Raw genomic sequence first — 1,118,213 nt, forward strand, 5'->3', positions numbered from 1 at the left:
CTCCATTGGGGCAGATTCATCACTATGCTCTGGCTGCTTTGTGCCTTTGCATCAAAGGCTCTTACCCCAAAAGTCCCCCCTTAGCTGCAGTGCCTGGATTACATGCATGAGTGTTGTGCACTGTACTGAGAGCAAATAATGATTCAATGATTTTGCTTCCTTTATCACACGAGGCACAATCCTCCCCTGTACCTGAGCTTCCAAGGGCCGGATATGCCAATTAGAAGCATTATAGAAATGGTACGCTCACCCTGAATGAAAGGCGAAGGCATCAGATTCAGGAGAGCATGGCAACTGCAGTTGCATATCAGGAAATGACATTAAAAGAGGACAAATGGCAAATCAGGCAAGTTTAGGAAACCTTTCAATCAGCATGTTCTATTTTATTTTCAAGTTTACCAGCTTATAATCAATCACTCAGACATGATTATTTAATGGCACTAGAGAACCCTAACATTAAATATAATACTTGAGTAGTGTTTTGGGGGTGCTTACAAAACATGGAAATGTCTGACTATTAAAAGTATGTGTGGTGGTTTGCATAGCAAACCTTTCATCTCTCATGCAGCCTTTCTCCTATGTCCTCTCTCTAGCTTCATAAAATGAATGTGCCGAATGAGAGGTAGGTCCATGCAACACAAATACTTTTGTCAATATATAGCCAGTGGTGAGCTGGAGCCGGTTCGCACGAACCGATTGTTAAATTTTGACCCAGTTTTACAACCGGTTGTTAAAAGTTGTTACGGCTCCCTGAGCTCCCGGCCGGCCCCTCCCCTGCCTCCCCCCCTCTCGCAGAGCCTCAGCGCGCCGTGCTGCTGGCACCAGCGTTCTGGACCGCTCCTGGGCAGCTCTGCAGCGCCTGCCGCTTTGAGCGGCATGGTCAGGGGGTGGGGCTGCGAGCTCCAGCGGGCCGCGCGGCATCCATACATGCTGCCCTGAGCGGCATGGTAAGGGGGCCGGGCCGGCGCTGGGAGGAGGGGTTGGATAAGGGGCAGAGAGCGGTTGGAGGGGGCGGAGGTTCTGGGGGGCGGTCACGGGACAGGGAACGGGGGGGAGAGGTTGGGTAGGCGTGGGAGTTCCGGGGGGCGGGGGGTCTGTCGGGCAGGGCCGGTGCAACAACTAGGCGGACTAGGTGGCCACCTAGGGCACCAAGTGCTTGGAGGTGCCAAAAAGCGGTGCCCCCCCCCCATTTTTTTTAAACAGCGGAGCACAAGGCTGCTGCTGCTCCCAGCCTCCCGGCTCCAGAGGGGCCGCCTGCGGCGTGGCCAGTCCCTCCCCCCAAGGGAGCAGCCGGTGGTGGAGTGGGGAAGGGGAGGGTCAGGTAATGGCAGCTGTGCCTTCTTCCCCGCACCTTGGGCCGAGTCGAGCTCCCCGCTGCCCCTGGGGCTCTCAGCAGCGGCTGCCGCCACCGCCACTGAGAGCCCCCGGGGCGGTGGGGAGCTCGTTTCGGGCACAGTGGGGCTGGATGGCTGCACGGCCGTTGAGAGCCCCGGGGGCAGCAGGGAGCCCAGTTCGGGCGCAGTGGGGCTGGCTGCCTGCACCACCGCGGGGAGCCCGGCTCGCCCTGTGGCGCGGGGAAGACGGCGCAGCTGCGCTCTGCTCTTCGTGCGGAGAAGCTGGGTGTCTACTCCGCCTGCAAGGTACCTAGCCAGGCTGCGGGGAGCCGCAGGGGCCCGCGGAGCGCCAGAGGATGGGCAGGTCCAGTCCCTGGCCTGGGAAATGGTATATGTGGGAGCAACCCGGGCACCCCGCCCCCAGCCAGTGCCACCCCCTCCAACACCCACCAACCAGCTACCTTCTCCCCTGTGCACCCCCTGCCCCAACAACCCACCCTGTCCTGCCACTGTTGCCTCTTGGCAACCTCCACCCAGCAACCCCCTCCCCCGCCCACCCCCCGCCAGCCAGGGTCACCTTCACCCCTGCACCAACCTCGGGATCCCCATCCTGCCTGCCGTCTCCCTCCTGCCCACTCCTCCCTTGTGCAAACCCCTCCCTGCCACCTTCACCCCCCTGCAACAACCCTGGGCACATACACCCCTCTGCCTGCCAGCCCCTTGCAACAATCCCCTCCTGCCCACTTCTCCCTTGTGCCACTCCCTCCCTGCCACTGCACCTCCTGCAACGTGCCCCTTTGGCCTCTGTGCAATCTCTTCCCTGCCACTACACCCCCACCCCCTCCACCTCTTGGCACATCCCTTAAATCAGAACTTTTTATAGGGAATCGGTTGTTAAGATTTTGGCAGCTCATTACTGTATATAGCCGCAAAAATATCAGTGCTGGCAGCGTGCACACCTCCTTGAAAGCTCTCTGGTGGCTTGCGGGTCTCTCAGTCAGGGAGTGAAAACAACACCATGTGATTTAAGAGGCCAATAACATGGCATGAATAGCAAATTACAAACAATGAGTACGCAAAGCAATAATCATAGCAAATAACTGGCAAGAAATCCACACGATAAAACATGTTTGCACAAACCACTTGGCAAATAATAGAGAAAAATGCAAAAAGGACAGGCTAAATTCCTCAGCAAAACTGTACCCTGTATATAGCTCTCATCAACCTCTAGTCGTAAACAACATTGCAGCCTGGTTCTGGTCTCTCTCTCTCTCTCTCTCTCTCTCTCTCTCTCACACACACACACACACACACACACACACACACACACACACACACACACACACACACACACACACACACACACACGTGTTCCAGATAAACATCATATTCATAGTGAATATTGCAATTTCTGTTGACAATTCATGTCTGCTTTGATTGCCATTCTACTCACCTTCCAGAGTCTGGTGTGTTTATTAGAAAATACCACAGCTACTCTTTGAAGGGCCACATGATGTTTCTAGACAAGTGCTTTTTTTGTTAAAACATATAAATAAACATATACTTCTAAAGTATATATCTATATTATAGTAGGCACTTGAGGTTTATTTTCCCAAGACTGATCGTGTGCCCAAATAAAGTCTACCCCAGTAACTGCCAGCTGTTTATTTATTTTTTTAAATAAATGCTGTTCCCTTGCTGGAAACCCAGGAGGAATATTACACTCTGAGGCATGTTCTCTTGTGTAGGAAGGGGTCCATGTTTGCTCAACTGTGGCAAGAAAAAATCCAACTGTAAAAAATTTTCTGCGATGGCCAAAGAAAATTATTTAACAAATATAATGGACCACATTCATCACTCCTGTAACACCACTGAAGCTAATGCAGTTCCACCTTCTTGTACCGAGGGTGAACTTTTCCCTGTACATTAATATAAATAAATAGAGCATACACAGTTAGTCTAGATAGGCTGAAATTACAAAAGCTATCAATCCTCATGCTTCAGGGCATAATCTGATTACCAGATGAGGTCAACTAGAAATTTCCCCTACTGGTATAATATTGCATAATTAGATTCATTATGGGTATTTTATGCCTTTCTCCAAAGCATCCTGCATTAGCCACTAGATGGACCATTGCTCTGTTCAGCTATGGCAATTCCTATGTTTCTAATCCACAAAGCAGTTGGCAGTGGACAGCATAGTTCCTGTTTTATGCATCACTCAGGCAGCCATGAACCAGATGGAAATGGGCCTGTAGCCCAGCTCTTTCACAAATGGCTGCTGCTACCTGCGAGTGATGCTTCAGCCAGAGCACAGGGAAGGAGCAGAGGAGGAGGAGGAGGTTTACTGCCAAAATGAGAGAGTCTTTGGAATCATTTTCTTTATAGTGGCATAAATGGAAAGACACATCATTTAACCTGTAACTCAAGTGACAGCAATACATAGAGGCTTTAAAGCATGAAACTGAAGTCTATAGACAAGAGTAGATATTCCCTAACTGGTCTGGGGACTATTGATGGGTGGAAGGGAGCTGGACAGGCATATGGTATGGTCTCTTCTTTTTTCCCAGATGGGGGAAGGGGAAATGAAATGAAGAGTGAAAGTAGATTGTGTGATCAACTGTATTCAATGCACTAAAGACAGCAAAATGACATAACTATTTCCCTAATATCACTTTTCCATGTAAACAAATGTTGCATTTGCTCAGGGATATTTATGTGATCACCAATGGGAGTGAAGAGGGGTAGCGGGATGCCAGACAATTGTGAACTTGGGGGGGGGGGGGGAGGGGATGACTGTGCACAAGATAATCTCACCATTAAGAGGTGGGCTGGAAAAATGAGACACTTATCCCCTAACTTGTTGAGTCACAGTTCTAGGTTTATGGCCTATTCTGCACCCATTGCCCTCCCATTGGGAAGATCTCCCAGTTCAACAACACACAGACCTGACATGGCACAATGCTGTTCTTTTGGCTGCTTGACTGGAAAGCGGGAAACTTTGGGACTGTGTGCCTCCCAGGGAGCTGGCCCATTGAACTGAGCTGTATTTTCACTCTGTCTGAAGCAGGGATGGCTGCCAAGTAGTATCCTGCCACCTCTTTATATGGAAAATACTAGGGCGAGGTCAGAGATAAAAATAGTCACCGGGGTTCACCTTTACATGAAGACCCCCTTTATACCAGGCTGGTGGAGTAGGGGCTGTGAAGGGTCCTTAGCATACATGAGAATCACCCCCCCCAGGGAGCTTAGCAAGTGGAATGTGGGCGTTACTCATTAAAAAGAAGTTCTTGGTAGATAAACATATTGGTCATGAGTCATTTTTACAGGCTACCTCAACTAACATTGAAATAAATATTTGTTTGGATTCCATCTGTTGCTTCTGTTTATCAGTGCAGAGGAACTCAGCTCCCAGTAGTTCTTCTGTCACCTTATGTCAATTGCCACCTACGGAAGTTAGAACCATGCTGCTGGAGTACCTCTGATTTCCCTCAGATATAAAGCTGGTATCTCTGTCAATGTTTCTGGGTGGTTTTGTGGCATTACCTTTAAGGGCCTGATTCTCATTTACACTAACTCCACTTTCCGACATGCTGGCAGTTGAAAGGGGCCTTCGATTGGACATAACTGTAATTCACCTCCGCTATAAGAGCAGTATAACGTGGCCCCCGTGTAAATGAGAATCAGACCTAAGACTTTAGTGTCAGTTTTACTAGCATACCCTATACGTCGCAGATGAAAATGAGAGAGAAAGGCATTAGCTTTAACACAAGATACTCATTTTGAAATTGTTTCTTAGGGTACCAATTTCCTCTCGTGGAGCATAAGGACATTCAGGAAGCTCCTGCCAGCATAACTAGAATGCTTTGGATGGAAGGAGAAGCAAAACGTGTTCATCATGGGGCAATTTCTGCCTTCGCCTCTTCATGTGCACGGGACCGAACATGCAGCTAGCCCAGTGTCGTTTCCCCGAATGGGGTGACGAGGAGTTAGGAGTTCACTGAATACACACCTTCTGTAAAGCCCAGAGCTCAAACCCAGAGAAGGTCTCTGCTTGCTGTCATGTAAGTGGATTTCAGGATGGAGGTCTAAAAATCTGCCACTATGCACAACCCCCATAGGGAAGAAGAGCCAGAGGGAGATGGTGAAAGGGCTGCATCGCCATGGGGCTGGATTTGTAGCTACAAAGCTATTCTGTGGCCTGGGGGAAGATTCCACAGCTCCATGCGTTTGTGAAGATCTCCAGCCCTGGCAAGAGGGTAGGGGTTTGTGAGCACAAGTTATGCTGCCACCACACTCTTCCTGTAACAAATCTTAACCAGGAGCAATAAGAAGTGACTCACAGGATTTCATTGTATTGTTTGTAGTGAATCTAGTTCCCATGGAAGATGCCAGATCCACAGCTCTGGAGACTCAAAGCTTGTATTTCTCCACAGGAAAAGTACAGCGGGGTGTTGGAAGTGCTGGCTTCCCCCATACTGTCCTCGCAGCGGGCCTCCATCTGAACGGAAAGGGGACCACCTATAAGGAGGCAGAAGTCTCCGTTTCCATGAGCTCACAGCAGAGAGTATAGCACTTCATCCAATTTCTGATTTAAAGCGTGAGCCATTTTCCAAACGCTCTCTTGCCAGGTATATAAAAATAAAAAGAATTTAAATGTGATTTAAAAAAAAATGTAGTTTAAAAAATGATTCTGGAACCATCCAACTTTAGATGTGGTTTAAAAAAACAATACATTTATAACCCTGCTCCTGGTGAGGTGTAAATTTCCCACCCATAATCCACATCACAGACAGGATGCCAGCTGGTTGAAAGGGTTGTGTATTTATTGTCACCATTGCACAATTATCATGGTAGTTTAGTTTTTTCCACAGAGCTAACTCTGATTGGTATAATTTTTAATTCTGCCTTTGCCTTTTTATGTTTCAGATCAACTGTGCATTTCATCAGCCTCTTGCCCACCAGCAATCATGAAATATGAGACATTGTGGGAAAGCAAAGTCGTAGAAAGTGTGTCTTGCTCCAGACTCCCCAGCCCAGCTGCTCTCCAGGCAGCTTTTGTGATGCTAGGGACAGTAAACATCAGTCTGAAAAAATCAGAGAGTTTGGGCATTTTGGCTTCCAGCCATTGGATAACTTCTTATTTTTACTGATGCATGGCTATGAAAATTAAAGGGCCCTTTAATGTTAATATCTTTGGAAGCTGCTATGTGATATATCTGGAATCAGTCCACGATGTTCCTACCTGCTCTGCATCCTATGCTATAAGCAATCAAAGCAGTTCTCTTCTTCCTCTATGCCTCAATCTACACCAATTTTAATCAATTTTAATTTCTCCTTCCATTAAATTGGCCTGTCCAACCAGACTCACAAATAACGCAACAACGTTGAGTTTTGGGAGCCCTGTGTTGACTGGAGTAACTAGATATATCTCTTCACAGCTAGAGTGGTGGATATGGCACAAGTATTTGTTCTTAACTGCACTGCAGGGAATTAATTTATTTATGTATATTCCATTTACAGGCATGCCACACATCAGGCTTTCACTCTGTCAGTTTGTATAACAGGATCAGAAGTGGCAGAGAGAAGGCAACACTCATTTCTGAGCATTTTTCGTTTGTTTATTTCTCCAGTAACTTAGTTAAAGACATAGCAGACTTTAACTGTCAATGAGCCAAACTCATCCCTGGAGTAACTATTGACTTCAGGGGGCTTATAGCAAAAATGAATTTCTTACCTACCTGACAACTCCTGCTCTGTTTCCACTTCTACAGTCTATCCTTAGCCTCCACATTCTTAGTTCTTCTCTGAGGTCTTATGTTAATTCTCTCCGTTGTGCTCAGGGCTACACTTAAGGAATCCAAAGACTGGCAGAAAAATGCAACCTTGGCATCACTGGCAGATTGCCACACCAATTAATATCACTCTAGGAGTTCAGATACCATGGTGATGGGTGTGGTATAAGAACCTGAACAGAATACCATGAATTGACTGTACTACAGATATGCTGTGGATAGCAGGTATATTTCTAAGTGAGTGTTCTGAGTGGACAGACACGCAGTATTCTGAACATATTTTTAATTATAAAGGATTAAATTCGCCCCATGTGCATAGGTCCAGTGAAAGTTAAGTAGGATTTCAGTGGTGCTGAAGCTGTCAACATATGGAGGTTTAGATTTGATTCCTGACCCTGCTTCAGACTTCCTGTGGGGCCTTGGGCAAGTCACTTAATCTCTCTGTGCCTTTGTTCCCCAACTGGAGGATAATACGACTTTGTTTCACCCACCCTTTGACTGAAATTCATATTGTAAGTTCTCCAGGGCAGAAGCTGTCTCCTACTGTTGCAGTTACTGTGCCTTGTACAAGGGGCTCTGATGTCATTTGGGCCTCTATGTGCTACTGTAACACAAATAATAATTAATAAGAACCACCTGACTAGTTCAAAACATCAAGTCTGACTTCATCTGCTATTATAATGATGAAAGATATTATCAGACTCCATAAGCACACCAAATAGCTTTCTGGCTCTGGTGCACAGTAGAGGTAAAACATACTGACTGAAGTGCTCCAGTCATTTCTGTGTGAGCAAAATGAAGCATCCACTCTCTGACTTACATCAACAAGAATCGTTCATGTATGTATGGAAGCCTTCTGTATGTACAGTAGCAAATGGAATAGACCAGTTTGCTGTGATCAGGATTTCGCTGCCAAAACAGTTATTCTTGTGTCTTTCCACACCTTAGGAACACATATATGAGAGCAATACAGTGAGTCTACCCATGGAATAATCATCTGTTGGCGTGAAAGGCCTATCAAGACTAATGGAAGCCATACACAGAATGTTAAGTAGAGTTCGGTACAATTTATCAAGGGCTATCTGACCTGTCCGGTCCTCCATCTGTTTCTCAAAAATGGCCTGGACAGTCCTTCCTCTCTGCCACTGTCCTGTTCTACAATATTAGTGTTACACATGTCAAAAGTCTACGTGCAAAGTTGGAACAACAATTAAGCAATCCCTCAGCTGAGCTCGTCTTGAGTTGTTCTTTCATAGGGATCCTTTCTTATTCCATTTGCTATTGCCCAGTTTTTAAAAAATGGCTTTGGAGGGAGTGGGGTTATTCAGCCTGTAGTCAGGAAAGAGCTGGCTCAAGCTACCCTAGAGCTTCCCTTTCCATTTCCCCAAATACAAGGTCATCAAGAAGGCAAAGAAGATTCATGGAATGTTATGCACTGAAAATGAAGTTATTAGCATACAGTGATGTGTTCAGTATTCCTTAGAAAGCTGTTGTATAGCCATTCCTTTGTGTATTCTTGTCTTCCTTGGAAACTTGGACTTTGTAAAACCCAGATACTACTTAAATATATCTCACATTATGTTTCTCTGACTAAAGTACATTGAACTAAATGAAATTCAGTTTAAATTAGAAAGCCCTGTTGTGAAGTTCAGATCTCGGTCCAAATCTGAACTGCCCTGGGACTGTCCAGCTCTAGTTAGCTATTTAGCCCAATGTATTTTATACCACCTTTAATGATGGTTGATCTGAGTTTGGGTTCTGGCCCATAGCTACTTATAATAGACCTGATCCAAAGTTCATTAAAAATCAATGAAAGTCTTTCCATTGGCATCAGTGGTCTTTGGATTAGGTCCCATCTATCCTATACAGAATGTCCATAATTAAGATTTTAAAAAATATCTCACCAACTGCTGAAGTTTCAGATCCACCACTAATCCTTCTTGTCTTCCAAGACTTGCTTTGATTTATGTTAAGGTGTTTGATAAACTCATCTGACTGGCTTCCTTTCCTTTGCCTATATTTTATAAATATACCCTTTAGTTTACCCCACAGTGTAGTTTTTTGCAGGAGTAATCTGCTTGTCCTGAATTATTAAATCAGCCAGATTCTGTTTCCAATATTCTAATACTTGTCCAGAATCTAAATGGAGCTTAGCCAAATCTAATGCTTTTAGTACTGAGTTAGCACCCCAACCCTTTTTTTTTTTTTTTTGGCAACATGGAGCCAAAAGATTAAGTACTGGTTGGGCAATTAAAACTGGAAGATTAACAGCACAGCTTTAAAATGTGTGTCCCTTCCCTGAACATCACATCCTAGTTCCTCATGGTCGGGAAAGAAATCGTATGACTCACCAGCAGCATCTCTAAGTTAGAATTTCTTTCATGCCATCAACCCCATTTTAAAAATGAAGACTATAGTTGATCTTGTCTCCTGCAGCCAGGATTTTAATTCTGTAAAGGGGGTCTGAAGTAATGTATAAACTATTGCTATTCACAGAATCATAGGACTGGAAGAGACCTTGAGAGGTCATCTAGTCCAGTCCCCTGCACTTATGGCAGGACTAAGTATTACCTAGACCATCCCTGACAGGTGTTTGTCTAACCTGCTCTTAAAAATCTCCAATTATGGAGATTTCACAACCTCCCTAGGCAATTTATTCCAGTGCTTAACCACCCTGACAGGAAGATTTTTCTGATGTCGAACCTAAACCTCCCTTGCTGCAATTTAAGCCCATTGCTTCTTGTCCTACGGTCAGAGGTTAAGAAAATTTTTTTTTCTCCCTTCTCCTTGTAACAACCTTTTATGTACTTGAAAATTGTTATCATGTCTCCTCTCAGTCTTCTCTTCTCCAGACTAATCAAACCCCATTTTTTCAATCTTCCCTCATAGGTCATGTTTTCTAGACCTTTAATCATTTTTGTTGCTCTTCTCTGGACTCTCCAGGTTGTCTACATCCTTCCTGAAATGTGGCGCCCAGAACAGGACACAATACACCAGTTGAGGCCTAATCAGTGTGGAGTAGAGCGGAAGAATTACTTCTCAGGTCTTGTTTATAACACTCCTGCTAATACACCCCAGAATGATGTTCACTTTTTTTGCAACAGCGTTACACTGTTGACTCATATTTAGCTTGTGGTCCACTATGACCCCCAGATCTCTTTCTGCAGTACTCCTTCCTAGGCAGTCATTTCCCATTTTGTATGTGTGTAACTGATCGTTCCTTTCTAAGTGGAGTACTTTGAAATTCAATATGGACAAATGCTTTCTATTTACTTCAGACCATTTCTCCAGTTTGTCCAGATCATTTTGAATTGTAATCCTATCCTCCAAAGCACTTGCAACCCCTCCTAGCTTGGTATCATCTGCAAACTTTATAAGTGTACTCTCTATGCCATTATCGAAATAATTGATGAAGATATTGAACAGAACCGGACTCAGACCTGATCCCTGTGGGACCCGACTCATTATGCCCTTACAGCATGACTGTGAATCTGGACCTTTAAGCCCAATTCTCAATTTAAGCATAGTCACAACTCTTACTGACTTCAGGGGGAGCTGCACCTCATGTCTACGGGCTACACTGGGCCCACACTAACTGAAAAGATATAGTCCTTGACCCAAGGAGCTTACAGTCTAAGGATCAGATCCTTCTTGCCTGACTCACCGTAGGATCAACTGACATCATTGAGAGTAATCATCTGTGAAAGCCGATCAGGGTTAACAAAACAAATAACAAAAGAGTCGGCCGAGCTGGGGGAAAAGAAGGCGGTAAAAGACAAACATTAAACGATCTAAGGGAATAGATCAGTAAGGCGCACATTATTTTACACTTAGCTCATATAAGCTATTGTGCCTTTTTGGTCGGGAACCTCCAAACCCTCTCTCGCTTGAGCTGTGGTTACTCACATAAGTAGCTCCGCTGAAGTGAAGGGCTCTAGCCAAGGGCTAGATCATCCATTTGAATTCTAGTCCATAGCAAGGGGCAGCGTACTGCTGCGCCACTCCTAAAGCATCTTGGGAACCACCACCATCTCCTTCCACAGAGTATGCCCCCTAAGACACACTGGTGTAACTACACTGCCAGACTCATGGCGGGTGGACAGCTTAGCGTCCATCCTGCCAGGCTCCTGGGGGATGCACAGCCTAGGGCCTGTCCTCTCCCACTTCTTCCCACCCACCTGTGTGAGGTAGAGGTTTTGCTTTCCTTTGCAAGCTGGAAGTGGTGGTGTAGAGCTCCGGGGTAAGGGGTTGTGTTATATGTCCTCCACCCCACTATGCCAGTGTGCAGGGTGGGCCCTAACCTGACCCCAAATAAGGAAGAGTTTGCAGGATACTTGGTTTGCTAAGATATTGTTTTGTTTTCTTTAATAATTTCTGCGTGAAAAAATGTGTGTTTTGCCCATTTACTACTAAATGACTGGATTTTTTTTTAATTCCACCCCTTTCTTGTCCCAGTTTTACAGCCATTACCTAAGTAATGTAATCCTGCTACACACACCGCACAACCACTCAGGAGAGAGGATCTGTAAATGCAAAAAGCCCAGGAGAAATAGGATTTGAAGAAAACCATTTACTCATGACATATGTGGTAGTACCCTGGCAGGATGAGATCACATACTGGAAAACAAATAAATATAGACCTGCCCATTTGAAACAAATATATTATACACACATAGTTTCAGATGGGTATAAATATGACATGGTTTATGTGCTATGGGACGTATGTCTATAGGGCGGATATGATCTCATATATTGACTCATGCAGTATATGAACTAGTTTGGAAATGGCTCCTTCCATTCAGTACTGTCCACACACATATGTGCCAGATGAAAATAAATGACATTATCTACGCACATGAAATACACGTGGATTTCCACATGAGTCGGCTCAAACCAGAACCTTGATCTGACACCCCTTGCACTTTAGGAACATTCCCCAACATTTCATGGGCTGACCCATCTCTGTTATAAAGCACAGGCAGGCAGCTAGTCAGGCTGCGGAACATTTCTAACCTTATACATGTGCACACACAGGGTGCCTCATGCTGTGGAACTAATTGCTCTTAGACTGTTCCATTTTAAGATAACACCAAAGGAAATGCAACATTCTTCCTTGATTCTTAAAAATATCTGATTTCGAGCATTATGTTTATTTTTTCAGAGCGTTAGAATACATTCATGTTTTTCCTGAGGAGTGTCACCTCCACAGTTTGTTCAGGATAAAAACGGTTTTGGTTTGCACTCTTGTAGCCTGAACCAGCACAGCTAATGAGAAATTCTAATGAATAAAATGAAAGTAACCCTCCAGGCACCTTTATAGCAAACACTGCCAGTACCATCTAGAAAACGGTGCTCAATGAGAGGGATCAAATAGCGGCGCACACACTATATAGCAACGCAGATGTTCTATGGGAGCTGACTTTGCCATAAAAGCCACACAAGCCTTTTTTTAGATCAATTATATTTCAAGTTGATATTTCAGAGTAACAGCCCTGTTAGTCTGTCTTTGCAAAAAGAAAAGGAGGACTTGTGGCACCTTAGAGACTAACCAATTTATTTGAGCATGAGCTTTCGTGAGCTACAGCTCACTTCATCAGATGATGAAGTGCATCGGTGCATCCGATGAAGTGAGCTGTAGCTCACAAAAGCTCATGCTCAAATAAATTGGTTAGTCTCTAAGGTGCCACAAGTCCTCCTTTTCTTTTTGCAAGTTGATATTGTAGTTTACAATGAAAGGAATTCAATATATTGTCATGCCTCAATGCAGGGAGAAACACAACAGAGTCTGGATTCAATCAAGAATTGTGGCAGCATATTCACAGTGTACTGGATCTGTCTTTCCCCTTTTTTTAATACTGTCACAAGTCTGTCCTGGTTATGCACTTGTATAAGGTTAGAAATATTTTGCAGTCTGACTTGCTGCCTGTAAGTGCTATATGACAGAGATGGGTCAGACCCTGAAATCTTTAGGGCGGGGGATCGTTTCAAAAGTGCAACGGGCTTTGGATCAGGGTTCTGTTTGGAACTGACTCCTGGAAATTCAGCTTTAATGTTAATTTACAGCACTAACATTCAAGTCCATGTGTGACAGTCTCTCTTCAGTGCCTTTTCCTTGCAAAGCATGCAAGATAGGAGGGTACAGTGCTCACCTTGAAATCTTCCCTGTTTTGAGATTGCTAGCAGCAGATGTGGTGTTGGAGGGAAGACAGTAACTACTATGGCAATTTTCAGAGTAGCAGCCGTGTTAGTCTGTATTCGCAAAAAGAAAAGGAGGACTCGTGGCACCTTAGAGACTAACCAGTTTATTTGAGCATAAGCTTTCGTGAGCTACAGCTCACTTCATCGGATGCATTCAGTGGGAAAAAAAAGCTCACTTCATCGGATGCATTCAGTGGAAAAAAAAAAAAAAGCGCTTTTTTTTTCCCCACTGAATGCATCCGATGAAGTGAGCTGTAGCTCACGAAAGCTTATGCTCAAATAAACTGGTTAGTCTCTAAGGTGCCACAAGTACTCCTTTTCTTTTTACTATGGCAATGTTAATTTTGTAAAGATGTCAATTTTAGGTTCTATTATTTAGGGCTTTGGAAGATCATAAACAAGCCATCTAATTAATAATAATCTAATGGCAAACACTGCACAAGTTTTTTAATGCACTGTCTTGAATAGGGATCTCTCCACACTGCTCTCAGTTCAGCACAGTGTTTGAGAGCCATGCCAAAACAGTGGCCACCATTAAATGTTTAAAAGCACCTCATGCACCTTGCCTCCTGGAGTTCCCTGATGCACAGGAAGAGTATGGCTGCTGTTACACTCCGTTAGGTGAATGACTGGCAGTCACAATATGGGACTATGGTCTCACCACTCGTCCCTCCTCACTCCTGTTAAGGTAGCTGTTGCTGCTTGTAGTCATAGCCACACCGAGTCCTTGCAGTGACTAGTGATAACATCTCTAAACAGCAATAACTCTATACCTTTTCTTAGCATGCATTTTTGGAAAGGTTTCCAGACCCACCGCTGTGATATTCTGCAGATTAGGCCCCATTATTGGATTGCACACCCTGCCTTTTGTTGTACCCCCTGGACGTCCGAGGAGTTGGCCTTAAGGCAGAGGTCCCCAAACTGTGGGGCGAGAAACGTTCGGGGGGGTGCGGGGGGGGGGGTGGAGCGCAGCTGGGGTGCAGGCCTACCCCCTCGGAGGGTGGCGAGGGAGAACCACCCAGTTCTGCTCCTGGCCCCGGCCCCGTGCCATGGGTTCCGCTACCAACCCTGCACCCAGGACCCCAGCTGCTGGTGTCAGCCCTCGGCCTCGGCTCTACTCCCACTCCTGCCCCCGCCCCCAGCTGTGGTTCCGGACTCAGCCCCTTTACCCATGTCCGCATCCCTTCCTCCTGGAGCCACAGCCCCACTCCTAGCCCCAGCTGGGGGGCGGGGGGGGCAGATAGGGGTAGGAGGGGCACAAGGTATAAAGTTTGGAGACCACTGCCTTACGGTTTTGGAAGTCCCTCCTAACCTTTCCAAGCCCCCTATGTATCATTTTGGGGCTCATGTATTTTTGGCATCATCGGCCATCTTGGAAAAAAATGTTTTCATTTTTATTTAATTTATCCATCCTGGAAGCATGACAAATAAATGAATAAATAGAGCTTTTATACCTTTTCCCCATTTTGAGAGGGAAATTTTTTTTGTATAATTAGTATGATTCTAAATAAAGTTGATTAAATAATTGCAAAAAGGCACAAAGTATTAGTGACAGAGAGAGAAGACACAATAGTTCCATGTGTGCAGGGCACAATTTCAGACACCTTTCACAGTGGTCAAAAAAAGTTTTAAAGAAGCATAGAAAGGAAAGTTAGAGAGAGGAGCAAAGCAGGTCACCCCACAAAGTGACCTCAGCCAAATGTCAAAATCCCCTGTTCAGGAAGTTGATGACAAACCATGCCTGACAAGCCAAGCCAATTAGAAGGTATTCTTTAATCCTGCAACCTTTTGCAAATTCAGACATCATAGATTATTAAATTGCATCAGATTTTTCCTGAGCCAGTCTGAAGGCTAGTCGAACCTCATGGCCTTTTATGGAATTATTCACCGTAACATATTAAAATGTAAATCAAACCTAAAATGCCATTCAAAAGGAGCATGCATGTAGATTTCTTCAAACTTTTTACAAAATCTATGTGAATTTAACAATTAACCTTATTTGTTTTTTGGTTCTGGACCATGAATAAAATGTCCTCTTCCTCCACAGTAACTTCAGCATTTGTCTTTAAAAGCGGGTCAAGAAACCCTAATTGAATCATACCTAAACTTTGTTCCAATTTTCCTTATTTCATTTCCTCTTTTATTTCTTTATAGTTTTTTTAGTCATTAGAAATTAAAACTTACTGGCTTAAACTATATTAGAGGTCTCTTGATTTTAGTTAAGTTTTTGAGAGACAGATAAATTAAAACAATATTTTAGCAAACATACCACACACACAGCACCAAGCCACTCACTCCTCCTTCCCCAAACAATTAAATATACGTTCAAGCTAACTTGTATACTATTTTATAGATAAACCGCCTCAGGCACACATTTAAATTGGTTTAATATCATTTTATAGAGAAGTCCCTTCCCACCAACCCCCCACACATACAAAAGGCACTCAGTTGTGGCCACTCGCTGACAAATTAACACAGAATTGCAGAGATCCCTTGTTTAAATTGTCCCATATTCATAAGAAAAGTTTCAGGAGGAAAAAATGCGGGGGGGGGAGTTTTGAACTTTTCATCAACTGTAGCGCCCTGTAACACAGATATCTAATTTGTATGCAATACAGAGAAAAAGTTTAATTACTTTCCAACATATGAATAGCAAACTTCCCCCATTCCCCCCCACACACACAGCATCAACCTCTATGCCTCCCTCTGCCTTCCCAAAACAATTAACATTCAAACCTAATTGGCTCCTGTTTTATAGGCATACTACCATAAGTGTAGATTCAAATTAGTTTTATTCTATTTTATAGATGTCACCCCCACACATATTCATACTTGTTTTTCAGCATTATTTTATACAAAACACACACACAGCCAAATTTAAAGGAAGTCTAACTGTTAATTGGTTAGTACACCAATGAAACAAAATGTATGCCTACTTACAATTTTTCTAAGTAAAATAATAACACTTTGCACTTCTTTTTCCACAAACTATGCTTTTTTATTGTTGTTAAGGTAAACCTGGAACTTTTTCAGAATTTATGAGACCCATATGGAACATAGATTTAATAAATAAAATAAAAAGAGCAGTGGAGTATTAGGAAAACCTATATTTCAGTATTTGGGAGGTAGTCTATACAAACAAAATAGTCTCCTTAAGATTCAGTATATCTTAGTTGCTTTAGCAGTAAATATTTTGCATTAACAACTTATTTGCCATATTTAGCACAATATAAAAAGATATTGAAAATCATGAAACCATTAGAGAGAGCAAGAGAAACCCAGTCTTTTAAAGATAACATGGAAAAGTCGGGCAAGGAGATGATGTAGAAATCCTGGATTTGGGGGGAAACTTTAAGTATCTGTAATCTCTCTCTTTCAGTTTTTTTTAAGTGAACCAATTTTATATTCATTCTTTGGTCGTTGACATGCTTTAGCCTAGGTAAATGTGTGTCATACAGAAACGCTCTCCAAAGTCAGGAGGCATTAAATTCCTCCCTCTGGTTTTCCAAGTTTTCTAATCACTTTTTAACAAAGGACCAGAAATAGTAAATAAATAAAACTTACAATGGAGCCCGAAAGATGGGGTATACATACTGGGGCAAGACTGGTCATTTCTGGCTGGGATGAAAACCACTGTAACGTAACAGAACTTTTGTCTTTACCTGTTTAATGACATTTTATAGAAGTACTTCCAAAGCAACACCTTTCTTTTTTTTTCTTTAATACCCAGTGACATATAGTAGACTCTAAAAAGAATGAGAGAAGGGGGCAAAACCATTGGCAGCACAGGGCAGCCACACTGGTGCAAAACTCCAAGCCCAGACATTTTGTGACTGATAAAATCCCTGTGATATAATCAGGATGCATCAATATCTTTACATTTGGATTGATGTTGTATAGACTTAGCTGCTAAACATTTCCTCCCCCCCCCCCATTTTATTTTCCATCACATTGAAGTGGCCCCAAAGAATTAAATTTCCCTACACTCATGTAAAACTTTACATTTTATAATGTCTTTTTACACATACTGTAACCTCGAGCACGCTCACCCTTCATTTCACCCCTCAACCAGTTTGACTTAGTCTTAAGCAAAGAAGAAGAGATCAAGTGAAATAAAACTGACAATATACTGTTGGAAAGAGAGATTATCCCAGCCTTTTAAAAATATCCCAGCTGTTTATTTTTAAAGTTTGACCTAAATAAATTGCATAGCATAGCATGCAAAAATCCCCATTCAAACAAAACTCCAAATGCCGTTTATCCATTGTGATAAACTCAGGACAGATGGCTGCAAGGGCTGGCTTGGGGGGAGGGTGGGGAGAGAGATAGAAAACAGTCCCAGAAGGTTAAAAGGCCCTCCTCCCTATCAACTGAGGAGGGGGGGATTACAGGTCAATCAGGTTCAGCTGAGAAGGGGTTACCCAAGATCAGTTAGGATCAGTTGAGAGGGAGTTACCTGAGGTCAATTAGCATCAGCTGATTCCAACTAAGGGCTGCCTGAGACCTTTTTAAACCCTTCCCGGTTGGGAGAAGGGGAGGGGAAGGAGAGAAAGAAAGAAAGAAAGAAAGAAAAGAAAAAAAAAAAGCGAGCTAAGTGACCAATAGGCGAGTAGCAGCAAGGGAGCAAGCCTCTCCAGGAGGGGAGGCTGCATTCCCTCCTATAAGGGAGAAAAACAAGCCCAAAACACTGGCTGAGAGAAGGACAGACTGCCCCTGTGCAGCCAAGAGGGACTGTTTTACCCCAAGCCCATCTCACTGAGGCAAAAAAACAGCTGAGACTGGTGAGACCGAGAAGGTGCCTGGCCACACCATATAGCAGGCTCATCATTTGTAAATTGTGAAGGACGTTTCAGATTCCAGAGTACAATATAACTCCCCGCATTTGACATTAAAAATAAAGTTTGAAAACTCATAGCTTTCTTACTGCTTGAGGAACAGAGATAGAGACAGCATCTGATATCTCCACCCATCCCTCCTCTTTTCCTAAGTTTTTTGCTCTTATCTTATAAAACCATATGCCCCAACCCCCATCTCCTCTCTTTTCCTGACTCTTTTAGCTGGTATCTAAAACTGCCCTCTTCTCTAGCTCCTTTTGCTAAATGTACTCTTTTTAATCAAAGGTCTGAAGAAATGAAAAAATGGCATCAATTAAAGTTTTAAAAAATAAACTATCCTAAACTTTTACAAGTATAACATGAAAAAACAGGACATGGGGATATTTTTCCTCTCTTTCTCTAATACTTTGCCACCTTTGTGCAATTGTTTAATCAATTTTATTTAGAATTCTACTAGGTCAATCAAATATTTTTTCTAAAAAGGAGGAAAAGGCATGATTATATATCTGTGTAGTAACACGCTTTTTCTCTGACATTAAGACTTTATATAATTGAAGAGACTTTATTTATAATTATACTAACTACATAAAAGGCATATTTCCATCTTAAAATGAGGAAAAGGCATGAAATCCTTTATTTGTTTATTTTTAAATGCTTCCAGTAAGGATAAATTGATTAAAATAAAAAACAAACATACATTTGTTTTTCAAAATAGCCATGTCCAAAAACAATACCTAAGGGTCCTGGAGAGGGCAGAAAGGGTAGGAAGGACTTACAAAACCTTAAGACCAACTCATTGGTCAAAAATGGGATGAGACAGAAGGCCGGGCATGCAATCTAAATTGGCACAGTATCGCCATGGGAGGGCATGGAAACCTGGCAAAAAACTTATGCCGAGGTATGATATGGAGATAGTTCTACTTCTCTAGAAACCCAGTGGTCCTAATTCATCTGTCAGTCAGAGTGGTGTCAATTAAAGTAACTTCAGAGATTTCAGGTCATTGATTTATACTAACGGAAGGCCTGTTCTACACACACATTTTGTACTGGTATAACTATGTTAGTTAGGGGTGTGACTTTTTATGGCAAGAGTTGTGCATGTGCCACCCCTATTATGGATACAGTTGTATTGGCATAATGGTGCCTTATACTGGTATAGCTTAGTCCCCTTCCCATATAGGAATAGCTATACTGGTATAAAGCATCTTTGTATTAATATAACTATGTCCATGCTCTGGGGTTGTAACACTATAACTATACTATTATAGTTTAAGCAGAACAATTTTTGAGTGCAGATAAGCCCTAAAAGAGCAGAATTTAGTCACAGGTTTGAATCCTGATTGAGGTCCCAGTTACCCTAAGTATGAAGCACATATCATTGAACTACTCACACACTTAAAAGTTACACAAATGCTTCAGTACTTTTGTTCAACTGGGGCTGTTGTTGGTGTCAAGGTTCCTTCCCCATTCTGAACTCTAGGGTACAGATGTGGGGATCTGCATGAAAAAAACCCCTAAGCTTATTTTTACCAGCTTAGGTTAAAACTTCCCCAAGGTACAAACTATTTTACCTTTTGTCCCTGGACTTTATTGCTGCCACCACCAAGCATCTAACAAATATAACCAGGAAAGAGCCTACTTGGAAACGTCTTTCCCTCCAAAATCCCCCCAAGCTCTGCACCCCCTTTCCTGGGGAAGGCTTGATAAAAATCCTCACCAATTTGCATAGGTGAACACAGACCCAAACCCTTGGATCTTAAGAACGAGGAAAAAGCAATCAGGTTCTTAAAAGAAGAATTTTAATTGAAGTAAAAGAATCACCTCTGTAAAATCAGGATGGTAAATACCTTACAGGGTAATCGGATTGAAAACATAGAGAATCCCTCTAGGCAAAACCTTAAGTTACAAAAAGACACAAAAACAGGAATATACATTCCATTCAGCACAACTTATTTTATCAGCCATTTAAACAAAACAGAATCTAACGCATATCTAACTAGATTGCTTATTAACTCTTTACAGGAGTTCTGACCTGCATTCCTGCTCTGGTCCCAGCAAAAAACAACACAGACCGAGAGAACCCTTTGTTTCCCCCCACTCCAGCTTTGAAAGTATCTTGTCTCCTCATTGGTCATTTTGGTCAGGTGCCAGCAAGGTTGTCTTAGCTTCTTAACCCTTTACAGGTGAAAGGGTTTTTCCTCTGGCCAGGAGGGATTTAAAGGTGTTTACCCTTCCCTTTATTTTCATGACAGTTGGCTTTGGAGATCTGAAACCCTTCTGGAAACTGATCAGCCGCACTAAACCACTTCACAATTTGAAATTCTTTGCATTTTCTGCTCAGGAGAGGCTGTGACCAGAATGGCAGGAATTCTGCAAATCCAAAAGAAGGAAAATTGACAGAGAGAACTTGGAAGAAGCTTGGTCAGTGCATTGCTTAAGCCATTGTTGTTCACCCCTAATTTTATGAACACAAAATAGATACAAAACGTGAAAGTAAAATAATGATACATTTGACAGGAAACATTGAAAAAAATCTCATTTTAAACTGGTGAATTGTTGCACTCATGATGTATACATTTCTATGACCCTGTGCAGTAGATTTATGACTTTATAAACAGCTTAAAACAATCCAGCAGTGCTACTATCCTGTAAGGACCTAACAGGGTCCAAGCCTCATCAGAACAAAATGACAATGTATGCATTTCACAAGGCCCCTTCTATATATTAAAAAGTTGTTTTCATTGCCCTGAACCTGCTGTTGAACTTTATTAAACTTATCATATTTTAGTAGGTGGGGACCTGGTCCTGCTCCCATTAAAGTCCAAGGGAGTTTGGGAATTAATTACAATGAGAACAGGACTGGTGTTCCTAACGTGTTTACAATTCTTTGCTGCTACAACTAGAGCAATGGTTCTCAACCGGAGGCCCACGGTTTGCTTGCCACCCAATCAGCACACCACTGCGGCCCATGTGACACCCTGTTAAAAAAAATTTAAAGAGTGCTGCGCGGTTTGTTGAGTGATGCATTTGAGCAGTCGAGCATAGCTGAGTGTCGCGTCTGTGTTGTGTCAGCAGCTGAGGAGGGCACACAAGAGAAAATGGATCGGTTTGTTATTCGCAGAAAGAAAAAAACACTGGTAGCTTCAGAAACCGATGAAAAAAAAAAAGGAACATGAACAAAAGAAGCATTGCAGTATGGCAGCAGGAGGCAGAAAGGTACAAGATGACTGGACAGAAATGTTTGCAGTTATAGAAAGAGATGGGAAGCCATTTTATTTGTACAGCCCTCACTGTGTGCAAAACGTACAATGTAAAAAGACACTCTGAGACAAAACATCAAGACTTTCAAACTAAATAGCCAGAAAAATCTGAAGATAGAGAGCTGAAAATTAGTCATCTTGAGAAATCGCTAAAACAATGAGCAGAAAGTGTTGCATGCCATGTTTACAGGAGCTGACGCTGTGACACTTGCATTTTACAAAATTTCTTGGATGCGTGCCAAACATAGAAAGCCATTTAGTGATGGGGAGCTATTAAAATAATGGGGTTTTTTTTTTTTAGAATCTGCGGACTCGCTCTTTAATGTTTTGGTTTCTTATATCAAAATCATAAGAAGGATAAAAAAATCTGCACTCGAGCAATGACGTAATGTGTTGGCTTTGAACAAAGGAAGTTGCCAGATCCGCCCAATGTAAGTGTTAGTCCAAATTAATTTTAACAGTTAATGTTTTGACTTATTTTGATAAATTAAAATTCTCTTGGTAGACATTTTCCCCTGTTGATATGAAAGGTACAATATCGATTTGAATCACATTGCTGTCAGATAACAAATGCTAAACCTTATTTTTTGTAGATTGTACAGGTAGTATCTATATATTGTGTGGATGCGGCCCACATAACACATATGTTAACACATGTGAGAGCTGCATATGTGGCCCACACTGGTAAATAGGTTGAGAACCACTGAATAGAGCCTCAAATCAGCCATGTACTTGAGCAGATGCTTCCCTTCTTTAAGCATGTGTTTAAGCCCCATTGACTTCACTTGCACATAAGCGTAACCCTTCTGCCAGCAGCAACCCGGGCTGGGTTCAATATCTAGAGGTTCCTTTTCAGTAATACGACACAGAGCCAGCTCGAGCCCAGTAACAAGGGGAAATTACACACAACCCCTGGGCGCACATGTACTTAAAATTAAGCGTGGGCTTAAGTGCTTTCCTGAATCAAGTTCTACAGCAATGACAGACAACTGGAACCTTCAGAATATGTGCACTATTCTGTGCATTAGCACAATACTAAGCAATATGCTTAACTCCAATTTACATTATATGTAATGAAATAGGAGGATTAATCGACTCATAGATTGCAGGGCCAGAAGGAACCACTGTGATCATCCAGTCTGACCTCCTGTATAACAAAGACTATAGAACTTTCCCAAGGTAATTCCTTTTAGAAGAACATCCCCTCCTGATTTAAAAAATAAGGAGGTGGAAAGTAAATCTTTGGCAAAGGAGCTAGCTTAAGATGGCCAGTTAAAAAGAAAACAAAAATCACTTTAGAACCACTGAATTACACCAGGCAAAATAAATTGAAGCTGTCACTGTAACAAAATAGCCAAGAACTCTACACAGGAAAAAACAAAACAAAGCTGTTTTATATCAATAGCCAACATCAGAAAACAAAGCATATAGGAAAAGAGAGTGTAAAACCATTTTAACGGGCCCTCACTACATCAGACTATGAAAAAAGTGCAGTTTAAATCAACTATATTGAAAGAGATTTTATCAGGTGCATTAATAGGAAAGCAAGACACAAAGGAATTCAACCTCTCATCGATGTTACTGCATAGAAACTGACAGCCTCTTTTAAAAGAGAGGCACTTGATTCCCTAGTGATCTGTGTGCCAGTTACATGAGTTTTCTGTAAGATTTGATTTAAAAGGGGGGAAAAACACACCACAGACCACAGGAATGAATAAGGAAATCGTAATTTAATTTTAACAAGCTACCAGTCCCAGGGCAGCAGATGCTGTAGATGGAAGAGTTGCATGAAAAGGTCTTAAGTGTAAAGCAAAACTGGGAAATGTCTTTTCAACAATTTCATACACATAATATAGTATTTCTGATCCTCCCTTCCTTATGGACATCGAACTCCCATTGATTTTAAGGGGAGTTTTGCATACACAAAGAATACAGGATCAAGCTTTAGAAGGAATGCGACAAAATTAAGAGAAGGGGGGAAAGCTCTACAGGTCTTAACAATGGCGTTATCTCCTAATAACTCATTTTGGCAGTAAAAGTCTCCCAAAGAAATATTGGGCATTATATTGCTTGAAATATTTACAAGCCTGGACAAACCACAGAAACATATACCATAGTGCACAAGCCTGCAGTGGCAAGGGAATGAACTAGGTAAACTAATGTGTCTTTTTAACCTCTAAACTTCCATGATTCATTTTTTGAAAAAGTGGCTTTGCTTATAAATAAAATGCAGTTTTACCAGTAAAGCCAGCTGGCCTTTTAACAAAATCAAGCTAAAGGTGCACTTCATAACAAAGAGAAGAGCTGAAAATCAAACAGAAAATCCCTCTTGCTGTGTGGTGTTTCCCTGAGTTTCGTTTGAGACTTAGGATCTGTAGCACTTGCAGCAGGAGAATGTAGTGACTCATGTGGGCATGTCAGGAACTGGGAAGAGAAGAGCATTGTAAAGTTCTCATAACATAAATTGCTTCTTGTCCTGCCCTTTGTTCTTTAAACAGATGCTCTTGGCACTGGTTCCTATTCCAAGGAAGAAGGAATGTCAGCAGCAGGCTGAACTGAAAGCCAGTTCCACCGGCACTGCAGCCATATTGAGAGGCAGAACAATTGTTCTGAATGGACATGTTTGCAAAGTGGGCGAGACAAATCATACAAATAAAAACTAACAGCCCCAATTCATTGTTATGTTCTTTCCCAAATCATTTATGCCCATGCAAAGTAGATGTAAACCACTATCATTCTGATTAGATAGCATTTTCCACTCACTTTGCATTGCTGTAAATGACAAGGTGCTGGGAAAACAGAGAATCAAGCCTGATGGCAGCAGTTGAAATTACCAAACATTTCCTTCCTCCCTATCTCCCAGTGTGCGTGACCTCGTTATCAGTTATGTCAGTGCCTGTTCCAATGATAGAATAACAGTAGTCACGAGAGACAGAAGGGTTTTGGCTGGATCCAAGACTTCATTTGGTCTATACATGATTCCATGTCTCAGAATCTTTCAGCCCTGAACCCCTGCTCTAGGGTTGGGAACTGAATGACCTTGAGAGATGGAGTCATGTTCTTGAGTGGGAAAGGTCTTATTTTCTGAGATACTGCTGTGGAGACAAAGCCTAACAACCGTTCCCTCTGCCAGTGCACCACTGTTGGCTGGTTGAAATGGTCTCCTCAGGCAATGGTAGAACAGTCGGAGATACAGGATGGAGGCAGATGTCAAACTCCACAGGGACCAATTAAGGCTGATCATATCAAGTTTTCAGTAGTCCCTGAAGAATGTAGATTTCTTCTTATTATTCTCCATTCTGCTTGTCTGTTATAGGAACATCAGAAAGAAAACATACACACAGAAATCTGTTAATATGATCTCAGGGGTCTGGGTTTTATAAAAGAACAGAACCAGAGACCTTTATTTTCCTCTTACTTATAGGAAGTGTCCGTGAAGGGGAACTCCAAGGAGTCAATGAAATTTCTTATACTGCAGAAATACTAGTGCAAGGCTGCAGTGCCACACAGCCCTGCCCCCAGGCTGTACAGACGGAGGAGATCCTGCATGGAAGGGCTGGGGGCGGTACAGCTGCGCAGGAGGAGCTGCTGGCGTGGGGCCACCAAGTGGCCCCACGTTCTACTCCTCCTGTGTCTTTCTTGTACACCGTACCAGCTATAAATATCTTGCTGGTACAGCGTACCAGACCGTACCGCCCTACTTGCACTGCTACTTACTCCCCTTTCCGTACAGTATACGCTATCTGAGTATAAGCACCCTTTTACTGATATAATTGCATCCACCTTGGGAGTTGTATTGCCTTCGTTATTTCAGTATAGTTAAGTGACACAATTTCTGAGCGTAGACAGTCCCTTAGAGGAGAACTAGGCCCAGGAATTCTAAATTGGAGGTAGCCTTGGCTTTGAGTTCCCTGGCTTTTGCATTAACAGTGCTAGCTGAGTGATGTTTGATACAAGCAGACATAATAAAGTCTTTGCTTTTTATTACTGTAGTCCTGCTTGCTCGGAAGAAACATCCCCCCACATCTTTGCTATATTAAGCCCAAACGGTTTTCATCTTCAACAGAGATGCTTCATCATAATTAGGAGTGGCACATCAGTCAGTTTATATACTCCCAGTTATCCGAATAGCATGGGGGATATGGATTTTATATGGCTAATTGGGAGTTTGATTATCAAGAGGGAAGGAGCAGCAACACAAGGGCGCTCTGCAGCTCCACCGTCATGCCTGCCCCCCCCACTGCCCCCCCCCCGTGGCAGCTGGACTGCAGCTCCCTGAGCTGCCGCAGAAGCCATTCAGCAGCAGTGCGCCCGCCCCCATGACCAGGGGTCTCTGCTCTGGTATCCAAACCTCCGCAGTACCAAATCCCTTCATGTTCAGGTAATAGGGTGTTGGATCATCAGGAGTACACCATAGTCAGTCACTTTGTGTAGGCTCTTTGGCTGAGATAAATAAACAGTCAGTAGAATTAAACTGGATTTTTTTTATTCAAGCAAATTAAAGAAAAACAACAACCCTCCACAACAGGGTCTTTCTCTCTACTGACCAGCCTCTTGTCCAGTCATTTATATTGGCACACAGTGAGTATAAAATGCCACCACTCTCATTCACTAACCTTTTACACCCAGCTAGCACTGGGAAATCAAGCCCTATGGTTCCCACCATCTTAGGTAACGTTTACAATATGCACGTATTTAAACAAACGCTGTCCCAGACCTCAAATGCACAAGCACATGGCATTCCTGTCCTGAGACAATGCCACATCATCATTCTTCATTGTGAGTCACTTTGAAGGAGATGTTATTGACCTATTTTTACAATGATACATTGCCACCTAGAGCTAGGTAGGGGTAGCTTAGTGGAATCGACACCCCCCCTTTTGTTTATCCACAGGAGGCCCCTGAGGAAATGAGCAAAACAGGAGTCCCTACGCCAGCTTGCTTGTGGCTGAATGAGTCATCAGGGTGGGGAAACATGTTCTACAGCCTTCAGTGGCTGCTGTTTGCATGTAGAGGTCTGAAGGGAGCCAGCCCTGGGTTCTTGACATACTTGCAAGGAAAATTTAAAGTGAGAATTTGAAGATGGAGGGAATGAATCTCTCACTCAGGCAGAATTCTAAGTGTGTTTGTGGGGGGGAGGGGGAATCCATTAGTGAGCACAATACTTGTAACAGTTCAGTGTAAAATTAATGAGAGAAGAGTCATGTTAGACCCTCATTTTCAACCAACCTCCAAATAACACGAATACTCAGGCTGTTGCACAACATTAGGCATTGTATGAGTGCACGTCCCTCTGATGGGCTTCAGAAGTCTCCGTTATTAACAAAAAATATCTAAGGGCCTCATTTCAAACCCCACATTAACTTGTTTGATTATATCTCTCATCTGTGATGGGAAAATGCTTCAGCTTAGGTAGAGAGAGACCCAAGGTGCACAGGTATCTCATTACCTCTGACAGCAGTGGCAGATGCAGGAACGTCTGCCCCGGTTTGGGTTTGATCACTGTAAAATTCATGCTTTAGTCACTGCGATTTTAGCAACCGTTTTGTAAGCCTCTGAAGGTAAAACACCAATTAGTCACCCGTAAGAGGGAACCTTCTGTATTAAGAAGCTACCAAGGGAGAAGTATAACTCTGTTCTGTCTTTATTAGAAAGCTCTTTTCATAAGCTATCACCTTTTGTTGATCCCTGGAAGTAGATCCACCTGAACCAAACGTTAGCACTAGAGGGGCTATCCTGGTGGCCTGATGAAAGCACAATGTTTTTGCAAAGGACATCCAAATGTAGATCTCATATGCAGCCCCTTGCTCCCATGTCAATAGGTGGGAGTACTGCAGAGATTGCATGCTCGGCTCTAGAAGGCAGAGGGATTGGCCCAATGACTAACAAGCTACCATCCCAGCCTACCCACAAGTACAGCTGATGGCTTCAGGGAGAAGCTGTGTTCCATCTGTCTCAGCTGGTATGACAGGTTGCCCCTGTGTTTGGTCCTTAAAGGAGGAGGAAATAAAGGAGAAAGACGGGGAGTCCCAAACGGGGAAGAGAAGCGCAGAGACATCCAGGCAAACACACCCAAGTAATAGACACAGCAAGGAGTGGTCTGTTTTGAAACTACGTGAAGCACACAAACAACTGCACAACTGGGAGTGATGAACTTGCAGCATTTCCTTCATGGCCGTGCAGCTTCCGTCGAGGCAGAGAGAGAAGAAATGTCCACTCAATTTTCAGCGACCATGGAAACAGCAGGCTGCAGACATCTCTACGTAGCAATCGACGTTACGCAACACCTAACCGAGCCTGTTACACTACATCCCTCACCTCTGCTGCACTGCAGCCAGTGATGGCTACACATTTTCTTTTCAGTCTACGGCAACATCTGTGTGATCAGTGAATAATAAATCAATTAACTGATTGTGTGTTGTTCAGGATGGATGAGCAGGTGGTACTAGTGAAAACTAAGGGTTGGTCTTACACAGAAAAAAACCACACAACTGCTTATTTTATAGACACAGATCAGTTGTCCCCGAACCTGGGTAGAACACCAATTGGTCTTGTAGTGTAAATGGGCCCCCAGCCATGTAATCAGGTTCCTTAAGTGGTTATTTTGCAATGTGCATGGGCCCTATAGCAGGGTGGCCAAATTTACTGACCCTCTGAGCTGCATATGATAATCTTCCGAAGTTCAAGAGCCATAAGACGTGCACAACCTGCCATGTGGGGTGGTGCGCCGGGCAGAAGCCCTTAGCCCCACCATCCCACCACAGGGCAGAAGCCGCAAGCTCTTCCCCCCCAACCCCCCTCCTCCCCCCCGCCAAATCTGGTACATGGAGAATAGCAGGAAGGTGTGGGGGCTCCTTGAGCCACACTTTTTAACTGGAAAAGAGCTGCATGCAGCTCACAAGCCACAGTTTAGCCATCCCTGCCCTAGAGTAAGGTAACTCAGCCAGAATTCATACTTAGGACCAAATCCTGCTTCATTTGCACCATGCAGCCCCATTTATGTAAGTGGCACTACGCAGGTAAGTGAGGGCAGAATTTCGCCCCAATGGCAATATTTAAAAAAAATTAATTGGCACCTACAAAATACAAATGCACAAAGTAGTGATCAGGGATTGGCTCAAGTTGTACAATTTGGATCCAGATCTGAATTTCTCCAGAGTTTGGGGTTGTTTGGATCTGATTTTTGGTCCAGGGCCATATCTGGAAAGTACAGCTTTCTGTGTATATGGTGGGTGAACCAGGTGTGTAGGCAATTATCGGTTCACACAGGGATTCCCATGCTTTCTGTCTGAACATTGAGCCTGCAAAGTCCAAGGGAGCTTCTGTCACTGTAGAGAAGGGTGACTGAAAAAGGCATGTCCACTGAGGATATTTTTACAAGTGACAGCCCTGGCTCCGCCAACTCCCAGGAGAGATGTCAGTTTCTAACGTGTTATCCTACTACATACGCCCGGCCTTTTCTTACACCTGTGCAAAAAGAGAACCCGGAGGAGGATCAGTTCCACTCCAATCGCTGCCTAGGTGTGTTTTGTGTAACCCTGGTTTCTGTTTCTTTTCTAACAATAAGCCGCAGCTGCTGCTTCAGGGAACCAACAAGGCAGTATTTCATGTTATATCCATTTAGAAATGACACACTCTTTCCATTTTGGGCCTTTCATGTAGTAATCCACCCACAGATAGACTGTATACACAAACACACACATTACCCGGCGGCTGAGACTTGCTACAGAAATTGATAGTAAGCTGTTGTTGTTTTAATTATGAGCTGGCTTCCTTAATTAAAACTATGCCACAGGTCATTTACTGTAGTACAGAGTCCATGAACATTCAAGCTGGGCTGTGTTCTGGAATTGCAAAATTCTCATTAGCATAGTATTGGCTGCAAGTGAAGTGTACTCATCTGAAATTCTTTACAAAGGAATGTAAATTAGCATCAGTGGCCTCAGTGTATTATTGACACAGTGAATTATTTTGCTGACTAGAAGTGAAAATGAGCAATGCAAGATGGAAATCATATTTGCAGCTCAGACTACACTAACTGTTTGCTATAAGGATTTGTATGGGTCTGTCCATAGATAGAGAACTCCCAGATTATCTTCTTCACTATATTATCAGGTTTCAGAGTAGCAGCCGTGTTAGTCTGTATCCGCAAAAAGAAAAGGAGGACTTGCGGCACCTTAGAGACTATTTGTTAGTCTCTAAGGTGCCACAAGTACTCCTGTTCTTTTTACTATATTATCAGTTCTGGATGTTGCAATTCCTTGTTGCAAGGGCAAAGACAGGGAATCTGTGTACACTGTAGTAATGACTGAGTATAAAAATGCTTTATAATGCCTTGTTAATTTGGTTTCTTTTTATAGCACAAAAACTCATACTAGGATTAGACCTAGGAGAATCGGTTTTGAACCCTATTCTAACAAAAGGATTTTACCCAGACACATTGCCTCCCCAGTCAAATCATGTGAGCACCCAGTTTGGCTACAGCCTGGTATAAATTGTGCTTTAGAATGGTTTTTAACTTTGGCTATGACATGAGTACAGAAAGGCCTCGAGACCAGATAAGCCAATTAGTTGATGCTGAAATGGAGGCCATCCTTCTGGGATGGAAGATTCAGCATCAAAACTGGCATGAAGCTGCCTGATGGGTAAGAAGTGGGACCACTAGCTGAATACCCACAGACAGGCAATTGCCAGAGGATGTTGTGAAGGCCAAGACTATAACAGTGTTCAAAACAGAACTAGGTAAGTTCATGGAGGATAGATCCATCAATGGTTATTAGCCAGGATGGGCAGGATGTTGTCCCTAGCCTCTGCTTGCCAGAAGCTGGGAATGAGTGACAGGGGATGGATCACCTGATGGATTGCCTGTTCTGTTCATTCACTCTAGGGCATCTGGCATTGGCCTCTGTCAGAAGACAGGATACTGGGCTCGATGGACCTTTGGTCTGACCCAGCATGGCCGTTCTTATGTTCCACGCTCAAAGAGAACAACATGGGGAAGACACACCCATAGCATTTCTAGTTTGCCTACAAGGTCTGCAGAATATTTTCCACACCGTTCTCATAGTATCCCTTCCATAGCCACGAGGAGAGTAAAATGTCTCCTTCACATTTTTCAGTGCTTTACACTTTTGTGAGCCTTCCTGAAAAGATCACAAACAATTAGTGAAACAAAAACTCCACCCTGGGAGACAGGTTAGTGGTATCCCCATTGCAGAGGTGGAGAAACCAGGGTGCAAACAGGCAAAAAATCTGACCGAGTCACACAGGAAGTCCTTGACACAGCCAGGAATAGAAACCAGGAGTTCTGCCCCTCAGTCCCTTGTTCTGACTCTCAGATCACACAGTGGTTGTGTATGTAATGGCTATAGCAATATACAATTTCGGGGACTATATTGTCATCAATTAATTTCCTACAGGAGACTGTTGGTTTAGATAGTAGAGCCCATCTCTTCCTGGATAATTGTTTCACCAGGACACTCCCCTTCTGATCAAAAGCCAAACCCATGGCCTGGGGGGTTGCACTACAGCAGCCATATGGGAAACTCAGTTGCAAATTAAGGATTTAGATTCCTGATGGTAGATGGGAATACTGCACAACCAGGACTTCAAGCTCATGAGGAAAATTATTACAGTATTCCACTGTCCTGGGCCAAAATGCTACTTTTACAAAAGTGATAGGGCAGTGGTAGTTTATAAGGGTGAGGAAGGGGGACAGTGAGTGACAGGGAAAGTCCTGTTTTTCTCTAGGAGTGAAACTGGCTGGTTCTAAAGGGTGACTTTGCTAGCATTCTTAACTGGAGGAAGACTAGCAACTCAGGGCTGTCCCTAGCAAAGAGAATACACTAAAATGTGTGAAAATGGCCAGGGATTCTCAGGTCCACAGGCATTTTTACCCAAATCTAGATATCTAAGGTACTTATATTGCCCCCATTACTGTGGTATTTGAGTGCCTCACAACACCTGTGTGATGTAGGGCCGCGCTATTATTCCCATTTTAGAGATAGGAAACTGAGGCACAGAGAGACTAAAAGACTTATACAGGAAGTCTATGGCAAAGAAGGGAATTCAATCCAGGTCTCCCAAGTTCCAGGTTAGCACACTAAGCACTGAGTCATCCTTCCTCTCGTGGAAGTGAAGAATAACTATAGCCAAAATGCCAAATCCCCAAATGCTGCCAAATCCCATCTCGAATAGTTTGCAGAGAGCTTTTTTTTTAAGGGTTCAACCAACTTCTGGGAAGTAAAAATGTTTCCCTTTGAACTTCTGATGGGATATCACGTGTATGTTTTCTGACAGCTCCCATTAAAGTAGCTTTCCCAGACACACCTCTACTTACAAACCTCCATTTGCTCCTGGTCCCCAGTTATTATTACTTTGATAATTCAACAGCGACATCTTGGGATCAACAATTGTTTGATCTTCAGGGTTAGAATACAAAGAAGGTACATGCTGGGAAACATCTCCAAGGAACATCTAAGCAGCACGATAGGAGACCATGAGCTGAGAAAGAGCCCTGTTGCTCTTCCAGGATTTGAATATATTTTGCATTCTGTGGTTTCACAGCATGTATCCTGTTTTTACTGCAAACAAATATTTACATTAGTTAGAATGAAACTGAGAGAGGGTTATACAGAATATATACCATACAGCCTTCCTCCTATGCACTCACCAGTCCTTTCACTTCAAACTCCATGCTAAAAATCTAACCCTCGCTCCTCACCTCTCAGCAAAATAGAAGCCAGTGGATTTCAATATGCTTTGCATTAGGCCCATAATGAGTTGCCCATCACTCTGCCTTTGCTATTTTTACAAAATACAGACTATTTAGGGCCTGAATTCTTCTACCCTCATTCACAATCATGGACTTATTCATGGACTTACTCCTGTGAGTAAGTGCTACTCGATGTGCATAAGGCCTTTTCTAGTATACTATGACATATCATAAGTAATTAAAGGCAAATTATGATAATTTTCAAAGTACATTAACAAAATGTGTTTGGTCATGATTTATTCTTGCTTTTATATAATGTTTAATTGCTTAAACGCTAATTTGCAAAATTAATTTGAAATGGGTCCTCCCCAACATTAGTGTGGTTCTCATTGTTCGTAGATTTCAAGGCCAAGGACCATTTGATCATCTTGTTTGACCTGTGTAACACAGCTGACCAAATTTCGTCCATGTACTTCCCTAGTGAGTCTAACAACTTGTGTTTGAACACAGCTGATCTTTCAAATGGACAACCAATCCTGGTCTGAAGACTTCAAGAGATGAGGAATCCACTAACTCCCTTCGTAGTTTGTTCCCGTGCTTAATCACCCTCACTGTTAAAAATTTGTGTCTCATCCTTCTTCGGAAAGGACCTCTGTCATGATGCCTCTAAGAAAAGAGCCAGTTAAGGATGACTAGATTGAGTGGGAATTGGAGGTAGATAAACCAAGAGTCAGTTATTTTCAATAACCCTCTGCCAAAAAGCATATTAAAATTCTTGGTGTTGACTCTTGCCCTCTGCGCTCATACATCTATTTGTGTCTCTTGTCTATTTTAGTTTGTCAGCAACTTGGGGAGGAACTGTCTTATGCTCTGGGTAGTGCCTAGCACAGCAGGGCCATGATCTGCTTGGGGCCTCTCGGCATTACAGCAACATAAATGTGAAATAATGAAAACATGGACAAAGGGCTCCTACGCTCAGAGGCACATTTTCAGGAACAGGGAGGAAGACAGACAGGACATTTCCCTCCACAATTTTCAGTTGGGGAAAAGCCCTTGGTATGGGGGGAAGATAATGGGGACCGGAAACAGATGCCCTGGGGGAGGCTGAAGTGGAGATTACAAAGAGCACCTGGCATGAGAGATGCCAGGGGTGGCTGATACAAAACCCTCAATGTGGAGCAGTGAATGGCTGAAGGGACAATACAGGGTCCCTGATATTGTGGAATGGGGGGTGGGGAACAAAGGGGTGCATCCAGCTTTTTGTCCCCCCCAAAAAAACTGTTGCATCAGAATTGCTCTGCCTTTTTCCTCATGAATGAATGGCTTATAACCAAAGAGATTTCATCCCATCAATATGAAATCTACCCAGATCGAGCAGTCTTTGTTCAGTTCACTGAAATTAATGAGCTTTTCCAGAGTAAAGAAGGGCACATGATTTCACCCATGGTGTCCCTCCAAGAACTGCGCCACCAGTAATGACTTTGTTCTGATTTGCAGAGGTAGAAAGGAGAGAGAAGGCCAGGCCCACTTTGCTCTCAAAGCACATAGCGCATGGAAAATCAGCCTACCTGGTTTTAGATGAAGGCCCAACAGCACGCTCCCCAAAGGCATTGCACCTGCCTGAGACCCAGTGTCTCCCAGAGCACGCATTGTAGCACTGCACCTCCACTCCACAGCCAGCGTGAGGCTGTGACTTAAATCCCAGTCAACCACACTCACATCAGTAATTGCCATTAATTGCTTAACTAGGGTCACGCATCAAGTCATTTGGTGGGGAAGGAATCCACATCCTGAGGCTCCTACTAAATATATGAAAAGCTAAACAACAGTTTCATATGTGAGATTGACAAAACCCTCTTGTTTTACACATGTTTTGTGTAAAGCTGTAATGTCAATGGTTTTTGCAGCAAAAAAATGTTTAGTCATCTCTTGGCTGACTTCTCCAAAATATCCATTTGGCACACAAGAAAATTAGCAAAGCTAAACATGTCAGTTTTGCCTGACTCTCTAAGGGCTGAAAGGAGAAAGCAGGGAGAGGTGGGGAAGAAAAAGATAGAGACTCTCCAAATATAAATAGTAACATCTAATGCATTACCAAGGAGACCATTTGGACTAGAATTGGCCCAAAGAGATGGGAACATGAATTTAAAAAATTGGCATTGTTTCGGTTTCTTGGGGTTGAAATTTCCCATTTTTCATAAGATAAATTTTAGTAAATTTTATACAAACATCTCTTTCAAAAAAATGGTTGTTTATCAAACACCTTCTGTTCAGTTATAGAAACCCACAACATTTGCAGTGAATGACCATTTAACTAACGATTTCAAAATTGATTTTGATAAAAAAACAGTCAATGAAAAATATTGTGGAAAATTTTGCAAAAAAAAAAAAATTTTAATAATGATGATAAATTTCATGACAAGTTTTATTTTTGGAAAAAAGAGGTCATTTTTATGGGGGGGAGGGAGGAAGTGGGGAAAATTTCAACCAGCTCCGAATCTGATCATTATGGAAGATGGAGTCACAAAGTTCCCATTTTAAAAGAAATTGTTCTCCGTCCAACACTTTTTGACTCAGATCCTCAAATGCTGTAAAATCATCCTCAGACCTTATACACTGCTATATTGTAAGTTACACCCAGAATCTTCTACACTTCTAGGGCCCACTCTGAAAGTGGTGTTCTTTCTCTGTCTAAAGACTTCCCCAGCGCTGTTTGAGAAGCTTTCAGTGGAAATAGCCTAAGATAATGTAATGCTCTTATAGTGTTTCCCTAAGGTAAAACATAATAAAAAATACCAGGAGAGGAATTAATGCATTCTGAAATACCGTCAGAGTGCAGGTGAAACTCCTGTGATGGCACAGATTATTTTGCAGTATCTGTTAAGCATTCCTGGACAGACAGTGCCACTCAGTGGATCATGCTGGGCGTTGCAAGATCTGCTGTGTAAATACCATTACCAGTGTCAGCAGCTAAAAACAAAGGGACCAGTGCAATGCTGTAATGTGAAATGATCATGTCTCTGCATTTTGATCCTAGTGCATACACAATCAAGTCTTGTGTTTGGGCCTGATCATACCAGGTGCTAAGCTCTGCCAGGACTGGAGAGGACCAAGCACTTTGCAGGAGAAGCCCAGCCCCTCGCAGGATTGGGCCCTATTGCTGGACAAGACAACAATCCTGGGGCACTAAGAAGTCTGGCTGGACTTTTTTAATTGGCTGCTGCACAAATCAAGGGGTGCTTCAAACGCCATCCCACTTTCAGGAATGAAAAGTGGGTCAATGACTCTGGGGTTCACAATCTGCTTGATGCCTACAAGGATGGTAATGCATAGGAATGCTAATGGGCCCCCTCCTGAGAGGTGCCCAATGCCTCCTGCAAGTTAACAGGAGGTGAGAGCAGTGAGACTCTCAGATGCTCAGCTCCTATATGTGGATTGCCTGCCATTGAGAACTGAATTTTATACACTCATAAAATACATTATCAAGAGGTCAAATAGCTCCAGTGTTTTGGCCCATACAGAGCCTGTGAGGGCTGAGCCAGTGGAATGCTGTTTCCTTTGCCACTTGACCATGGCAATTAATAGATGGAAATGGATTGTGCCTGTTTAGGTGTGGATGGGATGCCTAAGGACTCTTTTAGGCTGTGTCATTAGTCTGGTCCTAGACAGACTTGTTTTCCTTAGAAGACCGATGGAAATGAAGGGAGATTATTCCCTTTTTACCTACTAGGGGATATGATAAGAAGTTTGGATTCTGCTGTTTGTAGGAACTTCTGCTTCATAAATTAGGGACAAGCAGACACCACATTATACTAAAACTGACACAAATAGGCAGGCTGAGGAGGCAGTGAGGTCCTAGTCACCAGGGCACAGTATTAAGGGTCAGGAAACCAGGGTTCTGTTCCCAGCTGTGTTACTGACCTGGGGGACCCTGGGCAAGTCACTTCACTTCCTTGTGCCTTGGTTTCCTCCACCATTTTCTCTCTTGTCTATATATAGTGTTAGCTCTTCAGGGCAGGGGCTGTCTCTGGCTACGTTTTTGTATAACACCTAGCACAATGCGGCACCAGGATTGGTTGAGATTTCTACCATAATACAACAGTATTAGTAGCAGATCGTAAATATAACGAGAAAAAGCTACAACAAATGCAGGGTGCAGGATAAACATTCACCTATATCGCAGTGGCAAAGGGAATGAAACAAGAAGCTTTCCTCCACTCCAGCAAAGAGAGAGTCTCCAGGGAGAGCCCAGAGAGGATGATTCTCAGGCTACTCGACATATCAGAGAACACCATCCATTAGAATCATAGAATCATAAAATATCAGGGTTGGAAGGGACCTCAGGAGGTCATCTAGTCCAAACCTCTGCTCAAAGCAGGACCAATCCCCAACTAAATCATCCCTGCCAGGGCTTTGCCAAGGGCTCCAGTCATTGTGGAATAAGCGGCACTCATTTTTCTACAGTCAACCCCTGAATCTACAAATTAATACTGTGCGATCATTGTATTAGCTGCTCCAGTGCCCACCTGCCCCTCCCTCTCCTTTAAAAGTGACTGAAGTGAAGCCCAGAGGCGTTTAACTGCAACTTAACTGTGCACTCTGTGGAGAGTGGATCTACTGTCACAATACAATGCAGATTCCACACATGCTACCCATTCTTCAGAGGTCTCTTCATCACAGAAAATGAAACTCATTAGTATGGAGTTCAGTGGAATTTCACCAGCCATTCTTTTGGCATTCGCTCAGGTTTTTCCTTCTCTCTTAGCTGCTTGTGTCCCTTTTAGAGGACTAAATATTATCCTGCAGCCTCTTGAAATATCCTACAAAAAGACACAGAAAACTTGAAGTAATAATTCGAGAGAGCAGACCTGATTCTGCTGTCATGTACACCAATGTAAATCAGGAGTAAGTCCACTGACCTAGATAGAGCTATACCAGTGCAACTGAGACCACCAATATTTTGGATCATTCCTGTGTAAGGCCCCGATTCTGCAAACACTCACTATCAAGGCATACTGATTACCACCATAAGTAATCCCATGGAATTCAATGGGACTCTTCCTGGTATGCCCAGGAGTGTTTTCAGTATCTAGTTCTAACACTGTCGTGCTTTTAATCTGGGAAGCCTCCCCATTTTTTCTGCGGAACTCAACAAATGTTCCCGCCTCTCTTCTACCAGCCGTAGGCACCATCTTTCTTTCCAGGTGCAGATCTCAGCCTGGCTTTGGCAAGAGCGGAGCAGTCAGGGCCTTTCATGGCCTCCATGATTTATTTCTTCTGCAGGAGCAGCGTAGCCAGAATGCTGAGGTCGCTCCTGAATCTGAGGTCTCTGCACGAACAGTGCAACAGAGATGTGGCACGTGGCATGTCTCTTTCTTACCTGTCATGCTATTTCAGCACGGATTCTGGAAATAAATTCATCCCACTCTCTTGGCTGCCGTGCCGTGAAAGATCACTGGCAAACAAAGACTGCAGTGAATGTATATGTCAATGCAATCATCATATCAATCAGAGGAAATAAAAAGGGGATACATAGCCCTGCTCTGATTTCCTCACCAAAACACACAGAATTTGTTGAAAATGTTCACAAAAAGTAAGCATTCAGAATCTGATTATCTGCACCAGAAACCTGATTCTAAAACTTATTCCCATGCCATCATGCGGGTTGTTGGCACCCTTTTTACATGCCATGGGGAGGATTCCGTTTCCCCTGCAACACCTACATTACTGCCTCATGCAAAGAGCGTTGATTGAGGATTTGCAAGGGGATCAAAATTTCAGCCAAGCCTTTTTCCTGTAGCATTTGCCATTGCTCCAGCAGGTTTCCCTGATGCAGTTTGCGATAACTGGTTTAAAAAGCAGGAGAGCTTTTGGAATGCAGTCCAAGTAAAGTTTTCTGTTTTTTTCTGTTACATCAGTTAACAAAAAGACAGTGTTCTCTGTCCCCAACTGACTCTTCTTAACTGAATTCTCCTTCCCTGCAGTTGTCTCTAGTTATTAGATCATGCATGCCTGGGTTTACATAACAGAGCAGAGCTGGATGTGAGTGAGAGCCACCCACACAAAGAATGAAAACTGTCCACAGTGGAGATGTTAATATATGAAAATCAGGCTACCTCCTGTATGTGTGTTTATCCAGCTACATACACACAGCGAACGCTAGCTAGACAAACACAGATACTGTAGATATAGCTCTCTCTCTCTAGTGCACTCTCAGGCATATGCATGCATGCATGAACAGTACATCTTTTTTCTTGATATAGAGTATATCTTTTGCACAGACACAGAGGAGAGGAAAACAGTCAAAACTAGCAACATGTGACTGCAAAACCACGCAAATTCATAGGCAGGTCTAGAACATGAGGCTACCTTTAAATCATTTTTTGAAATTGACTAGTTTTCAATGTAACAGTATTCTCCCCAACCCCCCTCCTTCTCCTTTATTTTTTTCTGGCAAAGGCTAGTCTGTTTTCTAAACCTTGGAACAAATTCTACCTTATTTACACTCACACAATTTAACTATTTTCTATGGCATTTGCACAAGTACAGGGCCACATTCTGCTCTCATTACACCCATTGACTCAGTGGGTTGCATTTGAGGGCTGAATTTGGCATTCGCTGTGAAAATCACAATGCTGTATCACACATCTGTCTGTGGTAGACCACCTGCTTTAGGAGCTACATCGGAAGCACACATGTGTGAGTCCAATTAATCCCACCCCAGTGGATGCTGCATGGTGTGTCTTTCTAACTGGCCAGCAATCAACCCTCTGGCCAAGGCCTCTTGGCTGTTTCGTATCCTTTTGGGGGTCTCAGGTGAAACAACAAAACAGGACACACACAGCAAATGAGGTTAAACAAAAGAAATGAAAAGAGAAACCTGTAAGCAGCTCCCTCCAGGATAGGGGCCTCTCTTGCTACTAAGGGCCCTGGGAGCATCACTGTCCACTTCAGAGTTCACTGGGCTCCAGTGCAAATCTCAGCCACGTCCCACAAGGGTAGGGGCTCTGCAGGCTGTCAGCCCTTTCTTAGGGGCTGGAGAAGTTCAACAGCCTGCTCCCTTCCCTGGGTTGCCCCAGCTGAGTGGAGTTCCCTCATTTTAATTCTTCCTCCAGTCCTGGCACGATCCACAGGTGCAGAGGGGCAGGTCTACTCCAGCCCAAAGCAGTTCCTTAATTCCTTTCATGCCAGTGCATGGTTTATCTATGCCATCAAATTCTGCCATCTGCCATACATTTAAAAGTAGTTTATATTCTCTAATAGAGGATAGCTCACTGTGCTTTGAGAAACACAACTCTGTGCATGCACATTGAGACTACTGGCATGAGAATGAACCAGCCAGCAGGAGGAAGCGTTTCAGAATTGGCCTCCTGTTCGGTGCTATTACCTGCTCACACAAGTTGCATAACTTGTATGTACAACTGATGCACAAAAAGTGTGTGTCTGTGTGTGTATGGGAACGAAGTTGCTTGCTCAGAAGTGGAGAATTCCTTTCCAAAATAAGGCCACTTGTACACTACCTTTTGTGATAGGTTACAGTGCCTGGGTCTGTTTTACACACTGTACTTTGCTATAAATATTGAATGTTTTGAGCTGGGTATGAAGGTAGGGGTTCATTGTGTTTCTCTCACATAAAAATTGCTTTTCAGTGGTTTAAGAACATAAGAACGGCCATGCTGGGTCAGACCAAAGGTCCATCTAGCCCAGTATCCTGTCTGCCGACAGTGACCAATGCTAGGTGCCCCAGAAGGAATGAACAGAACAGGCAATCATCAAGTGATCCATCCCCTGTCACTCATTCCCAGCTTCTGGCAAACAGAGGCTAGGAACACCGTCCCGGCCCATCCTGGCAAATAGCCATTGATGGCCCTATCCTCCATGAATTTATCTAGTTCTTTTTTGAACCCTGTTATAGTATTGGCCTTCACAACATCCTCTGGCAAAGAGTTCCACAGGTTGACTTTGCGTTGTGTGAAAAAATACTTCCTTTTGTTTGCTTTAAACTTGCTGCCTATTAATTTCATTTGGTGACTCCTAGTTCTTGTGTTATGAGAAGGAGTAAGTAGCATTTCCTTATTTACTTTCTCCATACCAGTCATGGTTTTATAGACCTCTAGCATATCCCGGCTTAATTGGCTCTTTTCCAAAATGAAAAGTCCCAGTCTTATTAATCTCTCCTCGTACGGAAGCTGTTCCATACTCATAATCATTTTTGTTGTCCTTTTCTGAACTCTTTCCAATTCCAATATATCTTTTTTGAGATGGGGTTGACCACAACTGCATGCAATATTCAAGATGTGGCCGTACCATGGATTTATATAGAGGCAATATGATATTTTCTGTCTTATTATCTATCCCTTTCTTAATGATTCCCAACATTCTGTTCACTTTTTTGACTGCCACTGCACATTGAGTGGATGTTTTCAGAGAACTATCCTCAATGGCTCCAAGATCTCTCTCTTGAGTGGTAACAGCTAATTTAGGCCCCATCATTTTATATGTATAGTTGGGATTATGTTTTCCCATGTGCATTACTTTGCATTTATCAACATTTAATTTCATCTGCCATTTTGTTGCCCAGTCACCCAGTTTTGAGAGATCCTTTTGTAGCTCTTTGCAGTCTGCCTGGGACTTAACTATCTTGAGTAGTTTTGTATCAGCTGCAAATTTTGCCACCTTACTGTTTACCCCTTTTTCCAGATCATTTATAAATATGTTGAATAGGACTGGTCCCAGTACAGACCCCTGGGGGATACCACTATTTACCTCTCTCCATTCTGAAAACCGACCATGTATACCAACCTTTTGTTTTCTATCTTTTAACCAGTTACCAATCCATGAGAGGACCTTCCCTCTTATCCCATGACACCTTACTTTGCTTAAGAGCCTTTGGTGAGGGACCTTGTCAAAGGCTTTCTGAAAATCTAAGTACACTATATCCAGTGGATTCCCCTTGTCCACATGCCTGTTGACCCCCTCAAAGAATTCTAGTAGATTGGTGAATCGTGATTTCCCTTTACAAAAACCACATTGACTCTTTCCCAACAAATTATGTTCATCTATATGTCTGATGATATTGTTCTTTACTATAGTTTCAACCAGTTTGCCAGGTACTGAAGTCAGGTTTACTGGCCTGTAATTGCTGGGATCACCTCTGGAGACCTTTTAAAAAATTGGCGTCACATTAGCTATCCTCCAGTCATTCAGTACAGAAGCTGATTTAAATGATAAGTTACAGACTATAGTTAGTAGGTCTGCAATTTCACATTTGAGTTCCATCAGAACTCTTGGGTGAATATCATCTGGTCCTGGTGACTTATTACTTATGACTTATTATTTATCAGTTTGTTCCAAAACCTCCTCTAATGACACCTCAATCTGGGACAGTTCCTCAGATTTGTCACCTAAAAAGAATGGCTCAGGTTTGGGAATCTCACATTCTCCACTGTGAAGACTGATGCAAAGAATTCATTTAGTTTCTCCGCAATGGCTTTATCATTCTTGAATGCTCCTTTAGCATCTAGATTGTCCAGTGGCCCCACTTGTTGTTTAGCAGGCTTCCTGCTTCTGATGTACTTCAATTTTTTTTTTTTTTGCTATTACTTTTTGAGTCTTTGGCTAGCTGTTATTCAAATTCTTTTTTGGCCTTCCTAATGATATTTTTACACTTCATTCGCCAGACTTTATGCTCCTTTCTATTTTCCTCACTAGGATTTAACTTCCACTTTTAAAAGGATGCCTTTTTGTCTCTCACTGCTTCTTTTACTTTGTTGTTCAGCCACCGTGGCACTTTTTGGGTTCTCTTATTATGTTTTTTTAATTTGGGGTATACATTTAAGTTGAGCCTCTATTATGGTTTCTTTAAAAGGTTTCCATTCAGCTTGCAGAGATTTCACTTTTGGCACTGTACCTTTTAATTTCTGTTTAAACTAACCTCCTCATTTTTGTGTAGTTCCCCTTTCTGAAATTAAATACTACAGTGTTGGGTTGCTGTGGTGTTTTTTCCCGCCACAGGAATGTTAAATTTAATTATATTATGGTCATTATTACCAAGTGGTCCAGCTATATTCACCTCTTGGACCAGATCCTGTGCTCCACTTAGGACTATATAAAGAATTGCCTCTCCTCTTGCAGGTTCCAGGACTAGTTGCTCCAAGAAGCAGTCATTTAAGGTGTCAAGAAACTTTATCTCTGCATCCTGTCCTGAGGTGACATGTACCCAGTCAATATGAGAATAGTTGAAATCCCCCATTATCACTGAGTTTTTTATTTTAATAGCCTCTCTAATCTCCCTGAACATTTCACAGTTACTACCACCATTCTGGTCAGGTGGTTGGTAATATATCCCTATTGCCATATTCTTATTTTTAGAGCATGGAATTACTATCCATAGTAATTCTGTGGTACAGTTCGATTCATTTAAGGTTTTAACTTCATTTGATTCTACGCTTTCTTTCACACATAGTGCCACTCCCCCACCAGCAAGACCTGTTCTGTCCTTCTGATATATTTTGTACCCTGGTATTACTGTGTCCCATTGATTATCCTTATTCCACCAAGTTTCTGTAATGCCTATTATATCAATATCCTCATTTAATACGAGGCACTCTAGTTCACCCATCTTATTATTTAGATTTCTAGCATTGGTATATAAGCCCTTTAAAAACTTGTAACTTTTTAGCTGTCTGCCATTACATGATGCAATTGAATGGGACTCTTTTTCATTTGACAGTTTCTGATCAGACCCTACCTGTATTTTATCATTTTCCATCCTCTCCTCTTTACTAGGACATACAGAATCTCCATTAATAGATCCTCCCCTTAGGGGTGTCTCTGTCAGAACCACATGCTCTTCCGCACCCATTGGCTTTCCCCAGCCCTTAGTTTAAAAAACTGCTCTATGACCTTTTTAATTTGAAGTGCCAGCAATCTGGTTCCATTTTGGTTTAGGTGGAGCCCATGCTTCCTGTTTAGGCTCCACCTTTCTTCACGTGCTTGTGCCCTCTCCACTCAGGTAGCATAGTGGATGACAACTACACCAGTGTGGGGTATGACTCCCAAAGACAATTCTATCACATCAAATATACATCCTCAAAAAATCAACAGACAGACATTCAGACAGGAGGAGATGTTACTGATACAACCCCGAGTGAATAGTAACTCATACACTAATGAAAAATGACATGGATTTCCTATGTATAGTTTCTCCACTTCTCTGGGATCCTCACCAAACAAATCACTGTATCCCCTAATATTCTATGCGCCATTCAGAAATTCAGTCCAGATCATAATAGCTCCAGATTTCATTGTAGCTAGATCAGGAGATGGGGAGGAAGAACTCCTAGGTTCTATTCCCATCTCTACCCATGACTTGCTTTGTTACTTTGGGCAAGTCAATTAACCTCTCATTGCCTCCATTTTCTGATTAGTATGTTAAAGTGTGTCCACCACCGAGCTATTATTACAATTCATGATGGTAAAGCACTTTGAGATCAGTGAGAGGTGCTATTACCATTAGAAGTGATTTGTATTATGGGAATGCCAAGAGACCCCAGTCAGGACCCAGGGCTTCCTTGTGCTAGGTGGCATTAAGATGTAGGTTGAGATCTTTGAAGCTCTGGAGTTTAACTACACAGAAATCCCATTAATCTCAATGGGAGGTTGCCGTGTTCATGAATCTTCTAGTCATCATAAGAACAGACGGCAAAATCTATTATGGTTGTGATGGTCCAGTGAGACTGTAGCAAAATCAGTGCCTTAGTTAGGACTGAATACGTACCAATGTGAGGGACTCAATTCCCTCCCAGAAAAGGTGGCATTAGAGGGAGGAGGAAAAGGGGCAAAGTGGAGAGACACCCAGCATTAAAGCAAAGCCCCAACGCTCAACACTATTGCCACCTACTGAAAAATCAGTAGTTCTTATTATCATGTTGAATACTCAGGGTCAGTTTGTTCAGTTTGCCAAAGAATGTATGAAATAAGGTCACCTGATCTCAGTTTGTTCACTGATTGACAAAGCCCACTGACCTTATGTGATAGGTAATGGATACATATAAAGGGTCACATATTCAGAATGTAATGATAGATAAAGATATTTGTGCAATATTATTCTTTGCACAATACTGAAAATATAGTTATATCACAGATTCCATGCCATGCTCAAAAATGAAGCTGTGCTGAAAGTCTTTCTAATTTTCCTGTTTCTCTTTTTCTAGGGCCTGGTGGCAATGTTAATATTTTTATGGTTTTTCATCTCTATATTGGATCAAAACAACAGCCTCAGGAAACCGTTTTTCAACCTTCTGTCCCCATTGTTTTCAGGTAAGAGGAGATCACACTTAATCGGCTTAATCCTTCCTGCCCAATCAGAGTACAAGCTATACTAGGTCGCATGCAAAACATCTTAAGTAACTTTTTTGAAACAAGCATCTGATTTATCTGAACCCTGTATAGGCCCTGAAGCAGTAGACCACTGGAGTGGGCCTACTCCCATGCTCAAAGATAAGCACATAGGTACGTAAGTGCTCTGCTGAATCAGGTCTGTAGTGTTCAGAGTAGTAGCCGTGTTAGTCTGTATTCACAAAAAGAAGAGGAGTACTTGTGGCACCTTAGAGACTAACAAATGTATTTGAGCATAAGCTTTCGTGAGCTACAGTATCTGTAACAAAATTCTTGAGCTCTATCAGGTATGAAAAATTCTCAACAATTGATGAAAATAAGAGTCAGTCTGGAGGTGCAGATGAGTAGTGATGGCACAGCATAATGCCAGGAGGGGAATGGAGTTCAAGGTACACAATCAGCTGTGGTGACCACAAGGTCTCCACTTCTGCTCAGTAGGTAGGATGGGCTTTGTGTCCCTCCATGATGAGCTCTCTGTTCAACCCAGCAACAGTTTTGAAGGGCTCTACACTCCAGAGAGCCCCTTTGTACTGAAATTTAGAGTACATAAGTAGTTATCGCAAATATCAAGGGACCATTCAAGGTTAAGTGGCCCATTAACACCCCTCCAGTCATAAGGGGGAAAGGAAGGGCAGGGAAAGGCAGCTTGGAGGCGGTTGTTAGTGGGTTATAGATTGTTGTCAAAAGCCATAAATCCAGTATCTCTATTCAATCCATGATTTCTAGTGTCTAGCAAAGTTATGAATTTAAGCTCTCAGGCTCATATTTTGAAAGTGTTGTGCAGATTTCCTTTAGAATGAGGACTGATAGGTCAGAGACAGTGGGATCACTCTTGAATGAACTCACAAAGGAAAACAATAAAAGAAACAAAAACACCATATCACCTGTGGGTGGACACTTTTCACAAAGCAATAACTTCACCTGAAATTGTCCCTTGAAACATGTGTTAACTACTTATGCTAAACAATCTGTTCCAACTTGTGTTTAGCTGTGACACTCTGATGCTTGGTCTACACTACAGAGTTACGTCAATGCAAAGTAGCTTACAACCTAACTCTGTGAGTGTCCATACTAAAATGTCATTCCTGCCAATAATAACTCACCCGCCTTGCCGATTTAATAACTCCACCTCCAAGAGAGACATAGTGCATATGTAACCCATGCCTGCTTGGTGTGGCACTCTGTCGCCCTCTAGTGGCACCTAGCCCAGCTAGAGATTGATGAGTCTGTTACAGCCATGTGGCTTTTAGCTCACACAGTAGAGAAGCGCAGTGTGGATATGCAAAAATTATTTAATTACAGAGGTGGCTGTACGTTGACATAATTTAGGTCGACCTAATTTTATAGTGCAAACTTGCTCTTAGTGCATTTAAGAGCTCTGTGTAAGTTTAAAAGCTTGTCTCTCTCTCAACAGAAGTCAGTCCAGTAAAAGACATTACCTAACCCACCTTGTCTCTAATCTCCTGGGACTGAGATGGCTACAACAACATTGCAGGCAAAAAAGTATTGGTATTATAATAATAATTTTATTTATTTATTTACTTATTTATTTACAGCATCCTAAAATATGCCAAACACTTAGCAGAAGATATGGGGCCAGATCCTGGGATCTGGATGAACTACACATGACACAGGTCCAGGGAGGGTGTTATAAAGGTGTCATAAAGCTCATCTTTGCCCTCCCTTGATCATGGGCTGATTGTGTATTGTGCTGGTCTCCAGGCATAAAGGCTGATCTGAGTTATGCCAGTCACCAAAAGACCCAGAGCACTTAAACAGCATCCCTAGCAATGAAAGTAGGGGATTGGAGGGATGTAAGGAAATCCCAGCCATGCCCCTTTCCCCCTTACCATGTTCATAACAAGGAAGGTAAATTTGGTGTAGGAAGATCCATAGCACGAGAGGATCCTCCTATTCTGAAGTGAACCCTCCATGGCCAACTGAACTGGGTTTACGGAGAGAACTTGGTGGTACCGTGCAAAGAGACATTGCCAAACTACAGTTTCCAGCCCAGCCTCGTTGAGCTTGCAATCTACAGAAAAGCATGACACAACACATGGATTAAGAGGAACAAAAGGGCAAGAGGGAGCAAGAAGAACAAGGGTTACAACAGCAAGGCTGTGTGGTTGTTTAGTGAGTAACATATGCATCTTAATGGGTTTTTAAGTTGTGATTCATTTTGATTGGTTCTATCTTTCTTCTTCTTCTTCTTGTCATTTTGACATATTTGTTAAAGGCCAAGAAGGTGGGAAAAGCAACAAAATAAAAACAAACAAAAACACCTCCTATAATTGCTATTTCCAGCTCATGATTTAAAACTGAAATGTAACAATAACCTGTGTTAGGTACTTAGACTAAATATGGAATCATTTAAATTTGAGAAGGCTATTGTCATGGATTAAGTTGATTTAGATCTAATCTAAGTAGAATTTCAATTTTTCTTCTCAAGCCATTCAGGCTTTTGCAGAAGTGAAGTAGGGTTGAATGATTTCACATTTACGAGAGTTCAGAGTTGCAAAACAGCTGTGACCAGAGTTCAGTGCTAACTCAGGAAATCAGTGGTTTGTCTCGCTGGGAAAGGCCAGGCAAAACACATATCGGAACTACAGTTTGATAACTGTGAGAACAAGACTATGGTTGCATAAATATGTAAATGCAACATATGAGAATGGACCAGCCAGAGAACTATTGTTTGACTGCAGGCCTAAAATATAGAAAAGAAAAGAAAAACCCTCAAAGAGTTACAATGCTCTTGTATACATTTTTAAACACTGATGCATGCGTTATGGCAGCAAAATGTGCATTTGCATGCATGCAGAATGGGTATGCATATATCATCTATGAATTTGATCTGATTAGTACCTGTGTGCTCAGAGACTGTACCCATTTGTACACTCCAGGATCTATTTTTAATTGCAAATGAGAGTTTTGCGTGCACAGTTCCCTGTTTACATATTCCCAAATGCAAAATGAGGTGCTGAAGACCTTTGGTTTAGTGGCTGGCAAAATTTAGGCCCTGATCCTGCACAAACTTGCACACATGCTTAACTTCAGTAGGAGAATTCACAGTGCATAAAGTTACATATTTGTTTTAGTCTTTGCAGGATTGAGGCCTTTGGAGCTATATTTGAAAATCTCACCCCCTTTGTTAGTACAGAATTGATGAAGTGTAGCCAAACAATACAGAAAGAAAAGGAGTACTTGTGGCACCTTAGAGACTAACCAATTTAGCTCACGAAAGCTTATGCTCAAATAAATTGGTTAGTCTCTAAGGTGCCACAAGTACTCCTTTTCTTTTTGCGAATACAGACTAACACGGCTGTTACTCTGAAACCAAACAATACAGAGTTATACTGTTAAGAATTAATGTAGAACCTAGGATGTCTTAGAATGACGGAAGATGAAGAAGAATCATTAAAAATTAGAACCGGAAGACACAGAAATTATCAGCCTCTGGAATATTTAATTTACAGTTCTTGTCCCCTAAGCATTTTTTCTCTCTTCCTTTAAATCCCTCCTTCAAAATATTTCTTATATGAAACTTTAATATGCCGGTCATGTCACTAGTATATCTCCTGAACTTCACTGTTATCTGATGTTTGTTTTCTGTCTGAGTTAATGCCCCATGTAAACGTATCAGGGCTTCAGGAGTCAATCCTTACATTTTTCAGAGTAGCAGCCGTGTTAGTCTGTATCCACAAAAAGAAAAGGAGGACTTGTGGCACCTTAGAGACTAACAAATTTATTTGAGAATAAGCTTTCGTGAGCTACAGTGGAAAATACAGTGGGGAGAGTTTATATACACAGAGAACATGAAACAATGGGTGTTACGATACACACTGTAATGAGAGTGATCAGGTAAGGTGAGCTATTATCAGCAAGAGAGGGGAAAAAAACCAAAAAACCCTTTTGTAGTGATAATCAAGGTTAGTTATTAATAGAGTTAAGCCTAAACCAAACTCCTAGATTCAAACACATCAAAACTTAAAAACAGACACTTATAACTAGGCAAACCAAAAGACAAGGCCCAAACATCCTCAAATTTGACTTCAAAACCTGGACCCAGATCCAAATGCTGAGGCTTGAATTCTCTTTACACATAATATTATTAACAACAAAATGGACAACGCTGTTTTTATTGTGTTCATTATACTAGATGATCTGTGAAACTCTCTCTCACTGAAACTACTATGTTATTAACACAACACTAATTACTACTGAAAGGAAAGCCCCTTAACTATGGGTGGGAATCTCCATTGCTTGCATAAGAAATGTTTTTATAAGCTATTTCCTCCTCAGATAAAAATCCATTTTGACACTCCCTTTTCTAAGAAGCGTACAACACATGAACAGCCTCATTACAACAGTTTGATTGCTCAGTCAAGTTGACAGCGCTAAGAGTGCTCTAGGTGAGCCTTGCTCTGCCCTGTTATTACATATTAGAGCTCCTTCAGCGTAGTCCTCCCTCTGTGAGTCTTGCATGTCAAGGATCAAATCCTGTCTCCTCCTGGGGAAGAGGGCTTGTGAGCCACTTTGCCAACAATGGGTTCTGCTGCAGCAGGGCAGAGTTACCCACTTAATGTTCCACAGAGCATGCATAGGGATGTTGCTCCTGCACTTGGCATTGCTCCACAAACCCATGGTCTTCTCCGTAGAGAATATGGTCATGTCCCCAGACCACCAGCCTGCTGGCTGTGGTGTGCAGGTGCTGCTCTTTGGTTACAAATTTACCCACACGGGAGTGGAAACTCCTTGGATTCACACTCTCTGGAAGTTTCCCCCGATTCTCTCAGGAGCAAGGTGGAGTTTGAACCACCCCTCCCTGTAGGGAGGGCAAGGTACACAACCACCAAACCCAGCTTTTGAGGGATGATGCTGAGACTTTTCTGTACAACCCTCTCCCTCTCATCTCTCCTGACAATCCTTTGATATAAAGGTTGCGAGGGCCCTCTCCAATTACTGACACTCCAGTAGAACCTCTTAAGTTGTGGGAGGTCGCAGAGTGGAACACAGAGAAGTTACAGGAGAGTGAGTGCAGGAACTTGATTGGGTCTAGCTAGCCCATGAATTGCAGGTGAAAAGCCAGCAGAACCCAACAGAACCAATCCATTCCTTTCCACCCTCTCCCTAGCACCAGGGCTGGAGCCCTGCCCAGAGGCTTCCGTGGCTTAGTGAGGAGGTCGTGCCCCCTTTTTCTGCACCCCCTAGGTACTGGCAGGATCTGCTAGGTAATGGCCTTGCTCTGCTCAGAAAGGACTGGTTTCTGCCAACCTTCTTACCTGGTGTTTTATCTTACCCCACCAATGAGCCTCTTGTTTCCAATGTCATTACTTGCAGAATAAGGTACTTCTCAGTATGAGTCAGAAAGTGGCAGAATCTGGCTCCCCGAAGCAGTAGGGAGCATAAGGCCCTGAATTAGAAGCTCCGGATTTGGTCCACAGCAAACAAGAGTAGACTCCTGAGCAATTCTAAGCTCTCAGCTCTTGAGCCAAACACACCTAATGCCACTTGCTGTTACAGCTGGCTGCAGAGAAATATTGTGGTAGAAATTCTTCCACATCTGCACAATAGGGAGGTTAGCCAAGCTGAACAAAACTGAGAGAAGTTTCTTTTTAGTATTTTCAGCCCAGAAACACAGAAAGATATGGGAAGGACAGAGGCTTACCATTCACTGCTTCCCCTGTTGTCCTAGGAAATTATTGCCAATCATCTCAGGCTCCAGCAAATCACGTAAGCAGATGCTTAGCCTTATGCCAGGATTGCATAAATGCATTGCTGGACTGGGGTCTCAGTGGTTCCTAGCAGGATAAAAACCACTGTATCCTTCCCTGCTGATGCACACCCCTTCGGGGGATGGTAGTGGGGAAAGAAACCCTTCTCACACTAGATTTGGAGATTGATTTAATCCTGTGCAAGTGGGTATGAACTTCAACTGCCAACTCTGGTTCCTGGAGCCTTTCTAACCCTTGAGCCTTCAGGCACATATCTTGTTTCCCAGCTGATGGTAATCTAACCTTTTCCTCTCCATCTCAGAGTTTCATGCAAAATAAATGGTGTCAAAATGAATACCTCCTGTTTGAGCAATGCAATGCTAGTTTGGTGCTGCCCACAATTAGGTGTTCCTCTCAGGACATTTGCCAGGTGCATCCGAGTAGATTGTGCAGGCATTGCAAATCCAAAAGGGGAAGAGGAGGTAAAAGTAAAAAGGAAAGAACTGAGACAAGCCAATGGGTGATATGTGTCCCATACTTTTAACAAACTCAGAAAAAATTGACTACCTAATTCAAAGTAGCCTTAAGCATCATTAGCATTTGTGGCCAATAACTTCACAGAGGAACACTTTTGGTAGTATTATTCAATCAGCCTGGTGACAATTACGGGGGTCACATTTTCACACAGATGAACTGTTCTTGAACTACCTCCTCAACGTGCTGTCATAGAAATGACTTCATCCTCATGACACCGTCTCTTTCCACCTCTTGTTTTTCTCCACAATCTCTAACCATTAATGTTTATTATCCTCTGACAGCATCCCAAGGCAGACTGGTTTCCTCACTCCTGTCCATTTACAAGAACGTTCCTTGCCATGTCTCCAGAGCCACAAAGTGACAAATATGTATCACTTTTTTTCAGCAGCAGTTATTCTGCTGGAAGGAGGTAGCTCACCCTCAGATTGGCAGGTGAGCCTCTCTATGGTGAGCAACCCGGAGACTATCTGCCGAAAGCGTGCACTGCGACTGTCGGGCAGCACAGGACGTAGATCAACTGCCCTTCTTAGAGTCATAGATTCCAAGGCCGTTGTGAACATCGAATCCAACTCCAATTTCAGCCCAATAACTTGTGGTTAAATTACAGTACATCTTGTTAAAAGACATCTAATCTTGAGGTAAAGACTTCAAGTGACTGAGGATATGCCTCAGCCTTAGGTAAACTATTCCAGTGTATTAATTTCCTTCACTGCTAAAAATTTGCAACTTATTTCCAGAATGGATTTTTCTATTGTCAACTTCCAGCCACTGGATTTTATTATGTCGTTGTCAAATGAACTAAAGAGCCCTCACATCTCAGATGCCACAGCATCAGGAATACCAATAGTTCAGCTGAGTAAGGCCTGTCCTCCCCCCACTCATGCAGGTTGCTCCTGGAAGAATACTATGGATTATGAATTATGGCTGGGGAGGCTAAAATAAATCATTATTAAAGCACAGCAGGCTATGAGTCCTTTGCAAAAGAAGAAGAAACCAAAGGTGGCTAATGTGGCTCACCACTCCAGAGTTTGGTAGTTCCATGCTGAAAATTAGGTGTGAATTTGCCGTCTAAAGGAAAAAGGCCAGTGCAGTTTTACACAGAAGACAAAAGAGCCTCTATGCTGCTTTGGGATGACTGCACTTGGAATAATGCATCAGTTCAATTCTCACCCTTACCCAAAAGCTGTTGATAAACTGGGCAGAGCTCAGAGAAGAGCAGAGGACTGGAGGGGTTGATTTATGAGGAAAGATTCAAGGAGCTAACTATTGTAAATAGGTTAAATGATGACAAGGAGGAATATGATAACTGCCTATAATATGTGAAGGGTGTAATCACCAAGGAAGAAGAGGGGTTATTCTGGATCTTTCAGAGTGGTGTGCATAAGAAATAATTCGAGCTATGCGAAGAACAGAAGTTCCGTTTTGCAAAGGGCCTTGAGATTTTTGAAAACAAATGCCATTACAATTCAGAATGAAACCCCAAAGTTTTGAAATTCTCCATGATTCCAACAAAATTCCATTACAATTCAGAATGAAACCCCAAAGTTTTGAAATTCTCCATGATTCCAACTTTGTTTTAGATTATATTATAATACATAATACAATACAAAATAAATTCTAAACAAAAAGTTGTTTCAAAAGGAAAATCTGAAACTTTTTATTTAAAAAAACCTTGAAATGGGACATTTTGACATTGTCAGAGTTCTCCCCACCACACACTCTTTTTTTCTCCAAAACAAAATTATGACAACATTGACATGATTTCATTCAGCATTTCTAATTCAACTGCACTTCATTTTACAACGGAAACCTGTTCTCTCAGCTATTTTGCCAGCTCTAGAAACAATAGAAAGTAAAAAAGAAACTTTAGTTGAATGTCACAGTTTCTGACAGAGTGCTGTATTAATAGTGTGGAATGGCTTCCTAAGAGGAACAGATGACAGTCCTGCATTTCAGAACATATAAAGTTAGGCCATGTCTACACTTAAAAGCTTACAGTGACACAGCTGTAAGAGCGCTCGTGTAGCCGCGTTATGCTAATGGGAGAGAGCTCGCCTGTCAACATAATAAAACCAGCTCAATGAGTGGTGGTAGCTATGTCAGCAGGAAAGCATCTCCTGCCGACATAGCGCTGTGCACACGAGTACTTATGCCGGAAAAACTTACATCACTCGGGGTGGGTTTTTTTCACACCCTTGAGCAACAGAAGTTTTGCTGACATGAGTGCGAGGGTAGACATGGCCTTCAAATGGACAAGATACGAGACCACAAACCATGTGGCATTGGCAGGGAGGTGGACTGCATACCCTAACAGATTGCTTCTATCTTTTAGCAATTAGATTTTGTGAAAAACAAGAGATACATTCATTACTGATTTATATGCTCTGCTCTCAATTCAGTGGCCTTGTCTATAGTGAGCATTTCTTGAAAACCCTCCTACCCAAAATACCCTGGTATTTTGACATTTGTCTCATTTATGCTTGTTCTAAGCTGGGTTTGACAATATAAACACCAATAGTCAGTCTATGTTAGCGTTCCCACCATGGCTAGCACGGATGTAGTTGCAGTTATAATAGTGCAATGGAGGGAAAATTTGAGAAATCTCTCAGTGTAGTACCAGCCAAGGGGATTGCACAAGATATAAATGAAGATTTGGTAAGAAACATCCATGAGCCTAAAGTGGCTTGCCTAACTCAGGTGAACTCCTGAAACTCTCGTAAAGATTTCTACCACAATTTCCTAGAGAAGGAACTGAGACACAATTATCTGTATAATCATCTTTTTAATACAGATTATATAAAGCGTTGAGAAAAGAACTGTAACTGAAAACATTCATTGGGCCTGATTCTCTCATCACACTGGGTTTTACAATGTTGACTTTAATTGAGTAACTTGTGATTTACATCAGTTTAGGGGAATCAGGCCCAGGGTCTTTCAGACAAAATCAACAAAATGTTTTCATTATGACAACATCTATGAGAGTCCCTTTAAGATGCCTTTGAGGAAAGCACTGAAGCACGTATCTCAGGTTTCTATAGTACCATTGGCAATGACATATTACATTTGTTTTAACTAAATGCCAAAGCAAAATTTCACAACGCTGCCTAAAGCCATTATATCAGGTGAGAAAAAATAAATTATGCATATTTAAATGTAAAGAGTTCTTAGAGCCCACATTATAAAAGAGACATGTTCAAGTACTATGTTAGGTTCCCTACTTTCAAAATAAAGGATGTCAAATTACTATATTATAAGCCATTACAGTCATGCAATCCTATGCTAAATGTAGAGATGACACTGCTAGAAAAACAATCTCATTCAACATTTACTAGTTCTGAATTACATTTGCAGTAGAATAAAGGAAACACTCCCTTAGGTATAATTAATTGTGAAAATGAATCCTAATAGTTTAGCACAGTCCATATTGATTTTGTCTCAGATCTCTTTTATGTTGCAGGAACCAAATGGAAATCCATGCAGTGTCCTTGTTCCCATGTTTGCCAGAATACAGGTTGCCTTAGAGATATGATGTCACATTTGTTAAAGTGGAATATAGATATTTCAGCCACATTGCTCATGATAGCTCAAGCCTCTGAAATTCTTCTTGGGGTCTCTTTTGAATGGATTACAAGGAGAAAACTCACACAAATAGATTCAGCAAAATACCTGTAACACGTGATGCTACTGTAAATTAAACATTTTGTAATGAAAGATCAGAGAGATTACTTTAAAGGCTAACTCCCTATTCTTCTCAGAGTGACATTAGGAAACACATAATTATGCTTTCTACCAGCACCAAGAACTGTATATTGCATATTAAAGGGAAAACAAGCAAGTGAAACCTTCTAATGTTACAAAAATGTGCAGTACTGTATAATAATTTATAACATCCTGAGTGCATTTGATACACATGCCTAAAATCATTCTTAAATTAAATACTTCAAATGAATGCCTAAATTATTCACTCATTGGAAAACTCTGGTAAATGTCTGCTGGAAATGGAAAGCACAAGTCAGTTAAACTGTATTACACTTGGGTTGCCAGGATTCTTTGGAGGCACATGTCCCTTCCAGCAAAGCAAGACATTATTTTTCCTGTCACATGGAGAATTTAGCATGCCCATGTAGTGTACTGTTACGTTGTTACACACGAGATCCATGTTCATGAAGGACTATGGGACTCAAAGGACAAAATCAGGGCACACATGATGCTAATGCACGCAGCCTCAGGATAAGCGAATGCAGTTCATCTCTCTCACTGCATTACTCAAAAGCAACTGATCCATGAAGTGAAATGAGGACAGCACAGGCTGAATCTAGGAACGTTGACTTGTTTGCTATTGAGGCTGATAATGGGGGACCATTGTGAAACCATCCTGTGGGGTATGGCTTGGTGGACCCTTACAAAGATCCTGTGCTTAGGAGGTAGGCTCCACGCTGGCTCTGTGCTGTTTTAGAGGGGACTGCTGGGGCTATGTCAGAGAGAGCACAAATAGCTCCTCACATGGTTCCTGTCTAATAGCTGCTGCATAGAAAGACAGACTGTGCAAAGCCTGTACTGCATCCCCACAGGGTAGATTCTGTCTCCTTAAACACCTGCTCCGGACAGTCATATGAAGCTCTCTTATTCCGTTTATAGGGGTTTTGTGTGGCATTTGTGAATTTCACCATACAAAAAGATAGCAGAAGATAAGCACGAGAAGGAAAAAACATTAAAGGGAGAAAAGACCCATTGTGAGAAATACAGTTCTGTCTGGGAAAGGTGAAACCCTTCCGGCATGTTAGTGGTTGTAATTTGTGGTGCATATGTCAGTGTGTGTTACATCAGTCAGTGTATATTACATGTGCTACTCTCTGCTCAATCCACAGAGGACTGGAGCCTATTACAGCTCTCAAGCTCTGACCAGAAGACCACACAGGAAAATCTACACACCTACCTCAGAGACCTGAAGGTTACCGTCCAATGCTGAAGCAGTGCTGTTCTAATATAATACTTGATCATTCATTTCTCAAAGCCTGTTCAATAATTGGAATATATCAATGCAAATGAAAATCTCTGTCCAGAATTTACAGCTGCATTGAATGTTAATTATACGGTATATTTACAGAAGACAGTGTTCAGTATGATAATATCCTCACACTCTCCTCACAGCACATCCCAGTAATAATTAATAATACCATTTACTAACTTGATAATAGCTCAGAGAAATGTTATAAATTCACACTAGAAGTTAATGGGTGAGAAGGATTATTAAACAAGTATGTCAGAATAATTTATGAAACATGTTAAAAGTTCCCCTAGAGGTGGTGAGGCTCGGCTGCTACTACTGATCTGCTTATTAATACAAACAGCAGAAAAAACTCTACGCTTACAAACTATACACACAGCTGTGAAAGAACATGCTCAGACTATTGTTATCCAGTCCTACCTGCACCTTTTATTTGATTATATGTAAATATATGTTACGTAGAGCCTAGTGCAATGGGGCGCTGACTTGGCTGGGATCTCTTAATTATTATTTATTTATTGTGTGGTGGCAGAACATCAAGCTAGGTGCTGTACAAACACACAAAAAAGCTGGCCCCTGCTCTAAAATATAGTCTAAGTAATGTAGTGTAATAGAAATAATGAACAACAATGGTAAAAATGGCTTGTGAGGCTCAGTGTGAGCACATTTTCAGCAGAACTATTCATTTTGCACTTGTTCTGTGACTTGGATACTTTTCTTACTTATAAATGGTCATTTTTCCGACAACGTAAGTCTCTAACATCATGCTTGAGCAGCCATGAGTGACCTGGTGGAACTGCAGAATGATCTTAAACCGCCAATCACATCCCAACTGCAAATGCTACAGTACTAAAGCTACAGACAGAAGCTGAGAGGGGAGGGGAGAGGTACCTTAAGGGAAATAAAACAGAGAACGATAACTAAAAGTGAAAGAACTTTCTCCAGAAAGACTGCAGTGCAAGGGAAAACGATTGTCCGAATGAGAAATAGGAAGTGAAAAACATACAAAATAAAACCACCGGTAGATTATAGCTAAAGAATAGTGTCAGTGGATTCTGACCTTGTCCATAAAGTCCATTTACAAATAAGAATCAGATTTAAAAAAAAAAATTTATCTCCAAATGGACAAGCAAAGTCTCTAATTTGCCAGGATCTAAATAGCAGCCCCTCAAAAAGAACAGATTACTTTTCAAGCACAGATGCCGGAATGATTTAGCTGAAGACCTATTGGCAAAGTCATAATAAGTGTCTACTTTACAGTGTCTTATAAAAGTAGCTTTGGAACACCAAACTGCAGTTTCACAGATCTGCTCCAACAAAGCGTTATCCTGGCTAAAGAGTGAGTGAGTGAGCCCTGACCCCCTAGTGGGCAACACTTATCCTGGCCCGTGCAAGGGACTGGTTGAAAAATAGAAAAGATTTTCCAGACATTTCCCCCAAGACGTAAGCCAGAGAACTCTGCAGGTTATAATCATCCTAGTAATTAGGGTGACCAGGCAGCAAATGTGAAAAATCGGGACGGGGGTAGGGGGTAATAGGAGCCTATATAAGAAAAAGACCCCAAAATCATGACTGTCCCTATAAAATCAGGATATCTGGCCACCCTACTAGTAATGGACCTGGCAGATAAATGACTACAGTACTGGGAGGCTCTTTTCATTCATATATGATGACCAATGTCTATTGTGAAACCATAGTGTCCAGAGATACATTTTCAGTAGGAGCATAAGAAGGGTGCATATTTAGATTTTACTAGCAGAACAGATAATGGGGTTAAAACAGGTTTCTTTTTTTTCTTGAGTTTAGATCAAGCAGAGAAGTGTCTAGAGTAAGCTCAAGCTGGTAAGAAAGCATTGGTTACTAAGAACAAGCAGTGTGGGAGAATAAGAAAGTTTCTGAGCTTTATTGAGGGTTACCTGGCCACATCCCCAACAACAACAGAACTATGTTCTATGTTTACTGGAGCTATGGTTGCAGATTTTATCTACCTCCGGGACTGCTGCCGAAAGCAGTTGGTGGTTTAATATAATAATAGACCTATCCAGGCCTATAACAGAGATCTATCCATTGCCATATCACAAGAGGAGTTCTCACCTGACCTTCTTCAGCTTTGAACCTCGCTTGAACTGTAAAGGCCTAACCGGGGAAAGAAAGTTAATGGAGATTTTAGATGCATGTATGGAAACTCAGGATTCCTGCTGGTCAGATTGTATGAGATATAGTGAGACAGAGATGCTGAGAGGCGCCATCAAGCTCACTTGGAATTGTATAAATTTGCATTCCACTGATTATTCAGGCCTGAAACTGACCTTGTTCACTAAGAAAGGACTTGGTGTCCAGTGAAGCTAGCTTAGGAACTTTAATCATCTTAAATTAAAATCCATTGGGAAAAAATAAGCAGAAACCAAATCATGAAACTTTGGTTATGTTTTACTAATGATCCCTTTGCAACTTTCATAATGAGCTCAAACATTTCAGTCCACCCAGCATACAGGCAGGGGGAGCTGAGAGCCAAGAAATATACAAAATAGAAAAGAAACATCTCCTCTCCAATATGTCCCTCTGATTCTGTGTCTTAACTTTGAATACAAAAATGATACATGCATACAAATAGGATGAATAGATTCAGTAGATCATAACCTTTACAGAGATATGTTACATGGCATATATACCATAAAACATATTCCAGTTATGTCATATATACATTCATAAGCATATTTCCATAAAGACTTATGGGGTGCAACATCACAGCAGGTATAATTCAGAAAGGTTTGGGGCTGTTGTGCATGGATGGCCTAGTTCCCACATATCTCCACTTTCCATGAGAACTTCCCCATGCAACCCTGTCTTTGGGTCTTTAATTCTGCTGCTGGTCTCGCCTCCCACAGAGGAATAAGGCATCCCAACAGGTACAAATCCTTTATGATAAATCCACTTCTTCCTCAGCGCTTATCAGTTGAAGGAAAGGGGAGAGGCCTACTATCAGGAGAGTAAGATGTCAAGTAATGCTAACAGTTATTGCCTGGTTACTACCCAAGGATAAGGGACGTTACCTCAGTCTCTGATCGATATGAAGCCAATCTGTGTGCCAAAGTTAGTGCCATCACGAACATGAGAGTAAAATGTATCAGGGTGGCATGCTGTGCAGAAAGTGAGACTTTGGTTGTGGTCAGTGACAGAATCATCCTGTATGTTCTGAGGCAGAATCCCTCCAGTCTCTAGAAGAATTCTTAAAGAACGGAAGAAAAAGAAAAGATGAACATTTTATCAAATGGCACATTCCTTAAGCCAGTGTGTTACTGCTATTGCAATAGTGTAAGATAAACTGTGCTAATACCATTTTTCCTTAGATTAAAATAAGTGGTTTTGCTCATTCTTTAGGACACATACTGAAGCTTGAACATGTATACAGAACAAAGAAGCTACTCTTAAGGCATAAAATAGCTGAAATATAGCCATATTTCAAACTAGAAGACTTGGTTCTGTCCTGACTTGCTGCTAGAGGAAACTCGATACTTTGGCAACACATAACAAAACTTTGCTTGTAATGTTGTTATCCAGAAAAGCTCAGTTCAGTACATGGTGTTCTTGGAGACAGTGGGGATTTCTTTTGTCCGCCCCACCCAGTTTTTCAAGTGGAATTCAACAGTACACAAGGTGAGCAAATATCGTCCTTAGGTTCATTCATTAAGGGCTTGATACTGCAATGCTCCCATGAAATTCTGAGGGCCCTCAACTCCTACCCAGTAGGACCACACTCCATATCAGTGACTAACTGGAACTAGAACCTAAATTTCTTTTGACTCAGTCTTTTGTCCTCATCCCTAGGCTACTTAGCACAACAAACTATAGCGTAGAAAAACACACATGAGACTTACCGTGTTGCCCTTCTAATATCAATATAGGGAGTTGGAGAGTCAAACTGTCTGACACATTTTGGATCAAGACTGTAAAATTCCTTTGCTGATTCCCGACGAAGTGTAAAACAGCATGGTCCAACAGATGGGCCCAGCACCACAAGTATATCCTTAACGTTACAGCCATATTCTTTTATCATAGCATTTACTGTAGCCATAGCAACTCCTAACAAAGTGCCTTGCCATCCTAAGAAAAAACATAAGGGGAAAAAATCCTGTAAAATTATTTTTGAATTGAATGCTTACAGAAAATTATTATTATTAATTATTATTAAGGATCTAAAAGCCAAATACATGGAGGAATAATTAGCTTTTAGCAAACATTAACAGTCCTCAGAGCATTCTTCTGAAGTAGCCGCATTACCATTTTAGAGATGGGGAAACTGAAGAAGAAAGGAGCTTTAAACTGCCCAAGGGCAGAGGAAGTCAACATTACAAGTGGGCTTAGAACTCAGGAATGCTTTGCTCCCAGCCCTGATTTTAGACCATTCAATTACACCTCACTGTTCCTCTGTGCTGCAATATCTCATGGGTTAAACACTGTCAAGGTTTCTTTACAATCTCACATGACAGCACCGTGGAAAAATATTATTTAAATAGAAGGGAAAAAACATTTTATATTAAAAAAAATCTCCTTATCTGTACTACTTGGCTGAAGCAAGTGTAAACTGTGCTGCATGCCAGGATTGTTTGGGCTGCAAGAAAGAAAGCCCAGCTCTGACTCCCTGTTCCTTACACAGAGCTCAAGACAGGCTTTGTACAGAGCCGAGTGTGCCTTAAAGTAGAGGCAGGGCCATCCTTACCCATATGTAAAGTTCGCCAAATTGCCCCAGATTTCCTGGTGCCCTACACAGCTGCGTGCTGCTCCGGTGGCCAGCCTGATCCTGCTACCAGATGAGCCGCCCAGAAAAGCTGCCCCTGCCTCATGGCCCCCGCCCCTGCTCCGCCCAGCCCTGCCTCTTCCCCTGAGCAACGACCCGGGGGACTCCAGCAGGGGTCGGGCGCACCCTGCACTCACCGGGTGGCGGGAAGTGGAGAGAACTGGCCCAAGCCCACTCCACACTGTCAGCAAGTGCTGGGGAGCATTTCCCCCCTGCCCCCCAAGTCCCAAGGCTGGGAGCCAGGGGAGCAGAGTGGAGCGCGCTGGGGCCGGGTCACTGTACCTCCTGCTGCCCCATGAGTGCGGGGTTGGGCCTGCCCTGCACTCACTGGGTGGCAAGAAGTGGATCGACCCAACCCCAACCTGCTCCACTCTGCCAGCTCGTACTGGGGGGTGGTTTCCCCTCTGCCCCACAAGCCTACTCCTGCCCCCCCGTCCACGGAGGCCTGGAGCCAGCCCCAGCCCTGCGGGGTGTGTGTGTGGCCCCAGGCCTCCACGGGGGGGAGGGTAGGAGGCTGTGTAGGGCACCAAAATGTCTAGGGACGGTCCTGAGTAGAGACTAAGGTATTTTGTTTCTTTTTCTCCCCTTCTTTTCTGTGACCCCTGGCTACAGTCTGGGCCACAGAATGGTATTTAAGGGTATACAGAGCAAGGTTTAAAGCTGTTTGTAAATGTTTATGAAAATAATTTGACCTGCTACTGACTTCAGGCATGGATTTGGGGAGTGCAAGGAGGATGGAGAGGGGGAAAGAATATGTGACTGGTGAGGGATATGATATAATACAAGGCATGTGGATTGGAGAAGGGATTGGGTGACACATTCATTACCTGGTCTTGGAATGGGAGGGTGAAGCAGATGGAGGGGGTGGATGGAGAGGGCACAGGAGACTGGCAGAGAATGGACAGGGTAGAGCAGCTTGGGAGTCAGGAAGCGGGAAGCAGGTAACTGAGGGGCAACATAGAAAGGGACAGAGCAATGCACAAACTCTTATCCACGTTAAATTTTTAACACCTAACATTTCTAGATATAAAACTTCAACCTCTTAAAATTTTCAATGTGAATAAAAGCTTCCCTTTTATCCCCGCTTCGTTTCCGTCACCACTCATTTCCCCCACACATATAACACCCACCCACACACACCCGGTATTGCTCCCTACACACATACACTCTTTCTGTATGTATAAAGCCTGCAGAGGGGAGCTACACTCTGATGGGCCTTCTAAGAGCTATTTGATCCATGGATCTCCAGCACAATCTGATTGAAATGTTTGATGCTCACATCAAAAAGTGGGCAATTCACAAACACAAACCTCATTAGAAACAGTTAAAGTTGCAAGTGTGTTTGACTGGAGTTCGGCTAACTCCCAAACTATTACATGCTCTTTGGAAGAATTCTACATCTTTGAAAAAGAAGTATATTAGGAAGCCTGGAAAGGAAGAGTTAAGGGATTCAGTTTGGAATCCTTCACTCACTTACTACTTGATTATTAATCCCGTTTACTACACAAGGGATCCATTCCCAGTACTCTCCTAGTATTATATTACTTTGCTTATGAGAACTGAATACTAGATGCCCTTACCAGAATGAGCAGCTCCACATGCTTTTTTGACAGGATCAGCAAAAAGCACAGGTATGCAGTCAGCCCCGGGAGCTGCGATCGTAACATCTTGCTGATTCGTTACTATTCCATCATAGTTGTCAGGCTGGGGCTTTCCCATAATCCAAACATCACTGGCATGATTGACCTGTCAGTACAAAGACAGATGAAGCACAGTCATAAGGCAGTGAAAAAAAAATTAATTCATACTTTGCTCAATGCCTTTTCTCCAACTCTCTTGTTCACACCCTCGTCAGGCCAACCCTTATGTTTAGAACTCCATCCCTCTTCTTGTTCAACAAACAACTATTGTCTTTGCATTGAGATCCCTTCTTAAAACACACCTCTAGTGAGCAACCCATCCGCCTAAGAAAGAAATGAATTTTTTAAATAAAAAGATATCTGCACCGCTTTGATTTTGGATCTTTATCTGGTCATATATTGTATTATATCACTGAACTAACTGTATGATCTATTAGAACAAACTTCTTGGGAGAGGGACTGGGTCTTCCTCTCTATATAGTACCAAGTGTGTTGACAACTATGATGACAGTTTCATCATGATAAACTGTCACAATAACTGTCTTAAAAAGTTGTCCTACCACTTATAATCTCTTGCTAGGAAAGAGAAGATTAATGCATAGTTAAAAAAACAAAACATTCACTGCTACACAAAGCAAGCTCTGATTAGTTAATATAGGAGTCCATTGGTATCTGATAACATACCTTCACACTGTGAAATGTCTCTGGGTCAAAACCTGCAGCATTAGCTAACCTACGTAGATTTTCTTTAACCACAGCCTTTGGATCTCTCCGCTTGGAACTGCTGAAGAGGTTGAAGGAGCTGAGTGTTGGTATATAAGAGATTCCACCTGTCCTCGTGGTGAACCCATGTAGGAAGATGTGACCTGGTGAAGAGAGAGAATTTGTTGGAAACAAACGAGAAACCTGAAAATTATACCAGGTTCTGCCAAATGGAATTGGTATGAGCCAGTCAGATTGTTGGATGGCTGATTCTTATTTAATGATGACATTTAAAAACAAGGATCCCATGCTCCCTTCTCCTTCTGTGAGAACAAGTGAGAAAGACTGTGACTCTTGCCAGGATAAAGCATGGAGTGAATAAGAGCCAGGACAAGATCATGTTCCCTGTGACCACATTACCCCTGGACTCCACAGAGCTCCAGGTCAAGGGATGTGAGGCAGCAGGCTCTCTGCTAGATCTAATATCACCCTCTCCCAACTTCCAGGGTAAACCCAAGCAAATTACTGCTGTCCAAGTCTCTAGCAACTCCTCCTCTGAAGAGACTTCTGGGAGCACCTGCTGTGGAGGGGTTCCTGGCACACAGCTCCAAGAGGTGGAATACTGTCCAGGAACCACAGAAACCTGGGTGGGGAGCTGAGCACCAGGGCAGTGTCAAGCGATCTTTGGGCAAATGGTGCTTCCCTCCACTAGAGATCTCTAAGGAACTGCAGGTTTAGGGAGAATCAATCTTCTGCTAGGTGGATATGTGCAGGGAGACCCACTCCTTGTTCTGTAATAAAAATCCATTCCATGGTTGCTTCACCCAAGCCAAGACTTAGATGGATATGTGTGGTGACAATGTGCAGAAAAGGCGGTGGCAGGAGCATGGCCACGGGTGGCCTGGGTGGGCCACGGCCCACACACTTAGCATCCAGGTTCACCCAAATTTGAGCAGGGGTATAGTGCTGCCACAGCAGCCCAGAAAGTCACTCAGGCACCTGAAATCCGGGATGGAGCTATGCGCCCACCCTTCAGAAAGTTACACTCTGGCAGCTCTGCCTTGACATTTTCTGAGCCGCCCCATATACGTGCCCAGCTTGGCAGGTGAAGTCCTATGTCTGGGGCACCAGGGCTAGGAATAGGGTGTAGCATTGGGGGAGAAGTTGAGCTAGCAGTCTGTCATTGCCCGTCCACCAGAAAGTTGGGGCCCACCCAAATTTCCACTCCTATCTATGCCACTGGACTGTGGGTATGCCTACACTACAGATGCCACAGCGACACATCTATGGTGCTGCAGATGTGCTATGGTGACACAAGGAGTGTTTCCATCGTTGTAGTTAATCCACCCCCTCAAGATGTGCTAGCTAGGTCACAAGAAGAATTCTTCCATCAACCTAGAAGTGCCTATATCAGGGCTTAGGTTGGCTTACTTACGTCCCCCACAGGAGTGAATTTTTCACACCCATGAGTGATATAGCTAGGTCGGCCTAAGTTTTAGGTGAAGACCAGGCTTGTATCTGTGACCTAGATAGATAAGGAGAATTACAAAGTGTCTGTACATGTGACTGAGAGAGTGAGAGACCAGGCACCCTGAATAAAGAATTCCCAGTGCATTCTCTACAACCTCTAACTCCTCTGCCACAAGGGATGCTGTGCTATAATCTCCTGTCGGCCCGATGGAAGAATTCAAGGAAAATTCAGGTTGAAAAATCCCTCTTCTCAAGCTGGGAATAATGTACATACAGAAAAATGAGGTAGTAAGTCTTTGAACCATTACTGTAAGGCATAACTGATTTTCTCACTGGCTAAGGCATATAGTGGGTGTGTTTCTGAAGATATTTGTTATCTTAACATCCAAACAGATACAGGATATAGCCAGATAGAGATCTTCCAACAATTCAGTTCTTTGACTTGGGGAGTGTCATTTCAAGTAGTCGGAATATGAAGTAAGAAGGTTGTTTTTATCTAAACCATGAGATGCCCCCCTCCAATAGTGCAGGAAAAAACAATATCCAAAGATTTAATTAAATGAAAGGTGTGAGTGCTGGCAGAGCAGGGTAAAGGGAACCCATTGCCCACCCTTCCCACCCAGAACTTCAACACAAGACACAGCCCTCATTTGGCTGCTTAGAGCCCACAAGCGCTGGGATGGAGAGCAGTTAGATTAAGGGGAGCATTGTGCTCTATGGCTCCACTCAGAGAGGTGTTTGCTTTTTGTTTCTTCCCCATAAGAATCACTGCTACTGACCCCATCAGCTGAGATGGTGTCTCTGTTTTCTGCGTCAGCACTAACACTGAACACACAGAATCGTAACCTATGTTGTGCCATTCTTTAAGCCACATTTGCTCCTTCCCAATTCTGGACTGCTCCAGTGTGATTTAGGCATCCTGTGGGACTGATCTAAGTTATTCAGCAGTGCCACTGAGAATCTGCAGAGTGCTACAGGCCTACCTCTTTAGGCCCCTTCTATGCCCCCTGTGCCTGGACTTACAAGGGGGGGCTGCATAGGACAATCTATGGCTATCTTATCTGATGTCTGCACTGGGGACTTCTCCCCTGGCTGGCTATAGGGATATCACAGCAGCAGAGAGACATTTTGGGGGTGAAAATTTCATGCCTAGGACTTCATGTTACTAACCCCTGAAGTAGAAGAATCCGTAAACTGAAAACTGAATGAAATAGGTTTAAAAAATCCATAAAATCTGTTTTCCAGTTTACCTGGGATCAAGGAAGATTTTAGAATGGTAAGCTTCCCTTTCAGGGCTGGCAGACTTTCCAAGAATGTCTGAATCTCACGCCTGACGAGTTCCATCTCAGGGGCAGAAAGTGTTTGTATGTCACTCTGAGGTTCAGCTATTTGTTGGAGATTGTTTCCTTCACAATCCACCCCAAAATCCTCAAACTGGAACTGGTAAACAGCAGTGAATAGGTGGTCTATAAACACTTCCATTAAAGCTTTCCTTTGTACTGGTAAAATGATTTTAATGATGCTTAAATCCTTTTCATCTAGTTTTTGTTTAATGGTGTACAAGGCAGCAGCTGTACTTGTCATGCACACAACCTCAATTCCTTTCTTCAGAATCTGAAAACCGCTGATTACTTTAAGTAACGAATCTTGTTCACTGCTCCTTTCGCTTCTCGGAGTTTGGTAGCACATTATGTAAACAAATGGAGCACTGGCAGAGAAGTGTTTTTCAATCCTTTCTAGTGTGCTACATAATAACTTCTGAACGCCATTATTTTGTGAGTTCATTTGTAGACTGAACAGATCAATCACTACTGCTTCTGCCATCTTCCAGATGATTTAAGGAGTCCTAAAGGTACCAGATATTGAATAAAACACCTTCAAAGAAAAAGAGAACATTATAAGTCTAAATAAGCAAAGTTACAACTTATTATTTGTTGTTTAGTGGTTAGAGGAATTAACATACTGAAAAGTAATGTAATTTCAAATATATTTTCCATTGCATCCAGTGTGAAGAGCAAAAGGGAACTAAAAGAGATGGGAATTGTTCTGCTTTTGTTTAAATCTCCCTTCTGCATTCTTTTTGTGTTTCTCCAGATCTGAGATGTTAAAAGTATGGCACACAATATAATCTGGCTTTCACAAATGCATTTTAATGACCTGGATTCCTTTCCTCCCAAATACAGCTTCTAAGGTGAACTTGAGGTACAGCTCCGTGAAGCAGTTGGTGCCTCTCTGTTAATTGCATCCTCTGGAGCAGTGGTTCTCAACCAGCGGTTTGAGGGCCCACGAGCAGGTTTCAGGGGTCCATCAAGCAGGGCCAGCATTAGACTCGCTGGGGCCCAGGGCAGAAAGCTGAAGCCCCACCACATGTGGCTGAGGCCCAGGACCCTGAGCCCTGCCATATGGGGCTGAAGCCTGAGCAATGTAGCTTTGCAGAGGCCCCTGTAGCACGGGACCCCAGGCAATTGCCCTGTTTGCTACCACCGAACACCAGCCCTGGCTTTTATATGCAAAAAACTAGTTACTGTGACACAGGCGGGCCATGGAGTTTTTATAGCATGTTCGGGGGAGGGGCTCAGAAAGAAAAAGGTTGAGAACCCCTGCTCTGGAGGACACTGAAACCTGGCTCCAAATCCACATGACAAATGAAGAACATTCCTGGTTTTCATTGTCACCTTTTTCAAAGCTGGTGTGTCATAGTCCTAGCGGAACTCCCCCTGCTGAACACTCACCAGGTTGCTGTGTTTGGATCCCACCATGCTGGATTTGTGTACTCTAAAGCTTCCCTTGGGGCAGGGGTGGAGCTGAGGCAGGAAGAGGTGGGGCAGGGTGGAGCTTGGGGGTCCGCAACATTTTAAAAATCAAAATTGGGGTCCTCAGGTTGCTAAAGCTGCTCTAGGGTATCCAGGATCCTCACCCTTCTGTTTCTGCAGAGCATTGCTTTCTGCTTCTGGTCTCTTCCCCCTCTTTCTAAAATGGCTACTGAGAGTCCTCTTTTTATAAAGTTGCAGTTTCCTCTGTCATGTGACCTTGTCAGATGTTCAAAGTCCACCACCAGGTGATCTGTTGCCTGAATACTAGGCTTCCTGGCAGAACCAGGTTTTCTTGGTTTTGCCACCTTCTTTTTTCCAGGGTTTTCCCATTTGAATAGAAGACTAACCTTCCATTGCTAGCCCTGGGTTATCACCTCTTGGAATTTCATCCCAAAATGGAAGTAAAAAACCCCAGAGAAGCCAGACTAGCCTTACAATCAAAATGAAGTGTGCAGTTTGCTAAAGATACATACAGAGTTCATAATCTCAAACAGGATTCATAAATTGTATGTAGACAGATTCCCCAAATCGTCACAAGGTGTTACGAAGAAACATCCTGTACTCATTCTGTCTCTCATGGGGACTTCCATTTTGTTCCTTCTTTATTTTTGTTTCCCTCAAACGGAATTTAAAGTCATCCTGATTAAAAGTGCCTGTTTTCTCTTTGTGTACAGAATACATAAAAGATTTCATTCTTGCTATCAGATGCAGAGGACTTGACTGGTCTACTTGAAATAAGCTAGGACTCATGATCAAAATCTGACAGCCGGTGACAGTGTCTGTCAAGGGATTTATGACTCTCAATCTCCCTAGGACTATTATTACATACAACTGATGACACCTACTAGGGAAATCTGCTTGCTGATGAAACTGCGTGAGACAGGTCAAGACCACAGACCCAACAGCTGTCACCAGAGAACTCAGAACGGTAGCTTAAGTTACAAGCAGCAATAATGAGGTGGCAGTTGCAGCAGGCATCTTCCTTGCCCTGCTGGCTCCCAATGGAGAGTGCCTTGCTTGTCTGCCATCAGAAGATCCCAGTTGAATTACAGGCAACATCATACCCCACAAAAGGAAACTTCTCTGGGACAAGACAGAAAACTGCAACTCCCTCTTACCTCATATATATGAGTAGGGGAGGGCGAGCAGGGGTCACTGACTCCCACATCTTCCCTCCTTCCTAAAGAAAACACCACCTGTAAAATGAGGGAGGGAGGATGCCTGTTGAAGAAGAAATATCTACCAGCACAATCATTAAGATGTGCGTATACAGAAAGAAATCCATTAGGGCAATTATGAGGCTGTGCACAAATGGACATAATGAGGCTGATTCACTAGTGCATTTAGCCAGTTTTGCATCTTATATCTCCATCAGAATCAATGGTGTTGCACTGGCATTATTTTTATTGCAAATACAACATTTTGTTTACATTAGAGTGGAATTTGATGACTGCTTCTTGAGATATTCACAAAACACTGGGTACTGCTATACAGCACATTGTGTGCCAAGCAAAGCAGTATGTTGGGTTCTCTATAATGTATCATGGTTGTTGAAGTCTGAAATATCTTAGCTTGAAAATCCCAACGCTCCTCAGAATATGCAACTGCCAATTCCTTCATCAGAAAATATTTATTAGAGAGCAGTTCATTACAGTGCACGGTTAAAGTCTGAAAATTCATGCAGGTTTGAAGACCAAACCTGCAAATTCACTCTCTTCTGTACACCCTCTGAAACACTCAGTACACAAAGCTGGATGATAAGCAGAACCCATGCTACAGACCCCATCCAAAGAAAAGAAAGGAAGGATAAAATGATAAAGAATGGTGGGAACTGACAGGAAAAGGAAAAGAGAGAAAAGAAACATAAAATGAAAAAAAAGCCAGGTCAGAATAGAAAAATATCATGAAGAAAATTTACCAGAAAATTAAACTGAAATCTGAAAATGAAAATAAACTGAATATATTCCCAGTTTTGGACTAGCAAAGACTGCCACTTTCCCCACATTGACCTCCTTTGGATCTTATCTATCTCTCTTATTTTCTTTTTTGAGATGTAAAGAGATATGTGCAGTTTTGAAAAGAGATAAAAAAGCCAGAAAGTATTTAACATCTTATGTGAGATTACTAATAAGTGAAGACATGCATCAACTCCAGAAAAAATACGGAGGGTGTTGAAAGTTCCACACAACACTTTTAATAAATCACTATAGATCAACAAGCAGAATGCCATCGAAATGTAGAAACCACTCTTCATTTAGGAATATTTATGTGTGTAAAAGAGCCAGAAATTAGCATTTACAGTTACAAAATACAAAGTACATAGAGTTTCCATAAATAAATATAAGCTCAAAGACGTAAGTACAGCTATTTACTTACAGAGGTGGACAATCCTTTTGCAGCTCCCGAGAGATCACACAAAATACCCACATACTGTTATGAGCCTTATATATCTGCATAATTGCAAGTCGTGCAGTAGATTTGTGCAAGATGGAAATCCCCTTCTAGGTGAGACCTGAGTGGGGGAAACCCACCTTTTCTCTGCCTGAGGCCCTGAGTTGCTACTGTCACTGTACACAGGAAATCCCAAAGGGTACTCAAAGGCACTAACATGATTAATTCCTAGGGTAATACAAAACCAGGAAGCAGTGTTAACCCTGCCATACCAGTTCTAGGCAGCAACTCGTTGTAATGATATGTGCCTCTGCGAGGGTTCTGTTCATGTATATGAAGCTTCACATAGCCTCAGAAATGGCTGGACCCCCAAATAAGAAAATAAATACATGGAGTGGAGAGAAAGGCAGCACAGAAGATAAAGAATTCCTCTCTGCTATAGTATAACTCCCTGCTCGACGGAGAGGTTTGGCAGTAAATCAAGAAGGGAACAGCCACAGAAAGTTAACTCAAAATTACTGAAAGAGAAAAGGGGCCACAGGAACAGAGCTAAGGAAGCTTAGAGGCACTGCAAAACATGCAATATTTTTAAAAGGCGTCACTAAAAACAGGAAGTGCTTTTTCATTTTCATGAGAGCCAATTATTCCTGTGAGCCCTTCAGAAATTTTTAACTTCACTGGTACATTAGCATGGCCACAAGAATAAACCATTTCCAGCAATCTGCAGCCAACAATCAGATTGTGTATGGTATCTGAAGAAAAGTACAGAAAATAAAACTATGATAAAAGTAGAAAACACCATGGGAACAGCTGGTGAGAGTGCAGCAAAAGAGGCAAAAAAGATGTTAAGAAATAAAAATAATGGAATACAAAATAATACCAAAAATATTATAGTGACATGATATTAATTGATATTACTTCACCACCTGAAATATTGTGTTTAGTCTGAAGAGGAGAAGAGTAACAGGGAACATGGTATTATTGTATAAAATGATGCATGGTGTTGGGAAGGAAAATCAGGTCCTCCTATTTATCCTTTTTCATAACTGAAGAACAAGGAGAAGCCAATGAAGCTGATGTTCTCAGCAATTTACAATGAATGCCATCAAATTTTAAAACTGATTTTAAAAATACTCACATTTTAACACAATGAATTAGTTAAGCTAAGGAACTTGTTACCACAAGGCAACATGGAACCAAAGAGCTTAGCATGATTTTAAAAAAATAGACATTTATACAGATAATGATACCATCAGTTAAATTAAGTAGGATAAAAATTGTAGGGATATAAACCTTCACATTTGAGGGTTGCAATGACAAAAGCATGACCTTTTCCATTTTTTGCATTGCAAACAAACTACCTTGCTTATTACTGGAAATGTGAAAGCCTAATTAATAAGACAGTTAAAATTAGGAACAGATACACCTTCATGTTAGAAAACATAAACAAAAACATTCCCCTAAACCCACATTTTACACAAGTTTCTAGAAAATCAGGGTGAGAGTCTGTGCTGTCCCTCTATGTATGTCTTCGCTGCCGAGTTAACTTGGACTCTTACATGTTGCCCCTAATCCCACTCCCATCCACACACAAAATCCCCTCACACAAGTTTAATGGTGCTTTAAACCTGGGCTAGCTGGCACAGCTGGGGGTTTAGGCCAAGGCCCAGGTGCTGCTTTCACTCAGACAGGTAACTTGTCCTTTTTACAGTGAGGATGCAGGCTAGGAAATGTAGCACAAGACTGACAGCCCATGGGGTGGGGTAGCAGGTGGGGTGAGCTAAGGTGGTTTTAATACACCTTTATGCCCAGCTGAGCCTGGGGTGTTTTGGGGGTTGGAGAAGCCCATTGGGTAACTTAGAAAGCCCTGACCTAATTTTTCTAAGGGTATGGCTATACTTTGAGCTGAAAATGTAATGTCCAGCTTAAGGAAACATGCCCTCACTACCTCTGATAGAGCTAGAGTACTAAAATTAGACTAAAAGAGTCTAATAAAGGAGCAGAGGCTACCCAACCCTGGGTACAATCCCATCCAAGATACTCATGCACACCTGGGGTGTCTAGACCCTTCTGCTGCTGCAGCTACCCTTTTGTTTTTACTGCGCAAGCAGTGATTGGAATTTATACATCCAGCTCACAGTGCAGACGTACCCTAAGTTGCAGCAGTCTCCTAAGGCACAGGTCACTGAGCAGTGCTGGTGAGATGAGAGGGAGACAATTGTAGCAGGGCCCTGAGCTCAGGGTGGCCCCCAACACATCTGTAAATAGAGGGGAAAGGGAGAGGGTGGGGCCCCAGTGAACAAGATGTACTGGGCCGCACATAGCTCCTGATGGGCCTGACTGCACAGCCAGGAATCTCAGCCCCACCCCTAAATTAGGGCTTGCAAAGGAGTCCTGTAGCTGTTCATATCTTCTGCCTTAATAAGTTGCTTACTCCCTTTATTTTGTCCTCTCTCCTCCACCCCCACACTCCCTTTTGTTTTAATTCTTACACAACCCTTTTCGTCATTTGCAGATACTTCTATTTGGTTTTCCCTTCCACTTTCCTTCTTTGTTTGCCAGCACATCCAGACACGCCGTCTCTCGCGAATTTATCATGAGAGATGCGCTTTCTAAGTAAAATTAAGCCCCACTCATGATCTCACGATAGAACTCTCAAATGTCAGGATTTTTTCCCCAAATTCTGATATTTGAGAGTTCTCTCAATAGATCATGAATAAGGCTTAATTTTACTTAGAAATTGCTGTAAGCCCCGGGTGGCTGGGGCTCCCCATTGTAAGCCAGGGAAGTGGGAGAGGGGACCTTACTGTAGCCCCCCAGGCCTTGGGGGGGGGGGGTGAAGAACCCTAAGAAGAGCAGAGATGAGGCTGGGAGGGTTGAACTATGGCCTGGGGATTTCCTGAGGGGGCTTAAGTGAGGAGGGGTGGGGACTGATGGGGTGGAGGGGCTGTATTGATGGTGGGTTCTGAGCAGATGGGGTGAGTTCTGGGAGGGTGAACTGAGTCAGTGGGGTCGATAGAGTAGGGGGGTTGAACTGATAGGGTGGTGATGATGGGGACTGGGGGACTGAACTGATGGGCATCTGGAGGACAGGATTAATTACTGGGCAAGAGACGGGCAGATGTGGGGGTGAGAGCACCTGCAGCATGGGCCAAAATGACCTTATCTGGTATATGTGGAAGAGTAGGCAAAACTGTCACAGGCACAAACCCTGGGGACGAGCCAGGTGTTTTTTGTTGTTTTTTTCCCCAAAAATCAAGAGACTGGCCTAAAAAACACAATATCATCTTTTTTAAAAATGTCATGATTTTTAGAGTACTTGTGGCACCTTAGAGACTAACAAATTTATCAGAGCATAAGCTTTCATGAGCTACAGCTCACTCCATCGGATGCATACAGTGGAAAATATAGTGGGGAGATTTTATATACACCCATGAAACAATGGGTGTTACCATACAGACTGTAACAAGAGTGATCAGGAAAGGTGAGCTATTACCAGCAGGAGAGTGGGGGCGGGGGGGGGGGGCGGGAACTTATGTAGTGATAATCAAGGTGGGCCATTTCCAGCACTTTACAAGAACAGTGGGAGGGGAAATAACCTACATTCCACACAAAGATGGACTACAAACTGTCAGGAACAGTGTCCCCGATAATGTCATGGCAAACCTGGTGGCTGTACTTTGTGACTTTGTCCTCACCCATAACTATTTCACATTTGGGGACAATGTATACCTTCAAATCAGTGGCACTGCTATGGGTACTCGCATGGCCCCACAGTATGCCAACATTTTTATGGCTGACTTAGAACAACACTTCCTCAGCTCTCATCCCCTAATGTCCCTACTCTACTTGCGCTACATTGATGACATCTTCATCATCTGGACCCTTGAGGAAAAGAAGCCCTTGAGGAATTCCACCATGATTTCAACAATTTCCATCCCACCATCAACCTCAGCCATCACTCTCACAGATCTTGGGAGACAGGCCAGTCCTTGCTTACAGACAGCCCCCCAACCTGAAGCAAATACTCACCAGCAACCACACACCACACAACAAAAACACTAACCCAGGAACCTATCTTTGCAACAAAGCCCGTTGCCAACTGTGTCCACATATCTATTCAGGGGACACCATCATAGGGCCTAATCACATCAGTCACACTATCAGAGGCTTGTTTACCTGCACATCCGCCAATGTGATATATGTGATCATGTGCAAGCAATGCCCCTCTGCCATGTACATTGGCCAAACTGGACAGTCTCTACATCAAAGAATAAATGGACACAAATCAGACGTCAAAAATTATAACATTCAAAAACCAGTCGGAGAACACTTCAATCTCTTTGGTCACTCGATTACAAACCTAAAAGTGGCTATTCTTCAACAAAAAAACTTCAAAAACAGATTCCAAGGAGAGACTGCTGAATTGGAATTAATTTGCAAACTGGATACAATTAACTTAAGCTTGAATAAAGACTGGGAGTGGATGGGTCATTACACAAAGTAAAACTATTTCCCCTTGTTTATTCCTCCCCCTCTCCCCCGCCCCCCCGCTGTTCCTCAGACATTCTTGTCAGCTGCTGGAAATGGCCCACCTTGATTATCACTACAAAAGGTTCTCCCCCAACCCACCCTCGGCTCTCCTGCTTGTAATAGCTCACCTTTCCTGATCACTCTTGTTACAGTCTGTATGGTAACACCCATTGTTTCATGCTCTCTGTGTATATAAATCTCCCCACTATATTTTCCACTGTATGCATCCAATGAAGTGAGCTGTAGCTCATGAAAGCTTATGCTCTAATAAATTTGTTAGTCTCTAAGGTGCCACAAGTACTCCTTTTCTTTTTACGGATACAGACTAACACGGCGGCTACTCTGAAACCCATGATTTTTTGAGCCAATCCCAAGATTTTGGAGGGTCCGACTCACAATTTGTGATCTCTTGAAGTTGGCAATACTGCATGTCCCCTTTACCTCCTTGTCTCCCTGTCGGCTCTCTCCTGCTTAGACGCTCCCTTCAGCTGTGTCGATTCTTCTCTCTCATTTCGCTCCTCTTTAGAGACACTCCCTAGCCATGGCAGGGGCCGGCCACCACAGGCTTCCTGCCCTGAGGGAGCAGGCGGCAGCAGGCCCTGCTCTGGGGCTGTGTGACGCTGAGGGGGAGCCCGCCACAGCAGTTTCCTTTGCTTCCCCCTCCCTCACCCAAAGGTGCACAGGGGTTGGTTGGGGCACTGCAGGTGACCTCCCCCCTCCCTTTTCTTTGTTTGCAGGTTTATTTTTAATGCCACAACCTCTAGCTCCTCCCCACTGCCTGGTGGAAAGGGGGGGCACGCCCATTGGCTTTAATTTGTACACCACGCCCCACTTTCCTGTCACGCCCCTCCCTTCAGAAGGGCTCTCACAAAACCTTTCTCCAGGGCCATCAGGGCCAGCGCTAGGCATAAACAGACTGAGCAATTGCCTAAGGCCCCAAGCAGCTCAAGAGGGCCCCCTATTAATTATTAGGATGCGGGGGGAGCGGGGAAATATTCCTGCTCAGGGCCCCTCAGTGGGCGAGCACTGCCTCTGAGGGCGATACTAAGTGATGCTAGTCACTTACTGGATGATTTCTATATTAGAATTAATCCTGAGTCAAACCCCATGGGCAGCCCCCGGCTGTAAAAGGCTCAAAACACACATCACATTTTCACTGCACATAGCCACCAGGGAGCAAAGGTCACACAGAGGGAATGTGACTCCCACACACTATGGAGCAGATCTGTTTAACCTCAGTCAGGGGAATTTCTCAGGGCTGCAGAACAGCCAACCCTAAGCATTAAAAAAAATTTTTTTTAAATGAATCAGGCCTCAAAAAATTAAGTGATTGGCTTAAATATCATGAGCTTTTCTTTCAAAAATAATACATTTGGGGGTCTTTTTTATTTGCCTTCTGATTCTTGAGGCTTTAAGGATCTTGTTTTCTCTGCAAGCACCAGGGGCAGAAACTTACTCTTTAAAAAATGATAACTGAGATTCTGACACACTGAGATTCTGACTTCAGAAGCTTGGGGTTTAAGCAAAACACAAAATATCATCGTGACTCATAATACCATCCTGTGTGATAATATTTGGACTTCTCCCATAATCTCAAGGCTATTTATTTATGCCACAGATAACGTTATCCACAGAAATTGCAGCTGCCAAAGTAATGTTGAATAGAATAGAGGGTGAATTAAGAGTGTAGACAGGCCAAGAGTTCAGGAGTCCCACTATTATTCAGTTTCACCTAAAGAAGCGGGCATAGTTGTTTTCCTGATTTAAAATAAATTGAAATGTATTTGATCATTAGCCTTGCCCCTCCCATGTCTCAAAATGATATAGAGAAATCATCTGAGAGGAAAATCTCTACATTTTCCTATTGTGGACAAAAATGCTGGAAAATGGAATACTCCTCAGTGGCTCTCCTAATATAGCTATGGCGACGTGGTCCATACACAGCAATGAGGCCAAAACTGTATGGGGGAAAAGCAGCTGCTCATGTCCAGTACTCCCCACAGACCCAGTTCATGGCTAAATTATGTGCTGGTGACTGCAATTTAGTACTGAAGATATCCTTAATATGTGCCCCTTTCATGCACATTTTTTCCAGAGCATTTAGCATTTAGCCAGTTTACTTGATGTACAGTGATTTTCTGTCTTTAATTAACCTTTATGTGAAGTGATACAAACAATATCAATAGGCTTCAGATAAATGGTTGTAAATGAAGTCAATCTGACAAACACATTGTGTTCTCTATGATTGTTTTACTACTGTGTCTTTTTTTCAGTTTTTTCTATTTTTTGTTTTACCTGAAGAAGGGATAAAGGGGTAAATAAGCAATATAATTAGGGCTGTCACTTAATCACAGTTAACTTACGCAATTAACTCAAAAAATTAATTGCAATTAATCACAGTTTTAATCACACTGTTAAACAATAGAATACCAACTGAAATTTATTAAATATTTGGGATGTTTTTCTACATTTTAAAATATATTGATTTCAATTACAACACAGAATACAAAGTGTACAAGTGTACAGTGCTCACTTTATATTATTTTTATTATAAATATTTGCACTGTAAAAATGATAAACAAATAGTATTTTTAAATTTACCACATACAAGTACTGTAGTGCAATCTCTTTATTGTGAAAGTGCACCTTACAAATGTAGATTTTTGTTGTTGTTACATAACTGCACTCAAAAACAAAACAATGTAAAACTTTAGAGCCTACAAGTCTACTCAGTCCTACTTCTTGAGCAGCTAATTGCTAAGAGAAATAAGTTTGTTTACATTTACGGGAGATAATGCTGCCCGCTTCTTGTTTACAATGGCATCTGAAAGTGAGAACAGATGTTCACATGGCACTTTTGTAGCCGGCATTACACGGTATTTTTGTGCTGGATATGCTAAACATTCATATGCCCCTTGATCCTTTGGCCACCATTCCAAAGGACATGCTTCCATGCTGATGATGCTCGTTAAAAAAATGTGTTAATTAAATTTGTGACTGAACTTCTTGGGGGAGAATTGTATGTCTCCTACTCTGTGTTTTACTCGCATTCTGTCATATATTTCATGTTATAGCTGTCTCGGATGATGACTTAGCATGTTGTTCCTTTTAAGAACACTTTCACTGCAGATTTGACAAAATGCAAAGAAGGTACCAAAATGAGATTTCTAAAGATAATTTCTAAAGATAGCTACAGCACTCGACCCAAATTTTAAGAATCTGAAGTGCCTTCCAAAGTTGGATTGGGACGGGGTGTGGAGCATGATTTCAGAAGAAGAGCAACACTTCAATGTGGAAACTGCAGAACTTGAATCACAAAAAAACCCACCTTCTGCTGGTGGCATCTGACTCAGATGATGAAAATGAACATGCATTGATCTGCACTGCTTTGGATCGTTATCGAGAAGAATCCATCATCAGCATGGGCACACGTCCTCTGGAAAGGTGATTGAAGCATGAAGGGACACATGAATCTTCAGCGCATCTGGCATGTAAGTATCTTGCAATGCCAGCTACAACAGTGCCATAGGAATGCCTGTTCTCACTTTCAGGTGACACTGTAAACAAGAAGCTGGCAGCATTATCTCCTGCAAATGTAAACAAATTTGTTTGTCTGAGCGACTCGCTGAACAAGAAGTTGGACTGAGTGGACTTGTAGGCGCTAAAGTTTTAAATTGTTTTATTTTTGAATGCAGTTATTTTTTGTACATAATTCTACCTTTATAAGTTCAACTTTCATGATAAAAAGATTGCACTACAGTACTTGTATAAAGTTAATTGAAAAATACTATTTCTTTTATTTCTACAATGCAAATATTTAAAATAAAAATAAATATAAAGAGAGCATAGTACACTTTGTTTTGTGTTATAATTGAAATCAATATATTTGAAAATGTGGAAAACATCCAAAAATATTGATATAAATGGTATTCTATTATTGTTTAACAGCATGATTAATCACACGATTAATGTTTTTAATCACACGCTGAATCACGATAAATTTTTAATCGCTTGACAGCCCTAAATATAATAGGTGTTTATGATTAAATTGCCTCAATCATATATTGCTGTTGCAATGTTAGAAATTACATTAGAACTGCAAGCAAAATCCTCAGCACATGTTGTGACCATATGCAGCTATGACTGTTCATACCAGCTGAGGATCTGCCCCATGAACCAGCAGGAAGAACATTTATAACACTCAACAAAGGAAAAAATGTAGTTTTACAGAAGAAACACCGTGGTGTAGATTTTGAATCCTCTATCATCATTTCCTTTGAGTTTCAACCCATTAATTATGTTTCCTTGATGATCAAAAATGGGCCATGATGAATAATTTATTGATCTGGGTTCTTATATGAAGAGTAAGTCCAAGAATATTTTGAAAGTATTGTCCTTTGTCTTTATCAACTGTTTAACATGGGAATCAAACTAGACTATGTGAAAACAATATATTTTTATTCTGTGTTCTTACAATACTACCCTTTTGTCTAGAAATGGCTAAGCAAAATTCTCCATCATTAGTTGAAGTTGTAAAACAAGTAGCAGAACAGCAACATTCACAAGCATCAGAAATAGAAAAAAGCAAAATAGTTCTTTCTCAGTTACAGGTAAGATCTAATTTAGAATGTTGGATTTACAATGTAGTACAATAGACAAGAAAGTATTACTATGAATAAGGGAAGCTGATATTTCTCTATTTTCCTGGGGTATCTTAATTCAAAGTTAAGGCAGTTAGTCCATTCTTAAAAACAATGAGGAGTCCGGTGGCACCTTAAAGACTAACAGATTTATTTGGGCATAAGCTTTTGTGGGTAAAAAACCCTTTTCTTCAGATGCAAGTCTCCATGCATCTGAAGAAGTGGGTTTTTTACTCATGAAAGCTTATGCCCAAATAAATGTTAGTCTTTACGGTGCCACTGGACTCCTCATTGTTTTTGTGGATACAGACTAACACAGCTACTCCTCTGATACTTAGTCCATTCTTAATTTACCTTGATGTACTTAGGTTTTGCCAAAAACAGTATATGCCTATGTCATTACGGTGCAGTTTTAACAGAAGTTTTAATCTTTTATTTTACAAAAATTTAATTGAAATGGCAAAACTCAAAACATGAAATATAAGCTTAGACCATTTTTCATGGTGGACTGAGTAAAAAAAATGAAGGGTTTGATAGACAGAGGATAATAAGAGTTTAAAAATCACCATAACAGTTTTCCACTGGAGTGTTTCACTTTTTGGTATCCTTTTTCAAGAAACCTAAAATCCTTTAGGACATGTGGATTTTGGCTGGATGGGGTGTGTCCTATCTCAGCCCTCACTGCCGTGCGTGTAGGTTTTGTTTGATAATATAATATATTATATACTGGATATATATAGCTATGGCTAAGATTGCATAATGGTTTCTGTTCTGATCCTTGCAAAAACTCCCTTGATTTTCTGAAACTCTCACCTTTTGGACTGAATTATTCAGTCTTGATTTCTATCTGAAAGCTATATTTTTAATATGGGGAGAATAAAAAGGAAATACATTATTCCTGAGCTAAAAATATTCTTTTGACCACTTTTTGGAATAGTCTTACATCTGAAACAGTCAAGGTTTGAAATTTTGCATGAAAAGTAATTCCTATTTGAGAGCAGTGTACACTCTTCCTCCTGACAAAATCTGTTTTGATTTGATCAAGTTATGTGTATTGGGAAATCACATATTGAGTATGCATATTGAGTAGATTGTTTTTTCTGAGCTCAATGCGCACCTAAGGAAGATAGTTTCACAATCAACGGCAAGTCATCCATACTGCTGAAATCAGTAGCAGAAGGAGAATCACCACTGAGCGATGGGCTCCTGTGGTCTTTTTAAGGTCCACAAGTTAGGGGCCGCTTTATTACCTTATCAGTCTACTATCTACCAGCTCCCCTGCATCTATCTACCAGCTCCCCAATTTGGGAGCTCTAAAGTTGCACAGGAGAGGAATCCCCACCTTTGGATCTTCTAAGGTCTGTTGAACAGTGGCTTCCTTCTTTAGACCTTCTTGGGCACATGGCACAGGGATTCCTTTCTGCAGACAATTTTTATGGCTCACCAGAGGGAACCTTGGTCTGGCATGCCTTGAAAGCTTTTATCACCTGCAGGAGAGGTGCTTCCTAAGGGGCATGCAGCAGAATATTGAGATATTGTTGCAGCAAATATTTCTAGATTATAATATTTACACAGGTTATATGCAACTTTTGGGAAGCCCACGGAGCTTCAAAGTCCTGGACAATTACACTCACTCATTTTCTTTTAGTTTCTTCCTTTTTTTAACCTAGAACATTCCATACAAAAGCTAGCATTAATGTTAAGATTGAATAGTTATGAACTCAAAAGTCAGGAAATACCAAAATTAAGATTGTATTTACATCTCTAACTCTACTTCCTTATGTGTATTTCACAGAAAGCACATAAAACAGTTGTTTCTTTTCCAAAATTCAAGATCTTTGCCGTTCGGACCTTTCACTTGTCTATCCTAGATGGCTGGTAGATCAGAGATGATGCCAGTTCTGCTGAAAGTTTCTCTCTTGTTATCTAAGATTTGAAAAAAGTTCTATATAAACAATATAGGGTCATTCTCCTTAATCCTGTCAAGGAATTCAGCTTCATAGATGATGTCCCTCCTCATACCGTTATCCAGGTCCTCCATGTAACAGTCCTGCCTAACAGCATGCCTGCACTCTAAATTGTTTATGATAGTGTTCATGATTAGCTCTTCAATTTCTGGACATATTGTTAAGTTAATTCTTTTTGGTTTAGTTTGTCAGAGTTCAGTTGTCAAAGTGGTTTACTTTAGAGACTTCAGTACTGTAAGTGGATTCAGTAACTTTACAGCAATGTGACTTAATTTAGACCATTAGTGCTTGCAGCCAAACAGATATCCCTCCTACATTTTCACTTGTCAATGTCCCTTTGAGTAGGTATGCACTCTCCTACTGATACCATCATAGAAAACGGAGATGGAAAAGATATAGTAGGTTATTTTGCCAATCACTACTATTTCATTATTGTTTTATATTGTGAGATGCTGAGTCCAGTCTAGTTTTATTCATAGATATTAAGACCAGAAGGCACCATTATCATCAGCTAGGCTGATTTACTTTAACAAAGGCCATAGAATTTCATCAACTGATTCCCACATCAAACCCATAAATCTGTCTGAGCTACGGCTTGATTTAAAGTGATGGAAAATCCACCACAGCCCCGGATAAGTTGTTCCAATAGACAATTACCCTCACTGTTAAATATTTCTGAATTATTTCTAGTGTGCATTTGCCTAGTTTCAGCTTCCAGCCATCAAATCTCATTATGCCTTTGCCTGCTAAATTAAAGAGCTCTCTATTGTCAGAAATCTTTTCCCCATCTAGGTACTTACAGACCTTAATCAAGTCACCTCTTAACCTTCTCTTGGATTAACTAAACAGATCTCACTTCTTTAGACTCTCAGTGTTAGGCAGATTTTCCAGTCCTTGAATCATTCTCATAGATCTTTTCTGAACTCTTTACTATTTTTCAACATCCTTTTAAAAATGTGGATACCAGAACTGGACACAGTATTCCAGTAATAGTCTCTCTAATGTTGTGTATGCTGTTAATACCCTACTCCTACTTGATATTCCCCTGCCTATACTTCTAAGAATCATATTTGCTCTCTTAGCATCTGCATTACAAGGTGAGTTAGTGTTTAGCGGGTTGTCCTCATGACCCCTAAATCCATTTCTGAGCCTTCCAAAATACAGTCCATAGTCCTATTAACGTGCCCTACATTCTTGGTTCCTAAATGTATGACCATGCATTTAGCTGTATTAGAACATTTTGATCAAGTAAGCCCAGTTTACTACAAAATTGAGATCTCTTTGTAGAGATCCCGCGACAGAAATCTGTCTTTATCATCATTTACCTCTCCACCAATTATTGTGTCATCAACAAACTTTAGCAGTGATGCTTTTATATTTTCTTCCAGATTACCGATAAAGAGATTGAATAGCATTGGGCCCAGAGCAGACCCTTGTTATATCTCATTAGAAATGAGTCATAGATGCATAGATATTTAGGTCAGAAGGGACCATTATGATCATCTAGTCTGACCTCCTGCGCAACGCAGGCCACAGAATTTCACCCACCACTCCTGCAAAAAACCTCACACCTATATCTGTGCTATTGAAGTCCTCAAATCGTAGTTTAAAGACTTCAAGGAGCAGAGAATCCTCCAGCAAGTGACCCGTGCCCCATGCTACAGAGGAAGGCGAAAAAGCTCCAGGGCCTCTTCTAATCTGCCCTGGAGGAAAATTCCTTCCCGACCCCAAATATGGCGATCAGTTAAACTCTGAGCATATGGGCAAGATTCATCAGCCAGATACTACAGAAAATTCTTTCCTGGGTAACTCGGATCCCACCCCATCTAATATCCCATCACAGGCCATTGGGCCTATTTACCATGAATATTTAATTACCATATCCCATCATAAGCCATCATTGGATGACAATTCACCATTTACAATTACTTTTTAGATGAATCACTTAGCCAGTTTTTAATCAATTAATATGTGCCCCAATGATTTTGTATATTGCTATTTTTTTTCTCAGAATGTCAGGTGGTACTAAGTCAAATGCCTTCTAAAAGTCCTGGAGATCACAAGATTTAGGCTTATCTAGACTGGGAAAAAATGATTGATGCTAAGAAGATCTGAGTTAACAGGAACTAAGGACCATCACTACCTCTCACTGCAAGTGAAAGACACACTTCCTTGACCTAAAAAGGCACACTTCCTTGACCTAAAACACATAGCAGCACATACATTTTTACAAAACTCCATACCTAAACACAAAACCCTACACTGCACATGCAATTCTCCCCCTTGGGAGAGCATGAGAAAGAGAGAACAAACTACACCTGATGGATGTTACTCATGTCACTTAATGCATGATTGGAAGGCACTCAGATATTATGGTGATGAGAGCAGTGTAAGAACCTAGATCGAATTGAGTTAGCTAAACCCAATTAACTCAACCACATTTCCTAATATAGAAGCAGGGTGACACCTTTACCTTGGTTTTAGCCTGTTGCCTCCTGATTTTACCCTGCATCTGCAATAGGAAAAGCAGTTGAGTTTAGTTTGGCCTAAACTCCTAGTTTAGATAAAACATTAGGGAGACTGATACAGTTAGGGTCTCTGACACATCCCACTATACATCATCTGACTATGAGGAAGCTGAACCCATTTGAAAGATAACAAATTTCATGTACACTTACCTTTAAGACCAATGGGATAAAGCAGGGGTCGGCAATCTTTCAGAAGTGGTGTGCCGAGTTTTCATTTATTCACTCTAATTTAAGGTTTTGCGGGCCAGTACTACATTTTAACGTTTTTAGAAGGTCTCTCTCTATAAGTCTATAATATGTAACTAAACTATTGTTGGATGTAAAGTAAATAAGGTTTTTAAAATGTTTAAGAAACTTCATTTAAAATTAAATGAAATGCAGAGCCCCCCGGACCGGTGGCCAGGACCCAAGCAGTGTGAGCGCCATTGAAAATCAGCTTGCTTGCTGCCTTTGGCACATGTGCCATAGGTTGCCTACCCCTGGGATAAAGCCTCAGATATTGTCACCTATCATGTCTCTTGGTGATGATTTTAGGAAATGGAACTCTAGTGATCTCTTCTATTCAAACTATTTTTTTAAGTTGTATAGATTTCTTTATTGTGTGTTCTGTATAAAATGAAAAGAAAGAATTCTGTTAACTAAATGTAAATGATATTGTTTAAATAGCCTACTGCTATATTCCCAAACATTGGCTTTCCACTGAAAGGAGAATATTATAACATTTTACAGGCTGAGCTTCAAGAACTTGAAAAACAAATGGAGTCTGCTTTATTAGAAACAAAGGCAACAGAAAGGCAAATTTATCAGCAAGATGATGACATAGAAACTACAAAATATCACTGTGAAAGTCTGGAGTCCCAAGTCAGATCCCTGTATGCTGAAAAGATAAGGCTGAAACTTGACACAGAAGCAGCGCAAGAAGAATTTGAGATGATGCTTGCAAGAAATAGTGCATATCATGAGAAAATAATGGCTCATAAAGAGCGTTATTGGGAAGCAGAAAGCAAAATGCCAGTTATGCTCGAACTTGCTAAAAAACGAGACATGGTTAAAGAGCTAAAGACAAAGAAAGAAGAATTAATGAATGATCTCCAGAATCCTGAAGGACAAGTTATAAAACAAGTGCAGGTCAGATGTTTCTGTTTCTACATACCTTTCCTATTGTGTACAAAAATATTTTACAATTTAAAATTATAATCTGGTCTAGCTTTGCAGTGCTTGCTATGGTGTGCGGATATGTGGAATATCTGGGTTCATTGCCCAAGCTAGATTGAGTAAATGGTGATCTTAGCTTACAGCAAAAATGGTACCAGCCACTATTCTTGATGTTTGATTCCAAAAGCTAGGTTCACCTGATATAACAACATTAACTTGGCTGTGAGGAAACTACAGTGCTGTCAGTTAAAATTCATCCACTGTTATTTGTAGGATACTGCAGGGTCTTGGATAAACCTACATATACACTTTTCAGAACACACACTGTATATCCCTGTAAATGTTACATTACCACTGTCAGCTAACAGCACATTGTTTAGTTGGTAACAAATTGTACTTGAGCTATGTGTGAACAGAAGGTGGAGGGGGTGAGAAAAGATGACATAGGAAGGGAGAAGGAGAAAAAACATCAATTTTATTATGTCTAATCTCTAGCAATCGTGTGTGTGTGTGTAATTTTAATGCTTTATTAAATTTGTAAAAGTTAAAGCAGTCTGAGCTGCAAAAATGTACAACTATAGAGGAAAACTAAGTAACTGCATATTTGAAATTGTCTTAGAATCACAGAGTCTAATTCTGATGTAACTTACACTGGTATAAATCAGAAGTAACTCCACTGGAGTTACACTATTATAACAGTAATGTGAGATTAGATTAAACCTACAGCTCCCAGACTAAAAAAACAAAAACAAATTATCACAATAAACCAGTCTTGCAACAAGATTAATGGACAAAATTAAGGCTTGACATAGGAAGGTTATGTCTCATACGGACTAGAATGGGGGTTGCACCTGCTTCTGCAAGGGCTAAGTTTGTTCAGGTTTTAGTGTCTCTTTCTTACATAAATGGCATTAAACTTTTACAATTGTTCAGATATGCCATAATCTGTATCCTCCCCCGCAGATCTATAGTGGCAAAAGTGTATATTACATAGGTGATCAAGTGATTATATGCACTAAAGCTTCGAATTTAGGGTTTATGTAAATGTATACATTCATCTATATTCACATCTGGTGCTATAAAGAGGAACATGGAAGATATGCTCTCTTTTTGCTGCCTATAAACTCTATAAATTGTTGTGCTTTCTTTCTGTGGCTTGTGATTGCATATACTTTAAATTCCATGTGGCTTTTCTACCATAAAAAAGCCTATGTAGAATGAAGGTTTTATCTTATAATCCCCTCTTTCTTCTCTGAGAATGAACTCTATAGAGAAACCAGCTTTTTTATTATAAATCATTTAGTTATGTAGGCGACATTGCTATTTGAGCATAATCAGAGAAAATTACAATAGATGAGAAATGATTTATTACATGTAAATCCATTTATAAATGTGGCCCTTCTGCCACGTGGAGTCGGCAGCAACAAGGGCCAGGTTCACTGTTTAGGGGTTTATCTTAACACTATAAAACAGAACGGGCTTGAGCCCCCACCCAGTAATCTGGGAAAACTGAACACCACCTCCAGGCGCCTTTAAGAGGCAATACGTCCGCACTCGCAAGCACTGAATCTATGTATAACAAACAAGAACTTTTATTAAAAGGGAAAAGGAACCAAGCATTAGTTTGGGAAAACATCACAACCATATTCAAAAGCATGTGATCATGTGATCATCCCACCCCAGAATATGCTGGCAGTGTGGAAGTCCCACAAACAAGTGTTCCTTTAACAAGCCACTCCCCTCTCCCTCCACTGCACCCCACTCACAGTTGCTGTCCTTGCTCAGCAAAGACCTAGGGTTCAGAGGTGCGTTCATGTGAGTTCACCTCCCACTCACGGGGTGGCGGGGAATCAAGCAATGCCTCAACTGCTGCTGCCATAGACGCTGCAATTGGCTCGCAGTTGCCACCATTCCCTCTGCATCTCTGCCCGCTGCCGTCACTGCGCCACCGTTCGCTCTGCTCCCATTGGCCTCTATACCCTCGCTTTCTCTGCTGCCACCTGCAGCTCTGCTGTAATCTCTGTGACACCATGTCTTGAGGTCCCACCTCCTAACCCAGTTCTCAGTGATTTCAGAAATTCATGGGGAATCTCACTGCTAGTACAGGCTGTTTTGCTGAAATGCTGCCCCACAGCAGGTCTAAGAGCAGGTCTATACTTAAAATGCTGCATGGGCACAACTGTGCCACCATTGTGAAGACCTGGCCTAAGGATTAGCATTTAGAACTGGGTCTCAGAGACTTCAGCTGTAGTGATCGCTTAAAAAATCAAAACACTCTCTCTCTTACTTTTTAAAGACAGAACTGATTACATTCAGTTGAGAAAGAGAGAGAGAGAGAGTGTGCGCATGTGTGGAGGGAATGTCAAATAGCATCTAAGACACTTAGAAAGACCCCACACCACCCCTGTCCCCACTCTCTCTCCCCTTTCATTGAGATTTGGCATCTCTGTTCCCAGCTTAGCGAGTGCAGTTCAGTTGATGGTGACCCCCTCAATCAGCACATGCTAAGCACAGTTCTGCTTCCCTTTACAATAAGGATAACATTTCTTTACCCCTGCACTCAATGCTAAAGTGATTTGTAACCCAACACCACCCAAAATTGATCGCTTTGTCAGCACAGTTTGTCTGAGGCAGAGTAGGTGTGTTCATGTAAATACAGTTGGGTCCTCAAGTCTTCCCCCACCCCCCAGCTCATCACTAGATGTCAGGGGAGAGTTCATTCCCTGCTTACACTTTGATAAACACAATAGCCAAAATTCCATTAGCATTAGATTTCACATGGGAGGAGAATGTAATTCACATATTATGCACATTATTACATAATCAGTTGATTGAATTTTTAAAGTTGACTACTGGTATATATGCACACTTCTAAAAACTTTTTTTTTAAAAAAGTTGTGTGTGCAATAGTGTGCTAGATAAATTCAAATTGTTACAGCCCTGTAGCTGTAGCCATGTCCACAGCAATATTACTGTGTAGTTTTTGTAAATATATCAATACATATAATTTGCTAGGTAGGCAGGAAGTTTATTTACGTCAAACTTTTAAATTGTTGAACTTATTTCTTTAGCTAAAGTCAATGTTTATGCAAACAGATTGTTAAAATGAAATTATAGAAGGTAAACAATTATACTAGAGTTATTTCTGTTTTACAAATGGGGTTTGGGGTCTTTTTGTTTTTAATTCCCACGTGTATCTTCAGGAAGAAATTACACATTTAATAAAGGAAGTTACTATGGTAAAAGAGTCTATCGATGAAAAGAAAAAATTGCTTGAAGAAGAGAAAAAAGTGCACGCTAAGCTTAGAAAAGAGATTGAGGTAAGGTTTAGAGTTATTCGACTAGAATATAATTACAGTCATATGACAGAACATACATATTGTAGTTGAAGTTCTAAAATATTTTACTAAACAGGTTGCTACATATCCAAGCATATACATTAACCAATGATAACGCCATTAAACTCAAATCCTGAAGAATACTTAATATTGGTAAAACTCATCTAACCTTGAGAGCTTGAATTTTTGAGAGCATGGGAAAAATTTTAGTCATCAGCATTTTCCACCGCAACAGCTTAGGAAGAAATACAGCCACGAGATCTTAGAATACTGTCAATCACTTCTCCTTTGCCTTCTTCTGAAAGCGAATGAAGAGATTGCTGAACTTGTAATACTTGTTGTTTCTTGAAGTTGCTCTTTATAGGTGGCAAGTTTAAGATGTTTGGGGAAAGGAGGTAATATTGGGAATTTTAAAAAAGAGTCTGCAATGGGATAGTATGTAGAATTTACCTAAAACGGTTTACTACTTGTTTCTGTCTTGACTGTTCATTGCTTGCCCTATGGTACCTGATATCTAACCAATGGAAGAATCAATTGCATGAAGAAAATGGCCTTCCTGAGCACCTTCAAAATTTGAGCTGTCTGTAAAGTAGAGAAAGCACAACTCCTCCTAATTTGCTATCTGCCCAAATATTAATTGTTATGAAGTTATTGTTTAAATAGTTGAGTGATATTCAAAAGTACATCTGAGAGGCGTTGAGTCTCAGACGTACATACCCTTTGTCTTGTTAGGCAAATTAAATGTCATAAAATGTAATGATCTGATTCAAAGTCTGATAATACAAAGGTTTTGAACAGATTTGAGACTAGCTCAGTAGAGCACTACAATATGGAAGGGAGAGAGGGGATTTTTTTCAGATTACAAGGAACTGGAGAAAATTCTTAAACTGAAAATTAAAACACAACCATTTTAAGATCCTAGGTCAACTGTCTGTTCTTCGGCATCTGAAAACGGACCTTTTTATCATGACAAAATCCATCCGAGAAAGATAGAGGAGGAGTTTTAGGTCATCTGAAAGCACTTTGTAAAACATTAGGTTATCAGAATAAATGTAATTAGTGCCCTTTATACTCCAGTCAGTTACTATCTACTTTATGACTGTTGCACGCTGAAAATTAACTCTGATCCTGGGGTTACTTTCCATTTTCTTTAAGTTATTTAGACTGTGAGCTCTGTAGATCTCAGAGGAAAGGGGAATCTGAAAAAAAAACAAACCCCAACCGAAAACACAAAGGGCGCGCGCACATACACTCCCCTTTGAGACTATCCTTTTTTTTTGTTAAAATCCTAGAAGGTTCCACAAGGCAAATGCCTTGGTCTATGAGGTGTTTGGATGGAGAACTCCTAGGCCAAAGTCTGCGAAGCATTTGGTTGATTTTATAATATGAATATTGGAGACTATAAAGAGATCATCTAACTCAGGCGTTCCCAAACTTCATTGCACCATGACCCCCTTCTGACAACAAAGTTACTACATAACCCTGGGATGGGGCCGCAGCCTGAGCCCTGCTGCCCTGGGTGGGGTGGAAAGGGAACCCCAGCTTGAGCCCTGCTGCCCCAGGTGGCACTGGAGCTAGAGCTTCAGCTTCAGCCCTGGGTCCCTGCAAGTCTAATGCTGGCCCTGGTGACCACATTAAAATTGGGCCATGACCTACTTTGGGGACCTGACCCACAGTTTGAGAACTGCTGATCGAACTTATTGTCTAGTAACCTAAGTTACAGTCAAATCCAGTTTTTGAGGAATGAAACAGTATCTTCACCCCTCTACTCTTTGTATTGTCTATACTCTTTTCTGTACAAATCAACATTGGCCAGAGCAGTGCAGCTTTCCTGACCATAGAGCCCTGCCAGCTACATTAGTCTGAATCTTTGTGTTACCTGCAAACAGTCCTCAGATGTATTTTATTCTATTTTATTAGGTACAGAATAAAAGATGTGATGCTATTCTAAAACGTTTGCATTGTCAACTGAACAAACTCCAGTCGCACAGAAGACAGTGGCACTGGAACATTCAACAGATGGAAAAAAAGGCAGCTGAACTAAGAAAGAGTGTTGGAGCAATAGAGTGACATATAAGACAGTATAATACAATGCTCAGCAATTTATAACATATGCCATCCTTTATATATAACAGGTGGTTGTTGGAAATAATCCCTTGAATTTTGGACTAAGGATGAGTGATTTTTCCCCCCTCCTACTCTGTGCCCTAAAATACTTTGTGTTCTGTGCCAACCTTTAATGGCCTAAAGCAATGTTTTCTTTTGTTCATGGGGCAAGTGACTGCTCAGGAAGGAATTTATTACAATTCCCAGACTGCCTTCAAAAGCATCTACCAACATTTGCAAATCCCTTAAGACCATATAAATTTGGAAAGTTCCTTTTCGTTTGGTTGGAGGGTTTTTTTAGATCAAGTTCTGCATTGTTTTTCACTCTGGGAAATTCATATGAGGTGGATAATTGCATTTAATGAGCTACAAAAGCTTCAGCTCTTTCAAGCACAGCTCTAATCAGTGCAGTGTACTAAGTAACTCTGAGCTCTCTGGTAGTATTTTGCCATGTGGAAGAGTCAGCTGTACAAGATACTATAGCATTCCTGCTCGCCGTGTGCCAGGATTCCCCTCACCCTAGCACAAGTGTGTGGAAGAGAAAGAAGGCATACACAGTCTTTCCTGCTTGCTTACCACGAAAGGGTAAGAATGTCAATCACAGGTTAAGAATGGCGCCTCCTAAAACACAATCGCTTCCAGAGCTCCCGGTAAGGCTGTGCAGCACTACACTACCCCTTCCTCAGCGTTGTGGCTAAATGCCACAGTCTAACTCTATAGAGGCTACAGTATGGGTAAAATTAATTCTAGTAAATAAAGATAACTTTCTAGAGACCAGTTTTGTTTGAAACACACAGATGTATGTTTTCTGGGGTTGGGGGATGAAAGGAACGTAAAGAGTAAAATGGCAGTTTAGAATGACATGGTGCTGCAGATTCCTCCATCCTTCCGAACCAGTTCCTCTGTTAGGACCTGAGACTATTCCTATTGGTACCAATATCAAAACTCTTCTTGGATTCAGATGGACTAGGATCAGACCTTTGTTGTACACTGTTAGTCTATGTCACAGTGAAAGAAGAGGGAGACAACATGGTATGATGGCCTTTTCCCTGGCCAACAAACAAACCAACCAACCCAAACATTATTTAAACTGTAATTTTTTAAAAACCAGCTTTGTGCAGACTTTTTTACTGCTCTGGACAATAGAAAATGTGGAAGTTCAGCACAACATTACCAAGTTCTGTCAATTCACTTTTTTCTTGTCTGTACTGAGGTTTTGTTTTCACAGAACTGATCACTTGTTTGTCTTGTACTTCTTCAATTAACTTTCTGTGCTCAAAGTCAAAGCTTCAGAGGAGCACACAGAGCATCGTAATTACAAGACTTAAGTCATGCATTTCCCCAAGACTTTTGGAAAAGAAAAATGAACACCAAATCACCATTTATTTAAAACTTCATGTCAGAAAGTTAGTGAATAACCAGTTTCTCTGCATAATAATTTTTCTCTGCATGATTTGTATTGTTTTGTACTTTGCATTTCTGGAATTTGTATTCATTGTTTATTCTTATAGTTTAGATGACAATTCACTCTTGAGCCAATCAATAATATTCATATTTATTCCAGAAAGTATTTAATATTGTGTTTGATGAGGTATTGGTTTATGTAATTTACATTTGCCTTTGAGTATGTGCATGTATTTGAGCAAGTTGAATATTTATGTTTTACTTAGTTTTTTCTTATTAAACTGTCTAGATACTGTCAGTTTTAGGAAGCTAAAATTAAATGCATCATGACTTTTTTAATTACTATTTTATTCTTAGTAAGAAAGTTCATATAAACATCTATGTACTTTGAAGAGTATGTGTTTTCCTTCATATAAACTGATTTGTGCCCATCACAATGAATCTCAAAGGGTCATTGTCACTTGTTTAATCCCCAACATTTGCCTGCCTTAGATAAAGGTAAATTCCCCATGCAGTAATCCACCTAAGGCACATTTTTAACACAGGTTTCAGAGTAACAGCTGTGTTAGTCTGTATTCGCAAAAAGAAAAGGAGTACTTGTGGCACCTTAGAGACTAACCAATTTATTTGAGCATAAGCTTTCGTGAGCTACAGCTCACTTCATCGGATGCGTATTGTGGAAACTGCAGAAGACATTATATACACAGAGACCATGAAACAATACCTCCTCCCACCCCACTCTCCTGCTGGTAATAGCTTATCTAAAGTGATCACTCTCCTTACAATGTGTATGATAATCAAGTTGGGCCATTTCCAGCACAAATCCAGGTTTTATCACCCTCCGCCTCCCCCTACACAAACTCACTCTCCTGCTGGTAATAGCCCATCCAAAGTGACCACTCTCTTTAAATTGTTTCCAGAATACAATCCCCTTGCATTCTTTGTACCTAGATGTATGACCTTCAAATTGGCAGTATTAAAATACATTTTTGTTTGAGTGGGCCCAGCTTATCAAGCAATCCAAATCACTCTGTATGGCTGCTTTGGCTTCGTCATTATTTACCACTCCATCAATCTGTGTGTCATCACAGATGTTAGGAGCAGCGATTTCGTATTGATATCCAGGTCATTGATAAAAACGTTAAATCACATTGGGCCTAGTACTGATCCCTGTTGAACGCCACTAGAAAACCCTCTATCTGAGCATCACTTTCCACAGTTAGCCAGGTCTCAGTCTATTTAATGCTTTATCCATATTGCATAGTGCTGATTTTTTAATCAGAATGTTGTACAGTACTAAGTCAAACATCTTCCCAAACCTAAGTATATTACAGCTACGCATCATATGGTACAGACACCCTTTATCATATGGTACAGACAATAAAATTCTCAGTTATTGTGATTACTCTTTACAGCCCCCACTAAACGCTGCAATTGTAGGCTCAGATCTTGCAAACAGTTAAGTGTGTGCTTAACTTTCCTACTGTGAGTGGCCCCATTGATTTCATTCCATTTCCTTACAGTGCTGTCTGTGCATTGAAGATATAATGAGTCCATTGAAATTTGTGTTCAACAGGAGTTTAAGGACCTCAGGACTTCAGAGCAGGTGTTCAGTTCTATGGAGGAATAGGCCCACCTTGCAGAGACCAAGAATTAACTTCTTATTAAGTGTAATTCTGTTTTACACAATATTTAATATTTTTATCGTATGTGGAAATTCACAGCATCCCAGCTTCAGGAGTTTAATATTTAAGAAACAGTGCACACAAGAAAACAGGAGTAAAAACTTGCAGTAATGAATTCCAGTGTAGCAGGAGAGGGTGTAGTTTGCAAAAAAGGAATGTATATCATTGCCTGCACATGGGCCTAGCAGCATTCTTTGCAAGACAATGCTTTCAAAATGTTTGAGATGTGTTTTATGCTGCTTTTAGAATGCTGACAAATCTTAATGGGCTGATGAGGCAGTTAATTCTTGGTGTAGTATTCAACAGTAATCGTTTTCCCCAGGGGCATTCTTTCCTTCAGCAAGCAGTCACATACAACTGGGAATGACGTCTAATAAACAGAAATAATCCAGTGCATATACAAGCCCATTTTTACATTCTATTCTTTACATGTGAACATACTGCAAAGCTTTCCCTCTTTCTAGCCATTGTACCTTTTAACAATTACTCATATACGGTAGGTTTCAGAGTAACAGCCGTGTTAGTCTGTATTCGCAGAAAGAAAAGGAGTACTTATGGCACCTAAGAGACTAACCAACTTATTTGAGCATAAGCTTTCGTGAGCTACAGCTCACTTCATCGGATGCATAATGTGGGAATATACGGTAGGCATTAGTTTTATGTAGCATGTGTGACAAATAAGGCAAGTTCTTGCAATATCTTTGGGAGACCATATGGTATTAAGTGTATGAATGGTCTACATATTGTTGTGGGCCAGGATTGTATGCACTCCAAGGGGTGGCGCAGGAAGGTTACCACAGCTCCACCAGGAAATGAAAACTGTAGGGAATGATCAAGGCAAATGACTCAGGTTATAACACCTCCAGGGAAGCACCATCTCCTGGGAAGATTTGTGTTGGTTCAAACTGGATTCCCTAGAGACCAACAGACAAAGGAAGGACTGTTGCATAAATAGCTAGAGCTTCAGCTGACTCAGGGCATTTATCCTGGTTACTGATCTAAAGACTGATATGTGTGTGTCACCATGGGGAAAACCCAGTTGTGGGATTTGAAGGTCTGACACCTCCCAGAGCCCTGCGTTGGAGTTGGTGATAGCTTTTTAGCATGCATGTAGGTTCTTTGATCATAACAATATGTTCTCTCTATAAGTGGGAATAAAGCTGCTTGCTTAAAAGGAGCTGTGTGGAAACTAACTGCTGACAATACACAGGCCAGAGCCCTCAGAGAGAGAAAAGTGCAGATGCTAGTCTCTTAGGCAGACTGACTTAGCATAGATCAAGGAGCAGCTGTGCGGCTTTAAAACCCTGGTCAGAAGGAAGTAAGACACCAGGCTCTGCCCAGGAGAGGTGACAGCTGGGAGCTGGAAACCTGTAAGTGGGTGCCCTTGAAAGATCTTGGAGGGAGAAATACAGGTCAACTTATCTTGAAACTCTGACCATTTGTATTCATTTCCCCCCACCCCCCCATCTCCCCTGAAGAACCTCCCAATTTAAGCCTCCCGCCCTAAAGGACTTGTCTTGAGGCTAAGGAACAGAGATAAATTAAATAGGGTCCCAATTGTCAGCAATGAGCACTTGCATCTGCATCTGGTCAGTCTCCGGGTGACCTATGAGTACAGCTGAGCCACCTCAGTGAGCATTCCTCCTGGCTGGCCAAGAAGGTGAGCAGGGTGGCTCTTACACCCAACAGCACCAACTGATTGCTGGCTGCTCAACGTACATGCCTGCAATTGCGATCACGCCATTCTCTAGCCCTGCTTCCCTACTGGCTTCCTGACTCTGGGTCCTGACCCTTGACTCTGGCTCCTGACTCCCGACTCCGGCTCCAACCACCAGGCCCAACACACAAGTCCCAGTTTGTGACACCAATCAGCGAAAAAGGGTTACTGGAAAAACCACTTTTGCGTATTTCCCAGGATTTCTTGTCTTCCTGTGCTAAACTTCAGTGTTCCAAGTCTTGGGCACATTTTCTGAGCATAGTGGATTGAGATTATCTGTTCCACTGATCCTACCTTATGCCCCAATTCAGCAAAGTACTTAAGCATGTGTTTAAAATTAAAATATAATTAATATTACTTTGGCTACCAAAGTTGATTGTAGTGTTGTTGTAGCCATGCTAGTCCCAGGATATTAGAGGGACAAGGTGGGTGAGGTAACATCTTTTACTGGACCAACTATTGGTGAAAGAGACAAGCTTTCCAGATTATAGAGGTGACCTGAAGATCTCTGTGTAGCTCAAAAGCGTGTCTCTTTCACCAACAGAAGTTGGTCCAATAGAAGATGTTGCTTCATCTACCTTGTCTGTCCATCAAAGCCTTTCTAACATTACTCTGGCTATTGCATAAAGTTAAGCACACAATTAAGTGCTTTGCTGAATGGGTGATTAGTCCTGCACTATTGGGGAAGAATGAATAGTTTTCCATTCACAACACACAGCATAAACTCTGCATCTTCTCATTAGACCAAAAAACTGTTACGATTGAGATACGGGAAGCATTGCTTCTCTCCTAACCTCTCTCACTGAACTGCCTCTACAACTCCAGCTGGCTGAAGGAGCAAAAGGCCAAACCAGGAAACAAACCGAAGTCTCTTTGACTGCAGTGCACTGCACTATTGCTAGGCAGCCAAGTTTGCATCCCTTTATACTTGATACATGCTGCACTGAATAAAGAATACATATATACATGAACTTGCTATGCGGCTAGCCTAATAGGACTTATCTTTTAACCTCACACATCCATAGCTCCTAGACATCATATCCCATCACATTGTCCTCCCAAGTCACCTTGACAAGGTGTTTGGGGAGGTAGCCGGAGCACCAGCTTTGAGCCCCATTGATTATGACATTTTGCCAGGATTATTGTTGGAATTATTCTTTATGCAGGGTATTACCACATCACTAATTCAACAATAATTTCCCTTCTTAAATTCAAAGGCTGAATGGAATTTATACAATTGCTATAAACATGCCTAACTATCATCAATGATAAGCAATTTATTACATCCAAACAGTAACACAACATTTATAAGTTTCAGAATAGCAGCTGTGTTAGTCTGTATCCGCAAAAAGAAAAGGAGGACTTGTGGCACCTTAGAGACTAACAAATTTATTTGAGCGTAAGCTTTTGTGAGCTACAGCTCACTTCATTGGATGCATGCAGTGGAAAATACAGTGGGGAGATTTTATATACACAGAGAACTTGAAACAATGGGTGTTACCATGCACACTGTAACAAGAGTGATCAGGTAAGGTGAGCTATTACCAGCAGGAGGACGGGGGACGGGATGACCTTTTGTAGTGATGATCAAGGTGGGCCATTTCCAGCAGTTGACAAGAACATCTGAGGAACAGTAGGGGGGGGGAAATAAACATGGGGAAATAGTTTTACTTTGTGTAATGACACATCCACTCCCAGTCTTTATTCAAGCCTAAGTTAATTGTGTCCAGTTTGCAGATTAATTCCAAATTCAGCAGTCTCGCTGGAGTCTGTTTCTGAAGTTTTTTTGTTGAAGAATTACCACTTTTAGGTCTGTAATCGAGTGACCAAAGAGATTGAAGTGTTCTCCGACTGGTTTTTGAATGTTATAATTCTTGACGTCTGATTTGTGTCCATTTATTCTTTTATGTAGAGACTGTCCAGTCTGGCCAATGTACATGGCAGAGGGGCATTGCTGGCACATGATGGCATGTATCACATTGGTACATTTATAAGTATTTGATCAAGTTACTTACAAATGGACTGAACAGTGGTGTTTAGACCCATATTGGTCAGCCAGATATTAGCAATGCATCCTCCAAGAGTTTATTTTTCTGTACCCTTTAGCAAACAAGTGATGTTGTCATAAATATAAAGGGAAGGGTAAACCCCTTTGAAATCCCTCCTGGCCAGGGGAAAGCTCCTCTCACCTGTAAAGGGTTAAGAAGCTAAAGGTAACCTCGCTGGCACCTGACCAAAATGACCAATGAGGAGACAAGATACTTTCAAAAGCTGGGAGGAGGGAGAGAAACAAAGGGTCTGTGTCTGTCTGTAGTCGTCTTGGCCAGGGACAGAGCAGGAATGGAGTCTTAGAACTTTTAGTAAGTAATCTAGCTAGGTATGTGTTAGATTATGATTTCTTTAAATGGCTGAGAAAAGAATTGTGCTGAATAGAATAACTATTTCTGTCTGTGTATCTTTTTTGTAACTTAAGGTTTTGCCTAGAGGGGTTCTCTATGTTTTTGAAGCTAATTACCCTGTAAGATATCTACCATCCTGATTTTACAGGGGAGATTTCTTTATTTCTATTTACTTCTATTTTTTATTAAAAGTCTTCTTGTAAAACACTGAATGCTTTTTCATTGTTCTCAGATCCAAGGGTTTGGGTCTGTGGTCACCTATGCAAATTGGTGAGGCTTTTTATCCAACATTTCCCAGGAAAGGGGGGGTGCAAGTGTTGGGAGGATTGTTCATTGTTCTTAAGATCCAAGGGTCTGGGTCTGTAGTCACCTAGGCAAATTGGTGAGGCTTTTTACCAAACCTTGTCCAGGAAGTGGGGTGCAAGGTTTTGGGAAGTATTTTGGGGGGAAGGACGCGTCCAAACAGCTCTTCCCCAGTAACCAGTATTAGTTTGGTGGTGGTAGCGGCCAGTCCAAGGATAACGGGGGTAATATTTTGTACCTTGGGGAAGTTTTGACCTAAGCTGGTAAAGATAAGCTTAGGAGGTTTTTCATGCAGGTCCCCACATCTGTACCCTAGAGTTCAGAGTGGGGGAGGAACCGTGACAGATGTCATTGACAATTGTAGGACCTTATCTAGGGGCAGGTGAAGGAGTTCCTTATATAGCCAATTATTTACTGCACCTGGTACCCAATTAACTGTGTTTTATTTCCATTACTTTAGCTCAAACCGTAAATAAGATAACATTAGTATTTTGAAGAGTTACTACAAGTTTAACACAACTCTTCTTTCTCATGCTCTCTTCCTTTTCGGTGACATGGTTTGGGCCTATTGCTCTTGCTAATATCCCATATTACAATAGTTCACCCAAATCTAATGTGGCCCTATATTCCTACAGTTACTCACACGCAGAGTACGTTGTAGGGTCAGAAGCTGATAGTAAGGTTCACACTAGCGTAACAAGTAAAGAGTGGGGCTTTTGTTTCGTTTTCTTTTGCTGGGATATTGTATGAGATAATCAAGATGTACAGTAACGAATCAACAGTCTTCAATGGCGGAAGCTGCCTTGTAGGACTCATAACGAATCAACAGTCTTCAATGGCGGAAGCTGCCTTGTAGGACTCATAGCGAATCAACAGTCTTCAATGGCGGAAGCTGCCTTGTAGGACTCATAGCGAATCAACAGTCTTCAATGGCGGAAGCTGCCTTGTAGGACTCATAGCGAATCAACAGTCTTCAAGACTGTTTTATTTTGTTTATTTTGGCTCGTTTGTGCATAAAGTATTAATGAACTGAGCAGGCACAAGGAGATTGCCTTTGCAATGAACTCTGACACAAATGGGGGCCCTACTCTCCATTATCTTTCTAATATAGTGTCCAGAGGAATGATGTCAAGAAATTAATCAGCTGGTAACTCAGAACATCTAAAATGTACATGTCCTCACACTCACAGATGTTCAATATGTGACAGTATCCTGACATCACATGGCCTCTTCTGTTCCCTATTAGCCCTATAAATAAATGTCTGAGCCTCTCTCTCACTGAGGTTGCAATGATTTTCCAGTTCTTGGATCTATTCTTATTACAGGTTCTACAGCAGTCAGGGTTTGGTTTGTCCCCAGAATAAATTAGAGCAACTTCAGGGCTGCTCTAATTTACATGGGCTTCTAGTGGCTCCCAAGGGACCTGCTACTTCTCTTCCCCAATATTTTACAGCATAATCCCTATGACACTGTGTGGTGGTATAGCCCTAGGCCTCCTGGGGGGATCCAGAGCTGCCCCTAGCTTCTTGACCACTAGAGTAGCACCAAAATATTGGAGCATGAGACAGGATCTTGCCCACAGGATCTGCCATACGGCATGATATCACTGGTCAGTCAAGTATGGTATCTTGCCATAGACCATATGTGATGCAGAAGAAGCTGTTTAAAAAAAAAAACAGCATCATGCATCTGGTCAATTGTGCAATGCTGCTGTTTGGGAAAAAAATCCTTCTTGATCCCTTTGTTAGTCAGTTTACTCCCTGTCACATGAGAATTGACTACATTGCTCTTTTCAGCTGCTACTAATGTCAGCAAATACAGTGATCCAGCCCTTTTACAAAATCCAGCTACAGTATTTAATTCTGAGTCCCCTTGAGGCAGAGAATTTCAGAAGAGGAATTTCAAGCAGTCTGTAGAAATAATTTTCTTCTATTTGTTCTACTGTGCGGGAGCCAGAACTTTCTCCAGGGCCAAGACTGTGGAACTAACTCCTCTAGAAACTAAGGGTCAGCACAAATGTCACCACCTTCAACTCCAAGTGCAAGACACATTTCTCTGTCCTGCATTCTCTTATATAAACGAATAGTAACATGTATACTTAAAAAACAAACAAAACTCTCCCAAAACAAAACAACCCTACCAACCACTGCACAAACACCCTACCAACCACTGCACAGACTTCTCCCCTAGGGAGAGAATACGAGAACAAACAACACATGACTGATTTAGGTGCATTGCTTAATGTTCTGCTGGAAGGTACACAGATATTACAGTGATGAGCATGGTATAAGACATAAAATAAAATAGAAAACTTTTACATGTCATTAATTTAAATGTGTGGCCCTTTACTTTAGAGAACATTTTTCACAGAACCCTTTCTAGTCTTACATACTTCATTTAATCCCTTCTAATTTTCCTCCTTACCAAGCTAAATAATCTTATTTTAAAAAAAATCTCTAATTTTATGTAAATCCCACCATACTCCAATATTTGCTGATTAAGTGTTAACACAAAAGCTCTCATGTTCTGATTAAAAAACACTGCTAAATTTAATGTATGACTTGAATTATTTTCAGCTAAGTTACAAATGATCTCCTTATGTGAAAATAGCACTATTTACTTGAAATGTGTTCTTTGAATTTGTTTGGCCTTATGAGTGCTTTCATTCAGAATTTCTGCCATTTTTGTCCAAAATCAGTCTAATGGTTCCCTCTAGTGGTCAAATGTTGTCTTTACGCATGGTAACATGAAATGCTTTTATTTGAGGTTTATGAGAGCGTGTTAGTACTTTTAAAGCAGTGTGTTACGTACTGTAAACTATTCTTCTGCATATGTTCTTTTATATAGTAAAGTGGAAGAATCTGAAGGAGCCATGTGATTGTTCCAAGCAAAGTCCCAATTCTTACAACTATGAGACAATGGCATGAGGGTTGGATTTTTTTTTCCTTCTTAGTTAGTCTACTTGTTTTAAAATTAAGCAACAGATTCCATCCAAGATGCAGAATCTTCCATTTAAAACAACTCTAAGTAATGGAAGAGAAAAAAACATTTGAAAAGTTCCCCCCAAATTTTCTCTTCTATTATGACTAGTTACCTCTTATATAATGCTTTTCATCAGGAAGTTACAAAGGAAGTTAGTATCATTACCCTAATTTTACCGAAGGGTAAATTGAGGCACAGCACAATGCTGCGAGTTGCCCAATGTCACCCATCAGGCTAGTGGTAAAGCCGAGAATAAAAGCTATGTTTTCTGAGTCCTAGGCCAGAGTCTAGCCATCAGGCAACACTGTCTTCTACAACGTAATGACTTAAACTCCACTGTGAATAATATAGAAAGGTTTCTTTTTTCCTAACAACTTTTAAAAAGTGTTTTCTTGAGCTAAGCGTGAAACCATCACAAACCTGGGTTCAAATTACTTGTCTTAGTAGTTACTGTTGGCAGGACCTGATTTAGAGGCAGGCAACCCAGGCCACCGCTTGGGGTGCTGAGCTTGGGGGTGCCGGGTGTGGGCTGCTGTTTTTGTTGTTAGCAACAAAAGGGAAAATAGAATGTCTGAAGTAAAATGTTTCAGGTATCTGTGGTGGATTCATTTTTCACTGACCTCCTAGAATGTTTTGGACCTTTGTAGAATCTCGTGGAACGTTCCAAACTTTCCGAGGATTACATTTTCCTCCAACCTCCTAGAATGTTGTCAGCCAGGCCCTCCTGGGTATATTTGCTTATATATGGCATGAATAAATACAGATTTGCACTTCCTAGCATGCACATTTATTGTCTTATTTGACAGGGATAAATCATGCATGCAAATTGTTCATCAAATAAAAATAAGGTATTCAAAAATGTAACAAATGGAGGTGGGGGGCGCTGAAGACGCTCCTTGCCTGGGGCGCCATTTGATTTAGGGCCGACCCTGACTGCTGGTCTTAGAACTATTAGCTGTTTTGAAAAATGTACTGTGTTTTAAACAGATTAAAAGCTGGCTAAAAGAAACCCAACTGATTAAAACTGGTAGTGCCTCCATTAGTTCGAGGTTTAAGGTATTTTCCAGTATAAGAATTTTTTTTAGTTGTTTATAACTTTGCCAGACTTTAACCGTTTGGACAGAAATTTTCCATGTTGGCTGCGTATCTCAGGCTGAATTATTCTGGAAAAGTTTCAACACAAATGGTTCAGCCATTTCCAAGAGCAAGATTAAGAGATAAATGCTTTGTTTTTTCCATGTAAAAAACATTCTTACTTCCATTTCACTGAGAAGCTCTAGCATCTCCATGATTTGAAGCACAGACTTGAAATTTGACAGATAGTTGGCCTTTCTGTCAGAGTTGTGCTTTTGATCTCACCATGAAAAACTGGCCAAATATGATCAACTTGAGAAAAAATTCAGTTCACAGATGCTCAGTAGAGACTTGCTGGAGTTTGGCAGCTAAATTTCCTGAAGATTCCATCTGCACTGAGCATCATCCAGCCCACAGCTACAGGCCTAAGCAGTACTTTCCCTGCAGTTGCTGTTCTCAGTTGCTACACTGTGGTGCTGGCATCCCCCTCAGTCTAATGATCTTTGGGTCTTAATTCATTTTATAATCAAGAGGTGGATCATCCCATCCTGATGTGTTTAAACTGCTGCCACACACTGCCCAAATGGAGTTAGTCCAGTTGGCCATTCTTGTTGTAACAAGGGATTATCTGCAATTCATAAAACTACACATATTCAAGTACTAATCACCCCCAGCACCTACATTATCTTCTGCAGCTGGGAGATGGGCTGACTCTCTTCCAAGGTCTTTGTAAAGATCAGGGCAACTGAAGAACAGAAGCAGAGAGTCTCAGTAATTCCATCTTAGTGACTAGTATCCTAAAATGTTCCCTATGGGAGATGCAGTCTGCTGTATCCTAGACATCAGTTACATTCTGTATTCTGGGTCTTACTGTATACCCCAGCAATAACTCTGACTTTTTCCTGGGCAATTTTCCACATGAGAATCCATTTCCACATGCTCCTCGGGAAGCCCACATGTTTGCAGTAAGAAGAACCAAAGTAAGCAAGGTTGCTCAGAGGAAGGGGAGGCAAAAGGGGAAGTCTGCCTTGGACCCCCAAACCAAGCAGCGTTGTGAGCTACTATGCGGGGTCCCAACACCACTTCCTGAAATTTGGCCCAGCAGCCCCTCTGTCAGGATGGAGGAGTGGGTAGGCCACACCTGAGTGGCACTATAAACCAGCATGTCTGGTTGCAATGCCACTCACAGAAATTTGGCCCAGCAGCACATCTGTCATGGAGGGGCAGCCAGGCCAAACCTGCACACCAGGTAACAATGCCCAGAGCAGGGAGCCAGGCCCAGGCCCCACGGGGCAGCCAAGCCATTATTGCAGGATGAGTGCAATGCAGTCTCGCGCTCCCATTTCAGGAGGGTTTGTACTCAGCATGGCTAAGCCATGCCTTTGCTGCCTCTACCCATGCTACCATAGTTAACCTGCTATTTATATTCACGCTAGCTTGATGACAGCTACCACAAGTATGTAGACACGAGCAGGGAAATCACACCCCTAGCTTGTAATGTAGATGTAGCCTAAGCTGATGAGAGTTTTATAATTTATGTTGAATGAATGGGCACTAATGACTAAGCCCACAAGTGTGTGTTAGCCAAATGGGTCAGAAAGTGTATTTGTGTATTTCACTTGCCTTTCTTTGATGTTCATCATTGTAGTATTTGAGCACCTCATAAACATTAATGAATTCGTCCTTACATATGTCAAGTAGGGAAGTATTATTATCGCTATTGTTCAAATGGGGAACTGAAGCACTGAGAGTTTCAGTGACTTGCTCAAGGTCACATACGAAGTTTGTGGCAGAGCAGTAAATAGCATCAGGGTTGCTTATAATGCGTAGGGCCAGTCGTGTACAGAAAAGATCCATACCACTGGAAGAAATGTCATTTCTTGTCCTAGTTCTGAAACTGACTTTGTCCATCAGAAAAACATCATTTTACAGCTAAGAAAAATTTTCTGTTCAGTGTGTTTGTGTGAGCATACACAACCAAAGGGTCTCTCAGTTGCTGGAAAATTTCCCTTTTATACCTACATCCATTTTTAATTAACACCTCGTTTATAATTGTTCAATTATCCCCCCTGCTGTTCAAGGAAACCAGCATAACAATCATCTAACACAACACAGGGGCAATTAGCACCCAGAAGACAACAAGGAAACTCATCACAACTCAGAGTTTCTGTATAACACAGGAAGAGGGATCAAAGTATGACATCAAAGTCAACTCATTGCAAACCTCCTAATGGAACTTGAGTTCTTATAGCAGCGACCATAATATTTTGGTGTTTCTGAATTCTTTAGTTATTAAAAATAATATTTAACAAGAAGCTATGGTGCATACTTGTTATGTTTTCAAAAGTGTATCTTTTAACCCTTTGAGAGGTCCCCATTATGATACTGAAAGACAGAAGCTAACAGATTCATCACTGGGTTACTCCAGTTTTATACAGTCAAACTCCATTGATTTCATCAGCATAAAACTAAAGTAATCTGTTGATGAATCAAGCAATATGCCTTTATTTATGTGACCTGTAGAGGATACAGTCAACACTTTTTACATTTTGTCTAACTCTCTTTGCCCTCATACTGCCTGTTGAGTTGAAGATGGCGTCCTTTTCATTTTAATGGTCTTGTGAAGAGCCTGTACATTTGCTACTTCCCCCCCCTAGGAATTGCATTATTTTATTAGCTGATGGCACAGGGGATTTTAACTACTTTTGAGGTTGTTGGCATCAGAGACATCCTTAACCATGCTTATTAAACCTTCAAGATTGCTAATTTCTTTGTACAAAGGGAGTTTTGAGCTTTCATTAGGATATTTCCCAGATGTTTTAATTTTCTGACACCATTTAGTATAATTATGTTTGCTCTTAGTACATAAGTATGGAAAATAATGTACATTAGGAAACAAACAAATAAACAAGCTGTCATATGAAAACATAATAAAGAGCAGCTGATAAGGAAAAACAGTCCTGGCAACATTGTTTTAACAGCCATGGGACACATAAAAAGCAGACATATTGTGATGGTAACAAATTTAATTACCCACGCAGAAATAAATTAAAAGAAAAGATAAGAGAATATACTAAAATGAGAAGTTCAGAGATGTGCACAACTAAAACAGAAAATCCTGATGAAATGTCTGATCTGAAAGAGGTTTTTTAAGAGTGGCAGCCTATAAGGTATAGTATCTGTCATAAATATAAAGGGAAGGCTAATCACCTTTAAATCCCTCCTGGCCAGAGGAAAAACCCTTTCACCTGTAAAGGGTTAAGAAGCTAAGATAACCTCACTGGCACCTGACCAAAATGACCAATGAGGAGACAAGATACTTTCAAAGCTGGGTGGGACAAAGGGTCTGTTTTGTCTGTAGGATGCTTTTGCCTGGACCAGAGCAGGAATGCAGGTCAGAACTCCTGTAAAGAGTTAGTAAGCAATCTAGTTAGATATGCGTTAGATTCTGTTTTGTTTAAATAGCTGATAAAATAAGTTGTGCTGAATGGGATGTATATTCCTGTTTTTGTGTCTTTTTGTAACTTAATGTTTTTGCCTAGAGGGATTCTCTATGTTTTGAATCTGATTACCCTGTAAGGTATTTACCATCCTGATTTTACAGAGGTGATTCTTTTACTTTTTCTTTAATTAAAATTCTTCTTTTAAGAACCTGATTGCTTTTTCATTGTTCTTAAGATCCAAGGGTTTGGGTTTGTGTTCACCTATGCAAATTGGTGAGGATTTTTATCAAGCCTTCCACAGGAAAGGGGGTGTAGTGCTTGGGGGGGATATTTTGGGGGTGGGGGAGACGTTTCCAAGTGGGCACTTCCCCGTCCTTTGTGTAACACTTTGGTGGTGGCAGCTTTTAACCTAAGCTGGTAAGAATAAGCTTAGGGGGGTCTTTCATGCAGGTCCCCACATCTGTACCCTAGAGTTCAGAGTGGGGAAGGAACCTTGACAGTAGCAGACATTGGTATAAAATGACCCTGTTGCTTTGAGTCAATAGCAAGGTGGGTATTTCTTTTCATTGGGGAGTAAGTGGTGATGAAAGGGAATGGTCTGTGCTATGGCCATTTGTTTTACACTTTTGTCAGTGTGCCTAATGATGTCATGTTGGGTGTGATGTACATTATTAGCTAGATAAATGAAGATTTTGCATAGTTCTACTCACGAATTCCAAAGGATTTTTCTTTAGGCAAAATTCTCCCCCTCTCTCCTTGGGGCTCTTCTTCCCTCCCTGCATAGCTGCAGACAACCCTTTGGCAGTGAAACTGATGCTGTTCCATTAGGCAAGTATAAGGACAGGATGTGCAGGAAATCACTTCTGTGTAAACCCCTTATGTGCTCAGAGCCCAGCAACGCGCCTGGGCAGTGCAAATTGGGACAAGAGCAGAGCTGTGAGAATTCTTCTGTCTCCTGACGAACAGGGGAGTAAGGAGGACAGATAGGCCCCTGCACAGGCTACTTAAACCACAGACCAGTTCTGTCGCTGCTCCACAGCACAGATTCTTCCTCCATCTCTGCCTCCAACACACATATTTGTTCAGCATCCAGCTTGACTACTCAGGGGAGGGGCTGGGCTCTGGCTTCTGTGCTTACTGGAGATTCTATTCTCGTTCCATAAGCTCCCATACAGAATTCCGCATGCAGAACAAACGGAAAAAAATATTTAAAATGTCTGTTGTGTGGGTAAGAGATCCATAAGGGGCATGAGAGAGAAGACAACAGATATATCATTACAATATTTTTCAGCTCGCTTTGTTTCCAGTTGTTTCCTATCCAGAGCATGCTCAGCAAGCTAAACTTCATCTTCATAGGTTCCAATTTAAGTGCTAGATGTGACCCCCAGATTCTCAATGTGTAGTTCCTTCCTCCACTAGTATTCCCATTGACTCCAGTGGTACTGTATTGTGTACAGTATTGTACAAGGCCCGATTCATGAATAAAAGTACCACAATCTGGCCCTGGATAATTCTAGGATTTGTTCTAGTGAATAACATCCTTATGGCACTTCCTGTTAAAATACCATTAGGAATAATCTTTCTTCTTGAATTTTGTTGAGATGGAAATGGTGGCATTCTGGAGAGCCCAGGCAGAAAAGCTTTTGTCTTTGATTTATTGCAGCATTGCCATTTGCGTTGATGTACTGGATTGATGGCTCTCCCAGCATTTCACATCGTGAACTCCTATTTTTCGAACTATAGAGCTCCCTCATAAAAAAGAAAAATGTGGAACTTGACCTGCCAGATCCCAGATTGAGCGTGACCTTCATTTTAGATAATTAAACAAATCCATGGAGCCGTTTTTGAGTATAATCTCTTCATTTTAGACGTTAGTGGTTTAAGATGATATTTTGCATCTCTGTAACCTTTTTATGTATTTCTTTGAATAGTGAGTGAGTAGTCTGTAATAGAGGTATTTTTTAAGTTTAATTAAGATGGAAACACTCCAGTCTTGCCCTTAAAAACCAAAAAAAAAAAACAAACCCAAACCAAATAAAAACCCCAGACCAAAATTAGTAACCATGCTTCAGAGGGAAAGGCTTATAGAACTGAGTTCTCGGATTTGGTTCCTCTTCCCAGGCATTACAATAGTAGCTTTGCAGAAGAGAAAGACACCTCAAAGAGATTACACTCCAAGACTGAGATCCTCAGCTGCAGAGACTCATATCCTGTGGGCAAGGATTGCTCCACATAGCTCAGGAGCAGGGGGAAATGCAAATTAATGCTGAATGCCAATCCCACAGTGTAAGTTAGAACAGCCTCATGATGGTTTTCATGGGTTTCAGACCATTCAGAAACCCTTCAGTTGTAATAATGGCTACCATGATTTTTAAAAGAGGTGAACGTTAATCTGTGACAGTAATACATACTTAATACCTCTTTCACTTGAAATAATATGGAGAGAGAGAAATCACTGCATTTGATCTGTTAAAAGCATGTCTGAGAGCAAGATGCCACACAGCACATGTGTTTTGTACAGTGAAAGATTTTAAAAAATGCTTTTTAGCACTACACTCTCCTGTTTTATTTTCCTTTGTTTCAACTATCTATAGCTCTCTGATATGGCAGAGTGGGGAATATGAGGTCTCTGTTCATCAAGGACCAGGCATAAAAAAAGACCTCTTAGCAGTGTCCCTGTCTGTGTCATAGACCAGGAAGTGGGCAGTCATACCTAGTGGTCAAAGCAGTGGTGGTCAGGGCTAGTGATTAGCGCAAGAGCCAGGAAGCAGAGGACAAAGTCGGAAAACAAGCCAAGGGTCAGAGCTGGCATCAGTAACCAGGAGCTGGGTGTAGACGCAGGGATCTGGAACAAGGCAAAAGGTAAGGCCAGGCCAGGCCCTCTAAAACCCATCCAGACTCCAATATTGCAGTCAGACAGGGATCCACCTAGTTGCTCAGATAACTTCCAGTGCCTCCTTCTGGCTTAAATAGGGAGTCTGAGCCAATCAGAGACGCTGGACATCTCCAATTGGAGCTTCATGGGCGGTGCGTAGGGTGAGCTAGGGTCCACATTCTTGCAAGCTGCTAGCTGCAGTGTAAGGACTGCCTGGAGACCTGCATACAAGACCTATAATCCCTAACAGTCTACTGCCTAACCTTGTGTTTGCTCCTGCATTTAGGTTTCTTATTTTAGAGAAAATTCATCCTGTGTAGAGAGCCAATGCAAAGACTGCACATCACTTAAGACCCATCTAAGACTTATTTTGAGGACTTGTGCTGGCCCTCTGTACAGAAGTGAATTAATCTTCATGCCTCCAGCTACTTCTAGAATCGTGATCCTGTGGAAGCAGTGGACATATAGGGAGTTCTCTTCCCCAGGTGACAAAAGCATCTGCGAATGATAAAGAATGAACCTAGGGACATAATGATGGAAGCAGAAGGAAGAGAGAAGCTGTGTAAGTCCAATTGGAAGGCTTTATCTACTTATCTTATTTATGTAAGCAGAGTCAGGATGAGCTCCACCCTGACATCTGGTGGTGAGGTGTGGCAAGTTGTGGAAAAGAACTTCAGGGGCCGATCTCATTTGCATAGGCTCACCCACCCCGCCTAAAATGAGGCCATAGCTGCCCAAATGGTCACTTTGGCTGCTGTGGGATCCCCAGTGTCTCTGTTATTGGGGCAGGAAGAATAAATTGTTATTACCCTGATTATGGGAATCAAGGACAGTGGAACTGTACTTGGCCTTTTGTTATGATGGAGGGACTCGCCATCAACTAAGTAGCACTCGCTAGGCAAGGGACATGGGTTCCAAAACTCTGTGAATTGAGAGAGGCTGGGGACAAGTATTAATACTTGGTGGTATGGGCTCCCTGGTGAGGGCCTTACATGCTAATTGCACTTCATCCTCTCTCCATGGTAGAATATCAGAGCTAATTTTGATTCTATTAGGAGTCTAGTTACAGGCTGCTGAGCTGAATTCACTTTGGGCGCATGGTGCACCAGCACTGAGGCTCCCCTACTATAAGCTGAAATCACAAAAGCGCTAAACTTACTAAGAGCTGGAATCACTGAGTGTTGTGTTAAGTAGTGGGGGAGCCTGAAGATATATGGTGGAGCAGTTTGCGGGACAGTGAGCTGAGTGGCTTGTAGAGCAGAGCAGTTTGCAAGATGGCTGGCAGAGCAGAGCATTGCAGTTTGCGGGACGGCGAGCAGAGCAGCTTGTGGAGCAGAGCGGAGCAGAGCGGAGCAGAGCAGTTTGTTGGATGCCTAGAGCAGCTCATGGGGCGGCTGGCAGAGCGGAGCCCCATGGAGAGGTGGGGCCATCAGCTTTGGACCATGTAAGGTGCCCCTTAACACCCCCCCATCTCCACCCAGGTTGGGAGGTAAAACTCTGCAGATAAACTTTCGAACTCTGGGGCTGCCCTGACCAGGGACAGAGACATTTGGGTTGTTGGACTTTTGGGACTTTGGGTGATTTTGGGTTGCTGGACTCAAGAACCAAAGGGAAAAGACATGCCCCAGTTTGCTTGGGGTGGGTTTTTTGCTCATGGGTTGTGTTATGAATCCTCTTGGTGGTGTTTCCCCAACATAATGCCACATTGTTTCTCTCTGTTATTAAAAGGCTTTTTGCTACACTCAGACTATGTGCTTGCGAGAGGGGAAGTATTGCCTCTTGGAGGAGCCCAGCGGGGGTGGTATATATTTGTCCCAGGTCACTGGGTAGGGGCTTGAGCCGGTTTGCATTGTGTTATTGGAATGGAACCCCTAGATATTGAACCTGGCCCTTGCTGCTGCCAACTCTGACAGGCAGAAGGGTTACCTTTATAAAGCTCTAGCCAGTGCAGTATCTGGGCACTGACAAAATTCAGCACTGGGTAAATCTTTAAAAAAGGGAAGAAGGAAGATCCTGGGAACTACAGGCCAGTCAGCCTCACCTCAGTCCCTGGAAAAATCATGGAGCAGGTCCTCAAAGAATCAATCCTGAAGCACTTGCATGAGAGGAAAGTGATCAGGAACAGCCAGCATGGATTCACCAAGGGAAGGTCATGCCTGACTAATCTAATCGCCTTTTATGATGAGATTACTGGTTCTGTGGATGAAGGGAAAGCAGTGGATGTATTGTTTCTTGACTTTAGCAAAGCTTTTGACACGGTCTCCCATAGTATTCTTGTCAGCAAGTTAAGGAAGTATGGGCTGGATGAATGCACCATAAGGTGGGTAGAAAGCTGGCTAAATTGTCGGGCTCAACGGGTAGTGATCAATGGCTCCATGTCTAGTTGGCAGCCGGTATCAAATGGAGTGCCCCAGGGGTCGGTCCTGGGGCCGGTTTTATTCAATATCTTCATAAATGATCTGGAGGATGGTATGGATTGCACTCTCAGCAAATTTGCGGATGATACTAAACTGGGAGGAGTGGTAGATACGCTGGAGGGGAGGGATAGGATACAGAAGGACCTAGACCAATTGGAAGATTGGGCCAAAAGGAATCTGATGAGGTTCAATAAGGATAAGTGCAGGGTCCTGCACTTAGGACGGAAGAACCCAATGCACAGCTACAGACTAGGGACCGAATGGCTAGGCAGCAGTTCTGCGGAAAAGGACCTAGGGGTGACAGTGGACGAGAAGCTGGATATGAGTCAGCAGTGTGCCCTTGTTGCCAAGAAGGCCAATGGCATTTTGGGATGTATAAGTAGGGGCATAGCGAGCAGATCGAGGGACGTGATCGTTCCCCTCTATTCGACATTGGTGAGGCCTCATCTGGAGTACTGTGTCCAGTTTTGGGCCCCACACTTCAAGAAGGATGTGGATAAATTGGAGAGAGTCCAGCGAAGGGCAACAAAAATGATTAGGGGACTGGAACACATGAGTTATGAGGAGAGGCTGAGGGAGCTGGGATTGTTTAGCCTGCAGAAGAGAAGAATGAGGGGGGATTTGATAGCTGCTTTCAACTACCTGAAAGGGGGTTCCAAAGAGGATGGCTCTAGACTGTTCTCAATGGTAGCAGATGACAGAACGAGGAGTAATGGTCTCAAGTTGCAGTGGGGGAGGTTTAGATTGGATATTAGGAAAAACTTTTTCACTAAGAGGGTGGTGAAACACTGGAATGCGTTACCTAGGGAGGTGGTAGAATCTCCTTCCTTAGAGGTTTTTAAGGTCAGGCTTGACAAAGCCCTGGCTGGGATGATTTAACTGGGAATTGGTCCTGCTTTGAGCAGGGGGTTGGACTAGATGACCTTCTGGGGTCCCTTCCAACCCTGATATTCTATGATTCTATGATTCTAAATGAGGGAAAAAAAAGAATGACACCTTCTGTATTCTCTTTCTATTGATAGGAAAACAAAACCAAAACAATTAACTGTACTAAGGAAATCACATAGTGCTTATTCATTTTCTATGGGCATACCCATGCAGTGCTTTGAACACATGGCACAAAGTGACTACTATGAATCTTAGCCCTTTGCTACACCTCTTTGGAAGTTATAGAATCACAGAAGATTAGGGTTGGAAGAGACCTCAGGAGGTCATGGTTCAACCCCCTGCTCAAAGCAGGACCAACCCCAACTAAATCATCCCAGCCAAGGCTTTGTCAAGCTGGGCCTTAAAAACCTCTAAGGATGGAGATTCCACCACCTCCCTAAGTAACCCATTCCAGTGCTTCACTACCCTCCTAGTGAAATAGTTTTTCCTAATATCCAACCTAGACCTCCCCCACTGCAACTTGAAACCATTGCTTCTTGTTCTGTCATCTGCCACCACTGAGAATAGCCTAGCTCCATCCTCTTTGAAACCCCCCCTTCAGGTAGTTGAAGGCTGCTATCAAATGCCCCCTCACTCTTCTCTTCTGCGATTAAATAAGCCCAGTTCCCCCAGCCTCTCCTCATAAGTCATGTGACCCAGCCCCCTAATCATTTTCGTTGCCCTCCGCTGGACTCTCTCCAATTTGTCCACATCCTTTCTGTAGTGGGGAGCCCAAAACTGGACGCAGTACTCCAGATGTGGCCTCACCAGTGCCGAATAGAGGGGAATAATCACTTGCCTCGATCTGCTGGAAATGCTCCTACTAATATAGCTCAATATGCTGTTAGCTTTCTTAGCAACAAGGCAACACTGTTGACTCATACCCAGCTTCTCGTCCACTGTAATCCCTTTTCTGCAGAACTTCCACTTAGCCAGTCAGTGCCCAGCCTGTAGCCGTGCATGGGATTTTTCACTCTGCACTTGTCCTTGTTAAACCTCCATCAGGTTTCTTTTGGCCCAATCCTCCAATTTGTCTACATTACTCTGGATCCTATCCCTATCCTCCAGCGTATCTACCTCTCCCCCCAGCTTAGTGTCATCTGCAAATTTGCTGAGGGTGCAATCCATCCCATCATCCAGATCATTAATGAAGATGTTAAACAAAACTGGGGCACTCTGCTTGATACCGGCTGCCAACTAGACATCGAGCTGTTGATCACTACCTGTTAAGCCTGGTGATCTAGCCAGCTTTCTATCCACCTTTTAGTCCACTCATCTAATCCATACTTTTTTAACTTGTTGGCAAGAATAGTGTGAGAGACCATATCAAAAGCTTTGCTAACGTCAAGGTATATCACATCCACTGCTTTCCCCATATCCACAGAGCCAGTTAATTATAGAACATACAACCAGCTTGGGGTGTCTGCCCTGCTTTTTGATAGACTGCCCTGAGGTCGGCACTCACAGTTGTGAGCCCACTCCAGCCAGCATGACACCATCGATACATCACGCAAGAATATTGATAAGTGAGTGACTAGCTTTCCAATGATTTATCGCATGACACCTTTTAGATACAGATTATAACCACAGTGAATTGGGGTACACTGAGTGAGTCAAGGCTGCTGAAACTCACTGCCAGATACCAGGGAGCCTCTTGCCTTCTGGCATAGGGATGCTCTTATGGTCACAGTCACTATTCTGGTTGTTTCAAAGAAAATAATGGGAACCAACCTCCTTCAGAGAGTATACATGCTCTGAGCTGAAAGAAAACATCTAAACCTAATGACAAAATAAAGGGTTAAAGCTCCTATTAAACGGACATTTATAATGCATCTTTAACTATGGAGTCTCACCCAGCAACTCCATGATCGTACCTTGCCCTTCTAAGGATCTCAGATGAATCTATGAGGCACATAAGTGTGATCTTCATTTTGCAGATGTGAATCTGAGAAACTAAAAGTTATAACTTGTCCACTAGCACATCGCAGGTCACCGGCACAGGGAGCAATAAATCCCAGGACTCCTGACCTCTCCCACAAGTCCTCTGATAAACTGCTTCACGACAGATTACAACCACCATTACAAAAATGGATTTGCATATTATTATAGAAAGAAAAGGAGGACTTGTGGCACCTTAGAGACTAACCAATTTATTAGAGCATAAGCTTTCGTGAGCTACAGCTCAGATTATAGATTTTTCAGGGGGCTAACAAGTACTATCCAAAGATATTGGGAAAAAAAAAAAAACAAGAAGATTTTTGCCAAATTCAGCTCTCAGTTACGCCAGCACAGCCTCCTGAGAATCAATGGGATTGTAACTGAAATTAGAATATGGCCCAGCATTTGAGACACATTCACAGAGCCACTTATGTTCCCATTCACACTGCTGTATTCCAGAAATAACTGCACTGAGATCTGGGAGCAGAAACAGGCTTATAATTTCCATATCTATCTACTCTGTCTCTGTGAGTGCTGCTTTGTTTTAAAAAAGCAGCTGGGGCAGAGAATAAAACAAACAGCATCAGTCTATAACAAAGTATTTTTACTGAGATTTTTAAACATGGACATAAATTAGGAAAGTCTGGACCGCCTCCTCTGTACGATCTCATCACTGCTGGGGCAACAGCCTTCCCCTGTGCCGTTCCTGCCATCTGGATCAGCTTAATTACATCCCTCTTCCTCATCAAGCCTTCATCCAATTTCAGTTGTCAGCTACAGACATTTCAACTAGACACCTTGTAATTTCTCTCTCTTCCTGTTAGTATGTATTATTTAACTTTGGAATTGTTTGCTTTACAGAAGCTGCTGTAAAGCATTTGGAGAGGCAATGCGTATGAAACACACAATACAAAATAATAGTGTGATTTTTTTGTTTTTGTGTTTTAATGGTACTTGCAGTAGCAATACCATATAATCAAAAACCTGATGTTGAGCCAAAGCTAAAAACAACCAGTAGATGGCACAATGTATTATGTTATAAAAGATTCATAACTACAAGCTCGAGGCCCCCACCCCTAAAACCTGGTTGTTAGTATAACATAAATCAAACCTCCATTTTAAGAGATGTTACTTATAAGCTCAATATAGCCCTAACTTTATGTCCCTTTTCAGTGCTTCCTCTGGAAGATTTGGTGGTGATTCCTTAAATGGAAAAAAACATTTTAGAAACAATAATGGATCTAGAGGGCAATAGGACACTGCCCAGGGGAGTTTTCTTCTGCTCTGCTCTTAAAAATACCAGGTTGCTTCTTTTCATTCCTCTGTTAAATAATAGAACTGCTTCAAGGGACATCTCCCTACTCGACCAACATAACTTAGAAAAGGTTCAGGCAATGGTCAGTTATAAACACTGTTGTAGCCATTCTATAATAATAAATAATAATATACACTTATAATAAACAGCAGCTTTTACCCAGGACAAATTAATTACTTAATTAAACAACACCTCTGTGAGCCTGGGAATGCTAACACTCCAGTAATCCTCTTGACCTCATTGGGGTGTCAATGGTTCTGCTTGTATGAGTAAGGGTTACTTTTGTGGGTAAGGATTGCAGGATCAGAAGTAAATACTGTAATATGTTTTCTGCTATTTCAGGCATATTTCTTCTGGGAGGGAAAAAGGAGGAAGTTTGTTGTGTTCACCTTCTAGAAATTAATCCCTGCAAAATATTTGTCAGCGGTTCAGGATATCTGTCTTTTAGCTTCAAATCTGTAATGTTTGTACTATGTCTGCTTAAAAGGCAGACTTAGTGGCTTCAGCATAATTTACTATTTAAGGTTAAAAGCTGTTGCTCTCTCTAATCTTCTACTCCACAGCCACTGCAACTTTAATACTGCAAGCCTCAGAAGAGGAGAGAAATGCCTTGCTGAAACATTTAGCATGATACAGTTTTCCATCTTTATTTTAAGTTATGAAAACTGTCTGAAAAAGCTAGTAAGTGTTTCCAGTCAGTGATAGTTTGCTGGCATCAAAAGATTAAGAAAATGAACTGAAATATCCAGAGGAAGAAATACTGAGTGGAGAAGATAGATTACAAAAAAACACCTTGTATTTTCTATATTTATCTGTGTGCTATGTGTATCTACTTCACTAGGCTGTCAATTTTAATTGGACAGAAATCTTCAGCAGTTCAGTTCACACCAGTTTAATTCAGAATTCCTGTTGTTACTTCATCCCTATATTCCACTTAAATAGAAGTGTTGTAAGAGTAGTGATGTTAACCCCAGTGTCCTGACATAATTCCAACTCAGGTACTTACGATCTGCCTACATAAATTATGCCTTCAGTTTCATCTCAGTACTTCATTTCCTTCCCTAATGTATTGTATGGAGTTGCTCTGCATTGTTAAAGAGCTGCTTTCCAACCCAGAGATGGCTGCATTTTAGTGGTTTGAGAACTGATCTCTATAAATTCCAGAGAAATTACTTAGTGTAAGGGGACTGTTGCCCCCTTACTAACATTCAGTGTTTTAAGTGCTAGCTCCCAGTACTAAGAAGGGGGAAGGGTCGATGGGGAATCAAGACCCTGAGACTGACAGCCCCCAGGAACAATGGGAAGAGGCCAATGCTCCAGGTCAGCCTGAATGACAGGGCGGGCAGGCTGATCAGGGAGTCAGGAGGCCAGGGAGGTCCCGTCCTCCTTGTGAGCTGGACTTGCCTGGGTCAGACACAGTGGAGCCGAGCTAAGGAGAAAGCAGGGGCCCAAGCTGAGCTGGGGAGCAGAGCTGGGCCAGATCCAGAGGGAGCAGACCCTGTCCTGGGAGCAGAGCTGCAGCCCCAAAGCCAGAGGCACAGCCCAGAGAGAGCAGACTTGCCCCAGGAAGAAAGCTGTAGCAACCAGAGCCAGAAGGGCCAGAGAAGCAGCCCAGAGAGCTGGAGGCAGAGCAGCAGTACTGAGACAGAGGGGTGGAGCTGGGGCGGGAGCAGTCTGGAGCTGGGTGCGGTGAGCAGCTGGGGAGTGCGAGGGGGACCCTGGGCAGCAGGCCCAGCACAGGGAGATACCTCAGGCAAGAGGCTCTGCAGGCCAGGCTTGGATCGTAGCCCCGACAGGGCAGGGGTGACACTGGGAAGAAGGTCCCTACCACTTAGAGCCTGAGAGCATGTGGCCACCACCAGAGCAAGTGTCCAACCCACAGCATCCCTGCAGCACAGCCTGGGCCTGAGAAGGCGGCCTGGGACTTACAAGGAACAGACTGTGAACTGCCCTGGTATTCCAGAGACACTGTTTGTGATGTTCCCTGCCACAGAGCGGGTTGATGTGTTTCCTTTAACCTTTCCCATTTTTCCTTATGCTTTTTAAAATTAATTGTTGATTAAATAACTTGCATTTGCTTTAACTTGTATGTAATGGTCAGTGGGTCAGAGAAGTGCCCAGTGCAGAGAGAGTATTCCAGAGTGGGGACACCCTAGTTCCTGTGCTAGGTGACCACAGCAGGGTTGGGGTTGAGCCCCCCAGGAATCCTGGGCCCAGCCTTGTTGGGGTTACGAGGACTCTGCCAGACAGGAGAGTGGAAGGGGAGTCCTCAAGGGCAGGGACACCACTGGGTAAAGGAAGTAGGAGCGAGAACTCAGATCCTTTCGCTAGCCCACTTCACAAGGGTAGTACAGAAGCCAGGAAAGTTCCCCACAATAGCAGGACTATTCCCCCACTTACATTAGCAAATGTTTGCTATGTGTTGTGAGATCCTTGGATGAAAGGAACTGTAGAACCACAACATATTATTTGTCCCTGACATCAAACAAGGGAGCTAATTATCAATCTTGCCTACCTGTTTTGGTGGGCTGCGAATTTTTTGTTTTGGTTGGTGATTATTGTTGTTTGTTTTTGTTTTGTTTGTAGCTATGCTACAAGCAGGGTTAAAAAGGAGTTTGACTTGGCAGACAAGACCCCCCCCTATAAAAGATAGTGGAAATCAATTATGGTTTCAGTTTTAGATGATGGAGCACAGGACAATACGATCCACCCTGCTCAAATAGAATTCCTGCCTATTTGCAAATCGTAAGGATGCCATGTGTCCCAGGCAGAAATCATGTGAACTGAAGGTTTGTTGTTTTAAAAGAAATAATAACATTGTATTTTGTTTCAATTTTACATACTGTTATGGCTTGCAGGACCATTGTATTGCAGTGATGTCACTGCAAAAACCAGCATAACAGTGAATATTCTTGTGGACTACTCAGAAAGATCTTCACATGCAAGGTAGGCCAGGAGAAATCTTTGACTTGGAGACAGTAATAACCCTACAGTGGGCTACACTTGACAATCTTCCCTGTAGGTCTGTGAAAGGGGTGGGTAATCACCTGAAGAAGGAAGGAGAAAGGTCTTCTGATTGATGGGTTGCAAAATACTGTGGCAGTGCTCCCTGACTGCAATGGCTAGAAATGGAAGGATTCCATTGGGTAGAGAATGTTATGCCCAACTAATAGTCCCCAAGAGGAGACTGGATTCCTTTAGATTCCTGACCCATGTTTTTATGGATTCCTACTGGCCTAAAAAATAAAAATGTATAAAAGGTCAAATCCTGACTCTATACAATTGTATTACCTCCAGATACCTAGTTTGGTCTATGTTTATTTTTAAAAAGGTTAGAGGTAGCTGGAGAGGGGTATTTTCAGAAGCATTCAGCATTTATACAACTCTGCTTACAAAACACTCAGCATTGGGTTAACTCCGCTTCCATTGACTTCAAAGTGAGAAAGGCTTTTGAAAACCCCACCCTTTAATATTACCTCTGTTACCAGATAGTACAGTGAGGGATGCCTAGAACTATATGTAATGATAAAGAGGATTATTCATTCCCTTCCAGAATCCTGCTCTGAGTGAATTATAAATGAAATAAAATCCATATTACAAAATTGGCAGAGATAATAAAATACAACCGGAATTCAGGGATCAGCAGAAAAGAGACAGCACAAAGGTCAAAACAGCAATCTTCTCTTTCAAAAGAGCTCTTACTACACAATGAGGAGAAGATTTTGCAAGGTACAAATGGCAGTTAGGTACCTAATTCCCAGTACATTTCAATGAGAGTTAGGCACCTAATTGTCATTCGTGCTTTGGAAAATTTATCACCTAGTCAAGTAGAGGACATCAGTTAACAGAAGGTATATTGATATGGTAAAATAGCTAAGCAGCACATTGCAAAAAATATTAATGTTGTTATTATCTGCATTGGCTTTCTTTCTGTATTTAGTTTACTTACTATTTCCTCATAGATTGCTTTTGTATTTTGTCCTTGGGAAATACTGAATAGCGTCTCTTAATACCAAAACATATAGCTTGATGCAGCACCTGACTCACCTGAGTAATCTTTACTCTTGTGATGAGCCTACTTGAAATCATCAGGACTCCAATGGAACTACTTGCATGTGTGAGAATTACCCATGTGAATAAGGGCTTTCAGGATTAGGCCCAAATCCTGTCAAATGTTTTCTGTTTTTTCCAAGTGTAAGTCTTCAAAGGTGGGAAGGAAGGAGAACAAAACTTGTTGTTTTTCCTTTCTAATGGTGACTGGAAGATTAAACACCAGATGTGAGGCTAGTCACAATGCAGAACAGTCCTCAGAACTGACAGCATTAGCTTTTGTATCCAGTCGTACAGCAACGATGCAATTCTTAGCACACAGTACATGGAGAACTGTCAGCTCTGTAGCAATCCAATTAAGTTACATGGTTTCTGAACCTAGATGATTTGAGGAAGTTTAAAACAGAGAGCTAGCGCTGCGCTGGCTCAGCTGTTGTGCCAATTATCTGGTGGGATGTTTGTGTAGCTCCGGCTGCTATAGTATTTTCAGAGCACGAGAAGGGCGAACACATTTCAGGGTTAATTATGAATTAGCATTATTGTTTATTTAATTATTTATTAAATAAGATGTCTAATATGTATTTTAAAGAGACACTGGCACCATCTGACAAATGGGACAAGTGAGCGCATTCTACATTTTTCAAAAGGATCATTGAAAAATTGAATAAAAAAGTACCTCACTGATAGTTAAAGTTTAAAGTAGCATTAGTTCCTGTGGAGTCCCTTCTGGAATGGGTGCTCCATGGGAAAAGCAGCATGACTCTTGACAGAACTATGCCGTTTCTATTCTATTCCATCTGTTTTTTTGTTTTTTAATCAAGGCCATCAGCATAGTATTTGAAGTAAGATAAGAGTAAGAGCAGCAACATGGAAGGGCAGCCTCTTCATGGAGCTACCTTTTACCTCTTTACAATAGAGGGCTCTTTTCTTCATAGATTGGCACAGGGAACAGGAAGCCATGGCCTCTGCCCACTCTGAGCTCCCCCCCAGATTTTCCCTTCCATGCAGGGAGCAGTTTCCTGGAAGCTCAGCCTTGCAGTTAGCTACTCCCCTCCTGCACCAGTCAGTCCTCTTTCTGCAGGTTTCTTCACTGGAGAAGGCGAATAGCTCTCCTTTATTTATCAGTTTGAATTATAGCCTCTTGGGATACATGTGCAATATTAAAAAGAAATACATCTCTGATAACTAAGGTCAACAAAAGCAATCTACCTACCCCACCCCCCAAGGCATCTAAATATGCTGTATCCAGCTCCAGCTCAGTTGTATGTCTGAGAAAAGAGATGGACCTGACATCACATTCTAAATGTCAGGAGTCCAGCCCTGTTGGTCTAGTATGGGAAAGGTAAATTCCAGTCAACAGCTGTCTAGTTAATGCATTCTGCTATCACTATCCCAGGATGAAATCCTGACCCTATTAATGTCACTGACAAAACTCCCATTAACTTCACTGGGGATGGGATTTCACTGGGGACAGATATTTAATCTAGGAACAGTTATTATCTTGAGCACCTCAGCTGATCTCAGCTGCCACTTCATTACATAGGGAGAAAGGGCATCATCTGCGGATCCAGCAGCACCTGCACAACCTTGAGTATGCTACTGCCCGGGGGCTATATTTCAGAAAAGTTGTACTGCAGTAGTAATGTGAAATTTACAAAATGAAGTAAAAAGTAAATAACAGAACGATAGCTCTGCTTGTTGACTAGCTAGTTCCCATCCTAATTCTGCTTTGCATTAGGGTGTAAATCCCAAGTAACTCCACATTTACACAGCGCAAGTGAGAACACAGTTTATTCTTGTGTGCTTAGGAAGTGCCTAATGAAGTGCCCAACTCTAATGAAAAATGGAGTCCTCTACTGATTTCATGCAATGCAACTAGTTTAGTGCAAGGTTTCCCACAGAGTTCTACCAATGTGCTTGAGTTCTGCTACACAAAAGTCCTCAGGTGGTTTGGTCTTCAATACTTATTCAGTCTTGGGCTTCTCTGAATAGAATGCCAATGTGGTGCTGGTTTCACTGGTGGTTTTTGCAGTGGTTGAAGTGAACTGGCTGAAAAGTACATTGACCCATCCACCCTCCATACTATCCCTTTCCAACATCCATCCTTCTCTCTCTGTGGGCCAGGAAAACTCTTTTCCCCATGAGAAGAGCTTATACTTTTTTCTTAATATTTTGTTTCTAGGATGAATTTGGAGGAAGAGGGTGGATTTCTTTTAGCGTGGATAAGCAATATAAATGCAAATATATGGCAGTTGTTATAGGAATAAGGACCCCAATGATTTGTACAGAGGAAAGCGTGAGAAAGGGATGAGAAGAAACACACAAATCTGATGCTATTTAAGTCACTGGCAAAACTCCCATGGGAGCAGAGTCAGGCCAGAAAGAAAGAAAGGAGTGAGAAGTGTTTTTGATGAATTTCATGCCCCATTTTCTTTTGTGTTTGTTATTTTTCTTAATCTCTTTCATGTACATTTGGAAGTTTTATGCATCATCGTAACAGAGTGAGCACATGAGGGGGCTGTTTTTTGGTTGCTGGTTAGTAATCTGAATAATCAAAGCACATAAGCCAATCAGAGCAGAAGGATTATAGTAGGTGGAATAGTGATATCTGCATATTCACAATACAGTTATTGGAAAAATCACTGTACAATAATCATACAATGCCCTGCAATCTGATTGGCTGTTAGTCATTATTAGCCAATCAGAGTTCAGGGATTCAAATAGCATATGGCTCTTGAGAGCTAACCAAACAGTAATAGTATAAATCAGATACCAAGAACCAGAGTGCAGGGATCTAAGTGGAAGAAAACAGCTTGGTTATGCCTCTGTAAGTGTATAGCATCCCTGCCTTCTGATTGGTTGAGACAGTTCCATTCCAGTGTAATGTATCATATTGTGTATATTAATGTTTCAGCTTTACAGTTCCATTTCCATTAGGGGAAGATTGCCTATGAGCCTCTTAGTGGATAAATAGGAATTTACAGCTTTCAAAAAATCTCTTAAAGCTTGCAGTATCCAAAGAAGAAGGAATTACATATGACTATTTTTGAAGCTTTAAAAGTCCAGAGGGCCTAACTGTGCCCTTAGCTGTGTCTGTGCAATTCCTATTGAAATCAGGTGATGTAGCGCATGCATTTATGAGGGCTGAAATGAGGTCTGGTGGGGTTTTTGGTTTTGTTTATACTATCAGTCACATTTTCTGCTAAAAACAAAACCCCAGACCATGCCTAGGGGAATTCATCTTTCTGACTACAAAGATGCCATCAAAAATAAACTGTTTCCATTTTTAAAAACTTCAGTTATTAAAAAAAAGATTATGATGTCTTCTGGGCAGGGGACATGTCTTCCTGTGTATGTACAGTGTCTAGCGCAGTGGGGCCTTGCTCCTTATCAGGGCCCGTAAGAGCTACGGAAGTACAAATAGCAAAATGCTCAAATGGACTAGTTCTAGTGAAATTCATAACAGATAAAGTCCTTTCTGCTTCTCAGGATGTATACACATGCAAAAAGTGTTCTGTGAGTACAGTTGAGAGAGTATAAGACAATTAAAGGGACAACACTTAATTGCCAAGAAAAAATAATCCTTTAAAAATGTCATCCCTGTAGTCAGATATATTAAACAATTCCAGTGTCATTGGTGAGATTTTATATTAGCTCTGTTTTATATCACTTTCCACTTACATAACTGTCAAATAGAGCTTGTTTATACTGGGTGGAGTCTTTTTGTTTTTATTTTCAAACCAAATATGCAGGAAGATGAAGAAGCAAAATAAACAACAGTAAACAGAGACAAGTGGAGAGTTACTTTCAGAGACTGGGGTTTAGGACCTATTTGTTAATTATGCCCTGATTCTGCAAACACATGCTTAATTTTATGCATGAATAGTCCTGTTTGCGGCAATGTACTTCAGTGGGAGTACCCATGTATATAAAGTTAAGCAAGTGTGTAAGTACTTGCAGTATTGGGATCTATACATTCTGTAACATAATTCAGTAGGTTTGTTCCAGTGTAAATAATATAGGAGTGAGCGTTCAAATTATGACTTGCTTTCACCAGGATTGCATCTGATAGAAATGCCTCCAGCAGCTATTCTTTTATACAGTTATCTGTGTCATTGTCCTATCCAAAACAAAGGCGAAAAATGAACTACAGTGAGAAAATGCAGGGCAGTCATTCCCATCTTTGCATTGGTGTGTGATTATTGTTTGTTTTTTTAGAGTGTAAGTTGTTAGCACTTACCTAAAGCAGTGAATTAGTTTCTATGCTGTGTCCTCTACATGGATGTCCTTGTATTGCTTGTTGTCATTACTCAAACTGAAGCTGTGACACTAACCCTGCCAGCCAGGGAAAAAAGCCACACACAAAGGCAACGCAAGCCAGTACCAGTTTAAATCAGGCAAGCCTAGTGGGGTGGAAATGACTTTTGTTGTATAAAGTATATTTACTGGTAAACACAAAATGATTTGGTAATGTAAATACAAAATTAGCACAACACCTTTGGATATATTGTAGTGATGCTTTAACAAAAGAAGACCTTCAGAAATGAAAGAAAATATAAAACAACAATCCAACAGCTTTCTAGCACTAGAAATTTAGGATGTATCCAATCTATATGAAATGTTTAATATGCTACTTTAATATTCATGTTTGATATGATTACTTTATATATACCAAAGTAATTATCAACCTGAAGTATTCTGAAGCACACTGTAAACTGTTCAACAAAGGCATCACTTTATCCAGCACTAAAATGCAGACACCTCAGCTGTTTGCAGCACATCACAACTCTGCACCACCACTTAGGAAAGGGTTTGAAGAATTCACTTTTCCAATTGAAATTGCAGGATGAATTTAGATTAGCAAACACATTCTGCATGAGCTTAAATCCGTCCACAAAAACTGTATTAACACTTCTGCTCATACTAGGTGTGCTATCTAATTGTTAATAATAGTACTTAGTTCATACAGAGTTCACTTTTCTTCTCTAGAACTCAGATCCTCAAAGATATTATATCTTTGAGCGTCTGAGCCTAGTTTACTAAAGTTCACTACATATGTACATTTGTATAGATAGGATAAAGGAAGCACAGAGAGGTGATGTGACTTGTGCAAAATCATAACAGGTAATGTTAGGAACACGACCCAAGGTTTTCTGACGCTCTGTCTGCTGGATAATACTGCCATAAGCAATCAAGACCTACTGTAGGTTTGTCTCATTGGAAAAAAGCATCTCCAGCAGCAGTGCCCTAATATCATGATTGATAGATTCTAAGGCTAGAAGGGACTATTGTGATCACCTAGTCTGATTTCCTGTGTAACACAAGCTGTAGAATTTTCCCATAATAATACCTACAGCATCTCTTTTAGAAAAACATCCAGTCTTGATTTAAAAATGGTCAGTGATGGAGAATCCACCATGACCCGCGGTAAACTGTTCCAATGGTTAATTACTCTCACTGTCAAAAATGGACACCTTAATTCCAGTCTGAATTTGTCTAGCTTCAACTTCCAGCCATTGGATTGTTATACCGTTCTCTGATAGACTGAAAAGTGTATTATTGAATGTTTGCTCCCTAGGGAGATACTTATAGACCAGGGGGTCCCAAACTTGGTTCGCGGCTTGTTCAGGTTAAGCCACTGGCAGATGCTTTGTTTACCAGAGCGTCCACAGGTACGGCCACTCACAACTCCCATTGGCGGGAACGGCGAACCATGGCCACTGGGAGCTGCGAGGGGCTGTACCTGCAGACTTTCAGCGGCCCGCCAGGGGCTTACCCTGAACAAGCCACAAAACAAGTTTGAGAACTCCTGTTACAGACTGTGATCAAGTCTCCCCTTAACCTTGTTAAGCTAAATAGATTAAGCTCTTTGTGTACGTCTACACTGCAATAAAATACCTGCAGCTGGCTTGTGTCAGCTGACTTGGCCTAGGGCTAAAGGCCTAAAAATCTGAAGTGAAACATTCAAGATTGGGCTGGAGCCTGGGCCCCTGTGATGAACGTCCCCAAGCCTAAGCTTGAGACCAGGCTCTAGCCCAATGCCTACACTGCAATTTTATAGCCCTGCAGCCCAAGTCCTGAGAGTGCAAGTCAGCTGGCACGGGCCAGCCACCAGTGTTTTACTGCAGTGCAGACATACCCTTTGAGTCTATCACTATAAGGCACTTTTTAAATCATTCTCAGTGCTCGCCTCTGAACCCTCTCCAATGTATCAACATCCTTCTTGAATTGTGGGCCAAATACAGAGGTAAAATACATGTCCAACAGGAGCAGAGAGATTATGTTAAGGATATTGATTTAGACTCCATACTAACTCAAGGGGTCAGAGTGCCTCTAACATTACTTCCTGTAGCACCCCTATTCTCCTTGGAAGATTCCTAAAGAATTACTGACCCAGTCAAACTGGGCATAAATTTGGGAAACTGAACAGGACAATAAAGTGGTTGCAGATGTAAACCGTTCACAAGTGTTCTTTAGCACTGGCTTGTGTGTAAACTCCCGAGGCCCTAGGATGCCCGATAAAATGAGCAGAAATAAGGGTTATATTTTTGCTTTGACAGCTGACTTGTCCCCCTCACCCCTTCCTCCCTGTTGAAGGTAGCAGTGTGGGGAACCTCCTACATCTGCTGCTCTATAATTCACTGTATAATTGACCCTGTAACTCAGCAAACAGAATTCAGTGCCCCCTTTCCTGGAAGCTAATGCAACAGAACCTTTCAGGGAGTGAAATGGGGTGGATATAGTTTAATCAACATCCCCCCTCCTCACAAGAGTAAACTAAAGTGGCAACCTGCTGCCCAGCATTCAACACAATAGGGCGCACAGGGAGGCTCTGGGCATCAGCTAGGAATGAGCCTAGGTCTCTTTATTTAAAGCACTCTTGTCCCTTCTGTCCTTCTCCCCCAGAGCTCTTGGCTGAGGGCTAAGTCCCTTTGTGTCCCCACCCCCTACAAGCATCCCCTCCTATTCACTGGCTGCCAGTTTGCCACGGCTCCTTTCAAGGTCGCAGTGGCGTCTGTAGGTGACAGATTCACCACTTGCTGCCCCGAGGAGCTGCAGCCGCTGCCCCTAGCCTGCTGCATCCCCGTGCGCGGCCCTGGCACGGCGGCAGCTGCCTGCTGCTGCTGCCCAGGCGGATCTGTGCGCTCCCTGCCCCCGCACCAGCCGCCAACCCCCCCCCCCTCTCCCCAGCACACCTGCTTTCCCCGTTGTCTACGGTTTTCCTAAGCGGGGGAATTTTCCCTCACTCCCTTGCCGCATCCCTCACACTCGCGCGCACCCCCAGCCCGGCACTGACACACACACACACACACACGTTTTGGATCAGAGGCGGCTGTTTCTCCAGCGCCCCTAAGCCGGCTCCGCTCGCTGCCGCTGCCCCGCGCCGCCGCCGCCGCCGCCGCTCGCCGGGGCTTCCCGCCGCCACGGGGCGTCCTCCGCCCGCAGCGCTGCAGGCTCCGGCGGCCGGGCTCGCGCTCTGCCCGGGACAGGGGTGGGGGCTGCGCGGCGCCGGCCGAGGGGGAAGGGGCCGCGCCGCGCCCCGGCAGCTCCGCACGGCCAGCAGGTAGGGAGCGTAGGGGCGGGCGGCGGCGGCGGCGGGAGCAGCATCCCCCGGGCTGTGCCGCTTCCCGCGGCTGCCTGGTCCCCCCGCCCGGCGGGGGGGAAGCGCTGCCGTGCGGGGGCGGGCGCGGGGGCCGGGCAGAGGGGCTCGCCGCTCCCCCGCTTTCCAGCGCCCATCGCAGCTGCTGCCGGCTCTGCCTCCTACCACCCCCGGCAGCCTCCACGCCGGCATCCCTCTGGGTGCGTGTCCCTTCCTCAGCAGCGCCCTGGCCGCCGCCGCCTCCCCTCCCCCTCGGCAAGCCCAGCCGCTGGTCCCCGGGGAGTCAGAAAGTTTGTTCGCCTCTCCGGGGGGGGGGGGGGGGGGAAGCATTTTTCTTTTGGCAGCCGCAGGGCCGGGCTGGTGCCTCCCAGGCTGCTGCTGGCACCGGGAGTGGGGGTGGGGGAGCTGCGACCCCCTCCCCCCCAACTCCCGGGCCGGGCTCATTCCTCCTCCCCTCCCCACCCAACCTGTCTGGGCATCCCCACCTCGCACGCGTGGTGCCGACAGCGCGCAGGGCCCCTGCGGCCCCACGCCTCCTGCCCACCCACCCTGTAGGTCGGGCCCCCGGGGCTCCCTCTTGCTGATTGGCTGGAGGGGCAAACTCTTCCCAGCCCTCCAGCCTGGGGAGCCTGCGCTGAGGAGCAGCATCACTGGACCCTGGGTGAAGCCATCCCTGGAAAGTCTCTCTCTGCAGTTTCCAGGACAGTTTGGTTGTAACTAAAGAGCAACTGTACTAGGTGACTGGTTTTCTTTTTTTTCTTGGTCCCTTGGGTGATTACTTAAGACAGGTTTCAGAGTAGCAGCCGCGTTAGTCTGTATCCTCAAAAAGAAGAGGAGGACTTGTGGCACCTTAGAGACTAATAAATTTATTTGAGCAGGAAAGCTTATACTCAGATAAATTTGTTAGTCTCTAAGGTGCCACAAGTCCTCCTTTTCTTTCTACTTAAGACAGGTTTTGCTGAAGTTGGAAATGACACGACATGGGTGTGCGGCCAGTCAGGGGCAGAGAGACCCTTAGGTAGCTCTTAAACAATATCGCTTGTGGTAGAGTATTCTGCCTCTTGGCAAGGGGATGGATTTGGTGAGCTAGGTCTTGTCCGTCTCTAATTTCTCTGTTCCTGTTGCGAGGGTTAGTTTATTGTTGTGTGATATGGAGAGAGCTGTCTTGCATGTCACTCTTATTCTTAATTTTAAATGTACATTGGTAATGACTGTCGGGTTCTTTAAGGAGAGGGTAGACATTAGAATAAATTCAACTCTGGGCTGAGGAGAGAAGGATCTCTGAGATCATCCCTATGATTTGTGTATTTTATATGCTGTATTACTTTTAATATCAGAAGTTCCATTGTACTATGTCAAAGCTTTGATGTATTTTGGAACATACCTCGTTCATTTTCTCTCAAATTTTAATGCAACAAAAAGGTAATATGTATGGATAAATTAAAAAAAAATGGAAAGGCCTTCGAAATACTATGTGTTGTGTAGGATGTGAAATTTCAGGTGTGCATGATAGAGGTACAGCTACTCCATAGGTTTTATTTAAAATCTTTCTTTGAGGCTATATCTGTGCATACATATATTCATCTGTCACTTTATTTCTAAGTATGATAGGCTCTGAATCCATCATGTTCTGATGATGCCATCACAGGCACCAACATTGTCTGGCAGTAACAATCTTTTTAATTCCTTGTTTAGGAAGCTTTGATAGTGTAAAAATATGTGACATTTTTACTGTTAGAATTGTTGTTTGCAATTTTAGATACAGTATCCTGCATTATCTTTTGTTATACTGGACACAGGAGCAACCTTACTTAGACTTCTATGTATCACGCTAAGCAATAATTGTTACATAGATAAACGGAAACCCCAACATGAGTACGATCTGAATAGCAAAATTCCCTCCAATCCGAATTATAAACTGTGTGCCTCTCTTGTTCCCACATTCTATTATGTGTAATGTATGCAGAACTTTACAGTGTACAATAATGCCTCCCCTTTCTGCTTTAGAGTTTTGTTCCACTTGGAAAATGATATATGATATTCTTTGACAAGTTATGAAAAAATATAGATATGATTGCAAAAAATGATTGTGTTTGTGTGTGTATTTTAGTCGAGTACTTAAATTAGCCTGTTTTCATTGTCCAGGGATGTTTGAATCTTTTTTCTTTAATAAGTTTTAAAAAGGCTTCAAGAGATTCTTATATTCTCTCTCTCTCTCCATATTTCTCTTAGTCTTTATTTTTCTTATACATAATAAATTAATAAGTGACCTCTGTTAAATTTTAGAAAGCATTATTGCCAGGCAAACTGGGCAATAGATCATGAAATCAGACAATAGTATTTTGTTCCCTAGCAACCACCTACTGTGAAAAGAAAACAAAACGATGGTGGATGCTTCCAAATCATGATAGTCATCGATCGAAACCCTAAAGCAGGTGCAGAACTACAAGTGAGACTTGCTCCTGTTCATTTTCTTTTAAGCTGCTTTTTAAATATTCCACTTTAGCAAAAAAGGGATTTACTTTGTTTTGCAATTAAACAATTAAAATTTCACTCAAATGCTTGTAGCTTGACAGTTCTGCATGTTAGAATAAAAGGACAGAAGACTGGTAATAACTGGAGTTTTTGCAAATAACAATTCTAAATAGTTTTTAAAATATTTTTATCGCTGGTTTTTATAATAAAATATTACTAGACCTGTAAAAATCTGACTTAAATCTATTTATTACCCACTGTAACTACTGTGCAATATTTGTTGGATATTATAGGAATGAAAAAGAAGTATAGCATGTGCTCTGTCCACTGTATTTATTACAATTTAACATTTCTTTAAGTGACAGAAAGTCTAGTAAGTAAAACCTGTGTTGCCTCAAGGTCTTTTGGCCCATTGAAATCAATGGATAAACTGCCACAGTGGGTGCTAAACTATTATTCTTATAAAAGTTATTTTGATAATGCAATAATACCCCTAATTTAAGACTATAAACACTGAAATGAAATCTTGACACGGGGCCATATTTTAATCTTAAATGCACTACATGCATTGCCGTCTACCTGAAAAAATCCATTATTGCATGTTGTAAATCTAACCCAGTATCTGTGCTGCTTGCCTATCAGTTTACAACTTTTTAATAAGCCTTAGTGCTCAAAATTCTGGTGGTGATATTGAACTATGGTAACAAAGGGAGTTGTATAGTTTAATGTGATGAGGAGTTTGTGCATTATACTTCTTGCTCCTGTCCCCCTGTAGTAGAATGTTACTCTGAGTGGCCTCTTCCTGGGTGCCCCCTTGTGGCCTCAAGACCATCCTGCAAGCAGCCCCTCACTTCAGTTTCCCCTCTTAGTTCCTCAATAACCCCTCCAAATAGTTTTTACAAATCCAATAGCTGCTCTCCTTAGGGTTCAGTTTGAAATGTTCAAAAAATAAACTCAGAAGTCTCCCTCCAGCCTTAAACTGGGCACAGCTCCCAAGTTCTCTGCTGCCTCAGCATCTTCCCTGCTTTACAAGGCTATTCTCAGCCTTCCCCTCTCCCAGTTGTGTGCTCCTGCTTTCTTTTGAGTGTTTGTTCATCCATTCTCACAGGCCTTCCCAGTTATCTCACTCCCCAAGTATCGTTTTTTTCTGCTGGAGCCTACTCATTTCCAGCAGCCTATATAGATATATCTTTTCTGCTTCTGGGAGTGAGCCTCCCAGCCCAGCTCTACAGACTTGGGGCTTATGCTAGCCCAAGCTCCAGCCCAGCTCAAGTTCCAATGTCTACACAGTTATTTTAGGCACACTAGCATGAGTCTGACAACTTGGCTGGGAGACTCAGTCCCAGATACAGTGTAGACATATCCTATATTTTACTCTGTTCTCCCTGAGATCTCTCTCTGCAGGGCCAGCAGCTGGGCTTCTTCCTGCTGCTCTTATAGGGTAATCAGGTTATTCCTTCTCAATTGTGCCTCCTGGTTGGCTGGCCCCAGGCCTCTAGCTCATAAGGGACAAGACACCCTGTTAAATTTACAGAAAGTTCTTCATATAGCTTTACGTATCGGTCTTCTGTAATATAAATAGACTATGTTGTGAAGTGGTTAATTGTCTTATTCACTCCCAAACTGGTTTCAGATTTGAATCAAGTGAAATAGAAGTACTTACTACATTCAAGAGAGTTAAAACATCTTGTATTTGCAATCTATAAAATCACAAGGAAGATTTGATACTTGGGAGAGCATCAAACTTTGATCACATATGCATTATTAAACAGCAACATTTTGTGTTTGGTATGGGAACTGGATACCCTGAGAGCCTTCTGGGGGTTCACAATGTTTTCTAAAGGATCCAATATGCTGTCATATATGATTGATTGATATCACATACAGGTGTGTTCCTAGCTCATTTAAGACTGTAAAATACACACACACAATTTGAATAAAAATGATTGAAGTTGAGTGGTGAGAGAATATTCTAAATCTGTCAAGTACCAGTGAGTAGCTGTTTTCATATATACATTTCAAAATGCACATTTTAGTAGTGTAGCAGGTGTGCACAATTTGGTGTATAGCAGATTAATCTGGTTTTGGTAGCCTGCATGATTCTGTAGCAAATAATAATTTCTTCAGTATTTTTCTAAAGTGGCACTCCTGAATCTAGAACCTTACAACCAGGTGGTTGACAGACTAGTCTCACCATGTCTTAGAATAGTGACAACAATCCCACGTCCCCTCCCTTTTCTACCCCCTGCAAGTTTACAGAAAGTAGATGAAGAAAAAAGAAAAGAGAAATGTGTTAGAAAATCGAAAAAGGGGGAGAAAGAAAAGCAAAAACAGGGGAAGAGAATAACTCATCAGTTCTGCACATAAACCTAAGGCATTTAGAAGTGATTTTTAAATACTGTCCATGAAACTCCTGTCATGACAACTGCTGTGGTTTTTACTAGTGGTGAATGTAAACTCTTGGATTAAAACTGCTGTGTTGTTAGGGTTTTACTCTTTGCTGCACCATCCCTTTTACGTCCAAAGTGTGCTGCCCTTTCTCCCTCCTGAATTCCATCCCATTCAAGGGGTAACACTCAACAGAATGACCAGATAGCAAGTGTGAAAAATCAGAAGGGGGGGAGAGGCAATGGGGGAGGGTAATAGGTGCCTATGTAAGACAAAGCTCCTAACATCAGGATGGTCCTGATAATATTGGGATGTCTGGTCTCCCTAACACTCAGTCTGGCCCACTTCATATAAAAGTGTTCAGCATGCATTAATTAAGAATTTGACATTTTTGTTCCCCAGTGGCCCCTTTTCTGTCTGTGAAATGATGGGCCTGACTAGTTGTCACGGTTTCACAGGTCTGGAGCTCTGGAACAGCCCTCCTTGAGGGTTGCACTCTCTATCGGAGGTAAGTCCCTTGGCTTCACTGTCTCCTGGGACCGAACCTCAAAGCCTTCAGCGCCCCTGCATCATGCCATGAGCTCCCCTCAGAGAGTCCATTCGAACTGGGCACCGGGGAAGGCTTGCATGACCAAAGGGAGCAATGCACCCCGACTTCCTTTGACTGGAGTGACTCTCGAGGCAACGTTGTAAAAGCAGAAGGGATTTTTAACTGTCTGGAACACAGTGTAGAAATTTCTTAGGTCAGCATAGAGAATGGAAAAGAAACAGCAAAGTCCATCTGGGTGGGTACTGAGCCCAGAGTCTCTCCTTTCTGTCCTCTTCTGTGTCCTTGCCCCGAAGCGTGTGACCTGCTTCAGCAGCCTACACTGTACTATCCTCCATGGCCCTCAGTTCTTTGTTGTTCTTCCTGGGCAATGACAGTCACATGGTCATTCCCCTTAGCATTTTGTTCTCCTACTGGCCAAAATTGGTGTGCTTCCTGAAGAGGATGGGTCCCAGGGTTGACAGTTGCTGGGTTACGAAATGTCTGGGCCATTGTCTGATCCTAGGCAGCTAGACAACAGTCACACCTGGATCACTACAAAGAATTAACCACCTTATTCCCACCACCTAGTTAAACACGCAGCACATAGAGAAACTGAGGCACACACAATATTCATACAAAATATTATGAAAAAATCCTACTTTGTCACACTAGTGAACTAGCAATGTGTTCATTCCAGGCTTTATCTGAGATTAGTGTGCTGTAACCTTGATTTGTGATTTTCATTAACACATTTTTCTTTAAGAGATGATCACTGTTCATAATAATTTATTGGAAACTTAAATCTAAAATCTTAATGATTGTTGCAAATTTTTCAATTCATTTTAAAAAATAAATAAAAGAAAAAAAGAGGGAGTGGAGTCCCTATCCTGAGATCTAGGAAATGTTCACTAACTTTAAAAAGTAAATCCTACAATAGCAAAAAGCTTAGCAGCCACTGCACACCAAATACCAAAAAACCCCAAAACAACAACCCCCTGCCCCCAGCCAAGCAGTTATAAACTGAAAAGACTGAATATAGACTACCTTCTCCAGTTAGTGACCTCCCAGACATCCTCTGTAAAATCAGGATGCGAGATAATTTTACAGGGTAATAAGATTTAAAACACAGAGGATTCCCCTCTAGGCTAAAATTCAAAGTTACAAAACACAGGAATAAACCTCTCTCTTAGCATAGGGAAAATTCACAAGCTAAAAAAAAAGATAAGCTAACGCATTTCCTTGCTATTACTTACAATTTTTGTAATCTTGGATGCTTATTTCAGGTAGGGTTTTAGGAGATGGTTTTTCCTACCCTGGTCCCTCTCTGTCCAAGAGAGAACACAAAGAGATCACAAACAAAACCTCCCCCCACAGATTTGAAAGGATCTTCTTCCCTTATTGGTCCTTTTGGTCAGGTGCCAACCAGGTTATTTGAGGTTCTTAACCCCTTACAGGTAAAGGAGGGATTTTATGCTACTCATAGCTGTATGTTTATGACAGTATCAATTTAAATTTTCAGTTGCACAAAATTATGGGTTTTGAACTTTTCCCCCCAACTTCTATGTATTTACATTCCCACAGTTGTGGGAAATTATGGGGAGGGTCCCACAATGGGTGGTGGGGGAGGGGGTCAGACCATAATAGTTTAATGACAATAGATGTTGAGATTCAAAAAAGGAAAGATTTATAACTATTAAAACACAAATATCAGCATCACATATCAAAATATAGGAAGTAAATATCCTTAAATCAATCTCTAAGAAGTTCTCAAGCAGCATTTTTTTTCTTACTTTGCCTATCTGTACATTTTCATTATCATCAATGGACATTTTTTTCATTGTTTTTTGTATGTTTGGTGAAATTGACATTTACAGACAGTTCCTGATAATCTAACCCTTCAAAGACTAGTTTTAAGTTTGGCATGCAATGAAATGCTTTGTTGAATTTGGGCTGGAAGCATTTGTATTTTGGGAAAAACATAACCTTTCAAACTAACAATATTTTCATTAATGATCTAGGAGGGGGAGTAAGAAGAACACAAATAATGAGACAACAAAATTGGGGAAAAGTACAAGTTTCGTGTGGGGAAAGTACCTGAAACATACACACTTGATGGGAGGGAGAAACTTGGGAAGCAATAATTGTGGAAGAGAGCTAGGAGTGATATCAGACAGCAAATTATGCATGTGTGCGACATGGTTATAGAAAAAGCCAGTTCACCTTTGAGCTGAATATGCAAGGGCATTGTGTCATAGAGCAAGGAGGTCGTAATCCCTTTCTGTTAGATGCTGCTGTGAGCACACCTGGAATTTCTGGACACATTATTACCAGAAAGCTGTTGACAAATTGGATGGAGCTCAGAGAAGAGCAACAAAAATACTCGGGCCTGAAGGCTTTGGCTTATGAGGAAAAGTTAACAGATACATATAAATAGAGAGAGCGAGGGAGCTTGGCAATAAATAAGGTTAAGAGTGTACAGCTATTTCAAGAGTGTTGATGTAAAGAATAAAAATAATTATTTAACGTGGTACATGGGAGAATTCCTGGGAGTAATGGGATGAAATTAAGAAAAGGGTATCTTTGGCTGAATATCAGGAAAAACCGCTTGACGATAAGTTGTACTAGGCGGTAGAATAGTTAAGGGAATAGTGAAAGCCCCATTGACTGGGACATTTAAAACTAGATGGGGCTAATCACAAATAAATGTTCTGTAGAGAATAATCCTGTATTTTCCAGGTGATGGAGTGGATGATTTAATAGATCTTTTCCATGTGTAAATTTCACTGTTGTAATTTAAGGAGCGGGGGGTGCGGGTTTGGAAATTAGGACACATTTTGCGCATCCTTGACACGGGCTCTCTCTGCCTACAATATTTATATTATGGCAAAGTAATTTCTAGAGTAAGAAGAATTGTTTTGAGCTTTGTAAACATGTATTGTGATCCTATCCTAAGTCATAGGGTCAGACTGAGTTAGAACTTTAATAGGGGACATGCAAGAATCACCTCCAGCAGATGGCATAGGAAATGCTATTGACTTTTCCACTCAATCAGCAACCTGTATGGGTAAGGGACATTGTGCTGCTAGAGCATCCATCTCTTAGTAGCACTGGGGCTGGTTTTATTTCTCAGCGAGGTGGCATTTGGGGCTGTTGCCTCCCTATTCCCGCCTCTGAGCTCACAGTAGCTGTCTCATGTGATCTGGGTGGACTCTGGACAGCTGCTCATTAGTGCCCCTCTGGCTGCCTGCCACACTAGTGGAGGGGAGGAGAGAAAACCTCAGAGAACAGGGTATGCTCTGGATTGGCCTTGCTTGAGCCCCAATGAAGAGAGCATCTAACTCAGCTCCCCTTCTCACGCAGCCTAGGGTAGGAGGAGGAGAAGGAGGAGAACCTGGACAGAAGCCTGCAGCTGAGAAGCTGTGGTGCTAGCTCTCACCATATTTGGTGTTGGTCTTGAAGCCCAGCCCCCTGAAATCATGTTATTACCAGAGAATCTCTTGGTTCATTTAAAAAACAAGCGTTTCTAGCTGTCACGTTTTCAGACAAAGGACTGCAGTGTGACCTGCAAGCATGCAATGACTTGGAACCCCACAGGCTGATAAAATTAACCAGGAGCTTGCCACCTAGAAACAAACCCCATGACTCCTAAATCAATCTCAGGCTGTGCTAGGCTCCAACTCATGATTTTTACATTCTTGGGGTTACCAACGCAGAAGATGGAGGCCAAGAATCAGCAGGCCTACGTGCAAGCCAATTCCACTGAGCTGAGGGAGGTGGGAGATTGGGTAGCTGGGGTTGTTGCAGGGGCTAAGGATGAAATGACTGGGATTGGCAATGCATTGCTGAAGGTAGAGAATCAGTTGGTTGATTGGGGGATGCCTGTGGGGCAATGAGTGGACTGAGTATGAGACATGGAATGGTTGGGTTTGGGTCACAGAGAATTGCAGAGAGTGAAGTTGGGGCAGACTGAGAATGATTGAATGGGAAACAGAGTACAGATTGGTGAAAACAGATCATTGAAGGAGATGGCAGAGAATGTATGGGCTTTAAGAGGACTACTTGTATGTGTTAAAGTTACTGTCACACACAAATGTTTGTAGGATCTGGGCTTACATATTGGGACCCTTTAGAATGACAGAATAAGATTATTATTATTCTGTCTGCCACTCTTCCAAAGAGAAATGATGCCATCAACAACCTTAGCTTCAGTTTGTTAATATTTATGTTGTTTTTGTGTCTTTATTTTTACTTTTAACATAAATGATTCTTTTTTAATTAATAGTACTTTAGCATGGCCTACAGATACTTGTAATATTGCTTTAGCGCACAGCAGATTAGGCTTTAGGTATACTTGATCTCATCAATAGACAACAAGAAACGTGTTCTTGTTAAATATTTGTCCCTGCTCAGTATGATTTTAAAAAAGCCAAATTGTCAAATAAAAATATTTGGTTGCCTAATTTTTTATAAATGCATCTGAGGAAGTGAGCTGTAGCTCACGAAAGCTTATGCTCTAATAAATTGGTTAGTCTCTAAGGTGCCACAAGTACTCCTTTTCTTTTTGCGAATACAGACTAACACGGCTGTTACTCTGAAACCTAAATTTTTATGTAAATTTTAAAGGGGAGCTCAGCTCATAAGTCCCAACAAACAGCGGGAGAAATTTAGATAGGCAGAATGTAATTATTAGAGTTGGAATTTGGCCGGGATATCGGTATTAATGCCCTTTTAAGAAACCAAAGATTCCAAGGGGAATGTGCGAGTAGAGTCAACTTCTTCCAGTCTTAATCCTCATTATCTGATCATTTTTAAAAAGTTCAAGAAAACACACACACAACCATGCGTGTTATGATTTCAATAAAAATCTTACATTTCTATAGTGTCTTATATCCTGTAAGATGCTAAAGTGCTTTACATGTTGTACAGGAATGGTTCATATACAGTTGAAGGGCAGCCACCTTTGGAGTGGAACCATGACAGGTTTAACAGCATACTGCAAATCTATTTAGACATTTCTAATGCACCTATCAGTGTTGTATAGAAAAACTCTGTTGTGGGAAGTGAGGAAGAAATGAAACTATGTATTATCCAACTAAAATTGCTAGCTGAATTTAGGAGGATACAATGTCATTATTTAAATTAGATTGCTCACAACAATCATGCTAACACACTAGTTCTTATGAAAATGTTGTGGGATCTTTAATGATGTCAGACAGTTCTATCTTTTATCTGAAAGTAGCAGAATGTCTCTTAATATTATGCTGGTGTAACAGGATGGTGAAGGCTGCTGTCCTATTGTACTGGTTGGTCTGCATACAAAATAAGAGCTTACTACTGTTACCAGTTAACGGAGTTACCCTCAAGTGGTAGAGGCCTGTGCTTTGGTGCCAGAAGTCCTTGATTTTAATCTCTGCTGATGACGTAAGGTGGAGGTTGTAACATTATTTCAAGACTGACTCAGAGGAAAGAGTTACACTTACTGAGTAAGTAACCCACTTAGTTCATGAGGGTTTTCCTTGGAAGTGTGACCAAACTTAGCTGTGAGACCTTATCAGGTCACAGACTTAGATGGAATAGTTATAAACACATACAAAAAACTTTTACAATCCTGTGCTGCTGGATGAGGATGACAGGCACATATACATAAACTCTCTTGACACATTAACTCGGTGCAGAGATGCAGCATGTTCATGCTTATTCATGCCTCCCTTCTACACAGATGTCTTTTGCAGTCTACATAGTGACAATGTAAACAAAAGGGTGGTCAGCAGTTTTAATGACAGTTTTAAAAACTGGAAATGGTTAAGTACAAAAAAGATGGAAATAAATTCTAATTTCAGATGTTTCTTTAGTTTCTTAAAAATAAGTGCTCCTCTGGCAGATTTCTTCTTGAAAATGAAAGAACATTTTGCCGATTTAGATAATCAGAAAATGCACTTACATTAAAGGTGTGAGGCAGTACCAGGAGTGATGATATGTTTTTTTGGGATATGGTCATTTGCCCTGACCATCTTGGCTGATAGCCATTGATGGACCTATTCTCAATGAATGTATCTAATTCTTTTTTTAACCCAGTTTTAATTTTGGCCTTCACAACGTCCCCTGCCAATGAGTTCCATAGGTTAACTGAGCTTTATGTAAAGTTGTACTTCCCTTTGTTTGTTATAAACGTGTTGCATATTAATTTCATTGGGTGACCCTGGTTCTTTGTGTTATGTGAAGGGATAAATATCCCTTCCTTATTCACTTCCTTCACACCAGTCCTGATTTTATAGACCTCTATCATAGCCCCCCGGCCCTTAGTCATCTCTTTTCCAAGCTGAAAATCCCAGTTTTATTAATCTCTCCTCATATGGAAGCTGTTCCATATCCCTGATATTGCTTAGAAAGTAGAGAGTGGAGTTGTCAACTGTTAGAATGGGTTTGATTTGTTAAAATTTGAAAACTGAAAAATCCTTTAGGCAGATTTAAGCTTTCAAGTCCACTACTAGATGCTGCAAGTGAAGAAACAGAGGGAATGTTGAAAGAAGAACGAAAAGAATCAATATTGACATTAATGCAAGGTGGCTGGCTGAACATGAAAAATGACCTGACAGTGGCGACAAGCCTCCATACCAGGAAAAATGCATTCCTATTTAATGCTATTGATTGTATCTCCTGAAAAGAAAACCACAAAATATTGTGTCCAAGTTTTTGAATAGGTCAACCAAGAACGCTGAGAAAAGCATGAGGTGTTCTTCAAATACTTAGAGAACTGCTCCCCTTCTCCCAAAAAAGAAAAAGAAATGGAGATCTCTTCAAGTGCAATCTTCTTAAACTTCTCACGCTTGGGTGTTCAGGACATTGTTTAAATCTCATAGAACAACAGTCCTAAAGCACATTGTGTATTTCAGTAATTCTTCCACAACCACCATCATCTTCATTGGTGGATGGAAAAAGGACGATTTATGCCCTAGCTTCCCAATGACACTTGTTGGAACCCTCAGGAAGTTGGTCTCTATATTTGATCTAGCTATACCATAAGTGCATATAAATTTGCATAGAGCATGATTCTTGGAGGACTCTGGTCAAAACATTGTACGCATCTTATAGAACAAGGGATTTTACAGAGAATCCAAAATCATCTTCAGTTGCTTTCCTAAATTTTGAGAAAGACTTTGGCAGATTACAGGCTGATGACATCTCAGTCTCAGTGGAAATCTATCTTGATTTAGTTAGTAACCAAAGAATTGGAGCCACACAAGGACAAAATTGAAAAATTATTCGGAGAAGCTGTAGTAGCTTAATTGCGAGATTGGATCCTAAATATAAAGGTCAAAGGTTGAATACAAGAAGTAAACCTGAAATACAGATGATTTGGGCAAAATTCCTTTCTGTCACTTAAAATTGAATATCTAGATTTCCACCCTAAATCTATGTTTGAGGGAAGGTCATAATTCATTGCATCAAATAATGGAAATTTATGGAAGTAAAATCAAGGAAGACAAGACAAGTGACTTCGGATATCTCAGTTTTGAAAAGACCTGCTCTCCTGTCCAGCCACCTCCTTAATTGTGCATTTTATTAGCACATTTGTTCTGATTTGGTTGAAACATTGCATTGGGCTGGGATGCTGGGAAGGTGAGCAAGTTTTTAAAAGTGTATCTGTATATAAGGGTAGATACAAAAGAGTGAGAGGCCTGACTTGATGATAAACTCATGTCTCAGCTGTTGTATTCTTGTATTTACTTATAGAGTTGCAAGCTTTTTATTTTGGACAGTGAGTGAGCATTTTCATGTCTGAGGGATAATCATGTTTACAAAGTGAATTGGATAACGTATTTTGTGTTTAATAAAATCTTTATAGGCTTTTTTTAGGGTGTTGTTTTCTCTCTGACTGTGTACTTGTGGGAAGGGAGAGAGTTGTTTTTTGCAGAAGGGGGTGGATAATGGACCCCATTTTCTACCAACTTAAAATGCACAGTAACATCCACATCATTTGTGAAGAAAGTAGCATTTAGATTAATAAAAATAGCAGACGATATTAGGAGCATCAGGGCAAAAAGACTCCTTTTGCAATGTTTTCTGGACTGTCGTGTGAAACAAATTCGTTCCTGACACATTGATGGAGATTGCCTCCTTTTAGGTATGTATCGGTCAAGTGTTCAGTTAGAATTAAAATCTATAAAGCCAGATTCTGATCCATGCTGGCTTAAATCTGGAGTAACTTCACAGACTACAATGGAGTCTTTCTTGATTTACATCAGAGCAATCGGTCATAAAAGGATATTCAACTATACATTTTCTAAATCTCTGGTCAGTTAGTTACTTAATTCAATGTTGTATTCATTCTGAAGTGAGGTTGGTTAGCTTGGATTTGTGTGTGTGTGAATACCACACAACTAATGCACAGTTGTGGCCTTAACTAATTGTATAATTATCCAGATATATAGTGCTATCATTACCTTGAGTTACAATGTAACTACTGTTATTTTCAGTTGAGAGAAACCCTATTGTTGTAATGAAATAAAGCACATTATTTTGCAGTAAGTATGCAATTAGCTCATATAACCTCTATGCTTATTGAGCCTCGTAGAAGAACCAGGGTGACGTACAGTTATGAGAACAGAGACCTGGTGACTGAGGGGGATAATACTGAAGTTAATATCAAAATTCACAACAGTTGTCAATAAAATGTCTCTAAAGCATCTAACTTACTAGTGCCATGTAAATATTAACAGATAATTATTGTTTCAGTTATTATTATTTCTTTATTTTTAGTATTCTGAAGGATGGAAAGAGTAACAGGATAAAATTGGGTGGATTCCTGTGTTTCTTGAGCACCTTTCTGTGCAGATATTTTAGTAAAAACTGTTATCCACATCAAACAGTATGAAATCTGTTGTCACACACACGGTATCCATTACATGGATCATCGCTTGTGTTGTGCTCCCTGTCAGTACCTGGCCCAGGTTGGGAAAACTAATGATCCAACCAGCAGACCAAATTTGGTGATGAATCCTGGTCACATGCCACTTGAGGCACATTGCATGTACGTTAAGAAGAATAAACTGATGTTCCCGATGCAATTTATTTCTTTTACAATCTTCAGATAAAAGAATACATTTGTTTGAAAAATTAAAGTAAAATTAAGTTTTGTATACACTCTTCTTGCCTCTAGGGTGTGTAGAATGAGAGATATAGTAGCTTTGTATTGTTAATTCTTCACAACAGAAATGCGAAGTCCTTGATGTCTACAGTACAGTATACTTCATTTTAACTGGGGCATGGTAAGCCTTCAGAGAAGACGAGCTTTTTTTCTGAAAAGTATGGGTCAAGTCAAGGAAGGAGTTTCAGAAAGGTAGGAGTTTTAAAAAACATACCTGTCATTCACTTTTCAAAGGCTTTCCTCACACTGTTTTGACCTCATATTATTTCCGAAATAGATAAATTTTCAAACTTTACTTTTTCATTATAGTCTAAGGACTAGAAGTGATTTAAAAGTGGACTTGAAGTTCAGGTCACCATGATTTAGATATTTAAAGATATTATTATGTAAATACTAAAATAGAGAAGCCCCTACAATTAAAATATATACCCATACATTATGTACATATGTAATTTCAATGGGTGTATTACATTACATGCGCCAATTAAACACATGCCTTTTCAAAAGTGTGTGTGGTTCAGATCCCAAAGGCCCTTATGAGGAGAGGGAAGAGTGACTGTCTGGGAGCTACAGAGTAGGAAAGATTATGTAGAGCCTTAAGGCTATGTCTATATTACAAACGAAGGGTGTGATTTTTTTTCCTTCCCCTGCTTGTGTAGACATACTCGTGCTAGCACTCACTGAGCTAACATGAGTATAAATAGCAGTGTAGCTGCATTGGTATGGATAATGTCAGTGGAGGCAGAGTTTAGCTATGTCAAATATGTACCTACTTGTTTCAGGCGGGTTTGTACTCCGCATGGCTAAGCTATGCTTCTGCTGCCGGTACCCATGCTACTGGGGTTACAATGCCATTTTGTACTCATGCTAGTGTATGTGTATGCAAATAGGGAAAATCACACCCCTAGCTTGTAGTGTAGACATAGCCTAAGATTGGTGGGTCTGGCCTGCAGGAAGCACCAGAGGAAAAGCCGCATGGGAAATGTGACACAGGAAGCCAGATGTGGAGGCAGAAGGCTGTCTGTAAAAGAATAGATTTTATCCCTGTGTACTTTGAAAAGTCAGTCAGAGCACCTTGCAGTGTCTAAAGCAAGGGTTCCCAAACTTGGTTTGCAGCTTGTTCAGGGTAAGCCCCTGGTGGGCCGCGAGATGTTTTGTTTATCTGAGCGTCTGCAGGTACGGCCGCTCGCAGCTCCCAGTGGCCACGGTTACAAATACATAGTTAACTGTAAAGGTCACCAATTGCATAGAACTGGTCAAATGTGTCTACCGTTGTGCACAAATTTTGTCAAAGTTGTTTCACTAAAATAGCCATCACTCACAATTATTAGACCAAGTCAGTTCCCTGACAGACATCCCAGTTATGGACTTCAACCTGCACTGCACAGGCACTAAGTGTTACATCTATAAGTCTACCTTGACTGCCCCTATACCCCAAGAGCAAAGAGAAACAGAGACCATCATATCCATCATGCAATTTCATCTTATTAGGGGCCACAAAAATCTTAATCACTTACCTTATAATATTACTTGGAGCACGGACTGTTTCTTACTCTGTGTCTGTGCAGGCACTTGGCACAGTCCTGCTTTAATGAGAGCTGTGCATTTTCATGCAATCCTTTCGTTAATTTTTTGGCGAAGTGGCACTTTAGATTGGAACTTTCCAGCTAATGCTTGGGTTTTTTTTTTAGCTAAGAAGACAAACTTTGTTAAGATATTTTTAAATATTTATTGATTACAGTCTTTATTTTCTTATAAGCCTCTTCAGAGTTTTTTGAAGGAAGTTCTCTCTCTCTCTCTCTTTTAAATTGTAACAGCCACTTAATTGGAATGATAAAATGTTCACTGGTGTGTCCCAAATCAGAGCATTCTACCCTGTCAAAAATTCCCTTGAAAACCTTCAGTAAAGCTATTTCATAGAGATTGCTTGGCTAATTGGCTTAACAGTCCATAACCTGTTCTGATAAATTGGCCATTGACAGGTGATAGAAGGATTTATTAGTACTGCACACTATAATAAGTGGTTTGATAACTCTACTTAATGACAGGCCTCCTAATTACAAGTGCACAGTTGTAATTGTGTTGGTGTGTGGAATATTTTGGCAGACTGTGCATCTTTTATTATCTTGCCTATTGAAGGTTGGTCATCATCAAAGGTGCGGAGCTCATCTTATGCTATACATGGCATCAGGCATTCAAGAAGTGGGGAAATCAGTCATGAGTTGCCTCTTTACTCAGTGCAATTACAATGGGAGTTGAAAAGGATCTGGCATGAAGTCCCACTGCTGGACAGGAAGCCATGAGTGTAGATCTTGAGTGGAAGCTTCAGTGGCTCAAAGAAATTCACGCTTTATTAGCTCCCCTTTAAACGGTTTCCTTTGTCATTTTCAGGGGGAAAGATGGAGTAACAGTGTTAGATATTCACTATTTTATCTTTTTTCTGTTTTCTCTTCCTCTCCATCCTTTCTTCTTTGTCTCTGACCTTGTTCATCTTTATTTCTGTTTAATTCTCCTCCTTTCTTTGTTTCTGGATTAGCCTGTCTTTCTTTTTGTTGGTCTCTCTTTAGTATGCGCCCCATTTTCTTCTGGCTCTTCTAACTTTCCTCCTTTCATTCTCATATTTTCTTGTTCCACTTTTTCTTCTGTATAAATTTATCCTTCCTGTTTCTGCTCCATTCTCTTTTTACTAATTGTTTCCTCCTGCTCACTCTTTTTTTTTTAAATCTGCTTGTCCCCTCTTTCCTGTCTTGCAGAGTCTTTCTGAGTAGCATCCTAGTTATTTTACTTCTGCAGAGGTAAACTGGGTAGGGTGCAAGATTTTTTTCTTATTTTTTATCAAAGCAAGCTCCGTGTGTGAAGTGTTCTTGCTATGGGATGCTTCTTCATCTGTGCCTGTAGCCCATTGTGGTATTGCATGCTGGTGGCAGACCACTAGGTATGCTCATGTCATGTGTGATCAAGACTGATAATTGTGTTTATTTCCACTAATGTCCATATTTAACCTATTCTTGTATTTATCATTAGATGCAGTACCTTAAGTACTTCTCTCAAAGACTATTCCATTGCTTGATTACTCTTACTATCAAGAATACTTTTCTCATATTCTAAACTTTTCCTTCCTTAAACTTCAGTCATTCCTTCTTGTCCTACCATGTGAGCAGCTGTATGCACTTGTACAGTAGCATTGGGTAATTCACAGAATTTTGATACAGTTTGCTCAAAGAAAACTGCCTAGAATCGGGATCCTAACTTTTAGGTGATAGCTAAACAGAGGAAATTATTGGTATAGTAGAGTATTGCTATCCTTTATCATTGTGGTAAGTCAATAGGAGAAATGTTCTTATGTGTTCATAATGTCACTAATCCTAAATGTTCAAAAATGGTACTCCTGTCTTCAGTTTCAGAATCCTAGTGTGAAATATATAATACCTTAGAAAAGCTAAATTAGTGGTGAGTCAATGTAATTAAGGGAAAGTAAATAATCTTCAAGGTTCTCATTCCCCATGAAACTAATTTCATATCTTATCCTTCATGTGTTTTAAAAATAGTTTCCTGATCATTCAAGATGCTTGTGTACAGTGTTTGTGAAGTGCACTTCAATTCTATTGAAAGGATGGTAGATTAGGGAGTTATTTTCAATGGATTGATTTTTTTTTTAAAGATAGACATTCATTTTGACGAGTGAACAAATTGTGTTCTACAAACTGCACATCTGACACACATGCACTAAAGCAGGTGATGAGCCAATAATGTTGTGTTAATTTTCAGCTAGACAGTTAATTTGATCTTAAATGTAGGGACAGTAGAAGTTTTTTTCTCTCTCAAGATTTTTTTTCATTCTGCTAAGGGATTGATTATACTGCCATGCCATTTCTGTTTACCTATTTTACCTCCAGTAGATCTTTCTTCTCAGTGACCGTGCCATTGGGAATGTAGATTATTTTTGTGATTTTTGCAACAATGGAACCCACCAGAAAAGACAAGTGGAGAGTATTAGTTCAGCTAAAATACTGGAAAGCTGCAGCCCTGAATAGCATCAACATTAAGTCTGATGGTGACTCAATTGGAGTGTTACAAGATTGCACTGTTAACTCCATCAGCATCTCTAGTAGTCACCTTAAGGGGACTAATGCATGTTTATGACATGTCTCCTGTTGGCGACACAGAAGAAAATGAATCTCAAATTTATGTATGTATGTATTGCCCTTTAACTCCATAGGTTTTCTACTGACCAAGGGAGGCTGAACACATAACCCACATGTGTATTTCTTCCTCTTGGACACAGAGAAGTAAGTAATGATGTGAGGCAGGAAGACTGAAAGACAGGGACCATCAGGATTCAGGTGTACATTGTACACCATACATGGTATACTGATGCTTGTGTACACACCTATGCCAGCAGAGGATGCTGCAAGTGTTATTAAAAAAGCGGGCACATAGGTTAATTAATAAATTAATTTGTAGCGAGAAGTCAGAGGTAGGACTTCAGTCTGGGTTGGCAGCATTCCCAGATGAGGTGGTGAAACGGGTTCCTTTACTTAGGGTGACCAGATAGCAGCTGTGAAAAAACGGGACGGACGGTGGGGGGTAATAGGTGCCTATATAAGAAAAAGTCCCAAAGAACAGGACTGTCCCTTTAAAAACGGGACATCTGATCATCCTAAATTACAAGAGACTCTGATTTATTACTTGCAGGTCCTAACACTAGTTTAAGAGGATCCAAACTTTGTGGTTGTATCCTGCTCTCTGAAATTGCTGAGGAGTTCTATGCGAAAAGTTAATGCTAGGCTGTGGCCCTGTAGATTTGATGAAAGAAGATCATCAGCTGGTATTCCTGAGAGCAGGTTAAACGTCTGAGAAGGGCATTCAATAACCTGTTATCTCCAGTGGAAAACTGCTTTTTATTCATTGGTCAAAGAAAATGGTGAAAATAATTGGCAAAATGACTCAAGGGAGGGGAAAAGTAGAGTTGAGAAGTATTAGTAGTAGGTTGATTCTTAAATCTTTTATATACTGTATGTGCTGTATAGAACAAGCCTTCCATTTTTTCCTGAGAAAAGCCATGATGTTATCTCAGTAATTGAAAATAATCTTCTAAAGTTGCTCTTTAATTAGACTTACATGATTCCCTTTTAAATCACCTGTTATCTTTCTGAGGATTTTGCAGTAAATGTTGCTGCCTGCACTTGGATGGTGTGGTCCGGTATAACAAATAGGACTAAGTGCATTCTATTCATGACTCAAAACAGAATGTTTCTAGCCCAATTATGGTGGCTCCTGGTAATGCTGCTGTAGTTGAGGGTGCCCGTTGGTGTTTCCATTATAAATCGTGTTTATGAGGGTACTTGGATGGCACCAGGCAGAAGCTTGACAGTCTTTTCAGTTAGGCAAATTTTTCCTTCACTAAAAAAAAAAAAAAGAGAAACTGTTGCGGTCCAAATACAAGACAGAACAAGCTTTAAGCAAGCAAGCAGGCTGGTCTGCCGACGGGCTGGTCTGCCTGTCAGCTTTCCACCCTCTCTATTATTTCTCTCCCTCCTCCTGCGCATTACATAGTCCAACAGATAAAAGGAATACACTGGCTTTGTTTAATATTCTTATTTACCAATATCTATCTACCGCATTCCTTGCTCTCGGGCCTTGAGCCCAGTCCTGGGAGGCTTCCCACGGTTCATGACATCTGGGCGAGATTCCAAGGTTCGTGCCCTTGAGAGGAGCCGTGTGTGCACTGCTCCTACACAACACTCCGGGTGTGCCCTGAATGTTGCCAAGTGCATGAACCTCGTATGAATCCTACAAGAGACTTAAATTGGGAAAACAATTTTGAGTTCTAGAATATAAAAACATTTCCCCCATTTTTAGGCACTTTTAAGTCACAACACAGAGCTGTTATATAATGTACATGGTTACAATTTATTTAATTGTGCAAACTACGTCCACAGACTTTGTCTGTTTTAATAACACAAATCCCTTCTATGTAAAACAGGGTATGCAATTATCTCTACCAGAAATTCCTCTGGCCAGATTTTAAATGGTTTCTGATCTGGAAGGTGTGCTTAGAGCAAGTTTACTGAATTGGGCCCCTCGGGTGAGATAGGAGAGGGAGAACACCTATCTGCATCTGGTTTGAGGATCCCATTGGGGCTTAGGCATGAGATCTGTTTCTGGATGCCTAGAGTGAGGCATTGTGCACTGCTCAGTGGCAGAAACTGAGGCTCCTTTACAGTGAAAATTTTAGGTGCTGAGGGGTTATAAGTGCCAACAGGGTTATGTGGCAGCCAAGCAGGGAGATTTGAGGATCTCAATGGTGCCTACATTTTGGATTTAGACACCTAAGATGGGGAATTAGGTGCCTAAGTCCTTTGGTGGATTTGGACCATAGGGCATGATTCAAAGCCCACTGAAGTCAATGGTGGGAGTCTTTCAACTGACCTTCCAAAGCAGTGTCTGCCAAAGTCTGAAGAGGGACTGAAGAAATGGCTTTGAGAGGCGTAAACTGGATCTATAAATTTCAATGGGGCATTAATTCCAAACCACAATGATGTGAAAACAAAGGTAAATGTTTAACTATTACACTGCTTGTCAAAGTGTGGGAGACATGGGAGGGACAGTCATGCGAGGAAGTGCTAAACAATCTACTTGCATGTTGTCTCATTTTACAGCTTATGTTGGCGGAGCTTGTTTATAGGTGTTTCTTGGGAGACTTCTCTTCCAGTTTGATATCTGATTTGCCTGAATACTTATAAATAATTTTACTTTTTGCAGCATACTACTTGGGCTTGTGGAAAAGCTTTGACCTGCAGAGTCTCCATAAACTAAAATAAACAGCCCTCATCACGAACAAATTAACACTTTGGTAAAAGCTCTTTCCAAAAATCTATTACAACTATTGCATGTCACTGTTTTAGTAATAATGGGTTTTCAAGCATATGCATTCTAGGACATGTCTGATCTAGGCACAGTGTGGGTTTGCACAGTTTAAGATTGTGTATGCAGGAATAGGTGTCTGCACACAAATTGCAGATGTATGCATTGGGGATTTCCACACATAAATCAGGCATGAACAAAGCCATGTGCAGACTTATTTGAGAATTTGGGCCAATAATATTTTGCATTTCTATATGATCTATAAATCTTTGGAATCCTATGATTAAATCATGTACATTTTTTTTCACAACAAGGAGAGATTTTTTTTAATATCATATTCAATTTTATTTTAAAAAAAATTAGATCTCAGTCCTGTATGAACTGTGGTCCCCCACCACTCAAAAGAGGACCCATCCAAATTTCTGAGTGTCCTTGACATATATTTTAAAAACACAAGAACATAAATAAACATACAGAAATTAAAAATGGACCAAAGCAGCAACAGTACTTCCTACTACATGTCATTTGGTCATCAGTCATGTAACCAATATGGCTTAAACCCCCCATTGCACTTTTCATCATACAAATTCCACCCTCTGTTGCCTCAGTTCTCCAGCAATGATTGTTCAGACGGATGGTCTTTCCAGCATGTCACAAAGTCAACAAATATTAATGTATTCCAGCTCAAATGGAACATTGGGGGAAAAAACAGTCATGAATAGTAGTATGAGAAAGAGACAAGAAATGGAATATACTCATAAAGGTTTCACCTTTTTGTAAAAAAAAAAAAAACAGCCTGTTTTCCATTTGTATTGGAGGTGTACTGAGTGTTAGCATTTTACATATTCTGGGTGGGAGGAACAGTAAAATTCTGAAATGTTCTGCTAGAAGAACAACTATTCAACCTTTTAAAACTTATATTTGTCATAATACCTTGCTCCAACTTATTATTTATCTTTTGATATATAAAAGCTCATTGCTTCATCTCTCACAGTATATAAAAATACCTAACTTACTCTCCAATACTGAAAAACTTTTGGAAGACTCAACATCACTCAGCTATATGCTACATCCATAAACACACTGCCAGGCAATAGTCTGAGAGAAGAGGGATAGGGACATGGGGAGTGAGGTGTGCATACATATTTCTCCCACCTCATAAGAAGGCAAGTAATTTTATGTTGGGTCTGTAATTCTCCCAGCAGAGACATGACTCTCAGGTGACCACAGCAGTATCCGTTCATGCACATCTCTTCTCCAATGTATGCCAGGAACCCTTCTGTTCTATCTGTAATATATCTATACAGCATTTACAAGAAAAGTTTTGAGCACAGTCTTGAATTGGTATCTTTGATACACAAGATTTTAAAACTTCATAATGTTTAAGCACAAAATAATAGATGGATATATATATGTAATGTGGTCAGAACACTGCTGCACTTGGGCAGTCTCTGGCTAACATAATGGCTTCTTGGGAGCTGTTACCAGCTTGTGAAAGTTAGAGTAGTGTTGAGGCTGTTCTAAATTACCCAGGGTTTGAATTGGTCCCTGTGCAGTCCCTCGATTAGGGGCAGCAAAAAGATGGGACTTAGGGGCTCCCCTTCTCTAGTTTCTGTCTTGGGTGGAGCTCAGCCAAACCACGGATTGAGCTCAATATTCCCAAATAAGAGATCCAAGAACTTCATATTTATCTAATAGAACAGACTTATGATCTTCCAGATAGGTCTAATTTAGTCTCATCTCAGACAGATGTTTCTTCTGTGCCTTTCTCTAAATGAGAAACTACTTATACTAAACTATCTGTTCAACCTTATATTTATCTGTGACACTTTGAGTACCTCTCCTAGACCTGAAGAAGAGCTCTGTGTCTCTTGAAAGCTTGTCTCTCTCTCTCAACAGAAGTTGGCCCAATAAAACATATTGCCTCACTCACCTTGTTTCTCTAAATGATTCAGAGTAAGATCTCCGAATCTAGAATAAATTTTCATGGGAATAATAAAGCTTCCTTTGCTTTATTCATTTATTATTTGTAGTTAGTGAAATCTTGTTTGATGTTTCTGATTTTTTGAAAAAAAATTTTGGCTTGTGTCATGGGGCTAAAATAAAGATCGCTACAAAACTGGAATACGGAAAAATGTGGTTCCTGGTGTATTAATTTCAATGAAATAAATAGGCCAAAGGTGTTAAGATAACCCAAGCACTGTCCAACATAAAACTATGTTAAATAAGGCCAAGGGTTTGGTATATAGAGACCTAAGCCTGCTTACTACCATGGCAAACACACCATTAAAAATCCCTTTTAACTTCTTTTTAAAAATACAGAAAAGAAGAAAAAAACAGCTAAAACATTTTGAAATGTGAAGTATTAAGTAAGGCTTTCATTTTAACTACATCCCTTGTTCCCTTACCCTTTAGCTGTAGACAGTTTTTAGAAGGAACCCCCCATTTCTCCCTGTTTGACATCTCTTGAGTGGTAATAATGGTCCTTTTTGGGGAGAAGAGAAGAATTTAGTTGAGATGAGCTGGAGATGTCATTGCTGCAGTTGCTGTTAAAGTCCAGTCTTAGAAGTAACTCCCTCTACCCGCCTTGTTTGACAGTCTCTTAGATGGTAATAAGTGTCATCCCATGTGGTGTTTGGGATTAAGCTGGAGTCAGTAAGGGTGGGGATGTCACCTTGGTCCCTCTCTCTCTCTGGCCCAGTCCAGATCAGGATGATGAAGGCCCAGGGTCCCAGGAAATGGTGGGGGTGGCAACCGTGATGCTGAAGCTTGCTTCAGTCATCTTTGTCTGTTCTTCCTGGTTTTTCTTTTTGTTCTTTCATACTTTCCCCACAAAATCCCTTTCTTTTAAGGACCGCAAAAGGGAGTGATAGGTGGAATAGCCCATCCCCTTATTATTTTGTCCATCAATTAGGCTTAATATCTGACATGGTGATTTTGGCTCATTAACTTCCAGCTCCATATCTCCTGTTTTTTAACTAGTATAATTTCAACACAGTTTTTGAATCATCTCAAGTTGGCCTTTTTGTTTAGATTAATTCAATTATTCTGTGTTCCTTTCATAGCTTTTCTCATCATCATTTTGTTATTATAGGTTATTGTAACATCTTGTAAACTTTTACATACTTTTTCAATTGAGATCACAATTTGGATAAATTTGTAGGCCCCCTGCTGAGTTTGAAAATGATGGGCTTGGTTCTTCGTGTTTCAACTTGCATTTCAAGGACAACATGATCAGGATCAGTATGTTAACCAGATCAACACGTTAGTCTGGGAGGTCGTTACTGTGGCAGAAAAGAGACTAATGGTGCAACTTCATTTTTATTGTTTGTGCATGTTGTTCTACTTCCATAAATAATATGAATGGGACAATTATCCTAGGGGATATAAGTTTTGATCTTTACCTCTAGAAAGGTCACTGATAATTGTGGCTTAACATTTCAGAGAAGATGTCTTCAGATATGTCTCTGCATGTTCATTTTCCACAGATCTGTGTGCAAGGGACATCAAAAAATATGCACAGTAGAAAACTATTGTCTGAAATAGTGCTGCTTTTTTAGTATACAGTAAAAGCTTTGTTATCTGGCATGTTGCGGGAATGGGGGGTGCTGGGTTAGTCAAAAATTCCAGTTAACTAAGAGTTATACTTACCACTGAAGGGAGGGAGTTTGGATGTGGGAGGGGGCTCAGGGCTGGGGGTGCAGGGCACTGGCTCTGGGAGGGAGTTTGGGTGCGGGAGGGGGCTTGGGGCCTGGGGTTGGGGCACAGGAGGGGTTTTGGGACGCCGGATCTAGGCAGCACTCACCTCGGGCAGCTCCCTGGAAGTGGCAACATGTCCCTGCTCCTCCTAGGAGGAGGCGCTGCGGCCAGGCTGCTCTGCACGTTGCCTCCACCCGCAGGCGCCACCCCTGCAGCTCCCATTGGCTGCAGTTCCTGGCCAATGGGAGCTGCAGAGCCAGCACTCAGGGCAGGGTGGGTGCAGTGCACAGAGTCCCCGTGGCCGTTCCTCCATCAAGAAGCAGCAGGGACATATTGCCTTTTCCGGGGAGCCACGCAGAGCCAGGTAGGGAGCCTGCCAGTCTCACACCAACCGGACTTTTGGGAGATATCAGAACTGCCAGTTTCTAGAGCTTTCTGGTTGGTAAAGTGACAACACAGCTTTTACTATATTTTGAGAGGAGAGGGAGGATGAAGAAAGTCTTTTATTTTAAATTTTCCCCAGATTGCTGCTCCCTCCAGCTCCCCCTAAACCGGAATTTCTTTTAAGATAACAGTTCATGGTGACTCTCCTTTGGCTGAGAAAGGTTGGATAGTACTTTTAAGAGCCCCTCAACACTGCTCAGAGACTGGAGTCCAAATATTTTCATTTGGGGTTGATCAGTGTTTTTTGATAAAGAATCATGAGCTGTCAACATCAACATGTATTAAGGAGCTCACTGTAAAAGAGCAGAATGATGGTATTCCTTCTTCCAAGTTTTTTTCAGATGAGCTCCAAAAAGTGTGGTTTGTTTGAGTTTTCAGCTATGATGTGTATTGCCGTGAAAAAAATCACTCTGACTTTGTTTGAAATTCCTGATTGTTTACATATGGGTACATATCCCACCTGCATGCCCATGTGTGTCTGTGGTGTTTTGTTTTTTTTAAATGTATGACTGACAGACTACAAAATATGCATTATCATGCCCCAAGACAGATTTTCAGAAAAATCTTACATCAATTTGAAATAAGAAATATAAAGAATCAAGTATTTGGTATGTACTAAGCCACATTTTTCACATAGTTATATCTGTATAATCCCATTGGAGTTGCCTGGTGAAACTGAAGGCAGAATTTGGCTTACTGTTTCTTTGATAGATTAAGGAAATAATCTCTCTGGTTATTTTTTAAATTAGATTAAAACACATTGATTATCAGGTAAGGAGAGAATCTGGTTTTCCTCCTGGGAAGCAGGTGGATTCTCCTTAGGCTACTCTGTTAACATACTTACTGTATTACTATTACTATTTAACCCAGCAGGGTATTTCTATGGCTACTTTACTCTGCTGTAATGCATTCAATAGATATTCATCTCTATTCACCTGTGGGAAAAATCAGAGTCTGAAGAATAAAGAGTCCCTTACTGGTTAAGAGATGCTTTTGCTTTTAGAACACATATCAAGCATGTTATACACGTGCTTGATATGACTGCCAATGAGTGATTTGTCATTTGTTTATTTCAGAAGCTCATTTGGAAAGAAGTAAAAGGAGATTTGGAAACTGGAGCAAAAATACAATATCTGATTGAAATCCATTTCCTTAAGCAAATGGAAGACATTTATCTTAAGTATTATTTTTAATGGACATTGATTCATGGTATTGATTTTTGATTTGTGCTTTCAACTATTCCAAACACCTGGATCACCAGGAATTAGAATAAATACTTTATTTATAATAAAGGGTGAGTCTATTCTTTTACTTTTTCACCAAACACCAAATGATAGCTATTTGTACTTGTCAGGTACTAAATGGGGATGTAAAATGTTAACCGGTTAACTGGTAAGCATTAGTCTTACCAGTTAACCACCTTAACCATTGGGCCGGCTGGCCGGCTGGTCCTAGCGGCCCCACGGCTGCTGGCCCACTGACCCCAGCAGCCCCATGCCACAGCCACAGTTAATCGTTTAAATGAACTATTTTTAAATCATTTAAACGGTTAACTTTGTAAAGGGTGTTTACATCCCTAGTACTAAATATGAATCTGAAATTAATGCCCTGTAGACCTTGTTAGTTCCTGCTGTATCTGTGAGATCTGAAATCCCTTAGCAAGTGTGCATTTGACAGTAACTAGGGCTTCCATACTGCAGAATCCATTAATCAGTTGCTTGTGTAGCTTCACTATGCAGAAGAGCCAACAGGGGATAAAAATCTGGACTGTCACTTCTTGGAATCACAAACAGTAGCAAAGACAGCCAATGCTCTTGGTGAAAGCCTGTGTATGTATATGTCAGAGGCCATCATAATCCCACGTCTCATTAAAAAGGCTGTTTTAGGTGTCCAATTCTAATATGGCCAACAGACTGCATGACTTATACAGTAATGTTTGCTATATACTGTTCATTTCTTTGATGTTGGTGGGGGAATAGGAGACAGCACAGCTCCTCAAACTGTGGAGGGGATAAAAAACCACCTTCCAGGCAGACTCCCTCAAAATCCCCTCCTTCCTGTCCCAAACTTTAATTACTCCTTATTAGTTTAGAATTGTTTGCCAACTGTTTGCCTGCTCCATCCCAGCCTTCAAAAGAAATAGACAACTGTCCATCTCTTATCTGTTCGTAGGTGCCATCAGATAGTTAAATATCTAAATGCCTTTACTTAACACCTGCATTTTTTTCTTTAAACAATTTCCCCCTTCACATTGATTATGGACATACTGCACAATTGGAGAGGTTTGGAGATGAGCAGAGAATGAGTAAGGGCATGGAAAAACTCTCAGATGAAGATTGATTGAGAAGACTGGAAATGTTTACCTTAGAAAAGAGATAAATAAGAATGGACATAATAAAAGTATACAAAGTAATGAATAGAGAAGGCAGATCAAGAACTTCTTTCTAGTCACCCTGTCTTGTAACACAAGAACGAGAGATACCATTCAATGAAACTGGAAGGTAGCAAATTCAAAACTAACAAAAGGAATTTTTCTCCCAAACAATTAACCAGTGGAGCTCCTTGTGACAGGGTTCTAGGCCAAGAGCCTAGCAGGCTTCAGAAAGTGTGGAGACGTTAATATGGACAACAAGAATATCTAGGGTTGTTATAGTAAAGATTAACAATTTAGTAACGCTTGTGTTTGAGGGCCTAAACCGACTTCTAATTATTGAGGGTTTGGAGGAAACTTAAGAGACAGGCTATTCCCATGACTGCCTCCTGCCACTGCTGGAGACAAAACGCTGGACTAGGTGAACCACTGGTCTCACTGAGTATGGCAATTCTTGTGATCCTTTGAGGGTGCTAATTTGGAAGACTTTTTTAAAACTTTAGCCCAAAAAAGTTTAAATATTAAACCTAACATCAACACAAAACTAATTTGTGAGTGAGCTTTCTCATGTTTTTTTCTCTGAATTCCTTAGGAGAACACTGCCTTCTCCCTGGCTAGCTTGTAATTTTGTTGATCATTCATAAATGCTAATATGCTGTTTAGCTATGATTTATATTGCAAACTTTGACCCCTTCACATTCCTTAGGCAGTTAAGCACCAAGGAGAGTAGTTACATGCTTTAGTTTGGGTTCAAGGTCAGTGCTAAATGTATCTTGTTTAGGTCTCTGTCTCATATTGTTGGCAAGAGTTGATTGTTCCACAATGGGTGAAAGCAGAATACTGTATAATAGTGCTTGGAGTGTGCTACGGACCCCCATGGTCTGATTTGGAGATGGATAGAGACCTCTTTAATATTTTTAATGAAATAAATACTGCGGGTAATTGTATGATTACAGGAGATATAGATTGGAGGACAAGTGCTACTAATAATGGTAGGCCCCAGATTGTCCTTGATGTGATAGCTGACAGATTCCTTCACCAAGTAGTCACTGAATCAACAACAGATGATGCCATTTTAGATTTAGTATTGGTGGGTAGTGAGGACCTCATAGAAAAACTGGTTGTAGGGGACAACCTTGGTTTGGCTGATCATGAGCTAATTCAGTAGAAAGTAAATGGAATAATAAACAAAAATAGATCTACAACTAGGTTTCAAAAGAGCAAACTTAAAAAAATTAAGCTAATCACTTAGGGAAGTGGACTGGACTGAAGAACGTAAGTATCTGAATATGGAGGAGGCTTGGAATTACTTTAAGTCAAAGTTGCCAAAGCTATCTGAAGCCCGTATCCCAAGCAAGGGGAAAAAATTCATAGGGAAGGGTTGCAGACCAAACTGAATGAGCAAACAGGTAATTAAGAGAAACCAGAAAGCCTACACGGAATGGAAGATGGGATGAATCATCAAGGAAAGTTACCTCTTGGAGGTCAGAAATTGTAGGGAAAACATGTGAACTGTCAAAAAGTCAAGCAGAGTTGGACCTTTCAAAGGAAATTATAACCAATAGTAAATGGTTCTATAGCCATATAAATAAAAAGAAAACAAGGAAAGAAGAAGTGTGACTGCTATGCATTGAAGATGGGGTGGAGATTAAAGATAATCTAGGCATGGCCAACACCTAAATGAATACTATGCATCAGTTTTTAATAAGGGTAATGAGTATATTAGGGGTAGTGCCAGGGTCGTTAATAGAAATAAGGCTATGGAAGTAGAAGTTACCACATCTGAGGTGGAAGTCCAAGTCAAACCGCTTACTGGGACCAAATCAGGAGGCCCGGATAAGCTCCATCCAAGAATATTAAATAAAATTGCAAGATCAATAGCAGGGATTTTTAATGAATCTGTAAACTTGGGGATCTTACCCTGTGACTGGAGGATTGCTAATACAGTTTCTATTTTTAAGAAAGGGGAAAAAGTGATCCAAGAAACTACAGGCCCCTTAGTTTAACCTCAATTGTATGTAATATTTTGGAACAAATTTTGAAAGATAAAGTAGTTAAGGAAATACAGGTAAATGGTAATTGAGGTAAAATACAACATGGTTTTGTAAAAGGAAGATTGTGCCAGACCAACCTGATCTCTGAGAAGATAACTGGCTCTTTAGACAAAGGAAATTCAGTCAGTTTTATCTACTTGGATTTCAGTAAGGCATTTGATATAGTTCCACATGGGAAATTATTAGTTAAATTGGAAAGGATGGAAATTAATATGAGAATTGAAAAGTGGAAAAGGAATTGGTTAAAAGGAAGACTACAACAGGTCTTACTGAAAGGGGAACTGTCAGGCTGGGGGGAGGTTACTAGTGGAGTTCCTCAGGGATTGGTTTTGGGACCAATCTTCATTAACATTTTCATTAATGACCTTGGCACCAAAAATGGGACTGTGCTAATAAAATTTGCAGATGACACAAAGTTGGGAAGTATTGCCAATACGGAGGAGGATCAGAATATCCTACAAGAAGAGTTGGACACCCTTGAAAACTGGAGGAATAGAAATGGGATGAAATTTAAAAGTGCAGAGTGCAAGGTCATGCACTTAGTGACTACCACAAGATTTTTTCCTATAAGCTGGAGATGTAACAGTTGGAAGTGACAGAGGAGAGAAAGACCTGGGTGTACTGATTGATCACAGAGGGATAAGTACCAGGGTTGGAAAGAAGTTACTTAAGTGCCAATGTGGATGCAAGAACAAATGGCTATAAACTGGCCATCAACAAGTATAGGCTTCAAATTAGGTGAAAGTTACTAACCATCAAGGAGTGAAGTTCTGGAGCAACCCTGTAAGGGTAGCAGTGGGAGCAAAAGACCTAACTGGTTTTAACAATTATCTTGATAAATTTATGGAGGGGATGATATGATGAGACTGCCTACAGTGGCATGTAGCTGATCTGCGATTGCTAGAAGCAAATATCTCCAATGGCCGATGATGGAACACTAGATGGGAGGGCTTTGAATTATTACAGAGAATTCTTTTCCAGGTGTCTGGCTGATGGGTCTTGCCCACATGCTCCAGGTTCAACTGCTCACCATATTTGAGGTCAGGAAAGAATTTTCCCCACGGTCAGATTGGCAGAGACCCTGTGGGTTTTTCACCTTCCTCTTCAGCCTGGGACATGTATCACTTGCGGGTTTAAACTAGTCTAAATAGAGGATTCTCTGTAACATGAAGTCTTTAAATCATGATTTGAGGACTTCAGTAACTCAGCCAGAGGTTAGGGGTCTATTACAGGAGTGGGTGGTTGAGGTTCTGTGGCCTGCTATGTGCAGGAAATCAGACTATATGATTAGTTCTGGTGAGTGGAGCAAGTAAAATCCATTTCTTAGCAGGACCGGGGCGACAGGAGACCTCCCCACATGACCCTCCATGTGACTCCTCCCTGCCCTGCCCCCAGTCCGCCCTGGCCCCCCTGCCCTTCCATGCAGCTGCGTCTTCTCCATCTGTACAGCAGCCGCGCCGGGGGTGGGGCTGGGGGTGGTCCCGTGCCAGAGGAGCTGCCGGCCTTTCTGCTCCTTTCCCCGCTGCGGTTCCCGGGAACTGCCGCGGGAAAAGGACCAGAAACCCCCAACCCCTCCCACGGAGCTGCGTCTCCAGCTCCTACTACAGCAGCCGCAGGAGAACAGGGCTGGGGGCCGTGCAGCTGCCGGAGGAGGGGCAGGCAACCTGCTCCTTTCGCCGCCGCTGCCTCTCCCAGCGGGGACAGGAGCAGAAACCCCAACCCCGCCCCCCAGCCCTCTTCTCGGGCGGGGCTGCTGCTGGGTCTTTCCGGTCGGCTGTACCGGCTGTAAATCGCTTGCTGGTACAGCGGGCCGGAGTGTACGGGCGTACTTGCACTGTTGGTTCTGGTCTTAGTACCTGTGAGTCTATTTTAACTTAATAATGGTAAATGAGCTGCATGTTTCGGTCTTTGAAGTTAAGACACCTGCATCTTGAACCAAACAGTATGGAGCTTCGAAAACTTTTAATATTTTGCCCCTTTTATATATATACACACACACACACACACACACTGGTCTTCCATGCCTCTGAGGACATAAACATCTCACCTCGGCCCCTGAGCCCACAATATCTGTTGTTATAACATAGCTCCTGGTTGAGGGCACTCTTCGGAGCTAATCAGCCATGCTCCTGTGTGGGCTGGAGGGGCTTAGGTGCTCTTTTACATTGCTCCTGAGTGCCTCTGCAACACTTTTTCCCCCACTCCTGTTATGCTAATCTGATTTTTTTTTAAAATGAGATTATTTTCGAGGCCTTCCTACTTATGTATATGGTGCCATAAGAATGTATGGCACTTTAGAGACAAATAATAGATAATGCCTTGTAATTTATGAAATTTTCTGTTAAATTAGTGTCCCACCCATAGGCTGTTACTGATCAGACCCTGGTATTGATCCCATCATGCCAGGTTTGTAGATGGCATCCCTAGTCTCCCTGCCATGGCAGTAATGCTGAATTACTGCCCCTGACCAGTGGCCTTAATGCTAAAGGTCTACAGCGCCACAGCAGCCATGCCCCAAGTCCCTGATTGGCTGCGCAAACAGCATTCCCACTGGATACCTGGACTGTATAAAGACCCCAACAGGAAGAGGAAGCTGTCTGAGAAACAGGCCATTGCCCACTGGATGCTGCCTAAACTGCATTGCCTTGCTGCCCTGCTGTCTTGCCTGACTGTGCCTTGCCACCCCGCCTCTCTATCCTGTCAACACAGCTGCTTTGGATTGGATCTTCCAGCTACTGACCCCTGCTAGAACTCTGACAATTGCCCTGGTCTGCCTCTAATATTGATTGACCTCCCAGCTACCAGCCCCACCATGTACCATTTGCCCACAGCTCTGGACTGCCCCTACCCTGCTTCAGCCGCTGGTCATGACAGTTTGCTCAGACCTGCTTCAGTCCTCCTAGGTTTATGCTACCCCAAAAGGCTACAGAACCCAGAGGCCTGGCATCAGCAGCGTCTCAGGGGATGCTGAGCCCCCAGGAGTAGCTAGCCCATGTACATACGAAAAACTAAGCTTTGCAGGCTATGCTGGACCAGCTTTAGGTCGAAAATTGCATCCTTTGGGAACAGATCAAAAAACTGCAAGCGGTGACTCCTTTCCTGACCCAGCATCTCACATCACCTTCTGAACCCAAGCCCACTGTGCCTTTATCAGAAAGCTATGATGGGACCAGTAGCAAGTTTTGAGGTTTCATGAACCAGTGCAGGCTCTATTTCCTGCTACAGCTCCCAGCCTAAAAGACAGACCAAGCAAAGGTGAGACTGGTCATCAGCCTTTTGAACAGGAGAGGCTCTGGACTGGGTGTTCCCTCTGCTAGAGCAGGATCATCCTGTACGGGCCAGCTGGCACATATTTCTGAGGACCTTTGAGACAATTTTTGATGACTTTCACCAGGTTTGCACTGTGGAGGTGGCCTTACAAAGACTCTGTCAGGCCTTATGGTGATCTGCATTGTATCCAGCCCATTTCCAATGCCTAGTGGCAGATATTGCTTGGAATGGACTGGCCCAGCTGCACCAATTTGGTCTTGGTCTCCGTGAGAAAATAAAAGATGAGCTTAAATGCATTTATTGAGCTTTGCATCGAAATCAACACACGACTTAAGCAGCGTTGACCTAACGAAAGAGGGATTCTACCCTGCATCCAAAAACTGTCTGCAAACCCTGTGAAGGTCCCCTCACCTGAGCCCATGCAAGTGGATTCAGCATGGGTCCTACTGGACCCATGTAAACAGGGATGCCGATAGTGAGAAAATTTGTGCTTTTACTGTGGTGGCACCAGCCATATGGTGTCCTTCTGTCTTATCAAGTCCCCGAGCAGCCAGCTCCAAAAAAATGATAGTGCCCAGCCTCAATAAGGGGGTTGAGCCTGGGGAATACTGGGAAAATCCCATGAAGGCCCTTCCATCAACCCATGCCGTGCACCTGGCCCAGCACCTTGAAGTTGTCCTTGCATCTACAATTCCAGCTGCAATTCTGCCTTTGGGTTTCTGGACAAGTACTTCCCCTAAAAAAAGCCTATGGACACTGGAGCAGGCGATAGCTTTGTGGATGCTACTGTGGCTCAAGTACTTGGCCTGCCCATACCTAAGGCCGCCCTGATCTAGTCAAGACAGTTGATTGATCGCTGCTTGCCTGTGGTCCCATTGTGATGATTGAGGAGCACCATAAGCTCCTCCAGTTCAGGCTGATCTGGTCCCCACATTTCCCTTTGATACTTGAAATCCTCTGGTTGGCAAAACGACCCACATATCTCCTGGTGACAGCCCACCATGACATTTAACTCTGAATTCTACTGGGACAACTGCCTCCTGACTTCCAAACTTGACCCCTTGGAATCTCAGGTGAGACACCTTGCCTGGGCTCCAGAAACAGAGAGAGATGGTCAGGCAACAGAGCGGGCTTCTCTGCTGTGAGGGTCAGCCATCACTCTCCCCGCGAAGTACCAGGAATGTTCACATGTCTTCAGAAAACAAAGCACAGACACATTGCCCCCTCACCAGCAATATGACCATCTGGTTGACTTACAATCTGGAGCAAGATTCTGTTTGGCTGAATAGACTCTGTGTCAGAGTCCAGATTAGCTGCTCTTCAGAATTATATCCACCAGGATCTCAAAAAAGGTTTTATCCAGCATTCCACCTTCCTGTCCAGGGCCTCTGTCCTCTTGACCACAGCTCTGGACTGCCTCCTTCCAGCTTCGGTCACTGGGTATTACAGTTACATAGCATTCAAGTTTTTTCTCTGTTTCTTGCAATCAAAGAAGTTCTCAGACTTCACATTTATTTCAGGTGGCCTTAGCCATGTCTTGCTATTAACTAAGATCTGCAGAGTTAGTCTGAGATGGTTTAAATAAGGAGTGAAACTAAGTGCAACAGACCCCATCTTTGGGCTAGTAGGAGCTTCAGAGACACTTCTGCAAATCTTTTTTTTTGGGGGGGGGTGGGGGGTTTCTTGTTGGGTTTTTTTACTCCTTGTTAGTGTTCCTTAATAAACAAACATGTAAGGCATCAAATGTCAGAATCAAAATGTTCCCTGGCTCTAACCTGCCCTCTTTGGACAAGGATATTGAGAAAGTGACACAGAGTCAACTGGCAGTATCTAGGATCTCAGATTTCTTTATTCCCTGTTGACCTGGCTCAGGTCTGTGTATGACATACAGATAGCATTGCTCTTGTTGGCTGATGACCCCTCCTAGAAATGGATAAAGGTCAATTGTCCATGTTTACTCAAAAGCTGTTGATACATACACAATGCCTTTTACAGTGCTCTTTGTTGAACTGATTGCTGATCCTGACATGGGTGGAAAGGATTATTTTTGAGTGTCTCTGTTCCTTCCTTTCAGAGAGATCCCAGAAGGTGAAGTAGAATAATTATTCACACTAAGATATTTTTATCTTGAGCAGTTCTGCTAGTTAGGTTCTGTTCTGTCACCACTGATGCTTAATGCCCCTGTAAGGGAGCTGGAGCAAATCATGGTTTGGGGCTATGGTGCTATTGGTATGCTGATGATGTGCCAGTCTGCCACCTTTTCATTAGCTCCAGATGGTAACTGTCCAGTGCTTGGGGGGAGATAGAGATAGATAAGGCCTCTGTAAACGGATTTGTTGCATTGTCTCTTAAAGAAGGGAATATATGCACTCATCCCTTCTGACCTTCTGCGGTACGAGTGCACATCTAGCCAACTTGAGCCTGTGTTCTTCAAACTGCATTATCTCTGTTGATAATGGGATTCTTAAAGTAGTATAAAGAGAATAGGGTTTTTTTTCATTAGTTAGACCATAGACCTCAAATTTCATCCAGTTCTAGACTGGGAGCTGGTTTAATGCACACAGCACTACTATGATTATTTTCCCTCCTCTACCCCTCAACTGATGGGTCCACTTTGGAGACATGTGGCTGCATGTTTTATAAGTTGCAACTTCCACTGTATGTAGAAAGCTATAAATAGGGAACATTGCAGCACCTCTTTGTAGAAGTGACAAAGGAACGGATCGCTGTGGTCAGGATCTGCCTCTGAGGGAAGCAGGTGAAATCCTGTCTTATGGAGCTGGGGGGGGAAGGCTATTTCTGGCCACTGTTGCAACTAAGGTGTCCAACCATAGAGATGTGTCTGAATCTGAAAATGCGTATAGAGTCTAATTCAAAGCGCAGGTAGAAATACTCCAATTGGCCTCAGTAGACTTTGGATTCAGCCCATAATGAACATTTTGAATCCTGAAAAATAAATAAATAAAAGTAACTTAAGCAGAGGACCTTTTAAGAAGTTAATTCTCTTGCATGTGTACAGTTTGTCATCTTGGTTGGCCCATATGATGCTCACCTACTTTATATTTCTCAAAACTCTCAGATGAAATGGAATTAAAGGATTATTATTATTATTAAGCTATTTGTAAATGAGTTAATGAAAACATTACTTTGCTATACATGTCATTGAGTATGGGTCATTAAACAGGGTGGTAAACATCTTTTGATACATCTTTCTTTAGTAGGCAATTTGCAGTCTATTTTCATTGCCATGTATATGCAGCAGGAGGGGATAGAAATAAACAGTAATTAAAATAACTTCTTTTCCTGCAGGATTTTTCCCCCTTCATTCTTTTTATGCACTTGCTGTATTATATTTCCTTAGGTTTTAATCATTTTATAGTGGTGTATTTGCTTTTGCTGTTGGGCTCTGTATCATTTTATTTTAAAACCTTTTTTTCAAGGATATATGACCTTAAAATAAACATAAAAATACTTCCTGTGGTCCAAACCTAATCATCTAAGATCATCCTGGAAATGATGCCTTAGGTATAGGGTTGCCAATTTTGGTAAAACATATTCCTGGAGGTTTCATCACATTACATAATCTTTAATTAAAGATTAATCTTTAATTCATGGAGACTCCAGGAAAATCCTGGAGGGTTAGCAACCCTACGTAGGTCCCAATCTTGCAATTACTTACAGATGTGCTTAACTTTAAACATGGAAGTAGTTCCTCTGAAGTCAGACTGCTCCCAAGCTTAAAATAAAGCATGTGCATAAGCCCTTGCAGGTTTGGGGCCTTAATTATGAGCATTCAATACCTTACATGAAGTAAAAATTTAGAGTTGTAGTATATCTAAAGGATACCTTCCTGAACAGGGAGTATGCTTTCTTCTAACAGACCTAGAAGAAGAGATTGGAAAAGAACCAAGGTCTATTGAAGGCATGAAATTGATCATATGAGAGATACCACACACAGTCCTTTTACAGCATATACTCACATTTATTCATGCATTTTTAGGTGATGGAGTAGTGTGACAGCAGCAAAAACTCACAGCTTAAATATGCTGGCACTACTTAACAATCAGTGTTTTGGTTAGTAAATTTGCAGTGGTGAATAAGAGGATTTAATATGTGATAGTCTATTTTAACAGCTGTCTTTTGTAACTATTATATTATGGTATTGCCCATTAAATCTTCTTATTAATTGCTGCATATTTACTTCTAAAAAGGTGATTTTCCCTCACCTGCCCCCAGGAAAGTGCTTTTAACTTTAACAGAGAGTTGCTACTACCAATGCTTCCATTTTTCACACTGGACCAGAAATCCTCTTGGTTGCAGGTTTGGGTGTTCTGGTAGCATTTTTTTTTAAAAAAGGTTGAGGGTAGAGGGGAAAAAAGAAATAGGAAAGCTAGAAACAAAGCTGATGGTTTCATAGATTACCATAGAACATGGAGATAAGGGGGGAAATGTGGAGATGTGGACCAGAAAGGAAGAGGACAATGAAATAAGAAAAGGAAGGGGAAAAATAAAGTGGCCTGCTCTGTGATATGCAGGGATTAGTGTACAGAGCTCCGAGAAATACCAATGGAAGCATAATTTTTCACATGTTGGAATGAGATTGTAATCTTCATTTTTTTTTAATCCTATTTTGCTTTTTTTCACTCTTCCAAAATATGTTTTGCCTAGGATTTTTTTCTGATTCTTTCTTCGTCTCTGGAGCTAGGGTCTCACTGATCCTGACTTCCCATAACAGCTATATTTCACTGGAAAAGTGGAACTGTCATGCTTTTACCGTCAGCTGTAAAATTTGTATGTGCAGGTGTTAGGGCTTTCTTGGAAACTAAACCAGGAATCTGAAACTCCCATCCAGAAAAGACGGAACAGACAAGGATGAAATGAATTATGGTGAATTTACAGCAAAATACAAACACTACTTTTTTTTTTTTTTAACTCAGCCTGTTCACACTAATGCACACTCTCCGATCCTGCCTCTGCTCTGTGAGTGTGTGTGAGTGAGAGAGAAAGAGAGAGCTGTGATATGTTCACTTTCATAGTTTTGCAAGGCAGTGGGATAGTAAAGGAACGGAGAGACATGAACCAGGAGAGAGTTCTTGAGCCATAATGAATTAAATCTGTTCAATGAAGCAAACCCTTGCAGGGGCCATACCTAAAGAGAAACCCCTAGAAATTTAGGATGACTTTTTTTTTTTTAAAAAAAAAGAGGCTACCAGGAAAGAGTAAAATAAATGCAGTAGGCATTAGAATGCAGTAGACTCCTCCACTTTTTCTAATTTAAAGTTCTCATCTTTTCTTGAGGACAGTGATCTATTAGAGTTGGCATCTAAAAAGTCAGAAATGAAAACCCAGGAGAAATTACTTCCCCTCGAAGATTGCAGAACTTTTTAGGTTTTCCAGCTGCACTTTGTTACCATAAAGTTTCTCTTGTCCGCAGCTTGCAGCAGGAATAGAAGGAAATAATTTCACTTGTAGTGCAATATTTCCTGAGTATCATCAAGAAAGAAACCCAGAATGTCTCTTAATATAATCAAAACAGTAAATCGGAAAGGAGCGAATAATCTATGAGCAAGTGACTAAATGGATAGCTCATGATATTTTCTACCTTCCAAAAGGCACCTCATTTCCCTTCCAGGGTCCTCATAATCAAACTGGTGGTAGCAGTAGATAGAAAATAAACCGTAGTATCAGTGGACTATGATTTTTTTTACTGAAAGACCAAGTAAATAAAAAACTCAAACCTTCTCTTATGAGGAGTTAGGAAAAAAAGTAGCCACAAAAAGTAATTAAAGTTAACATTCACAGTCTTGCTTAGACCCAGAAGTTACAGTTGAAAATTAGGTCTGATAATCAGCCCTCAGCTCATCTTGTTTTTGGATATTATATTGGTGTCCAAAAAGAATAATGGGTGTTCTTGCATATTATGCATGCTGTAGTCCTTAGGCACAACAGGGTGAGTTAAGGACAGAGTGTCAGACATAATTTTCATCCTTAACTCTGAATTTGCTTGCTGTTGTGGACTTATGTCAGACTATTAATACTTGGATATAGGTTTTTTTCTGGTTTACTGCTTTTTTAAATGTCTCAGCATGCTTTTTTCCCCCCTCTTCAATTTCAATAGTGTAGAATTCTGCCATTAAACAGTTTGTCTCCTGTTTTCCTTCTTTATTTTAAAGAAAACTCCCTGTTAAAATAGTATAAATTTGTGTTCATTTCACTTTTGCAAACACTGCAGTGTGTTTAATTGATTACATTATTACTCTGTCATGTTTTCTTATGTATGACAAAAGTATTTTGGGCTGGTCAGTAAATCTATCTTCTGGGTAATTAATGGCTATTAGCCAGGATGGGTAAGGAATGGTGTCCTTAGCCTCTGTTTGTCAGAGGGTGGAGATGGATTGCAGGAGAGAGATCACTAGATCATTACGTGTTAGGTTCACTCTCTCTGGGGCATCTGGCATTGGCCACTGTTGGCAGACAGGATATGGGGCTGGATGGACCTTTGGTCTGACCCATAAGGCCGTTCTTATGTTCTTATCCATATAACTACTGTAAAAGTGGTCCTCTTTTTTCTAGACAATATGCTTGCCAATATGTTTAACCACTGCCTAGCTTGATTTATCTTGTGTAGTATAGCAGTTTGCTAAATGTATTTCAAAAATTGCCAAAGGACTTCAGTTCATGAAAATGAGTATCAGTTTCCGTTCTTTCTCCCACATCTTTCTACTGCAAAAATATTAGCCAGTTTTGAGAACCTATACCTTTGATTTCCATTTGTTTTCTGTTATTAAATTGGCTTACATATTTTACACCTAAAGCCAGTGCTTAATGGAATGAAGATAATTTCCCAGAGGGAAACACTGTTGTGTTCAAGAGAAATTTGCCTTAAGATTATATCTGTAGCTTCCAAACAAATGGAGGGAGACTAAACAGTCTCTTCCTCGTTTTAGTTTGTTTATAAATGCTAGTGATACGCATGTGCAACCCAAGGCACTTGAGTGTAGTGCTTATGCATTGTTCATTTGAAATTAATTGTACTGTGAATTTTTCAGAATGACACATTGTATGAGTGTGATCTTTGTTAGAGGCAGGCTAAATTAGACAGTGACTTATACCCCTGGTAACCCAATTGACTTCAGTGTAGAGTTTATTGTTTCAAATGCTTGTGTTCTGTGCTAGATATTTTGGTTTTCTACTATAATCTGGAGAGAGTAGAAACCTGTAATCTTTTTGTTGCTGTTCTTATTACTTGGATATGAATTGTTGCTCCACCCTTATGTCTTTACTTCATTTAGACCCTTGTCATTTTAACCCTTGCTATTAATATATAGAAAAGTCAATGAGAAGGAAAAAACATCAGACTGACTTGGAAAGCCGGGAAGCCTTCAGTGTTTGTACTAGAGAGAATATATTTCATGAGGCAAAGAGTTAAACTGAAAGACTTCCATAGACTTACAGAGCCAATTAAGAGTGTGCTGTCTCTTACTCTGCATGCATGCCCTTGTGCAGTAAAATGTAATTTATGTTAGTAATGTATGCTGTCCCTGCATAATGACCTGGGCTCAAGCTGTGACATATTCAATACACTGTGACAGTGAAAGAAGAAGACCCACATATACATGTACATAAGGCTGGATTATTAAAACTGGAATAGCAAGGTAAAGTTAAAGACTATACTGTCTGCTCTTTAACTGCAGGCAAAAAAAATCCAATCTTAAGATATATGCTTGTTCTTGCAAGGTCCTTGAACAGATATTAAACTGCTTGGTGTCAGAAGGACCTGCCAAGCTGGCAACTAATGAGAATTAATCTGGGTGAGAATTTTTTAAATTAATAGTGTATGAAATTGTAGACACTGGATTTTCTTGTCTCTTTGCTGCTTCTATTAGCTTTTAAGTGTTTTTAATAGTTGGGAATCTGTCAGTTACTTGGAGGTGAATTTATTTGAAATGGTATTAAAAGTAGGGGGCTCATTTTCTATTTCACACCTATTTTCTGAGATTTGAGAATGTGTTTGGCATCTTTTAAAGGGATGTGCACAGATGTAATGCAGAAGTAGTAGATTTTCATAGTGTTAAACATGGTTTTGCAGAGAATATTTTTGGTGTGTGTGTGTATGCAGTATGTATTGAAATCCATTATGTTATGAGGTACATGTACTATATGCCTACCTCATCCTTGTATAAATATGTAAAAGATACATCTGAATGTCTGTGGTGCACTCAGATTTATAAACCAAAAGCACTAACTGTACTTTGTCAGTTGGCATAAAAAACGAAAAACAAAACCCAACAATAGCAACACTAGAAGACATTCTCTCAATTTGCTACCATCATCTCATGATTATTTCTTAGCGACTTAACTGTTGTCTTCATGCTATGTTTGCTTTCCATTTTGGAAGGTGCTGCAGACCTCTCTGATGTATGAGTTGTTTATGCTGGCCAATGCTATCTAATCTATCTAGCCATGTATGCCACTCTCATCACTATGGTATTGGTCTAATTCAGAAGCAACCTCAACAAAGGCTTGTCTGAGAGAACATAAATGAAGAAACGTATTATCAGCATTGTAGAAGCTTAGGACACATACTGTACTTGGAGATTGCCTTAAAGAACAGCAGAACTGATGGCTGAAGCCATTAGTCTGTAGCTAGTTTTGAAAGTCCTTCTAGGAGTTGACTAATAGCAGTAGAATCATAGAATCATAGAATATCAGGGTTGGAAGGGACCTCAGGAGGTCATCTAGTCCAACCCCCTGCTCAAAGCATGGCTGATCCCCAACTAAATCATCCCAGTCAGGGCTTTGTAAAGCCTGACCTTAAAAAATTTCTAAGGAAGGAGATTCCACCACCTCCCTAGGTAACGCATTCCAGTGCTTCACCACCCTCCTAGTGAAAAAGTTTTTCCTAATATCCAAACTAAACCTCCCCCACTGCAACTTGAGACCATTACTCCTTGTTCTGTCATCAGCTACCACTGAGAACAGTCTAGATCCATCCTCTTTGGAACCCCCTTTCAGGTAGTTGAAAGCAGCTATCAAATCCCCCTTCATTCTTCTCTTCCGTAGACTAAACATCCCCAGTTCCCTCACCCTCTCCTCATAAGTCATGTGTTCCAGTCCCCTAATCATTTTTGTTGCCCTCCGCTGGACTCTTTCCAATTGTTCCACATCCTTCTTGTAGTGTGGGGCCCAAAACTGGACACAGTACTCCAGATGAGGCCTCACCAATGTCGAATAGAGGGGAATGATCACGTCCCTCGATCTGCTGGCAATGCCCCTACTTATACATCCCAAAATGCCATTGGCCTTCTTGGCAACAAGGGCACACTGTTGACTCATATCCAGCTTCTCGTCCACTGTAACCCCTAGGTCCTTTTCTAGAGAACTGCTGCCGAGCCATTTGGTCCGTAGTCTGTAGTGGTGCATTGGATTCTTCCGTCCTAAGTAGCATGAGCACTGTCAAGAAGAAGGTGGCCCTATCAGAGAACTACATGCTGCCTGGGGAATACTGTTTTCACAAGGGTGAGTTATATCTTTATTGAAGCCAAATAGAAAAACAACTTGAGGGAGTTAGCTGCAGCCCACCCTACAAGTTAAGCATGCACTTGAAATAACCTTGTATTGGAATTTAAAATGTGCAGAGCATATTAGTAGGCTAGTAAATATGTATTCCAGTGACCTTTACAAAAATGTTCCTACTTTATGGTTGAGCTAGTTGAGGTTACTACAGTGCTAATTTTATATTCCCAAAGTACAATGATACTGGGAAGAGCTGATTTAACGTTTATTGAGAGTTAACTTTAAGCAAACTAATCAGATCATCTGCATCAATGGAGGGGTTCAAACATACCATAGAAGTCCAGTAGAAAATGGAATGGGTAGGAAAAGTATTTGATTTGTGTGAGAGTGGATTAAAAGTTTCTCTGCAGCATAACACTAAGCTAGAACCTGTCTGATCTTTGTCTTAATGACGAAAGCTGCAGGATCTAACATTTCATATGGCACAAATTAAGCTAAAGGCACAAGAGGAGTATAAGAATGGGATATTATGTGAGTAGCTCTTTATTTTGTTCTTGCATCTGGATTTGAGGGAAAGAAATCAAGAAAGCATTCATGCAGGTGAGTTTATAGGGGAGGCAAATACTACAGCGGCAGGAAGAAGCCCCTTGCATCATTCAGCCTTTATATTATCTGTCCACTTTGGAAGCAGAGTTGATGGACCTCGTAGGGAGTGGCACTTGTTCTTCCTTGACTTGAATGGTGATGGCTGCTATGCAAGCTTTAAGGATTTAGGAAGCAGGGAGATGGAAAAATGGGGTCCCTTGGGACTTCAAGGGGTGCTCGGGAAAGAAAGAGAGGATGTATGGATTTCACTCAGTTATAGGTAGGACTACAGATTTGTCTCAGCATTTTTTAAAATAAAAAAATCACAGAGCAGTCATGGTAAATTTAGTAAAGGTCACAGGTTTCATGAATTGGATTTTTATAAAAATGGCAAATGAGGAGGAGGGGCCCTGGAGGAGAGGCTAGAGGGCGAGCCCCACCCCACACTCACAACACAGTGGTGGTTCCTCGGCTCCTGTACCGCGGGGCTGGGCCCCGTTCATGGATTTGGGACCTGGCACATGGGTTTGCAGCATTGCCTGGTTTGGCAACATTGAGACCCTGTGCATGGGGTCGCAGTGCTGCGAAAACTGAGTGGCACTGTGACCCCATGTGCCAGGTGGTAACTCCTGGAGTGGAAAAGGACAAAAAGCCAAAGTCACAGACACATGGGAAAATCAAGTTATCCATGCCATTTTTCCCACTGCGACAAACCTGCAGCCCTAGTGATAGGTTCTAGATCCTCCCTTGATGTAAATTAGGATTGCTCCACTGAAGTCAATAGCTGTGCCAGTTTACACAAAGCTGGCTCTATGTCTACAAGAGAATTGAGTGTTCAGATCAGAATTTATATAAAACACATGGTATTAGATACACTTACAAACCTTGAGGAGACTTTCTGTTATGGGGGGACCAATTTGATTCTAGGAAACTAATTGTGTCAAATAGAGAGTTGTAATCTTGAAATTAAATAAATGTGGAGGAATCTTGGTGCAAGATTATCCCTGAGTTATTTTATTTGACACATCATAATATAATCATAGATCTGGACTGGTAAAGATGAAGGCAGTATGTCATGTCTGATACAAGACTCTCACTCTACTAGTTCTAGTATGTTTATAAATACCTAGCTAATGTTTCAAATGAAGTCATTCCCAATTAGGACTTTTGGCTACAAATTAATGAAGAAAAATATTTCAAAGTCAAATTCAACTTAAACATTAGTAGGTCACTGCTGATGGCATAACTTTGAGAGTTAATGATGAGGGATAAGCCCCATATTTAAAAGAGAAAATTAAGCATACTGCAGTGGTTCTCAAACTTTTTACTGGTAACCCCTTTCATGTACCAAGCCTCTGAGTGCGATTTCCCCCCCCCCCCTTATAAATATATAAAAGAGTGTTTTTAATTTAACACCATTATAAATGCTGGAGGCAAAGCGGGGTTTGGGGTGGAGGTTGACAGGTCGCGACCTCCCCATGTAATAGCCTCCCAACCCCCAGTTTGAGAACCCCTGGCATACTGCATCATAGCGCCCTTCATTTATTTTGACAAGTGTCAGTTTTAATTTAGCGTACTTCATACTATACTAGTAATGTACTGTTGTATAATTTGTAAGCAAAATAGTAATAGGGGACCTTGCTATTGTTAAATCTCTGATGAAAAGTGAGGGAAGATGCTGGAGTATTCTATGGATGCGTGAGAGAATAATTGCATTTTATGTAAAGTGGAATTAACAAGGTTCTTCTGTCACTTATAGAGCCTACTCTATTGTCTTCTTGATCCTTGGGATTGGTAGGGGATGTTGTTGTAAAGGTGATGAGCCAGGTTCTGAGCCACATTAAGGTCCATTTTGTGCTACAGGAGCAATGCAAAAGGATCTCTTATAACGAGCTATGAATAGGGAGCTGAAGATTTCCACAGTGTGGGGGAATCATCAGCTGGCGATACTGGCTGTATGCCAGCCTCTCCTCTCCCATTCTGTTCCTCCCATACTCCTCCACCAGCATAATGGGCTCTATGTATATTTTTAAAAAATCTCTACTAGACAAAACATGCTTCTTCTCCTGGAGAGAGGATTAGAAAACAAATACATGACATACATCAGTCACATTGGTTAATGTGCTACTGGAAGGTGGTCAGATACTACAGTGATGAGTGTGGTACAAAAACCTACACAGAATAGAATGTGGTAAAGCTGGAGCACACACAGCACTGGTGATCCTCGCTAGCATGTAATGGCCCTTAAGGCCTATTACAAGATGGCACTAGTTAGAGTAGCCCTTAGGCCAGTCCAGCTTGCACTAGAGGCTGGATCAGCCTCAGGATTGGGTAGTGGGAATGGAAAGGTCATTTAGAACCACCTTTGTCTCTTCCCTCCACTCAGCTGCACTGAACTCTGCTGCAACAGAGCTAGGATTATTTAACCCTACATGAAGAGGTTAGTTGACAAATTACACAAGGTAGCTAAAAATATAAAAGGGAGAAAGAAGAAAATACAGAGAATTGCAGGAAAAATTAACAAGTTGAAAGGGATTCACAAACTATTCCAGGACAATATTTCCTAAGTGAAAAAAATTGTAGTGGAACAGGAAAGAGAAAGTACTTGAGAGTTAATTGCTATTGACACAACACTTCTTATGTACAGAGTCAGGCCTTGTTGCTATGTTAATAAGATGAAGTTCAGCTGAATGCAGAGGGCTCCTCCAAGGCCCTTAGCACCACTTAAATTGCACGGTAAAGGCTTAAGTAGGGCTTACGTGGCATGTAGGGCCCTGTGTGGGGGTTAATTTAAACTATGTAGAAGATGTTGATTCAGTTAGTTAACTCCATTCCCTCTAAGAAAGCTGAAAATACAGTCTCCACAATACATACAGCTGCCAGAGAGACTGTTCCTGGGGAGGGAAAAGAGTTAGAGGCATTTCAGTATCTTTAAACAGATTCATATAAATTATTTTATAAATCTAGAAAGATTATCCTGGACTATTTGAAGTGGGGTGAATAATTGAGACTAAATAAGGATGACAAAGAAGTTATTTGCCAATTTGAGATGTAAATCCTGCAGGCCATTAAAACTTTAAACCAGGTAAAAATATGGATAAATCAGTCCCCTGTGGAATTTTATAAACAGCTCTGTGAAGTATCGATCCTATTACTACAAGAATCTTTTTGATGAAACTCTCTAGCCAGACAGTCATCTTTCTTCACCATGTAAAGAAAGCTTTAACTGATTTTTCCAAAGATTCTTTCAAAAAGCTTGGACTAAATTTTTCCAAAATGATTTATTAAGAGCAGGTGAGATTTTTGGGAAAGGTTTGTTGGGAGGCAATCTGTGAAAAATGTGACATCTGTTTCAGACATTATTAAAGCTGTGCAGTCCTGCCATGGTGCTGTCCTTGGCCATTAGGCACTGGATTAAACTTTAATGGTGACATTTGCATCCTCATCTATTCAGCATCTGTCAGTTTGTTCCACAGATTCACTTCAGGATCAGTATTTGATACATGCAGCGATGACGGCCAGTGGGATCTGGTACCCTTTTGAAATTTTTACAGGCCATGCAAGCGGAGCTTGGACTCTTTCATCAAAATTAAAACCACATATGGTGGTTGCCATAAAAAAATTAGCACTTACCAACACCTGTGGGATATTTTTTCCATACTTGGAATGGTAGACAACTTTGGAAATTATATTTAGTAAAAGTGGAAACAGTTGACAATTTTTCTTTTACTTTTCATAGCTTCTATTGTGTGTGTCAGAGGGTGAGTTGTGGTTGCTGCGAGAAAAGTGAAGGAATTTTCTGACTTCTGTGCTTGTAAAACGTTTGAATCCTAACATTGCATTTTGTGTGCTGATTATGCTAAAGAGTGACAATATATACATGTTTCAGAATAGCAGCCGTGTTAGTCTGTATTCGCAAAAAGAAAAGGAGGACTCGTGGCACCTTAGAGACTAACCAATTTATTTGAGCATAAGCTTTTGTGCGCTACAGCTCACTTCATCGGATGCATTCAGTGGAAAATACAGTGGGGAGATTTATATACACAGAGAACATGAAACAATGCGTGTTACCATACACACTGTAACGAGTGTGATCACTTAATACAGTGGGGAGATTTATATACATACAGAACATGAAACAATAGGTGTTACCATACACACTGTAACGAGAATGGTAACACCCATTGTTTCATGTTCTCTATGTATATAAATCTCCCCACTGTATTTTCCACGGTATGCATCCAATGAAGTGAGCTATAGCTCACGAAAGCTTATGCTCAAATAAATTTGTTAGTCTCTAAGGTGCCACAAGTCCTCCTTTTCTTTTTATATATACATGCTATATGTAAATAGATTCACATGGTTGCCTGTAATAACCACAGATTTTAACAGTGGGGAAAAAAAAGAAATATTGTATAAATAATAATTGTGTAATGTTTGAATTGTAGATACACTGTTGTTCTTTCTCATTGTTCCTTCTAAATAAATATGTCTTGAAACGAACCCTGAAAACTGAATGGATCTCTGCTAGGGCTGTCAAGTGATTGAAAAAATTAATCACGATTAATCACGCTGTTAAACAACAATAGAACACTATTTATTTTAAATATTTGTGTATGTTTACTACATTTACAAATATATTAATTTCAGTTACGATACAGAATACAAAGTGTACAGTGCTCACTTTATATTTTTGATTAAAAATATTTGCACTGTAAAAAACAAAACAAAAAAATTTTCAATTCACCTCATACAAGTACTGTAGTGCAATCTCTTTACCATGATAGTTGAACTTACAAATGTAGAATTATGTACAAAAAAACTGCATTCAAAAATAAAACAATGTAAAACTTTAAAGCCTACAAGTGCACTCAGTCCTACTTCTTATTTTACCAGTCGCTAAGACGAACAAATTTCTTTACATTGATGGGATATAGTGCTGCCTGCTTCTTATTTACAATGTCACCTGAAAGTGAGAACAGGTGTTTGCATGGCACGTTTGTAGTTGGCGTTGCAAGATATTTACATACCAGATATGCAAAACATTCATATGCCCCTTCATGCTTTGGCCACCATTCCAGAGGACATGCTTCCATGCTGATGATGCTTCTAAAAAAAATGTGTCAATTAAATTTGTGACTGTACTCCTTGGCGGGAGAATTGTATGTCTTCTACTCTCTTTTACCTGCATTCATTTCATGTTATAGCAGTCTCAGATGATGACCCAGCCTATGTTCATTTTAAGAACACTTTCACAGCAGATTTGACAAGACGCAAAGAAGGTGACAATGTGAGATTTCTAAAAAACAGCTACAGCGCTCGACCCAAGGTTTAAGAATCTGAAGTGCCGTCCAAAATCTGAGAGGGATGAGGTGTGGAGCATGCTTTTAGAAGTCTTTAAAAAGCAACACTCTGATGCGGAAACTACAGAACCCGAACACCAAAAAAGAAAATCAACCTTCTGCTGGTGGCATCTGACTCAGATGATGAAAATGAACATGCGTTAGTCCATACTGCTTTGGATCATTATCAGGCAGAACCCATCATCAGCATGAAAGCATGTCCTCTGGAATGGTGATTGAAGCATGAAGGGGCATATGAATGTTTAGCATATCTGGTACGTAAATATCTTGCAATGCCGGCTACAACAGTGCCGTGAGAACACCTGTTCTCACTTTCAGGTGACATTGTAAACAAGAAGCAGGCAGCATTATCTCCCGTCAATGTAAACAAACGTGTTTGTCTTAGCGATTGGCTGAACAAGAAGTAGGACTAAGTGGACTTGTAGGCTCTAAAGTTTTACACTGTTTTGTTTTTGAGTGCCATTATGTAACCAAAAAAAATCTGCATTTGTAAATTACACTTTCACAATAAAGAGATTGCACTTCAGTACTTGTATGAGGTGAATTGAAAAATAATATTTCTTTTGTTTATCATTTTTACATTGCACAGATTTGTAATAAAAAATAATAATATAAAGTGAGCACTGTGCACTTTGTATTCTGTGTTGTAATTGAAATCAATATTGAAAATGTAGAAAAACCATAAAAATATTTAATAATTTCCAATTGGTATTGGTATTCTATTGTTATAAGTGCGATTAATCGCAATTAATTTTTTGAGTTAATCGCACGAATTAACTGTGATTAATTGACAGCCCTAATTTCTACATTAGAAAATTAAGGGTCAGATTCTCCATTGGCTTAACTCCCCTGAAGTCAAAATCTCTTTTCCCCCCTATTATTATTGGTTCAGTTATGAGTAGGGCCAACCAAATTCCTGGCGATGAAAAACATGTCAAGGACCATGACGTGTCTCCCCCCGTGAAATCTGGTCTTTTGTGTGCTTTTACCCTATACTATAGAGATTTCATAGGGGAGACCAGTGTTTTTCAAACTGGGGGTCCTGACCCAAAAGGGATTTGCAGAGGGGTCACAAGATTATTTTGGGGGGGTTGTGGTATTGCCACTTTTACTTCTGCGCTGCCTTCAGAACTGAGCAGCTGGAGAGCGGCGGCTATTGGCCGGGTCTCCCAGCCAACAGCCGCCACTCTCCAGCTGCCCAGCTCTGAAGGCGCCGCTGCCGCCAGCAGCAGTACAGAAGTAAGAGTTGCAGTACCGTGGCTTTCCCTTCCCCCCCCTGGCAACTCCTTTTTGGGTCAGAACCCCTCCAGTTACAACACTCTGAAATTTCAGATTTAAATAGCTGAATTAATGAAATTTACAATTTTTAAAATCCTTTGACCGTGAAATTGACCAAAATAGACAATGAGTTTGGTAGGGCCCTAGTTATGAGTTTGCCATGAGCTCAGAGTAAGGGGCGGTGAGCTGTGACCAAAGCTCTGACCAGTTCCTTCCCTGTTCCTCTCACCTGTACGCGGTCAGCATATAGCAGTCCTGTGGAAGCTGATTCCCTGAACCCCCAACTGTGGTGCCCGTGCCCAGCACAGGGACATAAGGTTCAGAAGGCGTATGCCCTTTTTCTTCCTGCCCCACTTCCCGCCCCTCTGGTGACGCTACATTAACTGGGCCACAAGTTGGCTCTTCACTCCAAAAGGAAAAAATATACCAAGAAGTTGTGCCTTATAGACCTGATTCTGAATGATCCTGATATGAGCATCCTCACCTCCTGCTGAAATGTGCCTGGTCCTGTGAGGTGCCCAAGAGCACATGTGGCTCCATTGACTTCAGTTGGCGCAGCGGGTGTTCCACATCTTTCAGGATCAGATGCAGTAAATGCCTAGAAAAACAAAAAGTTAGACTCCTTCCATATGGGACTTGATGCTGTGACCATAATTGCGTCCCCTCTCACTCCCCAAGAAATGAGAAAACTCAAGTTAAGGGAAATGCCTAGTAAGATGAAGCAACCCTCCAGACCTTATCCTTCAACATCTGTGCTCCTCAGGAACAATGAAATTATCTGCCTCGAGGATGAAACTTGTGATTGTTGGAGACAGGGCTTTCCTGGCTGCTGGCATGTGCATATAGAACTTGCTCCCACAGGATGCCGGAATGACCACTTTCAGGCCCACAAGAAAGACTCATTTCTTTGACCACTCAGTTCCATTCGGCAGCACGCAATTTCACCCCACCCAGCATTTATGACAGAGCAAATAAAAGCCCTTGTAATTCCTAACGAAGGCTCAGCAGCAAGCTGTTTCGTCACTGTGCATCACAATTCCTGGATTCTGCACCACTCTGTTGTGGCAGGCAGGAAATTCTGCCGAATGTATATTTAGAAATACAGGGTTGTAATTTAAATATAATATGTAATAATACAGTCAATACACTAATTTCTGTGGTGTTTACTTTCATAGTACATTTAGTTTATTTTACATTGTCCTCCCAGTTGGGATATGCCAACGATTTTTGGAGTTGATAATGCATCCTACATTGGAGGGGGTGAAGCTGGTGGTTTTGGTAGTTAAGCTGGAAGAATTTTGAGGCTTTTTTGCCCCAGGGGAGATGTGGGAGGCAGTTGGGATTGCAGGATAAGCACACTAGCTATAATGAACACCAATAAATTAGTTAACTATGTTGACATTTTAACTTGTCACCTTTACAGATTTACCCTCTCATTGACATGAACAGGGTGGAGCACACAGGGCCTTGCTTATAAACCTCCTAGTCAAAGGGTAAGAGAAATACCAAAGATTAGATCCTTTTCTGGGCTCTTGCCCATAAAGTGCTTAGCTACTGTGGATGAAGGATGTTGTAAGAAATCTCCATAAAATAGAAGTGAACTATTGTACGGTCTTTCCTTCACTTTGGTCTGCATAACTCACCAATGCCAGCAAAAGATCTGAGTAGTGGATCTTTCCCATTGCTTAAGAAATGTGCTACCCTTCATGGCTGAAAGATCTTACATATGTTAATGATTCGTCTAATCAAATGGAATCAGTAGGAGGATAAGTACTGTAACTTGGATCGTATTAATAACTACATGAAAAATGGGTTCTTTGCATCATTTCCTGGTGTTCACAATGTTATTTAAAAGACCTAATGTGCTGTCATGTATGATTTATGCAATGCAGATACGTTTCTATTACATTTGGAGCAGATATGTATTACAAATAGTATATTGCGATTTTGAATATAAAGATATTGCAGTGGTGTGAGGAGATATCCCAGAAAGTCGTTTCTCAACACTTGACTGGGACTCAGAAGACCTGGGTTCTGTGCCTGACTCCAATGGCCTGCTGGTGACCTTGGGCAAGTGACTTTACCTCTCTGTGCCTCAGTTTCCCTCTCTGTAAAATGAGGCGAATGATACTGACCTTCATATAGCACTTTCAGATCTACTGATGCAAAGCAATATAAGAAGTAGGAGGTATTATTCTACAGAATAGAATGCAGAAACATGCAGCCCTCTACCGTTATTCTTCTCCAACAAAATGTTTGCATGTTTATTTTTTCTTAGACATATGTACACTACATGACAATCTTTTATATGCGTTATTAAAAAAATCCAAGTTTCACAGGTGCCTAGGTACTCACAACTTTGAAGTCAATGGAGCTACAGCTACTCAGCAACCCTAAAAGTTTAGGTCACTGTTATATAGGTGCCTGTAGGATAGCCCACCACCTTACCAGCCCAGGAAAGAAGCAGTGATGTGCCAAAGTCTGTTTTGGCCCTTGCCTTTGGGACAATTTATTGTTCAAACACAAAAAACTCATGAAGTAAAATTAAACAAAGTGGTTCCCCTGACCAAAGCTGTTGCAGTCCCCAGAGGCCTTTCCCTTTGCTTCTCTCATCCCTGCAAAGAGGACACACCCTTTCCTTCAGTCCTTGATGAATCCTGTGACAGGTAGCCCTTACCCATTTCTTTGCTTTTTCTCTCTGTCACCCCACTCCCCCTTGAGACTCTCCCTTCCTGGGAAATCTGCATTCACATGGGAAGCACCAGATCTGTGTTGCACCGTGAAAGCATAGGGATGCAGAGCCGGATACCAGCCTGGGGTTGGTCTCCTTCACAGATTGCAGACATTTCAGAGGGCCATGGTCAATCAACAGAGTAACAGGTGCCCCAAGCAGATAATAGCTCAAGGCCTCAATTGTTCATTTTATCACTACGCCCTGCTGCTAGACTGCCAAATAGTTGTTCTTTCTGGGAAGGAGCTTTATACTGAGATGTGGTGCTGGGTGCTCCCCACCATCTAGTGCCTGCTAGACAAGGACTCCAAACCCTGCTGAATCCTTAACCCTTTCCTGGCTCTTTCTCCCTGTCACCTTGCTTAACTTTGAAATATCTAAATCTGAAAATTTTGGACTACTCCCATTATCTGTGAAAGCATGATTTCAATCCACCTCCAACTAAAATTGCAACCCACACACCACCTAAACAAAGAAGAAAGTTGTCTACTATTTTCTTTGTGTTATTACATTCAAACATCATCATCATAGTAATATTTGTTACCTTTAACCTTAATCATTGCTTTCACACTGATACTTAGACATACACCTATATATCTTGACATCTTTACTAACTCTTGCTTTTCCACTCTGCTTGCTTGGCCATCTAAATTTATGCATTTGCTTCATCTGTTGTCTGTTTAATGCCTCCAAGTGCATTGCTGAGCAAGAACACCCTCAAACACCTCTTTAATTCCCTTTCTTGACGCAGAGCTTCATCTGCTTCTCCTGTCTGTCTCTACCTTGACAGTGAACTCTGTCTCATTTGATATGTCTCATTAGTGCTTCTAAGGCCATGTCTACCGGGGATCGATGCTGCTGCGATTGATGCAGTGGGGGTCGATTTAGTGGGTCTAGATTTGCTAAATGACCGCAGAGCGCTCTCCCATTGACACAGCCTGGTGTAGACGCCGCATTAAGTTAACCTAAGCTACGTTGACTCCATCCAGGACCGGCTCTAGGCACCAGCAAAGCAAGCACGTGCTTGGGGCGGCACGTTTCCAGGGGCGGCATTCTGGCCATTCTCTTCTTTCGGGACAGTTGCACTCTTGGAGCTGCGCCATTTAGACGGGGCGACGTTGCTACGCACCCTGCCGCAGCGGGAAGGGGAAGCCCCAGCCCCGGGGATGCTGAACTGCCAGGGCCCAGCCGCTACCTGGGGAGGAGAGGGCGAGTCCTGCCGGGGACTGCGCCGCCTCATCTGCGCACTGGCTGCTGCCCTGCCTTGTGCCACCCCATATATTGGGGCTTCTCTGCGTGGCCGGGCAGGGGAGGGGGTAAAGCCCCTGCAGGCGCTGGGAGAAGGTGACATCACTCCCTCCGCTTCCAGCGCCGTCTGCGAGCCCCAGCCCCACCTGAGCTTGGGGCGGCAAAAAACCTAGAGCTTAGGTCAACTTACACCCATAGTGTAGACAAGGCCTAACTATTGCCACCTTCACAACATTACTCATTACACCAGTGCCTCTGTGTTGAAATCCACATCCATTCATCCATCTCCCCTTGCTTCAGATAACTGTAACTCTCTTCCCTTTGCTATTCCACTTGTCTAGGACTGCTCTTCTTTCTCTCCTGCCACACCATTGTGCAGCTGCTTGGTGTTGTGAAAGGATGCTTTGGGAGTCAGCCAGCCATTTGAATGCAGCAGGTACAAAATTAACAGTGGACCGAAGGAAGCAAGTCACTCTCAGAGTCAATCGGCCTGCATGTTCTGGGGCTGTTTTAAGTATGACTATTGCAAAGGAAGAAATTCAAGAAGCAGCAAAGAGTTACCAATATTAGGAGGCAGCATCTTCCAAAGTGCTCTGCACTCCCCTCTGCTGCTTGGAACCGGGCCTACTCCTGCCTCAGCACAGGAGAGCAGCAGGAAAGGCTGTGGTTAGAACTGCTGTTGGTGTCCAAAGCAGCGTCTGCATTCCCTTCCGCTGCTGTGCCTCAGACTACTCTGAGCCCAGCTGGAACACTTATAATGTCTCCTTTGCCAGCACATTTTAGTTTTTCATTGGCTATTAATTAACTCTGTATTTCTGTTTTCTATTGGAATTCTTCAAAACAATTTGTGGTACAATACACTTTTTTATTTTTAATATCGATTGTTATTTTTTTTTTACTGTTCTGTAGGAATTTATTTATTTATATTACTATAGTGCCTAGGAGTCTTAGTCATGGACCCCATTTTGGACCCCATTTTGCTGGATGGTGTACAACCACCAAACAAAATGGCAGTCAGGGCTTACAATCTAAGCCCCAAACACTTCATAACAGTAGTAGGGTTGGCCATAGGTTGTGTGGAGGGAAATGCAACAAGTTAGTTTTGGGAGCTTTTGGGTCTTTATCCCATTGCCAGCTGGAGCTTCCTTTCCTGGATGCATAAATGTTGTTTGCACTCGCTCAGTACATATCCAAATTTCCTGAAGGAAGTAGAGTTTCTAATCCCCTCTTTTAAATTACATCTCTTGAAATAGACTGCAGAAGCGAGTGTCCAGGAGAAGACTGTAAATGTTGCAATTCAGTTAAGTCTTTTGCCCTGTTTCTTGCACATCTCTCATTAGTATCAAAATAGCAGATGAATTTGCCTTTAAATAGCACTCGGTTTTTTTATGCTTTGTTTAATGAGAAATCTAAAACTGCAGATTTATTAATGTTGTGCATTAACATGATTCATAAACATTAGGATCTATTAAACACTTCATAAAGCCTTCAGGGAAACCTTTAACAAATGTTAGTTTGTGTTTATAATTTAGAATCCATTAGAAATTGGGTTATCATTAGTTTCCTGTCAAGGTAAAATGTTGCAGAAGAGTAGAAAGGATGATCTAACATGACCTAGAATGAAAGTCTCAGTGAAAACCTGGTGTGTAGTCTGATTCTGATCTTGCCTTTAAAATTGGTATATCAATGGACCCTTGGCAATACACATCTAAGCAAATGCAAGGGAAGCAAGAAAAAACCTAGGTAGAAATTGAAGTTAGAGTTTGCACAACTATAATTAAAAAATGAGTGGAAATATAATCTGATTTCTTATTAGATTGGCAGAAAATCCAGCTCAAGACAACATAATACAGAACATGGCAAACCTTAAATATTCAAAATAGGAACTCGCTTCTTTGCATTTGTAAAAATCTTGGTATGAAAAGATTTGTATGCTCTAGTAGCATACAAAAAGTAATCTAGCAATGTGCCAAAGTAATTAAAGCAAAGTAAATAATCTCCAGTGTTCTTATTCCCCATAGAAATTGTTTAATATCTTATCTTTCAAAACTAGTTTTCTAAAAATTCATGATGTCTGTGTAAGATTCTTCAGTATTCATGCAAGGGTTTCAATAGTGTGAGAGTATCTCCTAACTATTATGTGTTTTGGGAACTGCCCCAACTCCAAAGAGACTTTTTCCATAGAGTGGAAATGCAAAGCATAAAACCAGCAATTGAAATTCCTAAATTGGCAGTTACTGTGTATAAACTGGAGAAGCTTTGTTTTACTGGTGTTGGTGATTCAATAGATAGTACTTCCTTTAAGTTAGTGATGTATTAAGGCCCCTGCTGTTGAAGGTGATGGACCTGATTCTGATCTCACATTAGGGCAAATTATTAGTAACTTCATAGAAGTAAATTAAGTTACATCAGTGTAAAACTTATGAGATAAGGATCAGACTCTCTTATCTTTTGTTTGATCTATACATATTCGGTTCTGATTACTTATGGTTGTTAGAGTTCCCCTGGTACTTTTCACAACCGAAGTAATATTATCCCCAGTGCTGTGGCCGGATGCCCATTTGGGTACTTGCTGGCACATTTTGGATTCCAGCATTTCCTGTGCTATTTCAATTGGATACTGTATCCTTCTTGCTCTCCTTAAAAGTTGTTCATTGTTGCTTTGTACTGTTAAACAGCAGCCACATTTGTTTCAGAGGTCGCTACATTTCAGTGATGGATGAAATGAACCTGGTCCAGTGGTTAGGGCATTAACCTGGGACCTGTTCTGCCACAGACTTCTGTGTGACCTCGGACAAATCAGTCTCTCTCGGTTTCCCACTTGTATGGCCCTACCTTACCAGGGTATTTTAAGGATAAATGCATTAAAGACTGTAGGGTGCTCAGGTACCGTGGTACTGGGGGGGCATATATGTACCGCAGATAGGTTAGGTAATGATTCCTTTGTATAGGAGTTAGTCTTTGTATAATGAAGACTTTTTTTAAATTGAATAATATGCAAATAACAAGTTATTAGTGCAAAGCTCTGAAATTGAGACTCTGATTCTTTGTATCAGAGTTGGTTACAAGAAGCTTCCATTGTGCATGTACATGGGTGGGAGGAGAGTAAAATTTTTTGAGACTACAGATATTTGTGATAGAAGGCCCTGTGAAAATGAAATATTTTTGAGGTACAGATTTAATTATTTTCATATATGAACTAGTATCTATACAACAGTTACTGTAAGCAGGACTATGATCATCAGCAGTATGCTTTGGAATTACCAATGTTGATCACACAATTTTATTTTCAAATGTTAATTTGTCCATAGTGAATAGTGTTTCTCCTCAGGAAAACTTTCAGATAGATATGCCGAGCAAAATCAGTAGAGCAGCTTCCTTTTAATGTTTCTTGACATGAGCAGCTCCATTCCTCAAGTAGAATAGGAAATAAAGTTGATTGTGCAGGTCCATGAGATGACTGTACGTTTGATCAGTAGCTGTAGTGTAAACTGGAAAGGTCACTATAAATAATGTTTTAGTTTTATTGTCCCAGAGTGACTCTCTGTAGCTTTTTCCTATAGCTAATAAACATTGGTTGAAAGAGTAATTTCTACATGTTTATCAACAGTTGCAATTTGACAACATGATCTCAGTTTTTCAGATACTTTCTAAAAATATCGCTATGCATATTCTCTTTACGAGAGTTTGCTTATTTTTAAACTCATTAATATGTTCTGTTACTGTGCTTGCAGTCCACACTACAAATGTGACCCGGCCTATAAAAACAACTTGTAGACTTTCTACTTCATATATTATTTGTAATAGCAACTAAATTTCTATATTATACACTGCAGATAGTGATATTTGAAGTAAACAGACTTTGGATAATGATGGCCCTATAAAAGTGACAATAATAAAGACTTGTTGGAACTAATACAAACTGATGAAAGAATCCAAAGCAAAAGTGTCTCAGCCCTGGTCTACACTAGGACTTTAGGTCGAATTTAGCAGTATTAAATCGATGTAAACCTGCACCCGTCCACACGATAAAGCCCTTTATTTCGTCTTAAAGGGCTCTTAAAATCAATTTCCTTACTCCACCCCTGACAAGTGGATTAGTGCTTAAATCGGCCTTGCCGGCTCGAATTTGGGGTACTGTGGACACAATTCGACGGTATTGGCCTCCGGGAGCTATCCCAGAGTGCTCCATTTTGACCGCTCTGGACAGCACTCTCAACTCAGATGCACTGGCCAGGTAGACAGAAAAAGAACTGCGAACTTTTGAATCTCATTTCGTGTTTGGCCAGCGTGGCAAGCTACAGGTGACCATGCAGAGCTCATCAGCAGAGGTGACCATGATGGAGTCCCAGAATCGCAAAAGAGCTCCAGCATGGACTGAACGGGAGGTACGCGATCTGATCGCTGTATGGGGAGAGGAATCCATGCTATCAGAACTCCGTTCCAGTTTTTGAAATGCCAAAACCTTTGTCAAAATCTCCCAGGGCATGAAGGACAGAGGCCATAACAGGGACCCGAAGCAGTGCCGCGTGAAACTGAAGGAGCTGAGGCAAGCCAACCAGAAAACCAGAGAGGCGAACGGCCGCTCCGGGTCAGAGCCCCAAACATGCCGCTTCTATGATGAGCTGCATGCCATTTTAGGGGGTTCAGCCACCACTACCCCAGCCGTGTTGTTTGACTCCTTCAATGGAGATGGATGCAATACGGAAGCAGGTTTTGGGGACGAAGAAGATGATGATGATGAGGAGGAGGAGGTTGTAGATAGCTCACAGCAAGCAAGCAGAGAAACCGGTTTTCCCGACAGCCAGGAACTGTTTCTCACCCTGGACCTGGAGCCAGTACCCCCCAAACCCACCCAAGGCTGCCTCCTGGACCCAGCAGGTGGAGAAGGGACCTCCAGTGAGTGTACCTTTTAAAATACTATACATGGTTTAAAAGCAAGCATGTGAAAGGATTGCTTTGCCCTGGCATTCGCGGCTCTCCTGGATATACTCCCAAAGCCTTTGCAAAAGGTTTCTGGGGAGGGCAGCCTTATTGCGTCCTTCATGGTAGGACACTTTACCACTCCAGGCCAGTAACACGTACTCGGGAATCATTGTACAACAAAGCATTGCAGTGTATGTTTGCTGGCGTTCAAACAACATCTGTTCTTTATCTTTCTGTGTTATCCTCAGGAGAGTGAGATATAATTCATGGTCACCTGGTTGAAATAGTGCTTTTCTTCAGGGGACACTCAGAGGAGCCCATTCCTGCTGGGCTGTTTGCCTGTGGCTAAACAGAAATGTTCCCCGCTGTTAGCCACAGGGATGGAGGAGGGTTGAGGGGGTAGCCACACGGTAGGGGGAGGCAAAATGCGACCTTGTAACGAAAGCACATGTGCTATGTATGTAATGTTAACAGCAAGGTTTACCCTGAAAGAGTGTAGCCACTGTTTTATAAAATGTGTCTTTTTAAATACCGCTGTCCCTTTTTTTTTCTCCACCAGCTGCATGTGTTTCAATGATCACAGGATCTTCTCCTTCCCAGAGGCTAGTGAAGATTAGAAAGAAAAAAAAAAGCACTCGCGATGAAATGTTCTCCGAGCTCATGCTGTCCTCCCACACTGACAGAACACAGACGAATGCGTGGAGGCAAATAATGTCAGAGTGCAGGAAAGCACAAAATGACCGGGAGGAGAGGTGGCGGGCTGAAGACAGGGCTGAAGCTCAAATGTGGCGGCAGTATGATGAGAGGAGGCAGGATTCAATGCTGAGGCTGCTGAGGACCAAACCAGTATGCTCCAGTGTATGGTTGAGCTGCAGTAAAGGCGGCTGGAGCACAGACTGCCACTACAGCCCCTGTGTAACCAACCGCTCTCCTTCCCAAGTTCCATAGCCTCCACACCCAGACGCCCAAGAATGCGGTGGGGGGCCACTGGCCAACCAGCCACTCCGCCACAGAGGATTGCCCAAAAAACAGAAGGCTGGCATTCAATAAATTTTAAAGTTGTAAACTTTTAAAGTGCTGTGTGGCATTTTCCTTCCCTCCTCTACCACTCCTCCTGGGCTACCTTGGTAGTCATCCCCCTGTTTGTGTGATGAATGAATAAAGAATGCATGAATGTGATGCAACAATGACTTTATTGCCTCTGCAAGCGGTGATCGAAGGGAGGAGGGGAAGGTGGTTAGATTACAGGGAAGTAGAGTGAACCAAGGGGCAGGGGGTTTCATCAAGGAGAAACAAAGAGAACTTTCACACCGTAGCCTGGCCAGTCATGAAACTGGTTTTCAAAGCTTCTCTGATGTGTACCGCTCCCTCCTGTGCTCTTCTAACCACCCTGGTGTCTGGCTGCGCGTAACCAGCAGCCAGGCGATTTGCCTCAACCTCCCACCCCGCCATAAATGACTCCCCCTTACTCTCACAGATACTGTGGAGCGCACAGCAAGCAGTAATAACAGTGGGAATATTGGTTTTGCTGAGGTCTAAGCGAGTCAGTCAACTGCGCCAGCGTGCCTTTAAACGTCCAAATGCACATTCTACCACCATTCTGCACTTGCTCAGCCTGTAGTTGAACAGCTTCTGACTGCTGTCCAGGCTGCCTGTGTATGGCTTCATGAGCCATGGCATTAAGGGGTAGGCTGGGTCCCCAAGGATAACTATAGGCATTTCAACATCCCCAACAGTTATTTTCTGGTCTGGGAATAAAGTCCCTTCCTGCAGCTTTTGAAACAGACCAAAGTTCCTGAAGATGCGAGCGTCATTTACCTTTCCCAGCCATCCCACGTTGATGTTGGTGAAACGTCCCTTGTGATCCACCAGAGCTTGCAGCACTATTGAAAAGTACCCCTTGCGGTTTATGTACTCGCCGGCTTGGTGCTCTGGTGCCAAGATAGGGATATGGGTTTCGTCTATGGCCCCACCACAGTTAGGGAATCCCATTGCAGCAAAGCCATCCACTATGACCTGCACATTTCCCAGGGTCATCACTCTTGATATCAGCAGATCTTTGATTGCGTGGGCTACTTGCATCACAGCAGCCCCAACAGTAGATTTGCCCACTCCAAATTGATTCCCAACTGACCGGTAGCTGTCTGGCGTTGCAAGCTTCCACAGGGCTATCGCCACTCGCTTCTCGACTGTGAGGGATGCTCTCATCTTGGTATTCATGCGCTTCAGGGCAGGGGAAAGCAAGTCACAAAGTTCCATGAAAGTGCCCTTATGCATGCGAAAGTTTTGCAGCCACTGGGAATCGTCCCAGACCTGCAACACTATGCGGTCCCACCAGTCTGTGCTTGTTTCCCGAGCCCAGAATCGGCGTTCCACAGCATGAACCTGCCCCATTAGCACCATGATGCATGCATTGGCAGGGCCCATGCTTTCAGAGAAATCTCTGTCCATGTCCTGATCACTCACGTGACTGCGCTGACGTCGCCTCCTCGCCCGATATCGCTTTGCCAGGTTCTGGTGCTGCATATACTGCTGGATAATGCGTGTGGTGTTTAATGTGCTCCTAATTGCCAAAGTGAGCTGAGCGGCCTCCATGCTTGCCTTGGTATGGTGTCCGCACAGAAAAAAGACGCGGAACGATTGTCTGCCGTTGCTCTGATGGAGGGAGGGGCGACTGACGACACGGCTTACAGGGTTGGCTTCGGGGGGCTAAAATCAACAAAGGGGGTGGCTTTACATGAAGGAGTATTTCAGGCAGGACTTCACCGAGGGTTCCAATAAGAAATGGTGCACCTAAGTTATTGTTCTTTTTGGAACAAGGAGGTTAGCCTGGCCTCTGATTGATACATGGCTAGATTTACCTCGCTGCACCTTCTCTGTGAGTGACTGCAGTGTGACCTAGAGGAATGAGTCCCCTAGACGGGGGAGGAGGCAAATGAGTACAAAACAAATCTGGTCTATTTCTTGTTTTGATCCACTCCATCTATCTTTTACATCTTTGGCTGGCAGCAGACGGTGCAGAGGGACTGCATGCCATCCTCATCTCTTGCCTGCCCGGCAGAAGATGATGCAATAGGACTGCTAGCAATCCGTATCGCCTGCCCGCTCACCATAAGACGGCTCAATAGGACTGACTGCAGGACTAAAGAGAATGACCTGGTCAAGTCACTCCAAATTTAGTCCCTGCGCCCATGTCTGCCCAGGCGCTCCCAGCCGACGTGGCCAGGAGCGTCTCGGACATGACGATGACGGCTACCAGTCGTATTGTACCGTCTGCTGCCAGAAGGCAATGAGTTGCTGCTACTGTGTAGCAATGCAGTACCACGTCTGCCAGCACCCAGGGGACATACGGTGACGGTTACCTGAGCGGGCTCCATGCTTGCCGTGGTATGGCGTCTGCGCAGGTAACTCAGGAAAAAAGGCGCGAAACGATTGTCTGCCCTTGCTTTCACGGAGGGAGGGAGGGAACGGGGGCCTGACGATATGTACCCAGAACCACCCGCGACAATGTTTTAGCCCCATCAGGCATTGGGATCTCAACCCAGAATTCCAATGGGCAGCGGAGACTGCGGGAACTGTGGGATAGCTACCCACAGTGCAACACTCCGGAAGTCGACTCTAGCCTCGGTACTGTGGAAGCACTCTGCCGAGTTAATGCACTTAATGCACTTAGAGCATTTTCTGTGGGGACACACACACTCGAATATATAAAACCGATTTCTAAAAAACCGACTTCTATAAATTCGACCTTATTCCGTAGTGTAGACATACCCTTTGTGTTTGTCTTTATTTTTATTGTCATCAGTTATTCTGGACTCATTTCCCCCAAGAAAGAGATCTGATTATTTGTGCTAATTAGAAGTACATCACTGATCTGAGTCACTTTTGTAATTAGTAGAAAGTTTGCAAGTGGATGGCAGAGAGTTCCTGTGTGATTTGTACAGTTAAGTTACCACACACACACACACATGTGGATTTACTGGAAAAATAAACAACAACAACAAAAAGAACAGCCAGTTCTCTTTCACAGACAATATGCCAGAAAGTGCTTCATTTTCTTATATTGCTATTCCTTTTGCTCTTGGTTGAGATGTGCTGAATTTTCTGTTTGTGGACAGCACTAGTTTGTCATAAAGAAAGTAAGTGGAGATGGGAAGCCAGAAAGTAAACCTGTTTGCTCTTGTAAGCTGCTGTGCCTGGTAATTCACTGTGCAGAAGTGTTGGAGCAAAGAGCACTCCTCTAGACTTACTGCCTTGGTTTCTGAGACAAATAGCAGATAAAAATGCTGGAGAGGGAGAGAGAAGAATTTGAAGGAAGGCTAGCAAGAAGTAGGCCTGGGACATGGAAGAAAACATGAGCCATCTGTAGGCTGCTTTAGTGTACCATGTTTTGTTGATTCCAGATTGGAAGTTTGGTACATAGTCCACACCCTCCCCCCCCCCCCCCGGCCTTCACTGTGTATAAAATGAACCAACTAATGGGTGCAAATGTAGATGACAGGATAAAAATGGCAACTATTCAAGCCACAGGCAATTAGCCTGTGGATTTCTGGCGATCTTAACTGCATAGATATTTTTGTCATTTACTTGTAGATGTGCTCTGGAAGGCTGAAGCCTATGTGTCTGTCTGTTTCCAGCTGTGCTAGGGTTGCCAACTTTCTAATCGCACAAAACTGAACACTCGAGCCCCGCCCAGCCCCTTCCCCAAGACCCCACCCCCTTCCCCGCCTCTTCCCCAAGGCCCCGCAGGGGGTTGGGGTGTGGGGGTGGTGGTGAGGGCTCTGGCTGGGGGTGCAGACTCTGGGGTGGGGCCGGGGATGAAGGGTTTGGGGTTTAGAAGAGGGCTCCAGGTTTGTGGGGGGCTCAGGGCTGGGGCAGCAGGTTGGGGCTCAGGGTTGGGGCATGGGCTTACCCCAGGCAGCTCCCGGTCAGCAGTGCAGCGGGGATAGGGCAGGCTGCCTGCCTGCCCTGTCACTGCGCTGCACCCTGGAAGCAGCCAGCAGGTCCATCGCCTAGGCTAGGGGGCCAGGAGGCTCCGCGCGCTGTTCTCAGTTCCTGGCCAATGAGAGTGTGGAGCCAGCGCTCGGGCAGCGTGCAGAGCCCTGTCCCCTGCCGCCTGAGAGCTGGACCTGCTGACTGCTTCCGGGGCACAGTGCGGTGCCTGGATAGGTAGGGGCTAGTCTGCCTTAGCACCGCTGACTGGACTTTTAACAGTCTGGTTGGTGGTACTGACTGGAGCCACCAGGATCCCTTTTTGACTGGGTGTTCTGATCCAAAACTGGACACCTGGTCACCCTAAGCTATGCATGCACATGAAATAGGGAAGCAAGCTAAGTCACCAGTCTGTGTTGCCCTCATAGACGTGCATGTAAAACACAAGCATAATTTTCTTCTCTGGTGATTGAGACCTTAGGGTGCTGTTCACATATATTTTTGTCAAGGGAGACCCTCTCTTCTTTAAAAAAAAAAAAAAAAAAAGAAATATGGGGACGATCCCAAGTAGGGACAAATATGCATGGGATAAAACCCAGGGATTGAGGATCCCCAAAAGAAATGGAGAGTTGCATTGAGTGCAAAACTCGCAAGCTCTTCAAATAGCTCTAATGTATCTCTATAAATAATGGCTCCATAAATATTCAGAGTTAAACTAATATTCAACTAGAACAAAATGTGCTGTTCTCCTGGGAAGAAAGACACAATGGCCACAGCTAGGCCCTAGGCCAAATGAAGCAGTTCCCAGTTGGCCACACATTCCTTACAATGTTGTGTAGAGTATAAATCTACATGGATTTCCCTTATTCTCTGCCTGCTCCTGCTGTGTCTACACATAGCTAAGAGAGAAGTTGAGACATCTCTGAGTCACTCTTTCTCTCTGTTATTTCTGACAGAGCCCCTCTTAACCAAAGAATAGCCCCCCTATCCAAAGAATAGAATAGCTGGGAGGTGATGTCAGAATCCAAGTTTTACTCCATTCAAAAATGAGAGGTCTTTTCACTTACAGGATAATTGTCCATCACAAAGGAAAGAGACATCCCATCATTTCTATTGGAATGCCGCACCTGTTTACTCTTGGCTAATGAAACATCTTCATTTGACGTTCTCCGGTGTATGTGTTTCTCTCTTGTTCCACTAGAAGCTCTTTCTCATATTTAAGGATATGAATTTGCCGAGCACACTGACTCATTTCTCTGCTTTTTTTTTTCTTTTGTGAAAACAGTAAAAGCAAGGCGCACAAGTACCTTCTAGCGGTACAGTCACTACCTGTGCACACCTGTTTTGACTTGATTGCCACAGGAATTACTGCAGCACCTGTTCCATTAGCAGTCAGTAGCTACTCAGCCTTTCATTAGCACATACGAAACTTCACCTCTTATAGGACCTTTTCACTATATAACCTAGGAAGGCTAGGAGAAAACAAACTCATTTACCAAAGGAAAGTACCAATAATCAATGTAATCAAACTTCTCCCGAGAAGGAGGGCGTTACTGGTGGAGGAGGCAGTGAAACTGTTTGATCAGGAGGCCCCATTTGAAAATCCAGCTCTTTGGCACAAAATAATGGATAAAATATTTCCCACAAACATTAACAATAGGGATCTTTGGAAATCAGGATGATGTAGCAGGATTCACAGAGACAGTTGAGGGGGAAAGTGTCTAAACTCAAGAGATCATCGAAGTAAACAGGCAGAGAGTTATTCTAAGTTCCAAGCTTGACAACCCAGAGAGATGCCTTCCTATAGAAAGCTGTAGACTGCCAGTTTTTGACATCAGCATTTCTCTACTACATTCAGATAATAAAGGCTCTATTTTAAGATCCATATGCACTTCTTTGAAGTCAATTTACAGGGAAATGTTGAGAAACTGTCAGTGAAAGCAAAGATGGGTATAAGGGGGGGAGGGATAGCTCAGTGGTTTGAGCATTGGCCTGCTAAACCCAGGGTTGTGAGTTCAATCCTTGAGGGGGCCATTTAGGGATCTGGGGCAAAAATTGGGGATTGGTCCTGCTTTGAGCAGGGGTTGGACTAGATGACCTCCTGAGGTCCCTTCCAACCTTGATATTCTATGATTCTATAAACAAAATATCAGCTTTGAGGGAAGGGAAGGATTTCAAAATCTGGATCCAAATTTTCTGGCTCAGGATCAGTTTCTAGTAGAAAATATTCCAAATATGCCGATTTGTTTATAGTCGCTAGGGCTAAAGGTCACGGGGAAGATGGGCCATTTATTTATTTAGTTTTCTTCTTCTTTTCTTAAAAGAATCCTCAGAAATATCCTCTTAGGAACCAAAAGAGTGAAAAAACAGAATATAGAGCTGATGCTTTACACTGTTTGGAGGAAGGCAACCCTTCAGTTCTGAATTTAGTTTCTCAGGGGAGCTTGGAAGGGGCTTCCACACACATGGAGGCTCACAGCCCCACAGGTGTAGATGAAGAACTTTGAAGTCAGTGAATTTTCTCAGCTGAGAGACCTTGAAGGAGCAGACAGTCCCAGGGTTTGGAAAAAATGTACACACATACAATGGAAAGAATCACAATTAGTACGTATGGGGAAGTGTGAAGTAGTCTCTCAGTATAAGGTAGTGAGGATACAGACCCCAACAATTAAAAGGGGTCATGTAGAGATTTATTGAGCGGCATCTACAGGGTTATGGGCATAGTAAAAGGAAAATATCCTGAAAAAAGTACAAGCTTACTAAAAATGATAAATGAGATTTAAAATCTGAGTGACTGGATTCAGTCACTCGTCCACCTTATCACTTCCCATTTCCTGACCATTGGCATTAGTTTTGTGGACATATGAGTAAATGATGGAGACCCTGTTACTCTGGCATGCTAAGTTTGTATGTAGAGCCCATGGTACTAGGATTTAGGGACACAAGGAAAACACTGAGATGCTGCAGAACTTGTGGTGAAATCAGAGTTTCAGTTGGGTTTATTCTGTTTACTTTAGTTCTTGTACTGAGAGTAAGATGGCTGAGTGGTTGTGTCAATAAATATGATCCCTAGTACGTGCTTGTGTTTTATGGCTTTTGTTTTGTTGTCTGATCTGGCATCCCTATGGCCTGGTGTTGTAACTAAATAAAATCCATATTCATGCTGCTGAGTAAACATTGTGATAAGAACCTACCTGCAAAACTGAGTGCCGTTAATTATTTCTTTTCCTTTGCTTCTTTTCCTTCATTTCCTTTGCTTCAGTTAATGTTCCTAAATGTGATTTAGCAGGTTCTTACACCTCCTCCTATTTAGGCTATGTCTACACTAGCACTTTTCTTGGTAAAACTTTTGTTGGTCAGGGGTGTGAAAACACAGCCCCGACTGACAAAAGTTTCACAAATAAAAGCACCACTGTGGACAGCGCTATGTCGGCGGGAGACGCTCTCTCTAATTTATTGGAGCATAAGCTTTTTGAGCTACAGCTCACTTCATCGGACGCATGCAGTGGAAAATACAGTGGGGAGATTTTATATACACAGAGAACATGAAACAATGGCTGTTACCATACACACTGTAACGAGAGTGATCAGGTAAGGTGAGCTATTACCAGCAGGAAGGGGGGAAGCACGGGGGAAACTTTTGTAGTGATAATCAAGGTGGGCCATTTCAAGCAGTTGACAAGAACGTGTGAGGAACAGTAGTGGGAGAGGGGAGAATAAACATGGGGAAATAGCTTTACTTTGTGTAATGACACATCCCAGTCTTTATTCAAGCCTAACGTAATGGTGTCCAGTTTGCAAATTAATTCCAATTCAGCAGTCTCTCGTTGGAGTCTGTTTTTGAAGTATTTTTGTTGAAGAATTGCGACTTTTAGGTCTGTAATCGAGTGACCAGAGAGATTGAAGTGTTCTCCGACACTTTTTTTTGAACGTTATAATTCTTGACGTCTGATTGTGTCCATTTATTCTTTTATGTAGAGACTGTCCAGTTTGGTCAATGTACATGGCAGAGGGGCATTGCTGGCACACGACGGCATATATCACATCGGTAGATGTGCAGGTGAACGAGCCTCTGATAGTGTGGCTGATGTGATTAGGCCCTATGATGGTGTCCCCTAAATAGATATGTGGACACAGTTGGCAACGGGCTTTGTTGCAAAGATAGGTTCCTGGGTTAGTGTTTTTGTTGTGTGGTATGTGGTTGCTGGTGAGTATTTGCTTCAGGTTGTGGGGCTGTCTGTAAGCAAGGACTGGCCTGTCTCCCAAGATCTGTGAGAGTGATGGGTCGTCCTTCAGCATAGGTTGTAGATCCTTGATGATGCACTGGAGAGGTTTTAGTTGGGGGCTGAAGGTGATGGCTAGTGGCATTCTGTTATTTTCTTTGTTGGGCCTGTCCTGTAGTAGGTAACTTCCGGGTACTCTTCCGGCTCTGTCAATCTGTTCTTCACTTCAGCAGGTGGGTATTGTAGTTGTAAGAATGCTTGATAGAGATCTTGCAGGTGTTTGTCTCTGTCTGAGGGATTGGAGCAAATGTGGTTGTATCATAGAGCTTGGCTGTAGACAATGGATCGTGCGGTGTGGTCTGGATGAAAGCTGGACGCATGTAGGTAAGTACAGCGGTCGGTAGGTTTCCAGTATAGGGTGGTGTTTATGTGACCATCACTTATTAGCACTGTAGTGTCCAGGAAGTGGATCTCTTGTGTGGACTGGCCAAGGCTGAGGTTGATGGTGGGATAGAAATTGCTGAAATCATGGTGGAATTCCTCAAGGGCTTCTTTTCCATGGGTCCAGATGATGAAGATGTCATCAATGTAGCGCAAGTAGAGTAGGGGAGTTAGGGGATGAGAGCTGAGGAAGCGTTGTTCTAAGTCAGCCATAAAAATGTTGGCATACTGTGGGGCCATGCAGGTACCCATAGCAGTGCCGCTGATTTGAAGGTATACATTGTCCCCAAATGTGAAATAGTTATGTGTGAGGACAAAGTCACAAAGTTCAGCCACCAGGTTTGCTGGGACATTATCGGGGATACTGTTCCTGATGGCTTGTAGTCCATCTTTGTGTGGAATGTTGGTGTAGAGGGCTTCTACATCCATAGTGGCTAGGATGGTGTTTTCAGGAAGATCACCAATGGACTGTAGTTTCCTCAGGAAGTGAGTGGTGTCTTGAAGATAGCTGGGATTGCTGGTAGCATAGGGCCTGAGGAGGGAGTTTACATAGCCAGACAATGCTGCTGTCAGGGTGCCAATGCCTGAGATGATGGGGTGTCCAGGATTTCCAGGTTTATGGATCTTGGGTAGCAGATAGAATGCCCCTGCTCGGGGTTCTAGGGGTGTGTCTGTACGGATTTGTTCTTGTGCTTTTTCAGGGAGTATCTCGGATTACAGAATAACGTACCAGCCAGTTCTATACTACCACCTGAATCACAATTTTAGAGTGACATATACCTACTCTATAACTGCTATAGATAAGAACTATGTGGGGATTTAGAAAGAGAATTAGTTGTAAGTCAAGACTTCAGAGTGACACCATCTCAGGGAGCATGATAACTAAAGTTTTGTGTCCTCACCCGAAGTCTTACAGTCAAGCTGTTAAAGTAGAGATGGCAGTGAGATACAGTGTTCTCAATTAGCCACCTGCGTGAACTTTCTGACTCAAAGAACGAATAGAGGGCTGATTGCTGTTTCATGTATGTGCTGCATGACATGATCTTGGGTGCTTGTCTGCCACATCCAGGACCTAACACTTGACATTGCACGCCAATCTCAATCGTTCTCATTTCACTATGAATGTCTAAGGAGCAAGTTGTGTGTGCATCTGGTAGCTCCCAAGGCAGCTGGGAATTGTGACATGCTATAGAAGGTATCTATTGGTTGGTGTTATTGCTATCCTTATATGAGAAATCAAGCATATTAAATAGTTTTCTTCAGAATATCCCCAGTAACGCTAAACCAATATGGGTAATGCCTATAGAATCTCTTACAATGGTTTAACTTTCCAAGAGCTCAATTCTGCCACCTTTGCTCAAGAAGTAGCTTTACTTTGTGAGTAGCCCCATTTATTTCTGGTGCACAGTCCCAAATGCTAGGCTTTGGATTTTGGTTGTACTAAATGAAGAGGAAGGTGCTGTCAAGCTGTTTGGAATGACTCAAACGCATGAGTACGAACCTTAGAGCAGACTGTTAAGAAGCAGGGCACACATCCTAAATTGGTGAGTTTTATACATAGATTTCACCGACTAAATATCAAGTGTGAACTCCTCCAGGACTACAGCAGCCTTAACATGGAGTCACAGACAGTCCCCTTGGGCACTCCGATCTATCTTGCCATCCAGGTAAGCTTGCCTTTGTAATAGATGGTCCCTTACACCAAAAATCACAGTACTGTTCAGGTTACTCCCAGTCCTAAAGGACCAGTCACTTACCCCAGATCAATTGCACTTTAGATCTTGCACCAGTGATGTGTCAATCCAATAATAAACTAACCATTTATTAACTAAGAAAAATAACTGAGTGATTTATGTGGTTAAAGCAGATAAACCGACACACACAAAGGAGTTACAGTCTTATGTTCCAAAAGGTAACAGGGGGCTGCTCAAATATGCAATCTCTATATGTCCTCTAGGGCTAACCCCGGCTAAGCAGCTGGGGATCCCTTACTTATACTTAGAAATATTGTCCTCCAGAGTCCAAGCAGAGTAGAGATACAGTTTTTTCCTGTCAGGGATTTTTATTCCCTTCCCCCAAGGTTCAAGCTGATGGGACGAGTCCCCATGCACATCTCCTCTTCATGGGTATGGGGCACAATCAGGGAAATATTTTGTCTTCTGATGTTCCACAATGGTTTGTCTGGTGTCTGTGGGCCTTCTTTTCTCAGGCAGGAGATAACACTTCCTGTGCTAAACTAGAATTTCACACTTGGTAATCCTGCTCTCCTGACTGGTGGTTTTACAGACAGAGCAAACACTTAAATATTATCTTATAACATATTCAGATGTTCAAACTTCATGAAAACTAACAGAATGTTACTTGTATTGTTTTTGCTTATCTGTTCCTGGCATAATATAATAGCAAACATTTACATGGTGAATACCCCTATAATTAAATAATACATCAGACACCAAAGCAGCCTTTGGGAATGCTAATGAAGGACTTTATCAGAAAAGGTGCTAATTCCAAAGCAAATGGCCATATTGGTGATGACCAGAGGTCAAAAAATTAAGTGCATTTCTCACTCATTGGCATCAAAGGAAAAGCCCACATGGGTAGAGACACTGTCAGCAGCTTTGTGTGTGAATATACTACAAATATGGGCTGAAAGAAAGAGCTTTTGTCTCTGGATTGTTTGAATACTAACAGGGCAGAATTACTGAACAAGAAGATGGAGCTCTCCAGAGTTATTCTGTGTAGTCCCGAGAGACTTTTGGGAAACTGGCAGATGACTATATCTGTGCTACCATTTGGAATTATAGATTGTGCCTCACCTGTACATACGTTTTACCTGCTTTAACCTCTCAATAACTCTCATTTCCTTTTCTTACCTGATAAACCTTTAGTTAGTTTAATATAGAATTGGCTGCCAGCATTGTCTTTGGTGTAAGATCCAGAGAACCAATTGATCTGGGGTAAGTGATTGATCTTTTGGGACTGGGAGAAACTTGATGTGGTGTGATTTAGGTTTAAGTAATCTTTTATCACAAAGTTCCATTTGTCTGGTTGGCAAGAAAGCCTGGAGAGTCTAAGGGGACTCTCTGTGACTCCATGGTAAGTCTGGTATAGTGATTCAGGAGTTCACATTTGTTACTGGCTTAGTGAATCTAATTATAAAATATACCACCAGTTTGGGGTGTCTGTTCTTGTTTTCTGACAGTCTGCCCTGAGAGAGGCACAGTTGTGAGCCACTCCAGACAGCATGAAAATGGGATACCGATATTACAAATGAGGTTAATGCATGCAGCATCCTATAAGCATTTAATAAAGCCTAAATACTAAACACCAACTTAACATCTATTTTAAATATTTTGAAAACCATCCTGGTTTTCAGCTTTGTATTGGTCAGCATTCAGTTGAGGCCTAGAGGCCTTGGCATGAGCAGGCACCTGGTCTGCCACTAGGGTTGCCAGCCCTCTAGGATTGTCCTGGAGTTTCCAGGAATTAAAGATTAATCTTTAATTAAAGATTATATTATGTAATGAAATCTCCAGGAATTTGTCCAACCAAAGTTGGCAACCCAATTTGCCACTGTCACAGATCTTACTACTCATCCAGAACAAAAGTGGTAGAGTAGGGCCGTAAATATTCATAGAATCATAGAATATCAGGGTTGGAAGGGACCTCAGGAGGTCATCTAGTCCAACCCCCTGCTCAAAGCAGGACCAATCCCCAACTAAATCATCCCAGCCAGGGCTTTGTCAAGCCTGACCTTAAAAACCTCTAAGGAAGGAGATTCTACCACCTCCCTAGGTAACGCATTCCAGTGTTTCACCACCCTCCTAGTGAAAAAGTTTTTCCTAATATCCAACCTAAACCTCCCCCACTGCAACGTGAGACCATTACTCCTTGTTCTGTCATCAGCTACCACTGAGAACAGTCTAGATCCATCCTCTTTGGAACCCCCTTTCAGGTAGTTGAAAGCAGCTATCAAATCCCCCCTCATTCTTCTCTTCCGCAGACTAAACAATCCCAGTTCCCTCACCCTCTCCTCATAAGTCATGTGTTCCAGTCCCCTAATCATTTTTGTTGCCCTCCGCTGGACTCTTTCCAATTGTCCCACATCCTTCTTGTAGTGTGGGGCTGAAAACTGGACACAGTACTCCAGATGGGGCCTCACCAATGTCGAATAGAGTAGAATGATCACGTCCCTTGATCTGCTGGCAATGCCCCTACATATACATCCCAAAATGCCATTGGCCTTCTTGGCAACAAGGGCACACTGTTGACTCATATCCAGCTTCTCGTCCACTGTAACCCCTAGGTCCTTTTCTGCAGAACTGCTGCCAAGCCATTCAGTCCCTAGTCTTCTTGTAGGTCCTGGCTTAGGAGATAAGGAGTGGCACTGGTCTGTTTACCCAAATCTCCATCTTTGAAAACACAATTCAGTGAATTTAAGAAATGACAATCTGAGACAATAGTTTCTCCTGAAAACAGATATCACTGTTCCCAGAACAGCCATTGTTACAACTAGTGCTAGAAATCTGGGTAGCTGCTTGGGGTCAGCTTAATAAATGGAGGATAATTGCTTTGTCATTCATGCTTTTTAATATAGACTATTAAGACTGCAGGAGTAAGTTTTGATTAGCCATGCAGATACTGCTAAAGGGGAGATGTGCCTGGGCAGATATTTAACTTGTGTGGCTCTTGACACAGAATGACCAGTCTCTTACAGCTCTTCTGAGTACAGTAAATTAACCCCCAGGGAATGCAATGTGGTGGTTGGAGAGTTTGCTGGGTGGTTTGTTTGTTTTTTTTTGCCTATCTAATCCTTTGCTCTTGGGAAAGTTGCGAGATCTGTACCTCTAAAAATCCATTTTCTAATATACAAGTTCTGCATAATGCTTTCAATATCTAGCCCTCTGTGTCTTAGGAAGGCTTAAACTGAAAAATCCAAACCACCTGGGGTCTGGTGGAAAGCTGGGAAGATTTGCTTCCCTTAAAATATGTTGAGTGGCATGCTATGCAGGAGAGAGTATTATCTAACAGATGGGGATAATTTTAAAATAGGATGTGCCTGTATTGCATGAATAAAATTGGCAGTGGTGGGCTTATTTGGGTACACAATTGCACTTGCAGACACTTTAACATTTAAGCACCAATTAATACATGCAAACTTCCTCTATTTTCATGTGTAGTTATGATGCATTTCAAAACTGCATTTGTAATGCATTAGTCTGCATTTCTTCAGGTCAGACTACTGAGGGATGTATTTGATTTTGAGATCATTTTTTTAAAGGATTTAAGTTTTTTAAAAACCCACCAAACTAATTGCTACAACTGTGCAGTGCTGTGGTATACCAAGCCTTTAAGGTACTAGTAGTGTATTAGGTGTCCCACAGCTCAGAGGCCAGTGCGGGAGGTTCTTCAGCTGCTCGACCCTTATAGGTACTAGTCCTGGTGGGTCCCCCCAGACATGTATCTCGAGTGGAGTATTTTACTAGGGCTGGCAAGAAAGGGAAAGCTGAAAATGCCATAAATAGACTATCTTAAACAGGTACAGCTCAAAGTAAAACAATAGTAGTTCCTGTTTGGCCCTTGGGGGGAAGCCTAGTCCAGTTCTTTATTAAAAGCAAATAAGAGCTTGCAGATTTCCAGGTCAGGCTCAGGTAGTTGTGTGTCATGTGGGGGTGCCTTTGCACTGGCTCCCTGCCCAGTGTCTGCTGCTTCCTCACAAGTTCCACACAGACCTGAACCTTCCTGCAGTGTCCAACTATCATGTCCTGTTTCACACATGGTTCCCTGGCTGCTGTTGCAGCCTTCTCTGCACACAGTTCCCTGGAAATTTCCCTGCATTCAGCTGCTCCTGGCTTGCCAGCAGCTGTTGCTTCTCCAAAATCCAGGATACTTCCTGGGTCAGGGTGTTTCATTGCAATTCTGCCCTACTGGCTAGGGGAAATGGATGTGTCTACATATTCACCTCCAGAGGGCCCTAAATCAGTGGAGAAATGGTTGATGGGAATTGTAATTTCCAGTTTAGTAGATTTGTCTATTGGAAATAGATTGGAAAGAGCAAAACTATTTTATATAAAAACTCAGATAGTTAAAAAGGAAACTGGAAAAAAAAACCTGTGACAGAATACTGTGGGTCGAATCCTATGGCCCTTTCTGTAGTCCCTTAATTAAAACAGATTTCCTACTGACGTTTTAATTAAGGTTTTGCCAGAATAAAGACTGTAGAATTTGGTCCTACATATAAAATGAAAAAGAACATACTTCAGCAGTGTCCAATCCACAGATAACAATGCTGTTAAAGAGGGAGCATCAAATATACTCACAGTTCAAGGACATATGAAAAAGATACAACCTCTATTCTGTTTTGCATGGGTGCTTACACTGCGTTCATCACCATAGTATCTTAGCACCTTGCAGTAGTGCCTTAGGTGACATGACTAACATCTGTCACATGTCGTTTGTTCTTTCATCCTGACCCCTGGGGGAGAAGTGTGCATAGTGAAGTGTTTTGGTTTGGTTGAGTGTGTTTTGTCGGTTTTATTTTGTTTTTGTGTTTTTATATATATGTTCCCATGTGTTAGAGGAGTCAGGTCAAAGATAGGCAACTTGCACTTAGCGTGGAAGATGATGAGGTTTGTGATGGTCCTTAGTTCCTGAGGGAGTTCATTCCATGGTCTTTGATCAGCCCCCAGGGAAGTTCTCCCTCACAGATGAGCTTTACCTTCCATGGTCTTTGATCAGCCCCCAGGGAAGTTCTCCCTCACAGATGAGCTTTACCCTTACTGAAGAGAGTTCCATTGTCCCAATGATCTCATACGTTACTGTAAGCAGTGAAATAAAGGGGAGAGATGAGAGAGTGTTTTACCCTGCTAATCTGGCAGAGATGAAGTGGTAGAGTCTCTGTTGTCTTTAAGGCACAGCCGTTTGTTAGGGGCACTGTAGAGGTACACTTTGGGGATCACAGAGTGCGCACGCAGCCACTCTGTCACTTCAGAAGAGGGTGCAACATCTACTTTCTATTGGGTCTGGCCTGCTCTGCTCATGTCCACTCACTTTAGACAAGCTCCTATCAGCAGTGGCACTGACCTCACTCCTATCTATCCAGCTGTCTAACTTCTTCTGTTGACAGCGATCAACGTAGTATCTGGGCATCAGTATGGGCTAGAGACAAACATTTTGCATAGTTCCAGTGTGTGTGCGCACAAGGTAAGGAAGCTTTCTTGTGTTGTTGCCTTGAACCTCATGCCCTTTGTGGACCAGCATAGGAACTGAACATGGGCTTACCTTTAGTGTTTTTCCTTTTTCTTCCTGTCAGTTGTCTTGGGGATAAACATTAAAGGTGACTCTAAAGGATAAAATTCTATTAAAATAAAATTTTAATTTAACATTTTTGTCTTAGTAACAGTGTGTGTGTGTGCGGGTAGTTGTAGCCTGCTGTAAATTACTTTAGTTTTGGTTATCAAAATCCAGTGGCTGAAGAGGAGTGCGGGGAGGGAAAGGATCTGGCACAATCTATTTGCATCACACAAAACCGGAACAAACACGAGGGGACAGGATCAAGGAGGCATCGATCAGTGTCCAGCTGTGCAGGCATAGATTTCCATTAATGTTTTGAAAATCAGAAATTCTGCATATTCTGTTTTATGTTAATTGAGCACTTCAGGCACAAAACAGCATACAGATACGTTCTATTCTTTAGCTGCATTTCTTATATTGCTTCAATGAAAATATGTCTCTTGCTATTGCATCTTAAATGGATTCTTTGAAAATGCAGCCCTGTCCATCTTAGGGAAGAAACTTATTCTGCATTAAAAAGTCAGAGTGTTATGGGAAAAGTAGGGTTACAGAGGATTGGTAGGAGGCTACTGTTACACTTGAAAGCACATTCCTCAATATTTGTATGTGTGAGTTTTTGAGAACATCTAATGTTTCCTGCTAAGGGAAATCGTGTTCCTTTGAATGGAATGGTGATTCTTTATGAAGACTCCTCCAATTTGCTGTTGCAGTGTTACAGGCCAACAGCAGTAAGTACATTAAGTCTGTGGCTCCCTCAGGTTTATTTTTAAACTAAAATTAATCTACAAACCTCTTCAGAATTTATTTGAGCTTTCATATAGGATGAAAAATTAATACAATTATTTTATGAACATATTCTATTTTTTCCCATTCAACATGTAGCTTGGTTAAGTGGTGAGATGTACCTAACAGATGTTTTGTTTGTGTGTATTGCTTGACAGCAATTGGCACCTTACAACGGCAAAGCTTAAACCAATTATGAGTAGCTGCAACAGCAAAAATCAAGATCAATACAACACAAGGTCGATTTTTTTCTTGTAATATTACTTTGTTGAGTAGTTGGAGGGAGGTTAGGGAGGAAGGAACAATAAATATATGTTTTTGCACTTCTGTTCTTATGACAGCAGAGTGCAATCAGTGTGTCTTGTGACAGGGAAGTAGTATCTCGTATCTCTTTAGAAACATAGGTAATAGTGGTACATAAGAACAGGAGTGCAAAAACACCATCATAAGTTTCCACCATCATAGGGGTCATTTGCCACAAAGGAGGGGGAATTGGTGATCCTTTAGTTTCTCCCTCAGCCTCCTTGCCCCATTGTGAGGTCCCCAGTTAGACTCTCACTAGTGGCCGCATCTGGAGCAAAGCCAACCCAAACCACCCGCTCATTTTTCCACCCCCTTTTGCTGAAGAAGAGAAGATTAGCCTGCCAGAGGATGAGAAACTGTGAAACTCCAGGGTAAGCCAGCAACTGAGGTTGCTATACTGTAAGCTGGCCTGCCCACCATTTAAAACTGTGCATGCAGGGAATAGAAGGCACGGTCAGGTATGCTTCATCTCTTCTTTCCCACTAAAAATAGAGCAGATCTAGAGACAGATCATGGGATTAGTGAGTCTTCCATCCAGTTTTGTGAGGATAGCTCATTTGAGGAAGGGGTCAGTTTAACAAAGATAGTTCCAGCAAGCTGATCTGGAGAGATGAAGCATTATTCTGAATTTGTCGCTGCTGCCTATGTAGAGAATGAGTTTGATCTCGCAGAAACCTTGCAGTGGTATCGAAAGTTGAAAAGTTGCTAGGGAATATAAACTAGAGGACAAGAATACCTTACTTAACTTACTGAGCAAGACATGATTGTCCTTCCAAGCCCGTTAAGGATCATTGTTGCCCTTGGAAGATATAAGCGAAAGTATCCTGCCTGTCCACTGTTTGGTAAATTCTCAATCTTCTGTCTGGAGCACCCCGATCATAAATTTTTGGTCTCCATAACTCCCATAAGCTATGTTGTCTTACGAAAAAGAAACAGACCACCTGAGCAGAGTCCTTCAGCAGTCTCTGGTCCTACCACAGGTGACACCTCGCTGGATGGCAATGTATCCCCAGGAATACTGTAGACAAGAAGATAGAATGAACTTTCAAAGAAATGTTTGCACTCCCTAACTATTTCTGTGGCTTTCTCAGAATGCGTTTCAACCCAGCCACTGAATCCATCATCCCCCCAGTAAATCCCAATCCAGTTTGAAAGACACATTCCTTTTATAGCCTGACTGCAGAAGAGGGTGTGCTAACTAAGAGTTTCAGTTTGCATGCATTACAACACAGTGGCTAAGAACATGGAATGATGATTTCTCTAAGCCACGCTTTACATTTTTACACCCTGTCCTCAAGAACAGATATTCTTTCAGTGACTGTTCAGATCAATCTCTAAGCAATGTTTCTGAAGAGAGGTTGTCTTCCAGACAATCCTCCCCAAAATACCAGAGGTATAACGGAAGTCATCTTGTAACTGTATTTGTATGGTTCCTTCTTTAAGCAGGTCTGTGAGAGTCTCTCTTAGTGTAAGGAGGTCTAATTTACATCACCTTACATATGACATCTAAAATTGGCTCTGGTTAATAAACAGGCTGCTCAAAACTGTCTAGTTGGTGATTGGCTCTGATCCTTGTTCATCTGCTTGAGGAGGTTCACCCAGACTTTACAAATTGGTGCCCCTGGGTGAAGATAATGAATTAATGAGTTTAAAAAGTCTTATTTCATTACCTGCAGCACACTCCATTGCACAATGTGTAAAGGTTATTTTGCCAGTGATGCACATGCTAATATATTTTATTGAAGCTATTTTGATATACTGAAGCTGAAGTCGTCTATACAGACTTTTCTAAAGTCTATTAGACATTGCATCTTAGGAGAGCTTTAAGAAGACGGATTCCCAGAGGTTATCTTTTCCTCCCCCTTCCAGGGAAGTTAGAATGTTTCATTTAATTTATGTTAATTAGTATAATTTCATCTGGGTTCAGGGGATAAGAGAGGAGGTGGGAGAGAATGAGTTTCCTTAATTTGCCTTTATTAACTACGTCAAGCATAAACTGTTCCTCTTGATGTAGACGAAGGGTAGAGTAAAAGAAGGGAAATTTTGCTGTACTTTCAGGCTGATGTTAAAAAGAGACTGAAAATATGAATGATAATGATGACAATGGTAGGGGAAATCTGAAAAATGAGGTGTATTATGATGTGTAGTACAGCGATACTTGGCATATTCATTTATTTTTCATATTTCAGTCTTTGGCTATATGTTCATGGGACTCTCTGAAGCCAAGGGGAGCCACCAACATGCATATTTAAAGGCAAAATTAGGCCTAAGTATTATAACGGGCATCCTTGTTAAATACTGGTACATCTTAAATGGGTGTAAGATTATTTATGCAGTTAACATTTGATTGTCAGCTGAGATTTCAATGGTGTAAATAATAAAATAAAAGTTTAGAATAATGCTACAAAAAAGGCATTCTATTATGTGTTCACTTGTAGAGACATAAGAGCCATTTTCTACTATTAGAACTGTCAGACTATTGAATATTCAGTGTAACAGAAGTGCAAGAGTTATACAAATTATTGGGAAAATGAGGTGTTTGTAGTGATTTTTTGATGATGTATTTCAACCTGAGCTTTCTGTTATGAAGAGTTTAGTTCATTTCTGCTGTTGATCCAGATCCTCTGATTCAGAGATGCAAAAGTTTTATATGGAACACTGTCCAATTTAGTCATTTTGCCTAATGAGATGAGTAAAACCTGCGTTTGTTTGTTAATTATGGTAAATAGTTCTACAGTAGTATGACATGGGTAAAGGATGATCTGATACTTGTTAGGTGAGGACACTTATCAGACAAAATGTGTTTGTTTAAATTTTTAAGATTATCAACGAGCATCCATGCTATACTCAAATAATGGACTGCTCTTGACGCATATATTAAGATCCTTACAATTGTTTATTAGTGGGTATTTTTCTTCACAATCCTAGCACTAGAAACTTTTCTCTTTCATATGAAAGCCTTGATCCTGCAGAGTTTGATAACCTCTGTCAAGGTGAGTGGATTTTTCCAGCCCTGATATGTGGCATCTAAAAGAATTGGCACAGACATCTTTGGGGCTTCTCCATCACTGTGAGATCATCAACAGAAAGTGCTGTTTCTGTCTCATACACAGACCTAAAACCAGAAAGATCAGGATCCAGGAAATCTGTAGCTTTCAGTTGCTGCTGGAGTAGCTTTGTCACAATCTGCTGTCCCAAAAATATGATACACTTTCTTCTGAGAACTCCCATTGTAAACTATGAGTGGAAACCTCCTAGCCTAGGCTTTAATTCCAAGTGTAGCCTATTGGCCAACTGCAGTCCACAGAGTTCTACCTTGTGGCCCAGGCTCTCCTTCTCTTCTTTATAGAGATGTGGCCTGGAGAGACTACAGGTTCCAACATACAGTGCTCATGGTGGCTACCATAGCTCATGGAGACATGCTGGGGTCTCTAGACATATGTCTCAAATATGTCACTGTTGCTGACATTCAGATACTAGTGTAAGGAAAATGGTATAAACATTCTGTCACATAGATGGCAGGACTGGTTGAAAAATATCAATTATTTGTCACTGGAAATTAAAACCAAAAAATTAATCCCCCCCCCCCGCTGCATTTGCCAACATTTTGTTTGTGTTTGTCAATCTTTTGTACAAAAAACACTGAAAACCAAAACATCATGGTTTCTAAAAAGAATTTTTAGTAAAAATGTTCATATTTCAAAAATTAAGAAATTGTACTATTTTTTTTTCAGGTTTTGTTTGTTAATTATGAAAATCTGGAAAATGTTGACTGAAAAGCTATTTTTCACCGAAAGAACTGGTTTGTTTTTTGGGGGGGGCGGGGCGGGGAAGGTATTAACAAACTCTAATACCTACTGTTTAAAAAGAAAGGCAGTTGCAAATTGGGCTTCTGATAATTTTGTCAGTGTAAATGTTAAGAACCCCCAGACAGCACGAAACTGAGCCTTACTTTAAATTCTGACTTCAATGGTGGTAAAGCTTACTTAGGGCAACTGTGAAAAATAGGGTATGTTTAATTTAGCAGACTTGGAAGTAATGATTTTTAAAAATGCCAAGATGTCAAAACAACTACGGAAAAGATTGAAGTATACCAGCATGTAACAATGCACTTCCAGTTTATCTGTTGCTGAATTTTTTCAATTTAATAATCCTGTCTTCCAGGGTCTAAAGTGGTGGTTCATTGTATGTAATGTTTTACTGTCACTCCACCAGGCATTAAAAAAAAAAAATTGAAATTATCTTGAGGAAACCAAATCCCTTTATTTCAAAGACAAATTAGATTGATGTATCTTACCATTCTCTATAGATTTCTTCATAAGCGCATTACTTGTTGAAGTAGTACCAGACATTTTGTATATTACAGCAATTTGCATACATTCATTAAGCTGTACTTTGTAAGACTTACTGACAGGGGCATTTGATGATTTTTTGTGTGTGTGCACTGTATTGTGTCTTTACACAGAGCAATCTGTTAAATCATGCCTTTGTCCTTTAGTTTGTCAATAAATGATAAATGAAACAAATGTTAACAGCTGTGGGAGGGTTTTTGGTGTTCGCAGAATAAAGGACAACAGTGGAAGGCATGATTTGTTTGTGAAAATGGCAGTCACTGACAGTAAAGAAAGAAGAGCACTACAAATAAATACTTTTCACAGCTTGTTTTATATCTGTATATGCTTTTCAGGATAGCCTACTGAATAAACACGTCAAAAATAAATGCTACTCAGTACCAGGATCCAGAATTGGACTGGTGGTGAGAGATGAGGTTGTTTCCTTGTGCGGTTCTCTACAGCTAAACAATGGAATGTTCTTGTTGTTTTCTGTCATTTTTGCAGTAGAGTACTAGGAAGGAGCAGCCATCTGCAGGTTGGCTGATTATCTGGGAGGAAAAATGTGACATTTTCCCAAATTGTGCTTGCAAACCAAGTTCCATCTACTTGTGATACCTGAATAATAAGATGCCTCTCATAGTGTGCTGTGCATAAGATGATTGTCCCTTTTGTTTATTGCACGCTTTCAGTAGTGCAACTATTTCAGCAATGAAATAGTTCATAATGTTGATGGTTAAATTGTCGTAATGGAGCTTCAAAGTTAATACCCATTTGAGATGAATGGGAACAGTTCACCTCCCTCAGAGCTATTGTTTCAGGCTGTCTGCAGATTCATTTGAACTTTATTGTGGTGTTTTACACGCAGTTCACATTTTGAAGGCAATTTTCACAACTATAAGGTCCAGATAATTAATTTTTAAAAATAAATCCTGACCTCTAGGAAAAGTACTGGCTCACAGAGTCATCCCAGATCAACCCATGTGTGCACTTAATCATGTGGTGTAAACACTATGGTAGGAGACTGGGAATAAAGAGGAAAGATATGGACACCAAGAAGGGTAAGAGATGAGACAGAGACAAGAGGGGAAAGGGAAGACTACAGACTGATGGTAAAGTAAAGGTTACCTTTTTGGTCATCCAGGAGGTCTTCAGTTGCTTGTCATGGTACATGTACTAAGTAGCTTATGCCATTTTGCAGGTGATATTTTGCTGATTTTTCACAGTAGCTTTAGTGGGATTTTTCTTTGTCATTCCTATATTTCTCATCTCTGAAGCACTGACAATTTTTGAGATCAAATAGAGGATGCAGAGATGTAGTTCTATTGTTCATGCTCCTTTATTGTGGATTCTAAACTTTCAAGTCTGTCTTGGCTGCATTTGACATAAACGGTAACAATGGCAAACAAGTATATAGAGTGAATAATCCTGGAAATTGTAATATTTATAAAGATTTCTTGAATACATAGAGCAGAGTAGTGGGGGGTTGTTATTGTTGTTCTTGCCTGTGTGTTTATGCACATTTTAGCCCAACCCCCGATCCCCATCCGTCTCCTCCTCCCCCACAGAACATCAAATATGAGCCTCTGTGCCCTTTGAACATATGTTCATGCACACAGCTGGAAGTATAGGTTAAAGCGTGAGTTTTGCTGTAAGGTGTTCTCCTACCTTTCCATCTCGCAGTAAAGATGCCGCTAACGCACATGTTGTTGAGCTCGTGAGCTCCAGTGCCATCCCACAGCTCTTGGGGCCTGTGTGTTATGTCCCATCTACCTACTCACTTCCCACTCATCTCCTGTGCACTGGAAGCTATCTGCTGTGTTCAATGTGGGGAGCCTAAAGATTATCTACCACAAGGCTAAGGATGGCAAGTCTGGCAACAATCTGCCTGCGTGCCCTTACCACAGTGTATTCAACCACATATTTACCGCTACCCTGAGCATGGGAGCCTTCAGTACTGCATAACATGCTGCTAAGCATGGCAGGTTTAATTTTTTTGTTTTCGTATTTTTTAAGACCAATGGAGGGATGTAGGTGCACAAGGCATCCCTTATTTCTCTTGCTTCTCTGGACCCAGCCCCAGTAATGGCAGGCACACCTTTTGATTGTTTGTACAGAGTCTGCAAACCAGCAGCATCTTGAGTTAACTCCGTGGGAAAATTCTAGCCCTCATCCTCATGGATGTTGTGCAGGCCACAGCACAGATGGAACTGGCTGCACTGGTATCCAAACAGATTTGTAGGCAGCACCAGCTTGCTTTCAGCCTTCCAAAAGCATGTTCCATCACCATCTGCAACTGCTAAGTGTGTAATTAATCCTTCTTCTGCCAGGTGCTCTGTGGTGAGGGTATGGTTTCATAAGCCATGGTAGTAGGGGGTAAATGAGATCTCCTAAAATAATTGGGCACAAATACCCCATTGATGATAATGCTATTTGGAGGGAATAAGGTCTCTGCTTGTCCAAATAGGTAAACATCAAATCTCCTCAGTACCCTGGTGTCATGCACGTTTCCTGTACATCCCACATTGGTGTTCATGAACCTGCCTTTGTGATTGACCAAGGCCTGCAGAACAATAGGGTAGTATTCTTTGCAGTTGACATATTCATGTGGTCCTTGTGGTTGGCAAATTATGGGCACTTGAGTGTTGTCAGTGGCCCCAGCGCAGTTTGGAGACCCCATTCTCCGAAAGCCAGTTATTATTTCAGGCATAGTAGCAATGTCTACCACTTGTGGCAAAACCACAGTATTAATGGTTTCACAAGCTACCACGACCATATCATCGACAGTTGACTTGCCAATAGTAAACTGATTATCCACCCGCCTGTAGTAGTTAGGGGTAGCCAGCTTCAAGGTGGCAATAACAACGTGCTTCTGGACTGGTGTGGCCTCCCTCATTTGCAGTCCTGGCACTGGAGGGTCATTCGGGGCAAGCTCCTTGTACAGATCCAGGAAGGCGGTCTTTATCTTGCGAAAATTCTGTAGCTACTGCTAGTAATTCCAGGTTTGCCTGACAATGTGATTCCCACTACGCCGTGCTAGTTGTCCTGTGTCAAAAGCACTAGGCTGTATAGGAAACCACAGTTGCAGCATGCAACAGATATCTCCTGTCTGCTGTGAATGAGCTCTCCTCTGAGTCTTGTCACCACCTTCCATTCAGAAGGAAATGCTTCTGAAATGACACTCACCATCTTCTAGATCCTCTGTCTGTATCCTGTTGGAATAACAGTTCAGCCACAAGTAGAAACAGCTCATCCAGTAGTTCTGGATCCATGGCCTGGCACCAGCTGGAACAGACAGAGCTGGAAGTGCCTCTGCTAAATGTTACACCGTCTACCACATGCCTTTCAAGATCCAGGGGTCCTACACATGCCTATCACAACATGTATTGTACCTCATCCAGTGCACAGAATGCCCCGATAACAGCTATGGGGGTGAAATCAGACAATCACTACGCTCTTGAACAAACTCACACAGGAAAATGATAGAAGACAAAAACACCCTTTTACCTGTGGGTGAACAGATTTCACAAAGGTTTCAGAGTTTATGCCCAAATAAATTTGTTAGTCTCTAAGGTGCCACAAGGACTCCTCATTATTTTTGCCTTTCACAAAGTGATCCCTCTGTATCTGACCTATCAGGCTTCATCCTCAAAGGAAACTGCACAACACTTTCAAAAGATGAGCCTAGGAGCTTAAATTCATAACTTTGCTAGACACTAAAAATCATAGGTTTCAGAGTAGCAGCCATGTTAGTCTGTATCCGCAAAAAGAACAGGAGTACTTGTGGCACCTTAGTGACTAACAAATTTATTTGAGAATAAGCTTTCGTGAGCTACAGCTCACTACATTGGATGCATGCAGTGGAAAATACAGTAAGGCAATTTTATATACACAGAGAACATGAAACAACGGGTGTTACCATGCACACTGTAACAAGAGTGATCAGGTAAGATGAGCTATTACCTGCAGAAGAGAAAAAAGACCCTTTTGTAGTGATAATCAAGATGGGCCATTTCCAGCAGTTGACAAGAACGTGTGAGGAACAGTGCGGGGGGGAGGGGGGATAAACATGGGGAAATAGTTTTACTTTGTGTAATGACACATCCACTCCCAGTCTTTACTCAAGCCTAATGTAATGGTGTCCAGTTTGCAAATTAATTCCAATTCAGCAGTCTCTCCTTGGAGTCTGTTTTTGAAGTTGTTTTGCATGATCTTCAAAAAGACACTGGATTTATGCCTTATTACGACAATCTGTAGCCCAGTAACCCCTGTTTTTGGTCCTGTGACTACAGGGATGTTAACGGGCCACTTCACCTTGAATAGTGCCTTAGAATATGTGTTAACTACTGATGATTTAAGGCTGCGAGTCTGTTACAGAGGTCACAGAAATCACAGATTCCGTGACTTTCCATGACCTCTGTGACTTTTGCAGTGGCTGGTTCTGACTCAGGGGCTGCCCGGGCTCAGGGCTAGGGGCAGGGGGTTGGGGGCTGCGGGTGGGTGCTTGCCTCAGGGTGGGGGGCTCCCACTGGCATGGCCCTGCAGGTCCTAGGCGGTGGAGGGGCCGGGGGGGGGGCGAAAGGCTCTGCGCCACATGCTACCTGTGCCCGCAGCTGCCATTGGCTTGTGCCCCTCCACTGCCGAGGAGCTGCAGGGACGCGGACCTGGGTAGGGAGCCCTTGCCAGCTACCCCCCCCCCCCAGCACCAGTGGGGTCCCAGGCCACCGGCCTCAGCACCCATGGCGCTGCTGGACTGCCCCCCCCCAGAGCACCGACGGCCCCCGCCCAAGTTTTAGTCACCGGTATTCTTAGTAAAAGTCATGGGCAGGTCATGGGCTATGAATTTTTGTTTACTGCCCATGACCTGTCCATGACTCACTAAAAATACCCATGACTAAATCATAGCCTTACTTATGATAAACTATCTGTTCGAACTTATGTTTAGCTGTGACACTCGGACTACCTTCCCCAGACCTGAGGAAGATCTCTGTGTAGCTCAAAAGCTTCTCTCTCTCTCTCTCACCAACAGAAGTTGGTTTAATAAAAGTTATTACCTCACCCACCTGTCTTTCTAATAGCCTGGGATTGACAGCTACAGCTACACTGCATTTTGCTAATTGTGCTGGCTAGCTAAGAACACATCTGCACAAAGGCCCAGGAGGGATAGGCAAGTTCTTCCACAATACACCAACCAATTCCTAGGGTGGCTCAATTTAGTAAGGCACTAAAAACACTGGATTACCCCCCCAAAACATATGTAACTCCAGTGTCAATGTCGATGCAACTAGATTGGTATGGGGCATGTGCAGCTCTGTAGTGTGGACATTTGGCGGAGGCTTGGCAAGCACATGTGCATATACGTATCAGCCAGGACACACATACACTCTGCAGTGTAGACATACCCTTAGAAATCCTCAAGATAGTGTGGTAGACAAACTGATGGAGCCACCAGATAAGTGTTGGTACCAAATAAGGACCATTCCCACCTCAGTCTGGCACTTGAACTGTTGTCTTTTCTGCTTGCTTTCTTTTTCTATCCCTTTCCATGTCAGTTAAGTCTTTTTTTGTTTGTTTCCCTCTTCTGCCACATCTTACAGTTTTAGCTGTTCAGTCTTTTCTTTTTCTTCTTTCTTTAGTAACTGTATAGTAAAACTAATTTGTTTTGTCAAATGGATTATACACTGCACAGTGCTGATATCTGTATCACTGTGTCAGAATCACCAGGAGAATTTATAGAGACTCTAGCTACTAATTGTGGGTAAGTGCTATGCACATGCACATGCCTGAACATGTGTCTGCTTTAGGGACAGAAATATATAGAGCCAGATTTTGGAATCCGTAGTAGAATTGTCATTTTTAACCTTTCTTTATTGATGCATGGTTCTCTAATTCATGCTGTTGCTCTGCTGCAAATCAAAGGCAGAATGTGGCTCAAATGTATGTCTGTTTGTAGTTTTTTTAATAGATTTTTTATTTTCTGCCATACCACTAGCCATTATACATATTGAATGTGTTGGTTTTAGTCTATCATTACTGATAGTTGTAGTAAAATTACTATTCTGAAACTTGATGTTTGCAGGAACTATCCTGTACTATTTTTGAATTCCCATAAGCAAGCTTACTTAAAAGCTTTATGATACTGTATATGTCTTAAATGTAATATTTAATAGATTATCCTACTCGTCGTCATTCTTTTCTCACACAATATGCATTGCTCTACACATACTGTAAAGGATAATATTTTAAATTTATTTCCAAATGGAAGTTTAGCGGAATGATTTTGCTCTGCTTTTATGCCCAAACTATTTACTTTCAGTGACATATTTTTAATGTCTGTGGTTTTCCTTTGCAGATCTTGGTCACTGAAGGTGAAGCAATCTTTGGATACATGCTTCTACAAACCTGGTGAAGATATACTACAAACAGGTACTGTATAGGATAACTCCAGAGTTGGTCTTACATTATTTGGTTATTGAACTAAGTTTTTATGACTGTTAGTTGTAATATTGCAATTCTTAAATCCTCTGAAAAATCTCAGTTGTCATTAGTGGAGTAATGTGGTAGATCTTCGTATGCTACATTTTCAGTAAGGTGTGTAGTCTTTGTATGGGAAAATAAAGAAATGCATGATGCACACGATTGTTTAGAGAGAACGGCATAGAACTAAATAGATAGTTTAATTTCAAAGTGGGCACAATTGTGGGTGTATATGAGCATCTTGGCAGTGGAGTTAATATACAGCCTTGCGTTTGGGCCTCAATCCTCCAAACACTGACTTAACTTTGCTACTGTAAGTAGTCTCGTTGATTCCAACTGGAATTATTCAAGGTAGAAACATTAAACATATGAGTAAATGTTTGTTGAATCAGGGCTGTAGACGGTGAAATCGTGGCCCGACTGAAGTTAATGACAAATCTCCCACTGATTTCAGTGGGGCCAGGATTTCCCTCAGAATGCCTGTGGGAACTGCACAGGTAGTTTCAAAAATATGTACATTCATATAACTAAGTAATTATTAGATGATTTGGAGTTACTCAATTAGGTCTCAAAAGTTGGGTCACACCTTGTGACTCTTGAAAATGTTGTTGTGCTCCTGGAGATGAAGAATGTGAAATGAGAAGATTTAGAACAGTTTATTCATCCAAAAGGATTTACAGAACTAGATAATCTTTCTATTTTATATCTGAAGAGGAGCAGGGTTTTTCAAAGATACGGATTTGACAAACAAACTTTATTTGATCCTGTATGAGGAGCTTAAAAGATTTAGAGGGGGAAAGGATGAATTGTTCCTATGAAATAAAAACTAGGGTCAGGTCCAGGGTGTAGTAGTCCCCCAGGCAAAGATGGGATTTGGCAGTAACCTGGTTATTCCTTATTAGGCCTGTCTTCACATGAGTAATTGAACATAGGTGAGTCCTTATTTCTTGGGGGGCAGGATTAAGGAAGTAAATGGATTAGCAGGCTGAAAACAGAATGTCTGTACTAGCTAAAATAAGGGGAACATCCAGGGAATGATTTACAACAGACAAGATAAGAATGGGTAAAATAAGCCTGGAATGTAAGGTGAGGTAAAGAGTAAGTCGCACATGGACAGGGCGTGCTGTACAGTGATTGGTTTCGGCAGTCCAAGCCCATCCCAAAATGTTTGATGAAATGTATAGTTTCATCTGTAGATTTTAGTGTATTTTTAAAAGCTGGAGAAGTACCATTATCTCTATTTACTGGAGAAAAAATATTATGTTTTAAATTAAAAAGAAGATTTTTTTAATTTAAATTGGATTTTTTATTTAAATTAAATATGTTTGTTTATAAAAATATTTACAATTAAATTGGAAATTTACAATTTATGTTAAGGCCTAAACTTACTATAATCTATTTAAATTATTTAAATTAAACACAAAAATAATATTAAGCAGTACATATTTGGTGCCAAATTCTAAAGAAACACCACTGAACTGGTGGAAGTCACTTGAAATCAGAGTTTGCTGAAGTGCTAAACCAGCTTTTGACAGCAGTAACCTCTTCTGCAGGTACAGAGAGAATAGTTTGTGCATTACAGTGTATTCAACTGATTTTGTTCAGTGATTAGTTTATTCAAAGTTAAGAAACCAGTAGGGACTTGGACAAAAGCAGGAAAGCTTGTTTTTCTTCTTCCAATCTGCAGATAAAATGTAGGTGTGAGAAGATGAGATCTACTAATTCTAAAATCTTGAGGCATATGGTGACCAGAAAAAATCAATTCAATTTGCTAAGCACAGAATAATGGTTTAGATAGATAGATAAATGGTTTAATAACTAAGTTAGTTTTAAATGCATATCATGTTTTGATAAACCTTTTTTTCTTATGTATCCTGCACACTAAAGGTACTTTATTTAATTTAAAAAATAATTAAAATGCTATTTTTGTGCATCTTTAATTGAATGTGAATTTGTCTAAAGAGAGCTTGACACAAATTGTAAGTAAAAAATAATCATCTAGTACATAAAATATGCAACATTCACCATTTTCTAACATAATAAAAAATGTAAAAAAATAAGAATCTGAATAAATGCAAGTTCAGCTATCTAATTCCTTAAATAAACGTGTATTATAGTGGTGCAGTAGTGCCACTATCGTTAAGGTTCCATAACAACTTTTACTTAAATCTAGACCTTTCTAAGTCCCATTGTCAGAGTCCTTTGAAATTTGGTGCTCATAAGAAGGGTGCGGTATAGGGATAGTGATTGAAATTTGGGATCATTTGAAGTAGAGGTTGCGGAGATATAAACCCTGAAAAAAAGAGTTGTTTTTGAAAAAAAAATTTTTTTTGCAGAGCTAGAGATAAAACTGTTGATGTGATGCAGGTCAAAATCATCGCAGTCTCTGAAGTTTTACCCAAGGTAGTGTATGACATCCACTAAAGCTTTGGGGGCCCCAATCTGAGCATGGTATGCAAGAACATGTTTGCTTCTTTGCTTGCATAGATGGGTAGTCCAGAAGGATTGTATTGTGCATGCACCAGTAAAGAAAAAAAAAACGTGAGAGGATTTCTATGCAGTCACTTTATACTTGCCTGGTTACTTTGAGGGAATGTGCTAACGCTACTGCCTCTGGTGAACATCCCACCATTGACATTTCTAATCTGTACAACTGTGCAATAAAGATTTAATAATTCATATTGCTTGCCGAAAGTTGTCTCTGTTATAATGTGTTTTCATTTTATGGGGAAGTTTGCTGTGAACACAGCAGAATATTTTTGTTATATCAGGTGGGGAGGAGCCAAAGACAGCACTTGGTGTGTGTGTGGGGGGGTGAAGGGTGGCAGAACAAGGACAGGGAGCGAGGTTGTGGCTGCAGAGGGGTTGGACAATGAAGATGGGTGGTAGGCAAGCTTTGGACTGGTTGTTAGAGGAAATATCTGTATTGTAAGCCCCTGAGGAGATGGGAAGGGAGGGAGTGGCTACTTGCTGAACTCAGGGTAGGTTAATGTGGTGTTTTCAAAGACACTGCCATATTTCCAACATGTGGATACGGGGTGATTCCCAGATCATGAGGTTGCAAATGTTTGCAGGAGAACAATGGGTACAGCGTTCCATGGGGACTGCTAACTGCAGGCTGATTTGGGAAGAGAGAGGTTGCCTGCGATGGCATCATATTTTACCCACTCTGCAGCATTTACGTGGTGCCATAGGAAGTTGTGATCTACTGGACATTGTGTGATTCACTTGGGCAGAAATGATCTGGGACTTATTCCTGGTGTACACGTCAAACTATGTCTGAGAGCATATTTGGACTGCATCAGAGATTTGTGTCCAAGAGCAGTGATGGCTTTCTCTGACTTGTCTGAGCATCTACATAATTACCTCAGTGACAATATGAAAGCTATTAATAAGTTCTGGAAGAACATTTTTGGGGAAATTTGAGGGTTCATGGTGTCACAGTTCAGGGCCACTGCACTTTCCTTCCCCCTCCCTGGTCCAGCGAGGGCACCCACTCTTGTGCAGAGAAATGAGCCTCTCCCTCCTGACCAGGGTATTTCCAGGCTTCACAATTCTCTGCCTACGCTGTGAATTCCCCAGCAAGTCAGACTGCCTAAGTAGGCCTGCTTTCCTTTCTTCTCAGATGCTATAAGTAGTGTCATTGCCCATGGTTTAAGGTTACCACTCAGCTTTTTCTAAGCAAGCACATTTATTCTTAAGGGACAAGCTTTACAGAGAAAATATGTTAAAACAATAAAAGAACCTACAGGCATGTTAATTTTACCAGAGATCATCCACCATCTCTCTCCACAAGGGCTTTGGTAGGTGTCAGTCCTTCCTTAAGGATTGGTGCCTGCCCTTTGGACAGAAAGTCCTTTCCATTTGCTGGATCAGAATGAAGGCCCAGAGTCAGTTTAAACTCTGGCTATTTATCCAAAAGTCCTTTCTGTGTCTGTTGGTCTTTGGAGAATCCAGTTTTGTGGTGTTTAGATGTTGCTTGTAATTATTAGAATTGGGAGCACTGGCTGTTAGGAGTCTGAAAGGACAGGAAACAGGAAGTAGGGGGAGGAGTTGAGAGGCAGGGAGAAAGCTACAGAAGGTGCAGCAGCAGCTTGGTAAAGAGGTTTCCACTTTGAAAATAGAGTCCTGTTGAAGCTTGTTAGTACCTTGCCTGGTTGATACAACATTTTGGCGATGAGGATGGATCTTCTGCCTCTGAACCCATCTGCACCCTTTTTGCAAAGCCCAGGTGAGCCTCCAATTGCTTTTACTACCTGGATCCATATGTTTGAGACTTATCTGCCTGCAATCAGTGCTACAGAGATTTCTGAAGTAAGAAAGCATGCTCTGCTAATCCACTGCCTTGGAGCAGAAGAGCAGCATATATTTTACACTTTTCCCCTTGCAGATGATATTTATGAGACTGCACTCACTGCATTAAAGAATTTTTTTGTGCCAAAAGTGAATGTAGTAGCAAATCGCTACAGATTTCGCCAGCGTGAGCAGAAACCAGGGGAAACTATATGCAGTATATTGCTTCCCTGAGGAGTCTGATTGTAATTTGTGACTTTGGGAATATGGCACATGAGATGATTAGAGACCAGTTCATCGAGAAAACAACCATGCTTCATGTAAGAGAATGCTTACTTCTAGAACCACAACTTACACTAGAAAAAAGCAATAACCATTGCTACTCAGATTGAGTCAGCTAGAGCTGAAGCCAAAATAATGAGCATGGATACAGGAGGCACAGACCAGGCTGTGACTCCTTTGCAGAAAAGTTCACTACCACTGCAGACTCACAATTGCAAAAGGAAAACTAATGAAAAACCACTGAATCAGCAAATTCAAAATACAGTAAAAGCATGTTTTCGCTGTGGATCCCCACAACACCTTGCAAGCTACACAGGATGTCCAGCAAAAGTAGCTCAGTGCAATCATTGCAAAAAGATTGGACATTTTGCTAAAGTATGTCGCAGTAGCCAGTTCAATCAACAGGTGCATGCAGTTACAATACCAGATGTTACTGTGCTGAGTGTGGACAAAATCACTACTGCACATATTCCAGAACAGATAAAGTGCACTGTAAACATTTCTGCCATACCCTCAGGCAAACCACACTCTATTCAGCTAATGTTGGACACTGGCTTAGCAGTATCTATACTACCTGATTCCATCTATCTGCATTACTTTAAAGATGTGCCTCTTACTGAACCCAAACTTCACTTGGTGTGCTATTTGAAAAACCATATTCCAGTACACATGGCTGCCTGCCAGTAATAGTTACTTTTGGTGATTGCTGTGTAACTGCAGAGTTCTGCATTGTCCACAACGGCACTCCTATCCTTGGCAGAGATTTATTGGCTGCTTTAAATCTCAGGGTAGTTAATGGACGAATTGATCTTCCTCAGCAAAGCACTCTTGTGGTACACACACCAGTTTCAGCTGGGACCCAACACCAAGTTGAGGAGAAACTCGGTTGTGCTTATGGGTTTCTGCATAAAGTTAAAATGCGGAATAATGTGGTGCCTGTACGACAGAAGTTACGGCGCTTACCATTTTCAATCAGGGAAGCTATTTCAGAGGAACTTAGAAAACTTGTTCAAAAGGACATTATTAAAGAGATCGACTCCTTGGAATGGGTTTCACCTATAGTAATGTCACAGAAGAAGGGTGGAGGCATTCGCCTTTGTGTGGACTTAAGGGAGCCAAATAAAGCTATTGTGATTGACAGCCATCTTCTTCCTCACATAGAAGAAGTATTTGCAGAACTCCACGGAGCAAAGATGTCTTCTATTCTCGATTTGCAGAATGCATACCACCAGGTTATGTTGCATGAAGATGATAGAGACCTCACAGCATTTATTACACATGAGAGACTATTTCATTTTAAACGTGTTCCATACGGTCTCGCATCTGCCCCAAGTGCCTTTCAAAAAATGATGTAATTGATTCTGAAGATTCAACATGGAGTTCAGTGCTATCTGGATGATATTATCATGTTTGGAAATACTTCTGAGGAGCATGACAATAACCTGCAGTCTGTACTAAACTGCATCAGCACAGCAGGCCTCCGGCTCAATAGGTCCAAATGCAAATTTAGACAAACTGAACTCTCCTTTCTGGGGCATACAATTTCACAGTCTGGACTAAAACCTGATCCAGATCATATCCTGGCAATTTCAAATGCTCCTCCTCCAACAGATTTTCAAACCTTACGTTCCTTCTTGGGTCTTACCTCCTGGTATGCAAAATTCATTCCCAATTAGGCTTCTGTCATTGAACCATTACGGGTTACTACCGAGAAGTTCTACCTTAGCGTGGACAATAGATGCACAAGCTAGTTTGGAAACGGTGAAAGACTGGATTGTACATAGTCCAGTACTTGCACTATTCAGTCCTGCATTGCCCACAATTGTAACTACTGATGCTTCTGATTATGGATTTGGGGCTGTTCTCACACAACTGCATGAGGACAACACAGAGAGGACTGTTGCATTTGCTTCAAGGACACTAAGTAATGCTGAGAGAAAATATTCTACAGTTGAAAAAGAAGCACTTGCTTGTGTCTGGGCTACTGAAAAATGGAGAACTTACCTGTGGGGCCGCATGTTCAAGTTGTGCCAGACCGCAACCCTTTGACGGTGTTGCTCGCAACGAAAGGACTGGGAAGAGCAGGATACCGTATTGCTCGATGGTCTGCAAGACTACTCTCTTTCAATTATGAACTGGAATATAAGCCTGAAAACCAAAATGTGGTCGCTGATTGCCTTTCTCGCCTGCCTTTGCCTTCACCAGATGGTCCACCGGAGATTGAGGATGTAGTGGCTGCGCTTATTACAAGCACTCTCACTGCAGTTACAATAGAACAATTTCAGGCTGCTTGTTCAGGGTGTCCAATTCAACAAAAACTACAAAATTTCTGCCAAAGAGATGGTCCAGTCAGCTGAAAACCTTGACCCAGTTTTGCTGCCTTATTTTAGAGTTCAGGATGAACTTTCTTTGTTTGATGGCTGTGTGCTATGAGGTACACACCGGCTCCTTGTGCCAGAAGAATGACAGTCAAAATTCATACACCTGGCACACGATACTCATCAAGGAATTGTCCGAACCAAACAACGACTACGGGATCTGTATTGGTGGCCAGGGATGGACTCTCAAACTGAAGCACTGATAAAATCCTGTGTCACTTGCCAAATGCATGATAAGACAGCAGTGACATGTACCCCTCCGTTACAGCCTGTTCATCTTCCTGAATCTGCATGGGGAAAAGTGGTGACTGACATTGTAGGACCCTTTGATACTGCTCCAATTGACTGACGTTATGCCATTACTTTAATAGACTATTTCAGTAAATGGCCTGAGGTAGCATTTACATCGCAAATCTCTTCTGCTACAGTAATTAAGTTCCTCTCTTCAGTTTTTAGCAGGGAAGATAACCCCAAATAACTGGTTTCAGATAATGGTAGTCAATTTACTTCCCTGGAGTTTGAAACTTTTCTAGCACAGAGGAACATTTTACACGGAATGTCATCCCTATATTACCCTCAAGCCAATGGGGAAATAGAATGGTTTAACAGAAGTTTGAAAGAGAGTTTGCAAACGGCTAAACTAGACGGGCGATTGTGGATACCCTTCACTACTGATTTCTTGCAAGCATACCGGGCTACATGACATGCCACAACGCAAAGATCACCTGCAGAGTTACTGCATGGGAAACAGATGAATACTAAACTGAACATTGCTGGATTGTTAAAGGCACGACCTGATGCCCCAAACGAGGATGATGTGAGAAAAGCTGCTGAACAGAACCAAGCAAAGTCTAAGGCTTTCACAGATAAGCAGTGGGGTGCTAAGGAACCAGAGTTTGAGTGTGATTCCTTCGTTAGAATATGAAATCCTAGAATTTTATGCAAAGGGGACCATAAATTCACAGCTCCTCTTAAAATCATAGAGAAGAAGGGACCTTACACCTATCGACTTTCTGATGGGCAGGTATGGAATGCTTCTTATCTTGCACCTGCCTATGCACCAAGAGGAGATTATGCCAACACCCAGTCTGCATTGGATGACTTTACTGTAGGACCAACACAACAAGACATTGCACTGGAACCGGGGTTTGAGGGACGGCCTGTCAGACCCAGACGACCACCTGTCTGGACTAGAGACTATCTTATGTAGTATCTACAGTGTTTTCAGTGTAATATTTCTGCCAACTGTATAGTGTCTTGTTTCATATTTGTTCCTGTGGTTAGAACAAGAATGTTTATTTTAATTGGGAGAGTTTCTTAAGAGAGGAGGGAATGTGGTGTTTAGATGTTGCTTGTAATTATTAGAATTGGGAGCACTGGCTGTTGGGAGTCTGAAAGGACAGGAAACAGGAAGTAGGGGGGAGGAGTTGAGAGGCAGGGAGAAAGCTACAGAGGGTGCAGCAGCAGCTTGGTAAAGAGGTTTCCACTTTGAAAATGAAGTCCTGTTGAAGCTCATTAGTACCGTGCCTGGTTGATACAAGAAATTTGAAACAGGATAGTTTGAAGCTTGCCAAGGAGGTGATACCTCTTTGGAGGTTTTACAACCTGAGTGAATTTGCCTAAGCCAAGCCACTCCACCCCAACCCCCACCCCCTCGTTCTTAGACCCTGGAGAGGCTGTGGTTACCACCCTCCCGCAGGGAATTACACACAATCCCTGGATTGTATTGCATTCTGGAGGTACACGTGCGGCTCTTCCCCTTACTCACACACATCAGAATCTGCAAACATACATCTCCTCCTGTAATCATGGCTCTGTCACACACCTCCAAGTAATCCATGCATGTCGCAGGCCCAACTCCTGCCTTCACTATTTAGTGTAAGTACACCTAATACACTGACTGCACCTGGAGTGTATATAAATAATTCCCATTGGTTACTGCCAGTTGCAGGAGGACAGAGGGAAGATGATGTGGGCAATTGATTCCTTTTTTTTTTTTTCCTTTTTGTCCTTTTAGTGTTAGACGGAATCCTCTGGGTGAGAGTGAATGCAGTGGGGTCAGGGGTAAAAGGAGGTAGAGAGCCTGTACATTTCAGCAACTGTGGGGTTGACAAAGGAAAGTCCTGCACTTAGGAAGGAAGAATCCCATGCACTGCTGCAGGTTGGGGACTGACTGGCTAAGCAGCAGTTCTGCAGAAAAGGCCCTGGGGATTACAGTGGATAAGAAGCTGGATATGAGTCTGCAGTGTGCCCTCGTTGCCAAGAAGGCTAACAGCATATTGGGCTATATTACTAGGAGCATTGCCAGCAGATCGAGGGAAGTGATTATTCCCCTCTATTCGGCACTGGTGAGGCCACACGTGGAGTATTGCATCCAGTTTTGGTCCCCTGACTACAGAAGGGATGTGGACAAATTGGAGAGAGTCCAGCGGAGGGCAATGAAAATGATTAGGGCCCGGGGCACATGACTTACAAGGAGAGGCTGAGGGAACTGGGGTTATTTAGTCTGCAGAAGAGAAGAGTGAGGGGGAATTTGGTAGCAGCCTTCAACTCCCTGAAGGGGGGTTCCAAAGAGGATGGAGCTCGGCTGTTCTCAGTGGTGGCAGATGACAGAACAAGAAGCAATGATTTCAAGTTGCAGTGGGGGAGGTCTAGGTTGGATATTAGGAAGCATTATTTTATTAGGAGGGTGGTGAAGCACTGGAATGGGTTACCTAGGGAGGTGGTGGAATCTCTATCCTTAGAGGTTTTTAAGGCCCAGCTTGACAAAGCCTTAGCTGGGATGATTTAGCTGGGGTTGGTCCTGCTTTGAGCAGGGGATTGGACAAGATGACCTCCTGAGGTCTCTTCCAACCCTAATATTCTATGATTCTATGAAAGGTATGTGTGTGAATGGGGGTTAATGGGGCGTTGCTGAAAGAGGACAGAGTTAAGGTTGCATGGACAACTTTAACTGCACATTTGCTGGTTTTCAGAAGCTTGTTTTGCTCAACTCAGTGTTCTGCAAAGGTATGACATACCACGAAGCACCTTAAGTCTGCATTAGCATAGTTTTTTGCCATAGAATAGATATAGTGTACCCTTTTGGTTTGCAAAAAGAAGCACCATATTTAGTGTAAAAAGTTTATTTGGTTGCACATCAATGTGTTTTAATGCTTACCAACTAATGAGAATCAACCTTTCTTTAGGAAAAAAACAAAAAGTACAAATACAGATCATGAGTAAAATCGATGATTTAAATCAAGGTTTTCTGTTTGCTGATTTAAAGCATGATTAAAGTTGGTGATTTAAATCTGTTTGATTTTAATTCATACACCCTGATGAAGGGGGAACCTCAGAGAGAGAGAGGTCAAGTGTCTTGTCCAGGGTGATACAGCGAGACAATTTCAGAGCCAGCAAAAGACTCTCAGTCCTTTGCTGCCAGAATTCTAGCTGTAATGCAGCTGGTACAAGAGATCCTGAAATGCCAATTTTTCTGATTGTGTCTCCCTCATACTTCCAGCCTCTTTTCGCTTCTTTCCTATCCTTATTTCTCTCCTTTTGATCCGTTCCATCTTCATTTCATTTTGTGCTTTTGTTCTATAATTTGTTTTTCTTCCCTGTTTATTTTGCCTTTTCACATCTTTAGTGTTTTCCTTGCCTTTTTAATTCATTTTGGGTCTCGGGGGGTGTGTGTGTGTGTGTCAGCAGGAATAGTGTGTTATACATGGGAGGGGTTGCGGGTTACAGATGGAAATTCACTAGACCCAATTTCCTTTTTAATATCTGCTCTTCATGGAGCCTGCTCTAAAAGGAAACTTGCAGGCATTCTTGTAAGTTTCCCTTTGCATTCAGCTCTGTTGGGTGTCCCCTTTGACTTGGTGCCTTAGGGACACCTGCTTTGCAGTTTATGTCTAAACCTAACTGGAATAAGAACAAACTTGAACCTTATCCTATTCCTAAATAGAACTTAAACCTTTATTATATGACCCAAATTCTCCTTCCTTAGAGGAATTTAAATTCTATACAGTGATCCTAGCGTTGTCTCTAATGTGAACCGTACTTAGGTATGTACAAGGAGAAACATGCTAATGGGGGCTGCTACTTTGTCTGGACTATGTTTTGTTTTGCCTTGTGTGTCTGTGTCTGTGCTGGGGCTGTAGCAGAACTCCTGGAGCAGTATTAATAGCTCTGACCTAGAAGTTCCAGTTGTTAGTAGGGGAACAGGCAGCTGGGGTTCATCTGTGGGGGCAAAATGGCCTTTTCCTGTCTTCGTTTCACCCACCAATGCCCTTTCCCAAAATGAGGTGAGTTGCTCTCCTTTTCTTACTGTGCTGTGCGTTACTCAGTTACTGCAAATTATGCTTTGTTAAGTTTTACAGAGATACAATGTGCCAGAAGTAAAGCACTAGGCAGTGTATGACTTCTTTGGCTTAGTTAATTTCCCATTGCTCCTGGGAACTACTGACTGCATGCACACAGCTGTTTGGGCACCACCCAGTGACAAAACGATTCTTCACAAATAGCAAGCCCTATAAAGCCATCAGTATTCAGGCTATAGTGTATGGGATGCCAAGCACTGATGAGGCAGCCAAATTCTCTGGATCCTGTCATTTTGCCCAAGATTCCAGGAAGGAATGATTACATATCTGCACACATTCTTTGACAATCTACCAGGCATAGAGTATTTGTAAACATAACCTCCAATGGAAAAATGGATTTGTATGATTTTGTTTTTTTTAAACTAACGGGTTGTGCAAAAGTGCATTCCCATCTGACTCTTTGTCTGAAGTACTTTAAAAGTGAATGGGATGCACTTTAGTGTTTATGGCACATACGTTTGTCAGGAACATGAAAGAAAAAGTAAAAGATATTGTGTCAAATTGACCTCAGTTTATGTCAGCAGAGTCTTGGTGGAGTGCCCTGATGGCAAACTCTTTTGCAAGGAGAAAAGAAGTACTTGTGGCACCTTAGAGACTAACAAATTTATTTGAGCATAAGCTTTCGTGAGCTACAGCTCACTTCATCGGATGCATTCAGTGGAAAATACAGTGGGGAGATTTATATACACAGAGAGCATGAAACAATGGCTGTTACCATACAGACTGTAAGGAGAGTGATCAGGTAAGGTGAACTATTACCAGCAGGAGAGCGGGGGTGGGGAGGAGGGGAAACCTTTTGTAGTGATAATCAAGGTGGGCCATTTCCAGCAGTTGACAAGAACATCTGAGGAAATGTGTCTTTTGCAAGGGTTCAGGTTATGGTGGCAGGGAGTGGCTGCAACTTCTAGTTGATAGAGGAGGGTGGGTGTGATCAGCCAATTCAGTTCTAAATTGCCAGCTCAGACTTTTTGAAAAGGGGCATAGCCAGTTTAGTCAGGGAATGCCCCAATTCAGCAGTTTCCCTCAGAGGTTCCTATTGGCAGAGTTCTGGCAGAAATAAAAGCATCCCCACTTGTTGGAAATTGAATACAGGGTGATGATGCCTTCCCTTCTCATTGGCCATGGAAGACTTAGCTGGCATAAGACGGTGTACTTGGTCTGTTGTATTTTGAAATTAGCTAGCAAGAGACTGAAGTTTAATGCATGGAACACTTGTTTGTTTAAATCAAATATAGACCAGGAAATGCCTCGTTTGTTCATAGATGCACTCGTTACCAAGGAAAGTGTGTTGTCAGCCTTAGTGGGCACTTGCAGTGTTAAATTGCTAAAAATTATTAAATGAAGAATCTGGTCATTTTTAGGGGGGAAATCTGTGTTTCATCTATGGAAGCTTGTGCAAAACATCAGAAGAGTTGAAAATTTGGCTCTTATACTGTACCTAAATCTGAAATATTAAACACAAAACTGGTGTTAAATTGTGACCAATTGACAGAAGCGAGGAAATTTAAGCTTAGGACTGACATTTGGTTGGCTCAGGGACTCAGATGAAGTGTAGGTTTAGGCAGCTTTTCAAAGAGCATATTAATGTCCTCAGTTGAGTGAGACTACTTGCTACTTCGTAATTTTTTGTAATCTGTCCTCAGTTTTCTGAGTGAAGTCTAACCTGTCGTCACAAGGCTGAATCCTGAGCCCTGCTCTGGCCATTTTGCACTCTCCAGTGGGGCATGCTGGTCAGAAAAATGGCAGATCTTCCTGGGTAGCATATATAAAATCTGCGTAGCTGATTCCTACACCACTTCCAGCCCCTTCTTGGCCTCTGGAGTAAGGCAGTCCTGGGGGTGGGGAGAATGAGAGATGGCCAAAACGTAGTACCGTAGTTTGTGCACTAGCTGATTGGGGCCATGTCCAACCAGATATTGTTTAGAACAAACTTGAGGCTGCTGTAGTCTACAACAGGGGCTGAAACAGACCCCAGCCAGCCCAATAATAGGGAAGCTGAAAACAGCTTCTTTGTTCCCTCCCATCCAGATGTACCAAGCTCTTATCTTGAGTCCTGATCCAAACAACTCCCTTTCACTTCAGTGGGCTTTGAACAAGGCTCCTGGGGATTGAGGCAATACTGTATTTTAGTAATGCCAATGGGCAGTAGTAGTTTTGAAAGTTTGTTTAGATAAAGCATCAGTTTCTGCAGTTTTCCCATGATTTGTAATTTACCTTTTGTTTTCTAAAATAGGTAACAGTTCTTTATTTTCTGTCAGAGAGTATATTTCTGCTGTGATGTACCCTATATTTAACAAAGTTGTGCAAAAATATTACCTGTTGACAATTTTATTTATCTTATGTTGTACTTTTTGGATTAGGTATTGCAAATATTTGTCTCTGTTAGCAATGCTAGAAAGTGTGTTTAGAGTGGATGATTACAAGCTGCAATGCTTTGTTTAGTAATTCAAGTCTGAAGCAATTCTTCCCTATGATTCACAGGAACAATTGTGGGAGAGTCACAGTGTGAAATACGCCATATTTTATCAAGTAACGTACTATACTATAAATTGAAGATGTCAGTACTGCATTACACAACTGTCAGACTTTAAATTAGAGCACTAAATAGGAACTTTGAAATTGTCTTGGTTAATATTTCTTACCATTTATAGTTCTAGTGAAACCAAACACAGATTTCATTTTGAACTAAAAAAGTAAAGGAAAATGAGCATAGTCCTTCTACTTCTGTAACTTGATTATTAAGGTGCGTGTATATTGTAAATGTACAGTACCATCGTGGTGCAAATGAATTTGGATCACCTAGTAAAATCCAGATAACTGGATTATTATGTAACTTCACCAATCATAAATGTTTCTCAATGACAATCTCTCATCCTGTAAACAGTTACTGTGTGTCATGCATACATGCATGCACGGTGGTGCATGTAATGCAATATATTTACACACTTAATATAGATAATGAAAGGCTTCTTACATGACGATTCAAGGAACTGATTCAAAGTAGTCGCTTAACAGGTGTGATTGTCTGCTAATTCTATTGCACCTTTGTACTCTGCGTTTTTGGGGATTTTTGGGGCTGTCTCTTAAAATAGAGTGTAAGTATACATACTCATACTCTACATACTTTCTATATAGATATTGATCTTACACTCTTTATATATTCTGGCCCCAATGTATCACAGTGATATATGTTGATATTTTATTCATTATGTTATGATTGGATCCATATTATTCTAGCCACTGTGGTTAACATAGGACATGAGTAACACATTGTTTTGTGTGAAGACATGTTACTAACCATAGGGTGCCATAAATTGGTCACTGGCAGTAAAAGTCACTTTGATGATGACGAACCATGGCTAATGTCAACTTTTTGAAAAGGTTACTCTTTCTGCCCTTGAAAACTGCCTCTTGCAGAAGCTAAGTTGAAAATGTAAATATGATGTGATTTGTTTATTGTAATGTGATTTAATTAGGCCACTACCTGGAGGCAAAGAAAAATTAGACAATTAAGAACATTTCAGAATGGAACCACTTTCTTGAGAAATTCTCTATCTGTAGAGTTTTGAGAAATGGAATATTTTTATTCTTGGAAATAGAGAGGGATGAAAAGTGGGCTTACAAGGTAATGCTGGTTATAGCTTCAATTTTGGAAAGATTACTTATCTCCATAATTACTGTTATATTAAGAGAAAGTTTTCATTTTTTATTTTGAAGGGTTTATGTTTACAAACCATCTAAAGTGTTCTAAAGTTTGAAAATCACTGGTCTCTTATTACGAGTCTGGTAAAGAATAAGTTCAAGCTTAATATTGCAGATATGTTCTGACCTACCTGGGGAAGAGCAAAGGGTGATTAAATTAACAGAATAAGGTTCTTTCCTGTTTTCTAAATATGTTACTCAGCTTAAAATTAATGCAATTATTTACTAGTCACACACATGCTAATGAATCTGATAGTCTAAATCGGCCCATTGTGAAGAACTTCACTGTCATCTCCATTATTACCCTGGCATTTTCCCGAAAAGGAAATGATTACTGTAGTGCTTATACATGTAAAGCAAAATGCTTTTGGATGTTTTTAATACATTCAATTTCAGGTTACCATTAATTTAATTACATTTAATTAGTAAGACTATAAAAGAGCCACTGTATTTTTGCCAGCCTGTTTTCTAAACTTAAATCCCTAAGAGACCTGGAAGAAACTGATTCTGTTAAACAACAGCTGAATAGGTTTGGGGGCAAAAAAGAGACTATTGTACTGAAGCTGAGGGCTGAGTTTCCAAATGAGGGTCTATTATTTTATGTAAGAATGAACTCTTAGGAAAACATATTGACAAAAATGTATCTTAAAAGAGTTTGGCTATTAATATGATTATTCTTTTTAGGTTTGGAGTCAATATTAACTACGTGCAGCCAGTAGCCTCCGCCAATAATGGAAATAAAATATTTATATTAGTAAATTAATTTAAACTGTAGAATATTGAAATGTTTTTAATATGTCAAGTGACACTGGTTTGTAAAAACTCAGATTATTTTATAATTATAATGATCAACAATTGTAGGTATCTTTACTTTCAAAAAGAATGGACTGGGATGTTAAATAGTAGCTAGCTTTAGCCCACACAGGTTTTTTTTTAAAGCTTTGTAGAATCCTGGGTAAGAATCCCCCTTGACTTGCAAGACAGACACAGCTGTAGCATGAGCAGGGATAGATGGAGCACCAGTCTAGCTGAAGAGATTTCTGGCCTAAGGCTATTTCAGGCAGGAAAATGGATACTCTGTTAAAAAAAAAAAAAAAAAAAAAACCCTACTGGGCAATGTTAAACTATTTGCAGACAGCTGCATGTTCAGCCTTTTTGGACAGTATGGTTAAGTGGTTAATTAAGTGGACAAGTCAAACCTCAGCAGGCCCTCAGGGAGAAGGCAACCAGTAGCTCAGCTTCCCATGAAAATTTTGGCAGCTGTGGGTCTGATGCCATAGCAATCTCATCTTACAGAGTGGCTATGTGCATGATCTTCGGATATGACTTCTAAAACCAATTTCATTGGATTTCCCCCAGTTGCTGCCACCCACAGGCAAACATTTAAAAGAAATGCAGTTTTTGAAACCAAAATTCCACTGCAGCATACTCTTTATATTTTTCCCCATTGTACATAATTAATAACATACTTGTGAATAAGTGAAGATTGTTCTTATAATTGCCCTGACTCTCTTACCCAATTCATTCAGTGACACAAACTGTAGATTATGACCTAACAATTGTTTCCTTGATGACAAATTGCAGTACTACAAGCAGCATGTTAAGGCATCAGTGGATGAATCAGGTAAGAGCAGGAGGTTGATGAAAAAAGGAGAAACTGTCTACTTTCACAAAGGAATCAGTATTGAAGGGAAAACATTTGTAGGCTTGTGGCCCAGAGCCTTAATGAAACATGATAATGCACCTAGAGTTTTATGTGCTTCCAAGGTGCCCCCAGTATCCCCATGTTATCTAAGTACAGAAGTATCTGCGTGTATCTGGAACTGGGGGTACTTTGCAAGAAACTAAACAAATAAATAGTCCGGACTAGTTCTTCATCTTCAGTGGAGCTACACCAAATTTCACCAGCTGAGGATCTGGCCCAATGAATTTAACTGCAAGAAACTGAGGGTGGCAGTGTATTTCCTGACCCACATTCCACCAAATAATGCAGCAGTAGGCTTGTAAACTCTTTGGCACAGGGACACTGTATTTCTTTGTATTTGTACAGTAGCTAGTACAGTGGGGCCTCTGGGTTCTGCAATATTTAATATATAATAAAGCTTTTTTAGTTTATTCTGTAGCATACAGCACTGTAGAATGCAGTTATTTTAATTAAGGTTTATCGTGTCAATATTTGGATCTTGAAAGGTCCTTGCACAATTAGTACCATAAAATGGATCTGGTTCTGACCTCACCCTAGCATCAATCTGGAATAACTCAATTAAAATTAGTGGAGATGAGCCAGTTTTATAGTACAAGAGAGATCAGAATCAAGCCCAGTCATTTCAGTGGGGATTTTCAGATCAAAAGTCATCTTTTCAAAAAGCCCCAAATTACACTGTTACACGATATACTGTATCACAACAGCTTTAAGGGAATATGTAGTTATTTGGGGTAAATGTTTCAGGATTCCAAAAAAACCCAAAACCCTTCAGCACTTACAGCAATAAGAGTTAATTCATTCTCATCATGAGTGCTTGCACTGGGAATATTGTGCATTGCCTTAGCTCAGACGTTATTTCCAATAAATATGGAAATAATGGCTCACAGTGCTGCAACCTGTTAGGAGATCTCGTGGGAAATCTCATAAGATTACGTGATGGGTTTGAAATTAATCCATGTCCCCACTGTATTTACACAATATACCATTGTTTCTCTGCCTGCTCACAGGGAAAGGTAAACACTACAGTCCTAAATTGGTAGGGAACCTGCAGCAATAAATTCTCCCAGTAGGAACAAAATGTCTTTGTTTTAAAGCAAGCAATAGATAAAATAGATTATGTACCTTTTTTATGCTATGGACATTAGGCATACCACTGTTTGTCCTTTTAAATTACAGTTTGTAACTCTCTTATTTGCATCACTTCCTGTAGACATTAATTTGCATTATACTCATCAAAATCTGAAGGAAATAAAGAAGGATTAAAAGTGAATGGAGAGCTTCTTCCTTTTATTAGTGGATGTTGCCCAGCTGGGTATTTACCATCTGTCATTCTTAGCCTGCTTCTCTTCAGGTTTGCAGGGCTGTGACTCTTTTAGCCAAACCAATCTCCCTATTGACTTTACCAAGATGCAGTGGGGATTATCAAGCCAGAGATATTTTGTCAGACCTGTTGCCAGTGAATGACCCTGTGACACTGGCAGACCAGGTGCCAGCTTTTGCCAAGGCTGTAGGCCTTAGCTGAGCACTAATAGATTAATTGCTAGAAACCAGTCTGTTTCACATAAGAACATAAGAATGGCCATGCTGGGTCATACCAAAGGTCCATTTAGCCCAGGATCCTGTCTTCCAACAGTGGCCAATGCCACATGCCCCAGAGAGAATGAACAGGACAGGTAATCATCAAGTGATCCATCCCCTGTCGCTCATTCCCAGGTTCTGGCAAACAGAGGCTAGGGACACAATCCCGGCCCATCCTGGCTAATAGCCATTGATGGATCTATCCTCCATGAATTTGTCTAGTTCTTTTTTGAACCCTGTTATAGTCTTGGCTTTCACAACATCCTCTGGCAAAGAGTTCCACAGGTTGACTGTGCGTTGTGTGAAGAAATACTTCTTTTTTTTGTTTTAAACCTGCTGCCTATTACTTTCATTTGGTGACCCCTACTTCTTGTGTTATAAGGAGTAAATAACACTTCCTTATTTACTTTCTCCACACCAGTCATGATTTTATAGACCTCTATCATATCTCCCATTAGTCATCTCTTTTCCAACCTGAAAAGTCCCAGTTTTATTAATCTGTCGTCACACAGAAGCCGTTCCATACCCCTAATAATTTTTGTTGCCCTTTTCTGAATCTTTTCCAATTCCAATATATCTTTTTTGAGATGGGGTGACCACATCTGCACGCAGTAGTCAAGATGTGGGCGTACCATGGATTTATATAGAGGCAAAATGATATTTTCTGTCTTATTATCTGTCCCTTTCTTAATGATTCCCAACATTCTGTTTGATTTTTTGACTGCCGCTGCACATTGGATGTTTTCAGATAACTATGCACAATGACTCCAAGATCTCTCTCTTGAGTAGTAACAGCTAATTTAGACCCCGTCATTTTATATGTATAGTTGGGATTATGTTTTTTTCCAATGTACATTACTTTGTAATTAATCAACATTGAATTTCATCTGCCATTTTGTTGCCCAGTCACGCAGTTTTGTGAGATCCTTTGGAAGCTCTTTGCAGTGTGCCTTGGACTTAACTATCTTGAGTAGTTTTGTATCATCTGCAAATTTTGCTACCTCACCTCACCTGTGTTAGTATGGTTAAAATGGGTATTGGACTTATAACAATGCGTTTAGACTTCATGACTGTGAATTATAATTTCTTTATCAAACGCTATAAGATAATATTTAATTGTTGCATTATGACAGTAAAAAGTATTTGCTCTGAAACTGAGAACCCAGTCAGAAGGGATTGTCTCCTAACCATCAAAAAAGGCCTATCAAAACTAAATGGGCCATTGTGGGACATCTCAATATAAAGACTTTTTAATTGTCCTTTCACACCTATGAAGAGGCCACATGCAAAAGGGCTCGTCCCATCAACTTGAATTCTGGAAGAAGGAAACAAAGATAGTTGTCAAGAAAATTTTTTCTCTCTCTTCTGCTGTTTGGACTCTCATGGGGTTGGAGCTACAGAACAGAAGTGGAGATCCCCATGGATTAACCTAGGTTAGCCCTAAGGACATTCAGAGCTGACATATTACTATAACGCTGTTACCTTTTAAAACCATAAACTGTAACTCACTTGTTTATGTATGCTTTCCTGCTTTAACCTTGTAATAGCTCTTTCATTTCTTTTTCCTAGTTAATAAACCTTTAGTTAGTTTATTACAGAACTGATTACAAGTATTGTCTTTGGTGAGAGATCTAAGGTACAAATTGACCTGGGGTAAATGACTGGTCTCTTGGGACTGGGAGCAACCTGAATATTTTGTGACCTTTGGTGTATAGCAACCATCTAGCACTAAGTTGAGCTTGCGTAGGTGGCAAGACACACTGAAGTGCCCAAGGGGACTGTCTGTAAATCCACAGTAAGACTATTATAGTGCTTCAGGAGTTCACATTTGTTACTGGGTTGGTAAAATCTAGTGATAGAATAGACAACCAGTTTGGGGTCTCTGCCCTGCTCCTCGACAGTCTCCCCTGAGCAAAGGTGCTGGAACTAGTGGTACTGAGGTTGCTGCCGCACCCCTGGCTTGAAATGGTTTCCATTATATACAGGTGTCAAGGTTCCTTCCCCACTCTGAACTCTAGGGTACAGATGTGGGGACCTGCATGAAAGATCCCCTAAGCTTATTCTTACCAGCTTAGGTTAAAAACTTCCCCAAGGTACAAACTTTGCCTTGTCCTTGAACCCTATGCTGCCACCACCAAGCGTGTTAAACAAAGAACAGGGAAAGAGCCCACTTGGAGGTGTCTTCCCCCCAAAATATCCCCCCCAAGCCCTACACCCCCTTTCCTGGGGAAGGCTTGATAAAAATCCTCAACAATTTGCATTGGTGAACACAGACCCAACCCCTTGGATCTTAAGAACAATGAAAAGCAATCAGGTTCTTAAAAGAAGAATTTTAATTAAAGAAAAAGTAAAAGAATCACCTCTGTAAAATCAGGATGGTAAATACCTTACAGGGTAATCAGATTCAAAACATGGAGAATCCCTCTAGGCAAAACCTTAAGTTACAAAAAGACACAAAAATAGGAATATACATTCCATTCAGCACAGCTATTTTACCAGCCATTAAACAAAAGGAAATCTAATGCATTTCTAGCTAGATTGCTTACTAACTTTTTACAGGAGTTCTGAAGAGCATTCCTGATCTGTTCCTGCAAAAGCATCACACAGACAGACAAAGCCTTTGTTTCCGTCCCCCACCCCCCACTCCAGCTTTGAAAGTATCTTGTCTCCTCATTGGTCATTTTGGTCAGGTGCCAGCGAGGTTATCTTAGCTTCTTAACCCTTTACAGGTGAAAAGGTTTTGCCTCTGACCAGGAGGGATTTTATAGTTCTGTATACAGAAAGGTGGTTACCCTTCCCTTTCTATTTATGACAACAGGATTTACGGTTTGGTTCAATGACTCCCAGCATCCCCACTATACAAATTGTTCCAGCACCCCTGCCCCTGAGGTTGACACTCATAGTCATGAGCCACACCAGACAGTGTGAGCGACCCAACAAGCATATGACAGTCCCCAGCCCCTGGGTTAGTATCTAACAGTGAAACTTGAGTATTGGCTGATCTTTATCCAATAAGCTAAAGGTAAATATTCATGAAGCTGTTAAGAATTTTAAAGGCAAAATAAGGGTGATCAGCAGCTAAGAGGCATATTCCAGAGCTTGAACTCCTCTGCTTATTGTGTAATTGTAACTTATGCAATGACAAAATAAATGTTAGCATAGACAATGCCACGTCAACCAGAGATAAATTGCTAGATAGCCTGAACAAGACACTTTTTAAACCAAATGGACTTTCCTTGTGGCTTGTACTATCGTTGAAACTGAAGGGAAAGTCACTTTGTTCATTTTATGCAATGTGCCCTTCCCTGGGGGCTGTCCTAGCACCCTCACTGCTTCCTCTATGGCTGGCTTCCTTCCTTTGACCTGAGCTATCCTGGAGCTTTCTCTCTTCCCATTGCAAATTTCTTTCCTTTTCCAGTGGCACCATGTTCTATTCCGGAGCCTTTCCAGCTCCTTCTGTAAATTCCTTCTCTTCCCTGAAAAATAATTCCCTACCCCTTCATCAGCTCTCCTGGATCCTCTCTATTGGTTTTTCTCCTTTCCCTGATGACTTCTCAGCCTCTGGAAGTTCCTTTTCTTTGTTCCTTTTCACGTTCCCTCCCCTCTTAATTAAACCCCATATTACCTTTGAATGGCCATCAGGTGCAGGAGAATAGACAAAAATGAACTGATCAGGCAAATCCATTTCTTAACTGACTAGAAAACATTATAAGTCAAGATAGTTCAAGATGAATTTAGATACAGGCACAAACTGCCATAGACTGCAGTTTGAGAGACAAGGTGGATGAGGTCATATATTTTATTGGACCAGCTTCTGTTGGTGAGAAAGACAAGCTTTTGCAGCTACACAGAGCTCTTCTTCAGACCTACTGAAGACCGGAAGAAGAGCTCTTTATAAGCTCCAAAGCTTTTCTCTCTCACCAGCAGAAGTTGGTCCAATAAAAGATATGACCTCACCCACCTTGTCTCTCTAATGTTTTGGGGCCAGCACAGCTACAACACTGCACACAACAGCAGCTCTAATTGAAAAAGTAAAAATGGGACGTAGCAGAACTGACACTTGTGTATATCAAGGAGTCAGATCTGCTGAGATTATTGTCAAATTATGATTCATACATGGCTCCCTTTAATTATTCATGCTGAAGAAGAAGCTGGGTGGAAAAAAAACATATTCCACTAACTTTGCCCATATTAAGACTTTATAGATTGCCATCTGCTTTGACTTATTCACCTTTTTGTAAACCGTCAGTGTGTATTTTACAACTTTCAGAGTAGCAGCCGTGTTAGTCTGTATTTGCAAAAAGAAAAGGAGTACTTGTGGCACCTTAGAGACTAACAAATTTATTTGAGCATAAGCTTTCGTGAGCTACAGCTCACTTCATTGGATGCATATTTTCCACTGAACGCATCCAATGAAGAGAGCTGTAGCTCACGAAAGCTTATGCTCAAATAAATTTGTTAGTCTCTAAGGTGCCACAAGTACTTCTTTTATTTTACAACTGTCTCTCTTTATATTTGTACTGCCTGTCTGAACCATATGAGTAGCTTCCCTGTGTTTGTTGTTCTTGGCAGCCATATACCTGGGAAATCTTGATTTTTACAGTTCACTTGTATCTTAATTTTTTTTCCCTTGGTGGTGGGAGAGGGGATTTTATTGCTTTTTCTTTCTGTTAATGCTGCTGAACTAACAAAGCTAATGTGGAGTGAGATACAAGATTCCACTCCATCTTTCTGCTGTTGGTTTATTATGCATCACCAACAGGATTGTTTCCTAAATTGCAATCACCTAATCCTATAATACTATTAAAGAGCAAAAGGGTTACACAGGTACCTCTGAGAGCACAAACGCCAACACTGTGGGGTTTCAGAGGTATTGCTATAGGCCTGAGGAGTTCTCATTACTGGCAATGATGCAAAAGATGGAAGGAACTCAGCTTGACTCTCAGGCCAGCATAGAATTAGTGGGGCTGGGAGTTCAGAAAAAATCATATTGTTTAGTTTACAAGTGAAATTATTCCTAGTTGAATTGTGTTTCACTCTTTTATATAGAGAGAAATGTAATAATTTAAAGGTGTCTCCTCACGTTTCTGAGTTATTGGAGAAATATGAACCTGAATTGTACTTCTGTGTTTAAAGTACAGCTTGAAAATTATGTTGAACACACTCTTATTTATCCATTTGTCAGTTTGTAGCAAATTTAATACTACACTATGTGCACCTAAACATTTATAACGGAGTGTTTTCTGAAGTCTGGTTACACGGAAGTCCCTCAGAAGATGTGCTGTTAAAAAAACAAAAAAACATTTTTGGCTTCATGTACTATAATGTGTATTTGTTCAAACAAAGAAATGCTTATCTGTTGAAAAGATAGCAGTGATATATTACTTTGGCTTTCATGCTTACCCATTATTTCCTTTTTGGCATTAAATCCTTGGCTGAATCAATTCAGTAGATAGGTCTAGACTCAAAAAAGTTAACTTGATGCCTTTTCCAGCAGAGCTTCTATAACCTGGTGATAAAAAGGAAAATAAGGCTTCCAAGGGGCCATCTAGTATAGGTTAGACATCATTGACTACATAAAGGACTGTAATGTTTAACTTTTCTTTTTCTAACTGTATTAATTTTCAAAGGGTATACACGTCCTCTCCTTTCACTGTCATGAGTGTGCCACATTAGATATCAACAGTGTAGCCAACCATCTGTTGAATCTAAATAGCATGCAAATTATTCAGCTTTTCATACTTTTCCTAACTAATTAAGGGTAATATTGCATATGCTCTATTAATCCGTCTGAAAAATTACTGACTCAACAATAACTCTTTAGTACTCGAGTCATTTCTTAATTTCTTTTGTCATTGACTTTAAAGTTCAAGGGCCTGTTTTATTTTGCATCAGACAACAACAATTTCTCTCTGTTTAACATGAAGTATGCAGAACTTGTATTTTCCATTTTAATGACTTATTTTAGATTCATCAGTCTTTTCCCCCTTGGTGCATAAATGAGCCATACATGGTATGCAGGACAGGAGTATGCATCTCAAAAAACAAAACAAATAACAGCAATCAGTTTGAAAAATGCAAAATGAACAAAACAAAAATTAACAGTATTATAATATTTGTGTGTAAGATGAAATAATTAGGAACACTTACACCATTACTGGTCATACTGTACTTATTACAGTTATTGCCATATGCTTGCTAAAACTTGCTATATAATACAATGTTGTGGTCTTTAAAATACAGGAAAGTTAAATTCCCATACATCGACTTTGATCTGACAGGCCAGCTTTTTCATGTGGGATGATTCTACACTCAATTATTTCTTATCTCTTCCTTTCCTATGTATTGTGATATGACTATCCACGTAAAGGATAACCATGAGTGAACCCCCAAAAAGGATTACTGTGTCTTGTTTAAGCTGGAGCGAGCATAGTCTAGTGACTAGAACACAGAAATCAGAAGTTCTGGGTTCTCTTCGTTACTCTGCCACTGCATCACCGGGTGCCCTTCTACAAGTCGTGTGTGTGTGTGTGTCCCGGTTTCCATATCTGTAAAGTGGGAATAATTATACTGATAATGATGATTACAATTATTATTTGTAAATTTAGTATTATTATAAAGTGTGATTTTTCTTTTTCCCCTTAGGGCACAATCCTGCATGGTTCTGTAGGATCCTTACAGTGGGTGTCAATGGACTGCTCCACGCTCCTCAAATGAGCTCCTTTTTAGAGCATGATCCTACAAAGGCAGAAACACCCTCAACTCCCATTAAAATCCATGGAAGTTGAGGGCACTCAGCACCTTTCAGGAACTGAGCCCATCTCAAGTTCGATGCTCTCAGCTAGAGTTTTGGTACACCTTGTTTTTTGCTTCTCGCTCTAATGAAATGGAAGTAACAGTACTACGGCCTTGTAGAGTTCTTAAATTATTAGGTTTGTGATGATCTTCTGCCCAAAAGAAAATATTGTTTGTAAGAGCTGCCTGACAAAATGGTTTTGGAAATGTGAACTTCCCCACACTGCTTATGATGATAAGTATCTCCAGGACATTAGTATCTATGTTAGTGATATACAGCCAATTGTTTAACAAGGTACTCTCCCCAGAACTTTCTTAGTCTCTTTCTTAGAAACTTGTGTGCGTGGGCTGCATTAGCTTACAGAAGGGAGGGAATGGGGAAACTATTAATATATTTTCAAATTTAAATAAAAGGATTTTTCTCTGGATCATAAGAACAGAGGTAGTTCTACTTAGCAAACAAACTTCTGTTAAATGCACTTTGCTGGAAATGTTTATATTATTCTGTGACCTTGCTGTTTTTTTGTTGGTGGTTAGCACAAATGGGCACATTCTCCAGAAAAATTACAGAAATCACTAGTTAATTAAACAAAGAACAACCTGTGTCTATTGCTGGAAGAGCTCATCTCCTGCCAGTGGTGTGGCTGACACCCCAACTTCCTTTCTGCATTATTTCCTGAGCCTGAGGACCTTCCCATATAGGAGGAACCATGCTGTCTGGGGAGCTGTTAGGGTTTGTGCCATGATATGCTCACTCACTGAGCCAGCACTGGCAATCTGTTACAATACATGTTCAACCTGGATAGTCTGAAATGGGAATGAAGGAGGCAAAGGCATTTTTGTGAAGGGGGCATCATCTTTTGGGAAACCATGTGACAGTTGGAATCTGGTCCATTGCTAACATGAAGAAATTGCTCTTCAGAATATTGTGATGAGCCTTAAGGGTGAGTCATCTCCAGTAGGTGTAGTTTTTAATAGCATCTTAATTATGATTATAGTCCATCAGTGACAGGGAAATCATCTCAAACCACTCTTTGCTATTCCCCCTGAATTTCCTGCAAGGTCCCTGTCACAGATCTAGTCAAATGCCCCCTCTTGGGCATCACCAGACTGCTCTTTAGAGATCCAAATGCTGAATCCCTCATGTGCTTTAAATCTCAGGTGTCTGAACAGAGTCCAGGCCCTGCCCCTGGCTTGCGGTCTCTAGGTACACTTTTGAGATGCAGATTTTCTGCCTAGCACTGCTCCTGAAAGTTGAGACCTCCGCATCCAACTGCCCAGCCCCTGGGAGTTATAGTCTCATAGATATTAAGGTCAGAAGGGACCATTATGGTCATCTAGTCTGACCTCCTGCACAATGCAGGCCACAGAATCTCACCCACCCACTTCTGCAGTAAACCTCTCACCTATGTCTGAGCTATTGAAGTCCTCAAATCATGGTTTAAAGACTTCAAGGTGCAGAGAATCCTCCAGCAAGCGACTCATGCCCCATGCTACAGAGGAAGGCGAAAAACCCCCAGGGCTTCTTCCAAACTGCCCGGGAGGAAAATTCCTTCCCGAGCCCAAATATGGCGATCAGCTGAACCCTGAGCACGTGGGCAAGATTCACCAGCCAGATACCCAGGAAAGAATTCTCTGTAGTAACTCAGATCCCACCCCATCTAATATCCCATCACAGGCCATTGAGCCTATTTACCATGAATTCTCAGGTTCCTCCATAGCTTGAGCACACCCTCGCCCAGAACTCCAGCTGTGTAGTGTTCTGGATCCTCAGGTTAGCTCTTTGAGGGCAAAAGATAGGTGTAACATATCTCACAGTCAGACTTTGCACAGGATTATAAATCATCATTGCTCTTTACTAATAGCACAAAAAACCCACACATCTAGACAAATATAATAAGCCTTATGTGCATTTCCCTGCCTCAGTTTCCTCACCACTCTGACACACTCTTTGGGCTGGGATCAGAGTCTGCTGGAAATGTCCTTGATCCTTCTGATACAGCACATGGCTTATTTTCTCAGCCTTGGAGCAGTCCCCTCTCTCCCCATGTCTGCTTGCTTTTACTGATCGTGGTTGGTTCTGCAGCTAATCTGCTCACCCTGCTACAAAAGCATTGGCATCTCTTCTCCTCTCCTGCCCAAAATTTCTTGACTAGGTCTGTGAGTCTTCTCTCTGACACAGCTAGTCTCTGTGGTTTTTGAAGGCTAGCATCATCAACACCTTCTTGGCTTTGTTCTGCATTTGGGGATTTTCCACTTTCTCCCATTCAGTAGCCCCCTGCAGAGAGGTAGAGAAAAATGGGCATTTGTTGAATTCTGAGGACCCACCACTGTATGTGGTCTGGTGTTTGATAGCAAGGGTGGAATCCACATAGGCATAGAGGTATTCAAAAATATAGCAATACAATTAGAACAACTTCATAGCATCACCCAGCATTTCCAGTTTTACATGCAGATTCCCCAAATCATCACAGCTCTGAATGACCTTTCTAGCATGCCACTGCTCTATTTGAAACTTTATTACAATGAAATCATCAGGGAAACAAATCTATCCTGGCTAGATAGCTATTACTGTGTTACTAAGAGGCAAAAAAAATTGGAACATAAAATTTCAGTAGCTTTGTTGTGACCACAACATTATTCTATCTTTCCTGTCTCTGTGTCTTAAGTCTTTTTTCTAAAATGGTCATGAGGAAATGAAATGCTCTGTGATCAGCAGCTTGCCCTTGTCCTGACCTCCTTCTAATGGTGACCCTGTGTTTGCTGTCATCATTGGCCACCTGCTTCCCTTCAAAGCATCCTCATTCCAAACACAATCAATTCAGAATAATCACTATATATTTGGAAATGACAAAGCAATTCTCAGAGTCCCACTGATTAGGTTGTATAGCAACCCTACTGTATGTTGCCTCTGCTGCTTGAAAGGCTGGTAGCTGTTTGGCAAGCTGCAGAAGAAGTTTCTTTTCAATAAGTGCTTTTATTTTATCCCAGAGTGTAATATTATTTTTCTAGTGGTGTGACCAATAAAGAAAATACATATACAGCTAAAGAAATAATTTATAATACAGTATACACTAACATAAAATGGGTCCAATGACTGTGTACATTCAATTTACTCTAGGTTTTTGGCTCACTCTTTGGAATAATTGTTGCCCAGAAATTATTTTCTGAATACTAATTGATTGATTACAAGAAAATTGGTCCAAGTCTTATACTCAGCTTTGTATAATATTAAGTCTCTATCATTTTGCTTGCCATTTCTGAAGGTAGATGGATCTTCCACATATGTCAATTGCTGTATTAACATTGATGATATTTCTAGGGTGACCAGATAGCAAGGGTGAAAAATTGGGACAGAGGGCGGGGGGTAATAGGCATCTATTATAAAACAAAGCCCCAAATATCAGGATTGTCCCTATAAAATCAGGACATCTGGTCACCCTAGATACTTCTAAGAGAGTGAGCACAGGTGGATTAAAGCAGGATCTGGCTCCTTGGGGGCCCCAGGAACCAGAAAGCCTGGGTTCAAGAGGAGTGTGGGAGGGCATCAGAAGAGGACACTGGAGTCTTTAGAACTAGGGAGCAGGAATATCACTGGCACAGCATGGAGACAGGAGTGCAATGAGCACTTTTTGGGTTGGACAAGGGGAGCTTTCTTTGTTTGGGTGCTCTTTGGCTGGTTTGGATCCAGGACCCATTTTTTTTTTGAACTAGTGCTGTATTTCACAGTACTTATGAGTCTCGTTGAAATTCCTCCCCAAATTCATCTAATTTTTTTTCAATCATTTGTACAAAGCGAGCCAGGTTTCAGAGTAAGATCCCCTCTTACAAAATCTGGGGCAATAAGGCATTGTGAATGTGGATCACTGTAATAAAAAATTCAATATGAAAATCATGTTTAAATGTTTTTAAAAGGCCTGCATTACGATGGGCAAAATATATTAATGAGCTAGAAAGATGTATAACATTATTCCAGCTTAAGAGAGAGAGAGCAGATGATTACAGTCCCAGAGGTTGAACCTCCAAGACACTGAGCCAAGCTTCATGCTGCTGGAGACTTGCTTGCTTTGGAAATGGAATGGTGACTCATTGTTAAACCATATTGTGTGGTGATGACACTATTTTAGAAAATGGTTTAAAAAAATCTCCAAATGAAATACATTAGAAATGACTTTTTAAAACATGAAAAGTCCTTTGTATAGTAGCGTAAGTGCTGTAACATTGTTCTGCAAAGATTGTCAAAAATACGGACTTCACAAGTAAAGAAATGAGGAGTGGGAGAAAGAACCTCAGAAGAGAGGGCTTCTTTGTGGGTGTGTGACATGCATCCTAAACAAATCCAAGAATACTTTGTCGTAACAGTATGGAGAGACTTGGCCAGACATGTAGCTGTGTATATATGTGTAGCTGTGTATATATTTGAAACTTAGGTCTAGGGAAACATTAAGAACATTAAGAAGATATTCATTCCCACTGAGGTTAACAAGAAGATTTATAAAAGCGGTGTGTAATAATTTACCTTAAGGGACGCTACATTTTGATGTTGAATGAAAACAGAAGTGTCTCGGTATCTGCTGTTTGTAATCCTGCAGAGCCTTGTATGGAGAGTGTAATATTCATCAACCAAAAGAAAAAAATCTTTAAACAGTACATAAGAGCCGAGAACAGTTTGGCTTCATAACATCACTCTAGAGAATTACCTCAACGGTCTGTTCCTGCTAATGTAACTTATATTGTTTGAAAAGCTGCTACCTCAACACCCTCTGCTGTTGGTGTTCTGGCACGAAGTCTTGCAGTTGCTCAAAGGGCAACTTCTCTATTTTCCATATGCCAAAAAGAAGAGTCCAAGCTTCAGTCCAAAAGGGAAATGTATATGAAAATATGGTTTTCTTTAAAGCATAGGAGAATTGAAGAGAGATTGGGGGTGGGCTTGTGGGAGGGAGGGATCACAGGTTTGGAACAATGTCCAACAATTTATCAGTACTTTGGGATGCTATGACCGGGATGTGAGAGAATTCAAACTCTAATGGAGGAGACTCCTCAAGGATGTTTCAGAAAGGCATGTTGTTCTCTAACCTCTTACAGTGGTTTTCTGAAAGAACCAAGCAGGAGCCTTGAGCCAAGATTTCTCTTCTGTGAGTAATGATAAACACATTTACTCGGAAAAAGTAAAGGAAACGTGTAATAGAGTATGTAGTAGCCATGCCCAGTGGCTAAGGAACTGCTCCAAAAACATACAAGAATAAACCAGTTTTGAGTAAACTTCACCAATAACTTAGCTTCTAGATCCTTGCTATCATGAGTTAGTGTGCAGGGGCAGCCGTGCCCCAGGTGTCACAGCAAAATCTCAAAGTTATGAACTCACCGGTCAACCACACACCTCATGTAGTTATTTCCCCCTCTGCTGTGGGTTTTCCTCTGGGAAGAGCACATCAGGCAAAGTATCCTAATTAGTCATCATTAGATTTTCCCTTGTAGAATTTTATGTAGTGTTAAAATTTGAGCCAAATTATGCCCTCATGCATATGCTAGGACTCCACTGATCTTAGTGGGAATTGTATCTGAGGGTAGAATTTGGCCCAGTTTTGTGTATTAGGCACATTTTTCCTCTGGACTTTTTTTTTTTAGAACTGAAAATGACCCCTCTATTGCATCATTGTTGAAGAATCTGAAAACATTTACTTTCCTTTTCTTGTATTTGGATTGGACTGCATTGCCCTGGTCTCGCTGATATTATTATTTATGTGTATTATGGTAGCATCTACGGATGCAGACCAAGATTGGGACCACATTGTACAACATAGAATAAGAGACAATTCCTGCCCTGATGTGCTTACAGTCTAAATAGACAAGACAGACAAAGTGCTCGGGGGAAAGGATGTAACGTGAGCAGAGTGAAAAATGGGATGGTTTGCAAATGTCGACTTAGTGCCACAATTTTTTTTTTAAATATTTAGAGTGGAGATTACCTAAACAGAGAGACAAAGGAAGGTAGAGAGGACCCTGAGGGGAGACGTAAGGGAAAAATGGGGGAGGAAAGGAAGCGTGGAGAACAGATGGAGTGAGGTGGAAGTGAAATGACTGTGAGGAAAGGGGCGGGAGGGCGTTGGAACAATCAGCACGGCAGAGAGAACGCCCAGAGTAAAAGTTGTAAAAACCAGTCAGATGCTGTCTTAAGACACGCTGCGGCTACTTTTCTCTTCTCCTGCCAGGAGATAAGAACCCCCTAAGAAAAGGTGCAGCAGTGAAGACTTGCTGGACCAGAAACTCAGCCTGGCATCAGTCCAGTTTCAAATGTGTGTAGGTGTACAAATATTACACCTTTGTTTAGCTAACTGGGAACAGTTGTGGGCAGCTAGCTACCCAGTTAACATGGGCAAAATGAGAAGCCACATTTTCATAAGCCCTTTCCCTCACTTAACTTAGATGGAATAATGATCATTTATAGTTTTCACCTGTAACATTACCAAGTGTGGACATATAAATTAGACTGGAGTTTGGTGCAGTCCTCTAAGCTGTGCCATTGTTAATTCTTAACAGTTCTTCAGCAAACTTCATGTTACCCCATAAGGGACTTCAGTAAAGCATTTAAAAATAAATAATTTTGAAATAACTGCTGTATTAAATGGCAAAGACACACACATTCCAAAGCTGGGTCTGGTTGAAACAATGCAGATGTTGGGGAGGCTTCATTCAGATGGCCTGACCTGGGAATAAAATTAAAAAAAAACACAACAGTGAGACAGGTTTTCCAGTGATTTACTCACTGTGTGCTGTAACTGTGATTATGCTTTTTAAGCACAGCTTATCCGATGGTTATGGATAGTAGAAGAAAGGATTCTGGTATTTCCTCAGAAATGATTTGGGGAATAGGATAATTTGAGACATTCTATATTCATTGTTGTGACAGTAAAGCACTTGAAATACCTCAAGATGATGATATAGTATGTGGTATGTACTGCATTAGCATGACCCAAAGATATAAATGGACAGTGATGTAATATATACTTTTTCTTTCTTCTAAATGATTTTAATTTCATGTTGATTATTTCTCCCACACATTTGTGTATCTGTATTGTTTATTTAGACTGGTTTCAGAGTAACAGCCGTGTTAGTCTGTATTCGCAAAAAGAAAAGGAGTACTTGTGGCACCTTAGAGACTAACCAATTTATTTGAGCATGAGCTTTCGTGAGCTACAGCTCACTTCATCGGATGCATGCCGTGGAAACTGTAGCAGACTTTATATATACACAGAGAATATGAAAAAATACCTCCTCCCCCCCCACTGTCCAGCTGGTAATAGCTTATCTAAAGTGATCACCAGGTGGGCCATTTCCAGCACAAATCCAGGTTTTCTCACCCTCCACCCCCCCACACAGATTCACTCTCCTGCTGGTGATAGCCCATCCAAAGTGACAAATCTTTACTCAATGTGCATGATAATAAAGTTGGGCCATTTCCTGCACAAATCCAGGTTCTCTCACCCCCTCACTCCCCTCCCAAAAACCACACACACAAACTCACTATCCTGTTGGTAATAGCTCATCCAAAGTGACCATTCTCCCTACAATGTGCATAATTAAGGTGGGCCATTTCCAGCACAAATCCAGGTTTTCTCACATCCCCCCCACCCCCATACACACACAAACTCATTTGGTCACATAAACACCACCCTATACCGGAAACCTACTGACCGCTATTCCTACCTGCATGCCTCCAGCTTTCACCCTGACCACACCACACGATCCATCGTCTACAGCCAAGCTCTGCGATACAACCGCATTTGCTCCAACCCCTCAGACAGAGACAAACACCTACAAGATCTCTGACAAGCTTTCTTACAACTACAGTACCCACCTGCAGAAGTGAAGAAACAGATTGATAGAGCCAGAAGAGTTCCCAGAAGTTACCTACTACAGGACAGGCCTAACAAAGAAAATAACAGAACGCCACTAGCCGTCACCTTCAGCCCCCAACTAAAACCCCTCCAATGCATTATTAAGGATCTACAACCTATCCTAAAGGATGACCCAACACTCTCACAAATCTTGGGAGACAGGCCAGTCCTTGCCTACAGACAGCCCCGCAACCTGAAGCAAATACTCACCAACAACCACATACCACACAACAGAACCACTAACCCAGGAACTTATCCTTGCAACAAAGCCCGTTGCCAATTGTGCCCACATATCTATTCAGGGGACACCATCACAGGGCCTAATAACATCAGCCACACTATCAGAGGCTCGTATACCTGCACATCCACCAATGTGATATATGCCATCATGTGCCAGCAATGCCCCTCTGCCATGTACATTGGTCAAACTGGACAGTCTCTACGTAAAAGAATAAATGGACACAAATCAGATGTCAAGAATTATAACATTCATAAACCAGTCGGAGAACACTTCAATCTCTCTGGTCACGCAATCACAGACATGAAGGTCGCTATCTTAAAACAAAAAAACTTCAAATCCAGACTCCAGCGAGAAACTGCTGAATTGGAATTCATTTGCAAATTGGATACTATTAATTTAGGCTTAAATAGAGACTGGGAGTGGCTAAGTCATTATGCAAGGTAGCCTATTTCCTCTTGTTTTTTCCTACCCCCCCCCCGGGATGTTCTGGTTTAACTTGGATTTAAACTTGGAGAGTGGTCAGTTTTGAAGGGGTTTTACCAGCAGGAGAGTGAGTTTGTGTGTGTATGGGGTTGGGGGGGATGTGAGAAAACCTGGATTTGTGCTGGAAATGGCCCACCTTAATTATGCACATTGTAGGGAGAATGGTCACTTTGGATGAGCTATTACCAACAGGATAGTGAGTTTGTGTGTGTGGTTTTTGGGAGGGGGGTGAGGGGGTGAGAGAACCTGGATTTGTGCAGGAAATGGCCCAACTTTATTATCATGCACATTGTGTAAAGAGTTGTCACTTTGGATGGGCTATCACCAGCAGGAGAGTGAATCTGTGTGTGGGGGGGTGGAGGGTGAGAAAACCTGGATTTGTGCTGGAAATGGCCCACCTGGTGATCACTTTAGATAAGCTATTACCAGCTGGACAGTGGGGTGGGAGGAGGTATTTTTTCATATTCTCTGTGTATATATAAAGTCTGCTACAATTTCCACGGCATGCATCCGATGAAGTGAGCTGTAGCTCATGAAAGTTCATGCTCAAATAAATTGGTTAGTCTCTAAGGTGCCACAAGTACTCCTTTTCTTTATTTAGACTGTAAGCTGTTAAGGGCAGGAGCAACTTATTTCATACCAGTAGAGTGCCTGGCATACTCTTGGGCAGTACTTAAATATCAAGCAGTAATAGCCAGGATATTTATGAAAACTATACTCTAAAGTTCAGCATAATGTCATTTAAAAAAAACAAACTATCTTTTCTAATAATACTTTGTGCTGTCTGTAATGCTTTTCATATGAGGATCTCAAAGAACTATCCAAATGTTAGAGTTAGAGCTAAATTTAAATGGATTTGCACATGAATGTATCTTTTTTGGGGGTAAAATGCTCCAGAGCCAAAAAGTAGCCCTGGGAATGGAAACCACAGAAATGAAAAACAGCAGATGTGAAGCCGTGGCTTTTGAGAACACATGGCTTCCGATGTACACACACAAATGTGCTGGCTTAATAACACCCTCAGAACACCCTTTGAGGTCATGAAAAAAGTAACACCAAAGTCATTTGTGCTGCTCTAAAAGAAAAAACAAAACCCAACAACCACCAAATGTGCATTTGTGCATGCACACAGAGGTAGATCCCTAGTAGATCTGTTTCTCAATATTACTTTATGGTTTCTCTCTATCCAAATGAATTACTGTGAAGAATTAAAGTAGTCTATAATGTGCATGCAATTTTTTTTTTGAGAGAAAGAGAAAGCGACCTTCACACTTGTACATCTGGGTTATTTGCACGGGCAAGAGGGAAAAGGATAGTGGTGGCACCCACACGGTACCAAACTTCAAGCAGTAGTTCCCTTCAAAAGTAATAATTACTAGAAATTTTAATCCAATTACACTAGCAGGCATGTGAATTAGCAGGCTTCCATTCTACTGGTATTGTGTGGAATATTAGTTGAGCTATGCAGCTGAATAACTTGAGGATTTAATTATGACCGTTACTGGTGTTTTTCAGAACATCAAAGACCTAGCTAGCAGATTATGAAGCCAGATGTATTACATGAAGTAAAAGTTGATCACAATTTTCTGGATATTTGTATCATGTATCAGGCAAAGGTGTAATTCAATGCTTATTGCAAGAAATTTTTATAGCTTTTTATGACAGTTGCCTTTATCTGCTGGAATATGAATTTGCCCTTAAGAGAACTAGAGAAAAAGAAGCAGTAGTTTTTAATTAGTCCAGTATAATCTTGTTAGACTCAAAAGTTTGTGGTCCTGATGCACTAAAGCAAGAAGTAAGTTGGTTTTATTTAAGACTCAAGATTTTCTAAACGATGCAACCTGAGTAGAGGTTTTTCTTCAGAATTAATTTGGGATTTCAAAGCAATTTAAATCTCTCTTTTCAATCCCTGTTCTGAAGTAGGGACGTTGAGAGACGCTAATGATTACCTATAGCATAAGCACAGGTATTTCTGTCTGTGGGTTGACAGGTAAGGTTTCCAACTTTCTAATTGCACAAAACTGAACACCCTTGTCCCGCCCTCTTCCCCGCTCCTTCCCCGAGGCCTCTCCCATTTGATGACGCCCCGCCCCTACTCCAAGGCCCCACCCCCCCACTCTCTCCATCCTTGCTCCCTCCATCACTCGCTGTCCCCCACCCTCACTCACTTTCACTGGGCTGGGGCAGAGGGCTGAGGTGTGGGAGGGGGTGAGGGCTCCAGCTGGTGGTGCGGGCTCTGGAGTGGGGCCAGGGATGAGGGGTTTTGGGTACAGGAAGGGTCTCCAGGCTGGAGCCGAGGGGTTTGGACTGCAGGAGAGGACTCAGGGCTGGGGCAGGTGGTTGGGGTGCGGGAGGGAGTGTGGGCTCCAGGAGGGAGTTTGGGTGCTGGAGGGGGCTTGGGGCTGGGGTTGGGGTTACCATGTGGGAGAGGGTGCGGGCTCCGGGAGGGATTTTGGGTGTGGGAAGGGGCTAATGGCTGGGAAGGGGGTTGAGGTGTGGGAGGAGGTATGGGGTGCGGGATCCAGCCAGGAGGCACTTATCTCAGACGGTCTGGGTCAGTGGCGCAGCAGGGCTAAGACAGGCTCCCTGCCTGCGCTGGCTCCGCGTGGCTTCCGGAAGTTGCCAGCATTTCTGGCTCTGAGGCACAGTGGCGGCTCGGCAGCTCTGCGTGGTGTCTGCTACCTGCACCCTCAGGCGCCGCCTGTACCCTCAGGCGCCTCCCACTGCAGCTCCCATTGCCATAGTTCCCAGCCAATAGGAGCTGTGGAGACTGCGCTCGGGGCAGGGGCAGTGCGTGGGGCTTCCCTGATTGCCCCTGTGCCTAGGGGCCGCAGGGACATGCTGGACACTTCTGGGAGCCGCACAGAGTCAGGGCATGCAGGGAGTCTGCCTTAGTCCTACTGCGCCGCCGACCGGACTTCTAACAGGCCGGTCAGTGGTGCTGACTGGAGCTACCAGGGTCGAAAACCAGAGGCCTGGCAACCCTATTGACAGGTGTCCTGCTTTAAAAAAAATTATATGGTTTCTTTATTATTATTAATTAGAAGCTACTCATGAAATGTTTAGATTTATAGGAGTAATAGTAGATCTCACATCTTCAGTAGACTGCAGCCAGTAGAGAGTGACAGTGATACACAGGATTGTAGTCTGGAGAGGTAAACGTGTATTATATAGTACCTTTCAGTTTACCTTACAGTATGTTAAATTCTGATATTACAATAACTGATAATATACCAAACCAGACATGTTATCCTGAAATTGTAAGACCACTACTACTGACCAGCATAATAATGATGTTTCAGCTATTTAGAATCAAAATTATGTGCCAAATTCATTCGTGGTATAAGTGTGTGAAAGACCATTGACATCAGTGGAGCTGATCCCATTTACACCAGCAGAAAAATTGGCTCTATTAAGACTTTAAATTTATTTCCCTTTGTTCCTCATCTCTTCCCTTCTATTGATACAGACTGGTATAAATCCAATGTAGTATATGATACAGATTGGTACAGGAATATTGTATGGATTGGTATAGCTCCATTTTCCTCAAAACTGCTGAATTCATCACATCTTTCCAGCAGCTCCTAAATAAAAGTGTTGTAGTTTAAATCCATAAGAACTTCTGTAAACAACTGTAAAAATAATTTGTACAAGTTTTTAAAGAAAAGCATAATGTGTTAGGAGAAGTATATTTCCTAAAGATAGCTGAGAGTTACAGTACAATAGATATTTCTTCTATGATTTGCCATGAAAGGGTTGTATTAATTGTAACAGACAGTTGCGAAAAATGTCCCTTTATATGCTAGCACTGCTGAAAAAATTCTGTAGGGAACAATCCTTTCTTGGGAGGGGATGGATTAGGCCTCTTCCACCTAGCAAGCCTTTTCCATGTCTGCCCACAATAGTTAAGGGAAATACCTTGTTCAAATTTTACTGTGGCGTCATACAATTTATGTGAGAAATCTATATCTGATTTTAATGGAAACATATTTTGTCAGCAGCAAGATGGCATGTCAGGACCCATCTGGAGGGGGCGTGCTCAGTTCTTCTCCTGACATCTGTTTAGTGGCAGACATAAAATTCCTTTTGTGAAACACTGCAGTGCTACAGAGCCTGACTATCCATGTGCCTTCTCTCTCTCAATTCATTCATTATCACATCCTTGAATGTGGGGAGCTATGGTTTACTTAAGGAGAATTCCAATGGAAAGGAAGATATGAGGAACTTGAGGAAATAAATTTCAAGTCCTCATATTGCAGATGTTGTAAAGTTTAGCTCTTGTTTATGGCATTACTTCAAATTATCTTAAAACTGTATTTTAATTTTTTTAAGTATCAATTATTGCTATAATGTGTCCTTTCCTAAGTATGTAGTTTAGTTGGAGAGTAATTAGCAATAGACTTAATGGCAAAATGAGGATATTTGTGTTTTAGAATCAAGTCAGTTATGCAATAGAGCCTTAATAATAAATTATAATGGGAAGATAGTTGTTCTGTATCAGGCTTTTGGCTAGTTCAAATTCCCCTCCTTACAGGTTTACATGTCTAACAACATTTCATGTCCCTTGGGAATTACATATTGAAATTATATATATTAATTATTGCAAATATTAAAGTTGAAAAGTGCCAGATTCTAGACATATTAAGCAGTTTTACAAGTGGTTGGGTTTTTATTATTTCCATATACTTTTGGATAGAGTATGTCCAGCTTTGTAAGGAAATACTGTATATAGAACTGACGTGATTGTTCTGAAAATGTACGTAGGCAGATGTCACCCTCGCTGATAGGGAAAATGATCTCTAGTATGTTGCGTAAGTTGCTTCATTAAACAGCATTTTTGTTAGGAAACAAACAAGATTCTTCTCTGGCAATTGTCATACCCAAGTACAATTGCAAATTTTACTATAAAGACTGCCAGAATGCAGTGTTGCCAACTCTTATGATTTTATGCAACTCTAGCAATTTTGGGGTAGTCTTTTGTCTGTGTCATGATAACATGATGAAAGGCTGCAAACTTTCAATTTTTCCCTTATTCAATATGGCCACTATCTCCTATTACTGTCAATGCGGTTGAAGCCAACAAGATGGCCACCATTGCCCTACAGTGAATCTGCATGTGGAAGTGAGGCTGCCCTTAATAAAGTTGGCTGCTTCCTCCCGCTGTTTTTCTATGGGATTGAAATTATGGCTGCCCCTCTATGGTTCGTGGTCTAGTTGCTGACACAAGGACTGTGAGGCACTCAGAAGACAGCTAATATAGGGAGAGTGAAGGGGGGCAGGACACTGGGGTACCGCTAGATTTAGGGGGTACAGGGTGACTTGCAGGGAGGAAGGAGACTGGGGGTGTGCAGAGGATAGGGATGGGGGTGGGATGGGGGATGGAGGGATTGGATGGAAGCTCCCTCAGCCGGGTGGCAGTGGTGGTGGAGAGTCCCCTCCAGGCAGCCAGAGGAAGCAACTGTCGAAGGAGTTCCTGTGATGATGTGAGAAGTTCATCTGCTCCTGCAGAGGAGGGCTGGACAGAGCTCTTTGTAAGAGCCTTAGGGCTGAGGACACAAACCTGACCTGGCACTGAGCTCCGCTGCCTTCAAAGTATGGTCCTATAGTGTTGAGAGGGTCCTGAGGCAATAGGAGACCCTGGACCTAACAGCAACACTTCCTGCCTCTCACTGCCTTGAAACTTCTCCTCTACTTGGGATCTGGGCAGAGGAGAAGCCTGCAAGGTACACCACTAGGCAGGAGAGAGGAGAAGCTGGGGAGGCAGTGTTGCTGGGTCTGTTACCTGGGGTTCTCTCAACCCAAAGCTCTTGGTAACTTTACTGTTTGTGAGGTGGCTTCAGGAAATAAATGAATGCGGACATGGCCTATCCGTCCAATTAAAATTTAAAGCACCCAAAGTGCTTTTATCTAAAATTTTATTTTAGATCTATTTTATTAGCTCTCCAGCACATACAGATATGCAAAAGGTTAGTGGTCCCCAAATCTATAGTTACCCACAATCTGGAGAGGTCTTGAGTGTTGAACGGCAAGGTTCAGGTGGCCAGCCCTCTGCCTGTTGCTGGGGATTCCAAGAGATGTCCAGAAGGTCAAATCCATATCACTCAGATTTCTTTCCCTTTTTATGCTCAAAATGTCACATAGCTTGTCAATCACCAGTAACCACTGAACAAGCTGTTTGTTAAGAAATTTCAAGATGTTAGTTATGCAGGTGTGTTTTTGGAGTGTCTACACTCTCAGGGGCCCCGACACACACACACCAGAAGTCAAATATAGATAGACTTCCTGAGTTTCCAAAACCACATACTTCAGCAGTTTGAAAGAAGCAAGACAGGATGGTGCAGGCTCATTCTCAATTCTCCTGGTCACTCCCCCTCCCCTCCTGGTCTGCTTAGTTATGCTAAGGCTGCTGCAAAGGCCTTACAGCTGCTTTTGGCAATAAACAGAATAATCGATATTCCAGTATTGGCAGTGGCCTAGGCATTTTGCTGGGCTATGAAAATCTTCCCTAACAGGTCCAGGGAAGGGGAGAAGCCCCGGGGGGGAGGGGGGACAGCAAGATGGGGGTTGGGTGGGAGTCAAGACAGTAGTAGGAAATGTATGGCAGTTGCCCTGTCTTAGGGGTGAGGAAAGGCTAAGCAGAGTCTCCAGCTGGGCAGTGACATACATTTTTTGTGTGCAATGGAGATTGACTTTTCAACCTAAAATTATCACACACACACACACACACAACCAGAAGAGTAGAGGGAGTTAAAAACTCAGAAGGCAGACTAAAAATCATGGTTTGATGTTGTTTTTAAAAACTTATGATTTGTGGGGCCAATCTCATGATTTATTGGGGATCTGACTCATGCTTCTTGATCTCCTGAGGTTGTCAATACTGAGGATGGTAAACTTTGAGTTTGCTTTTTCATAATGGCTAGAGAGGAATAATTGTGTTTCATTCACTGTAATATCCTGACAATATTCAAAATTACTCCACAGCTTGTAGCATTCATGGCTAAATTCATGCTTGGGAAAATACCTGACATCGCCTATGCACCACTTAAGGCCAAAGACGCGACTTAGGTGAGATTTATGTGGTGCATAGGCCCTTGCAGGTCCTCTGTGTTATAGCATCCCAATAGAGGGCACTATAGTATGTTTATGTTTAGGAACTTAGAGTAGTCTAAGGAACTGATTAATGAGAGATGACAGTAGAGAAAGGAGTAAAGCCTGAATGTTGTGCTGTCTTGGTGCTCTCTCTCTCTTTAAGGTTGAATATTGAACATGATATTCAGATACTTGAAATCAGAAAGTAGGAATATTGGAAAAAACAAACAAACAGAAAACAATAATCCTGGCAACCTACAAGAATCCTGTTCCCAAGCAAATGAACGTGAAAAGGGACATGTTCAGGCAATTGGACAGTCTTTAGATCATAATGGCGAAATTATAAAATTGCAACAGGGATGGATAAAGAGGAAAACAAAATACTCTATTAGCCATAATGGGCAAAGGCCACCACATATTCCAACACATCTGGAATATGTCAGCAGCAGACTGGTGGGACCCACTGAAAATCCTAGAAGTGCTTCCAGAGTATCTTCAAACTATGTAAAATGGCTAACTTGTGCAATTACCAAAACTTAAAAGATTGACTAATTTGTGAAAATTAGCAATATGAATGAAAGATTCAGGAGCTAGAATGAGAATGCTCACTAACTCTTCCTAGAAGTAGAGACATGTGCATAGTTACTGAACAAGCTTGCATCCAAATTCAGAGCAGATGTGGAGTAGAGACAGAGCTCATTCACGAAATAGCACAGAGAAAGCATGAAATACAATGAAAAATGCATCAAAATTTGTGCAAAAATGAATGCTTAAACATGAAGCATACATGACAAACTAAATGCAAAACTGATCAATTCATGCCCTGGAGAAAACCATGTTGAGGTCATTTTGTTCTCTTTATACCTTTTTATGGATACAGATTTGGCCTTAAGCGGCAAGGTATGAGTGATTAATTGATGAGGCAGACAGTGGCACCTTTATCTTTATTGAAACAGGGCACAACAATATTTGAATACAATACCTAATCTTTGTGGAAACTGGAACTTGCAGTTGATTATACAAGTGTTTTTAAGATCAATTCCCCAAACAAGACGACTTACAAATTAGCTGTTTATCACTTACAACTTCCCTCTTTTTACACATGACAGTTACGCATGTCCCCTTTGGTACATGTTGCAAATTTCCAAGCACATATAGTGATGTCCAGATATTCCGTACTAATGCGATTAATACATTTTAGAGTTAAAAACACTTACTTCGTTAAACAGGCTATTATAGTAAGTGACTAAACTTTTCATTCTTAAGACTATCAATAAAGGTCAACCATCTTAGTTTCATCACGCTGCATTATTATTACAAATTATTCTTAAACCTTGCTAGGGGTTTGGTTCACTTAACAATAGGCCTTTACTTAACAACAGGTCTTTGGCTTAATGCTGAACAATATGCAATAATTGTGACAAGACGTATCATTATGCCTAAAAATTGCAGACAAGAAAAACAAAGGAAACAAAAATGGCACCGTATTGAGGAAGCAAGTAGTGATTCAGAGGATGAGATTTTGCACATATGTCATTAATGCAGTGCAAAACAGAAAAAGTAAATGGTTTGAAAAGCTCGTACTAGCCCCAGATGCAAAGACAAGGCATCAGCACACAAACAAACAGGAAATTGAATTGCAAACAAACACTGGGCCGTCAGTGAATGTGCTAGGCTACAAAGACTTCATCAGTATTATTCAGGAGAAGAAAATGAAATTGCAACCAAGCAAAGTTAATTAAAATTATATGATGGCACAATTTTATTACCACTAGGATAATGTAAATTACAAGCAGAATACCGTGGAAAAGTATACAGGCTGAAATTTCAGGTAGAAGGGTTTAATAGCATCCCGGTACAAACTTGATGTGAAGATGCACACTTTCCTTGATCCCTATAGCCCTAGCTTTATTACAACCAGCAGTGGAAGGAGTAATAGGCAAAAAAGAGGAGACTCACAGCGGCCAAAGCCTATTATGACTGAAAAGTTAAGACCTTTCAGAACTACAACCCAGGGACCCTGTCAGGATTAAATTATTTCCTCAGGATACATCACGTACTTCAAAGCAAACTATGTGTGTTGAACAGATAAACCATCATTCTCGTAACATAGCAATGGATGGGCATATATTTCACCAAAACTGCAAATATATTCACCCAGTATGAACACAAGACAAAAACACAGATGTGGAGAATGGTGAAATATGCACTCTGTCAAGTCTTGATCAGTAGGAGGTGGAAGGACCACAGGCCTATAAGCAACCAATAGATATTGGAAAAGACTATCAAAACACCACACAAGAAGAAAAACCCAAGTGCCAGATAGTGTCTCCTGTCATCACAGGCTTTTGCTCGCTCCAACAGCAAATGGCCTACAAAGGCATACACAAAGCTTTGTACAATACTGAGGCTTGAAAAAACAACCCTCCCAAATCCAGAGGAAAATACCCTAGTTGTCAAGCAAGTTGAGTTATTTAATTTTTAAAAAGTTGGTGTTAAGTTTTATATATGATGACATAGGCTTTATGAGGGGTCAAATAGAATGTATACAGAGTATGTAAGCTGGTTATGACATTCATGTTTAATTTTGCTATCGCAAATATGTGACAAAAATGATGTTACAATAACTAGCTTCCCAAAAGGGGCGCTATAGTATGCTTATGCATAGGAATTTAAAGAACTCTACTTTCAGGAATTTCTTGACGAGCAAGAACAGCTGAAGGAAGGATATTTAGAAAATATCTGGTTCTCATAAAATACTGTTACACTACTTCATGGTCTATTTTTTGGTGGTTTATCACAAACAGGCAGAGTGCCCAGAGTTGTGGCATAAGCATGATCTCAGTAAAGAAAGGAAGCACATCTATTTATGTCTATCAGTGGTTGACGAGGCAGTTCCCTTCAGCTGCTGTTGGTATGACTAAAGCATTACATATTACTAAACTGTTATGAGATGTACAGTGGGGTGGGCTCACTTGCAGGGTTAACATGACAAAAGCAAGTGGCAACTGTCTTATTTTATTCTCCAACCAAGCATAAAACTCCAATTTTAAGAGGATTCTATATTTGCTTTAGACTTATTTTCATTTTACAGACCCTATTTAAATCTACTTTAATGAGATGATTATACAGTAAGTTATATTTAAGTTGGGTTTTACTTGGCTTGAAGACACGTACATACAACCACAATGAAATTTTAATTACACTCACTCTGTTAAAATAACTTATGGTCTGTGAATTACAGTAAAATCACCTGAAATATATCTACCTACCAGCCAACCATGTGTGTTAGGAACAGATATTTCCAGCTGTCTTTCCTGTCCTGGATGCGGCTGCTACTGCCAACATAGTTGCAGACTGGAGAAAGGATGGGAAGTAATTAGAATCTCCCAGCTGAGTGCTTGAGTTGCCTTCATGCTGCCATGATTCTGAATGTGGAACGATTAGGGGATGGAGATGCCTCCTGCTCTGCTGCTGCCTGGGATCAACACTGCATTCCATAAACTGTGTGAAGCACAAACTTTGATACTGTTTTTAGTCCATGGTATATTGTTTAATGGGGAAACTGAAATGGAATACTAATGACATTCTAATCAGCACACCTAATTACCAAGGTTAGTGAATTGTTTTTGTTTTTGTTTAAAATTAAAGGGTAAAATTTTGGCAGGCATTTACTCATGGAGGTGTGTGAGAACAGTTAAGACCAGAGTGGGGATGCAGGATAAAAGTGACTGACATGATTCTGATTCTCCCAAACCCATGGTTAGATGACGCCATGGAACCTCTGTGGGTGGTGCAAAAATGGTTCCTCAGAAGAGTTCTCAAAGCAGTGTCTCAGTCTCAGGAGAAATAGCACATGAATGTTAATCTGCACAACCCCTGATATGACCTCTTGTGCTCTTGCTGTATGCAGTTTTTTTGATTGTGGGGGTATTGGTTGGGGCTGGCACCAGCCACAATCCAAGTGTACAATAATGTTTCTTTTGCGGTGTTAATGTGTACCCACTTCCTGGCCAATCCAGAATTTGTCTCCATACATGTTTTCAATATAATTAAAAAAATACTTAAAAATCAAATAATGATTTGCTGCCTTGACCAGCTAGTGATCCAAGATGAGATGCAGGAAATAACACTTAAAACTATTGTAAGTTTCCTTATTCAAACAACTATTACATTATTTTTATAGAAATTTGTTTAGACTTACAACAGCTTTGAAAATCTGTGCCTTTCCTATGGGAGTGAACCACTTTTCAAATGAAAAAAGTTCCATTCAATTACATCATGTAATGGCAGATAGCTAAAAAGTGACACATTTTTGAAGTGCTTATATACCAATGCTAGAAGTCTAAATAATAAGATGGCTGAACTAGAGTGCCTCATATCAAATGAAGATATTGAAATAATAGGCATCACAGAAACTTGGTGGAATGAGGATAATCAATGGGACACAGTAATACCGGGGTACAAAATATATCGGAAGGACAGAACAGGTCTTGCTGGTGGGGGAGTGACACTTTTTGTGAAAGAAAGCATAGAATCAAATAAAGTAAAAATCTTAAATGAACCAAACTGTATGATAGAATCTCTGTGGATAGAAATTTCATGCTTGAATAATAAGAATATAGCAGTAGGGATATATTATCAACCACCTGACCAGGATGGTGATAGTGACTGTGAATGCTCGGAGAGATTAGAGAGACTATTAAAATTAATAACTCAATAATAATGGGAGATTTCAACTATCCCCATATTGACTGCGTACGTATCACCTCAGGATGGGATGCAGAGATAAAGTTTCTTGACACCTTAAATGACGGCTTCTTGGAGTAGCTAGTCCTGGAACCCGCAAGAGGAGAGGCAATTCTTGATTTAGTCCTAAGTGGAGCACAGGATCTGGTCCAAGAGGTGAATACAACTGGACTGCTTGGTAATAGTGACCATAATGTAATTAAATTTAACATCACTGTAGTGGGGAAAACATTACAGCAGCCCAACACTGTAGCATTTCATTTCAGAAAGGGGAACTACACAAAAATGAGGAGGTTAGTTTAAGCAGAAATTAAAAGGTACAGCACTAAAAGTGAAATCTCTGCAAGCTGCATGGAAACTTTTTAAAGACACCATAATAGAGGCTCAACTTAAATATATACTCCAAATTAAAAAAACATAATGGGAGAACCCAGAAAGTGCCACCGTGGCTAAACAACTAAGTAAAAGAAGGAGTGAGAGGCAAAAAGGCATCTTTTAAAAAATGGAAGTTAAATCCTAGTGAGGAAAATAGAAAGGAGCATAAACTCTGGCAAATGTAAAAATATAATTAAGAAGGCCATAAAAGAATTTAAAGAACAGCTACTCAAAGACTCAAAAAGTAATAGCAAAAACATCTTTAAGTACATCAGAAGCAGGAAGCATGCTAAACCACCAGTGGGGTCACTGGACAAGCGAGATGCTAAAGGAGCACTCAAGGATGATAAGGTCATTGCAGAGAAACTAAATGAATTCTTTGCATCAGTCTTCATGGCTGAGGATGCGAGGGAGATTCCCAAACCTGAGCCATTCTTTTTAGGTGTCAAATCTGAGGAACTGTCCTAGACTGAGGTGTCATTAGAGGAGGTTTTGGAACAAATTGATAAATTAAACAGTAGTAAATCACCAGGACTAGATGGTATTCACCCAAGAGTTTTGATGGAACTCAAATGTGAAATTGCAGAACTACTAACTGTAGTCTGTAACCTATCATTTAAATCAGCTTCTGTACTGAATGACGAGGATAGCTAATGTGATGCCAATTTTTAAAAGGGCTCCAGAGGTGATCCCGGCAACTACAGACCGGTAAGCCTGACTTCAGTACCGGGCAAACAGGTTGAAACTATAGTAAAGAACAAAATTGTCAGATACATAGAGGAACATAATTTGTTGGGGAAGAATCAACATGGTTTTTGTAAAGGGAAATCATTCCTCACTAATCTACTAGAATTCTTTGAGGGGGTCAACAAGCATGTGGACAAGGGGGATCCAGTGGATATAGTGTACTTATATTTTCAGAAAGCCTTTGACAAGGTCCCTCACCAAAGGCTCTTATGGAAAGTAAGCTGTCATGGGATAAGAGGGAAGGTCCTCTCATGTATTGGTAACTGGTTAAAAGATATGAAAAATGGATAGGAATAAGTGGTCATTTTCAGAATGGAGAGAGGTAAATTGTTGTGTCCCCCAGGGGTCTGTACTGGGACCAGTACTATTCAACTTATTCATAAATTGTCTGGACAAAGGGGTAAACAGAGAGGTGGCAAAATTTGCAGCTGATACAAAACTACTCAAGATAGTTAAGTCCCAAGCAGACTGCGAAGAGCTAGAAAAGGATCTCTCAAAACTGGGCAACAAAATGGCAGATGAAATTCAATGTTGATAAATGCAAAGTAATGCACATTGGAAAACATAATCCCAACTATACATATAAAATGATGGGGTCTAAATTAGCTGTTACCACTCAAGAAAGAGATCTTGGAGTCATTGTGAATAGTTCTCTGAAAACATCCACTCAATGTGCAGTGGCAGTCAAAAAAGCTAACAGAATGTTGGGAATCATTAAGAAAGGGATAGATAATAAGACAGAAAATATCATTTTGCCTCTATATAAGTCCATGGTACGCCCACATCTTGACTAGTGTGTGCAGATGTGGTTGCCCCATCTCAAAAAAGATATATTGGAATTGGAAAAGATTCAGAAAAGGGCAACAAAATGATTAGGGGTATGGAATGGCTTCCGTATGAGGAGAGATTAATAAAACTGGGACTTTTCAGGTTGGAAAAGAGACGACTAAGGGGCGATATGATTGAGGTCTATAAAATCATGACTAGTGTGGAGAAAGTGTATAACACAAGAGCTAGGGGTCACCAAATGAAATTAATCGGCAGCAGGTTTAAAAGAAACAAAAGGAAGTATTTCTTCACACAACCACAGTCAACCTGTGGAACTCTTTGCCAGAGGATGTTGTGAAGGCCAAGATTATAACAGCGTTCAAAAAGTACTCGATAAATTCATGGAGGATAGGTCCATCAATGCCTATTAGCCAGGATGGGCAGGGATGGTGTCCCGAGCCACTGTTTGCCCGAACTGGAAATGGGCGACAGGAGATGGATCACTTGATGATTACTTGTTCTGTTCATTCTCTCTGGGGCACGTGGCATTCAGCACTGTCGGAAGACAGGATAGTGGGGTAGATGTGGATACTTTGGTCTTTCACAGTATGGCTGTTCTTATGTTCCTACTGGTATAAATCAGTCTGAGTTCCCACAGGCAAAAACAACTTCTGGTGGCTGCAAAATCTGAGTTCCAGTGGTATGAGTCACCAACTCAGTCACAAAGAATAGTTAACAGAAACAGGCCATGTGTCTTAATTATATGAGCAAAAGAGAGAGAGAATCCAAGGTGAAATAATGTATTATAAAGGGTTGTTGGCATAAATTTAGGATGGCTGTATTACTCAGAAATGGTGGAATGTAGAGGATGTTAAGTGGTACAATGGGCATGGTTAAAAAGTTAATGCCAATGAAACCTTTAAACTATACCACCCAGTCCCCCTTTGGGGTGGGGTGGTGGTGGTGGTGGTGGTGAATGTCACCTTTTACAGAAAATCTTTTACAGCTTTGTTCCTAAAATGTTAGAATTGGCTACGAATACGGGTTTGAGGCCATAGCTGGATATAAGAATCTAGGTTGTGGGCTGGACAGTTCTGAGGGAGGAACCTTAGGAATGGCAGTGCCTGGGGAGAAGGGTTGAACTTATCACTGTGACCTTTGTTGTTCCCCATCTGCTTCTTAACTGAGCTAAACCCCAGAAGGGGTGCGTTTGAACCTCATGTAAAGTGTGAACTGTGTCTATAGTTGGGAAAAGACACAATGTCCTTATCAAATATATCACATATTGTGATCAAAAGAGAGAACAAAAGAAAAGCCTAACCATCCACCTCCCCCCAACCCACATTGGCTAGCCTGCAGCCCAGTGGGAGCGCTCTGCATGCACAGGAAGGATGACTGAGTTTGAATATCATCCTCTTTTTCCCCATGCTAGCTGCTGCCTCGTCCAATCACTGTTTCCAAGTTGCTGTACCAGTACGTTAGTAAATGTGATGCTATTTGCTTCCTGTCTGTGACTGGGTTGCAGGTCAGGGAACAGGATCAGGAACGATCAGAATTGGAAAGCAGCACAGTAAGGAGGGTCATGTTAGCTGCCCTCTGTGCACTGTAGGATCACTCCTTGCCCTGGCTGATGCCTACTTGTGGGAAATGCTGGCATTTATGTGGTGGGTTTATTTAATTTCCAAATGTAACAATACCCTCCCAGAGATTAGGAGGGTTTTATAGTACTAGGAAATCTTCTTAGTCTTCATCCTTTTCTCCTGCTTTCATAAATCTTCATCTCACCTTTACCTCTCTTCTTCCTCTAACTCATGCTCGCTGTATTGACATCTGATCTAAACCTGGCCTTCAATCATTCATGTCCACACTCTTCACTTCCTTCCATTCTGCTGCTCCCTCTGGAACACATGCTGCCACTAAATAAAAAAATAAAATAAAAAAGTAGTAGTATCAAAATGTGTATAGAATGAACCTAATTAACCATGTAATCTCATTACAATCCTTGTCCTCCCTTCCCCTTTTCTCTCCCGTACTGTTTATTGTTCTCTTTTGCTGCATCACTTCTGAAATTAGCTTGTAAACTCTTTGGGGCATGAAGACTGTCTTTTGTTTATGTGAAGCACCTACCCATTTTAGACACTATACTAACAATAATCCTCCTCATATAAAACTATTTGCACTGACTATTCACAGTGTAGCATCTGCACCTAATTACTGGGGAAGTCTGCCTTATTCACATTAGTTAAACAACAATTAATCTTGATAGGAAACAAAATGACTAATAATAACTGGCCAGTTCCAGCATTATAACAGACCAGGTTGCTGAGAATAGTTTAGTGATTGATAAGATACAGGAATGGAAAAGGGACCTTGGGAGCGCAATTTACTGAAAATGAAAAGGAGCTTTATGGAAATCCCATGTACTCTACACTGGGTAATATTCTGCACTAATATTTCAGTTTTATTATTAGACAGAAAAAATAAAGTTCCCAAGATGCAAAAAACCAAAAAGAGCTAGATAAAAATGTGCTTACTCAATGCATAATGCATTAACTATATTTTGTTCCATTTGTACAGAGCAAAAGAGAACAAATAACCAATGTTTTTGGCCCCTTCTGGGCCTTTGTCAAGAAGAATTTCCCTCAGCAGTTTGGTGGGGAAAAGAGAAAAAAACAAAAACCGACGTAGACAAGTTTTCAAACGGGTTCCTCACATGGGCCTACAAATCTGTATCTGCAATTGCCCATGTTTTTCTTTTTCTGTGCACAGTCACTTTTAGTTGTGAATAATAGAATGTATATTTCTAGGCATTGAATTAATGGGTGGAAACTCATGCCCACTGGTCAAATAGTCCAGGCTCAATCCTGCAAACCCTGACTGTTGCAAGCAGCCGTTACTCATGCACATAGTTGTATTGCAGTTAATGGGGCTATTTGTATGTGTAAGGGTTTGTTAGATGGGGCTTTTATACACACATTTTATTATTTGTACCCATAAGTAATTGTCCTCAAAATTGGGAGTGTAAATTTAGAAACTGTCATGTTAGCCTTAAATCTTCTTACAATCTGAGTATAAGTAAGGTAGATTTAAAGGCTGTAATTTAAAATCAACTTTTTTTCTGCTGAGAGAAGCTCCTGCAGGTGCTGCAGCATTTAAGGCCTACTGTTCACTGCAAAGTGCTGTGACTCAAGTTCTGAGTCAAGTGCTGTCCCCAACCCAACTCCTGTCCACACACAAAAACTTCTTGCTCAAGTGTGGTGGTGCTTTACAGCTGAAGTTAACTGGTCTATCTGGGAGTATAGACTTAAGCCTGAGTTTGGCTTACACTCAAACTGCCAACAGGGCTCTTCACTGTGGACGTAGGCAAGATTTACTGTAGACTTCTTCATGCCATCTCCTGAAGTACACCACATATGGCAAGTTACCATCAGTGGAGAGTGACCAATGGTTTTAACAAACACATCTGAACAGGGACATTGATTTTTTTGCATTTTGCCCAATTAGTGTTGGCCATACATCTTTTCATCCATAGAAACTGCATTAATTTCAAAGCAATTCCTGAAATGACCTTTGACTATATTTGTATTTCTTTTAGGGTGACCAGATGTTCCAATAAAATTGGGACTGTCCCGATTTTTAGTTCTTTGTCCCGTGTCCCGACCGATGCATGGTCGGAACGCCATTTGTCCCAATATTGCGGCTTTGGCTGCTCCAGAGGTTTCTTTTTTTTCTCTTTTTTTTGCTTCCCCCATGTGTCCCGATATTTTGTTCATTTCATCTGGTCATCCTAATTTCTTTGCAAATGTGTGTGTGTGTGTGTGTGTGTGTGAGAGAGAAAGATACAAGTAATCAGGTGTTTCCAGTATGCCTATTTTTAAGAGAATCTTCAAAGGTTTGTATAAGGAATTTTTTATTATGCTTCCTCTTAGCTCAGGCATTTGCTTCCTGTATGAAAGATATCTGTACATCTGTAAACTAATTTTCTAATTTTTATAGTATTTTTGTATTAAGAATCATTATAAGCTAAATAAGTCTAAAGATTAACTTATAATTGATGATAAGCTATGTATTTCCAAGAAATGTCACCATGTTTGATAGTTTTTGTAAGATGACAAACTAGTCATGTGATGCTGCACTTGTGGGTAACACTGTCTTTGAAAATGCCTCGTGTTTCTAATTCCTTGCCAACACAGCTTTTCAGAGGTACAAAGAAGCCTCACACTCTGGATAACTGCCTCTTAAATATACTTAAAACAAACTACAAGAAACCTTTTGGTCAAATTTTCAAACAGTGGCTTCCATTTGTGGTAATACAGCCGTTGTGTATATACATCACTTGTGCATGCAGTTTTTGAGGGTTATTAGCTCATGGCTCCTAAGGTATGCATGCTTTTTTTGGCAACATGTAGCGTGCATACACAAATAGCCCCCTTGCATTGGTATAAACAGCAGTGTGGACGGTGAAGCATGGCTTAGGTGAGTAGAGTACACATGCCTCAAGGGTGTGGGTTTGTACACACCCTACACAGCTCTCTACTTGCCCAAACCATGCCTCCCTCTCAACGCTACTGTTTTTAGCTATGTAATGTCCTACTGGAGGAAAAGCTCCGGCAGGGGAGAGGCGTCAGGGAAAGGCTCCATCAGCTCCTTGCTGCTGGAGACTTTCCCCACTGCTTCCCCCGCCAGAGCCTTTCACTGATATGTACAGCTACTCACTGTAGTGTGGACACAGCTTGCTTTTCACTGTAATGTGTAGCTACACATACTTTACATGCTGCCGACACTAGTGTGTAGTATAGAGCAGCGGTTCCCAAACTTGGTTCGTGGCTTGTTCAGGGTAAGCCCCCAGTGGGCTGCAAGACGCTTTGTTTACCTGAGCGTCCGCAGGTAGGGCTGCTCGCAGCTCCCAGTGGCCACAGTTCGTTGTTCCTGGCCAATGGGAGCTGCGGGAAGTGGTGGTCCTGAACAAGCTGTGAACCAAGTTTGGGAATCCCTGGCATAGAGGTACCTCTAGATTCCACAGTGATGGACACATTACAAAAGTGTATAGATGTCACTTCGCAAACACAAGTGGAATTTACATGCACAGAACATGGCCTTTATTTGTGAGTGTGCAGTAACTTGTGTGCAAAAAATTTTAGGCCTGGTTCTTTTGCACACAAATGATAGAATGTACATGCACAAAAATGAGTGCTTTCACAAACTGAACATGAGTCAAAAACAGAAATGTTTTGTATGTGCATGTGGTTGCACAAAAACTGTGCATGTACATGATTTGTATAGGCAAAATTATACTTGCACAAAAGGAAGCCATTAGCCACATGTCTACACTGGAATAAAATACCTGAGGCACAGCTGTGACTGGCTCAGATCAGCTGACTTGGGCTCGTGGGGCTCAAGATGTTTGCGCTCGGGCTGGAACCTGGGTTTTGGGATCTCACAGCACAGGGTCCAAGAGCTTGGGCTCCTGCCTGAGCTCTTCTACACAGCAATTTTACAGCCCCTCAGCCCAAGCCCTGCAAGCCCAAGTTAGCTGACTGGGGCCAGCCACGTATGTTTAATTGCTGTGTAGATGTACCCTAGAAGGCTCCTTTGAAAATATAGCTCTAAAATCTCTCTTTGATTTTTTTTTACCTGACATTTTCTCTCTGAAACTAGTGATAAGAACTTCCAACAGGTTCCCAAAGGCAGAGGTGGCGTGGCAGGGATGAATCTGAAATCAAACAGTGAAGGTTTTAGGATCCTAATAATACCGAGATTTCATAAAGTCTCCATAAGACTGACTCCTGGATAAAGAGTAGCTTGTTAAACTGAAGGAAGTTGTGAAGGTGGAAAGGAAGTGTTCTGAAGAATAATGTTGCATGATCTTGTAGTCTCCTCCTTGGAGGGTTAGCGGAAGAAGGCAGAGTCCCTGGAGCGATGACATTGGCATGAGCTCAGTAACAACAGAATATGTATTTATTACTGGAAGGGTGGACAGAGTCAGCTCCCTTCCTGGTGCCGCTGACTCCAAAAACATTTTAAATTCCCTTAGACAGGAAGCACCTTCCTTTCAGGGCCTGTCTGTGGATGTATCACACACGCAGACCCAGCCAGCATAGTAACTTGGTTTCAATAATGACCTCTCCTTCCACTGAGGGCATATGCCCTCTTATTTTATGATGGTGTGAAGTCTCAGAATTCTTCTGATGTCTTTGCTGCTTCTGCATTTTCAAAGAACCAGAAACACCTTTTTCCATCTCAGGCTGGACAGGAGGCTACATGCTTATTGGGTATGGACCCTCTCACTGTGATCTGCACATGTATTCCTTCCAGGCCCAAGTAGTGCAATACACTATACCTGGTAATGAAAGTGGAGGCCATGAAGAAGCTTCAATTGATCTAATGCAGAGCAGTTTGTCTACTGAGGGGTTGTCTATACTTAAAACACTACAATGTTACAGCTGCACTACTATAGTACTTCAGCGTAGACGCTACCTACACTGATGGGAGGGATTCTTACATCTGTCTCTTCTGAGAAGCAGTAGCTATATGACCATCAATGAAAGAATTCTTCCATCGACCTAGCGCTATCTACACTTGACCTTATGTTGGCTTAACTGTGCCACTCAAACATCTGGATTTTTCACACCCCGACCGATGAAGTTAAACCAACCTAATTTTCTGGTGTAGATCAGGCCTAAGTAACACAAGTTAATGGGAACATTTCCCTCTGAAGCTTTGCTCGATACATTATCTCCCAGTCCAATAATGAATACAATTCCAAGTGCTGGTTTCATTCATCTGAGCCCTAAATGATGTAGGCCCTGGCTCTCTAAAGGATTACTTTTCTCTCTCTTCATGAACTAGAACAACAGGTACCATCAATGGGTTAAGTTTGCAAAACCAAGGACAAACCTTTCTCTGTGGCATATGCTTGGATTCAGAATCCCATTCAACAAGAAGTCAGACTGAGCCTAGGCTGTAGCATCTTACAGCAAAGTATCTGTAGGCAAACATCTTCCCACAACAACAGTGTAAAAATGGCCGGCAAAGTGGAAATGAGTAGACAGAAAAACTAGAAGATATGCATACGTGCCGTGTATTTAAAAGGATGTCCACCCTGAGGATTCCTGTTAACTCTTACTAATTTCCTACTTTTTTTCCTAGTACAAATCTACATACTATAGGTTTCATGAACCAAATGTTGGGTAATAACATGAGGAATCCATGTTTCTAAAACTAAGCTAGATATTTATTAAAATAACTATTTAAAGAGATGCTGCAACTTCAGCTACCATTCAAGCTATGTACATATAGATTCACTTCCTGGTTCCTCCTCCAAACACTTCCCTTCTGCAACCTATGCTCTTGCCGCCAGGTTCCATGCAGATCGATACACTGTATATCGGTGGTCAAGTTGGGAGGTAAGAGTGAAAAATTTATTTGAAGTATATGAGAGAACTTCCTCTTGGATTCAGATAGAAAATTGTGTTTCATAATATACTTGATTTCTTGCCAGCAATTGATTGGGTCATATTCTACTTTCAATTACGGTAACATAACTCTGGAGAAACACTATTGAAGTCAGTGGATTTACACCTGTTTTGTCTCATTCAGACATTTTTGTAACCTTTGTCATCGTCACCTCCCTGAGGACTCTCCTATGTGACCTCTGCTTTTTCCACCAACCCAACTCATAAATTATTATGTTTTTAAATAGCACTTAGGGTGTCATAGCTGCTGCTAGCCTTGAAGATTTGTAGTGTACCCTGTAATTTTGAGATGAAAAAAATTGGTTAAGTTACAGAAGAAATATTGCACTTCAAGATAAAACTACTTTTGTATTTCATTTTCTCTTCAAGTCATTTATATCCCTGTCACTAACCTCATTAGGTCAAGGGCTTGAGGCAGAGAGTGGGCATAACATTTTTGGTCATAGCGATCCATTCTTCAACAGCTGAGTATTTGCAAATATCTGTAATTTCAAAACTGAAATGAATGTTGTATTTATTCTGAAGGCAAATATTATAAATACAATGTGTTACTGAAGTTTACATTCCTCTGGAATTCATAATTAACTGGCAACTTTCAGCCATTCAAACACACATGACTTGGCACTTGTTTTTCTGGACATATTAATGAATCTGCTAGTGCCAAGGCTGTTTCTTAGGATGCCATCCTTCTGGCTGTGAAGCCAATCCTGCATTTTCAGAAGTTCTAGGAAATTCTATAAGCCAAGTAGTTGAAATAATAAAGAAAAAATTAATCAGTCACATATTAAATGTGAACCATGGAACGAAGCATCTGCAGCATTCAGTGGATGTCTGGATAACATACTTGCAGTACTATTTTGCCAGCTTTCGTCTGGAGTGGTTCATCAGAACAGAACAGATGCTAGTGTGAAATAGGTCATTATAGCAGCAGGGCATTAGAACAGAGACATTTCTTTTTTCTTGCAGCAACAGCTATTCCTTTTTTATTCACGCCAATTATGAAAATGTTAGCCAAATCTGACATATGAATGCATGTACTGTGACAAACCAATACTTTTAAAGGGCATCAAGGTAAAAGCTAACTCAGTGATGAAGCTTCACAAAGCAGTCCTTTTATAATCTAGATAAAGGAACCTTCACAATGCTCATGTAGGCTGTTTTTTGTTTTGTTTTCTGTTTTTGTGTTTTACTATAGATGGTATGCCCAGAAGCAGAGATGCTAATTCTCATGAGTTTCATCAGTCATTTCAAAGGAGAGGTCACACAGATAAGAAAAATGAACAGTACGCAGTATGTGAAGCAGTGACATTCAATGAGTCCTTGTCACTAGCAGTCATTAGCATGCAAGCCTGCTGTTATGTTTCAGTGCTTTATGTGCTTTTCTTGACCAGGCAGGGAGCCTTGGAGCACTGTAGCAGTTAATACCATGCAAGTTATTGTTTCTTTCTTGAATGCCTTATATTTTTAGTACCATTGAGATGCTTCTTTGTCCCCTGTGCATCTAAAATTTTAAAGAGAATCAAAGAATGTATAATTTATATATGTCCCAGAGGTAACGAATGACACAGTGATATCTGTGAAGGAGATGATTTTAAATTTCATGTCTTATGTAAGAGGTGATTTTTATATGAAAATTGTAAGAGTTGGCCTTGGGGATACCCAGATAATTATCCTTACAACAGTGGGTGTGGATTCCAGAGGAATTGTAGCTGAAAGCTATAGAGTATTAGATTTACCCTTGTGTATCATAGTTGCCATAATGGAAAACATAGCAACTGATGCTTCTTAGGGAATAGAATTTGTATTTTGACTCTGAATAGCATACACTGGAGATATGAAAAGGCAGGTTTTCCATGATTGTGTTGAAGAATTCATAAAAGGCTTAGGCATTTGTTTACCACTGAAATTCTTTCTGTCAGTTAAAAGGAAAAAAAAATTGTTTACTGATGTAGGGCAGGACCCATCACTACATCCTTTATCATGTAGCATAGCTCCTCTAGACTATTTCTGGTTTCATTGAACTAAAAGCCTGGAAGTACCAAGGCTAGAAATAAACGTCTGCTGCTTTGATATGCTATATGTTTGAAAATGCAGTTTAAGGTCTGTATTATAGACATTTCAAAGAGAATATAAATCAGTGCAGCATTCTTATTTTTTACAATCCAGTTGTATGTATCCACTGCAATTTTATAAAAACTGTTTTCAATAGCATTTTTAAAAATAACTTAATGTTATTTTGCATTCTCTTTTTTCTGAATTATAGTAAATAGACCCTTCTGAGCTCTGAACTTGGACTTTCCAATATTTAAATAATTGTAATGATCTTTCTGCTTCCATAGTTTCAGATGTTTAATAGCCTCTACATTAATGCTACAGTCAGCTTTTTAGCATTTCTTTCCCGAGGAAACAATTTTTTCTCTTCTCTACGGGAGGTCATTGTTTTTAACTTTTGTTTCCTGATCTTATAGGATTGGCCATGAGACTCTTTAACCTTCCTTCAGAAGTACGCTAATGGGGCTGCTGATAAGCAATCTGCTTTTGTAAAGGTCTGTAATTTATACTGAGTTCCTGATTATTCCAGCATATATATTACTACATTGATTAGTATACTGTCTGTTTATTACTTTCAGAGCATTGATATATATGAAGGAAGTTAAAAAGTTATAATTTTATTCGGGGGGGGAGCTAGTTTTTGAGATAGAGATGGAATTATTTTTATTTCTTGAAAAATCGTTAGGTCATAATTTCCATTCTGTTACACTGTTGTAAATCTGGAGTAACTCCATTCATTTCCCATTTCAATTGAGTTACTCCAGATTTACACTTCTGTACTTGAAAAAAGAATTTGGTGTCTAAGTAACTTGACCAGACAACCGTGTCTTGCAGTATGTGGCAAAACCACATTATCTTAAACGTCATTGCAGTTTATTGCTCGCTCCTGCCATCCATGTGGTTAACTTGTGAGTAGTTTTGCAACTAACACTGCAGATGGTGCCAGGAACAGAAGAACAGGAGTTGGCAGAGGGTCAGTTGAACTGTTTAAGCTTTTGGGCCATAAGATGAGCTCTGGCTCATGGAATGTTTCACTATATTTTTAAAAAAAGGTTTTGGATATTTTAAGAAACTGTAAAAAGATCAGCTTGTTGCATGTGGATTATCAGAATAATAATGGTTTGAGTCCTGAGGTTATAGTGTGGTAAGGGATGGTGAAGGGATCATATATTCTTGTCAGATATAACTGTAGTGTACTAAATATGGTAACCTAAGACCAAAATGATTTAAAGAATAGAAAACACTGTACTGCATCTCAGTATATTTTTAAACATAGGCAGGCATTCTTACAGTGCCACATTTTCTGTAGATATTTGGTGGGAGAAGTTAATAGAAATCAACTGACCTATCAAGCTGCTTACGTGACTGCCATCCCTACAGTACCTGAGCACCATAGACTTCAATGGAAGTTGTATTGAACCTAATAACCATTTTCTAAAGTGAATATTTACATCCAAAATATGCCCTATGTATTGAGTTTGTTTATTTGGGGATGGATGTGGAAAGGTATTCAGGTGCCTAAATACCTTTAAACATCTGACTTTGTGCTTGAGACAGCACTCTTTGTATAGTAAATTTCACTGTTTCCTATTTATATAATTATGTAGTTACAGAGGGAAATATGCTTGTAAACACAAATGTTGGCAGGGGGACTCGGGCACATGTAATACCTGAAACTCGGGCAGGTGTAATACCTACTTTTAATTCATTTTTTAAATTTGACTACATTTCAAGCTGTGGTTTTTTTTAAGAGGGCCTCAGATCTGAACCACCTCTAAGGCAGTTTGGATCCAGATCTGAACTTCATACACAGCTTTTACATTTATATTGGAATGAACAAAAATCCAAGATCTGGCCCATTTGAGACTGAATAGATACAATGAATTTTATGTCATTGTGTAATGGAAAGCTACATATTCTGAATTTGGATGACTCAAGAGTTAGAGAAAATTGCATAACCATCAATGATTCATGTCATTTTCAGGCTTTACAAATTCTTTGCTTCTTTCTTTCAAGCTGTGACCATGATATTCCCTGGGGCAAAACTTGTGTTTTTGTTTTTGAGGAGAGGGAAAAAAAGTTCAGACACTGAAAAGAATTCAGTATAAAGGGAGAAAACTTGCTGTTAGTGTTGGCATTTGGAATGTAAATCCTTTACTATTAACTGTGATTTTTATAAAGGCTGGCATTCCAGACTTGCCTAGGAGTGACTTCGGGTCATGGTTCACTAACGTCGTCTAAGAGTTATTGCTGAATCTGTTTAACAAAGTGTAGTTGGGATTGTGTATTTTTACCTGTGTATCTGACACATTTGACACAAATTGAGGCAATGACTATTGTGCAGATGGAGCAAGATTAGTCTTTTGTTTAAAGACATATTTTAAGGAGGGAAGAGCTCTTAGGTTCATTGTTCAGAAGTCTGATTCTTGAAAAATAATAGTTTATGATTTACATATAAATTGGGATTATTTAGATTAGAGAGCAGACAAATAAAAAGTGCGATGATAAACATATATTAAAATCGTAAGTGGCATAGAGAAAGTGGTTAGGGTACTCTTATATACACCTTTCTTATAGTGCAAGAACAAGGGACAACCAATGATATTAAAAGGCAAGATGTTTAAACTAAAAAAGAAGTACATTTGTTCACAATTATTGAGGCAAAGTATTTAGTAGGATCTTGAAAAGGCTTAGACATTTATGTGAATATCAGCGACAGTTACATTATCTACACTAAACATTTATAAGGCATATCAACCTACATACTTTAGGACATAAGTCAATCACCAACTGCCTATTTCAGGAAGAAGCTTCTGTAATATCCATGTTGTTGTATAATTGTCCATTACGGGGGTTATACACCACCTTCTGGTACTGCCTGTGGTGGGAGAGAGGATGCTTCACTGCATGTACCATTGATCTGATCCAGCATGTCTTTTATGTTTTATTGCACACTTTTTGTATTGTTTTTCCTACAATTATCTTCCCTCTTTCTGCACAGTTTTTATTTTTTTTTTGCATTCAGTATTTTTATTTCCTGCTTGTGATGCCTCTCACATTCTCCCTCTAAGCCTTTCACTTTCTCTTCTAGATTTTTTTTTCTTTTCAGTTTGCTACTTATTTGCTGTTGGTATTTCCTAATTCCCCTATCGGTGTTTATCTGCAGAGGACACATCTACCTAACAGTCCTGCAGTGGACATTCTAAACTCTACCCGTGATATTTCTATGGCAAAACATGTTTCGATTTTTGGAGAGAAAAAGTATAAACATTGAAAACAATTCGGACTAAAGAATGGAAACTCATTACTGTGCTGGAATAGGAAAATCTTTTTAATGAGCTTTTTCCCATCTCTGAGTTGTGTTTCCCTCTCCCTCACTTCCTCTTGTTCTATAGCTTTCCCCCTTTATCTCATTGCTTTCTCTTAGTTTTTCATTCTGAATATGCTGAGATTGACTGTAATCCTGCTTCAAAATAGAACACTGAGTCTAGTGAATGCCACTCGGTTGTTGGTGAACTCAGAATGGATTTAGGAGCAGCAGGCCTTCTCTAATATAATGAGATGCAAGCACGAAAATACCAATTTCACAAAGGCTGGAGAGAGCAATTTTCCTACAGTGAATGTAAGCATGGCAACCCACTACCTTCAATCTTCCTTCCAGAGCCATGCATATATCTAGTATGCCCTTCTGCGCTCATAAATTTGGAAATATATACCATTTAAAAACAGGGTTTGTGTACATCACAGCTTTAAACGGAGATCTTCAGGGTCACCAACCTCTCTTTCTTCACTGGTAGCTGCAGGGATTTTCGGGATGGCTGCTCACAGCTCAGTTCTCCCGCTAGAGGCTGCAGGAATGATGGAATGGCTACTCATGCAGGATGTTGTAGCTTTGCAAATATGAAGCAGGGGAAGGTAATGCATTAAACAGAGAGGAATCGAGGGAAACTGGAAGAATTTTCAAATTCTTCCATCAACCTACCCATATCTACTTCAGGGGTTAGGCTGTCCCAACTGCAGTGCTCAGGGTATGACATTGTTTGCAGCCATAAGTGACATAGCTAGGCCAATCTAATTTTTAGCTATAGATCAGGCCTATGATGCAAATTGTTCTAGAAATGGATTCCTCATTGGTCACACCTGGTGATCAGTTACCTCCCATTTCAAAGGTGGCTGTTAGTTCAAACACCTTAGCTAATCTCAGCTGTCATGGTATCGCAAAAGAAAGGCTGTCTCTAAAGTAAGTTGGACAAAAAGCCATCAGTTCTCACACACCACATTGATGAGCCTAAATAAGAACCGAGATAGAGAATTACCCCTGTCAGCATATAGAAGCCAGTGCAGTTTCGGTAGCCCAGATATAATGTGTTCTCTGTGAACAATGCTAGTAAGAAAGCCGTCAGATGCATTCCCACCAGCTAAAGTTTCACAAGGATTTCATTTATTTTCATTTCATTAATAAAAAGGATGCTTCTGGTGCCCTGCCAATTATAGTTTAAACTCAGCCGCATTAAAACAGTCAATCAGACGGGAGCCTGATCAACCAGCCACCTACCAAAAAAGCTCCTTCCCCCACCCCCTTCATTGTTCCAGGTTCATAGCCTTAACCTTTTCCAAAACCCCATCACATAGATGACTTTTGCAATGGCCCAGGCAGTCACCGAATTCAGCTTAGTTAGGATGAAGGTGGAGAGCAAATTCCATATCTGCTGATGCAGATGCTGAGCCCTTGCAAAGAACCCCCTGCCAGCAGTCATCTTTGATAATGATGGGGGTCCAGCTCAAACATGTGTGCTGACTGCAGCTGTGGTAGTATGGCATAAGGAGAAGGGCGCTCTCATGTGGGCAGGTTCATAGCCATTTAGGGAATTATAGATAACTACCAACACCTTAAACTCCCTCCCAGAGTTCAATAGGCTTACAAAGGAAGCAGTTGCATTCTACACTAGCCTCAATGTCCAAATGGTTTTAAGGTGTAACCATATGTAGAGTGCATTGCAAAAGTCTCTATATAAAGAGTAGCAAAGTCTACATTCAAATCAAAATGTCACAGCCTCCTGGCCAGATGCTCATGGTGAAAAGCTGTTTTAATATGATTGCAGTAGTAGCCAGGGATCTAGAATCAGCCCCAAGTTTAAAACCCTGGTGACTAATGGTTGAAATACTCCCTCAACCAAAGGAACTAATATTGCCTTTGCCATCTCTGACTGCTTCCTCCAAGCCACCATGAACATCATCTCAGTTTCCTGAGCATGGAGCTTCTTCCAGCTCATTCTCATCTAGGCTTCAGTCTGAGCTAGGTTCCAACTGGGGCGTTGAACCACATCATCTGATTGTGTCAAAATAGAGACATAGAGGTGGTTGTCATTACCATATTGAAAACACCTCACCTAATGCCTCATAGTGGTCCCACGTATATGCTTTGAACAGGAAGGGTGACAGAATGACACTGGACAGCACTCTACTCACTTGAGAGCTTTTTGGGGAGTGAAGCAACTATCCTCAGCTACACATCAGTTCTCTTTGAGAGAAAAGAATGGAGCCACTGATAAGCAGCCATGTCCACTCTCTCCAGGGTCCTCTGGTGAGTCAACAATGCCTCATGATCAATGGTATCGAAGACAACTGATGGATCTAATAATACCGGAATTCAAATTTGGTCTTCGTCCATCGTCAGGGGGAGATAATCAGCCAACTGAGTGAATTCAGTTTCTGCGCCAAACCAGAAGTTTTCAGAGATAGCTCTAGCTAGAGCATGCTGCAATAATCCAAAATGAATGTGAGAAAAGCATGCATTACTGGGGTGAGTTCAATATCCGAAAGGAAAGGTTGCAACCTCACATCCAAGAAGATGAGAAAAAGGCACTCATGGTCACTGCTACTCTCTGAAATATCCAAAAGCAGCCGTGTCTCCAATAAGACCTGTGAGTTACAAATGTGAGAAATGAAAGATGGTCTAGCTCCTTCAAAGATAGCAGCATTATGAAAAATCTTTTCCCCTTTCCTACAAAAAATCCAACCCAACATTGGAAAGTGAAAATCCTTTCTCTTTTGCTATTTATCTAAAAAAGTGCAAAAAAATGATAGATTTAACATTAAATGTGCCATTGAAAGCCACTTTACTGTAATGGAAGAAGAGAACATTGAGTTTGATGATCCTACAGTGAATACATTTGCAATGCTGTTGTCATCATCAAAACTAAGCTGTGATGATAGTTCCAGCAACCCTTTGGCATCAGCTTCATTCAGGAGCAATCTCTGTTCATCCCCAACACTCAAAAAACCTGCCAAGTTCCATCTATGATTATATCATAAAACAGCCGTAAGACAGACTTTGATAAGAAAGTTGCAAACTACTTCTAGGTTATCAACATCTCCTTCAGTGTCGTACAAAACAACCATTTTAAAGAAATAATTGAAGCACATCTCCTGGGATGTACTGCTCCAGACAGATATAGATTCCTGAGATCAGTTATTAGCAGCTACAACTGGAGATGCAGAAGGGAAAAAGAATGCAGAACTAAAAAGAATCCATATCAGCATTTAATGCAAGATGGTTGGTTGCATGGGAAAAACAATCCAAGCATTCAGGGAATAATGTGTTCCTACTTAATGCTATTGATTCTACATCTGACCACAGAATATAGTGTCCAAGATGTCTTATAAGAACACTGAGAAAAATGGGACAAGACAGTTTGGCTCAGACAACAAAAATAAAATCAAAAAGATGAGACAACGTCTAATGTGCAGTCACCCTAAAATTCACCTGTATGGGTGTTCAGCACACTATTAAAAATTCACTGAGAAAATCATAATATATAACACCCTGAAAATATGTTATGGAACTTGAAAAGTTCTTCCACAGCCACCTCTGCCTGGTTGTCATCTGAAAAAGGGGAATTGGTGACCCCAGTTTCTGGATTACATGATGTAATTCTCAGAAAGATTATGTCTCTATATTTGCATCCATCTACCATCAGGACGTTGAAATTTTGCACTGAGTTGGAAAGAAGTTTGACTGAAACACAACACACAATGTACAGAGTCAGGACTGCACAAAAGTGCATTCAACTTATGAGAGCCATTACAGAGGGACCTGACAGATAACAGGCTGACGCTATTGTCACAGTCTCCGTGGAACTCTGGCTTGATGTAATTAATAAAGAACTGGAGGTTGGAACCAAAGGCACATTTATTCTGAGACGCCATGGAACCTTTCCATTTCTTAGCTAGTGAGACTGATTCCAAATACAAAGGTCCGAAGTTGAATCCAGTAGACGGGAGAAGATGAAACGTGGCTGCTTATTCATAAACTTGAGTATTGGTATTCTTGTGTTTTTACTTACAGAATTGCAGCCTTTTAATTTGGGAAGAAAAATGTGTTCCTTTTATATTTGAGGGATAAATATGCTTACGACGTGCATTACACTATTTTGTCTCTTTCATTTTGTGAAACCTTTCATGAGTTTGGGTTTATTTTGGAGAGGGAGTGTTCTTCTCCACGCTCACTTGTGGGTTTTTTGGAGGCAGAGCGGGGGTTGGGGGGAATTACAGTAACCTTGCAAGAAAGGGTTTCAGACATAAACTCTGTTTATTCTAGCTGTTTTCCATGGTCTGTCAGCATTATCTATCTCTTATCCTGGGTGAGGTTCTGCAGACCAGTTGCTATCAAGTTTTCCTCTCCACCAGACAGGAGGAAAGTCAATCAAATGAATTATCTGGGTTCAGTGAAATAGAGACATAGAGCTGGATCTGTTCTGTATGCAGAAAGAAGCAGTCTGCACTATTTCCCTAACACACTCATATTTACATAGAACGGGAGGGTGACACTGGAAACCTGTGGTGCCTCACAGGTAATCGGATATCCATCAGATAGTATGCCAAATATTACTCTTTGGGTCTTCTCAGAGAAAAAAGAGAAAAACCATTTGAGTATCGCAATGTCGATACCTCCTACAGTCTGCAGCCATGTCAACAGTACCTTGAAGTTAGTGGTGTCAAAGACAGCAGAGCGTCTACACGGACAGTCAGAGTAGTACATTCAAAAGCACCTATCTGACTTAGGAGAGCAATTCTCATTTAAAGTTTTGAAAATTCTACTTAATCTTTTGTTGCCAGAAAGAGGATGCTGACCAGTGAGACCAGCCCAGTCCAAGTACTGAACCTAGAACTAAAGCCAGTTTGATAAGTGTCAAGGAAATCTGAGTATGTCAGATGTTGCTTGGTTACTACCTTTTCAATAATGCACCTTTCACCTCTCCTCAAAATGAGGCAGATTATAGGGAAAACAATAATTGGAATAATTTTCAGTTTCAAGACATGACTGTTTGAGCAAGAGCTGAACAATTACTTTAAGAGGTGCTGTCACCATGCCCTCCAGAAAGAAAGCAATGAAAGTGTTTTCCAATAACAGACCTGATATCTCCCTCCTAGAATTTATCAGACAAGAAACACATCGATCCAATTTGCAGGTTGCAGCCTGAAGGTCCTTAAGCACATCTAAAACCTCAGTGTGTGACAATGGCTGAAAGTTAGAGAAGATGCTGCATTTGGTCCCTGGCACTTGTCCCATGGTGCAGGCCACCAATCCCATTACAGTCTGAACAGCCTTGTCCATGAAGTAGATGAAACTTCCTCTGCTTCACTGGTCGGTTTCTCTCTTGTTTATAGGCAAGACTGACCTCTACTGACCCTCTCCCCTTCTTGGCTGTTGTGCACTAGCACAAGGCTATAATGTTCGGATTGTAAATACTGCATGGAAATGTTTAAATCCAGGCCAAAAACTGCTTTAATTGGAATTTAAAAAAAAACATAGAAATATTTCTGTTGCTCTTAGGTTTTGTAATATGTTGTCTTTCAAATTTGTCTTAGGACTGAATTCTAACTTCAATCATATTGACGCTGTCCTTTTAATTTCCTTGTCTGCTTTTTAAAAATCACCTGAGTATTTAAATTGACATCTTATCCCTCTCAGAAAGCCTTGTTGTAACGGTTCGTCATGCTTTACCTGCAATAATGAAACAAAAATGAGTATAAAATCATTCGCTTTCTGATTGATTTAGGGTTAGAAGATAATTCCTCCTTTGTTGTTAGAGACAAGTTTAAAAGGGCTACTATGGCAACCAAAATTAATGACAAACATAGAGGCTGTTAATCGTTCAGACTGACTGGTATAAGAAAAGCTTTAATCTTCACTGAGCCCATTTAATACCTTCCCAATTATTTGTGTGAACAGTTAGTATGTGTGTCTCTTTAAAGAGTGTCTGGCACCACTGACCTCACTGACTGCAAAAATGAGGTTCATGTTACTAGGCAGAACATTTGTGGTGGCCCCTCCCCCGCTGGTGCATGATCCATGGGGCATGATCCATGGGTTTTGGATTATGCTCAGAGTGGGCCACTCCCATCTGTTGCTGATTATTAAGGTCAAGTGCTGATAGTATGCTTCGTGCTGTGTAAGACACAGAAATAAAGACTGTTCCTGCCCCAAAGGGTTTATAATCTACAAGGCAGACATTTGCCAAGAAAAAAAGGTACTGTGGGATCCAGGCAACCATGGTATCCTAGGGTATGTCTACACTGCAGTAAAAGTATGGGCAGCACAGCGTGGCAAGGAGGCGACCAGCCCTCTGTGGAGAAAGAAGTGGTTCGGGACTATTTAGAAAAGCTGGACAAGCAGAAGTCCATGGGGCTGGATGCGCTGCCTCCGAGAGTGCTAAATGAGTTGGCGGATGTGATTGCAGAGCCATTGGCCATTATCTTTGAAAACTCGTGGCGATCCAGGGAAGTCCCGGACGACTGGAAAAAGGCTAATGTAGTGCTCATCTTTAAAAAAGGGAAGAAGGAGGATCCTGGGAACTATAGGCCAGTCAGCCTCACCTCAGTCCCTGGAAAAATCATGGAGCAGGTCCTCAAGGAATCAATTCTGAAGCACTTGGAGGAGAGGAAAGTGATCAGGAACAGTCAGCATGGATTCACCAAGCGCAAGTCATGCCTGACTAATCTAATTGCCTTCTGTGACAAGATAACTGGCTCTGTGGATGTGTTATTCCTTGACTTTAGCAAAGCTTTTGATATGGGCTCCCACGTGGGCTCCCGTATTCTTGCCAGCAAGTAAAAGAAGTATGGATTGGATGAATGGACTATAAGGCAGATAGAAAGCTGGCTAGATCATCAGGCTCAACGGGTAGTGATCAATGGCTCCATGTCTAGTTGGCAGCCGGTATCAAGTGGAGTGCCCCAAGGGTCAAACCTGCAGCCGGTTTTGTTCAATATCTTGATTAATGATCTGGAGGATGGCATGGATTGCACCCTCAGCAAGTCTGCAGATGACACTAAACTGGGAGGAGTGGTAGAAACGCTGGAGGATAGGGATAGGATACAGAGGGCCCTAGACAAATTAGAGGATTGGGCCAAAAGAAATCTGATGAGGTTCAACAAGAACAAGTGCAGAGTCCTGCACTTAGGACGGAAGAACCCCATGCACTGCTACAGACTAGGGACCGAGCCGCTAGTCAGCAGTTCTGCAGAAAAGGATCTAGGTTTAAGGGGACTGTTGCCCCCTTACTAACATTCAGTGGGGGTGTTTTAGTTGCTAGCTCCCAGTACTAAAAGGGGTAGGGGTCGATGGGGAATCAGGACCCTGAGACTGCCAGTCCCTAGGAGTAATGCAGAGAGGCCAATTCTCCAGGTCAGCCTGAATGACAGGGCGGGCAGGCTAATCAGGGAGTCAGGAGGCCAGCAAGGTCTCGTCCTCCATGTGAGCTGGAATTGCCTGGGTCAGACAGAGTGGGGCTGAGCTAAGGAGAAAGCAGGGGCCCAAGCTGAGCGGGGGATCAGAGCTGTGCCAGATCCAGAGAGAGCAGACCCTGTCCTGCGAGCAGAGCTGCAGCCTCAAAGCCAGAGTCACAGCCCAGAGAGAGCAGACTTGCCTTGGGAGTAGAGCTGCAGCAACCAGAGCCAGAGGGGCCAGAAAAGCAGCACAGGAAGCAGGTCAGTGCTGGGAGCAGAGTCACAGAAGCAGCCTGCAGAGCAGACCTGTCCTGGGAGCAGAGCTGTAGCAACCAGAGCCAGAGGGGCCAGAGAAGCAGCCCAGGGAGCTGGAGGCAGAGCAGCAGCCATGCTGAGGCAGAGTGGAGCTGGAGCAGTCCGGAGCCAGGTGTCGTGAGCAGCTGGGGAGAGTGAAGGGGGGGACCCTGGGCAGTGGGCCCAGCACACGGAGACGCCTCAGCCAGGAGGCTCTGCAGGCCAGACTCGGAGGGGGATTGGTAACCCTGACAGGGCAGGGGCAATGCTGGAAAGAAGGGTGCTGCCACCTCGAGCCTGAGAATGTGTGGCCACCACCAGAGCGAGTGTCCAAGCCACAGCATCCCTACAGCACAGCCAGGGCCTGAGAAGGAGGCCTGGGACTTACAAGGAACAGACTGTGAACTGCCCTGACATTCCAGAGACACCATTTGTGATGTTCCCTGCCACAGAGCGGGTTGATGTGTTTCCTTTAACCTTTCCCATTTTCCCTTATTCTTTTTAAAATTAATTGTTGATTAAATAACTTGCTGTCAAGGTTCCTCCCACACTCTGAACTCTAGGGTACAGATGTGGGGACCTGCATAAAAAACCTCCTAAGCTTATCTTTACCAGCTTAGGTCAAAAACTTCCCCAAGGTACAAAATTACACCCGTTATCCTTGGACTGGCCGCTACCACCACCAAACTAATACTGGTTACTGGGGAAGAGCTGTTTGGATGCGTCCTTCCCCCCAAAATACTTCCCAAAACCTTGCACCCCACTTCCTGGACAAGGTTTGGTAAAAAGCCTCACCAATTTGCCTAGGTGACTACAGACCCAGACCCTTGGATCTTAAGAACAATGAACAATCCTCCCAACACTTGCACCCCCCCTTTCCTGGGAAATGTTGGATAAAAAGCCTCACCAATTTGCATAGGTGACCACAGACCCAAACCCTTGGATCTGAGAACAATGAAAAAGCATTCAGTGTTTTACAAGAAGACTTTTAATAAAAAATAGAAGTAAATAGAAATAAAGAAATCCCCCCTGTAAAATCAGGATGGTAGATATCTTACAGGGTAATTAGCTTCAAAAACATAGAGAACCCCTCTAGGCAAAACCTTAAGTTACAAAAAAGATACACAGACAGAAATAGTTATTCTATTCAGCACAATTCTTTTCTCAGCCATTTAAAGAAATCATAATCTAACACATACCTAGCTAGATTACTTACTAAAAGTTCTAAGGCTCCATTCCTGGTCTATCCCTGGCAGAAACCAGCATACAGACAGACACAGACCCTTTGTTTCTCTCCCTCCTCCCAGCTTTTGAAAGTATCTTGTCTCCTCATTGGTCATTTTGGTCAGGTGCCAGCGAGGTTACCTTTAGCTTCTTAACCCTTTACAGGTGAGAGGAGCTTTCCCCTGGCCAGGAGGGATTTCAAAGGGGTTTACCCTTCCCTTTATATTTATGACACTTGCATTTGCTTTAAATTGTGTGTAATAGTCAGTGGGTCAGAGAAGCGCCCAGTGCAGAGAGAGTACCCCGGAGTGGGGACACCCTAGCCCCTGTCCTAGGTGACCACAGCAGGGTTGGGGGTCGAGCCCCCCAGGAATCCTGGGCCCAGCCTTGTTGGGGTTACGAGGACTCTGCCAGACAGGAGAGTGGAAGGGGAGTCCTCAAGGGCAAGGAGGCCACTGGGTAAAGGAAGTGGGACAGTGGATGAGAAGAGGACTCAGATCCTTTCGCTAGCCCACTTCACCGGGGTAGTGCGGAAGCCAGGAAAGTTCTCCACAATAGCGGGACTATTCCCCCGCTTACATAGGGGTTACAGTGAATGAGAAGCTGGATATGAGTCAACAGTGTGCCCTTGTTTCCAAGAAGGCTAACAGCATTTTGGGCTGTATAATTAGGAGCATTGCCAGCAGATCGAGGGACGTGATAGTTCCCCTCTATTCGGCATTGGTGAGACCTCATCTGGAGTAGTGTGTCCAGTTTTGGGCCCCACACTACAAGAAGGATGTGGAAAAATTGGAAAGAGTCCAGCGGAGGGCAACAAAAATTATTAGGGGGCCGGAGCACATGACTTACAAGGAGAGGCTGTGGGAACTGGGATTATTTAGTCTGCAAAAGAGAAGAATGAGGAGGGATTTGATAGCTGCTTTCAACTACCTGACAAGGGGTTCCAAAGAGGATGGAGCTAGGCTGTTCTCAGTCGTACCAGATGACAGAACAAGGAGTAATGGTCTCAAGTTGCAGTGGGGGAGGTTTAGGATGGGTATTAGGAAAAAGCTTTTCACTAGGAGGGTGGTGAAGTACTGGAATGGGTTACCTAGGGTGGTGGAATCTCCTTCCTTAGAGGTTTTTAAGGTCAGGCTTGACAAAGCCCTGGCTGAGATGATTTAGTTGGGGATTGGTCCTGCTTTGAGCAGGTGGTTGGACTAGATGACCTCCTGAGGTCCCATCCAACCCTGATATTCTATGATTCTATTAAAAGAGCTGCGACACTGAATCTCAAAGCCCGGGTCAATTGACTTGCATTTGCAAGGCCCAGGCTGCAGAGCAGAAAATGGCAGTGTAGATGTCCGGGTGTGGACTGGAGTCCAGGCTCTACAACTCGGCAAGGATGAAGGGTCTCGGAGCCCGAATGTCAACACTGCAGTTTTTAGCCATGCAGACCAAGCCCTGCAAACCTGATTCAGTTGACCCAACCTCTCAGACTCAGTGCTGTCGTTTTTTTCTTTTCAGAATAGACGTACCCTTAGGTTGCTTTTTAAAATATAATTGGAGGCAATAGTGATGTGATATTTTGATGTGTGTTAATGGGCCTGATGTAACAGACAGGACAGCCACACCTCTCAGTAGAAAAGGAGGAGTGTTCAGGAGCCATGCAAACAATTAAATATATAAACAAATGCTTTTATACTACCAAAGAGGGCCTCTTATGCTCTATAAAGCAGGATTGATCTATTTTCTGCCACGTGAGAATCGGCCAGCAAACTGATTCTAGACATGCTTTGTGGACAGGCTGATCCGTTATACTTTTGGAAGAAAATACATCCACAGACAGCATTTAAAGTATGCAACATAGATTAATTATTTATTTTTATCTGTGCATATAGCTCAGGGCTCCAGATTTATGGTTGAATCCCACATGGTCAACACCCCATTAGGTTGACAACCATATGGCTGAAAGCCTACATTGCCAGAAAATTGATGGGGAGATGGGAGGTGGGGTGGGGGGTACATATCTGCAGGTTCAGAGGGCGGAGAGGAGCTGTCACCTAGCAACATGATGCTGACTCTCCTCTTCTTTTGAGGCAGAGGTGTCAGCTTTCCAGACATATGGCTGTTGACTTTATGAGGTGTCAGCTGTATGGAGTTCAACCATATGAAATACAAATTGAAGAATCAGAAAGTACCCACTTTGGTTTCCATAACAAAATTCTTAACTTTAAGAAAAATTTTCCAGTGCTGTGATAGAGATGAAAAGCAACAGCTTAAAGAGCTAAGTGGTATCCACTCTTTTACAGCAACTCTTCAATAAAGAAAAGATCTAAACTCAGCCTGACTAAACAAAGCTATAGATTAGAATATTTGCTGCAACACTGTGTGATATTTTGTCTGTATGCCCTTTATGTTCAATAGGGACAAAGGCACCTGTTTTATTTCACCCTTCCTCAGTAGACTGAGATATTAATCCAATAGCTAAAGGATTAATTATATGACACAATAATAGATAAATGACATATGTGATACAATCCCAAACCATGGTTGCAGTTGTGGTTTTTCATGTGTACTCTATTGTGGTTAATAGCAATACATAAACTTTTGACTCCATGTTGTTTAATAAGTTGTGGCATATCTACCTCCAACACCTATTAGCTATCTGTTGTCAGTGAGTCACCTATTGTACTAAACATATAGCTCAAAATCCTGCAGTTTATACTCATTCAAAACTCTCACTAATGTTAACAGGAGTTTGCCTCCGAAGGAGTGCAGAATTAGGCCCAGGGGAACAAGACAGCTAAAAGTCATTGGGATATCCAAACCATGAACATGTGATGTTTTGTTTATTTTGAATTTGGCAAGTGTGTTTGAAAATTTTACAGTCCCTAAAATAGCCTTCAGAATGTTTCTTCCCTTCCCTCCTCTACCAGAAAAACATGTCACATATTTAAAGATAATATACGTGGATGAAGAGGGAAAAAAAAGTGTGATTAGTTGGAAATGGATTCTTTTCAGTATAACAGTTAAGATACCAGAGACCACCAGGCCCTGACAGCTTCTGCCACCTATGATATCTATACTAAACACAATGTCATCTGTTAGCTACGGTGGTGCAGGTTCATACATATTTACCGATTTGCAAATTATGCATGTGCAGCTCTGAACAGAGCTGTTCTTTCTTTTTCTTTCTGCTTTTCTTCCTTCACTAATGATTTAAACTGCTTACATGTCTGGTATCAGAGGGCTGGATTCTGAGCTTGTAGTTTCCTTTGTACACCAATTATGTCTTAGCATTTAAATTACAATTTTATTTGCAGATTTGGAAGCATCCTTTTTGGTAGAATGAGATTTTCTTCATCCTGCAACTGTTCTTTGATATAATGATTTATTAAGGTACGAGGAGAAATATTGATCCTGCTAATAGCTTCTGCCTTGCCACATAATGCTTTGCATTTTACTCAGCTGAAAGGGCCATATTCCTTCGCTCATCATCTGATTGACCATAAATGCTTTGGCCTTTCCCCAGCAATTATCACACTTACCAAAGCAGTGGGTAAAAGTCAAGTATTTATAGATTAATTAGAGAAGTCAACATGTCCAAATAGTGTACTTTACATAACACAAGGAATCCTTGGCTAGTGGTGTGTGTGACATTAGGGAGCAGTGCTATACTGTTTAAAAGCAAATTTAGCAAATTCAGAATTTTTATATGTACACTATTGATTAGGCCTCTCTTTTGTGGGGAGTTATACCCTACAGCTGTGATTTATTAATGGCATTTATGCTTACATTTCATTGATATTTTCAATTGTATTCTCTCTCCTGCATCCTCACCTTCTCTTGAAAAAGCTTTCTAATGTTATTGTCTATAGAAAGATGGTGAAGGATCAGTCGGAACTGATTCCTATTGTGGTTTTCACTATTCAGCTTGGAAAGTGCATTATTCCTTTGGTAATGGTAACCAGCTCTATTGCAAGGGGGGGGGGAAAGAAATACATGAAAAATACAGAACAAAGCTTATTTTTAAAGGACAACAGTCTACAGTACTTTATTCACCAAAACGAAGTCAAAGGGAGCTCCACGTGCTCATTACCTCTGAAAGCCGGGTCTCTGGTGCCTCGGGTTTGATGCTGAAAACCAAAGACATAAAATATTGATGGATACTTTTTTTGAAAATAATGCCTTAACCTCTTCTTTACCTCAGTTTCACCTCTTGTAACTTGGCATATTAATACCTACCAGTGAGGGATATAGTGAGGCTTAATTATTAATTAATGTAAAAAGTGGCAAATTTAAAAACTAATCATGTGATTTCCCCCCCCCCCACAGTGTGTAATTAGACTTGGAACTCATTGCCTCAGGATGTTGTTCAGGCTGAGAGTTTAGCGAGATTCAAAAAGGGATTGGTTGTTTATATGGATAACCAGAATATCCAGCTATAATAATTAATGCTAACAAAAGGACTAGAAGAGATCTAAGTCTCATGCATCAGGGTTTTAGCCAATCTTTAACTATTAAATGTTAGGAGAAGACCTAGTGCATATCAGGGACAGATTATTCTATATCTGTCTACTGTAGGATACTTTAATCTTCCTCTGAAACATCTGGTGCAGGCTGGACCTCTGGTCTGATCCAGGGTGGCAGTTCCTGTGTTCCTATATTCTAAAATGATCTGAGAACCTCAGTGGGAAAGTTCTGTGGAAATGTAAAGCATTATTACTGTCCCAGTTGAAGTTTGTGTTTATAAACACACTTTTAACACTGAATTTAAAAACCAGATGGCATGATTTCTCCCTTCCCCTTTTATAATATTTGTGGAGACTATCTGATTGACAGCACTGGACAGGGAAATGATTCACCCACCGAACATGGACAACACAGGTGGCTGCCACTGAAGCTCCACTGCCTCACCCCTGTGCCTTACCTCTGACTTGAAAGTAAATGCTCCTCATTGTTCAGTCCTTGCACCCGCTGCTAAGCAAATGCTAAGCAATGAATAACTTATTTGACAAGTGTTTTCTGATTCTTTTACTGTTTGCTAGCTATCTACAAACAAATCATGAAATTTCAAGTGTATTCCTTATTGGTAGGGTTGATCAGTGAATAATTCTTTTATTATTTGTGAATAGCAAATATCGGTATTTTGTGCTGTCTTGGTTGGTTACATGCATGTCAAGGTTCCTTCCCCACTCTGAACTCTAGGGTATAGATGTGGGGACCTGCATGAAAAAACCCCTAAGCTTATTTTTACCAGCTTAGGTTAAAACTTCCCCAAGGTACGAACTACTTTATCTTTTGTCTCTGGACTTTATTGCTGCCACCACCAAGCGTCTAACAAATATAACAGGGAAAGAGCCCACTTGGAAACGTCTTTCCCCCTAAAATCCCCCCAAACCCTACACCCCCTTTCCTGGGGAAGGCTTGATAAAAAATCCTCACCAATTTGCGTAGGTGAACACAGACCCAAACCCTTGGATCTTAAGAACAATGAAAAAGCAATCAGGTTCTTAAAAGAAGAATTTTAATTAAAGAAAAAGTAAAAGAATCACTTCTGTAAAATCAGGATGGTAAATACCTTACAGGGTAATCAGATACAACACATAGAGAATCCCTCTAGGCAAAACCTTAAGTTACAAAAAGACACAAAAACAGGAATATACATTCCATTCAGCACAACTTATTTTATCAGCCATTTAAACAAAACAGAATCTAACGTATATCTAACTAGATTGCTTATTAGCCCTTTACAGGAGTTCTGAGTTCTGACCTGAATTCCTGCTCTGGTCCCGGCAAAAAACAGGCAGAGAGAGAGAACCCTTTGTTCTCCCGCCTCCTCCACCCCAGCTTTGAAAGTATCTTGTCTCCTTATTGGTCATTTTGGGCAGGTGCCAGCAAGGTTGTCTTAGCTTCTTAACCCTTTACAGGTGAAAGGGTTTTTCCTCTGGCCAGGAGGGATTTAAAGGTGCTTACCCTTCCCTTTATTTTTATGACACATGCGGTTGATTTTTTCCAGTTTGTGATTTTTACTGGGAGTAGGCAGTTCAAAATTTGCTTTCAGTCAATATTTTTAAGCTTCAAATTGTATGGTTTCCACTGTTCTGACAGCTCTTTTGCCAGCAAAGGTGCCTCCTAGCGCTAGTTGTGATGGTGTAATTTTTAATGTGCTTAATTATATGTTTAGGAGTGGGATTAGAGACCACCAACTCATTTGACAATAGGACACCAAGTATCTGATGCTTTTGGTTACCATTGACCCAAAACTGATATGAACTAGTGAGACCAGATCCTCAGCATGTCTAAATCTGCTTAGCTAATCATTGATGTTAGTAGAGCTGGACTGACCTGTGTCTGCTGAGGATCTGGCCCATGGGCTGGAGGTGATTCAGGCTATTCCTGAGTTATGTTACTAGTCCTGCATCAGAAATGGATTTTAATCAGTAGAAATGAGAAAATATTTTATATAAAATTGTTCTGTTGGATGTGTGTTGCGGTCCAAGTACAAGACAGAACAAGGCTTTAAGCAAGCAAGCAGGCTGGTCTGCCGACGGCTGGTCCCCTGTCAGCTTTCCACCCTCTCTTTTATTCTTTCTCTCCCCCCGCGCATTACATACTCCAACAGATAAAAGGAATACACTGGCTTTATTTAATATTCTTATTTACCAATATCTATCTACCGTATTCCTTGCTCTCGGGCCTTGAGCCCAGTCCTGGGAGGCTTCCCACGGTTCATGTCATCTGGGCGAGATTCCAAGGTTCATGCCCTTGAGAGGAGCCATGTGTGCACCTCTCCTTCACAACACTCCAGGTGTGCCCTGAATGTTGCCAAGTGCATGAACCTTGCATGAATGCTACAGATGTGTTCTAACTTTTCCAGGTACAGTAACTGTTGAAGTCTCAACAAAGTCTCAGCATCTGTCATAAATATAAGGGAAAGGGTAACCACCTTTCTGTATACAGTGCTATAAAATCCCTCCTGGTCAGAGGCAAAGTCCTTTTACCTGTAAAGGGTTAAGAAGTTCAAGTAACCTGGCTGGCACCTGACCCAAAATGACCAATGTGGGGACAAGATACTTTCAAATCTGGAGGGGGGGAAAAGACTTTTGTTTGTCTGTGTGATACCTTTGCCGGGAACAGATCAAGGATGCAAGCCCTACAACTCCTGTAAAGTTAGTAAGTAATCTAGCTAGAAAATGTGTTAGGTTTTCTTTGTTTTGGCTTGTAAAATTCGCTGTGCTGTAGGAAATGTGTATTCCTGTTTTTGTGTCTTTTTGTAACTTAAGGTTTTGCCTAGAGGGGTTCTCTATGTTGTGAATCTGACTGTCTGTAAGATATTCTTCGATTCTGATCTTACAGAGTTGTTCTCTTATTTGTTGTTGTTGTTTGTTGTTGTTCTTCTAATAAAGTTATGTTTTTTAAGAATCTAATTGGGTTTCTTGGGTCTTAAAAATCCAAGGCTGGTTTGTGCTCATCTTGTTTATTCTCAGGCCTCCCCAGGAAAGGGAGTGTAAGGGCTTGGGAGGATATTTTGGGGAAATAGAAACTCCAAGTGATCCTTTCCCTGATTGTTTGTTAAATCACTTGGTGGTGGCAGCATTTTACCTAATCCAAGGGCAAAAACTTTGTGCCTTCGGGAAGTTTTAACTTAAGCTGGTAGAAATAAGTTTAGGGGGTTTTTCATGCGGGTCCCCACATCTGTACCCTAGAGTTCAAAGTGGGGAAGGAACCCTGACAGTATCTAACAGGAGGAAGGAAGGGGGAGAAAAGTGAGGGCATGTCTGCACTGCAATTAGATACCCGCAGGCTGTGGCTGGTCCATACAGGGCTCGGGCTAAGGGGCTGTTTAACTGTGGTGTAGATGTTGGGGCTTGGCCTGGAGCCCGGGCTCTAGGACCCTGCAAAGTGTGAGCGTCCCTCAGCTTGAATGTCTACACCACAATTAACCAGCCCCTTAGCCTCAGCCCTGCAAACCCGACTCATCTGGCTTGGGCCAGCTAAAGATTTTTAGTAGACATAGGGCAGACTTGGCAGAATAGAGGGAGTGAGTAGATGTATAGGGAAAGATGATCATCGACATAGATAGAAGGGAAGGACAGCAATATTGATGTGAATTTGAAAGAGGCTTTATGGGTGATTTTATACTATGGAAGCTGGACTACAACTGTGTGGCTTCCTCATATCAATTTCAAAATATCTAGAACTTGTTATGCTGCATGATTTACATTATAGCCAGCCTGGCTATACCTATGATATTGTATCCCCCTTATTGCACCTGATACAAAACCCATTGAAGTCAATTGATAGACGCCCATTGACTCCAGTGGGTTTTGGATCATCCCATATTCAAGGTTGTCAATAGATTCTTCTGCATTTTATTTCTTTAAGTTATGATATCCTCTCCAAATGCTAATTCATAATCTATGTATTGTTATTTATGACGAGTGCACTCAATAATTCAATTCTCAACATTTAAATCAATGTTTCATAAATGACTCTGCCTTGTCAGATTTTAAGATCAAGTAGCAGATCCAAAATTGACATAATATAATTGAGAACAACAAAATCACATTGGTAGGACTTGACCCTGCAAACACACATGCTCATGAGTAATATGACACGTGGGTTGCTCCCTTTGAGCTCATTGGGACTAAGTGCTTGTGTAAAGTTGCTCATGTATGTTTGGAGGATGGAGGCAACAGTATGTATTTTATGTTTAAATTGAATTATTTTATATTCACCCTATGTTAAATGAAACTAATCTATCTGATGCCTATCTGGATGTTTATTAAAAATATTATGTAACTGTCAAAAAGAGAAAATTGCTATTGAATCAGAAAACTAGCAATGCACAATTTTATGGACAATTTTTCCATCAGGATATTAAGGTAAAACTAACTGTGTTTATGGTACCAGATGCAATCTTAGTTTGTATACACAACATGCAATCATCATACCTTATTAAATATATATAAACTAAATTTGATTAAATTGTAATTTAATTTAAAAATATAAAGCTTTCATTGTATGCAATGGCTTTGGTTTTTTAAGAAGGTCAGTCACTTCCTGGGGGATAAATATGCCATGTAATCCTGTGAAGATAAGCAAACCCATATGACTCAATTTTATTGCTGCATCATGAAGTCTTAATATGGACAAATGTCAACTGCTTTCTATGTGAATGTTGTGTCTGGAAGAGGATTTAAGAAATATTACTCTGTGGGAAGATACTGTGGTCATATATAGCTTTATTGAGAAGAGGAAAAAGAAACTAATAAAATGCCTAAGCATATGTTTTAAATTTTTTAAACATTAAAAAATTATCTAAGGTTCTCCTTTAAAACAAAACCTAGAGAAATATCTTGAGGCTATAATAAGTGTGTTGCTTAAATAATGCACAGAAAATCACTGAGGTTTCAATGTTTGAAGTGAGTATAGTTTATGATCTAATGTCTGAAGACCATTAACTAACATCTGCTAGTAGCTGGAAAAAATGGAGAAAAAAGCACCAAATTTTAACTCTTCAGTTATTAAATAACCCCTTTTCTATCGTACTGTTAGTAATGAGGAGAAAATCTTGGTGAAGTCTAAAGCTCCTATTTGTACCTAACTAAAATTAGATTGTTCTTTGTCATTCATAGTTGACCTAGAGAAATCACTTAGTTTTTCTTATAAATCAGAAAGTGGTGGTTGTGCTTATTTGTCTTGCATCTTTTAAATGGCCTCAGGCAGTCATGAAGGCTTTTAGGCAGGAACAAGTGTGTTTTGGCCTGTGGACCATCAGCAATGGCTTCTCGTGCATTACTCACTCTGATATTGTGATTTTCATTTAATGTGTTGAACATTCTAACTTGGAGCCAGATTCTGATACCCTTACTCATGTTGAGTAGCACCAAGTGTTTCAATGGGACTATTCTTGGAGCAAAGTGCTATTCAGTGTGAATAAAGCTTTTGGAATCTGTCCCTTAATGAGAATTTCTGGATAGGAGATGTGCCAATACAGGACTTGTTCTGCTTGGTTATACAGCTATGTTTGGCAGGAACTAGGTTAAGAGTTGACATAAATCAGATGGAAGCTGGAGAGTGAGGCACAAAAAGGCTCTGTATTCACAATATATACATGCACTGTCTTCTATTTTCTATTTATGAGTAATTCTTACACTCACAAGTTTTTCCACTGATCTCCTTGGGCTGCTTGCATGAGGAAGCTTTGCCAGATTGCATCCGTTAGAAAGGAAGACTATAGATAAAAGTGCATCATAGTACATTATGGATAACATTTTCAAAATAGGGACATCCTATTGAATTTTGGTGTGTCATCACAGACTTAAATGTTCACTTCTTCATGAGACGTATTCTTGATCAAAATGTAACACAAGCGTTTCCTTCAGAGCTGTTTTATTTGTGTCCTGACATGGATTTAAACTCAACAGTTTAAAATAAGTTTAAAATAAAGATGATGAAATAACATCAACTGAATTGTTTCAGAAGGGTTACATTTAAAATAAGGACAGGTTTCAGAGTAGCAGCCGTGTTAGTCTGTATTTGCAAAAAGAAAAGGAGTACTTGTGGCACCTTAGAGACTAACCAATTTATTTGAGCATAAGCTTTCGTGAGCTATAGCTCACTTCATTGGATGCATCCGATGAAGTGAGCTGTAGCTCATGAAAGCTTATGCTCAAATAAATTGGTTAGTCTCTAAGGTGCCACAAGTACTCCTTTTTTATTTAAAATAAGTAATTTCCTTTTATCTCTATCCTCCTATCTGTAAAATGAGGATAAATAATATTTACCGATCTCACTGGGTTGTTATAAGCATTAATTCATTATTGTTATAAAGCACTTTGAGAACCTTGGATGGAAGGCACTATTGAAATACAAATTATGGTATTTATTTATTTAAAGGTGAAACTTTCAAAACCCTTTGATTTGCAAAGTGAACATGAACGTTTAAGTTTACTGAGTAGAGCAGAGGTGAAATCATTATTGCATAGCCTTTAGGATTAGTAGATTAAATTGTCCTTAACAAGTGCTATAAGCCAAATGCTTCTCTTGGCTACATGGACTGGTGGCCCAGCTCAGATTGTCCCCATGCATCCTTTCTTATGGGTAACTGAGAAATCTCAAGTTGTTTGCGTGATTCACGGTGCTGTGGTCCAAAGAAAAAATGGCTTCTGAGAAGAATGAAAAGAAATGACAATACCTGTACATTTATGTTTACATTATCACAAAAACTGAAGAAGTCAGAACATTTGAAATTCTGTCTGATGTTATGGGCCAGATCCTCAGCTGATGGAATTAATCGAAGTCAACGGAACTACGCTGAGTTACAATAGCTGGCACTCCATCTTAACTGACATGCTTCATGTAAGAAAAAGGTCACCACAGAATGGAGTAAAGGATAGATTCATTTTTTTTATTAAGTTGAAAATCAATTGAATATATTAAGATAAGAATTAGTTTAAAATTAATCTTGGTCAATTAGTTTATTAAAATATCCTTTTTGTCTATCTGTGTGTATTTAGTGAATCATAGAATATCAGGGTTGGAAGGGACCCCAGAAGGTCATCTAGTCCAACCCCCTGCTCGAAGCAGGACCAATTCCCAGTTAAATCATCCCAACCAGGGCTTTGTCAAGCCTGACCTTAAAAACCTCTAAGGAAGGAGATTCTACCACCTCCCTAGGTAACGCATTCCAGTGTTTCACTACCCTCTTAGTGAAAAAGTTTTTCCTAATATCCAATCTAAACCTCCCCCACTGCAACTTGAGACCATTACTCCTCGTTCTGTCATCTGCTACCATTGAGAACAGTCTAGAGCCATCCTCTTTGGAACCCCCTTTCAGGTAGTTGAAAGCAGCTATCAAATCCCCCCTCATTCTTCTCTTCTGCAGGCTAAACAATCCCAGCTCCCTCAGCCTCTCCTCATAACTCATGTGTTCTAGACCCCTAATCATTTTTGTTGCCCTTCGCTGGACTCTCTCCAATTTATCCACATCCTTCTTGTAGTGTGGGGCCCAAAACTGGACACAGTACTCCAGATGAGGCCTCACCAATGTCGAATAGAGGGGAACGATCACATCCCTCGATCTGCTCGCTATGCCCCTACTTATACATCCCAAAATGCCATTGGCCTTCTTGGCAACAAGGGCACACTGCTGACTCATATCCAGCTTCTCGTCCACTGTCACCCCTAGGTCCTTTTCCGCAGAACTGCTGCCTAGCCATTCGGTCCCTAGTCTGTAGCGGTGCATTGGATTCTTCCATCCTAAGTGCAGGACCCTGCACTTATCCTTATTGAACCTCATCAGATTTCTTTTGGCCCAATCCTCCAATTTGTCTAGGTCCTTCTGTATCCTATCCCTCCCCTCCAGCGTATCTACCACTCCTCCCAGTTTAGTATCATCCGCAAATTTGCTGAGAGTGCAATCCACACCATCCTCCAGATCATTTATGAAGATATTGAACAAAACCGGCCCCAGGACCGACCCTTGGGGCACTCCACTTGATACCGGCTGCCAACTAGACATGGAGCCATTGATCACTACCCGTTGAGCCCGACAATCTAGCCAGCTTTCTACCCACCTTATAGTGCATTCATCCAGCCCATACTTCTTTAACTTGCTGACAAGAATACTGTGGGAGACCGTGTCAAAAGCTTTGCTAAAGTCAAGAAACAATACATCCACTGCTTTCCCTTCATCCACAGAACCAGTAATCTCATCATAAAAGGCGATTAGATTAGTCAGGCATGATCTTCCCTTGGTGAATCCATGCTGGCTGTTCCTGATCACTTTCCTCTCATGCAAGTGCTTCAGGATTGATTCTTTGATTAGTGCTTTTGAAAATTGCTACCAGCACCACCAAGGAAACTGGATTCCTTTTTAAACCACAGCTCTGGTAAAATATGGGCCAAAATATTATGACCTTTCCTCCACTGCCCTACTAATGTGCCTTGAGCTTGACAGAGAAGGCCGACCCAGAGGTGGTTCACTTATATGTGGACCTGGCCAATTCTTCATAATCATCAAGCAACCCTTCACTTACTTTTCCTTGGGAATCCCTCCCTCTTCTTAATCCTGCCACCTTCAGTGCTCCTCGTACCAACCACCATCCTTCGAGTTGAGTAGGACTGGGTGGACTGCCCCTTTGGAGTGCTCCAGCTGCATGCTGTGAAATGTACATAAAATATCAAGTCAGTAACACACTATATATATATAGTGACAGGATCAGGCCAGATGGCTACAGGAGAGGGATTTTTTTTTTTGAAGCAAAAGATGTTTTTTATTTGCATAACACACTTACAAAGTAAAACAGCAGCATATGCAATGTGTAACACAGCAACCAATCACAATTGTTTTCTCATTAGCTTCAGGGGAGGGAAATGTTCAAGCTTGACTGGGCCCAGAGCGGAGGGCTTCCTCGACTCTTGTGATCTTCCACTCTTCCGAGTTACCTGGTGGCCCAGAGTGAGGGGACTTCATCGACTCTCATGGTCTGCCACGCCCGAGTGTCACCAACAATTCCCTCCTCTGAAAGCACCCAACAAGAGGGGCAGACTGTGGGGTGGACAATCCAGGGGAGGGGGGGGGCACGTGCAGCCACGTGTGAAAGGACCCCTCTAAGGTGGTGGTGTCCGAAGCAGCATTGGCTGGGACGGGGGTCCCTTACTCTCTCCCCCAATCAAAGGGTCAGACAAAGGGACCTGGACGGGGACACCGAGCAGAGAACCTCGGACAGCGCCCACCACTCCTCAAAAGCATCAAGAGAGTCAGTAGACGCCGCCCAGAGGAACTCCGCCTGGATACGTGCACGGACCGAGGATCGGAAAACGGCCCCACAGTCACAGGAAACTCCATCGGCCAACCTCCTCTCTCTGGTTTTATAGATGGCCATTTTAACCAGGGCCAGGAGGAGATTAACTAGGAGATCCTGTGACTTTATGAGGTCACGGATGGGGAGTGCATAAATAAAAAGGTGACGGGAAAAATGCAACCAAAAACGTAATAGGAGATTTGTGAGGAGCTGGAACAGGGGCTGCAGCCTGGCGCACTCCAAATATACGAGTGCCAGGGTTTCCCTCACACCACAAAAGGGACAAGTATCTGGGACGGGGGTGAACCGCTCCAAGTACGTGCCCGTGCTCACAGCTCCATGAAGGAGCCTCCAACTGATGTCCCCGATGGGCCTCGGAACCAAGGTGGAATGTAGGCTGGCCCACCGGGGCTGCTCACCCTCCAAAGGTGGCAGAAGGTCTCACCACTTTGTGTCGGGGAGGGACACTAGGTTGAGGGCTTGAAGGGTGTGGAGCATGAGCGTGTATAGATGTTTCCTTGGCGCTGTTTGGAAGCGTACCGGCTCGCAATGAAGAGGAGAGGGGGTCGATTGGGTCTGCGGGGCAGGGGTCCAATTAAAAGGTCCGGCAGGCCTGGGGTAGAGGGTGGGTGGGGCGTGCCCTCGAGCAGGACCCGGTCGAGGTAAGCTCGAGCAGCGGGCGGCAAAACGGCCTTCGCCTCCTGAAGTACGCGCCGGGGGGTGAGAGGTCTGGAGAGCCCCATTCCCCGGGCGAGTGTCAGGGGATCCATAGAATATCAGAGTTTGAAGAGACCTCAGGATGTCATCTAGTCCAACCCCGTGCTCAAAGCAGGACCGATCCCCAATTAAATCATCCCAGCCAGGGCTTTGTCAAGCCTGACCTTAAAAACTTCTAAGGAAGGAGATTCCACCACCTCCCTAGGTAATGCATTCCAGTGTTTCACCACCCTCCTAGTGAAAAAGTTTTTCCTAATATCCAACCTAAATCTCTCCCACTGCAACTTGAGACCATTACTCCTCGTTCTGTCATCTGCTACCACTGAGAACAGTCTAGATCCATCCTCTTTGGAACCCCCTTTCAGGTAGTTGAAAGCAGCTATCAAATCCCCCTCAGTCTTCTCTTCTGTAGACTGAACATCCCCAGTTCCCTCAGCCTCTCCTCATAAGTCATGTGTTCCAGTCCCCTAATCATTTTTGTTGCCCTCTGCTGGACTCTTTCCAATTTTTCCACATCCTTCTTGTAGTGTGGGGCCCAAAACTGGACACAGTACTCCAGATGAGGCCTCACCAGTGTCGAATAGAGGGGAACGATTACATCCCTCCATCTGCTGGCAATGCCCCTACTTATACATCCCAAAATGCCATTGGCCTTCTTGGCAACAAGGGCACACTGTTGACTCATATCCAGCTTCTTGTCCACTGTAACCCCTAGGTCCTTTTCTGCAGAACTGCTGCCTAGCCATTCGGTCCATAGTTTGTAGCGGTGCATTGAATTCTTCCATCCTAAGTGCAGGACTCTGCACTTGTCCTTGTTGAACCTCATCAGATTTCTTTTGGCCCAGTCCTCCAATTTGTCTAGGTCCCTCTGTATCCAATCCCTACCCTCCAGTGTATTTACCTCTCCTCCCGGTCGTAGTCCAGGAGGTCTCCGACTCTCATGACTTCTGCCAGGATCAAGCTCTGGTGCACCGAGCAGGACTCCGCCACCTGCACACGGAGCTGGGGGTTGTATCGCAGGGGCTCCGCGAGGAGATCTAACCCCTCGGTAGCCGCCACGGACCTGGTCATTAAAAACAGTTTCCAAGTCCGGAGGAGGTCCTGGTAGAAGACCGGCAGCCCCGAAAGGTCTCGCGGAAGACCTCCCAGGCGGAGATAAAAGAGCTGCCAGTCATATCGGAGCCCTCGGATGCGGCGCAGGATGGCGTGCGCCAGTGTGCTCCACGCCGAACTGCCTGCACCATAGGGGAGCCTCTGTAGGGCCTGGAGGCAGAAGACACAGACCTGAGTGTGTAGACTGAGTAGGGACAGAGGTCAGGACCAGGCGGACGCCCAGGTCCTCTAGCGGCTCTAGGGGGACAAACACCCCCCCCCCACCAGGCCCCTCTCCACCGCCTCCTGGGCGGCAGCCTCCGATGCTAAGAAGAAGACGACCTTCCCATACATTTTGGAGGCACCAGAATGGCCGAGGGCTCCACCACCCTCGCCAACGCCCGCATGTATGTCTCCATGTGGGGCGAGGCGGGCACCAGGAGGCATTGGACACTGTGCTTCCTTGTCATGGTGGGGAAGGGGCCCCGGCCGCTGTTGATGGTGGCGGAGGCGGTGGGCAGGAGAGATGACGAGGCGGCAGGCAGGGGGGCTGCTGCCGCCCGGGCATACATCCTGGGGGGTGAGGGAGGGACACCCGCAGAGCAGTGGAGGGGGCAAGGGGGAGGGACTCCGTAGTCGGTGGTGGGGCCGCAGCATTGGGGGTGGCCCCTGCCACAGAGGGCCTGGTGGTTTTAGCAGGGCCCTTCCCCTTCTTCTTCCCCTGGCCTTTCCCACTGGCTGGGGGGGCCCCCCGAGAGTCTGGGGAGGCGGTGGGCATGGCAGCGGCGGACGTCACCCTGGTGCCCTCCATTGCCGATGCCCCAGCGGGGGGGTGGCAGGTGGTTAACAGGAGTTGGGGTCAGGTAAAAAGGGACAGGTTGTGGGATGTGCAGTTCCAGGGGAGGGAGGGCACATGAACCACCGTACGCTTGTCCAGAGAGTCCTGTTTTGTTGGCTGGTGCTTCTGGCCCACACGGTGGAATCAGGGCGAGCAGCTAAGTCCAGAGGCAGATGTTAAACAGCCAGCAATGACGGTGGAGGAGGCAGTTGTGAAGATGGTAGTGTGGGGGTTGGGAGGACACAGATGGATCGGGGGCCAGCTCCGTGCCACACCCCCTGTGTCCCTACAAACACAGTCACGACACAGTCAAGGCCTCCCCACACACGAGAGCACAGTTTGAAAGTTACTCAGTCTTGGTCCCCCTCCATGGCGATTTGTAAGTTCCCCGGGCGGTGTTGCTCTGGTAGACGGATGTTTCTCTTTCTCTTTGTTCCGGACTTTCTCCGCAGCTGCAAAATTCCAGGGATGCCGGAGCAGATGATAAAAATTCCTCTCGGCCAAACAAACAGCAAGCGGCTGGGGCTGGGTCCCTCCACTCCCCCCACCCCGGGGAGCGGGTCAGCAGGCCCCCCCCTCTCTCGGGGGGGGGGTGGGTTTCAGCTGGAGTGGCAGCAGTGTGCGGGTGGGGGGGGCTAACAGCTGGCTGGCAGCCGGCCAGCACTCTAGCAACAGCAGAGAAAGAAAAAAAACAACAAAAAGAAAAGAAAGGGGGGGAGAGCATCTGGCCCGGTCGGGGGGGAAGCTGAAAGCAGGGGCAAAAAGCAAGGAAAGCCCAGGCCAGAGGGCAGCAGCAGGAGAGCAGGCTAAGTAGGTCCCTTTTCCCTGGGGAAGGTAACAGGGAAGGTTTTTTTGAAACAGAAAAGAATTTTATTTGTAACACTTACAAAGAATTACCAAAGGAAACAAAACAAACTATGCAACAAAACAACGCAAACAGAAGGTATAACACAGCAGCTTTCAGGAGGGAGAAGTGTTCAGGCTAGCCTGGGCCCAGAGCCGGGGGGCTTCCTCGACACTCGTGGTCTTCCACCCTCCTGAGTTACCTGGTGGCCTAGAGCGGGGGGTCTTCCTCGACACTCGTGGTCTTCCACCCCCTCGAGTTACCCAGGGCCGCGCCCAGTGTCACTGATCCTCCCTCTCCTGAGAGTGCCCGGTAAGATGGGCACGGCTGCGGGGTGGGCAGTTTAGGGAGGGGGGGGTAGACACCCATGTATTATAGGACCCCTCCTAGATGACAGTAATGATGGTATCCACAGCGGCTGGGGCTGGCGTCTCTCGCTCTTCCCCTCAATCAAAGGGTCAGACGGAGGGAACCGGACGGGGTCACCGAGCAGAGAACCCCAGACAGCGCCCACCGCTCCTCGAAGGCTTCAAGGGAGTCGGTGGACGCCGCCCAGAGGAACTCCGCCCGGATACGTGAATGTACTAAGGATCGGAAAAAGGCCCTACAATCGCAGGACGTTTCATGGGCCAACCTCCCCTCTCTGGTTTTATAAATGGCTGTTTTAGCCAAGGCTAGGAGGAGGTTAACCAGGAGGTCTTGCGATTTTGTGGGGCCACGGATGGGGAGTGTATACCAACAGGGAAGGTTCTAGAACAATCAGGAACTTTCTGGAAACAATTAAGGCAGACAGGCTGATTAGAACATAGAATCATAGAATCATAGAATATCAGGGTTGGAAGGGACCCCAGAAGGTCATCTAGTCCAACCCCCTGCTCAAAGCAGGACCAATTCCCAGTTAAATCATCCCAGCCAGGGCTTTGTCAAGCCTGACCTTAAAAACCTCTAAGGAAGGAGATTCTACCACCTCCCTAGGTAACGCATTCCAGTGTTTCACCACCCTCTTAGTGAAAAAGTTTTTCCTAATATCCAATCTAAACCTCCCCCACTGCAACTTGAGACCATTACTCCTCGTTCTGTCATCTGCTACCATTGAGAACAGTCTAGAGCCATCCTCTTTGGAACCCCCTTTCAGGTAGTTGAAAGCAGCTATCAAATCCCCCCTCATTCTTCTCTTCTGCAGGCTAAACAATCCCAGCTCCCTCAGCCTCTCCTCATAACTCATGTGTTCCAGTCCCCTAATCCCCTAATCAGAACACCTGCAGCCAATCAAGAAGCTGCCAGAATCAATTAAGACAGGCAGACTAATCAGGGCACCTGGGTTTAAAAAGGAGCTTACTTCAGTTTGTGGCATGTGTTTTTGAGGAGCTGGAAGCAAGAAGTGGAAGAGGCTGAGAGTGAGAAGGTGTACTACTGGAAGCCTGAGAACTACAAGCATTATCAGACATCAGGAGGAAGGTCCTGTAGTGAGAATAAAGAAGGTGTTGGGAGGAGGCCATGGGGAAGTAGCCCAGGGAGCTGTAGCTGTTACACAGCTGTTACAGGAGCCACTGTAGACAGTTGCAACCCACAGGGCCCTGGGCTGGAACCTGGAGTAGAGGGCAGGCCTAGGTTTTCCCCGTCCCTCTATTCCCTCAACTCCCTACTTGATACCGGAGGAGTTGAACTGGACTGTGGGTTTCACTAGAGGGGAAGGTCTCTGGCCTGTTCCCCGATCCACGAGGTAGATCAGCAGAGACTGCAGGTATTGTTCTTCTTCCTTTCCCCATGCTGGCCAGTGATGAGGCTAACTGAGTGAACAGCAGATTTGAGCCATGAAAGTGGCCAAACTGAGGGCTGCTGTGAAACTCTGAGGTGAGCAAATCTGCCAATAAGCACAGGATCCACCAAGGCAGAGGAGGAACTTTGTCACTATATATATATATATATATATATATATATATATATATATATATATAAAAATCTCCAAGCATTGTCAGGCACCACTCCACTTTATGGACCAAAGATTTTTAGAAGCAAACATGTGAACTACTGGTTCTGAATTCTATAAGATATTAGAGACTACAAACTTCTGTTTTTGTGTTTTGAGAGTTGTATAATTTACCAATGTCCTAATCACATTTTTTCATTATTCTAGTAAGGAGAAAACTGCCCTTGGTCTGTGGTCATACTGACCACAATTTAATGGTGGTATTATAAATCCCTTGGACCTAGGGATCTGTAAATTAAAATGTACATACAACTTTGAAATGTACAGTTTCATCATTGTTATCGTAAATATGGGCCATAAAGCAAACCTCTGCTCTGAACCAGATTGGATCAAGCATCATTGCTGAGTCTCATTTACTTTTTCCTCATGTTCTTCCTCTGAGCAGCTGGTTTTATACTTCACTCTTCTCCATTTCAAGGTTATGTTTTGTTCCAGTCCTGGGGTTAAGGAATTGTCCCATTCCAAGGGGAATCTGTTTTATTATTTAATCTATCTTGCTGTAGGTTGCTGCAGCAAGTAGCTTCAGTAATCCATACTGATGAGTTGTCCCCTCTCAACATATGGCTGACAGGTAGACTTACGAATGAGAAAAAAAAATCTGGCCACAAGGGATCACTGCTGCTAATGCACATAGGAACTCATTTCTGCCCTGCCTCATTAAAGAGCAGATGCTGACATGTAACTCACCTCAGAAGAGCTTTTATTCTTCAGAAGATACCTAAGAAGACGATGAAACAGAGAAATAAGAGGGCTTTTACTAACTTCTCTGCCTACAATGGCCAGCTGTTCGGATAACGAAGGTCCTGCATGCCTAAAATTCTTGAGGTTAGACTTTATCATTATATAACAAAGCTTTGGCTGATTCACTTTTCAGCCAGAGTTTTCAGGGCTGTAGCAGAAAAGGGAATTGTTAACCTATCTGGTAAATAGGTTTTTGTGAGAGTAATGAATGTAATCTCTCCAGTAATTCATACACCTGACCACTTACTTTTATACCACGTAGCTGAATGATGATAATGGTTTCTGTTAGTGTGTTAATTCTGGGGCTGTCTCTCCCGTGATCCCCATCTGCACTAGCAGCAGGGACCTCTTTTGGTGATAGATACTTCTCTCTTTTGCTTGTCTGTCTGCTTGTCAATCACATGTAAACAGAGGCATGGATTCTATTACATTTTGCAGGTAGGGTTCCTCTTGAAGGTCTGGTGCTTGTTTAATATGCACATTTTAGGAGATATGATTGTATATGAATCTCTAAAAAGCCTCATTTTGTAGCTTTCCTAAGACACTCAAATACAGGAGGATTTCTTGTTTTGTTTTGGCATGCTATGTGTAAGTGGTTCCTTTAGTCCCATCAGGATAAACAGGAAAAAAAGGTCTTCTCTGCTATCTAGTGATGATTTTCTAAAGGTCAATGTTGTCAATCCCTTTTACAAGAAATGCTACCGGACAGTTACTACCCCAAAATTCCATGAAGATACTGCTTTTCATTTCATTCCCAGGAGCCAGAGCAATGGAACTTTCCATGTCCAGCTCCCCCTCAAAACCACTTTGCATTCACTGGGTTCTGTGCATTGACCTAATGTTTTCTCAAAAGGGATATCACCATCCAAATCATCTCTGTCCAAGCAATTCTCCTCTCTCCTTCAGATTAGTTAAGAAAACCCATGTAGATGTACGGTGTAGATTCTTAACATGACAAAGTTTAATTACTGATGTGGAAATTCCTTCCCTTGTTTCAAGAAAAAATGAATTTGAGATTCATACAAGGAGAAGAGGATATAACTCACAAAGTAAAGTAATTACCTCATCTTTGACACTTAGAGGTCGCATGTCATTGTCAATGTTTGGGCAGGAAGAATGAACAGAATAACATCACTTACGGAAAGGAACATTTTAATTTGGATTAAACAAGTATTCCTCTCCCTGAATTGGTCACAGGTCAAAAAGAAATTCTTTTTTGCTCCTGATCTACTAATTACATGTATAGGCAAACCCAAATAAGCATTCTCTACGTGCTTGATCATTTAAAAAACGGAATAAGACTGATTGAAATTACTGTATTTTCATCAAAGATCTCCTTGGGTCAGATTAGCTGGCAGGCTTTATTGGCTAAAAGAGGAGGTCAATGGATGTCAACAGTTAAGAAATACTTAGTTCTGTTGGAGGAGGTATCCTTTCTTGAAAGTCTTTTGGATGTAAAACAATGAATTTCTCTGTTATTGCTAGCATCTCTTCAAGCCCTGACACAGCATAGACATTACATTCTAAAATACTATAGTTTCTTGTCAATTTTTTTATCCTTTCAACCACCAGGAAACACTGACTGAGGTGCACACTTTGAGTCCCTCTCTCAGAAAAGGAAGCACAGCAGATCATGATGGCGACATTTATTTTCTCAGATTGCATCTCATTTTAGGACTTTATTGTCTACAGGAACTGGGCTTCAGGTTTCCTCAACATGAGCCGCGATGCAATCACTTTCTCATTGCAATAATGGTCTTCTGTCCCTTCCCCTGGCCTCATGGAAAAGTAGATGAGAATGGAAAAGTGAGGAAAAATATGACAAGAGTATTTCTGAGGGTGAGTTTCATGGATAGAAATGACAGTAAATGCCATCTAAGGGTCAGCAGCACAGGAGAATCATGTAGGGAAAGAGGAACATCTCCACTGCTGCTTTAAAAGGGACAGAAATAACTTTGGAGCACCTTTTTTCCTGTTGTAAAAGGTATTTTTCTAACTCTTGATTTCATTTTTTTTTAAATTGTTATTCACTCAATTTTTGAAAGCTGCGGTAAAACTTAGAAAAATTACAGGTGTCAGACACCAAATCCTATTTTCCAGGTAGAGAAAAGGAAAATCCTGTAATACAAAAGAATTTCAGAAGGATGAAGCTGTAATTGGCAATTTTAAAAAAAGATAAACACATAAGTTAGTCGACTACTGCCAGTTTCCTTATCAACCAACTTCATATGTGGCATGGAAATAGGACCAGAAAGCCATGGTGTAGCAAGGCGAAGACTCACCAGCGCAGCTCCTCCAGCTGGTCGTCCTGGGAATTAGCTCTTTCTAGCACGTGGAGCACCCCTTCTGCTGGTGGCTCTCCTGCCTCAGGCCCTGTGTCCCTCCTGGACCCCGGTGCCCTTTACCTCAGGGTTTTTCCCCAGCAGTATCCCTGCACTCTAGGTCTCCCCTCCCAGGGGAACCCCCCACTCTACTCCCACCTGGCCTCAGCGGCTACTGCCAGTCATCATCTAGCCCCCTTTCACTGGAACAGACTGCAGTCTGTAATGGTCACTCATCATTGGCAAGGGGTTAGGACCAGCTGCCTCTGCCTATTCCCAGGCTGCACCTCTGTAGCCCCAGTATCTCTTCATAGGCCTTCACCAAGGCCTGCAGCCTGGGGTTTTAACAGGCTGGGGCTCCCTGTGGTGTTTAGATGCTTCTTGTAATTATTTGAACTGGGAGCACTGGCTGTTGGGAGTCTGAAAGGACAGGAAACAGGAAGGGTCAGGGGGAAGTTGAGGAGGCAGAGTGAGAGCATCAAAGGGTGCAGCAGCTTGGTAAAGAGGTTTCTACTTTAAAAATAAAGTCTTGTTGAAGTTGGTTAGTACCTTGCCTGGTTGCTACAACTCTCTCCAGCTCCTCTTGCCTTTCCCTAACACTGCTTTACTTCAGGTACCTTCCTCTCAGGCAGCTAGTCCTTCCCTCTCTAGGGCTAGAGTGAGCCTCTTCTCAGCTCCTGGCTCACAGGCACTTTATAGGGCCAGCTATGGCCTGATTGCACTGGCCACAGCTGTGGTCAGCTACTCCCTCAGCTGCTTTCACTTCTTTTATCCCCAGCCACAACCCTCTCCAGGGCTGCTTTTAACCCCCTGTTCTTTGGGAGTAGGGCAGCCACCCCACTACACATGGACATGCTATAAGGCTTACTTTCCCAAGCCATTTTAACCATATTTTTTCCATGTTGGCATGAAGAAATTCACTAGTACAGTAGAATAGTACAAAGACTGGTCTTAATTCTTGTTTGAGGGTAAATAGTTGACCTAGTTGTATCAGCGGCTTTGAAGGTCCATATGAGTCAGATGCGCCTCTCTGATTCTCTAGCACTCACACAGATCAGATGTTGCGGTCTGGCATGTGGCCATAAGTGGAAACCAAGGCATGGTGTAGGAGGCCACACCCACCCTCTTCTGTGTTGCTTATCTGCCTCTGCCTCCCAGGGACTTTGGAGACCTAGAGCTGGTTGCCATGTCAGCAATGCTAGAGAAACACACTGATCACCAAAAGGAAAAAATAATCTGTGTTACCTATGTTGAACAAGCCAGCAGATTTAGCCATCGCAAACTGATCAGATCTGTAAGAGCAAACTCCAGTTTGACCACAGCTGAGTCACCCATCTCATGCCCATCTGAAAAGTCCATTTCAATTTGCATATGAGAGAGACCAGTTTTCCAACCTGGAGGTTCTATATGGAACATCAGTGCTGCTTTGGTGACCTGCCAGGTTGTAAAAATAGCAGTGAATAGTTGCCTGCAGAGATAGTGAGTTAGTGGATAGTGGCTAGACAGTCATTAAAACGTGTTACTGCTGTAAAATACAAATATTCAGCAATGTTGCCCTATATAATCCTATTAACTATTGCATGTGCAATAATGACATGGTTTTTATTGGTGCATGGAGCACTTCCTGGCAGTGCATGGAGAGCTGGCAAAGCAAACATGTCTGTCCCTTTGTTTGCAGCTGCTCAATAGCATTAAAGGACCGCTAGCAATACATTACTTTCCTAATGTTTGTTTTCTGTGTGAGCAATTTCCGAGTGGGCACAAGGGTTGTGAATGGGAGGGGAAGTTAACTATGAAACAATCGCTGTTAAAATACGGTCCATATATTTGAGAGAACCTGTGCAGGAATGTAATCTTACTGGTTCCCTTACTATTCTATTTGCCAGTCCATGTAGTTTGCAGCGCAATCTGGAAAAGTAAGCTATTTGTATAGGAACACAGGAATTGCCATACTGGATCACTCAGCAGTCTATCTAGTCCCATATCCATGCTTTGCTGAACTCAAGGGGATTCAGAGATGTGCATTTTGAGAGGAGGTGACTGCACATGATAATATTATTGTATCATTCACCATTCCATTTCTTATATATTTGTTGCTTTTTTTTGACCATAGACATACATTGAATGGAGGTTTTCATTGAGCTGTGTACAGTGACAGCCAGGTCCCTTTCCTGAGTTGATACAGTTAATTTTGAACCCTGCAACGTGTGTGTATGTTCTTTGCAATGTGCATTATGTTGATTTATCAACACTGAATTTCATTTACTGTTGAGTTGCCCATTCACTTACTTGTTTAGATTTCTCTGAAGTTTCTCACAGTCCTCTCTGGTGCTAAATATCTGTGTCATTGGCAAATTTTGCTACCTCAGTACTCACCCCTCTTTCCAGATCATTAATAAACACATTAAACATGGGAACTAGTACAGAACCTTGAGGCTTTAATGCTGCAGATAATCTTTTGCCATGAGGAAAATGGACCATTTAATCCTGCTCTTCGTTTTCTGTTTCCCAGCCCATATTTGCTCCATGACAATACTTTGCCTCTCACCATGTGACTACTTAGCTTTCTTAGTAGCCTTTTCTGTGGAACCTTGTGAAAGGCCTTTCGGAAGCTTAGTATTTTTATGCCAGCTGGTTCTCTTTTATGTTTTAACACACCCAAAGAATTTTAAGGCATTAGTGAGACACAGATTTCCAAAACTGTGCTGGTTAGACTCTGTCATACCACAATCTTCAAAGTGTTTTGTTGTTCTGTTTTTAATTTATTGTTTAAACCAGGTTGCAAGGTACAAGTTTACTGGCCTGTAGTTCCCCAGATCACCCCTAGAGCCTTTTTCAGTTATAGGTACAATGTTTGCTACCCTCTAGTACTCTTGAAAAATGTTTGCATAGTTTTTTTTAGTAGCTCAGCTACTTCACACTTGAGTTCCCTCAGAACTCTTGGATGTACCATCTGGACATAATGACTGAATCATAGAATATCAAGGTTGGAAGGGACCTCAGGAGGTCATCTAGTCCAACCACCTGCTCAAAGCAGGACCAATCCCCAACTAAATCATCCTAGCCAGGACTTTGTCAAGCCTGACCTTAAAAACCTCTAAGGAAGGAGATTCCACCACCTCCCTAAGTAACCCATTCCAGTGCTTCACCACCCTCCTTGTGGATATTTTCCTAATATCCAACCTAAATCTCCCCCACTGCAACTTGAGACCATTACTCCTTGTTCTGTCATCTGCCACCGAGAACAGTCTAGATCCATCCTCTTTGGAATCCCCTTTCAGGTAGTTGAAAGCAGCTATCAAATTCCCCCCTTATTCTTTTCTGCAGACTAAATAATCCCAGTTCCCTCAGCCTCTCCTCCTAAGTCATGTGTTCCAGTCCCCTAATAATTTTTGTTGCCCTCCGCTGGACTCTTTCCACATCCTTCTTGTAGTGTGGGGCCCAAAACTGGACACAGTACTCCAGATGAGGCCTCACCAGTGTTGAATAGAGGGGAATGATCACGTCCCTCCATCTGCTGGCAATGCCCCTACTTATACATCCCAAAATGCCATTGGCCTTCTTGGCAACAAGGGCACACTGTTGACTCATATCCAGCTTCTCATCCACTGTAACCCCTAGGTCCTTTTCTGCAGAACTGCTGCCTAGCCGCTCAGTCCCTAGTTTGTAGCCGTGTATTAGATTCTTCTGTCCTAAGTGCAGGACTCTGCACTTGTCCTTATTGAAGCTCATCAGATTTGTTTTGGCCCAATCCTCTAATTTGTCTAGGTCCCTCTGTATCCTATCCCTACCCTCCAGCGTATTTACCACTCCTCCCAGTTTTGTGTCATCTGCAAACTTGCAAGGGTGTAATCCACACCATCCTCCAGATCATTAATGAAGATATTGAACAAAACCAGCCCCAGGACCGACCCTTGGGGCACTCCACTTGATACTAGCTGCCAACTAGACATGGAGCTATTGATTGCTACCTGTTGAGCCTGATGATCTAGCTAGCTTTCTATCCACCTTTATAGTCCATTCATCCAATCCATACTTCTTTAATTTGCTGGCAAGAATACTGTGGGAGACCATGTCAAAAGCTTTGCTAAAGTCAAGCAATAACACGTCCACTGCTTTCCCCTCATCCACAGAACCAGTTATCTCGTCATAGAAGGCAATTCTATTAGTCAGGCATGACTTGCCCTTGGTGAATCCATGCTGATTGTTCCTGATCGCTTTCCTCTCCTTTAAGTGCTTCAGAATTGATTCCTTGAGGACCTTCTCCATGACTTTTCCAGGGACTGAGGTGAGGCTGACCAGCCTGTAGTTCCCTGGATTCTCCTTCCCTTTTTTAAAGATGGGCACTACATTAGCCTTTTTCCAGTCTTCTGGGACCTCCCCCCGGTCGCCATGAGTTTTCAAAGATAATGGCAATGGCTCTGCAATCACATCCGCCAACTCCTTTAGCACCCTCAGATGCAGTGCATCCGGCCCCATGGACTTGTGCTCGTCCAGCTTTTCTAAATAGTCCCAAACCACTTCTTTCTCCAAAGAGGGCTGGTCATTTCCTCCCCATATTGTGCTGCCCAGTGCGGTAGTCTGGGAGCTGATCTTCATGAAGGCAAAAAAAGCATTGAGTACATTAGCTTTTTTCCACATCCTCTGTCACTAGGTTGCCTCCTCAATTCAGTAAGGGGCCCACACTTTTCCTTGACCACCTTCTTGTTGCTAACATACCTGAAGAAACCCTTTTTACTCTTAACATTCATTTTCTAACTGCAACTCCAAGTGTGATTTGGCCTTCCTGATTTCGCTCCTGCATGTCTGAGAAATATTTTTATACTCCTCCCTGGTCATTTGTCCAATCTTCCACTTCTTGTAAGCTTCTTTTTTGTGTTTAAGATCAGCAAGGATTTCACTGTGAAGGCAGGCTGGTCGCCTGCCATATTTACTATTCTTTCTACGCTTCGGAATGGTTTGTTCCTGCAACCTCAATAAGGATTCTTTAAAATACAGCCAGCTCTCCTGGACTCCTTTCTCCTTCGTGTTGTTCTCCCAGGGAATCCTGCGCATCCATTCCCTGAAGGAGTCAAAGCCTGCTTTTCTGAAGTCCAGGGTCCATATTCTGCTACTCTCCTTTCTTCTTTGTGTCAGGATCCTGAACTCGACCATCTTATGGTCACTACCTTCCCATCCACTTTTGCTTCCCCTACTAATTCTTCCTGGTTTGTGAGCAGCAGGTCAAGAAGAGCTCTGTCCCGAGTTGGTTCCTCCAGCACTTGCACCAGGAAATTGTCCCCTACGCTTTCCAAAAACTTCCTGGTTTGTCTGTGCACTGCTGTATTGCTCTCCCAGCAGATATTGGAGTGATTTGAAATCCCCCATGAGAACCAGGACCTGCTATCTAGTAACTTCTGTTAGTTGCCAGAAGAAAGCCTCGTCCACCTCATCCCCCTGGTCTGGTGGTCTATAGCAGACTCCCACCACGACATCACCCTTGTTGCTCACACTTCTAAATTTAATCCAGAGACTCTCAGGTTTTTCTGCAGTTTCATACCAGAGCTCTGAGCAGTCAGACTGCTCTCTTACATACAATGCAACTCCCCTACCTTTTCTGCCCTGCCTGTCCTTCCTGAACAGTTTATATCCATCCATGACAGTACTCCAGTCATGTGAGTTATCCCACCAAGTCTCTGTTGTTCCAATCACATCATAGTTCCTTGACTGTGCCAGGACTTCTAGATCTTCCTGCTTGTTTCCCAGGCTTCTAGCATTTGTGTATAGGCACTTAAGATAACTCATTGATCGTCCTGCTTTCTCAGTATGAGGCACGAGTCCTCCCCTCTTGTGCTCTTCTGCTTTTGCTTCCTCCTAGTATCCCACTTCCCCACTTACCTCAGGGCTTTGGTCTCCTTCCCCCAGTGAACCTAGTTTAAAGTCCTCCTCGCTAGGTTAGCCAGCCTGCTTGCAAAGATGCTCTTCTCTCTCTTCGTTAGGTGGAGCCTGTCTATGCCTAGCAATCCTTCTTCTTGGAACACCATCCCATGGTCAAAGAATCCAAAGCCTTCTCTCCGACACCACCTGCATAGCCATTCATTGTCTTTCACAATTCGACGGTCTCTACCCGGGCCTTTTCCTTCCACAGGGAAGATGGATGAGAACATCACTTGCGCCTCAAACTCCTTTATCCTTCTTCCTAGAGCCACGTAGTCTGCAGTGATCCACTCAGGATCATTCTTTGCAGTATCATTGGTGCCCACAGGGAGAAGCGGGAAGGGGGTAGCGATCTGAGAGCTTGATGAGTCTTGGCAGTCTCTCGTCACATTGTGAATCCAAGCTCCTGGCAAGCAGCACACTTCTCGGCTTTCCCAGTCAGGACGGCAGATAGATGACTCAGTCCCCCTTAGGAAGGAGTCCCTGGCCACCACCACCCGCCTGCTTCTCTTGGGAGCGGTGGTCGTGGAACCCCCATCACTAGGACAGTGCATCTCATGCCTTCCAATTGGTGGACTCTTCTGCTCTCTTCCCTCAGATGTATCACCTAGTTCACGCTCCGCATTAGTACATGTGGCGAGAACGTGAAAATGGTTGCTCACCTGTATCTGCATTGCTGGTACATGGGTGCTCCTCTTTCTTCTTCTGGAGGTCACATGCTGCCAGTTTTCTTCACCGTCCTTCTGTCCCCACTGCTTAGCCTGCTCTGAATCTTCAGAATGCTGTGCCCGTAGAAGCATATCCTGACGTCTCTCAGGAAATCTTCATTTTCTTTTATGCAATGCAGGGTCGATACTTGTTTTTCCAGACCTTGAACCTTCTCTTCCAATATGGAGACCAGCTTGCACTTTGTACAGTCAAAGTCACTTCTGTCCTGTGGAAGAAAGACAAACATGGCACATCCTCTGCAGGTCACAACAGTTAATTGCTCACCATCCATACTACCTTCCTTCTAAGAGCTTCTTCAGCTGTTGCAGTAACTACTCAGAGAAGCCTGAAAGATGAAAGCCTCAGTGGGCTCGCCCCAGGCAAACTCCCTCTGATAGCCTCTCTGCTGTTCACAGCTCAGCTGGTTTGCAGCTGACTGCCTTTTTATAGCAGTCAGGCCCACTCAAAGCCCACATGGAACAAAGCGCTCCCAATTCATACTTTTCAAACAATCAAGCACACGGTCAAACTGACAAACTCTCTCCCCACAACAGGCACTCAGATACTCAGCAACACAGCCCCCCATTGCAGCACTTAGCGTACCTCCTCTCGGACAGATCCCAGGCAAACTCCCTCTGTTAGCCTCTCTGCTGTTCACCACCATTTTTCTCCAGCTCATAGTCTTCTGTCACCTCAGCTTCCAAGAATAGATTCATAGATATTTAGGTCAGAAGGGACCATTATGATCATCTAGTCTGACCTCCTGTACAACACAGGCCACAGAATTTCACCAACCACTCCTGCAAAAAACCTCTTACCTATGTCTGAGCTATTGAAGTTCTCAAATTGTGGTTTAAAGACTTCAAGGAGCAGAGAATCCTCCAGCAAGTGACCCATGCCCCATGCTACAGAGGAAGGCAAAAAACCTCCAGGGCCTCTTCCAATCTCCCCTGGAGGAAAATTCCTTCCCGACACCAAATATGGCAATCAGCTAAACCCTGAGCATATGGGCAAGATTCACCAGCCAGATACTACAGAAAATTCTTTCCTGGGTAACTCAGATCCCACCCCATCTAATATCCCATCATAGGCCATTGGGCCTGGTTTGCAAAACCACGTTATCCCATCATACCATCTCCTCCATAAACTTACTGAGTTTAATCTTAAAGCCAGATACGTCTTTTGCCCCCACTGCTTTCCTTGGAAGGCTATTCCAAAACTTCACTGCTCTGATGGTTAGAAACCTTTGTCTAATTTTAAGTCTAAACTTCCTGGTGGCCAGTTTATATCCATTTGTTCTTGTGTCCACATTGGTACTGAGCTTAAATAATTCCTCTCCCTCTCTGGTATTTATCCCTCTGATATATTTTTAGAGAGCAATCATATCTCCCCTCAACCTTCTATTAGTTAGGCTAAACAAGCCAAGTTCCTTGAGTCTCCTTTCATAAGACAAGTTTTCCATTCCTCGGATCATCCTAGTAGCCCTTCTCTGTACCTGTTCCAGTTTGAATTCATCCTTCTTAAACATGGGAGATCAGAACTGCACACAGTATTCCAGGTGAGGTCTCACCAGTGCCTTGTATAATGGTACTAAAACCTCCTTACCCCTACTGGAAATACCTCTCCTGATGCATCCCAAGACCACATTAGCTTATTTCATGGCCATATCACACTGGCAGCTCATAGTCCTCCTATGATCAACCAATACTCCAAGGTCCTTCTCCTCCTCTGTTACTTCTAATTGATGTGTCCCCAGCTTATAACTAAAATTCTTCTTGTTAATCCCTAAATGCATGACCTTACACTTCTCACTATTAAATTTCATCCTATTACTATTACTTCAGTTTACAAGGTCATCCAGATCCTCCTGTAGGATATCCCTGTCCTTCTCTAAATTGGCAATACCTCCCAGCTTTGTATCATCCGCAAACTTTATTAGCACACACCCACTTTTTGTGCAGAGGTTAGTAATAAAAAGATTGGTCCCAAAACCGACCCTTGAGGAACTCCACTGGTAACCTCCCTCCAGCCTGACAGTTCACCTTTCAGTGGGACCCGCTGTAGTCTCCCCTTTAACCAATTCCTTACCCACCTTTCAATTTTCCTATTGATTCCCATCTTATCCAATTTAACTAATAATTCCCCATGTGGCACGGTATCAAACACCTTACTGAAATCTAGGTAAATTAGATCCACTGCGTTTCCTTTGTCTAAAAAAATCTGTTACTCTCTCAAAGGAGATCAGGTTGGTTTGGCACGATCTACCTTTTTGTAAAACCATGTTGTATTTTGTCCCATTGACTTCATGTAGACCTTGCATACTACAGATGTCAAACTAACAGACCTATAGTTACTCAGATCACTTAGTTCCTATTTTTAAGAAAGGGGAAAAATGTTAGCAATTCTCCAATCATACAGTACAACCCCTGAGTTTACAGATTCACTAAAAATTCTTGCCAATGGGCTTGCAATTTCATGTGCCAATTCCTTTAATATTCTTGGATGAAGATTATCTGGGCTCCCTGATTTAGTCCCATTAAGCTGTTTCGCTTCTACCTCAGATATGGTAATATCTACCTCCATATCTTCATTCCCTTTTGTCATGCTACCATTATCCCTAAGATCCTCTTTAATAAGATTAAAGACTAAGGCAAAGTATTTGTTTAGATATTGGGCCATGCCTAGATTATCCTTGACCTCCACTCCATCCTCAGTGTTTAGCGGTCCCACTTCTTCTTTCTTTGTTTTCTTCTTATTTATATGGTTATAGAACCTTTTACTATTGGTTTTAATTCCCTTTGCAAGGTCCAACTCTACTTGACTTTTAGCCTGTCTCACTTTATCCCTACATGTTCTGACCTCAATAAGGTAGCTTTCCTTGCTGATCCCTCCCTTCTTCCACTCCCTGTATGCTTTCTGCTTTTTCTTAATCACCTCTCTGAGATGCTTGCTCATCCAGCTTGGTCTACAACTCCTGCCTATGAATTTTTTCAGCTTTCTTGGGATGCAGGCTTCCAATAGCTTCTGCAGCTTTGATTTTAAAATAATCCCAGGCCTCCTCTACCTTTTTAGATCCATAACTTCTTCAGTCAATCCACTTGCCTAACTAATTTCCTTAATTTTTGAAAGTCAGCCTTTTTGAAATCAAAAACCCTAGTTGCAGATTTGTTTTTGTTAATCCTTCCGTTCAGTTTGAACTGAATTAGCTCATGATCACTTGAGACAAGATTATCCCCTACAACCATTTCTTCTATGAGGTCCTCATTACTCACCAAAACCAAATTTAAAATGGCATCCCCTCTAGTCGGTTCAGCAACTACTGGATGAAGGAATCCATCAGCTATCGCATCTAGGAAAATCTGAGCCCTATTATTATTACTAGCACTCGTCCTCCAGTCTATATCTGGGAAGTTAAAGTCTCCCATGATCACACAGTTTCCATTAGTATTTACTTTATTAAAAACATTAATAAGGGCTCTATCTTTACCTCATCTTTATTGCCAGAAAAGAGCAGTGTAGGAATCTCCCCAACAACTGTAAAAAGAACAGGAGTACTTGTGGCGCCTTAGAGACTAACAAATTTATTTGAACATAAGCTTGAAGACTCATATAAAGCAATCTGCATAGCTTCTCAGCCATATCCTTATTTTCCTTAATCGCTCCCTTTAACTTCTGGTGATCCAGCAGACCTACCATTTCCTTTCCCTGCTTCTGATACAGATAAAAAAAATATTTGTTTTTACACCATTAGGTATTTGCTCTTCAAAATCCATTTTGGCCTTCTAATTTCCCACTTACAAATTGCTTGCTGTAATTTATACTCTTCTTTACTGGCTTCAATATGGTCAGATTGCCAAATATTTGGAAGGATTTCTGTTTAGCTTGAATAGCCTTTCGAAACCCACCATGTAGCCATATTGATTTACTCCCTGCCTTCCTGGTTCCCTTTTTGGTCAGCACACATTCCTTCTGAGACTCTATTTTCTTAAAGGGTTTTCCTTTCCTTTTTTGACCAACTTACACATTATACTGAAATCTCCTTTTTCTGAAATTCAGTCTCTATCACCTTTTGGTACAGCTACCTGCCCTTTGGATGTTGAAACTAATTATATTGTGGTCACTATTACTTAGTGACTCAGCTAATGTCACTTTAGACTAGCCTTTCCTTTGGGGTACTCCAGAGCTAGCTGTGCCAAGAAGCAGTCACTTAAAGTATTGAAAAATAATTTTTCTAAACTTTATCCCTTTGGGACATTTAACTAGTTTGTATGAGGGTTATTGAAATCTACCATTTTTACCATTTTGTTAGATTTTTCTGCCTCGTTCGTGGTTTCTCTCAATTGTTCTTTCAATTTCTTTTTCTTGATCCAGTGTAGCTCACTGATATCTACATTCTTACAGCTTGAGATACCGAAGAAAACTTGGAAAGTTGTGATCAGTTTTTATTTGCTGGGGAAGGAAAAATTTTATCTGTTAAAACTGTGTGTGTGTGAGAGAATCTGGAGAAAGAAATTACCCCCCCAAAAAAAGTGGGAAAATTAATCACAGACCTGAAGGGTGGTAGGTTTGAAAAAAAAAACAACTGTTGGAAATAGTTGCCATTTCCCAATAAACACTTCTTTAGTGACCCTTTAATTTAGCTCTGAATATTCTTTCCAAATTACAGTCCTCATTAAAGTTTCCCACACCCTTTTTCCTAAGGCCTATTTCTTGCTCTTTCATATCATGGAGACTTCGCTTAGGGGGCTAAATCATCTGACTTTGGAGTCAATGGGAGTTTTGCAATTGACTTCACTGTGTGCATGATTCAGCTTTAAGTGCTACTTGTGATGGTCCCTAAATGTCCCCAGATTTTCAGGCACCTTACTACCACCTGCCCTTATCATGAAGAAGTCTTGTATGTTTCTGCTGTGGATCGAGTCCCTGAAACCACCAGCCTCTGGCAACCCAAGACCTACCTTCCAGACCTCCTCAGGCCTCACGCTCTCTGTACTGGTTAGCAATAGGTATGCACCAACCCCCAAGTTCTCAGAGCATTCCTGTAGTGCCCAGCCCCTAATGCACTAACCACTCACAGAATTACCAGGTCTCCTGTTCCCAAAGGAGTTGTACACACCAGCTTGAAAGATTCAGCTCAGGACCACCACTTTGCTTAGCACCACATCACTTAGATATATGTATAGTGAACACAAGAATAAGTTTATAATCAAAGAATAGAGGGATTCAAGTGAGAGTGAGTAATAATATTGGAAACAAATGGTTACATACTAAATGAAATCATGACGTGCTTTCTAGAGACTAAACTTAACTAATAGGTTATCCTCCTGTCTAAAGCTTATCTCACCCAAAGTTCTGGACAGCATTTTTCAGCCAAGCCTACCTGAGACTCCTCTTTCATGAAAGCGGCAAAGAGTCCTGTGGCACGTTATAGACTAAGAGACGTATTGGATCATAAGCTTCCGTGGGTGAATACCCACTTCGTCGGATGCTGCATCCGACGAAGTGGGTATTCACCCATGGAAGCTTATGTTCCAATATGTCTGTTAGTCTATAAGGTGCCACAGGACTCTTTGCCGCTTTTACAGACCCAGACTAACATGGCTACCCCTCTGATACTCTTTCATGAAGTAAACTTCATTTACTATCCATTTACTTCTTAGGTGAAACATGCCGGGTGTCTTCTTTGTCCCGCAAATATACTAGAGCAAACTTTTCATGTGCATTTCAAGATAGGGTTCTTCCTGCCCCCAAACCTCCCGCAGTTTACTTCTTCCTGGTACTTTTCTCTCTATGTAGTTTTCACAATCCTTCATTAGCATTCGTTTCAGACTGGTGAGTGGTGACCCATTGTGAACTATACAGTTCTTAATTTACATGTAGACAGGCAGACAAATGAATGTTGCTTGTCTGACAGCACACCTGTTTTTCACCTTTGCTGATGAACAGTCCCTAGATACAGAACATAATTTTCAGTGTATATGCATAATTTCTTACACAACATCTGTGCATGCGTTTCACAATGAAATTGATGACCAGTGTGGCACCAGTTTTGATTTAAGACCTCACACAACATTTTCTGGTGAACTAGAATGTACATATCAGACTCAGGAGATTCCTGTAAATCTGTGCCTCTTGCTAGTTGGCATAATCTGGTTTCTGATTCACACTACTCCAGTCCAAAGGATTTAATATCCTCTTCTTTGAATGGAAAGATGCATCTTTAATAGTTTCCCCCCATCTCTGTTTAGGGATAAGTCTTGTTTTACTGAAGAAAATAAATAAAGGCCAATGGGAACTTTTTTTTTTCTTCCTGTGTGGTGCAGGAATGAAACCTGGTCACCTGATAGACCTTTTTTTGAGTTGTTCTTTTGTTCCAATATAATATAAACATTGGGTTATTTTCAAACCAGCTTGATAAAAAGACAAGATGCTTAATAAAAAGAGAGAATGTTAATAGGGAAAATCACCCACCTATTCATTTACAAATTCTTTATTAAAATGACTGTAGATTAGTTTTTGAAGTCCTTGAATTTACCCTCCTACTTTAAATATAGTTTCTTGTCCCTTAGTGCCCATTCTGATAATTTTTCATCCCACCAGCCTTAAAGCTATCAGGAACGAGGAAGGAGGCCATGTGCAAAATGTCACCTCTGGTATTTAAATGTAAGTTAATCTTGCTTTGATGCTATTAACATTTGCTGGTTATTTGGGAGAGGTAATTTGCACTGCTGTGTGGTAGTGTAGATATCATTTGGTTTTGGGCCAGTTCCTCCAACAAGAAAGTTTCACTGTCTTCACTTTGCCAATTTAGACCTCACCTTGTATGGCTTTTCCCAAACAGCAGAACACATGCATGCTGCCATTTGTAGGCAATTTTATAAAATAAAGTCACATGAGTGTATAGGTTGGAAGAATGGCAGTCCTGGTTACCTGTTTAAAGAACAGATACAGTGATGGGCAGAGGCAGTGCATGTAGGGTGACCAGATATCCTGATTTTATAGGCACAGTCCTGATATTTGGGGCTTTGTCCTATATAGGCAACTATTACCACTCAGCCCCCTCCCGATTTTTCACACTTGCTATCTGATCACCCTAAATGCATGCTTCCCATCACTGCCTCATCAATGTACTAAAGCTTTACCTAGGGACATTACCTCTATGGCTAAAGGGTAATTTTTACTGAGACTGCCAGTTATAGCTATGGTATTTTGGTATGATATATTTTTGTAATGTAGACATTAGTCAAGTAGGAACTGGATATAGGTCCCCAAATAACTTTTGATCACTATTGATTTTGAATGTGTTTGTCCTATGGACAACAAGTTGTCTAACTAGTTATCACTTCCTGAGCTATCCATTCCTAAGAAGAGAGACAGTTTCCACTTATATCCATTCTCACATTATATCCATTGTATAAACCTCACAGATATGCCATATGTATCTAAAGGTTGAATTTTCCCCTTCCAGTCAAGAAACTGGTGGAGCTTGTCAATGCTAGGTTTACAGGGCTTTCCCTTTAGGTTACACTATATATATAATTTCCTCCTTCCCCTCCAGTTATGATAGCTTAGGCAACAGTCTCAGACTTCACTCCCAAAAATGACATGTTTATTTTTTTTAAAGCTAAAACTCAGCAGCTTTTGTTTTTGCCCCGAGTCTTAAAAAACAAAACTGAATTCAGGATCAAGTCTGATAAATTATTTGCAATGTATCATTCCAAACATTGGGGTCAGACATCACCAACCAGGATTATTTGTCTTTAAAACTCTGGTGGATTTATGTCAGAAAAAAATTAAATTTCATTCTGCTAGAGTTGTCTTGTGCTATTTCACTTAGCTTCATGTACAACTACACTAATATACACGTACATATACTTAGCTATTCAGTCTATACAGACACATGAATGCATTTTGAGGATTGGATGTTGCTGTGTCTTTGCCATGCTACTTTTGATCAATACATTTATTTGAATGATTTTATAAAATTTTTGGTTGATTTTTTTAATGCTTACCAGTGATAGACTCGTGGCTTTGATAAGTATGAGTGAAGGTGGGTGACTGTGTGTGTTGTGCTGGGGGTGTTGTGTTGATTTGTGTGGGGGTTGTTTCATGCTGGGAGAGTTGTTTATCTGTGCAAGTGGTGTATGGGGGCTTTCTGCAGTGGTGAGGGGCTCTGAGTGTTTAGGTTATTGCATGAGCTCATAGACTTTAAGGTCAGAAGAGACCATCATGATCATCTAGTCTGACCTCCTGGTTGTTTTGTTGTGCAGGTGGTTTGAAGAACTGTGGTAGTTGGGCCAACTAATCCACCACTTGTGCAGTTCCCTTCCATACAACCAATGAAATTGTTGCATACAAAATAGCTGTAGAGCAAGGGTGGTGTTTGGTGGAGACAGTTACTTCTGGGATCACAGTGGTCTAGAACTCTTGGCATGGCATAGTTACATGTTTTGCTGTTGCACAGATGTAATTCTTAAAGTCAAAATGGCTGCGAATGTAAACATTACACAGTGGAAAAAACTGCACATCCCAGTGATGACTGAACTTGTGGACATTCTGAGCATAAAGAGCTCTCAACCTTGGTTGTAGCTGCTTCGTTCACTTCACACTGAATTGACTGACATTTTAGGCTTCAGAGTGACACTAGGGTTGCCACCTTTCTAATGTCTGAAAACTAGGGCTGTCAAACAATTAAAAACATTTATTTTGATTAATCGTGCTGTTAAACAATAATAGAATACTATTTATATCTTTGGATGTTTTCCACATTTTCAAATATATTGATTTCAGTTACAACACATAATACAAAGTGTATAGCGCTCACTTTATATTTTTTATTATAAATATTTTCACTGTAAAATTAAAAGAAATAATATTTTTCAGTTCAATTAATACAAGTACTGTAGTGCAATCTCTTTATCATGAAAGCTGAACTTACAAATGTAGAATTATATGCAGTAAATAACTGCATTCAAAAATAAAACAATGTAAAACTTTAGAGCTTACAAGTCCACTCGGTCCTACTTCTTGTTCAGCCAATCGCTCAGACAAACAAGTTTGTTTACATTTGCAGGAGATAATGCTGCCTGCTTCTTGTTTGCAATGTCACCTGAAAGTGAGAACAAGCATTTGCATGGCACTGCTGTAGCCGGCGTTGCAAGATATTTACATTCCAGATGCGCTAAAGATTCATATGTCCCTTCATGCTTCAACCACCATTCCAGAGGATGTGCATCCACGCTGATGATGGGTTCTGCTCGATGATGATCCAAAGCAGTGCAGACCAACGCATGTTCGTTTTCATTATCTTGAGTCAGATGCCACTAGCAGAAGGTTGATTTTCTTTTTTGGTGGTTTGGGTTCTGTAGTTTCTGCATCGGAGTGTTGCTCTTTTAAGACCTCTGAAAACTCCACACACCATCCCAATCAGATTTTGGAAGGCACTTCAAACTCTTAAATCTTGGGTCGAGTGCTGTAGCTATCTTTAGAAATCTCACATTGGTACTTTCTTTGCGTTTTGTCAGATCTGCTGTGAAAGTGTTCTTAAAATGAACAACATGTGCTAAATCATCATCCGATGATTTAACTGGGAATTGGTCCTGCTTTGAGCAGGGGGTTGGACTAGATGACCTTCTGGGGTCCCTTCCAACCCTGATATTCTATGATTCTATGAAGACTGCTATAACATGAAATACATGGCAGAATGCAGGTAAAACACAGAGCATACAATTCTCCCACAAGGAGTTCAGTCACAAATTTAATTAATGCATTATTTTTTAAACAAGCACCATCAGCATAGAAGCATGTCCTCTGGAATAGTGGCCAAAGAATGAAGGGACATACGAACGTTTAGCATATCTGGTACATAAATACCTTGCAATGCCGGCTACAGAAGTGCCATGCAAACGTCTGTTCTCACTTTCAAGGGACATTGTAAATAAGAAGCAGGCAGCATTATCTCCTGTAAATGTAAATAAACTTGTTTCTCTTAGTGATTGGTTGAACAAGAAGTAGGACTGAGTGGACTTGTAGGCTCTAAAGTTTTACTTTTGTTTTGAGTGCAGTTATTTAACAAAAAAAATCAACATTAATTTTGCAATTAATCAACAGCCCTTCTGAAAACTAGACCCCCTTACCTCCCTGAGCCTCTTCCCCCTGCTCAGCCTCTTCCCCCAAGGCCCTGACCCTGTTCCACCTCTTCCCTCGAGGCCTTACCCCCCCCACTCGCTCCCCTATCCCCCTCCCCTGCTACTCTCTCCCTCAACTCCAGGGTGAGCAGCCCCAAGGGACTTGCAAACTCCAGCTCCAGCAGGCTGCCTGGGAGTGCAGGTCACAAGAGAGCTGAGGCTGCATGGGAGCAGCCAGGCAACCCCACTGGCGAGCTAGGACATGTCCCTCCTACATGGCAGCCTCCTGCCTCCCTCTGCGCTGCTTGCCCAGCAGCCCCCTTTCCTACCCACTCGAGTCCTCCCCGCCCTGTAGCTGCTTGGGACCATGGCCGGTGGAAGTGCTGGCCGGTGGGGCAGCTTGCATTCCTTCCCTACCGGGGAACATTCCATGTCTGCTCAGAGCCCCTTACCCCTGCTCACCATAGGCTCCCATGCTCTGTTGCCTCCACTGCAGCCCTGCAAACTGTGCTCCTCAGAGGGGCTGCTTAAACCAGTGATTATGTGCTGCTGTGGGAGCAGCTGCTTCAGAGCCAGGCGCCAGGCTGCCACTCCTCCACCTCGCCCCCGCACTGGCAGTGACTGAACTTTTAGTGTCTGGTCATCTGACAGCACGCTGCTAGGTCCCCTTTTTGACTGGACTTCCTAGTCAAAAGCCAGACACTTGGCAACCCTAAGTGTGACAATCCTGGAATCTTATTGTATAGATGAAAGTGGAAAAAAGCAAATAGTAGATAATCACTCAACATGGCTTATACAGTAATTGTAGGTTGGCATATTGGCTGTAAATTATCATGGAAATACAGGGCATGAGACTCTCTGTGCTGTGCAGTCCAGAAAGGTAATGGGTCCTAATACGGCTTCGTCATCTTTGCCTCCTCCCAAATCTGGGTTGCTTTGGGACCCAAGTGGCCTACATGTACTTTAGGGCCATCTAAATTAAAGCAATATGTCCCCAGCTGCTTTTGGGAAGCAGTGCTGTCCTACCCAGAAACTCTGCAATGCCCAACATGCCCCATATGCCAGAGCCTGAGCAAGAATCGTAGAGTTCAATGTGTGTCTGTTTTCTGCAGTTCTTGCTCTGGGTAAATCATCCCCTGACTGGATCCAATATTACATAGCCCCTTTACTCTGCTCCAGGCTCTCTACCTGGCGTAATGGGCCAAGATTTGGAGTGAGAATCTCACCAAAGATCTCTTACTCAAGCTAGAAACGCTTTTTCCTTAAAAATAATGGGATGTAAGTTATCTAGCACCCTCAACTCTTAGTGAGCTCCTTGCAGGATTGAGCTCAAAGAAGGGAATTTGAACTCACAGAAAAGTTAAACTGTTTAAATGTAGTGTTGTTTGTAGCCATATTGGTCCTAGGATATTAGAGAGATGAGGTTGGTGAGGTAATATCTTTTATTGGACCAAGTTCAAGCTTACACAGAGCTGTTCTTCAGATGTGGGAGAGTGTCACAGCTAAATACAAAGTCCCACAGATTGTTTTGCGTAAGTAGTTAACAAATTTCAAGGGACCATTCAAGGTGAAGTGGCCCGTTAACACCTTACCAGACAGAGGGGAAGAAAAGTTGGGAGGGGGAAGCTAAATGGATTATAGATTGTTGTAAAAAGATATAAATCCAGTGTGTCTGTTCAGTCCATGATCTTTAGTATCTAGCAAGTTGAGCTCCCAGCTCATCTTTTGAAGGTGTTGGTCCAGTAAAAGATTACCTCCTCCACCTTGACTCTAAACTATTTAAAAATAGGCAAACCCATATACTACTATACAAACCTTCTGAATAAAGGTGCCTGCATCTCACTAATGCAGGTTCATTTTCCAAGAAGGAGAAAAACAAAGATTGATACTTAAAAACAAAAAAAAAACCCTCAGCAAAACCTGAATATTTCAGACAGGTGGAGCTTATCTTTTTTGTGCACCACCATGAACCTAGAAGACTATGAAATATTACACAGAATTCTGTAGAGCTCACAGGTTAGCCTTTGAGTAAGGCTGTCAGAATCCATACCCCTCCGCCGCAGTCAGCCCTGTCCAGTTGTGAATCTGGGTGCAGGGGTATCCCCAAGCATTTGACACTGTGGGCACTGGCCTGTGCAGATGCAATGCCCATTTTGGAACCCGTGGGGTTTTCCCACGATGCAGTGGCCCCTTTCCAGGCACTCATACTCAATGGTCTCAAAGAGGAGAGCACCCCAGTCCCTTTGGCCAGCACCAGACCTGGGCTTCAGTACCAAACCTCATACCAACCCTCAGAACCTTGACCTGTGAGACCTGGTCAGTGCAGAAGGAGAGGAGGAGGAGGACCTCCTGCTGGTGCAGGCCTCCTCTTCCAGAAGTCTATCCCAGGACCCGCCATTTGAAGGTGCTTCACTCTTCTCAGAGCAAATGAATGTGAAGCTCCATGGCCTGAAAGACTCCAGAGCCACCTCATGTCCCTGGATCTCTATGCCCTGGCATCTTCAAGGAAGTACTTCAGACTCCAGCACTCCACCCATTTCTCAGCTCCGCCACCCCATCAGGACCTGCAAAAGAAACGAAGCCAGGGGTTTAGATGCAGGCAACTGCCCCCATTCACCTCAGCGTCCTTCCCCTCTCAGATACTAGGGGACAGCCAAACAGAACTTTTGATAAGACACCCAAAGGTGTTACTCATTCCCGTGCCACCGGATCCTGTCCCCCCTTTGTTTTCGAACTGCTTATCCCACTTCAGATTGGCATGGTCTCTTATCACCATGGACTATTGGGTGCTGAACACTGGAAAGAGGTGTTATGCTTCAGTTCACTTCCATCCCCCTGCCATACCTCCCTCCTGGTCCCTCTTCAGGGACCCTTCTCACAAGCAACTTCTGGCCCAGGAGGTGCAAGCCCTCCTCCGAGTGGGACCCATGGAGGAAGTTCCTCAGGACTTAAGAGGGAAAGTGTTATACTCCTGATCGTTCCTAATTCCAAAGGCCAAGAAGGGCCTCCTACCCATTTTAGTCCAATGCTGTCTCAATGGCTACCTCAAAGAGCTGAAGTTCCTTATGGTCTCCTTGGCTATCATCATCCCATCCCTGGATCCAGAGGACTGGTAGGCTGCCCTTGACTTATTTCCATGTCTTGATTTTTCCAAGGCCACAGGAGGTTCCCCACATTCATTGTAAACGAGACACACTACCAATTTACGGTTCTCCCATTTGGCCTTTCAACAGCCCTGTGGGTTTTCACGAAATGCATAGTGGTAGTGGCAGCCTTCCTCAGAAGAGGTGTACAAGTCTACCCACACCTCAACAGCTGGCTGGTCAAGGGCCAGTCCTGGGCACAAGTGGAGATCAGTATTGACTTCATACAGTCAACCTTTCCGGTGCTGGGCCTGGTTATAAATGAGCAGAAGTCTCCCCTTGTCCTGGTGCAGAGGATAGAGTTTATTGGAGCAGTGCTCAATTTCTCTCAGGCCAGGGCTTTCCTCCCAGAAGCTCGTTTCCAGACAATGGGGTCATTGATAGCACAAGTCAAGGCCCGCCCAATCACAACTGCCAGTTTCTGCCTCAGACTGTTAGGCTGCATGGCTGCGAGTACATACATAGTGCAACATGCAAGGCTATTTCTCAGACCCCTTGAAGCTTGGCTGGCCTCGGTGTATTCACTGAGTCACCACTATCTGGTGTTTTGGTGCTCACATTTCCTGCCCTTGTCCTCACCTCCCTTGACTGGTGAAGGAACCCTCTGTTGGTCCTCTCAAGAGTCCCCTTCACCAGGCGCCAGCCCTCATTATTCCTAGATTTGGATGGATCAGATCTAGGATGGGGGGCTCACCTAGGGCACCTCAGGACACAGGGCCTGTGGTCCCTGGAGGAGCTCTCCATGCATATAACTTCAGAGAGCTCAGAGCAGTCCACCTGACCTTTCAGATGTTCTTACCCCACATCGTGAACAAGAACATGCCAGTGCTCACAGAAAATACATTGGCTGTATTTTACTTCAACAGGAGTACTTTACTTCCTGTTCCAGGAAGCTGTCCACTTGTGGGAGTTCTGCATAATGCACTCGATCCATCTCAAAGCTTCTCATCTTCCAGGAGCCTGAAACAAGCTGGCAGATCACCTCAGCAGTTACTTTTCTCCGGTCACCACGAGTGGTCCCTTCGCTCTGATGTAGTGAGGGTAGTTTTCCAGTGGTGAGGGACTCCCCAGATAGACTTGTTTGTGACCAGGCAGAATAGGAAACTTTACCAGTTCTGCTCCCTGCAAGGCCACAGCCTGGGCTCACTCATGGACACTTTCCTGCTCCCTTGGATGGGGCAACTATTCTACATGTTTTCCCCCTATTCCTCTCATGCACAAGTTCCTGCTAAAGATCAAGCAGGACAGATCATGAGTCATTCTTATAATCCTAGCCTGGCTCCACCAGCACAGGTTCACCACAACGCTAGGTCTTTCAGTGGCGACTCCAATGCTGCTTCCTCTCCCTCTCCTCCCAGACCTGATATTGCAGGGCCACAGTTGAATGCTCTTCTCAAAACCACATGCAAGCGGGGAGGAGCAACATCTCCACACAATGGATGTTAGATGCACCCTGGCTTTCTATATTGAGAAGACAAGTCTGTTCCATAGATCCATGCAAATCTTTGTGGCGGCAGTGGAAAAGATGAAGGGCCTTCCTATTTCAGCTCAGAGGATTTCATCCCGGATCACATTGTACATCCGCACAAGCTACAAGCAGGCATGTGTCCCATAACTGGCTATAATGCTGGCCCATTCTATGAGGGCACCGGTTTCCTCAGCAGCATTCCTGACCCAAATATTGATCCAGGACATCTGCAGAGCGGTGACTTAGTCATTGGTACATACATTTGCATCCCACTACGCCATCACCCAGCAAGCTAAAGATGATGCTAGGTTTGGTCGAGCTGTGTTGCAGTCAACGTGTCCATGAACTCCGATCCCACCTCCTATGGTACTGCTTGGGAGTCACCTAATGTGAAATGGACATGTGCAAGCACTTGAAGAAAAAATGGTTACTAACCTTCCTGTAACTATTGTTCTTTGAGATGTGTTGCACATGTCCATTCCATGACCCACCTCCTAATCCTCTGTCGGAGCTGGCTGGCAAGAAGGAACTGAGAGGATGCGGGAGTCAGCCAGAACCCTTATACCAATGCATGAGCACATGGCAGCACACGATGCTAGAGCCAACCTGATGGATGCCACTGAGGGAAAAATTTCCGGCAATTGTGCACTCAGCGCATGCACACCTAATGTGGAATGGACATGTGCAACACATCTCGAAGAACAACAGTTACAGAAACATGGCTACCACTCTGAAACCAGTTACAGTAAGGTTAGGAACAGTTTTTTTCCTGCTTCACAAAAAAAAACCAATCCCAAAACCACAGATAGCACATCACCCACCAACCACCACCAAGAACACACCATCACACTCTCTTCTCCAGCTTATGTAGCAGAACGTGGAGTGGGACCAGATGCAGCTCCAATGCTGTGGGAATGTGAAACAATTACAAAGAGGAGGAGGGCTATCCTTGTACAAAACTGCTACAGTCTGCGTGGATAGTGACCTTACTGTTCAACCCATAGGAGGTCAGGAACCCTTTCACCAAAGCAGCAGCTAGCAGTAGGCACTTAGAGATTGAGTAAGGCACAAAGTGGAAAAGCCCTTCTGGCTCTGTGGTTCCTTCTGGAGCTGTTTCCCCCTGTTTTCCCATACATGCCTCATACAAGTTTAACCTGATCACAAACCCTAGAGATAGTCATGGACAAGCATCTTCTCAGCACCTCCAAAGTGATTTCAGTGCATGATGATCCACTACCAGTTTGCAAGTGTCACCAAGGGATGTGTGTACTGCAACCAGGAGGAGTCAATGCAGCACATGTAGACATACTCAAGTTAGCTTTGATCTGGCTTGCTTATCAATAGCTGTGAAGCTGCAGTAGCATGGACTAGCCCTGACTGCCCAAGACCCTAGATACATGCTTGAATGGCCACCACTTGTACTGGCTTCACTGCTGTGGTTACTTGAACTAGTTTGGTCTACCTTGATCAAAGCTAGAGTGGGTAAGTCTACACATGCTGCAGTCATACTTCCTGGCTGCAGTGTGAACATAACATAAGACACTGTTCAGGATAGACTAAAGGTTGCCACACTTTGGCTCCCTATTTAAATGATATAGACAGTTTAGACTTTTTTGTACAATGACTACTTTAATTTTCAGATTTTTTTCTCCCTGTTCCTTTTATGCAACCCTTTCTTCCACATTCTTGCCTAAGCTGAATGGTACCCAAATGGTATCTGAGTCTTACTTTCAAACCCATGATGTTTGACTAGATATGAAATTAGGCAAAATAAATTAGTCCATTCCTAGTTTTAATAAACTCTTTTTCTGGTTCTGATAAGGAACCCTGTTAAAAGCCATCAAGTCTATTTTAATAACATTGCTAAATGAGGCACATCACAAATTAAAGATTCACCATGCAAAGGAAAAAAATGATATACTGTGGTCTATTAACATGAATTTGGGATTCTGTAAAGAGCATAGCACTCCCTCCTCCCCCCCGTTTTGAGACCAGTTTCTTTGCTCCATAGTCAAGCAAACTCCTGTTAAGAGCGGGGGAACAGTCCCACAGCAGCTGCGTGAACTGAAGGAAATGGGAGGTTTGACTGAGGAACCAGTGCAGAAAATATTTGCAGTGAACACATTATTCATCAGATCCCCCTATTTTCTGTTGTGAATTGTTTTGTAAACAGATCATGATTTCCACAGAGTTGTTTGATTTTCAGAACTCAACAAATGTTTTATGTGAACATGTTTCAGCCTATGGGTTTCTCATGAGCTTTACTTACATATTGCTTTGAATATCCAATGTTTACAGTCTGAGATATGGCTGTTGTCTTCTGTCTTCTAACAACATGGGGAAACTCAGGTTTCTGGTGTAAATACAGAAATTTTTCAGAATGCAAATTCTGATTATGTGTAATATTCACTTAGAATTAACTATTTTGGCCAACAATTTCTGCTAGTAAATTTGTTTACTAGAATATTTGGGGAAATCCAACTCAAAAGGATTGTGAACACAGACAAAAGAAGCTTAACGTTCAGACAATTGTGTGCAAATAGTTTTTGAAGTCTTCTCCCTCAGTGAGAATTACAGGATTTGGCCCTTAATTACGTAGTTGAAGGCAAAAAGGGAATATATCTACACCAGTCCAAAAGTATGATCACAAGTGTAATGATCATGCTTTTACAACAGTTTTTAAGCTGAAAATTAGTGTGTTTTTGACACTGTTCTATAAACAGTGATATACTTCCCACGAATGTCTAAATGCCATATGCATATTAACTACCTATTCTCCTGCCACAGTGTAATAAAATTTATATTTTGATTTGCATGGAAGTAAATCAGAAAGACTGGATGAATGCAAGTGCTTTAACTTTTCTAGCTAAAAGAACGAAATTACATATGCAAAACTAGTTGCCTGCTTCATTAAGAAATATGAGTGCAGACAATTTGTACGAAAAAATATGGGAAGCAATTGGCTAGAGAGTGATTTCAGGAGTTTCTCTGGGTACTAATTGGCTTGTTCAGGACATACCCCAAACCTGATTTTCCAATCATTTCTAGCTTTAGTAAATGATACAATATTATGGAAATTAAACCACGATTAATTTTTCTATGTTTATATATAAACTTTAAATGATCATCTGGGTTTAGTTCAGATTAAAGAAAAATAGACATAATCTATTTTAAAATGTTACCTTTCAAGTCTTATTTTTCTATCAACCCTTTGAGTGCCTATCGGTGTCCAGCATACTGCAAGTTGTTGTCCTCAAACTGCTGATCTTAAGGATATTTACATGAAGCAGACCTTCCTCCTATCAACTTTTTTCATACTTGAGGTCATATTTCTGCTGAATGTGGAATCAACAGCTGTTTCTGCAGTAACAAATTGTAATGTCTTTTGAAACTGATTTCCTGTTATAGAACAAAGAGTGCTAGAACATCCCACAATGGTGTGTGCATTAGAGAATCATAGGGTGAGGAGAGGAATTGAAAAGGCTGAACCTTGAGGTATGTGGAACATAATAAGGATGCAGTGAATCAAAGTGGGGAAAAATAGAACGAGGCAGATGAACTTAATGGTGAGATCTGTTAGCTTGTGGAGTAATTTCCCAAGGAAAGTGTTGGAATTCCCTTCTTTGAAACCAGACTGGATGAAGCATGGGCAAATTATCTATAGAAAACATTCCAATATCTCTAATTTCTGTGGTTGACAAACAAAGGTGGTTTAAAGGAAGAGCCTAGGGATCTGGACTCAGTGCTCTAAGGAGGTCTATGCAGCATACTCACACTGAGAAGACAAGTCTATTGGTTGGGCAAGGGGCAAGCCTGAAAGCTCAAGATCAAGGAGTCTAGTAGGTTTGGAGGGAGATGGTGAGGATGAATAGTTCCTCGGAATAGGCTGATCAACTAGAGCTGACTCAAACTTGGAATTTCCATTCCATGGGAAATTCTGACATTTTGAAAAAGTGTCATTCCGATTTGGAACAAATCCTAGACATTTCAAGGGAAATTCTGAAAAAAAAAATTGTTTAGGAAAAACGGAACCATTTTGATTCCATTTTTTTCAAAATGAAACAGAGCAACTGGCTACCCTGACTCTGGGCCGTTCCTGTGGTGGCAGGGGAGTCCCTTGCCACAGAACAGGGAGCCTAGAAGCCCTGGGTTAAGCTGGGGTCTCTCAGAGCTTCTAGTCTCTCTGTCACGCAACAGAGAGCTTAGATCTTGAGAGGCCCAGCAAGAGCTGGGGCCCAAAGGCTTAGGGCAGTCCACATGGCAGGGCCACCCTGCAGCCATGGACCCAAAAAACCCTAGTGACTCTGGCCCTGAAAATTCATAACCAACTCTAGTGGGGACATAGTGGATTTAGTCTTAATTCAGTCCTGGAGGATGAGAGGCTTTTTACAGTTGTATCTATTTGGAAATAAGAATAAAAAGCAGAATCTGATGCAAACAGATGAAATGTTTCTCAGGGTTTGTAAAAGTTACAATGAAAGATGAGCTCTGACAGCTTTTTTCTTATTTTCTTATGTTTATATATCATGCTGACAATTCTGTGGGGCTGTGTGTTTTTTATTTGTTTTGGGATTTAAAAAAATCTATGCAGTTTCAACTAAGCAAATTCTACAGATTTCATGTTAACAAAAACCTTTTATCCCCTCTACATTTTCTCTTTCCTACTAAGGCAAGACAGAAGTGAAAGGTGCAAGCAGGGGAGTTGCTAGCTTACTGTGGGCTTAGTTACTGAATCTTCCTGAATCTGTGATTACAAGATTCACATGGTTGTTTTCCAGGCTGTTCATTAACACTTGCCAGTGTGGCATTGCATGGCTGAGCTTTGCAGTGATTTAGTTTTGTGCATAAGCTGAACAGAGTTATTGCATTTACATAACAGAGTCAATTTATTTTAGTACTTTAGGCTTCTTATGCAAAGGACAAACATTTATCAGTATCTATAGGTTTCAGAGTAACAGCTGTGTTAGTCTGTATTCGCAAAAAGAAAAGGAGTACTTGTGGCACCTTAGAGACTGACCAATTTATTTGAGCATGAGCTTTCGTGAGCTACAGCTCACTTCATCATGTAGCTCACGAAAGCTTATGCTCAAATAAATTGGTTAGTCTCTAAGGTGCCACAAGTCCTCCTTTTCTTTTTTCAGTATCTATAGTTCCTCTTAAATATTAATCTAAATCTCTGCTCTGATCGCCAACTACGTCTCTGCTCAGTGATCTGCTGCAGACTCCTTACCCCTTTCTCCCACTTGCATCTGCATGCCTTTTTACTAGTAGATAGGCATTCACATAGTCTATCACATGGTGTTGCATTTGGATTTTAAGTTTTGATTTATAGTTAGCTGTCTAGCATGAAAACTAAATTGTTTTGGAGAAAAATATAACTTTTTTTAGTTTCTGAAATGTTCTTTAAAGACTCTGTCTTATTCCCATTGACATGAATTGCAAAACTTTCCTTGACTTCCACGGTGTGGGATCAAGCCACTGATGCATATGACACCTAGAGCTAGAGTTTAAAAACTGTTCAACATCCACAATCAGGGCCTGATTTTCCAAAGTGCTCCGCTTCCATTTAAGGGTCTAAATAAGTGGCCTGGTATTTTCAAAAGAGTTCAACCCGGAATGTGCTCAGTTCTTTTGAAAATCTGGGTCTAAGTGTCAAATTGAGAGTGATTGTATGCTAAGCTCTTTTGAAAATCTGGCTTTTACTTATGTGCACAAATTGGATTCTTTTGAACATCTGGCCTCACTTGTGGATGCTGACCATGTGAAAATCTGGTGTTGAGTTTTTTCCGGCCTAGTGAAAGGTTGTATTGCCATTGTCACCAGGATGGATGCCTGTGCAAAAATAACAATTCTGAAGTAATTGTACTCAGTGCCTAAGTGCTTGATTTTTAAAGGTTTATTTTGGAAACCTTCCAGTATTGCTAGCTGTCTCAAAATCTTTTGTCATCTTTCTATATATGCTTTGCTCCTGCTGTGTCTGTCTTAGCCTCATTGCTTCCACAACATCAGACAGTTTTTGAGCTATAGCTGATCAGTATTGTATCCAATGTTCAGTGCAAAGAAAATTTTGTGTGGATAGTTTACAACTGTCTCAAGGCAGTACTAGTTCAACCACTGCACAGAGCATTAGCTGAATAGTAAAATATCTGTCCACTGGAGAGTTTATCCTGTGTGCTGAGTTATATCTTGAATAAGAACTCAAAACATCAACCTTTCTCATTAGAAGGTTCTTGCTGATTGGATTGTATTGAACAGCTTATCATTACCTGTTCTATTTGTAAATGTTGTGTTTTTTTTTTAATCTCCTAGTTTATAGATATGCTTAGTAACGAATGTTACTCAGGTGGCCCATACACATCAGGCAGAATAATAATTGTAATACCCACTTTTATAGCACTATCTTGCTGTCTGGAGTGGCTCACAACTGTGAGTGCCAACCTCAGGTCAGACTGTCAGAAAACAGGACAGACAAACCGGTGGTATATTCTATAATTAGATTTCACCAAGCCAGAAACAAATGTGCACTCCTGGATTACCATATTAGTTTTACCATGGAGTCAGACAGTCCCTATAGGCTCTCCAGCCTACCTTGCCACCCAGACAAATTGGACTTTTTCATATTGGTTACAATACCACATTTCATTAGAATACCACATTCCCAACCCCAAAAGGCCAGTCACTTACCCTATGTCAAATTGGTACTCTGGATCTCACCAAAGACAATGCTGAAGCCAATTTCTCTAGTAAACTAACTAAAGGTTTAATAGCTAAGAAAAGAAATAAGTTATTGAGAGGTTAAAGCAGGAAAAATATATTAATAGGTGAATCAAAGTTTGATGGCAGAGATGTAGTGATCTGCTAAATTTCCACAAGTCTCTCAGAGTTACCCACAATAATTCTGAGGATCTCTGTCCACTTGTTCAGTATTTCACTTTGTTAGAATCCAAAACAGTTCAGAGATGCAGGATCGATCCTTGGATCAATTCTTATAGCGTCTTTCCAGGGAAGGCAATTTGGCAAGTGTATTCATTCACAACATGGGCTCTTCCTTTGTTGATAAAACGTAAACAGAGTCTTTGAACTTCCATTGTTGAACACAATGACCCATGCTTTGCAGTTAGCAATCTTTTACATTTCTGTGGCTCCAATCTGGTGCGACGGGTAACGTAAAGTAAACACAATGTGATAGCCAGAAACAATCCTTCATTCGTTTTCATAAAGTTTACACATCAAGTAAATTCTCATCTTAATACTAACACACACTTTTGATCTAGCATTAATTAAATACAAGGATCTATATAATGTAGTTCTGTGGTGGGCAACCTGTGACCCGCTGGCCACATGCAGCCTGTCAGGATAATCCACTGGCAGGCCCTGAGACAGTGTTTACATTGACTGTCTGCAGGCATGACCACCCGCAGCTCCCAGTGGCTGGGAACGGCAAACTGCAGCCACTGGGAGCTGTGGGCCGCCATGCCTGTGGATGGTCAATGTAAACATTGTCTCGCAGCCTGCCAGCGGATTACCCTGATGGGTCGCAGGTCACCCACCACTGATGTAGTGGATCGCAATCAACAGGTTATAGATAAGTGAAGACAATGTCATTCACATTTCCTTTGAAGTAAATTTAACATTCGAGTGAATTAATAACTTAACATTTCTTTGGTATTCATGCAAGTGAATTGGCCAATTGCACTGACCTGAGCTGGCCTGTCAGTGTCACAAGCACTTTTGATATTTAAAGTGTTTTGCAAACATTAATTACAACAACCCTGTGATGTGCCCATGTATGTATCATTTTTCTCTATTTTTCAGATAAGGAAATGAGGAACTGTGAATGTAAGTGACTTGCTCAATGCTACAAATGCCAGTGAAGGAACTGGAATTAGCACTGAGAAATTTGTAGCTCCAAGTCTTGGTGCTCTGACCACTAGACCATGCTTGTCTCGCGTTTAAAATGTTTTATTAAAATATTCATGCTTGTTGTCATAAATATAAAGGGAAGGGTAAACCCCTTTAAAATCCCTCCTGGCCAGAGGAAAAATCCTCTCACCTATAAAGGGTAAAGAAGCTAAAGGTAACCTCGCTGGCACCTGACCAAAATGACCAATGAGGAGACAAGATACTTTCAAAAGCTGGGAGGAGGGAGAAAAAAAAACAGAGTCTGTGTCTCTGTTGGTATGCTGCTTTTGCCGGGGATAGACCAGGAATGGAGTCTTAGAACTTTTAGTAAGTAATCTAGCTAGGTATGTGTTAAATTATGATTTCTTTAAATGGCTGAGAAAAGAATTGTGCTGAATAGAATGACTATTTCTGTCTGTGTGTCTTTTTTGTAACTTAAGGTTTTGCCTAGAGGGATTCTCTGTTTTGAATCTAATTACCCTGTAAGGTATCTACCATCCTGATTTTACAGGGGTGATTCCTTTACTTCTATTTCTATTAAAAGTCTTCTTGTAAGAAAACTGAATGCTTTTTCATTGTTCTCAGATCCAAGGGTTTGGGTCTGTGGCAACCTATGCAAATTGGTGAGGATTTTTACCAAACCTTTCCCAGGAAGTGGGGTGCAAGGGTTTGGGAGGATTTTGGGGGGAAAGACGTGTCCAAACTACGTTTCCCAGTAAACCCAGTTAGAGTTTGGTGGTGGCAGTGGATATTCCAAGGACAAAGGATAAAATTAATTTGTACCTTGGGGAAGTTTTAACCTAAGCTGGTAAAAGTAAGCTTAGGGGGTTTTCATGCAGGTCCCCACATCTGTACCCTAGAGTTCAGAGTGGGGGAGGAACCATGACACTTGTATAGTATAGCAGCTTATCTTAAAAGAGAGGTTTTGGACACTGCAGGCTCACTATATTTATTATAGACTTGAAATATGGAAACTGATATTTTGAAAAGACTGGAAATTCAACATTCACGAGAGTCAGATACCTCATGTAGGAAAGACAGCCTCTGGCAATTTTACAGTTTCTCTGCACTTGGCCATTGACTTCAATAATCCCTTCCTATTAAAAAGTAATAACAAAATATTTTTGTTTAGCAACCTACCTTTTCTGAATTGTTCTTCAGTTGAATCACCGTTGGCCCTGTCTAAGACCTTTTGCCTGCTGTTCTTTCTTAATGATGCCACATTGCTTATCTTATAAAGTCTTATATCCAGTATGTTTATTGTTTTAGATAGTTGCTTTTAATTTAACAGTATTTCAAATTCCCTGTACCACCCCAAGCTCTTGGCTGTGATGGCAGCCAGTGGACAATTTTAGTGTAATTTTACCATTGCTCAGTTCTGTAGAGCCCACTGCAGGGTCCAGTCCTAACCAGAATTTACATAGCAGTATGGGGAATGTAAGCTCCAGTCACTTCCATGAAGTGGCTTCTGCACTGAGCTTACCTATTCAGAGAGGTTGGATCGATATATAAGATGAGGAAGAGGGGAACTGAATCTGTATTCGCAAAAAGAAAAGGAGTACTTGTGGCACCTTAGAGACTAACCAATTTATTTGAGCATAAGCTTTCATGAGCTACAGCTCACTTCATCGGATGCATACTGTGGAAAGTGTAGAAGATCTCTTATACACACAAAGCATGAAAAAATACCTCCCCCCACCCCACTCTCCTGCTGGTAATAGCTTATCTAAAGTGACCACTCTCCTTACAATGTGTATGATAATCAAGGTGGGCCATTTCCAGCACAAATCCAGGGTTTAACAAGAACGTCTTGAGGGGGGGGGGTGTTAGGAAAAAACAAGGGGAAATAGGTTACCTTGCATAATGACTTAGCCACTCCCAGTCTCTATTCAAGCCTAAGTTAATTGTATCCAATTTGCAAATGAATTCCAATTCAACAGTTTCTCTCTGGAGTCTGGATTTGAAGTTTTTTTTGTTGAAGAATTGCAACTTTCATGTCTGTAATCGCGTGACCAGAGAGATTGAAGTGTTCTCCGACTGGTTTATGAATGTTATAATTCTTGACATCTGATTTGTGTCCATTTATTCTTTTATGTAGAGACTGTCCAGTTTGACCAATATACATGGCAGAGGGGCATTGCTGGCACATGATGGCATATATCACATTGGTGGATGTGCAGGTGAACGAGCCTCTGATAGTGTGGCTGATGTTATTAGGCCCTGTGATGGTGTCCCCTGAATAGATATGTGGGCACAGTTGGCAACGGGCTTTGTTGCAAGGATAGGTTCCTGGTTTAGTGGTTCTGTTGTGTGGTATGTGGTTGCTGGTGAGTATTTGCTTCAGATTGGGGAGCTGTCTGTAGGCAAGGACTGGCCTGTCTCCCAGGATTTGTGAGAGTGATGGGTCATCCTTCAGGATAGGTTGTAGATCCTTAATAATGCATTAGAGGGGTTTTAGTTGGGGGCTGAAGGTGACGGCTAGTGGCGTTCTGCTATTTTCTTTGTTAGGCCTGTCCTGTGGTAGGTGACTTCTGGGAACTCTTCTGGCTCTATCAATCTGTTTCTTCACTTCCGCAGGTGGTTACTGTAGTTGTAAGAATGCTTGATAGAGATCTTGTAGCTGTTTGTCTCTGTCTGAGGGGTTGGAGCAAATGCGGTTGTATCGCAGAGCTTGGCTGTAGACGATGGATCGTGTGGTGTGGTCAGGGTGAAAGCTGGAGGCATGTAGTAGGAATAGTGATCAGTAGGTTTCCGGTATAGGGTGGTGTTTATGTGACCATCGTTTATTAGCACTGTGGTGTCCAGGAAGTGGATCTCTTGTGTGGACTGGACCAGGCTGAGGTTGATGGTGGGATGGAAATTGTTGAAATCATGGTGGAATTCCTCAAGGGCTTCTTTTCCATGGGTCCAGATGATGATGTCATCGATATAGCGCAAGTAGAGTGGGGGCGTTAGGGGACGAGAGCTGAGGAAACGTTGTTCCAAGTCAGCCATAAAAATGTTGGCATACTGTGGGGTCATGCGGGTACCCATAGCAGTGCCGCTGATCTGAAGGTATACATTGTCCCCAAATGTGAAATAGTTATGTGTGAGGACAAAGTCACAAAGTTCAGCCACCAGGTTAGCCGTGACATTATCGGGGATAGTGTTCTTGACGGCTTGTAGTCCATCTTTGTGTGGAATGTTGGTGTAGAGTGGCTTCTACATCCAGGATGGTGTTATCAGGAAGATCACCGATGGATTGTAGTTTCCTCAGGAAGTCAGTAGTGTCTCGAAGGTAGCTGGGAGTGTTGGTAGTGTAGGGCCTGAGGAGGGAGTCTACATAGCCAGACAATCCTGCTGTCAGGGTGCCAATGCCTGAGATGATGGGGCGCCCAGGATTTCCAGGTTTATGGATCTTGGGTAGTAGATAGAATATCCCAGGTTGGGGTTCCAGGGGTGTGTCTTTGCAGATTTGATCTTGTGCTTTTTCAGGGAGTTTTTTGAGCAAATGCTGTAGTTTCTTTTGGTAACTCTCAGTGGGATCAGAGGGTAATGGCTTGTAGAAAGTGGTGTTGGAGAGCTGCCGAGCAGCCTCTTGTTCGTATTCCAACCTATTCATGATGACAACAGCACCTCCTTTGTCAGCCTTTTTGATTATGATGTCAGAGTTGTTTCTGAGGCTGTGGATGGCATTGTGTTCCGCATGGCTGTAAACCTGGAAATCCTGGGCGCCCCATCATCTCGAGGGGTGCGGGTGGGGGTGAGAGAACCTGGATTTGTGCTGGAAATGGCCCAACTTGATTATCATACACATTCTAAGGAGAGTGATCACTTTAGATAAGCTATTGCCAGCAGGAGAGTGGGATGGGGGGGAGGTATTTTTTCATGCTTTGTGTGTATAAAAGATCTTCTACACTTTCCACAGTATGCATCCGATGAAGTGAGCTGTAGCTCATGAAAGCTTATGCTCAAATAAATTGGTTAGTCTCTAAGGTGCCACAAGTACTCCTTTTCTTTTTGCGAATACAGACTAACATGGCTGTTACTCTGAATCTGTTTTGTTCAGGGGGATGGAGAACTCCATGTAAATGAGCTCCCTATCCACTAACCACAAGTAGCATTGAGCGTATCTCTGATCCCTCTCTCTCACTCTGCTGGGAAAAGGAGTTACCAGCACTCACGTTGCAGCAACCCCTCTGCAGTTCTAGTGAGAGGAAGCAAGTCAAGGCTGCATTCCCATGCTTTTCAATAAAAAAAAGTGAAAAACTGTCCATTGTATGTGTGTTTGCCCAAACATTATAGTATTCTACTGACTCATGAAAATGTGAAAGTGAAATGGACTTGCCTGTTTTCATTGTCCAGACTAAGAGACATGGGGAAAAGATGAAAGAAAGAAAGTAGCAGTATAAATAGGGTTGGGAAAACTACGTTTTAAACTTTTGGTTTTAATAATCTAACACACTGTAGTTAAGTGTGTTTTTAAAATATTATCTATTTTCCTTCAAGTGTCTTTTATAGGCCATGACACAGTATGATGCAAAATAAAGATTAAGAACACTTCTGAATGCCTGGTTCAGAAATTTGAATAATATAACATGATACAAAATGGCATAGCCTTCAGTGTCTTTAATAATGCTAGTTAATTTCCTGCAAATGCTACTGGAATGATGCTCCAGTCAACTGGAATATTTTATTCATAATCATGAGGTGTTCAGTGCCTGTAATTACCAATTGTATTCCAATTTGTCAAGCTTCATAAAAGAGAAATGGTAGTATAAACTACAGTTTGATTTATCTAAGGGTCAGTGAATGTTTCCCATTATAAACTCCGGTTTTCAGGGGGTTATTTCTCAGTTGTTTCTAGGTTTAACATTCACTGTGTTACTCTGCTATCTTAGAGTTTTTAAAAATGTTATAGTAGCAAGTTTGATATTACACTACTTCATGACTAAAATAGACTTCAGAACATTGTTGAAGTTTAATTTGAGAGAGGTGAAAGGGAATGTCCCCTTGTGATCTTTCAGAAAGAGCTGGCAATGGAATAAATTGTCCTTCACTTTTCATTTGGGGCCTGATCCTGTGAAATGTTGAGCTCCTTGTATCCCCACTGTTTTTTCTGTGGAAGTTAAGAGAACACAGCTCATGACATGGACAGGGCCTTAACCTGTTTCTCATGCACATGTACCCTCTCTCCCCTTCCCTTCCTTTTCCTGCTTAAATCCATCCTGTATGCTGATAGCTATATAAGTGACTGAAAGACATGATCATCACACTAATTCTTGAGTACCTTGACATTAAATCACAATCAGGCATCCAAAGGAGGATAATTAAAAACAAACAAACAAAACCAATCAATGGTTCTGCCAAATCAGTGGCTCATCCCCTGCTATCAGAGTAAAGCTGCATAATTGCATCAATTTTCTTCTAACCTGAAGTTGAGCAAACCTTCAAGCCTAGGTATCAGGAAATCAGTCTTATAGAGACCACTGCGGTTTCCTGTCCTGCTTGGTGCATGTGCCCACCTAGATACATGCCTATGGTTATTGTGGGGAACAAACTGCTAAGAAGACTTCAGCAAATGGTTGCATTCATTTTCTATATCAATCAGTTTTGTGTCTAAAAACCCCAGTACAGCAGTACTGAGGTGACGCTGGATTCTTGTTTGTGGGTATTGTGGTAGTACCTAGGAGGAGCCCTAGCCGTGGGCAAGAGTCCCATTGTGCTACAAACACACACAAAAAAAGATGATCCCTGCCTCTAAGATCTAAAATTAGAATGATCTGTGACTCCGTCAGCTGTAGTTTATTCATAGTCTGATTTTATAGAAGCCTCTGGTGTCACAGTCTTGAATTCTGTGGCATTGAAACTGCTGCCACAGTTTAAGGGCATCAGGAGGGAGGGATATTTGATTGTTCTGCTTGGATGCCTTTAATGAGGAAAAAGTAGTGAGTTACCTGGACAACTAACTGTAAGGACCTTGCTTCTCCTAAACTAGTTACCTTGTATAACCAGCACCATTTTTTATGCCTATGTATTAATGAAAATGAATAAAAGCATTTCTGGGGGGAAAGGGAAATTTTGGCTGTTCAGCTAACTATAGTATTGGATGACAGAAAAGTGGTAGCTCAGCCATCACAACTAGCCAGTAAATATGTAGGCTTGTGTGTGGCGTTTGTTACATTTTAATTTTAACGTATGCTTGAAAATCGTCGTCTGAGTCACGGAGCAAGTCCAGTAGGGACAGACAAGCTTCCTCTCACTGCCTAATCAATGTGCCTCAAACCTGTCTTGAGGGAACCACCACTAAAGGTCAGAAGGAAATTCAGATTCCATGGCTTATGGAGTCCCTGGGCTTTTTGCTGATGCTACCAAAAATAATAGTGCCAACTGTGGTGTTGGCTTATATTATGTGGCTACCTTTTCCCTAGCAACTGTGCTGAGACCGCTGAGTCATCTCGCATAGGTAACCCTGTCAGACAGAAACAATTGTTCTAGGCAGGATTCAGAGCTGAAACCTAGATCTGAAAGGCTCTGTATGCAGTTCTCAAACCCTTAAACTACCCAATCACCTTCACGCTCCATAGGGTTGCCAAGCATCCAGGATTATCCTGGAGTCTCCAGGAATTAGAGATTAATTAAAGATTATGTCTTGTGATGAAACCTCCAGGAATACATCCAGCCAAAATTGGCAACCCTATGCTCCAGAGAGAGATTTTCAGTTACTTTTCCAATAAATTTCTTCTTTACCAGCTTTAACACAAACCTGGCTTTTCTTAGCATTCTCCTTCTGACTCTGGTGTTGCTCCCTGTTTCTGTTCATCTATCTGTAGTCTGCATTCTCATTTATTCTACTATACGTTTAATTGCCAGTGCTGTAAACTATTCTGTCAGGTTTTCAAAACAATTTATTTTGATGGGTAAATGTGGCATAATGTCTGATTGACCCAATATTCAAAATAAATCTGTATTTTTATGTTGGATGAATCATATGAGCAAATATTCTTCTAATGAATGTTTCCAGACTTTTTGTATAAATAGTAAATGTCATAATTATATTCACAATATGGATAGTATTTTAGGAGATTGTTTACTGCATCATTGCCCAATAGACTAACTCATCAATATAGTATTACATTTCAGATTTAAACAATTGCCATTCTTAAAACTGTCTTTGAGTTTTAAATGCACTCACTGTTGTAACCACAAGTCTCTTCTTATTCCAAGCAGTGCTAGATTGGCCCATTTGTGGGGTTAGAAATGGGATGCAGAGCTGTCAGTTCCTAGACTACCAGTTCAAAGCCTGGCTAGGCTGGCAGTGGTAAAATGTCCTAACCTTCTAAGGGCAGATTAGGTGAACTGTTAGTGATCTCTGTCCATTTATTTTGGAAATGTATCCCCAGCATATACAACAAAAACATAGTTGATACTGCCAATTTTGTTGGCACCTCTGTAGTGAGACTAACATATGGTGATGGTACATAGTGGTCTCAAGTAAATAGCTAACAATTGTGACAAGTTATCACATTGTGGGATAGGATGTTACCATAGTTTTTCTTGCCTTTACTTAGAACAGGATATAAAATTGTGTGGTGATAACTGGTGAATGTTGATTATTTTTAATACTCTTATTTTTTCACAGGGTATGTCTACACTACGGAATTAGGTCGAATTTATAGAAGTCGGTTTTTTAGAAATCGATTTTATATATTCGAGTGTGTGTGTCCCCACAGAAAATGCTCTAAGTGCATTAAGTGCAATAACTTGGCGGAGTGCTTCCACAGTACCGAGGCTAGAGTCGACTTCCGGAGCATTGCACTGTGGGTGGCTATCCCACAGTTCCCGCAGTCTCCGCTGCCCATTGGAATTCTGGGTTGAGATCCCAATGCCTGATGGGGTTAAACATTGTCACAGGTGGTTCTGGGTACATATCGTCAGGCCTCCGTTCCCTCCCTCCCTCCGTGAAAGCAAGGGCAGGCAATCGTTTCGCGCCATACCAAGGCAAGCATGGAGGCCGCTCAGCTCACTTTGGCAATTAGGAGCACATCAAACACCACACGCATTATCCAGCAGTATATGCAGCACCAGAACCTGGCAGAGCGATACCGGGCGAGGAAGCGACATCAGCGCGGTCACGTGAGTGATCGGGACATGGACACAGATTTCTCTGAAAGCATAGACCCTGCCAATGCATGCATCATGGTGCTAATGGGGCAGGTTCATGCTGTGGAACGCCGATTCTGAGCTCAGGGAAACAAGCACAGACTGGTGGGACCGCATAGTGTTGCAGGTCTGGGACGATTCCCAGTGGCTGTAAAACTTTCACATGCATAAGGGCACTTTCATGGAACTTTGTGACTTGCTTTCCCCTGCCCTGAAGCGCATGAATACCAAGATGAGAGCAGCCCTCACAGTTGAGAAGCGAGTGGCGATAGCCCTGTGGAAGCTTGCAATGCCAGACAGCTATCGGCCAGTTGGGAATCAATTTGGAGTGGGCAAATCTACTGTGGGGGCTGCTGTGATGCAAGTAGCCCACGCAATCAAAGATCTGCTGATATCCAGGGTGTTGACCCTGGGAAATGTGCAGGTCATTAGTGGATGGCTTTGCTGCAATGGGATTCCCTAACTGTGGTGGGGCCATAGACGGAACCCATATCCCTATCTTGGCACCGGAGCACCAAGCCGGCGAGTACATAAACCGCAAGGGGTACTTTTCAATAGTGCTGCAAGCTCTGGTGGATCAAAAGGGACGTTTCACCAACATCAACGTGGGATGGCTGGGAAAGGTACATGATGCTCGCATCTTCAGGAACTTTGGTCTGTTTCAAAAGCTGCAGGAAGGGACTTTATTCCCAGACCAGAAAATAACTGTTGGGGATGTTGAAATGCCTATAGTTATCCTTGGGGACCCAGTCTACCCCTTAATGCCATGGCTCATGAAGCCGTACACAGGCAGCCTGGACAGTAGTCAGGAGCTGTTCAACTACAGGCTGAGCAAGTGCAGAATGGTGGTAGAATGTGCATTTGGACATTTAAAGGCGCGCTGGCGCAGTTGACTGACTCGCTTAGACCTCAGCCAAACCAATATTCCCACTGTTATTACTGCTTGCTGTGTGCTCCACAATGTCTTTGAGAGTAAGGGGGAGACATTTATGGTGGGATGAGAGGTTGAGGCAAATTGCCTGGCTGCTGGTTACGCGCAGCCAGACACCAGGGCGGTTAGAAGAGCACAGGAGGGTGCGGTATGCATCAGAGAAGCTTTGAAGGCCAGTTTCATGACTGGCCAGGCTACGGTGTGAAAGTTCTCTTTTGTTTCTCCTTGAGGAAACCCCCCGCCCCTTGGTTCACTCTACTTCCCTGCAAGCTAACCACCCTCCCCTCATTGCTTGCAGAGGCAATAAAGTCATTGTTGCTTCACATTCATGCATTCTTATTCATTCATCACACAAATAGGGGGATGACTACCAAGGTATCCCAGGAGGGGTGGTAGAGGAGGGAAGGAAAATGCCACACAGCACTTTAAAAGTTTACAACTTTAAAATTTATTGAATGCCATCCTTTTTTGGGGGCAATTCTCTATGGTGGAGTGGCTGGTTGGCTGGTGGCCCCCCCACCGCGTTCTTGGGCGTCTGGGTGTGGAGGCTATGGAACTTGGGGAGGAGGGCAGTTGGTTACACAGGGGCTGTAGTGGCAGTCTGTGCTCCAGCTGCCTTTGCTGCAGCTCGACCATACACTGGAGCATACTGGTTTGGTCCTCAGCAGCCAGCATTGAATCCTGCCTCCTCTCATCACGCTGCCACCACACTTGAGCTTCAGCCCTGTCTTCAGTCCGCCACCTCTCCTCCCGGTCATTTTGTGCTTTCCTGCATTCTGACATTATTTGCCTCCATGCATTCGTCTGTGCTCTGTCAGTGTGGGAGGACAGCATGAGCTCAGAGAACATTTCATCACGAGTGTGTTTTTTTTTCTTTCTAATCTTCACTAGCCTCTGGGAAGGAGAAGATCCTGTGATCATTGAAACACATGCAGCTGGTGGAGGGGAAAAAAAAGGGGCAGCGGTATTTAAAAAGACACATTTTATAAAACAGTGGCTACACTCTTTCAGGGTAAACCTTTCTGTTAACATTACATACATAGCACATGTGCTTTCGTTACAAGGTCGCATTTCGCCTCCCCCCCATCGCATGGCTACCCCCTCAACCCTCCCCCCTCCCCATGGCTAACAGCAGGGAACATTTCTGTTCAGCCACAGGCAAACAGCCCAGCAGGAACAGGCTCCTCTGAGTGTCCCCTGAAGAAAAGCACCCTATTTCAACCAGGTGACCATGAATGGTATCTCACTCTCCTGAGAGTAACACAGAGAGATAAAGAACGGATGTTGTTTGAACGCCAGCAAACATACACTGCAATGCTTTGTTGTACAATGATTCCCAAGTACGTGTTACTGGCCTGGAGTGGTAAAGTGTCCTATCATGAAGGACGCAATAAGGCTGCCCTCCCCAGAAACCTTTTGCAAAGGCTTTGGGAGTACATCCAGGAGAGCCGCGAATGCCAGGGCAAAGTAATCATTTCACATGCTTGCTTTTAAACCATGTATAGTATTTTAAAAGGTACACTCACCGGAGGTCCCTTCTCCGCCTGCCGGGTCCAGGAGGCAGCCTTGGGTGGGTTCGGGGGGGTACTGGCTCCAGGTCCAGGGTGAGAAACAGTTCCTGGCTGTCAGGAAAAGCAGTTTCTCCGCTTGCTTGCTGTGAGCTATCTACAACCTCATCTTCTTCGTCCCCAAAACCTGCTTCTGTGTTACCTCCATCTCCATTGAAGGAGTCAAACAACACAGCTGGGGTAGTGGTGGCTGAACCCCCTAAAATGGCATGCAGCTCATCATAGAAGCGGCATGTTTGGGGCTCTGACCTGGAGCAGCCATTCGCCTCTCTGGTTTTCTGGTGGGCTTGCCTCAGCTCCTTAAGTTTCACGCGGCACTGCTTCGGGTCCCTGTTTTATGGCCTCTGTTCTTTATGCCCTGGGAGATTTTGACAAAGGTTTTGGCATTTCGAAAACTGGAACAGAGTTCTGATAGCACGGATTCCTCTCCCCATACAGCGATCAGATCCCATACCTCCCGTTTAGTCCATGCTGGAGCTCTTTTGCGATTCTGGGACTCCATCATGGTCACCTGCAGCTTGCCACGCTGGCCAAACAGGAAATGAGATTCAAAAGTTCGCAGTTCTTTTCCTGTCTACCTGGCCAGTGCATCTGAGTTTAGAGCGCTGTCCAGAGCGGTCACAATGGAGCACTCTCTGGGGTAGCTCCCGGAGACCAATACCGTCGAATTGTGTCCACAGTACCCCAAATTCTACCCGGCAAGGCCAATTTAAGCGCTAATCCACTTGTCAGGGGTGGAGTAAGGAAATCGATTTTAAGAGCCCTTTAAGTCAAAATAAAGGGCTTTATCATGTGGACGGGTGCAGGTTTACATCGATTTAAAGCTGCTAAATTCGACCTGAAGTCCTAGTGTAGACCAGGGCACAGTTAGGGTGGAAGTACATTAGCAGTTCATTGTGGAATAGCCTGAGCTGCTGCTACTTAGTGACTGACTTGTTCAGGGTATAAAAACAGGAGTTCAGTTTCTTAGTGCTCTCGTTCTGGCACTTGATCCTTCTTATGAGCCATAAATGCACTCCTGCTCCTGATTTATTTTAAAGGGCTATTGACAAAATAAAGGTTGCCCTTCTTAATGGTGAATAAGGGAAGGGAAGTGGAGAGGACAAAATATGAAATCTTCAGCTAAACTATTCCTTACCATTGCTGGCTGTAACACTTTAAGGCAATATGGCATACATGAAATGAGAAAATCTCCCATATTCTTGTTTCATGTTTGTCAGGTATGTAAATATCTCAAATTATTTTGCTTAAATTATCCCCAAAGGGGTTTTATAACTCGTTTCTGCATAAAATATAGTTGTAGTTCTCAGGTTATCTTTTATGTTGTTAAACCATTTTCTTGTTTGCATGCTGATCTAAACTTTGCTCTTCATTACTGAATAAGTTTAGCAGCCTTAGTCTGGCACTATTGTGGTATTTTGCTTTGGAAAGAAAAATGAACGTGTCTGCTTTTCTTAATCTCAAATTCAGTCTCCTATTTCTTTGTTATAGTTCCTTTGATGTGAACAAAACTCCAAATCCATTTTTTATGAAATGTAAGTAGCAAGTATATTTAAGAACCCCTATATATTATCAACAACTTCTCTATAATTTAATGATTAGTAAAAGCTGGGGAGCTGCAAAATTCTGGGTCTCAAAGGTTCTTGTTCTTTCATGCCTCAGTTTTGATTATCCTTGAGATGCAATTTTTAATTTCCAAATAAAATATAGGACTTGCTGTTCTTCAAGAGCTTGCTCATGTCCATTCCACATTAGCTGTGTGCATACCACGTGCACCCTTGCCAGAGATTTTTCCCTCAATGGTATATGTCGGGCTGGCTCAAGCGCCCTCTGGTGCCACATGCTTACGCACCAGTATGAAAGGCACTGCTGGCTCTGCACCCACTCAGTTCCTTGTTACTGTCTGGGATGGTTGCTGGAACATCTCCTCTTGCTTCAGCAAAGTGTTTTTCAGTGGCTTTCTTCTCTGTAACTTAGTTTATTAGTCTTAGTATAGTTGTAGTGTAAATATTGTAAATAGTACTATTGTAGATAGTTAGTCCCCCTCCTTTATTGTGTAGCGGCTCCCTTTGCTCTGGTCCCCAGGCTTCAAACCTTGTGCCTCCTCTGGCAAGCCTGTGCCAGTGAGTGACCCACACTCCAGTTGTCTGAAGTGTCTGGGAGAGAATCACATAAGAAGGCACTAGCAGATTGGTTGGGACATTTAGCCTTGTACAAAGAAATGCAGAGAGTCTAGACTGAAGGCTGCCTTTTCAGAAGCTGCTCTTAGCCTGGTGTTGGAGCCAAAAGGCTCGGATTCAGCATTGAGCATTTCAGCCTCAGTGTGAAGCACCCCTCTGGCACCACATATTTGCCAGCACCATTCTCCATCTCTGGGGTCAAGGAAGAAATATAAAAAGCAGCGCTCGGAGAGAGGGCACTCTCTGATGCTGAAGAAAGGCATTCAAAGGGAAGGAAGTGGAGTGCGACCTGCGTCAGGCCATTCTTCCAGCCCCGGTTCCTTGGTGGCACTGTCGACTCTGCCCAGAGGGACATTGATTTCAGTGCGGGACCCTCCACTGATGCCAGGAAGTTGTCACGGTGCCTGTGGAATCACAGTGCTTTCTACCGTGGAGGCCTTTGCAGTTGCCAGGGACATATTATCGCCCCTAGTATCACTGACTTCTATGGAACAACCGCTGGTTCCAATGAGCACAAGCAGAAGAGAGCATGGTGGTCTGAGCTCCTTCCCGGCACCAGGTCCCTCAGTATCTTCCAGGGGCAAGACAACCCTACTTTCTTCTATTAGGCTGTCTCTGGCCTGACACTGGTCTGTGGAACTTTGGCACCGAACGGCAGAAGTGAGGGGTACCACTCCTCCATGGTCACCTTGAGAGGACTCTTTGTCAGAGTCTGAGGTGCAGCCCTGTACCCATGCCAAGGGTTGCCACTGGTACCCATTTTATGTACCACCAGGCCCAGGTGTGGGTCCCCTCTGCCAGAACCTGGTCAGGTGGTCAGTGGCCTATGCAATAGCAATTCTGGAGCCATTCATGGGGTTTTCCCTCAGTACTGGGTCTGTCATCTGCCAATAATACTCAGTCACTTCCAAGAGGCAGGCCCCCACACAGCTCCGCTTAGCACCAGACCCTGACTCCAGTATTGAACCCGGTACCAATACACAGGATGTGGTCCCCACAGAGGTGATTGAAACTGAAGAAGAGGAAGAAGCTTTTCATCTGGTACAGGCGTCGTCTTCCTCCTCCTCTCCGGACAAAGACATCTCGGGATAGAGCAGCTATCCCACCAGGAGTTTCTAAAGAGAAATTTAGAAATTTAGGGTCCTGAGGTTGAGTAGCTCAAGGAATTGTCCCACAGCCTCATTGACATTCTGGCTGCGGCAGCACCATCTAAGGTGGCCCCATCCATTAATGGGGCTCTAATGGGTCCAGGCAGACTCCATCTTTTCTCCCTCCCACTTTGAAGAGGGATGAAAAGAAATACTATGTACGAGCGAAAGGGTATGAATACCTTTACTTGCACCCACCTACAGGGTTCCTAGTTGTACTGGCGGTCAATGAGAGGGATAGACATGTCCAAGCAAGTGCTACCCCAAACCAAAGGACACAAAGAAACTGGATCTGTCTGGGGAAAAAAATTATTTGAGGGGTGAACTACAGCTGCATATCTTAAACCAGCAAGCCCTTCTGGGGAGATATGATGACAACCTGTGAGACTCCCTGCCAAAATTTAAAGACTTTTTGCCTCAGGACTCGAGGCAAGAATCTCTGCCCTTTTAGTGGAAGAAAAGAATGTTGCCAGAGCCACACTCCGGTTGCTACTGGATGTAGCACTGTGGCCATTAGGTGATGCTCTTGGCTGTAGTCTTCTGGGCTACTTCAGGGACATCCAGCAGTTGATTGGGACTTGCCCTTCAAGGGATCCTCATTGTTTTTGGAGAAAACAGACACCAAGCTCCATGTCCTGAAGGACTCAAGGGCTACCCTCAGGTCCCTGAGCCTCCATGCTTTGGCCCCTTCGAGGAAGCACTTCATGCCTCAACAACCAGCCCGCTTCTCAGCTCCACCACCAAGGTAGGACCTATTCAAGAGAAGGAGCAGTGGTTACAAGCACCGTCAAACACTTCCATCCACCTCAACCTCCCTGCCAGGGTCCCATAGTTACTCTGGAGGCCCAAGCAGGCCTTTTGAAGGTGCGCCCAATGGTTGGACCAAATGTGGGACCAAATGTGAGACCAAAAGTTGGACCAACTTTCCCACTTCAGCTTGGCGGGTCCCTCATTACATCAGACCACTGGGTACTAAATACAGTGGTGGATGGTTATACCCTTCAGTTTTCATCCAGCCCCTCTCCCGTCCCCGTCCCTCTTCAGGGACCCTTCTCATGAACAACTCTTAGCTCAGGAGGTGCAAACCATCCTTTGGGTGGGGGCTGTGGAAGAGGTGCCTCAAAACTTGAGAGGGAAGGGGTTTTATTCCTGATATTTCCTAATCCAAAGGGCCAAAGCGGAGTCTTCACTCCTTCCTGGACCTGTGCCACCTCAACAGTTATCTCAAGAAACTGAGGTTCCACATGGTCTTCCTGACCTCCATCATTCCCTCCCTGGATCCAGGGGACTGGTACGCTTCCCTCGACTTGAAGGATGCTTATTTTCACATTTCCATCTTCCTAGGCTACAGAAGATTCCTCCAGACCCATTACCAATTCACTGTCCTCCCCTTTGGCCTATCTGCAGCCCCCCCGGTCTTTATGAAATGCATGGTAGTGGCAGCAGCCTTCCTCAGAAGGCAAGGGGTCCAAATTTACCCACACCTCAACAATTGGCTGATCAAGGGCCACTCAGAGGCTCAAGTAAAGACCAGAATCACCCTGGTCCAAACTACCTTCTGAGCTCTGGGCCTGTTGATTAAATGAGAAAAAGTCAACTCTCATTCCAGTTCAGCGAGTGGTTTATCTGGGCAGTGCTAAACTCAATCCAGGCCAGAGCCTTCCTTCCAGAGGCTTGATTCCAGACAATGCCGGACCTGATATCCAGGGTCATGGTCCAGTCACAATAGCCCGGGTTTGCCTCAAGCTCCTGAGACACATGGTCTCATGCTCTGATGTGGTATGGCACACAAGACTGCGCCTCAGGCCCCTGCAGATATGGTTAGCTTCAGTATACTCACCGAACAGACACAACATGGACTCGGTGCTTATGGTTCCAACTCTGGTCCACACCTCCCTCAACTGGTGAAAGGCTCCCCCCCCATCCCCCCGTTGACAATGACAGACATCCCCTTTGTTGCCCCACAGCTCTCAGTTTCCCTAGTGTCAGATGCTTTAGACCTAGGTTGGGGCGCCCACCTCGATCACCTGTGGTCCCAGGAAGAGCCCTCCCTACACATAAACAGGGAGCTCAGAGCAGTCTGCTTATCTTGCTAAGTGTTTCTCCCTCAGATCACAGGCAAAGTAGTACGAGTACCGACAGACAACACTGCAACCATGTTGTATATCAACAATCAGGGAGGAGCATGCTCCTCAGCCCTGGGTCAGGAGGCCATCCAGCTATGGGCCTTCTGTGTGAAGCACTCCATCCACCTCGAGGCTTCCCATCTTCTGGGAGCCTGGAACATCCTGGCAGATCACCTCAGCAGATCTTTCTCCTCACCATAAGTGGACCCCAGTGGTCACCAGGTTCATCTCCCAATGGTGGGGGTCTCCCCAGACAGACCTATTCACAACTAAGCAGAACAGGAAATGCCATCAGTTTTGCTTGCTGTGCAGGTACAGCCCGGACTCCTTTTCAGACACCTTCCTGCTTCCATGGACAAAGTTCCTATTCTACGCATTTCCTCCAGTTCCTCTGGTTCACAATGCCCTTCTGAAAATCAAGCAGGACAGGGTGATAGTTATTCTTATAGCCTCGGCATGCCCCCACCAGCACTGGTTTGGCACGCTGATATCAGTAGTACCCTTGCTATTGTTCCCACTCCGGCCAGACCTGATCTCACAGGCCACAGTCGTTTACTCCACCCAAACCTTGGGACCCTTCACCTGATTGTATGGAAGCTCCATGGCTGAACCTGGAGGAGCAAGTCTGTTTGGAACAAGTCCACCAGGTCTTGCTGGGAAGTAGGAAGCCATCTACAAGTGCTACCTATCTTGCAAAGTGGAAGCATTTCTCGATGTGGTCATCCCAGCAAAGCCTTTCTCTGACTCTGTCTTCCCTTCCACCTATTCTGGATTGCCTGTTCCATCTAAAATAGCAAGGTCTGGCCCTCACATCAGTCAAGGTGCACCTAGCAGAAATTTTGGCCTTTAACCCACCAGTGGATGGTAGGTCAGTTTTCTCTCACAAGATGGCAATAAAGGATTAGAGAGGCTTTACCCTCAGTTCGTGAACCAATTCCCCCATGGGATTTAAACCTGGTTCTATCAAAACTCATGAGCCCTCCCTTTGAGCTGGTAGCATCGTGCCCTCTGCTTTTTTCTCTCCTGAGAGGTCACCTTCCTGATAGCGATTTACCTCAGCCAGAAGGGTCTTTGCAATAAGGCCCTTTTTACCTCAGCACCACCATACATAGTGTTTTTCAAGGACAAGGTTCCCCCATCCAGCCTTCCTGCCAAAGTTGGTCTCGCATTTCCATACCAACCAAACCATTTTCCTGCCAGTTTTCTTCAAAGCCACACAAGAATTCTGAAGAACACACACAGAGTAGTGAACCCTTCACCAGCTTGCACCAGTGGGCCTCTGTGTCACAATAAGCAACTTATGAAGGATGGTATGAGAGAGAAATGACCCAATACTCAGACCTGTTTCATTTGGAACCGAAAGTACACAATCAGGCAGCAGAGACCTCCCCAAAAAAGGCAAATACTGTAAAGTACAGTACTGTGTTAAATGTAAACTACAGAAATAGAGGGAAAGTTTAAACAAAAGATTTGACAAGGTAAGGAAACTGTTTCTGTGTTTGTTTCATTCAAAATAAGATGGGTAAAAGCAGCATTTTTCTTCTGCATAGTAAAGTTTCAAAGCTGTATTAAGTCAGTGTTCAGTTGTAAACTTTTGAAAGAACAATCATAACATTTTGTTCAGCATTACAAACATTCCAGAGTTATGAACAACCTCCATTCCCGAGCTGTTCATGTACTTCTTTTTTTAAAAAAAATTGCTTGTTTCTCCTTGAAGTGCTTTGAATCCAAAAACTGAAGGGTGGTTGTTACTTTTTTTCCCATCAAAAATACTCTAGTCTTGGTTAGTTTGTAACAGTAGAAATCATAGTGGGATGGCCTCATAGATTGAAGTGAGTAATGTACGTTTATGTACATAATCTATGATTTGTCTGTTCACATAATGGAATTTGGTATGTTATTGCTTCCAGAATAGAGTTTGGTTTACATGGAGCTGAAGTAATAGACACATGATTCAGTAAAATGCTCATTCATTATGACTCAATAAGGCTAGAAAGCTAAGTGGAGAGGGAAGAGGTAAAAGAAAACTGGATATTCCATTTTGCAGGAAGTAGCCATTTGAAGCCAAGTGAGTTGTTATCAGGGCAATCATCATTTACTGCTTTATGTAAATCTGTCCACAAATAATCTGATTATAAATGACTACTCCAATAAAGAATCAAAGCCAAACAGTGGTAGTCTCAGAGCTTCTCATTTAAACTCTGTCCTGTATTTAAAGAAAAACAGATGAGGACAATAATCATCATAATGTGACACCCAATTAACATATGCAGTGTTTTTGACTCTGTTAAAAATTGTGAAGTTTGCAAAATGCTGGGACCAAATGATTTTGATCATAGACTATCCTTGATGCCAAATGATGACATTTTATTAAAAGCTCTATACAAGCAGTTTACAATAATAGATAATTTTTAAATACTTTTGTATTAGGGTAATCACTGAATGCTTTTCCAGGGTTGTAATATTTCCTTAACCCTCTCCAAAAACACTTTTTTTTTTGGAGGGGACCCAAAATAGTGAAACTTTTCCATCTTTCCCCAAAGGTCTTTATAAAAAGAAAAAAGCTACCAATTTTAAGCAACTCATTTCATAAGAATATTTATTCCTCATACCAAAAAAGCACACACTTTGTCTAGAATGCAAAGCTTGCAATTCTGTAAGAAAAGCATAAGGATACAATAAGCAAGTCCCCTGTCTAACTAGCTATTCCTACCATACTTTTTGTTTCTGCCATTAATTACAAATACATTTTTACTGATATTTCCTCTTCCATCATCTACCAAAAGTGTTGACCAAACCATTCTGAATGGGTTAAAATTACATTCAATTGATAGATGAGGTTGGTTGGGTAGCAATGTATATATTTTTAAAACTGATGAAATTATGAATTCAGAAATCTTCTATGATTTCACATCCACAATTTCCCACCATTTTGATGCAGTAAAATGTGATATTACTTCCTTGGCAAATATAAGTTTAGGTTAGAAATCTGAGTCCACAGTTTTAAATTCTGGAATAGGTGAAAGCAACTCCTGGATTATATTCAATTAGTCATTTCCATCCCATTTTTCTTGTTCTGGGCTCAGACTTTAATCTTTGTTTTTATGATCAGTCACATTGGCTACGTGATGGAAGGGCTCCATAGCTTCTGTGAATCATGTTTGTCCTTGTGCAATTCCAATATTTTATTAATTAGATCAAGCCATTTTATTTTTGTTGGCCTGCAAATGGAAAAGACCTCCAGGTCATAGTTTTCATTCTTGGCAGACATCTTCAGCAGCTTGGATGTGACGGGCCAGATTCTCAGACCCTCAGGGTGCAATTCGCACTTCCCTGACCGCGGGCCGTTCTGTGCTGGCGTGGTTTCCCAGCTCAAATTAGAGCAGTTTGAGAGCAACTTTGGTCTCCCTGAGACTTTACAGAAGCTGAGAATTGAAGGGTCACTGTGGAGCCCCAGTCACAGCAGCTGTGGAGCCCCACTGCATTAGCAGCTGGGAAGAAGGCTGGCATAGGAGCTGCTACAATAGCTCTATGCTACCCAAAGACACCCCCCCCCCACAGTTCAGGGGAGATCTTCTGGGAGCTGGATCCACTGCATCTCTGTAGTGGCACAAAGATCACAGCCAGTAGTCTCTTGTTTTCTTTTCAGACACAGAATCAATAGGATTAAGTAGGAATGCATTTTTCGCTGTATGGATGCTTGTGGCCATGACTGGGTCATTTCTCATGTGCAACCAACCATCTTGCATTAATGTCTTACAGTTTTTCCTTTTAACTTTTCCTCCATTTATTCACTTTCATCATCTAGTAGCGGACCTGTGAGTTTAAACCTGTCTGGAGAACAATATCCAGGGTAAAGTGCTTCAATCATGTCTTTAAATTGTTCAGTTTCATTGCATGAGAAGTTGTTAGCAGAAAAGAAAGGCCAAGCCTTGAACTTGATGTAACTTTTAGTTTGTCACAGAAGTTGGAAATTCGGCATAGTTGTTGGTTGATCTTTGCCCTGTGAGAGGATGGAGAAGACAAAGAGATGCTGCCCCTGAATGAACCTGCCATTTAATTGCCGCTGAGAGGCCTGGAAGAGTGATTTAAATGATCTCAGCTACGTGATGATGATGATGATGACATAAAACCTGTTTCGCTTGCAGAATTATCAATTTCATCAACATTTGTGCTCTTCTATTTCAATGGACAAAGTTTCATTCACTGGCACATTTTTATCTTGAATCAGAGGAAATCAATTTTCGGCACCTTTTGAGATGGAAACTAATTTTATCTGAGTTCTGCTTAAGAACTCTTGACCATGTTTACATTTTATTTTAGGAAATTGTTTTCATTACTTTAGACTATTCAGCCAGAAATTTCCAACTAGTTGCTTCAATGTAGGCATGTCAGATAATGTTTATTACACAACAGTTTATGTATTTATGTAGAATAGTGATATCAGAGCTCCTTCCCACCTTCCAGACATTTCTAGTTTCTAGGAAATAAAGTTCCCTACTATTCTACCCACTTTTCTTTCTTCAACATCCAGTACAAGTTAATTCTGCCCATTTTCCACACTCCTTTATCCAATCATCAGTGACTCCATTCATTCACACTTTCACCACTGGAATTCTAGACAGTTTGAATTCTTTCATGTTGTTTCCTAAGAGGCCTAATAGACATAACAAGAATACTTATGTCCTACCCTGTGAAGTCTCCCCTTTTAACTTTATTCAAAATTTTTTTTTATACAGATTGAAATTTAGAATCCAGTGTTTTTAGTATCAAAAATATTTCAGTTACCTGCTCATGGAAATACTTAAAATGGCAGAGATGTTCAGAAAATAAAGAAAACACACACAAAAAACCCTAATAAATCTGTGATTTTTTTATTATATAAGGGAAATATTACTTTTTCTAATACCACAGCCCTGAACTTTTCTACAATTGGTCCGGAAGAAACTACTAATAAAATAAAGCCTTCTTGTTAGACTGCTTGTAAAATTTATGGGGAGATATTGGTGAGCACCAGAGCTATGCACTGTATTCCAATTTAAACTGTTGTATTTCTATGCACTCGTTACATATTTATAACTATTCAGTTTTATGAACTTTGAGCCACAGAATTAACTGCTTTTGTGTTGTTGTTTTTTAACAATTTTATTGTTGGGGTGGAATAAGTCCAAGTTTTAGTTCACAGAATAAGAGATGGTGCAGAGCAGTGTGTCAGCCTACAATAGTCTCCTAATGTGCAAGTTTTGGGCCTGACTGACTTTTAAGCCAAAGGCTGAGGCAGATGGCACATGCTGCAGCAAGAGCCTGTGGGATGAATTCAGTGTGTGTGTGCTGCAATTGAAACTCTGACACCCTTTCAGTGGGTGCTCCCCCACCTGCTATTTATCACTGGCTGCTCCATCGGCTCTTGTGGCAGGTGCAAAGGGAATGGTTGGGCTATGGCCCCACACACTAATTCTAACCCTTTTCAATAGCTAGTGCCTGCACTCCCCATTTGGATTATGCCCACCTCCCGTGCATGGCCAAGTTGGGAAACAGATTCCTTTCACCTCTTCTCCCCTCTTTCTTCACTACCAAACAGCGAGGCAGACTCTCACTGTAGTGTCCATTAACAGAATCTCTGTTATTTTGTACTGTTAGTGTTCAGGCACTTGCTATGCCTTTGAGCAAATACTTGATAAAAGCACAACTGGTATTACAGTCACTGTGCTTTATCCAGATAAAATCTCAGTGCTATTGGTTGGGTTCATCTGGAGTTTTAGAAGCCAAGTCTGGAAGGAGGTTATGAAACTTGCTAACAGTTGCTGCTGGTGATAGGTTTCCCACTGAAATGGACATGGAGTGATACAGACCACTGGTCTGATACCTCCCAAAGCACTGGAAAGAGGAGAGAGTAAGAATCGGTGAATCAGCACAATACAGACCATGAACTTGTTGTTCTGAAGATACAAAATGCCCTAAACTATGTTGCCTGTTTTTAGATTTTGCAACTTTTATTTCCTTCCCATTTTTTCCTAATCTCAGGGATTCTTTTTCATGCCAGTTGATGTCATCTGCAACCATATTGAACCTAAATATTTACCTATCTTGATATTGGGTCCTATCTGAACAGTCCTACTGCAAGAGCTGCAGCCATATATACTTTTATTTTTTTATTAAAAAGACAAAAATATCCTTGCTACATTTAGAAGTGGCAAAACCATACATTGTGCTAGGGAACAATTTATTTGTATTTGTGTGTTTATGGTGTACTGCAAAGCCGGTAAAATGCTTCAGTCGTGGCCAGGAAAAGAAAAAATTTCTAGGCACTCAGAGATGGGAGGGATATATAAATTTCCTAGAGAAACAGATAAAGTATCTCATAGACCTTACAAGTGGGACTGCTATCAACGTAGGTCAGGTTTTAGCCATAACAGCCACGTCTCAAACCCTTTAATGACACCAACACTAAACAAATCCACACATAGAGCTTAAAATTACATTTTTCCAGACTATGCCAGTGACAATATTTTCTTCCCAAGACCTTTTCCACTGTAATGTGGTCTCATTTTTCTCTCCTTTCTTAATTAAGCCTTTCCAAACTCTCTGCTGCAAGAGCTTGCTTTTTCTGTAATGGTTTGGAGCAGAATACTGGATTTCATACCGCCCATTCTTTAAACACAAGTCCTCTACTCTGGTCCAGAAGAGGATTAGTTTAACTCCTATTAGCAGTGTGCTTGGAAAATATTTAGTTGGAAAGAGAAAGGATGATTATGCAATTTATTTTCCATTTGATGTACGAACCAGAATTCATTTTGTCTACCTCTGTGCGATGCAGAGAAATTTCAGTTGAATTAGAACATCAGAAGTTTGCTTTGGCACAGCATCTTTGGGAAAAAATGATATATTTCTGATAGTGCTGCTCAGACCTCTCAGCTGGAGATGGTACAGAATGTACCTCACATTAGATATACATTTAATCTAACTATAGTCAACTAAAATCAGATGCAGGATAAGTTATATAAGTGGGACATAAATGATCAGGATAGACAGCCACTTTACTGGGGCAATCTTCAAGGAAACAGTTTTTTCCTATTAACTTATGATTACTATGTTACTCCAAAGGGATGATCACAATTGATCGTACCATTTTGTTGGGACATTTCTTGGCTGAATTACCATGTCAAATGTAATAAGACATGTTTTAGTATTATGGGAAAGGATCATAATTTGCTTGTGGCTCTTATTGTCTGCCTGTCTCACTCAATGACTACTAGGAAAAGTCTAGTGATGTACTGGGGTTTTTTTATGTTCATTTCAGTGTTCTAATATTTTACATCAGTATATTGCAAGTTAATCATGTTCATGCATTAAAAAAGGTACATAAAACATTACCATGATTCAGATGAAGGAAATGATTGCAGAGATGGTGTAATAACCTTAAGTAACATTTGAATACACATAATTTAAACGAGATCCCTTAAATGGGACAAAACTGTATCTTTCAGAGCATCCCTATTAAGCAGCATCAACTGTACTTAATTTCTGCATCATTTTGAACACATACTATAGGGTAGTATTTATTCTTGAAAATTCCCTGTGGTTTAAATGAATGTCATGTAGTGTGGATCTCTCTTGGTAAATTATATAACTCTGGCCCCACAGCATGGAGAAATGCACAGCATGGGAAATTTACTCCAGAAACTCTGAGGTACACCTTGTGAAATTAGAACTGTTTCTCATTCCAAAGGATGGCTCCGTAGCCTTGTTGAATGGGATGGGGGAGCCGTGTACAAACCCTGCAGATCACTAGTTCCATTACTAGGATTGTCATCTCTTCCACACTGTTCCCTATCTAATGGCACAAAGGCCCTCTTTGAGAGGGGCGTTTTCAATTCCTTTATGAATTTCTGATTGGGATTCCCCCAAGTCCCCAAGAAACATGCCATGGTGAGTGGCTGCTACCCAGCCCAAACTCCAACACACTACCTTCGGCCCCAGAGAGCTCCAACTCTGTGGTATGCATGCAGAGCAGTTTTGAAGATTACTAGAGAGTGGAGAGAATGAATGCTGTTGAACTAGCATATCTTGCTTTCATATTCCCAAGCTCAGTTGCATCCAGTTTTGCTCCTTTCTACCAGTATAAGTGGAGGGAAAAATCTATTGAGATGTCTTTAATTTGGAGTTTCAATTATTGCACTCATCTTGGGTAGTGGACTGCCTACAAATATGGGATCCAGAAACATACAGATTATGACAAAAAGAGAAGGCAAGTAGCTCAAGAAAAAAACTGTTTATTTTTTACCTATGTTCCATCTTGGAAACGCATTACTAAATGCCAGGTTTCAGAGTAGCAGCTGTGTTAGTCTGTGTCAAGGTTCCTCCCCCACTCTGAACTCTAGGGTACAGATGTGGGGACCTGCATGAAAAACCTCCTAAGCTTATCTTTACCAGCTTAGGTCAAAACTTCCCCAAGGTACAAAATATTACACCCGTTATCCTTGGACTGGCCGCTACCACCACCAAACTAATACTGGTTACTGGGGAAGAGCTGTTTGGACGCGTCCTTCCCCCCAAAATACTTCCCAAAACCTTGCACCCCACTTCCTGGACAAGGTTTGGTAAAAAGCCTCACCAATTTGCCTCGGTGACTACAGACCCAGACCCTTGGATCTTAAGAACAATGAACAATCCTCCCAACACTTGCACCCCCCCCTTTCCTGGGAAATGTTGGATAAAAAGCCTCACCAATTTGCATAGGTGACCACAGACCCAAACCCTTGGATCTGAGAACAATGAAAAAGCATTCAGTGTTTTACAAGAAGACTTTTAATAAAAAATAGAAGTAAATAGAAATAAAGAAATCCCCCCTGTAAAATCAGGATGGTAGATATCTTACAGGGTAATTAGATTCAAAAACATAGAGAACCCCTCTAGGCAAAACCTTAAGTTACAAAAAAGATACACAGACAGAAATAGTTATTCTATTCAGCACAATTCTTTTCTCAGCCATTTAAAGAAATCATAGTCTAACACATACCTAGCTAGATTACTTACTAAAAGTTCTAAGGCTCCATTCCTGGTCTATCCCTGGCAGAAACCAGCATACAGACAGACACAGACCCTTTGTTTCTCTCCCTCCTCCCAGCTTTTGAAAGTATCTTGTCTCCTCATTGGTCATTTTGGTCAGGTGCCAGCGAGGTTACCTTTAGCTTCTTAACCCTTTACAGGTGAGAGGAGCTTTCCCCTGGCCAGGAGGGATTTCAAAGGGGTTTACCCTTCCCTTTATATTTATGACAGTCTGTATCCGCAAAAAGAAAAGGAGGACTTGTGGCACCTTAGAGACTAACAAATTTATTTGAGCATAAGCTTTCGTGAGCTACAGCTTACTTCATCAGATGCAAGTGACCTGTAGCTCACGAAAGCTTATGCTCAAATAAATTGGTTAGTCTCTAAGGTGCCACAAGTCCTCCTTTTCTTTTTACCAAATGCCTATGTGAAAATTAAAGTTATCTTGGCCAGCTCTAATTACATAAATTGATCTATATCTTCCTACCCCAAATTATTGCCAACACTAGTCTATAGTATTGAATACAGGATGTATAATTATGCTTTGTTTTTAAATAGTGGCTGCAGCAAGAAAATATTTAAAGCAATTACATATTGTACATGTTAATTTACTCTTTGGCTTGTGGCTTTGGGTGCAGTAGATGAAAGATACAGAGCTGTCTCTGGCCCTCTCATCCTTTCCAGTTTTTTTAATGTATTGTGCAGTTTCTTGTTCATGTGTATTTTTGAACTTATATGTGAGCTTGCAAAGCTATGCAGTTTAAGTGCCAGTCTATGCAGCTTACCAGAGGAGAAAGGCAATAAGGTGCAAGGACATTCTCTGCCTCCAATAGGTTATTTGCTATGTGACAGATGTAGATAATGCATTTTGCAGGACAGATTTTTCTCCTGATGTCTTGCAGCTTAAACATGAGAAAAACCTAGAGACCACATTCAGAAGTGCTGGAATTTTGCTTGGTCACTAAAGACTCAAACCTTGAAGGTGGTGAGCATCTTTTGAGAGGTGCTGAATGCCCACAGATCTCATTAAAAAGACTTTTGAGAGGTGCTGAGCACTTCACAGGATTGGGCACACAAATAGGTCCACTCTGCTTAACATATATTTCTCTGTTATGCAGAAACATACCCCTTGAGTTGTGTAATCCTTAGACCAGGAGGAATAAATATGCATTTGTAAGTATAGTATAAAATATTAGAATTTAGCCCTTAATGTAGCTAAGTGGCAGACTGTTATTTCATCTGAAGGACACACAGCTCACATAAATTTTCCCATTCTTTTCTCTAATTCTGGAGGAAAAAAGCAACAATAATATTGTAGCACTTTCACCATCGGCTATCTCTCTTGTTCTGTAAAATGTAACAAAGAGGGTGTATATTTTCTCCATATGGTAACAAAAACCTTTTTTATTCCCAAATGAAACCCTGAAAAGGTCACATTGGAAACGTGAGTCACAGGCTCTGTAATTCAAATGTGAGCTAAGTTTAAAAAATGATGTGTCTGCGGGTTGCCAAGTACCGTTAAAGTCTACAATGTTCGTTTGGAGTCAAGTCGAATAGAACAGGACCCAGTGGTTAATTGTACTTTCCTGAGCCGTGTATATGGATTTTTTTCCTACATACCTTTCCAGTACATATTACTACAGCAGAATTCTAATTTTCCATTAATTCTCTGTTTAGGGTTAAATAGTGTGTAAAAATCTGATTTCATGGGTTGGTTCTGACAAAAGTAGTTAATTCTCTAGTTTATCAATTATCATTAGAGAACTGTACTAACACACGTTTTTATGACTGATATGCTTGAAGCTTTCTAATGAATATAACTTGAAATAATCAACTTATTAACAGAACCCAAAATCTCTATTATACAATAAAGAATTAAAATGAAAATATTTGATTTCAGCCTCAGAAAGAGGACTTTGGTTTTGCTGTTTAGATCCATGTTGACTTCTACCATCCTTCCATCAGACATGTAGATTGACCACTGAACAAAGGTCAGTCTTCTCTCTGTTTCACAGTAACGGCCGTGTTAGTCTGTATCCACAAAAAGAAAAGGAGTACTTGTGGCACCTTAGAGACTAACCAATTTATTTGAGCATAAGCTTTCGTGCGCTACAGCTCACTTCATCGGATGCATACTGTTTCCACTGTAGCTCACGAAAGCTCATGCTCAAATAAATTGGTTAGTGTCTAAGGTGCCACAAGTACTCCTTTTCTTTTTGCGAATCTTCTCTCTGCTTCCTTTCTGTTGTGCTTCTAGGGATGGTTTCTCCTTCAAGTAGTGTCCCTATGGGAGCTCCACTGTAGATGTGTCTGCGTCCCTGAGCTGCTGATCAGAGAACTTTGGTAACAGGGTTTGTTAGGCCCACACATGTGCTGTCTCTCCTCATGGTGTGTCACAAGGCTAGTTAGCACAGGCTAACCCTCCTCAGTTCCTTTCAGCCGCCCCTGGCTAGAGACGGAGCCATTAGCAGTCCATTAAGACTAATTGTTCTCCTCTTTGCATTAACACTTAGATAGTTCTAGTTAACTCTTTTTTCCTGTCTTTTAAAAATAATTTTAAACCCCACAAACCTTTATTTTCTTCCTGCCTCTTCTCCCCACCGGGTACCCTTCCCCTCAGCAGGGTGTGCCCGGATCCCCAGGTTTCAAGAAGTACCGCACCTGCAACAAGGCAGTCCCAGTCCCAAGTGCATCCGCTGCTTTGGCGAGGGCCTCATCCAACAAAAATGTACCCTCTGCCAGCAGCTCCCGCTGAGATCCTGCAAGGATAGAGAGCACCGCCAAAAAATTATCTTCATGGAAGCAGCTCTCTGACTTCAACCTTCCGGCAGATGTGAGTCTTCCTTACAACCTTCAACTTCTAAGGGTAGCGGGTCAATGAAGCTGGCTGGGGACTACTCTCACAAGTCTGAAAAGAGAGTGGGAAGTCCCTTCAGTGAGCCTAGAGGTAGCTGCAAGCGATCACCATCTCACTCGGTATCCTCGGCACCGAGACTACAGTTCAGCACCTGTGCCTCAGGGTGACCACCGATATCCGGTACCACTGACAGGCTCACAGACCCTTTGGGCATGGGCACCGAATCTTTGGTACCAAGAGACAAGGGCAAACACCCTAGGAAGATGTTCTTGATACACAAGTTGACCTTGGTACTGCCAGGGGTGGCAGCCTGCCCAGCACCGGAGAGACCAGGGCAGACCGCCACCACCAGCAGAGTTCCACCAGACCAGAGACCTCTGCATGACAGATGCACCATGACAGATTCACCCCACTTCTCATGGGCGGTGGGTATCATAGGCTGGGGGAGGCTGTGCCTCCCCAAACAGCCAGGCATGGCCCTGCTCATGCTCTGCCCCCAGACCCCTTCCTGCCAATTCTCCTGTCCCTGTGCTGTGGCCCCAGCTAGGATTCAGGCTGGGTCCATACCACCTACCCTCCCGGTGCTCTGGGGCTGGGGAGGCTGTGGCCACGCCCTCCCCCCCACCCCCCCGCCCTGCACTCCTGGCTCTCCGGGGCTGGGAGGCTGAGGCCACGCCACCCACCCTTCCCAGCACTCTGGGGCTGGGGGCGCTAGCCTGGGGTGGGGGCCAGCGGCTGCAGTAGGGGGGCTCTGGGCTCCATGGGGGTGAGAGCGGAAGGGGCAGGGCCTTGGTTGGAAGGGGAGAGGCTGTGGGCTAGCCTGCCTCCACTGGCGGTTCATGCACTGCCCATGCTGCTTCTCAGCACTGACATTGCAGCACCAAACCTTTACCAGCCACAGGGGATATCCCCACAATCATGCCATGCCCCTCCACCGTCTAGCGTGTGGTTGGACAGTGAGCCAGAGGAGGTGGTCTCACAGTGGTCCACAATCCGCCCTCCTCCTCTCTACTTTGGGGTTCTTGTCAATGACTCTGTGCTTGAGAAGGAAATGAGGAGGTTTAGCCCGTGTGCGCTGACTAGCCTTGTGACAGGAGAGACCGCACATGTGTGAGCCTAACAGACACGGCCACTGAAGTTCTCTGATCAGCAGCTCAGGGACACAGACACACCTACAGTGGAGCACCCATAGGGACCCACATCTCGAAGAACCATGTTACTGCACAAGGTGAGTAAATTCTGCTGTCTCCTATATCAGAGTAAGTATTGAGTAAATGGACTGAGACTACTGTAAAAACCAGTGTGAGAGGAGAATTTAGTCTTATACTTCACTCAGCCTCTGCATAGTTCAAAAATAAAGACCAATTACTCGGTGTTTGGTTTATTACTTATTAATGGCTCAATTCTACTTTTTTCTGAGCATGCCCTTCGAGGACATTTCTAGGACCAGGACCAGTAACTGAGGTTGTTCAGTACTTGGCAGAGTTATGCCTTTTCTACTGGCCAAAATTTCTGAGTTCAAAGAAATAGAACATGAGGGTTTGATCCTGAAAGGTTCTTAATACCCACAACTTCTTTTGTCACTCGATTACAGACATAAAAGTGGCAATTCTTCAACAAAAAAAACTTCAAAAACAGATTCCAAGGCGAGACTGCTGAATTGGAATTAATTTGCAAACTGGATACAATTAACTTAGGCTTGAATAGAGACTGGGAGTGGATGAGTCATTACACAAAGTAAAATATTTCCCCTTGTTTATTGTCTCCCCTCCCCCACCCCCCACTGTTCCTCAGACGTTCTTGTCAACTGCTGGAAATGGCCCACCTTGATTATCACTACAAAAGGTCATCCCCCCCCCACTCTCCTGCTGGTAATAGCTCACCTTACCTGATCACTCTCATTACAGTGTGTGTGGTAACACCCATTGTTTCATGTTCTCTGTGTATATAAATCTCCCTACTGTATTTTCCACGGCATGCATCCGATGAAGTGAGCTGTAGCTCACGAAAGCTTATGCTCAAATAAATTTGTTAGTCTCTAAGATGCCACAAGTTCTCTTTTTCTTTTTGCGGATACAGACTAACACGGCTACTACTCTGAAACAACTTCTTTTGACGTCAGTGGTAGTTGTGGGTGCTCAGCACCTCTCAGGTTGTCATCACTGCTGGTCTCAGTAGATTGATCCTCAGTCCTGTAGTCTTTTATAGCCACCCATTGCTGAACAGCCTGCAAGAAAATCAATAGAACTGAGAGGCAGATTGAAGTCAAAATTACTGACATCAGCTGTATGGTGGGAAAATAGTGTTTAGATAGCAATGGTGAGACCTGGGTTCTCTCTGAATTTAATGACCCAACCATGATAAAGTGTCTTTTGCCTGATGCCACACATCTGAACACATTGGTGTTCAGAGTATGAATAAAGCTGTACTCTCATGTGTTTTACACTTAAAAAGGAAAGGAAACGTGCAAAGTGTCAAAACTAATAAAAGCTGCAGAATGTAGGATTCATGTTGCTAAGCATCACTTAAAGTGCAGTTCTGCTCTGAAAAGTGGCTGTTAATATGGCACCATCTTACTCAATGGATCTAATCCTTGTGTGTTTTCAGAGGCCTATCTTCTAATGCTACTGAGAAAAATAAGGTTTTTTTTCTGCATTTTATTTCTGATATTGCTGTAGAACCAACACAGCTAAGGGTGTGAATTCTGTTTCTTCTCACGTATCGATAAAATTGCTATCCAAGGTCTACTTACAAAGCCAAATTCTACTTCAGTGGTGTGCACTGCGGCATTTGAGTTGCACAGATGTAACAGCGGCTGTGTCTGTATTTTGAGCTATGAATGTGATTCCCCTGCTTGTGTGTGCATACTTGCACTAGATTGATGAGAGCTAGTGTGAATATAAACAGTGGTATAGCTATGGTAGCACGGGAGCAGCACCAGAGCCATGGCTTAGCCTGTGCTTAGTACAAATCCACCTGGAACCAGTGACTAAGCCCTGCCTCTGTTGGGGCTACCCATGCTGCCATGACTACACTGCTATTTATGCTCATGCTAACTCTAGCATGAGTATGTGTACATGAGCAGGGATATCTCACACTCACCTTGTACTGTAGAGGTAGCAGAAGAGAGACTAGAAGGCAATGAGATTGTGCGGGGTTAGCTGAGGGCAAAATCTGAAGACAACAGAATCACACAGCTAGAACCCAGGACCTAATTTAGCCTGTAACATCTTTGTTACTGGTGGTGCTGTATGAGAGGAAAGAACACAGGTTGAATTGCAGAGTGCAGGTTGAGTTTTCACAGCTGGTAATTAGGCCATATTTTGACTTGCAAACTTGTGCAGATTGATCCTGAAAGCTGAAGTCCCAATAACTCTGCTCTAAGGGAGGAAGGATGACCTAGTGGGTAAGGCACTGGACTGGGATTCTAGCTTTGGGTTCAGTTCCCAACTTTGCTATAGAGTTTCTGTGTGACCAGAAAGTCACTTAAACTTTCTGTGCCTCGGTTTCCCATCTCTAAAAAGTGGATTACTACTTCCTTTCTCCTATATTTTTACTTTATCTAAACTGAATGCTATTTGGTGCAAGGAATGAATCAAGCACAATGGTATCCTGATCTCAGCTCAGGCCTCTAGGCACCACTGTAATATGAAGAATAATAATGTGGAGCTGCATTTTCAGAGCCTTTTTTCCATATAAAACGACTCTTCAATATGTGTACGTGTGCAGTGTGTGACAGAAGTCAATAACGTTACTAGAGGACATGGCACTCATACAATGAATACATTTGAAAACCTGGGTGAACAATGCGTTGGAAGTAATCGTAAAGTCAAGCACTATCTATGAAAGTCATTGACTAGTTGAGAGGACAGCAGGAGACAAAGGAAAGGGGGATGGAACTTGACATCTCAGGCAAGTAATGTAGTGTGAGCTGTGTGGCTTCATCTTCATTAGATGGAAAAGTGAGAAAAATGCTTTTGGTGTTTCCCCATCTCTGTTACAAGAAAATAATCTGGAAGAGTCACACAAACTGAAGGAGGTATTTAATATAATTTATTATTTCTTTTATTGTTGCTATGAATAAACTCATCAAACAATAGCACAACACTCATGTTGCTTGCTGTTAGTTCTGCTGGGGAACCGGAATTTCTGACTTTTAAAATCCTGTCTTCACCTTTTTTCAGTTGCTACTTTAGCAGCTTTTTATTTCCTTCACTATTGCAGTTCATTGATTAGAGATTCATTAGCAAATCTCATGAAAAGTGTGGTGGTTTCTAGTAATCGTCATTTCCATGTGTTTTCGGAAACAACCTTTAGCCCAAAAAATTTTAGCTCAAAAGCAGAGCAGCAGTGAAGCAGTGGTAGAGCACATAAATGGAGCATTAGTGTAGCTAAGTGTACGTGGGTCCTTTCCCCAGATAAATAAAAAACAACACTACTCCACCTTCAAAGGTCAGAGAAATATTTCATTTCTATGTGTGTGTAGCAATGTCATTGTTCATATGCCTACTGGTATACTGATAGGCATACTATTAGAACTGGGAAAAAATATATAAACTTATCTGCTTTCACATTTTATTTCATTTGACTATTTTCACCCAGTGAAATACAGAAATCTAGACCATATAAACAGATCATACATGCTGTCAGGGTTCCTTTCCCCTTTGAACTCTGGGGTACAGATTTGGGGACCCGCATGCAAAACCCCCTAATCTTACTTTTACCAGCTTAGGTTAAAAACTTTCCCAAGGCACAAATTTCACCTTGTCCTTGAACAGTATGCTGCCATCACCAATTGATTTAGACAAAGAATCAGGGAAAGGACCACTTGAAGTTCCTGTTCTCCCAAAATATCCCCCCAAACCGTTACACTCCCTTTGCTGGGGAGGCTTGAAAATAATATCCTAACCAACTGGTTACAAAGTGAACACAGACCCAAATCCCTGGATCTTTGGACACTGAAAAAAAATCAATCAGTTCTTAAAAGAATAATTTTATTTAAAAAAAAAAAAAAAAAGAAAAGGTAAAAATCGCTTCTGTAAAATCAGGTTCGAAGATAACTTTACCGGGTAACAAAAGATGCACAAAACACAGAGGAATCCCCTCTAGCCTTAGTTTCAAAGTTACAAACAAAACAGGGATAAACCTCCCTCCAGCAAAGGGAAAATTCACAAGTTGAGAAAACAAAAGATAAACTAATACGCCTTGCCTTGCTGTACTTACAATTTCTGTAATATGAGAGACTGGTTCAGAATGGTTTGGAGGACGTGGATTGATGTCCGGTCTCTCTTAGTCCCAAGAGCAAACGAACACAGAAACAAAGAACCCAGAACAAAGCCTTTCCCCCCTCCCTCCCAATTTGAAAGTATCTTTTGTCCCCATTGGTTCCTTTGGTCAGGTGCCAACCAGGTTATTTGAGCTTCTTAACCCCTTACAGGTAAGGAGGAATTTTAGGCTACTCTTATAGTTACGACACATGCAATATCCACTTCCTCCATTTGTAGCAGTGTCCAAGGATGATGGAAGATCCACCCTTTCCTCTTGTGGATGTCTTTTATGTAGATGAAAATGTGTTTCATAGTCATAAATTAGCACAACAAGGCCTTATGATACTCAGTACAATTTATTTTGCTGTCATAGGAGGAGCACTTTTAGGATTTATGAAGCATTTAATCTTTTATTACTAAAGTTCTTACATAGTCTTGTTGACTCATTTCTAGATAAGACGTTGACTGTGGTTGGACTAGAACTTCTACACCCACAAGTTGTAACAACATTTTAAAATAAATATGCCAATATAGCACACAATTATTTTATAAATTACTATTTCAGATGCATCCATGTGTCATGGAGAAGTAATAGCAGCTTCAACATCAATAAAAGATCAAAAATTTATACCAAAAGAAATTATAACAAACTGAAGAAAGCTTTGTTATAAAATGACCACTGGACTCCAAGGCCCAGTTTTTTAAAGGTATTTAGGCATTGCTATGCTTATCATTGGGATGCCTAACTGATTTAGGAGCCTAGATATCATTTTCAAAGGGGATTGGGGATGTAGGGCCTAAACCCTATCAACTGTCAATGGGATTTTAGTACCTAAGTGTCTAAATCCCAATTGAAAATGAAATTTGGGTTCCTAAATCAGTTAGATGTTACGACACTGATTACAGCAATGCCTTAATAACTTTAAAAATCTGGGCCTGATTCTTTTGGAGAAGGAAGGTTCATGATCTTGTTATGGTGGTGGAGCATTGGTGCTGCACAGCATCCAATTCATTTTGCTCTGCTGAACAGGGAGTGAGGCATTGAAAGTCACTCGTAAAATACAAGATATTTCACAGACAAGGTGGGTGAGGTAATATCTTTCATTGGACCACCGTCTTTTGGTGAGAGGGACATGCTTTTGAGCCACACAGAGCTCCTCTGGGAAACATACTCCCAGCATTACAGCAAAATGCAAGGTGGAACGCATTGTTTAGCATAAGTAGTTAGCATGTATTGTAAGGAACCATGCAAGGTAGAGTGTTCTGTTAAAACTTCTGCAGGCGCAGGACAAAATGAGGAAGTTAGTGGGTTACAGATTATTGTAATAAGCCATAAATCTAGTGTCTCTCTTCAATCCATGAATAGGGTGTGTCCACACAGCAAAGAAAAACCTATGGCTGGCCTCTGCCAACCAACCTGAGCTGCGGGGCTGTTTCATTCCTGTGTAGACTTCTTGGCTTGGGATGAAGCCCTGGCTCTAAGCTCCTGTGGGGTGGGAAGGACCCAAAGTAAGGTTGCCAACTTTGTCATTGCAGAAAACCAAACACCCTTGCCCCGCTACCCCATCTCCAAGGTCCCGTCCCCCACTCACTCCATCCCCCTCCCTCCATCACTCGCTCTCCCCTACCCTAGCTCACTTGTTCATTTTCACCGGACTGGGGCAGGGAGCTGAGGTGAGGGAGCGGGTGAGGGCTCCGGCTGGTAGTGTAGGCTCTGAGGTGGGGCCAGAAATGAGGGGTTCAGAGCATGGGAGGGGGCTCCAGGCTGCAGCAGGGGGGTTGAGGTGCAGGAGGGGTGAGGAGTGCAGGGTCTGGGCTGCGCTTACCTCAGGCAGCTCCAGAAGTGGCGGCAGATTGCTCCAGCTCCTAGGCAGAAGCATGGCCAGGTGGCTCTGTGCACTGCCCCCACCTGCAGGCGCCACCCCTGCAGCTCCCATTGGTCAGGAACCATGGCCAATGGGAGCTGCAGAGTTCGTATTCAGGGCAGGGATCATCATGTAGAGCCCCCTGGCTGCCCCTGCACCTAGGAGCTGGACATGCTTGCCACTTCCAGGAACCATGGGGGTCCCAGAGCTCAGTCTCCAGCCTGAGCTCGGAAGTTTACACAGCAATGAAACAGCTCTGTAGCTCGAGCCCTACGAGCCTGAGTTGGCTGGCACAAGCCAGCTGCGGATTTTTCTTTGCTATGTAGACAGACCCTTAGTGTCTAGCCGAGTTATGAATTTAAGCTCCCAGGCTCATCTTTTGAAAGTGTTGTGTAGGATTTTCTTTGAGGATGAGCACTGATAGGTCAGCTATACAGTGATCGCTATGTGAAAAGTATTCACCCACAGGTGATTGGGTATTCTTGTCTTTTATTATTTTCTTGTGTGGGTTCAGTCGAGAGCATAGTGATTGTCTGGTGTCACTGAATGCAACATATTTTACAAAAACTTGTAGACTAGCTCCAATTCATTAGACATCTTTAATTCCTAGTCTGGGCAATGGCTTTCACCGCAAGGGGAACTAGAAAATGATACCAAAATAAAATCCCCATCAGTTGCCCAGGTACCCATTAAATGTACCCATTCTGTGGGTGAGTCAGACACATTTTTCTAACTATCCTCTGTGATAGTTATTTGCAGGGTTCGTGCAGTGTGAGAGGCAGGAAATCCAGCAGGTATGGTTATGTAGAAATCAAAGTAAAGTTTCTTTTCATGTTTGCATTGTTCAGTACTTTATACGTCAAATTTTAAAGCTCAGTAAAAAGTAAAAGAATGCATTAGTGCTTCCAAGAAAAACTGTTTTATACGTTTGGCGCAAAGTGACCCGTCTGCTAGCAGAGAGGCCAACAACTGAATAAAGAAGAGAGATCGCTTCCTTTCCGAGAGGATAAATTGGCATTCTCTGGATTTTATGAAAGTTTGTGTCCCCAAGACCTCAGTAGAATGGTATTCTGCATTACAATAGTTGGATCTGAAAAAAAGAAGGAAAGATGATTTTTTTTTTCATTTTACTTCAGGACATTAAAATATCCAACTCAGATGTTTTTCTGGATAACTTAATTGCCATTTAAGAGTCAAAATACAGTGTCCTGTTTTGTTTTTGTTTTTTTTACAGTTGAAATGATTACATGAGTGTTCTTACATATGAAAGTGTGTTTTGGGTGAGAATCAAGCCCTCAGGACTCAGGAAATTGTAAAAGTCAAGGGCTTCACCACATTAATTTGCTTAGTTTGCATATCCTGTATATTTTATGGTATAGATAAAATAAACAGTAAAACATTAAAGTTTATATTTATTAAGAAAAAAAGAGAAAATAGTACAGGTTTCAGGGTAGCAGCCATGTTAGTCTGAATCCGCAAAAAGAAAAGGAGGACTTGTGGCACCTTAGAGACTAACCAATTTATTTGAGCATAAGCTTTCGTGAGCTACAGCTCTCTTCATTGGGTGCATTCAGTGGCAAATAGTACGTGTGTTTAATGCAGCTGAGTATTAAGAACTATTACTTTGGAATTTTTGGGGTATTCTGTGTTTGATTTTTTTGTCCTTAACATTGAATTAATATTGGGTTTCTTCTTTTAGCTTTTTTTAAAATAACTATAAATGCTTTAAAGATGCCTCAGTGGTGCTAAAGCACTTTAGGAGCACCTCAGTATAACTAAACACCTCACCACTGCTAAATCACTGTAACAATGCATTCTTATCTGTATATCTGTCTAAATATGTAGTCTTGGAGGCCTTATCTGTGCATGTCCAATGTTCTAGATCTGTCTAAGATAAGTGTAACAGGAAAAAAAAGGAACAGGAAATTTTAAATAGTGTGAAAATGCTAAATATACTGTGACATATGTACCCCAGTGTAATCCCATTTAATTATTTGAATTATTTGGACTCTTTACTTTAGAAATACTAAAGCCTAGTGTCAGGTTTCAGAGTAGCAGTCGTGTTAGTCTGTATTCGCAAAAAGAAAAGGAGTACTTGTGGCACCTTAGAGACGAACAAATTTATTTGAGCATAAGCTTTCGTGAGCTACAGCTCACTTCATCGGATAAATTCAGTGGAAAATACAGTGGGGAGATTTAAATACATAGAGAACATGAAAAACCTAGTGTCTTGTTGTTGTTTATTACAGTCATGCCTAGAAGCCCCAACTGAGATCATAACATATGATGCTAGGCACCATATAAACACATAGTAATAGACAGTCCCTGCCCTAAAGCACTAACCATATAAACAGACAAGGCAGACAAAGGTTGGAACAAAGGAAATATTATTCCCACTTTGCAGAATGGGAATTGAGATACAAAGAGCTTAAGGCCAAAATTGTCAGAAGTATCTACTAATTTTGGATGTCCAACTTGAGACTTCTAGGGTCTAATTTTTCAGAGTACTTAGTATTTTTGTGTCACTTTGTATGATTAAAGCACAGCTCCCGTTGACTTCAATTGCAGCTGTGATTGTTCAGTTGGACACCCAGAAAAGGAGGAACATGCAGTGGCCACCTGTACAAAATTTGTTTTATGTTTTTTACATAGAATCTCAAAGAAACTCTGTGTTAGAGGCAGCGACAGAATCCAGTTCTCCAGGGTGGAATTCAACAACCTTAACCACGAGCCCATACCTTCTCTTCCTGCAATCCCTTGCCTCATTGATACAGATAACAGCCTCTTTCACAGTGTAACTCAGATCCATTCAGTAAGCACAATCCATCCTGTGCACTGAATGAACCAGTTGTCCTGTGGGGGATGGGGAAATATCTTGGGATTATGTAATTAAAGATTGTATCATAATACATATGCACAAGAGGGTCTAATTAAGGTTACCTTAATTCTGTCATTTCGTAAATATTGAGAACTTGACTTTGCAACCTTCATGTTCTTTTAATATAGTTTTTTAAGATGTAATTTGCTATGTTTAAAAAACTAATGGAAAGAAAAAAGTTTCTGCCATGTAGAATCATATTGGACCCACACACAGGTTAATAGTAGCTCTGACACACACATCCAGAGCACAGACCTCTACCATTTGAATTAATGGAATAACTGGCGATAGTAGTAGGTGGTTGGTCCTCTTTGTTGGCCAGGCACTAGACAAGACACACATTTTGCCAGAGAGTATCACAGATGTTTACTAGCAACAGAGGAACGTTAGGATTCAGGAATCCTGGGTTCAGTTCCAGATTCTGGAGGAGAGTGTTCTCGAGTAGTTATAGACCCTTCTGCCTCTCTCTCCTGCAACTAACTGCCTTCTTCCCCTGTCCCCTAGCATGTCCCTCTCCAGCCTGTCTCCTTGATCCCCTATTCACCCTGCTCCTGTCTCATTTTCCCTTCTCTTCTCCCCTGCTCCTCCGCCCGGCTCTCAAGTCAGGATGCTTCCTCCTTTTTCCCTGCATGCTGCATGGGCACCCGCAGTGGGGTCATTGAAAGCACAGAATAGATAGTCTCCATGCTCTTAGATCAGGTGCCCAGCACCACAGCAGCTAGAAGGAGCAATTGTAGCAGAAGTCCTGCTCAGCTCTGGGCTGGATGATGTGGAGATGGAGCATGCTTGGTGTGGTTGGGATGGAGCTGTATAGCTCATGTTTGCAGCAGGTGTAACGTATGAAATATTTGCTGCTTGACTCTAACAAGCCTATGCTGAGCATGTGCAAACAGTAATTTTCAGAGGAGTATGATGCAGCCAAAATTGGGTGGACTTCCATATGGACAGAAAATAGCCTTTCTCTGACCCCACGGGAAATGCAATGGGAGAGAATACTATTATGGGAAGTGTTATTTACCTTTAACTACAAATGTCGCTACCGGCTCTACTTATAGCTATGATGGGGTGTACCAGGTGTTTGATTCCCCTCTCCCCCGAGGCCCCAGTGCTTTGGTGCACCACATTTGAAGGGAGTGTCCTTTGGGAGGGAAAGAGCAGTGAGTCAAGTCCTCCAGGAGCTGCCTAGATAGGCCACTAAGGACCAGCTGTTGGTGAAATCAACAAGATTTGGTCCACTAGCAGCTGGAAAGCCCATGAGCAGACAGAAGCCAATAAGGGACCAGCATGCAACATAAAAAGAGCTGATTGCCTCCTCTAGGAGATGGTTCTTGATGAATCTGGAACAGGGAAGGAAGGATCTCCCCTGTTTTAACCCAAAAGCCTGCTGCGTTAGGAGCTTAACTCTGGCTGTACTTTTTGGTTGAGCCCGCAAAAGATAGTTTTGTTTTACATTGTGGAATTTAAAGTCCAGGGTGATGTCTACGCTGCAATTAAAAACCCGCAGCTGACCCGTGCCAGCTGACTCAGGCTCGTGGGGCTTGGCTAAGGGGCTGTTTAATTACAGTGTAGATATTTGGGCTTAAGCTGGAACCCGGCCTCTAGGACCCTGTGAGGTGGGGGGTTTCCAGAGCTCAGGCTGCAGCCCTAGTCTGAATGTCTACACTGCAATTAAACAGCTCCTTAGCCTGAGCCTTGTGAGCCTGAGTCACCTGGCACGGGCCAGCTGCAGGTGTCTAATTGCAGTATAGACATACCTAAGGTGGCCATGCTGAGTTTGGATATTGATTGACAGCTTTAAAATTAAAGGGAGTTTGTTTTGCAAGGTGCTCCACTGGTTCAGGCCATTATCATACCACATACAATTTCTTTTCGCTGCAGTTAGAGATGTGAAAATAGGACCCAGAATCCAAGCAAGGGCTGTTCATCATCTTAATCAACCATGATTCATAACTTATATTTTTGAGGTCCCTTATCTCCTTGAAGCAGTGAAGATAGTTACCATACTGGTCCAAGCAGAAGTTGCTGACTTTTCACCAACCCGTTCTATCCAGCCTACTTTGCCCTGGTGCTATCAAGCCTTTTAGGAGTCATGCTAAGTAGAGTGCACAATAAAATGAATAAATAATAACAAGAATTCCTGCTATGGAAGGTACTATAATTTTAATGGGCCAGGACTTGGAAATTCATTACGAAGAAAGGGAATGTTCTGCAGTTTGATTCCCTTGTGTGTGCTCCATCTCTCTTTAACAAATCACAAAAGCTAGGATCTGTTTCTTTATTTTTAAAAAATAAAATAACCAAGAATAAAGCAATGCATGTCCCATATGTGACAGAAATGTGTTACTGGAGAAGAGAAACATAATTTAAACTTAAAGGTTTCCATTTATCTTCATATTAGCTTGTGATTTAAAGCCAAATGACCACAACCTCTGTTTCTGGTTGCCTGTTTGCCAGAAGCTGGAAATGAGCGATGGGATGGATCATTTGATGATTACCTGTTCTGTTCATTCCCTCTGGGGCACCTGGCATTGGCAACTGCCAGAAGACAGGATACTAGGCTATATGGACCTTTGGTCTCACCCATTCTTATATTTTTATGTTCTTATGTTCTTCTTATGCACCAGCAGCAGTTTACTATATTTCAATCAGTTACATCTGGGCAAACGCACTGAAGGCAATGGGACTGCACAGATGTCACTGAGGGTATACTTGAAGACAGCGGGATAGTAGATGTATAAATGATGGCCTGATGTGATTTGCAAAACACTTGTAGCTGATGATAATGCTCAAGGAGGAAAAAAATCCATCTCATTTTCAGATCTACGTTTGAGTTTGCAGAGCTGGAAGTTAGGAGAAAAAAAAACTTTTTATTTGTAAACTGAGCACATTGTATATGAAGTCATTGAAAGACAATAAATATGAAACCACATAAAGACATTCCACAGTATAACTTTTCTTTAAACCCATTATATATGGGTTGCAACTTGATTTGACTGTTAGGAGTGCAGAAACCGCGGTATAAGGTTTTCAGGATCACCAGTCTTAGGCACCATGGCTTCCATTCATCTGTGTGTGTCAGGAACACATCAATGCAGTATGCTAAACCATGTGTAAAATTCTGTCCTAAACCTCCATTGGAGAATTTGATAACTTTGAAAGTCTCATGGATAGGAAGGACTGCATTTACTGTTGTGAAATTAAAGTGTATTTTAAAAGGGATAAAGTTGCTAAGTCAAATTCATGTTTGTTTTTCCCCTTCAGAATTCCAGAAGTGATTGGAGTATGCAGTTCTGTGGACTTATCACTTGCCAAGTTTCATATTTTTTTAAATCAAAGCCATTTTCTATTATAAGACGACTAAGAAGCATTAAAAATGTCTTTTGCACTCCTAGCCACATACAAATGGCCCAGATTTAATTGGTCTGTGACAAGAAAGTATTCCCAGGCTGAAGTCTTCTGTGCCAAGTGTTAGTTTGTAGTGAATGTTTAAGGCCAAATTCTAAACCACTAAATAACAAGGTTTATGATTAAAATCCAGCCTTGATTACATCAGTGTTGTTGAGCACTATCATACTATTTAGGGGTTGTCCACACAGGAAAAAAGCCTGCAATAGCTGGTGTGCACTAGCTACTCTGCACTAGCTCCCCGTGCGAACACTCTTTGGGTATGTGTACACAGCAAAGAAAAACTCACAGCTGGCCTCTGCTAGCCGACTTGGGCTCAGGGGCCTCACTGGGGGCTATTTCATTGCTGTATAGATTTCTGGGCTCAGGCAGGAGCCCAGGCTCTAGCATAGGGTTGCCAACGCTCCAGGAATTAAAGATTAATCTTTAATTAAAGATTATGTCATGTGATGAAACCTCCGGGAATATGTCCAACCAAAACTGGCAACTCTACTCTAGGACCCTCAGGTAGGAGGGTCACAGAGCTTGAGCCCAGAAGCCTACACCGCAATTAAACAACACTGCAGCCTCAGCCCCACAAGCCTGAGTTGGCTGGCATGGGCCAGCCGCTGGTATTTCTTTGCTGTGTAGACATACCCTTATTGCTGACTAAAGAGTGCCTTTGTGCGCATTAGCTTAATACACTTTGGAAGAGTACTATGCTAAACCACCTGAAGGCACTTTTAGTGCACAGTAAGAGTTAAAGTGGAGTAGCTAGTGCACTTTAAATTCACACCCTAGCTTAGTGTGCACTATCTTCCTCATGTAAATAAACCCTTAGCCTTTCCAGTGTATCCATAATCAGTGCATTCATTTACTAGCTTACTCATTTTTATAACAAGTTTTTTAATTCTACATTCTTGCTCTTTCAAACCCCACTAAAACCGTATTGGTGGTTGTTGGGTTTTGGTTGGGGTGTTTTTTTTTTTGGTAGTGAAAATGTGATACAAACATTCTGAATGTACATTATAGCCAATGTGTGTCGAACTGCTTTCCTTTTTATCTATGGTTACAGAAAACTAATGTTGTAGTTCTGATAAACTGTCAATGCCTGTTGTCTGTGAAGTATTTTTTTTTCCTGCAGTGTTCACAGAAAAATTCGCAGAATGCTTCACACCTCTACCCAAGGGTATACTATAATGCCTAGGTCTAGAACTGACAAGTGTCAGTCATAAAACAGGAATGGCTAGATCTGTGGAAAGGAAAGGAGTACAAGGTTCTGAAGACTACTTCAGGTGATTGAGGGGAAAAAAATCATGGTTAATTATAACAAATGCCACCCTAGAGTAAAGAAAAAAAATGAGGAAAGAGAAGTAAAGATTTTTTCCCCTACGATTTTGCTAAGAACAGAAACAGAAGATATGCAAGGTGAAATCAATTATACACTTGTGGATAATGGGAGAGTTACATTCAGAGAACAGACCTGGAGAAAAGCATGTTTGAGTGAGGATGGATGAAGGGAGAGGAGATGAGTCAATTGGATAATCGAAATCTGGTTGTTTGGATTACAGTATCAATAAGGGAGAGGAGTCTGCTCTAGAATGGCAGGGATATGACGCTCTGGTCTTAAAAATAAGGGTGGGGAGAGTATCCAAGGGGATAGGGAAAGGGAAGATACAAAGGGATACAAAGGGAAGTCTGTCAACAGGGCTGTCAAGCGCTTTGAATTCCATCTGCTGGGAGAGCAATACAGCGTTGGACAGACAATCCAATGGTTAGTCACATTTCCTGGCTCATGAGCACTTACCTTGCAGCCTTTACATTCTCTTTAATATAGTGCTTTTCTGGTGGAATTAAATTTTAGTTTTTTCAAGCCCCACTGATAACCATTCCCCATATGCCTAACTTCCATGCCAGTGTGACCTACAGAATGTGCTATGCTTTGACATAAAAGATATCATGAAAACCCTACTGGAACAGGGAGCCAGAGCGCTATTTAGTCAGGTACAGCATGTTCTGTTTTTAAAAATATATGTAGTTTGGTGCTTTTCTAGTACTTTACAAATTATTTGTGTGTCCTAAAGGATATGAAATAATTTGTAAAAGCACTGACAAGCCATATAAGAGGCTGACTTCTTGCTCTAGCAAGGTTTATGGTAGCTGCAATATCTCAGGATTTGTCTTCACATACAGTGCTACAGGAGTGCTTTAGTGAAAACTACTATGCGGATGGGAGAGCTTCTCCTATCAGCATAGTTCAGTGGTGGGCAACCTGTGGCCCACGGACTGCATGCAGCCCATCAGGGTAATCTGATTGCGGGCCGCAAGACATTTTGCCAACATTGACCATCCGCAGGCACGGCCCCCCACAGCTACCAGTGGCCGCAGTTCGCCATTCCCATCCAATGGGAACTGCCGGTTGCTCACCATTGGCGTTGTTAATCCACCTCCCCGAGAGGTGATAGTTACATCGACAGGAGACGCTCTCCCATCGACATAGCACTGTCTACACAGGGGGGTTAGGTCAGTATAACTACGTTGCTCAGGGATGTTTCACACCCGTGAGTGACATAGGTCAGGTCTATGCTATGGGGCTAAGTCACCCTATGTAATGCAACTCCTGCTACGTGAATAACATAGTTGGAGTTGACATACCTTAGGTCGACTTATTGTGGTGTCTACACTGCGCTGGGTTGATGAGAGAAACTCTCCCATCGACTTACTTTACGTTTCTCGTTCTGGTGGAGTACTAGAGTCGACGGGCAACTGATCAATGGCCAATTTAGCGGGTCTTCACTAGCCTCGCTAAATCGTCCCCCAGTGGAGACAAGCCCATAGTTATATCGATATAGGTCTGTAGTGTAGACCTGGCATCAGGTCCTATGAGGATATTACATCAGAGCGAGAGTGAATTGGTCACCTCAGTGATGGACATAATATGACAACTAAAGAAGAAAAATACACTTTGAAGTAATATTGCATTGAATGGATTTCTTCAATAGTCTGCTGAGGACCTTCCCCACACATTAGTAAGGTTACTTTACTTTCACAGGTCACCTTCACATTTTCAGAGAGGGGCCTGATGTTGATCCTAACTATCACACCCTATATTTGGTACAGCCTGTGTTTACCAACTGATGTAGAAAGGCACCAATTTTTTATATTTCATCAAGCAAGACAAGCCCACAATTAAATTGTTTTTAACTGGTGTGTATTATAAATTTCCTAATAGGCAATCTTGGAAAGTGTGAGCTTTACAGGAAAATAAATGGGAATTATAATGTTAGTCTTTTAGTCTGAAATTGTCTGAAATACTTGTCAATAGAAATAGTTGCATACATTTGTCTTCATTAATCATTTCAAGGTGTTGCACTTTGATGCAGCTAGTCTATCAGTTCACAGGCACTTTAATTTTCCAATTATTGTACCTGTGGCTCAGAACAGATACTGATTACTCATTTTGCTCTGTGGGCAGCTTAATGTTCTTGTCACCTTATATTGAATTTTAAATGTTTAGAGTGTAAGAGAATGTCAGATGTGTTCCAAAGACTTTTGGGTCATGCTCAGTAAGTTACTGAATACAGTACTGATAGCTTTTTGAAATAATGATGAAAGAACAAGGTATGGAGCTAGAATCCTATCGCAAAGGAAACGATTCTTGTAAAACGGGTGTGAGTGATTTCATGTCTCATTCTATTTCACATAAGAGTTCTTAGGTGAGCATGAAGATGATACTGCTTGGGTCATATCACAGCATGAGCAGTAAGACTTAAAAAATCAAAGAAAACTGTGATTTTTTCCCCCCTGTATTTACACATAACTAAAAGACATTTTACAAACTGTTGTACTGAGACATCTAGGAGAAAATACACACTTTGAAAAGCCCTAAATATATAGCTTAATTTTATAAAAAATAAAAATGTTGCTTGCCTACACTTTGTCAATTGTATACCAGTAATGACTCATTCATTCATTATTTTGAAAATTGCCATTAAAAAAGTTCCCTTCAGAAACACACAACAACACTGAACATCTGCTGTGTAGGTAGTCATTAGATCTTTTTGCTTTGCTTTTGGCTAATTGCCTGGGAGTGAAGTTGAAGCATTTACTGGGACTTAACTTAGTGCCAGTATTAGTAGTAAAGATGCTGTAACGTTTTGAAAAAAGAATGGGAAATGTGAAGCATGTAGCCTCCCAAACATAAACTTTATTTACTGGTCTCTGGTGTAGTTTGTTTGCCTACGGGTATTGCTTACATAACTGATAACAGAAAACGTATTTAATAACTACTCAGTGCTAATATGCTGTAGTATGCATGACTGCCTAAATTAATTTATCTCTGATTAAGCCTATTATGTTTGAGATCACTTTACAGAAGAGACTTCTTTTTGCCAGCTGTAAGCCTATTTGAATTGTAATATAAGTTAATAATGTGTGAAATAACCAGTGGTTCCTGCTTCTAAATGTTAATTTTACCAAATGACTTCTTGAGTTAGTACATAGACAGCTCATCCTTTGCAATGTAGTTAGTATGGTTGGACAAGAAGACAGCGTATTTAATAAGGCAGGGGGTCAGGTGAATGATATTTTTTGCTGATGAAGAGCAAAGAACAACAATCATTGTATTGCTAATGGTGACACAGTGTCTATTTGGTGACCGTGTAAATTGAGGGCAAATGGTTGCAAGTAGTTCAGCTATGTCACTACATTTATTCTGTTAATTTTAAAATGTTCATTAAACATGTGCTTAATGAAAGAAAACTGTAGTAAGCACAAAGTGCAATCAGCAAGACCCAGAACAATGTCAAAAGAAATGAACTAAATAAAAGGATCTCAGGGGAAAAAGCAGTCACTGAGTTGGTTAAAAAGCAAAAACTAAATGATGGGTAATTTGTATCTGGAAGGCTGCATTTTTGTGGGATCCTGGAATTGTCTCAAGCTGAGTATAGAGCAGACCTCTCAGAGTGGCAAGAGGAGGAGTGAAAGAAAACTACAGGAATTTAGGATAAAGGGAACACATCTCTCATCAAGAAAACTGCTCTTTCTCAGGAAAGGAAGAGGACTGCATCTCCTTCCTCTGAGGTTGGGGGAGGAAGGAAAATAAAATATGCTAAAAACGGTATTTGCTTTTATTCTTCTGTGTGCATTGTGGTTACCATGGTCTACAGGTGGAGAGTGCTTGTTCTGCAAAAAGAAAGGCATGGTTTAATTTAGAAGTGTGCATTTTATGACCAAACATGAACATTGCTCGTGCCGTAGTGATTTTATACCACAACTGTCTCCTAAGTCATTTCCTGGAAGAATCTATGTCCATGACTCTGCATAGATATGGAGTGAAATGGAAAATAACTGGTACTGTAAATGTACATGCATGTCTGTGACTATACAGCAACACACACTGAAACTCTAGTAGTTCATCCAAGCCTTATGACATCCCTTGTGAATGAATAACTGAACACAGCGTTACAAAACATCACAACAGACTGCAGAATCCTGCAAACTCATAAGCTTGTGTGTAACTGTACTCATATATATATATATACTGTAGTTCCAATGACTTTGGACTGCTTGCATGGGTCAAGTTTTGCATGTACTCAAGTGCTTGCAGAGTTGGCGCCAGTCACAGCTGTTTCAAAGCATCCAGTGCAAGATGTAATGCCAATAGTTCAGATACAGTGCAAAAAGACTGATAGCATCCTGTCACTTGCCTGGCATGAAGGGAAAATTATGTCACACACAATTTCCTTTTCATGTCATTCTTTCTCCACCATGCAGACACCTCTGGCATGTGGTAACATACAGTATGTCAAACCCAATTGTTCACATTTTGTACACAGTATCTCATTTATTTATAGGTCAGTGGTTTGTGAGTGAGCCAAATGGGACTGTGGTTCTGAGTTCAAGACTTCTCTTCCCTCAGTGGTATCTATCTCTTCTGGCTCACCTTATGTGAGGTCCATCAAATGCTAGTTGTCAGGACAAACGTTTGGCTTTTATAGCGATGGATGTCTGAATATGTATCTTTTACATGATCAGAGACATAAATGAATGTGTGATACAGAGACCAAGTTCCTAGTGTTAAAAACTATAATGGTATTTTATATAGGATCCTGTACCAAGAGTTCAGGATATTTGTTCTATAGTATTTGTGATACCTGAAATACCTTGTATTTGTCCAGAATAAACAATCAACACATTTTTGAAGGGAATAGTTAGTGGGAGCCTGCTCTTCACATCAGTCATGGATGTGACTGATAATCTTCTTAACATTGACTAGGCTGAATGTTGTTTCAGGTAGTGTCAGTCACAGAGAACATATTAGATCTGTTCTCCAGACTGTATACTGGCTTTTGTTTTGTTTTCAAGTGCAAAGTGTGGGGTTTGATTTGTAAAGGCCTAAATGGTTTGTGCCCTGGCTACTTTAGATATGGCCTTTATTTCCCTATGCACAGTCACAACTGTTGAATCAGCTGGAGGTGCTAGCAGATCTAAGATTTGAACATCTAGCAGCTGGAGACAGGATACTATTGTGGGAAGGGCCTTTGGTATCAGAATTGCATCGTTTCACTGGCTTGCCAGAGACCAAGATTGTTGACCCAAGTGGAAAGAGCATTTGTTTTCTCAGGCTTTTACCTAAATATGAGGAGAATATTCCTCTTCCTGTATTTGAGCAGGAGTTTATTTAAAATGAAGATAAATGACCAGTTGTGGAGGGCTTTCTTTTAAGCATAGTTGTGTTCTGAAAGGTGACTTTGTAAAAATGGCACTGTGAGCTTCCTGTTTAATGTCTCAATTATTTTCATATCAAATGCTTCGTTTAGAAATGAAAAGATGTTACACTCTATACTAACTACCAGCCCTGCAAACTCAGTTTGGGATCTGAGAGATAACACTCTTTTTTTCCCATCTTGTCCATTATCACGAACATAAAGATAGTGAAAAGAAAAGGAGGACTTGTGGCACCTTAGAGACTAACAAATTTATTTGAGCATAAGCTTTCGAGCATAAGCTCACTTCATCAGAAAAGCTTATGGTCAAATATATTTGTTAGTCTCTAAGGTGCCACAAGCCCTCTTTTTTTCTTTTTGCGAATACAGACTAACACGGCTGCTACTCTGAAACCTGTCATAAAGATAGTGCAGGCTAAATTAGATCTTCTTTACACCTGTGCAACCTCATTGTCTTACAGTTATGACCTCAATGAAACCTGTGAATCTCCATTGCTTTCAATGGATTTGAAAAGAGGTAACTGTTTGGAATTTAGTTAAATATTTTTTTGTTGCTGTGCATGAAGGAATAGAATTGGCAACTCTTACTCCCTTAGGCTATGACTATACTATGAGCTAGAGGTGTGATTCCTACATACTCCTGGTAGCTTGATGAGCTAGCATGAGTATAAATAGCAGTCTAGCCATGGTAGCACGGGCAGCAGCAGCAGAGGTACGGGTAAGGCATGCCGCGTACAAACCCGCCTGAAACCTATATGTATGTACTGGACATGGCTCAGCCATCCCTCCACTGCCCGTGCAACTGTTGCTACAGTGCTATTTATACTGGCTGTAGATCTCATCAAGCTGCTCCGAGTATGTGTAAGCAAGCAGGGGAATCAGGTCCCAAGTTCATAAGGTAGACACAGCATTAAGGTATACCTTCACTTCAGTGTTCACTCAGGGATGTCTGAGCACCTGGCTTAGCCTAACACAGGTGTGAGCAGCCACTGTGGGACTTCTGGAGGCGTATCCTGTGTTTCTTTATGCTGCAGTAAGCTGAGCCGCTCTGATTCTTTCCTAGTGAATTGTGGGGGAACTTGTCTGTCCTGGGGGCACTGTGAAATTGTGAGAAATCATTGGAAGGCTGTCAGCACTTGAGTGATTTGGCCTGTGTTCACATTGCAACGTGGGGGTTGCCAGTCCAAATGAAAGCAGCACCTGGGCTTTTAGTATGCTAGCTAGCCAGCAGCTAGCTCAGATAGAAGGCATCATTTAACTCCAGTGGGAGGGTTTTGTGTGGGGATGGGAGCGGGAATAGGGGAAACACAACACAAATATTAAGTTTAAAAAAACAAAACAAAACAGGGACCCCCCCCGGCAAAACTTTTGACACTAAAGTCAGGAAACGTGACTGAACATGTACAGGGAGCGGGTCCATTGAATAAGATGGTGCCTTTTTTAAGCACATTTTAAATGTGGTGAAATGTGATGATGGGCCTGTATGTAGAAGACAAAATGGGTCAAATTTATCTCTGTTATTATGCTCTGTTTTGAATTGGTGAAGGTACCCATACGATAGAGAAATAAATATTTAGAAAGCACCTAGAATATAGTGGGCATTCACTTCCTTCTGGTATAATAATGACCATTTTTGTCGAGATGTGGATTTTTGAAACTCTACCTCTAATCTTATATATACACATCTGTGGTGAACTAATAGGCAGATTATGGTATAATTTATATACCACTCCTGTTGCAGGAAGACCTACCTATATGTGCTAGTGAAGCACATTTCATGCCAGGTAGATAGAACTTGGTTCATATTTACTCTTCCTGTGCAGAGGAATTGTGATGAAAAACAATACATAACTATTTCACATTTGGGGACAATGTATACCTTCAAATCAGCGGAACTGCTATGGGTACCCGCATGGCCCCACAGTATGCCAACATTTTTATGGCTGACTTAGAACAACGCTTCCTCAGCTCTCGTCCCCTAATGCCCCTACTCTACTTGTGCTATATTGATGACATCTTCATCATCTGGACCCATGGAAAAGAAGCCCTTGAGGAATTCCACCATGATTTCAACAATTTCCATCCCACCATCAACCTCAGCCTGGACCAGTCCACACAAGAGATCCACTTCCTGGACACTACGGTGCTAATAAGCGATGGTCACATAAACACCACCCTATACTGGAAACCTACTGACTGCTATTCCTACCTACATGCCTCCAGCTTTCACCCAGACCACACCACACGGTCCATTGTCTACAGCCAAGCTCTACAATACAACCGCATTTGCTCCAACCCCTCAGACAGAGACAAACAGCTACAAGATCTCTATCAAGCATTCTTACAACTACAGTACCCGCCTGCTGAAGTGAAGAAACAGATTGACAGAGCCAGAAGAGTACCCAGAAGTCACCTACTACAGGACAGGCCTAACAAAGAAAATAACAGAATGCCACTAGCCGTCACCTTGAGCCCCAACTAAAACCTCTCCAATGCATCATCAAGGATCTACAACCTATCCTGAAGGATGACCCATCACTCTCACAAATCTTGGGAGACAGGCCAGTCCTTGCCTACAGACAGCCCCCCAACCTGAAGCAAATACTCACCAGCAACCACATACCACACAACAGAACCACTAACCCAGGAACCTATCCTTGCAACAAAGCCCGTTGCCAACTGTGCCCACATATCTATTCAGGGGACACCATCACAGGGCCTAATAACATCAGCCACACTATCAGAGGCTTGTTCACCTGCACATCTACCAATGTGATATATGCCATCATGTGCCAGCAATGCCCCTCTGCCATGTACATTGGTCAAACTGGACAGTCTCTATGTAAAAGAATAAATGGACACAAATCAGATGTCAAGAATTATAACATTCATAAACCAGTCGGAGAACACTTCAATCTCTCTGGTCACGCGATTACAGAGATGAAAGTTGCGATATTACAACAGAAAAACTTCAAAACCAGACTCCAGCGAGAGACTGCTGAATTTGAATTCATTTGCAAATTGGATACAATTAACTTAGGTTACCTTGCATAATGACTTAGCCACTCCCAGTCTCTATTAAAGCCTATTTCCCCTTGTTTTTTCCTCCATCCTCCCCCCCCGCCCCGTTCCTCAAACGTTCTTGTTAAACCCTGGATTTGTGCTGGAAATGGTCCACCTTGATTATCATACACATTGTAAAGAGAGTGATCACTTTAGATAAGCTATTACCAGCAGGAGAGTGGGGTTGGGGGAGAGAAAACCTTTTGAAGTGATAAACACCCATTTTTTTTCATGGTCTGTGTGTATAAAACATCCTCACTGCATTTTCCACAGTATGCATCCGATGAAGTGAGCTGTAGCTCACGAAAGCTTATGCTCAAATAAATAGGTTAGTCTCTAAGGTGTCACAAGTACTCCTTTTCTTTTTGCAAATACAGAAAAAGTGTTTAAATATAAGCTATCCATACATTTTCAAAGAGTTTCACACATTTAGCAGGGTAGTTCCCTGGTTGTTTTGCAAATATACTCATTAGTACATACATTATGTACCACAATCAACAAGAGAGTCATTTCTGTACAAAATCCATGTTAAGTATTCTCAGTTCAGGTTCTCTTTACGTGGTCTTTTCTGTTGCAGTTCAGCATAGAAGCCATCTACGCATCAAGAAGTGTTATTGCTCTTCAGAGGACTATCGAAAACTTTTGGGCTGCCTGCCTCTTTCCCTTCCCCCATTTCTTTCTAAATACTAGCTGAATTGAGATCCCAACAATTTATCATCTGACAGCAGAAATGTCAGTCGATAGAGCCAGAGAATGACAGGTGGTGTGTATCTAACTGCATAGAACATTAAAGGCTGCTGAGCCATTGTTACAGCCCAAACTTACTTTTAAATAAAGATTAGCAAGGATAACTTATGTACAAGGCTTTAAATCTGCTTAGTATTCCATGACTGTTGTAGGCAAATAATGCTTCCTAAACACAGTCTTTGAACATTTCTGAAGCTACTCTTCTAAATGATTAAGATATAAAAGATAATAGGATCATTTCATCTGAGAAACCAAATGATCTACATTATATTAAAATATAGAAGGAACCCCCCCCCAAAACATACCATATACACTACTTAACTGTGTTACATTACTGCTTAATAGTATAAACATATGTTTAAAAAAAGTTACACTCCATAAAATGTCTGTATGAAGTGTCTATTTTGGCACCAGTTCTTAAGATTTACCTTCTGTTTAAAATTATAAATGAAATCTCTTTCTAGCTTTCACTACTTTAGGATTTATTTCTAGCTTATTTGAATTTTCATCTACTATTAAAAAAAACAAAACCCTCACAAACCGAAAAAACAAAACAAGAGCAGAAACAGGAGGTGTTTTTTCCCCTATTACTTGGACACTGGGGCTTATGCAAAAATAGACTTCAGTGAGGAATAACGTATTATCTACCATTACAAAAATTGTTTGATTTGATAAAATGATGAAAACAATAGATGTATGAAAGGTCAGGGTTTTTTTACAGCAGTGGTGTTTTTTTTTTTTAAAAGAAAAGTACTGCTAAAGAAAAGTCTTTTATACATAAATTGTGATTTTATTTGTTTATTTTTTTAAATTTTCATTATAAATATTACACAATGCTTTCCTTTTGTTTTCAATAACCTATCACTCTAATTAAGTAGCATTGTATTGTTACAGACACAAAACCATATGGTAGGGATAAGTCTATTATTAATTTTGAAATAATTCACTGTTTCCCATTTCTTTTCAAACTGGTCCAAGTTCTGTGATGTTCTTGCTGAGACTTGCTCTGTTATAAGGTTTACTTTGATCAGGTTGAGCCACTCAGTTCTTTGTGGTCCTGCTGGGTTTGTCCATGCCATCAGAAATGTTTTTTGGCCATTGCTAACAATAGTAAGAGATCGCTGTTATCCATTTAATGTCATTTTAACATTTCAGCAATGTCTGGTGTACCCAATTGAGGTTTATAAGGCACAAAAATCTCCAGCACACCTTTCAATACTTGTGTTATTTCTTCCCATGGAAACAGAAAACTGCTTGTAATTTACAGTTATTGCAAATGGGGTTTTTTGCATATTGTATCATATAAACCTAAGAAAATAAAGCTCCTATGGAGTGTAAAGTTCTGAATTTGCATTTGTGCATTATTTCTGGAAATATGTTTAATTTAGTAAGCCATAACCATAATAACCCCCAAACAAGTTAGAGGTTTCAATATTCATAGATTGAGGACTGAAAGGACCATTGTGATTTTTTAGTTTAATCTGCATAGTACAGGCCATAGGAGTACCCTGAATTATTCCTGTTTGAACTAGAATAGTGTTGAACAACCTGCAGCCCGTCAGGTTAATCCACTGGCAAGCCACGAGACAGTTTGTTTACTCCACAGGCATGGCCGCCCGCAGCTCCCAGTGGCCACTGTTTGCCGTTCCCAGCCAATGGGAGCTGCGGGAAGCAGTGGCCAGCACGTCTGTGCAGCCTCGAACACGGGACCAGGAGCGGAGCCCCAGGCATGGGCTGGGGGTGCTACGGCACCCCCCGCACCCTTAGTTTCTACATCTATGCTTCCAGAATCCTCTGCCATCTGTCTTTCTTCGCTAATGGACAGGCAGAATCTCTGAGATCATTTAGACCTTCTTCTTTACCACCCTTCAGAGTTGCATGGTACACAATCTGGCCTTGTATACCGAAGACATCCTAGCTGTTATAACTCAGCCAAAACAGTCAGTCCTAGGATTAATGGAAGTCAAAGATTACTCAAAATATAAAATTATTTAAATTCAAACAAAAAGCCCTACATTATGAGTCCGATCTTCCATCAGCTGTTAGATTAGTAATATTGAGGAAGAAACAAACTGATGGGTGGAACTCTCTTCTTAAAAGATTAAAGCAACATAGAGTACACTTTTTTCACTGGGGCTGTCAAGCCATTAAAAAAATTAATCATGATTAATCGCACTGTTAAATAATAATAAAATACCATTTATTTAAATATTTTTTGATGTTTTCTACATTTTCAAATATATTGATTTCAATTACAACATAGAATACAAAGTGTACGGTGCTCACTTTATATTTATTTTTGATTACAAGTACCTGCACTGTAAAAAAACAGAAGAAATTGTATTTTTCAATTCACCTAATACAAGTACTGTAGTGCAATCTCTTTATCATGAAAGTTGAACTTACAAACGTAGAATTATGTACAAAAAGTAACTGCATTCAAAAATAAAACTGAAACTTTAGAGCCTGCAAGTCCAATTAGTCCTACTTCTTGTTCAGCCAATCACTCAGACAAACAAGTTTGTTTTCATTTGCAGGAGATAATACTGCCCACTTCTTGTTTACAATATCACCTGAAAATGAGAACAGGTGTTCTCAGGGCACTGTTGTCACCGACATCACAAGATATTTACGTGCCTGATGCGCTAAAGATTCATATGCTCCTTCATATGTCCCATTCATATGTCCTTTCATGCCTTAACCACCATTCCGGGGGACATGCGTCCATTCAATCCAAAGCAGTGCGGACCGACGCATGTTCATTTTCATTATCTGAGTCAGATGCCACTAGCAGAAGGTTGGTTTTCTTTTTTGGTGGTTCGGGGTCTGTAGTTTCCTCATTGGAGTATTGCTCTTTTAAGACTTCTGAAAGCATGCTCCACACCTCTTCCCCCTCAGATTTTGGAAGGCACTTTAGATTCTTAAACCTTGGATTGAGTTCTGTAGCTATCTTTAGAAATCTCGCATTGGTACTTTCTTTGCTTTTTGTCAAATCTGCAGTGAAAGTGTTGTTAAAAGGAACAAGTGCTGGGTCAGCATTCGAGACTGCTATAACATGAAATATAAGGCAGAATGCGGGTAAAACAGAGCAGAGGACATACAGTTTTCCCCACAAGGAGTTCAGTCACAAATTTAATGAACGCATTATTTTTTTAAAGAGCATCATCAGCATGGAAGCATGTGCTCTGGAATGGTGGCTGAAGCATAAAGGGGAATACGAATGTTTAGCATATCTGGTACGTAAATATCTTGCAGTGCTGGCCACAAAAGTGCCATGCAAATGCCTGTTCTCACTTTCAGGTTACACTGTAAATAAGAAGAGAGTAGCATTATCTCCTGTAAATGTAAATATACTTGTTTGTCTTAGCGATTGGCTGAACAAGAAGTAGGACTGAGTGGACTTGTACGCTCTGAAGTTTTACATTGTTTTATTTTTGAGTACAGTTATGTAACAAAAAAAATCTACATTTATAAGTTGCACTTTCACCACACAGAGATTGCACTACAGTAATTGTATGAGGTGAATTGAAAAATACTATTTCTTTTGTTTATCTTTTACAGTGCAAATATGTGTAATCAAGAATGATACACACTTTGATTTCAATTACAACACAAAATACAATATATATGAAAATGTAGAAAAAAGTCCAAAATAGCTAATAAATTTCAATTGGTATTCTGTTGTTTAACAGTGCGACTAAAACTGCGATTAATCGTGATTAATTTTTTTGAGTTAATCGCTTGACTTAACTGCAATTAATCGACAGTCCTAGTTTTCACACATTCAAGTTGATTCTGCTACACTTGAAAAGAACTAGTATTTCTCTCAGCTTCAATGACAAATTTCATGACTTTACAGTGACAGTGGTGAAACTTTCCATGTCCTTTGGCTTTTAGCTATTCTAAGGTGTCAATCATGCCTAAGGCTACAAGTCTGTCATGGAGGTCACATGACTTTCTGTGACTTCTGCAGCGGCTGGTGCTAGCTCACGAGCTGCCCGAGCTGGGTAGCCCCTGGGCCAGCAGCAGCAGTTTGGGTGTGTGGGAGGGGTCTCAGGACTAAGGACAGGGGGTTGGGAGGGTGTGGGGGGACTCCCCAGCTCCCACTGGCATGGTTCCCCCACAGGCCCCACCCCCGCAGCTCCCATTAGCTGCGGTTCCCAGCCAATGGGAGCTGCAGCAGCCAGCGCTTGTTGCAGGAGTAGTGGAGCCCCTGCCTTGGCCTCTCCGCAACCTAGGAGCTGCAGGGATGTAGGGCCAGGTAGGAAACCCCTGCCAACCCTCCCCCCACCAATACCAGCGGGGGCCGCCTAGCACCCTTGGTCCCCACATCCCGCCCCCCCCAGAGCACCCACAGCCTCCTGTCCCACCCCCTCAGAGCACCCGTGGACCCCAACCCTGCCCCCCGCAGAGCACCCGCAGCCCCCCGCCCAAGCTTTAGTCGCAGCAGGTATTTTTATTAAAGGTCATGGACAGCTCACAGGCCTGTGAATTTTTGTTTACGGCTTGTGACCTGTCTATGACTTTTAGTAAAAATACCTGTGACTAAAACGTAGCCTTAATCATGCCCAATGGAAGTCTAAAAAACAAAAACAAAGAAACCCAAATACCCCACATACAACTGTCACACACACACACAATTTGTTAGAAAATAGCAATGGAATGTACAGACAACATAGAACAAGTGGGCATAAAACCCATATGGGTTATTGCTGCTTTTGTACGTAAAATAAAATACGAATCTGATGTTACCCCAACAGTTTCTGCTGAGATCAGACCAGCATTACATTTTCCTGCAAATTCTGACTTTTTTAAAATTTATATTTTGAATGTAGTGTACATTTCACTTCCACTTCAGGCTAGTTCTCAATGCAAATTTTATGATATATTTAAGTATTCATTTTTAAGATGACACAAGACACCTCATGCAGCCCTGTAGACCCCAAAGTAGAAAAACCTATTAGGTATTACTTTAAACTTTAATCCATTCTGGGGTTCATGAAATGCTTTATCTGTAATGCCATTTATATTAATCATTATAAATATTTTATCCTTTCCAGAGAGGATGTGCTGACATATTGTCTCATTGAGAGAGAGAACTTGGCTCAGCTACTTTAAAATGCTTGCTTAACTTAAAGTGAGTACCAAAATGTGCCAACAGGGGTGTTATTCATAGGATTGCCAGGTGTCCAGTTTTTGACCAGAAAGTCTGGTTGAAAAGGGGACTTGGCAGTGTCCAGTCAGATGTACCTCAGGCAGATGGGGGGAAGGGAGGTGCCAGGTCATCAACCTGCGCCAGTTCCCGCTTAGCTGGGACTGCCTCCTAGCTGCATCTCATGGCAGGCAGGCAGCAGACTCCATCCCAGCCCTGGAGCAGATGGAGCCCAGCTTTGGGGAAGGGAGGTGGAGAGGATGGAGCGATGAGGAAGGGGGTGGGGGGAGAGCAGCGAGTGATGGAGCGTGGGGGAGAAGGAGCGAGCAGGGGATGGGACCTTGGGGGAAGAGGCGGCACAGGGGTGGGGAGAAGAGGTGGGGTCAGGGGACCAGATGTCCAGATTTTATAGGGACAGTCCCAATATTTGGGGCTTTGTCTTATATAGGTGCTTATTACCCCCCACCCCGTCCCAATTTTTCACACTTGCTATCTGGTCACCCTAGGTAGGGGGTCCAGGTTTCAGAAATTAGAAAGTTGGCAAATCCTAGTCATGCAGAAAATAAAGGGAAGAATCTGGGTAGAAGAACATTGTTGTGCTGTTGGCTTGCTTGGTGTTTTTTAATTTGCAGAAAATATAGTTGATTTTCAGTTCATCTCTACAAATATATTACATGCAACAATCCCAGTTCTAAAAATGGCAAAAGGGTGGGGTAGGAGGGGAAGCAAGAGCACTAAAGTATGAAAATGTATTCAAAAGCAGATGGTTATTTACTTGTCCTATTGTTTGTATACCATGTTATAAAGAATGGTACTGTTGGCAGGTTTGGCCTAGCAGGACTAAGCTAACAAAAATTCCATAGCTGTGCTTGGCTTATGACAAGGAGAGGGAGAGAACAGAGAGAATGGTCTAGGAGCTTGAGCATCAGGCTGGGAGCCAGGAACTTCTGTTTTCTAATTCTTGCTCTTTTACTCATTTGTGTGAGCTGTGATATGTCATGTAGGGCCAGATCCTAATACTCTTATTCATACTGAGTAGCACATTGTTCGATCCTCAGGAAGTGCCATCGATCATAACAGGACTACTCTTACAGAAGTTACTACTCAATATGGGCAAAAGTTTTAGAAGTTGCAGTTAAATCTTGGTTCATTGAAGTCATTATCTGGCCCTTAGTTGTAAACAGGCCCAAACCAAAACCCCAGACCCACACTGCAGATCTACTGTACCCTTTGGGTGAGCTAGAATTCCCTTTATTTCCCTTCTCCAATTCCTAAAATACCCAACTCCCATTGAAAAGTAGCTGGAGACCCAGAGTTCAGTCTCTAAGGATTTTCAGCAAGGATTGCACAGGGTCAACCTCCCCACATTCAAATCCCCAAAGGAACTAAAATGAATGTAATTAAATAACTTTATAAAAATCTTACAATAAAGAAACAATAATCTAATTTTTACATCATAATGGCTATTTTGTAATCCACAGACATTATCTTCTGTTATACATAAACATAAATAAAGAAAACAAATTACAGTCTGCACAGTTCAGTCCCCACAGAAATACAGTGAGAAGAAACTGGGAGTTCCCAAAAGCTTAGGTTAGGTTCACCTAAGTCTCAGTTAGAGTCTTCGATCACCAAATCTATACAGTCTGCTGAGTCTAAAACAACATCTTTCCTCCACTTGCTTGTAGGAATCTTCAGTTGGAATCCGTGCAGACTCTTCCCCTGCTGAAATCACTGCTAGCCAGTCAGCTGATTGATTAACCAATCGCTTAAGTGTACAGATTTAAACAAAACACTGTTACAAGAAAATACAAAACTGAGAATAGCAAAATATAAACGACTCTTTCCCCATTACTACATTTAAAGAAAAGCTGGTGAATCAGACTAGTTGAGACAATTTAACTAGAACAGTTTGGCTAAAATCAAACAACATTTGTTTGTGTGTGTGATGCTTTTCATTTGTTTCCAGTAAATCTATCTAAATGTAAGGATGGAGTTTTAAGCAATCTATTTCTACATGTCCGACACATTGACAACAGACCTTTCACTTAAAGAGCCTTGAAGCAACTGCATGTACTCATTAGGGACCTGATCCAAAATCCATTAAGTCAGTGGTTGTCTCCTCATTGTCTTCAGTATACTTTGGTTAAGCCCTAATAATGTAGGTACACATTGTTCAAAGTAGGATCAAGCAGTTTGTGTGTATATTCTCTTTGCTCTATAGTATTTCATGTAAATGGGTATTGATTTACCTTTCAATTAGTATTACCATTGACTATCTTCATGGAAACATCTATTTTATAATAAATTCATCTCCCGCAAGTACTGTCAAATCTCCAGAGCTGGAACAGATTGTTCCAACATATTTATGTGCTTTTTGGATTAATTACAAATATTGTTTATTGTGTACATTTTTAAGACAGATTACTTGCATTCATGGAGCAAGAATAGTATACCATATGACACTAAGACATGCAGTCTTATTAGCATGAATATCTGTTTGAATTTTCTACTTGACTAAATCCTTGACTTACACATAATAACTTCTTACTGGATGCAGAACTTGCCAACCCAATTTGCAGCAGCCTCATCACCAAAGTGCAGAGCCATCAGACCACCATCAACCATCAGTGATGTGAAACATTCTATCTTTGGTCACAGCTGCATGTGAGAGCCTCTCATTGGCCCCAGGTGTGAAGTCTGGCTGCAATTGACACTGGCCTCTTCAAAATTGGTTCAGAAGGGCCTGTGAGTGCTGTGGCAAATAAAAGCAGGGTGAATGCATGGTCGGGTCAGTTCTAAGAGACTGGTTTCTGACATCAGCTGCAGACCATTCTTCATGCCACATCAACATCACAGAGAAATCTGATTGGGGCAAGTGGGCCCAGAACGGGTACCTCAACAACTAGTGCTCTCTTGGGTGGTTGAAGAGGTCTGTCTCAACCCTTCTGGCTGGAGCATCCTCACGACAGATGTGTCGAAGAGTGATGTGGCCCGTGGGCCATAGTTTGCCCACCTTTGGTCTAGATAATTAGTCCTGCCACGAGTGCAGGGGGCTGCACTAGATGACCATAGTCCCTTCCAGTTCTATGATTCTATTGGTATGTCTTCACTACCCACCGGATCAGCGGGCAGTGATCAGTTTCTATCGTATCTAGTGTAGACGTGATAAATCGATACCCAAATGCTCTCCTGTCAACTCCTGTACTCCAATGCCGTGAGAGGCGCAGGCGGAGTCGATGGGGGAGTGGCAGCAGTCGACTCACCACAGTGGAGACACCACGGTAAGTCGATCTAAATACATTGACTTCAGCGACGTTATTCACATAGCTGAAGTTGCGTAACTTAGATCAATCCCTCCCGCTTCCCTCCCCCCGCCCCCCCAATGTAGACCAGGGCTATGATGTGCCTGAAGTACCTATCAGGTACCTCATCTATGAAATGCGGAGGAGGGAGTTAATATTTGTTGGCCTTCTAATCCAAACAAGATCTTGCTCAATAATATGGTCTGTGAAGTGTACAGAACTATTTATGCAAATAAGTGAAAGACTGGAACTCATGATCTCCACTGCTTCCCGCAGCTCCCATTGGCTGGGAACAGCGAACCGCGGCCACTGGGAGCTGCGAGCGGCTGTACCTGTGGACACTCAGGTAAACAAAACGTCTCGTGGCCCTCCAGGGGCTTACCCTGAACAAGCTGTGAACCAAGTTTGGGAACCCCTGGTTTAGCCCCATTCCAAATTTCAAGTTCCTACTCCAAACCATGATGGGACCAGAGCTCTTCAAAGAATTGGTTGAAAATATTTGTTAACATTGTCAAAATTACTGATTCTTCTCCAGTGTCTTTTTCTTAAGCAGATTAGTGTCGGTTTTTGTTTTGTTTTGTTTGGGTTTTTTTTCTGAAACTTTCAAAAATAGAAATATATATCAGCCTAACTCAAAGGCCAAACTTGGAAAAATCTCAGCCCGTTATTAAAGCAGTGCTATGCCACTTAACTATAGGTATCACTACCATTCCTCTGAATAATACTAAAGTCCTTTTATTATTTGTACATATGTTGGTCTTGTATGAAAATTGTAGGCAGTACAAAGAAATGTTCTCTTTTTACTCAATTGAGTTCCCAGCTACAGGTGTCTCTTATCTTTTAATGGTACATAGCATCTTGCTCAGACTTTGTGTGCCTGCACATGTGTAGGGGGGTTTGTTCTCACTGCTTTGAATAAAACTATAGGTCTACGGGATAACTCATCTGGCCATGTGCTAGTGTTTAATAAGGACCCATGAGTTAGGTTGCTTGGGAGAGAAAGGCAGAGCACTTAATTACCCACATAAGTACTCAGTTCAGTCTGTCTGTTGTGTCTTTCGAATATATCTGCTTCATTCTCTGTGTGTTCAAAGGCCTAACAAAGATGCTAATATACTGATGGTAGATTGTCTCATGTGTAGACTTCGGAGAAATCCATTTTTCTTTTTTTATAATATCAATGGATATCATAGATGTTTATTTTTAAACATTTTTTTTGTGTTTGTGTCCATTTAAATTTTCACAGGTTGCCTGAAATTAGGGGTGTGAAATTAGGGGGAAGCAGGGATGGGGGGGTCAGACAATAATTATTTAATTACACTTGACATTGAGATTTAAAAAGTTAAAGCTTTATAACCATTAAAACAGACATTGTCAACATCACATGTCAAAATAGAGAAAGTAAAAAATCCTTCAATCAAACGCTAATCAGTTCTCAAGCAGTATTTTTCTTAGTTTGCCTATCTGTAAATTTCAATTATTATTGATGGAAATACTTTTTGTTGGTTTGCGTGTGTGCGATGTTGTCAATATTTACCGACACCGATAAAAATGTAATCCTTTGCAGCCTACCCATATGCAAAGCTGCTGCCATATAAATACTCAGTACCTGGCATACCCACAGTGTGTGCGCTTAGCTGCCCTTGCAGCAGCATTCAGAGTGGGACTAGCCCGACAATAATTAGTGACCACTTTCACAAATGCTGGGAGTTCTGTCTTTAATTTTGGACTATGGAGAGCCACACAGTGTTTCTTGGCTTATTCTCTGCGAGGTCAGACTGGTATTAATGGCACCATGAGGAAGTAACAGATTTCAGAGCACTATCGGACCATCAACATAAAGTGGTTGAATTTGAAATGATGCTCTACTATTAACTTTTGACAGCCACCTATGTCTATTAACTGTGGAAAGTGTTTGCTTTTTCACTGATAAATACTGTATATAATCAGATCCTCCCCTTTAGAAAATGCAAAAAAGGACTAAACATTTTGGGGGAATCTCTGAATGCTTTTGGCTCAGCAGAACTTTTCTGCCCTGGTTCCCACGCGAATTTCAACATAGAAGGTTTATCTTCACAATGGAGCTAAATGGGTGCTGCTGCAATCGATGCAGCGGCGTCTATTTAGCGGGTCGAGTGAAGACACGCTCAATTGATGAGAGAGCGCTCTCCCATCGATTTCTGCATTCCACCTCAATGAGAGACAGAAGCAATATCGAGGGGACAACATCTCCCGTTGACATTGCATAGTGTGGACCCTGCAGTAAGTAGATCTAAGCTACATCAGCTTGAGTTATGCTACTAATGTAACTCAAATTGCATAGCTTAGATCAACTGGTGGCCCATAGATCTGGCTGTGGCATTGGTTTGCATATCTGCACTTCGGAAACACATAGTCGTTGTTCAGTGACTAGCTCCACTGTGAAGCTTGACTTAAGATGTTTTCCATTTAGTCATATAGTGTCTTATTTTAGCTTCATATCATTCAGTGTCTGATTATCCCGGACATTAATCACTGCCACAATTTAGAATGCTTTGGGCAGCAATGAAAATGACAAGAATTATGTCACTAGCATTTTGTTGCAGCTTGGGAAAGCTATGAGTAGTAGTCAAGGCAGGCAGGCACTGGAGTATTCATAGGAGAAGAGGTCCCAAATAAAAGCTGGGGCAAGGTAGAAAAGCAGAAACTCTTCCCTTCCTCTTCCTTCCCACCGCCTCCCCCATAATAACAGAGTCCGCCATCCACTCTGCAGCATCCAGGAGGTGCAGGGGTTGAAAGGAGAGAAAAAGGAAAATCCGTTTCCTTTCCTAATAGCCAGATGGGCTATGAGGGCTTCAACTGATCAGGCCTTTACTAAGCATACAAAAGATAGACCTCTCATCTAGGCACAGCACCTTGGTAAAAGCTCCTGTGCTCTCTGGCCAGTAGTTGTCTAGCAAATTTTTCAAATCCTGTGTATTTGAACATTATTTATTAGGGCTTGCAGCATTACTGGGCACGCAAGTCAGGGAAGTGATATGTATGTGACATACAGTCTCTTCAGTTGTATTCACAACAGTGATTACTTGTGGGCTAGCAGAGCCATAAAGCAGGTGCCTGGCATGCTTTTTGTGACACTGACATTTATGCCACACAATCTCATGTTTTTGTACGAGCAGTTTTCCTGCAGTGTTTGCTCAAATACAATGTACTACTGCAAGAGCTAGCAGCAAACACTTACCATTTTGCTGAGTATCTGTGAAGTTTCAAAATATGTTGCCAAATTAATTGCTGCTGTAGGTGGGAGTGGAGATTTGTGCGTGAGAGAGAGAATTTACCGATGCTTCTTATCCTTTGAAATTTTGGAGTGGCGTTTGGAGGGAAAATGGATAGTTTTCCTTATAGAAACATAGGGCATGTCTACAGTGCAGCCGTACCTGATCTAGCTTTAATCTAGCTAACTTGCACTGCAACACACGTTTCGGCATGGGCTGCGTAAACCCAGTTGGGACCCCTGGAAATTGCTTGGGCAGCTAGCCCATGGTGAAGTACATGCTGCTATGACCTCACTGCTATCAGTACATGATCTAGCTAGATTAAAGTTAGCATGGGTATGTCAGCATTTGCTGCATTTCCCCCCCCATTGCAGTACAGACATGCCCATAGGCAATCAGAGAGAGAATATATCTGTCACATACGAAAATACACTATTTATATTTCATTGTAATGTTTTAGTTGGATCCAGAATCCAGGGAGTGTCCCGAATTCACACAATGTCCTGAGTACTATATTTTATCTCTGTATTTGTAGTTTAGCTGAAAGATGTATAAAATCATCCATTTCCTTTCAGATCGGAGGAGATTCAAGAACACTGCTTATTGCAGCTGAGGTTAGCATTAGCTTACTATAAAACTATTCCTTCCAGATCTACCTACTTAAGATCATAGCATATAAATACAATGGATGTCATTAAAATCTTAGACGTGCCTTTGTGAGTAATTAAATTACTGTGACATTTGTGAAATTCCCTATACTAAGATTAGGGAGTATCACAGTAACATGAATTACTTCCAAAGGCAAAATTATAAAGATGCCAGCTGGAATTTACTCTGAAGAGTGGGCATGTAAAAATGTTTTGGGGTGCAATGTTTGTCTCACAATGATTTCTGCTCCCAATGTCTTCAACTTACAGATTTTTTTTATATGATTAAACCCTGCAAACTCAAAACCTCGGCTCTGAGAGTTAGATTGGATCCTTTACTTCTCATGCATCATAGCTGATTCATGCAGCGTACATTAGATCCTCAGTTACATCTGAGTAATTCCATTGTCTTCACATTATGCCTCAGTGACACAGCTGTATAACCTCTTGGCCATCAATGGATTTGCACAGGTGTTACTGATTGGGACTTAGTAAACAATTCTGCTGATTATGTACGAGTTAGAGTAGAATCTAGCCACTCCCTTTTATGTGTATTTGTTCTGTGGGGCTAATAGGAGTAAAAAGCAGAAAATGTATTTTAGTCCCTAACGTCAGCAGTTGATTGAAAACAGAGAGACGGGTTTAAGTAAAAAGCTGCCTTTTTTAAAATAAAAAATGTACGACTGCTCTTTAATGGTGACCACTTTACATTACTTTTTGTGTATGCCTTCTCCACTTCCAGATGTTGAAAACATGCAGCTCTATGTAGCTTTTGTACTCTAGCAAGTTACTGTAAAAATGACAGCTTTTTTTACTGACACCAGGTAAGCCTAGTTTACTGTCAACCCATTAATAAATGTATATAGCCCAAATCTGGAAATATGCAATGCAGATCTGGTGGAAGAATCATGCTCTAGGACTTGAGCAGTTACCATGTACAGTTAAAAGGCAGTGATTTCTTCATATTATATTCACAATTCATGTGACGGCAAGCTTTGCAGGACAGAAACATTGTCCAACTTTGTAGCAGATCAAGAGATCCCGTGGCACTATATTTATGTATTGAATTGAATAGTGTATATGTTACCAAGAAGCTAAATAAGTAGTGAATAATGTATGTAATTTATATAAGTGATAATAATATCCAAGTGCACTTCACTTCAGTTTCATTCCATCCTCATTGCCCTTTCTCCTTTCCTGAGTTCTTATACTCATGTCCTCCCTCTTTCATCACTCTTTCATCATCTCCTTTGGATTGCACCTCCCACTCCATCTCTCAGCAGGAGTCTGACTGAGCACTGTGGTCACCTTCTACAACTCATGCCTGGGTGACTTCATCTGCTTGTATAGCTCTGTTCTCTGTACTTTGACTCACAAATCTACCTCTGACACTTTTTGTCTCCCGTCATCCAGTCCCATGTTTCTGACTCTGTCTCTGACAAATAATCATGACTGGCCCATGCCAGTTCAAGTTTAAACACGACATGCTCTCTTCCCCAGCCCCAGAATACCTTGTTTACCCATGGTGAGGGCAGAAGGACTATTATAGGATTGGTGTCAGCTCAGAATTCCCACAGTCATCTGCTGTCTTAAGTCTTCCTTGCACGGCTTGAGTGAGGCATGAAGGGATTTAAAGGAGGCCTAGGCTATCACCCAAACATCTCTCTCCTCCATCATGTCCAGAATGGAACTGGTAAAATTATACGTTTATGAGTCCATCCCCTTTCAGTCTTTCCTCTGGTTCCCCTTTGCCCAGCATATCAGATTTGAACTTTTGTTACTTGCTTTCAAGGCCCCTGCTCAGTTCTATAGCCCATCTCCAATCTTATTAGTAATCATGTCTCACACTTCATGTGACACAACAGCGCAAGACTTAGCACATCATTTTTTTCCTTTTTCCATGCTTCTCCCATCTACCTAGAAAGGTTTTTCATTTCCAGTGCGTCAGGCCCTTTACTCCTTGTCACTAATCCACTTCTTTCCCTGTCTACATTTCTAAAGCATTTTCACAAAGAGCACTTTTTCTGTGAGATCCTCAAGTACAAACTTACATCAGTCAAATTCTCTTTCCACCACAAAAGGAAAAGAAGTACTTGTGGCACCTTAGAGACTAACAAATTTATTTGAGCTTAAGCTTTCATGAGCTACAGCTCAATTGACTGTAGCTCACAAAAGCTTATGCTCAAATAAATTTGTTAGTCTCTAAGGTGCCACAAGTCCTCCTTTTCTTTTTACGGATACAGACTAACACTTCTGTGACTCTGAAACCTGTCATTATGCTTTCCACCACAGTATTTCAGAAGAGGCAAACTAGAGGAATAGTACTAATCATACCAAAAATATTGTAAGTTAACAACTTCCTTTTTCTAATTTCTTGTCTCAGTTGTATCTGTTGTAATCTATCTAGGGCAGGGACTGTCTTGTGCATAGTACAGCATTGAACGTACCATTGACACTTCAATATTAAAAATAATATAATAATAGCCTGGATGTTGTTATGCTGCTACATATTCTTGGATTTCCCACTGATGACCATTACACAGTGAATGATGCTGGTGACCATTACAAAGTGAATGATGGTGTTCCAAGAAGGAGGAGTGCTAGGCATAGACGGGCTCCACCTAACGAAGAGAGGGAAGAGCATCTTCGCAAGCAGGCTGGCTAACCTAGTGAGGAGGGCTTCAAACTAGGTTCACCGGGGGAAGGAGACCAAAGCCCTGAGGTAAGTGGGGAAGTGGGCTACCGGGAGGAAGCACGAGCAGGAGAGGGGAGGGCTCTTGCCTCATACTAAGAAAGCAGGACAAACAGCAAGTTATCTCAAGTGCCTATACACAAATGCAAGAAGCCTGGGAAACAAGCAGGGACAATTGGAAGTCCTGGCACAGTCAAGGAATTATGATGTGATTGGAACAACAGAGACTTGGTGGGATAACTCACATGACTGGAGTACTGTCATGGATGGATATAAACTGTTCAGGAAGGACAGGCAGGGCAGAAAAGGTGGGGGAGTTGCATTGTATGTAAGAGAGCAGCCTGACTGCTCAGAGCTCTGGTATGAAGCTGTAGAAAAACCTGAGAGTCTCTGGATTAAGTTTAGAAGTGTGAGCAACAAGGGTGATGTCGTGGTGGGAGTCTGCCATAGACCACCGGACCAGAGGAATGAGGTGGACGAGGCTTTCTTCCGGCAACTAACGGAAGTTACTAGATCGCAGGCCCTGGTTCTCATGGGAGACTTCAATCACCCTGATATCTGCTGGGAGAGCAATACAGCGGTGCACAGACAAACGAGGAAGTTTTTGGAAAGTGTAGGGGACAATTTCCTGGTGCAAGTGCTGGAGGAACCAACTCGGGGCAGAGCTCTTCTTGACCTGCTGCTCACAAACCAGGAAGAATTAGTAGGGGAAGCAAAAGTGGATGGGAAGCTGGGAGGCAGTGACCATGAGATGGTCGAGTTCAGGATCCTGACACAAAGAAGAAAGGAGAGCAGCAGAATACGGACCCTGGACTTCAGAAAAGCAGACTTTGACAACCTCAGGGAACTGATGGGCAGGATCCCCTGGGAGAATAACATGAAGGAGAAAGGAGTCCAGGAGAGCTGGCTGTATTTTAAAGAATCCTTATTGAGGTTACAGGGACAAACCATCCCGAAGTGTAGAAAGAATAGTAAATAGGCAGGTGACCAGCTTGGCTTAACAATGAAACCCTTGCTGATCTTAAACACAAAAAAGAAGCTTACAAGAAGTGGAAGATTGGACAAATGACCAGGGAAGAGTTTAAAAGTATTGCTCGGGCATGCAGGAGTGAAATCAGGAAGGTCAAATCAAACCTGGAGTTGCAGCTAGCAAGAGATGTTAAGAGTAACAAGAAGGGTTTCTTCAGGTATGTTAGCAACAAGAAGAAAGTCAAGAAAAGTGTGGGCCTCTTACTGAATGAGGGAGGCAACCTAGTGACAGAGGATGTGGAAAAAGCTAATGTATTCAATGTTTTTTTTGCCTCTGTCTTCACGAACAAGGTCAGCTCCCAGACTACTGCACTGGGCAGCACAGCATGGGGAGGAGGCGACCAGCCCTTTGTGGAGAAAGAAGTGGTTCGGGACTGTTTAGAAAAGCTGGATGAGCACAAGTCCAGGGGCTGGATGCGCTGCATCCGAGAGTGCTAAAGGAGTTGGTGGATGTGACTGCAGAGCCATTGGCCATTAACTTCAAAAACTCATGGCGATCGGGGGAGGTTCCGAATGACTGGAAAAAGGTAATGTAGTGCCCATCTTTAAAAAAGGGAAGAAGGAGGATCCAGGGAACTACAGGCCAGTCAGCCTCACCTCAGTGCCTGGAAAAATCATGGAGCAGGTCCTCAAGGAATCAATTCTGAAGCACTTAGAGGAGAGGAAAGTGATCGGGAACAGTCAGCATGGATTCACCAAGGGCAAGTCATGCCTGACTAATCTAATTGCCTTCTATGACGAGATAACTGGCTCTGTGGATGAGGGGAAAGCAGTGGACGTGTTGTTCCTTGACTTTAGCAAAGCTTTTGACACAGTCTCCCACAGTATTCTTGCCAGCAAGTTAAAGAAGTATGGGCTGGATGAATGGACTATAAGGTGGATAGAAAGCTGGCTAGATTGTCGGGCTCAACAGGTAGTGATCAATGGCTCCATGTCTAGTTGGCAGCCGATATCAAGTGGAGTGCCCCAAGGGTCGGTCCTGGGGCCGGTTTTGTTCAATATCTTCATTAATGATTTGGAGGATGGCATAGATTGCACCCGCAGCACGTTTGCAGATGACACTAAACTGTGAGGGGAGGTAGATACGCTGGAGGGTAAGATAGGATACAGAGGGCCCTAGACAAATTAGAGGATTGGGTCAAAAGAAATCTGATGAGGTTCAACAAGGACAAGTGCAGAGTCCTGCACTTAGGAAGGAAGAATCCCATGCACCGCTACAGACTAGGGACTGAATGGCTTGGCAGCAGTTCTGCAGAAAAGGAACTAGGGGTTACAGTGGACAAGAAGCTGGATATGAATCAACAGTGTGCCCTTGTTGCCAAGAAGGCCAATGGCATTTTGGGCTGTATAAGTAGGGGCATTGTCAGCAGATGGAGGGACGTGATCGCTCCCCTCTATTCGACATTGGTGAGGGCTCATCTGGAGTACTGTGTCCAGTTTTGGGTCCCAAACTACAAGAAGGATGTGGAAAAATTGGAAAGCATCTAGCGGAGGGCAACAAAAATGATTGGGGGACTGGAACACATGACTTATGAGGAGAGGCTGAGGGAACTGGGATTGTTTAGTCTACGTAAGAGAAGAATGAGGCTTTCAACTACCTGAAAGGGGGTTCCAAAGAGGATGGATCTAGACTGTTCTCAGTGGTAGCAGATGACAGAACGAGGAGTAATGGTCTCAAGTTGCAGTGGGGGAGGTTTAGGTTGGATATTAGAAAAAACTTTTTCACTAGCGTGGTGAAACACTGGAATGGGTTACCTAGGGAGGTGGTGGAATCTCCTTCCTTCGAAGTTTTTAAGGTCAGGCTTGACAAAGCCCTGGCTGGGATGATTTAATTGGGGATTGGTCCTGCTTTGAGCAGGTGATTGGACTGGATGACCGCCTGAGGTCCCTTCCAACCCTGATATTCTATGATATTCTATGCTGCCTGGCTGTTTGGAAATACTGAACTTAAATAAAGAAATGTTTTTAAAAGTGATATATTAATGAATTAGAGCCATGGGGTTGGTTGTTTTTAACAGTTAATAAGTGTGATTCCTGGTTTAAGTGAATCAGAGAGATGAAACATACTAGTGTGTTTCATGGCAAAGCTCTATAGTACCTCTGAAGAAATACTTGTAAAATTTTTTCTGCCCGGTTTGGTCTTTAAGAAGGGGGTCAAATGTGGGATAGAGGGGAGTAGCAATATTCTTCCAAGCTCCCCTCACAAAACAAGCTGCATGCAGTTGGGACACAAAATTATTCACTACTCGTAGAAGATGTTCAAAATATAATGTGATCATGATTGTTTTGCTGAGCTCCACTGGGTTTGGGAGGGCTTGGGCTTATGAGGTTATCAGTTGAAGTCTCATCTTGCCTTAAGGCCACAGAATATCAGTTACTATGCCACCATCATATTAGCTGCATGCTTCTCCAGTGCTGACACTTCTGTTAAAAGAACTGGAATCATTTTCTTGATCTCCCGTGTGTAAACAGCTTCCCTCCCCCCATTTTCTCAGGGGGAATCAGCTAATATCAAAAGCATAAGGAGAGCCATAGCTCAGTTCCAGTCGTTGAAGTGCTGAATGCCAGCATATTGCTAAACATTTTTTAAAGTTTTATTTACAATTTTAGTAAGATAATTTCCAGTATTCCTTTAGCTGTGAGTTACTAATTGTATGCACTGAATCTGAGTCACTGGACACAATACCAAGAAGATACTTAATGTATACAACATACTTAGCATACTAAAGCAAGAGATTCTTCTTTCTGCCATAAAATTTATATGTATAATGTATAATTTCTGAGTTCAAATTAAAAAAAATACTTGCTTGGGAATGCAACAATTTTAACACAAGTCTTATCAGAAGACAGAAGTATTTTATGCTCCTGATACAAGAAAAACTGAGGATATGTAGATTTCTATAGTAATTTTTGCTCGAGGGACATCCGATATGAGTGTGGATGAAAAACTTCATGGGAAGCAAAATGCACAGATCAGAACTGAGTAATTCTATGATCTGTCTGTTCTAATCCTTGTCCTTCTCCATCCACTGTTACTGTTTGTTACTCTCTATCATTATATCATATCTAAAATTAGGGTTTGATCCAAAGCCCTGTAATATCACTAGGGTAACACCTACACTGCAAAGAAAAACCTGTACTATCAAGTCTCAGCGCCAGGGTCAACTGACTCTGGCTTTTGGGACTTGGACTGTGGGGATACAAAGAGCAGTGTAGATGTTCCCACTCAGGCTGGTGCCTGGGCTCTGAAATCTGGCGGGGCGTAGCGTCTCAGAGTCCGGAATCCAGCCCAAGTGGGAACATCTGCACTATTATGTTTAGCCCTGCAGTCTGAGCCCCACAAGTCCAAGGCAGTTGACCTGGGCCCTGAGACTTGATGCTGCAGGTTTTTCTGTGCAGTGCAGCTATAACCAGGAGTCCAGTGATTGATTTGATTGTGTTTTGGACCAGTGCCTTAGATTTTAAGCTGTTTGGGGGCAGGAACTGTTTTATGTCTTTTTAATTTCATCTGTAAAATTCCTAGCATGTTTCTGGGTGGTGTTACGCAAATAATAATGACAATATGTACAGATCTAAATGTTTATGGAATTTTTTAAAATTGTGATAGTCCTCTTTTAAAAAATACTGATTTGTTGCCAGTAGAAAAGAAAACTGATTTGTATAAAAATAAGGCATGTTTTGATGTTTTGAGTACCTTCCTTCCTTGTCCCCAAGTTCCCTACACAAATGAGCAATGGAAAGGTGCCTAGGGAAAGTATTCTGTGAATTGCAAAATCAAACACTGAACTCTGGAACTGCTCATTTTTCACAGTCTAAGTGTTTACAGTAGTACCACATGGAAAGCTCATGTTGCATGCACAACTGCTTTTGGGGCTTGAGATATCTGTGTCCATGAATAAAATATATTTGCATTGGTCTTCTATAAACAAAAAGAATAGAATTCTTTGGAAAACTAGAACTGGTCTGCATTCAGAGCAAAGTAATCAGAGATGTTCTAAAATGTTATTAAAGTTACAGTTATGTGTTTATTCACATATGGATATAAGTAAGAGCTTCACTGCTTCTTCTGGCTGGTGCAGATTCTTCTGGCTGGTGGTTTTTCATGTGCAGATTCCTTCTTTCCAGTGGATCTTTTGAACATTAGTCTATGCACTGTGCTCATGACACATCAACCAAAGAAAATCCTAGATACTATTAGAGATAGTCAGGAATTGTTCAACACAATGTTATTTTGTCAGAAAATGCTGATCTCTTGAAACTGAAATGTTCACAGGGAAAGATTGGTCACAATGAATGTCCCATTTCAAAAACCTTTGGGGAAGGGGGGCAAGGGTCAAAATTGTTGAAACATTCTATTCTGTTTTTTAGTTCAAAGCAACTTTTTTGTTTAGAAATTTAACATATTGTAAAAACCATATACAAATAAAGTCAGAAATGAAATACTGTGAAATTTACATGTTTTGGTTGACCTGATGCAAATTTTTGTCAGTACATAATTTTTATTTTTTTAGATTTTTCTTTTTGTCCCTTTCAGAGATCCTAGCACCCCTTCCTAGGCACCCACTAAGATTACTGTGAGGAGAATCGAAGCCTCCATGCTCTGGATTTGCAGGGTGTTCTAAGCTCCTGGAGCCTGAATGGAGTCCAGACACAGTCCCCAATTTCGGTGTCCCTAGCACATTCTTACGGTGCATACCTTCTATCTGGCACCCCTCTTCCAAGTGTTGGAGCCCATTGTCCAGCTGCCTAGCCACTGTGTGCAAAGCACTGACCCTTCAGACTCCCCCATACTTAAACATACCCCGTCCCAGAACTCCACCCGAAAGGTGTGAAGCTTTATAGTTTCAGGGACATGAAGTAGTTGTGAAACAGTCAACACACACACTCTCTTTGTTCAATCTATCAGCTTTATGTTCTATATGGTTATGTAAAGCACAGGAGAATACAGATCACATCAAACAATAAAATATCCTAAATGCAATGTCCCTCACCCTTCCCTTGGGAGATCATCTGTGTTCTGTCAGGCAGGGTCCTCCAACCCCTTGCCTATCCTGCCCCTGTAGCAAACTTCCTCATCTTAATCTGGTGCAAGATGGCTCTTTCCCTCAGTTCCCCCCGTGAATGCCTTTATGTCCATAAATGGAATGAAATGGAAACCTGCTGGGATCTACCAGCAGGTCTACCTGCTGAGATCACCTCTTCTTTTGTTCTGACTTTTGGTCATTTTCCATTACTCCAAAACCCCATTCTCCTCAGACAACAGGAGGAAATGTTTTCTCCCAGGTAGAGCAAACCTGTTGTCCCAAGATGTTTTACTTTGAATAGATGATCAATGAATGCTGATCTCTGGCCTGGCAGAGACATGACACACTGTGCTAACTTCTGGGAGATTCACATACACATTGTCTTTCCTTAACACAGTAATTTCATGATACAATTTTATAAAATCACCCAGAATTCAGACATGGTGCAGACAGAACCCCTAGTTCATCACAATCCCAATTTGAGATGGGAAAACATTTTGAAATCTCAAAATCTTGCAGGACAGGAAAACAATTTCCTGTCCAGCTCATGGTACTACTCAGTATATAGGAAATCACACAATTTAGCAAAAGGTGTATTTGAAATATGAATGGGATTCTTTTTATACCCCTTCCCCCTGGTTTCTATGCTTTATTCCTGTTGGAGCCATTGGGAATAATTAGTGCACAGCTAATGGCAGAATTTGGCTCCTAATTCATAAAACACTTATGTGATATTGAAGACACATGGGATACATCCACTAGATTAGTTAGTGGATCTCCTTGAATCCATGATAAACTGATGATACTGCTGGACTTTAACATAGGAGCATAGAAGGAAATCCTTCAAAAACATTGATGAATGGAAAGTGATCCTGTAGTGTATAACCATTCTGCCCCTTATGGGAAAAATGAATTTAGTGGCATGTTCTTAAATTGTTCACAATAGCTGTATTTGTAAAAGAAACATGGACAGAAGACAAACATGCCTGCTTATCGTAAAGAAAACCTCTGTGCTTCCTTAATTTAATATATTCAAATGCAGTTGCACTATGTGAAAGTGAGATGCTTGTAGTACAGCTGATAAATACAGATCTATTAAATAAATAATGGTCACACACCAAAATTGGACAGGAAGAATTCTACATTTAGACTAGGTTCTGTTTCATATGCATATATGCTTGTGCACTTCCATAATGCATAGAGTGGAAGTAAGTGCAGAAATTGCAGTTCCAACGTAAACAATGGTTATTTCTGGTTATTTCATGTCCATGGTTATTTCTGTCCAACTCACCATACTGCAAATTATGTTGTAATTGTTTCTTCGTAACTAGTCATTTCATTCTTCAGTATAGGCCCCAGTCTTGTTTAACCAGAAGGGTGATGTTTTGGGAAGGATATGAAAATTCCCTGTGAAAAACTGAGTACTCTTGCAAAACATACGTGCATTATAAAGACCAAATGGAGTTCCTCAATTTATTTGCTTAACCAGAAGGGCTGTTGATCACTGAATATAGATGATATGTAGTATTATTTTATAAGACAAAAATGTAGTCGTGCACCAGATGCACTTATTGAAGTTTCATTGTTATTTTCTTTCAGAACCTTAGCCAGGTTGGCTATGTAATAAAATAGGGAATTAAGCTTTGACTTCCTATGCAAATTAAGCAAAAGTAGTTTCCCCCTTCCTTTTGTATAAATTAACTATCTTTAAACTAATCAAGGCTATTTGTTCTGGAAAGAATGCAGCAGTATATCTTTCTCTCTAAGGTGGTTTAAGGGAGTTTTCATGGGAAGACGTTGAAAGTTTTCCTTAACATACAGGACAACATTAGGCAAAGTCTGTTGGAAATTACACTCAGTTCCATATCATTGCTCTTCAAAATGCTTGTTGACGGATTCAAGGTTTTTTATTTATTTTGTTTTATTTTTACAGCAATTGCTAAAGTGGCCATTGCTATAGTCTCTGGACAACAATTTAATAGAATTCCTACATTCTTGAGAGCTCATGAGATACGTTTATTTGGGATCAAAGATCTGAGTCTTTTTCTGTATTAAAATCTAGAGGGCGGTTTTTAAAAGTGCTTAATGGATTTAAGCACACAAAATGGACCACTGGGCTGGCCCAGTATGGCCATTCTCATGTTATTACATCGCCAAATACTAATTTTAAGAAAAAATGTACAATGTATACACCAAAGTATTTATGCTATATAGGTATGGTGCTCCTAAATATATATATTTAACAGTGGTCATCCTTAGAAACTCAATATTTGCCAACAATTACTACACGGAGCCTGACCCTGCAGAATGCAGATACAGAGCATTATACAAGAAGTAAGGTAAAAAGTGATGAGCAGAGCAGGGAGTATAGGGACCCTGTGACAAGACATCTGTTTTACGACCATCTATTTACTCCTCCCAAGTACATGGAGTAAGGCCTAGAGTGGAATGCATAGCTAGGTGCCACACTACTTTAATGATGGGCACACGTAAAGAGAAACTGTTAACATAAAAAAAATCTCACTTCTTGCCTAAATTTTTTTTTACCAATGATTTTCCAAGAAACACCTATGATTAGTGTAGCTGGAAGAAATTGGACAAGTTATTTTCCTCTCCTTTTTGTTTTTTTTATTTTGTGCCTCTGATAGCACTCTATATAGTATGATTTGTTGCTTTTTTGCATAGTCAATTAATTTCTACTGACTCTTCTAAACTACTTGTAACTGACTAAATTTAAAGTTATCAGCATCACTTTAAACCCATGTTTCCTCAGACATGCCCGTTCTCTAGTCACACCATATTTCTTTCTTTCCCTGCACTCTTGGAAGTCAAGGAGCAGGTGTATAAGAAACTTCCTGCTTATTATCAGTGTAAAGTGATCATGTCCAGTGATCATGTCCAGAGCTTAACCTCATATATGTCCATATATAGCTTCCGATTGTACTGTGGGTGGTGCACCTTGCTGTGTGCCACACAAGGACTTGCAGGATTAAGATATCCCAGTGTTCCTTTATATTTAGAACAGGAATTAACTGCAGTGTCTCAGATACTGTACTGTGGTGACTTTTGGTAGATGCTGGATTTTTAATGATGGAACCCATATCACAAAACTCACAGTTAGCTAGCAAAATGATTCTTTTGCAGTGATGAGGAAAGCAGAAGAGTTATAGATCATGATTGTGATATCATAAATGATAAGAGAGGACATAAAAGTGTAGTTTTAACACAAATACAGTGTTTTAATTGTTCAAGTAGAACAGTAACTATATGACAGGTTTCAGAGTAACAGTCGTGTTAGTCTGTATTCGCAAAAAGAAAAGGAGTACTTGTGGCACCTTAGAGACTAACCAATTTATTTGAGCATAAGCTTTCGTGAGCATGAAGTGAGCTGTAGCTCACGAAAGCTTATGCTCAAATAAATTGGTTAGTCTCTAAGGTGCCATAGATAACTATATGTTAACTAATAGACTTATAGTATGATTGCAAAATGTAAATAGTTAGTTGTGCTGAGTGAATTACCTCTGTTGTCAGTGTTGATGCTACCCACTATCACTTGAAGAGCGCATAGAGTCTCAGCTGATTTAAAACGGACTGATCCAAACTCAATAAAAAAAGAGCTCTGTCGGTCTCTTTCCTTTAATGCTGCTAAGGGATGGCTCATCTGTTCTCTGCCTTGCAGGTTCACTGGATGGGGAGAAGGTGGCATCCTTTTACCTCGTCACTGAAATATCACTGTATGTGATGCAATTGAAGCAGACTGAATAATTTACTTGACAAGTTCTCCCTCTTGTTCTGCTTGAGAAATGATTTTATCCAATTTATTTGTTGCTTGAGTTTCCTGATGGGAAATTTCTCTCATTACCTCAGTCATTGACCAACAGTAATTAGGTGTGTGTGTACATGGTTCTTGCTAAGAAGGGTGCAGAAAGTCAGATCCTTGACTGGTGTAATTACGTTTATGCAGTGGCTCTGCCAGAGAATTCTGGGGACCGTGTTACCTCCAGCTGTGTCAAACGGTGCCAATCCTGTATCAGTTACACCAGTTCTACAAGGGAATCATAGAGCGTGCACTCCTCAGATTTGTTTTGCACAGGCATTTGTGGGAAGCAAACATAAAAGGGGGCTGTGCCCAACCACAGCAAATTCATTTTTCAATTGGAATGAATACTTGCAACCATTTATTTAATGCTGTTTACTTGACTCTAATGTAGTTAGAGTTATTTTGGTGGTCAACTAACTGCCTTATAGATGCCAGAACAGAATTTTATGTCTCTGGATTTCCCTCACTATCTTTTTGTTAAATTTTATCCTTAAAGCCTTTATTGCTTTTTTAACAGGGAAGAGGTGTGGTTTTTTTTTAACAGTACTTGAGACCTGCTTTAATAAATGCCTATTAGTTGTAACAGAGAGATGTATACCTATTTTTAGTTCACTTAATTAATGTGAAAACTGAGCTCTTGATTGCAACAAAATTGACTAATAAAAAACAGGTTGGGAGAAAATAAGAAGTTATAAGGCTCTGTGTGTGTGTGTGTGTGTGTGTGTGTGTGTGTGTGAATAGGGTTTTTGAAAAAGTATTATTTGAAAAAAACTAAACAGCAAGTTATGGGTTTAAAAAAAAGTACCAAGAGAAACTTTATATTCGATTGAAAGAGGCTTTATTGGCATGACAAGATATACAAATGTTGCCAAAGTGTAGAAAGGGGATAGGTCCTTCAGTTATATATCAGAGGTGGGCTTGTGCAGAGACTAGTACTTTATTAGCACACTCCCTGTTGTCCAGCTTTAGTACACAGATCCTTTAGTGCACGGTCCTTTGGAAAAGAAATCTATACACACACGTAATAGGTCCGTCACTATTTTATTGGCAGAGCTAACATTCTGCAGTAATTCTTGCAATACTGACTGATCCTACCTTCAGTGATCAGGTTCTCAGATTGCAGCTCTGCGGTGACCTTAAAGGTACGCACCATTAAAGGCACTGTTAAGGGTTTTAACCCAAGATATTTATGTCTGTGCATTTGGAGAAAGTTTTCACTGCTGGGACAAAAAGGCTGCTAAATCTATAAAAGCCATTGTTTGGACAGGGAGACATGTCCGTGGGGCCCATGCAGAGCCTCTTTACTAGGCTGGCAGGTTTGGTCTCTGCCAAGGGTTGTGGCTACTATAGAGAAGGACCACAGGATGGATTGACTGAAGTCAAAGTGATTTAAATCAGCAAGCTGGAAACCTCAATTTAAATCATCAATTTAAATTGTGTTTTGCATTTGTACTTTTTCGGTATTTTCCTGAAGGCTGATTCTCATTGGTGGGTAAACATGAAAACATGTTGCTTTGTAGCTAAATGTAGCCTCTACACTAAATTTGGTGGTGCTTTTTGCCAGTCAGGAAGATGCACTATATCTATTTATTTAACCAGTTGTGTCACTTTACTTACATTTATTCTGATTCTTATTTTTTACATTTGTTGTTTTAGAAAATGGTGAATGATGCATTCCTTTAGTAGATGAAGATTAATACATTACTTGTGATGTGTCAAGCTCCGTTTGGATAAAAATCCAAATTGAATTAAAAATAACTAGCATTTTTTGTTTATTTATTTTAGTAAATAAAACGAGCTTAAATGTGCTGGAAATGTAAGGGGAAAGAGTTTATAAAAAAATTGTAAACATGTTTTGCATTTAAATCTAATTAGTTAAATAAACAAAGGAATTATTATTGATCATTAGTAAATTGAACTGATTATTTCTGGTGAAGATGCAGAAACCAGGAGATATTTCAAAACCATGTCAGAAATTGCAGTAAACCATCCCACTCTCAAATGTCCTGAGCAATGTTATTGTCTTGCAGTTTCATTTGCACTGAGGGCTAACTCATTACTGCAGTAGTGAGGAGAGGAGCTTTTCTTACCAGAAGCTGTGGGCAGGCAGGTGGGCTGACTGTTAATATGTGGAGTCACCTGACTCCTCCATTCTTACTCCCACATTCTTCACAATGTGTCAGATGCATGTATTACAAAGGAACTTGAATATGGCACAAAAATGAATCCTAGAATCATACAATATCAGGGTTGGAAGGGACCTCAGGAGGTCATCTAGTCCAACCCCCTGCTCGAAGCAGGACCGATCCCCAATTAAATCATCCCAGCCAGGGCTTTGTCAAGCCTGACCTTAAAAACTTCTAAGGAAGGAGATTCCACCACCTCCCTAGGTATCAGCCCAGCCATCCATGTAATAGCTTTGGGAGTGTAACAGCAGGGGGGAAAATAGTTTTCTTGAAGAGACCAGGAGCACTGGATAGTCTGGCTGAAATTGGGAGTCTTCTGGCAAAATAAGACAAGTTGTTGGAGTGTTAGGGGAGAAAAAGTGAGAAAGCAATTAACTCACACCTTCTGGTGTTTAAGGATACTCTTGAGGATGAGGCACAAGACTAGGAGGTAATAGGGCTTGGATTCTGTTGCCAGCTTTGTTAACTTCTTGTGTCATTTTGGACAAGTCACAACCTCTTTGATCCTCGTGTTAAATAAGGATGATAATGTGTTTAGTATGGTGATGATTCTTGTGTTGTGAGTATTAATTCACAAATGTTTGCAAAATGCTTATCTGTATTAAGTTTTTGCATGTTTATGATGTAAATAGGGAGAAGGATGGCCCTGTGGTTAAGGCACTGCACTGCACTGGGACTCAGAGAACTGGGTTCCATTCCTGTGTCCACTACAAGTCCCCTTTGTGGCCCTGAGCAAGTCACTTAAATCTCTCTTTGCCTCAGTTCACTGTCTGTAAAATGGGAATAATATGATTTACTTTCTACCACTTTTTGCCTATGTTATGTACGTAGACTCTTTAGAGCAGGGATGGTGTTTTACTACGTGTATGTATAGCCCCTACCCCATTGGGGCTTCTAGGAGCAACTTATCATCGCCATGGCAAATCCCAAAGGAATGAGGCCATCGTGCATATTGAGCACCACCCAGCTCGATCTCTGGCAAGGTGCTTAAGGTGGTCGGATCGTATAGTCAGTTTATGTCCATCCCTGGAGCAAGTGTAATAAACTAATAATAAATAGTGAAGGGATACCATTTCAAATATTTTAGAGAGGCAAATTAGTATTTGGACTGAATACATACATTTAAGATTCATTTTGTCACAATATTTTCCTTACTTGGCAGGACAGGAATGGGATGGGGTTTTCAATAGTCCCTACTGGCATTGGGATTTGAGCACTGAACCCTGTAGGCACCTTTTAGAATTCAGCCTTAAGCACTCATAGCACTGTCTTGTTGGTGGGAGGTTGGAATGCTGCACATTCCATTATCTCACTCTGAAGAAAGAGACTGTAATAAATACTCTGTTTAACAAAGTAGTTCAGAGTGCTTTGTACAATCGTAGGAAACATAGGCCCTGATTCAGCAAAGCATTTAAACATATGCTTAAGTCCCTGCCTATTCAACAGAGCACTTAAATATGTGCCTAAACATTAGCATATGCTGAAGCTTTACTATATTGGGATGACTCAAGAATGTGCTTCAGTGCTTTGCTGAATTGGGCCCATAAAGGTAAATTACCAAAGTTTTCCTATAAGAGAAGTCTCTGTGGAACAGATGGGCCATCACTAGTTGCATTGCTAGGAGATAGACCAGACCTTTCCTTATTCTTCTTGCAGTTAAGGTAAGAAAAATCTAAAAATACTATTTAAATTGCTCCCTGCTGCGTAGTTATAGTAACTTTCATAATATAGATAAATACAATCATTTAATTTGATAGGAATCTTTTGATGTTAATTTTATGATCCTTATTGGACTAAAACAACAACCAAATTTTTTTACGTTTTGGATTTGTCTGCTTTTGCTCTGGAAAACCTGCTGTTTAGTCTCAAGTTGGGCACCCAGAAATGGAGGCATCCAAAACCACTAGTTACTTTTTCAAATCTTGGTCAGTGACTAGTTCAGTGTTGAGGGGAGGGATGTTTTTCTCCTTATAATTTGCTCACTCTCTCCTTATAATTCTCATGCCTGTAGCTCCTAAAAATTTCCAAGAGAGGCTCCCTCTGGCCTCTCTAAAAGGTGCTCATACCAACCCACTGTTTTCATCTATTCTTAAGTGTGCGCAGTGAGCATTGTTCTGTACTGTCAATAGATTTGATCTCTATTTTCAGGAACAAAGTGAATATTTCCAGGGCATATACCACAAGTTTGTTTGCCAAACACTGCTGCCTCCTTCTGTGGTTCTGGCGAAACGTTTTGTTGAAATGGAAAAAACAAATGAATAATTTCCCCAGTCTATGAGCACACACTCCCTTGGGACATGGGGTTTATTATAGGCTAAGGGGAACATTTTTGTGGGAGCCCTTTGTTGAAACATTGGCAGCACATCACTGGACCAGTTGCCGATACAGATGGAATGCTTTGCAGCACAGATGGCTTCTCAGTATTTGAGGAAGAGGGAAGGTACTTTATGTACACTAGTGTGTGTGGAGGAGGAGGGGGGAGACATTCCAAGCATATGGAGTGGTATGCAAGAAGGCTCTTTTTGTACGTAGTGCAGTTTGTTGCACTTGGAGTACAGCAACCTCTCCTCACGTGATCTGGTTGGGAAAGTATAAACATGATGCACAGCAAGTGTCTAAAGTTATTGTAACACTTTAACTGGAGGAAGTAATGTATACAGATGCAATAAAACCAAAGGCATGGCCTACAACAGCCTACGTTCCTAAGTTTATAACTAACTGTCACATCCCAGGGACTGAACATTACACAAGAGTCAGAGACTTACTATATAAGTCCCAGGACCAGTGCCAAAGCAGCACTACTGGAACAGGGTGCTGTTACCATTTTAGGGTAGCTGTGAACAACTATGCCTAGAGACAAATGTTTCCCATCAGTGGGAAGCCAGTAATCCTAATTTTCCAACAGTGTATAGCATCCGTGTCTCACCAGGGTGAGCCTTGTGTGTAATGGCACCATTTTGATACCATCTTGCCTTCTTCCCTGTCCTTTCCCTCCTCCCCGACCCTTCAATGCCAGCTTCATTTTAGGTAGGACTAATGCTGTGCATCACCTGAGAGCTTGCAGTCTGGTCTTTCAAGCCATATAAAGTGTTAGTGTATGACCTGATGTTTACTGCTAAAATCTTGGAACTGTCATGCTGTTTGGAGTGGTTCATGACCACGAGTGCCTACCTCAAGGCAGACTGTCAAAAGCAGGGCAGACACCACAGGCTGATGGTATGTTCTGTAATTAGATTTCACCAACCCCATAGCAAATGTGAATGTCTGGATCACTGTAACAGTCTTACCATGAAGTCAAAGGCAGTCCTATTGGGCTCTCCAGTCTATCTTACCACCACGGCAGACTTAGTGATAAATAGTCATTTACACCAAAAATGACAAAATATTCAGGTTTCTCCCAGTCCCAAGAGACCAGTCACTTACCCCAGATCAACTTGTACCTTAGATCTCACACCAAGGGCAACTAGGGTTATCACCCCTCCAGGATTGTCCTGGAGTCTCCAGGAATTAAAGATTAATCTTTAATTAAATATTTTGTCGAGTGATGAAACCTCCAGGAATACGTCAACCCAAAATTGGCAACCCTAAAGACAATGTGGTACAAGACAATCTTATAGTAAACTAATTAAGGATTTATTTATAACTAGGAAAAAGAAATGGGAGTTATTTACAGCTTAAAGCAAGCAATATATATGCACAAATGAATTCAGTCAATGTTTCCAAAAGGTGACAGAGATGTAGTAATCTGTCCACTGCATGTCTTTTAGGCCTAACCCAGGTTGACCCTGGGGCTCTCTACTTTTTGCTTCTTAGCTCTAGCCCTTGTAAGAGCCCAAACAACAAACAGATGAAAATTTTTCATGTCAACTATCTTTATTACCTTATTCCAGCATTTTAACTGATGGAATGAGGCCTTCTGCATGTACTTCTCCATAGATGGATGGTGCAACCATCAAAGCTTTTTTCTGACAATGGTCCATTTAATTTTGATAGCCCTCTTGGATGACTGGGGGGAGCCACTCTTCCCATTTGAATTCACAAGTTCAGAGCTGGCATTTTTACAATTATAAAATGAACTTATATTTTACCTTATAGCATGGAATATAGACATTACAAGAAAAGACTGATGCATGCAGCAACTTGGAAACATTTTATAGAGACTAAACACATCCCTACAAGTCTAACGCTTATCTTGAACAATATTACATAGATGAGCTGCTCTGGTTTCCAGCTATGAATTTGTCAGTGCTCAGCTGATGCCAACAGACTTGGCAAGAACTGGTTTACGGCATCACAGGAATTACAAAGTGGACTATGATCAGAAAGTAACCTGAACTGAAGGTGTGCTTGCCACCAGATTTGTGAAATTATTTTTCTATTTTTGTTATTGAATATTAACAGTATAAAACTTCTCAATTGTTACACAAAAAATGAAAGTTGAATATTTGTACCTCAACTATGGTATAATTTAAATTGAGAAATGATTGGACTTCATCTCCCACCCCACACACACCGTAAGTCTTATACTTTCTAAATGTAATTTAATCTCTTCTTCTGTCATATGGCTGGTGTAGAGCAGCAACTACAATTTCACTTGAAGTTGATCGAGCCAAATGGCTACATCAGGAGTAGCAGAATTTATTGCAGTGATGCCTGCTTCGTATTTATAACTTGGGCAGTAGGTAGTGATGTGTTCAGTGCTCTGTTGTGGGGAACCACTCACACACCGAGGAGTCCTTGATTTTCCATTTGTGCATTAGATGTCCACATCTACCATGGTTGGTTCAAATTTGGTTCCGAGTTGACCAAGATGACCATGGAAGGTCAAACTCAGGAACCTTCTGCGTGGGATCTGGCACAAGGTGCTTATTTTTTAAGTCTTGTTTAGCCCAATCTGCTTACCAAGCCTCCTCCTGATCATAGCCTGACTGCATGAGGTTAAGCGAATATTCCCAGAAAGGCTTGGGAGATTTAAGACGTTGCAGGAGGGCGTTGTCAAGGTCTTGGTGAATAAGAAGCCATCTGTTTTCACAGGTTCGCTGAGCTTCGTGGAATGTTGCAGCAGTTCTGCGTATCGGTGGGGGAGTGATGTTAGGACAGGTAGCCATGGTGTTGGAGTCAACTTAAGGGTTCCTGTGATGCACGCATCACTGTATTCAGCTGGGCTGCATCCACAAGTCACATGTGGCTGCGTCTGCTCCATACTGGTGCACAACATTCAGCTACTGAATATGCAAGTGCTATTGCAGATGTTTGCAACACTGATGCTGATGCACCCAAGTTGTACCTGCTAGTTTCTGGATTATGTTTGCTCTCATTTTTACCTTTGCAGCTACCTTCTCAAGATGATCATGGAAGGAGATAGTGTGGTCAAGTTTCACTCTGAGATATGTTGGAGTATAATCATGTTGCACAGTTTTACCACAGAAAGCTACTTTCAATGTGTGTTTGGCACTCTTATTATCTAGATGAAATGTGCTTACTATTGTTTTTCCAGGGTTTGGTTTGAGCCCCCGTTTCTGGAAATACTGTTCCATATTTTGGAGGTCCTCAGTTAATGCTTTCTCAATGTCATGGAGGTTTGATGCTTGGATTGTCATGGCAAGTTCATCTGCATATCTAAATTTTTGTGATTTAGTTGGAGGCATGTCACTTATATAAATATTAAAAAAGGTTGGCAAAAGTACAAAGCCTTGTGGTAGCCCGCTGTTTATGATATGGGATGAGCTGGTCTTATTACCCAGGTACACCCGCAGGCATCTGTTACTCAGCATGGTCTGCAGCAGGCAAAGTGTTTGGTAGCAAGGTATAATTTTATCAGGTTTCAGCATCAGGCCCTTAATCCAATAAGTGTCATATGCAGGTGACAGGTCAACAAATACCACGTCAGTATTTACGTTTTTTTGAGAGCCAGACTCAATGTGAGTTGTGAGTGCCAGAACTTGGTCACAACAACTACGTTTTGGCCAGAAGCCTGCCTGTTCAACAGGGATAACTGGCTCATTAAAAGGGCATATTCTTTAGAGGATGATACCTTCAAGAAGTTTATAGGTCGTACATAAAAGAGAAATTTGGCTTATAGCTTCCCACTTTCCAGGCTTTGGAATGGCAATTAGCACTGCCACACACCATATTTCAGGGATCCATATTGTCCATAAGGTAACGGAGTGCAATGTTGCTAGTCATTGGAATCCTTTAGGGCTGAGATGGTGGAGGAATTCTGGCAGAATACCATCAGGACCTGCAGCCTTCCCTTTTTTCATTACGGTAAGGCCTTCTTTTACTTCCTCAGTGCTGACAGTGGAAGGTTCTCCTTGGGAGATTGATGCAAGTGTTCAGTGAAGTTGTTGATACACTTCTCTTCTTCTGTATTTATCAAGTGGTCCTTTTGTGTTCTCCACCAGTTTGGAGGCTATTGAGTTTGGCTGGATTTTTAGTGCCTAGCCTCTTGGTCATTGCCAACATGGGTCTCTTGCAACATGAGGATATCAATGTTGTAAGTCTTCAGCAAGTTTCCAAGGTACTCCCATTTTGCTAATGAGAGTCCTTCAATATTAAGTTGAAGGATTCTTATTCCAGGGCCTATTTGGCATGTTGTATGGCCCTGAGGACGAACTTTAGGATTTGCTGCTCTGATGACTGGGAGATCGCTGAGCAATGTTTGGTCGCCAAGTTGATGGCATTCGTTGTGAGTTCTCACTTAACAAAGTTGACCCTGGGAAGGCTGCTGCCTTCCACCTGACTTAATTCAATTCAACTATTGAAGCGCCTCTTGAATGTGAACCCACAATCTGCTTACAATATCAGTGGCATCAAGGGCCTCTAATGCAAGACTTCTCTGGGTGGTAAAAATATAATATTTTCTTTAAAGTATGACTCTGTACTGAAAGTACTTGTATAAAACAGGTCACTGACTCAGAGCCATCTGGATCGCTTGGTAAATCATAGAATCATAGTACTGGAAGGGACCACAAGAGGTCATTTAGTCTAGGGCACAAACATAGGGCATAAGCAAACAATATGGATTTTAATACGTCTAAATGTAAATATATACATGTAAGAACAAAGAATGTAGGCCATACTTATAGAAGAGCAAAACTCTATCCTGGGAAGTATTGGCTATGAAAAAGATTTGGGGTTCATGGTGGATAATCAACTGTACATGAGCTCCCAATGTGACATTGTGGTCAAAAGACCTAATGCAATCCAGGGATTCATAAAACAGGTGAATCTCAAGTAGGAGTAGAGAGGCATTTTACCTCTATATTAGGCAGCAGTGCTTCCGCTGCTGGGATACTGGTTCCCATAATTCAAGAAAGATGTTATTAAATTGGGAGGGTTTAGAGAAGAGCCACAAAAAGATTAAAGGATTAGAAAACATGCATTATGGTAGCTGAACAAAGAGATGATTAAGGGGTCACTTGATTACAGTTTATAAGTATCTATGTGGGGAACAAATATGTAATAATGGGCTCATCAGTCTCACAGAGAAAGTATAACACAATGGCTGGAAGTTGAAGCTAGACAAATTCAGACTGGAAATAATGTGTACATTTTTAACAGAGAGTAATTAACCATTGGAACAATTTACCAAGGGTTGTAGTGGAGTCTCCATCACTGATAATTTTTAAATTAAGGTTTCAGAGTAGCAGCCGTGTTAGTCTGTATTCACAAAAAGAAAAGGAAGACTTGTGGCACCTTAGAGACTAACCAATTTATTTGAGCATAAGCTTTCGTGAGCTACAGCTCACTTCATCGGATGCATTCAGTGGAAAATACAGTGAGGAGATTTATATACACACAGAACATGAAAAAATGGGTGTTTATCATGCACACTGTAAGGAAAGTGATCACTTAAGATGAGCTATTACCAGCAGGAGAGTGGGGGGGGGAGAAAACCCTTTGTAGTGATGATCAAGGTGGGCCATTTCCAGCAGTTAACAAGAGCATCTGAGGAACAGTGTGTGTGTGTGTGGGGGGGGGAATAAACAAGGGGAAATAGTTTTACTTTGTGTAATGACTCAACCACTCCCAGTCTCTATTCAAGCCTAAGTTAATTGTATCCAATTTGCAAATTAATTCCAATTCAGCAGTTTCTCATTGGAGTCTGTTTCTGAAGTCTTTTTGTTGAAGAATTGCCACTTTTAGGTCAGAAATCGAGTGACTAGAGAGACTGAAGTGTTCTCCAACTGGTTTATGAATGTTATAATTCTTGACATCTGATTTGTGTCCATTTATTCTTTTACATAGAGACTGTCCAGTTTGACCAATATACATGGCAGAGGGGCATTGCTGGCATATGATGGCATATATCACATTGGTAGATGTGCAGGTGAACGAGCCTCTGATAGTGTGGCTGATGTGATTAGGCCCTATGATGGTGTCCCCTGAATAGATATGTGGACACAGTTGGCAACGGGCTTTGTTGCAAGGATAGGTTCCTGGGTTAGTGGTTCTGTTGTGTGGTGTGTGGTTGCTGGTGAGTATTTGCTTCAGGTTGGGGGGGGCTGTCTGTAGGCAAGGACTGGCCTGTCTCCCAAGATTTGCTGTTACTCTGAAACCTTCAGGATAGGTTGTAGATCCTTGATGATGCATTGGAGAGGTTTTAGTTGGGGGCTGAAGGTGATGGCTAGTGGCATTCTGTTATTTTCTTTGTCGGGCCTGTCCTGTAGTAGGTGACTTCTGGGTACTCTTCTGGCTTTGTCAATCTGTTTCTTCACTTCAGCAGGTGGGTATTGTAGTTGTAAGAATGCTTGATAGAAATCTTGTAGGCGTTTGTCTCTGTCTGAGGGGTTGGAGCAAATGCGGTTGTATCGTAGAGCTTGACTGTAGACAATGGATCGTGTGGTGTGGTCAGGGTGAAAGCTGGAGGCATGTAGGTAGGAATAGCGGTCAGCAGGTTTCCGGTATAGGGTGGTGTTTATGTGACCATCGCTTATTAGGACCGTAGTGTCCAGGAAGTGGATCTCTTGTGTGGGCTTGATGGATGGTGGGATGGAAATTGTTGAAATCATGGTGGAAGCTTTCCTAAAAGAGAAGCTTTAGGAATTATTTTGTGGAAGTTCTGTGGCCTGTGTTATATAGGAGGTCACACCTGACAATCACAAGGGCCCCTACTGGCCATGAAATCTATGAATCAATGAAAAATGGCATTTTCTTAAATAACAGAACTACTTCATATGACTACTCAGAATCATATCCGCTTCCTTTGGTGACAAAAATAACATTTTATTCCTTTTTACCTCAAAATAACTATGGGAGAGTGGATTGGATTATAGTCCAGCTCACATAGCAGCTAAATTCCTGTTTGCAGGACCAAATTCTGAGGAAACCACTGAGATGTAATAAATAGGGAATTCCATAATTACATTTTTATATAAACATTTTTCAGAATAATCAAAATGAGCATCTTGTCTGGACCACCTCCAAGTGTTACCCCCATAATTAATTCCTTCCCAACCACAAAAACCTCCTCTATTATATAAAAAAATAAGCAATTTTTATGGAGAAATAAATGACAGAGAATTAATCTCCCAAGGAAGTAATTGTCTAAGAAAGAGATGGGGGTTCCCCTCACTTTTTGGAACCTATATAATTTTGCAGCCTCACTAAAAACAAGATGAGAGTAGCATCACTTTGCTACACAATCCCGCCTAAAGCTTCTCTAGAGCTACATCCGGTACTTCTCTCATTTATTTCTACTAACAACCTGTACCACAACTGGGCTTTCTCTCCTTCCCCCATGGCCCAATCTAATCTGGTTGTCTCTGGAACTGAGACTTGAGAATGACAAACTATAGCCCACCGTCCTCTCCTAGCCTGGGTTTAGTGAATCAGCTGCAGAAAATAAATATTTCACATATTGGACAGATGAAGGATTTCACACAATTGCAGATTGCTTCCAAGACAACCAGTTCTTGTCACTTGAATGGCTTAAACATAAATGCAATGTTGAAAACAAAGCTTTTTATGTTTCTTCGACTCTATGATTTTATATGTAAAACATTATCCATCTCCCTCTTGTCCCTTCAACCACCAGCAGATATAGAAAAGCTGTTAGCATTAACAAGTAATACAAAACAATTTATAACCTGAATCTATTCTTTCTTCCAGTCAAGATGGGATGAAAAATATCATGCCACTTCACAAGCTTGGAATAAATATTTTGGGATTTGAAATTGCTCTGGTTAGTGCTATAAATCCTCTATATGTAACAAATGTATCCAAATGTAATACAACATTACACGTAGATTACACTGTTCCCCTACTACAATGAACAAAATCTGAATGCGTGTCTCCCAGAATATCCCAAATGCCATCATTCTAAAGTAGTGGGTTTTTTGACTATTTAGTTTTACACAAATCCTTCCTTTGGGCAAAGTTACTTGAGAAGCTAGTAGCAAGTGGGTTCCAGCCACACCCAATCTCTAACAGTATCTTTGTCTTTTTCCAATCAACAGGTCATGATAACAGACATGGTGCATATAGCACATGTAGACAATCTCCTCATGACAAATTTCCATGCTGTGGCCTTTAAAAGCTCACAGTTGAGCAGACTCTCCTTATCTGACTTTTCTTATTCCTCCCCCATAATGCTCAGTGTTATAACTGGCAACTGCACCTCCTCCGGCAAAGCTGCTCCCAACTCTGGAGCAATTCAGCTGTCCTATCTCCACTTGGTCTTCTGTGCTCTGCTCCCCAACCAAATCTTGATCTACATCAAGGGTCCAGTGCTAATTTTTTATAGACCCTCAATGGGCTGGAGCCTGGCAAGCTCAGCAACCACCTCTCTAAGACTGCTCAGGCTACCAGAACAATTGTGAGTGCGCCGGATGGAGCAATGGTGAAGTACTTGATGACTGGGCTTTCTCAGTAGCAAGCCTGCATTTGTGGAATCTTTAACTACCACAGATCAGGGTGACCAGAGATTTCCTGATGTTAGTATGCAATGTGAGATGCATCTTTCAGTGAAGACCTTCCCTTAATACAGTGGCTGCAGAATGGTGACGTTTTTCCAGGGGAAGAATAGATGGATGAGATTCAAGGTGCCTAGACACACTAATGATCGGCACATTAAGAACATAGCTGGCTGCTTTCAATGCAGCCCAGGGATTCAGCCCCTCTTCCTGCTTTCTCCTAATTAGAGTACAGCTTTTTGCACTGTCTGAAGATCCTCTCAGACTATTGTATTCAAGTGGGTGGCGAGGATGTGATAGGAAGTTCTGAGGGGCAGTTGAGGCAACTGGTGTCTGTGCTGTCTTAGTGTGAATGTGTGTCCAATAAAGTCTCTCTTGTGTTAAACTGGCATTGTATGAGGCTCACGCTTCTGTAGCAGATCCCATGTTAGGAACAGTCTAACTACCTCTGATCATTCAACATTGTTCTTTCCATTGCCAGCCTTCTAGATTCTAGCCAGCAAGTCGTGAGTTAACTGCTTACCACCCTTTCTCACTCCTATTTATTTCCTTCTGAGCAACAGATAGACTTTTTAGTGTTAGGTACACAAACTCAGAGACATTTTTTCTCTACCCTACAGTCTTAATAGCAAACAGTCACTCACTGAGTTCTTGCAGAACTTGTTACTTCCCAGGCCCAGTGGGCTTCAGGACCATGCCCTTCCCTTATGCTTTGCAGATTCTATTACAGGCATCCACTTCAAGAAACGATAAATGTTCTTAAGTGAGTATTAAGTTTGGAAATTCCCTCAGGATTCCTGCCAGTACATGCTGGGGCAGTGAAACTAGACAGGTTCATTTCATTTTTTTTGGTTCTCATGCACCAGCACAAAGATGTTTTGTTTTGAGTTTCCTGTGCTGTAGGGGAATAAAGCTTAAATATTCTGAGGGCATCTCTACTCGTATTGTGTTTTATAACCACACACCCTTTTTTAATTTTACAAACTGTAAATTTTGGGACAGTGTATTTGTGAATTTAATGCTGGTGAAAGAGACCACACTGACAGACCTGGAGATAGGCCCTTTCTATGAAACAAGGACAGCATGGGCAGGAACAATGCAGGCTTTTCCATCCTGCCCTGCCAGTATTTCTCAACTCTGACCTGAGGAGACAGCCATACTCATTCTTTCTTTTACTGCTCCACTGAGACTGCCAAAAGGGGTCCCAGTTAGTGCCACTGTGTAATCCACTCTTCAGTCATTAGATGGTAACAACTTTTAGTCACAGCTCACTGGACCAAGTTGTACTAGTGACCAGAAATGAGCGACTCTGTATCCCAACCACCTTTCCAATTCCAACCATCTGTGATATTAAGAAACAGATCCTGTGTGGTTTTGTTAGTACAAGCCAGGAGGACAAAGAAAGAGGTGTGACACCTATTGTACAATGGCAGCTGAGGTAAATTATCCACTTTTCTCTGGGGTACTATCTGAAAAGACATCTGCTGCTATCTTTAAGTTATAAACCCAGTTCAGATGCCACATTCCTAATTTTACCCAAACTGAATCAATTCTCCTGAAATCTCACATATGTGATCTTTCACTGTGGCAGTGGGGTTATACCCCCAGACCCTACATAATGATACTGAAGTCAACATATATTTTCCATTGCTACCTCTTCACCCACTCTTCCATTGTGTGCTGAATTACCATTGTGCATCTAAACATGATTTCCCTCTTTGATAGTCACTTTTGTTTCTTAGTGCATTTGTGTCTTGCTTAATTGAATATGAGTCAACAATGTGATGGAGCCTAATATCATTGTGGGGTGTATTAACAGGAGTGTTGTATGTAAGACACGGGAGGTAATTGTCCCACTCTACTCAGCATGGGTGAGGCCTCAGCTAGAGGACCTTGTCCACTCCTGAGTCCCACATTTTAGCAAAGATGTGGATAAATTGGAGAGAGGCCAGAGGCGAACAACAAAAAATGATAAAAGGTTTAGAAAACCTGACAGATGAGGAAAGATTAAAAATGGGCATGTTCAGTCTTGAGAAAAGAAGACTAAAGGGGAACCTTATGCCAGTCTTCAAATATGTTAAGGGCTGAACAGGGATCAATTGTTCTTCATGTCCTCAAAAGGCAGGACAAGAAGAAATGGGCTTAGTCTTGAAAAGGGAGATTTAGGTTACATGTTAGGAAAATCTTTCTAAGGCTATGACTACACTAGAGAGTTTACAGCGGTGCAGTTGCACTGATGCAGCCATGCCACTGTAAGCTCTCTAATTACTCCAGCCCCTGCGAGCAGCAGTAGCTATGTCAGTGGGAGAGCTTCTGTCCACACCGACACTTCAGTCCACCCAGCCGCTTAAAGTGGCATAAATGATGTCACTCGGGGATGGCCACTGAGCGACGTAACTTATGCCCACGTAAACTGTAGCGTAGCCATAGCCTAACTATATGGATAGTTAAATTCTGCAATAGGCTTCCAAAGGAGGTTGCGGAATCCACATCACTGAAGGGTTTCTAAGATCAGGTTGGACAAACACCTGGCAGGGACAGTCTATGTTTATTGGGTCTTGTCTCAACCCAGGGGGCTGGACTTGATGACCTCTTGAGATCCCTTCCAGCCCTACAGTTCTATGATTCTGTGATTTTAATATTTTAGGCTGTACCTAAAACAAATTGATCAGAATACACTTGAATGTAATGATCAGTGATCTCTCTGTGATAGAGGAAATTAGTCTGTCTAATTTTTGGAAGACAAAGGGAGAGATAAGTTGTAAGCTATTGAACTTTTTGTAACTGCACCATTAATGCCTAATAGCCTTTGGCAGCCATGAAATGCCTTTTTGTATTAGCTAGACCCAGTACTTTGGGGATATGCCTACGTGGCAGAAAGTGATACAGTTGGTGAAACTGTACCTCTGGGAACACATAATAGGATCCTTCCTGTGATATGCAAATCATTCTGCCAGGTTGCTGCATAAACAATTCATGGGAGAGGCAATGAGAGGTAGCTAAATCATTGGATCAAATACTGGAGATAAAATTAATCACTGGAAATGGGGGACATGCATAAAAAGAATGTTTTTGCTTTGCATTTTTTTAAAAAGAGAATTTAAATGTAATTCTACATAATTCTATTCTCAAAGTGTTTAATTGTATTAAAGAGTACATGACACATACTATAGCACAATTGTTACAGCTCAGATTAAAAACCAGCCTATAAATCTAACATATAAGTATAGTTTTCGGCAGAAAAGTGTTTATGAATCTAAGCAAGACTTTTATTGGACAGTCAGGAGTGCCTAACGCATAAGATTACCTTTTAAATAAGCATATTGCACCACAAATGTTAATATGGTTACTTTTCAGGCAGAAAATTAGCGTTGATTATATTTTTTTTAGTAATCTAAGCAATCCTGTCATTCCTATTCTAACCATGAGCAATAATCTCATGAGAAACTGTTCAGTCATATGCTGCCCTAGATCAATGTGCAGATATCTTATTGACATTAATGGGAGCTCTGTGCATAGATTTGGTCTGCTTGACTCAGGTTGCTTTATTTAACACTATACAAGAAAAGAATTTCAATTAATCACAGCCCTCCCCCCCCGCAAAAAAAAATGTTGTTGTTTCACAGATGCCACCCAAATCTTCACTGGCACTGTGTCCAATCATATTACTTTTCCATAGTGGTCCTTCCTTCCAAAAATTAGTCTCCCTTTAGCCATCTCCTGTGCCTGTTGCTCAGCTAAGGCTTTGTCTACACTGAAACCGGAATGACAAAAGTTTTGTCTTTCAGGAGTGTAAAAAACCTACACACCCGAACAACAAAAGTTTTGCTGACAAAAAGCGCCGATGTGAATGGTGCTATGTCGGCAGGAGACCTCTCCTGCCGCCAAAGCTACTGCTGCTCGTTGGGGTTGGAAGATTTTTGTCAGTGGGAGAGCTCTCTCCTGCCGACAAACAGCGGCTACACTGCGGCCCCTTTTAGCTGCACGGCTGTAGTGGCACAGCTGTGTCACTAAAAGGTGCCTCGTGTAGACATAACCTAAGATTTTATTCTCTCCCATTAAGTCAACAGAAAGACTCCCTTTGATTTCAATAGGATTTGGATCATGTCCCTAAGATCTTAGAGGGACATGAGTAGAAAACTGAGAAGGCAGCACTGAATTATCATGAGGCAAAGAAAATATTTTTTGTTTATGGTTTTCTTTTATTTTGTCATATAAGGGGAACAACATGCTAGGCAGAGGCATGGCCACATTATAAACAGATCTTGTATCGAGCAAATATGTAAGATTCTCTTCAATGTTTAATCGCTCATAAAAAACTGCCTCAGATTCTCTTCCAACAGGAACAATATCTCTTTGTTAGCAGTTGCTAAGGTATACTATAACAACAGAATTGGAAAATAAAAGGATTTGTCTTTAGACATTTTGAATTTGGATCTTTTTTCAGCCAACTCTCCAAGTATGCTGCAATTAATGAGAGCAGAGAGCAGGTCGTTCTCAGTAAAAGACTCACCAGTTTACACAGGAGGTTCTCAATTAAGTCAGTCACAGTTGCTGTGACATTGATTTTTTTGGAAGCCAGTTGCCAGAAACTGACCACTTTTAGGTTAGTAGTTTCCAGACCTGGTCAGAAAAAAGGTCTGGTATCATGTCTTTGGTTGCTTCAGAAAAGACAGTATTAGAAATCCCATAATGGGTATACTGTATCTCTTAATTTTGTATGGTGCTCAGACACGATGTTGCACTAAACAAGTAAATGAACAAGCTCATAAGGGAAATTCCTATTGAAAATCCCTTTAAATTGTGCTATCTGTTTAATTTTCTCTCCATCGAGCAGTATCAGATGTCAGAACCATTCTTGTTGCAGGGGAAATCAGTGACATAGAATCTTGGTATAGTCTAACTTAAACTGGTTTGTTTCATACTGTATTTATATCCTGTTTCTGGAACAGAGGAAGCTACAGACAGCACACAGACAATCCCCATCTTTCAGGCATCTCAGCCTAAATACCAGTGCCCAGTTCCCAGGGAGCAACTCTGCCCCAAGAATTGACTCTACTTAGACAGATGATGGTAGAGAGTAAACTGCCTTGCACCAAGTTACAGCTCCCCCAAAGAAACACCATCAGAAAACGAAAACCATCACTACCTTTCTACCATGACTGAAATCTTGTTTGCACACTGAGGAAAAACAAATACAAGACACTGTATCATTGCCATCTGGTGACCACTTCCATAACTATTATTGTGATTTGTTGTGTGTCAGAGATGTGCTTTGTAATATACAAGACAGAAAAATGGACAGTCTCTGTTCTGAGGAATTTGTAATCTAAACGACAAATCTACATAAAAAGTAAAATGAAGGTTTCTGCAAAAATTAATATTTTGTTTTATAATAAATAAGCATCAATAATAAATATAATAATGATATTAGTGCAAGGTTAAGGTTGCCCAAGTTAGCACTCAGAAGTCAGGAATTGCAAAAGTGAAGGTGGAATGCACATCTCTGACTCTACCTCTTGAGCAGATTTATCAAGATGAAGTCTAATTTTGTGATCACCTATTGTTTCCCAGACAATGCAATTAGGTGTTCTAAATTTTTATTTTGATTTTTACTAATTTTTGTCATTTGTTTTTGTTACACATTTTTACCAGAAATCAGTTGTTTCATTAAGAAATGAGAGAAATACAAAAGTTAAAAACAAACAAACAAATACCCATGCAGGCTTTTATAAATTATTTCATTTATCGTTTGCATCCTAGGTTCCCATATTTAACTAAACACCAAAAAAAACCCTGCTTTACCATAGTGCTGTTATGCATGACTAAGAAATAAACTTTAGATACAAGCTGTAATTTACAGCTGACAGAGTGTGAATTTCATTGGAAATCTCTTTAAAGGAAACTTGCAATTTCCCCACCTCTCCCAGTGTTCCTTGAAAAATTATGATAATTGCCTTTTTTGTTGTTGGTTACAGTGAAAACTACAGTCTCCCAATATAATACAGTGGAGGTTGTTATACAGGTGTAGATCAGGGGCCATGGAGTTAGGCATAATACATACATTAGTATAATATCTCTAGTAGGGCTGTTAAGAGTTTAAAAACGTTAATTGTGATTAATTGTGCTGCCAAACAACAATAGAATACCATTTATTTTAAATATTTTTGGATGTTTACTACATTTTCAAATATATTAATTTCAGTTACAACACAGGATACAAAGTGTACAGTGCTCACTTAATATTTATTTTTATTAGAAATATTTGCACTGTAAAAAACAAAAGAAACAGTATTTTTCAATTCACCTAATACAAGTACTGTAGTGCAATCTCTTTATCATGAAAGTTGAACTTACAAATGTAGAATTACATACAAAAAAAACCTGCATTCAAAAATAAAACAATGTAAACTTTAGAGCCTACAAGTCCACTCAGTCCTACTTCTTGGTCAGCCAATCGCTCAGACAAACAAGATTGGTTACAATTCGCAGGAGATAATGCTGCCTGCTTCTTGTTTACAATGTCACCTGAAAGTGAGAACAGGTGTTCTCACGGCACTGTTGTAGCCAGCATTGCAAGATATTTACATGCCAGATGCACTAAAGATTCATATGTCCCTTCATGCTTCAATCACCATTCCAGAGGACATGGGTCCATGCTGATGATGGGATCTGCTTGATAACGATCCAAAGCAGAGTGGACTGATACATGTTCATTTCCATCAACTGAGTCAGATGCCACCAGCAGAAGGCTGATTTTCTTTTTTGGTGGTTTGGGTTCTGTTGTTTCTGCATCAGAGTGTTGCTCTTTTAAGACTTCTAAAAGCTGCTTCACTCCTCGTCCCTGTGATGTTTTGGACGGCACTTCAGATTCTTAAACCTTGAGTCAAGTGCTGTAGCTATTTTTAGAAATCTCACATTGGTACCTTCTTTGTGTTTTGTCAAATCTGCTGTGAAAGTGTGCTTAAAATGAACATTTGCGGGGTCATCATCCAAGACTGCTATAACATGAAATATAAGGCAGAGTGCAGGTAAAACAGAGTAGGAGACATACAATTCTTCCCCCAAGGAGTACAGTCACAAATTTAATTGACGCATTCTTTTTTTCATGAGCATCATCAGCATGGAAGCATGTCCTCTGGAATGGTGGTGAAAGCATGAAGGGGCATACAAATGTTTAGCATATCTGGCACGTAAATACCTTGCAACACCGGCTACAAAAGTGCCATGTGAACACCTGTTCTCACTTTCAGGTGATATTGTTTGTTTTAGCGATTGGCAGAATAAGAAGTAGGACTGAGTCGACTTGTAGCTCTAAAGTTTTACACTGTTTTGTTTTTGAGTGCAGTTATGTAACCAAAAAAACTCTGCATTTGTAAGTTACACTTTCACAGTAAAGAGATTGCACTTCAGTACTTGTATGAGGTGAATTAAAAAATACTGTTTCTTTTGTTTATCATTTTTACAGTGCATATATTTTGTAATAAAAAATAATAATAATATAAAGTGAGCACCGTGGACTTTGTATTCTGTGTTGTAATTGAAATCAATATTGAAAATGTAGAAAAAATCCCAACATATTTAATAAATTTCAATTGGTATTCTATTGTTATAAGTGCGATTAATCGCGATTCATTTTTTTAATCGTGATTCATTTTTTTGAGTTAATCACATGAGTTAACTGTGATTAATTGACAGCCCTAATCTCTAGAAAAGACTGACAAACAGTGGGAGAAAGAAAGAATTATCCCATTTTTTCTGATGGGGGAACTGAAGTACAGAGATTAAATGACTTGCTCAAGTTCACTCAGGAATTTTAAGGCAGAGCTGGGAATAGAACCCAAATCTCTGGACTGGATTTTAGTCCAGGGCCTTATCCACAAGAGCATCCTTCCACTTCATAGTGAAGAAGAACGGAAGTCCATTATTGGTTTCATGCAAATTACAGTTCCAGCTAGCACAGAAGATGTTTAGTGACGGCAAAGGCCTATTATGTCATCAAGTCTTTCCCGCTCCAAGAAACATTGACACAATAATAAATGTGGACTGTCCAAACCACTCTACTTGCTGCTATTCCATTTTCACTTTCCTTGACCCAAAGCTCTGTCTCAGAATAGTCCTCTGCTGGAGGTCAAGAGGAAGGCCAGTGAGCTAGGTGAGTTTGGGGAAAACAGCTACACGGCACAGTTTCCTTCCTAGTTGCATCATTTATGTCATATGCATATTCATAGACTGAAGTCAGAATTTGGTCCCAGGAGAGCACTGGTAAAGAAGTTTATTAGATGACAATATAAATTAACAAGTCAAAAGCTATGAAAGTTACCACATTCATAGCTACAGGCCAAATGCTTTATTCATAATGTTGTAGTGGCATCATTAACAGTATGTTTGTTTAAAAAGTAACTAATATACTGTTTGTGACCCTCATTAATACATGTGTTAAGCAGAGTGTGCTGCTGGTTTACACTGGTTACATTCTGCTTTGTTTTCTTCCAGGCAGATTTCCATTGATTTTTATTGCCGTACCAAATGCTGTTTATGAATATGGGTAACTAATTGACCAAGGTTTCTCACAGTTACTTCTAGACTGGCTGTTCACCCTTCTTGAATAATGGTTCTTAGGAAGTTTTTGGCTTCACTGTTGATTCCAGGTTTTTCTGGTTGTATCGTGAAGACTGGAAATACTGGATTACAGGAAAAGAAATAAATAATTTGTGGTGTTATTATAAAACATGAATATAGTGCAGTAAATGTACACTGTACTTTACTAAAATAGAGACAGACACATTCCCTGCCTTGAAGAACTTATAACTCAAATAAGATAAACAAACATGCAAGACAGCACTTGGGGAAAGGGAGAGGATTATCAGTGAAAGGAAGGAGGGTGGATTGCTTGAAGGGAAGGGTGTTGCTGGTTATCACTAATGTTTTTTTATATTACAATAGTGTCTAAAGCTTCCAAATGAGACTGAGAACCTGTTGTGCTGGGTGCTGTACAAACACATTGTGAGAGGCTATCCTTCCCCAACAAGTCTAACTCGTTGAGACAGACAAAGGACAAAGAGAAGACAGAGACACACAGAGGTGAAGTAACTTGCCCAGGTTTGGACAGCAGCTATGTGCTAGAGCTGTGATCAGACTCCTTATCCAGTGTGCTCTCTGGTGGAGATATTTGGATGAGAGAGGGGCTATTGGCAGATCAGGCCAGGGAAAGTGCCTCAGATGTGAATTCAGGAAGCCAAGAGTGTACAAAAAAGAAAACTGGAAAAATAAATTGAGGGGGATGGGAGGCATGCAGGGAAGGGGTGAGATGGGGAGTAGGGAATATAAAATTGGTGAGGTTATGTAAGGCCTTACAGGTGAAGACAAGGATCCTGAATGGGCTGTGACAAGAGTCAGTGGATGGATTCAAAGAGGGTGTGGCATAGGTGAGTGGAAGAGACTCAGAGCTTTTCTTTTAATGGATTTTATCACCAGAAACGTTGACTTAAAAACTATCTCCCAGCATCTCTCTTAGCAGGCTTTGTACGGAGAACATGTGATGCTGTCACATAAAGTTTGGATTGCTATGAACCTGGGGTGGCTGTATTGGCACAGTGACAAAGGCACAAATGAGTTATGCCAAATTAGAACCAAAATAATATCACATGAAACCACCATGTACTTCTGAGTATGCCACAGATTTTATAGAAAAAAAGTATTTTAGAAATTTTTAAAGAATTTAATTGTCATTTATTAATTCAAACCCCTCTGTCTGTAAAGCCAGGATGCCTTAGATCTAGGAGTTCAATTATACAGGACTTGGAGGCAGAGAGAAATGATAATGAATACATTTTAGAAACCTCTAAAAATTACTTAAATTAGCTTTTCCATACATAATGTTGCTATGTGAAGCTAAGCTATCTCCTAGTCTTCCAGGGCGAGAAGCAAGTGCTGTGTGTTCACAGCTGGAATCTCTTCTTTTCAGTGATGTTAAAACTCCTGTTTCTAGCCCCAATGGGTTGTGAGATACTGGATTATAAATTTGTCACAGGTGCAGGAGTGACTATGGGCAGTTACACATCAGTCCAGTTTAATTTTGTAGGTGTTGGGTGTGGGAGGATTTCACACTGTGTCAAGGTGGGAATAGCAGAAATGTTCTGTGGTAGGTCAAGTTTTTAAAAAAACGGAGTCTGAAACTTTTTTGAAATAGCTGTGGTAAGAATGGATTAATGGACAGAATGTGGTATGGTGAGCAAAGGCATGTGATAAGTGCAATTTATTACATAGGGATCCCCACAACTACATATATATAGAGAGAGAAAGAATATATCTGATTTTTTTGTATTAAATGGCATTGGTGAAGAGTCTAAACTCAGCTTATCAGTATAATTCAGTCTTTCAAAGGAAGCGGTGAAAGCCATGTTGCTTGAGACATCCCAAGCCAGACTCGAAATGTATTGGGCTATAGGGAACATTGCCCTAGATCATCCCCTCCAGCAGGAAGCCCTGTGAGAAGAGGCTGTGGTGAGGAAATCTCCGTGAGGTTCCCTTCATAGAGATTCCCTACCCCCACCCTATGTTATCCTGCCAAGTCAGCACAATTGACCTCTTCCTACAATTCTGGTAGATTCCCAAGAAGCCAGCGCAATCCATTTGGAGGCCCTGGATCTCCAAACTGCTGGTGCCACCACCATTGCTCCCACAGCAACGGAACCAGGCTACCTGGGCGCCCCCTTGAGCACCTTGTTCCCTAGATTACTTCTGTGCCTTGCAGGCAGTGGTCTATGCAGTAAGGATAATACAGTCCTGGGCTGTATTTTTTTCTGACTAATTTCTATCAGGTTGTGGAGAGGCCTCCTCAGGGCCAAGCGGTCAGAGGAAGGTATAGTGATGGCAGCTAAGCCGTCTTTCCATATGAAAAAGAGAGAGATGCATCTTGAAGCTCCAGTCTTTGAGAGAACAACCTGGCCAAGTGACAGTGGACTGGACTAGATGACCTGCTAGGCCTTTTCTTTTAATATTTCTATGGTTTTTTAATATTTCTTAAGTTTTTTATACCTATTTTCTCACTTGCTTTCTTATTTGAAAGTGAGACTATTCAAGTAAGAAAGATTTTTTCCCCAAACATGCCTCTGGTATAGAAGCCTCCAGTCGTACACAATACAGTCATTTCTGTTACTATATTTTATTTCCCCACTGTAAGACAGGGTGCTGTATGTGCTCCCTTTATTGTTTGAAGTATTGATTTGAGGAATGTCATATTTGTAAAAAAAAAAAAAGCATTTTGAGGACCTTGGATGAAAAGCAGCATTATATTTTTTAAAACATGATCATTATAATTTGATTCGAAAATGTCAGAAGCCTCAAATATATATTTATTTACATATGTACGGCTTAAAAAACTGCAATAGGAAATGGTGAAATGGTATAATATATTCTGTAAGCATTCTTCCTCTGAAACGGAAGGCACACAATCAGCAATTTAAAATCAGCTCCTAGACAAAGTGGAAAAACAGAGACCACCAATGGCACTTTGTATCTGAGCAGTATCCAAATTTGCTTTTTATCATTAGTTCACTGCATTGCTAGCTTGCAAACTTGCTTTTTTCCAGATAATTTTAGTCCTGCATATGCTTTTGTTATCCCTAAGCTGGACTTCTATAATGTCTTGCTTATTGTGTCTCCAGAATCTGTTATTTACAGACTTCAGTGTATTCAGGCTGCAGCTGCTAGGATTCTCACAAAAGAACAAGCACATTTGTAACCTGTTAAGACCTTACATTGGTTGCCTGTGAAGTTCTGGCTTGGATTAAAAAAATGTTGCTGAGTGACTTTTAAAACAACATTACAAAGGAACACCTATTTATCTCACAGATCTTTGTTTTATTTTTACATTCCTGAAATCTTCCCGTGTTCTACTTTCTGGAGGAAATCTGGCCTTTGTGTGTTCCAGATATTATCTTCAAAAACTGCTGAGCCAAAACATTTAGACACGTAGCATCCTGAAGGAGCAATTCTTCCAGATGATATGTTGTGTGAAAATTGGCTTTGCTAGATTTCAGAGTAAACTGAAAATACGTTGTGACTTTCTCTCAGTTGTCTTAGGTCCATTGACATAATTATGATTTGTGGTTTGACTGCAATGCAATCATTACTGGTGTAAATGCTCATATGTGAGTATGCAAATATATACATATATATATATATATATATATACATATACAGAAACATACATTGTACATACAAGATGTAAAGTGAAGTGTTGTTATATGATAACTTTCATTTTGTGAGTTTATAGGATTACATAATTTTCCAGTGGCCGAGTTGGGAGTGAGTAATGGTATCATAATTCATCCCAAATGATTGAAAATCAAAAGAATAATTTCATTTCTCACCATTTTAATTCTATAAATATACCTCCAGTATTCATTGTGTATATAAGTTCCTGTTTCCCGAAGACTTATATTCTTATACACCTGCCAGTTGCAATAACAGATTGTGCTGCACTCAACCTCAAAAAAGTTCATCTCCTTATTGCTTTATGGTTTGAAGACTGGATCTTCCATAATGGGCACCCTTTGGTCAACCAAACATTGTTGTAAGATCCAGATTTTGAAGTGCTTAGCATCCATAACTGCAACCAAATTTTAAAAAGAGTTTAGCTGCTGTCTGGTGCCTAAAGAAGGGCCAGATTTTCAAAAATGCTCTGGCCACTATTTTGGGGGCCTCCTATGTTTTATGTACCCAAGTGTGGAGGAAAAGTGGTAGCAGTTTTTTGGCACAGAAGGATATTGTTCATTTCATTTTAGGCATTTTCAAACCCTTTGAATTTCAGAGCACAGATGGGTTTGGAGTTTTCAAAATATACAAAAATGCAGAAAGGCACCTTCACTTGAAATGCTACACTCATGAAATTAAGAGTAGAAGCCAGAGTGGTACAGAAGTCATCTCTGAAATGTTTCTTCTGTGTACTGAAGGCAAGAAGGCTGGGATGATAGGGAGAGAGAAAATTCTGTCGTGATGTTGGCTGCAGCTGCTAATGCTTTCTCTTTCTCCAAGTTCCTTCCTCCAAAGATGATCAAGTAGATATTTAACACATGTAGTGAGCAGTGTGGTCTAACTTTTTTTTTTTTTAAGCAAACTCTGTAGCGAGGGTTTTCAGCTTTCTAATTGCAGAAAACTAAACACCCTTGCCCCACCCCACCCCTACCCCAACGCCCCGCCCCACCCCTTCTCTGAGGCCCTGTCCCCTGTTCACTCCATCCCCGCTTCCCTCCATCGCTTGCTCTCCCCCACCCTAACTCACTTGCTTATTTTCACCAGGCTGGGGCAGGGGGTTTGGATGCAGGAAGGGGTGAGGGCTCTGGCTGGGGGTGTGGGCTCTGGGGTGGGGCCGAGGATGAGGGGTTTGGGAGGGGGTGAGGGCTCTGGCTGGGGGTGCGGGCTCAAGGATGGAGCCAGGGATGAAGTTTTGGGGTACAGGAGGGGGCTCTGGGCTGCGGCAGGGGGTTGGAGTGTGGAAGGGCATGTAGGGCTCTGGCTTGGGGTGCAGGCTCTGGGATGGGATAGAGGGTTGGGGTGCAGGGCAGGGTTGAGTGCCCCAGCTGGGAGTGTGGGATGGGGCTAAGTCCTGGGGCAGGGCATTGGGGTGTAGAAGGAGATGCAGTCTCCAGGAGGGAATTTGGATGCAGAAGTTGGAGTGCAGGCTTCAAAAGGATCTAATTTGGATATGGATAGAGCCCTTTTTAATGTTTTTAATAAAGTAAATACTAATGGAAACTGTGTGATCATGGGAGACTTTAACTTCCCAGATATAGACTGGAGGATGAGTGCTAGTAATAATAATAGGGCTCAGATTTTCCTAGATGCGATAGCTGATGGATTCCTTCAACAAGTAGTTGCTGAACCGACTAGAGGGGATGCCATTTTAGATTTGGTCTTGGCGAGTAATGAGGATCTCATAGAGGAAATGGTTGTAGGGGATAATCTTGGCTCAAGTGATCATGAGCTAATTCAGTTCAAACTGAATGGAAGGATTAACAAAAATAAATCTGCAACTAGGGTTTTTGATTTCAAAAGGGCTGACTTTCAAAAATTAAGGAAATTAGTTAGGGAAGTGGATTGGACTGAAGAATTTATGGGTTTAAAGGTAGAGGAGGCCTGGGATTATTTTAAATTAAAGCTGCAGAAGCTATCGGAAGCCTGCATCCCAAGAAAGGGGAAAAAATTCATAGGCAGGAGTTGTAGACCAAGCTGGATGAGCAAGCATCTTAGAGAGGTAATTAAGAAAAAGCAGAAAGCATATAGGGAGTGGAAGAAGGGAGGGATCAGTAAGGAAAGCTACCTTATTGAGGTCAGAATATGTAGGGATAAAGTGAGACAGGCTAAAAGTCAAGTAGAGTTGGACCTTGCAAAGGGAATTAAAACCAATAGTAAAAGGTTCTATAGTCATATAAATAGGAAGAAAACAAAGAAAGAAGAAGTGGGACCGCTAAAAACTGAGGATGGAGTGGAGGTCAAGGATAATCTAGGCATGGCCCAATATCTAAACAAATACTTTGCCTCAGTCTTTAATAAGACTAAAGAGGATCTTAGGGATAATGGTAGCATGATAAATGGGAATGAGGATATGGAGGTAGACATCACCATATCTGAGGTAGAAGCGAAACTCAAACAGCTTAATGGGGCTAAATCGGGGGGCCCAGATAATCTTCATCCAAGAATATTAAAAGAATTGGCACAAGAAATTGCAAGCCCATTAGCAAGAATTTTTAATGAATCTGTAAATTCAGGGGTTGTACCATATGATTGGAGAATTGCTAACATAGTTCCTATTTTTAAGAAAGGGAAAAAAAGTGATCCAAGTAATTATAGGCCTGTTAGTTTGACATCTGTAGTATGCAAGGTCTTGGAAAAAATTTTGAAGGAGAAGGTAGTTAAGGACATTGAAGTCAATGGTAAATGGGACAAAATACAACATGGTTTTACAAAAGGTAGATCGTGCCAAACCAACCTGATTTCCTTCTTTGAGAGAGTAACAGATTTTTTAGATAAAGGAAACGCAGTGGATCTAATTTATTTAGATTTTAGTAAGGCGTTTGATACTGTGCCACATGGGGAATTATTAGTTAAATTGGATAAGATGGGCATCAATAGGAAAATTGAAAGGTGGATAGGGAATTGGTTAAAGGGGAGACTACAACGGGTCCTACTGAAAGGTGAACTGTCAAGTTGGAGGGAGGTTACCAGTGGAGTTCCTCAAGGATCAGTTTTGGGACCAATCTTATTTAATCTTTTTATTACTGACCTGGGCACAAAAAGTGGGAGTGTGCTAATAAAGTTTGCAGATGATACAAAGCTGGGAGGTATTGCTAATTTAGAGAAGGACAGGGATACCCTACAGGAGGATCTGGATGACCTTGTAAACTGGAGTAATAGGAATAGGATGAAATTTAATAGTGAGAAGTGTAAGGTCATGCATTTAGGGATTAATAACAAGAATTTTAGTTATAAGCTAGGGACGCATCAACTAGAAGTAACGGAGGAGGAAAAGGACCTTGGAGTATTGGTTGATCATAGGTTGAGTATGAGCTGCCAATGTGATATGGCTGTGAAAAAAGCTAATGTCGTCTTGGGATGCATCAGGAGAGGTATTTCCAGTAGGGATAAGGAGGTTTTAGTACCGTTATATAAGGCACTGGTGAGACCTCACCTGGAATACTGTGTGCAGTTCTGGTCTCCCATGTTTAAGAAGGATGAATTCAAACTGGAACAGGTACAGAGAAGGGCTACTAGGATGATCCGAGGAATGGAAAACTTGTCTTATGAAAGGAGACTCAGGGAGCTTGGCTTGTTTAGCCTAACTAAAAGAAGGTTGAGGGGAGATATGATTGCTCTCTATAAATATATCAGAGGGATAAATACCAGAGAGGGAGAGGAATTATTTAAACTCAGTACCAATGTGGACACAAGAACAAATGGATATAAACTGGCCACTAGGAAATTTAGATTAGAAATTAGACGAAGGTTTCTAACCATCAGAGGAGTGAAGTTTTGGAATAGCCTTCCGAGGGAAGTAGTGGGGGCAAAAGATCTATCTTGCTTTAAGATTAAACTCGATAAGTTTATGGAGGAGATGGTATGATGGGATAACATGGTTTTGGTAATTAAATATTCATGGTAAATAGGCCCAATGGCCTGTGATGGGTTTTTAGATGGGGTAAGATCCAAGTTACCCGGGAAAGAATTTTCTGTAGTATCTGGCTGATGAATCTTGCCCATATGCTCAGGGTTTAGCTGATCGCCATATTTGGGGTCGGGAAGGAATTTTCCTCCAGGGCAGATTGGAAGGCCCTGGAGGTTTTTCGCCTTCCTCTGTAGCATGGGGCATGGGTCACTTGCTGGAGGATTCTCTGCTCCTTGAGGTCTTCAAACTACAATTTGAGGACTTCAATAGCACAGATATAGGTGTGAGGTCTTTTTTAGGAGTGGTGGGTGAAGTTCTGTGGCCTGCATTGTGCAGGAGGTCAGACTAGATGATCATAATGGTCCCTTCTGACCTAAATATCTATGAAAAAAAAAAAGGGAGTTTGGGTGTGGGAGGGCTGGGGAAGGAGGTTGGGGATTAGGGCATGGGAGAGGGTTTGGGTGCGGGCTCCGGCTGGACTACACTTATCTCTGGTGGCTCCCGGAAGCGACTGGCATGTCCCTCTGCCTTCTAGGCAAAGGGGCGGCACAGGGCTCTGCTGCGTGCTTCCCCCCCACACAGGCAACACCTCCACAGCTCCCATTGGGGTGGGGGCAGCATGGGGGATCCCATGGTCATCCCTCTGCCTAGGAGACGGACATGCTGGCTGCTTCTGGGAGCCACACGGAGCCAGGTAGGGAGCCTGCCAGCCCCGCTGCACTGGCAGCGCTGCCAACTGGAGTTTTAATGGCCCAGTCAGCAGCTGACCGGAGCTGCCAAAGTCCCTTTTCGACTGGGTGTTCCGGTCGAAAACCAGACACCTGGCAATCCTATCTGCAGCTCTACTAATCCGTAAATAAAAGCAGCAGCAGAGGGAGACTAGCTGAAAGTGTGTGGTATGTTGAAAACACCCTGACCTGTTTGGTAAATAGCCTGTATTTTTGCCTTATCAGGAGGTGCAGTGACTGATCTAATGTCCAATATCTTATGAATCACACTGTGTGTTGTCCATCAGTTCGGCTATGACATTTTCATGCTCTCTCTTTTTGTGGATTCTGGAGTGACTCTGAAGTCCAAAGGGTGACGCACATGCTCGTGAGCAGATTGGGAGACAGTCATTGGTGAGCGTCTTGGTAGCTGTAGCAGTAGTATGACACTTTTCCCTTGCAGTTGACAATCGATTATTTCTATCCTCTTCAAAGGCTTGGAAAGCTCTGAGTGATGTGTGCTGCCAGGCTGATCTATTTAACGCAGCTTTCTCAAGATCATCTGGTTTTATTGCACCAAAGTGTATGCTGTTGTCAATGCTGTCCTTGTAGTGCTTTCTGGGGCGGTCTTGATTCTGGTGTCCTTGTGCCAGTTCTCCATAGAAAATTTTTCTGGGGAGTCGATGTTCAGGCATCCTAATGATGTGTCCAACCCAGCATAATTGGGCTTTTATCAGCATGGCCTCGATGCTTATGGAATTTGAATTTTCGAGAATCTCTTGCATTAAAATCGCCTAGGATGATTAGTTTGTCACTTTGTGGTGTTGACTTGATGAGCAAGTCGAGATCAGATTAGAACCGTTCCTTAGCATCGTCAGGGCTTGTTAAGGCAGGCTGGGAGCATATGCACTGATGATGGTAGCAAATCGTGACTTATTTAGTGGTAACCGGAGTTTCATGAGTCTTTTGTTAATGCCTATTGGAAAGTCTTCAAGACATTGCAAGAGTTTTGGTCTTAATGGCAATTCCCACTCCAAGGATTCTATCTTTGTGTGGTTCTTGTCCCTTCCAATAGAAGGTATGACCCCCAGCCAGTTCTGTAATAATGCCCTCATCTGCCAATCTAGTTTCGCTGAGTGCTGCAATGTCAATGTCATACCGGACTAGCTTTTTTGAAAGGAGAGCTGTTCTTCTTTCTAATCGAGAGGTATCATCTTTGTCTATAATAGTCCTGATGTTCCAAGCAGTAATCTTTAGTGCTTTTTTAGTTATCTTTACTTTTCGACCATTTTGAGGATGATCCGCCAGCCGCAGTAAGCTGGCCGGATTTAATTTGGGCTGGGAATGTTTGAGGCACCTTTTCCAGCTGCTTCCCTTACAAAGGGAGAGCAGTGCAATCCTAAAAAGGGATGCTTTGTTACCTGGGTTGTTGCCGAGCTTCCTGGGTCAGGAATGGGCAACCAATGTCCCAGGCTGCTTGCATGCAGGCTTGGTGCTACAACTGCCAGTAATCATCTTCACCTGTTGCTTTGCCACTCCCCCATTGCCACAGGACGTTTAAAGAGAGATGTGCATTGAATGACGTGTGTGTGAAGTTCATTAAAGAGTCATTGCACTGGGACAATCCTATTCTCTCAGCTGCTGAAGCTTGGCCCAGTGGCACAAAGACTGTTATAACTGGAGGCTTCTTTAGCTGCAGTGGATAGCCATGTAGTGCCCCATCATGCCTTTCGCCTTCCATAATATGTTGCTGCACTGCTTTTCAAGCCGTTGGACCAACATATGGTCTCTTTCACCTTAACTACCATAACAGTCTTTGTATGCTTGGGAGGGGAATCCCTAAATCACCGTCAGTTTCCACATTTCCGGTTATCCTCATCTAGTTTAGCCCGCCTGCCAAGGTGGTTTACTGGGGTGTGGCCGCTGTCGCATACTTACAGCTACTTGGAGCCACAGGTGAGAGCTGGGTGTACAGTGAGGACCAGAGAGGAAAAGAACCGCTCAAGGACTCCAGCAATTTGGATCACTCAAAGGTACTACCTCTCCCATGCACCCCATACACCCCTATGAATCACAGTGGATGGAAACAAATGCTATAGACCTTTGGAAAGGTTGGAAATCCAGCTTGATCTGGTGGCTCATAAGATATCAGACCTTGAAAAGAGTCACATCATTCTGTCCACCCTCTTGCCTTTTAATCCACCTGATTACAGTGGCTACTGTCTTTAGAACTGTTAATCAGCATCAGTGATGTTTATTATCTGAAAACTTGTAATCCTCATTTTTGGAAAGTTGATATCATCAATCCCCTCCTTGAGGCATGTAGTGATCACAGAAGTTACAGAGAGGTGAAGGGACTTGCCCGAAGTCACACAGCAGGTCAGTGGCAGAGGGTGGAATAGATCCTTCTCTCGACTACCCGGTCCAGTCCTCATTGCCTCTGAAATTGCTGGCATATTTGGTTGACCATTTTACCCGGGCATTCTGCTAGCAGTTTTGACAGTAGGGAGTTTAATTTGCTTTGTCATATTGCAATTCAATTGTCTGGGGTGTTATGGATATCTAAAGGGTAGGGTTTTAACTTAGCAATCTGTTTTGTTATTGAATTAGTTTTATGTTGTGTTAATCTCTTTGTCTCATGGCATTCATTGACTGTGATAATTGATGCACAATATATAACCAAGTTCTGTATTCACTTGGGTAACTGCATTCAATTGCCTGGTATAAAATATGAGTACTAAGTACAATCTGCTATGACTGAGAAGCTCTCATTGGAATGGACTTGTCGGCACTTTATCTTCCTGACAGCCTGTCTGAGGAAAGTCTAAAAGTCTCCCACAGCCCACCATGTAAGGATGGAGCATGGATATTTGCTTTGTGACTATGAAAAGAGAGATTGCCATAATTATTCTGTGGTCTTTTTAGAGTTCTGTTTGTGTTTACTGCATTGGGCATTAATACTGTGTTAATTGGAAGCTCCATAAAAATAAAAAATATACAGAAAGCTTTCTCCAATTTTCTCCTCTGTATTATTTTTAGGGCTAGATTCAGCTCAGTGGAGATACTGATCTGAATAAAGTTACTCATGCGCATGAGTGTTTGCAGAATCAGAACATTTATTTTGAATGCCTTCATGTTACTAATATTTAAAAGATCATCAATTGGTTTAAAATCATGGGCCAGCTCCTCTGCTGAGGGAAAACAGCCTCGCTCCCCAGGAACTCAATGGAACTATGCTGGTTTACATCAGGAGAGGATCTGTCCCCAAACAGTCTTAAACAAATTTCCCTCCCTATCTTATGAGTATCACCTTTAATTGTTAAAAGGGGGAGAATTTTTGAAAATTGAATACAGTTTTCATCCTTTATATCTGTTTGCTTGTTGCATTGCATACAGTGTGGTCAGTGAAAATAAAATAGTCCGCTTCACTTTTGTTTCTGGTTTGTATGACTTTCTAGCTCTGGTGCAGAGCAATTCTGCAGTGTTCGTGTGGCAAAAACTGCAGGGAAATATTTAAAGCCAGACAAAACCTTTTATTAAAAAAATCAAACTTTTCTTTTACTATTATGATTTGTAAAACTATTTTTTTTACAAAACCTAAATGTTGAGTCTAAACTGACTGTTGAGTGTCTCTATAAGATTATTTTATGCAATATCATTTTGCATAATGTTAATGCAATGTAAGAATTTTTCTCCCATAAAGATTCTGTACTGAGAAAGAAGAACAGATCAATATCTTGTATCGTACCAGCACTATTCTCAATACTATAGCTACAGTTTTGTCAATGCTGCCATTATATATCAATTTTTGGGTGGAGTTTCTTTAAGGATTTTTAGAATTAGTAGTTTCTAACTCCAGAGTCCAGTCCTGTGCTTCTCTTTTGCATCTGTCACCAGTTTAATGTACATCATTTTGCAGAATGTTCAACAAGGAGCTTCGGTGCACAGATTTGTTATTCAGCTCTATTTCACTGACAAAATAGCCTGCAGCAATTCTTGGTTAGAGGAGATCAGTTCAGCTTCAGGCTTTGGCTTTTTGTCTTTCACCCTTCCTGCGGCTATTTTCTTCTTCTTAGCGTATGTGCAAGTGCCTCAGGTGGCACGTGATCAGGATTCATCACCGAATTTGGTCTGCTGGTTGGATCATTAGTTTCCCTGGCCCGGGTACTGACAGGGAGCATGTCATTAATGTCCAGCTGGTCAGGGAGAAAGCAAAGCATCCCTGAGCTACGTGGGAGACGCTATGGGCACTTTAAAACCAGGAGTTCCCCAGATTCATAACCAGAACTAGTGATACTGTTCAATAAGCGAATCACAAATATTTTCATGAATTAACACAATGCATTTCCTTTGCTGTTATTTGTGCAGTGATATTATTCATTTTCTGCAACTCGTGGTTTATTCAAGAAAATGTTCATAAACCCCCAAAGTTTCAGGCATTTTAGCATGAGTGGTGATTTGCCACTCATCCTTCTACTGCCACTCATCATTCTACTGTTTAAAATTTCTCTTGTCCAGTCAAGAAGCAGAAGCCATACTCAAGTGATTTAGCTGACCAGCAGTGCATCCCAATAACACGTGGTAAAAGACACTGTCAAAACAAATAGTTTGCAAGCTGCCAATAGGCAGAAATTTGTTTACTTAAAATGTTCAGCATTTACTTGTGAAGAGTAACACATGTAGAAGTCAGGATTGAATTGTGAATGATTCATAAAAAGGAAAGAGGATGTACTGAATGTCAGATAACTTATTGACTGCAAATAATTCGACCAGCTCTAACTTTGAAATGGATGTTAGTGGCCAAAAATTTGTCCTCTGAGGCAGATGAAGGAGCTAAATATGGATTTAAGAAGCTGCAGTTTAGGCAACCACTTTTCAACATCTCAATATGTAGCTTGCTTGATGAAAGCCACCTGCTGTTCAGAGAATCCTGTGACCTCTGGCCAGTGTTTTTGGTAAGTAGTGATTGTACATAAAATGTCAGTGTTATCATAGCACAATAAAGACGTGACATAGCAAGGTCAAATAGTGAAATATGATAAATATTGAGATTTTAAGGAGACCCAGCGTGCCCCAGAACAAAATATGTTTTAACTTAGTAAAAGTGCCCATTTGTAAGTTACAACATATTATAAATGTGCAGAGTTAACTGATTACATTACGTGATTTTTTTTTTTTTACCTGTATGGCTTTTAAGGTGATCACCTTTATATGACATGAGTTGTAATTATAGCTCCATGCCTCTGCATTACTTATGGGAGGGAGGCCATTTGTACAACCATGTTAACCTTTCTGGTTTATATTATATTCACATAATATTAGAAGATAAAAGTGTGGGGAGAATTAATCTAAAATATAGTCTAATCACTTTTATTATGTCTTTTCTAAAGATGAAATATTGAGCTTAACAAACTGGAAACCACACGCTTAATGTCTCTTAAGTAATTTTCATAAAGAAAATGAGCTCCAAACTATTTTCCAAAAAGGCACCTAAAATTTTTTCTCAAACCCACATTTACACTTATGTGTGTTTGGTTGTTTACATAAACATTTTGTCTGTGCAGTTAGCCTTTAGCCCAAACAAATGTGAGATTTGCACATTCAAATTCTCTATATGCATTTTTGGATTCTCTTTTGCAAATCTTATCCTTAAAGCCTCCTTTTGCTTCCAGTGAAATGAATTCCAAAACTTCAGCTGACTTCTGTGATGAAAGACTAGGGACTTAAGGTTTGAACCAGCCAAGCACAATTAAATCAATGGGAATTTTTCCATTGACTTCAATGAGCTTTGGATCAAGCCTTTAGTGCTCTTACACAGCAGTGAAGCAATCATGACAGACTGTAAAGGCTCCAAAAAACCCACTGCAGTCTGTTACATAAGTAATGCATAAAAGGCCTAAAATAGGCTTAGATATGTGCTTATCTCAAGCAAAATAAATATTGCTCTCTCTACCGTAAGAATTTGAAGGTGCTGTTATAATCAAAGTTGTCACCTCTCAGTTTGGTTACATGCTTTATTTTCCTTTTCTTCAAATCCTTTTAATTATCAGAAATACGCAGACAAATAAGAGTCACAGACAAAAGAAATTATCTTTATTGCAACCTTTCATGTTGCAACAGAAACCTGACAAAAGCAAAGACATTTCAGATGGAGGCTGGATGTGCCCCCATTCCTTCACATTGGTGTCACTTTGTGGGCTCAGGATATTGTGTTTGTTAAAGAAAGTATGTCTTCCTTAACATTGCAAGCCCTTCCTGGTTAGTGTTCCACTCTTAAAGTTATTCCTTCGCCTGGAAACATATTTAACAGCAACTGTTTCCTCGAAACTCACAACATCAATTAATTTTTAACTTTTAAAAAAATTCATATGCGCCCAAGTATGTCCTTTCAATTGATGCCGGCATGCCGAGGTGGCTGTGCAGGTACTGATAAAACCTAATTTGTGAAGGCTTTTCAGCCAGAGGCAAGACATCCGATAGGTTCATACATGGGCACCATTTATTCAGTAAGCAAGAATCCAGGTTAGTTGAAACTCCTTCACTAACACCTGATGAAGGTGTACAATTGAACTGGATTTGGAGATCCAACTGTGAGTAGATAGGAACTTCATATAGATTTCAGTCAGGGCATGCTATTTTGAAATTAGACTTTAAAATCAGCATTTAATATCTGATTACTTGTTTTTTCTTGCAGCGCCTAATGAACTGTGTGTGGAGTCTGCATTCAGTGACAGACATATTTTCCCATTGCAAGATGTTATTAATACAGTAGTGGATACGTTCCTACTTGAAGTCAGTCAGCGACAAAAGGAACCAGTTTAAACGATGGCTGCTGGTAAGCTTCTGCACTATGCAGTGGCCACCAAAAATATTGTTGCTAAAACGATTAGTGATAAGTAACTTTTGTTTTCAAATGGAACTTAATAATCTTTTTCCTAAGATAAGTAAAATTGGTGTGACCTCTTTTTACATACAGTTGCCTAAAAAATGTCTTTAATGTTTCTTTAATAAACTACCCGGTACATGTCATGAGAAATGTGTCCCTTCTTTGAATATGTGGAAATTTCATGCTGTGTATTTCCATAGAAACATTTGCCATTGATTAGGTAGTCTTAAATTATAAGCTCTTTTGAGCAGGATCGTATCTTCTCTTACTGCTATACAGCACCTAGTAATTTTATGGGTGCTCCAAAAAGATGTATCATAATAATAAAAAAGTTGATTATTTTTGATGAGATTTATTTATGTCTCAAACACCCTTTTTTCTGTTACAATTTGTGGCATATTGACTTTTAAACTCAGAATTTGTTTCTTTTACCACAGCCGCTGATGGTTTGGGAAGTACAACTATAGATACCACACAACTTAATATGTCAGTCACTGATCCAACAGCTTGGGCCACCGCTATGAATAACCTCGGGATGGTTCCAGTAGGATTAGCTGGACAACAGCTTGTGACAGGTAAGATTTCTGTTAGAGATTTGTTGCATGTGTCTATGGATTTTTTTCAGTCTTTTTATAAACGTCTGGAATCATTTCTGAAGACAGGTGTATTTTTATAGTCTCAGAACAATTTTTGTAGGTGCACAGCTTCTGTGATTAATATTGCATACTATGTATTAGTCTCTTTGTATAATGGGTATGTAATCCATACCGTGTTTTAACCAAGTGGAACAGCCAAAATCTTTGGGGAAATCAGAGTTCTAAACCATTCATCTCCAGGCTCTATGCTGGGTCTAGGTTAGGGAGGGGATCAAGAGACGAACTTAGTCTTTGAGAGAGAGCTGATTTTCCATTCCAGTAGCTTTCCTTGAGGTTTTGGGCAGTGGCTGCAACCTCCTGACTGGAGGAAGATGGTTGTGCTGACAAAAGAAAGTGTAGCTATAAATAGATTCGGAAAAAATGTGAATCACATGCAATTCATATCCACTGGTAACATCAGCTAACTGAAAGAGAGAAGCAATCCCGTTCTTCTAACTTTTTTGAACACCATAATTAATTTTCAAGGGCTATTATTCTTTTACTTTCTCATTTCATTTACAGCTTCTGAGAGCTCTGTAGTGGATCACTTAATCTTTCTAGCAATAATAAAAATATTATTTTGCCCATTACAAACATTGAAGGTTCAATCCTGCTCCCATTAAAATCAGTTGATTTCGGTAGGAGGAGGATCGCGTCAAAATGAATTAAGTTTCACAACACTCTTGTGAGGTACATACAATGGGCCAGATCCACAGCTGATGTAAATCAGCTTAGCACCCTGTAAGAAAGATAGGGTATAAAACCAACCTTAGGTAAGCAACTGCTTAACTGATTATTCGTACCGCTTTGCTTATGGTTCTTTTAATTTTGATTGCTTAACTAGAGAAAAGGACTCGAAAGATGAATTTAGTTTTATAGAGTTTCATTAAATATCCTTATCAACGGGAATTAATAGCACAGAATATAAGAAGTATTGGATTATGATTTGGCTAACATAAACTAGTAAAATTTGTCAGTATAACCATGTAGGTTTTCAGAATCAAATTATACAAAGACAATAGAAAATAACACATATACTCAATCACTATGTTGGGAAAGTATTGTTGTTGTTTTTTAATTTTGGCTAAGGGCACGTCTATACAGGAAAAAAAAAACCCTGCGGCAGCAAGTGTCAGAGCCCGGGTCAACTGTCTCCAGGTTGCAGGGCTTGCGCTATAGGGCTAAAAAGAGCAGTATGGACGTTTCCACTCAGGCTGGAGCCCAGACTTGACAGCCCCACCACCCTGACCTCCTCAGGGTTCAGAGTCAGAGCTCCAGCCCAGGCAGAGATGTTTACATTGCTATTTGCAGCCCCATACCATGAACCCTGAGTCAATTGAGACTTGCTGCTGCAGGTTTGCTTGCTTGCTTGTTTGTTTGTTTTGTTTTGTTTTGCAGTGTGGTCAGGTGTCCTTATAAATACACATTTTGGTTTTAGTTCCTTTTATTTACTGACTCTTTCAGCATAGGCGTATTTCAGTAACTCGATAGCACAAACATGTTTGGTTGCAAACATTAGCCTTACTTCTTCGCTTTATCACTTAAACTAAAAGAAATCTATATGAACGCAGCTCCTTTCTTTTCTAACAGGATTGCCCATGAGGTAAACCCTGTCATTGAAATTTACAATATTTTGCCCAAAGCTGTATCACTTATAGTTGACCTCCCTTTTATACACATTTTAATTATAATATTAAATTCCATCAAGTTCCCTATTTTACAACTCTATCTGGCACACCATAAGATATCAGTGTTTGATATTAATTTAATAGATATTTTTTAATTCATTCACCGACAGGGAAAAAAGGGAAGTCTCTTTAGCTGCACTTGCTCTTTTAGAATAGAAATGTCTTTGAAGAAATCCAACTATTAGACCTGAGGTTTTTCTTCTCGTAGGCCTTCATTCTATCTTTTCTAAAGGGCCTTGATGCCTGGGCAAATCTTAAAATGTAATAACTCATAATTTTGGGGCCCTAGTTACTGCAACTATGTTTGCCTCCTAGGGGATTTGTGAAGTTAAATTTTTGGCTATCCTTTCTGAAATTAGGCAGTGAATGGAATTATGCCAATTTACACTAGCTGAGGCTCTGGCCCAGAATTACTCAACTTATAGATGGGTAAACTAAGACACAGAGAAGTTAGGTTATTAGTCCAGGATCACACAACCAGTCAGTCCAGAGCAGGAAATATAGCTGGTGTAGATCTTGGGTTGATTCCCAGTCCCCTGCTATAACCATTAGATACACTGTTTTCCCAACTATACAGCTGTACGTTGTCTTAAATTCTTCATCCATTTGGGACATTGGTGTTCAGTTGTGCAGTAAACTAGAGAGTCACACACTTCATTGCTTATGTAGGCCGAACTGTACACCCAATGAGGGAGAGCAACATATTAAGCTGCTGCCTGTTATGTATAGGCAGTAGGTGGTGTGGAGATTTCTCTACCTGTGGTACCAAATGAGCATCCTATGGGCCTGATTTTCCAATGAAGCCTTTTCCAGTTTTCAGATTTTCACCAAAAGCAATAGGGTTCTGCCTGCTGATGCCTAGAACAGTCTCTAAAGAAATTTGAATTGATCAGATGTGTTGTTCGAAAGCTATTGTGTCGCAGATAGAAATGCCATCGAGTTGAGTATAGAGCTTTGCTTCGCTTGACCTATAAATAAGTGCCCTCTAGAAACAAACTAGCCCAGTGCTGTTTTGATGTGCTTTACTGAACTTTGACTTTATATCTCCCTTCATATTATTTCCTTGTGTGAGGATCTCAAGGGTTTCAGTTTGTCACCCTGATTGCTGCTAGTTTATTTTTGGAACTATTTTTTACCACCTATATTAGGAGCACTGCTTGGATCAGTTAATATTTGTACAGCACTTTTAAAGTGTAAAGTGTGGCATAAGTGATAAGTATTAATTGCTAGAGTGGAATATCTCCTTATTTCCAGCTAGGAGTAGAAGAGTCCCCTTCTCTCATGCCTTTTGCTTTCCTATGCATAAAACTATGTACAGTAGAATCTCAGCATTATGAACAACAGAGTTACGAACTGACCAGTCAACCGCACACCTCATTTGGAACCAGAAGTACGCAATCAGGCAGCAGAGACCAAAAAAAAAAAAAAAAAGCAAATATTCTACAGCACAGTATTGTGTTAAATGTAAACTACTAAAAAAATAAAGGGAAAGTTTAAAAAAAGATTTGATGAGGTAAGGAAACTGTTTCTGTGCTTGTACCATTTAAATTTTTCTTGTGCATAGTAAAATTTCAAAGCTGTATTAAGTCTATGTTCTGTTGTAAACTTTTGAAAGAACAACTATAACGTTTTGTTCAGATTTACAAATATTTCAGAGTTACGAACAGCCTCCATTCCCGAGCTGTTCATAACGCTGAAGTTCTACTGTATTATGTATTTCCCAAAGTAAATAGGTGCTTTGACATTTCACTCACCCCTCTCCATGATTTTGAGTTTTGACATTTTTCACCATGACAAAACCACGATTTTCACAATACTTTGCCATGAAAAGAATTATAGCTCTACTGGTATGGCACATTTATCTGCACTGAATTACATTTTCCATCCATTGTTTTAGCCCAAGTACTTAAATGGTTCTTCACCCTTCCTGAGTCTGGTGGTCATGATTTATGTTAATCCTCGTGATACGTTAAACTTCTTCAGCATTTACACTTTGCTTTCAGTAACCTCATCAGCAGTATTTCTACAAACAAAAAAAGAGGAGACCCCTATGGAATCCCAGCACTAACTTCTTTCTGGCTCTAAAAAGACCTATTTTTTATTTTCCTGCCTGGTGCCAATAAGGAATGCGGTAAATACCTTAGACTGAGTTTAGGTTGAGAATTATCTTGCATGTGAAATGTTACCTAAGCTAGCACAGTCTGAAATTTTGACTACAGTACAACTTGTGGTGTCCTGGTGCATCAACTTTGTCTACAATCCTTGAGTTTCCCCAAAAGATATTCAGGCATGGCTTTCCCTTCCTGAAGGCCATGCTGGCTGTTACTAAGCTGCAGAGCTTTTCCCTCCACTTTTCCTCCATTTGATCTGCTCAAACTGTTTTAAGCTTTTTGTTCCTTTCCTCAGCTGATGTTAATTTAGTTGCTCTGTAGTACCCCAGAACTTGTGTCTTGTAATAGAATTATGCTGGCCACTTGGCAGCTTGCAGAACACTCTCCTGAACTGAGAATTTGTAAAAATGACAGCTTAAGCTTCTGCAATATCTGGTCAATTTTCCTATAAGTCTGGGATGTGTGTTTTGTGGTCCTGGTGACTAATCAATTTTAAGCACTGCTAACCTTTTAATACCTGTTTAGATGTTATCTGTACACATTTCATTCCTTATCTCCTAGTGCTGTAAATTTTGATTTTTGATCTAGGCAAATGTCAGAGCCTTTCATTTGTAAGAAAGATGGATTCTTGTGAATACATGTATAACATCTCTTCTGTTTCTATATTATTTGCTTCTACTTGTTATTTAGAAGGCTCATCATTTTTGGTTATATTTGGCTACTGCATTACATATAATTTAATGTATGTATTTTTACATTACATATATATATATATATATATATATATATATATATATATATATATATATATTGTGACAGGGTCGGGCCAGATGGCAACAGAAGGGTAATAGAAGGCAGATATATTAGCCCTAGGTTAAATAGGTCCCTTTTCCCTGAGTAAGGTAACAGGGAAAGTTCCAGAACAATCAGGAACCTTCTGGAGACAATTAAGACAGACAGGCTGATTAGAACACCTGCAGCCAATCAAGAAGCTGCTAGAATCAATTAAGGCAGGCTAATCAGGGCACCTGGGTTTTAAAAAAAGGAACTCACTTCAGTTTGTGGTGCACATGTAAGGAGCTGGGAGCACGAGGCGCTAGGAGCTGAGAATGGGAACACATACTGTTGGAGGACTGAGGAGTACAAGCATTATCAGACACCAGGAGGAAGGTCCTATGGTGAGGATAAAGATGATGTTGGGAGGAGGCCATGGGGAAGTAGCCCAGGGAGTTGTAGCTGTCGCACAGCTGTTCCAGGAGGCACTCTAGACAGCTGCATTCCACAGGGTCCTGGGCTGGAACCTGGAGTAGAGGGCGGGTCCGGGTTCCCCCCCAAACCTCCCAACTCCTGGTCAGACACAGGAGGAGTTGACCTGGACTGTGGGTTCACGAAAATGGCCAAACTGAGGGCTACCGTGAAACTCCAAGGTGAGCAAATCCGCCAATAAGCGCAAGATCCACCAAGGTAGAGGAGGAACTTTGTCATATATATATATATCTATGTAATAATGAATTTAGTTTAATTGTTAAAGATAGATGCAGTATAGTTCTAAGTATAGGGGTTCTAAGCCCCTCTCTTCAGTAGGTTGTAAGTTTTCCAAAAAATTACCTTTGCGGCTGAAATTTCTCATGCTTGGTCTCAGCCTAGAGGTGAACATTTTCTGGAAAGGTTGGAGCAAATCTGTTAAACAGCGTTTAAATTATCCAAGCACTAAAACTGGTGTTTTCCACACTTTGAGACTTTGAGAAATATTGTCAGTTTCTTCTATGTGCTGCATCTTTTGTATGATTTGAAGCCCTCCCCATTCACTCAGTGGGAGTCACAGCAATTCTGGTACTCCACTGCCCACTATTTAATGTATTTAGAGTGATTTTTGAAAAAATGTTATTGATCACAGATCATTGGAGAGACTTATTTTGGTTTGCAGTGGAAATTTTTCAAAATAATTTTAGCTGAATATTGTCATTTTAGGGTGGTGTTTGCCTCAGCAAGTTGCATCAGATCACCCTGTTTTCTGAAAGGCAACATGCTGTCAGATGAGTGATTTATTTCTCCTATTGCTTTCTGATTGTTCTTTTGGTTCTAGGCCATCATTGTGAATATAGTGAATTAGCTTGCGTATTTATTCATCGAGACTAATTTTAAGTTTAGGAGACTGTTGAAGAAAAATTTGCCACAGTTTGTGAATCTAAGATGGTGGATGGGCAAAAATGTTGAAAATATAAATAAAAGTGAGGATGGGTATAGTTGCCTGAAAGTCACACACCTGGACACCCTTAGAAGCTTATTTAATGTCTTTGTGCACACATGTGCTGTGTGATAAATAAAACAAAAACCACAAGTCCAGACTATGACGGGTTCCCCCGGGGGTGCCACCTGGAATTGGGGTAATACGAGCCCCCGTGACCCACCAGCCTGGGCTCCCTCTCACACTATGCTGCTGTGACAAGCTGCAAGGCTGTCCAAGCTTGCTCTTTCACCAGCTTACACACAGGTAGGGACAACCCAACTGCAGTACTTACAGGCTGCTGTGATCAGCTCTGCATGGGGAGGCTACAGCTAAGGAACTGCTCAGCTGCTCAAGAGCATAACCCCCCTCTGAAGGGTAAACCCAAAATTATACTGTCTTGCACTGCACAGAGATTTGTACAGTGTAAGCTCATGAAATTCGCCCCCTCCCTCAATGTGAAGAAGGATATTCAAGAGCTTTCTGCACCCAGTTAGGATTTCCACACACTGGTTTTAAACACAACAAAAACAAGTTTATTAACTACAAAAGATAGGTTGTAAGTGATTATAAGGGATAGCAAACAGATCAAAACTGATTACCTAGCAAACAAAGAAAACATGCAAACTAAGCTTAATATACTAAAGAGATTGGATATGAGTAGCAAATTCTTACCCTAAATGATGATTTAAGCAGTCTGCAGAGATTCTTGAGGGGCCAGCCACACTTGCTTACAGCTTTAAACCCCAGGTATTTCTTTCACAGGTTTATAATCCCTCTAGCCTGGGTCCAGCACTTCCCCCAGTTTAGTCCTTGTTCCTCAGGTGTTTCCAGGAGTCTCTTTGGGCAGGGAGTCAATGAAGAACCACAATGACATCACTCCCCTACCTTAAATAGCTTTTACATATGGCAGGATCCCTTTGTCTCCAAGCTTGGTTTCCATTCCTTTCAGTGGATAAACACTGGTATTCCAAGTTGGAGTCCAGTACCAGGTGATCTGGTCACATGCCCCTGTAGTGTCATAGCAGCCAAGACTCGATGCTACAAACAGCCTCACTCGGGAAGGCTCCCCAGGTGTAAACACATTTGTAATATATACATCAATAATATTCCTAACTTCAGGTACCAAAATGATACATGCATACAAGTAGGATAATCATATTCAGTAAATCATAACCTTTCCAATGGTATTGTATATGACTCATCTTGCATAAAATACATCATAATTATGCCATACTCATATCATAATAATATTACTATAAAGAATGTGGGGCGTAGTGTCACACACACGTTCACAAAGAGAGTTATACACTTGATCTATAAAGTAATTTATTCCTGGCAAATTACACCATCTGTCTATTAATTGACCTGTATGCCTGAAAACTGAGATCACTATGGTTCCTAGAATCTTATATCATAAAAAGTCAGAAAACAGATGACTCAAGCACTGTTTGTGGAAAAATGCAAAGATTCAGACAGACTATGGCTTAAAGAATTCCTTTAGTCTTCTCCCTTGACTCATCTCTTTTCCGCCATAACAATTGCTGACGCATGCCTAGGGGAGCTATTCCAGACCACAAATCATCTTGTCCTGATGTCAGTAATATTAATTGTTATTTTTATTAAAACGTTTTGCTTATGGGGTTTTTTTTGTACTAATTTTTGTAAAGTAAATGAAAAAAAAATCTTACAGAACGGAGGACATAGTGGCCATGTCTAGCAGTTCCCCCAAAGATGGAAGATGTACTGCGACCGCTAGTGAAGACCCTGAGAGGAGGTCACTTGGCCAGCAGGCTTTGCCCCATCCTGGTGGATATACAACTGGTGAAAATGTGCCACATGTTCTTGATCCCCAGTTTCAATGGTTGCTGTGAGCTATACTTAGGAATAAATACAGCAGTCTACTGACACAGCAATGTAGGTCACTGGGAGCTTATTACCTTGCTGCTCCAGACTCTACATTGGCTTGCAACTTAACACTGGAACAAATTCAACGATCTAAGTCTTAATCTTCAAAACCTTCAATGGGCTTTCCTAAAGCTTTGTGGTTACAGGATCTTAGGAAGATCCTTCTTTAGAAATCATGGCTTCAGATCATTCATATAATACAAAGAGGGGAAAAATCATGGCTTCAGACATTCATATAATACAAAGTGGGGGAAAAAATCAGGGGCACACTAGAGAAAATAAATAAGCAGAGTTCCCTAATTTTATTCTAGTTCCTTTTTGTGTGCTGTATTTGCACAGTCATTATTGTGGACATGCTGGGTTTTATTGAAGAGGAGGAAGAGCAAAGACTGACAGAGTTTAAGTTCCCTGAATATGCAATCAAGATAACCAAAGGAAAAGGACACCCAGTATACCATAAAGGTATAGAAGACTAAAGCTTCCACACTACTAAAACAATTTATTACATTCTCAAGACTTGAGAAAGCATTAAGAATAGAAGAGGGAATGTCAGAATGCAAATATGTGGAGCCGCTCAGAACATCAATAAAGAAATCTCACGTATCAGTGTAACAGGTTGGTTTTTTCATTGACCCAAAAAGCACCTGCTGAGTTAATCACACTTTCTGTAATGTGAGTGTTACACAAGAAGATTTCACACCAGGAGACTTCAATCCTAATATACTAGGAACAGACACGACTAGGTTACAAAAAAGGAGAGTCATCTAAAGGGGAGAGTAAATGTGTCTGAGATACTAAGAGCCTTTGATAACGCTATTCAGTGTGAGCATTCCTCTTAGGTCATTTCAAGTCCTCTGTATCGGTCCTTACTTGAAGCCAAGGGCAAAGATAATGGTTAAAGTTTGTTCAGCATTTAGAAATGAGTTGTACGTTTAAAATAAAAGTTGTAACTTTTGTATTAGGGCTAAATGCCCCCAAATAAACAGAACTAGAGGGGCTAGCCAGGGCATCTTAGCACATCTGTGTATTGAAGGAATGCACTTAATGTAAAATTCATGCTGTATATTGTAGGTTTTGTATTCCGTTATATTCCTCTCTTCTGTTGTACTGTGCTAGCTTGTGGCCTGAGACCCTTTGAGGGAAGGAACATGCCAACTTTTATTATAAAGTGCTAGGTACATTTTTGGTGCCATATAATTCATACTTTTTAAAAATTCTAGCTGCTGTTTCTAACAACAAAAATTCCTGTTTTAACTGAAATTAAAAACACAGAAAATATTCTATTCAGGTTAAGGTTTTATAAAACTTTTTTTCATCCTTTTAGTTTAATTTGAGGGCAATGTTCCTTTATAGTTATTATTTTTTCTCTTTCCCCCCCAAGTCTCAATAAAGAACAGATCACAAACAATCACCAACATCCTACTATACAAAATAATCCAGCATGTTCTGTGGGACAGTTTCATTCCCACCATTCATTCATGCTGGAACACAAATTATTAATAGTACTTGACATTTGTATAACTCCTCCAGTCAAAGGATCTCTAATTCCCTTTTCAACATTAGTAAACTAAGACTGACTCCGGTGCCATAGGTAGAGAAGTATTATCCCCATTTTGCAAATGGGGAAACTGAGGCACAGTGAGATTGTGGTTCACTCAGGGCCACACAGGAAGTCTATAGCAGTGTCGGGAATAGAACACTGGTCTTATGACTCTCAGTCTTATGCTTCTACCACAAGATGACCTTTCTTCTTAGTCTGCCTGTGGTGAGGTAAAGTACTGCTTCATCCAATGGTTTGATAGCATTGTGTGGTTTCAGTTAAATAATAGATTTACCTGACCATGTATCTTCCATGCTCCACTGGTGGTGAATATGGGTATGACATCACCAGCAATCACACAGAATAATATTTTATGGAACAGGAGGCAGCTGGTCACCTACAGACTTCTCTTAGTGGACACAGAAGAGCAAAAAACAATGACATTTAACCAGTCAGATAAGTTGAAATACTTTCTGATCTGTATTTAGACTGTGTTCTGTGCCCAAGTATTAGGGTTACTGTCTTACTATGGTTTCAAGAATTTGATATAGCCTAATTACAAGCAAGTCCCTTGCTGATATGTACGTATTCAGATTCTTCACCATCAGGAATTTTACCAAAAAATAAAAGCTGTATTGACTCTAAATGCTTTCCATTGTTAATTAATCTTCATCTTGCCATACCCACAAAAATAATATTATTATTATTAATAGTAAAAATAATAATTTATTTTATTTATTTGTATTAGGGTAGCATCTAGAGGCCTATTGTACTAGGCACTGTACAAATATAGAACAAAGTCAGTCCCTGCCCCAAATTGCTTACAGTCTAAGTGAGAGAAGGTAGGTGAGACAAGCTTGTCTCTCACCAACAGGAGATGGTCCAATAAAGATATTACCTCATCCCCTTGTCACTCTAATATCCTGGCACCAAAATGGCTAAAACACCGCTGCAAATTACAGTCTAAGTGTAAGACAGTAGACGAGTGGATAAAACAAATAGATGGGGGAGCACAAGGAAAGAGTGAGATGACACTAGTCAAGATGAAAAGTTGTCACACTAAAGCAGTTGCCTAACCATTGTCTAGTTCCCACGGTAGTTTTAGGGAGGGATTTGCAGGAAGGCAATGAGGTGGCTTTGCTGACATTTTCAGGGTGCTCCTGGCAGACGGTGCTTGTTGGAAATCTTTTTTGAATGGGTGATCAAAATTGGCATCATTTGTGGAACAAAGGCTGGAGTCGAGATCTTAGTGCCACGTAATAGGAGACAGGTAAGGCAGGGATAGGCACGGTTCATGTTAAATGTTTCTTAAACTCATTTTGTGCTCTCTGCTATCATTGTCTTGCCCAATTACTTATTCCTTATTTTACTCTTTGGTGAAATTATTATGGCCAACTTCCCTGTTTAATGTTTGTTACCTAGTCTTTAGATTGTCCCTAATCAAGCAATGCTTTTAGCAATTTTATGAATGCCTTTCAGGACTGTTAAAATGTAGGCCTCGAACCTTAGGCATGCATACGTGTTTGCAGGATCGGACCCTTACATAGTAGCCTAGGAATGGAAGGAGTCCCTAGGCCTCTCTTGTCTAGGAAAGTTGGTGATACTCTTCCATCTCAAGCCTTTTTTTTTTTTTTGACTTTTTAAACTTTGAAAAATGTACCAGAGAAGAGCAATATCAAAAATTTAAATAAAAACCCCACAAAGACCGAAAAAAAAAAATTAGGAGGGCAAAAGAGAGAAATATGGCTGGTTTAAATTAAAACCTCTTGACATTCAGAGTATCTATTCCTGAGCACAAAGCTAACCACTGCCCATTTAATGTATTACATTCCATGTATTCATCTGTTTTTTGCTGAAATGCACTTCAGTACTTCAGCAGTGTAGCAACCTACATGGAACCTGGAGGAAGGACCATGGGCTGCAGGAGGAAGGAGTTTGGAGAACGAGTGCTGTGTGAGATGGCTAGGAATGTGAAAATATAGTTGGAGCTGTTCTGAAAAATGCTGATTTAATATAGACTGATTATTTTAATTAGGGTGGGGTCCTCTCATGTTGTTACCCAGCACTCGGACCATGAAACAGTCTCAACTGAAAGTTCATTCCTGTGATTCACGACCCCCTGAAAAATAAAATACCTCCTTAAATTCTTCCTATATGTATTGCCTTTTAACACTGTGTCTCTTAGTTCTGGTCCATCTAATTACCTCAAGTATGCCATCAAGCTTAATTTTATAACAACCGTTAGTTAGTTCAGGCATGTCACCACTGATTTATTGACTCCCAAAGCTAAGGCCTTTCAGTCTTGAGACTCAGAACATTTCCGATTGCAATTCAAGCTATTGTACTATAAATCTAAATATGGTTGGGAGCTGTGTTTTATATTTTCCATTTGTAAAAGTAAACATTCCAGCAGGTTTTTATTTTAGTTAGAATGGATTTTGTTTTAGAATGATGGAAACAACAAAACAAGAGTCTGATTCTGCAGAAGCTTGCTTACAAGTAATCCTCATTCACATGAATAGTCGTATTGGAGGCAATGGATTTCTCATGTGACTAACGATTACTCATGCAAATAACAGCATGACTGGACCATGCGAAACCACACAAATCTCCATGAAAGGGCTCAGTATGTCTCCTCCATAACAAACTGCATCAGCTCTGCCTCACAAGATGTCATGTGACCCTGCAGACAGGTACGCTCCTTAGAAATGCAAAGGCACTGTGCAAAGAAAACAAAGTAATAATAGCTAATGACTGTGTGCACGACACTGTGTACCTTAGAGACTGCCTCTCTTTTCATGTTTTACCTCAGCAGTTGAGCTGGGACATTCTAGTTTGCCATCCTCTGAAATGTTCGTCTAGGGGCTGGAGGTTGGCTGTTCTCAGGAGAGGGCTTTTTTTACTGTAACTCTTGTAGCTAACAACTAAAGGTTGCATTCCTACCTCCCTGCTCCCTCAATCCCCTGACCTCTAGTTTCCCATTAACAAAGCAGGTTTGAATACAGTCTTACTTTCTAACCCAACAAGTATTTCTAAGGTGCACTTGCAGCTGCGTGAAATAGCAGCACAAACACATCTCACTACTCTGAGTCTCACAGAGAGACATTGTCACTCACTCAATTTTATATTTTACCTCACTGTTAGTACACTTTACTGTTCCTCATCTTACTTCGACACGGCTTTGCATTATTGCCTTTAGTGATATATTTTTTCATTGTTTCCCAAATCCTTATTAGAATCCTAGGTGATTGTTTGATTTAACGGACATAGCATATGCTGGTTCCTTGTTTCCAGGCAAATTGTTTTACGTTGAATTGCATTTGACTTCTGTAATCCCAGTCACCTAAATGATCCAAATCCCTTTGAATCGGATTACATTGCTGCTTCTTAGTTGCTACACTTCTAATTTTTGTTTCATTTGTAACCTCTGAGATCTTGTTTTTAATACCTCATCCACATTTGTATACCATAAATTAGAAACAAAATAAGTCCTCTAAAGCACTTTACTTCACTCATAATCCATTTACAATTGGAAAATGGCTACCCTTTGTCACCAGCTTGTAAAGTGTAGCTTTATCATGGGCTTCCATGTTTATCGTGTTTCAGCAACTCCATATAAAATGTTCTGAGTGTACAAGTACTGCCAACCCTGCAAACTCATCATGGGATCTGAAGGGTAGCCTGTATTCTTTCTCATTTATTCTTCATCAGTAAAATACAGTGATAAGTATTTCTGCAGGCCAAGTTCTGCTTTGTCTTCTCTGGGATTTCACAAGCAAATAAAAAAATGGGAAATTTGATTCAGCAGGGAGACTGAGTTAACAATTCTGCTGATACACAAACCAGAATAGAATCCAGCTTTCTTTCTCTCAATTGTGTTAACTCTACAGAGCTATTAAGAATAAAATGTTGTAAAACCTTTTGCTTTTGTTACCAATGTAAACAGACACAATTCTGAACACATATTGCCAGATTATGCGTCACCCTTGCACGGAAACCTTCCCCCACATCCTTTGTTGCCCCTTCACCCTAAGGGACAGGTAAGGGACAGGTACACTTGCAGTCCTTGCACTCTCTTGAGCTAAGGGTCTTCCTCAGATAGTTCATTCTGGTGCTTCAGTTACCTCAAAGAGGGAAGATATGGGGCGCAATGTTTCCTCTAATTTTTTATATCCATGTGTGGAATTAATTTTATTATGTGCACCAATATTGAGGTGATGTGTGGCAGGGGTGGAGCCAAGGGGTTCAGAGTTTGGGGTGCAGGCTGCCCCGGAGCTGAGGCCACAGGACTCCCCCCAACCCTCTCCCCACCGGCAGCAGCGAGTTCCGGGGAGGGCCCCCCTCCCCACCGGCAGCATGGAGCTCCGGGGGAGGGGCCCCTCTCTCCCCACTGGCAGCAGGAGCTCCGGGGCACAGGCCCCAACTTGCTCCCCTCCCCAGTCCCCGCCCACCTCTCTCCTCTCCAGGCCCCTGTGGCTGCATGGCCCTTTATAGCCTGCTGCGCAGTCGTGCAGCTTAGAGGGAACTTAGGGCAGGACCATGGCCAGGTCTCTCTCTCTCTCTCTCTCTCTCTCACACACACACACACACACTCTCTCTCTCTCTCTCTCTCTCTCTCTCTCTCTCTCTCTCCCTCTCTGCAGGGAAGTGCATTCTATTCATTCCTCAGTGGAGGCACTCTATCTATGTGTGCAATTGTGTCCTAAGGCAGTGCCACTCTGCACTGCTCCAGAGGCAGGCCTGTGTCTTAATGGCAGAATTTGAAACATAGGGAGTAGATCTCTTCAGAAAGAAGGTGCCATTTGTACATAGCCACTCTGTACCTCCTGTTTCATGATGACTCATAGTCACTAATCTCTGATATGGAACCTCGTCAAATATTTTGGTAAATCTAAACAAGTATGCCACTTCCACTATTATTTTCCTTATTTATAACTGTAATGTCTTTAAAGAATTCTTGCTTATAAGTGAACATTACTTTTCTCTCCCTGCCCCACATCACCTAAATCTTCATTTAACTTTCATCAGACTGGACTTTTCCCACCACATCCTTTAAGGCAGGGTTTTTTTTCACTATGTGTCTTACCTTACAACCAGCTTTAACTCAGTGATTTATAGTGGGGTTTTAATGGGATTTAATGGACATGTTTGGAGATTTTACCCTAGGCATTAGGTGTGTGTTTGCGTTGCCTAGGGAGGTGGTGGAATCTCCTTCCTTAGAAGTTTTTAAGGTCAGGCTTGACAAAGCCCTGGCTGGGATGATTTAATTGGGGATGGGTCCTGCTTTTGAGCAGGGGGTTGGACTAGATGACCTCCTGAGGTCCCTTCCAACCCTGATATTCTATGATTCTATGTGTACATACCATGGGAGGGGAAATAACCCGCCTAAATAAAACTATTCTTTCCGTGATATTTCTCTGGTCTATCTTCAGTGCGTTTCCCCTGGAATTTGAATTGTAGACCAAACATATTTTTTTGTTTTATGAAATTTCCAAATCTTTTTCCTAAACACCCAGTTATATCAAAGAACAATGTATTGGTAATTAAATTACAGTGCACTGGCAGCCTTTGCACAATTAGGATTACAACTGAGCTACCACTGTAAACCCAATTTCTGTGTCTCCCCCTTACTCCCCAAAATTAATAAAATTAAATCAAGGCCTCAAAATAAGGTCAGCTCTGGGATCAAGGTAGAACATTTTAATGTAACTAGAAGTGAATTAGAGATGGGCTCATGAATTATGATGTGCTAAAAATTGAGGTGTTCAGAGACCAGATCTCCTGTCCCCCTCTTTCCCTCCTCCCCAGCCATACAACAAAATAAGGAAAGGTAGAAAGAGAAAATCTAGTTTACTGGACTGGTCTAGTACAACAGATTTCATAAGTTATCAGCTTTTTAATTGGGAACATTGTGGCCGGTTGGCTCTCGCAAGCTATGTTTACCTCATTGGAAACTCCAGAGAGTAGCAGGAGGCAGTTGGGGAGCCAGAGTGGTTTTTCACTCTCCGAGTCTCCTGCTGGAGCCAGGGGAGCAAGACTGGGGGTGGAGAATGCCCCTTAAGTACGGTATTGCCCCCCGCCCGTAACTCCCTGTTTTCACTCAGTCTCTCTGAACTCCTGAGATCCATAGGAAGGCAGCCCTGTTTTTGAGGGATCTGGGAATCTGCACTGAGGGACTGGAAAGAGCAGTGGGCTTGGCAGGGGAAGAAATAATGTGGGTGAAATCTTCCCTCCTTTCTAGTGGCCCTCCTGAGGTCCGCTGGAGGAGAGAGCCCCCACCAAGCCTTGCGGGGCTCAGTGGCCCTCCTCATGAGCCACAGGAGGCTATTTTGAGGGTCACACATTCCTGTTAAGCCTTATACCTTAAGCTGCCATTCAGCCCTTTATATGGGGCTACAGGTTCAGGAAGCCATAAAAGAGATTCCTAAGGCTCATGGGGTCAGAACTAGCTGCTAGAGCTCATTGCAGGAGTCTCCTAAAGTCCACAGAAGGCTTGGGGTTCCGAATGAGTCCCCTGAGGCTTACAGGAGATGATGGTTGGAGGCTGAAGGTACTTCTAAGACTCATAGTGGGGGTAGGATCAGAGGGAGCAGGGAAAGGAGACTTTACTGTTTGGCTCGCCCTTACTGGGGCTGAGGAGCACAGGAGACAGGTAGATGGCAGCAGCAGTTAGAAGGAAAGGGAGATTGTCTTCCCAGTTCTGTTGACCCCAGCTCTCCTGCTGGTATATTTATTCCTCCTTTTCCCACCCAGCTCAACCTGAAAATGAGAGTCCCAGTCCCACAGCGATGATTAGGAAGTCGACAGGAAAGGAGCTACATACCTAAGCACCTCCTAGCTCTGTATAAGAGGAGCTCAGCTCCCTAAAAATCTACACAGGTTCTGAGAAGTTGGACTCCCTGTCTGTGGAACTTAGGAGGGTTGGAGCATTGTCACTTCTATCCACAGGATGGTGTGCAGAGATAATGACTAGCAGGAGATTTTACCACCAAACCAAGTGAGCATTCCTACCCCTTCCCTCTCTGGACTTCCAAAGGTCTGGTGGATTTTTGTTTCCCCTCTTGTGGACCTCATGGGGTTTTCAGGGATGTGGTTTTAGGTCAGCAGGGCTTAAGACCTCTTTTAAAAAACAAACAAAGGAAATTTCCGTGACAAAAAAAAGTTTATTGCAGTGAAGTTAAGATTATAGGCATATATTAGTGTTTTGAGTAACCTAGAAAATTCCAGAACTAAGGTTGCATGTCCACAAGGACCTATAGTGTCACAGTCCACTGACCACCACCTCCTTCACTCTGCTTCCCCGTTTGGGATAACAAAAGCCAAAACTTTTATCTGATTGTGTGGGAGACAATAACCATCCATTGCCCAACAAGTGCTAGTGCAGTGACTTGTGGTGCAACTGTGATGTGGAATTTGGCTCCATGCAGTGCAGCTGTAATAAACTTTCAAACTTCACCCTGTCACATTCCAAATGCTCATCCAAATGCTTGGTAGACAATCTGCCACTAGGCTCCTGGGGAAAACAACTTTGAAATTTAAAGTAAACATGTGCCCTCATCTTTTTTCAGGAGTTGAAAGTTCCAAACGTGGAAGCACTGTGGATTGTTAATTAACAAATTACATATAATAACATAGTTTCTTAAGATATTTTACATCATTAATGACCATTTAAAAACTAACAGTTGGCATACATAAGTGCATGGGTATGTGATGCACGAAGATTTAATGGATTGCTCCACTGCTCCATTCATTACGCTTAAAAATTAAAGATGTGTACTGTTGTAGGCTGCAACATTTGTTAGGCTGGCATTTACCAACAGAAAACATTTCCAAATAGCCTCCTTGGCCAGATGTTCATAAACAAGAGTTGGACTCTTGGCCCATGTATCAATTCAACAATTTCATCATCAGTCTCTTAGGTGACTCACTTAAAAAAATATATATATAGAGAGAGAGAGAGAGAGAGAGAGAGAGATTTCAGAGTAGCAGCCGTGTTAGTCTGTATCCGCAAAAAGAAAAGGAGTACTTGTGGCATCTTAGAGACTAACAAATTTATTTGAGCATAAGCTTTTGTGAGCTACAGCCCACTTCATCGGATGCATGCAGTGGAAAATACAGTAGGGGGATTTTATATACACAGAGAGCATGAAACAATGGGTGTTACCATACACACTGTAATGAGAGTGATCAGGTAAGGTGAGCTATTACCAGCAGGAGAGAAAAAAAGCCTTTTGTAGTGATAATCAAGGTGGGCCGTTTCCAGCAGTTGACAAGAACTTGTGAGGAACAGTAGGGGTGGGAAATAAACATGGGGAAATAGTTTTACTTTGTGTAATGACACATCCACTCCCAGTCTTTGGTCAAGCCTAATTTAATGGTGTCCAGTTTACAAATTAATTCCAACTCAGCAGTCTCTCGTTGGAGTCTGTTTTTGAAGTTTTTTTGTTGAAGAATTGCAACTTTTAGGTCTGTAATCGAGTGACCAGAGAGATTAAAGTGTTCTCCGACTGGTTTTTGAATGTTATAATTCTTGACGTCTGATTTGTGTCCATTTATTCTTTTACGTAGAGACTGTCCAGTATGGCCAATGTACACTTAAATATGTTCATCTATACAGTCAGATTTACTTAAGATGAACTGTAAATATAAAATCTGAGAAATCTTTTCAGTGGAAAAAATGACAAAGCACCTTCTGTCAGGATCAAGTAGATTTTATAATGCATGGTTACATTTTTGGAATCTGAACACAGTAAATACATGAATAATGATCAGAGATTGGCCAAACACAAATGGGTCTTTTAAAGAGAAATACAGATTATGACTAAGATTCATTAATACGTGTATGGAAAGTTCATATATGTTCATAACAATAAACTAAAAAGTTACAAAAATAACATCTTGCAAAACTTTCTCAGTCAATCTAAGAATACCACATTGTTGTAGGAGGACTGGGGCAGGGCTAAGTTTTTAGTGGTTTATTTTATTTGTGTTTGATGCAAACTCAAAATTGAATGGCTTATTATGGAAGTGCCACCTTAATTCTTGAATTTCCTTGGCTTCTAAAGTTTGTTGTTTGTTTTTGATAGTTTCTTTAACACTGCTAGGTGCACAAAACCTTCACCCTAGCAAAGATTTTTGTGGGATTTAAAACAGAAATCAAACTTTTGGATCTCTCTCAAACAAACCAGCCTTTAAAACCATAGCTGGCTATTTCTGAGGCATTTACAAGGTTAATAGAAAGTTTGATTATTTCTGTTTCTGCACATGTATAAATTATATTGAACACTGGGTTGAAGTTTTTCCAAATGCTTCACACTCTGCTGTTGAGAGAATCAAGGTTATAGCATAATTCAGAACATTTTTCTTGCTTGCTTGGCACTTAATGACAAGAACTATTGAATGTTTTCTTACAATGGGAGTCTTACATCTTTGAGTGGGTAAATATATTCTCCTTATTGCTCATGTACAAGATGGGATAAATCCTGTTCTCAGGACTATTAATATCAGTGGAATTATAGTGGTGGAAGGAACTGATGCAAAATTTGGCCTGTAGTATATATTTTAAAATATTCTGCTCTCTAGAATACATTAGTAGAATGTATTCCAAGAAAGAACCTCAAGTAAGGTGTTGGGGTTTGTTTGTTTTTTGCCAGTACTTGCATCAGTCATATCTAGTTATCCTGAATTTTCCCTTTCCAAGCTATGTGATGTTATTTATTTCAATCTGGATGGTGATTTCTCTCTCTCTCTCTCTAAATTAGAAAATAGTACTAATAAGCTAAGGTTTGCCTTTGAATCAGCACTACTGTATGGTTTAGCTTTGCTGAATACCAGCTTTGGTAGCTGTGCTCTTTCATATTCATTTCAAAACATGAAGGAGAACTCTATTGGAATTTAACGAGCCCCGGGGAAAGTATTTCAGAAGAGTAAATTCAGATGTATACAGAAGTAGCTAAAGTGAAGAAGGTTTTGTATTATATGAGCCACTTTTGGTGGGGGTGGGACAGGGGGCCCACATTTCTTCTTTAATCCATTACACTGATTCTAATTTTTTGGGGCATGGTGGCTTTGACTATGTTTGATAATGTACATCTGTAACCAGGCTGAAATGCTAAGAAAAGTGAGTATAAAATTAGTAGACATGAATTACTGGCCTTAAGACCATAGTTATCTTGTGTACCTCAGGAACATAACTCATTTAATGGTGTGCACCTCCTAAGGAATATCCACATTCTAAATGTTTTTGAGCATACAGCTATTTAATGCTTAAATGACAATAACGCATAAAGCTACTGGCCATCATTTTATTTTACAGTGTATATTTTTCTGTGAAGCTTTGAATAACACATGCTTGATTTAAATATGTAAAACTACAGTTCAGTATGTGAACTGCAGTAATATCAGTGTTGTAACACAGGGACCAAAGGAACTGTTCAGAAATAGCCCAAAGCTGCAAACTTATAATTTGTTTTAAAACATGTGCTCTAGATGTATAATTGGCCCCATTCTGGCCCTTTTGTGCCACAGCAGTGGTGTAAAGGGGCCCGAAAGCTGCCCTAACGTGTCAGGCTGAAGACTCAGCTGGCTGGCAGAGATGGTTTAGCCAACACTGAACCATCCGTCGTGGAGTGTGAGGGTGGAAGAAGGCATGGACAGTGTAACAGCCCCTAGTGAGATGCCACAAGCTTACAGCTGCCCGGAGCTGCTTGAAATTACGCCAGGCATCAGACCAGTCCCCAGCAATCCTGGGAACTGGGTGAGCACAATGATCATTTAAAGCCACTGCGACCCTCCTCGCCTCAGCTTCATAGAGCACAGCTCTGGCGCAGTTGAGGATCCTACCCACCGACTTTAACAGTTTTGGCTGTTGTGAAAAATCAACGCTTAGTAAACTAAATGATCCGCACTATGAAGTGTCTTGCTGTGAGTATATTCTGAAAAATTCAGTCTCACGTAAAACCTTTGTACAATGGACAAATTCAAATACAGTGGCTAATTGTAAGGAGAGTTTTTCAGAACTTTATATACCACTTGTGCATTTTGGGTGAAAAATATTTCACCAACACATGGTCAGAAAGAAAAGAATAGCAAACAATAAGAAAATCCACCTTCTGGCTCTGACACTTAGTGTTCAATTGTTGGAAAATCATAGTCACAGCACATAGAGCAAGACCTAGTTAGCTATTCCAGACCCAGCAAGCTTTTACTAGAATCTGGCTGCTCAGATGTTGTTTTTATTTAGCCACTCTGGTCTTGGCAAAGTGTCACAAAGTTTGATTTGTCCTGTCTGGCTAAACTGGAAACTTATTAGACAAAAAAAAGGGTAGAAGGCCACTCTTAACATTTTAAGTCCCAAAAATCCTAATGAATTCTTTCAAATGCTAATGGCCAAGAACATAAGACTCATCTTGTGTTAGTGAAATCAAGATTCTCTTCTTGTTTATCTCTTTCCCTGGTTGTACACCTGGATGGTGAGTGAATCTCACCCTCCTTTCTTTTTTTGAATCTTGAGTTTTTAAATTGTGGCCCAATCCCCCATTTTATATTTATTGGACAAGACCAGTGTAGTGAATAGTCAGTCTGTGTCAGTATATGGTGATGCTAGCTTAACAATGTGAGAGACATGAGTTTAACATGGTAGTGAACTTAACCCTAAATTATCACACACACACCCCATGCCCATGTACAACACCCCATGCCCATGTCAATCCTGTTTCAAAAAGCTACCACCACCACATGGGTCAAGGTTACCATCAAAAAGTTAGTCTTCCACTGCACTGACCGTACCTGGCTCCTACAGTGGCTAAGGATTGTTGACTTTTCAGAACAAAGCTCTGCTGAGCTCCTACAACCCTTTTGAAATCAAACAAAACAAAGGTCTAGTTCAGGTAGATCTCTGGCTCCTGTACAACTTTTGCATGTAAATCAGGATAATAAGAATTGCCATCCTGGATCACACCAGTGGTCCCTTTAGCTCAGCATCCTGTCTCCAACAGTGGCCCGTATTAGATACTTCAGAGGAAATTAGAGGGAACCCAGCAGTAGGCAGCTATGGGGTAACCTGCCCCCCCCGTCAAAGTTTCGCCCTAATCCCAATAGTTAGAGGTTGGCTGATGCTCTGAAGCATTAAAGTATACATCCCTACCAAAACTCTAGTTTATTCTTTAATATATTATCACAACTCTGGGTATTTTTGTTGTCTATATGAAGGTCTAATTTAATCCTTTAGGGAATTCTTGGCTTCGGTGATATTCTGTAGCAAGGCTTTCCACAGAACAACTGTGAGTTGTGTGAAGAAATATTTCCTGTTATCAGATCTGAATTTTCCACCTTTCTATTTCATCAGAGAACTCCTAGTTTCCGTATTGAGACCACGTGAATAGAAATTTCGCATCTACCTTCTCTCTGCTATTCATCATTTTGTATCATTTTGTCATGTCCCCTGTTAGGTTTTGCCTTTTCAGTCTCTCTTCATATGAACTTCTTTCTGTGCCTCTAAACATTGTCCAGCCATGCCAGAGGAAAGACAGGGGGCATTGGAAGGGGTTTAATTGGGCTGCAACTTTATTCACCTAAAATAGCAGTAAATTGTACAGTTAATTAACCAGTATCATTTCCTCCTGCTTGGGGGGCTGTCATCAGCCCTACCCATTTCCAACCTGGTCCCAGCCAGCCTACTGGGGCCCTACTGTCCTCCCCTCATTTAAGTGTTAAGGGAGCTGAAAAGGAAAGGGATTTGGCTCCCTGCCATACGAGATGTTAGGAATCCTGTCTCACTTCCTTAAGGGATGCTTTCCTCTAAATCTGCTTCCAATCCATTTTATCTGATTGCTGTATTCCTTCCAGAACTAGTGCCTGCACCGGACATCTACCACGTTTTCAATTACCAAGTGTGACATTTTAATCTAGCTTCCCTGTGCCATCGTGGGGGGAGGTGACAAAACCCACCCCACCTCAGCCAGTCTGGTGGTGAAGGGTAAAATTCCTTCCCAGACCCCAAGGAAGAAGCTGATTAGTGTAATCCCCACAACAGATCATGAAGAAGCCTAGTTCTACTCTGATCCTATGAGTGGGAGGGTGGTTGACGACTGCCAGATCCAGGTGGTAGAGGGCTTCTCCAGAACTGCCCAGGATATAAATATCCCTCCTTCTCTACTCACCTGGTAGGCAGTGGTCACATACACACACCCGCCTAATCTAGCCACTTCCTCTTCCTCCTGGCCCCACTCCGGTAAACCTTCCCCTCCTTTTCTCTTTGCCACAAATTGCAAAGGAAGCCCTTAATGGGGCAACAATCCCTTTTCTTCTGGCCAGCCAGTCAAAGGACCCACCATATACAGTTGGGGGGAGCACATTTTCATTGCCCCTCTCTGAACCCCCTGTAATTTTGCAGTATCCTTTTTAGAGACACGGTCACCAGAACTAATGCAGTATTCCTGATGAGGACATACCTTTGATTTATATAATAGCCCGGTAATATTTACTGTATTTTTCTCCATCCAATTCCTTATGCATGCCAGAATCTTGTTAAATGGATTAAAATTTGGCTAAGTGATAGCTCTCAAAATGGAAATGGAGAATCATCATTGAGTGAGTGGTCTCTAGAAGGGTCCTGCAGGGATCAGTTCTTGGCCCTATGCTATTTAACATTTTATCAATGACCTGGAAGAAAACATAAAATCACTGATAAAGTTTGCAGATGAAACAAAAATTGTGGGAGTGGTAAATAATGAAGAAGACAGGGCACTGATTCAGAGTGATCTGAATTGTTTGGTAAGCTGGGATCAAGCAAACAGATGTTTTAATATGGCTAAGTGTAAATCTATGCATCAAGGAACAAAGGATGTAGGCTATACTTACAGTATGGGGGACTTTATCATGGGAAGCAGTGATTCTGAAAAAGATTCAGGAGTCATCATGGATAAATCAGCTGAACACGAGCTCCCAGTGTGATGCTGTGGCCAAAAGGGCTAAAGCCATCCTTGGATGTACAAACAGAGGAATCTCTAGTAGGAGTACACAGGTTATTTTACTTCTGTATTTGACACCAGTGTGACCACTGCTGGAATACTATTTCCAGCTCTGGTGTCCACAATTCAAGAAGGATGTTGATAGATTGCAAGGGGGGCAGGGTCAGAGAAGAGCCATGAGAATGATTAAAGGATTGGAAAACATACCTTATAGTGATAGACTCAAGGAACTCAATCTATATAGCACTATTTAGCTTGGAAATAGTGACCATAATGTAATAACATTTAACATTCCTGTTGTGGGAAGAACACCTCAACAGCCCAACACTGTGGCATTTAATTTCAGAAAGGTGAACTATGCAAAAATGAGGAGGTTAGTTAAACAGAAATTAAAAGGTACAGTGACTAGAGTGAAATCCCTGCAAGTTGCATGGACGCTTTTCAAAGACACCATGATAGAGGCTCAACTTAAATGTATACCCCAAATTAAAAAACACAGTAAAAAAACTAAAACAGAGCCACCATGGCTTAACCACCATGTAAAAGAAGCCGTGAGAGATAAAAAGGCATCTTTTAAAAAGTGGAAGTCAAATCCTAGTGATGTAAATAGAAAGGAGCATAAACACTGCCAAATTAGATGTAAAAATATAATAAGAAAAGCCAAAAAGGACTTTGAAGAACAGCTAGCCAAAAACCTAAAAGGTAACAACAAAATGTTAAAGTACATCAGAAGCAGGAAGCCTGCTAAACAACCAGTGGGGCCCCGGACGATCGAGATACAAAAGGAGCACTTAAAAACGATAAAGTCATCACAGAGAAACTAAATGAATTCCTTGCTTCAGTCTTCACGGCTGAGGATGTTAGGGAGATTTCCAAACCTGATACGTCCTTTGTAGGTGACAAATCTGAGGAATTGTCACAGATTGAAGTGTCACTAGAGGACGTTTTGGAATTAATTGAGAAACTTAACAATAACAAGTCACCGGGACCAGATGGCATTCACCCAAGCATTCTGAAGGAACTCAGTTGTGAAATTGCGGAACTATTAATTATAGTTTGTAACCTGTCCTTTAAATCAGCTACTGTACCCAATGACTGGAAGATAGCTAATGTAACGCCAATATTTAAGAAGGGCTCTAGAGGTGATCCTGGCAATTACAGACCGGTAAGTCTAATGTCAATATTGGGCAAATAAGTTGAAACAATAGAAAAGAATAAAATTGTCAGACACAAAGAAGAACATAAATTGTTGCGCAAAAGTCAACATGGTTTCTGTAAAGGGAGATCATGTCTTACTAATCTATTAGAGTTCTTTGAGGGGGTCAACAAACATGTGGACAAGGGAGATCTAGTGGGCATAGTTACTTAGATTTCCAGAAAACCTTTGACAAGGTCCCTCACCAAAGGCTCTTATGTAAATTAAGTTGTCATGGGATAAGAGGGAAGATCCTTTCATGGATTGAGAACTGGTTAAAAGACAGGGAACAAAGGGTAGGAATAAATGGTAAATTTTCAGAATGGAGAGGGGTGACTAGTGGTGTTCCCCCAGGGTCAGTCCTAGGACCAATCCTATTCAACTTATTCATAAATGATCTGGAGAAAGGGGAAAACAGTGAGGTGGCAAAGTTTGCAGACGATACTAAACTGCTCAAGATAGTTAAGACCAAAGCAGACTGAAGAACTTCAAAAAGATCTCACAAAACTAAGTGATTGGGCAACAAAATGGCAAATGAAATTTTAATGTGGATAAATGTAAAATAATGCACATTGGAAAAAATAACCCCAACTATACAGACAATATGATGGGGGCTAATTTAGCTACAACTAATCAGGAGAAAGATCTTGGAGTCATCATGGATAGTTCTCTAAAGACGTCCATGCAGTGTGCAGTGGCAGTCAAAAAAGCAAACGGGATGTTAGGAATCATTAAAAAAGGGATAGAGAATAAGAGAGAATGTCTTATTGCCCTTACATAAATCCATGGTATGCCCACATCTTGAATACTGTGTACAGATGTGGTCCCCTCATCTAAAAAAAGATATATTGGCATTAGAAAAGTTTCAGAGAAGGGCAACTAAAATGATTAGGGGTTTGGAATGGGTCCCATATGAGGAGAGATTAAAGAGGCTAGGACTTTTCAACTTGGAAAAGAGGAGACTAAGGGGGGATATGATAGAGGTATGTAAAATCATGAGTGGTGTGGAGAAAGTGAATAAGGAAAAGTTATTTACTTGTTCCCATAACATAAGAACTAAGGGCCACCAAATTAAATTTAAGGGGTAGTAGATTTAAAACAAATAAAAGGAAGTTCTTCTTCACTCAGTGCACAGTCAACCTGTGGAACTCCTTGCCTGAGGAGGTTGTGAAGGCTAGGACTATAACGTATTAAAAGAGAAGTGGATAAATTCATGGAGGTTAAGTCCATTAATGGCTATTAGCCAGGATGGGTAAGGAATGATATCCCTAGCCTCTGTTTGTCAGAGGGTGAAGATGGATGGCAGGAGAGAGATCACTAGATCATTACCTGTTAGGTTCACTCCCTCTGGGGCACATGGCATTGGCCACTGCCAGTGGATAGGATGCTGGGCTGGATGGACCTTTGGTCTGACCCAGTATGGCTGTTCTTATGTTCTTAACAAAGGAGAGGTTAAGGGGTGACTTGATTATAGTCTGCAAGTACCTACATGGGGAACAAATATTTGTTAATGGTCTTAGTCTAGCAGAGATGGTGTAACATGATCCAAAGGCTGGAAGTTGAAGCAAGACACATTCAGACTGGAGATAGAGTGTAAATTTTTCACAGTGAGGGTACTTCACTGGACCAATGTAACAAGGGTCATGGTGGAGCACTGGCAATTATTAAAAGAAGATTGGATGTTTTTTCTAAAAGATCTGCTCTAGGAATTATTTTGAGGAAGGTCTATGGCCTGTGTTACACAGAAGGTCAGAGTAGATCATCACAATGGTCCCTTTTGGCCTTGGAATCTTATTTGCTTTTTTGTCACCCAGTGCTGCACATAGAGCAGAGGTCTTCCTTGAGCTGTGCCCAGTGATGCTCAGGTCCTTCTCATAAGAGGATATCATTAATTTAGAACTCAGTAAAGTATATGAGCAGTTCAAATTATTCAGTGGTGACAAATGCACATGGCAGAGAATTTTATTAGTCATCATGTTGCCCATTTGCCTCACAGTTAAATAACGTTGTGCCATCTGCAAATTTTGCCACCACATTGCTCACCCTCTTTTCATTATCATTAATAAATACATTAACTTGGGGCACAGCTGGGAAACCATTGGAAGGCTTGCCAGAAACAGACAGGAGTGGAGGAGCTTCGTCACTGTCCTAAATGCCAGAGGTGTAATGGGAACATGATGCTGATGATGAATAAATACATCAGATCTTGTAGCACCCCACTGCCAAACTTTTGCCAGGATAAAAACGGACCATTTATTCCTGCTCTTTGTTTGCTCTTAGCTGGTTTGTTATGGAAGTATTTTTCTTCTCAGACCATGACTGCAAAGTTTCTTTAGCAGCCTCTTGTGAGGGACTTTGTCAAAGGCCTTTTGAAAGTCTTAATAACCATACTCAATATGTACACACAGAGAATCCCAGATCAGTACAGTTTATACTACTTACACATTTTTCTGAACCATTTAAACCCCACATGTGTTGTTTACTCTTTTAAAGTCACCAATTAATTTGACCCATTCTTTTTTGTAGAAAACTCCTATATGTAAAAACTGCAAAATTAATTTTTTTTCTTATTGGATAAAGTACTAAATCCATTGTATCTCATTGAACTGGGACCTCTATGCCAATTTTCAATCTGGAACACATTTTACAGTTGAGTTATAAATCTCTGACAAAAAAGATTTATAATAGAAGTCCTGGCATGACTAGTGCAGTATTAACGTACCTCTACGTTGGTGAGAGGAATAAGGAACAATTTAATGTGAATAACATTTTCGAGTCCAAAAATGGCATAAAGAAACACACTTTCCTCTTAAAATTGAAAGATGCATTATAATTTCAAACGAAGTCTTTCTGACACCATTTGGTTTCATCTTTAATTTGCAAAGTCTGACAAAGCTCTGTCCTTGCCTCCGTGGGTCCCACGTTCCCTGGCGGATTTTGCTAGCCTCAGAGGCTCACTGCGACCCTCCATGTCACCCTTCTTTCTCTAGAGACAAGGGTCACAGTCTACTGAGCCATTTTCATCATAAGCCAGCAAGGGAGGTGAGGAGAAGTTATCCTTCCTTGCACAGTCTCTGTTGTCTCCCAGTCTCAGTGATTAATCAGGGGGCAAAGGTGGGGAGGGGGAGCCCGGGCCCACCCTCTACTCCGGGCTCCAGCCCAGGAACCCTAATAGTATCAGCTATGGTAGCTGACCTTTTAGAAACATGACATGTACAATTCCCTGGGCTACTTCCCCCACAGCAGCCCTCACTTCCTCAAGCTCCACTTCACCCTTACCTCAGGGCCTCCTTCCTTATGCCTGATATGGTGTGTACTACTCAGCCTCTCCAACAGCACAACTTCCTCCCACAGCTCCTGACATGCACACCCACCTGACTGGCTGGGAGGCTTTTAACTAGTTTCAGCCAGCCCCTGATTGGCTTCAGGTGTCCCAATCAACCTAGCCTTCTCCTTGCCTTCTGGAAAGTTCTTAATTGGCCCCAGGTGTCTTAATTCTGGAGCAGCTTCCATTTCACTTAACCTGGTACCAGGGATTTGTTTAGCCTGGAGCTAATATATCTATCTCCCACTACTTTTCTAAGGCCATCTGGCCTTGCCCCGTCACAAAAGAAAGATTCTTCTTAAAGCAATAAACGGCTTCTCTGTGTTTATAAATCTTCATCTTTGTTGAAAGCACTGTCAAAGTGAGTCACATATTAAACATTCTGATAGTAAATTAAAAGCAGCAGGAAAAGCTAATTTAGTTTTGAATGGTAGGATTTGGGTTTTTTGGAGGGGACACTAGCTTTTTTGTGTGTGTGTGAAATTATTATTCCTTTGGTTTACTGCTCTGAAACATTAACAAATAGATCTGTGCTTCAGGTTGCCAAAAATGATGAACTTTTACAGATGAACTTTTCTAGCAGCAAACATTCTGAGATTCCAATTTTGTACTGAGTCATTGATGTACTCTAAATTAAAATATATGTAATATAGGAACAGCAAATCCTTGATTCTGCTCTAATTGACAGAGAAGTTAAACTGATTTTGAACACACAGGATCTCGTTCTGCTTCCTAAAGTATGTTGTTCACTTAAAAATGTCTCTGATTTCTTTCCAAATAAGAGGCATCTTTCCTCTGTTAAGCTGGATAATTAAATATTATTTTGCAAGAAAGATGTCAAGATTTTTAAGGAAAAAAATGTGCCTTTTTGCTGCTGAAGGGTAACCAAAAGCAGAGCCTTCATTTTAAATATCTTCGGAGACACTGAAACATAAGCAGTCTCAAGGAGATCCTTTCTTTCTGTTATAAGCATTTATCAGCTTTTTAGTCTTCTTTGTAAAGAATAAGATGAGGAGTGTGTTTGTTGTACAATAAACACTGTGTGCTGTCATAATAAACTACTTGATGAGGCGTAATCCTTTTTTGTAACAATTCTAAGATGATATTTTTTGGTTGACTTTGAAATTACCATTTTCTGTAGTATCTCTAGTCCTCCTGCTGAAGTTCCTGTTGTTGACATAGTTTTTTTAGCACACATAAGGGCTGCAGGCTGCGGTCCAGATAGGTTGGCAAGTGGCAGTTCCATAAGTCACTACTATTCCTTGATGGGTCATCTTGTGCTCCAAATTCTCAGCTTTTGTTTATTAAAAATCAAGGCCTAGATTTTCTCCTACTGTGAGGGGTTTTTTTGGTGGGGGGAGGGCATCAGAGTGCCAGTTATTTCTCCCCAGTTCTGTGGCCTGTCCCAAACCAGGTCCAACATAGCTTGGAACACCCTTGAGATGCTTTAACCCACTAGTGGCTACCCAATGGACTACATAGGTCAGTCAAGGATTACCAGTTTGTGTTGTGCTCTAACCATGCCATCCACGTGCCCACCTACACTTAGTCTGGGGGTGGAGCTGGCAAAATGGCTGGCTACTCTGGTTTTTCCAGGGACTCCCTCACACTGGAAAAATGCCCAGATGGTAGCTAAAGAACTTTCTGCCAATCTTGTGCTGCAGACGTTGTGCCAAAGGACTTGTGGTGAGGTACCAAATCTAGTCCTAATTCTCTAATCTTCATGGTTGTGACAGAAAACTTTCAAATTGTGGCCCAAATGTAACCTTTGGAGCAATGTCTGGCTGTGCTGCAGACAGCCTGAAATAATAACTCTGGGAACTCTAAATTGCCTTTATTCATCTCAGTTGGGTGTACACTCTGGAGCCTAATAATGCTGATTTCAATGTCAACCCTGTTCCACAGCTGATCAAAGAAGAAGGTATAGTTCATAGATTCTACAGTTAGAAGGGACCACTGTGATCTTCTAGTCAGACCTACTTTATAACTCAGGCCATAGAACTTCCCTCAAAGAGTTCCTGTTTGCATGATCAGCTGGTGTCTCTGCATGCAGAGAATGCAAGAAATAATTATTATGAGGATCTGATCAATCTGAGGAGCTTCTAGTTTTAGCATCTGGGTTGAATGGAGGTTAGTTTGTGCGTGGAGCCTGGAAGAGTACTTTCCCTCCCTCCCCCATTTAACCGCTGAACATAGCGGCCTACAATGGGACCTTTAAAAGCCTGAGAATTTCTTCCTATTCCTACCCCAGACATACAATGAAAATCAGTTTCACAGATTCAAAGAAAAGTTAGCACAGGCTATCTGGAACTGAGGCGGCCTTAATAACTGCAATCTAAAAATGTCATGCAGTGCAAAATCTGGAGAGGTTTTGGTTAACAATGGAAGGGCACAGGGAACTTTGATTAGTGAGTGGGTTCAGGAAGCATCAAAATAAATATCCTTAGATCAAGGAAATGATTCATTCCACATGCCTGACAGCTATGAATCAATGCAATGCTAACATCTGGAAGCTGAACAGTTCAGATTTTATTCTCATTTGTTTGTTTGTAAAAGAAAAACCCATGCAAAATACTAGTGTAACAGTAAGGTTGAGAAACCGTCTGCTGCTATTTTAGTCAAACCAAACAAAACCAAGGGGTTTTATTTTTCTGTTGCATCCTTAATACCCAATATCACAAAACGTTTAACAGAGACAAGCATCTGCAAGATAAAGAGGCAAGGAAGATGTGTAAGATTTACAGAGGAAGTGGCTAAGAATGGAGACTGAGAGACTGAGACACAGACTGAGACAGGTGGAGACTGAGACACAGCAAAATACTGTGTATGAGCCAGCAGGAAGAACAGCCCCTATTTGGAGTCAGTTTGGAGGTGGAGACTGAGAAGAGGCCAACAGCAGAGAAATTGAATCAGCTGGCAGAAAGGTGGATAGATATTTGTCCTGGGAGTAGTGTGGAGTGAATCCAAAAAGACTGCTAGAAAGCCAGGAGAGAAATAAATGCATTTTACATATTATAATCACTCTATTATGTTGAATGTTATATTTATTCTACTTCTATAGTTTTAAATATAGGATTTGGAGTTTTGAATGAAAATTCATGTATGATTATGTATGTACTTTGTGGTTTTATTATTGGTTTCAGATTGAATCTTTAGCTAACTCTGTAACTTCCGATAAGTATATCATATGGAGATGGGAGATGCATGTTGCTTTTGTAAAGTGTAAAGCACACACACATAGACACACACATCAGAATGCACTGCAACAAACAACACAAAGTTTTCCGGATCCTGGGTTCTCCTGTTTTTAACTTTCTCTAGTTGTCTTTTCCTCCTCCACTTTTGTGTTTCTTCTTTGTCCTCTCTGCATTTCCATTGCCCCTTTATCTTTCACCTTTTTTCTGTCCTATTTTTCTATTTTCCCCCCTCCCTTCTAGTTTTCATCCCTACAGGTTTCAGCAACCACAGCAGCAAGTATTTGCACATGGAAGAGCAGCAGATTGCAGAGGAAAACTGACTAGAATTAATCAGTTTCTGTCTGAATCAAACTTCTTACATGTGGGGCTGTCAGCAATGAAAAACTGACAACTGTAGCTGATTTCCCTCTTCATCAAGTGCTGAGTTTTCCATCTTTGGTTCAGGTTTTGTCAGAAAATAAGAAGTGGATGGTCAGGCCAAGTGGTTGAAGCAGCAGTGGTCAGGCCTAATCGTCGGGCTGGGGACAGCACCAGGCATCAGAGCAGAAATCAAGAACAGGGTTGGAACACAGCTGGAGCTGGAACAGGAGCAGGAAGAGGAACAGACTGGGGCCAGAACAGGAGCAGTCTGTCAGAACTGCCAAGCATCCACTGACACTTCTAGGGAGATAGCGATGTTAAGCAGACTGGAGTGGCTGCTCTCAGTGGGAGCCTATATACCTGTCTTTAGGGTCACCTGATTAGACCTTCACCTGTGGATTGGCTGAGCCCTGGCTGATTGATGTGAAGCCCTCAGATAAGCATGCTCAGGGATGACTCAGGCTTAGAGGCTTTCTATTATGCCCTCCTTCCCTCCCCAAAGACACCTACCAAGAATCTTTAGACCAGGCTTATCGGGGTGTGACTGATGGTACTCTCAAAGCAGGTTGAGAGCATGTATGTTTTCAGCTACCTCACAGAAAGTATCATCTAATCATAACCCTTCCAATCAACAAGTTCCATGAATTTTCCTCTGAGAATTTTGGAGTCCAAGATCTGCTTCACCAGGTATTCCTCATGCCCCAGACCATGATGGGTGGAGATGGCTGTTGTACTCATCCAGGGAAGGAGTTGTCAGTGTCCTTTTTCAGCAGGGAGACATGGAATACCAAGTGCATTTTCATCACCCTAGGTAGCTGGAGTTTGAAGATCACTGGGTTGATCTGCTAGTTGACCTGGAGTGCGCCAAGACGTCAGTGTCCAACTTCCTTAAAGGCTGGATAGAATCAAGGTGTTGTGCTGAGATCCATACTTTATCTCCAACTGTGATTCAAGAGGTTGCCTTCGAATGAAGGTCAGCATAACACCTGTAATCTCTTGTAGCTTATTTTAGGTGGGTTTTCAATTCTTCCTGGGTACAGCAAAGGTGTTTGAATAGATCAGACGTTGGAGATACATAGGAGGCTTGTGGCATGGATGGGTGAAACCAAGGGTAGGAACTGTAGTTGGCATAAAAAGGATTCTGGCAGGTTGCTCAGTGGTCGGAATTATTGTATAAAAATTCAGCAAAGAGGAGGGAAACCCAGTCATTCTGTTGATAGGTAATAAAGCAGTGATGGTATTTCTCCAGAGTCTGTTTCACTCATTCAGCCTGTCCATGAGTCAGGAGGCAGAAGCTGAGGAAGCATGTAGTTCAACATGCAGGAGCTTGAACAGCTCCTATCAGAAATGTGAAACAAACTGTGATCCTCAGTCAGATATAATATTAGATGGTAGGCCATGGAGTCTGAAGACAGAGGTGAAAAACAGTTGGGCTGTGTCAAGGTTCCTTCCCCACTCTGAACTCTAGTGTACAGATGTGGGGACCTGCATGAAAAAACCCCTATGCTTATTTTTACCATCTTAGGTTAAAAGTTCCCCAAGGTACAAACTATTTTACCTTTTGTCCCTGGACTTTATTGCTGCCACCACCAAGCGTCCAACAAATATAACAGGGAAAGAGCCCACTTGGAAACGTCTTTCCCCCCAAAATCCCCCCAAGCCCTACACCCCCTTTCCTGGGGAAGGCTTGATAAAAATCCTCACCAGTTTGCATAGGTGAACACAGACCCAAACCCTTGGATCTTAAGAACAATGAAAAAGCAATCTAAAAGTTCTTAAAAGAAGAATTTTAATAGAAGAAAAAGTAAAAGTATCACCTCTGTAAAATCAGGATGGTAAATACCTTACAGGGTAATCAGATTCAAAACATAGAGAATCCCTCTAGACTAAACCTTAAGGGTATGTGTACACTACGAAATTAGGTCGAATTTATAGACGTCTTTTTTTAGAAATCGTTTTTATATATTCGAGTGTGTGTATCCCCACAGAAAATGCTCTAAGTGCATTAAGTGCATTAACTTGGCGGAGTGCTTCCACAGTACCAAGGCAAGCATCGACTTCCGGAGTGTTGCACTGTGGGTAGCTATCCCACAGTTCCCGCAGTCTCCGCTGCCCACTGGAATTCTGGGTTGAGATCCCAATGCCTGATGGGGCTAAAACATTGTCGCGGGTGGTTCTGGGTACATATCGTCAGGCCCCCGTTCCCTCCCTCCCTCCGTGAAAGCAGCAGCAGACAATCATTTCGCGCCTTTTTTCTTGAGTTACCTGTGCAGACGCCATACTACGGCAAGCATAGAGACCGCTCAGGTAACCGTCACCGTATGTCTCCTGGGTGCTGGCAGACGTGGTACTGCATTGCTACACAGCAGCATCAACCCATTGCCTTGTGGCAGCAGACGGTACAGTAGGACTGGTAGCCGTCATCGTCATGTCCAAGGTGCTCCTGGCCACGTCGGCCAGGAGTGCCTGGGCAGACATGGGCGCAGGGACTAAATTTGGAGTGACTTGACCAGGTCATTCTCTTTAGTCCTGCAGTCAGTCCTATTGAACCATCTTATGGTGAGCAGGCAGGCGATACGGATTGCTAGCAGTCCTACTGTACCATCTTCTGCCAGGCAGACAAGAGGTGAGGATGGCTAGCAGTCCTACTGCACCATCTTCTGCCGAGCAGCCATGCGATGTGGATGGCTTGCAGTCCTTCTGCACCGTCTGCTGCCAGCTAAAGATGTAAAAGATAGATGGAGTGGATCAAAACAAGAAATAGACCAGATTTGTTTTGTACTCATTTGCTTCCCCCCGCCCCGTCTAGGGGACTCATTCCTCTAGGTCACACTGCAGTCACTCACAGAGAAGGTGCAGCGAGGTAAATCTAGCCATGTATCAATCAGAGGCCAGACCAACCTGCTTGTTCCAATAAGAACAATTACTTAGGTGCACCATTTCTTATTGGAACCCGCCGTGAAGTCCTGCCTGAAATACTCATTGATGTAAAGCCACCCCCTTTGTTGATTTTAATTCCCTATAAGCCAATCCTGTAAGCCATGTCGTCAGTGGCCCCTCCCTCCATCAGAGCAATGGCAGACAATCGTTCCGCGCCTTTTTTCTGTGCGGACGCCATACCAAGGCAAGCATGGAGGCCGCTCGGCTCACTTTGGCAATTAGGAGCACATTAAGCACCGCACACATTATCCAGCAGTATATGCAGCACCAGAACCTGGCAGAGCGATACCGGGTGAGGAGGCGACGTCAGCGTGGTCATGTGAGTGATCAGGACATGGACAGAGATTTCTCTGAAAGCATGGGCCCTGCCAATGCATGCATCATGGTACTAATGGGGCAGGTTCATGCTGTGGAATGCCGATTCCAGGCTCGGGAAACAAGCACAGACTGATGGGACCCCATAGTGTTGCAGGTCTGGGACGATTCCCAGTGGCTGCAAAACTTTCGCATGCATAAGGGCACTTTCATGGAACTTTGTGACTTGCTTTCCCCTGCCCTGAAGCGCATGAATACCAAGATGAGAGCACCCCTCACAGTTGAGAAGCGAGTGGCGATAGCCCTGTGGAAGCTTGCAACGCCAGACAGCTACCGGTCAGTTGGGAATCAATTTGGAGTGGGCAAATCTACTGTGGGGGCTGCTGTGATGCAAGTAGCCCACACAATCAAAGATCTGCTGATATCCAGGGTGTTGACCCTGGGAAATGTGCAGGTCATAGTGGATGGCTTTGCTGCAATGGGATTCCCTAACTGTGGTGGGGCCATAGACGGAACCCATATCCCTATCTTGGCACCGGAGCACCAAGCCGGCGAGTACATAAACCGCAAGGGGTACTTTTCAATAGTGCTGCAAGCTCTGGTGGATCACAAGGGACGTTTCACCAATATCAACCTGGGATGGCTGGGAAAGGTACATGACACTCGCATCTTCAGGAACTCTGGTCTGTTTCAAAAGCTTCAGGAAGGGACTTTATTCCCAGACCAGAAAATTACTGTTGGGGATGTTGAAATGCCTATAGTTATCCTTGGGGACCCAGCCTACCCCTTAATGCCATGGCTCATGAAGCCGTACACAGGCAGCCTGGACAGTAGTCAGGAGCTGTTCAACTACAGGCTGAGCAAATGCAGAATGGTGGTAGAATGTGCATTTGGACGTTTAAAGGCGCGCTGGCACTATTTACTGACTCGCTTAGACCTCAGCGAAACCAATATTCCCACTGTTATTACTGCTTGCTGTGCGCTCCACAATATCTGTGAGAGTAAGGGGGAGACGTTTACGGCGGGGTGGGAGGTTGAGGCAAATCGCCTGGCTGCTGGTTACGTGCAGCCAGACACCAGGGCGGTTAGAAGAGCACAGGAGGGCGCGGTGCGCATCAGAGAAGCTTTGAAAACCAGTTTCATGACTGGCCAGGCTACGGTGTGAAAGTTCTGTTTGTTTCTCCTTGATGAAACCCCCCGCCCCTTGGTTCACTCTACTTCCTTGTAAGCTAACCACCCTCCCCTCCTCCCTTTAATCATTGCTTGCAGAGGCAATAAAGTCATTGTTGCTTCATATTCATGCATTCTTTGTTCATTCATCACACAAATAGGGGGATGACTACCAAGGTAGCCCAGGAGGGGTGGTGGAGGAGGGAAGGAAAATGCCACACAGCACTTTAAAAGTTTACAACTTTAAAATTTATTGAATGCCAGCCTTCTGTTTTTTGGGCAATCCTCTCTGGTGGAGTGGCTGGTTGGCCGGAGGCCCCCCGACCACGTTCTTGGGCGTCTGGGTGTGGAGGCTATGGAACTTGGGGAGGAGGGCGGTTGGTTACACAGGGGCTGTAGTGGCAGTCTGTGCTCCAGCTGCCTTTGCTGCAGCTCAACCATACACTGGAGCATACTGGTTTGATCCTCCAGCACCCTCAGCATTGAATCCTGCCTCCTCTCATCACGCTGCTGCCACATTTGAGCTTCAGCCCGCCATCTCTCCTACCGGTCATTTTGTGCTTTCCTGCACTCTGACATTATTTGCCTCCACACATTCGTCTGTGCTCTGTCAGTGTGGGAGGACAGCATGAGTTCAGAGAACATTTCATCACGAGTGCGTTTTTTTTCTTTCTAATCTTCACTAGCCTCTGGGAAGGAGAAGATCCTGTGATCATTGAAACACATGCAGCTGGTGGAGAAAAAAAAAGGACAGCAGTATTTAAAAAGACACATTTTGTAAAACAGTGGCTACACTCTTTTAGGGTAAACCTTGCTGTTAACATTACATACATAGCACATGTGCTTTCGTTACAAGGTCGCATTTTGCCTCCCCCCACCGTGTGGCTACCCCCTCAACCGTCCTCCCTCCCTGTGGCTAACAGCAGGGAACATTTCTGTTCAGCCACAGGCAAACAGCCCAGCAGGAACGGGCACCTCTGAGTGTCCCCTGAAGAAAAGCACCCTCTTTCAATCAGGTGACCATGAATGGTATCTCACTCTCCTAAGAGTAACACAGAGAGATAAAGAACGGATGTTGTTTGAACACCAGCAAACATACACTGCAATGCTTTGTTGTACAATGATTCCCGAGTACGTGTTACTGGCCTGGAGTGGTAAAGTGTCCTACCATGGAGGACGCAATAAGGCTGCCCTCCCCAGAAACCTTTTGCAAAGGCTTTGGGAGTACATCCAGGAGAGCCGCGAATGCCACGGCAAATTAATCCTTTCACATGCTTGCTTTTAAACCATGTATAGTATTTTAAAAGGTACACTCACCAGAGGTCCCTTCTCCGCCTGCCGGGTCCAGGAGGCAGCCTTGGGTGGGTTCGGGGGATACTGGCTCCAGGTCCAGGGTGAGAAACAGTTCCTGGCTGTCAGGAAAACTGGTTTCTCCGCTTGCTTGCTGTGAGCTATCTACAACCTCCTCCTCCTCATCATCTTCTTAGTCCCCAAAACCTGCTTCCATGTTGCCTCCATCTCCATTGAAGGAGTCAAACAACACGGCTGGGGTAGTGGTGGCTGAACCCCCTAAAATGGCATGCAGCTCATCATAGAAGCGGCATTTTTGGGGCTCTGACCCGGAGCGGCCGTTCGCCTCTCTGGTTTTCTGGTAGGCTTGCCTCAGCTCCTTAAGTTGCACGCGGCACTGCTTCGGGTCCCTGTTATGGCCTCTGTCCTTCATGCCCTGGGAGATTTTGACAAAGGTTTTGGCATTTCGAAAACTGGAACAGAGTTCTGATAGCACGGATTCCTCTCCCCATACAGCGATCAGATCCCGTACCTCCCGTTCAGTCCATGCTGGAGCTCTTTTGCGATTCTGGGACTCCATCATGGTCACCTCTGCTGATGAGCTCTGCATGGTCACCTCTGCTGATGAGCTCTGCATGGTCACCTGCAGCTTGCCACACTGGCCAAACAGGAAATGAGATTCAAAAGTTCGCAGTTCTTTTCCTGTCTACCCAGCCAGTGCATCTGAGTTGAGAGTGCTGTCCAGAGCAGTCACAATGGAGCACTCTGGGATAGCTCCCGGAGGGCAATCCCATCAAATTGTGTCCACAGTACCCCAAATTTGACCCGGCAAGGCCGATTTAAGCACTAATCCACTTGTCAGGGGTGGAGTACGGAAATCGATTTTAAGTCGAAGTAAAGGGCTTCATCGTGTGGATGGGTGCAGGTTTACATTGATTTAATGCTGCTAAATTTGACCAAAAGTCCTAGTGTAGACCAAAGACACAAAAACAGGAATATACATTCCATTCAGCACAACTTATTTTATCAGCCATTTAAACAAAACAGAAGCTAACGCATATCTAACTAGATTGCTTATTGACTTTTTACAGGAGTTCTGACCTACATTCCTGCTCTGGTCCTGGCAAAATCAACACACAGACTGAGAGAACCCTTTGTTGTCGTCTCCCGTCCAGCTTTGAAAGAATCTTGTCTCCTCATTGGTCATTTTGGTCAGGTGCCAGCGAGGTTGTCTTAGCTTCTTAACCCTTTACAGATGAAAGGATTTTTCCTCTGGCCAGGAGGGATTTAAAGGTGTTTACCCTTCCCTTTATATTTATGACAGGCTGTTACTTACGTGGTAGGAATTTTAAGTCATGGCATGAAATGACACATTTTTGTAAGCAGGTCGACAACAACTATCACTGCCATGCAGCCTTGAGAATTGCGGAGGTCAACAATAAAATCCCTGGAGATGGACAACAAGGGCTGAGATGGAATAAGCAGTGGAATCAGAGCACCAGAGTGTTTGGTGCAGAGGGTCTTCATCTGAGCTTAGACCTCACAAGAGCCAATGTAGGACTCAATGGACAAATTTAGTTTTGGCCATCAGAAATATTGAAAGACCAGCTACAGTGTTTTCTAGTAGCTGAATTTGCCAGTCAGGGGCAAGTCATGGCATAGCCAGAGTATTGCTAGGCATGGTTCCCCATCTGGGTCACAGATCCAGTCCTTAAACATGAGAATCCCATTCTTGACACAGAATTTTGAGTCTGGAGCTAATTCCATACCAGTTGACATAAGGTTTAATGCAAATGGATTGTGGGATAGGAGAGGCTTCACGAGAAAAAGGAAGTCATTGTTCACCAACACATTGATGGAATAGCAAAGTTTCAAGACTGTGGCAGGTCAGGAGGACCTTAAGCTTAAGTACTCATCCTTGCAGGACAATGCATCAGGTTTCATAGTTCTGGTCCATCAACATGATTTTCCAGGGTGGAGCACATTCTGGGGCTTATGTTGCTGTGACAATACTGCTCGCATCGCGTAATTAGAGGCATCTGCTTTGTCAATTAAGGGTTTTGCCAGGTCTGGATGTACCCAGAGGGTGCCTTGTAAATGCTTCTTTTAATAGATCAAAGGCAGATTTGGCTTCCTGTGTCTAAGTAAATGTGGTATTCAGAAAGTCTTTGCTGAATCTTTGGCAAAAGTTGGCAAACCCCAGTAAGCACCAGACATTTTGGAAGTTCTCTGTTTATCACACAAGAGGGAGTTTTGTGGGCTTCCTTTGCCTGTTCCTGCCTAACTCTTTTTAAAGAAACAGAGTGGGAGGCAGACAGACAAGAGCAACCTACTTTGGCTGAACCTTCTTCCAGATGGAGGGGACAGGAAGAGGCTTTCAGTAGAGTTTTACACAAGGTGGCAATACACCATGAAAGGAATGGTTTGTCCAGCCTGCTGCCAGGTTTGCATGGAATCAGTTTGTGCACACTTACTATAGAAGTCAATGTTTGCAAGTTGTGCAACCAATTGCTGCTGTTGCCACTGCTGGGCAGTATTAACAAGAGCAAGAAAGTAGAAATTAGAGCAGCCGCTTCCAGTAGCATGGCTGAGTCTAAAGAAGAACTTGCCATGGCAGTTGCTTTTCTGTCTTTCCTGTGTCATGTTACATGTGTATCTTCTCTCAAGCTGTATGAAAGCTAGAAAGACTTGAATCAAGGCTCCATTAGTATAACAAGCTGGTAAATTTCATCATCTGCTTAATGATCACGCTGCAACCAGTCAAACATTTTCTGGTCCAAATTATGGGCAAGTTGTCATCTTTGTGCTTCATATACACTTAAAATATTGACATGTTCTTCTTGCAAAAAAAAAAAGAGTGTTCAAGAAGCCTCAAAAGTGGTATCATATGGCTTAAAGAGATTGATGCAAAAGATATGCCACATCGTGCAGTCTCAAATGGGTTAAAGATATATAACTTGTTGTAGAGTCCTACTGTAACTATGTTCCACTGAAGTGGGCGTAGTTTGATTGTGCTACTGGGAGTAGTTTCTAAGTTAAACTCATGCATAACTTTTTATATTCAATAAAGTGTTGCACTGAATAGACACATCCTTGATCAGGTGGGTGGTTTGAGGGTTTTAGACTGTTTTTTTCCCCTGTTAACTAAACAGGATTTTCAAAGCCTTGGAGGAGAAAATCCACAATATTTTTGGCGGTTGCAATCACGTTCCGTTCTTGCCATTCACCTTCCAGAAACACATGAACTGAAAGACTGAGGCATTGTGCAAAGCATGCCACATGGGCAAAGCCACTTCCTGAAGTGCTTTAACAATGTGGTCCCCATTAATAATACATTGTAAAAAAGAAAGCCACACTCTTATTTCTTGTTTAAACTCGTCTTGCTAATACAGTTTAAAATCTTAACTTTCCAAAACAGATGTTCTTGTGTTTTGAAATGTATGTCAGAGGCATCCAAACCTTTGGGATGGTTGCACTTAGTTGTGGAGTTTATATAAGATGGAGAGCTAAATTAAAAAAAATAGGGTAGTGCCACTTTTAATTGTGTTTTGCAAGTGACAAGAGTAGATGTAGACAAAAACAATGAACAAAGACAACCATATAATCTAATGTCTCATACACATATCAGCCATGCACTGATAAGTCTCCCCTTATCTTTTCTGGCGAGTGCATTTTTCAAGCTTGTGGGGCTTGATATATTTTGTGAACATCAACAGAAGAGGAACTTGCAAAGACACAGAACCAGAAAGACAATTCTTACAATCTCTCATACCCACAGCATTACCTAAATAACCTTAGCACTCGTGCTGGGTGGAGAAAAGGCATACCCAACTGGTAACCATTGGCTGTTAGTAGAAAAGTTAAAATACATTTGTTCTCATTTTAGCATACTGGAAGAAATAGTAGTCACTGACAATGGGTTAAAAGAACAGGAGCACTTGTGGCACCTTAGAGACTAACAAATGTATTTGAGAATAAGCTCAATGGGCTGCATCTTGCCAGCAGTAAGTTCTAAGCTTGAGGGGTACCATATAATTTCAGGCATTTTATTTCCAGTTCCCTTTGGGGAACGGACTGGTGGAGAAAGTATAGTTTGCTAAGAGAATCCTACAGAGAAAAGACCTCATGATCAGGTATAGGGCAAGTCCCATGTCAATCACTGGAGCAAGCATAGTTCAGCTGATTATCCATTGACCGATCAGAGCTGTGCTGCCAGCTTTAGAGAGAAATCTGTGTCCTGAGAGGCTCTGCTAAAAGATGTGAGGCTGAGAGATACCAAACTGAAGAGGTTTAAGGCTTTTTTCTCTATTACTTGGAATGCCTCTGGAAGTTTACCAGGATACCCCATACCAATTTAAAACTGGGTGAGGAAATGTATTGGAAAATGCCCTCTGTTATCTGAACATAGCTGCACACCAAGATCCTTCCACTGTTATGTGATCTGGTGACAACAATTACCACATGACTCAAGGGCACTCATAGCACTTCATTGGAGAAGGCAGATAGTCCTGTTGAGAAAAGTCCAAAACATACTCATCAGAAGCCTACTACTGCACCTATGGGGTTTGATAATCCAAGGAATTAAAACCCTCCTCAAGGCCAAAAGATGGCAAGATCTGGGTGCACAGAAACCAGCGATTCATCTGGATCTATAAATTGTGGTACATTTCATGTTTACTTGCTTATACAGAAAAAGGGGGACTGAGACAAGGGTATGCATACTAGCCAGACAGTAGGAAAGACTGGGGGAAAGTTTTGAGTAGAAGCTCTACAGTGAAATAGACACAAAGAAGTTTTAGGGATAATACAGTTTTACTTATTCTTATAAGGCTTCTTGTTCAGTGCTAAAAGGAAGTGACTCTAAGATTCTCCACCATTATCACATGATGAATAGCACTGGCAGTATCTGTTGTTACTTGAGAAGCAGCAAACACAGCATTCTACTTGCCTTTTTCCAGGGTAACTCCAGTTTTCACTTTCGGAAATTGGTTCAACATTAATTTTCAGAATAATCAACAAAGGTGGCTGCATTGTATTATCAGATTTCTTGGTTCCAGAACTTCCCCCTCTATGAGTAACAACCCTTTTGGTTTTTTGGTTTTGTTTTTTTTACTGCAAAAACATGAATATAATAAGCTTTCCGCAGTGGCAGTATTGTAGCCTATGAGGTGAAGTCAATGCATGTCCCACTGAATTTAGTACTAGCAGCTGCCTAGATTCTGCTAATAACCACAGTACATGTTGTTTGGCAACTGGATTGCTGGATCTGAATATTTGTTTTTGTCTTTCTGCTAAAGCAAAGGTAGAATATTTTTCTTAGATGTAAAATTACCATTGCCATTGTGACCAGTGACCACTTTTCTAATTGGGTTGCTCATCATTCTGGGGGCAACAGAAAAGGCTGTTTAACTGTTTTCACCACTGACATGCACATAAGGAGGAAGGAGAAGATATCAAAGTACTTCAGGCACAAGCACACTCAAGGTAAGAACCCTTCCAAGCATGCATGTACACATGGACAAATTAGTGTTGGTACAAATCAGTGCCCTTATTAATTAAACAAAGATATGTCTTGGCAGCTGTTATATAACACCACAGAGGCAGTTGGCAGGAACAAGCCAAATGAAAGGCACATCAGGGGGCTAAGTATTAGCAGCAGAAGAACACAGTTACGTCCTTAAGAAGCAAAGATGCCCTTATTGAGCAAATACGTAACTGGCTACAGCACAGCATGGCAACAACTGGCAGAAAAGAAGTGGCATGATGTTGCGGATGGAGCACTTCCCCCAAAATCACAGATGGCAGAATTGTGAGCACTTGTTATTGAAGCAACCATTTAACTTGGCAGAGCTGAAGACCACTTGGACAGCAAGAGTTGGCAGGCAAGGACAGAAAGCAGCATGGAATGGGAACATTCGATTGCTCACTCCCCAACAGTTGCATTAGCAAAAGGGGTTGCCCCCCTCCTGTGCATCATATTAGAGAGTTCTTTCAAAAGGATTTTATCTGTCTGCTCCTTTTTTCAGAACCTGAGATTTAATGTGAGTTGTTGTTTTTTTTTTGTTTCTGTATCTCCTTATTGAAAAAGTGAGCTTCTCAGAGCTGCTTTAAGTGTATGGGAAGAACATTTCTCTTCTCTGTCTCTTTAAGCTCCATTTTTAATATAAGTCTTTTGTTTGTTCTTCAAAAGTTGCCATTGTTCTGTCTAGCAGATCACTTATTAGATGAATCAGGAAGTTACTCTTGTTTTGTTATAGATAGGCAGAACATGGTCCTGAAAATATTACCGCTCAGGGCATCTACTAAACCAACACTGTGCAAGTGGACCCATACGTGATAGTGTTCATCACTTATCTACAATGTTCACAGGGTTCAAAGTTAAGCATTATATGTTTGCACATTCTTAACTTGATTTAGTAATTTTTATGAATGTATTTAATATATGTCACCTTTTTTCTGTAATCCACATTGTTAAATCCATATTTATATCACATTGTTAATGTAGATAATTATAGTTTCAACAGTTCAGAAAATGTATCTCTGTATGGCTATCTATATCCCTTTAAAAATAGTTTTAAAAATATAAAGCTAAACTATAACATCTTTACCCTTTAGATGTGTGATATAGTGATATGGATAATTTATCTATGTGTGGCATTTGTAGCATACCCATAACTGTAATATCTAGATGATTATGTATCAAAATATATCTGCCAACAACAGATATATGTTCTGGGTTATTTCTCATTTTCTTTACCACACCATATAGTACTATCAATATGTCTGTTTCTGAAGACTGAACAAGCTAATTGAAAAGCTCAACAAGGTTCATTTCCATAGATAACTTGATAACTAGATAACTCTAGTGTCCTGGACCTATCCAAAATAGGTATCATGCCAGGATATGAAACAGACCACACTGTCAACACTAATGGATGATCATTTCCTGCCCATAGACAAGGGCTATATATCCAAATTCATATTGCTGGACTCCTACGCAACACCTCTATGCTTAAACATGGAATGGTGCTGAATCCCATCGGAGCTGTGGCAGAAGTAAGTGACACTGTGCTTAGATGACTTCATTCCTTTCAATCTGCACGCACAGAATCAACGTGGGCACTGATTTACAGCCCTCAGGCCCCTCACCTGTGGAGTTTTACAAGGAGCTGTCATCAGTACACATCGATGTACTGATCATCGACATTGGTGAGGCCTCATCTGGAGTACTGTGTCCAGTTTTGGGCCCCACACTTCAAGAAGGATGTGGATAAATTGGAGAGAGTCCAGCGAAGGGCAACAAAAATGATTAGGGGTCTGGAACACATGAGTTATGAGGAGAGGCTGAGGGAGCTGGGATTGTTTAGCCTGCAGAAGAGAAGAATGAGGGGGGATTTGATAGCTGCTTTCAACTACCTGAAAGGGGGTTCCAAAGAGGATGGCTCTAGACTGTTCTCAATGGTAGCAGATGACAGAACGAGGAGTAATGGTCTCAAGTTGCAGTGGGGGAGGTTTAGATTGGATATTAGGAAAAACTTTTTCACTAAGAGGGTGGTGAAACACTGGAATGCGTTACCTAGGGAGGTGGTAGAATCTCCTTCCTTAGAGGTTTTTAAGGTCAGGCTTGACAAAGCCCTGGCTGGGATGATTTAGCTGGGAATTGGTCCTGCTTCGAGCAGGGGGTTGGACTAGATGACCTTCTGGGGTCCCTTCCAACCCTGATATTCTATGATTCTATGAGTACACAGTTGATGCTCATCATCTTCTCATTAGATGCAAACACCACCAAACTGTCCAAGAGCCTGGTTCAAGATTACCAGCTGTATGAAGACCATATGGCTGAAACTGAATCCAGGAAAGACTGAGGAGGTGCTGTAAGATAGAAGTGCTTTGAAGAACTCATTATCTCCATAATACTGTCTTTGATTATCCATTTTTTGAAAAGGTCTAATTTTTAGTAATCTGTTCTGGTGGAAGTGAAACAAAATGTTAAATACAAGAAGAAGAACATTCCTGTCTGGTAATAGATAGATTGGTTGGGTGACCTTAATCTAGTTGAAAAGAGAATGGCAAAACCTAAGGTTTGGGAAACCTGTTACTGTGGCCAAAGAGATACCGTAGCCCATGTGAGAAAGAGACACTGTATATCTGTTAAACAGATTTGGTGAGGTACTGGCCAGCAAAATAAAGTAGAACATTTTATTTTCCTTTTGGAGGTTCAACATGAGTCTTTCATTAATTTCACTGAGCTTTGGATCAGGCCCTGGGAGAAGTGAAATTAGTTTTCAGGAGCTCCTGACTATGCCTCTGTCTCATCACTTGCACCTATCAGGGGACAGAGATGCCAGGGCATGTTGAAGTATATCACAGAAATATTGGTCCTATGCATCCTTTATACATCCTACATGAGTACAACCAGATGGTAGTGTTTTCCATTGGCTTCTAGAAAGCCCCTGAGAGATGCATAAGCAGCATGGAGAGCTTTGCCTGATTCCCTGCATCTTTCAGAATGTGGTGGCCTTGCTGTGGATGCTGTATATAGTTACCTATCTGGGTATGATGTGATAGAAGGTATCGCATTCAGTACTATGCAGTGTTACTTTTTGTTTGTGATGGAACTATCCAGGCACTTCTGGTAGCAAGTTGTAAGGATGGGCTTCTATCCACCGCAGGCTGCCTTTGGGAGATCATCGTGACTGTCAGCAGCGTGACTTTTAAAAATGCAAGTGAGAAAATTAGAATCGCCTAAGGACTCTTGTGAATTGCATCTCGCCCTTTCACCTCTGAGTTTAACTCACAGCACTCCGGAAACATGAATGTTTAATATGTCATTTACTGGCTCCTATGAAAGAAATGACAGCTGTGGAGTTTCAAAGCATAATCTGGAAGCAATGCACATGCCTCTATATTAAAAAAAAATAAAATGACACCCAGAGCAAATCCTTTTTCATAAGCCCAGTTATTAGAAAAAAGTAATGTGATATCATGAGCTTTCATTAATACTAGTCTTCAATAAGCCTAGAGCAAATTCTTGCTTGCTGTGCACTTGCTATCAAACAGAATGGCTTGAAAGCAGAACATAGTCAGTGTAGGGGCAATCGGGCGTGTGCAGCGGAACTAGAGAGTATTTCTACTGGCATAGCGGTTCTCAGCCAGAGCATTTTGGTTTTTGTTTTTTTTGTTATGTGAATTTGGTAAAAGAGGATTACTGGTATTTCAGCAAATCATAATACAGAGATCATATTTAGCACTTGTAGCATTCTTTACACCTACAAAGTGCTAAACACGCTTGGGTTAATCTTTGCAGGTAAGTAAGTATTATTATACTTGTTTTACAAATGCAGAGACTGAGCTGCAGAGCAGTTAGTACACTTGCCCAGGGCCACAGAACATATCAGTGCCGGACCGAGGATTACAATTGAGGATTTCCAGGTTCTTGGGTCTATGTGTGGACCAATCATCATGCTGCCTCATAACAAGGTGTAGTTCAAATTTGCCAATTTGTGCTCTCAAAAAAAGACAGTTTCTCTCTTTGTCAAAGCAAACTCCCATGCTGCTGAACTAACTCCTGACTTTGCATGCATCATTAAATACTTTGCAGTTGCTATCCAGAAAGCTCTGCAGAAAACCTGTGGCCAACCCAAGTAACTCACTTTTCTTTTAAATAATTGATGACATCAAATAGCAGCAGTGTTGTGGCAACAAAGAGATCGCTCTCTCAAAATGTTTTATTTATTGAGAATTTACAAAATTGACTTCATGTTAATCTAAAACATCTGCTTATTCTAATTCAGGATGCCACAGCTCCGGTGCTATGAAATCCAACAATATTTCAGATTTAAACAATATGTATGTAATATCTGGCAAAGAGATATGGGGAGGGGTGTATGAAAGCCAAATATGCATTTCATATGAATTTATTTAAGGGGATTATAAATATGTATTTAATAATAAGTGTGTTTAAGATAATTTACTAAACCACCTAAATACCAGCTAGAGAATAAAAATTGATTCTCAGCTTTAAACAAGACCTTATTAGGTAAAGTAACAACTTTAGTTTCCAAGAAAAAAACACTTGGAATTTTTGTCAGGCCAGACTTATATAAAACACACTTAGAAGTGGAGCTTTTTCCATGGTGTTCATAAATCAAGGTCACTTATGCAAGAAGACTAAGTTTTGTTAAAACTGACAATTGGATATAGAGGGCATATCAGTGTTAAATGATATTCTTCCCACATTCTAGGTCAGAAGGCAGTGTAAGCAACACAGTGGCATTATAAAACAGAAAATTGCATTCCAGATAATAACAGAGCTTCATGGTGCATGGTTTTACTCTTTAATGTGCTGTGTTGCACTCCGTCATATTAAGATTTTAAATTATATCACATTTCCTCCTTCATGCATAGTTTTAATTTGTTTCCAGTGGGATGGCTGGCTGAAATGCAGCTTTTTTTTTTTTCTTTTTCTTTTTCCTTTTTTAATCCAATGATACCTAGAAAAAAAGCCTAGAGCAAAACTGTCTGTGCAGGAAAATGGAAACAAGAAGTAGTTTCAAGATTTATAAGCCAAGGGTTTATGTGATGTATTTACAGATTCAATCTGTGTACCAGGCTTTGATCCAAGCCTCAGCATGATGACTGGAATAACTCCAATTAACCCGATGATACCAGGCATGGGGTTAGTACCGCCGCCACCACCAACAGATGTGCCTGTTGTCAAAGAAATAATTCACTGCAAAAGCTGTACACTCTTCCCTCCAAACCCAAGTAAGTGGATCTGAAGAAAGAATGCTTGGCAATCTTGTTTTCTTAATATTTTGCATAAAATGTTTCTAGGTGCCAAACAATATTTGAGCACATTTTCTTTATAAATACAAAAGGAACCACAGTGGCATGTATGCAAGAAATAGAACTGATTTAATAAAGTGAATAATTTTGGATATGCGATGGTAACTAAAATGTTTGCAACCAAATTGTATGGATGTGTTGCAGTGTGGTAGAATATTAGAATATGTTCATTCATCTTGACAAATACAAGGGCAAACATAGAAAGACGTTTTGTAAGAAAAAAAAGTGGATTAATTTAACAAAGCTGAAGGAGACTGGACGTCTCACTTAGTTTTAATAAGCCATTCCCCTCTGTATTTCTTTTTCATTTCTATGTCACTCATTCAAATCCAGCCCAAGTCAGTAGCGATGGAAAATTGTAACTGTTCGATGGTTATTCACTGGCCCTTATGAACTGAATGTGGTGCTCTTAGTCTAGTTCCCATGATCAGGTGTCCACATCACAAAAACAGCATACAGATGGGGCACCGTTGTTGACAGTCTCAGAAGAAAGATTTCAATGGAAATGAGCATGAAGATTCACCTATTGCCTCACCCCCTAGAGGGGCTCCCTCTGCATTGTGGGGAAGGTGAATCGGTAAGGAAATATGGGGAAGCTTGCACAACAGTCACCCACTGTGTACCTCTTCTGGGGTAGACTGCCCACCGGCTGTAGTAAGTGATGTAAGTGGTGATGAGCTGAGCTGCCTGCAGAGAGCACTTGGGAACTCCCCAGGATACAGGAGAAATGTTACGGCACACAGCATAGTTGTCCCAAGCTGACAGCCAGTTCTGGGGCTTGACATGTAGAGAGGGCAAATCTATAGTTCCATCTCCCTGCCCTTTTAGAGCACCATGTTTGCCCTGGGAAGCAGTCCCTGTGCTCCCTTCTTCCTGGCCCTTGCATGGGCTGTGCAAATGAAAGACGAACTCGTCCCACTGAGCATCTGCATAAGGGCAAGGCAGAATCTTGTGACTAAATCGGAGGACTTCAGTTCCTAGGGTCATCAGCTGGCGCCTTTCACCAGCACCATGGGGAAAAAGGAAGGCGAAGCAAACAGAATTTTGCTCTGTGTTTGTACTGTGCCTAGCCCATTGTTTAAGCAAACAGACTGGGTTTCAAAAACAATTAAAAGACTAACCTCACTCAGCGTATTTAATTGCCAAATAACTAATTCATATTAATCAGTGTTGGCTTGTAACTGTTTTTTTTTCCAGAAAAGTGCTCTAGTAATCTACACATAAACAAGGTGAAACATTGTGACAATGGATACTCTTTTATACAGCCTCCAAAAATTTAAGTTTGCTCATTTACACGTAAATGATGATAATTTTTTTTTAAAAAGTCACTTCATCCAGTGGTGTTTCAATGCCAAATGAGTATTCTGGGTGCTGTTAGGTTATCCTTCCCTTGTTCTAGCCTCTGTTCTATTATCTGGCAACAGGACAAAGTAGATAACTGGCAGAGGGTTTTCATCATGTTGTCATTTCATTGTGTTTCCCACTCTGTTTTGCTGTTTGCTATGCTTCTGTATTACAAAAGAGAAATGAAATTACGCTAAGACTGGGTAACATCTTCAAACCTGAGTGCCTGAAGTTAGGTTCCCATGTCCATATGCAGACACCTAAACAAATGTGGCCTGATTTTCATCACCCATCGATTTGAGTCGGTGTTGTGTAAAAAAATTAGAGATGAGCCAAAGTGGCTGAGTTCAGACTCAGCTCAGATTTACACTAGAGTTCAGGGTTTGTGTCTGAGGTCATGTCAGCACTAAGGTTCCTCTCGTCCAAAATTTCACAGACTTTTCTTGTGGGATTTCAATTGAATCCAAGTAGGAAAATAGACCCCTTTGGGTTTTGGATCTGACCTGGACAGCAAATCATAATGGCAGGGATTTGACTGTGAAACCATCAATCAAAATTGGAAATAGTGACAATTCAGGGATACAGTTTTGGCCAATCCCTAAAATATTTAATTGTCCCTAACCCCAACCCCCTCCCAAATAAATTGCTATTCAAAATAATTTTTAGTGCATAAAATTGATTATGGGGATGATTGGGATGAATGAATACAAAGACAAAGCTTTGTGTTCCAGTGTGATTTTTGTTTTTACTTAGATCTTCCACCACCTTCCACAAGAGAGAGACCTCCTGGGTGTAAGACTGTGTTTGTTGGAGGTTTACCAGAAAATGCTACTGAGGAAATTATTCAGGAAGTCTTTGAGCAGTGTGGAGATATTACAGCTATTCGGAAAAGCAAGAAGAATTTTTGTCACATTCGTTTTGCAGAGGAGTTCATGGTTGATAAAGCCATTTACCTTTCTGGTACTTTACATTCTTTAATGGATTTTCTGTGCTTCTCATTTGTATTTTATGATGCTAATGTGTGCTTATTTTCCTAGCCTTTATCTCAGCGAGTGCTGCTTGAGCTCAGCAGCTTTGGCTAGGAGTGGGAATGGTGCAATTCCACATTTTCTTGTGCTCACCAAGACTAGTGTGTGATTCTGTTAATTTTACCTACCCCAGATAATTTCCCACCATCCCTGGCAATTATTTTCGGTTTTATGCAGGTTTATATGGTTTTTATTCATGCGTTGGGGTGGGAAGGGGGGGAGTGGAGGGCCCTGGGCCAGGATTGCTGCAGTACTTCAGTGCCAGTTTCCGTGACAGGTGCTGGCAGTTTCACTGGCATATTTTTATACATTCTGCCGTGTGGCCTGAAAGTATTCTGCCTTCATAAGCACATTATAGGTGTGATTCTGATACCCATACTCATACAGAGTAACACCTTTCTCCACAAAAAGTCCAATTGACTTTGATGGGGATATCTGTTCAAAACTACTCCTCATGAGTAAAGGTGTCAAAATCTGACCTAATATAGTGTTCGGGATGTTCCTCAAGATCTCCACCAACTACCATTTTTTAAAACAAAAGTCAAGTGTCATGCCTTTAAACTTGGGTGAATGTTAAATTGTGACTTGGAAAACCCCCACTCTTTTATTTTACAAAGGGGCAGCCACTCTTTCTTTTTAAAAAAAAAATTCCAATTCCCTGTCTTTGGAGCTCGGGGAGGTGAAATCATTTTTTTAAGGAAATTTTAAAAGACTTTTTTAAGTTTCTTCAAATCTTTATCTTTTCCTTTCCTCCTTCCTTTTTTTACCCCATTTCTTCACTCCCATCCCTGTCTCCTTTTCCGATCCCACTCCGGTTTCAACTTTCCTCCTTCCCATCTCTCATTATTACTTTTGTGTTCATTTATTATTTCTACATCACTATAGTTTGTGTGGCACTTTACAGACTAATGAAACAAAGCCCAGGTCCCAGCTCAGCACAGCTGATCTACAGAGGTGTTGAACACCTACTATTCATAGTACAAGTCGTGGTTGCTTTGTGTTTTTTAGGATGAGGGCCTAAATTGGACATAACCCCCCAAAAATGAAGGGCATAGTGCAAAGAGTGAGGGGAGTGGAAGAGAAGATCATAGAAAAACAGAAACTGTCATGCTAGATCAGAATCAAAGTCCAGCTAATCCAGTATCCTGTCTCTGACAGTGACTGACACCAGATCCTTCAGAGGATGGTTATAGGAATCCTGAGGAGGCAGATGTGAGATAACTTGACCCCAAAGAAAGTTTCCTTCTGACCCCTAATAGTCAGAGACTGCCTTAACTGAAATCTGCTGATTATTATGTATGCAATGTATTACTTCCTATTTTGCCAGTTTCTTTTCGATAATGTGCTATAGTTAGGGGACAGTCAGGAAAGAGAGCAGCGGTGGAGGTTAAACTTCCTTTCTGCTCCCCTCCCTCCTCATTCTGTGCAGGTTTATTTCCGAGCTCCCGGGACTTTCTCTTCCTGACTCTCCCCTTCATTCTTCATTCCATCCTTCCCCCTCCCTCTTTCCTCACTCTTCCTTTTCACTGCTGCTTGTACAACTCTCCTCTTTACTCTCCCACTTCTGCTTTCTTCTGTTTTCCCATCCTCCCTATCTCCATATTTTTCTCTCTCCTCATCCTCCTCTTTCTTCGTTCCTTTTGTTCCTCTGGCAGAGACTTTTTACCTAGTGTCTCCAGCCACATTAAAGAAGGGACAGTGGGTTGGGAGTGAGGGATAGAGAAAAAGAAACAGGTGAGCATTGCTGCCATAATCAGCTAACTTGTGCTGTCAGCCTTGATTTCCATGGAATTCTGCAATAAACTCGGAGCCTTGACTGTTTTCCAGCACTGCAGAGAAGATCGTGCACTAGAGGCAGGTTTTAATTGTACTGAATGATTGTGTTTTTCTAACCAATCTTTATAGTGTTTTGAAACATAATGCATTTGCAAACGGTAGAAGAAAAACATACAGTTAAAGCAATTTCTCAAGCCTATAATATACAAAAGAGACCTACAAATAGAAGGTATAATTTATTATAACTTCAGTATACTTGTTATATGAGGGAAAACCATGCCTTTGATAATGATGACTTAGTCTGTCTAATCGGTTTTATCTGTCTATCCAATCTAATCTATCTAGGTATTTATCCCATGCTTAGTTCCATAGTACCTTACGCAATTATAAAATCCATTAAGCAGTCTAATCGCTAGTTCTTTCCATTCTAACTCCAAATGGATGTATGGGGGGTTGGGAAGAGGCATTATGTTGCATTTTGATTGCAGGACGGCTAAGCTGGAGAAGCGTACATTCTGCTCTGAAGGTTGAGCAGTTCGCTGCCATTCTGATCTGTTATGGAAGTGAATTCCAAATAGCCATGACCAGCTGATGAGAAAGTTCTGCTTCCTGCCCTCATATGTTTCACCCTCATGACTGGGATGGTTCCATAGCTTGTGAAACTCTAAGCAGTCACGGACAGAAAGAGCAGGACAATATCTTAGGTTGCCAGGGCCCAGCCCTGTGGAGAACTTTCAAGATTATGGGCAAAACCTTGAATATGATTTATATCTGCTAATGTGTTCCAGTTTCTGCCCAGTGCTGCGTATCCAGGCAATGTATAATGTCATTTTTAAGCTCCCACTGGGTGCTCGTGCCCCTAGGCCCTCTCTTTTGGATGTCCGAGTCCAGTATTCAGGGCATTCACTGGCCAGCTCCCTGCTCAGTAACACCCAATCACAAAAGATAAGTCTTGGAGCATATACTAGATGTGTAACATGGAAAGGCTGGTTTTTATTTTTACAGCATAGTAATTGATTTTTCCTGGTGCTGCTCTTTTAAAGTTAGGCTCCTGGCGAGTGACCAAAACCCCTTCCTCTGTCTGTGTGTGAGAAACAGAGATTTAAAATGACACATCCTGCATGCAGTTAATGCAAGCTGCTATTCCAAGCACCAAGGTGGGAAGAGGTTGTGTGAATGAAATTCATTGCCTTTCCAGGAGGAGGTCTGAAAAAGGTGGTGGGGGGGTGCTATTATCTGTTCAAATACCTTTGAACACTGTTAAGAGCATAAAATAATGGAAGACAACAGGCGTTCAGACTTCTCTACAACTCACCGCTGGCATGCTGACTGCTTTGCCGGTGGCTCTGTAAACAAAGCAGAATCTGACAGACACACACACATACCACCCAGTGTATGGTCATGCCAGCCACACACCTATCTGAGGTTTTTATGTCAATCCAGGTAGTTCTGAGGTCATTGTACTGTCCCAGTAGTCTATTTAAGGACTGCTGAAGTGCCTAGATTGACTGTGCCTAAGGAGGGCTGCTGTGACATTTTGAAACAGTGGACTAGTTTTGACATTATGACATGGATGCTCACAAAAACCTTTTGGTTGGTTGCCCAGTGGCAGCCAGAGCGGCCGAACAGTCAATCTGATTTTTAGTCATTCATGGATGCACTCAAAACTGGCTGCCCTAAAGAGGTCTTTAGAAAATTCTCTTGTGAAGGACATCAAATCTAGGATCGAAACGCAGATATTCCTGGCTCCCTGTGCTGTGCTCAAACTGCACCTTCTTTTCTGCACCGTTCTCTCTATCTGTTCCCAAAAGATAGGGCTGCTCTGATAAAATTCAGCTTCCCTATTGCACACTCCACATTTTCGTTGGATTAGGGTGCAACCATCTTTATACCCTCTCACTTTGCTCCTTTGTCATTGTGAGTGGGCAGAGTTTGGACATACGTAAGAATCTTACTCTCTGAAAGGCTCCAAGAGCAAGACTCTTATACATTTCAATACCCTGTCTGCTCATAACAACAGAGGAGATAAGCAGAGCAGAGGGAGAGCATTCACAAGGTTATATAGAGTGCAAAACATAACACAGCTGGGAGATCTAATTTTAGGCTCATGACCCTGGGCACTTTGGCAGTGTCCCTCAGACACGACTGATAAGGTTCTTTAAGTTTACAAAATTAGTTAGTTGATAAATATATGTTGGGAGTCAATTGATTTGTCTGACATTTGTCACGGTTACAGAGCTAGCTGCACCGCAGACCTCTTCTCTTGCCTTTCTGAGTGCACCCCCTGCTGGTAGGAGGCCTCACACCTTTACCTCCCTGGAGTAAAATCACACCATTCTCCCACTCGCAGACCAGATCCTTGGTTACAGCACCCTGGGAGTCCTTACTCCCAACAGATCTGAGTGGGTTCCAGTACCTGTGGTTCTTCCTTTCTATATCTTGTGGCCAGTGGAGAATACAGTGACACCAAATGGCTTTCTTACACTAAAGTATTGTTTAATCTTAACTGTGAGAAAATGGCAAAGTATAAGAGAAGAGTTTAAAACAGTAACAATCTGTACACATGTTTATCTTTCCTAAAGGCTTAGGCAGGCCTATTTTACCACAGCCTCCTAACTTCTGGGCTCTGGGTGTCAGTTTGTTCTCCAACAGTCTCTCTTCCCTGTCCTTGTGGGCTGTTCTTTGTCCCAGTTTTCCTGTGGTTGAAAGCTGGAACCCGTCTCCCCTTTGCCAGGCTAGACTGTTGAGCTCAACAGGGTGTTAGAGGAAAAACTTCAAAGCAAATATCACCTTTGTTGTCTCTTATGTATCTGAAGCCATTGTCCCCTTTTCTGCAAATGTGCAGTCCACCTCTGTTTTAACCAACCCTTTTTATCTATACAATGACCCCCCTAACAACAATCAGATAGGACTATAATATGTTCTAAGTTAGAAGTGCACTCACTGTGTCACAGCATTCACCCCTCTCTGTTCAAAGCCCAAGTTTGCCCTTCCCCTTGCAAAGCCCAAAGGCTGCGTTGGAGCCCTGTGGTATCTAGGAGGGACAGGAACAAACCTGCTCAAGGCACAGGCAGGTAGTGGCTGCTGTTCAAGTTTATGGGAAGAAAAACAGCTTCTGCCTTTTCATGCTCTCTACACAGGAGTCCCCAGTCATTGGGTCTTCATAAATGCATCGGTACAGATGAATAGAGTGACTTACTTTAGGGACAGCCTAACCAGAGCCAGCGTGGAGCTCAGCTACCCAGCATGCAAAGGATCCAGAGGCCCCTATTGGGCTGTTCCCCTCATATCCCCATGAGCAGAGCTATTGGGAGGGTTGGCCTAGTGGGATTTATGCAATCCTTCTGTAAAGTGCAAATTCTACCTATTTTTCAGTGTCTCCTGTGATTGTACACACTGTTTACAGCTTTCTGCACTTTCTAAAATTACCCCTGAAGCACTGGTTAAGAACTAGGAGGATTATTTTAAAATTTTCTTTCAGTCGGTAATGTACAACTTGAGAAAGGATTGTGATGCTTCTCAGGGTATCCAGGGCTTTGAGCCATCTTGTTACCTCCTGCCTTTAGCCAGAGGGAGTCTTGCCTGTGGTGACTGGGTGTTAGCTCCATAACACCACCTGCTTTTCAGCCTCTCAAGCATTCCCCTCAGGGCTATACCAGACCTGAGAAGAAGTGCAGCCCAGTTCCCGAGTCCCCTCGTGATATCCAGCCCCTCCCACTGGCTGCTCACAGAAATCCCAGATCCTCTGCCACCACAGGAGCAGTTTTCAGAGTAACAGCCATGTTAGTCTGTATTCGCAAAAAGAAAAAGGAGTACTTGTGGCACCTTAGAGACTAACCAATTTATTAGAGCATAAGCTTTCGTGAGCTACAGCTCACTTCATCAGATGCATATCGTGGAAACTGCAGCAGATTTTATATATACACAGAGAATATGAAACAATACCTCCTCCCACCCCACTGTCCTGCTGGTAATAGCTTATCTAAAGTGATCATCAGGTGGGCCATTTCCAGCACAAATCCAGGTTTTCTCACCCTCCACCCCCCCACACAAATTCACTCTCCTGCTGGTGATAGCCCATCCAAAGTGACAATTCTTTACACAATGTGCATGACAATCAAGTTGGGCTATTTCCTGCACAAATCCAGGTTCTCTCGCATCCCCCCCCCCACCCCCATACACACACAAACTCACTCTCCTGCTGGTAATAGCTCATCCAAACTGACCACTCTTCAAGTTTAAATCCAAGTTAAACCAGAACATCTGGGGGGGGGGGGTAGGAAAAAACAAGAGGAAACAGGCTACCTTGCATAATGACTTAGCCACTCCCAGTCTCTATTTAAGCCTAAATTAATAGTATCCAATTTGCAAATGAATTCCAATTCAGCAGTTTCTCACTGGAGTCTGGATTTGATTCAGCAGTGTGGCCCAGTTTACCAGTTTTACCCGAATTCACCACATCTGTAGAATGCACAGCACTTGTGAGCACTTATAATAAAATGAAAGTTTTATTTAAGAAAGAATACAGGTTCCACTAGAAACGAGAGAGGGTGATGGAAACAATACAAAACAAAATCATAAAATGTGAATAGGGCCTACCCTTATTAATACTTACCTTGCTATCTAATACAGTAGATTTTCTCCCCAAAGTTCAGTCTGCTGCAGAGCTGGTTGGCTTCACAGGAACCATGGTCCAATCTTTCATGAAACAGCCCTGCTCAACAAGATGTCTCTGCACACTCCCCATGTTGGGATGGGATATACCAAAATAGGCTTTTGTCTTTATTCACAGATAGGGTGATACCCTGTATATTGCAATGTTCCTTTTTACCTTCAAGTTGTCTTTGATGGTTTTCCATGGACTTTTGAGATGGGGCGAGGGTAGACACTTGAACAATACATTACATAATTAGCCAGCCAGGGAGAGGTGACAACTCCCCAGCCACCTTGAATGGGCCATTACCAGGACATAAGCTCCCCTGGTGACTCACTTTCACTAGACCATAAGGGCATAATTGTTAGTAAAGTCATATTATTCCATAAATATTACCCGTACACACATCTCTCACAATGATCACAAATATTGATAAGTTACAAGCTTTCAGTAGAGACCTCCTATGCAATCCTTCATATATAGATAACATGAAAGTGATGTGTTGGGGTAGTGAGTTTGTCAGGTCTGAGACAGGAGCTGCTTTATAAAGAACAGTGAACCCTTTGCCCATTGTCACCAATAGGCATCTGTACAGTATCCCAAGGATTCTTAGCAAAATTGGACCTGTCCTAACAGCTCAGCTTGTGCTGTTGTGCAGTATTGTCCCAGCGGATTAACTTTTCTTCATTTAGCACCCAGAGGTTCCAATGAAAATCAGGGCCCCATTGTGCATGGCCACTATATTAAAGAGCTTACAATCTGTTAGTTTTAGCAGGTGCAGTGTTGACGCATCTATGACTACATAAGACGTTACTGAAGAGACATAAGCACCTTTTATACATTGTCTACAACAAGATTGCTTCTTCTGATAAACCAGTGTACTTTATTACAATCATTTTCAGACAGAATATGGAGTATAAATGCAGTTCTTAGACTGAATTTGATCTATTTATATCTGCTCCCATGCTGTTAGCATATTGTGTTTTTGACTATGAAAGGTCAAACCTGAGGTCCAGCTTCAATGCAAAGTGTGCTGCATTATCCCTGGGGCTGGCAATTTCTATAACATGATTTGCTCATTTATCTCTGGCAGGGATTTTCAAGGATTTCAATCTTTTGTCCAAATCTTCTGAACCAGAACTAAGCCTGATCCAAACACTCCCAGGGTTAGGTGGGGTTCATAATCCAAACCCAGTCTAGCTGCACAGTTTTGCAAATGACCTCTTTGCTTATAAAGGTTTGGAACCTCAAACTGGAACACTCCAAAGTTTGAGGGGGTTCTAAACCTGGATCCAAATTTTGCTGGGTGAGTCTATCCCATCAGCTCAGCTACTGTGGTGATGTATGCTTTAGAAATATAGAAGGCTGGACGTGTAGGTGGATGTATATGTAAATGACAATGAAAAGTTTGATATGAGATGGGAGTTAGGAGATCAAGGTGGCGAGGGAAAAGCAAATAAACTTTTGATTTTTTTTCCTCACTGCCTAAAAAGTATAATTAAATAAAAACTGCAACAGTTCTGCTTGTTGCTTTCAGGTTACCGCATGAGATTAGGATCTAGCACAGACAAAAAGGATTCAGGTCGCCTTCATGTTGATTTTGCTCAGGCAAGAGATGACTTTTATGAATGGGAATGCAAACAAAGAATGCTGGCCAGAGAAGAACGCCATAGGCGCAAAATGGAAGAAGACAGACTACGACCTCCCTCTCCTCCGGCAATAATGCATTATTCTGAACATGAAGCTACTTTGCTGGCTGAAAAATTGAAAGGTAATGGACTTTTTTCCCCCACTGTATTATATTCTAAGAGCAGAAGCCACCCAGATGTAAGAACACTGATAAAGCCAATCCCATCATAATAGTGCTGCTGATTTCTCTCTCATATACTCTTTTATTTGCCCTCTTTCTTCATCCCTCTGCTGCTGGTGTTGCCACCATTATAATATGCACATACCTTTCAGTGTGTGTCCCTCTGCCATTTTTATTTTAACAATTTAATTTAAAAATTCAGAAGTCTTTTGAATGTTTTTTTCCTGCTTTTTTCATCAAGGTATATAGTACATGAGCAAGGAATCCAACCTAAACATATGAGATCCACCTTGGATAAGGGGAGTCTTTCATGTGATGTAATTATCCATCTTGGAGGAGACACTCAATGTCAAAATCTCTTACGTACATTGTTCACATGTAGGGACCAACTCTACAGCCCTTACTCATGTTGAGTAGTACTGGGCTTACACTGAACTCAACTACCGAACTACTTACCTGAGTATACTGGCCAGTGTAAGTTCTTAGACTGCTCTCATCACTGAGTGCCTGTCAGTAGTTAATTAAGTGCTGTGACTAATATCTGTCACATGTAGTTCATTCTTACATCTTCTCCCCAGGGGAAGAATAGTGTGTGCTGTGTAGTTGGGTTTTTATTTTTGTAGGGTTTTTTGTTTGTGTGTGTGTGTATATATATATGCACATACATACACACCTGTGCTGAATAAGTACTAGTCAAGGTCAGACTTGAAGATTTGGACCCATAATAATTAGTTAACATGTGAATCATCGTAAAGATATAAACATTTAAAAGCAAATGGCTCCTCTCGGTTTCCTTTCCATTAGGCTTCTAGCAACTGTGCTTGGCATTCTTTCCCCAGAGCAGAGGCCAAACATGTTACCTCCGCAGTATGCCAGCTCACAAGAAAATATGATTCTTGCCACTGTCTTCTTCCATTGTAACTATTCAGATTAGACTTGGAATATCTTGCTGTCAACACACTGGCATACTGTGCTAACTATGAAACACATTTGGAAAGCAGGATAAGAATAGCACACAGTGTGCTCCTGCATCTTTGGAGAGTGTAGCAAAGATGCACCCTACTGTCTCTGGGAGCATAGTGCTAGTCACAAAGATCTGTATCACAGGTGGAGCATGGATACAAATCTAATTCAAGTCTGGAATTAAGTGCAGATAGCTAGGAAATCAGAATGGTAGGCAGCATGATTAAAATCACACAAAACAAAGTCAGGCAGTGTAAATGGTAAGATTCCAACAGCATTGTTAAGCATGACAACCTATTGGCTAGATGGTGTGTGGCCTGCACAAGTGTGGGTGGGGGAGGAGGAGAGCTCTCAAGCCTCTCCTCCTTCCGTGTCCCTGCAGGTGCTCTCCTCTGCTGAACAAGTAGTGAACTGCACCACCTGAAGTAAACACACAGAGTTGGGTTTCATCATTATACTGAAGATATTGACGTCCATGCTCACTACTAATCCTTCCCAAGGACTCAGACACCGTACACAAGAGGGCAGAGGAACAGAATGCTGTGGTACCCCACATGAGAGAGAGCCCCTGGGACAAATACACTGGCTAGTACTACCCTGTGAGGAATGGAGCAACACAAGAGAAACGTCTATCCCTGCTAGAGACCATGGAAGCACCACCAGAGCCTCACAATCTATGTATGGTATTGAAGGCAGCTGGCAGAACTAAAATCAGCCTGGATGCTTGATCTTCATCCAGATCCGAAAGCTGAGCTAGACGAACATAACTACTGCAGTTTCTGTATGGTATCCAGGCTGGAATCAAGGTCAACTGGGACCAAAGAAATCGTAGGCTTGGGACGTTACCAAATTTGCTTTGCCACAATGGTCTTAACAATTTTTCCCCTGAAAGGGAAGCTCAGAATGAGTCTGTTGTTAGGGAAGATTGTCCTGCTTGAAAGATGGACTGTTGAGCAGAGATCTCACAATTGCTTTCGTAAGGACAGCTGTTACCCTGCCCTCCCAAAGCAAGGCACTGACACCATCAATAATGAACCCAGTGCTTCTACACTAACCTTTATCACACAAGGGTTACAACTGCTGCATCAGCTCCAGAGCCTCACTGAACAATACTGGCTAAAATTCAAGCAAAGAAATGTAACATCTGCCCCCCCACCCCTCAGATACTGCTCTGCAACTACAAAGGCAGACAGTTTGGTCTGGATCCAAGCATTTTTCTGTCAAAGTACCCATGGAAATTCCTGACAAGAAAAATCTGACTTGATAACTAAGTGGAGACAACCTGGATTCACCAGGCCTTCCACAGACCAAGCTCGTTTTGCTGCTTAGGTATTTGTAGATTCTATGATGGAGGTAACAAAAATCTTTGCTCGTCTTATGCACAACCACAGCATAAGACATCAACAAATCATTGTACTCTGCCAGACTTGACAAAAACTCTGCCTCCAGTATTCCAAACATCTTCCCACTTGTTTCACGAGTTGCAGTTTTTCTGGTGTACCAGTGACCACTGAGGAAGAAGTCTGGTAAGAGTTTTATAGAAGTTACTGCGTGATTGGCTGAAGACAAACGTTCATTGTAAAATCTTGTCAGGCAAGGTGATAGAGTAGGCTGTTTGGCTAAATAGTATTCTGTCTCTGTGCCATCTTGAAGTACATTAGTTCCATTAGCCTCTGAACCTGGACTGTTAAACAGATCAGAAGGGGCAATGGTCAGTCTATGACAAGGGTGCCACTTCCACATACACCCCAGTCTCAAAGCCCTGCTTGAACACAAGGTCCAAAAGTTGGCCAGATGCAAGAGTTATCAGAAATTAACTAGGATACTCCCCTGGTAAAGTGGATCTTAGTGGGGTAGACCTTGATCCAGCAGTGGACTGGAAATGCATGATTAAAGAAAAACAAAGAGAATTCCCCTATGACATCTTGACCTAACCCAAAAGAATTATCTGCATGGACATCAATCAGCATCAGTGACTCTTTCACTACCAGGAGTCACAGTCAGCTCAATCAGAGACCATCATGGTTGGTGGAGCAATAGGGTTTTTTGTACAAATCCCCTCTTAATCCCAACCTGGAACTCACATGCAAAAGAGAGACAGTCAACTGGAACTAGTTTTGGAATGATAGACCACCTACATTTGAGGCCAGATGCAAATATGATGGCAATGCTACTTCCTGATTCTCCTTTTTTTATGCTGAACTGAATACCCAGTTGGAGACAACTGTGCCAGCACAGGCTTTGTAGTATCATCCAAACAGCTTTCAGACAGAGGCCTCATCCTTTATTCAGTCATGGTTGTTTGGAACTTTGTTAGCCATATAGACAATGTATATGATCTTGTAGTATGAACTGACAAGCCTGATCCCGATCATCTGATGCCCACATTCCTGAGAGAAAACTGCAGGCAAAACCAGTGGAACAAAATTGCACCTTTCAACCTATGCTCATTATGCTAAAACTTGGTAATATCATGCCTTGTCTTCCTCTGCCAACCACAAAAAAAGGCTCAGCGATCTAAAGGACTCAACTCTTTTTAAGCAGCCTCTTCGCCTCGTGAGACCTCTGTACCCGTAGCACATAGTCATTCACCACACTTAGCCATCCTAAGGAATATGAGTAGAATTCTTTTTAATGGATCTAATATTTTAAAAAATGAAAATATACATAAAAATGTTTTTTTCTCTTTCTTTCTGTGCTCCCTTTTTCTAGGCCTGAGACTAGAGATTATAATTTTGCAATGGCAAGTATGTTCTCATAAACACACATTACTGCTGCTCATGTTAAGGGTCTAGCCTGCAATGGGAGGAGCAACCTCATCTCCTGCTGTGCAAAACATTTAAAACATCAGAATTGCCATATGGAACAGACCAATGGTCCATCTCATCTACTATCCTGTTTCTGACAGTGGCCAATGCCAGATGCTCTGAGAAAAAGCATAAAACCTCATAATGCACAAAATGGTATATTACTGTACCATGAGGGGATATTTCTTCCTGACCCCAGCTTGTGATCAGTTTATGCTCTGGAACATGAGAATTTATATTCCTTTTACTTCTTAACATAACTAGTGTAACTGAAAAATCCATTTTTCTCCTATAAAACAGCTTTCTGTTGCAATGCTACTTGGCAGGCATGCAGGGTATTCAAAATATTTGTTTGCCACATTTTCAATAGAGGCCAGAATTGCCATTTAAGAGACCAGTATGTGAAAAGGTCTTCCAAGAAATGCTCAAGGTGCCCTTCAGAATATGACTGAGAAGTTCTTTGACTCCCTTGTTTTTGTTTATCAAGAAGAGAGAATTTGAGCTGTTTTCAAATACAACTACTAGTTTCACCAGCACTGTTTCACCACTTTAAGATTTAAACTGCCTTCATTGAAAGATATGGCAATTCCAATGAAAGCTTGCCCTATCTTGCCCTAGTGCTATGAAGAGATTTCAAAGACTGCTGCAGTAATCAATTCTTTTTTGCTTGTATGGGTCTTTGTTGAAAATCAGGGCCTCTCTGCCTTGCCATAAGAAGTTCAAAACGGCTGCAAACACTTTGCCATTACCATTATGCACTCTTTCAAAGACAATATCCAGATTTGTAGTCTAGTCCTGTCACTACTAAATTTTTGTCCTCTGGTTTATCTGCTCCTATAGCATCTAAAACAGTAAACTGTTCCATGTTCAAAGATACATGGTCGGATTGTTCTCCGCACTACCCTCCCCTTCACATGACTCTAACGGTGCAAAAGGGCCATAAGATCAGTGTAATTTATTCCCACTTCAAAATCCCTTTACACTGCCACAGCAATGTTAAGAGGCGCTACTGCAAATCAAATGCCAGCTTTTAGACTTCAGGCATGGCTTGAGATAGGGCTGCTGAATCTACACTTTGGTTTTCTGTGCTTGCTCCTTCATGGCATCTACTAATGCCAGAGTGATGGACATATCCCACCTTGTGTCCTATTTTGAGGGGCAAAAGTGGTACTACTCTACTCAAACTGTGTCCACAGTTTATAATCCCAAGCTCCTGTCATGTCACTAGAGTTACTGGGTGAGTCTACTAAACTGATAAGCAGTGAAGTAGTTAACAATCCTGATAATAAAAGTGACATCTTTAGGCTGTAGAGTTAGCCTATTTTGATGAAAAGGAGCAGGCACCCATATGGTTCCACAAAAGCAGAGGTATGAGAGGGGACATTGTCTGACCTTCATTTCCAGTCCTATATCAGTTCATGTTTGGAATTAGATCCCTTTGGAATAAACATAAAGGCTAGGAAAAATATTTTTAAAATTCAAGTTTAAATTATGCAGAAACTCATGCATCTACCAAGGGAGAGATCCAGTAAAGAGACCACTATGATCCAGCTCAATCAATCACTGTCTCTATTTGCATGCTAGCACAGACAGTGAATAACATTTTTCTTTTAGAGATCCTCAGAGCCCTGAAAATGCCACTTCCCACTTTCTTTTCCCTGCAAAACTTTCCTGCTGGCAATGAAGGCTGGACATTTTTATTTCTGCAGTATGCCTGATGTTAACCAGTACTTGCTTTGATCAGAAGGAATTTCAAAGAGTTTCCTCTCTCTAAGTGCCAATGTTGCCTTCAATTCATCTGTCTATCTGTCTGGTCAGTTTTCACCATGGCGTCTAAGTGTAACATCTAGCATCTGACACGTTGCTAACATCTTGTGGCTGGTAAACCAGGGTCTGAGCTCAGGGGTCAAATTTGCTGCCACAAAACTAAGATTGGTTGCTTACACTTTTCCTGCACTGCTCTACACTGATAGTGGCAGTATACAGAGATACTTCTTGCTCTGGTGACAAGTTCATTTGCATCCTTTTTTTTTTTTTAAAGCCTTGATCACAGCCTGAGCCAACATGGATAGAACCCATATATACCACAGTAACAGCCTTTGCTAAGGCATTTATTATGTTGGCAATATCTGTCACAAAGAAACAAACTTTAATCTGGTTGTCAGAATCCTGTGTAATGTATGTAGCCCTTTTCCCTGGGGCCAACACATGAGAAGATCTGAGATTTGAACAAGAGTGAAAGCAGGGGCAGGATTACTAGAATGAAATGAGTGTCAAAGTGCTGACATTGATAGACAAGGGGATGAAGAATGTATGCTCATCCATATGTCCAAGGTATGATAAAATATCCAGACCTGAGGTGGTTTGATGAAATTTTCAACCCCCTTTCTGAGGCACACTCACGCATCCTAGGTAGCAGTCCATGTCTTTGCTAAAATGTGGTAACAAGTTGGCATATAGTTAAGGAAATCATGCATTTCTACACTGGACTGTGACTGTAGATCAGAATCTATCATAAGAGGGTATTTGGGATTGTGGTGGGCCTGGTACCACACTACCCCTTTGTGGCAGGGGTGGGATGGGGTGTCAGAACCTCACCACTCACAAGATCACATGCCCGCCTCTCTGTGGGCAGCCGGTTGCGGCCTAATGGCCTCCCTCCACACAATCACCCCTTGGTCAGGGTAGTGCAGCCTAGCATCCAGAGTCCATGTAACTCACCCCCAGCGTCAGGGCAGTGTGGCCCAATGGCCAGGGTCCACATAACTAGCTCCTTGCATGGGAACAATGCAGCCTAATGGCCAGAGTTCATACAATCCCCCTCGCAAGCAGAGTAGTGCAGCCTAGCAGCCAGAGTCCATAGGATTCCCACGGTGCGGGGGGGAGGGATGGGAGGGGAACCAGGCCCACCCTCTCCACCAGGTCCCAACCCAGGGCGCTGGTAGTGGCAAGTTCCCCTTGCCACCAGCTCGGCAGGTATCCACCTGCAACACACCAAGCATCTGTGTGGCTCTAATGCTGTTTGCCTCTAAAGTTCCCCTGGGTCAGTTCCTACTATAAACACCAGGTTCTCCACTTTGGGTGGTCCTCCAGTCTGTTCCCTTCCTGTGACATACTCCATCAGAGTATCAGGGTGCACCCCGGCTTGGCTGGCCTCCGCATCCTGGTGCACCAGCTATCCCTCCTCAGGAGCTGGCATTGTGCTTCCTTCCCCTCTAGTAGTCAGCCCAGACTGAACAGCTCTGCAGGCTTTTATACCATGCTCCAGTTGGAGCATGCCCAGCAGAGCTTCTGGGGCGTGGCTTCCTCTGCTAGGAAGGAAGGGTTAACCCCTGCGGTACCAGTGCGGGGCCACTCTGCCCTGTCACAGGGATACACTACATATTTTAGCAAGAACAACAGAAAATTATGTCATCAGATAGTGTATTATGAAAATGGCTAGCATAACTACTTGTTTGTTGTACCTCTTTTCCCTGGTCTATATCTTTTAGATTTTGAGATCTCATCACATTATAGGTGCTACTAGAAATAAATAATTAATAATCAATCCTCCCAATCAGATGTATTGTTGCTGCATAAAAAGATATGATGATAGATATTTGGGACCAAATTTTCATGCATGCGTATGACTCTTCATGCAATTTTGTGCCCACAACAATGAAGTCCCAGCTAAAGATAGGCTCAGTATGTTGACCTTCTTTCTTTATTTGGATGCTGCTCTAACAGGTACATTGGAACAAATCATTTTAATCTGTATGCATATGACATTTAGGTTCCAAAGTGGAGCTTTGAACACCATGAGACTCCTAATTCAAGTTCATCTGTACCTAATAGTATCATCTTCACAAAACACTTATAGCAAATAGGCCATTTTAAAATACTGTGTCTGTCTTATTTGCTGCAGGTAGTCAAGCAGTCTGACTGTCTAATGAAGGCATCTCACCAAATCTCAATATCTGCTTTAAAATATTTTATAGAAAGGGAACATAAACATCTGTAAGACATGAACATTATTCTATTATTTACCTCCCTTTTAAATGTAGTGTCTTATTCTGAGCACAGCAAAGGAATCCACCTGCTTTTCCATTTAAAAAAAATATACTTTGCAAAATTCAGAAGCTGCATCTATGCCAGTTACTGCATTATCCCCCTGAAGAGAGAACAGATTGGAAATTTAAATAAATAGATGGCAGTTATAGTAGCATGAACTAACTGGGGACGCATCTACTGCAAGATTCAGGTAACATCAAGCTTGTCAATCTCAGCCTTTGAACATAGTTAGAAATATAAAAAAATATTTAATTGCTTGCAAAATAGGATATTTTACTGAGAAGAAATCCACTCTGTTTTCATTATAATTCCATACTTCAAGCTAGACTTTTAAGCCTTGCAGAAGTGGTGCAGTTAGCCAAAGGGGGAACCTAATGAAGTTTAATGTAGTAGAGACCAAAATTAATGCATCAGAAAGGAAGTCAGTTCCGAGCTCCTTCTAATGAAACTGCAGAGTGTCTAATGTAGTTGCTACTGAAATAATTGTGAGGCATTTTTGCATCCTATTCTTAATTATTATATTCCATACAAAGAATATAATAGGTTTCAGCATTTTTATATCAAATCTGTTCACTCACCATTCCTGTGTTTATTTCAGAGTTTTTCCCTTCCTTATTCCATATGCCATTGGCATCTGTTGTGAGACATATATCTGGCTAGATTTAGGGGTGACCAGCAGGAGCTGTTGTGAGAGCAATGTTGCCTTTTGATACTGAAATTTAGGGTGCACTCAGCTATCAATGGCTGGGTAACCCAATTCCCTGGATACTCAGTACGCCTAAAATAAAATTACATTTATTAAGTGTGTTCTGAGTGTGGTCCTGACTCACATGATCCATATTACATCAAAGGGAATTTAAAAATGTTAATGCAACATAGCTGATTAAATGTACAGCACTGCCAAATTACTCAGTTATAACTGACTAGGAAACTTCAGTTCACGGATCTAAAAGTTTGTAGTACGACTTTGAGAAATAGGGAGGAAACTCAATAATCTCATAATTACATTTTATTGGAAATAATAGCATCAGCAGAACAAGATAATGAATTTCTGTATGTAGCACAGAACACCCACCTACGGAAGGATCCTCTGTGATTTGAATTTGGAAGAGATTGATTAGACAGTTTGGAACGATTACATTTGGGATATCTTTTAGTAAGTATATTTTTAAATTTTTAGTTTCAGCCACAATATGTTATTATGTAAAAAGTTTCCTGGATATAATATATAGTTAAGATTATTCAAGAAAAGCTAAGATGGATGATTAATCATTCTTTAAAGTAACCCTTTGGCACTGAGAATTGGGATTCCCTGATGCCAACTTATTATGCAATGCCATAAGGTTTAAAATGCTCTTAATTCCAAAATGGCCAGACAGATGTCTGAAGTATGACACAGTTATATACAGTATATGAGCAGAAAAAAACAAGATTTTAATAAACTTAAGACTTAGGTTTCTAGATCAGTGGCGTACATTGTCTGCAGAAGAGGAGCTTAAGATAAGAGGAACATGGGGCATAAATCAGGTACCAAACGCAGTGTATGATGGGAAGTAAATTATTTCTGGTGCGTGGAGGATGAGGATTGAGTCTGTTGATGAATAGGGTTATTAAACCTCTACCCTAGCCTGACTCACCTGCATAAATCATGTATTTTGACTTTCTTTTACATGGGCTCAAACTATTACATTTTAGAAATATAAATTACAGGTAGATAAATGACCAAGATAACATAACACATCAATGGCAAACCAAGCCAATGAATAGGTAGCATACCTCCCTTCCCCCTCCGGACCATTTGGCATATTAAGGCAGGTCCCCAGTGCTGTCTAAGTTATTGGCAGGGGCTTTGGCAGCCTCAGAGCAGCCCAGACTCTGGACAACAAGCTGGATGCCATAGCCCCTTTCCCCTGGGTGCAAGTCCAGTGGTGTGCTTGTTAGAGGTGCAGCAAAGATTCTCACCCTAGAATAGAGTACTATAAATAAGGAAATGACAGGAACATTAGAGTGTCTGAAAGCCTCTCTCCAGCATGATCAGAGTATCAGTCTGTCACCATAAAATGGGTAAGATTATAAGAACTATGGCCCAGATCCTGCCAGTGCTTATTCACAGGCTTAACTTTGCTGAGATGAGTACTCATGAAATTTCAGATTATGCCGGGGCAAATTCTGCCCACAGCTACAACAGTGTAAACTGGAGAAACTCTATTTACTGAAAGTAGGATTTTTTTTTAATTTATGTCTCTGCAATGGTTCTTAGAGTACCCAGCACCTTGTTATCCGCCTGCCTCCAGCAAGAGGAAGCCTTTCTTGTGGTAGCTGGGTGTCAGCTCCCTGGCACCACTAGATCTTCAGCCACTCAAACACTCTCCTCTAGGCTTATGTCAGCCTTTCCTTCGCCATGTACATTAATAATAGGTTCACTCTAGTCCCTGAATCCCTTGGAATCATTTCCCCTGTAATATCTAGCTCCTAATACTGGCCACTCACAGAAATTCGAGATCCTCTTCACCCAAAGGTGAAGCATACCCCAATTTACCAGTTTTACCTGAAACCACTGCTCCTGTAAACCATACAGCTCTTGTGAGCACTTACAATAAAACAAAAGAAAGTTTATTTAAGAAATAATGAAGATTTAACTAGACACAAGAAAGAGTGGTGGAAACAAGTGGTTCCAATACACAACAAAATCGTAAAACATGAACCTGAGCCTACACTTATCAATAATTATGTTTCCTAGCTAATGAAGTAGACTGTCCCCCAAAGTTCAGTCTGTTGCAGAGGTGACTATTTTTCAAGAGACAGGATCCAAATATTTGTGAAAGCACGCTGGGGGGTTTTCTCAGTGAATGGATCCAGAGTGCCTTTCCTTACATTCTGTTATATTGAAAATAGCCCTTTGTTTCTATTCACAGGCAGTACAAACCCCTGTGTTCTTATAGAGCTTCTCTTCTACCTTTAAGTGGTTTCAATTGTCCTTGTCTCTGATGGCTTTCCATTGACTGTTCTGGAATGTGTCAAGGGAGACAATTGATTTTTGCATTACCTCACCAACTGACTAATGAGGGGTGTCAACTCCCTTTTGCTTAAATAGTTAATCATCAAGTAAAGTTACATCCTGGTGACTAATTTCTATTCCAAGTCTATAAAGCATACTTTAATACGTTATTCTGTAGATATTGTCCATGTTTACAGCTCACAATGATTATGAGTCTTGACAAAGTTATGAGCTTTCTTAGATACATTACATGTTACTCTTATGGATAAATATCCTGTAAGACATGTTTGATGTAGTGAGTTTGTCAAGTCTGAGGAGAGAGCTGTTTGCAAAGAAAGGGGGCGCACTGCCAATGGATGTCTGTATCACAGCTTCTCATGTTCTATTTTGAGGCAACCCCAGCAGTAGCTGGTGAAAGTTTATGGGATGTTTAGAGCTGATCAAAAACAAGAAGAAAGATTTAAAAATGTTCATCAACAATTGTTTCTCATTTTTCATATAAATATTGCTATGGAAATTTTCAGTCAGCTCTGGGAATCATTTTCTTTTCTTTATTTTTCCTATCATCTCGCTTTTGAGCTAGGATGTAAGTGCCAACTATTTTCACCTGACATACAAAGAATTTTAAAATATCTTATCTCTGGAGACCTGAATGAGTGTGTCCAGAAAAAGACACCTAAACATTTCTAGCAATTGACACCAGGCTAGCTGTCATCAGAAGACTGATAGCATTTAAAAGATACACATCACTACTTTCAATACAACTGAAAGCCTGTGCATGAGTACCTTGTAGGTTTGTATAATTGATGTACTGTCATCAGAGGCATAATTTGTCTAAATGCACTTTAACTTTGGAGACCACATTTAAGTGCAAGAAAATACTTCAATATATGGTATATTTTAATGGAACGATTATATAAAGAAACATACCTAAGAGCACGTATTTAAACAGTGCTCCGTATTTTTGTTGTTGTACCTCTGAGGTGATACTTGTGAACAGAATTAGTTTCTGTCTAAACGAATGACTTTAAAAAGACTGCAATCCAAACCCTGTTTAAATTAGATTTTCTTGTTTTTGTTTTCTCTGGTGGAGAAAACTTTCTACTAAATAAGAATTTACATCAGGTATTGAAAGGTGGTTCTCCAAGTGAACTGGGAATTGCTCAGAAAGAGTTACACTGTGTTCTGGATGAAGAAAATTAATTAAATTAGAGTTGCAATTTGTCAGTAACTGGGTAGTGGAATCATGGATTTGAAAAGTTAGGAATGTAGATGAAATTAGGAATTTTTGAACCTGTAGAGAAAACCTGTTATTAACTAATGTAGTTCTGCTGTGAATGTACTACCCTCTAACGTTTATTAAATTATTAGAAAAATATATCTCCTAATTATGCAACTAGTAAAGTTTCTGATGTTTAATACTGAACATATTTTATTACATAACATATTTTCTGTTTGTGAAGAACCATCAATTTGCAGGCCCCTACAGCTCATTGAGATCGGGGTGTGTTAAAACAGGTTTTCAGTAAATATACGGGTGAGGGAGCAGGGCAGTTAATGGATTGAAGCTGTTTCACAAAAAGAGGGTACATTTATGAACATCTTCTGTGGCCCCCAACTGTGCTTAATAAAAACAAAAGAGGGGTATTTTCATTTATTGTAGGCTCAAAAGCAAAATGGCGTGCACTGGCATGCTGCGCAGAGATTAAAGTAAGAGCAAATGGGAAAATAGTTCTGCAAAACTGCTTTTTAAAAAGTGCATCTAAACTAAATATTTTTGTTCAATTCTGCAGACTGCTTATTCAGAAGTCATACTTGGGTTAGGCAGCTTCTGTGCACCATTTCTCTTAATTTTTCTGTCTGTATTCTTAACCTAACTAGGATAAGATAATTTATTGTAAATGCTATTTTAATATAGGGTCTCACCTGAATGCTAAATTATGAGGGGTAAGATCTGCTGATATCTACAAGGAAAAAAGAGAAGAATCTATTCAATTCCATATACCTTATGTTCAACGTCAGCTGAATTTCCAGAGTTAACAAGCTAGTATTGTCCACAAAATCATGTAGCTTCATGATATTCCTTTATTGTGTAATTGGATTTTAAGACTATGCATGTAAACATTTACAGAAATGATTGCAGGTTATTCTCTATTGACTATATTGTAATTTCAGTAAACACTCTGCTGTAGGGAAGAAATCGTTGTTCCGTTGAAGTCACCGGCAAAACTCCCATTGATTTCAATAGGATAAGGATTTCATCCTAGCTCAGAGGTCCTCAACGCAGTGGTTTCTGAGCTGAATTGAAGCTATCTCAGAATTTTATGAAGAGCTCTTTTAAGGTCTACATGTCTGGTGAGCTTCACTCATGAGAGTGAACTAAGTGCTGGCAGGTACATGTATGTGTATCACAGGTAGAACTGGTAGGTGGCCCCTGCAGGCAAAAGTGGGACAGAGAAAGAGGAGACCACCATTTCTTTTCTTCTCAATAGCCACAAAATAAGTGAAAGAGAATGAGTGTATGGCCCTGTGTGGACGCAAAGTCACAACACACACACAACACAATGCAAATATCAAACATTGTGATGCTTTTATTTTGTGGATTTCTGGGAGTCTCTCAAATGCAAAAAGTCTATCCAGCTGGTAGAGGTTGAATCCAGCTGTTGTAGGTGACAGCATGGTTCAGTGAATGGGGGGCTGAACTAAGAGTCTAGAGACCTGGGGTCTATTTCTAAATCTGCCACGACCTGCTGCATGACTGCAGGCAACTCACTGTACCTCTCTGGATCTTAGGTCCCTATATTCTTTCTATCGTGATTTGTGATCTAGAATAAATAGTCCTGTATAACATAATTATTATTATTTATTTTATTATTTCTTACAGATAGATTGTGTTACCTTACAAAACAATTTTAAAAAATTGCCAGATCTCTCCATGTCATTGGCTGGTTTTAATATTTTCACATATTCATTTCAAATGGCATTGGGCAAAATGTCTGCTTCCTTCCATCCAGAACAGTAGATATTTATGCAGCAGGGGAGACATACTAATAATTTAAAATATATGAAGAAGTAAACACCAAGCATCAGGATGAATTATTCAGTAAATGGACAAAATCAGAAAAAAAAATGCATGTAGGCTGAATTGTAAGGAAGTTTTATTTCACAGTTTACTGGACTTCACTATAAGACTCTCTTGAGGAAGAGGTGGAAGAATCATCCCAGGAGATCTTCATTAAAAAAAGTATTAGATGAAGTACTAGAAAATATACTGTAGGATGAAATTTTGCACTGGAAGGATTAGCGAGCAAGATGGCCTAGTAGATATTTTCCAACTCTAATTTGCATCCCAATTCTTCTGCTTTTACTGGTGGTGAGTAGCACTCTTGCTAGTCTCCTTGAAGCCACTGAGAAGCCTTGCATGAGTAAATTACTCATTTTAAGTAATGATGACAGATTCAGGCCCTTTATCATTATAATACTTGGGTTGGTCTGGTTTGGTGGTTGAGGTTCTATTTTATACAACCTCACAAAAACATAAGAATGACCATACTGGGTCAGACCAATGGTCCATTTACCCCAGTATCCTGTCTTCTGACAGTAGCCAGGGCCAGATGCTTCAAAGGGAATGAAAAGAGTAGGGCCACTATCAAGTGATCCATCCTCTGTCCTCCAGACTCAGCATCTGACAATCAGAGGATCTAAATGTCTAGTGTACATAAAATGCTTCTCCATTCTCTGTTTCTTGATGATCATAAAGTTCAGTCATTATCCAGTAATAGGTGCAAGTAGAGGAACTAAGTGTAGTGGGGGGTCTGTGTCACTGGAAGATTCTGAGTGGATGTATTGATCTGCAGATCTAAGCCCTGTGTTTTGACAAGACCCGCAGAATGCAGAATTTTTATTGTAGACAAATGTATTATTTATTTGCCCAGCTCGAGGTCTTTGGGAATATGTACAAATCTTTAAATGCACAATAGTAAAGGCCAATCAATATGGCCACAAAATGTAGGTATTCCCTGATGTAACTGAAACATCATGCTATAGCCTCCCACATTAAATCCCTTCCCGAGTTTAATGCATCTAGCTCCTCACACACACACCCTTCCCATTTCTTTAGTGCATGTGAAAATTAGGCCACGGTTTTTTTTCAAGGAAGAGAACTATTATAATCACTAGAAGACAGGCTTTGGATGACAATTTATGGAGCTTCATATGATAGCATCAGCTCCCCAGATCTGGTGGAACAATAGACCAAAAAGTGTAACCCAATGTGATACAGTGTAAGCACAACTGATGAGTATTTTAATGTGGCGTAGCACAGAAATTGTATCCTTCCTGGGATATTTATATCTGTAGTTTAAAACCTGTGGTTTGACTGTTCTAGATGACAACAAATTTTCAGAGGCCATCACAGTGCTGCTTACCTGGATTGAGCGAGGTGAGGTGAATCGTCGCTCTGCAAATCAATTCTATTCAATGGTGCAGTCAGCAAATAGTCATGTTCGCCGACTTATGAATGAGAAAGCCACTCATGAGCAAGAAATGGAACAAGCCAAGGAGAGTTTTAAAAATGCCTTAACAGGGATCCTCACTCAATGTAAGTAACTCTTTTTTGTCCAGTGTTGTTGTTGTGATTGTGGTAGTGGTGGTGTGTTTTGTGTGTTCGGGGGTAAGTAGTTATGATAAAGTCACATTCTACTTCATATCCTATTTCATACGCTATAGCAATTTGGAGGAACAAGGACCATTCCTAAGAGCTTATTTCTCAAGGTGAGCAAAGTTTCAGAAGTTTTTCCATTAATAGATTGAGACATACTGTAGGATCCATAATGTTTCAGGAAACTGACCAGACAAAAGTATCCCTAATTTGGAACAGAGAAAGATCATGCTTTACCTGGAGTGCAATGATCTCTTATCTGTGAGTTGTAGAGATAAGGAATTCTAGTTATCTTTGATACCTACAGAATAGAGAACAATCAGAGTATACTTTTAGATTGAGGTTAGGTAAAAATAAGTTATAGAAATGAACACCTTTCAGGGGGTTTATAAATAGTGTGTCAAGGCCACCCCCACAGTAAAGGAACTCTCTGCACCGCTCCGTTGATATTCTGCCAGCATTTATTTGGCAGGTAAAGTGTCTAAAATATTTAGTGCTGGTGATTTTTCCCTGTACAGAAATATAATCAATCAACTCACCTTAATGGGGTTCCCTCATAAAACAATAATCAGGATAATTGCCTAGGGCCCTTTAAAACAATTGTACTTCATTTATGCAGGATTTTAATATGTATAATGCGTCCCCATAATCTTTGTTTTTGATTCATTCCATCTGTACCCAATCCACATGGAAAAAGGCTAGATTCCAATTACCCAAAGTTCCTCAAATAATGGATCTAATTATAGTCACAAAGATGCATCCTGCTTAAGCGTACAAGACAAAAAAAATTAAGAAATTTTTTCAGTCTGAGACCAATATGCTTGTTGCACTTTTGTGTCTTAATTATGTCTTTGGTATTTACATATACATTAACTATATGTATCATAAACACTGTGGGATCATGCTAAAAGATGGAGTTATTATCTGAGGACATGTGTGCAGTGGGTGAGTTTTCAAGATCAGTTAATACCCATGGTAGTTTGGATAGGCAGATCATGTTACATCTCAGTGACTGAGAAATAATATGTGAGGAAAAGGAAAGTGGGCACCGCCACGGCCATGTTGTTCTGGTCACACCAGGTTTCCAAAACTTACATGTACAACAGCTGGTTATAGTATTTAAAAATGTCTTCTTCAGCAGGGTTAAAAATCACCTATTGCCAGCAGTCTGCGCCTTAGTTAATTCCATCTAAATAATCCTGTTCATCACCAACTATTGTGGAACATCTGTCACTGGTGACAGATTGAGAGCCTTGTAGTTGCAGGCTATGTCTACACTACAAACTTTGGTCGATGAAAATTACGTCGGCATAAAGCCCCCGCAATTAGTATATCACTTGTGTGCATACATATTTGGCTCCTTGTGTTGGCAGTGCATGTACTCACCAGCAGCGCTTATATCAATGCACAGTGCAGTGCACCATAGCTAGGTATCCCAGTGTGCAAAGGGAAGTTTTGGCTATGCATTGTGGCGCAGAAACGGGTCGTGAGAGCAAGGAGTCAACTTCCCAATGTGCAACTCTCTCCATCCCAAAATATCATCTATATCCCATAATTTCTTTGCCTCTTTTCAAAATCCCCCAAACCCATGCAGCCCTCCTTGCTGTCCACCATCTCTGACAGAAGCATGGAGCCTGCACAGCTCTGCACTATTGTTGTGAGCGTTGCAAGCACAGAACACACAATCCTCTGGTAGTTGGAGGACAGATTGCTGAGGGACATAACAAGAACCAGCTCAAGGTTGGTGGTGGTGGAGCAGCTGCAGATGGGGAAGGGTCACTTATGGTCCCAAGAAATGAGCACTGACTGGTGGGATCACATCGTAAAGCAGGCTTGAGATGATGAGCAGTGGCTGCAGAACTTTCAGATGCACAAGGACACATTCCTGGATATGTGTGCCGAGCTTGCCCCAACCCTCTAGCTCAGGGACAACAAAATGAGAGCTTCACTGACAGTGGAGAAGTGAGTCATGATTGCACTGTGGAAACTTGCAAAGCCAGATTGCTGCCAGTCAGCGGGGAATCATTTAGGAAAATTCACTGTGGCAGCTGTCATCAAGTGTGCAGGGCCATTAATTGCCTCTTGTTATGCAGGAATGTGACTCTCAGCAACGTGCAGGACATAGTGGCTGGATTTGCAGCAGCATGATTCCTGAACTGCATTGGAGCAATAGTTGCCTTGCCTATCCCTATTTTGGTAGACCACCATGCCACAGCGTGACATCAACAGAAAGGGCTAATTTTGTATGGTTATGCAAACATTGGTGGATCACTGGGGAAGCATCACTGTGGGCTGGTCAGGGAAGGTGCATAACACAGTGCTGTTCAGAAAGCTACAAGCAGGGACTTTCTTTGCTGACTGGTGGATTACCACTGATGATGTTGAAACACTAATAGTGATCCTGGGGGACCCAGCCTACCCTCAGTTCCCGTGAAGCTATATACTGGCCACCTCGGCAGCACCAAGTAGAGATTCAACTAGCAGCTCAGCAGGTGCAGAATGACAGTTGAATGTGCTTTTGGCAGATTGAAGGGACATTGACGTTATTTACTCACGAGATTGGATCTCAGTGAGAAAAATATCCCACTGTTATAGCTGTCTGCTGTGTCCTGCATAATATCTGCGAACCAAAGAGAGAAAACATTTCCACTGGGGTCGAGTGCAGAGGTGGAGCAGCTGTCTGCTGAGTTGGAACAGCCAGATACAAGTGCTATTAAAAGAGTTTAACGCAGAGCTATATGGCTCAGGGAGACTTTGAAGGAGCAGTTTAACAGTGAGCCACAGTAATGCATTGTGGTGTACTGTGCTCTACCTGGCTCTGCTATTTTTGGCCAGTTAGGAACTGTGTGGTGCTTGGTGTACATCTATGAATGTAACACCGTCAATGCACCTATTCATTTTGTTTGTTACGGATCCTATGAGTTGTGTCACACAGTACAGTAACCAGTAAGTGGGTGCTCTCAGAACCGCTAGGCATTCTACAGCATATGTTGTGAACTAATAAAGATGAATTATGTTCCAAACAATAGAATTTTATTTGTAACAAAATCAGTGAAAAGAAAAATCCATACAATTTTAAAGTAAATACACTGAAAACTTAATAAATTAATAGAACAGAACTTTACACGGGGAAAGAGCATTCATGTACATTTTAGCGACATACACCAACTGTGGCTTTCACAGGTCCGTGTAGGTGAAGCTTTGGTGGTCTTTAATCTCCCCACAGGTGGAGCAGTAGTGGTAGTGCAGCAGCCCCGGATGACACGACGAATGTCTGGGGGGAGGCATAGGGAAGTGCTGCACTCGAGTTCTCCATGGACTGCAGAGGGTGGCAAGCCCAGGACTGTTGAATCTGTAGGTCCACAAGAGTCTGCAGCATCTGTGTTTGCTGCCTGAGAAGCCTCATTACGTCCTGGTGCATCTCCCTCTCCTTTTCCTGCTAGGACTCCTGGGCCTTTCTCCTCTTCACTCTTTCCTTCTCTAGGCTGTTTGCAATGTTCACCTTCCAGGCCCTGGGTTCAGGGCCTGATGCTGCGCTGGCTTGCAGGATTTCATTGAACATGTCAACCCGAGTCCTCTTCTTTCTCCTTCATGTCCAGCTCAGGCGTTCTAGATGTGTGGAGGGTGAACCCCTCAAGGTCGCAATGGCAGCAACTGCAGATAAAACACACAGAGGTACCATTGTCTATATAGTCACAACAGAAAGCAAAAGATTCAGAACTCCCCTTCCCTTCCTCCCCTAATGTTTTCAACAACACATTCTCAGTGACTCTTTTGCTTGGGATTACTGGTGCACGGCACCACTCACAGCACCAGCCACAGTGAGTATGGCTCCTGAGGGTAACACAGAGAGCGCACAGCTGCTGCTGGCATCCCAAAGCCACCCAGGCCTATATGCTGCTATCCTGTGCACTGCAATGGTGCCTGCCGAAGTGATCACTGACTGGCATGGGAAAGTGCCCTACCGTGAAGGAAGAAATAAGACTTCTGTCCCTAGAAAGCTTTGGGAGAAGATTGCAGAGTGCCTCCATGAAAGTTTCATCGAGATTTCTCAGGAGCAATGAAAAGCAGATAGCAACTCTACCTCTCTTCATTGTATCTTACCACTTCTAGTACAAATAAATCAATAAAAAGTCGTTAGCTGCACCCTGTTAAGTTAGGGGTCTCATCACTGTAGTGAGAAATACATAACTTGCCCTCTTCTAGAAGTGAGAGGAACTGTAGTCTGTTGTCAGGGGAATGTTTGACCTGAAAGGCCACCAGCCTAGAAGTAGTTGTTGAAGTCAGACATGGCTAGCAGAGCCTGGTGATTGGTGATGCGGAATTGTAATCCCACAGAGAAGACCTTTCTCCCCAGGAGGTCCAGTCTCTTGGAACTCTAATCTGATGGGCTAGTCCTTAGGTACTGTGACCTATTTCGTACCACCACAGAGTTTGGAGCAAGGTGGGAGAACAGAAATTTGGCTCCCTTTGCTGGGATGAAATAGCCGCTCTTGGCTCTCCTAGGTATGGGGGCACAGAATGCTGGGATGTGCCAGACCAATCTCACTGGTTCCAATAAAATCTTGTTAACTGGGAGGGCCACCTTACTATATGCTATTGCAGAATCAACCTTACACTGGGGTGATTTTCCTAGGCCCATATACACAGGTTTTGTGGGCACAGCACACTACTGAGGTGATGTAAAATGGCCACATCAAGCCTGAGGATCTAGCCCCATGAGCACTGTATTTATTTGTCTAGGACAAAATATGAATTTACATACATGTTAATTCCATGGTTACTTTTAATTCTTTGAAAGAGAATTAAAAATAAAGTTTTTTTTTATCCACTACTATGAAGCCACATATTTAAAAAAAGAAATGTGCTCCCAGATGCCATACACATTTTCAGTCACTGATCAAGAGCACTAGAGAAGGCTGGGAACTGGAATAAAAATGGCAAACATTTTCCTTTTGATTTATTGTCACAATTCCTTTTTCAGTACAAATTTCTTACCAGCTCTAGTGAAGACTTTTTCAGTGAGTTATAAATAATATTATATTCCTAAACCTTTGGTTATTATTATTAACTATAGTCTAATTATATTGTTGTTGCTAATTAGAACCAACCTTATGCTAGGCACCTTACAGACAAGTATAAAGAGTAGGAGTAGAATTTTCAAAAGTGTCTATGGGTATGTCTACACTGCAATGCAACCCATGCTTTAGCCCAGGCTCAAGGCTAATGCCCCCTTGCATCTACATTGCAATTGTGCTAACCCAGAGCTCGGACCCAGGGTCCCAGGACTCTGCAGGGCTGGAGGGTCCAAGCTCAAGTCAAACAGGGAGCCACTGTCCGAGCCCTATTGTTTTTCAGTGTAGCCGCAGCCCCACTTGACTTAGGTCCCAAGAATCATCCAGATGTATCCCACAATTCCATGGAACAACTTCCTTAATCCTCTCTATCCCAACAATCTGCAGTCCACTCTATTGAAAATGGAAGCCGCCCCTCCCCTGACTTGGCAAATGGTAGCAGCTCAGGTCAGTGTTAACCCATTCTGTTCTGATCACCAATCGGCAAGCACACTATCAGGGAGCCTCCTGGGTTTGCAATGGAGAGTGAACCAATCAAGCCTTCTGCAAAGCAAGCTGCTTCCTGGTAACATGCATGGTGGGCAGTAAAGTTTTCCCATGGTGCACCACTTTCCTAAGACTGGAGCAAAAACATTTCGGGTATGTGGGGGCACCAGGAACTCTGGGATATGATTACTTTGACTTGGGTCTGCACCCTGCAGTGTGGATGCCAGGGCCGTAGGTTCAGAAAATTCTTAACCTAGAGTTAAAATACAATGTAGACACTCAAACTCAGGGTTCCCTAATACAGGTCAGCTGATTTGAGTCCCACTAACCGGACCTTACGTTGCAGTGTAGACATAACCTAATCAACTCAGCAGTCTAAGGTCATTTTCAAAAACAATTTGTTGCAAGTCAACGAGAGTTTCTCTCAAGGCCAGATTTACAATAGTATTCAGGCACCTAAAGATGCAGATAGGCATCTATTGCGATTTGCACAAGTGCCTAAGCCTTTTGGGCATCTAACTCCGACTGAAAATCATAGGAACTAGGCACTAACCTCCTTAGGCACTTTTGCATATCTATTAAGTGCTATCTGCATCTTTAAATGCCTAAATTCCTTTATATATCTGGCCCCTAAGTCAATTTTGAAAATGGGACTTAGGCCATTATGTCACATACGCAGTTCTGAAAATTGTACTGAGGTACCCTACCCTAAATTGCTTATAATCTAAAAAGACAATATGTAGATGCAGCCTATGGTGTGGGCAGCAAAGTCACCTAGCTTATTGGAGCCACAATTTTTGAATACATAAAAAAAACCCTCCATTTTCTATGAGCTATACTGCTAACATTGCTTTAGAATGAGTATGAGGGAGTATAGGCCTCTTGGGGAACGTGTGCTTTGGGGAAGGGATGAATGGTGAGAGTGTGGAAGGTCAAGGAAGGAGTGCTGCATATATACAACCTCATGGTAGGTGGACACAAGAGGTTGTAAACTCCATATAGGTAGCATGCTTCCTGAGAAGAAATCCCCATGAAGAACACATATTGCTAACACTTATTACAACAATCTGTAACCCACTAAACCCCCATTTTTGTCCTGTGACTACAGAGGTGTTAACAGGCCACTCCATCTTGAATGGTCCCTGACATTAGGTGCTAAATACTTATGCTAAACTATCTATTCAACCTTGTATTTAGCTGTGACACTATTATTACCTTTCCCAGTCCTGAATAAGAGCTCTGTGTATCTTGAAAGCTTGTCTCTCACCAACAGAAGTCGGTCCAATAAAAGATATTACCTCACCCACCTTGTCTCTCTAATAAAGAGACTAAGATCATCTGTAGAACTTTAACATGACCAGTAAATTGGTGGTTTGACAGCTATAAAACACTCTGTTTTGCTGCACCTTAGAGACTCTAACTACTAACTACTACTACTAACACGGCTGTTACTCTGAAATCTGTTTTGCTGATTACCCTGCCATAAACATCTGATCAGGCAATTAATGTATGTATTGAACACTTGACTCAAACATTTAGGTGTAATCCTCTTGCTAATCTTTCAAATACCTGCAGTCAGAAGCTTGTGTCAGGGATTTCATTACCTGTAGTTCTTTGGTGGCTGGGCCATAAGCTAAAATGTTCTGATTGCACTAGTCCTTGTCAATAAGAAAGTATTTTATATTGAGACTGACATGCACTCTGTATATATTTGAGACAAATGCACTTAAACACCATTTCCTTAACACAATTCTCCACTTCTTGCGCTATTCATTTTTCCTTACTATTTTGGTACTTTTAAATCACCTCCCAGGTTCTTCCTTTACACTTCTCTTTCAGGAAGATTTTTCAGCATATCCTTCTTACAAGTACTGTAATGCTGATATCAATTGACAATAACACTATAGTATTACACTAGTGTAAGCTGTTGTATTTTAGAATCTCACTGGCTTCACATAATTTACTAGATAGCACACCTATTCTGGATAGCTATGCTACTTGATGGTATCAAGTTTAATTTCAGATTTTTGTTTACAAAGAGTGTTATACTGATATGTATGCACACATACATAATGTTATGTGCATGGGAATGATGTAAATGAGACAGAGAATATTCCTTAAATCAACTGTGAGATATGCAAGTTCCTTGAAAGGAGAAACCTGTTTCACAGTTCCTTGTTTAGCGTTCTCTGGCTTACTATATATATGTGAAAAGTGAAACATTGTCCATCTGTTCATAAAGAGTTTGCAGAGAATTTTAAGAAGACATGTTAATGAAATTAATGGGGCATATTTACAACATTGATAAAACAACAACTTGGAACATCTGAAAAGCTCATAAATTTGGTATTTATAAATTGTGATTGTGGCACCTTTACCCAACTATATCTTTTCAGAGTCCTTGCCCCCAAATGACAGACCAGCTGGGGGCTAACTTCCTTCCAGATACTGTTGAGAGTTTGTCAGGGTTGTGTAAGCCTCATCCATTGAAAAATTTACCCACACCAAAGCCAATTTTGCTTTTAAGGAAACATCACAATTCTGTACATGGCAGGAACTAACCGGACAGTAATACAAGTCTCACCTGGGGCCTGGTTTACACTACAAATTTAGGTCAACATAAGCCACCTTGCGTCAACCATGTGTCTACACTTAAATTTGTCTCCCACTGAAGTAAATGCCCTTACATCAACATAGCAATGTCACCTCCCCAAGTGGCGTTGAGCCGTGGTTGATGTAGAGGTTGATGCAGCACAGGTGTAGACACTGCATTACCTATGTTGACCCTAACAGTCCTCCAACAGATGTCACAGTGTCCAACACTGAACACTCTGGTCACAATTGTGAACTCCACTGCCCAGCGGCCCCTTGAATTTTTGGCTAGAAGCCACTTTTGACATCTTAGTCAAGACCCACTTACCATCTCTGATGCCACTTTCCCCTTCTTTGGTCACCTTTGGGGGCTATCTTACACTCTTCTCCCTCAACTGGGAGCTAATCATGATGGACAATTGGGGATTGGAGATTATCCATCAGGTATCCTCATAGAGTTCCTCTCCTTCCCTCCTCACAACCCCCCTTCAAGGTCTCCCTTTGGGGACCACCCTTACACGGTGAGTCTTCAACAGGAAGCAGAATCCCTATTACACTGAGGGGCAATAGAACGCAGACAATGTACAAGTGGGAGTCCCCTTCCCTACTCCCACTCCCAGTGTGACCATCATAATAGATGCTTCCCTTCTGGGGCGGGGTACCCACTTGAACTGTCACACTGAACAGGGCACATGCACCCCACAGGAGGCCAGACTACATATCAACATCCTGGAGCTGTGAGCAATCCTCCTTGCATGCAAGGCCTTCCTCCCACTTATTCGCTCCCTCCACATCCAAGTTATGTCAGACAGTATCACCACTGTGGTCTACGTAAGCAAACAGGGAGGAGTGAGGTCTCTCCCACTTTGTCTGGAGGCAGTCAGGCTTTGGAACTGGTGTATCTGACTCAGCATGGCTATCCAGGTGGCATACCTCTTGGCTATTCACAACTCCTTAGCAGATAATCTCAGCAGGCACTTCTTGGCAAACCATGAGTAGGAAATCCATGACTCTGTTCTGACAGACATGTTCACACAGTGAAGCAGAAATTTATAGGACCTCTTTTTATCACAAACAAAAAACTCCTCCTAGATTGTTCCGGGGAGCCATTGGCTGCGACTCTCAAGGTGTAAGGTGGTGCTCTCCTATTATTGTGGGCAAACGATTCCAGATATGCCTTTCTTCCCATCTCCCTGCTTCAACAGGTCCTGGGAAAGAGACATCACAACAAAGCCAGTGTCCTTCTCACTCCTGTCAGCATAGAGCATCTTCACCAGACAGGCTACTGTGGCACAGCTACATCGGTGCAGCTGCACCAACGTAGCACTTCTAGTGTAGACTAGCCACTAGAGTAGAAAAGACTTGGCTAGGGCCAACTAGCTGGCTAAATGGAAAAGCTTCTCTGCCTGGATACAGCATAATCAGTCTTACGCAGTCTCTCCAAGCATCCGGGTCGTTTTAGATTAGCTCCTGTCTGTAAAGAAATATGGTGTTTCAGTCAACACATTATGAATCCACCTTGCAGCCCTTAGAGCCTTCCTCCCTCCAGTAGATGGGTGCTCTGTCTTTACCAACCCAACTATAACACGATTCCTGCTGTCAAAACTTACTAGACCTCTATTTGAACACTTAACTCTTAACACTTAACTTAACTCTATTTGAACACTTAACGATATGTTCGATGTTCGATGTTCCACCTATCCATGAAGGTGACATTTCTAGTGGCCATCACGTCAGCCAGGAGGGTCAGTAAACTGGGAGCCCTCAGGTAGACCCTCCATGTACAGTATTTCAAAAGGACAAAGTATCCCTCCACCTTCACCCTAAATATCTCCCCAAGGTTGCCTCCAAAATTCACCTTAACCAGTATATTCATTTACCTGTCTTTTTTCCAAACCCCTACGCTTCTCCTGAAGAGAAGAGATTTCACTCTCTTGACAGCAGGTGTGCACTGGCCTTTTAACTGCAAAGAACCAAACCCATCAGAGTCTCCAAAATTCTTCATCATGATAGCAGAGAGATCCCATGGTCAAGCTATATCCCCACAAAGGATTTCTAAGTGGGTTTCTGGCTGCATTATCAAGTGATACAAGCTAGCTCACATCCCGCCTCCCGATGGTATAACAACCTACTCCATGAGAGCACAGGCTGCCATGGTAGCATCTCTGCAGAAAGTCTCAATACTGGATATTTGCAGAGCTGCCACCTGGAGCTCCATACACATATTCGCTATGCATTTCATGTTAGTTCAGGCTTCAGTTGTGGATGCAGTGGTGGGATTGGCAGTGCTGCATGCATCTGTGTTGCTGGCTTACTCGTAGGCACCTCCAGTCTGAGCACTACTTGCCAATCACCCACATGTGGAATACACAAAGAGACCAGCACTCAAAGAAGAAATGGAGATTACTTACTGTAACTGGAAGTTCTTCAGGATGTGTGATCCCTATCTGTATTACCCGCCCTCTTTCCTCTCTGCTTCCAGTCTGGTTGGATTCATGGTAAGGAGTGGAACTGAGGGGCCAGCAACTTGAATTGCCTCTTATAGCCTCACTCAGGAGCCCAAGGAGATCTACTGTGCATGCGTGGGCCAGCGGATACCGCTTGTTAAAATCTCTGGACTTGGCACATGGTGCACATGCATATCCATGTGTGGAATACAAGTAGGGCCCACACATCTCAAAGAACTTCCAGTTACAGTAACTAACCTCCATTTACATCGCATCCACTGATTTTGTTCTGTGCATTTTGATCATATCTGGAGAAATGGTCCATATAATCTAGAGGCAGAAACGACCTATTAATCTTCGAGTCACTATCTCCATCTTCACAGGTTTCAGAGTAGCAGCCATGTTAGTCTGTATCCGCAAAAAGAAAAGGAGGACTTGTGGCACTATAGAGACTAGCATCAGTGGAAAATATGCATCCGATGAAGTGAGCTGTAGCTCACGAAAGCTTATGCTCAAATAAATTTGTTAGTTTCTAAGGTGCCACAAGTACTCCTTTTCTCTCTATCTTGTTGCCAATGCAAGATTATTTCTTACAATGTATTTTCTACTCTGTTGTCCAATCTGTAGGGGTACCACCACTTCTTTTGAGATACTGTTCAACTTCCCAATAGCTTCCTATTTGCTCATTTGTTTCTTTATGATGTATAATGAGAGACTGAAAGGTGGGGGGGGTTGGTGAGGGCGGGGGTCATGTAGTTTTTTACCATAGAAATATCATGAATGTCAGCTTTGATCTTCCCTGGCCATTCCCTGGGATCTTCTGTATATCTCAAAGGATTTATATTGTTAGTGCTCTCACATTTTAATGAAGGGGAATTGAATGTCCTTTCTCAAGGAAATATCGGTGTTAACAAAGACACATTCTAAACAGTCTGGCTGAAATTCCTTTCCCCTCTCAATTGCTCAACTTCCTTGTGATATGATTTCTTCAGTTCTAAAGTCATCAGAGTCTTCCCAGTTAGAGAGGACCTGAATTTCTAATGTAAAAAACCAAGCAATAAAACCCCAACCAAACTTAAATAAAATCCTTCCAGGCCTTCTTCATGCATAGTAAAAAGGGAATGGGCCCTGTTTTTGTTTTGTCCCATTTTCAGGTTACCTTTAAAATGTGCTCCATTATTTTACCAGGATAGAAGTGAGACTCATGTGTTGGTGGTTACTGGGATCATTACCTTCTTACCTGTTTTTTTTTTTTTTTTTTAATATCAGCTCTGCAATTACTTTTCCCCACAATCCATTAACTAGATAGTATGTTCCATGACTTTTCAGAAATACAGTCAGTTCCACTACAGGTACAATAGGTTTGCTAGTTAAGTGTCTTAGCATCCAGGAAGTAGATCATCCAGATCTTTTTTTTAAGTATTCATACTTTCCTAGTATTCCCTTAATTGCTTTCTATTGGTAGCTGTTTTAAAAAAGGTTTTCCTTAATTGCCCTGTCTTCTTTATTCCTTTTGCCAAAGACTAATTTGAAAAATTGAAATAGCTATTTCAGCAATTTTTCAAGCCATCATTAAGCTCTTCAGGGCAGGGATGGTCTCATATGAACTGTTTGTATAGTGCCTAGCACAATGGGGCCTCTTGTCCTTAGGTGCTAATGGAATACAAATAAAAAAATTAATCATTAATATAATTATCCTCTGGTACTTCTTTTTCCTTTGATATATTTGTAAAAGACCTTTATGATCCATTCAGCCCCTTGGGCTGGCATATTAATTCAGCATTTTATTTGTTTGGTTTTTTTCTGATAACTTTTTTAGTAAGCCTTAACTGAGTCTCTATATTCTTTCATACAGATATTTTTTTAAAATGTTTTGTCCAAAATGCTGTTGCAATGGCAGAGGACCTATTGTAGGATGAATAGATGTAGGTGTGTCCTGTGTTGTTATTGTTCCTTGCCACGTTTTTCTATCTACTGTATAACCATGGTCTCCACCCCTAATGTTGTCTGATGGCTCATTCCTTTGTCATAGAATTATAGAGTCATAGAACATTAGGGTTGGAAAAAGACCTCAGGAGGTCATCTAGTTCAACCCCCTGCTCAAAGCAGGACCAACACCAACTGAATCTCCCCAGCCAGGGTTTTGTCAAGCCGGGCCTTAAAAACCTCGCAGGATGGTGAACCTCCCTAGGTAACCCATTCCAGTGCTTCACCACCCTCCTAGTGAAATAGTTGTTCCTAATATCCAACCTAAACCTCCCCCACAATTGACACCATTGCTCCTTGTTCTGTCATCTGCCACCATTGAGAACAGCCGAGCTCCATCCTCTTTGGAATCCCCCTTCAGGATTGAAGGCTGCTATCAAATCCCCCCTCACTCTTCTCTTCCGCAGACTAAATAACCCCAGTTCCCTCAGTCTCTCCCCATAAGTCATGTGCCCCCTAATCATTTTTGTTGCTGTCTGCTGGACTCTCTCCAATTTGTCCACACCCTTTTTGTAGTGGGGGACCCAAAACTGAACACAATACTCCAGATATGGCCTCACAAGTGCCAAATAGAGGAGATAATCACTTCCCACAGTGTGTTTCATCCGTCTTGGATTCCTTTGTTTCTCCAGTACTGTGTAATTTTAGTCCTCGTCGAAGCGAAAAGGAGTTTTGCTATTGATTTCAGTGGAGCCAGGATTTCACTAATAAGACTTCTCACTATTATTTTTATGTATTGTTTTATATAGGCCTATAAATGCACTTGGTGCTTTACAATCAAATAAAAGAGTTAGCTTCTAAAGAGTTTTCAGTCTAAGGCTTCAGTTCAGCAGTCCGTCCCTAGTCATCTTGATCTTGTAAGGTGTTCACTTCCATCGGAGTTGAGGGCACTCAGCACCTAACAGGATCAAGCCTCAAAGCACTGAAGCAATGGCTCAAGTCCCACTCAAGTCAGTGAACATGCTGAAGTGCTTTTCTGAACAGATAAGGAGTTAAGAAGATGTTAAATGCTTTGCTGAAGTGGAAGCTAAATACTGTGCAGACATGATGTGGTGAGTGAAGATAATAAGGAACTGGAGCAGGGAAGAGAGGACAGGGGTTACACCAGTGAGGTAGAGTGAATGGTTTGGTTAGTTGGGCACACTTCATGACTGCTGCACTTTTAAAACTTGATGCAGTTTGTTGTTTATAAATGAAGGACCAGACCCTGCTAATATTACTGGCTGACATGATTAGTGCCCTCACTGGGAACACTCACATTAGAGAGCTCTGTCTGGTAGTAAGTGTTCACAGGATTGGGCCCAAAGGTTGTAGTTTTTTTATTATTATAAAGATTTTTGAGGTGGTGTGAGCAGGGAAGAAATGTGATAGCAAAGGAGGAGAGAAAGGAAAGCAGGAGATGGAGAGGGAGAGGGAGAAAGGATGCAAAAGGGAGAGAGTGAGAATGGAGGCAGCAAAGAAGAGGAGGAAGGCACAGGGTGCATATGGTATGCCCAGGGTGCAGATGGAGACTTGGAGGGGTTTGAGCAAAATGGGGGGAAGCAAATGTTCTCCAGCATTAGAAATTAGAAAGGTTTTTTTTTGGATGAGACAGATGACTTTTTGGCTGACAAATGAGGCCCTGTCTTTTTCCCTCGGCAAAGGAAATCATCTGACACTTGAAACAAATGTACCCTCCTGGTCTTCATTCAGAAAAAGGAGCCTCATAAAGCTGTCATGTTCTATTGCTCTGGTACGTTGTTATTTCAGGAGAGTCCCTACCCAGAGGGGAACCTGTCAGAGCCCAGGAACATTTATGATGCCTCTTCCTCTCAGGACCTCCTCCTGGAGCTCTTTCCTGATGAGATAAAAACACAAAAGTAGCTATGACAGTCTCAACTATCTGCAGAACTATCTGCCAACTACAACAAAAACCACATCAGTCCCAATTATCAAGGAGATCCGCTAATTGCACAGTACATTAGGGATAGCAGAAAATCCAGTCAAGGTGATCAAGATAGTAGCATCCACAGATTCTTTCTTTGAATTAGATTTGTTTCTGTGATGTCAAAGTATAGCCTACAAGCTTTATTCCTTACTACACAATGTCAGCATTAACAGAGAAGGTACTGTGCATCTCTAGCTGCCCTACTGTATCACACTGGCATGGTGACAGGTTCCAGTTTGCTGAGAAATGACATGTAGGTGTAGTGGTCTTGTTAAGTTCAAGTGATTTATTGCATGGCAGGATGCCAAAGCCCTTTGTTACACTGGGCTGCCAGTTTCTTCATTGTAAATTAAACCACATTTCAAATCTTAAAAGATTTTCAACATTTATTTTTCGGACAGATTTCCTAGCAATCCCTTGTAGGACATGGTGAGCTCTGTTTAATTTAAGTACATTCTGTTGTTTCAACATACAACAAGAAGTGTTTCTACTTTTCTAGAAGTAAGTGTTGTTTAATTATTAATATAAGTGCTTGGAACAAGTGAGTGTGCATGTTTTGTTATGGATTCTGAGGCATATGGAAGTTTCAGTATTCCCAGGATGTTCCCTCTTTAGGTCTTCCTCATCCTGTTTCTTTGTAAGAGAAAAGCACATTCCAAGAACAGCAACCAATGATCATAGGCATAGTTTGACTTATGTATTTGAGGGTGCAGCTCCACCCAGGCCAACAGGGCCATGCATGGGAGGCAAATTCCATGCCTGCCTGAGGCAGGCAGTTTGGAGGTGGGAGCAGTGCCCTCCCATGCTGCCCCCAAATTATGCCCAGGCCAATGACAGTGAATTAGAAGGACATCATGAGAAGGGAGGGGGGTTATAATTTCTGTTGCAGAGGAAAAGCTAGGCAAGGCGGAATGAATAAAAACACTTATAAATGTTTTTTCCCTCCACTTATATGAGGTAATTTGTATATTGTAACATGCAAAACTCAGGTAATATCACTGCCAGTCACCCAACTTCTTAACAACCAACATTATAACATTGACTTGTACAAATATGATCAATGGGGGGTGAGGTGGGAGCTTGCAGGGGCTGATTTTTTAAAATTGAACTATTTGGGGTGGGGGGTGTCACTGATTAGGTCTCAGCTGGAGTATTGTGTCCAGTTCTGGGTGCCACATTTCAGGAAAGATGTGGACACATTGGAGAAAGTCCAGAGGAGAGTAGCAAAAATGATTAAAGATCTAGAAAACATGACCTATGAGGGAAGATTGAAAAAATTGGGTTTGTTTAGTCTGGAGAAGAAAAGACTGTGGGGGGACATGATAACAGTTTTCAAGTACATAAAAGGTTCTTACAAGGAGGAGAGAGAAAAATTGTTCTTCTAACCTCTGAGGACAGGACAAGAAGCAATGGGCTTAAATTGCAGCAAGGGCGGTTTAGGTTGGAAATTAGGAAAAACTTCCTAACAGTCAGGGTGGTTAAGCACTGGAATAAATTGCCTAGGGAGGTTGTGGAATCTCCATCATTGGAGATTTTTAAGAGCAGGTTACACAAACACTTGTCAGGGATGGTCTAGATAATGCTTAGTCCTGCCATGAGTGCAAGGAATTGGACTAGACGACCTCACAAGGTCCCTTCCAGTCCTATAAATCTATGATTCTGTATAATCTGTATTTGTATAAATAGCTATACTGCACACATATGGTACACCTAGACACTACTCCCTTTCTGTGGTTATGGAGGACCTTTAGATATCCCAGCCAAGGGGGATTTTTATTTAAGAATTAGCAGTAACTGGAAGGAGGACTATAATAATGTTGGCCAGGAGGACACTGTGGTTGGGGTCAATGTTCCTGACCCAGAAACCCCCTAATACTGGACACATTATCTGTTCTCAAATGCATTGTGGCTATTTCATGAGGACAGAGTATGTAAATAAGAGAGGGATGAATCATACCCATTAGATCCATGCAGAGAGAGGGGCCTTCATGCTCATTTCTTATCCTTCTCATGCAGAAGGGATGGTTCAGTGCCTATCTGGCAGCATCTCCCTTCCCAAGACCCCTACTCATTGATCTCTCCAAAGCTGAGATCCATACAGGGGAAAGGCACAGGCTGGTTGGGCTGGTGGTGGGAAGTGGCCCTGCATTGGGTGTGAAGCAGTTTAGAGAAACTCACATCATTTTCCCCTTGAGACGATGTAGATATCCCAAGAAACACTATGCAACTTGGGGCAGCATATCCTTTCCCAGAGAACCCACTGGGTGGTGAGGATCTTCCTCTTAAGGGTGACCTTGAGGGCAGACATGTCAAGGAGGTATTCCTGGTAACAAGCCTCCATTGAAGCCTTGTGGCCAGCAAACCAATAGACAACAGGGCACACAGAGCTTCTGCATGGCTGCCTGGTCTCTCATTAATCCCTTAGGATTCCTGGCACTTGGGGTGGGTATTTTAGTCTTCCCAGTGGCAAACCCTCCCACCCACCAACACAATGTGGGAGAAGCTTTTCAGGAGGCTCCTTGCAGAACTTCCCTTCTCTTAGGCTCTCCCATAAATTTTCCTCTGAGATGGGATTGGCAGGTGTGGCAGCCTCCCTTCACAATGCAGTAGCTCTAACCTGAAGAAAATGCAGCAACTCTGGAAAAGGAAAGTTTGTCAGTCAATCACACAGAGGTATATTTACCCTGGTAAGCTGTTATTTTCTGACTGAGTTGTAGCAAACGGTCATTCTCTCTTTGCCCTCATTTTCTTTTCAAACCATGGTGTTTGGTTACTCTTGGTAGATGTAGTATATTGCACAGCCAGTACAATGTAGGTCTCTGTTGTACAAATGCATTATGGGGTCTGTCATAGCATGTCTAATTGATTAGCAAACTCCAACACATGCTACTCTAAGTCCTGTGCTTTGCATTTCATGGGTGGTATTTTTAACTTTTATAGGTTACCTGCTCGATTCTGCTAATGACATTCACATCTGTTTCTCCCTCTCTGGCAGTGTATCTTGGGTAACAATGAATGGGCTCTATTGTCTTTTGGCTGTTAATGTGCAGAAGATAAATTCTTTTCTGAAAGTAAATACCATTGAAACCCAAATGCTTCTCTTTGGACATGATTAATTATAAAATTCTGTATCTTTCTTTCCTTTGCCACTTAACTGAAATATTGTGTCAACATCACATGTCAAGTTGCCGAGGGTAATTTTGGTCTTGGACTCAATGCTGGAACATAGTCAATATGTCACCAAATGCATACCAGGACAGTTGCCAGAAATACGCCCTTTTCTATCCACAGCTGACCTGAAGACTCTAAGCCATTCATTTATAACATCAAGCCTTGACTACTGTAATTCTTTGTTTGCTGGGCTCCCTGCCAAATTGATTGGCAGACTCCAGCTTATTCAGAACTCAGCAGACAGGCTTTTGACTAAGACCAGGCTAACTATGTACATTCTTCCTGTCTTGGAGTCCTTATTCCAAAATCATGTTTATGTTGACTGTAAAATTTCCTTTCAACGTTAATTTTATGGGTGAAATCCTTCTTTTATTTTCAGTATCACTTGTCATGCATTTTAAAATCTTTCTAAGATAAATTGCTGCATATTCCATTATTCCACCTACAATCATTTCATGTTTGGACCATTTCATTCTATATCCCTCAATTTTGGAATTAGTTGTCCATGATATGAGTTCTGATTTTTTGTTTTGAGTTTAGGCCAAGCTGGATTCTATTTAGTTCATTGTTTCCTTTTATTGTAAAGTACTGTGAGACATTCAGTTGCCTATGTACATTTTTATTGCATAAAAGGAATAAGATCTTCATTTATGCATAATAATCAATGAAATATCAAGCAAAGCACAATTTGAGTTACTTGTTCTTGTCAGTGGAACTTCAAGATGCAATTTCAGCCTTAACTTGTGTAGGTGGTTGAAAGAATGTATTTAATGTGCATAGTGGAAAACAAATGTTCTCCCATAGTCTCCCTATTTACAGAACTGTATAGACCTTTACCCCCATCTTTTCTCCATTCAGTAAACTTGCTATGTTATGGCATATTTTCTACTGTAAATATTCCACTTCTCCCTAAGATCAGTCCTCTTTGTCCCTACATCCTTAGATTTATAGTTCATATATATATATACTGTACATTTAAGAGGAATATCATAATTTGGCCCACTTTGTTTATGGCAACAAATATTGAACAATGATGATGTAAGTATCTCTTTAATATGCCTAATATAAGTTTCCACCAATTATAAATTATTTTGTAGTAATGTTGCAGTTGTGAACCATTAGCTGACACCTACATATCAACTCTGGTTTTCAGGGTTTAAAACTCAGCAGAAAAACAATAGTATAATAATCCTTTGTGTGAAACACACCACACAAAGTATCGCAAAGCCTTAGAGTGAGTTTTTAGGAAAATTGGAAACAAATCTGAATTATATTGAAGGACAAAAAGGATTGGGGTTTTTGCATCCTTCCAGAACAATGATATTCTTAAAATTAAATTTGGCCAGTTACCTATATTCTCTCTCAACAAGAAGCAATTTTGCATATGGCTAATGAAATTTTTGTTATATAATTGTATACAGATGTTTGTTGGTGAATATTTAATGATACTTAATAATAATACAAAGCACTTATACTCTACAGTGCTGTTCACACTCAGAACTGAAGGAACTTTACAGAGATGGGTAAGAATTATTAACCCCGTTTTACAGGTAGGGACCTTGGCCATGTTACACAGTGGCTGAGCCAGGGTCAGTAGTTAGATAGGGAGCACCTCTTGGCACAGTTCCTCCAGGAACTTCAGGGGTCAAACCAAAGTTGAGTGCCTTAGATATTTGTGGCCAAACTTCATCCCTGAAGGAAGGATGAGTAAACTGGAAGTGAGAACTCTGGAGCAGATCCTCAGCTGATGCAAATTGTCATAACTCCATTGGCCCAATTGTCTACAATGGAACCATGACAATTTGCGCCAGCTGATGTTCTGCCCCCCTGAGTAGTCTCTGTATGGCAGAGAATACATTCATATAGGGAAGAGTCAGGCTCAGAGGGCCAGATTTTTAAAGGTATTTAGGCGCCATGGGAGTTAAGTATGTAGTCACTTATGAAACCCCACTAAGCACCTATCTGCACCTTTAGGCACATAAATATCTTTACAAATATGGTTCTCTGAACCTGATATCTCCTGTATGGGTTTACTCTAAGCTGAAGCTGAGAAACTTAAAGGGGTAGACCCTCAACTGGTGCAAACTGTCATTGCTCTATTGAAGTCAGTGGAGCCTCTCTGTATTTCCAGAGACTTGACTTAGGCAAATAAAGTCAATAGAATTTTTGCCAGAGTGAAGACTGCATGATTGGGTTCCACATATCCATATTCAATTATTTTTAAAAAATGAAAATAACTAAGTATTATAAGAGCTAATATAGAAATGTTAGGAAATTCAAAAGTCCTCCTGTCATATCTACGGATGAAAAGCGCTATGAGTGCTAAGTATTATTAATTGTTATGTTAATTATAATGGGCACTTAGCATTCTCTCCTAGTTTTTTCCCTTTATTTATATCCAGAGCTGTAGCTTGGAAAATATTGTGCATAACCACTTGACTTTTTTAGTTTATTGCACACTTAACATTTATTTTTTGATTTATTTCTTGAACACCTGAGAATTTTGATCATTGAAGAAGGCCTCCCATACACTCTTCACTTTGCCTATAAAAGAAAGATAGGAAATCTCTGTGACCTCTTTCTGCCTTGAGTTTTCACTGAAGAGAGCCTCTGAAATGATCAGATAAAGATTTCTGATAGATGTTAGCACCTGTAGAAAGAACTTTTTAATTAAACATTTAAAAGTTCAAAGGTTTCTACAAAATTCAGATGATCCTATTAATACCTTTTAGTGGAAAATGGTAAACCAGGATTTCTTATATCTTTGTGAATCCTTTCTACTTGAATTTCCATTTGCTAATTAAACACAGATTCTTTGTGCACCGGGGTCACTAATGCAGCGTAACCATTAAATTCTAGCCTTCATTTATATACATATAATCATGGGTACACTAATCTTTTTAAATTAATTTAATAAATATATACATTTTAATTCCATTCCTAAATAACTCTACCTTTGGAGCCAAGCAAGTGTTAATATGCTGAAATTATTGTAAAAAGAAAAGGAGTACTTGTGGCACCTTAGAGACTAACCAATTTATTTGAGCATGAGCTTTCGTGAGCTACAGCTCACTTCATCGGATGCATACCGTGGAAACTGCAGCAGACTTTATATACACACAGAGAATATGAAACAATACCTCCTCCCACCCCACTGTCCTGCTGGTAATAGCTTATCTAAAGTGATCATCAGGTTGGGCCATTTCCAGCACAAATCCAGGTTTTCTCACCCTCCACCCCCCCACACAAATTCACTCTCCTGCTGGTGACAGCCCATCCAAAGTGACAACTCTTTACACAATGTGCATGATAATCAAGTTGGGCCATTTCCTGCACAAATCCAGGTTCTCTCACCCCCTCACCACCCTCCCAAAAACCACACACACAAACTCACTATCCTGCTGGTAGTAGCTCATCCAAAGTGACCATTCTCCCTACAATGTGCATGATAATCAAGGTGGGCCATTTCCAGCACAAATCCAGGTTTGACACTAAACTTTCTAAACTACTAAAAGGACACTAAACTTTCTAAACTACTAAACCTGGATTTGTGCTGGAAATGGCCCAATCTGATGATCACTTTAGATAAGTTATTACCAGCAGGACAGTGGGGTGGGAGGAGGTATTGTTTCATATTCTCTGTGTGTATATAAAGTCTGCTACAGTTTCCACGGTATGCATCCGATGAAGTGAGCTGTAGCTCACGAAAGCTCATGCTCAAATAAATTGGTTAGTCTCTAAGGTGCCACAAGTACTCCTTTTCTTTTTGCGAATACAGACTAACACGGCTGTTACTCTGAAACCTGAAATTATTGTGACTCCAGTCAGAACTTGAACCAGAATGCCATTCCAGTACTCCTTAAACAGTCTATCTAGTTTAAGCAGAGTTTAAAATTTCATTAAACATATTTATTGCTGTACTTTTAGCAGTTAATTAACCAGCCTTGGTGGTTTTAAAGAAAAGCTTCCTCATGTGACTCAACCTAGTGTTGTCTTCCTGAATCTGGAAATAACTTGGAACAATAGTGCAAAGAGAAGCAAGCCGTTTGTCTGTGTGATTAACTCTTGAGTCTGAGGATGAAAGTTTAAATACCAATATTGCTAACTGTTTCACTGTTGATCATTTTAGCAGAAACATCCATGGCCTTATACATTGGTTTGACATCATAGAAGTCAGAAATGAAAACAACCTATTAAATTGTCTAGCCCATTCTAGGGAAGCCAATGCAGAATTGGCTATACTGTATTCTCCAAGGCTGAGGTCTAGTTTACACTAGAAAGTTAGGTCAACCTGCTACATTGCTGAGGAGTGTGAAAAATTCACACCCCTGAAGAGACATCATTAAGCCAATCTAAGCCCCAGTGTAGACAGCACCAGGTTGATGGAAGAATTCTTCCATCCACCTAGCTACCGCCTCTTGGAGAGGTGGATTTACTACAGCAACGGAAGAACCCCTCCCATCGCTGTAGTAAGTGTCCCCACAACAGCACTGCAGATGCAGCACTGCCTCAATGCCACTGTAATGTTTCTAGTGTAGACATAGCCTTAAAGTCCCACAATTTGAAATGAATCACCAGGGGAGAGGAAAACAGCAACTAAGTATGTGGGTGAGGTAAGATATGGAGCTACCAGCTCAGGCGGCGCAGGAAGTGGGACATGAGCAGAGTTCCACCATCCTTTCCTTGATTCTAGTAGGCTTTAAAGACAGAACATGGTAGCTTTACAAATCAGATAATGCTAGTTTAGCCAACAAATCCAGAGAGATAAATCATAGAGAACTTCACTACAAAAATGGTGCTTATTCAGGTTAAACTGACAGACCAGCACAACAGCTCAGCTGGTCTGGTTTAATACAAAGTTCTAGCTTCACGGGCCCTCTTTGGGATAGTGTCATTAGAGTGGGGGCCCACCTCAGACCTTGCCTCTAATACGTCTTCCTCCTCCACACAATCCCCCTCCCCCAACATTTATATGGACATACACACAGCACACAAATTATGCACAAGAGGCAACTGCATGCAAATTCTTCAGTATATGTTTGTAGATTGTATAGACTAAAGTTATGGAGACAGACTTGAAGGGAGACATCTCCAACATTGATAAAATGTAAGTACAAAAGACACATGATTGGATGGATATTGATGATGTTATTTCAGTAATGACATCATCCATAGACTCCTAGTGTCTTTGCTTTGCTTCTCTATAGTGATCACAACATAAATTGCTTGTCTTGTTTGACTTCCTTGTTCACCAAAGTTGAGCAGATTGTGGCCGTTTTCAACGCTTCTACCAGACAAAAAGCTTGGGACCATTTCTCGAAAGCTCAGCGAAAGAACATAGACATTTGGCGAAAGCATTCTGAGGTTGGTGATTTTATTATTACTTTTTATCCATCATCTCACAGCTGGATTGACACAGAACAAGTGTGACTGTAGCTGGACATACAGCATTCAGCAATATTTACAGCTGTAGTTTTAGCAGTTAATCAGCTAGCCATTATACTATCTCATTTACAGTATGTATTGCTCCCTTTGCTCCCATTACAATAAATGTTGTTAAATAACACTAAGTTGGAGAGCAATGTGTTTTTATTTTTCTTTTACAAGAAATGGGAAATCATTGGAGGAATATGTTTACCACTCTGAAATAATTAAAAGAAATGGAGAAATTAGCGAAGATATTTAAAATAAATACATTTTAGAAGTCTTTCTCATACTAAACGATACATGTTTAGGAAGGCACTGAGATTTGTTAAATAAAACAGATACATATTATAGATATTTGTTCTGGTTGTATCATTATATGGCCATAGTAATATGACTTTGTGGAAAATAAAATAAAGATTTCTTTTCTTAATAATCAGTAAAGTGTATTCAGTCCAGAGACGGGAGGTACTCTTTCCCATCTATTTTATGTCCATCTTTAAAAAACAAATCAATCGCTTGTATTGACTCTAAGTTCATGGCTGGCAAACACAGCAGTATAAATGTAATAACAGTACACATTAGGGTGACTATCCAAGTCCATGCATGTGTGACTGTCATAAGCATGAGCAAAGAAAATGAGAAAAGAGATCTGGGATTCCACTTTCCTTTACACAAGTGTCAGCAAAGAAAGTAGTAGTCCTGTTTTGTGTTATTGGTCATCCAGCTTTCGATTTTAATTCAGTATATACGCTATGAACCCGCAATTTAAAAGTAAGTACCGCTGTCTTTGTTTTCTTTCTTTTTTATATAAAAGTAATTTACATACAGTTACTTATTTCCTATAGTACAGTATGTTAATTGTTAACATTACAGTCCTCTAAATGATTTTCCTGTCTCAAAGCAAAAACTATAGAAGGTAAGATGAACTTATTTAATTATTTTGTAGTACACTTGTAAAATAAGTGTTGCACACTTAGTTTGCGAAACACTTAAGTGTTGTGATATAAATCATTTGGGTTGTGTTTTAAGTGCCCATTAACTAATGCTAAATTACAGTTGAATACCAATGACACTAGATGTAACATCCACATGAATACCAAATGAATTTTTATTATCAGTGCTATTATGGCGAATACCAAATGACTTCACAATAATGGGATACTTAAAATAAAATGTTAGAATAATTTATTGTTAAGAGCTGTATTTTGCATTTCGTTCATAAATAATTCAAGTGGGTGGCAAATAAAGTCTTTGTTTAACTGGAAGTTGGGGATGTGGGTGTTTTCTTTCTTGTCTTTTAGGGAGATGTGAAAAGTGGTTTTCTGTTAGTTTATTTCAACTATGTTAAAGTAATAAGAAAATAAGAATGGCCATACTGGGTCAGACCAATGGTCCATATAGCCCAGTATCCTGTCTTCTGACACTGTCAGTACCAGATGCTTCAGAGGCAATCATCAAATTGTCCATCTCTGACATCCACTCCCAGCTTCTGGAGGTCAGAAGCTAGGGATACGCAGAGTATAGGGTTGCATCAGTGATCATCCTGGCTAATCCCCATTAATGGACCTATCCTCCATGAATTTATCTAATCCTTTTTTTAACTCCGTTATGGTTTTGACCTTCACAACATCCCCTCGCAACTTGTTCCACAGGTTGACTGTACATTGTGAGAAGTACTTCTTTTTGATTGTTTTAAACCTGCTACCTATTAATTTCATTGGGTTACCCCTGGTTCTTGTGTTATGTGAAGGAGTAAATAACACTTCATTGTCCACTTTCTCCACACCATTCATGATTTTGTAGAACTCTATCATATTCCCCTTAGTTATCTCTTTTCCAAGTTGAAAAGTGCCAGTCTTTTTAATCTCTCCTCATATGGAAGCTGTTTCGTACCTTTAATCATTTTGTTACCCTTCTCTGTACCTTTTCTAATTCTAATATATCTTTTTTTAATATGGGGTGACCAGAACTGCACACAGTATTCAAGATGAGGGCTTACCATAGATTTATATAGTGGCATTATGACATTTTCTGTTTTATTATCTATCCCTTTCTTAATGGTTCCTAACATTCTGTTAGGTTTTTTTGACTGCCGCTGCACATTGAGCAGAGGTTTTTAGAGAATTATCCACAGTAACGCCAAGATCTCTCTCTTGAATGACAACAGCTAATTTAAATCCCACCATCTTGTATGTATAGTTGGGATAGATTTTCCAATGTGCATTGTTTTGCATTTATCAACATTGAAGTTCATCTGCCATTTTGTTGCCCAGACACCCAGTTTTGTGAGATCCCTTTGTAATTCTTCACAGTCTATTTTGGACTTAACTAGCTTGAATAATTTTATGTCGTCTGAAAATTTCGCCACTTCACTGTTTACAGATCATTTATGAATATGTTGAATAGTACTGGTCCCAGTACAGACCCCTGGGGGACAGCACTAATTACCTTTCTCCATTCTGAAAACTGACCATTTATTCCTACCCTTTATTTCCTCTCTTTTAACCAATTACTGATCCACGAGAGGACCTTCCCTCTTATCCCATGACTACTTACTTTGCTTAAGAACCTTTGGTGAGGGACCTTGTCAAAGGCTTCCTGGAAGTGCAGGTACACTTTATCCACTGGATCACCCTTGCCCACATGTTGATTGACCCCCTCAAAGAATTGTAATAGATTGGTGAGGCATGATTTTCCATTACAAAAGTCATGTTGACTCCTCCCCAACAGATCATGTTCATCTATGTACCTAGTAATTCTGTTCTTTCCTATGGTTTCAGCTAGTTTTCCTGGTACTAAAGTTAGGCTTACTGGCCTGTAATTGCTACTGGATCGCCTCTGGAGCCCTCTTTTAAAAATGGTGTCACTTTAACTATCCTCCAGTCATCTGGTACAGAAGCAGATTTAAATGATCCCTTCTTAAACTAACCTTTCATGCGGGGACACATCATATCATTCATTTGCTGGCTTTTAAATTTATTTAAAGTAAAATGCCTAAAAGTAGGACTTTCCATTCACAAATTCACAAAACATCTTTGCTTATTTGAAAGTTGTTGCTCTTTTTTTCTTTCTGGAGAAAGAAAACAATCAAAAATAACTTAAGAGGTTCTGAAATCTCTGGTTGAGGGCAATGTGTATGGACAACTCCTATTTCTCAGTTGTAAAATACTATGCATATGTCAACAAATAGCTCACTTGATTCAAATCATATTATTTGATTATCCCTCCTTTGCTAAGGTGCTTACATTTCCCTTGTCACCTCTCCTCACTATGTGTGCTTTTCTGGCAACAAAAAGAAAAAAGGGACCTCTTTGAGGTTCCCAGAGAAGATTATTGTTTGGCTGCTAAAGACAGTTTTGAAATAGATGCTCCTGGGACATTTACAGTCTAAAATACATTAATCGTTTGGTTTCTAAGAAGATAAAGCATACTCTCCAGTAAAGAGTGTTTGTGGCTCTTTTCAATATGGAATTACAAAGTGCTTTATGAATTTCTGTCTTAAATGCAATTAATTCATTCAATACTGGTTTTCAATTTACCATTTTAGTCATTTTTCTGAATTTCAAATTATTCCCATGTAAAACACCCATTAATTAGCCTCTCTGCCTTTGCAGTGATTAACAGATACATATACCTTTATTATAGTGTATGACATTTACTGATGAACTCTAGGCACAGCCCCAAGGAAACACCCTCCTTTTTTTTCTCCCTCCCACTATGAGAGTTTGTTGTTAATTACATGGGTAAATAGTTGGAACCTTCAGCACTATTTATTCCTTCCATTGACTTTTCCTTATTTCAAAGATTTCAAACCATCTCTTTGGGAATTGGGCTCTTTGTCGATAGAAAAATTAGCTGTCTGCCGACTGAAAAGCTCTACACTAATCACCGTGCCACATCCCTGTGTTACACCTGACAGTATTATTAGGACAAAATAGAATTCTCTCAGTCTTCTCTGTGCTGCAACCATTCAAAAGCCAGTCATTACACCAATATTGTCCTGTTTTATCTTTTGAGGACAAAGACACTCTGGACTTTCATAAAGCCCACATGCTTGCTGATCACTTACTTAGTTACATACATACAGGCTCCCTGCCTGTCTGCCCTTTCAGGGGTTTTTTTGAGAATAGGCTGTTAGCTGTCATTTGTTTTATATCAAGATGCAGATGTTACCAAAAAAGATGTTTCTATGCTGAGAATTTAAAATTTGTGGAAATTGGGTTTACCGTGGTGCAGGCATAGAAATCTAGGGCTTATGAGAGTTAAAGCTTAGTATTTTTTTAGCCAACTTGATAGCACCTTTATACATCCATTTTACATGCAGTATTAAGTGTTGCCATTACTGAAATATATCTGCCTGGGTAGGACTGGTAGTAATTTAACAAGGGGAACTCATCTTCTCGGTTGTTTTTTTCCCAATGGTATATTTGACATATTCAGTTATTTAAAATATTTTAACACAAAGAACTCCATTCCCTTCAATTTGAGCCCTTCTAACTCTGAATCTTGTGCTGATTCTGTACTAATATTCATGGATTATTTATATGTATTTTTTAAAATATCAGAATATAACATTTAAATTGGTTGTTTAGAAATAGAGAGATCAGTTCATGGAAGTCAATACTGATCCAGGGTCATCTTGGGTTTTAGGAACTCCGGAATGCTCACAGCGAACAGCTCATGGGGATCCGCCGTGAAGAGGAGATGGAAATGTCTGATGATGACAGCGGTGACAATCCCAGCAAAAAGCTGAGAATAGATGAATCAGGTAAAGTTGAAACCCTTCACAATATCCTATCAGATGTCAAACTGTTCGTTTCAAAACGAAGATGAGTGATAGAAAATAGTTATATAACATAGAATATCTACTTTTAATTTAATTATCCTCACATTTTGTCTTTGTATGACTCTCACTTGTATCTATAGTGCTTCTGTCACCTTCCAAGAAACATACTCATCAGAATGCTCCAATTCTTTCCATAGTTGCTTCCATTTTGGGTCTTTCAATAAGGTTCTTCTCATCTTCCAAAACTGTATTTCATTCCAGGATAGTAATAATGTCATATTTAAATAAAAGCAGCTGAAATTGTGTTTCATTCAATATTCTTTGAACCTCACCTTTTCTTTCCAGCAAATATATTTACATGTATATTATCCGAATTTTCCATGGAATTAACTCTTAAAGACACACATTTCAAAGTGTGGCACTAGATATGCATTAATTGACACTCTTGCCTATCATGAAAAGAAGAGCAAGTACACTTGATATATTTCAGCTATCCCAGTATAAACAATTCAGGAGGTGGATATTGGGCTGACTCAATGACTTCTGAGTAACTGGTATGCACTACGGAAGGGAATACCTTGGTTTGAATCCTTTCTTTGATTTCTTGATCTTCATGTCAGCAATGGGTTAGAGAGTTGTGAGGGGCTGACAAGGGTTGAGCCCTGTGTTAGTCAGCATCAAGAAGGAAAGCCTTGCAGAAGGCCTAGATGAAGCTTCATTGCCAGACAGAGATGAGGTATATGGGCAAAGATGGGGCAAGTTATATGTACAAACTCAAGATGTTAACAATGACACATTTGACCTAAACGTCTGCACACAGGTTCCAGATTCTATGACCTGACCCCATTTCTCCCATCATGGATGGGGTCCTATGTCTGTGCATGTATACACATATGTGTGCTTACAGATATGCAAGAGAAAAGTGGTTACCGCACAGGTGCCAGTGGCTATGGGAGGTTAAAGATCTCCAGAAATAAAGACTGAAAAGTAGGATACCATTCTGGAAAGAAACTTTCACTATGAACAGGAAAAGGGCACTTCTACTACAGGAAAAAATGGTTTTCAGAAAGATAGATGGCTATAATAAACCCTCCTGTGAGCAGCTTTAATTTCTGCTTAAGATAATTGTATGGGATTGAGTTTTCTAGTATTCATTAGTAGAGTGATTGGAGCTGACACAGTGGCTCTGTGGGCATAGTATTGCTGGCAATCACAGATTCTTATGAACGTATAATCATTTGCCTTGGCATGTCCAGGCTTATGGAGATAAATAATTATAATTAACAATAACCAAAAAAGGTGAGCAATGCCAACTCACTGGACTCAAGAAAAATAATTATACTATGAACAGTCATACTTAATATTTCATTGTGTTTTAACAAATAAATGCTTAGGTTGTGGTAGTTCAGCCATTGTGCATCATATTAACCAGTAGAAAATATGTGGGGTTTTTCCTGTAGTGAAAAGATATATTTTTCAGTAGGCTTGTTTTGTTTATTTTTAGACAAAAAACAGAGATTTCTGTGATTCTCCCTCCCCTGCTATTTTAATTGATTTGAATTGATCTCTTATTATTGTCTTGGACGGATCATTCACATTCATAATATCATTAACAGTTTTTCTAATACATTACATACAAAGTGCAAATTCAGTGGTATACATCAAATACAGTGGCCATCCAAAGCCATCACTAGTGTAGCTCTCTTGACTTCAGCAGAGTTACACCAGGGTTCAGTTTATCCCAGTATGTAGTTGATCGAGCCTGTTCTCTATGAAGAATCACCCAATAACAAAACTAGATTTTACCATTTTCTTTTTCCAAGATTAGACTTTGAAATCAATGTTTTGAATCTCCTCTCACTTATGCTAGTGTCAACTAAGAGTAACTATTCAAAACCAATGAACTTACTCTAGTATAAAACTTGTCTGAGAGGAGAATCAGACTCTGCTTGTTGACTGTTCACCCTTTTCTATTAGTCAGGATCCTCACCCTCCTTTGCTGTAGATTTCAGGTTTTTTGTTTTTGTTTTTTATTTTTTTGCTTGAATATGTCATTCCTGACCCAACTAGTAGCATAGTAAAAGTATATAATTTTTATGAAGGGTAGGACAGTGCAAGAATGAGCAAAAGATGAATGATTCAATCTCTATTCAATTTAAGAGAACCGTATTCAAATAAACCTTTAAGAAAACTAATAATAGACTAAGGGTTCTAGTCAGCCCTTATATAAAAAAGCTTGCCTCCCAGTGAATTCAGGTGCTGGAATTTTTTACTAAATGTTCTCACTACTACAGTTAAAGTTACAATTTCAGCAATCCTCTGAAACCATTTCATCTGCTTAATCAAGTACTATCATTCTCCTTGTGCAAAAATAACTTGGCATCCACGAGCATTTAGGTACTATGGTGATGAGTGCCACATACGTCCCTAACATCTAGATTGATTAGGATGAAAAGGCTATATTTGTGGGATCTTTCATGTCAATACTTAAGTTTATTGAGATGAAATAGACTTAAGTATTAGTTTGTGTCATGTCAATACTTAAGTCTATTGAGATGAAGAGGGGTGAATTCCAGCCCCATGTTAAGAACAGGGAGGTGCAAGAGTCCTCATCTGTCAGGTGTAGTCTGAAGCCTGATCAAGTTTAAGTTTCAAAGTGGCACTATGCTAATGCCAGGCCCTTGGAGGCTGTGGATTTTGTGCACTATGGAGCAGATGGTGAAACGTCTGGCAGCGAGGTGTTTGCTTTGGGAACCATGGTCAGGTCTTCAAGCCAGCCACAAATTTGTTGCAAATTACAAATTGCACTAATCACTGCGTGTTTTGGTGGATTCAGGTTTGTTTCTTAAGGATATACAGTGCAGCTTAATAGTGCCTCAGTACAAAGTACATTGTTGCATTTTAGACTTAAATTTACTTCTTTTACCCACAAGCCTATTGATTTTCTCACTGTTCATTTCCCTAATTTATTGATGTCAGAAATTCTTTATCTTAAAACCGTGGCTACACTGTGCATCAGTGGCAAAGCCAGGCTTATAACTCAGGGACTCCTGACTCCCAGCCATGTACTCATTCCTCCAGACCATGCTGCAATGCAGAGACACAGCATTCTGAGCAAACACAGCCTAACTCACAGCAGTGTTGTACCGAGACATCGCATTTTATGGGCTTGAGGCATTAAGACCCTGCTCACATGAGCATGAGGTTATACAGGTTACATCCCCTACACCTCCAGGGACAGGGCAAACTGCAGTACTGTCTTCCACCAGCAGATAGGAATTTTTAAACTGCTGCTGAGGCTCCATCAGAAACTTGCCACTGAAGTCTACGCAGGAGATATATTGAACTAGCACAGATGGCTTGGTTTTGTCTCATTCCTGGCCAGCCATGCCCACTCTGTGGGGCTGCCTGATGTCTTCAGGCCCCATGGCAGAGTTTAGAGTCTTGGTCACCTTGTTGTATTCTCCATCCCTCTCAGATTGGACCCACAGCATGGGACTGATGGTGAACTCCAAGAGACACCACCCAGTGAATCTGACCCACAGTTTGCAGCCATTTCTTTAGAGCCCTGTTTTCCACAAGTCAATCTTTAGATGTAAACATTGACTTATTTGCATTGTGTATTTTGGAGCTTGAAGGGAAATAGAAGTTTGCTGAGGTAAAACTGAGAGATTGCTAAAAAATTGGCAACTGACTTCATTAATACATTTGAAAGTCAAGGTGCAGTTATTGAAGCATTAATTCAGAAAAATGGCACCCTGCACAGAAGGCTAGAGAATAGAGGAAAAATTTTAGAACAATTGGAATTTATGGATGGTTGGTCTCCCGCCTGCTGGCATTGGGAGCAGAGACTCAAAAGTAAAAGTCTCAGAAGTAATTTTAAGAATTATTGAAGTGAAGCTGCATCCTGCAGAGATAACAAAAAAGTTTCCTGTATCCCTAGGAGATATCAATACTTTTCCTTTAAGGGAAACAGGTGCTATGCTGTTCCAAAGACAACAGATCATGATTATGTGCTATTAATTCTACAGACTGCAACTCCAATGAGGGAGAGAGTTTTTCAGGCAGACATAAAAGTGAAAAGACACTTACCTTCAAAAGGCCACTGGATGGATGGTCCTGTGTAAGGTGACCAGGTGTCCGGTTGTTGAAAAAGGACCATGGTGGCTCCGGTCAGCACCACCGACCGGACTGTTAAAGGTCCGGTTGGTGGTGCTGCAACACTAAGGCAGGCTAGTCCCTACCAGTACTGGGGCACCGCACTGTGCCCCGGAAGTGGCCAGTGGGTCTGGCTCCTAAGCAGAGGGCTCCATGCGCTGCCCCCATCCTGAGCACCGGCTCTGCACTGGCCAGTGGGAGCTGGGAGCGGTGCCTGCAGGCGAGAGAAGCGCAAGTGGAGCCTCTCCCCCACCCCCCGTGCATCTGCACTGGAGCTGCTGGCCACTTCCAGTGTGCTCAACGCAGTGTCAGGATAGGCAGACAGCCTGCCTTTGCCCCCTCTGCCGCACCACTGACCGGGAGCCACACCCCAACCTCCTGCTCCAACCCTCAGCCCCCCAAACCTGGAGCCCCCTCCTTAACCCCAAAACCCTCATCCCTGGCCCCAGCCCAGAACCCTTACCCCCTACACCCCAACCTCCTGTCCCAGCCCTCAGCCCCCCCAAACCTGGAGCCCCCTCCTGCACTTCAAACCCTTCATCCCAAGCCCAGAACTGCATCCCCATCCCGGAGCCCTTACACATCCCCTCACCCCAACTGCCAGCCCTGAGCCCCCTCCAACCTAGAGCCCCCTCCTGCACCTCAAACCCGTCAATCCCCAGCCCTAGCCCAGAGCCCGCACCCCCATCCCAGAGCCCCCTCCCACACCCAGAACCCTCATGCCCAGCCCCAGCCCCATCCCAGAGCCCTCACCCCTTCCCACACCCAAAGCCCCTGTGAAAGTGAGTGAGGGTGGGTGAGAGCAAGCCACCAAGGGAGGGGGAATGTAGTGAGCAGGGGCGGGACCTCAGGGAAGGGGTGAGGCAGGGGTGGGGCTGGGGTGTTCGGTTTTGTGCGATTAGAAAGTTGGCAACCGTAGTCCTGTGGTTAGGGCATTTGACCTGGACTCAGGAAATCCGGGTGATATTCCAGCTCTGCCACAAAATACCTGTGTGATCTCAGACAAATCACTTATCACTCTGTGTCTCAGTGCCCCATCTTTAAAATGGGGGTAATAGTGCTTCCTTTTGTCTACCCATTGTCTGTCTCACCATTTAGATTGTAAGTTGTTTGATGTAAGGATTGTCTCTGACTATATTTATATGTACAGTAAGGACCTTGGGCCTCTAGGAACTACTGCAATAAAAGTAATAAAAAGTTCTGTCTCCCTTGTACTTGACATATGCATGACATATAGTTGTACATGTAGGACAGGCAGTTTTATGCACAACAGCAAATTAAGCAACTGTAAATTGTGTATGTAATTATGTGTTTGGGGTACATAGTTTATGCACATAATATAGAAACAACTTTCCAAAGTCAGTGCAGTTTTGGCCTCTAGGATGGGATTTCCAAAACCACCTATGTGACTTAGTCAGTGTTTGAAAATCACACCCTATGCAAATAATACTACACCCGGGATAAATTAGGCTTCTCCATAAATCTCACAAATTTCAGGCCTGATCTCTACTTGGATGAGAAATCATCAAGGAAAGCCCCCCAAAATGCAGAAGTGTCCTGGCTGATGTTGATTCTTCTTGCCATGATTCAATCTTCTCTTGCCATTTCTCAGGCCTTGTCTGTATCCACAGTCGCACAAGTTTAACAAAAGGTCTGATTTTAAGTTGATTTAGTTAAATGGGTGCAAAATGTTGAGTAGATAAACTGGTGCAATTGTGAATATTAACAAGACCTAAATCTCTTAGGCGTGACATTTTGGAACTTATTTCTGCTCTTACTTTATTTTTCCGACTTCCCCCTCTCAAAACCTCTTGTTTTTCCCCTCTTCATTCTACTTCTAAGGACTGGATGTTTCTCCCTTCATTTTCTTGTAAATCAGATATTTTGGTTTTACTTGAGACCATCAATTTTTGACTTGTTTGTTTTATTATTGCTTGTTGGTTTCCTTGCTTTCCACTGTTAGGTCAAATGTTAGAGTAATAGTATTGTTTTCATAAAATCTTTTTCTTTCTTTATATCTTTTGACAAAGACCATGTAAATATTCTCATTTATTACCCTTAGATGAATGGGTCAGTGCCCTTTTTTCTTCACATAAATCAATAAAATTTCTATGTAATCAACAACCCAAACTTACAAGCAACCCTAAATAATAAATTAATATGCATGTGAGGAGGAAGATAGAATTTAGTAATAAAACCCTGCCTCTTTCACTCTACCAAGGGGTTTTGACAAGCAACAGCACAGAAAACAATATTTGAAATATAAAGGACTAAATTATAGGCACATCAGGGTAATTCCCAAGTTCTCGGGGGATAGGGGACAAGGGAAATTTATACCCCTTTATGCTCTTGGAGCAAGACAAAGGTACTTTATTATAGATGAGGATTTATCCCACAAAAAGCGTATATCAAAACAGCTTTCTCTTGAGGGGGAAAAGTCTGGACACAATTTCCACTAGAGACTTTGTGCTCCAGGGGACCATCAGAGATGATCACAAGAGAGCAAGACAAGATATTCACTCCCTCTATCAGGTAATAAGTCTGTATATGTATTTTTCCCAGCATGCCAGTTGGGAGCTGAGCTCGGTCCACTCATCAGGCAGACCAAAACCTGGGCTTTCTAACAGGATTTTGTACACTGATATATATTGCATTTTTCCACAGCATTTACAAAAACAAGCCCTGACTCAGGAAGGTCTCTAAGCACACGTCTAACTTGAAGCATGTGAGCAGTCCCATTAACTTCAATAGAACCGTTCCCATGCTTAGAGTTAGGCCTGCATATGTATTTTGCTGCATCAGGGCCAGAGGAGATTGCCAAACCTGCATGTTTTTTGTTTGTTTTTTGGTAAAACATAACAAATGTCCTGTTCCATGTATCAGGTATGTTCCTCTGCAACATTAACATTTCCTCAGCCCAGGACCAGAGCCACATTCTGCTATAGTACAACACATCAATGAAGGGGTTAATAGCCATACTTTTGTTTTTAAAAGAAAGCATAACTTTCAAAAATATTTACCTAATAAGGATTTGGAGAAAATGACCAGTTAACTGAAATCTGCACTGTGGTAAAGTCTGTGGTGCTTTGATGCCTTTCAACTGCCAGAAAGGCTATTATCTAGATTACGTTTTATTATGTTTTCTGGGTATTTCATACTGATAAGGTTTGATGCAGGATCATTACATATGAGAATAGATTTAATCCTGTTGTTTAGGAAGCTTTAAGCACACTGAGGGATTATTTATGTAATAAGATGCAAAATTGCTTTGGAAAATGCTATAGCAACCTAACATCTTCACAAAACCAAGCAGCCACTTATGACAGCAATCCAAATTTACATTTATTTTAGTGTCATTTTATTGACAACCTTAGTGTCTAATTTTGACAGCATGTTAAAATAAATTTTCAGATTGTGCTGGAGCAAAATTAACAGCACAATGCTGGAATGAAAAAAGTTAATATAATTTCCTGAGCCAATATTAGGATATTTCACTTTTTGCAAAATTGCATTCAAAAATAGTAGAAAAGAGATTTTGTGGGTGTCCCAAATAAACGAAAATCATTTATGTCTTTTCATGAATTCTCTTTTAAGGTTTTTCTGTTAATTTATTAGTAAAGCTATAGTTGGTACAAGTTAAAAGTAAAAGAGAACATTTTTACAAGAGTAAATGTCAAATTAAAATGTTTTTGTTTGCTTTATATCTTCATGAACATATTTTCTAAAAAGAAATGGTTTTGTTCTCAGAATTTATTTCAAATCCTATACCTTTTACTGCAACTTTCACAGCTCAGGATACAAGCCATAATTTTTCATTAGGTTTAATATAGCAGGGCAACATATTTGAATACATAGAGTTACAGTCTGGCACTGAAATGCCCTATTTAAACAGTAGGAGCTCACCTTCTGAAAACACAAAATAAGCAGTAGATGTAGCCTTGTTGGAAGTAGAAAGACACAGAATGAGCCGTGTTCTGCTCTCATTGCAGTTAATAACAAAACTCCCATTCTCTTCGATGGGAGCCGAAGCAGGCTGTGCATATTGATTTTTTTCCATACCCCTCCATTAAGAATCTTGAAATGCAACCGTAATGTTGTTGAAGTGGGATGTTGGCAGCAAAATCAATAAGAGACAATAGTGGAACATATGCTGTTTTCAGCTTCCTCCCAACCTCATACAGCCTTTATTAGCATCATTTTCCCAATTACACTCCACCCTCTGTGGAAAGTGATCTTTGTTAGAACACTTTGTCCGATATAAAGCTTTTGTGCCTCGGCCCCTAACTGCATTTACACTTTACTAGAATAAGACCTATTTCTAAAACTAAAAAAGTTGGGCTTTGGCCATGTCAGGGTTCTTTCCCCACTCTGTACTCTGGCGTACAGATGTGGGGACCTGCATGAAAGACCCCCCACCCCAGTTATTCTTACCAGCTTAGGTTAAAACTTCCCCAAGGCACAGATTCCTTTTTTGCCTTGGCATCGCTGCCACCACCAAGTGATTTAACAAACAATCAGGGAAAGGACCACTTGGAGTTCTATTCCCCCCAAAATATTCCCCCAAGCCTACACCCCTTTCCTGGGGAAGATTTGAGCATATATCCTCACCAATTGGTTACAAAGGGACTACAGACCCAAACCCCTGGGTCTTAGAACAATGGAAAAATCAGTCAGGTTCTTAAAAAGAAGGATTTTATTTAAAGAGAAAAAGGAAAAAAGAATCACCTCTGTAAACTTAGGTTGGTAGTTAACCTTACAGAGTAGCAGAAAATTCAAAGAGCACAGAGGAACCCCCTCTAGCCTTAGTTTCAAAGTTACAACAAAACAGGGATAAACCTCCCTCTAGCAAAGGGAAAATTCACAAGTTGAGAAAACAAAGATAAACTAAAAAAGAAAAGGAGTACTTGTGGCACCTTAGAGACTAACAAATTTATTTGAGCATAAGCTTTCGTGAACTACAGCTCACTTCATCGGCATCCGATGAAGCTCACGAAAGCTTATGCTCAAATAAATTGGTTAGTCTCTAAGGTGCCACAAGTACTCCTTTTCTTTTTGCGAATACAGACTAACACGGCTGCTACTCTGAAACCTGTCAAAGATAAACTAATACGCCTTGCCTGGCTGTTACTTACAAGTTTGAAATAAGAGAGACTTGTTTAGAAAGATTTGGAGAACATGGATTGATGTCCAGTCCCTCTTAGTCCCAAAAGCAAACAACCACAGAAACAAAGAATCCAAAACAAAATCTCTCCCCCTGCACCAGATTTGAAAGTATCTTTTGTCCCCATTGGTTCTTTGGTCAGATGCCAACCAGGTTACTTGAGCTTCTTAACCCCTGACAGGTAAGGAGGAATTTAGGCTACCCCCATGGTTATGACAGGCTATGAATTGCATATGCCACAAATCACAGGCATCTTTGGCATCTTTAGGAGTAGTTCCATTTGACTTTCAGTTTTCTAATTATTGTGTTACTATTTTGTTAACAATTCTTTTAATATTTTTAATTTAAACTAAGCTCTAGGACTTTGGTTTTCTTCTTTATTAGTCTGCACTGCATGCTTTGTTGAGCTTGAGAATCCTTTCTAACTCAAGATCTGCAGCTGTCAGAGAGCCTTACAAATACTTCTCAAGGTGGAGATTTAGAAGCTAGCTGACTGAAGTTTAAATCTGCAATATATACAGCTCTCACCCATGAAACCCCTGGTAATCTGTAGCATAGCATGGAAAGTAAATGGAATTGTTCTAAGTCTCCAAGCACAGATTTTAAACTCAAAGCTACAGACCAGGGAAGGGCACTGTTGGATCATGAGACATGCAAGGCCGACTAAGATCTCCAAAGTGTTTGAAGGCTTATCTCTTCAAAGACTGCAGATTCCATCTCCCTATACATTCATCTGGCCTGCAGTTTGAGAAATGCTAGAATTCCAAGAGTTAAGAATTTAGCAAGCATGGCTAGCATTCAGAACTGGGTGACATTTGAAATTCCCAAAGCTACCAAGACTTAGTGATGCTGTTGTTTGTTTTGATAAATGAACTTCAGATATTTTGGATTCTGAGGTGTTTCAAGATTCCCAGTTCTTTAGTGTTGGCTTGAAGACTGTCCAAAGAAAAATCCATATCTACTAAAGCCTCATGTACATTTCAAATCATATCTGGGACCTATACATTGAAGTATTTGGTTTTTAAAGCCAAATAGCAAAGAGGTAAAATGCTGCTTCAAGGTGAGTGACTGTTTTTTAAATTACAGTTACATAGTGAAGAGGAGGAGGGGAAAGCTGTGTTGGAAGTCAAATCACAACTTCAGGAACTGGACATACTGTTTTACTCTTCGTCCCCACTAGTTTATACATATGGTTCAAAGAACTCTATTCCTATGGTATTTTTCTTATTCCTAAAAAGGTTAAGATTTTTCTCTGTTAAAAGAAAGGTATTGCTGGAAGCTTTGACAACACACATTCTGGAGGTTCAGATTAGGGCTTTGAACCGCTGTAAAATTCTCCCTTTTTCATGAAAGAATAGCTGATTATTTTTTAATTTATTTATTTAGTGTTCCATAAATTTGGTGCATTGCAATTTTTAAGTCATATACGCAGTGGTTTCTAACATGTCTTTCAGTGGCTTGTATACCCCTCTGTGATTTTTGCATTGCTTTTAGAGTTGCCAAGTGTCCATCTTAAACAATGGCTTTTGAAGATCTCCATGTTTGCAGGCCTCGGCCAGTTGCTACTTCAGCTCAGCTGTTTCTGAACTGGTCTTTTTCTATGTTCACTATATGGCTGCTTTGGCCTCTTGGATTTTTCTGAGCTCTGAGAGGTGATTTTTCTGAGCTCCCACTTCTTAATAGATGAGGGGGAATGTGGGAAATGGTATTAAATGCTCTATTCTGTTATATTATCCGCCAGTCATTGTTCTCATCACATTTTATTCAGTGGCTTCAAGATATGCTGTGGTAATGCTTGATCCTGCTAGCTTCTGAGCATTGCTGAAAGAATCATGGAGGAACAAAGAGCTAGCACTCAGCTTTTGCTTGACATCTGTATGTGCAGTGTTGCTTCTGCAATGTGGACAAATGTGCCTGGTGCTCAACAGAGTCAGCAAATCTCTGCACCCAGGCTGAACAGAGAGTGAGGAAGAGGGAAAGTGGGCATGATGGGGTGGAGGCGGGATGTAGTAAGGGTGAAGGCATGTAAGAGTAATCCAGGAATGCAAGTTATGTGCATGGTTAACATTGTTGGGATTTTCAGTTATTCCAACTGCCTGCCAGGAGCTGGTTCACTCAAGTGCACTGAGGGGCTGCACTTAAGGAAAAAATGGAGGCTGGGAAAGTCAGGAGGGCCAGACAGCTGACTGAGGAGTTTCACAACGTGCCTCTGAAATGGTCTGTCTTGTAGCCAGCTGCTCCATGTTAGTGATTATAATGAGTACAATAGTTTTGCTGGGTCATCAACCTGCAGCACCACTCTCTTCTCTTAAAGAAAGAAAAGAAGTACTTGTGGCACCTTAGAGACTAACACATTTATTTGAGCATAAGCTTTTGTGAGTTACAGCTCGCTTCATTGGATGCTGTAGCTCACGAAAGCTTATGCTCAAATAAATGTGTTAGTCTCTAAGGTGCCACAAGTACTCCTTTTCTTTTTGCGAATACAGACTAACACGGCTGCTACTCTGAAACCTCTCTTCTCTTAGTTCAGCTTGTTGGATCAGTCGTAACTAAGCACCATATTCAACAAGCCTCCTAGTGGCTCACAACTCGCTGCTCTCTCACAACTCTCATGACTACAAGACTGAGTTCTTGGGAGGGTCTGTTCAGTATTTTGTATTGTCTTTTTGGGTTTGGGAGGATAACGGTAGGCTTTATGTACTGGAATTTCTTGGCTCTCTGTATTGATATATGGAGCTCAGTACAATATTCTTTTCCTCTGTTTGGATCTAGTGAATTTTGAAGGGCCCAATTTTCATACTTGAATGCATGTATTTCGGCATCAAAATCTGGATTTGCATGTTGTACTATTTTAAGGTAAATTGGCTAATAAAACTAAGCGGGAGAGGTTAAATATCATGCAGGCCAGAAGTAGAAGGCACTTGACTGTGGTTCCTGAACTTTCCTTGGCTTCGGTGTATTGAAGGGAATGCCAGTGAGAGTATGTGGAATGAGAAGACTATAATGAGTATGTGCAGAAAGGCTGAGAAGATCTGGGCTTCCAGCAGCAGCCAAGCAGGAAACCTTATAGAAGTCTTGTTCTGATGTTAACTCTTCTTGGTTTCTTACTCTTTGAAAGGCTCGCTAAGGTCTCCATTCCCTCCAAGGGTCTCCAGTCTGTCTGGGGCTCCACTCTTTACAAGTTTGTAGCCACTTTTTATTTCTCAATAGTTTGCAAAATATGACTTTTCAGATACCCTTAAACTTTGAAGGGGAGTGGTTATCTTTGTTTGTAAGCCCTCAAAGTGCAAAAAATGGGAATGGAATTGAGCGCTGGAGTGTGTGCGGGGCAGGGGAGGGCTTTGCTTGCAGCAGCAAGCTTTTCCCTGGACAGCTTCCCTGGAATGACTTTTTCAATTTACCAACAAAAGCTCTAGAACTACTTTGTGAGCATGACAATCATCCCTGTGCTGAACAATTCAAGAAACTGAAAGATGCATTTGAGCAACTGTTCAAAATATTTCAAAAGGACAAAAAATATTCATGTTTTTTATAGACCCGTTTTCACCTGAATCCAAACTAGAATGGACAAATTTCAGTTTCATTAATTGACTTAAATATCACTCCAGTCAAATTCAAGGTCGTGAAGTAAGCTCAGTTAATGAATATAAATGCCTGCTATTTGAGATATACCAGAATTTTGCAAGAAGGCTGTTTGTGCTTCCCTTTATGTGAACAGACCTTTTCTACTATGAATCAGAACAAGTTAAAACACTACAGTCACCCAATAGACTCACACCAAACCTGCATTCTCTAAGGCGTATGGCCAGGTAAAGATGGATATCGTGAAGTTGGTTTCAGAGCAACAGTGACAGTCTTCCTGGGTTTACGCCTTCTCCTGCAGCTCCCAAGCCACATGTTGTGTTTCAATGGATCTGAACTTGCCCCCATTTCATGTCCAAGGAATAGGATCTGGTCGTTTTTATTTTGTAAAACAAAGTGTACATAAGAATATTTCTTTAACTCCGATTAAAATTAGGAGCAGTATTTAAGCTCCTGAGAAGTTTCCAATGGCAGCCCTTACTACTGCAGAATGTTTGAATATACCAGATTATATTATTGGTATGTCTTACCAATTGTTGCCCCTCTACATTTATTTAAACTGTATATTTTGAGACGGGGCAAGAGATGTCAAGGGCTGTACAGTGCTCACTAGTGTGGTCAGGAGCGCTTGTTTTACATCTGTTTCAAAAGGCAGCACTTCCGATGACAAAGTACCACTAACACCACGTAGGCACATTGGTTCAATACTGACTCAGGAAAGAGTGTTGTCTACTGAATCACCAGTGCCATTTAACAGATTCCAGTAACACGAGCTTGTCTTACAATGAACTCACTTCTTCCCTTCTCAGACCAAACAGCTTCTTATTAATTTTCACTATTAGAGGAATATAGTGATTTTTTTCAAAACATTGAATATAGGCAGAAGTCTGCTTCATCACTGGCATCTTTAATTCAAGCAAGGTCACTTCATAAATTTGTCTAAATAGCTCTTTCTCAATTAGAAAAGAGGCAGAACTGTTTAAGGCTATTTAGTGTTTGATTAATAGCACTTAACTGGTGCTTTAAGCACTTGCAGAAGTTTTTCAAGCATATACTTTTAAGAATAAAACATTGCCATCTGAAGACTTAACCTTATCAGAAACTGAAAACAAATCATTCCAAGCAGCGGGGCGGGAGCTGGGACTCTTTTTCATTAATTTTTTTGGAAATGATATAAGTTACAGGGTATAAGGGCTCCAAAGAGATGTGGCAAGTAGTTTAGGCCCCAAATTTGACTTATTTTTAAATTGTAATGACTAGATGGTGAGTGCCTTCCAAATTCTAAAGGTACATTTTAAAAATTCAATGTAATATTGCTGAAAAAAACAAAAAAAACAAAAAAGCAACAAGACAATAATTATTTATGGGACATAGGGGAATGGGAAGAATCTTCAATTAAAAGGATACAGCTGAGGGGAGAAGAAGGAAACACCTGGAAATACTGGGGAGCTGGGGTGTACAAACGAACAAAGGGATAGGACCAGTGGATCAAGAGCTGAAGGAGGCAGGCAGGGAGGGACAGAGAAGGGGCAGTAGAGTGGAGAAGAAAAGGAGGGGCAGAAAGCAATGGCTAAATGATGAAAGAGTGTTGGAGGAACAAGGAGAAAGTGAATAGGGAAAAGGGGAGAAAAGTAAGAGGGTCAAAATGAGGAAAGGAGATGACAATGAGAAGAAAAAAGGTGCAAGGAGGAAGGGAAGGAGAGAGCAGACATGTTGCATAGTGTCCCCGATAAAACTCCTCTATCCTAAAACATTTTGAAGAGTGAAATAATGCAGGACAGCAAAGAGTACAGATAGTCTAAATTACAAAGAAATAGTGGTTCAAAGAGATTGTATGAATAAATTAAAGCATTCAGTTATCAGGGCATTAACACAAGGAGAGAGAAGCTTAGAGGCAACAATACAATCAATATGTTCTAGGTGTCAGGGAAGGACAGAGCGATGGTTAGAAGCAATGAGAAGGGCAGTTCTGAACTGATGGATCCTAAAAAAAAGAACAAGAGCTTATGCTTGAGGATAGGGTGATGTGGTAACACTTGATAGGAGTAAGAAGGCAGATGAAAACACTCTGGGCACACAAAGATGGGACTCAGAGGCTAAAAGGAAGGAGATGCAATAGTCTAAACAAGAGTAGCTAGAATGAGGATTGAGCAGTACTGCAGCTAGTTGTATGTACATACCATGTGGTAGCGGTGGTGACTTGCAGACGTGGGAGGCAAGGAAAGCAAAAGTCAGTGTTGACGCCAAGGTTATGGAAGGTAAAGCAAAGAGGAGATCTGAGTCAAGAGACATATTTTGGAGAAGGTGTTGTATGAGGATGCGCTCTTTGTCTGAATGAAGCACTTCCACCTTTGAGATAATTGGATGAAGGAGGTTAAGACGAAGCCATAGTTTACCTGATCAAGACAGGCTGAGAGAATGAATGAGCAAAGAAAGCTTAATAAAGGTGGCGGACAGCTGAGTGTTATCAGAATAAGTGTGTAGGAAAAACAAAAAATAAACAACTGAGGAGAGGTGGGAATAAAAAAGAGATTAATAAACGCTATCTTGCAAGCCCAAGTTAAGTACAGTAGTTGTGACTCACTTGGTCTATGGTAGAAATGCTGGGGGAAAAGAGAAGCAAAAAGGAAGGATGTCAAATTCCTCTCAGAACTAAAAAACTTCTGGGTAGTAATGACTATTACCAAGTCTAGGGAGAGACCCTGGTATTATCATCAATTCCTCCCAGCCTCCCATTATATGTGGAATTTAAAATCTGCAGCACATAAATTCAGTTCTTCCTTTGGTTTTTCCTCTCAGTCTGTCTCAGTATTGCCAACCCCAGATCTTCAAAAATCACATCTGAGCCCCCCAAATATAACGAAATTGGCTTAAAAATCATAATTACCCCCCAAAAAGGTGTTTTTATTTGCCTTCTGGCATTTGAGCATTTAGTACTTGGGTCACTGCAGCCTTGGAGTCTTGAAACATAAAGCTGAGATTCTCACATAATCACTTGCCTCCAGGAGCTGGAGCTTTAAAGAAAACAGCAAATATCATGAGTCTCATGATAAAATCTCAAGAGTTGGCAACACTGACTCTCATTTCATTCTGAATCTACTGCAGTGCCAGTGTTTGCCAACAGCTTCTTGCCAAGGTTTTGTTATTAGACCCGAATGGACCATAAGCGTCCTCTTTTCTGCCCCCTACTCCTCTACTCCCTCCCTGTCTTTGCAAATAACTGCATCCAGTTTTGAAATATTTCAGTAACGGATTATAGTTTAGTTATATTGTGTCTGAAGGTGAAAATCAAAATTTGCATAGTGCTAGAATAGCTGGTAATTGCCTGAATTTACTTTATATAGACATATATAGTGCTAATTATATTTTCGCTAGTTATTTTGCAGTTTTCAAGCTTCCACGAGATCATTTTCTTAAAGTATAAAGGACGATACAATCTATTTCCTTTCTGTTTCCTAACAGTAGGAAGAGGCATTTACCAGAGAATTCAATGTAGTAATCATATTGCTATTATTTATTTATTATCAGAAGTATTTATAAGGTGATCATCACTGTGGTATATAAACATCTCTTACGCTGTGTCATAAATATAAAGGGAAGGGTAAACCCCTTTGAAATCCCCCCTGGCCAGGGGAAAGCTCCTCTCACCTGTAAAGGGTTAAGAAGCTAAAGGTAACCTCGCTGGCACCTGACCAAAATGACCAATGAGGAGACAAGATACTTTCAAAAGCTGGGAGGAGGGAGAGAAACAAAGGGTCTGTGGGTCTGTCTATATTCTGTCTTGGCCGGGGATAGACCAGGAATGGAGTCTTAGAACTTTTAGTAAGTAATCTAGCTAGGTACGTGTTAGATTATGATTTCTTTAAATGGCTGAGAAAAGAACTGTGCTGAATAGAATAACTATTTCTGTCTGTGTATCTTTTTTGTAACTTAAGGTTTTGCCTAGAGGGGTTCTCTATGTTTTGAATCTAATTACCCTGTAAGGTATCCACCATCCTGATTTTACAGGGGAGATTTCTTTATTTCTATCTACTTCTATTTTTATTAAAAGTCTTCTTGTAAGAAAACAGAATGCTTTTTCATTGTTCTCAGATCCAAGGGTTTGGGTCTGTGGTCACCTATGCAAATTGGTGAGGCTTTTTACCAAACCTTGTCCAGGAAGTGGGGTGCAAGGTTTTGGGAAGTATTTTGGGGGGAAAGACACGTCCAAACAGCTCTTCCCCAGTAACCAGTATTAGTTTGGTGGTGGTAGCGGCCAATCCAAGGACAAAGGGTGGAATATTTTGTACCTTGGGGAAGTTTTGACCTAAGCTGGTAAAGATAAGCTTAGGAGGTTTTTCATGCAGGTCCCTACATCTGTACCCTAGAGTTCAGAGTGGGGGAGGAACCTTGACAAGAGTGCTAATTATATTTTCGCTAGTTATTTTGCAGTTTTCAAGCTTCCACGAGATCATTTTCTTAAAGTATAAAGGATGATACAATCTATTTCCTTTCTGTTTCCTAACAGTAGGAAGAGGCATTTACCAGAGAATTCAATGTAGTAATCATATTGCTATTATTTATTTATTATCAGAAGTATTTATAAGGTGATAATCACTGTGGTATATAAACATCCCTTACGCTGGGACTCAGATTTATTTCTTGTAGGATCAGATACTGGAAGCATGAGCACACCACCAACAATGCCTGCCCCTGACTGTCTTGATCTACACACAAGGAATATATAGGTGAAACTTGCTTTCTGAGAACAGTTGTCATGGTGGGGCATCGGAAAAGGTATGTGAGATAACTGGATCTGTTTGGGCAGTATAGATAGGTGACCAGCACCTGGAATTTTATTCAGAACTGAACTGGCAGCCAGTGGAGATTACAGACTAATAGGGTGAGAAGGGACCGCAAGGATCATCTAATCTAACCACCTGCAAAGATGCAGGATTTGTTGCGTCTAAACCATCCAAGACAGATGGCTATCCAGCCTCCTTTTGAAAACCTCCAGCAAAGACTCCACAGCTTCCCTGGGCAGTCTGTTCCATTGTCCTACTGTTCTTACAGTTAGGAAATTTTTCCAGAATTTAATCTAAATCTGCTATGCTGTAGTTTGAACCCATTGCCTCTTGTCCTGTCCTCTATGACAAGAGAGAACAACTTTTCCTCATCTTTTTTTATGCCAGCCTTTAAAGTATTTGAAGACCACTATCATGTCCCCGCTTAATCTCCACTTTTCCAAACTAAACGTACCCAGTTCCTTCAGCCTTTGCTTGTATGGCTCGCATTCCGTCCCTTTGATCATCTTTGTTGCTTGCTTCTGGATTCTTTCCAGTTTCTCGACACACAGTACTCCAGCTGAGACCTCACTAGTGCCAAGTAGAGCAGTACTATCATCTCCCATGACTTGCATGCTCTGCCTCTGTTAATACAATCTAAAATTTCATTTTTTGGGTTTTTTTGCAACTGCATTGCATTACTGACTCATGTTGAGGATGTGATCCACCACAACCCCCAGATCCTTTTCAGCAGTGCTGCTGCTAAGCCAGCTATCTGTCATTCTGTATTTGTTCATTTGGTTTTTCTTCCCTAAGTGTAGCACCTTACCTTTGTCTCTGTTGAATTTCATTTTGTTATCGACAGCCCAGTTCTGAAGTTTATCAGGATCCTGCTGAATCTTAGCTCTATCCTCCAAAGTTTTGGCAACCCTCCCAGCTTGCTTAGTGTCATCTGCAAATTTGATCAGTATGCTTTCTATTCGTACATCCAGGTAATTAATCAAGATGTTATATAACACTGGACCAAGAACAAATCCCTATGGAATCCCAGTTGAGACCTTGGTCCATTCTGACATCATTTGATTAATAGTTACTCTTTGTTTGAGGTTGTTTAACCAATTATGTATCTACTTAATGGCAGTTCCACCAAGCCGGCATTTTTCCAGCTTACTTATCAGAATGTTATGTGGAACTGTGTCAAAAACCTTGCTGAAGTCCAGGTATATTATGTCCACTGCATTTCCCCCTATCTACCAAACCAGTTACCCTGTCAAAAATGGAAATGGAAATTATTTGGCATGATTTGTTCTTGGTAAATCCAAGCTGGCTGCTAGTAATCACCCGTTCATCCTCCAGGTATTTGCAAATTGAATGTTTTATACATTGCTTTAGTAGATTCCCAGGTATTGAAGTCAGGCTGACTGGTCTATAGTTCCCTGGCTCCTCCTTTTCCCCCTTTTTAAATATGGGCCCTACATTAGCCCTTCTCTAGTCTTCTGGGACCTCTTCTGTCATCCATGAGTTTGCAAGTATTATTGCCAGTGGCTCTGAGATTTCTTCAGCTAATTCTTTCAGTACCCTCAGGTGACTAGCTTCGGGCCCTGCTGATTTGAATTCATTCAAATTGGTCAGAAGATCTCTGACATGTTCTTTATTTATCCTGGTCTGCATCCCTTCTCCTTTATTGTTTATGGTAACTTCACTAGTCATCCAGTCACATGTTATTTTTTGTGAGACGACTGAAGCAAAGTAGGCACTGAGCAACTCTGCCTTCCTAACATCTTCCGTTACTAGCTCACCTTCTCCATTGAGTAGCCCATACCATCCCTGACCTTTCTTTTTTGTCTGACATATTTGTAGAACCCCTTCTTGTTGTCTCTAACATTCCTTGCCAGCTGTAACTCATTCTTTGCCTTGGCTTTCCTGATTTTGTCCCTACATGTTTGTGCTATTCCCACGTATATTTCTTCGGTGATATTCCTCTTCCATTTCCTGTATGTATCCCTTTTGTTTTTTAGATAGCTAAAAAGCCTAGGGTGGCTCTTCTTACCTTTCCTCTGCATCAGAATAGGTTGATGTTAAGTCTCTAGTATTATATCTTTTAGGAACTGCCAGCCCCCTTCGACTCCTTTTCTTCCTAATTGGTCTTTCCATGAGACCTTGCCTACTATTTCTCTGAGTTGAATGAAATTTCAAAGTCCACAAGCTGTGATAGTTTGGGATGGATGTAAAGAATAAAGTCTACTACTTCATCTTCCTCCACTTCTAAAGTCATTGAGCATGCCAACAGCAACCACTGCTTTGAGTTCCTTTCTTCGAACTGCCTCTTGGATTCTCTCTAATCTGACTTCTGCTCTCCAGACCCTCCCCAAGTTTGCCCCTCCCTGCTGATCTGCTTTTATCTCTCATTGCATCGCTCGCTGCCTGCTTTGTTTTGCCAGCACTAGCTAGAGAGAGGGCCTGATGGGGATGACTGATATTTGTGTACTTCTATCTCCAAACTTTGTGTGCTTTGCTTCTCTGATGGAAAGTTCTTCGGGGCAGGGATTGTGCCTGCTTGTTGCTATGGACAGCACCTAGCACATTGTAAGTGCTCCAGGATACCCAACTACATAAATAACAATTATAATAACAGTGGGATTTCTCTACGTTTTTTAATAGCATGAAATGAAATTTTTAATACTTACATTGTTAAATTGGGAAGATATGACACTGACGTTAGCAGAATCCAGATGCTGTAAGGCTCCAGAACTGTCCCTTTGGCATCCTGCCTGGACAGAACCAATTCTTTAGTTATTACTCTGTTCTGGTTAGTGCCAGTGGCTCAATAGTGGCAATTACATCTGAGACATTGGCTAAAGTCTTGAGGGCTTACGTAATCCCCCCCAAAGTGTAAGACTCATGCAGTGTCTGAAAGTAGGCAAGTATGCACGTAAGGATTGGCTTCATAATAAGCTTGAGATTCAAAGCAGGCAAATACTATAAGAAAAACTTAAAAACAATAAACACTTAGAAAAATCTCTGTAGAGAGACACAGGGAAACTCTGAGCTGTCAAGCCCAACCATTTTTTTCCTCAGGAAAATATTGTTTCCACAAACTCTTAAGAAAAGCTGCTAACTGTTCATTTTAAATGGAAGCGCCACGAGTGAGCCAGACACTAGGTACTTGTAGCAGTAAGCAATTCAAGACAGAGAACGGAACAGTCTTACAGAAGAAAGGGACATCATCAAAAGGTGAACAAACTACTGCTCTGATCTATACAACCACTTGACAAATAGAGATTCTAGTGTCTTAGACAGCCCAGATTCAACAGAGGAGGATGAATTTCCAATACTACGTGAAGAAGCTGTGAAATCACTCAAGAATGAAAAGGCTACAGGTATTGACAACATCCCAGCCAAACTGATGAAATTCGGAGGAGAAATAGTAATAGATGTACTCACCAAGATCTGCAACAAGATCTGGCAGACTGGTGAGTGGCCCTCCACGTGGACACAATCACTAATCTTCACTCTGCCAAAGAAAGGCAACCTGAAATTGTGTCAGAATTACCGGACTATAAGCTTACTTAGCCATCCCAGCAAAGTGATGTTGAAAGTCATATTGAACAGATTGAAGCCATAAGTGGAGAATATCGTTGCTGAAGAACAGGCTGGCTTTTGTGCTGGAAGAAGTACAACAGAACAGATTTTCAATCTTCGTGTTCTATGTGAGACATCTACCACATCTTCGTTGACTTCAAGAAGGCATTTGACAGAGTATTGCACAAAGCTTTCTGGGCAAGCATGAAGAAGTTGGTTATAAGCTTATTCTTACCATTAAACAACTGCATGCCAAAATGTTAGCATTGCGGGGTGAACAATCTCAAATCTTCGGTTTGCTGATGACATTGATGGCCTGGCAAGCAGCAAAGATGAACTTGCCAACCTTGTGAAATGATTGGATGAAACCTCCACAAAATATGGCATGGAAAACAGTGCAGAGAAAACCAAGCTGATGACAAACAAACGTGATGGGATCAGCTCACATATCACTGTCAGTGGACAAGAGCTGGAGACAGGGAAACAGTTCAAGTATTTGGGGGCAATCATCACTGATGAAGGATCCAAGGCAGAAATTCGGGCAAGAACTGCACAAATAGCAGCAGCAGTGGCAAAGCTAAAGCCAATTTGGAGAAATAAGAACATCTCCCTGGAATCCAAACTGAAACTGCTGCATGCATTAGTCATCTCCATTTTTCTGTATGCATACGACCCTTACGGAAGAACTTGAATGGAAAATCCAGTTAGTAAAAATGAGATACTTCCATAAAATCCTGGGCATCTCCTACTTTGACCACATCACTAACGAAGAGGTCCGCAAGATCATCACCCAATGAGCTGGGTCATATGAAGACCTCCTGACGACCATGAAAAAGCGCAAGCTGAACTGGTACGGCTATGTAACAAGATCATCTGGCCTATCCAAGATCATCCTCCAAGGGACAGTACAGGAGAAGAGAAGAGGTAGACAGAAGAAGAGATAGATTGACAACATAGAAGAGTGGATAGGAATGGACTTCGCGGAGACTGAAGCACTGACGCACAATCGTCAGGGGTGGAGACAAATGGTTGATTGCTCATCAGTGATGGTGCCCCAATGACCAATGCGGTTATGGGAGTGATGATGATGATGATGATTAATGATTGATGAATGAGCAATGTAAGACCAAAGTATACAGTTGGTTGGTTGAAATTTCCCAAATGTCAATGTTCTTAAAAAATTCAGTTTTCAATGGAAAAAAAAACCAAAATTTTTCACAGAAAATTGTTATCGTTTTCAACCATCTCTAATGATTGGAAATGACCAGTAAAGAGACAGTATGAATACAAAGTGGACATGGTGTCACAGGGTATGGCTCATTACACATGGACTCCATTGTCTATTATTACATTTTGGTAAGTCAAATGTAATAGAAATAGCATACCAACTAAAATAACAACCAAAAATTAACTAATACAACCTGTTCATAAAACACACAAGTAGAGACATATGTCATAGATGTCAGTATAGTTGACCTGATCCCCCCGAAAAGGTAAGAGGGTTATTCTTTCTCTTATTGGACATGAGAGGACCTTTCCTCTTATCCCATTACTCTTTACTTTGCTTAAGAGCCTTCATTGAGGGACCTTGTTATAGGCTTTCTGCAAGTCCAAGTACATTATGTCCACTGGATCACGCTTGTCCACATGCTTGTTGACACTCAAAGAATTCTAATAGATTGGACATCCTAGCTGACATTCTTAGCTGCTGCACCATGGCAACACACTGAACCACCACTCCTGACCAACAACCTTAAGGCTAAAGGCCTACAGAGTCACAGCAGCCACACCTCAGGCACGTGATTGGTTGGACAGATAGCCTTCTCATTGGATACATGGACTATATAGAGACAGGCAGAAGAAGCTGTCTGAGCAACAGACCATTTCCTGGGTTGGTGCCTAGACAGCCTTGCCTAGCCCTGCGCTGCTGCCTTGCCTGACCTCGCCTCCCTAATTTACTGCCCTGGCCCCTTGGATTGGATCTTCCAGCTACTGACGCCTGTTAGAACTCAGACCATTGCCCTGAATTGCCTCTGACAGTGATTCACCTCCTAGCTACCTGCGGTTGCCCCCTACCCTGCCTTGGCCACTAGCCATTACATAATCATCCCACTGCATTCTCCTTGTTCGATTCCTCCTCAAGACTCACTGCTAGCATGAAGCCTACAAATAGTTATTTACTATTCATGGCTTGGTGAAGGACCACTGGGGGTAACAAGACAAAGTCCTTCACCAAAGGCTCTTAAGCAAAGTAAGCTGTCATGGGATAAGAGGGAAGGTCCTCTCATGGATTGGTAACTGGTTAAAAGATAGGAAACAAAGGGCAAGAACAAATGATCAGTTTTCAGAATGGAGAGAGATAAATAGTGGTGTCCTCCAGGGGTCTGCACTGGGACCAGTCCTATCAACATATTCATAAATTATCTGGAAAAAGAGGTAAACCGTGAGGTGGCAAAATTTGCAGATGATACAAAACTACTCAAGATAGTTAAGTCCCAAGCACACTGCGAAGAGCTACCAAAGGATCTCACAAAACTTGGTGACTGAGCAACAAAGTGGCAGATGAAATTCCATATTGATAAATGCAAAGTAATGCACATTGGAAAATATAATCCCAACTATACATATAAAATGATGGGGTCTAAATTAGCTGTTACCACTCAAGAAAGAGATCTTGGAGTCATTGTGGATAGTTCTCTGAAAACATCCACTCAGTGTGCAGCGGCAGTCAAAAAATCAAACAAAATGTTGGGGATCGTTAAGAAAGGGATAGATAATAAGACAGAAAATATCATATTTCCTCTATATAAATCCATGGTATGCTCACGTATTGGATACTGTGTGCAGAAGTGGTCGCCCCATCTCAAAAAAGATACATTGGAATTGGAAAAGGTTCCGAAAAGGGCAATAAAAATTATTAGTGGTATGGAATGGCTTCCGTATGAGGAGAGATTAATAAAACTGAGACTTTTCAGCTTGGAAAAAGAAACGACTAAGGGTGGACATTATAGAGGTCAATAAAATCGTGACTGGTATGGAGAAAGTAAATAAGGAAATGTTATTTATTCCTTCTCATAACACACAAATGAGGGGTCACCAAATGAAATGTATAGGCAGCAGGTTTAGAACAAACAAAAGGATTATTTTTTCACACAACGCACAGTCAACCTGTGGAGCTCCTTGCCAGAGGATATTGTGAAGGCCAAGACTATAACAGGGTTCAAAAAAGAACTAGAGAAGTTCATGGAGGCTAGGTCCATCAATGGCTATTAGCCAGGATGAGCTGGGAAGGTGTCCCTAGGCTCTGTTTTCCAGAAGCTTGGAATGGATCACTTGGTGATTACCTGTTCTGTTCATTCCCTCTGGGGTTCCTGGCATTGGCCACTGTCAGAAGATGGGCTAGATGGACCTTTGGTCTGACCCAGTATGGCTGTTCTTATGTTCTTGTGTTCTTTACAATTTTTAATATGATTTGGACCCCTCAAGGTATCCTGTGTAATTCATGATCTTACTACTGTTACCCTCATCTTCCCTCCCCCATTTCCTCTTATTGTCTGTAACATTCATCTGTTGTGCCTTGTCTTCAATTAGTTTGCAAGCACTTTGGGACCTGGACCATGGCTTCCTGTGTATTTGTCCAATGCCTAGAACAATGGGGCACCAGCTCTGATTGGGACTTATTAGTACTGTTGAATTACAAATAATGATTGAATATTGAGATTGTGCTAAGTGACAAGAACTGTTCATGGTCACAAGTATTATAAGCTCTCATATGTTTCTGAAAGAACAGAAAGCATGTTGTTTCCTGTGGTAAAGAGTCACTTGTAACTGTTCAAACAGTGTGTGTTACTTGATCGTTGCCCAAAAGTTATTCTTAAAACTCTGAAGGTGATAATATACAGCTCAGAATAAAATGTTTAGGCATGGAGGGTTAGCTGTCTGGGTCAGGTAGCTAAAGATTAATGCAGACTTCACAAGCCTCCTTGTAACTAGCTTCTAATAACTTTGATGAGGATAGCAAATACTCTGTAGCATTGCTTATACCTGTCACTTGAACTGGCAACCAGTTTTGTCACTTGCAGGTGATTCTTACAATGTCTAATGGGTTCTTGTTCAGCCGAGTTGCCAAACAGCAGTCAGCAGCATTGCACACTAAGCCTCAAATCCTCTCCCAGGCACCCAGCTCCAGTAAATGGGCTGAACATATCCAGGGAGAGAGGAGGGGAAGGAGTATTCCACCAGGGCCACATGTCTACACAGGCCATGGCGGTGAGCCTCTGGGCCCGGGTCAACAGACCCGGGCTTTTGAGGCTCACCCTGCATTCTAAAAGTAGCTATGTAAATCTTCTGCCGACTTGCACAGGCTGAAATTGTGGAAAAGCAGCATCACTTTCCCCACAACCTCAGCCGTGCAGAACACAATGCCATCCACAGTGTCAGAAACAACTCTGACATCATAATCAAAAAGGCTGACAAAGGAGGTGCTGTTGTCATCATGAATAGGTCGGAATATGAACAAGAGGCTGCTTGGCAGCTCTCCAACACCACTTTCACAAGCCATTACCCTCTGATCCCACTGAGAGTTACTAAAAGAAACTACAGCATTACAACTCCCTGAAAAAGCACAAGATGAAATCCGCACAGACACACCCCTGGAACCCCGACCTGGGATATTCTATCTACTACCCAAGATCCATAAACCTGGAAATCCTGGGCGCCCCATCATCTCAGGCATTGGCACCCTGACAGCAGGATTGTCCGGCTATGTAGACTCCCTCCTCAGGCCCTACGCTACCAGCACTCCCAGCTACCTTTGAGACACCACTGACTTCCTGAGGAAACTACAATCCATCGGTGATCTTCCTGATAACACCATCCTGGCCACTATGGATGTAGAAGCCCTCTACACCAACATTCCAAAACAAAGATGGACTACAAGCCGTCAAGAACACTATCCCCGATAATGTCACGGCTAACCTGGTGGCTGAACTTTGTGACTTTGTCCTTACACATAACTATTTTACATTTGGGAACAATGTATACCTTCAAATCAGTGGCACTGCTATGGGTACCCGCATGGCCCCACAGTATGCCAACATTTTTATGGCTGACTTAGAACAACGCTTCCTCAGCTCTCGTCCCCTAACGCCCCTACTCTACTTGTGCTATATTGATGACATCTTCATCATCTGGACCCATGGAAAAGAAGCTCTTGAGGAATTCCACCATGATTTCAACAATTTCCATCCCACCATCAACCTCAGCCTGGTCCAGTCCACACAAGAGATCCTCTTCCTGGACACTACAGTGCTAATAAATGATGGTCACATAAACACTACCCTATACCAGAAACCTACTGACCACTATTCCTACCTGCATGCCTCCAGCTTTCACCCTGACCACACCACACGATCCATTGTCTACAGCCAAGCTCTGTGATACAACCACATTTGCTCCAACCCCTCAGACAGAGACAAACACCTACAAGATCTCTATCAAGCATTCTTACAACTACAGTACCCGCCTGCTGAAGTGAAGAAACAGATTGATAGAGCCAGAAGAGTTCCCAGAAGTCACCTACTATAGGACAGGCCTAACAAAGAAAATAACAGAACACCACTAGCCGTCACCTTCAGCCCCCAACTAAAACCCCTCCAACGCATTATCAAGGATCTACAACCTATCCTGAAGGATGACCCAACTCTCTCACAAATCTTGAGAGACAGGCCAGTCCTTGCCTACAGACAGCCCCCCAACCTGAAGCGAATACTCACCAGCAACCACATACCACACAACAGAACCACTAACCCAGGAACCTATCCTTGCAACAAAGCCCGTTGCTAACTGTGCCCACATATCTATTCAGGGGACACCATCACAGGGCCTAATAACATCAGCCACACTATCAGAGGCTCGTTCACCTGCACATCTACCAATGTGATATATGCCATCATGTGCCAGCAATGCCCCTCTGCCATGTACATTGGTCAAACTGGATAGTCTCTACGTAAAAGAATAAATGGACACAAATCAGATGTCAATTATAACATTCATAAACCAGTCGGCGAACACTTCAATCTCTCTGGTCATGCGATTACAGACATGAAAGTTGCGATATTACAACAGAAAAACTTCAAATCCAGACTCCAGCGAGAGACTGCTGAATTGGAATTCATTTGCAAATTGGATACAATTAACTTAGGCTTGAATAGAGACTGGGAGTGGCTAAGTCATTATGCAAGGTAACCTATTTCCCCTTGTTTTCCTAACCCCCCCCCTTCCTCAGACGTTCTTGTTAAACCCTGGATTTGTGCTGGAAATGGCCCACCTTGATTATCATACACATTGTAAGGAGAGCGATCACTTTACATAAGCTATTACCAGCAGGAGAGTGGGGTGGGGGGAGAGAAAACCTTTTGTAGTGATAAACACCCATTTTTTCATGATTTTTGTGTATAAAAACAAACATCTTCTGTATTTTCCACAGTATGCATCCGATGAAGTGAGCTGTAGCTCACGAAAGCTTATGCTCAAATAAATTGGTTAGTCTCTAAGGTGCCACGAGTACTCCTTTTCTTTTTGCGAATACAGACTAACACGGCTGTTACTCTGAAACCTATGTAAACCTTGTGGCTCAGGCTGGAGCTAGGGCTCCAAAGCCTAGGAAGAGAGTGGGCTTCAGAGTCCGAGCTCCAGCCCGAGTTGCAACTTCAAAGCAATATCTACACAGCTATTTTTATCGCAGTAGTGTGAGCCTGAGTTTGTCGCCCTGGGCTCAGAGGCTTGCTGCCACTGGCTGTATCGACATACCCGCTGGCAGTGGAAATGTCTATAGCTGTTATTCCAGCCAGGATAGGCTGTGAAGCCCTAGCACCTGACCTCCATCCGAGATAACAAGCCAACAGATTTACAAACTCAGTCCCTTCCATCTTTGCAACAGCTTTTGGGGATTTCTCTTGAAGCTGGGTTAGGTGATGCACAGGAGATGCACATTCTTCCCAGGTTCTGTTGCATTAGTGTCCCTTCTGTACCTCACAGAGTAGGAGGTTATCCCTCTGGTTAAAGCTTCTGTGTCGAAGTCAAGGTTAACGCAGTGGTGGTGCATAGCACTGTGTAATGACTCTAGCTAACCATAAAGTGATGTATGTTGGTCAGCATGAATGTACTAGTGTATACATTTAGTTGCCTCGGTACACTGCAAAGAAGTCCCAAACTGCAACATTTGAAAGTTTGGTTCAGGCCTCTGAATTAGAGGAGGAAATTTTGAAAAATACTTTCTATTGGACTGGAGGTTTGTGTTTGCTTAGCCTGTTTTGCTCAGATGTAGTTATTTGGTTGTTATGAAAAAAGATTCTATCCTCTTAGTTGTCCATTAGACTCCTCACAACAATTTCTTGAGGGTAAATTTTATCATGGAAGAATGATTACATGCTTTTCAAAACAATTTAATTTGATATAACAATACTGTAGCTGCAGCTAAATCTTCCAGAGAGATGCTGTGGAGGAGCCAAATTAGATGCAACAATGAACCTATAGGTGTATTTTAATGACTACACTATATTTGCAATAAGATATTTGTATTGTTTGAAAAATAATAGAAATTAATTGGGTCAAAGAAAGGTTTGTCCTGTCAAAAGTAAAGTATTTTTATTGCTAATGATGTATTGAGATCTCCTGTTCAGGCAACAAACTAGTTTGACAAAGATTTTGACTCATGTTATGTGCGATTACGCAGGATACAAGAGACTCTTTATACAGTAAGGTCTGTTCAAGAGAGGCCTGAAGTTAAGTGGTGTTAATATATCATTTCTTATTCTCTGGAAAGTAACCATATTGTTACTGTCGATCGCCATTAAAAATTCTGTAATATCAAGCTTGAAATCATTTAATCAGATTTGTGCTCCTGTTACAAAATGCAGATAGAATTTTGGAGGGTTTTTTTTTTAATTACAGCTATTGCATAGTGATATCACAGTTCAAAAATGAAGACAGTACTGCATCATACTTTGCTAAGCCAAATGACCATTGTTGCTGCCAAGTATAAGAACTGCCAAGAGTAAAGTTCTTCTCCAGGACGTTAATAGTATCGCTGAAATAATGGCTGTCACATTTCCTTATGTATATTTATGCTCAGATAATTTATTTAAATAGTGTTCTTGGTATATGCTTTATAGCCTTCCACATTTTGCTATACAAATTTAGGCTTATATTGCAGACTGTGCAATTCATTTGGCAAATGTAATTTCCATCCCTGCATACTAATCGATTTCTCCACAAACACCTGCTATCAGTTATGATAATAAAAATGCCATTCTAAATTGAAAAGGGGCCAAATCGAGCTTCCTAAGGAAATGACTTCAGTATCTTTCAGTGCGGCAAATGTAGTAATGTTCTTGTAGTGCCAAGGTTGGTTGTTGTTTGGGAGTTTTTTTGGGTTGTTGTTTGGGGGGGTGTTTTTTTAGCATTTGTATTTTATATAATTTTGCTCTATGACATCATTTCTCTGTCTAAATGATTCCTCGTAACCAGGGAATTCTCAGGGAGGCAGGAGTGGAGTTTCCACATTTCCTCTCTCTTGGGACCAAATCCAAAAAGCTTTACTTAGCCAAAACTCCCTAGCATAACAGGGCCTTAATCCTGACTGGAACCTCTGGGTGCTACCATAGTATAAATATTAAACAGTCACGTCAGTTTCTATAACATTGCTGGGCAAAAGCTGTGAAGTCAATAGAGTTTTGCCAATTGAAGAACTTAAGAATTTTGCCTTTCACTAGGTTTTAGGGAAGAAACTGATATCTATGTCTAAATTTAGCAGCCAGTCTATGAAGAGTGATTGAAACAATTTATGGCCTCATCTCACTAGGAAATAACCTCTTGTTGACTATGCCCCTGTCAAATGATTAACTGCTAATGTACACAGAACAAAACTGTTTTCACCATTATGCCCTCCCACACTCAGAAATGTTGTGCCCGTTTTCAGAAATGGTGATTCTCTAGTGGAGCTCAGCAGACATTTTTACCTCCATATGTGACTCGGTAGCAAAATGCATGCATCTCAGCTCCACTGCAGCTTATGCTATCAGTTGTACCAGTATGACTGCACCATTGCTGAGACACAGGTAGGAAACTGTCAAGAGTAGATACCTCCCTTGCAGAAAAAAATGAATGACTCCGTGTTAAGTCAGGGCTGTAGCACAGTTTCAGAATCAGGGTCAAAAATTCATTCACAGCTAAACCGTTTTCAACACTAGTTTGAGGTGGTGGGGTTGGAAGAGAATTATTGCTGACATCTGTTGTCAGTAATAGGTCATTTTCTGAAGTCTCTCTTAGGACATTTCTCTTGGGCAGTGGTTCTCAACTTCTCTCCTTCCCGTCAGCACTCTTCTCCCAGCCATTACACATCTGTCCTCCCATTTAGCAATATCAGAAAGGCAAGGTTGTCATGACCCCCTGACACCTATTTGCAATTGCCCATGCGGGTCCCTACCTCCATGTCAAGAAATCCTGCTTTAGGATATTTATATAAGGCCTTGTCTGCACTAAAGAACTGAACCATTTGTTACTGAACCAGATTAAGTGTAAACAATTAAGTGTCTCCACACTAGTCATACCAAACTGGTTTATTTTGCCCCATATTCACACTTGTGCTGTCCTAAACAATTTCATTTGCAATTCCTTTTGTCTAACAATTCACAGCTAGCTCCTAGAAGTAGTGCATCCTGGAAAATGTCACAAGGCCACTTAGGGCTTGACTAAACAGAAATGCTCAGGAAAGTGAATTAAGATAAATCAAATTTAGGACATTTTGATTCTGAATAAGAGTTTTCCACACAGGAGTTAAATGCAATTTAACTAACTCACTTTAATTTGGATGAACTTTCCTGAGTGTCCCCCTGTAGACAAGCCCTTAGTGTACTGTGGGGCATTAATAGGGAGGACTAGTTGAACCATTTCAGCTTGTCTGTGTTCACTCTTGCACCAAACCAGTTGAAATTGAACCTATGAAGCTGTGACAGTTTATTAGTCCTGCTATTTCTAACGAACTATTAGACTCTTTGTAAACTATTAGCAGACCATTTGAGAAGTTCTTGTGTGTGCTGGACTCTTCAGACCCGAGAGTGGCGACTCAGACTCGAGCTGCATCCACACTACGAAGTGCCTGGGCTCTGACCCACATCACAGAGGGACTCAGGCTCTGACCCTCCACCCTGCAGGGTCCGTAGGCCCCAGTCAAGAGGGTTTCCTGACCCGAGTCAGCCTCATTTCTGTATGGATGGAAGGGGCGCTTGGGCATGAACCTGAGTCAGAGCTTGGGCTTAGTGTGCTGTGTAAACATACCCAAAATGTTCTACAAATATTCTTAAGGCTTTCACCAGTTTAATTTCTCTAGACCAAACTTAAGAGTCGAGTGTTTACCTTGTATAGATTTATGCTGCATCCCCTTTTGTCTGAACAATGCCCTATGTTATCTGCCAGCAAATAAGTCATCATATTGGATTTTTTTTTGAATGTTCATTTTCTCATAGCTCTAACAGCCCAAGCTTATGCACTGAAGGAAGAGAATGACAGCCTCCGATGGCAGCTGGATGCTTACAGAAATGAGGTGGAGCTTCTAAAACAAGAGAAAGGACAACTCTTTAGGACAGAAGAAAGTCTCACAAAGGACCAACAGTTGCAATTTCTGCAGCAGACTATGCAAGGCATGCAGCAGGTAACATGAGTCAATTTTTAATGCCTTTTCCCAATAATGTATATGCAAAAGGGGTATTTTTTGTTAGGAAAAAAATCACTGCAAATTTCTGCAGTGCTAAAATCAGTTTTTTTAAGATGGTAAGGGGCCTGACCATGATTTCTTTGCATACTCAAATGCCTGTTGATTTCTGCAGGCTGTTTTGGGTGTATACAGACGGCAGCATCAGGCCACAGGGATTAAAGACCTGCTGACAAAGGGGATGTCTACACTGCAGTCTGACGTGCGATTGCAGCGTGGGTTGGCCTAGCTCTGCAAGAAAACAGCAGGTTTAAGAAGCCTTTTCCAACCTAGCATGGCCAGTGCCCCAAAGGCCGCAGGTCAGGTATGGGTCATAGCGCCAGCAGCCTTAAACAGCATCAGAGCTGTGCAGTGCGCGAGGGGAGAGAACACACAGTACCACTGCAAAGGCTGTAGCAAGGGCTGCTGTGGCCTGTGCTCCCATGACACTTCTAAAGACACTTGTCCATCTCCTCAGCAAGTATAAATTGACATACCACCACTGAAGTCAGTGGCGCTAGATTGATTTACACTAGCTGAGGACCTGGCCCATTGTGACTGAGTCAAACATAATGTCGCCAGAAGCTGCTGCTGGTGTAGTACACCTCCACTTTCCTTCTACTGTGGCCAGTGACTTAAAGCCATAGATTGACCCTTTATTTCTAAGGATCCTTCTGTTTCCAAACAGTTAATCAGCTCCCACTTCTGTTATTATCATTGGAAGTCATAAATCCCCTCTCTGTGACATTGCAGTTAGTAGTCATTGTGGGGTCCCAGACTTCTGCCTTCTGACCAGGAGTGAGCTTCAGTACAGATCTGTACATGAACACCCAGATCCCTCATCTTTCTTTTACAACATTGGGAGAATTTGTGGCCTAAGTGAGTAATTTCTTAATAAAATATATGAGAACTAACAAATTAGGCATTAGTTGCTCTTCAAATATGATGCTAAAGTGCCTTAGGCCTCAAAGCACCTAAGCACACGCTTTAAGCATATGAATAATCTCATCCTTACTTAAGCACACGCTTAAGTATTGCTGACTTCATTAAAGTTAAGCACCTGAACACATGCTTTGCTAAATCTGAGCCTTAGTGTCTGTCCTCTGTTGCCTTGCACTTTGTGTAGCCATTCACACCAGTACAAATGTGTATAAAATGCTACCAAACCAAAGTGGTCGTGTTTTTACACTCACTAGCCACTGGTTTAGATTGTCACCTGTGTTGCAAGGGCAAAAGAGAATCAGGCCCTGGAATTTTAATTGAATTAGGATTGAAACTTCAGCCAGATACCAATATTGTTAACCAAGCGTGTTAAGAGAAAACCCACCGTTTATTATCCACTATCTATCTGTGTCACACCAACTGTAGTTTCCCATCCTCCGTGGTTTTTTAAATCCTTGACATTTTGCTGTGAGTTTTTGAATTTTTGCTAGTTTGACATCTGGGATCAAGCCAACCAACTTCCTATGGGGGAGGATTACAAAAGGTTCAAGAAGTTGGAAAAGGGGCTGTAGTTAAGCCAATTTGAGGATATGCTGAGGATTGCAGAGATGAGGAGTCTTGTTGGGAAGTTGTTAGCAGGTTCAACAGCTGAATGGAGCTGGGTTGGGTCACTTTTGCGGATGATTGTAATGGGTTTGAGTAGATGTGTTTGGGTTGTTAGTAGCACTTGTGACACGCCACGACATTTACACTTTTCCTGTGATTCATCCAGGAATATTTAGAAATAGGCCTCTCATTTAGGTAGAACCTATGAAATCTGAGTTTGGTTTTCGGAAATACTGAAGATTGACAGCTTCAATTGAAATCCATCAGCACAGCATGTGTACAGCACCTATGAAAATCAGGCTCTATATGAAATATTAAACACACATCCAGGTCTTGGCTGGTAATGGTTTAACAAGAAGACCTCTCTCATTCCCTTTTATCTTGTTGTGTATATATTATATTTAATTTAAGACAAGATGAACTGGTTTCCACCGAGTTCCTGAGCCCTACCTACACATTAAAAAAAACAGTTCCTCATCCTTCCTTTCCATTCACACCCACTCCCCTGCAACCGCAAACCCCTTCCTCCCTCTCACTTCGAAAACTAAAGAATAATTGATTTGAGCTGCAGTTGAAGAGCAGGTCTGGCTGAGAAAATGGATGCATTTTGAGCGTCAAGGAATTTTCTGTGCACAGACTTGGTGCCAAACAGTAGCAAATAATGCAACACTGATGTATTTTTAATGCACTCCAATTATCTGGTGATTTTTCAGGTTTCTTTTGCACACTTACAGGACTGATGAAATGAGTGATTATTTTCTCTTCTCTCACCACTTCTGTTGCTCAAAAGCATTATCAGCAAAATCACATAGATATTTGCTCATGAAGTATACCATATAGGCAGTCATAGCAATCTAGCAATTTATGTTGTCGAAAAATGTGTAATAGCAGCTCAGGCATTGAAGTTATGTGTTTTTGAGTTAACTTCCTCCATGAATTTGTGTCACCATTTAATTTCATACCCACTATGAGGTCTCAAACAAATGGAAATAATGTCTTGTATCCATGGTAACAAATGAGGTACACTGTACCTGATTTGAAGATGGAAATTGAATTAACTTGTCACTTCTGTATAGGTGGTGTTAGCTTCCATGTATTTCTATATAGCAGTGGTTCCCAAACTTGGGACACTGCTTGTTTGGTGGCCAGTATGTCCCTCGGCCCGCGCCACTTCCCGCAGCCCCCATTGGCCTGGCACAGCAAACCGCAGGAAGTGGGAGCCATGATTGGCTGAACCTGCAGACATGGCAGGTAAACAAACCGGCCGGGCCCACCAGGGGCTTCCCTGCACAAGCGGCGTTCCAAGTTTGGGAACCACTGCTATACGGGGACACACATACAAAATATATACCTTTTCAAATTGCTCTGTATTTGAGCATCTCACCGCTGGAATCAATGTAAGGAAACTCTGTGATCAGAGAGATTTTGCTTTCAGAATGTAATTCCAGTGTCGTTTTGGGGGAACAGGTTAGATACTTTAGGATCTAATGTTAATCACTCAATGCTAAGTATATTTGAATCTTGCCTCCCTAGTGTGAAATGACTGAAAATGCCCAGACAACAGGACATGGATTTTTACCATATAGAGATTATAGATGACATATATTCTGAGCGATGCTGAAGTTCATTTTGATTAATTTTTAATGCATACCAGGTGACTTTATGAATTCCTTAGAGAATTATTTATCAGAGTATTAACAGTATTGGCCTGTAGACTATACTATTGTGTGGACCTTTTGCTGTGTCCTCACACTACCTTGGTAACATTATTTCAGTTGAGACTTATGAAGAACAGGAGCGAGGATTTGACTTGGCCATCTTTAGGAAGAGTCACAGAAAAGTCATACTGAACAAAGGAAATGTCACAAAAACATTGTTAAAAATATTAAGAGGGAAAGGATTAGCCTGCAAAAGAACCTTTGTTCTGCTATTTACAATGCAAACAATTCATACAGTGCAAGTTCTGTGATAACAAATGGCCAGTTTGAACCCAGGTCTTAGACAGAACTGTCCTCTAGTTGTCATGGCCTTTGCGTTGTTTTGCTGAGCATCCTGCATCTCCCACTGAAGTCACTGGGAGCTGGAGGTGCCCAACACTTGTCAGGTTTCAGGCTCTTCCTCAAAGATATTCATATGAAATCAATGGAAGTTAGATACCTAAATACTTTAGAGGAACTAGGCCCTACTCTGTAAATTGGTTGATTATGGACCATGTCATTATCTGCATTTCAAATATCATAAAGGATGCCATCATTATTTAGCAAATAGTAATAACCATTGGTGAGATTTTCAAAAGCACTCAGCATTCACCTAACTTTGCTGGAGTGCATTGGAGTTTGACCATTCACTTTAATGGGAGCCATGTTAGGCCAATGCTGAGCACTTTTGAAAAGTCCTCACTATTCTGCTAGATGTTGCCCTCTGAGAATTAAATTACGTAAGCCAGACTCTGTCATAGTTGGAATGAAAAACATTATCTTTTACATAGAGGTGGTGGGCAAATCGTGTATCAGCATGATCCCATTGACTTCAGTGGGCGAGGGCTGAGAGCATATTTCTTCACAGGGAGTTCAGTAACTTGTAGGATGGATCTATGTGGGACCTTTTTCTTTACTTCTTCCTTGTGGCTGATCTACTGTCTAAACTCCCATGAACCTCAATCAGTGTTTAGCGCTACAGGTCTCAAGGTCTCAAAGAAGATTTTCCTATCACATCCATTCCATTCACTCACAAGCAAACTTTCCCAAATGCCAAAAGTCACAGATACTTTTGTAAAAGCCTGAAAATCACAAAATCCAGGGCTGTCATGACCACTATAACAACCCATTCATCCTTAAGCGTGAATGTTCCGGCAGCAGATGAATGCTAAGATTCATAGCATAGTCAGGTGGATGGGGCTCGTTGTGGGTTATATTCATTAGTATATCCTAACTACAGAAGGGCTTATTTATTCTATTTCATCCTTCCACTCCGTACTCACCAAACATTTACTCAACATGTCGCCCAGCATACACATGCTCAAGATTAACCTGTTTCTTCTGAAAATGCAGTATTAGAGAGGAGAGTAAATGAGAGGAAAAAATATCACCCTTATATTCACTTTTTACCTGCTGAATAAATATACTAGAGTGATTAAGTTGAAAGTATTTTTGTTGCTTTCCAGAGTATGAATCTTAATTTGATCTATAAATTTACAAAGAGCAACAGCAGTAGCAAGAACCTGGCATTACTGAATGACATTTGAATTCTGAAAACAAGTAGCCCTGTTTCTGGGAAGGGGGAGGAAGTGGCTCAGTAACAGTATGTCTGTTCTACAAGCATGACATCTGTACAGATGCAGCACTGCAGCTATGCCACTGTAGTGTAGATACTGTACTTACTACAACAACAGAAGGGGTTTTTCCGTCACTGTAGTAAATTCACCCTCTCAGAAGGAAGTCGCTAGGTCAATGGAACATTTCTTCTGTCAACCTAGCTACATATACAGTGGGTGTTAGAGCCACCTAACTGCATCGCACAGTGTGTGAAATTTTTCACAGCCTTGAGTGACATCGCTAGGTCATAGAATCATAGAATCATAGAATATCAGGGTTGGAAGGGACCCCAGAAGGTCATCTAGTCCAACCCCCTGCTCAAAGCAGGACCAATTCCCAGTTAAATCATCCCAGCCAGGGCTTTGTCAAGCCTGACCTTAAAAACCTCTAAGGAAGGAGATTCTACCACCTCCCTAGATAACGCATTCCAGTGTTTCACCACCCTCTTAGTGAAAAAGTTTTTCCTAATATCCAATCTAAACCTCCCCCACTGCAACTTGAGACCATTACTCCTCGTTCTGTCATCTGCTACCATTGAGAACAGTCTAGAGCCATCCTCTTTGGAACCCCCTTTCAGGTAGTTGAAAGCAGCTATCAAATCCCCCCTCATTCTTCTCTTCTGCAGGTCAACCTAAGTTTTAGGTGTAGGTCAGGCCAAAGGATGCTTAAGCACTCTTTCCTTTACGCTTTGAATTTCACATCCCATTAGGCTTGCCATCAAATACCTACCTGCTGCTGTTCATACTTAAATAATAATTAATAAAGTGCACCAATAGGTTTACATGACAATGATTTAGTTTATCTCAGAATGGGAGACTGGAGTTTTCCTCCAAATGTGGCAACCCCTACCTAAGGCATTGTTTACTGCGGGCATTTCCCCCTAAAATTTCCTCCCGTAGCTATCACGAGTTCAGCTCCACAAGTGGTAGCAGCAATGGAAGTCTTAGTGTAAATAAGGCCCCACTGAGGTTTTAACTACCAGGTCATCTAGATCTGTTCTGAGATTATACATGGTTGAACTGCCTTTGTACCCCGACAGCTGCCACCAGTGATGGAGCTGAAGTGGTAACAGCAGCGGTATGAAATTTTAGGGGAAAAAAAGCCTAAGGTAGACATCCTAGTAGAAAGCACACTGACTGATGTCTACATGAAGATTATAGTCTAGCCCTCTTGCAGGAAATCCTTAAACACTAGACTTCTCCCGCTGGTTATATTACTCTTAGCTTTAGCATGGAATTTTCAAAAGCATTTGATGTTGGCCTAATTCTGCTCCCATGAAGTCAATGGAAGCAAAGTTAGGCTAGCGCTGAGCACTTTTGAAAATCCCAGCCTTAGTGGTGAATACTTATTTCTTTAAAGATGAATGGTAAAATTGAAATTCATGGCAAATTTGAGTCAGCTCAAAACATGAACCTTTGCAAAGTAGAGTAGACCAGTTTTCAGAGTAGCAGCTGTGTTAGTCTGTATCTGCAAAAAGAAAAGGAGTACTTGTGGCACCTTATAGAGCTGTAGCTCCTGAAAACTTATGCTCAAATAAATTTGTTAGTCTCTAAGGTGCCACAAGTACTCCTTTTCTTTTTACAGTAGACCAGTAATTTTTATCTAGACCAACTTCAAGGCTTTCTGTTAATCTATGTAGTTTCTCTAGCCTCAATGTGTAAGTTTTTTTTTTAACTTTGCTTTAAAGATCAATCAAATATTTCTCTTTGAAAAAGAAAAAGAAAATCTAAAATCTAAGTGGGTTTGTTAAATATGAGGATGCTATGGTTATGAAGAAGTGGTTTCATGCAATTTGTGGTCACATGGAGAAATAGACATACTTGTACCATTCAGTGCTCTACTTTTATAGAATGAAATTGTCATCCCTTCTAAGTACAAAACAAATGTATGAAATTGAAGCCTGATGAATGTCTCATTCTATATGTGTCTGCCTGTCTTGGGCTCAGCCCTGCCCTCTGCTGTGCAGCATTGAGACTTCACACTCAAGGTGGCAGCAGGACGGCATATAGTACAGTAATATGCACCAAGAGGTAAGCCTGCCTAATGCCTTTACCTATGGGGGCATGCTTGTCCCACCCCAAATAAAGAACAATTGATTAACATTCATGCTGCTACCAGGTGAGTGTGCACTTTGTTCCTGGTTACAAGACCAGCCAGGTTCACTGCTCAGGGTGGAGCCCTGGCCAGCTGGAGCCAGTAGCAGCAAATGCACAGGGCTCTTAATCAGCACAGTGCCCGTCCGCCAGGTCAGGATTTAGATCCTTCTTCCATTACAAATCCCATCAGCCTCCCAGATAGTGAGATCCTAATGTATTCTGTAAAGTGGGCAGGCCTGGGGAACAAGAGAGGTAAGTGCCATACCCTTCGCCTAACTGATATGCTGCATTTCCCTTCACTGTAATTTTTAAAAATTCATTAATTACCTTTTTAATTTGTCCAGTCTCATATTAGGCCTGGTCGTATGTTAATATAAATGCTGCAGTGTGGCTAGCTTCATTTATAACTCATTTCTAAAGCACGTGCTGCCAGCTCCTTTGACTTGTCTTTCACATTTTCTTGTTTCCTTGGTGATTTGTCTGGTCTCATCAGTGTCTTGTTACTAATGCATATTTGCTCAGCTGGGAAGTTGCACTCCCATTGTTCAAGGCTGCCGTGCACTGGCCATTTATGATATGAAATCCTGATTTAGTAGTGTACAAACTTAATATTGTAACTAATCCATAGAGCTAATGGGTTTGATGGCTGCAAAGTGTGTGTGTGTGTGTGTGTGTTCCTTCATTCTGCTTCATTTTTTTCTTTAACCTAACGAGAATTCTGCCAAGAAATGGTTACATTCTTCTTTTCTTCCATTGTTTGTAAAAAGCCTCAAAGGAGCTTGAAACACATTTACCCTTGCTGATTTTTGTCCTTTTCCATTTTGAAGATTTTAAATTCTCTTTATTTGTGTAGAATAAAGTTTTGATTGACTTGACTGGGTTTTGCTTTTAAAAAAAGGAATTGCTAGCCTGGATGGCTAATGGAATTTATAATGAGATAGGGAGACTTCCACCACTAGGTCTCTGATTCAAGTCTGCCCCAGGGGAAATAGTTCCATTCATGCATGAGCAAAGGTTGCTAGATCAGGCCCTATGTTGTTAGTGACTGAAAACTGTCACCCTCTTATGTCTGGTAGTCTAATTTAACTGGTGTGCTGCAAATCCTCCTCAGTGGATATGCCACAGCCATTCCAGAGGCTGGGAGGAGATCTCATATCCCCTCCCAGGTAACTGAGTGGACAAGGTATGCTGTAATGAATACCTTGTTATAACAAACTTGGCTACTTCCTCAGAGATGTTCATTACAGCAAGTGTAATGTACTTTACTTTTTAGTAAAGTTAAATTATTATGATCATTTTGTGCTTCATTTCCAGCAGCACTAAACAAAATTGTGACCAAAAGAGCAACAGTAGAAGCATGGTATAACAGCTAAATATATTGGAATTGCTGGGGTTCTTTTTTAATATCCTAAAAACCTTGCAGTCTGAAATATGACCTAAGGTCTTATGGTCTATTTCTAGAATGTGCTTGTTGGGCTATTTAGATAGCTGGTTATAAACAATGTTTTCATGGTGGAGCTGTTCACTAGGGAAGGTTTGTCCGTTGTTCTTCGGGGGTGGGGTGTCTACTTATGCACATATGTGTATATGCATGTATGTAATATATATTAAATTTATACACACAGCATTTCTTTTGGTAAATGCAGGTCTTGGGGAAGTATTCAGTGGCTATGTGATGATCATAAACAGAAAGCTATTGCTTTTCCTTTGGGGATTTTTATATGTTTGGGGGGTATTCTGTTTTGTATGGATGTTAGCATTTCTAGCCAGGCTGGCACCACATTGCACACAGCCTGAGTAATTCAGCTGGCTTCTAGAATGCCTTCTATATTTAATGTTTCATGAAAAGAGAAGATTGGTTTAGGATGGTAATTTTCTGTCTGCACTTTTGAGATCTGTGCAGTCTGGGTGATACTGAACTTTACTGGTGGCAGCAGGACAGCATATAGTACAGTAATATGCACCAAGAGGTAGGCCTGCATTGGAGATAGGGAATGTGTTTTAAAAAAAAAAGCTACCTTTTATAATATGCCTGTTTGCTTTGATAACAGCTATTTTAGTCCTCATGAATGATTTGAGATTAATAGCCCTGGAGATTGAAAATTTCTAATTATGTATAAAGCAGATACAGGAGAGTCAGTGGTAATGTAAGCAAACTCCTTGTGATGGTGGTATACAAATCTCACATTGGGACACACAGGATTAATGAGTTTATGTGGGCTCAGTTGGCCCCGTCCAACCCCAGCTGTGAGAGAGGTCAGACTTGGAGGGAGGAGCTTAAAAAGGGAAAACACAATACAGTTAGTATCAGACTGGACCTCTAGTCTTTGGCTCCTGGAGAGCAGACTGGCTGGAGGCAAGAGCTCCTCAGATGACCTGGACCTATTCCAGAAGTTCATCTTTCATAGATTACCAAATCATAGAATATCAGGGTTGGAAGGGACCTCAGGAGGTCATCTAGTCCAACCCCCTACTCAAAACAGGACCAGACCAAGTACTGTCCCTTATTTTTGCCCCAGATCCCTAAATGGCCCCCTCAAGGATTCAGCTCACAACCCTCGGTTTAGCAGGCCAATGCTCAAACCACTGAGCTATTGCTGCCCCTCCATCTGTGGATGATTATTTTTGTTCAGTGTAGACCTGTGCAGCTTTCAAACCAGTGACTCGTAGAGGATAAACCTCTGCAAACATCTAAGGTATAACAGAGCCATGAGCAATACATGTCATGGATTTAGAACAAATAGATCTTGTCCGTAAAAGGCTGACCACTTTCACTGAAAAAATTGCAGAATTGCTGATTGAAGAGAATGCAGGAGCTGTATTAAAGTTATGGAAAACTGGGTCCTCTTCAGTAAATGTTCACACTGTAGATAAAGTGGTCGGAGGGAGTTGATAGTTGAACAAATGAGCGAGCACTTTGGTGGCTGTGCTAAAAGCACTTGATTATAGTCTGTGAGCAGCTACATGGGGAACAAATATTTAGTAAAGGGCTCTGTAGTGGGGTGGGACTCACCCCTGCGGCACCTCCTGATGGTCGTCCAGGGAATTAGCGTTTCCAGCCTTCTACAGGCTGGTGTCCCGCTTGCCGCTGGGCCCCGAGTCCCTCCTGGACCCCGGTGCCCAGTTGTGAGCTGGAGCCGGTTCGCACTGGTTCACTGGAACCAGTTGTTAAATTTAGAAGCCCTTTAAGAACTGGTTGTCCCACGAGGTTGTCCCATGAGGGACAACTGGTTCTAAAAGGGCTTCTAAATTTAACAGCCGGCCAAAAGTGGCACCTTAGGCACCAACTCCGTGGGTGCTCCGGGGCTGGAGCACCCACGGGGAAAATTTGGTGGGTGCAGAGCACCCACCGGCAGCTCCCCGCCCCGCGCTTAGCCCCAGCTCACCTCCCCTCCACCTCTGCCCCCTCCCCTGAACGCGCCGCCCCGCTCTGCTTCTCTCCTCTCCCCCCCGCCCCCGCCCCAGTTTCCAGCAAATCAGCTGTTTGCGTGGGAAGCCTGGAAGGGTTGAGAAGCAGGCAGCAGCTTCGCGCTCAGGCCCAGGCAGGCGGAAAAATTTGTGAGATTTTTCTGTGAAAAATTCTGAGATTTTGAACATTTCTTTTTCTGTAGAGAAAAGAAAAAGAAATCTGACAATTCTTCACAAGATGGCAACCCACAAATCTTCCAGGAAAGCAGCCCAGGAAGCCAGCCAGGCAGAGAACCAAGCTACCGAGAAGCCTGGAAGCTGGGGCTCCCAAGGCTTCTAGGCTCTCAGGTGCCACTCAGTCCACAAAGCAGGCTACTGAGAAGTCAGGAAGTCCTGGCTCCCCAGCAACTCGCAGGATGGAGCGAGAGGGGTGGGTAAGCTGGCAGGAAGGGCTCTGTCAGAAACCTGCCAGATTTTCATTGGAATTTTGACACGCCCCTGCAGAACATGTCAATTGTAATGAATCGGCATTTTCTGACAGAAAAATGTTCCAACAGAAAATTCCCAAGTAGCTGTAATGAATGTGTATATTTAATAACAGTGATGTACAGATTGACTAGGTGCTCACCTTTTCCATGTTCTCACCGCATCAAGTTTACACTACCTTTATTAGCTGCCTCAGACCACACAGCAGATCCAGCTGCATTTTCTGCTCATAATTCTTAAAACATATATAGCTTCAAGGCTTCAAAAGAACCTAGGAGTGAGAAGCCACTAAAGCTGTGGTGTCCAAACTTTTCCTCTCGGGCTCCCTGCTTCCCAGTAATGGAATGTGTCCATATCCCGCCCTGGCCGGGAGTGGAGTCGTGGCTGGGCCAGGGGCCAGAAACGGGGGCTGAGGGGTGAGAGTGGGGGCTGGGAGCCGGCCGTCGAGTCACAGCTGGAGCCAGGGCAGCAGCTGCGGCTGGGAGATGGGGCTGGAGCTGAGCTGGGGGAAGAGCGGGGCCGGATGGCACTCCCTCACCACCATCACCACCACCCATGGGGGCTGGTCTGAGCCCCACCATGTCCCTTTGAACATTCCTCCATGCCCCACTAGGGGGACGTGACCCACAGTTTGGGGACCACTGCACTAAAGCAACCTAGCTATAGTTTGGATTGAAGTCACAAATATAAAAAGAAAAGGAGTACTTGTGGCACCTCACGAAAGCTTATGCTCAAATAAATTGGTTAGTCTCTAAGGTGCCACAAGTACTCCTTTTCTTTTTGCGAATACAGACTAACACGGCTGTTAATCTGAAATATAAAAAGGTGATTTATTAAAATTTACTTCCATCTAGCTGTGGTGACACAGCAATGCCACTGGAGGTTAAAAAGTCTGGCAGTGTTCATAGGAAGAAGTTTATGTAGACTGTCTAGCCCAGGAACCAGTGGGACTGAAACCATTTTTGATATTTGCTTCCACTTGATGTGCACATTTTGTCAATCAGTTTAGATATGTGTTGTGGCCCAATTTGTATAAACGGGTAAGCTATTTAGCATGTTACTAAATGGGACATTCCAGTTCATAAATGATTATTTGTTTGGCTTCATGTGGCTATACATTGTCTGATGGAATGCGATGCTCTGGATTTTCTGAATCACCCTGGAAATTGAGCACAATTAATTGGAAAATGGTGTGTGTGTGTGTATGTGTGTGTGTGTGTAATGGCAGTGTTAGAGACCTTTAAAACGTTGAATTAATCCATCCAGCTGGTAGTCATCCACATCAGAAATTCTGTATCAATCGCTACTCAAGCCTTGATGCTTCAGACATTTCCACACATCTCTAAAAGCAGGCTTCACATAGCATTGAAGAAGAAACTTTGATGCTTAATACTGCTAACTACATGATATAAAATTTATGCACTAAAAGGGCCTGCTAAACACCCACAGCATCAGCTGAAGTCCAAGAGTTATCGGTACTAAGCACCTGGGTAAATTAAGCCTTAAATGTTTACTATGTATAACACCAATAACTGAAGTTTCTTGCTACTAATGCAATTGTTCACTTACCCACCTTTTTAAAAAATAGTAATCAACGTACCATGTTTGCACAGCAAATAAATTTTCCTTGCTTGATTACTAAAGGGAGAGATACTAAACCAGTTTGTAATCTCTTGATTGTATTTTCCTGCTCTTCAGCAGGGTCTAGTACTTGTCCTCTCTTTTCCGAAATACATAACCAGTTTCAGAATTAGTTGAATCTAGTGACCAGTTCCTGGCAAGTCCCAATGGCTGTTCATGACTTATAACTGGATAAGATGAGGGGAGCCAAGCCCTTAAAGTCTCTACATTTCAGAAATTCTCTGCATAAAAATAATCTTTTGGTCATCGTTTTGTGTTTTGACAGATCATATCAGCAGTTTTCTTGGCTGATACATTGATTGTAGGACATCCGTCTTGCTGATCTAATAACACATCACCATCATAGCATGAGAAGAAAATAAATGTTTAGTCTTTTTGGCAACTAAGTGCAAATGCTTTCCAGAATATTGCTTTGTGTTGAATGAAATGGCTTTGGGCCAGTGACTAATTAGAGTAAAGGGCTGTGCTTGTGAATTATGCATGCACTGTAGTGTTTACCCTAGTATTGTTAAAACCACAGCATATACTTCTACAAATAAGGTTGTTGTTCAGATGGATGTGACAGTCCTTCTGTGGATGATATACTCTACCAAGTGTTTGTGCTTTAGTGTAACAAATACTTTAACCGCACATTTTCAAATGCATTCCTTGTGTAGTACTGCTGTGGAAGGAAATGCAGATGGAAGTAATTTACATCTTGTTCAACTTAGACACAACAGACTTAGTAACAATAATAAATATAGAAATAACTTGAAAAATGTTGCTTGCAGTGAGGATTTACAATATTTAAGATTGCTCAGATTCTGATGGTGCTAATCACTCTTTTCACCTACCCAGCAATTGCTGAGTATACAGGAAGAATTAAATAACAAAAAATCCGAACTGGAGCAAGCAAAAGAAGAACAAACACATACACAAGCCAGGCTTAAAGTTCTTCAGGAGCAGGTGAGTGCTTTCGTTGAGCATAATCCTTATTTAGGACTACACCAGGGGGCCTGATCCTACACCTTTGAAATCAGTGAAAGTTTGGCCATTGACGTCAATGTGATTAATATATGACCTGTGTGTGATCTAATGAGCATTTACAAAGGTTAGTTGAAGTTAATTGGTAGTATTGTTTGGGGGAACTGAAATTGAAAGTGAAATTGAACTCTTGTCAGTTTTGCAATATCAGATATTTAATCTCACATTTTGTATAACATTTTCTGTTATGTTCCTCCACACTGATACCAGTGATGTGTGAATGTTTTCTATCTGAAGACAAATGAATTTTGGGAGAGTTCAATATACCAGCAAAGCAAACATATTTCAAAAAAAGCCAGCCATTTCTTTTAAGACTAGTAGTGGGGGAAATGAGTTTAGCATCTCCTGTATTATTCATGCAGACACATGTATACAAAGGACTGAATCATGATGACATAAAAAAAAAATCCCCAGTGCATCAGTGCACTTATCTAACTGTGGTGAGAAGCAAACCTTTTATATCCTCTGCAAATCTGATCATTTCATTTTTTGCTTTCATTGATATTGAAGTGCTGTATGACATTGATAAGTGTATTTGAAAATATTGTCTAATGCGCACGGTAAGATGGATTGTTTCACAGCAAAGGGAAGATCTGTGCCCGTATGCGTGGTACTGGAGATGAAATACTGTGTTGTCCACACACACAGAGTATACAAATACATGTTGTGTGTCGACAACTTGATTGTGGAGACAGTAGTCACAACTCCATAGTTCTTAGCTGAAGTAGGCAGTGGATTGCTTTTTTGATTGATTAATGTAACTTAGGGGAAAAAATCAGAAGTGTAGAATGTAAATTGTTTAGATGGCAAGGATTCAAAAAGTCTATGGTTTTCATAATTTTAAAAAATCCTTCTGAATTTTTGAATGTTTGTATGTTTTTATAGTTATGCACATTGGACGTGTGTCGTCAGATGCATTTGGCACAAATATACTTTACAATCTGACAATCCAGATTCTGCAAAATAAAGTTTTCACTTAAAAAGATATTTCTAGCGCTTACGGTTGCAAAGATAACTTTCTAAATGTGAACTGATGTAATGCCATCTTAGACAAAAGGGTATAAGGAAGAATGGATTTGATTACAACTTTTTTGGCACCTAAAACTTCAGATGAGAAATGGGCTAAGGGACATGCAGGATCTATATAGTATATACGAAACATAAATATAGGGTATTTTAGGGCTACAATTTTAACATATGTTAGTAGTATTCAAACAACAGCGTTATAAAATACTCTTTAAAAAATTTTTTATTATAGCACTCAAAATGTTATAAAACATACGGGAAGATCTTACAATCTGACAACCACCATAGTGCAACTACGTGTTTTCATTGCAAATATCTGTGACATGCTGAATATTGAAAATCATGGGCAGAGTCAAATAAATGTGAACATTTAACATCAAAATAAAAGCACAGGGGCTACTGGATTGATTAAGAACATAAGAATGGCCATACTGGGTCAGACCAAAGGTCCATCCAGCCCAGTAGCCTGTCTACCGACAGTGGCCAATGCCAGGTGCCCAGAGGGAGTGAACCTAACAGGTAATGATCAACTGATCTCTCTCCTGCCATCCATCTCCACCCTCTGACAAACAGAGGCTAGGGACACCATTCTTTACCCATCCTGGCTAATAGCCATTAATGGACTTAACCTCCATGAATTTACCCAGTTTTCTTTTAAACCCTGTTATAGTCCTAGCCTTCACAACCTCCTCAGGCAAGGAGTTCCATAGGTTGACTGTGCACTTGTATTCTATTATAAATTTTTGTATTACTTTCAGCAAAACCCGCTATTTTTAAAAGTTAATTTAAAGCTGAGGCAGAATTTCCAGCCTGTTGCACTGAAGTGCCACAGAAACCAAGGTTCTTAGTGCAAAATTTTGATCCAGCTGAGCTTTGATTGTACTCTTAAAGATTCTGTATATTTTTACACATGGATTACCTGTAGAATGTGAATAATCCTGTAGAAGAAATGCCCCACTCCCAAAAAAACCCATGGACATCTCAGTGCACGGCTAAGGTTGTAACCCTTCTGCTTTCCTTTCAGATTCATGAAGGGTAGCCCCTTGGCAATTGGTGGCTCCAGTTCAGTGCAGTGCATCAGCATGCTCTTTGCTGGTAACCACATTTGCCATTGAACAGCAACAGAGCCTGCCTTTGGGGTAGGGCAGCTCCTGTTTTTTTTTCAATATTGTATGTTTTTCCAGGGTTTCTGTTACTATTTTATGCCATTTAGGATATAAGATAAGAATATAATTCAATCTTGAACAAAAAAACAATATTGGAAAAAAGGGATATTACTCTTGGTGTGTCTGCACCTAGGCGTTTTTCCTTAACGTTTTCCACTATCGCTACCTGCAGTGCAATGATGGGAGTTCTAGTATAGACAAGGCATCAGCATTTTATCCTCTGTGCTGTCTAACCTTGCTCAGAACAGATGGCACAGAGGTGAAAATGGCCACAACTGCCAATGCTGTGGCTACACTAGAGTTACCATCTATGAAACTTACCCATGGTGGTCATGGGGTGGAAAGTTTTTTGGGGGAAAAGTCTAGTATACATATTTACCTAGAGACAGATTCCAATCTCTAGCAGAGTGAGAGTGTGGTTCAGTGGTGAATCTGAAGTCAGCAGTAGAATACATGCTGCGCATCACACAGGTAATAGCCAGTGATTGTAGGGTGGCTGCACTTGGTGAACCTGAAGAAGGCGGGGGTGAAGGTAAATAAACATATGAAATTAGCTAACCTCCCTTGCCCTTTTTATTTTGAGCAATGAGCAGGTTATCTTAAACAACATGCTGAGCTCCCTTTCAGACAAGAGCCTGCTCTTCTGACCTCTTACACGTGTGGGGGATGGAGAGGCAGAGGGAGCCAAGGGCGATGGGGGGGAATGAGGGGGCTCTGGTGTAGGCAGCAGGGGCCAGGAGTGATGGGGGGGGATGGCTGGGGAGTCCACGGAGGCATCAGAGGCCAGGGTGGGTGGGGAGTCCAGGGAAGCTGTGGGGGACCAGGGGCAATGTGGAGGATGGATGGGGAGGCAGCGGGGGCAAGGTGTTCCAAAATGCAAGTTCACCCAGGGTGCCGTTTTTCCCTAAGACTGGCCCTGGTTGCTTATCATTTCATGGAAGTGGTGGCGCATTCATATGGAATGCATTGGACTGCTCTAATTATAAATAGCAGCTGTTCTGATTCAAGCATATTGGTGTCCATTTTTACGAGAATTATAGGGTTGTTCTCACACAATAAACCATTTGTGTTAGGCAGAAAAGATAACTCTTATAACAACTGCTACTTCCTTAGTAAAAACAGGTTGAAACAGCAGAAAGAGCTGTTTACTCCCCCACTCTCATTTTGAATAGGTTAGAATAAAGGCATACATTTTTTTTTAAAGGTATACACACCTAAGTGCAAATGCGCTTTGTTCTGCATGCTCATCTTAAATCCCCAGTTCATGCAAGCATGTGAAGGTTGCGGTGGCACATACCTGTCTGTGTGGGTTCATCTGTAGATTGGATGTGCAGATATCTTTGAAAATTTGGCCCAAAACGTCATTAGGTAATTTCTTAAATCTTCGGATAGTGATTATTTTATAATCTCCCCTGAAGTAATCCTGAATTTCCATTAAAAATCTCATTTACTTTAAGAAAAAAAAAGTTTTGCTTCAGATCACCTGTAGTGAAATTGGCAGTATCTTTCCAGTTCTTCCTCCCGATAACTAAATAAATGAGTTCCATATCTCTTCCTCCTCCATCATACTCAGGAGCCATGTCAGTTATCTGTGTACTTCCTCAAGAAAGCAATATACAGGAGCACTCTGACATTTTAAACAACTCAGAATGTATCATTCAAAAGTAATCATAAGCCAACACTATTTAGCTAGTGGCAACTTGCAAACATTGCAAAGCTTAAATTAATAGCAACAAGAATGGGAAATGAAATCATTTATTCTTCCTGAGAGCCAATTTTGTACACTTTTTATGCCTTGAAACTGTTTTCTAATCTTATTATTTAAAAAATAATGATCCAGTCTTATTATTTTCCTTACTCCCCCCTGCCTAAACTTATCAAGCCTTAAATATGTTGGTTTCAAAATGGCTTGAGCAAAAACTCATTAGAATTATATGCTCCATCTGTTTTTCTCATTGGAAGCTTTATAAAATGCTACTTCAAATAAATCAAAGATAACTGTGTGAAATACTCAAGTAATGTGCTTTGTGTGGTTTTGGGTTTTTTAATTTTGTTTTGTTTTTGTTGTTTTTTTGTTTTGTTTCTTTCTTTATACTTTGCAGTTAAAAAGTGCCAAGGAGTTAGCAGAGATCAACGGCCATGACGAATCTCAGGCAAATGTAGGTACAGCTCTATTTACATTCTATTATTAAAGGTTATGGAATGGCTTACTGGTTTAAGAGCTCAGGTTTAAAATGCCTACTTTTCCTGCAGCTACAAGTTCAAATCCCAGCAAGTTTCATTTCAAGGTAGTTAAACTGAGTTCTGTAAAATGTACGTTGTGGGGTTATTTGGATGAAATGTTAACAGCTAAGGTTCTGCCTGCTCTCCATGGATGTTAACAGTACCACGGCAATTTTTGTAAGAATAATATTTTGCCTTAGTGTCCTGGTGCCCAGTGCTCTTCCCTTCTCTCCCCTCCCCCGCCCCATTTTTCTCACCAGCTCCCAGCACTAGTCTCCCACAGGCATCCAATCCCAGAATTCTTCCTGAACCAGTCCCAGCCTCCCCACCCCAGGTACCAGTCCCAATCCCTTTTTCCAACCAATCACAATTTCTCTCTTCCTGTGCCCCCCTCCAGTCCCAATCTCGCAAGGTTCCTTGCCCCCAATCTAATCCTTTCCCCCAACCCTACCAGACTTTTGCTCCCTGCCATTCTGTCAGGTCATATTTTATAAAATCCAAGACCAATAGAAAAGCTTCCATTATCTCTTTATTATTCCAGTGGAAAAAGGTCCTTAGAAAAATGGCAAGGGGTAGGGTGGGTTAAAGAAGGATCCAATCTCTTGCCTGTAATCCAAACTTTGCACCATTTGCTTTTGTGTAAAAATCTGAAAATGAAATTAATAGACTTGAAACAGGTGAAACTGAATATCTTTGTCCTAGCTGAGCAAAATGCTCACAGCTTAAATACTGAAAAGTAATTTATTTTTTTAATCATTTTTGTGTTAATAATCGAGAGTAGTAGCACAGGTAGGAAACCTATTTTGTTTTTAAAAATTATATTAAACCTGACCCGGACCCTAAATGTAGTAAATAACATTTAAATGAAGAAGTGTTTTTCTTCCTTTTTTTAATGTTCTTTGAACCTTGTTCATTATGGTCTGATTCTGCAGTGAGGTCAATAGGTGCTCTGAGAATCTAGCACTGCACAGAAACCATTAAGTACTGTTCCAGTGTGCCAACAAAGCAAAAATTCCTGTTTGCACACAGCATCTGTGCAGCCTGGAAGAATTTGCTTTCATGTGGAAGAACTACATTAGCTTGCTAACAATCTTGAAATTGTCACTTCTGTTGCCCTGAACACTGTTGCTTTCACACAAGGGCGGGTCAAAAAATTTTCTGATGGAACACTTTTCTGTTGGAAACTGATTTGACAAAATCAAAATGTTTTACAGGAACATATATATTTAATTTTAATTCTACAGGAAATTATCAAAATGTTTTTTGTCAGCTTATGTATAATATAGTCAAAATGTTTTGACTTGTATATTAATTATAATATAACAAAAGTCAAATTGACAACATCAAAATGAAACATTTAAATAAGGTTTGTTACCAGGGAAGCCACCTCCCATGCACCCCTGTGGCCTGGTCTTCCTCTCCAGCACTTTGCCTCAGTTTCTCCTCTTCAGGCGTCCTTAATAAACTCCACGCAGACCTCTGGTCCAACAGTGTCCCTTCTCCCAGGGTCTAACTTACTGTCATAAAACTGAAAACAAAACTCTGTTGTCAGGCTTCTCTCCCTGCCATTTCCATTGAATTCTGTTCTCTGCAGCTCTTCCCGACTTTAGCAGGCCATTCTCAGCACTACGTGCCTGGAGATTTGATCTACTCCCCTAGAGTCTGCTTAGTCTTCAGCCCTATGACTATGGCTTCCAGGCTCAAACCCTTCCCCGTGGTCAAGGAAGGTCTCTTGCAGGAGCCTCCTGCTCTCTGCAATCTCTGCCATGGGTTCCTCTCTCTGTTTCCTGTTCCACTCTGGCTCTTTATCAGGACCAGCTGCCCACTATCTGGCCCTATCCAGAGGCTGCTAATGAGACACAGGTGGACTGGACCTGTTCCTTCTTAAAGGGCCCAAGTCACCCAGTTGACAAGGTAATTTCAGAATTTTTGTTCGAAGTAAATTTTGAAATTTTGACTTTTTGTTCTGATTTGGGATGAAAGGATATTTCAAAATATCAGCATTCCCCTCAGAAGGGAAATTCCATTTTCCAGCCAGCTCTGCTTCTCTCTCTCTGCTTGATGTCCATGTGCACCTGACAGTGAATGGGCATCGATGGGTAAAGAGGTGCATTGTGAATATTTACATCCCAAGGATCTCCCTCTTGAAGTTGGATCTATATGAACACAAAGGTCCTCCTCTGTGCAGCGCCAGTCCCAGGATCCAACGCCTAAGGGAAGAAGTCACTGCCATTCCTAAAATAATGGTGGAGAAGGAAACTAGACAACTGCACTTGTCAATCCACAAATTCAGAAAATTGTTCCATCTTAGGATAAGAGAGAGATTCAGGAACATAAATATAAATGGCAATAGATAAATTTATTTTGATACCTAATAGAGAAAGAGTGAAAATTTATTTGCTGCAGAAATGGACATGGTTGATGGACAGGAACTGAGAACCCTTTAAAGAGTACAATATGACTAGGCTTCCAATTTTAGCTTTTAACCAATAAACATAGAGAAAACAACCCTGACACAAATAAAAATTAAATCAGTGTTTGTCCAGTAAACATCAGAAAACCCTGGAAATGTTTTTTTTTTTTTTGTACCTAAGGGCTTGTCTACATGGAGCAGTAATGCGGGCTATGAGATGTGATTTCTAAAGCACACGTTACACATTAATTGGTCTAGGTAGATCTTGCTCATGCACACTAATCATTCCCTAGTGCATTTTAACATAGGACTATTTGAAACAGAGAGATTACTTATAACTGTATTTACAACTAATGTATATAATACACATTCCTCATTACAGTATATGCACAGAGGAAAGTTCCCAAAAAAACAATTTTTAACATCTATGTAGAACTCAAAAATTGCTAAAAATAAACCCTCAACAATGAAATTAATAAAATCCCCAAACCAGAATCCCTAAAAATGATTAATGTTGTTTACACTGAATATTTAATACTAATGTGCTTCTCCTCCAAAATGCATCCAAAGCTAATTACAAATAGAGTTTGTGGTTCTTGCCCTTGGCCAGCATCTAAATCTGGACTGATCAAAGAGGAAAAGATGTAATGGCTCCTACATGGTTATTAGCGGACTGTGATGCATATAATAGGATTAGTACATATTCGATACAGTTGACAAGTTGAATTTAGCAAATGAAATACCCTGACATTCAGGACCAGATTGGAAGGTATTGGCAAGCAAACATGAAAATGTCTGTGTTCCAAATAGTATATATGACCTTTTACCCTAGAACATATTTTGGGCTACCTGTACCTTGTACTGTAGTAGTAAAAAAACAGATTTTTGAAAAGGACAGTGGCAAATTTTATGAAGATCACTGCATGTATATTGCAGTGTTGTACTCCAAGAGTGTCCTCTCTGTATTGCTATTACAGTTTTTAAAAATAATTTTCCTGTGTCCTAAGGAACCTTTTCCACTAGTGGCGTTGGCCATAATATCGTAGGTATTTTACATTATCTTATTGTTTCTTGAAATAAAAATTAGAACATTTTTGGTAGCCAAAGAGAGTATAGACAACATGTATTGCGTATACGTGGCCGTATTCTGGGCTGGGCTGCACACTTATTGGTGGTCGGAACATCCTACCAGTTGTAAAATAGAAACACACTGCTGATTAAATGTGCCCAACTCCTGACAGGCACAAAATTGGCAGATCTTGGGGAGAGGGGTGTCTTGTTTTTGGCAAAGGCATTCCACACAGTTACTTAAAAGGCTGGGCAAGGGTAATGTTAGACCCACTGCTACTACAACTCACAAGCAAAGCTAAAAAGAAAGAATAGATTTTTGTGTGCATCAGCTGCATTAATTATTCCAGGGCAGTGCAAGAATAACTCATGTGCAGGACTCTGCAGACAGTCATGAGGCCATTTCACGAATGGCTTGTCAGGTACATGTTTGTTACATCTGGTCACATTTCACATGATTTGAAGTGGTTTTTAATCCATTGAATGTGTCATTTTTGCTTGTGGTGCATTCTGTAGCAGGAAAACCCTGACATAAAGTGCATGTTGTGCCTGGAGCAAAAGTCCTGGCCCTGAGGGAGACCTAAGCTTAATAGTAACCTCAGCACTCCCATATTCTGGGCTGACAGAAGTGTTCTGACGTAAAACTCATTTCTGGGGGCTTAGGCGTGATTGTCCATTGTTCTTAATGCTGCTCAGTGCATAGAGCAACTTGTTAATTTCCCCATCATCGTTGGACACAGTGATATATAATTCAGATCATCCTCTTAATTGAAGAGAAAACCCTAAATAAATGTACAACTATAATTTCAGATTTCATCCTTTGTCCAGCATGATCCTGGTCTCCCGTGACCAGACTAGCCTCATCTTGAAAAAAGCACTTCTTCTTTCTGAAGTGGGGCGGAGGGGTTACTAAATGGTTTATGAAGAGAAACCACAAAACACATGCTGTGAGATGCGAAACATCAATGTACAGTATTTATTCCTCAATTGTATCTGGCTTGCTGTAGAGTCTCTTGCTGCGTAAAACGTGTGCTGTGTTTTGATCAACATCGTCCTTCTGTGCACTGCAAAACTCAGCATACTTAGGGTACCGGATGTCAAGGTAATGACACAGTCTTCCTGGGACAGTCCATTAAATTACATCGGGAAGCTGGGGCATCAATCCTATCAGACAACCACTGTGAGACTGACGCTAGTTAAAGAATTTTTGAATGTCCACAATGTACTTAAGGGATGAAATTCTAGCCCCATTGAAGTCAATGGCAAAACTCCCTATGGTGGGGTGTAATACCCCTTTAAGGGACAGTCTAGCACTTACAGCCAAGCAACCTGAGTTCAGTCAAGGAGTGCCCTGCCCCACCCTGGAACTGGGCTATATAAGCGGGAAAAAGAAGCTGAGCGAGAGAAAAGGGACCAGAAGCCACACTTGTGGCTATGGGTTGCAGGACCCTCAGGCTCCAGGGCATTAGCCTGATCTGCTTCATAGAGGCTTTGTTTTCTGGCTATAAGTTTGATTGCTCTGATTCAAGGCACTTGAACTTGGTTAAGCTGCTCCTCCCCTGACTTGATACCTATGGGAAATGGAGAAAGCCTGCCTGCTTCCTAAAGCAATGAGAGACCGGGAAACTCTGCTGGCCAAGGTTGGTTTGGAGGCCTTGTAAAAGGGGACTTTGGGTGGTTTTGGTTAGCTTGGTTTTGGCCTCCCGTTGTATAATCCTTTACACTTCCATTGACCTCAGTTGGGCAAGGATTTCACCTAAGGACTCTGTTAAGTGTTATTGCTTTCTAAACAAAGTTTAAATAGTGTGCTAAATACAGACATCTCAGAAGGTTAGAGTGATTACATCTGAATTTCTATCCTCTTTTTCTATTTTCATTGCCTGAACAAATAGCAAAGCCTATCTTATTCTGCTTTCTCTGTATCTTTGGTTAGCATCTCTAGAAACTTGGACACAATAGTCTGTGGTTTTCTCTTCAGACAGAGAACCAATGGAATTAAGTAGGGATGTATTTTTCCCTTTGGATGCTTGTAGCCATTATTGGGGGAGTTTTCATGTTTGATGAACCTTCGTTCACTACTGTTGATTCCTTTATTTCTTCCTTTATTTTTCTCCTTCTATTTCTGCACTTCCAGCATTAGTAGTGAACCTCTGAGTGTAAATCTGTCCAGAGGAATATACCAGGGTGAAGCATTTCAACCATTTCACTAAATTGTTCATTTAGTGCTACACTGAAGGTAATGTTATCTCTTATCAAGTTCAAGTCTTTGCCTTTAAGATGTTTTTATGAGGGTAATCACTGGATGATCCTTACTATTTTGGGGATGGCAAAGATAGAGACAGTTCCTAAGTGAAGCTGATCTTCAAGATCAGCTGGAAGATCTTAACAAGTACATATTATAACAGCTATATTTCAGGGATCATGATGGCATCAAAATTGTTTCTTTGCAGGATCATCAGACTCAGTATTCTGCTCTTCCATTTCAATAGACGAAGTTACTTTCAGTGACACATTTGATGTAGAAGAATCCAAAGAAACTGATTTTTCTGCCCATTTGAGATGAACACAAACGCTGTCTTTCAACTTAACTCTTGACAATGTATACATTTTCCTGTAGAACAACAATATGTTTTCTTTGCTGCAGGCCATTGAATCACCTGTTTTCTACCATTGCCTTCAACTTTAGGGATGTAGAGTCAGATAAAGTCATAAAGTGATGATTGATCATCCTTTTGCAGTATTAATCAGCAGCTTTCATATTTACACCTTACACCAGTTAGAATGAGAAACAACCACCCAGTGAATTCGGCACTGTGAAGATTGAAAAACTAACACGAGCTCTAGCTTTGTACAGAGCCATGTTTCAGATGCCCTGTTCACCTTCCAGAAATTTCCAGATTCTGGAAAATCAAAAACCCTCACAATTCACAACTCCCCCCTCCCACTTGTGATTCTGTACATTAGAGGAGAGTGATACATACATATTACGCAGTTCATTATGGTGCAGTGTTTAGACCTGCGTTCTTACAGAATCACAGTCTCTATGGTTTGAGCTGCAGTGCCTCTGCAGAGATCCAGCCCTTGGGAAAGTGCTGTAACAGTGTAGGCTGAGGCACAGTCTAACAATGAATATGTTATCTGAAATGGCCCCCGGCTTTAGTGATACCCCCTTCATTAACATGGAGCAACAAATCATACCACTTCCCTGGTTCCTAACTGGAAGTGCAACAGTGGCATACTGACTTAGCTTTTGACTGAGTAGGTTCATTTAACCTCAGCAAGAGAGGAGCGAATGGTCTGAAACACAATGTTAAAACCTATTCAGCCACCCACTCTCAGCAAAGCACAGACATTTCTGCCTTTGGATTTCATGAGCTCTGTGGGGATACAGTCACGCAATGCCCACAGCTACCAATAGCACCTGACATTTTAATAATACCTGACAGTTCTGTTCAGCCTTTCTTCCTACAGTGCTGTACAAAATATATAAACACACATACAGGAATCGCTTCTTCCGTCAGTGAAATGGAGCCGCTTTTAATTATATATATGTGCACCTGTGTGGATACCCTGCACTTTGCATAGGGTTGGCAGTGCAATCTGGCTCATTGCTGTCACTACACTGTTTGTCTTTTACATTACATGGGCTCCCTAGTAACTGCACGAAGGATTATGGAGTCTCTCTCTGCTTTTGCTGTAAGCCTAATAGTGCTCGCTGTGGGAGTGTTGACTTGGTCCCACAGCCCTATAGAGAGAATCAGGCTATTTCTTTCCCCTCTCTTCTGACAATCTTAATAGAACAGGCAGTGAAGAATATTTGGGGTGGCGGGGGGAACCTGTGTTGATTGCTCATAGGAGGCACTGATTTGGGGCGTGTTCATCATTCTAGTCAAGGTCCTGTACAGGAGGAGGAGGAAAAATGGCTGATATCTTGTGGAAGGCACACTAAAAGTATCTCTCATAAAAGCATCTCTCATAAGTGCTATATTGGGCACCTGTAAATGGAGAGGTTGCCCTTGGCCACAGGGTTTTCAAGTCCCAACAGCTGGCTAAGAGTATCTCTCAAAATCCATTTACCCTCTCAGAGTGGATAAGGGGTTTTTATGATTCCTTCTTGTTAATTCAAGGATGCCTATCAGACCATCTCACAAACCCACAGAATCTATTTCTAGGGCAGAATTTTTTTTCTCATTTCAATATTTTTTTTAATGCTCTACTGTTCTTATGCTGGAGAAACATTCTGAGAGCACCTTATTACATCCAGATCCTGCAAATGAGTGCTATTGGGTGCTGAATATCTTTAATCCACATTGATTTCAGTGGGAGTCGAGGCCGGTCAATACGTTGCAGGATCCAACCCCTGGTTTGCATAGCATATAGTGTGTCTGCGATGAGCTACAAGTATTCATTCAGCTTGCAAAGTTTAATTTACACATGCAGTTTGTGCTGTTCCAGTGGCACAATATGCAAGAAAATTGAGGGATAAATTTTATCACCATGTAGGTCTAATCCTGTGTTTGAAAAATCTGATGATTATTGCAATTATTTGTATAATGTCAAAAGTGTGCAAGGCACTGTACAGACATGTAGAACAATGATCTCTTCCCATACCAAATTATCTTCAGACTGCATGAAAAATAATATTTCCGTGAGCCACCAAGAATCTGCGCCCTATTTTATACTTTCAGAATATAAGGAAATGACACACCTGACCACCCATGTATTTTTAAAAGTAAATATCAAGTGACTTTAACATTAATCATCACATACACATTGCATAGTATATAGTCAAATAAAATATTTGTGTTCAAATACTATGGTAATGAGAGCCGTATAAAAAGATAGCTGAGATTAGACAGCTATTTTGACATCATTGCTAGTTGCCCAAACTTGCCAGGTGAAAGTGATAATAGTAAATGTTTTTATACCAAAACATAAAAAGTGTCTCTCTGGCAAGTGGACTGGAAAAATGGTATGTCAAAAACACTATAATGCAATTAATCTCCACTCCTGAAAATATTTCTATCATGCAGGATAAAACCAAACAGACTAATCTTAGCTGCATAGACATGCATTTTATAGTGTTTCATTTGCAAGATCTTTTATTTGTTGTTCTAATTTTTCTTCTTCTTTGTTGATGATGTACTTTAAATGCCAGTTAATTTTTCAGAGTTGTCAACTGCTTATTTGTTAGTGCCAACACACTTCTTAACTACACTCGCATGGTGTTATTTTTAATATTAGGGTAGTTTAAAAAAGAATTGTGTGTGGTAGCGGAAGAACTCAGTGCTAGGTTGGGACAAGGCACCAAAGATAGGTTAACCCCAAAGGTCATCCCTGACTTGAGTGAAAAAGGACACTAATTTATTTTCAGACATTTTCAAATAATAAAATTCTTAAACCACTTACTAGTAAAACCTGTTATAGAATTGACCAGTAGCATAGCATGTTGTAACGAGCTAGCCCTACCCCATTAGCTGGATTGCAGAGGGATATGGATCAAGAGAGATGCTGTGGGACTAGGATTGAAACAGTGTTCTGGTGGTGGGTGGTGCAGGTCAAGTCTTTGGGCTTGTCTATACAGGGGTTTTAAAGCAGATCAAACCAAGTGAAGTTTGAAAATGGTTGCGTACACACAACACAATCCATGACTGCCACTAGCTCCACATTTGCCATGAACTCTGGAGTCTGGTTGCCAAGTGCATCAGGTTTGCTGTGCATTGAATTAGTGGGGTCTGCTGTTTGTGTGGATTCAATTGCTGCACACCACTTTTGTTTGCATGCTTCCAACAGCTATCCCACAGTGCTTAGCAAATCAATCATTACTGACCTGTCTATTCACCTCTCCTTGCTCTGATGTCAAGTTCTCAGGGCATCGCCTCCCCCCTTTAAAAACTGGTGCAGAACCAGAATTTGCCCATTTGCTCCTGGATCTAAGTGTACCAGCATTCTTGCAATACAACATGACAGCACTCCAGAAGCCCTACAGCATGCCTCGTGTAGCTGCTTGGAGGTGTGCTGAGACGCTGGATCTCCTTGTCATGTGGGGAGAAGTGTCGGTGCAGGAAGCTCCTGTGGCCAGCCACCAGAATAAAGACCTGTTTGTGGATGTTCCCAAGCACACGTCCAAGAGGGGTCATGACAAGGATGCTGACCAGTGCTGGATAAAGAACAAGCAGCTTAGGAGTAAGTACATTGAAATGAGGGACAAAAGGAGACAATCTGGCAGGGGATATGTGACCTGTCCTTTTTATGGTGAACTGGACAGAATGCTACACTATTATATAGCATGACCCCGCCAACATAGTGGCACCGGCTGGCTGCACTCTCCCCCAACACTGAGAATGACCAGCAAGGCCCACTGGAGGTTGAGCAGGAGGGTGCTGGAGAGGAGCTTTCCCCTAAGATCCAGGATCTGTTGGAGACCCAGAACCCTGACATCACCCAGCTGGAAAGCCAGCAGGAGTCACGCCCTGCTGCAATGTACCCCAATTCCTGCCAGGCATCAACCAATCCCAGGTTCTAGCCAGAAACCCAGACCAGGACTGAAAAAGGCAGAACTCCTGGAGGGAACTTTGTCCTGTAAGTACCTATCATTTCAATTTATTATTTATTATTATTGTGCTATACAGCCGTTCTGTCTTCTGCTCCGGGTACTTCATGGTCACAGCCATTTTAGACGGATGAGAGCTAGGAGCTGTTCTGAGAATCCAGCCCTCGCCTCCCTCTGTAAACTCACACTGCCCGTTCGGCCCCACTGTACATGTTTCCAAACATGCTTCGCCTGGGCAATTCATACTCCCGGAGGAATTCTCCGCCTAAAAATTCTGCGCACAGTATTTTAAAATTCTGCAAAATACTACATATTTTAGTTGTCAAAATAACACAATATAATCACACCAATTTCAATTATTTTGGTAATTTATTTCAAAATACCTGTCAGCAACTATGTCTGTAGCAATACAGACAACAAAAAAAGATTCTCCCAGGAGTAGAAAGTTAAAGAAACCCCTACGACAACCTAGCTCCTGTTTCTCTGTTATGTTTTGTCGCCACCTCAGTCTGGGAGTGTCACACATGCCAGTTGGGCACATCTTGGGGGAAAACTCTGCCCCTCCAGTCTTTTAGTGGATTCTTGGTTTTTTGCCCTGCCCAATAGGGTTACAATTTTTTAAGTTGCCAAATAGAGGGTACTGCCACAGGAAGGGGGGGAGGGAGAACTGATGTGGGTGGGTACAGATGTGGGGGTGCTGAAGGGGTGGGTATGTGTACTCTGAGGAGGTATTTGGGGGGTGCCAGTGGTGATATTTTGGGGTGCTGGAGGAGTAGGTGTATGTACCGAGAGGGAGTATTTAGAGGGTGTTTGAGGGGGTATTTGGGGGTGCTGGAGGTGATATTTGGAGGGTACTGGAGGTGTGTGTGTGTGTACTGAGAGGGGGGTATTTGGGGGCACAGCAGGGGGCTGCACAGGGTCCCTGTGGCCCAGACACCCGCACTCCCTCCCCCAGAGCCCATCTCTGAGGTTCCCCCAAGGCTGGGAAGATCCTAAGGGAGGTAAAGTTATGTATGCATACTAAAAAAATGCTATCATGGCCTGTATGGAATGTGAACAATAAATGATTTTTCCCCCCATATTTCCATGGCACTTACAACAACCAAACCATCAAGGACCATGCCTTTATCTACTGCTAACAGGCAAGCCATCCTGAGGGGATGGGAAAGGAAGACTCAGCTCAAGAGGTTTGCAGAACTTATGATAGAGTCCCAGGGGAAGACCACACTAGCTAAGAAGTGCAGGCAGTACATGGTGATCCAGACAGAGAAGGAAATGAAGCTCTCCCAAGAGATCATGGCAGTGGCCAAGAACAGTGTTACAGAGGCCAAGGACAGCATCACCATGGCCCAGGACAGCATGGAGAAAGACAGGGAGTTGCAAGGCAACTTATGGATGCTATCTGGAGCCAGCATGCTCTCCTCCAAAACATGCTACTGCCAGGCCAGTGGTCCCTTCAGTCCTGTAAACCAGGACTTAGCCACATCCTTCAGTCCCTAGACAATAGTGGCTACTGGGACCATCAACAATTCCTCCCCTCTTTACCCATTCAGCACTTATCCTAGAGACCATTCTCCTGTCAGATCCATCATCTGCCCACCAAGAAGACTGGCTTCTGGAAGCCCAGCACTTTTGACCCATGCAATGCACCTGCAAATTTTGAGCTGTGGTACTCAACCCCAGAACCCCCACATACAAGAAAAGGCAGAAGGAAGACCTATATGTGCCTGTAACTTTAAGCTACTTGTTAGTTTTGCACTGTTTGCATTGTTGCATTTTCAGTTTGGCTTGCACTGATGCTTTGTTTAAAGATTTGTTTTTTGTTAGTCAGTGAGTAGATTGTTCTCGTAAATGTATTTTCAAATAAAAAACTATTGTTATTTATCCTTCGGTTCAATTAAACTTTGACCTTGTTACTGTTCCTTCATAATAAAAACCTTTTAAAATCCATTTTGATCCATTATGACTCATCACTGCATGTAACACACAAAATCCTTTAAATGAAGCTAAAATAATCCATACGGCTTCACCAAAGTATATAGGCAATGTCCCACTTCTACCACCCACAAGCAATACTGGACTGCTCACAGTCTATTTCACCCCCCATGGATTAGCAGCTGAATGCACAGCTACACATGTTCAACCATAAGACTCAAAATATGAATAATAGGCATCCCTGACAATATTCTCCCTGGTGTTAGCATCCTCTATGGGATGCCGTGCTAGCTGTTTAAACCACCAAGCAAGATCAGTACTTCAGCCTCCCACCGATCATTGAGGCTTTCCCTTTTAGTCTCACAAATATTGAGCAGAGCACAGCACAAAGCTATAATGGTCAGGACATTTTTTTTCTGCTGCTTCCAAATGATTCTGTGACAGAGTGCTGAGAGCTAACAGCTGTCCCAACACTCCAATCACTTAAGCTCTGATTACTTCCCCCTAAAGAAGAATTGACTGAGGAATGAAGTACTTACCTAATCAGACTTGGGCCTGGGAGCCTTAAGGAGCTAATTGTCCTGTCAGCTGGGAGGGGTAGTTAAAAAAGCACAGGAAGGAAACACAAAGGGGAAAGGCTAGCAGAGCTGAGGCAGAAGGGATCTCAGGAGGATGAGATCTCTCCCTGGAGAATGGTCTCCACATGACTAATGTCCATAGTGGTCCTGGGGGCAAACACCCCTTTCTCCATTAATTTAAATAGAACTGAGTTCTGAAAGATCTTCTCATCATAGACCCTCTCAGAACACCGTGCATTTCTGTCTGTATACCTGCTGCAGTGGTCAACCACTGTGAATAAATACCCCTTTCTGTTTATAAATTCTGCACCCGGGCAGTGGGGCAAATGATAGGCATATTGGTTCCATTAGCTGTCCTAATACAGTTTGGGAACCCCATGTGTGCAAAGCCATCACTAATCTCCTGAGCATTATAACCCAGCTAGCTAGTACTTTAATGGCATAGCAGACCTGCATGAGACTGGTCCCAACAGTTCATCTCTCCAAGCCGAACTGGTTGGCTACAGACCAGTTACACTCTGGGGTGGCCAGCTTCCAGATGGTAATGATGACTTGCCTCCCTACTGGTATGGGGCACTGCATTTTGGTACACTGTCACTACAGCTCTGCACAGATCTCAATCAAGGTAGCCCTCCCCATCCCAAAGTTCTCGCACCACTGCTCGTGATCCGAGGTCTGCAGAATGATTCTCTCCCATCAATCCATGCTGGTTTGCCGGTCCCAGAAATGGCACTGAATGCTGTGTAGCTGATCCAGGAAGTGGTCCTCTAGTTCCAACAGCTCAGCATCCTCATCCTGCTGCAAGAAGCTTCACGGTATTCTCCTGCTACCTGGAGGAGCCACTGATTCTGCCACTGAACATTCTCCTGCACCCACACCTGCACCATCTGCTCGGTGGTGCAGTGGACAGAGGCCAATGCAGAATGTGCCCGGGTTTGAATGCTGTAATACAGCCCCAGCAGCCTCTGCATATTCACACTTGCTGCCATAGCAGCATGGTGCATTTCTGGGTCCTTGCTGGCCAACAACAATTTGAAAATGATGCTAGCCCTCCCAGAAAGGAAGAATAGGGCAGAGACAGTGGAAACATGATTTTGGGATTTTTTATTTCAACCTGCCTGGCTTCTGCTTTGCATACTACAATTCACAGTGAAAACAAATCCACAATGCACACTGCTTGGCTGTGAAGCAAAGAACCATGGGATAGACCCCAAGAATGCTACTCCCTCACTTCTCAGCAAACTGCCACTGTGCGTTCACATGACGCTAATTGGACAGGCATCCCATGTGCATGCTTTTGGTGAGACTTGCATACTGCAGATTACCAGATACTCATCAAAAACCTTCACATTAAATCTCTTGTGTAAACAGACCCTTAAACTGGAGTGAACCAGCATTGTGTGCCTTGCAGCGGCCCTCTGCTAATAGTTCTTCTGCTAAAGCAAAACCAATGTTTTTCTAGATTCCATCTCAACAGCAAGATAATTATATCACTCAAATATTAGAGACTTTCTAATTGTCAGAATACTTTCAGTCAAATAACTGGTAAAGAATCCAGGATGGCCATCATGAGAGAACATGTTGAAAAGCAGAGGTGTGTAAATATCATCCTCTTTCCTATTGTTTGGGACTGCAACTTAATCTGTGTGTCCCCTGAAAGCTAAGAATGGACCCGACCCGATGAGCACTGAAGTCAGTGGAAAAGCTCCCACTGACTTCAGTGGACATTGAACTAGACCCAATAGAAGCTGCACACCAGGATTAAATTATTACTCTGTGTGGCTATGGAGACATATGTAACCAATTGTTGAAAGAAATGAAAACTGAGTTGCAGCACTTAAAGGTTAGGGCAGCCAAAAGAGGTTGTACGAGGGTTAAAAAAACAAAACAAAAAACTATATGTAAGTGTGGTGTAGAAAGAGGTAGTTTTAAAACTGTTGGATCCCAAGTAATTTTATTCTAAAAATGGTTAGTTTAGAGAAATAAGAAATGGTAGGCCAGCTCTATTAATTGTTTCTCTTACTGCCAACTCAGGGACATGTCTCCCATTATTTAGTCACACCAGCTTTTTTCCATGCTTTAGGGGACATCCATGATCAAGCAAAATAAGCACAATTATTAACCATAGCTATTTTATTATTAAAGACAGGAAAAGAAACATTACACAAAACACAAATAATAAACTGGTTACTTCTGTTACAAACTCTTGTGTATGTCTCTCTGCGGAGAGCCTTTAACAGAAATTACACCTTTGAGAGTGGACCGCATCTGAGGGGCTCTTTTCTCTTCGTAAGTGAAGACCAAAGTATATTGTTGTCCACAATTACTGTGAATTCAGTTTTAGTATCTTATTAGATGGTTAAAACTGTTTACGTATGATAAAAATAATTTGTTTAGGGGCAAATGAAATCTGTCTAGTTATTAATAATAACCTAAACAGTTTATAGCTGGACAAAGTAAGCAATCTTAACTATGAAATTCAAAGAAGATTTTTAAATTAATTACTTTGAAGAAGCCATTTAAGGATCTGTCCTAAGCCAGGCCAATTACAAATATTAAGAATCTTCAATCCAGCTTTATCCCACTATTTTGCTGTTTACCAATGTCTAGCCCCTATCTCTGCTCCAGGCGATTAAACAGGAGAAACTGATAGTAATTTAAAAAGAACAGGAGTACTTGTGGCACCTTAGAGACTAACAAATTTATTTGAGCATAAGCTTTTGTGGCTCACTTCACGAAAGCTTATGCTCAAATAAATTTGTTAGTCTCTAAGGTGCCACAAGTCCTTCTTTTCTTTTTGAAACTAAAGACTAACACGGCTGCTACACTGAAACCTGACATAGTAATTTAAGTTACAACAGAATTTGCATAGCCCCGTAAATCATTACAAGAGTTTTAAATCTAATCCATTGGCAGTCTTAGTTAACTTTCTCTCATCAATCCATGTTGAGGTCTTGGGGAGGTTTTCCTTGGGTTGGTTTCTTCCTGAGTCTTCTCTGTCTGTGAGTGCTTGCTGTCTAGGCGGAGTAGCAGAGGGGCGGTGTGTAGGATGCTCACTTCTGAGTCTTTATACTCTTCTCCTTCCTATTTTCATGAAATGATAGGAAAACACCCCTCTCTCAGGCTTGTTTAAATTCAAGTTGGTTGTTGTCACTTTCATTGGCATCATGCCTTCAGGGTTGGCTTAGCTGACACTTTCAGCTCCTGAATATGCAGTCCGTTTAATGAATATGCAACATTTATTTAATTGCCTTTGTTCTTTTCCCAGCAAGAAAGATCCAGATAACTTTTAAAGTTTGTTTTAATTCTTTCTTTGTATTCAGTCCATTTTTGAGACTTGATTTTATTAGCATTTGAGAGGAAATGAAATTCTTTTCAAACAGTCCAAACATTCCTGTCCTTTATACACAAGTTTTTAGCTCCCAGAAGAGACTTTTTAAATTAAATAACTCTTACAAAGACTTTAGTTTAAATATTTAATAGTTGTTGACTCTGCAGAACAATTTCTGGAACACCAATTTTCTTGTCTTCCTGAGTTGGTGAGGGTTTGCTTGTGCACTGCCTGTAACTAATTCATTCTCCATTAATATAAATATTTTGCACTTAAATGGCCTCTTACATTAGTAATTAGTTTTGCATCAAATGAGCTTGCTATATTTATACATACAACATCTTTTTATTCATACAACAATGCTGTCAGGCAGTTATTATATGAAGGTTTACATTTAGATATAACATATTTGCCAATATACATTTTGAAAGCTTATGCCATCTTAAACATTTGAGAAACAGCAAAGGTTTTCATCTATAAGTGGAAACGTGAGTTGGAAGTAACCAATATCTTCGGCAAAACATTTCCCACCATAAATGTTCCCCAAGTTCAAAGAAAAAAGACTTTAGGGTGTTTACAAAATAAATCAGTTTCAATAAGGATATTTCTGGAATTCTTTGTGTAGGTTTAAACTCAAGTTTTCCTTTGAAAAGAAAAGAAGGAGTTGGTGTAGGCTCACTTTACAATTATATTTATGGCTCTGATAACACACCCTACGTTCCTTTTTTCTCTACTTAAAACATGAATGGTCTGTCTTTGTAATGTTGGCTTGTCCTTGAGAGATAAAAGCAGAAACCTTCTGGAATTTCTTTGATTAGCTCTAACACTTAGTAACATAAATAGCTAAATATATGTATTGTTGTATTTCCAAGCATCCTGGGTATAACATTCTTGTTGCTATATCTTAATATTTAGGAAAGGTGAAAACAAGTTTGAAATTAAGTTATAATCATATTAATCTATGTCTGCATTAATATTGAGGTCTCTTCCCCACATAAGAAGAAATATACTGTAGAAAACAGGTGATCTTCCCACTGTAGGCCAAATTCTAATCATTGTTACAATGAGATGACTAGGATTGTATGGGTATAAATGAGCAGAATTTCACCCATATGTTTAAAATCTGAGGCTGAATTCTGCAGTCCTTAACCAAGCAAAACTTCTATTGGCATCGGTAACAGTTTTGCTCAACTGAGGACAGCAGAATTTGGCTCTTTGTGTTTTTTTCACCTTCAAAAATATAAATTGCCTTTTCTTCACATGCCTAACCATATCTCCACCCTGCTCTGGATGGCCTGCATGCCTCTTGCTTTTGTTTCAGATACACAGCTTTTTCCCTCCTCCTCATCTGTCTTCAGAGAAAGCTTGGGGCTGGTAAGAAAGGGTAGCAACTGCTTATGCACAGCCAGCCCTCTGCAGTTGCTCCCTGTGTGCCCCGCACTGCCAGACACCTCGTAATGTCCTTCTCTGCTTCCCCTTCTCCTGCTACTGTTGGCATAATTGCACAAAACAGCTGTTAATTGGGCTTTGTATCATCAGTATAAATGTCAAAACGTGCTGTGACCTCACACAAAGTGTACCTTTTACTGGGTGCTTCACAAAGCGTAATATTCTCCATGCCCCACAAAATCCAGCAGAATCCCCCCACTCCACGCCACAGGGAACAGGCATTTTCCAGGTGCTCCATAAGCAATAGTTTCCCCCCAGGTTTTCAGACAATTTTCAAAACTTTGGATTACCCAAATAAGTCAGAGGCTTTTTAAACTCTCTGGATATTTGAATTTTGCAGACTGATCACACAACCAATCCATATTCCAAACAGTATATGGAAGTCACAGACGTTAAGGTCCAAATGTTATCTGTCAAGCACAGCCCTGAGTAAGGGGTAAAGTAGAGGGGAACTGAGCTACTGTTCCAGCCTTAGAAAGCTCTGTAGACTAGTGTGTGCAAGGAAGAGTACCAGGGGAGGACACGTGCCATGTCCCTACCTACTCCCGACTTCTTTGGAGTGGTTAACATGCACAGGGATGTCCTTGCATGCATGGAAATGCATGGGCTTCTGTATTTGCTAAGCCCAAGGGAAGAGGGTACGCTGGTGTGTGTGTGAGGAGGAAGTCTCTTTACATCCATCTCACCCCTTTGCATTAGTGCAGGGAATGGCCATAGTCTGATCATATAAGTGATATGCTGTCTGGCAATTTAATGCCAAGGGTGATGTCATGCTTTCCTGTGGGGGGAAAAAAAAACTATGGGAGAATTGGGAAACTCCACAAGCTTCTTCAAAATCATGCTGCAGAGGGGAAGGAGAGTTTTGTCACACAGAGTGGGCAGGGGACAGAGATCTACCCTGCTGAAATTTCATGAGCTGCAGAGAAATCCCGTGATTCTCAGGGTACCCACAAGAAATCTGCATGGAGACCCAACATCGCCCCACTACTCCTTAGTGGCCCTGTATTCCCTTTGGCAGCACAGCTCCCTTAGGAGCCAGGCTCTTATTAGTTCTCTGCCTGTAGATGGGCCCAAAGCCTGTGTGTGTGGAGTGGGACCCTGTGTGAGATAATGATTGAATGTCAGCATTACTTTACCTAGAAATATCCCTGCAGACTTGCAACCGAGAGTGACTCTCCACTGATCTGATCCAAAACCATGGAGCCCCAAAAGTGAAGCATCTGCAGACTCGGAGAAATCGTGCCCCCTCAGCCCAGGCCCAGCTCGCTAACAACATTTGGACCAAAGTGGGGCAGGGGAATTAAAATCCTTTCATCATCTGCTTGAGAAAAAATTAAAGTGATACTCTGGCCCCACTTACACCAAAAGGCCCCTTTTTTTGGTAATTGTGCTAGCACCATAAGGAATGACTCCATCCACGCTGAGCAGAAAGGTTTGCCTTATGTGTAGTCTGTCCTTAACTGTAGCACTCTAGTCATGCATCCATGTTCTACAATTACCTGATGAAATTTGTGACTCATGAATACTCCTGGGGCCATGTCCCTAATGGCTTCCAAGTGCTATTTAACCTGGCTTATGACAGCCACATATTCCATTTAGTCCTTCCAAGGTCATTTCACTTCTAATGAATACTAATTTCTCCATGCTCAGCCACACTCTTCACCTTTATTGCAGTAACAGACAGATGGTTGCAAACTATTTCTGTTATAATGAAACCTGGTAAAGGGGACTGCATAAAGGCCCAGAAACTAACATCTGCCAAGTAGAAATGGCCTCTGAACTAAGGGTGGAACAAAGTTGTACTGGAAAATGGAGATACTCTAGTGCAGTGTTTCTCCAACAGTGCTACAGAGACTGCAGGTTGCTGGCAGCAGCTGCTTATGTCACAGGGGTGAAACATCCGTCACTCTGTAACCCGTGATCCTTCCAGTTAGTTGTAGCCTGGTCTAGCACTCTTCGAGTAAATGTCCAGCCAGGCTGACATGTAATTTTCCTGTTTGCAGACACAATTTGTCCCTGCAAAAAATGCACCATTTTTTCTCCTGCCCACAAGTGACCTGTGTGGATGCAAATCTTAGTGGCTTCAGACCCAACTACCAAATTTGCGTCTGAAGCATATACAGTAGTTAGACACGTAATTAGTAAGATTTTCACTCATATTATAATTGCAAGTGCAAATGTTGGATGAGTTGTAGGTGAATTTATTTTTTAAAATATGAACAGGGCCATTTCCTTTTCCTTCAACTCCTGGTTCCTACCAATGTTGCTACTGCCTCCTTTGACAGTTCTTAGCTGCCCTCTTTTTGCTATGGCATGAATCCCTAAGCCAGACTTGGCCATATTGGCCATCAAATGCATACAAATGGCTCCGTTCATCCATTTTATCATCTTCTCTGGGACAGCAAGTCTTGCACAGAAGAATTTTATTTCCTGTAAACCCATTCACTCTTAATGGCTCAAGTGCGTGCAACCTGCTTTTTAAGCATCCTCTGTGTCACTAGCAAGATTACCAGTGTTTCCCTGCTTTCTCCCCCCACCATCCATCCAAGCAAGAACAACTTCCTGTGACTTCCTCTAGTCTCCATTAACACTGCTCCATAAATCCTATTGAGGGTTTTGCACATCCTCAAACCTGCCCATTAGATGAGACACCATCTGCTGTCTAATGCCAAAGGGAGTAGAGTTTCTTTCCCTGTATCACCACTCTACAAAACTTTCTAACTTTCCAAAAAAGATAGTCAGGTGTTTTGGGGGATTGTTTTATCAAGTGCCCATCTTGTTGGTCTCTCTCTTCCCTATCCATAATTACCCTTTTTAGAATGCTTTTATATCCTTGGAGACAAAAATTATATCTTAATGTATACGGTCTCTACTGACTTGCATTGCTCTAGCTTCATGCTGTATTCTCCTTCATCTTCCTCCTAGCCCAATTATTCTGCTCAGCGGGCCTTCTCTCCCACTGCAGAATCCATAGATAGATACATTTACAGGCTTTCATTAGTATTCTTCCTCCTCTCCTTTTTGTTGCCCAAAGTCTGCAGCAGATTAGTACTTACTTCAGCTGTGGGTTGTATCTGGAGCAGTGTCATTAGTGTTATCCATCCCAGGGATGATGATGATGATGATGTTATCATTTATTATTTGCATGACAGTACTACAAGTTAGTAAATGCCAAGATGACTTTCTTGTCTAAGAAGTAGAGCTGGTTGACAATCCTGCGAAAAAATGCCAATTAGTTGAAACAGAATTTTTTTTGCAGGAATTTCTCAACTCTAATTTTTTTTGTAAATGAAAATTGTTGAGACATCATTTTGAAATTGTCATTTTCTAAATGAAAAATTCAGTTTTTTCTAGTTCCAATCCACTTTTTGTTTCAAAATTTGTAAAAAACATTTAAATAAAAAATGACTAAAATTGAAACAAATCACTTCAAAATTATCAAAACCAAATTTTTCAATTAACCCAAATAAAAAAATATTGGATTTGTGGGACACAAAGGTTTCTAAAATTGTGACTGTCCTAATTTGGGATAGGAATTTTTTAAAAAATTTCACAGGACAGGAAAACAATTTCGTGCTCAACCCTACCGAGAAGCAGCTGGACCAAACACAGCTACTTAGGTGACTGTCCATCAAGATTTTACCGTAATTGCTGCTTCTTGGAACCAACAGTGCCCCCCCAACACACACACACATTTCAAACTCTTTTTGTCATGCTGGTAATTTTAAAAATGTAAGTCAATTACCAGAGCAGAAAGTTTGTCACAATGATTTTTATTTAAAAAATGTGGAATATTCACAGCCTGTCAAATCCCTCCTTCAGTGCCAAAAAGCCATGTAAATATAACAGTCCAACCATATTGCCTAGTTGTTGTCTTTGTTCTGAGATTTTCTTAGGAGGTTATAAGGTCCCCATTCTGCTTGCTGTAAAAGTGGAATTTTCTAAACCTCTCTAGTGTGTACCGTCTGTCATGCCTAATAAAGAGGCAGCTGTGACAAAGTTGGCACCTACTATATGCAGGAAATCGCTCTGCTTGCAGCAGTTGGGGAAACAGTGCTTCAAAAAGGCCTTTAATATTCTGCAAACAACTCAATTATTTATAATTGTTTTGTCCTTAGCTGTAAATTAAAGTAATGATCTTTTATAGAGAGAGTTAAAAAGCAGTAGGCAGGTTTTTTCTTGAAATGAATGAAATCTACATAAACACCTGTTTTGTTTTTAAACTTCGTAGGAAATCAATGTGTTGACAGTAGCATTGGTCAACCAAGAGAGAGAGAAAAATTCTGAGAAACGAAGCCAAGGTCTAAGATCAGAGAAAGAGGCGCTGTTAATAGGTAAGACAACTCAGTACTCAGTTCATCACTGCATATAACAACTAGGAAAAAATTATTGTGGAATAAGCAACCTTGAACGTTTGACTTAATGGAATTAGAACCTAAAGACTGTGCTGCTTATCATTCCCATGTGTTCACACGGGTTACAGTCAGAACAGCCACATGGAATCAATAGAAACGTTTTGATCATAAGGGATACAGGACCAGTTCGACAAGGCTCACTCGCATGACTAAGCCTTACTCACCTATGAAGACCTACTAATTTTAACATAAACATTTCTTATGCAGGACAAGTTGCAGAATCTGCCTCTATGCTTGTAAGGTGACAATAGATAGAGACTGAATTTACTTGTTCCAGGGTCTCATGGAATAGAACAGTGTGAATGGTGATCTTCCCATTGCACTAACAAAATGGGTGTAAGAGAAAGGAACAGAAACAATATTGAACAAAATAAGGATGCCCTTAACAGTTTCCTTTTTTTTTTTTTTTACATTAGGTGACAGTTTACTGACAAGAATAGGTATGGGAAATACCTCAAGGACAGTTAATACTTTAGCATACCTAATGAAAAACTTTAAAGGGAAATTATAGGTAACGGGCATTGGTCCATTCCAGGAAATGAACTATGACTGGCATGACATGATACAGTGGGGATGGATTGTGATATATAAGGTTGTTAGTTTGGGTTCTTTTTAATTTTGGATCAGACATTCCATACATAATTTCGGTCCCAGCATTTGGCTTCCTTTTAACTGTAACTATAAATGAATGCCTTTGATTTATTCATAGATAAATTGAGGTAGATGACTTGGTATATTGGGAATTTTATGTAGAGCTTTTCACCGCTAAGTGACCAGTTATTTGAATCCAGCCCACTTTGGTAATTATCTAAAGTAGTTACCACTTTATGGCTGTCCCATGGCTCATTTGAAGTGAGCATGTGGTCTCAGTCCTGGTCCTAATGGTCAGATGTCCACATCAGACAACCATCAGCAGAACTGGTGGTCTTAATGGGAGCCAAGGACTGCATGGGCACGGAAACCCAACATTACTCTTTCCCTTCAAGATCAGGGATGAGGCACATTGGTGATTGGTGGGCGGAGACTTTGCCCTATATCTGCCCATTCTCTAGAATTGTCAATATTTCACAAGCACTAAAATTCACTTAAGAAAAGCTGAGTTACTAAGTTGGTATCATGCATCTCTAGTCAATAATTACAAGCATATTTTTAAGTAGCCTTTTATTTCATTTACATTAATTAAAAATGGGCCATAGGTACAGAAATCAGATCTGGATTTTGAATGCCCCAAAACGGAAGTGTTTGGGTATGAAGTTTTGGTTCAATCTATAACATTAGCAAACTGAAGACTGAATACAGGTTTGGATTTCCAACAGATCCAGTCAAAGTTTAGTGGTATTTAGTTTGGGCCCATCTCTGCAATTATTGGCAGAGACCTTGATCCTGCAAAGATTTACACGTGTGCTTATGTTTGTACACTGTGGACGGCTATTTCCATTGATTTCCATGGGATGACCCACTATGTAAGTAAGTTTTTGCAGGATCAGGACTAGAATTTGCAAACATAACTGAAAATCTGAAAGAGGAAAAGGAAAGATGTAAAATGAGTTAAGCTTTACTTATCTTTTTCTAGTGTTGCCAGTGTTTGGGAAACGCTGAAACCTAACGGTGATTCTATTTCAGTCAGTATCAGCAGAGTGGCCTGCAGTTCACAAGACACAGTGACCCATTTTTGTAATTTGTAACCATTTTGATCTTGCTCTGTTTATGCCTTAAAAATAAAGAACCACCCCCTTAAGGTTTATTAGTTAAGAAACTCGACCAAAGGGAGCTGAAAATATCTTTGAATCTTGCTATTCAACTCTCAGCAAATAGTTAGTGACATGCATGCTGATGACCATTCCATATACCCACTGTTCATGTAGAGAAGGAGAAATGGGATAATGCTTTTAATAGCAATGCTGACATCCAACATCCTGCTTTCTCGATTCGTCACTATTATGCTGACACTTGATTTCCACTGCAGGAAAAAAAACTCTAGATTTAGAATCTGACTCCTCCTCAGCCCTTTATTCCCAGACCTTTTAACATGATCTTGTAAATTGCAATGAAGAAAGACAGAGCTTGCTCCCTTTTAAGGAAAAAAAATAAGTAAATATGTCAAGAAGGATTTGTTCTTCTCTCAGCAGCACTTTGGGGTAATGTGGATTAAACACTTATCATAACTAGCAACAGCGTAATTATTAGAAAAATTCAAGGCAATGCAGTTTCTGACACAGTTTATATGAAACGTTTCCACAACAGAGCTTCCACTGAAAGGGAAAAGGCAATAATTTTTCCATTCCAATATCTACTATTATATATTGGTAAATCAAGCATAAAATAGGTAATTGAAATGTTTCCAGCAAGTCTTTGTTTAGAAATCCCTTTATTCATCTGTATATTACCTTGGCCACTTACTTGCTAACTGCTGTCATTTCTGAAGATGAGCGATTGTGTTTATCATGTTACTATGGCTGTGTTAAAAATGTACTGTTCTCTTTTGTTTGTTGAACTGTGTAAGAAATATAAGAATCGTAATGCAGACTGAAAACTTGCAATGACTTATTCAGAACTACTGTGTTTAGACATACGATATATTGCCTCAGGTAATTTCAATACCTGGTGTGTTTGTTTTAATACAGGTATCATATCCACATTTCTTCATGTCCATCCTTTCGGCGCCAATATAGAATACCTTTGGTCTTACATGCAGCAACTGGACTCTAGGGTAAACAATGTTAATCAAAGTCTGGTTTCTTTATAGAACTTTTGTTTTGTTCTTTATGCATGTTAAACTCGGCGTGAGTGTCCATTAGAGAGGTAATGGGATGTGGGGCTTGCGGGTTCGCAGTCTTCATTCATTCGCAAATTACGTTGCACACATGTACCTGAGGTCTTTTGCCTTTCATTACTTTGCTGTGCTTTTGTGGCAACGAAGGCTGTTGTATTAAATGGCAAAGACTACCACACTGATTCTAGGAAACATGATTCTTATTTACTTCATGTAATATGTAGGAAATAAATTAAGATGTAGGTTTAGCTCTGGCCACCAAAAGGAGAGAGGATGGCCAGACAGAGACCTTTTCTTGGGACTGTGCCTCTTAGAGAGCCTTGTACCCTGCAATGCGTCCCTCACCTTACCCTGATGCTGCCCCTCAGAGCTGAGAATGCTCTTGATACTTGGATCAGTGAGCCCTCTGTGCACTTTGGAGCATGAATTATGCAGTACAAATGGAGAGTGGAGTATAAAGGACTGATAGGGCTGCAGGCCCTATCAGAGGAGCCACAGAAGTGGTCACCACCTCAGGCTATAGCATGCAGATGGACCAGGGGAAGAGACTACAGTAAGATAGATAATACACTGTCTCTCTTTTCACTTCATCCTATCCACATAATCGACACTGTGCTTATGAAAAATATTCTTTGCTCACTGGCTAAATGTGGTGATGCCTGTGTCAATGCAACAAAAGTCTGATTACATAAATAAAATTCATATTCCTATTATCTCTTCCTCTGGTCAGTATAACTTGGTTCTAAATAAACCCTTTCATTCTGAAGTAAGGAGTTAAATACTGGCCATGGTGTGGCTATAAAATACAAGCAGACATTAGGCACTTAACAATGATTTGCATATGTGGTTGTTGAGATACAAGTAACTAGTTACATACTATGGGTCAAATCCTGCACCCCTTATACTATTGACTTCAACTGACTGCAATAACCTCCCACTTCCTGTCCTCCTGGACTCTCCCCTCTTCAATCTATCTAACATTCGGACTGTAGCCCAGCTAACGTTCCTTTCCTTCTGCTCTGACTATGCCACCCCTCCCTAGAACCCTTTCGTGGTCTCCATGCAAAATAGTGCAAGGTAGAGAGTAGTGGAGATGCCTTAGCAAGAGCCCCATTAGTGTGAGAGAGAAGGGGGAGCTGGCAGGGCCCTGAGCCTTTGCAACTCGCTTCCTGCCATAACAGCCTGTTTGTCAGCGCATCACAGGCCATCATTTTTCTCTTGTCCTGAAGGAGATGGGTGCAGGGTAGGGCTGGGTAACTGGATGGCTGTGTTTTCATTTCAGGGTTGTACAAATCCGAGTGATGACGTATTTCTTTCTGTATCGAGTTCAAATTCCTGGTCCTGACTTCCAAGGCACTTAGATCTCAGCCCCTTCTCTCCCCCACACTCCTCACCTAATGCTGTGCTCGGATGCTCCATATCTTCTCGCAGTCACGCTTTTGTGCCTCTTTTCACGCTGTTCCAAATCTCTGGCACATACTCGCTCTGCCAGTCAGCCGAGCGTCCTCACGCATCTTTCAAATCCCTTTGTAATACCCACTGCTTTTGATTAGGTTTCAACTGCTGTTCTCTCCCAGGGTTGGCCACTCCTGCTTAATTATCAATGTTTAAAATACAGGCTCTGTGTGCCCCATACCACAGTTCAGACTGGTATTTGTTGTACCCCTTATGCCTCTTTTCCGTCTCTCACTTGCCGGTTGGAATCATTTCCTGTGTTTAATTCAGGCCAAGTGCTGCAACCTTTACTCACACAAATTGTCTCATGGACTTCACTGGGAGCATTCACACGAGTAAGGGTGGCAGGGTCAGACACTTAGGTTGTAAACTCCTCATGGAATGGACCTTCATCTCTCTCCCTTTCTGTAAAGGGCTGTTTAAATTTGCAGGGCTACATCAGTGCTAGATAATAAATGTGGACTGCAGGATTTGGCCGGATGAGCTTACTTCTGAAGTGACTGACAGTAGTAACCAATTACTTTTTAATAACGTGATCCTGAGATGTAATCTCAAAGATTAATTTCATTTACTTTCCATGGATACCTTGTCATTACTAACCTAAGCAGGAATGATCATGTCATAGTACCCAGGTTGGCTGCAGCCTCACTGTGCAATTCACACGTTACCCAAAAGTAACTTGTTATCAATTACTCTGATGAGAAGTAAGAAAAATATGTAGCAAATTTCGTTTTGGCTGTAGATTGATTGGCCCTTACACTGACTCTCTCTGGCACTTTTCTGCAAATCACTTAAACTCTGCCTCAGTCTCCCCTTTGGGAAAATAAAGGGTTATGGCTAATATTTTCTTATCTTGCTGGGGTGGTGTGGTGAGGCTTAATTTGTGTACTTCCTGTTGGTAAAGTGCTTTGAAAATGAACAATACTCCCATAGTCGTGTGCTAGGAGTGTTAGTAAATAGATTTGTAATAAACCTGTTGTCCACAGAACTGGAGGATACTGCTGTGAATAACAAATCTATTGCGCAGGAAGCAGCAGCAGTACACATTTTCCCATTATTTTTTGTATTATGATCGTGCCCAGAGGCCCCCATCAGTATTCAAGCTCCTTTGGGCTAAATGCTGTACAAACACACAGGAAGACACAACCACTCTACACAAGGAGTTTACAGTCTAAAAAGACAAAGACCAATGGTGGGAAGAAGTGGGACAGAATACAAGCAGAGTGATCAGGGGGGACAGCAGGTTTTGAGAGCCCCAGTTTTTTGAGTGCCCAGAAGTGGGACTGGACGATGGGATGGATCACCCAATAAATTGCCATGTTCTGTTCATTCCCTATGAAGCACCTGGCATTGGCCACTGTCAGAAGACAGGATACTGGGCTAGATGGACCATTGGTCTGACCCAGTACGGCTGTTCTTATGGCATCTATTTTATTGGTGGTATCTGAGGGAAAGAAGCTGAATTTATACTGCACTTCACTATTCTAATGTAATTTTAATTTATTTTTGCCCATTTTCATTTTTTAAAATACATATTTTACCTTATTAATTATTCTTGTCTATTCAGATTTTATTTTCTCCCATACCATGTGCCTTACCACTGACCCAGAATAGACACCTGGAGGACCAAGATGGAACAGTTTCCATGGTCATTCTGTTTTTGGCCTCTTCGCTGATTCTGTAAGGGAACCACTGTCGTGGTGATTTTTGTTTTTTGGGTGATGATGGGCACATCTTTCCTACTAGAAACTTGACTGAGGTGACCTGCTCACATAGCTCACCAAATGTACAAAGATTTTGAGTGACATGGAGGCAGAAACAATGCCTCCTAGAGCTCTGGGACTGCTGCCAAATCTCAGGCAGTGTACCATAGAGCTCTTAACCTGCAGGGGACCAGCTGTCACTGTGCCTCAGTGGGTCACAGCTGAGAATGCCAGGTTCATGACAAACAGCTGAGAAATAGGGCAGACTCACCCCAAACTGGTGGTTATTCCATTATTAAATTATACCAAGCCAGTAACAAAAGTAAACTTCTGTCTCACCACACTGGTTAACAAGAAGTCAGAAATGCAGTCTCCTTAGGCATTCCAGCCCTTGTTTCACCACCCAGACACTGGACTCTATGATGAGTGGTTACTGAAAACCAATTTCATCACATATAGGGTCCTCTAATCCCAAGAGATCAGCCACATAGCCAGGTCAGTATATAACTCAGATCTTACCCAATAATCATGCTGTTGCCAATCCTTTAGTATCTAATATCTAATGGCTTATTTATAAGAGAAAAGAAAGAGGAGAGAGTTAAAATGGTCAAAGAAATCATATACATACAATCATTGCAAAGTTCTTGGATCAGGTTTGTAACAGTGATGTTACAGATTTATGGCTTGCAAAGTCTCTTGGAACTTCCAAAAGATTGGAAGGTCCTCAGTCTATAGTCAATATGCTCCTTTTAGTGTAAATCCATAGTCCAAAGATCAGAGCAGGAAAGAGACAAAATGGTGATGCTTTCAGGGTCCTTTATACCCTCTCCCATGTGGAGGGACTGCTCTGAGTCTTAGTTTGTGGAAAATAACAGGCACAAGATGGAGTCCAGGGTCATATGAGCAAGTCACATGCACTTGCATGCTTTGATAGGAGCAACCATTACCCATATTCTGGTTAAAGCATCCACAGGAAGGCTCACCGGGTGCTTCTATGGCCCATTGTGAGAGTTACCTGTTCTTTAATGGGCCATCAACTTGAATGGGCTATTCACAATGTGCTGGCTAGACTGGATTAACCTTCCTTCTCGGTGTTACTATAGGAGCAAACACATTTGAAATACTGGTACATAGTCAATATTCATAACTTTAGACACACAGATGATACATGCATACAAACAGGATAATCATATTTGATAAATTGTAACTTTTCCATTGATACCTTACATGACATACTTTGTATACAGTTTGGTGTAATTGTCTAACAGTGGCAATATTAATGACATAAATGGTAATATTTCAATCATACAGGATCACACCAGCTCTGTGTGGAGAAGGCCCTGGCCCACTGTGACCATTAGCCCTGTAGAGTCCTTGTGCTCAAGAGAGCTCAGGGACCAGGACTGTGGCCCTGTCCTCGCACACCACTTGCATGCCCACACAGGGTTCAGTGCAATCTGGCCCTTAATGGTTACCTGCTAAATTTAACCATAGTTTATGAAGTAAACTATTTTAAATACTGCTTCTACATTTTAGCTTAGCTGAAAGTGACCAACCAAACCTTTACCAAGGAAGGCTTATTTAATCAAAAATGTGGAAACCAAAAAGTAAAATTAATATTTTATGTTTTTTTGAAGAAAATTAGAGTGCTGAACCTCAAGACCAGTTAAAGTATATACACTTCTTAGAGAGACTAAAGTAAATGTTATGCAATGATAACAGCCTAGCAGTGGTATCTCTTCCGGTTATATATTGTTGTTCTTTTATAATGCCAGTCCAGGTACAAAAAGCAAGACCCATGCTGCAGGGAATTTACATTTGTGTTAGAGTCAGGAGATTCAGATGTATGGAGTTAATGTTAACAAAAGGGCTGACCACTAGCATACCATTGATTTAGTACAAAGCTGCAGGGTTTATTTATAGGACAGTCCCATAATAAAGAGGGCAACGCTGCCTGATTAGCATGTATCTACTGCATCTTAGAGCATTTCTGCAAACAAGCTGATAATATGGTTGAGTTTGTTCTCACTTCCACCTGTGCACATCAGAAATAACTGCAGATAGTGATGTATAAATAGGGTGAATGAGCTCAGAATCAGATTCAGTGTCTGGATGTCATAGCTTACCATGGCATAGATTTTGGGTAATACCAGAGGGTGTGGACGATTCTCCACATGCAATATAGGGAGCATTCCATGCGCTTTCTACTAGCTTGTGGCCATGAACAAGGTGCTGTCCAGAACCCCATTGGCGAAGATAGGCCATTTAGGAGTAGGAGGAGGGATTATGTGATGGGAGGAGGAACAATGGTGGAAGTTCAGTAGACTGCATTGTCTTTAAGGGCAGGCTAGCTGCTATACTCGTCTGTACTGTGTGGGATTCTCTTCGAGGAGCTCTGGTGACTATGCAAGTCCCCTTCATGCTTCCTCTTCCAGGCCCAATGGTACAAAGGGCAGGCACAACCTATCCTTCCCTGACCCTACCCCAAGTAATATTTCTTCCAGAACTGAATTTCTGAGAAATGTCTAAACTGAGTAGGAGGCCACTGAACTAGGACAAGAAGCAATGGGCTTAATCTGCAGCAAGGGAGATTTGGATATTAGGAAAAACTTTCTAACTACAAGGGTAGTTAACGCTCTGGAATAGGCTGCTGGAATCCCCTCACTGGAAGTTGAAGAACAGGTTGGATAAGAAGTTGAAGAACAGGTTCTGGGATGGTCTAGGTTTCCTTGGTCCTGCCTCAGCGCAGGGAGCTGGACTTGATGACCTCCTGAGGTCCCTTCCAGCCCTACATTTCAATGATTCTATACCATAGTGGGAATATGGATCTATCTGTAGATGGCATAAAATGTTATAAACTCTCAAAAAGAAATGCTGGGATTTTTAGTTGACCTAGAAAATGTTTCTTCTACGTGTATTCTCTAAATTTCCTATTTCTTAAATATAACCCAATTGTTTCTCACTGTATTTTTGCTTTTCCCTCTCTTTCACAGATCTCTGCAAATGAAATAGAAATGCTTTTGATGAGATTGCCACGCATGTTTAAACAAGAGTTCACTGGTGTAGGAGCAACATTGGAAAAGAGGTGGAAGTTTTGTGCCTTTGAAGGAATTAAAACTACCTGACTGTGAATAGTAAAGAGGTATGCAGAAGAAGAATTCCTAAAGCATGGCAGGGTTACAAAGTATTAAAGTATGAAATTTGGTTTTGGCACACGGACGTACATTTTTAGAGTTATCCAAGCCTAATTTTAGTTACATTTGTGACGTTCTCTTGTGAGTGGAAATGTGGTTGTGCACCAGTTCCTAAAAATAAAAATATAAAATATTTTAAAATGTGACCTATGAAAACTGAAGATACCACTGAAGACAGTCATAACGATGTCAAGATATTAACATGCTACATCTAAGAATAGCTCACTGAGCAAATGGATAAGGGAAAAGATTGCCTAGTTATGGTTGCTAAGCTACAGCAATGTATATGTAATATATAGCAGAAATCATTACGTTATGTTCCTGAAAGTCTTTCCATTAAGTAAGTAATTGTACAGTGAGAAAAATTATCCCAAAAGAAAACTTGAAGATGTGTCTGAACAGTTATTGTCTTTTGTAAATTACGTTTTATGCTGTTCCAGGGATTTTTGCCTTATTGAAAGAGGCCTGAAAATGTGATTGGACTCCTCGAGAATGCTTTATCAAGAATATTATTTTTCTAATGTAACTATTCCTCATTATAAGTTCCTTTAACATGGGTTGCATATCAATTTTCATAAATGTGTAAATAAAAAAGAAACCAGTGTTACTGTATTGTATTTGGTATGTAACATTCAGGTTTATGCATCAAAATAAATATTCAGTTCATTACTGTTAAGGATTTTATAGCAAATATATTAATTTTTTTTCAATAAATTTGACTTCTACCAGATTATTTTTACAAGTTGTTCTTCTGATGTTTCTGAATTGTTACAAATCCAAAAGGTGTCCGTCACTGTTTGCCCTCCTTCCACCAAAGCCAGCTATTGCAAACCTCCCGATGAAATGTGTTGAGTACTGAATCAAAGAAGAGACTGTAATATTAGATTAAATCAAAGGAATTAAAATTAGCACCAAAGGAAGCTCCAAGGTGAAGATTGTGCTTTTACAAACTGAACAGATTTCATTTTGTTTTAAACATATCTAGCCAAGCAGCAAGGTATTTAAACAAACAAAAACAAAGCCAGGTTTCAGAGTAACAGCCGTGTTAGTCTGTATTCGCAAAAAGAAAAGGAGGACTTGTGGCACCTTAGAGACTAACCAATTTATTTGAGCATAAGCTTTCGTGAGCTACAGCAGATGCATCCGATGAAGTGAGCTGTAGCTCACGAAAGCTTATGCTCAAATAAATTGGTTAGTCTCTAAGGTGCCACAAGTACTCCTTTTCTTTTTGCAAAAACAAAGCCATACATTTCACATTTTGCAGTGTTTTGTTGTGCAGCTACGATGCAACCTTGGTGCTTGAGGCAGAGTACAAAGTGCCCACTTGAAAATGAAGTGCATTTTACACTAACAAAGTATTTGTTTCAGAGTAACAGCCGTGTTAGTCTGTATTCGAAAAAAGAAAAGGAGTACTTGTGGCACCTTAGAGACTAACCAATTTATTTGAGCATGAGCTTGTTTACTGAAAACTGTATTATCCCCTGCCACACTGTGTTTTTCTAATGTGAACTCATGCGCTGTTGCATAGTGAAACCCAATTGTTTAATGAAATGTGTATCTCAGACTTAACTTTCATGGTCTCAACTCCCATGCCATCATACTCACTTAGGAATAGCTAGGCTCAGATTTAGTGAACATCCCATACAAAGCCACACTACATTTGGTTTTCATGTACAGTAAATATTATGCAGTCTAAAGCTGAAAACACTTATGCAAAAGCATTTGAGATTGTTTAACTAACTCAAAATTGTAGTCATGTAATTTTTCCCCTTTTTAATCAATAATAGTTTTGAGCATAAAGATTTCTATAGTAAAAAAATGTCCTGTGCTGATCTTTTTTGCACTTCCATTAGTATCCCTAGTCAGCTGTATGACTGGCTCTTATTTATCATATGCTACCCTTCTCATGCCTGAAATGGGAGTGTCACAGATGCATCTAGTTGTTTGATAGCTTGTTGCGTATGTGGCTTTTACCAGCTATTTTCTATGCAGTGGCATAATATCTGCTTTTTTCCTCTTCCATTGTGCACAACAGTGTGGGGATGCCTACCGATATTGCCCTAATTTTGTCCCCCAAAGGCTAGCTTCACAAAGGGGACCTTGGCATTGCAATGCCTAAATATTAGGCACCCTGCCACATAGTGGCATTCACAGCCCTGAGCTAAGCAGCCAGGCTCCTGTACAATGCATGGGCAGAGTTAAGCACCTAAAAATTGGATTCACAGACACCAGCAAGCTGAGCAGGATGCCATCTAAGCTAGCCAATAGGAAATGCCATGTTCCTCAAATGGAGTTAGGGTGCCTAACTGCAGGCTGGAGCACTTCTTCCATTTGGGATTCTCAGCCATGAATTCGCTCTCCTAGACTTTGGCAGCTAGGCCAGGTCAGTCCTTTCTCATAAAAAAGCATGGAGGAAAGTGATTGTGATGTCTCTTGTGGTACCCAGAACTGTGAGTCACACTGTGACACCCGCCTCCCTCCCCCCTCTCCCCCCGCTAGCACCTCAAGCACTCTCTTCTGGGCTTCACCAACCCTCACTTTGTCTTGCAGGCTATCAATAGGTGTCCTCCAACCCCTGAGTCCCTTTGAAGCATTCCCCTGTGATAACCAGCCCCTGGCTTTGGCTGCTGACAGAACTAACAAGCTTCCTGTTCCTAAAGGACCAGTATACACACCAGCTTGTAAGATTCAGCTCAGGACTAGCACTTTGCTTAACACCACAGCACTGAGATATAGTTATAGTGCAAACAAGAACAAGTTTATTATCAAAGTCTTGAGAGTCAGGAGATAGGAAGGATATTGAAACCAAATGGTTACATATCAAACATCATAACGCACTTTTCTAGAGACTAAGCCAGTTAATGCCCTAAAGAAGATTAGCTCATCCAAACATTGCAATATTTTCAATCAAGATTGGCCGAGAGCCCATTTTTATTGATGTAAATGCACTACCCATCTACTTCCTAAGTGCTGGATGGGCGGCGGGATGGGCTGGCTACATATACTCCTGAAGTTTGTTGTCTGTACTCAGAGACAGGATAACCTCCATGGTTTGTTTTCCATATGTGCTGTTTCCCCGTTAATTTCAGAGCTCTTTGTTAACATCTGACTTTGTATGTAAATGGACATCCATTGTGTTAGCTTGCAAAGCTTCATTTACATCCCACCAGAGAGCTATACCTATCTTATCTCCTTCCCGGAGGGCAACCTGTTTTTCACCTGTGCCTTGATACAGACCCTCAAACATATTTGCAGTATATATACACCTAACTCCTTCCATAGTATCTGTACATACATTTCACAATGTTAGCAATGAGACAACCCCCCACCCAGCTTCTATTTAAGACCTCACATGATATTCTTTAGTCAACCAGAATATTCATACCAGAATCAGGCCATTCCTGTTAACCCCTTGCCAGTTGGCATTAAGATGTACTTGGGTCACAGTGGTGGTGACTCTCCTCCCCCACACAATTTATACCTAATAGTTTGAGTACTCACTGGGATGTGGGAGACATAGGTTCAAATACCACTCTGCCTGATTGGCCTATAGGACTCAAGCTTAGGGGGCTGTTTAAGTGCAGTGTAGATGTTCAGTCTTGGGCTGCAGCCCGGGCTCTGGGACCTTCCCACCTCGCAGGGTCCTAAAGCCCAGGCTGCAGCCTGAGCCCGAATGTCTACACTGCAATTAAACAGCCCCTGAGTCCAAGCCCTGTGAGCCTGTGTCAGCTGGCATGGGCCAGCCGCAGGTGTTTAGCTGCATTGTAGTCATACCCATAGTGCACTTGGATTTTTCACACGGTCCCTCACCAAATGCTCTTAAGCAAAGTAAGCAGTCATGGGATAAGGTCCTCGCCTGAATCAATATCTGGTTAAAAGATAAGAACCAAAGGGTAGGAATAAATGGTCAGTTTTCACAATGGAGAGAGGCCCCACAAGATCTGTACTGGGACCTGTGCTGTTCAGTGTATTCAGCAATGATCTGCAAAGAGAGTGAAAGGTAATGTGGCAAAGTTTGCAGCGGATACAAAATTATGCAATAGTTAAATCCAAAGCTGACTGCAAAGATAGGCATCTCACTAAACTGGGTGACTGGACAAGAAAATGGCAGATGAAATTCAGCATTGATAAGTGCAAAGAAAAAATAATCCCAACTACACACATTGGTTTTTGCCAGTGGGTGCCCCATCCCGGCTCCGCCCCCTTCCCCAAGGCCCCGCCCTCACTCTGCCCCATTCCACCTCTTCCTGCCCCCGCTCTGCCCCCTCCCCTTACGTCCTTTCCCCTGAGCATCTCCTGCCCACTGCTCACTCCTTTCTGCCTCGCCTGTCTTGAAGGCGAGGTGTGTGTGTTTGGGGGGGGGAGCTCAGCCTCCCCCCAAAACTGGCAATTTTCAGCATATTTATACACATCTTTCATATTCTGGTATTGAATGTGTGTCTATCATTGGCATTGTAACAATGTAATCATTATTAAAATAGTAATGAAATATATCATTACATTATCATGAATGTATAGTAAAATCATTACACTCAGCTACAAGCTGTCTTCACTAACATCCCAGTTTGAAGACATTATGTTTGCTCTGGGCTTCACAGCTGCTTAGGCCCTGTTTGGGAGCTGAGGGCCACTGATGGCTGTGGGAAGAAGGTGGATGGGAGGGACAAGCAGTGGAGCATCTTTCCCCTCTCCCTGCCCCTTTCTCCTCTCCCTTCCTTTCGCTCTCCCTGCCCCTTTTCCTTTCTCTTGTTTCTTCCCTAAGTCCTTGCTCCCCTTCCTGATGTTCCCCTCTTCTTGCTTCCCACCCATGTCCTTTTTCCCATCTCTCTCTGCTCCCCATCTCCTGGTGGCTCTGTCCAGTGCCTGCTCCCACCCACACACTCAAAGTGGCAGAGGAGGTTCCCCCTCCTTGTGTGGGAAGGTTGCCTAGTGGTTAAGGCACAGGCCTCGGGCTCAGGTGTTCTGGGTTTGATTGTCTGCTTTGCCACAGACTCCCTGCTTAGCCTTGGGAAAGTCACTTCACCTCTGTGTGCCCTCGATCCCACATGCCAAATGGGGCTAATGCTGACCCTGCCTCCTAGACTAAATCCATTCATGGCTGTGTGATGATGGGGGAAATGGAGATACCACAGTGGGTAGATTTGGGCTGAATTTCTCCACAGCCTGAGAGTGAAAGCCAGCTCCTCACAGGGTGGATGGGCGAGAGTTTGGCTAAAGCATATATTCCAGAAGCCATCAAACGCTGGAGAATCCACCACTCCCCTTGGTAGGCTGTTCCAGCAGATAATCAACCTCACCGTAAAAAAAGTATGTCTAATTTCTAATTGGAATTTGTCTGGCTTCAGTTTCCAGCCACTTGTTCCCCTTATGCCTTTCTCTGCTAGATTAAAGAGCCCTTTACTTACACACTCTAATCAAGTCACCTCTCACTCTTCTTTTTGATTAAATAAATTGAGCTCTTTCAGTCTTTCACTGTAATGCATTTTCTCCAGCCCTCAAATCATTTTTGTGGCTCTTTTCTGGCCCCTCTCCAATTTTTCAACATTATTTTAAAAATATGGACACCAGAACTGTACTCAGTATTTCACCAATGCGTTACAGAGGTAAAAACTCATCTCCTTACTCCTACTACTCTTCTGTCTCTTATTCTTAAGAAACTAGCATCTTTTCACAAATGTCAATAGTGTAATTCAAAGAAATAGCTATTAGGTCATCTCGCGTATTTGACTGAGCATACATTATTCCCCTGAACAATATGCATGTGTAGACTGAATTTCTCCTGAAGCCAACGTTAGTTTTGCCTGTGTAAGGGCTAAGAATGGCCTTCAGGATTTGTACTCTATTAAAAGGGCTAGATAATGGCATGGTATTTTCAGTTACATATGCCAAGAAAGGGGTAATTGAATCTTGAGCATCAGAGAATATTAGTTGGTCATCTCAGGTACTTCTAGGAATGAAATAGCACAAGCCTTATCTAGGCTAGGATTAAAATGCTTGTTGTTAGCACATGTCAGCTAATGCATTCCAATTAATGCCTTTTAAAAGTCTTATGTAAACAAGGCACACTACCTTTAACTCATGCTAAGTGGATTGTGTTAAGCCCTAGGGTGTTAAAGTCTAGACTGCCTTGTCTACATTAGCGTTTCAAAATGTGTTCTTTAGAACAAGTTAGCGAAGAGATTGTTTATAAAAGGAAGTTATTCTGAAATGGGGTAGAGTTTGAATTTAAAGTACTATAGCTGTCTGAAAATAAGAGTGTCTGCATGGGGAGCTCTTCCAGAAGGTCCATGGTAGAATAGTTACTCTGGAATAGTTGTGCTGGTCAGTTTCCCCATGTAGACAAACCCTAACAAATTTCAGCTAGCACCCCTTGAAATACTAGTCTGGACAAAGCCACACACACATCCGATAGAGCATTATATAGTTAGCCAGGTCTGCTAGGCTGTTCCACTGAAAACCCATTCTAGTGTGAGAAATCTTATGCTGAAGATTTTACAGATTGGTCCCACGAGTGGTTTACTTCTTATTCCCTGGTGAGTATGTTTGATTTTCTTTCCTATTTGGGGCGAAGGAAGGAGAACTCCTACACTCTATAGTGCTGATTGCTGATGTTAAAAGCCTATTCGCTTGCCACAAGAGAAAACGTAGAACAGTCGGTGTAAGAGGAAAGGAAGCACAGCAGTGAAACACCAGAAAATGGGATTAAAAATAGAGACCAGAGGGAATCTGTCAAAATCCTGGCACTCTGTCCAAAAAGAAAACAAAAACTACAGCCAAATGAGGTCAACTCTGAAGTCTACAATGAACTAAAAGGGGCCAGGAGAGTAGACTTTTTCCCTTGATAACATTTCTTACAAAGTATATCTGTATTGACTAAATTTGTGTGTGTTTCTCTCCATATGTGTGCACTGGGTACTATTTATAAATTTAGTTTAATTCAGTAACTGGCTTAGTTCCTCAACGGTATTTAGGCACCTAACTCCATTGTAATCAATGGGAGTTTGTTGCCTAAATGCCACTGAGGGTCTGGGCCTCTGGCCTTTCTATGATTCCTCCCAAATGTGAACATTCCAAAACCTTTCCAGAGTTAGCCCCATCCCAGAGATGAACGGATCTGCATAGCTTCCAATACGCAGGCAGCTGCTGTTGTAAGAAAACCCAAAGATTCTATAGTTCTTTGCTAGGTTCAAGTGATACTTTGTTAACATACTAAAAAAATTTCTTTTGCAAAGGTTAGTAAATGAATAAATTGCTCACCTAAGAGGTGACTAGTAGCCAGACATTCAGTCAGGGCTTGTACAAGTATCTCACAGCTTTTCCAGTGCTCATCCTTTATGAGTTGCTGTTCCTGGGCCTCTCTTAACCACACTCTCTGAAAGTGGTCATGTTCTCATGCACATAAATGTGGTTGGGTGGAGACAATAAACTCATCTGTGATCAGATCAGCATTTGAACTCTGGTCTCCGGCGACAAATGACTAGTGGATTATTGTACCAAATCAGTAGTCCTAGACCCACTTGCCCACTGTTGAATTGTTTATCGGAATTGCCTATCCAAAGAACAAGGCAGGAATTGTTTAATGAGGAGATTTAGCAAAGTCTATTAAAGACAGTAAAACACACTGATAAAAATGAAGCCAGATGGTGGCTCAGCAGCGGGGATTTTTCTAAAGTGAATTTACTGCCTCTGACAGATGCCGGATTGATGGTCCTGTTACCCACCCAGTTAGTGTTTACCCACAAAATAGGGTAGGCAACAGCAGTTCAAGATTCTAACACTGCCCCATCCAAGACATGCAGCAATCACTTGTAGTGATGAGACAGTCATCTTCTTTCTAGGCCCATTAAATCTTTGCCCAATTTGTGCAAATTACAGACCAGGGAGCCATTTGTATTCACTTTGCACTGCTTTGATGCCATATAACATTTGTGAGTTATAACTCTTAGTCACAATCAATCAGGGCTAGATTTGAACCAGCAACCTACAAATGTATCACTCATTAGGCTATTATCAGTCTCCTGAGCCATCCAGCAGCGGTTTTCGTTCAAACACAAGAATACCAGGTGAAGAGGCAAATTTACTGGTGCTCCTCAGAAATGACCTTAAATGTTTTGGAGAAATTTTGTTTGGGGGAAAAAAAGCCCCACTCCATTAAAAGAAGGGAAAAAGAGAGTTCCCCACAATAACACTATTTTTGACAGCATTTCTATAGTCTAAAGAAAAACCTCTCTAGTTCACAACCTTCAGAGGCATTCCTAAAACACAAGCTTGCACAGAGAACTAGAAGGGCAATCCAAAATTGTAATTATGTCTTTTCTTGCAGCTCACTCCTTCCCCTTGACTGACCTTAGAAAAAAGTTAAATATGTACAACTTGGCTACATGACAGCAAAGATGGGGATGTGATCCCATGTATGTATGGGGAGGGTGAAAACCCCATGGAGATAAACGTTTTTTAAATTTCTTTCAAAATCAACTTACGGTTCACAGTCATTTGCAAATATTTTTGGAGAACTTGGTTTGAGTTGCCAGTCAAGCTCTAGAGTTTTGGGAAGGCATACTCCATGGCCTGGCATCATATCAAGAAAGACTAGGCACCATTTGGCATTTTTGGCTTGCACTTTGAGTTTTGGGGGTCCATTAAATCGAAAATTCAAAGCAAAACTCAGGAGTATCAACCCAGGTGAACCAGAACTGGATGATGGTTCATGCAAAATGGAACAGACAAATTTTCTACAGCTCTATTTAGGATCCATTTGTGAAAGGAAACCATGACTACAGTGTCATGGCAATTGGTCAGATGATCACTGAAATATTCTTGGCCATGCTTGTTAGGAAGTGAGGGTCCCTACTATCATTTATATGAATAGCACACTCGCACTGTCATATTTAGTTGGACAAACACATTTGGATAGGGGCCAATTTTTTCCCTTGGTTATACACCTGTGGAACCCTCATTGGCATCAAGAAGGATTGAATTGATGAGAAAGCCTTCCATTGGCTTCACTAGGATTTGAATCAGGGCCTATCTAAATTGCCAGTAGAAGGCTTTGCACATTGACTTCAATAGACTTTAGATCAGGCCTTACTAAGGGGAGAATTTGGACCTCATAATATTGTCTACTGAAAATTTTAAAACAAGTTTGATAGTCAGCTTTAGATGTAATTGGAGAACCAAATATATTTTTTGACGATTCCATAGATAATTAAACCTGACTTTCTGGGTTTGACTAAACTGCAATAAAAAAACTCATGGCACCAAGTCTCAGGGCCCAGGTCATTTGAGTTGGCCTCCTGGGGTTAAAAATAGTGGTATAAACATTCAGGCTTGGGATGGAGCCCTGAGATCCACCCCACCTCACAGGGTTTCAGAGCCCAGACGCCAGCCCACATCTGAACATTTACACTGGACGTTTTAGGCCTGGGAACCTGAGCCCCACCAGCCCAAGTCAGCTGACCCAGCGTGTTGCAGTACAGGTCTTTTGTTGAGGTGTAGATGTACCCTAAATGACAATCAAGGCATTTACCCTTTTGGATCAAGCTTCTTGTAGTCTCCAAGTCTAAACGGGACATAGGGCATATTATTCAGAAGAAAATTAAGTTCCTGACTCTAAGTAAGTCACAGCTTTTGGAAGGTTGCAAAAGAGTCCCTTGCTGGGAGACTGGAAGGATCAAGGCTACTGTTTTTCTGTGTAACCAACTTGAAATAAGGTTTTCATTACCTCTCCTTATTTGATGCATTGGGAAACAAACAGTATACGAATTGCTAACTATGTTTGTCAAAAAAATGAAACAAAAGCCCAGAAGAACCGAGCCAAATGGTATACTGCCAAGAGCTATATAACAAAGAAAGTAACTGTTGATGTGCTAACTCTGTCTTGCTGCTAAGCAGGAGCCAACACCAGCACAATGCTCCAAGACCTTTTTCTTAAGAATGTTTGGAAACTGCTACTTTGTACCAAGTCTGAAGAAAATAATTTAGTAGTAATAACTAAGGCTATGATTTTGTCACGGAGGTCGCAGAAGTCTTGGAATCTATGACTTCCAGAGACCTCCGTGACTTCAGTCTACAGCATTGGGGGCCCTGGGAACGTCAAGCCACTGCGGGCGGTGGGGGTACCCTGCAGCTCCTGGCCACCATGGGCCCCTTCCACAGCTCCCAGCTGCTGTGTTGCAGGGAGATCCCGCAGCTCCAAGTCGTAGGTGACAGGAGGACCTTGCAGCTCTGAGCTGCGGGCAATGGGGGACCCTGGAGTTCTAGGCCCCCACTGGCAATGGGGGCCCAGGAGCTCTGAGCTTGGGCCCGCGCAGCTGCCCAGCTGCCATGGTGTGGGGATTCCACAGCTTCCCTGTTTGTCCCAGCAATTTTTAGTAAAAGTCAGGGATAGATCATGGAAGTCCGTGAATTTTTCTTTAGTGCCTGTCACCTGTCCGTGACTTTTACTAAAAATATCCATGATGAAATCTTAGCCTTAGTAATAACTCTTTAGTAATCAGTTTTATTACATGACAACATACAGGTCTGTCTAAGCCACAGTCCTCTAAGTTTTGAGCACATTGATGTCTGAGAAAAGAAAAGTGTAAAAGCAAGAGAACCAGTGACTGAAAGGAACAAATCAGGGCTCCAATCAGGAGCAGCATGATGCATATAGCCTATTAAATGCCTGAGCCTAAAGTCCTTACTCAGCCAAACTTTCACCTAAACCACCAATAACCGGAATTTAATCTGAATAGGGGCTGAAGGGTAGACCTGCAAAGGGACTTAGGCATTTAAGCCTAATATTTAGGTGCCAGAGAGGTCCTCACAACCCCTGCTCATCTTCCACCTAATCCTGCCTACATTTCTGCTGATAAAGTCCTCTATCATGTGGGGGAGGGGAGGTGCTCTTGTTTTCTCTGTTTTTTCATGAGAAAGGGCTGACCTGGCTTAGCAGCCTAACTCCGCGGTGGAGGCGGTCATAGTTGTGAATCTCAAGTGGAGATAGGCACATCTCACCAGCCCAGAGTTAGGCGCCTAATTACATTTGGCATTTTCTACTGACTACTTTAGGTGCCACATCCCCCCCTTCCCTGCTCAGCTTGTTTGCTTCTGTGATTCCCTTTCTCAGGTGCCTAACTCTCCCCATGCACTGAGGAACCCGGACACCTAACTCACCCACTGTGGGTTCCACTTGGCTGCAGGACACCTAAAGGTTACATGTTGCAACCCTGAGCAAATCTAGATTTTGTAGATTTAGCCCTGGCTAAACACTTCAGGATAGGGCCCACAGCCCCTGTATTCGTAACATTTGCTCCACCAAGATAATATTAGGTTTTGGAGGAGTAGATATTAATTGGGAAGTGTCATAATTGTGGAATTCTCCCGCCATCCAAAATTGAACATGAAGTCTTTATTTTGACTTTGTCGATAGCTACAATTAGAGGAATTAGTAGTAATAATTTTAAAACCCCTCAGTTTCAGTTAGCCATCTGCATATTGGGCAACTGTGCTGCATCACATAATTTTATTACTTCAGGATTGCATTAAAAGCTTTATTTTGAATTATTTACTCAGTTACGAATCAATGAAAAATGTCATTGAGTTTTTTCAATACTATGCTGTTGATGTCAATGGGACTTGCGCTTGTGCAGCTGAGGTCAGGATTTGGCCCTTGGGAATGAAGAATTTACAGTTTCATAATACTGGTATTTTTTTTTTGCATTTCAAGCACTGAACTATGAATTTCAGGCATCCAAATGTATCCTGGGTGTGGTGTCCTGTCCCATCTAGTGGCACCGAGACCACTTAGAGCAAGATTAATGAGTCTGCTCTACACTCTTAGCTAACAGACCTATGGCTTTTAGCTCATGCAGTAGAGGCTCATACATTTAGCTCCAGCAGGCCCAGGTTCAATCCCGCCTGCCGACGATCGGGCTCTGTTGGTGTGACACAAACATAAGACTCCGAAACAAAATATTGCTTAATTAGAGCCTTTTAAAGCAGTCCCTAGAGGTGAGTTTCTAATCCAGCCCTCTCAATCCAGTCTTGTTTGCAGACAAGACCATCCAGCTGGTCTTTGGGTTCTTATCCCATCATACAGAGCCAGCTCTAGGCACCAGCAAACCAAGCACGTGCTTGGGGTAGCATTTTTCAAGGGGCGGCTCTCTGGCCCATTTTTTTTTTTGCTTGGGGCGGCAAAAAACCTAGAGCCAGCCCAGCCCATCAACACATTGTGCCTTTCATTTTTTTCATTATGTAATTTTTGTTTATTTTACTGGCAGTCTTAGAGGGAATTGCAAAGGAAAAATATCTGTCAATCCACATAACAGTCTCATGCATAGGGAAAATTTACATATAAATGGCAATCCATCCAGTTTACAAGGAAGTAAGAAGCCAGCAATTACAATGAGAACCCATAAAGATTTATATAAATGCACACCAGTAATTAGTTCTGAAAGATGAAAGGCTAATTGCTCAGTTATTTAGCCCCACTAGATGAAAGTCTACTGGCTCACAGCTATTTAAATCTTTGTTCAGATTACTCCTGTTTGAACGATGGTTGCCATGTGCATTTTATATGGGGCTAGTTCTCATTCCGAATTCAGACAAGCTGAAACAGGAGCATAACTTTTCTTCAGGAAGAATGGATCAGTTGTCTTTGGTGTCATGGGCCAGATATACACCAGGGCAGTCACTGAAGTGAAGCCAGGGCAACAGAAGAGAATTTGGCCTCTCACACATGTGGCCACTAGAAAACGCCCGGTCACAACAGCCAGTTGTTGAGGACTGTAATCTGACATCCCTAACGGAGAGCTCTGGAGCATGAGTGAACAATACATATATCAGTGGCTTATTTTATCCTTCTGTTTTGAACTCTCCCAATCAAAGCCAGTGTTCAGTTGTGAGGTGCCTGAACTACCTACAGGCCTTGTGCACTATTTCAAGTGGGCCCTGGATTTGTGGAAGCCCTTTAGTTGCAGCCCACTGGAGTGTTACACTGTATCCCCTCAGCTTTCCGACTGAATTCGGTAAAACAGGGGAACATCTGGCAAATGTTGTCATTTTAAACAGGTTTTCCCGTAACAAGGATCCTCCTAAATCTGCAAACCTCCTCCCTGCTGCTTGCCCTTAAAACCAGCCCTGATCCTTAAAGGTAGTGGTCAGCAGCGAACAGTGCCCCAGCTGAGGCCTATAGGTAAGGCTATGTTTCAGTCATGGGTATTTTTAGGAAAAGTCGTGGACAGGTCAGGGGCAGTAAACAAAAATTCGCAGCCTGTGACTTGTTCATGACTTTTACTAAAAATACCTGTGACTAAAACTTTGGGTGGGTGCTGGGGAGGGTGCGGATGGTGGTGCAAGGCCTGGGACGGGGGAAAAGGGGTGTTGGAGGGGCCGGAAGGCTGCCTACCTGGTTCCACACCTCCCCGCCCCCCGCTCCCTGCCCCCCACCCAGCAGCAGCAGCAGCAGAGTTTGGGTGTGGAAGGGGTTGGGGCATGGGATGGGGTGAGGCAGGCTCTGGGTGGTGCTTACCCGGGGGTGCTCCCCGGAAGTGGTGACATCCGCCTGCAGGCACTGCCCCCGCAGCTCCCATTCGCTGAGGTTCCCGGCCAATGGGAGCTGCGAAGCTGGCGCTCTGCAGGGAGGCAGAGCACAGAGCTGCCTGGCCATCCCTCTGCCTAGCAGGTGAATGAGGGGGATGTTGCCATTTCCAGGGAACGCCCCAGGTGAGCATTGCCCAGAGCCCACCTCACCCCGACCCATGCCCCAACCCCCTCCCACACCCAAACTCTGGTGCTGCTGGTTTGAGAGGGTGCGGTGGCCCGAGACTGCCCCAGCAGCAGCCAGTGCGGCTGGCACAAGGGCTGCCTGAGCTGCCCCTGAGCCAGGCGCACCGGCTGCTGCAGAAGTCACAGAGGTCACGGAATCCATGACTTCCGTGACAAACTCGCAGCCTTATCTATAGGCAATGATTTATTTGTGACACTTCCAGAGGAGGCAAAACACACAACTCTTGGAGCTGCAGATGAGCGAACTAGCATGCTGGAATATATTTAGCAAATGGTAATGCAAGACATTGTAGAATATAGGGAAAGGGGGTGTGCAATGCATATTTTCTCTGGCTTGAAATTTATTGAACACTAAGAGCCAGGGAAAATATAGATTACAGGATGTAGGTGGGCAGGAATTTTCCTGACTTCTGCCCAGCCATAAAAATAAATCACTGAATATAAGATGCAACAATGAGCAAAGCACTTTGGCACATGACTAAGACACAGTAATTTAGATTTATATTTGAACGCTTTAGAAAAAACGATTGCAACTACATAAACTTCTCAGGGTAATTTTAAGATTCATGAGCTTATGCTCGGATGGCCTAAACATTTTCCAAGTGCTTTGCCAAATACATTTCCACTGTTGCACTGAAATGTGACGCTGACACTCATCAAACTGTTTCTTTTGTACAGCTCAAACATACGTTCTCTTCATGCTTCTCATAGACTCATACATATTAGACACACATCTTTGGTTTTTAATTATAAAATTAATGTAGACAGCAACCAGAAATAAAGCTGACAAATCTAATTTCCCAAATAAGTCAATATAATCTAAAGACATCTGAGGGAGAGGAAAAAAATATTTTTCTGAGGTTTCCAGAATTTTACAATAGGGAATAAACTAAAAAAAACAAAAAACAGCTGACCATTAAGGATCATTTCCTCAGTGTTTAATTCCCTGTCTCTCACAAATCAGAGCAAGCTGATGGGTTTTTGAAAATGAACTGCTTTTTTAAAGCTGTTTATAGTCCTAGATTCTAAACTGAAATAGATGCGTAAATGCTGCCATTATAAATATATTTTAGAACAAAATAATTATTTAGTTATTATATATACACATGTGTACAAACCAAGCCCTTCTCAACTCTCCACAGCTTTACATTTAATTTTTTTTTAAATGAATGACCCATCTAAAAGTGGAGTGATTTTATGCTCAAGTATATACAGCAGGCTAAAGAGCAACCATGGAAAGCTGGAGAGCTTTCAGTGCAAATGCTGAGAATATGCTGAAATGGTTTTAATTCTTCCTAAAAGGATGCACCCAAAGATTAGAGAAGGAAAAGTGCACCTCCACCACTCAACTCTTCATTTGTAAAGTTCCACAAGGTTCAATTCTCTCTCCGGTCATATTCAGCATCTACTTTCAGCCGCTAAGTGAACTGGTCAGACAACATGGACCAAAGTACCAGCAAAATGAGGAAGATACTTAGCTCTACCTATTCTTCACCACATACACCCACACCGCAATGCCAAGATGGCCCAGTGCTTGAATGAGATCAGCTTGTGGATGAAGAACAGCTGGCTGAACCCAAGCAAGAAAGATGATGCTGATAGGCATAGGTGAGTCTGGGGTACAGAGTTATGTTGGAAAACTGCAAAGCTGGCATATGTGGAGCTCTGTGTACTACATAAATTAGTGCTGCGCTTCATGTCCCTTGAGGTTGGGATGCTAGGTAGGATTTCCCATTCCCTCAAGTTGCTCTTCATCGTCCACATGAAGGATGAGCACCTCTATTCTATTCTATTCTATTCTATGTCTTACACTGCCCTCTTCACCATAACATCTGATTGCCTTCCAGTAGCATATTAAACAGTGACTACTCTCTGTCGCATGGTTTGGTCTCTCCTCCTCTCTTCAGAGGGAGAACTGTGTACACATTATAGTATTTTGTTTTGGTTTTGGGTTGTCTTTTTTAATGTGTGCGCACTGCTATAACAAGGTCAAAGAAGTGTGTCTTGGTGGTGAAGTTTGCAGTGGTTCTTGACTCCTGAGACAGTGCCATAACCTGTACAGACTAGCTTTATCCCTGTGGTAGAAAGATCCAGTGTGCCTGAGGAGCAGAGTTGTCAACCAAGGTCCACATTCCAGAACTTTAGGCAGTCTTCACAGAGCCTGGGCCCAGGCCATTGAGTGTCTTGACAACTGGGACAGATACCTTGAACTTGATTGGATATTCTATGGGAAACCAGGGTAGAGAGTGGAGGACAGCTCTGATGTGCTCACAATAGCCTGTGTTGCTGAGGAGATATGCTATAACATTCTGGGCTCCTGCAATTTCCTAAGAGCTGATGGCCTCATGACCAGATATATCAGCAGACGTGTCAAAGACATATATAGCCAAAGCCAGGTAAACATCTGCCAGGATGAAACATGTCCTATCCACCCAGAGATCATAGCAGCCTATGTCCATAAATGTTTTCTGTGTTAGAATTTAGTATCAGCAGGGAATCTAGGAGAACTCAGACTACAGACTATAGACTCAGGCCATGCCTACACAGCGCTGTAGTGCAGACTATGTCAGTGTGAATTGCAGAGCTCACCAGAGTCAAGCTCTAACTGCCCTGTATAGATGCTGCAGGCGTGAACTAAAAGGTATCTCGTTTGCATTAACATAGTCCTTTTTCAAACAGGCCCGTTTTAGTTCACGCCAGCACCGTCCACATGGGGCAGTTAAAGCACAATTCTTTGGTAAACTCTGCAGTTCACACTCCCATAGTCTGCACTGCAGCAGTGTAAACAAGCTGTGAATTGATCAATTGTAGATATGTACCGTCAACTACAGGAAACTACAACCTGGCTGCCACCTCTTCATTGGATTATCTCAGGGCCTAGCAGTTTATAAATTACAGGAAGAGTTGAGTGAGGACTTTCTTGTAAGCCCCTGTGTTTTCTGTTGCTGATCACTTTGGAAAACGGTCACGGCCATAGACTTTTTGTTGTCCCCATGAAAAGCCAGCTGGATGTGGTGGTGTGGGAAACCTCTGAAAATCATTATATGCTAATGCCCATTACAGTTGGTTATAATCTTGCTGCTAAAATCTCTGAACATTCCATAACTACTGAGCAGCCTTCAGCCCTACAGAGCTCCCGGCATGAAAAATGCATTGATTATGCTTCTGCTCCAAAGACACAGTGCTAGTGCTCCAGACAGAGGGTGGTGGAGGGAACGATTCGGCCCCTGCAGTAGCATCTGCAGCTGCCCCTTTGGTCTATGAGAAGGAAGTTGTGCAGGGTGCCAGGAACCCATCCACAAGCTAGTCTGAGCTCTCCTACTAACTGTTGTTATAGATGTCTGAATTAATAATTCTGCGTACTTCGCAGCCTTTATGTTTGAACAACACCTCAGACGTCTACCTGAGGAGACAGGCAAGTGTCATTCCCCCCATTTTATAGATGAGGTGACTGAGGCTGTACAAGGCCACTTCTGAAGAACTGGGAATGGAACCCAGGCCAAGATTCTGCTCCTCCCAGGAGATGCAGCACAAAAGGTGCAGCCCCAGGGAGGCACTGAGATGGGGCAAAGGGGGTTAAGCTTCCTTTTCACCTCCCAGACTCTGGGCTGCTCTTCAGGTGGGAGAAAGGAGACATTAAATTAGAGTAGCCTTATTCAAGTAGCCTGAGCTGGGTGCTTTATGTGCTTCTCTGCAGTCCAGAACTGCCACTTTGCCACACTGGTGTAGTTTAAGGCCATATATCTACCCTCCCTTGCTCCTGTTCTGGGAGAACGCCCTCAGGATCCACTATCTCCTGTTCACAGTCCCTGTATGCTGTTATAGCCATAGTAGCATATGGCAGACCCAAGTCTCATCCACTTTGTCACACTGCCTTTCAGAATCAATGTGCTAAATCTCTACAGCTGGCTATGGTGTTTGTAACGACCTACACCTCCTGCAGAGCCAGGAGTCCAAGATTCCTGAGTCCCAATTTTCTTCTGATGTCTAGCAAAATAGATGTGTAAGTCACCAGCAAAAATATGTCATATCTCCTTTTAGCGACTGGTCCACAAGGCTTATACTGCTTTCAATTGCTTCTTTAAATCACCTGGTGGAGGTCTGTGCTGCAGATATAAAGATCCTGGGTTCCAACACATAAAAAGCTTTACAGTCCATCTTTAAAATGTATTTGTTTGTAAATGTGATTTGACATATGTTTCTTAATGATTTGGCATCTCAAACAGGCTATTTTGAATGCTTACTTTAAAGGATTTCATTTCATCTTTAATTTCATTATTCCAGAGAGCTGCTGGCAGTGTGTGACCTCATGCCTTGAACTGATTTAGCATCTCACATGTACAGTATGTGTTAGTTCACAGACACACAGACCTTTCAACAGAGGAAAACAATTATATAGGGCTTGGGAGAAGAGAAGTTTGACTTATGGAAAATGATATTTTTCTGCATATCTGCTGTAAACAGTAATTTGAGGCTCAAAAGCTTAAAAGGATAGAAACCAATCATGAATGGCAAAATGAAAGCTATGCTATACTCTATAAAAAATTATTGAGAACTAAGTCTTCAGTTTCTTCTCTGGCCAGTAAAAATTCTAAAAATAGAATTCCATTTGAACAGCCAATCCTACAGGTTCCTAGCCTCAGGAAGACCATAATAGGAAAGAGTATCTGTAGTCATCTCTGATAATTTGATAGTGCCCCATAAGGTCAGAGTGAGCCTAGCTCAGATCACAGGATCGCATTCAATTTCCCTTCCCAAGATAATTTTAAAGGGACAATATCAAGGAATGTTGGGCCTTAAGTGAACCCTAGATGCAGCCCTTGTATTAGCCTTGTCTAGGCTAGGGAAATTAGGTGTGTTGAGCAAACATGTATTAATACATTTTTAAACACTTAGCAGCTAGTGTACACTGGTGTTTAAAAATGTATTGGCTGGTCCTGGTCAAACCCCGGGTTTCTCTTCCCCCCATGTCCCGCGAACACATTTTTTTAAAAAACAGTCTCTCTCTACTCTGTAGAACAGGGGTGGGCAAACTACAGCCTGGGGGCTGCATCCTACACTTCAAGATTTTAATCCAGGCCTCAAGCTCCTGCTGGGAGCAGGGTCAGGGGCTTGCTCTACACGACTCCCGGAAGCAGCGACACGTCCCTCCTCCAGCTCCTACACGTAGGGACAGCCAGGGATCTCCGCACGCTGACACCACCTCAGAGCCCCCAGCCGGAGCCCTCACGCGCTTGCGCACCCCCAATTTCGTGAGCATTCATGGCCCGCCATACAATTTCCATACCCAGATGTGGCCCTTGGGTCAAAAATTTTGCCCACCCCTGCTATAGAAGCTCAGTGGTGTTTAACATGTTAATTAAGACAGATAACAGATTTGCTAAGTCCATTTCATGTTCTTAATCTAGGCAGGACCCAGACAGACAGGATCTGTCCTCCCAGGTATTTTTTTTTTTGGTCTCTGAATTCTTGCTGTAGTCCTGTGACAGTGACCATGGTAGAGAAGAGAGAGGACTTTTTAATTAATGTGAAGGGAATTATCTACAGAAGCTATTGGACAGTGACAGTATCTAGTAGTTCTGTCTGGCTTTCTAGCCCCCAGACTAACACAACTGACTATCATCACAGAAGATCTTTGCAACATGCTGGCGTAGAGTATGGAATGGACTGTTAATTATACTACAGAGATTAGTCCACTTGACTGCTATATATTGTGAATTAAAGCCAATAAAGTTTCTGACAGCTTAACAATTAAGCTAGTGAAACATTGCAAAGGAGAAGGAAATACAGTCAAATTAAGCACTCAGTAGTGTTAACCATGTCTTATTCTTTATTCTTTTCCTCTAAATTGCTGCGGGATATGTCATTCCTCTGGGGGTCCTACCTTTGATTGGCCAGAATTAATGGGCTCCCGTATACGTGCCAGTCATACTAGGTTATAAAACTTGTATCACCAGTGCCCACCCCCAGCTGCCAAAAAGTCATGAGATTTTTTTAAAAATAATAAATGGTAGGATTATTTTTGTGTGTCTTCCGGCTTTTGAGCCTTTAGGGTGCACTTGGGTCACTTTTTCAAGCTTCTCTCTGCAACCGAGAGCTAGAAATGTGCTCTTCTTTAATGAATGCTCAGATTCTCGTAATCATGTGAAAATCACCAAATAATATGAATGTTAAAGAGCTCACACGCATGCTTCTCACACACACTCTCTCTCTCTCTCTGTTCAGGATAATGTGTAATTCATTATAAAGTGACCAGTATGTCGTACTCCTGCCGTATCATAAGCAGATTCATTTGAATCCTTCCAGGAATTCAAGCACTGTAGCTTGCTGCTACTGTAATGACCACTGGGTAGCCAACAGAGCTCAAATGCTAGACCTCAGGCTTCTCAGCGCAGATTTTTTTTCATTTAAGCTAAAGAATAACTCTTCCAGCAGACTAGAGTAGTCATCTGTTATCCACTAGCAGACCACTCACTAGAGGGGGGAGGGCTGGTACACACATCTGGTGCTGTTATCAGCACTTCCAGCTGCTGCTTTTCCAAAGAGCCTGTTCAGCAAGTGGCCATGATGCTGAATGATGGTCTTCTGGACCCATCCTATGTAAAATGCACCAAGAAATAACTCCTTATGTCCATTTACAGATATATGACTTACCCCACCTCACACAACACACTGCTAAATTTAGGCCTTAGACTGGAGTGATTGCCTCCTGCACCAAAACGATTATTTTGGGCAGCATAGTGGTCAAAGGAACAGGTGTCTGTTTTTCTGCTTAGAACCCACGTGTTACCCTCTTTGTCCAGATCCACAGATGCATAAGTCCAGTTTGACGCACCACCATGATCCATGAAACACTCACTCAGCTTCCGTCTTACTCTGCAGGCAGCTGGACTCATTCAGCACCTACAATTTTTGCCGCAAAAGTTCCCTATATGCCAAAGTTTCTGCCTGAGGGCATGTTCACCGCTGCTGCCCTTAGGTGTCCACCTACTGGATTGAGTCCCTTTCAGAACCTGACCGGAGGAGGTGGTGCTGCCATCTACCTTATAACTTTTAGGCAAGTGGTTAGAGCACTCACCTGGGATGTGGGAGCCCCAGGGTGAGACCCCACCTTCTCTGCCTGAGAGAAAGACCCCTGTTCAAATCCTCCCACACCTCTCAGGAAAGTGCTCTAACTACTGAGCTATGGGATCTTCAGATGTGGAGCTCCCCTCCTATTGTTCCACTTCGGGAGGAAGGGAGAGAAAGAGTGGATGAATGAAAGACTGTATAGTCCAGTGGTTAGGGCACCCACATGGGAGACCCAGGGTCCAGTGCTTCAGTGACTAACTATTTATACACAAAGGAACAGCTGCTACAGGAGGGATTGAGGAAACTCACACCAAAACATCCCTAGCTCAGCAGTTAGTGCACTTTGAGAGGTAGGAGACCTCCTGTTCAAATCCTTTCTCCATCAGCAAAGGGAAGAATTGAAGCTGGGTCTTCTGCATCCCAGGTAAGTGCTCTCACCTGGACTAAAAGTTTTTAGTTTTCCCTTCACCACCACCCCTCCACCTCTTTCCCCCACTTTTGGTGGAGTCAGGCCAGCCCAAGATTCCTCACGAGAAATAACTTAGGCTCCTAAACTCCCTGATTCCAGGAGAGGGGTTCCTGCTTGTGAATTGCTTGCAGAGATAGGCACCTCCCTGCAGCCCAGACTTTGGTGCCTAGCTCCATGAGCAGGGCGAGGCTTAGGACACAATTTTCGTGTCAGCAATTTTCACTGGCTAGTTCAGGTGGGTCCCCACCTAGCATGCTGGCGTTCATGGATGGCATTCTAAGGCCCTAATCTCCTCCCACTCATTATATAGGGAGCACAAGCATCTAACTAAGGCTTTGTGGATCACGATGTTCCCATGATTATCTAGATGCCTAAAAGGGAGGCATTGCAATGCTCAGCATCCCAACACCCAAGCCCTCTTGCGCATCCAGTCTTTTGTTACAGCACACGTGGCCACTTTGGTGAAGGAGAGATAGTTTGGGGGTAAAGCACAGAAATGGGAATTGGAGGTGAGCTTGATTCCTGGCTCCACCTTTGGCTTGCTACATGAAGTATAACTTGTTTTCCTGAATTGTAAAATGGAGGCAAGGAGGAATGGCCCAGTGGCTATGGTGCTAGTCTGAGACTGGGTTCACAGTTCACAGCTGCTCTCACTGACTTTCCTGTGTGACCATGAGTAAGTCACATATTCTCTCTCTCCTTCAGTTCCCCATCTGTAAAATGGGGATAATGGCATTTCCCTCCCTCACTGGGGTGCTGTGAGCACAAATACACTAAATATTGTGAAGCACTCAGATACTGCAGTAATGGGGCTGTATGAGTACCTAAGATAGATAAAATGTTGTTGCTAGAGCATGGGATAGACATCTTTTACATATTTGAATAAAAAGTTAATTAAAACAGGGATAAAAGCACTTGCATAACAGGGGTGCTGAGAGGCTTAATCATTATTCGTTTGTAGAGCGCTCAGTGATCCTGAGATGTGAGATGCTATAAACATGCTTAGTGTTATAATTATCCTATGATCTACACAGCATGGTCATTTCGGACTCCAGAAGATCAGCTGAACCACCCTTGCAGATGTAATTGATTTACTTTAAAGGCAATCATGACCATTTGTTTTCTGACAGGTTTCAGAGTAACAGCCGTGTTAGTCTGTATTCGCAAAAAGAAAAGGAGTACTTGTGGCACCTTAGAGACTAACCAATTTATTTGAGCATGAGCTTTCGTGAGCTACAGCTCACTTCATCAGATGCATGCCGTGGAAACTGCAGCAGACTTTATATATACACAGAGAATATGAAAAAATACCTCCTCCCACCCCATTGTCCAGCTGGTAATAGCTTATCTAAAGTGATCATCAGGTGGGCCATTTCCAGCACAAAATGGCCCACCTGATGATCACTTTAGATAAGCTATTACCAGCTGGACAATGGGGTGGGAGGAGGTATTTTTTCATATTCTCTGTGTATATATAAAGTCTGCTGCAGTTTCCACGGCATGCATCTGATGAAGTGAGCTGTAGCTCACGAAAGCTCATGCTCAAATAAATTGGTTAGTCTCTAAGGTGCCACAAGTACTCCTTTTCATTTGTTTTCTGTGTATCATAAAATATAAAACAAATGTTTGTACGTATGGGAGGCTTCTTGGGAAAGAATGCTGTGGCTTTACAAAGAGTAATCACAGACTTATCTACATTAAGGTGGGTCCTGCTCCATATTGATTATTCCTAGGAAATACTTCTGTAATTATATCATCCTGTCAACTATTAGGCCAGGCATTCAATTGCCAAAGTAAGAAGGCATAGGAAAATTCCTGCCCCCCTAGAGGGTGCATCAAAGAGGGAATGGTTCTGAACCTAGCAGGTTACTATCTAGTGATCCCCTTGCAAAAGCTTTCCCCCGAGAAAGTACGCCCCCTTAAATGAAAAACCTCGTGCTGCTGAGGAACGTTTTCTATTTTGGCAGGAATGTGGCTTCCATGGAATAGAAGCTTTACTGAGATGTTCTGATCCCTTCAGTAAATATTTATGTATTGTCTGTAAGAAGATTTAAAATTTCTTGGGAATATAGATAGTGTAGCGTGAGGTAAGGTAATTACAATATTTTTTGCCTGTGCTTTTGGAAAATAATCTACCTCATAAGCAGCCCATTTACATTTCATGAATTATACTGATCAGCACGTGTACACCTTAGCTAGAGAGGAAGAGTTATCAAACATTATCGGGTCTATTGCTAACAAGGTGAATTTCCTGGGTCTTATGAATTTTAAAATTAATATGATGAAGATGTTGACAGTAGTTATAGCTTTGCTTCCTCTTCCTGTGAAAAGGTCTATTCAGAGCTCGAGGGGATCCCTAAGGAGTCACACTATCATGGAAGAAGGAAGGCAACTTCACCAACTAGCACAGTTCCCTGGACCACGCAGTTGTCCTCTGTTTTCGCCACAGATCATTGTGGTATTCAGCCCCACAAGCCCTCCCCACTCTAGGGATTAAACACTGGAAGAATCGAGCAGGGTTTCCTGAATTTAATCCCCCTCTCGCCGTAGATTTTTTTTCTAGGAATGGAAAACATCTGGCCCATTGATTTTTCTAGGGATATGCAGACTGGCTTAAGAGAAAACTCTTGAGTTTCCTGTTCCATAGCCTTCACCCATGTTCGCCATTATGTGAAGTGACTTACAACAAAAAAAGTAGGCACCAACATCAGGCCCGATCCTACCAGGTGCTAAGTGCCCCTGCCAGGTGCTTTGAGCACTCTCAGCCCCTATTGGCATGAACAGCAGCTGAAGGCACTCTGCGTCTTGAATGATTAGACTCATAATGAGAACATTCTTTCTCATCAAAATGGCACCACCTTTCTCCAACCCAAGACACATGTTAATTTGAATAAAATACCTGTCTCCGGCAATTGCTTCTAACTGAGTTCATTTGACCTTGCCTTCCTTTCTGTACATCCTCTAACGGGAGTAAGAGCTACAACTTCAGATTCCCCCCTTCTTCCCCCCCCCCAAATCAGCTAAAATCATTAAAAATATTCAGATGTAAATAACATGGCTATAGTGAAGTTGCTGCTGATACAAACCTTATTTTGGAGAGCTAAAGGGAGATGTTTTTAACAAAAGACAAACAGTTATAAGCAACAACAGGACAGAGCATATCAAACATTGCATGGAGGGAAATTGTGACTCTTAACTAAACAATCTCCACATGGCATAGACTACAAACATTTTTGTTCATAAAATATCTTAAAGCCCCCACTTTCCCTCTCACTCATTCACCTCCATCTGCAGGAAGATGCACAGAATATTTCTAGAGACTGTTTTTTCCTTACTAGCTATATCCCAAAGCAATTCACACTAGTAACCATTACTAGGCTTCCTATGGTATAACTTAAGGAAAACAGCTGTGGAAAGACACTGCACAGTAAAAAAAATTAAAACATTCAGTCATAAGATCAGTAACTGAGGGACAGTAATTAAAAGTCATAAAACAAACTGGCAAATAATTATTCAAAGAGCCTTCTTTTTAGCTGGGCCCATTGCTGTGGTCCTTGAGTGCTTTACAAAATGTTAATATTGTAAGTGATCTAATCAGAGATCTCATATTCATCTTTCTGCCTCTGTCCAGAGGCAGGTAGGACTAGCTAAAACACTTCTCTTTCCACATTCTGAAATTCAGTGGAGTATTAGCACTGGACGTTCAAATAGGGATAATGAGAACATTCATATTACATTGAGGGTGGGAGATTCCAATTAGATAAGCCATATGGTAAACTTGGTGGCTCCTGTACATATTTGAAAAGACAGGATTAGCCTTAAAGAAGGTATAAAATGTCCAGGAGCACTGTAAAAGGTCCTGTTGCCACACCCTGGGGTCAGGTGAAACAAAAGCTACAATTTTACTTTTCATTTATGAAAATAGAAGTAAAAGCAATTCCCACAACACGCAAAGTTTTAATGGTTTCCCAGCACTGCATAAGGTGTTAATAGTCAGAAAGATGGCTGAAAAATTTTATCTTGTTACTGCACATATCTGCATGTTTTACTTTAAAAAACCTCTCAAGCAGCAATGAAATGAAAATATAGCTGTGTAAAAGCATGGGTGAGAGTTTGGGGGGGGCGGGGGGTTGTAATTTTGTTTATATTGGATTCATCTTAGCTACACATGTACATCAAAAATAAAAGCAAAACTACTAATATTGTGTAAAGAAACTGTCAGTAAAAATTATACAATATATACACAGAGAAGTATTTTCAAAACAAACAGAGCCTGGATTTATGCTGACCCGTTAACCTAGTCCTAGAACAGCTCTTGAGACTAACAAACAAACAAAACCGAGTGTGTATTGGAGAATCCTTTCATCAGAACCCACTTATTTCTGGCTAGCTTTCCATCATTAATCTCTACTCTGCCATTCTCTACATCACCCATAAAAGAAAAAGCAAACAAGAACAATGTGAAATGAAGTTTATAAATCTTCCCTTAAAAATACACTCCCTAACAAACATTATTCCCTTCCCATTGTTTATTTGTACACCCTCAATTTCCTTACCCTCCCACCCACCTTAGCCTGTTTTTTTGTTTGTTTGTTTTTTTGGTAAGGTTATCCCTCTTATTTGGATTGTAAGCAAGCACTTCCTCTCTTTTTACTTGTCTAACACTGCCATGCACACCAGTGACATTGTAGAAATAATATTCTATGTAATGCCTCATCAGCTGGGTAAGTTTTGATTAATGAAAATTGATAATCAAAGTAAAATGACACATCTTAAAGGAAATGGAAGCATCATGGTCCAGTGGATTGGTGATGGGAAAAGAAACTGGAATTTCCTACATTCTAACCCTGATTCAGCCACTACTGTGCTGTGTGACCATTGGCAAGTCACTTAATATATCTGTGCTTCTGAACAACAAATTAATTCAGTTACATTGTTTGTGCTCATGATGATCACAACTATGCATGGAAATTGCATATTTGTTTATACAGATATAAAGGTAGTTAACTGCTTGTGTATAGCCAACTGTGATGTTTGTCTGCATAACTATAGGCATGTAGTTATGTCGGAGACCAGAGACGGAGGGAAAAAAATTAGACCATCTAGTCCAGTGTTCCTTTCTCAACATTTTCATCCCATACCCATATTACAGCACAGAAAAATCTTCAACTCCCCACTTTTCCTATCTATTCATAAAGAACAAGAGGGTGTTCATGACTGTTCTCCACGCAACTATATATCCCAAGTTTAAGAACCCATTATCTTGTCTATTTCTCAGCCAATGCAAAAAAGTGAATGAATTGGATACAAAGCTAACAAATAAGTTCAGATTCTGTATCTCTGCTGAAACTTCCAGCAAGGTGCAAATATACTTGATTTTAAATGCCTAAAATTTCAGAAGTGGTATTGCAATTACAGTGGTGTCTTTAGTGGTGGAGCCACTTGTCCATCAGAAACTGGACAAAGGTCAATTCACTGCTAATAGGTCAAGGATTAGACTTCAGATTGATGTGTTTCCTTTTCTCTAGTAACCTGGGTCACATTCAAAGCCAGTGATACTGTAGCTATCATAGGCTCCATAGCTCATACTGAAAACCCCATGTGGCTGGCCACATACCATAGGAATTTCAGTCTTGAATCTCTTTACTTTAGGAATTACACTGTCTCTCTCCAATATGATACAGCCTGATCTTTACCAACAGTTATACATTTCAGTTTTGCCTGCACACTTTCAGATGTCACCAGACACTGGTGGTCTTAATAACTAGTGAATAATAGGTAATGTATAATGGCCTGAGGATATGTGGATACCCACTGGCTAAGGCTAAAGTAGATATTTTCATGTTAAGGTTTGTACAGTACCTACTTTAAGAGAGTCACCAGGTGTCCCAGTGTTCTTTTAAGAACAGTCATTCTTAGCCCTTTACCTGTCCAAAGCTGTGTACAAACAAATGTTACCTTATTTTCACAAACTTCCTTCTTAAGTATTATTGCAAATACAGGCATTAAGTGACTTTCCCAAAGCCATGGAAGGTCTCTTTGTCAGAGCCATTACCAGCACTCTGGAGCTAGTAGCTTTCAGCCCCATGCTCATTCTAGTTATCTCAACTTCCTTTCAAAAAATGAAATCATCTCTGCAAGATTAACTCTGAAAGTCATGCTACATCATATCCCAAGGGATTTCTCTGAGTAACAGGTAATTTATATCATAAATATCTGCCTATCCATACATATTGTCCTTTTTACTAGTGCCTCTAGTTCTCCAGATTCATAATTCTTTAATATGAGAAGCTGTAGTTTTCTTTCCATTCTCTGGGAGAGGATCAATAGTCTAAAATTCTAGCAATAAGTGTTTCACACCTTGAATCTCAAAAACAAAAAACAATACAAAAATGCAGTGAGCAGAAAAAACCCCAGCTCTCAAGAGTGATATTTCCTAAAGATTCATCTTAACAGTTGCAATTAACTTCCCCAATACCCTTTTGGATAAAAGTTGTCTGATAAGAGATCAAGCAAGAGAACATGATTTAGCATCTGTACAATCTGTCTTCCCTGGTCTGAGTTCACTCAATACAACTTCTGTGTCATGTTCGTCTCTTGCAGAGACGGGGGAAAGCGTTTTAAGTCAAAACAGATAAGTGTAGAGTCTTTGAAGGCAAGGATGAAATGTCTTTTAATGGCATCTTCAGGACACTCTCAGAATATCATCATATCCTATGGGGCTGTGATGAAGATTTTTCTATCATCACTTACTTGAAAAGCTTCGGTAATAGTCTAAAAATACATAATTCTTTAATTTAAAACCCCTAAATATTTGGTGCAAATTCCCGGATTTCAGATTTGTGCCTGCGATGGTGGTGATGGGGTGAAAGGGAGGGGGGAAGAAACAGCCACATTTCCCCCCTTCTATACACTGACTTTAAAAATCAATGTAAAGGTCCATTTTAAAGGCAGTAGCTTTAAACAGAGCTCTCTGCGGGGATATCTAATTTTCGTGAGAAAGAAAGATCTTTTTCTGCCCATTAATGATCCTGCTTCCAGGCCTGGATTTTTAATGCTTGTGTTTTCTAGATCTTCCATTACCTCAGATTCTATTAATGTCTTTTAGTTTTATTTAGGTTAGTAAGTGCTCACTACATTTTCAATAGTGAAAATATACAATCAAGGCAAATGCCTTGCAACTGTCTTTTATAGTTAAGAATGTAAAACTGGTAACAGAGGCTAATGTTATTCTTAGGAGATATCAGTGGTTGCTATGGTGAGGAAGTTTTCTGTCACTCACTACAGGGAAGATGGTGCCTGTGTCATGAATTGCTTGACTATATTTTTGCCATTGTGATTAGCCATAGTAATTATTCTAATGCAGACACTGACTTGTACGTTTCATTGAAGGTCTTTCATTTGTGTGTTTTGAATCTGGATAGACTAGTTTCCACTTTTTTCAAATGGGTCCATTTAACAGTATTGCAAATTTCTTCACAGCTGAAGAAATAGTGGAAAAGCAACAGTAGCTTGTATTGGGAAACAACAGTCTTTAAATAAATAAACCCCCAGCAATCACATTTATAAAATGTATCTTACTGTTAGGTTCATATACTGGAGATTAAGCTTTTTTTAAAATATATATGTAATTTCATTAGGCCAGATCTTTGTTCAGAGCTTAATGATCTGCACTTCCTACTGACATTTATTCAGGCAATATTCCACAAGAAATTGGTTGTTTTCAGTAGTTCATGACTTGTTATTTATTTAACATTTAACAGAGTGGCAGTTTATTTTGGTAACAACCAGTTCTGAGAAATTTATTGCCATTGTAAACCATATCAACCATTTCTATCACTTCTAGTTTTTCCAAGAGCTAACAATGGCCCGCTGCACGGGAAAATTGTTTAGCCAGTATAAACATTTGCATTGACGATTATGTATGGAGTTATTGCACCTTAAAGGTCAAATGTATTTACAGAACCCACTCACTTCACTTCAGGGTAAATTATTCCACAGATTGGTTAAAAGCCAATCCCAGAAAGAGAATGCTGATGCAATTCTCAGTCATTTTTTTTCAATTATGGGTATGAAAAAAGGAATCTGTAGGAGACGGACAATGCAGAAGATTGCGTTTTATCACAGCATCAGGCCAGGAACTAGGGCTTGGTGCCTTTGTAGATGTTGCAACTGATTCAATGAATAATTTATTGCACTCGACTCACAAATAGCTCAGTCATCAGGGTTTCCTATTTCTTCCTTATGCTACTGGGCCACAAAACTATTGATCTACATCTTTAGCAAAACGTTAGATATTCCAAAACACTTCAAGCCCAGTTGGCATAAAACTTCAAATAAAAGCACATCTGTGCTGTATCACATTATATACATACTTCATGTTGCCTTGGCATAAGTGTTCAATAGAATTAAATGAATAATTCACAAATGAATAATTTATCTGATATTAATCTTTTTTCCTGCTCACAGAATATATCTGCAAGCAGACTGCAGTATCCTCAGCTGTATTTGTTGTTCAATTGTTATTATTTTACTCAATTCATTTAATGGATAATGTGTAAATAATCAGTACTGGATATTTGAGCTGTACTCTAGCTGTGATTGGTTAGATAAAATCCATATGGTATTGTGTTCCCTGAATGAATAGAATCATAGAACCATAGAAAATCAGGGTTGGAAGGGACCTCAGGAGGTCATCTAGTCCAACCCCCTGCTCAAAGCAGGACCAATTCCCAACTAAATCATCCCAGCCAGGGCTTTGTCAAACCTGACCTTAAAAACTTCAAAGGAAGGAGATTCCACCACCTCCCTAGGTAATGCATTCCAGTGCTTCACCACCCTCCTAGTGAAAAAGTTTTTCCTAATACCCAACTTAAACCTCCCCCACTGCAACTTGAGACCACTACTCCTTGTGCTGTCATCTATCACCACTGAGAACAGTCTAGATCCATCCTTTTTGGAACCCCCTTTCAGGCAGTTGAAAGCAGCTATCAAATCCCCCCTCATTCTTCTCTTCCGCAGACTAAACAATCCCAGTTCCCTCAGCCTCTCCTCATAAGTCATATGTTCCAGTCCCCTAATCATTTTTGTTGTCCTCCGCCAGACGTTTTCCAATTTTTCCACATCCTTCTTGTAGTATGGGGCCCAAAACTGGACACAATGCTCCAGATGAGGCCTCATCAATGTTGAATAGAGGGGAACGATCACGTCCCTTGATCTGCTGGCAATGGCCCTACTTACACAGCCCAAAATGCCATTGGCCTTCTTGGCAACAAGGGCACACTGTTGACACATATACAATGGACGAGAAGCTGGAACCCCTACATCCTCTTCTGCAGAACTGCTGCCTAGCCATTCCGTCCCTAGTCTGTAGCGGTGCATTGGATTCTTCCGTCCTAAGTGCAGGACTCTGCACTTGTCCTTGTTGAACCTCATCAGATTTCTTTTGGCCTGATCCTCTAATTTGTCTAGGTCCCTCTGTATCCTATCCCTACCCTCCGGCGTATCTACCTCTCCTCCTAGTTTAGTGTCATCTGCAAAGTTGCTGAGGGTGCAATCCACACCATCCTCCAGATCATTAATGAAAATATTGAACAAAACCAGCCCCAGGACTGACCCTTGGGGCCCTCCACTTGATACCGGCAGCCAACTAGACATGGAGCCAACTACCCATTGAGCTGGACAATCTAGCCAGCTTTCTATCCACCTTATAGTCCATTCATCCAATCCATACTTCTTTAACTTGCTGGCAAGAATACTGTGGGAGACCATGTCAAAAGCTTTGCTAAAGTCAAGGATCAACACGTCCACTGCTTTCCCCTCATCCACAGAGCCAGTTATCTCATCATAGAAGGCAATTAGATTAGTCAGGCATGACTTGCCGTTGGTGAATCCATGCTGACTGTTCCTGATCACTTTCCTCTCCTCTAAGTGCTTCAGAATTGATTCCTTGAGGACCTGCTCCATGATTTTTCCAGGGACTGAGGTGAGGATGACTGGCCTGTAGTTCCCTGGATCTTCCTTCTTCCCTCTTTTAAAGATGGGCACTACATTAGCCTTTTTCCAGTCTTCCGGTACCTCCCCCGATCGCCATGAGTTTTCAAAGATAATGGCCAATGGCTCTGCAATCATATCCGCCAACTCCTTTAGCACCCTTGGAAGCACTGCATCCAGCCCCATGGACTTGTGCTCATCCAGCTTTTCTAAATAGTCCCGAACCACTTCTTTCTCCACAGAGGGCTGGTCACCTCCTCCCCATGCTGTGCTGCCCAGTGCAGTAGTCTGGGAGCTGACCTTGTTCGTGAAGACAGAGGCAAAAAAAAGCATTGAGTACATTAGCTTTTTCCACATCCTTTGTCACTAGGTTGCCTCCCTCATTCAGTAAGGGGCCCACACTTTCCTTGACTTTCTTCTTTTTACTAACATACCTGAAGAAACCCTTCTTGTTACTCTTAACATCTCTTGCTAGCTGCCACTCCAGGTGTGATTTGGCCTTCCTGATTTCACTCCTGCATGCCTGAACAATATTTTTATACTCTTCCCTGGTCAGTTGTCCAATCTTCCTCTTCTTGCAAGCTTCTTTTTTGTATTTAAGATCAGCAAGGATTTCACTGTTAAGCCAAGCTGGTAGCCTGCCATATTTACTATTCTTTCTACACACTGGGATGGTTTGTCCCTGTAACCTCAATAAGGATTCTTTAAAATACAGCCAGCTCTCCTGGACTCCTTTCTCCTTTCCTCCTTTCCTGCCCATCAGGTCCCTGAGGGAGTCAAAGTCTGCATTTCTGAAGTCCAGGGTCCGTATTCTGCTGCTCTCCTTTCTTCCCTGTGTCAGGATCCTGAACTCGACCATCTCATGGTCACTGCCTCCCACTTTGGCTTCCCCTACTAATTCTTTCTGGTTTGTGAGCAGCAGGTCAAGAAGAGCTCTGCCCCTAGTTGGTTCCTCCAGCACTTGCACCAGGAAATTGTCCCCTACACTTTCCAAAAACTTCCTGGATTGTCTAACAAACTCCTAAACACATCTGATACAAATGCTCACGTGTGAATAAAAAACAAAAACAAAAACAGTTTCCACTACTACTCAAGAATGTGACTGCAAAATTCACTTTCCAAGAACATTCAGACCAGTAAAATTTGCTCTCAGCTGTTAATGGAAAATGAATAAAAAGGGGAAAACAAGTGTAAATGAAATACATTCATTTAAAAAACTGGGAAACCAGTAGCAGAATATTTTTGTTTTATTCACCCAACTCTTGTCTTTAGAGCCATTTGGAATTTCTGGTACAAAGCTCTAACTCATTTCCCCCTTAAGTCTTCAAATATTATGTGTCAAATTTATCCCTGCTATAACTTCACTGAATTCAAAGGAGTTATGGCAAAGTTAATTTTGGCCATATATTTCTTATTTAAGAGCTTCCATATACATGCTTCTCATTCAGATGAGAATAATGATTACAGTTTTTCACTATTTATATTTAAATGATAGAAAATATGAATGATGCCACAGCTTTAATTTTCAGATAAATGTTGAGGATCTTGCCTTATGTAATTCTTAGTGGGTTATTAGAATTGTCAGAAGTGTTTGGCTGTTGCTTTCCTACTTAATTGAAGGCAGAGGTTCACCAAACTTTGTATGGGCGCATGACAAGGAACAGGTGGTAAACTCATGAAAAAAGAAAAACAGAATAGACATACCAACTGGAACAATATTCTCGCCTTGTCACACTGTATCAGAGAAGGGTGAATTATTCTACAGGGAAAAAAAGAGCTAGGAGAAAAACAAACATATATTTCCTAAGTCCTATGGGAAAAAAACACAATATTCAAGCCATTACTGTCAGTAACACTGCTGAGAATTCTCTTTATGTCTTGGCATAGACAGTAGAGCTTCAGCAATTAGTATCAGGTAATTCTGACTGCCAGTCACTAGGTGCTAGTAATTCAATGGCCCTTAAGAACTAAAAAGGAAAGCAGACTATTTCATAAAGAAGTGAAAAGAAATGGACTTCTCTTGTGCAGAGCTATTAGGGAACTGGAAGTGGATAAGTATTTAGGCCTATTAGTGCCTCTTCAAGAATGCAAGCTGTCAAGGTTCCTTCCCCACTCTGAACTCTAGGGTACAGGTGTGGGGACCTGCATGAAAACCTCCTAAGCTTATTTTTACCAGCTTAGGTTAAAACTTCCCCAAGGTACAAACTATTTTCCTTTTTCCCTTGGACTTTATTGCTGCCATCACCAAGTGTCTAACAGATATATAACAGGGAAAGAACCCGCTTGGAAATGTCTTTCCTCCCAAAATCCTTCCCAAACCCTACACCCCCTTTCCAGGGGAAGGCTTGATAAAAATCCTCACCAATTTGCATAGGTGAACACAGACCCAAATCCTTGGATCTTAAGAACAATGAAAAAGCAATCAGGTTCTTAAAACAAGAATTTTAACTGAAGAAAAAGTAAAAGAATCATCTCTGTAAAATCAGGATGGTAAATACCTTACGGGGTAATCAGATTCAAAACATAGAGAATCCCTCTAGGCAAAACCTTAAGTTACAAAAAGACACAAAAACAGGAATCTACATGCCATTAAGCACAGCTTATTTTCTCAGCCATTTAAACAAAACAGAATCTAACACACATTTAGCTAGATTACTCACTAAGTTCTAAGACTCCATTCGTGTTCTGTTCCCGGCAAAAGCATCACACAGACAGAGAGAACCTTTGTTTCTCCCCCCCATCCAGCTTTGAAAGTATCTCGTCTCCTCATTGGTCATTTTGGTCAGGTGCCAGCAAGGTTATCCTAGCTTCTTAACCCTTTACAGGTGAAAGGGTTTTTCCTCTAGCCAGGAGGGATTTTAAAGGTGTTTACCTTTCCCTTTGCATTTATGGCACGCTCCCCCACGCCCCCGCCCCCCAAATCACAGATAGGGTGAAACGCTGGCTGAGATTTCTTCCTGGAGCTCTAGGAGAAAACAGAGTAAATAAGACACATGCACCTCTAAATATACTACCAAGTATATAAAGACCAACAATATTTTCCACATCTCAAGGACGATTTTAACCAGTTGATTCTGGGAAACTTTCACGGGAGAGTGCATCTGCCACTTTATTAGAAGCTCCTGAGATGTGTTGTATGTCAAAATCAAAATCTTGGAGAGCTAAACCCCACCAAATAAGTTTGTTATTTCCCGTGGCAGTATGAAGCCATTGTATCGCAGCATGGTCAGTTTGCCGGTGGAAACGCCATCCCCAAATATATGGCCGTAGCTTTTCCAGAGCGTAGACAATGGCGTAACATTCTTTTTCACTGACTGACCAGTTGCTTTCCCTCTCAGACAGCTTCTTGCTGAGAAACACTACAGGGTGGAATTCTTGATCCAGTCCTTTCTGTATTAAAACTGCTCCCACACCATACTTGGACGCATCTGTGGTTACTAGGAATGGTTTGTCAAAATCTGGGGCCCTTAGTACAGGGTCAGACATGAGTGTTGCTTTAAGCTGGTTAAAGGCCTTCTGGCACTCTTCAGTCCACTGAACGGCATTTGGATATTTCTTTTTGGTTAGGTCTGTCAGTGGGGCAGTGATTTGGCTGTATTGCAGTACAAATCGCCTGTAATAAACAGCCAAACCTAAAAAGGATTGAACCTGTTTCTTTGACTTTGGGACAGACCACTTTTGGATAGCATCCACTTTGGCTTGTAGGGGGTTGATAGTTCCTTGACCCACCTGATGTTCAAGGTAAGTCACTCTGTTTAGGCTTATTTGACACTTCTTAGTCTTAACAGTTAGTCCTGCCTCCCTTATGCACTCGAAGACTTTTTGTAGATGTTCCAGGTGTTCTGCCCAGGAATCCGAAAATATGGCCCCATCGTCAAGGTAGGCGACTGCATATTCTCCTAATCCCGCTAGGAGACCATCTACAAGTCTTTGGAAGGTGGCGGGTGCATTCCTCAGCCCGAAAAGGAGTACATTAAATTCATACAGCCCAACATGGGTGGTGAAGGCTTTCCTTGGTGGATTCATCTAGCAGTACCTGCCAGTACCTCTTGGTTAAGTCCAAGGTAGAGACGAACTGGGCCCATCCCAGTTTCTCTAATAGGTCATCTGTGCATGACATTGGATAGTTGTCTGGGCGAGTTACAGCATTTATCTTACAGTAGTCCACACAAAAACGTATCTCCCTATCTGTTTTGGGAACTAGAATCACTGGAGATGCCCATGCAGTGCCAGGGGGCAGATTACACCCATCTGTAACATATCCTGGGTCTCCCACTCTACAGCAGTTTTAGCTTGAGGAGACACCCATTAAGATTGGGCTCTAATTGGGTGAGCATTACCTGTGTCAATGGAGTGGTATGCCGGTTCAGTCAGTCCCGGGGTGGCTGAGGATGTAGGCGCATAGCTAGTGCACAGCTCCTTGATCTGCTGTCGCTGCATACGCCCAAGGGTCATGGAGAGGTTCACCTCTTCCACGCCACCAGCACTTTTCCCTTTGTAGTAGACACCTTCAGGCCACTCAGCATCATCTCCTCCCTGGGCTGTAAACTGACAAACCTTTAATTCTCTGGAATAAAAGGGCTTTAGAGTATTAATATGGTACACCTTAGGCTTTCGGCTGGAGGTGGAGAATGCTATGAGATAATTAACAGCTCCCAGGTGCTCCTGGACCGTGAATGGCTCTTCCCACGACGCTTCCATTTTATGGGCCTGGAGCGCCTTTAAGACCATGAGCTGGTCCCCTACTTTGAAGGAACACTCTCTGGCATGTTTATTATACCAGGCTTTTTGCTCTTTTTGAGCATTTTGAGGTTTTCTTTAGCAAGGGCCAAAGAGGTTTGGAGGGTGTTTTGTAGGTTGGTTACGAAGTCCAGAATATTAGTTCCTGGAGAAGGTGTAAACCCCTCCCATTGCTGTTTCACCAACTGTAATGGCCCCTTAACCTCACGGCCATATACAAGTTCAAATGGTGAAAACCCTAAACTGGGACGTGGTACAGCTCTGTAGGCAAAGAGCAACTGCTGCAACACTAGGTCCCAATCATTGGAGTGCTCATTTACGAATTTACGTATCATGGCCCCCAAAGTTCCATTAAACTTCTCCACCATGCATTTGTTTGATGGTGGGAAGGAGTGGCAACCAAGTGATTTACCCCATGAGCTTCCCAAAGGTTTTTCATAGTTCCTGCCAGGACATTAGTTCTTGCATCTGTGAGGATGTCGGAGGGCCAACCTACCCTGGCAAAAATGTCTGCTAGTGCCTGGCACACACTTTTAGCCCTGGTGTTGCTTAGAGCTACTGCTTCCGGCCATCGGGTGGCAAAATCCATTAAAGTCAGTATGTACTGCTTTCCTCTGGGTGTCTTTTTCGGAAAAAGACCCAGAATATCCACAGCTACTCGCTGAAATGGAACTTCAATGATGGGGAGTGGCTGGAGAGGGGCTTTGACCTGGTCTTGGGGTTTTCCCACTTTTTGGCATACCTCACAAGACTGGACATAGGTAGAAACATCCTTGCCCATTCCCTCCCAATGGAATGACCTCCCCAAACGGGCTTTGATCCTGTTCACCCCAGCATGGCCACTAGGATGATCATGGGCTAAGCTCAAGAGCTTGACCCAGTACTTAGTTGGAACTATCAACTGTCTCTGAGGATGCCAATCTTCCTTGTGTCCACTAGAAAGCATTTCCTTGTATAAAAGTCCTCTTTCTACAACAAATCTGGATCGATTAGAAGAGCTGAGAGGCGGTGGGTTGCTCCGTGCCGCCGTCCAAAAACTCTGGAGGCTTTCATCTGCTTCCTGTTTGGTCTGGAATTGTTCCCTTGATGCTGGAGACATCAGTTCCTCCTTGGATTGTGGACCTATGCTTGGTCCCTCTGGAAGCAATGTAGGGGATGGAGCTGTTTCCGTTGACTGTGAACTGCTCTCCACAGGTGCACTATGTTGGGGTTCAGGTTCCGGCTGAGCCTCTTGTGTAGGGTTATTGGCTGCTGCCATTTCAGGTTTGGTGGGGTCCTCTGGTGTTGGGGTTGCAAGTACTGGATTCAGTGCTGGCAATGGGTCTGGTGCTAGTTGTTTCGCCAGTTCCGGTTCAGGGACTGTCTCTGTCCGGGTCTCTGGGACTGGATCCACTACTGCTGTTGCAAACATTGGCCTGGAGTGTGGGTCCATCACCTTTGACTGGGTCCCGGTAGAAGTTTCCGGAACAGAGCTGGGTGTGACAGCTTGTTTAGCCTGGCTGCAGGTTACCATTCCCGCCCTCTTTGCTAGCTTCACATGATTGGTCAAGTCTTCCCCCAACAGCACTGGGATGGGATAATTATCATAGACTGCAAAAGTCCACGTTCCTGACCAGCCCTTGTACTGGACAGGCAACTTGGCTGTAGGCAAATTGAAAGAGTTGGACTTGAAGGGTTAAATTGTCACTTGAATCTCTGGGTCAATTAAATTGGGGTCCACTAAGGAAGCATGGATAGCTGACACTTGTGCTCTGGTGTCCCTCCACGTGGTGACCTTCTTCCTGCCCACACTCACAGTTTCCCTCCGCTCCGAGGGTATCTGGGAGGTATCTGGGCCTGCGGACCTCTGGTGTGATTCCGGTGCAATGAACTGTAATCTGTTGGGGTTCCTGGGGCAGTTGGCCTTTACATGCCCTGGCTCATTACATTTAAAACATTGTCCAGCTGACGGGTCACTGGGGCGAGGTGGGTTGCTGGAGAATGGAGTGGCAGGACGATAAGATGTCTGGAGGGTTCCTTGGGGGGTAGTTGGGGCTTTGGGCTGCCCCCCATAGTAGGGTGTGGTCTGAGGTTGTCCCTTCTGGTATCTGCTGCAACTGCGACCAGTTTTTTTCTTTTCTGCCACCTCCACCCATTTGGCTCCAATCTCCCCCACCTCGATTACAGTTTTGGGCTTCCCATCTAGGATGTATCCTTCTATTTCCTCAGGAACACCCTCTAAGAACTGCTCCATTTGCATTAGGAAGGGCAAATCTTCTGGAGATTTAACACTTGCTCCCGATATCCAGGCATCCCAATGTTTTGCAATGTGGTAGGCATGTCGGGTAAATGACACGTCTGGTTTCCACCTTAGGGCTCTGAACTGCCGACGGGAATGCTCGGGTGTTAGCACCATTCTGACTCTTGCCTTGGTTTTAAACAGTTCATACTTGTTCAAGTGTTCTTTAGGCATTACAGCCGCCACCTCAGCTAAGGGTCCACTGAGCTGCGGCCTCAGCTTTACCATGTATTGGTCTGTAGAGATGCTGTACCCAAGGCAGGCCCTTTCAAAGTTTTCTAAGAAGGCCTCGGTATCATCGCCTGCCTTGTAGGTGGGGAACTTTCTGGGATGGGAAGTGGTACATGGAGAAGGATTGCTAGGGTTTGTTGGTATATTCTGCTGAGCCTTTGCCTTCTCCATCTCCAGTGCATGCTTCCTCTTTTTCCTTCTCCTCCAGTTCTTTGTCCCTTGCCTCCATAGCTCTCCTGTGGGCAGCCTCTTGGGTTTTTTTCCTGCCTCTTTCGCTGCCTCCATTTCTTTGTCCTTTGCCTCCATAGCTCTCCTGTGGGCAGCTTCTAGGGCTTTTTCTGCCTCTTTCGCTGCCTCCAGTCTGATTAACTCCAATATGTGTTCTGTCTTGGTTTCTGTCATCTTTGCCTCTCTGTTTTTAACTAACTTTACACCCAAGAGTTAGAAATAAACAAAAAACTTGGCTTGTAAAATTTTGCTGTGCTGTAATATGATACCTATATTCTCTGATAGTGATTATCAGCCTACAGAAAAATCCTTAAAAAAAAAAAAAACCCTCACACCTTTGTCCCCAGGCAAATAGACAGAAAACCCCTCTAGTTCCTCTCAGGGAAAAAAAAAACAACTTCTTCAGGTCTGTGAAGGCATGAATTTCCCTGCAGGAGGTTAACTACCCTGCCTTTAGGTAGAGAAAACTCCAGCTCAGAAAAGACAATTCCCTTTTGTCTCTGCTCTGGCCCCCAAGCAGAGACAAAAAAACGTCTAACTGCTATCAGCCAAAAACCTGCTTTCCAGCAGCCCAAAGGAAAAAAAAAATTTCCTTTTAAAATCTGTGCTTCTGGTTCAAAAAATCTCAAATTGATCTCAAAATGATTTCAAGTTAATCCCACCGCTCTGCCACCATATCAAGGTTCCTTCCCACTCTGAACTCTAGGGTACAGGTGTGGGGACCTGCATGAAAACCCCCTAAGCTTATTTTTACCAGCTTAGGTTAAAACTTCCCCAAGGTACAAACTATTTCCCTTTTTCCCTTGGACTTTATTGCTGCCACCACCAAGCATCTAACAGATATATAACAGGGAAAGAGCCTGCTTGGAAATGTCTTTCACCCTAAAATCCTCCCAAAACCCTACACCCCCTTTCCAGGGGAAGGCTTGATAAAAATCCTCACCAATTTGCATAGGTGAACACAGACCCAAACCCTTGGGTCTTAAGAAAAATGAAAAAGCAATCAGGTTCTTAAAACAAGAATTTTAACTGAAGAAAAAGTAAAAGAATCACCTCTGTAAAATCAGGATGGTAAATACCTTACGGGGTAATCAGATTCAAAACATAGAGAATCCCTCTAGGCAAAACCTTAAGTTACAAAAAGACACAAAAACAGGAATCTACATTCCATTCAGCACAGCTTATTTTCTCAGCCATTTAAACAAAACAGAATCTAACGCATATCTAGCTAGATTACTTACTAAGTAAGTTCTAAGACTCCATTCGTGTTCTGTTCCCGGCAAAAGCATCACACAGACAGAGAGAACCTTTGTTTCTCCCCCTGCCTCCCTCCAGCTTTGAAAGTATCTCGTCTCCTCATTGGTCATTTTGGTCAGGTGCCAGCAAGGTTATCCTAGCTTCTTAATCCTTTACAGGAGGAAGGGTTTTTCCTCTAGCCAGGAGGGATTTTAAAGGTGTTTACCCTTCCCTTTATATTCATGACACAAGCAATACTCTATAAAATCGGGGGCAAAGGGATGGGTAATTCACTATAGGACTATAGCTTCTTCCATCTACCTATGTTTGTTAAAGGAAAATTAGTTCATGTATGAGTAGAATCATTAGCCACCTCCACTAAAGCTGACATAAACTGGATTATAAATTTGGTGAAAATGTGAGTCAGATTAGCACCTCCTGGTACAGACTAGTTCTTTAATTTAAATTATTATTTTTTCCTTTTGTTCTGTCATTTTGCCCCTTCATACTGTTGCTGTTTATTCTTTATACTAGATCACTATAAAGTTTGATAGCAGTTTTCTTCATGTGTTTGTCAAGGGAACAATTAAGGTATTTTTGCAAATTAATGATCTTGTTCTTCTCCCTTCTTTTTGGGCATACACTGACCATAGCTTCTGTAACTATAATTTTTGTCTTCTCTACTGTGCAACTAGGTCCTCTGCCGATTGCTATCATTAGTGGCTTTTGTATCATTCTGTTTCATATTTAAAATTATAAGTAGAATTTAAAAGGGCTAATAGTCATGCATTAGGGATTGTTGATAACAGCAGCTGTGCACTAGACAGTTCTTATTGTATCCAGTATTCCAAAGCCATTACACTACTTGCTAGTGAGTTAACCTTCAGGTTTCTCTGTGTAGACTTCCTGGAACCACAAGTTCAGATCCCTAAGTTCAGAAGGTCAGCTCAATCCTCCATTCTTCTGAGGCTGTCTTGCGCAATTTACTGTGGATGAGTCTTTGAAATAAGAACCTACCTACATAAGCCACGACTTTAAAAAATAAAAAGGGGGAGGCACCTAAAGTTAGGCTCCTAAATCTATCACCTAAACAAGTGGCCTGACTTTCAAAAGTGTTGGGCACCAAGCAGCCACCAATAAAGGTACTTTTGCAGCATACACCAATTTTACATTCTGTAGGGTCACTAAAACTCTCCAGCGTTAAGGGTATGTCTACACTACCCACCGGATCGGCAGGCAATCAATCCAGTGGGGGTCAATCTATCACATCTAGACTAGATGCGATAAATCAACCCCCGATCACTCTCCCGTTGACTCCTGTACTCCAGCGCCGTGAGAGGTGCAGGCAGAGTCAACCAGGGAGTGGCAGCAGTCGACTCACCGTATTGAAGACACCATGTAGAGTAGATCCCCCCCCCCCCGCACCTCCAGTGTAGACAAGAGCTAAGACAAACTTCTGAGTTCCTAAAATTTCAGCCAGGTCCACCTGGGACAAACCTCCACTATATGTCTCTCATGGCATTTTCCGAAGAGTAGAGTGTTGCCCCAGTGACCCTAACCAAAATGTCTTCATATTATGATACTTATTCTCCTTTTTTACAGACTTTGAAGAAATAGTTAAGAAAAGCTAACAATGCTGACATTTAAAATATCATCTGAATTAACAACCGTTGAATTGAATAATGAGTTTCACATCTCTGAGCTATTGTCTCGAACTCTACCAACTCCAGCAGCCACTGCCACATTGATTTCTCTAGTGTCACATTTTAATGGTTTTCTTTATAGCCGTAACAGAAACTTAAGAGCAGGCCCAAAAACGTACTTAGGTGCCACTTCGCTCCAAAGTATTCAGTGTGAGACTTGAACCTGACCCTCCTACATCCCAGGTGAGTGCCCTCACCACTGGGTTGGAGAATTGGTCTCTCTCTGGCCCAATGAAGAGTTATACAAAGTGGAACAACTCCAACATGAGACACTGAGATACCCACCCCAGAATATCCTATGTGGAATGTGGGAGACCCAAGTGCAAGTTCCTGCTCCAAATCAGGTAGTGCTAGAATTTGAATCCTGAACTCCCACATCTCAGGGGAGTAACCCTAATCACTGTGCTACTGGGCTATTTTCTGAAGCATCTCTCTCTTTCCTCCTCTCATCCACCCCCAAAAGGGTTGATCTGGAGAGGGTTCACTGCTGAGGATCCTGAGTGTAGGGAGGGGCCTATTTTTGGCCCATCTATCAGGCACAAAAATACTAATGAGGACTTGGGCCCAAATCCCACCCCTTTTCTTTGCATTTCTCTCTAGTTAGTTTAGGTGGCTCCCCACTCAACTTACTGGCTTCTGAACCTCCCTACTATCAATGGCAGATTAGCCACTTGGCCAACAGGGTCTGTGCCCAGGGGCTCCAGCTAATTGGGAGCCCCTGCACCCCGACCTGCTCTGCCCAGTGCTCCTGCAAAGGAGTGGGGTCAGGGTGCAGGGTTTTGGCAGGTGGAGCATGGGAAGCCCCCACACCTTGACCCCACTCCCTGGCAGGAGTGGCGGGTGGGAATGGGGTGAGGCAACAGTATAGGGGAAGGAAGAGAATTCAACTTATTCAGTGTTAAATCTGCAGCACGAACAGTTAACAGGAATAAAATAGAAAAACTTAACAAAAATATATAACAAATGCTCATTTACATAGTAATTTTTCATAAATAGAACCACGCTTTAATACATAATAGTGTACTTTTAGTGAAAAACTTCATAATGTTATATTTGAGTTTTCATTAATGAACAGACCTACATACAACCATTTCTGCTGTAGTTGCAATAACAATCATTTTTATTATTCTGTCCAAAAAAGTTGGGGTAGCTAAAACCATTTTGGTGCATTTTCTGAAACAGAAGGTGTCTCATAAGATTATAAGTATAGCAGCTGCACTGAGAGATCTTGGACATGAAGCACATTAATACTGTATGTGAGAATATAGCTTGAAGTGAAGGCAGGAGTCCCAGTAACATCTGCAGGATTGTGTTCTTAATGAAGTAGGTGGAGTGCAAGACCTAAAGTGACTTACTGTACAGGGGAAAACTTAATTGTGTAAAATAAATGTACGAAGAGTCCAACTGAGCACGTAAGCAAGGTGTAGATGTTATGCCGGCATTTAGCAACTGGGCTCTCACATATTTTTAAGGCCCCTGTTGAAATGGTATTTATGTGCTGTGGAGAACAATGTCAATTGGGGGTTAAATAATATATTGAGATCAGTACAAACACTTGAAAGCTTTCATTTTAAAGCCTGATAAAATGGGAAATCCCATTGTTTCTCCCCCTATTGTGGCTAAAGAAAATCTAACTATGACCATTGTATTCAATCACTTAATTCCGAAACCTGAATTGCTGTCAGTAACCTAAAACACTCAAATCTTTAAACCTCCCTTAGTTGATCAATTTGTCCCCTAAAGCAATTTATACTACAGTAATTCTCATTGATGCCAGTGAGGGAAGCACTAAACAATTACTGGCTGGCCTGCTGCTGAACTCCACTAACTAGGTGCTCATGGTTCCAACAGAGATTTCTGTTTATTTTAGGTCAAGGGCAGCTTTACAAGCCAGATTTTCCTCTTCTTGGTACAACCTGAGCCAAGAAAAACCCCTCACGACTCAACACTGAGAACAAAGTATTGACCTGACCACTGACTCCAAGGCTTGACTCAGAATCCTCTGGAGCACTGGTTCTAATACATTAATGTATTATTGCACCAGTCCACCAAATCTTAGCTACTGTGCTTTTCTTTGAATAGTCAAGGCTATTTAGAACAGGATTTCATATTCAACTGTAGCCTTGAACATTACAGCGTATGACTTAAAATAATAAATAATAATAAACCACCCTCCCCACACATACTCTACAGATTGTTTTCCCAGGAAAGCATGTTCTGCTGTTTTTATGCCAGCCATCTATTTTTAACATTGGATTTCCCTTTATATTTCTGATTATAGTCATTGTAATACTGTGTAGACTCATATTTTTCACAGTAAGTTGCTATTTGCACAATTGCAGATACATACATAACACTGAAGGCTCATGAATAAAATTCCATGAACTGGTGGAAGTCCGTACTTCCAAAGCCAGGCTTTATACAATATTTTAACACCACAAAACTATCCTGTGAGAGATGCTTTGACACCGGTTAAAAGAGTTTTACATGCAATATTTTTTAAAAAACACAATCCCCTCCTTGTATGAATTAGTATAAATAGGAATCAGGAAATATAATAGTACAATAACGATAATTTACTGTCATAGGAGGTTATACACCAACTACTATCTGTACCATACATAATGCTCAGTATATTTGATAATACTAATATCAAAACAGTATTTTCTCATTCTAAAACATTGGTATGTATTGCCCCAAATTGAAGGAAGTAGTAATACTGCAATGCTTATTAATCAATTTAAATATAGAGTGTGCTTTTAACTATCCTGTAAACATTTGTTTTGAACAGTAACTTGGTTTAAAGATATTGGTCCAAGAGCATTAAATTATTTAAGAAAAAAATTGAATTCCAGTAATCTCCAAATGACTTCTCAGTTTAAGTTTAAATGAAAATAATTAAAGTGGAACTTTTAACTAGGATTTTGTTTATTTTTTGGCAAGGGCACAAGGGGAGGTGTTTGTGAAACTGCAAGCACACATTTCAAAGTGGAAGTTTTACTTCCTTTTAAACTGTAATTATCTGCTTTAGAAAGCCTATTTGGATTCTAAATTTCTGTTGGGTTTTTGTTTTATGAATTCCAGTACTATATAACAAATGTTACAAACCAAACAAACTCTTTATGGAATCCTAAGAAGTCATGTGCTTATGTATTTTGTTGGTTGACTGCAACAGTTAAACAAGAAAACACAAGTCTCATGGTTGTACTGACATCATTGATTATGCCGATTCACAAACAAAGACATCTCAGCACTATACAAGCCAATGCTTTTGTTGTGAAGCCAAAAACAGCAATGTTAATTTAATCTCTATTCAAACTGGAAGTTCTGGAGGCTGCAGTGGGCAAAACGGGTGCCAGTCTATTCTGCTGCTTGCCAACAAAAAGAGGAAAAAAAACCACCTTTGTGCATATACTGAAGACACAAGGAGAAAAAAGCTACTGCACACACCAAAAAATCTGATAAAAGTGGTCATCATCCTAAAGAGTGTATTATGAATACAATTATGAGAAGTTTAAGTTATTACCAAGCACTTGATCATAAACTTCTTCGTAAGCAATTTGGTTACGGTAATCAAAAGATGAACACTTAAGAGACTGAGGATTTGTTAATCCTCTAGTTGCCCTCAAATATACATAAAGACACCAAGTTAGGCAAAAACAAACCAAATAACCAATTCAGATATGCACTTTTTTCTCCCTAAGGACTCCAACTGTGTGAGGTGGTCACCATTCTCAAATCCCACTGAGCTTAGGAAGACCTGCAAATGTTCAGGATCTCCCAGGAGACACTCAGAATCCGTTCCTGAAATGTACTAAGTCAGCAGAACCAATTGCTAAGAAGATTGCCAAGTTCCAGAAGAGTGTCCTGGGAATTGTAGCGAAGACCAGGCAGACAAGCAAGTGCAGAGACTGGCAAGTCATATTCTATTAAATAAATGGGGGCTCAGTGCTTTAATGGAGGAGGCTCTTCATACATTTTTCTTGCTAGTGAGTTTTGCTCATGGCAGGATATGGCCCTTTGAGAGTACATAGTTCCACTATTATAAAATAGTAATTTGAAGGGCATGTATTGTAAAACAATGTATCTACTTATTTCTGTTTCAACAGAGCCTAAGGACCCCAAACAAGCTTCAGCATATTAGGAGCTGTACAAGCACACTACAAAGACCTTCCAGGCCCCAGAGAGCTCAAAACTTGGGATGACATACACATATACAGAAAAGTTAAGCCAATACTATTTCCCATGCGCTTACTGTTAGGTTAGACAGTATATATAACATCTGCTTGATAGACCAGATGGTTCCTTTAGAATTCAAGATAATTTTACATGATTTCACTCGTTTTTTGAAAGTTTGTTTGTACGTGTTTAATTTTAAGGAAAAAATACCTACATGTCTTAATGCACTGATCAAAGCTAGGAAATCACGAGCTAAGTCTGACAGACTCAATTGTTATTTCATTTCACTCCCCTGCTTTTTTACTTCCAAATATGATTTAATAGACAAAATATCAGCTTTAGTTTTCTTCTACTGCTCACCCACATGTGCAGAGTTATTGACCAGCTTGTGCTGCTACACATGCGCCAGAGCACACAATGATGATGCTCATGCTACTCTATATCTGTCAAGTCCCATATTTCATTGGACCCATCAGATTTCAGTGAGACCCCAGTGACCGTCAGACTTATGCCTGGCTGAATGGGTTGGGGAGACAAGTCTCAAATGGGACAGGTGGGAGCTATTTCAAAGAAAACAGAACAACTGAACTAAGAAGAAGAAAATGTGGAGAGAAAAAAAAATCAATATGACATGACACACATGCTGCCTGGAAAGCAATTTGGTACAGGCAGCGGATCTGGTAGGAAAGATTCAAGTCACTTGAAATAAAATAAACAACTATAATCTGGGAGAAAAAAAAAAAAACTTATTTCTTGGAAAGCCCTGAGAAGTTAATTAAGAACAGAGCAAAATTAACAGTTATTATATTTGTTTCAATTGATATTTTTAAAATGTGAGTTTTTTATAAAAATTTTCGCTCAGCAACAAGAAAAAAAGCTCTCATGTGGGAACAATAGCTAGTCAGCTCATAAAATCATTAGAGGGAATACTTTTGCTGTCTACCATGCAGAGCAGTTTTGCTTTTGGGCGATGGTCCGGATCAATTACAGATTCGATCTATAAAAATCAGGGACAGAAAACTTTGACCATTTTTTTTCCTAATGCACACTAGATCAGTGAAAGGTACAGCTAATCTTAAGTCTATTTGAAATTGCTACTATTCTTTTTCAAAAGTGACACTTAAGGACTCACTGAAGTACAGGCACGTTGCTTTAAAAATGTAATAGATTTCCTGGTCTGCTTTCATCTTGCATTAGAAAACCAGTTAGATGGCAGAAGCCTATTAGTTATATAGTCTATGTCCATGCCAGATCAGGAGTCTCCCCTTCAATATGATCTTCAGTGCTTTATCTATTCTAATTTTAAATGTATCATGTGACCCACAATCTCACAGAAATGTGGATAAAAATAAAAAAAATATTTTGATTTAATTGGATTTTTTAGTTATTTAATGTTTAAAAAAATAAGCCTGTTTAAAATGAAATCTGAATGCAATACAAAATATGTTAGGGCCTAAACTTACTATAATTTAGCTGTAAATGTGAAATATGTTTTGATAAGAGAAGTTTATGGAGCCAAAACATTTAAGGTTGTTTTGTTTAATAAAAATAAATGTTATAGCTATTTTGTGTTTAATTAAATTTCAGTTACCGTCCTAATTCAGCTCGACCCAAAATGACCAAAAGTTAATTATCTCGTACAAAAGCAATATATCATATCATTCACCATTTTCTGACATACTAAAAATGAAGTTAATAAGAAACTGCAAATATTAAGCTATATAATTGCTTAAATAAATGTACATTGTTACACTGTGTTTGCACGTAGAAAAAGATGCACCAAATTTAGTATAAAGGTTCCATTAATTTGTAAATCAACATGTTTTAATCGTTATACCAACCAATAAAAATGCACCTCTCTTTAGAAAACAAGTAGAAATGGAAAAATTATTAAAATAGATTATTTAAATTGAGGCTTTTGACTTGGTGATTTAAATCATGATTTTCATCACATTGATCTAAGTTAATCCATGCAGTCTCGTACACATCCTGCATCTGTGACTGGCAGGAAGCATGACTAGATGACCTAACCTTCAAGGTTTCTTTCAAAGCTGGCCTTAGCATTTTTTTGGGTGGGCTGGCAAAACAGTTTCACACTCTTCCCCATCATCAGACTCCTATTAACCATGATCACTGTGCTACATAGAGGACTAATCTAAGGATTTTGAGGAAGATTAGTATAATGGGGCTGTGTTCTGCTTAATTGACACATTTTAACACAAAGTGTGTGTATCTAGGTAAGAATGGGAAGACAAGACACCCCAGAGCCTCTAGTTACAGAAGTGGAGCCCAGCTGTGGAGGGTTGTGGCTAGCTGCCAATATTTAAAAAAAAACAAAAACAAAAACCAAGAGTTCTCCCAGGAACAAACTGTCCAAGTAAGATGGATACCTAGGGGCCATTAGGCACTCTGTATTCTACTGAATGTTACCACATTACATGTTACCAATAGTAACTGTCCCAACTCTCTTCCCTCTGGCTAGTATTTTATAGAGAAACTAAGGCATAACAATTAAATAAGTTGACCATGGTCACAAAAGGGATGCTAGTCAGTGCTGAATTAGAAAACAGGAATCTCCTGTTCTTAATCTTCTAGGATGACGTCTCATGGAATTTTGTTGCTCTTCCTTGTGGGAAGAGGTAACGCGGGCTACTCAGAGGAGTTAGCTCGGTTGCAGGCAGCTGATTGAGGGGGAACCTACAGTCACACTAGTACCATGAATGAATCTTGAATGCCACTGCCCCATATATTTGTAAACTGATCTCGAGTCCTCACAAAGGGAGTTGTGGCACTGGTTTTCCCAAAGGCCAGCAGTGCAGTGAGGCATAAACAGACAGTGAGTTTAAGGAAAGCTATCTTTCTCAAAGCGGTCTTAACATGGAAAAGGTCTAAGCACCTTAAAAAAAAAATTTAAAAAATCAGGCCGATATTCTCCTTTACACTTCTACGTCCCTCAAATACAGAGATAAGGAAACCAGCATTTTGGCGTAATCTTCAAGTCATTTCGTCCCAACCAGCAACTTTGAAATGGCATCTATGCTGCACATCAAAAGAAAGGAATCCAACATGTGGCAAGCCTTTCAGTTTTACCTTCTAGAGCCACTTCAAGTGACAGCGCTATACAGTATCACCATTATCAATAAATAAATATATAAATAAAGCCTATATTATAATACAGACAAATGTTTCCATTTTAAAAAAATAAGTTCCAGAAGTCCAGCCCTATTGCACAAACCTGTAACAAACCATTTTTAAAGAACAGTCAATGAAGAACCAGCTTCAATGCTTCCAAAGAGCCAAAACAGATTGAGGGGGAAAAAAATACTAGAAATGAGACTTATTGTAAAATGTATCAGTTTGCTTTTTAAATAGTCTTAGATCTTTAATAATGAAGATAGATAACTGAATATTTGATCCAGTGTTATGCAACTATATAGAGCAGCACGCAGCTATTGCACAATATATCTACAGGATTTCCAGTAGAAAGGAATATATAAAAAGTTCTATCACAGAAGTCCTTGGACATTAATTTTTGGTGCTGGATTCTAACAAATCTTTTGCTTCATTTATTTTTGTTGCTAAGTATGGAGATCCACCTGAAAAAAAGGGAGAAAAATAGATTTATATCAGTATGAAATACAAAAACCATTTAACTTAGAGCATCCCTTAAATTATTGGTGATGTGTTTTATTAGTTTCCTCCCTCTCCAAAAAAATCATTCATAAGCTTACGTGAAAATGTCAGAGATAAATTAAACTAGTGGATAAGTAAACAGAACAAACATGCAATAAAATCTTAATCACTGTGAAAAATAATGCAGAGCAGCACTCTCCTATCAAAGTGAAGTCGTCATGAACAGTCTAAAATTATTCTCTCAAATCATCTTAGTATTTAGACTGAATGCATTGTTCCTGCACCTGTTAAGCAAGGTCAGCTACCCTGAACAGATCATCTAATGAGAACAGCTAGGATCTTTTCCCCCCAGGAAATCATCAGAGGCAAAAATGTTATAAGCCAATTTTTGATATAGAATCATTAAGAACATACACCAAGCCTATTCCATTCTAGATTCAGAGACAGAGAAATACCAGCCAAAAGATGTCACATTAAAGCTATTTAAACACAGTACTCCTTCTAACTTCTGGTCCTGAACAGTGTCATTGCTTTATGCTCCATCTAACAATCTGATTACAGTTCAGTGGTCCTTGTGTTTGTTTTTTTACTCTCCCCTTGAGTGTCAACCATCTGCCTACAGTCACCAAAAACAACATTATAAGGTCTGTATCAGTATCATCACTCACTAGAACACAGCTCTATCTTTAAAAAGAAAAGGAGGACTTGTGGCACCTTAGAGACTAACCAATTTATTTGAGCATAAGCTTTTGTGAGCTACAGCTCACTTCATTGGATGCATGCAGTGGAAAATACAGTGGGGAGATTTATATACACAGAGAAGATGAAACAATGGGCGTTACTATACAGACTGTAACAAGAGTGATCAGGTAAGGTGAGCTATTACCAGCAGGAAAGCGGAGGGGAAAAAATCTTTTGTAGTGATAATCAAGGTGGGTGGGCCATTTCCAGCAGTTAACAAAAACGTCTGAGGAACAGTGGGGGTGGGGGGGTGTAGGATAAACATGGGGAAATAGTTTTATTTTGTGTAATGACACATCCACTCCCAGTCTTTATTCAAGCCTAAGTTAATTGTATCCAGTTTGCAAATTAATTCCAATTCAGCAGTCTCTTGTTGGAGTCTGTTTTGAAGTTTTTTTATTGAAGAATTGCCACTTTTAGGTCTGTAATTGAGTGACCAAAGAGATTGAAGTGTTCTCTGACTGGTTTTTGAACGTTATAATTCTCGACGTCTGATTTGTGTCCATTTATTCTTTTATGTAGAGACTGTCCAGTTTGGCCAATGTACATGGCAGAGGGGCATTGCTGGCACATGATGGCATATATCGTATTGGTAGATGTGCAGGTGAACGAGCCTCTGATAGTGTGGCTGATGTGATTAGGCCCTATAATGGTGTCCCCTGAATAGATATGTGGACATAGTTGGCAACAGGCTTTGTTGCAAGGATAGGTTCCTGGGTTAGTGGTTCTGTTGTGTGGCTGCTGGTGAGCATTTGCTTCAGGTTGGGGGGCCGTCTGTAAGCAAGGACTGGTCTGTCTCCCAAGATCTGTGAGAGTGATGGCTCGTCCTTCAGGATAGGTTGTAGATCCTTGATGATGCGTTGGAGAGGTTTTAGCTGGGGGCTGAAGGTGATGGCTAGTGGTGTTCTGTTATTTTCTTTGTTAGGACTGTCCTGTAGTAGGTAACTTCTGGGTACTCTTCTGGCTCTGTCAATCTGTTTCTTCACTTCAGCAGGTGGGTACTGTAGTTGTAAGAATGCTTGATAGAGATCTTGTAGGTGTTTGTCTCTGTCTGAGGGGTTGGAGCAAATGTGGTTGTATCGCAGAGCTTGGCTGTAGACAATGGATTGTATGGTGTGGTCTGGATGAAAGCTGGAGGCATGTAGGTAGGCATAGCGGTCAGTAGGTTTCCGGTATAGGGTGGTGTTTATGTGACCATCGCTTATTAGCACTGTAGTGTCCAGGAAGTGGATCTCTTGTGTGGACTGATCCAGGCTCAGGTTGATGGTGGGATGGAAATTGTTGAAATCATGCTGGAATTCCTCAAGGGCTTCTTTTCCATGGGTCCAGATGATGAAGATGTCATCAATGTAGCGCAAGTAGAATAGGGGCATTAGGGGACGAGAGCTGAGGAAGCGTTGTTCTAAGTCAGCCATAAAAATGTTGGCATACTCTGGGGCCATGCGGGTACCCATAGCAATGCCGCTGATTTGAAGGTATACATTGTCCCCTAACGTGAAATAGTTATGGGTGAGGACAAAGTCATGAAGTTCAGCCACAAGGTTTGCTGGGACATTATCGGGGATGCTGTTCCTGATGGCTTGTAGTCCATCTTTGTGTGGAATGTTGGTGTAGGGGGCTTCTACATCCACAGTGGCAAGGATGGCGTATGTTGGCCAAACTGGACAGTCTCTACGTAAAAGAATAAATGGACACAAATCAGACGTTAAGAATTATAACGTTCAAAAACCAGTCGGAGAACACTTCAATCTCTTTGATCACTCGATTACAGACCTAAAAGTGGCAATTCTTCAACAAAAAAACTTCAAAAACAGACTCCAACAAGAGACTGCTGAATTGGAATTAATTTGCGAACTGGATACAATTAACTTAGACTTGAATAAAGACTGGGAGTGGATGTGTCATTACACAAAATAAAACTATTTCCCCATGTTTATCCTACCCTCTCCCCCCACTGTTCCTCAGACGTTTTTGTCAACTGCTGGAAATGGCCCGCCCACCTTGATTATCACTACAAAAGATTTCCCCCCCCCCCGCTCTCCTGCTGGTAATAGCTCACCTTACCTGATCACTCTTGTTACAGTCTGTACAGTAACACCCATTGTTTCATGTTCTCTGTGTATATAAATCTCCCCACTGTATTTTCCACAGTATGCATCTGATGAAGTGAGCTGTAGCTCACAAAAGCTTATGCTCAAATAAATTGGTTAGTCTCTAAGGTGCCACAAGTCCTCCTTTTCTTTTTGTGGATACAGACTAACATGGCTGCTACTCTGAAACCTCTATCTTTGTACACTAAAATGTGGTTTAAACATCACTGTGCCCTGAACAACCTTTTCCTAAGCATCTGTTCTTATGAATGAAAAATTATGAACAACATTTAAGGATACAGAAAGGACAAGTATCAGTTCTAGATGCCTGGCAACAGAAGGAGGTGGGCCTTCGAAGACTGGAGAACTTCACTGTGACTTTTAGATCAGGAGTCTAAACCACTACAAACTCATTCCCAGATAGGGTTGCCAACTACTGGGAGTCTCCCGGAATCATGCCCTATCTCCCGGAGGCTACCAAAGCCGAACTGGGAGATTTTAGGTGCTGAAAGTCTGGTGGCGGCAGCGGGGCTAAGACTGCAACGCTCCCTAAAGTGGCTGACATGTCCCTGTGGCCCTCTTAGCCCAGCTGCGCCGCCGACCGGTAGCTGCCCGAGGTAAGCGCCTCCCGGCTGGAGCCTACACCCCACACTACCTCCTGCACTCCAACCCCCTACCTCAGCCCTCCACCCCAGGCTCAGCTCAGAGCTCCCTCCCACACTCTGAACCCCTTGGCCCCACCCCACAGAGCCCATACCCCCTCCTGCACCCCAACCTGCTGCCCCAGCCCACTGAAAGTGAGTGAGGGTGGGGGAGAGCGATCGACGAAGGGAGTGGGGATGGAGTGAGCAGGGCGGGGCATCGGAGAAGGTGCAGAGCAAGGCATTTGGATTTGTGTGATTAGACAGTTGGCAACCCTATTTCCAGATTTAATACAGAAACAACTGAGTGAAGTCCATATTTTTTAAGTGTGTGCTGTGTTGTGTTTGTGTGTTTGGGGGGGGGGGGGGGGGTTGGGAGGGGCAGAGGGGGGAGAATGCTTACCAATACATATGTAAAGTTTTTCTGATAAATTGGGTTTCAGTAAGGAGTGGGGATTACTGAACTGAATATAGCTTGTCTATTCCCCTTTGAGAGCAGAGGCATGAAAAATAAAATAACTGCAAAAAGCAATACAAGCTAGAGAAATACTAACTATGCACTGTTTAAATGCCAAAAGTGAATTCTCTCAAAATAAAGTCAAATTTGCTAAAAGCGTTTTTTGCTACATTTACATCAAGTGCACAACCTATTTCATTGCCTTCCAATGAGAGAGAAACTTGTATCATGCAATTCAATTTGTAATTTTAGTTTGGATACTCCGTGCAACAATTTTTGTGGCTTTCGCTGTGCATATTATTTCTCTAAAAACATTTGATTTTGATTTATTTATTTAAAATTGTGTCTTCGGATCCCTTAGTTCTCTCATAACTAGCCTATATAACTGTAGTTTTAATCAGTTTCCATTGTTGTCCTTTTCCACTAACTCCATTTATCTGCTACAGTTGTGTATTATCTTTGGCTTCAACCCTGCCACTAATGAAGTCAAAGGAGTTCTAAGTGGGTATATGGGCCTGCCTGTGCAGATGCAGGATTAGGAACTATGGCCCCAATTCTGCAATTGGTAGCGCACAGGTGGGTTGCTGAGTCTACACGATGCCCTGTTGAAGTCTACAGAGCCCCAGGCAAGTGCAACTGTCAGCTCAGATGCTATCAATTGTGGGAGTGGGAGACTTCAGTGTATATCATCTTCAGAACAGCGATTGTCTTAATATGTTGGTACAGCACCCAGCCCAAAGGAACCAAGATCCTGATGGGGATCTCTGGGTGCCACTGCAATACAAAGGATAATGTTTATTAATCAAAACTTTTAACATACTGTACTCTAAACTGTAGCTCTGACCATCATAATATATTACAAATATAACAGAGAATTCCTTTCCTATTTTCAGTATACCTACTTTACAGAAAAACAAATTAAAAAGCAGAATGACAGACAACATCTAAGCAAGACTGTTTAGCCGTTAGCAATCTAAGGAGATAAGGCAGCTGAAAGAAAAGTGCTTACTCAACACCTTATATTGCCAGCGGTCAGTTATCTTTTTATTATGATTGTTAGGAACAAAATCCTGTGAATCTGTCAACAAGAAATAAAAAACTTCACTTCCCCCTTTTGACTTTTGAAATACAGTGCAATTCTACCATCTGTTATTGAAAAGTAGAAACAGGAATGAACATATGGGCGCTCTCTTTCTCAAGCAGCTGTAGTGTAGTTAAAGTTATAATAAGCCTTTCTGTAAGATAAATTTACATTAAAAACCTGGCCAATTAAAGCAACTGTGCCCAGCTTTACAGTTTTCCAGGATGGGTTTAAGAAACCCAGAATCTGATATATTTAATGATTATAGCACTTGTCCCTCAGAGACTTGTGTGCTCATATATTTATGGCCAGAAAAAACCCAGTTCAAGCATTTTTGTGTAATGTAAGTGGGAACTTCATGGCTAGTGTTTTGCCTTCTTCAGAGCTCCTGAAAAACTAACTAGTGAAGTGCTGATCTAGAAAATGAGCTCAGAAGGCAGCAGAGTAACCTAGTGCTACTATGGCATATGGAGCTTGGATATCGGTCTGCTTTATTTATTAGAGAAAACAACAACATATAAAAGCTTACCTGTAAGTCTCACTACTAAATATACAGCACATAATTTCATGAATTACATAAATGGCTAGCTACAACCAGTTTAAGTAAACTGAAAGGAGCTCGTAGTATGTTCTTTCCACCCAATATTAATGAAAACAGTGTACCTTTATCAGGGTGATTCAAAATCATGATTCTCCTATGAGCTGTTCTAATCTTGGCCTTGTCAGCAGATGGACTGTAGAAATAAATTAAAGTGCTTACCATAGTGTCAAATTCAGATTGTAAATGATCAGTTTGCACTGACTTCAGACAATTTAAAACTAGAGGTTTTCACCATCTTGTGGACACAACACACAATTGCACCTTTTGGGATGTAACATTTTAATAAGCCTTTTAAGACATTTAAGGAAGTACACCTCTTTTGTATTAAAAAAAAAAAAAGCGCAGCCAGTACAGTGAAGGAATACTGACAGTTTTTGTCTGTTCCAAAACTCAGCAGTTCCTGCCATATACACTACAGAGACTGTATCAGCACAGTTATGTCAGCGTAGCTATGCCAGCACTACCCTGACAGAAGGGGTTTTCTGTCAGCGTAGGAATATCACCTCTCCGAATGGCATTAGCTAGGTCAACGGAAGCCCTCTTCCCTCACACCTCTAATTGATGTAGCTATGCTAATATAACTTTTCATTATAGACAAAGCCTTACACACATTTAACTGGTTTTCCACCAGTGAACAGGGAAAAATGATTCCCGGAAAATGGTTATTTACGACCAATGACAAAATATATAATATTTGTTGTAACTATGAATCTATACAGAGTATTATTAAAATAATTCCTCATTCTGGTGAGATCCAAAAACTCTGCATTTTTTGTTTTTCCAAAGCTGTTCAATGTGTTATACTCAGGGACATGTCAATTTACAAATGCTACATAAAGCTGCTCCTTTCAATGACAGGAAGATAAAATATGTACTTCAACTAAATTAAGTGTGTACCTTACCAGCAAATAGCCACTTATGGAAGCATTGTGCCAGCACAGTAGCAGAGTTCCTTCTGGTTTGAAGAGGAACATTTGTATTTGAAGCTGTATGGTTTAGCTTTTTTAAAATTCGTTGACGTGGAAAATGTAGCCACCATTTGCAGCAACATTTACCACTTCAAGAGAAGACAGAAGAAGGCAGCTTTTTGTCACTCCACTAAAGAACGCTATAGGGTAACACTGTTTAGTGATACAAAATTTCAGCAGAGAAGGCAAATACATACTGCCCCCGCCTTTTCTTTTTAGCCTAAGTCTCCAAGAGCAGAGGCTAATACATACTTCCACCCCATTGCCTCCTTTTTAGCCAAAGGCTCCAAGAACCTAACTCCACTATCTGTGCAGGAATGCCAGGTCTCAGCCTAACTATAGTCTTGTGGGGGGACTCCCCTAAATATTGTAATTTTTACTCTTCAATCACGGAAAAATCAAAGCCTACATATGTTGCAGAAGTGGTGCACAGAACTGCACTAGAGAAGAAAAAGCGATGGGAATAAAAATTAGGCAGTCAGAGGCCCTGAAAATTACATAATAATTGAGAAATAAGATTATTTATATTTCAAATAATTTTTATATCAAACTCTTAAAGAGCACAATTTCCCATTATTTCAACCTATAAAGCTGTTAATAAATAGGCTGCTGTAATCTAGTGGATTGACCACACAATTAGAACCAAGTTTAGCTGAGTTCTGTTCTCAGTTCTGCAACTCACTGTGTGACCTGGGACAAGAAAATCTATATACTTCAGTTACCCCACAGGCATAGTTCTCATAGGGACAATAATGTTTGCCCTCCTTAGTCAGGGGATTTCAGACCTACACTGCTAAAGGGCACTAAGTGCAAAGTACTATTAGAATCCAAAAATGAGTATTAATGTATTGTTAAGGTTAGAAATTTTAATGCTCAATAGTCAGGTTATGGCAAAATTGCAGTAAAGTAGTGCAGTTCTGCTCTGAAAAATGACTGATAAAATGGCATGTAACATCGAATTTGCTTAATTTACCAGATGTCACTAATCCTGCAAACTCAAAACACTTTCTTAAACATCACCAGTCATAAAGGTGAAACATCACCAGTCATTGCAAGTTACACTGACAAGCCTCAGTTTCATTAGTGCAACCTTACTCATTACCTTCAGGAAGGTTACACAGGGGTAACTGATTGGCTTTGTACATTTGGTCAGCCATATGCCTCTGGATATATATAGGAACAGATCTATGGAGTAACGTGATGCTATTCTCCAGTCATTTTTCAGAGTATAATCACACTTTAAGGTTGAATACATGATCTCAACGTTGCCCCGTGTGTATGCATTGATTATACAATCTACTGTACTACTTCTGAAATGCAATAACTTATGATTTTTCTACAGTCTTAGATTCTATTGTATATTCTTGCTATCTTTTTATTATTTCATACTTATTTTTATTGATTTATACCAGGGGCGGGCAAACTGTTTGGCCTGAGGGCCGCATCGCGTTTCTGAAATTGCTGTGCCTCCCGCAACAGCCAGGCATGGCCCAGCCCCTGCCCCCTATTCGACTCCCCCGATTCTTGCCCCCGATGGTTCCCCCGGGACTCCTGCCCCATTCAACCCCCCAGTTCCCTGACGGCCCCCAGGGACCCCTGCCCCATCCAACCCCCCTGCTCTCTGTCCCGACCGCCTCTGGACCCCCCTGCCCTAACTGCCCCCCCCATCCAACCTCCCTCTCCCTCCTGACTGCCCCCCCCCCGCTCCCTGACTGCCCCTGGAAGCCCCGCCTGTAACTGCCCTCCATCGCCCCATCCAACCCCTCCTCTCCTTCCTGACTGCCCTCCCTCCCCCGGGACCCCTGCCCCCATTCAATCCCCCTGTTCCCCACCCTCCGACTGCCCCAACCCAAGCCACACCCCTGGCCCCGACCACCCCCAAACTCCCCTGCCCTCTATCCAATCCCACCCTGCTCCCTGCCCCCTTACCGCGCTGCCTGGGGCACCAGTGGCTGGTGGCACGGCTGCATCAGGACAGACAGGCAGCCACGCAGCACAGAGCACCAGATCAGGCCATGGTTCTGCAGCCGTGCCGCCCCAGAAGCTTGCAGCCCCACCACCCAGAGCATTGCACCGGCAGCACAGTAAACTGAGGCTGCGGGGAAGGGGGAACAGCAGGGGAGGGGCCAGGAGCCAGGCCGGATGTGGCCAGCAGGCCGGATGTGGCCCACCTCTGATTTATACACTATGTAATTTTTCTAGCTAATATATCAATACTTTTGCCACCACTTACATACCATATATTGAAACAGTATAAAGATTTCCTTTGGAAAAAAAAATCTTTATTTTATCTTGTAAGCTGTCTGTTAAGACAACAATATGTACATTTTGAGTTTCTCTCATCTAGAACTAGCTAACTTACAATTCTCATTGGACTTATTCTGTAAATCTGGAAAGTTCAGGATGTTTGCTTAAAACAGGGAAGCTAGTAACATCTCCTATATTTAGATTCCCTAACATTTTCCGTTATAAAAGGTTCTTGTGTACTTCTCTTTGAAAAGCTCTCAACTCCACTGGCTGCAGCAGGCAGACATCATAATACTTCACTTATAATGCCTTCCCCATAAATCTCAAAATTGAATTAAGCCCCAGAACCGTTACAAACTAAGGATTTCCTTTTTACAGATGACAAAAATGAGGGACAGGGATTAAAACAATTTGCCAAAAGCCACAGGAATTTTATGGCACAGAATAGGGAATCACAAGACCCAAGCACAAGACCATTTTTCTTCCCTTATGGAGACACCAGTTACTGCTCCATAGTTAATGCCGAGTTCCATTTTGCATTTAAAGTACAAATTAATCCTCTGTTTTATGTACACAGCCTCCACAAAATTGTTGTTTATTTCGGGGGCACAGAATGGATTTTCTGAGAATTTACAAGTCCAGTAATTAGTGTGAGTTAAAAATTCATTAAAATTAGCCTCTAAGAAATTCAGCATCTGTCAGTCTGGATGTGGGGGTCTGGATGTGGGGGCTCAGGGTGATGCATCAAGGTGGGGGTTTGAGTGCAGGGAGCTCAGTGGGGACTGGCCTGGGTGCAGGGGTGAGGGTCTGGAGGCGGGGGGTCTGGGTGCAGGGGGGCTCCGGGTACAGTGGTTGAGGTTCAATGGGTTTTTTGGGTATGGAGGGCGAGGCTAAGCGGGGGTGTCTGGGTATAGGAGGTCTGGAAGCACGGGGGTTGAGTGGATAGGGGGAGCAGCTCCCTGTACAATGACCCCTCCCCTTGTATGGGGAGGGATGAGGGTAGGAAGCAGGGGAGGATGCTGAGCTTCATGCAGCTAGGTGAGGTTTCTGAGCATGGGTCTGACACAGCCCCACCCACTCCTTGCAGGGGAAGAGGAAGTCCTATACTCTCCTGCCTCCCGCCCAGACAGGACTAGTAGCTGATCCCGGCTCAGGTAGGAGCCACTGGCTGGGGTGTCCCCAACCCCGTGGTGATTAACCTCTCTGCTGGCTGCTCTGGGTGCCTGAAACAATGTACCTGTGCTGCTAGAGTGTGGTGCATGACTGCTCTTGCAGCTTCCCTGTCGGAAAGTCATTTATCTGTGGGGAAGCAAAGAAATCTGCAGATGATATGAATTGGCGCAGAATTCCCCCAGGAGTAATATGTCCCTTCTTGCTTCAACCACCATTCCAGAGGATATGCGTCCATGCTGATGATGGGTTCTGCTCAATAACTATCCAAAGCAGTGCGGACCAACGCATATTCATTTTCATCATCTGAGTTAGATGCCATCAGCAGAAGGTTGATTTTCTTTTTGGTGGTTCAGGTTCTGTAGTTTCTGCATTGGAGTGTTGCTCTTTTAAGACTTCTGAAGACCTCATCCCTCTCAGATTTTGGAATGCACTTCAGATTCTTATACCTTGGGTCGAGTGACGTAGCTATCTTTAGAAATCTCACATTGGTACCTTCTTTGTGTTTTGTCAAATCTGCAGTGAAAGTATTCTTAAAAGGAACAACATGTGCTGGGTCATCATCCAAGACCATTATAACATGGAATATATCGCAGAGTAGGAGACATATGATTCTCCCCAAAGGAGTTCAACCACAAATTTAATTCATGCATTCTTTTTTTAATGAGCATCATCAGCATGGAAGTACGTCCTCTGGAATGGTGGCCGAAGCATGAAGGGACATATGAATGTTTAGCATATTGCACGTAAACACCTTGCAATACTGGCTACAATAGTGCCATGCAAACGCCTGTTATCACTTTTACATAGTTTTGTTTTTGAGTGCAGTTACATAACAAAAATATCTACATTTGTAAGTTGCACTTTCACCATAAAGAGATTGCACTACAGTACTTGTATGAGGTGAACTGAAAAATACTATTTCTTTTGTTTGCCATTTTTACAGTGCCAAATATTTGTGATAAAAAAAATATAAAGTGAGCACTGTCTACTTTGTATACTGTATTGTAAATGAAATCAATATATTTAAAAATGTAGAACAACATAAAAAAAGGTGATAAATTTCAATTGGTATTCTACTGTTTAACAGTGCGATTAAAACTGTGATTAATTTTTTTTTAGTTAATCGCGAGAATTAACTGCAATTCATTGACAGCCTTAATTCAAAATTCTTGTCGGCAGATTAAGGAGAAAAGTGACAATTGGGGCAAGTAAAGGTTCTCTGACCACATACTGGCTGGGGCATCAGTACTTTAAAAGGCTCCCCACGGGATGGCATTCTTGCCTTTTCTCCACTGCACACTAAGATAGTACTAACTGGGGAAACTGAAACAGAGCATAAGGGATACCTTTAAAGTGCATGGACATTGGAATTATGGGGTTGGGATCTCCCATCCCTCCTTTACATAGCACCAGTTCTCTAACACAGACCTCTGAAACAATAATTCAACTGCGAATTAAGGTCCAGAATCACCAGTACATCGACTGCTATGAACTGTTCTGTCAAAGCAAACCAACTTTAAAGCCATCTAAATGGACCAGTAAGCTCTAACTGCAATGCACTACTCTGGTGTACCAGTGAATCTACACATAAGTTTAATTTTAATAAGTGATTTAAGGTTGCTAACGCATATCTTTAAGTTATCCAAAATACCATGTGGTACCATTCTCTTTGGATTTCTTGTTTAGTGTGCATGTATGAAATATATATTTTCAAAACCTAAGGAAATTGCAAGACAAAAAATATATCAAGGAGGACATAATTTTGGGACATATCAGTTAAAGACACAGGAATGTTGTAATTAACTTTAAATGTAACCTTAACTCTCAATCGCCTGGATTAATAAGGGTTAGATATGGCATCGTTACAACATTCCTGTAATTAAAGTCTAATTAATGTTAAGGTTACAAAAACAAAAATCCAGACATGTTAACATGTTTGAACTGCACAGTTAAGGCAACCAAACAATCTTAACTCTGGCCTATAGAGACTTCCTGCAATAATCATGCAATTATGATTAAAACATTTTAATCTAATCTTATCTGGGGCCACAAATGCTAAACTGTTTTTAAAGACTTTCAGGACTCGCCCTACCCTTTCCTGCCTTCCTGGAGTTGCTATAGGGAAGAATAAAGGTGGTTTGGGTGCCTCAGTTATCCATTTCCATATGTTAAAAGAAATCCAAACATGTTTAAGTGTAACCTTAACTCTTAATTGCCTGGGTTTGTAATGCTTGGTATTGGGGATAATCACAATATCCCTGTAATGTGTTTTATCCTTAAGTTACACATGCCTACGCTCACCCTTAAATTCATCCTAATACGTTGTATAGCATCCTCAATTCCTTTAACCACAATAAAAAAGATGTGAAGAGAGATTACACATACATTTGAAATGACAGACTCAATGGAATTGCTTTCTGCATTACTGATGCATTAATACAATCCACAGTATTGTAAATCTTGATTTTTAGTGAGATCAGAGTAGATGATCATGTTGATCAGCATAGTATGTGTTGTTTTGATTTATATTTACAGCATTTGTCCTCTACTGCTGTAAGTGGCCTGAAGGTATGACAAAAGTTGCGTGGCTGCCCATTTTATTGTATGTTTTTTTTCCCAACCAAAATACAACCTTAGAATGGCATATGGAACACAATTTTTGTTAACAAGTTACAACTGTGAGCACCATATAGCCCTATTCTTTCACCTTACATTTCTTCATTCAGTTTGGTGATAAAACAAAAACAGTATTAATGCAGCACACCTACCTTATGCCTAAAATAAGACTAGCTTCTCGTCTACTCATTTTCTGTTCAAATCCTCCTTTGTAGTATGATGAGAAACTCTATGGGGGAATGGAAGGAGGAGGAGGGAAGAGAGAGAGGAAAATAATTAGTTCCACGTACATAGGTGTCATGATCTCAATGCTATTCTATTACCTTAACAAGGTTGATTAGCATTTGATTAGATTTCACTTCAAGTGATGAAACTACTGCAAAACAAATATGGTTTAAAAGGAACTCTGTCAAACACTGAAAATCTGACCTCTTAAAAGTTACAGTTTGTGTTTTTACAGTGTCCCACTGATAATGAAAGACATTAATTGTTGCAACCATTGATTTGTAGGGTTGAGAGTCTCCCTGCCCCTTGGCAGGGGAACCCTAATTGTCTAAATGCTGGGTAGAATGAAATTGCACATGAGCACAGCCCTGGGCTTCATGTGCACATAAATTCATGCCAGCTTAACTTTCCCTGCCATTTGGGATTATTTGCTGTTTTTTTCCCAGATCAGAAACTGAGATTTTAACCATTGTTTAAAACAACGGAAAGAGAAAACGAGTTTTGGAGAGTGAGGTGTGGTAAATTTTTTTAAAGCAAAACCTGTAGTTGTCCAGGGAATGGAGTGAGGATAAAACTGATGCCTATCAACCGTAAGTGTGTTAAAATAAATTACTGAAATACCATAGCATAACTAAAGATATCAGTGGGTTTTTTTTGTTTTGTTTTGTTTTTTTTAAATAAAAAGAATTAGGGACTAGTCCAGCATTGCACAGCCGCAACCCTCTTAAGTCAAACGAGCCTCAGAGACAACAGATGTAGTTCCAAGACAGCCTGACTATTGGGCGCTGGAACCCAGAAGTCAGTTAAGAAGACTGAAGTTTTGTTAACTGCCAAATTTATCAACAAGTAAGCTTTACAAAAAGTAAGTTTCATCCTTTTATCATCAAAGTGAAGTCTGGCTTCAGAACTGGGCTTTTTATCCACAATTAAAATATGCCTGGCACTTAATGAAACACGTTTTCAGTTAGCTACTAAATATACCTAGTAATTACCAATAATAAAATGTGTCATATTTATACAGCACCTCATCCCAAATGAATTTACAAACACTCATTTAAATTACATGCACTTATAAGGCACCTATTACGGTATCTAAGGAAACTTCATAGTTAAGATTAGGAGCAGATAGTCTCCCAAACCATACTGCTTACACAAGAGGGACGCTTCACCTATTACAAAAAAGCAGCCACCTCTGAGCTAATACACTGCAATATTACGGCTTTAGAAAGGCAGAGAATTTAGTATCAAATAAAATTTCAGAGAGCACACAGGGCCTGCTAGCGCCCACTGTAGTCAATGGAAATCCTCCCAATCACTTCAACGGCCATTGGATCAGACCAGTGGTTCTCAACTCACGGGCCACTTGCAGCCCAGACCCAGCTGTGTGGTAAAAAAAAAATTCAAAGTTTGCCGGTCCCAGCAGAGGGCAGGGCCAGCTGACGGGTAGATGGCATCATGGAGCCCTGCTGGAGCGCTAATGCCATCAGGGAAGCCAAAGCAGCTCTCTATGGCAGGGGAGCAGCTCTGGTGGCAGCCTGATGCTTCTTCCCTCCCCAGGACAAATGGTAGGGTTGCCAGGTGCCCAGTTACCACGTGTGGGGGAAGGCACTGGGCCATCATCCCATGCCAGCCATAGGCGTAGTTTAGGGGGGCACTGCCCCCACCACCTCTCGCAGAAATAGGGGGTGCTGAGCAGGACTTGCTCTGCTCAGCCTGTCGGGGTGGGCGGTGAGAGGCACAGGTTCTGTCCTTCCCACACTGTGCCAGCTCACTCTGCGCCTCTCCCTGGTGGAGGCTGGCAGCTCTGGGATGCTGCCTCCTGCGTCCTGGTGCCTGTCATTGTCCTCTTCTACGTGTGCCGGGTCCCGTTTCTGTACAATAGTGAGTGCCTATGCGGGGTCAGGGCAAGGTAGTGGGGAAGGAAGAAGGATGGGATAGGGCAGGGGGAAGAGAAGGGAATGGGGCAGGAGGGAGTGGGACAGGGGCAGGGGACAGTATGGGGCAGAGGGAAAAGAAAGGGATGGGGGAGTGGGACAGGGCAGGGGACAGAGGGGAAAGGAAAGAGAATGGGGAGGGAAGAGGAAGGGGATGGGGCAGGGGGAAGAGAAGGGGATAGGTGATGGAAGAGTGGGACAGTGGGGAGAGGAAGAGAGAGGGGATGGGGCAGGGAGAAAAGAAGGAGATCATAGAATCATAGAATATTAGGGTTGGAAGGGACCTCAGGAGGTCATCTAGTCCAACCCCCTGCTCAAAGCAGGACCAATCCCCAATTAAATCATCCCAGCCAGGGCTTTGTCAAGCCTGACCTTAAAAACTTCTAAGGAAGGAGATTCTACCACCTCCCTAGGTAACGCATTCCAGTGTTTCACCACCCTCCTAGTGAAAAAGTTTTTCCTAATATCCAACCTAAGTGCTTCAGGATTGATTCTTTGAGGACCTGCTCCATGATTTTTCCGGGGACTGAGGTGAGGCTGACTGGCCTGTAGTTCCCAGGATCCTCCTCCTTCCCTTTTTTAAAGATTGGCACTACATTAGCCTTTTTCCAGTCATCCGGGACTTCCCCGGTTCGCCACGAGTTTTCAAAGATAATGGCCAATGGCTCTGCAATCACAGCCACCAATTCCTTTAGCACTCTCGGATGCAACTCATCCAGCCCCATGGACTTGTGCACGTCCAGCTTTTCTAAATAGTCCCTAACCACCGCTTTCTCCACAGAGGGCTGGCCATCTATTCCCCATGTTGTGATGCCCAGCGCAGCAGTCTGTGAGCTGACCTTGTTCGTGAAGACAGAGGCAAAAAAAGCATTGAGTACATTAGCTTTTCCCACATCCTCTGTCACTAGGTTGCCTCCCTCATTCATTAAGGGGCCCACACTTTCCTTGGTTTCCTTCTTGTTGCCAACATACCTGAAGAAACCCTTCTTGTTACTCTTGACATCTCTTGCTAGCTGCAGCTCCAGGTGCGATTTGGCCCTCCTGATTTCATTCCTACATGCCCGAGCAATATTTTTATACTCTTCCCTGGTCATATGTCCAATCTTCCACTTCTTGTAAGCTTTTTTATTTTAAGATCCGCTAGGATTTCACCGTTAAGCCAAGCTGGTCGCCTGCCATATTTACTATTCTTTCGACACATCAGGATGGTTTGTCCCTGTAACCTCAACAGGGATTCCTTGAAATACAGCCAGATGGGGCAGGGGGAAGAGAAGGGGATAGGCGATGGAAGAGTGGGACAGGGGGGAGAGGAAAGGAGAGGGGATGGGGCAAGGGGAAAAGAAAGAGATGGGGATTGGAGAGTGGGACAGGGGGAAAGGGACAATGGGGAGAGAAAGGTGGGTGGGGTGGGAAGAGGAAGGGGATACGAGGATGGGGCAGAGAGAAGAAAAGGGGATGACTGAGCGCCACTGCCAGTGAGAGAGCTGTCTCCTCGCTTCTGGGCATCCGTGCCAAAGGCATCCATAGAAATGGGGGGGTGGCAAGTGCCCCCGCACTAGCCACAGCTGTGTGTCACCTCTGGGGGCAGGATGAGCATGTTCCAGGCTGCAGTGCACCCTGGACTGCCTGCAGCAGACAGTGCCCACCTGCCCAGCCCCTGCTGGCCATGTCCAGACCCAGAGCTCACAGCCAGAGCTGGAGGCTGCCCTGCAGGTCCTGTCTCCGGTGGGAGAGCTGGTGCGGGGTGGAAATTTGTCCCATTGTGGCTTCCAGCTATGATCCCCCATGGCTCGGTGGGTGGGATTAACACTGCATAGTGATCAATGGCTCCATGTCTAGTTGGCAGCCGGTATCAAGTGGAGTGCCCCAAGGGTCGGTCCTGGGGCCGGTTTTGTTCAATATCTTCATAAATGATCTGGAGGATGGTGTGGATTGCACTCTCAGCAAATTTGCGGATGATACTAAACTGGGAGGAGTGGTAGATACGCTGGAGGGGAGGGATAGGATACAGAAGGACCTAGACAAATTGGAGGATTGGGCCAAAAGAAATCTGATGAGGTTCAATAAGGATAAGTGCAGGGTCCTGCACTTAGGATGGAAGAATCCAATGCACCGCTACAGACTAGGGACCGAATGGCTAGGCAGCAGTTCTGCAGAAAAGGACCTAGGGGTGACAGTGCACGAGAAGCTGGATATGAGTCAGCAGTGTGCCCTTGTTGCCAAGAAGGCCAATGGCATTTTGGGATGTATAAGTAGGGGCATAGCGAGCAGATCGAGGGACGTGATCGTTCCCCTCTATTCGACATTGGTGAGGCCTCATCTGGAGTACTGTGTCCAGTTTTGGGCTCCACACTACAAGAAGGATGTGGATAAATTGGAGAGAGTCCAGCGAAGGGCAACAAAAATTATTAGGGGTCTGGAACACATGACTTATGAGGAGAGGCTGAGGGAGCTGGGATTGTTTAGCCTGCAGAAGAGAAGAATGAGGGGGGATTTGATAGCTGCTTTCAACTATCTGAAAGGGGGTTCCAAAGAGGATGGCTCTAGACTGTTCTCAATGGTAGCAGATGACAGAACGAGGAGTAATGGTCTCAAGTTGCAGTGGGGGAGGTTTAGATTGGATATTAGGAAAAACTTTTTCACTAAGAGGGTGGTGAAACACTGGAATGCGTTACCTAGGGAGGTGGTAGAATCTCCTTCCTTAGAGGTTTTTAAGGTCAGGCTTGACAAAGCCCTGGCTGGGATGATTTAACTGGGAATAGGTCCTGCTTTGAGCAGGGGGTTGGACTAGATGACCTTCAGGGGTCTCTTCCAACCCTGATATTCTATGATTCTATGCCCCTTACTGTCTGGGAGCAGGTGTCGAGGAAAATGTGCCCAATTGGGCAGCCACAGCAGGTAGGGTGGCATATATATTGCGTGGATGTGGCCCACATAACACAAAGAGCTGTATATGCAGCCCACAATGGTAAACAGGTTGAGAACTACTGGATCAGACCCTGAGAGAGAGTAGAACATTACCATCTAAAGAGAAACTTGGCAATGATACCTAATAACTGGGGGGAGAAGTAGTAAAAGATCACAGGTAACATTTTCCAAAGCACTTAAGTCTTCTTTGAAAGAGGGACTTAAGTGACTTATTTTCCAAAGCATCTAGGAGACTAAGTCCCATTTTCAAAAGAGACTTTGGTACTTAGGTGCTTTTGAAAATGTTACGCATCATCTCTAGCATAGCTCTCTAATGTGACAATGGGATACTGATTCAGTGCTGATGGAGAAAAGTCTGCTATGTCCCGAATTATCTCCACCTTCTCCCACAGAACCCTACCCCTGCCTTTAATAGGCTCCATTTGAGGTACTGACCAGTGCTCATTAACTTGAGATCACAACCTAAGTCAGTGGTGGGCAACCTGCAGCCCATCAGGGTAATCCACTGGTGGGCTGCAAGACCGTTCATTTACATCAACAGTCTGCAGGCACGGCCGCCTGCAGCTCCCAGTGGCCGCGGTTCGCCATTCCCAGCCAATGGGAGCTGCGGGTGGCCGTGCCTGCAGACGGCCGTGCCTGCAGACGGTCATTGTAAACAACCTGTCTTGCGGCCCTCCAGTGAATTACCCCAACGGGCCGCATGTGGCCCGCAGGCTGCCCATCACTGGCCTGAGAAGTATGGCTGCAAGACAAAATACAAACTCCTTTTTATAATTGTAAACATTCTTCTTATTCGCGCCTAGGAGCCCTAGTCATGGACCAGGACCCCACTGCACTAGGTATTATACACAAAAGACAGTCCCTGCTTAGACTGCTTACTTCAGGGAGCCCCGATCTTTATAGTTTCCAAAAGGCATTAAACAAGTGTTTGCCCTGTTCTTTTGAGAGGAAGACACTCAGGCTGGCTTGGACCTTTAAAATCACAGCTAGGTCATTAAGGATAATGGTTTCCTTCTCAGGGGATGCTTATGGCACAAACAGCCCCTTTTTTAATGAAAGTCCCAGTCCTAAAGAGATTTGAAGTTTCCTTTTTAAAGCAAAAGAAATCAGACTAAAAGTCATCTTTGTCTAGGTTAGAGGCATGGGCAAGTGGGGACAGAACATTCCTAAAAAAGAGGTAGAAAGGCAGTTTTCTAGCTACCAAAGAAGAGAGAGGTTTGACTACCCATCTCACTTACACGTGCTACTTGGACTAAAATAGTGAAGTGTTTTCATGAAGCAGTGCTACTTTTGGTATTTCCCTGTTAGGAAAACTCCTCAAAGTGATAACGGAAGGACATTTCAGGCACCTTACAATATTAAAATCAGCCTACGACATCTGCAATCCTTGCTGGGCTGGAAAGATCACACAAGTGAGCTCTCCACTTCCTGATTACTTCTGATATTCTGGGCACCATTTAATTTTCTAGGCATGTCTTCCTTACATGTTGTGCCCTATACAGCCCATGAGAGTTAATTCAGTTTCTTGCATGAACTCTATTAAAAGGTGAAAAGAAAATGGTAAATAGCTTTAGGCCCACTCTAAGTGTATGGTTTCCCTCAACAATCTCCAAAAAAAGGCTGTCAGATAGGGAAGCCAAATTTATTTGGGCTGTGACATCTTTAAAGACCTTCCCCGACTCGCGTAACCCACCTTTCTGTTACGATTTCTGCACCAATAAGAGATATTACAGTGTCCTTATGTTTTAGACTAATCACCACACCCCATCTGTATAGAAGCTATGGTTTTTATAAAATGTGTAGGTGTTTCAGTATCCCCAAGTCACCACAATCTCTCACTGAAGAGACAATACATAACTCCACAAAATAAAAGAGCCACTATATATATTCTGCTAGATATTAAGAATATTTAATGGGGGAAAAAACTATGTTAATACAGATTTACGGTTGCTTGATGGTATGCTGTCCCCTTGCAGTATCCTGAGTTGAACAAAACTCACATTTCTGAAAACCAGGAAATGCCTCAACACCCTCCACTCCATTAGCACACACACTTTAATTCTGCCAACCCCACAGTTGCTGAAATATACAAGCTCTTCACCTTCTTTTAACCACCCATTCACACTCAGCCACAGGATTCCATCTAACAGTATTAAAGGCTAAAATAAGGGGAAATGGGGGGGGGGGGGAGTTGCCTGCACCACCTGCCCTCTTCAAGCAATGTATCCATATGCACATGCTCACACTGGCTCCTGGCACTATAACATTCAGGAGGTTCCAGATCCTAGTGTACACTCACTCATACAGCCAACTTCCCAGAAAGAATACCACATGTGTACAATTTAAGAATCACTTCTCGGCCTTTTACAACTCCCTTACACTTACTCAGAGGATACCATCTCAACCTACACTTTCATGTAACCATCATTAAAGCATTAGAATCCTCTCCTATTCCACCTCACTACTGACAATTGCCATTTAATAAAAGCCCTATACCTTGCTACTGACATAACCTACACCATTCTACATAAAAGTGATGCATCCTGGAGGTACACATGCAGGTCTTCCCTTTCCTCACACGTTTCAGAGGGTGCAAAACACAGATCTCCTCGTATCACAACCACAGCCAATTTATCTGTTTTATTGAACTCATTTATACTTTTGGCCTTTACATCATTCCCTAGCAACAAGTTCCACAGGTTAACTTGCATTATGTGAAGAACTTCCTTATGTTTGTTTTAAACCTGTTGCTATTAATTTCAGTGGGCGATCTCCCAGTTGCGTGTTATGTAGAATAGCACTTCTCTATTTACTTTTCCCACACCATTCATGATTTTATGGACCTCTAATCTCCCCCCCTCACTCATCATCTCTTTTCCAAGATGAACAGTCCCACTCTTTTTAATCTCTCCTCATATGAAAGCTGTTCCATAAGCCTAATTATTTACATTGCCCTTCTCTGTACCTTTTCCACTTCTAATATATTTTTTTTGAGATGAGGTTTCCAGAACTGCAAGCAGTATTCAAGGTGTGGGCGTACCATGGATTTACACAGGGGGATTATCATATTTTCTATCCCTTTCCTATTTTGTGCAAATGTGTTCAGAGTACTATCCACCATCTATGCAAGTGAAAAAGTGAACTTAAATTCACCATTTGGGTCTCCCAAAGACTTAGTGGCTGCCATGCACTACCTGGGTAAAACTGACCAACAGAGATCAATCTGACCCATGACACAGCAATAGATTGCTCACTAGTTCTGTGCAAACCCCATTAGAAGCCATTAGAAAAACAATGTTGCTGTTTCAGAGCTTATATATCTGGAACCCCAGTTCAAACCACCCCAAGGGTGGGGGAAGTGTCACTAACCCTACTCCGCACACCCACAAAGCATAGCAAATTTCCATACAAGCACAAAGATTTTAGAGCGCTTAGAAACATTCTCCTCTAAACAGGAAAGATGGATGGACAATGGACGGAAAAGGCTCCTGTGCCCGTCCATCTGCAGCACAGGAGGCTCTGAAATGTGTGAAGTGACCAATTCATCTCAATAAGGTGTTTTCAGCTGAATGAGAACACCTCATGGAGATTAATACAACCTGAAACAATAGCTCTGAGACACGTGAATTGCTCCATTCTTCTCAATAGGTGTTATATCGCCCTCCTGAGTATGGGAGAGCCTCTGATATGCATGAAGCATGCCTGTTTTCAGCTCCCCACCCAAAGGGAGAATACTCCTCCAGATCCTGGCTCACATGGGGGCAACGGTGGGGAAGAGGGGGTCCAACCCCTGTAGATGGGCACATACTCCACAGATCCTGGCTGGGGAAGCCAGAAGGGCTCAGACACGCCCAAAGGGACAAGGCCTTAGACCCTGGCTCATATGAGGAGGGCAGGCTCAGGACCCCCTAAAGGGGAAAAAGCCCCCCCCATATCTGGGCACATACATGGGAAGGAAGAATCCCTGCCTCTATTCTCCTCCAGTCCCCCTGCCTCTCAACCCACTGTCCCCCTTCCCACTACTCCTACCTTAATCCCCAAGCCTCCCTCCCCTAACACCCACCTCCATTCATCTCCTACCCCCGTTCCCTTCCCCTCATTGCAGCTCCAAACCCCTTTCCCCCACTTCTCTTCCCCCTAATTACCCCATCCCTCTCAGGAAGAATTCACATCTCTAAATTTTCCCCAAAGGCTTTGGGAGGTGCAGGGTGGTTCGGGGGCAATGGCAAAGCTGTGGCATGCACTGGGGTGAGGGAGCATTGGCAGAGCTGTGGAGCGCCACACTTCCCTCACTTGAGCTCCCAACCTCTTCCCCTCCTCTACCACCCATCCCCATCATGCCCCTTCCAATAACCCTGTTCTCTTCACTGCAGCCCCAACCCCTCTCATCATATTCCCCCACTCCTCCACCCTTCAATGCACCTCCCCTCCCAGAAAGCATTCACATATCCAATTTTCTTTCCTTGAATTCTTTGATTACACACCTCACCCCCCAAAATGAAATTACTACCCATGACTCAAATTGTACCCAACCTCCAGCCACTCAGTCCAAAACTCCTTTTGTCACTGTAGGGGGGTGGGACAACAGGGGGAGAGAAATGAGGAACTTAACCTTAGTTACATTAACGGATGGGTGAATTCACAACCATAAGGAGGTCTGTGATTCATCTAGTCACCAGTAATTTTCAGTGAAACAGAACAAGGCAGCAGAAGGAAACTATTTTTTGGCAGGGACTGTAACTCAGGAACCTGTGGGTCAAATGACTCCAAGTTTGGATCACTAACCCTACCCCGGCACCCTCACAAGGCACACCGAATTTCAAAGCAATCCAATTCACCGTTCAGACTTCACAGCACTTATAAGAATTAAGCTTTAAAGCGGGCAAAATGGCAGGAATGGAAACCCACTAGCTGTTTTTCTGTATTGGCACATTCACAGTGTAAAAATGATTTAGTGGGTGCCATGCACTAGCTTTGGTAAATCTTGACAGCTTGAAACTATTTTGACCCACATCACATCATCAAAAGTTTGATCTCTAGTGCTGAGAAAACAAAACAAACATTCAGCATTTTTCAGGGCTTCTCTCTCTGAAATCCCATGCTCAAATGACTCAAAATTTGGCTCACTAACTCTACCATGCATCCTCCTGAAGTATGCCAAATTTCAAAGAAATCCAACTAAGCAAGTCAATTTTAGAGAACTTAGAAAGATCACCCTTTAAAAAGATGTCATGATACAACCTATTGTGGCACTCTGTTACCACTGTAATACTGCATATGTTGCAAATCCCAAGATTCATTTCCTCTTCCCAGACTTTTCAACATCTTTACTTTACACATTGTGTTAGAACGGCTGACTTGAGTTATATGAATCACAGAAGATGTGATCCCCCAATCTCATTCCTAGACTCTGACAGTCACATGATAGCCTGACTGAGCAGAATCCCAAACTCCGACCGGAAAGGAGAGAACTGCAAACTAATTATTGTAGTACTCCATGTTTGCTAAAGAGGGGATATATTCATTGTGAAAGAGGGAATTTCCATGACTGTGCATACTGAGGGCCATGGACATTCATTTTGCCTTAGAATTAATATGGTTATAGCTCAGTCTTCATATGCATCAACAATTCAACAAGGTAGTGCCATTGAAATACCTCTTTATCTATGTCTTATTTTAAAAGTGACTGAAGTTATAATAATGGTAATATCTGCCTCAGTAATGCAAACCAATGATTAATTAATGTTTCACTCTTTTTGATGACAACAGGCTCATGTCACCACAGAATTAGCAGAACAGTGTAAGCCGCACTAGTGACATCAGTGGCAAATGACACTTTGAAAAGCTAAGTTAATTGGAAAAAAAGTGTTTCTCTGGAAAAGCCGCATTACAGGAGATGGTAGGTGAGGTAAACACTTAACAACCCTCCCCCCAAAATTCCTCTAATCCTTTCACTGAAATAACATATTACAGTAGAAACTTGAAGGCTGGACTACGGTAGTGTTTTTACTTATGTATATATACTTAACTGCAGTAAGTTATAGTTAAATGGAAAGTAGTGATTCAAAGTAAATTTCAATAGATTTCAGTTACTAATCTTAATTAAAAGATTACCAGAATTGTTGACTATACATGCTTTTTGCTTACATAAAAAATAGGTAAGAGACGCAAGATACAGGCATTTTAAATGACCATTTAATAATCACTCAGCATGGGTTCAGTTAGTGATCTGGAAGAAAATCAATATGTTGTTTACTCTTATCTGTGAATGTAATTAACTGGGAATTGTTACAAAAATAAAATTAGGATTAGGGTGAGATCTCTGATTATACAGAGACGGAGGTGAACCACAGGGAACTACAGCCCATACCCAAGGGTCCCAAAGTTTCCATGTGCTCTGCTAGTCTCTCCTATAACGTTAACCATAGACAACTATGCAACTATTAAATGTATTCTCCAGCAGCAAGAGCAGCAGTAATTATTGCTGTGATAGCTACTAGTTCAGTAGTCAACACTGTCCAGAAAGCAATATGTTGTAGGCAGAGGGGACTAGAAGGAACTACCTTATTATGTTCTCTAGCTTTGAATCCTTCTTCACAAAAACCATACAGATAGAGCACAAAGGAATTTGGGCAGCAGGGGCTTCTGCAGGATCCTAGGGAAAAAGTACCCTATATGCTCTCTCCTTTCATAGTTGGAAGATGGAAAAATCAGTTTTGTTCTGCTTTACCCACATCTTCTGAGTCACAGGCAGAAAATAATTAAATTGATACATTCTGGGAAAACATATCCCAACACAGATACTCAAGAGAAAGAAGATACTTGTAAAACAGAAATGCCAGAAAATGTTGGTTGACTGTTAGACATTTTTTAATGCACACACTGGACCATAAATTTATAACGCACTTTAGAGAAAAACAAAAGCTATTGTTCCTGCCCTGGCAAAATTAATCTAAATAAGACACACAGAGGAAATAATGGCGAACAAGAAAAAGAACAGAGGGATGAAGGTTAACAAACAAACAAACACTTAACATGTGAGAGATGCTGAGTATGATGCTTGAAATTTTTAAGTTTGCAAATAGAGGAGGACAAGTCAGAAGAAAGAAACTGCACTGACTGAAGATCATCCTTGCAAAGCTAGCCAAAAGAAAGATTTAAAGAAAGAATTTGAAGGGAGGAAAAAAAAACCTTTCATGTCCATTCCAATCAGGTGTGCATGCGCCGTGTGCATAGTTGTCGAAAATTTTTCCCCCAGCAGCTCCTGTCGGGTTGGCTGTGGAGCCCCCTGGAGTGGTGCCTTCATGGTGCTCAATATATGACTCTGCTGACCCGGCCTCTCCCCAGTTCCTTCTTGCTGGCTATTCTGACAGGGGTAGGAGGGTGGGTATTGGAATGGACGTGAACACCACATCTCAAAGAACAACAGTTAAGGTGAGTAACCATTTTTTCTTCAAGTGCTTGTTCATGTCGATTCCAATCGGGTGACTTCCAAGCTCCATCCCAGAGGTCGGGTCGGAGTTAAGGAATCGCAGACTAGAGCATTGCTCTGCTGAAAGCTTCATCATCTTTAGTGTTGTGTGATAGCACAGTCAGAGGTGAACGTATGCGCCAAGGACCAAGCAGCTCTCCTGCAGATTTCTTGTATCGGGACCTGGGCCAGGAATGCAGCTGCCGAAGCCTCTGCCCTTGTGGAGTCAGCCTTAAGGTGGGGCTGGGACCTTGGCCAGCTCATAATGTGTGCAGATACAGGCTGGGATCCAGGAAGATAACCTTTGAAAGAGACCGGGAGTCCTTTCATGTGGTCTGCCACTGCCACGAACAGCTGGTTCGACCTCCTGAATGGCTTTGTGCGCTCGATGTAGAATGCTAATACCTGCCAAACATCCAATGAGTGCAGCCTTTGCTCTTGGGTACTGTTGTGGGGCTTGGGATTGAAGACAGGTAGAAAAATGTCTTGGCTAGTATGGAATTGTGACACTACCTTAGAGAGAAAAGCCAGGTGAGGTTTGAGTTGCACCTTGTCCTTGTGGAAGACCAGGTAGGGTGAATCGGAAGCAAGGGCCTTTAACTCCGACACCCTCCTGGCTGATGTGATGGTGACCAGGAAGGCTACCTTCTATGACAGGTAGAGAAGGGTGCAAGATGCCAGTGGTTCGAATGGGGGTTCCATTAATCTAGAGAGGACCAGGTTAAGGTCCCATGCCAGAAGAGGCTGTCTAACCCGAGAATATAGCCGTTCCAGGCCCTTAAGGAAACACCGTACCACAGGGTCAGCAAATATGGAATGTCCAGACATGCCTGGATGGAAGGCCGAGACAGCAGCAACCTTGATGGATGACACTGCCAGGCCTTGTTGGTTGAGGTGCAGAAGGTACTCCAGGATGAGTGGTATAGATGCCAGGAGTGGAGGAGTGTGATGTTGGGTACACCAGCAAGTGAACCGCTTCCACTTGGCTAGATAAGTGGATGATTCACCTGGTGGATGGTTTTCTGCTGCCGAGCAGGACCTTTCTTACTGGTTCCGAACACAGCTCATTGGGTTTAGCCATGAAGCTTCCAAGCCATGAGATGGCAGGCCTGAAGGTCCGCATGGTGAAAGTGACCGTGATACTGCGTGATCAGATCGAGGAAGAGTAGTAACATGAGAGGAGTGTCCACTGACAGCTCCAGAAGCGTGGTGTACCAGTGTTGACAGGGCCATGCTAGAGCCAGCAGAATTACTACAGCTCTGTCTCTGCAGATTTTCAGCAGTACTCTGGGCATGAGTGAGAATGGTGGAAAGGCATACATGAGACAGTCTCCCCATGGAAGCAAGAACGCATCCAAGATCAAACCCAGGCAGTGATTCTGAAAGGAACAAAACATTGGGCACCTCCTATTGCTCCTGGTAGCAAACAGATCGATTTGGGGAAACGCTCACCTTTGGAATGGAATATATGACATCCGGACGCATGGCCCACTCGTGATTGTCCGCTAGTTTGTTCTGCACATCTGGGAGATAGCCCACTCCATTCACCTGGAAGCATTCTATGCAGAACTCCCATAGCTGAGGGCTTCCTGACATAGGGGGGGGAAGAGCGGGCTCCACCTTGCTTGTTGACGTAAAACATGGCCAAGGTGTTGCCCGTCATTACTGCCACACCCTGGAATTAGAGCCGGGATAGCAAAGTTTGGCATCCTAGCTAGACTGTTCTGAGCTCTCTGATATTGATATGCAGGGAGAGCACGTCCTGCGACCATAATCCTTGTGTCTGGAGCTCTCCCAGATGCGCCCCCCAACCCAGAACTGATGTGTCCATTACTAGGGACAAGAGCAGCTGGGGGCTGTTGAAGGGGACTCATTGGAGGGACTCAAGTACTTAGCCTGGAATCTGTGGTCATGGTGCCAGACCGTCGAGCCCTAGGCGGCATACAGACGCGAGTCAAGCTTGAAGTGGTCTGAGTCTTCAGTTTGGCATGCCAGACCACATAAGTACAGGCTGCCATGTGGCCGAGGAGACTCAGGCATCCCCTCGCAGTAGTGGTCGGGTACCTCCTGAGGTTTTGGATAATGTCTGTCATGGTCTGAAATTGGGTCTCTGGCAGGACCGCCCTTGCCTGCACCAAGTCCAGCATTGCACCGATTAATTCTAATCTTTGAGTCAGTGACTAAGTTGACTTGTTCACGCTGAGGAGTCCCAGCCTCTCAAAAGTAGCTCTGACTAGTTGGACTTGAGACTCCACCTGCTCCCTGGTACGCATCCTGAGTAGCCAGTCATTGAGGTAGGAATACACCTGCACCTGTCTCCTGCAGAGGAATGCTGCTACAACCGACATACACTTGGTGAACATTCAGGGGGCTATCAACAGACTGAAGGGGAAGACCGTGAATTGAGAGTGTTTACAGCTGGCTACAAAGCACAGAAATCATCTGTGCACTGGCCGAATAGCTACATCAAAGTTCGTGTCTTTCATGTCAAGGGCAGCATACCAGTCTCCCAGATCCAGGGAAGGGATGATAGTGCTGAGGAAGACCATGTGGAACTTCAACTTCACCATGAACCTGTTGAGTCCTTGCAGGTCTAGAATGGATCTGAGACCCCCACTTTGCCTTGGGGATTAGGAAATAGCAGGAGTAGAACCCTTTGCTCTTTAGCTTCTGAGAAATCTCCTCCACTGCCCCTATGGCAAGAAGCGATTGCACCTCCTGGATAAGGAGTTGCTCGTGAGAAGGGTCCCTGAAGAGGGACAGGAATGAGACGGGAGGAGGAGCAGAACTGGACAGAATATCCCACTTCTATAGTGTGGGGAATCCAGCGGTCCGATGTTATTTGGGACCATGCAGGATAGAAGTGGGATAGACTATTCTGAAAACAGGGTTGAGGATCCGCTATACAGTCTAGCACGTCGTCCCCGCGTGCATCTTCAAAAGACCTACTTGGAGGCCAAGGGGGTGCACGCTTGGCACTGTGATGACGAGGGCGGAGATGGCTTATGCCTGCTGTTCCTACCTTGTCGTCTAGAAAAGTCTTGCCTAGGGTGAGGTTGATAAGGATATTGAGGGGGTTTGAGGCTTAAAGTGTTTTCGCTGAGAAGCTGGGGTATGCATCTCCAGCAACTTCATCATCGCCCTTGAATCCTTTAGGCTGTGTAGCCTGGGGTCTGTTTGCTCCACGAATAATCCTGTTCCTTCAAAGGGCAGGTCCTGCAGAGTCTGTCGGATCTGGTGGGGGGTAGGCCCAAAACTTGAAGCCATGAGGTCCTCCTCAGGGCTATGCCAGAGGATAAGGCATGCACTGCTAAGTCAGCAGCGTCCAGTGAGGCCTGTAAAGAGGTCCATGCCACTGTCTTGCCCTCCTCCACAATGGCCCCAAACTCATTCCTGGACTCTGATGGTATTAGCTCCTTAAATTTGAGCATGGAGTTCCATGAGTTCAAATTATATCTGCTCAGGACTACCAACTGATTAGCAATCCTGAGCTGTAGGCCCCCCGTGGAGTAGACCTTTCTACCAAAAAGGTCGAGTTTTTTTAGAGTCCTTGGACTTATGTGTGGGTCCCTGCTGCCTTTGTCTTTCAAGTTCATTAACGGCAGACACCACCAGGGAGCAGGGCTGAGGGTGGAAGTATAGATATTTGTAACGCTTGGAGGGAACAAAGTATGTGTGTGCTACCCCCTTGGCCACCAGGGGGATGGAGGCCAGGATCTAGAGGGCCATGGTGGTGCTGATCAGAGCTGGCTGGGTTAGTGGTGCTGCCAGGAAAGGGAGCAGTGCCAAGACCTCCATCTGTACCGAGAGGATCGGGGACGCGATGATGATTGGTGCTGGGAGTGGGACTGCTGACGATCCAAGGACTGGTGCCGCAAGTTTGACCAGTGCCGCGAGCGAGAGCGGCACCCCCTTTCCAGTGCCAGGGATCGATGACCTGGCAACACGGGCAGGCACATCATTACTAGCTTACCATGTGACAGTAGCAGCCTTGGCAGTCCCGGGGGCTGGCTGTGGAGAGTTGGGGGACTGCAGTACAGTCATGGCAATGAGGTCCTATGCAGCCTCAAAGGTGTCCGGAGTGAATGGTAGCCTCACCTTCTCCACTATATAGTTTGGGGAGTCGAACGGCCCCAGGCTCAAGGGTCTGAAGTTCCCGGTGCCAACTCCAAGGGTCTTTGGGCCAGGTCTCCCCCTCTGGGATGTGCCCCATTGACCTAGACTGCCGGGGAGGGTCTCACAGGAGATCCGCCTCTACCCTGCATGGCGTGCCTCTTCTGTGGCGCCAGAGAGTGGGACCGGTGCTGGGCAGTTCCCACAATCTTAAGCCTGAGGGATCGGCAGTGCCGCGAGTCTCTGTGCTCAGAGATCTTCCACTGTGCCAATTCTGCCACCGACGCCGGCGTGCTCCGCACCGAGGAGCTCCATGCCGGGTCCTGCTGTGCTGAGGTGGACTGTAGTTTAAGAGTCGCCTTCAACCTGAAATCCCACTCCTTTTTGGTCCTGTGTCGAAAACCCTTGCAAATCCTGTACTTATCGGCTTGGTGAGCCTCCCACATACACTTTAAACAAGTGTCACCAGTTGGCACAGGCTTGTTGAAGGGTTTGAACTCCAGGGATCGAGGCATGTCCTGAGGTCCCCAGGGGGAAAGGCTGGGATGGAGGGGGAATCCCCCCACACTTCCAATGGAAACTACTACTAACTAATCAAACTAGAACAACTATAAACTACTGAGATAAATTATACTAGAAAGCTAGGGGAAGCGAGGAGAACTTGCAAGCAAGCCACTTGCACTTCCGACAACTGTCACAGGCAGTAAGATGGACCTGAAGAGGGGGCAGGTCAGCAGGGTCATATATTGAGCGCCATGAAGGCATCACTCCAGGAGGCTCCACAGCCGACCCAATGGGAGCTGCCGGAAAAGTTTCCAGCAACTGTGCACGCAGTGCACGCACGCCTGATTGGAATCAACGTGAACAAGCACTCGAAGAAGAAGAGGACATTATTCTAGGCAGAAGAGTAGTCTAAGCTCGGGGAGAGGGGGACTTTGACTTGAGTGCATCTTTTAGACCTACAGAGCAAGAAAGAGTCCACCCGTCAGCTTGACTCAGACAGTGTATGGATTCTGATGTCAGCCCTATCCTTTGTATGTGTGTAAGTGAATGTGAACTTATACACTTGCAGCGCATCCTAAATTCCAGTCCCTGAACAGTAAGAATTTATTTTATAATGGTACCCACAAAAGTTAGATTCCACAATTTTGTTTCTTTCTCCTAAGCTCCATGACTTACCCACCTTTGCTCCCCATCCACATTGGTACAGAAGTGCCATTATAGCACTGTGTGAGAAAAATCTATGACCTGCTGTTTGCTTTTGTGTTTATTTAAATTCTACAGCTCTGCATGGGAGGGTGAAGAGACCTTGCTGCCCTTGATCTCATCACAAAGGGGAAGTGGTGCTGACTAAGATTTGCTTTTACTTGAATATCCAATATGCTTTGCGCTGAATATTAAACGTCAACATGCCCCCTGCAGAGAGAGCATTCCAGACTGCGAAGAATACGGAAGTGTCCATATCCTGAGGCCTCTGAAGGGATCCATTGAAACAAACAAATATCCCCCTTAGTGGGACTTTGCTTCCACAGAGAGGAATGGGAGAAACCTTTGTTAGCTCAGATTCCAGGAGAGGACACAGTCACCGAAGCCAAGATTAGATATTAAGGAGAGTGCACAGCAAAGATTCCACTGACGCACATAACAGAATGAAGGAAAAGATACCACAAACAGGTAATCTGGGTAAAAATTCAGGCACCTCTTAGCTGGAACACACTGGATAAAAGCACAACTGATGTGTCGGAGAGAAGACAGGCTTCAATTCTTTTTCATGTTACCACGACAAACCTCCTCAGCAATTTGTTTACATTTTTATAAGCCATGTCTGAAAGAAAAGTGACTAGAGATTTTTATTTTCCACCATTTAAAGTGATATCTTAGGTCACAGGTAGTCATTTGGATCCTTCTAGAAGTTTGCCATAGCTAAAGGGGCCATGATTACATTCCTTATACACTCTCTGGCAAACAATTTTGAGACTAGGAAAGTCATATTAGGGAACTAAACTCATACCTTGGATCTCACCAACATCTTTTGAGAAAAATTCATCTGAAAGCATTTAAAACTACACCGAACAAAGCACTGGAGCATGTAGCATTGAGAATAATCTTGCAATGGAAAACCTAACTAGATATCCTAAAATGTTTCTCTTCAATTTTAAATCATGTTTGTGATTTTAAATATAATTTTAAATTGTTTATGGTAAAATAATCTCTAAACTTACAGAGGTTGAAATCTTCTTCGCTGTTTCTGTGAATACTTGTTCCAGTGGTTTCCAGACCTGGAAAGCATAGCGACCTGAAAAACAATTTAATAATAATAATAATAATAATAATGATAAAAAATCAAACTTCACTTAAAAAAGAAACCTTTACAGAGGTTTACCTGTGCAAACACTTATTTTGCAAGTATAATACCAGTGTAGGATTTTTGGTCTAAAAATCAAAGCCATCTCCATTTTTAATCTCTTCATGTAATTTGTTTGCTGGCAAGCACTGTTGCACTTTACTGCTTTTCAAGATGTTCCCTGAGCTGTCAGTTTTGTAGTCAGGCCCAGAACAGTTCTCTGATGAGTTTGCAATCGGTTGCATTTTTCAATCTTTATATTAAGAAGAGGGGAAAGGTCTGGTAATAAGTTTGGAAAAGAAAGTAATAAATTGCAAGATTCACAATGTTTGTTCCCAAGGCCAATATATTCCAATATGTTTGGATAGGATAAACTGAGATATGTGCCTTGTAAATTGTAGGAAATATTGCAATTAGCAATTATAGCTGGCATTTGTAATGTAATTCACCAAAATAAGTACAGCTCAAAGTTGTTTCCAAATTTATTTCCTTAGTGTTCATACAACTTTGCACCAATATCACACAGAGTGAGTAATTCTTTGCATTCTTATTTATTTAGTGAAAAACTGAGTCTTTTTGGATCCAGCACCATTAAAGACCCAACTTAGCCATGACCCTCTCTAAATACAAAACAGACTGGATGGAGCTCTATTTAGCAGTCAGTAAATTCTATACCATTTTGGGAAAGAATTGAGTAGGTCTACCAAGTTCAGTATCAGAATTTGCATCAGAGCCATCGTAGGAATGATCATTTTTTTGTTTGGTTGGGTTGTTTTTTGCTTACTATATACTAGAAAATTTAGTCACCATTATGCCATTTTAATTATTTTTTAAAATAAGATAATGCTTTAGCCAGATAGCATTTTGTTTTCATTCTTAATGATCAAGATGTCTACATAGGTCATTTCAATCATGACAGCGTGTGCTTAGGTTTATGAAGAAATCAAGTTAATATGGTGTGATTTCATTACCTGAAGTGAACAGAAATCAATTTGTAGATTTCAAGGCCAGAAGGAACCCCTGATCCTCCCATGCAACATGGGCCATAGAATTTCAACCTGTAATTCCTGAATTAAACCCAATAATTTAAGGTTGAACGAGAATCTATCTTTCAAATTAACATTGCATCTTGATTTAAAGATTTAGAGAGATGGAGAATCTACCACTTCCCCTGGTAAATTGTTCCCTAAATTGCCTGTAAACTGCACCGCTGCCTCTTAAGCCTCGCGCAGGGGCTCAGGGCTGCGACAGGGAGAGATGTGTCTCCCCCAATACGGATCTGCCCCGGTGGGGAGAGGAGCCCTCTCCCCGCCGGCTCCAGTGCGAACCTGCCCTGGACTTGCAGCAGCCGGGGGAGAGCAGCCCCTCCCCAGGCCTAGCCCAGCCCCACCAGAGCTGCAAGACCAGGGAGACACGCCTCTCCCCCGGCCCCAAGCTGCTGCAGTGAAAGAGTGCTGGGGGGAGTCCTCTCTCCCCACTGCAGCCCTGGGACAGCCTGCACCCCAAACCCCACAACCCTGGCCCCACCCCAAAGCCCGCACACCCCAACCCCCTTCCCCAGCCCCACCCCCAGAGCCTTCAACCCTAGCCGAAGCCCTCACCCCCTGCACCCAATCCTCTACCCCAGTCCTGAGCCCCCTCCCACACCCCAAACTCCTCATCCCCCGCTCCACCCCAGAGCTCACACTCCCAGCCAGAGCCCTCACTCCCCCCTGCACCCCAACCTTCTGCTCCAGCCCTGAGCCCCCTCCCGCACTCCAAACCCCTCGGCCCCATCCCCACTACATTAATTTTGTTATGTGCACCAATATGGAGGTGATGTGTCACACATCACCTCCATATTGGTGCACATAACAAAATTCATTCCGCACATGGACATAAAAAATTAGAACTGGTTGTTCCTATGGTTAATTACCTTCACTGCTAAAACTTGCTAGACAAATTCAAACTGGGAAAAAGGCGCATCAACTCTCTGCCACTGCATCTTTTTATGCCCTTGTAAACTAGATTAAAGAGTAGTCTATTATCCCATATCTTCCAGGAGAGCTGGCTGTATTTCAAGGAATCCCTATTGAAGTTACAGGGACAAACCATCCCAATGTGTCAAAAGAATAGTAAACATGGCAGGCGACCAGCTTGGCTTAATGGTGAAATCCTTGCAGATCTTAAACATAAAAAAGAAGCTTACAAGAAGTGGAAGATTGGACAAATGACCAGGGAAGAGTATAAAAATATTGCTCGGGCATGTAGGAATGAAATCAGGAGGGCCAAATCACACCTGGAGCTGCAGCTAGCAAGAGATATTAAGAGTAACAAGAAGGGTTTCATCAGGTATGTTGGCAACAAGAAGAAAGCCAAGGAAAGTGTGGGCCCCTTACTGAATGAGGGAGGCAACCTAGTGACAGAGGATGTGGAAAAAGCTAACGTACTCAATGCTTTCTTTGCCTCTGTCTTCACGAACAAGGTCAGCTCCCAGACTGCTGTGCTGGGCAACCCAGCATGGGGAGTAGGTGGCCAGCCCCCTGTGGAAAAAGAGGTGGTTAGGGACTATTTAGAAAAGCTGGACGTGCACAAGTCCATGGGGCCAGATGCGTTGCATCCGAGAGTGCTAAAGGAATTGGCGGCTGTGATTGCAGAGCCATTGGCCATTATCTTTGAAAACTCGTGGCAAACGGGGGAAGTCCCGGATGACTGGAAAAAGGCTAATGTAGTGCCAATCTTTAAAAAAGGGAAGAAGGAGGATCCTGGGAACTACAGGCCAGTCAGCCTCACCTCAGTCCCTGGAAAAATCATGGAGCAGGTCCTCAGGGAATCTATCCTGAAGCACTTACACGAGAGGAAAGTGATCAGGAACAGTCAGCATGGATTCACCAAGGGAAGGTCATGCCTGACTAATCTAATTGCCTTCTATGATGAGATTACTGGTTCTGTGGATGAAAGGAAAGCAGTGGATGTATTGTTTCTTGACTTTAGCAAAGCTTTTGACACGGTCTCCCACAGTATTCTTGTCAGCAAGTTAAAGAAGTATGGGCTGGATGAATGCACTATAAGGTGGGTAGAAAGTTGGCTAGATTGTCAGGCTCAATGGGTAGTGATCAATGGCTCCATGTCTAGTTGGCAGCTGGTATCAAGTGGAGTGCCTGAGGGGTCGGTCCTGGGGCCGGTTTTGTTCAATATCTTCATAAATGATCTGGAGGATGGTGTGGATTGCACTCTCAGCAAATTTGCGGATGATACTAAACTAGGAGGAGTGGTAGATACGGTGGCAGGTAGGGATAGGATACAGAGGGACCTAGACAAATTGGACAATTGGGCCAAAAGAAATCTGATGAGGTTCAACAAGGATAAGTGCAGGGTCCTGCACTTAGGACGGAAGAATCCAATGCACCGCTACAGACTAGGGACCGAATGGCTAGGCAGCAGTTCTGCGGAAAAGGACCTAGGGGTTACAGTGGACGAGAAGCTGGATATGAGTCAACAGTGTGCCCTTGTTGCCAAGAAGGCCAATGGCATTTTGGGATGTATAAGTAGGGGCATAGCCAGCAGATCGAGGGACGTGATCATTCCCCTCTATTCGACATTGGTGAGGCCCCATCTCGAGTACTGTGTCCAGTTTTGGGCCCCACACTACAAGAAGGATGTGGATAAATTGGAGAGAGTCCAGCGAAGGGCAACAAAAATGATTAGGGGTCTGGAACACATGACTTATGAGGAGAGGCTGAGGGAACTGGGATTGTTTAGTCTGCTGAAGAGAAGAATGAGGGGGGATTCGATAGCTGCTTTCAACTACCTGAGAGGTGGTTCCAAAGAGGATGGTTCTAGACTGTTCTCAGTAGTGGCAGATGACAGAACAAGGAGTAATGGTCTCAAGTTGCAGTGGGGGAGGTTTAGATTGGATATTAGGAAAAACTTTTTCACTAGGAGGGTGGTGAAACACTGGAATGCGTTACCTAGGGAGGTGGTAGAATCTCCTTCCTTAGAAGTTTTTAAGGTCAGGCTTGACAAAACCCTGGCTGGGATGATTTAATTGGGGATTGGTCCTGCTTTGAGCAGGGGGTTGGACTAGATGACCTCCTGAGGTCCCTTCCAACCCTGATATTCTATGATTCTATGATTCCTTCTGTGTAGGTACTTTTAGACTGTGATGAAGTCACCTCTTATTATCTGTGATAGCTAAACACATTCAACTTCATTAGGTCAGGTTTTCCAGACATCAAGCCATTCTCGTAGCTCTTTTTTGGAACCTTTCCAAATTTTCAACATTCCTTTTCAAGGGTGGACACTAAGACTGGACACAATATTCCAGTAATGGTCTCACCAGTGACAAATGGAACCTCCCTACTCCAACTTCTTATGCTCCTGCTTATATATTACATTAGCCTTTTTGGGCACAGCATCACACTGGGACCGCATGTTCAGATGGCTGGTCAGTTACCTGCAAATGCAACAGCTGCAACACCCAGGCCAACTGCCATCATAGTTCTGGCCTATAACAGAAAAACTGAGTCAGTATAAAATTTAAGCTCTGATTTTAAGTAAATTGACATTCTATTGCAACAGTGAGCATTTCTGAAGTCTGAATGTGGATACCATATGGTCCACCTCTGTAAACCCTTTAGCGAATCTTCCCCTAATAAGGTTTAATATTTTATTTCCTTCTTATAAAAGGAAATTACAACCTTTTCTCTGTGTATTTTAACTTTGGAATGTACCAATACTTTCAGTGTGTAAAAAAGGAATAAATTCTTGGATACGTTTTAATGCATGAAATTAGAAACTCAGAAAACACTGGAAAATTAAATAGCTTTCCTTGTTCCGTGGCATTACTTAACCTCTGACAAAACCTCATGTTTAGTTTGAAACGGACTCTTGCTAGTGTTTCACAATTATGTGATTTGCTAAAACGTTTTCACAGGAGATCATATAAAATGACATGCAAAACCATTCTGCTAGGGTTACTTGAAATAATTCACACAGTAAAACTCAAGTTTAGTTTAAAAGGACACAGATAACAGAAAACTCCATAATATTAACTAGAAAATCCAGGTGGTTGGATTGGGATTATGAATGGAAAAAAGTTTTCATTAGGGCTTTGCACAGCAATCTCATCATGACAGAATTTCTGGGATTAGAAAAGGGAGTATTAACTCAGGCACAGTCCCTAGACTTACACAGTAATAATTGGGAGAACTCCCAGCCTTTGGTACTCCTTCCCCAATGCAATCAGCATGAGCTACAGCTGAGGTCACAGGGGTAAAATAGGATCTGCAGGGATAAGTCTACACTGCAGCTGGGAGCCTCCCAGCCTGAACAAACACGTTATCTGTGCTTCGGCTAGCAGATTCAAAATAGCAACATGAATGTTGTAGCATGGGAGATGGCATGACCTAGCTTCTCAAGTACAAGGCTGGTCCAACCACCCTTGTCTGTACTTTGGTGGCTAGCCCATGCCGCCACATCCACACTGCTCATTTTAGCATGCTAGCTTGAACAGAGCTACTCTGTGTCAGTCTATCCAGCCTGGGAGATCTACAATGCAGCTGGGAGTATAATACTGCCTTAGGGCCTTCTAAGTCCTCTGTCCCTCAAACTCAGACAGGCCTCATCAAGAGAAAAAGTTCTAGAACCTCTTGCTTTCTGACTACCTCCACATTGGGCACAGCAGCTGAGAGGAAGCTGGTGGGGGTGTATTTCTGAAACTCTGATGTTCTTCCCCAAAGCAGCCACCTTTGTTTTCCTTCTTCAAAGGAAGCCCTTGACTTGTCCTTCTGGCTCCTATTCCTCCAAGCAAGCATCAGCCTGCAGTCTTTGTTTTGTTTCATACCTTGAGATTCCATTCCTTGTAACTCCCCAAGCAAGTCATTAGAGATCTGAAACTTTTGGAGCCAGATGGAATTTTTTTTTCCCTGTTGAAAAGTCAGAATTGGTGGGACGGGGGAAAAAGGAAAATCACAGAAACTGCTATACCAAATCAGAAAAGGAGTACTTGTGGCACCTTAGAGACTAACCAATTTATTAGAGCATAAGCTTTTGTGAGCTATGAAGTGAGCTGTAGCTCACGAAAGCTTATGCTCTAATAAATTGGTTAGTCTCTAAGGTGCCACAAGTACTCCTTTTCTTTTTGCGAATACAGACTAACACGGCTGTTACTCTGAAACCTATACCAAATCAGTGGTCCATCTATTACAGTATCCTGTCTTTGACAATGGCCAGTAATGGATGCATCAGAGAAAGGTATATTAAACTTCATAGTAGACAAATATTCAATAACTGCCAACAAGGGAGGCTTCTTCCTAACGTCTGTCAATTAGTCATTGGATTCTGCTTGAAGCATGGGGTTTATATCCGTCCTAAAAGAGGTTTTCTTCCTGTTTTATTTAGTTTTTCTGTAACTGTCAACAGTATCATTATCAATATAAATATCTAATCCTACTTTGAATGTAACTAGGTTCTTGGTCTCAATGTTAGCATAAAGTTTCACATGTTAATTATGTAAAAAAAAAAGTTTATATCAGCTTTACAGTTGTTGCCATTTAGTGTCATGAAACTTCCCATTGCTCCTGCACTATGGAGAAGGGTAAACAGGAGCACCCAATTTACCTTCATCATACCATTTATTATTTTTACATTCCTCTTATTTATCTCCTCTCTAAATTTAATAGCCACAATCTTTTCAACCTTGCGTCACAGGGAAGTCTTGTCAGGCCTTTAATCATTTGACGCCTGTTTTTGAACCTCTTCTATTTCTGCTATCTCTTTTGAGATAGGCGACCAGAACTTGACACAGTATTTCAGGGGATGGCATCATATTGATACATAATTGCATTATGCTATTTTCATTATACTTTTTGTTTGGTTTGTTTTGGTGTGTACTAAGTAAAGACTTTCACTGACGTGTCCAAGTAACAGCTACATCTTTTTTCTAAGTTAAGAGCCCAACAATGTGTTAAGAGTAGTTCTCTCTATTCCATCCAATGTTTATTATCCTGTATTTGTCAAAATGAAATTTCACCTGCCATTGCGCTGGACACTGGCCTAACTTTGTTAAGTCCTTCTGAAATTTCTCAGTTTTATTTATTCTTGAATAAGCAAAATATTTTTTCATCTGTAAAACTGCCACTTTACAGTTCACTTTTCCAGATAACCGATAAAACACCACCAGTCCTTATGTGGAATGTTACAATTGATGCAATTTTTCAGAAAGTTGTGAATGGAGGTTCAGAAGTATCCATGTTAACTGAATCTTGAAAAAAAATCTGATAAATAGCTCATGGTGTAATTTTTTTGTTTGCTGGATAAAAATGGGTACAGATTTCTTAAATAATTTAGTAAATAAAAATTAGAGTGTCATTCAGTTGAATTTGTTTAGGCACACTATGGAAGTATATTATTGAAATCTTCCATACACTAATCAAGGATTCAACTGTTATTTCAGTATTTTTAGTGCTAAACTGAAGCTTCTATTGTAGAGAAATCCACTAAAAATCTAAATTGATACTCTCTATTCTTCCACATGACCCAAGATTAATTTAAATCAATACATAAAAATGCTGCGTCACTAAATGACAGATCATGAGGTCCAGTAGAATGAACAGCAACTCCAAGTACCACTAATGACTCAATGAGAGCCCTGGAGTAAATCGTTTAGCCCTCTGTTTGTGTCCCCATCTGTACCCACTTATCTCAGCTGGATATTTTAAAGAATAATCAGTTTGTACACTGCTTTGAAACCGTAACGTGCTCAGTATTACTGATGTCAAAAGCACAAAACTTGAATTAAACTCAGATTTTTTGTTGATGTTAAAAGGCAATTTACTAGCATTCTCGAGGGTACAAAGAGATTTGTGTTATATGAGACTAGTACCACCAAACTACTTCTTCCTCTCATTGTCTGAAAATAAGTTATACATGCAGCATAGCAGAAACTGAATAAAGGGCCATTAACTTTCAACAGTGTGCTTACTTAAGGTTTACATTTTGGAGAGTGTACTGTTGAGGAATTTGTAAAATACAGGCTTTAGATGTAGCTACATTTAAAGTATTCCCTTAACAGCCAAGAAACAAATTAATGTCAAGGATGTATGAAGCTGTAATGGAACAGAAGACAAAAGCAGCTGACCCACAAACACTTTTCTTTTTAGTGCATCAGCTCTCCTGGGTTAATCATTGGTATATCCTATTGTGCTGATCTCAGTATTTTTATTCTTACTATTTAGTTCAATTTACAATAACAAAGCTTTTTGGATTCAGACAACAGCAAGGAAAGTGTTGCTGAATCAGCAAAGGCTAGATTTTTTTTTTTTTTTTTTTTAAGAAATGCAGAGCAGAAGAGAGATTAGAAAGGCTGCTTCAGACATGACAGACCACACTGTTAGATAAATAAAGGATGAAAAAAATGTTTACCCTCAAATAAATGTTATTTCTATTATATAAATTGAAATAACTTCATATACTGTAAGTGTACAGAGGCCAACTCATGACCCTTTAAAGATGTATTATTCAACAGCTTTTATTCTATAACATAACAACAAAAAGATGCAATGATTTAATTCCTCTCTCCACAGATTCTCAATCTACTGTGTTGCATTAACAAATCACAGAAACAAAAGGCTGCAAGGGAGGTCAAGAGGTGATCTAGTGAAGTCCATCTCACTGTATGAGGCAGGGCCAACTATACCTAGACCAGATGTGACAGACATAGGCGCTGACTTACCTAGTTGCCAAGGGGTGCTCGACCCCTGCTCTGCCCCAGGCCCAGGCCCAGCCCCCACTCCATTCCTTCAAGCCCCTACCCTGCCCCAGAATACCTCAGACAGGAAAACTGGGTGAGTGGGCAATGATGGGGGGCAGCAGGGAGGGGGCATCCGTTTCCCTCCAACCAGCCCTTACTGCTCAGCAGGCACCCGAAGATGAGGCTGCCAGGGGCACACAGGCTGCGGGGCACGCCCATGGGGCACAGGGGGGCACCGCTGGGGCTCAAGCTACACCCGCCCCTCCCAACCCCGGCTTGGTGTCCATCTGCCTGGCCAGCCACATCCCTCTCCTTCCGGCGACATGCGCTGCTTCTGCTCCATTCTCAGCACTAGCCCCGCCCAGACCCACCCCAACAAGGCACACTCCAGGCGCAGGAGCCGGAGACCAGGGCAGCAGCACTTGGCACTAGCAGGACAGGGTCGCAGCCAGGCCAACAGACACCAAGCCAGGGTCGGGAGTCCCAGCCTGTGGATTCGAGGGACTTTGGCCCAGATTTGGGTGGGCATGGTTGGATGTTAAGTGGGTAGCCTGTGGCCCACCCAGGTCCACCTGTGGCTACAGCCCAGCCCCTCTTTCCGCCCCTCCCCGCACTCCTCCATCTCCCTCCCCCAGTCCCTCATGCAAACCACAGAACAGCTGATCCACGGCAGGCAGGAGGCAGGGGGAGGCGTTAATCGGTGGGCTGCCAGTGAGGGGGAGGCGCTGGGGGGGGCAGGCGCTGACAGAGCTGCCGATGGGTGCTGAGCACCCACTTTTTTTTCCCGTCCAGCCCTGCAGCACCCACGGAGTCGGCACTTACGGTGACAGATGTTTCTCAAACCTGTTCTTCTATACCTCCAATGACAGGAATTCCACATCCTCCCTTGGTAACCTATTCCAGTACTTAACTATCCTTGTAATTAGAATATCTAATATCTAACCTAAATCTCCCTTGATGCATATTAAAACAGATTACTTCTTGTCCTCCCCTCAGTGGACATGGAGAACTATTGAAGAAATATCTAAAAATGTAAAATTTCTGTATTCCATAATTATGTGATGTTCCATTCAATGAAGGAATTAGAGGAAAGAAAAAGTAAAACATTTACTATATAAAAAATCCAGTATAGTAAAACAGATTTCATATGGCCTTATATTAGCATGATGTGGACAGCACTTTCCTGATGGAATTGAAAACATGCCATTGCTTACATGTCTATAGCCTTCATAGCTCACTGCAAGGCCTAGATATATTTTTTAGGCATTTAAGTGGCTAAAGTATATTGTGGAGGACAGGGAAAGAGAAAGCACTTATATAGCTCAACAGAACTGATGAGATTTGGCTATTGATATTAACTTAGTACCCCATTCATCAAGGTACTTAAGCATGTGCTTAACTTTTAATATATAAGTAGTCCCTTTGAAGTCAAAGTTGATTTAGGCGTGTCCCTTAATTTGATTTTGAATTAACTGTAAAAGAAAAACTTGAAATCTAATCAGTTTCAAAAAGTGAATGAGAAGTAGTTTCAGGTACCCATGCTGATTTCTGTAATTCTACAATCACATTTTCCTATTTTTAGAAAGATATTTCTCACACATTTGTGTGGGTCTTTCATGCTGAAACAGGGAAAGCTGACCAATGTATTCTGTTTATACCTCCTTTAGAAAGCAATATCAGTCAAACTCTTTGAACAATGAATAGTTAGCTCAATCCACAAGAAGTTAACACTTGACCTCATCCTGTCTCCAAAATCCCATTCCTGGGCAAAATAATTGAGAAAGTAGTAACCATCAAGCTCCTACATAAAAGTGACAGCCAGAATCCTGGATTCAAACTAGGGCATAGGAACAATCCTAGTGGCCCTAAAAGATGGGCATAGTATGTACACAAGCACATTGCCCGTGTTCATATTGCTGGGGTTTTCTGCTAAACAGCAGACCACAAGGTAGTGCTAACCTGCCTACCTGACATAACAGGAGTAGATGGTACAGCACTAGTCACTCCAATCATTCCTCTCCAACAGACCTCAGAATAGTGATGTGTAATTACTCCTTCTTTCCATAGGCCCTCACCTGCTGAATCCCACAGAGATTCAGATCACCCCATCTGCTTTTCAATACATACGAAATTACTGGGAGAAACAGTGACATACTATGGGTTCAGCTGCCAATAATATGCTGATGACTACCAAATTAATGGCTGTGAAAAATTCCTCATGAACCATGAATTTGATTTTCTCCAGGAAGTCTGGTGCCCAGTCGGGGGCTCCTACCCTGTGCAGGGTTCCCGCTAGTAGTCCCAGCTGGGGATGAGGAGAGACAAGACTTTCTCTTCCCCTGGAGGGGCTGCTCCCAGGGCGGGTCAGACCCACTACCGGGAACCTCCCCTGGCTGCAGGAATCTCCGCATCTCCAGCTGTCATCTCTCCCCTTCTTCCCCACACGGGGAGGCTGTGTCTCCAGCTGTCACCCCACAAGACACACTGGAATGGGAGACTGCCGGGAAAACCGGACATATGGTAACCCACCCTCCTACCCTGTGACCCACACTTCTGCACTGCTGCTGCTGGCGGCACTGGCTTTAGAGTTGGATGCCCAGCCAGCAGCCTTCCTCTCTGGCTGCCCAGCTCTGAAGGCAGAAAGGCAGAAGTAAGGTTGGCAATCCATTACCCCCCTACAATAATCTTGTGATTCCCCCCCAACCGGCCTCTTGGGTTTGGACTCCCATGGTTACAACACTGTGAAATTTCAAATGTAAACAGAAAATGACTAATTTTAAAATCCCCGGCCATGAAATTGACCAAAATGGACTGTGAATTTGGTAGGGCCCTACTGATGACACTCTACAAGATTTTTCACCACTGATAATGCAACCATCCTCACTAAAATATCAGAAAGCCTACAGAACATCAGCTCTTGGACAAAGTGTAGTTGACTCAAAGTGATGCCAAGCAAGACTGAAAATGATGAAACTTTTTGAAGAACTAGCTGAGGTACAGTTGCCACCATCCATTGAAGGCATACAACCCCTATTCATTGAATCAGTGCAAAGTCTCCTTCTAAAATTTGACTTCTCACAAAGCTTAGATGATCAGGTATCATCAGTGAATAAAAATGCCTTCTTTCACCTCTTTCAGCACTCTAGGCATTCTAGGAAACTTCCACCCCTCCTTTCCAACAAGGACCTGGCCACATTGATCCATTCATTTTTCATCTCTAGGCTGGATTACTGCCATTCACTGAAACGGAATGCAGTGATGCTAGAATAATTTTTATAGTGTGGATACTGAAGACTGAAACCTTCTATTTCGGTTATTACTACTTCAAGACAGGAGGTACAGCAGCACCCCCTAGCACTCTTAGTTTCAGCATTCAGCATTCAGCCGTGTTAGTCTGTATTCGCAAAAAGAAAAGGAGTACTTGTGGCACCTTAGAGACTAACCAATTTATTTGAGCATAAGCTTTCGTGAGCTACAGCTCATGATGCAGCCGATGAAGTGAGCTGTAGCTCACGAAAGCTTATGCTCAAATAAATTGGTTAGTCTCTAAGGTGCCACAAGTACTCCTTTTCTTTTTAGTTTCAGCACTTATGGCTGAATGTGAAGACAATGGATTGGCTTCAAATAGTACAAAAAATGGCTGCCCGCTTTGTCCAGGTTCTGGATCACCATGAGCCCGTAAGGCCTGCATTCAAATCCCCAAACTCGTGCCTACTCAGTTTCAGGTGCCACTTTAAGGCTCTGATGCTAACCTTCAAAGCAATTAATGCATCATTCCCAGCTACGTTAACTGAATTTCTATGAACCACTGTGAAAGCAGTGCAAGGACAGGCAGATCACAAAACCCAGGATGAAGTACATGAGAGGTGGGAAAAAAGGGAGGAGAACCGTCTATGGCATAGACTCTATGAAATGAACTTCTAAAGGGGATTAGGTGAATCCTGAGTCTGACCCTTTTTACCATAGAAAGAAAAACATATCTCCTCTCTAAAAAAAATAAAATACAATAGAATAAAATAAATGAAACAACCAACACAAGCACAACACACAATACCCCAAGTGGAGTTTGGTCTCCTCTCCAAAAAGAGAAAAAGAACCAGAGACTCCCAAGTCCATGAGGAGTTTTACTATTGATGTTCACTTCACGTGGAAGGCACTCAGCTACTACAATGATGGATGGCAGTGTTGTAAAACCATAAGATAGACTACAAAGAAAACAGTAAAAGGAAAAGGAGTACTTGTGGCACCATATTAAAAGTTAATGTCTCTTAGAGACTAACAAATTTATTTGAGCATAAGCTTTCGTGAGCTACAGCTCACTTCATCAGATGCATTCAGTGAATTGGTTAGTCTCTAAGGTGCCACAAGTACTCCTTTTCTTTTTGCGAATACAGACTAACACGGCTGCTACTCTGAAACCTGTCATTAAAAAAAACAGTGAAACCAACTATACATGAAGTGCTGTCAAAAGCACACAAAATGAATCTACTGAAGAAATGAAGAGAGTAGAGGAGGGAAAAAAGCTCTAAAGTTATAGAAATCTTAACTTGTAACAACGGTGAATGAAAAATTCATACAGAAGCGATTTTTAAAAAACTGATAGTGTCCCTTCATAGTAGAAAAATTCTTTGCACTACAACAACACAAATAATGACATAAGCAAAACATAACACAAGGCAGATTTTAAATGCTGAAAGTTTCCCCATTGCACTAGAAGCATGTTTACTTTCAATAATGCCAACTGTGGCCAATGTTTTAAGAACTGATCCGTGGAGTTGCCTCAATTTTATTTGTCACCGTTCCATAAACTGATCACCAGAACAAACATAAACAGACACCAGATAAAGGTACAAAATCTTTTCACTAGATCATGATATTACCTAAAATTCAGCAGGCATTTTACCTACACAATTTACTCAGTGCCTCATTGGCTCTCCCACCAGTTATACTGTCTGATGAGAATAAAATTTCCTAAGTGTAACTCTCAGAGCCTAGAAAATAATTTAAATTTAGAAGTAACAGAACTAAATCAGATGAGAATTTTACAGATAATGCCTTTTTATGGTATGCAAATAAAATAATCCTGGGCCCTGTCTGTACTAGGGAATAGGAAGGGGGGGAACTCCTATGTACACAGGCACAATGCTGTTGAAACAAGCTTTTTCCCCCTAGAATCCAAAGCCAGAAGGGACCGTTGTGATCATCTAGTCTGATCTAACAGAGGCCCTAGAACTTCCCCTAAACAATTTCTACAGCAGATCTTTTAGACAAACACCCAATCTTGATTTAAAAATTTTCAGTGATGGGAAATCCACCATGACGTTTCATAAACTGGTCCAATGGTTAATAACGCTCACTGTTACAAAGAAATTACCCCTTAATTCTAATCTAACTTTGTTTTGCTTCAGCTTCCTGCTGTTGGATCGTGTTACTTTGTGCTAGACTGAACGGCCTATCTTTAAATATTTGCAGATACTCACAGACCATAATCAAGTCAAGTCACCCCTTTTAAGGGCCAGGTCAGCACTGAGGTCTCAACCAACATGGCGCTTAAAATCTGGGCGGTGGCAGCCTTCTAGGGCAGGGCTCCCGATCTGGCTCCCACCGGTGGCGCTGTCGTGTGTTAGCAGTGGTGGGATAACTGTCCGTGGCGGTGGCACAGAAGAACACGTGCTGGAGTGACGGTCACTAACCCATTTACCCTCTCAGGTGTCGTTTCCTTCCCACCCCCTGGCGCCGGCGTTGCCCCGCCACGCACACGCGTGATTTCCTGCAGTGCCCAGTGCCGGGCACCGGGAACCAGACAGGCTCCTTCCTCGCCAGCAGGCTCCAGAAGCCTTTCCCCCGGAATTTATCCCTAACGGCTGAGGCGCGTCTGACCTCGGGCGGCGAGTCCCACTCGGGGCCCCTTTCCCCGCGGGTAACTGGGGGGGGACAAAGCGGCGGAGCACCGAAGGGCCGGACTGAGGCGAGAGGGGCGCAGCGCGGGCCCCTCACGCGCAGCTCTCCGCCCCCGTCACGCAGAGACGCGGGTGGGGGCGCGGAGGGGTAACCGCCATCCTAGGGGCGGGGCGGGAAGGGGAAGGAGCGCGACAGCCGCAGGCTCCCTGCCCCGCACTCACCAGCCCCCTGTCCGTGTCGGGCTCACCCTGCCTGCCGCCGCCAGGGACCCTCGCGTACTCAACGTAGCGCAGGGTCTCCGAGGGGGCCCCGGCACCTTCCATGACAGGCCGAAAGAGTTGAGGGCGCCGTACGGGGCCGCGCTAGGGACAAGCGAGCGCCGAGGGCGGAGACAACTAAACAAGCGCGATCCGCGCCCTGCCAGCCCCTCCCCGTGAGGGGAGGGGCCAAGTGCGGGCGTCCGCCGCCTGTGCCAGCACCTCCCCGCCGGGGTCCGAGGGCTGGAGCGTCGTGTGCGCGTGAGCCGGCCGGGCGGGGGTGTCCTAGCCGCGCAACGCTGCCGTGCCCGAAAGCGTTCAGCGTAGCCCGCTCCCTTCCGCCTCGCAAGCTAGTAACGCTGGCAGCTTCTCAGCGCTGGCTCCCCTTCCCACACACCACAACGTGCTGGGGGAGGAGGGCACCCGAAGGGGGCATTCATAGGACCCACGCTGACCCCATCAGTGGTGGATGGGGTGGAGACAGAGAAAGGCTGATAGTGTAGACAGGGCCTGTGAACACAGACCCTTGGGGGATTTAGTTCCTTCGAGAGTCAGATATTGCCCCCTCCCAAGCTGGTTGGCCCTACAGAATCTCCCTGTCCCCCAATCTTTCACATTATTATGTTTAAAAAAATGTAAAATAGTACACATGGCTCATCATGAAGTGCTGTCACCACTAAAACTCCCATGCCCACATGATAAAACGCATCACCTTACCACCTGTCCACCCCTCAACCCCCAAAAGAAGGCCTCTCGTTGCACCCTGAAGGGCAACGGGTTCAGGATATGTCACACAAGAGCAGAAAGCAAATTCCTGAGCCAAAGGCCCCCCACTAAATACACCTGGTTCCCATGTGCACAAATCTAGGAACTGTCTTCCCTTTACCAGACCCTTATCTAACTCCCCACTAATTTGTGGGGGATGCGGACAGGAAGACTCGCTCAGTGGATTTTAAGGGTTTGGTGTAATTCCCTCCTGAGGCCAGGGAGGATTTTGCAGTTTGTGTCCTGGATGGCAATTTGTAAAAGTTATTCACTTGTTCCCATAATATAAGAACTAGGGGCCACCACATTAAATTAATGGGTAGCAGGTTTAAAAAAAATAAAAGGAAGTTATTCTTCACTCAGCGTACAGTCAACCTGTGGAACTCCTTGCCTGAGGAGGTTGTGAGGGCTAGGACTATAACAGGGTTTAAAAGAGAACTGGATAAATTCATGGAGGTTAAGTCCATTAATGGCTATTAGCCAGGATGGGCAAGGAATGGTGTCCCTAGCCTCTGTTTGTCAGAGGGTGGAGATGGATGGCAGGAGAGAGATCACTAGATCATTACCTGTTAGGTTCACTCCCTCTGGGACACCTGGCATTGGCCTCTGGAGGTAGACAGGATACTGGGCTGGATGGACTTTTGGTCTGACCCAGTATGGCCATTCTTGTGTTCTTATGCTATTTAACCTGTATTTGGAAGATGACATTCAAATTTCCTTAATTCACTCACACAACATCACCTGCTCACTTTCCCAAATCCCAAGACAATTGAGGGGAAGGAGCGATCAAGAGGAAGAAATGAAGGGATGAGAGATAATAGTAGGTAGAAACTGGAACAGAGAGGGAAAAAGAGGAGAGAGAACACTGAAAGTAAAGAGATATGGAGAGAAAGGCCAAACAGGAAAAAAAAAAATCTTGGCCTAAATAGAAGATTTCAGAGGAAGAAAAAGAGAAAACTTTTATAAATATGAAAAATTCAAGAAAAACTGGTCTGGGGGAAAACATAGACAATGAAAGAGACTAAAAATGCATAACTGTTTCTTTCAAGTTAGTGAAATATGATGTATTTTAGCACACTTTTATACTTAAGTTTCACAAGTCTCCTGTAAATCTAGACCAGGGTTAGTTAATTATTTTTTGTCAAGGTCCAAATTTCTTGGCCAAGATATAGTCAAGGTCCAGACTTCAGAGAAACATTTTTCACACCTCAAGTGCCCCTGTTCAATGAACACCTACAATGCTGTGAAATATACTCAGGGCCTATTGCTTATGATTTTATTGCATTAAATGAAAAATAAAATCAAACCATTGTATAACCTGAAAATAACCCCCAAGAAAGGTGTAATAAATTACATCTCAGACGTTTCAGAGTGGCAGCCATGTTAGTCTGTATCCACAAAAAGAAAAGGAGTACTTGTGGCACCTTAGAGACTAACAAATTTATTTGAGCATAAGGTTTCATGAGCTACAGCTCACTTCATCGGATGCATATAGTGGAAAATACAGTGGGGAGATTTTATATACACAGAGAACATGAAACAATGGGTGTTACCATACACACTGTAAGAAGAGTGATCAGGTAAGGTGAGCTATTACCAGCAGGAGAGCGGTGGGGGGCGACACGACCTTTTGTGATAATCAAGGTGGGCCATTTCCAGTGGTGTCTCTAAGACAGCTGGGAGTACTGGTAGCATAGGGCCTGAGGAGGGAGTCTACATAGCCAGACAATCCTGCTGTCAGGTTGCCAATGCCCGAGATGATGGGGCGTCCAGGATTTCCAGGTTTATGAATCTTGGGTAGCAGATAGAATACTCCTGGTTGGAGTTCTAGGGGTATGTCTGTGCGGATTTGTTCTTGTGCTTTTTCAGGGAGTTTCTTGAGCAGATGGTGTAGTTTCTTTTGGTAACCCTCAGTGGAATCAGAGGGTAATGGCTTGTAGAAAATGGTGATGGAGAGCTGCCTAGCAGCCTCTTGTTCATATTCCGACCTATTCATGATGAGACACCACTGACTTCCTGAGGAAACTACAATCCACCAGTGATCTTCCTGAAAACACCATCCTAGCCATTATGGATGTAGAAGCCCTGTACACCAACATTCCACACAAAGATGGAACAGTCAGGAACAGTATCCCCGATAATGTCATGGCAAACCTGGTGGCTGAACTTTGTGACTTTGTCCTCACCAATAACTATTTCACATTTGGGGATAATGTGTACCTTCAAATCAGCAGCACTGCTATGGGTACCTGCATGGCCCCACAGTATGCCAACATTTTTATGGCTGACTTAGAACAACGCTTCCTCAGCTCTCGTCCCCTAATGCCCCTACTCTACTTGCGCTACTGTCATAATTTACTCTCTTTGAACGTATGTGATTAATTTTTAACCTTCAGTGGAACTGCATTTCTTGTAATCATAAAACCTATTTTAAAATCAGTAATAGTGTCCTTACTCTTACTCTAATCCTTTCTCTGTTCATTGATTTAAGTAAAAGTAAGGAAGAATGGCACATTGCTTACCTATTCTTTCAATTAGTAAATACAAGTAAACCTCAAATAAACTAGAAGTACTGGGATCTTTAAAAATATGTAGAATAACTTAAACCTCTTGCCTTTTCCTACAACTTGTTCAGGAAATTTGAGCATTTATTGAGGCTATTACTGATACACTTTGTCAAAAGGGAAGGGACAGTAGGAGAAGATGGGGTTGTATGTATTTCTTTTTCGAGAAACAACTGAGATCGTGGGGAAGTGAAAAAAAACAAACTAACAAGGTTGGAGGAGTACAAGAAATGACTCAAATCAGTGATGGGAGGAACTATACAGAAGGGGAGGGCTGATTTTTCCAGTTTACAGCCAGATTCTGCAGTCTTTGCTCACTAGAACTATTTACTCACACAAGTTAGTCCCACTGAGCTGAGTATGACTATTCATATATGTAAGTACTACTCAGCATAAAGATGGGTTATAGAATTGGTCTCTTAATGTTCAAAGATTTTTTTCTCTCTTAAACTTTAAAAAAAAAAGAAGCTAACTTTAAAATTTTGCGGATACTTCTGAACAAAAGCAGCTGGATTCCTTTATAGTATTAGTAAGGCCCAGCAAACAAAAATCAATGCTCTGAGTACATCAATAATAATACATTTTAATAATGCTTTGCACTTCTGCACCACCAAAGATACCAAAGCAATTTATATGGATTCATCCAAGCATTCAGGGATACAAAAGAAGTTTACAAACATTATCTAATTAAGCACTACAATATACTTGTGAAATACATTAGATAAAGGAGCCAAAGCAATCTCTTTGTCCACAATTGAAATGCATTCACCACTGGAACAAAGTATATCAGCTGTTCAGTAATGCTAAATTACAACAATTTAGGACTGGAAATGAAGAAAAATATTTTTCTCCCACTGAAAATGCAGAGAAAGTCCACGTAGACAGAACAAGTACCTAAGCTTGTCCAGGACACTGAAGTTAACACTGTCACTCATACAAAATCTACCAATGTGATATATGCCATCATGTGCCAGCAATGCCCCTCTGCCATGTACATTGGCCAAACTGGACAGTCTCTACGTAAAAGAATAAATGGACACAAATCAGACGTCAAGAATTATAACATTCAAAAACCAGTCGGAGAACACTTCTATCTCTTTGGTCACTCAATTACAGACCTAAAAGTGGCAATTCTTCAACAAAAAAACTTCAGAAACAGACTCCAACCAGAGACTGCTGAATTGGAATTAATTTGCAAACTGGATACAATTAATTTAGGCTTGAATAAAGACTGGGAGTGGATGTGTCATTACACAAAGTAAAACTATTTCCCCTTGTTTATTTCCCCTCTTACTGTTCTTGTAAACTGCTGGAAATGGCCCACCTTGATTATCACTACAAAAGGTTCCCCCCCACCCCCTCCCCCACTGCTCTCCTGCTGGTAATAGCTCACCTTTCCTGATCACTCTTGTTAGTCTGTATGGTAACACACATTGTTTCATGTCCTCTATGTATATAAAATCTCCCCACTATATTTACCACTGTATGCATCCGATGAAGTGAGCTGTAGCTCACGAAAGCTCATGCTCTAATAAATTTGTTAGTCTCTAAGGTGCCATAAGTACTCCTTTTCTTCATACAAACAAGAACACGTGGGCGGACGGGAGGAGAGGAAGCAGAAGTACCAAAGAAAAGGCTATTCTCACAGTATTTATGTCCTGAAGGAAACCTTAAAAGATTATAAGTCTTGTGAGAAAGCATGATAGAGTGAGATTTTCCAGTCCAATTTCTAACCCAAGGAGTTTTTTGGGGGTTAACCTTTAAGGTGTGCTTATCACTAATTTATTTATTTCATAGGAGCAAAGTCTTCATTTCTGCCTGTACAGTAGGTATATTTTTCCTCATTAAACTAGATACATTTATGCTAGCTTATGCACAACACACAGGAAAAACATTTATCCTTCTTACATTTTTTCAGTGATTGTTTTTATCTATTTTTCTCTGGTGCTTTTTCACTGCTTTCAAATTGAGAAGTCCTAAGAAAATTTGGAAATCCACCTGCTTAACTTTATTGTTTATATCAGAACTGCCTACAGACAACAAATTGTGACTGAAGAGTCTTACCAGAAGAAGCAAAAAACAGAGAAATGAAGCTAAGGAAGCAGCCTGGGACTGTGTAAAGGAAAACCAAGCCAAATAAGAATGTCTTTACTTTTGACTTCAAAATATGTTTTCAGTTATTTGGCTGCAAACAGCACTTGAAAAACCAACATCAGGCTATGTGAGAGACAGCAAAATGCCCCTCTGTATATGTATCTAACATCTGGTTCTAGAAAAGGGGTATTGTCCATCACACACATTAGTCTAAGAGTCACCTAGAGAAACATCTACCAGAGACACTTCATTGTTGTAATATTCCAGTAGATATTTATTGACTTAAACTTTTTATATTATAGTTCCTCTTCTCTCTAAGATGTGCATTTTAATAGTTTGGGGCCAGATTCCAACATACTTACTCACATTTAGCTCCTCAGCTAAAGCCAATAAAGTTAGAAACTCCAGCTGAGGAAGTGCCCCACTGAGCCTGATCCAAAATCGGTGGAAGTAAATAGCCTCATTGATTCAGCAGGCCTGGTTGTGGCATAATGTACTATTCAGTGTGAATAAGGATGGCAGGATCTGATATTGAAAGATATATGACCAAACTTTTGCCTGGCTGTGTACGGCTAGACCAATGTATAACGGGGAATAAGATTTCCCACACACATCCCCCTGAGTGTGCTCTTCAGATCACTGCTAATTCCCCTCTCTAGCCATGCAGGTGGGTGGAAAGTGGGTGAAAAGTGATGGAGAATGGCCAGAACCTCGAATCTTCCTCCCTAGACTGCCAGCCATCATAGCTAAGATATCTGTTACTGTTAAGGGAAAGAAGCAGATTACTTCTCTTGGGAGAAAGGTGCTGAAGTATGGAAGGAACTGTGACTCTTTGGACATATAGTTCTGTCCCCAAACTCCTCTTGTGGTGCCACAGCTACATACCAAGCCTTATGTAGGACTGTGCCCACAGACACAATCTAGCTCTTAATGTTTTAATTTAATTCTAAACAGCTAAAGAAGGCAGGACATTTTCATTGACAGTTTGTCTTGATATAATTTGCCTGTAGTGTGTCCATTAAGTACAGTTTTCTGTGTACTTTTCATATACATGTAAGCAGTGTCAGGATGAGCTCCACCCTGACACCTGGTGGTGAGGTGTGGCAAGTTGTGGAAAAGAACTTCAGGGGCCGATCTCATTTGCATAGGCACACCCACCACGCCTAGAATGAGACCATAGCTGCCCAAATGGTCACTTTGGCTGCTGTGGGATCCCCAGTGTCTCTGTTATTGGGGCAGGAAGAATAAATTGTTATTACCCTGATTATGGGAACTGTGCTTGGAACTGTACGTGGCCTTTTGTTATGGTGGAGGGATTCACCATCAACTAAGTAGCACTCGCTAGGCAAGGGTCATGGGTTCCAAAACTGTGTGAAGAGAGAGAGGCTGGGGACAAGTATTAATACTTGGTGGCATGGGCCCCTTCGTGTGGGCCTTACATGCTAATTGCACTTCCTCCTCTCTCCACTGTGGAATATCAGAGCTAATTTTGATTTCATTGAAGTCTAGTTATAGGCTGCTGAGCTCACTTTGGGCTGACAGTGCACCAGCACTGGGGCTCCCCTACTACAAGCTGAATTTACCTAAGAGCTGAAATCACTGAGTGTTGTGTTAAGTAGTGGGGGAGTCTGAAGATATATTGTGGAGCAGTTTGCGGGACGGCTGGAGTGCCCTGCGGACTGGCTGGTGAAGCAGTTCGACGCAGAGCAGTTTGTGGATGGCAGGAGCTGCTTGTGGGCCGTGGAGCTGAGCGAAGGAGTTCGTGGGGTGGCTGGCGGAGCGCAGCTGAGCGAAGGAGTTCGTGGGGCAGCTGGCGGAGCGGAGCTGAGCGAAGGAGTTCGTGGGGCAGCTGGCAGAGCGGAGCGCAGCTGAGCGACGGAGTTCGTGGGGTGGCTGGCAGAGCGGAGCGCTGCTATGGGGCGGTCAGCTTCAGATCATGTAAGGTGCCTCTTACCCCCGTCCCATTTCCACCCAGGTTGGGAGGTAAAGCTCCGCAGATAAACTTTCGAACTCTGGGGCTGCCCTGACCAGGGACAGAGACTTTTTGGGGCATTGGACTTTTGGGACTTTGGGTGATTTGGGGTTGCTGGACTCAAGAACCAAAGGGAAAAGGGCATGCCCCAATTTGCTTGGGGTGGGTTTTTTTTGCTCATGGGTTGTGTTATGAATCCTGTTGGTGGTGTTTCCCCAACATAATGCCACATTGTTTCTCTCTGTTATTAAAAGGCTTTTGCTACACTCAGACTATGTGCTTGCGAGAGGGGAAGTATTGCCTCTTGGAGGCGCCCAGCGGGGGTGGTATATATTTGTCCCAGGTCACTGGGTGGGGGCTCGAGCCGGTTTGCATTGTGTTATTGGAATGGATCCCCTAGATATTGAACCCGGCCCTTGTTGCTGCCAACTCTGATGGGCAGAAGGGTTACATACATAACTTTAATGAACCATCGGCCATACACAGAGTAGTACAAAGACGAGGTGAGTGAGGTGATGTATTTTATTTATATCACCTCATCAACCTTCACTCTCTAAAATCCTGGGACCAACACTGCATACACATAGTAGTACACAGCATTCCAAGATGGAGGTGGGAACTGTGTTCAAAGAGGGCTCTGATGGGGAAGGAGGAGAGCCTAGATGTCAGGGGAATTTGGGAGGTGCTGGGGAATCTAGACTTAGGAAATTGAGAATCACCTGATGGCAGGGAGTAAAGCCACTGGGAATTGCTATCTGCCAGTAATCATTTCTAAAGCACCCATCACAATAGTACCAGGGCAGGGGAATCTAAGATGTCAGTGACTGGAATTTGATGATGGAAATCTGAAGTTTCTGAGATCAGAGAGAAAAGGGAATATAAGCAATTTAGTAAACTTGGCCGTCAGAATTTGAGCCTTGCTGATCTGTAGTATGCATACAAATGAACCATGATAAAAAAACACAAGAACATATACTTTGGACTGCAATGTAACCCTTCTTCCAGGTGGAGCCAGCAGCAACCAGGGCCAGGTTCAATATCTAGGGGTTCCTTTCTATCGATACAATGCAGAACCGGCTCAAGCCCCCACCCAGTAACCTGGGAAAATTACACACCACCCTGGGCGCCTCTGAGAGGCAATATTTCCCCACTTGCAAGCACAGAGTCAAGTGTAGAAAAGAAACTTTTAATAAAAGGAGGGAAATAACTCGGTGATAATTTGGGAGAACACTGCAAACAGGGTTCATAAACCATGAGTAAAAGACCTACCTCCAAGTAGGTTGGGCAGTGCCCTTTTCCCTTCAGGTTCTTAAGTCTAGCAACCCAAAAGTCCCTTTCACATACTCAACCCTTCTCTGCACCCCATTCACAGTTGCTGTCCTTGGTCAGTGCAGAGTTCAGAGGTGCATCAGAGGAGTTCACCTCCCACCCTGGGTGCGGGAGTGGGGGGCTTAAAGAGGCATCTCATTCATTCTGCTGGCCGCTCACTGGCCAACTGCTCACTGCTCTCACCATGTTCCTCCACCAGCCACCCCGCTGGCTGCTCATTGCACCTCTCTGTCACCACCCTGCTGGCCACTCATCACACCTCTCTGCTGCCACTGTGCTGGCCGCTCATCATGCTTCTTTGCCACCACCATGACGGTCACTCATTCGCCAGCTGCCTGTCAGTCACCTTCTGCCTCTCTGCTGTGACCTCTGTGATTTTCAGCTCTTTTGCAGGCTGGGAAGAAACATTGCCCCATCTCAAGTGATTTCAGCTCTCAGTGATTTTAGTTCTTAGCAGGCAGTGTAGAAACACAGTCCCACCACAATTGGTTTCAACTCTGATTGAGCAATTAAAATAACAAAAGAGGCTCCTAATGAAGCCTATTTAGTTCTCAGAGTAACAGCCGTGTCAGTCTGTATTCGCAAAAAGAAAAGGAGTACTTGTGGCACCTTAGAGACTAACCAATTTATTTGAGCGTGAGCTACAGCTCACTTCATCGGATGCATCCGATGAAGTGAGCTGTAGCTCACGAAAGCTCATGCTCAAATAAATTGGTTAGTCTCTAAGGTGCCACAAGTACTCCTTTTCTATTTAGTTCTATTCTTTGAACAGTGGGGAAGAACAGGTTAAGCCAATCTAGCGAGGACCCCAGGCTGGGGGCAGGGGTTTTTTACAGCCTCCTGATCAGGACTCCTGTCCCCACCCCCTTACTTTCACAGGGCTCTGACTTTCGAGCCCTTGCTTAATGAGGTTCTTTCAAGGGAGGTGGGGGTGCTCCCCCTCAGTTGGGACAGGTTAAGCACAGTCCTGCTTTCCTGTATTCCTACAATAATTACAACATTGGTAACAAATATTTCACTACCCATGCATTCAGTACTAAGGTCATTTGTACCAAACACCAGCTAAAGTAGATCCTTTGACACAGCTGTAAATGATAAATATGTAAACAGAGCAAGAGCAAACTGTATTTACATAAACACACCCATAGTCTCTTCCCTCCCAGCTAGCTATCAGGGAAGCATTCATTCAGACCCTGTGTACAGTAATAATTCATTTAAGAACTAGTACATTTCATAACAATAAATAATCCATAAAGGTGCGTCCTAGATACTTACCTTAATAACTGCAAAAAGAACAGGAGTGCTTGTGGCACCTTAGAGACTAATAAATTTATTTGAACATAAGCTTTCATGGGCTACAGCTCACTTCATTGGCATGACCAAAACCTTGGATAGATTAGATTAGACTACAGCAATGAGCACTATACAAAACCCTAAAACAGACAGACAGAGTTAACCATAGCCCTCAAGAATTACAGTGGTCCATTTATTCATTTAAGGAGTAGAAGGGGAAACAAGGGTGTGTAAGTGCATAAGCATGAGATATCACCTTTTTTGTGCAAATGAACTAGCATATAACAGGTTTCAGAGGGTAGCCATGTTAGTCTGTATCAGGAAAAACAACGAAGAGTCTTTGTGGCACCTTAGAGACTAACAAATCTATTTGGGCATAAGCTTTAGTGGGCTATAACCCACTTCATCAGATGCATGGAGTGAAAAATACAGTAGTCAGGTATAAATATACAGCACATGAAAAGATGGGAGTTGCCTTACTGAGTGGCGGGGTCAGTGCTAACAGGACCAATTCCATCAGGTTGGATGTGGCCCATTCCCAATAGTTGACAAGAAGGGGTGAGCATCAACAGAGGGAATATTATTTTTTGGGGTGACCCAGCCACTCCCAGTCTTTATTCAGGCCTAATTTGATGGTGTCAAGTTTGCAAATTAATTCCAGCTCTGCAGTTTCTCATTGTAGTCTGTTTTTGAAGTTTTTTTGTTGAAGAATGGCCACTTTTAACTTTGTTATTGAGTGTCCAGGGAGTCTGAAGTGCTCTCCTACTGGTTTTTGAATGTTACAGTTCTTGATGTCTGATTTGTGTCCATTTATTCTTTTGCGTAGAGACTGTCCAGTTTGGCCAATGTACATGGCAGAGGGACACGGCTGGCACATGATGGCATATATCACATTGGTAGATGTGCAGGTGAACGAGCCCCTGATGGTGTAGCTGATGTGGTTAGGTGCTATGATGGTGTCCCTTGAATACATATGCGGAGAGTTGGCAATGGGGTTTATTGCAGGGATTGGTTCCTGGGTTAGTGTTTCTGTTGTGTTGTGTGTCCACTAACACTAACAAAAAAACGTTAAAAACAGACTTCAGTGAGAAACTGCAGAGCTGGAATTAATTTGCAAACTTGACACCATCAAATTAGGCCTGAATAAAGACTGGGAGAGGCTGGGTCACTCCAAAAAGTAATGTTCCCTCTGCTGATACTCACCCCTTCTTGTCAACTGTTGGGAATGGGCCAATTCACCCTGATTGAATTGGTCTTGTTAGCACTGACCCCGCCACTCGGTAAGGCAACTCCCATCTTTTCATGTGCTGTATATTTATAGCTGCCTATTGTATTTTTCACTCCTTACATCTGATGAAGTGGGTTATAGCCCACAAGAGCTTATTCTCAAATAAAGTTATTCGTCTGTAAGGTGCCACAAGGACTTCTTGTTGTTTTAGCATATAACAGAATGCATGTACAAAACAAACCTCCTCCAGCATCAAAACTGCTTGAAAAAAGACATTCCAAGTCTGGAGAAAAACAAATTCAATGTGAAAACTTTGGTTTTCAAAAGACAAAGTTTCTTAGTAACAAAGATAAATAAAATTTCTATTGAAAGGTATTATTTTAATGTTGACAGCCTCCTCAGGGCCTTTTTCTTTCTGACCACTGCTCCAAGAGTAGTGGTGGAATAAGTTTATTGCCCTTGAAAGCATTTATACAGTTTGCCAATTACCTTTGCAACAGCCTCTCTCAGCAAATCTCTCTCAAGGGTTTTCTAATGGCATAAAACATTCATTTCCAGTACTAATGGTTCCCAAAACATAGACCTTTAAAAACAGGCCTGTTCTATTATATTATTAATTATTATTATTTATATAGCACTGTGGGTATGTATGGCACTTTATAGACATAAGAATACATTGCTCCCTGAATATAGCAATGCTTTTCAGAACTAGTTCAGGACTGAATGTAGCAAGTCCTGAACATCAGAACAATGTAATTTTCAATCTCTGGCCCCTTTAACTGAAATGTAACAGCTAAGCAGAGAAGACCATGCTGTAATACTGAGGCATATTGCAGAGAAAGTAGGGTTCAATTTCTTTGAAAGAGTGTAGGATGATAATTTTTGACAGATACTGTCAGTTTCAGCTTTTGTAACAAAATGGAAAGTGTGTGCACCATTTCTCATCTCCTAAATAGATTACCCACCATAAACACACACACTTGTCAAAGCTAATGACATTCTTCCTGCTGAGTCTGATAAATTCCTGTCCTGAATCTAAACAAGAATAAATCTTGGCCGAATGTAACATTTCACCCTTCTTCTAGGACCAGCTCTCCAGGGAGCAGTGAAATTTCTCCTCTTCAGCATCACAAGCTCTTAAAATTAATGCTATCAACCCTTCAGAACATTCTGGTAATTCATAATGGAACATTTTATGTGAACTGCACAAAGTTGACAACAAGAAGAACCAGACAAATGTAGCATTGAGTCATAATATGTTATGTGTTATTGGTCTATTAGATTTCTGTGAGCTTAAATGTTGCACTAGCCATAATGTATGCTTTGGATTAAGTATTTTAAAAACATGGTTAAATATTTCTGCATTTTTTAATTTCAGGCTTTTACTTCATGGTTAATTGTACATCTTTCCAACTGGATTACATGAGAATATGATTTTCATTTAAAAACAAGTTTCTAGTCTTTATGGTTGTGGGGGAAAAAATTGAAAATATAAACTTAAAGGCTTAGAAACCAGATTTTAAAATTGTGTTATCTTTTGAAAAATACATCATTTGCAAGCAATGTCATGATTTTTTGGAGCATCTAATTCATGACTTTTGAACATGGGTTGTGCAGTCTTCTCTGTCCTCCTCTGCTCAGATGTGGAAGCTTCTTTCCCCATGTGGTGTCCCCAGAAGTGGGGACAGTATGGGATGCTGGGGGTATATTTTGGGTCTGGATAGCTGGGGAGAAGGAAGCCCAGTCCAGCCTTGCCCAGCTTCCCTCCTCCCCGCTGTAGCCCACTGCTTCAGCTGCTCTGGCAGCTCCCAGGCATTCCACTTAGGGCATGCTGTTGCTGCTGCTACTGCTTTCGTGGCAAGGGCCCAGCCTTAGAATGTTCATGTCAGTCACTATTTTGTCAGCCTGCCAGAATTCTCCTGAGGAACACAAGTAAGAAAAGAAAATGGTGATTTTTAACACTTTACAACTCAGATAAATCTGGATGGAATTTCATGAGACAGAGGAAAGCCATCAGTGTTGAAAAGTATAGATTGTAGAAAACGGTGGGTATCTTATGCACCCAAGGGCGTGGGAGGACAAAGAAAGTAAGAATAAGAATTTACTACTTGTGAGATGCCTGCCATCTTGGCCAACATGTTAGAGTTTGAAGCAGAGACCTTCAGAGTTAAAAGCATGAGCTGCAATAGCTTGAGCTAAAGAGCCAAGTTTCTGCACCCGCTGTCTGTAATAGCTCATATCTTCTGTGGATTGGCACAGAAGGGAACTTGTAAAACAAATTCACCAGTGAGTGTACACACTATCTTAACCCAGTCCAAATTAAAAGGTCCTGAACAGACATCTCCATTGAATTAAATGTAATCGTTTACTTGCTGCTGTAGCTAATCACATGCTCCATGGCTTCTGGTCCAGATGAGTAAGGAAGGATATTTTCAAAATAAAACCTGGATACATTGATTCGAGTATATTTATTCCTCCACGTCCCCATTTCTATTTTCTCAGTCTCTCAGTTCTACGTTAATTTTTAACCCCATTCTCTCAGAACTCACTTCTTTTTTGTTCTTTCTCTCCCCAGCTCCATTTCAAACCCTGCCTTATTTGTCACACCTCTCCTTTGTCTGTATAATCTGTCCTCCTTATCTTTGTTCATTTGCTTCCTCTATTTCTTTTTTTCTTCCCCTCCAACCTTGTCCAGTGTGACAAGATGCAGAAAAGTATGCATGAATTGGTTCCACACCCTTCCTATCAAGCACTTCCATTCAATCCTACTGCCCCAGTTTTTTTAAATCCTCTTTTCTCCTCCCTCCAATACACCCAGTCCTTCCAGCAGTGTGCCTTGACTGGCCTGAAGGTCCTTCTTGCAGAAGGGCCTCAATTTATCCTAATATCCTCGTTGATTATGGCTGAAATGTACTCTCCTATTTGTGCCTCTCAGTTGTTAATGGGCAACAGACCTAATTTCTATTCCCAGCTGAGAGGCAACCATAAGAGGTGTACTATACAGAATATGTTATATGTGATACACCCTGTATCCCAGCAGTGACACATAGAAACTATAGCCGGGCAGAAATTAGGATGACCAGATGTCCATAACACATGTAAAACTTGAGAGATTCAGCAACAGAACTTGCTTGGTGGCCAAACCTTGGCCCTTCTGAGATTGAAATAATTTTGGACCTCACTGTTTTCGAGTTATATAGGAAGATTAACCTCAGTGCCTTAGCCTGTCACACTAATAAAGAACAAGACCAAAATAATTTTAAAAACTTCAACCCCACAGCCAATAACTAATGCAAAAATGCCTCTCTCAGCCTTCAGATGGAAGGAGAGAGAAACACTTTGTAGTAAATTACCTGTCATTTTCTTGTAAGGCACTGGACACCACATTGTTGAGCAAGGAAAAGAAAGAATGTTCTCTCAGATGATTCACAGATTCAGAGATTCCAAGGCCAGAAGGGACCACTGTGATCATCTAGTCCAGGGATTGGCAACCTTTGGCATGCAGCCCACCTGGTAAGCCCCCTGGTGGGCCAAGCCAGTTTGTTTACCTGCCGCATCTGCAGGTTCTGCTGATTGCAGCTCCCACTGACCGTGGTTCACTGCTCCAGGCCAATGGGGGCTGCAGGAAGTGGCGTGAGCCAAGGGATGTGCTGGCCACCACTTCCCGCAGCCCCCATTGGCCTGGAGCAGCGAACGGCAGCCAGTGGGAACTGTGATCGGCCGAATCTGCAGACGCAGCAGGTAAACAAACCAGCCCGGCCCATATAACACAGACCATAGACCTTCCCCAAAACAATTCCTAGAGCATCTCTTTTAGGAAAACATCCAATCTTGATTTTAAAATTGTCAGTGATGGAGAATTCACCACAACCCTTGGTAAATTGTTCCAATGGTTCATTACTCTCACTGTTAAAAATGCCTTACTTCTAGTCTGAATTTCTCTACCTTCCAGCCACTGGATCATATTATACCTTTCTCTGCTAGATATTTGTTCCCTATGTAGGTAATTATAGGCTAATCAAATCATGCTTTCACCTTCTCTTTGTTAAACTAAATGGATTGAGCTCTTGGAGTCTATCACTATAAGGCATGTTTTCTAATTCTTTAATCATCCTTGTGGTTCCTCTCTGAACCATCTCCAATTTTTCATCATCATTTCTTGAATTGTGGGCACCAGAACTGGACACAGTATTCCACCAGTAGTCATATCAGTGCCAAACACAGAAATAACATAGCCTCTCTCCTCCTACTTGAGATTCCCGTGGTTATGCAGCCAAGGATTGCATTAGCCCTTTTGGCCACAGCATTACACTGGGACTTTATGTTCAGCTGATTATCCACATGACACCCCCCCCCCAAAATCTTTTCAGAGTCCTTATGTCCCAGAATAGAGTTCCCCATCATGTAAGTATGGCCTACTTTTTTTTGTTCCTAGATGTATATATTTACATTTAGCAATATTAAAATTCATATTGTTTGCTTACATCCAGTTTACCAAGCAATCCAGATCACTCTGTATCGTCAGCAATCCCCTGAGGTTGAGGATGATCTCTTTCACAGGTATTATTTTTCATGGGTCCTTTGGTGACTGAATAGTCCGATTCTTAAGCCACAGGCTCCTTGGCAGACATTGCAGGTGGTGTTGGAAGACAGGGATGGGCTGCGATGGCTGCATGACTGTTGTCTTTCCTTTCTTTTCTGGCATTTTTCTGCGACCTGGGCAAGGCGATTTTCCTCAAAAGTGGATGTTCTCTCTCTGACAAGTCTTCTCCAGTTATCCCTATCCTGGGCTGCTGTCTCCTGGTGTGCAGTGTCGATGCCACATCTCTTGAGGTTTATCTTGAGGGTGTCTTTAAAACATTTCTTTTGGCCTCCTCATTTCCTTTCTCCTTTGGTAGTTAGGTGTACAGCAGTTGTTTTGGTAAGCATACATCAGGCATGTGCACAAGTGCCTACTCCACCTCAGCTAGTGCTGGATAATCAGGGCCTCAACACTGAAGATGTTGGCCTCTGAGGACACTGACATTAGTGCAATGATCCTCCTACTTTATGTTGAGGATCTTCTGAAGAAAGTGCTGGTGCTGGCGTTCCAGGTTTTTCAGGTGTTTTCTGTAGGTCACCCAAGTCTCACAGCCATAGAGAAGTAAATTGGGATTACCACCGCTTTGTAAAGTAAAAGTTTAGTATGTGTTCAGTTTTTGTTGTGATTCTTGAACACCCAGCGAGACAGCAAATTCTGTACTGAATCTCGACATCTATGTCTGCCCTCTGTAAGAGATGGCTGCCAAGATAGGCAAAGTATTCTACATTTTCCAGTTCTTCTTTGTCGATATAGATCTTCCTTGCTGGGTCTGATGATTGACCGGGGACTGGCTGGTGGAGAACTCTTGTTTTGCCAATGTTCAGAGCTAGCCCTAGGCTTTTGTAAGCTTCAGAGAAGCAATCGACTGCTGTTTGAAGATCCTCCTTTGAGTATGCAACTACAGCACAATCATCCGCATACTGGAGTTCAGTTATTGTTGCAGATATTACTTTAGTTCCGGCACGGAGACGAGAAAGATTGTAGAGGTTGTTGTCAATCCGGCACTGGATGCCAATGCCCTATGGTAGACGGTCTTGGGTTAGCGTTTTCATAGCTATTAAGAAAATGGAGAAAAGGGTGGGTGCCAGTACACAATCTTGTTTTACGCCACTTTGGATGACAAAGGGCTCAGAGGTATGCACAGGATGGAGGCAATCATCTGGTCATGGAGGAGTCTTACAATGGGGATAAATTTGCTTGGGCAGCCAAACTTTCCACAGAGCCTCATAGTTGATAGACTAAGGCTTTGGTCAGATCGATAAAGACCACATACAGCTCCTGGTGTTGTTCTTGGCATTTTTCCTGGATCTGCCTGGCTGCAAAAATCATGTCAGTTGTGCCTCATGATGGTCTGAAGCTGCACTGAGACCCTGGAAGTACTTCCTCTGCAAGAGGGAGTAGGCGATTCAGTAAGATTCTAGCAAGAATCTTCCCAGTGATGGAGAGGAGGGCAATGCCTCGATAGTTGCCACAGTCAGCCCGGTCTCCCTTTTTGAAAATGGTGAAGATGTTAGCATTATGTAAATCAGCAGTGATTTCTTCGGTGTGCCAGATTTTGAGGAGCAGCAAGTGAAGCTTGGTAGTCAGTGTTTATCCCTCCACTTTCAGTACTTCAGCTGGTATGCCATCAGGACCTGGTGCTTTATTGTTTTTCATTTGTTTAATTGCTTTGCAGACTTCCTTGGGTGTTGGTGGGTTGGCAAGAGTTTCCCAGATTGAGTGCTGAGGGATGGAGTCAACGGTGTCATCAATCACAGTCTATTCTCAATTTAGAAGCTTTTTGTAGTGTTCCTTCTAGTGCTATTTGATGGATTTGTTATCTTTAAGAAGGGTACAACCATCTTCGGATCTCAGAGGTGTGAGGCTACATGAGCTTGGTCTTTGTCTCACAAAGAAGCTCCACATATTATGTCTATCAGCGAATGTTTGGATTTCTTTTGCTTTGTCCTCCTACCAATTGTTTTTGATTTCTCAGATCCTCCTTTGAACTTCAGCTTTGAGCTGATGGAAAGAGCTCTGCCTCTGACTGGATAGTAGTTGGTTTTGCGAGTCGCAGAAAGCTTTTCTCTTCTGATCCAAAAGGATATTTCCTGTGATATATTAGTGGGATGGAAAAGTGTTATCACCATCATGTAATCTCAACGTTGTCGTCATCAAACCAGTCCTGATGGCAGCGAGTAGCAAGGCCAATGGATTCCTTGCAAACCTCATGGATGGTCTGTTTTAGGGCTTCCCAGTCTTTCGACACTTGTGTTGTCATTTTCTGGTGTGCACATGGCCAGTTTTTCACTGAGGAGTGTTTGGAAGTTCTCCTAGTGCACTGAGGTTTGAAGTCTTTGGACGTTGTATTGCTGTCTGTGTGATTTGGATTGCTTTTTATGTTTTGGTGTAATCCTGATGGACATGACTGACGTCACCAGACAGTGGTCAGTCCAGCAACCATCGGCTTCTCTCCTGATGCGGGTGATTTGGACATCTCTTAGATCTTATGTTCTTACAGTGATATAGTCTAGGAGGTGCCACTGTTTTGAGCGGGGGTGTTGCCAAGTTGTTTTGTACTTGTTTCTTTGTCTGAAGACTGTGTTTGTGATCACAAGGTCATGCTCCATACATTTGCTGAGTAGAAGGATGCCATTGGAATTGGTCTTTCCCACTCCTTCTTTCGCAATGGCACTACTCCATATGTTAGAATCTCAGCCAACTCTTGCGTTAAAGTCCCCTAGGAGGATTATCTTATCTGTTTTTGGAATGGATGGCAAAGTTTTATCAAGGTCAGTGTAAAAGGATTCTTTCTGTTCTTCTTCACCATCAAGAGTTGGTGCATATGCACATGTACTAATAGTGGCAAATGACTTATTGACCAATATGATGCGGAGGATCATACGGCGCTTGTTGATGCCAACGGGGAGTTCAGTCTGGCGGTTGACTAGGAGGTTTTTGATTGCAAAGCCAACACGGTGTATTCGTGGATCGCTTGCTGGTTTCCTCTTCCCTCAAGTGGCCTTCATCTGCATGTCTTGTTTTGCTGAGAGCAGCGATGTTGATGTTGTACCTCGAGAGTTCTCGGGCAACAATTGCTATTCTGTGTTTGAGTCTTTCACTTTTTGATTCGTCTAGTAGGGTATGGACATTCCAAGTTGCAAGAAACATTTTTGTTTTTCGACTGCATTGGGAGTGATTCCTCTGGACACGGTTATCCAGTCAGGTATGGTCGGATAGTCTATGATTGGGGCACCTTTTATAGCCTCTTTCCCATATGGGGTGAGCAGAAGGGTTCCTAAAAAGGCCTGCTCAGTCATGACCACTGCTGCCAAAAATGCCCCCTATCCCAGTCCAGGGGCACATGACGACCATCTTGCAATCACCACCTGTGTGTGGGTCTGTGACTAGTGACTCCTGGTGATCACTTCACCTATCCCCGTAGTCACTCGCCCATTGCCGCAGGACTTTTATGGGTAGCGGTGGGGGAAAAGTTCTTCCTCTGAAAGAAGCCTGCGTGTGAGTAGTTTAATGTGGGGGAGCTGATGCACACCAGCAGCCACACAAATCTTGGCAGAAGAGGCACCTGTGTCTGGTGGCAAGGTCTAAGATGACCGGGAGTTTCTCCTCTGTTGCAGCCTTCGTCTGGCTCCGTTGCAGCCTTCTTCTGCCTCCATAAATGTCCTGCTTCATCTGCCTGTTCTGCCATTGAGATTTTATACTAGGTTGTGCTGTGGTGGGCTGCACTTTATGTGGTACCTTGACTTCGATGGGTGATCCTACCAGGAGTACAAGACTCCAGATGGCATCGCTCGTAGGGCCTTAAGTATACACAAGCTTCTCCAACATGTCAAGGTGGCAGCTCAAGGAGAAGACTCTGTATCCAGGGCCGGCTCTACAGTTTTTGCCACCCCAAGCAGTGAAAAAAAACTGCCACCGCGGATGGCAAAAGGAAGAAGTTGCCGCCGATTTGCCACTGCGGCCAGCAAAGGGCAGAAGCTGCCGCTGAATTGCCGCCATGGCCGGTGGAACTCCCACCCCTTTCTAACTGCCGCCCCAAGCACCTGCTTGGAACGCTGGTGCCGGCCCTGTCTTTATCAGTAACCTATTGTCTTCATTATTGACCATTGCCCCAATTTTTGTGTCATCTGCATATATTATCAGTGATGATTTTATGTTTTCTTCCAGGCCATTGATAAAATCTTAAATAACGCCAGTCAAAGAATCAATTCCTGTGAAGCCCCACTAAAAACAGACCTGCTTGATGATGATTCCCCATTTACAATTACATTTTGAGACCTATCAGTTCGCCTCTGTGTCCCATGTTAATTTTATATCATTCTAGTTTTCTAATCAAAATGTCATGTGTTACCAATTCAAACAACTTGCAGAAGTGTAAGTATATCACATAAATACTGTTACCTTTACCAACTAAACTTGTAATCCAGGTAGTTTGACAGGATCTATATTCCATAAACCCATGTTGGCTGGCATTAATTATATTATCCTCCTTTAATTCTTTATTAATTGACTTCTGTATCAGCTGCTCTCTTATCTTGCCCAGGATTGATGTCAGACTGACAGGCCTATAATTGCCTGAGTCATCCTGTTTACCCTTTTTAGGTACTGGCACAACATTAGCTTTCTTCTAGTCTTCTTGAACTTTTTCCAGTGTTCCAATACTAATTGACAATCAACATTAATGGCCCAGGGAGCTCCTCAGTCAAGTCTTTGAAAACACTTGGGTGCAAGTTATTTGGACGTGCTGATTTTAAAACGTCTGACTTTAGTAGCTGTTGTTTAACATTCCCTTGATATATTAGTGGAATGGAAAAAGTATTATCACCATCATATGATATGATGATTTTTCCCCCAAATACAGAACAGAAATATTTATTGAAAACTTCTGCCTTTTCTGCATTATTATTGATAATTCTATCATTTCGATCTAGTAATGGACCAATAGCATTGTTAGGATTCTTTTTGTTCCTAATATACTTTTAAGGAGAATAAGAAGGAGGTTTTTTTATACTGCTGGCCATAGGTTTGCTTCCCTTATCAACTTTCTATAATTCCTGGCTTCTAATTTAAATTCACTACTATCAACATCCCTTTTCTTCCATTTATATATATATATAGACAGGGAAGAGAAGGCAGCTATAAGTAAGTAAATAAATAAATAAATATTAAAAATTAATAAATATTAAAAAGTGGCCTGATTTAGACCAGGAAGTGAAGGCAGCTATAAATAAATAAATAAAAATAAAAGTATATTAGGAACAAAAAGAATCCTAACAAAGCTATTGGTCCATTAAATATTTATTTGTTTGTTTATTTATTTATAGCAGCCTTCACTTCCCCGTCTAAATCAGGCCACTCTTTCAATCAGTAGGTATGTAGGGGGTGTGGCCCTCCCTCGCTGTCAATCTCTGAGGGAGGCAACACCTTTTTGCTGTCACACCTCTGGAATAGCAGTCTAACAAAGGGGGAAAATTAATAGTCTCTAGGGCTCAAACCCTTAGGCAGGCTAGAGTAGTGAATAGTCCAGAGGCTCAGGCACGACAGGGCCCCAAGCAGTCTAGGGTTCCCTCCCTCAGGCAGGGTCAAGCAGGGAAAAGTTCAGGGGCCCAGGCCCTTAGGCAGGGCAGGGCACCAAGCAGTCTAGAGCTCCAGCCCTCAAGCCAGGTGGAGCAGGTAAGAGTCTAGGAGCCTGGCCTTTAGGCAGTGGTGAGCCCCAAACACAGTCTAGCATCTTATCTCAGAGGACAGTAGATTAAGACAGGCCTCCTGGACTAAGGAGAGGAGGCTGCTACTCCATGAGTTGGGTGGCAGGGGGACACAGACCCACCCAACTCCACCGCATCCCAGCCCAGGGCCCTAACAGTGGCAGAGTGGAGATCCAGCCACAACACACTGACTTGGAGTCAGCCAGCAACCCAGCCGGATTGTAGTCAACTGGCCCTGGGCTACTTCCTCCCCTCCGCTTAGGGTGTACATGGGTCCTAGGTTTGTCTTCCATCTCCCCAGGGTACACTGCCAGGGGCAATCCCAGCAGCTCCTCAGCATCAGGTGTGTCTGGCAGTTCTGGTAGCTTGGGAGCATTCTCGGGACAACAGAAGTCTCCTGCGGGGTTCTGGTTCCAGCTGCAGGCTGGATGCATCTGTCTCCCTTGGTGGCTCCAGCCCAATTGAGTTGCAGGGCCCGCCTCTTATACTTCCAGTTCCTGTTGCGCCCCTCTACTTCCGGCGTGATGGGCATGGACTTCCTGGTTCTGCCCACCAGTGGGTGTCTGGACCTCCCTTGCTGTCAATCACAGAGGGAAGGCACACCTCTTTGCTACAGGGCATCTAATAAAATGTTCTTAAACAATTCATACATATCATTCACGTTTTTCTGATTAAATTCTTTCTCCCAGCTGATTTGGCTTATAATTGTTTTAAGCTTTGTGATACTATGATTGTAAAGCACCAATATAGATAGGTAGATAGATAGATAGATCTATATCTGGATTTTATTGTTTTCACATAATAAATGGGATCAAGTAATGATCACTTGTACCTAATGACTCTTAATTTTTAGTTCTTTGATCAGTTCCTCTTTATTTGTCAAGATGCAGCCTAATATAGAATTCCCCCATGTTGGCTGCAACACTTTTTGGGTTAGGAAATTGGCATCTATCATACTTAGAAATTCCAAGGAAGTTTTAGTACTGACAGCATAAGACTCCCAGCATACGTCATTCAAACTGAGGTCCCCATGATTGTGCAGCTTTTTTTTCTATACATTATAGATAGGTGTGTAGGGAGCTGGTCATCCTATTCCCTAATGTGATTTGGTGATCTGTAGCAGACACCAATTAATATCCCATCTTGTGCTTTATCTGTTAGAACATTGATGCATAAGCATTTGAGATTTTTTTTTCTGAGTTCTCAGTGATTTGGCAACAGGTAATGTCATTTTTGACATAAAGTGCCATTTCCCCTCCCCTTTTGCCATCTCCATTCTTCCTAAATAAGGTATAACCATTGGTTTTAATATTCATATCATGTGATTAATCCTACCAGGATTCAATAATACCAACGAGATCAAATTTCTGCTCATAAATGAGCAATTCCAATTGCTCTTGTTTGTTACCCAGGGTCCTAGCATTGGTGTATAGGCAATTAAAGAACTTCTGTTATACCAATAAAATAAAACCCAACAGGATCTTATAAAAGGGGGTAAGACAAAATGCCGTGTTTATTGTGAATACAAAATGAGGCACAGTAAACAAGTAATCATAAACATTCTATCCCATGTACTCACACAAAATACCAAAAGAGGCAAACCAAGTAAACAGTCATATTTACTACATCCCATTCACTCCCACACGCATACACATACAAGTTCTGCAAATTTCAGAGTAACAGCCGTGTTAGTCTGTCTTCGCAAAAAGAAAAGGAGTACTTGTGGCACCTTAGAGACTAACCAATTTATTTGAGCATGAGCTTTCATGAGCTACAGCTCACTTCATCGGATGCATACTGTGGAAACTGCAGAAGACATTATATACACAGAGACCATGAAACAATACCTCCTCCCACCCCACTGTCCTGCTGGTAATAGTTTATCTAAAGTGATCATCAAGTTGGGCCATTTCCAGCACAAATCCAGGTTTTCTCACCCTCCCCCCCCCCAACACAAACTCACTCTCCTGCTGGTAATAGCCCATCCAAAGTGACCACTCTCTTCACAATGTGTATGATAATCAAGGTGGGCCATTTCCAGCACAAATCCAGGTTCTCTCACTCCCTCACCCCCCTGCAAAAACCACACACACAAACTCACTCTCCTGCTGGTAATAGCTTATCCAAAGCGACCACTCTCCCTACAATGTGCATGATAATCAAGGTGGGCCATTTCCAGCACAAATCCAGGTTTTCTCACCCCCCCTCCCACCCCCATACACACACAAACTCACTCTCCTGCTGGTAATAGCTTATCTAAAGTGATCATCAAGTTGGGCCATTTCCAGCACAAATCCAAGTTTTCTCACCCTCCCCCCCCCCACAAATTCACTCTCCTTGTGTGTGTATGGGGGTGGGAGGGGGGGTAAGAAAACCTGGATTTGTGCTGGAAATGGCCCACCTTGATTATCATGCACATTGTAGGGAGAGTGGTCACTTTGGATAAGCTATTACCAGCAGGAGAGTGAGTTTGTGTGTGTGGTTTTTGGAGGGGGGTGAGGGAGTGAGAGAACCTGGATTTGTGCTGGAAATGGCCCACCTTGATTATCATACACATTGTGAAGAGAAAAGGAGTACTTGTGGCAACTTAGAGACTAACCAATTTATTTGAGCATGAGCTTTCGTGAGCTATAGCTCACTTCATCGGACCTTCATCAGACCGATGAAGTGAGCTGTAGCTCACGAAAGCTCATGCTCAAATAAATTGGTTAGTCTCTAAGGTGCCACAAGTACTCCTTTTCTTTTTGCGAATACAGACTAACATGGCTGTTACTCTGAAACCTGTCATTGTGAAGAGAGTTGTCACTTTGGATGGGCTATTACCAGCAGGAGAGTGAGCTTGTTGGGGGGGGGGCGGAGGGTGAGAAAACCTGGATTTGTGCTGGAAATGGCCCAACTTGATGATCACTTTAGATAAGCTATTACCAGCAGGACAGTGGGGTGGGAGGAGGTATTGTTTCATGGTCTCTGTGTGTATATAATGTCTTCTGCAGTTTCCGCAGTATGCATCCGATGAAGTGAGCTGTAGCTCACGAAAGCTCATGCTCAAATAAATTGGTTAGTCTCTAAGGTGCCACAAGTACTCCTTTTCTTTTTGCGAAGTTCTGCAAAGTTGTTATAGTTACCAGCCTAGAGGTTGCTCATGCCAAGTTACTGGCCAGGTAACTTGGCCATGACGGTGGAGCTGAGTCTTTGTCAGATGCGCATCCGATGCTCCTGGAGGGTGGTTGCAGAGCCAGACTCAAAGTCCTTAGTCTTTAGGGTCTGTTTTTATAGGAGTTTTATTCCTATGCCAGTCTATGGAGGTGGCTTTATCATGCTGTTGCTGAATCAGTCAGCACATGGCACATCCTTGACGGCTCCGTGCTGCCAGATGTTATCTTGTTATTCGGTTCTCCCATTCTTGAGGCTGTTGTGTGGATTCCAGTCTGCACTCCGGGGGCCATCCGCTTATCTCCACTTAGTGCATTCTTCGGCCGATCGATACTGAAGTGGTAACTCTTAGGCTGGTACTCCTAACCATGCATCTTCTCACACAACATCCATTCACATGCATTCTCGAGCTTTATTTCAACATATATCTCTTCTGACTTTAACAACTCCTAGAATGTAATGAAACTGCTTAACCCCCTTACCATATAACATACATAACAAGCAGGATAAAGAACGTGAGAAGGGTGGGAGTCTCTGTGTGCTGTTCTGAGGAACAGTTGTTTTTGAAAAGTCTTATCTCTTCTGAGAACAGACTCTCTGTCCCAGATGTGCTGAGCAGTTTGGCCTTCTATTTAACATTAGTTTGGGATCTTTAAACTATATACAATTAAAAATCATATAGAAATCCTCTGGTATAATAACACTTCTTCTCTGCACATCCTTTGGTTCCTTGATTAATTTTGTTCTCAAAATCTCGATTTTGTGCCAAGTGTTCAGCTCTTCCCTCTTTTTACCCTTCCCTATTGCTATTAGTTTTACGCCCTCCTCGCTGTTCTAGCAAGCCTGTTCCTGAGAATATTGGTTCCACTTCTAATGAGGTGGAGGCCATCCAAATTATAAAGCCTGCTCTCCCCACAGAATGTGGACCAATATTCCACAAAACCTAAACCCTACACCCTATGTCATTTACCTGGAGGTTCACTTCCAGCAGTTCACTTCCAGAATCTTCTGCCCTCTGCCATCCTTCCCTCGTGGGACAGGAAGGATCTCAGAGAACATTGCTTGGACATTCTTTGTTTTCGGCATGCTTCTGAGTTCCCTGGAGTCATCTATTATCTGTGAGATATCCCGTGATACAGTGTCTTTAGCGCTTACATGAACCATCACCATATGAACCATGTCAACACTAATGTGGCAATCAGGGAGAAATGTCACAGGCCCCTAGGAAAGGAATCACCAGTTCTAGAAATATGTGGCAGTTGGAGGCAGCTAGGAGCCATCAGACCAGAAGAAAGCTGTTGCCAGAAATTCAAATGACAATGTTGGGATCCTCAGACTTACGACACAATTCGTTCCTCAGAACTGCACGGTAAATCAAAATGTTGTACGTCGAAACCACTTTTCCAGTAGGAATCAATGGTATAAAGGGGGGGGGGGATTGGTTCCTGAACCAAGGCTTGATACACTATTTTCACCACAGTAACCCAGATTTTTGTACTAACTAAATTATAGATGACGAATGTAGCAACATCAATTTATTTATTTGGTAAATAGCATTCAAATAAACATATAAAATCACATATGCTTTGACTTTCCATTTCCAGAATTTTTTGGGGCTTCCCCGAGGGCTGGGGCCCTCGCAGATGCTTATCTGATTGGTTTCCACAGCCGGGGTAGCTTGTTGCCGGGGCGCCTTGCCGCTTGTTGTTGATTGGCTCCCAGCCCCGGGCTCGGCCAATCAGAAAGCTTGACCAGAGAAATCAGTGATTGATGTGGCTCAGCATGTGATGTGTGCTGTTCTCCCTGCCCGCTTTCATCTTAAGGGCGAAACAGGCTGTCAATTGAAAAGCGTCGTAAGGATTCCCCGTAATTGCTTCCCTATAACGGGCTGGTGTTGCTGCTACTGCTGCCCAGGAAGGGTAAAAATGGTCCTGATGCTGCAGCAGGCTGAAAGTGCCTTACTGCCGCTGGATTTCTGAAGGCCCAGTAACTCCCTGTTGTTTGTTTGTCCATAAGAGCCTATATGGCCACTAACTCCTGTTAGACAGGATGCATAGGGTGGTAGAAAGAAAGAACCGAGAAAGAATATTCCTTCTGTCCTGCTCTGTATTCCTTGTAGGATCCCTTTACACTGCAGAAACAAACAAACCTCCTCTCCCCACAACATGTTACTACTACATGGCTATGTGTCCCAGTTAGGAATCTCGATTAGTCTGGGGTGCTAGGAGAAAGCTGAATATGTATATAAGTATAGATAGTAGAAATGATGGGCCTGCAGCAAAATAGTTGCGGGATCTATCCGAATAAAGGTGTCAAATTAGACTTGTGGCTGTTTTGTTTTGTTTGTTTGGTTTTTGTACCAGATATGATGGTGTTCACATTTTTTTCCCAATTTTTTCCCCCAGTATAGTAGAAGCAACACTGGCTCTCTATTTTGGTTATACAATTTCTGTGTTTTGTGACCCAAAACTGGTAAGATCCAGCAGGATTCAGATGCTGGATCTGAGTTTCTGTGGTACTATTACACTGGGGTCTGGATTTTTAAGGTGCAGTAGCAGCTAAATATGTTCTCTGTTTAGGCAATAAAATGTGGGCTGTTAGGACCAAAACCTGGCTGAATATAGGAGAATCCACATGTTAGCACTGGATTTTTTTGACACTGTTTTATTGAATGAATTAGCATCCAGGTTTCTTTGGTGCAATCTGAGCAGCTATCTTGTTCTTTATTTAGCCAGTGGCATTTGGGAGACTGGTTCCAACTTGCAGGAATCTGGCAGAATTTGTGTGTTGGATCTAGGTTTTTCCAGCTCTGTTGCACTGGGATGTATTGGAATCCAGATTTTTTTGTTAGAATAGGAGCAGCTAAACTTGTTCTCTACTAAAGCAGTGAAATTTGTGAAGCAGGTTCCCAAAATGTTCTGGATCCAGCACATTTCTGATGCCAGACCTGAATATTTGAAGTGCTGTTGTGCAAGGTGCATAGGATCCAGATTTTATTGGTTTTGTTTTCTATTTTGTTTAAGAAGAGTGTCTACATTTGTTCTTTCTTCAGGCAGTAAAATTAGGAGGGTTGGAGCCAAACATCTGCTGGATCTATCAGGACCCAGGTATTGGATCTCGGGTACTGCAACACTGTTGAGCCACAATTTGTCAGGGGCCAGGTTTTTTTGATGCAGTAGGAAAAGTTAGACGTGTTCTCCAGTTAGGTAGTGTAATTTGCGGCATTGGGGTCAACAAGTGAAAGGGATCTAGATTTTACCCAACCCCTACTTTAGATATTTCAGATATGTTAATTCAAAGAGAGCTGAGGCTGCACAAACTGTCACCCAGCTGGGCCATTAGAATGAGAGCAGAAAAGCTTTCTATCTGTTTCAAAAAAAAAAAACGCCAGTTCCCAGTTACCTTTTGTGCCCTTGTCACTCAAGTGATCAGCTTGAACTCCAGATGGAGTAGAGGTGATTGGGTGAATGAGAAGGGGAAGTGCTCCTGCACCTGTCAGAGCAGGGAGGAGCTGATTTGGGGTGGTCTTATAAGAAATTGAAACCAACTGACTGTAACTCAGCAGTTTTTTCTTTCATTTCCTGGTTCCTTGTCAAAAGTCCCTGGCTAGGCGGGATTTACAGCCTTCTTTGACAAGACAGGACACCCTTCGAGACTATGTATGGGGCAACAAGATTGGAAAAAGACAGCAGGCACAGGGTGGCTGCTACCTCCACCACCTCCTATTCTAGGGGTTATCAGGAGTGGGAGAACTCTAGGCTGACAGAGGGAGCTGGAAATCCTAGGGGGGACCTGACTTCTGCAGAAAAATTGGGGTGCCAAAAACCAACCTTGCAACAGGAGCAGCAGTAAGTAGCAACCAGTCTAGCCAAGTTTATATGTATTTACAAAATAATATTGTGAGTATTAAGTGCCAGTGTTTCACCAGACTCAGTGTGTGTATTTATATAAAGGATGTGAGTACAGAGGAAATTTTTTTTTAAAGAGTTTAGGGTCAGACTTTCAAAATGCTTGGCCCTTAACTTTTTTCTGAGAATCTGACCACTTATTTGTGCCTAAATGAGAGCTGAGCTCTTATGAAGACTCTGGAGATATGATTCAGAGATAATATTGCTGTGTGACCATGCACATGTACTTAATATGTTCATGTAAAAAACATAGGCTTTGTGTGCGTGCATTAGGTGCAGTGGGCTTACAGAATTTGGTGTGTATCTCTATTACCATCTGTTTCTAAGCAGATGGTATTACGTACATTGTGAATACGTGTATGGACTCTTAATTAGAGAAGGTCTTGAACCGGAATGTCAAAGCCAATTCTGATAATCTTTTTCACCTAAATTTAATCACAGGAGATGGATTAAAAACTGCCAGATCCAAAAAATCAACTTTGGTTCTGAGCTAGAACTGATTTCCTTATGCAGTTTGGATGCAACCCATGATGGCAGGAATTGAAGACTAGTTTGTAAATGCTTAACCCTGACAAATGTAAAGCCAAAGCCTTAACCCTGAGCTGTAGTTTAAAACTAACTGGGTTCCAGCCATCTCTAATTTTAACTTTTAGTTATTGTAACTAGATATTCTGCAGGCTGTATGCTCTGTGTATGCATATGCACCTCCTATATGTATGCTTAGCTGGGCAAAACTATTAATTACTTACATTTTTTTTCACCCAAATTTAATTATTTTTTGTTTCCAAGTTATTTCTACACTGAACACTGTTAATGATAATGTTAACTATTCTGTTGATCTTGCTGTTTTTCTTTTCTTTCAAAGTGCAGCTCGTTTAAATTAGTCCTGCTCACTAGAAACTGTTTCAGTTTCCTTTCTTTCTTTTACTGAAACTCAAGGAGGGAAAAGGGTGGAGCTAACATGGGACAACTGTGGGACAAAAGATCATAAACACTAGTTGGAAGTTTCACTTTTTATATTAATTTAATTCTCTAGTGTTGAATGCTTGAACATCTAACAAGTTGTAAAATGATCTACTCTTCGTATGTATGGGCTATTTAGTTCTGGATAACTTCACATAAGTTTTCTTCTGTTTGGGAAGATAATCATGCAGTCATGAATCTGATTAACTTCCTGCCTCTTCCAAAATTAGAAACAGGCAAGACAAAGACAGTTTGTGCCACCTTTTTTATTCTCTCTCTATTCTGGGGCTATCCAGGGATCAATTCAGCCTCTAGCATAAATTAGAATAGCCCCAAGGCTGCTCTAATTAACACACAGATAACTATGAGCTCAGGGGATTTTTCTGGCAGCTGGGAATAGCTAGAATGCAGAGGCATTCTGGCCACCTCCTTTTCTTTGCATGACAGGAACACTCCTTACACCTGGAACGTTGGGAAATCTTCTGACTGTCTTTCTAGCTCTGTACTATTAAGGAATTTGAAGAACAATCAGACCAAAGTAAAATCTGAAACTCTTTCAAACTGTTTCTGTTCCATCAGGATGCCTGACAATGAGAGGGAATCATCTGTCAGGAACTTAGCCAGCAATAGCATCTGTTCAAATTCAATTTGGAAATGAAACTCAAATGCCTGGACAAAACCCTATAGAATATCTTTGAAAGCCAAAATAGGGAAACAATTAATCAACAGGGTGACAAGAGCTTGAAAACACCTACTACTTGCTACAGTCAGTTTGTGCTTATTGGGTTGCTTGACTTCAAGTCTGTAACATGCTGTGAGGTTACATTTACTTGTAAAAGTTGATTTCCAAATTGCATGTGTTCAGAACAAACCTGAAAAAAAAGCTTATCCTGAAAAAATAAATCTGCAAAAGGTAGAAAATGAAAGTGTAGTCAAGCGACTAAGAAAGAAAAAGGTTGCAATGGCCCCTCTTGTTCAGCAACCAGCCTTGACTCTTTTTTTTTTTTTTATATCTGACCTTGTGTAAAAATAGTTTCCAATAAAATCCACCTTCCTAAAAAACAAACCTGCTATCATAAAATCCAAGGAGATGACATTGTACAAATGAAAACAAACATCCCTTGCCATGCAGGATGAAAAGAGAAAGGACACAGTGGAACACTTGTTTACAGAACACTTATACTTTGCATTTACAGTTTAAAAAAATCTAGTTTTTTTCAGTCTTTATGCTCAATTAAAAAAAAATCCATACAATCTGTTACCAATAGAAATCTACTTAGACAAATGGAAAATAAAACTGCAGTCTTTGTGCAATCAGATTTTAAAGGCCTGAAAATGAGTCCATTAAACTGGAGGCAAGAGGCTCTTCAAAACATTCCTGTAGACAACTGTCCTCTGTAATTGCAAGATGGTATTCAGTGAGTTCCAGAATCCTCTGAATTACACAGGTTGTTTAGGGCCTAATTCTCTACTCTATTCACAAGAAGAAAAGGAGTACTTGTGGCACCTTAGAGACTAACCAATTTATTTGAGCATAAGCTTTTGTGAGTTACAGCTCACTTCATCGGATGCATACTGTGGAAACTGCAGAAGACATTATATACACAGAGACCATGAAACAATACCTCCTCCCACCCCACTCTCCTGCTGGTAATAGCTTATCTAAAGTGATCACTCTCCTTACAATGTATATGATAATCAAGTTGGGCCATTTCCAGCACAAATCCAGGTTTTCTCACCCTCTGCCCCCCCCCCCCACACACACACACAAACTCACTGTCCTGCTGGTAATAGCCCATCCAAAGTGACCACTCTCTCCAGCAGGAGAGTGAGTTTGTGTGGGTGTGGGGTGGGGTGTGAGAAAACCTGGATTTGTGCTGGAAATGGCCCACCTTGATTCTCATACACATTGTAAGGAGAGTGATCACTTTAGATAAGCTATTACCAGCAGGAGAGTGGGGTGGGAGGAGGTATTGTTTCATGGTCTCTGTGTATATAATGTCTTCTGCAGTTTCCACAGTATGCATCCGATGAAGTGAGCTGTAGCTCACGAAAGCTTATGCTCAAATAAATTGGTTAGTCTCTAAGGTGCCACAAGTACTCCTTTTCTTTTTGCAAATACAGACTAACACGGCTGCTACTCTGAAATCTATACACAAGTAAATCTTCCATCACTACACCTTTCAGGATCGCACTCATTCATAGGGTTGTCACCTTTCTAATTGTTGGTAACTGGACCCTTGAGGTCCTGCCCCTGTTCTGCTTCTTCCCCCACAAGGCCCTGCCCCCATTGCTTGCTCCTCTCCCACCCCCTTCTTATGGTTGCTTGCTGGATTGTCTCAAAGAGCCTGCCTGTAGGTAGGAGGCAACCCTGGCTCAACAGGGGCTGGTGTGGATTAATGAATGAGGGCCCTGCCCTGCGGTAACCGGACTTCTAGTTCAGATGCCATTTAAGGTTGCCAGTTCCCTTTTGGACTGCACTTTCCGGTCAAAAACCAGGAACACGGCAACCCTAATTATGGCACCCAACACAGAAGCCAAAAACCAGACTGTCTGGGTAAAACCTGGCCAGATGGCAACCCTACACTCCGTCATTATTGGCTAGTGAGTCATCTAATCCATCCCCATGTATCAGTTTCCCCAGGGAAGTGTGGAGATAAATATTTCCTTTCACTGTTGGCATTCAGATGACATCTACTGAACAGCAGAGAGCAGTTCACCATGATTTCATTTTAAGGTAATTCTCCCCTAATCTTAAACTGTGTGATAGTATAGTACAGTGGTTCTCAAACTAGGGCCGCCGCTTGTTCAGGGAAAGCCCCTGGCAGGCCGGGCTGGTTTGTTTACCTGCTGCATCCACAGGTTCGGCCGATTGTGGCTCCCACTGGCCGCGGTCCCCCACTGCAGGCCAATGGGGGCTGCAGGAACAGCAGCCAGCACATCCCTTGGCCCACGCTGCTTCCCACAGCTCCCATTGGCCTGGAGCGGCGAACTGCGGCTAGTGGGAGCTGCGATTGGCTAAACCTGTGGACGCAGCAGGTAAACAAACCAGCCCGGCCCGCCAGGGGCTTTCCCTGAACAAGCAGCGGCTCTAGTTTGAGAACCACTGGTCCAGTGGACCACCAAGCATGGTTTGTCCAAAGATGGTCCTGAACCAAACCTTGGGATCTAAGCGCCCCTCGACACGCCCAAAAGTTCAATTCTGGATCCCAGGTTTATGGCTTGGACCATAATCTCCAAATTTGGCAGCTCCCCTCTAAACTTTAGTGACTGTGGTGTATTGAAAAATGTCTTAAAATTAGAAGTTATCACTTTAGATTCTCAGGGTTTTTCCTGGCCCTGCTTGCAGGCTAGAGGTTTCCGTAAGCAAGCATGCAATCTCGGTCTTTCTACAGTCAAGGTGCAAAGAGTCAGCCAAAAGCAAGGTTGGGGAGTTGTGCATCTCTGCCTTAGGATCCAGCTTGCTTCGTTGTTCATTCCTCCCCCTTTGGTTCTTGTGTGTTAAGTTGCAACCTTCCAGTAAGTGTATTTTAGATGACCTCACTTCTCTGTTTGTATAGTGTGAACATAGCTGTGAGTCAGAGAGTTATACAGCTGAAAAGTGTATTCCGTGCCAATGTTAAGACCACAACTCTTGTTGCTGCCCCTCATGCTTTTTTTCTCCTCTCCTCTGTTTCCTCACCACCTGATCTCTTTTCCTATGTAAAAGGCTTCTCCACTCAGGGCTGAATCCTGTAGTTCTTTCTTAGGCCTCACTCAGGCAAGACACCCTAGTGACTTGGTACAAGGGCACTGCCTACCCCAAATCCTAAAAAGTTCATGCAGGAGCTAATTAACCCTGTCGTACTAGAGGGAGCAGGGGAAATATAAAGAGCTAATGACTAATGAGACAGCTGGGTGTGAGTTGGAGCCCTGCCCACTGGTTTGTATGACTGTGGAGATTATTTGTAGTTGCCACCTTTATTTTGCTACTGCTGTTTTGTTCTGTTTGGAAACTCTAGAACAGGGGTGGCCAAACTTACTGATCCTCCGAGTCACATACGACAATCTTCAGAAGTTCAAGAGCTGGGCACACCTGCCAGGGCTCAGTGCTTCTGCCCTATGGCATGGTGGTGGGGCTAAGGGCTTCAGCCCCATGCGAGGCTCCTGCTGAGGCTCGGGGCTTCATTAAGAGTGCAGCTGAAACCCTGAGCTCCAGCAGGCACCTTCAGTGGGGCTGAAGTTCTGAGCCCTGGCAGGTGTCCCCAGTGGGGCTAAGGTAGAAGACCCAAGCTCCCACATAGTGTGGTAGGTGGAAAATGGGACGGGGGGGGAGTTTAACTGTAAAAGAGCAGCATGTGGCTCACGAGCTGCAGTCTGGCCACCCCTGCTCTAGATGTTCCCATAAAGGGGTTCTTGGAGAAGAGACAGTGAGTGACTGTCCTTTTTTTTTTATTTTGGGGCTGGGAAATCTGTGCCTCAGCAAACAACCCTCTTAGTGAAAACTCCCATTGAAATAAATTAAGACTGCAGGATTTGTCCAATGATGACGGGAGAAATTGATGAGACCCAAACCTGTAAATGGATCTATGCTGCTGGACACTTGCACCCACACAGAGCCTTGTTAACATCAGTGTGTCTGTGTACACATATCTGTTGTAAGGATTTGGACCTAGCACTGTAATTTTCAGTTATCCATTGCAACTAGCTCCATTTAATGGGAAACAGACAGCTACCGGGCAGTTGTTTACTGCTAGCATGGACCCACTTTGGAAAAATGTCTGATTTGGCAGGTTGGTGACAGCTTCATGTGTGGCTGGTGTCCACCAATGCAGCCATGTATATGTGCCTTAGGAAGTGGGATATTCTTAAACAGTGCCTGACAATTGAATGCTAAGTCCATCTGTGAGTATCCTTGAAGTTGATGATACAACTCTCCTTGACAGTGTGATCCTTTAAGTCAACTAGCCTTCGTTTTCCTTCATGCAGTATTTCATGTAAACTTTCTCTGCTGCAGCTTAAGCCCATTTTTCTGCTTCTTTCCGCTGACTAATGAGAATAAATCGTTCTTGTCCTCTTTATAGTATTCCTTTTCCATAGCTGTTGATGGTTATAATGTCTCCGTGATAGAATCATAGAATATCAGGGTTGGAAGGGACCTCAGGAGGTTATTGCTCAAATCAGGACCAGTCCCCAACTAAATCAGGACCAGTCCCCAATTAAATCAGGTTCTGTAGACTGAACCTGCCCACATCTCCTCTTCTTTTTCCAGGCCTTTAATCATTTGTGATGCTCTCCTTTGGATGCTCATGTTTCTATCTCTTACTGCAAACTGAACATCAGATGAGATCATCTAGTGCCATAGAGAGTGGAATAATTAGCTTGCAGCCATTTTGTATTGGTGCATATACTGTAGAACTGGACATACTTGCTCTTGAAATAACTGATAACATTTTAAAGAGATGCAAAAGTAACAGTTCCAATTTCATTAGCATGGCTCCATAAAGGTAGCGACAGAGTGCTCATGCTGCTGCTCGCATTGCCTCTTGCCTGGTAATGTAAGAATTTCCCAGCCAAATGGCAAAAATAACATGCAAAATTATCAATGGGCGTCATCTGGCAAAATAGGACATGTGCAACCAAAACAGTCTTATGTTGTGTAATTTAATCAAAAACTATGCACAAGGAAGCAGTGTGAAGTTTATGAAGGTCCAGGTCCTGCAAGCATTTAAAGTACAACTTCATCAGGACTATTGCATGAATAAAATACATACATAAGAGTATGTACACTTGGTGCAAATCAAACCGAACATTGCTAGTGTTTTCCTTCTTTACTTCATTTCTTCTCTATTTGAAAGTGTCCCCACTCCCACCCACACAGTCAAATACTCCACTCCCCCTCCCCCAGAATATGTGGAATTTGTCTTCACAAACTCATAAGTTGTTTCTTTATTTAAAAAGAAAATGCATTTTGGTTTCAGGCACCATACTCAGACCAATATCAAAGAAGTCAATGTTTGCTCAAAAGTAGTAGTAAGCCAAAATGTATTTTCTCTGTTTCTGTGGGGAAAAATCTCAGAAAATCCATCAAGGATTTTCAGAGCTTATTAATGGGATCTCTATCGGGGGAGGTGGAGGAGAAACACATCCTCTATAACTCTAAAGAGACATTACAAGGAAAAGTTTAAAAAAAAAATAAAACAATAGATTTTTCATTAAGCACAAAATACTTTTTTTTAATTGTTTATTTTGGAGCCTGAGTAGTAGAAAACATATTTCCTTTTTGTTCCATGCCATTTTTTTCATACTCTTTGTACTTCACATTGTGTGCACTATTGATAATTTGAAATCTTCAAAATTAGGACATTTCATTAATTTCCAGCAAGGCAATTAGGATAATTCATTTCCAAATGCAGTTACTGCAGTAGCTCAGATTCTGCTTAAACAGAAAACTGACTAGAATGTTAAATTGCTCTCTTGTAACTAGGGTTCTGAAGGCTTTGCAGGATCAGAGTGTCTGTGAGAGGATATGTCTGACACGTGGTATTGCAAACTGGCTCAAACAGAGTGAAAGAATTCCTTTCATAGAGAGGCAAAAGTAACAGTTAATGCAAAGGTCTCAAGGAAAAGGAAAAACAAATTAGAGTATGGATTTAAGCCCCGATCCTGCAATTTACAGTCTGTGAGTTGATTGCAGGGCCTGTACAGAACCTCATTAAAGAACACCTGTGGTAACTGCAGGACTGGGGACTTAGTCTTTGGTCCTGAGTTTCCACACTGACTGATTTCCAGTAAGCCTTGGGTGTCCAAAGCCACACTTTGGCTGTTCAGCTGGGTCTTCTCTAATGTTAAACAAGGCATTTTCCAACTCGCAATGGTGCACACCTGGAATTTCCTCATCAATGACCTTCCAACCCTACGCTCCTAATGTAGCCTGCATACGTAGAGTAGGTACATGCATAGGGACTTCAGTAAAGGGAGACCAAAAGGGTGTTTACCTCCCCCCTATTTTGATAGTTTAAAATAATCAAAGCACTATATGATAGACTTGAAGGAAACCAAAGCTGGTTTTGTCCCTTTCCTGCTCTGCGTCTGCCTCTCTTCTCCTTATTTTGAAGCTTTCATCTGGTTTCCAAATAAACTTCAATGATATGAAAACCCATTCAGCTTTTAACAGTCTCCTTTTTAACTGCACAGGCTTTTATGGTGCTGTTTACTTCTTTTACCTTGCCCTGATGCATTTGTTGCTGATACATATATTTGAGCCAGTAGGAATGTCAGACTAAGGAAATGATCATCTTTATGGAGATTATGTATGTTTTGGATTTGTTGACCATTCTTTCCATAGATACTTTTTAATATAGGTTTAAAAAAAAAAACTGGGGATCTAAAGGAGATGAACCATAATACTGTGAAATTTCAGAGCCTTACCATATGAGAGTACATTTAAAGGCTAATTCCTATCTCTATCTGTATCCGTAACCTTTTATAGGGCTCATCACCATAGTCCCTTTCTTTCTGAAAAACAAAACTATACATAATTTTCTTTGGCAAAGTTTGGAGAGACAATACAGGAAACAAGAAGATGGCTGAAGAAGTTGACAAACTCATGAATAACATCTCAAGAGAAGAAGTAGTCTGAAATCTGGCTAGTAAAAAAAAAAGTCAAAGAGCAGATGACATTCAAGCTTAGTTGGGGGTAGGAAGTCTAAACATTTTTTAATCCAGCCAAATAAGGGAGAAGCATACAGTAATATGATCAAGAATAACAAGTTGTTGTGTTAAATAAACAAGGATAAGCTTTGTTAACTTGCCTTAAATTGATCATTAACTTAAGTGCAATACTTGAACATAACGGCCATACTGGGTCAGATCAAAGGTCCATCTAGCCCAGTATCCTGTCTTCTGACAATGGCCAATGCCAGGTGCCCCAGAGGGAATGAACAGAACAGGAGATCATCAAATGATCCATCCTCTGTTGCCCATTCCCAGCTTCTGGCAAACAGAGGCTAGGGACACTGTCCCTGCCCATCCTGGCTAATAACCATTGATGAACCTATCTTCCATGAACTTATTTAGTTCTTTTTTTGAACCCTTGTGGTGTGAACTTTTGTCTGCACAACCTTATAACACATCATGTTAGACAGATTTGTGATGGTGCAGTACATACTGCTTCCACTGAGTTTGCAGCACTCCAGTTGTTAAGGATATTTGGCTGCATGGAAAATGTTCAGTGGCTATCACAATAATAAGATAAGAAAGGATTGTATTAGCTGGCTCCATTAATGGAAGCAGCTCCATAGTTTAATTTTTTTAAATGAATCCACTTCCTAGAATAAGCGTTCAAAGAGAAATCAGTAATTAAACAGATATAAATACTTTCCTTCCCAGCCCTGGATCTCAGTGATATAGCAGCAGGCTGCTTTTTGCAGTCGAAGCTCTGTGTGATTTTTTTTTTTTTTTTTTTCCCCTGTCCCCTTTTCAGTTGCTTTCCTTAAGCACCTCTTGCCTCTCTCCTTCATAGTTCTCCTACTGCCAGCCTTGTTCTTCTTGCCCTTCTTGCCCTCAGTGCTCCTCTGTCCTCACCCCATTCCTTTAATGTCTCTTTAATCCCCTAGCACAACTGGGACCCATTCTGGATTGCGGGGGGGGGGGGGGGGGGGTTCAGGCACTACTGCAAAGTAATAAATATGCCCAGAAAATTTAAAGTCCTTCATAAGCATTAAGCTTCATGACACCACAGTGATGTACTATCCCCATTTTATAGATGAAGAAACTGAGGCACGGGCCAAAGATGGACATCAATAGGTGCTTGAGAGCACTAGGCACCTTGTAGGATGGAGCCTGGGAAGAGGAATAGAACCCAGAATTGCTACTTCCCCCGCCTTCCCCATTAGACAAACGTTTGACTGATGTTCATGGACAGAATGTACTGTATAGCATTTTGTAGCAAATCTATGGACATAGTCTCCTACATCTTGAAATGAAGGAGACGTTATATCAGCAGTAAGGGTGGGACTTTCGTAAGCAGAGTTGGTCCAATGCTGCATATTTCTGAAAATCTTATTCTTGACACACATGACATACAGCATGGCTTGTGATTGAAAACATCCCTGTGTATATACCTACTGCAGAAATCATACATCCAGTTTTGTTCTAAACCTTGTAGCTATTCTTACAGAAATTCTAAAGGTCCATATTGAAGTAGAGCAGTGTCTCCCACGCTTGGGACGCCGCTTGTTCAGGGAAAGCCCCTGGCAGGCTCGGCCAGTTTGTTTACCTGTCGCGTCCACAGGTTCGGCTGATTGTGGCTCCCACTGGCCACGGTTTGCCACTCCAGGCCAATGGGGGCTGCGGGAAGTGGTGGCTGGTACATCCCTCGGCCTGCACTGCTTCCTGCAGCCCCCACTGGCCTGCCGCGGTGAACCATGGCCAGTGCAGCCCCCATTGGCCTGCAGCGGCGAGCCTGCGGACGCAGCAGGTAAACAAACCAGCCTGGCCCGCCAGGGGCTTTCCCTGAACAAGTGGCGTCCCAAGTTTGGGGAAACACTGAAATAGAGGATAGTAATGAATTCATCGGCTCATATGACAGTAATTAACAACGTTCTTTCCGTTCCAGTACAAGCGCATATGTCTTGATACCTCCAAATGAAACCAGAAGGAACAAGATACAGAAAAGTAAGTGCATTCTCTAACACTCTCAAGATGAATTTTTGTGTTTTTGTTTTTACAAAATGCAGCTTTTGTGTTTGTGCTTTATGACCCTTGCAGTTTTATCTCCGCCTTTACATTGGTTTTATGTGTGCAGCTGTGATAATAAAGCTACCACAACATAGACTCCACGGCCAGAATGGATCATTGTGATCCGTGCTTAATTTGTAATGAGGTGCTAGGACCAAACAGTTCTTTTACTTTCATAACTGATATGGCAAACCTAGAGGTGCCGGGGCTCAGCCCTGGCAAGACCCAGCAAAAATTAAGCACCGATTGTGATCACCTAGTAAAGGTGAACTCCATCACCATGCAGACTCTTCTTGTATCTGTTCTAAAATATTTTGCATGGGTAGAAAAGCCAAATTAGGAAACTAATAGTTCAACCATAGAAAGATGGGATATCTGTAAAAAATGTTCCCATTAGAAAGGTGGTGTCATAGCCGTTCAAACAAAGTTCTACAAGACACATTCAGAATTAACTTGATGCCCCTCCTAAAGTTCATAACCCTCCTCCTCTTTTCCCTTCCCCCCACCCCCAGGTGTCGAGTTTAGGTTTGAAGATCAAATTTTGAGTATTGTTTAGCTATCCATGGTCAAGTTAATCTTTCTCTAATGCCAATATTGGCATAGTATACCTATTGCATGTTTATATGGTTAAACTGGTCACGTGTACTGTTTTTCAGGGAGAAAATGTCCATTTATAGAATGTGCTTAACAAATTCTCTAAGTACAACTACACAATGCAAGGCATCTTACCTCCAATGGCTTGATATTTGAACAGCACAGAATATCTACATCAACAATCTCAACTCTAACTCAGACATGCAACAATTGGAGAACAACCGGCTCAATTGGAATTATTTAATGAGAGATTAGTACAACATTATGCAGAAAGAAATAGATACATTACCACGCCTGTGTTGTCAGACCAAGAAGTGGCTCTGTGTCTCTCCTTTACTGTATCTGGAGAGAGGTGCAGTTCTCATTCCCCAACTATGTTCCCTTACCAGTGTTGTCATATAGGGTTTTAGGCAAAGAAACCCTCTTTGCCAAAATAAACAGATGTTCTGATATCACTGCTATGCATTCTCAGTTTACCTGACTTATGTGTGAAGGCATGATTATTTACAGCTGAAAGGAGCAATAATTCTTCAAGATAATGTCTTTCAGTGAGTCCTTCTGACCCCACAATCGTTGTTTTCTGTTGGGGAATCAACAGGGAAGATCTACAGTAACAATCATCCCTCACTAGTTTCCCAAGCTTATATGTGCTTATGTAAGCTATATGTGCATAAGTTTATAAATATGTGTATATTAAAGAGGGGGTTTCCAAGAATATCTGGAGTTTTATAGACATGAAGGCACTACAAATTACTAAATACAGCCTAACACACACAATTCCCGATTAGCGTTCCTTATCGGTGAAGGACCAGTGTTCTTGGCCTTAGATTCAGACATTCTCTTTGTTGAATATAGATTCTAAGGAATAGTTAATATATAAATGACTCAAATATACAGAAAGAACTAAAAGGTTTAATATTTACTAACAGATACTAAACCCCTTGAGCTTCAATAGGTTCTTGTAGACATTTGCTGCCTCCCCAAATCAGGTCTAATATCTAAAGTTTCCCTCCATGTTGAAGGATGCAGTGAAATGCACCAAGCCCTTAAAAAAATTGCAGTAGCCCATTTTACTGAAAATTTGGCATATAAAATAAAATCATATACATTTTAAAAAAAAGAGAACACCACAAAATCCAGGAATCAAAAGAACTGTGTACATAAATTCCTTGGTAACAAGCTCAGAGATGCAAGTGATTTACATAATTTTATAAATGCACACAAGCCTCAAAATGTTTACAGGGTATACAGTAAACATTCTTTTAGATGGCAATCTAAAGTATTCTTTCATTGTAAAAGTTCATATTGGCTGGCTTAAATATTTTTGTTTAGCCACTGCTAGTAAATAATGAATACGCATTCTGGACAGAAAAGATTAGGAGTAAATTAAGGAGTTTTATTTGGCAGGAACTGGAAGATTTTTCATAATTTTTGTTCTTATATTTGGGAGTAACTCTGCACTGTAACTCTTCACCAATATCTTTCATAATGTCAGACAACTACCAGGGCCGGGTAGGAGCAGTGGGTCAGCACTGTGTGGTTTGAAACCCTTTGGAGAGTGGTTAATTTTAATTTCTTAAATTTAAGACTCTGTGGTTGATCCAGGGCTCACTTTACCTCACTCCTGGAGTAAGCTGGTGTGGGCCTGTGGTGTTCTCCTCTAGAAAGAAAGTGAATCCTGGCATCTGTTCCATTACCATCCTTAGGTCCAGGAGGGAAACAATTCAGAGGAGCGAGAATCAGCCCAGGCAGACACAATGCTGCTGTCATGGTGGTAGTTGTGTTTGTGTTGTGACAACAAAACGCTAGGGCCCCAGTCCAGCAGAAAACTTTTGAGTGCAATGCACATGCTTAAAGCTCTGCAAGCGCCTTGCTGGATTGGGGCCAAGATGGTTTACAGACAAGGAAAATGACAAGCGGGGGAATTCTTCCCAGTGCTAGTGGAGAGTGGCATGGGTGACTAAGGCCTTGTTGTCACTAGAGAAGAAGGTAGGTCTGAACATACGTTCAGCAGAAGACATTTCACCCTACTGTGTAGGCAGTCTGAGAGTGGAGGTTTTATTTTCCCTTTACTAAAGCTGGCAAGAGTCAGACTGGCCCCTGGAGCAGGTTAGAACAGCCCAAGTACCACCCTAGATTGTGTCCCCTGTTGCCATAGTCCCCATGCAGAGGAGAATTGCCAAGATGCAGAACTGCCACAATCCCCACCCCATCTTCTCTAGCCTGCTCCTGCCCTGCCCTGCTCGGTAGGGGTGCCATAACTCTGCACGTCACAGGAAGGTCTGCTGGGCTGGGGAACTAATGGGAGGGCAGTGCAGCTAGTTTCCATAGACCAAAAATGGCTGCAGCGAAGAGATTAACTTTCTTGATGGTCCCACAGCCTATAATATCCATAGAGAAGAGATGAATGCAGGGAAGGGAAAGAACAAAAAGCAGCATGAGTGAGCAGTAACAGTTGGCACGTGTCTTGGGAGTTCTATGCATTTATTTATATAATTTTAAATAGGTAACTTGCTGGTATTATCGGGGAGAGCTACCAGCCAGGAACTACCATGACTATAGTCTATATATCTATAGTAGCCAGCCCTGCTTAAGACAACAATAATAGGATTTGAACTCAAGGCTTTCAGAGATGAAAGCAGTCCCCTAGCTAGTAGCTGGCGCCATAGGCTCATTAATCTTTCATATGGACCAGCCATTAGTGTAGCTTGAACTATGTTTGTGGAGAATAGAGTCGACCTGCCCCTGAGTGCACATAGTTTTTAATGTGATGTAATTTAACAGTAGTATAAGTTCCTTACAGTAGTGGCTCTTATTTCTGTATGCTGATTGTTTTCTTTTTGATTTAGTTGCCAACAAAGAACTGGAGAACTTGGAGAGGTGGAAGGAACAGCACCGGCCGGGACCAATTAACCTGAAACCACAGAAACTGGGTAAGGAAATAGAAGTGAGCTGACTCGGTGGATTATAAAAAAAAAAAAAACAAAAAACCAAATAATGGTTAAAATGTTAGCGATAATAGCTACTCTTGGTGGGATTTTAATGAACTTGACTATGAAGAAGTTCCTAAAACATAAATACATAGCTTTCGCCTTCATGAAATTTCATCTGACTGGTGCAGAAAACCCTGTAAAACATTATCACTTACATATTTTGAATAGTTATTTAGGCAATGGAAGAACAACTTGAAGAAAACACAGTGAGTGACTTGGCTGAGAGCACTGGAAACTGTAACATGAAAATTATAACCACAAAAATAGACACAAATATAAAAGTAAGTGCAGCATTAGGCCGGAATTTAAAAATGGCTTCCTTTTTTAAGGTGAATTCTAACAATAAGGGGATGGGGGAAATGGTTAACCAGTATGTCTGACTTGCTGTTTTTCTAAACTCTTCTGGCTCTACTCAGCTGGTTGCACCCCAGACTGGACTTTCAGAAGAGGGCATGAAACTACTTGCATCCTCTTCCTAAAGTACATTATGTGGTGCCCTAATCACTGGTGTTTACAATGAAACTAAAGTGGGAGATCACTTTTTTCAAGTTTCGGGGCGGATGGCCAATAGGTCAATGAATCAAACTGTGAGTGTGGGTTGTAATTTCTAAACTGCAGATCATATCAACTTTTGCTCAAGGAAGGAACATAAAGTATTTTGTAAATGATTCATTTTGGCTACCAAAAATCATTCAGAGCAGCCACATTTTTGTGAAAGATGATCAAAAGGTTTAGGAAAAGTGACCTATGAGGAAATGTTAAAGAAACTGGGCGTGTTTAGTCTTGAAGAGAAGACTGGGCAGGAGGGGACCTGATAAGTCTTCAGATACGTTAGATATAAAAAGGATGATGATCAATTGTTCTTGTTGTCCTCTGAAGGCCTCTGAAGGTTTGGAATTTCTTTGGTACTTTGGTAAGTACTTTGGTACTTTCCAAAGGAATTACAGGAAACATTCTAACAATAAGGGTAGTTAAGCTCTGGAATAAGTTTCCAAGGGAATCCCCATCCTTGGAAGTTCTTAAGAACTAGTTTGACAAAAACCTGTCAGACATGGTGTAGGTTTACTTGGTCCTACCTCAGCACAGGGGGCTGGACTTGATCATTGCTTGAGGTTCCTTCCAGTTCTACATTTCTATAAAATTTGGGATCCACGTTGCTGCAATTTTGCTGTCTATGTACGAAGGTAGGCAAAGAGTTAAGGTGGCTTTTTGCCTACCCTCATGCATAGACAGACTGTATTGATGAAGTTGAAACCTCATTCACAAACCAGCCTTTGTAGTTGTGCTTTGTTTTTAAATAAGAACAGTATAACTGAAAAACAGTACATGCAACTGGAGTGAAATCTTTCTTTCAAGCAATCTTGAAAGGGGTAGAATACAGGGCTAAGGAGGTATATGGAAGGCAAAAGTGAACTGCAGGGTTTGAAAAACTTACAAGATATTTAGGAACTGAAGGTCTAAACTTGTTAGCTCAAGACTGAATGAATGCTTTAGATCAGGGGCGGGCAAACTTTTTGGCCTGAGGGCCACATGTGTTTCCAAATTGTATGGAGGGCCAGTTAAGGGGAGGCTGTGTCTCCCCAAACAGCCAGGCGTGGCCTGGCCCCTGCCTCCTATCTGACGACAGCACCCCCGGGACTCCTACCCCATCCACCACCCCCTGTCCCCTGCCGCCCCATCTAACCCCACCTCCTCCTTCCTGACTGCCCTGCCCCTATCCACATCCCTGCCCTCTGACCACCACCCCCAACTCCTCTGCCCTCTATCCAACCCCTCCTGCTCCCTGCCCCCTTACTGCACTGCCCAGAGCACCGGGTCAGGCTGCAGCTCTGCAACTGTGCTACCCGGCTGCCCAGAGCGTTGCGCCGGCAGCGCGCTGAGGCTGCGGGGGGGAAGAGTCTGGGGACTAGCCTCCTGGGCCGGGAGCTCAGGGGCTGGGCAGGAGGGTCCCATGGACCAGATGTGGCCTGCGGGCTGTAGTTTGCCCTCCTCTGCTTTCGATGGAAGAGTGGCGGTGGAATGTTGCAGAAGTGAAAAGCCCACCCCTCCCCCATCTTCTGGGGAGGAAGGTGCTGGGCTTCCTGTCCTAAGGCACCCGCTTCCATATCAACCACTAGCTAGTGGGTGTTTAACTTTGAAAGTGCATTTCCCAGCTGCTGGAAAGGAAAAGGAACTGTCGCTCTCTTGTCCTGGCTTGGTGTGTTGTGGGGGAAGGGTTCACTGTCTGCATCCTAGCTGCTGAACAGAGAGAGTTCTCCTCCACTCTGCCTCTCTCCTAACATCTGTGTGGGAGAGTCCTCCTCCCCTCTGGATAAACAATCAGCAACAGGCTTTCACTAGCCTATCTGAAATGATTCTGAATGTGGCTTGTCCTTGTTGATAATTCCTGTCAAACCATGTTCCTCCCTGTTTCAGCAGCTCCTATTGCCAGTGGGCAACTTTGGTAGTGTAGACAAGGCTAGCAAGGTGTTAATTCTGACTGGGGAAGCCTCCACCTTCTTTATCATCCAGAAGGACATGGACTCGGGGGTCCTTTTAATCAAGGCACGTTTTAGTCAGGGCTATGTGCTTCCTTGTGCATGGAGATACCTAATGACCACGGATAAGAACTTGGTTCAAAGGGTATATGGTGACAGTTCTACAGAAATAGATGACTTAATCCTCCTGAGATGCATATCTCTGCCATGGAAAACTTCCCAGTGGTTAGGAGGCAAATTGTTTGTTTTTTTTTCCTTCAAGTTCTGGTGAACTTTGCATTCTGCCCCCTTATTAGCTCACATCTGTTAATACTAATGTTGCCTTCATGTGCATTTTCTTGAAATGGCTCAAGTTACACCCTTGGAAAAGAGCAAGAACTTCAGAGCTTACGGCAGGAGAAAAAGGAATCCTAGAATATCACGGTTGGAAGAGACCTCAGGAGGTCATCTAGTCCAACCCCTTGCTCAAAGCAGGACCAATCCCCAATTAAATCATCCCAGCCAGGGCTTTGTCAAGCCTGACCTTAAAAACGTCTAAGGAAGAAGATTCTACCACCTCCCTAGGTAACACATTCCAGTGTTTCACCACCCTCCTAGTGAAAAAGTTTTTCCTAATATCCAACCTAAACCTCCCCCACTGCAACTTGAGACCATTACTCCTCGTTCTGTCATCTGCTACCACTGAACAGTCTAGATCCATCTTCTTTGGAACCCCCTTTCAGGTGGTTGAAAGCAGCTATCAAATCCCCCCTCATTCTTCTCTTCTGCAGACTAAACAATCCCAGTTCCCTCAGCCTCTCCTCATAAGTCATGTGTTCCAGTCCCCTAATCATTTTTGTTGCCCTCCGCTGGACATTTTCCAATTTTTTCCACATTCTTCTTGTAGTGTGGGGCCCAAAACTGGACACAGTACTCCAGATGAGGCCTCACCAATGTCAAATAGAGGGGAACAGTCACATCTCTCGATCTGCTGGCAAAGCCCCTACTTATACATCCCAAAATGCCATTGGTCGTCTTGGCAAAAATGGCACACTGTTGACTCATCTCCAGCTTCTTGTCCACTGTCACCCCTAGGTCCTTTTCTGCAGAACTGCTGCCTAGCCATTCAGTCCCTAGTCTGTAGTGGTGCATGGGATTCTTCCGTCCTAAGTGCAGGCCTCTGCACTTGTCCTTGTTGAACCTCATCAGATTTCTTTTGGCCCAACCCTCTAATTTGTCTAGGTCCCTCTGTATCCTATCCCTACCCTCCAGCGTATCTACCTCTCCTCCCAGTTTAGTGTCATTTGCAAACTTGCTGAGGGTGCAATCCACACCATCCTCCAGATCATTAATGAAGATATTGAACAAAACCGCCTGAGGACCGACCCCTGGGGTATTCTGCTTGATACCAGCTGCCAACTAGACCTGGAGCCATTGATCACTAATGTGAATGAAACTAAAGAGCTGTTGGTGTGTGTTCTCAACTCCATAAAGTGAGTGGAATGACTAAGAGGGAGCCTCAGAGCTTCCGTCAGAGGAATCAGAATTGTGGGAAATGCACAGTAATTAACACAGATTAAAAGGCAGATTCACTTCATTGGGGACTTCACATCTGATATGTATCTACAGTGAAAAGAAATAACAGGCTTCTGACATGTAGAAACTTCAGCATTTGAGGAGGCTACATCAACAGTTAGTGCTGGTACTTTCCAAATTGAAGCAAATACATATGGATGACCGGTGAGAAATGTCCACTATATTCAATATCTGGCATTAAGAACTTTAGCTCTATACTGGCTCATGTGGGCTTAAGAGGGCCAGCAGAGGCTTGAAGAAAGATTCCCAATGGCATTTTTAATGGTACAATTAAATAGGCTTATTAGATCGCAAATTCTTTTAATGCCTCTTCTCTGAGAGTGACTCTTTTTAGAGAGACTGTATTTTTAGTGTCCAAATCCTCAGATTTCCTCAAACTGAAGTTCTACAATTGCTTGGCTACCTTGATTAAATACTGTAAGAATTCCAAATCTGCACTATTTCTGTGACTGGCAGACATCCAGCCTTTCTGGGACTACATAATTTCAGGTACCATAGAGAACAAACAAATAAACTTGAGTTCCATACTTTCCCTGAGATAATAGAACTCTAAGCAATAAATTAGCGTAAGTTTATAAAGAACAAATCCTGCCTGACAACCGTCATTGTTGTTTTTTTATATATATATAAAGTGAATATAAAATGTAACACATTTTTGATTTGACTAAAACATTTGATATACTGCTTCAAAAAATCTTATTTAAAAAATTAATTAAAGTTGTCTTGGATATGAGCCCTGTTGAATGGATTGAAAACTGGCTGGCAGGCTGTAAGCAAAGGGTAATGATGAACTGCAATATATTGAGTAGTGGCTGATGTCCAGTGGTGTGCCTCCGTTGGAGATTGATTATGCACATGGATTTAATTAACATCAGGAGCTGGAGCTGATGTTAAATTTGCAGATGACACTAAAAGGCAAAGTGTTGGCAATACCAGGGAGGGGGGGGAAATAATACACAGGACTCCAGAGAGGCTAGAAAAGGGTTCAGGAAGTAACACAAAAATGCTCAACCTGGAAAAATTATTTATAGTACCGACTGTGTGCTGATTATAGTGCCAATAGTAGGTATATTGTCTTGCATACTACATAGTCCCATTGATTCCTAGGGGGACTACACAGGTGTGTAAAGTTAAGCCTCAGGGTGTCCGCACAGACTAGGAAGGTAATAGTTCTGTATGTAGCACTCATGCAACTAGCTTTTGTAGTTTTGGGTACCTCTGTAATGACAAAGATGTTGACCAACAGGAAGGAATGCAGAGAAGAAAAATAGAAATAATTATGCAAAAAGGAAGACTTGTGGCACCTTAGAGACTAACACATTTATTTGAGCATAAGCTTTTGTGAGCTACAGCTCACTTCATCGGATGCATTCAGTGGAAAATACAATGGGGAGTGCATCGGATGAAGTGAGCTGTAGCTCACAAAAGCTTATGCTCAAATAAATGTGTTAGTCTCTAAGGTGCCACTAGTCCTCCTTTTCTTTTTGCGAATACAGACTAACACGGCTGCTACTCTGAAACCTGTCAGAAATAATTATGGAGCTGCAATTAAAGGAATTAGCTTGTCCAAACAACAAAGGGAGACCCGATTGCCTTCTATAAATGGAGGGAACATCATGGAAAAGAGGAATTGTTCAGAGTAGCCTAGCACAAGAACTGAGAATAATGAGATTTAAATCAATTCACTTCTTTCTCCATGCCCTGCCATGAGAGTGAAGATCTATTGGGTCCCTCTTGCTGTCCTGTTCTAGAGTTTACAGATTCATGGCTAGAGGCTGGGTGCTCTCAATGGAGGACCCATGCCTCGGAAAACTATACTTCCTACTATTTGAACCTTGGTTTGTAAGGCTAAGATGCAGGTGAGGCTTGTGTTTTCAATCAGGTTTTTGATTGCTTTAAAAATTGAGTGTTGTTTTCCCCCTTGCTAATAAAGAGCAAATTCTGTGTTTTCACTGATGTTAGGTGCTTTGATGGTTAGGGGCCATCCAATTAGAAACCTCAATAAAATTTTCTATCAATTTTGGAAAAGTATTTTTGTGAAATACTTTTTTTTTTTTTTGGACCAAATCTAGCACCAACATACAATTTTTTGAATAAACTGAGCAAAAGAAAATTTAGGATGACCATCAAGAAATTAATCTAGAAAGTAAGACACTGTTAAACCATGAAATAGTCTCTCAAGTAAAATGATGAACCCTCGTAACTTCAGGCATTTACCAGTAAAAAGGACAATACAATGAAGAATATTCTGCAAATAACAATCCTGTGCTGGAGAAAAACTGACATTAGAAAAAGAGATGGGCAAAAAGTTAAAATAGGCCTCTTCAATCTCTCATTTTTATCAGCATGATTATGAAAATATTCTCATGTATGCCTAATGTATTTATTATATTAGTATCTCTTGTTGCTGACAACTTGGGCATAACATTTTCTAACATGCAGAATGCAATTTGTATTTTCTAGGTGGAACAGAATCCGAGGCTGAAGCTAGGCAAAGACAACACATCAGACTCTTGCAATCTAAATATCAGCAAAAGGTCAGGAGGAATACATGTGATTTTTTTAGTTTAATTTACGAAATACTGTTTTTGTTGTTGTTTTTTTTTCTTTTCCCCCTCTGAGGCCCACCATTCCATGTGGCTGTAAAATGAACTCCCAGTTATTTGACAAAAGAAATAGAAGTCATGAGACTTCAAAAGAGACAAAGAAAAGGTGGAGTTGAAAGACTTCTCTGTAATGTAGGAAATGAGAAGACTGCTATATAAGTGTGTGTAAACAATGTTGCAGATCACCTTTAAAATAATGAAGTTAATGATAATGCCACCGAAGTTGCCCTTCATATTTTCAACATGCTACATAAACAGTAACTAGTCAATCAACACACCAACCCACCTCTGAGGGCTGTAAGTATTATCCTCATTATTAAGAGCATACACGCTTGTAAAGGTCAGTCATAAGGACGGCAATACTGGGTCAGACCAAAGGTCCATCTCACCAAGTATCCTGTCTTCTGACAGTGGCCAATTCCAGATGCCCCAGAGGGAATGAACAGAACACATCATCATCAAGTGATCCATCCGCTGTCACACGTTCCCAGCTTCTGGCAAACAGAGGCTCAACACACCCTCCCTGCCCATCTTGGATAATAGCCATCGATGGACCTATCCTCCATGAATTTATCTAGTTCTTTTTTGAACCCTGTTATAGTCTTGGCCCTCACAACATCCTCTGGCAAGGAGTTCCAAAGGTTGACTGTACGTTGTATGAAAAAATACTTGTTTATTTTAAACCTGCTGCCTATTTCATTTGGTGGCCCCTACTTCTTGTGTTATGAGGAGTAAATAACACTTCCTTGTTTACTCTCTCCACACCAACCATGACTTTATAGACCTCTATCCTATCCCCCTTAGTCATCTCTTTTCCAAGCTGAAAAGTCCCAGTCTTTCTTCCTACGGAAGCTGTTCCATACCCCTAATCATTTTTGTTGCCCTTTCTTGAACCTTTTCCAATTCCAATATATCTTTTTTTGAGATGGGGTGACCACATCTGCATGCAGTATTCAAGATGTGAACATACCATGGATTTATATAAGGGCAATAAGATATTCTCCCTCTTATTCTCTATCCCCTTTTTAATGATTCCTAACATCCTGTTTGCTTTTTTGACTGCCGCTGCACACTGCGTGGACGTCTTCAGAGAACTATCCACGATGATTCCAAGATCTTTCTTGAGTAGTCTCAGCTAATTTAGACCCCATCATTTTATATGTATAGCTGGGATTGTTTTCCAATGTGCATTACTTTGCATTTATCAACATTGAATTTCATCTAACATTTTGTTGCCCAGTCACCCAGTTCTGAGATCCTTTTGTAGCTCTTCGCAGTCTGCCTGGGACTTAACTATCTTGAGTAGTTTTGTGTCATCTGCAAATTTTGCCACCTCACTATTTACCTCTTTTTCCAGATCATTTATGAATATGTTGAATAGGACTGGACCCAGTACAGACCCCTGGGGACCCAGTATGGATGCTTGCATAACTACCTACTGATAACAGATTGTTCAAAACTAACATCATGGAGGAGCTATTGTACAGTTCATGTCTTTGTTCTCTAATTACAGTGAGGGGGCACACATGTTTGATTTTTTTCCTTTGTAACTTCATCAGAATAAAAATTTAGGGTTGGAAGAGGTGCAATACAAAAGCCAAACTGCATTGTCTGTGTATGTGTTCTTCCCCCAATACCATATAGCTAAAGAGAGAAGAATATGCAAGAATCAAGAAGGAGGCTGAAGAAGCTGAAATCCTGACAATGAAAATGATTCAAAGAGAAAAGGTAAGACTTGTTTGAGTCTGCAATGGCCAGAATATCTCACTGGAGCAGTGCTTTATCTGGATGAATCCTATGGGATGGATCCTTGGCTCATGTAAATTGGCTATACTGATTTACACCAGCTGAGGAGCTGGTCCTTCATCTGAAATTTTGCATATCCCCTTAGATGAAATCTGAGCTGACGTTGTGCTGTGCTCACAAACTCACTTTGATTTCTGTGGCTCTAGTAGGGAAGAAGGTTGTTCTGGGTGCCATATAAGTTGTTCCTGCAGCTTTAACTTCTAGGTTATTTGAGTTCTATACCTAATGATTAGAAATAACTGTTCCTCCAAGAAGATGTGCAGAGCTGGAACCCCTGTGGCTCATCTCTCTAAGAGAGGAACCTGTTAAATCTGCCAGAAGTACGTTATGACTGACAGTCACCAGACCAGAGTGATGTGCCTATAGGACCATTGATCACCTACTGGCCTGGGAGTATACTCCATCATGCTAGCTTTAAAACAAGGTATATTGGAGGCCCAAAATGTAAACAAACCAGTTCTGGAGGTGGAGGGTGCACTGTAATAGTCTTTTGTTTTGGCTGATTTTTGTTTGGGTTGAGAACAGTAAGGATAACTCTGCTCTGATTCAGGGAATGTATCTAGAGAATTACACCATCTCGTCAAAAGTTTGAAAGGCCGATGGACAGATGTTCTATATATTAAATAGAAAGCTCTGCATTGGCAGCTGTACAGAAATACCCTGTTTTACCTGTGTAGCATGATGTAATGTCTGAATTTATGAAATGAAGATGGCTACCCTAGACCCTCCTCAACTGATGTTGAAAAGGGTTGTCCCATTGATGTAGATGAAGCCATAATGTCTTCAGTGTCCACTGTAAGAACAGAATTAAGGGTAAGAAGCCACAGAACAATGCTCTAATGCAGGGGTTCTCAAACTTTCTTGCACCACGACCCCCTTCTGACAGCAAAAATTATTACATGGCCCCAAGACAGGACCAAAGCCTGAGCCTGCCCCAGCCCCTCCACCCTGGGCAGAGGGCCAAAGCCCAAGGGCTTCAGACCCAGACAGGGGGCCTGTAACCTGCACCCAGGGATGAAGCCCTTAAGCGGTGGAGCTCAGGCTTTGGCCCCGGGCCCCAGTAAGTCTAAGTCAGCCCTAGTGACCCCATTAAAATGGGGTTGTGACCCACTTTGGGGTCCCAACCCACAGTTTGAGAATCGGTAATGTCTATGGTGAACTTCTCTAATGCTGCACTTTCAGATCTAAATCTGCAAATTCAGATGGAAATGCCTTCATACACTGAGGTCATGGTGAAACTGCAAACCGTTAAGCCTGTCCATTCTTCTAAAATGCAAGTGCAGACATGATTTTGCTGGGAGGTATTTACCCCAGTCTCAGGTGCACTTCAAAAGAAGTTGTGGAAGCTCAGGATGAAATCCCAGGCCCTATTGAAGCCTGAGAGTCCAGTTCTTAATGCTATGTGGTCACAGTCTCTAAGAGCCCATGTATTGTGGCACCCCGTCTGCACATAACTGACCTATCAGCCAGACTGTCACTGATAGTGTGCCTGGTAATGCTCACTGACATGCACTAGGCCTTACCTCCTATTGCTCTCTTTCTGTCTGCAGTCCTGCATCAGTGATAATGCCATCACTGCAGTATCAGAGTTCCTATTTGTCCATCACCTTACCAAGTTGTGCTGGCTGACCAGCTTGAATGTCCCATCTGTATATGAGCCTTGGACCAAAATGTTTTTTCAAGACACTGTAAACATACGGGAAATGGCCCAAGATATAATTAGATTTTCCAACATGGCTGGATTAAACCATGTGGCATTGTTTTTCATCAAAAATTGGAAACATTTTCTGGGAAAACATTCTCTGGGCCGCTGTTTGCCTCCACCCCAAATCCCCGTTGTGTGGGGATGTGAAGTTGTCTATCTACTCAATGACACCAACCTCCATCCTTCTGGATACATTAGGGATTCCAAAGGCTGCCTGTGAGATTGCCTTGTGCCCATAATGATCTCCATAGGTTCTTCTGTGGCTCTGCTCTGGAAGGCAGACTACAGCTTTCTCACATTCCCTTTTCCACTATGTAGGCTTCAACCTTTGCCTCTCTCTGCCAGGGACATCATTTGTTATGGGGTATAAGGGTCCCCAACAACCCCCAAGACATTGGACCCAATCTTTAAGAAAGCAGTAATTGCTTAATTTTTTTCCCCATTCCTGATGCTGTTTGGGACAGAGAATGTTCTGTATGCTGACAGAACTTCACAGCCCCAACCCACGGTCTCTGCTTCTCCCCAGAGGACAGGGATACGGTGTCTGTAAGAAACCCTCGGGAGACTAACTAGAACCACTATAATGCAGATTACAGGAGACTTCAATTTAGAACCCCAAATTGGTATGTATTGACAGTTTACAGAAGCCAATACATAATAAAAACATTGTAAAAGATTAAATGGACCTGTTTGGGGGAAACAAAACCATCCCTTCAAGCTATCCCCCCCAACTTTCAGTCTAAAATAATTGCATGGCTTACTTTGTCACATAGTAGTGATCTCTTGGCTGTTGGACCTTCAAAGTCCTGGGGCAGATTCTATGCTGCACTTCCAAGAGTTTAGGTCCCTCTGGGGGCTAATGTGGCCTTTAGCATAAGTTATAACAGCCCTCTCCCCCAAAACCCTCCCAGCTGAGCCCCAGGAAAAATTTCCAGATTGCAACATGCTCTCACTCCTGTACTAGGGACTGTGATGGGGGGGCGCAGTTTATACACTGCCCCTGTGCAGGAGGAATGCCTCCTTAGTCTTCTGGAGCTATGTAAAGTGGTCAGAGGAGGAGGCCAGAATTTGGACTGGAAGATAGCTCATGTAACACCAATATTTTAAAATGGCTCTAGAGATGATCCCAGCAGTTACAGTCCGGTAAGTCTAATGTCGGTACCAGGCAAATTGGTTGAAACAATAGTAAAGAATAAAATTGTCAGACACATAGAAGAACATAAATTGTCATCATAGTTTCTGTAAAGGGAAATTATGTCTTTCTAATCTATTAGAGTTTTCTGAAGGGGTCAAAAACATGTGGACAAGGGGGAACCAGTGTGTACTTAGATTTCCAGAAAGCCTTTGACAAGGTCCCTCACCAAAGGCTCATATGTAAGTTGTCATGGGATAAGAGGGAAGATCCTTTCATGGATTGAGAACTGGTTAAAAGACTGGAAACAGAGTAGGAATGAACAGTAATAAATGGTGTTCCCCAGGGTCAGTCCTAGGACCAATCCTATTCAACTTATTTATAAATGATCTGGAGAAAGGGGTAAACCGTGAGGTAGCAAAGTTTGCAGACGATACTAAACTGCTCAAGATAGTTAAGACCAAAGCAGACTGTGAAGAACTTCAAAAAGATCTCACAAAACGAAGTGATTGGGCAACAAAGTGGCAAATGAAATTTTAATGTGGATAAATGTAAAGTAATGCACATTGGAAAAAAATAACCCCAACTATACAGACAATATGATGGGGGGGGCTAATTTAGCTACAACTAATCAGGAGAAAGATCTTGGAGTCCTCACGGATAGTTCTCTGAAGACATCCATGCAGTGCGCAGCAGCAGTCAAAAAAGCAAACCGGATGTTAGGAACCATTAAAGGGACAGAGAATAAGAGGGAGAATATCTTATTGCCCTTATATAAACCCATGGTACGCTCACATCTTGAATACTGCATACAGATGTGGTCCCCTCATCTCAAGAGATATACTGGCATTTGAAAAGGTTCAGAAAAGGGCAACTAAAATTATTAGGGTTTTGGAATGGCTCCCATATGAAGAGAGATTAAAGAGACTAAGACTTTTCAGCTTGGAAAAGAGAACACTAAGGGGGGATATGATAGAGGTATATAAAATCATGAGTGGTGTGGAGAAAGTGAATAAGGAAAAGTTATTTACTTGTTCCCATAATATAAGAATTAGGGGCCACCAAATGAAATTAATGGGCAGCAGGTTTAAAAGGAAGTTCTTCTTCACTCAGCGCACAGTCAACCTGTGGAACTCCTTGTCTGAGGAGGTTATGAAGGCTAGGACTATAACAGTGTTTAAAAGAGAAGTGGATAAATTCATGGAGGTTAAGTTCATTAATGGCTATTAGCCAGGATGGGTAAGGAATGGTGTCCCTAGCCTCTATTTGTCAGAGGGTGAAGATGGATGGCAGGAGAGAGATCACTTGATCATTACCTGTTAGGTTCACTCCCTCTGGGTCAGCTGGCATTGGCCGCTGTCAGCAGACAGGATACTGGGCTGGATGCATCTTTGGTCTGACCCAGTATGGTCGTTCTTATGTTCTTGTGTTTGACAGTGAACTATTAATAACTACTGTGTTTGAGGGTGGTCTTTCAGCCAGTTATGAATCCACCTTGAGTAATTTTGTCTCAACCTCATTTCCCTAGTTTGCTTATGAGAATGTCATGTGGAGTTGTCAAAAGCCTTACTAAAATCAAGATATGTCATGCCTGCAGCTCCCTTCTCCCCTCCCCCACCCTCCATGCCTTAGGCTAGTAACCTCATCAAAGCAGGAAATTAGGTTGGTTTGGCATGATTTGTTCTTGACAAATCCACGCTGGCTATTCCTGAACTCTGTTATTCTCCAGGTGTTTACAAATTGATAGTTTGATAATTTGTTCCTATATTGTATTTTGATCATGCACTTACTCTTGCAGGCTCCCCCCTGCACAGAATGGCCATTGAGACTAATGGGGCTTCCTGTGGTTTACCCACACACCGTTAACTTGCAGTTTCGGGGCGTTAAATGGCTACTCCTGGAACCTTGTAAAGCTGTCATGAATATTTACAAACCCATGCACAAAAATCCCCCTTCTCCAGGCTTTTCTATGAGCATTTATGACGAGGGAGGGGGAAAGGGAAACAAACTTTATTCATCCATTTTATATATTGATTTATTGCCCATGACAACTGGACAAGTTTCAAGTCTGCTGTAACTACAGTTATACCTGGAAAAAGTATTGATGTAGCAGTTTTGTTTTCCTACTTTTACAGTTTCCTGGCATTCACATCCACAGAATGTAAAATGTTTATAGGTCTTGTAGGTAGTAAAATTCTAAATAGTGATTTCGTTTAAAAGTGCAATATCATAGCAAATACCTCTACCATACAAACTGTTTATTTCCTAGAATTAAATTAATATTTTTAAAGCAAGTTGGGGAATCTTGCAAACCAAATAAATAAATAGGTATCAAAGGGAACTTTAAAAATCAACTAGTCTGAAGATGTTTTTTGTAGCAACCTGGGGACTGGTGGGGTTTTTGACTGAAATATATTAACATGCCGAATAATCCACCCTGTTTCGTAGAAAAGATCTGCAGTGCACTAAAAAGCCACCAAAGGGTGCTGATTTGGCTTTTGCCCTCAACAATCTCAGCTCGGTTGCAGACACATCACTTATGATATGAAGAAGAAATGGGGAGTGGGAAGGCAAGAGAGTAAAAATGGAGGGAATAAGCTTCCCAATTCTGCAGAACTTTGGCCCTGCTGAATAAGACAGTGTTTGGCCCTGGTTATCCATGGAACGGTTTGGTTTGCTTTTGCAAATAATAACTAATCTATCTGAAAACTAGAAGAATTGCTAGCTGCACCTGCAGAGCATCAACGACATTCATGTCTTTGATCAAAAGGAGGACTTCTGTAGGATATGAAGCAGGGGGAGGGTTTGTGATTTCTCAGGGAAAGCCACTATTCATTTAATAAAAAATAAATTGCATGACTGTTTTGAAAGATGATCATGGCTGGCTAGCTAGCTATGTCAGCAGGAGCATTGGAACTTTCACAGCTGGAGAACTACTTTGACATTCATGTTTGTTGGGAAAGAGCTACAAAATGTGTGATGGTTAGATATTGTGCTGAGATCCTCAAATAATAGAGGCGTTTGTGTAAGGATGTTGCATCATAAGTCAATGCTACTACGTATAGATACAACCTCTGTATGTGATATTGCTCAATGTCATCGCCTACCTTCTCCTGCTGTGAAGAATAATTCTTGTTCTGGGGAGGGAAAAATAGAATCATACATTCTCTTATCCTTGCTACTGGGAGGCACAATAGGGTGGATAGGAGAAGGGTGGATCTCCATGTTTTCAACAGAATTGATTTGTTTGCCTGGTGTTCTCCTTGTTGTCTTGTGTCTATCAGCCTCGGCTAAGAATGATCATCAATCTCGCTCGTTGTACCTGTAATCCAGGCTAATGTGAGGAGCATAGATCAGCTCTGCAGACTCACTGAGATTCTATTTGGAATCTTCAAGACTGTTGATCAAGTACCACTGAGCTATGTAAATCCCACAAGCCCTTCTCCTCAATTTCCCCTCATCCCGTCTCTGCCCCCCAAATCATCTAGGTGATGATGCTGGAGCACTCGCTGAGAAACTTTAGTGGAGACCACTAAAGAAGATGTCCATTTTCCAGTATGGCATTGGGATAGATGTGGATGTACCTAATCTGTAAGAATGGAGGGAACAGATGACCAGAGGCAGCATTCCTGGTACCTTTTAAGGAGACTCTCTTACAATCCCAGATAATGCTGAGCTTTATAGACTTGAAGTCTCAGAAGCCCACCCAGAATGAGAATGTCCTCCTGATAGAACCTTAAGTTAACTTGAACTTTATTGTAGTGTCTTTAGAATGAAAATCCTGCAAAAGCATCTGGGGATGGGGAGAGGTAGATAAAGTTGAACTCATGCCTTCAGTGTAAATGGTACAGGTGTAAAACCCTGAACAAGATATCCCCACGCATAGCTCAAAAACTTCTGAAAGCATCTATTTCTGCAACAGCAATTTCCTGAGATCAAACACCATATGATTGAGTCAGATCTGTTTTCTCTGTCTGGCATGTTCTGGTCTATAAGCTTGTTATTCCATTAGCATTTCCTGCACATATATTCTAAAGTTACATAGTTAAATGGTGTTAAATTAACTAAAGTGAGAATGCTATTGCATGTAACTAACTTTTTGCTGCTGTGTATCTCTCTCAGGGTCTTCATAAATGGCAGTTCTCTCCGTTTAAAATAAAGAAAACAATATGGAATAAATCTTGTCTTATCAATGTGCTCTGTATTTTGGTAACGAGTAACTGTACTAGCAGACTTTTTTTCATTTTTAGTATTTGCTGAAGGCTGCAGAATTCCTGGCTTTCTACAAACATCTCTCATAATGCACTCCGAACATGTTTATCTACAGGTTTCAGAGTAACAGCCGTGTTAGTCTGTATTCGCAAAAAGAAAAGGAGTACTTGTGGCACCTTGGAGACTAACCAATTTATTAGAGCATAAGCTTTCGTGAGCTACAGCTCACTTCATCAGATGCATATCGTGGAAACTGCAGCAGACTTTATATATACACAGAGAATATGAACCAATACCTCCTCCCACCCCACTCTCCTGCTGGTAATAGCTTATCTAAAGTGATCATCAGGTGGGCCATTTCCAGCACAAATCCAGGTTTTCTCACCCTCCACCCCCCCACACAAATTCACTCTCCTGCTGGTGATAGCCCATCCAAAGTGACAACTCTTTACACAATGTGCATGACAATCAAGTTGGGCTATTTCCTGCACAAATCCAGGTTTTCTCACATCCCCCCCACCCCCATACACACACAAACTCACTCTCCTGCTGGTAATAGCTCATCCAAACTGACCACTCTTCAAGTTTAAATCCAAGTTAAACCAGAACATCTGGGGGAAGGGGTAGGAAAAAACAAGAGGAAACAGGCTACCTTGCATAATGACTTAGCCACTCCAAGTCTCTATTTAAGCCTAAATTAATAGTATCCAATTTGCAAATGAATTCCAATTCAGCAGTTTCTCGCTGGAGTCTGGATTTGAAGTTTTTTTGTTTTAAGATAGCGACCTTCATGTCTGTGATTGCGTGACCAGAGAGATTGAAGTGTTCTCCGACTGGTTTATGAATGTTATAATTCTTGACATCTGATTTGTGTCCATTTATTCTTTTACGTAGAGACTGTCCAGTTTGACCAATGTACATGGCAGAGGGGCATTGCTGGCACATGATGGCATATATCACATTGGTGGATGTGCAGGTATACGAGCCTCTGATAGTGTGGCTGATGTTATTAGGCCCTGTGATGGTGTCCCCTGAATAGATATGTGGGCACAATTGGCAACGGGCTTTGTTGCAAGGATAAGTTCCTGGGTTAGTGGTTCTGTTGTGTGGTATGTGGTTGTTGGTGAGTATTTGCTTCAGGTTGCGGGGCTGTCTGTAGGCAAGGACTGGCCTGTCTCCCAAGATTTGTGAGAGTGTTGGGTCATCCTTTAGGATAGGTTGTAGATCCTTAATAATGCGTTGGAGGGGTTTTAGTTGGGGGCTGAAGGTGACGGCTAGTGGCGTTCTGTTATTTTCTTTGTTAGGCCTGTCCTGTAGTAGGTAACTTCTGGGAACTCTTCTGGCTCTATCAATCTGTTTCTTTACTTCTGCAGGACAGCTGTTCCAGCCCTGGCCCTCTTTGAAGAGAGAGTGCCAGTTGTGAAGTGCTTTTATGATGTTTGAGATCACACTTTCTTTTATGACCTAAGCAAGGATTTCAAGCTAAACTGATAGGTGAAAGGCTAGTGCAGTAGCCAGTGGCCAATTAGTTCAAGCCCTATTCTGTATGGTTGTTATTGGTGAATCCTTGCTGCCTTTATCCACTGTAGTCCGATATTTCCTACAGTTTGTATTTCATACACTAAATCACTCTCATGTGACAAATCCCTGCTTTTCTGTATGAACAAAAATGTGTCTGGAGGAGACAAATGTGGCTGGTGTTACAGCCAATAGTACCCTCTTGAGTCCTGCAATGTTAAGGAGTTTTCCATCATGCTGGGGAGACTTCCAGCACCACCAGTAAGATGGATTCACGACCATCTGGTGGTTAAATTCTTGAGACAGTGGATGTGTTGAAGTGAACTGTCCATGTGTCCCTTTGGGAGGTCAGTGTGCCAACTTCCCTTTAAGAAGCATTATGTCCTTATTCATGGAAGCCTGCCTGTAATACTAAAAATCCCCCTAATTGTCACCCTTGAGGAAGGTGGTGTTTGAAGCCACTCTGGCAATAGCTGGTGTGCTCAGATTTCCTCTGACATTGATCAGTCTCGTTTTAAGTACGGATACTTTGTTGATGAGGGATAAAAGGTGTGTGTCCCTGCTGATTTTTCTACATCTGTCAGCTGCTCTGATACATTTGATATTGAGATACAACTGTGGATTCCTGCAGGGATTTAAAAAAAAAAAGTTCTAGGTTGCGCAAAATGTATCTGCCTGCGTAAGGGGCTCTGCTTACATGGAGCACATTACTTCTGTGCCAAGCAATTTGCACAGGCTTCTTTTAAATGCACCCAAAAATGAATGGGTATTGGTTTTAACCTACCATAAAAACCTTAAATATATTGAGTCTTGGCTTTACTTCATAGACCACCTCAGGTTCACTGTCATACTGCTGTTATTAACAGAGACACCAGAGCTCAGTCTCTTGATTTTAATCATGAGGTGCTGGAAACACAAGATGTTTTTAGGGTATCCTCAACTGTGCATCTAACTTCCCCGTCAGTAGAATTCTTCAGAGCCCACGTTTACTGACCTACAGGTCTTGCAACAAGATCTATTTGGTGTCTTGGCTTTTGTAGGGGGAGAGAGGCCATGCTGACTGAGGCCTGTTGAGGGAAGCTGTTTTGAGTTGCAGAGGTGGATACAAGTTTTATAAACACATTTCACAAACCACAATCTAAAGCTGTACATACCCTTATCCCCATCGGAGCATTGGGTGGCTGCATTTTTGTAAATGTCAACGTAGACTCTGGCTTCTTGTTTGCTTTTGAAACCTGTATCAAGATATTTATTTTAATTGCTTTGCATTCTTTAATTCTGTATGTGCCAGTATTTCAGTACTTCTCCTTTATAGTGTCTCATTCTGATATGTTTATATGAGCTAAGGGGTAGCCTATTGAAAGAGGATTTGATTTTTTTCCCCTTCAGAATCAATCCCCGAGTTATGCCCACATCACTGTTGTACTTACTCGTTTAATTATTGAGCCACTTACAAAATATGGTGCAAGACATGATATGGCTTTACTCAGTGCAAGCTGAAGACTGATTTACCTACTGTAGTGATTTGTTTCACAAGCCTCCTCCTCCAGTCTTTTATTAGCCATATCTATTAAAGAAGGGGAAGGGGAGGGACCTGAATTCAGCTAAGGCAAAGTAATTAACTGTCTGATCAGATCTCAGTACCTGTTTGTCCAATACTTTTTCCATCATTTTAAAAATTAGGGATAGTTGTCTGGTATGCTGTAACATCCGTGCCTGTGGTGTGAAAACTTAATGTTTCACCAAACAGGCATTTTAGAATTTAAAAATATAGCAGGATTGAAATGAAGATTTGGAACTCTTGATTTGTGCTTGAAATATAGTGAAGTGTCTTAACTGGTCATCCAGAGACCACGTGATGCACAAAACTTGGCTACTTACCTTTTTCACTGGAATTAATTTAAACTCTCTATTTCCTCTGTGCTGCTGCAAAGTTCTCTATTAGTTTTTACTTCAAAATTTTATATTGCTTACTTTTAAAGCCCTCCACAGACCAGCTTTATGGTACTGACTTCTAAATGTTCTATGCGGTTTTAGATTGGAGATCTTATATTGTAGTATTTGCGGTACTGAATGTACTATGGATTTTCTTGGCGTCAGCATTTCAGTTGACTCTCTCATTGGGCATAGTGTTTAAGGATTTGTCTACATGAGGAAATTGACTAGAGTAGCTATCGCAGAATAAACTGTTGCAGAGCCACTCCCTATGGGGATGCTTCTATTCTGGAATAAGTTGGGGTTTTTTGGGGGTTTTTTTGGGAACAATTAATGCAATTCCAAAGCAGAGTAATTATTCTGGAATAAAATAAAGTTTTTAATTCAAGAATGCTGCTAACCTGGGGAGCTATTATGGAATAGCTTATTCAGCAATCGCTATTCCAGTCAATTTCCCCATGTAGGTGAGTCCTCAGTGTTGCAGTAAGAGTGAGTGTGTGTGTGTGTGTGTGTGCGCATGTCTTTCCCCCACCCCATTATCTGCGTAGGTTCAACTTCAGCCAGAATTTGGCCTTAAAAAGCCAAAAATCTGATATCTATATGTATGTGCATAAATTTGCATTTCAGATCTTCTATGAACTCACTTTTGCAGTGATTTGCATTGAAATTGGTTTTGTACCAGCAAATGCTTGTGTACTTGGGTGATAACTTGCACACACAGTTTCTGATGTGCTTTCTGAACACCAGGGATTAATTAGGCCATTTGGGCCAGATTTGTTGGCTTTGACTCATTTGCACTGCCAGAATCTAGCTGCAGCTGTCAGCTGAGAATTCCTCTGGTTGGCATGCATTGTCAGCTGCTATAAGCCAGCAGTGCTAGTTCCTAGAGAGGAAGGATAGTCCAGGGATTAGGGAACTAGACTCAGAGGGCCCTGGTTCAATGCCTTGCTACATGCTTCCTCTGGGATCTTGTGCAAGACACTTAGTCTCTCTGTCTCTATTCCCCATCCATATCATAGGGATATTAGCACTTCCATACTTCAGTGATGTTGAGGATAAACCATATGGAAAGGGGGGCATATATGTACCTAAGTCAACCACCACCCCCACATCTCGAAGGATGGAGCACGTTCTCAAAGCAGCCGCAAGGAAACCTACACCAATTAATTTATTGTAGTGGTAACCTGATTTAGTGGCTGGAGAATTAGGAAGTGTAACTGGGTCTCTGATGATGGCTTCACTCCCACAACAAGCAAATCTTTGCCAGGAGGAAATCTGGTCTATTATACTGAATTTTTTTGTACATGTTAAATTAGTCTTTTGACCCTGCTGCCAGGAGGTATTTGACTACTGGTCTGTTTTTAAGAGTACAGTCTAGGCTGAAGCCTCTTTAAAATAGTTTCCCTGTGTTTTGGGCTGTTGTATGCTTGGGTGTGAAATCTAATGGGCTATTGAAACAAAAAAGTAGTGAAATCATTCATTTCTCACTTAATTCTTAATCTCCTTCAATTTTGCAGGCTGATAAACTGGAAGAAAAAAGAAGGCAACAAGAAAAGCAAAGAAGAGAAATGTTTAACGAAGATCACTATCTGTAAGTAAAATGTTAAATCTGACTACCTAAGTCTGAAAGAGGTCACAGTCACTTTGTAGGCATAGCTGGTAAACAGATTCCAGATGACAAGCAGATGAAGTAATTCTTCCAGCCATGGCATCTGGCCTCTGGGCTCCAGGCTGTTCTGAAGCTGACTGTCTGTCTGCCTGTCCTGTGGCTAGGCTTCAGTGGCTAGGATATGTCCTTTTCTTCCTCAAATGTGTTCCTCTGGTTTATCTGTATTCTCCAGAATTTCCAGTGTTTGAACCGTTGGAGAATGGTTTTTGCATAGAGTATTCCTAAGCTAGAGATTTGTTTTTCTTAGATCGTTGTCAGTACAGAATATTTATCTTAAAAAATCCAAGAAAAAAAGGCTGTTGGGTAATTCAGTGAAAGAGGATCTGTAACCTAATTGTTGCTGTGAATAAAATCTACTGAAAAAGTACCGAGATACCATGGTAATGGGTGCTTTTACAAATGCATTCAGAGATATTGATATTAAGGTCAGAAAGGACCATTATGATCATCTAGTTTGACTCCCTGCACAACGCAGGCCACAGAATCTCACCCACCCACTCCTGCGAAAAACCTCTCACCTATGTCTGAGCTATTGAAGTCCTCAAATCGTGGTTTAAAGACTTCAAGGAGCAGAGAATCCTCCAGCAAGTGTCCCGTGCCCCATGCTACAGAGGAAGGCGAAAAACCTCCAGGGCCTCTTCCAATCTGCCCTGGAGGAAAATTCCTTCCCGACCCCAAATATGGCAATCAGCTGAACCCTGAACATGTGGGCAAGATTCACCAGCCAGATACCCAGGAAAGAATTCTCTGTAGTAACTCAGATCCCACCCCATCTAGCATCCTATCATGGGCTATTGGGCCTATTTACCATGAATATTTAAAGATCAATTAATTGCCAAAATCATGTTATCCCATCATACCATCTCCTCCATAAACTTATCGAGTCTAATCTTAAAGCCAGATAGATCTTTTGCCCCACAGCTTCCCTTGGAAGGCTATTCCAAAACAGCACTCCTCTGATGGTTAGAAACCTTAGTCTAATTTCAAGTCTAAACTTCCCAATGACTAGTTTATATCCATTTGTTCTTGTGTCCATATTGGTACTGAGCTTAAATAATTCCTTTCCCTCTCCGGTATTTATCCCTCTGATATATTTGTAGAGAGCAATCATATCTCTCCTCAGCCTTCTTTTAGTTAGGCTAAACAAGCCAAGCTCCTTGAGTATCCTTTCATAAGACAGGTTTTCCATTTCTCAGATCATCCTAGTAGCCCTTCTCTGTACCTGTTCCAGTTTGAATTCATCCTTCTTAAACATGGGAGATCAGAACTGCACACAGTATTCCAGGTGAGGTCTCACCAGTGCCTTGTATAATGGTACTAAAACCTCCTTTTCTCTACTGGAAATATCTCGCCTGATGCATCCCAAGACCACATTAGCTTATTTCACGGCTATATGACATTGGCGGCTCATAGTCATCCTATGATCAACCAAGACTCCAAGGTCCTTTTCCTCCTCCGTTACTTCTAATTGATGCGTCCTCAGCTTATAACTAAAATTCTTGTTAATCCCTAAATGCATAACCTTACACTTCTCACTATTAAATTTCATCCTATTACTATTACTCCAGTTTACAAGGTCATCCAAATCTTCCTGTATGATATCCCAGTCTCTCTCTAAATTGGCAATACCTCCCAGCTTTGTATCATCCGCAAACTTTATTAGCACACTCCCACTTTTGGTGCCGAGGTCAGTAATAAAACGATTGGTCCCAAAACTGATTCCTGAGGAACTCCACTGGCAACCTCCCTCCAGCCTGACAGTTCACCTTTCAGTAGGATCCACTGTTAACCAATTCCTTACCCACCTTTCAATTTTCATATTCATCCCCATATTTTCCAATTTAACTAATAATTCCCCATGTGGCACGGTATCGAACGCCTTACTGAAATCGGGTAAATTAGATCCACTGCATTTCCTTTGTCTAAAAAATCTGTTATTTTTCTCAAAGGAGGAGATCAGGTTGGTTTGGCAAGATCTATCTTTTGTAAAACCATGTTGTATTTTGTCCCATTTACCATTGACCTCAATGTCCTTAACTACTTTCTCCTTCACATTTTTTTCCAAGACCTTGCATATTATAGATGTCAAACTAACAGGCCTGTAGTTACCCAGGTCACTTTTTTCTTTCTAAAAATAGGAACTATGTTAGCAATTCTCCAATCATACGGTACAACCTCTGAGTTTACAGATTCATTAAAAATTCTTGCTAATGGGCTTGCAACTTCATGTGCCAATTCCTTTAATATTCTTGGATGAAGATTATCTGGGCCCCCTGATTTAGTCCCATTAAGCTGTTCAAGTTTCACTTCTACCTCAGACATGGTAATATCTGCCTCCATATCCTTATTGTTAAATGGAAAATGTACTGGTATAGCAGTGCAGCAGTAAAAACATAGTTACAAGTTAAATTTTACTCTGAACCCTAATTCTCACTTGCTTACGACTTTCTCAAAGCCTCTTTTGTCAGACATTTCTCAAGTTGGGTTGCAACCCAAAACTGCTTAGTGTGTGTTTCTGAAAGTTTGAACAAATTCCAACTATTCTTTATTATGCAGAAATGGGAGAGAAGCTTTAAAAATCCCAGTATCACCTCTTTGGGCAGCTAATGGGTTTGTTTTAAGATTTCATACTTGGTGCAAAGGTATTCCTAAATAGTAACTTGTCTTGTATGAATATATTTCTGTTTTCAGATACAGGGCCAGATATTGCACTCTCATAGAAATAGCCCTGGGATGGGTATAAGAAACACAGTAAAGTTGGAGTTTACTTCAAATACTTTTCTAAGGGAAGTGTGAAGGAGCCACTGAGGAAAGAGGAATATGGCCACCCAGTCCCACAGATCCTGGAAACTTCTAGGGAAAGGGAATCTGTCATCCAGTGGAGGTTTAGCACCTTTTGCTAAAGATGAAGCAAAAACTTCTAGTAACATTGTTCTCTCCGGTTTCAGAGTAACAGCCGTGTTAGTCTGTATTCGCAAAAAGAAAAGGAGTACTTGTGGCACCTTAGAGACTAACCAATTTATTTGAGCATGAGCTTTCGTGAGCTACAGCTCACTTCATCGGATGCATGCCGTGGAAACTGTAGCAGACTTTATATATACACAGAGAATATGAAAAAATACCTCCTCCCACCCCACTGTCCAGCTGGTAGTAGCTTATCTAAAGTGATCATCAGGTGGGCCATTTCCAGCACAAATCCAGGTTTTCTCACCCTCCACCAGCAGGAGAGTGAATGTGTGGGGGGGTGGAGGGTGAGAAAACCTGGATTTGTGCTGGAAATGGCCCACCTGATGATCACTTTAGATAAGCTACTACCAGCTGGACAGTGGGGTGGGAGGAGGTATTTTTTCATATTCTCTGTGTATATATAAAGTCTGCTACAGTTTCCACGGCATGCATCCGATGAAGTGAGCTGTAGCTCACGAAAGCTCATGCTCAAATAAATTGGTTAGTCTCTAAGGTGCCACAAGTACTCCTTTTCTTATTGTTCTCTCCAGCACTCCTGGATGCAGTAGGTCTGCTCTAGTCTTTTATACAGGTGTAACAGCTATTTGTCCCAACTCCGGCACAGCAACTCACTATGTACTGCCAGGGCCTTAATTGAGCCCTTGCTGTCTGCTGAAAAGTAGATTCAATGTGCATGTTGGTCCCTCTGACTCAGACATAGTTGAATGCTTTCAGCTATCTCCTTAATAAACTGAACCAACTTGGATGTAACTGAAGTTAAAGACTAACTTTCAGACACTGTCAAGCTCTGTTTCAGCAGAGACTGCATGTAACTGTCAAAAGAATGAACCTGGTGGAAGGTAGTGCAGAGAATAAACTAAGTATATACTGTGAAGTTCTACTGAATGTCAAACCTGGGGAAAGTTGGACAGAAAATTAAATTAATAGGATTCTACATACTTAAGCAAAATTTATTGCATCGTGTGAGACAATGGTGTCTTCCCAAACACATACGTATATACTCGATTATAAGCTGGTTAGTTTATAAGCTGACCCCCCCCAGATGAATGAATAAATAAGGAAAATTCATAAGCCAACCCTATAATTCCAGGGTCAGCAAACTTTGGCTTCCAGCCCATCAGGATATGCTGCTGGCAGGCCGAGATGGTTTGTGTATCTCTAGTGTCTGCAGGCACGGAGGTAAACCTAAGTAAACGAAGTGTCCTGGCCCGCCAGCTGCTTATACTGATGGGCCGGGACAGCACCTGGTGGGGAATTTTTTTTGTGGGGGGGAGATGCTGGGGGTCAGGGAAGTGACCCCCCCCACTTCCCATTCTATCCCTTTCCACCTTAGCTAGGGCAGGCTAGGAGAGGATGTCTCTGACCTGGCCGGAGCCTCTCTGGCAGCCTGGGCGGCATGGCTGCAGCGCACTCTGGCAGGCGGGGCTGGGTGGTGCGGCATGGCGCGGCGGCAGCCTGCCAGCCCCAGAGCTGCGATGTGGCCAGAAGCTGAGAGACTCTGGCCCTGCCTTTACTCTTCTGGCTTTGCTGGCTGTGCTGCCTCTCCTTGCCCCCTCTGTTGGGGGCGAGGCTGTGTCCCACCTCTCCCCTCTCTATACCTGTTCATAAGCTGACCCCCTTCTCTGATACTTCCCTTTTTTACTAAAAAAAAATTTGGCTTATGAACAAATATATACGGTACTAGTTAAAAGAATCTTCTACCATACAGAATATAAGGAACCTGGGAAAATAATAAATGAATCATTGAATAATGTAGTGACAATGCTTTCAGGATACTTTTTGTGCTGTGCTGTATTGCACATTAACTTTACTAAGTAATGTGAAGATACGTGTGACATCTCATCTTGTTATGACATTAACTCAGGTTACTGTATCACCTTTTGTAAACCCATTTGAGATAGGCTTGGAGGAAGTGCTACATATAAAGTACAGAATATTATAATTCTTGGGCCTGATCCTGCCTATATTTTTATACAAAATGGGAGGTCAGAATGTTAACACCTTATTTGCTGCTAACCATGAGGTTACAATAGTTTATCATCCATCACCATGTACTCATAGACGCATAGACTTTAAGGTCAGAAGGGACCATCATAATCATCTAGTCTGACCTCCTGCACATTAAAGGCCACAGAACTCAACCACCCACTCCTGAAATAGACCCCTAACCTCTGGCTGAGTTACTGAAGTCCTCAAATCATGGTTTAAAAACTTCAAGTTACCATTTACAGTAGTTTAAACCTGCAAGTGACCTGTGCCGTAGAAGAAGGCAAAAATCCCCCAGGGTCTCTGCCAATCTGACCAGGGGCAAAATTACTTCCCTACCCCAAATATGATGATCAGTTAGACCCTGAGCATGTGGGCAAGATCCACAAGGCAGATACCTGGGAAACAATTCTCTGTAGTAACTCAGAGCCCATCACATCTAGTGTCCCATCTCCAACCACTGGAGATTTTTGCTACTGGCACTTGCCGATGGGCCACCTGCCATTGTAGGCAATTTCATCATACCATCCACTCCATAAATTTATCAAGCTCAATCTTGAAGCCATTTAGATTTTTTGCCCGTGATAATCACGGCAAAAAAGCCATTTAGGTTTTTTGCCCGTGATATCACGTTTTTTGCCCGTGATAATACTGCCCGTGGGCTGTGGTTTGCCCACCTCTGGACTAAATGACCCTTGTGGTCCCTTCTAACTCTATAATTGTAAGAAGTAGAGAGTAAGGTCCAGATCCTCAAGGGTATTTATGCTCCTAACTTCCATTCATTTCAATGGAAGTTTGGAACCTAAATATCTTAGGTCAAGATCTTCAAAGTGAAGTGCCCAGGGTCACACAAGGAGTTTATGGCAGAGCCAGGAATTAAAGCCCCATTTCCGGACTACAAGAATATCCTTCAATTCATAATGGGTGACAATCACCTTAGAGGCTGCCTCCCATGGTGACTTGCAATGCCAGGTGCAATCTTCAAGGTCACTCTGGATATATCTGAGCCTGAATAATATGGTACAATGTAATACCACCTTCTCACAAAATTAAGCCCAAGTCTTCTCTCTGACAATGTCTTGTTTTCATTCACTCTTTTGTATGGTTTCCTGATACCTCAGTGTTGGGTGCTTTGGAAAGTGGATGGATAGGCTGATCTGAGTATAAATAGGCAGAAATATAAAACAGACCGAAAGAGAGCAGCTCTCTTACATAGCCAGGTACACATCCAATAACTACTCAATAATACAGAGCTTGAAAAAACTGGTGAAGGAAATGTAGATTATTTTGAAGGCTTTTCTTATTTATAGATGCCACAGTATAACCGTGGCATACATGTACGCCCAAGATACAGTATTGTATTAAGAATTTAGAGCTTCAAATGCAGAGTTTGTCCGAATACCATAAGGTGAATATTCCAAATATAGTGCCTGAATTTCACCAACAGAAGCTCTATTCACTAGCCTGCCAAAACGGTCTATTCAAAAGTCATAAAACAAAGAAAATAAAATATGAACCCAAATAGGATTTATTTATTTTATTGTACAAGACCACTCCTAGTGTCCTTGCCGGTTCTCAGGGCTCTGTGATATGTAATTCAAACAGCAGGCCAGTAACAAATTTTCCTCACAAGTGCAAACCCAAACTTGACCAGACTGTAAATAAAGACTGCTAAAGAGAGAGTCACAAGCACTCCAAAACTGCTTTCAGCCTTGAGAATCTTTTGTTTGCTCTCTTTCACCAGTCTTCTCCACTTTGTTCATTTGCTCCTGATTATTTTAAGCATTGTCAATTATTTAGCTAACAGGCAGAAAACTAGGCTTTTATAGACATCCAAAGGGACTCTCCTGAGTGTAATAATGAAGGCGGTTTATTGAACGCCTGTGAGGTTGCTTTCTAATTGTACACATTAATCTGCCCGTGCAAGCTGGCTGAAAATATAGAAGCAGATTGTATGTGCAGATGGATCACACGCAATGGTTTGTATGGAAAGACCTTGGCAATAAACTTTTTCAAAATTGTCCTTTCCTTGAAAATTGGATTTATGGTGACTCTTACAAATAATAAATGAAACTTCATATCTGGAAATAACTTTCCCTATATTAGTTTTGCTGCCCCCTTCCCTTCTCCCTCCATTTCAGCCCACTGTGGCGAATGGACGCTAAACCATTACATTAATTCAAGGGTTGACTATTTTAAAAAAAATAAGTTGGTGGAAAAGAGAATTGGCGGGGGGGGGGTGCTATTTTATTATATTTACCTTTTTAATTCTATACTTTGCTAGCCTGACGCTAAAAGTGAGAGTACCATATTGTTGATAGACGTGGTGTTTAGAATTTAAACTGTCAATGTACAATGGCTACATTTAGGAATATTATTCCATCTGAAGATACCTCAATTCTGCTGTTCAGATTACAGTAACAGGCCCTATTTTGCCTTTAGATGTCTGTATAAATTGCCAAAGAAGTCAATGGGAGCGTTGTGAATTTGGGGTCAGATTTTTGGCATGCAGTTATTGGAAAAAGGGGTTGGTGACAAGATTTTTCAGTGAGGTGGTGAGCACCCTCTCCTTCCATTAAAGGGCACAGAGAGTACTTTCAGCACCTTGCAGGACTGAGTGGGTGTTTTGGTCATGTCCACTTCACCTAATAGCTTTCCAACAAAAGATGATTGCAGGCACATGCATCAGGTCATAACAGCATGCTTGCAGCATTCCCAATTTGTTGTTAAAACCAGCACAAAGTCTATGGGATAAATTCACTTTTGTAGCAGGAGTAGAGTGTAGGGGACGCAACTGCATGTTCTGGGCCTATAGGAGCAGCTTCACCTGAGGGCAGATCCACTGCCATGGAAGGCAGTGATGGTAGTCTCCTGCCTCCCATGGTGGGAGAAGATGGATATCGCAGTCCCGCCTCCTGTAGTGGCACTGCTGAGGGACACGTTCTAAGGGGACGTGCCAAACTAATACCACACTACTGGGTCTCATTACTTCATCCAAGATTACTGGGCATTAAAAGAAATTGGGGGAGGGCAATATTCTCCTCTGTCAATTTGTCTATATTGTAGTTAGTCAGTTTGCTGCGTGAGAGACCTACACAGAAAAGTAGGGGGAGGAAGAATTAGAAAACTGTTCAAAAGCCACAAATTGGCAGAAAGCTTGGTTAGCTGAAAAAACTTGTAACTACTCAAGCACTCAGTGGCTTCAGCTGGAGTGGAGTTAGAGCAACTCTGATCATTCATGAAAACCCCAACCTTAAAATTGAGCTATGGCTCCATTGGAGGCCTCTTTCCCCATGTCTCTTAAAGTAGGCTCCCTGGGAGAGTCAGTGAATCAATACAACTCCCATCTGGCCTGGTTCTACTCTCTGGGCTTGGCTCAGCCCCATTCAGGGCTGCAGCAGGAGCTAATTCCAGCTGCCCCCTCTGGGGCAGGATGTGCAGGCAGCATCCATGGCTGAGCTCTCATTCCTGGTGGGTTTTCTGTTGCTTGAGACCACAACTTGGGTTTCACCAGCCATGAATAAAGCCTCTAAGGGAACCAGACTAAGCATGTTGATTCTGATGGGGCAATGCAGGAAACTGTGTGTATATATATATATATGAATTTAGCAGTATAGTAGTGGTATCTGGAATGAAACGTAAATATGTGATTACAAGAAGTCCCATTATTACATGGTAAAGGCCAGATAAGAAATGTGCATGCAGGCCAGGAAAAAATATCTAGAACACTGTTCATGGGGGACTTTAACTACTCTCCAGTTGGGCCAGAAGAGAAATTGTAGAATGATTAGGGTGAGCATTGTAAAATGACAGAGCAGGCATGTTATCTGATAGCTGTTCCCCTTGTTCTTCTTCCCCAGACATTCCTACTGTCTTGGTACCCCATTGTTATTTTATGTCTCCAATTGGCATGCAGGCTTCTCTGGTCAGGGATCATGTATTTTATCTGTTCTGGGAGATATCTAGCACACCATGGGGTGCTGTTAGAATAATGGAATAAAGCTGCATTGCTGGCGATCCCACAGTCTAAGCAGGCAATGAGTTCAGAAGTTGTTTTATTTTGTTAATAAAAAGGTATGATTTTAAAAAATGAAGGTAGAGATTACTGAAAATCATAGGGAGAAATAAATCCTAGCATCAGATTTGTGATGGATGTGAAGGTACTGTGGAGAACAAATATACCAACTTTTAAAAAATAAATAGTGGTAGCTTACTCTCCACTGATTAAAGAAACAATATTAATAGCCATTAGTTTCATTCAGAAGTAACAATTAAAAATACAATAGAAGGGTGGTTGTTTAATATTTTAACATAGCTCTGGAAAGTGTTGTCCATGGAGGTTTTTTCATAGGCATGTAAAATATCCCACTTTATATATTAAAAAAAAAAAAAAATCTTTGTAAAGGGCAGGTAAGGAAATTTGTGCCCAGGCTGAAAAATATTGTGACTGCTTTTCAGGGCAGTTTATCACCAGACAAGGTGCCCAATTCAGCATCCTTTTCTCATACACTGAATCGTTAAATATGCACTTACAGGCTTTTCAAGATTGGGTCTTTTGTTGTCACCTCTTTAACTGTTGGATCTACAATGACATTTAAGTGATTAATCACAATAAAATAAAAGGAATTGGCAAGAACTGAACTCTGTGATTGTCATGTTCCTGTACCAGATATTGACTGGCTATAGAGCTTGTGTGTGTGTGCGCACACACCCACGCCCCAGCTGTGGTCATCATATGATCTTTGAATGCTCTGCCTGGTATGGCTGTGGTTCTTTTAAATAAGGTATTTTTACACACAGCACCACCTAATGGCTGAATAATATAGTTTAGCATTCCATTTCATCCCCTTTAATTTCTACATTCCTACCATTTACACTATCATGTTGTCTTTGAAGTTCAGTATGGAACAGTCTGTTAAGTGTGTCTGAATCTTACTGGTTTTCTAATTACATGACCCAAACGCATAACAACTTGGTCCTCTGGCTGTCCATTAGTTGCGATGACTGGCTGAGGTCAGTTTGGAATCCTTGAGACTTCATCATCTTGTTCTGCATCTGCTGTCTGTAGGGTTTGCTCTGATTGTTCTTTCTGAGGAACAAACTGTAGATGTTAGTGGTTTCTGTTGACTGCTCCACTCGGTCTCATTCTCATACAATATGGGCGCTGAATTATTTTTTCTTTACGACAGCTGGATTTGGCCATCCTATTTCTCCATCCAACCTGACGTGATCTTGATCACTAGGTTCTAGACCTGGCCGCTCTTTAAGTGTTGACTGTTTGCTTGTAAAAGTGTTCATAGACTTTTTTTTCCTTTTGAGACAGATTCTAGCTTTGGAAAAGAACAGTAGTTCTGAATTGTCTTCCCATTGAGAGTTGTGCTGGACTGTATCCAATAGCTGATATTGGTGTTGATGTGCAATTCAGAAAAGCAAGGAATGGATCTTCCTGCTGCAAGGTTTTCTTGGCTGTCTATACAAGCTCTCTCAGCTTCTCCATTCACTTGTGGGCAATGTGGACTGTTAGTAATATGAATAAAATCACATTTCATTCAGAATGACTTAAATTCTGCCACAGTGAATTGTGATCCATTGTCTGTCCATCGTGAGTTGTTCTGGAATACTGAAGTGAGCAAAAGTGCACTGCAGTTTCTCAATAACACTGAGCTGTTCGGTCTTTCGAATACATTCATTTCTTTATAACTGGAAAAATAGTCCGCAATGACTAGGTCAACCAGTCTTTTGAATTTGCATAAATCTGCATTTAGTCTCTTCCAAGATCTCTCTGGTAGAAGTATGTGTACACTGACTGATCCAGAATTGTCACTTAAGTTGATTTTTCATTGGATCTCCTTTCAAAAGTCCAGTATCATCAAATCCTCCACAGAGTTCTTTCTTCTTTGTTACTAGTCTCATCATGGCTGCTACACTCCAGCTGAGGCGGTTATTGGCCTTTGATTACATGCACTCTGAATGCATAGCTTTTTGTCTTTTGTAAGTTTTCTGTGGTGAACTGGCCCATGCAGTTCGGAATAGCTCCAGGACCAGCTAGAGCTTTGTCATGTGACTGAAGCTCTGGGAGGGCTTGAAAGTGACTGTACGTCCCTTCTGAGATGACTGTGACACCAGCTCCCCTGTCACTTTTAGAGTCAACAGTCTTGCTATGAATATTCAATTTCACTCTCCAGGCAAGCTCTGTCGTCATATGTGATTGATCCCAGAAACAGTGGCTCTTGATTGTTTGTAATATGAGTCAACTTCCTGACCATTATGGTGAGGCAAACAAAGGCACGAAATATGGACATTTTTTCCATGTATTATATCATGCGCCTCTAGTTGGACATGCGTCCTCTTTTGGGATATGACTTTTTCCATACCTTTTGCACTTAGACTGGAATTTGTCCCTCTTAGTCTGGGAGTTCTCTCCTTGCCTCAGGGGTTTTATTACAGTAACTTTTCACATGCAAGTGTCTGTTTATAACTTCTAAGTCAGTATCAGGTTTTTCAAGTTGCATCCTGCCTTTTGTTCTGTTGCTTGATTAATTCTGAGTGCTTTGCTATCTGTATAGCCGGTAGTAAGGTCGTATCTCTCTTCAATTGTAGCTGTTGTGAAAGGTTTTTATCTGTAAACCCAGTAACCATCAAGTCTTATATTTTCATGGTTTGCATTTCCAAAATCAGTTTTCAGGCAGTGTATGCATAGTTCTTATAAAACATTCAACATTTCCCCCTGGTTCTTGAATTCTGAGGCGAAAACATGGTCCTTCATAAACCACATTTCTGAGGTATAAAATATGCACCAGAAATAGCCAGAACTCTTTCCTAGTCATCTTTGTGGCGGTCTTCATTAAAGTCAAAGGAATTAAAGATCTGGTCTGCCAGCTTCCCCATAATATAGATTAAAGAAGATATCTGTATATTTCTAGTTTCTTTGTGAGACTTGGTAGCAATGTAAAATCTTGAAAAATGTTTCCAGTCTGTCCATTCTGGGGTTTGTCAAAGTTGAAGTTGTCTGGAGCACTGAAGAGTGGCATGTTAATGAGATCCTACATCTCTGCTACCTCTGCATTGTTGCTATTTTTCTTTTGTTTCTGTTCTTAGTTTACTCCTGACACCATGTCATGTGCTTCTGTACCAGATATGGACTGGCTACAGAGCTTGCTTGTACACACCAGATATGTTTATCATAAGATCCTTTAATGTTCTGCAAGGTATGGCTGAGGTAAGCTTCAATAAGGTATTTTTACACACTACCACCCAGTGTCTGAACAATGTAATACAGTTTAACATTCCATTACAATGATTATTAGAAATTTTAGGTGATACTGCAGTCAGATCAGAGTTTAGAGGTCTGCCAGTGTTGATCCAGTTGTAAGACTGGGGCCTAAATCTCTTGTAGATCATGATTTTGTTGGGAGTACCAATAGTATGCTGAAAATTCAATGGACTTTATTATGCTGCTTTCTATAATCCCTCCCCTGACTAGAAATCTAGGGGTTTTTATTAGTTTTTAAAAATTACATAGAATATTTAAAATTACTCTTTGTACAGTTTGAAGATGAGGAATCTGACAGTTAGGGCCTGCAGCAAGCATGCATGCTTGTGTTGTGTCTTGCAGTAGGAACTTTCATTTTGAGCACACAGCACTGGGTAATATGATAGCATATACTGTGCAAATACAAAGGCATTGCACTTCTGTGACTTGATTTACAGTTACACAGAATTCTGTGTTGCTGCATGTGATCTTGAATTTCTTTCTAACACTTACTTATTTAAAAGCAGCTCAGCTGAGTTTCTTTTAAAAGGTATTTTATTTTCTATACACTTATGCTGAGGATTGTGACCTTGACTGTGGCTTAAAGCCACAGCCTTGGGTTAGAAGCTACTAGTATGGAAGTGTACCATCTCAGTGGGAGCTCTTGGACTGCCACCACTATAATGGTTGCACGCGTGGGAGGCTGGCTCTGGGTCTGTGCCATTTCTGCAGGGAGATTAATGCCTCCTGAGATGCTGAACTATGCATAAAGGAGGTCCCATTCAGGTCTCTGCACACCTTGGTTCCCTGTGTATTGTGTAGCATAACTCTACATATAGGATAGGCTCACACAGTAATGCACGTACAGCTAAGGTTACTGTGACACAGTTGAAGTTGCCATGGCATTTGTGTGACTTTAAATCTCAACTGTATTGTTGTACTAATGGGTCTTTTTAATTTTGGTTTTCCCCCCCACTAGGAGCCTCTAAACAATGGTTTCCTTTTGTATCTATTTACTATGAGCTCTGGACACACTCTCCTTCAGCTGACATTAGCTCCTTCATTGCACCCAAAGGGACTGTCTTGGGACCAGCACTTATTAGATTTTGTAGAAATAAGCTTTTCAAAGACTGAAACCAATAAGAGTTTCTAGGAATTTTTAAATTATTCCAGTGGAAACAGTTTTTAAAAAACAACTCACTCTTCCCGTGATATCAGCAACACCCCAAAATGCAGTGTTCTGTAAGTGCATGGGATCGTGAAAGTAAAATTGATTAGAAATATGAAGGGAGGTTGATCAGATAAGCTTTGGCATTTCTCCCAGCTTGAGAAGTAAAAATGAAGTAATCAAATTCGTAAGTCAAATTCACTCTTGCTGTCTATAGATTATTCGATGTAAGAGATTTCAAAGTGTTGCTTGTTAACAATATAAAAATTTTGTGGGGATTTTTCATTTTTTTTGGTTGGTTGGTTGTCACCATGCCTCCATGGGTCACAACTGAGAATATCAAATTCAGGACAAACCCCTGAGAAATAGGGCAGACCCCCCTCCCCAAACTGGTGGTTATTCTCCCATAAGATATACCAAACCAGCAACAAAGGTAAACTTCTGTTTCATCACACTGGCTAACAAGAAGTCAGAAAAGCAGTTTCCTCTAGACATTCCAGTCCTTGTATAACCACCAAAAACACTAGACTTAAAGATGAATGGTTATTTAAAACCAATTTCATCAAATAAAATGTTCTTCTGATCCCAAAGGACTAGCCACATACCCAGGCCAATATACAACTCAGATCTTACCCAGGCATCACGCTGTTGCCAATCCTTTATCTAAAATCTAAAGGTTTATTTATAAAAAGAAAGAAAGGTGAGAGTTAAAATTGGTTAAAGGAATCAAATGCATACAACAATTGCAAAGTTGTTGGTTCAGGCTCGTAGCAGTGATGGAATAAACTGCTGGTTTAAGTCAAGTCTCTGGTTGCTTCTAAATCATTGGAAGGTTTTCGATCCCTTGGTTAGAATGCTCCCATTAGTGTAAGTTCATAGTCCAGAGGTTTGAGCAGGAAAGAGGCAAAATGGAGGTGTTTTCAGGGCCTTTTATAGCTTCTGCCATGTGGAGGGAAACCTATTGTTTCAAACAAAGCTCTCAGCACAGCTAGTGGGAAAATTACAAGTAGAAAGAAGGTGTTTGGAGTCACATGGACAAGTCACATGTCCGTGCATGATTTCGCTTAGTCACCAGAGGCCATTACCACTTGTTCACATGAAAGTCCATCAGGCACAGATGGGCGTCTTCCATAGTCCATTGTGAGTTAAGTGTCCCTTGATGGGCCACTTATCTTGAAGGGGCTATTCAAGTTGTGTAGGCTAACTACCTTGTGGGTGTTACCGCAGGAGCAAACATATTTGAAATATAGATACAGAGCCAATACTCATAACTTCAAATACAAAAATGATACATGCATACAAATAGCCTAATCCTATTCAGGAAGTCATAACCTTTCCATAGACACCTTACTTGACATAATTTGTACAAGATTTTTTGCAATTAAATAACAGTGGTAGCAACAATGATCTACATGGTCATATTTAATCAGATAACCTCACAGGTTGGGTTTGTTAAAATAGTGTATATTATTTTGATGTTACAGTGTCCCTCTTAAAGTTGTAAAACACTCTAGAGAAACAGGGCCAAATTCTCTGCTGGTGTAACTGAAATTAAGCCAAAGAGCTACACCAGTAGAGAGCTCAGCTCACAGCTTTAATTACTAATAAAAATAGGAAACTACCAGTATAGAAAAAACAAACCTGCTATGACACTATTTGGATGCTGCTTGGCCTCTCCAGGTTCTCTTTCCTCTTTACTATGTTAAAATCCTCTTGACTACTTTGAAGTTCATCTTGGGTTTGAAATGACTACACCAGTAATTCAACACAGTGTCAAAATAAGCTAGTGTGCTCTTCAGAGTAATACAAAGAAATCAGCAGCATTTAAAGATGAAAAACAAATCTGGGGGGTGGAGTGGAGGGAAGAATCAGACGAGTATAGAGCAAGATCCTGACCTTACTGCTGTGACTGGTGCTGTTTATCATTAGCAGGACTCAGTAATAAGCACTATTCTTTGAATTTTTTTTTTAAAAAAACGCGTAAGTGGCTCAGTCTGTAAGGAACAAAGTGGCTGAGTGGTCCATCTAGCATGCAGCTGCCAGAATCCATATGCAATAGGCCACAAAATGCTGCAGTTGTCTTGCATATTAGCTACACTATTTCTAGTCTGTTGCGTTTGGGCACAGATGTTTGGGCACAAAAGCCAGAAAATGTACAGATGCCAGTGGAGTTTTCGTATGCATTTCTAAGCTTAGTTAAGCTAAGAAGTGCATATTATCTCTTTAAATTTGTGTGTGGGAGGAAGGGCTTCTTTTGCATATGGTCTCCTTCTAAACACTATAAAACCTATGAGAGCAGGCTGTACTGTAAGTTGCCACATATTTCTTTATGAAACTATAATCTGCCACAGTGTATCCCAAATCCATATCTGTTTGTTTTTTCAGGTTTTTTTTTTTAAAAAAAATACGCTTATAAATGTGTCTAGGCACAGCTATGAAAAAAATCATAGTGCAGCACAAGGTTAAACTCAATAGATTGCCACAAATCATCACACATGTTCTCAGCACCCAATCACACCTGCATGCAGAGACTTGAATAACAGGTATGCCAGGCAACTTGTGGTGGAGGTCTGGAAATGCCTCGATGAAGATCTTTCCTCGGCAAAATCTGGCTTCATTTTTATATTGCCTGTGCGTGGCTACCATGACTGAGCATGTGAATCAACTATTTGCCTAATGGAATGAAATTAAGCACATAGTTACATGTTTTGAAAATCAGGTCCAGGGTTCGTGTGTTGATAAATTCATCCGTTTGACCAACGGACCTATCCACAGAGACGATGTACAGCTTTACTGCAATTCAAGACCAGAATAACTTCTAATAAATTGGATTTTATTTAATCCAGTAGAGAGACAAAAGAATCTGATGTAACGGTGCATTGTACTAAGCATGAAGAAAAATACTTTAAAATAATCTTGTCATTTAAGATGCTGGTGGGAGGGTTTAGAACGAAGGATTCAGGTAAGCAATATATGCTGCTGATGGTGAAATCTGATAGAATGTGTATCAGAATAAGAATTGAAAATGGTAGAGAGAGAGAGAGGCCCCTTTAACACAGAAATAGGTCCTTTTTCTCTTTCAAACAAATCACTCCCAACAAATGCTTTATCCACCATATCACTTCACGTTCCACTTCATTCTTTCTAGCTCTCAAACCTTTTGTTCCAGCTATGGTGCTTTTCTGTTCTTGCACAATAAATCTAGGTTAGAATCTAGGGATGCAATCGTAGGCTTTATTTATATTTCAAGAAAGCACTAACAATTCTGTTTGGGTTTCTCTGCAGCAAAACTACTGAACTATTGGACAGATTGGACTTGGGTTTGCCAAAGAGAAACTCCTATCAAATGGCTAATCCTAGCCCAGAATCTACAGCATGGGTAAGTCCTTCTGTGGAATATGAAACCTCCTCTGTAATGTTCTACCAATGCTAGAGGTGCTACCAGCAGTACAATGTTAATGTTTCATTTAGTTTAACATACTGCACAGACTCAATGCAATGCATATCATGGAATTGTTTGTTTTGGAAGGATGGCTACAGCCTCATAAACCCTTCCCCTGCATTGCGCAGACTGGCCTCGTTATTCATAAATCCATCCCTGATCATTCAAGAGCCAGATTTTCCCAAATGCTCAGTATCTCCTAAAAAGTTGACCTTAACTGAAGTGCGCAGCACCCAGCAGTTCCCATTGAGAGCAACTAACCCTTCTGGTTGCTAAGCCCTTTTGAAAACCTTGCTATTTCATTTAGATACATGAATGGAAGCTGCTGGGTGCTGAGTTATTTTAAAAATCCAGCCATAGGAGTAAAGTCTACTCTCCAGTATCTCCTAGAAAAATTATTCTAAAACTAACTTGGGTGGGTTGTCCCATTTCTGAACTGATCTGATATCTTATCTCATAATATCACTACACTAATCAGCCACCAGTAACTAATCAGAATAACTGCTCTTTACATCTTTCCTGAGGGTTGTTTTTTTTTTCTACATTCTTAAGGGAAAAACCACCTCATTGTTTGTCTAATCAATAATTCCTGAAGTGTACTCAGCTCTTTGGGCTGCCCTGCTTCAGGAAGCATGTGCTGTGGGGAGTCATTATGCCAATGGTTGTAGAGCCATGCCCAGACTACAGGTGGGGCGACGAGCAACAGATCAGCTACTGTGTGCAGAAAGAAATTACAGCTGGTTGCTACATACCCTGGAGTCAGCAAAGCTTGGAAACCTTTATTGACTAGCTCATATGCCATAGAGGCTTTAGTGTCTGCTGAATCTTAAGTGTCAGCTACTAAGAAGAAAAAAAGAATTCCTCTCCCTTTTGGCTTTAGTCTTGCTTCAGCCTTTCTGGAAATACACTGGAGCCTCACAGGTTGAGAAACCTTGATGTAGAGAGAATATGTTCAGACCTCAGCATTTTCTCATAGGCCTTGCTTCAGTCTCTTTCCCTGTCCCTTAACGCCATGAACAGAGAGGGTGGTGTGGGTGTATTACTTTTAGTTTAGGGGTTTTTTTTGTTTTTTTTTTGAGTCTTTGGGACCAGTTTCCAGTGGCTTCCTTTACCTTCAACATAAGCATAAGAGTCTTAGAATGGGTGGAAACAGCCTTTAGGGTTTCAGCTGTAGGGGAGGTTCCCTCCTTGGCACAGAGCTGGAGGAATGAGTTTCTAGTGCCCCTTGTGCAGCCACCAACACACAAGGTGTGCAGGTAAAGGGAGGGATGTGGCTGGAGTACAGTATGCTCTGGCTGTTCTCAGCTGATGTAGCATCCTTTGGAAGGCCACCTTCAGGGCTGCCCTAACTTACGTTAGGGGCCAAGCAGGCCACTGAAATGGCAAAGACTATGAGAGGCAGAAAGATGAAGTAAAGCCATGCTCGCCTCCCCACCTGTCACCACACGAGAGCTGAACAATGAGACCTGGGCCTAGTGGATTTATCTGAGGCAGAACTAGTCCTACAAATTTCAGTGGGATGTACTCAAGCTGAAAACATCCCCAGGACTGGTACTGATTTCAGAAACATTAGTGTAGTGTGATGGCCCTAGGCTAGGGAGAGGTGGAGTAGGTACAGATCCATGGCTGGAGCCCCTCACTCTAAAGCTGTTTCAGTTTTATGCCTTATATTCCAATCTGTTTTATGTCTGTTACTCGCTGCAATTTGTTGGGGGGGGGGGGGATTTAAACATATAGTGCAAGAAATGTGTGTGTTGCCTCTCAACTCTGGCTTAATCAGTGCCCAAGTAAAGAAGATGAATTACCTTGCTGTTTGTGCATGTGATACTCTTATTAACACAAGCCAGTATAGCATATGTTATTTTTGCTAGGATGATTCTATGGCCTTGTATTTGTAAAAGGTCTGCTCAGGGTAGTGGAACCACTCTACAGGTAAACTAGCACCTGTAGTGTCCCATTAAGGGGGCTCTAACACATAAGCAATGGAGTATCACTTGGTATAAAACCACTTGAGCACTAAGAGATAATAGCAAAGGGGAAATGTTATACTTGAATTGTGCTAATTTGATGTGGTGTTTTGAACTAGTCTGTTTCACCTGCCAAAAATTGTGGTTCTGTCTGTCTTCTAAAATATAAGAAATCTATTAAAGTCACGTTTTTTACAAATGGACAAAATAACTGACCTTCAGTTCACTAGCCATTCCAAATATGAAAAATATTCATTTCAGGTCAAATGAAATGTTTCATTCAATGTGGATGTAATTTTTGAGTGATTAACATTCTTTTAAATGAAATTTGAAAAATTTCAAAACAAGAAGTCCTTTAGAATCAAAACATTTTGACCTTTTTGGAATTTGTTACAAGAACAATTCAGCAAAACTGACACAAATTCCCCAAATGTTTCCATGTTGCCAAATTTGTATATTTTTTTTCTGGGAAAAGGGTTAGGTAAAATTTGTCACTCTAAATTCTAATTTTTAACATTAAGTTAAGATTCTCAGTGGTTGCATGTACTAGAAAAGGACATGCAGTTCTTACTAAAAACAGTTTAAATTCCCCAGAGCCTTTCTGTGGTGCTACTATCTAGTGTACCCAGTGATATTTGTGTATATTTATCCCTTCCTACTGGAAGTAGACAAATTCAGTTTCTTTTTAGGGACTGTCCTCTTTTTATTGGTGGCTTCTCTTCCTCCCCCCTCACATTTAATCAATTAAGATCATAATCCATTTTAATCCAGTCTTCCAAAGTGTTAACAATCCTGTCTAGATTTTTATTGTTCTCCAACTTGATTAATATATTCTCCACACAACTGCTCAAGTCATTACTGAAAGTAATAAATAATATTGGACCTAGAAAGAATCTCCCTGGACACATCTAACAGCTCCTCCAGCTTGAGACTGAACCATTAATAATTGCTGTCTCCATTCAGCCTTTATAGCAAACTATGTACCCATCATTCAGTAGCTTCATTTGGTTCACATTTATCAAATTCCTTTAAGAATCTTGTGTAGAATTATATCAAAGCCTTTATTGAAGTAAAGTTCCATGATGGCCACCACAACTTTTTGTACTAAACTGAGTGAGTTTTAACGTTATTAATGTGCTAAGTATGATATACGCACAAAGGAAGGTACAGTCCTTTCTCAAGGTAAGAGTAGTACATCCCGCCCCATCAAGGTTCCTTCTCCACTCTGAACTCTCAGGTATAGATGTGGGGACCTGCATGAAAACCTCCTAAGCTTACTTTTACCAGCTTAGGTTAAAACTTCCCCAAGGTACAAACTATTTTACCTTTTTGCTCTTGGACTTTTGCTGCCACCACCAAATGTCTAACAGGGATATAATTGGGAAAGAGCCCGTTTGGAAATGTCTTTTCCCCCCAAAATCCTCCCAAACGTTACACCCCCTTTTCTGGGGAAGGTTTGATAAAAATCCTCACCAATTTGCATAGGTGAACACAGACCCAAACCCTTGGATCTTAAGAACAATGAAAAAAGCATTCAGATTCTTAAAAGAAGAATTTTAATAGAAGAAAAAGTAAAAAGAATCACCTCTGTAAAATCAGGATGGTAAATACCTTACAGGGTAATCAGATTCAAAACATAGAGAATCCCTCTAGGCAAAACCTTAAGTTCCAAAAAGACACAAAACCAGGAATCTACATTCCATTCAGCACAGCTTACTTTCTCAGCCATTTAAAGGAATCAGAATCTAATGCATATCTAGCTAGATTACTTACTAAGTTCGAAGACTCCATTCCTGTTCTGTCCCTGGCAAAAGCATCACACAGACAGAGAGAGAGGCTTGGTTTCTCCCTCCCCCCCAGCTTTTGAAAGTATCTTGTCTCCTCATTGGTCATTTTGGTCAGGTGCCAGCGAGGTTATCCTAGCTTCTTAACCCTTTACAGGTGAAAGGGTTTTTTCTCTGGCCAGGAAGGTTTTTAAAGGTGTTTTCCCTTCCCTTTATATTTGACACCCCCCAATAACTGCAAATGACAAGCAAACATGCATCCTTACTCATAAGTAAGGGTTGCAGAATCAGGCCACTTGTTAATGATTTCAGATCTAGTTCATAGACTTTTCCCATTCAAACAAATCCCCCAGAGGTGTCTGAACCATAGAACACTGCAGGCAGGGTCTCTCTGGAGAACAAACCACCCTAGCAGTTGTATTAAGAAAGGTGTATATAAACTAACTTGGAAATGGTGGATTTTTCACAAAAGAGCCTCATGTCTGGTTTTTAAACTTAGATGAATCTATCCCTAAGTAATCAGAAATCTCCAACTAGTTTTATGTTTGATTTTATAAAGATTGAGAGTGGGATCTTCTGTCAATATATTGTTTTTATGCTCTGTTGTGCAATAGACTAGAAGCCACACTTATAAGCAAAGCCTCCAGGAGGATGAAAACAGAAGACTACAGGAAATGAAGGCAGAACAACGGAGGAAGGTAATTATAATATGTTAACAGTTTGTGTATAATGTTTATGTACTGTGCTGTGTAACCAGTTTAAAAAAACATACTCATTACTGTGGCATATGAGCACCGGCTCTCCTCAGGAAAAGTACTTCAGCCCAATTTGAGGCAGTCAAATAGGCAAAGCTGCAAAGTTCAGATATGGTTTGAAGCATCTACAAAGCTTACAGCTAGTTGGCTCTGAACTATTAGTTAGCTTTTTCCCTGCATTTAAACTGCATAACACCTTTTAGCTGATGGTGCCCAGTTTAGTATTCTAAGGAGCCTAATTTGCATTCCGCTCTTGGTGTGCACACAGTTGCTAGAAATTTCCCCCTCAGTGGTACCCGTTAGGGTGGCTTGAGCGCCTTCTGCTGCTGTATAAAGGGCCTAGGTAACCCTGAGCCCCCTCAGTTTCTTCTTATTGCCCGTAATGGTCACTGGAATGGCTCATCTTGCTTTTGAAAGTGTTCTCAGTGGACTGTGTACTTTTGTACTCTATTGTAAATAGTTTAGCATTATTCTGGTTATTAGTGTTTTAGTACAGTCGGGTAGGTTTCACCCCACCTGAGGGTTTTGGTCAGTTCCTGGTGCCGAGGGATGCCTTGGTCAAGCTATACATTGCCTGCAATAAGGTTATGACCCTGAGCCACTCACTCTCAAGTTGCTTAAAGTGTTTGGTGGAAGCTCATACGGGGAGCATCGCCAAATTTTCAGAGACCTTAAGCCTTGCACGCACAAAGATTATCACCAGATTAAAGTTTCTACTCATGGAGGTGGCCTTGAGACTTCCATCTGAGCCAGGTCAGTCAGACTCTGAGTCCGGACCAAGTGCCTCAGAGCTGTTACATTTGGATTTTGTGCCTCCTGTTGTACTGCTCACCATCCCCAGTACCTAAGAAAAAACATAAGAAGCAGACAGCTAAAAGGGGGTGATTCCTCGGCATCGAAGTCTGTTAGGCACGTGGATCAGAGTCGAGTGCGGTCTAAGCCCAAGCATTCCTTTGCTTCAGCACCGCAAAAGCCAGACCCGTAGACTTTGGAACTGTCAAGTCCGGAACCAGAAGGAGCACCTTCCACATCTGTGGTACCACTCTGTACCAACACTGTCTTGGTACCGACCATGCCAGAGGCATTTGTGGCTGTCAGGTAGCTTCTAACCCTGACAGAGCCGGTATCGCCAGCATTTCAAGAGTCAGTCCTATCGGTGCTCGCAGACATAGGGGAGCCAGCAGGATCGCCACAGTGCTCAGCACTGCGCGAGTCCCATGTAGACTTATAGACTTTAAGGCCAGAAGGGACCATTGTGATCATCTAGTCTGACTTTCTGCATGTTGCAGGCCACAATACCTTCCCCCACCCCCACTCCTGTAATAGACCCCTAACCTCTGGCTGAGTTACTAAAGTCCTCAAATCATGGTTAAAAGACTTCAAGTTATAGACAGTCCACCATTTACTCTAATTTAAACTTGCAAGTGACCTGTGCACCATGCTGCAGAGAAAGGTGAACACCTCCCACCCTGACCCAGAGTCTTTGCCAGTGTGACCCAGGGGAAAACTCCTTCCTGACTCCAAATATGGCGATCAGTTGGACCCTGAGCATGTGGGCAAGACCCACCAGCCAGACACCTGGAAAAGAATTATCTGAAGTAACTCGGATCTAGTGTCCCGTCTTCTGCTGTTGGAGATATTTGCTACTAGCAGCCTCACATGGGCCAAATGCCATTGTAGGCCTTCTATCATACCATCCCCTCCATAAACTTAAGCTCAGTCTTGAAGCCAGTTAGGTTTTTTCCCCCAACTGCTCCCCTTTGAAGGCTGTGCCAGAACCTCACTCCTCTGATGGTTAGAAACCTTTGTCTAATTTTAAGCCTAAACTTGTTGATGGCCAGTTTATATCCATTTGTTCTTGTGTCCACATTAGCTCTTAACTTAAATAACTCCTCTCCCTGCCTGATATTTATCCCTCTGCTCTATTTATAGAGAGCAACCATGTCTCCCCTCAGCCTTCGTTTGGTAGGGCTAAACAAGCCAAGCTCTTTGGAAAACCTACCTTATGAGAGGAGACTCATTCCTTGGATCATTTTAGTAGCTGTTCTCTGCACCTGTCCCAGTTTGAATTCATCTTTCTTAAACATGGGAGACCAGAATTGCACGCAGTATTCCAGGTGAGGTCTTACTAGTGCCTTGTATAATGGTACTAATGCTTCCCTGTCTCTCCTGGAAATACCTCACCTGATGCATCCTAGGACTGCATTAGCCTTTTTCACAGTCACATCACATTGGTGGCTCATAGTCATCTTGTGATTAATCAATACATCCAGGTCTTTCTCCTCCTCTCATTTCCAACTGATAAATCCTCATAGCAAAAATTCTTGCTCTATTAAATTTCATCCCATTTCCTTATTACTCCAGTTTTTGAGGTCGTTGAAATCTTCTCATATAATATTCTGATCCTCCTCCATATTGGCAATACCTCCCAACTTTGTGTCATCCACAAATTTTATTAGTACATTCCCACTTTATGCCAAGGTCATTGAAAATCTTATTTAAGATTGGTCCCAAGAGGGACCAGTCCCTGAGGAACTCCACTAGTAAGCTCCCTGCAGTCTGACAGTTAACCTTTCAGTATGACCCGTTGTAGTCTCCTCTTGAACCAGTTCCTTATCCACCTTTCAATTCTCATATTAATCCCCATCTTTTCCACTTTAACTAATAATTTCCCATTTCGAACTTTATCCAGTGCCTTACTGAAATCCAGGTAGATTAGATCTACTGTGTTTCCTTTGTCTAATAAATCAGTTACCTTCTCAAGAAAAATGATCAGGTTGGTCTGGCACGATCTACCTTTTGTAAAACTTTTCTATTTTGTCCCAATTGCCATTTACCTCTGTCCTTAACTACTTTCTCTTTCAAAATTTGTTCCGAGACCTTGCATACAATTGAGGTCAAACTAACAGGCCTGTGGTTTCCCGGGTCACTTTTTTTTATTTTTCTTAAAAATAGGTAGTATATTAGCAATTCTGCAGGCATAGGGTATGATCTCAGAGTTTAGATGTTCATTGAAAATTCTTGCTATTGGTCTTGCAATTCCATATGCCAGTGCCTTTAATATTCCGGGATGGAGATTATCCGGCCCTATAAAATTTGGTACCATTAAGCTATTGGAGTTCGACTTCTGCCTCGTGTATGATAATTCCTACTTCCATATCCTCATTTCCATTAACCACCCTGCCACTCCCCTAATCTCCTCATTACCCTTATTAAAAACAAAGTATTTGTTTAGGTGTTGGGCCATGCCTAGATTATCCTTGATCTCTACCCCATCTTCAGTGTTTAGCTTAACTGTTTCTTTCCTGCTTTTCTTTTTATATCTATGGCTACAGTACCTTTTGCTACTGGTTTTAATTTCCTTTGCAAGGTCCAGCTCTGCTTGGCTTTTGGCAGTTCTCACTTTATCCCGACACTTTCTGACCGCTAAGAGGTAGCTTTCCTTGCTGATCCATCCCATCTTCAATTCCTTGTAGGCATTCTGCTTTCTCTTAATAATCTGTTTGAGATGCTTGTTCATCCAGTTTGGTCTGCAACACTTCCCTATGAATTTTTCCTCCTTGTTTGGGATGCAGGGTTCAGATAGCTTCTGCAACTTTGACTTGAAGTAATTCCAAGTTGCCTCCACATTCAGATCCTTGAATTCTTCAGTCCAGTCCACTTCCCTAACTAATTCCCTATTTTTTAGTTTTCCCTTTTGAAATCAAGGAATCAAGTTGCAGATCTGTTTTTTTAAACTGAGTTAGCTTATGATTATTTAAACCAAGGTTGTCCCCTACAACCAGTTCTTATGTGAAGTCCTCACTACTCACCAATCCTAAATCTAAAATGGCATCACTTCTTCTTGGTTCTTGGTGACTGTTTGGTGAAGGAATCTGTTATCCAGGAAAATCTGGGCCCTACCATTTTTAGTAGCACTTGTTCTCCAATCTATATATGGGAAGCTAGTCTCCCATGATCATACAATTCCAAATAGTATTTATTAAAAATGCACCTCTGATGGCTCTTCCTTTGGTACCATCAAAGGGAAAACCTGCAATGCTTTGCACAACTCTGCACAACTCTTCACCTCTGCACTGGTCACTGGCACTGTCTGGAACTGCACCTCCATGATCAGGGGAAGGAGGGTAGACTTCCTCCAAATCAGAGATTGGGTCCTACTACATCTGCTCTTGGAGCCACCCCTCCTCGAGATACCATTACCCTACCACAGAAGTACCATCAAGTGGTTGGCCACGGAGCTCACTGGGGGCCTATGCCTGTGCAGTGGCCTTTTTGGAATTAGTGGGGGTTTTCCCCCATATTCTGGGCACTCCTATTCAGTGGCCTCAGAGAGATGTGCAGCACCTACCCACCAGGAAGCACAGGTTTCTGACTCTGGTACTGATATCAAGACCTGGCTCAGCAGGACCCCCCTTCCCCTGATGAGGCAGTCTCAGCATTGTGTGTTTTGCCTCTCCCTTATGACTCCACGAAATGTTAGAGGGTTGCCTGAAGCCTGGGCATACAGGTGGAGGAAGTAAAAGAATCCATACACCCCAGTAGGTCCTTCCAGAGTGGTCCTACCTCTCAATGAGGCCATTATCTGAGTGCCGATCCATCCACCTATATTACCGTCTTGGAGTCACCACGAGTGGAATGCACATGTGCAATCACTTGAAGAAAAAAATGGTTACTAACCTTCCATAACAGTTGTTCTTCGAGATGTGTTGCACACGTCCATTCCATGACCCGCCCGCCTACCCCTGTACATTGGAGCTTTCTGGAAAGAAGGAACTGAGGGGACTTGGCGTCAATTGGGCCCTTTGTATTGGCACTGCCAGCATGCGGCAGCAGAGGGTGCTCAAGCTACCCCAGCGGGAACTACTGAGAGGAGAATTTATGGTGACTGTGTAAATGGGGTGCATGCACACCAAGACTGGAATGGACATGTGCAATGCATCTCGAGGAACAACAGTTATGAAAGGTTATAATAGTTTTTTTCCCTCTCCTTTACACAGAAGTTCTCACTAACATGGGGCCATTCTGAAGGCGATTCTGAATAGAGAACTAATTCTTCACACACAGTCTCCCCTCAGTTGTGTTTAGAACCAAGTCTTAAAATCATAGAATGATGGAAATGTAGGCTTAGAATGGGAGCCACTGGAAGCGGCGCGGGCCGAGGGACATAGCGGCTGCCACTTCCAGCAGCTCCCAGTGGCCTGGAGCAATGAACCACGGCCACTGGAAGCTGTGATCGGCCAAACCTGTGGACGCAGTAGGTAAGCAAACCGGCCCGGCCCGCCAGGGGCTTTCCCTGCACAAGCCGTGGAACGAGTTTGGGAACCACTGGTCTACTGACTTCCAGTTTCTTCTCTAAACATTAAATCCTATCACTACCTCTTATACACACTCCTTCTGTTACAGTAATTGGACATACGGGTCCTTCAAGAAATATGCCTTCCATTTAATAAAAGAAATGTATGTAGCTTTTGTTTCCCATCATAGCATGCACCTTTTCTCTTATGTCCAGTTACCAACAAATATTTTTTCTCCTAAATAAAACCGTTATGAAATTTCAAATGCTATGTGTATGTATGTTATAAATAACTATGGCATTGTACACTGTGCCATAAAGAAATAGTTTTTCATTTAAAACTAGCATAGGCCCCAACCCTTCATAGAGCTTGGCCCAGGGCATCCCGGTGTGGAGGTCATTGTAGAGTTGGGGCCACAGTCACATCTAAGGTAAATCTCTCTTTAACTAAATTTCTGATTTTTATGCTTTTTACTGTTCTCTCTCACTCACACACAGAGAGAGTGAGTATGGGCTGAGTGCAAAATGTTTGTTTTAATACATAGTACCAAAGTACTCCTTGCCTCAATAGCTGCTATTAGTACATTAATCTGTCCAGTAGGTATTTGTAAACCTACTCTAAAGTGTACATATTTTAAAAGCTCTAATAATTGTCCCTCAGATTTATGTTAACTCACTTCCACTTCAAGCTAATATTTTATTAATGTAATTGTAAATTCTGTTTTTGTGTGCACCTTCTAGTGCAATATAGCTATTAAATTTATAGGTTTTTGTCAGTTAATTTTTTGGGGGAAATAGGTTTTAATATATATTGCTAGATTTAAAATGTTTTCTAGGGCACTTTGAACACAGTATTACGTACTTGCAGTATATTTCAGAAGGTACAGCTATTGCAGAAATCTAATGAATGCCATTAAAAGTCAAACATTAGAAAATCAGATACTGGATTTTAATTTTCAGGTTGAACAGTTATTTTAAAAGTGAAAATGAAGCTTGGCTTTTTTATTTCTTAATCTTGATTTTCTTTTAGGGCTAGACAAACAGTGATACACAACACATTATCCAGTTATTGATTTGATTATATTTACTGCAAAGCTTTTATTAATGTTCAACTTAAATTGGTATTTATTTAATTCTGTAGTTCATTTTTAGTTACTGAACCTTTCTATAAAATTCATCATTTTAATTCACATTCCACCTTTATTGGTGTTCCATTACTATGGCAAATATGCAGGATAGGTCCATTTTCCCTTGGGACCCCTTTCAGTGGCAAAAGTTGGTAGTTTCAGTTCCTGTTGACTGTACCTGTAATGGCGTGAGATCCCTAGCTTATCAGTAATTCAGCTGGCAGAGATGGCATGTTGCATAACATGGAAAGGTACTGACCCAGCCACTTCAGAACAAGTTACATGGAACTGATGTTCCTTTGGTTAGCATTAGCAATCACCAGGACACCTGGCTGATACTTGGTGTTGCATGAATCAGAGCTAAACGATTAAACATGCATGGCATGGCCCAGCTCACTACGCTGATTTATAAACAAAACCATGGGGCCACACCATTGTAACCTTAAAAGGTGTAAAATGCAAGGAAGTAGGAACAACAATGGTCACCCATTGTGTGCTTCCTTCCAACAACTGCAGCTGGTATTAGCTAGTCGTAGTGGCTTCTCCCCAGTCGTCATATGGGTTGGGTCCTGGGTTCTCTGTTGCAATGCCTGGTGCCTCCACCCAAGGTGACTCTTATGTGCTCAGGACACTAGGGTGCTGTCCCTTGGGAAAATAACTAATACAACTACTCCTTAATAAGGAGTATGACCCAGTGCACAAGAAACAAATGACAATAATACAAACGCCAACAAATGAAATGCTACATCCCAAAATAACAGTATAATAAAGGGGGGCTTTATTGGGGACAGGAAACAGAAGCTCTAAAGAAAGAAAGTGATAAGGTTAACCAATAAATGCTAAAACATTAATACAACCATTCACAACTGTACCACACCCCCAGCTCCTTCCCTGGCACCTTTCCAGCTAGGTGGAAAGAGTGTGAGTCCAGAGCTGGGTGTAGCAGTGCTTCAAATGTTGGTTAGCTTAAAGAAAACAAAAGGGGTTCTCCTACAGTATTTTCACTGCTGATTGGGAAAGGGTCCTCAGCTGGCCCCCTGGCTAGCATCCTGTGGAGGTCTTCGATGGTTCTTAGTAGATGGAGCTGGGTTGGTTCTCTTCCTGGACACTCACCTCAGCAATGTTGGAACTGCCCAGTGCACGTTAGATCCTGCAGAAGTTCAATGTCTCCCTTTGTGGGGACTGGGAGATGAGCCGTGACTCCCTAGGCTATTTTATCTCTCGGCTCCAAACTCAAAGGCTCCAAAAGTGAAAATTCCTTGTCCTCTGGAGACACTAGTCTGTCTCTGAGTCAGTCTGTCCCTTCCAATTGAAGCAACTGGGCTGTCCTGGCTTCTCATTGGCCCAGCAAACTGTCGATAAATCACCCTGTCAGTTGGCATTTACAGGCATTTCCAGTCTATTCCGCCCCCACTCCGAACTCTAAGCAGACTGGGAAGTGGTATCTGGAGGCTCTGCAGTGGTTGTTGTTTTAGTCCATATGGTAGGTCTCCAGAGGCTCAGTCCCATGTTCCAGGAGCTGATAAACACCAAAGGGGATACTTAGGTGACAAGGAGATATAGGGATAGCTGTCAGGAAACCTTGGGGCCCAGTACAGCACCACAGTGTGATGCTGGAAGGGAAGATAGTGAGTCTACACATCATCTTACTATGGCTGTACTGCATCCCTTTTCTATTCTAGCTACGTGGGCACCAAAATATACGACCGCATAGGTCCTGAAAGGATCTGGAACTCCCAGAACATCTTCAGACTGTTCAAACCATCCTGCATCACCAGTTCTGCATAAATTTAATGCTGTCTTGGTCGGAATTTCCTCACATGTGTTTGAGTAACACTTTAAATGCTACATTTAAAAAAAAATCAATTATGCAACCCTTTTCTGAGTAAGCCATACTCATGGGAACAGCCCCTATGACATAACTGGCAGTAGTTTGCATAATTTAGGATTACTTTTAAGGGTAGCAGGATCCAGCTCTAGAACGATATTCAATTTGATATAAACAAGTATCCACAGACAATACAGCAAGATAAAAATAAACTGAATGAGCATATTTACATAGTGTAAAGCAGTCACTATGGATTCTCTTAAAGCCAGGTATTCTTAATAACAAGAGGCCTGACTTCAGAAAGGCTCAGCAAGGCCACTTCTATGGAAAACAGCATAAATGTGGCTCCAAAAATAATAGTGTGCAATTAAGTAACAAAGAAATGTACATAAATAAAATTCCCCCAAACTCTGTCCCAGTAACACTGGACAGAGGTAGTTTCAAAACTTAGAGCTATGTTGTAAAGGGTCCTGTTCTCCCCTCCACTTCTGCAAGCAGAAGAGAAGCAAAACCTGTGGATCAGGGCAAAGGGAGGGACAGAAGGGAGGAGAGCATGCTCTATGGCACCCTCCCATGGCTGATAAACCATTTGGAAGCTCCTCCACAGTAGGTCAGCGGGAAGGCAGAGCCATTCAGTGGGAGAGGGTGGGGCTGAGGCAGGGCTGCAGGGCCCTCCAAAGCTTGTTTCCTCCTTCATGGCATAGTGTCACATATCACTGCAGACTTGCATCAGGAGGCAGCAGTGGTCTTTGGAACCACCACAAAGGGTGGAGGTAAAGACCTTCCATCTGGATGACACCTGCCTCTGGCAGATCCACCTAGATCTGAGTTTAGCTGTCAGAACCCCCAGCTTCTTTTGCAAGAGGGTGCACGCGCTTCTGTCCAGTGGAAGGCTGAAGAGGAAATGTAGTACCTTTTTTGGATGCAATTGGGTATTGTAAATAAAACTTACTTCCCAGAGGAACTAAAATTTAAGTAAACGTTTGGCAAATTAAATAGTGCACTAGTTAAGGTGAATATATTGTGTAATTAATTGGGTTTATCTTCTGAATAACTGTTAATTTTTTAAAAAATAGTTTTTGGGTTTCTCTTTTATTGTTCCCAGGGTGAATTATTGGAACTGAGACGAGAGCAAGAAGAGCAAGAAAGAACAAAAGTGCATCAGAATGAACAGAGGAGGTATAATTGATGGGGGAAAAAAACAGAAGAAATGGCTTACATTGAATTCCTGTGTAGACGGCTTCACGAAACTGCTATCTTGTGCTTTAGGGAACCATTGCAATGAGATTGCTCCAAGTAACATCTTCAGCATCAACCTTGCACTCGGACAAGCCATTGACACCCATTGTCACAACTCCTTTATAATCCATTTCTACACAGTTGTGCACGAGTGCAGTAACTTTTTTTCAAAAATGGGTTTTGTTACTTACCTATTTGTGTGAAGTCACAATGGATCTTTTGGAATGCATTTGGAGGGCAATCTGATTATTATATCCTAAAGCCCAGAATTTCAGAGAACTGTGCATGTCACTATGCCTACCTTATCTTCTCAGTCATGGTAAATGCCTTAGCATGAATTCTTTGCTTCAGTCTTCACGGCTGAGACTGTTAGGGAGATTCCCAAACCTGAGCCGTCCTTTGTAGGTGACAAATCTGCGGAATTGTCACAGATTGAAGTGTCACTAGAGGAGGTTTTGGAATTAATTGATAAACTTAACAGTAACAAGTCACCGGGACCAGATGGCATTCACACAAGAGTTTTGAAAAAATTCCAAATGTGAAATTGCGGAACTATTAATTGTAGTTTGTAACTTGTCCTTTAAATCAGCTTCTGTACCCAGTGACTGGAAAATAGCTAATGTAACGCCAATATTTAAAAAGGGCTCTAGAGGTGATCTCGGCAATTACAGACCGGTAAGTCTAACGTCAGTACCGGGCAAATTAGTTGAAACAATAGTAAAGAATAAAATTGTCCTACATATAGAAGAACATAAATTGTTGGGCAAAAGTCAACATGGTTTCTGTAAAGGGAAATCATGTCTTACTAATCTATTAGAGTTCTTTGAAGGGGTCAAAAACATGTGGACAAGGGGGAACCAGTAGACATAGTGTATTTAGATTTCCAGAAAGCCTTTGACAAGGTCCTTCACCAAAGGCTCTTATGTAAATTAAGTTGTCATGGGATAAGAAAGAAGATCCTTTCATGGATTGAGAACTGGTTAAAAGACAGGGAACAAAGGGTAGGAATAAATGGTAAATTTTCAGAATGGAGAGGAGTAACTAGTGTTCCCAAAGGGTCAGTCTTAGGACCAATCCTATTCAACTTATTTATAAATGATCTGGAGGAAGGGGTAAACCAGTGAGGTGGCAAAGTTTGCAGACGATACTAAACTGCTCAAGATAGTTAAGACCAAAGCAGACTGTGAAGAACTTCAAAAAGATCTCACAAAACGAAGTGATTGGGCAACAAAATGACAAATGAAATTTTAATGTGGATAAATGTAAAGTAATGCACATTGGAAAAATAACCCCAACTATACAGACAATATGATGGGGGGGCTAATTTATCTACAACTAATCAGGAAAGAGATCTTGGAGTCATCATGGATAGTTCTCTGAAGACATCCATGCAATGTGCAGCGGCAGTCAAAAAAGCAAACAGGATGTTAGGAATCATTAAAAAAGGGATAGAGAATAAGAGGGAGAATATCTTATTGCCCTTATATAAATCTATGGTACGCCCACATCTTGAATACTGCATACAGATGTGGTCCCCTTATCTCAAAAAAGATATACTGGCATTAGAAAAGGTTCAGAAAAGGGCAACTAAAATGATTAGGGATTTGGAACGGGTCCCATATAAGGAGAGATTAAAGAAGCTAGGACTTTTCAGCTTTGAAAAAAGGAGACCTAGTGGGGGATATGATAGAGGTATATAAAATCATGAGTGGTGTGGACGAAGTGAATAAGGAAAAGTTATTTACTTTTATTTACCAGTCAGCCTCACCTCAGTCCCCGGAAAAATCATGGAGCAGGTCCTTAAAGAATCAGTGCTGAAGCACTTACATGAGAGGAAAGTGATCAGGAACAGTCAGCATGGATTCACCAAGGGAAGGTCATGCCTGACTAATCTAATCGCCTTCTATGATGAGATTACTGGTTCTGTGGATGAAGGGAAAGCAGTGGATGTATTGTTTCTTGACTTTAGCAAACCTTTTGACACGGTCTCCCACAGTATTCTCGTCAGCAAGTTAAAGAAGTATGGGCTGGATGAATGGACTATAAGGTGGGTAGAAAGCTGGCTAGATTGTCAGGTTCAACGGGTAGTGATCAATGGCTCCATGTCTAGTTGGCAGCCGGTGTCAAGTGGAGTGCCTGAGGGGTCGGTCCTGGGGCCGGTTTTGTTCAATATCTTCATAAATGATCTGGAGGATGGTGTGGATTGCACTCTCAGCAAATTTGCGGATGATACTAAACTAGGAGGAGTGGTAGATACACTGGAGGGCAGGGATAGGATACAGAGGGACCTAGACAAATTGGAGGATTGGGCCAAAAGAAATCTGATGAGGTTCAATAAGGATAAGTGCAGGGTCCTGCACTTAGGACGGAAGAACCCAATGCACCGCTACAGACTAGGGACCGAATGGCTAGGCAGCAGTTCTGCGGAAAAGGACCTAGGGGTGACAGTGGACGAGAAGCTGGATATGAGTCAGCAGTGTGCCATTTTTGCCAAGAAGGCCAATGGCATTTTGGGATGTATAAGTAGGGGCTTTGCCAGCAGATCGAGAGATGTGACTGTTCCCCTCTATTTGACATTGGTGAGGCTTCATCTGGAGGTTTTGAAGGCTAGAACTATAACAGGGTTTAAAAGAGAACTAGATAAATTCATGGAGGTTAGGTCCATTAATGGCTATTAGCCAGGATGCGTAAGGCATGGTGTCCCCTAGCCTGTTTGTCAGAGGGTGGAGATGGATGGCAGGAGAGAGATCACTTGATCATTTCCTGTTAGGTTCACTCCCTCTGGGGCATCTGGCATAGGCCACTGTCGGCAGACAGGATACTGGGCTGGATGGATCTTTGGTCTGACCCAGTATGGCCATTCTTATGACTGGTGAAGTGTGTACATTTTCAAATATATTGATTTCAATTACGACACGGAATACAAAGTGTACAGTGCTCACTTTATATTTATTTTTTATTACAAATACTTGCACTGTAAAAGTGATAGAAATTGTATTTTTAATTCACTTCATACAAGTACTGTAGTGCAATCTCTTTATTATGAAAGTGCAAGTTATAAATTTACCTTTTTGTTACAGAACTGCACTCAAAACCAAAACAATGCAAAACTTTAGAACCTACAAGCCCACTTGGTCCTACTTCTTGTTCAGCCAATCACTAAGAGAAACAAGTTTGTTTACATTTACACGAGATAATGCTGCCCACTTCTTAATTACAATGTCACTTGAAAGTGAGAACAGGCGTTCAGATGACACTGTTGTAGCCGGCATCGCAAGACATTTACGTGTCAGATGCGCTAAAGATTCATATGTCCCTTCGTGCTTCTACCACCATTCCAGAGGACATGCATCCATGCTGATGACGCTCGTTAAAAGAACGCGTTAACTAAATTTGTGACTGAACTTGGGGAAGAATTGTACATCTGCTCGGTTTTACCTGCATTCTGCCATATATTTCATGTTATAGCAGTCTCGGCCGATGACCCAGCACACGTTGTTCATTTTAAGAACACTTTCACAGCTGATTTGACAAAATGCAAAGGTACCAATGTGAAATTTCTAAAGATAGATACGTCCCTTGACCCAAGATTTAAGAATCTGAAGTGCCTTCCAAAATCTGAGAGGGATTAGGTGTGGAACATGCTTTCAGAAGTCTGAAAAGAGCAACGCTCTGATGTGGAAACTACAGAACCCGAACCACCAAAAAAGTAAATCAACCTTCTGCTGGTGGCATCTGACCAGATGATGAAAATGAACATGCATCGGACTGCACTGCTTGGACCATTATCGAGCAGAACCCGTCATCAGTATGGACGCATGTCCTCTGAAATGGTGCTAGAAGCACGAAGGGACATATGAATCTTTAGCGCATCTGACATGTAAATATCTTGCGATGCTGGCTACAACAGTGCCATGAGAACACGTGTTCTCATTTTCAGGTGACATTGTGAACAAGAAGTGGGCAGCTTTATCTTCTGCAAATGTAAACAAACTTGTTCGTCTGAGCGATTGCCTGAAAAGGAAGTAGGACTGATTGGACTTGTAGTTTCTAAAGTTTTACATTGAACTTACAAATGTAGAATTATGTATAAAATAAAACAACTTTCATCACAAAGAGATTGCACTGCAGTACTTGTATGAAGTGAAATGAAAAGTACAATTTCTTTTTATTATTTTTACAGTGCAAGTATTTGTAATCAAAAATAATATAAAGTGAGCACTGTACACTTTGTATTCTGTGTTGTAACTGAAATCGATATATTTGAAAATGTAGAAAAACATCCAAAATATTTAATAAAATTTCAATTGGTATTCTATTGTTTAACAGTGTGATTGTGATTAATTTGTTTAATTGCGATTAATTTTTTTAGTTAATCACATGAGTTAACTGCAATTAATTGGCAGTCCTAGTTTTAACTAAGCAAAGGGGTTCACAGATGACTTTTAAGCACCAAAAGTCATTCACAGAATTTATATAATATTGAATTTCAAAGTCTGTCAACCTCTTAACAAGCTGCTATTATTAATGTTCATTTCCCCCTTGTTTTTAAGGGTAAATAATGCTTTTCTGGATAGACTACAAAGCAAAAGTCAACCAAGCGGCATTCACCAATCTGGACATTTTGAAAATATGGATCGTTTTGGTGGTGACAGCTGGGTGAGTAGCAAAAGCATCTTTCAAAATCCTACAGTTTAAATCAATAAAGTTTTTTTGTTTTGTTTTTAATGTAGCTGTCTACTCCCCAGATATTATTCTTTTAGTGTTCTGTTTAGTCTGATGGGCAGTCTGCCAGGATGATTACTATAAGTTCTACAATAGCTTTTGAGAAAAAAATCCTGATATAAGCAGTCTTATCAAAATAAAAAATGACAGCTGCCTTTACTGCAGAACTAGATTGCCTTGAATGCAAGACTTTTTCACTGCTTCCCTAAGTTTAGAACAAAAATAAATGAAGGTTTAAAGAGATTTTCAAAAGACTCTAAATGAAAGATGTTTGGAAATGTTGTAAACATTTTTAATACATTCTTGAAGGGAAAAAATAGCACATCAAAGATACAGCTGTTCATTTTTCCCCATAAAATTGTGACAAGAAAGACAGTGTATCCAATTTAAAATATGAAACCTTCTGCTTGGCTTCTTTGAAGAAAAAAATCATGGAATTTTGCTGTAATCCATTAAATATTCAATATTAGGTACCAAACTGTATTCACGCATTAATAAAAAATGAATGTGACTACAGTTCTGCATAATGGTATCACTGAGTGGTCCAAAAATATTTGTACTAGTCCCTTATATTTAAATGAACCACAGCAGAAATTGCCCATTAAGGGCCAGTGCAATTGTTAAAAGGATAATTTGCTGAAAAGGAAATCCTGCAAAGGGATTAAACATTGCAGAAAGGCACATAGGGTTAAGTGAACTGGCAAATGTAGCGAAAACCGATGCTAGCTTAAATGATAAATAGCAACTTTGAGTAACCATGGTGATTGTCTTCTGATGTCTGTTTCCAGCACATATAGCCCAATCCTACAGACTTGAATACATGTTTAACATTTATACATGTGAGCAATCCTGGTTAACCATGGATAGAAGTCTTTGCAATATAAGGGCCATCCCCACTGAAACTATCCATGTCACAGTTGTGCTAAGAAATCCCAAGCCAACTGAGCCCACCAACGACATAGAAAGAGACAGATGTTTAGCTCTTTGGGGAGGGTCTCAGGAGGTAAGATTGACAAAGGGTGGAGAGAGGAAGTATTACAACCCCCACTTTGCAGATGGGGGAACAGAGGCACAGACTAAATGTATATTTCAAGATGCTACAGGAAACCTGTGGCCAAGCAAGGACCTGAACCCAGGTCTTCTGACTTCTAGTCCAGGGTCCTAACTACAAGAACGTCTGTCTGCCCAATTGCTGAAAATTTTGACAATGACTTCAGTGGGAGTAGAACTTTGCCATCAGAGCCAATCCACCATAATGTAGTACCCTACACAATACATGCTTCTGTTACAAAACATAAGTAGTTTGAATCTACGTATAGATCACTTCATATTCTATTATGGCTGTATGCAGCAATCTGTGCTATTGTGTTTATCCTTGCTTCTTTTTATAAGAATCAGCTAAACAAAGCCACAATACTGTAGCTCACAAAAGCTTATGCTCAAATAAATGTGTTAGTCTCTAAGGTGCCACAGGTCCTCCTTTTTCTTTTTGCGGATACAGACTAACACGGCTGCTACTCTGAAACCTTACTACTTTAGAGGCCATCATGTAAATAAAACCCCAAGCTACAATAGCCTGCCTTCTACTGTCTAAAAATGACAAAGAATGGCTTTCTGTTTCCAACTAGAAATTAGAGAGAAGAGAAGAGCAAATAAAACAAGGATGAGTAAAAAATGCAATGATGCATCATGGGAAGGAATTTAAAGTGACCACTTAAAAAAAAATCAGCAGGGAGGGGAGCCCGGAATCCTACAAGCACAAATCAGGATTGGGAGAGGACTCCACTTGCAGGATTGAAACTTTAGACTCTGATCTTACAAAGACTTAAATATGTGCTTAAATTTAAGCATATATGAGTTGTCCCATTAAAGCCAATTGCATTACTACATAAAGTGCATACAGTCAAGCACATGCAAAAATCTTTTCAGGATCAGGGTCTGAGATTGTAAACTCCTCCATTGGAGGGTTTGGATCCTGCTATCCATTTTTGAAGAGAATGGAGTACATAGTCTGCACTCCAGTATTAAAGGGTGACCACTTTATTTTAAAGGTTATTTGGTACAGAGTTTGATGTGATGTGGGGAGGCAAAGCAGCAATGAAACAAATTGGGTCAAATCATGGTTTATGCAAATCTCTAGAACTCAAAATTGGTTTAAATTAAGTATAGAGAAAAAAATCTTCAGTGACTCCTCCAGAAGGAGGGAGCTGTCAAATGTTCCATGATATTCTACCATCAAATTGAAGGGACAGATGGGATGATTTCCTGAATCTGGGAGTTCATCCCTTTTCTGGATACAGCTACCTGCCAGTAATGTAGTTCTCAGCATAGTTCTGGAGAGCAAATACTTGCTTTCGGAACAGATCAGATTCCATGAAGTAGCAGATAGATAGATAGATAGATAAAAACACTAAAATCCCTGTCAAAGGATACCCCCATCTAAGGTTTTCATCCACCATAATCCACTTATCTTCAAATGATCTAAATTGAACATTTTGTTATGCCAACCATATACTCAGTTTAATACATTCTTGAAGGGAAAAAATAGCACATCAAAGATACAGCTGTTCATTTTTCCCCATAAAATTGTGACAAGAAAGACACAGGGTATCCAATTTAAAATATGAAACCTTCTGCTTGGCTTCTTTGAAGAAAAAAATCATGGAATCATGGAAACTCAGTGCACTTTTAAAGAACAAAGTATAAATCTTTCCAGCAAAATGCAGCTTCGTATCAGCTCGTTGACCAAGTGCTTTTACCTCCTTTCTTGGTTGTGGGAGACAAATGTTGTGGATTTTTTAAAAATGTAAAACAAATTAATACCCCACTGCTCTCTGCAAGCTGATGCTCCCTTGGGATGTAGGGTTCATCACAGGCTAAAAGGGAAGATCTTGAAGAAGGCTCCAGTTAATACATTGACAACCATTGTAAACCATTCTTTTTGGAAAACAGCAACAGCTGTCAGCTCAGTATGATTTATAATTTCACAAAGTATTAAAGCCCAAGGTTTAAATTGCGTACAAATTATCTCAACTATTTTGGCACTAATAATTGATCTAAATGGTATACCTGGCTTAATTCAAATACAGTTTTCTTCTTTTTTTATGAAAATAACAACTTCAAATATTTTGCACGTCTTTATATGCAGTTCAGCTGAATTTTTACCCATACTTAAAGAACTGAGGGATTTATAGAGGCCAAGTATTAATACATTGCAAGTACCTTAATGGAGCTCTTATTTTTGTGTGAAAATCAAGGGCCCTCCATGGGCCTTTCCTTTATCCCATTCATAGAGCGATAACACATGGTAAACTGCTGAAATCTATGTAGTCTTCTTTAACAAAATATAAGCTGTCATGTTAAAACCTTACAGAGCTATGGTAAACTTGGGACCTAGAAAGCAACTTGGGTTATATTACTATCTCATTTCATGTCTCCATTACACTGTGTCATGCATAAGAATGAGGAATGCTTTTTGGATGCTGACTCTGCTCCTTTTGGTGAAGCACAATTAAGTATGAATTCTTATAGGGAGCGGAAAGCTAATACACTGAAGGCATAGGTGCACTGAGATAATAGACCACATTCTGTACTGCTCCAATATGTAGAACAAGAATCTACTGGAAAAGCAACTGTCTCTAAATGAATGAGACTGACAATGTCAGTGTAATTTTGTAGCATGTTGTATTGGAATGATTCTTCTGGAGTCTTATTGTGTGCTGTTTTCTCCTGCTAATTTTTCAAGGGATGCAACATGCCATAAAGCTTATTGTTGCATATAGTCCTGGTTAAGGAATGTAGAGTCACCTGACAAATCTGTGGTCCAATATTGAACAGCCTAATCACATGTGTAAAGCTACATTTACACTGGCATTTTTATTGCACATGTTACACTCATGAACATTATTGTTTCACCCTTGTTGGAAAACCAAACCAATTTTGCTTTCCTACCAAGGGGAGATTGGAGACCGGATACTGGACTGGCAGGACTAGGAGTCCAATCCAGTATGGAAATTCGTATGTTGAAAAAAATTGGTTACTGCTAATGGTTTTGCCTGGCTGGTATTCATTAGTTGGGGCACAATTTAGTTAATTAAGATGTGTTTTTAATGTTGAACCCTTTAGGAAGAACTATGAAAGAAATGGATGTTTAAAACCACTTTTACAGCAGAAACAGAGGTATAGATAGGGGGCTTATTGAGTGCATCCTGAGTGGTTGCAGCTGAGTTTAATGATTATTTATCTGAAGAGCTGATCAAATAGCATATGCAAATATGTGCTATCTGATCTGAGGTAAAAAAAATTAACTTGAATGTTATTTTCAAAGGGAAAAGTTGGCGCTCCTGTGTCATGCTGTCTGGAGTGGTTCAAGGGCATGAGTACCACCTTCAGGGTAGACTGTTTAAGCAGGGCACACACCCAGAATTGGTTGAAGAGTTCTGTACTTAGATTTCAACAACTAAGCCTCAAGTGTTAACTCCTTGGGCACTACAACTGCCTTAACATGGAGCCATAGATCATTCCCTTGGGTACTCCAATCTATCTTGCCACTCAAGCAAGCTTGCCTTGTTGATAGATGGTCACTTACACCAAAAATCACAACAGTATTCTGGCTACTCCCAATTCCAAAGGACTGGTCACTTATCCCAGGTCAATTGCACTTTAGCTCTTACAGGAAAGATAACACTTGTAGCCAATCCTATAATAAAATAATGAAAGATTTATTAAATAAGAAAAAGTGAGTTATTTACAAGGTTAAAGCAAGTAACCACACACACACACACAGTTATAGTCTTTGATTCCAAAAGGCAATAGAAGCTGCTGTAATATGCAAGCTTTGTGTCCACTAGGGCCAGCCCAGACTAGGACCAGCCCAGCTGCTGGGGATCCCTTGCTTATGCTTAGAAATCTTTCACGCTCCAATGTCAAGCAGCATAGAGACCCAGTTTCTTCTTGTCAAGAATTTTTATTCACTTCCTCTCAGACTGAGTTCAAGATGATGGGATAAATTCATGCATAGGTCTCCTCTTCATGTGGGGTTGGGTATAGGAATACAATTAACAAAGTCTTTGTCCTTTGTTTCACAATGGCTCATCTGGTTGCAAAGGATCTCCTGGGCAAGATCTAATACCTTCGGTAGGAAGCCAGCATTTTATATTAGGTCATGCATCTTTCCTCTTTGAGTTACAGTTATAGAGGTTGTCAAGGTTCCTTCCCCACTCTGAACTCTAGGGTACAGATGTGGGGACCTGCATGAAAAACCCCCTAAGCTTATTTTTACCAGCTTAGGTTAAAAGTTCCCCAAGGTACGAACTATTTTACCTTTTGTCCCTGGACTTTATTGCTGCCACCACCAAGCATCTAACAAATTAATATAACCAGGAAAGAGCCCATTTGGAAACGTCTTTCCCCACAAAATCCCCCCAAGCCCGACACCCCCTTTCCTGGGGAAAGCTTGATAAAAATCCTCACCAGTTTGCATAGGTGAACACAGACCCAAACTCTTGGATCTTAAGAACAATGAAAAAGCAATCAGGTTCTTAAAAGAAGAATTTTAATAGAAGAAAAAGTAAAAGAATCACCTCTGTAAAATCAGGATGGTAAATACCTTACAGGGTAATCAGATTCAAAACTTTAGAGAATCCCTCTAGGCTAAACCTTAAGTTACAAAAAGACACAAAAACAGGAATATACATCACTAACATTGATCATTGTTAGTGATCAATGGCTCCATGTCTAGTTGGCAGCCGGTATCAAGTGGAGTGCCCCAAGGGTCGGTCCTGGGGCCGGTTTTGTTCAATATCTTCATAAATGATCTGGAGGATGGTGTGGATTGCACTCTCAGCAAATTTGTGGATGATACTAAACTGGGAGGAGTGGTAGATACGCTGGAGGGGAGGGATAGGATACAGAAGGACCTAGACAAATTGGAGGATTGGGCCAAAAGAAATCTGATGAGGTTCAATAAGGATAAGTGCAGGGTCCTGCACTTAGGATGGAAGAATCCAATGCACCGCTACAGACTAGGGACCGAATGGCTAGGCAGCAGTTCTGCAGAAAAGGACCTAGGGGTGACAGTGGACGAGAAGCTGGATATGAGTCAGCAGTGTGCCCTTGTTGCCAAGAAGGCCAATGGCATTTTGGGATGTATAAGTAGGGGCATAGCGAGCAGATCGAGGGACGTGATTGTTCCCCTCTATTCAACATTGGTGAGGCCTCATCTGGAGTACTGTGTCCAGTTTTGGGCCCCACACTACAAGAAGGATGTGGATAAATTGGAGAGAGTCCAGCGAAGGGCAACAAAAATGATCAGTCTGGAAAACATGACTTATGAGGAGAGGCTGAGGGAGCTGGGATTGTTTAGTCTGCAGAAGAGAAGAATGAGGGGGGATTTGATAGCTGCTTTCAACTACCTGAAAGGGGGTTCCAAAGAGGATGGCTCTAGACTGTTCTCAATGGTAGCAGATGACCGAACGAGGAGTAATGGTCTCAAGTTGCAGTGGGGGAGGTTTAGATTGGCTATTAGGAAAAACTTTTTCACTAAGAGGGTGGTGAAACACTGGAATGCGTTACCTAGGGAGGTGGTAGAATCTCTTCCTTAGAGGTTTTTAAGGTCAGGCTTGACAAAGCCCTGGCTGGGATGATTTAACTGGGAATTGGTCCTGCTTCAAGCAGGGGGTTGGACTAGATGACCTTCAGGGGTCCCTTCCAACCCTGATATTCTATGATTGATCCCATTCAGCACAACTTCTTTTATCGGCCATTTAAACAAAACAGAATCTAACACATATCTAACTAGATTGCTTACTGACTTTTTACAGGAGTTCTGACCTGCATTCCTGCTTTGGTCCCGGCAAAAACAACACACAGACAGAGAGAACCCTTTGTTCCCCCCCCCTCCAGCTTTGAAAGTATCTTGTCTCCTCATTGGTCATTTTGGTCAGGTGCCAGGGAGGTTGTCTTAGCTTCTTAACCCTTTACTGGTGAAAGGGTTTTTCCCCTGGCCAGGAGGGATTTAAAGGTGTTTACCCTTCCCTTTAAATTTATGACAGAGGCTTACAATGCAAGCACTCAATATAACTTTATAACGTGGAGTACAGATTTTATAAATGAGATTATTGCATGCATCATCCTACAAGCATTTCATAAAATCTAAGCATTGAACACATTTTTATAACTCCAATACCTGTTTTAACAATACCAACACACAGGTGAGCCAGACTAGTTTCTAGCTATGCATTTTGTCAGTGTTCAGTTAAGGCCTTGGGGCCTTTGCATGAGCTGGCCCCAGGACTGTCAGCATCACATCAAGAAAAAACACTTTTGAAGTGCAACATTGTAGTGGTGAGAGTTCCAGATATCTCAAACATTCAGAACAATACCTATGTTGACCTCATTTAGTGAACCCATGCAGAAAATATTTTGTCTCGTGGGTAAATACATCCTTCTATTCATATTAAAGAGTCAATATTTGCTTAATATTTTTACTGTAATTTTATTACCCAATCTCATATGTGCCTTTGAAATTTTCTCCCTAATTATATATTTAACAATACTTCCTTTAGTAAATATTTCTGTGCATATGTATTTATACTGTATTAACACAGGTACCTTTCCTTCTTGTCTAGCGCTCAAGGTATTTTGAGTAAAAGAATAATACAAGCAAAAAAAGGTAAGAATAATAAACTATATTAGTTGACTTCAAGTGTTATGCAGATGTCAGTTAATTATCTTTTAAACTGGAAACTAAATTATTACCACTTGTAATTAAATGTCACAACAAGAGGTGATTTGTGTTAAACATGTAAATGATTGTTAACTTTAGTCTACACAGTTACATAATATAGCTATGATTTATATTATATATAAAACAAAGACACATACAATTCAGCTATAGCCATGTGATCTCATTCTCATAGTGGAGTTGTACATGTATAATTGAGGGCCAAATCCGATCTATACAACCCCACTGAAGTATATGAGACCAGCTGGCTGTAACCGACTGCAGAACTTGTATCATTGTGTTATGTATACTACTTCAACCCAAGGTAAGCTGCACCACTGCAAGTAAGAGTTTAAATTGGAGCATCACATCTACACTAGCATCAGTATAGCTACATCAGTGCAACTACACCATTGACCAATATAGACCAGTTCTCACTTCGGAAAACCTGTCTTCTGTTACACAGTCATGGACATTGGCCAGGGTAGGTTTCTGAGAACATGGGGTGGTGGAGTACCATAAATGAAATGCTAGCTGTGCATCTAATGTATGCTACCTATTCTTCCATTTATGGATAAAGTTTCTAAAATGTTGTGGCCCTAATCCTCCTTCCACATACACAAGTGTAAATTAAAAGGGACACCACAGAAGTCAGTGGAGTTCACTTTCTTAAAACTGGTGGAGGTGATGTGGGAATCAGGCCCTTTGTTTTAAAGTGGAATTTTCTTCTTTATTGTGTCTACATTTATCTTCTCTTCATCTCAGTCTATTGCTTTTTCCCCCTGCCTGTACAAATTGCCACACTCCGTTCTGCAAATCCTTAAATCTGTAAAGTGTTAGTCTCTATTATACCTCTCTCTGTGATACTGTTTGAAGGATGCAACATAGAAATAAACTGCCGTATTTTAGAAAGGAAAGGATTTTCTTTAGATTTTCTTCCCTGCTAATTCACAATCCCCAAGGAAGAGAATTGAAAGCTTAGCAGAACTAGGACTCCTGGAATCTTAAAATATGAGGTCTGGGGTGTCTGATGCCCCAGTATTGATGTCTTTCATAGCTCTGGCCTTGGAATAGGGCTCAGAATATCATCTCTTCAAGTGATAGAATGTGTGTGGAGAGACTTAAAAAAACCAACCCTGTTTTGTTTGAAATTCTGTGGGATTACTTTGTTTTTAAATGTTCCCTTTCATTGCCCTGTGTCCCCTATGGGACAAAACCTCCTAGTGGTTCTTTATATTTTTTCATTAATTTAAACAGTTATCTTTGGAATGATTTTTTTTTTTAACATGGATGTATTCTGAAGAGTGCTCTATATTATCTTTTAATGAATTCCAGCTCAAGTCTGCTCAGCTGACAAGGCGCGCGCGTGTGTGTGTGTGTGTGTCTCTGTCAGGGGTGGCGAGGCAGGCAAATGCCAGCTCAGCAAGCATAACCTGGAATCTGAAAGCTAACCTGGGTTCTTTGTGGTTCACACATTGCCACGTCTACCCTTTTGGCCAATTCTATCGCTGATACATGAGCCACTCTAAAATAGACTCCCTCTGTTGTATTGGCTCTGCGTTGGCTAAGAGGAGTAAATTGCAGTAAAACCTTGCTCAAGTTGAAGTAGGCATATATGGCGGTAAATGGACACCTGCAGTATGTCTATGGAAGAAAGTTCCATTTTACCGTCACTTTTCAGATAACAATACTTAAGGGTTTTTTTTTTAAAAAAAACCCTTATGTAGCTAAATGAGCTGAGTTAATTGTAACTCTCTCTTTTTTTTCACAATCCCTACAATATCTGGTATATAATGTACATCACCATGATCCTGTCATACTCTCTTGTAAGGCTTATTTTACTGTTGATCTGAGATCACGTCCCAGACTGCTACATTAATATATTGTTCAAAGAGCTATTAATGTGTCTGCAGATAACTAGAACATTTTGTAAGTCAAATTTATAATAAGATAAAAAAATGAAATCCTTTTAAATTACAAAATAAAACATGTCAGAGGCAAAGGGAAACACTGGTTTCCAATGGACTCAATCCTGTAGCTGTATGATTTGTTTTTTATTTTTGTTTTGCTGCGTAAGATGACTTGTATTCTGTTTTCCCTTGTTACAGGATGTTTGTGGAATATGTACTTTTATCTGGCCTTGACCGACTGACCTTGAAAAAGCTCTAGGGATGCTTTTTTTTCATAATGTTATCTTGTTGAGCCACACTGTGATTTCACCCTGACTTCAACTTCACACCCACTTCAGTGAGCAATCTTCAGTGACCGGTTTCTTTCTGTCATTGTTCACGCATCTTTGAAGCAGTTGATTATCAAAGTCATATTTAATCTTTAATGACAGTGAAAGGTTTCATTATATTTTTTTCGTAATTTATTTTTCAGCATGCTTATAGCTTCCATGACTATGGAACCTGCAGGAATAACCTGCTCTCTCCTCTAGAATTAGCCAAAAAATCTGACCGCTTGCAGAGGCTTGTGGTGGGGGAAAGGAGAGGGGCATTGTGTTCATTTTTACTAGGTGCTTATCTGCTGAGGTTCAAAGAAAAAAAATTGAAATACTACTGTGTGCACTAAACTGAATATTTTACTTTTTAAATGTTTTTAAACGAGTATAAAATGTATGATAATAAAACTTTTGAAAAATATTTTCAATGTGATTTTAATTTATGGGGAGTTTTCTGTGCTATAATACACTGACTTTTCACTGTGCTTTTTTTTTTGCTTCAATTTTCTCTAACTTCAGTGGGAAAAAATTGCATGTTAGAAGTTAATGAAGCAATCCAACTTCTTTCTTTCTTTCTCCCTCCCATTCTAATGGAACTGACCTGTTGTAATATCACTATTTCGGTAAGGCACGACGTGCTAATGCTTTCCACAAAGTCCGAGGCACAAGCTAAATCTCTGCCTAATGTAAAATAGATGCTTACAGTGCCTGGTAGGTAAACCATGCAGATACGAAATATTCCACATTTAAAGGTGTGTGTCTTATGTAATGGTGAAGGTTTCCCAAACAGTTTTCTCAGTGCATAATATGCCATGATATTTTGCATCCCCATTATAATATGGAATGTATATAAGAGATCATAAGCTTCAGCCACAGCTTTATTCCAAAGCTTGGATGCACCAACATTTTTTGCCCTGCAGGATTCTCTTTGCAATGCCCATAATTAAGTCTGTTTCAGAGAATCACTCACCATCTCATATACTACTAGATTGGAGTTAATTGTACACCCCGACCTAACCTTAGCGTGACTCAGCGTAAATACCTCTGCATCTCTATGCAGGGATTAAGCATCTGACATCAAAGAGATTCAGCAAAAGAGCTCTGCATCTCCGTAAAATGACTCTGTAATGCAAGCATTCATCACTGTACTCTGAGTGCTTCTATAAGGAAGAGCTCCGCTCTCCACCTTCTTTTTATAGTGGTCAGATCCTGGCACTTGGTTGTCATATGATATGTGATAAAGTGGTGGTGATTTAGGAAATGCCTGTGTTAGCTCTTGCATTATACTCTCTACATGGTGAGTCTCACACTCAGCCTGGATTATTAGTAGGGTAGTGAGACCCTTCACTAGGAATGTCCTGCCTCTCAACCCCATGAATTCATACCTCATGTGCCAGCTGAAGTGTTCCTGCTGAGCGTGACTGATGTGGCAGGGTGTGCAGAAAGAGGCATTCTGAAGGTAATTAGACAGTGATCCCTGTCTAAATCCAAATCCAACTTAGTTAGGCGACTGTGTCCCTTCATCCTAAGTGGAAAGGATGTGTCTATAGTTACTGTTGCTATTTTTACATCCCGGAACAGTGCTGAGTCCAATAGGACTGTGCACCATCTTGACCACCAGAAGGTGGATCTGCTCAGTGGTGAAAGAGGCACTTGTTCTTCAAAGTACTTCCCTTTCTCAATCTCGTTCATTTTGAAAGTATTCTGAAACCGATAACTGATTTCTGCACTACCTTTCCAGAATCATTACTGTGCACATCTAAATCGTCCCACTTATTTCTTTCCTTTCTGATTATATGTAATATAAAAGTTACAAAATAAATGGTGTATACAAACAGAGGGCCAGTCTGTCACTTAAAAGTCATGGCCTGCAACGGACATGATGAGAAGGGGCCATAATGCAGCAAAATCACCTGAAGGAATTCTTGCTATCTCAGCTACAGCTTCTTCCTGAGCTCGTCCTGCAGTGACAAACTAGATCTTATTTTCAAAGGGCTGTATTGTGCACACTACCTTTACCGGGTATATAACTAGCTGTGGTGATGGCATTACCAAGGAGCAATGTCTGAAGTCTCCTACAGTGTTGTGCCTGGCTATGCAGGAATACAAGATGTGGGGAAAATGCCTTGTGCCTGTCTTTTCACAGATGCACAGTTGAGCTGAAACTCCAACCCTTCATTTCAAGATCATGGGTCCCTTGTATATGACACCCAGGTTTTTCTGTAATGTAATATCTTATCTTATACGAATGCCATGCTGTCTCCGTTGTGCTGGCTGCCACTTCCTGCAGCTCCCATTATCTGAGAACAGCGTACCGCGTCCACTGGGAGCCGTGGAGGGCCGTACCTGCAGACAGTCAACATCAGAAAAATGTCTCACGGCCTGCAATCAGATTACCCTGATGGCCCGCAGGTTGCCCACCACTGGCCTAAAGGCACTCAAAAGCTCTTGGGTGATTTCTCTCTGCTTTTGACCAATGAAAAACATTCTGACAAGACAGACCTACCAGCTTCTGGAGCTCCCAGAAAAACTGGTTCATAGATTTTTAACTCTAGAATGAACCATTATGAGCAACTAGTCTGACTTCCTATATAACATGGGCCATAGAATTTCACCAAGTGATTCCTGTATGAAGTCCAAATGCTCTATCTCAACCATAAATCTTCTAGAAAGATACTCAATTTATGTCCTGGGATACGAGACTGGTGATAATTTACCCTAATTCTAAAAGAAGACACGGACAGTCTTCATTATGGCAATGACCTATTCCATCACTATTGAACCCAGATCATAAAATTCGGACAAAGGTTCTCACTTCACACTTAAACAACATTGCTTTATCAATCATTCATGGAGACCAAATGGGTTTTATTCGTAGCAGATTAGCGGCAGACAGTACTCAGAAATTATTCCATTTAATTTGCCAGGCACAAATAACTGATGCTCCCAGCTGCTATCCTGTCATTAGATGCTGAAAAGGCCTACAATTGAGTGGAATAGCCATACCTACAAGCAATCCTGAGAAAATTAAGATTTGGATTTAAATTTCTGACCTGGAGTGATATTATTCACAAATCATCCCTTGCCTCTGTTCTGGCAAATAGTGTTGTCTCCTCTACTTTTCAGTTAAATTAAGGAATGGATCAGGGATGCCCTCTGTCACCTCTACTATTTGAGATTGCCATGGAACCTCTAGCAGCACATATCAGACATTCTCCATTGAAGGAATTGCAAGCTGAGATAAAGAATACAAGCTTAGTCTGTACATGGATAATATTCTGCTCACTTTCAAGAATCCCTCCTCTTCAATTCTACCACTACTATCTGCAGTAAACTATTTTCATGATATATTGGGATTTTGGATGAACTGTAATAAGTCTCCAAGTGATTGATATTTCATGTGGACCAAATCCATCTCAAATACAATCATTCTCCTTTCATTGATGCAAAGAGAGAACCTATTTAGGAATCAGGATATGCTCTGATTTATCAAAGATTGTGTCTGCAAACACAGATGTCAGACTCAAAGTGATAAAAGACATGAAGTGGCATTCACCACCAATATCTTTATGGGGAAAGGTAGAAGCTATTAAAAATGAATTTAAGACCAAGATTAATGTATTAGGTTTAGCTTAATTCCTTCAATTTCCTGCTTCAACTTTCACAAGAACAAGAGTTGCACAACTTTTCTTTTGGAATATGAAGACGTTATGGATATCCCATAAAATACTTAACCTCGCCCCTCACTTTGGCCATGATTTCTTATCTGATTTGTATTAATATCATCTGGCTTTATTAAAATTTCTAATAAAATGGTTCTGTCCCACCAATTCTTCCCAAGAACCTTTGTGCTTAGAGATTGAAGAAAAAGTAGTTAACATCTTTGGCTCTCTGCATTTCCATTTTTAAAATTGTTGCCTGCATCTTTAAGGCAAAATATAGTTATCTCCCCTTGGAGTGTTCTTCAGAAAATCAAGTCCATTACCTCTTCTAATCTCACCTTCCATGCCAATCTGGAATAATCCCCAATTTAAATTTGCTAATAGATCAAAACTCAAATTAATTTGGCTAAGCAAAAGCATGTTAACCATAAAAGAGATTATTGAATGGACAACTGTAGCCTACTTCACATCTTTGTGATAAATACCAGCTACCAGCAGAGCAAGGTCCTTTCTACAATAAACTTTCATTTGAGATTATAGAAGAGCTGGGGAATTGCTGGCAGGCCATAAATAACATTCCACGGGAAGTGCACCTTAAAAAGTGTTTACTGACCAAATGTTTTTAGCTATGCATATGAATGGCTGAACGCCTTGATGTATCTTATGACTGTACCCTAAAAGAAAAATGGGAGAAGGACCTAAACATCTCCATTTCCTCCGGCAAGTGTGATACTATCTGGCATAATATATGCAGAACATCCAGTTCTGTTTTTGCATTTTTCAGAACAAAATTCTAAATAGATATTATTGGACCCCTACATGATTGCATGAAGCTGGACTTCCCCCACATACTAAAAGTTGATGTGACAGCTCTAATGCAAAACTGTCTCATGTAGTCTTTGAATGTCAAAATATATTCACACCAGGAAACAAGTGTGTGGCACTCTGTTTAAGGTGACTGATGTAGGAAAAACTCCTACCCTGAGCCTCTGTGTTTTGGGCATTCTAGAAACTCTACCCTGTTTTGAGTAATGTCAGGAAATGGATTGCTGCCTCACTTATAATGGTCAAATGAGTCATTTTAAGAAAATGGAAATCTGCTATCTCCTCCCCCGCATTCTTTGATTGGCTAACTCACTTAACAAACACTGCCCTCCTGGACAAACTGTCAACAATCTATAGAGGCCCCAGATCTAACTATGAAGACACCTGGTCTTTCATGAGAACATTAGAAAGAGTGTGACCATACATCCCCTTTTGGCCAGTCCCCCTTTTTAAGCTTTATCCCCACTGCCCAGACTGTTTTGGCAAAAGTGAGTATTTGTCCTGTTTACTCTTGCCAACTTGATGAGTTGACAAGAGCAAATGGGACAAATGTCCATTTTTGTTTTTTTTAAAAAAAAAAAAAAAAAAAAACTGGGGTGCACCAGAACGTGCATGGGGGGCGAGTGGAAATGCCATCCCTGAGCTGGGGGAGCTGGCAGAACTCCAATGGGGGGCAGACAGGGATTGGGCAAATAGCAATGCCAGTCCCAGCCTTTGGGAAATATGGTCACCCTATGTAGTATGTGCGTCACTGCTCACCTGTCCCTCACATGGGTAGGGGGGCTTGGGTGAGTGGCTCGGGCCCATGGGTGGCTTCTGAACTGCTGTCTGGTGGAAGCTAGCCCCCAGCCCTGCCCCTTCCATGGGTCCCGGAACCCAAAGTCCCCATATCACAGCCACCGGCCCAGGCTAACTAGGGCCTGCAGCCCCCAGAGCACCGGGAAGGAGAGCACACACTGCTGCAGTGCTTCCCTCCCCCCGCCCTGCCCCAGCCCTGGAGTGCACTGGGAGGGAGAGTGCACAGTGGCACTGTTGCAGTCCCCGTAGCCACAGGAAGGCAGGCAGCGTGGCTCCAGCCCCTGGATCCCAGTGGTACCCCCAAAGCGGGGCCCTAGGGGTGGAGTCTGGGTGGGGCCATGCCTGGGTGTTTGAGGAGGTGCAGCCACCCCCAGTCTCCCCTACCCGCCTCCCATGCTTGGGCCAGCCCTGTGTATGCAGGGATGGCGGGGGCTCAGGACAACCTCATGGAAGGTCTCAGGCCAGCCCTACGCAGTGTCCTGCTTTCCTTTTTGGAAATATGGTCGCCCTAATTACAAACCAGCTCCAGGTATATTGGGCTTCTGATGTTTCTATTTGTGCAGGAGGGAGTGGGGAGAGTGAGGAGTTAGGGAATTATTTGTTTTATAATGCTCAGGAATATTTATGACTATTTCATACTGTGTTGTTTATTATGTCTATACTCTTGCCGTGTTTTCTTTGTCATTGTATTTGAGTATGTCTGTATGGATATGTTAAAAGAACTTTTTCTCAGAAAGTGGAGTAAAGCATGCCTTTGTCTGCAAGTTTGAAAAGCTCCCCACACTACTTGTTTTCGTAAGTATGTGTGATGGATATTACAACCACGTGCAGTATCTCTGGGGGAATATATTGTGTTGAATTTGTGAATGATTCATGTCTCACTGTGGGCCAGGTATTGTATATAATTGCAGGGGAAAAGGGTTGCCACAGCTCCTCCAGGAACTAAAAACAGTGGTGGGGGACAAAGGGATGATTAAGGTGAAAAACTCAAGTTGGAAACATCCGGAGTCAGATCCCAACTGAGACTTGAATATACTATTACTCAGGGTTTGTACCAATTGTCCCCTCTTCTCTACCACTCCTGGCTGGCTCGCCAGTTATGTTACCCAGGGTTTTCAGAATCCAAAGTAGTGGTAACTTAACTGTTTCTCTCCAGCTGATGTCAGGAATAAATCAATGGGGACACAGTTCCTCTGTCTGCTAAATGATTGATACAAACCAGAATGCTTTTAACTAAGACTACCTTTTTTATTAGGTCTCAAGCACGCACACACACACATGTGCTATAGCAGTAGGTTAAAAAAACCTCAAATCCTATTACCTAAAGTTTGAAAGGGTTTCAAGTGATCAGCAGTCAGGCTTTCAGGGACCCCTTCTGTCCGGCTGATGGGGAGTTTAGGTGTCCGCCCCTTGCCTGAAGAAAAACTTCCTTGGACTGCTCCAAAGCACCCTTTCTAGATTTTCTCTGGACAAAGGACATAACTCCTAATAGCCCCTAATAGGCTAACAATTTCCCTAGCAACAGCCAATAACAATTGATTATTCTCCTTATCAGCAAAGCCACTTCAGCAAAAAAAAACTTACAAACACAAACAACCACAATCAAAGTAAGTTTTCCACATCTTCCCCTCCCCCGCATAAATCTGTCCTTCACTTTATCTATCCCAGTCAGTGAAATTGCAGCTGTTTTTTGTCTACCTAAGCAAGGCCAGATTTTTTCTCCTGACTCTGCGGTGTCCTCACTTCCAGCTTCAGGGGCGGGGGCTGTTAAGTGCACAAGATGGCTACGGATTATGTCAAATCCAGTTCTCTCACAATATTGGTTCAAACAGGGTTCTCCAGTGATCATCACACAAAGAAAGGGCTTTTCATATAAGAAGGCTGTGTTTAAACTGACTCAGGCTTTTTCTTTCAGAAAAGGGACATGATCTTCTGTCCAAGGATAGACCCAGCCCTTCCTTGCAGAAGGGTTGGAAAGACTGGGGTACTAGTAGACCAAAGACTGATGGGTAACTTCTGATAAGCTTTCAGCATAGATATAGAAGCTTTTGTTTTTATATATTTTCTCTGTAATGCTTGAACCTTAAGAATAAAAGTGCTTGCTAAGAAGGAGCTGTGTGGTAACTTGTAACTGCTGGCAATACCCTGTTTGTAGCCCTTGGAGAGAGAGCAACATACAGGCACTGGCCCTGAGGCAGACTAGCTTGCTGGGGATATTGCAGTGTAAGTTAGGGAGCTGTGCAGCCTTAAATCCCCAGTCAAGAGTGGGGGAGAGAAAAATTTTCTACTCAAGAGGGAAGATGGTTGGTAGCCAGAAACCTTATGTGAGTGCCCTTGAGCAGCTCTGGAAAAGGAATACAGTGTAGTTAACCCTGAGACAGTGACAATATTTACTTGCACACAGTGACTGAGTAATCTCTCAACCTTCTCTTCGATAAACTGAGGTACTTAAGCCTCCCATTGTAAGGCTTGTTTTCCAACCTCAGGATCACTATTGCAGCCCCAAGAGTCTGTGATATACCAAAGGTTCAGTCTAGACCAATGAGGCGCTGTTACCCCTGCAACCTTAGGTGCCTTACAATACCTTGCTGCAGTAGCACCCACCTAGGTCATTCACAAACAGCCATCTGAATGCAAGTCCCAACACGAGTGTCTGTGTGTGACTGTGACCTTCCAGCCAGGAGTGACGGAAGCTCCTAAAAAGTGGGGGTGCTACCGGCGCCCAAATGGTGGCCCTGCCCCCCTGTCTCCCCCAGCACCCACCCTTGCGCCTCCTTGCCACCTGATCCCCTGCCCTTATGCCATCCCTTCCTCTTGAGACCCCATCCACACCTATTCCTCTCTGCCCCCTCCCCCTGTCGCTTGCCCTTATGGCCAGTAAAAAGTGGGAGGGCATAGCTATGGCCCCCAGACTCCCCGTGTCCCAGTACCCCTGCTGCTAGCCACATGTGGGTTACAGTCCAGCTTTTACCAGCCTTGGTTATACAGTACTATAGGGTGACCCCAACATGCTCCAAGTTCTGGATTCTTCCCCACCCCCACCCCAAATGTATGTCCTGTACTGTCCAGCCCTCTTCTGGATGGTTCAAATATATTAAATCCATCATTCCTTTAAGGGAATAATATACACTAGCTTATTATCTTAAATAGTTATCCAGATACTTTAAAGTTAAACTCACTGGATTAGATAAAACAAGTTTAACAACTAAAAAGGGGGAGATTTTAAGTGCGTACAAGCAATGAGGCATAAAAGTCAGAATTACAAGAAAATAAAGATAAAAATGCTTTCTAATGCTTAGCTTAACCAACTATACAAGATTCAAAGCAAACTTTCTCCCCACATGCTTCCAAAAGCATCACTGACCAAACTGTCAGGTCAGGACCCCTCCCCCAGAGTCCAGTGGCTGTTTCCTTTGTCTTCTCAGGTGTGGAGAATGAGATAGACAGAGAGAGAGAGAGAGGAAAGGTCTCTTGGAGTGTTTTCCCCTCCTTTTTATAGTTTCCGTCCCTGTTTGAAAAACATTTCTAGCTGAGAACCAAGAGACAGGAGGTTAGACTAGGTGAGCATGATGGTCCCTTCTGACCCTAGAGTCTATGAGTGTAAGGAGATCTCATGATGTTTCTTTGCTAAGATGCAGATCTTTGTCCCTGCCCCACTTTCTTGCCAAAGGATGGCCGCTTGATTTGTGATGGCCCATCAGCTTAGTTGACACCTGCCTTGGGCATCATCTTGCCCTTTGTCTTTTAGAAACTGGATTTGCCACTCCCCAGACTTATCTAGGAAACACACTTAAATCATTTCAGTTTACATTCATAAATTTACACATAATGTTGCTACATGAATTTTACCATGCTATTACTGATCAAGTTTTGAGTTTTCAAATGATACCTCACAAGGCCTACCTTATACAAAGATTATTAAAAAAGCATGTAAGGTGTGAATACAGGGGTGCATTCAGTCACAATTGGCAAAGGGTGCACCCAATGTACTGTTCTCAGAATATTTAGCCAAATAGTATTTTGTAAGGTATCATGTTAAAAACTGGTGACATGCTGGTTACTAATATTATTGCATGATGTATGTATAGTGTGATAGACCCAGGCCAGTGGGGTACAGGAGTTTGGTAGAAATCAAATATACTGGCCACTGGACGAATAGTTTTCTGTTCCCTGAGTGACCAGAGCAGGGGCTGTGCTATAGCAATCATGAACCTGCTAGAACCAATTAAGACAGGCAAGCTAATTAAGACCTCTGGAGCCAATTAAGAACATACTAGAATCAATTATGGCAGGCAGACTAATCAGGACACCTGGTTTAAAAAGGACCTCCCATCAGTTAGTGGGGGTGTGCAAGGAGCAGGGAGTGAGGAAGACTGAGGAATACAAGCATGATCAGGCTTCAGGAGGAAGATCCTGCAGTGAGGACAAAGAAGGTGCTGAGGGGAGGCCATGGGGAAGTAGCCCACAGTGTTGTAGCTGTCATGCAACCTATACTGGGATGGGATGATTTAGTTGGGGATTGGTCCTGCTTTGAGCAGGGGGTTGGAGTAGATGACCTCCTGAGGTCCCTTCCAACCCTGATATTCTATGATACAGGAGACATATTCTATGACATATTCTATGATACAGGAGACAGCAGCTATCCACAGGGCCCTGGGCTGGAACCCGTTGTAGAGGGTGGGCCTGGGTTCCTCCCTTCCCCCCCGCAACTCCTGATTGGACACAGGAGAAGTTGACCTGGTCTGTGAGCAACACCAGAAGGGAAGGTCTAATTTGGAAAGGGATCTGGCCTGTCCCCGACCCACTAGGTGCGACAACAGAGACTGCAGAGATTGTTCTCAGTTTCCCCCATGCTGCCCAGCTGAGTGAATGGCAGGTTTGAGCCTCTAGCAGAAGCGGCCAAACTGAGGGCTGCTGTGAACCTCTGAGGTGAGCAAATCTGCCAAAAAGCACAGGACCTACCAAGGTAGAGGAGGAACTTTGTCACTATAGTTAGCATGTAAAGAATTGTGGGTGTGATAGAAATATGTTCAGACCAACCAATCTGAGTAAAGTGAATAAACTAGTTTGGCATAGACAAAGGAATATTGTTTCACCTGTTTGCCCATGTCTCCAACTTAAACTGAGCAAGGTGAGGCCAGAGACAATGGAAGTACATTTACATCTAAGGAAAATAAAGTGATTAAGACAATCAAAAAAGCAAATTGACCAGAGCATAGCAACTATACACCAACAAGGACTGTGGAACTGTGTCTGGGTTTATATTTCAAAGGTTTACTGGACTATAAAAAGAAGGGGAGAGAACCCTTTATTTATCTCTCACTTAGGGAAGATGCGGGACAGCACCCTCTAATTCTGTGAATGTTGGATCCTGTGGCTTGGAGGGTTGGCAATGCTGGTAACTTGATGCAAGTGAGAAAAATGCTTAGGCAAAGGCTGTAACTTGCTAACATTTTAGGGTTTAGTCCCTAGAAAACATGTTATCTTTGTATTATTTGTAACCATATGTCTTTTACTCTTGCTTAGCATCATTTAAATCTGTTCTTTATTAATAAACTTGCTCTTAGTTTTACTGTATATCCTCTCAGTGCTGTCCTGCTGAAGTATAGAGTAAGTCCTCAGCTAACCTAGCAAGATGGCATGTCCGGTGGCTTTGGAGGCAGCGAACCTGATAATTTCTTTGAGTATCCAGTGAGAGGGACTGGAGACTGCAGATAAATGTCTCTGGAGAGTTTGGGAACTGGGACTTACTGAGTGTTACCTGCGAGGCAAGATAAAGACTGGTAGAGTCTCGCAGAGTTTGCTGGTGAGGAAGAGAGGCTGGTTTGGCAGGGAGCTGACACACACACTAATCCTCAGCAGAGCTCATTCTTACTAAGGCAGAGGGGTAACACAGTGGCTTATGGGTCTGAGTGTCCTGAGGAGAGCGTCAAAGCTCTTCTTTGAACTCTCTCCTACTTTTCCATATCCTTCTTGAAATGTGGACACCAGCACTGGGCACAATATTCTAGTGGTAGTCTTACCAATGCTGCCTACAGAGGCAAGATCATTTCCCTACTTCCACTTGAGGTTCCCCTTTTTATACATCCAAGGATCACATTGGCCCTTTTACCCACAGCACTGCAGAGCACTCAGGTTGAGGGGGTTATCTACGATGACCTCAAAGTCCTTTTCTGAGACGCTACTTTACAAGACAGAGCTCCCATTCTGTAGGTATAGCCTGCATTCTTTTTTCCTAGGTGTACTACCTTGCATATGGCTTCATTAAAACACATTTGGTTGGATTGTGACTGTCACGGTTCCTCCCCCACTCTGAACTCTAGGGTACAGATGTGGGGACCTGCATGAAAAACCTCCTAAGCTTATCTTTACCAGCTTAGGTCAAAACTTCCCCAAGGTACAAAATTTTACATCCGTTATCCTTGGACTGGCCGCTACCACCACCAAACTAATACTGGTTACTGGGGAAGAGCTGTTTGGACGCGTCCTTCCCCCCAAAATACTTCCCAAAACCTTGCACCCCACTTCCTGGACAAGGTTTGGTAAAAAGCCTCACCAATTTGCCTAGGTGACTACAGACCCAGACCCTTGGATCTTAAGAACAATGAACAATCCTCCCAACACTTGCACCCCCCCTTTCCTGGGAAATGTTGGATAAAAAGCCTCACCAATTTGCATAGGTGACCACAGACCCAAACCCTTGGATCTGAGAACAATGAAAAAGCATTCAGTGTTTTACAAGAAGACTTTTAATAAAAAATAGAAGTAAATAGAAATAAAGAAATCCCCCCTGTAAAATCAGGATGGTAGATATCTTACAGGGTAATTAGATTCAAAAACATAGAGAACCCCTCTAGGCAAAACCTTAAGTTACAAAAAAGATACACAGACAGAAATAGTTATTCTATTCAGCACAATTCTTTTCTCAGCCATTTAAAGAAATCATAATCTAACACATACCTAGCTAGATTACTTACTAAAAGTTCTAAGACTCTATTCCTGTTCTGTCCCCGGCCAAGACGACTACAGACAGACACAGACCCTTTGTTTCTCTCCCTCCTCCCAGCTTTTGAAAGTATCTTGTCTCCTCATTGGTCATTTTGGTCAGGTGCCAGCGAGGTTACCTTTAGCTTCTTAACCCTTTACAGGTGAGAGGAGCTTTCCCCTGGCCAGGAGGGATTTCAAAGGGGTTTACCCTTCCCTTTATATTTATGACAGTGACAATTGAACCAAGTGATTTAGAGCCCTTCGTCACAGCCACCTGTCTTCATTATTTACTATCCCATCAATCTTTGTGTTCTCTGCAAACCTTATAAGTAAAAAATGTATGCTGTCTAGATCATTGACCAGTAAAATTGAATACCATTAGCCCAATAATTGATCCCTGAGGGACGCTGCTGGTACTGCCTCCACCCACTGATATCTTCCGATTAACTAATTTTGAGATCTGTCAGTGAGCCAGCTTTTAGGCCATCTAATGTGTGCCCTGTTAATTCCATATAACGCAAGTGGTTTTTTTTAAAATCAAGATATGTGATACTAGTCAAAATGCTTGGAGAAATGCAAGTAGATTATATCAGTGCAGGTGTCTTTATCAACCAGGCCTGTAATTTTGTCCCAAACTGTCCCCTCTCCCCCACTATCCCCATTTTCCAGGAAATCATGCTCTCTGGCATTAATTATATTTTAGCCTCTAGTTCTTTGTTGATAGAATCTCAAATTAGCCATTTCATTATTTTGCCTGGTATTGACTTCAAGCTCACTAGTCATTTTTCTGGGTCATCCCTTTTACTACTGTTAAATATTGGAATTACATTGACTGTCTTCTAATGCTTTGGAATTTTCCAAGATTTGTTAAAAATTAATATTAGTAGTTCAGAGGGCTCTTCAGGTCATTCCTTTAAGACGTTTTAGTGTGTCCAGGTCTGATCTGAAAATGTTTAAATTTATCAGGTGCTGCTGCTTCACATCCTCTTTTGTTACCGATGATAAATTATCTGCTCCATCCACATCATCATATGGGATGAATATATCCTCCTGCTTCATTCCAAATATAGAACGGAAATAACCATTGAATACTTCTTTCTTTTCTGCATCCCTATTTATGATTTTAGTGTCTGCATCTAGCAATGGGCTTATGCCTGACCTAGGATTCTTCTTTTATTCCTAATATGTTAGAAATGCCGCCTTCTTGCCTTTAACCCTATTGACCATTGATAATTCATTGATCCCGTTAGCTTCCCTTACCAGTCACCTACATTTTTAATGTATAACTTATATTCATTGTCATTAACTTCCCCTTTTTTGAATTCTTTATAAATTAATTTTTTTGTTTTGGTTTATCACTGCTTTTGCATCTCCTTTTAACCAGGATGGCTTTTTGACCGGCATCACTTTTTATTTCCTATTTAGAATGTTGAGGCATCCAGTTGAATGTTCTTGAACAACTCCTAGTTTTCATTAACACTTCCTACTTAAATTTATGTTCCCAGTCAGTTATAACAACAATTGCTTTAAGCTTTAGGAAAATGCCCCTTTTAAATACTGGTTTGAGCCATGTTCTGTTTGCACAAAGTAGGTGTAACCAGATCATGATCACTGGTACCTAGGCTACTGCTAACTTTTAGGTCAGCAATTAACTCTTTTCTCTCCATCAGAATGAGATGTACTATTGATGAAGTATGTGTCGGATGAAGGACTTTCTGTGTTTAAAAAAACTTATTGTTGTGAGCTGACATAAACCTCCTGGGTTCAGTTAGAACCTCATTTGAAACTGATGTGTGAACATGCTGTCCACTTAAGATAATCGTAAAAAAGAGTTAAGGGGCCAGACCTAAATCAAGGCAAAACAAAGTCTGCCTGTACCCTGGCACCATGTGTTCCACTGGGCATTGCTATTACCAGGTGGGGGGGGGTCTGTGGAGGTGGGAAAAAACAACCTGGGGTGCAGACAAGAAACTGAGAGTAATTGAGGCAAAGCAGCAGCCTGTGAGCATGGTGTGACCATAGGAGAAGCCTAGAGAGGAGGATTTGGGGTCTGGTGCTGACTAGAGAGGTTTGAGGCTCTACACAAAGAAGCTAATTCCTGTTTTTGATTTTTCCTATGGTCAGAGAAGCAGGACTTTGTACATTCCTTGTAAATAAACAAGATTGCACCAAAGAAAATACCAGACTCTGTCAATTTCTACTCCCAACTGGATGGTTCCCAGGCCCCTAGATTTTCACTAGTTGCTCAGGTCAAAATGGGGCAACATCTCTGACAGCTCTTGTATAGATGCTGGGGCAATGCCCCATACCAAAGTAGCAAGCACGCACACATTTCATAAGTGTGTGTGTGTGTATCACTCACAAGCCCAACATGAACACAGCAAATCTATAGCAGACAGGGGGGCCGTCTTCTCCACTGCCCCTGTGGCACATGTGCGGCAATGATGTATAAGGTCTGAGTGAGGCGTGTGCTGCAGCAATTTCAGGGGGTGGGAAGTGCTGGATATGGGAATTGTAGAGCACTCTAACATGTAGTGCTCTAACTGCTCTGGTACGGTACCTCCTGGAGAGCACCAGCGGGGCCTACCTCGGGCAATTAGAGCACAGCATGGTAGAGCCCTCAATAGTCCTTGAAGCCTGTGGCCTGCCCTGTGAGCAAAGGAGCCAAGCTTAGGAATAGCAGCAAGTGCAGCACCGAGATTCTCCATCAGTAGCTTTGGGTAGACTGAGTGAGAAAAGGTCCATGAAGACAGAGAACAACAACAGAGAACAAATGGGGGCTTGATTCTCCTGCAGGGTCCACTGGGCAATGTCATCGTCTTGTTTTAGAAACTTCTCTAGGAAGTTTTGTTCCTGGCCACAGAAAGCGTCCAACAAATGTCCCTTTGACAGGGTATCATCCCTCTCCTCTCTCGTCAAGCCACAAACTGCTCAGAGACGTTCTTCTGGTCAAACACGGTGTGCAATTTATTACAGCACTCTCCCCACCATTGCCCTTACGAACTTGTGCAGCTCTATATTTACAATAGCATACACTCACTCAGCCAAGGAAAGGAGAGACAGAGGTATCTTTCTCCTTCTCCTAGCTCTGACTGTCAAAAGTCTACCCGTCTCTCTCCTCCCCTTGAACGCTTTCTTATTATGTCTGTCTACTCTCTGGCATAATTGGTTAATTAGCCTTGTAGCTCTTTCCAGCCCACTCCCAAACTATCAATTAGCCATAGCTTTGCTCCTCATGTTTACTCCAGGGCAATTTTAATTGATGAGCCACTGATCAGGTGCTGGTACAGCTGCTGTTGCCCAGTGCTCTGTCACAGTCCCCCAGTTTGAAGTTATCCATGATAAGTTGTTGGGGTTTTTTTTTCTCCTGCGCCTGATGGACAGATGCTTCCAGAGCAGTCTTGGTGGTTTCTGATGCCCACCGGTTCCCCATCTTTAGTTTTATTAGTGAAAACCTTAATCCATAAGCCTTTGAGGTCCTGGGACTCTGAATGGTCTCTCACTCTAACAGGTAATGGTGTCTTTGATGTAAAGTGCCATCTCTTTTTCCCCATTATATCCTTATAGAACAAGTTTTAGCCATCAATTTTAGTGTTCCACTCACGTGACGTATCCCAACAAATTTCACTAATACCATATCATATTACTTCATATATAGTTTAACTGTAGCATCCTGCCTAGTGACTTGTAATAAAAAGTAGTTCATTATTACTGTAAATTGTGAATATCATCCATCTTCCTCCTGAACATAGAACAGAAATATGTATTGAACACCTCTTCTTATTCTGCATCATTATTGATATTTTTATTATCCCTAGTCTATTTTGGTCTGCTAGGCACTTTATCAAATAGAAATAAGCTATCAAAACTCTAGGTAATGTGCATTATTATAAGTGCATGCTTGTTGTAAAATGTCCATTAATATAAAACCTTCCCCCATTCTCCATCTTCTCTTTGCATACATCTTTATTCTGCTTGTTACTGTGTGGACTGTCTGTGAAAATATATTTTGTAGCATATCCTGAAGATCATGAACTGTGGACTCTGGCAGGGAATAGAGTCTTCAGTACTGGAAGCTTTCACTGGAAATCCTCTGTAGCATCATTTGTATTGAAACATCTGACCTGGTTCTATTGATATCAATGGAAAGACTCCCACTGACTTCAATGGGGAATTGGACTGCGCTGTTAAATAGGGGTTAGGTCAAGTGCCTCAGCTGATTATAACTGCTGAGCTATCCTACATGAGAGAGGCAGTATCTCGGGTAAACTTCACTCATGACCCAACTCATCTCTTCACACCATCCAAGATGGCCAAACAAAAGGCTTTGGGTTTTGGGGATTTTCCCCACCATGTTCCTTCAGAGAAAAAGTGAAAGGTTGACAGGAGGGATTTATTTTATTTTATTTTTGGTATATCCTTTATTTCACTTTCCTTTTCAGATATTCTGTGGTACCCTGTCACATCAACTTAAACCTAATGAATTCTTTGTTCTCTTGGACTTTTATGTTTCTGTATGTGAGACCAGAACTCTCCAAATGCCAAATACTTTTTTCTTTTTTTAAATCAATGCCTCGCCTGGATCCACTTTAGAAAAGAATGTGTAAAATAGTGATTCATTGTGTTTTAAGTGTTTAATCTTAGAACATGTTTCCTATGCTCTTTGTGCCTTGGCAACGGTCTCCAGGCAGGAAGCAAGTGGAGAGATTGGAATTGAAATAGTTTCCAGTTCATTTAACCTGCCACAACCATAAAGACCAACATTTTCAAAAGTGACCCCTGACTTTTAGGTGCCTCAGCTTTTGGATGCCCAAAAAGAGCAATGTGGGCTTGATCTCCAGAGGTTCTCTATAACCACAGCTCCTATTGACTTTAGCTGGAGTTGTCACTGGTTCAGCTGAAAATCAGGCCTACATTGTCATGAGTTGGGCCAGAGACTGCTTTTCAAAGTATGGGTAGGATCTGATGAGAAACAGTCAAATGAAAGAGTCCCATTCAATTACATCATGTAATGGCAGACAGCTAAAAAGTGACAAATTTTTAAAGTGCTTATATACCAATACTAGAAATCTAAATAATAAGATGGGTGAACTAGAGTGCCTCATATTAAACAAGGATATTGATATAATAGGCATCAAAGAAACTTGGTGGAATGAGGATAATCAATGGGACACCGTAATACCAGAGTACAAAATATACTGGAAGAACAGAACAGGTCATGCTGGTGGGGGAGTGGCACTATATGTGAAAAAAAGTGTACAATCAAATGAAGTAAAAATCTTAAATGTACCATAGCATCTCTATGGATAGCAATTCCATGCTCTAATAATAAGAATATGGCAGTAGGGATACATTACCGACCACCTAACCAAGATGGTGATAGTGACTGTGAAATGCTCAGGGACATTAGAGAGGCTATAAAAATAAAAAACTCAATAATAATGGGGGATTTCAGCTATCACCATATTGACTGGGTACATATCACCTCAGGATGTCATGGAGAGAGAGAGCGTTTCTTGACACCTTAAATGACTGCTTCTTGCAGCAGCTAGCCCTGGAACCCACAAGAGGAGGGGCAATTCTTGATTTAGTCCTAAGTGGAGCACAGGTCCAAGAGGTGAATACAACTGGACTGGTTGGTAATAGTGACCATAATATAGTTAAATTTAACATCCCTGTGGTGGGGAAAACACCACAGCAGCCCAACACTGTAGCATTTCATTTCAGAAAGGGGGACTACACAAAAATGAGGAAGTTAGTTAAACAAAAATTAAAAAGTGCAGCGCCAAAAGTGAAATCCCTGCAAGCTCCAGGGAAACTTTTTAAAGACACCATAATAGAGGCTCAAACTTAAATGTATATCCCAAATTAAATATAGAGAACCAAAAAAGTGCCACAGTGGCTAAACAACAAAGTAAAAGAAGCAGTGAGAGACAAAAAGGCATCCTTTAAAAAGTGGAAGTTAAATCCTAATGAGGAAAATAGAAAGGAGGATAAACTCTGGCAAATTAAGTGTAAAAATATAATTAGGAAGGCCAAAAAAGAACTTGAAGAGCAACTAGCCAAAGACTTTAAGAAAAAATAGCTATTACTTTTTAAGAATACCTGCTAAATAACTGATGGGGCCACTGGATGATTGAGATGCTAAAGGAGCACTCAAGGATGATAAGTCCATTGCAGAGAAACTAAATGAATTCTTTACATCGGTCTTCATGGTTGACGATGTGAGGGGATTCCCAAACCCGCCATTCTTTTTAGGTAGAAAATCTGAGGAACTGTCCCAGATTGAGGTGTCATTAGAGGAGGATTTGGAACAATTGTTAAACTAAACAGTGTTAAGTCACCAGGACCAGATGGTATTCACCCAAGAGTTCTGAAGGAACTCAAATGTGAAATTGCAGGACTACTAACTCTAGTTTGTAACCCACCATTTAAATCAGCTTCTGTACCAAATGACTGGAGGATAGCTAATTTAATGCCAATTTTTGAAAAGTGCTCCAGAAGTGATCCCAGCAATTACAGGCTGGTACGCCTGACTTCAGTACTGGGCAAACTGGTTGAAACTATAGTAAATAACTAAATTGTCAGACACATAGATGAAATAATTTGTTGGGGAAAAGTCAACATAGTTTTTGTAAAGAGAAATCACGGCTCACCACTCTACTAGAATTGTTTGAGAGGGTCAACAAGCATGTGGACAAGGCAGATCCGGTGGATACAGTGTACTTAGGTTTTCAGAAAGCCTTTGACAAGGTCCCTCACCAAAGGCTCTTAAGCAAAGTAAGCTGTCACAGGATAAGAGGGAAAGTCCTCTCATGGATCAGTAACTGGTTAAAATATAGGAAACAAAGGGTAGGAATAAATGGTCGATTTTTCAGAATGGAGAAAGGTAAATAGTGGTGTCCCCATGAGGTCCGTTGTGGGACAAGTCCTATTCAGTATATTCATAAATGATCTGGAAAAAGGGGTGAACAGTGAGGTGGCAAAATTTGCAGATGATATAAAACTACTCAAGATAGTTAAGTCCCAAGCAGACTGCAAAGAGCTACAAAAGGATCTCACAAAACTGGGTGACTAGGCAACAAAATGGCAGGTAACATTCAATGTGGATAAATGCAAAGTAATGCACATCGGAAAACATAATCCCAACTATACATATAAAATGATGCGGTCTAAATTAGCTGTTACTACTCAAAGAGATCTTGGAGTCATTATGGATAGTTCTCTGAACATCCACTCAGTGTGCATCAGCAGTTAAAATAATGAACAGGATGTTGGGAATCATTAAGAAAGGGATAGATAATAAGACAGAAAATATCCTTTTTCCTCTATAAAATCCATGGTATGCCCATGTCTTGAATACTGTGTGCAGATATGGTCGCTCCATCTCAAAAAAAGATATATTGGAATTGGAAAAGGTTCAGAAAAAGGCAACAAAATGATTAGGGGAATGAAAAGACTGCAATACGAGGAGAGGTTGATAAGACTGGGACTTTTCAGCTTGGAAAAGAGATGACTAAGGGGGGATATGATAGAGGTCTATAAAATCATGACTGATGTGGAGAAAGTAAATAAGGAAGTGTTATTTACTCCTTCTCATAACACAAGAACTAGGGGGTCACCAAATGAAATTAGTAGGCAGCAGGTTTAAAACAAACAAAGTATTTTTTCACACAATAAAAAGTTAGCCTATGGAACTCTTTGCCAGAGGATGTTGTGAGGACCAAGACTATAACAGGGTTCAAAAAAGAACTAGATAAATTCATGGAGGATAGATCCATCTGTGGCTATTAGCCAGGATGGGTAGGGATGGTGTCCTTAGCCTCTGTTTGCCAGAAGCTGGGAGTGAGCGACAGGGGGTGGATCACCTGATGATTGCCTGTTCTGTTCATTCCCTCTGGAGCCCCTGGCATTGGCCACGGTTGGAAGACAGGATAGTGGGCTAGATGGACGTTTGGTCTGATCCAGGATTGCCATTCTTATGTTCTAAAATGCTGGCCATTGTTTTGCACGCGCACACACACACACGTGTATATATACCAGTTTTGTGGAATATCTTGTAAAATACACTGCCTCTATTGGACATCTTTCCCACCCTTTCTCTTTTCAGTTTAACCAGAGGCTATAGTGATAGCTGTAGCTATTGTGGGTTGAATAAGGTGCACAGGCATACTCCATATACTACAGGTTATGTATCAGACCTGTTCAGTTTATAACAAAGTCTTTGGGGGGGGAAAATGAACATAGTTAATTTACAGAAACTGAATTTTTTTTAAAATATTCTAAAACATTTAGTATATGGTTACTTGAATATGTTCTCAAGAACCAAGACATCCTATATTTGCAGGAGTGTCTGTGCCAAGTGACTTAGGTACAAAGAAGAATGAAGGTATTTGTAGTAAACTCTTTCTAAAGTGGTTTTTATAGCCAATTCAAGTTGTTTACAGGAAAAATTTAACATAGAAATTTTCTGAACTACTTTCTTATATGAGCACAGAATTGCTCATTAGCTTGATGTGCTGCACACATTTGGTCCATACTGCGTTTTCTTTAGAACTGCTGGATTTAATTCACAAATCATTTTTAAAAAGGAAAATATGTATCAAATTTTAAAATATGGGCCTTAATCCTGAATTGGGGTCTGCTAATACAACCACCCGCTGACCCGCAACCAGCTGCAGTTACATTTTGTGATGGGGTATACAAACCCCATACTGGACAACACGGGGTTAATGAGCAAATGTGGGCTCGGGTGGTTTATAGTTAGGTTGCTAGGGAATGGGTATGTAGTCAGACTGTATTAATGCTTAGAAATTATTAGGAAAGGATTGATGCAAATGGTTATTATTAATGATTATGGTTAAATATGGAACCCAGAATGCTACAGATGGAATAGGGGCAAGCCTTGGCCTTGTGATAACTGGGATACCAGAACAAATATGGAAATATATCAATGACTGCTGTGTCATGTGGGGTATAAGACACCATGTCTAGTCCCTTTTCTCAGGTTCTCTCGGGCTCTGAACTGGTCTCAGCTGGATCCAAGACCTTCTGAGGCTCTCCACTTGCTTATTTTTCATCCCTGTATTTTCCTTATCTTTTAGAGTACAAGTATGGAATGCATTTATTATCATGGCCCTATTGGGTGCACAGGGTTTGTACTGTTTGGATAGGTTTATGCTGTTTAATTATAGGTAGTACAACTATTTGGTTTCTTTGTAAGGTTATAGTTAAATCTATGTTGTTATACCATGAGTCATGTCAATCCTAGAGAGGAGTTTCTAAAGAAAAATCATATGTAGCCTGTTTTGGGAAAGAACCTATAAGTGATTATTCATAGTAAACATTGTAAATGTGGCAAATCAGTTGTGTCGTCATCTGTAAGGGCTCCAGAAAGGAGGGAAGGGGGGAATATAGTGAGGCAGAAGAGGGGAGCCTGGAGGTTGATGTGAAGGAGGGGGTTGGAACAGACAGCCAGTCAGTACAGGAGAGAGAATGTCTGGAATGAAAATGGTTTGAAGACAGTCTGATGGCAGTTCCCGTCACTGCCTGCTGCAAAACCAGGCAAGGTCGCTTCTTCCCTACTCCAGTGCCCTGAGAATTTTTCTGGCCCCAGGAAGCTGGCTTCTCCTTGGAATCCCTCTTCATCAAGCCCACATGGCTTGGGGAAGAAGAAGCTCCTCATGAGTCCTAATACCACCATGTGGAAGGACAAGGGGAGAACCACCCCTGCACAGTTCTGGCTCTCGCTATGCTAGGTGGGAGGGGTAGCCTCAAACTAGGCCACTTCTTTCCTCCCCTGTCCCCTCCCTCACCACCCTGCAAATGCTGCGCCTGCTGAGTCTGCTTCTACCATCAACAGGATTCCACATTGGAGTGGAGGTCCATGCTATCGGATCTCAGAGCAGGACGGAGGCCATCATGAAAATTTGATATGATTTACCTACGAATTCTTCTTATCCTTTGGGTGATCATGTTTGATACTGTTTGCATTTACCAGACATTATCTGGAGCAGGGCTGGCTCTAGGCACCAGCAAACCAAGCATGTGCTTGGGGCGGCACATTTCAAGGGGGCGTTCCGGCCCTCCTTTTTTTTTTTTTGGCTTGGGCAGTTGCACGCTCGGATCTTAGGGCAGCAAAAAACCTAGAGCCGGCCCTGTTTTGGAGCAGGTGATAATAGTAACCATTCCATGTAGTATGTAATTAATGGCACATGATACATAGTTTTATACAGAGAGGGAATATAGACCTTGCAGGGGTCTAAGCTACCTTTAAATGAGATATAAATATATAGGGACAGATCATCAGCTAGCCTAAATTGGCATTGCTCCAGTGAATTTTGACACTTCAAAATGTAATATGAATATCCTACAATGGTACAAATATACACTAGTACAAACAGTGGGCCAGCCTCTGCTCTTAGCTATGTCTGAAGTCAATGGGGTCACATGACTATAGCTGAGAGCAAAATATGGCCCAGTGTATTAAATTGTCAAAATGATGTGAATTTTTTGTTCACCAATTTCCACGCTCCCCTTTCAAATGGTAAACAACTTATTCACTCGGGTGAGATTCACCTCTATGCAGAGGGCCAGCATAAGACTTCAAAACAGGCTTCTGCACAGCAGTGAATTTCAATTTTATATTATTTGACCTTGCATGTTGAAGGATCAGATCCGATGTGATGTGTGATGCCCACACCTTTCTACAAGACTACAGCATATTGACTTGTTTAACCCACTTTGCTCTGTTCTGCCTGTCAGATTTGCACGGCAGCATTAGTTGTGTTCTCTCAGTTCTTCCACTCCTCTCTGAGTGATGATTACAGCTGGGCAGTGGGGACTGGTGAGTCATCAAAGGGCATAAATTCCACTCTGTGTTAAGTGTTAAAAAGGTGGTAAATGTACAAGATACATGAACAGCTTAAATCTTCTGCCGTTGGGAAAGCAGCGTGCTATACACAGAATATATTTAAAATACCTCAAGTATTTCACTGGTAAATATCACATAGGGACTTTTTATTGTGCTGTAATTTAAAATGAATGTTTCAGTACTGTCTGCTCTGAACTGACAATGAAATTAGATATTAATTGGTGAGGGGAAATAATGGCTAATGGGACTGGACCAGAGCTAAGAGAGGTCACAAAATTGATTTTATTCCTTATGTGCAAGTGTGCCATTTTAGGAACATTTAATGGAAACCATATAACTTAGTACACTCAAATTAATCTTCACTGACAGTGAAATGTTTCATTAATGGTTACTGTGAGTTGGAGTTTAAATAGCGCATATATGTCCTGTTAAAATAATGAGCTCAGAGACAACAATTAACAGTTTAATCAAGAAATGTCACAATGCCAAATATCATAAAAAGGCAAACACATTTAAATAGTAAACTCTTTGGGACAGGGACTGTCTCTTTAAAATGTGTTAGTATTAGAGCTGGTCGAATAACTGTTGTTGTTTTTTGTTTTAGTTCACTAGTTGTTTTGAAAAATTGGAGAAAAAAATTCTAGTCAGATCAAACAAACTGGAAATTGAAAAAAAAATTAATTGAAAAAATCTGTTCGGGGTATTTGTCAAGGGCTAGATTGACAAAATCCTTCTAACTTGTAGCCAGTGGTTAGGGCATATACCTAGGATGTCAGACCCATGAGTTCAATCCTACCCTCTACCTAATGTGATGAAGGGATTTGAAGGCAGTGTCCCACATTGCAGGGGAGTACCCTAGCCACTGGGTTATGGACCACTACAGTGTGACGCTGAAATTCTTGGCAGGACAATTACCCTATGACATTTTTAGCTTAATTCTTCTGTTCCTTTTTTTCTTTAATTTGCACACTAGGGGACCAATTGTACCAGCTTTACCTACACGAGTAACCCCAATGATACACATTCTTGCCTTGGGTTAAACATGACTAAATTGTCTGTACTTGGATTGCTAGAGTAAGTAAGGTGAATACAATTTGACTAAAAAAAATACCAATCTTTCATGACATTGCGCCTGCTTTCCTCCTTGTTGTTTTTCTGTCCTGTCTCCCTTCCCTCCTGTGTTGTCCATGCAGTAGAGCTGCCATCTAGTGATCCCTTTAATCACCTGACTCCCTACTGTCACTTTGCAATATGCTTGTCTTGCAGCTCTGATTTTTCACTTTATAGCCTGCCCTCTTCCTCTTTTTCCCTTGTGTTTATGAACAATATCAATTATGAAGCACTGAAACATAGCCCACCAATTCCAGCAAAGGACACCCCAAATTTGATATTAAGTCATAATTTTTGTCCATATAATATTTTTCCTCCTGTGTTTTATAGAAAGGCTATTGGATTTCTGTGTTTCACTGTAACCTTGCCATCAAATAAAAAACCCTCACCAAGGAAGAAGGTAGTTTATCTCACTGGCTGTGAACCATTGCTTAAGGCTGAATACATTTAACATCTAAATTACCCTTGTCTACACTGGTATATTCTGCACCTATTCTTTGGTTGTGTGGGCTTGTTTGTTTTCTTCATAAGTGGGTGTAACTGAACCAGTGGAGACATTTGCTGAACTAATAGCAGAGATGGGGGCTCAATTTTATTCAGCATGATGTCAAGGAAACCTGCTCAGAGCAAATGTTCTTGACATGGTCCTAAAGAAGATAGTGCCCTAATCATGCGAGGTGATAAGCTATTGTCTGCACCAGTGTTGCTGCACCCACTGTGGACGAGAACTACAAAATGAGACCGTGTATAGGGCAGGCAAAGTTATAGACACGCAATCCTTACCCGGGCTCTTTATTCACCTGCTCTAAATTAGTTGCAAACTGGCCTTAATTTATTAATGTTTGTGCAATGCTCTGAAGTGGTAAAGCACTGTATAACGGCTAAATATTATAATTAATTCATTTCCAGATCTGATGCAATTAACACAGACTTCAACTGGATTTTTTGTAAGGAAATGTGAGACATTCAGTTTCCTCACATTTGAAACATTTCAAGATCTTCCCCCAAGATCCTAGCTATTTAAACTTTAGAAAATGCCACTCTTTTGGGGGAGGTGGGAAGGGGAGGAAATGAAAATTAAATATTCTACTGTGGGAGACAAATATAACGACTCTCCAGATTGACAGGCAACCAGTCCATCTAAGAAGCAGGGATATCAGCTGAGAGCCAGAAAATGTTGTTTGCGATACATCAGGGCCACAATCATATAAAGGAAATGTACAGTCTAAGGTACTTGAAAAATCACCGAGATTTACTTGAAATACCCATGACATCCCAGACACTTGTTAATGCAGGAGAAAAAGGTGAAAGCTTGCTTTCTCAATGAACAGATGGGAGGGTGCTTGGATCTGCATCAGTGCCAGTGGGATCATTGCAGACACCTGCAACATCAAGGCACCTAGCGCAGAGTCATTACAGACATGGGCACTGTAAATGTCATTGAGTCCAAGTAGCAACTGTCTAAAGCTGCAACATAATCAGCCCGGAGTGAGTTGTATTCTGTGAGTGGTGTCCTGAGAAAACCAGACAGATACATCCAGGGCTGATATACACTTTGAGAACTACACAGAATCTATTCACCACTTGTATAGTCTGTTATATATCAAAGGTTGGTGTTGTCATAAAAGAATTCAAGTAGCTAGAAAGAACAGGGACATGTAGGGACAATAGGGTAGTATATGAGTGATTATGCAACTCAGATGATGGAATGTTAGCATGGCACAAGTGACTATGCTCATTTGTGTTAAGCCTAGTATGGGCTAGCTGGTTCCCACAGCCTGAACAGTCTCTGGGTACGTGCTTGTGATATTAGCAAAAGTGCCTTTTCTCCAAGCTACTTGCTACTTAAACTTTACTGAGAATATATGGGACACTCCATTAAAGCACTACCTGGAGGTGGCTTAAAATATCCTTAGTATACTTTTCTGTTCTTGAAAATCAATTTACTTTCATATTACAGCTGTGTCTCCTCTTGATTTTTTTAATGTATAGTATAATCCTATAGTGAACCCCATCCAACTGAAACTCTCTATAAACACACAGGAGAATGTACTTTCAGTCAAAAATTCCTTTTCAGGCTAAAGAAGCAACAAAAAGCAAGGAAAGCAAACTCCCCAGAAGAGAGCACAGTGTGTTTGTGTGAATGTTCGTTTGTAACATGCTACAGTCCCTGAGAACAAAATGGCTGCAGAAAACTGCACTTAGGGAGAGTTCTCAGAAAATTACTGGTGCAGCATCCAGTAAACAAAATGCATCACAGTTTCAGAGCGACATACGTAAATTATATCCTTATGAGCTGGGCTTTCCTCTTTGCTCCGCGCTGGGTTCCCAAATGCAGAGAACAGTGAGGAGACTTTCTTTGGCAACCTACTCAACAGGATGGTGTCCGTAAGCTTCCCCAAGGCCCAACAGAACTACAGAAGCAGGCTGCACTCCAGGGATAAAGTCCTGGCCCATGGAAGTCAGTAGCAAGATTCCCACTGACTTCAAGAGGGTCAAGATTTCACTCCAGGTTCCTGCTGCAGAGTGAAAACACATGCCATTTATTCAGCTTTCAGACTATCTGGCTTTATGGGGTTATTGGAAAATATCCTCTTTCAGCTGGTCAGTATCTTATAAAATTATGGCAATTGGCCATTTGCTAGTTACACTGAGGAGCTGAAGCTTTTGAGTATCACTCAAGGCCTTTGGAGAAAAAAGGGTTCTACTGTATTTATAAGGAGTCCCCTGTCCAAGTCTTTCTGGAGTTACAAAAGGCTCTCATTTGCTCTTTGGAAAATGCAAGTAACTATGACCTTCATGTGTTGCTCAAAGAATAGTGTTTAAATGTAGCTTCAGTTATACAATTCTTTTATTCTATGAGATAAACAATATTGCACTGTTGTATTGCAAAAATGCCAAAATGGGTTGTAACATCAGTTGTTTTAGGCTGTAAAAGGTTTATCTTGAGATGTTTATTACTTACACAGTTGCAGTAATACAGTGTACCATATTCACAGGAACTTTCCTATCAATTTTTACTATTCGATCAGGTGATCATGTTTACTTAAGAAGCCAAAGAAGTACTTTGTTTCAAGTATTCATTGATCTTCAGTCAAAAATAGGGCAAAAGTTCAGAATAATATGAGTGTCATATAATACAAGTATAGTGTGGTTCTAGAACAACCCTTGTTCGTTTTTTTACGATTCTGATTGGCTGGTTGGACACAAGGAAATTAAGCCATAAGGAATAAGTTGCTGTACATGACGCTTCCATTTTGGATAAATGGGAACAGAAATGCACAGGCAAGGGTCTAGTACATTCATCTCCCCAGGTATCCTGAAATGAAATGAAATGTCACATATGGCAGTCCTCATGCAGCCTTGCTATTTCATGGTTTTCATTTTAAAAAAATATTTCACTGAAATGTTACAAAGACCTGGCCCCTGGCTGCTTGAACAGCTTCAGTGTGTCTTTTGTTACATAGATGACAGCTGTCTACAACGTGTCCCTCTTATCTTTCCTCTCAGGACTGTCTGAATTTCAAATGGCCAACAATGTGTAACCATATCACTTAAAAACTGGTACTGAAGGCTCTCCTTCCATGTGAGGCTCTTTGAAGTGTTCGGCCCTTAATGCAGTTTTAGCAGGTGGCTAACTAACCTCAGCAGGACCCTCCAATGAAATATAAAATCTATTCTATAACCACCACTTAATTTCTTTTTCTTAATTTTCCCATTTGGTACCAGAGCAACCAATTAGACTGCAGAAAGAAAATAAATTACTTAAAATACTCCACAAAATATAAAATGCAGTTTGATCATCAGTTCACTTATTCTTTTACATTCACCTTTGCTTTTTCCGTACTGAGAGAGAACATTTTCTTTTCATGGCCACTGGGATGGCAGCAGGGGTTCCCTTACATTTAGCTGTAAATTTAGATATGGTGCACAGCTGCCATGTTTAAAGAATTGTATTATACATTGGGTCTTAAAGGTGAAATAGTAAATGTCTCCACTTTACATAGTAAGGCTCAGTGTGAACATATGGATCACTAGCAGGTATTTCAGTATCCTCTCCCCCATAAATAGACCTACTAAAGGAGAAAAAGTCATAAAGTTTCTGGCCTGTTGCTAGATATCCTGTTTGGGGGCCAGGTCAAATGACCACTGAAGTCATTAGGAATCTGTCCGTTATCTTCCATGAATATTGACTTGGAGCCTAAATAAGATGTCCTGATGTTCATTCATCTAATGAAGTCAACAGCACTGCTGGAGGGTGGGAACCTGCCTATGGGGGAAAACGTCAGATTTTATTTAATGCTAACCACCAGTGGTCTTTAAGGTGATTTCTTTAACATTCTTGCTCTTCACAAGTGGTGATCAAATTTTTTGCGGTATTTTTTTTTAGTTGAAAAATTAGCCTTTTAATTTCCTGAAAAACTTTCAATATTTTTGACCTGGAATGAGATGAATCAGCTAGTGCAGGAAATGTTATATGCCTCCCTATGACATCTTGTGTAAACTTAGTCCATTGTTTGCTTTAAATGGTGTAATTATTGTTGCTGTTTTGTATTGATTTTTGTGGTACTGATATGATGGAAGCATTGTTAGCCAATCAAGTGACTCCTTCAGTCCAAGCTGCATGATAAACTGATAGTTATACTGAGCTATTGTCATGACTATTTGTCTGCAAATACACTGGTGGGCAAGCCTGTTTCTGCAGTTCACAAAGAGGAGGACAATTTCTAAGATTTTTCTATGAGATTGAAGTATTAAGTTTCAGGGTTCAGTTATTCACTAGACAGGAAACTATCAAGCATTCTTTTTTTCCCATGTCACACTGATTTTGCTAAACTGTGAGTAAAATGGAAATCAGGACCACTAACACAGGCTGGGCATACACTGAGCCTGCAACGGGAGCCTGTGGTTTTGATGAGAGATAATGTGGTGGTTTAGCTGTGTGTTAAACCTTGCATGGAGGATATAGTAGGACTGGCATATTTGGCGAACAAATCTATTCTTAAAAAATAAAAAACACAATAGTCTTTTTTTCCCCAGCAGACTCTAGTTTCTATGGCCGCTAGCCCAGTGGGGCTATATAGGTCTTTTCTGCTCTGTAGCAATGAAGGCTAATAGCATTGGGGCATCATGCTCTCTCTTCAGTGGCAATAATAACACTCTATTAGATCTTCTCTACAGCACCATTTTCATGGGAGGGGGAGTGGAAGGCTATCATTCTGTCTGTTATGTGGGCTGTCTCAGGATAATCAAGGAGCCTCTGCAAATTGACACCTTTGTGGCCAGTGTCTTCAAGATTCAGTGTTTCAAAGTAGCCGCCATGTTGGTCTGTATCCGCAAAAAGAAAAGGAATACTTGTGGCACCTTAGAGACTAACAAATTTATTTGAGCATAAGCTTTTGTGAGCTACAGCTCACTTCATCGGATGCATGCAGTGGAAAATACAGTAGGGAGATTTTATATACACAGAAAACATGAAACAATGGGTGTTACCAATGTTAACAATGGCTGGGATGATTTAATTGGGGATTGGTCCTGCTTTGAGCAGGGGGTTGGACTAGATGACCTCCTGAGGTCCCTTCCAACCCTGATATTCTATGATTCTATGATACCATGCACACTGTAACGAGAGTGATCAGGTAAGGTGAGCTATTACCAGAAGGAGAGGAAAAAAACCTTTTGTAGTGATGATCAAGGTGGGCCATTTCCAGCAGTTGACAAGAACATCTGAGGAACAGTAGGGGGGGAAAATAAACATGGGGAAATAGTTTTACTTTGTGTAATGACGCATCTACTCCCAGTCTTTATTCAAGCCTAATTTAATGGAATTAATTTGCAAAGTGGACACCAATTCAGCAGTCTCTCGTTGGAGTCTGTTTTTGAATTTTTTTGTTGTAATATTGCGACTTTTAGGTCTGTAATCGAGTGACCAGAGAGATTGAAGTGTTCTCCGACTGGTTTTTGAATGTTATAACTCTTGACGTCTGATTTGTGTCCATTTATTCTTTTACGTAGAGACTGTCCGGTTTGGCCAATGTACCTGGCAGAGGGGCATTGCTGGCACATGATGGCATATATCACATTGGTAGATGTGCAGGTGAACGAGCCTCTGCTAGTGTGGCTGATGTGATTAGGCCTTATGATGGTGTCCCCTCAATAGATATGTGGACACAGTTGGCAACGGGCTTTGTTGCAAGGATAGGTTCCTGGGTTAGTGTTTTTTGTTGTGTGGTGTGTGGTTGCTGGTGAGTATTTGCTTCAGGTTGGGGGGCTGTCCGTAAGCAAGGACTGGCCTGTCTCCCAAGATCTGGGAGAGTGATGGGTCATCTTTCACAATAGGTTGTAGATCCTTGATGATGTGCTGGAGAGGTTTTAGTTGGGGGCTGAAGGTGACGGCTTGTGGTGTTCTGTTATTTTCTTTGTTGGGCCCGTCCTGTAGTAGGTGACTTCTGGCTACTCTTCTGGCTCTGTCAATCTGTTTCTTCACTTCAGCAGCTGGGTACTGTAGTTGTAAGAACGCTTGATAGAGATCTTGTAGGTGTTTTGCTCCAACCCCTCAGACAGAGACAATGTGGTTGTATCGCAGAGCTTGGCTGTAGACAATGGATCGTGTGGTGTAGTCTGGATGAAAGCTGGAGGCATGTAGGTAATAACTCACCTTACCTGATCACTCTCATTACAGTGTGTATGGTAACACCCATTGTTTCATGTTCTCTGTGTATATAAAATCTCCCTACTGTATTTTCCACTGCATGCATCCAATGAAGTGAGCTGTAGCTCACAAAAGCTTATGCTCAAATAAATTTGATAGTCTCTAAGGTGCCACAAGTACTCCTTTTCTTTTTGAAGATTCAGTGTGTGGCTTTCACTATCACCTAACTGCAAAAGCATAGGCCATTCATGCCGGGATGTTCAGTTTCATGGGAAATATAGAGAAAGGGGGAAAACTAATGTGTTCAGAAACTGTGTGTGTGTGGAGTTAGAGGGTAGTTGTTGGAGGCCTTCTGTTAAATAGGAAGCATGGGAATCTACATTGTATTCAAGCCAGGACTGTGATCAAATAGAAGTCATGCTGGTTCCCCAGAGGCCGAGATTAACACTTGGGAACTCTGCCAGTGGATCGTACTTCCTGCTGTATGGCACTGGAGTATGAGCAGTAAACATGACACTTGCTTGGGTTACCTGCACTGCTGGGTGGCTATGGTTAGGGTTACCAACTGTCTAATCATACAAACCCAAACAACCTCGCCCTGCCCTGCCCCTTCCCTGAGGCCCCACCCCTTCTCCAAGGACCTGCACCACTCACTCCATCCCCTCCTCCCACCATCATTCGCTCTTCCCAACCCTCACTCACTCTTACCGGGCTGGGGGTTGAGGTGTGGGAGGGAGTGCGGGGTGCAAGCTCTGGGAGGGAGTTTGGGTGCAGGAGGGGGCTCTGGGTTGAGGCAGGGGATTGGGGTGCGGGAGGGGGTGAAGGATGTGGGCTCTGGCTGGGTGGCACTTACCTCGGGCAGCTCTCGATCAGTGGTTCAGTGGGCTAAGGCAGGCTTCTGCACAGTGCTTGGGGCAGGGGCAGCAAGTGGAGCCATCCTGATCCCTCTCCCCCCAGGGACTGGACACACCGGCCACTTCTGGGAGTGGTGCAGGGCCAGTGCAGGTAGGGAGCCTCCCTTAGTCCTGCTGCACTACCGGACTTTCAGCAGCCTAAAATCTCCCAGTTTGGCTTCAGTAGCCTCCAGGAGATAGAGTCTGATTCTGGAAGACTCCTGGTGAAACTATCTGTGGCAGAATTGTCTCAACCAGCCCAGATAGCCTGGTGTCTGTACTGTGAGCCTCATTCTCCAGAGTTTAACCAATTTATTTGAGCATAAGCTTTCGTGAGCTACAGCTCACTTCATCAGATGCATACTGTGGAAAGTGTAGAAGGTCTTGCACAAAATCAGAATAGCAGCATTTAACACCCACTTTACATAGGAATATGTAACTGCACAGGAACACTAGAACTACTATACAGTAGTAGACACTTGTTAGTAGCAACTAGCATTGTCAAGCGATTAAAAATAATTAATCACACTGTTAAACAATAATACCATTTATTTCAATATTTTTGGATGTTTACTACATTTTCAAATATATTGATTTCAATTACAACATAGAATACAAAGTATACAGTGCTCACTTTATATTTATTTTTATTACAAATATTTGCACTGTAAAAAACAAAAGAAATAGTATTTTTCAATTCACCTCATACAAGTATCATAAAATCATAGAATATCAGGGTTGGAAGGAACCTCAGGAGGTCATCTAGTCCAACCCCCTGCTCAAAGCAGGACCAATTCCCAACTAAATCATCCCAGCCAGGGCTTTGTCAAACTGGACCTTGAAAACCTCTAAGGAAAGAGATTCCTCCACCTCCCTAGGTAACCCATTCCAGTGCTTCACCACCCTCCTAGTGAAAAAGTTTTTCCTAACATCCAACCTAAACCTCCCCCACTGCAACTTGAGACCATTACTCCTCGTTCTGTCATCTGCCACTACTGAGAACAGTCTAGATTCATCCTCTTTGGAACCCCCTTTCAGGTAGTTGAAAGCAGCTATCAAATCCCCCCCCTCATTCTTCTCTTCTGCAGACTAAACAATCCCAGTTCCCTCAGCCTCTCCTGGTAAGTCATGTGCTCCAGCCCCCTAATCATTTTTGTTGCCCTCTGCTGGACTCTTTCCAATTTTTCCACATCCTTCTTGTAGTGTGGGGCCCAAAACTGGACACAGTACTCCAGATGAGGTCTCACCAATATCGAATAGAGGGGAACAATCACATTCCTCGATCTGCTCGCTATGCTCCTACTTATACATCCCAAAATGCCATTGGCCTTCTTGGCAACAAGGGCACACTGCTGACTCATATCCAGCTTCTCGTTCACTGTCACCCCTAGGTCCTTTTCCGCAGAACTGCTGCCTAGCCATTCGGTCCCTAGTCTGTAGCGGTGCATTGGGTTCTTCCATCCTAAGTGCAGGACCCTGCACTTATCCTTGTTGAACCTCATCAGATTTCTTTTGGCCCAATCCTCTAATTTGTATAAGTCCCTCTGTATCCTATCCCTACCCTCCAGCGTATCTACCACTCCTCCCAGTTTAGTGTCATCTGCAAACTTGCTGAGGGTGCAGTCCATGCCATCCTCCAGATCATTAATGAAGATATTGAACAAAACCAGCCCCAGGACCGACCCTTGGGGCAATCCACTTGATACTGGCTGCCAACTAGACATACTGTACTGTAGTGCAATCTCTTTATCATGAAATTGAACTTACAAATGTAGAATTATGTACAAAAAATAAATGCATTCAAAAATAAAACAATGTAAAAGTTTAGAGCCTACAAGTCCCCTTAGTCCTATTTCTTGTTCTGCCAATTGCTCAAACAAGTTTGTTTACATTTGCAGGTAATAATGCTGCCCACTTCTTGTTTACAATGTCACCTGAAAGTGAGAACAGGTGTTGTAGCCGGAATCGCAAGATATTTACATGCCAGATTCCCTAAAGAATTGTATGTCCTTTCATGCTTCAGCCACCATTCCAGAGGAGATGCGTCCATGCTAATGACGGGTTCTGCTTGATAACAATCCAAAGCAAAACGGACCGACACATGCTCATTTTCATAATCTGAGTCAGATGCCACCAGCAGAAGGTTGATTTTCTTTTTTGGTAGTTCGGGTTCTGTAGTTTTTGCATCAGAGTTTTGCTCTTTTAAGACTTCTGAAAGCATGCTCCACATCCTGTCCTGATCAGATTTTGGAAGCCACTTCATATTCTTAAATCTTGGGTCGAGTGCTGTAGTTATCTTCAGAAATTTCACACTGGTACCTCTTTACCTTTTGTCAAATCTGCAGCGAAAATGTTCTTAAAATGAACAACATGTGCTGAGTCATCCGAGACTGCTATAACATGAAATATAGGGCAGAATGCAGGTAAAATAGAGCTGGAGACATTCAGTTCTCTCCCAACGAGTTCAGTCACAAATTTAATTAACGCTTTTTTTTTTTAAACTAGCATCATTAGCATGGAAGCATGTCCTCTGGAAAGGTGGCCGAAGCATGAAGGGGCATATGAATGTTTAGGATATCTGGCACGTAAATACCTTGTAATGCTGGCTACAAAAGTCCGATGTGAATGCCTGTTCTCGCTTTCTGGTGACTTTGTAAACAAGAAGCAAGCAACATTATCTCCCGTAATTGTAAACAAACTTGTTTGTCTTAGCGATTGGCTGAACAAGAAGTAGGACTGAGTGGATTTGTAGGCTCTAAAGTTTTACACTGTTTTGTTTTTGAATGCAGTTATGTAACAAAAAAAAGTACATCTATAAGTTGCACTTTCATGATAAAGAGATTGCACTAAAGTACCTGTGTGAGAGCTTGGCTGCCAGTGGGTGCAGAGCACCCACTAATTTTTCCATGTGGGTGCTCCAGCTACAGAGTACCCATGAAGTCGGCGCCTGTGGTTGCAAACAAGTGTCTACTGTACCAGATCAGGCCAGTGGTGCATCTATTCCAGCATCCTGACTGACTGTAGTTGGTAGAAGATGCAATAAAACCATAATGAGCAATTATGGAGTAAATCTGTCCATAAGGAACTTTCTTCCTAATCCCTGTCAGTTAGTGACTGCCTTAGGTCTGGAACCATGAGGGTTTATATAACTTAAACAGACACCTCCTATGGGAAATTCTGTTGAAGGCTCCAGTCCATATGGTATTCTGAGGGAGTGTGTGTGTGTGGGGGGGAGGTTCCATGTGTCCCCACAGTCCTGGCTCCCTTAAGGAAAGGAACAAGGAGGATTTGGGTAGGCCCCTCCCTGGGGTGGTGGTGGTGGCGGCAGCTGCTGCTGCTGAGATTTTCCTTCCTAGAGCCTGCTGGGACATCCTTAAAGGACCACACCCCAGTATCTGTTATGTCATTGTAGCTACCTGAGAAAACTAATGCCATTGTAGTAAAACCATGCTACTCATAACATTCACTCATGCAGTATTATATGCCTTTTTCGTCTTCTCACCCCAGGGCAGTGGTTCCCAAACTTGTTCCGCTGTTTGTGCAGGGAAAGCCCCTGCCGCATCCGCAGGTTCGGCCGATTGTGACTCCAAGTGGCCCCGGTTCACTGCTCCAGGCCAATGGGAGCTGTGGGAAGCAGCAGCCAGTACGTCCCTCGGCCCGTGCCGCTTCCAGCAGCTCCCATTGGCCTGGAGCAGCAAACCGCAGTCACTGGGAGCTGCGATTGGCCAAACCTGCAGACACGGCAGGTAAATAAACCGGCCCGGCCCGCCGGGGCTTTCCCTGCACAAGCAGCAGAACAAGTTTGGGAACCACTGCCCTAGGATATAGACTATTGCACTGAAGATAAATGTAATTTCCTACCCACCTTACAAGTGATGGTGTGAAAATTAATCGGTTATTGTTTGGACATGAATTTGCTAGATAAGTACTAAGTATTATTTTAATTATAAGTATTAACTATGATAGAACAGGATGGAAACATTTTCATGGCTGCATAACCCATTGTCAGAGGGAGACCTTAAATTGACCTGCGTATTTAATAACTTACAGCTACACAGTGTAGATCATTAAAACTAAATTGCTCGCAGGGTTCTTAAAAATAATTGAAAATCATGTTAATAAACTTAGGGGAAAAAGGAGCCAAGAACAAAAACCAAGCTAACTCAGTTATCCATCCCAGGAGTTTCTGGACAAGTGCATGGGATCCTAAGCCTACAGGATATAGAACAATTCTCCAAATTACCTGCCACCGCCAGCAAATCTCGTTACTCCCCTAAAGATCTGACTTCTTAAGAACTGGAACAGAATCAAATGTGGGTAGGTGTATCTAGCAGGAAACAGGATGCAGCCCCCCCTGAGACTTAGCTGAACACAAAGTATGAATACAGCAGTTAGTAGGCTTATCAGGTCATGCTGTATGGGGGGTAAATGCTGTTCGATGGTCAGAAGGGCCATAACCATCCCCTTAAAATCACAACATTAAAAGCTTGGAGAGAGTCAGCTGTAATGAATCCATGTGCTACAGCCAGCAGATGCAGTTACTAGATAAAACAAACACACGCCCTGGGAGTCTGGGACAAGGACTGTGGTCCAGCAGTTCTAAGCACCAGCCTCTCCTACTTGAGTTAAAAGAGAATGCCCTGAAGTCCTGATCCAGCAAAGTACTGAAGCCTGTGTGTAGCTTTAAGCGCATGAGTTGTCAGACCTCCGAAGGAGTCAGCCACTGGGTGGCAACATGATTTCACGCACACATATTTTTTTCTCCTAGCTCTGACCACAGCAGGTGAAATTTTCACCCTTCTATGAGTCCTTCATGTTCATGTAGAGGGGCCATAAATGTCTTCTCGCCAGCCAGGATAAAATTCCTGTGGCCCAAGCATTGCATAAGACAACCATCGGCTGCCCTGCACAGGCTCCCTCACAATCCCTGGTCTAGGGGGTGTGTTAGGGCTAGGCCTATTGCATGTAATGCTATAGGGATTCTAGGTAGCAGCAGCTCTTGCCCAGAGGCAGCCCAGACTGGGCTGTACATTTTGTAATTCAAATATCTACTAGATATTACTAATAGTCATGAGGGAAGGGGTGGAGAAAGTGTAGGGAATGCTCATGGGCCATTGGGCTGATATAAACAGGACGTTAGGAAGAATGAGAATTACAGCACTGACATACTGTCTGTAAACATTGCGTGGCTGGCACAAACAGGGACAGAAGGAATCAAAGATGATTGTAGGGAATGGAGGCATTCCAGGAGGACTGAAGTGGTCCATACTGTAAAAGGACCAAAAGAAAGAGGCTGATAACTATATGGAGACAAGTGGTTTCTGTACTATTGCCAGAACAAAACTAAGATGGAAAACGGTCAAAGATTTTGTTGGTTGGAGTGGCTGGAGAAAGGAGCGAATACTATGTCACTGACTGCATAGTTGAGACCAGGAAGGACAAAGATGGAGTCTTGAAGAGACTCAGGATCAAGGCGAGGGTATTTAAGAAAGAGGCAGATGTAGGGAAAGCACCAGAGTCAAAGCAGCAATGTAGGGAGCAAAATCTAGAAGACAAAACCACGTGCTAAGAGCGAGAAGGGGATTGAGAGCAAGAGTAGTTTTCTCTAGAGACTGGATTACTGATAGTTATGTTTAGATATATGGACTATAGACAGGGACTGGAAAGAGATACAGAAGAGAAAGTATTAATGGGGAGCAAAGCAGGCTGCTGTTAGAAATGGGAATTCACATATTCTGTTCTCATAAATGTTTTGCAAATGTGCCAACCCCAATTAGTCATTCTTTACTGCCCCGATGTACAGCGAAAGATTTCTTCTCCATCTCTGGTTGTAATCTGGTAGGAGCAGATTCAGCAATGTAGAAATGATCATTAATAACAATAAGATCTGATTACTATTCACCTGCATAAACTCTGTTATCCAGCCCCTTCTCTAATTCCTTCTAGGCTGTGCCCTCCTTAAGCTCTGCAGCTGTACTAAATATCAATAAAATGAGAGTCGTGACTGCTCATGGTTTAATCAATAATGGATTTAGGAGATGAAGTCATCCTGTGCTCTCCATTTTTGAATCTCAAGCCCCATCTGCTGCTCACTCATTGACTGTGTGCTACTCAGGAGTTCACTCAAGTATGTACTTTTGCAGTCTTCCCAATTATAGAAGACCTGGGCATTGCCAAAATACAGTCTCTTTTGCCTCATAAATACTGCATAATACCATGAACACACTTATTCTCAAGACTTCCACCCTCGAAATCTGCAGAGGAATTGTAAAATAATACAGAAGAGATTTAGATGGGGAAATCACCTCCTGCATCTAATAACTTCAATTCTGGTGGTGCATCAGATCTAGGCTATTCTGAGTATCTTGAGCTAGATTTTCATAAAGGACTCTCTCTAGTCAGCCTATTGCATGTAGAACTTCTATTGACTCATGTATGCAGGCAAATCTCCCACTTAAGGCTCAAAGGATTGGGCCAAAGAGAGGACCAAGAGCCATGTAAATGTTCATGCCTACATTTGCATACACAAATACCACAATTGTGCATACAAAGTAAGTATTTGTATATGTTAATGGGCATTGAAGTGCCTCAAGACTTGTCTTCACCCAGGGAATAGCCCCAATTCAGCAGCTGACCGCAAACTCTCAGGGCTTGCCCACATGGGGACGTTCAGGAAAGTTAATCTGAATTAACTTTTAAATTTGATTTAGTTAAAGTGTATTAAACCCTGGCTAGACACTCCTATTCAGAATAAAAACATTGTTAATTCAGTTTAATTTAATTCACTTCCAAAGATACACCTGTATCAAGTGTTGGCCACTGATTGCTAAACCTGGGTCACTGCCAAGTGTAAACATGTCTTTTGCGTGCAACAAACTTACGCATAAAATTGATGCCTTTGCACATGCACAAAGCACGCAGACCTCAGGTTGCCCTTTATGAAATTTTGGCTGAGGGTGTTCAATGCTGAGCTGTTGCTACCACTGCCCCCATCCAGTCATTTCCTAGTATTTAAACAAATTGACCATAAAGGACAAGAAAGGGAGATTTTAGCAGTCTGCTTCCATGAGTTTTACAACAACCTTCAAAGCATTTTTCTAAATGTTATCTAGTGGACTTTGTTGGTAAAGAGACTCTGTGAAATCTGTTGTATTGTGGAATCATAAAAATATACAGAATTAAAATCACAAAGAACAGGTCAAATTCAGCCCTGATACAAGTGAGTACAGATCCATTAACATCAAAGAAATGTCACTCACTTACACCAGGACTAAATTTGTCTCAATGGGCCTGATTTTAATTTACAATAAGGTCATTTTACATTGCCATGACAGTGCAAAGAGGTCTTAAAAAGTGGGTTCAGTTGCAAGGATAAAAAAAACTAAAACCCCATTTATAAAGCCAGGTGTATGCAGGTTTTGAACCAGTACAACCATGGTAATATGATGGCTTTTTACCAAAATAATTATACCAGTACAACTTCTGATGTGAACGCAGGGATCAGTCCAAAGGAGCTTTATTCCAGTATAGCAGCCTCTCTTGCTTTGTCTTGCCTTTGGTCTCTTTCAACCTAAGAAACCGCAGTTCTGAAATGTCTGCCATTTCCCCTTCAGCTCAGAGGATTGCCAATCCCTAGTTCTCAAAAGGGTCTGGAAAAAAAAGCAGGGGGGGATGTCATAGCTTAATCCCAGCCAGAATAAACGTTCATGCACTTGGCAAGACAGTGATTAAAGTGCACACGTCAGCCATCTGGCTCAATCAAATATATTTTGCCAGGTTTGTGACACCTTGCAAGCCTGCCCACTTTGAGCAGTGCTGATTCCCTTTTTCCTTTTTATTACATTTTTTAAAATTGCTTCCATATTCTACCAAATTTGAATACCCTGGAAAGGTAAAAGTAGAACCTGCTTCTATTCACACTAGAAATTTGATTACACATACCAAGGAAGATAATGGGCCTAATTCTCCACTCTACTACACTGGGTTTATACTAACATAACTCCAACTTCAGTGAAGCCTGCATAAAGCTGGTGTAATGGAATTATTCATGCTCCTAACACTCCCCACCCATCTTTTTCAAACAGAATGTTGACAGCTACAGTGTATACTCAATATTATATAGCATATTATTTCTCTTCCATTTCAACTGGCCTGTCATGTTGCATTACATCCCAGCAATACGGCATGTTATATTAAATTGCAACACAATGCATTGCAATGTGGAACAAGAGAGACAAGTATAAAGAAAGGAGACCATAAATGATGGCTCGCAAACTGGGGGCACATGCCTGTGGCAAAAAGAGATGAGGATGGAGGCACACACAAAAGTGATTTGTGGACAAAGTGGACTCACAGATGCTGTGTTCCATAAGGATATCAGTCTCTTTCTCAGGTTTGGTGTTTTTTGACACATTGCCACAAAATACTTCCTTAGTTTAACATCTTTGAACCTGGGGATGTTGACCTTTATTTCAACCACTCTGTTTTGCAAAGGGGTGGGAGAAATAGTTTGCTTTACAGATCCCTTGAGGCTGGCAAATACAATGGTGCTGAGAAGATAGCAGAGTTAGCTCAGGTAAGTTGTCGGAAGAATGATCTTAAAGGCCATTCTGGCTTATTAGGGAGTAAAGTCTGTGTATTCTGTATGCTGTCTAACCCTACCTTCCCAAATGGAGGATAGATCTGTAATGAAAATTGTGAGAGGGAAGAAGAAGAATATGTTGGGCTGGCCGGCCCAGTGGCCTACTAATGATGATCATCATCATATAATCATAGAAATGAAGGACTGGAAGGGATCTCAAGCAGTCATCTAGTCCAGCTCCCCATGCTGAGGCAGGACCAAGCATATCTAGACAATCACTGACAGATTTTTGTCTAGCCTAGTCTTAAAAACTTCCAAGACAGGGATTCCACAACCTCTCTTGGAAGCCAATTCCAGAGCTCTAATAGAATCAGAAATGTTAGGCTGAAAGGGACCTTGAGAGGGCCACAAGTCCAGCCCCCCGCCTTGAGGCAGGACCAGCTAAACTTAGACCAGCCCTGACAGGCTTGTCCAACATGATCTTAAAAACCGCTATTGATGGCTATTCTACACCCTCCCTTGGAAGCCTATTCCAATGCTCAACTATCCGTACAGTTAGAAAGTTTCCCCTAATATCTAACCTTAATCCTCCTTACTGCAGATTAATCCAATTGCTTCTTGTCTTGTAGAACAACTGATCACAGTCCATTATAACAGCCTGTAACATATTTGAAGACTGTTATCAGGTCCCCCCTAAGTCTTCTCTTCTCAAGATTAAAAATATATAGTTTGTTAACCTTTCCTCATAAGTCAGGTTTTCTAAACCTTTTTATCATTTTTGTTGCTCTCTTCTGGACTCTCTCCAATTTATCCACATCTTTCCTAAACTGTGGCACCTAGAATTAGACCCAGGACTCCAGCAGAGGCCTCATCCATGCCAAGTAGAGTGGGACAGTTTCCTCCTGTGTCTTACATACAACACTCCTTTTAATAGACCATGGAATAATATTAGCCTTTTTTCCAATTGCATCACATTGTTGTCTCCTATTCAATTTGAGATCCACTATAACCCCCAAATCTCTTTCTGCAGTTCTACCACCTACCCAGTTATAATGCATTTTTTATTTGTGCACTTGATTTTTCCTTCCTAAGAGTAGCACTTTGCACTTGTCTTATAGAATTTCATCGTGTTGATTTCAGACCAGTTCTCCAATTTATCAAGGTGCTTTTGAATTGCCCTCCTCTCCTCCAAAAGTGCTTGTAAACCTTTCCAACTTGCTGTCATCCGTAAATTTTAGAAGCATACACTCCACTCCATTATCCAAGTCATTAATGAAAATATTGAGTAGTACAGAACACAGGACTAACTGCTGTGGGACACCACTTGATTTGTCCTTACAGTTTGACAGTGTACCTAAATAACTACTCTTTGAATATGGTTTTTCAACCAGTTGGTCACCCACTTTATAATAATTTCCTCTAGACCACATTTCCCTCATTTGCTTATGAGAAAGTCATGTGTGACTGTGTCAAAAGCCTTATTAAAAATCAAATAAATCATATCTCCCTGTTCCCCCTTATACATGTAACTCTATCAAAGAAGGAAATTAGGTTGGTCTGGCATGATTTGTTCTTGACAAATTCATGCTGGCTGCTACTAATAGTCATATTATATACTCTAGGTGCTTACAAATTGTTTGTTTAATAATTTGTTCCCGTATCTTTCCAGGAATCCGAGATAGGCTTATTGGTATATAATTCCTCAGATCTTCTTGTCCCAACCCCTTTTTAAAGGTACTACGTTTTCTCTCTACACTGTCATGGTAGAGACTCCCATTTAATCCCTGGTAGGCCCCAGAATCACAAGTAACCCAACAATAATTCTTCTGGCCAAATAAGAGGAATAATCAAGCTCCAATCTCTGAATAGAGTCTGTGTTAACTAGAGTCTAAGAAGGCTGATGGAGGAGGACCAGTTCTCCTCTGAGCTGGAGATGCTCAGGGCCTTCACCTGGGGAGACATTTGTTTCAAAAACTGAAAATTGTGAGGGAGGGAAAAAATGTGTTAATTCTACATTTTGTCTCAGTTGCTTAATTGTTTCAGCCCTGGCAGGAAAAATGGTGCTAGGAACAGCAAAATATACTACCCTGAGTAGCACATTTCATTGCTGCTGGGGTGGTAGGAAAGCACAGTGACACCCCATTAATTGATCTGATGTTAGATGTTATTGTGTGACAGACCACTGGCAGTTCAAATGAGTTCTTCTCTCTGTACAGTGCCAAAAAATGACTGCAGTTGCTCTGTTGTGATGGTGCAGGGAGAAGAAACTGCAAGGATGTGACTAAGTCTGGACTCCTTGGGTCAGATTCATCTCTGGGGTAAGCCTGTGGACTTTCATTAGGGATGAATTTGACCCTTTGGATCCCTCCCTGTGCCTCTGTGTAGGGTCCATTATTATAGGTTGTCCTTCGAGTTTCTCCAAAAAACAGTTTATCCTTCATCATCATGGCAAATCCCCAAGGGATATGGCCTCCTTGCAAATCAACCACCAGCTGGATCCATCTCTGGCAAAGTGCATAAGGTGGTCTAGCTGTATATTCACTTTATGTTCATCACTGGGAACTACCAGGCAGCTGAAGTTTTTTGGTGCCCAAGTGATCGCCAACTGTGTAGCAGCATTACTTGGTACACACTCTTCAGAATTCCTTGATCTTCCACTCTAATAATATATCTGTACTATGAAAGTCATCAAAACTGAATACATGCTAATGAAAGTGGTTGGTTGCTGGGCTCAGTTTCTAATATCCTTATTTCTGATCTTGATCTTACAGTTTATTTCTGGAGATTTCCTACTAGGTATAAAGTATGACAATAGCATGGAAGAAGCATGATTTCTGGGATATACAGAGAACCTGTTCATATGGTTAGCTACTGTCTTGTTAGCTACTGCTTTGACCACTCAATGTAGTATGCAGACTTTACAGTTAACTGGAGCTGAGTGATACATTATTTAAACAATCCCTCTACTGGACTACACATCATTTCTGTGCTGTCAGCCTTCTAAATTTTGAAGATTGGATGGATGGTCCCTTTGGATATACACTATAGCATGGATATTTATTTGAATCCTCTTCTTTAAATTACAAAGAACGTGTACTGTAGATGTGTAGTCACTGGAGAAATTGTTGATACTTATCTAAACTTACAGTAGACAAGGCCCTTCCTCCTGTGTCCACTTCTACAACACAGGACTATAAAGCTGCTGCACACTTCTTTTTCAGTTAAAGATTTAATTGATCTTACATATTTACAGATGCCTTTCAAAATAGACTTGAGATAAATTAATTAGATATTCATGAAGACGCACCACATTTCTTCTGCACACTTTCAGCTGATCATTGAGCAGGGGGTTGGACTAGATGACCACCTGAGGTCTCTTCCAACCCTAATCTTCTATGATTCTATGATTGCTAGGGAGACTGGCTACATTGCTAATGCCAGTTGCTATTTAGTTATAAGAAAAGGAGGACTTGTGGCACCTTAGAGACCAACCAATTTATTTGAGCATAAGCTTTCGTGAGCTACAGCTCACTTCATCTGTAGCTCACGAAAGCTCATGCTCAAATAAATTGGTTGGTCTCTAAGGTGCCACAAGTCCTCCTTTTCTTTTTGCGGATACAGACTAACACGGCTGCTACTCTGAAACCGGTTATTAGTTATACTGTCTGTAACTTTATGCCTGACCTAGCAGGTCACTAGTTTGTCCAACAGGTGGCACTGTATCTTTGAGCATTTAAATTTACTTGCTGAAGTTGCTTTGGTACAGTAAAGATCTTCCCTATGAATAAATAAAGCTGGTTTGCTGTTTTGTTAAGTGTTTCTGCTGGGTTTTCAACCACAGACCTCTTAAAATAAGTCCTTAGGTAAGTGTTTAAAAATGTACAACTTCAATAAAAACAAAAGTTTGATTTCAGGTTCTGACATCTAATTTTAATGTTGTTAGGGCTAAAAGCAATCTAAGCACTGGAGCCAAGATGCACAGGTAAGGGATGTCTCCACTTCAGGGAAATGCTTCAGGGATCACAGAAATCCCCAGCTTCTACGAATGGTCTCCACTATGAAAACTAAACTGTTGCCCCATTGCAGTCTCTCTCATTTGGATTTACTGGCTGTAGCATATTAAGAAATAAATCCAAATATAATAAACCATGGAAACAACTCTTAATAAAGTGGCTCCACCTCAGAATACCAGGCACAGCACCAGGACCAGTGACATCAACCACCAATGCCCCTCCCAAGTGAGCTAGCCACAGGCAGATGCTCTGCTGTGCCATGCCCCAAGGGTGCTTGCTCCTTCCCCAGAGTACCAGAGAGAGGTCAGAACTACCACAGGCCCTCCCCACTCCTTGTGACACAGTGTGTGTCAGTTCCATGGTGTGATTCTGCCTCCGTGCCCCCTGGAAAGCCAGGGACTGTAGCAGCCATTTCAACATCCAGTGACCCTCTCCCCCCCCCAAAAAAAGAAGAAGAAGCATCTCTGCTATTGTAGATGCTGACTTGTACTTCCTCCTGAGCTTCTCTCTTCCTTTGGACCTTCTTCCACCTTGCCATGTGTCTCCTTCAAGTCCCCTCTTGTGCCCCCACTACATTTTCACACCATGCCCTCATCATTTACTTTCTGGCTCCCGGTTTCCACTTTCTTCTCTACTCACGTTTTCCTCCCCTGCCTCTCTGGACCCCATCGCCATCTCTCCCTGCTTATTCCCCCATCCCCTTTTCTACTTCCATCAGCTGTCCTGCATTCACCTCCACCCAGCACCTCTTCCCTCTGTCTCTCAGATACCCATCCCACCTCTTCTTTATTCTCCTCCTCTTTGCTGCAGTGATTTCTTCACCCTGTCCCCAATCCCTCTTCATACTTGTCCTCTCTTCCAGTTCCCATACCACTGTCATGTCTGTCCTTGGACTCTGTTCCTGCCACCCTTATTCCTATCTGCAACTCTCAGCTTTCTCTTCACCAAGCTCTCCTTGATCTCTTCATCATCTTGTGTATCCTGGTGGCCATTCCTCCTCTCCCCCCCCCGTCTCATTTCCGACCGCACTCCCCTCCCCTTTCCATTCCTTCTCATTTGATGTCCACCCATTTTCTCTTTCCTTCCTCCAAATGGCTACTATCTACTTTTTCTGTGCTCTCTTCCCCTAGACTGCCATGTCTTACTCTGTTTCCTGTCCTCACGCCCTCTCTTTGTCAATGGTGACTTTAGCGTCCGTGTTGACAACCAGTCCGACTCCGCTGTCTGTCACTTCTTTTAATTTAACCTCCCTCAACTGGCCTCCAGCTTTTGATTAACTCTCCTATTCGCTTGACCAAGTCTTCACAAAATCTCTCCAGTCCTGCGATCTTGGAGTTCTATTTCTGTCAATGATGCTTGCTCTGCCTCATCATGTCTCCCTACCTCACCCCATCCTTCACCAATGCTTTAGTGAATTTCAATCTCTTGGCTCTTTCTCAGCTCTGCCTTCGTCTTTGCTGAGCAACTTTTCCACGTCTCTGATCCACTTTTGATGCCCTAATCCCCTCTCCTGAAACCTTCCTCGCTGCCTCATTCCTGTACTGTTACTGTAACCTTTTCCTCTCGATCCAAAAACATCTTCCTTTCCCAATGCTATAACCCCATCACTCTCTCCTTGTATCCTTTTGATTCTGATGCCATAAGAGATCATTGAATCTCCTCATTTTTTTTCTTGAAGGCCCAGCACAATATTTTCCTAACTACATTTCTGCTCTCCTTGGCCCCTATGCTCCCCCTCCTTACTGCTCTTGTTCTCTCTTTTTCCCACTCTCTGAGTTATACCTTTCACTCACACTATCCCTTGGAATGGTTGTTCACTAGTTGTCTGCTAAGTGACCTCTCTAGCCATTTAGATAGCCCTTGAAAACTCATAGGACCAAACTCTGTGCTGGTGTAACTTCAGGATTTGGCCCACTAGCTCCATGAATCCTTCCTGGGTTAATCCCTTCACCAACTATTGCCCTGTGATTTGTCTTGGCTGTGTTAGACTATTTGGAGCAGGGAATCCTATTTAGAGAGGGTCCCAACAGAACCAAATTTGAATGATTCCAAGGTGCTTTGGTGTCCCCGTTGAACTCATGATAGAGTTGGATCCAAACTCACTCCCTGTTGGCCTCTTATAAAATACCTGGCTCAACATATTGCTTGTATGTTAAATCTACCTTAATAGTTCCTATAGGCTGTGGGTAGCAGTAGTTACCATGTATGGTAACTTTTAATGATGCCACTCAGAAGAGTAGTAATTCTTCTGAGTGGTAATGCATCCACTATATAAGCAGCTAGATAGATAATATGGATATGGATTATACAAGATAAGAAATTTATTCCCCAAGGTTTACTGTAGCTGCTGTTATCTCTGAGTGTGGTTTGTTTGTTTTTAATAATCCAAAATCTTCATGTTTTATTCACTTTTTCTCTTCTGAGTGGTAATGCATAAAAACATCTTTTCCGGTAAAATGATCCCTTTACAATTTGGCTTTGATACAAAACCAGATTCCCACCAGAAAAGTTTTTACCTCTGGGCATATAGCAACGTATTTCCTTCCTAATTAATACCACATCTGCCTCCATATTTCATTTCAGCTTCTCAAAGAACATTGATGAGGCAGCCAATCACAAACAAGGATCATATGCTGCTGATCATTCAATCAGCAGTTTCCAGCATATCTCATTACTAAAGCATAAGTAGTCTGTAAGTGAATGGCGCTTGTCCATGCATTGCTAGTGTTAGCATAAATGCTCATTAGCCCCCATGAGCATGGCTATTACATGACCTACCACCAAGTAGTTCATCTGTGTGAACACATGACAAAAATCAAACTGGGTAACTGAAAAAAGCCACAAATTTCAAATTAAAAGGATTACTTGTGGCACCTTAGAGACTAACCAATTTATTTGAGCATAAGCTTTCGTGAGCTACAGCTCATCCGATGAAGTGAGCTGTAGCTCACGAAAGCTTATGCTCAAATAAATTGGTTAGTCTCTAAGGTGCCACAAGTAATCCTTTCCTTTTTGCGAATACAGACTAACACGGCTGTTACTCTGAAACCTGTCAAAATTTCAAATTATACAGGGTCAGATCCTGGGTTGTGGTCAAATAGAACAGAGCACAGGATGGGGTAGAGACATGCAAATGTAGGATTAAACTCCCATGAGCACTCTTCTCATCCTCAGGAGGCTGTGCCTGGCCACTCCTATGGCATTAAATACAGCAGCTTAAGAACAGCTCCAATGTATACAGCTGCTAATGGCTCCAAGTTCAAACCTGATTTGACTTGACCACCTCTAAGCTGAGAAGGTGGTTCAGTCTCCATAGTTAATTCAGTCCTTACCCTCTTCTGATGCTGCTAGCGGTCAGGCTAGTTTATGCCAGTTGTAGTGCTGGTATTCATGATGTGAACATCTGTTCACTGGGAATCAGACATAGGGAACGTCTACACGGCACACTTCTTTCAGCTGTGGGCAGAGTACTGTGGAAGTATAACGTTGTATAAGTATAACATTGTATAAGGGGACATGCTGGATACATTGTATATGAGAGGGCATGCCAAAACATGTTACAAAGTATCTGAGGGAGCACATGTAGGTACAGTTAGCTTTTGAATGGAGAAGCAATTAAGATAGAGCCAGCACATCTAAGAAGCAGGCATCAGAATGGAAGGTGTGAAGGGCAATTAGTTAAGTTAACTGGAAGCTATTAAAGGAGATTGTTAAGGGTGGCAGGTAATTGAAGATATGTGACTGGTCTCAGGGATCTCGAAGGGTGGTGACTAAAATCTTTTTCTTCTTTTGTCTGTAACTTCTCTGTAACTTGTTCTCCAAAAAAAACTGTATAAATTAAGAGACACAAGCCCCACTCAGGGGGCTCACTTCTAAATGTATTAGCAGAGCAGCTTTGCTAATAAAACAGAGTGGTCTGATAAATTGTGAGTCTGAGTCAAACTTTGACGGTACATATTCACAGAGCCCCTCCTACTGGGGTATAAATAACAGCCTAGCTGATGAGGCAGTGCTTAAAAAAGTAGAGTAAAGACATGCTTGAAAGGCTTGGGTATGTATGCCAGGTCTCTGCTTGCCCAAGCCAGGCCCCCATCTACACTGCTATTTTTAGCGGAGTAGTGTCTCATTGCCTCCTGTCCTCTGGAACCTTTCCTTACCACAGGAAAAGACTTCCCCAGTGGGGAAAGGCTGCTTCCCCTTGACAGAGCCTTTCCTCACCGCAGCTGGAAAAGGCTCTGGCAGCTCCCTGCAGGGAAAGATTCCAACAATGGGGAAAAGCTCTGCTAACTCCCTGTTGCTGGAGCCTATCCCCACAGCAAGGAAAGACTCTGTCAACATGGAAAGGCTTTGGCACAGGGGAGCTGCTGAAGGCTTTCCCCACTGCCCCCACCCCCATGCCAGATCCTTTCACTGACACATGCACATATACACCGCAGTATGGATGCAGCCTACTTTTCACCGCAGCATGTAGAGAAACATAATCTCCACTCTACCACCAGTGGTGTGTAGTGCAGCCATATCCTAAGACCAACCCACAGAAGCCTCCTTTCAAGGCCCCTCCTTGGCCCTGAGGTCTGAGAATGATGTGATATTAATTTACCCCCTTCCTAAGTGTGTACAAAATCCATCTCTATATATATTTACAAATGTAAACACCCTCTCCCTGAGCACCGTCTGAAATTACATACTACCTTCTGGTAAAATGTACAAATTAACCAGCCCACCAAAGTCTTTGTGTTTCAATAACGAGGATAGTCTCTGCTGATTCTCAAGCCCACACACATATATACAAATTTAAATCTTCTCTTTTAGAATGGCACATGGAGAATATTAGCTCACCTCCACTATCTATAAGAAATTATTAGGAAGAAAAGATCCTAAACGATGTGTTTTCCAGTTGAGAGAATATATAGAACTTTTTTGCTAAAGTTATAAAACATTCAAAGGAAAGTAGAAGAACCAAATACTAGTAATGGTCTCTTAAAGTAGCTGTAACAGCAAGGGACACAGTTTCTTCTATTTGGACCTTATCCACCAGGCACAGCTGTTGGTTGGTAAATTTAAAAAAAATCCTTTTCTGTAGAAGCAGATGCATTGGCTCTAATGTTTCTAAATCTATTTGCCTAGGTCTAGCAAAGTTTATTTAAAGGGAAGTTTTTTTTAGGGATTTCTCAACACATTATGTACTGTGCATACCTTTGTGGAGCTATTCTCAAAACAGCCACCAAAAGCTGTGATAAAGCCATAACTACAGAAGCATGTGAGAGCTACCAGGGATATTGCATGACAGAAGTTTGTCTTAATCTTAACTCTAGCTCTACCCAAATCTACATTAATAGATATGGCTAGGACATGGTGCACACTACAAAGGCCTATTTCTCCAACCATTTTATATGAGCAACTCCCATTGAAATGGCTGGTCAATCAACACCTGAGGAAAACTGTTTATTCATGGTAAATGTAGTGCTTGTAATGGGCACAGGCAAGAAAGCCTATGAAACTGAACTCTTTTTGTATTACCTCAAAACAGGTACAGCATGGACAGTGGCAAGGCAAGCTTCTCCCACACATGGGCTTCAGATCTGCCCTGGAGGAGTGTGAGGATAATTTAGTTTCCATAGCTATTCAGAACTTTGAACTCTCTTCTGAGAGTGAAAACACATGCCAGTCGTGGCGATTCTTTCTATGCATCATTAGCTAGTAGCTGAAAACCCACACTATCAAATGGCTATGACGGTTGAGCCAAGGAACACACCATCTGTGCAGTCTCCATCCTACAACCAATGAAATTCTGCATGCAGATTAACTGTGGAGTAAGGCTGGAGATTGGTGGAGTTACCTCTCCTACTGTGGTTTAAGAACTCTTGACGTGGCATAGAGGTATCTGTTCTGCCCTGCAGAACTTAGACCCTATATAGACAAGAAACAAACAGAGTGGGATGGGAAACAGAGGATGGGAAAGCCCAGGTCCTCAATGTTATGTAGGCTTCTAACTTCCATTGATTTCAGTAGAAGCTAGGAGCCTAAATACCTTTGAGGATCTGGGCTGAAGTGACTTGCCCAGGGTAACATAACAGCTCTTTGGCAGAATTTCAAATAAACTCAGTCTCCTGATTCCTAATCCAATGTCTTAATCCAGTAGACCACACTGCCTCTCATTATTTAAAATTATGAAGAGCTCCTTTTTTAAAAAAAAGAAAAAATATCTTTTTAAAATCACTAATCCAATGAGTTTACAGATTGTCTATAACCTTAATTAATCTGATACTGTGCATGCATAGTAAAATATTTGGAAATAATTTCCTTCATTCTTTACCTGCCAGGTTTCAAATGCTGGGTTCTCCGCCTTCCCTGGGGATGCACAGATATAACAAAAGTTAGAATCTGGTCAATGGTATGCGGTACGTATATGGTATGTTTGGTATAAAATTGTAATTGAGTTCAGTAAGTGTCAGATCCTTCCCAGAGATCTTAAAAGAACAATAATATTCCTTTAAAATCCCTTTGCTTTTCATCCAAATGGAAAATAACTTTCACAAACAAAGTTTTCAAGGTTATGCAGGCTGCCTGTCATTCAGTGATGTTTAGGCCCTTTGGTGGTTTCCACTTATGGCATATTCATCTTTTAACTATTAAGCTTGCAATTAACAAGAATTTACCCTGTGGGCTATTTACGTTTACGAGATTGTTAAAATCCCATAGTGGGAAAATGTTCAATTTATTAGGCACATCAACCACTACTGAAGAATCTGTTGACTCTGTATATTGTCTTTTCCCACAGTGTATTTCATAAACATTTGAAAGTGCTGTGACACTCCCCAGGGATACCCAGGGTTGTGAGTTACCTCACCACCACCTGCCCTTACTGTGAAGCAGTCTTGTCTGCACTTGCTGTAGATCAGCTTCCTAAAGCCACCTGCCTCTGGCAACAGAAGCACTGCTTGCAGGCCCCATGGACCTCACTCTCTCTGTGAAGGCAAGTGATAGGCACACACACACACACACACACACGAGTCCTTGGAGCACTCACTGCAGTGTCCAGACCTGTGGACACTCACAGAAATTAGCAAGTTTGCTATCCCTGAGGGGACAGCGTACACACTAGCTTGTTTGAGTCAACTGAAGATCAACTCCTAGTTAACACCATAGCACTGAAATATATTAATGAAAAAATCATGTTTATCATCACAGTTTAGATTTTAAGAGATAGTATAAAGATAATTAGAAGCAAAATGGATACATGTAAAAGAAAATCATAAAAGGCAAACCTGGATCTACACTTATCAGTGGTTACCTTTTCTATATAATAAAGAAGATTTTTCCCCAAAGATTCAGTCTTTTGCAGAATTAGCTGGTCACCCAGTCTGACCTCCTGTACATTACAGGTCACAGAACTTCGCCCACCCACTCCTCTATTAGACCCATAACCACTGGCTGACTTACTGAAGTCCTCAAATCATGAATTAAAGACTTCAAGTTACAGAGACTCTGCCACTTAGGGTAGTTTAAACCTGCAAGTGACCCAGGCCCCATGCTGCAGAGGAAGGTGAAAAACTCCCAGACTCTCTGCCAATCTGACCATATATGATAATCAGTTAGACCCTAAGCATCTGGGCCAGACCCACTGGACAGACACCTGGGAAAGAAATCTCTGTAGTAACTCAGAGCCCTGCCCAACTAGTGTCCAGACAAACCAGAATCCAGGCGTTCATGAAGCACCCACCTCTCACCAGGGTTTTCTTCAGTGATTGGAAAACAAAATGTCTCCTTGAATTCTTTTTATATTTTTCAAAGTTCAATTTCCCTTCCCCCGCCCTTAGACAGCACAAGCTGCCGTGGTTTAGTCTCCAGTGTCTTCCCATTTTCCCGGTTACTTCATATGTAAATTGGGCTTCCACTATGTTGTCTCACAATGTTTCATTTACATGTGAACGGAGATAGGGACTATACATTCTGTCTGGAAGAAACTTGTTTTCTCTTTGGTTGGTGACAGCCTCCGAAACATATTTTCCGTACATACACACAACTCCTTAAATATCATCCATACATCACGCAATGATTATGAAGATCAGTATATCATAAGCTTTTATTAGAGACCTTACATTATATTCTTTATGAATAAATGCAATTAAAGCAGTGTGCTAAGTGTAGTCACTAACCTAGCAGGCCTGCTAACATTTGCTGTTACAGATCAGTAAACCCTTTGCCAGATGGCATTATTGAGCCTCCATGTATCACATGTGCATTATATCTGCATTTCTCACTGTTCCAGCAATTAGCATTAGTTTTAATTTTAATTAAATTAGTTTTAATCCCTGGTTTTGGTGGGGTTTATTTCCCCCATTCTGATTTAGTCGGAGCAGAAAACTTACCTAATTGAAGGCCACCTTCCAACTTTTCAGGAGCCTGAAGGGGACACAGCCTATTTTCCTTAAAATGGAGGAGACTGCAGCTGTCCTCATTTATAATAAAAAGATTAATTCTGCTAAAGCACCAGGTTCTAGAATGCAATATACTCCATCTGGAGCCCAGAGGCCTTTCTGTAATTTCTGCAGGTCACACCCTACCTCTTAGGACCTAATCTTGCAAGGCTCTGACTTAGCAGGAACTGAGCTTGCTCAGATTTAGACTGAAAAGATATGGATGACTCTTGGGTTATATTGTAGAATCATGAGGGTGCATTTGACTCAAAGGCTACATTTTGCCCACCTGAGCTCTATCCGTATTCATTGTATTCTAAAACACTGACTAATTTTTACATCTTTTGTGAATTTAATCTTAGAATCATAGAATCCTAGAATATCAGGGTTGGAAAGGACCTCAGGAGGTCATCTAGTCCAAACCCCTGCTCAAAGCAGGACCAGTCCCCAACTAAATCATCCCAGCCAGGGCTTTGTCAAGCCTGACCTTAAAAACCTCTAAGGAAGGAGATTCCCCCACCTCCCTAGGTAACCCATTCCAGTGCTTCACCACCCTCCTAGTGAAAAAGTTTTTCCTAATATCCAACCTAAACCTCCCCCACTGCAACTTGAGACCATTACTCCTTGTTCTGTCATCTGCCATCACTGAGAACAGTCTAGATCCATCCTCTTTGGAACCCGCTTTCAGGTAGTTGAAAGCAGCTATCAAATCCCTCCTCATTCTTCTCTTCTGCAGACTAATATTTTGGTTGTATTTAATTCTGTCACTTATTACTAGTGCTAAACATTTAAATCTTGGCTCCACATTCCTCCTGTCTGTTGGTATTTTAGTTGCTGGGAACAGTAAGCTGTAGACTGAGGAAACCTAAAATTCTGACTCTTATTGCAGCAATCTGTCTAGACTGTCTAATAAGGGGATTGTTCTTGGGTGGCCGCATATTCTTTTTAATATTGACTATTTGTGTCCATAATTGCTTTCTTTGTAGATATTGCCAATGTTGTTCTCATTTCAGATTATATTTTTCTTTTGCGGAATGAAAAGAGCAAATCTCCCTCCATAACTGCTCTATAGATATTCCCTTCTCAATCCAGTTAGGCCCCCAGCATGGAAAAAAAAAGTCCTGTAAAAAGTCCCTGCCTATAGTAAAAAATAGTAGCAATAAGATGGACACCTGAAGGCAAGCAAAAACAAGGCCACGTGAAAATAACATGGTGAAGAGCTGTGGAAGCCGAGCTGAAAAACCTGGGGCACAGCTGGGGAACCATTGAAATAGTTGCCAGAAACAAACAGGAGTGGAGGAGCTTCGTCACTGTCCTAAAAGCCAGAGGCATAATAGGAATATGATGATGATGATGATGACATAGTAAAAAATGCCGTACTGGTTCTGGCCAGCAGCATCAGGAACTACACATAACACAATTATTTAGTATTCAGGGTTTGACTCTGCAAAGCCTCCACATACACAAGCCAATGTAAATTCCATGCAGGATCAGGTTCTCTGGGTTGTACATCACTAAAATGTCAGTGCTTGTTTTGAAATGCCACTGCAGATATGTTCCTCAACACAATATTTTAGATTCTGGTTAGACCAGCACATTTCTTTCTTCTCAGTATCATACTCTGCGTTGTCCCAGAACATGACTATTTTTAAATGAATGAAAGGTCTGCGAAATACACCCCCTGATCATGTAGGACTCTAAGCAGCTTGTCATAAATATAAAGGGAAGGGTAAACACCTTTAAATCCCTCCTGGCCAGAGGAAAAACCCTTTCACCTGTAAAGGGTTAAGAAGCTAAGATAATCTCGCTGGCACCTGACCAAAATGACCAATGAGGAGACAAGATACTTTCAGAGCTGGAAGGGGTAAAAAACAAAGGGTTCTCTCTGTCTGTGTGATACTTTTGCCGGGACCAGAGCAGGAATGCAGGTCAGAACTCCTGTAAACAGTCAGTAAGCAATCTAGTTAGATATGCGTTAGATTCTGTTTTGTTTAAATGACTGATAAAATAAGTTGTGCTGAATGGAATGTATATTCCTGTTTTTGTATCTTTTTGTAACTTAAGGTTTTGCCTAGAGGGATTCTCTATGTTTTGAATCCGATTACCCTGTAAGGTATTTACCATCCTGATTTTACAGAGGTGATTCTTTTACTTTTTCTTCTATTAAAATTCTTCTTTTAAGAACCTGATTGCTTTTTTCATTTTTCTTAAGATCCAAGGGTTTGGGTCTGTGTTCACCTATGCAAATTGGTGAGGATTTTTATCAAGCCTTCCCCAGGAAAGCTTTCCCGTTTCCAAGTGGGCACTTCCCCTGTTCTTTGTGTAACACTTTGGTGGTGGCAGTGTTTAACCTAAGCTGGTAAGAATAAGTTTAGGGGGTCTTTCATGCAGGTCCCCACATCTGTACCCTAGAGTTCAGAGTGGGGAAGGAACCTTGACATGGTGGCAGAGCTTGAAACTTGAAATAATTTTGAGATCATTTTGAGACTTTTTTTTTGAACCAGAAGCACAGAAGGATTTTAAAAGATTTTAAAGGGTTTTGTAAAAGGGAACAAAGCAACAAGCATGACAAAAGGGAGCTTGCTTTTGTGAGCTGGAGTTTCTCTACCTAAAGGCAGGATAGTTAACCTCCTCCAGGGAAATTCACAAGTCTTCACAGATCTGAAGAAGTTTTTTGTTTGGTTTTTTTTTAGCTAAGAGCAACTAGAGGGTTTTTCTGTCTATTTGCCTGAAGACAAAGGATTTTTTTGTAGGCTGACAATCACTATCAGAGAACATAGGTATCCGGTTACAGCACAACCCAATTTTTTGACAAGCCAAGTTTTTTTTGGTTGTTTGTTTTATTTCTAACTCTTGGGTGTAAAGTTAGTTAAAAACAGAGAGGCAAACATGACAGAAACCAAGGAAACGGCCAAAGAGCCTGCCTACAGGAGAGCTATGGAGACGAAGGAAAAAGAAATGGAGGAAAAGGAAAAAGCCCAAGAGGCTGCCCACAGGAGAGCTATGGAGGCAAGGGAAAAAGAAACGGAGGAAAAGGAAAAAGAGAGGAAGCATGCTGAGGCAGAGAAGGAAAAAGAGAGGAAGCATGCACTGGAGATGCAGAAGGCAAAGGCTGAACAGAATCTACTGGATAACCCTAATCATCCTTCCCCAACAATCCACAAATGGGAGCAACTATGTCCACAGTATGATGAATCCAGTGATATTGCTGAATTTTTTCTACCCTTTGAGAGACTGTGCACTCTCCATAAAATTCCTGAAGCTCACAAAATGACCACATTGGTCGCAAAATTGACTGGAAGAGCTCTGGACATATTCAATAAGATGCCTACTTCTGACTATAATAAGTTCAAGGATTTGGTTTTAAAGCAATTTCAAATTACATCTGAAACGTACAGAGTAAAATTTTGAACCCTTAGGAGAGGGCCTGGACTAAGTAATATGGCTTATCTAAACCAGATGAAGGATCTTTTAGATAAATGGGTCCAAGGAAGGGTGTCACTAGCTTTGACGGAATGCGTGATTTGATAGCTTAGGAGCAATTCCTGAATATGTCCAAGGAGGAAATAAACAGTGTTTATGGGATAAGAAAATGGACTCAGCAGAAAGTCTTGCTTCTTATGCTGATCGATACGAGCAGTCCCAGACTGCCAGAGAGGCGGGGGAAGCTGGAACAAAACAGGTGGAGGGAGGAGAGAGGAACAACCCTGGTCGCAGTTGGAGCGGATACCAGAAGGGACACCCTCAGATCGCACCCTACTACTCGGGGCAGCCCAAAGCCCCAACTATACACCAAGGAATACTCCAGACACCTTATCGTCCTGCCACACCTTTCTCCAGCAACCCACCTTGCCCCAGTGACCCGTCAGCTGGACAATGTTTTAAATGTAACAAGCCGGGGCATGTAAAGGCCAATTGCCCCAAGAACCCCAACAGATTACAGTTCATTGCACCGGAATCACACCAGAGGTCCTCAGGCCCAGATACCTCCCAGATACCCTCAGAGCGGAGGGAAACTGTGAGTGTGGGCGGGAAGAAGGTCACCGCGCGGAGGGACACCGGAGCACAAGTGTCGGCTATCCATGCTTCCTTAGTGGACCCAAATTTAATCAACCCAGAGATCCAAGTGACAATTCAACCCTTCAAGTCCAACTCTTTCAATTTGCCTACAGCCAAGTTGCCTGTCCAGTACAAGGGCTGGTCAGGAACGTGGACTTTTGCAGTCTATGATGATTATCCCATCCCCATGCTGTGGAGGGAAGACTTGGCCAATCATGTGAAGCTAGCCAAGAGGGTGGGAATGGTCACCCGCAGCCAGGCTAAGCAAGCCATCACGCCTAGCTCTGTTCCGGAAACTTCTACCAGGACCCGGTAGAAGGTGGTGATGGACCCAGTAGAAGGAGGTGATGGACCCGGACCCCATGCCAACATCTGCAACAGCAGTAGTGGATCCAGGCCCAGAGACCCAGACAGAGCCAGTCCCAGAACCGGAACCAGCAGAACAACCAACACCAGAGGGGCCCACTGAACCTGAACTGGCAGAAGCCGATAACCCTACACAACAGGCTCAGGCAGAGCCTGAACCCCAACATAGTGCACCAGCGGAGAGTGGTTCACAGTCAACAGACACAGCCCCATCCCCTACATTGCTTCCAGAGGGACCAAGCCTAGGTTCACAATCCAATGAGGAACTGATGTCTCCAGCATCAAGGAAACAGTTCCAGACCAAACAGGAAGCAGATGAAAGCCTCCAGAGAGCTTGGATGGCAGCATGAAGCAACCCACCGCCTCTCAGCTCTTCTAATCGATCCAGGTTTGTTGTAGAAAGGGGACTTTTATACAAGGAAACTCTTTCTGGTGGACACCAGGAAGACTGGCATCCTCAGAGACAGTTGGTAGTTCCAACTAAGTACCAGGTAAAGCTCTTGAGCTTAGCCCACGATCATCCTAGAGGCCATGCTGGGGTGAACAGGACCAAAGACCATTTGGGGAGGTCATTCCACTGGGAGGGAATGGGCAAGGATGTTTCTACCTGTGTCCAGTCTTGTGAGGTGTGCCAAAGGGTGGGAAAACCCCAAGACCAGGTCAAAGCCCCTCTCCAGCCACTCCCCATCATTGAAGTTCCATTTCAGCGAGTAGCTGTGGATATTCTGGGTCCTTTTCTGAAAAAGACATCCAGAGGAAAGCAATACATACTGACTTTAATGGATTTTGCCACCCGACGGCTGGAAGCAGTAGCTCTAAGCAACACCAGGGCTAAAAGTGTGTGCCAGGCACTAGCAGACATTTTTGCCAGGGTAGGTTGGCCCTCCGACATCCTCACAGATGCAGGAACTAATGTCCTGGCAGGAACTATGGAAAGCCTTTGGGAAGCTCATGGGGTGAATCACTTGGTTGCCACCCCTTACCATCATCAAACAAATGGCCTGGTGGAGAAATTTAATGGAACTTTGGGGGCCATGATACGTAAATTCCTAAATGAGCACTCCAATTATTGGGACCTAGTGTTGCAGCAGATTCTCTTTGCCTACAGAGCTGTACCACATCCCAGTTTAGGGTTTTCACCATTTGAACTTATATATGGCCGCGAGGTTAAGGGGCCATTACAGTTAGTGAAGCAGCAATGGGAGGGGTTTATATCTTCTCCAAGAACTAACATTCTGGACTTTGTAACCAACCTACAAAACACCCTCCGAACCTCTTTGGCCCTTGCTAAAGAAAACCTAAAGGATGCTCAAAAAGAGCAAAAAGCCTGGTATGATAAACATGCAAGAGAGCATTCCTATTCCTTCAAAGTAGGGGACCAGGTCATGGTCTTAAAGGCGCTCCAGGTCCATAAAATGGAAGCGTCGTGGGAAGGGCCATTCACGGTCCAGGAGCGCCTGTGAGCTGTTAATTATCTCATAGCATTCCCCACCTCAAACCGAAAGCCTAAAATGTACCATATTAATTTTCTAAAGCCCTTTTATTCCAGAGAATTAAAGGTTTGTCAGTTTACAGCCCAGAGAGGAGATGACGCTGAGTGGCCTGAAGGTGTCCACTATGAAGGGAAAAGTGCTGGTGGCGTGGAAGAGGTGAACCTCTCCATGACCCTTGGGCGCATGCAGCGACAGCAGATCCAGGAGCTGTGCACCACCTACACACCGACATTCTCAGCCACCCCAGGACTGACTGAACGGGCATACCACTCCATTGACACAGGTAATGCTCACCCAATTAAAGTCCAACCTTACCTGGTGTCTCCTCAAGCTAAAACTGCTATGAACAGGAGATCCAGGATATGCTACAGATGGGGTAATCTGCCCCTCTGGCAGTGCATGGGCATCTCCAGTGGTTCTAGTTTCCAAACCAGATGGGGAGATATGTTTCTGCATGGTCTACCGTAAGCTAAATGCTGTAACTCACCCAGACAACTATCTAATGCCATGCACAGATGAACTATTAGAGAAACTGGGATGGGCCCAGTTCATCTCTACCTTGGACTTAACCAAGGGGTACTGGCAGGTACCACTAGATGAATCTGCCAAGGAAAGGTTAGCCTTCACCACACGTCGGGCTGTATGAATTTAATGTACTCCCTTTCAGGCTGCAGAATACACCCACTACCTTCCAAAGACTTTGTATATGGTCTCCTAGCGGGGTTAGGAGAATATGCAGTCGCCTACCTTGACGATGGGGCCATATTTTCAGATTCCTGGGCAGAACACCTGGAACATCTACAAAAAGTCTTCGAGCGCATAAGGGACGCAGGAGTAACTGTTAAGGCTAAGAAGTGTCAAATAGGCCTAAACAGAGTGACTTACCTTGGACATCAGGTGGGTCAAGGAACTATCAACCCCCTACAGGCCAGCGTGGATGCTATCCAAAAGTGGCCTGTCCCAAAGTCAAAGAAACAGGTCCAATCCTTCTTAGGCTTGGCCAGTTATTACAGGAGATTTGTACCACAATACAGCCAAATCGCCACCCCACTGACAGACCTAACCAAAAAGAAACAGCCAAATGCCGTTCAGTGGACCGAAGAGTGTCAGAAGGCCTTTAACCAGCTTAAAGAGACACTCATGTCTGACCCTGTGCTAAGGGCCCCAGACTTTGACAAACCGTTCCTAGTAACCACAGATGCATCTGAACGTGGTGTGGGAGCAGTTTTAATACAGGAAGGACCAGATCAAGAATTCCATCCTGTAGTGTTTCTCAGCAAGAAGCTCTCTGAGAGGGAAAGCAACTGGTCAGTCAGTGAAAAAACACGCCATTGTCTACGCTCTGGAAAAGCTACGCCCATACATTTGGGGACAGCGTTTCCACCTGCAAACCGACCATGCTGCACTACAGTGGCTTCATACCACCACGGGAAATAACAAAAAACTTATTTGGTGGAGTTTAGCTCTCCAAGATTTTGATTTCGACATACAACACATCTCAGGAGCTTCTAACAAAGGGGCTGATACACTCTCCTGTGAGAGTTTCCCAGAATCAACTGGTTAAAATCGTCCTTGAGATGTGGAAAATATTCTTAGTCTTTATATACTTGGTAGTATATTTAGAGGTACATGTGTCTTATTAACTCTGTTTTCTCCTAGAGGTCCAGGAAGAAATCACAGCCAGCATTTCACTCTATCTGTGATTTGGGGTGTGTGTCATAAATATAAAGGGAAGGGTAAATACCTTTAAATCCCTCCTGGCCAGAGGAAAAACCCTTTCACCTGTAAAGGGTTAAGAAGCTAAGTTAACCTCGCTGGCACCTGACCAAAATGACCAATGAGGAGACAAGATACTTTCAAAGCTGGAGGGGGTAAAAAAACAAAGGGTTCTCTTTGTCTGTGTGATGCTTTTGCCGGGACCAGAGCAGGAATGCAGGTCAGAAATCCTGTAAAAAGTCAGTAAGCAATCTAGTAAGATATGCGTTAGATTCTGTTTTGTTTAAATGACTGATAAAATAAGTTGTGCTGAATGGAATGTATATTCCTGTTTTTGTATCTTTTTGTAACTTAAGGTAACTCAAGCCTTCCCCAGGAAAGGGGGTGTAGTGTTTGGGGGATATTTTGTGGGGGAGACATTTCCAAGTGGGCACTTCCCCTGTTCTTTGTGTAACACTTTGGTGGTGGCAGTGTTTAACCTAAGCTGGTAAGAATAAGCTTAGGGGGTCTTTCACGCAGGTCCCCACATCTGTACCCTGGAGTTCAGAGTGGGGAAGGAACCTTGACACAGCTCTTTGACGTTCTGAGCTCCCTTAATGTCCATTGAAGTCAACACGTTGGCGGAGTGAACCCAGAGCTCTTTTGAGCTATGGTAAATGGTCTAGTATTATTTGTACAGTGTCATAGCTGAACATGGAATTTCACAGACAGACTCCACCAGCCCCACAGAGTTTATAATCTAAGTAAGATATGATAGTCTATGACCCATCCACACAGCAAATTATCACCAGATCAGTAACTGGTTATGGCAATGGTTAAGCTCAAAACATTGTTGAGTATGTACAGAAAATGTTAATGACCACTTACAACTGCTAAATCCATGCACTGCCCTTTCTAGACACTTCATCTACTAGGCAGCAGGTTTGATTACGACTGATATGTGTGGATGTGCCATTATAATTGGTAAACTAAGTCATCTCCCCATCCATTATTCTATGGTAAGACCTCTCCCAATGGTTTTCTGGTTAAGGCACAAAATTGGGAATTGAGGATTGTGATGGGTTTCCTCTGGAGTGCCACCTGGAACTGGGATACCACTGAGCCCCCCTGTCCCACCAACCTGGGTTCCCCTTACTCTGTGTTGCTGTGACAGGCTGTGAAGCCCCCTTCCAGCACACACACAGGTAAAGACACACCCAGCTGCAGTTATATTCACACACATGCTGAGATCAGTTCTGCTTGAGAGAGCTCAGCCAAGGAATTGCCCAGGATGCAAGTGCACATCTCCTCTGGAGTATAAACCCAACATTGTATCGTCTTGCACTGCACTGAGAAGTATACAGCGTAAGCTCATAAAATTCACCCTCTCCCTCACTGTGGAGAGAGAGATGCAACAGCTTTCTGCCCCACATATGAGTTCCACACTGGTTTTAGAGACAAAACAAAACAAGTTTATTAACTACAAAAGATAGATTTTAAGTGATTATAAGTGCTAGCAAAGAGATCAAAGCAGATTACCTTAGTACATAAACAAAAAACGCAAACTGATCTTAACACACTAGATAGGTAGGATATAAATCAGCAAATTCTCACCCTGAGTGATAAACAGGCTGGCAGAGTCTTAAGGCACAACTTGCCTTGGCTTTCCCAGGTTTTCATACACAGGCTAAAAATCCTTCTAGCCTGGGATCATCACTTCCCACAGTTCAGTCTTTGTTCCTCAGGTGTTTCCAGGTGTGTTGTTTCACAGAGAGTGAGGTCCCTCCATGATGTAATTTTCCCCCTTTTATATCTTCTCCCCTCTTTCTGGAAAGCTCTTTTGCTGTGACCTGGGTCAAACAGTCCCGACTGTGTAGTACTATCTCTGAGAGGTTTCTATTATACACAGTTCCTGGAGTAACTCTTGTGCTTGTGCGCATTTCCTCACTAAACCATTAACATTGTTTGGCCTTTTTACTGTCGCACCTGAAAGGCTGCTTGTGGGTGCTTTCACCCTCATGACATGTTTCAGTAACACATACATAGCCAAACTTCATAACTTCACCTACGACGAGAGCACATACAAGCCAATGAGACATTACTGTCCAGCAGATCAAGACTTTTAGAATGACACCTCACAAGGGATTCTTTGTATAAGGCATATCCTAATTACATGACAGAGGTGAATATTGGGGTGTCAGGGTGTCACAAGGATAGAAACTCTATTCCTGTCATAGAGTCTTCTTGTGTGACAATAGGCAAGTCACTGTGGTTAGATGTTGGCTGTGTGTGTGTTTATTTTGTGTGCTGTCCCAGCTCTGCACAGATAGCGGAGATAGTAGAGCTTAATTAAACGCCCAATAAATCCACAGACTTGGTTTTCAGCAAAGGCACCCGGCCAGGTTTATTGTCGATAAAGCACAGTAATAGCACCTGGCAGCCTCTACGAGGATACTATGACATGTATGCTCATGATGGATGCAGCTCAGTCAGTGGCAGGACTTTCCACTGCCCCCTAGGCTGGCCAAAGACACTCCATCTGAGATACATCTTTATACACCAGGGGTGGGCAAACTACAGCCCACAGGCCACATCCAGCCAGCCAGCCGATTTAATCCGGCCCTCGAGCTCCCGCTGGGGAGCGGGGTCTGGAGCTTGCACTGTTCCCACGCTCCAGCCGGGGAGCAAGGTCGGGGCCCACTCCGTGCACATGTGCTGCAGCTCCTGGAAACAGTGGCATGTCCCTCCTCCAGCTCCTACGTTTAGGGGCAGCCAGGGGGCTCCGCATGCTGCCCCATCTGCAGATACCATCCCTGCAGCTCCCATTGGCCAGGAACTGCAGCCAATGGGACCTGCAGGGGCAGCACCTGCAGATGGGGCGGCATGCAGAGCCGCCTAGTCATGCCACCGCATAGGAGCTGGAGGGGGGATATGCTGCTGCTTCCGGGAGCTGCTTGAGGTAAGTGCTGCCCAGAGCCTACACCCCTGACCCCTTCCCATGCCCCAATCCCCTGCCCCAGCCCTGATCCCCATCCTGCCCTCTGAACCCCTCAGTCCCAGCCCGGAGCACCCTCCTGCATCCCAAACCCCTCATCCCCAGCCCCACCCCAGAGCCTGCACCCCCAGCCAGAGCCATCACCCCTTCCTGCACTCCAACCCCAATTTCATGAGCATTCGTGGCCCTCCATACAATTTCCATACCCAGATGTGGCCCTCTGGCCAAAAAGTTTGCCCACCCCTGTTATACACCAATACAAACATGTTACATATTGTCCTTGACGTATCAGGGTGCCACCCTCTGACGTATTAGGGCGCCACCCATTGCCTTGAATGTGTTTGTTTGATTAAAACATTTTTATTCATCATGCGGTCACCCTGACCTTAGCTTTATGATGCGTCACTGTGTTCCTGTTATCTTTGGGGAATATCCTGTATTGAGGTGTTCTGGTACCACCCTTTTGGAATGTGCTTGCATGAGTGCTCTGTGCCCAGCACTTCTTAGCGATATGTGTTTTTGCAATATTAGCCCTGTGCTTGCCAAATTTTGTGAACAGGGCTTGCCTCTTGCTTACAACTTAACTTTGCTTTATGTCAGCAAAGCTTTGACTATTTTAATTGAGGCCTCAGGCCTCATACCAGGCCTTTGATACATGGGCTTATGTTTCAGGCCCTCTTCTTACTACAGTCACTTGCTGCCTCACTTTTCCCCACTTGGGACGTGGTACTGTTAACATTTCCCTCCCTCGCTTGTTGTGAGGTAAAATTCATTAATGATATTGTGGTGCTCATATGCTACAATGGTGAGAACCATAAACAATCCCCTGGATAAAAATGAGTTTTTAAAAAATCACCTCTTGGCAGATACAGCTTGTGTAGATCCTCTTGCCCATATAGGAACCACTGTAATAATCTGAGAAAATAAGTGTTTTCAAAATGCCTAAGGTAAACAATGGTGGACATGCAATAATCTTTTTTACTATAGTGAGACTTCAAGTGGGTTCAACCTCACTATGTCTAATTTTGTTTGTTTGTTTTATAGGACGTATATTTACTTTCAGATGGTTTTCTTATTTTGATTCCATAATATGTTATTTCTTGTGCTATCCATTTCACTATTCAAGTCAACTCCCCTTTACAGTAATCATATTGAAACATTATGCAAGAATCACTGTTTGATCCAGTTTTAAAGATGAAATCTCGAACTGCTACATAATGTACCTATAGAATCTAAGCATTAGAAATGCATTGGATCAGTCTCCTTTCCTATTGTTTGTAGAACCAGAAATATTCAGCAGAAAAACTAAAATTAAATCTCCAGCCAGCAAAATATGTTTTGTAATATCTTTTGATGTAGGCATTACCTCAGACTCATTTGAGATAGGGAAATTCAGCTCTATTTTAATAATTCTGGAATTGATGTTTGCAGTTGCAGTCACACATACAGAAGTGAAGTTAGTATCTGTCTGTCTAGACATTTCAGTTGAGCTAATCAATGTGTGGTACCTGACCACCTTCAAATATTTTGAAGAGCTAGAAAAATCTAATAATGACTGACATATATCATCAGCATAACATGTTTTCTTTGTAGTTGATATCATCTGTTTTAATCCTTGTTCTCCCACACACACAACTCTGCACTGCTGCCATAGGGTCTTTTCCAAGGTTTAATGGGAATCCTTTTGAGTCTAGCAAGTGTAGCTATAGCTACATCATTCAGTGTGGGGTAACTTTTAGTCCATTTACCAAAATTGAACCCAATTCCAAATGAGCTCGGTGTTGAGGAAACGGGAAATGTATCTCTTACTCTCCCTTGGGGTGACCATGACCTCCTGAAACCCAGCAACATCCCTGTTTTTATATTGGTTTTACAAAATTTAGGGTGAAATCCTGGCCGTCTTCAAGTCAATGGCAAAATTCCCATGGACTTTTATAGGGTCAGCATTTCACCCATAATGTTTTGTCCCTGTTTTTGTAAATGCTTTACAAATGGTGACCTACTGAAGAAGCTGTCAGACAAATGAGGTGGTGAAATTGATAGCAAGCTAGCTGAGCTCATGTGCGTTTTAAGACCACCCGCCACCAGACATATCAGATGATGCCATCTTGCTATTCCTTCTCTCCAGTGAGTAAGGTGATCTGGCTACAGCATTCATAAGCTGAATGGAAGAGTGGTTTAATGGTTAAGGTGCTAGTTAGCAATGTGGAAGTTCCTGGCTCCAGTCTCTATTTCACTTCAGATCCTGGCTCCAGTCTCTACTTCACTTCAGGCTTCCTGTGTGACTTTGGGTAAATCACTTAGTCTCTCTGGGCCTAGGTTCCCAGTCTGTGGAGTGCGGCTGTATATTCAAAGGTGGTGAGGCTCTCACATGCTGTGGAAGGGGGTGGGTGGGCAGGCTCTGTACCACAGATAGCTATATGATAATTTTGCTGTTACCTCATCCTTTCCCTGTACTCCTATTTTTGATGTCTTGATATAACCCAGAATGTGAACTCTTAGATAAAGCCTTTCTAAATTAAGGAAATTCACAGTCCTGCAAACCCCTGTTGTAGACACCTTATACCACATGCGGAGTATTTCAAACTGGTGTAGTGTACTTGGATGTGTTACCAGTGTCGTAACATTTAGTTAAGTGGGGGTGAATTTCCATATTGTAGACTGGGCTCTGGTGACAGGCATTTCAGCTCCGAAGAGCTGACAATCTAGGTTACAATAAGACACAACAAGCCGATGAAACCAACACATTGGAGGTGTGGGGGAGGGAAAAGGATGTTGTATCAATAAAACAAACAAATTATCATACAATAAGCAGTGGTGTCAGCTCAGTACCTGTCTAGACAGCAATGTCGTTACGGACATGTGCACTGCTGTAATGTAGAAAGGACTGAGGAGTCTGTATAGTGGCTAGTGCAATGGGAAACTGATCCTTGATTGGTGCCTCAGGCACTATTGCACTATAAATAATAAATGACCGCAATGACGAGATGCCCCCAAAAACTTGGACTCTCACTGTTCTTGAAGGCCATTCCAGTATCTGGTTTGGGTTAAAATAATGTAAAATAAAAACATTTTGATTCCTATTTTTTATAATGCTACAGCAGAGCTGCTCCTAGCCAAGCTATGTTTCTGCAGAGAGAGGAGAGAGAGCAGAGAAGCATTCCCCACTACCTCCAACCTCTCCAAGGTGCATCTTCTTGACGCTCCACCAAGACTCTGGACCAAATATGCAGCTGTCTGCAACCCCCGCAACATGTCCTGGTTTCTGGGTTTGACAATCTGGTCAGTCTGTGTTCCCTTTCAAATTCCATTTTCTTATCTATTATTTAATAGATCAATCAAAATAAGTACTAGAACTGGTGAAAAAATGGAAACCCTCTTTCAGGAAAATTTTTGAAAATGTCAAAGTCGTTCTTGTTCTGCAGGTTTCACAGAATCATAGAACCATAGGGTTAGAAGGGACCACAAGGGTCATGTAGTCTAACCCCATGCCAAGATGCAGGATCTGTTGTGTCTAAACCATCCAAGACAGATGACTATCTAGCGTCCTTTTGAAAACCTCCTTTTGAAAACCAGTTTTTCTTGGTTTTTTTTTAAACTTTCATTTTTGAAAAGTTTTGGTTTTTTGTTTGTTTCTTTTTTCTCCCTTTTCAACTCAACCTCCCCCCTATTGTTTTCTTTTTTCATTTTGCCACTGAAAGAGGAAGGGAAAAGGGTGGTGGAAGGAACTGAAACTGAAAATACAAAAGCCAGAAAAGGAAATTCAAATTGTATCCAACTAGAACAATTTTGAGAAACAAAAATCAAAAAAATTTTTGATTTTTTTAAAAGGGATATTTTTGCTTCAAAAATTGTACAAAATATTTTTTTAATGTAAACAGCATGTTTGTAGTAAATTTTGGTGGTTTAGATAAAATGTCTGGGGAGGGGAAACTCATTTCAGTCCTTATTCTGTTAGCCTTCTTAAAGCCATTTGAGATAGTAGCTTATTCATTTGGGACCAGATTGTGACCCCTTACAATGGTGAGCAGTTAATCGCATGAATAGTTCCTTTGACCTCAGTGGGAGTACTTGTGTGAGTAATTGCCTATGAACAGGCCAGTTTCTGATATCCCTACTTGCGCTGATTAGTACTGTAATCCACCACTAGTCTTACTGAAGTCAGTGGTGCTCCTGATGAAGTAAGGTACTATTAAACTACAGTAGAGGCAACAGATCCGACCCACCGTGAATGAGGAGAGTTCACATTCTGGGCCTTACTATTTTAATCTTTTTCAGTTTTTTTGAGATCACATTCAGAAATACATTTGTGTTACAGAAAAATATGTTGACAGCCATATAATCTGCCCTGCGGAAGGACAGGCTCTTCATCTGTGTTTGGTACAGTGCTCCACACAACGTCCTCTGATCTTGATCCTGATGGGGCATTAGGGCACTACTATAGGAAAAAAGATGAATAGTATTTAAGGGAAAGACTGAGAACCCTATCTTCACACTGGTGAGAAGTTAGTCACAGGAGGAGTCCCACCAAATTCCATTCCCAATCTGGATCAGTAAATGATATTGAATTGAGGGGTACTGGGCATGGAAGTCACTGCTCAGTACTGGGAATAAGGCATTCTCAGTCAGGCCCTACACATTCATGGTTAAATGGATTTCACTGCAGTAGTGGTCTGCTTGTATGTTTTCCATTCCATACAGGAAACAGTGCAAGTTACTGCTTTCTTTTACCTCTCTAATTTTTGGTGTGTAAAAAAAAGTAAGCATATATATTTTGTGGAGTAAAGTTTTGCTAATTCCAATTGGCTACAAGACTGTTCCCCTTATTTGTCTGTGGACAGTAAGGGGAGGGTATGCTAATAGAATTCTGTCATTCAGGAATCAATTGCAAAGGAGCCCAGGACAGAGCTCAGTGTGCTGAGGTGTGCAGGATGGATGGTAGCTAATAAATCACCTCATTACTTCTTGCGTCTCATTGCAGCTGGTATTCGTAGCTGTGTGTATAATCTCATTACTGTACTACAATTCTTCTGTATGGCTGTGGGAAGGGCAAATTCATTTCAATCCTTATTCTGTCAGCCTTGCTCATGTTGTATATGTACGGGGACTGTTGCCTCCTTACTAACATTCAGTGGTGGTGTTTTGGTTGGCTAGCTCCCAGTACTAAAAGGGGAAGGGTCTATGGGAAATCAGTACCCTGAGACTCATAGGCCCCAGGAACAATAGGGAGAGGCCGGTGCTCCAGGTCAGCCTGAATGACAGGGCGGGCAGGCTAATCAGGGAGTCAGGAGACCAGGGAGGTCCCATCCTCCCTATGAGCTGGAATTGCCTGGGTCAGACAGCGTGGGGCCAAGCTAAGGAGAAAGCAGGGGCCCAAGCTGAGCTGGGGAGCAGAGCTGGGCCAGATCCAGAGAGAGCAGACCCTGTCCTGGGAGCAGAGCTGCGGCCTCAAAGCCAGAGGCACAGCCCAGAGAGAGTAGAGCCAGAGGGGCCAGAAAAGCAGCCCAGGAAGCAGGTCAGTGCTGGGAGCAGAGTCACAAAAGCAGCCTGCAGAGCAGACCTGTCCTGGGAGCAGAGCTGCAGCAACCAGAGGGGCCAAAGAAGCAGCCCAGGGAGCTGGAGGCAGAGCAGCAACAGCAGTGCTGAGACAGAGGGGTGGAGCTGGGGCAGGAGCAGTCAGGAGCGGGGTGCGGTGAGCAGCTGGGGAGAGCGAGGGGGTTCCTGGGCAGCAGGCCCAGCACAGGAAGACACTTCAGCCAAGAGGTTCTGCAGGCCAGGCTTGGATCGTAACCCCGACAGGGCGGGAGTGACACTGGGAAGAAGGTTCTACTACTTAGAGCCTGAGAGCGTGTGGCCACCACCAGAGCAAGTGTCCAACCCCCAGCATCCCTGCAGCACAGCCAGGGCCTGAGAAGGAGGCCTGGGACTTACAAGGAACAGACTGTGAACTGCCCGGACATTCCAGAGACACTGTTTGTGATGTTCCCTGCCACAGAGCGGGTTGATGTGTTTCCTTTAACCTTTCCCATTTTTCCTTACTTTTTTTTAAATTAATTGTTGATTAAATAACTTGCATTTGCTTTAACTTGTATGTAATGGTCAGTGGGTCAGAGAAGTGCCCAGTGCAGAGAGAGTATTCCGGAGTGGGGACACCCTAGCCCCTGTGCTAGGTGACCGCAGCAGGGTTGGGGGTCGAGCCCCCCCAGGAATCCTGGGCCCCGCCTTGTTGGGGTTATGAGGACTCTGCCAGACAGGAGAGTGGAAGGGGAGTCCTCAGGGGCAGGGAGGCCACTGGGTAAAGGAAGTGGGAGTGAGGACTCAAATCCTTTCGCTAGCCAACTTCTCCGGGGTAGTGCAGAAGCCAGGAAAGTTCCCCACAATAGCGGGACTATTCCCCCGCTTACATATAGTACCTTACTCAGAGCTAGATTCTTGATACCTTTAATCACACTGAATACTCGGGGTAGGATTCTGTGCTGTGCCTCTAAGAGATGTAATGCCCAACTTGCAGCTCAGAAGGCATGGGAGGTTAAGGTAGAAGGCATCTTTCTTCTTCCTGATCCTGGGGCCCTGTCTGTTACAGCAGCCTCCCTGGGGCTACCCTATTGGCCATAGCATGGCCTGGAATCTCTGCAATGCTATATGCTGTTGCCCTTGTGCCCAATGTGCCCCTCCTGTCACCCAGCATCAGGGCTCATGATTAGTTCTCTGGAAGGCAGTAATATGGGTATCTCCTGCTGTGCTCATACTACGAGAATCCTCCTCTACTCACACACACCAACCAGACAGGAGACTTTTGATGCCCTTTTACGTCACTCCAGCCCTCTGACTCAGTATAAATGGGCCAGAGTGGGGATGAGGATCTTGTCTTAGCATTTTACTCCATGAGCAGCTACACTGAGATCAGTGGGACTAGGCACAGCATCAGGTAATGCTCAATTTAAATAGAGGTTCAGAATGGAGCTCCATTGACTTCAGTGGGACTATTTCCAGAGTAAGGTACTGCACGTGGTGAGTAAGTATGGAAGAATCTGAACTTTTAGACTTTGCTGCTCAGGTTGGTGATCTACAGGAATGACAGGGCTGCAGATGTTTTCTGGGGAAGATTGTTTTTAAAAAATCTGTTTATGGCTAGCTTGTGAGCTCCTTCCTCGCACTAGTGAACACTCACATGAGTAGCCCCATTGCAAGCAGTGGAACTATTTGTGTGAATATTTGCTCATCATTGTCAGGAAGGAGCTCACAATCTGTCTCTTAACAAATGTGTAGTTGCTGAGTTTTGGATCTACATTAGGGAGTAAGACTACCTGGTGCTTAGCTTCAGGTGTGTAGGCAGAGCCAGCTGCTTCACACTTATATACTTATCCCCCACCCTAGGGCAAGTGGGTGAGGGAGGGAGTGATGCTTTGGCATCACCAACCCCATTTGCTGGGCAGTGCAACTGTTGGTAAAGTCTAGCAATAAATTATACCCCCTCTCTGAAGCAAGGAAGGAGAGAGGAATTATGAATCGGAGGAGTGTCTCTGCATAATGTCTTGGTGGAGATTATACATCACCCCTTGCTCCAGACTGTGCCTAAAATTACAAACTGATTTTAAAATAACTCTGGTTGCCACCAGCAGAAACAGAATCCTTTCAGGTGCTCTCACGGCTGCATAGAATTTCAGCTTCTCATGTGGAATTTAACACAGCTGCCAATCATGGAAAGTATTAAGTTACCTGGTTTATCCCCCTGATAGTGCACAATTATTCTCTTGAGTGTATTTGCTAGTTCTATGTCTCCAATGCTTTCCTTAGAAGAGTATCCACAGAAAAGGGTGGGTGTGGGGTTGTGATAGGGCAGTGGTTCTCAAACTTCATTGCACTGTGACCCCTTCTGACAAAAAAAATTACTACACAACCCCACGCCACAGGGGCCCGCAAAGCTAAGTTGCTTGTGCTTCAGCTTCAGCCCTGTGTGATGGGGCTCGGGCTTCAGCAGGGCTGGCATTAGACTCGCTGGGGCCCAGGGCAGAAAGCCCAAGCCCCGTTGCGCAGGGCTGAAGCCTGAGGTCCCCGCATGGCAGGGCTTGGGCTTCAGCCCCGTGTGGCGGGACCTGGGACTCGGTTTTCTGCCCTGGGTCCCAACGAGTCTAATGCTGGTCCTGGCGACCCCATTAAAATGAACTCGGACCCACTTTGGGATCCCGACCCACAGTTTGCGAACTGCTGGGACAAGGTATTGTTCGCTTGGTACAAAAAACAGTAGAAAATATGAGGCAAAGACATATGAGGAAAATGGCAAGTACATTGTGGATGCAACTGGAAAACATATTATTATTATTAGGTACTGCAAAATTCTTTTTTTTTATTTATACCTCATGCAGCCCTTGATTTCAGTGGATTTACAGTGTAGAATTTGGCCGTATCATTTTTGTGCTAGGAATATGATGTCAATCTGTGAAGTATATGTCAGTGCAGAGCCTGGGCTTTACTTTCTAAAGTTGAAATCATGGAACATCCAAGACCCAGAGTCAGCATTTCAGCTTTTAAACAGACGCTCAGATCAAAGACAGACATCTGAAGTTCTGACATACCTCTTTGAACTGGAGATTTCAAAACTATTTTCTCCCACTCAGGCTAAATCACAAAGTTGCATTTAAAGGTTTATACTCTATTAATGTGTCTTACTACAGCAAACTGACCTGTTATTGTTTTAATGTGTGTAGCTTTTTCCTTTTTACTCTACTGAATTCTCTTTTTTTATTCTTATTTCTTATTCCTTAGATCTTTTACTGGCTTTGATAACTTCTAAGAAAAAAGTTTATATGTTATGCATCTTAAATCATTCATTTTCTCATTTGCTGAGTGCTGATGATAGATTTCCCTTTGCATTTGCTCAAATTATGTTCTTTTTTCTAAAATGTTCTTTTTTCTAAAAAAAAAAAAGAAAAGAAAAGATTTCCTGGTGTTCTTTGTGGATGAAAAGTTGGCATTCTGTTCAACTACATTATATTATTTAATTGCTTAACACCAATATATTGTATTGGGTTTGGTGTAAATATGATGGGTCTGATACATCACTCTCTTAACTTGGTGCCACAAGAGTGTGAAAGTGGTGTAACAGAGTGGGGAATCAGGCCCCATGTGTCAATAGGTAGGGAAATAGATTTGACATCAGTTTTTAAGTGGAACTCACATAGGAGACTGATGGCGAGTTCTGCTGAAAAACTAATGGCATGATATGGCCCTCTGGTTTTTGAACCATGCTCCTCATCACTGTTTACAGATTTAATAACTAGATTCACTTTAGCAGTCTGGTCAGGTGCTACTTAAAACAATGTTTCAGTTTTGATAGCAAGAAAATTTTGGATTTCATCTTTACCAGCTACAGGCTAAATTGAGAGTTTACTTTCAGCCCCGGATAAAGGGTGACGCTTCTCCAAAGGAAGCTCTGGGAAGAGAGTATGATCCAGACACCCCCCTGAATCATCGTTTCTCTGGAGCTCCTGTTTTATGTAGCGTGAAGGGCATATGCTGTCAGTTCATTATCAGATGTGGTATATTCTGCCCCCCCTCCACACTTCTTCATGTCCAGCCAGCTCTGCTCGCTGGGCCATAGGCTGGGGCAGAACCATGTATCTGCCTACACCATGCCCCCATCCTGCCCTTGTCCCTCATCGTGGCTCACATTGTGAGGAACAGCAGGCATGATTCCTCTGCTCTTTCCCACCACCATGTCTAGACTCAGGGTCTTCAGTAGGTCCTCCACGACCTTGCAGGACCTTACTACCATGCACAGCCACACAAGTCATACTCATAATCTAGCACAATGTCTTCTGTTTACTAAAATCTACAGAACGATGCAACTAAACTGCTAAATCAATTGGCAGTATATACCAAATAGCTACAGTAATGGATAGCAGCGCTATATTGAATAATATGTTGTAATGGTGTAGTAAAATATATTGCAAAAACAATATGCCATGCTTAACAAAATTTCATCTTGAGATACCACTAATGTTTATGGTTTGTTTTGTCTTTTATATATTCTCATTACAGTGAGAGAGTATGTTTTTGGAAATTGATCCACAATATAGGATATGTTATATTTTCAGCAATAAAACATTACCCAGGGAAGAGAACAGAGAGAACTCTCGATTGTTACCACAATGTGAATCTCCCTTTGCTAGCTAAAAAAATAGTAGTTTTCTAAAGCGAAACCCTTGGAGGAAATCATATAGAGCTGGGTTGGATTCCAGGCTGGTGCAGAATAGGATTGTAGTCCATCTGTTGTTAACCTCTGATCACCAGAGGCAAAACATTGTTTCCTCTCTAAAATGGTTCTCTCAGGGAGGGTGGGGGTCAAAAATAATATGTGAGATATATTTTATATCAAAGAGCCTTATAGAGAAAACATTTTGTGAATGAGCTCAGCAGTAAAAAATTAAAGTCTCCTAAGTGTCCTAGAAAAATGTGAATGTGTATATAGGATAGCAGAATATTGCACAGTGAACAGCATTGCAAAAGGAACAGTATTTTAGACACCTTACTCTAAAAGATATTAAAAAGGTTAACCTACAAAATGTCCTAGTCCCAGTGCCATATTCCATCTTGTGTACAACTACAATCTACCTCCCCAGTTTCCTTCTCCAATCTTCATCACTCCCCTGAAGTGTCATGTAAACTTTACATATTCTATACAATTTATGTTTTTATACTGCACTCATCACTATAGTATCTGAGCACCTTGCTGTGATCTCTTAAACAGTTGCTGTGTCCTTCAAGAGGTACCTTCAGGGAGAAAAGTTCTCCGTCACTCAAGTCCTGCTTCTTCTGTCGTTATGTAGGGACTGGTTTCCACTGGTTCACCATTTCCTTGATGGAGTTTTGGGGGAAGGTTGAAGGTATGTTGCCATAAGACATAAGATGAAAGGAGCTTTTGTGCTGCTATGATTTACTAGTTGGCTGAGTTAATGTGTTACCAATATATAAGCTTTTAATATTGCTGGGTTGTCACTGTACATCTAATTAATCATTGAGCCATCTAGATCTTTGCAGATGGGTGTTTTAAAATCTAAATAAATGAATAAATATTGCTGTGAGCTTTAGTACAACTCAGTATTTCAAAACTGTCATGATGTCTTCCAGTTATAATTAGGGATAAATCTAATTGTAAAGGAAAAAGGGATTTTCAGTGCTGGGATTGTATTACAAGTTAATTGACGATAGGCACCAGGCTAAATGAGCCTGATACAATGATTTATTTACATCAACTCTGGTGCATTTAGCAATTCATTATGATTGTATAGACGCAGATGTCACTAGGACTTCATGCCTTTGTGGTTCTCTCCAAGGCTAGAAAATTGAGGCAAAATCAGAAAACTGCCAGCAATCCAAGAGACCCCATCCTGCAAGGTCTTCAGCAGCCTGTGCTCTCATTGGGTCAGATGGAGTGCTGCTGATCAGGATCCCCCTTTGCTATTACTCATCCCAATCAAGTTGAATGTAATTAGATTTATTGTTAGCCTAACAATAAGGCCTTTAATTGCTGCATAATTAGCCTGATTAAGTGAAGAGCTGCTCAGAAAATGCTGGGGGGCGTTTCCCCCTGTGGAAAATTGCGACCTGTCATAAATATAAAGGGAAGGGTAAACCCCTTTGAAATCCCTCCTGGCCAGGGGAAAGCTCCTCTCACCTGTAAAGGGTTAAGAAGCTAAAGGTAACCTCGCTGGCACCTGACCAAAATGACCAATGAGGAGACAAGATACTTTCAAAAGCTGGGAGGAGGGAGAGAAACAAAGGGTCTGTGTCTGTCTGTAGTCGTCTTGGCCGGGGACAGAACAGGAATGGAGTCTTAGAACTTTTAGTAAGTAATCTAGCTAGGTATGTGTTAGATTATGATTTCTTTAAATGGCTGAGAAAAGAATTGTGCTGAATAGAATAACTATTTCTGTCTGTGTATCTTTTTTGTAACTTAAGGTTTTGCCTAGAGGGGTTCTCTATGTTTTTGAATCTAATTACCCTGAAAGATATCTACCATCCTGATTTTACAGGGGGGATTTCTTTATTTCTATTTACTTCTATTTTTTATTAAAAGTCTTCTTGTAAAACACTGAATGCTTTTTCATTGTTCTCAGATCCAAGGGTTTGGGTCTGTGGTCACCTATGCAAATTGGTGAGGCTTTTTATCCAACATTTCCCAGGAAAGGGGGGGTGCAAGTGTTGGGAGGATTGTTCATTGTTCTTAAGATCCAAGGGTCTGGGTCTGTAGTCACCTAGGCAAATTGGTGAGGCTTTTTACCAACCCTTGTCCAGGAAGTGGGTTCCAAGGTTTTGGGAAGTATTTTGGGGGGAAGGACGCGTCCAAACAGCTCTTCCCCAGTAACCAGTATTAGTTTGGTGGTGGTAGCGGCCAGTCCAAGGTATAATATTTTGTACCTTGGGGAAGTTTTGACCTAAGCTGGTAAAGATAAGCTTAGGAGGTTTTTCATGCAGGTCCCCACATCTGTACCCTAGAGTTCAGAGTGGGGGAGGAACCTTGACACGACCTTTCATCAAAAACCTGCAAATCAGATATTTTCAACCAAAACTGAAAGTTTCCATCGGGAAAATCAAAACTGAACCCTTTTGCTACAATGTTTAGTTACAGGGCAGTGTCCTCCTATGCTGCCACAGTGCTTCATGGGTAGGGTGACCAGATAGCAAGTGTGAAAAATTGGGACATGGGGTAGGAGGTAATAGGTGACTATATAAGACAAAGCCCTGAACATTGGGACTGTCCCTATAAAATCAGGACATCTGGTCACCCTACTCATGGGAGTTGTAGTTTGGGTGGCTCATGCCCCCACTCTCCCAGCCTGCCTGGCTGGACTACGTCTTCCAAGTCAAAATTTTCCACTGAAAACCCAGTTTAGCTCTCATTTAGTCAAAAATCCACTTTCCATCGAAAAACAGTTTTGATAGAAAAAATTCAGTTGGTTCTATTGAAGTGAATTTGATGCTCAGAAAAGGGTCTGGATTGACAGCCTTGAAGAGTGATGTCCTCTAATTACAGACCAATTACGGACCACATTCAGCAGTGCCAGCTTCTTCCCACTTCACCACAAATGTGCTTCAGCCCTGGCCTGAACAAACCACTTCTGCTCCATTGCCTGTATTATCCCTGCCCTCTACGCACCGACTGTCAGCTGGGATGCCAATTAGCCTCAACCAAAGTTAGTATTTTTTGTAACATCTCCTAATTCTTAATCCTACTGCATTCTTTTTAATTTTCTACACCCTCCTTCTTTCTTAAGAGTTAAAGGCAAGAGAGGTTGGTTTGGATTCCTGTCTTCTGGTTGTTAAAGGGGGCATGGTTCAGGATGATCTCACTGTTGCCCTCCTTAGGGCTATGGGAGGTAGGTTTGGAATCTAATTGTATCGTGGAGAAGAGGCCCAGTTCTTTCAGACATAGATGTGGTGGGAAAGCCCTTCATAGAATGCAGGAATAGAATATCTGGCGTATGCAATATCCATCACTGTGTCACTTGGAGGTGGGTGCAGATCAACTCAAAGCAGATATGCAGTACAGTGAAGGAAGTGAAATGGGAGCTAGTGGACCCGGGCCTTGTTCCTAAATGGAGGAGACAGACAAAAGATTGGATCCAGGGTCATGCAAGTTGCTTCCCAGACTTTAAAAAGATTAGCTGCCTCTATTTTGTCCAGCAGAAAGTTCATATGGTGGAACAGTTTTAATTTTGTTTACACATTGACATTCTTCATTACATGTTTAAGGCTGGGATTTCAAAGGAAGTTCAGCATCCAATTTACACTGAAAGTTTTTTGCCTTTGGACATCTAACTACCTTAGTCTCCATTGAAAATCCCAGCCTAAATCAGTACCATAGCCAGATAGATGCTGCTTTATGCTGTCTGCCATCCAGCCCGCTCTCAGCCTGCTTTTGTCACATACCTCTCCACTCTTCAAGGCAGCCAACACAGCCATCCCCACCTCCACACAGCGCATCGCAAACGTTTTAACGTTGAAATACAGCCAGTGCTTTAAACACAGAAAGATGGACTAACTGCCATTCCCCCCAGTCCCCATAAAGTCTACCTGGCTGGACTCAGTCACTGTGAATTTCTACAGATTGGTGGGAAAGATGGAGATTAAGTTTAAGTGAGGGATAGTTGATATCAATTAATGTCAGAGTTTGACTCTAACAGAAAAAGGTTAGTGAAGGACAGGCAGTTATCAGACATCTTTCCACTGGGACCTCAGTATGTCCATGCTGCCTTTTCTAATCCTACCTGATTTAACAAAGAGAAGGTTAAGGGGTGATCATATCTTGTAAGTGCCTACCTGGGAAATACAAAATTGAAACTGGGCTCTTCAGTCTAGCAGGCAAAGGTATCACAAGATCCAACGGCTGGAAGTTGAAGCTAGACAAATTCAGGCTGGAAATAAGGCACAATTTTTTAACACTGACACTAACCATTGGAACAATTTGTCATGGGATATAGTGGAATTTCCATCACTGGCAATTTTTAAATCAACATTGGATCTTTTCCTAAAAGAGAGGTTCTAGTTCAAACAGGGGTTATTTGGAGGAGTTCTATGGCCTGTGTTATACGGCAGGTCAGACTAGATGATCACAGTGATGTCTTCTGGCCTTACATTCTATGAACTACAGGCTGTTAATCCCAGCTGAGTTCTCCCAACACTGGACTTCAGAGAGGTGCTGTTTCTAGCTGAGACCTTCCTTGGGTCTCTCTCTTCAGCTTGATCCAGAAAGGAGGTGTAAAACCTGACTTCATGCTCAGTAATATGACCTGAGTGAGAGGATAGGGAAAATGGACAGGAATCAAATATTATACACACATACATGCACAAGTGCTATATCTTTGACGGGCAGTGATGTTGCATATCAATAAATTCACCAGAGAGGGGAGCCTGCATTGGGAAAGCATCAAGCTGCACATAAAAACTAGCTGAACAAGTGATACAGCAGCATCACATCATGCAGCATGGTGTGTTAAAACTGATGGGATGAGAAGTGCTCCTTGCCATGCATGAGCTATGAAGTCTGAAGATAATATTTGTAACTACAATTAGAGCTTCAGAACCTTTTGCTGGCAGCTGCTGTCTCATGGAGATGTGACATTGTCCCTAATGCGGTCAGTGGTGAAAGAAGAAATGATATTTGAGACTTGTGCATCTGTGGTCCTAGCTTAATCATGAGAAGAAAATTTCTGCTACTTGACTCCATTTTTACCTCTCTAATTAGACGGACCATAATCTCCTCCCTGTAATCTGAGTGGAATTTAATAAATTGATTTTGACCTTACAAAGTCCTAAATAGTTTGGGACCCAGCTACCTCAAGGGCTACCTTTCTGTGTAGATATCTGTGCCGTTGTGGTCAGCACAGGCAGTTGAGCTAACAGTTCTTTGGGCTGGTATGTGTGGGTTCGGAGAGGGTGTGGCTGGTAGGGCAATTTCCATGAAAGGTCTTCAACTCAAATTCATTGTCTATCAAAGCCAAAATTTGTTGACCTTCAGGGCATGCCACAAAGATCCATCTGATTTTTGTTGGCCTTTGGTAAGAGTGTGGGATGAGGGATGGGATGGCTGAATGAAGAGAATGGCTCTTGGACACCTTGATGGAAGGAGAGGACATAGTATTTTTAATATCTTTTATCTTCTGATTTTATGCATTCAATGTTTCTGTAAAATAACACCCGGAGCTAAGGATAGGCACTCTGCGAATGAATAAATAACATCAAACCTAGAGTGTTTTGCTGCTTGTTGTCAGAGTGGCCTCTGCTGAGGAAGGCAGAGCGCATCAGCCAAAGGCTTCCTCACCTCTGCCTACAAACTATTCCAGGCTCCATTTTGTGTGTCCAGTGTATTATATGGCACCATAAACTTCTTATCCTATTCACTCAAACCCCAGGTTTACCCTCCAGTCTCCAATTTCTATAGATTGCTGATGCACACAGCAATACCAGCCGGCACTTACCCAGCAAATTCTGGCGCTGGAGATTGAGCATGTACTGATGGGACAACATTTCCCTCAGAGGTTTGCTGTCATAAACTCTCATGATGCTATAGAGGTAGCATTTCTGGCCTCGCTTCAGGTCCTGTAAGAGCAAGGCAGCGCATGGCAATTTAACAGTTAGGACTAAATTTACATCTGATTCTATACTGATTTCAAACTGTAACGAGGGGATTTACGTCCATTGTTCTATTGCACGGGGATTTTATTAAATAAAGCAGTAATTAAACCTGAGGAAGAAACCTTTACAGACAAGTTTTAATTTAACCTTCTTTACCATTTAAATATACACAGAAACTAGGCTACAAGAATGGATAGCATCCTCTAGGTTGTTACCTCTGCTCCTAAAGAGACATTTCTGTTTCATTTAACTAAAAGAGTTAAGTAAGACCCCAGACTGTGAGTGAAATACAAAGAACACTAAACTAGGCCTGCTATCAGTCTGTTACCTTCAGTAAGTAGGTATCCTGAGCAGATGGAGGAACTTGTATGCATAAAACTTTTGGAGAATGACGGGGACCAGGATTTCTCTTCCAATTTTCACCCATCCTTACCCAGCCTCTCAAAAGATTCAAAAACATGAGACAAAACCAAACTTTATATCAATAATTATTCATGATCTTCAAATATCCAGTACAACTCCTCGGAGGGGAGGAACAAAAGCAGAACTAAATTTCCAGACCCATACGGAATGGGCTCTGGTTGGAGGCCCTGGAAATAAGCATAAAGAAGAACTGGATCACTGGGCCCACCTGGAATGAACTCTGCACACTGCCCTGGGGAAGAGAAGAACAAAAACCAGAGTTCTGTCTGCCTTTCCCTTGTGCAAATGCTTTGCTCTCATAACTGTGAATTGTAAATTGTCACCTTTCAAACTGGACTTCGGAAACCATGCAGACCTCACACTACATAAAGCTAAAATGGAGACACCTTCCTATCCCTCTTCACCCATTGTAGAGTGCTGGTGCGAGGGATTAATTTAAGTATATAGTGATTTACAGAGACAATACATATATAATCCCTGCCCCAAAGAGTTTACAATCTAAGGGTCAGATTCTGATACCCTTATTCACATTAGGTAGCACCCTACCCCACAAAAAGTCCCAAGGAAGTCAATTGTGAGGAAGGTGCTATACCGCGTTAGTAAGCCTATTAAAATTGTGTGGTAAATTGGATACGGTGTGACATAATAGAAGGGGAAACGACGCAGGGCAAGCTAATAAGGTTGCGTCCTTTATACTCTGGGTCACTGCACTACCTACTTTTTAAATGTTATTATCCTACTTACGTTAGAAGGGCAGCATGGGTGTAGGAGTCAGCGTTGGAGAGACTGTGGGAATAGACGAGTTGTGAGGAGGAATATGAAGGAAAAGGAGGTTACATGGTATGCAGGATTTGGAAGGTATTTCAAGCATAGGGGAAAGCATAGCAATTAAATCTTTCCTGAAATCATAGGCTATTTACAGCAAGGTGATCCCACCCCACTCTGACCATGGTGAAATCAAAGATCCCATGGCACTTTTCCAATAGGCATGTAAAGGCTAATCCAGGTCAACATTTCCCCCGCTCTCTCTTTTAGGAGAACTGCTTCTGACATCTACAGCTATGTGTGCTGCTGCTTAATGCACAACACCTGCTGCGTTTGTCTACCCTGTTAGTGAGTTGCTAGCATTTAGTTTACAGTGTTGTGCGTTGAGTTACCTGGAATATGAAAGACCTCATACATAAAGCAAATTCTGTTCAGCTCTGACTCACCCCCGGAAATACAGCTTCCCTTTTCCACACAAGACAGCCTTAATACAAAACTGAGTTTCTCCCAGGAACTGCCACGTTCATTCTGTTGACAAATATCCTAGCAACATAGAGTGGGAGAGAGAGAGCGTTACAAGGAACTCTGGGAAGTTGGCCAAGTGCCTTGAGCAACCTCTGACCATCAACCTGCTGATTTTTTTACAATGACTCCATCTTTGTTGTGTAGGAATGGGTCTGACCATTCTACTTCTCCCGGGGATCTGGATGTTGTCTGAACAGCTAAATGAAACTTTTGCTCAGTCTTTATTTTGTGGTTGTAAAAACACTTGTGCAAAGACAGCTGGGGTTGTTGGGAGAATGACTTAGTTTTGAAGACCAGCACTTCCAATAGCACAGTGAATCTTTCCACCATGCAGGTGTGCTGGGAAATGGAGCATGCCCATATTATGAGAAACAAACAGCAGATAGACAGCCCGATACAAGGAGAGAGAACAGAGAATAGACCCAGGTGAATCCTACAAAAATGTTCTATAAACATACCTTCAAATTTATCAACAAATGTCCTTCATCTGTGTTAGCAGGAGGCATTTTCAAATGCACCTAAGTGAGGTAGAATCACAAGTCCTATTGACTTTCAATGGACTTGTACTCCTCAGTCAATTGAAAGTCCCACACAGCAACTTTCTCTGTTTACTTTTGATGAATATTCTAGCAAATGAATGTACGGATAGGAATGTTCACAGAAACTGTGAATTTCCAGGGAATACTGCAGGATATTCATGGAAAGCAAATTTTAAATGCATGCTCTGTAACTTCCTTCTCAGAGTTATGTTCATCCAGGCAGGAAATGGAAGTGTACAATGTGTCTTATGTGTCTGATCAAAATAGCACAATTTCTTACTACGCTCAATGAGCTGCTCACAAATAATCTACAGGCTGAGAATTATCTGCAGAAAGTATTTAGTGAGTAATTTCAAGTAATGAATAAATTCAAGAAAATGATTATCAGTTCACAGACTAGTCATGAACCAAGTAAGGAGAGGTCCAATCCATTGATTAAATGAATTGGTACCATTACTATGTACTTATCTAGTGGTAGTGGAAAGACATTTTGCTATATAGTAAACGGCATGCAGTATGCACTCAGAAACTGATTCTCTTATAAATATATTATGGTGAGAATGAGAAGTGGGTAAACTACTCAGACCACTTATTTACCATCATTTTATAGGTTTAGTACATAATCCTCCTTTAATACACTGTCCTTCACCACAGAACAAACACCAAACACCTTTTCCCGTACCACATTACCCAGAAGGGCAGGAGAAGCAGCCTAGTGATGAAGGATATGACTCTGCAATTGTTGCTCACATTGTGAGTATCTCGCCTGATTAGATGCTTCTCAATGTGAGTTAGGATAGCAGAGGCAGGCCCTCATATGCTGTTTGTAAGATAAAATAAAGGGAAATTTGCCACTGGGATACACACCCTGGAGCTATACAGAACCAGTCCCACCCACAGTCCATCTTTAAGGAGGCACTAGGATCCATCCCCTGAGGTCTCTCTAATGAATACACCCCAGCTAATCACTATATCTCTTTAATTTTAAAGAGACAGGACTAGCTTTAGGGAACAACTCTCCCTGGACCTGGTGGCAATGAGACTATATTTGTACAAAGAAAGGGGAAAAGGAGTTCGTTTCAACTCCTTTAATAAATATTTGGGTTTTAAATGAATGCATGAACTCAGACTTATGCTCTAATCACATAGTGTGATTCAGAGCATTTAATGAATGCAGGAAGTATTTACTGTACATGAGGGTGTTTGGACAAGGTTTAAGAAAACGGTATGTCATGGGGAAGCTTGTGTATCTTAATACTTAGTCCTGCCATGAGTGCAGGGGACTGGACTTGATGATCTCCTGAGGCCCTTCCAGTCTTATCATTCTATCATCCTATGTTTAATGGAGCTTGAAGGGGTTCTCAGCTCTGACTTGTTCCATTGCCTCATCAACAGCCTTGTCCTGAAGGGAATGTCTTCATCTGACGGGATAAGAAATATAGTTTCCATGTTCTCTCAACTCTAGGCTCCTGCCCTACAAAACACACACTCACACATAGACACCTCTCTCTCTCTGCTCCCCTACCTCATCCTCATCCTCCATTAGACAAAGTATTCTACAATGATGGGCACAAATATTATAGATGTTACTGTTGTATTTGGAACCAGTACTGTAGCCTATTTTTATAAGGGTCATCCTAGAAGGTCAGCCCTACCTCTTCCCATGTTGTGAAGGGAACTTATTTGTTCTCATATCATTTCTCAGTGGACACTTCAGATTAAGGTGTGTTTCTGAAAGGCTTTGCTAAACAAGCAATGGGTGCTTAAAATAGCACAGATGTCAGAATTGGACCCCACCCATCTTTGTTTAAGGGAGAGAGATTATCTAAAAAGATTTCAAGCTAAATATTAGAGCTGGCCTCATTTACCAAAGGAAGTAGCCATCCTTGCCAAAGCTGGCATCATAAATATCTCAAGGACACAGTTTTTATTTCACACCAAAGTGAAAAGGAGGAAGAAAAAACAGAGAGAATCTGCAATATGGTATTTATCAATCTCTTTTTTTTTACTATGCTTCATTCTGTGTGTTTCTAGTTCTCTGTCTCTCTCAGTCTATTTATTATATTATACACACATATCAACAGTTGTCTTTCTTATGCATGTATCTGCTTCCGCTTTATACGTTTCTTACTTTTTCTCTTAATCATTGGGGGTGGGGGAGTGTTTTCAGGACGCTGCACCTGATTCTAATCTCCACTATACTTGTGTAAATCTAGAGTAACCCCAATGGATTAAATAGAATTATTCTGAGATTTGACCCCAATGTAATGAAGATCAGCATCTAGCCAAGCCAAGTCACACTAGGGTTGAGTTTGGCCTGCTGTGTATCAGAGTTAGCCATGTGAGTCACATTAATGTTAACTATGGAGTCCATGGAGAAATCCTCATTCATTATGCTGACAAAATTCCTTTCCCTGGGTTGTTCCCCTCTCCTACCATTGTTATTTTAGCGCTGCAGCTATTTTCCTCCTATTCAGTCCATCATTAGTTCAGCATGTCATTGAGACTAGAATATAAAAGTGTCATCTAGGCAGCTCCTGTGTGAGTGGACAGCAACTTGTTGCTGAGCTGCCTCTGATGGGTGCTGTTGCTGTTCATTCATTCACTCCTGTCTACCCTCTTTGGAGTTGGAGGTACAGACTTAGAAAGGAAGATTAAAAGAACAAAAAATGTACAGTTTGTCTTAATAAATCGTGGGGTGGAATCGGGGAGGACATAATTGTCTCTGTGTATCTGAAGTGTGTGAACACCATGGAAGGAGTCTTATTCAGAACAGAGAGTTATAACTAGGAATAATGGGAGAGAATTAGGAAGGAGAATATTTAGGCTGAACCACAGGGCAACATTTCTGACAGAGGCATCTGTTAGAATCCCAAAGGGAAGTGGTGGTAGCCCCATTCCTGAAGACTCTTGAAACTTAACTGGACAAAGGAATAGGAAACACAGTGTGGGAACAAGCCTACAAGGAGAGGCTTAGTCTAGGTGAGATTAGGGGTAACACTTTCCATGGGAGTTGGGCACATAACCAGCTTAGGTGCTTTTGAAAATCCCAATTAGGCGTCTTTTGCATCATTAGGTGCCTAAATACCTTTGAAAATCTGGCCCTAAGTCACTACTGAAAATGGCATTCAGGCTCCCAAGTCACCTAGGCACTTCTGAATATTTTACACAACATAATGAGTCATGTTGATGATAAAACCATGATAAAACCATCTACCATCTATGGAGTATGATGTAAAGACATTGTTTCTCTCCTCCGTTACACTGACACCAATGGAGATGCCCTGGCAGATCTCTTCCATTTCTTACTTTGACCGGCAGTCAGGTGCCTGGATGAACAACTTCTACCTGATATTTACACATTGCAGGCAACAGTGTCGCAAGGTCTCCTAGCAATGAAGTCCCTTCCATTTTTGTTCCTGATTCTAGGCGTACTGGTTCTCCCTGGCTTGGAAGGTGAGTATAATGCATCTAGAATGTCTGTCTGATGCTGCAAAAAAAGAAACACAGCCTCACCATTTGCTTCTTGTTGTTAGCAGCACAGAATTATTTTAAAGTTAATAGAGTAAAAATTCTGAGGCTTTGGGGGTTTTTAACGTAGAATGAATCTGGTGTATTGTTTAATATTTATGTAATGCAGTGACAGTGAGCAAAGGTTGGAGCCAGGTCTAGCGTGATGTGCCCTTGTGCAAGCCTTTCTACATGCAAAGAGCTGCAAAAGGTCCTCAGTAATTCCAAATGATCCACACCCTGCCCTCAACCCAGAAGTACAACTCTTCCGAGTATGACTGAGGCAGGGATAAAATGAGAATGAGCTGCTTTAAGACTGACAGGCCTAGGAGATGCTGGGGGGTGGCGGGAGGGGAGAGAGAGTGTGTGTGTGTGCGCGTGTCCATTGTGCTGTTGACTTCCCCTTGCATTAGAGGTGGTGTGGGCCTGCACCACCCTAAGGACCACTCCAGGAGGGATCTCTCACGGAAGACCAGAGAGTGCAGTGGAAGCATGACCACTGCATTATGCCTGTACTGTCCCTGAAGTTGGTGCAGCACACTCCACTCTCTGCTCCTGGCCATCTCTGCTGGTTATCAGGCAGGTTGAAGGAAGGGTCCAGCACCATAATTCACCCCCTCCCTCTCCCCTGTGGGATGGCTTGAGTCCCCAGATACTGAAAGTGACCCAGAGTGTGCAGGTATCCTGGCAGGGAGCTCCAAGGGGAGAGTGGTGGGATGAAATTGTTCAGTGCACCTTCCTCCCCATATTGTTGCTGGGTTAGTGCCAGGCCCATCTAGCTCTAGAGGGGAAAATAGGGCTTCCACAAGATGAAATTTGAATGGATAATACAACAGATTCTAAGGTAGAGGAAATTACCATATGAGGTTTTGGGAGAGAAATCAATGATATTTGGAAGTTGAATCCAACTGTGCTGATTGTTTACTAAGAAGGATGTTGGAAAGAAATTGACTGCAATTAGTTTCACAAAATTAATCTTAATTCTGGCCTGACAGACCTGTATTGTTCTAGTATTCCTCCTTCTCTCCTAAAGGTGTTGATACATCTCAGCCCCAGCCTGCAATTCACATTGCTAGTCCTGTCCTGGGTCCTCCCTGACAAAGCTTTGCTAATACACATACTCCTGATCTGCAGAACCAAACAATACCCGCCAGTGCCTTTCAGTTCTGACCTGCTGCACCCCCTGCAGTCTCTCCCAGGGGCACAGCCAGAGAGGAATCAGCAAGCTGCGATGCATTGCACCAACCACTGACATGGTTTTGTGAAGTAGAGAAGTGGATCCATTGTATCCTGCAATGAGAGCAGCAAATTAATATTGTTTATGACCTCATCAGAACTTGACTCCTAAGACGAGTGCGCTTCATTTGCTGAATTTGCATTGTCCCGCTGAATATCTAGTACGTTTGCTCCTAATTATATTCAGTAAATCATCCTTGTTTCACTTTATATAGACTGTTATAACTCAGTTCACATAGATTTAAAGAGACATCCAAGGTGAGAGGGAGACATATTGTCCAGAGAGATATATGGACTTTTGTTCTTCCGGTACCTCTATCTAGGAGTTGGTTTGTATTTCTCATAGGTGACGAGAACCCAGGTGTCAAACGTCGTGATGTCCGGTTCTTGGACAGCATATTTGGGGGCAGTCATTCTTCACCTAAGGACATTCAAGTCCCAGCTCAAGCTGACTCCTCCTTACTAGAGTCAGAATTGTTCTGCCAAGGTCCCTGTCAGGATGGATGGGTCAGTAACATGGGCCAGTGTTACAAGTTTGTCCAGGAGCAAAATACATGGGCCGATGCTGAGGTACCAGGTTCTTCAAAATGAGAATTTTCTCTCTCTCCCCTTGTTCTATCTTCTTTTACTTTTTTGTTTCTTTTCTCCTTCCTTTCTGATTTACCTGAAATGTATCAATCCTGGCAGAAGGTACTTGATACACATTTCAGGGCTGAACATGTGGGTGAGCTACCAGCATGCAGCTTTGCCATGTGAGATGCTCAAGTGGCTATGAACCAACTCCTACTCAGCTCTCAGATCTTTTGAAATCTGAAAACAGTTCTCATTTAATCCCATCTCTCTCCACTGGACAGGATTCACTGCCTTTGAACATTGGCATTTTTCCATCTAAACTCTGGAACAAGCCAGAGAATTTCTAATTCCTTGTTAAAATCCTAACACCAAACTGAAGAGAAGGTTAGGTGATTTTCCTGTTTATGAGGCAGTTGGTCCCACCCCCACTCTGAATGTGCTAACTCATCCCTAAGAGGCTTAACTTTTATCTCTCTGCCTCATAAAAACACTTCTGAAGAGAAAATTCCTTTTGCCTTGTCTGTGTTCCTCCAAATCTCAGAGGCTTGCTAAAAGATAATCTGACTTCACTTCGCTCCCTGTTCTAATTATACCAGATGAGGCCGGTCTATATTGATGTACTGATATGGGGTGGGGGGAGGATGGAGTTCAAAATATTGTCAAAATATGCTAATTTTCAAAATGCAGACACCTCCCTCAAATGCACTCGGTGTAAATGTTTGCTTAGCGGTGCTGCTTTCCACGGAACTCTTTAGTAAAAAGAGAAAGATTTATACAATCTGAGGTTATGGCTATGAGAATATGTTCAGTTTAAATGACAAAACAAATGCCTTAGTCATCAAGGTGAACTGGCAAAGGGCTCCTTAGGGCCAAAGCAAACTGTGCCTTTATTTCAGGCTGCAGACAAAGGGGCCTCCTGCCTTAGGGGAAAGAAAAACCATCTTCTTACCTGAAGATAGAGGCAAAAATCACACAATCCCACTCAGCAGAACATAGTTAAGAAACTCTTTACCCCATCTTGATTGGTGGATGGCTGGGGAAACAAGAAGAAAATCTATTTCTTAAACACTTTTGGCCTTTCAATTTTCTCCATCTTCCTTTTCTCTCTCTACTTTTCTCCCTTTCTGCCCTCTCTGCTTTCCACACTTAATGTTCTTGTTTTCCCCTTTATCATTATTGCTTCCTCTCACACTTCTCCACTCCACTAGCCTAGCTCCATTTGTATGTCTTTCTCTACTCCCTTTATACAACTTTCTCTCTTATGTCCTATTTCCCCCCTTTCTATTTCATTCTCCACTGCCCTTCTCTTTTCACTTTCTCTTATATTCTTGTCTCTCTTTCCCTCTTCACTCCCATACCCAAACTTTTTCCACTTTTCTCTCTCCCCTTTTTGTTTCACAAACTCTCCCCTCACTCTCTTTCCCACTCTATGTCCCTGGGTCGAATTTGCTTTTACCCTGCAGAGTGCCAGAGGATAGCAGAGGGAGGTCACCTCACCAGCATCTCCAATGCAGCTCAGAATGATTTCCTTGTGAACCTCGCCAGTTATGCAGACAAAAGGACAACCCAGTTCTGGACAGGAGGAAGTCACCAAAAGGTAAGTGTACTCAGAAAAGGCATGAAAACAATAACCAGCTAGGAGAGGTTTACAGAAGGGATGAGCAAAAATTTTCCATAGAAAATGTATTGATTTTCAGTGATTAATATTAATATCAACTTAATATTTTTAGCTTTGAGCCCCCTCCCAAAAATTGGTTTTCGATTGCGGAAAACCAAAATATTTTCAGCTGCTATAAGCACTTTTTTTTTCAGATTTGATTTTTTAACAAAAAAATTCTTCAGAACCCCATCCTCCCCCCACCACACACACATTTTAGCCAACACTAGCCCACAACTGCAGGATGACCTGAGTTCAGGCTTCGCTGGATAAACTGGCATGTGGAGAATGGATTCTAGGTTTAATTTCTGCCTGGCAGAATGTAAACTCAGTAGAAATGAGTTAATACTATCAAAAGCTTCTGTGAATATATTTATTCAGATTTTTGTAATGAATTCACTTGAACTGTCTTCTCAGCAATATTCTAGGAAATGAGTTTATGGTAGGGGCTTTTGTTGATACAATGAATTTACAATTAGTGGAATATTCAAAGAAAGTGAACCTCATATTTGTAATCATTACTATTTGAACTAGAAACTTGATTCTATGAATTATATACATGCAATCAGGAACCAGAAATGTACCATGTTCTCAGTGTCCATTCCAAACATCTCAAAAATTGAACACCAAATACCTGCAATGAACTCGTCATAAGTGAGTTATAGACTGATTCAGAATAACAAACAGATTCAGGAAAATTGCAATCTATTTGAGGACAATTCACAAATGGAAGAACAGGTGAAGTGAATATGATACATTATTCAAAATGAATTATTCATGCAGCTCCACAGGCCAATAATGTGACTGTAGGCAATAAGGGTATGCACACATTTCTGTGGAAGCCCCCTCACACTCCTTCACTCATTTTCAATCCCAGCAGAGTATTAGAATACCTGTCCTCTCTGCAGTTCTCATTAAACTTCTGTATTACTTTTCTGAAGGGTACATCTCTGAGATGGACTGATGGATCACTGCCAAATTTCATCCAGAGGCCTCTGAGCTCGATTTTCAATGCCATTGGCGGAATATTTAACCATATCTTCAATGTACGAATCTGCCTGACTCTAAATTTAAGAGGTAAAGAAAACAGGGATTGATTTATGACTTACACTTTCATACTAGGCAGAGTGACTGAGGGTAAGGAACAATTGTTTCTGTTAGATTAATAGATTATGAGGCTAAAAGGTACCACTGTGATCATCCAGCCATAGGACTTCCCTGAATTAATTCCTGTTTGAACAACAGAATATCTTTTAGAAAAATATCTAATCTTGATCTAAAAATTTCCAATGACAGAAAATCCATCACAACCCTGGGTAAACTGTTCCAATGGTTAATACCCTCACTAATAAAAATGCGTGTCTCATTTTCAGTCTGAATTTGTCTAGCTTCAACTTCCAGCCACTGGATCTTGTTATATCCTTGTCTGCTAGACTGAAGAGCCCATTATCAAATTTTTGTTCCCCATGTAGGTACTTATAAATTATGATCAAGTCATCCCTTAACCTTCTCTTTGTTAGTCTCAGGGAGCTCAATCTAGGTTATCACTCTAAGGCATGTTTTCCAGTCCTTTAATTATTCTCTTGGCTCTTCTCTGAACCCTCTTCAATTTATCAACATCCTTCTTGAAGTGTGGCTATCAGAACTGAACATGTTATTCCAGTGATGCTTTTTGTTTCAAGACAGTTTCCTTGCTCATCAGGGTCAGAACTTCTCCCCAAAACACACCCATGCATGCAAACACACACACACACCCATATGCCCACAGAGCTCCACTATTATAACTCAACCCTGCTCTGTGAACCATTTTCTCCTGGGGCGAAACAGGAAGGTAGTCTCCATTTTTGTTTAATCATGAGCTTTCCTTAGCCTTGCCCTACCAATGGACCCCAACCACCCCCTGATTGGACCATATTTCCTGGATTAGTTGGAGAAAATGTTACCTTTTGGTTAGTGCAATTTATATATTTTGTAAACACAAATTAGAAGGAGAATTAGTTTCCCAGGGACTGAACTGAGCCCAAATGAGCTCATGTCAGAAGTGAAAAAATTCATTTATAAATTGTTCTGTTACTTTTCCTTTTCATCTTCATTTGTCTTTGTTTCCAGTCCAGGGTAAGTGGGATGGCTGTAACTGCAACAAGAAGTTATCATTCATCTGCAGTTACAAACCCAGTTTGATCCCTGAAGGGTTAATGTCTAGCTATTCCACCTGGAAGCAGGCGGGGCACACCCTGACTGTTTCCTAGAAGCAATGCACACATTGCTCTATCCAAGGACAAGGGCTAGATATGAACCCTGAGAACTTGATTGTTTGGACAGCAACTGTGGGAGGTTTTTTTAGCCTGGGCTCAAGGCCTGAGAACCAGGATTGTAGTAGATAGAGGATGGTAACTAAGCATATGAATCAATGTCATACATTCCTTTGTGTAGCAGTGTGTAATGCTTAGGGGGAGAAATATAATAAAAGGAGAAGGTGGAAGGCAGGGGGGGCAGAACAGCCCATCTCCGCTGACCAGCCTGTTTGCTTGCATAAAGCTGTGTTCTGTCTCATCACTGAACCGCAACAACTGGCGCCCAAACGTGGGGCCCTCAGCACTCACCTCGCCCGGCAAGGGTTTCAGACGCGTCACTCATCCACTTCGTGGATCCCGGTGAGTATTTTTCATTGTGGTAAGTATGGGAAGCTCCCTCTCTGCTTTGCAAGTGCAACACCGTAATGAGCTGCAGTATTTGCTGCGTAAGGCTCAGCATGACTGCCCGGCTCGAGAACTCACTCTCCTGCTACAGGAGGTGCGTGCCAAGTGCCCGTGGTATCCTGAAGCTGGAAGCCTTAAGCTAGCGGACTGGGAGCGATTGGGCCAGACATTGCACAAAGAGCCTCGGGCACCCGTGCAGGCTTTACATGCCTGGCACCTCTGCCACGACGTGGTACAGCGTGTCGCCTCGGACAGACCCTCCCTCGCGAGGCTGGTGCTCTCGCCACCCCCGTCCGCCCCTGCAGCCATCCCCCCTCCTGGCGATGCGACACAGCGTGTCGCCTCGGAAAGGCCCTCTTCAGCACCAACAGAGGAGCTGCCGATCCTGCCACCCCCGTCTGCTCCTGCAGCCATCCCTCCCCCTGCTTTGCCCCCAGTGCCTCTATTACCACCGCCTGCCTGGCCTTCCCCACCGGAGCCGGTGTGTGATCACCCTCCCCCCATGGGGCCCCCCGGAGAGTCATCTGCATCTGCTCAGAAGCTTTCGCTGGTGCAACAAATGGTTCACGCAGCGAAAGCTCGATCAGATCTTACAGCAGAGGAGCTGGCTGATCTGGTCTCCGTTTGCCCGGTGACCTGGCAGAATGATGACCAGGGCAACCCCGTGGGCACCTGGACCACTCTGCCATACTCGGTGGTTAGAGAGGTAAAGAAAGCAATTCGTGAATTTGGCCTGACTAGCACCTTTGTGCGTGGTCTCATTGAAGGGATGGGTGCTGGGTACTCCCTAATCCCTGAGGATTGGAAAACGCTGCTGCGCATGATGTTGTCACCCAGTCAGTATGTTATTTGGCTTAGTGAGTATCGGCAGATGGCAGAACGCCAAGCCCAGGTATATAGAGAGCAAGGTATCATTTATGAGCATTTGGCAGGGGAGGGCCAGTTTGCTACTATTGGGATGCAGTCTCAACTCCCTCAGGCCGTCTTCCCCATTATCTCCACCTGTGCCCAGCATGCCTTCAAGAAGGTCCCGGATTCAGGCAAGCCTACCAAAAGCTTTGTCAGTATCCGTCAGGGTGCCTTAGAGTCCTTTTTGGATTTTACCAACAGATTGCAGGAGGCTATCCTCCGACAGGTGGATAACACTGAGGCAGCTCACGAGCTCCTGTTAAAATTGGCAGTTGAAAATGCAAATGAGGATTGCCGCCGTGCTCTCCAGGCAGCACAAGTCTCTGGTATTTTAGAGCTCTCAGACATGCTGCGGGCGTGCCAGAACATTGGCACACAAGCCCACAAGGCTGGAGTTCTGGCTGCCGCCCTCAGAAAAACTGGGAAGGAGGGGAAGCGCTGTTACCGCTGTGGAAAGGAGGGTCATTTTCAGCGGGAGTGCCGCTCATCTAAGGCACCAGCCCGACCCTCAAAGAAGTGCCCCAAGTGTGGGAAAGGTTATCACTGGGCTAATCAGTGTCGTAGCGGGTCGGGAAACCGCACGACGGGTCCCCCCCGAACCCAGGGCCAAACGGGGGTGTTTCCTACTCAGGCAATCGCTCCTCTGCCTTGGAATCCGTAGACTCTATGAGGGCAGCGACTGCTGGAAGTGCAGGGCTTGATTTGATCATGCAGGAGGACACTGACTTTCAGCTGCCAGGGGAGGTCTGTGCCATACCTACACAGGTGATGGGACCTCTCCCTGCCGGCTTTGTAGGTCTTGTTCTCCCTCGCTCACATGCTGGGAAACAGGGCTTTTTTGTCATTCCAGGGGTTATTGATGCTGATTACACTGGCATTATTAAGGTTCAGGTGTGGACTCATCTTCCACAGTCGCTCCCGCGTGGACGGTCAATTGCACAATTGATTTTAGTCCCCTATCAGGTGCCAGCTGCCGAGGATCGAACTCGGGGTGGAGGAGGCTTTGGATCGACGTTGTCTCACTCGCCGTCTTACAGCATCTTCTTGCCACTCGTCATTTCCCTTACTTTGTTGCTCATATTTGCAGTCATACCCCTCTGCCTGGGCCACTCACTGAGGGCAATGCACGCGCCGATCGCGCGTTGCGTGGTCAGGTAAATTCCCTTTTTTCTGACCCCATTGAAAGCCATGCCTTTTTTCATCAGTCTGCCTCTGTTTTGGCCCGGCAGTTTCACATTCCTGCTGATCATGCACGTTCCATTGTTCGTTCCTGCCCCCACTGTGCTGCTGCTGCTCCTACCTTTTCTTATGCCGTTAACCCCCGAGGTACCGCAGCAAATCAGCTGTGGCAAATGGATGTTACTCATGTACCACAATTCCGCCCCTATTAATTTTTACATGTTTCCGTTGATACTTATTCAGGCTTCCTTTGGGCAACCCCACAACGTGGGGAAGCCACTAACAAAGTTATTCACCATTTGCTGGCCTGCTTTTCTGTTATGGGTCGCCCTTGCCAAATTAAAACAGATAATGCCCCAGCCTACTGCTCTGCAGCCCTCTCCACCTTTTGTGCCCGCTGGGACGTCCGTCTTAAACACGGAATCCCTTATAATTCCACGGGCCAAGCCATTGTTGAACGTGCCAATCGCACACTCAAAACCTTGCTAGATAAACAATTAAAACAAGGGGAGCTGCGTCTCCGAACCTTAGGAGACATTCAACAACAGATGTATATTCTCTTGTTTACTTTAAATAATTTAACACTGAATGCAGATCAGCAGACCCCTGCGGATCGGCATTTTCACAAATCTGAGGTACTGGAAAGACCGCGTGTCTTTTACCGTCAGCTGCCCGATCCACAGTGGCTGGGCCCAGCACCTCTAATCACTTGGGGTCGGGGATATGCTGCTGTGTCTCTCCCTGCAGGACCGTTGTGGGTTCCAGCCCGGTGCGTGCGACCAGCACTTAAACAACATGGCATGGCACCAGGGGCTGTCAAATCCCATACCAGAGTTTCAGCTGACCTTGGAGGAGACCGCGTTGCCCCCCGAGTCGACAACGGCGGGACGGAAACGGAGGAGGCGTAACGTCCCAAGCCAGCCCGTGACAGGGGGAGCAGTAAAAGCATTGGTCGCCACGGCTCAACGAAAACTGGCAGCAGATCAGCAGCCAGAAACTCCTAAGACTTTGTTTGTGGCGATTCTCGCCCAAATCATTGCTAATTCTGTGATGATTGTGTGCCTTTTGTGCCTGCTATTTTCTGTAGGGGTTGGCTCGGAAGCGCCTCCCCCGTTACAAGCCCGAAGGAGAATAAGATACTGCTCTTTGCTTATGCTAATCTTTTCTCCCAGTATTTTAGCATGGCTAATTGGGGCCCGGCCAACTATACTCTGCCTCGCACGGCTATATTCCTTCACACACCGTACCCGGCCGGGGCTCACAATGTCACCTGTGCGCGTGTAGTTAACTGCACTAGTACAAAGGTGCCATTGGGCTGTCAAAAAATTTCTCAATCCCTTTTAAATTGTTCCCATGCTGTTAATGTTTCATATAATTATGGCCATATCATCCTACCATCAGGATGGGTTTTTACTTGTGGTTCATGCACCTTTAATTATATTCCTGCAAATTTAAGTGATGGCACCCTTTGCTGTCTTAGTAGAATGATACTTATATTGCCTTTTGCTGGTTACAATTGTAGTAAAAGAAGTGTACCCCTTTTAGATGATTATATTGCAGATGTTAAGCTTTTGGTTATTTTGTGTTTGTAATCATTGGGCTTATTTTTTGTTGTTGCTGTGTACAATGTATTCCTTCCTTGTTAAGACTTTGTAAAATTTTTGCCCTGGAAAGCTCCCCAGGTTATGTCCTTGTCTGTCTGGGAGTTAAATAGCATGATAAAACAAATTGGCGGCTACCATGAGATGGCCAATTATCAATAAACAAAAAAGGGGAGATGAAGGGTTAATGTCTAGCTATTCCACCTGGAAGCAGGCGGGGCACACCCTGACTGTTTCCTAGAAGCAATGCACACATTGCTCTATCCAAGGACAAGGGCTAGATATGAACCCTGAGAACTTGATTGTTTGGACAGCAACTGTGGGAGGTTTTTTTAGCCTGGGCTCAAGGCCTGAGAACCAGGATTGTAGTAGATAGAGGATGGTAACTAAGCATATGAATCAACGTCATACATTCCTTTGTGTAGCAGTGTGTAATGCTTAGGGGGAGAAATATAATAAAAGGAGAAGGTGGAAGGCAGGGGGGGCAGAACAGCCCATCTCCGCTGACCAGCCTGTTTGCTTGCATAAAGCTGTGTTCTGTCTCATCACTGAACCGCAACAGATCCCGCCTTAGCCTGCAACAGGAAGTCTATGCTGCTCATGAAATCTGACCACTTTTACTGCACTCAGAATGTCGTTCAGCCACAATTAATGAGTGATTCTTTCATATGGTAAAAATCAAGATGTCAGTTTAAAAAAACCCAGAATGTTAACTCATATGATATAGATAGAACAGAAAACAGCAGAAGAAATTAAAAAGTGACTTGCTCATAGACTGCATTTAGAACACTGTAAAAAGGGTGATATAAAAATAATTTCTGCTTTGATCTGAATGCTTGATGAAATCAGTGCACTATTGGGCTTTTCCACAGGGGCTTCAAGAATATTCATGAGAGCTCTTTAATTATTAAATAATTACAAATCATTACAACATTACCCATTTCACCATTTAATCACATCAATACATACATTTTAAATCCTGGAAATTCTCCTTTCTTAATGTCAGATAAATCCAAGAAAAGTCAGCTGAATGTTTTTAATTTTTAAGTAGTTAAATGGCTAGTTCATTGAACTGTAATATAACCATAAAAAGAAGTACAAATCATATGGAACAGTCATGTGTATATCATTATACAGAGAGATGATACAGAGCTTTGTTTACTTCATGGGATAGCATTTTGTTAAGTGAAGCAAAACTTGTCATTATGGCCATGTATGTTAAAATGACTAAACATTATAAATTACTGTGGTCCGTGTAAACAAACAACATCACTTTGTTTTTCTTAATTATAAGTTACTGTATTGCTTTTGACTCATTAGTTAGTTGAAAGTTCTTACTGTAATTGTGTCCCTCCCCGAGACATGTCAGTCATTGGCAAACCTTCATAGAATCCTAAAAGACTAGTTGGATCATTCAGGTGATAATGGAGCATCTAGGTGAATAAACTTTCCTTGGTAGCAATGGTGGGAACACTAACATAGGCCAACTACTAGCATTTTAATATCTGTGTCATCTAACCCTGCTCAGAGGACGACTTCATGCCATGGTGGTAACAACTCCAGGGCCTTATCTGTACCAGAGTTCACTCTTTTGCTGATAGCAGTGGAGATGCAGTTGCCGGAGTAATAGTGAGAAATGTTTTTAAATGTACGAAGTTTGCCATAACATAATGTCCCCTCAATACCAGTGGCCATATGAATAATAATTACAGGGTATGCCACTGATACTGAGGTGAACATAAGAACGGCCCTACTGGGTCAGACCAAAGGTCCATGTAGCCCAGTATCCTGTCTTCCAACAGTGGCCAATGCCAGGTGCCATAGAGGGAATTAACAGAACAGGCAATCGTCAAATGATCCATCCCCTGTCGCCCATTCCCAGCTGCTGGCAAACAGAGGTTAGAGACACCATCCCTTCCCATCCTAGCTAATAGCCATTGATGGACCTATCATCATGAATTTATTTAGTTCTTTTTTGAACCATGTTATAGTCTTGGTCTTCATAACATCCTCTGGCAAGGAGTTCCACAGGTTGACTGTGTGTTGTATGAAGAAATACTTCACACAAAGATGAAAATGATTTGTCGGGGAAGAGTCAACATGGTTTTTGTAAAGGGAAATCATGCCTCATCAATCTCCTAGAATTCTTTGAGATCAACAAGCATGTGGAGTGCGGAGATCCAGTGGATACAGTGTACTTAGATTTCCAGAAAGCCTTTGACAAGGTCCCTCACCAAAGGCTCTTAAACAAAGAAAGCTGTCATGGGATAAGACAGGAGGTCCTCTCATGGAATGGTAACTAGTTAAAAGATAGGAAACAAAGGGTAGGAATAAATCGTCAGTTTTCAGAGTGGAGAGAGGTAAATAGTGGTGACACCCAGGGGTCTGTACTGGGACCAGTCCTATTCAACGTATTCATAAATGATCTGGAAAAAGGGGTAAACAGTGAGATGGCAAAATTTGTAGATGATACAGAACTACTCAAGATAGTTGAGACCAAAGCAGACTGTGAAGAGCTACAAAGGGATCTCACAAAACTGGGTAACTGGACAATAAAATGGCAGATAACATTCAATGTGGATAAATGCAAAGTAATGCACATTGGAAAACTATACATATAAAATGATGGGGTGTAAAATTAGCTGTTACCACTCAAGAGAGAGATCTTGGAGTCATTGTGGATAGTACTCTGAAAACATCCACTCAATGTGCAGAGGCAGTCAAAAAAGCAAACAGAATGTTGGGAATCATTAAGAAAGGGATAGATAAGACAGAAAATACCCTATTGCCGCTATATAAATCCATACACCCACATCTTGAATACTGCATGCAGATGTGGTCACCACATCTCAAAAAAGATGTATTGGAATTGGAAAAGATTCAGAAAAGGGCAACAAAAATGATTAGGGGCATGGAACATATCTCTCCATACGAGGAGAGATAAATAAGATTGGGATTTTTCATCCTGGAAAAGAGATGACTAAGGGGGAATATGATAGAGGTCAATAAAATCATGACTGTTGTGGAGAAAGTAAATAAGGAAGTGTTATTTACTCCTTCTCATAACACAAGAACTAGGGGTCACCAAATGAAACTAATAGGCAGCAGGTTTAAAACAAACAAAAAGAAGTATTTCTTCACACAACGCACAGTCAACCTGTGGAACTCCTTGCCAGAGGATGTTGTGAAGGCCAGGACTATAACAGGGTTCAAAAAAGAACTAAATAAATTCCTGGAGGATAGGTCCATCAATGGCTATTAGCTAGGATGAGCAGGGATGGGTTCCCTAGCTTCTGTTTGCCAGAAGCTGGGAATGGGCAACAGGGGCTGGATCACTTGATGATTTTTCCCTGTTCTGTTAATTCCCTCTGTTGCACCTAGCACTGGCCACTGTTGGAAGGATACTGAGCTAGATGGACCTTTGGTCTGACCCAGTATGGATGTTCTTATGTAATACTTCCTCTTGTTTGTTTTAAACCTGCTGCCTATTAATTTCATTGGGTGACCCCTAGTTCTTGTGTTATGAGAAGGAGTAACTAACACTGCCTTACTTACTTTCTCCACACCAATCATGATTTTATAGATCTCTATCATAGCCCCGCTTTGTTGTCTCTCTTCCAATCTGAAAAGTCCCAGCCTTAATCTTTCTCAGAGGAAAGCTGTTCCATATCCCTAATCATTTTTGTTGTCCTTTTTCATAACCCATGTTACATATTTATCTAAGGTCCATTGTTCAGGGTGACCACTGTATTTCAGTAACATCATTAGTTTACCACATTGGCTACCTGCTATACCAAAACTACCTAATCGATGCATAGTTTACCTGTGAGGTAAGTACTGTCAATATTATGGAGCACATAGTACAGATGGGGAAAGTGAGACACACAGAGGGTAAATAACTTGTCCATGACCATACAGCAAGTCAGTGGTAGGGCAGGCATATAGGACCCTCAGTCCTCATGCTCAGTGCACTAGACAGTGCAAAATCCCAACTCAAAGTGACTTTTTTTCCTTGTCAATTAGTTTACCTCAAAAGAGCGAGCTGACTGACTGGACTAGTTAATCTGGGCTTCCTGATCCACAAAGAACACCATATTTCATTGTCAGCAACATGCCCCGCTCCTGGATTTTATTTTTGAACAACATCTCTGTCCCTAGAGAATGGGTTTAGGGGCCTGTGTTCTTAATGTAGAAGAATAAGGTTATTCAGATACAATGGTCATTTTATAATATGGTAGCCAGAGCTTCCAGGAGTCCATTAAAACATGGTGAATGCCTGGGGGCAAATGGGCTAGGGTTTTCCTAATAAATATGGAACTCTGCATCTCCTGTGCTAATATGAACCATGTTGATAAGATCTGAAACCTGACCTACATCCAGTGGGTGACTGGTGAACTATCTAAACTGATTCAGTGGGCTCACTTCAGTTGCCAATGGCATGTAGTCCACAACACTGAAACCACCACCACAATTAGCAAAAATTTAGCACTTTTCTAAAGGCAGGGACAGCAGAAGTTTCAAGGCCACAGACAGCAGGCACACACGGTAAACTTGTCTTATCCCTAGAGTAATACTGTGTGGTACTTTTTAAGCCATTAATCTCAGAGACTTTTACAAAGCAGGTTTTTTGCCCCATTTTACAGATGGGAGAAAATGAGGTACAGCGAGGTGAATACCTACAGCAAGCCAACGTTAGAGCTAGGAACAGTTCAGGGGTTAGAGCACTCATCGGAGATGAGGGTTCAGTGGCCCCCCTTTCTGTCCTAGCAGTGAAAGGATTTAAGCTGGGCTGTACCACTTTTCAGGAGAGTGCTCTAACCATTGACCTGTGAGATACTCTGATGTGGGGCTCCCTCAGTCTCTCCTGTTGAAGCTGTTCCACTGAGGATAAATAATAAAAGAGTGGTTGGAGCAGCGAAGGACTGGACCTTTTGTCTCCTACCTCTAGGTGGGTCCCCTAGCCACTGAACTCTATAGGCTCTCTCTTTTCCAAACATGTTTTCTTTCTTTAGCCACAATGGAACTTTAGCTTCAACAGGAGAGATCGAGGGTGCCCCAAATCCGAATATCTCATAGCCCCGTGGTTAGTGCACTCTCCCGAGACAAAGGACATCCCTGTTCAGATCCAGCTGAAGCTGGGTCTCCTATGTCCCAAGCACATGCTAAAAGTTGTAAGAGAGACTCAGCACCAAATCCTTCCCTTCCCCAAGCCCTGGGCTTTTTGTGAAGCAATGCAGCCACCTAACCTCAAGCAGCATCTTCCTCCCAGAAGCCTGGGCTTAGGTGCCTATCTCCAAGAGAGAAGCAGGGCCTAGGACATACCCTTTTCATTGGTTAGCCTAGAGTGCTGGCTTGTGTGGATGGCATTCTTAGGCACATGTCTCTCCCCATTCATTGTATAGAGAGCCAAGGCCACTAACTCTGGCTTTGTGGATCACAGTGGTGTTCGCGTGATTTTCTGGGCCTCTACAAGTTAGGCACTGTGATGCTCAGCATTGTAATGCCTAAGTCCCTTTGTGGATCCCACCCTAGGTGCCTATCCACATCTTTAGACACCTTATTACCTTTGAAAATCAGGCCCTTAGACATATTGGCAGAGCAGCCTTGGAAAATCTTCTCCATGCTGTACCTATTCTATGGACAAAGGCCTTCAGTATCCAGGCAATAAATGCAATATCTTCCATGAGCACTAACTGAGATAAAGCTATTTGTCCTTTTAATTAATTATTGCTTTTCCATGAGAATATGAATTATTCTGTCTGTAGACTGTGATATTGAGCCATTATTAGTTTATTTATAATTTATATTATAGTAGTGCCCAGAGGCCCTAATCTGCGACAGGGCCTCACAATAGGAGGTGCTATATAAACCCCTAGGAAGACATGGCTCCCAACCAAAGAGTTTACAGTCTAATTCATGAGCTGGGGTGGTTGAGCTGATGAAGGAGTTAGGATATTATGGAGCTGTGACCTAATTTGATGTGGTGTTTTCCCAGGCTTTGTTACAATGTCACCATCTCTCTTTTGAAATGTCTTCACTGATTGTTCTCGTGTGGCCGTGCACAATGGGGCTGAGAGTGGAGGAAGGTATTTCCCTCCACAGAGGACTCATCTGAATGGTATTTGTGGTAGTTACATCCAACTAATTCCAGACAATCTGAAGAGAAATGGGAGACAGTACAATTGAACACAGCCCTACACAACCATCCAATCTCTGTGGTAGTCCCATGCTAGGGTTTTTTTATTTGTTTATATGTTTTGGTTTTGTCTTATCAATCAATCAGCCAATATGTTGGCCTACTAACCTGTGAGATCTGGTCCCTCAAGCTGTCAGTGACATTAGGTTAGTTGCTGTTTCTACAGGCAAATTGTCATTTCAGAGCTTTTCCTTCTTCCTACAATGCTGATGAATGCTTTTCTGAGAAGTATATAATACAATGAGAGCCTGATTTCCTAAGCTATGCACACACAATTGTGTCCCTTATTTGTGCAGGCAACTACTACAACATGCAAGCAAATTTGATAAATGGGGCACAGATGGGCACTTAGACTCATAACTGATTACTTGCACATACAGTTACATGCATACCTGAATTTTCAATTTGTATGCCTTTCTTTTTGCTTGTCTAGTTCATTTGCGTGTGCAAGTACCTGATTTCACACACGATCACACAAATTAGGTGTGTGCTTGCAAATGCACAATTTTGAATAAATGCCATTCTTGGATAATCACATGGAAAACTTTTTTTGTCAGATCAGTAGTCTTATCTTGTACTATCAAAAGAATAGAGCAATGCTGCAGTAAAATGCTACAGATTTTGAGTAAAAAGCCCACAGGGGGCCACAAATGACCTAAATCAAGGACTCCTAATCCTATGGCACTTTTGCTTTAGTGCCATAGAGATGACAAATGACCCCAATAACTGTCCCCACTTTGATCTGGTAGGAAACATGTAAACCCTGCCCTCTTCTTTCTCAGGCGGGAAGTGGTTTCTACAGGCAGCCTACAGTTGGTCATGCTGAAAAAAGAGAATTCAGGTTAATTCAGCTTCAAAACCACTAAAATACACCGCAGAGCCCTCAGCAGCTTTAGACACAGCCTTCACCTCAAGAGACTCTAACAATTTTCTCCTTGCCTCTCAGTAATGATTAATGCACAGGCTGAAATACACAAAGGGGTAATAAGATACCCTGTGAAGGTGTTGAAGGCACTGCTACAGCTTTCCCAGTACTGATACATTATCTCTGCCAGTATCTTATTTGTGAAGGTGGCACTGTGGAAAATGGCAAAAAGTAAAAAATAACACTTTGCAATTAATAGTTAGTACCCCTGGTAGCAGAACACCGGCTGTACATGTGTGAAGAAGCTAATTAGGAAGGGGACTGTATTAACAAGGAGAGGAGTGTCTTTGACTATGCATCAGCAGAAAGGGAGAAAGCAAAAATGAACACAAGGAAGGATCCTTTCAGAGGAAAGGGGTAATTGCATATGGGTCTGGGAGGAAACGTAACCTTTTTCATCTCATGGTGCAAAGTTTCTTTGTTCATCTTATTGTGAATTAGCAGGCATTGACATTTTGAGTACTAGAGAGACAAGAAGACAGGGTCTCTCACTTTACTGCTTCTCTGGGGCGTCTCTACACAAGGGAAAAATTAGAAACCATTTCCAGCATCGCTAACACTGGTTCAGCTGAAGAAGGCCATGTTGGGAGACCTAGCATAACTGCTGGCCATCATTTGCAGCCTAGTGTTGATTAGCCCTAATCCCAGCAGAGGTATTTGCTTAAAATGTTGTTAGCAGCTACAGGTCAATCTATTTATTATCATGTATTTATAAATATTATAGCACCTAGGAGCTCCAGTCATGGACCAGGACCCCATTGTGCTAGAAGCTGTACAAACACAAAACAAAAAGAAAGTCCCTCTCAATCTCATCAGTAGCTGTTCAACTGAACCAGTGTTCGCAATGGAGGGAAATTTTCTCAAAAATATCCCTAATGTAGAAAGGGATCTTAGAAACCTGAGTTTGGTAGTTAATGCAAAAATGTATCCCATGAATTGCCATTCGCCATCTTTGCACTTCATAATAGTAGTAGTAATATTGGTATTATCGTAAAGCCCAAACAATATCAAGGCCCCATTGTGCTAGACACTGTAAAAACACACAAAACAAGGCAGTCTCTGGACTGGACTGGACTCAGGAGGGCTTTTGCGTTCACTTCAAGTAATCCAGTTTCCTGGCGCAAATATTCACAGAGAGTGAATTTCAAAGTATACATGCCGGAAGTGCGTGTATATTCTTACCCAGGCTAAACAACAGGGGCTTCAGAGCTAGAGCAAGGAAGCTAGCCCCTTGAGTGGTTGATGAGTACTAGAAATGCTTAGACAACTGGGGAGTCAGAAGCAGAGATTAACCAGGCACTCAGATACTACAATGAAGGTCATGGTAAGAACTGTGGTTGGAGAGATTGAGAGAATGTGTGTGCATATAACCAAGCAGTGATCACAGCCAGATTGTGTGGGTGTGGTGTAGGTGTGGGTGGCTGGACCAAGCAGTGGTCACAGCCAGATCACATAGGAAGTCTGGCTGCCCGTACAGTAAGGATAAGTGCAAACTGACTTCCTGGACCAACAGCTGAGAAGAAGACCAGGACCAAGGAGCTAGGAGCAAGAATCTTGCAGTGCACCGCTGCTGCTTTACAAGCTTTACACAGTCTTTACTGCAATGGACAAATGTTCAGTGGTTTAATTTTTAATATCATAGCAGATGGTCAAGAAACACTGAGAATATCTGCATGTAAAACATAGCTTGATCACAATTTGTGCTTCTCCTTCAATCTTCCCCTCCCCCTCATCCTTTCTCTCTTTAATCAATCACAAAATCACCTTGAGGATGTGCCAGTCTCTGTTTCATACCAGCAGCTTTTCTAAGTACTGCCCGGATTAAAAGCATGGTCTGTGTACATAGCAAGAAAAGATGATCAATATGAGTGGCCTTTGAGTACAAAAGGTCGATTTCATTATTTTAGACCCATGTAACAGCAATCAACAACCTACACTTCAAATCAGGAGAAGCATTTCTGAGACAGCTAACAGAAAAACTCAGACTGTACATTAATAGATTCAGGCAAAATATTGCCAGTTAGTGTCTAATTAGTCAACTCTGTATGTACACCAGTGGCAGTTGAAAAGATCTGCTTTATTCTGAGTTTCGGGAGCACTCACCACAGGAAACAATATTTTATTATATGTTGATATCCTGCAAAAGTCCTTAACGTAGGCCAATTCTTTTCAACAGTAAAGGCTGTATCTAGGAAGGGAAAGAAAAAAGGACGTAGGAAATAAATATTTTGATAGATGAACCAGGAATTATTAATCCTATGCTTCTCGTACAGAATATAAAGCATATATAATTTCCAGGAGGATGTGACTGATGGAGTAGCTCAACTAAGAACATTCTTCATAGATTGAAGTAGACAGGTACCATGTGTGGGGTCATGACGGTCCAGTCATGCAACAAAAAGCTTTGGACAATTAAAAAAAGGGAATTCTTCACTACTATTTCAGAAGTCAGCCTACAATTACATTTTTGTTAACTCTCTAGTAGTTTTGAAAGGCTCAGTAAATGGACTGTTCAACACAAAGGCCTTCTTTTTCAACTTTGTTGTACCTTTTCTTCTTTGAAGAGCTATAACATATTGATCAATTCTGTAAAGCCTCTTCACCTGTCAAGCACTATTTTCACCTTGTCCCATACAATCTTCACATTGAAAAAACACATTTGTATGTTCATGGTGCCCCCAAAATGTTTATTGTATCCATTAAAAGGGATTAAAAGTTGCTTATTGTCTTCAAAAAAGAAAGCCATATTTAGAATTATATGACTTCAACGAGAAAAAAAGGAGAATTTTTGTCCTACATTTCATTAATTAAGTGTCATACAGGCCTGCCGCCTTCAAATTCCAAATTCCTGCTGGAAGAAAGTGTCTTGAAGGGCGTGTTTTTTACAGAAACTCAATGTCATTCAATGGATTTTACCCTGCAGAGCAGAAAATGCTGGGTAGGGTGGAATCCCAGACTGCAAACTGATCTAATAAAAAGTAGTAACCAAGAAAGTCTCTTTGAAAAACTACTGAATGTAAAAAGGACACGATCAGTCTAATATGAAAGCAGAGAGATTATTCCAAATTGACTATTTCTACACATTGTTTGGATCTCTATCCGTATAAATCTGATATACAATTGAAACGAATTAATTCATCACAAAATATGTAACACAGTAAATGGCTCTGATTCTACAAACCTTTACTTAGGCAAGTGATGACTACTCACACAAGTCATCTCACTGAAGTAAATGAGACTACTTGTATACAAAAGTTTATAGCACTGGACCCTTATTCTTCTAGCGCTAACCGTGGGATTTTTGATGTGGACCCCAAAATTAGACTCAAGGATTAAGGATGAGAGTGATGCGCACTGCTTCTTTCCCCCATGCTGTTGTGCACACTATATGCTCTTCGCGAACTGTGCTTCATGTTGTGGAGGAAGATTTTTTTCAAAATGAAACCACAAATGGAAAAATACGTCTCTGGAGTTATTCTAAAAGGCTTTCACTGTGTTCTTGTGTTTTATGTTACAGATCAAAACAATGAGTCATCTTTAGAAGGTGGTAATCGATTGGGCTGCGATCACACGGCACAGCAACATTATGAGGTTTTTAAAATTTATTTGTTCTCTCATAGAAAGAAGAAAAGACGTAGGTGCATTAGATAGAATGTATGGGAGCTGTCTGAGCATGCAAAGGAAAAATAGGTCTCCATGCTATGCACCCTGCTTACCAATGCCATGTCCTTTAACACTTAATTTTTGTATTATATACCCAGAGAGTTTGCTGCTCCTTAATTGGGTTGCTCAGTGCAGAGGAGGAGACTAGTCTAGACTGTTAAATGGAATTAAAGCACACAAAGCAGCCTGTGTAGAATGGATGACTTATAGGCAGTGATAGTAGCACTTTTTATTCTTACAGTTACCTGACGCTTTCCATTTTAAGACTCTGTTTTCAGCTGCCAAACTTTAACTGTTTCATTTCCAGGCTGGCTGTCTGCCTTAGGCTGAAACGTTTTTGAAAGTTTCAGCAAAAATTGCTGAGCTGTTTGTGAGAATGAGCTGAGGGGAAAATACATTGCTTTGTCCTTGGTTGGTTTTTTTTTTTAAAAAGAGTCCATTTCATTGAGAAGGTCTAGAGCCTCCAAGCTTTGGAGTAGGGACTTGGAATTTGGCAGGGAGGGATGGCCTTTGTGCCAGGGATGCGCCTTTTGTTCTTCTTCCCCCAAAAGCTCACATTTGATTATGTTAAAAGCATTTGAAAAATGGTGGTTCCTACATGTTCAGTAAAGCTTCAGAGCTACAGTCTCTGCAGATTCTGTCCACATTGGGCCTGCTCCAGATGGGTGCTGAGCAGGACTTTCCCTGCAATTGCAGCTCTGGGCTGCTGCTGCAGCCTGTGCACTGTGGTCAGGCTCTGAAACTGAAGGTAAGGAGACTGTCTCTCCTCTGCTTTCAGTGCCTGAACTGCTGACACCCAAGCAACTGGGAGGAGGAAGCTACCTGAATCACATGCAAAGGGGACTAGAGCTAAATCTAGGGGGAAGAGGCGGGGAGAGTATATTGGGACATGGTGCCTGGAAAAGGTGAGGAAAGACAGGGACCAAAGGCTAACTTGAGGGAGAGGGAAACTGGGACTGGGAGTTGGGGTAAAGGGCAGATTGGGAGCTGCTGGTTTAGGAGACTGGGGCTGGAAATGGGAGGGAGGAGGTTGGAACTGGGACAGGGAGTTCATAGGATTTACTAGGCAAGAAAATGGGGACTGGGATGATAAGCATGAGGAGTGAGACTGGGATGAGTTAGGTGAGGAGAATGGCGCTGGTACAAGAAGTCTGGGCTGAGGAAGAGACAGGATTGTGACAGGGACAGACTGGAGAAGATGAGGCAGAAGGTATCACACTTGGAGGGGAACAGGCAAAAAAATCCATGCCCACAAGAGCACATTCCCTTCCAGAGCATGGAATGGAATCAAAGATTGCTGAGTCTTGCCATTCCTCCGCTGTCAGCAAATACCTGTGAAACTCCCTGCCAAAGTATCTCATCCCTCTGTAGTGCTAGTCCCCAGAGACAACTTACTATTACAACCAGCTATTCTATAAACCAAGGGGCAGAAGTTTTTGAAGTGGATGTGAAAGTTCCATCCCTGGTGATGACCCATGTGCAAGTCAACATGATGCCAAATGATGAAAATTCTGTTTTTTCAGTTTGCTTTTTTTAAAAAAAAACCCTAGGAATTTACACACACAAAAACCTGTTGAAAGAATACTACTAAGGTTACTAAGTTAAGCACTCAAAAATTAGGGAATTCCTAACTTTAATTCCCCCACACACATATGCATATGCATTTTGAATGATACAGTCACATAATTATATGATCACGTACTATTTTTTCCTCCTGCCTCTTTCAGTGCACAGGATAGACAGTACTCATGGAGTGACAGCTATTCAGTATTTTATTTTATCTTCATTGTTCAACAGGTGGTCCCAGGCCTTATTTACTCCTCGCAATGTATAACTATGAATTTCCTCATTGACTTTTCTATGGTGCTCATAATTATAATATCTGAGTGCTTCACAAACATTAATTAATTTCTTTTCTGGAACACCCCTGTGAGATGTGGATTTATTATCCCTATTTTACAGATGGGGAGAAAGAGAAAGATTAAGGCCAAAATATCTACTAATTTTGAGAGCCCAATTTGGGACACCTAGGATCTGATTATTCAGAGTACTTGGCACTTTCTACATTCAAAGTACAGCTCCCATTGACTTCAGGCCAGGCTGTGAGCAATCAGCACTTCTGCAAATCAGACACCAGGGTCTCAGGTTGGGCACCCAGAAAATGAGGAACAGACAATTAGTGAGCACATGTGAAAAGTTTGGTGTAAGTGACTTGTTCAGTACCACACGGGAACACTGTGACAGAGGCAGGGATAGAATCCAATTCCCCAATGCAGCATTGAACTCTACAATCATGAGACCACCCTTTCTCTTCCTGCAATCCACTTCCTCACTGACTACACACCTTCCAAGTTCTGCAACAAATGAGGCAGGGGTCCTACAACCAAAGCCCTCCTTCACTACACAATCCTGATTCCTTCCCAGAGCGGGTCCATCGTGTGCAGTGAATGAGGTAGGAGTCCTATGGTAAAACAGTATGTGATCATGTAATTAAAGACCATATCATCAAGTGGCCTGAATGAACAGGTGCCATTTCTGAAAAAATCAGTAACGCTGTCTTCATAAAGGTTCATCCAAATTCTATGGGAGGGCAGTGGAGGGACAGTGTTTGTCACCTTAATGAACAAACCAGGAGTGTCTCAACTCCCCCTCTCCAATAGAAACCAGGGCTACATGTATGGAGTCCATGACATCACAGTGGCTCCAGGGCTGTATGACTGGAATGGAGATTCACCACCAGGATAACCTCCACTGACTGCTGCTCCTAAAGAGAGATGAACAGCACTGAGTGGAGCCACAGAATAGCCAGGCAGCCTTCATCTCCATCAACTTTTCAGCAGATTTCCCACAGGATTTAGATGGAGAGTTGAACTGTGCATGTTCCTGAAACCAACCTCCTCACAGATCTCCAGCTCTGGAGTAATTCTCAACTGGGTCCTTCTGCAAGGGTTGGGTTCGTGTGCACAGGGTCCTCTAGGGAATATGCTCTGGTTCTGGATGTGGAGTTCTCATTGCTTTGAGGCATGCAACTTTCAGTCTCACAAGTAGCTTCTAGCATGACATTTCTTGACTTGCCCCCAAGAAACTTGACATGGACCTGTCATTAAATTCCCCTGAGTACTTGTGAGAGAGCAGAGCCAGGAGTTGACCACTTGACAAACTCCTACTTTGTGCAGAATTTGGAACTGAAGACCGGGGCCAAAAAATGGATGGTATGGTCAGTTTTCTTTTGAGGGATGGACATTTTAAAAAATATTGGTGATTAACTTCAATGCCAAGGATCTTGGTAGCAATTAAAATGGGTTACGACATGTGCTTTCAATAAGAAAAAAGACCTTAGTGTTATTTTAAAATGAAGGGCCAGATGATGCTTTCCGGCAGTAGGAATTTGGACTGCACAAGGATAGCTGGGTCAGTCCCAATTTAAAACAAGACAGAGCTATATAGAAGCCAAGGGTTCACATTTCATTCAGAGACAAATAATAAAATGTAGCTCATAGATGCACTTTTCATGTGTAGATTTCAAAAGTGGGTAAGCGTTATTATCCCTTTTTACAGATGGAGAAACACGTTTCACTAAGAAGTGAAATGATTTGTCCACTGTCACGCAGGAAGTCAGTGGCAGATCCATGAACAGAATACAGGTCTTCTAGTCTGCTGCCATATCTACTGGCCCTGCTTCCTTCCCATGACAAAGGATGGTACATTAGATGGGAAGTAGACTATGTAGAAGTTTTGCAATGAAACCTCAAACCAAGCAGGTAAAATTCAGCAGGTTCAGATTTTTGTTACAAACACCAAACACAGGCCAGGGTCTCCAAAACATTCACCAAGGTTCATAAACTTTCACATGAGTCTTGGCTGTGGTTTGTGTAAACCAGGGCTGAGTTTCAATTGAAGGGCCTATTTATAGTTTCAGGCAGAAATCAGGCCAAACACAGTGGTTTTGCATGGTCTCCATCTGAAACTAGGCAAAAATTGGCCATTTCAGCTGCTTTTCACTTTGGGTTTTTTGGGTTCATTCAAAATTGAAACGATAAGCAAAAATAAGAGTATGTGAACCTCACAAGCCAAAACTGCAAAAGGTTTGCATAAAGCCCTGGGAACTGAAACCACTGCAATTTTCATGTCTCTAATGGTAAGTAAAGATTGCATGTTGAGCGAGTGTTTTGTAGGATTTTAAGAAACTATGTCTGTCGGAGAGAAACTTCATCATAAGTAGGTGGATTGAGAATGTAATAGAATGAATTATAAGTTATTTATTCCTCTGGAGGTGAGGAGAGAGAGGGAGGAGGTGAAGCTGACTTGATACTGCTCTTCTTACAGACCCGCTTAAGAACTTCTATTACTCCTGAGGCATTCTGTGCCAAAAAATTAAAAATTCTGTGCCAAAAAATTCTGCAAGCTTTATTTGTCGATAAATAAATAAATGCAGAGGCTCCAGCATGGCAGTGGGAGCATAGGCCACTGGTTGTACGAAGGTAGGAGGTCAACCTCCAGCCTCCCCACCCCCAACCCCTGGGACACGGACTCAGTGGTGAGGCTGCACCCGACCCTGACACAGCACAAGGCCAGGGCCTACCCCAGAAACACCCTGGGGCCCTGCCCCTCTGCACCAGGTGCACCAGGTCTGGGGCAGGCAGGCTCAACCAGGCAGGATCCAAGTGTGGAGGGGCTCAATGTGGGGGGATCCAGGTGTGGGGTGAGAGGATTCTGTGTGGGACAATCTGGGTACAGGCAGGCCAGAGCGGGGTTCTAGGTGTGGGGGGATCTGGATGCACAGAGACTTATGGTGGGGGGGCATGTTCTAGGTGCAGGGACAATGGGACTCTGCAGGGGCTTCCAGGTGAAAGTGGCTGGGGCTCAGCAAAGGGGTCAGGGTGTGGGGGTCTCAGAAGGGGGGGTCTGGGTGCTAGGGGAGTGGAGCTTAGTGTGTTGCAATCTCAGTGCAGCTAGTTGGGAGTCAGTGGTGTGGGGGTCTGGATGTGGGGCCTTAGGGTGGTTCAGAGGGGTGGGGATCATCAGGGTAGTGGTCTGAGTGCAGGGAGCTCAGTGTGGGGTGGTCTGGGTGCCGGGCTGGGGGTCTGGAGGCAGGGTGTCTGGGTGCAAGGGGGTTGGGTATGGAGAGCTAGGGGGTTCTGGGTGAGGCTAGGCAGGGGGTGTCTGGGTATAGGAGGTCTGGATGCATGGGGGTTGGGCGGATGGGGGAGCAGCTCCCTGTACAATGACCCCTCCCCCCACAGCTGAGGAGCAATGGAGGCAGCAAGCAGAGGAGGATGCTGGAGCTTCCTGCAGCTGGGGGACGTTTCTGGGGGTGGGACCAGCCACTCCTTGCAGGGGAAGAGGAAGTCCCATCCTCTCCTGCCTCCAGCCCACCCGGGACTAGCAACTGATCCTGACTGAGGGTAGGAGCCACTGGCTGGGGTGTCCCCAGCCCTGAGGTGATATACCTCTCCACCGGTTGCTCTGGGTGCCTGAAACGATGTCCCTGTGCAGCTAGGGAGTGGTGCATGACTGCTCTGGCAGCTTCCCTTTGCTTCCCTGTCAGAAAGTCAATTTTCTGCTGGGAAGGAAAGAAATCTGTGGGGGACATGAATTCTGCATGCGTGCAGTGGCACAGAATTCCCGCCAAAGTAATTCTATTGTAAAACTAGCAATCAGTATTTCAATGTCGAAAATCTATGCAGCTCACACTTCTCAGCTATGAAACCTCACAGATATATAACACCAAAAGGAAGCCCTGTGGTTAGGGTTGCCAACCTCCAGGATTGTCCTGGAGTCTCCAGGAATAAAAAAATAATCTTTAATTAAAGATTATATCATGGGATGAAACCTCCAGGAATACATCCAGCCAAAACTGGCAACCCTACGAGTGGTCCCAATGATGGTAAAGAAGAACTAGGAGCTAAGAGGAGCTGAGCCACTGGCTCAGGGTGCGATTGTGACTGTAAAGAAGCCATTCCACCTCCTTGTGATTCAATCATCCTAGCTCAAAATTAGCTTAAAAGCAGGTTGTTGAAAAATACCTGCTCAGACTGACCTATTAGTTGAGTCACTGTGCATGTGATGTTTCTGGAAACTTTCTTGTCATCAGCAATATACCTTATGAAGGTCAAGAAGGCTAAGGGAATAATCACAGCTGGATGTCTCAGGTTCATGCTACCACAAAGAAAACCTCTTAAAAAGAAATTAAACTATAGCAACCCAAAGCTATGGGGACAATGGGTAAAATTTTCAAAAACACCTATGTGACTTTGGAGCCTATGTCCCATTTTCTATAGTGAATTACCATTAATTTACTGGTTTCAGAGTAACAGCCGTGTTAGTCTGTATTCGCAAAAAGAAAAGGAGTACTTGTGGCACCTTAGAGACTAACCAATTTATTTGAGCATGAGCTTTCGTGAGCTATCATTCATTTCTGTTGGGTTATTTTACATGTCAACCTGACTAGATGTAAGGAGGTGAAACCAAATAAAATGAAAGATCATAAACTATTGTTGCCCCTACGCTGAGTGGGAGAAGATTTTGGGGCCTTAGAATTCGTTTTCCCATTGAAGGAGAAATCAGTGACTCAGAGATAGGGTATTTTAACCAGTATTTCTGTTCAATAAACACACAGTTGCAGTCAGCAAGCTCTTTTCCTTAAATAATGCTGTATTAAAAAAGGAAGAATAATTTAGCATAAGCAGAAAGTAAACAAGCCATTTGAAAATTCAGGGTCCACCCTACTCTTCTGACTCTGGTTGTGGACTTTTACCATCCCAAAGGCATTTTCTCCCCACTGTCTCCCAAGCAACGTGTTTACCTGTGCATGCACACACACACAAAACCATGAGCTCATTTAATTTCTTTGTTCTTTTGACTGAATATTTAATGGTGGCCAATATTGCAGCCAATGTGGAAAAGTGAAACATTTACGATCTTTAATACAAAATACTACGTGAATCCAGGAGCTAGAGCTCTAGGACAGGCTTACGGTGCCTTTTCCTTAACCTGGCCCTGGAAGTGCTCTGTCAAATCTATCCCTTCTAAGGATTTTTCTTTGGCTTTAGGGCAGCTTGTGGCTGTCGGAGCAGCACATAGCTACCAATATACCACAGAGAATCAGCCCCCCTCTATTTTCTTGGTAAAGATCTTATATTAGTTAAAAAGCACAAATGTCAAGGGGAAAAGGTACTGCAGAGCATAACTCTCAGAAACATTCAGATTGCAATTACTGTAATTATATCTTTCAAAGGTAAGGTATGAAAATTATCACACAAATGAGAGAACAAGGAAAGCACAGGGAACAGTACGTTATTTTTCATCTTATCTTTGTCTCTGTGCCATTGTGCTGAATTGCTATGATTACGTTCTGTTAAAATCTTTTCATTTTTCTCACTGCTCTCTAGGGATCTAAGGCTCGGTGAACAAAGCAGGGTTATCAAACCAATTTCAATTTCGCAAACTCCTCATGGGAAATATTTATGAAAATGCAGACTTCAGAAAGATCAGATGCCTGTCTAACTTTCTTTTATGGGTTTGATAAGATTATGAACAAGACTGAATGCATCAGTTCTGCATTTTCTGTAGCAATATTAAGGACGCAAGAAATTTCAACAACAAGAAAAAGCCCAACATGCCTCGTCCTTTTGGTTTAGCTTAATCCCACCTTCCTGATTTCATAGATTCATAGATATTTAGGTCAGAAGGGACCATTATGATCATCTAGTCTGACCTCCTGCACAACGCAGGCCACAGAATTTCACCCACCATTTTTTGCCATGCTCTTCAATCTTTCCTTCTCCTGAAAAATGAGATGTCTCAAAATTCTATATATTCTTTGTTCAGTCACCTCCTGCACAGGCAACTTACTCCATGTATCTGTTGTCTTTTGCATGCCGTAGCCCCACTTGAGCCTCCTACTCTTCTATTTGTTGAGATGATGACTCCTTATCTGTGAACTCCTTACAGTATTCAAATGTGTCTCCACCAATTTTACCCCAAGGCTTTTTAAAATATTGATGACCTTCAAATGCCGGGGGTGTTTGTTAATTTTAAGAGGAACTTTGAATCCAGCCCTTGTTGTCGACAACAACTGGCATGATTACATAGAAAGAGAGAGACAGAGAGAAAGAAAGAGAGACAGACAGACAGACTACTTAATAGCTCGCTAGAAACAGATTGTTTCCAGGCGATGTTTGCAGGATTCACTTTCTCAGTCGCTGGCTGGTGCATCGCAATGCACTGTATCAGTGGCAGTTGTTTCTCAACAGGAGTGGTGGGGCTGCAAGTAGCAATCTGTACCCTCATCGCAGCCCCACAGAGTGGTCAGATTTTTGAAGTAAAATGCTGGCGCACTCAGGTTGGGGGTGGCAAAGTCAGAAGATAAAAGAGGGCCCCTCTCCCCCTCCCTCTTCCAGAATGAAAAATAGGGACATTTTATAGTGAACAGCAGGATGGGAGAAGCTGAAAGTAGCCCCCTATTGCTCCTTCACTGTTCTCCTAGGGCTAACCTCTAATGTCCAGGCTACTTACCACACCATCCCAGCCACATCCCACCACACCCCCACCAATCCAACCGCTGCTTCATTCTTTCCTTCTCCTCCACCCCGCACCCATTAAATCCTACTAATTGGCCCATCCCTGCCTACCTCTGTACTGCCCCAAGTGCCTTCAGCAGCCTCCAAGCCCACCCCACCTGCTCAGAAATTCCTACATCCACTTAGCCCTCAAGATGAGGACCCCTCCTCTTCCTGTCAACCTCCCTACAGAACATTACCATGCCCTTAGCTCTGACGCCTCTTCCACCTGGCAGTCCCAAGCTCAGAATGAACTCCCTTCTTTTCCTCCCCTCCCTACATCTTCGGGCTCAAAAACACCTGAGCTCATGCTCAGAACTCTTTCCCCTCCTACTGACACCCACACTACAAGGCTCAGAATTGCCCCTACTTACTGCTCGGTCTGGAAAAGGAAGAACAGAGATAGCTGGTAGCATCTGCAGACAGCCCTGTACTCTGCCTCTTTGGAGATAGCCCTACAAATGCCTACTCTGTGCCTCCTTCCTCCACGGCTCCTGGGTCTGAAGTAACACCTGCCCCACTCAGCATCTCCCAGTGGCAGGAGGCGGTACTGCAACTTGCGGTACATCAGCCGCACTACACAGTTGTGACATCATTGGTAGGGTTAGCGCCATTAATCCCTAACTATCAGCCACTGCTTCATAGACTTGAATTTACTGCATCAAGTAGGTAATAGATTCATGTCTGATCCTGTGAAAATCATTTACGGAGTCAGAGATGACCCAGGGTCTTTTGAAAAGCGACGAGCAAGGTTTTAAACATTATTTTGGACTTTGATGGTTCTCTGATTTTCTTTTTTCTCTCTCTCTATTTGAACTAGGAATTTGCAGTCATGAACATTAGTATCTTGAAGTAACCGTGCTTAGATTAAACCAGACAGCACAGAACTCTCCATGAAACTTATTAAATTAACACCAGCAGACTTTAGTAGGTCCCCTCCCGCCCCCGTAAGCTGTGTTAAGTGCAGAATTACAGCTTTAAAGCAAAAATATAATTTAAAAATTTTAAAGGTTAAAAGCAGTGAATCTCAGCACTGAACATCTTCAAAGAGCCGTACGACCTTTACCAATTCTCACCGGGCCTATAGAAAGCAATGAGTCAATGAGTACTAGCCCCATTTTACAGACAAGGAAACAAAGAGACACAGAGATTAAGCATCAGTTTTGAACTAAAGGCACAGACTTTGGGGCAGTGGGCGCTCTAAGAGGCATTGTGCTGAAGCAGTCAGAATGCTCCCAAAAGTATCTGGGCAGCACAGCTGCTATGCTAGTGCCTTCTTGGTAGACTGTTGTATGTTCTCTCCTCTGAGCCCAGCCATCTTTGCAAAAACTCTCAGTGAGCTGAGATTATCATGCTCCTTTCATCATATCCCTCCCTCTGAAGTTAATGCAGGAGGCTGGTGGGGTGAGATGCAGAGGTTTCATTTGTCCTCTGCTCTACCACCTTTGCACCACCTAGAGCTTATTGTGGTGCTAGCCCTTCAGTGTCCTTGCGCTCCTACCTACAAGAGTTTCTTTGGTCCTTTCTGCACCAGCACACAGGACTCAGGCTTAGTCTGTACTTGTATGCTCAAGGCCACCTAGCAAATCAAAGTAGCAGAGACAGTATTAAAACTCAGGAGTTACTGGCTTTCAGCTTGTTATGAGAGCTGTATATAAAGCGTATTTACAGGCTATTCCCTATATTCTATATGAACTGCCAATGGGATATGATGGCTAAGACAGCAGGCCTGATCCTTAAATGAATAAAAAGTGCCATGACTGTATACAATAGTAGCAAGATCATCACTATACTATTGTGCCCATTTTTTGGTGTCCACACTTTTAAAAGGATGTTGACAAATTGGAAATGATTCAGAAAAGAGCTACAGAAATGACTGGAGGTCTTAAAAACCTGTCCTACAGTGAGAGACTAATTTATTCACTCTATTTAGTTTAGCCAAGAGAACGATGAGGTGACTTGATCATGGTCTATAAGAATGTACTTTGAGAAAATATTTCTGATAGTAGAGGGCTCTTTAATTTAGCAGACAAAGACTTGAGATTTAGCAGCTGGAAGCTGAAGCTAGACAAATCAGACTAGAAATGAGGCATGCGTTTTTAACAGTAAGGGTAATTAATCATTGGAACAACTAATGTAGATTGTCTAGCCTTTGAAGCCTTTAAAATAAAGCTGCATGTATTTCTAAAAGTTATGCTTTAGCACACAAGAAGTTGTGAGCTTGATGCAAGAATGACTTGGTGAAATTCTATGGCCTTTGTCATGCTGCAGCTCAAATTGCATGATCATACAGGTACCTTCTGGCCTTCAAATTTATGAATCCCTCAAGATGTAAGTATCTATGTAGTGTGTGTATACAATTTGAGAGAGCGAGAGATAGATCTCCATCTAGTGGCATATAAGAATAATAGCATCTGTTATAAGAACAAGGAGTACTTGTAGCACCTTAGAGACGAACAAATTTATTTGAGCATAAGCTTTCATGGGCTAAAGCTCACTTCATCAGATGCATGCAGTCAAAAATACAGTAGGACTAGATAGATAGATCCTGAAAAAATGGGTGTTGCCATACCAACTCTAACGAGACTCATCGATTAAGGTGGGCTATTATCAGCAGGAGAAAAAAAATGTTTGTAGTGATAATCAGGATGGCCCATTTCAAACAATTGACAAGAAGGTGTGAGTAACAGTAGTGGGAAAATTAGCATGGGGAAATAGTTTTTAGTTTGTGTAATGACCCATCCACTCCCAGTCTTTATTCAAGCCTAATTTAATGGTGTCCAGTTTACAAATTAATTCCAGTTCTGCAGTTTCTCATTGGAGTCTGTTTTTGAAGTTTTTTTTGTTGAAAAATTGCAACTTTTAGGTCTGTAATTGAGTGTCCAGGGAGGTTGAAGTGTTCTCCGACTAGTTTTTGAATGTTATAATTCTTGACGTCTGATTTGTGTCTATATATTCTTTTGCGTAGAGACTGTCCAGTTTGGCCAATGTACATGGCAGAGGGGGTTTAACAGTTTTTCTCCAGACTTTTCCATTGTTGTTTTTTATTTTGTTAATTTCATTCTGAAGAATTTATATAAATATAACATATATTTGTAAATTTTTGATATTAGAAATATTAGGCTTTAATTTCAATCTATGAATGAAAATTTTACTATTCAAAAGAGTGAAAAGAGAAGTGACAAGAACATCCATGTTCTGTCTATTAGGAAGCAGTAAGAAAGCAATAAAACTGCCTAGAAGCCTAAAGGGGAAGAGACTAGCTGGAATCATTTGTGATTGGAGAGGGAGGCATAGTTAGTGGTTGGAAATGGAATTAGTTGTCACTGAGTAATGAAAAGAGGAGAATGGGTGGCAGTTTGGACTCTCAGAAGACTTGGTTCGCTAGAATCTACAAACTTCTGAAAGGTGGGAAAGAGCTCTGATGTAATGCTTCTATGTAAAGCTGGCTAGCACATCTTAATTTTCAGTCTTCGTGTTGCAGCTGGTTGTTTTTCTTTCTAAATGTGAAAGCTGCTGATCAATACTGCAAACAGGTGATTAATGTTTAGTGATTAAAAAACATTTGTCTGTGAGTTTGACTTAATATGCCCCAAAATGAAGGAAGTGGTACTATACCCTACACCCCTACTCTTGCCCTGAGCCCCAGCCATACCCCAAAACCCTCATCTGCAGCCATACCCCACAGCCCTCACCCCTGCACCCCCTCCCTCTGCACCCCTTCCAATCCCCAAACTCCCCCCCAGAGCCTGCACCCCAAACCCCTGCCCCAGCCTAGGGCCTGCACCCCAGACCTCCTCCCCTACCCAAACTTCCTCCCAGAGCCTTGGGCGGGTGCAGGGCGAATTTTGGGCGGGGGCAGGTTCTGGGCACCACCAAAATTTCTACAAACATGCCACCCCTGCTAGGGTGTGGGTTGAGCAGTATTGAGACAAGAAGATCAGAGCAGCCTATTTAGTGACAAAGACTTAGGCTGAACTTTAGATAAATTAATTGTCAAGTTGTTAATAAATCCAAACTCCAGAATGGGGATGAGTTTGGACTCTATGCATGGCAAAGTAATGTTGCCTTAGAGCAGTTTGCCATACCGTTATTTGATTGTCTTTACCTCCTTGGATATGTTAGTTTCCAAATAACCTGTACTGTCTTATGTTCAGCTATCGTTATTAAGTCAATGTGTTCCAATACTAACAATATGTGTAGTATGTGGGGGATACATGTTATACAAAGTAAAAGTGTCCAATAAGTGATATGGGGCAAGAAAACTTGCCCTCATTTATCACCACAGAAAAGTTAAACATTTGGTGCCAGAGAGGCGACACCAGTGGGCGTGGGGTAAGCAAATTAACAAGGGTTCGATACAGTGAATGTGACTGATTAAATGTGAAACCATTGCAACCCATACAGTGTGAAAAAGTTTGTTTTCCCTCCTCAAGTACTGTTACAAAAGAATTCAAGATCTGAAAAGTCTCAGATTTGTACCTGTTTGCATCTGGGGGACACTTAAATGTGCAGGTGTAATGTGTTACAGACAGAGTTGTCAGCATGTGGGTTCACTCTGGCGGGGGGACAGTCTCCAAATTGTACCGTATGGTTGAAATGCGGGAACATTAGTAAAGTAAAAACTGCCCATGCAAGTATTGTGTGGTGGCTGAAAAGGAACATTGCTGGTATGGACCCAGGGAATGTTATTTTAATTGGTGTATGTTCTGTTTCACACCGAAATTTCTTGTGATGATAAATGAAAAGATTTTTTATATTTTTTACCATTTTTAATAATTAAATCAAAATAAAAGCAAAGTTAAAATTACAAAATGTTGCTGTAAAGGCAGAGCAAGCAAGAATCACACCTTGTGGTGGGCTATTCTGCAGTAGGGGATTTTGCATCCCCTGGTTTGTCCTTTGAGCCTAGTATTAATGGTGGATCAAATCATTACAACAATTGTGGTCTTGAAAATGTGTTGCTGAAAGCACAAAAGAACAGAAATAAAATGTATACTAATACAGAAAAGAAAAACAAAAGCAGTGGAATGTAGGCCTGACTTGACATGAGTAATTAAACATGGGAGACATCATTTCTTGGGAGACAGGACGAGGGAGGGAAATAGATCAGCAGACTGAAAACAGAATATCTGTGCTAATTAGGATAGGTAAATGGGTCTGTAAACTAAGAGACAGAATGTCTGTACTAGCTAAGAAAAGGGGGAACATACAGAGAACCGTTTATAATGGACAAGATAACAATGGCTAAAATGGGTCCGGAATGTAAAGATGAAGTAAAGAGTAAGCTGTACGTGGACAGTGCCTGGACAGTGCATGCTGTATCTCAAGATACAAGCCAATCCCTAAACATGTAATGTATAGTAAATGCAATGTAATGTGTTAAATGTATATAAAGGAAAAGGGTTTCTGTGTACCGCTGGATGTGTGGTATGCCCTATACTCACTCCCACACTTGAGTCTGATCAGCTCAGCATAGCTTTCCTGTATGCCAAATTAAGGAACCTGAGTGACAAGACTGGAATCAAACTGAGTTAGTGGCAAAACAAGTGGAAGAGGCCTCTGGGAAGCCCCAACATTTAAATTGTCAGATATGTTCATTTCCAGAAAACCTGTACTACCTTTTCTTCAGCTGTCATTACTGGGGATAGTGCTCTTTCTTGTTTTACATATTGTATAAAGCAGTCATTTGCTTGCTGCATTGTGATACAATCGATTTTAATGCTCAGTTTGACTGTGTAAAATAACATACCTGTGTTTTTTTTGTATTTTGAATTGAAAGAGACTTTTAAAAATAAGTGCGGTAATAGAATCATCTGGCTCAATGGGTAAAAAGAATACTAACATGAGAAAAGAAATAATCTTGTTAGTCATGATGAATAAATGGCATACAATATTGATAGCATAAGTACTCATTATGGGCCAAATCCTCAGCCCAGTCCGCAGGTGAACTGACCCAGTGCTGGGCTGATGTATGGTGCCACCATGCTGCATAATAGCTATAAGAACTCTGTGATATGGTCAAACTTCTCCTGCCCTCCTAGTTCTCTTTTCTAGATATTCTATCATTGATTCTATTTATAATTGAGCCTCTAATACTGTGCCGTAAAGTATGATCCACCCACCCTAAAAATTAAGAACTGTGTAATTTTTTTTATCATACAGAGTGAAGATCACCCTAGCACAAGACCCATGTACTATTTACATTCTATCTAAGCCTTCAGTAACAGGGATAAGTAGGATTTAATTGGTGCACAGTGAATTTCATTCACAGTGCATAGCAAATTATAATAAATCAAGATATTTAAGAAATATTTAAGAGGACCTGTCCCAGACTGAGGTGTCATTAAAGAAGGTTTTGGAACAATTTGATAAAATAAACAGTAATAAGTCACCAGGACCAGATGGTATTCACCCAAGAGTTCTGAAGCAACTCAAATGTGAAATTGCAGAACTAATAACTGTAGTCTGTAACCTATCCTTTAAATCAGCTTCTGTACCAGATGGCTGGAGGATAGCTAATGTGATGCCAATTTTTTAAAATGGCTCCAGAGTCAATCCCAGCAATTACAGGCTGGTAAGCCTGACTTCAGTACCAGGCAAACTGGTTGAAACTATAGTAAAGAACAGAATTAGCAGACACATAGATGAACGTGGTTTGTTGGGGAAGAGTCAACATGGTTTTTGTAAATGGAAATCATGCCTCACCAATCTACTAGAATTTTTTGAGGGGGTCAACAAGCATGTGGACAAGGGGGATCTAGTGGATATAGTGTACTTAGATTCTCAGAAAGCCTTTGACAAGGTCCCTCACCAAAGGCTCTTAAGTAAAGTAAGCTTTCATGGGATAAGAGGGAAGATCCTCTCATGGATCAATTAAAATACAGGAAACAAAGGATAGAAATAAATGGTCATTTTTCAGAATGGAGAAAAATAAATAGAGGTGTCCCCCAGGGATCTGTACTGGGACCAGTGCTGTTCAACATATTAATAAATGATCTGGAAAAAAGAGGTAAACAGTGAGGTTGCAAAGTTTGCAGATAATACAAAATTACCTAAGATAGTTCAGTCCCAACGCTGACTGCAAAGAGTTACAAAGGGATCTCACAAAATGGGGTAAATGGGCAACAAAATGGCAGATGAAATTCAGTGCTGATAAATGAAAAGTAGTGCACACTGGAAAACATAATTCCAATTAAACATACAAATTGGCTGTTACCAATCAAGAAACTCTGAAAACGTCTGCTCAGTATGCAGTGGCAGTCAAAAAAGCAAACAGAATGCTAGGAACCATTAGGAAAGGCATAGATAATAAGACAGAAAACATCATAATGCCACTATGTAAATCCATGGTATGTCCACACATGGAATACTGAATTCAGTTCTGGTTGCCCCATAGAAATGGGAAAAGTAGAGAGAAGGGCAACAAAAATGATTAACGGTATGGAACAGCTGCCGTATGAGGAGAGATTAAGACGACTAGGACTATTTGGCTTGGAAAAGACACGACCGAATGGGGATATGATAGAGGTGTATAAAATCATGACTGGTGAGGAGAAAGTAAATAAGGGAGCGTTATTTACCCCTTCACATAACGCAAGAACCAAGGGTCACCCAATGAAATGAATAGACAGCAGGTTTAAAACAACCAAAAGAAAGTACTTCCTCTCATAATACACAGTCAACCTGTGGAACGCATTGCCTGGGGCTGCTGTGAAGCCCAAAACTATAACTGGTTTCAAAAAAGAATTAGATAAGTTCATGGAGGATAAGTCCATCAGTGGCTATTAGCCAAGATAGTCAGAAATGCTCCCCATGCGCTGGGTGTCCCTAGGCCTCTGACTGCCAGAAGCTGAGACTGGATGACAGGGTATGGATCACTTGACAGTTGCCCTTGTCTGCTCATTCCCTCCGAAGCACCTGGCATTGGCCTCTGTCAGAAGACAGGATACTGAGCTAGATGGACTATTGGTCTGACCCAGTATGGCTATTAAAAAAATAATCTGTTCGTATTGGCTGTTCATGCTAGGTGACTCACCCCGTGTAAAGAGCCAGCACACCTATGGTGAATAGACTATGTACCAGTAAATTTCCACATTATCTCTATTTTTCTCAGCTAAGGAGTCAATGATCCATGTCTTGATACTTCAGCTACATATGACAGGTGTTTTGCCTTGCTGCTGAAGCATTCTTCATCTAATCAGTTATATGCTGCCAAAACTTTAACTAGGGCTCCCTCAGAAAATTTCCTCTTTTGTCAGAAAAGCATGCAATATTAGCTGGTAACATACTTTTCCTCCCCTTCTTGCTCCTGATCAATGAATTAATCAAATGTTTTTTTAAAAACTCAGTTCACTGCCCTCTGCAAACCCCCCATCAATTCCATGCTCTCTACCTCCTCAGTGCATCAGTCCTTTCACCCTCATCCCCTTCAGCACAGCCCCTTCTCACCCTACCATATTTCCATCTCATCAGTACGTCACTGAGGCTTCTTTAGGTGGCTCCCTCACCTGCTAACTTCCTCACAGCAACATCAGTAGCAACAGGTAGATCACCCTGCAGTCTCTGGTAGGGCAGGAAGCAGGCCCCCTTGGGCAAGGTGGCCAGTGAAATGCTTTTAGGCTTTGAGATAGACCCATCCCTCTGACCTCTAGAGGTCTCCCTTAGCTGGGACAGGAGACTGGAGAATGGGTCTCCCCTGGCTGCTGGGTGGTGACAGGGTCTCCTGGTTCCTTTCTAAAACAGTTTCTTCGCACTCTGAAATGGCAGACTGCAGCAGGACGAGAGGCAGGCTGTAGTGGCTTCAGGACTCCCACTCAGTACATAAGCAGCATAGCCCCTTTCCATCTCCTCCTATTCCCCTTTCTACGCTGCTGGAGCAGCTGGCATTGCGGGAGCTGAAAGGACTCTGGTGCACCCCCTATATGCACCAAGAGGCACTGGTGGGAATACAACAAAGGAGTGTCCTTGCAGCAGCTGCTTCTGTCACAGTGATAGCGAGCATCCTCGAAGAAGGCTGTAACTTTTAATAAGCACAGTCTTGTCATTTTTACGGTGACTTCCCAACTCAGATGTAACCAATTTCTGCCCGTGTTTATCGCTTTACTATGCACAGCACCTGGTAAAGGATTTGTGAGGAGTGAAATGACTCTTTAAGATACATACAGGCCAGACTTAACTGACTTGATAGAGTAGGTGTGGGGGATGTTTGGGGTCCATCTAGGTGTTTGCTACAGAAGTGAAACCCCGCTGCATTTTAATCTTAGCAATCGGTTTGCAGTGGTGTACATTTTCAAAGCTATCTTCACAGTGAAAAGGGCTAGAGACTTCCTTTTTCTTTTTACTGGGAGCTTGTGTTCTCCTTATCAGGGCCCAGTGATTGGATTTGTTCACAAGCCCTGCATGCCCCTTGCATCTGATCAATGGATTCATTACATTTTAGAAAGACTTGGTGAGAGGCTGTGTCTATTACAGGGGGGTGGGCAAACTATGGCCCATAGTCGGGATCCATCCCGCAAGCCATTTTAATCCAGCCCTCAAGCTCCCGCTGTGGACTGGGATCTGGGGCTTGCCCCGCTCTGGCGCTCCGGCTGGTAAGCAGGGTCAGGGGGCCACTCCACGCAGCTCCTGGAAGCAGCGACATGGCCCCCACTCCAGCTCTTACATGTAGGGGCAGCCAGGGGCCTCTGCTCTGCATGCAGCCCCCGCCCCAAGTGCCGCCCCTGCAGCTCCCATTGGCTGGGAACCGCAGCACTCTCCTACACCCCAAACTCCTCATCCCCAGCCCGACCCCAGAGCCCGCACCCCCAGCCGGAGCCCTCACTCCTCTCCCCCTGCACCCCACTCCCCTGCCCCAGCCCAGAGCCCCCTCGCACACCCTGAACTCCTCATTTCTGGCCCCACCCCAGCGCCTGCACCCCCAACCAGAGCCCTCACCCCCTCCCCTGCATCCCAACCCCAATTTTGTGAGCATTCATGGCCTGCCATACAATTTCCCAGATGTGGCCCTCGGGCCAAAAAGTTTGCCCACCCCTGGTCTATTAGCATCTCTCCATTTAGATTAACTTGAGCCTCTTAAAGGTGAAAACATAAACTGAGTTAAACTGTTTTACTCCTTCATTGTTTTCCTTATTGTTAAAATGCTCCCATCAGGGCCGCTCTTACTGGTATTGATGTCAGTTGGGATTTTCACTGATCCCAGCAGAAGCAGGATGGAGCCCCGAATCTCTGAAAGGTGGTATTTGCAAGAGTGCTCAGTGTTGGCCTAATCCTGCATCCATTGAAGTCAATGGTAAAACCTTTGCTGAATTCACTGGTAGCGGTGCTAAGCCATTGATTTCAATGGGAGCAGCGTTAGGTCAATGTTAACGCCTATTTGCAAATCTCACTCCAAAGGTCCAGGGCGGTAAAAGCCACTCCATGAGAGAATTCTGTCCCCTATCCTTGCCTGAAAAGTAGTTTAAGATAGGGAATAATATTTGGATTTCTTTCTAAGTCATCTATAATTTTCATTTAAGGTAACGTATTTCTACTCCTTACCATCAGTCCTAAAGGCTTCTTAAAAGCAATCTCTATGGTGTCTTGATTTCAGAAAAAGCTGTTCTACCCCCATTTATATAGCAATGAAACCAAGGCTATATCATGATATGATTGAGAGTTTCTTTTCTATCGCACATGTATGTAGGACAAGGTTTCTACTGAGCTACAGTTTTTAAAAGTCCATTACTGAAATTTCAGTCTTAGGAATTACATCTCCCCAAGATAGCCAAGTCCATTCCACTGGAGTAACACTAATCTTCGACACAGACAGAGGAAAGATGTTCCCATTATTCACTAAGATAACTAGTTCCTCATTTTTGGCTGACAATGTCCTTTTTCAACTACTCAGACCAAAAAAGCTGGCAGAGTTCATTGGGAGCAGAAAGAAGCTGAGCTTAGGACCAGTCAGTGAATCTCTGAAGATCTTAGTTCTTTTCATTTTAGTTCTGATAAATGTGGAAATAACTTTAAGGTGCATTGATAAATGCCTGGAACTGCAGCTTCTACATAAGTGTATTCTGTACTTGATATATCAACAATTTGATATATACCTCTTGGGTTGGATCAGTTTTCTGCTTAAGGTTGCCTACAGAACATTGACAGAATACATCAGGTCTTTTGTTTTGAAGGCATATGCTGTGGACTGAGTTTTCAGCTTCACTTAAGACAGTCTCTAGAGTTACAGGACCAATTTTGCATTGCACAAGCAATTGCACCTGCAAAACTGGGAATACAGAATTCATGTCTGTGAACACAAATTGGCAGTGTGTATGCCCCAAACAGATGTACTACCAATCAATTGTGCACATAAAACTGAGTATGCAAGAAGCTGAAAATGTGGTCCAATACATTTCTGGGGAAAGTACATAACTAAAATGGAATGTTGAAAAATGTTTATGGGTACACAATAGGTGAGAAGGGGTAGGAGAATAGGATGAACTATTCAGGGGAAAACTTGGACTTTCCTAATTTAGCCCTGTCCCAATTTGCTGAATGAATCTGAACTTCTGAATCTCAGATTTCAGAGTAGCAGCTGTGTTAGTCTGTATTCGCAAAAAGAAAAGGAGGACTTGTGGCACCTTAGAGACTAACCAATTTATTTGAGCATAAGCTTTCGTGAGCTACAGCTCACTTCATCGGATGCATTCAGTGGAAAATACAGTGGGGAGATTTATATACACAGAGAACATTTCTCTCCCACCACCCCCCCACCACCCCCGCTCTCCTGCTGGTATTAGCTCATCTTAAGAGATCACTCTCCTTACAGTGTGTATGGTAACACCCGTTGTTTCATGTTCTCTGTGTATATAAATCTCCCTACTGTATTTTCCACTGAATGCATCCGATGAAGTGAGCTGTAGCTCACGAAAGCTTATGCTCAAATAAATTTGTTAGTCTCTAAGGTGCCACAAGTCCTCCTTTTCTTTTTGAGATCTCAGAAGATTTCATGACTTCAAGATCATAGTCCATCTAGTCCATTCTCCCCCTTCCCTACCCATTGTGATAGGATTAAATTTACCTAGACCACCCTTGAAACATGATAGAGCTTTTGATAACCTTGCCTCATTCCAGTGTCAGCTTAACTGAGTCCATATTCCAGAACCATATCCCCTCTCCAAATAGAACATTGGTCACATAGGAAGAGGACTGGCCAAGAAGATCCCGGTGATCTCAGAGCCCATATTTCAAGCACAAGCAGAAAGAGATTTGCTGATGCTTTTCATTGTGGCTTCCCACCAGCGCTCCAAGAACGTCTTCACACAGCACAAATTCTTCTGCACTGGGATTACTATCTAGGTACTTGTTCTGCACTCGTCTCTGTGGTAAATGAATGTTCATAATGCAATGCAAATTTTGCAGCTAGAATATTATCCTAATCTTCTTTGGCACTGTCCTCTCCTAATTCAAAGCTCTTCTCATCTGTTGTGAATATACATGAACAAGACTGAAGGAATGACAGAGTAGTCTAAGCACCAGGAGAGACCATTCAGAAGTCAAAATCCTTAATGAAAGTTATAAGAAATTGTATTGCTCAGGTTTGGCAAATAATTGTAAACCTGAATGACTTGGCTTCCATATTTTTTTTCTTTCGGTATTCCAAAGGGGATTGTATCACATTAGGGACTTTTCACCTGTCAAATGTATGTAGATTATAAACTTTTCAGAGCAAGTGCCTTATCTGTATTCTTGTCTGTAAAGTGCCTTGCAGCGCTATTGGCCTGATATAAATAGAAAATGTGATTATTTATTATTAATTATTATTATTAGTTAGAAGTAATAAAACATCTCTAAAACCAAATCTATTTTTGAGTTATAGGAATGTGAAAACATTTAAACAGGTAGATTAAAATACCATAACCCAACACAAATGAATCTATTTTTTTTAATTACTTCTGAGCTGAAACACAGTCAAGTTTCACCCTAGAGCAAATTTCTGTGGCTGAGTTATAAATCTCTTAATAATGAAGTTTTTAATGAAAGCAAGGCTAATACAGTGTGAAAGGTAGCAGAGCAAATTGTGTCACTATAGCCATATCTTAATGGAATACTGAAAATGTTTTCTGATTATTGCTTAATTTATCAAAACCACATCATTTACAGCACACAGTAAATGAGGCAAAATCGTTTTTAAAGATGCTACAGAGATAATTATATGAAAAAGTACTGAGTGGCCAAGGAATGAGTAGGCAGAAAATAAGTCACTTGAGAGGCAAAAGTATTGCCCAGCTAACTGGGAGTCCAACAAATATATCAAGTAATTACATTGCCAGCAATCCACAGGGGTGCACCAAGTAAGTAAGTGGAAATGAGATTGTGGCTGGTGGGATGGCGGTTATTTTTGTAACATTTTCATCTTGAGATATGGTATAGCTGTTATAAATTGAGGCATTTTAACAAGAAGCTTTAGAAACAATTAAGCAAATGAGCAGCTAAAACCAAAGGGCCCCAAAAGAAAGGAAAGGTTAACAAATTAGCTGTGAGGCAATAACACTTAGCACTCTTATAGCACGGTACATTTTCAAAGCATTGTACAAATATTCACTAATTAAGAGCCTTCTCCTGATTACATTGAAGTCCATGGGAATTATGCCATTGACTTCAAAGGGAGCAGGCCCAAAAGGAGATACCCAAGTCCACAAAGCAAATGAGTGCCAGAGCTGGCATTAGAAAGCGCACAGATGCCATGGCACCGGGTGGTATAGAAAGCCCCAGAAGAGAGAGAATTCAGGAGTGACTGATGCCTAGGACACCAACTATCGTGTTGTCTGAGGTGCATTCTGGGAGCACCGAAAGGGCAATAAAGGAACGCACCAAGGAGCTAGAGGTCCAGTAAATAGGTAAGTGGGTAAGGCGGAAAGCTTGGGCGTAAACAAGTTGTTTCGTGTCTATTTACTGTCTGAGCCAGCGTTGGCTCTGAGGGGGACATACATTTCCCAGTTTGTCCTTCAGTTGATTCTGAATACTCTCAGCACAAACAGACGTGGTGAACATTGTAGAATATGGCATGTTTTTGATATTTCTGAAAATCTGGCTCTAAAGCTTTGGTGAGCCATTTATTCCAATACACATTTTGTGGTTATTAGTTTCAGCCCTGTATTGTTTTAGAGAGGACCCTGGCATACTCCTACTCCTGCCCAGGACTTTGGAACAACTGAAGCCGGGCTATGAAACTCCCCTGAAGAATCCAGCCACACATTTAAAACAAAAACAAGCCAACAAAGAAACACATCAATTATAGCACATCATGGAGCAAAACGTTGAGAGTTTTAGCTGTAGTTCCACACAGGCATTCATTCCAAAAGGATGTAGTCCATTAAACTGCTAGTGCCTTGCATTGTTAGAGTATTCATTCAAGGCTTTCACAAACCTGAGACAACATAATCTGAAATACCATACCCAGAAGATTAGGAACTGGGAAAGCAGGCCAGTTCAGTTACAGCACCACTCTTCTGCTATCTTGTTAGCTGCTGTCAATCTGCCTCTCTCCCATCACATTTCCAAAAGTACCACTGTACCTCCTGTGTCAGTGATTCCAACTTGCTTCTGTATAGGCAGACTAATGGAAGCTGGCTAGAGAGACAGCTTGGACTGATGGAGGCAGCTGCAATTTTGCAAGAATAAAGAAAGGTCAACTAGTAGAAGGCAGCACCTTGCGTGATGTGTTGTCCCTAGGTGGCTTAAGTAAGGGACAGCTCACCATAGATACACAAATTCTTAGCAGACATCGGGAGCACACCAAGGTCAATGGAGGTGCAAAGAGCAGGCTAGAGGCTGTGAGTGCCAGTTAATAATAAATGCATTTAAGATACATAATACCAATATTGCAACTTTTCAGGAAAATCCTCCTGACAGTGAATTTTATTCTCTCATGGTACAATACCACTAGACTGCTGAACGAAACACTAGAAAATAGATTACATGGAGCAGCCTTTCTGCTAGATGGCTTAATCGTAGGGCCTTGCCCTCTCTAACATCTATCATTCTTCATAGATTAAAGAGATCCAAGTAATTAAGGTAAAGAAAGTAGCTTAATGGAAAACTAAATTATGAAGAAGGAAAATAATTAAAAATAATGCAGCCTATATTGACAGATTATAATAAAAAAGCACCTCATGTGGATTAATAGTATTTAAATAGCTGAGAGAGTAACCAAATTCTACTTTTTTGAGCGGAGGCGGGGGGAATAATCCAGGCTTAGCATCAATTTCAAGATGTCCAGTGTCCAGGTCACGGGAAATTGGGTGCATTTTCCAGATGTATTATGTCATTGAGGGGAATGGTTCCTGCCTGCTTAATACAAGTGTATCCTCAGCCAATCAACTGCTAGATCATCAGTAACAGTGGTCTTAGTACAATTGCTCTCCCAACAAGAGGACAGGACTTCACTAGGGGATACTGCAAAAGGCTGGCATCAAGGGGTGACGTTCTGCCACCCTTACTCAGATTGGGTCACACTCTGAACAGTGCCATTTATTTCAAGGAGGGGATTTTATATGGCATAAACGAGTGAGTCATACCCATATGCAGATGTCTGGTGTCACAAGGGGAAGTAACCACAACAAATGTGATAGGGAAGATTTGGCTGAAATTGAAACATGGAGTTAATAAGGCTCTTAGGAGGGCTGTATGGTGGTAACTTAGATCCTGAAAAGAACGGATGGATATCATCAGAAAGCAGTTTATGACCGCAGCTGATTTGCAAGGTGAGTCACTGAAGCAGCTACTTCAGAAGAAGGAAGTGCCCAGTAAAGAATGAATATATGTGGCAAACCACATGCCAGCACTGCCTCATATTCATCAGCTCATGTAATGATCATGTGTATAGTGTCTATCCCACAAACAGCCATCAGTTCTTCCAGGCACAGCAATATCTTTGACAATATTTTAACATAGATTCAAATAATATATATCAAATCATTTGTGCTCTGTGCCTTATCGGCTGAGAGAGGAAAAGGGACCAGCCTGGAGGCTGTGTCATTTAATGTAATTTAGCCTGTCAAGCAAGAGTGCTCCTCAACTGGGGGTGTTTAAAAGGGAATAAAGTTGCTCGTGGTGAAGCAGCAAGGTCAGAGATTGCCCTCCCACTGTCTAAGCACTGGATGCAATTCCATTATGGACCCTGCTGTGACAAGGAAGCCTCAGAAAAAGCCAGCAGTTGTGTAGGGCTGAGGTAGCTTTGCTGCAGGAACGGAGACAGGCATATGCCAACACGAAGAGTTTTAATTTCCCAAGGACAGCATCGAATTCTGTTTTTCATCAAACCTTAACACATTGCCAGCCAGAGTGGATACCTATAGCATGCAACTACTCAAGTGGCTACTTTGGGAGATTTCTAAAGGCACAAGGGAAGCTAGGGTGGGATCTACGAAGGGTGGGATCCATAAAGGTATTTAGTTGTCTAAATCCCATTGATTTCACTAAGTCCCTGTGTGAATCCCACCCTAAATCATCTACCACTGGAGATTGTGTGGGAGATTTTCAAAGGCACAACAACTCCCACTGAAAGCTAATGGGAGTTGGGGACCTAAGTCACTTTTATGCCTTTGAAAATCTTCTTCTAGAGATAGAAATATGGGGGGAGAGGGGGATCAAATCAGCCAGTGCTGTTAATTATACCACCAGAATGCAGCAAACCATAGGTACTACCTCTTTAAAAACCAGTAATTCCGAGAGGAAAATGCCCTCTTAAATTATGGTTCTATGTTTATAAAGTGGCATCATATTACTGCCGAGATCTACTGCCTGTGGGATAAGTTGTCAGCACAAACATAGTCATACAATTCCCATTACTGAAGAGTCTTGTGCCTGTGTCTCTGCACATTACACTGAACATTTACTGTTATGTAGCCTCCAAGACGTATCACCTCAGTTTACTGACACAATCAAATGTTTACTGCTTTCAGCAGGGCACAGCCTATATAGCTGCCGAACAGCAAGCTGTATTCTAATCTACCTTTTGCAGCAGCATCAAAATTGCTAGCTGAATTCTAATGTCAGACGCTTTGTTATCGGCTGTGCAGATGTATAGAACCAAAAGAAGAAGGTTCAATTTCCAGAGCCCATCTGTCATTTCAAAAAATCATGTTTTTTCTCAACTATGAATTGAGCACATTTCATCTAAAAGTCATTGACTAAACATGGAGCATCATGGTGCACATTGGTCTGAATGATCAAAAACAGTCTCCAAATATTGTGGGCACAATTACTGACAACTGTAATTCCAGGCAGTTAGATGCCCAACATCCTACTTGAACCTACAAATCAGCTCATTAGGCATCTTCTGTGCGTGTGTGTAGTTAAAAATACAAATGGTTATGTCCACAGTTTTATCTATGCATTTAATTATGGGTGCCGATTGTGCAACCAATATGGGGAGGGGTAAGCGATACCTGATTAAAAAAAATCAGATTTTCAAAAATACTTGCCTAAAGTTAGCCTCCTAAATTCATATTTAGGCACATAAATATTTAGCTTGCTTTTCACAAGCATTGAGCATTCAGCAGAGCCCAATAGGGCAGGCTTGGCATGAGGAGAGAAAGCAGGAGGGCTTTGGTTAACAGGAAAGACAAAGAAATAGACAGTGGCCATTCAGGAGCAAGAAGAAAGGGGGAAGGATAGAGAGGAGGATGGAGGGTAGGGAAGTTTCAGCTAGAAATGACAGACCAAGAGTGCGAATCAGAGTGAGTATGAACAGCCAGTCAGCAAAGGAAGGAGATCTGTGTGTATTCTCACACATTATGCATGCGGTATATATACTTGAAACGGACACCAACACCAGCCAGCCATTCCGTGTTCCACACCTACCCATCATTCTTTGCACTGCTAAACAGCTGACACGTTCCGCCCCAGGGCTGGATGCGTATCAATGCTGGGTGAAGTGATTCCTGTATATGTTTTGAGAAGAGCTTTGGGATAATACAGTAGGATGTTATTATTTACTATACTGCATGCCATCCAGTTTCACAGACTTGGAAAAACATGACCAGTGACAGGCGGATTAACACTGTACTTTGCTAGGGTAACCAGCAAACATTGCATTAAATTCATTGCCGGGAGGTAAACCACATTACCACAGTTTCACTTGTTCTATGCCTATGAAATGCTATGTAGTAGGACTTCACACACTGGAAGTTAAAACAAACAGATCAAAAAAGTGACCAGTGGATTAACTGTAGTTTATCCATTATGGCGTGTTGGGTGATTTTTCCACCATCTCAATACAGTTATTAGTGATGGGCCAAAGAAATGAAGTTTAGATCCAGAAAACAACGTATCCAGCATTTGAGGGGATTCTCATTTAAGGTTCCAGTTCTGATCAATCTCTAATTAATAATCCTTTCTGCCTACATATAAATTATCCATATTTTTCAGTTAATAGGTGAACAGAATGAGTTCAGCTCTTCTAAAGGGAAAAAAAATTGTGTTGATAATATAGGGGCAGCTGCATTCTGGTTATAACATTAAACAGTGTTATTATGTTAACCTTTCAAAAAATATTATGCATTAAAGGTTATGAAAAAGACCACATTGCAGCAACATTTTGATTTGTGACATCGCTAAGTACAATATGCTGGTCCTGTCTCAATTGTGTTAGACAATATGCCAGCAAACTATAGTGTGTGCAATTAAGAATGATAGAAGCACAAATAAACAGTGCCATCTTTTGGCCATTGCTCAAACACCACATTTTAATATGTAACCTATCTATGTAATGGGTTGTTTTAGGGCAGGGGGTACATCAACTCATCTAGATATTTGCCTCATTTTACAACAGGCTACATAAAAAGCACTAGCGAAGTCAGTTCAAACTAAAATTTCATACAGACAATGACTTGTTTATACTGCTCTACACACTACACACTGAAATGTAAGTACAAGATTTACATTCCAGCTGATTTATGTTATAATTATATAATGAAAATGAGAAAGTAAGCCATTTTTCAGTAATAGTGTGCTGTAACACTTTGGTATTTCCATATCTGATTTTGTAAGCAAGTAGTTTTTAAGTGAGGTGAAACTTGGGGTATGTGAGACAAATCAGACTCCTGAAAGGGATCCAGTAGTCTGGAAAGGTTGAAAGCCACTTTAGTAAAGTACTAACTTTATAGCCATGGAGAGGAAGGATCATAACTTACAGGAGGTATGAGCCAATGAGGATGAACGCATGAGCCCACTCCACACATAGAATCATAGGGTTAACAGGGACTGGAGGGTCATCTGTTCTAACTTATTTATTTCATTTCCAGTATTAGTATCTTTGTGTTTTGACCCATGAAAAGTATTAGAATAAAGCAGAAATGGGTCAGTGAGTTCATTTTTTGGCTGGCAAGGAGATGCCCTCTGTTTAATAGAAGCCAGTGCATGTTGTCAGCCTACTAACATTCTGGGTCAGACTTTTAGTGCAAGACAGATGTGTGCATGTGGGAGAGAGAGAGAGAAAGACCCTTCTGACAGACTGGACTTGCCCAGCGTGGTCCACTCTTTGTCACTGTCAGGCCTGACTGCTGTAACATGCAAGAAGCTCCGCTTGGTTCAAAATGTGCCTGCTAAACAACAAAGAATAACAGAGGCAAATCACCACTGTGTTGCAGATACTTCACTAGCTCCCTAATGATTACTATATCAAATTCAAATATTTCTAAAGGGCCACCCCCACAGTATTTAGGTGCCAATCTGAAGGCAGACTGAATCACATATAACATTAGGGTGTCTTTTAAAATAGTTTCTAAAGGGTTAATGGTAATTAAAAGATGTTATACCATGTTAAAGACATGAGTAGTGTATATGTGCACCAGATGGTTATAAGTACATCAACAGAAAGGCTTATAGAAGATTATAAGCAACCTATCACTCCCCTAGATGCTAACACTTGATTAACCATTTATAAAAATATCTATTAATCACTCATTAACGCTTTGTAAGCTATTTAGACATAGAACCTTACTATTAAGTGACTATTCAGGATAGTTACTGAAGACATGACCTAAATAAAGCTAAATGGACTGGGGAAAACACTGGCTTCTTATGCTGCATTTTGTGTATGCAGCTTCCAATGGCATAAAGCGACCTTATTTACTTATCAGGTCCTCGTAGCCTGAATCCTTTATAAAGGTTAGCAGTCAGAACCTTCAAAAATTCCCCATCTCTGCCCATGGTGCAATTATATTACCTCGCACAGAAGTGTGGGTGTATATATATAACTGCCACTGCAGGTTTCTTGCCCTGGGTTACACGAGTGGAAGCACTGACAGAGCTAGAACACTAAAAAAACAGTGGGAGATTAGCATTAGATTTGGACAAACAGCATATGAAACCAAGGTGGAAGCAGAAAGGAACAATAGAAGGAATGAAAGAAAGAGAGAGAGTGAACCCTAGAGACAGAAAATTGAAGGCAAGGGAGAGTGACCAGAGAGTTCTAACAGAAAAAACAGCTTTATGTCTGCAAAATAATGTGTGTCTATTTTACAGACATAGCCTTGTCTATCAGATCTGTCAGTGCTCTATGGACATTGTCTCACTTTCTGTTTTCTTTTACGTAACTGAACTGGCCAGAGAGACGGGATTCATTGCTTCTTTACAGCCCCAGGCAGCCTCTTCTGGTGAGCCCCAACTGCAAGTAAAGATGCCTTGTCCCAGGTATGACAGCTATTACAACCCTAAGCAGTATCTTTGGGGGCCATTTACTACATTTATTAATGGTTTGTGTATGATTGTGTTCTACTCCATAGGGGAGGATTACCACAGCTCCACTACAAATTCAAACCAATGAAGGGTGATGAAGGCTAAACAACGCTAATGAGGTACCACTCCTTGGGGGCGGGGGGGAGGGGATGCATATCTTGGTTCAAACTGAGTTTTCCAATCACTCCAACATAAAAAGGGCATTAAGTATAAAAAAGGCTAAGTTTGAACTGACACCGGGCCTTCTTTCTACTCCAGCAAACACACAGGACATTCTGTCCAAGAGAGGGGCACAACCCTTCTGGAAGGACTGGAAGACTTTGGTTTACCTAGGGCCTCCTGGGACTAGTGGGTGATCTCTGGTAAGCCCTTAGCGTGCATATAGGGACATTTATTGTTTGTACGTTTCCTCTGTAATGCTTTTATCCTACAAATATATGTATTTTGCTTTGTGAAGGCCAGTCGGTAACTGGTATACACTGCTGTAGCCTCGGAGAAAGTGTTAACCACAGCTGCTGGACGGCCGTCAGACCTGCTGGGGAAATAACAGTGAGGCAAAGAGGGACAGCAAGCCTAAGCTACTGTGGTAGAGGAGGAGAGACACACGAATTTCTGTCTGAGAGAGATGATGGCTATGAGGCTGAAACCTTAAGTGAGTGCCCTCAAGGAAGAGTGTGGGGAGAGGTGGGGGTGTCAAAGGTGCAGTTAACCCTGAAACTGTGACACTGGGTAAGAGGAAATCACCCTGCAGTGCAGCATTTTCACTGGAGCAGGTGTTGTGAACTGAATCAACCTCCTTGAATGGCCAACACTGGTAGCAGAAACGGACAGTCTGACAGCACCTGAGTCACTCAACGAACCTTTGCCTGACATATAACCTGAGTGATGCTTTTCTCCGTGCTACCATGTTCTTAGAACTTCTTGCAGGACATTATGGCTGCCTAGCCCTCTCTAGGTAATACCATTCAGCTTTCCCACTTTCCCCTCTCCCTGCCCCTCTCTTTAACAGTCCCTCGTGGTTGGATTTTATATAGCTCCATAAGAATCCATTAAAATGTGAAGTCTGCCTGTACAAACTATTCTTTCAAATGTGTATGGTCCATTCCTTTAATTAGAATAGTTCGGCAGCAGCAACAAACTGTGCATGGTACACATTGCATAGAGATCTACGCAGATCTAAGCACCTCCCAGAGCCAGCACCCCCTCCCCCTTCTCACACACCCCCTCCTGCTCCCAAACTCCCTCCCAGAGCCTGAAACCCCATTCCCTCCTCCTGCACCCCCACCCCCTGCCCCAGTCCAGAGCCTGCACCCAGCACCCAAACTCCCTCCCAGAGCCTGCACCCCAATCTCCTACCCCAGACCTCCTCCCCCACCCAAACTCCCTCCCAGAGCCTTAGGCAGGTGGGGGGTGGAGTTTGGGGTGGCAGAGTTTTGGGAGGTGGGTTCTGGGCAGCATGAGTGACAGTATTGGCCCACTGGGAGGATTTGAAGACTGGCACTGGTCCTAAGGTAAATTGAGTTTGAGACCCCTGCCTTAGATAATAAAGTTCACTCTGGCTATATAGATATAGCCATAGCTCTGAATGGCCACCTAATATCAGCAAACACGTCTACCGACCTGTAATTCCCCAGCCACATTGACTAGGCAGGCCTTCGTGGTGTGCCAGGAGTCACTGAAGTGATTCTTCAGCAATAATATAAACTATTCCCGCATAGAAATATATCATTCAGATATCTAAGGTGACATCATGTTGCAGTCTTTAGCCAGATGCCTAATATCAGGTAAAAGTCACCTTTCTGCAGAGAGCAAGTATAAGACCTGTGCACCTCCTAAATCCCAATGGGTGTATTTCGCACATCTTACATTTGAAAAGCACAGGGCAACATGGGCAGCCTGTATATACACTGTCATCGCATAAGTAAGAGCAAAGTATATCCACGCCTATTTTATCTACCTAATCCTTTTAGCATTTTAGATCGATACACATAGTATTGAAACACTAATTTCGGTCTGGTATCTTACCAGCAAAAATGAGCCCTTGCTTGTACCAGCCAGCACTTTGATTTCAAACCGTTATGCCAACATTGTTGTGGTTTCAGGGGATGAAAGTTTAGTGAGAAAGTATCATATTTGAAAAAAAAAAAAAGGGTAACATAGGCACAGTACTTACATTCATGTTGGCTTTTGTTCATTTCAGCTGCCACTTTAGATCTAAAAGTGGCATTTTGGAAGAAATGACTTTAAGGTCTAGCAAGCTATTTAAGTCTAATAGTACTTTGATGGGACTTTTTTTAAATGAATCATGGATTGATTATTAGGAATGATTTAATTGTTTCTGGCAATTTCAGTTTTAGCTGCTGAATTCTAGCATGTACTGCTGGTACTCCCAATGTCAGCATACCTTGAGACTTTGCCAGACACTCAGTTCTCTGTTTCTTTCATAGTCTATGCTGCTTAAAGCAAGGAGGAAATTGTACATAGTGAAGTGCAATGCATTAACAGTTATGCATTACACTGCTCCATATTACTGCTATCTGCGATCTTCCGTGAATGCCTACTAATTGCCAGGTGCAGTTTAGTACTGTTGATGTTGACCTTTAATGCCATCAATAGTTTGGATCCTAGCTAACTTGGAGACTTCTTCTGTTCCCTTGTGATATGACAGCACTTGTGGCCAAGTAAAATACCCTAGATATCAAGCCCCTCTGTTTACATGATATGAAGAAGCTGCTAGGGCATTAGCAGTGAAACGTCTTTAATTTTGGACTCTCTCCAACACCTTGGTCAACTGACTCAGGGGACCATCATGCATAAGTGAAGGGGGAGGTTTGAGTGGCTGGAGAGGATGGTTGCAGAACACGGATTTGGTAGGGATTGGAAGGGTGTTAGTTCTTGGACATTGAAAAAATATATAGGAATTTTATACTATTCTTTGTATTTGTGGGGGAGGAATGTTTTTCTCAGTGGATGTGGCCCTGGGCTGGGAGCCAGAATCATAGAATATCAGGGTTGGAAGGGACCTCAGGAGGTCATCTAGTCCAAACCCCTGCTCAAAGCAGGACCAATCCCCAATTTTTGCCCCAGATCCCTAAATGGCCCCCTCAAGGATTGAACTCACAACCCTGGGTTTAGCAGACAATGCTCAAACCACTGAGCTATCCCCAGTTCCTCCCCCCCCCCAAAGATGTCAAAGTTGCAGACTCTTGAGTTCTAGTTAATTGACTCCATGGATGTGGTGTGCAGCTAACCCTACTTTTTCCATTAGTGAGTCTAAAGACTCTCTTGAGTAGCCTAGTTTCTCTTGAGTAAATAGCCTATAGCTGGCATCTTACATACCTCACAGGGTATTACGAGGCTTATTTTCAGTGTTTGTTAGACTTATTAGTTATCACCCTTACAAGATGAAGATGTAAATTCCTCTCCCACCCATGCAAACCCAGTTGACTGCAGAATCTTGCCCAGAAAGCACTCTCTATATTGTGCATTTTATATGAATGGACACAGAAAAGGCTGCATTAATTTTCCTGAACACATAATGTTAAATGACTTGATGGCAGGTTAAACCACAAGCAACATAAATAAATGTTTGCACTGACAATTATTTTGAAAGGGAAATACATTTCCATTTTCATGAGACAGAGGAAGATAAAGTGATGTTTTGTCAGTTTCCTCTTATAGGTCTAGCTGGCTTTGTGGAGTTTTTGGATAGCACTTTATCATTGTTGGGGCTTTTCCAGGAAATGAACATTTACCAGATTTTGAAACATATACTCCCTCTCCTAATCAGTAAACATGACCTAGTTTAAGTCACAGTATGAAGATGTGACCTAGTTTTAAAAGACACTTGTGTCCATTTTACTCAGCATAATAGTCTAAAATTTGAGCTGTCTTTTTCCCTCAAAGTATGGATCTCCAGCTTGTGTCACCACAGCTCTTGATCCTGTTTGTCTTGATGCCTGCACACCTGAAAAGAGACTAATATATCTGCCAGAAAGTCCTGGGCACTGCTTCTGTGTATGACTGACAGGAGGAAAGGCCTTTTGGGAACCACTGGACCATTTGGGAACCATTGGACCACTTCAACCCTGAAGACATGGGTGGAAAATTGACAGATTCCGAAACTCTGGCATATTGAGAGGTGCTGCAAACAGGCAAGCAGCATGAAAGAAATATAGATTAACAATAGACAAGTTGAATGTACTGTGGTTTTTCTCATAGAAGCTTTGCAACAATAGAGGGAAATTTTCTTTACTTGCAACTCCTATACCCCAGAAATCCCATATTGCTCCCACCATTCTTCTAGCAGAGGAATTCTGGGTAGACTTGCTTTTTAGAACCCATCTATGCCTATCTGGAGGGTTAGGGCTAGATCAGCAAAGGGACCAAGCATCAGTGTTGCAACCCCTAACATTTAGGTACCCTGACACCTACTGGAATCCACATCCTTGAGTTAGGTGCCCAGGCTTTCCATACAATGTGTGGGGAGAGTTAGGCACCTGAGTGTATCTCAACACTACAGGGGCTACAGCAGCACAGCGAAGACACTGCAACTGTGCTGCCTTCACACTGTAGTGTAGACACTTCCTCCATCAATGGAAGTGGTTTTTCCATTGATGTAGTCAACCCACCACTCCAAGAGGTGGGAACTAGGTCCACAGAGAATTCTATAGTCTACTGTGGGGATTGGGTAAACCTAGCTGCATCACACAGAGTGCAAAATTGTTCACAGCCATAAGTGAGGTAGCTAGGTCATCCTAAGTTTTAAGTCTAGACCAGGCCCAAGACTGGAATTCATAAAACTAGCCAGCAGGATATGCTAAAGAGAGGAGTGTAGCCGAAGCCCTGCCCTTCAAAGGAAGTTGGGTGCCTAACTTTGGGCTGGTGGGAGACAACTCCCTCCGCTCAGGATTCACAGCCATGAATCCATGCCCGTATCGGGGCGCCTAAGCCAGGTCAGCATTTTCTCACAAAAAACAAGGAGGAGCTGGCAATGGAGCTATTTCATCATGTGTAAAATACTTAAATATCCATCGGGCCAGAAAGAGAATGTAGAGAATGACTCTACAGCAGAGTGGTTCGGGCACTCAGCTAGGAGAGCCAGGTTCCAGTCCCTACTCCAATGACTATTTAAGTTTTAATACCAAGTGAAACAGCTTCAACTGGAGAGACTGGGAGAGCTCCATCCCAGAATACCCTCCTATGCCCAGTACACAGGGCACTCGCCTGTGAGATGAGAGAACTGGACTCAAGTCCCTGCTTCAAATCAGGCAGCACAAACACCTTGGCAATGTTTTGTGTGGAGCCTAATCCAGTAGGCACTCTCTGAGCACATTACCAGATTGGGCCCTGCAGGTCAGATAGGCTGGGGCTCATTTGAGGATCCCGCCAAAACTTAAGCACCAAACAGCTCAGTGGTATTATGACTTAGGTGGCTTTGCATGTGCTCAGCAGCATAAATTTAGGCACTTGGGGGACTTCACTGGTGGACAAGTAGGTACTTAAACTATTTAGGTGCCTACAGGGCTAGTCAGCAGCTGAGCAGGGGTTTTGTGAATGCCAGTGGTGTTTAAATGTTGGACTTGTGCCTAACTGCCCCTGTAGGTGCCTCTCAGTCCCCTTTGTGAATCTAGCCCAGTGTGTCCCCCATTTCCCCCTTCCAGTTTCCTGATCAGATGCGGTGTTCAAAAGTTATCATGTTACACCCAGACAAACAAACAGAGAGCCAAGCAGTGAAATGCCATCAAGTTGAGAGGAGGGCCTCACTTCACTCAGCCAGATAAAACATTGGTGGAATTAATATGGAGGTTCTTCCTTACCCCAAACTGAAGACTAACAAAAATCATGTTTATAATAACAATGGCTCTGGTGTAATGACCCATGCATTTAGTGACCAGCTCAGTACTCTAGTAGAAGGGACACTGAAATGTACTGTATTGTAATTCAGAAAAGGAAAGAATATACTTTCCAGAGCAATACAGAACTTGATCCTGGAGATGTGCATAAATAAGTGAAACAAGCCAGGCTATTATTCTTACTAATGCAAAACAATTGATTAAAAACATGAGGGTAACAGGAAAGCGTGGTACTAGTAATACATTGTCTCATTTCCACATACAAGAGATAATTCATAGAACACAGCCGTTCCAGGGTTACGTGCACCATTCAAATCTAGGTCACATTAAGAATTTCAGAGAAAACTTCTGAGTTTAATGATACATTTTTAACAAGCAAAATGTTTCCGAGCATGCAGTAGTCACATTAATACGAGAAATGCCAGCGTTTAATGCAGCGTAACCTTCTCTCACTCCGCAGTGAGCACTGTGGTGAACTTTCAGGTGACGGTCATAAGTAGGAAGCAAACAAGTGCTCAAGGGTTTCACTGTAGCCTAATTTTACTGCCTATTATCATGGTTGAAGCAGCACTCTACTTACTATACCCTTCATTTCCATTTTGCTGTCTGTGAGCATCCTGTTGGTGTGTGCTAATTCTGGTATTCAGCCCCAGGCACAAAAGGACAAACTTCAGTACAAAATAATTCATTTGCAACAATTGGGCAGCACCAACTATCATTACCTCAAGAGGAGGAGCTGGTATTAAACCCATGGTACATTCTTGGTGTTGGTTCTTATTTTAGTGGCTCTTAGCGTTTGTTGTTTTTTCCTCCCTCTAATGGCCAAGAGGGATGGGGAGATCCTGCACTGGCAGCAGTGACTTTCTCCAGCAGACTCTTTGGTAGCTGGCCCATTCCCATTGTTGATTCAGACTGTCTCATGTTGGTAGCCAACCCACATTCATATACTTTTGCTGAGCGAACTTAAATTGCTCTTAATTTAATGTGTCTCTAACCCATAATGGTCACAAAGCCCATCTGGGTTCTCAGGCTTTTGTCTGAAGGGATGGGGACAAAAGATGCTGGGCATGGCTTCCCTCTGCCTAGCACCTTTTAGGGTCAATTACACCCTGTGCAAAGTGAATCCCCAAAACTACCACCAATGGGAGTGAGGGGTGATTTCTGATTTGATCATGTTTTGCATCCATTTTGCACAGGTATATATACAAGGTGCGAGGCAGCAGAGGATGCCTTATGTTTCCCATTTCAATCTGTTTAATTTCAGTTGATGCTAGATGATTAATTTTGTATTGTTCTTTATAAAACTGGCATAGGAGTTGAAATACAATTTGAATGGGTGTGTTTTTAGAATCTTGCCTTATGAAAGATCTCATGAGAGCATGATAGATAATATGTCATCACTTTTAGCAAACACCATAGAACATGTACATCCAATATTATCATCAATCACATTTTTACCACATAAATTTAACATAAGAACATAAGAACGGCCATACTGGGTCAGACCAAGGGTCCATCCAGCCCAGTATCCTGTCTGCCGACAGTGGCCATTGCCAGGTGCCCCAGAGGGAGTGAACCTAACAGGTAACGATCTCTCTCCTGCCATCCATCTCCACTCTCTGACAACCAGAGGCTAGGGACACCATTCCTCACCCATCCTGGCTAATAGCCATTAATGGACTTAACCTCCAGGAATTTATCCAGTTCTCTTTTAAACCATGTTATAGTCCTATTTATATTTATATGAGGCAATTAGAATAGCTCACATAGAGCAACACTGTCACTTGTTTGGGGTTTTTTTTAATCAGTTTAATGCAACACAGAGTAAACAGGTAGAAGCATAAACTATAAGGCTCAACAACTATTTCAGAGAAATTGTCATATTTTTAGAAAAATCTCATCTATATTCTACTGGTATCAGTAGAAAAACTCCCTTTGATTTCAATGAGAAGGCTCAGGTACTATATTACAAGTAACACACTAGATTATTAAAATGATTTTTTAAATCACCAATATGTGTATTTTTCAGAGGGTTGGTTTTTTTACAGTTAGCAAGTCTCACAGCTGCACCAATGGACTAGTCAGTTTTATTACAGCTGTTTTTTCTAGTCAAATGTACATCCAGGTGCTCATACCTCAGCAAAATATTGCAATGTACAGATTGTAAACACTGCAGAAGAAAATTTTTGTTTAAAAAATATTCTTTGGACTTTACTAAAACCTAAGCCCACTAGATATTGTTTCATTTTTTAAAAGTTTTTGGTTTCATAAAATCATTAATTTGAACCAAATTTGACTTTATGACTCTAAGAAACAAGCATAATAAAAGTATTATTAATCCAAAGGCTGCAATGCTTTAAATTGGACGGATAGCTAAAACTGCTTATTTTTGATATTTTCTGGGTTGGGCAACGTCACTGAACCTGGTTAGTGCAGCACCCTCCTTCATTCGGGGAAAATGTAAGAAATGGTAGGGGCCTCAAACCAAAACACAGACACTGCCCAAAACAATGGCACATCTGAGTCTGCTCAGGAATCAGAACTGTGTGGACAGAGGGTTTTTTGCTGGGTATCATTCTTGGGGTGGTATATGTGTGTGAGAGAAGGGGAGAGACGCCAGAGACGAGCAGGGAGAAGAGAGCAGGAAGCCAGACAAGGCCTGAACAGAGAGTGGCCCTGAGGAAAGTCGAGAAAGAGAGCTTTTGTACCAAGTAATGGCTGAAAGGGACTTGGATCTGTGAGCAAAGAAACTATCTCTTGTTTGATATCTTCCTGGGTTCAGGGAAACAAGACTTTTTACATGCTCTGTAAATAAACAGGAGGGTATCAAAGATACCTGAACTCGATCATCAATTTCCCCTCCTAATGGAAACAACCTACGGGTCCCCAAACTTGGCTATTTGTTGGATCAAAAGGGAAACAACGCAATACTGATAGTAATACAAATCCACAGTTATTAGTTACAAATAATAGGAATTTTTTTCAAATTCACAGTGATAAAATAGGAGAACTGGTTAACGTGCATTGAAAGAAGGGGGTTTAGACTAATCATGTAAACAGCAAGTTGAACCATAAACCATAAACAAAGGCATTTTAAATTGGTGGGATAATTAAAAATCTCCTCTCTGGATTGGCTATTACAGACTTGCTCACTTTCAAATTTCTTGTGTCTTCCTCTAAAGTATAGAATTCTGGCCACTGGATACTGGACTGGATGAACCACTCTTCTGATTTGCTATGGTAACTCCTATCTTCCTCAGTTTGACACTACACAGAAGGAAAGTATTTAGTCATGTTAACTTTGCAAAATGTGACATAACTAATGAATCAGTCAAACTGACGGTGAAATTGTTCTGAATAATACAGAAAGTGCAATAAATGGGATGTTAACACAAAAATAACAGAACTTCTACATACAGCTGATGATTAGTGTAGATTCAATGGAATTATAACAGCAAGGAATTTGAAGGAAAACAGGTAACAGTCTAGAAATTTGGATACACAAGCTATACCATTTACTGTATTTCATTTCAGCTGGAGCTCCGAATGTGCCAAAGGGAAGAGCATACTAGGGAAGAGAACCAAGAGGACAGAGCTGAAAGAGAACGTAAACAGACTAAATCAATAGCAGAAAGGTTAGAACAGTAAAAATGATTTTTTTTAACTTTCAGCACATATGCATTGAATATAATTGGGATTATTTCAGTTAGTCAAATGTCTACACTACGAAATTAGGTCGAATTTATAGAAGTCGGGTTTTTTGAAATCGGTTTTATATATTCGAGTGTGTGTGTCCCCACAGAAAATGCTCTAAGTGCATTAAGTGCATTAACTCGGCGGAGCGCTTCCACAGTACCGAGGCAAGCGTCGACTTCTGGAGCGTTGCACTGTGGATAGCTATCCCACAGTTCCCGCAGTCTCCGCTGCCCATTGGAATTCTGGGTTGATATCCCAATGCCTGATGGGGCTAAAACATTGTCGAGGGTGGTTCTGGGTACATATCGTCAGGACCCCGTTCCCACCCTCCCTCCCCCCGTGAAAGCAAGGGCAGACAATCATTTCGCGCCTTTTTTGTCTGCTGCCAGCCAAAGATGTAAAGGATCGATGGAGTGGGTCAGAACAAGACATAGACCAGATTTGTTTTGGACTCATTTTCCTCCTCCCCTGTCTAGATCACACTGCAGTCAGTCACAGAGAAGGCGCAGCGAGGTTAATCTAGCCATGTATCAATCAGAGGCCAGGCTAACCTCCTTGTTCCAATAAGAACGATAACTTTGGTGCACCATTTCTTATTGGAACCCTCCGTGCAGTCCTGCCTGAAATACTCCTTGATGTACAGGCACACCCTTTGTTGATTTTAGCTCCCTGAAGCCAACCCTGTAAGCCGTGTCGTCAGTCGCCCCTCCCTCCGTCAGAGCAACGGCAGACAATCGTTCCGCGCCTTCTTTCTGTGCGGACGCCATACCAAGGCAAGCATGGAGGCCGCTGAGCTCATTTTGGCAATTAGGAGCACATCAACCACCACACGCATTATCCAGCAGTATATGCAGCACCAGAACATGGCAACGCGATACCGGGCGAGGAGGCGACGTCAGCGCGGTCCCGTGAGTGATCAGGACATGGACACAGATTTCTCTGAAAGCATGGGCCCTGCCAATGCATGCATCATGGTGCTAATGGGGCAGGTTCATGCTGTGGAACGCCGATTCTGGGCTCGGGAAACAAGCACAGACTGGTGGGACCGCATAGTGTTGCAGGTCTGGGACAATTCCCAGTGGCTGCGAAACTTTCGCATGCGTAAGGGCACTTTCATGGAACTTTGTGACTTGCTTTCCCCTGCCCTGAAGCGCATGAATACCAGGATGAGAGCAGCCCTCACAGTTGAGAAGCGAGTGGCGATAGCCCTGTGGAAGCTTGCAACGCCAGACAGCTACCAGTCAGTTGGGAATCAATTTGGAGTGGGCAAATCTACTGTGGGGGCTGCTGTGATGCAAGTAGCTCATGCAATCAAAGATCTGCTGATATCAAGGGTAGTGACCCTGGGAAATGTGCAGGTCATAGTGGATGGCTTTGCTGCAATGGGATTCCCTAACTGTGGTGGGGCTATAGACGGAACCCATATCCCTATCTTGGCACCAGAGCACCAAGCCGGCGAGTACATAAACCGCAAGGGGTACTTTTCGATAGTGCTGCAAGCTCTGGTGGATCACAAGGGACGTTTCACCAACATCAACGTGGGATGGCCGGGAAAGGTGCATGACGCTCGCATCTTCAGGAACTCTGGTCTGTTTCAAAAGCTGCAGGAAGGGACTTTCTTCCCAGACCAGAAAATAACTGTTGGGGATGTTGAAATGCCTATATGTATCCTTGGGGACCCAGCCTACCCCTTAATGTCATGGCTCATGAAGCCGTACACAGGCAGCCTGGACAGTAGTCAGGAGCTGTTCAACTACAGGCTGAGCAAGTGCAGAATGGTGGTAGAATGTGCATTTGGACGTTTAAAGGCGCGCTGGCGCAGTTTACTGACTCTCTTAGACCTCAGCGAAACCAATATTCCCACTGTTATTACTGCTTGCTGTGTGCTCCACAATATCTGTGAGAGTAAGGGGGAGATGTTTATGGCGGGGTGGGAGATTGAGGCAAATCGCCTGGCTGCTGGTTACGCGCAGCCAGACACCAGGGCGGTTAGAAGAGCTCAGGAGGGCGCGGCACGCATCAGAGAAGCTTTGAAAACCAGTTTCATGACTGGCCAGGCTACAGTGTGAAAGTTCTGTTTGTTTCTCCCTGATGAAACCCCCCGCCCCTTGGTTCACTCTACTTCCCTGTAAGCTAACCACCCTTCCCTCCTCCCTTTAATCACCGCTTGCAGAGGCAATAAAGTCATTGCTGCTTCACAGTCATGCATTCGTTATTCATTCATCACACAAATAGGGGGATGACTACCAAGGTATCCCAGGAGGGGTGGTGGAGGAGGGAAGGAAAATGCCACACAGCACATTAAGCACAGCACTTTAAAAGTTTACAACTTTAAAATTTATTGAACGACAGCCTTCTTTTTTTGGGGCAATCCTCTGTTGTGGAGTCGCTGGTTGGCCGGAGGCCCCCCCACCGCGTTCTTGGGCGTCTGGGTGTGGAGGCTATGGAACTTGGGGAGGAGGGCGGTTGGTTACAGAGGGGCAGCAGTGGCAGTCTGTGCTCCAGCTGCCTTTGCTGCAGCTCAACCATACACTGGAGCATTCTGGTTTGGTCCTGCAGCAGCCTCAGCATTGAATCCTGCCTTCTCTCATCACGCTGCCGCCACATTTGAGCTTCAGCCCTGTCTTCTGCCCGCCACTTACTCTCTTCAGCCCGCCACTTACTCTCTTCAGCCCTCCACCTCTCCTCCCGGTCATTTTGTGCTTTCCTGCACTCTGACATTATTTGCCTCCACGCATTCGTCTGTGCTCTGTCAGTGTGGGAGGACAGCATTAGCTCGGAGAACATTTCATCTCGAGTGCGTTTTTTTTTCTTTCTAAGCTTCACTAGCCTCTGGGAAGGAGAAGATCCTGTGATCATTGAAACACATCCAGCTGGTGGAGAAAAAAAAAGGGACAGCGGTATTTAAAAAGACACATTTTATAAAACAGTCGCTACACTCTTTCAGGGTAAACCTTGCTGTTAACATTACATACATAGCACATGTGCTTTCGTTACAAGGTCGCATTTTGCCTCCTCCCACCGCGTGACTACCCCCTCAAACCTCCCCCCTCCCCGTGGCTAAAAGCGGGGAACATTTCTGTTCAGCCACAGGCAAACAGCACAGCAGGAATGTGTCCCTGAAGAAAAGCACCCTATTTCAACCAGGTGACCATGAATTATATCTCACTCTCCTGAGGATAACACAGAGAGAGAAAGAACGGATTTTGGTTGAATGCCAGCAAACATACACTGCAATGCTTTGTTCTACAGTGATTCCCGAGTATGTGTTACTGGCCTGGAGTGATAAAAGTGTCCTACCATGAAGGACGAAATAAGGCTGCCCTCCCCAGAAACCTTTTGCAAAGGCTTTAGGACTACATCTAGGAGAACCGCAAATGCCAGGGCAAAGTAATCCTTTCACATGCTTGCTTTTAAACCATGTATAGCATTTTAAAAGGTACACTCACCAGAGGTCCCTTCTCCGCCTGCTGGGTCCAGGAGGCAGCCTTGGGTGGGTTCGGGGGGTACTGGCTCCAGGTCTAGGGTGAGAAACAGTTCCTGGCTGTCGGGAAAACCGGTTTCTCCGCTTGCTTGCTGTGAGCCATCTACAACCTCCTCCTCCTCCTCATCTTCTTCGTCCCCAAAACCTGCTTCTATATTGCCTCCATCTCCATTGAAGGAGTCAAACAACACGGCTGGGGTAGTGGTGGCTGAACCCCCTAAAATGGCATGCAGCTCATCATAGAAGCGGCATGTTTGGGGCTCTGACCCAGAGCGGCTGTTCGCCTCTCTGGTTTTCTGGTAGGCTTGCCTCAGCTCCTTCAGTTTCACGCGGCACTGCTTCGGGTCCCTGTTATGGCCTCTGTCCTTCATGCCCTGGGAGATTTTCACAAAGGTTTTGGCATTTCGAAAACTGGAACGGAGTTCTGATAGCACGGATTCCTCTCCCCAAACAGCGATCAGATCCCGTACCTCCCGTTCGGTCCATGCTGGAGCTCTTTTGCGATTCTGGGACTCCATCATGGTCACCTGTGCTGATGAGCTCTGCATGGTCACCTGCAGCTTGCCACGCTGGCCAAACAGGAAATGAGATTCAAAAGTTCGCGGTTCTTTTCCTGTCTACCTGGCCAGTGCATCTGAGTTGAGAGTGCTGTCCAGAGCGGTCAGAATGGAGCACTCTGGGATAGCTCCCGGAGGCGAATACCATCGAATTGTGTCCACAGTACCCCAAATTTGAGCTGGGAACGTCGATTTAAGCGCTAATCCACTTGTCAGGGGTGGAGTAAGGAAATCGATTTTAAGAGCCCTTTAAGTCGAATTAAAGGGCTTCACTGTGTGGACGGGTGCAGGTTTAAATCGATTTAACGCTGCTAAATTCGACCTAAAGTCCTAGTGTAGACCAGGGCAAACTGTATGTAAGCTGATCCAAATTTTGTGACATGATGTTCTTTGTACAGCATCTGAACTAAAGAGCTGTGCCTGATACAATCTAGAGAAGATGACAGGAGGTGACTGGTCAAGTAGATGGAATGCAGAGCATTGGGCATGTAAACACTCCTAGACAAAAATATTATTTAAAATGGAGTTAAGGCTATGAGTACATATCAATAATTCTAGGATTTAAAAAAAACCCAATGCTTTACACTACCATTGTAGCTACTGAAAATACATTAGAGGTCCAAAAAATGCAGAGTTAAGACTAAACTTAAAAAAAAATCATTTGAAAATATGGGAAATCACAGAGACTCCAACAGCCTAATTCTGTCATCATAGTGACACCAGCCTCCCATCTTCATCCTTTTCATACCAAGGTCTCAGTCTTAGAAACACACGTTGCCTCCCCACTTGACCCCAACCAAAGAAATTCCCTCTAGCCTCCCCTTTTCAATTCTACCAAGCAGGAAAACCCCCCAACGATCTGAGCAATAAACAAATTCTTTGTCTCTCTGACTTTTGGGGATTGTGATTCTCAGAACTGGGACTTGAAGCCTTTCATTTGTGTTGTGAGTTCAATTCTAGCTCTGGTAGGTACTGAATAAAAGGTATTAAGCCAGCTGATACTTGTGTTTTAGACTTTATTTTGAACAGCTAAAATCTTTTAGACACAAAGCACCATCAAAAACTGGCCCCGCTGTTGGCACTCTCAGAAGTCTACCTATATCACTAGAGACCATCCCTTAGAACAGGTTTGATACCAATGTCTGGATGATGCAAGGAAAAAATACTACTACTTCCAGAGCTGGAGAGAAACTTGCTCTTGTTCTGTTCTCTAAAAAGCCTTCAGCTCACACGTCTCCTACCCACTCCGCTTTAAGATTTATGTGCTTCCCCCACCCTCATTTGTCAAACATGAATGTCATTCTGAAATTAACTAGAAAACAATTATGAACATTAGGTGCCAATTTTGATCTGTAAAGCAAAACTAACTATTCAAAAGAGGACTTGAAGGAGAAGTGATTAGATCATCAAGGTTCCTGTTAGACTTATGAAACAATAAGTTATAGAACTACCTGAAAGCTTGTGAATTCAGTCACACTCATTGTATTGCATCTCTGCATTTGCATCCAACCACATAGGTTGGAAGTTTGCACTAAGCAGGAGGATGACTGATCAATACATACCATGCTACACATGAGATGCTACAGAGAAGTGCTAAATTTACAAAAGCAATTGAGGTTTCAGATGAATTTGACAGATTTCTGGTTGACAGCCCTATTGTTGCAGTCTTAGTGGAAATTTGACTTAATCTAATTAACAAAGAAATGGAATCACTCAAATGGAATCACAAAGAGGTGAAAGGACAATTCAGAGAAGCTAAGTTATGGACCCTTTCCATCACTTTCCCCCATGACTGAACGAAATACAAAGGACATAAATTGAGACTAGAATGGGAAGAAGAGCCTGAAAATGGTAGGGGGGAATATAACACTGAGTTTGCTTCTTTTTGTTCGAGCAGATGAAGCTGAAGACCCATAATTCTACACCCAAATCTATGTTTGTGAAGAAGATTCTATCAGTATGTTGCATCAAAATTGTGGAAGTAAAATCATGGAAAGTTAAATTCAGAATGTTATCAGTTATCAGTAAAAATACCTGTACTCCTGTTCAGTCAGCTCAGCAGTAATCAAGCATGCATTAAACACACTTAGATAGGTTTGGTTGAAATCATTAGTAGTCTAGGAACTGGTAAAAAAAAGTTTGTAAAAGTGTAATGGTGGCTAATGTTAGACCCAAAAGAGCGGTAGATCCAATGAGTTGGACTGGGGACTCAACTATTGTGTTTTTATGTTGAGGAATAAAATGCTTTATGAAGTTAATCATACAATAGCTGTATGGCTTCATAAAACCGTCTTGGGGTTATGAGACGTGGGCAATGTCTCTCCCCCCCCCAACAAGAAAACTTTTTTCCGAGATGGTGTGGGGGACAAAGAGGCAGGGGAATCACAGCAACCCTGACTACTGCTGTCACTGTTCTGTAAATTTCAACTACCAAACTTATCTGACCACCATCATGAGCACTATCATTCGATCACAGACATTTTTAATGTTCATCACTGTAATATCTTAGCCAAACACAATTAAGACTTGCATTATTTTGGCCATAAAGGCCAAACTTTAGTTGGTGTTCCCTCTCCCCTCATTTAGAACTGATTCTTCTCTCACAGCTATGCAGAGTGGGTGTAAGTACGTCCAATTACTTCAGCAGAGATACTCCTGATTTATGTGTAAGTGAATGCAGATTTGAGCCCATTAATCTCTTTTTCTCTTTTACCTCATTCCACAAAAACCATAAAACAAAGAGTCCAGGAAACCAAATGCCAACAGATATAATCTGTGTCTGAATAATAATGAAGTTCATGTTTCTGTGTAATTCCCTAGAATGAGCTATACTACACACAGGTTGCATATTCCAGTACTGTGAACAAGATGGGGCACACACAGGTAAACTAAGAGTTAACGAGCAGCTCTGGGCCCAAAAGGTACCACCCAGCTGCACCTACTGGGCATGCTAGGAGGGGAGGCTGAGCTCAAAAGAGAGCAGCTCAGTTCAGTCTAGGCAGACCAGCCATGTGCTGCAAGCTCCCACAGAGAAGCTGCTGGAGCTCCATGTGTCTAGGATGAGGCACCCACCACCAAGTCACTGCCTCATCCTAGCCACATGGGGCTGGAAATGATGGGCTACGACTGATAGGGGAGCATGACCGGAGAGGACTCCAGGAGCAATCCAGATGCAGACCAGTGGAGCCAGCGGAGGAACTGAAGCCAGGTTAGGAAGTGGTCCAGGGAGCAAGTGCAGGGGCGCCCATCCCATGACCACACAGTTAAACTATTACAGGACCCTGGGTTCCAACCCTGTGGAACAGGGAGGGCCTGGGTTCCCCTAACTCGGCCAATGATTCTCACCACTGGGTGACACAGACACTGACTCTCACACTAGGTGGAGTTGCCTGGTTTGGATTTCGGCCCCCTGACACATAGTGAAGAATGTGGACAGCAACAAACTCCTGTTAAAAGAACAGCAGGTGTAACCATTAACCCGACACAAGAGAAGCCGTTGACATGGAAAAGTTACTGAAGTGGATGGTGGAGAGCCAGCAACAGCAGGCAGCTACTCTGGAATCAGGCAACACAGATGCAAGAAGAGCAACTGATTGAGCAGATGGTGGCAGCCTTACAGTCCCAAAGGGCATCTAACGTCATGGTGCCTTCATCCGCCGGGGATGTCCTCCCCATCAGGCTCACGCTGGTCATCTTTGAATGGGTAGTCATGGTGGCAAGCTAGTCACATAAGCACTGGGCCACCCTGATAGCCCCATATTTGAAGTGGAAGTGTTAGAGTACACCAAGGAAAAGGCAGCCATCCTTGAGTACCTGGACATCAACCCTGAGACATTTCACCAACAGTTCCGAAAAGAGAGAGACCTGCCAGGAGCCTGGCTCGGTTGATGGCCCAACACCTGAAGGAACAGGGTTGACACTGGTTGGACCCAGAGAAGCAGAGCACAGTACAGGTGGTGGAGGCAATTGCATTAGAGCAGTTCATCCAGGTTCTCCCAGCTGACAGGAAGGAGCGGGTGAAGAGCCATCAAACCTAGCTGAGGCTGTTACCTTAATGGAGAACTACGTGGTGGCTGAGAGTCCAGCCTTGCCAACACCTAAGATAGGGACCCCTGGAACCAGGATGCCAACCCCTTGTCAGGGTCATGCCAGGAGGGGAGGCTGAGGGTAGCTGAACAGGCCTTCCCTCCTCCACTTGGGTTGCTTCTACCTAGAAGACAGGATCCAGACACCGAGGCAGAGCGAAGAGGAGACTGGGGTCACCGAGGAGAAGAGTATGGCCCACTAGGAGGCCCCATGGCCCCGAAAGCAAGCCAGGCAACTATGACCCTGAAGGGGAGCTGCTTCAAGTGTGGTCAGGAAGTTGCATTTTAGGTGGGAGTGCCCCTTCATGGACTAATAGCTATAGGTGGGCAAGGACGGCAGTCACCAGAACCTATAAGTGAGGCCTGGCCAAGATGCTGCTGCCAGGATGGGTTAATAGTACTGAAGTGATGGGCCTGATGGACTCCAGGTGTAGTCAAACCATTGTACAGGTAAGCTCTGTAGAGTCCACTAACTTGCTGGATGCCCCTGTCTACCTCCAGTGCATCCATGGGGAAGTGTGACCCTACCTCATGACAAAAGTGCAACTGAGAGTAGGAGGCCACGCTGAAACTTTCCTGGTCTGCTTAGCAGCCACCCTGGCCTACCCAGTAATTTTAGGGCAGGACTGAAGATGGTTTGGGGAACTCCTGAAGCAGTGGAGCAGAGCCCTCCCCCCCACACACACACACACCTTCCCTCCACCAATGGAAACTAACCCAGGCCCCAAAACGATGGGGTTGTGGGCCAAGACAAGGTGGAAGACCCTGTAAAGGGCCCATCCAGACAGCCAGAAACACCAACCTGGCAGTCTGCTAGCCCTAGGACATCTGAGGAAGTAAGCCACACGGGGCTATCAGAAGATGAGGACTTCATGCAGTAACAAGAGGACCAGACTTTGAGCTGGGCATGGGAGCAAATAGCTGTTGCCAATGGGGAGGAGGGTGAAACCCAATGGTTAAAGCAGCGGCCCCACTTCTAGTTCCAGAACAAGCGATTCTACTGGGTTACAGAAGACCCCAATCCCAAGAAATATGGTGACAGCTGCTAGTCCCCAAAAAGTTCCATCAGAGTTTTCTCCATTTAACCCACTCAGGGTCATGTGCTGGGCACTTGGGGAGAGAAAGGACACTAGAAAGAGTGGCCCTTTGGTACTTCTGGATGGAGATCCACTCAGAAGTTCACGATTTCTGTGCCTTGTGCCCAGAATGCCAGCTAGCAGGGCCCAAAGGGATGCCAAAGGCCTCACGGATTCTACTCCCACTGGTAGGCATACTCTTTGAACAGGTAAGAATAAATCTAGTGCCCCTCAAGAAGAGCATACCAGGGTACCGTCACATATTAGTGATAGTGGACTCTGCTACACGGTACCCCCAAAGCCATCCCACTATGCATGACAAATGCACCCACCATAGAAAACAAACTCATGAAGGTCTTTGCAAGGGTCAGAATACCAAGGGAAATACTGACAGACCAGGAAATCCAATATCTCATCCAAACTGATTCAGGAATTGTGCAAATTGCTTAGGACCAAAGCACTCAAGATGACACCGCAGACAGATGGACTGGTTCAATGGGACTCTGAAGGCCATGTTGAGGAAATTTGTCAACACAGCCCCACAGAAATGGGAGCAACTGCTACCATCATTGCTATTCACCATACAGAAGGGTCCCTCAGGCCTCCAAAGGGTCCTGGCCCTTTGTACTTCTATATAGGAGACGTCCCTGGGGGATTTTGGACCTCCTCTCGGAAGCCTGGGAGGAACAGGATCATGGGCTCCATCCACTACATGCTCTAACTACAGGAACAGCTGAATATGCAAGAGAGCTACACTAAGGAAAACCTTTCGAAAGCCCAGCAAGTCCAGGAATGGGGGCACAACAAGGGGGCACAGTTGTGAATGTTTGAACCAGGTCATTGGTAGTGGTGTTACTCTCAACGCCAGAGTCAAAATTATTGGCCTCGTGGTAGGGGCCATTTGAAGTGGTAAGGAGGGTTGGGTCAGTTGACTATGAAATCTGTCAGCTCAGGAAACAGGAGATGCAAATTTATCATGTCAACCTCCTGAAGAACTGGAAGAGCCTTCCAATAGCCCTGTACCCTCCCACCCCGAAACCATAACATTCCTGGGTCCAACCCCCATGTCTATGGGATTGGAGCTCAGGCCAACACAGCAACCCCAAATGCTGCAGCTGACTCAGGCCTTCCCCACTGTGTCCTCAGCCCTTCCAGGGAGGATGCACCTCACTCACCACCACATTGCAGTGACACCTGGACAGAGGGTAAGCTAAAATCAGCAACTCCTGCTGTAAAAGATGTGGGAGACAGTTTGTGAAGAGCTCCAGGCTATGTTGGTTATTATCAGAGTCCCACAGTGAGTACAGCTCTATCTTGCTGGTGCTAAAAACCAACTGCTCAATGAGGTTCTGCCCAGACTTTAGAAAGGCCAACATGATGTCAAGTTTCAACGTTTACCTGCTATTAGTGAGATTGGGGAACACTGACTACATCTCCATGCTGGATTTAATCAAAGGATACTGATAAATCCCCCAATGAGGGCATCCTGGGAAGACAGACTTCCCTATTCTATTCAGCCCTATCCATTTGTAACAATGCCTTGGGGCCTATATGGGGCAGCTACCATCTTTCACTGACTGATGGTCATGGGGCCACAGCATCTAGTCTAATACAGACATCTACATTGATGACCACTTACAGCATGTCACCGTGGTCACCCAAGCCCTAGAGAAGGTGGCGCTTACTACAGATCCTGCCAACCGTCATACCTTGGATACACCATGAGGCACAGCCAGCTACACCCACCCAGGTAGATAAGTTCCAGGCACTAACTGATTGCCCAATCCCATCAACCAAGAAGTAGGTGTGGTGTTTCCTAGGCCTGGACAGCTATTATGGGCAGTTTGCACCTGACTTTGACACAATAGTCATCACCCTCTGCCCAGTTCCTGACCTAATGAAAGGCACTTGTTCCAGGAAGGTGCAATGGACCAACGCATGCAACAAGGCCTTCAGAACATTGAAGAACTGACTAACCCAGGGGCCAGTCCTTTTCCACACCTTTCATTCTTCAGATGGACAAGGCAGAAGTGGGTCTTGGCGATGTGTTATTCCAAGAGGTAAAAGAGGAACATCTGATATATCTGAGTAGGAAGCTGTTCCCACAGGAGGTGAACTATTCGATGCTCAAGAAGGAGGCCTTGGCTGTGAAATAGGCCAGAGAGACCCTAGCCAGGGGTAGTTTATTTTTTGTCAAGATCCAAATTTCTTGGTCAAGATATAGTCAAGGTCCAGACTCCAGAAAAACATTGTTGAACAGGGCCATGAGCAGTGTGAACAAACACACTACACAATCTTATACCCAGCCAGTTGCCTATATTTTGAGTGCATTAAATGAAAAATAAAATCAAACCACTATATAATCTAAAAATAACCTCTAAGAAAGATGGAATACATCTGAGACTTTAAGTATTAAGATAAAATGTCAAATATATGCAAATATTAGCATTAAAATACTTTTAGAAAAACTTAAGTTTTGAATTGGTTTTGAGTTTACAAAGAATATAAACTTCGGTTTTGTCAAATAAAATTATCATAGGCATATAACCCTCCTCCCCCCGGTCACCCACCAGCTCCTGCCCAGAGAGTAGGGTAACCATATTTCCCTAAACTGAAAAAGGGACACACAGGGCTGACCTTAGCCATGTGGCATTGCCACTCATTCCCCCACCAAAAAATGTTCCCCATGTCCCCAGTTGAACCAAGTAGCAGAGATAGGGGCAGGAGGAATTGATATAGGCTGTGGATCTAGGCAGCCAAGCAGAGAGAGTACTTTTGAGCTTAGAGCCAAAAAGGTGAAGCTATTGGACTATGATCCAGCTAGCACTGCAATGCCCCTTTGGCCGCTGGGACAGCAGATGGGCAGGAAGGAGACTCCAAATAGCAGCCCTTTGGAGGTGCTGGGAGGCCGAGATGTGGCAGAAGCAGGTGAGTGGAGGCAGACTGGAGAGTGTGAGAGGCCAGTTGGGACAGGAGGGCTCCCGGGAGGTGAGGGGGAGCACGGCACCAGGGAGGATACAAGGCTGGTGCTCCAGGAACCACTGAAGGACAGAGGGCACAAGGCCAGGCTCAGTACCCCAGCACAAATGGATGCTGGAGGACCCAGATGAGCACGTACCAGCCAGATTACCCAGTCATGGCTCTACAGTGCAGCTGGCCCTGCCATCTCCACAGAAAGCAGAGAATGTGAATTACAGCCCCTACAGTGCTGCCATCTGATTGGGCTGCAGAGTGAGCATGTGATACCTTATTGCTCCCTGATTGGAGGGGCAGGGTGTAGCAGAGACAAAGGCTGCCTGCAGGGGTGTGCACATGGAGACGTTCCCCCCCACCAAACATTGCCTCTCCCCCACCCCCATGCCTGCACTGCTGCTGGTGGGGCTGCTGTGGCTGCGCAAGCAGCCACCCGGGGACACGATAGCACCCCGCAGCCTGGCCCAGCCACAGCAGCCCTGCATTGGGGAGCAGCACAGCTCTGCAGTTCCAGCTCTGGCTCAGCTTCAGTCTGTGCAGTCCATTGAAAAGCATCTGGCAATCCGGATTTGGCCTGCAGCCCACTTATTAACTACCCCTGCCCTGTGCAATTACCTACTAGGGAACTCCTCCTTACTCATTATGGACCATGCCCTTCTTCGTACAGTTTAGCCAACTGAGAACACTAGTGCCCAGATCGAGAGAAACAGAGGACTTGTGGCACCTTAGAGACTAACCAATTTATTTGAGCATAAGCTTTCATGAGCTACAGCTCACTTCATCATTTGAGCTTATGCTCAAATAAATTGGTTAGTCTCTAAGGTGCCACTAGTCCTCCTTTTCTTTTTGCATATACAGACTAACACGGCTGCTACTCTGAAACAGATCAAGAGTACCTTACTGCCACCACCTGGGAAGGGCACATGCAAATGCCCATTTTGCCCCCTCAGAATAGAGGAGAAAGACCCACTGCTAGGTCCTAGCCTGAGAGGGAGGATGTGTGATGGTGAACTAAGAGTTAATGAGCAGCTCTGAGCCTGAAGGACTTGCCTAGCTTTACCTGTTGGGCTCAGCCTCCCCTGGGAGCATGCCCAAAAGGGAGCAGCTCAGCTCAGTCTCGAGGCAGACAGAGCAGGAGAGCAGTCATGTGCTAAAAGCTCCAGCAAACACCCTGCTGGGGCTAAACATGGCCAGGACCAGGCCCCACCACCAAGCCACCACAGGCCCTTAACCCTTGGGGGACAGGAATGATGGACCACAACTGATAGAGGAAAACCCTCTGGAGAGCAACCTGAGGGGACACCGGGGAAATCCAGATGCGGACCAGTGGCGCTAATGGAGGAACTGAAGCCACAATAGGAAGTGACCCAGGGAGCAGGGCCCTGGGTTGGAACCCAGTGGAGAAGGGAGGGCTTGGGTTCCTGTACCCCCCGGCCACTGCCACTTGCCAGGTTCAGACTTCAGTCACTCACAGAAGCACAAAAATGAAAGAGGAAAAAAAATAAGCCACAGTTTCTTTTCTTCAGAAATATATTTTGTAACAAAATATTAACATTCAAAAGAAATGTTTATTGTACAATATAAAATAATTTCTACTGAATTCAGCTTGGTTGCTTCAGTAAATAAACCTCTGAGGAGGTGTAAACACATGTTTGGTGTTGTACAAAAATTCTACTACAGGATTTACAATTTGCTGTAGGAAAAAATGCATGTTCAATAATTACATAAATACTCTTGACAGATTTCTATGTCCCATTATGTACTTTTTTTTACCTTCCCAATTTGAAAGGGATCTGGTGACCAACCTTCTGGTATAATTTTCATGACAGTTTGGTTTTCTATAATACTGAAAAGTTTAACAGAAATCTATTAAGTTAAAAAGAAACAATATATTACATTTGCTAATTGCAAACAATCTTTTAGCTGCAATTTTTCCCATTGGGATTAACAAAGTGCACCAGTTAAACATACATTAAAAACAGTTTAAAAACATTAAATATACAAACAGCAAGAGATTTTAAATATTTTGTATCAAATACTATAGGACAAATATAATTTACAATTTTTTTGCACAAAACATTACATCTGAAATATAACTTTAGATATTACAGACTATAAAAATACATATTTTGCCTCTTAAAAAAGTATTTGCAGGTTCCGGCACAATGTAACAGTTCAAAGGAATTTAACACTTCAGATTTCTTCATTTGTAATTGGATGTGCAATGATAATTAATCAGACTTGCAATTAGTCTTCTATAACTGCAAGTAAAATGTAAAGTCAGATCTCCTAAAAGAGCCCTTTCTAAATAATCCAAATGTAGTACCTGATTAGCTACAACACATATGGTGTGAACCATGGTCAGCCCTTACAGGAATGACCCACTCTAGTCCAAATTCAGCAAAACAAGCAAGCACATGCTTCACTAAGTATCTGCATAGCCCACTTGCTTAAATCGGACTAGTTACATACTTAAGTTTACTACAAACAGTTATTTTGCTAGATCAGGGCCAGAGCACTCAGCACTTTTAAGACTGAGCCCCTAATGAATGCTATGGCCACATTCTGCCCTGTCCTATATTTACACTGAAGTCAACAGGGTAACAGCATGTCAGGGCAGAATTTATAATTAGCAGTTCAAAGATGTAAGAACATCAGACCTGATTCAAATTTCAGTTATGTCAGTGTAAAATCAGTAGAGCCAGTGGAGTTATACAGGTATGAAACTGGTGTAAGATCAGAATCAGGCCCATTGTGTAATTTTGTCCTAATATGTTTTTCTGGGGATCCCTCTGAAGTAATCCTAGAGCAAAATTCAACCTGAAGAGTGATATTCTGCCTACAGTTACTGCAACTGGGCCCTAAAGGTTTTTTTCAATCATGTCTCCCAGTAGTCTCTGGCCCAGCTATATAATGATCAAACTTTTTTTTTTAAAGTCCTAAAAAATACATATTAATTTACAGGAAATATCAAGACTCAGTCTATATCCCTTACTTTAAATGCCCCAAAATAAGTTGCTTCTTGAGATGAATCCAGTAATGATGGATTTGATACCTGGATACTTATTACTTCTCCAGACTTTAGTTTAAAAAATCCTCCTATGTTTACAGAATAAAAATGAAATTCTGAATTTCCTGCCCAATATTTGGTGCTTCCTCCCTTCATCAGGACATCAGAGTGTCTTATTTTAAGGTTTGTTTTAATCATGTACACCATCAGCTGAAGCCCTCTTCTAGTTAGGTCTCCTGAAGTTTCATGGTGTCTAAAACAAATGTTGGCATACAAGTAGTAAAACCCATCTTGATTGACTATTAGTTTTCCATCACGGAAGGTCATATTCGATAAGTTTGCCTGGCCTTTGTCATGATGCCAGGATGTAAGGTTCACTTTGCGTGTGCCTAGGGAAAAAGGGTTTAGCAGAATGTTAGTTTTGCTCACAAACATTTTCTACAAAGTTGAGAGATACCATGGCTGGATTTTTAGTGTCAGTAACAAAGGTAGCTATATAAGCTAAGGTAAAGAGTCAAAGTGAAGGGGAGAGAGACACTGTAGCCAAAAGGCTAAGATGAGGTCAAATAAGTCTCAGGCTTTAGGATATAAGCCAATTGCCACAAAGGACAGGAATAAGTTTCCTCTCCCCTTGTGAATACAGCTAGCTGTTCCTACCCACCCTTACTCTGGAGCATCAGCTATTAGCATGAATCAGGACAGGAGGTTTGTTTCACCAATAATCAGATCAGGCAAATCCTACATGGAATCAATTGCTAAAAACTGTCCCAACTAAAAAACATGTTTAACGTACTTCAGAGTGGATTTTGCACTGGCCAAGGAAAAATGTCTGCTCTCCTTAGCTATTTATTCTTAAATGGTTTGGTTAGTATTAATATAATGTATAGTTCTGATATAATCAGGGTAACCACTGTCTTGATAGCGAATCGGGACTTTACCAAGTACCGCTCTCCATCACCACATAATATGTTTCAATATTACTCACTACCAACCCAAGCATGTACTCATTTCAAGACTGACTCACTTAGCTTTTCTACAGTACTCAACTCCTTCATCTCTCCCCCTCTCATCTGTTGATTCCAACACCACACACTCTTCTGTGCCCACTCCCACAGTGCCTGTCCCACTGAACAGTAACCTTGTCTTCTCGTCTCATGCTCTCCCCTCCCCATTTCCTGTTCTCATGCTGCAAAGCACCTCTGAAGAAAGTTCACAATGACTTTGTACTTTCAGGTACGTTTCTTCCTCCTTCACCTCTGCCTTTTACCTTGCTAAATAAATCTACTTCTTGAGACTCCTGCATCTGCAGCTCCCATGACTAATAATTTCCCTGACTCAGCTGAGATTCTCAAAGTATCTTGAAAGCCAAAACAGACGTTCTCTAAACAAAGCTGTCTTTCTCTGCCTCTCCTAGTCTTCCCTTCCTCTTTCTAATTTCAGAGAGATTTTTCATAGTATCCAAACTAATCCCAAATCCTGACTTTTCTCACTCCATGCCATATCTTCTCCCTCACCTTTATGGTCAACCTCACTCTAATCTAGCACCTTTTCTTCATCTTTTTTCTTTTTTTGGACTTATAGTTACTACCCATCTCCCTCAATCCTTTGTCTCCAAACTCCTAAAACAGGAGTGGCCAAACCATGGCTCACAAGCTGCATGTGACTTTTACAGTTAAAGTGCAGCTCATGGAGCCCCCCAGTCCCCCTTTTCTCCACCTACCAGACTGGGGGGAACTTGGGACTTCTGCCCTGCGGTGGAGTGGTGGTGTTAGGGGCTTCTGCCAGAGAAAACTGGTGCCTACTGAGAGTGGGGGGGCACAATTTAAAGGTCCCCTGCAACAGCTTGAGTCACGCCCACCAGATATGCCCCCCCACTACCCTCATTGCTCTCCCCCTGCAGTTCCCAGGTGATAGTGCCCCAGGGAAAAGCAGCAGCAAACAGTTGAGAGCTGCAGAGAAGGGTCACTGCTTTAGCTCCATGACGAGAGGCAGCAGCTCTCCTTGCAACTCCCAGCTGTTAGCCGCTGCCTCTCCCCAGGGCCAAAGCTGCTGCAGTGACCATGCAGGGAGAGGGCCCAGCAGCACCATGTAACTGAGCAGGGCCAGCAAACCCTGGCAAAAATCTGGGGGGCCATGTGACCCCCTCCCGTGACACTTCCCGCCCCCCGTCGCCTCTGGTTTCTGCTCAGTGGGGAGGGGAGTCCGACGGCTTCAGCCCCGCATGGTATGCCTGATGGGCCAAAGCCCTGAGCCAGAGTAGGTGCCTCCCATTGGGCTGAAGCGCCGACCTCCCACTCCCTGCAGGACTGAAACCCCGAGCCCTGGTATGCATGCCCCAGCTCTTGAACTTCTGACAATTGTTGTATGTGGCTCAGAGGGACAGTAAGTTTGGCCACCCCATCCTAGAATGTGCTTTCCCACATACGCTATCTAAACTTTCTTTCCTCCAACTCCCCTAAAGTCTGCTTGCCATCTCTCCACTCCATTAAAGACACTATAAAATCAATGGCCTCTTCCTGGCCAAATCTATGATCCTCTTGTCTGTTCTTCTCAATCTCTCAGCTGATTTTGACAGTGTCAATGACTCCCAGCGACCTCTGCTTGCTGCTCTACTTGCACTTGCCTAACTTTATGCTAATCTATTTCTCCTACCAATCCAGATAGGTGGAGGAGCAAATACATCTGTGTATCACACACTGCATGGGCGGGCAGTACACTTCTGTATGCAGTTCAGGGTTCTGGTTAACAATTAACAGATGGGAGCTCTTTGGTGGAGGGATTTTTTGATTTTAAAGAGCCACACACACTTCTGGCACCGAATAAATAAAACATGGTTACCACGCACAAAGCCCTACTGTCCTGCCAACCACCTGCCTCCAATGACCTCTCCCTCTGACCCACTAGTGTCCCATATGAACACAGGCAACTGTCCCAAAGGTGAGGTTCACAGGAACGAGAGGCAGGGCAGTCTTCAAACCAGGGCCCTATTAGTGGTACTGCAGTAGCACCAGGAAGCCACAGTAAGGCTCCTTTGTTTGCACAGTGCCTAGTACATGTAGTTAAAGAAGACCGTCCCTGCCCAGAAAAGCTTATCTTGGTCAATATAATGCAACAAGTGGATGTAACAAACATGGGTGGAGGTTGGAGGGAGGGGAAAAAATAAGCATGTTTTTACATGGACTATGTGTAGACCTGCCTAACTTATCTGCTGGTAATGTGTGTCAAATCACATAGGAGAGGGGGAGAGATTTCCCCTTTGCCAATGGAATTCACTACTATTGGAAATACACATAACCCTAAGGTTGGGCGCATTCGTTAACTGGTGTAAGATACACCTCTTTATCCTGGCTTATCAGTTTTCTTATTTGGTTTACTAGTCTTCTTCATCAATGCATTTTAACATTGTGGGGTACATGGGATATTAGCTCCTTGCACATAAAGTGTCTACCATGTAAACTCAGCCAGATTATGGTGCTGGGAACCATGACAACGTTTGTAATAAAGAGACAACAGTATCTGAAAACTAAGTCTGGAAAGTTCAGTAGTAGGTTCTCCTTCTCCCCTGCATGACAGCTTCATATTTCTTCCACATTTAATTTACTGGGCACAGCAAATTTCATGAAAACACAGGCAATAAAAAGTAAACATAGTTTTAGCTTGAGATAAAGGAAAACTAAAAAAATCACCATAATTGTGTATTTTTGCTACAGCATAACATATATTGTACTTAAGGTACATAAAATAAGCAAGTGGGAAAATACTCCAAATACTTACGTAATAAAAAGCTTTAACATACAAAATTATGTGCTTACAGGCTTAACTCAAAGCTTGAATGAATACAAGACTCTAGGGTATGACTTAATCACAGTAGATTTGAGAGTGATTCATACATCATTCTAGCTCTGTAGTAACTGTACAGGAACAAGATCCTTATTTTCTAGGTGGTCAAATTAGTGGAGCTCTCAGGCCAAGAGTTTCAAGAGGGCTCGAATTCTGGGGTCCTCAACTTGAGATACCTTTAAAAGGGTCCAATTTAAGAGGGTGAATATTCAGCACGGTGTGAAAATTAGGCCCTTTTAAGTTCTCATACTGGGGACTCACAAACTAAGGCACTCAAAATCCCTGCTCCCCCACTCCTCCCATGAAAGCCGATATACTTGGGAATCAAACAATCAATGGAAGGTGTAAAACTGCATAATTTAGGGTGGTAGTACAGGTGATCAAGGTCCTAAGTTATTCCAAAGTGGTTATAGGTAAATATGGGTTGTTTAAAGTGTGTGTAAACTGGCAGATTCTGGGTATGGCTTTTGTGCATACCTGGAAGCAGCCACCTTAAGAGTTAAGAAACCTCAATGCTTTGTAAGGGGGATTTTAAAAAAAAAAATGAAGGAATAGTTGATAGCATGGAAGGAATTTTTGGAATAGTTTTAGGGAGTATCATTTTGGTGATCCCATTGGATGCTAGGTTCACATTTACAAATACAAGGAGATGTGCCAGACGTAGTTGGACTTAGAACATATGACTGAAGGACTTGGTGTGCCCAGAGATGGCTTGAGGAGAGGTTAGAAAGAAGTATACTGAGAGATCTCTCTTTTGGACTTTCTTCCAGTATTGGTGGCAGTCACCATTGGGGTGAAGAATTTAGTAACCAATAGGTTCATTTTTGGTGGGACAACCTGGCAGTGGTCCACTGCATTAACAGAAATCTGCAAGGTTGCCATGGGCAATGCAGCTAAAGACATCTGTATTCTTTGTTGAAAAATATTCTGATGTTCAACAAAGAACATGTTCCCAGTATTGACAATAGTATGGATTCAGGGAGATAACACCATTCACCAAAGACCCACTGCCAATGATTTTTTTTTTTTATCTAGAGCCCTGGCTCCTAACATTGCTAGGACTGGCAGAAAATTCCAGTGCCTCACTGACATTCAGCATCCGTTTCAAGTGACTAGATATAGAGAGTTGTTAGTACACCACAGACTGGTAGCATCCACCACATCAGGTAATCTCCCCGGCCTGTCATTTCATTAAAGGCTGGTGAGATTTGCTGATCTGTTAGAGGAATCTTGGTCAAGAAGCTCTGGGAAGGCTGGTCCAAATGTGAAGGCTGCACAGAAGTTGCCAGGCAACAGATAACTATACAGATCTTTTAGGTCAGTTGAGGCTTTGCCTCTACAGTATGTTCTTGGCAGAGAAGAGGCATTGCTCTTTGAGCATTTGCAGCGTTTAGTGTTGGTCGGGTCATGCCTAGGAAACTAAGGGACAGTCCGGACATGAACTGGACTGGCAGAGGGGAAGGTGAAATAAGGGTTGAAGTCAGAACAAGCAGAAGTGGGGAGCCATAACAGAGCTAAGAGAATACCCAGATGAACAGGTATGTCCAATGAAAACCATAGGAACATTTCTGGCCCTGCAAAAGAGCCAGATGTTGTATTGCACATGGAGATGGCAGCTACCTGACCAGATATCCATTTGCTGCAATACTGAGAAAGGTGTTAGTCTGTGTGTAAGGTGCAATCCAGCAAACTTTGGTATGCATTCCTTCATGACCAGTGCAGCAACATTTGAGGCATTTGATTAGCTGAAGCGTCCAGGTGGCTTGACTCTTGTGGTTGGAATGTTCTAGCCTATGCCGGCCCTACAATGGGAACAAGGGCAGATGTCTGGATTTGCAGACACCTGATAGTGCACTGATCCCACAAGAGGAAAGGAAAACAGCAGGCAAGTCACAGATGGGTTTTCGGGACAGAGCTGTCTGTCTCTAATGATTTAGGAGGAGGAGCATGTTGTAGGCCAAGCCCATGCCTCTTCTGCGCTCCCTGATGGGCAAATCACATCTATGTCTTGAATATTCACTGAAGGGAAAATGATCTTGGGTTTTAGATGGGGGTGGATTTGAGACTTGTGAGCTAACAGGAACATCAGCCAGAGTACCCAGCTGTTGCTGGTTACCAACCATGGTTGTACGGAAATGCTCACAAGGTGGGTATGATTGAAGCAATCAAGCCTGCTTCTGTGGATTGGGCCTGGAAGAATGTGAACCAAAAGGGTCACCCGAGTCTTTGTGAACACTGATGGCACAGAGATGACATGCTGAAGATTCAGGGTGTTCCTGAGCATTACAGGGAAAATGGGCATGTTTATCAGACACACAGACTGATGTGGTTGGGAGAACTTACAGACTGGACTGATGGGAGGCAGATACCCAGCAGTGTGGTGTGGGCAAGCTATCTGCTGGCACCACCATATTTGCAGTCTAGTGCAAGTGAGAGGCTTAAAGAGGCCAGTTCCCAGGAGTAAACATAATACCCAGAATGGTGGCCCCAGTTAGCCTGGCAGAAGAAGAGGAAACCTTAAGCCTTCCAGACTGAGGTGCCCTTCATGTCTACCCTCATTCCCCCTGGAAGGAAAAAGCACGAAAATCCAGAGGAGTGCTGAGTCCTAAGGATTAGACTCAAACCTGGATATTGGCACAGAGGCCATTTAGCATCACACTGCACTCCAATGTCTGGTACTTGGATGTGGGGGATAAGACCTCCATTCAAGTTAACAAAATTACAGCTTTCCAATTTAAAATCCATTCTTCGTTTGTATTTCATTTTCCTGCTAGTCCTGATCATCAGCCACTTTTGAAAGTCTTTGTCCCAGGGCTTTATGTATTGTTCAAAACTCTGTAATGCAGCCAAAATGTTTTTACAGAAACATTTGATTAAAAGTGAACTTACCAACTGGAATATTTTTATCATCAATAATGAGATGTGCAAAGGGCTGTTTCTCAGGTTTGTTTCTCTTGGACAGATCAAACAATGATGCTTCCATTATAGCTAGAGATAAAAAGTTGCATTAACTCAAAGAAACAAATTTAGTAGGATTTCAAATACTTATTATAAGCCACTTGTTACCTTTTCCTGATCTTGGTGGCTCTCTTCCAGCAATGATGCGCTGTATCTCCTAAAATGAAAAAGAGCTATTACTCCATACAGTCATGTCCCCAGTAATGTACTGTACTGCTGAAAATTTATTGGCTTACATTACATGATGTTGAAATAATTTATCACTGTGTATTCAGGTGTCTGGAATATATGTTTTCAACCTTCCAGGACATAAAATGTGGCCACAAGGGTCAACTTACAAGAATCAGCTCCTTTCTATAATGGGGGCACTACGTCCAATACTTCTGAAAAAGGAAAATAGAATGATGGTGTTTATAATTACTTCACAGTATCTTCGACTACACAATTATCAGGGGTACGGTCTGAAAACTGAAGATCATGCTGAAAGGATGGCTACAACCCTTTATTATTACTGTGCTTAGAGCAAATGCATTTCTGTAAATGTAAATGAACAATCAGAACAACCAAGTATCGAGCAAAGTAAAGTAAATATTTGTCACGCTGAACATTGTGCAATATGGAGTAATTTAGATACCTGGGGCCAGACCGTGCCATACAGGGGCAGCATGCAGTCACATTCACAAGAATTCAGGGATGTTGAGCATGTTAACTGCATCACCCTTTATGGGTTTTAGGAGGCTGAAGAGAGTTCTCTCCTTCACAACCAGCCATTTACGTGGGCTGTTGCAGAAGGACAATGATCCTTCTTCCTTTGCGATGGGGCTTGTGCCCTAGAGATGTCAGCAGGCAGCTGTCCCTGCACACAAATGAGTGAAGGGATCGCAAGTGTACCTGGCCCTTGGTAAAGTATGCAAGAATGAGATGGGTAAGGCACCTTGCACAGTCATACAAGGCCCAAGAACAGCCTGGACAAGTGTTAATTAAAATTGTAAGTGAATTTCAATGTTAACGAAAACAGGCTATGTATTGGCTATAGCCAGGCATAGCACAACCAAGAGATATTTAAGCTGCCACATATCCACCTCTGCTCCTGAACAGTCACTCCCCAACATTCCAGTCCTGATCTTCTTCACAAGTAGATACTGAAATTGTAACTTTAATGACTGGAAGCAGTGTCTTGTGGGTAAGCCACAAAACTGGGAGTCAGGAATTCTGGGTACAGTTCCCAGCGCTGCCCCAGACTTCGCAAGCTTGGGCAAGTCAAACTCAGTGCCTCAGTTCCCCATCTAAAACAGGGGTAAAACTTTCCTTCTCCTACCACATGTCTTGTGTAATTAGATGGCACACTGAGGCAGAGATTGTCATACTGGATTTGTACAGTGCCTAGCCCAAAGGAACTTGAACCTTAGTTGGCCTCTAGATAGCACAATAATACAAATAAATGATCATCAGAAGTTTTATGATACGGACATCATAATCAATCCCTCATGTCAGATTTTTCAACGTGTCCCTGTTTTCTATACGTTTATCCTTTAGTCTAAATTCTTTGGGACAGGGACTATCAAAATAAATGAATCAAGTGCATTTTGTAATGCATTATTATTTCTTTTACTGTTTGAGAATTGGCAAGAGAATAATATCTAGGAGATCTGTTGTAAATAATATTGATCTAAATTTGCAATGTTCTATTGCAGTGGTTCTCAAACTTTTGTACTGGTGACCCCTTTCACATAGCAAGACTGAGTGCGGACCCCCACCCCCAATAAATTAAAAACACATTTTTATATATTTAACATTATTATAAATGCTGGAGGCTAAGCGGGGATTGAGGTAGAAGCTGACAGCTCGCGAGCCCCCATCTAATAACCTCACAACCCCCTAAGGAGTCCCAACCCCCAGTTTGAGAACTCCTGTTCTATTGTATTCTGAATTAGTGCCATCTTGTGGAGTTTGACATGTAACACCAATTCTAAATATCAAGGAAATGTTACTTTTATGTAACTTTGTAACCACAATTAAATGAAGGTGCTCTGTGTGTGTGTGTAGATATCTGCTGAAAGGGGAAAGTGAGCATAATTAGGTAGGCGTCTAAATGCTAAACCAAAATGGAAAGCCACAGCAGCATGAAAGTCATAGTATGACTATCAAAGTAATGTAGGCCTGCTGAAACGCTGATGAGTTTATAGATAAGATTCTCTGCTCAGTTGTACAGCAAAGTAGCAGATTAATTTTATTTTTTGTTGAAGTTGCAAAGCATTCCCTCCCCAATGTTGGTGGGAAAGTTATAATTAACTCCCCTTGCCCTCACTGGTTCTTCTGCTTTCATGCCAGTTATTAGAATATGTGGGTCAGCACAAGCTGTGGCTTAGTCACACGGAAGACTGGATGCAAGCAAAAATCTACTGTGGCAATATGAACGACAGCACCAACCTCTTAGCCACCCACACGAGCCTTGTTACCTCACTTGAAGGGGTAAGAGCAACAATGGTGGGCATTGAATATTCCCTTGTGCCAATAGCTACAAGGTTCCTGGAGAGGACATGCCACCATGAGAGGACAGATCTAGGGAGCATAACGTTCAGGACCTCTGAGAGGATGCCCTTTATTTCAGAGCATCCATGAGATTAGTGCCCTTTGGCTCCAGCCACACACACCCTCCATCTGCCTTCTCTAGAGGGGATAATCCTCTTTATTGTGTTGCTTCAGAGCCATGGAAGTATTTGCTTGGTAATTTTCCCCTTCCGTGTAATTTGGGGACATGATTATTTAGTCCTAGATTTGTTTGTCTGAAGGGATTAGTTCACTGTCCAATTGATTAGGAAGTATATTTACTGCAAATTACATCCTTCTTGAGAGACCGAACAAAGACTAATTTCTTTCATTGTACAGCGAACTGTAGTAAAGCACTCACAAAGTTGCGCTCTTCTACAATCCAAGCAGTAGTTTCAGGAGTATCTAACACAGGAGACTAATCCCTTTTTGGCACAATGCCAGGCAGGGATCATCTACCCCAGGGATACTCAGAGTGCAGTTCATGAGCCGCAAGTGGCTTTTTAATGTGCCTCCTGAAGCTCTTCACAGCACATGGTATTAACACACTGTGATTTAATAATTAACCAATCCAAGTTAACAACCAATTAGTATGCTTCTATTATATTAACCAATTGTAGTTGATAATACTTGGTCATTTTGCTGTGAGATTTACCCTGTCTCAGATGTATTCACTTTATGATTCTACCTCACTAACATTTACAGCAAACTGAGTACAATTAGGATTTGCACAAAGCAGGAACAGAACACAGATAACACCCCAGATTACTCCCAGTTATAGGTTAATTTTCAGGTCAGTTACATACTTCAGTCTTACTCTGTATACTTAAACCCAGGTATAAGCAATGTTCCAGATCTTAATAGTTTATTATAATTTCCTTTTGAAAACTACAATGTACAATATTTTGATTTTTGGAGGCAGTCAGTCACAGTCACCTACCCAAACCTTCTAAGGCCCTGATCCTTCAAACGCTTAGACACATCTACATTTTCAATGGGTCTACTCACAGTAGTGCATGTTTTTAGGATTGGGCTTACTATAATCATGTAGCAACCACCACAATGATAGGCCAGAAATTCAACTTAGACTGCTCTACAGCAAGTATGAAAGTGCCCCAAAATCTTCAGTGCTAACCAGGCAAGCATTTCAAAACCAAATTAATCTGTAGTTTAATGAATTTTTTAACATGTGATGCATTTACAAAGGTCTTATTTTCATAAAACAGAATAAAGCCTTTGCTGAGACTATCCTGGTATATTATGAATTTTTTTTATTTTATTTATTAAACAGAACGCCTATTTCAGTAAAGGTCCCCTTGGATTTTCACACAGCCCAGCAGAAAATCATCACAGCAGAACAGCAATTTTAGCATTAATAAAAGCAGGCTATTTTAGGGGGTTTACACTAGATTGCTAGTCTAACATTTCACAAGCCATCAAGGGGTAGGGTGCTTTATATTCCCGGAGAGTTGGAAATTCTGCTTTCCAAAAGGATGCAACACTTTGCCTCTGGTAGATAGCTAGATATCAGAACTAAAATTACAACAATTAAAACTTTCAAAAGCGCCTAACTGACATAGGAGCCTAAGTCTAATTGTACTTATGAAAATTTATAGAAAAGCTATTTTAAATTTATGAATGCTAGAGCTTAGTATAATTCTATTCTCTTAGGCTTTGTGCAATTTCCCTTCCCACAGTCTCAAACAAAGGGATGTAAATATGTTTGAAAAAGCCTCCAGGCTTTTGAAACTTAAGTGGACCCTTTTGACATTCAAATATATTACATGTATCAGGGGGTAGCCGTGTTAGTCTGTATCCACAAAAACAACAAGGAGTCCGGTGGCATCCAGTTGCATCTGAAGTGGTTTTTTACCCACAAAAGCTTATGCCCAAATAGCACCATAAGGGATTGCTGTAGTATATCTATCTTTAATGCTACCACCTTTGTTCATTTAAAACTAATTGATACCAGGAAGAGATTCTGATCATCTTGCAGGAAATTCAGCAGTTTGAAGAATTCCCCAGAAGCTACACTAAAGACACCAATCCTGTAACTCTTAATATGAGTATTCCCAGTACCTGCAAGAGGTTGCAGGATCAGGATCACAAATATTGGACAACTTTTAACTCTGAAACCTTGCCTCTGAAGCACTTTGTTAATAACCACATGTGCTTAGAATGTTTGTTAAGTCTTTATAAGGGCCATCCTGGAGGTCTAACAGTGAAGTGTTTTGTTGCCATGTGGGTGACTAGTTTAGGCCTGACGCTGCCAGGGTCCAGGAGCACTGCCAAAAAAGTGTTACTTCATGGATTGACCCCCAGCTATGTGTTTGTCGTTCTCTCTTTACTGCCAGACTTATGGTAGTCTTTACAAAAAGTGTGGTCAGTGTATCTGGACTGCCAAAGGGCTCTTAGGGTTACATGAAAGAAAAAAAGCAGCCAAGCCATGCAGCCACAAAACAAGAAAATTATATTACTTGTCTACCTAAAGCTGTGGTTCTGATCTCAGCTACTTCAGTGTAAATCTAAGGTAACTCCACTGATGATGACAAAGTTACTCCAGATTGCACAGGTACTTGAGATCAGAATCTGGTCTGTGATGAGGAATCACCACACTTAAGGTGAACAACCCCGTAATGCATTATTGATGCTTGTAAAACAATAGTTTAAATGTGCTGCCCTGAACATGCTGCTCTCTAAGCAACAGTTCCATCACCCAAGAACGTGTCAAGTAATATAGGCATAAATATTAGATTTAGTTAGAAAATGCTTTAATGAGTGTTTTGGGTTGGTTTTTTTGTTGGGTTTTTTTATTTTGTTTTTTAAGGGGGAAATGTTTGGGCCCCACCCTGCAATGGAACTCCCAAATGACTTTAGTGGGAGCACTAAAATACTTCCAGATTAGTCCCTGTTGTGGATGTAAACACTACTCCACACATATACAAGGAACATATGCAGATACATACCAGTGCACCCAAAAAAATCTAGAAAATGCAGCCTGCTACATAGAACATGAAACTGATTAGTCTCTTTTCATTGGCCAAACTGAGTGAAGTGCAAAAAGTAAAAAGTCATAAATGACAAGAAGTTAATTAGACTTTAAAGTGTTGCATTTCAGTAACCTATTGTATAATTAGTATTGCAAATAAGGAAGTGTGGATTTTAAAAACATACATGGGGAATATTCTCCGATAGGAAACTGCACCTAGAGAACTCAGGAAAGCACTCTCCATCCATGCCCCTGGTATGCCCCTTATACCTGGGGCTAGACCCAACAGAGAAAGAGATCCAGCCAATTTCCAGCCACTTTGCATTGCCAGAGATGGTGCAAACCAGACTCCGACCCAGGATTTTTACCTTGACATTGGCCCTTTAACATCTGGGATATATGCTCATTCAGCTGAAGAGATGCACCTGAGGCTAAGTTAACATTTCTTTTTCTTATTTTGACTTACCTCCCTCAGTGTCAACATATAGGGCCAAATGAACTAGGATGCAGACCCGGTTACCCAGTGTCTCATATATACATTCTCCTTTACTGCGTTCAAATAAATTTAAAAATGGATTATTTTGGCAAGAGAAATTTTACTGTTCACTTAAATTAATGGCCATCAACCAAAATAATCACCCCTAGTCATTCAACCTCTAGTCAGGATGACAGGACATGCAGCTTCCATTAAAGCCAATGCCTTTGTTGATTATACCAGCAGATAGTACTTCTCATTCACTTACTGGAACTATACACTCCATCCACAGAGCTCCCTGGAAGAGAAATGCACTATATGCACACAGAATATAAATATAAACGCTTGCCATTAACTCCTTTTTTCCCCCCTCTAACGTATACAGTGCATGATTTCAGCAAATATTAGAAGAAAAACAACTAAGCCCAAATTTTCCCAACAGTCTTTGAAAGAGACAAGCTGGATGGAAGGAAGGAGCAAATATCTGAAATCTTAGGAATGTATAGGAGTTCATATAACTGAGGGAGTTTATATAATTATCCTCAGACAAATAGTCTCTACCATTCATGTAACCTATGGTATAATTCATGGTACATATGAAGGCAGCAAAGAAGTATGGACTAAGGGATTCTGACACGAGACTATTATAAAACAAAGAAGTCAAGGATTTAACACTCTTGGTATTTAAATAATTCTTTATTAGATGGCAATTAGGTTGAAATAGCACAAAATACTCATATGAATGTGCTAGGAGATCAAAACGTATAAATTCCCCTTAGGAACCTGGGTAATTGTGACAGGTACACCAAATTTGTCCAGTTCCCCCTCTCCCCACACCCCCATTATGGCTAATGACTTTATCTGACTAATTTCCCTGTTAGAGCTTGTCTACACTGGCACTTTACAGGAAAAACACCCCCGAGCACTGCACGTTTCAGCATTGTAAAGTGGCAGTAGAGACGGTACACCAGCTCTGGGAGCCGCACTCTCAGCACTTGGAGCTACGCCCCTCATGGAGGTGGTTATTTTAGAGCACTAGGAGAGCTCTCTTCCAGCGCTGTGCCGCAGCTACACAAGCCGTGTTCAAGTTCTGCTGCGGCAGCGCTTTAACGCCGCCAGTGAAGACGTGCCCTTAGTGTTTGGGAGTAAGCTTTACCTCTGCGATGCCAAGCAGGAGCTACCTAGTTATCATGCTAATCAAGACTTCATTACATTGTTCAGACTCGTTAACACAAAGGATCTGCTAATGGGCATGTGTGCAATTCCATGTGTGCAATGCAACTGTTGTAAAATTATATTAAAAGATGTGTTGTCTAGTTTTAGCCCCTTTCTACCAGATACATAGGCTTTGTCCACACTGGAAACTGAACAAAACTTTTGTTGTTCAGAGGTGTGAAAAAAATGCACCCCCGAAAGTAGCGGCACAGCTGTGTCACTAAAAGTTACGTAGTTTTAGACATTACAGTAGCTGAGAATATGGTTAAGTAAGAGGACTGCTATATATTTTGCATTACTTTTAACTATCTTGTGTTTGTCCTCATTATCCCCCTATCCTACCGCTCTAAGATTATCCGGCACTCCACTCAGTGGTGTCAGCTCCCTTACTGGGCCTACATAGTTCTCATTCTACGTCAGTAAGAACGATCCCCACACAGAACAGAGAACTGGCTTGTGGAAGACTGAATTCTCTGTGCAAAGAACAGGAGCGGTTATCTCTCACACATGGGGGAGTCACATTCCTGGAATCCCACTTCACGCACAGAGGGCAAAGGGGGGGGAAAAAAAAGGAGAGATGCGCTGTTCCCTTCACAAGGAAATGAGAGTAGATGCCCTCCATCTAATATTTTGCTTGCCCAACCACCTTCCCTCTGCTTGGGAATTTTATTTGGAAAAAGAATGTCACATCTGACTCATCAGGAACACAATCAGGAAGATTGGAGATAAAAAGATAGTCTAACTCTCTCAAAACCAAAATTCTGGGATCCATTTGGACTAGCCTGAGGGACAAATTGGCCAATCAACTAACCACAAACATTGTTTTTCCTCCTAGTGTGAATCCAAACTTTCCCCTCTTAAAAAAATGCTAGTCAAAGCACAATTAATCTGCATACAGACATGATGAACCACTACCAAGGGGTTCATGAACAAATGCAACAAAATACCAAAGATGTTAAAGATTACAATGCAACCACTAGTTCTATGTGAAACAGGAAACGCGGTTTTTTCCCCCCCTAAAACTTCTCTCTCTCCAGGTTTTCAGAAGCTCACTTAAGTTTAAATATTAGTTTAATTCTTAGGGTGCACTGACCTTTTGCATAACTCCTTCCAAAGCCTGTTTTATTCTCCAGCATGATTCGGACATTAATTTTGTTTCCTGATTTTCCAGTGTTGTCTCTTGCAAATCTGTGCTTTCTTGAAGTCTTAAAAGTGCTGTGAAACAACGAGTGTCTTCTTTTGTAATTCTGTTAGGGTCCATCTGAAATAGGTTTAAGAACATCCATAATTTAAGTTTGTCCAATAGACCTTAACTCAGTATAACCGAAAGGTACACTTGTATGCCACTCAATGCAATATCATACTAATCTTACTGCTATAAAATATATTCTCAACACACAAAACTTCTATTCACACAAAATAAGTAAATGATAAGCAAAAAACACAGATGTCTTATATTAAAGTAAATCACACCAGATAAACTCATAAGGACTTTCAGATATAGTAGGAGCATAAAAAAGGTTTTCTCCAAATTTCCTAGGGATATGTAGATGTAGGAGATGGGATAACAGGACAGAGTATTTCCATGAAATCTTGAAAGGGACTCTATATTTTGCCTGTGCAGCAAATGGAACGGAGATCATGAAAATTAATAAGCTTAGAATGAATCAGACAAATGATCAGCAAATTTGGAACCTGATCACATGGAGAATGATCTCGTGTCCACTGTAACCACTGGATATCAACATTAAAAAAAATGGATTCATCAGGCTTAGACGCCAGGACATGGATCAGTGTCTTTATGTCAAACAGATTTAAAAGATGAACATTTTGTAAATGGTAAATTTTCTCTCTCTGCTTTGTATGTGACATAGAAAAACTGCCTTCAACTCTGGACACCACACTACATTTATTGACAAACTGAAGCAGTTCAGGACAGCACTTCAAAAATGATCAGTAGCTTTGAGGAATTTATAAGGAAAGATGCAAAATACACATAAGCATGGCTAGGTGATAACCAAGTGTGTGGAGAAAACATAATATTCTACAAATACTTGAAGGGTTCAAACCTCATGAAGGGAGAGGGATTACTCAACATGGTTCAAGGGGGTTATGACAACTAGAAACGCAATGAAATGAACAAAGGGAAAACTTAGGCCAAATATCAGGAAAAAATATCTCAATAGCCAGACATACTGGTCTGTGGAACAGCCACCTGAGGGATGTGGTAGAAGCCCCATACTTGGAACTTTCAAACTCAGCTAGAAAACCCACTATAAAATGTACCATGGAGAATACTCCTACATTAGCAGAGGGATGGACTGAAGATTTAAAAAGTATGGTTAGGCTCTAACTTCTATGATTGATTCAAATATATCATGTTAAGATTTCAAAGCATAGGCTTAGAATCTATTGCCATCCAATTTGAAGCAGCTCTTTCTACATTTAAAAGAGTGACTGGAACTTAAAATATTGTAAGTACTGCATCTTAGAGTTGAATCACAAAACCATTTATTTCACATACTGAAGGATAGAAAATAAAACAGCCTTCTCTCAGAAACCCAAACAAAAACAAACATGTATCATTCGTACTCAAGAAGACAGGACACAGGGTCATGCAAATGTAATGTGTGATCAATGGAAAGCATGTTAAAGAAAGTATTGAACTTAATGGAATACCAGAGGTAAGGTTAGCAGGATACAGAATTGCTAGCCAAAAACCACAGATGAATTCCTTTATATGCATTCTAAAGCATGAGAGTGAAAGATTCAAGCTAGCCTAAAAACAAACAACAAAAACTTCTGATCAAGAGTGAATTTTAGAACACAGTGATCACTATTTAGAACAAATTAATATTTACTAATACATGCCAAACTGCAGTGAATAATACATGTAGACTGGAATTATCAAAGGGGCCTAAGGGATACGGACTATTCACCAGGAGTTGGGTTTCAAACTCATATAGCCCCCCCTTGAAATTCTTATCTACAATATAGTAACTTCAAGTATATGTTTACTTTTCAGTGGCAACCACTACTGAAAAGAGGTTACTACTGCAGTTTTTAATGTAATCAAAATAAAAGCTTCTGAAAAAAGTTGACATGGGTGTTGTAACACAAACAGGGGAGACCAAACTTTGTAGGGGCCAGATCCAGTATACAGCAAGTCAAATTCATCTGCAGCATAACTTCATAGACATTAATAGGCAATGAATCTTGTGTGTCAAATGGAACGTTGCTTGAACAAGATCAACAGTGGATTGTATTAAAGTATTTTTCTGGATTATCTCTAATTTAGTACCTCATTTACTAAATGCTATTGGACAATAGCACAGAGAACATCTTCACAAATGTAGTTAGAAAGGCTGATGGGGATATGCTGAGAAATGTACGTGACTACTGATGGCTTTGAAAACATGTGCAGGATTAGTTTAAATAATTCTGGTAAAGTTAGAAAGCTGTAGGGCTTCAGGGAGAACATTTGATTTGTGGTGGTCAGTTAATGTAGCTGATTGCCGCAGCCTTTCAAGGGATATTCACCCAGCCACTGCTACACCCATAACGTTTTTACGTTTTTTGAAAATTAGCTTGCCTGAGTAAAGTCTAAACAGAAGTTTATAGGAATCCACAATATCAATAAGAGGAACATTATAAAAGTTAGTCACCAAATAGACATTACACAGAGTGGGGGGAGGCAGTGGAGGCGGGAGGAGAAGGGGGAAGAGAGCTGCAGGCAAGAACTCATTGACAAGACTTTTTAGAAAAGGCACTGGGAATTAATCACACATACAAGCAAAATAAAATATCAAAATAGTTTCCAAGAAGTTGGTTGATATTCAGGTAAAAAGAATGTCATTACAATATTTTCAGTATTCTTTTCTATCCTATTAGATATTTTAACAGTTAGCTTGCCTTTTTTTTTTTTACACCACCACTGCACAATGAGTTGAGGTTTTCATTAAGCTCTCCAGAGTATCAAATTGTCACTTTTTGTGAGCAGTTACACAACTTAGAATCTACAAACATACAAACAGTACATACTTTTCAATCTGACATATATTACCATTCATTTGTCAAGACTAAATTTCACCTGCCAACATGTGGCCCATCATTCTAGCACATTATGCCCCACTGAAGTGCCTCAGTCTTTCAGCTTTGATTAACCTACATATTATCTCATTGGTAAAGTCTGTCACTCTACTAAACCCCCCCACCCCACACACAAAGAAATACATTTATTTATAGAGCTGGTGAAAAATGGTTAAGTACATTTCATTAAAAATTTCAAGTTTTCTGGAAAAAAATTAAAACTTCATTTTTGACTCCTTCTCTCCCCTCTTCTGGTGGCCAAAAGGAAAAGGGGGAAAGGGAGAGAAGGGAGAACAAAACCAAAAACCATGAAAATTGGAAAAAGTTTTAGTTTTATAATTGAAAAAATCCAAACACTTTCAAAAAACTTTTTTTTTCCCCAAAGATGACAGTTTCATTGAAAAAAGTTTTAAATAAAATATTAAAATCGGCTTGGTTTATTAAACATCTGCCCTTGTATGGAACCACTGTTAACTTTTTCTCACATTGAAAACTGACCATTTATTCCTGCTGCTGTTCTGCCTTTTAGCCAGCTTCCAATTTATCAAAGAACTTCGCCTCTCACTCTATGATTACTTGGTTTCCTTAACAGCCTCTTCTTCGGCACTTTGACAAAGGCTTTTTGAAAGTTCAAATAAATTACACAAGCCAGTTCTCATTTATCCACCAGTTGGTTAGCTTACTCACAGAATAGAACAGAAATCTGAAAGACTTGGTATATGAAAAAAAGCTTGTAAAATGGTCTTGTGTTAAAAGGTATATTTTCCAAATGTTCAGTAAAGCCTTTCTAATTCACACTTGGTCAATCCACACACAACTACTAGCTAGCTGAGTAGCTCAGCATCTTTGAGAAGAGTGCTCTGAAGATTCCTACTGCTAAGCTGTCATTACCTAACAAAATATACTAAAAAGTACATAAGTATACTATGAAGTACATCAGCATCATAAACAATTAACGCTATACTGCTCAAAAGTCATGCTCCAATTCACAGTGAAGTCAATGGAAGTCTCTTCATTGATTTCATAGGAGTTGAATCAGGCCCTGCATGATTAAGTGCATTTTGTCAGGAAGCATATTTTCTGTTTTCCTGACTATATCAAAATTTCTGAAAATCTGGAAGAGGTTACCATTCAATAGTGTGAATTAATGACGTTCTCTTGTATTTTATGTGCACTATTCTATTTATCCATAGAGAGAGAGATGACATTAAAAATATTGAAGTCTCATTGTGTCTACAAATTGTAGAGAAATATTTTGGGCAAATCTTGTATCAAGTTGGGTCATCCAGATATTTTGGAACTAGTTCAGATTTAAAAATAAATAGGAGTTTTAGATCAATTAGAGGATCAGGCTCTAATTGTAGAATTATGTTTATATTGCTGTTTTTACATTATGCAGACTAAAGGATAATGTGTATGCCATGGGAATAATTTTGCCCTTTGTTACACCTGTATAACCTCAGACTTCACATTGTTAATTAGCATGCTATGAAGTCATTGCAACTAAACTTACTTGTCAAAATAAACAAAATACATTTAGTTATATAGAATCCTGACTTTTTTTGGCCTGTTTTTGAAGTAAACATACTATTGGGTGTTTTCTATAAGTTAAGATGTCTTAATGGAGATGTTTCAATGGGTTTGTAATGGAGAGAATAATTTTTCACCCTACAAGTCGAGTTATTGTATACATTAGTCTATTTCATTGTCAAGAAAACAAGTAATTCTAAGCTACTTTACAATAAGTACCATAAATGAACTGTCACTCTGCTAAGGTATAGTCAATTAAGTATGTATAAACATGGAACAGGTCATACATAACTTTTAAAAAGTAACTAATAAACACAAAGCATTTGCCAATAATTGAAAACAGACAGGAATAAATAAGTAGGTGCAAGTAACAAATATAAACAATATTACAATAAATTTGGAACTGTCACTTGTTTTATTTCAATCACTCGTTTAAATGTGCATGCAATTGTACTACATCCAATCTGTAGGTGGTCTAGATTTAGAGTAGATTTTGTTGTTAATGTATCCAGTCTGTCCTGGGGCCCAAGAGCAATTCTGTCTACTTAAAGTATGACCTGAAAGAAAAATAGATTTCCACTTCTTCACTGACTTCAAATGAAAATAAAATAAAAACCATTTCTATGAAGACAGACTAGTGTTCGTACTATACATATAAAAACTTCTTAACACCCTAATTAAAACTCATATCCAGTTTTTGGACAGTAAAACTTATATCAGATCCTACAGCATCTTTAGTTCACCTATTCTGAACTAGTAATCTTTTTTGCAAACTTCAAGAGCACAATCTTTTGTTTTACCCCTGAGAAAGAGCAAACGACAGCCCCCCACTTCCTTTGAGAAAGTTCACAGTACCAGGCAAAAAAAACCGTAAGTGAATCCAACCAATGTAGTGTAATTTCCAAGAACAAAAAATAATCTCTTTCTAAAAGCTTAAACCACTAGAAAGCACTATCTCCCTGCAGCTCAGATCCAATGTGCATAGCATTGCCCAATTGAAAACATTACTTTGCCATATTTTTGTGGCCTAGTAGGGCAGTCTAATTCTCCCCTCCTGGGAAATGAGCTAACAAGTTACAGAAGGTACCTTTTCCCTGTGCCAGCCATTACACACCCAAGTTCCAAGTGAAGAGCAGCAGCATCAAATTCACAAGGAAGGTAGCCTCTAAAAAGAAACCTGGGACAATTCTTGTACCCGGCTGCAAGTAGTTATCCTCCAAAGGGGAAACAATGATAACTTAAATAAAAGGCAGGGGCCCTATTTGTTCTATGCAACAAGGAAACTACTATTTGTTAGGGTCATACATACATACAAACCGAGTTTAGATTTGTTCAAATTATTCCCTTTATTTTCTGAACTCTCACTTACCTGCATGTTTTGGATGTCCTGGACACAATGTCACCATTATATTCTGATGACTATTTCTAAACTTGCCCACTCCAGGGCTCCCTTTACTCAGCGGGGCAGTGGTAAAAAACAGAAGTAGGTAAAACTAACTTGTCCTGAACTAGACTCCGTGTTTCCCAAGTGAGAAAACTCAGTTTGCCCAGCTCACCCTCCAGGACCAGACACCCTTGACCGGAGCCCACCTTCTTCCAACCCTCCTCCCTTCTCCCCCCAACTCTCAGATCAAGAGCACGTGGAGAGTCAGTAAGAAGCGTAAAGCAGCCGCCCGCGTCTCACAACCCAACCCCTGCAGTGAGCAGAGCCCCTGGGTTACTCCGCAGACACTGGGTCTGTGCACCTGACCTCCGCCTCTGCCCAGCCTGTGAGGCGCCCAGCACCCACGCCCCCCCCTCCCGCCTTCTGTGCCCCAGCCACCCGCCCTAGCCACGGCGCGAGGGTGCCGCGACGCTACCTGGGCTCTGAAGCAGAAGAACAACGCAACGCTGCAGACCACCTGCCCCAGCCCGAGCAGCACCAGCGGGACCAGCAGGGCCCTGGCGGCGGCTGGAGGCGGCGGCGGCGAGTGCGGATGGGCCGGCGGCGCTGCCTGCGGCGGCTGCGAGCCCTCGTGGGGGGCGCTGCCGCCCAGCTCCTCGGAGCCGCGCAGGTACTTGGTGTAGTCTCGGCTGGCGCGGCGCATGGCGCTTCGGCACTCTCCGGGCGGCGCGGGCAGGCTCCCAGGCTCGGCAGCGCCCGGCGCCCGCGGGCGGTGGCTCTTATAACCTGGGGCCGGGCTCTTCAGCCAATCAGGAGGCAGCCACGAGGCTCGTTCTGCCCCGCCCGCTGAATCCTGCCCGGGCGCCACGCTGTGGCCGCCTGCAGGTAGGGAGGCTGGCAATTGAGCGCAGCTTTACCACCAAAGCCCGGATCCAGCCCCTTTATAACAGCCCTCCTGGCCGGCCCTTCCAGTGTGGGGACCCGAGAAACAGGAAATCAGTTTAGCTGCCTTTCAAAAAGTTACATCCCGACTCCCTCCGCCCCCCTTGAAACGCAACAGCACTTGTGAAACTTTGGCCGCAAACCCACAAATCATGCCATTAGAATAGACAGCTATCGTTGTTACCAAAACATAAAATGACATCAGTGCATCCTCCTGCAAGAAAACTCCAAAATGTGTAACATTGTGCCTGTATCCGGCTGCATCTGGCTAATTTTTGTAGTCAACCCCTACTTTTCAATCTAAATTTAATACATAGGCAGTTCCTCCTAGTCTACTGGAATATTGTAGATGATGGAAATCCTAATTTGTGCTGCTCACCAGGGATCCCTTCAGAAAGGATCAAATTTATCGGTTAATTTGCTATTCAAAATTATAACCTACCCCCTCAAAAAAACTCTGACATTTAAAGAGCATCCAGCTAGTATAAAAATAAAATAAGAATGAACAAATAGAAACAATTTATAGTAGCTTTCCATTCCCTGAACACTGTAAAAGTTGTTATAGACTTATTAGGTTAACCAATTTATTTGAGCATAAGCTTTCGGGAGCTACAGCTCACTTCATGCTCCCGAAAGCTTATGTTCAAATAAATTGGTTAGTCTCTAAGATGCCACAAGTACTCCTTTTCTTTTTGCGAATATAGACTAACACGGCTGTTACTCTGAAACTTACTAGGTTGTTACACATTATCATTAACGGAGTAGGTAAATGATACATATCAGAGATAGAGTCTTAAAGCCCTATGAATGTTTTGAGGAGACACAGAGCAGGTCTCTTAGCTCTACAGGGTAAGAATGACAGGGAACCTTGTTCTGTAGGCACAGCTGATTTGGGGAAGAAAAGCAACAGAAGAAAGTTTCACCTGTGACTCTTGTTTTAGAACTTAGTATTCTGCGCTTGGAAAAAGCTGTCCGCCTGAATTAAGAATGTCCTTGCTTTTGTGGGCTCTAAATCTCAGTGTTAAAATTATATAATCATAGACGTGTCTAACTGGAAGGGACCTCAGCAAGTCATCAAGTCCAGCCCCTGCACTGAGGCAGGACCAAGTAAACCTAGACCTTCCCTGACAGGTGTTAGTCCAACCTGTTCTTAAAAACCCTCCAATTATGGGGATTCCATAACCTCACTTGGTAACCTATTCCAGTACTTAATTACTCTTATAGTTAGAAAGTTTTTCCTAATATCTAATCTAAATCTCCCTTGCTACAGATTAACCCCATTACTTCTTGCTCTACCTTCAGTGGGCATAGAGAACATTTGATCACTGTCCTCTTTATAACAGCCCTTAACATATTTGAAGAGTCATCAGGTGCCCCCCCCCAAGTCTTCTTTGCTTAAGACTAAACATGCCCAGTTTTTTTAACCTTTCCTCCTACGTCAGGTTTTCTAAATCTTTTATCATTTTTTGTTGCTCTCCTCTGGACTCTATCCAGTTTATCCACATCTATCCTAAAGTAGGGCAACCAGAATTGGACACAGGACTCCAGCTGAGGCCTTTACCAGTGCCGAGTGGAGTAAAACAATTACCTCCTGTGTCTTTCATAGAACACTCCTGTTAATACACCCCAGAATGATATTAGCCTTTTTTGCAGCTGCATCACATTGTTGACTCATATTCAATTTGTGATCCACTATAACCCCCAGATCCTTTTCAGCAGTACTACCACCTAACTAGTTAATCCCCATTTTATACTTGTGCATATGATTTTTCCTTCCTAAGCATACTGTGTTGCCCTTGTTTTTATTGAATTTCATGTTGTTGATTTAAGACCAATTTTCCAGTTTGTCAAGGTCATTTTGCATTCTAATCCTGTCCTCCAAAGTGCTTGCAAACTCGCCCAGCTTGATATCATTCACAAATTGTAGAAGTGTCCTCTCTTCGCTATTATCCAAGTCATTAAAGGAACAGTCACAAGTGTGAAATGCCTGCAAGCTGCATGGAAACTTTTAAAAAACACATAATAGTAGTTCAAACTATATGTATACCCCAAATAAAAAAAACAGTAAGAGGACATAAAAAATGCCACCATGGCTAATTAACAGAGTAAAAGAGACAGTTGAAGACAAAAAGTCATCTTTTAAAAATTCAAAGTCACATCCTACTGAGGAAAATAGAAAGGAACATAAACTCTGGCAACTCAAGTGTAAAAGTATAATTAAGCAGAAAGGCTACCAAACAATCAGTGGGGTCACTGGATGATCATTGTGCTAACGGAGCACTTAAGGAAGACAAGGACTTTGCAGAGAAGCTAAATGAATTCTTTAAATCGGTCCTTACTGCAGACAATGTGAAGGAGATTCCCACACCTGAGCCATTCTTTTAGATGACAAATATAATGAATTGTCCCAGATTGAGGTGTCAGTAGATGAGGTTTTCAAGCAAACTGATAAATTAAATAGTCATAAGTCACCAGGAGGAGACGGTATTCACCCTCAGAGTTCTGAAGGAACTCAAATATGAAACTGCAGAACTACTAACTGTGGTATGTAACCTATCGCTTAAATCAGCCTCTGTTCCAGATGTCTGGTGGATAGCTAATGTAATGCTGATTTTTTTAAAAAGGCTCCAGAGGCGAACCTGGTAACTATAGGCCACTAAACCTAATTTCAGTACCAGAAAATTGGTTGAAACTATAGAAAAGAACAGAATTATCACATACATAGATGAACACAGTATGTTGGGGAAGAGTCTACATGGCTTTTGTAATAGGCAATCATGCCTCATAAATCTCTTAGAGATCTTTGAGAGGGTCAACAAACGTGGACAAGAGTGATCCAGTGGACATAGTGTACATGAACTTCCAGAAAGCCTTTGATAAGGTCCCTCACCAAAGCCTCTTAAGCAAAATAAGCAATCATGGAATAAGAGGGAAGGTCCTCTCATGCATCAGTAACCAGTTAAAAGATAGGAAACAAAGGGTAGGAATAAATGGTCAGTTTTCACAGTGGAGAGAGGTAAATAGGAGGGTTGCTCAAGGATCTGTACTGGGACCAATGCTGTTCAATATATTCATAAACTATCTGGAAAAAATAATAAACAGTGAGGTGGCTAAGTTTGCATATGACATAAAATTACTCAGGATAGTTAAGTCCAAAGCTGACTGTGAAGAGTTACAAAGGGATCTCATTAAACTGGATGACTGGGCAACAAAATGGCAGATGAAATTCATTGTCCATTAATGCAAAATAGTGCACATTGGAAAACATAATCCCAACTATACATACAAAATGATGGGGTTTAAATTAGCTGTTACCATGAAAGAAAGAGATGTTTAAGTCATTGTGGATAGTTCGCTAAATACGTCTGTTCAGTTTGCAGTGGCAGTCAAAAGAGCTAACAATGTTAGGAACCATTATAAAAGGAATAGATAATAAGACAGAAAATATCAAAATGCCACTATATAAATCCATGGTACTCCCACACCTTGAATACTGAATGCAGTTCTGGTCTTCTCCATCTCAAAAAAGACAGAATTGGAAAAAGTACAGAGAAGGACACCACAAATGAGTAGGGGGATGGAACAGGAAAGATTTTAAAAACTGGGGCTGTTCAGCTTAGGAAAGAGACTACTAAGGGGAGATATGATAGAGGTGTATACAGTCATGACTGGTGTAGAGAACGTGAATAAGGAAGTGTTTTTTGCCTCTTCACATAACACAAGAACCAGGAGTCACCCAATGAAATTAATAGGTAGCAGGTTTAAAACAAACATAATGAAGTACTCCTTCACAAAACGCACAGCCAACATGCCGAACTCATGGCCATGGGATATTGTGACGGCCAAAAGAATAACTGGGTTCAAAAAAGAATTAGATATATTCAGGGAGGATAGGTCCATAAATAGTTATTAGCCAATATGTAGGGCCTTACCAAATTCATGGTCTATTTTGGTCAATTTCACTATCAAAGGATTTTTAAAATAGTAAATTTCATCATTTCAGCTATTTAAATCTGAAATTTCACAGTGTTGTGATTGTAGGGGCCCTGACCCCAAAAGGAGTTGTGGGGAGGTCACAAGGTTATTGTAGGAGAGGTCGGGGTACTGCAACCCTTGCTTCTGTGCTGCTGTTGGCGGTGGCGCTGCCTTCAGAGCTGGGCATCTGGCCAACAGCCGCCACTCTCTGGCCGCCCAGCTCTGAAGGCAGCGCTGCACTAAGGGTGGCAATACCGCAACCCCCTTACAATAACCTTGTGACCCCGTCCCTGGCAACTCCCTTTTGGGTCAGGACCCCCAATGTGAGAAATCATAGAATATCAGGGTTGGAAGGGCCCTCAGGAGGTCATCTAGTCCAACCCCCTGCTCAAAGCAGGACCAATCCGCAATTAAATCATCCCAGCCAGGACTTTGTCAAGCCTGACCTTAAAAACTTCTAAGGAAGGAGATTCCACCACCTCCCTAGGCAACACATTCCAGTGTTTAACCACCCTCCTAGTGAAAAAGTTTTTCCTAATATCCAACCTAAACCTCCCCCACTGCAACTTGAGACCATTACTCCTTGTCCTGTCCTCTCCTACCACTGAGAACAGTCTAGAACCATCCTCTTTGGAACCCCCTTTCAGGTAGTTGAAAGCAGCTATCAAATCCCCCCTGATTCTTCTCTTCTGCAGACTAAACAATCCCAGTTCCCTCAGCCTCTCCTCATAACTCATGTGTTCCAGCCCCCTAATCATTTTTGTTGCCCTCCGCTGGATGTTTTCCAATTTTTCCACATCTTTCTTGTAGTGTGGGGCCCAAAACTGGACACAGTACTCCAGATGAGGCCTCTCCAATGCTGAATAGAGGGGAACGATCACGTCCCTCGATCTGCTGGCAACACCCCTACTTTTGCAGCCTAAAATGCCATTGGCCTTCTTCGCAACAAGGGCACACTGTTGACTCATATCCAGCTTCTCGTCCACATGAACCCCTAGGTCCTTTTCTGCAGAACTGCTGCCGAGCCATTCGGTCCCTAGTCTGTAGCGGTACATGGGATTCTTCCATCCTAACTGCAGGACTCTGCACTTGTCCTTGTTGAACCTCATCAGATTTCTTTTGGCCCAATCCTCTAATTTGTCTAGGTCCCTCTGTATCCTATCCCTACCCTCCAGCGTATCTACCTCTCCTCCCAGTTTAGTGTCATCTGCAAACTTGCTGAGAGTGCAATCCACACCATCCTCCAGATCATTTATGAAGATATCAAACAAAACCGGCCCCAGGACTGACCCTTGGGGCACTCCACTTGATATCGGCTGCCAACTAGACATGGAGCCATTGATCACTACCCATTGAGCCCGACAATCTAGCCAACTTTCTATCCACCTTATAGTCCATTCATCCAGCCCATACTTTTTTAACTTGCTGGCAAGAATACTGTGGGAGATTGTGTCAAAAGCTTTGCTAAAGTCAAGGAACAACACGTCCACTGCTTTCCCCTCATCCACAGAGCCAGTTATCTCATCATAGAAAGCAATTAGATTAGTCAGGCATGACTTGCCCTTGGCGAATCCATGCTGACTGTTCCTGATCACTTTCCTCTCCTCTAAGTGCTTCAGAATTGATTTCTTGAGGACCTGCTCTGTGATTTTTCCAGGGACTGAGGTGAGGCTGACTAGCCTGTAATTCCCAGGATCCTCCTTCCTCCCTTTTTTAAAGATGGGCACTACATTAGCCTTTTTCCAGCCGCCTGGGACTTCCCCAGATCGCCATGAGTTTTCAAAGATAATGGCCAATGGCTCTGCAATCACATCCGCCAACTCCTTTAGCACTCTCGGATGCAGCGCATCAGGCCCCATGGACTTGTGCTCGTCCAGCTTTTCTAAATAGTCCCTAACCACTTCTTTCTCCACAGAGGACTGGTCACCTCCTCCCCATGCTGTGCTGCCCAGTGCAGTAGTCTGGGAGCTGACCTTGTTTGTGAAGACAGAGGCAAAAAAAAGCATTGAGTACATTAGCTTTTTCCACATCCTCTGTCACTAGGTTGCCTCCCTCATTCAGTAAGGGGCCCACACTTTCCTTGGCTTTCTTCTTTTTGTTAACAACCTGAAGAAACCCTTCTTGTTACTCTTAACATCTCTTGCTAGCTGCCACTCCAGGTGTGATTTGGCCTTCCTGATTTCACTCCTGCATCCCCGAGCAATATTTTTATACTCTTCCCTGGTCATGTGTCCAATCTGCCACTTCTTGTAAGCTTCTTTTTTGTGTTCAAGATCAGCAAGGATTTCACTGTTAAGCCAAGTTGTTCACCTGCCATATTTACTATTCTTTCTACACATCAGGATGGTTTGTCCCTGTAACCTCAATAAGGATTCTTTAAAATACAGCCAGCTCTCCTGGGCTCCTTTCCCCCTCATGTTATTCTCCCAGGGGATCCTGACCATCAGTTCCCTGTGGGAGTCAAAGTCTGCTTTTCTGAAGTCCAGGGTCTGTATTCTGCTGCTCTCCTTTCTTCCCTGTGTCAGGATCCTGAACTCGACCATCTCATGGTCACTGCCTCCCAGGTTCCCATCCACTTTAGCTTCCCCTACTAATTCTTCCCGGTCTCCCCCATGAAATCTGTATAGTATAGGGTAAAACCACACAAAAGACCAGATTTCATGGCAGGGGGAGACCAGATTTCATGGTCCGGGACACGTTTTTCATGGCCGTGAATTTGGTAGATCCCTACCAGTATGGTCAGGGACACAACCCCATGCGCTGGGTGTCCCTTTAACTCTTCCTGCCAGAAGCTGGGACTGGACAACAGGAGATAGATCACTCAATAAACTGGTCTGTTCGTTCCCTCTGGAGCATCTGGCACCAGCCACTGTTGGAAGCCAGGATATTGGTTTGACCCAGTTTTATATTCTTCTATTCTACTAGATACATCCTCCCTGTTTGACAGTGAACCACTGATAACTACTCTTTGAGTATGGTTTTTCAATCAGTTGTGCGCCCATTTTAGAGTAATTTAATCTAGATCACATTTCCTTAATTTTCTTATAAGAATGTCATGTGAGACTGGATCAAAAGCCATACTAAAATCAAGATATATCACATTTACTGCTTCCCCACATCCACTAGGCCAGTAACCCTGTCAAAGAAGGAAATCAGGTTGGTTTGGCATGACAAATCCATGCTGGCTATTATACTTATATATAACATTATTATACTGTACATACATATAAACTGATTGTTTAATAATTTGTACCAGTATCTTCCAGGTATCATAATTAGGCTGAGTGGTCTATAATTACCTGGGTCCTCCTTGTTCCTCTTTTTAAAGATAGGTCTATGTTTGCCCTTTTCCAGTCGTCTGGGACCTCTCCCATCCTCCATGGGTTCTATAAGGCCCTGTCTACACTACAAAGTTTTGTCAGCAAAAGTTATGCCACCATAATTAAAACTGCTGGTTCATGTCCACACTATGCTCCTTGTGTCGGCAGAGTGCATCCACACTAGCAGCTTTTGCATCAATACAGAGATCAGTGCACTGTGGGTAGCTATCCCACTGTGCAACTGGCCACAGGGTGGTTTGGAAAGGGTTTGCAATGCCTCATGGGGCAGGTACAGTGTCGCATGATGCAGGTTTCTCAATCCGATCCTTCCATGGGCATCCTAGTAGATTGTCAGCTGCTTTTCATCTGAAGTGGCGGGGGCAGTGGGAACGGAGAGTGGTGTGTTTCAAGTGGGGGAAACAGCAGGCTGACTGACCTATCCTGAGGCCTGGGGAGACCCCCCACGCCCACATCAGCTCCTGGCTCTGCTCCACACAGCAGTCTCTTCTGCCCCTCCCACTCCGGAAGAAGCAGCCTGCTCTGCCAGCCTGCCTATGGTTCTGTGATTCCCTCTGAGTTCTCCCACAGCCTCCTCAGCTGTGGGGAGCAGCATCCTGAGCAGCTCTGTGAGCTCTGGGTGCTGAGGAATATCAACGCAGCACAGCAATGTCCCGCTCCCCCACCCTCCCATACACACACACACTCTCTGCAGCAGCAGTTTGCCTGCTGCTGTGTTCCTAGTGGAGTGGAGAACAGGAGCTTTCCACACTAATGATTTGCTCTTTGCTCCCGGAGCAGAGCAGCACGCTCTGCTGTCAGATACGTCACAGTTTTGAAAGGGGAGGGTTGCAGGCCTGCAGTGCAGGCCTGCAGGGCAGCCGAGATCAAAACAGTGAGCAGAGCAGTCACAGCAGGCATTGTGGGATACTGGTGGAAGCCAGTTATGTCAACAAAACAAACAGCAGCATCTACACTGATGTGTTGTCGCTTTAACTTTGACACAAAAAGCTTTACGCCTCTCATCAAGATGGTTTTATTTTGTCGGCAAAACAGCAGTTTTGCTGCCAAAAGTAGCTTTGTGGTGTGTACACCTCCACTGTTTTCTCAGCAAAATGCAGCTTTTGCTGACAAAACTTTGTAGGGTAGAGAAGGCCAAAGATAATTGCTAATGGTTCCCAGATTGCTTCAGCCATAACCGCTGACTCCGTGGGTGCTCTGGGGCTGGAGCACCCACAGGAAAAATTGGTGGGTGCTCAGCACCCACCAGCAGCTCCCTGCCGGCCCCCCCACCCAGCTCACCTCCGCCACACCTCCGCCTCCTCCCGTGAGCACGCCGCCACCACTCTGCTTCTCCCCCCCCCCCCCAGGCTTGCCGCAAATCAGCTGTTTCGCGCGTGGCAAGCCTGTGAGGGAGGGGGGAGAAGCGGAGCGGTGGCACGCTCAGGGGAGGAGGCGGAGCTGAGGTGAGCTGGGGCAGGGAGTGGTTCCCCTGCACTCCCCCCCATCTCACCTCTGCTTCCTACGGCCCTCCCTGCGCCCACCCCCTCGCCCAGCACACCTCCGCTCCGCCTCCTCCCCTGAGTGTGTTACCGCTCTGCTTCTCCCCACTCCCAGGCTTGCTGCGCACAAGCCTGGGAGGGAGGGGGGTGGAGGGGAAATGCAGAACGCCCGGGGGAGGAGGCGGAGATTTGGGGAAGGGGTTGGAACAGGGGCGGGGCCGGGGGGCAGAGTTGGGGTGGGGCCAGGGGCAGGGGAGGGGGTGCGAGCACCCACTGGCCCCAGCTAAAGTCAGCGCCTATGGCTTCAGCTAGTTCCTTCAGTACCTTAGGATGAATTTCATTAGCCCTGACGACTTGAATACATACAACGTATATAAATATTCTTAAACCTGTTCTTTCCCTATTTTGGCTTCTGTTCTTTCTCCCTTTTTGTTAATCTTCATTGTGCTGAGTATCTCATCACCATTTTACTGAAGCATAATAGACAGTCAGTACCTCAGCCTCTTGATGTTATCAGTTATTAGGTCTCCTTACCTGCTAAGTAGAGAATCTATGCTTTCCTTCCTTTTTCTCTTGCTCCTAATGTATTTAAAGGACCTCTTACTATTTCCTCTTATGTCCCTTGCTAGGTGTCACTCATTTTGTGCCTAGGCCTTTCCGATTTTGTCCCTGCATGCTTCTGCTCTTTCTTTGTACTCCTCCTTAGCAATTTGTCCATGTTTCCACTTTTTGTAGGATTCCTTTTTGAATGTCAGGTCATTAAAGAGCTCCTGATGAAGCCATATTGGTCTCTTACTGTTCTTGCTGTCATACCTTTACATCGGGATAGTTTGCAGTTGTGCCTTTTATATTGTCTCCTTGAGAAACTGCCAGCTTTCCTGAACCCCTTATCCTTTGGAGTTTCTTCCAATGGGACTTTACCGACCAGTTCTCTGAGCTAAAGTCTGCTTTTTCGAAGTCCATTGTTTTTATTCTGCTGCTCTCACTCCTTCATTTCTTTAGCATCATGAAATCTAGCATATTTCATTATCACTTTTCACCCAAATTATCTTCCACCTTCAGATTTGCAACCAATTCCTCCCAGTTGATCAGAATCAAGTCTAAAATGGCTTCCTGCCTGGTTATTTCCTTTGCTTTTTTAAACAAAAAAGTTGTCCCCCACACATTTCAAGCAATTATTGGAAATTTTCTGTTTTGCTGTATTACTTTTCCAACAGATGTCTGGTTAATTAAAGTTTCCCATTACTACCAGGTCTTGTGTTTTGGATATTTGAATTATTTGTTCTAGAAATACTTCGTCCACCTCCCCTTCCTGATTTGGTGGTCTGTAGTAGACCCCTACCATGATTTCACACCCAGAGACTTTTAACTGATCTGCCTCTCACCTTCTTCTGGACCTTGGAAGAGGTGTATACATTCTTGATGTATCATGCAACACCTCCTCCTTTTCCCCCGGCTGTCCTCCCTGACCAAGCTATACTCCTCTGTACCAATATTTCAGCCATGAGATTTAGCCCATAAGACCTCTGTAATGTCAGTTAAGTCATAATTTATCTTATAAATAATAGGTGCAGTTCTTCCTTTTATTCTTCATACTTCTTGCATTTTTGTATAGACAGCAAAGGACTTTAGCAGATTCTTCTGTTAAGGTTGCTTTTTTTATGCTTACCTGTAGGCTTTTATCACCTGCCCCTTTTAAATCTAGTTTAAAGCCCTCCTCACTAGGTGGTTGAATCAAGTGTGCAGGTGCCATTGATTTTTCACATTGTGTGAGACAAAACACTTAAGCATTTTCTTAACTTTAAGCATATGCTTAAGTCCATCCCTAGTTAGCAATTTACTTAAGGAAGTTGTCAAGGTTCCTCCCCCACTCTGAACTCTAGGGTACAGATGTGGGGACCTGCATGAAAAACCTCCTAAGCTTATCTTTACCAGCTTAGGTCAAAACTTCCCCAAGGTACAAAATATTCCACCCGTTGTCCTTGGACTGGCCGCTACCACCACCAAACTAATACTGGTTACTGGGGAAGAGCTGTTTGGACACGTCCTTCCCCCCAAAATACTTCCCAAAACCCTGCACCCCACTTCCTGGACAAGGTTTGGTAAAAAGCCTCACCAATTTGCCTAGGTGACTACAGACCCAGACCCTTGGATCTTAAGAACAATGAACAATCCTCCCAACACTTGCACCCCCCCTTTCCTGGGAAATGTTGGATAAAAAGCCTCACCAATTTGCATAGGTGACCACCGACCCAAACCCTTGGATCTGAGAACAATGAAAAAGCATTCAGTTTTCTTACAAGAAGACTTTTAATAAAAATAGAAGTAAATAGAAATAAAGAAATCCCCCCTGTAAAATCAGGATGGTAGATATCTTACAGGGTAATTTAGATTCAAAAACATAGAGAACCCCTCTAGGCAAAACCTTAAGTTACAAAAAAGATACACAGACAGAAATAGTTATTCTATTCAGCACAATTCTTTTCTCAGCCATTTAAAGAAATCATAATCTAACACATACCTAGCTAGATTACTTACTAAAAGTTCTAAGACTCCATTCCTGGTCTATCCCCGACAAAGACAGACTATAGACAGACACACAGACCCTTTGTTTCTCTCCCTCCTCCCAGCTTTTGAAAGTATCTTGTCTCCTCATTGGTCATTTTGGTCAGGTGCCAGTGAGGTTACCTTTAGCTTCTTAACCCTTCACAGGTGAGAGGAGCTTTCCCCTGGCCAGGAAGGATTTCAAAGGGGTTTACCCTTCCCTTTATATTTATGACAGAAGTGCTTAACTGTAGGCACTTGCTTCAGTCCCATTGAAGTCAATGAGACCTAGCCACATGGCTGAATTTAAGCACATGCTTAAGTACACTGCTGAAGAAGGATGGATTTAAGCATGTGCATAACTCCTTTGCCGAATTGAGGCTTGAATGCATGCACAAACTGACACCCAAGCATGGATATTTTCAGCCCAAAAGGTGTAAGAAACTTACAAAAAACTGAAAATAGCAGTTAGAATGGAAAGTTCTTCCTTCTCAGACTTAACCATAGTGTTCACTTATTGTGAACCTTGCAAGAGAGAGAATGGAACAAAGGATGGACAAGCTATTTAAATTATGAGGTTTTACAGCCTTGTTGAACTATATTTTGGGGTTTGTAAAACTAGTATGAATTTCTGAACTTTTTTCTCCCTGTAATTTAAATCAGTTTTTTTCCCACAAGGATAATCCAGTTTAAAAAATAAAACCACCACAAAAAACAACCACCACTATACCCCTCATCTATTACTAGCTGAAGTGAAGTCTTAGGAACACTCCTCCAAAAGCTAGCAAAAAAGTGGTTCCTGTATTGTAAGCAGAGGGTCACATCTTCAGCGGGTGTAAATTATTCTCATTCAGTTGCCTTCAAAAGAAAAACATTTGCCCAGAATCTGTAGCTATACTTATAGCTAGGGTTGCTCAGATATTTTCATTTTAAATGGCCCCTTTCAATTTCTCATAACTTTCTTAAACATTTACTTTTTTTGGCTGATATTTGGAACATTGCCTGGGTGAAATTTAAAGCAAAAATGGTTCAGGTGTTTTCAAGCATAGAGCATGAAAACGTACACTTTTTCAGTTATCAAAAATGTTGATTTTTAATAACTCGAGTGTATCAAGAAAAGGAGTACTTGTGGCACCTTAGAGACTAACCAATTTATTAGAGCATAAGCTTTCGTGAGCTACAGCTCACTTCATCGGATGCATATCGTGGAAACTGCAGCAGACTTTATATATACACAGAGAATATGAACCAATACCTCCTCCCACCCCACTGTCCTGCTGGTAATAGCTTATCTAAAGTGATCATCAGGTGGGCCATTTCCAGCACAAATCCAGGTTTTCTCACCCTCCACCCCCCCACACAAATTCACTCTCCTGCTGGTGATAGCCCATCCAAAGTGACAACTCTTTACACAATGTGCATGACAATCAAGTTGGGCTATTTCCTGCACAAATCCAGGTTTTCTCACATCCCCCCCACCCCCATACACACACAAACTCACTCTCCTGCTGGTAATAGCTCATCCAAACTGACCACAGATGTTCTGGTTTAACTTGGATTTAAACTTGAAGAGTGGCAAACTTAAACTTAAACAAATTTAAACTTGAAGAATGGCAAAGTTAGGGTTACCTGCATCTCCTGAGGGTGGAGCTTTAGAAAGAACCACTACATTTTTTTCCAATTTGACTCCTATTAAACAATGAGGATCCAAATAAATATAAAAAGCTGCCTGATTTCTACCTCACCATCCAACCTTCACATGTCATGAAGCAGCATTCATTAAGATCCATGAGATCCGTGTAGGCAGCTGGATCAAACCTTTATTGAATTAATCTAAATTGGAATAAGTAAGGTTTACATCTATTTAAGAGCATCCACTTGAGGTGTTTGTTTTGGTTTAACCACATTTGTTTCTAAAACAGTATAATTGAACCAGTGCACAAAGTTTACCTCTACTTTGTGCAGACACCATACATGGGCTTACATCACCTCAAAGCAAATCTCTGCATTACCTCTAGCAACACTGATGCAGCCTATGCTAATGTCCTACCCAGGTGGATGGGAACTGTTGCAGCTGGCCCTCCCAGGTCTGTCCCACATTGTTCACAACCATTGACCTTCATACAGAATTCCACATTGGTTTCAGTTAGAGCTGAGTGAAAATTGGAATTTCCATCCCAAAGGAAATTTTTATATTTCAACATTTATTTTCAAAAATATAGACATTATTCAAAGAATGGAAAGCTCTGAAAAAAATGATTTGGAAATGTCAAAATATGCATTTGTTGAACCAAATCAAAATGGTTTGTTTTGAGGCACTTCAGCATCAACTGCATCTGCTTCTGGTGCTGTGGTGCCTCATGGGAGTAGTAGTTCAGGTGTCTCTTGCTCCCATTCTCCCCTATTGGCCAGGTTTGCTGGCTGGACTATATCTCCCATAGTGCAACCACAGCTGTTTGACTCCCATGATGCACCACATAGCTTAGTCAGAGGGGAGGTTGTGTGACATCATGATAGTTGTAGTCCAGCCAAGTAGCCCAGCCCATAGGACAGGGGTGGGCAAACTTTTTGGCCTGAGGGCCACATCTGGGTGGGGAAATTGCATGCAGGGCCAAGGCAGGGGCTTGGGGTGCGGGACGGACGGAGTGCGGGGTGTGGGAGGGAGTGTGCTGTGCAGGAAGGGGCTCAGGGCAAGAGGTTGGGGCAGAAGAGGGGTGCAGGGCATATGAAGAGGGCTCAGGGAAGGGGGTCAGGGTGCAGAAGGGGTGCGGAATGCAGGAGGGGGCTCAAGGGAGGGGTGCAGGGAGGGGTGTGGGGTATGGCAGGGGGCTCAGGGCAGGGGGTTGGAGTTCAGGAAGGGTGCAGGGGGCGCAGGGCAGGGAGTTGGGGTGTGGGGTGTATGAGGGGTTTGGGCTCCGGCCCAGCACCACTTACCTGGAGAGGCTCTGGGGTGGCAGCGCCACGCACAGAGGCTGGGGCAGGCTCCCTGCCTGCCTGCCCTGGCCCCGCGCCGCGCCTCTACAGGGAGCGGCCAGCATCACGTCCCTGCGGCCCCTGGGGGAGGGGGGGCAGAGGGCTCTACGCACTGCCATTGCTGTGCCTCCAGATACCTCCCCTGAAGCTCCCATTGGCCGCAGTTCCCCATTCCCAGCCAATGGGAGCTGCGGGGGTGGTGCCTGGAAGTGAGGGCAGTGCACGGAGCCTTCTGCCCCACGCCTGGGGCCACAGGGACATGGTGCCAGCCGCTTCTGGGAGCGGCATGGGGTCAGCAGTGCCACGGGGGTGGCAATCCCACAGGCCGTCCCCAGATCCAGCCGATCTAGCTGTAGTTTGCCCACCCCTGCCATAGGAGAAAATGGGGCATGATGTATCCAAACTACAGCTCCCATGAGGCACTGCAGTATCATAGGCAGATACAGATGTAACGTCGAACTGGGTTGAAAAAAAATATTTTGGTTCAGTTCAAATGTTTCAGTTCACGTCAAACCAAACTGAAACAATATATTGCATTTTGATTTCCCCAGTGAAAAATATAAATTAGAAAAATTGAACTTTTTCATAAACTGCATTTAAAAAAAAATCATTTTGACAGAAAATTCCTGACTAGCTCTATTTTAATGGGCAGTTCCACATGTGACTTTATGGCAAAATATAGAGCACCAAATATTTTATTAAGGAAATCTTCTTAAACTTCAAGTTTTAAATTTACAAACCAACCAGTACTATATATTTTTACATTCTTATGACCTTTTTCTTAAAATAGCTCTAACACTTCCATTGTTGGCAGAAGACCTTTGAAATTTAGTAGAGGGATTGCCTTGGAGCCAGGGATGTGCTTTTCGCTTATACCATATAAATCCGCTCATATTTGGCTAAGTTATAAACAGCTGAAAACTCTAATTTCCAGACTCATTTTCCCCACAAACCCCATAAAGATTCTGATGATCTGTGCATGTGCCTTGCCCCAGTGCCTAATTGCACCATTCCCCAGAGCTGAACCTCAGACGGGACACAGAGAAAATGGATTTGGCAGCAGCTCCATGTGTGCTGAGGGGGGGTGGAGGGGAGGGAGAATGAGACATAGAGAACAGGGGGTAAGACCTAGACACAGAGAGTTTACTGAATATCTCTGCTTGTCTATTTTCGTAAAATGAGGCTACTCCTGCATATGTAACCAGCTATTTCAGTGTTACATATCTTGTTCTAATAGCTGGTCCACAGTGGTTAACTCTGTTGGCTACTTCCAGCTAATGTAGTCAGGCTTTCAGTTAAGTATGGAAGGATCAGGGTTCAAACTCTGGTGATGATGTGGAGGGGCAATTGATACAGTTGCCCAAAACAGGCTGGTTTTTTATTTCTCCTCTTTTGAAAATACTTACAAAGTTATGTACAAAAACTGTTAAAAGGAAGTTATTTTATTTAGGTTGCAAAGTCAAGTATGTGACAGTAAAGAAACCTTAATTCTGTCCTCTTGTGTGCATGCTTAGAAAAGAGACGACTCAACTTAGAAAAGAGATGATTCGGGGGGATATGATAGAGATCTATAAAATCATGACTGGTGTGGAGTAAGTGAATAAGGAAGTGTTATTCACCCCTTCACATAACACAAGAACCAGGGGGTCAGACAATGATAGGCAGCAGGTTTAAAACAAACATAAAGAAGTACTTTTTCATACAATGATTATCAACTGTGGAACTCGTTGCCAAGGGATGTTGTGAAGACCAAAAGTGAAACTGGTTCAAAAAAGACTTTGATGAGTTCATGGAGCATAGGTCCATCAGTGGCTATTAACCAAGATGGGCAGGGGATGCAATCCTTGCTCTGGGGTCCCTAAGCCTCTGCCTGCCAGAAGCTGGATGATGGGCGATGGATCACTTGATAATTGCATTATTCTGTTCATTCCTCTGAAGCATCTGGCACTGGTCACTGTGGAAGACAGAATATTGGGCTGGAGGGACTCTTGGCCATTCTTATGCATTATGAAAAAATCTTTAATTACATGAGTACTTTTTTTTTAAACACACAAAACTCTCTTGCCTCATTCTGTGAACAGGATGAAACATTCTCAGGGAATAAGGCAGCTGTTCAACATTTCTTTTTATCCTCAATGTGTGGCCCCTGCCTTATTTACGGAACACCACGCAAAGCCTTTACTGTATACAGAATTGTTAATAGCCTCATGGTTGGCTTTTGTCCTACCCTCTCTTTTTTAAACATCACAGTGAGTAAATATTACTTTCTCCATTTTACAGATAGGGAAACAGAGAGAAAGTGACTTACCCATGGCTATACACTGAGACAATGACAGAGCCACAATTAGAACTCAGGATCACCTGCTTCTTACTCGTGTGCTGATTTCTCCAAACTATACTACCTTTATAGCTACAGCTATTGAGTGTATCTGCATCTCCTATTGACTTCTATTGGAGTTGGACATGCTCAGCATTTTTGAATGTCAGCTCACAGGTGTATCAAGTTGGGCCCTCAGAAAATGAAGAACACACAGTTAGTGGGCAACAGAAAAAAATTCTGTTTAAGTGACTTGCCTAGCATAACACAGGAACTCTGTGACAAAGGCAGAAATAGATTCCAGTTCTCCAGGGCAACATTCAACTGCCTTAACCACAAGACCAATCTTTTTATTTCCCGTAAAAACAACAAGGAGTCTGGTGGCACCTTAAAGACTAACAGATTTATTTGGGCATAAGCTTTCGTGGGTAAAACACCACTTCTTCAGATGCATGCGACTCCATGCATCTGAAGAAGTGGTGTTTTACCCACGAAAGCTTATGCCCAAATAAATCTGTTAGTCTTTAAGATGCCACCAGACTCCTTGTTGTTTTTGTGGATACAGGCTAACACGGCTACCCCCCGATACTTATTTCCTGTAGTTCCCCAGCTTCATTCTCTACCCACCTTCCAACTTCTACAGCACTTGAGGCTGAGGAAATACACACAATTTGACACAATAGCCTCATTCACTACTCAGCTGTGATTCAGTCTCTGAGCACGATCCATCTTGTACACTAAATGAGACAAGGGTCCTGTGGAAACAGGGTGGATAGATTAAAATCAAGGTGATTTAATTCTACCAAGTGGAAAGCCATAATCATCTATTTTAATTGACTTTTCCATTGTACTTCAATTATTTTCTAAAAAACAGTGCATTCTCACTGGTTGATATAACCATTAAAATATGTTGATTTACAACTAAATAAAGACTTTACACTAGATTTGGTACATCTTTTTCCTATTTAGGAGTATACATTATAACTATATACTTTTATTTAAGCAATTATGTAGCTTAACATTTTCAAATTCTTATTAATTGTACATTTTTAGTATGCTAGAAAATAGTGAATGGTATATTGTTTATTTACTGGATAATTGACTTTTGCTTACAATTTGTGTCAACCTGCATTTGGATGGTAACTGGAATTTAATCAAACACACAAAACGGCATATAAAATTTTAAAAAAATCTTAAATATTTAGGAAACATGAACTTTTCTTGTCAAAATGTTTCACATTTACAACGAAATTATAAATTTGGCCCTTAGCTTATTTTGTATTAAAGTCAGATTTCATTTTAAACCGTTTTATTTGTAAAAAGAAAAATATATAATTTAAATAAAAAATCAACAACATCTGATTTTTTTTTTATTTTTTGAAAAACACTCATCAACTTTTATCCACCCTGTGTGGAAAGAACAGTATGTTATTATGTAATTAAAGACTGTATCGTAATGCAAATGCACAAGGCAGAAGAATTAAGGTTCCACAAGTCACCTTAATTCTGGCATTTCCTTACTTTTGAGCACTTGGCTTTGCAGCATAATTTTTTATTTTAACATACCAAGTATAGTGCTTATTGTATATAGTAACATAAAGAATTTACTTGGACTGACTTACTCTCTCATAATAAAAGAACAAGGAGACACCCAATGAATTAAGAGTGACAAATTTAAAAGTGACAAATTTAAAATTTAATTTTATAAAAGCATTGGGACTAGCCAGTGTTAGATATAGAATGTTGAAATGATGGATTGTCCATTTAATATGGTATTGTAACTCCTATGCTCCTATGAGTAAGGACTACAAGATTTGGCATATTATAACTAATACTGTATTTGACTATTAATACTAATATAGATAGGACTACTAAGATATTTGAATTAGTAAAATGTAAAAAACTAAAAAAGTCTACGTTCATTTAAAAAAATAACAGAGTAACATGGGGAAATAATTTACTGTGAATATAAAATGTTCATCAAAATGTTAGCTAAAGAACAGAGGTAAAGAACAGGTTTGCTGTTAAAAAATAATTCTGAAAAATTAATGAGCCCAATACATCCCTCATATAACTGACTGAAGTCAGTGGAGTTACACCAAGTATTAACTTGTGCTACATATGAATCTTTTCCAAGTTAGATTGTAATGGCTCAGTCTGCTCCTATTGTAGTAAATGGGTAGAGGATCAGGCACAAAGCTCTGACTGTCCTAGGGGCAGGTAACTTGTAACTTTGCATAGCTGATATATTTAAACGGTCAGAACATTGTCTCTCCTGAGCAAAATTTTTTCACCAAACTGAACCGGAAAACGTATTTGGTGTTATCACCACCCCACCCCGACCCCAGGCTACCCATATCACAAAATAGTACTAGCGAAACACACAGATAAAAGGACAGGAAAACGTAAAACTAAAAAATACCAAAACATATAGAAAACAATGAGGGGTAGGTGGGCACAGAAGGAGGCCTTTTGAAGTGCACGGTTATGCAAGACATAACAAAGAAGTTTCATGATACAGAAACAAAAAATCCCACCCACATACAGGATGCTTAACTTTCCTTTTCTTTCTTTCTCTCTCTTGGCCTAAAAACAAGCAAATCAACTCTTCCAGAATTGTTGTTGGGCCTCATTGGGCATAGTTAATATGGCCCTATGTTTGTTCCCTTTCCTAGGCAGCTTTACCTAGGTCAGGCAACGTGAGCACTGAGTAGCAGGCCATGGGCCTAATGCCAGCTACTGCTGTTGCTTTTTTCCCCCTTCAGTACTCTTACCTGGTACCCTGAGAATACTGAGCACAAATGCTGAAGTCTCTTGGGGTATGTCTAAACCTTAAGGTCGGAGGTATAAATTCCAGCTCGAGGAGACCTACCCATGCTAGTTCTCATTGAACTAGGGTGCTGAAAATAGAGTGTAGCCATTGCGGCATAATTAAGAATGGCAGGGGGGAGGGGCGCTAGGCCTTTTTGAATGTATATCTAGGTCTCGGACAGGATTGTACTTGGGGCAGCTAGCCCCTCCCACTGCTGCAGCTACACTCTGGTTTTAGCCCATAGTTTGATCGGAGCTAGCATCGGTATGTTGTCCCCTCAAGATAGAATTTTCACCTCCAGTTCAACGTGTAGACGTACCCTTAGGCAGTTCTTTTTGTTGATCTAACCCAACTTCAGTGCAAGTTCACTTTTCTCCACAGTGGTTTGAACACTAATCTTGTAGAGTCAGAGTAGCCTACTTCAATGGGCCTTCAATGTCCTCTGCCCAAGTTCTGTCCTTCACCAGAAGCCAATATATAGTTAAAATAAATACCATCATGAAATCTTCCATGCAACTGCCCAAGGGACCCACATTGAACACTACATGCCAGAGTTAGGGTCTGCAGAATAAGGCCCCAAAACTGTACCATGTTGTGGTACAGGCAGGAGCAAGGAGCACAGACAGGAACATGTGGTTACAACATAGGTAATATAACCTTTTATTAGTAGGTTTCAGAGTAGCAGCTGTGTTAGTCTGTATTCACAAAAAGAAAAGGAGGACTTGTGGCACCTTAGAGACTAAATGATTTATTTGAGCATAAGCTTTCGTGAGCTACAGCTCACTTCATGAAGTGAGCTTATCTCACGAAAGCTTTTATTAGTAATAACCTGTAAGTACACAGGTAGGCAGCAATACTTCCAGTTGTAATGAGACTATAGGCTTAGCTGTTTAAGCTCCATTCAGCAAAACCAAAATACAGAAATACAATAGGATAATCATAAACAAACACCTGCATAATAACCAGACCACAGGGTGCATCAGAATATAAACATATTATACAAATATTATAAAAATATAATAAACAATTGTACGAAGGAAAGGAACAGAATGAATGGACATATGGTTTACACAGGAGCAGTTGCACATGAGGTATTCAAAAACAGATCAAACCGGTGTCCTTGGTGATGCTAAGAGAATGCTGTCATCAGATGTTCGGCTGCATGTGTGTTCTCCCTGTGTGCTGTTTCAGCCGTGCGCAGATAGCTGGCACAGTATATCTCAAGTGAACTGCCCAATGACCACAAAATCCGTTAAGGTGCAAAGGCACTTGGTCAGGTTTATTGTCAGCAAAGCACAGTCCTAGGTCCCTGGATCAATGTCTACAGTTACACTAGAACATGTATGCCCATGACAATGGATACGGCTCAGTCCCAATGGTGGGACTTTCTACTGCCCCCTCAGCTGGACAAAGACACTCCCTCTGAGATACCTCTTTATACACCGCTATAAACAAGTTATGTATCACCCTTGACGTATTAGGGTGCCACCCTCTGACATATTTGGGTGCCACCCATTGCCTTGTATCTGTAGGTTTGATCAAAGCATCCGTATTCATCATGTGGTCATCCTGACCTTATCCTTAAGATGGGTCAGCGTGTTCCTGTCATCTCTGGGGAATGTGTTTGGTGTCAGGGTGTTCTGGTACCACCTTTCTGGACGGTGCTTGTGTGAGTGCTTTGTGCCTAGAAACTCTTAGGAATATATGTTTTTGCAATATCAGCCCTAATCTTGCCAAAGTCTGTGAGCAGGGCCTGCCTCTTGCACACAGCTTAACTTTGCTTTATATCAGCAAAGTTTTGACTACTTTAGCTCAGGCCTCAGACCTCATACCAGGCCTCTGATACATGGGCTTATGTTTCAGGCTCTCTTCCTTCTACAGATGCTTGAATGAACACCTGTGGCCTGTAAAAACAGTCAAAGCTTTTCTAGTCATACAGAACCCACAAACAAGATCAACTATTTGTACATGGGGATGTCAGAAACCTGACCAGTTATCAGTTTGATGCAGCAGTGAAGATGGCATTAGCCTACTTAGGGCTCAATACAGCTAACTTTGGCACACATTCCTTCAGGATGGAGGCAGAAACACCTGCAGCCTCAGAGGGTTTTAACTCCCAGAGGAGCTAGGCAACAGAGTGCTGGAAAAAGAACTGTTGCAAGACCTATGTTTGCCCCTAGGGAGATGATACTGGGGCAGACAAGGAGAGTAACTAACCCTGCCTGTGATTTCAGGAAATATCCCAAACAAGGCTGATGTCCCAACTCATGGGCACTCTATAGTGCATTGGGCTAACAAGAAGGCAGCTATGTTGGTGAGTGGATGGCAGGTGATCTTCAGTGATGAAATCTGCATTCAGTGGTTTGGCAGGAGAGGCATACTATGGGATGAGCTCATGCCTCTTCTGCACTTATTTATAGGTGAATTACAACCGACCATCAGGAGTGCCCAACCTATGGCCCACAGGCCATACATGGCCCACCAGAGCATTTCATAAGCTTGTGGCCTGCTTCAACACAATATACTAATGGCCGATTCATTACAGTTTTGTCATCAAATTTTATGTACTCATTTTTTATTTGTTTTTAAATAGACAATACCGAAGTGGATGTTTCATAATCTTCGCTTCAACGTTGGTGATGTTAGCTGCAGAGAGAACGCGGGCACTGGTGCGATAGTCTTCCCATCTGATACAGAGAATCTTCCTACGGCAGTGCGGTTAGTTCTGCTCCAGACACTTAAGAGGGCGTCAGTATGTCACCCGTGTCTCACACCCACAAAGAAGGGTGGGGATGACTACTGAATAGTAGACCAGGATCTTAGTTTCCATCCAATAAAGACATGATGAAGCAACTTTCTGAAGGATACGTGGGCACAATGGATCCTATGTTCAATCTCCACATCAAGATTGGCTGCCTGGGAGAGGTGGCTATCAAGTTAAGGGAAATGCTCAACGTTTTCCAGGGGTTCGCCACCGATGACAATTTGTGGGAGAACAGAGGCAACTTGTGCTGGAAAAGGCTGGTGGTGAACCTTAGCCTTCCCAATTTTGAGGGAAAGTTCCAGGCTGTGATAGGCACCTGAGAAGAGATCTAGGGTGGATTTCAAGTCAGCCTTAGTGTGCGTGAGGACAGCACAGTTGTCAGCATGCTGGAGGTTGGTAATAAGAGTCCTGATTACTTTAATTTTATAATGAAGACGTCACAGATTGAAGAGCTGGCCATCCATGCGATGCTGAAACCCGATTCCAGAAGAATATGAATAAGAATCAAGATTCCAGCAAGATAGAAGGAAAAAAGGGTGGGGCAATAACACAGCCCTGCTTAACACAAGTATGGATGGTGAAAAGGTCTGTCTCCAACCCAATACAGAGGACAGTGATGGTCATCCCATCATGAAGTATCTTGAGCACATGAATGAACTTCAATGGACAACTGAACCTAGACAGCACCTTCCATAATGCTTCACAATTGATGGAGGCAAAGACCTTAGTTACGTAAATAAATCTGGATCTGCCGTGCAATGAATTCATGCTAGTGGTGCCCCAAGACGGTCTGAAACCACACTCGGATTGTGGAAGGATGGTTTTGGCAAGAGGGTGGCATGAAATAATGTGAACCATAAGGTTACCAGAATCATTATGGATACTGATGATCCCATAATCACACATAGAGGCATCCATTACAATTTACTTGAATTTTTGGGGGACAATGGAGTGTACTTGTCTGACACAGGGACCAACATCTAGCTTTGGGACATTAGGGGTTGGATCAGGTAGGAAATAGGTACTAGGCAGTGTGGGTGGGGAGTATGACCAAGCTAACTGCTGGTGACCCCATTGTCTAGGGCAAATAAAGGCCAAAAGAGCCAGCTCCCAGAGATGAAAGAGACCTGGTGGATCTTGGGCCTATGGGAAAAGGGGAGGCCTGAAGTCTTCACAGACCAAGGGCCCTTTTTGGAACCCTCTGTCCCTCTCATGAAGGTTTGGGTGACAGGTTCAGAAGAGTGAGCAGAATCCTAGGGGTAGGCTGAGGAAAGATCTACCCAAAATTAGGGGGTATATTGTGGGAGCCTGGTAACTAGATCCACTCAAATGCCTGGTATGTGAGAGTTGGGGGAGGCAGGGCATGTAATACCCCTGTGTTAAGTTAGTAAAGTTGTAGCCTGCTACTTAAATCCTTCCCTTTGTCTGTCCTCATTCGCCAGCCAGGCCTGATCCAGCTGCTTTCTTTTGCACAGGGGAGAGGATTTTGCCGTAATCAAATCACACAACAGCCCTCAGAGGTGGATGAATGCTGGGGTAAACTCCAAGAAGCATTATTTTAAGGATTTAAAGAAGAATTCTATTTGTGTTAGTATAATACTGAAAAAATATAATAGCCAGAAAGAAGAGAAACCTGCTTTGGGTAAAAGCCAGTATGATGGGGCGGCAATCCTACACAAGGCCTGAGTAGAGAGAAAGGGCCAGTTAACCCTATGACAGGCTGCACCTGTGGAACAGTCAGGGCTGATAGGCTTTTAATTGATGATGAAGGCCAGCTCGGCAAAGGGCAGACTAAGCTGCTATAAAACCAAGAAAGTCAAGTGTAAGAAGGTGGGTGTGGAACAGAAGGTCTCTTGTCACTTGCTGGGCTTAGAAAGGGAAAAGTGAAAACCAGGGGGAGACTAGAAGGGATCCTGACCCAGAGGAAGGGTGGGGAGAAGGAGCCTGATAGAGGCTAACACCAGCAAGGGAAAAACCAGCAAGGTTTGGGAAAATGCAGACCCTAGCTACTAACTGAAGGGTCCTTGGGCTGGAACCCAGAGTAATGGGCATGCCTGGGCTTCCATACCAGCCACTGAAAAAGCGGCACAGAAGTGGACAAGAAGACTGCCTGAGACAGTTGTCCAATGGGACTTTGATACCCTGGAAATGGAAAATTATACTGACCTGACTGGAGGAACAAGCCACAAAGAGGGAGCACCCTGACTGATGACAGGGGAGTAAGCTGACTCCAGAGAGAGCAAGTGAGAGCACAGGGTGAGACACCAAAGGAGGGAGCATCAGACTGGTCATGAGCTAATTCCCAGATGGGCCACAAGGAGGTGCCATAGCAGTGACTAGAATTCACCTGGTGGCCGGATATACTAATAATGGTATCAATGCATGGGCCCAAATGCTCTTATTACATGGAGTAAAGGTGGGTATTGAATATTGACCATATCTGCCTGATGCAGGTGAAAGGGAGAGTCGAGTCACTGACTGAGGCATGTTCCACCCTTTCCCTGAGCCTGCAGTAAGCCCTGTGTGTGTGTGTGAACACTGCATGGGTGAGTTCTGATGAGCATTGTGTTGGGGCAGAGAGGGCAGAGCTGACAGCAACCATTGTACATAATTTGCTTCCCTCCAAACCCAACCCACTTTCTGCCAGTAAATGCCTCAGAGTTGAATACTGTTAAGAGCAGGGGAGGTTACTGAGTACAAGCACCGGACAGGCACCATTGGAATCAAGACCACTAAGCTGACCATGTTGCCAATTGGGAGGTAAGTCCAGTGAAGAGCACAGACTTCTGCTCCACACACACAATCTGAAATTCTTGGTCCGGGCCAGAATGCACCACCTATCATTAGACTGTGTGCAGGTGGGAGGCTATGCCCCTTTCCCCTCTGTGCCAAGTCTTTCCCCTGAGAGGTGAATGAGTCGAAAAGTCAGAGAGCTTAGTTTTCTACTTATTTTTTTCCCTTCCAGACATCTGTGTGGAAGGGATAATTTGGCCCAAGGTTAATTTTTAGCCACAAGACTCATAATTTATTAAATGGCAGTTTACTGTCCATATAAGCCGTGATGGGATAGTAAAAGTTCAAGAAGTTCATGAACTGGTTCACCACAGTTATCTTGAACATGAACTCAGTGATTAGTCAATAGTTTAGAAAAATAAGGTTGGCCAGCTGGTCTCTGTGCTACTTACCACAGTCTCAGAGTAGGGACAAAGGAAACTAAGGGAGTTTTTTCCAAATAAAAACTGCCAAATTATGCAGATCTCCAGCATACCCCATAGATACTTGGTTTTATTTGCTCTGGAATCTGACATACATTGTAGTATGCTAATATACTCTATTTTTTTATATATATTCATATTGACATCTTAAATGACTACTGTTTCTTAACTCAGTATACCACCACTGCATCTGGCTGTTTCCAGTAGTCTGGGGAAGTGCCCTACCACAAGGGCTTGAGCCAGAGAAGATGGTGAGACAGATGAAGCTAGATAGTCTTTTTTATGTCCATGAGGGTAGTCTTTCAACACCGAGAAGAACTAAGACAAATAAACAGAAATGGGACACACTATAATTAATGGCTCCAGAACACAATAAATCTGGACAGCTTCATAGTTTCAAACTGTGGGTCATTTCAGACTAACTTAAAAGTAAAAGCTAAAAACCCACTGTGGTCATTTCTTCCCTCTTAACTACTCTGAACTGAATCTTTTGGACAGAGGCTCTTTCAAACTAAATATGCCTGTAGACAGAGCAGTCCCCACACCTAAAAGCTGTGTGCGCGTGAGTGTGTCATTTGACAGTTGTCTTTCCCTCCCACTGTTGACTTATCCTAAGAAAACACCCTGTCCTCAAATTATGACAGTATAACAGTATTTCAAAAATGTTGCCACGTGGACTTGTATCCAATACATCTCCATCCTGCTTAGTCCTCATGTACTGTTTGGTGGTATAGAATACCAGATGAATTGTTATTGTAAAGTCTTTCAATGCTGGCCTTAAAAAAGAGATAGAACAATAGCTACTAAGCTATCCAGATTACCAAAGTCTCACACAAGACAACAGTATAGAAATAATGGTGCATAACTGCTATCATGTAAAACTAAGTGATTCATACTGGTTTGATATTCATGATCTATAACCCCCATTCACATCAAAATCATAATCCAGAATTAACAGCCCCTTGCTTTAAATCTTATTTTATATTATGCTGGTTGTTTTAAAAATTAGTCAAGTACTAGGGGCCTGATCCAAAGCCCACTGAAATCAATGGAAAGGTTCCCATTCCAAAACCAGGGAGATATGAAACACTGCCCACCTGTTATTTTTTTATGCCCTGTACCCCTTCCAGAGACCTGGGCTAGACTCTCCTCTGAGGCACTGATGCTGGAGAATGAGGCAAGAGCAGACCGAATGCTTGGAGTGAGATTCATGAAGGAGTCTGTGCCATTTCAATATATACTTTGTTTTTAAATTAGCTCATTGCAAGCCTGTGATTCTATGTCACTCATTGCTGAACATATGCTACAGAGTTATAGCAAAGCTTCCAGCTAAACCTCACTTCATTGGGAGAGACTCCTACTTATTGAATTTTTAAGACCAGTGTTTGAAATACTATACCTACCTCTTATGGTGAAAGTTTTGCAATATATTTTAGAGAGAGAAGCTTCAAATCTCACCCATCACTGTTGTAAAGGTTTCCACTCGTTTGGATTGCAACCATCTGACAGCCCTCTAACATACAGCATGTTGTCCTTCCATGCTCTGGGCCCCTTGGCTGGCCTGGGAAAAGCAGTGTGCTGGGAGTTTCTGGCCTCCTCTGGGGTTAGGTATGATGGTCTCAGTTGTGCGTAAGCAAGTGGTTTAAATCCTTAATTACGATGGGGAAGTGGTCAGACAACACACTCTGTCCTGGCAAGATAAAGGGTAAGATGTCTTGGAAGAAAACCAGGAAATAACAAAGTTACATATGAAATAAATATATATTTCTAACATTCTGGAAAATTTCTAACGTATTCTTGAAAAACAAAAGGTTTTTGATGGGCTTTATTTGAAGCTGGAAATACTATCTCATGCTTCTCATTCTTTATGGAAGTTAAATAGCCAGTTTAACTACTAACTAGACAGTGTAAACCATTGTTCTTTACAGCACAATTGCATACAATTCAAAACACTTATGAGGAAATGGATGTGGGTTAGGATTTTGATAGCAGTTGTCAATCAATAGCAAAACACCAGGAAGCATTGTTTTAAGTAGGAAAGACAACCTATCTCATCATAGCATAATAGTAATACCTTGCAGTCAGGGTCGTCTCTGGGGGGGTGCAGAGCTCATGGCGGAAGTGACGGATTCGTCTCTTCCGGGAGCAACCGCACCAGCCAATCGCACCGGCCCGTGGGGCCCCCCAAAGTGTAGGGCCCGGAGCAGGGGGGGGCTGGGGCGCAAGTGAGGGATTCATCTCTTCTAGGACCAACCATGCTGGCCAATCGCATCGGCCTGCAGGGCCTCCCCAAAGCACAGGGTCCAGAGTGGACACCCCGATTCACCCTACTCAAGGGATGGCTCTGCTTGAAGTTATAGAGCACGTCTTCCAAAGAGCTCAAAAATCTTTACAAATATCAGTTCATTAAGCTTTACTGCATCCCTTTGAGTTAGTCTTTATTTTAACCACTTTACTAATGGTTAGCCTGAGATATGGAAAGGTTTGAATAACTAGCTCAAAGTCACCCAGTAATTCATGAGCAGATCTGGGACTAGATTCCAGTAATCTTGACCCCGTGCCTACCTATAAACTCTATTTACAGTCCTGTTGATAATGTGTGTGCCAAAATAGAATCCAGCTCATTCTCCCATGCTGTGTGTATAAAATTGATTCAGTTGAATAAACAGTAGCCTTTGAACATATTACTGCAGAAAAATCCATCAGATGAAAACTATTGTTAGATTTTCAAAGCCAACTAGGGACTTTTCTCACAACTCTCATTGAAATTAATGAGACCCGAAATTGGCATAGGCCACTATTTTCAGACGTGGGCGCCTAAAGCTAAGCTGCTCAATTCATATTTAGATACCTAAATAACTGAACTGATTTTCAGAGGGCAGAGCACAGAGCATCTACTGCTTTCATTGATTTCACTATATATTGATTATTGCTTACAGTACACAAGCACTACCCTCCGAAGTGACCACATAATGGCAGTGTCCTTGTCTACCCCCCTCCTGCCTGTGTTGTTGTCACCTGCTGTTCTTGTCCTAACAAAAGCCCTGATCTTGCAAACACTCATGAATAACTTTAGATTGGAAGCTTTTCTGGTCAGGGAATCCATTTTTTGACTTGTTCTGTAAAGTCTCATGCACATTAGTAGTGCTGTATAATAAATAAATAATAGTCACTCCCATTTGATATCAGTCCAATACAAGTTTTGCATGGAGAACCATAGTGATATAACCACTGACCTAAATATCTATGAATCTATGAATCTATGAACCAATAGATTCAGGTCCCTGAGAACGGGAAATAAAGCATATCCATGAAGATGACGATACTGCTAGAACAATCAGCTAAATATAGTAAAATATGAACCATTTTTTGCAGGAAGAAATGCAGATGCTAATTGGTTCCAGTGTTTCAGCTGTGTGTACAAGTGAACAGTGTCTTGTCTTGTTTTGTTTTTTGCTCAACTCTGACCAACCATTGCAAACATGTAAAAATATCTTGGTGACATGTCAGATATTTTAAAATAATTTAGAATGTTTTTGAGGTGGCCACATAAATCTTTAAGACATTTTTCCAATATAAGATGACTTTCAGAGATCTGAAGCATAAATAAAAACAGAAAACTGAGTTTGAGCAATTTCTACATGCCATTTTCACTTGTTTGCTGTACATCATTTACAAGATGAAACTTCAGTATCTTGGGGAGTTTTACCAAAAGATTATAACTCTCCAATTTGATAACTATTGCCCAAGGTCCATTTTTGTTTGCGCTAAAAACATAGTAAGTCTAAAGTTCTCCTACGTGATCAAAGCGCCTTACAGAAATTATTAAATTAGCCTGAAAAAGCCCTGTAATGTAAGGAAGTATTATTATATGATCTAATGTCTTAGTAAATGCTCAGAAGTCATGACGATGAGCACAATATAAATATCCAGGTGTACAGATAGCCAGTGGGACAGGTATGCAATTGGCCACACTATCACTGCAAACTAAGTGTTAAAAGTATGAAATTCCTGTTCTTTATCTGTTTTATCTGCTCTTGTGCTCTCAACACTCCCACTGCGGGTTCCCAGACAATATGGAGAATGACACCACCTGGCTTAAATGTAGAGGAGACAAGAACCAGACATGGAGGGAGGGGCAGAGGAAGTAAACTGGGAGAGGGAACCTTGGGGATGGAGGGGAGGAGTCAGAGCTGGCAAGCCTGTGGGGAGAGAAACTGGGACTGGATGGGTAAGGAGACTGGCAGCACAGGGGATAGGAACGAGGATGAGGATGGGGACTGGAAGTCAGTGGGTGAGGGAAAAACTGAGATTGGATAAGGAGCAAGGGGTGGAAGAGACATTGGGATGAGCTAGACAAAGAGACTGGAACTGGGATGAGGAGCCCCAGGGGTAGGGACTAGGACTGCGATAAGAAGTCTGGGAGTTAGACTAGGATTAGGATCTGGAGAAGAGGAAGAGGCAGAATGGGGACAGGGACAGGTTGGAGGGGATGGAGCAGAAGGGTCAGATTTAAGAAGAGATGGGGGCAAAAGGGTCTATGACCACTAGAGCACACTGCCCTTCAGAGTTTGGGATGGAAGCCAAGATCCTGAGTATCACCATTCCTCTTCTGTCAGCAAACATTGGTGAAACCCACTGGCAAAGTATGTCTCATCCCCCTCTGTGCTGTCTCTCACAGAATGATGAACATCAGTCTTTAATTACATGATCACATACTATTTTCATGCTTGTAGTTATACCTGAAGCACTTACAGCATTTGCCTGTGAATGTATAATACACCCAGCATGCTACTAGATAGCTAGGGACAACATTCACAGTGACATTCTGCAGCAATGCTGGTTACAAGACAAACCTTTACACCTGTGAGCACTCCTGTATTCACACCCTACACACATCTGTAATAATCTTTGTACACAATGTGTCCTGTGAGGTATTATTTGAAAATTAACAACTCACTGTTCATTAATATTCATATGTGATGTACGTATGCAGAGTGTTTGAAGAATTATGGATATATACTAGAATTATGACGAGAGTTTGTGTAAAATAGACGTCAGGGAAAGTTGGTGAACAGGTCTGCCTTAGACAAAGGAATGTGTATTTGATTCTCTGACCAGCCTGGTCTTCAGACAAAGACAATGAAGATCCATTTTTACCTGGCTATTAAAATAACAAGTGGGTGAGGAGACAGCATGGCATCTACACCCAGTAGGAGACAGAAGCTTGGTCGGGGTTTTGCTTTTCAAAGAATGCATTGTATAGGTTTACTGGTCTATAAAGATGGGGTGGAGGCTGAACCTCAAGTGATAAGCAATTGAATCAACTGATTGTATACAATATCACTGTGTTATGGAAGTGTACAGAGCAATCTCTTTTATGAATGCCTGCAATACACTGGTGATTAATGTCATTGTGAATTGTGTGTATTAACGACGACACAAGGAATTATGAATACACATTTTTAGTTGAATACTCATGAATACTCATTATTTAGTTGGTGTTGGTCCTGCTTTGAGCAGGGGGTTAGACTAGATGACCTCCTGAGGTCTCTTCCAACCCAAATCTTCTATGATTCATTAATACTATGCTTTACAGTCTGTCACCCAAACAACGGAAGAAACAGGTCTCACCCAGACAGGAGGGAATGTCACAGCTATCTAATGGTCTCCAAAGAAATTAAGGCAGGTGTGACCAAAAACAGTGGAAGCCCTATGTGCACAGAAATTAGCAGGGGAATAGGAAGACTGCAGGAAGGGAAGAACAGCAGGAGGTCATCCTGCCTCTTGAGGCAAAGTCAATGAACTTTGAGAGAGATGCTTTTCAAAGATTTATTAGACTGTAAGAGGAGATGCAGATAACTCCTAAATGATACATCACTAGACAGATCAAGGGGCCAGAACTCTTGCAAGCTGAGAAAGATGGGTCCCTTCAACCAAGGATTGGGGTTGAAGTTTCTGGAAACTGAATATAGGTGAGGAACCTGCTTAGTCAAAGAACTTTCACATAGGAAGACAAGAGAAACCAGCATTTTGTATTTCTGTGGAAGGTATGACTGAGGGGAAGTCAGCCCTGGCTGGGAAGAAGAATGACTGGTGACAGAAATCATCTTGAACAAAGCCTATACCTTGCTAGATTAAGTGTGAGACTTTTAGGTGTGTCTTTCACCTTTCTAACTTTATTCCTTTTACTTGGCATCACTCAGCCTATGTCCTATTGATAATAAATTTGTGTTATTTTTACTATGAGCCAACTCGGTGCTGTGTTTAAATGGAAGGGTGTATTTCCCCCAGTTAAGTTAATAAGCTGTGATGTGCTTTTGTGTCTCTAGAAGAACAAAGAAACACTATTATTTCTCTGAACTGTGCAGGAGAGGGCTGGATATAGCAGAGCACAGAGTTTTGGGGAAATTCAGGACTGGGAGTGCGTTGGTGTCACCTTGTGGGTTGTAACCAAGGCTGGTGGAAGCCAAAGATGGCCTGTGGGGCTGTAGACAGACTGCTAGGGTCAGAGCTGCTGAACCAGGGCTGTCTAGTACATAGACACTTCACAGTGTAACCTGCATGCTGATGGGCTGGTTGTGAGCATCCTAGGCTGGGAGCTGCAGCAACAAAGCATTGTAAGACACCCAAGGTGCAGAGCAAGTGATGACATGAGCCCTCACTGGTCTGGATTGTACCCCAAACATTGTGACAATGTTTTCTTATGTTGTCATCTATTTCTTGTTAGAAATCTTAAGCTTAATAGATAGGAGGAGGTTTTTTCTCTGGTTTTTTGTGCAGAACTGAACAAGCCCTAGGTGATGAACAAGTAACAAAGTACTGATCCAGCATGGCAATTTGTGTGTTCCAAAGAAACATAATATGATGAGTGCAGCTTACAGCTGGGTGAATTGCTGTGCCTACCTGGAGCCCATTGACTTGCATTTGAAAATTGAGTGCCTATTTTTTCCCCACAATGAATGCTTACATGGTGGAGAGCAGCTCGGTAGCAAGAGCAACTTTCTTAACAACTTCCACAATTGCTGAATCCCCAGCCCTTGGGCGTTAATATTCCTTTTATTAGGTATATATTCAGTTTCACTATTTTCATCATAAAATAGTTTTCTTTTTCATTTCTTTTAAGCACCTTGCAATTCTCTCTGTGTATGTTCTTCTATTATCTGTCTTATTAAAATCAATTTAAAGGTATATTAGTGAGACAAGGTGAGTGAGGTAATATCTTTTATTGGGCCAACTTCTGTTGGTGAAAGAGAGATGCTTTCAAGCTACACAAAGAAAAGTAGTACTTGTGGCACCTTAGAGACTAACCAATTTATTTGAGCATAAGCTTTCATGAGGTACAGCTCACTGTAGCTCACGAAAGCTTATGCTCAAATAAATTGGTTAGTCTCTAAGGTGCCACAAGTCCTCCTTTTCTTTTTGCGAATACAGACTAACACGGCTGTTACTCTGAAAGTTACACAAAGCTCTTCTTCAGACCCAAAGCATGAAAACTCCGTAGCACAGAAGCTGTGTAGCTGAAAAGCTTGTCTCTTTCACCAACCGAAGTTGGTTCAGTAAAAGATGTTACCGCACCCACGTTGCCTCTCTAATATCCTAGGAGCAACACAGCTACAACAACACTGCAAACTTAAAAAGTATACAACAGACATGCAAAAAAATCCTCCAAAACAATCTACCAATTATGCATTTGTTCTCTCAGCATATATTCTGTTTCCTAAATTATGTAAAAGACCAGAAGCAGACTTTATTCCTGTGGCCAGAAGAATAAGGTTAAAGAGTGGAGCACAAGGAGAGAGAGTGATCAAAATTTGTTTTCACACATGAAAAGCTATTGTCCTTTGAGACTATGTCACATATTTATCTTATAAGAGAGGAAGAGAATTACCACTAGATAGACTGGAAATTTGACAAAGGTCTGAGAAATAAGATCTTCTCAGGCTTTGTCAGTAGGTGGGTAAAGTCATAATGACTCTGTTTTTCTTGGTTTTCTTTACATGAGAAAAACTGTGTTAAAATGCCTTACCATGCAAAATTGTGAGGATATTAGTTGCTTTGAGTCTATTTTACACTATATCTCAATAAACTAAAAGGGCAGTTTAGTTATTTTCCCTTCCTCACATCCTATACTGAGGGGGAAAAAATTTCTCCTCCTTTCACATTTAGATAGGTTTTTCAGATTTCAATGAAAATTATAGCTGTCACCCATCTGCCAAACAGCTTCCTCCCATAGCAAGGACGACTCTGGGGTGACTGAGATTTTCCCTTCCATACATTTTATCTCTTGGTTCTCAAGCATAGTGCCAGTCAGTACTGCATCATGTTTAGCAAAAACAGCTGTCGTGTCTTCATTGTAAAACCCCCCGCCTTATGACTGAAAATATATCATTGATCTATCCATGTGTACCAAATTATCCTATAGATGATGAAGTGTATTAACTTTAAGATCACCGTAATTAGCTTTTGTTTGTTTCCCATACAGCACTTATAAACTTGGGTTTCATACAGATTTGGTCAGATCTAGCTTTCAGTTTCCCATCTTAAAGCCCGATCCAAAGCCTATTCCAGGCAGAAGAAAGACTTCAGTTCACTTCAGTGGGCTTTGTATCAGGCCCCCTAGTCCCCATATTCTTTACATGGTAAATTTTAAAAAATGAAATGGGTCTAACAACCCCTTAATGCAATAATATTTACAGACAAGACTGGTAGCCTTCCCAGTGGCTTAGAAGTAGCTTTAATGTGATACCAAACAGGGAAATAGATTTGAATCTTGACTTAGCCTCTCCTCTCCCATCCAAAAAACAAATAAAAAAAAGGCAGTAGTTTGGATCACTATAGCATCAGGATGTTGAGAAATATAGTTTACATACCAGCTAGTGATTGAGTTTGACGTTAACTGAGATCCCAGTGAAGCCTATTTCATCTTTAGGTCAGAATCACATGTAAGCCATCAGAGGTTCTTAACTTTGGTAACTAAATGGGAGCCGAGCTCTTTTAAAAATTGTATGAAGCATCCTAACTATGAATGTTGAGCACTTTTGAAAATTGGTACGAGTTCATTAAGACCAAAGATCAAAGCATTTCCACTACTGACAGCTGTGTGGATAAAAAAATAACCCAGGCTACAAAAAGGTCATTTTTTGTTCAAAGGTACTTGAGTTTTCAAGGGGTTATTAGTGTCAGCTTTGCTTTAGTCAGATTTCCCCTTCAATATATTTTATATTATATATAATATTATTATAAGCTTGGTTCTAAAGCACAGAACCAGTCAGTACTGCACCATATTAAATAAATCAGAGTTCATACCTCACAATCCACTCCTTGACTTTCCACATAATCCCACTAGTATATTGCACTGCTGCTTCTGCTCCCCTTGATGAGCATCTTCTCAACAGAACTAAAATGTCAATGGAGCAATTGAGCTCTACACAGAAGTGTTTGGGTAATACTGTGGCTTACTATATTGTCTAAAAATATGTGGCGCTGGTGTGTATTACCAATGCCTCTCAAGAGACTGGCTAACTACTTTTTAATATCTAGACATCTGACCTATGTGTTAACGTGCAGTTCTAGTTGCAAAAATCACTCTCTCTTACTCAACAGAGTGGCTCTGTGTGTGTGTTCCAAATCATACTTGCCGACTTAATTGACATATGTATGTTTTTACTACTTTTAGCCCTGTTGAATTTTATTATTGCCAAGTACCATCAAACAATATTTTTACTGGTGATGATACATGTGTCAGAAAGGACATTACTTGACTTTAAAATCCTAGGTTGAGTTTGTGGGGCTGGCAGTTAGGGGTGGGGAAGCATCTTTTTAATTGTAAACTGAGAAAATTTGATCAGGAAAGCACCATGGTGCAGATCCACAAGGGGCATAAGCATTGCGATGCTAAGTGTCACAGCACCTAACCTTTAGGGGCCTAGAAAAATCACTGGAACAACAATGGGATCCACAAAGCCTGATTTAGGCACCTAAGCTCCCTATACAATGAACGGGGAGAGATAGGAGCCTTAGAATGTGATCCACAAAAGCCAGCATGTTAGGCTGAGAGCTGCCTAAACTAGCCTCTAAGAGATGATGATGAGAGGGGTGTGTACTAAGTCCCACCCCTCTCATGGAAATAGGTGCCTAAATCCAGGCTTCAGGGAGGTGCCTATCTCTGCTAGCAATGCAAACCAGGAACCCCTCTCCTGGAGTCAGGCAGCTTAGTGCCGATGTCATTTCTTGTGAGAATGAGTTAGGTGCCTCACTGCACATAGCAAAGAGGAGGAGGAGGAGTGGAAAGCAGTGGTGTCTAACTTTGAGTGAAGTGGCTAATTCAGTCACCTGGGATGCAGGAGACCTAGATACAATTCCCCGCCTCTGCCTGAAGAGGAAAAAGGATTTGACAAGGAGTCTCATATATGGGTCAGGAGAGTGCTCTAACCATTGAGCTATGGGATATTCTGATGTCAGGGGGGATGTCCCTCAATCTCTCCTGTTGAAGCTATTCCACTCTGGATAAATAATAAGAATCACTGGCACCAAGGAGCTGGATCCTGGGTCTCCTGCATCCCCGGTGGATGCCCAAGCCATCAGACTATCGAGTCATTCTCACATATGCTCTGGCTCAATGACTCTTTAGTTATCTAATCTAAAGTGGAATCACTTCAACAGGAGAGACTGAGGGAGCCCCGTCTCAGAATATCCCCGAGCTGAGAGGTGTGAGAGATTTCTATTCAAATCCCTTTCTCCTCATCAGGCAGAGGGAGAAATTGAACCTCCCACATCCCAGGTAGGTGCTCTGACCACTGGGTTAAAAGTTATAAGGAGGGCAACAGCAGCAACCCCACTTCCTCTTCTCGCCACTTTTTGAAAGGGACCCAATTCAGAAGGCAGTTTGAGAAGGCCTACCAGATACAGCCCCCTGGGTGAGATAGGCAGAGGGACGCCCATCTTCTGTGGTTTGTGGATCACTCTGGATCTTAGGCGGGAGACAGACATCCGGACACCTACAGTGTAGCACCAGGGTCATCCCTTGAGGCAGAGACATAGGTGCCTAGGGACAGGGCCGGCTCCAGGCACCAGCGTTCCAAGCAGGTGCTTGGGGCGGCAATCTGCAAGAGGCGGCCGTCCGTGTGCCATTAGGGTGTTTCCACGGCGGTGGCAATTCTGCGGCAACCTCTCTCTTCAGCCGCCCACAGTGGTAAATCGGCGGTAGCGCCTATGTTCAGCCATCCGTGGCGGCAATTTGGCAGCAGCTTCTATCTTCAGCCGCTCGCAGCGGCAGCAATTGGGCGAACTGCTTGGGGCAGCAAAAACGGTAGAGCCGGCCCTGCCCAAGAAACTTTTGCCCTGAAAATGTAGGTGCTGAGTAAGTTAAGCTCCTACAGGGTTTCAGGCAGCAGCCAAGCTGGATTTTGTGGATCGCAGTGACACCTAAAACTGGGACTTAGGTGCCTAAGTTTGGGGTTTAGGTATCCAAGTACCTTTGTGGATCTGGGCCTGAGACGGTAAACCTGGAAGCATGTCATTTGTAGTCAGTTTTCAGAGTAGAACTGAACTTATTTAAATATAGTATCAACAGTTTCTTTCTCTTCCTTCCCATCTTCGGTGCTGGTTCAGCAAGATACTTAAGCACATGTTTAACCTGAAGCATGTGAGTAGCCCCTTTACTTCAATGGAGCTACTAGGATGGTTTATTTGTCTGAACATTGATATAATTATATTTTTGTATTTTATTTGAAAACAATAATATAGTGTTCCAAAAATTATTAATTTGAGAGGTAAACTTGTGGCTCTGCAGAAATGAGCCCCATTATCTCACAATATGAAACAGATAGGTACAGTAGACTGAGACATTGTAGCCCAGCTTTTGTCTTGCAAAAACTTTGTAGACACAGACAAATAGCTTGTGGGAGGCAGCTTAATTACCAATTGACTGTATAATTGTCCCTATGATTTAAAAAAAATATTCTGATGGTGTGTGGGAATGTGGATGTCTAGTCTCAGATCTGAATAAGTGAATTACTAATCAGTCATCACATTCTTTTAAGTGAGGAAATTGGCCTTAACTATGTCATAAGCTTTTAGATCTTGACAGGTTGGGGGATGACTCAGCTGCCAAAATCCTGCGCATAGTAAATTTTGTATAAAAGTGGTGAATACTGCATTAGTGTAGCGAATGTATACTGGACAACCTTGTTTTTAATTATAGTGTTACGGTGAGCTATGGCCATTCCCACACAATAACATTTGATACAGTAAGCTCTGAGAAATGTAACTATTGCTAAAGAAAAATATGTACAGAGAAGTAGATGCTGATTTCAAAACAATTGTCTTTTAACTTCTATACTGTAAATATTTCTATATTCCTTACACTCTACATGCATAATAGGTTGATTGTTTTGGAAACAAAAAAATTATTTTTGAGTGCAGGTGAATAAAATAAGAAATAGACTTCCAACATCTGATCAATCTGCTTCTTAAAACTTAATAAGTCAGAGTTCTGGTAGCATTTTTGTACAAAATATTTTTGTTGCACAAGATATTATTTTTGTAGGCATTTTTAGTGAGCGCAGCTAAAATAAAAAGGCTAAATAAACATTTTTCTATTATTCTAGCCGCTTGTTTTCCATTCTCCAGCATAAAATGGATTATTTTATTACCCAAGTGATGAAGGTTTTGGGGCTCAATCCAGCTCCCATGGAAGTAAATGATACACCTTTCTAAGCATTATCCCTAATGTTCACTTAAACCTTTTGATATTTTGAATTTTTACAGTAATTATTGAGCATATATCATAATGAAGTGCTTAGTTTCTATAACATTCACTTGAATCAAGCACATTTTCATTGTATCCTCTTTCAGCCTAAGGTTCTGAGACCATTTTTAGTTGGTTCTTACTCAAGCTAAACTTCCACTGAAGTAAATGGAAGTTTGAGTAAGTAATGAGTAAACCCGGAGAATGATGGTGCTTCCTTCCCTCGTGACAGATTGAGAGTAATATGCTGCCTCTGTCTTGGACTTTCTATCAGTGTCACATCTGGGACATTGCTAGGAGGACAAGCTGAATACTGAAGGGGTAAAGTTTACATATTATTTGGGTGGCTTGAATAGAAAAGGATGTCCGCACTGTAGACGTAACTACGGTTTAGTGCCTGGTTGGAGTACCTCGTGTTGGAGTGCCTGGACCAGCAGAGCTCCAGGAGAAATGCTCCCAGCCTTTAGGGTAGTGATCCCCAAACTTTTCAGGGCCCCTCCCACCCCCCGAGCCAGCACTGGGAGTGGACTCGTGGCTCTGAGGGAGTGAGGGGAAGAGGATACAGACGGGCTAAAGGAGCTGAGGCTGGACACAGCTGGGGGCAGGGGTGGGTCTGGGAGCAGAGCCCTGACCAGGTCCAAGGCCAGAAACGGAGCTGGGTGGTCTCCCTCCCCACCCCCATGTGGGGGCTGGCCCAGGCCCCAGCTGTGTCTCCCCGAACAGTCTTCTGCATTTTGAGGACCTGTGCTTTAGGGTACAGTTTAGCTAATATCCTTCTTCCACAAACCTTGAGACTGGGCAAGCCGGTGGGGGTAGTCTCTAAAACGTGTTCTATCCACCTCTCCGTGGTGTTGGGTGTGGGGAGTTGTGGTGGATCACAACCTCAACATGAATCAGCAATGCAATTGCTGTTTCAAAAAAAGCAAATGCAATTTTAGGTTGCATTAACAGAGGCATAGCATGCAAGTCATGGGAGGTGATAGTACTGTTTTACTTGGCACTGGTTAGGCCTCCGCTGGAGTATAATGTCCAGTTTTGGTCACCAATGTATAGAAAGGATGTAGAGAAACTGGAAAGGATCCAGAGGCAAGTGACAAAGATGATCAGAGGGATGGAGTGCAAGCCACATGAGCAAAGGCTGAATGAACTGGGTATGTTTAGTTTGGAAAAGAGGCGATCAAGAGGGGGACATGATACCAGTCTTCAAGTACTGGAAAGGCTGTTGTAAAAAAGATGGAGAAAAGTTGTTCTCTCTTGTCATAGAGGGCAGGAGAAGAGGCAACAGGTTCAAACTACAGCATAGCAGATTTAGATTAAATCTCAGAAAAAACTTCCTAACTGTAACAACAGTAGGACACTGGAACATACTGCCTTGGGAGGTTGTGGAAGCTCCTTCACTGGAGGTTTTCAAAAGGAGGCTGGATAGCCATCTGTCTTGGGTGGTTTAGACACAACAATTACTGCATCTTGGCAGGGAGTTGGACTAGATGACCCTTGTGGTCCCTTCTCACCCTATGGTTCTAGGATTCTATAATTTCGTATGGTTTTGAAGAGGATCATTTTGAAGGCCATAATTAGAGGTGGGCATTGCCCATATAGATCTAAACTTCCCCAAAGTTCAGTGGTGTTGGCTCTGATATTTTGGTTCAGGGCCATCTCTAGGCATTATGCTTGATTATTCTGGGCTGTGATTCAGCTGAAACTCCATATGTATACATGTACGTGTGTGTGTGCATATATATACCTGCAGATTATTTAGTCATTGCAACTAGGAAATTACTCTATTTTACAGGAAAGGAATTTTATCTTTTAATTTTATGGTATTTACCTTACAAATGCCCTTTTACTACATGATATTTAAGGTAATTAAACGAGCAATAGTTATAATGCTGGCAAAGAGTACCTAGTATAAGCAATTTGTCCACTGAAATGTAGATCTGAAACTGAATATAAAAGGCATTCTGCCTTTGGGATATTCCTACCAAATTCCTAAAGTGCTTTCTAAACTAATATTTTATGAATTTAGATCAGTAAAAATAAATTATAAATAGTAATAAAAAAGAAGGGTAATTTAAAATGTAAAAAGATCATCTCTCTCCTCCAGTGAACCAGCCCCAAACGAAGCAGAATCTGCTTACATTTTACTCCTTAGATAAGTCTTGTAAGTTACAGATTCAGGGAACTAATTCAACTTCTGCAGAAGTGGTTGCACATCGGTGGGTGTCATATTATCTTTGCAAGGATCATGGATTGTGAATGTTCATAACTACTTTAGCCATATCCTCCCTGACCATTTCATGACCATTTGTCCTGTTGCTACTGACTCAGTCTTCTAATTGTCTCTCACGCCTCTACACTCAGTGTTAAACCAGTAATTCATAAATTCATTCTGCAACAGCAGCAATCGGGGAAAGCTTTAAAGTCAGTAAAAATGTAAACATGTTATGATGGCCCTGTCTTGAATAAACATGGTTCAGAGAAAAAGTAGAATTAAATTAACATACCTGATTTAGGACTTCATTCCATTCCCATTAAATCCAGCATATCAGGCCCGTATACCCCCACCTCGGTCCTGAAAACACTTACAAATTGAAGTCAATGAGACTACTACTGTGCTTAAGAGTCAACCATGTGGGCAAGTGTTTAAAGCATCAAGGACCTAGTGCACAACTCTGCTCCCACTAAAATTAATGGCAAAACTTGATTGACTTTAATGGGAGAAAGAGCAGGGCATTTGACTGCAATCTCCTTAGACAGCAACTATATCTTCCTTTGTGTGCCCAGCACCAAGCATAGTGTTCAGGGATTACGCAGTGCTTAAGGTACTTGTACAAAAGACTAGCTTTATTGTGTCTGGTTCAAATGGGTTGTGCATAATGAGAGCTTCACAATGCTCTGGGCAGAGTCTCTGCTTGGGAAGCTCAGCCCTTAAAGGCACAGTCCCCAATACTACAATTGGTGCTTAACAATCAATAAGTGTTAACAATGAATAAATGTAATAGAATTATGGATAGAACTTGTTTGGAATGTTCTTCCTAAAATGTATTTCTCCTTGAACTGCAAGGGATTAAAAGAAACTAGTAGCTGTATCATGGGCATAATTCATAAAGTAACTTTAAAAAAAAATAAAACCTAAAATGGCTCAGAACTTAAAAAATTGGGTGGCAAAAAACAGAATACCAGTGATGATTGAACCTGGTGATATTCAAAACATAAAGAGCTCTGAGCCATGCTGGTAGCTGTTCCCATCACAATAGACATTCTATGCATCAGAGTGATGTTTGGGGTTATTGTGTGTGCTTGTTGTGTTGTTGTTGTTGTTGTATGGGTAATTGTGTTGATTTGTGTCAGGGGGTGCTGGAAGATGTGCTGATTTGTGTGGCACTTGGGAAATTGTTTAACGCAAATTAGCTGTAGAGTAAGCATGGCAATTGGTTGAGTTACCACTGATATCACCATGGCCTAGATCTCTTGGCATGGCATAAGTACATGCCTTACTATTGCATTGGTATAATTAGTAAAGCCAACATGGTGGAGAACTTAAAAGTTGGATGGTAACAGACTGCGAAACCCAGTGATGATTCAACCTGGTGATATTCTGAACAAAAAGAGCCACCAACCATGTTTGTGGCTGCTTCCCATTACCTCATGCTGACTTTAAAGATATAATGGGTTTGAGAGTGAAAATCCTGTCATTTTGTGATATGGATAATATGGTTCTACTCTCTCCTTTGTCAATAAATTAAAACCTGACATATCCTTACATGTTACGGGTTTTACAACTATATATGTTACACTTTAATATCATGAAACATATTGAAATACTGTAGCATTACAGAAATGATAAAGATGATAGTCTTAAACACCTCAAATCTAAGGACCTTCCTCAAAAGGTCATTCTTCACAGCTTCTCTTTCTGCACCTTCAGTTTAACTGCAGTCTCAAAGGAGGACATGTAGACATCTCTCTGATTTCTGGGTGTCTACATGGCCTAATTTTTCCATGCAATTAATCGCACCTTCAAAACTGTACCCAAAAAATGTACATACAAGAAGAGAAGTCAGGTTTTTTGGGAAAAAACAGGTCCTAAAAGGTGTTAAAAGCATTTCAATTACCATACGGCAGCACGGACACATGGTCGTTAAATTCACTGTTTTGCCAGCCAAGCAGAGAAGGAGAGTGCACAGAAGGTTAAACAAATACACTGAGTGCATTTTACATTACTGTGGGAAAATGTTAGGCTTTAGGATACATGTATGTGTATTTTGTGGGCACCCAAGTATTGTAATACAAAAATACATATACACTACAAATTGGGCCAAATTCTGGGCTCAGTGACACATTCTCTCACCAGCCTGAAGATAAGTTGGCTAAGCAAAACATTTCTCAGGGTAACAGTGTAGAATTTGGCCTTTTATCAAAACTGTGGTATTATCTGTGGGTTCTAAACATATTCTTGCACATTGAAGGGGGAAATATTCTACATCTCACACTGAGAATGAGTTAAGTACTCACTGCCACTGCGTCTAATAATCTTTTGCCTATTTATTTTCATTGTACAGAATAATGAGTGGTTATTCTCTCCTGTTACAGTCTGCTAATGAACTGAGCACTGCCATCTTGTGTTTTTGTGAGCAAGTACATTTATTATTTCATAAATGATCCCTTTAAAGCGCTTGAGTAAAATGTGTTGGTGCAGAAAAATCATAATGGCAGATTAGTTGGTGGATAGTATAACCCTCCCTTGACATGTGCCCTTGATATGTGAGCCCTTCAGTTCTTGAGTACAGACATGAGACCCAAAAAAAGTTAGAGTGTAAAACATTAAATGGAAAGTGTAGTATAATGAAATAGACTTTAAGCTTGGGTACGAATTTAGATTTGAATCTTTTGACTTGCAATTTTGGGGGCTCATGAAAGTTTGTAATTAACAGTACTGTCCAAAGCTCACATCATGCAAGCAGTTGCCTGTAAGCTTCTCTGAACAATTATTTTAACACATTTAAAGGGACATTGCAAACTTAAAACCTAGTCAATTTTTTTTCAGAATTAATTGATGCAAGGACTTTGTGTTTTAAGGGTGGTTCTGTGCCGATATCCCAAATCTCAAAGCCTTCCTGTGTCAAAACCTCACTCTAGCAGGCAATGATTCAAAGGCTGCACTTTGGAAGTTGAGCTAGGCAAGTTTTGAGACAGCTGCCTTTGAAGTCCTCCAGGCTGAGAACAGGCCTGACTTAAACATTTGGAGATCTCAGGAAATCTGAGGTGTTCAACTCTTTCCAAAGAGCTTCTGTTAGCATTTCTAGTTCAGAAGACCCAAATACAGCCTTGAAGAACTCTTCACTTCTGAAGATCACTCGAGTCAAATATAAAAAGGAAGAGACAAAGAAAGAAAACAGTGTCCACTGTATCAAAAGAAGTTGCCTAAACTTAGACAGAGAACTCAGTACTTCAGGATAAGTTTGAGGGTCATAGCTGCGAAGCATGCTGAAAGGTCAGTGCTGTTGGTGAGACACAGAAGGTGTTGATGTGCCTAGCGCCAAAGGAGTATCAGCTCCTGAAGGAAACGAAGCCAATCACCCCTAGTATACTGAAATAGATGCAAATAAACTAACTGCTCCCCTCAAAGATGCACTGATAATTCAAAGTTGACTTCAACTATGCAGCTAAAAGCATTGAAGGAAAATGGCACTGTGAGAACCACACTGTGAGATTTGGGGCACTGGGGATTCTGGAATTAAAGAGGAAGAGGGAAAATCAGTTAAAGAATAAAAATATGCCATCAAAATTGAAAGTCATGGCAGCACAGAGCTGGATGCACCTTAAATATTTCTGGTTCTGCCAGGGAGCTCCTTCACTGATCACCATTAGAAAAGAAACAACACTGTGCTGAGCCACTAGCAGTTGGTCTCAAAATGAGGTTGGCCTGCCTCCATCTAAGGGGACCAAACCATTTTGCAAGCTGGAGGACTTCAGCTGGACTCATGCTAAGGAGCTGAGACCCAGACATAGGAATTCATTCAATATTGTATCTTTAGAGACAACAATTTCTTCTGGCAAATACAACTTGTATCTACTCTGCTGATATTTAACTGCATGACATTTTTAGTCTGTAGTTGCAGAATGTAATTTCATAATCCGATACGTGCAGCTAAGGAATCAGACTTTTTGATGGACCATCATCTACTGATTAATGCACAGGCCTAAGAGTCAGGAGATTTGGGTTCTACTCCCAGATCTGTCACTGATTTATCATTTGACCATAACCAAGTCACTTCACCTCTTGGTGCCTCAGTTTCTCCATCTATAAAATGGGGATAATGATTCTTACTGATTTGTAAAGTACTTTGAGATCTACAGATGAAAAGCATTGTGTAAGAGGTAGGAATTATTATAAACCTCACAGCATCTCTGGTTAACAATCTGTAAAATGGGAATAATTGACTAACTGACAGGGTGTTGAAAAGTTTTATTCATCAGTGTTTGTAAAGCATGTTGAGGTCCTCAGATGGACTGTGCAGTATAAGTGGAGACTACAATTGTATGAACATGTAGTAGTTTAAAGAATAATCTGACTCCAGGAAATGATATGTGGATGTTTTCCAGTTATTGTGACTCAATGATTCAGTTCATAAATTAAACTGTGAATTTTTTCTAACTGCAAACTCATCCTCAGATTTGAAAGCCAAGCTCTGTTTTTTCTGTTTTGTTTATTGCCACCAGTAACAAAGATCCTGCAAGCCAAATGCTGTTTTCTGTTGCACCTCTGCAACGTATTCCTTCAATGCGGTGTCACACAGGTGTGTGTGGACACAATTTGAAAACAGTGGGGTTGCGCAGGTGGGCCTTTGATTGAACACTACTTACCAATTCTATGGATAACTTATAAGCAGAAAAGAACCCAGCTCACGCTCCCAGAGCTTTGTTGTTTCGGCAGGGCAAACTATGAGGCATTTATTCCCACTTTACAGATTGTTAACCAGAGACACCCTGAGGTTTATTAGAATTCCTAGCTCTTACCCAGTGCAGTTCATCTATAAATCTCAAACTGGGCATTAAACATTTATTTGGGTTACTAAAGTCAGCATAAATGACTGCATGCACAGAGGGAGCAAATCTGTTGAGGAAGAAGGTGCCATCTTTACATAATCACTTTTCAGAGTAGAACTGCACTTTAACATGTTTAATGATGCAATTAGTATTTGTCAAAATACCAAAAAAACAATTAATCTTCCCTCTGGCCCAACAGCCTGTCAAAATGTCACTTCTTTTTCACGTGGTTTCTAAATGCAGATAGTTAGCACAGATAATTATGCCTTCTCAAACATAAAGTAGTTGAGTTTCACAAATCACAATGCATGAAGCTGGTTTTGTTAGCCTGTCTTTCTGAGCTAAGCTGATATAGTGTGATCTTGGTGCATGACGTGTAGTGGTTTTATGAAGAGCATTGGGAGGTTCAAAACAGTGCTGTATTGTGTTTCTACTGTTTAGATTATGTGACCACGTGGGCGCAAATACTCGCCGAGGCAAGCAAAAGCTGACTTTGTGGCCATCTACAACACATGGAATATGGCTTTTGTTTTACACAAGCAATAACATTATTTTGTATGTTATTTTTTTCTTAGCTGAAAGCGCATGTTTTGATGTTTCCCATCAATGTAGGAGTAACAATTTCTATTGTAGGTCATGAGACAAAAACAAACAAACAAACTTAGGGCTTTCTTTCTAAAGAAAATTTCTACCCACATTTTTTCCTAGTTTACCCAACTAATAAGGCAACTTATTTTTCTCCTATTTCCAAAACCCTAACACCTGTAAGTAAATCTTCAAGCATACTGTTGCCCTTTTGGGCCTGAACGGCTCGTCAAAGTTTGAGGTCCTGTGGGTAACCAAGTGGAGAGTAGAAATTGGTGGTACTCGGGTATTTCTTTGAGGTAATTTTGTTTACTTACAAAGAGCATACAAAAGCCTGTGTCTCTGAATGCAGAAGGAGGCAACAGAAAACAGCTTCTTTTGCTCACAGCACAAAGAGCACTCTTGTCATCCTTCACCTTGACCCAAAAAACCTCTCCCTAGCTTTCTTACAAGACCAGCCACACTCTGTGAGTTGCTCCTTTAGGCTATCTCGCACTCAGTCTTTTCTTGGCTAACCTTAGTTTCTGTGTGATCTCTCTTTCCACATACACACTCTCACCTAGCCCAAACAACACTCAGCCGCAAGCTGGTACACACACACCTTTTGTCATAGGTGAGGGGCTTATACTTATTATTTTGTTAACTGAAGATTGAGTTCACACCTACTAGTCTCAGTGGGGTTTTAACTCAACCCATAACAAGGTTTCACCAGCTTCTGCTTTCACCAGATTCTGATACATGGAGTGAGGTGCTGCTCACTGTGAATAAGGCTATTTGGACCGAAGTCAAATGGCAAGTTTTTATCTGTCATGACAATATATAAAAAGTGTGTAGACAAAACACTCATTTTTTCACCCGGATATTAAAAATGGCCACTTTTAGACTCTAAAAGGTAAATGCACAAAATGTGTCAACTTGGTAAAGGAGACACACTGATAAGATTGCCTAAATCACTGATCCACAGAACAACGCAGGCAAGTAGCATTGCAATTTAACTCAACAGCAACTCAACAATGTGTCTCAACCTAGATCTAATGGCAATCCTCTTTAGAGGTTAGAGGGTAGCTCATTCACCCCTGGAGCTCTGTTGTGATTGCCATTTGGAGTATTGTTTTTTCTGATGTGGACGCCTACTAAAAATTAGCCTGCGATGACACACCACATTCCATTGTCCATGTAGAGCATGACTATTTTTATCACAACCAACTGGCTTCACATTCAAACTAATGATGGACAGAAATCACCGGTGAAAACTTGCCATTTGACTTAAATCCGGATACCCTTCTTCACCATGAGCAGCACCTCACTCCAGAAATAGTCCCATTCACTTCAGTGGGACCACATGTGGAGTAAAGTGCTACTCTACGTGAGTAAAGGTATCAGAATCTGGTCCTTGGATAGCCAAAAAAGGTTACCTCAGTACAGTAGAACCTCAGAGTTACGAACACCAGAGTTACAAACTGACCAGTCAACCACACACATCACTTGGAACTGGAAGTACACAATCAGGCAGCAGCAGAGACCCAAAAAAAAAAAGGAAAGCAGCAGCAAACACAGTACAGTGCTGTGTTAAACATAAACTACTGAAAAAGAAAGGGAAAGCAGCATTTGTCTTCTGCATAGTGAAGTTTCAAAGCTGTATTAAGTCAATGTTCAGTTGTAAACTTTTGAAAAAACAACCATCACATTTTGTTCAAAGTTACGAACATTTCAGAGTGACGAGCTACCTCCATTCCCAAAGTGTTCGTAACTCTGAGGTTCTACTGTATTTGATCTGTTTCCTGTGTATTCCCTATAGTAAGTTACCCATTTTGAATATGCAGTTCTATTCACATAGGCACCTATATTTGAAAATTTGCCCTTTCAGGTCCAGTCCTGCAATATGATGAACAGCTCCTGTGAGATCCCTGGTACATTGAAATAAATGGGAGTTGAAGTAATGCGGTGCTTTGTAAGATTGGACTTTTAGGCCCCGATTCTAGGCTGTGTCCTGGCTCCCTTGTGCCACTCAGGTAGTGTAAGTGGACCAGAAGCTGACTGGATTTTCCCATCAGGAAATACCCCTGACATGGAGAGGATTCGCCAGTGATGTACAGCTGACAGAATTATTAATAATATTTGAAATTATTAATATTAATATGAGAGACTACCAGACGCTAATTTAACTGTCAATTCCTTTAAGACCAAAGGGTATTTTATACAATTGTTCTAAATATGCCTAACAGACTAAAAATAAGCAGTCACTACACCCAACACAGTAAAAAGGTATTTACAAGCATGTGATAAGTATACTTACCAATAGGCCAGAACTAGGGAACACCATCTCAACCTGGTTCGCTGACATATTCAGATATGGTCTGACAAAGAAAACCTTCAGATTCTTTATATACTTCAGCTAACATGCTAACTTGTGCTGGAAATGGCCCAACTTGATTATCATACACATTGTAAGGAGAGTGATCACTTTAGATAAGCTATTGCCAGCAGGAGAGTGGGGTGGGGGGAGGTATGTTTTCATGCTTTGTGTGTATAAAAGATCTTCTACACTTTCCACAGTATGCATCCGATGAAGTGAGCTGTAGCTCACGAAAGCTTATGCTCAAATAAATTGGTTAGTCTCTAAGGTGCCGCAAGTACTCCTTTTCTTTTTGTGAATACAGACTAACACGGCTGTTACCCTGAAACATGCTAACTTTAGCAAAACCCCATTGTGAAGCAGTTTATCCTTGCTACTTTCCTTCCTCCAAGACCTTCCTTTCTTATCTCCTCTCCCTCCTTGCCTACCAACGGAACACTGGGAAGGTTTGTGCTTGTGTCTTAGAAGACCATTTTCCTTTGTCTTGTTACTGCAGTGTTTCACTGTATTGGTTACTTTTTGAGCCATACATCTTTCCCACACTATAAGTAATAAGTAATATTATTCTCACAGCCTCCTTTTACTTGCTGATTATGGCCTTTTCCATACAAGCCACAACCCACAAAGCAGATATATTTTTTTCATAACCAAACTTCACCTAACTTTAATTCTCTTAATTTCATAACTATTCCTACAGCTACCTTTCTCACAGTCCCCAGTACAGGGGCATAATGGGGACATGCCTGGGGGAAGAATGGTGTAGATCAGGAGAAACATGGTGGTCAGAGAGCTTGCTCTGCACTCCAATTTCTTCTGGGCTGTTGAACGGTCCCTTGATGATCATTGCAGTCAGGGCAGAAATTAGATCAGCCTTCGGGCAACTCTAGCTTACCCAGGGACTAAACCCAGCAGCCACACAGTCTGGGAAGGACATAAAACTCTCTTTCGATGGCTCTAAGCTCAGCTCAGCCATTGCACAGCAGCCATTGCTCAGTTTATCCATGTAAGAGTGCAGGAGTCACTAGCAATATTTCTTCTTTGTTGAAAAGTATACCCTGAGGCTAGAGATTGCAACTTCCTGTTGCATATTTTGAAAGGGCTAAGCATATCTTGGGTACTGCTATTCTCTACATAATAAATAACATCAATAACTAATGTTTCTCCGTTTAAAAAAAAATACAGTAACACCATTTTTAACCGCACTCCTACATCAGGAAAATTTCCTTGAAGAAATCATAGCACGATGCATTCTGAAAACTATAGTCCTCAGTCACAATTCTTTATTTTTGCTCACCACCGTATACAGATATCACTTAAGTTTTAGTGGCACATGATACTACACACAGAAGAGTCAGACTTACTGGTGATTATCTTGTGGACAATCCCTCATTTCTCTTGGAAACATTCCAGGGATGAAGTAACAGTAACCACAACGGAAAAAAAAGTCAAACAAACAATACAGTATTATGGTAACTGATTACATTTTATTCAGAAAACATTAAGGGCTCTGTTCTGGTTTGTTTTGTTTTTTTTAAATACTTACACATACCTCTTTTTGCCCTTCTGGGGTTCTTTCATAAAGCAGAATGGAGGCATTAGTCACAATCCAGAAGGACACCCAAAACATGGGACATAAACTGACTTCTAGACTAATAACATGTATGACTATGAAATTAAATATGGCCCTGGAGATTACTTGTGTGGTCGCCTGGAGAAGCAGTGTGAGTTTCAATACACACTATATAGTTGATACAGCTGTCTGATCACAAAAGTTTACAGCAAATATTCCGTAGCCAACCGAAAAAGGATTACGAGGACTCTCATCGTTCATATATAACTTCTCAGATTATAAATCAAAATACAATTAATACCTAAAAACAATGATGATACAAGAGGAAAACAGTATCTAGCCAAGACACAGAGCACTTTTAACATACATTAAAAACACAGTTGCACAACCAGAGTAAAACCACATCTGTTTTTCCTCACCCCCCAAACCAAGAACTAACCAACCACGACTGAAAAGCAAAGCCCAAAAAGTAGCCTATCCAACCCAATATATTAGACTTCAGCACATCTGTTTCCAAAATACTGAGAATATTAGTGGGCATTTACAAATTAATATCCCTTAAAGGTCAACAGGTTGAGGTTATTTGGGATGGGCAAGAAAAGGGTGAATTCCAAAGTTCCTTGCAAGAAATGCACTGTTGGCAATCCTGCCTCTTTTTAACCAAGGTGAATCTAGGTCAAATGCTTCCACTGGTCGCAACAGAGTATTGTATGGGAGAGAGTCAGATTCCCCAGCAGGTAAATCCCAAACCACTAGAAATGTTATTGGAAACCCTACAAGCAATCAGTCCAGATCCTGACGCACTGGTGTCACAAGCTCTTAGTGAGATACATTGCTTAACTGTTTCCAAAAGGATTTAAGAGATATCCTTAGGTCAAGAGCATTTTCTAATCTCAAGGTGACAAATGCCTAGTAGCAAGGTCCATATATGAACAATGCTCACAAACTCCTCGCCACACATAGATGAAAATTTCTCAGTTGCTGCTGCTGATTGAACAGCTGCAGTGGATGCAACAATGCTCTGAGATTGCAAATTCAAGGAGGAATACCAGTTGCTTCCTCACATCTGTAATGTGACATAAGAATACATTTAATTTGAACCTTTCACCTGAGAGTCTCAAAGCACATTACAAAAGCTTATTGATTGAGCCTTAACATTCCTCTGAGGTTGGTAAGTAGAATTATACCCATTGTACAGATAAGTAATATGAGGCCCAAAGAGATAAAGAGGACTTGTCAATATCACACAGAGTCAAGGGCACAGCTGGGAACAGTGTGCTACCTCCCAGTCATGTGCTCAAACCATAAGATCACAGTGCCTCACGTAACCTTTCAAATATATACAAAAATTGCAACCAAGTTTTTAAAATGACATTTTCACTATAAAGAAAAACCTTTTTTCTGTTCTCATATTTATGATTTTCACAGCTGTCATTCCACTGCAAAAGTGATTACATTCAGTAAAAGGAAAAGTCAGAATTTTGTGCTGAGCTGGAAATTAAACTTTCTTTTTTCATTTACAGAAAGTTGGGTTTGCTTATGAGCATGGTGATACTGCTTTTGTCAAATCCACAGAATCTCGTGAAAATATCATTTTCCACAGGTAATTGATAATTTTGCACAGCCCAAGAAGCGATGGTTTAGAAAAAAAAAATATATATATATATATATATATATCAAAATTCTGTCATGAACAAACCTCAGGCAACTCCAGTAAGGTCAATTGAGTTACTCCGGATTTACAACAGTGTCATTCAGAACAAAATGTAGCACTCATTATATTGATTTCTAAGGAATTTTAAAACTCTAAATACCAAAATCAATAGCAGGATATAATCCTAAATAAAAATTCCTTTACACTATTTATTTATGCCTCAGTATTAGACACAGTGGAACTCAGACTTTAATTGCTTGACAAAAAAGAAAGCTGAAACTGTGGAAGAAGAAAAGGCAAACTCAAAAAATCTCTGATTTAAGATTTTAAATTAATTGCTTTCAAATGTCACCAACTTTAAAAACAACTATATTAGTGGTTCCTTCCATTTATGTTTAAATCAAATTTCATGTAGGGCTGCATATTTCTATATTACTAATATTTTTCTACAGGACTGACCACTAAACCAAAGGCTGCTTTCCAGCAGTGCCCTCACACTGCCACAATTGTGCAATAACGCAAACACACATAAACAATATATCTTACAATGCATGACATATTTAAAACCCACAATCAACAGAGGGCAAAATGGGGACTCAGGAACCCTGGCACAGGCACTAATGAGTTTATCTATGTGGACCCTTTGTCCGTGAGTACAAACTGGTTGGTACATTTTGGAAAACCAAATTGGGCCAATGCTTCATTCCTGATTGGATTCATCAAGGTGCCAGACTTAATCATGCTGGTTTCATTTCCTGTATGAGAGAAGATAAAGAAATACATCCATTGGTGTAACGATAAAAACATCTGTCAGAGTCATCGAATTGTTGGGTGGTTGGGTTCACATGAGAAAAGTTCCATAGGCATCTGATACCTAGCCCTTTCTAGTCATGAGGGTTGCCCTGGGAGATCACAGAGCCACATTCAGTATTTTTAGTTGGGGATTGGTCCTGCTTAGAGCAGGGGGTTGGACTAGATGACCTCCTGAGGTCCCTTGCAACCCTTATATTCTATCATTCTATGATTTTAAATCTACTTGACCAAGTGAAGTGCTTTGTAAATTTAGCAAAATAGATTTTAAAATGTTGAACTATTTAAGAAGCCAGTTCGGCTGTACATAGCCCAAAATGCTGAGATCAGACTGCTAAATGGAGGGGTTTTAATCTGGGAAGATCTGCAACAGCATCCAGTTTGGAGGATCTGCACTCAGGTATTGCAGTGATGGGTGGCAGTATGAAACCCTAAGATAAAAGATAGCAGCAATTACATCTGAATAACAAGACCTCTGTCCTCAAAGGTATTTAGGCACATTTGATTTCAGTGGCAGTTAGGTACGTAAATACCTTTGAGGACCCAGGTCTTGTTATTCAGATCTAATAGTTGCAAATAGTACCAAAATCAAGAGACAAAGGAGGCAATTGCTATGTTAAGCAACCCTGTGAGTTTGTATATTTAATGCCATGGTTCCTTATCCCCTGACATTAGCTGAGCATTTGATGTGGTGATATTTTGAAACAGTATGTTGCCGGTTTTGTTTGTCTGATTCATGTCATCAACCTTTGGAAATGCTGAACATAATTGAAATGACCTGCCATTCCACACAGCTATAGATGAAATAATGTTTATAAACAATTTTTTCAACATTTTGGTCTTCCTCATCTTAAAAAAAAATGACAGGTTAAACAGTAAAACCAACAATTCAGCAATGAGACATCAACTACCGTGACACTGTATTAAAAACTTGCAACTGAACTTAGCTCATCCCATTGGTGACTAATCAGTTGCAATAAGTACACTCCCTGTGGTATAACCAGGCTTTCATACCAGTCTGCTGCATATGAGTCATCCTCAACATTAGTCACATCAATGGATGGGTCAAGACTGCCTTCACTGTTGTTTACTTTCCATCACTGGTCAGTAGGGATGGAGGAGACACTCATAATAGGGATTGCTTTTAAAATCCTCACTCAAGGTGTAATCCACAAAGATACTTAGGCACCTAAGGCCCCTTGTTAAGCACCAGTGCAATCCACAAAACTCCCGCTCAGCTGCCGCCTAACTCTGTAGGTGCCTAAAGTCACTTGGTGCCTACGTTTTTGCCTCTGAGCATGTGCACTGCTGCCTCACAATAGGCATGAGACCCCCTGCCTGAGCTCAAAGCAATTGACAAACTGGGAAAGGTAGGCATTTGGGCACCTAAATCGGGTACCAGGGGCCCGATCCAGTAGGCATGCTCAGAGGTCACTCACTGGACTGGGCCGCTCAGGCAAGTTCAAACAAAATGGCTGAGAAGAAGAAGGAGGACTTCGTAACCTTTAGCCTCGGGGACTCACCCAGGATGTGGGAGACCCCTAGTTCAAGTCCCCTCTCCTCCTGACAGGGGGAAGGGATTGGAACAGGATCTGCTACCTCTCAGGTGAGTGCCCTAACCATTTAGTACAACACAGGAGTATAAAGAACTCCACTAAAATTCTTCTAAGATTCTTTGAGAGTTGTATATGGAAAGACCAAAATATTATTGTGTGCATGGACATATGCTAATCCAAATCTTGCTCCCGTGTTATGACAAGGACAACTGTTTAGACATGTCTGGCACCTCCTTGGAGAGAGGGTCAACACCACTCTTGTCTCAGAGACCAATGCACAGCTCTCCAGCAGCTCTACTCAAGCCATCTGCCCCCATACAGCAGGATGAAGGGGCGCAAAGTAAAGAAAAAGAAAAGTCAGGATGCCTCTGTGCCCACTAAAGGTAGAGTCCAGGGCCTCCCAAAATCCAAGGAGGAAAAAAGAGAGAAAAGAACCAGCCCTTCTCCTTTGGGAGGCGGTTTGGACAGTCAAGGATCTCAAGCAGTTTCCCCAATCAGTAATCACCGCTCCCAGAGGTTGGGACTCTGAGTTACAGCCCTGGTCCTTCAGATAGCCACTCTGCAGTATGCAGGGACCACCCTTTTAAGGATCCACTCTTCTCCAGGCTCCTCAAGCCTCATAGGTGTGCGGGGGTGGGGCTGATTGTGCCCAGGGGAGCTCTTTAACCCTTTCCTGACTGGGATGCAGATCTGCCCCACAACAACTACAATACTTCTGTAGCTCAGCTGTCCTGAGCAAGTTTTAGCAGCACGGTCATGAATTCCTATTACATACACATTTCTGTTGAGGAAAAAAATTAGGGTGCCACTTTTTCTGGTGGCTTTTGTCATTTTACAGGAAACCCGTTTGGGGTCAGAAACTAAATGGAGAAACAAACCTACATTTGCTCACTTGTTGGCTTAATATTAAAACAACAATATGTTAACAGCAATATTTCTTTTAAAATATACCTCTAGGGGAAACTTTGTCCTTTGCTATTTTTTGTTTGTAAGATGTCGTGTTAGAATCACAGTGCCACATCCTGAAGTATTTACTAAGCAACACTGAGTTTTGTCCGGGTAAGAACTCAATAAGGACTTCAGGATATAATTGCACGTGATCTACGTTGGACACAAAGTCCACATTCCAAGCTGTAAGTTAACTTCTTCAAATTGAATCTGCACCATATTGTATACAGCTGCATGTAAAAGAGATGCTTATTTATTAACCTGAAGTATTAGCATATGCTGCAAATGTAGGTCAGCAAAACTTTGTGGCAGTAACAGAGGCATTTCTTGTTTGAAGCTGCCATTTGAATTTCAATAGAAATGAAAAAACTAGTAATTTATTAATAGAAATAAGATTCTTATGAATGTTACAAAATAATCATTACTCATAGTTCATGATATCCAGATCCTTGTGAACTTGATGTGAACTTGGACAGATTATCCAAAGAATGTTTCCGGACAATGTCTTGTATATAATCCATAGCTATAGTTCTGGGAAAGTAAAGCAACTTGATGATGCCTGTATTTAGGATGGGGATATGTGCTTTCTCTTACCATTTATCAGTTATATTTATAATGCCTTGGTAATCAGGGCATCACAGGAAAAGGGGATTATTGCATATTTGAGAAATGGCTTTTTTAAATATGCAGCTGAAATGCTCGGCCGAGGAAAAGACCGATATAAATAAAGAACAGAAAACAGAAGACTGAATAAGAGCTTTCGTTCAGGACACGATACCTCTAAGAAAAACCAACAACAGCCACTATCAACATTCTGTCAATATTTTAAAAGGCCTAGTCAAGGTAAAAATTCTAAGGGCCTGATCCTATTCTTAGAGCAGCAAGTGTCAAAATTTACATAGTTAATGCGCTCTTAAGGATCAGAATTTAGACACAAATGGTCTGATTTTCAGGTGCACCACAGACCTTTTGTACTGGCTTCAAATAGGCAGGTGAGTGTGAAAAATGGAAAGATCCATTCTATTCCAAACCCTATTTTTGCAAGGGGACATGAATTTCCTGACACTTTGGACCTGATTCTGCTCTCAAATATCGGTTCCCCTTTATAGCTTCTTCAGATCCAGTCATAGGGGCAATTCTGGAGAAAAGGCTGGCCAGAGTATCACTGTACCAGCTACCACAATGAGCCTTTGGGACCATTGCAGCCAGGTGTAAATTAGAGCAGCCCCACTAGAAAGAGAGGACAGAGGAAACATATCATACATCCACCTTTGCCATTCTTCTCCCACGGCCTATGCTGAGCAAATGCAGTTGGCTAGATCTGAGAACTGGACCCATGATGTCAGGAAATTATCAATTAAAGGAATGATGTGAGACACTCAGTTTTAACATGACCATGAGTTCACAATTCTGTGCTTAGCTAGATAGATCACTCTCTTTAGGCACCTAAATATAAGTAATTCTGTGTGGATAATTACTGGCTTGTTATCCAGAGGTATATATTCAACAGTAATGCACCACAGATTCATGGCACAAACCTTTAGTTTTCTGTCGAAGCCGAAATCTGAACGAGATAAGCATTCTAATGCCCTGTGCTCAAGTTGAGAATTTGAAAATGAGAACACACCCCTGAAGAGATTTCAAGTCACCAGCCCTAGAAACCAAGTACATTGGCTCCTATTAATGTAAGTTTTTCATATTTTTTTAAATCTGTTGTGAACATTAAAATCATGTTCCATTTGTCTGTATTCTACAGCTTTGATTTTACCTTTAAAACAAACACAGAAAAGAAATAAAAACGCTACGAGAGGAAATTTAGGTCTCTGTTACTGATCTTTTTGTGACTAGAAATGTAGTCCCTAGGGATACGTGTAACATCTGAAAGTGGACAGGAAAAACTGAATATGATTTGAGCCAATTTACTGGTAGAGCCGCAGGCAGGGCCGTCCCTAGCCATTTGGGTGCCCCACGCAGCACCCCAGGCCTCCCCCTCCACCAGGGTCTGGGAGGCAGGAGCTGGGGGGGCACTTTTGGGGGCCCCACAGGCCCAGAGTGGCCCGGGGGATTAGCGGGATTAGCCCACTCCACTTCTCTCGCCCCGGCCCCAGGCGTGTCGCTTGGGGGAACGCCTCCCACTCACCAGCAGCGGCGGGAAACGGAGCAGCCCGGCCCCAGCCCGCTCGACTCCGCCAGCTCCCCGCCGCGGCGCTCCGCTTCCCGCCGCCGATGAGAGCCAGGGGGGCGGGTCCTTTCCCCCAACCCGAGCCACATGGCTGGGGCTGGGGCCGGGGCAAGGGACGCGGAGCGGGCTGGGGCCGCGTCGCTCTACTTCCCTTCGCCGGTGAGAGCGGGGGGGAGGTCGATCCTTTCCCCGCACTCACCAGCGGCGGGAAGCGGAGCTCCGCGGCTCGGAGCTGGCGGAGTAGGGCGGGCTGGGGCCGGGTCGCTCCGCTTCCTGCCGCGGAGGGCGGGCTCGCTGGGGGAAGAGGTGGGACGGGGGCGGGCCGGGGGCGGAGTAGGGTGGAGGGTAAGAGGTGGGGCGGAGGGAGTTGTCCAGGGCCCCACGCCCCCAGGGATGGCCCTTCCCCTTGCAGTGGGTGCAGACCGTGAGGCGGGGGGGCCGGCCGAGGGATAGGGCTGGTCACTGGGGCTGGGGCTGCGGCGTATGCAGCACGCAGCTGCCATGGGGCACCATGAAATGTGGGGCAATTGGGTGCCCCACATTTCATGGTACGGGTACCCTATGCAGCTGCGTATACTGCAGATGCCTCGGGACGGCCCCGGCCGCAGGCATTACCCAGACTGCATCCTGCTCAAAACGAAGCCGGCAAAAACCTATCTTGGAGAGTTTTCATTGATTAGCCCCCATGCTGTTTCCAATGACTTAGGCCCTGATTCTGTTCTCACTGAAGTCCTTGGGAGTCTTTCCATTGACATCAGCAAGAGTTGGATCTGGTCCTTAAGCAGAAGATTAGGTTTCTGTTGCTTTCCTTCTGTAAATTATGCATGCTACAGTTTGCTGTTCGGTTCCAAGTGAATTTTTAAAATCATGCCAAATCTCTAACTTTCCACAGTGAAGCAAGACAGTTGTAGGTGTTTCTGGGCTGTAATTGTTCCTTCCTTCCTTCCTTCCTTCCTTCCAACTCTTACAGTTATTTTTCAAGCACTCATGGAATGTCTGAAGTGACCACAGATTATCAGGTTGAACCCTGTCTATTTTCCCTTATCCTCTCACCATGTGGAAAGTCATACGTGATGAGGTTCAGGCATGCAGCAAAGCAGAAAGCATACCAGGAGTTGCCACACTGCTATTAAACATTGACTCCATCACCAGCGGCAGGGGGCCCATATGCAAAGCCACTGAGGGGGTAAACTACACATATGGTTATTTGTTCAACTTGTTCAGACTGTAAGCTGTAATGAGACCTTTCTCAAACCACTTAAGCAATGGGCAGTCTGCTTCCCGAAACTTGTGCCACTGCTGATACTGATGCAGGAGACATATCAGAAATTTGTTTTAAAAAATAAACCAAGTAAACAATCATGGTTAAGTAATACATTATTCAGCCACTTGTCCTTGGGGTCTTATCTTTTCCCCATTCATTTTTTCCTCTTTGTCGATATCCGAGGGGGACATTAGGTAGTTTTCTTCGGTCGATGGATATGAATCAGCACTATGTTGACTCTAGTAAAACTGGTCACTTCCTACCCAATAAAAAGTCAGTTTTAGCTGCTTCTTTGCACTAAGCTGCATTAAATTTCATACTTTACAGTCAGACATGTACAGGCACTTTAGTTGGCAAGTGGGAAGCTGGAAAAAACTCAAGGAGAACTCAAGAAGAAAAGAAACTCAATGAGAAAAGAAAGTGTCAGTTTGGTTAGAATGAATCCCCGCTAATAAAACTAGAAGGGTAAATTGCTAAAATACTGTTCCATCTACATTAGTAGAAACAGTGATGGTCTCAAACTGCAACCTCAGTTCTGAACGCCTTCCAACTTTAGGGAAACTCAAATCCATTGACTTCAGCGCACATTGGAGCAGGCCCTTTATGACTTCTTCATAACTGTTGCTTAGCACTTGGATACTAAAGTGATATGCGCCTTAGCAATACTTAGGAGAAAAGGACCCTGGCAGAAAGAAGCTGTCTAGGAGAGGCTGAGATGGGGCTGGCTGAAGAGGGAATATGTACAGGACAGCAGGAGAATATACTGATTCAGTGAGCCTCTGTTGCAACCTCTGCTGGCGGGGCTCCTATGGCATTGTTGGTGGAAATTAAAGGAGTCCCTCACTATTGAAGCACCTCTGAGAAGACAAATATCAAAATACTCCCCTCACTAGGGAGAATTCCTTCCCACAGCCTCCCCAAAGTCAGCATGCCTTGCTGGTGCACCGGTGTGGGTGAATCTAGTACGATTACTATTTTTGCAACAGCCTTGTGAGCAGGTGAATCAGTGTTATTAGATATACAACAACAATTCTTTTGGGAGATTGAACCGCTTATAAAATTATCAGAAAACTAATCAATGAGTAAGATGCTGTCTACTTTCTATACTGTGTACTTTCCATACTGTGTACTTTCCTTAGTACTGTGTAGACTCTCTCTTCATTAACATTCAGAACCTCTGCCAGTTCTAAAGATGTCTCCGACTACCCAGACTGCTAGGAGATTGTTTCAAAAATCTGAAAGCAATAATAAAAGTTGAAGAACTGACCCAAAGTGGAAACGTTCACCACTAACCAGAACTAATGCCAACCATTCTCTTCTCCTGTGCTCACGGTTACCCAATGAGAGCTACTTTTAAGAGGCAGCTGTAGCAGCTGAACAGTGACCCATGATTTCGAGAAGAGGAGGGAGGACGATTCAAACAGATGTGCAGATTCAGAAGTACATCTGGTCAAGATTTTTTCAATAAGACTTTTTTCATTGGAAAATGCTGATTTGTCCAAGACAAAACTTGTGTCAGGAAAGGATCAGTTTTAATGCAACTTTTGCTGGTTTCTCAGGTTGAGGATGGAATTCCTAATTGGAAAGAGACTGAGACCCATCCCAGAAGAGCTAATGACCACATGGTCAGGGCACGCAGCTGGGATGTGGGAGATCAAGGTTCAAGTTCCTGATCTGACTCAGGAAGAGCAGGGTGTCAAACTCACATAGATTCATAGATATTTAGGTCAGAAGGGACCATTATGATCATCTAGTCTGACCTCCTGCACAACGCAGGCCTCAGAATTTCACCCACCACTCCTGCGAAAAACCTCTCACCTATGTCTGAGCTAGGTGAATGCCCTACCACTGGTCCATTCTGCTGTAGCTGGTCTCACTGCCTTTAGTTTCTGAAGGTACATCTACACAGGGATAAAAAACCCACGACTGGCCCAGGTCAGCGGGGTCAGGCTCCAGGCTGAAAAATTGCTGTGTGCACGTTTGGGCTGGGCTCAGGCCTCAGCTCTGGGACTTTGCAAGGGTGCAGGGTCTCAGAGCTCAGGCTCAAGCCTGAGCCTGAATGTCTACACAGCAATTTTTAACCCCATAGCCCAAGCCCCATGAGCCTGAGTCAGCTGACCCGGGCCATCTGCAGCCATGTCACGGGTCTTTTATCTTCCATAGAGGTACCCTGAGAGTGCGGCTGTGTGTGCTGTGTGCACCAGCTGTGTTTCTGGTAGTCTGTGTTTGGTTTTGCTTTGTTACTTGCTATTCCTTTGTTTTAGGGGGTTGTTGGCTCCCTTCCTTTTCCTTAGGGTGATGGGGGGTTTTCTCCAGGGGGTCTGTCATGCTGTCTAGGATGGCTCAGGACCATGAGTGCCAACCTCAGGGCAGACACCCCCGACTGATTGTGTATTCTATAATTTGATTTCACAAACCCAGTAACAAATGTGAACTCCTAGATCACTATAGCAGTCTTGCCATGGAGTCACAGGCAGACCCCTTAGACTCTCCAGTCTATCTTATCACCCAGACAAACTGGACTTAGAGATAAATGGTCGCTTACACCAAAAATCACACAATATGCAGGTTGCTTCCTGTCCCAAGAGACCAGTCACTTACCAGAGATCAGTTGGTACCCTAGATCATACACCAAAGACAACATCTGTAGCCATTCCTGTAATAAACTATCTAAAGGTTTATTAACTAGGAAAAAGGAATAAGAGGGTTATTTACAGGTTAGAGCAAGCAAACATATACACACAAATGAGTTACTACCTAAATCCTAAGAGTGACAGAGTTGTAGTGATCTGTCTATTCAAAGTGTCTTTCTGCGCTGTCCCAGAAGACAGCCCCTAGGGATCTCTGGCTTCAGTTTAGAGTCTGTATCCCTATCAGAGTTCAGCAAAGAGAGATGGAAAATTTTCCTGTCACTTCGTTTTATTTCCTTCAGTCAGTGTCCAAGTTCACAAGACAAGTTTCCTTGTGTGTAGCATTTCCAAGATGTGATAGGTCCATTAACCAATCGTTTGTATTATGGTGTGTTCCTTGATGGTCCATCTGATTTTGATAGTCCTTCTGGATGGGCGGGAGGGATGATTCTGGCACCTGGGTTCTCAAGTTCAGAGCAAACATTTTCAAAGTTATAAAGCAAAACTTAGTATTCCATGCTATCAGAAAATACGTGTGACATTACAAGTGAGATTAATGCATGCATCAACTTACAAGCATTTCATAGAGTCTAAACACTAAATACATTCTTATCAGACTGTGACAGTCTGTACCCCTATGTTCATAGTCTTTTACAGGACTATGTCTGGATTTAATGCATCTGAGGGTGCTGAGGGAGTTGGCTGATGTGATTGTAGAGCCATTGGCCATTACCTTTGAAAATTCATGGCGATCAGGGCAGGTCCCGGACGATTGAATAAGGCAGATATAGTGCCCATCTTTAAAAAAGGGAAGAAAGAGAATCCGGGGAACTATAGACTGGTCAGCCTCACTCAGTCCCTGGAAAAATCATGGAGTAGGTCCTCAAGGAATCCATTTTGAAGCACTTGGAGGAGAAGAAGGTGATCAGGAAGAGTCAACATGGATTCAGCAAGGGCAAGTCATGCCTGACCAACCTGATTGCCTTCTATAATGAGACAACTGGCTCTGTGGATATGGGGAAAGCAGTGGATGTGATATATCTTGACTTTAGCAAAGCTTTTGATATGGTCTCTCACAGTATACTTGCCAGCAAGTTAAAAAAGTATGGATTGAATGAATGGACTATAAGGTGGATGGAAAGATGGCTAGATCATCAGTCTCAACGGGTAGTAATCAATGGCTCAATAGCTGGTTGGCAGCCGGTATCAAGTGGAGTGCCCCAAGGGTCGGTCCTGGGGCCGGTTTTGTTCAACATCTTCATTAATAATCTGGATGATGGGCTGGATTGCACCCTCAGCAAGTTTGCTGATGACACTAAGCTGGGAGGAAAGATAGATATGCTGGAGGGTAGTGATGGGGTCAGAGTGACCTAGACATATTGGAGGATTGGGCCAAAAGAAATCTGATGAGGTTCAACAAGGACAAGTGCAGAGTCCTGCACTTAGGATGGAAGAATCCCATGCACCGCTACAGGCTGGGGACCAACTGGCTAAGCGGAAGTTCTGCAGAAAAGGACCTGGGGATTACAGTGGACAAGAAGCTGGATACTAGTCAACAGTGTGCCCTTGTTGTCAAGAAGGCTAAGGGCATATTGGGCGGAATTAGTAGGAGCATTTCCAGCAGATCGAGGGAAGTGATTATTCCCCTCTATTCAGTGGTGGTGAGGCCACATCTGAGGTACTGTGTCCAGTTTTGGGTCCCCCACTACAGAAAGGATGTGGACAAATTGGAGCAAGTCCAGCAGAGGGCAACGAAAATTATTAGGGGTCTGGAGCACATGACTTATGAGGAGAGGCTGAGGGAACTGGGCTTATTTAGTCTGCAGAAGAGAAGAGTGAGGGGGGATTTGATAGCAGCCTTCAACTACCTGAAGGGGGGTTCCAAAGAGGATGGAGCTAGGCTGTTCTCAGTGGTGGCAGATGACAGAACAAGGAATAATGGTCTCAAGTTGCAGTGGGGGAGGTCTAGTTTGGATGTTAGGAAACACTATTTCACTAGGAGGGTGGTGAAGCACTGGAATGGGTTACCTAGGGAGGTGTTGGAATCTCTATCCTTAGAGGTTTTTAAGGCCCAGCTTGACAAAGCCCTGGCTGGGATGATTTAGTTGGGGTTGTTTCTGCTTTGAGCAGGGGGTTGGACTAGATGACCTCCTGAGGTCTCTTCTAACCCTAAACTTCTATGATTCTATGTTAAATTATATACAAAACATACTGTGTAAGGTATCACTTGAAAACTCATGATTTGCCGATCATTAATGTCCTGATAAAATATGTGGGGCAACATTGTATGTAAAGATATAAGATTCCACTGTATGTATTACCAAGACATATTCTAACATGTTCTGGAGGGCAGTCACAAACAAGTTCCCCTGAGACAAAAGGCTAGCCAAGGCCTCAGCCAGGTGTCAGCAAGATCAAGTGGACCACCGCCTGACTAAATGGCCACTGTTCAGCAGGAGAGAGGATGTGGGTAAAAAATTTACATTTTTGACAAAAAAGCAGCTTACGGTTCCAGGACACACCAAATTTCTGTCTCCTAAACATGAGCTGGAGATGATTTTTGCACAAGAGAAAGGACTATAAGAAGAGAGGGCAGACGCCCCAAATAATCTTTCCCTTGCTCTCTACCCACAGCATCATCAAACACTGCAGAACAAAGGAAGCAGCATTGGATTGGGGGGTGAGATCCTGACGGAAAGAGGTTCAGCCAATAAGACGTCTGGAACATGTGGTGAGAGAGACCTTTGCTTTGTATTCACTTAGCTTGTTACATTAGGTGTTAGTTGTGTTTTACCTTTTATTTCCTTGTAACCAATTCTGTCTTATATGCCTCATTACTTGTGTTCACTTAAATCTCTCTTTCTGTAGTTAATACATTTGTTGTTTTATCTAAACCAGTGTGTTTGGATTGAAGTGTTTGGGAAACTCCATTTTGGACAACAATATTTGTGCATATCATTTTCTATTAATAAAAGACGGACTTTATATAAACTTATATTGCTTAGGAGGGTGCTGGGCAGTACAAGACGTACATTTCCGGGAGAACGTCTGGGACTGAGAGTTTGCTGGTGTTGCCCTGTAGTGTAATTCATGAGTGGCTGGCTATAGCACTCATACAGTATAGCTGGGAGTGATTTACATGCTGGAGGCTGTGTGTGAGAAGACCAGGAGTGGTTGCTCTCACAGCAAAGCAAGGTAAAAAGCACCCCAGGTTGGGAAATGGAGAGGACACAGCTTTCCATCAGTCCAGACTGTACCCTGGATAATGTCACAAAGACTAAAACCTATTTTGAACAAAATTAACATACATGTGAACTGATCCGATCTCCAGCTACAAGGTTGTTAGTTCTTAGCTAATGCCTCCAGTCTAGGCAAGAGCTAGCCTCTGGCCTGCCAGCCTCACACCCCCAACTCAAAAGTGGTGTAGGAAGGTGTGTCCCTGACAAGCCTGAATACTCCTCAGGGTCCCCCCATTCTCCACAAGGGTGTCATCCACTGCATTTTCCTTTCTCTTGATATGAATTATTTCCAGATCAAATTCCTATAGGGCTAGACTCCAATGAAGAAATCTAGAATTGGTTCCCTTAGCTTGGTGCAGCCATGTCAAAGGGGCATATTGCTTAAAACAGTATATTTTTATTACACAAATAAGGTTTAAGTTGCTTGACAGTCCAGACAATAGGCATAGCACGCTTTCCTGATTACCTCTGCAGTCCCCACCTTGCATTTGGAGACCTTGACAGTGAGGTTGGCTTCTCTCAGTCTTTGTAACACAAGTCCCACATGGTTTAAGTGGTCTTGCCAGGAGCTACTGAAAATAGCCATGTCATCTACATAGGCCCTGACAAAGGTCTGTAACCCCCGCAGCACCTCATTGATAAGCCACTGAAAGGTAGCACCTGGATTTATTAATCCAAAAGGCATAACTTTAAATTCATATAGTCCAGATTTCCACTATAAAAATGGATTTTCCTGGGCATCAGCATCTAAGAGAATTTGCCAGTACCCACAAGTCAAATCCAGTGTGCTTATTAATTTTGCCCCCCTCCCTCCCAACCCCTCCTCCAACAGATCCAGTAAGTTCTCTATTCCAGATGTGGGATATGGGTCACATTGGGTGATAGCATTTAGCTTTCTAAAATCCACACCAAATCTCCTGGCTTTATCCTTTTTAGGTACCATTACAATAGGAGACACCCAGGGTTTTTTTGACTTAGTAATAACTTAGCTTTTGACTCAAAAGGTCCTTCCCAATAATCCTGCATTTTCTTTTTCCTCACTGGGATCATCACTAACACCAAATCACCAGTATCATACTATCTTTCTTCAGCATGCTGGTCATACCAAACTTTCTGAGTGTCATGACTTTCCTCAAGATTCTGTTGCACTAAATTCATCATAACCTACAAATTCTCCTTAAAACGAGTGACATACTCCTCTACAGGCTGTCCTGTTTCCTCTGGACTGCCCTCCTAAGAGCCTTGAATTAAATCTAGGCGTACCCTAACCTGCCTCCCATACAGGAGGTCAAAGGGGGAAAGCCAGGAGATTCTTGGGGAACACTTCTGTATGCATATAGCAAATAAGGGAGTAACACATCCCAGTCATTCTCATGCCTGGAGACATACATTCTTAGCATAGCTTTTAAAGTTCCATTAAATCTTTCCACAACCCCATTAGTTTCTGGATGATAAAAATGGAAATGGAGATATATAGCAGCCTTTGTATGCTTCACTCCACATAATTCCCATAACTTTTTAAAGACTACAGACATGAAATTTGCACCACGGTCCATCAAGATTTCTCTGGAAAAACTACTCTGCTAAAAATGGTGAATACAGCTGTAGTCACAGTTTGAGTTTCAATATTAGACGTGGTACCTGATGGCAGACTCCACTACAACAAGTATATATCTCTTTCCATTCCTAGAAGGTTTAGTGAGAGGTCCCACAATATCTACAGACACTCTGGCAAACACCTCTTTAATAATGGGCAAAGGCTGCAGAGGTGCTTAATCCCTTGCTCTTCTGACATAAGTCACATCTCTTACAGTCCTCTTTCCCCCCAGCACGTTTCCAGCTTTCTCGGCCCCTGTCCCTGGCAGCTGCACCTGGGTGGGGAATGGCCTGCCACCACCTCTCCAGCCAGGCTTTCTCAGGCAGCTGCTACACAGCACAGAGGCAGCAACCGGGAGCCGCCGGCTTCAGCCACGTGAAAAGCGACATCCTCCCACTCCCCACCCAGACCTAACTGCCAGGGAGGGTGGCCAAACGTGCCAGGGCAGAGGCGCACTGAGAGAAAGACAGAGCCCCTTTTCCTGCAGGTAATGTGGGGTGGGGAGAGCATGAAGGCCCTGGGCTGAGCGCGGGGCATGGGGGTCGCTGGGCAGAGGAGATACATGGGGTGGTCATATATCCTCCCCAATAGATTGCCCCCCCCTACTCCCCGAGTATGGGGAGACGTGAGTCGTCTATGGGCAAGCTGTTTTTGAGGGCCTTTCCCTCCCCCTTGCAGCCTTCCCTGTTCACCACAGACAAAGCAGGTGAATCAGATCTATACTTTCTTTGGGACTGGGTTATAACATGAATATGCTTAGGCATGGCTAAAATGTTATTAGCTATTAAAATATCAGTGGGCAACACATTTCTGAGCAGGCAGGAATACAAGGCTCAGTCGCCAAGTAAGCAGGAGAGGTCCATAGTAGCAGACAGCCAGGGATTCCGCTAGTTGCTCACACAACTTTCTATGTCTCTTCCTGGTTTAAATTGAGCTCCTCAGCCAGTCGGGCACAAATGTTTTCAGAGGAGAGGCCCTTTGTGAACTAGCACTTCACTGGTTCTCTTCCCTGAATGCTCAGGTGAGCTGCCGTGTGGTGGTTGTGATCTGAGCGCTGCCTGAGGACCCATGGGTCTGGGTTTGAGGTCCACAATCACTCACCTTTTTCTCCAAGCCCCTATTTGTTCTCCAAGTGAGATGCAGTGCTTGCATTTGGGCAGGTTCCTGCCTGGCTAACTTTGTGCTGGGTCAGGCAAAAGCAGCCCTTTTGTAATCTCACCAGCACAGAATGGCCAGGGCAGAGCGGTGTGATGTGCTAGGATTGTTCCGTGCACTGATTGCATCCTGGCTGTGGCTTGATTACCCTTTTTATAAATCGACTTGTAACCTGGACAATATTTTAAGTGAACTTGGTGATGTGGTGCTTTAGTGATCCATGTTTAATGTTCACTTAAGACTTGTTTTGCTTTATTTTATTCATATCTTTTTGGATATATATTGTAATTTTATAACATTTTAATAATTTTTTTAATGTGATTTTATGTGAATAAAAGTGTTTTTCATGTCCTTTCCCTCTCTCTCAATTTCAAAAGCACTATCTTTCATTCCGCTACAGAACAGGAAATTTTTTAAAATCTCAAAAATGTCCATGGGATGTGACCAGCTCTATTCATAAGCACCAGCAAATAACTCCACTACCATTTTAGTCTTACAGTTAAAAGGCAAATGCAATTTAAGAACCTGAACCTGCAAACACACATGTGCATTACTTTACTCAGGCGAATAGTCTCATTAAGCTCAGTGAGACTGCTCACATGAATAAACATATGTACCTGTATAAACATTTGCAGGAACACATGCTCACCATGCAATGTAGCCAGGAGCACTTGGTTTACTTATTATCAAATACAATTTACATGGGTCATCTGTCAGTGAAGCAGCTTGAAGAAGTTTGTGGGAATAATGTTAGGATGCAACATTTGCTTACAGCAGACTGGCAACAAAATAAATCAAAGCATCACAGAAATTAGACATAGCTCAACTAGTCTTTGCCCTGCCAATGCAAGGAAGAACATGTAGCTAGCCAGAAAAAATAGGCTAATACTGGATTCTCTCTCTCTCTCTGCATATATATATATATATATATATATATATATATATATATACACACACATATACATACACGCACAAACACACAAACACTGAATTATAAGTTTTTGTCTCCTTTCTTTTCCTCACTATGGGTTTTTTGCTTTATGAAAAAAAATTTATTTTTTTTGCTTTCCCCACTTTCTGATGCATGACACTGAACACACTTTTCACAACCTTACCAACATTCACCTTTCCTTTAATTAGTCTTGCTTCATTTTCTCCTTTTTGGCTGTAGGGTTGTTGAAGAAAAAAAAACTTGCAAAAAGTATGTTCTAATTCAAACCATTCAAAAAGAGTTCAAAAGCTTCCAAAAAAAGTCACCTGTCAGCAGAAATCACCCACCAAAAATTTCACTTTGAGATGGAAGTTTCAAGAAGTTTGAAATCACTGAAAACAGAAGATTAGAAGATAAAATTGTATGCAGCCTGAGGGCCACTACAATCTGCTTACAATTTGCTGTTTCTATTAACATTTCTGCTAGAAAATTAATTCTCTAGAATATTCACAAAAGCTGAATACAAGTGGGATGCCAACTATGACCAAAAGTGAATTCAATCTGAGTGAATATTCCTGGAAGCAATTTGTTGTATAATCATTCAGCTTTACTCAACACTATTGCAACAACTGAAAAGTAAAAACTGCTTTTTTAGCAACTCATGACCTGTGGCATTTGATGGGATTCTTTTTAATTACACAGTATCTCTGATGGTTTGTAAGTGCCCTTTTCACCTGGACTTTGCTGCAACATTTCCAATAAAATTGATAGAAAAAATAGGGTTGCCAGGCGTCTAGTTTTTGACTGGAACGCCTGGTTGAAAAGGAACCCTGGTGGCTCCTCAGTGCTGACCGGGTGAATAAAAGTCCAGTCGGCAGCACAGTGGAGCTAAGGCAGGTTCCCTGCCTGCCCTGGCTCTGTGCGGTTCCCAGAAGCAGCTGGCATGTCCAGCTCCTAGGCACAGGGGCCAGAGAGGCTCTGTGCGCTGGCCCCGCCCCAAGTGGGAACTGCAGCCAATGGGAGCTGTGGGGGGCGGTGCTGGCCAGTTCCGAGGAGCCACATAGAGCCAGGGCAGGGAGGGAGCCTGCCTTAGCCTTGCTGCACCACTGACCGGAAGCCGCCTAAGGTAAGTGCCATCCTGCCGGAGCCCAAAACCACAGCCCCAGATCGGAACCCCGTGCTGCATCCACCCCCGAGTCCACACCCCCAGCCAAAGCCCGCACACCATCCCACACCCCAACCCCCGTCCCAGCCCTGAGCCTCCTCCCGCACTCTCAACCCCTCAGCTCCAGCCCAGAGCCCCCTCCTGCACCCCAACACCCTCATCTTCAGCCCCACCCCAGAGCCCTAACCTCCAGCTGGAGCACTCACCCTCTCCCGTACCTCAACCCGCTGTCCCAGCCCAGTGAAAGTGACTGAGGGTGGGGGAGGGAGGGGGATGGAGTGAGCAGGGGCGGGCCTTGGAGAAGGGGCGGGACAAGGGTGTTCGGTTTTGTGCGATTAGAAAGTTGGCAACACTAAGAACAAACGCACAGAATGCTTGTTCCTGCTCCCACTTACTTCAGTGGGTGCAGGATTAGGCCCCTAATTATGCTACAATCTTGGAAAATCTATGATGAATTCTGTTCTTGGCTCTCTCAGCTTGATCCTGAAAAGTGCAGAGAGCTCTGACCCTGATCCAGCAAAGCACTTAAGCATGTGCTTAACTTTACACATACAAATAATGCTTTTGACTCCAGTGGAATTATTCACATATTTAAAGTTGAGCAGGTACTTAAATGCTTTGCTTGATTGGGGCTGGGGTGTTCTACACTTTGCAGAATCAAGCCTTGTGTCCGTATCTGACTGCTGAAAAGCAACATGGAGTTTAATACCTAGAGAGTGAATGGTTATTTTGATTCTACATGAAATTTATGGTGCAATTTTCAGAAGTTCCTGTTTCATGTTCATGTTCAGCCCTGGCATAAATAGCTGGAGTAACATTAAACTGGCGATAGCTATCCAAAATGGATGATTACTTTCTTCACTGATGAAAAATTGTACATGTACATGCAACACATGTAACATTACACAAGGGCATTTCAATTTACCCAAAATTCACTGCTAAATTTATATAATGGACTCATTGGAGATATTTTTAATACACAGACTCAAGAAGCTAACAAAAATGTCACAAAGAAAGTTTGCACTGGTCTCAAATCACTGCATTTCTGGGTACTTATTTAATTTTGCACTACTGCTAGCGCATTTCACACCAGAGACATGGTAATGGGGAGCAAGGCATTAATGACAATGAAAACACTGGCATTTTCTTCTTCTTCTTTTTTACAGATGTAAGCAGTGTCAGGATGAGCTCCACCCTGACATCTGGTGGTGAGGTGTGGGAAGTTGTGGAAAAGAACTTCAGGGGCCAATCTCATTTGCATAGGCACACCCACCCTGCCTAGAATGAGGCCATAGCTGCCCAAATGGTCACTTTGGCTGCTGTGGGATCCCCAGTGTCTCTGTTATTGGGGCAGAAAGAGTAAATTGTTATTACCCTGATTATGGGAACTCTGCTTGGAACTGTACTTGGCCTTTTGTTATGATGGAGGGACTCACCATCAACTAAATAGCACTCGCTAGGCAAGGGTCATGGGTTCCAAAACTCTGTGAATTGAGAGAGGCTGGGGACAATTATTAATACTTGGTGGCATGGGCCCCTTCGTGAGGGCCTTACATGTTAATTGCACTTCCTCCTCTCTCCACTGTGGAATATCAGAGCTAATTTTGATTTCATTAGAAGTCTAGTTACAGGGTGCTGAGCTCACTTTGGGCTAATAGTGCACCAGCACTGAGGCTCCCCTACTCCAAGCTGAATTCACCAAAGAGCTGAACTGACTAAGAGCTGAAATCACTGAGCGTTGTGTTAAGTAGTGGGGGATCCTGAAGATATATTGTGGAGCAGTTTGCGGGATGGCTGGAGTGCCTTGTGGACAGGCTGGTGGAGCAGTTCGTAGGACGGTGGGAGCTGCTGCTGGGCCACGGAGCTGAGCGAAGCAGTTCGTGGGGGCGGCTGGCGGCGCGCAGCAGAGCGAAGGCCTATGGAGCTGTGGGGCGGTCAGCTTCAGATCATAGATTCATAGATATTAAGGTCAGAAGGGACCATTGTGATCATCTAGTCTGACCTCCTGCACAAGGCAGGCCACAGAATCTCACCCACCAACTCCTGCAATAAACCTCTCACCTACGTCTGAGCTATTGAAGTCCTCAAATCATGGTTTAAAGACTTCAAGGAGCAGAGAATCCTCCAGCAAGTGACCCGTGCCTCATGCTACAGAGGAAGGCGAAAAACCTCCAGGGCCTCTTCCAATCTGCCCTGGAGGAAAATTCCTTCCCGACCCCAAATATGGCCATCAGCTAAACCCTGAGCATGTGGGCAAGATTCACCAGCCAGATACCCAGGAAAGAATTCTCTGTAGTAACTCAGATCCCACCCCATCTAGCGTCCCATCACAGGCCATTGGGCCTATTTACCATGAATAGTTAAAGATCAATTAATTGCCAAAATCATGTTATCCCATCATACCATCTCCTCCATAAACTTATCAAGTCAGATAGGTCTTTTGCCCCCATTGCTTCCCTTGGAAGGCTATTCCAAAACTTCACTCCTCTGATGGTTAGAAACCTTCGTCTAATTTCATCTAACCTAAAAAACTCAGCCAGTAGTTATCCATACAATTAATCTCTCCTGGCTTCTGCTGCCAGAATCACTGAATTCTGTTCAGCACTGGTAGCTTTTGGTAGTTTTGCATTCTTTTGATTTTCTTGACAAATAACACATTTTCCAAATTTGTGGCAAGTCCTGTTCTTTCAAGTATGTTTTAAGGGGCTTGTGTCCTCGAAGTCTTCATATACTGTAACTTCTCTGTAGAGGTAAAATTCCCAAAGTATATTGTTAGCATTACCACCACCACCGTTTTTCATTTTGTACAAGTACACAGATTTGTGCTACAGAAGATATAAATTAGATCTATGTTAGCATCAGAACTGACATTTTTGTACTGACCTATGTATAAGCATCACTAAACTAAAAGGCTAATTTCTATAATATTTCAAAGGCAGGTGCCTCTTACCTCCACCCCCATCTCCACCCAGATTGGGAGGTAAAGCTCTGTAGATAAACTTTTGAACTCTGGGGCTGCCCTGACCAGGGACAGAGACTTTTGGGTCACTGGACTTTTGGGACTTTGGGTGATTTGGGGTTGCTGGACTCAAGAACCAAAGGGAAAGGGGCATGCCCCAATTTGCTTGGGGTGGGTTTTTTGCTCATGGGTTGTATTATGAATCCTGTTGGTGGTGTTTCCCCAATATAATGCCACGTTGTTTCTCTCTGTTATTAAAAGGCTTTTTGCTACACTCAGACTATGTGCTTGCGAGAGGGGAAGTATTGCCTCTTGGAGGCGCCCAGCGGGGGTGGTATATATTTGTCCCTGGTCACTGGGTGCGGGCTCGAGCCGGTTTGCATTGTGTTATTGGAATGGATCCCCTAGATATTGAACCCGGCCCTTGTTGCTGCCAACTCTGACGGGCAGCAATGAAGGATTTTATTTTCGATTTTTCTTAGGAGACTGCGCTAACCATCCAAATTAAATAGCACTGGTGCTCCGTAAAAATGTTTTGTTTTTTATTCTTGTTTAATAGTATTTGGGGAACAAAAAGGAGGTAGGGAAAGATGTGCAAGAAAATAAAATTCAAGTAATCTCAAAGTTTTGTACACTTTTTTTAAAAAAATATTATTTTCAATTAAACAAAACTCTGGAAATAAATCATCCAAAGTACGCTGTTAATAGTTTACTGTCTGGTTTGAGTGAGCTTAACCTTAAGGCGCGGTAGGCTCTGGAAACTTACTGTGACTCATTGAGTAATAAGTAGCTACAACATAAAACATCAACCCACACACAATTTCCCTGCCTCACTCTGTATATCTCTCATTTTAAAAGAAAAATAAATGAATTATCTCATTAAATCTGTTTTTAATCTTTATGAGAAAATAATGTATATAAAGGAATATTACTTTTTCTTGAAAACGTATCCATATATCAAAGAAAATAGACAGTATATTCTTTAAAACTCTATTCTGCAATCAGCCCTGTTCCTTTTCTAAACTCTGATTTTTTAAAATGAAGTTTAACATGTACCATATAACAAGCAAGCATTTACGATATATGAAAATAAATGTATAACGTGTACACAAATATTCTTAAAGCTAGTAAGGCAAATCTAAAACACAAATCACAGAACAAATATTATCTCCATCCTTCGAGATATGAGTGCAAGAAAAAGGCTCTGCTCCTGCAAACCCTCGTGAATAAATCTTTTCTTGCAGGAGTAATCCAACTGACTTCAGTGGATTTACGCACATGAGCAAGAGTTGCAAGATTAAGCACATAATTAGGAGAACTGTTATCTATTTCCAAATATCAGACTGCATATTATAAACAAATGAGGCAGCACCTGCTATTAATACAATCTATTTCTTATTTTCCATTTGCCAGCTTTCCAGTATCTCAGGAAAATATTTCTTTGCTCTCTATCTGCCAGTACCCATCCAAACTATATACTCTTTGGTCAGGTCTCCAAGTTTCGGCATGACTTGTAATAAACATAGCTTTGGCGTAGACAAAAAGTGAGTGCCTGAAATGTGACTTAGTATAATTTGTGCTGTTTATCAGAATCCTGTGATCTTTAAACAGTCCCCAAATATGATTTTTATATAGCCTGCCAGGTGAGAACACTAGCAACCTATTTCAAAACCATTTAAATCAGTGATACTGAAGCTATAGTACCTCATACTGCTCTCCTCGTGGATATGAATCCTGAAAATGAAGCACCCGTTGCCATGGGAACAATTTTGACAGCTGTGTATGTGCAGCCAGATGGGTTAAATCTGTATGTGCCATGGTAGCTAGCTGAGGTAAGTAAAAATGCCTCACATTAAAACATTGTACAGGATGTCTCTGGGCCAGTTTCTCTGACCATGTAAACTGGCACCACTCCACTGATTTCAATGTTTCTGTGCCACTTTACACCAGAGAATTTGGCCCTCTGAATGTCAGTGACATGAAGCCAAGCACAGCCAGTCAGTTGGAACCCTCAGTTTGCAAGGCCTAGGATTCAGAGTGTGACTATCTCTCCCGCACCTGTCCCAAACTCCTGTGCCATGATAGCTAGGGTTGTTCAGAGCCATTGGAAGATGGTGTCAAATAGGTAACGTCTCTAGAACTGGTGTGGGGATTGGCAGAGGATGATAGAGAAACAATGAATGTTAAGATCTGGATGGGAGGGTTGGCAGCATTGAATGAACCAGTCCTTACCAGAACTGGGCTTGTTGTAACTGTAAAGAGTCTTCACACACAGAGCACTAAGTAATATTCTTCTTATTGTAACTGTTACATAGCTCTTTAATGAATAATGGCACTTTGAGATCCTCGAGGGAAGTAACTAAAGTAGAGCAAAGTGCTTTACATACATTAATTACTGTCACTTACTGTTTAAAGTAGGTAATAATCTTATTTTGCAGGTGGAGAAATTGAGGCACTGAGAGCTTAAGTGATTTACCCAGGATCACTCTGGTTCTTGAATATTGGCTGCACTGATATTTCTATTCCTAATAACATAGCGAGTGTGCAAATCCCTTTGATGTAATTCATTGCTGTACTCATTATTCCCCATCCATATGCACATGGCAAACACAGCCACCTCAGCTTCTCACCCTTTTCTCTTGCCTCCTTGTCATCCCATTCCACTGTCCAACAGAGAGACATTTGTATAGGGATCACCCTCTTGCTGGACTGTGCTGAACCATCCTAAACTGGGGTGGCTTTTATTCCTGTCTTAGAAGAATGCTTCTGCCAGATTGCACCAAATGGAAGGGACTTCTGAAATTTCTGCAGGAAAATAATCCAGATCTCTCTACAAGGTTAAGGAGTTGTTGTTTTCTTTTAAAATAGAAGACCATATATTCCAACAGCGCTTTCCTAATTTTGGTAGCATAGGCCTCTATTAGTGGCGAGGGATGAGGTTACTCTGAAGGGCAGAATAAGTGAACCATAATATCCATAGCCCCAAGCAGCAGTTAGATATCAGAATCAGTGATATGATTGTGTAATCATGTGCAGACCAGAAAAACATATAAGTAGAACAGTGGACAATTCTAGAGATTTCACGTACTACACGTCTACTACATTCGCAGGTACACATACACATCATACTAGTGGGCTACAGCAGTTTTCAGAAAGAAGTTTAAAGACAGTGTATAGATCAGCAAGCAAATATCAAATACATAAACATTCGCATGGACACATCTGGGACATGCATCTGACGAAGTGGGTATTCACCCACAAAAGCTTATGTGCCAATACGTCTGTTAGTCTATAAGGTGCCACAGGACTCTTTGCCACTTTTACAGATCCAGACTAACACGGCTACCCCTCTGATATTTGGGACCAGGTTTTCAAAAAAATGTTCGACTTGCAATTGTGTGTGCAAAAATACATGTACAATTGTAAACCTAATTTGTGCACAGTTACTGTTTGAACATATGAATCAGGTAGTTACACGTGCAAAATACCAGAACTAGCTAGCTGTGTGTACAGGCAGTCAATTAGTGCAGGTAGTCACTGTCACAGTGCACACACGTTAGCAACACAACTGCACCCATACTTCTGTACATGAATTTGCATGTCTAATGTATTTAATAATCTTGCCCTTTTGTAAATGCTACGGTAACAAAAGAAATGGGAGGAATGGACAGTATAGAAATTTTCAAAGTCCATGGGATTACTCACGTGTGTAAGGGTTTGCAAGATCAGGCCCTTAGACATGCATTTTAAAAATGCTTGTTTCCTGCACTAAATTTGTAGACAGCACAGAGTTTCTCATTGTCCAGTGTCTCACACAAATTTTGTTTGTGGCCATCTCGGACGCCTACAGCTTTAAAGGCAGTAATTATCTCAACCCATATGCTGCCGAGTGCATTTTCCACTGCAAATGATAGATGGCTTATCCACAGAGTTGTTTCCTAATGGTGTTTTCCACGTGTATAAAGCACTTTGTGGATACAAAGGGGGCATGTCTGGTCAATACATTAAGAAAGTAAACACTGTATAATCTGCAAGCCTCATCTTCTCCTGGACATACTTAATAATAAGTACATTTGAAATTTGCAAGAGTAACAAATAACCCATTTCTGCTTGTTAATTTAGAATTGATCTCTGATATTCAGCACTAGTGAGGTTACAGCTCAAAGTGGGTAGACAGTTTAATTTAATCTTAAATTAAAGGTACTAATAAACTGGAAAGGATATGGTGGAGGGTACCTACCATGACCAAAATGATGGGGTAGGAAAAAATCTTTAAGAAAACAAAAAACCAAACGTGTAATCATAGGAAAAGAAGTTTCAATGGAACATGACAAAGATACACAAGCTTGTCTCTCTCACCAACAAAAGTTGGTCCAATAAAAGATATTACCTCACCTATCCTGTCTCTCTATGGATACACAAGGTATTTTATGAGGGAAAGAGAGAATCTGCTTACCCTAGTCAAAGAAAATAAAATCAGAAATAATTAACTAAATCGGCAGCAAACTAAATAGTAAGAAAGGCAGGGAAATGATGCAATTGTCATCACTTGAAATGTTTATGGCTTGGCTTGATAACTGTTGGAGATGGTTTTGAGTGATACAAAGTCTTGCCAAATCACATGAGGATGTAGTAATTAATCTAGTAAAGGCTTCTTCCAGCCCAAAAGTGTGTACAATTTTGTGTTAATGTAGCTGGTCTAAAATTTGCAGTTGATCCATAATACTGTATCAAAAAGGCTGTCCCTACTAGCAAAATAAATCACAAAATAAAACTTATTTTAAAATCATATGGTTAGATCTTTATTTTGATTAATAGCATGTAACTATAGCTTAAGAAATTAACAAATTCATAATTGCAAAATAATGTCAATTTATGTTAAAGAAATGTTTAGCAGGTAGAGGGCTGAAAGTATAAAATATCAGCAGTCAAAATTTTAAGCAGAATTTCAGAAATGGTAAATCCCATCATTACCATTTGAGCTGAGTGAGCCAACCTAAGTTTTGTGCAAAATTGTTAATGACAGCAATGGAGAAGCATTATTGCACAATAATACATGCATACGTTTCCATTACTTATAATAACTAGCAAAGCTAGCAATAGTGTATTATATGAGTTAAACATATCTGTACAATCCCAAATACTGAGCAATTATCTTATTTTTGGCAAATTTTTGCAACTTGTAGAAATATCTCAAATATCAGTGGGTACATTAAGGGTCATATTTTCAAAAATAAATGCCTAAGAAGCATTCACACAATATGCAGATGCCAAAAAAAAGTTGTGCGTACAAAATTAATTACCGTGCACTTATGCAAACAAGGGCCCATTTTACATGTGCAAATGCATATTTTATATTTGTAATTACCTGTTTCTACAAATATATTTTGTATGAGTGTTGTGAAAAACTAGTCCTTAAATTCTGTTCAAGTGACATTGTGGATCACTGAATCCTAGAAGAAATAGCAAGGGGATGGGTATCATCCAATCTATCCCTCTGCCAATGCCAGACGTTTTTGTCCAGTTGAGTGTAAATATCCCAAATTATGGTGCTTCCACCACATCTATTCCATAGAATAATCGCTCCCATTGTCAGAGTTGCTCTTACTATTCACCCAGATTTTTTCTTAATTTCATTCCATTACTTGTGCTCATCGGTACCATACCAAATAATTTCCCCCTTCTTTGGTATTTACATTCTTCCAGGATTCATACACTGTAATCGCAGTTATTATCATGCTGCCTGCTTCATTTAAATTATGTTGTGATTGAGATATTTTTGTTTAATAACATTGTTAACCCCAGGCATTCAAAAATTCTAAGTCAAGGGCACCCCAAAATAATGAGCGTGGTTTAAAAAAATAATGAGATTTCAAAACCATTACATTTGGGTTCTTCAAATCCCACAACATTCATGTGAACATATACATTCCTTCAGAATGGCCACCATTTCCCATTGCTTTTAATGGGAATGAAGTTAGGCTACCCAGACTAAAGATGGTTGCCCAATCTCCAAAAGCTTTGCAGGTAGAGCTGTAGGTACTACTTGTGAGGATGGCTGCCATCTCCTATTGTTTTCAATTGGAAAGTGAGCTGCCCTCAGAGAGGATGGTGGTCCCCTGTTTTTTATGAGTGTTCCAGGCAAGAGAAGATGAGTATACAAAAAAATGTATTTGCAGACCAGGGGGATTCAGGAATGTGGAGTGACTGGCAGACTGAATGGAGAACAGGTAATATGTGGGGCAGAAAGGGCGACTGAGAGCAACATGGGAATGTGTGGGGGTAGGAGGGAAACTTGTGGGAAGGCAGGGGGAGAGAGTAGGAGCAAACCAAACTAGAGGGAAGGACATGTGAAGAGTGAGGGTGAGTGTGGGCAAGAGAAATGGACAGAGTAGAAGATTTGGATTGGAACAGGAAAATATTGGTGCAAGAGACTAGGGCAGGGTGGGGCGGGACGGGCAGGGTGGGGCAGGACAGGCTGGGGATTTCCAAAAAGTATAGGGTCGCTATTGAGGCTACCTTAGCGCAACTTTTCATGACTCTCAGTCTTCTGAGAAGATTAAAGCAAACCGCAACATTTCCCTTCCTTGCATCAGAAAACACCACTCATACGAAGGTGTCAATATATGCTGAAAAACCCTGAATTGTGCAATCCCACAAATGAGCTACCATACATTACATTTGTACCGCACTGGACTGGTAAATGGTGGCTTTCCTTATTTGTTTCCTGTTCAGAGTTCTTTGAAAAACATTGACTTGTTCACTTACATTACTCAGCGGAGGATATAATGAGCAATTCTTTTGCAGCATTGGCAGAACTTAAAGTACAATGATAATAGGACCAGATTCTGATCATTTAATCTCAAATTGAGTAATACTACACCTTACAAGCAGTCCCATTTACTTCTGTTGGGTACACATAGAGTAAGCTGCTACTTAATATGAGTTAAAGTATCAGAATCTGGCCTATAACTTTTAAATGTGACATAGCAGACTAATATCTCTTGGAGCTTTCTATTCATGCTCACAATCAAGACTGTTTCAGTAAGTGAGCAATCAAAGACAACAACTTTAACCAAGAGATATATATCTAAAACAACTTCTATTGTATTCTTAAAGCTCTTAAAGCATTGAAGAGAGATTCATAAGTAGATGATGAGCACATGGTAAGTTAAGTCCTCCATCTGTTAGTATGTGCTGTTCTAATACAGTCAAAATTATGCTGCAACCACATTAGTACAAAACTTAAATAACAAAAGCAAGGAATTCAGGGGGATGGTTACATCCATAACACTGAATTAGGATACATGTACCTACTGTGGGATAGGATGAGATACTTTTTTGAAATATTTGTAATACCTACACAGGCACAATGGAACAAGTGAAAGTATGATTTTTCTGCTCTGAAAAAATGCCTCTGTAAAAATGACATGAGATTCCCATGTTTGTCCCTATCTCTGTTTTCAAATATGGTCAGTTTACAAGTCAACGTTTATGTGGTTGCTATTGAATCAGTGAGACACACTTAAAGAGGGACTACACAATGACATTTTTATAGTCATTTTGCAAAGTTGACATACATTTTAAGAACTTGCACTATTTGATATTGAGTTTTGATTTTTCATTCCCTTGCATTTTTTTCCACAGAGAAATGGGGGTGGGGGGTAAAACCCCATGAGTCATTTTGCCCACCACTTGTCTGGCCATGAGCATCCCCCTGTTATAGTAAAATTCAATGTGCATTTTCATTTCCAAGAATCCAAAAAAGTATACTTATGCATCCCTGAACAGAATGGAGTTTGCTCAGAGCAATCAGCTGATAGTGCAGAAACGAAACATACTTTACACTACTAAACACTTTAGAACATTTTTTGTTATTTAGATATCAGAATTGAGGCTACATTATTCCAGGGTCTATATGCACACACAGAACAGTCCCTGTGCCAAAGAGCTTACTTTTTCTACTATAAAAATAACCGAGTAAAATAACAAACACGTAATAAAAGAATTACAGATGTACTATAATGCACTGGAAGTAACTATGCTGCTCATTCATCATTTGAACATACCCCCAAACTTATTCCCTCCGAGAATAATAGACTTTTGAGTAATAGACTTACGACGGGCCCAGGTTCAGTGGTCATCTCACAGTGTCATAGGTTTAGAATGGGATTTTCAAAAGCACCTAAGTAATGTAGGTGCAAAAGTCCCACTGACTTGCAATGGGATTTGTGCTCCTGAATAATTAACTGGATAACTGTGATTCTTAATTACAGACTTCATTGCAAATCTAAGGTAAATTACTTTTGGTATATGGCCTGCCCCTCAACTTCTAGTCATGTAAGAAGACACTCCCAATCATTCATTGACATATCCACAATCCAAAATTATAGTATCAGACACATTTTTAAAAAGAATAAAGGAGTTCTTTACCTCAACAGCTCTGCCAAGTATATTTAGTACAATAGAGGTCTCTCTTTAAGCCTTACTTCTGCTGTGATGACTCCAGGTAAGATGATTAGCAGGCCCACACACAGCTGGTGTACCCAAACCATGTTCATATTACTGTAACATCACCATCTTCAAACCCCACCCATCTGTTTGTTTCTTGCACCTTGTCATGAACAAAGACTTTTAACTGATCCTGCTTGTGGCTGCTAGTTGTTACAAATAATCAATAGTAATGATAATATAACTGTTACTATTATTTGATCCTATTACTTGCATCCGATGAAGTGAGCTGTAGCTGACGAAAGCTTATGCTCAAATAAATTTGTTAGTCTCTAAGGTGCCACAAGTACTCCTATTATTTGACAGTAAACATTCCCACAAAGGAAATGGTTTGCACAGTGTGAAACCATCACCTGTTATTGGTTCATGACTCCAAAGTTTCCCAGAAGGCAGATAATATGGTAAATACTGAGTCATAATTAATTTCAGTTTATTAACGGAAATTATACAATTCAAGGTCAGGTCTAAATCACTAAGGCTAATGAAAATCAGGACTAGGGGATTTCTGGTTGATTAGGATTATTCATCTAGCAACCAATCCTGCTATAATGAGGATTTTTTAAAATAAGAATCATCAAAATCCAGGAACCCAAGATGTCATACCACGTTACTGGAAAAAGTCCAGGCAACTCTTATCCAGTCTTCCTTCATTCATCAATGTCTCTGGGCCCTGCCTTTCACATCTCGCTGATTATCCAGTATATCTGCAACAAACAGTATTTTTTTGTTGAATAAACCTTAGTTATAGATAGTCACTGGATATATAATTAGCTCCAGTAAGTTATAACATTGCAGCACTGAGATTATATTATATAGTGGTCTCCCTGTCCCATATTGTCATGTGTTTCTCTCTGTTAGAGTCAAGTATGATGGTATTGTAGCAGGATGCTGGTTATAACCCATTATAGTTAAAGCCGCATAAATTGTGTCCATTTTGACTCCTTTTATTCACCTGCTGATAACTTTCTACAGTTTCAGCTCTGTGGCTGCAATTGTTCTCTGCCCAAAGCTGAACTTGCTTTTAAAGAGGCTGCAAAAATGATTCAGTCCTTTTTGTGTAAGAAACGAATGAGGGAGGTGGTGGATACAGTACTCCCATTCTTTAAAAAATTGTGTGTGTGTTTGGTTTATTTTGAGGAGGAGGCAAAGTTCTGTAATTGAAATGGTTGAAGGTGGAAAGCTGGCATGGTTTTAGAACTCATGACAGAGCTGTTTGAGTTTTTCTGTGGGAGAAAATTGATGAGGATTTGACTAAGTGATCTGCATTTGATAAGCATGTAATAGGCAACTGTAGATTTAATTATTTTTTACTAAGTTCAATGAAGGCCTGATCTGAAGCCCACTGAAGTTAGAGGGGGATTATTGATGGACATCAAGGGGCTTTGGATCAGGCCCCAAATGTGCAGCAAAGGAAGAATGGACAATGCATGCAAGCACAGCTAAATTATCGAACTGTAGTCATTTGCGGCAGAAGCTGAGGCAAGTGCTTCTGCCAGGTGAGCTAGTGCCGTGACAAGGGCTCCTGACCACCTTGTGATGTACTCAGAAACTGAGGTAAAGGTTCTGGCCAACTTTGCCAGGTGCACATAAAATGAGGAGCAGGAAACAGATGATGTGCTAGTTGCACTGATGAGGGAGAGAGAGGTTGGGATCTGACAGGGAGGAAGGTTTGACTGGGCTGTCATCATTTTTCTGTAGTAAAAAAAAAACTAATAAAAACACATAGTAATTAATCTTCCCATTAACTGCACTAGTGAAAAACATATAGAGAAGCTAATATGTTATTTAGCCCATAGTTATTGTGTATTCCACATATGGTACAGCAACTGGGTTTAAACTAAAAAGCAGAAGATAATCAGCACACTACTGTTTCACTAACATATTGTTTGGGGCAACTATTATCTATAAATTATTTTAAAGCCCTTATCAGATAGTTCTTTGCTTCATTTAATAATATATTATGGCCTGAATCTGGAATTAAATTTGACACTGTTAAATCCTAAGAGATTACCAGTGAAGTCCCTACTCCCAAGTAAATAAAGACAAATCAAGACAACATGAAAGGAAAATAAAACAGCTGGAAAACTTAGAGCTCCAGTTTCTCTCTGCCAACTGACACCCAGACACTGGAACTGACACATATGGTCAGAGTGGGGGCGTCTTATGATCTCTGGCAGCAGCTCAATTGCATGCGGAAAAAAGCAGCATCTCATCCAGCTTCCCTCAGCAGCTGGTGGAAGCACTGGCAACAGACCATGAGAGACCTAGCCTGAGCGTTAACTGTGCTGGTGTTCGAGGCATTTTGGTTAAGTTTTCTCTTGCTCAAAAAAAAAAAAATAATAATCAGCTACACCTCTGTAGGTGTTTTATCTCTGTCACCTGACCTGGATTTAACACAATCACTGTGTCCTCATTTGTAAATACACATTAACTCAAAACAAGGTTCAAATAAACAAATTTCTTCCTCCCAAGACTGATAGTGTCAGAAAATTCCACGTGCCTAAAACAGAGTAAGTTTACAGTACATTTCTGACAGCGCTCCACTTGCAACAGCTCCCATTGCAGGTGGTAAGCAGTTTTGAAAATCTGCCCTTTAGTGAGTTAAAGCCCTACGGGTCGGATGATGGGACACTGTGCTATATTCATCCTTGTGGTAAGTAGATGCCAGGATTAATTTATCAGAGTCAAAACATAATAATTATTAACAAAGTCCTGACTAGCACCTAAAGGCAACAGGGTTTTTCTGTGTTTTCACAACATCCTCATAGAGTTAAATCCCTTTAAAAAGAGAGAGAGAGAGAGAGAGAGAGAGATTCCCTTATTTGTTTATTGAAAGATGTAAGCTGTGAAAAGAAAAAGAAAGAAAGAAAGAAAGAAAGAAAGAAAGAAAGAAAGAAAGAAAGAAAGAAAGAAAGAAAGAAAGAAAGAAAGAAAGAAAGAAAGAAAGAAAGAAAGAAAGACCTAACCCACTGCTTGGGGCAACATGCCTGAGTGAGAGGAGGTGAGGTGAGCTGTAGCATTTCCTTCTGACAGAATGCCAGATGACTGGTCATCACAGGGTAGAAAACGGTAATAGGAGACAGGGAGGATGCAATGTACCGCAGACAGGGCACTGAGTTTTTTGTGGTTAAGATGACAGCAAATGCACACCTCTGTCGTCAACTCTTAGTACAATAAGACTAGTAAAGACCACTGAAAGCCATATCCATGAAGAAATTTAGAGAAACCAAAAAGAACCTCAAAACAACTGAGGTTTTGTTTATGAATAATGATAATGTACTGAGGAAATCCATTATCCTATTTATGGTTTGTTATTCAGTGTCAGTGCTCATAGAGTACAGCACATTGTGGATATATATGTTATATCATTAGAATGGGTCAGGACACAGCTGTTATGATTTTGATGCAAGATGTGAGCCAGGAACTGAATGGTCTCAAAAAAACAAACAAAAAACCCAAGCTACTGTTTGGGACAACACACTTGAGTGAGAGGAAGTGAGCTGTATGGTTTCCCTCCGACAGCACATGAACCCTGTAACCTCAAAAGGTGAGGGGGTCTTTGTTTGCACGGGTAGGGAAAAAGGGTAGGACTCCTTTAAGGGTCCCCCCTGAGCTGGGGATTAGGAGACAGGGAAGTTTCAAGCATTTTAGCGCAAACTATTTTTTCATCTGAAAATTTGTACAAGAAGAGCATTATTTGTTATTTGTCATTGTCTTACTTAAATTGTTTCTAATCAGGAAAAAATGTGACTTAGGTGACCAATTGCATATTGTGACTAGGCAAGGTAAATCATTTTTAAGCAATCCATGAGGTGAAATTTATTCACATACACTATTTGGCAAATACTTGTGAATACAGCTGATCAAAACACAGAATTTCTGTTTTACAGGAAATCCTGAGGTTTGGACACTTGTTTGCATCTCAAATTGGGACAAGAAGTCAGAATAAACATACAGCTGAAAGTTCCAAAAATTTTGAGTCTGAGATGTTAAAACATTTTATTTCAGGTTGGTTTGACAATCTGTACCTGCCTGAGCTGCTTCAGTACTTCATAAGAGTTGTAGTTCAAGTGCACCCCTATGGGTTGGGCTTCCTGGCCAGACTACCTCTTCAAAGCTGCACCATAATCATGAAACTCCCATGATGCTCAGCTAGAGGAGACATCACAGTGCATCATGGGACATGTAGTCCAACTAGCAAGCCCCACAGGGAATATTGAGGGCATTCAGTAACCAAAGTACAACTCCCATGAGGCACTGTGGTGGCTCAGGTAGATGCAGATTAACGTTGAACTGATCCAAAACAAAACATTTCAATTTGAGTCAGACCATCCTGAAACAAAATGCTTTATTTTGATTTGCCTGACTGAAAATTGAATAATTTTGGCAAAAAGTAACATTTTCCTATGATAAATTTTGATTTTTCCAGACACACATTTTCCATTAAAAACAAGTCAGAAAATTTCCAAGTATCTCCACTTATTAATAATAAATACATCCATGAAATCAGGGTCTGCTCACAAATGATTTGCAAATAAACACCCACCTCAGATTCAAAATGACTGTTTCCAAATCTCAAGATTTTACTGTAGGACTCATGATATTTAGTGTTAAAGCCTCAACTGCTGGAATCAGGTTATTACCTGAGAATATCAGTTTCCAGTAAAAAGTAAAAGTAAGTTTCTAGCCCTCATGACTGTGGAGGGAAAGCTTCAAAAAGTGAACCCTAAATGCTCAAGCACCAGAAACATGGGTGGCGGGTATAAGGCACTGCTGCAGCCACTAGACCCCCGGTTGCAGGGTTTGACAGGGGGAGTTTCTTTTTGACTATACCCGATGCAGGTTCTGGGGCAGCTGAAGAGGCAGGAAGTGCTATTCAGCCTCCTGGGTTAATTAGTAATCTCCCTGGACTCCAGAGAGATTACTGATTAAACCAGGAAACTGAGTAGCAAATACCACCTCCTCAACCGCCTGGGGAACCTGCATGGGGCATAATAAAACAAAAACTCCCCCTGCCAAAAGCTTCTTCTGGAGGAGAGTCCGAGACACTTTTCCCCGCGGTGGCTTGGTGTCTGGGGAGGTGTGGTGCAGCTCCTCAGAGCGGGGGGGGGGCGTTATCGGGCCTCTGGCCAGCCCAAGGCTTCTCTGACCGAACCAAGGCGGGGGCACTCAGGCCTCCAGCCAGCCTGGGGCTCCTCTAGCCAAGGGTGGGGTGCTTGGGCCTCCAGCCAGCCCAGGGTTCCTCCGCCCAAGGGTGGCCGGGGGGGGGGGGGGGCGCTCAGGCCTCTAGCCAGCCCAGTGCTCCTCCGGCCAAGTCAGGGGGGCGCTCATAGCTCTGGCTTTGGGAGGGGTTCCCGTGGGTGGAAGGGGCGGAACTAGGGACTAGCCTCCCCGAAGGGGGGCTCCACCTGCCACCCATGACCAGAAAGCACATAAAAACAAACCAATGTTTAAATTATATTGTAACTATCATTATATGGTGGGGGGCCTAACTCATGAGTGTGGAATACTTGGGGGTTGGCAACACTGCTATTGCTTGTAACAAATTATTTTACCGGCCACCCAGAGGAGTGTGTGGTTTACAGTTCCATGCAGTGGGAGATACTGACCGAGGTGATTGTTCAGAGCCCTGCCCACTTCCCCTCACAGTCATAGGCGCATAAGTCCAGGATGAAGGAAGGTGCCTATTTCTACTTAGCAATCCATGAATGAGAACCAGCCACCTGCTGTCAGTCAGCTTCAGTTCTTCAGGCATTTCTTGTGGGAATGAGTTAAGCACCTACCTCACTCTACACAAAGCAGCTGCATTAGCAGCAACTTCTGGCCACCTTATAGCTTTTAGCTTAGTAGTTAGAGCACTCACCTTGGATGTGGGAGACCTTGGGTCCAGTCCCCTTACTCCAATCACTCTTCCATTATTTATCCACAGTGGAACAGCTACATCAGATGAGAATGAAGTGAGCCCCACAGCAGAATACCCCATAGTTCCTCCTGGGGGAATTCTACACCACTGCACAATGCAGAATTTTGCAGAAATTAATGATGTGCGTGCAGAATTTCCTTTTTCCCCCACAGAAATGGGCTGCAGAGATGTTCGCCACTGAACCCCGCAGAGCCCAGCTCACAAATAGAAGACAAGGCTAGGGGCAGAGGGAGGAAACTGGAGGGTTTCCAGCAGCTGCAGTTCCCAGCACACCCTGAAGGAAGGAGGCAGTGGTGCACAGGAAACTCTCTGCAAGCCCAGGACCCAGCATCAGGGTGTGAGTGTTTGGGCTGGGGTGGGGCATGGCTGGGCTCTGGGAGGGAGAGGGTGTGAGTGTATCGGCTGGAGGAGGCATGGCTGGGCTTTGGAGTGGGGAAGAGGGGTGTGAATGTCTGGCCCCCCCAGCTGGGCTCTGTGGGGGAGGGGGAAGAGAAACAGGAACTGGGTTGTTATAGGGGTTTCTTTAACTCTCTACTCCTGGGGGAATTTATGTGTGTATTTGTTACAGGCATATTTGCTGACAGGTATTTTGAAATAAATTACCAAAATAATTGAAACTGGTGTGATTATGTAGTGTTATTTTGACAAATAAAATTTGCAGAATTTTACAGAATTTTAAAATATTGTGTGAAGAATTTTTAAAATTTTTGGCACAGAATTTCCCCAGGAGTACCCATAGCTCAGTGGTTACAGCAATGTCTTGAGTAGTGGAAGACCCCTTTTCAAATATTTTCTCCACATCTGGCAGAGAGGAGGTAATAGAACCCAGTTTGCCCACATCCTAGGTGAGTGCTCTAGCCACTGGGCTAAAAGTTATAAGGTGCACTCCATGACCACCACAATCTTCTCCTCCTAGATTTTGAATGAGACTCAATCCAGTAGGCAGCCTCTGAGCATACCTACCAGACTGGGCCCCACGCACAAATAGGTTGTCAAATATCTGTCTTCCCCTGGTTCAGTAATTGCTCTCAGGCTTAGGCAGGAAATTGGTTTCTGTGTGCTTAGGGTAAGGCAGTAGTGCGCATGCCTAGAGGAAGAAATTTAGACTGCTAAAGAACTTTTACCCGAAGACTTAGGCATCAAGTGAGTTTCGGCACCTACAGTGTTCGGCAGAAGTTTCATAAATTTCAGGGGAACCAAAACTGGAACTTAGGCACCTAAATCCGGTGTTTAGGCACCTAAATATCTTTGTGGATCTGGGATGAAGTGCTCAAATCACTTTTAACAATGGGACTTAGGCTTCCACATCAGTTAGGCATTTTTGAAAACGTTACCTCATATTTCATAGCCAAAAAATATTGAACTGACTAGTGACTAACTGAGGGAAAGAGGTTTGGAAGCACTTTATTGTTGTCTCATAATAGCCAGAAATGTAACTAAGTGAATGAAAGAGGGATGACGTAAGAATAAAAATCTCCCAGAATAAGTGTTTTCCTGTAACTCCCAATCAGGACTTGTCTAAACAAATCTGGCACCTACTGCAAAATCTTTCAAGTGGGTTCCTGTCTGTGATAAAATTTATTGTATGAATTTCTGTCTGTCCCCAACCTAAGTCAAACAGCTGTGCCACATCTTCTGCAGAAAGTTTAAATACACAGGGTCAGTTGGGGTATGACCAGGACTGGCAAGTGTATTTTTGCTTCTCAAGGAGGGCTTATGTTCTCTTCAGAAAGAATCAGCTTGTCTCTCATACCAGATGGCATTAGAATTTGAGTAGTAAACCTCTTGCTATTTTAAATATTCTCTTACAGGTAAATTCTATGTGTGACCTTTATATGGAGTTAGAAGCCTAACTTTGGCAGCAAAGTTTGAAATTTTAGGTAGTGATTTTTTAACTTGACGATGAATTAAGCAGCCAGGTAATTCCTGGCTGTTGCTAAGTCTCTCATGGATGATGAAATAAAGTAGGTCAAGGAAAAGTTTGTACAACTGAGAGAGTTTTAGGATAAAACCAGAATGCTGATTAAAGGGGCATTGTGCTGTTGATTTGCTGATAACTACACTCCAGGCACTATGGGTATGTCTACATTACAAAATTAGGTTGGTTTCATTTAAGTTGACATTGAGCCTCTGATTTAAGCAAGTCTGTTCTACATGTCCCCACTATGCTCATTGTGTTGGCGGAGTGCATCCTCCCTAGCAGAGCTTGCATCAACTCACAGAGCGCTGCACTGTGAGTAGCTATCCTACAGTGCATGGAGCTGAGTGGAATGTTGGGTTGGGCTTGCAATGCCTCATTTGCGCAGGTGGTTATGGGAACATGGCATTAGCCTCCCATGATGCACTTACCTCCCTCCCTCCCTGAAATCAATGGCAAAAAAAGCCTTTTTCATGCCTTTTTCCCTAACCTGGGTTATCCACGCAGATGCCATAGCACGGCAAGCATGGCCCCCGCTCAGTTGTACACTGTTGTTGTGAGCATTACAAACATCTCGCACCTTATCCTGCAGTATTTGCTCATCCGAAGCAGGAGCCACCACACGGAACAATGTGATGCCACGCAAGCAGCCCTGCCGGAAGCCATGGAGCGGAGCAATTCGCAGATGCTGGTAACAGTCGTGCATCACTTTGACATGGTGGAGCACCGCTTCTGGGCCCGGGAAACAAGCACTGACTGGTGGGACCACATAGTTATGCAGCTATGGGATAATGAGCAGTAGCTGCAAAACTTTCGACTGCATAAGGCCACTTTCATGGAACTGTGCAAAGAGCTTTCCGCAACCCTGAATACTAAATGCTCAATACTAAAATGAGAGCTGCTGTGACAGTTGAGAAGCGAATGGCGATAGCTCTATGCAATGCCAGACTTCTGCCAGTCAGTGGGGAATTAATTCAGAGTGGGTAAATCTACCATGAGGTCTGCTGTGATCCAAGTTGCCAAGGCAATCAATAGCCTTCAGCTAAGAAGGGTAGTGACTTTGGGAAACATGCAGAACATAATGGATGGTTTTGCCGCAATGGGGCTCCCTAAGTGCAGTGAGGCAATAGATGGAATGCATATCTCTATCTTGGCACCAGACCATCTTGCCCAAGAGTACATAAACTGAAAGGGGTACTTCTCAATGGTGTTGCAAGCATTGTTGGATCACCGGGGCTGTTTCACTGACATCAACATGGGATGATCAGGAAAAGTGCATGACATACGCATCTTTAGGAACTCTGGTCTGTTCAGAAAGCTGCAAGCAGGAACTTTCTTTCCAGACTGCAAAATTACCATTGGTGATGCCAATGCCAATCGTGATCCTGGGAGACCCAGCCTACCCCTTGCTCCCATGGCTCACGAAGCTGTACCCAGGCAGCCTGGACAGCAGTAAGGAGCGGTTCAACTGTAGGCTAAGCAAGTGCTGAATGGTGATGGAATGTGCCTTTGGACATTTAAAAGCCTGCTGGCGTAGTTTGCTTACTAGGTTAGACCTCAGTGAAAGCAATATCCCCATTGTTGTTGCTGCATGCTGTGTGCTCCGTAATATCTGTGAAACAAAGGGAGAAAAAGGTCTGGTGAGGGATGGAGGCAGATCGCCTGGCAGCCAATTTTGAGTAGCCAGGCACCAGGGCAATAAGAAGAGCACATCAAGGTGCACTGCATCTCCATAAGGCTTTGAAAACTAGTTTCATCAATGACCCACAGTATTATGACACTTATGTGTGCTGTTCCTTACCAAACTGTCCCCTTCATTGCATGTACTCCCCTGTAAACTACACCCCCACTAACCATAGTGTGCTGAATGAATAAAGAGCCTTTTCACCTCAGTCCATTAATTTTTATTATGTTCACAAACACTGAGAGGCAGCAAAGAAAAGTAAAATAACCTGGGGTTAAGGGGCTGATAACACTGGGGGGCAAGGGGGAAAACAAGGCCAGCTCGCTTACAATTGCACTTCAATAACAATCAAAGGTGTGGGAATGGGTGTCTTCTGGTCCTTGTACCCTCCCCTGGAGTTGAGTGCAAGGGTTACTGGACTTTTCCCCCACCCCCGCATCCTAGGACATCTGGGAGAGGAGGATGTGGAGCTTGGTGTTGATGGCAGCAGGTTCACCATAGGCTGCAACAGGACTCTAGCATCCACCTGCCTTTCTTGAACCTCAGCCAGATGCCTCAACATGTCTGTTTGCTCCCTCATAATCCGCACCATCTCTTCCTGCGTGTCACGCTCGTGTTCCCTGCATGCTCTCCTGTCCTCAGGGTCATTGTGCAAGCTCTCCAACAATGTAATCCTCCATACGCTGAGCTCCGTCTTGTCACTCTCAGAGGCATGCTTTAACTCATTGAACATGTCCTCCCGAGTCTTCTTTTTCCATCTTGTCTCTGTCCCGGTGTGTTGGATGTGCCTACAGACAAGGTTTCAGCGGCAAAGAATACAAAGCACAAGGGTAGCATTGACAGTGCATACATTGTTTCTGGCGCAAGGTTAATTTTTTTTATAAAAGAAACACCCCTCAATGCACTTCCCTACAAGCCACAACATAGTCACAACCGCTGGCTACTGCAAGAGTTGATTTGCTGCTACAGCCATGGTGAGTAAGGCCACAAGGCATGGATGAGAGGTCTTGTGCTGCAGCTTTTGTAGGATCATTGGTACCAACCTCAGCACAACCCCCTTTCCCATAGCAACCTGGATGGTGCTTGAGGACAGGCACCAGCGTAAAGCCCCGCAAATACTTGGATTGTTACAAAAGCAGCACCGGGTTGGGGTGGAAGGGAGACAAGCAGGAAGCATCGCCCCCTCTTTTTTTAAAATGCAGGCTGCAATACAGGGTGATCCCTTCCAACCACAACCAGGGCATATTTGGGAAAGCGTGGTTGTGTGACCCAGCATTCACCAAACAGAGGCGGATTATTTATCAAATGGTTCGCTCCACCAACAGTGATCTATGTGCTTCTTTGGTTTTACATTGGTTGTGTAACAGGAAGCTTATCTTCGTTAGTCAAAATATGCACATTTGTCTCTCCAGACGCAGGATTATTCATCATTAACTTTACAACAAAGCTGTCTAGTTTCTTTCTTTCATTCCCCTTTAGATAAGCTGCATAGTCTACTCTTTTGATGTCCCAGACATTTCCCTAGTTTCACTACCTCTGTTTCACTACCTAGTTTCACTACCTCTGTTATAATTCAGTAATATTGCCTTTTTCTGTCAACCATGTCCATGCATTTCAGCAATCATAGAGTATTGTGTATGGTGCTTGGGTCTGTAGATAAGATAATGAATGACCTTACCTACATTTCATTTGTGTTCTCTTCCCACTCTCTTCTGCAGCATTAAACATTAGGGAGAGCCCCCACAAGATAAAATTACCCTCAAAATTCAATGCCACACATAATTTTGCCTATGTCACAATTTTATTCTCTGTCATCCATGAGCCTGGGCAAATGTGTTTTCTTCTGAATCTGGCAGAGAAATCACATCCTTAGTCATAACATTTATTATCAAACCAATATCTTCCTATAATCAGGGACTGCTGCTCCTATTGGCATGTAGGGGGAAAGGGAAAGGAATGTGTCTTCAAGATGAAGTAGGCATTTCAAAGGTAGGCTTTACATTTGGTGATAAACCAAGTTTTACTATCATCTCTGACAACAAGATAGTAAAAATGAAGCACATAAGCATGTAGCTAGTCAAAAAATAAAGCACCTGGCTCATTTGTAGATCACAACTATACCATATGGTTCCCTAAACACTGTTCATAGGATTAGGATTATTTCAGATACTTCAGATGATTGATACCCCCCCCCTTTTTTTTTTAAGAAAAAGCCACTTGCTGTACATATAGATGATTAAAATACATTAAAAAATCACTAACAGTCCTCAAACAGAGAAATCCAACAGGGTTCTTCCTTAAAGATACAGTTAAATGTAAGGATTTAGATAGGAAATGTTTGCAAGATTCAGGTCTTTGATTTGTATCATAATCATTGTTCTTTGTTACTGTATGTACTGTATCCAGGCAAATAAAGTGTATGCAAAGTATCATAAACTTCTACTGGTGCGTCTCAGAAGAGGAATGGGAGCACTGGGCTAATTTCCAGATTTTATTATAGCATTTTAAAGCTCCTAATTTCAATTAATTGATGCCCTCAAATGTAGCTTGGAATTGCCAACAATGAGCTTGAAGTTGAACTAGTAGAAAACCACACACATGATTCTAGAAAAATGGAACATGGAAAATCCTGACGGATTAAAAACTGGGCCAGAGGCACTGACTCATCACTACATATGTTAAATGATTAATCACTTGGCCTCATTGTTAATATGAAAACAGGAAGTCCACAAAACCCGCACATGGTCCATTTCTAGCTAATAAACTCTGACTAGTTAGTCCGGCAAAAAGCACACACTGCATCAACTATTATATATTAATTTAATACATTGGCATATACTGAGAAACTGAAACTAAGCTTATGCTCAAATAAATTGGTTAGTCTCTAAGGTGCCATAAGTACTCCTTTTCTTTTTGAAACTGTTCGCTAATTTATAAACAACTGACAGCGACTCATGTATGTTTCAGCTAGGGAAAGAATTCTGACTTTCAGCATCTGGATGAAATTTGGCCAACCAGAACAAGATGCTGAATCCAGAGTTCAAAGTCGGTCATTTTGTGTTGTTGCCGGAGACTTAGAAAGGGCTCTGTGCAATGCAAATAAAGTCACTCTGTTTAAAGGTGCTTATGAAATACAGACAGACACTTTTCTAGAGGAGACTATCCAACTGGTGCAATCCATGCTATGCTACCCATAACAACAGGCAGATGTCATGAAACAGGTTGTGGTGGCATGACCTTGAGTCAGTGCATAAGCCTGGCTGCCTTTCTTATGGAACCATTGACGATCACAGCTACAGTTTGGAAAGTATGGCAGACTTTCCACTCTGGGCAGCACACGGGTGTTCAGCAAACCACCATCAACAGAGTGGGTCTAGTATTTAACAAACAACATTTCTGTGGCTTTCCTGAGTGGTAATATTTGCAAGGGGGTTTGCTACTCACATGATGATTTTTATCTCAAGTGTTTACTCCCTTTATCTCAAAAAAATTATGGATCTGTACTGAAGAGTGGGAGGAGACTCACTCTCAGACAACAGTCTACTGCCCTTTTCTCAAACCAAAGCCATGATGTAGCTCTATATGATTTTGTCCCTTGGATCTTTACATGTAAACTCCTAATGGGTAATGACAATTAACGCACATAAAACAAGAAATTAAGATATTGGTGTAGCCATCCACACTAAGAAAAATGTGATGTGCCATGATCACTGCTTGGTTAGCTGGTATCCAAGTACCACTGTTTGACTGATTAATTCCCACTGATCCCATGCAGTGGCAGGAACCAGCAGCACACCAGCCAGACCATTACATTTGATTTGTGCCTTGGCATGACACAAGAATATATACACACACTGCATTGTCGTCCTCCTCTGCCTACCATTTCCATTTTTGTGAGAGCGCAGGGGATTAACATTTACCACACTCCCTTTCTGTACCTTTCATTAATAGCAACTCTGTGCTCTGATACCCAACACTCTCAAAACAGACCATGATGTATCTATAGCACCCTCATGGCCAAGATGGAATCTGCTCTTTGGAGAAGCTCTGGCCAAAAAAAGGAACGGAGCAAGGGAACTCCTTTCCACCCCAGAGGCACCTGTTCCAAACTCCATTCCTGAGTAAACACACGCACCCCAGAATAGTACAACAAATATAGGAAAGGGAAAGAGGAGGTTACTTATTGGTAACTGGAGGGTCTTCGAGATGTGTGTATTCCAAACGCAGGTGCGCATGTGCCAGAGCCAGAAGTTTTCCAGCAGCAGTGTCCGTTGACCCACACAGCCACCCTACGTCGCCACATGCTCCATGCAAGGTTATAAGAAGCAGTGCAGGGCGACACGCCATCAGTCCCCCTCTTACTGCTGCATAGAGTGTCCACAGCAGAGGGGATGGTGGGCAGGTATTGGAATACATACAGGGACCACACATCTCAAAGAACCTCCAGTTACAGGTAAAAAGAAAAGGAGTACTTGTGGCACCTTAGAGACTAACCAATTTATTAGAGCATAAGCTTTCGTGAGCTACAGCTCACTTCATCAGATGCATATCGTGGAAACTGCAGCAGACTTTATATATACACAGAGAATATGAAACAATACCTCCTCCCACCCCACTGTCCTGCTGGTAATAGCTTATCTAAAGTGATCATCAGGTGGGCCATTTCCAGCACAAATCCAGGTTTTCTCACCCTCCACCCCCCCACACAAATTCACTCTCCTGCTGGATTTGTGCTGGAAATGGCCCACCTGATGATCACTTTAGATAAGCTATTACCAGCAGGACAGTGGGGTGGGAGGAGGTATTGTTTCATATTCTCTGTGTATATATAAAGTCTGCTGCAGTTTCCACGATATGCATCTGATGAAGTGAGCTGTAGCTCACGAAAGCTTATGCTCTAATAAATTGGTTAGTCTCTAAGGTGCCACAAGTACTCCTTTTCTTTTTGCGAATACAGACTAACACGGCTGTTACTCTGAAACCAGTTACAGGTAAGTAACCTCCTTCCCTTCTTTGAGTGATGTTCCTTATATGTATTCCAAACACGGGTGAGTATAGAGCAGTGATCAGGTCAGAGGTGGGTGCGAGGACATGATGGGTAAGGCCTGCTTCAGGACATGTCCCACGGTTGTGTCTGTGGCTCCGCCGTGGTCGATGGCATAGTGTGCTGTGAAGGTGTGGACGGAGTGCCATGTAGCCGCATGGCAGATCTTGTGCCAGGGGACATCTGCCAGAGAGGAGGAGGTAGTCGTGTGTGCCCACATGAAGTGTGCTGTGATTCTGCTGGGCGGCTTTCCATAACTTTCTGTAATGCACCTAGAGATTCAATTGGATGTGCACTGCAAGGAGACGGCCTGCCCTCTTGACTGTTCCACAATGGCTACGAAGAGGCATGGGAAGGTGCAAAATGTTCAAGTCCTGTCCAAGGAGAAGGCTAGTGCCCTGCATACATCCAGGGAGTGCAGTGTCCTGTCCGCATGAGTGGCATGCAGTTTAGAATGGAAGACCAGGAAATGGATGAACTGGTTGAGATGAAACTCAGAAATGACTTTTGGGAAGAACTTAGGGTGAAGGTGCTGGGAGACCTTGTCTTTATGAAAAACTGTATGCTGACCTGCCAGGCAGAAGTGATGGCCACCAGGAAGAGGACCTTCATGGATAGGTGGGCAAGGGAACATGTGACTAGTGGTTTGAATGGAGGCCAGGTGAGGGCAGACAGCATGAGGTTGAGGTCCCGGGATTGGGGTGGGGGGTGGTAAAGTAGGGGTAAGGACCAGTGGGAAGTAGTTTGTCAGTTCCCTCAGGTAGTGGTAGGGTGAGTAAACACCGGCCATCCATGGGGGAAGGAAGCAACTGAATGCTGTGAGGTGAACGCAGATTAAGGTGAATGTGAAGCCCAAGTTCTTGAGCTCCAGGAGGTAGTCTAGGACAACAGTCATGGAGATGGCATGGAGGGAGAGGTGGCGGCATTGCACCCAGGTGGTAAAACGCTTCCATTTCATGGTGTAGCATTCCCTCACAGACTCCCACCTACTGTGTGTAAGGATACAGCAGATGGGTGACAAAAAAGTACTATCTACCCGCAAGCCCCAACTGAAAACCAAGCCATCCGTTGGAGCGGGCCCAGGTTGGGGTGTGAACTCTGCCGTTGCCCTGGGTGAGAAGGTCCAACAGTATGGGAAGGCTGATTGATGTCCGAAAGATTGAGTAGATTAGGAAACCAGAATTGTTGGGGCCAATGTGGGGCTATCAGGATGATCCTGGCTTATAGAATCATAGAATATCAGGGTTGGAAGGGACCTCAGGAGGTCATCTAGTCCAACCCCCTGCTCAAAGCAGGACCAATCCCCAATTAAATCATCCCAGCCAGAGCTTTGTCAAGCCTGACCTTAAAAACTTCTAAGGAAGGAGATTCTACCACCTCCCTAGGTAACACATTCCAGTGTTTCACCACCCTCCTAGTGAAAAAGTTTTTCCTAATATCCAACCTAAACCTCCCCCACTGCAACTTGAGACCATTACTCCTTGTCCTGTCATCTTCTACCACTGAGAATAGTCTAGAACCATCCTCTTTGGAACCACCTCTCAGGTAGTTGAAAGCAGCTATCAAATCCCCCCTCATTCTTCTCTTCTGCAGACTAAACAATCCCAGTTCCCTCAGACTCTCCTCATAAGTCATGTGTTCCAGTCCCCTAATCATTTTTGTTGCCCTTCGCTGGACTCTCTCCAATTATCCACATCCTTCTTGTAGTGTGGGGCCCAAAACTGGACACAGTACTCCAGATGAGGCCTCACCAATGTCGAATAGAGGGGGACGATCACGTCCCTCGATCTGCTGGCTATGCCCCTACTTATACATCCCAAAATGCCATTGGCCTTCTTGTCAACAAGGGCACACTGTTGACTCATATCCAGCTTCTCGTCCACTGTCACCCCTAGGTCCTTTTCCGCAGAACTGCTGCCTAGCCATTCGGTCCCTAGTCTGTAGCGGTGCATTGGATTCTTCCATCCTAAGTGCAGGACCCTGCACTTATCCTTGTTGAACCTCATCAGATTTCTTTTGGCCCAATCCTCCAATTTGTCTAGGTCCCTCTGTATCCTATCCCTCCCCTCCACCGTATCTACCACTCCTCCCAGTTTAGTATCATCCGCAAATTTGCTGAGAGTGCAATTCACACCATCCTCCAGATCATTTATGAAGATACTGAACAAAACCGGCCCCAGGACCGACCCTTGGGGCACTCCACTTGATACCGGCTGCCAACTAGACATGGAGCCATTGATCACTACCCGTTGAGCCCGACAATCTAGCCAACGTTCTACCCACCTTATAGTGCATTCATCCAGCCCATACTTCTTTAACTTGCTGACAAGAATACTGTGGGAGACCGTGTCAAAAGCTTTGCTAAAGTCAAGAAACAATACATCCACTGCTTTCCCTTCATCCACAGAACCAGTAATCTCATCATAGAAGGCGATTAGATTAGTCAGGCATGACCTTCCCTTGGTGAATCCATGCTGACTGTTCCTGGTCACTTTCCTCTCATGTAAATGCTTCAGGATAGATTCCTTGAGGACCTGCTCCATGATTTTTCCGGGGACTGAGGTGAGGCTGACTGGCCTGTAGTTCCCAGGATCCTCCTTCTTCACTTTTTTAAAGATTGGCACTACATTAGCCTTTTTCCAGTCATCCAGGACTCCCCCCGTTCTCCACGAGTTTTCAAAGATAATGGCCAATGGTTCTGCAATCACAGCCGCCAATTCCTTTAGCAATCTCGGATGGAACGCATCCGGCCACATGGACTTGTGCACATCCAGCTTTTCTAAATAGTCCCTAACCACCTCTTTCTCCACAGAGGGCTGGCCACCTACTCCCCATGCTGTGTTGCCCAGCGCAGCAGTCTGGGAGCTGACCTTGTTCGTGAAGACAGAGGCAAAGAATGCATTGAGTACATTAGGTTTTTCCACATCCTCTGTCACTAGGTTGCCTCCCTCATTCAGTAAGGGGCCCACACTTTCCTTGGCTTTCTTCTTGTTGCCAACATACCTGAAGAAACCCTTCTTGTTACTCTTAACATCTCTTGCTAGCTGCAGCTCCAGGTGTGATTTGGCCCTCCTGATTTCATTCCTACATGCCCAAGCAATATTTTTATACTCTTCCCTGGTCATCTGTCCAATCTTCCACTTCTTGTAAGCTTCTTTTTTATGTTTAAGATCCGCAAGGATTTCACCATTAAGCCAAGCTGGTCGCCTGCCATATTTACTATTCTTTCGACACATCGGGATGGTTTGTCCCTGTAACTTCAGTAGGGATTCCTTGAAATACAGCCAGCTCTCCTGGACTCCTTTCCCCCTCATGTTGTTCCCCCAGGGGATCCTACCCATCAGTTCCCTGAGGGAGCCAAAGTCTGCTTTCCTGAAGTCCAGGGTCCGTATTCTGCTACTTACCTTTCTTCCCTGTGTCAGGATCCTGAACTCGACCAACTCATGATCACTGCCTCCCAGATTCCCATCCGCTTTTGCTTCCCCTACTAATTCTCCCTGGTTTGTGAGCAGCAGGTCAAGAAAAGCTCCCCCCCCCCAGTTGGCTCCTCCAGCACTTGCACCAGGAAATTGTCCCCTACATTTTCCAAAAACTTCCTGGATTGTCTATGCACCGCTGTAGTGCTCTCTTGGTCTTGGCAGATCTTGCAGAGGACTGGGGAAGGAGGGAAACTGGGGAAAAAGCGTACTGGAGGCTGTCATGTCATGGAAGAAGAGTGTCGCCTTGGAGTCCCAACCCTTGGCCCCCCTGGAGCCATAGACTGGGAACTTGCAGTTTGCATGGGTGGCAGAGAGGTCCCATCAGGCATGGCAGATGGAGCGGAGAGTGGGGTCATAGAGTTCCCCTTCATTGTTGAGGTACCAGGTCTGACTGAGTGTGTCTGCTAGAGAGTTCTGCACCCCCCAGGAGGTACGCCACATGGAGTATGATGTTGTGTCAGACACCCCATTTCCAGAGGTGGATGGCCTCCATGCTGAATGACCAGGAGTAGGAGGCACTGGCAAGCCAGGTCCCAGTACCTGGTGTAGGTGGGTTGGTATGTCCGGTAGGGGCATGGACAGAACTGCGATTTAGGTTGCCAAGGGCAGGGGTCTGGATCCCGAGAGACTGGAGGGTCACTCAGGAGTCCTTCAGTGAATGCAGGGTTTCATCCGTTTTCATGGCTAACAACTTTCCCTCATCAAAGGGAAGATCTTGGATGGTGGATTGGACCTCCCTGGGAAAACTGGATGACTGGAAACATGCTTCACATCTCATCACCACTCCCGTGGAGAGGGAGCAGGAGGATGTGTCTGCCACATCTACCATGGCTTGGAGGCTGACCCTGGCCACCAGGTGGCCTTTATCCAGCAGGACCTGGAACCACTGGTGCTTGTCCTGTGAGATGTCCTCCAAGAACGCTGCCAGCTTGGCATAATTGTTAAAATCATACTTCTCCAGAAAAGCTTGGTAATTAGAGACGTGGAATTGGAAGGCCACTGAGGAGTACAGTTTTCTGGCCCATGAGGTCCAGGTGCTTCGCCACCTCATCTGGGGTGGGGTGGAGGTGTCAGAGTTCTGGTGTGCCTGTTCCATGGCCATGTGCATGACCAGCAAGGTCGGGGGGAGCAGGGAGAGA

At 42.0% G+C, this 1,118,213-nt stretch overlaps 9 protein-coding genes and 3 long non-coding RNA genes across 56 annotated transcripts; 6 read left to right on the forward strand and 6 right to left on the reverse strand.

Annotated features, from left to right (window-relative positions):
- The first annotated feature begins 843 nt into the window (after nt 1-843).
- LOC140911685 (uncharacterized) lies at nt 844-28,104 on the forward strand. 8 transcript variants are annotated; one of them, XR_013635897.1, is made up of 8 exons: nt 1,129-1,640; nt 5,134-5,965; nt 6,264-10,172; nt 20,504-20,583; nt 21,238-21,378; nt 21,724-21,853; nt 25,917-26,003; nt 27,245-28,104. It is a non-coding gene; the product is annotated as an uncharacterized LOC140911685 (long non-coding RNA). The 8 variants fall into 8 exon arrangements; XR_013635899.1 differs by having other exon boundaries at nt 6,264-7,366; nt 8,078-10,172; nt 21,238-21,853; XR_013635900.1 differs by having other exon boundaries at nt 6,264-7,354; nt 8,078-10,172; nt 21,238-21,853.
- LOC140911650 (uncharacterized) lies at nt 15,386-17,843 on the reverse strand. Its single transcript, XR_012159073.2, has 2 exons — nt 17,784-17,843; nt 15,386-16,960 (listed from the first exon to the last, which is right to left on the reverse strand). It is a non-coding gene; the product is annotated as an uncharacterized LOC140911650 (long non-coding RNA).
- Nucleotides 20,039-74,905, reverse strand: LACC1 (laccase domain containing 1). 9 transcript variants are annotated; one of them, XM_073345183.2, is made up of 8 exons: nt 69,591-69,804; nt 65,652-66,276; nt 62,914-63,095; nt 62,170-62,335; nt 59,670-59,895; nt 58,845-59,020; nt 57,886-57,927; nt 52,399-55,798 (listed from the first exon to the last, which is right to left on the reverse strand). In XM_073345183.2, the coding sequence occupies exons 2-6, from the start codon at nt 66,223-66,225 to the stop codon at nt 58,846-58,848; spliced, it is 1,323 nt and encodes a 440-aa protein (XP_073201284.1). In that variant the 5' UTR covers nt 66,226-66,276; nt 69,591-69,804; the 3' UTR covers nt 52,399-55,798; nt 57,886-57,927; nt 58,845. The 9 variants fall into 9 exon arrangements, with proteins under 9 accessions (XP_073201292.1, XP_073201284.1, XP_073201227.1 ...); XM_073345191.2 differs by lacking the exons at nt 52,399-55,798; nt 57,886-57,927 and adding an exon at nt 20,039-20,532; XM_073345126.2 differs by having other exon boundaries at nt 52,399-57,927.
- Nucleotides 74,906-78,634: 3,729 nt separating this feature from the next.
- On the forward strand, nt 78,635-89,836 carry CCDC122 (coiled-coil domain containing 122). The gene is made up of 4 exons (XM_073345699.1): nt 78,635-78,748; nt 84,003-84,401; nt 87,632-87,748; nt 89,687-89,836. The coding sequence occupies exons 1-4, from the start codon at nt 78,635-78,637 to the stop codon at nt 89,834-89,836; spliced, it is 780 nt and encodes a 259-aa protein (XP_073201800.1).
- Nucleotides 89,837-125,864: 36,028 nt separating this feature from the next.
- Nucleotides 125,865-632,402, forward strand: ENOX1 (ecto-NOX disulfide-thiol exchanger 1). Of its 20 annotated transcripts, XM_073345273.2 has the most exons (19): nt 126,035-126,738; nt 213,552-213,625; nt 216,013-216,079; nt 271,064-271,141; nt 346,632-346,675; nt 448,026-448,166; nt 448,655-448,792; nt 496,682-496,855; nt 499,034-499,240; nt 507,276-507,509; nt 522,754-522,966; nt 545,968-546,074; nt 550,788-550,905; nt 582,696-582,880; nt 596,250-596,357; nt 600,730-600,786; nt 622,409-622,511; nt 625,217-625,302; nt 631,517-632,397. In XM_073345273.2, the coding sequence occupies exons 6-19, from the start codon at nt 448,157-448,159 to the stop codon at nt 631,646-631,648; spliced, it is 1,872 nt and encodes a 623-aa protein (XP_073201374.1). In that variant the 5' UTR covers nt 126,035-126,738; nt 213,552-213,625; nt 216,013-216,079; nt 271,064-271,141; nt 346,632-346,675; nt 448,026-448,156; the 3' UTR covers nt 631,649-632,397. The 20 variants fall into 20 exon arrangements, 18 of the variants coding, with proteins under 18 accessions (XP_073201497.1, XP_073201487.1, XP_073201466.1 ...); XM_073345245.2 differs by lacking the exon at nt 346,632-346,675; XR_012159112.2 differs by lacking the exons at nt 346,632-346,675; nt 625,217-625,302; nt 631,517-632,397 and adding an exon at nt 606,466-606,567 and having other exon boundaries at nt 126,032-126,738; nt 622,409-622,480.
- Nucleotides 632,403-673,253: 40,851 nt separating this feature from the next.
- Nucleotides 673,254-727,970, reverse strand: DNAJC15 (DnaJ heat shock protein family (Hsp40) member C15). 4 transcript variants are annotated; one of them, XM_073345439.2, is made up of 6 exons: nt 727,755-727,970; nt 717,311-717,362; nt 712,754-712,827; nt 694,013-694,089; nt 686,919-686,989; nt 673,254-681,208 (listed from the first exon to the last, which is right to left on the reverse strand). In XM_073345439.2, the coding sequence occupies exons 2-6, from the start codon at nt 717,351-717,353 to the stop codon at nt 681,138-681,140; spliced, it is 336 nt and encodes a 111-aa protein (XP_073201540.1). In that variant the 5' UTR covers nt 717,354-717,362; nt 727,755-727,970; the 3' UTR covers nt 673,254-681,137. The 4 variants fall into 4 exon arrangements, with proteins under 4 accessions (XP_073201540.1, XP_073201551.1, XP_073201521.1 ...); XM_073345450.2 differs by lacking the exon at nt 727,755-727,970 and adding an exon at nt 727,487-727,622; XM_073345420.2 differs by having other exon boundaries at nt 673,255-681,208; nt 727,729-727,924.
- Nucleotides 727,971-755,978: 28,008 nt separating this feature from the next.
- On the forward strand, nt 755,979-837,166 carry EPSTI1 (epithelial stromal interaction 1). 5 transcript variants are annotated; one of them, XM_073345463.1, is made up of 12 exons: nt 755,982-756,297; nt 766,919-766,977; nt 770,484-770,567; nt 777,143-777,216; nt 778,930-779,013; nt 791,111-791,184; nt 807,921-808,014; nt 812,443-812,526; nt 821,940-822,013; nt 826,627-826,732; nt 834,427-834,470; nt 836,630-837,166. In XM_073345463.1, the coding sequence occupies exons 1-11, from the start codon at nt 756,107-756,109 to the stop codon at nt 834,445-834,447; spliced, it is 945 nt and encodes a 314-aa protein (XP_073201564.1). In that variant the 5' UTR covers nt 755,982-756,106; the 3' UTR covers nt 834,448-834,470; nt 836,630-837,166. The 5 variants fall into 5 exon arrangements, with proteins under 5 accessions (XP_073201582.1, XP_073201564.1, XP_073201574.1 ...); XM_073345500.1 differs by lacking the exon at nt 755,982-756,297 and adding an exon at nt 767,697-767,986; XM_073345481.1 differs by lacking the exon at nt 778,930-779,013 and having other exon boundaries at nt 755,979-756,297.
- Nucleotides 837,167-912,959: 75,793 nt separating this feature from the next.
- On the reverse strand, nt 912,960-918,023 carry FAM216B (family with sequence similarity 216 member B). Of its 4 annotated transcripts, none has more exons than XR_012156210.2 (5): nt 917,939-918,023; nt 917,472-917,513; nt 916,633-916,894; nt 916,148-916,268; nt 912,960-914,959 (listed from the first exon to the last, which is right to left on the reverse strand). XR_012156210.2 is itself a non-coding variant. In XM_073324154.2 (5 exons), the coding sequence occupies exons 3-5, from the start codon at nt 916,729-916,731 to the stop codon at nt 914,808-914,810; spliced, it is 372 nt and encodes a 123-aa protein (XP_073180255.1). In that variant the 5' UTR covers nt 916,732-916,742; nt 917,472-917,513; nt 917,939-918,023; the 3' UTR covers nt 912,960-914,807. The 4 variants fall into 4 exon arrangements, 1 of the variants encoding a protein (XP_073180255.1); XR_012156208.2 differs by having other exon boundaries at nt 916,633-916,959; XR_012156215.2 differs by having other exon boundaries at nt 912,960-914,584; nt 914,805-914,959; nt 916,633-917,513.
- Nucleotides 918,024-923,319: 5,296 nt separating this feature from the next.
- On the forward strand, nt 923,320-927,770 carry LOC140912274 (snaclec bitiscetin subunit beta). Its single transcript, XM_073346875.1, has 6 exons — nt 923,320-923,327; nt 923,626-923,879; nt 925,339-925,472; nt 926,474-926,609; nt 927,642-927,723; nt 927,755-927,770. Exons 1-6 carry the CDS (start codon nt 923,320-923,322, stop codon nt 927,768-927,770), a joined length of 630 nt encoding a protein of 209 aa, XP_073202976.1.
- On the forward strand, nt 927,723-932,449 carry LOC140911759 (uncharacterized). The gene is made up of 2 exons (XM_073345514.1): nt 927,723-928,937; nt 931,067-932,449. Exons 1-2 carry the CDS (start codon nt 928,212-928,214, stop codon nt 931,601-931,603), a joined length of 1,263 nt encoding a protein of 420 aa, XP_073201615.1. The 5' UTR covers nt 927,723-928,211; the 3' UTR covers nt 931,604-932,449.
- A 62,842-nt stretch (nt 932,450-995,291) lies between these two features.
- Nucleotides 995,292-1,018,546, reverse strand: TNFSF11 (TNF superfamily member 11). The gene is made up of 5 exons (XM_073345529.1): nt 1,018,228-1,018,546; nt 1,011,843-1,012,010; nt 1,003,629-1,003,677; nt 1,003,452-1,003,550; nt 995,292-997,111 (listed from the first exon to the last, which is right to left on the reverse strand). Exons 1-5 carry the CDS (start codon nt 1,018,453-1,018,455, stop codon nt 996,690-996,692), a joined length of 966 nt encoding a protein of 321 aa, XP_073201630.1. The 5' UTR covers nt 1,018,456-1,018,546; the 3' UTR covers nt 995,292-996,689.
- Nucleotides 1,018,547-1,044,351: 25,805 nt separating this feature from the next.
- LOC140903332 (uncharacterized) lies at nt 1,044,352-1,075,636 on the reverse strand. Its single transcript, XR_012156228.1, has 3 exons — nt 1,075,534-1,075,636; nt 1,045,572-1,045,803; nt 1,044,352-1,044,431 (listed from the first exon to the last, which is right to left on the reverse strand). It is a non-coding gene; the product is annotated as an uncharacterized LOC140903332 (long non-coding RNA).
- Nucleotides 1,075,637-1,118,213: the final 42,577 nt, after the last annotated feature.

This window comes from Lepidochelys kempii, chromosome 1, assembly GCF_965140285.1.
Source record: "Lepidochelys kempii isolate rLepKem1 chromosome 1, rLepKem1.hap1, whole genome shotgun sequence".
Classification (NCBI taxonomy): Eukaryota; Metazoa; Chordata; order Testudines; family Cheloniidae; genus Lepidochelys; species Lepidochelys kempii.

Coding starts and splice junctions, on each gene's coding strand:
- FAM216B (XM_073324154.2), bottom strand. CDS start 916,731: ATGGGTGAAAATTGGAAGAGAAATCCTGGTCCCCGTCATTCTCCAAAA. Junction 916,269..916,632: donor AGGATACCTACTTACTGAAG/GTAACAGACTGA, acceptor TTGCTCTTACAG/GACCTGAAGCGAGGCCAGAA. Junction 914,960..916,147: donor CCAGCGCCAGAATTTGCTGG/GTAAGTGCCGGC, acceptor CCTCTCACTCAG/GTCATATTACTGAGCATGAA.
- LACC1 (XM_073345191.2), bottom strand. CDS start 66,225: ATGGCAGAAGCAGTAGTGATTGATCTGTTCAGTCTACAAATGAACTCA. Junction 59,896..62,169: donor ATGTGGAGCTGCTCATTCTG/GTAAGGGCATCT, acceptor GTTTTTTCTTAG/GATGGCAAGGCACTTTGTTA. Junction 59,021..59,669: donor GATATTAGAAGGGCAACACG/GTAAGTCTCATG, acceptor CCGTTCTTTAAG/AATTCTTCTAGAGACTGGAG.
- ENOX1 (XM_073345273.2), top strand. Junction 499,241..507,275: donor TAAAGCCATTTACCTTTCTG/GTACTTTACATT, acceptor TGTTGCTTTCAG/GTTACCGCATGAGATTAGGA. Junction 507,510..522,753: donor GCTGGCTGAAAAATTGAAAG/GTAATGGACTTT, acceptor TGACTGTTCTAG/ATGACAACAAATTTTCAGAG.
- EPSTI1 (XM_073345463.1), top strand. CDS start 756,107: ATGTATGGGGCAACAAGATTGGAAAAAGACAGCAGGCACAGGGTGGCT. Junction 777,217..778,929: donor AATCTAAATATCAGCAAAAG/GTCAGGAGGAAT, acceptor AATACCATATAG/CTAAAGAGAGAAGAATATGC. Junction 779,014..791,110: donor AAATGATTCAAAGAGAAAAG/GTAAGACTTGTT, acceptor TCAATTTTGCAG/GCTGATAAACTGGAAGAAAA.
- DNAJC15 (XM_073345420.2), bottom strand. CDS start 727,830: ATGGAAGGTGCCGGGGCCCCCTCGGAGACCCTGCGCTACGTTGAGTAC. Junction 712,828..717,310: donor TGCAGCTGTTGCATTTGCAG/GTAACTGACCAG, acceptor ATTGTTTTTCAG/GTCGCTATGCTTTCCAGGTC. Junction 686,990..694,012: donor AGTCTTATTTTAGGCATAAG/GTAGGTGTGCTG, acceptor TTATTTCTACAG/TCCATCTGCTGACAAGGCCA.
- TNFSF11 (XM_073345529.1), bottom strand. CDS start 1,018,455: ATGCGCCGCGCCAGCCGAGACTACACCAAGTACCTGCGCGGCTCCGAG. Junction 1,003,678..1,011,842: donor TGGAAGGAGTTATGCAAAAG/GTCAGTGCACCC, acceptor TTTTCATTTTAG/GAGATACAGCGCATCATTGC. Junction 1,003,551..1,003,628: donor GCCACCAAGATCAGGAAAAG/GTAACAAGTGGC, acceptor TTTTATCTCTAG/CTATAATGGAAGCATCATTG.
- CCDC122 (XM_073345699.1), top strand. CDS start 78,635: ATGGCTAAGCAAAATTCTCCATCATTAGTTGAAGTTGTAAAACAAGTA. Junction 78,749..84,002: donor TAGTTCTTTCTCAGTTACAG/GTAAGATCTAAT, acceptor AACATTTTACAG/GCTGAGCTTCAAGAACTTGA. Junction 87,749..89,686: donor AGCTTAGAAAAGAGATTGAG/GTAAGGTTTAGA, acceptor CTATTTTATTAG/GTACAGAATAAAAGATGTGA.
- LOC140912274 (XM_073346875.1), top strand. Junction 923,880..925,338: donor GGCCGATGCTGAGGTACCAG/GTTCTTCAAAAT, acceptor TTTACCCTGCAG/AGTGCCAGAGGATAGCAGAG. Junction 926,610..927,641: donor CCTGACTCTAAATTTAAGAG/GTAAAGAAAACA, acceptor CTTTGTTTCCAG/TCCAGGGTAAGTGGGATGGC.
- LOC140911759 (XM_073345514.1), top strand. CDS start 928,212: ATGGGAAGCTCCCTCTCTGCTTTGCAAGTGCAACACCGTAATGAGCTG. Junction 928,938..931,066: donor CATACTCGGTGGTTAGAGAG/GTAAAGAAAGCA, acceptor CTCTCCCTGCAG/GACCGTTGTGGGTTCCAGCC.